At 42.8% G+C, this 1153433-nt stretch overlaps 1 protein-coding gene, 1 non-coding gene and 2 pseudogenes across 2 annotated transcripts; 3 read left to right on the top strand and 1 right to left on the bottom strand.

Moving 5' to 3' along the window:
- Positions 1–233121: 233121 nt before the first annotated feature.
- LOC124799734 lies at positions 233122–233226 on the top strand. Its single transcript, XR_007017077.1, has one exon. It is a non-coding gene; the product is annotated as a U6 spliceosomal RNA (small nuclear RNA).
- Positions 233227–343253: 110027 nt separating this feature from the next.
- Positions 343254–343371, top strand: LOC124799555 (annotated as a pseudogene).
- Positions 343372–540166: 196795 nt separating this feature from the next.
- Positions 540167–540679, top strand: LOC124798967 (craniofacial development protein 2-like). The gene has a single exon (XM_047262502.1). The coding sequence runs from the start codon at positions 540167–540169 to the stop codon at positions 540677–540679; it is 513 nt and encodes a 170-aa protein (XP_047118458.1).
- Positions 540680–976820: 436141 nt separating this feature from the next.
- Positions 976821–976938, bottom strand: LOC124799659 (annotated as a pseudogene).
- Positions 976939–1153433: the final 176495 nt, after the last annotated feature.

The following is a 1153433-nucleotide window of genomic DNA, read 5'->3' as shown; positions in this document are numbered from 1 at the left end:
CACGCAAATTCAGAAAACGAATGATTGCACGCTGTTCAAGTAAGGAAAACGTCGCCATTTTAAGTATTTAAAACAGTTCTCATTCTCGCCACTGGCGGTAAAATTCCATCTACCATATGGTGCTGCCATCTCTGGGACGTATTGACAATGAACGCGGCCTCATTTTAAAACAATGCACATGTTTCTATCTCTTTCCAGTCCGGAGAAAAAAAATCGGCCTTAGAACTTGAATGCACCTCGTATTACAGCGGGCAGAATTATATGAAGTTTTCTTCAGTTGACAATAAAAGTGCTGTAATCAAACAATAAACTGTATTTCAAATAGCCGTTACTGAGATTGTAGGTATACGCAATAGGGATGTCTCGAAGAAATATACATACAGTGCGAATCCGGCAGAGGGTGACTTGCAGAAGTATTTCAAACGTCATACTATGGAAGGATACTAAAAATGAGGCAGACAAAAAAGTTCCTAGTCTGATGTATGGATGAGAAAAGGGCGTGGGAGAAGTTGATGCCTTTGTTTGCAGATCTGTCCGTGGTACTGTTTATACGAAAATTTGATAAATATCATTGGAATGACTCAGACGTGTCTATGATATTTATGTTGCAGACACAAACGACGATTATTCAACGCGATTTTTATTATTGTTTTATCATATACGTTTCTCCTAATAATTTTGTATATATTGTCGATGATCTACAAACAATTACAGAAATTATTACTGCTTGCAAAGAAAATAACTGAAATAATTCCTTGCTCGAATACGGACAATTTGTTTTGTGGTACGTATTGTTACATACCAGCAGTTGTAGACTTATTTAGCATTCAAGTTATTTACACGTTAAGGATATAGATTAACCTCTTACTTTCAAATAAAGTGAATATTAAATTAATCTAAAAAATCTGCTACGAAACACTGCCTACCTCAGAATAAAATATTTATATATCAGTTAACAATCACTTTCTGTGTAGATCACTGAAGACGGCTAAAAATATTAAGTGAAAATCACATGCAACAGACAGGTAACAATAAGTGTCTACAAGATGGATCACACTAAAGTAGTGACTGGGGAGAACACCAGCAAATATTATAAAAGAGAAAATTGTACCTAGTTTAAGAGATATTACCCAATCTCTGAAACTTTTTCGATGTTTAGAATAAGATTGTGGTGTTTCTAGGAAATAGATTCAGTACCTATGTGCGATATCAATGTCAACAGTCAGACGAAACTCATAATTTGGTGACACGATAACACGACTGGTAATGTATTGCTTGATTCGGTGACTTCGATGGCAAAACTGATTACTTCGTGGAGCTAGAAACAGAAATTTTTCCGTTTAGGATAAGTGCCAGTTTCGAATTCCATCAATTCTACAAGTCACTATAAAAATGTCTATAGGCGTACATCGGCTACTTCGACTTTCCTGTTTCGTTCTTCATTTATTTTTTTAAAAAAAGTATACGTACCTGTTGGTCATTCATATGAAGAAACGTACCCGGAGTTGTTGCATCACCGGAAAAACGGAAAATAATTTGATATTTAGAGTCACAAAGAACTGGAAGCAGGGATCGTACCAATGAAAGGCATGTTACGTCCATATTGTCATTATCGTTGCCATCAATATACACTGCTCGCCATTAAAACTGCAACAACATCACGACGAAATGCTAAGAATGTCAAACAGGCATATATTTTCTAAGTTCTAGAATATGCAAGTGATTAGCATCGAAGCGCTGCAGCATAATGTAAGTAAGAGTAATGCCATCTACATTCTTTGTATCAGGAAGGATTACGCAGCGGATTTTCCATTCAGAAATCGATCTGATATTGTGGGAAAATAGTGTTACATCTTTTGTTAGAAACAGAGACATATACGTGTCGTAATTCGACAGCTACAAGATCGTGGTCTGTGTAGACTGTGACATACCGTTCCACATTATTACTACTAGCGTTGGCCGTGACCTCACGACCATCATTCGAGTACAGAATCGATAGTTACATCTTCATTTTATAGATCCTAATCCCATAGACAATTTTAACATAAAGCACATGATTACCGTAGAAAATCTTATGACTTGAAAAATGTATTTAATCCACATCCATGAGCTACATGATTATTAAGAACAGATTCCAACCAGAGCGCCTCCTTTCCCTCCCAAAAAACCGAGCTGTTACCGATATCACTGTAATTAATGTACTTATGGAAAGAGACTTACGCTGTTTAGTGAGGACATATTCAGAATTCATTTTGGTAAAAACAATGTTATGGTATCTTAAACGGTTCAGAAAATATCTGAGGTAAACAACTTAGCTGAATCACGCAGTATATGTAAACGGGAGTATACGTAAAGAACCATAAGAATATCTCGTCAGATTTTGAAGTTCTCTTTTACCAAGGCGAGTTAAGCGATGAATACATTTGATAAATGATATATTCGTGGAACTAACAGCTACTCTAAGAGAAAAATAATCCTTTATTTTTAAAGTAGTCTACAACCTATTTTTTCTTGGATCTTTGCGTTTATTACAGTCTATTAAAGCATGTTCAATTTCCTCATCAATGTGGTCCCTCTTCTTCGCTTGGAGAATTTATTAATTTAAGTAGTTGTCTCCTTTTATTAGAATTCATGTTTCCTGCTCTTCGTCTGTTAATAATAACAATTTCTTTTCTCACAAGCAACGAGCTGAGAATGCAAAGGTGATGTAGTATCTGTTTCTGAGTCTTCCATTAGCAAATGGCTTTGATGTTATGGTCCATTTCCATTAATATTAGTAATTCCTTTTTTGTTTGGTTTGTGCTATGAAAATCACTGTGTGGTTCTGGTATGTCGGTGAGAAGTACATGCTCACCATTTTCGCCAGTTGGTGTACGTGACCGTTGACCCTAATATCAAGAAGTATGAGTATGAGTGGTAAATGAATCGGTTGATCCAGCTACTTTGTTCTGTTACTGTCTCTTATCTCATCAAATGTCAAGTGATTTACAGTTTTTCCTTCGGCTGCCCTAGTAAGTGAGTGTAAGGTATTCGCCGAGTCAGTACATACACTGTCCAGTCACTTTAATGTCCACTGGTCACAAGCCTAATTAACGACCTTCTACAGCATGGACTCCTGTGAGACATGCAGGAAGAACGTCTATGAGAGTCTCAAAGGTACAGACAGTGATGTGGAGTCATGCCGATTCCAGTGTCGTGCCTATCTGCGGTAGCTTTAACAGTTGAGGATTCACAACACTAACAGCCCGATTGATGTGGCCCCACGGATTCTCAGTTCGGTATAAATATGGGGAGTCAGGTAAACAGGGGCCCCATTCTGCATCATTCATACCGATAGGTGCATTAGGTTAGCCTCTGTAGTGACGTCATTTCCGGTTCTTTATCCGAAGTTACTATTCTCTATTCTGGGACCTCTTACCGATCGGTCCTCCTGCCGATTTCTCGACAACTGTACCGAGAGGTCCTGAATTTCGGTATGGCCCTCTCATTCGGTTTGGTGTGATTTATTTACATCTATAATTTTAAATTTTAAACGTATTGAGCGGTTTTAGCTTCGGATTTACTGATTGTGTTACTGAAGAATCACCAAGACACGTCCAGATGGAAAGTGAGTTTATAATAGACTATTTTCCTTTGTTAGAAATATGGTTTGTATTGTTGTTACTCTGAATGATTATAACTTTAAAAAACAGTTTTGGTCGATATTCTCACGAAATACCTGTTAGTTTTACTTAATTAAGAGTTTAAAAAAGGATTGAATTTCAAAAAGTTGGCTCTGCTTTCTTATATCACATGAGTGTTAGCGAAAATTACTGACTTCAGGTACTTTTTTCCGCAAATTGTTTACTTATCAATTATCGAAACGCGTTTAAAACTTATAAGTAACAACGCAAAGGAATTTTGTGAAGCCTGATAGAGGAAACCTTCCAAAATTTCATGCATTGACGGCTTACGCCCACATCATTCGGCAACGAAGTCAGCCTGCGTCTCTCTCGACTGCAGCAATTGTCTTTATACACTTGCTTGTCAGTAGTTTTATCTGCGTTCGAACCCTTAAGAACAGTAGAGATGGAAGATTTCCGTCTCAATATTTTTAGACTATATCACTATGTATGGAACGTTTTGATTCATCAGATCAGTGTTATAAACTACAACAAACTTTTATGTCTGCACTCGCCACACGCTCTCGAAAAGGCGTTTTTTTAAATTTTGTTTTTATGAACCCAATCGTTGATGTATCATATAGGGAAGTAGGCTACTTCATCATTTGGATCTCTAGGAGCGAGTTATAACCACATTCTATCCATGTTGTTGTTCTTTAACACTCTCTTAAACAATTTTTCCGGTTCGTGGAGATGCAGTTAATTGTAGGCGGCTTGTTTATTGCCATACATGTTTCGCTTCTGTTATTTGTGAAGCATCTTCACGAATAAAAGAAGCGAAACTTGTAAGGCAATAAACAAACTGCCTTCAATTAGTTGCGTAGACGGAACGTACCTCCATGAATTTTGAACGGAATGACGGAAAACAGAAAAAAAATTTCGGGTGTTTCTATACGTGCATTTGTAGAATGTGGTACTACACTCCATTCGTAACTGATATTCCGAAACGTAAAATCCAAAACAAGACGTCGATGTGAATGAGAATAAAATGACATAATGTGACATTTACGACAGTTCCAGAACACAGTTAATGTTCTATCGTTATCATGCATTTACAGAAGTACATGATCAGCGAAATTTGAATAGTATTGTAACCACACTTTTCGGTGCTGTGAAGAATGATATGCCTGTGTCGGCTGGTAGGCGCTTTAGGTTCATGCCACTGTGGCGCTGCAGTGCGCATTTGCTGATCTGAGGCAGATTGCTTTTGATTGCTTGCCGCAAGGAGAACTAAGAACAACGTTCAGCATCGCCTCCGAACTGCTTACAGAATAAGGTTGGGGGCTTGGGGCTCTCCTTCGGCAAAAAAACCGTTCGGTGCGCTCGCGCACCGAACCGATCCACAAAATGGCGGAAAGGTACAGAATAGTGCCCTAGGGGAGTATAACAAATTTTTCCTGGTGGTGTTCGAACTACACACGTACACTTTTAACTGTATGACATGTTGGATTGTCCTGATGGTTGATGCCATCTTGCTGAGGAAAAACAAACTGCATGTAGCAGTGGACATGGTCCCCAAGGACAGATGCATTCTTGTGTTGATCCATTGTACCTTCCAGAATGACGAGATCGCCCCAGGGAATGCCACGAAAACATTCCCCACGCCCTACAGCTTCGTCCTCTTGCACAGACCCCGTCAAAAATTGTTGCAACGTGCTTCATTTCTCACGTTTCGCGACGTACATCTCAAATGCCATTTGTCTGATGGGCATAAAAAGTGATTCATCTGAAAAGGCCACCTGTCGCCATTCAATGGCTGTCTGCTTGCGATATTTGTGCGCGGGTGCCAGCTTTCGTCGCCGATGAACAGCTCTCAGCAGTCAGCAGTCAGCTGCTGCGGAAGCGCTCACGCAGCACCGTTCGCTGAATGGTCGCTCAGGGACACTGTTGGTAGCCCCTGGGATCGTCTGGTCAGTTTCTCAACAGTTGCCCATCTATTTGCCCGTACACATCTGCACAGCCGTCGCTCACTCCTGTCATCTGTGACCCATGCACTCCGTCTTCAGGCCCATAGGGACCGTCCGACCGCCGTGTCATCCTCAGATGAGGATGCGGATAGGAGGGACGTGTGGTCAGCACACCGCTCTCCCGGTCGTTATGATGGTTTTATATGACCGGATCCGCTACTATTCGGTCGAGTAGCTCCTCAACTGGCATCACGAGGCTGAGTGCAGCCCGAAAAATCGCAACACAGCATGGCAACCGTATGGTCACCCATCCAAATGCCAGACACGCCCAACGGCGCTTAACTTCGGTGATCTCACGGGAACCGGTATATCCACTGCGGCAAGGCCGTTGTCACCTGTGACCCATGGTGCACCAAAATTGCCTCAGCGCCAGTTTTGCGTAACTCCATTCTGCCATGTATGGCATACCTTAATCACTGTGACACACGAATGGGTTTACGGATTTAGCCGTTTCGGAAATGTTTCCATCTTTGGCCCGAAAGCCAGTGATCGTGTCCTTTGGATGTCAGATAAATCACTCTGTTTCCGCATTACGACAACGCTTGCACTGTTTTCCACGTCTCTCGGATATGCTTTATGTATCCTCCACTGCTAGTCCTGCCACCTGCTGTCTGGTTATTGCACGTTGATGTCCAACGTAGGTGGTGGTCACATCAATGTGACTAGACCGTGTACTAGGGCTTTGTCGACTTCTAAATCACTGAGCAAATAATGCCCTGGCGGATGGCAGGCAATTCAACAGTTAGTACAGGCGCTTCTGTAGGCAGTAAGATGGACTATCCCGTACCGGTACGGACTGGAGCTATAAAGACAGAAGAGCTCCTTGCAGGTGAAAGCGTTCCCAGACCGTCGATCGGAGGGATAATGCCGAGAGGTTGCGCGCCCCATCTGTCCGCATGTACGGAACACGGCTTCATTGAGAGTGCGGCCTGCAAATAAAAGACAGCCCGGCCATTAAGAGAGCGGCTCGTGGGCGCGCCGCAGACAATGCAGGCAGGCAGGCGCCTCGCGGCGGCCTTGGCGGGCGCAGCCGCGGCACACACCTCTTCAGCCGACCAGCCCAGCAGTCCGCTGAGCTGTGTGGCAGCGGCTCAACACCCGTCTCCACGCGCTTCCCATGGTGCTGTGCTGGAGCGCTACTCTAATGGCTCGATCAGTTTACGTCACAACTCGCGAAGTCTCGGGTTCTGCTGTCTTTCGATATCCGCATAAACCAACGGCTTCTGTTGGTACAATCTCCACGATGTGTCTTACCGTTGTTAATGTTCTGCTTAGTTTGATGATAAAAACTGCCGTGAAGTACGTTTACGGTGCCTTGTAGGGTACAAACCATTTACAATAACAGAAGTAGAAGATTGCAAACACTATTTAGTCAAATTTTCAAGCTTTCATTCTTCCCAAGATCCGGTAATGTTGTAATACGCCCGGGAGTACGAATGGGTGGGGGGTACCTTAAACTGACTTCTCATTTCGCTGTCCACACCACGTGCCTGATAATGCCGCGGCGGTCGTATTGTCCTGCTCCACACTGCTGTTGGCTTGCCTGAAATTATCCATCGAAATATGCAAGCAGGTTTAGGGGAGCCACTCAACGTTAAAACACAACACTGTCCTATGTCTGGTTTGAACATCTATATTCTGAGACGATATGGAAACCACAGGTTGCACTGTTTACACTATAAATCGTAAATGTTTATCCCGATTAACAATCTTGATTGTTAACAGTCCAAAATACCGGGTGATCAAAAAGTCAGTATAAATTTGAAAACTGAATAAACCACGGAATAATGTAGATAGAGAGGTACAAATTGACACACATGCTTGGAATGACATGGGGTTTTATTATCACAAAAAAAAAGAATACAAAATTTCAAAAAATGTCAGACAGATGGCGCTTTATCTGATCAGAATTACAATAATTAGCATAACAAAGTAAGACAAAGCAAAGATGATGTTCTTTACAGGAAATGCTCAATATGTCCACCATCATTCGTCAACAATAGCTGTAGTCAAGGAATAATGTTGAAATCTCATTCTGGAAGGAATAATGTTGTGAACAGCAGTGTAAAGCATGTCCGGAGTTGTGGTGAGGCATTGGCGTCGGATGTTGTCTTTCAGCATCCCTAGAGATGTCGGTCGATCACGATACACTTGCGACTTCAGGTAAACCCAAAGCCAATAATCGCACGGACTGAGGTCTGGGGACCTGGGAGGCTAAGCATGACGAAAGTGGCGGCTGAGCACACGATCATCACCAAACGACGCGCGCAAGACACCTTTCACGCGTCATTTTGTGAACTTTTTTTTTTTTTTTTGTTCTAATAAAATCCCATGTCATTCCAAGCATGTGTGTCAATTTTTACCTCACTATCTACATTATTCCGTGGTTTATTAAGTTTTCAAATTTATACTGACTTTCTGATCACCCGGTATAATTCAGACGAGTGTACGCGTAACCGACACGACGCGGGTAATTGTTGATGACGTGGAAGCCGAATGATCAGCGGAAGTTCTTACGCTCGTAACACATACAGATATCTGGTAATAGTCCTCCTTGTCACTAGTAATGATATAACACTGTTCATAAAGTTAATTTTTCAGTTTTCAGTTCTCACTTGTACGAGCGTGCGCGTAAGCGTCGCGGCGCGGCTGATTGTTGATAATGCGGAAACGCGATGATCGAACGCATGTCCTCAATCTCGCTATAAGACACTGGCACTTGACTACACTCTTTTATGGTAACTAATTTCTACTGATTCACATCAGTTCATTCTGGGAGACCGAACACGGCGCGGATGATTGATACTGTGCGACACGCAACGAGAGGATGCACAAATACGTTATCGGCGGCACTGCTCATTTTTAATTACACCTTGACGCACTTTTCTTCTGTATTACTTCCATATTTAATCACTTTACTGTAATAGCACTTGTAGCAACACTTCAACCTGCATACTAACAATGCTTCTACATGCAGAGCTACACACTACACAATATAACAGTTTCATGTCCCGCACTCGACTCACTACAGACGCGGCTGCCCGCAAAGATACTCCACAACTAAGCCAGCGATATGACAATACGCTTACAATGTCTCTTGGTACAAACTCCACAGCTGGTATTGCCACTGTGATTTATTCTCATAATTGCAGCCACTTTAATATGATGTACTTCATTCATTAGTTATTTAATTCCTGATTAACATTCTTCCGCCCGGCCGGTGTGGCCGTGCGGTTCTAGGCGCTTCAGTCTGGAACCGCGTGACCGCTACGGTCGCAGGTTCGAATCCTGCCTCGGGCATGGATGTGTGTGATGTCCTTAGGTTAGTTAGGTTTAAGTAGTTCTAAGTTCTAGGGGACTGATGACCATGGATGTTAAGTCCCATAGTGCTCAGAGCCATTTTTTTTTTTTTGAACATTCTTCCGTGTTTTATTTAAATGATACCACCTTCTCTTCAAGTTCATTAAAAGTCGATAACTTACTGTGGTGTCACCGCCAGACACCACACTTGCTAGGTGGTAGTTTAAATCGGCCGCGGTCCATGTAGTACATGTCGGACCCGCGTGTCGCCACTGTGATCGCAGACCTAGCGCCACCACCAAGGCAGGTCTCGTGATACGAGAGTGGACTCGACCCCAGTTGTACGAGAACCACGCTACCGCCCAGTTGTACGCGAACCTAGTTACCGCCCAGTTGTACGCGAACCTAGCTATCGCCCAGTTGTACGAAGCCTTTCTCTCATTAGCCGAGAGACAGAATAGCCATCAGCTAAGTTAATGGCAACGAACTAGCAAGGCGCCAGTTGTATCAGTGCCTATAGCGTACGAGTATTCAAGAGAGATGTATTCCAAGGAATCAATAAAAGTTAAGTAAAAAGCATCTACATACTTTTCTTCTATTTCATTTATAAGTTCTCATGTTCCAGACTTCACGCCCGTCTGCTTATTGCCGTTCGTGCACTATCGGCCACAGCGTTAGTTTAGCATTCTTTTTCAGCAATCCACATCACGGTGTCGGTCCAGCTACCGACACTACAATTATTGGCGACGAGGGAAAAGGACCTTTTTCTGATTGCTTACATTTATTTCTGATTGCTTACATTTATTTGTGTCATGGCTTCGCCACATTCTCCAGATGTACTGTCCGAATTTTATCGCTTGCAGAATCAGCAGACGCAGGCGTTACTGGATGCCCTTGGACAGCTCGTCCAGGGTCAACGTGCGCTGCACACCGATGCGGCCGCAGCCGCTTCACCGCTACCGCAGCCACAACCTGCCGTTGCACCGCCTTTTAGGCACTACGACCCGAACCACGAGACCTGGCAAGAGTGGTCTCGTCAGTTCGCCTTTCACATGGCTGCCTACAGAATTCAAGGTAATGAGCGGCAGCCGTTTTTGCTTTCTTGTGTCGGTGTGTCCACATACCGTGTGATAGTGAAATTGTTTCCCCGCCGCGACGTAGCAACTTTGTCATACGAGGAAATTTTGTCTGCCTTAGATGCCTATTTCAAAGAAACAGTTAATGTGGTTGCAAAACGGTATACGTTTTTTCGTACAAAACGTACGGCCGGTCAAACTAATAGGGAGTGGGTAGCAACATTGCAAGGACTTACTAGGGACTGTGCCTTTGAATGTGACTGTGGTCTTTCTTATTCAGATACAATGGTGCGTGATGCAATTGCACAGAACGTTTCTGATGTTCGCATACGGGAGCAAATTTTGAAACTAGTTAATCCCTCCCTTCAACAAGTGATAGACATATTGGATAGACAGGACACACTGGACTGTGCTCAGGAATCTTTTGAAACTTCGCCAGCCGTGTGTAACATTAACCGGCCCGCTGGACGCGCTGTGCGACCCGGTAACCGGGCCTCGCGCACGGCGACACAGCGACCGCCGCGTGCTAAGCCAGGTGTGCCGCGCCAGCCCGCAAATGCAGTGAAATCATGCCCGCGGTGTGCTACTCGACATTCGCGTGAACATTGCCCGTCACGCCAAGCTATTTGCTTTTTCTGCAATAAGAAAGGACATGTTCAAAGTGTTTGCCAGAAAAAGCTCAGATCAGACAATCACAATCATTCCAGGCCCTTTGCTTCGCGCCGGAATCGAACCAAGGACACTCAGGCTCGTGGACCTTCGCCTATGGACATTCATGTCGTTAATTCCACTTCGTCCAGTGACAATTTCTCTAACAGTGACTGTGATCGTCCCACAAAAACTGTGCGTCGACGTCGCCGGAAATCACGTCAATTAGCAAGTGATTCTGTACCAGCGTCTATTCAAATTGCACAAAACAGTCGCTCTTGTCGTCAGCAGGACAATAAACTTTTTGTGGACTTAGACTTTGAAGGCAAGGTGATACCATTCCAGCTCGATACCGGGGCTGCAGTTTCATTGCTCAATCACGACACATACAAACAACTGGGCGCACCTCCGTTGCGTGCCGCAAATGTTAAGCTAACTACATATTCCGGACAGAAACTTCCTGTGTTAGGACAGTGCAGCCTTCTTGCAACATTCAAGGGACAAACAAAACTTGTGTCATTTTACGTTCTTCGTTCTTCTTCTGCAGTGAACTTATTTGGTCTAGATTTATTTAAGTTGTTTAACATGTCTATTGTAAATCAGGTCCTATCAGTGAATCAGACTGTGCCTACAGACAGTGTTTCTCGGCTGTGTGACGAATTTGCAGACATTTTTGCACCGGGCTTAGGTTGCGCTAAAAACTATGAAGCACATTTAGAACTGAAGGTAAACGCGCAACCGAAATTTTTCAGGGCGCGCAATGTTCCCCACGCATTGCGTGATGAGGTCGCAAGAACGTTACACGATCTCGAATCACAGGGTGTAATTGAACGTGTGCAAGCTTCTCTCTGGGCCTCACCCTTAGTCATTTTGCCAAAACCTTCCGGAAAATTGAGACTTTGCGTGGACTTCAAGGCCACAGTGAATCCACAGCTAGTGACTGCTACTTTTCCTTTGCCCCGCCCGGAAGATCTTTTTGCTAAACTGTGCCCGGGAAAATATTTTTCAAAGTTGGACCTAGCCGATGCGTACTTGCAAATACCGGTGGACGACGAATCCCAGCGCGTATTGGTGGTTAACACGCATCTTGGATTGTACCGCTTCAAAAGACTGCCATTCGGGTGTGCATCCGCCCCTGCCTTGTTTCAGCAATATTTACAAACAGTTTGTGCGTCGGTCCCTACTGCAGCAAACTATCTGGACGATATAGTGATCTCCGGACAGACAGAAGAAGATCATCTTGCGAATTTACGAACATTATTTCAGGTCTTGCGGCAGAATGGTCTTCGCTTGAGGAAGGACAAATGTGTGTTTTTTGCTCGTGACTTACCATACCTGGGACATGTCATTAATGCCCAAGGCATACATCCGAGTCCAGAGCACCTCCGTGCCATACAAGACTTGCCGTCCCCTCAAAATCTGAAACAGCTACAGAGTGTGTTGGGTAAAATTAATTATTACCATAAATATGTGCGCAATGCCTCTTCCATTTCAGCTCCGCTTCATCGCTTACGCCGTAAAGGTGTTCCGTTCGTCTGGACGACGGAATGTGAACGCGCCTTTCGCCAGTTGAAATCGGCGTTGCTTTCTAATACTTGCCTTACGCCTTTCGATCCCCAGAAACCCCTTTTGTTGATGGTAGATGCATCGGATTTCGGGATCGGTGCTGTGCTTGCGCACAAAGTTGGCTCCCATGATCGCCCTATTGTCTTTGCGTCCAAATTGCTCTCGTCTGCGCAAAGAAATTATTCACAGATAGAGAAAGAAGCTTTGGCTCTCGTGTTTGGTGTTACTAAGTTCCATGATTTCTTGTATGGTCGTCACTTTACCATCATCACAGACCACAAACCTTTGACGTCGCTTTTTCATCCGACCAAGCCTGTACCTCCACGTACAGCGCAGAAATTCATTCGCTGGTCTATTTTCCTCTCGCAGTACCGCTACGATATCTTGTATCGGTCCACTGCTAAGCACGGAAACGCCGATGCGTTGTCCCGTTTGCCTGTTGCTGAGGATAAAGCATTCGATTCTTCCGAACTTGCTTGCATGTTCATTGATTCGGAAACCGATGAAGTGGTCGAATCGTTTCCGATTGATTTTCGTCGTGTCGCTACAGCCACAGCTGCTGACCCTGTCCTTGCTACTGTTTTACGTTTTCTTGCTACGCAATGGCCTTTGTCAAAGTCTCGGATCGAGGATCCGTTGGTTCGCCGATTTTTTGCTCACAAGGAGAGACTTTTTGTTCGACGTGGTGTTTTGTTGTTGCGTTCTGATAATGATCAGTCCAGAGTCGTGGTCCCACGTTCGTTACAGTCCTCTGTTTTACGGCTTCTTCACCAAGGTCATTGGGGTATAGTGCGAACGAAACAACTTGCTCGTCAGCACTGTACTTGGTTCGGAATCGATGCTGCGATTACGAATGTGTGTTCTTCGTGCCCGGCGTGTGCCGAACAACAGTCCGCACCGCCGCGGAAAGTCTTTGCGTGGCCAAAAGCCACTTCCCCTTGGCAACGCTTGCACATTGATTTTGCTGGTCCATTCTGGAATGCTCGATGGTTGGTTCTGGTCGACGCCTTCAGTAATTTTCCTTTTGTTGTCCGGATGTCTTCCACGACGTCCTCCGCCACCATCCAAGCGTTGTCTGCTATCTTTTGCATTGAAGGTCTTCCGCAGACTATTGTTTCCGACAATGGCCCACAATTCATGTCCGCAGAATTCCAGTCTTTCTGCCAGGCCAATGGTATTCAACATCTGACATCCGCGCCGTTTTCGCCTCAGTCCAACGGTGCCGCTGAACGATTGGTCCGGACTTTCAAGTCACAGATGTTGAAATTGAAAGAGTCGCATTCTCGGGAGGACGCATTGTTGCTCTTTTTGTCTTCGTATCGCTCTCAGCCCCGAGATGGTCGCTCGCCGGCTGAGTTGCTCCACGGTCGTCCTCATCGCACCTTGATGTCTTTGCTGCATCCGCCGCATCAGGTTCCTGCGCAGCGGCAGACTCCTGCTTTTGCTCCAGGCGACGTTGTATTTTATCGCACCTATCGAGGTTCACGGCGTTGGCTCGCAGGGCGCATTCTTCGCTGCCTCGGCCGCGCGATGTATTTGGTTTTGGGGGCCTCTGGTGAGGTGCGTCGGCATCTCAATCAGCTGCGCCTCTGTCGTCGCTCGGGTTCTGCCGCTCCCCGTCTGCTTTCAGCGACGGTGCCGTCCGGTCAGCGCCCTGGGGACCCATCTACTGGCTCGCCTCATCCCCAGGTGTTACCGACGATGCCTTCCATTTTGCCCCATGGCGACGCGCCGCCGCCGCCGCAGCAGCAGCAGCAGCAGCCGCCGCCGCCGCCGACCGCATTAGACGCTTCGTTGCAGCCGCCAAGCGCCTCCCAGGGTCACGCGCCGCCGATCGCTTCCCGTGACCAGCTGTCCTCCGCCATGGAACGCCCGCCCGCTCCGGACCACATGACGTCATCGCGCGTCGGCTACCCCGACGCCATGGACGTCGACCCTTCAGTACCTCCTGTCTCTTTACGGGCGCATACACCGCATGTTGACGTGCACCCTGGACTAGTTTTGCAGGCGTTTCCTAGCTCCCCTCGGACCGGATGGCCGGGTGCGGGTGGCACAGCCTCGCCTGTTGTTAGGCTCCCCACCTCATCGCATACGTCAACATGTGGTCCTCCCCACGGCGGGCGGAAGCCTTATTACACGACCGTTCGCCGATTTGCGGGGGAGGAATGTGGTGTCACCGCCAGACACCACACTTGCTAGGTGGTAGTTTAAATCGGCCGCGGTCCATGTAGTACATGTCGGACCCGCGTGTCGCCACTGTGATCGCAGACCTAGCGCCACCACCAAGGCAGGTCTCGTGATACGAGAGTGGACTCGACCCCAGTTGTACGAGAACCACGCTACCGCCCAGTTGTACGCGAACCTAGTTACCGCCCAGTTGTACGCGAACCTAGCTATCGCCCAGTTGTACGAAGCCTTTCTCTCATTAGCCGAGAGACAGAATAGCCATCAGCTAAGTTAATGGCAACGAACTAGCAAGGCGCCAGTTGTATCAGTGCCTATAGCGTACGAGTATTCAAGAGAGATGTATTCCAAGGAATCAATAAAAGTTAAGTAAAAAGCATCTACATACTTTTCTTCTATTTCATTTATAAGTTCTCATGTTCCAGACTTCACGCCCGTCTGCTTATTGCCGTTCGTGCACTATCGGCCACAGCGTTAGTTTAGCATTCTTTTTCAGCAATCCACATCACGGTGTCGGTCCAGCTACCGACACTACACTTACGACCCGTTATTATTCTGTTATGTGATCTGGTAAATCATTACAGTCTCTGTTAACCAAATAAAATATTGTACTGACTTTAGAGACAATTTAAAGTTTTTGAACTACATTTTCGCTTTCAACTGATCGATTTAGTTAAAAATCAGAGCAAATCTTTGTTTTGGTAGGTACTGTGTGAGAACTCTTATTGCGGGTATGTACTTATACACTGAAGCGCCAGTATAGCCATGCCTGTTCAAATCCAGAGATATGTAAACAGGCAGAATAGACGCTGCTGTCGACAACGCCTATATAAGACAAGTGTCTGGCGCAGTTTTTAGATCAGTTATTGCTGCTACAATGGCACGTTATCAAAGTTTAAGTGAGTTTGAACGTGGTGTTGTAGTCGGCGCACGACCGATGGGACACAGCATCTCCGTGGTAGTGATGAAATGGAAATTTTCCCGTACGACCATTTCACTAGTGTACCATGAATATCAGGAATCCTCTAAAACATCAAATCTTCGACATCGCTGCGGCCGGAAAAAGATCCTGCAAGAACGGGACCAACGACGACTGAAGAAAAACGTTCAACGTGATAGAAGTGCAACCATTTCGAAAATTGAAGCAGAGTTCAGTGCTGGACCATTGAGTATCAGCGTACGAAAAATTCAACGAAACATCATCGATATGAGCTTTCGTAGCTGAAAGCCCACTCGTGTATCCTTGATGACTGCACGACACAAAGCTATACGTCTCGCCTGGGCCCGTCAACACCGATATTGGACTGTTGATAACTGGAAATATGTTACGAAATGGTATCGAACAGATGGACCTGTGCTGGTATGGAGACAACAAAAAAATGGTTCAAATGGCTCTGAGCACTATGGGACTTAACAGCTATGGTCATCAGTCCCCTAGAACTTATAACTACTTAAACCTAACTAACCTAAGGACATCGCACAACAACCAGTCATCACGAGGCAGAGAAAATCCCTGACCCCGCCGTATGGAGACAACCTTACGAGTCAGTGGACTATGTACGTGATCAGGGGACTGTTCAAGCTGGTGGAGGCTCTGTAATGCTGTGGGATGTGTTCAGTTGGAGTGATATTGGACCCCTAATACCTCTAGTTATGACTCTGACAGGTGACACGTACGTAAACATCCTGTCAAATCACCTGCATCCATTTATATCCTTTGTACTTTCCGACGGACTTGGGCAATGCGACACCCCACACGGCCAGAATTCCTACAGAGCGGCTCCAGGAACATTCCTTTTCGTTTAAACACTTCCGCTGGCCACCAAACTCCGCAGACATGAACATTATTGAGCACATCTGGGATGCCTTGTAACATGATGTTCAGAAGATATCTCCAACCCTGTGTACTCTTATGGATTTATGAAGGGCCCTGCACGATTCATGGTGTCAAATCCCTCCAGAACTAGAGCCTACTTGAGACATTAGTCGATTTCATGCCACGTCGTGTTCTGGCACTTCTGTGCGCTTCCCGGGGCCCTACACGATATTAGGCAGATGTATCAGTTTTCTTTGGCTCTTCAGTGTATAACAGTAGCTTGTGCAGTGGTAATTTTTAGCTACAGACTCTCCCCAGTTTCACACGGGTAGCACAAAGTATCTATGGCCAGACAACTTTTCTAGCGTAGCTGTAACAAATTATATACAGAAACATTCCTCATGCATCGCTCAATCTATTAGTGAGAACCGTATCAAAATCGTTACTGCAGTTCCTGAGTTCAGCCTTCACATACAATCAGAAAAGCGTGGCAGGCGTATAGATATGTCTAAGGCCATGCCACAGCAGTAACACCAGTTGCCGTCTGATCACCGAAATTAAGCGTTTAGGGGTTTGGCTAGCCCTTGGATGGGTCGTCCGAGGTCTCTCAAGGACTGTTGGCAAGCCAGGTGCATTCTGCTCTTGTGAGGCCAACTGAGGACTACTTGTTTGAGAAGCAGCGGCTCCGGCCACGGAAACTGACAACGGCTGGGAAAGCAGTGTGCTGACCACATGTCTCTCCATATCCGTATCCACTGACGCCTATAGGCTGAGGATGACACAGCTGTTTGTTGGTACAGCTGGATCTTCCGAAGCCTGTTCGGACGGAGCTTCGTGTTATAGAACTGGAACAAGCCTCGCTGCCCTCTAGAACTGTAGCAGCTATTTACTTTCGTCAGTTTCACGCCAGATGCCGCCTCCTCTGTAACTAACTAGTTCGTAGTTCCTATCATTGTTAAGAGACGTCTTTCCAAGTGCCTATTAAATATGGAACTGCTGACAATGAGTATTAACGCCCAACTACTCTTTCGTGTATTGTCTGAGTGCATGAAAGTATATCTTCATAAAAGTGCCCTGAATAATCGCCACTTTCTACATGAAGTTTTGACAAAGAAATGATTTATAATGTTATCTAACTGTATTTCCAAAACATGTTGAAGGGTAGTCAGTCATTAGTTTGCGCAACAAAACTATGTCATAAATGAATGTATGAGGGAATTTTATAATCAAAATTGCTTCTGGTACTTTCATAATGGGTTCAATAAATTTAACTTAGAGGTAAAGCATGTGCAAAGAACGTATATATGATCCACCTTGTAGGTGAAGCATGTGCATTGAGCATGCTTTGCTCCGTTTGATAGTTTAACACTTTTATGTATTAGACCTGAAATTTAAAGATCCATAACAATTACGTCGAACATAATATGATCAGCCGTCAGCAGTCACATGATCTCTACACTGCCACTTAAGTTAAAAAGGAACTGAACAAAGAAGATATCTAGACACGTAGGAAAATCATGAAATCATTCAAATAACCGCAAGTGTGCTGTATTCAACATGCCTGCTACTCAGATGGATTAATGAAAACCCAATTCTATATCATGTGCATCGAAAACTGACTACTTTGTGGAACAAGGGAAGTTAAGTTTTAACTGACGTAAATATACATCAAAGATCTGATAGTGTTGCGTACAAATACTACACCAAACCGCCAAATTGCTAGCCGAAATTTCACTATATTTGTTTTCATCTCGTTGCATTGGAATGGCCACAGAAACAATCTTCGAAGGAAGCTACTACATCAGTCGAGCATAGCAAAAATGTGGAGGCAGCAGCCAGGGATGCCTGTGGAGGACACGAGCAAACGCAGACAGGAACAGACTAGAATACTGTGTGTGGTTCAAACGGGCCATAATGCTGAGGTCTTGTGGCCACACTCACTTACGACTGGCTCGCAGTTTTACATGCCAAAATAGCTATCGGCAGGCATACCTTTATTCAGCAAGTCAAAGGCTGTCGTAGCTTCAGTAATGCATCATTTGATACAGAACATCCTTCCAATATGATGGCGATACACAATATGTGGGATAAAGAAAAATTTTGAAAGTTGACATTGTGACAAACAGCTTCAAATATATTACACAGTCATCATTACTATAATCATAAATTATATACACAAACCTTCTCCATGAAGCAGTCATAATATTAGTCAAAACGTAATGAAAAACCTTAAACTAGTTCCTGAGATTAACCATCACATGCAGACATGAAACCGCAGTGGGGGGACTTATGATATGTATAAATGTTATTCCCTCATGAGTTCCAATAAATTTTTAAATTTTGAGAAGAGATGTAACTTCTTGTGGCAAGTTCGTAATCTTACTCATATCCCCTGTATTCGACCCGTATGAGGCAAAAGTTACGTGATAGATCGAGAAGGCTCGACACCACATCAATGGCTGTGGAGTATCGGGAAATTTCGAGAAGATTCAAACGTGAGTATCGTTTGTCCAGCCCTAGCTTCCAGAGTACCGGCTGTTAACACATGATGGTGCCTTGGAACTCTATCCAAAGGTAACCGGTTCGAATACTGATGTTGGATGAAATCTTCATCGTCAGAATTTGCCAGTAAGAAGACCAAAGGCAATGACGTACAACATGTGATCATCAAATTGCGCTTCCCGTTTTCAGTGAAGTCATCGTCATGTCCATAATACCTTTGTCTGACAGAAGGGGCTATTCGAGAGAGTAATGATGTAAAACCATATAAGAGAAAGGATTGCTTCTTTCATTTACTTATTGCATGAGGAAAGTTTTGATTATCATCTCAAAAGAATTCGAAGTATGCAAGTTTTTGCTTGTTTGCCGATACGTGTGAGCAGTCGTGTCGCACACTGGAATCCCCACAACACAGTACCGCAAGAGAAGACAAACCAAAACAGCGAGGCCCATTAGTGGACCGCACTTTTTTTTTTTCATTCGTCTGGCGGCGTGCTCCAGAACTGTGGCAGCGATATTACACTGAATATCATGATTAAGGACGTGTTTCTGCAAACAAACAAAATTTTTAATTATATAACCATATAAATATTTTTGAGATAATAATTTAAACGTTATGACACCCGCCAGGTTAGCTGTGAGCGCTAATGCGCTGCTCCCTGGACTCGGGTAAGTGCGCCTGCCCCAGATCGGATCCGCCCAGCAGGTTAACGATGAGAGCCGGTGTGCCAGCCAGCCTGGATGTGTTTTTAGGCGGTTTTCCACATCCCACTAGGTGAATACTGGGCTGGTCTCCACGTCCACCTCAGTTACACGACTCGCAGACATTTGAAACATGTTCGCACTCTGTCATGGTTTCACTAGACACAGACAGCTGGGGTACACTGATTCCATCGCGGTGGGTACAGAGAGATGGCAGGAAGCGCATCCGGCCATCCGTTCACATTAACCATGCCAAATTTGAATGTAACCTTGCTGACCCTGCGAAAACTGTGGGACAAAGGCAACAGCAAAAGAAGAAGAACAAGAAGAATGTAAACCTTATGACAGTACCTCACATCGTCCGTATTCTTCTAACTTTATATACACTTCAAGACAAAGAAAACAACATTCCCCGTAGGAATTACCGAATTTGACAAAAATCGGTGGACATAACGTACACAAATGTAAACAAATGATTACAATTTCAGAAAAATTAGGTGATTTATAAACTGAGCAAGTCAATGACGCGTTGGTTCACCACTGGCGCTTACGCAAGCAGTTATGTGACTTGGTATTGACTGATAGAGTTGTTGAAATTCCTGCTGAGGGTTACTGTGCTAAATTTTGTCCAACTGGTGCTTTAGATCGTCAAACTCCCGAGCTGGTTAGAAGGCCCTGGACATACTGCTCCAAACATTCTCAACTAGAAGAGATATGGCGATCTTGAAGGCTAAGTTGAGGTTTGACAAGCACAAAGACAAGCAGTAGAAATTCTCGCTGTGTGTAGGCGGGCATTAGCTTGCTGAAATATAAACCCTGGATGGCTTGCAGTGGAGGAAAACAAAACAGGGCACAAAACATCGCCGACGTGTGCTGTAAGGGTGCCATGGGTGACAACCAAAGGGGTCCTGCTATGAAATGAAATGAAATGGCACCCCACACCATCACTGCTGTTTGTTGGGCTATATGGCGGGCGACAGTCGGTTTCGTATTCCGTTGCTATCCAGGGCGTCTCCAGAAACGTCTTCAGCTTGGAATCTCGTTGACTGAAATAGAATTGTCCCGCTTCGAAGTGAGTCCAGATGACTGGCGAAGACACGTCTACAGACGTCCCGAACAATGGTGGGGTACCGACATGACTGTCGCCTATCATACGACCTGACAACCAGCGGCGATGGTCTGGGGTGCCATTTTATTTCATTGCAGGATCCATTTGGTTGTCATATGAGGCACCCTCGCAGCACAGCGGTTCGTCGACGATATTCTACCCCCCACCCTCCCTCTTTTTGTGGTCCTTCATGCCAGTCTTTCAGGGCTTACATTTCAACAAGGTAATGTTTCGCCCGCACACGGCGACAGTTTCTGCTGCTTGTCTTCGTGCCTGCCAAATCCTACCTTGGCCACCTAGGTCGACGGATCTCTCCCAGACTGAGAACGTTGGGAGTACTATAGGCAAACACCTCCAGCAAGTTCACGATTTTGACGATCTAATGCGCCAGTTGGACAGAACTTGTACGACATCCGTCAGGGTATATCCAACAACTCTTTCAATCAATCCTGAGCCGAATAACTGCCACTGGACTCACGTTCTAGAGGACGCGTGCGGCCATACTGATTTAGGTTTTCCGTGATTTCCCTAAATCGATCCAGCCAAATGCCAGGATGGTTCCTTTGGGATGGCACGGCCGACTTCCTTGGGTTGGGGTTGGGTTGTTTGGGGAAGGAGACCAGACAGCGAGGTCATCGGTCTCATCGGATTAGGGAAGGACGGGGAAGGAAGTCGGCCGTGCCCTTTGAAAGGAACCATCCCGGCATTTACCTGGAGCGATTTAGGTAAATCACGGGAAACCTGAATCAGGATGGCCGGACGCGGGAGATGAGCCGTCGTCCTCCCGAATGCGAGTCCACTGTCTAACCACTGCGCCACCTCGCTCGGTGCCGAGTTCCTTCCCCATCCTTCCATAATCCGATGAGACCGATGACATCGCCGTTTGGTCTCTTCCCCCAAACAATCCAAACCCAACCCGAATAACAGCTTGTATAAAGGCACAGGTGGAATAAATTAACTTATTTTTCTGAAGTTGTAATCATTCATTTGTCTGTATATGTGTATCACATTGCCGATTTTGTCCCATTAGTATTATTCCTCCGTGGTGCGTTTCTTTTTTTTCTGGGTGCACCATCTACACTTATTGTTCTATCTGAAGTTTTTTAGTGCTCATTTTGGAGTTTATCACTTCATTTGCTAACTCTTAACATTTATAGTTACGCACCTAGTAAATGTGTCTCATGTATAAGACTGAAGTAGACTCTTTGAAATTATGAAGTTATTACGAGGAAGCAAAAGCATACCTACAAGTTTTGTGAGTTCCTCTCGGGTGCGCACACTTCCGTGACGTCTTGCGTTGATATGGTGAAGGAGCAGTTCGTTTTCATTTTTGTGGGAGAACACGTCGTTTCTCTAATTGCCTGTGTGTAGCACAGTACAAAGTCCAAGGAAGGGCAGGTCGTTTTGCACTATCATGAAATAGGGGCGAGAGCTCCGAGGACGTGATACGTGACTCGAGGTAGCAATAATTAGAACAAAGACCTTTTCCGTTGCGGCAGGAATTTCCAATGAAATTTCAATCACCAAGTTTCTCCTAAGAGTGTGAAAATATTTTGTTGGTGCCCACCACTTGGGGAGGAATTATCATCACAATAAAGTAAGAGGAATAGTAGCTCACACAGAAAGATTTAAGTGTTCGTTTTTTCCCCCGCGCTGTTGGATCAAGTTCAAATTGCTCGAAGCGCTATGGGACTTAACATCTGAGGTCGTCAGTCGCCTAGACCTAGAACTACTTAAACCAAACTAACCTAAGGTTCAAAATGGTTCAAATGGCTCTGAGCACTATGGGACTCAACTGCTGTGGTCATTAGTCCCCTAGAACTTAGAACTAGTTAAACCTAACTAACCTAAGGACATCACAAACATCCATGCCCGAGGCAGGATTCGAACCTGCGACCGTAGCGGTCTTGCGGTTCCAGACTGTAGCGCCTTTAACCGCACGGCCACTTCGGCCGGCTTCTAACCTAAGGACATCACACAAATCCATACCCGAGCAGGATTCGAACCTGCGACCGTAGCAGCAGCACGGTTTCGGACTGAAGCGCCTAGAACCGCTCGGCCACAGCAGCCGGCTCCAGGCTGTTAGAAAGTGGAATGCAGCAAATAACATTAAGGTGGTTCCATGAGCTTAATTGCAAACTGCAGAGTAGTCATGTAAATGTAAATGTAGATGTAGATACTGTTCAGAGTTGCACCACGATGAAGGACATCAAACGGAATAACCCCTTCAGAGCCCAAAAGACTGTCGCCATGACTTTACCGGCTGAGGGTGCGGCTCTGAACGTTTTCTTCAGAGGACAGTTGGTGTGACGGCACTCCAAGGATTTCCGTTTTGTTTCCGGTTCGAAGTGATGAACCAGTGTTTCATCGCCAGTGACAATGTTCGACAAAAGACTGGCGCGGTTAGCCTCGCAACCAGCAGACAATTCCGCACAGATGGTCCTTCGTTGATCTTATAGTCTTCTGTTAGGCGGCGGAGAACGCAGTAGGCTTACACCTTTCACTACCAACAGATATCCAGCAGCATGTTGTTTGATTGTGATACGTCGATCATCTCTAATGAACTTGTCTGCACGTTCCAACATTGTAGGAGTCACAGCTGCGTGGCGCCGGCCAGCATGCGGAAGATTGGACAGGTTTGAGCGACCATGGTGACAGACGTCTCATTCAACGACTCGCCTTGCTTTTGTTCACTGCTCTATCTTCGAAGACATTCTAGAAGCGCCTATGAATATCTGAGATGCTCGGGTTTTCTACCAAATGAAACTCAATGACAGCACTCTGCTTGGAACGCTCCCCCTTTAGGGACGCATTTCGGCAGCTATGTATAGCGCCGCCACCTATCGGAACTTAATGAAACTATAGAGGCTGAAGGCGGAATATTCCACAATGTCCCACAACAAATTCCGCATTTTTTGAACCGAAAATGGCCGAGAAAAAGTGTTGCATTATTGAGGCTCCTTACCCTCCCCCTCCCCCCTCCCCCCGTCCCCGTAATTTACGTACCACGAGCTATTAACGAAATCAATCAGTATTTGTTTCCTTACTTGCTGGACGCCGCGCGTTCAACTTGTACACAAGCCAGACTGCAGGTACTGAATCCAAGCACATGAGGGTAAGTGTGAGAAACCGTACCGCATCCTAGATACCATGTTATCCAGTTTTTATGTAACACAAGTAGTACAGAAAATCAAGAGATTTTAATCCCAGGGGATGAAACAAACATCTTAAGGTTTGTCGATCACGCAGAAATTCTGTCAGAGACGAGAAAGGACATGGAAGATCTGCTGAATGGGATGGATAATCTCTTGAATAGAGTTTCTAAGTTGAGCAACAACTTAAGTAAAACAAGGTCAATGGAATGTCGTTGATTTAAATCAAGTGATGATTAAATAATGATACTATCAGAGAAGTAGACGATATTTTTCAGTTTGGGTAGCAAAATGACAAATGAAGGCAAACATAAAGAGGGTACGATAGAAAAGAGAAGCTTTTCTGAGGGAAAATTAATATTTTAATATTGAATGCAAATTAAATGAGAGTAAACCATCTTTCAAAATATTTATCGGAAGTGCAGTCTTACATGGAAGAGAAAAATAGACAGTAAACGGTACAGTCAAGACGAGTACAGACGTCTTTGAAACGTTACACAAGAATGCTAAAGGCCTGCTCGTACAGCGTAGCGCACAGTACTTTAGATGTCGGTTAGGGAGGTGAGCGAGACCTGCATCGAACCCACGCAGAGGATTCATCACCTCGGCTGGCGCGCCAGCCAGCCGGAGTATGGTTTTTGGGACGTTTTCCCCTCGCTCATTTGGGCAAATGCTGGTGGTTCGCAGTAACCGCTTCAGAAAATACGATGCACAAACAGTTACAATACGATCAGACTCAGAACAAAGTTTACACAATTCGCAGACAGGTGGTGCTCACGGATTCCCTCCTGTAGGTGACCACTGTGAATTCCGACGGACTTGGGCAATTACAGCAGGACAACACGACACTCCACACGTCCAAAACTTCTACATAGTGGCTTCAGGAACACTGTTCTGAGTTTAAACACTTCCGCTGGCCACCAAACTCCCCAGACATGAATATTATTGAGCATATCTGGGACGTCTTGCAACGTGCTGTTCAGAAGAGATATCCACCATTTCGTACTCTTACGGAATTATGGACAGCCCTGCAAGATTCATGGTGTCAGTTCTGTCCAGAATTACTTCAGACGGTAGTAGAGTCCGTGCCCCGTCTTGTTGCGGCACTTCTGCGTGGTCGCGGGGACCCTACACGATATTAGGCAGGTTTACCAGTTTCTTTGGGTCTTCAGTACATTTTGTTAAGTTCATGTTTTACTCTTTGGAGGTTATCTTAACAATCTCGCTCTTGGCGTCCGCAGTAAAAATTGAAATCATAAACGTTATTTGCTTAGCTAAGCAATAAGTATCTAAGGACGAAAGTAACTATCGCATGATGTGTCACTGACAAATAACGGCTCGATGAAATCTGGACCACACATAGAAAGAACTGCTGCAATATAGCATAGAAGATAACTGACAGAAACACACAAAGAGAACAAACATTTTTACTCAAATTGTTCAAATGGCTCTGAGCACTATGGGACTCAACTGCTGAGGTCATTAGTCCCCTAGAACTTAGAACTAGTTAAACCTAACTAACCTAAGGACATCACAAACATCCATGCCCGAGGCAGGATTCGAACCTGCGACCTTAGCGGTCTTGCGGTTCCAGACTGCAGCGCCTTTAACCGCACGGCCACTTCGGCCGCCACTTTTACTCAAAGACAACAATTAAACTGAAGTCACCACCGTTTATGTCGATCCACTGGACATTAAAAAGGGCGAGACATGGCTGAATATGGTTCTTAATAGGATGTGTGGCAACCACCGAAAGTAATGTGTGCTCTGCAACGTCCTATCATGCTGGCAACAAGGATAGTAAAGAGTTCTCGTGATACGGCGTTCCATTCCTCCACCAGTGCGACTGACAACAGCTCGGTCATCGATGGTGGATGTGCTGAAACACGCTCCCCCCCCCCCCCACCACCACCACCACGCACGGCACACGTGCTCGATGCGCTTTGGTCGGGGGTTCTGGCGGGCCAGTCCATTCGCCGAATATCCTCTCGCTCTAGGAGCTCCTCCAGCTGCGCAGTTCGATGCGATCGCGCAGTGTCATCCATTAAAATGAAGGCAGGACTGAATGCATCCTCGAAATGATGCACTTGGGGTAGAAGAGAGCGCCACAGTAACGTTCATCAGTCAGTGCAACGCGTTGAGAGGTTTAGAAGTCAGTACGCTCATAGACCATTAAACCTCCCCACACCATAACACCTGGACCTCCAGAACGACGACGTTCAGTAATGTTTCTGGGCGCACTTGGTGTTCCCAAGTGCCGCCATGTGAGAGAACGTCCAAAATCCCTACTTCATCAACATAGATACAAAATCACAATGTATCTGCTCCCGCCCGAGAAAGCATGCGACCCAGCTCCTAGTTGGTCGGTCAGCAGGATGTTGACAGCATCGCTGACGGTGCCCGCCGATGTTCGGGCGTCAACTTATAACATCGAAAATGCAAATAAAACGCCTTCTGCTTCATCCAAAATTTTTCATCGTTTAATAAACATTGATAACTTGGACCGTAATGCTTATTCTGCATCTTGCAACTTTATTAAAGGAACTATATTTTACATGCAATTGATGTAACAGTGTATTTGTGTGTAATTGGTTGTAATTACAATGTTAATATTGTAGACTGCTGGGTAATAGCCAAGGGAAATCTATATACACAACTGGCCATTAAAATTGCTACACCAAGAAGAAATGCAGATGATAAACGGGTATTCATTGGACACATATATTATACTACAACTGACATGTGATTACATTTGAACGCAATTTGGGTGCATAGATTCTGAGAAATCAGTACCCAGAACAACCACCTCTGGCCGTAATAACGGCCTTGATACGTCTGGGCATTGAGTCAAACAGAGCTTGGATGGCTTGTACAGGTACAGCTGCCCATGCAGCTTCAACACGATACCACAGTTCATCAAGAGTAGTGACTGGCGTATTGTGACGGCCAGTTGCTCGGCCACCATTGATGAGACGTTTTCAATTGGTGAGAGATCTGGAGAATGTGCTGGCCAGGGCAGCAGTCGAACATTTTCTGTATCCAGAAAGGCCCATACAGGACCTGCAACGTACGTCGTGCATTATCCTGCTGAAATGTAGGGTTTTGCAGGGATCGAATCAAGGGTAGAGCCACGGGCCGTAACACATCTGAATTGTAACGTCCACTGTTCAAAGTGCCGTCAATGCGAACAAGAGGTGACCGAGACGTGTAACCAATGGCACCCCATACCATCACGCTGTATGGCGATGACGAATACACGCTTCCAATATGCGTTCAGTGCGATGTCGCCATACACGGATGCGACCATCATGATGCTGTAATCAGAACGTGGATTCATCCGAAAAAATGACGTTTCGCCATCCGTGCACCCAGGTTCGTCGTTGAGTACACCATCGCAGGTGCTCCTGTCTGTGATGCAGCGTCAAGGGTAACCGCAGCCATGGTCTCCGAGCTGACAGTCCTGCAAACGTCGTCGAACTGTACGTGCAGGTGGTTGTTGTATTATTTATTAACCGCTCCTCGTAAGCTGATGGCGGAATCATTCAGTGGTCAATCGTAAAGGGTCTGTAGTTTTTTTGACTGTTTCAGTTCCCAGTTTAAGATACACTGCTAAGATCCGGCAATAAAACTGCGACAAGGACGTTGTCAAAGTATCCACCAGCATCTCCGCCAGCACCGCCTCCTTCCCGTTACCCAGTGTGGCTTTCGGCCGTCCTTCTCTTCCGATGACCATCTCCTTTACCTCACTCATCTCCTCTCCGAACAGCTTAATTCCCGTCGTTCCGCTGTCTTCCTCTCCCATGACCTTGAACGAGCCTATGACTGCGTGTGGCATTCCAGTCTCCTCTTCAAGCTTCGCCCTTCCTATTAACTACGTCCGTCTGATCGGCTCCTTTCTTTCCCACCGTCCTTCCTACGTCACCATCCACAACATGGATTCCTACACCTTTTCCCCCTCTGCCGGCGTGCCCCAAGGTTCCGTCCTCTCCCCTCTTCTGTACCTCTTGTATATGGCGGACATGCCGCCGCCTTCACCCGCCATTCACCTTCTCCAGTACGCCGATGACACTGCCTTCCTTGCCCTTGCCCCCATCATGCAGCGCTCCCAACACCTTCTCCAATCCCATCTTGACCAGTTCACTGCTTGGTGCAACCAGTGGTTGCTTAAGGTCAATCCTGCCAAATCCCAGGCGATCATAGTAGGCAAAACCACTCCTTCCTTCCGCCTCCTCGACTTCTACATCACCATCTATGACCGTCCTATCGCCCTCACCCCCACCCTTAAGTACCTTGCTGTCACCCTTGACCGTCGCCTCTCCTGGATCCCCACCTCCGGACGATCCAAGCTAAGGCATGCTCCCATCTCTGTCTCCTCAAACTCCTCTCCGGCCGAACTTGGGGTCTAGAACCCTCTACCATCCTCCATACCTATAAATCCCTCATTCACCCTATCCTTTGCTACGCCCACACTGCCTGGCTCTCCGCTACCCCTACCTTTTACAGATCCCTTCAGATCCTGGAATGCCGTGCTCTTCGCCTCGCCTATCGCATCCGTCTCCCCTCCCCCACATGGATCCTGTATGACCTTATTCCGTTCCCCCACCTCCTCCTTTTCCTCGAACGGATACGGATCCTCTACACCTCCCGCAAACTCGATCCTCCTCCCCCGCTGGTCTCTCCCATCCTCTCCCGCCCTTGTCCGCTGCCGCGCCTGTACTTCTATGTCCCACCTACTCTCCATCTCTCCATTCTCCACACCCTCTCCGAAATTACAATAAAGGAAAAAAAAAGTTGTCAAAGTACCAGCAGCGAAGAAAGGTAACAGGGATGAGCAGAGCAGCTACTAATGTCAGTGAGAAACTGATTGACTGTTCAATCCAAAGAGCGTGTAAGACTACCACTCCATTCACTGGTTATATGGTCATAAAACATGTTAATACAACGTGGGTGGCTGAGCTCCACTTGTTGCAAATCTCATCAGATTGGATATGGAGTGACCATGTTTTCCTACACTAAGTATTTACTTGATATTTATAATATTTTATGTTATTGCTTGACAAGGGTTTTTTGAAATAAAAACAGTGTGGGCGAGTACTGCATTTATTGCTTTCCTTGTCAGTTAATACATACTTACATTTGTGGCGCTAGTTCAGTTTCATACATTGAAATTATCACGTATGCTTTGTGAAGTTATTTGCTTTGTGGAGAATTTATTACGCTATCCGCATTCAGAAGGTCAATCAGTTAAACAGCATTGATAATTATAAATTACGAATGTCTCTTTGACACTTGCATTCACTAAAAACAAACAGGATTAAGGGTGAACGTAGTTAAAGAGCATCTCAATTGCTTTTATTTCCGCGAAATTTATCTGTGTGGGAAGGTATCACGTAGTTGTGGGAGAGTTGCCAGATTTATTCAAGATGGCGAATTCGAGATGGGAGCTGTAGATGCGACAATGTCGCACTGACATCTTGGTGGGGAATAAAAAATTTGGTGGGAAGTAGGGCAATTGAGTACCTCCACTAACTAACTCTCCCCACCCCTCCCCCACTCCTGTGACATGCCCATCAGCCACCACCAGGAAAGGCAGGAAGTGGCCAGTCACTGTTCAGCTGCTAGAGAGGATGGTTGAGTTAGTGTACTTTATTTATTTTTGGTATGAAACTGAAGGAAAGGTAACTCCTAATTACACACCTACATGTGTAGTGTTACGAAACTAGTGCCTAAAATTGCAACATGGATCAAAATTTTTGATGTCTCACAGCTGGTGTTACCCTGCTGGAAAAAATTCACAATACCACTCCAAACTAGTAGGATGCAGACCCAAAATAAATAGTGCATCTACATAGGACGCTCGCTTTACCTACATGTCGAAATAAATCTCTCTGCTCCATTGGGAGGAAAAAGACTCAGTGTAAAACAATAATTGAAAGAACCACCTAAACTGGTATATATGTATAGAAACTGCGTAGTGTTAAAAAACGAGAACTGCAGTGTTGTTAAGAAATTGGTGATGCATTGGGTTTTGGAGATGGTGTGGTTTGCATGGTGCTCTGCTGCCAACTGCAGCTTCTACCAGTGCTGCTGCACAACTGCTGATCGTTGCGATACCTGAGAGACGTTGGCGGAATTATAGTCAGACACTCAGTGCAGCCCCCCAATTGCCATGTGAGATGGCATTTGGAGTCTTTATATGATTTCACCAGAGTGGCGTGGTCCATTCTGCAGGATCCAAACACAAACATGCACTCAGACTCATGTGTATAGATGGACAAGAGCAGACAAAATCTGTCACCAATCTAGAACAACAGCATACTTTTGCAACTCCTGTGTGTGTGTGTGTGTGTGTGTGTGTGTGTGTGTGTGTGTGTGTGTATGTGTGGTATACTGTCAGCAGTACTCTCCATTCGTAAATAATATACTCTGATGACCACTTTCACAGACAAAGTCCTTCCTGAGATACAGCTCTCTAACCTCCATGTTGTCAAAACTTTCAGCATCAACCTCCAATAATACATGTATTTCCATGGTATTCTGCTGTTAATGCTAAAAGCACCTGCAGCAGAGAGAGACAGAGGTAACTCCTGTCAAAACCAGACAGTTCTTTGTACACAAAATTCCTGTCTAGAATATCTCATGAACTGTTAAGCGGCCTGGCTTCAAGGACATTCCTGAACGCTGAGGGAAATGCTTTCTGCAGACTGACACATGCTAGCCTTGTGATCAACAGCAAAATATGTCTCTTGAGCGTCCTTTCCTAAACGTATATCCCACAAAGATTTGTAGACTGAGGAAATTGGAGCAAATACATGGTTTTGCGTAGCTAAAGTATCGTTAAAATCCTGTACAATAGTATGTCTGAGGTTATATTTTCTGTAAGTTCTGTCTCATCCCGTAAAAAAGATCTGTTCTTATCTGTAGTGTAGGAGGGACACCTCGCAGGGGAAAAACTACTTATTCCATGATTACAAAGTTCACGATCACCAGACAGATCGACGAGCCCGCTACCACACCATGTCTGGTACTCCTGCTAAGGGCAATGTTAGGATAGGAACAACTGCGCCTCAAACACCACTCTGGTGAGGGTCTCTTCTGGTAAGTTCACAACTTGCAGCCTGGGAACATGGGACTGCCATGGACTTGTGCTGCTACAGCAGGCAGGGAAAGTTACACTACTCTCATAACATCTTCACCAGGGTAGTAGCACCTTCCTTGTCACTGACAGATGGAGCTGGCTATTGTATCAAACTTGAAGAAAACTAGGTGAGGAAGCGACGACAGTAACGTAACCAACACTACAGAACTGTATTGATCTCTGTGCCACCATACCCTAAGTTGAATTCGAAACATCGGGAGGGTAAGAATCTTTTGGACACACCCCAAAATATTACCTGGCCTGCATCAACTGGCCGGCGCTGCTTGAAGCGTCAGCTGCCAGCTGCAGGTCTGGTGCCATACACTGTGCTGTCTGGGTGCCGTGAATCTCAGCGCTGGGGCCATGTTGCGCCATTAGGGTCAAAGTCACTTCCACCAACAATGCTAATATATTCATTGACAGAAACTGTGCATGCTGTCAGCAACGGCCCAGTCGAGATGGCTGCCTCCTGCATGCTATGTCAGTATGAAGAAAGCCTTGCGCTGTTGAAAATACACAGTACTGTTACGTGCACTATGTAGCATGGCATGGCAGTAGTGGGACAACCTTCATATGGCCCCACTCTGCATTGTTACCAAATTTATTCAAGATGGTGGATCCAAGATAACGGCGATATATGTATCAACGTAGCAACATCATTGTGGGAAGTTCAAATTTTGACGAGAAACTAGGTCAATTGGTCTACCTCCACTAATATAACCTCCTCCCCTCCCTCTCCCCTCCCCCAGAATATGGTGGGAAGTTCAAATTTTGGTGGAAAAAAGGTCACTTTGGCTACCTCCACTAACCTGTCATCTGACTGCGAACTGTTCCTTGAAATTGGCAGGAAAAGGACTCAGCCTGTGCTGGGTTGCTGGATAGAATGGACATAAGTCTTTATTTAGCAGGCAGTCCTTATTTAACAATTTAAGTTGTCATAGGCAGTAGTTCCATTCAGTGTGTTCATCATGAGTTCTGGAGCCCAACTGACCTACTGCACAGTACTGCCACCAGAGGGCGCTGTTGTTCCATGGCGTTCTGGGGGAAAATGGTGGGAAAGGTTCTCAGTCTGTGTCCAGTTGCTGGAGAGACAGGAAGGAGTGTACTTTATTTCTTTTGGAACAATTTATTTAGAGATGGATTTCAAATGGTTTATTTATTACACTGATGCAAAACACTCGCCCTGGTGTGCTTGGCGTCACAGTACATAGCCTACAGACCACTGAAATAATGCAGTACACTGATGTAAACTATCAAAATAGTGCATGAATAAAGCTCTGCAAACTCGCTCACTAATTGTAAACTTTCGAAATAATGCATTGCACACCATATAGACCTGCAAACTATCAGTGGATCGCCGAAATAATGCATGTAAAACGCTCTGCAGACACACTCACTAATTATTAACTGTCGAAATAATGCATTGCACAGCCCACAGACAGGCAGACTACTCGCAAATCACCGAAATAATGCATTGCACAGTCTACAGACATTGAAAACAATTCATAAATTGTCAAAATAACTCTTGTAAAATGCTATGCAAACACACTCACTAATTATAAACTGTCATAATAATGCGTTGCACAGCCCACAGACGTGTTCACAAAATAATGCAACAGACACGTTCACTACGCAAAACATTGGCAAAGTAAAGCTGTGTAACGTTCTCCCAACACGCTCACAAAGCTTAAACGGCCGAAAATAATTCAGTGCACAAACAGTCATTGCACATAAAAACCACTTTCGAACTTTCATTAGGTAATTTGACCACGACGTATTAGAAATCCAACGCACGCACACGCCAACACTGCCAACCCCACACATGCACTTTGCAGTGTCAGCCGGACGCGAGCCACCACTGGAGAGATGAATGCTGGGGGTGCGAGCCACTGCTCTCATGCCGCTGCCATCCTCAACCAGCAGGTGATAGTCATATCTGTTTTTGGGTATACAGTTAGAAATCTTCAAGTCTTATACTGATGTCTCGCATCTATGTAAATAACAGCCAGGTCACCTTCTGGATGTACTATTGAAATATTTTGCATTGCTTCCCAGAACAGCACAGGATGCATTGATCCTACCGACCCTAACGAGACATGAGAAATGTGTATAGCTGTGCATGTGTTTACTGTGGCTAACGCATACTCCTCAGAGCCGCAGGTTCATTGCTGAGTGAGAGATGGTTGCACAGTGGCTCACCCACACAGGCACAGCTAAGAGGCTTTCAATGTTTTACTGATGTCATATGTCTATGTAAATCGGTTGCCTTTGATATTTTTCTAGGAGCTTTCGTGATGTTTCAGATTGTCTGCATGGAAATTCTCGGCCTACCAGAACCTGTTTACGAAAATTGATCAGAAAAACACCGAATGCATTCTTCCTGATGGTGCTAATGAAGCACCCCATCAAGCAGTGTTATCCTTCCTGGAAATCGTGAAGCGCTGCTTTTAACATATGTCTCAGATATGGTAAATGTTTTCACTGCTAACAGCCTTCATCATGTATGTGCACCATTGATCATAAAAGCATTCTTGTTGTTTAGAAAGAGAGCACTGTCTAAGCACAGACATTAAAATCACAACAATTAGGCCAACAATATTCGAAGCACTGTCCAGTAGAAGAGAAAAATGGCTGGAATTTTCGGTGCCCTACAATTGCTGGAGATGTCCCAATGCCACAATGACAGATGAGGGACAGCATCCTGTCGCAGATACCTCACTCCCCATCTTACTAGAAATAGTCTGTAGAGGCTCCTATATCACAGAACAAAGGATGTCTTGTGAATGAATGGAGCATTCTGATTGGCTCTTACTGAATTTATCTGCAAAACTACTGATGCTGTTGGAGTGGAAGTGCTGTCCGCCTTTTTTTTCTGCACGTCAGACTTTCAGTGACAAAACTATTTTGTACAGATCGCTGTATTGCACTGACAGTTAAACCCTGCAAAAGTGACCTACAAATCTTCAAATACGGAAAGACACTTCCTCAATTACACCGGTCTGCCACTGATGACAGAAAAGAGAATATTTTACATGAAACCGATCTCCATGTACCATATCGCATATCGATGTAGTAAACACACAATTCGTATTCTGCAACATACAAAATCACCGCTTCTGCATCCTGCATACAGCTATCAACCAACAGGCAGAAGACTGTTGTGCAAAGGCTGGGTAGACGCCCGGGTTGCCGGGTTCGATTCCCGGCGGCCTCAGGGATTTTCTCTGCCTCGTGATGACTGGTTGTTGTGTGATGTCCTTAGGTTGGTTAGGTTTAAGTAGTTCTAAGTTCTAGGGGACTGATGACCATAGATGTTAAGTCTGATAGTGCTCAGAGCCATTTTTTTGAAAGGCTGAGTCGGTTTATAACACTACCGTCTACTACTGCTATACCATAACCTTAAAGTAGGAGGCAGGTCGTGAAATAAAACTATCTTGTTAAAGCAATTATGGTATAAAGCAACAGAGCAGTGTTACCCTCTGAGAGGGATTTTGTTATGTTGACCGAGTTGTACCTAACGGGGATGGCTTATCGGAAATCAGAATTGCGTAAATATCTCAACAGTAACAAACAAAATTTTTGCCTATCTGCACTGTTTAACGGATAAAGAAAACGGTCGCCAGCTTAATTAGGCAAGAGAATGATTAACATTCTTGTCCAAGAAAATAGTTATTACTAACTTTAAAGAGTAAACACAACCTAGACTTGGCCACACGCGAGTTCAAAGAACTCTGACACATACATATGTTAACGGTAAGATTGAAGCTAACAGCTAGAGCAGCACAAACTATTCGCAAAAATATAACAGATACCGAAACACACTGATATTTTCAGGGTTTGTTCAAACTGAATGGCCTTTATAACATTGCTAGTAACATTCACTGCAGGATCATTAAATGGACATAGGTTCAGTATTACTGTTAAAACATTTTCCTAACTGGCATGAAATTATAAATGTAGTTCACTGCAAAATTATGAACTGGTCACAGGTTAAGTATCTCTCAACTAAATACTATTCTTTTTAGAATGAAAGTTATTTCTCACTGTCTTTTGAATAAAGAAATTATTGTTTTCATAAATAATGGTAAAGGATAACCTGTGGATTTTATTACACTATTAGCATGCACTTTCAATACTCAAAAGAAACAAGTGCTTAGCAAGCATGACTATATAACTTTCCATAAATGCAGTTCACGACTTTTACTACAGTGAGACACTATGTCGACAGATTTACAAGAAACTGACTCACCTTTTAAAATTTACTACAGGCAGCACTATGATCATTAACTAAGGAAAACTTTATAAGCCTCAATTTTAAGAACTTTATTACCACAGTCTTCTACTTTCAAGTAAATGATTAAATGGGTGACTTTGAAACTTCACAAAACTACATTCACTGCCTTCCACAATTTCACTAAACCCACTGTAAATCTGAACACTCCCTTCTTAGCAAGGATCAAACAACATTAATTAATGTTCTGAGGCTTTAATTTTTTCCACAAACTAGGACACTCGGTAATCATAGTTTAAATGGAGAGGAACCTGAAAGGTGTTGTGATAGGGGAAAAATCTAGGTAGGTACATAAATTCAGTTATAAGTTACCTTATATTTGAGCACACTAACACATCCAATAAGCTGATCCTTCACTGTACATTTTTATAGTACTCCTTTACAGTGATTGCGCGATGTGGTGGCAACTGCATGTTGGTGGGTGGATTTGCAGGCAGAATTGCTGGACTCTGTCCCTTCTTGGTGGCGATGATGGATACCAATTCCAGAATCGTTCCAGCTATTTATCCATCCATCCGAGGCATTGGAATGTAGCAGAAAAAGCCTCTCTCGGAACCAGCACAATATGCAACATTTACATAGTAGTGCACAGTTTGGTGGCTCGATCCCGACTGACTCTTGTTCCACCTTTTCTACCTAGGCCAGCCACAATTTGCGCGCGCTACACAGATCCGTTCCCGAGGGGAACTACTACACCTTTTACATACAAACTAACTAAGAACCCTAAGTGAGGATCAGCAATTTACATAACAGCAACCAAACACATTAAATAAAACAGAACATTTGCACGTATTGACATTACTACAAGAAATTATTCACACAGAAATTACAATTATATATAGTAAGTTTTGTTCCCTCCAAATCGGACAAAGAATTTAAATGACAGGTATACTACATTGCATAGAATCAAATCATGACATCAAAGTATTAACAAAGAAAGGAGTAAACAATTTTGTGTTGTCTATTCAATCAAATAAAATTTAGAGAAGATCAACGATGTAACATTAAATAAAACAAAAGCAAAATAAATTTGTACAGCATAAGAGCTATGGCGTTACAGGTTCCCCTCGGCAAACAGGCTTTACCGTTCCTGGTCCGTATCTGCTTACTTGCTACATCCATCTCCAAACCCTGGGACTACAAGAACACATGGATTTTCACATGGTTTGCCAGATTATTGTACTATTTACATAACACTTTTCGATATCAAGCTCATAGCAGTATGCTAACAATCACTTACACAGTATAATTCCGAAGATACTGACTAGAAATTATTTCTCTAGAAACCTGAAACTTTAGCGAGGTGGAGCATGCTGTAAACCACTGAGTAACTAGAAACTCCCCCCATCTGCAAAGATCTTTATGTGAAAACTCTAAAAAATAGAGGAAACTGCTATTTCCACTTGCGAATACTGATGTCACTGATATGATAGATTCCAAATCATCCTTATAATTTACGAAGTCAACTAAGGTGTTTCTCATGTCTATAGAACCAGCAAACATATCTTCCACCCTTCTTTCACCTGCTAGATGCGCACACCACAAGCGATATTCTCTCAACCAAATAAAGATGGGAAATGCGCAGAAGCAGGTAACAAGACAATTTACATGGGAGGAAATAATGGTCCAGTGCAAACACACGTCCATATTGAATCTTCTTAAATTTCCAAGCGATCACGAAGTCTTTCCAATACATACTAAGTATTAGTTCACTATCCGGTCGTCTAGAGGACGACATCGTTAAGTCAGCTACATTCCTGTATCCCAACAGGCCTCTCCATTCGGACGGCTGCTGTTGTTAGCAGGAAACGTGAATCATTCCCGCCACAGGCCACTGCCGCCGCGTAACATGCACCTCTAGACACAATAATTCGTAGGAAACCGGCCACATACATATTTAATTGCTATACTTACAATTAAATATTGTGATCGCAGTCTCAATTGGACGACGTTAGACGATGAGTGAAGTATTGGAAATACACCCTGCTGACAGCTGTGGCCTTGGAAATAGAAATATCTGTACCATTCTTATGACAGGATATACTTTTGTCTTTGCTATCACAGTATTCCACAACAAATCCATACCCTCCTTACGACTGGACATAGTAATTTCCTTTTCACATGTCGGAACACACACACGTACTTTAAGAGCCTGATGCTCAAGTTGAACCTATCATGAATCCCCTACTACTAAGTATAATACTTCGCCAATACCTAATTGCTGTAGATACGAAATAATACTGACCAAAAATCAGCGATGGGTGGACATGTCTCATACTTTTTCTTGCGAGTGGTGTACCACTGTCTTAGAAAGAGAAACGCAATCATCTTACAAACTGCCAGATGCTAAAAAACACTATCACAACAACTACTGTATGTTACTGTCATAAGCAGTCTTGTTTCTACAGTTGCTCACAAGTATCCATGTTAACAGCTGTACTAGCTTTATAAATCGAGGTATTGCATTACCTCTGTATGAAGTGGTTTTTCCAGACAAATATCGCGACACTGAATATAGACGGTGATTGCTGGAGTGTATATTATCAGACCAACAGTGTAGTTACAAGTCTCTGACGGTGCAACCTCGTAATAAAGTTACCGAATTTAGAAAGTTGAAGAACGTGGTATGAAACCAGTATTTGCAACTCCCTCATGACGCCGCTAGATATTTCTCCAGTATTTGTAACGCATTCGGTCTCGATGCCACGTCAGAGGTTTGGTGATAAATCCACTGGGTTATAGGCAATGGTTAACTGAGAACGATCACAAACTGTAGGTGGTGTGCTGATTGAGGTTGTAAGTAATGTACACTAGCTTTTCAGATCTCTAGCGCTACACGTTCTGATAGAAAAGATGTCTATGATTTGGAAAAGTCTTTCCATTCAACCACATACCTGCAGTGTATCCTACAGAGAAGTCCTTTAATGATTGCAGCCACTAGAGAATAATATTTCAGACACTTCCATATCTCGAAACAAGTCGGCTTTTTCGAAGCGATCTGCTATAGTAAAATTCTAGATAGTCCCTATGCCTCTTACAACCGCTGCCATTTCTGAAGCTTTGCACATGTGATCGGTCCAATTTAAGTCGGAACTGAGCAGGAGCTGAAGATCTGTATCTATTACTTTCTGCAACCTGTGTAGAAACAGAGTGACCTGAGTTAGAGCGAGAGGACCGTGTTTTGACCATTTGGTGATAATGGGAACATGTTGCATTTGCTCTGCCAACAGTGTACGATGTGTAAAGTCAGCGCCATACTAAGCCTGCTCCTGTAACACGAGGTAGTTATAAGACAGTACAGAAACTAGTAGGACAAGGATTTTGCTACTGCATTGTGGTGCATCTGCAAACTACATACAGGTTCCGCAGTTTGAAGCATATCCACGTCCCTCAGAGCCCATTCACATCTAACAACCTAACAGAAAAAAATTACGAATTATAAAAGCGCCACTAACTTCATCTGATAGAGAACTCGATAGGATGTATACTGCATCTCTCCCCTCCCATACATCGAAAACAAATACCATCTGCATACCAGCATTGGGCACATGTGACGATCCTATTAAATATACAGGTATTGATAGATTGCACAGACCACTGTAAAGTTGCATCGCCTATACTGTAGGAGGATGACTGTATTCCACAGAATACATTGTAAGTCGCAAGAGACGCTCTCTGTGACCCTGTGTCGTTGTTTGAAACACTGATTTTTTCTGCTGTAACTCGCTTTGCACACTGCATACATTTTGTTTATTCCGCCACGACTTCGAGGTCTTTATCAGGTTCTAAACTGACATTAACACGTTCTGATCCATTGCTTATCACCAAAAACTAGGCGCCACATGGTGTAAATCATGTTGTTACTGCTGCTGCCATAACACACCACACACAATGGATGATTTTAAATAAAAGACAGTTACAACGCAAGGAAATTGGAGGAGTTTGGCGGCGTTGTGGAGCGTTTCAAAACTGCTGTTCGAATGTGATTGACGACCTCTACATTTCAACTCGTCTGTCACATGATGGAATATCTTATGGTTCTGTGTCCCATTTAGACTATTCCTCGTATTGTAGTCATGTACACAATCGCTGTTTCGGTGGTAGTCATCCCCAGAAGGTGTTGCTCCTCAACCAAAACTCTTTCGCCATCTCAAACAACCGATGTTAGTCGATCATTATGTGGTAACCAACAGCATACCAGTGAACAATGGATGGAAAAGACACCACTGATGTCCTGTAATAATAAGCATTACAGTTGATAGTGCATACAGTTTTACCAATTTTACAGTAATTTCAACAGTGACAATTGATGCAACAGCATTTTTCCCTGAGTCAGTGTGATAACTAAACCGTCCCTTCTCTAATTTGTGAGTATCATCGCGAATGCAAATAGATAGATGACTGTGCAGTACGTCCTTTCATTGTTACTTCTCGAACATATTCATCATTAAAGTATATCAGTCAGCGATCTACATATTTCTAGCACCTCGAGCACAGTGCAAAATTCATGCTCTATCTCTATGTGGATGTGAGTCACAGGGCATTCTGACCGTCTTATGATAAAATTAGAGACTGACAGAAAGCGTCGGACTGTCTTTGACCAACCCGCCCTGCAGCACCGTTAGTGATTTAATCTGCAACTAACTAAAAGTAGACTGCTACATTCCACGTCTCGTGAAGGAATCGAGCTAGTCGAGTCCTTGCCCATCCAAGTGCACAAGATTTCTCCAGACGCGCCCATGTCCAGGAGGTGAGCACACTTTATTGGTGTTCAGTAGCAGATTTGAAAGTGTTGTGATTAATAGCGGGCTGTTAAGGAGAACAAGAAACGGATGGAGCACAGATGGATGGAGTTCGAAGCATTTTACGTAAATCAACTTTAAAGTATTGTTCTAGTGTCTGGTATCAGTACCAGAAGAGTGTTGGTAAGAGAGAACATAAATACACACACCCCTAAGGCTAACGAGTTCTGATCTTAAAACAGGCTATAATGTTAGATCGCTTCAGTTTCTGACCAATTGTTGTATGGAATGCAGTGCTGTTAATATTCCAATGTAAGAAATATATTTCCAGCGCATGATATGACCTCTTTGCACGTTTCACTACGATAAACTATGGTAACAAAGTGTAAAATGAAAAAACTACTTCCTTAAAATATCGATTCTGTGTGGATGGGAGTCACAGGGCATTCTCACAGTCTTAGGATAAAATTGGATACTGACAGACATCCTCGCACTGTCTTTGTAGCTTTCCAGAGATGTATAGCGTCCAATGTTCACATCTGATCACGGTTTGGAAATTGTACTACGCTCTCATTAGTCCTATATAAAATCATCGTTAGTAACGGAGAGTACTCTTAACGAGGATACAGATAAAGGTATAGCAGCGGCGTCCGACATGTGAAATAAAACGTCCTGCCACCACTAACTCTGTAAACAACACATCTGTCAAGTAGATGTATACACGAGGATTCCAGTGCCTCACAAACACCTATCGCTAACTTAGAATCATCTTAGTTATAAAACTAAAGTCCCAGTTTTCATACCCAAGATGCGACAGGGGAATGGAGTGCTTCGCATAATTCTTCGTTCATTTAGAGGAATATCTCGAAACAGGATGGTCACATTTCGTCACACGTGAGATAGAAGTACTCTGATGACGATAGTAAGTAGACAGTCTCTAAGTCACATACAGAACACGCTTTTCTATACGAGTCGAACGCAGGCTGTGTCACGTGACTGAAGCATCCTGACAGAACAGCGGAAGAAATGGTTAAATGACATGCAGAAACATCTTCCCCTTGCTCTAGAATGCACCATCAGTCTCCCATTAAATCGTACCTCGTTACAGCGACGTCACATGTGCCCAGTCTAGCACCATATATGTTAGTTTGTTGTTGGCGCGATCGCCCGTTTCACCTCCCCAATCACAGGATCCCACACCGTACTCAGGTGTAATCCACGGTCTTTATTGGGGGTGTTGTCCGATATTTTGATCTCTATTGCTTGTCTGTTTAATAATACGCTGAAGAGCCCAAGAAAATGGTATACGTACCTTATATCATGTAGGGTCCCCGCGACCACGCAGAAGTGCCACAACACGACGTGGCATGGACTCGATTAATGTCTGAAGTAGTGCTGCAGGGAACTGACACCATGAATCCTACAGAGCTGTCCATAAGTTGGTAAGAGTACGAGAGGGTGGAGATCTCTTCTGAAAAGCACGTTGCAAGACACCCCAGATATGCTCAGTAATGAGGAATTTGGTGGTCAGCGGAAGTGTTTAAACCGTAAAGTGTTCCCGGAGCCACTCTTTAGAAATTCTGACTGTGTGAGGCGTCGAATTGTCCTGCTGCAATTGCCCAAGTCCGTAGGAATTCACAATGGGCATGACTGGATGTCGGTGATCAGACAGGATGCTTACGTATCTGTCATCTGTCAGAGTGGTATTTAAACCTATCAGCGGTCCCATATCACTTCAACTGCACACGTCCTACAACATTACAGAGCCTCCACCAGCTTGAACGGTCCCCTGGTGCCATGCAGGATTCATGGATTCATGAGGTTGTCTACATACCCGTACACGTCCATCCGCTGGATACAATTTCAAACGAGACGCGTCCGAGCAGGCAACATGTTTCCAGTTATCATAAAAAAATGGTTCAAATGGCTCTGAGCACTATGGGACTTAACTTCTAAGGCCATCAGTCCCCTAGAACTTAGAACTACTTAAACCTAACTAACCTGAGGACATCACACACATCCATGCCCGAGGCAGGATTCGAACCTGCGACCGTAGCGGTCGCGCGGTTCCAGACTGTACGGTTATCATCAGTCCAGAGCCAAACGAGGCGTAAAGCTTTGTGTCGTGCAGTCATAAAGAGTACACTAGTGGGCCTTTGGCTCCGGAAACCCATATCAATGATGTTTCGTCGAATGGTTCGCACGCAGACGCTATTTGGTCGCCCAGCATTGAAATGTGCCGAAATTTGCCAAAGGATTATACTTCAGTCACGTTGAACGATTCTCTTCAGCTGTCGTTGGTCCTGTAGCTGCAGGATCTTTTATGGTCGCAGGAATGTCGAAGATTTGGTGTTTTACCGGAGTCCTGATATTTACGGTACACTCGTTTAATGGTCGTACGGGAAAATTCCCGCTTCATCGCTCCCCGGAGATGCTATGTCTCATCGCTCGTGGGCCGACTTTAACACCACGTTCAAAGTCACTTAAATCTTGATAGCCTGCCACTGTAGCAGCAGTAACCGATGTAATATTGCACCAGACACTTGTTGTGGTATATAGACGTTGCCGACTGCAGTGCCGTACTCTGCATGTATACTTATTTGAATACGCATGCCTACACCAGGTTCTTAGGCGCTTCAGTGTAGAAGTATCGTCGAATGCGATTTTGTATCTGTTTTCCAGAGCATGGTCTACTACAGCTGATTTTTTGGGATAGCGTAGGCGGAAACACCTGTAGTGTTGTATGCGGGCTGTTCATTAGTGTGAACAGTCTCACCGACGTAAGACTGCTCACACCCATACGGTGTTTTGTTCATTCTACGTATTCTGATACCTATATAATCTTTGACATTGTTCATTAGTTCACGGATCTTTGCCCGGGGCCTGAAGAAAGTATCAATGTTATATTTGAATACGAGCTGGTTAATCGACCCTTTATTGAGCCACAAAACGGTAAAATCGTAATCTTCTTTCTTTTCCTTGAAAACTTTACGTAAGTGGCTCAGTTTCCTCGGCAGGTTTTGGGCGTCTGAGACGCTTTCAGCTCGTTCTATCACGAGCCTCGGAACAGACCATATCTATTGTGGGTGGTTGTAACTGGTGGATGTGCAGGAACTGATCCGTGTGGGTGGGATTACGGTTAACGCTGTGGCCGAGACACCCATTAGGTTTACAGCGGACAAGACGTCAAGAACGACAAGGAATCCATCTCCGCTTCTGTCGTGAACTTTATGTGGTCGTGGATGTTGTTGATGTGTTCCAGGAACTCTCCCAGCATTTCATGTCCATGATGCCAGATGATGAGGATATATCGACGTAGCGATGAAAAAACTAGGCTCTGCAGGAGTCATGTCCAAGGCGATGTCTACAATATGCTCCATTAAGAGGTCGGCTACAACTGTAGATTTGGGCTCCCCATTGGGACGTCGTCCGCCTGGTTGAAATATTTTCCAGCATGAAAAAAATACGATTATGTCAGAGTATATTTAAATAAATCTACGATGATATTGTCAAAGAACCGATCTCTGATGGGCACACACGTGAATGGGGAAACCACATCAAAACTATCCACAATATTCCCTTGAACAAGGTGTAGACGTTTAATTCGATCGACGAGATCCGCCTTATTCCTTATATGGTGGAAGAGAGTGTTATTAAAAACCTCCTCCCTCAGATATCCATACCATCGACGTTCTACGGCAGGGGCGTCCAAGATTTTAGCCCGCAGGCCATGCTCCGGTCCGACTGCCAAAGCGCTCAGCCTCACTTCCATTTCCTCCACCGCCACTCCACGCTGTCTTAATGCGAGGAGAGGGAAGAGTGGAGAATTGCGAACCCTCCACATTTAAATGACGCCGCAGTCACACTGCATACTTCTTCATTGCATAGTTCACATATTTCAACTATGTAAACTAATTTTATGTATTATGTAGTTACACTACTGACCATTAAAATTGCTACACCAAGAAGAAATGCAGATGATAAACGGATATTCATTGGGCAAATATGTTATACTAGAATTGACATGTGATTACATTTTCACGCAATTTGGGTGCATAGATTCTGAGAAATCAGTACCCAGAACAACCACCTCTGGCCGTAATAACGACCTTGATACGCCTGCGCATTAAGTCAAACAGAGCTTGGATGGCGTGTACAGGTACAGCTGCCCATGCAGCTTCAACACGATACCACAGTTTATCAAGAGTAGTGACTGGCGTATTGTGACGAGCCAGTTGCTCGGCCAGCATTGACAAGACATTTTCAGTTGGTGAGAGACCTGGAGAATGTTATGGCCAGGGCAGCAGTCGAACATTTTCTGTATTCAGGAAGGCCCGTACAGAACCTGCAACTTGCGGTCGTGCATTATCCTGCTGAAATGTAGGGTTTCGCAAGGATCGAATGAAGGGTAGAGCCAAGGGTCGTAACACATCTGAAATGTAACGTCCACTGTTCAAAGTACCGTCAATGCGAACAAGAGGTGACCGAGACGGGTAAGGAATGGCACCCCATACCATCACGCCGGTTGATAAGCCAGTATGGCGATGACGAATACACGCTTCCATTGTGCGTTCACCACGATGTCGCCAAACACAGATGCGGCCATCATGATGCTGTAAACAGAACCTGGATTCATCTGAAAAAATTACGTTTTGCTATTCGTGCACCCAGATTCGTCGTTTAGTACACCATCGCAGGCGCTCCTGTCTGTGATGCAGCATCAAGGGTAGCCGCAGCCATGGTCTCCGAGCTGATAGTCCATGCTGCTGCAAATGTCGTCGAACTGTTCGTGCAGATGGTTGTTGTCTTGCGAACGTCCCCATCTGTTAACTCAGGGATCGAGACGTGGCTGCACGATCCGTTACAGCCATGCGCATAAGATGCCTGTCATCTCGACTGTTAGTGATACTAGGCCGTTGGGATCCAGCACGGCGTTCCGTATTACCCTCCTGAACCCACCGATTCCATATTCTGCTAACAGTCATTGGATCTCGAAGAACGAGAGCAGCAATGTCGCGATACAGTAAATCGCAATCGCGATAGGCTAGAATCCGACCTTTATCAAAGTCGGAAATGTGATGTTACGCATTTCTCCTCCTTACACGAGGCATCACAACAACGTTTCCCCAGGCAACGCCGGACAACTGCTGTTTGTGTATGAGAAATCGGTTGGAAACTTTCCTCGTGTCAGTACGTTGTAGGTGTCGCCACCGGCGCCAAACTTGCTTGAATGCTCTGAAAAGCTAATCATTTGCATATCACGGCACCTTCTTCCTGTCGGTTAAATTTCGCGTCTGTTGCACTTCATCTTCGTGGTGCAGCAATTTTGATGGCCAGTAGTATATTTCGGTGCGCTGAAGACATAATGTGATTTTTAACTGGTACGAACAGTCGGCACACGGGCAGGTACACTCAAGTTGCCACGGAATCGCAACTTATTTTGTTTAATAATCGAGAAAAGATCTTTCAGACAAATATATCGATAGGAATATTGTAGCACATTTGCAACCTCATTATGGGGACTTGGAAACTCTACCTAAGGAAAGCAATGTAGGCCTCCTGGACACATTTGCCTTTAAAACAGGAATAGCGCAAACGGTCTCACAAACAGCTCGGTAAAATATGTAAGATTGGTAGTTCCCTCTCAATCTTTATGAAAGTACCCTTTTAATTCTTTCAAGGCGACAATGAATTTTTCAGACCTCGCATTTTCTCTGACATCAGTGAGATTAGGGAACTGGACTGTCATTGTCAGAATGTGTCGCTTCCACAATGCAATTTTCTTTTTAAATGCATCCACATCAAATCAAAAAGATATTACCTTGCAGTGTCTTGCTGTGGGCAGTGTCCAGTCAAGTTCACTTAAAATACTAAGGCTGAAATAAATTCTGGATGTTCTAACTTTCGTTCCTGCACTTCGTCTTCCTTTATAAATTCAAAAATAGCGGGTCTGAGCTCGAAAATTTGTTCCAGACATGCCCATTTACTTAACCAACGTACTTTGGAGTAATATAAGAAGTCTTAATACTCTTCGCTCAGTTCCACTGAAAACTGTCGCGACTGTCAATGGGGTGATGCGTGCTACGTAAGAAACTTTACTATTCGTACCGCAAATGTCTTCACGTGCTACAGACCGGCATATGTAGCGCAAGTGCTTTCCGATGTACGGAGCAATGAATACCCCCTGTGGCTCGTTGTAATTTTTTGATCTTTCATTGTGAACTAAATCTTTGTATTCTTTCTGTATGGTATTGTAACGACGTTTCATGGGAAACATGCAATACCTGTCGCTTATGCGAATTGAGAAGTGTCATCCACCTCTTCTGTCATTCCGATTAATTTTAAAGGATTGTGACGATAGATCGCTAGACTACCCCTTTTTTTGCAAACAGCCGCTGACCCGTGAACGCCCTTCATATCAAGAACAATTAAAGTTTAACAGTGCTGACAGCACGATTCTACCGAACTCAGAGAGTTGTGCAAATCGAAAATGTCGCACTGCAATGCTATATGCAGTTCCGTGCACTTCCGCCAGCCACGGTGACCGAGCGGTTCTAGGCGCCTCAGTCCGTAACCGCGCGACCGCTACGGTCGCAGGTCCGAATCCTGTCTCGGGCATGGATGTGTGTGATGTCCTTCGGTTAGTTAGATTTAAGTAGTTCTAAGTTCTAGGGGACTGATGACTTCAGATGTTAAGTGTCATAGTGCTCGGAGCCATTTGAACCATTTGAACGGGCACTTCCGAGACAGACCGAGCAAAGTCGAGTAACAGGCAGTGCCTTGGCCCGCCTGCGGGCCGCACACACTGCACACGTGAAGTTCGGCACGCCATGGGCGGCCCTGTTCTAGGCTGCCAAGTGCATAGGAAGGATGCACGTCTAAGGTGTGTACTGCGCACTATCAGCCGCGCGCGATTAGCCGAGCGGTGTAAGGCGCTGCAGTCAAGGGCTGTGTGGCTGGTCCCGGCGGAGGTTCGAGTCCTCCCTCGGGCATGGGTGTGTGTGTTTGTCCTTAGGATAATTTAGGTTAAGTAGTGTGTAAGCTTACGGACTGATGACCTTAGCAGTTAAGTCCCGCAAGATTTCACACGCATTTGAACATTTTTTGAGCACCATCAGATCCCGACCTACACACCTGTAAAGGATTTGACCAATCCCCACTAGACGCATATCATACAAAGAATACAGCGGACATCATCGATCTAATTAAACGTCTACGCCTAGGTGAAGGGAACGTTGCGGTTAGTTCTGACGTGGTTTCCCTATTCACGTGTGTGCCCATCACAGACTGTGGTGTCACCGCCAGACACCACACTTGCTTTAAATCGGCCGCGGTCCGTTAGTATACGTCGGACCCGCGTGTCGCCACTGTCAGTGATTGCAGACCGAGCGTCACCACACGGCAGGTCTAGAGAGACTTACTAGCACTCGCCCCAGTTGTACAGCCGACGTTCATAGCAATGGTTCACTGACAATTACGCTCTCATTTGCCGAGACGATAGTTAGCATAGCCTTCAGCTACGTCATTTGCTACGACCTAGCAAGGCGCCATAGCATTTGATAATTAATATTGTGAAGCATGTACAGTAGCGAGAGATGTTCTACAATTTTGGATTAAAGTTAAGTATTACATCCACTAGGTACTTTATTTGCTACTATACATTCCCTTAACTGTTCCAGACCTCACACCAGTCTGCGTGTAATTAAACGCGTGCATTTCGGCCTCCTCTAGCAACACGGTGTTGGCTCTTCTGCCAACACTTCACAGACTCTGTAGACTTACGGTCCCGGTTCTTTGACGACACCATCGTGGATTTATCTAAACATACCCAGACGTAATCGTATTTTGTATGGTGGAGAATGTTGACCACATGGACGGAGTCGCGATGGGGAGCCCAGATTTACAGTTGTACCCATCTTCTTTATGGAGCATTTTGTGGACATCGCCTTGGACATGGCTCCTGCAAAGTCTAGTTTGTTTCATCGCTACGTCGATATATCTTCATCATACGGCCTCATGGACATGAAAAGCTGGAAGACTTCCTGGAACGCATCAACAACATCCACGACCCCATAACGTAGTTCACGATTGAAGCAGAGAAGAAACCGTCTCAGACACCGAAAACCTGCCTAGGGAACTGAGCTGGTTAAATAAAGTTTTCAGGGAAACCGATTACAACAACAGACAAATTTCGCAAGCAGTTTCTTCTAAGCCCGCCGGCCGCTGTGGCCGAACGGTTCTCGGCGCTTCAGTTTAGAACTGCGCTGCTGCTACGGTCGCAGGTTCGATTCCTGCCTCGGGCATGGATGTGGGTGATGTCCTTAGGTTAATTAGGTTTAAGTAGTTCTAAAACTAGGGGACTGATGACCTCAGATGTTAAGTCCCATAGTGCTTAGAGCCATTTAAACCATTTTCTTCTAAGCCCCGAAAGCAGAAGGCATCCGAAGAAGACACGAAGAAATTGCGTTTTTACCGTTTTGTGGCTCAGAAACAGGAAGGATTAGCCAGCTCCTGAAGAAACATAAAGTTGACACAGTCTTCAGGTCCCCAGCAAAGATCCGGCAAGTAATGAAGCCTGTGAAAGATGATGTACTCCTCAGAATATTTGGAATATACGACATACCGTTCGGGTGTGGACAGTTGTATATCAGTCAGACTGTCCATACAGTTGAACAGCGTCGCAGAGAACGTGAATGGTGTTTCCGCCTAGACAATCCCGAAAAATCAGCTACAGCGGAGCATGCACTGAAAAGCGGACTCGGAATCGCATTCGACGATACTTCTGTTATTGATAGGACCAAACGTTTCAGGATTAGCGTAATAAATGTAGTAATAGAGATCAAAGTATCGGATAACGCCCTAAATAAAGACGGTGGATTCCAACTGTGATTGGGGAACTGAAGTGGGAGCTGTGATCGCACCACCAAAACACTACCATATATGGTGCTGGACTAGACACAAGTGACGTCACTGGCGGCTGCGTGACTGTATGAGATTGGCTGTCGAATTCACACTACAGTCAACCGCTCGATAATGGCAAAGGGGAGCTCTGCCGAAAGTTCATGGGCAGTTAACCACTTGATGAGCTTAAACCCGAGAATATTTTAATAGTGAATGACGCTGCGAAAGCATGCATTGTGTAGTGAATGGCAGCTGGCTCTTAATGTAGAAAAACGTAAGTTAATGCCGATGAGTAGGTAAAATAAACCCGTAATGTTAGAATACAGCATTAGAAGTACCCTGCTTGAGACAGTCACGTCGTTTAAATATCTGGGCGTAACGTTGCGGAGCGATATAAAATAGAACGAGCATGTGAAGATTGTGGTAAGGAAGGCGAAAGGTCAACTTCGGTTCATTGGGAGATTTTAGGAAAGTGTGGTTCATCCGTAAAGGTTGGTTGGTTGGTTTGGGGAAGGAGACCAGACAGCGTGGTCATCGGTCTCATCGGATTAGGGAAGGATGGGGAAGGAAGTCGGCCGTGCCCTTTCAGAGGAACCATCCCGGCATTTTCCTAGAGTGATTTAGGGAAATCACGGAAAACCTAAATCAGGATGGCCGGACGCGGGATTGAACCATCCGTAAAGGAGACCGCATATAAAACGCCAGTGCGACCTGTTCTTGAGTACTGGTCGAATGTTTAGGATCGACACCAGATCGGATTGAAAGAAAACATCAAAGCAATTCAGAGACGAGCTGCTAGATTTGTTTCCGGTAGGTTCGAACATCATGCAAGTGTTAGGGATATGCATCGTGAGCTAAAGTGGGATTCTCTGAAGGGGAGAAGACATTCACTTCGAAGAACTCTACTGAGAATGTTCAGAGAACCGGCATTTGAAACTGACAGCAGAACGATCCCAATGCCGCCAATCTACATTTCGCATAGGGACCACGAAGATAAGATACGAGAGATTAGGGCTGATACGGAAGCATATACACAGTCGTTTTTCCCTCGTTCTGTCTGCGAGTGGAACAGGAACGTAAAAGACTAGTTGTGATGCAGGGTCTCTCCCCAACACATCGTACGGTGGCTTGCGGAGTGTGTATGTGGATGTAGATGTACCTATAAGGTAGTTGTCACTTGGGTGTATGTGAATGGCTCTTGATGGCAGATTCTTCAATTAAGTTGATAATAAACTCAATATTTTTTCTATTAATAATTTTCTCCCATTCGGTGAAGTCGTTCTATTATGAGGCAGATGTGGATATGAGTAATTTAAGACATGGCGAATGGGGATAGGTTGTGGGATACATACACTACTGGCTATTAAAATTGCCACACCAAGAAGAAATGCAGATGGTAAACGGGTCTTCATTATACAAATATATTATACTAGAAATGACATGTGATTACATTTTCACGCAATTTGGGTACATAGATCCTGAGAGATCAGTACTCGGAACAACCACCTCTGGCCGTAATAACGGCCTTGATACGCTTGGGCATTGAGTCAAACAGAGCTTGGATGGCGTGTACAGGTACAGCTGCCCATGCAGCTTCAACACGATACTACAGTTCATCAAGAGTAGTGACTGGCGTATTGTGACGAGCCAGTTGCTCGGCCACCATTGACAAGACATTTTCAATTGGTGAGAGATCTGGAGAATGTGCTGGCCAGGGCAGCAGTAGAACATTTTCTGTATTCAGAAAGGCCCGTACAGGACCTGCAACATGCGGTCGTGCATTATCCTGCTGAAATGTAGGGTTTCGCAGGGATCGAATGAGGGGTAGAGCCAAGGGTCGTAACACATCTGAAATGTAACGTCCACTGTTCAAAGTGCCGTCAATGCGAACAAGAGGTGACCGAGACGTGTAACCAATGGCACCCCATACCATCACGCCGGGTGATACGCCAGTATGGCTATGACGAATACACGCTTCCAATGTGCGTTCACCGCGATGTCGCCAAACACGGATTGATCCGAAAAAATGAAGTTTTGCCATTCGTGCACCCAGGTTTGTTGTTGAGTACACCATCGTCTGTGATGCAGCCTCAAGGGTAACCGCAGCCATTGTCTCCGAACTGATAGTTCATGCTGCTGCAAATGTCGTCGAACTGTTCGTGCGGATGGTTGTTGTCTTGCAAACGTCCCCATCTGTTCACTCAGGGATCGAGAAGTGGCTGCACGATCCGTTAAAGCCATGCGGATAAGACGCCTGGCATCTCGACTGCTAGTGATACGAGGCCGTTGGGATCCAGCACGGCGTTACGTATTACCCTCCTGAACCCACCGATTCCATATTCTGCCAACAGTCATTGGATCTCGACCAACGCGAACAGCAATGTCGCGATACGCTATACCACAGTTCCGATAGGCTAGAATCCGACCTTTATCAAAGTCGGAAATGTGATGGAAGGTATTTCTCCTCCTTACACGAGGCATCACAACAACGTTTCACCAGGCAACGCCAGTCAACTGCTGTTTGTGTATGAAAATCAGTTGGGAAGTTTCCTCATGTCAGCACGTTGTAGGTGTCGCCACCGGCGCCAACCTTGTGTGAATGCTCTGAAACGCTAACTATTTGCATATCACAGCATCTTCTTCCTGTCGGTTAAATTTCGCTTTTGTAGCACGTCATCTTCGTGGTGTAGCAGTTTTAATGGCCGGTAGTATATTTCTTGATTCATCTGCTCTGTTACAGCTATGTGGGTTTGGTTGGTTTCTAAGGTTTACTGGTAGGCTCTATCTGTCCACTGGCCGCTCTCCGTACTGCTGTGCTGTATCTTGTATTTACTTTTGTTGTTTTGGTACTTTTGTTTTTGCATTACGTCAGCCGGTTGATCTCGAGTTAAGGTGTGCATTTATTGGTTGCCACATCCGTGCTTGCAGGAATGGAATTTCCGTGTAATTGTTGTATGCGGGAGACTTATTTAAGGTTTCTTCACACGTGATGTGCTGTTGGAATGGATTTCTCATTATCTCTGTGATCGTACCACGGCCCGCGCCGCGTTTCATCCCTTGTTGGTGTTCATGAGTTTGCAAGACTTCTCTTTAGCGAGGTGTACGCCACAGCTTCTTCCGTGCAAAGGTCTACCGAACGGAGCTGAACGGGGTTACTGCATCTCGTTCGGCTTCTGCATTGTGGGGTGCGATGGTTATATCGTAATCAATTCCTATAGAGCATCGCGTATCCAAGACTGTCGCCTGACGCAGTAATATTTATGACCTAAATGCAGTCTCGCATACCATACTGTTAGTGACATATTCCTTTCTGCGTTTGTACCAACTTACTGTGTATATCGCGCGACATTAGCAGCTGGGTATTCATTTAGATTTATTTATCTGTTACAATTGTATCAAAATCACTTATGATCCCGTATTTACGTAGCTAGACGCTGAGGATGTGCACATAGGATTTTTTTGCTTTAAATATGTGTTACTCCAGTTGAGTGTTCGCTAGAATTGCTGACTTCAGTTCCATTTTCACTCTGCTCCTGCCTGATGCACATGCATTTATGATATCTCATTGAAGGTGGACACCGTACGGATACATCAATTTACCAATGGACATAGGACATAAATTTCTAACATTTTTGTCTAGGCTTTCAGCAATGCAATGAAAGGCTCCAGATCCGTCCTACTTCATTAATTATGATGTCAGTGAGTACTGAATCGCAATTGAATTGCTCTTATATCACCGGAAACGTGTGGTTTGGTTGAATGAATCGCGTTTATTTTTGCAGCAGGTCGATATTCGTATCCGAATACGCCTTCATCCAGGCAAATGGTTCTCTAAACATGCACCGCGCCGTGGAAGCAGGCCAATGGAAGACCACTAGGGTTAGTGTTACGCTGCAGTACACATTCACCTGGGCTTACATGGAACCTCTAACCGAAGACACCATTACAACTGTGCACAATGTAAATGTAATTACAGACAACCTTCATCCCTTCATATTTAATGTCTTCCTAAACAGCATTTGCATCTTACATCTGGAAAACTGTCCGTGTCACAAAGCCGGTATCATGCTACGGTCGTTTGCGAAGCGTGATAGTGAACTCAAGTTAAGACCGTGGCCACCAGCTTCGCCTGGTATGAACCCTATGGAACACCTCTGTTATACTACCTGCACCTGCTCTCAGCCAAAAAGCCACTGGTGCAGTTTACGGGAATTGCATGATATGTGCGTAGATATCTGGTACCACTTCCTCTCGGATAACACAGGCAAACGATGGAAAAACTTTTTTGCTGAAAATAACTCATTCTTATGTTTTTAGGGTGGGAAATCCAAATATGATACTTAAAAACTGTGTCACCCATCATTTCTTCACATATTACTGTTAAATTTATGTAACTAAGCGATTTTTCAAAGAATTTAACAGCTTTTTTATAGTTAAAATAATTTAAAAAGGAGGTGTAATGAATGTAGATGACGTTGGTAGCACTGCTGAAAAACATTTGCTGGCAAAAAAGGTCGATTCCATTTTTGTGTTAACAGACGGTGTTTTGATTACTGTCAACGTAACATCACTTTCCCGTTTCCTATACATGTGCTCAGTACAATGTCTAATTGTGATTGTAAAAACTCTGCTGAAAGTTTTTGTTATATTTATGGTGATTTTGTGATTTAAAAACGCCAAAGAAACATTAATGACTTCGTGTAAAAGGTTTCTCTATTATACTTTGGATCTAAACTTGGTGATCAAGATAAATCTTGGGTGCCACATAAGATATGTTATGTATGTCTTGAAGACCTGAGAAAATGGTCCAAAAAGGAGAAAAAAACCTTTAGATTTGCTGTTCCTATGATATGGAGGGAGCCAAGAAATTATTCCGGTGATTGCTAGACTATTCTGCTCATGGTTGGACAATATGTGGCGATTTAAAAGTAACATGCATGCTCCTTAGTCAGCAAAATGGCTTTACCAAATTATCATGTTTCTTGCGTGAATCGGACAGTAGGGCTAGTGATCAACACTAGTACAGAAAGAACTGGCCTGTGAGGGAGTCTTTAAAACCTGATGAGAACAACATTCTACACAAAAGTCATGTAGATCCAAGAAACGTACTACTACCTCCTCTACATATGAAGTTAGGCCCAATGAAACAGTTTGTAAAGGCTTTACCTGAAGATGGACCATGTCTTAAGTAACCCTGCCAAAAGTTTCCGCATCTTTCAGAAGCTACACTAAAAGAAGGCGTCTTTGTCGGACCTGACATTAGAAAATTGACACTTGATGTTAACTTTGAATCCACAATGACCTTAAATGAGAAAGAAGCATTGGTATCATTCAAGCAAGTCGTTACAAAGTTGTTAGGACGTGAAAAAGACCAAGAATATGTTTCTATTAAAGCTAAAATGTTAAAGAAGTTTCAAACTTTAGGATGTTTTAATATAGCCTTAATGTTCACTTTTTGAACAGTCACCTTCATTACTTCCCGGACAATATGGAAGATGTTAGTGAGGAGCAAGGAGAGCGTTCTCACCAGGGCATTAAAGTGATGGAAAAACGCTACGAAGGCAAGGTCGCTGGAACACCAATATGGTGGGGGGCTACTGTTGGTCACTTCACCGAGAAGTTCAGCAAGCGACTCATCGTAGAAAGAGCTACACAAGAGGCTTCAAAGAAAAAAGAGAAAGTAAAGACAAACCAATTCCAGCTAACAAGTGAAACCTCTATTAACACATATATATGTTTTAAGTAGCCTACTGTAAATACACAAACCATGCTTATGTTGTAACAAAATGTTTCATTAATTTCCCCATTTAGCGTATAGTATAGGACTTTTATACTATATAGTAAAAGGCATATTGTTCTAAAACTATGGGTGATACAAAAAGAAAAAAACTAAGGCTCGAATTGGATTCAGCTCATAAACATCTGTAAAGATCAGCTATCAAACTAAAAAAGGTTTTTCAAAAAATATTTTTCGTTAGCCTGTGTAATCTATCAAGGACGTATCCATACATATTACGCAGAATCGCTGCTACCGCGTTCCAAAGGTGCTCATGATGTTTGGACTCATCAGTGTAGATGAAGTTATAGTTAGCGACAGCAAAACAGTGTCGAAACAAAACCTTTATCGTGATACGTTCAGTAGAATGTGTAGAAACTTCTTGCATTCGAAGCACAATTCTCTCTGTAGAAACGAGTAACCACTACCTGCATTACTGTCGAAAACTTTCGACTCGTTAAAGACGCAGCCATCACACGTTTACTGCATGTCGTAATTACAGTACGATATTATCTCCCACATGCGCACGGCCTCGACGGTAGCCAGCAAACCGACAACTCGAAGATTGCGTCGTGGCTAACAGTAGCCGCCGTTTCGCTATTGTAGCTCGCAGAGTTATACGGTAGTGTGAAAGCTTTGAGTAATGCGGCTCGCTCGTTAGCCGGCAAGCCGCCTTTTACGAGATCGCGCGACGTTCCCAGGTCCCGAGTGCGCGGGCCGCTGCCGAGGTGGGCGTGCGATCGAACACGCGACGTGTTGCAGCGGTAACGGGCGGCGGCCGCTTCCCCGCCGTGCATTAGTTACACACCGGCCGCGCGCGCCAACGCCGGCGTAATTACGTTCACTTGTTGGAACAGCGCTGCGGCAAGGCGTAACGTCTTTATTGCCTGTGTACTGCGCCCGAGGGAGGCAGAGTCAGTGCGGACGGCACGTAAAGCTGGTCCTCCTGTCGGTCTTAGGCAGGTCCTGGTGCTACCGTTCTGTTACACACCCACCTGACGTCGTTCTTTTCAGTACCTAATAATTTTCAGGATTTGTTCAGTTACGCAGCATATGCGAGTACTGTATGAACCTTCGACAAGATACGCCTTTACTGCGTCCCACGTTTGGAAGCTAACATGGATTTTACAACGATACCTACAAGTGATGAAGTCGATACTAAGTCGCTTCGAGCCTGGCAAATACAAGATGATGTCAGGCAAGTGAATCAACAGTTGAACCACAGAAAAACACGTTGTAGCTTTAATTTTTAAATGTTTTCCCTCCCTACACAGCTACTTATATGATTATCCGAAAATGATCAAATATCCAGTTATACAGGGTGTTACAAAAAGGTACGGCCAATCTTTCAGGAAACATTCCTCACACACAAATAAAGAAAAGATGTTATGTGGACATGTGTCCGGAAACGCTTAATTTCCATGTTAGAGCTCATTTTAGTTTCGTCAGAATTTACTGTACTTCCTCGATTCACCGCCAGTTGGCCCAATTGAAGGAAGGTAATGTTGACTTCGGTGCTTGTGTTGACATGCGACCCATTGCTCTACAGTACTAGCATCAAGCACATCAGTACGTAGCATCACCAGGTTAGTGTTCATCACGAACGTGGTTTTGCAGTCAGTGCAATGTTTACAAATGCGGAGTTGACAGATGCCCATTTGATGTATGGATTAGCACGGGGCACTAGCCGTGGCGCGGTACGTTTGTATCGAGACAGATTTCCAGAACGAAGGGGTCCCGACAGGAAGACGTTCGAAGCAATCAATCGGCGTCTTAGGGAGCACGGAACATTCCAACCTATGACTCGCGACTGGGGAAGACCTAGAACGACGAGGACACCTGCAATGGACGAGGCAATTCTTCGTGCAGTTGACGATAACCCTAATGTCAGCGTCAGAGAAGTTGCTGCTGTACAAGGTAACGTTGACCACGTCACTGTATGGAGAGTGCTACGGAAGAACCAGTTGTTTCCGTACCATGTACAGCGTGTGCAGGCACTATCAGCAGCTGATTGGCCTCCACGGGTACACTTCTGCGAATGGTTCATCCAACAATGTGTCAATCCTCATTTCAGTGCAAATGTTCTCTTTACGGATGAAGCTTCATTCCAATGTGATCAAATTGTAAATTTTCACAATCAACATGTGTGGGCTGACTAGAATCCGTACGCAATTGTGCAATCACGTCATCAACACAGATTTTATGTGAACGTTTGGGCAGGCATTGTTGGTGATGTCTTGATTGGGCCCCATGTTCTTCCACCTACGCTCAACGGAGCACGTTATAATGATTTCATACGGGATACTCTACCTGTGCTGCTAGATCATGTGCCTTTACAAGTATGACACAACATATGGTTCATGCACGATGGAGCTCCTGCACATTTTGGTCGAAGTGTTCGTACGCTTCTCAACAACAGATTTGGTGACCGATTGATTGGTAGAGGCGGACCAATTCCGTGGCCTCCACGCTCTCCTGATCTCAACCCTCTTGACTTTCATTTATGGGGGCATTTGAAAGCTCTTGTCTACGCAACCCCGGTACCAAATGTAGAGACTTTCCGTACTCGTATTGTGGACAGCTGTGATACAATACGCCATTCTCCAGGGCCGCATCAGCGCATCAGGGATTGCATGCGACGGAGGGTGGATGCATGTATCCTCGCTAACGAAGGGCATTTTGAACATTTCCTGTTACAAAGTATTTGAAGTCACGCTGGTACGTTCTGTTGCTGTGTGTTTCCATTCCATAATTAATGTGATTTGAAGAGAAGTAATAAAATGAGATCTAACATGGAAAGTAAGCGTTTCCGGACACATGTCCACATAACTTATTTTCTATCTTTGTGTGTGAGGAATGTTTCCTGAAAGTTTGGCCGTACCTTTTTGTAACACCCTGTATACACTACAGGCCATTAAAATTGTTACAGCAAGAGGAAATGCAGATGATAAACGGGTATTAATTGGACAAATATATTATACTACAACTGACATGTGATTACATTTTCACGCAATTTGGGTGCATAGATTCTGAGAAATCAGTACCCAGAACAACCACCTCTGGCCGTAATAAAGGCCTTGATACGCCTGGGCATTGAGTCAAACAGAGCTTGGATGGCGTGTACAGGTACAGCTGCCCATACAGCTTCAACACGATACCACAGTTCATCAAGAGTAGGACTGGCGTATTGTGAGGAGCCGGTTGCTCGGCCACCATTGACCAGACGTTTTCAATTGGTGAGAGATCTGGAGAATGTGCTGGCCAGGGCAGCAGTCGAACATTTTCTATATCCAGAAAGGCCCGTACAAGACCTGCTAAATGCGGTCGTGCATTATCCTGCTGAAATGTAGGGTTTCGCAGGGATCGAATGAAGTGTAGATCCACGGGTCGTAACACATCTGAAATGTATCGTCCACTGTTTCAAGTGCCGTCAATGCGAACAAGAGGTGACCGAGACGTGTAACCAATGGCACCCCATTCCATCACGCTGCACCCGGCCGATGACAAATACACGCGTCCAATGTGCGTTCACCGCTACGTCGCCAAACTCGGATGCGACTATCATGATGCTGTAAACAGAACCTGGATTCATCCGAAAAAATTACGTTTTGCCATTCGTGTAACCAGGTTCGTCGTTGAGTACATCATCGCAGGCGCTCCTGTCTGTGATGCAGTGCCAAGGGTAACCACAGCCACGGTCTCCGAGTTGATAGTCCATGCTGCTGAAAACATCGTCGAACTGTTCGTGCAGATGGTTGTTGTCTTGCAAACGTCCCCATCTGTTGACTCAGGGATCGAAGCGTGGCTGCACGATCCGGTACAGGCATGCGGATAAGATGCCTGTCATCTCGACTGATAGTGATACGAGGCCGTTGTGATCCAGCTCGGCGTTCCATATTACCCTCCTGAATCCACAGATTCCATATTGGATCACGACCAAAGCGAGCAGCAATGTCGCGATACAATAAACCGCAATCGCGATAGGCTACAATCCGACCTTTATCAAAGTCGGAGACGTGATGGTACGCATTTCTCCTCCTTACACGAGGCATCACAACAACGTTTCACCAGGCAACGCCGGAAATTTGCTGTTTTTATATGAGAAGTCGGTTGGAAACTTTCCTCATGTCAACACGTTGTAGGTGTCGTCACCGGCGCCAACCTTGTGTGAATGCTATCAAAAGCTAATCATTTGCATATCACAGCATCTTCTTCCTGTCGGTTAAATTTCGCGTCTGTAGCACGTCATCTTCGTGGTGTAGCAATTTTAATGTCCAGTAGTGTATATTTTGTTCCTTTTTATTTGTCGCTCTGTTCGCTTTATTCCTATACAATGAGGTGGCAGAAGTTGTGGAACAACTCCTAATATCGCGCCCAACCTCCTCTTACCCGTCTTAGTGCAGCAACTCGACGTGGCACGGACTCTGCAAGTCGCTGAGACCCCTGCAGAAATAATGAGTCATGCTGCCTTGATATTGCGAAGGTGTTGCCGGTGCAGGATTTTGTGTACGAAGTGACCTCTCGATTATGTCCCATAAATGTTCGGTGGGACTCATGTCGGGCAATGCGGATGGCCAAATCATTCGTTTAAATTGTCCAGAATGTTCTTCAAAGCAATTTCGAGCAACTGTGGCCGAGTGACGTGGCGGATTGTCATCCACAAAAATTCCACCATTGGTTGCCACATGAAATCCATGAATGGCTGTAGATAGTCAATGATGGATTCATTTGGACCAGAGAACTCAGTCCATTCCATGTAAACACAGTCCATACCATTACGTAGCCACCACCAGCTTACTCTGTGCCTTATTGACAACTTGGGTCCATGGCTTCTTGGGCTTTGCGCCTCACACGAATCCTACCATCAGTTCTTACCAACTGAAATCAAGACTCATCTAACAAGGCCACGGTTTCCCAGGCTTCTATGGTCCAACCGAAATGGTCACGAGCCCAGGAGACGTCGTGCTTTTCGCCAAGGTACTCTCGTCTATCGTCTGCTGCCATAACCCTCTGACACCAAATTTCGGCGCACTGTCCAAGTGCATACTTTCGTCGAACGTCGCACATTGATTTCTTCGGTGATTTCACGCCGTTCGGTTGTCTGTTAGCACTGCCAACCCTACGCAAACGGCGCTGCTCTTGATCGTTAAGTGAAGGCCGCCGGTCACTGCGTTGTCCACAGCGAAAGGTAATGCTAGAAATTTAGTATTCTCGGCACACTCTTCACTCTGTGGATCTCCAAGTGTTGAATTCTTTAACGATTTCCGAGTAGGAATCTCCCTTACGCCAAAATCTAACTACCATTCCGCGTTCAAAGTTTGTTATTTCCCGGCGTGCAGCCACAGAATGTGAAGCAGCTACAGAGTGTGTTGGGTAAAATTAACTATTATCATCGCTTTCTGCGCAATGCCTCTTCCATTTCAGCTCCGCTTCATCGCTTACGCCGTACAGGTGTTCCGTTCGTCTGGACGACGGAATGCGAACGCGCCTTTCGCCAGTTGAAATCGGCGTTGCTCTCTAATACTTGCCGTACGCCATTCGATCCCCAGAAACCCCTTTTGTTGATGGTAGATGCGTCGGATTTCGGGATCGGTGCTGTGCTTGCGAACAAAGTTGGCTCGCATGATCGCCCTATTGCCTTTGCGTCAAAATTGCTCTCGTCTCCGCAAAGCAATTACTCGCAGATAGAGAAAGAAGCTTTGGCTCTCGTCTTTGGTGTTACTAAGTTCCATGATTTCTTGTATGGTCGTCACTTTACCATCATCACAGACCACAAACCTTTGACATCGCTTTTTCATCCGAACAAGCCTGTACCTCCGCGTACAGCGCAGAAATTCATTCGCTGGTCTATTTTCCTCTCGCAGTACCGCTACGATATCTTGTATCGGTCCACTGCTAAGCACGGAAACGCCGATACGTTGTCCCGTTTGCCTGTTGCTGAGGATAGAGCATTCGATTCTTCCGAACTTGCTTGCATGTTCATTGATTCGGAAACCGATGAAGCGGTCGATTCGTTTCCGATTGATTTTCGTCGTGTAGCTACAGCCACAGCTGCTGACCCGGTCCTTGCTACCGTTTTGCGTTTTGTTGCGACGCAATGGCCTTTGTCAAAGTCTCGGATCGAGGATCCGTTGGTTCACCGATTTTTTGCTCACAAGGAGAGACTTTTTGTTCGACGTGGTGTTTTGTTGTTGCGTTCTGATAATGATCAGTCCAGGGTCGTGGTTCCCCGTTCGTTACAGTCCTCTGTCTTACGGCTTCTTCACCAAGGACATTGGGGTATAGTGCGAACGAAACAACTTGCTCGTCAGCACTGTACTTGGTTCGGAATCGATGCTGCGATTACGAATATGTGTTCTTCTTGCATGGCGTGTGCCGAACAACAATCCGCACCGCCGCGGAAAGTCTTTGCATGGCCCAAAGCCACTTCCCCTTGGCAACGCTTACACATCGATTTTGCTGGTCCATTCTGGAATGCTCGATGGTTGGTTCTGGTAGATGCCTTCAGTAATTTTCCTTTTGTTGTCCGGATGTCTTCCACGACGTCCTCTGCCACCATCCAAGCGTTGTCTGCTATCTTTTGCATTGAAGGTCTTCCGCAGACTATTGTTTCCGACAATGGCCCACAATTCATGTCCGCAGAATTTCAGTCATTCTGCCAGGCCAATGGTATTCAACATCTGACATCCGCGCCGTTTGCACCTCAGTCAAACGGTGCCGCTGAACGATTGGTCCGGACTTTCAAGTCACAGATGTTGAAGTTAAAAGAGTCGCATTCTCGGGAGGACGCGTTGTGGCTCTTTTTGTCATCGTATCGCTCTCAGTCCCGAGATGGTCGCTCGCCGGCTGAGTTGCTCCACGGTCGTCCTCATCGAACTTTGATGTCTTTGCTGCATCCGCCGTATCAGGTTCCTGTGCAGCGGCAGTCTCCTGCTTTTGCTCCAGGCGACGTTGTATTCTATCGCAACTATCGCGGTTCACGGCGTTGGCTCGCAGGTCGCATTCTTCGCTGCCTCGGCCGCGCGATGTATTTGGTTTTGGGGGCCTCTGGTGAGGTGCGTCGGCATCTCAATCAGCTGCGCCTCTGTCGTCGCTCGGGTTCTGCCGCTCCCCGTCTGCTTTCAGCGACGGTGCCGTCCGGTCAGCGCCCTGGGGACCCATCTACTGGCTCGCCTCATCCCCAGGTGTTACCGACGATGCCTTCCATTTTGCCCCATGGCGACGCGCCGCCGCAGCCGCCGCCGCCGCCGCCGCCTGTTCTCCCGCCGGCGCCGCCCGCATTCGACGCTTCGCTGCAGCCGCCAAGCGCCTCCCTGGGTCACGCGCCGCCGATCGCTTCCCGTGACCAGCTGTCCTCCGCCATGGAACTCTTGCCCGCTCCGGACCACATGGCGTCATCGCGCGTCGGGTACCCCGACGCAATGGAGGTCGACCCTTCGGCCCCTCCTGCCTCTTTCCGGGCGCATACACCGCATGTTGACGTGCACCCTGGACTAGGTTTTCAGACGTTTCCTAGCTCCCCTCGGACCGAATGGCCGGGTGCGGGTGGCACAGCCTCGCCTGTTGTTAGGCTCACCACCTCATCGCATACGTCAACATGGGGTCCTCCCCACGGCGGGCGGAAGCCTTATAACACGACCGTTCGCCGATTTGCGGGGGAGGAATGTGGTGTCACCGCCAGACACCACACTTGCTAGGTGGTAGCTTAAATCGGCCACGGTCCATTTAGTACATGTCGGACCCGGGTGTCGCCACTGTGTGATCGCAGACCGAGCGCCACCACAAGGCAGGTCTCGAGACACGGAATAGCACTCGCCCCAGTTGTACGGACGACATTGCTAGCGACTACAGTGACGAAGCCTTTCTCTCATTTGCCGAGAGACAGTTAGAATAGCCTTCAGCTAAGTCCATGGCTACGACCTATCAAGGCGCCATTAACCATTTTAAGATAGAGTCTCACTTGTATCATCAAGGAATGCTGTATTCACATGAAGGATTAAAAGTTAAGTATTAAAGCAGCGACGTACTTTTCTTGCTACCATTCATTACGTATCCTGTTTCAGACCTCTATCTAGCCTACGTGAGATTACGCGTGCCTTTCGGCTACTTCAGTGTGGCGTAGCTGTCTTGTTACGCCACAACATGGTATATCGACGACAAATTTAGAGCCTTGATGGCCATGAGAGTACTTCAATATAAAGAAGCAGTTCACTGAGACACGTGTCCTGTGAGGATGTCCTGGTGAAAAAAGGCACCACGATACTATTGCATTGAGAGGCAACACTTGAGGACGCAAGATGTCTTTGACGTACCGTTGTGGCGTCAACGACCCCTCATCCCTACTGAAGTCATACCTAACAGCTCCCTACACCATGACGCCAGGAGTAACATTGCTGTAAATCTCCAAAATATTGGGATAACTTGACCTCTCCCGAGGTCACCACTATACTTACTGACAATGGTCACCCAAGGTCGTGCACGATCGAGGTTCATCACTGAACACAACCCGTCGCCATTCATCAGCAGTTAATATGTACCGGTCATGGTATTACTCCCAACACAGTCGTTTGTGTCGTGGTGTTAACGACAGCCTACGCATGGAGCGGCAATTCTCTAGTCCAGCTGCAGCTAGTCTTTGACCCATGATGCGGATTGATACAGAATGAAGCAGGAGTCCATTACTTTGGACAGTAAGGCGATTCTCCCTTGTGGTGGGCATGGGTTGTGGACCGGATCATCGATTATGTTTATGGTCCCATGCAGTCCTCATCGGGCCTCTGTTACAGACGGCCGTCCCATAAATATAGACACTGCACGATTCCACCATACAGCCAAGTCGAGACGTACAAATTCTGTCTGGACCTGATAACGCAGTCTCATATGAGTTCGCGGCATCTCCGTGCCATTCACAGTGATCACTCAGCATTTGACGCTATTCACATTCCTTGTACAGTGAGTTCGGAAATTCCAGTGACAAACTTCTAGGACTTGTAGAGGAGAGTGAGTACACAATATTTTGAATAGGAACCCATGTCCGGAAAGCCTATCGTTTCCGTTCTACGACTGTTTCGGTTCAGATATTTAACTCATCCACTTCTGCTTGAGGAACTGAATCAGGCGCGACACAGTACAATTATCAGGCAACAGTTCGAAAGGAAGCATAAGGAAATTTTGATTCATCACTTAAGCGCTTTTGTTTGTGTTAATACTTAAACTTGCGGGTTTGTATTTCTCCAAAACAAACAAGAACCCATCGTACTGTACATACAGAACAGTACTGATGCATTACAACAGCGGCTCGATGTGGCGACAGCCAACGTTGTCGCAGAATTGTACCTATGATGCATGTTCAGGTAGACAATCTTCATCCCGCCTGGTGTCTCTTCACTTCCTAGAGCAGCGTCCAGAACTCGTGCCAGCAGATCTTCCTCTGTCTCTACATGAGTCTCGTAAATTAAAATTTGCATACTGCCCCACGAGAAGTAGTCCGTAGAAATTAAATCCGGCAATCGCCTCTTACTGTCTACCCTGCTGCATACGGCGATAGGCATTCCTGAGACTTTTCTCTTTCCATCAGCAGACGTGCATGCGTAATGTTTCTGGGAATGGGTTCCTATTCGAAATATTATGTACTCACTTCCTTCTACAGGTCCTAGAAGTTTGTAACGGGAATTTCGGAACATCCTATATACCATACCTGACCTGATAACAACACTAAACGCTGCGAACATCGCCGTTGAGCGACCATAAGCTCCAACAACACCAAACACGAACAACAATAATGCACTCTGGAGGTGATTCTGTCACAGAAAATTGCTACTCTAATTATGTACATATCTATTTGTGGTGAGTATCTTTGCTAAATTACATTAACATCCGATCATGTCTTCTGGATGCTTCACTTTTTTTCAGGTGGTGTATGTACTTCCCGAAATTGATCTAATGTATCAAGTTAAAGTTAATAAAAGTACTCTTGCTGTTTAGTTGTTCATTAGCCTAAGATATACCCACACTACTTTCGTTGTGTATAGTATGTTTACGTAGCACCTGTACAAACAGAAATGTAAACATGTTGTAATTTCAGGGACAGGATTCAAAATTGGTTCAAATGGCTCTGAGCATAATGGGACTTAACATCTGAGGTCATCAGTCCCCTAGACTTAGAACTGCTTAAACCTAAGGACATCACACACATTCATGCCCGAGGCAGGATTCGAACCTGCGACCGTAGCAGCAGCGGGGTTCCGGACTGAAGCGCCTAGACCGTTCGGCCACAACGGCCGGCGGGAAAAGATTGAGAGACCGTGAAATATACGTGATAGTTTTCTGGTATCACTGTTACCACGACTGAAAATAACGGAGCCATTGCGGTATGTTAGTGTTTTCAGTATTTGTTTCCATTGGGATCTTATTGTTAGTTCAATATTTTTTCGTCGATCCATAGGGCAACAATGAGTAATTGCGGTGGGTGGTGGCACGAAAGATTAACTTAGAAAACCAGTGAAAATAATTTATCTGTCAATATAGGCATGATTAGGTCTAGGTAATGTTTGGAAATATGTTACTTACGAAATCAATAAGCGACGTTAAATTGTATGTACCGTTATCAATTCATCGAATCAAAGCAACATTTTGCCACCTAAATTGGAGTAACATTAATATTCGCAATTTAAAGAGATACCTTTCCACTCAAGAAATATGTTCAAATTTCGCAAGGAAACGTGCTCCTGTTGAGCACCATTCATCCATGTCCGATGAAGCGTTCAAACGAACAAAAATATAGGGCAATGGGCGCTACAAGATGTCTACGAAAAGGTCACGAAGTTCCCGTAAATTACGTAGCGATGGTTTGTGGGCGTGGAGCTGGCGCCCGACATTGCCTCAGATGTGTTGCATCGTATTCAGATCAGTCGAATTTGGCGGTCAGGACATCAACGTAAATTCACTATCTTGCATCTCAAACCACTGTAATACGAATTTACCCTTATGAAACTGACAGTTTTCCCGCTGGTAGATGCCATCGAAGTTAGGGAAGATATCAAGCACAAGTAGATGCAGTGCAATGATGTTCGCGTAGTCCACAGACATGCCCCATGGAATCCCAGGTGAATTTCCACTGTACCATAATACTAGCACCACTGGCTTGCGTCCGTGGCGTGGTGCACGTTTCGAACAGTCGTTCGCCTGGATGACGGCGTATCTGTACTCTACAATCGGCCTCGTGCCCAATGCAATCGTAATCGACAATGTCGATCTTCAACATGAAAGTACGTAGGGGTCGTCTGCTGAGGTCATCTACTCCGAAACACTTGTGCGTGCTTCCGTGTTGTACACTGCTGTCAGATTGGCACAGATTTCCGCTTATCCTGCTTTACAGAGCGGACGAGGCTCTGACGTCCACGTACTGTGATCAGGCGTGGACCTCCAGCACCTCGTCGCCTACTCTTGGTTTCACCGTCCTGTAACCACATTCCATAGACTTTCAGTGATATTAGCATGCGAAAAGCAGAACAGCTTCGTCGTTTCCGAAAACCTCATTCCCTGGCTGTAGCAATCTGCCTCTTCTCAATATCTGTTATGCCAATGAATTTCTCCATTTGCAGTCAGTGTCGTCCCTAGAATGATTCCTCATGTATCGCTGTCACTTCATTGGCGAGCGTTTCTTGCTCGGCGTGTTGAGCAGCATATGCATAAAAATGTGGCTCCTGCCGTTACTGTTGCGAAGGAAAATAAAACCTTACCTATAAGAACTGGCCCTGGGTGATGTGAAACTGATGTCCTGTGTCTTCTGCGAGCCGGCTGCGAGACTGACCCGCCTTCTCGTAGCAGGAGCTCGCGATGACCCTGACTCTGTCCTGCAGCAGCAGGATGCCTGTGTCTCCGTGTAGAAGACGAGTGGAGTTTCCCGCCGGAAGACGCAGAGCAGTCGTCAGAGCTCGGTTCATGATCCTTTCCAGAGTTGCTATGAGTATGTCTGGAGCCTTGCCCCACATCACAGCTGCGTACTCCAACACTGGTCGGACGAGTGTTAGGTACAGTGTGATGTCGTGATTTGGTGGCAGCGTCGACTGCGGGTTGGGCAGCGAGCAAAGAGCACAAAGGCTCCCTATGGCAATGTCTCTGAGGTTGCTGATGTGAGACGCCCATGAGAGTCTTTGGTGTAGGGTGACCCTAAGGTATTTCACTGTCTTGCTCCAAGGGACCGGTGCTTCCAAGATTCCGATTGGTGGAAGATCAGGCGGCAGCATCCTTCGGGTGGAGATTACTGCCTGGCTCTTCGCTGCGTGATCATAAATTTCGTTGACTGTGAACCTAGCGTTTCGCACCAGAGTTGGAGGCAACGTCGCATAGTCTGTTTGTTCAAGCTGGGGGTAAACAGCGCTGTATCATCGGCGTAGAGCGTCAGTTCAACGCATGTCACCCGCACATTATCAGCATTGCACAGTGAGAGTTGGCCTCGCGGGGTAGCCGCGTGGTTTGAGGCGTCTTGTCACGGTCCGCGCGGCTCCCCCCGTCGGAGGTTCGAGTCCTCCCTCGGCCATGGGTGTGTGTCGTCCTTAGTGTAAGTTAGTTTAAGTTATATTAAGTAGTGTGTAAGCTTAGGGACCTATGACCTCAGCAATTTGGTCCCATAAGACCTTACCACAACAGTGAGTACAGCAAGGGGCTGAGAACCGACCCCTGCGGCTCTCCATCAGGTATCTACCGGTTCGTGGACGATACATCGTCTGCCTTCATGCGGAAAATTCGCTGCGATAGGTACGATCTGTGGAGGACCGTGTGCGAGTCGGCAGCCCGAGTACAAAGAGCTTGAACACGAGGCCTTTGTGCCACTCGGAAGTAAAGGCGCTGGATACGTCGAAGACCACTGCGTCAAGGTACTGTCTTGTTTTCAGTGCTCTCATGGCTGGCTGTACCAGTCGCAGGAGCTGATACATCTGAGAGGATGAATGGCCGCTTCGAAAGACGAACTGTTCGTCGGGGCTGAGACTCTCCTGCGTGACGTGTTTCAACAGCCATTTCACTTACAGCCCGTCGAATACTTTCGAGAGCGACGGGAACAGGCTGATGGGCCGGTAGGTGGGTACCTAGCTTCTTTGCCAGTCTTCAGGATGACGACAACAGCGTGTTTCCATGTCACAGGGCAGCCGCCTAAGCGGAGTATCTAGTTGAACAGCCGGCTAAATGCTAATGTGCTCCGGCGGAATGTCCTTTACCAGGTTATTGTTGGCTCCATCTCTACTTTCTGATTTCTTATTGTTCAGGGAACAAAGCTGCGCAGCGACCTCTTCTTCTGAGATCAGCTCGATGTCGTCTTCTTCATTCCTGGCGTCTAGGAAGATCGGTAGATGCTCGTCGACTCGATGGATGTGGCCCTCATCCACGACTTTGGTTACTGGCGTAAAGTTACCTGAGAATGCGTCGGCCAGGACACTGGGTTTCTGGGTTTTGATCTAGCTCGCTAAAGTGTTCTTCGCCGAGTCGTGGGGGCTGTCTGCGCTGTCGGCGGTGCAGAAGGTTTTTCACGATTTTCCAGGCGCTGCTGTCGCCCGGCTTGAGCGTGGGCACTAGGTCTGCCCATTCCCTGTTCCTGTGATCTTCGACTGCAGCCCTTATCTCCCGTCTTGTGCGGTGCGGTTGACGCGGTGTGTAGTGTATTGTAGGCAAGTCAGATGCCATTCACAGGACAGTCGGTTCTTCGCAGTGACCGCTGCCATGATGTGGAACGGTAGGGCGAGAAATCTCATGGTCTCTGCGGGCGTCTCAGAATAGCTACATTTGCTGCTCGGCGTATTCTTCGGTTGAGGAAAGCTAGGGCTGCGCCGGCCCCGACTATTTCGGTGTTTGGCTTGTCTTCGAGTGATTCTAGTATATCCGTGTGGCGCCAATTACATCCTCGTCAAAGATGAGTGACACATGATCGGACGACAGAACGTTCCGTTTGTCAGCGAATGTGAACTGTCCGGATGCCCTTCAGAAGTGCGAAGTCGATTACGTCAGGTTGGCCCCGGGTGCGGAAGTGCACGGGGCCAGACGGCCCGAAGTTGACTGCGCCGTTACGGTGGGCGACGCGGAGTAATCGACGTCCGTTGGCACTGGCGACGTGGGAGTTCCATTCAGACTGGTTCGCACTTAAGTCCCCTGCAGTGAATGGTCGTCCCTCCAGTGACAGCAGGACGATGAAGTCTGTTTCGAGTGTCTGTCTACGGAGCTGCCTGTACACCGCTACCCCGCGGTAGCGCTGACGGCCTCATACGCCTCTCCTCCGCTTATATAGGGTGATGAGAAAATGTCTGAAACATTTGTAGGGATGTCGCAGGGTAGGTTGTACTGAGACATAAATGTTAAGAAACAAATTCATTACGTTGCGCCGTTTCCGACTTGTTTAGTATTGAAATTAAACAAACGGGGCGTCGCCCGCTCACATTCAAGCGGCTTGCCATGGGCTGTGTTGCCCAAGAAGTGCTTTGTCTTGTTAGCTGAAACTTGAATTTTCGCGCTTGACAACCTGATTGGCTAACTTCAATAGAGAATAACTCGGAAACGGGGCAACATATCGAATATTTTCTTAACATTTATATCTCAGTAAAACCTGCCCTGCAACATCCCTAACAGCGTTTCAGACATTTTCTGACCAACCTGTATACTTTGCTTGCAGTACCAGTTGCCCGAAAAGCCAACTGGCGGCAGTGAGTCTCTCGGTGGGCAGTGATCATAATATTTTAGGTCAGCAGTGCACACTATATGGCGATGAGTGGAAGTGCTGATCTCTTACACGTTGATAAATGTCGTATTGGCTTGAATTTAATACGAATCAGCATAACATTATTGAATACTTGTCATGTAATGTAAGAATATACTTAAATTTAGTTTTCTTAGCTACAAATGTTTCGAGTTTATATTTAAAATTTTGTCCATTGAATACAAAATGGCCAAAAAATCATTTTAGGATGTATATGTGATTCTTTGCTGCTTGGCTTGGTTCAAATGGCTCGGAGCACTATGGGAGAAAACATCTGAGGTCATCAGTCATCTAGAACTTAGAACTACTTAAACCTAACTAACCTAAGGACATCACACATCCATGCCCGAGGCAGGATTCGAACCTCCGACCGTAGCGGCCACGCGGTTCCAGACTGAAGCGTCTAGAACCGCACGGCCACACCGGCCGGCCTTTGCTGCTTCTCAGACGTTTATATTATTGTACAGAAAATCAAAAATTTTTGTGAATGCCTATTGAACTCGTTTCTGAACTACTGACAGCTTTCGTAATGAGTAACAAAAGTACTTTTTTCCTTGTGGCATTATATCTGTGGATAACGATTCTTCCAAATTATGTTGGATTATTAGTGGGTAACTTTTCTAACTGATGAATTACCCCCAAAAATCTAATTTTAGGTATTGCTGAGAGGACATGTGTAAAATACAGTAAAATGTTGATGTTTTCCAAAACAGCCAATTATACTAATAGCAACAGTTGTTGAAACTCATTATTTTAGGAGCTCAGAACCATGTTTTAGAGCTTACGTTTTCGTCACATATACACCTTAAAAAACTGTGTTTACGAGGACTATTCGTAAACTAACCTCCGTTTATTAAAAATATATATATATATATATATATATATATATATATATATATATATATATATATATATATGAATGAAATCACAGAATTGATTTTACTATATTGCGGAAGTACACACAGTAATTTATTTTTCTGCATTGTTTCCAGCCACATTGAGACATTTGTCGTAGTGTTTGACGATCTTTGAAATTCCACAATCACAGAATTTTACCTCCTGCACCCACCTGGCATTAAATTTTCAGTAGCCTAAATCTTCGGTAATGAGTGAAGGTGGTCTGAGGCAATGGTGCCGTACGTTAAAAAATGGATGAAGCAATGTCCACGATGAGGAGAAAAGTGGTCCACCAAGTTTGGTGAATGCAGATCTGATTCGTTTGGTTGGCAAAAAGCGTTATAGAAAACCGCAGAGTTATATGTCGGAGCTTTACGTTCATTTTTCACGGGATAGTCGTATCTTCTGTACAAAGTGATTACCGAAGATTTGGGCTACCGCAAAATTTAATGCAAGATGGATGCGGACGGCAAAATTGTACGATTGCCGAATTTCCAAGCTCATCAAACGCTACGATAAATAACTGAGTGTGGCTGTAAACTACGCTGCAAAATAAGCTATTGTGTGCCAGGCTCCAGCTCCCAGCTGATATACGACTACAGAGCGGCAAATTAGTGTTTATCCTTTTCTGTGGTTTTCATCGTACAATATTTATTAAATTTCGCGCGTGTTTTTCTGTTCAAGAGGTTTAATCTCACTTTTTTTGTAAGTGTAAAATCATTCAGACGGCAGCGCAGTAGTTTCTCACTGAACAGCCATATACGTAGCTAATTAACGCATCTGCGTCCATTGGTGACACATCAAGAGGGTAGAAAGTTGCATATCTAGAATTCTGTTTGCTTTTCTAGTTTACTTCTTCAGGTAGCCTTTCTAGGATGGCTAGGACGTGCGCGTGCTATGTGCGCACGCAGGAGGCGCTGGCCGCAGTTCGCGAAAACCTGAATGCGCTTTTGGCTATGGTTAGTGACCTTCAGATTGCTGCCTCGGGTGTAGCGGTGGCGGGAAACTCGCACGTCGCGTGGGACAGGTGACGCTTGTTTTGTCCACGGGCTCTGCCTCCGAGGCACCTTCTAATGCACCATACGCGGTGGATCCTCCCTCACAGCAAGATGGGTAGCAGATGGTAATGCGTTCACGTCGCTTGAGGCGTAGGGCGAATGTGGAGACGGGCTTGCCTGGCCTCGCCCCCATTCGATCTATGACTGGACAGGAGGCCGCTCCTTCAACAGGTTCCGAGTAGGCACACGGGGGCAGGGGTTTGCTAGTTATTGGCAGTTCCATTGTTAGGAGCTTTATGGAGCCCCTTAGGCAGATAGTGTTCAGGGCTGGAAAGAAAACCAATCTGTGCCCGGTATGTCTGCCGAAGGGCCTCATTCGAGATGTGGAGACGGTCTTGCCTGCCGCTATCGAGCGTGATGGGTGCAGTCGTTTGCAAGTTGTGGCTCATGTCGGCACCAGCGATGCCTCTCGCATGGGTTCTGATGTTATCCTCAATTCGTACAGACGGCTAGCGGAGGTGGTGAAGACTGTTAGTCTCGTGTGCGGGGTGCATGCAGAGCTCACAATTTGCAGCACTGTTCCCACAGTTGGTTGGGGTCTTTTGGTTTGGAGCCGAGTGGAGGATCTCAATCAAAGGCTTCGTCGATTCTGTGACGATCTTGGCTGCAGATTTCTCGACCTGCGTTATAGTGTAAGTATTCGTAGGACTCCCCTTGATAACTGAGTGGTGCACTACATAAAGGAAGTAGTCACTCGGATAGCAGAGTACTTGTTGAGTGCATATAGGTTTTTTTATGCTAGGCGGCAGTTTGAGGAGCTCTGGTAAACCCTCAGCAGCCGATAAGCAGCAAGGGAAGTCAAACGGCTTTCAGAATAAAGACACTTCGACTATCATAATTTTATCAGTAATCTCTCGAAGTATTCATAATAAAGATCCCGAATTTACTGCCCTCCAGGAAAGTTGTCACGCTCAAATTATTCTGGGGACCAAAACTGGCTGAAACCTGAAGTGGAAAGCTCTGAGTTATTTAGCGAGCTGTGGAACGTTTATTGGAAAGATAGATTAGAGGCCATAGGAGGGGGAGGCCATAGTGAGGCCGAGGTTCAGTGTGAAATGAAGTTATCTGAAATGAAGTCATTCAAAGAAAGTTTAGGGTCAATAGCGTTTAATTACCCATATCACGCAATACTAGTTGGATGCGGCTTTAACCTTCCCAATATAGACTGGGATGTCTATGGATTCATTGCAGATGCTGTATAGACAGACAGTCATGCGAAATACCTTTGAACACATCTTCTGAAAATTATCTTGAGCAGCCCACACGGAATGGAAATATCTTAGAGCTTGTAGCTACAAATAGGCCGGATCTTATCGACAATGTCAGTATAGAAACGGGGATTACTGCTTATCGTGGTATCATAGCAACTAGAGAGTGTTTCTGCTAGATAGAGCAGATAAGCAGTTATAAGCATCTCACTTAGAGAGTGAATTGGCATCACTTAGTTTCAGAAAGATGGATGTAGAGGAATTATGGGCGAAGTTTAAGCAGATTGGAAATCGTGATATGGGAGTTATGTACCTAGTAAGTGTATAAATGATGGAAAAGACCAACCATAGTTTAATAACTGAATTCGGAGGATACTGAGGAAGCAGAGGCTGTCGCACTCTCGGTTCAAAAGGGAACGAAGAAATGACGACAAGCGAAGGTTGTGAAAAAAGCAGTGCACGAAGCATACAACAACCACCACCGTCACACCTTAGCAAAAGACCTGGCAGAGAACCCAAGGAAATTCTGGTCTTACGTAAAGTAGCTAAGCGGGTCTAAGGCTTCCATTCAGTCACTTGTTGACCAGTCTAGTGTGGCAGTTGAAGATAGCCAAACGAAGTTGAAGTTTTAAATTTAACGTTGAAGAAATCCCTCGTATAGGATAATCGTACAAACATACCGTCATCTGACCATCGCACTGACTCACATATGGACGACGTAGTAATAAGAATCCCTGGCGTAGAGAAACAACTTAAAGATTTGAAAGTAAATAAATCACTGGGTCCGGATGGAATCCCAGTTCGATTTGACGAAGAGTACTCTAAGGCACTGGCCCCTTGCCTAGCTTGCATTTATCGTGTATCTTTGCACAGCTCAAAGTCCCAAGCGACTGGAAAAGGCGCAAGTAACTCCGGCATATAAGAAGGGTAAAAGAACGGACCCGCAAAATTACAGATGAATATCCCTAACTTCTGTTTGCTGCAGAATCCTTGAACATATTCTCAGTTCGAATATGATAAACTTTCTTGAGACTGAGAAGCTTATGTCCACGGATCAGCGTGGTTTTAGAAAGCATCGCCCGTGTGAAACTCAGACTGCCCTTTTTCCCACAGCATATTCTGCGAACTATGGATGAAGACCAACAGACAGATTCCATATTTCTAGATTTCTGGAAAGCGTTTGACACGGTGCTCCATTGCAGGCTGATAACGAAGGTACGGGCATATGGGATAGTTTCACAGACATGTGAGTGACTCGAAGCCTTCTTATATAATAGAACCGAATATGTTGTCCTCGACGGCGAGTGTTCATCAGGGGACAAGAGTATCGTCAGGAGTGCCCCAGGGAAGTGTGATAGGACCGCTGTTGTTCTCCATATACTCGTGCATAAATCATTTGGCGGACAGGGTAATGACTGTAGGGAGATACAAGACGACTCAGATAAAATTTCCAGTCGGTGTGATGAATGACAACTAGCCCTAAACGTGGAAAAATGTAAGTTAATGGTGATGAGTAAGGAGATCGAACCTGTAATATTCGGATACAGCATAATTAGTGTCCTGCTTCATGCTCTCAAGTCGTTTAAATATCTGAGCGTAGCGTTGTAAAGCTATATGATACGGAAAGAACATCTGAGAACTGTGTTGGGGAAGACGAGTGGTCGACTTCGGTTTACTGGGAGGATTTTAGGAAAGAGTTGATCACCTGTAAAGGAAAACGCATATAGGACGCTGGTGCGAATGTTTGGGATCCGTACCAGGTCGGATTGAAGGAAGACATCGAAGGAAATCAGAGGCGGGATCCTAGATTTGATAGCAGTAGTTACCGAACAACACGTAAGTGTTACGGACAATTCGCAGTGTTAGCATACATCAGGATGTATTCCGTTATCTGGAAGTGAGAACTCGTTGAATTATTATTGGGAGAGAAATGGGGTGTGCTGTTGGTAGTGATACGCAAGGGGAGCGCAAATGGAGATTAAAAGAGGCTGATGTTGAAAATCGCACGCGCGAGGCCAGAAGTCTTAACCACCTCCGCCAGTCGCCTGTACGAACTGAGAATCCTGCCGGCGTTTGAAGCTGACTGCAGAATGATTCTACTGCCGCCAACAAACATTGCGCGTAAGGAGCACTAAGATAAGGTACGAGAAATTAGGGTTCATACGGAGGCATATAAACAGTCGTTTTTCCCTCGCTCTGTTTGCGAGTGGAGCAAGAAAGCAAATGGCAAGTAGTAATACAGGGTCGCCTCCTCCACGCACCCTACAGTGGCTTGCGGAGTATCTATGAAGATGCAGATGTAGTTCAACAGTATTGTAAAACAAATTCTGCAACTTTAGTCTCATGAAAATAATAAATAAATAAACGGCGGTTACTTTCTGAATAGCTCTCGCAATTTGTAGAGTGAATCTGAACGTACAGTTCTTTTTTCTATCAAAATCAGTAGAGAATCTAATTTCAGAGACCTACTTAGTAACTAAAACTTCGAACTTCAGCTCCGATCTGTTTCTTACCACCTTTTTGAAAAATATAGTTAAGAATTTATTCTTTTACTTTGTCTCTAAGAGCTTTAATTATAATGCCTGTGTCGTTTACAGAAATGATTAACAGTTCTTGATGAAGGTTTAATAAAGGCTAATTCTCATGTATAAGGAATAAACTGGTCCCAAAATAGATACTTGTGGAACCCCATTCGTGATTTCTCCCTACTCACAAACGTTTGCTCTCCTTCTAGCATTATTTCAGTTATTCTGCAATACGTCCGCAGCTCGTGGTATTGCGGTAGCGTTCTCGCTTCCCGTGCATGGGGTCCTGGGTTTGATTCCCGCCGGGGTCAGGGATTTTTCCTGTCTAGAGATGACTGGCTGTTGTGCCGTCTTCATCATCATCATACATCCCCGTTACGGTCGGCGGAAGGCAATGGAAAATGGCAAACCACCTCCGCTAGAACCTTGCCTAGTCGGCGGTGCGGGACTCCCGCATCGCCCACTACGCTCCTCGGAGTATGGGACCTCATCATCATCATCATTCTGCAATACATCTTTTTAATATTTCTTGAGTATGAGTGTCTAAGACAGAATCATGAACCACATGATCAAACGTCTTTGAACGGAAAAAAGTTACAACTGGCGTTTGCATATTACTTGAGACTAGTAGCATTTCGTGAATAACTATATAAATGACATTTTCAGTCGAGAATTCTAGACTACAAACTAGGAGTTGCTAGGTAAATGTAGTAAGGACGCCTGTTATAATACCTGTTTCCTCCTAGAACTGCAGTTGCCGCGAAGAGATGCAGCTGGCGTTTAAAGTTCCCTAAGAAGTGAGGTGGGATGCTGGTAACATCCGACCCTTGAATTATTCATCACCTTAAAGTAATGGCGAGAAGTTACAACTTCATTTCCTGATTACAAAGCCGAGTGCTGGAGTAATGCCCATAGATATGACCGTATGTTACTGCCGAGTGTAGCGTGAAATATTAACGAGTGTGAAGTACACGCAACCGTACCGGATTCGCGATTTATTTGCGGGTACCGTAACATAATTTCTGGGACGTAAAGGTACGCGCAGCTGGGCTCTCCAAAGCCGCAACGGCGTTTAATCGCTGAAGGTCACAGCGGTGGTACGTGGGAAGAGCAGCTCCCGGCCGCACTCTTGACACAGCGGTTTAGATACTGCCGTGCAAACGCGCGTTGGAGCAGGTAGCGAAAGTCTGAGGAAGTAGTCGCGGAAACACGCTATCTGTTAGGTTGTTCCTAGGTCTATGCTCACGCCTCTTTAGTAACCCGTCATAGATTTGCTTTTGTTTGGCTCGTTACCTTAGTAGGAATAATGTGATCACGAATCTCTTCGTTGACTCGCAAGGGAAATTATATCTTCATGTGTAACAGGGACAGGAATCAGGTTCTCTACTATCGTTCTATGAACAGAAATATGCGAGAAAATTGCAGGGCCAGCATCAATGTTTCACTCTGAAAATACTTTGATAATTCTGAATTTCACTGAAATGTAGGTGAAAGAATAGTGGTGATATGTCGGATGTTGGCTTCTGGATTATTTCCTACTTTTGATATAGCTCAGTATCTGACGGTGCCTTTTAACTGGGCCAGCACTATGACTCTATGCTGACTATGGGAACCGATGAAATCTGTACCTGGACACACTTTATTCCTCTCGAATAGGTCCATGGAGCAAGCTGAGTTGGTATATCCATTCGTTTGACGAAGTGTCAGACTCAATCCACGAGACGGAGGTATTTCGTATTTAACCTAAGACTCCGGAGTACAATCTGGTAATCAGGTGTTTCATACTGCTACTTCTCCTTCTCCGGACAACCAAATATTACTGTAAAATATTTCTCCCATTACCTGCATCCGACATGGCCACCTACGGCTAGAGTACAACCATATAAACTCGAGTAATCGACATCAGCTACAGTGATAGGTGCTTCTGAATTTAAATATAAACGTATTAGGGGTTTTCCAACTGGTGTTTAATCTCACGTTCATTACGTTATCTCACCCCACCCCCTCTGCCTCCAGGAATTCCATCATGGATGGTGTTTGGGTCTTGGCAATGAGGAGGGGAGGAGGGAAATACGTTATTTCGACAATGGGATACGTTCTCCCGCCAAACACTATAAAACAATTAAATTTAGATTTACATTTTAACATGTTGTAAAATTATAAATATTTTTGAATTAAAATAATCAAAATTAAGCTCTTATGCATTCACTGTTACATCAAACAATTTATACGCGTAGGGCGCTCAACTGCGTGGTCATCAGTGTCCGCACAAATCCCAATTTTTTCACACTCCAATTTTTTATACATTCCAATCTAGCCACTGTAACGAATGATGATGAAATGATGAGGACAACCCAAACACCCACTTCCCAGGCAGAGAAAATCCCCAACCCTGCCGGGAATCGAACCTGGGACCCCGTGCTCTAGAGGCAGCGAAGCTAGCCGCTAGACCACGAGCTGCAGAAGACTTATAAGCGTGTTATAGTGCTGTAGTGGGATTACACGACCCAAGTGCAGAATGAATCTGGTGGCGACTGGCGAATACATGAAGAAATTAAAGGGTAATTCAGATGATACTTTGTGGAGCAGCTTTTGGTTTGTGGTTGGCAGGTACACGTTAATCCTATGAAGGTTTATATGGGAAAAAGGAAACGAAATGTGTGAATTGTTCCCGAGATAATGTCATTTCTTTCGTAGGGCAGAGTTTAGCTTCTCCTACGTAATAGTGAGGCAAACAGCTGTTTTCCACATGGGTTTTTATGCTGGTGGCTACAGTGCGTTACCAGTGTTTTGAGTTGGAGGTTTCAGCTGAACATGGGATGGGCGTTGCCATTGTAATATTCTCCTTTCCTCAGAACTGTGTTTCGTAGCGCGGGTCTGGGAAGTTACTTGCGTGCAATTACTAGTGTGATTGTTAATGATTTATATTCACGAACTGTCGGCTTGTTTATTCGATTTGCCTATCAATAAAATTCGTACATTTTCATGTAATTATGTCGTGTGACATCAATGTAACCAGAATTGTTTCCGGAATTCAGTGTAAGGTGTGTTATTTGTCTGACACCTCACAATATGTCATGCAACATTGCATTGTCATAATATATGTAAAATAAGTGGATCACAAATATATTTTCATAATAAGGGTACATCTACAATCAGTTTGCTAAATTTTATACATTTGCAACACACGAATTTTCAGCCACACAACCAGTATTTTACTGCTAAAACATTTTTAAATGCCTCCTGTTGTACACACACACAGCTGCATTCTTATGAAGAAACCATTTCTCCTCTCTGCCTGCCCTCCCACCTTATTCTATCAGAATTTACCTACAAAACTTTTGGCAGCTAATGCCCTTTAAATGTAGTTATTCCACCTGTTTTAAACTCTGAGAATGGCTTTTCTCTTGCTAGATGCACAATGCCAAGCCCACCACATTTAGATACAATGTAACCTTTTATAGAGGAAACAGTACGTATCTTTGATAGAATTATATAATGAACAGTCGATGAATCAATATCGTTTAATATCTAGACTAAGTGCAACAATTTTCTCGAACTTCTTTCCAAGCTCACTATTAACTCATATTAGTTTAGCTAAAACTGAAAACTCGCCTGCCAGAGTCCGATGACCAGGGCACAGCGTATGCTACGATCTTAGGCCTGCCTCTTTGCTAGATTTTCTGTTTTTTTGTGTAACAGCACGTGGGCAGTATGTACCTAAACATACGTGTGTAAATCTTGTACATGTCACTAGCAGATTGTAGTCTTACTTTGTATTTTAACTTTTTCTGATAAATAAGATTTGAAGTTACAATCATTACCACATCAAAATCAATAAACTGTTGTTGCCTTGTCATATTTGAAAGTATGAGTAATGAGAATGATGTAAGTAACCGAGAGGGATGGGGGAAGGTTTTGGGGGCAGTGGTACGATTTACGGCATGATAAGTACTTGAAAACATTCAACAGTAGAGTCTCAGCTATATACACTGAATAGGTGACTCACACTACAGAACAGCTTCTCGCATAACAGAACTGTAGTTTCTATTCATTTAAACACTGTGCTGAGTAGGAAAAACTAGTCCTGTAATGTTTGGATATTGTACTTCTTGAAACAATGACATCGATTAAATATCCAGCTGTGCGCTGTAAAGTGTAATGGAGAGGAGCTATTAAGTAAGATGCTACAGAGACAATCTCTGGTAACCTAAAGAGATGGAAAGCTGCCTATAAGATTATGTGAATTTAAAATAAACAAGGTCATGCAATGGATAACGGCTTATTAAGTGAAAATTACCACGGGTGGCCCATTTGAGCATGAGAATATGGCTACTCCACCTCACCGGCTCACCGGCGTATATTGATAATGGCATCCATCCAATTATGGAAGGACAGTATTGGTCACTATAAAAAAACTGTTTGACTGTAAAAAACAACTAAAAATGATTCACTCACTCATTGCCTGAAGAATACAGACATCCACAAGTGGCCAAGGGGTTGCAAATACGAACCACAGCCTTGGCATAGTTGGGTTAATATATAAAACAACGGTATAAAACTATGTTATGAATGTGGCAAGTGATTGCGGAGAAGGTTAATGATTTAAGGAAAAGTCCCCAGAAATGTCTGAACCAATACCATTACTCTCGCCTAAATGCGTGAGGGTGCCACTAGTTGCCTGTGGGAATTGGGCCTCAGAAACGATACCTTGATGCAAATTAACTGACTTTGCGCTTACCTCATCTTGATGGCAACAACGACAGCCCATGCTTGCCACTCTTAAGATGTGTAAGGGCAAAGACAGCTGCATTGGTGTCTGAAAATTCTAAGCCCAGTTTCGCCTCTGCATTCTGTTCTAAGTAGGAGATATCTTGCAATGCAGCTCTAAGATGAAGTGTACTACCTCAAGCGCAGGCAAAGTTTCGTCTGCATCGATCCCTAAACAAGTGTCTTCTGACTGGCCTTTGTTGTGGTCAACCAAAAAGGTATATTTCTCCGGATTGAGGAAGAAGGCAGAAAATCTCTTCCACCTCCACATATATATGCGCAGAAACTTGATCCCATTACCGTAAAAATCACTAAGAGCCAAGCCGAGAATCTCTTACGAAAATTTGAACATGCATTCTGCTGCCTCCACTGGGCTTAACGACTGCTATCACGCTACGTGTCGTCATGTTCTCTCCTGTATTTCAGATTCTTATCATAACTAAAAAGGATTCCTTTCATTTATCGCACAATTCAGTTTTATGGCATACTGCCTGGCCTCACTTCACGGCCCTACGAGGCTGGGATGGCAGACTGACCTCCTCTAATCTACGCCTGCGTGGAGAATGGCTTTCAGCAAAAAAAAACTTTGGGACTGTTTGGTCCTCTAAGTGAAACTGCCTGGCATTCCCTTTTCCTGAGCCAGCTAAGAGCCCCAACGTTACCTTAATCACAAGACTCCCTAGCCGTACCTAAAGGAAAGGAGATACCCCTAGAAATGCAGTCATTGACAAAAGTGAATACTGCTTGCAGTTCTGATGCAGCGTTAGTAATTTGATTTGAATATTACTGCATATTACGAGAGAATTTGAGACTAAACTGCCATGTGAATCAAAGTGAATGACAAACCTCGATTTACTGAGAGAATTGTAGAAAACTGTAGTTCATTTATTAAGGAGAATAAAAGTGTTTGGGATACTCGTCAGGTCAGCTTAAAGGAGACGTGTGTGTTACCGGTATGTCCGAATAACAGTTGAATATTGCAGAATGGGAAATTCTGGAGGGAAGAACAAGTTCATTTCGGCAAACACTGTTGAGAATGTTTAGATAACTGACATTTGCAATAGACTGCAGAACTAGTCTACTTCGTGCGATGTATAGCTTGCGTAAGGACCATGGAGAGAAGACTCAAGGATTGCAAGGAAAAATATACAGGATGTTAGCATTTAACCAGCATGATTATCTTTCTTGTATTTTTGACCGTTAAGAAGATATCAACGTAGTGCGTATTTTTTAAATTGCGTCCTACACTTTTCATTTAGAAACCCGTTTCCTTTCCTGAAGCCCTGTTCGAAAGTCATAAAACAGTGCACCATTCAGTAAACGTGACGTTACTGAATGTGTAATATAATACTCACGTTGACTCTCCTGCACTAGTACACAGTGTAGTTCTTCTCAGAACTCAACTCGACCACGGTAGTTCCCAATCGCTCGCGAACAGAGGCGACAGGCGGCTTGCCTTTGATACGTGGGTGGTGACTTGCATGTCACATTTGGAGCTACAAGGAACGCTTCAAGCAAAACCGATGTGAAGCACAGAGGTTTTGCCATTTTACAGGCATATTTCGTAGAGCTGCATGAAATATCTATAATTTGAATTATGGACCTAATTTTCAGTGCCTTTTGTGTTCAACAAATTGAGAAATTATGATAGTCAATTATGAACCTATTGAAATAAGTGGAAGAAACTAGCCACATCAAAACAACGCAAATAAATCCAGGCCTCGTTTCTGCGATGACAGCAAACATGGAAAAGAATAAATATTCACCAAATTTATAATGTGGGATATTACTGTGACATAAAATTGGACTTTATGCATTTCTTCAATTTTCCAGCATGCTCTCCGGAAAAATGCGTCTCATATTTAAACCTCCTCCCCCCATGAACCGTGGACCTTGCCGTTGGTGGGGAGGCTTGCGTGCCTTAACGATACAGATAGCCATACCGTAGGTGCAACCACAACGGAGGGGTATCTGCTGAGAGGACAGACAAACGTGTGGTTCCTGAAGAGGGGCAGCATCCTTTTCAGTAGTTGCAGGGGCAACAGTTGAAACGTCCCCTTTGAAAAATTATACATGACTGTGCTTATAAATCTCTTACATTATTTGATTTTCAAACAGCTGAGCAAAACTGAACGTACTCAGACATTACTCTCTTTACTTATTCTGATCAACACTAAACTGACACACAATTCTTTTAGTGCAACGCAATCTGACTTTCAAAAATCCCTACAAAAGAATGGCCCTGATTAACATTAACCTATACGTTTCACAAATCACTTACCTCACAATAATCTTCGTTACTCGAACTACTGCAATACAGCGAGCGCCACTACTGCCAGCTAAATAAAAGATTCAAACTACTGAAGCCACTAACTACTGACAGGCATAGTTAGCAAATGAAAGATTTTGTTAGAGAACAAACAATGTATTTACCTTAACAGTGTTCAAAAGTGATTATATATATATAATCAGTCCATGATATCCAATATTACAAATTTACTGTCTCTGATGGACACACGTCCAGATCGTCCTCTCTCAAAATTCCGCCATCTCTCTCCCCACATCCACCACTGCTGGCGGCTCACCTCCAACAGCGCAACGCTACGCGCTGTAACAACCCACTGCCCAAGACTACAATGGCAGACAACAATGCAAACTAGCCACAGACTGCACACAGCACAGCCAGTGACTTTCATACAGAGCGCTACGTGGCGGTGGCGTTACCAATATAAGAACCTAAACAGCCTACTTACATAGCCCCCATGCTCCCCACAAAAAATTTTACAAATTGTTTTGGACAGTGGCCAATACAGATTTGAAAAATTTTTTCATAATTACAATAACAAAGAAATCAAATGCACACACTTATTGATACAATGTTGGTCGAAAGCTAAAATTTTCTCACAGTCAATGAAGACAGTCCTGATCATTCATCACAGTAAAATTGCAGTGTTTTTCTCAAAGTCTGAGCAGTAAAGGGGAATGCACACGGAAGTAGTGGATTTCCATGCAGTCTTGAAGAAGTTCTACATCTACATCTACATTGATACTCCGCAAACCACCCAACGGTGTATGGCGGAGGGCACTTTACGTGCCACTGTCATTACCTCCCTTTCCTGTTCCAGTCGCGTATGGTTCGCGGGAAGAACGACTGTCTGAAAGCCTCCGTGCGCGCTCTAATCTCTCTAATTTTACATTCGTGATCTGCTCGGGAGGTATAAGTAGGGGGGAAGCAATATATTCGATACCTCATCCAGAAACGCACCCTCTCGAAACCTGGCGAGCAAGCTACACCGCGATGCAGAGCGCCTCTCTTGCAGAGTCTGCCACTTGAGTTTATTAAACATCTCCGTAACGCTATCACGGTTACCAAATAACCCTGTGACGAAACGTGCCGCTCTTCTTTGGATCTTCTCTATCTCCTCCGTCAGACTGATCTGGTACGGATCCCACACTGATGAGCAATACTCAAGTATAGGTCGAACAAGTGTTTTGTAAGCCACCTCCTTTGTTGATGGACTACATTTTCTAAGCACGCTCCCAATGAATCTCAACCTGGTACCCGCCTTACCAACAATTAATTTTATATGATCATTCCACTTCAAATCGTTCCGCACGCATACTCCCAGATATTTTACAGAAGTAACTGCTACCAGTGTTTGTTCCGCTATCATATAATCATAAAATAAAGGATCCTTCTTTCTATGTATTCGCAATACATTACATTTGTGTATGTTAAGGGTCAGTTGCCACTCCCTGTGCCAAGTGCCTATCCGCTGCAGATCTTCCTGCATTTCGCTACAATTTTCTAATGCTGCAACTTCTCTGTATACTACAGCATCATCCGCGAAAAGCCGCATGGAACTTCCGACACTATCTACTAGGTCATTTATATATATTGTGAAAAGCAATGGTCCCATAACACCCCCCTGTGGCACGCCAGAGGTTACTTTAACGTCTGTAGACGTCTCTCCATTGATAACAACATGCTGTGTTCTGTTTGCTAAAAACTCTTCAATCCAGCCACACAGCTGGTCTGATATTCCGTAGACTCTTACTTTGTTTATCAGGCGACAGTGCGGAACTGTATCGAACGCCTTCCGGAAGTCAAGAAAAATAGCATCTACCTGGGAGCCTGTATCTAATATTTTCTGGGTCTCATGAACAAATAAAGCGAGTTGGGTCTCACACGATCGCTGTTTCCGGAATCCATGTTGATTCCTACATAGTAGATTCTGGGTTTCCAGAAATGACATGATACGCGAGCAAAAAACATGTTCTAAAATTCTGCTCGACGACCCTTCTTGAAGACTGGGACTACCTGTGCTCTTTTCCAATCATTTGGAACCCTCCGTTCCTCTAGAGACTTGCGGTACACGGCTGTTAGAAGGGGGGCAAGTTCTTTCGCGTACTCTGTGTAGAATCGAATTGGTATCCCATCAGGCCCAGTGGACTTTCCTCTATTGAGTGATTCCAGTTGCTTTTCTATTCCTTGGACACTTATTTCGATGTCAGCCAGTTTTTAGTTTGAGCGAGGATTTAGAGAAGGAACTGCAGTGCGGTCTTCCTCTGTGAAACAGCTTTGGAAAAAGGTGTTCAGTATTTCAGCTTTACGCGTGTCATCCTCTGTTTCAATGCCATCATCATCCCGTAGTGTCTGGATATGCTGTTTCGAGCCACTTACTGATTTAACGTAAGACCAGAACTTCCGAGGATTTTCTGTCAAGTCGGTACATAGAATTTTACTTTCGAATTCAATGAACGCTTCACGCATAGCCCTCCTTACGCTAACTTTGACATCGTTCAGCTTCTGTTTGTCTGAGAGGTTTTGGCTGCGTTTAAACTTGGAGTGGAGCTCTCTTTGCTTTCGCAGTAGTTTCCTAACTTTGTTGTTGTACCACGGTGGGTTTTTCCCGTCCCTCACAGTTTTACTCGGCACGTACCTGTCTAAAACGCATTTTACGATTGCCTTGAACTTTTTCCATAAACACTCAACATTGTCAGTGTCGGAACAGAAATTTTCGTTTTGATCTGTTACGTAGTCTGAAATCTGCCTTCTATTACTCTTGCTAAACAGATAAACCTTCCTCCCTTTTTTATATTCCTATTAACTTCCATATTCAGGGATGCTGCAACGGCCTTATGATCACTGATTCCCTGCTCTGTACATACAGAGTCGAAAAGTTCGGGTCTGTTTGTTATCAGTAGGTCCAAGATGTTATCTCCACGAGTCGGTTCTCTGTTTAATTGCTCGAGGTAATTTTCGGATAGTGCACTCAGTATAAGGTCACTCGATGCTCTGTCCCTACCACCCGTCCTAAACATCTGAGTGTCCCAGTCTATATCTGCTAAATTGAAATCTCCACCTAAGACTATAACATGCTGAGAAAATTTATATGAAATGTATTCCAAATTTTCTCTCAGTTGTTCTGCCACTAATGCTGCTGAGTCGGGAGGTCGGTAAAAGGAGCCAATTATTAACCTAGATCGGTTGTTTAGTGTAACCTTCACCCATAATAATTCACAGGAACTATCCACTTCTACTTCACTACAGGATAAACTACTACTAACAGCGACGAACACTCCACCACCGGTTGCATGCACTCTATCCTTTCTAAACACCGTCTGTACCTTTGTAAAAATTTCGGCAGAATTTATCTCTGGCTTAAGCCAGCTTTCAAGTTGTGTTGTTCTTCCAACGGAAAGACATTGCTGACTCTTGACATGCAGACAGGTAATGGGCCACAACAGAGCAAACCCACAACAGAGTCATTCGAAGTTTTGAAGAATATTGGTAGGTAGGTCATCACAGAGCAGACCCACTGTAGTCCTGGTAGAGAGTATGGTATTGGTGGGCCACCAGAGGTGCAGACCCACTGCAGTCCTTGTAGAAATAATGGTATTGGTGGGCCATCAAAGATGCAGACCCACTGTAGTCCTTGTAGAGACGGCCAGCAGCCATCTGTTGCTACTGTGCAGGTGCACAATCACCATCGAAGAGTCTTGCGGAGAATTTAGCAAGTCCATAAACCACCACATGTCCATGCACAAAGTTTTTGTAATTGTCCTTAGAACCAACATGGCTGTTAATCAGTCCCTTGCTGGATTATTAACACACGTCCAAACACTAACAGTTCTCTTTTTTTTCACATGTTGTGCATGTACTATGACCAACAGAAATATGTGCAGTGAAATGAATGCTTACAAGTTACTTAATTTGATGAACTGGTGTCAATTACAATTTTATAACATGAGAATACAGTTACAAAGATACAGAAAACATCATTAAAAACATAACAGTATAGATAACATTTGTCGTAACACAGGCTTTACGAAAGAATAGAAATAAACATATACATCAGTGATACAGGAATTATGACATAAGTAAATATATAAAATAATAAGAATAGTTTTCGAAACATTAATTTCACACATGTGCATTAAAACAGAACAGAATAAATAATGTCTAAACATCTCTACAAAGAAAATAACATATTATAAATGCAAATTATATTTGAGGATAACAGTATTCCTCATCATAGTGAATGTAGCTGAGTATTAGAAAAATCCTACAACATAAGTCTTATCAGATAAACAATAAAAGACAGGAAGAACACAAATACAAAAGGGTACACACGCACATAACGGAATAACAGAAAAGGAAAGGATAGGGTTTGTTTTCAGTGAGAGGTCTGGTACTACAGTCCAACCCAAAACTTCATTTCTTAGATCTTTCCTCTCAATTCAACATTTGTTTCCACAAAAAAAAATCCTATCCAAGCATGCTTTGTGTATTTATATGTTCACATATTTCTTACCTCATTATTTATTTTCCATTATCTTACCTCTTCATTTATTTACAAGAAAATCGAACCTAAACCTGTTAAATCTATTGTCCCTAAACCCTACTTTTTTGTTCATATCCTCTTTCAAAATACGTTTTTGGCCAAACCATTTTCTTATAGCTTCTCAATGCATTTCTTCCAATTCATCACAACTCGTTCTCTGATATAGCCTATCCCATCTTAAGCTAACTTAAATCTACTGAGCTCAGATGCTAAACTAAGGGACGAGGCAATGCAGCAGCACAAAACATATAACACAAACAGCAATGACAAAAAAAATGGAAATTGGCAAAGCAAGCAGCAGTACATATAAATTAGCAAAGCAATTGCAATATTACAACTAATATAAGGCAATGTGCAGCAAACAAGAAAAATAAATCAGTAGTAAAACTAGCTTAACACAGGGTAAAATTCAGTAGAACTATGCCTGGCAAACAACAGCAGCAAATGCTATAACTAATATCTAAACATGACAAAGCTCAAGCAGAAAAAATATTACAGTAAAAATGGCCATGTTTAATACCTATGTTACATCTTAACACTAGAGTGATGCATCATGATGACTAACTCTACCAAAAAAATTACCAAGTAGTTGAAAAGAAAATTATGTATGCAGCTACTGTTATTAATCCCTTCTTATTGTTCTTTCCATTCCAAGTGCTCCTTTTTCGAAGAATGTGAATCATAAATTTTATTATTTAATAGATCTGTTGGCAGAAAGTTTTCACATTAGCAAATGCATTTCATTTTATTTTATAAAACCAATGATGTAACATAGCTGGAAACCAGATATTAAACAAAATGAGCAATCTCTCAACTACAAAGACAATAGATGTAAAATGTTTCTCATCATTTCATTAGGCATTTCAGTAAATATAATAAATTAAGAGCTCCACAGTGTAATTATATGTTTTCAAGTTTGAGCGTGTCGTATTGTCGATGCTTTCGACAAAGATATGTCAATAGCGAGGATAATGGCCTCTTTTTTTTTCTCCACCTGATGGCTTTCTTTTGTCAGACGACTATCTCTCAGCTGGGCGCCCCAAACGCGTTACGTCAAGGTGACCTACCTTCCTTACCGAAATATTTACATCAGTTTCCGCTACAGTGACATACAGTGACAGTCTCATATAAAAATTTCACAGGTCGAAAATTTGCGTTACAAATGTGTAGAAACAAAATCCTGTAAATATAGCAGTGTCCAAAAAATTTTCGTCGGCACTGTGGTACATTCACACAAATACACACATTTCATAACTCTTAAAGTACGATTCTTGGTTTCCAACAACCTTTTTCACAAACCAGAGTCCATAACCGCTACTCATTATTCCTTACCTTATTACATATATACATATTCGTCGACACTTCTTCAATATTTCATCATAACAGATACGTAGCATAATTAAATTCCTCATACAGCATCAGCTTATTGATCATAAACATACCTCAACAGCATAATACACATTGTCATCGTAATAATAACATCATAAAAACTCAACCAAATCTCAAAAACGTCGTAGCTTTCTGCAATAATTTCAAACCCTAAAAAATATTCTCTGCTCAATTCAATAGTGTCATCTACCTCAAACGTACTTTAAAAAATCATGATCTCATACCAAATACATAATTCAAAGCTCTCATAGTATCACAATGGCTCTGAAAAAATATGAAGAGTTCACAAAGTACATACAAAATACAGTTTCGTAAGTGTGAAGTTATCCAACTGTGTAATTGTGTAAACATGTCACTGATGTAGTAAAACAAAAAATCTTTGTCTCTCAGTTAAATGGTCAGACAGCTGTGTAATTTATGTGTTAGAGAAATATGATACCGATGTGTAAAGTTGTATAAGCAAATACCATACTAGCTAGGGCTCCTTGTGTTTGCCAGACACATAGTACACAATGTAGGCGTGTACCCCCTGAGGATTAATGTAATTATACCCTCAGGTGTTACAGATTACAGCAATGGAATGAAATGTATCATGAAAAACTTTCTTTATAATTCAAAAATCTTGAAAAATAAATGGTTTAAGTACAAAATTAATCACTCAAATGCGTGTCCAGTAGCGCTAAATGTGCGTCTTGCTGTTAGATAATTCTGTGGAAGTGTCGTAGTTATCGTCCTCTGTAAGCAAAGTTCTGCTGAAGTCAATGTATTTATCTCATCATAAACGAAAGTGAAATGCTTTTCTTACAGATATCGTAGTTATTACATACCTTACCGTGATCAAGAAAGTACTGTAATGTAACGTATTGTTGTGCTACGAGAAAGGTTCAAATGGCTCTGAGCACTATGGGACTTAACATCTGTGGTCATCAGTCCCCTAGAACTTAGAACTACTTAAACCTAACTAACCTAAGGACATCACACACATCCATGCCCGAGGCAGGATTCGAACCTGCGACCGTAGCAGTCGCGCGGTTCCGGACTGAGCGCCTAGAACCGCGAGACCACCGCGGCTGGCTACGAAAAAGGCTGTCTCATTGTAGCTATACCACAAAAGTTACTACTAAAACATGTTTTACTTTCCAGAATAATACAGAAACACTGTGCAGATATAAAACAGATACATCGCAAAAGCAACAATGTAAATTGTGTCATATATTAGTAGCGTCATGATATAATCGTGTAGCTATCAAAGAAACCAAATGCTAAGTCATCTTTAATCTCACCAAATGTACTTCAAATAAAGAGTATCTTTTCAAGTAAACCAAAATGTTGCATGAAAATCTCATTAGCAATGCTGGTATATATTCTAAGTATGTGAGCCTTATAGTCGTTACGTGATCGTGCAACTAACAAGCAAGAGTTTACAAATAACAACACTGTGTCATCTGTTCACTATAACAATGCATTCGTAATTTCTGTTTAAATAAGTTCTCTTGGTTCTCGACTCGATATTTAACTTCAAACATTGCAGATTATCTTCCAATAAACGGTTTTACATGTGAAATGTGGTGTAAACCTTTACTCTTCCTAGTATGCAGAGCTCCAGCTTCAACGTAATTATCATGTGGTATATAGTACATCGGTAAAGAATGCTCAAATTTTTCTCAAGGTTAGCGTCTATGTTATTTTTCTCTGAGCCAGCCGGCGCACGTGGCTGCCTGCGGTGCGAGTCACTGTCTGCAAGCTCTTTGTTGGCGTGCGTCGTTATTGGGATTAGGAGACCGAACTTCTACAAATTCACCTTGTCGAGAGGGCCCTGCCCTGTTTGAATCCCGCCAGTTCTGATGCAGTTCAGGTCTGCCGTTACGATCATATCGTCTGTTGTCATGTCGGTAGAGTCCATGGTTTCTTTCTTGTTGGTCACGTGGTGGAGAATTTCTCCCTGAATTGTAACTACACGCTGGACCGTTGCGCCTATGGTTATTCTGTCTCCATTGATAATAATTATTTTCGTTTCCATATTGTCTGTTTCTCTGATTGTCTCTGTGATAGTCATTACTATGGAAATGCGATCTTTATCTGTAATTATTTTTACTCTGCCAACGGTTGTCATACGGGTGGTGTCTGCTTTGCTCACGATTTGTGTTGTGAGAATAGCCTTGTCGTGTCCAGTTATTATTTCATCGCGGAATTGTGACGGATGTGACCTGTAATTGTTCTGCCAAAATAATATGTCGTTAATGTTCAGGTAATTTGATTAAGCAAATGCGGATGAGTTCTGAGGGGCTGTAAGGGTTTGACAGGTACTGATTCTTGTGCAACATGGCTTCAAAATATTTCACAAGACTGGAAAATTCAGATTGTTCGAAATGTTTCATCATTATGATGCTGTGTTTTACTCGGTCTTGTGCAGCTTGAGACCAATATGCTGAGAGGAAGGCATGATGAAATTCTCCTTCACTGTGGCAATCGTGAATGACCGATCGCATTCTTACAGCTGGTTCATTTTCTAAATAGCCACACATAAATTCTAATCGGTGCTCTAATGACCAGTTGGGAGGAAAACAATGAGAGAATTGATGAAGCCACGCTTGTGGATGAATGTCGTTGCCCTACAAGAGAATGGGCCTGACTAAATTAACCTATACGTTTCCAAAACACTTACCTCACAAAAATCTTCGTTACTCGAACTACTGCAATACAGCGAGCGCCACTACTGCCAGCTAAATAAAAGATTCAAACTACTGAAGGCACTAACTACTGATAGGCATAGTTAGCAAATGAAAGATTTTGATAGAGAACAAACAATGTATTTACCTTAATAGTGGTCAAAAGTTTATATACACTCCTGGAAATTGAAATAAGAACACCGTGAATTCATTGTCCCAGGAAGGGGAAACTTTATTGACACATTCCTGGGGTCACATACATCACATGATCACACTGACAGAACCACAGGCACATAGACACAGGCAACAGAGCATGCACAATGTCGGCACTAGTACAGTGTATATCCACCTTTCGCAGCAATGCAGGCTGCTATTCTCCCATGGAGACGATCGTAGAGATGCTGGATGTAGTCCTGTGGAACGGCTTGCCATGCCATTTCCACCTGGCGCCTCAGTTGGACCAGCGTTCGTGCTGGACGTGCAGACCGCGTGAGACGACGCTTCATCCAGTCCCAAACGTGCTCAATGGGGGACAGATCCGGAGATCTTGCTGGCCAGGGTAGTTGACTTACACCTTCTAGAGCACGTTGGGTGGCACGGGATACATGCGGACGTGCATTGTCCTGTTGGAACAGCAAGTTCCCTTGCCGGTCTAGGAATGGTAGAACGATGGGTTCGATGACGGTTTGGATGTACCGTGCACTATTCAGTGTCCCCTCGACGATCACCAGTGGTGTACGGCCAGTGTAGGAGATCGCTCCCCACACCATGATGCCGGGTGTTGGCCCTGTGTGCCTCGGTCGTATGCAGTCCTGATTGTGGCGCTCACCTGCACGGCGCCAGACACGCATACGACCATCATTGGCACCAAGGCAGAAGCGACTCTCATCGCTGAAGACGACACGTCTCCATTCGTCCCTCCATTCACGCCTGTCGCGACACCACTGGAGGCGGGCTGCACGATGTTGGGGCGTGAGCGGAAGACGGCCTAACGGTGTGCGGGACCGTAGCCCAGCTTCATGGAGACGGTTGCGAATGGTCCTCGCCGATACCCCAGGAGCAACAGTGTCCCTAATTTGCTGGGAAGTGGCGGTGCGGTCCCCTACGGCACTGCGTAGGATCCCACGGTCTTGGCGTGCATCCGTGCGTCGCTGCGGTCCGGTCCCAGGTCGATGGGCACGTGCACCTTCCGCCGACCACTGGCGACAACATCGATGTACTGTGGAGACCTCACGCTCCACGTATTGAGCAATCCGGCGGTACGTCCACCCGGCCTCCCGCATGCCCACTATACGCCCTCGCTCAAAGTCCGTCAACTGCACATACGGTTCACGTCCACGCTGTCGCGGCATGCTACCAGTGTTAAAGACTGCGATTGAGCTCCGTATGCCACGGCAAACTGGCTGACACTGACGGCGGCGGTGCACAAATGCTGCGCATCTAGCGCCATTCGACGGCCAACACCGCGGTTCCTGGTGTGTCCGCTGTGCCGTGCGTGTGATCATTGCTTGTACAGCCCTCTCGCAGTGTCCGGAGCAAGTGTGGTGGGTCTGACACACCGGTGTCAATGTGTTCTTTTTTCCATTTCCAGGAGTGTATATAAAATCAGTCCATGATATCCAATATTACAAATTTACTGTCTCTGATGGACACACGTCCAGATCGTCCTCTCTCAAAATTCCTCCATCTCTCTCCCCACATCCACCACTGCTGGAGTCTCACCTACAACTGCGCAACGCTACATGCTGTAACAACCCACTGCCCAAGCCTAAAATGGCAGACAACAATGCAAACTAGCCACAGACTGCACACAGCACAGCCAGTGATTTTCATACAGAGCGCTACGTGGCGGTGGCGTTACCAATATAAGAACCTAAACAGCCTACTTACACAGTCTGTATGATTGACTGATCTGGCCTTGTAGCACTAACCAAAATGGCCTTGCCGTTCTGGTACTGCGAACTGCTGAAAGCAAGGGGAAACTACAGAAGTAATTTTTTCCGAGAGCATGCAGCTTTACTGTACGATTAAAATGATGGTGTCCTCTTGGGTAAAATATTCCGGAGGTAAAATAGTCCCCCATTCGGATCTCCAGGCGGGGGCTACTCAAGAGGACGTCGTTATCAGTAGGAAGAAAACTGGCGTTCTACGGATCGGAGCGTGGAATGTCAGATCCCTTATCGGGCAGGTAGGTTAGAAAATTTAAAAAGAGAAATGCATAGGTTAAGGTTAGATATAGTGGGAATTAGTGAAGTTCGGTGGCAGGAGGAACAAGACTTCTGGTCAGGTGAATACAGGGTTATAAATACAAAATGAAATAGGTGTAATGCAGGAGTAGGTTTAATAATGAATATAAAAATAGGAGTACGGGTAAACTACTACAGAGAGCATAGTGAACGCCTTATTGTGGCCAAGATAGACACGAAGCCCACGCCTACTACAGTAGTACAAGTTTATATGCCAACTAGCTCTGCAGATGACGAAGAAATTGATGAAATGTATGACGAGATAAGAGAAATTATTCAGGTAGTGAAGGGAGACGAAAATGTAATAGTCATGGTTGACTGGAATTCGAGAGTAGGAAAAGAGAGAGAAGGAAACGTAGTAGGTGAATATGGAATGAGGGTAAGGAATGAAAGAGCAAGTCGCCTGGTAGAATTTTGCGCAGAGCATAACTTTATCATAGCTAACACTTGTCTCAAGAATCATGAAAGAAGGTTGTATACATGGAAGAACCCTGGCGATACTAAAAGGTATCAGATAGATTATATAATGGCAAGACAGAGAATTAGGAACAGGTTTTAAATTGTAAGACATTTCCAGTGACAGATGTGGACTCTGACCACAATCTATTGGTTATGAACTGTAGATTAAAACTGAAGAAACTGCAAACAACTGGGAATTTAAGGAGATGGAACCTGGATAAACTGACAGAACCAGAGGTTGTACAGGGTTTCAGGGAGAGGATAAGGCAACAATTGATGTGAATTGGGGAAGGAAATACAGTAGAAGAAGAATGGGTAGCGTTGAGGGATGAAATAGTGAAGGCAGCAGAGGATCAAATAGGTAAAAAGACGAGGGCTAGTAGAAACCCTTGGGTAACAGAAGAAATATTGAATTTAATTGATGAAAGGAGAAAATATAAAAATGAAGTAAATGAAGCAGGCAAAAAGGAATACAAACGTCTCAAATATGAGATCGACAGGAAGTGCAAAATGGCTAAGCAGGGATGGCTAGAGGACAAATGTAAGGATGTAGAGGCTTATCTCACTAGGGGTAAGATAGATACTGCCTACAGGAAAATTAAAGACCTTTGGAGAAAGGAGAACTACTTGCATGAATATCAAGAGCTTTGATGGAAACCCATTTCTAAGCAAAGAAGGGAAAGAAGAAAGGTGGAAGGAGTATATAGAGGGTCTATACAAGGGCGATGTATTTGAAGACAATATTATGGAAATGGAAAAGGATGTAGATGTAGATGAAGATGAAATGGGGGACATGATACTGTGTGAAGAGTTTGACAGAGGACTAAAAGACCTGAGTCGAAGCAAGGCCCCCAGAGTAGACAACATTCCATTAGAATTACTGACAGCCTTGGGAGAGCCAGTCGTGACAAAACTCTACCATCTGGTGAGCAAGATGTATGAGACAGGCGAAATACCCTCAGACTCCAAGAAGAATATAATAATTCCAATCCCAAAGAAAACAGGTGTTGACAGATGTGAAAATTACCGAACTATTACTTCAATAAGTCACAGCTGCAAAGTACTAACGCGAATTCTTTACAAACGAATGGAAAAACTGATTGAAGCCGACCTTGAGGTAGATCAGTTTGGATTCCGTAGAAATATTGGAACCCGTGAGGCAATACTGACCCTACGACTTATCTTAGAAGAAACATTAAGGAAAGGCAAACCTACGTTTCTAGCATTTGTAGACTTAGAGAAAGCTTTGACAATGTTGATTGGAATACTCTCTTTCAAATTCTGAAGGTGGCAGGAGTAAAATACAGGGAGCGAAAGTCTATTTACTGATGTGTCGACAGAAGTGCCGACACAGTGTGGTTTGAGGGGACCGCAATGCACGCTATAAGCTCACGAAGGATGGAGTGAGGTCTGAAACAGGATACGTAATGAATGCTATAAAGAAAAGTACGTAGCTGCTGGAATACTTAACTTTAATCCATCTTTGGTACATCGCTATTGACGATACAAGTGAGACTCTCTAGTTTCAGACAATATACGGCTAATGGCGCCTTGCTAGGTCGTAGCCATTGACTTAGCTGAAGGCTATTCTATCTGCTCTGCAAATGAGCGAGGCTTCGTCAGTGTGCATCGCTAGCTACGTCGTCCGTACAACTGGGGCGAGTGCTAGTAAGTCTCTCAAGACCTGCCGTGTGGTGGCGCTCGGTCTGCTATCACTGAAAGTGGCGACACGCGGGTCCGACGTGTACTAATGGACCGCGGCCGCTTTAAAGCTACCACCTAGCAAGTGTGGTGTCTGGCGATGACCCCACATTTACAATGTGTGCAGAAAGCAGATGGCAGTTATAAAAGTCGAGGGGTATGAAAGGGAAGCAGGTTGGGAAGGGAGTGAAGCAGGGTTGTAGCCTATCCCCGATGTTATTCAATCTGTATATTGAGCAAGCAGTAAAGGAAACAAAAGAAAAATTCGGAGTAGGTATTAAAATTCATGGTGAAGAAGTAAAAACTTTGAGGTTCGCCGATGACATTGTAATTCTGTCAGAGACAGCAAAGGACCTGGTAGAGCAGTTGAACGGAATGGACAGTGTCTTGAAAGGAGGGTATAAGATGAACATCAACAAAAGCAAAACGACGATAATGGAATGTAGTCGAATTAAGTCGGGTGATGCTGAGGGAATTAGATTAGGAAATGAGACACTTAAAGTACTAAAGGAGTTTTGCTATCTGGGGAGCAAAATAACTGATGATGGTCGAAGTAGAGAGGATATGAAATGTAGACAGGCAGTAGCAAGAAAAGTGTTTCTGAAGAGGAAAATTTTATTAACATCGAGTATAGATTTAAATATCAGGAAGTCGTTTCTGAAAGTATTTGTATGGAGTGTAGCCATGTATGGAAGTGAAACGTGGACGATAAATAGTGTGGACAAGAAGAGAATAGAAGCTTTCGAAGTGTGGTGCTACAGAAGAATGCTTAAGATTAGATGGGTAGATCACATAACTAATGGGGAGGTACTGAATAGAACTGGGGAGAAGTGGAGCTTGTGGCACAGCTTGACTAGAAAAAGGGATCTGTTGGTAGGACATGTTCTGAGGCATTAAGGGATCACCAATTTGGTATTGGAGGGAAGCGTAGAGGGAGACCAAGAGATGAATACACTAAGCAGATTGAGAAGGATGTAGGCTGCGGTAGGTACTGGGAGATGAAGAAGCTTGCACAAGATAGAGTAGCATGGAGAGCTGCATCAAACCACTCTCAGGACTGAAGACCACAACAACAACAACATTTAAACCTAATCTATTCAAAATAACAGGAAGTTATTTCCTCCACAGAAACTAGTTTAATTTGATCTCTAACCAGGGTATGTTTCCATCTGAGTGTATAACTAATGAAGACATTTTATCGGATGAACAGTTGCCGCCAACTTAAGCATTAAAGAGCTTGATGAGCAGTGAAACAACAATCAAAGAACTGGGATACCAAATTGGATGCAAAGTGTGGAATTTATCCGAATGCAAGAGATTAGGAGATTACTTCAACTTACATTTGAAAACTGATGTTGTGCTTTAGCCCGAGGTGTTTGAAAATTTCGATGTAATTTGTCTTAAAACATCCTAACTGGACCAGCTCATCACGTCACTTCACCTATCTTAATATTGGACGCTAATGTGAAATTGCAGCGTATTAGAGATATAGAACGATAAAAATTTTATGAACTTTGCATCCGAGATGGTACTGTTTACTGTTCACATAGGTATGAAACTGAAAATAATAGGTTCGTGGCTGACTATAATAAAAACATTGATGTATCTTGTATTGCATACCTCGATTTAAAAATCACTACTTGAGAGGCATAATGCAGTACCCATAACTCTCTGATCTGATATGGCTTTTTGTGTGCAGTTTTGATGTAATCAGCATACCAAATGATTCGGGCATAGGTTACATTTTGGAAGTAAAGCTTGAGTATTCGGAAATATACATGAATTTTTCTCTTACCTAACTTTACTCTAGAGAAAACTATACCACCATCTAGCATTGACAAGAAAGAAGATTCAAAAAAGTTGAGTTCAAAATTAAACGATGAAAAATTGTGTTATTTTTAAATTATACATTAAAATTGTGTGATTAACTGCAGAAAATATGAATAATATCCCATATCAAGCAAAATTTACTGAATATTGTCATTCTGTGAAGCTCCCCGGATGGAACCAGTTGTCGATATTTGTGTTGATAAACCAGTGAATGCAAAAAAAAAACTATTTGGAAAATAATTTTAGTTTTTCAAACTTATGAATAACGATCGTTGGCAAACTATGCAGAATGTGAGGAAAATTTGTAATATGAAACCAGTAATTATTTTGGGAATCAGATACGGCGCTACTGCTAATACTGCAAGACCAAATTTCACATACAGTATTGTATTTAAGGAAAATTTGGTTGTAATTGAATTAAGCAGACTTAACATTGATTTTTATAAAACCATAGCTATAGAAATGGGTATTTTAGATGTTATAAGATGCTTCTTGTAGATGGCCATCATGGGAATATATTAAAGAAATCTTATTCAAAAAATGTTAAAATATGTGCAAAATGGCTAAGCAGGGATGGCTAGAGGACAAATGTAACGATGTAGAGGCCTATCTCACTAGGGGTAAGATAGATACCGCCTACAGGAAAATTAAAGAGACCTTTGGAGATAAGAGAACGACTTGTATGAATATCAAGAGCTCAGATGGAAACCCAGTTCTAAGCAAAGAAGGGAAAGCAGAAAGGTGGAAGGAGTATATAGAGGGTCTATACAAGGGCGATGTACTTGAGGACAATATTATGGAAATGGAAGAGGATGTAGATGAAGATGAAATGGGAGATTTGATACTGCGTGAAGAGTTTGACAGAGCACTGAAAGACCTGAGTCGAAACAAGGCCCCCGGAGTAGACAATATTCCATTGGAACTACTGATGGCCGTGGGAGAGCCAGTCCTGACAAAACTCTACCATCTGGTGAGCAAGATGTATGAAACAGGCGAAATACCCTCAGACTTCAAGAAGAATATAATAATTCCAATCCCAAAGAAAGCAGGTGTTGACAGATGTGAAAATTACCGAACTATCAGCTTAATAAGTCACAGCTGCAAAATACTAACACGAATTCTTTACAGACGAATGGAAAAACTAGTAGAAGCCAACCTCGGGGAAGATCAGTTTGGATTCCGTAGAAACACTGGAACACGTGAGGCAATACTGACCTTACGACTTATCTTAAAAGAAAGATTAAGGAAAGGCAAATCTACGTTTCTAGCATTTGTAGACTTAGAGAAAGCTTTTGACAATGTTGACTGGAATACTCTCTTTCAAATTCTAAAGGTGGCAGGGGTAAAATGCAGGGAGCGAAAGGCTATTTACAATTTGTACAGAAAGCAGATGGCAGTTATAAGAGTCGAGGGACATGAAAGGGAAGCAGTGGTTGGGAAGGGAGTAAGACAGGGTTGTAGCCTCTCCCCGATGTTGTTCAATCTGTATATTGAGCAAGCAGTAAAGGAAACAAAAGAAAAATTCGGAGTAGGTATTAAAATTCATGGAGAAGAAATAAAAACTTTGAGGTTCGCCGATGACATTGTAATTCTGTCAGAGACAGCAAAGGACTTGGAAGAGCAGTTGAATGGAATGGACAGTGTCTTGAAAGGAGGATATAAGATGAACATCAACAAAAGCAAAACAAGGATAATGGAATGTAGTCTAATTAAGTCGGGTGATGCTGAGGGAATTAGATTAGGAAATGAGGCACTTAAAGTAGTAAAGGAGTTTTGCTATTCGGGGAGCAAAATAACTGATGATTGTCGAAGTAGAGAGGATATAAAATGTAGGCTGGCAATGGCAAGGAAAGCGTTTCTGAAGAAGAGAAATTTGTTAACATCCAATATAGATTTAAGTGTCAGGAAGTCATTTCTGAAAGTATTCGTATGGAGTGTAGCCATGTATGGAAGTGAAACATGGACGATAAATAGTTTGGACAAGAAGAGAATAGAAGCTTTCGAAATGTGGTGCTACAGAAGAATGCTGAAGATTAGATGGGTAGATCACATAACTAATGAGGAAGTATTGAATAGGATTGGGGAGAAGAGAAGTTTGTGGCACAACTTGACCAGAAGAAGAGATCGGTTGGTAGGACATGTTCTGAGGCATCAAGGGATCACCAATTTAGTACTGGAGGGCAGCGTGGAGGGTAAAAATCGTAGAGGGAGACCAAGAGATGAATACACTAAGCAGATTCAGAAGGATGTAGGTTGCAGTAGGTACTGGGAGATGAAAAAGCTTGCACAGGATAGAGTAGCATGGAGAGCTGCATCAAACCAGTCTCAGGACTGAAGACCACAACAACAACATGTTACACAGACACAGATAGCCTAGTATATAATAGAAATACCTCAGATATTTGTTACGTTATCAAAAGTGATGTGCATGGGTGGTCTGAGACTTAAACCTATTGTGGTAATAACATTTGTAACATCTCATATGCCAATAAGAAGAAAGCGGGTTTATGAAAGATGAATTATAGGGGGATATTATTACAGAATTCACAAGACTGAGAGCAAACATGTACACTCTCGAAACTGAGATACAACACGTAACAAGTTGAACGAAAGGTGTGAAACACTCTTCAGCAAGCCAACTAAGCACTGGTGATTACTGGGAATGCGTATTAAATTATTTTGATAAATCGACTTTACAGTTTATACGTAAACTGGGAATGTAAGATAAATATTGAGAATGTAACCAATATGTTGTAGATGTATTATGAACTGAAACTGTAATCTATGTGTTATAGATGTGCGATGATACTGGATTTGTAGTCTGTATGTTGTATGCGTACCTTGTAAGTGCAAAATTCCATTTCGTTTATTGAGCTACATATCTCAATGTTTATCTTGTTATCCACATATGTTTGAACTTCCATAACAGAGAGAATATTTGTTAGCTTACACCACATCCCCCTCCGTACCCGCGTCCTGTAACGTCTATCGATTGAGGATAAGATGGCAGTCGGTCGGTACCTTTCGACCTTCCAAGGTCTGTTTGGATGGAGTTTGATTTTTGAGAAGCACTTTGATTAATCTGTTTGCAAGAAAGAGGCATGGATGAAGAAGAGGTTGAAAAATGTTCCTAGCAAAGCAAAGAGAGAGAGAGAGAGAGAGAGAGAGAGAGAGAGAGAGAGAGTATATTTTCTGCAGATGAAGCTGTGTCGTGTCACTGTATAGAGTCTCCTTTTTACATCTTTACGTACTTCTTTCTATTTAGATAAGGCTACAAATCATAATGTGGCGCACTTTCCTGATGACTGACATGCACTGATGTGGATCGGGCGGACTATTGAGGCGGTTTTGACTGGCCGGCTACCGTAAAATCACGTCTCGTGCACTCGTTCCCTCATTGCTGAGTCCGCCTTCTGCAAGGCCGCCGCCTGGATCTGATAAAAACAGCTTAATCCGCTGTCGGAGTCGCATTCGTACCCACTATCCCAATCGATGACAGCTTACGTCTATTTCATACTTCGACTTGAAATTTAACACGAAATATTTTTGAAAACATCACAATAAAAAGTAAAACGGTCGACTAGGTTTTAAAGTCAAGTCGACGACGAGGTCCTTAGTGACAGAGTAAAAAATGGGATAGAGAAGAATGGGGAATTAAATCTGATATGTTCTTTACAGTGAAACCATCTACATTTACATGACTATTCTGCAATTTGCAATTAAGGAGCTGGCAGAGGTTTCATCGAACCACCTTAAAGCTATTTCTCTGCTGTTCCACTCTCGAACAGTTTGAGGGAAAAAAGATCACTTCAAGCTTTTGCATGTCCATCCTTTCGACTGGAGGCCTTGGGGACCACGACCGTTCACTATTGTAAGAAAACGAAGCGCCTATAGCAGTCCTTATTATCTTATTTATTGTGTAGCTGCCAGTTTCGTCGCTTCCATGCGCTATCTTCAGGCCGTAGGTACACAATAAATAAGATCATAAGGACGGCTGTAGGCGTTACATTTCCTGCGTGCTCTGATTTCTCTTATTTTGCTATGATGATCGTTTCTTCCAGGTAGGTGGGTGCCAAAAACACAATTTCGCATTCAGAGGAGAAACTTGGTGATTTGAGATTCGTGAAAACATGTCGCAGCAACAAAAAACACATTCGTTTTAATGAACTCGCGAATTATGTCCATGACACTCTCTCCTCAATTTCGTGATGACACAATACGAGCTACTCATCTTTGAAATTCGTCAATGTCCTCCATCTGTACTATCTGATACAGATCCCGTACTGAGCAGCACTACACTAGAAGAGGACGGACAAGCGTTATGTAGGCAGTGTCTTTAGTAGACATGCTACGCCTCCTAAGTTATCTGCGGATAAAACGCAGTCTTTAATCGCCTTTCCCACAACATTTTCTATGTGGTCTTAGTAATTTAAGTTATTCGTAATTGTAATACCTAAGAGTAAGGAAAAGCAAACCTACGTTTCTAGCATTTATAGACTTAAAGAAAGCTTTCGACAATGTTGACTGGAATACTCTCCTTCAAATTCTGAAGGTGGCAGGGGTGAAATGCAGGGAGCGATAGGCTATTTACAATGTGTACAGAAACCAGATTGCAGTTATACGAGTCGAGGAGCGTGAAAGAGAAGCAGTGGTTGGGAAGGGAGTGAGACAGGGTTGCAGCTTATCCCCGATTTTATTCAAATGATTCAAATGGCTCTAAGCACTATGGGACTTAACATCTGAGGTCATCAGACCCCTAGACATAGAACTACTTAAACCTAACTGACCTAAGGACACCACACACATCTATGCTCGGTTCAGGATTCGAACCTGCGACCGCACGTGCGGTTGTAATGCTTCGGTGACCCTGTCCAAGTCGGCTTGTGTGCTGACCTGTCTCCCTGCAGTTTGTCCACAACCTATGGGTGACACATGGCGAGGCATCGGCATGTGCAGCAGCACGACAGGAAGTCCATCCTTTTCGGATCAAACAGAATTCCATTACAACTTGCACTGCATTAACATGTCACACTGGATGTACTTGTTTGTATACAATACAACGTCCAAAAAAACTGTTATCTGCGTACCCCACTAGAAAACACTGAGACGCCGGTACGCATTTCCTTCTGAGGGATCAGCCGACCCTGTAATGCATAACACAGCCGATAGATAACGAATGATTTTAATTGTTACCTACACTGAAAGCAAAGATATCAAGCCGTGCAGTTATACGACAGGTACCGCCTGTATGAAAATGGGGGTAACAAAATGGCTCTGAGCACTATGGGACTTAACATATGAAGTCATCAGTCCCCTAGAATTTAGAACACATCCATGCCCGAGTCAGGACTCGAACCTGCGACCGTAGTGGTAGCGCGGTTCCAAACTGAGGCGCATAGAACCGCTCGGCCACACTGACCGGCATGGGGGTAACATACCGGGCATTAATACACGTGTTCCCCCAATTCTTCTGAACAGTAGACACATAAATATCATTTTAATATGCTTAAATATAACGAAATGTGAAATATGTAACATTCTTTACGAGCATAAGTGCAAATGAATTTTGAGTTGTCACGTTGATAAAATTAATGATCGTCTAACACATTTGTATTTGGAAGTCCTGCTATACTGAAGTTTTACTGCGTACTTTGAATCTCAGGGTCATGTCGTAGTATCGGCGAGACTTGCGTTTTTAGTACGAATGAAATATAGTATGTTCCAAAAAATCGCTACTTTCGAACATGACAATCGAATGAGAACACTAATGATCTGCCTCACAGGCTGTTTGGACAGTATATCTGACCACTCTGACAGAAATTAATACAAGGGAGGTTAATTTAACTTTTTATTACAAGACTGCTGGCGCTGGAAGAAAGTGCTGTTTTTATTTCTCCTTCTCCACGAGGTGTTATGGGGTACCGCAGTCATAAATTTTCGGCAGTTGCAAAGAACAGAATTCAGGCTGAGCAGTTGTGCGAACAAACTAGCCAATTATACCACGTTGCGAATAAATAAAAGCCTACGTTCACCGTAAAAGCAGAAAACCAAGATTAGTTACTCTGATAGCTTTATTTGTAGTCAGCTATGAATGAGTTTCAGGTCCACAGGTAAGAAGTCTTGATTTAATACCTAAACGACTACATTGTTTATCGCTCGTAACCTCTGAAAGTAAAATTCAGAAAGCTTCACTGCAGTCAGTCGTAACTTTACTACGATTTTACGATCGGGAAGAGGAACATTGTGTTTTATTTGATACTCGATTTGTGTTTTTGAGCTGATTTAGTGGAAGCTTTAGAGGAGAAATGCCAGAAGCTGCCGGCCTTACGACACTCTGTAGCAAAGCATTCAATTTGTTGAGCTTTAATAAAGTTATTTACGCAAATCATAAATTAGCGTCCCTATTTCTTGGACCTGCACGACCTTCAAGCTGTGATCACAACAAAATCATAACTAAGAGGTTATTTATTCTACACTGCCTGACAAAACTGCAAAGCACACACAAAACATGGATGGATGTCAATGTAACTTTGTATGCATAGGCCTACACATCATCTGCAGTTGGTAGAGTAAGTTAGTAGTTCTCTGTGACTGGTAGAACTATCACCAGAGTACTGTCGCCAGGCCTGGTAGTGTATATAAGGGCGGTGAGCAGCGTCGGTTGTTGAATGAACACAGTGAAGGAGAAGGAGGAGCAACGCATTCGTCTGAGACAGCTTCATCAGCACCTGACAGAGTTTGAAAGTGGTCTCATTGTGGATCTCCAATCGAGCAGCTGGTAGAATCAGGCAGTATCCTCGACTGTGGGACATTCAGATGTGACAATGGCTGACGCTGAATGGCATGGCAAAATTAGCACAGGTACACTCGTTAAGATTCCTGTCGACGACGTCTGATCACCACAAGCATTGTGCAGCAAGCCTATCGTAACCCCTTCACATTTGCGCCTGCAACCTGACGACGAGTAATTGACACCCTGCAACATCCTACGTCATGCCACACGATTGGTTATAAACTAGCAGCAGCTGCACTAAGGTATTATCGTCCCATACGTAAACCACAAACGCTGTATTCGGTGTGTTACTGTGACCGAAAGACACTGATAAATCGCATCGAATTGTGTGCAACAAAGAATCACGGTTGTAAATTACCCTAGACGATCATCGTCGGCCACTAAGGCGGAGACTCGGGGAGAGGTCCCGTTCTTCTAATATTTTGGACAGGCGCAGTGGTGTTATGTCTGATGTCATGGCTGGGGTTCCATCGCCTATGACTTCACGTCACGACTGGTAGCGACTAAGGGAAATCCGACGGCACAATGGTTGTTGTGGTCTTCAGTCCAGAGACTGGTTTGATGCAGCTCTCCATGCTACCTTATCCTGTGCAAGTTTCATCTCCCAGTACCTACTGCAAGCTACATCCTTCTGAATCTGTTTAGTGTATTCATCTCTTGGTCTCCCTCTACGATTTTTACCCTCCGCTCTGCCCTTCAATACAAAATTGGCGATCCCTTGATGCCTCAGAATATGTCCTACCAACCGATCCCTTCTTCTAGTCAAGTTGTGCCACAAATTTCTCTTCTCCTCAATTCTGTTCAATACCTCCTCATTAGTTATGTGATCTACCCATCTAGTCTTCAGTATCCTTCTGTAGAACCACATTTTGAAAGCTTCTTTTCTCTTTTTGTCTAAACTATCTATCGTCCACGTTTTACTTCCAAACAGGGCTACACTCCATACAAATAATTTCAGAAAAGACTTCATGACACTTAAATCTATACTCGATGTTAACAAATTTCTCTTCTTCAGAAACGCTTTCCTTACCATTGCCAGTCTACATTTTATATCCTCTTTACTTCGACCTTCATAAGTTACTTTTCTCCCCAAATCGCAAAACTCATTTACTACTTTAAGCGTCTCATTTCCTAATGTAATACCCTCAGCATCACCCGATTTAATTCGACTACATTCCATTATTCTCCTTCTGATTTTGTTGATGTTCATCTTATACCCTCGTTTCAAGACACAGTCCATTCCGTTCAGCTGCTCTGCCGGGTCCTTTGCTGTCTCTGACAGAATTACAATGTCATCGGCGAACCTCAAAGTTTTTATTTCTTCCCCATGGTGTTTAATTCCTACTCCGAACTTTTCTTTTGTTTCCTTTACTGCTTGCTCAATATACAGATTGAATAACATCGGGGATAGGTTACAACACTGTCTCACTCTCTTCCCAACCGCTGCTTCCCTTTCATGCCCCTCGACTCTTATAACTGCCATCTGATTTCTGTACGAATTGTAAATAGCCTTTCGTTCCTTGTATTTTACCCCTGCCACATTCAGAATTTAAGCTTTCCCTAAGTCTACAAATGCTAGAAACGTAGGTTTGCCTTTCCTCAACCTATTTTCTAAGATAAGTCGTTGGGTCAGTATTGCCTCACGTGCTCCTACATTTCTAAGGAATGCAAAACTGATCTTCCCCGAGATCGGCTTCTGCTAGTTTTTCCATTCGTCTGTAAAGAATTCGTGTTAATATTTTGCAGCCTTGGCTTATTAAATTGATAGTTCGGTAATATTCACATCTGTCAGCCCCTGTTTTCTTTGGAATTGATTTCATTAGTACAATTGATAGCCTTGGGAGAGCCAGCCCTGACAAAACTTCACCATCTGGTGAGCAAGATGTATGAGACAGGCACAATGGTATGTCACAGGAATCCTGGAACTTTCTGTGTTTCTTCCCATGCGACAGTATTTGGTGCCTTTTGTCAGCAGGACAATGCTCGGCCACACGGGTCGTGTCTCTATGAACGGTCTGTATTGTGTCGAGGTAATACTGCGATCAGCAAGATCCCCAGCTTTTACCCCAACAGAACCTCGGAGAGACCAGCTTAGAGATCAGCAATGATAATTAGGGACATACTGCCAAATTCTTTGTGAATTTCATTCCATTTTTAAGTTAGTGAAGAACTGTGAAATAACCTCACAGCCCGTGCAAATTCATTTCGTTCTTTTCTCCAAGTTCTGGGTGCTTCACTCTTTCTTCCTTCTATGTCTACTCCGCTAGCCACCAAGCGCTCTAAGCGGTGTGTGGTGGAGGGCACGATTCGCGCCAAAGTCATATTCCTCCCCCCTCCCCCCCCCCCCCAATATGTTCCGCTCGTGGATCGTGAGGGGGAAAAACGACTGTCTGAAAGCCTCAGTACAACCTCTAATTTCCCTTATCTTTGAATGGTGATCATTGCCCGCTTTGAAGGTTGGTGGTAATAATATATGCTCTACATCCTCGGCGAAGATCATATTTCGGAATTTAGTGAGCAGCCCCTTCCCGTTAGCGCGCCGTCTATCTGCAAGTGTGTCACACTTCAACCTTTCTATGAGATTTGTAACGCTCTCGCGAAGACTAAATGTACCAGTCACGAATCTTGCCGCTCTTCTTTGCCCTCACGAATCTTGCCGCTCTTCTTCGGACCTTCCCAATCTCTTGAATCAGACCCAGCTGTTAAGGGTCCCATACAGACGAACAATAAGACTGGACGAACTAACGTATTGTAAACTATTTCCATTGTTGCAGTGCTGCATCGCTTCAGGATTCTACCGATGAACCGCAATCTAGAGTTCACCCTGCCCGTTACGTGTGTAATCTGATCATTCCATTTGAGATCATTTCGAATAGTCACACACAGATACTTGACGGATGTTACCGCTTCCAAAGACTGGGCATTTATTTTATACTCGTACATTAATAGCGATTTTCGCCTTGTTATACGCACTAGGCTACAATTAATAATTTTGAGAGATAACTGCCAGTCATTACACCACGCATTTATTTTCTGCAAATCCTCATTGGTTTGTTCACAACTTTCGTGTGATACTACTTTCCTGTAGACTACAGTATCATCGGCAAACAGTCTACTGCCGCTTTCAATAGCATCAACCAGATCGGTTATGCAAACCGTGAAAAGCAAAAAATGGTTCAAATGGCTCTGAGCACTATGGGACTTAACATCTGTGGTCATCAGTCCCCTAGAACTTAGAACTACTTAAACCTAACTAACCTAAGGACATCACACACATCCATGCCCGAGGCAGGATTCGAACCTGCGACCGTAGCAGTCGCGCGGTTCCGGACTGAGCGCCTAGAACCGCTAGACCACCGCGGCCGGCCCGTAAAAAGCAGCGGACCTACTACGCTGCCCTAGGGCACACCTCAGGTTACGCTTGTTTCTGTCAAAGCCACCCCATTCAGGATGACATACTGCTCTGTGACCCCATATGTCATCGGACAGACCGTAAGCGCGCACTTTCTGGAGCCAGCGACAGTGCGGAACTGAGTCGAACGCCTTTCAAAAGCCGGGAAATATGGCATCAACCTGGGAGCCGGTATCTAGAGCCTGTTGTATATCATTCACAAAGATGGCCAGCTGTGTCTCGCATGACCGCTGTCTCCTAAAACGGTGCTGGTTTCTGCAGATTTGCTTCTCAGAGTCTAGAAAGGTCATTATGTCTGAACCCAAAATATGTTCCATGATTCTACAACAAATCGATGTCAGTGAAATTTGCCGGTAATTTTGTGCATCCCATTTTCTATCCTTTTTATAGATTCCTATGACCTGAGCCTTCTTCCCGTGGCGTGGAACTTTCTGCCATTCCAATGGTCTCTGACAGGTAATGTATAAGAATGGTGCTATATTTGTAACATAGTCAACATATAATCTTACGGGGATACCGTCTGGGCCAGATGACTTCCTTGCGTTTGTTCGATAATTGAAAGGGGCTCTGAGCATTATGGGACTAAGGCACATACATTCCTTTGCAATAATTTGCCTGGCGCTTTACAATACGTTTCACCATATTTTCGCCGACAGCTGTGGTTTCAGCAAGATGGTGCACCGCCACACTTCAAATGGTTCAAATGGCTCTGAGCACTATGGGACTTAACTTCTGAGGTCATCAGTCCCCTGGAACTTAGAACTACTTAAACCTGACTGCCCGAGGCAGGATTCTAACCTGCGACCGTAGCGGTCGCGCGGTTCCCGACTGTAGCGCCTAGAAACGCTCGGCCAATTGAAAGGGGGAATGGTGCTGCAGTCCTCTACCATGAAAGAGTTTTTGAAAGCTAGGTTTAGAATTTCGGCATTCTGTTTATCATCATCAGTTACATTCCTCTTGCTGTCAGCAAGAGAAGGTATTGAACTATTTGTTGCGTTCCTAGATTTTACGTACGACCAAAATTTTTTTTGGGTTATTTTTAGAATCTGCTGATAAAATATTGCTTTCAAATTCTTTAAAAGAATCTCTCATTGACCTTTTGACAGCTGCTTTCATTCCGCATAATTTCTGCTTGTCAGCGGGGCAGTGACTACGTTTAAAACGACTGCGCAAAATTCTCTGCTTTCTCGGCAACTTCCTAATATGTTTGTTGTACCAAGATGGATCCTTTCTCTCCCCTATATTTTTGCTAGGCACATACTTCTCTAGCACATGGGGGACAATACCTTTAAATTCCGACCAAAGATGCTCAATATCTTTGTGTCCCGCAGTGAATGCTTGGAGCTGACTATGAAGATATTCATTAATGACACTTATGTTTGCTTTCCCAAACAAGTAAACTCTACGCTGTTTCTTTGGATTTTTTTGTAACTTCCACTGACATAGAAGCCACAACGACATTATGGTCGCAAATACCTTCTTCTAGATTAACTTCCTCAAAAATATAATCCTTACCGCGTCTCATGGCCGCAACGCCACCAGGTGGCATTCGGACTCGTGATTGGCGGTAGTCATAATGTTTTGAGGCTGTATTACGCGAAGTACGTAGGGTTCCTCTGATTTGTCGATCATTCTCAGCGCATGATTACGCGCCTTCTTAGCCGGGATACCCAGCGTACACCTTTGCGGCTGCGCTAGATTTGGAAGTACGCCGGTTGGTGGATGAAATTCTCACTGCCAATATTTGGCCAACAACAAGAGGCGGAGAGGTGGCGGCGGTTTCTGAGCAGCAGTCTTTGCGCTAATGTCTTGGATGAAATCACAAACTGCCCCGCAGTGTTTCACGAAGTGAGGGTATATGATACTGTTGATCGTGGTCCGTCCGTCTGATGGGGACGTTTAGCTCAGCACCCCGCTTGGTGCTAGTCGAGAGCAGTAGGCTATGTGCTGGAATGGGGTTTCACCCTCTCCCTTCTCTCATCATCATACAACACAACGACCATAATATGCTTTACACATATCCATTAAACTCACCTACACTTCAGAATTACACGTATAACACAACTTCCACATATTCTCAAGGAAAAGGCTCAACGTACACGGGCAACGCCTTTTTCCTAGGCGCCCTCCCAAAGATGCCATACGGCATTTAATTTTTGTAAAACATGATTTACAGCGTATTCGCTGGGACTGCCTTTTTGAAACTGAGATTTGTGGAGACTGGCTAAGTTTCTAAGTTCTATAAACCTGATGCATGGGTGAACTTTCGATGCCAGGCCTGATGTAAGGGGAGAAGGGAGGCTCTAGCCCACGAGTAAAGCGATGACAACTAGCGAGAGTCAAAGACTGTATAAATAGAATTTTCTTCAACACAATCACAAGTTTCTCATACTTAATCGGTATCGACCATCACCTTGTCACCATCAGAACGACAGAAAGCAGCATCAGATAGGCACCAGTTAATGTTCTGTCAACAACAATTTGAGGCGAGGCCTACGAGAAAGACAGGCCGCGGCGCGTGCGTCACGAAGGTAGTCCTGCGCTCGCTCGCTCGCTCAAATCAGCAGACAAACTACGTTTCTACAACTGTTAACTGGCCGTACAAACGAAAACTGAATCTTCTACTGGAATCCGCTATTAAGGAATCTTACTGTTATTAGTCTTATAATGATGGGAAGTCATTGGGCCTACTTACAATATGTTACGGTTGTTCTGATGTACAATAAAATAAAATCATGCTAAAATGATTATCCGTTGCATAACGCACCACTTCCAGCAAGTAATGAATGCTGTTAGGCAGAAGAGACTAAATGCTATAAACACGCCGTTATACAATTTATATCGAGTATTTATCTTAAATTAAATTTTGCTGTAGTACTGTTAATCAGTAAAACTTTATAATAGCATATTCTAGTGGAGGATGTAATTCTCGTTAGTACTTACACGCCCAGCTGCGAGTTAACAGGTTTAGAAACGCGTTTTGTGTGCTGAGCTGAGCGAGCGAGCTAGTTCAGGACTACCTTCGTGACGCACGAGCCGCGGCCTGTATTTCTCGTGGGCCTCTAATTTGAGGCAACATTAGTTGATGTCCACTTGAAGCTGGTTTCTCTCGTTTTGATGGTTACTGATGATGGTCGATAACAGCTACCGACATCAAACTCTCATGTGACTGCGTCTAAGAACGCATTAAATGTACGGACAAAAAAATTCAGCTATTGTCCTCATGACAACACGTAGTTTTTCCTGGTGTCAATGCTGATACCTACCGGTACCTGCGAAATTCCAAAAAGAATGCCGCTTCTAGACTTGGTGGCCGCTACTCGCAGTCTATTCCCCCTCCAAGGCACAGAGTGGATGTTGTGCGATGGCTGCGGAGCGATCATCGCCAGGCAGCGGCACTCACTTAAGCCCTTCCATCATAGTCCGTCTGCCTAGCCCAGTTGTCTTACAGTAATAGTAACTAAGGCCAATGAGAGACAATCCTGAGAGATTTTCATAAATTAATAGTCATTTTACTTTATTCTTACGTAATTCAAGTCATGTATGCACAGTAACTGTTGTGTATATGTGTTTTGTGTAGGGTAATTTAAATAAACTATCTGTGATCAACATGAGTATTCTGTGGAAATAAAATACTGTAAAGTTCTCTGTTTAAATTTCTATAACTAATCCTTTCCTACGTTTTTAATTAGAAAATTCTGCAGTCAGTCGCAATTAGGCTGCGGAAACGGTAAGCTGTACACCAACAGCTCATTGATCGAATGCTACCACACAAGCACTACAGTGTTCCCATTGCTGTGAGATATGTTGATTGCAATTTCATGCTGATGCGAACTTATTTTGAGCATTCTCAGTACAAAGAAAAATGATTTCTGCAGATGTGGTTGGCGTGAGTCCATGTTGGCCAGTAGATATATTACTTGAACTTTTAAATAGAGATCGCAACACAGCGTGGTTGTACAGCTTACGATGACCTTCGAGAATTTTACCGAGCGAGGTGGCGCAGTGGTTAGACACTGGACTCGCATTCGGGAGGACGACGGTTCAATCCCGGCCATCCTGATTTAGGTTTTCCGTGATTTCCCTAAATCGCTCCAGGCAAATGCCGAGATGGTTCCTTTCAAAGGGCACGGCCGACTTCCTTCCCCGTCCTTCCCTAATCCGATGAGAACGATGACCTCGCTGTCTGGTCTCCTTCCCCAAAACAACCAACCAACCAACCGAGAATTTGAGCAAGATCAAACTGTTGGTGTGAGGAACAAGTAATCATCACAAAGACAGAATGCACAGACAGTTGTCGCAGTGCAGTGATTGCAGAACAAGACGTGACGCGCTCCTTCCTGAAGGACTACACCACGAGAAGGTCGTGGGGCTGTTAGACTGATCCTGACAGGTGGACGGGTGACAAGAGCTGAAATTCGGGGAAAGCTCGCTGGTAGAGTTTCACCATGAACAGGATGGAACAAAGTAATGGTAGCTGGGTTGATGTCTCGAGTTACCATGCGTCCTTTACCTCTGACACTACACAGAGGTGGTAGAAGTCATGGGATACTTCCTGTTATCGTCCCGGACCTCGTTTACCCCGGCTTAGTGCAGCAACGCAACGTGGGATGAAATGAAAAAGTTGTTGGAAGTGCCCTGCATAAATATTCAGCCATGCTATTTCCATAGCCGTCCGTAATTGCGCAAGTGTTGTCGATGCAGGATTTTGTGCTAGATCTGCACTCTCAATTGTGTCCCATGTCGGTTCGATCTGGTTGACGAAATCAGTCGCTCGAATTGTTCAGAATGTTCTGCAAATCAACTGCCAACAATTGTGGCACGGTGACATGACTCCATAAACATTCCATCGTTTTTTGGGAACATGAAGTCCATGAATGGCTGAAAATGGTCTCCAAGTCGCCGAAGATAACCATTACCAATCAATAATTGGTGCAGTTGGATCAGACGACCCAGTCCATTCCATGAAAACGAAGTCCACAGCATTATGCAGTCACTAGCAGCTTGCCCAGCTTGACAACTTGGGCCCTTTACTTCGTGGGGTCTGCGTCGCACTCGAACTCTAAAATCAGCTCTTACCAACAGAAATTGGGAAACATCTGACCAGGCTACGGTTGTCCAGTCATCTAGCATCCAAACGACAAGGTCTCGAACCCACGAGAGGCGCTGCAGAAGATGTCGTACTGTTAATAAGACGCACTTGCGTGGTCGTCTGCTGCCGTATACCATTAACGCCAAATCTCGCGTGCTGTCTGTTAGAACTACAATTCTACGCAGACGCCGCTGTTTCGGCCACTAAGCGAAGGCCGTAGGGCCACTGCGTTGTCTGTGGTGAGAGGTTATACCTGACATTTGGTATTTTCGGCACACTCTTGACGCTGTATATCTCATAATATTGAATTCCCTAAAGATATCCAACATGAAATGTCTCAAGCGTGTAGCTCCGACTGCCATTCCGTGTTCAAAGTCCGTTAAGTGCCGTCGTGGGGCCATAATCACATCGGAAACCTTTTCACATAAATCATCTGAGTAGAAGTGACAGCTCCGCCAAAACACTGCCCTTTTATACCTTGTTTACGCAATACAACCGCCATCTGTATATGTGGATAGCGCTGTCCAGTGACTTTCGTCAACTCCTTGTATACCACAAACAACAGACCTGTGTGGTGTAGATTCAACGAAGATAAAGGGTGGTACTGTGTGGTGCGCAGCGAGGAGCCTGGCTTGTGTTTGTGGCGGTCAGATTGACACAAACGTGTCCACAAGACGCAGCGGTTCTTGAGACTCCTGAAATTGTTGAGACCGCTCCAGCTGTTGAGTCGGTAGTTACTGGACTTGACAACAGAACTTGTTTGGTAATCGTTGTAGAAAGTCTGAATTCCCACCCAGCAAAGTAATGAAAGGCCCCACACAGCGTTTCATGCCACAAACGCCGTGAGGCGCCTATAGATCCCCGGCTGAGCGGCCTAGTCCCTTAACTTGTCACCCATAGCACATTTCTGGAAAGTGAGGGGAATGGGAAGAAATACGTAGTAAAGAAAAATCGCCATACTTGGCGGTCGCCATTTGATTCCTCATCCCAATTGAATACAAAAGTGTATGTAGCAAAACTTAGTTCCGTCAATATAATATTAGAAATTCGATTTAAAAAAAAGAAAAAAAAGAAAAACGAGGTTCTGACAAAGCTGTAATTGGCCGCTGCCGACTTTCGAGCCGCGTTGACGCCAAACATATTATTTCGGTTAAAGCATCGAACTGCATCCAATTAACAGTTCCACAATGTGGTATCTTGCGTATTTCTTCTGTTGCTGTTTCTTTTATTTAAACATTATGACATAACATGAACTTCTAAAAGACTACTTTGTTTCGCCCATGACACAAATAAAGCCAAGAGAAAATAATAATGGGTACAGGAATATCACCTGTATCCAGTGAGGTACAAAAAACAAAATAGATAGGCTACACTGTGTTGTACACAATGGTACGCGCAGTAATTCCATTCTGTACCTTTGATGCCCAGGCTTATCTTCACAGAGTCGTCATGTACACGTACGAGAAACGTGTACTGCAGAGAAGTTGTTCAAAGGGACCATCTTACATTTGTAAACACTTCGCCACTCACTGAATCACACTTTGCTCGGGCCTATGCAACACACTTGCATCCACCATTACCGAAGTGGCATGCACGCGAGCTATTAGGTCGTCTACATCTGCGGGTGGTGTACCAAAAACTCGTTCTTTTCAGTGTCTCCATATATAAAAATCTAGTGGATTAAGGTCCAGGGAACGTGGAGGCCAGAACATTGGACTTCCACGACCACCCATTCCCCTGTAAACGCTTCTTGTAAATAGTCACGCAAATCAACTCCGAAGTGTGGCGGTGCACCATCTTGCTTGTAAGTAGGCAGTTTAGGTTTTTATGTTGGTAACGCCACGTAGCGCCCTGTATTAAAACCACTGACTGTGCTGTGTGCAATCTGTGCCTGGTTGGCATTATGTGAGGTAAGTGATTCATGAAAGGTATAGATTATTGTTAGTCAGGGCCAGTCTTTTGTAGGGATTTTTGAAAGTCAGATTGCGTTGCGCTAAAAATATTGTGTGTCAGTTTAGTGTTGATCAGAATAAGTAAAGAGAGAAATGTCTGAGTACGTTCAGTTCTGCTCAGCTGTTTGAAAATCAAATAACGTAAGAGGTTTATCAGCACAGTAATTCATAAATTTTTCTAAGGGGAGGTTTCATGCTGAAACCGTAGCTCTCACCGAAAATATAATGAAACATTTTCTAATGCGTCAGGCAAATTATTGCAAAGAAATGTAGGGTTCAGGAGCACATTCAACTGTTCCGGCAATAGTTAAGGGCCGAAAAGCAGTCTTCCCCCGACTTCTGCCTAGAGATTTAGCCCAAAGCGTGCCGGAAAGCTACGTCCACGGTTGACATGTTGCCAGCCTTCCGATCAATAATGCCTGTTGTGGAGGTTGAAAATACCTTCACGAGTGAAACTAGATTCGTCAGTCGATATCACTTTATTTACAAAAAGTTCGTTATCTTCCACTAGGTGCAGAAGCCGTTCGTAAAAATGTACTCGTCGAATTCGGTATTCTGGCCGCTGGTGTTGAGTTGCGTTGGATAAAGTTCTTCATCGTGCAAGACTTCAACAACCAGTCTGTGAGATATCTTGAACTGCCTTGGAATATCATGGGAACTTACCGACTGGTGAATGGTTTCAAGAATAACGTCCTCTGTTTCCGGCTTACGTCTAGTTCTTGGACGATCTCTGTCCGTTACTTATGGACGAAGATTTCCGGTTTTCCAAAGGCGTTGCTCAGGCGGCGAGAAACGTTATTGGGATGGCGCCTTTGTGGATACCGTGCAGCGTACGCACGAGCAGCAGCAGCAGCAGTAGCTTGACTATCAGATATAAGAATATCGACGCATTCGTCGTTTGTTTACTCCATCTGGTACCCACCCCACATCAACATGCCAAGACCAGTTATGGTTGTGCACTGTGCTGTTAGTAGGCACATGGATGCAGTTTAATGGATCCCAGTGACGTATGGCAGGCTATTGTCATGTGATGAAACGATGTCCTGTTTGTAAACGACGAGAACTAGGGAAAAGACGTCTAGAGTATGAAAAAAGAGACCTGACAAGAGCTAGAACCATAATTCCAGAGTGGATGTGGGTTTGATGTCCCAGCGGTGTCAGTGAGCTACGACGGCTAGTACGGCAGGGTAGGGTGATACACGTTCCTCTGTACATTCCGATGGGCTGCACGATGTAAAGCGTTGCCAGCTCCTTGTTTTTATACACGTGTTTTCAAAATGCAGCCGATCTGATTGTGCTAGGTGAGCTTTTTCTTGAATCTGCATGAGGAATCGCGAGCCGACCTCCAAGTGCGACACTTTTTCTTCTCCCTGTATATTGTCATACCTCTCTCAAGCCAGCTATCTTACTGAAGTAACAGAGCATGTTAATTTTGTGTTAGGCCGCGCGGTTGTAAAACACCATATCAGCAATCACCGACGTCTCAACAGTTTTCGCAGCAGTGTCTTCCTGGTCATCCAGACGTTTCCATTGATCCGAAGTCCAATCTCGGTGATCCCTTGTCCTCTGCAGTCGTAACTGAGGATATCGTTGGTTCAACGTAGGAATGCGTCGGGATTGCCTGCTGTGAGCTACAACTTCAAGAACGTGCGCTGAACGGCGTTCTCCGAAACGCTTCTGCCCACACCAGCATTGTACTCGGTCACCAAATCTGCCAAGAATTGACGCCTATACTGCTTTCCAGAAAGGGCAAGCTCAAAATGGTTCAAATGGCTCTGAGCACTATGGGACTTAACAGCTATGGTCATCAGTCCCCTAGAACTTAGAACTACTTAAACCTAACTAACCTAAGGACAGCACACAACACCCAGCCATCACGAGGCAGAGAAAATCCCTGACCCCGCCGGGAATCGAACCCGGGAACCCGGGCGTGGGAAGCGAGAACGCTACCGCACGACCACGAGATGCGGGCAAAGGGGCAAGCATCTGGCCTTCACGTTCTGTGTTAAAGTGTGAAGACCCAGAAGCGTAGAGGTCCAAAAGCGTGGAGGTCCAACAAACTTCTTGCCTGTTCTCGGTTTCATATTCCTTCGACCACTTTCCACAGATCTCCACGACATAACACGTGATGAGCTGAGCACTTTCGTCATTTCCGAGAAGCTCTTTCCCAGGCGCCGGGCCATAACAGTCCTCCTTTGGCAAAGTCGCTTATGTAAGTGGATTTTACCATTTTCGGACCGTATCGTAAGGAACTTAATAATTTTTTCTTATTGATAAATAGAAAGATAGTTTTCCGGCTCTAACACCAAAGACCCATTTGAAAAGTGTTTAACACTGATGGACAAAATAAGATTTACGCTCTTCGTTTATTACTTTTCGTATTAATTACCTTTCGTTGTTCTCCTCTCCTGGTGATAAAACGTGTTGTGTAGTTCTGAAGTGAAATGGTGTTATACAATAAAGCAATTTATGGTCAATATGATTTTCTGAGTTACGATACCACGGATCCCAGCTCCTCTAACTCTGGGAGATTATTATTATTTCAATTTTTTACGGAGAATTTAGATGGAAGCGACGATATTCACGACGGTGCTGTTCAACAACAGAGGTACGTGAATGTGTTCATCTCTTTCCCTTCGTGGCCACCGACGTCAGTTTCTTTATACACTACTGGCCATTAAAATTACTACACCAAGAAGAAATGCAGATGATAAACGGGCATTCATTGGACAAATATATTATACTAGAACTGACGAGTGATTACATTTTTACGCAATGTGGGTTCATAGATCCTGAGAAATCAGTACCCAGAACAATCACCTCTGGCCGTAATAACGGCCTTGATACGCCTGGGCATTGAGTCAAACAGAGCTTGGATGGCGCGTACAGGTACAGCTGCCCATGCAACTTCAACACGATACCACAGTTCATCAAGAGTAGTGACTGGCGTATTGTGACGATCCAGTTGCTCGGCCACCATTGACCAGACGTTTTCAGTCGGTGAGAGATCTGGAGAATGTAATGGCCAGGGCAGCAATCGAACATTTTCTGTATCCAGAAAGGCCCTTACAGGACTTGCAGCATGCGGTCGTGCATTATCCTGCTTAAATGTAGGGTTTCGCAGGCATCGAATGAAGGGTAGAGCCACGGGTCGTAACACATCTGATATGTAACGCCCACTGTTCAAAGTGCCGTCAATACGAACAAGAGGTGACCGTGACGTGTAACCAATGGCACCCCATACCATCATGCCTGGTGACACGTCAGTATGGCGATGACGAATACACGCTTCCAATGTGCGTTCACCACGATGTCGCCAAACAAGGAGGCGACCATCATGATACTGTAAACAGAACCTGAATTCATTCGAGAAAATGACGTTTTGCCATTCATGCACACAGTTTCGTCATTGAGTACGCCATTGCAGGCGATCCTGTCTGTGATGCAGCGTTAAGGGTAACCGCAGCCATGGTCTCCGAGCTGATAGTCCATGCTGCTGCAAACGTCGTCGAACTGTTCATGCAGATGGTTGTCTTGCAAACGTCCCAATCCGTTGACTCAGGGATCGAGACGTGGCTGCACGATCCGTTACAGCCATGCGGATAAGACGCCTGTCATCTCGACTGCTAGTGATACAAGGCCATTGGGATCCAGCACGGTGTTCCGTATTACCCTCCTGAACCCACCGGTTCCATATTCTACTAACAGTCACTCCATCTCGACCAACGCAAACGGCAATGTCGGGATACGATAAACCGCAATTGCGATGGGCTACAATCTGACCTTTATCAAAGTCGGAAATGTGATGGTACGCATTTCTCCTCCTTACACGAGGCATCACTACAACGTTTCACCAGGCAACGCCGGCCAACTGCTGTTTTTATATGAGAAATCGGTTGAAAACTTTTCTCATGTCGACACGTTGTAGGTGTCGTCACCGGCGCCAACCTTGTGTGAATGCTATCAGAAGCTAATCATTTGCATATGACAGCATCTTCTTCCTGTCGGTTAAATTTCGCGTCTGTAGCACGTCATCTTCGTGGTGTAGCAATTTAATGGCCAGTAGTGTATTTGGCGCGACATTCAGAACCTGCAGTCTTTCTTTCCATTTAATTTGGAAGTCCGATAATTTTCCTTGTTAGATGAATAAATGCAATTTAATCGCAATTGTTTTTGTCTACTCCACGGGGAATGATTGTACTTAGAACGTACGTCCATCTATCCCGATCGTACGTTCGCACACAACTGAGTGTGTACCGATGGAACTATAATTATGAGCAATTTCCTTTACGGTATTAATTCTTATTTTGAACCACTCACTCGCGAATGTACGTGCATTCTTATTTTGTGGAGTCAGTCAGGCGTATTCTTTAATAACGTTACTTGTAATATCCAGTGGCTTACTTTCCACAATTGACGTTTGCCTGTGTCGCAGCGGTGCTTCACGCGTAGTACTTATTACGCGACCACCATAACAACTCTCATTTCAAAATTACGACACCGGCTGACTAAGCGTCCAACAATTTAACATGGCAGTTACGAGTTTCTTTATCACTTCATATGCATGCAACGTCAGCAGGCATCACACCACCTCGCGGTGGAGGATGTTCATAACGTTTTCGCCTCCAAGTGTAACAGTTCTGTCCTACAGCGGTTTTTAACCACACTTGACATTTACAGTTTACTTGACGTTGAGCAAGAAAGAAAGCTATGATTTTTGGCAACAGATGTACATTTCCTCACATCGTTTCGGCAGCACACAATCATCGAGGTTTAAGCGATCGGGATTCACATGGCAACCTCGGCTACATGCCTGTTAACAATAGCTTACTTCTATGGAAGTGGAGTTGACAATATAGTCATTATTGACATTGTAAGAATGCAGAGTACTATTGACATTAATTTCAGTTGGGAATTGCAACCTTTGCGACGCATATCCTTATGCTAACCGTAAAAAATTTCTGCGTCGGACTGATATTACTGCAAGGCAGTCTTTTATAGCGAGTAATCACCATCCAGACTCGTAGGTCTGAGTTAAAGCATCATTAGAGGCAATGTGCTAGTGAGAGAAAGCAAGCTGTGGTTTCGTGGCGACCCTCCAGAAATATACGCAGCCTCTGCAGAGCCTCGTTGGCCACAGCGACGCATCACATTGCCCCAGTGAGCGCGCGAAGTATGTCGCCAGTCCTGAGATTAACGACGGCGATATTCGTGTTTGCCTCGGCTTTCTCTGCTGTGTAAGACCCTCGAACAATGCGATCTTTTCCATATGTACTTGGCAGCATTATTGAAGCATGTTATTACCGACGCCTACTTCGTCAACCGCGAATACACGGAGGAAGTCTGATGTCATATCAGAGATTTGGCACGGAGTTTTCATTGTCTGTGACGTCTGGCACGAGTCTCGGGTAGTTGCTACCATTCGGATGAGGTCACGAGCTGAACACTAAAACGGAAACTCATAATGTTATTCTTCTGATTTATTCAAACTTGATTAGATCTTACTTTAAGACATATAATGGTAGAAAATGAAAATTGAGGTTTCTCATTTTGAGAAGACCGAACCCGCGATCTGTTTTACTTGCCAGAAGCAGTCAACAGATGAGCTCGAAAAAATATTTCTTTATTTAAAACCACCGATTTTGATAGACTTTACTGTCATCTTCAGATCTTAAAAAATCTTCTTCTTATGAAAGTCTTCATTTTATTTTGGACCTCAAGCCAGGTTGTCATGTTTAAAAAAGATTCTTTAAGACCTGAAGATCACAGAAAAGTCTGCTGAAATCGGTTGTTTTAAATAATGAAATATTTATGCGGTCTTGGCTGTTGAATGGTTTCAGGGAAAATAAAAAATTAACACAGTTACAGACGAACTAAGTGTTATTCGTTTATTATACACTTTGTATACCTTATCGCAATCACAACGTCATATATCTATAGACTGATTGCCTCCAGTAATAGTATCGCAGCATTTGATAGCCTTCTCCAGCTATAACGCAGTACAATAACAGTGCACAGAGACGTTCACGGAGGTTCCAGTTATTACCTTGAAGGATATCTACATCTACTATATATAGGGTGTCGGAGAATATTTTGTGTCAATGTAATCGCTTTCCTTTCCTATTCTATTCAGAAAATGAACGTGGAAAAAATTAATGCCTTTATGTCAGTGTAAGCCCTGTAATCTCTATTATTTTACACTCGTGGTGGAAAACCGAGCCATACGATGGTGGCCGAAGAACTGTTGAACAGTTTTCCCCCGGCCTCTGTGATTGAGTGGTTCTAGGCGCTTCAGTCCGGAACCGCGCTGCTGCTATGGTCGCAGGTTCGAATCCTGCCTCGGGCATGGATATGTATGATGTCCTCAGGTCAGTTAGGTTTAAGTAGTTCTAAGTCTAGGCGACTGATGACCTCAGGTGTTAAGTCCCATAGTGCATAGAGCCATTTGAACCATTTTGAACAATTTTCTTCGGATGCCGCAATATTTGTCCAAAAGAGTTCCACAAGAATAGTGCACCTCTATTGCAAAGTTTCGTATTTAAATTTATTGAGAATCTGTTTTACAGATACCTACACAGCTTAGCACACAGAGAAGCCCTAACACTCTTGCCCACAGATTTCATTCTTATGAAGAGGAGAAGTGGTCAACAAACATTAAACGGGAGAGCGTTGGAGTGGGTAGTAATAAATATTAATAAAGTACAATACAAGTGGTATAAAATAAGACGCCGTCACTGGAGTGTCTGTCAGACCATTAATAAACCCAGTTACTACAAAGGCAAAAATCTCCAGAAGGAAAAAGTTATTCAAGATTAAAAATTGGGAAGCGAGAAGATAATTAATCTTTTAAGTTGCTTATCAGGAACACAGTTCTCAGAACCGGGAATGAACGTTACATAATTAGAGACCCCATTTACGGTAACAGAACTATAAAAATACAAGAACAGATTAATGAACTGCCCATTTAATTTGAACGTCCAAATACACCAACACACGAAATTTACATACCCTGTAGTTGGTCATCGCGAGGGTGAACCACTGGAGGCGGACAGCTCTATAGTAAACTAGTGGGGATCGCCATACGACTAGAGGTGCCAGTGCACGATGGAAGACCACAACACGTGATGGGCGCGGCGGGATTTTGAGTTCCAGAAGTTGGAGAGCGCCTTAACAGTAGAACATTGTATCTCGTAACAAAGAACATAGCAAAAACGAAGACTTGACTATCATCAGGATAACTCATTCTGTTGCTGGGAATGGTAGAAACATAAATAGTGACGGAATAAGGCGCCAAAAGTGAATAACAAATTGTGGGATCCAAGGTATTACATTTTAATCATATGTATTAAATTAACTAAAGTTCATTTTGCCATAGTGCCCCTTTCCCTGCACTATTCGCCCAATGCTCCGTCGATTATTATTTGTTGGCTACTTCCCCTCTTCGTAGGGTTTTATTCTGTAACTAAGAATGTTTGCACCGTCTCCGTGTGCTAATCCATGTGGCACTACCGTAAGTACTTTTCATTTAGGTTTACTTATATTGACTATCCTTAGTTAATATTTTAAGGGCACCCGGAACGTCCTATCCCTCCAATGTTAAATGTAAGGAACATTTTCTTATGAACTATTAGCACCAGAATGATGAAACTTTTACAGTAGAATATTACATATATTTAATACCATGTACCATATGGATTTTAATTTATTGGTGTTTTTTGGGACGATATTAATTATTTTGTACTGAAAATAATTGACACATTTTTTGGCATGGTATCTTTGAAGTAAAATCTGTTATCAATTATGTATCACAAAAAGGCTATAATACAAGGAGTATATTGGCACTGTTTACATTCCTTGAAAATTTTAAGTCTTTATCTCTAATAGTTTAGCAGAAAATGTTCCTTATATGGCAAAAAAGTAAACTAGTGGAAAACGAGTTTCAAAGTTTCACTAACATATTAGTGAAGTCCAGCACTATAAGAGGGGTTTTCACTGTCACTAGACATCTCCCCGTCTAGCCTTCTTTTCACACCTTTCATTCTTTGTCTGCATTGCCTCTCACACTCCTTTTCTTTCCTTTCAGCATCCCGTTTCCTCTATTTGTCTATCGACATCATTGCTCTCACCATGCACTTTTCGGGCATCACATCCAACTTCTGCAGCACATCGCACTTTATAATGTTACCTTTGTTGTATGTAGCAATGGCATCATAAACTCCAAAATGAAGAGTATGAATTTCCACAAACACATTTTTTGGGATTCTGCTCCACATTACATTATTCACCCTCTCATTTTGATTTTGTGTACGCCCATGGAGACATTTCTTCAAAAATTCACTTGCAGAAAGATATCTGAAAATTGGTTTTATAGCCTTCATGGCAGTTTCTGGTAGACTGTGATGATGCTTGTATAAACGTTCAGATCCCTGATATTTGTTGTACTTGCACCAGGAATTGGGTCCCTGTGGGCATAGTTCATGTAGTGGTTCCTCGTCAGTCGATAAGGTGTGGTAGTAAAGTGCCGTTACAGCCTTTTCCATTGCATCAACACTGTGAGTATTTTATCTCATTGCCAGTCCATAGTCTCTCTGCAATCTGTTGATTACCTCGTCTGTCAACCTTTTAGCTGCACCCAAAGGCTTTCCATCTCTGAGTACTTGGCCTTTCATTGTGGTCTTCAGTCGACGCAGCCTTGTTTCCATACGTTTCTGAACGTGACCTATGCGCTTCTGTTTAGTAATGGTAACATTATTTCCATAAGGTTTCAACTCAGATACAGCAGCAAAAGATTTCGAATCACCATCACCCAGGAACTGTAGGTATCTGACCTTGTACCACAGAAGAGAGCGACTGAAAATGTCTTTCACACCGGAAACTTCCATGGCCCCACTAGACCCACTGTAATTCCTTCGACAGTTTTCTGCATGCCCATCCTTCACTCTTTTAGGACACCTAAAGTGCTTGGATTTAATTACAACATCTATAATTTTTGCAGTATCAGCATTTGTTGCCGTTATTACCCCATTATGTGAAGTGTGCCCGCGCTTCTGCCACGTACCATCTAGTGCGACAGTCAGGTCCCGAGGATTCTGAACGTCTGGAATTTCTTAATTCACCGCCACAGTCTTCTCCACTGCTTCTTTCATGGATTCTTTGGCAATATCTTCAACACAGGATCCAACAACCGAGTTATATTTTGAGAATTTCGTTGGTGGTGGTAGTAGATTCCTTACACCACAAAACATTTGACCAGCAGAGTATCCCTTAGCGACTGACCTTAGAGCATAAACACATCTAATATTTACACCATAGTACTTGCTTTTCTCACTATCAGTTTCACCTTGGCCTATTTCGAGACATTCTGAGTACCAAAATGAAACACTGTAATGACAACTAGTACAATGGAGACAGACTTCTGCTGCAAGTCCTATGTGTCGCTTGACATTTACTGACATACTCAATTTGCATCATTCCTTACACAGTACTGAACTCTCAGTCACCTTTGAGAGCAATGAAATGTTAATTATTTCGTTCACATTATCCTCACTACACTTCTCCAATAAACTGCAGTATTTTTCAGTTGATCCATGCAACTTCTTGCTCGTGTTAGAGACAGGAGTAGATTTCACTTCATGAATAACCTCACTATTTTCTGAATCATTTCCCAAGGTCAGAGAAATTGTCACAGTTCCACTAGTGTACCTCAGAGTAGGCTTCTTCCTCTTGTACACTCTGTTACTAAATCGAGGCATATTTGATAAGTTCCAGTTACGCAATAGAAATACAACACAAATCGTGCAATAACCACCAAATGCTCAATGTAAACAACAGTATCCAAAGACTACAATACGCAGACAAAACAATTGCCTATCAAATCGTGTTGCCAACATAATATAAAGTCTTTGGAAAGACAGGAAATTTTGAAAAACGATGTTTTCAATGAACATGTATCCATGAAAATTCAATATCGCGACATGCCCCTTACAGCACATTATTGAAAATAATATTTTCAATACTTGGAGGTGAGCTACAGGTAAGATTAATACGTCATTTTAAAGAGGAAGATCTGTAGTACTTTATTTCACAGTAAACTGAAAACCCAAAATTTCATTATTTTTAGGTTCCGGGTTCCCTTAAATATGTAGCTTACAAGGATGCTTATATTTCTGTGTAGAATCGCCTCTTTCAACGCAGCGAAACCAGTCGTGAACAAATCATCAATTAACAACTGCTTAAGGTTTTATTCAAAATTTTTTCATCATGATTTTCAACGGCTGTGGGTACCTGTATCATAAGGTTGTATTTTACAGTCTGTATGGACTATACCGACCTGCTGTAATACTAAACATCTCTTAAATCGGCCGACATCTGTTGTAACGGGTACTTGATAAGCACTCCAAAAGACGGAGAAAATGGAACTGGCTGCCTTTAGGTTCTGCGTTCTATCTCTCTTGCAGATGTGCTGAACTTCCCCAGAACCCAGTGCGTTTGTCTTCCTTTTTATATGTTTTATGTATTCACCAAATTTTATATAATGTTCTAGTGTTACCTTAAGTCCTTGTTTATGGACTGTATTGGGAAACGGAGACTGATTACGGCAATAAAATAATAATTACATCAATTATCTGTGTCAGCCACCTTTTAATTCCTGCCAAAACGCGGTTCGAGCGCTTACACCTCCATCTTCAGGTGGATCACAGTACTACATTATATTTTTTTTTCTGCATGTAGCTAGTTGTCAATTTTGATTTTCATTTCGCTACATAAAAGGCGTAACCAGCACTTGGTAGCGTAATATCCCACTAGCATTACATATTTTAAACAATAACTACTACAATAAACCTGCTTACAATATATTCCAGCAGAAATAACAGTATGGTTTATCGCAAAGATGTAGAAATACAGCCCCAAGTCTAAGAGTATTCATTGGTACTTTACTACCGGAATGAAAGATACAGACAACAAATATATCAGTGTTAAGCTCTTTACAAGTTTTGTTCCTAAGAATATCATTATCGAAAAAAAATAAATATGAAAGTTAAACATTTATAAACTATTCATTGAAATAATCAGCAACTAGATGCATAAAAGAAATTTAATATCTTATTGCTAGTCTGTTACATACAGCAGATTGCCATGGTCATGTGGTTCATAGTGCCTGTACAAAAATGATATAATGAAGCCAAACAACAAGTCTTCTTTATACCATTTGTGTACAGGCAACATGACACACGACCATGGCATTTTGCTGGATGCGTCTTACTGCAGACACTTGCAAGTAATGCGACTGGTTTAACCTCGCGAAGAAGGCCACTATGTGCCTAATTGTATATATATATATATATATATATATATATATATATATATATACAGAATTGATGACAATACATATTACAAATCTATATTTAAAAATATTTATTTGTTAATATTCTGGTTTGGCAACTTGGATGTTAGTTATTGAATTAGGTCACTCAGAAATATATAATATCAAGAGTTACCATGCATCGTCAGTATTCTTGAGAACCTTCTGTAAACGTTCATTGTCATTCTCTCAGCTTTGTCACTGCATGCATTCTGCCCATTTTTTCTGTCGTGTATAAAAATTTCAGGTTCCCCACAAGGGTTCAGTTTGTGGCCTTCATTTAATTTGTGAAGTTTTCATACATTATTATCTGTTGAGTCAAAACATGTCCTGTATCATTAATGTAAATATGGCAAATTTATTGGAATTATGATACATTTATTGGTGGTGTTGTACCTAAAAGCATTTACATGTTCTTTAATTCTAATTCGATAAATTTGGGCAGTCTGACCCATGTACTCTACTGGGCATTCTATGCACATTACCTTGTAAATGTCTGAATAGGAAAATTTGTGTTTGTAGGATTTCATCTTTTGCAGCAGTGTATTACATAACTTATTGCTAGTGGAAAAAGCAACTCTTACGTTTTACAATCTCAACATATTAGCACTTTTCTGTAAAATACAACCTAGGGGATGATTACTGCCCTGACATCTATCTGATTATTATTCATATTTTTGTATCTATCTATTTCTTTCCTAATTGACTTAGACATCTTGTCTGTGAGTGCGGGTTGAAAACAATCACCTGAAAGATAAGGAAGCATGCATTTCTGAAATCATGAAAAACCAATTAAGAAAAATTTACATTGGGTGTGGTGACTGTGTTGACAGCCTTAGTAGAAAAATAAATTCATGGACCATGAAATAACTGAATTAAGCAATAACTTAAAATTGTTGGACAGACACCTATCTATTTTTGATGAAGATAGTGCACATTATGTGTGTGGCAATGTCAACAGAGCACACATACCATATGCTGTGGGAGTGATACCACGTTTTCCTGCATATTTCATGGAGAAATATGCTCTGATAACAACAATGTACAACATTTCCACTGGGATGATGCAACAGCACCCTGTTCTGTTCCTAAATTATTTTCGAGGTGTGATTGATAAGAAATGGAATGACATACAAGAACTTAAGTTCATAGCAGGATACATGCATTAAGATTTTGCATAATGGAGTGCTGAAGCATCTGACAAGTATTCAGCTTATGATGAATTTGAGAATGGTCTGGAAAGTTTGTATAAAAAAGTGTTTAATCTTGCCACACACTGCAGTAAACAAGACAATATGTATGCTTATTTTGAAAAATGTTTAAATTGGGCAGTATACTCTGATCAAGAGACGACATCCTACGGAATAACTCCCAATCAATATTAGGGAAGAATTAGTTACTTTTCCTGCTTATGATGTGGACGAATTTTTATCCGCAATTGCTCCATCGGTTTACTGGAGAAAGATAGGTATAGTACTGATAACAACACTCGTGTGTCCAACGATAACAAACGTGGAAGCACAAAAAAACAGATTGGACGGTGCTTAGAAGAAACTTTGTGAGAGTGACTGGCACCATCAGTGGATAAAAATATGTATAGTGGCTGGAAAAATAAAATGACAGTGATGAACATCACCCATGTAGTTGAAATAGTGTTTGACTTAAAAACAGGCAGAACATTGGTGCTAACTTGTCTGGTCAGTGTCAGTTTTCCACTATGTTATCAGTGGTCTCATCCCAACTTTGGTTCTCATTATAACTGGGGTGGTAATGTAGTGGAAAAACTGAGTGTGACCAGAAAAGTTAGAACCAATGTGTTGATACAAGGGGATTTGAGGCGACGTGACCAAATATAGTGATATTTTTGAGTAAGGGCCTGCAGTTATGAGTTATGGTATGAGTGAAAAGTAGACGTAATACCTAATGAATCATACTCCACTCTACAGGCAAGAAGCCGCACCATTTCAAAAGAAATAAATGAGGTATTATATTGCAGGATGAATATATGACCTAAAAAATCTACTGTTCCAAACAAACCACTGAAAATTGTCTCCTTCAGTATTTATTAGCCTCTTCCATGAACAAAGACTGGAGTCTGCTATGTGACAGTATTGTGTGATATGTTTAGGAAACATTTATGGTTGTTTGCAGTCAGTACGACAAGTACATCTCTGACTAGATGCATAAAAGCTGACTTTTTGTGGGAACTGGTAAGACTAGGGCACTGCTCTAAGACAGTTGCACCCAACTGATCAGTGACAAGTGGAAAACCTTTCTCTGAACCAATGAGATAAAACAAGTTTTGATTTCAGGATAACATACAGAAAGGAATCCAGTCAGCTGATGATTACATCAACTGCTTCAATTTATGTGGAAGTGCATATCATGAAGCTGTACACAGTTGGAGAGAATAGTGGATGATGTGTAAAACGCAACAACAGGTTACACCCCATGTGACTTGTTGTTTGGAAGCTCAGAAGGTAGTAAATGGTGTAAACCCATTCCAAACCTAGAAGGATATTAACAGTCTTGCACAGATAGATACAGATATTCATTGATAAAATTATGCATGAGAGTGAACAAAAGAAAATCATATTATCTAGAAGGTTACTGCTATCCACAACTATCAAGCTGCTGACTTATTTTCGGTTTGCAATTATTGAAAATCTTCCCTAGTAGCTAAAAACATGAGGACATGGGAATTTCTGTGGACTGAACCATCGAAATCATACATATCTTACATCCAGGATCGTATTTACCCATATTTCCCGAGTCAGGAAGAATAAAAAGTTTGAATCTGTGTCAGGATACGAAACCATATTCTAAGCGTACAAATATGGGAGGCTTGAGTCATGTCTTGCATTGCAAACAGTTATTCCTTGGTGACATGTATCATAATCAGTTACTGTTTGGCATAGGTTTACTTTTTATGGTTGTATCAGCAAGTAAGTTGTTTTCCACGTGCTAGTAGCACAATGATTTGTAATAGTAGTTGTGGAATACACATGTTTTATAGTTGGATAATGCATTTCAATGGGCAACCAGTAAATATAGAATTAAGATACATGGCGGTAAGACCGTTACTTTCCTTGTAGTTGTTATGGGCGTACAATGCTGATCAGTTGCAGGTCTGGTCTATTTGCGAAAGACTCACTATTGCTGATCAGAGATGATTGTGTTCTGTTTTTCATCTTCCGATGTCAAGGATAACCTGAGTGTAGAGTGTGCTTGTGAAAGACTGATAGTCTTACCAGTAAAAAAAAGCATAGATTACCTAGGTCCAGCTTGCAACCACGTAACAAATATTTAATTTAGGTCTTCCTGGTGATAAACAAATACCCTTTGATAGTCTCATTTTGTTTGTTCACTCATTACTGTTAATTCTGGCTTACTAAGACGAGATTAGACAGACAAATGGTAATTTATTGTATTTTTCGTTATGGATAGAACGTTTCTACTGACAGACATATGCTTTGGGCTGTAATATTTACAAATGAACGTCACATGTGATACAGGCATGCATATGTTAACTGTGCTCCGAACCTGAAGTGCTTGAAGCTTATTTTATGTCAGCTGAAGTGGTTCGCCATGTGAGACTTATAGACTGAAGACCCTCTGCAACTACACAATTGGCGGTGAACTTGTGAATGCTTTCCAATGTAGTATAATGAATCACTACCCATATAACTTATAGATGTGTTTTCACTGTGTCACAAAGATTGTTGAATTCCAACGATGCGTCTAGAAATACAGCGTGTGCTGGCTCTTTCGACAGAGTGGCGGTGCTGTATTTCTTCAGTTGCTATCAAACGTTAAGCAGAAGAAAGACTGCAAGAGACATGAAGATTATTAAAATTTTAGTTACAACGTTCAAATATCTTGAACTGTTTGTGATTCTTGTAGCAGGCAGTCTTTAATACGGAGAATAATCTGTTTGATCAACTGAAAGCACATTGTCTAAACCTTTCCGTCCCTTCTTAACATTTAGCAGAGTTAAATGCAGTCTTAGGTGAGTAATACGGATTGCATTTGTTACTTTATCTTGTTTAAACGCTTCTTGTGTTTTCTTTTATCTAAACTACGGTAGACTACAAAGTATGCATCCCTTTAGAAGTCATTGAGACCTTCAGTCTGTTTGTAGTGAATTAAACTGATGTTTGTCGTAAGATCTGTTACATGTGCACGATAAGACCTACATTACGAAAACGAAAACTCACCTTCATGTTGACGACGCATCTTGGTATCCCACATCGCTGTTGTCAAGATATCCTACCTGCCTGATGTTAAAGCGGTACCACAAACCATGTATTCTAATTAAGCAATACTGCTTCCAAATGCCGCTGACCTGCTGATTGTCGGGATTGTTTCCCAACGGCTACCAGGCGAAAGTCAGCGTGAAGATTGAGACATCCACCCACGAACATCCTGTCATCCATAAAACAATTTTGTAAAAAAATGCACAAAGCAAGAATCCGCAGTAACTTGAACACTATTCAGTACACCTCAAATAGAACTTGTACAGAAAGTGAAAGAAACGTATCTGAATGTAAAATTAGAACCAAGTACACACTTTAGGGTCAAGCACAAGACGAAACTTTATATATATTTATGTACTCGCAACTTTATATGTATTTATGTACTCTGTTCATTGTTTTATGTATTAATATTGGGAAAACTGGGTTTGAACAGACAACGAGTGTATGCCTTACAGAAATATTGTTGCAACAGTGTGTATAGTGATGTGTACAGAGAAATATGTTCATCCATAGCTGATCAAGCTTTTAACAACACTATAAGAAAGTGACATTTACAAGTACTGTAAATATGTGATGAAGTGGTGATGCTTTGTCTCTTCATGTCTATCGTTCCCTCGTAGGCATCAGTACAATACTTCTTTGTTTGCCAAATAATATTTCAAATTCTCACAACGACATTCAAAAGACTGAATGATAACTCCAGCAGACAGAGAGCTTTAAAACCTTGACAGTAGACTTTAAAAACTCAAAAACATAGCTAAGATCGTTTTGTGCAAACCAATGTAAGACATTTTCAGGTAATCTTTATGAATTCAACAAGTTTAATGCCTCTGCTCTGGTAATGGCAAATATTAACAAATAAAACTAAGAAGTACACTCAGACATAAAACATTCCGAACTGCATAATTTCCGCCTACGTTGGGAGCAATATAATACCCCAGTTTCATTTTATGTCTTCAATGTGGCAAGATTCGTAAGGGTTCGTAGTATTAAAAGGATGTTACCACCTACGAGGAGACGGCAAAGTTTACAACTGAACCATTCGTCGCAACTTCAACTAAAACCCCACGCGAAATCGTAACTGTAGGGTTAGAAACTGAATTGCGACCCATTATTTCTTTTCATAGTACTGTAATTTGAGTTTAACTATTTTGAACAGTAGCTTGCGCACTTATTGCTTCATTCATCAATACCATGTGCTACGTTGTACTAAGTGAAGAATTTTTTTCCGCCATGAAGGAAGTTAACAGAATCTATGGCCGCATACTGCAAGCTTTACCAGTACGTCTGGCTGTTTTTGCTGCAGAGGTTGGCCACGCGACACTCAGTCAAAAATAGAGCCCTGTCTTATGTGTGCCACTACCGCGCGCACAGCCACCTGCATTCTTCCAGTTAGGCCTACACATATTTCTACACTTGACTAAACTGAATATTTTTTCTCATTTTACATTACAAAATATTTATTTAACTACTGATCGGTGTTTCTAGCATATTTTCTCAATTTGATATGGCCCTTTATAATAACGAACTTTATCGAAAAATTGCAAAATTGATTAGACTGTTTGATCTGCGATAATTACCGTAAGGATTCCCCTGAAAAATCAGACTAAAACTATCCTGATTAGTCGCCAGCTCCGAAAGAGGAAATTTTATTCAACGTTTCTGAAGGAAACGTGACTGCAATTAAATTCTGAAAATTGAATTTATCTGAAATCGTAGTGTAAAAAATTTGATTTTATTTTAAACTGAATTATTTACGTATTCTACATTAAACCTTTCTGCACACTCAAACACAAGACCGTGATGCTGACTTTAATTTAACTGTAGCACACTCGTTACCAGTGCATTGTGACTAAATGAGTTATAATGTTAATAATTACTTTAGAATATTCAATGAAGAATTTAGTTTAACTGAAACACATTCTCAGTAAATTTACTTAAGAGATGTAACTATAGCATTGATTAATAATTATTTAGTTCTAAGAGATTGTTCAACACCGTAGTATTATGATGTTTGTAAAGACAGGTTTATGTTGTAATCGTGAACTTCTCTAAAGAAAACATTTATACACTCAACTTATCATCTACATTTACTTGAATAGAAGAAACGTAAAACTCTTTAAGGCAAATAACGATTTAAAGGGAATTAACTTGAATTACTCTGTTTTTCATAAACGCATCACAAATCAGAAAATACTGACTCAGCTCTCTGACCACTTTGAAAACGGTTAGCAAATGCAAGAACTGCCTTGCCTTGAGTATGTAGATGCTGAGATAGTGCTGTTGAGATGAGGTGCCTGAAGATAAATGATGTCTTCACGTCTCAGTATGGGTGACAATTATTACAACAAGCCCTTGAGCTCGGTGACACAATTACGTTCTTGGTCGCCGCACAAAAGGTTGCCATCAATTTTTTTGGAAGAATCTTACATTCCGGAAATTAAATAATGGAGGCGACTTTTTCCCATCACCTTTTGCTGTCACTTTCGATAATAGAGCTGGTCATACTATCTCTGAATTCTCTACATAACTAACGTGAGAATGGAAAATGACTAGCGTCCGCACCCTATACCTACCCATACGCATTTGTCTTTTTCACCACTTGCACATGGCTCGCCATTCCAAGGTCGCTTTGTCTGCTGAAAGGAAACCCAAACTGGATCCACTTCATAAATTTGTTTACATAATTTTACTGATCTAAAACAATTAAACCTGAGATAGTGTCAGTCTACCTTCTGGTGAGCAAGATGTACGAGACAGGCGAAATACCCTCAGACTTCAAGAAGAATATAATAATTCCAATCCCAAAGAAAGCAGGTGTTGACAGATGTGAAAATTACCGAACTATCAGTTTAATAAGACACAGCTGCAAAATACTAACGCGAATTATTTGCAGACGAATGGAAAAACTGGTAGAAGCCGACCTCGGGGAAGATCAGTTTGGATTCCGTAGAAACACTGGAACACGTGAGGCAATACTGACCTTACGACTTATCGTAGAAGAAAGATTAAGGAAAGGCAAACCTACGTTTCTAGCATTTGTAGACTAAGAGAAAGCTTTTGACAATGTTGACTGGAATACTCTCTTTCAAATTCTAAAGGTGGCAGGGGCAAAATACAGGGAGCGAAAAGCTATTTACAATTTGTACAGAAACCAGATGGCAGTTATAAGAGTCGAGGGTCATGAAAGAGAAGCAGCAGTTGGGAAGGGAGTGAGACAGGGTTGTAGCCTCTCCCCGATGTTATTCAATCTGTATAATGAGCAAGCAGTAATCGAAACAAAAGAAAAATTTGGAGTAGGTATTAAAATCCAGGGAGAAGAAATAAAAACTTTGAGGTTCGCCGATGACATTGTAATTCAGTCAGAGACAGCAAAGGACTTGGATGAGCAGTTGAACGGAATGGACAGTGTCTTCAACGGAGGATATAAGATGAACATCAACAAAAGTAAAACGAAGATAATGGAATGTAGTCGAATTGCGTCGGGTGATGCTGGGGGAATTAAATTAGGAAAAGAGTCAATTAAAGTAGTAAAGAGGTTTTGCTATTTGGGGAGCAAAATAACTGATGATGGTCGGAGTAGAGAGGATATAAAATGTAGACTGGCAATGGCAAAGAAAGCGTTTCTGAAGAAGAGAAATTTGTTAACATCGAGTATAGAATTAAGTGTCAGGAAGTCGTTTCTGAAAGTATTTGTATGGTGCGTAGCCATGTATGGAAGTGAAGCATGGACAATAAATAGTTCGGACAAGAAAACAGAAGCTTTCGAAATGTGGTTCTACAGAAGAATGTTGAAGATTAGGTGGGTAGATCACGTAACTAATGAGGAGGTATTGAATAGGGTTGGGGAGAAGAGAAGTTTGTGGTACAACTTGACCAGAAGAAGGGATCGGTTGGTAGGACTTGTCCTGAGGCATCAAGGGATCACAAATTTAGCATTGGAGGGCAGCGTGGAGGGTAAAAATCGTAGAGGGAGACCAAGAGATGAATACACTAACCAGATTCAGAAGGATGTAGGTTGCAGTAGGTACTGGGAGATGAAGGAGCTTGCACAGGATAGATTAGCATGGAGAGCTGCATCAATCCAGTCTTAGGACTGAAGACCACATCAACAACAACAGTGTCAGTCAGTTTCTTTTACAAAATGACAATAATGATCACCTTGAAAGTGTTAACATTTATTGCATTACAGATATTCATTCCCATATTTTACATGATGTCGCCTTCTAGGTGTCATGGCTTCCGCCGATACAAGTGTACCGTCGATATGAGAAATTTCTCGCCCAAATATTTTATAACTCATGAAAAGTTTGAATACAGGTTTAGGGTACGTTACAATATTTATTTTACTCTGAGTGTGCTGTTTTGCTTCCCTGTCTTCGAAGATGTGGACAACAGTGAAGTTCGGTTACATTGTATGAGTACGAGCAAACAAACGCTCTTTTGTAGCTACATCAATCATCAACTGATATCTTCCACTATATACAATCTAATTAGCAAGAAAAGAACGTGGTATATTTATCCACAATGCGTACGAAGAACTTGTAAAAGGGTGCATTCTGAGAACCCTTATAAATGCTCAATTTGAAACAAATCACCAGAAAATAAGGTAACTTAAACAGATACGTTGTGTTATCTGTAACTCATTAGTCAAGAAGCTTGTTTATTTTTCCAGAAACTCAGATAAAGGATACCGACCGTAAATTAAATATTTGTAATATTTCTTGTCCCATAAAGTGGACGACACGGTTATAAACCATTAAGAAAAAATTTTATATTAGACTAAAATTCTGACAGAGGAAATAAGATACTGAATAAACTGTTAATCTATATAAAATGGAGGGGAAAGGGAGATCATATACGGAATTGGGGTCCGTGTTGGCTTCACACATGTTCTGTCGGGGATAAATCCGGGGACATTGCTCATCAAGGGAGTAGCTCGTTGTCATGGCAGACAGTTCATAGAGGCACCTGGTATGTATTCACGAGCAGTGTCATGTTCAAAAATAGCACCACGATACTGTTGCGTAAGAGGTAACTCATGAAGATGCAGAATAGCTGCGATGTAACGTTGTGCTGTCACAGTCACCATACTCACCAAAAGAATGGATGACTGCGAACTACCCAGGTCGCTGACATGCTCGTCGACGATGGTCATTTGAGGACCCGCAGACCAGCAATTAATTGCTGATCACAGTGCAACACCATTCATCAGTAGCTCATGTTGCCTTGGTTGCTGAACCACTACATGACACTTGTCATGTTAACGGCAACCTATTAATGTGACGATAATTTCATTGTCTAGTCCAGTTGCTGCTAATCTCCGAGCAATGGCGAGGAATGGTTCAGAATATTGCATGGGGTCCATTACTCATTATCCGATAACAGGCGCAGATGTGAATGGGCTTGGTGCACAGTAAGGCGATCCTCCTTTGCGGCGGGCAGGTGTGGCGACAGGAAGCTTGACTACGAGTACGTCTCGGCTCATGTTCCCGCGCAGTCCAACATCGGGCCAGTGCCACATCCGAATGACCCATAAATCTGCATACTGCACGATTCGACTATTTAACTCAACTGAGACTTACAATGAGGAAACTTCTCGAACTCTGTCAGCTGCTGATAACGCTGTCTCACACGAATACGTGGAGTCTCCATGCCGTGCACGGTGATCATCTGTTCATCTATCTTGGTTCGCTTCCAGATAGGACTGATAGAAGAGCTAGAGAAGATTCAACGAAGAGAGACACGTTTCATCACGAGATTGTTTAGTCGGCACGAGAGCTTTATGGAGATGCTCAACAAACTTCATTGGGAGACGTTGCAAGAGAGGCGTTGTGATTCACGGATAGATTTACTGTTCAAATTTCGAGAGAGCACTTTCCATGAAGAGTCGGACAACATATTACTTCCCTCCATATACGTCTTACTGAATGACCATGAGCAGTAAATTCGAGAAACTAGAGCTAGTACAGAGGCTTACCGACGGTCATTCTTCCCTCGCGCCATTCGCGAATCGAAAGGGGTTCGAGGGCTCAGTAAGTGGTACATAAAGTACCCTCCACCATACACTATTAGGTGGCTTGCGAAGTATGATGTAGATGTAGGTCATTAAACATTTGATGCCGTTCACGACCCTCATATATATTACCGCAGGCCTGACGACAACACTAAACAAGAACAACATTAATCAACTCTGGTCGCTGTTCTAATTGTCACACAGAATTACAACTCTGATCATTTACATACGCGCCGATGGTGTGTACGAGCACAGAGTTACATTGACATCATCACGTCTTCAGAGTGTTTCACTTTCTTTGTCAGGCAATGTAACTGGCCAACCAAAAATCGAGAGAAAATATTGTTATATAAAAGGAGCGCCATTATACTATGGTCATGTCGCGGTCATTGTAGACATCAAATTAATATTAAAATTCAAGTATTTAATAAAAATAACTTTTTGATATTTTTTTGCCGTTATCCACATCTTTTTGTCTTCTTCATGTGATTATTGATTATAGTCATTGTATGTGTCGCATCACATATTGCTCCCTCCGCATGTAGCTGGTCCTAATTGCTGCTGCTCGAGACCACCAGTAGATACCAATTTCCTGCACAGAGCATACGTTCTTCTAGTGAGAAGCATACGTGATTAAAATAAAATTGAAGATGGCATTCAGACCATACTTTTAAGTTTCTTCGCACCTTTCTCGTTTTCTCTCGTGGTTCTAGGGAAGTGTGCACGCAATGTTACAATGTCTCCCATCTCAAACACAAATATTCTACTTCTAATAATTTCCGGGTATGCAGCCGGTTCCCGTCGACATTCTGCCACGATATTTCGGCCCAGAGACGTCCGGCCATCATCAGGTGAGTACAAAACTACTGAAGAGCCCAGGTGCACCGAGCGAGGTGGCGCAGTGGTTCGCCACTGGACTCGCATTCGGGAGGACGACGGTTCAATCCCGCGTCCGGCCATCCTGATTTAGGTTTTCCCTGATTTCCCTAAATCACTCCAGGCAAATGCCGGGATGGTTCCTCTGAAAGGGCACAGCCGACTTTCTTCCCCATCCTTCCCTAATCCGATGAGACCGATGACCACGCTGTCTGGTCTCCTTCCCCAAAAAACCAACCAACCAGGTGCAGTCGCGGTATTTATGCCGAATCTAACGCATGCGAAATATACTGGCATCCTACAGCGCATGCGTCAGGTGTTGACATGCGCAGCACAGCCGAGTTGTACGTGCTGCCCTCGGTGGTGAAAATAAAGGTTCATCTAGTCATTGAGTATCGAATGACACTGTCGATTCCGCTGTGACTGCATAATTTTAATAACAGGATTCCAATTTTTATCCAGCTGAAAGCCGTTGTCACGATTTATAAGATTATTTGCAAGACGTATTTCCACTGATTCCTTGATTACGGAATCCCAAAAACCGGAAACCGGGGCTAAAATTTTTGTTCCATTGTATTCCATTGAATGTCCCAATGAAATACAGTGCTCTGCTACTGCCGATTTTGACGGTTGCCGCAGACGGGTGTATCTTTCATGTTCTATACATCGTTCATGGACAGTTCTCGTCTGGCCAATATATGCAGAGCCACATTCACAGGGAATTTTGTAGACGCCTGCTTTCTTCAGTTGTAAATCGTCTTTAACGGATCCAACCAGGGCCCGGTTCTTTGCTGGTGGACGGAAGATAACCTTGATTTTATTTTTCTTCAGTAATCGGCCTATTTTCGACGACACATTCCCGGCGTATGGAAGGAACGCAGCTGATTTAAAGTCGTCATCTGCGTCCTCAGTGCGTTGCTTCTTGTTATGATAGTTGCGCATGGCCTTCCTTATTTGGCGAAAAGTGTAACCATTCTCTTTGAAAACCTTCTCCAAGTGTTCTAATTCTGCGTGGAGGTTTTCATCATCCGATATTATATGCGCTCGATGTATTAAGGTACTGAGAACACCGGCTGTTTGTGCTGGGTGATGGCAGCTTGACGCCTGGAGATACAGATCTGTGTGAGTAGGTTTCCTGTACACAGAATGTCCTAATGACCCATCATTTTTACGGCGTACTAGCACGTCTAGAAATGGTAAAGTGCCCTCTTTTTCAATCTCCATCGTAAATTTGATATTTTCATGTAATGAGTTTAAGTGATGAAGGAATTTCTCCAGTTCCTGTCTGCCATGAGGCCATACAGCAAAAGTATCATCTACGTACCACCAGAAGACCGTAGGCTTTAAAACAGCAGACTCAAGTGCTTTCTCCTCAAAGTCCTCCATATAGAGATTAGCTACCACAGGCGACAAAGGGCTCCCCATGGCGACGCCGTCTGTTTGTTCAAAGAATTCGTCATTGAATAAAAAGTACGTTGAGGAGAGTATATGTTCAAACAAGGCCGTCATTTCTGCACCGAATAAGTTACCAATAAGATGTAATGATTCCATTAAAGGCACTTTGGTAAAAAGTGAGACCACATCAAAGCTGACTAATAAATCCGAGCTGCTAAGCTTAACTTCCTTCAAGCGACTGACAAAATCCTCGGAATTACGTATATGGTGGCAACACTTACCTACATACGGCTTTAGTAATGAGGCCAGATATTTTGCTGTAGAATAGGTCGCAGCACCAATATTACTCACTATTAATCGTAGTGGGGCACCATCCTTGTGTATCTTCGGAAGATCGTAGAGTCTTGGTGGTACTGCATTGTGTGGTCTCAATCTCTTGATAACTTGTTCAGGTAGAGAACAGTCGTTCAAAATGGTAGTAGTTTTCCTTGATATTATATTCGTCTTGTTGGGTCCTTTTCAGTTCTACGGTACGTAGAATCATTTAGCTGGCAATATATCTTCTCGTTGTAGGCTTCTCTTGTCAGAAGAACTGTGGCGTTACCCTTATCCGCAGGCAGTACCTTAATACATGGAGCGCATATAATATCGGATGATGAAAACCTTCACGCAGAATTAGAACACTTGGAGAAGGTTTTCAAAGAGAATGGCTACACTTCTCGCCAAATAAGGAAGGCCATGCGCAACTATCATAACAAGAAGCAACGCACTGAGGACGCAGATGACGACTTTAAATCAGCTGCGTTCCTTCCATACGCCGGGAATGTGTCGTCGAAAATAGGCCGATTACTGAAGAAAAATAAAATCAATGTTATCTTCCGTCCACCAGCAAAGGACCTGGCCCTGGTTGGATCCGTTAAAGACGATTTACAACTGAAGAAAGCAGGCGTCTACAAAATTCCTTGTGAATGTGGCTCTGCATATATTGGCCAGACGAGAAGAACTGTCCATGAACGATGTATAGAACATGAAAGATACACCCGTCTGCGGCAACCGTCAAAATCGGCAGTAGCAGAGCACTGTATTTCATTGGGACATTCAATGGAATACAATGGAACAAAAATTTTAGCCCCGGTTTCCGGTTTTTGGGATTCCGTAATCAAGGAATCAGTGGAAATACGTCTTGCCACTAATCTTATAAATCGTGACAACGGCTTTCAGCTGGATAAAAATTGGAATCCTGTTATTAAAATTATACAGTCACAGCGGAATCGACAGTGTCATTCGATACTCAATGACTAGATGAACCTTTATTTTCACCACCGAGGGCAGCACGTACAACTCGGCTATGCTGCGCATGTCAACACCTGACGCATGCGCTGTAGGATGCCAGTACATTTCGCATGCGCGAGATTCGGCATAAATACCGCGACTGCACCTGGGCTCTTCAGTAGTTTTGTACTCACCTGACGATGGCCGGACGTCTCTGGGCCGAAATATCGTGGCAGAATGTCGACGGGATCCGGCTGCATACCCGGAAGTTATTAGAAGAAGAAATACGCCGGGAAAATTTCAAAAGTCACAACAAATATTCTAGAATGAAACTTTCACTTTGTAGTGAACTGAGCGCACACTTGGATAACCTATATTTGCGACACGACTATCCATTTCAGTAGACGCTAAGTATAAGCAGAAGTAGTAACGCACTATGACTATATGGTGGCTGTACAATACCGAGACACTTGAGTCAATCATGCGCTCTCGAGTATTGTAGGACAGCTTTGGTTCAGCCTGTATCTAAACACAGTTCCGCGATAGAGATCTGCCGTCGGCAATTGTAAAAATGGTTCAAATGGCTCTGAGCACTATGGGACTTAACTTCTGAGGTCATCAGTCCCCTTGAACTTAGAATTACTTAAACCTAACTTACCTAAGGACATCACACAAATCCATGCCCGAGGCCGGATTCGAACCTGCGACCGTAGTGGTCCCGCGGTTCCAGACTGTAGCGCCTTGAACCGCTCGGCCACCACGGGCGGCGGCAATTGTAAATAAACAAGTTATAGTTAGCTTGAAAACTAATAAGTTTAAAGCAATCCCTATAGAAAGGTGAGATGAGGTAGTAAGTAAACAAGCAGACACAGAAAACAGCAGCCCGACTGGTGCTGCGCTAGACGTTGTAGGTACCCAAAGCGGTAGGGGGTCCGGACGCACGCTCTCCGGTCCTTCGCCACAGGAAAGGCCCCTTCTGTGGTCTGTGTTCTCCTGCTCAACTACAAGTAGGCAGTTTAGATCAAACTTGCCGCATCCAAGGACATAGACAACGGCTGAAAGACAGTAGATTACAATTATAACACGACAAATATAGCCCTAGTACTGCGAGCGGTTTCTCTACTTCAGTATCGGAGAGTGAGGGAGAAATGGGAAATCGCTGCACATTTGCATTTATGGGTACAGAAGATTCATCTGCATCTGACTTTCCTCATACAGTAATACCCCACAGATCCCTTTGGAATACATGGAGGATGTTAGGGTTTCTTCCAGTTTCAGTTGCGTACGGAACGCACAATTGCGTATGAAACGCGGGAAGGCTATTTAAATGCATTTTTGAGCGATTTTTAATCCAGTCTTGTCTTCGTGGGCTCTACGGGAATAACGTCGCTGAAGTACGTTTTTTCATTTAAACTGCTACGGAAATTTTGCAAGTGGGCTTTCGCTGGATAACTGTCATTTTTAAGCGTTTGTTTATTCAAATTCATCAGCATTTTGGTGACACATTTTCGTGGACCCAAGGAAACTTTTTTGTCTACCTTGGCTATAAGCTGTTCCACCTATTTGGTACAAATTCCACACCCCGAAGAAATATTCTAGGATGCACGACTGTTTTGCAAGCAATCTCCTTTGTATACTGTCTGCATTTTTCAAGAATGCACCTGAGTCTACCACCTGCTTGCAAAACGTCGCAAGTATGCGATCAGTGTGCTTCGGAGGCCCATAAATTGTCACATCCAGGTATTTGCGGGAATTAACTAATTCAAGTTGTGATTTATTTATAATGTCGTCAAAGGAAGTACACAATTTCTTAATTCATAACATTCGCAGCAAGTTACCACATTTTGCACCACTCTGAAATCTTGTCAAGGCCTAACACAATAATAGTCCAACTTTTTCCAGACAGCACTCCATTAAACATATCTGCTCTATTTGCTAAGACTCTTAGCTTACTATTGCTATTTTCTGCCATGCCATTAATGTACAGCAAAGTGAGGGTCATAACACATTTCCCTAGGGCACTCCTGAAATTACCGCTGTGTCTGTCCATCTCCTTCGGTACAAAGTAATATGTTGCACACTCCGTAGCACGAAATTACGAGTCCAGTCACAAATTTTTTATGCCTTATGTCGTCATAGTCGAAGTTGACGGGAAAACATTGTTGAATGATTCGACAGAGACGAATAATAAAGGGTGGCAACGAAATAGGTATTTTATCATTCTTTTGGCATGAGCCCTTTTTTATTTTTATCTGCTTCTGTTTCAACTGAGCAAGAGGACTGGAATTTTCGAGTCCCTCTTTCAGAATGCGACTTTATGCATCGCGGTGCTCCGACAGCATATAACAAAGAGGTTAGTTGCCGCCCATGCGCTTAAGAAATTATGCCTTCCTGTAGATAATCTCTCTGGTCGTTCCTCACTGGGTGGAGACAACTGTCAACAGGTAAAGCTATAAAAATTAGAGGCAAAAATACTCGGAAGGCTTGGCCGCATTGTTCGCGGGAAATGATTCTCGTCCAGTCTTGAGCGGGACATTTATTGTCAGTTGTATGTGGGAGTATTTCCTTACGCCCTGTCCAATGCACACAGCTCAATTAGGCACGATTCGTCACTCTGGAAGGAAAACATGTTCAGAGCTCTCAGCCTCTGAGAGTAGTGGTCGTCGTGGGAAGAGGCGGTAACACCTCGCTTCCTGTCTGATGCGCAGTTACATCACCAAAACGGTAGCGTTGAGAAATGTCACGGAACAAATAAAACTCAAAAGCAGTCACTTAGCTTTACTGTATCAATCGCCACAGATTTCGGACGATTCTCTTTCGTTTCTACCTCCGTACAGGCCAACATTCAGAACGGAAATGGAACGTTCCTCCAAATTTTTCCCACTCAAAACCACAGGGTGTTTCAGAAAGATTAATAATTTCGGAGACAATATCTTCTTTGTTAATGAAGATAGAAACTTGGGGTGAATTTTAACTGATGCATCGAAACTAGAAGGGTTCCTTGGTGCCAGTTGTAAGTTACTTGTTGATAAAGTTGACGGTGGAGCTCTCCCTGGAGCAGCTAGATTTCCCGCTCGTTCGCTGTCTGCTATGCGTTGGTTCGATATGGCAACAGCACAATAACAAAACGCTTTTTGAGTTCTCCGTTTTAACACGTGCAATTAGGGTACAGCTGTGCGGCATGTGATTCGTCGACAATACGGCATCACACCTTCCATAACTCCGAGCATTCCACTATGACACTGCCAGTTTCAAGACGCTAGTGAGGGGAAATCCATAAGTCACCACCGTGTCCTCGTTCAAGACATAGAATGCATTCGACAGAGTTAAGCACGGACGTCTACTGGTCGTACCAGCCGAGAGGCACACATTCCTCACGTGTTTTGTGGCAACGTTTGTGTCTGAAACAATACAGAACTGGAAGACTGCAGAGTCTAGTGACGGTAACACTGAACAAAACGTTCTCGGATTTTCGGCCGCATCATGTGATTAAAATTACACGAGCTTTCGACCAAGCACTCCGTGGCCATTGTCAAGTCGTATGATTACCACTGAGCTGCTGGTACGCCTCTTATATGCACTAGAACCCGACCATGAAGTTACTCGTGCCTGTTGCATCGCCATGTGTGGGTATCCGTTGACTCGGCGTTCGTTGTGACGCTTCAACCATGGGATCTCCGGATCCCATGCCGTGCTGCGTTTCAGGCCACTGTCGCTATTTAGCATGTTACCGGCGATTTTTATTTCAATGGCAATCCCAGAATCCGTCAGTACGAGCCATGACGGATGGTTCTTCAAGTTTTATCCGATGTCCCGTTTCTAAAGCACGCTTGGCTAAATCAGATTTCTCGGGGCAGCGAGGGCGATAAGACCTCTCAGTTCCTTTCTTCGTTGCTCCACAGTGTGTGCTGCTTGACCGACGTAAGACTGGCCACCATCGCAAAGTATCTTGTAGACCCCAGGTGTTCTGAGAACTGCTGCATTTTTAACTGGTAACTGACAGACTTATGTCGGATGCCTGAAGATCGATTTGTCTGTTTCAGCAGGCGACTTATCTTGCCTTCCACGGAACACAGAACGGCAAAAAAGCAAGTTTCTCTTCCTGCTCCACATCCGTGGTCTAATTAACAGTCCTGCTTCATATCATCTAATTTATTTGATGGAGATTATGTCAACATACGCCCATGCATGACGATTTCGCAGGCACCAGTAACGTCATAGCCGGTAGCTAGTGTAGATAAGGGGCGTACAAGGATCCCACTGGCTGTCATACCACTTGCCAATGGCCAAGAGTACTTGACCAAAAGCCCGTATAATTTTAATTATGCGGCTGGTAACTCGAGAACCTTCACTGCAGAACTGAATTGCCATAAACACTTCAAGATGATTGTATTCACAACGTTTAGAGCGTTTTAGTTTAGTCCATCCCTGGAAATCAAAAGCAACAATTACCTTTCAGTGCAGTGTTTAATGATGGAGCTATGTTGTATTTAAGTGGAAAAGTGAATCGCTACAAGAATATAGGTAACACAGCAGCCGGATATCACAGTCGAACATGAGCTATACTCTCTGAGGCTGCACGGGTTTTGCACCATTTCCTGGGACAATATTTACCGCCCACTGTTTTTCGTAGAAAAGATTGCTGGTGTAACATATATGTAAATGCTTGAAATTTGACTTTACGACAATTGTGAGAACAGGTGGAAATTTAATTTTTCAATAGTTCAGTGGTACCTGCTTGAGGGGCATTTCTAAACTGTGAGCAGCTTCGACGATGGGTCGTCCGTAAGCAGCATACGAATCTCGCATTGCGCCTCTGGCTCCAAATGGTTACAAAACGCACTGGCAATTCAACTGCCCATACTACCAGGAAATTTTCGCAAAGCGCAAACCTGCTCAGACCGCCAGTACAAGTGTTGTTGGACCAACCTATAGGCGGCCTTAGAGTTCCTTTTCAAGTTCACGCAGCCGAAACTGTAGTGATGTTCAGTCGGGAAAATTTCCAGCGTTTAGGGCCCCAGCACTGTGGAAGCGTACACATAAGCTAGTCGGATATGACAAACATCAAATCCCTCTCAACGGAATGCTTTCAGCGGATGTTGGTTTTAAGAACGTCACTCGACATCTGCACATCTTGGTACAAGGTCGCTCAGGATGTGGGATCCTGCCCACTCGTGTAATATAGGGTGCCTAGGAAGTTGCTTTCTCGGATAGCTAAACAACAGTTCAAGCAAATCTTATTAATGGTGTTTATTACAGTAAAGTGACAATATTTAACATAGAATTTTTTACAGTGAGATGTCGTAAGCAATTGGCGACATGCAAATAATCAATGTCCTTTGCTAGAAACAATTTCCATGGAAGCAATTAATAACAGGTCTCACAAGTTCATAAGTCACGGCTCGTCTTCTAGTGTGGCCGAAGCTATGCGGAGCGGCGTCTGTATTCTCTTCGTGTAGGGGCCGTTTCTGTCGTGGTGAGGTCCAAGTGGGCGCTCTATTGGCTGACGTCGTCTCACAGCCTACTCTGCTGCAACGTTTCGGGCCGACGTGCCGGCGTTTGATGTTACGCCGGAACACAGGAGTGGACAATATTTTTAGGTAGACGCTTTCTTAGCCTTTCGGTTTACTATCACTGATAAAGGAATCTTATTGCCGGAAAAGTATCCATTTCAGTCGCTGAGAGCACTGTGTGAAGAATTTTGAGCCCTATTGTCGTCCGAAATGGACTGTGCAATAACTAACCATGTAGCCATCTCATTTAAAAAGCTATCGGCTGTCACCCGTTACTTGCAGCCTCGAGCCATTCCGTTCACATTACGGAAGCAGTTCAGGGGAAACTGAATGGATCGGAGCAGCAGGGCATTCTTTAGCAAACCCGTTCCAATCTGGGGGCAATACCACTAGTGATCATCGTATCGGAGAATTTTCTTCGTTCGAGGACTGGATATTTGGCGGCTGGGATGGCCGAGCGGTTCTAGGCGCTACAGTCTGGAACCGCGCGACCGCTACGGTCTCAGGTTCGAATCCTGCCTAGGGCATGGATGTGTGTGATGTCCTTAGGTTAGTTAGGTTTAAGTAGGTCTAAGTTCTAGGGGACTGATGACCTCAGAAGTTAAGTCCCATAGTGCTCAGACTCATTTGAACCATTTGACTGGATATTTGCGTTGTCCGGATTAGTTCATCTCATCTTCATTGTTGTGCATGTTTCCGAACAGGTGTCATACACAAAGACATGTATCAGGCGGGTGAATAACCCCAGAAGAAGTCTCCTGGCCTATAATGCTTTGCGATCACTTCATTTTCATCAAAAAACCAAATCGGAAACCACGCCTTTGCTGCACAATTGGCTGCCAGAGCGGACAGCACAGCGGCTGCACAATGGACCTTGTTCCTCAGTAGCTACAACTAAAAATTTGATTGCAAGTCCAACTTTATACTTTGATACTGAGGCGTTTTGCTGCGAGCCCATTGGTTACGATTCAGCATTTGACGGTACGGCAGACCTCTGCTTAAAAGTCGACTCATCAGCGCACAATGTTGTGCCAGACTTTCTCATAACAGCCGCCAAGATAGCCTATGGAACAAGACATATCTCAACTCTTCGGCACGTCCCCCTCTTTGCGTTAAGACTAGCCTCTCAAATTAACAGACTTCTAGAACTTACCCGCTGCGGACGTTCTTTCGCTTGAAACACCTCTTTGTGGTTGTTGAGGGAGTTATACAGTTTACCACAGATCAAAACCATTTCTCCGTGGTCACGGCTGAGGTCCCAAATGTTGTTCACCCCTACATCAGGGCCACTGGGGAATGACCCACGTGAAGAACAAAATGCGACTAAGTGTGTACTGGCTGCAGATCGACAAAGATGTCGAATATCTGGCGCATGCGTGTTACGCGTACGCTGAACATCTTTAATTACACAATGAATTCATCAAATGATCACAGTAAATTCTAAGAAAACCACAAAATGTAAGTCTTAGTGTTGGCTGCGTGAACGACGGGACTTTGATTATGCTGAAAACAACTATAGTGACTAGGCGTAGGCACCGCCGCGTTGTCTTTGAAGGGATACACTCTTTTTTTATCGATATTGAAAACATATGAGCAGAATTCTGGCTCACTTATAAAAAAGAATAGGGACTTGTCCATGGGCTTGCTGAAGGAACTGTCTTATATTAACCTAAACAACCTGTGTTGACGCAATTGTGGGAATTGTTTGGCGCAAAAACTCGAGTCCAGTCAGAAACGAATCCATCATTGTACACGCCCACTATTCGAGGACATTCCTCTCATTACGAATCGGAATATATTCTGTAACATTTTTGTGAATGACATTTGTTTCTTCGCCGATTTGTAACTTGACTGTAATTCTTAAGGTTATATACACTACATAACCTTTTCGTTTGTGTCCCTATGAAATCAGAATCATTAAAATTGTAAATACAATTATCCAAATTCATCTTCATATACTTCTACAATATGCGAAATCCAAACCGACGACGTTTCTTGTGTGTTATAAATCGAGCGAAATTCTGTTCAAATTCGTTATCTTACTTTATCAGAGAGGCGAAGAACAGCTGCGGTACTTTCTGAGCAGCCCAGCAGCTGCGAATATATGACCCATCTGTAATGCAAGAAGCTTTCGTTGCGTGCTACTGTTTGTAAGCCTATGGTAGTTAACTAGACCACTGTGTAGTCACGGTGAGTTACACGCTTCCACAATAATGCTGCTCGTTAGCTGTTAATTACTTCATGCCGTTTCTCTTCATATGTATGGAGAAAACGAAGCAACTCTTTCTCATTAGCATAATGCTCTTATGATTTACGGGCACACACACCGCCTTTTAGAAATTACCTGTTCTGCGCACTGCGTTATGAGGGAAAGTAATCTCAGGTGTTTGTAGCAGAAACTAAAGGCTACGCTTCTAAAAATGGCATCATACCACTCATAATAAAATCAGTTATTTTTCAAACCATGGAAGTAAATGAGGCAATTTTATTATACCGAATGTTCACGACATTAGACAGTTCGAAAGCTGGCGCGAGAGGTATTTTAGCGAAAAATCTTGTACGTCATATTTCAAGCGGATATAGCTGTCTTCCTCTTCCTTTTCCGTATGATACTTTTCCGCTCTGTTTCCTTTTTTTTAGTCCTCACCTGTTTTTGATGTTTCGAGCAATACAATTATTTTAGTATAGTTCAAACCTTTCAACACGTGACGAACGTTTCGATAGTTTTTGTTGAACGTTTTGCACCAGCGATTAGAAAATTAACAGCCACAACGCCATAGCACTTGAGGCTGTTTAAAACAGTATAACAGTGTTTGCAGGCGCGTCTGCGTACACGTAGGACCTGTACGACTGTGTCCTATATGATGGAGAAGGTCATCGTTACGCCAAACTCAGAGAATGAAATTATATGAAACCGAATGGAGATTTGTGCCTCGTTGACGTCAAAAGTATAATTTCACCATGTCAGTTCTAATGTTACAAAGTGATTGGTCCATTTGTTTGCGTCAAGCCTACATACATTCCCGTAGTTACTCTATATTCTAACAGCTATTATCAAACTGTTAACATATGGAACTTCTACGTCATAAATTATTTAAAACATAAGACTTATTGTAAATGTTAATTGGTAATCTCGTGAAGAGAACAATTTTAGTGAGAAAAGTAAGACTGTTTTTGAGCGCGTTAACTGAGCAGCTTCCATTGTTCAATAAGACAGGTCAGTATGGCTACTTGATTGAGAGTTTTGTGGCATGCACCCTGCTTTGCAACCAACAGGATTACAAGCTGTAGCGAAATATTGAGTAATTTCTCTAACCTGACCCTCCATGTGAAGAACAAGGATACCCTGCGTCCAGAAATAATGCTTCATATTTCTTCTTTCTGATTATTGATTTCTTCTTATTGATGATCTCTGCAAGGACATGTTATTAAATGTAGTGAAAATGGAGCACATCGGAAAATATATGTACAACAGAAGTGTAGGAATCCATCAGATGTGGCGTCCTATATGACTGTAGGATAGTGGAGGTGTGAAGGTAGGGCACTAATGAAACATCATTCAATTAACAGTCATTTATTTGCGAGAGTTCTAAAGTCACTTTGACTTCTTACCAATGTGGCCTGGCGATAGCCACGCTGAGCCCTCGCTGCAGGGAAGCGCACGGTAGCACAACTGCGTCCAGCGAGGAATCTGGTGACGCAGGGCCCTAACGTTGTCTAGGGTCAGTGCTGCAGCCCCGCGTACAGCGGCTGAAGCGTTGCTGCACCCTGGCGTGACTGTTGACGTCCGTCGGAACGCAACGACGACATGGACAGCCCGAGAAGCGGTTCCAGCGTACAGCTGGTAACGCAGTACTTGCCCTGTCCAGGAGTGGCGCCACAGTCACCCTGCTCCCAATCTCAACAGCTCATAGACGGGCACATAGGTTCTTCAGTCACAGAAGTTTGGCCCGACCCTCATCTATGGATACAGCCGAGAGCGGTAGGATACAGCCTGCAGAGTCGAAGCTCCTTCCATACCTCGACAGTTGCGGAGTCACAGCAATGTACACTAAGCTGGTGGCAGCTGGTGACACTTTTGTCGCATTCACATAGCCATCCTGCAACTAGAAGAGCTAGCCGTCAATCGATATGAATGCTGCAAATAGAGTGACCAGCCTCTGAGACTGAGTGGAAGAAGAGTGGGGGTTTTAATAGCAGCTGATGAAGTGATTTCCCCTCCACTAGTGATGACCAAATGTGCTCCTGTTTTCTGAGCCTGTCAGCACTGTTGGCTAGCCTAATGTTTAATCTGAGGGCTTCACAGCGTTCCTTTGTGCAAAGTTCACAGCCTGAAAGGCGTTCTTTTATAAGCACTAGGTGAAATTACTACAGGCAGCCTCGTTACTGAAGAGGGTTGTGTATGCTGTACACTGTTGTCTAAGTGCTGGGTCAGTTGTCCCCGACGTTCTCGCTAGCACACTCTGAGGCATTGTGCTCATTTCCCGTTTGTACTTCAGTTCTTCTGAGTGTTGCCATCGGTTAGCCATTGTTGCGTACTAGACAGAAGTGCTTCTGTTAACATCATCCCAGTCAGTTCCAAGACAATATTCGTCTTGAATTTTTGCACTTCACTAACTAGTACACATGTTCTGTTAATTCACATTTCACGGGATATCCCCGTGCTTAAATCGAAGCTAATTTCACAGGTCTTAAACCCCTTAACTGTTACACTAATTCGTAGTCAGTTCTTTAGTCTCATTTTCTATAGCTTAGCTCTACTATTCTATTTTAATTACTCTCTTGTGCTTCCTGTTATACTGCTAGACCACACAATGGGTAACTGATGCACAGGTACTTCCGCGTGTTGTACTGTTCTTCTTTTTTAATAAACCAAAATTTTAACTGCTGCCAGAAAACATATTGAAATATGTAGGTTCGCTCCATCTGTTCTTACTTCAACTACTGACATGCGTTAAAAGAACTCCAAACTGCTCCTAGTTTGCTTCTGCTATATACTGTAACTCAGTTATACAACCCTTCTGTCTTTCTCGTAATCCAGTTAAGAACTACTGCAAAGGCAATAGTGTAGTACTTTGTTGCTCACGCATGGCAGGGAAAAAAGATTCGTGTAATCTTACTGTTTCCAGTCTTGCATCACTGACACTGTCTGTCAAGATCTGTAACAATTTGGCTGCAGCTGTTATCCATTTGTTGCATTTAGTTGGTTCTGTATGTTTTTAAGATCATTATTTATAGTCTACTTGGTGGTTTGTGTCTATTGCACCAATTCCGGTACTAATACCCGTACCATCTTTGGGTTATTGAGTAGGAACTTGCTCAATGTTCACTAATTGCTAAACAGTATCTGCTGTTCCGAACACTGTCTTCAACAGTTTTTCGCATGCACTTATCAACCCTCTCTTTTTTCTGAATCATTGTTCTCAGCACCAGGTCGATCACCTGCTTCAACTGCTCCCTCACTTTGTCATAAGAGAATTTCAATCCGTGGTACTCTTTCTGAACTTTCGCCAGAATTCTTTTCTTTCCCCAAATGTGTCTTCTGACCCATGCATCACATTTTTCGTCTTGTATACATTCATAGTCAATGCAAGTGTCACTGAAGTTCTGTTGTCTTGAGAACACAACCCGAGTTACAAGAGACTGGTTCTGTAATTCACCCCCTATTCCCCTCTTGTCAAGATGTAGGAACTGCAAGATTACCATAGTCTTCCTGGTTGCCCATGTTGGCACACCAACTGAGAGAAAGGAATTTCTCGTCACTTCCCCTTCCTCCCTCCAAAAGTGTTGATTCATAATAAAATACTACAGAACACTACAACAATGTAACCTCATTAACCTAACTAGTGTAAACAAGAAATTAATATCCAAAACAAAACAATGCGAACCCGAAGGGTCAGAAACAAGAAGTCAAAATGTACACAACAAACAAAAGGAAACTGAACATGTTGTCTTAATGTGTATGGTATATTGTGTCGACTCTGGTCTTTTTTAATTACTGGATTGTTACCTTCAACACCTGTGGTGTTGAAATCTGTGGCAAAGCATGAAAGAGATTGACTTGGCTTGTATGAATAATCAGTGTCTTCATTGGAAGCTGCTCCTTTACATTTGTCAGTGATATTATCTCTATCAGCTGTTATGGGCACCGGTATTAGCTAAAATCTTTCTTATTCTTCATTTTGTTACCCAACCCCACTAACTCGATATTGCACGAATTTCTCCTACGTTACCCTGTCTTTTTCTGATGTTTGAGTGCCTTTATATTTACTTCTTTGTCCTTCTGCCAAAATTCTCTTAATCATTTCATGAAGGTTTCCACTGACTCGTCGTTAGTACCTAACCTAGCTTTCAGAACTTCAATGGAGGTGCGATCTTTCTACCACATACGATCTTGTTTCATGAAAGATCTGTAACAGTGGTACTTTAGAGTTATACAATAAGACAATGTACTGAAGATAAATGTCCCAAGTATCTTGCTGACTATACATATAATGATTTAACATTTTAGAAATTGTGTGGTGAACTATATCCGCATGTCCATGTTGCAAATGTGTAGTGCAAAGTTTTTGGATATGAAGCAGGTGACGCAACGGCTTCAAGACGTCAGATATAAAATGTGTAACTTGATCTGAAATTATAGTATCAGTAATGCCAAATGTTAGTATGCAATATTAACCACCACGTTTTTGACTGGGCTTGAACACTGGTTCAGAATCGCTATCGCTACTACGAATCGTGAAATGTGATTCACAATTGTGAGAATATACTTATTTTCGGCTGATGTCCTGTAAAAAGGTCCAAGAAATCCAAACCAAGCATTTCAAAAGATTCGTCACTTCTGGCAATCTTTGTAATGGCATACGCTGGCGACTAAGATGTGCTTTTTTGCAAACATGGCAAGCAGTCTCTCACATACTGTTCCACCTGGCAACAACTAGTTATGTACCTGTTGCAGTACTTCACTTCTGAATGACGTACGAACCATCACACACAGCCCACACTTTGTACTTGTGCACAGCAAGTGACCATGTGTCACAAACTGTGGCCGAAATCTAAAAGCCCAACAGTCCATGTCAAGCTGCTTATGCCTTTTTTTAGTGCTTTCAGAGCTCCAATTTTCCTGTTTATAATCTCTGCATTAGTGCGCATCATCCTAGGTTTACGAACCACTTTATGATTAATCTAGCTTAGCTTCAATTCCAACTATGTTAATATACTAGTCAGGTCTTTCAATCCCAATATCCACTTAAAGGAAGCATTCTCAATAACTATCTTAAATATTTGTCAATATATAAATAACAACAGATGTAGGTAATACCATAAATAACAGCTATCACTTCTTTTTTAAGTCACTAAATAGTTGCGTTCTGCCTTGTTCAGTTGTCTCAATGCATACGCCACTACATTTTCTACATTATCCACGATTTTACTCAAAACAAAACCGACTGCCATATTGCTTGCCCTAACGGATAGGATAAACTCATGGTCAACGTTAGAAAATACCAACATTGGACTCAATATCAAAGCATGTTTTAATTTCTCAAATGTGGCTTGATATTCCGCTGACCACTCAAAATTCACTCCTTTCCTTAATAGATGATTCAAGGTCTCTTCAATTTGTGCAAAATCACTGATTAACTTCCTGTAATAACTGCAAGGGCTAGAAATGACTGCAATAGCTTTGCATCTGTGCTGATACAAAACTGCAAACTATTAATATCAGCCATGGTTCAGGGCCCTGTGTTGGCAGCAGAGCACGCCAAGCCTTGATTACACGGCCACCAGGCTGGCTTGCTGCTCTGCTCGATGCTACCTGCTTTCCATTATGAGCTCTCTCTTTCTCTGTCTCTCTCTCTCTCTTTCTATCTATCTGTCTATCTCCTTCTTCCCCCTCTCTCTACAAGTTGCTACTTGTGCTGCTTCCTAGCTGGCCATCAAAATACCCCATCGACTGAGGTACCAAGGAGCTAATTACGACAGTGGCTGCCCTGTTCTCCACCTACACGGAGCTGTGCCGTCAGCGGTAACGCCCTGCGCCATCCACGCACATAATAAATGAGCTCGGCCAGTGCTGAACTAAAGACTTGTTTGTTGCTGTCCACGCCCCAGGCTCCAGCACCAATTTGACGTTGCTGGTGCCACTCTGTCCATCAAACTCTCTCTGCTGCCCCCATGGCCCCACCTCACTTTGGTGTCGCACTACAAAGGCAATCTAAGAGATAGCTTTGTCCCCAACAGCGGCAGGGACACATCTACCACACTTGTGATACCTTGTGGAGAAGGAATTCAAATATGTGTGAATTTGTAATTAACAGTACAAACGAGCCCCCACAGAACTGTTTGCCACCCCCAGTGCACAAGAGAGTGTGATAATAACTGGACTACCACTAAAATTAAAATCCAATGCACACAAAATAAGAAAAGTCACCCATCATGCCCCCAAGGAACAAAATAAACAAGTGCCTGTGTGATAACGTTCGCTTAGTGGGAACCACATTTCCAGCACTATTTCGTTGTCGCTATGTTCCAGAGCATCATGGAGAAAACAACTGTATTCTCTCATCATCTAAGCTCATAACCGATTTTTTCTATCTCCTCTAAAATCATCTCTTCCCACTAACATTGATAAACTTATCTGCTGTTCTCGATTTTGTAAGCGAATTTTTCTAGATACTGGAACTTTTGAGACTGTTGTGGAAACATGAGCCGGCCGCTGTGGCCGAGCGGTTCTAGGAGCTTCAGTCCGAAACCGCGCTGCTGCTGCGGTCGCAGGTTCGAATCCCGCCTCGGGCATGGATGTGTGTGATGTCCCTAGGCTAGTTAGGTTTAAGTAGTTCTAAGTCTTAGGGGACTGATGACGTCAGTGACCTCAGATGTTAAGTGCCGTAGTGCATAGAGCCATTTGAAGTTTTTTTATTTTATTTTATTTTATTTTTTTTTTACAAATATAATACACGATAGGTGAACTGGACTAATTCCCTCAGCGATGTTTGATACAAACTCCAATTTAGCAACGCTCTAGCAGATGTTTTCACCTTATTCATGTATTTTCCAAACCATCTCATAGCCCCAAAACAAAAGGAATTTCCTCTTCACACAGCTGTTCATAGGAGCTCTTGATATTATTGTCCTGACCACGGTCTATACGAAACTTCCCCTAGTATGTGTATACAACATCTGCAGAATTACTACATCCCTAAATCCAAACACCTAATTCTCTTCATTCAGTGATACCAAATAACAGAAATTACACCGTTTCTGGAACAGAATCTTTGGACGACTCTCGTTCTTCCAACATCCCTAACCAAGGATGAGGTAGCTGACAGCGTATCACTTAGTGTCAGATTTATTTACAGAGACTTTGCCTGCAATCTCTTTAGCACTCTAGTGTTTACTCAATCCCAAGTAATGAGGTACTCCAATATTCTAATAAAAAATTCAGTTGCAGTAAAGGCTAACTGGATCATGGCCAATTTGCTGCTCACATCCTGCTGCCCACCTGAGGTTAAATGTAGCAGCCCCCCCCCTTTCCATCTACCCAGCCGGCGAAGCTGCTCGGCCAACTCAGACCAGACAGCATACCTGTGAGGGTCTGTCCAAGAATGGCAGCTTCATAGTGCATTTCATCCTTGCTCTACCATTCCTGCAACACGACAACAAAAGTATGAAACGACACAGAATATAAATATTACTACCTAATTAGAAACTCCACGCCAACACAACATACAACCATCCCCTTCTACGAGCTGTAGCACACGAAACGGTCAGAGATGGGAGCAATGGAGGTTGTGTGGGTGTACATCCTTAAAATATAAAAATATGTTTATTAATCCACATTCACAACACGAAAGATGAGACAAGCAAGTAATCAGTCCTCCACGTACCAAAAATGTAAAAGCTAATGTCTAATACATTCTAGCAGATAAGACACTCTGGGAAATAATATGCCCCTCTGAATTCCTCCTTCTTTACAGTTATGGAGGCACGAGATAACAGAGTAAATATAATAATACACGGAAGAGAAGAATGAGAAAACGTACAATAATGATCCTCAAATCACGAAACCTATCCTAAAAATTACAAGGCGTTCCAGTAGGCATAGTCAATATTCAGGAATATGACAGTAACTATTATTTGTAGCAGAACTCGTCATATGGACATGTGCGTTATTCTGAACAGTCTTCGAGATAGAACACATTTAATGTACATTATTAATTATATGTAGCTATTTATTCATGAAATGTAACAATAAATAGAAGATGTCTGAGAGAATTTACTACAGAATGGAATACCTGCCTGTACACAGGGCGCAACGAACTATAACCAACAAACTTCGATCGTTTCTAGAATGTATTTTGGGGAAAAAACTGACGACAGGAACGCGACACATCCGGAAACATCATCCAACGACGCTAGATAGAGGCTAATATCTGTCACTAAACCACTCCTCCGGTAGTAAACGCGTGTGTACATCCGCAGACCGCAATATGTACTTCTCGTAACGGACATGGCAATAGTATTTATGGCGTCAGATGGCGTAGAATACGCCTATTCATTCTCAACAACTCTGTAGGGAAGCTAGATGTTATGGTGCCAGATACGTCAGCGTACATATTCAGGTTTGCTATTAAATGGCGGCAGGCATTGGCGCCTATAACCATGAAGCATTACAATGCTGTTGGGTGACATTTCCGGAATTGTGTTACTATCCTCAGCTGTTCCTTAAGACTCCTCTGTAATTTCTCGAAGTTTATGGGTACAATTTTGTTTCAGCCTGCACAGAAGTTTAAGTGGGAGAACAGAAGTATTGAAAGAGAAAAAGTTTAACATGAAGAATCGTTTGATGTGAAATAATACTATGGCTCCGACAAAATACTATGTAATTTCATTTTTCTCTTTTAACACGCTAAACAACAATGTTTTTAATACAAAAATTCTTCATTTCTCAGAATAATAACGACAACCAGATTTACTGACTTTCCTTCGTTCGAGTGGTGAACGTAAACTGTGTTTCCTATTGGCGCTGTCTTAGCGCTTGTGTGTGAGTACAATTGTCACAACACTTCACTCAGAAACGGGTGACGGGTATGTCGAATTTTGTGAATTAAGCGTCTAAATCAGTGAGATTGGAGTAAAATAGATTCGAGCTTTGTTTAATAAAGGTACAGTAATTATTTTTTTATTCAGACTGAATGATAGAGAAATCGAACAGAAACTAAACGTTCGTTTGCCTAAAATGACGATAGCCTGCTTAAGGTAGTTGATGAGAAACAGAGGACACCATCACTGCTTGCTCTACTCCGCCGACGTGAATCGAAAATAAAAATCATTTTGTGAGTGTTTAGGGCGCAGTGTTTTCGAGCCAGAGAGAAGACGTCGGAGAACAGCTGATCACTCAAATACAGATACTGCGTTGCTCTTTCTTTCAAACAAGCTAAGCTCATAATGTTAAAATACCAGCAGTTTTATTGCTGGAATGAGAAGATGAACCTGCAAAACTAATGGAGATTCAGTCTGCCGCAAATACGGTTTGGCTGGAACGTTTCAAGAAAAGGAACATGTTTGCGGTGAAGGCAGCCAAGCCTTGTCTACTATGACTACGGGTTGCTTGTAGTCGATACCGATTTCAATACAGTGACAACATAAAGCGCCAACGGAAGTGGCTTAATTTATTGCTGCTTTCCAAGGAAAACTTGATCGTTTACTGGACTTTCATTTTTAGAGAGGAAAATTTCTATAGAATGAATTGAGGCATTGATAAGATTAAATTCAGATGAAGCTGAAAACTACTCTTACTTGTTATTAGGAAAAGTTTAAACCATGGTGTTCTTACAGTGTATGGACATTATCAAATGAATATACACTCAGGTAACAAAAATCATGGGATACCTCTTCACATTGTGTTGGACCTCCTTTTGCCTGGCGTAGTGCAGCAGTTCGACGTGGCATGGACTCGACAAGTCGTTGAGAGTCCCCTTCGGAAATGTTGAGCCATGATGCCTCTACAGCCGTCCACGTTATAGAAACTACTGGCAATGCACAATTTTATGTACGCACCTCTCGATTAAGTTGCATGAATAGTCAATAGGATTCATGTCGGCCAAGTTGTATGGCTAAATCATTCTCTTCAATTGTCTAGAATGTTCTTCAAACTAACCACGAACAATTGTGGCCGGTGACATGGCACATTGCCATCTACAAATGTTGCAGCGTTGTTTGGGAACACGAAATCCATGAATCCCTGCAGCCGAGAATAACCATTTCCATACAACGATCGGTTCAGTTGGACTAGAGGATCCACTCCATTCCAAATAAACTTAGCTCAAGCCATTAAGAAGCCACCACCAGCTTGCACAGTGCCTTCTGGACAACTTGTTCTCCATGGCTTCATGGGGTCTGCGTCACACTCGAACCTTACGATCAGCTCTGACTAATTGAAATCGGGACTTATCTGAGAAGGCCACGGTTTTTCAGTCTTCTAGAGTCCAACAGTCATGGTCACGAGACCAGGAGAGGCGCTGCAGGCGATGTCGTACTGTTAGCAAAGGCACTCGCGGCGTCGTTCGTCTAGTACCATAGCTTGTAAGAGGTATGCGCTGCCTGCGATATGTAAGCTATAAGAGAATCTGGGACCAAAGAGCAGTGTTGACTGCAGTACGAACTGTGTAGCAGTAGCAGTAAGTTGTTGCTAGCGAGCAGTCTGGTGCATCGTGTTGGCCGAGCCGGTCGCGGTGCAGCGACGCCGGAGCCTGAGTATTATTGTATAAGGTAAAAAGCAGCCTCGCGCATGTCTAGTAATGTTATGTGAACTCCCATGTAAATCTTTTAAAAATGTCCTAATAATAATCTTTGTAATATAAAGTAATTTCTAACAAGCATTCATTTCAATTTAAAGAATTTAATAATTTCTTCAATCCATGATCATTGAGATTGTTGCAAAAGAAAAATCAGTTGCTTCCTTTCATAAATAACAAATGTATAGGCCAGCATTGCACAGAGCTGTGCCGGAAAAAATCTATTGTAAGAGCAGATAGTTGGCGACTTTATCTAGGTGAGAATTTTTGCTTTTTATTCAGAATGATCTTACAGGGCCATGACGCAGCACTGCTGTCGTCCAAATTTTACCAGGTTACTGAATTTATTTTTTATTACGAGGTTTAGGAATTTTTCTGTTTCGAGCTTACATTAAATGAGAAAAGAATTTTGTGGGTGCATAAATGGGAACCAGTTTTGTTCTGAGGTTACATAAAAAATAGAATCATATTATTATTATTATTATTATTATTATTTATTAAATTTTTGTGGGGAGGTTACACTTGGCGACAACCGGCCAGGATCGTATTCTTTGTGAATCTCTGAGAAGTAGTCATATATCTGCTCTTATTTACTTAAATGTAGTTTGCATCTGGCGCAACGGATTTACTAATTTGTCACTCTTTCTTTCACAGATCATGGGCTATTTATTGCTCTTTGTTGTAATTGTGTTTGTTCTATTTTTTTTTTGCTTTGTCGTTACTTCATTTTTGAGCTTAATTTTGATTTGTGAAAAATGCCGCGAAAAACTGTTAACAGTACGTCGCGATGTGCAATGAGTGAGATAGCCGATTCGAATAATTTGATCGGTAATACTAGCGACACTCAGTGTCTTAATGATAATCCTCCATTTACAGACAATCAGTGCGTACCGACCACTAGTAATGATTTTAATCCTAATAATCAGCAAACAAATTCAATTATGTCCTCAGTAAATGTAACAATTGATGACGCGGCACGTTCCGATACAATGAACGCTGCTCAGTTTGACACACCCGGTTTGCAAAATTTGCATAGTGAACAGATAAATTTTTCTCACCAAGATGAACAATGTAGTCAAAATACGTCAGATTTATTTGATTCCGAGGTAGCGACCAACAGTGCACATCTGATTAGCAAACCTTTTCAAGAATCAGAGGATGACCAAATGGTTACACAAAATGTGACATATGTAGATACACCAACACACAGCACAGGGAATAGAGTGGGTAATGTTGGCATGGATCAAGTTATGGCATTATTGCTACAAGTTAATCAATCGAACAAACAACTTAATGAAAAACAAGACAACCTTAATGAAAATTTCAAACAGTTGAATGAAAAACAAGACAACCTTAATGAAAATTTCAAACAGTTGAATGAAAAACAAGACAACCTTAATGAAAATTTCAGACAGTTGAATGAAAAACACGACAAACTAAATGAACAGAACAAACAACTTAGTGAACAGATTGCAGCCATTGCCGTGCAATGCCATGGTACTAAAGAACAATTACGTGAGGAAATTAAGGCTTATGCTAGGAGCAGTAATGAAGAAATTAGGTCTGTGGCTCAAGAATTAAGTAATACACATGCAGCCACAACTAAAATACTTAGAGACGAAATTAGTGCAGTCGCTAAACAATGTTCTGAAAACGCAACACAGTTACGCGACGAGTTTAAATTAATCTCAGCAGAACTTTCACGTACACTGGATACGAAAGTAGACGCGAAGTTTGACCAACAGAACAGCCAGATTGATGAACGTTTTAATCACCACCTACAAAACAGTGAAACACGTTACCGTAAATTTATACAGAAACAGAATAAAGTAAAGCGACAAGTCATGGAAACAATTACTGCACAGAGACAGGAAGATAAGCGTAAATTGTTTACGAAAGCAAAAACATACGTAGACAACAATATTGCTACAGTATCAGACGAAATTAATACTATCAAACAGTTGAACACCGAATTACATGATGAAATCTCTGATCTTAAAACAAAAACAGACACACACACAGTAGACTTTCAGACAGTGACCGGCAGACTTAAACAATTAGAACTAATACAGGATCCCAATGCCATCAAAGCAGACATTAAGAAATTAAACAAAACCACACGTATAATACAAGAACAAATTAATGCTTGCGATACTAAAAACGATGATCAGGTAAAAGTACTGACTGAAAAATATGATGAATTGGCCAGTCGTATTGATGCTATCGAAAGTAATAATGACACCAAATCAGACGATACGTCACCAGTTTCGTTTAATCAAACACCTGAATTCCAAAATTTACAGCAGACAATCAGCGAGATAGGTTCGTCTAATAATACATTACGTAGAAAATTGTCATCTTTACAGCACGAAGTGACGGAAATGAAAAAATATTTTAGCCTTTAACTCATCACAGCATACGCCACTTTCCGAACATTTGTCAGACTCACACAGGCAGTATAATTTTAAGTAATTTACAGAGAGTACGTGAGTTACATTCCGAACAGTCACAGGCAAACAGATTATCATACAATTCTGAACCTGTTCACACATACAGAGACGATAATTTTTAATTTTGATTACAAGCACTTTCTATCCGTCAGGAAATTTAAAGTGTTTAAAAATGACAGAACACAGATTCACCCCTTGGATTGGATACAACAATTTAGCTTTGCTTTTCTACCAACTTGGCCCGTCACACACAAACTTGAATTTATTTGCAGTTTTTTGGAAGGCGAACCGGCAACTCGTATGAGACCGATCGCGAGACAATGCTATTCGGTAGAAGAATTTCAGAATGCCTTTCTGTCAGCGTATTGGTCGAAGACGACACAGCGCGGAATCAAGCATCAACTAATTAGTTTACCGAATTATGAGAACTCAAATTTTTCCACTGTCACGCAATGTTTTGAACACATGGTCCAACAAAACCAGTACTCAAGTGAACCATACAGTGAATCTGCACTTATTCAATTATGTATTTCTAAATTACCACGATCATTAAGAGTGTCACTTTTAACGGGTCAGCAGAAAGAAAACATTTCGGCATTCAGAGATCTGTTACAGCTTTTGGAAGTTCAGCAATCAGATTATTCCTTCATAAACAAAAATTTTTCACATCACAACCAAGGCCAACCAACGTACAGTAATTACGATCAGCCAAGCTATTTCAATAGTAAAGGTAATAGACGCTCCAGGAACGACAACCACCAGAACTTTAATAACAGACAAAATTTTAATTATCAGTATCGTCAAAATTATCAGCAACAGGAACCACAGTTTGGTAACAATAGACGCTTTTCACCGCAACGGCATCAAAGCCAGCCGGTTAGAATACCTAACCAACAATATAATGTACAAGGTCAACCGAGCTACCTACACGTATAGCGTCGGCCACGCCAAACAGTAACGCACAGCAACAAAGAAATAACTACGTACAGAAAACACACCATTTCAACTCATATCGCAATGCACCGTATAGAAATGACTATCATGACAGACGTAAAAGTAATGAGCACAGTTTTCAGCGTACGTTCAATAACAGTCGGTCTTACCAGTAGCAAAATCATCTGCAACAACAGATTATCATGAATGAACCAGACAGTCGGTATCATCCCGAACCTAATGCATCACGACGAAATAACAGAACAGTACAAGTAGTCGAAATGCCACAGTATCCTCCCGCAAATAATAGCACGTCCGGTAGAATCTGACTAGATACGGTACAGGTTGCATCTTCCAGCAACGCAAGCAATACTTTTGACACAGAGAATTTTGTTCACGAAAATGTTATTACTTTTGACGACATCCGAGACACTCTTTTGCAGGAAAGACCAGTTATTCAAAAAACCATTTCGCACCCTGTCATTGAAATAAAGATAGGATCATCCAAATTTTCAGCAGTAATCGATTCTGGATCTCCTATGTCAGTTATAAATGAGGAAAATTTCAATGAATGTAACAAAGGGAATACCTATCCTACGTTACCAGTAGGCAAAACTAAAGTAAAAGGTGCAGTATCTGGTAAAGGAGTAGATGTAAAATTACAGACACACTTATCATTTTGTATTGCAGGTCATACGTCTCACTCAAATTTTCGGATTGTTCCCTTATTGACAACAGACGTTATTTTAGGTACGAATTTTCTGGTACAACATGACGCAATTATTGACTTTCAGAACTCCTATTTAATGTTAAAGGATGAAAATGTACAACTGGCTTTAGAATTTCAGCACTCTTTATCTGCAGAAGAACAAATAATTAATCGTACTGAGGTCATTTCCGCATCACGTAACATAGACTGTCATTCCACATTGTTCACAGATACGTACGTACACAACTATAATACTCCAGTCGAAGCCGACTATGACGTTATACAAATGATTTATGATAAACAGAGCAGTGCAAATACAGACGACGAACGCACACAACTACGCAAAATTCTTTTACAGCCAGCTCCAGTTTTTGACAACGTCCCTGGTATTATGTCCGGTTTTATGTATGAATTTCAAGTTAAACAGCACGACACGTGCGAGTCGCATTCTGTCACGTGCTGAACGCAATTATTCTGTCACAGAACTTGAAACATTATGTGTTGTATGGGCATTTACGAGATTTCGGTATTTCTTTATGGAAGACATACGACCGTTTACACAGATCATAGAGCTATACAGTTTTTACTTTCCGCTAAATTTACACACGACAGATTAAGCAGATGGAAACTTTATTTACAGGAATTTAATTTTACAGTTGTTCACATTCCCGGTACACAAAATATTGTAGCAGACGCACTATCCCGTTCTCTCAGCAACAATCGGCAAGACATCGCAACCAACTTCTGCAAAGCAAATTTAAGCGTCATGTATATTCAACAAGTTGCATTTGAAAATTTCATTTCGTCGTCATTACGAGACATAGCACAAGAGCAGAGTAAATACAACGTATGGAAAGAATTGAAACACCTTTGGCAAGATAGGAATAATGTTACCATTAGAAACCGTTACACTGTACGCAATAATATTCTGTTCCGCCGCTCTCACCCTGACAGCAACAATTGGTTATTATGTATTCCTGACGAGCTTGTTAATTTGGTATACTCATTTAAGTTACGCACATTACGGAGCCAGAAAATGTTTTCTTATACTGAGACAGAACTGTTATTTTGCCAACTTGGAGAAACGTATTCGACGAGTTTTAGCGTCATGTAAAATTTGCCAGAAAGCTAAGTCAGACACGACTTCACATATTCCTCCGTTACATCCCATTGTACCTGTTAAATTGAGACACATGGCCGCTGTAGACATTTTTGGTGCGATTCCCAAAACCAATAGAGGTTTTTGCTATATCTTTGTCGCTGTTGAACTCACTTCAAAATTTGTTACCTTCACTCCGTTACGCAAAGCTACGCCTAAAACTGTTTCGAAAGCATTTGTAAAACATTTTCTATTTCATGTAGGGCATGTATTGAAAGTAATTTCCGACAATGGATCACAGTTTCGATCTGCTGTATGGACACGTATGTTACGAGCTGGAAACATTTCTCCGATCTGTATATCCATGTACCATGCTTCTTCGAACCCTTGTGAACGATTAATGAAAGAAATTGGTAAACTGTGTAGAATGTACTGCCATAAAAAACATATTGATTGGGACACATACATATTCTCATTCCAGGATGTAATTAATTACATACCAAATGAATCTATTATGCTATCTCCGTCTCTTCTACTGAAAAATGTTGAACCACCTAACAAAATTAAAGAATTAGTATCCTTTCCTACATCTCGTCGACTACGACACCATGAAATAATTGACATTGCGCTGAACAACATCAAACGTGCCGCAGAGCGTCGGAGAAGACAGCAAAAACAGGTTTGTACACGCCGTGACTTTCACATTGGACAGAAGATATTAGTACGCACACATTATTTATCCAGCAGAGGAAAGAGTAGATGTAGTAAATTTGAGCTTTTATACGCAGATCCATATCGAATTCGCAGCATTCCTCACCCCAATGTAGTACACGTCGAAACTCTGAGAACCAGAAAAAGTAAAGGCAATCACCATGTCTCCAATATTAAACCGTTTATTGAATGAACATACTTTATGATTTATCACACAGTAATGGCAATTCCTAATTTTTATATGACCAATGATGCAATTATATTTATGTGACTGCTTACTGATGATTATCATATTTTTTCTTGGCAAGTGCCCGGCAAGGTAAGGTTAGCATGTCGCTTTTCTTGTCGTTATATATCAGACCGTGCACATTTTCCATTTTTCATGTATGTATGATTGTTTTCGTGTTTGTTTGTATGCACTATGAAATGTTTAAGATGTAACAAACACCAGTTGACTTTGACATTTTGCCTTATGATATCTCAATATCGTGACTATTTTACATTTTTTTTGTTTTTTGTTTTTGCTACTGCATTATGAGACTGTGTGTACATTTTTTGCACCTGAACACTGTCTATGTTTTTGACCTAATACGTTTTCTGTCATGCTATGCTGTATGCTTAATTATATCACTAGAAACCTGTTTTTATTTAATGGGTATATGATTTAAATGCAAGACATTAATCATTGTTCATTATTTTCCGAAAGCAATAACGTGTAAAAGAAATAAATTAAACAAACCACAGTGGATTACTAGGAAATGGGAATTTCACCTTCGGAATGAACGAAAGAAGATGCAATATCTCGTCATGAAGAGTAAATGGATCAGAATTAACAAGCTTTAACAAGAATATACTATACACATCGTATGATAGCAGTCTTAACTAATTTTTTTCTTTCAGAATACGAGGCGATTGATGCAGGCTGTCAGACAGAACTACACATCTTAGTTTTAGTGATGAAATATGCTAGAAATAAGAAACTCTATACTATGAATAGTTATATGAACTAAATGGTAATATGAATAATGAATAATGAAGTGTCTTTTTGCAGATGATAATGAATGATGGTGAATCGTTATATGAAGAATATGCTAATATGAATAATGAAGTTTCTCTTTGCAGGTGATGATAGTAATGAAGTTATGGTGATATGAATAATGAAGTTTTTCTTTGCAGATGAGAATAATGATGAAGTTTATATATTTACTGATAGTTAAGAAATGCTATGTAGTTATTTAAGTATTTGTTGCAGTTCGTTTTGACAGTATGTCTTATGTTGCATGGTATAATGACTGAATGTTTTGGAAAGGACGGCTAGAGTACATACATATTGAGTACACGTTACATTACCTGTTAATTCGAAGTTTACTACTTTTCAGCATAATACGCGATTCTTCTTTCAGCTTAACAATCCATTTTGTATTTTTTCTAGGAGAAGCTATTCGTGAAATTAATGTGCTATAAGCAGTTAGTCATTAAACCTGTGCTAGTACTTGCATTTTTTTACCCATTTGTGTGTGTCATTCATGAATGTGATCACATATACTCTACTTGTTTCATAACCTTGCTATAGCTGACTCATGATGAATGACATTACCTATCCTCATTTGCAGCAATAAGTCAAAAGCAAATATTTTCATGCCCCAGCAATACATTGCTAGCACAAAAAAAAATGTATTACCAGTCTCAAATAATGCTACCAGTTTAAGAGAGTTCTGAGTAATACTGAATGATGTTTTCTAACCACAGACCTTGAGTGATAGTTACAGTGTGTTACATTTTAAATATGTCTTATGTCACTGGAATGATGAGTTCTGAGTAATACTGAATGATGTTTTCTAACCACAGACCTTGAGTAATAGTTACAGTGTGTTACATTTTAAATATGTCTTATGTCACTGGAATGATGAGTTCTGAGTAATACTGAATGATGTTTTCTAACCACAGACCTTGAGTAATAGTTATAGTGTGTTGCATTTTAAATATGTCCTATGTCACTTGAATGATGAGTTCTTTGTAACACTGAGTGATGTTTTGTAATAATGCATAAATACTATGCCAATAATTTCTGTAAATAATATTTTTGTTATACTCTATAAATGCTATGCCAATAATTAACTCTCATTTTGAATGATGACTTCTGAATAATACTGAATAATGTTTTATAAAAATATAAAAATTGTTTGTAACTGGCCAATGAGTGCCAATAATTATTTTAAATATGTCGTTTGTCACTTGAATGATGAAAAATGCTTTGTAATATTCAATACTTGCTATACGTTTAGTAACTGGCCAATGAATGCCACTGTTTCTTAAATTTTTAATTTGTATTTGTCACCTACATCTTATTATATACAAACGAATACCAGTAGCTTGATGCTACATTCATTAGCTCCTGTTTTGAATGATGACTTCTGATGGTTTGTAACTGGCCAGTGAGTGCCAATGATTACTATAACTAGATGAATTATGTAAATGGTATGCCATTAATTAACTCTTGCTTTGAATGATCACTTTTAAATAATGTATAAAAATGGTTTGTAACTGGCCAATGAGTGCCAATATTTACTGTCATCAGATGACTTATGAATAATATTCTGTAATACTCCATACATAGTACAGAAATATTTAGTAACTAGGCAATGAGTGCCAACAATTAGTCGAATCGGTTGATAGACTAGTGTCATTCTCAATGATGACTAGTGTGAGACTTAATGTCCTTCACCTTCTGACCTAATTACCAGAAATTACTGGAATATACGTTTGTCCTGTCTATCCTTATGATCATGGAGCACTATATTTGGTTTCTGCACTAATTCTACATTGGTGAAAGAGTGCGGTGTTGACACATCATGGTGTCCACCACCTTGAACAATGCAGATGTTATTATGGTTACACTGTTTGGTGTACCTAATGTACTACCAAAATGATAACATGGAATATTAATACGACATTTCAGTGTCTTGGCTACACTGATTAATACTTCAGGGAAGAGAACTTCAGATTGTCTCACTCGGTGTTGTGCTTCTGTAGAAAAATATGGACTTTCAGTGCAGCTAAGTGCAACTTACTGTGCTACAAGCATAATGCAATCCTTCCCTTTCCTATCCTAGTTCTTGTAATGGTAAAAAAAAATACTACAGTGCGTATGCACTTTATGTCATTTGTTAATATGTTTTGTACTCATTGCGTATACATTTTGTCATTGCTTGATATGTTATGTACTCAGTGCATGTGCACTCTATTTCATTTCATGTTTTGCACTTATATATATGTATATACTCTGTGACTGTCAACTTAGTTAATTAAGTAGATTTTAGAAAAATTTGTTGCTCATGGCAAGTCCAATTGACTCACCATCGCTGCCAAATTTTTGCCCCCCCCCCCTCCAGTGGAGGGTTATGTAAGAGATATGCGCTGCCTGGGATATGTAAGCTATAAGAGAATCTGAGACCAAAGAGCAGTGTTGACTGCAGTACGAACTGTGTAGCAGTAGCAGTAAGTTGTTGCTATCAAGCAGTCTGGTGTATTGTGTTGGCTGGGCCGGTCGCGGTGCAGCGATGCCGGAGCCTGAGTATTATTGTATAAGGTAAAAAGCAGCCTCGCGCATGTCTAGTAATGTTGTGTGAACTCCCATGTAAATCTTTTAAAAATGTCCTAATAATAATCTTTGTCATATAAAGTAATTTCTAACAAGCATTCATTTCAATTTAAAGAATTTAGTAATTTCTTCAATCCATGATCATTCCGATTGTTGCAAAAGAAAAATCAGTTGCTTCCTTTCATAAATAACAAATGTATAGGCCAGCATTGCACAGAGCTGAGCCGGAAAAAGCTATTGTAAGAGCAGATAGTTGGCGACTTTATCTAGGTGAGAATATTTGCTTTTTATTCAGAATGATCTTACAGAGCCATGACGCAGCACTGCTGTCATCCAAATTTTAACAGGTTACTGAATTTATTTTTTATTGCGGGGTTTAGGAATTTTTCTGTTTCGAGCTTACATTAAATGAGAAAAGAATTTTCTGGGTACATAAATGGGAACTAGTTTTGTTCTGAGGTTACACAAAAAATAGAATCATATTATTATTATTATTATTATTATTATTATTATTATTATTTATTAAATTTCTGTGGGGAGATTACAAGCTCTTTAACGCCAAATTTCGCCGCACTGTGCTGCTTGTGGAACGAAGTTTGGGTTTAAAGTACTGTCGACATCGAGGAAATTAGAGACGGAGGACATGTAGTCCCCTCCCCCCCCCCCCCCCGTCCGACCCCTTATGGCACCAAACTGCTGAGGTCATTGGTCCCTAAGCTTACGCACTACTTAATCTAACTTAAACTAACTTACGCTAAGGACAACACACACACCTATTCCCGAGGGAGGGCTTGAACTTCCGATGGGGGGGGGGGGGGGAGGGGAGCGACGCGGACCGTGACAAGGCGCCTCAGACCGCATGGCTACCCCGCGTGGCAAGAACAAGTTCGAATTGTGTCAAGGGTGTAAAAGGAAACCGGCCGTGCCCGTTCAAAGGAACCATGCCGGTATTTGCCTTGAGCGATTTAGGGATAGTTTTGCTTGTCTGTTGACACTGACAACTCTAAGCCAACATCGCTGCCCTCGGTCGTTAAGTGATTGAGTTGCACGTAGTGAAAGATAATGTATGCAGTTTGGACTCTCGGCACACTCTTGACATTGTGGATCTCGACATATGAATTACCTATCGATTTCCGAAATGGAATGTTCCGTGTGTCTACCTCCAACAACCACTCCGCGTTCAAAGTCTGCTAAATCCCATCATTGGGCCATAACCACGTCGGGAACAATTTCACATGAATCACTTGAGTACAAATGACAGCTGCAGCAATGCATCTACATCTACATATATACTCCGATATTCACCAAACGGTGTGTGGAGGAGGGCACAATTCGCGCCAAAAAAGTCATATTCCACCCCCCACCCCAGCGACCCCTCTGTTCTACTCGCGTATCGTGCGAGGGAAAAACGACTGTCTGAACGCCTCAGTACGAGCTCATTGCGCGATTTGGATGATTGTGGTTATAATATATGCTCTACATCCTCGACGAATATGGGATTTTGGAATTTAATGAGCAGTCCCTTCCGTTTAGCGCGTCATCTATCTGCAAGTGTGTCCCACTTCTAACTTTGTATGACATTTGTAACGCTCTCGCGATGGCTAAATGTAGCTGTCACAAATATTGCCGCTCTTCTTTGGACCTTCTCAATCTCTTGAATCAGACCCAACTGGTAAGGGTCCCATACAGACGAACAATACTCTAAGACTCGACGAACTAACGTATTGTAAGCTATTTCCATTTTTGAAGGACTGCATCGCTTCAGGATTCTATCAATAAACCGCAATCTAGAGTTCGCCTTGCCTGTTACTTGTGTAATCTGATCATTCCATTTGAGATCATTTCGAATAGTCACACCCAGATACTTGACGAATGTTACCGCTTCCAAAGACTGGGCATTTATTTTGTACTCGTACATTAATGGGGATTTTCGCCTTGTTATACGCAGTAGGTTACACTTACTAATATTGAGCGATAACTGCCAGTCATTACACCACGCATTTATTTTCTGCAAATCCTCGTTTGTTTGTTCACAACTTTCGCGTGATACTACTTTCCTGTAGACTACAGCATCATCGGCATACAGTCTAACGACTCTGTCAATACCAACAACCAGATCGTTTATGTAAATCGTAAAAAGCAGTGGACCTATCACGCTGCCCTGGGTCGCACCTGAAGTTACGCTTGTTTCTGTTGAAGTCACCCCACTCAGGAAGACATACTGTTCTCTTTCTGTTAGATAACTTTCTATCCAGCCGCATATGTCATCGGATAGACCGTAAGCGCGCACTTTCTGGAGCAAGTGACAGTGCGGAACTGAGTCGAACGCCTTTCAAAAGTCGAGAAATATGGCATCAGCCTGGGCGCCGGTATCTAGAGCCTGTTGTATATCATGCACAAAGAGGGACAGCTGTGTCTCGCATGACCGCTGTTTCCTAAAACCGTGCTGATTTCTGCAGATAAGCTTCTCAATGTCTAAAAGGTCATTATGTCTGAACACAAAATATGTTCCATGATTCTACAACAAATCGATGTCAATGAAATTGGCCGGTAATTATGTACATCCGATTTTCTACCCTTTTTATAGATTGCTATGACCTGGGCCTTCTTCCAGTCCCGTGGAACTTTCTGCTGTTCCAATGATCTCTGATAGATGATGGATAAGAATGGTGCTATATTTGTAGCACAGTCAACATATATAATCTTACGGGGTACTGTCTGGGCCAGATGCCTTCCTGACGTCTAAGGATCTTAACTGTTTTACAATCCCAGATACACTAAACACTATGTCAGACATCCTTGCGTTTGTTCGATAACTGAAAGGGGGAATGGTGCTGCAGTCCTCTGCCGTAAACAAGTTTTTGAAAGCTAGGTTTAGAATTTCGGCCTTCTGTTTATCATCATCAGTTACATTACCCGTACTCTCAGCAAGAGAAGGTGTTGAATTATTTGTAGCGTTCATAGATTTAACGTACGACTATAATTTTTTGGGTTATTTTTAGAATCTGCAGATAAAATATTGCTTTCAAATTCGTTAAAAGAATCTGTCATTGACCTTTTGACAGCCGCTTTCATTTCACATAATTTCTGTTTGTCAGCGGGGCAGTGACTACCTTTAAAACGACAGTGCAAAATACTCTGCTGTCTCAGCAACTTCCTAATATGTTTGTTGTACCAAGGCGGGTCCTTTCCCTCCACTTTATTTTTGCTAGGCACATACTTCTCTAGCACGTGGTGGACTATACCTTTAAATTCAGACCAAAGATGCTCAATATCTCTGTGTCCCGCATGATTGCTTGGAGCTGACCATGAAGATATTCATTAATTTGCTTTCCCAAACAAGAAAACTCCCTACGCTGTTTTTTTTCCAACTTCCACTGACTTAGAAGACACAACTACGTTATGGTCTCTAATACCTTGTTCTAGATTAAGTTCCTCAAAAAGATCAGGTCTGTTTGTCGCTCAGATATCCAATATGTTCCCATATCGAGTTGGTTTTCTATCCAATTGCTCAAGGTTGTAAGTTGAGAGCGCTTCTAGAATGACTTCACACGAGTCTTTGCTTCTGCCTCCTGTGGTAGTCTTCTAATTTTCCCAGTCAATGTATGCCAGATTAAGGTCTCCACCTATAACTAACGGATAATCTGGATATTTATATCCTATGTACTCAAGACTTTCCCTGAAACGTTCTGCGACGGTTGTTGCGGATGCTGGTGGTCTATAAAAACATCCTAATGCAATGGTCAATCCTTGTCTGATTGACAGCATTATCCAGACTATTCCACATTCGATCTCAATTGTGTTTAAAAAGCTTTTAACTGCAATGAACACACCACCTCCCATAGCATCAGTCCTATCCTTCCTAAACATTATGCAATCCGAGTTCAAAATTTCACTGCTATTTATATCTAGTTTCAACAAGCTTTCGGTTCCTAATACAATATTGGCATTGTTACTGTTTATTTCGGAGAGTAACTCGGGGATCTTGCCACAGACACTTCAGCAATTTACTAACATGAGATTTAGCATTTTTAAATTCTTTGGAATGACCTGTTTAGGCGAACTAACAATTTTCGCAGTTGGCAGACCCACATCAGTATCATGAACTGGTAATTTTTCAGGCGAGCCGTTTGTTTTCCGTGGGGAGGAACCTAATCTAAAAAACTCCCGTGTCCACGCCAGAAGTACTGTGCTACCCATGTAGCTGCTTACCGTGTGTAGCACACCCCTGAGCTATCGAGGGGCGTCCTGCAACCTTCCACCCCATTGTGTAGGTCGAGAAATCTACAACCATTTTCGTCACAGAGTCGACGTAGCCTCTGGTTTAGATTCTCCACTCGACTCCAAACCAGAGGACCCCGGTCCACCTTGGGTACCGCCCGTGTATACCTTATATATGCAACCCAACCGCACATGGATATGTGCACATCGCTATCCCACGCCTTTTGTCGCCTCAGAGTATGGCGACTAAAATAACTAGTGGGGCGACTGCCGTGTTCACCGATTAGATTTTGTTCGATCAGCGATTTCTGCGGGAGATGCGTAAGCTCGTAGTTATTGTTAACAATCACCCAGCATAAAGCGGATATTTTTTGTTTCCGATTACCACAAGTGTTTCACAGCGTTGTGATTAAGGCGTTGTACAAAACTTGAAATTTCACTATCGAGAGCAACTGTCGCAAAAATATTTAATCGAAATCGAAGCAAAAGAATTTTTCTCCATTAATTTATTAAGTGCTTTAATATATTGAATTTTGTACGGAATTTTGTGACACCAAAGATGGATGAAAATTGTTTGTATCATGCTGTATTCTTCAACGTACTTGATTGTTTGGCGCTCAATAATCGGCGGTATTGAAACTTAGATGGCATTGTTAGACTGTTTTACATTATTGCTGAATGGATTTGTTGTGCTCGATTATAATACGAGCTACGAGCATCGCCAATTATAACAGACGAAGACAGTTTAGAGATCGTCCAGAGCTGAAAAGAATGCATCCAAGAAGATGATGACGATGACGACGAATTTGTAAATGAAATGAACACTGTAGTTCTTGTCCCAAGTACATCGTGAATGAAAAATATCTTTAAACGTATGCATGGCTCTTTCGATGTGCATACGAACGGCAAAATGAATAAAGTACTGGTTGTTATAGAACAATTTGTCGAAAACCTGATACTGAAAGAGACACTGTTAAAAGCAATGCCAGGCATTTTCCCTGAAAAGCAATAATATATTTTCATACGTAAAAAGTAAACTTTATTAGGAAATTGAATTACTGTATTGTAGTGAAATTTGATGAAGGTGAAAATATGTTCTTTCTCTCATAGTTTAGTTAGTCCATTTGATGGTTAAAACTAGTTTTATATTAATCTCAAAAGATCGGAGTTCGAAAACCTTCTTCTTTCCTGATCGATAACACTCTTCAACTAAAACTTCTTTAAAATTGATTGATTTCGAAAATGGATCCCATGAACCGAACAATGTCCAAGTTTACCTAGTTTACCTTAGAACCTACGATTTTCAAAGTTCAGTTTCTATTTGTAGAGGTATTTGCCCGGATGCTAAAAATGAAAACAATAAGTTTTAACAAGTCATCTTCATAACACATTTACACTAATAAAAGTGAAAAAGGTGACGTATGAATTTTTATTGGCCTTAAACGCCCCATTCACTACAAATAATGTACATACTTACCAATGAGTGACGAACGTTCCAAAACAATGCCTGTATTGTATACGGGAACACAGTTACCCACTTCTGACCTTCACGAAACGGAGAATACGGTTGTTTGATGTGAATTTCGTAAAACAAACACACGCCGTATAGCTTGACGATCCTAAGTCTTTTGTGTATCCAGCCCACTACCCCTAATACTTTGCTCCAGGTGCCCAAAATTTATCGGTAACGGTAGCACCAAAGAGAGCTGGGACGTAGACTCCCAGCAGTATTATTTTAAAGGGATATAACGTGTTCCATCGACCACGAAACGGTCAACACAAAATTCTTCGAATGTGAAAAGATATAGAGCCTTGCTCAGTTCGGTTTTAAGTAGTTTTCGCTGTAAATAGTGTCGGCCTAGAGGATGCAGCTTCGGTGTACTGTGATTGTCGCTACACCCGTTACTTAAAAGTTTACTTAGTTGCTGTAGTTTTGCCATGTTTTGGCACCATGATACTATATTTCTTACTTTAATTGACATCAAATTGGAATCGAATTCGATGGTACCACACATCCATCCCATGCATTATGTAGGTACTGGAGGACAGTTATAGGGGTTTAGTGTCCCATCGATGGCACGTTCAATGGAAGCACAGCGCGACCTCACATTGTACATAGATGAAGACAGAAATAAATCGTGTTTTTTTTTCATCCCGTAACTTGCCTTAAACAATTGTGCAAAATAGTAGAAAACTCGAATTGCTCTTCATTTATGGCAGGTCAGCGTCTTTACCGACAACCACCTTATTCCGTGCGGGTGCAACTGAATATTTAGCGTAATACTGCTGAAAGCTACTAATCAATAAATCGAGTCGGTTATGGATCTAAAGATTTCCCCTGGAGACAGAGGCATCTGCAGTCCAGCAAAGAGTGTCATATCTTCACTAGGAAACCCACGCGTCTTACCTGCTGACAGGTACTTCAGATACACTCGTTGGCTTCGTTTCTAGCGCTTTGTTTGTTACTTTCCTGTTTCGGCAGTTTACATTCCACGTAAAATAACTGAGCTCAAAGATTCTGGTTAAAAGTTCCAGCTAAGTTAGCATATCTCTCTCTTCTTTTTTATGTTTTACAGAAGTATTCTTCACATTAAAGTTGGAGGTGTGGCAGTGACAGTTTTTATCGACTCGCTTTCGTATCTGTTCCCCCTCATAAGGAGATTACTTAGCCAAACGCTATTATGCTGGACGTCCAGTCACTTTGCGTAAAGGTGGCACTACTGTCTGTGTAATCTCGTTTCCCTCCCATTATTCCCGCCAGGTACACAGAAGACATAATACTGAGTTACTTATAAGGAAGCACCTAGTTAAGATCTCTCACAATCGACGTTTTACTGAACCCAAAGCAATTCAGTGGAGAACGGTATTTGACAGGATATCTGAATTAAATTACCTCCGATGTTCAGGCAAGTAATTTTTGCAGACAGTACGACCGTAAAATGAATGGGTAAACGGTTTCGCCTTCGCTTGCAGAGACATAAAATTTTACGTGCACTTAGAGATTAGCTGCCTCAGTGATGTTGTGAGACAGTGCTCCGACCAAGAGTAGAGACAACCAGCCAGTAAACGTCTGGAGAGAGATAAGTCTTTACTTATACCACTTATTTTGCACGGTAAGTGAATAACAGGTGGATGTAGAAAGAAACTAAATCCTGAGCGAGGCATGCCCAAATATATTCGATGAGTCCTGCTGTATGTTAACGTGGAACTGAAAGTATATTTCACACCAATTAAGAAATGAAAATGGGATGCACAGGGTGTGGTTCATCATCAGAGTTAAACAACAGGTTCCCTTACAGCTGACTAGATAAGTTATTCCTCAGGGCAGGGTTGGGTTGGGTTGTTTGGGGGAAGAGACCAAACAGCGAGGTCATCGGTCTCATCGGATTAGGAAAGGGCGGGGAAGGAAGTCGGCCGTGCCCTTTCAAAGGAACCATCCCGGCTTTTGCCTGGAGCGATTTTTGGGAAATCACGGAAAACGTAAATCAGGATGGCCGGACGCTCGATTGAACCGTCGTCCTCCCGAATGCGAGTCTAGTGTCCTCAGGGCATAGTTAGGTAAGACCATGTGTAGTAAAGGACTACGGTGTTCAAACCATCCATCCAGTTGAAAACAGTTTTAAATTTAACAATCATATACTAATGTTTTTTTATTGGTATGCCAAGGAATTCGTTATTTTGAACTAATTGCAATGCTGTACACAAGAATTAGAGAAAAATGTCTTAAAAATAAAATGAAGCAATGGAAAAATGTAGATGACAAAAAAATGATGACCTTGATTTATTGGTTTATTTATTAATCATGTACTGCGGAACCTTGAGAAACAAACTTATTAGGTCATGGAACGAGTCAGTACATGTATACACGTATGTATTGGGGACCTAGAAACGACGGAGGGGCTCTGTCCCGCCGTAGCCCTCAGTGGTTCACAACCCCAAGGGAGCCACAACAGTCCATCCACCCCACCGCCGTTCCACACCGAACGCAGGCTTCTTGTGCGGTTCGGCCCTCAGTGGACCCCCCCCCTCTCCCCTCTCCCACCCCCTAGGAAAATCCATACTAGATGAGTATAGCCCCAAATGTTTGCGTGGTACAATAACCATGGACCTTGCCGTTGGTGGGGAGGCTTGCGTGCCTCAGCGATACAGATAGCCGTACCGTAGGTACAACCACAACGGAGGGGTATCTGTTGAGAGGCCAGACAAACGTGTGGTTCCTGAAGAGGGGCAGCAGCCTTTTCAGTAGTTGCAAGGGCAACAGTCTGGATGATTGACTGATCTGGCCTTGTAACAATAACCAAAACGGCCTTGCTGTGCTGGTACTGCGAACGGCTGAAAGCAAGGGGAAACTACGGCCGTAATTTTTCCCGAGGGCATGCAACTTTACTGTATGATTAAATGATGATGGCGTCCTCTTGGGTAATATATTCCGGAGGTAAAATAGTCCCCCATTCGGATCTCCGGGCGGGGACTACTCAAGAGGATGTCGTTATCAGGAGAAAGAAAACTGGCGTTCTACGAATCGGAGCGTGGAATGTCAGGTCCCTTAATCGGGCAGGTAGGCTAGAAAATTTGAAAAGGGAAATGGATAGGTTAAAGTTAGATATAGTGGGAATTAGTGAAGTTCGGTGGCAGGAGGAGCAAGACTTCTGGTCAGGTGACTAAAGGGTTATAAACACAAAGTCAAATAGGGGTAATGCAGGAGTAGGTTTAATAATGAATAGGAAAATAGGAACGCGGGTAAGCTACTACAAACAGCTTAGTGAACGCATTATTGTGGCCAAGATAGATACGAAGCCCACACCTACTAGAGTAGTACAAGTTTATATGCCAACTAGCTCTGCAGATGACGAAGAAATTGAAGAAATGTATGATGAAATAAAAGAAATTATTCAGATAGTGAAGGGAGACGAAAATTTAATAGTCTTGGGTGACTGGAATTCGAGTGTAGGAAAAGGGAGAGAAGGAAACGTAGTAGGTGAATATGGATTGGGGCTAAGAAATGAAAGAGGAAGCCGCCTGGTAGAATTTTGCACAGAGCACAACTTAATCATAGCTAACACTTGGTTTAAGAATCATGATAGGAGGTTGTATACATGGAAGAACCCTGGAGATACTAAAAGGTATCAGATAGATTATATAATGGTAAGACAGAGATTTAGAAACCAGGTTTTAAATTGTAAGACATTTCCAGGGGCAGATGTGGACTCTGACCACAATCTATTGGTTATGACCTGTAGATTAAAACTGAAGAAACTGCAAAAAGGTGGAATTTAAGGAGATGGGACCTGGATAAACTGAAAGAACCAGAGGTTGTACAGAGTTTCAGGGAGAGCATAAGGGAACAATTGACAGGAATGGGGGAAAGAAATACAGTAGAAGAAGAATGGATAGCTTTGAGGGATGAAGTAGTGAAGGCAGCAGAGGATCAAGTAGGTAAAAAGACGAGGGCTAGTAGAAATCCTTGGGTAACAGAAAAAATATTGAATTTAATTGATGAAAGGAGAAAATATAAAAATGCAGTAAATGAAGCAGGCAAAAAGGAATACAAACGTCTCAAAAATGAAATCGACAGGAAGTGCAAAATGGCTAAGCAGGGATGGCTAGAGGACAAATGTAAGGATGTAGAGGCTTATCTCACCAGGGGTAAGATAGATACTGCCTACAGGAAAATTAAAGAGACCTTTGGAGATAAGAGAACCACTTGTATGAACATCAAGAGCTCAAATGGAAACCCAGTTCTAAGCAAAGAAGGGAAAGCAGAAAGGTGGAAGGAGTATATAGAGGGTCTATACAAGGGCGATGTACTTGAGGACAATATTATGGAAATGGAAGAGGATGTAGATGAAGATGAAATGGGAGATACGATACTGCGTGAAGAGTTTGACAGAGCACTGAAAGACCTGAGTCGAAACAAGGCCCCCGGAGTAGACAACATTCCATTGGAACTACTGACGGCCTTGGGAGAGCCAGTCCTGACAAAACTCTACCATCTGGTGAGCAAGATGTATGAAACAGGCGAAATTCCCTCAGACTTCTAGAAGAATATGATAATTCCAATCCCAAAGAAAGCAGGTGTTGACAGATGAGAGAATTACCGAACAATCAGTTTAATAAGCCACAGCTGCAAAATACTAACACGAATTCTTTACAGACGAATGGAAAAACTAGTAGAAGCCGACCTCGGGGAAGATCAGTTTGGATTCCGTAGAAATTCTGGAACACGTGAGGCAATACTGACCTTACGACTTATCTTAGGAGAAAGATTAAGGAAAGGCAAACCTACGTTTCTAGCATTTGTAGACTTAGAGAAAGCTTTTGACAATGTTGATTGGAATACTCTCTTTCAAATTCTGAAGGTGGCAGGGGTAAAGTACAGGGAGCGAAAGGCTATTTACAATTTGTACAGAAACCAGATGGCAGTTATAAGAGTCGAGAGACATGAAAGGGAAGCAGTGGTTGGGAGGGGATTAAGACAGGGTTGTAGCCTCTCCCCGATGTTATTCAATCTGTATATTGAGCAAGCAGTAAAGGAAACAAAAGAAAAATTAGGAGTAGGTATTAAAATTCATGGAGAAGAAATAAAAACTTTGAGGTTCGCCGATGACATTGTAATCCTGCCAGAGACAGCAAAGGACTTGGAAGAGTAGTTGAACGGAATGGATGGTGTCTTGAAGAGAGGATATAAGATGAACATCAACAAAAGCAAAACGAGGGTAATGGAATGTAGTCAAATTAAATCGGGTGATTCTGAGGGAATCAGATTAGGAAATGAGACACTTAAAGTAGTAAAGGAGTTTTGCTATTTGGGGAGCAAAATAACTGAGGATGGTCGAAGTAGAGAGGATATAAAATGTAGACTGGCAATGGCAAGGAAAGCGTTTCTGAAGAAGAGAAATTTGTTAACATCGAGAATAGATTTAAGTGTCAGGAAGTCATTTCTGAAAGTATTTGTATGGAGTGTAGCCATGTATGGAAGTGAAACATGGACGGTAAATAGTTTGGACAAGAAGAGAATAGAAGCTTTCGAAATGTGGTGCTACAGAAGAATGCTGAAGATTAGATGGGTAGATCACATAACTAATGAGAAGGTACTGAATAGGATTTGGGAGAAGAGGAGTTTGTGGCACAACTTAACCAGAAGAAGGGATCGGTTGGTAGGACATGTTCTGAGGCATCAAGGGATTACCAATTTAGTATTGGAGGGCAGCGTGGAGGGTAAAAATCGTAGGGGGAGACCAAGAGATGAATACACTAAGCAGATTCAGAAGGATGTAGGTTGCAGTAGGTACTGGGAGATGAAGAACCTTGCACAGGATAGAATAGCATGGAGAGCTGCATGAAACCAGTCTCAGGACTGAAGACCACAACAACAACAAACAACACGTACGTGGAAACAGTACCTGCGCAGCGATCGTCGACACACTGTAATTTAGGCGGAATAAGGGGAACCAGCCCGCATTCGCCGAGGTAGATGGAAAACCGTCTTAAAAACCATCCACAGGGCGGCTGGCACACCAGATCTCGACACTAATCAGCCGGGCGGATTCGTGCTGGGGACCGGCACGACTTCACGCTCGAGAAGGTGTACGTTAGACGGCACGGTTAGTCGGACGGGCTAGTCAGTACATAGTTTACGGCATACTGATGTCTGAAAATTCGAAAACAAAAGAAAAACTTGGCAAGAGAATGAACTAATAAATAACACATTAAAGAGAACAGTTCTCAGTTACTACGAGGATCAGAGATCAGGAAAAGTGTGCCACAAGGAAGCGTTTCAATATAGATTTGAAGACTTGGGGTTTATCGCTCAACTTATTCCAGTGCTACTGCAAGAATATAGCATATTTTAATGTAAACTGCGAAATAGTGCACACATTTCAGTATAACATTTAAGGAAGAATAATCCAGTAGCAGATCCCTCTTTCGCGTAGTATTCATTGAATTACTGGGGATGTTATTCTAAATGAATCAATATAGTCAACAACAGATCCAATGATAGCGAATTTGCTAGTGGTGCCAAAAGCTGGAATATCGAGACGCCTGGACAACTGCCTACACAAGGTTCGTGGCATCTGCCGGACCGCACTTTCCTGGGTCAAAATACTCTTGGTGAATGCACAGAGTAACTCCAAAGTATGATATCACATGAAATAATAAAGAGAAAAAATGGAAGTAAACAAGCCTTCAGGTTAGAATGTCAGAGATAATGGAAGTATTCGGTTTCTACACAGTATCTTAAATGAGATACTTGGAATAAAGTATTTCACCTACCATCAGCCCTAAGAATTTAAAATTGTGACTGTTTGACCACCTTGGGATAGAAAAATTTCGCCGTTACAAGAATTCTGTATCTGAAAAACATTGCACTATGTTTCGTTACAGTTAGGCTTTAATCTGTTCTCTGAGAGCCAGGTGGTAGATAATTTACATCTAAATTCTTCTGGGCCTGCAGTGTCATAGATGTCTCTAAAAGACATCATATGTTTAATGAGCCAAAACGCTGCTGTATTCAAAGACTTTTTATTACGAGGGTAACCCTGAAAGTAAGGTTACAAGAAGCAAACTAAATGAATTTATTTTAATAATATTTACATACATTCTAATATAGGTCTTGCATTAGTTTTCCACATAATCACAATTTATCTCAATACATTTTGTCTTCCGTGGGACGAGTTTTTCGATTCCTCTGTCATAGACGTCTCCCGCCGGCTTTTTCAACCAGATCTTAACTTCGATTTTCACCTCGTCGTCGTCGGAAAAGTGTTTTCCACGAAGGTATTCCTTCAATTTAGTCAACAGTTGATCGTTACTAGGAGCGAGACTGGGGCTGTGAGAGAGGTGGCTTAAGACATTATAATCAAACGAAAACAGCAACTCTTGTGGTTCAAGAGCGGTGTGCGAACGCGCGTTGTCATGAAGGAGGTAGACTCCCGTTGTCACATTCCGTGAGGTTTGTTTGGTATGGCTCTCTGAAGTTTCTTCATGGTCTCGCAGCATCTTGCAGTATTTATTGTTTCACCTCTTTCCCAAAAAATCAATGAGCAGAACCATTTCCTGTATCAAAACATTGACACCATGATTTTCGCACTGTGCTGAGTTTTGAATTTTTTGGCTGAAGGAGAACGAGTATGGTGACATTGTAGTGATTGTCAATTGCTCTCTGGAGTATGGTGATAAGCACAACTTTCATCTCCTGTTACTATAAAGTTGAGAAAAGCTTGGCCTTCAGTCTAAAACGGTCAGAAAATTCGCGAGATGCACTGGCTGTTCATTTTGTGTACTTGCGTAAGCATCTTGGGTACCCATCGCACAAACAACTTGCGATAGTTTAGTCGATCAATTACGATTTCGCGAACAACATTTCGTGAAATGTTTTGACAAACTGCATGCAGGTCGTCAATCGTCGAACGACGATCAGAGAGGAGATGTTCAATTTCCTGCACTGCATCATCAGTCACAACAGGCGACCTTCCGCTTCTGTCTTCTACATGAACTTCCGTCCTTCCAGAACTGAAATTTCGTACCCATTTCACCACATGCTGCTTGAAATTACGTCCTCTCCATAAACTGAAACAATTTCGCGATGAATCGATGTGGCGTTCATGCCCTTTGCATCTAGGTAGCGAATTACAGCGCACACTACGCACTTGGTGGGAGCCGGAATAAGAAATCTATTGCTAACAGTCACCATAACACTAATCGACGAGCTACTGATAGCCGGGAATGCTCTTACTTTCCGCTGGGCTTCCGCTACAAGACAGTGCTACCAACTTCCTCCACAGACATTCCATGCGAAAGCTGAATGTCGTGAAACCTTAGATTCCTTATAACCCTCGTAAGATGTTACTTTCTGGTGCTATAAACTTATTCCACCTCCATTGCCATTTTCAAGCTGTCCGCCAAGATATGGAGTTGTTAGTGGATCTAGATATGTCTGCTCATAACTAACAACAATTTTGTACATATCTATCGCAGTAATTAGTTCCATAACACATACTTCACGCTGTCAGTATCTAATACCTTTCATTGCTGCGTATCGTAAGAGCAGCGCAGACGAAATCGCTATTGTCTAGATTTTTAATGTCCCAGAAGTGAAATTGCTGAGCAATATTTTTTAAGACCTATTTATTACTTTCTGTAAGTTTGACAGCTTCAGTTGAAATTTAAGTCAACGATGTTACACAGTTGCATTTGTCTTCGCCAGTGTATTTGTTTTATACCTGATCGCGTACTACAATTTCAATAAAATTTTGTTTCATTAAAATAATATCGATAACTTTATTGAAATTGTCTTGTATTGTAATTTCCGCAATATTGTATTTCATAAGTGTTATAGGGACAACTTTATTGAAGTTATAGAACACGATAGCGGATAAAACAAATTTCCAGGCAAAGACAACTCCAGGGAGCGTTACCAAAAAAAATTTCTGCTACCAGAGACAACTCCATAAATGAGTACGCCAGCTATGTAACCATATAACATCGTTGACTTACCTGTCAATCGAAGCTGTCAGCTTCCGGAAAATATTAAATAAGTCATAGCGAATATTGCTCAGCAACAAATTCCACTGCTGGTACATCACAAGCCTAGAGAAAAATGATTCTGACTGCGCTACACCTGCGATACAAGCAATACAAGGTATTAGGCAGCGACAGCGTTAACTATGTGTTATGGAATTAAGTACTGCGGTAGATATATGCAATAATGTTATTAGCTACAAACACACATAGGCAGATGCACTAACAACTCCATATGTATGCGGATAGCTTGACGGTGGCCATGGAGCCGAAATAAGCTTATAGCACCAGGAAACAACGTCTTGATAAAAACTCTTTGAATATAGCAGCGCTTTGGCTTACTATATACATAATTTACAGTTCACTCCACGCCTTCCCAAATAACACTTTTGTCCTCGGCAAAGTGAAGATCTTTTGAACGATTTCTCCTGATTACCAGCAGATTAATGATATATCAAGAAAGTAAGGGACCCCAAACTGACCCAAGTATTTGCAAGCTCCCAGTTAGAAGTTGTTGATGAGTTTCAGCTGCTCCTTTGGTGCTACTGCCGTTGATGATGATGGGGCCTGAGGATCAACTTCAACTCTAATCGGTGCGAGAAGTAAGTTCGTGAGGAGTGAGACTAAGTATGATTTGGATAAAGAGCTCGTCTACTAATGTGTGAATCTGTTGGCGCCGAGGCGATCAGCAGATACTGAAGATTCATAAAAAAATTAGGAAAAGGGAAGTGAGGCGAAAGTTGTCCTGCATTCAAAGATCTTTTCATATCTCTAAATCAGGAGTTGTCTGGGATGTAGAATACTGAGGGTGAACGAGGTGTTCGGTTGGTAACCAAAGTTTAAACCATTGTCAGAGAATTTGGTTAAGGAATGATAGGTGTACAATCATTGGGTTCTGTTGTGAAATGTTTAGGCTGAAATTATTTTATGACACATGGATGAATGGTTGAATATGCCCCTTATTGGAACCAGGTTTCCAGCAGCCTTGCTATTGCTTTTCGGTGATTTTAAATTATTTACAGTAGTATGCACATTCATATTTTAAAACAATGATGGTGAAATCTCTGTCGTGAACTCTATGAAGTGTCTGGTTGTAATTAGGGCTCCTGGTCACTGCAGATTAAGTATTTACGTGGCGATAATATTTAAAAAAAAATACTATAAAGGAAGGATATGGGATGTTTATCTGGAAGTTTAATAGATGAAAGTGGGAATGCAAGATGATTAGGGTTGTAGCCAGATTGGAGACAGGTGGGAAGGGTACATACAGGCGGGGTAGGTAACGGTTAATAGAAAGGGTGGAAAGAAGGAGGTCAGTATTGATTCCAGATCAGATAAGTAGACCAAGCATTCATTAGACTGTAGCAGGTGGCGAGAGCAGGGGTGTGGTGATGGCAGCTTTGTAGTGGGATGCTGTTATCAGGCCATCCCCACTCTCCCCTCCCACCTCCTAAGTGAAGAACTTCCCTCACCACACCATCTTCTCCTCGGCCCTCTGCTCCACTTAGAGCTCACTCTTATACTGGCCCTTAATATGAAACAACCCTACCATACTCACACGCAGAAAGAGAGAGAGAGAGAGAGAGAGAGAGAGAGAGAGAAAGAGAGAGAGAGGGAGGGAAGGAGAGACAGAGATATAGATCTAAAGTACTTTAACCGTCATTAAAATGCAACAACCACTCATAGCTAAGTATTTTAACGCCTATTAAAAAGAAACAGTCTTCTCTGTACTTCACTTGGGAGTGACTAAAGTTCAATATTTGTGCCGCACTTGATGCGAGACACAATGGACCCTCAAATCAAATGATTCCATGTCTAAATTGTTCTATAAAAGTACAAAATCTCTGCGGAACTATCAGTGTGAATTACAGGTTAAGATGCACTTCAGAATATCTGCAGTTCAATCTCTGTTGTAAACTCAGTAAGTGCCAGGCTCAGTGGACACTCAGCTTAAGTTTTCTACATTATTTATCAAATCATATGTGGTTCAAATACTGTTACTACTTATCTTACGTTTTAGCTACCCTTATCTCAACAATAATTCGATGTTTGTGCCCCATGTGGTAATAGGTACAATGGACCCTCAAATTAAGTGTCACAATATTATTTACACGTCTAAAACTTTGTGTGTTCATAGAATCACACGTGGATTACTCATTCGCAGCACTGTTGTAATTTACAGGTGAAGGTTGTACGGAGTGCGTCAGAACTGTCCATTACATTGACTAAACATTATATTGAGTATCGATAACAATATGACCAAGTTGAGGCTATTCTTTGCATTGTGTAAGATTCTGCAGTTCTCTATGGAAATAAATAAGCACTCACATACCTATAGTAACAATCTGAGGGAGAAACATGGGAGCACGATTCTAAGCATTGCTGTGAGACGAGGACTGTCTGCGAGAGAAAAAATTCAATATTGTTAGTCGAGAGCTCGGAGACAGAAAATATGTCACGTTGCCCTCACGTCGGTGATATCTTACCACACTCAAGGTCTGATTTCGTTTATTTGGCCAGGGGAGATTTAGATTGCTTAACTACGCTTGAAGATGTAATCCAAGCTAAAATTCGCAAGCACAGCGTAAAGTGCAATTGCAGGGTTAGGCTCATGATTGTTAGTTTGTAATAATCCCATGTTTTACTTGTCAGTTAAAGAAGCCTCCTTATCCTCCAATAATTATTCTCCACATCTAATTCATAAATATGCTGTGGTTATTAAATGTTAATGTAACTTTGAAACTGAAATAATTTTTTAATCTGGCACTCAGCCATTATTGATACTTATAAGATCATTATCAGGCATTTCGCCATTATTAATACTTGTCAGTTATTATTGGTCATGATGATTTCTGTAATTTTTAAATAGACATACTTTATGAAATCCCTTCTTACAAGTTATTTAGTAGTTCAAAAGACCCAAGCAAACCTCTTTTTATTAAATTCATCCTTAGTAACAATAAGCTTTAGCCGCTGCTGCTGCATACTCCTGCGAATTGCTGTAAACTACTTGGAAAAAGGCAGTCATCTAAAGAGGTGAGTGCAGAACTTACGGCCGAAAGAGAGACACCGACACACCACAACATGTCATGTACTCTAATCCAATAAATTCCGTTGCACAAGACAGATTTTGTATCACTTGTAAATTCTTATTCAAATATGCAGTCAGATAGCTTAGGTATTCATTGTTAGAGTTTCATTTGTTCCTGTAGTTTTTCATATTCAAATACGCAGTCAGATAGCTAATCCAAATGTTAGTTTTAAGTTTTTATGTAACCATCTGTTGAGAGCTTAAATGACAGTGAAACTGACACTCATACAAGACGCACACAGTGTTATGCAGGTTAGATTCCGATTACTGATAGCTCACGTTGCTTATCGAGTCCATTTTCACAGACGAACATAGGTTTCATTTGCTGGAGGTTCGTTATAAGGTGCACCTGTCGACAATAACAATTCAACCTTTGCACCCCACTTGGTTCAAGGCACAGTGGTCCTTCAGTTTAAATATTTTCTCCTCTGCATAGCCTCTATTATTTACCAAAACACTTGGCTCACATTTCGCCATTTTCGCGTCAGTTTTCTGTTCTGACTGGTTTAATGCCGCATGGCATGAATTCATCTCTTTTCATATCTTTTCCATCACATTCCCATGTTTTTTTATTTATCTCAATCTCTGTATTCCTCTACAGTTTTTACCCTCTATAGCTCCCTCTAATACCAAGGAAATTATTCCGTGATGTCTTAACAGATGTCCTACCAACCTATCCCTTCTTCTTGCCAGTGTTCTCCATATAGTCATTTCCTCAGCAAGAACCTCCTAATTCCTTGCCTTATTAGTCCAATTAATTTTCAACATTCTTCTGCAGCACCACATCTCAAATGATTCGATTCTCTTCTCTTCCGGTTTTCCCACAGACCATGATTCACCACCATATAACGCTGTGCTTCAAACTTGCGTTCTCAGAAGTTTCTTCCTGAAATTAAGGCCTATGTTTGATAATGGTAGACTTCCCTTGGTCAGGAATATTGATTTGCAAGTCCTGGACTTGTCTTTATGTCCTCCTTGCTCCGTCCTTCATGGGTTAGTTTGCTGCCTAGGTAGCAGAATTCCTTCGCCTACTTCGTCGTCCCCAATTCTGATGTTAAATTCCTCTCTTTTCTCATTTCTTCTACTTCTCACTACTTTTATGTTCCTTCAATTTATTCTCAATCCATGTTCTGCACTCATTAGATTGTTCATTCCAGTCAGCACATACTGTAAGAGTTCTTCACTAGCACACAGGTCCCAACGTGACCACCCGAATCTTAACACTGGTACCCTTTCACCTCTAATTTTAAACTCACTCTTGAAACTTCCTTTTATTTCCGTCATTGCTTCGTGGATGAATAGACTAAATAGTGGGGGTGAAAGACTATATCTCTGCTTTACACCCCTTTTAATCTGAGCACTTCCTTCTTGATCGTCCATTTTTATTGTTCCCTCTTGCTTCTTGTACGTATTGTATATCACCCATCTTTCTCTACAGCTTACCTGTATTTTTCCCAGGATTTTGAACATCTTGCACCATTTGAAATTGTTGAATGCTTTCCCCAGGTTGATAGATTCTATGAACATGTCTTGCGATTTCTTTAGCCTTGCTTCCATTGTCAAGTGCAACCTCAGAAATGGCTCTCTGATGCCTTTACCTTTCCTAAAGCCAAATTTATCTTCATTTGTCACATCCTCAATTTTCTTTACCATTTTCCTGTATATTATTCTTGTCAGCTACGTGTATGGAAGAGCGGTATATTATGATTGTCAGAAACGTGTACGGAAGAGCTGTTAAACTCATTGTGAGGTAATTATCGCAGCTGTCGGCTCTTGATGTCTTCGAAATTGTGTGGATGACGTTTTTCCGAAAACCTGATGGCATATCACCGGTCTCACACATTCTACATTCCAACGTGAATAGTCGTTTCTATTGTTACTTTCCCCAATGGTTTTAAAAATTCTGACTGAATGTTATCTATCCTTTCTGCCTTACTTTATCATAGTTGTTCATATCTCTCTTAAACTAAGATTCTAACATTGTATCTACTATATCATCTCTGACGGTTTCTGTTTCTTCTTACATTACGTCATCAAACGAGACCTCCGCCTCACAGAGGCCTTCAATGTACTCTTTCCAGCTATCTGCTCTGCCCCCTGCATTTAACAGTGGAATTCCCATTTCACTGTTAATATCACCGCCCTTGCTTTTAATTTCACAGAAGGCTATTTTGTCTTTTCTATATGCTGAGTCCGTCCTTCCCATAATCATCGTTTTCGATTTCTTCACATTTTTCATGGAGCCGTTTCACCTTAGGTTTCCTCCACTTCCTATTTATTTCGTTCCTAATGACTTCATCTCCGTCTTTCTGAATTTCCCTGCATATTTTTGATCTTTCATCGATCAACTGATGTATTTCTTCTATTGTTTGTCTTTTCTTCGCAGTTACCTTTCTTGTACATACATTTTTCTTTCAAAATTCTGCGATTGCCCTTTTTTGAGATGTCCGTTCCTCTTGCACTGAAATTCCTACTGAGCTACTGCTTGTCACAGTATCTATAGCCTCAGAGAACTTCAGATGTACCTCTTTATTCCTTAGTACTTGCTTATCCCACTTCGTTGCACACTGATTCTTCCTGTCTAGTCTCCTAAACTTCAGCCTACTCTTCATCATTATTAAATTGTGATCTGAGTCCATATCTTTCGCCGGCCGCGGTGTTCTAGCGGTCCTAGGCGCTCAGTCCGGAACCGCGCGACTGCTACGGTCGCAGGTTCGAATCCTGCCTCGGGCATGGATGTATGTGATGTCCTTAGGTTAGTTAGGTTTAAGTAGTTCTAAGTTCTAGGGGACTGATGACCCCAGATGTTGAGTCCCATAGTGCCCAGAGCCACTTGAACCATTTTTGAACCATATCTTTCTGGGAAACCTTACAATCAGATATCTGATTTCGGAATCTCTGGCTGACCATGATTTAATCTAACTGGAATCTCCCGTACCTCCTAGTCTTTTCATGTACATCTCCTCATCTTGTGATTCTTGAACGGAGTATTCGCTGTTACTAATTTATATTTATGGTGCCACACAATTAGTCTTTCGAAGAAGCAATGACTGAAATAAAAGAAAGTTTCAAGAGTCTAAACTACCAAGCTTATCTCCTCATGTAACATTTCCTTCTACTCCCTTCCCTCCAACCACATTCGAATCTCCAAAGACTATTATATTTTCTTCTGTTTTTAAGTACTGAATTACTGGTTCAGTTTCCTCATATACTTTATCTCTTCATCAGCTGCTTACGGCGCTGGCATAACTACCTAAACTATTGTTTCGGTGTTGGTTTGCTGTCGATTTGATGATGACAACCTTATCACTGAACTGTTCACAGTAGCTCTTTCTCTGTCCTACCCTCCTTCTCGTAGTGAATTCTATCCAGTTACACCGTTTCCTGCTGCTGTTGATATTGCTCTGCACTCGTCTGACCAGAAATCATTTTATTGTCTCCATTTCACTTCACTGAACCCCACTACGTCTAGACTGCGCCTCTGCATTTCCCTTTTGAGATTTTCTAGTTTCCCTACCATGTTCAAACATGTGAAATTCCACGCCCTTACTCGTAGAACGTTACTTTTTTTGTTGGTTATTCAATATTTTTCTCCTCCCCCTTGGCAGTCCCCTTCTGAAGGACTGGATAGGGGACTAGTCCGGAGTCTTTTACCAATGGAGGGATCATCATGACACTTTTTCAGTAACAGGTTATATGTCCCGTGGATACACATTATGTGTCTTTAATGCAGTGATTTCCATTGCCTTTTGCATCCTCACGTCGTTGATCATTGCTGATTCTTCCACCTTTAGGGGCAGTTTCCACCTCAAGGGTTAGAGAGTTTCCTGAACCTCTCTTCGCTCCTCCGCCCTCTTTGACAAGGCCGTTGGCAGAATGAGGGTGACTTCTTAAGCCGGAAATCCTCAGTGGCCATTGTTGCTGATTTTTATTCAGAATTTAAGCAGTGGCGAGGTTCGAATCCGGGACTGAGAACGTTTTGATTACTAATCAAATACGCTATTCGTACACCACGGGTGCGGATCCATTATTGACATTACTGATATAATTTACTGGTTAAGGAGCACTGGTGATGACAACAGAGTAACCTACCACACTTCGTGCAAGGCACGATGGACTTTGCGATGCAAGGTTTGCTTGGAGACCGCGTCAGCTATTCCTTCAATATGCAAGTCTCCACTTGTCTGTGAATTCATTTGTGCTTTGATGCTGAGTCGGTGAAATATTACATGCTTGGGGATTTTGCAAGACTAGACTTTTCTGAGAAAGAGCACATGTATTTATGTCATCTTGGCAAAATATGACATGCTTGCAGACACTATCAGTGTTCTTTCACAGATATCAACACACTGTAATATACCCGTGGTCTAGGGGTAGCGTCTTTGATTCATAATCAAAACGCCTTCGGTCGCGGATTAGATCCCCGCCACTGCCTAAATTTTGATAAATAATCAGCACTGGCGGCCGAAGACTTCCGGCATAAGAAGTCAGCCTCATTCTGCCAACGGCCTTGTCAAAGAGGGCGGAGGAGCGGATAGAGGTTCAGGGCACTCTCTTGTTCTAGGGGTGGGAAATTGCCCCTAAAGGCGGAAGAATCGGCAATGATCAACGACATGAGGATGCAGAAGGCAATGGAAACCACTGCATTAAAGGCACGTAACGTGTATCCACAGGACATGTGGCCTGTATTTGAAGAAGTGTCATGATGATCTCTCCATTGGCAAAAGATTCCGGAATAGTCCCCCGTTCGGATCTCCGGGAGGGGACTGCCAAGGGGGAGGTTACCATGAGAAAAAGATTGAATAATCAACGAAAGGATAACGTTCTACGAAGCGGGGCGTGGAATGTCAGAAGCTTGAACGTGGTAGGGAAACTAGAAAATCTGAAAAGGGAAATGCAAAGGCTCAATCTAGATATAGTAGGGGTCAATGAAGTGAAGTGGAAGGAAGACAAGGATTTCTGGTCAGATGAGTATCGGGTAATATCAACAGCAGCAGAAAATGGTATAACAGGTGTAGGATTCGTTATGAATAGGAAGGTAGGGCAGAGGGTGTGTTACTGTGAACAGTTCAGTGACCGGGTTGTTCTAATCAGAATCGACAGCAGACCAACACCGACAACGATAGTTCAGGTATACACGCCGACGTCGCAAGCTGAAGATGAACAGATAGAGAAAGTGTATGAGGATATTGAAAGGGTAATGCAGTATGTAAAGGGGGTCGAAAATCTAATAGTCATGGGCGACTGGAGTGCAGTTGTAGGGGAAGGAGTAGAAGAAAAGGTTACAGGAGAATATGGGCTTGGGACAAGGAATGAAAGAGGAGAAAGACTAATTGAATTCTGTAACAAGTTTCAGCTAGTAATAGCGAATACCCTGTTCAAGAATCACAAGAGGAGGAGGTATACTTGGAAAAGGCCGGGAGATACGGGAAGATTTCAATTAGATTACATCATGGTCAGACAGAGATTCCGAAATCAGATACTGGATTGTAAGGCGTACCCAGGAGCAGATATAGACTCAGATCACAATATAGTAGTGATGAAGAGTAGGCAGAAGTTCCTGACATTAGTCAGGAAGAATCAATACGCAAAGAAGTGGGATACGGAAGAACTAAGGAATGACGAGATACGTTTGAAGTTCTCTAACGCTATAGATACAGCAATAAGGAATAGCGCAGTAGGCAGTACAGTTGAAGAGGAATGGACATCTCTAAAAAGGGCCATCACAGAAGTTGGGAAGGAAAACATAGGTACAAAGAAGGTAGCCGCGAAGAAACCATGGGTAACAGAAGAAATACTGCAGTTGATTGATGAAAGGAGGAAGTACAAACATGTTCCGGGAAAATCAGGAATACAGAAATACAAGTCACTGAGGAATGGAATAAATAGGAAGTGCAGGGAAGCTAAGACGAAATGGCTGCAGGAAAAATGTGAAGACATCGAAAAAGATATGATTGTTGGAAGGACAGACTCAGCATACAGGAAAGTCAAAACAAACTTTGGTGACATTAAAAGCAACGGTGGTAACATTAAGAGTGCAACGGGAATTCCACTGTTAAATGCAGAGGAGAAAGCAGATAGGTGGAAAGAATACATTGAAAGCCTCTATGAGGGTGAAGATTTGTCTGATGTGATAGAAGAAGAAACAGGAGTCGATTTAGAAGAGATAGGGGATCCAGTATTAGAATCGGAATTTAAAAGAGCTTTGGAGGACTTACGGTCAAATAAGGCAGAAGGGATAGATAACATTCCATTAGAATTTCTAAAATCACTGGGGGAAGTGGCAACGAAACGACTATTCACGTTGGTGTGTAGAATATATGAGTCTGGCGATATACCATCTAACTTTCGGAAAAGCATCATCCACACAATTCCGAAGCCGGCGAGAGCTGACAAGTGCGAGAATTATCGCACAATCAGCTTAACAGCTCATGCATCGAATCTGCTTACAAGAATAATATACAGAAGAATGGAAAAGAAAATTGAGAATGCACTAGGTGAGGATCAGTTTGGCTTTAGAAAAAGTAAAGGGACGAGAGAGGCAGTTCTGACGTTACGACTAATAATGGAAGCAAGGCTAAAGAAAAATCAAGACACTTTCATAGGATTTGTCGACCTGGGAAAAGCGTTCGACAATATAAAATGGTGCAAGCTGTTCGAGATTCTGAAAAATGTAGGGGTAAGCTATAGGGAGAGACGGGTCATATACAATATGTACAACAACCAAGAGGGAATAATAAGAGTGGACGATCAAGAACGAAGTGCTCGTATTAAGAACGGTGTAAGACAAGGCTGTAGCCTTTCGCCCCTACTCTTCAATCTGTTCATCGAGGAAGCAATAATGGAAATAAAAGAAAGGTTCAGGAGTGGAAATAAAATACAAGGTGAAAGGATATCAATGATACGATTCGCTGATGACATTGCTATCCTGAGTGAAAGTGAAAAAGAATTAAATGATCTGCTGAACGGAATGAACAGTTTAATGAGTACACAGTATGGTTTGAGAGTAAATCGGAGAAAGACGAAGGTAATGAGAAGTAGTAGAAAGGAGAACAACGAGAAACTTAACATCAGGATTGATGGTCACGAAGTCAATGAAGTTAAGGAATTCTGCTACCTAGGCGGTAATACAACCAATGACGGACAGAGCAAGGAGGACATCAAAAGCAGACTAGCTATGGCAAAAAAGGCATTTCTGGCCAAGAGAAGTCTACTAATATCAAATACCGGCCTTAACTTGAAGAAATTTCTGAAGATGTACGTCTGGAGTACAGCATTGTATGGCAGTGAAACATGGACTGTGGGAAAACCGGAACAGAAGAGAATCGAAGCATTTGAGATGTGGTGCTATAGACGAATGTTGAAAATTAGGTGGACTGATAAGGTAAGGAATGAGGAGGTTCTACGCAGAATCGGAGAGGAAAGGAATATGTGGAAAACACTGATAAGGAGAAGGGACAGGATGATAGGACATCTGCTAAGACATGAGGGAATGACTTCCATGGTACTAGAGGGAGCTGTAGAGGGCAAAAACTGTAGAGGAAGACAGAGATTGGAATACGTCAAGCAAATAATTGAGGACGTAGGTTGCAAGTGCTACTCTGAGATGAAGAGGTTAGCACAGGAAAGGAATTCGTGGCGGGCCGCATCAGACCAGTCAGTAGACTGATGAAAAAAAAAAAAGAAGTGAGTAAGACCAGAGACAGATATTAAAAGTGAGTCAGCCATAAGTAGCAACTGCCTGATGATGTTGCGTCATCTAAGTGTTTATCACCAACAGTTCTTGCGAACACACATACATAATTCTCATCAGAGTCAAACTGTAAATATTAAGGACGATACTACTAATAGTACCAATTCATATATTTTCTGTACCAGAATTTTCAGAGAATCTACCTTTTCTTTCCACCACAAAACATAACCGGAATAGCGTGACATATACCTTTAAAGCTGCTGGTGAAGTATAGGACCTAGCAGAGATGATTCAGTTATCTAAATAATGGTAAATCATTTTAAATGATGAGTGAACCATCTAAAAAGCACGTCAAAATCAGTGGTGACTCTCTAGAATGGATTTGTTAGCGTACTGCTTTCAAAAGTGGGATATGTAGATCCTTAATGAATTTAACGATCGCGAACACCTTCTTGGTGATTGTCTTCCGGATTTCACCATCAGAGTGCATGAACTGAATCGACCTCTAAAGATAAATGTCACACCTATTTGTATATTCATGCTTCCCAAGACACATAAGGTTAGGGAAATGTATATCTCTGTTGCTATCTGGTGACTTCAATGAATGGCCTTGACCAGAGTTTCAGACTGACGTTTACAAAAACTGAAAAGTTTACAAGGTCGTGCTTGCAGTTGGGTATTGAAAGGAATTATAAAACCTAGCGTTAGCGTGCATTTAAATAAATAATTTTATCTGTAGATGCACAGAAAATTGTCAGAAGTGCTTGCAACAAAAAAGCTTTGATTAACATTAATTCAAAGAATCGTAATTATTGCTTCAAATAATCACATATAGGAAGTTTGTACGCAGTAAATGACCTATGTATCAGTATACCACTCATTCGGATATATTAAACTACCACTTGCATAGATGCAGACATTGAAAGCTTGCTGCAACTGGGAGTTAGAGACGAAATTCATGTGCACAGACTGTATAGTATTGCTTTCCATGTGCGCGTTAGTTACAGTGAGGAATATTTAGAGTTTCAGCTGTACTGAGGTGCTGATTACATGAAATGTTGTAGCAAACAGTTGTATGTGATTACAAAGAACATAAACAATTACTTGTTGCGAAAGAAGCAGGTGTTTATCAGTCCCGATGAGGCGGAAGCATTTTGATAAGCGGAAATTTGCCATATCTCTGAGGAACATTTCAAGCGAGAAGTGAACCACAGAGATTTTACTGGTAGACATCGAGGAGCTGTACATAATAGTTGTAATTTAAATTGTAGAAATAATTTTAAGGTGGCTACTGCGATTCGTAATTTAATGAACTATGATACTTATTTTATAATGCGGACGGATGGAAGAAACTGACCATAATACACTCCTGGAAATGGAAAAAAGAACACATTGACACCGGTGTGTCAGACCCACCATACTTGCTCCGGGCACTGCGAGAGGGCTGTACAAGCAATGATCACACGCACGGCACAGCGGACACACCAGGAACCGCGGTGTTGGCCGTCGAATGGCGCTAGCTGCGCAGCATTTGTGCACCGCCGCCGTCAGTGTCAGCCAGTTTGCCGTGGCATACGGAGCTCCATCGCAGTCTTTAACACTGGTAGCATGCCGCGACAGCGTGGACGTGAACCGTATGTGCAGTTGACGGACTTTGAGCGAGGGCGTATAGTGGGCATGCGGGAGGCCGGGTGGACGTACCGCCGAATTGCTCAACACGTGGGGCGTGAGGTCTCCACAGTACATCGATGTTGTCGCCAGTGGTCGGCGGAAGGTGCACGTGCCCGTCGACCTGGGACCGGACCGCAGCGACGCACGGATGCACGCCAAGACCGTAGGATCCTACGCAGTGCCGTAGGGGACCGCACCGCCACTTCCCAGCAAGTTAGGGACACTGTTGGTCCTGGGGTATCGGCGAGGACCATTCGCAACCGTCTCCATGAAGCTGGGCTACGGTCCCGCACACCGTTAGGCCGTCTTCCGCTCACGCCCCAACATCGTGCAGCCCGCCTCCAGTGGTGTCGCGACAGGCGCGAATGGAGGGACGAATGGAGAAGTGTCGTCTTCAGCGATGAGAGTCGCTTCTGCCTTGGTGCCAATGATGGTCGTATGCGTGTTTGGCGCCGTGCAGGTGAGCGCCACAATCAGGACTGCATACGACCGAGGCACACAGGGCCAACACCCGGCATCATGGTGTGGGGAGCGATCTCCTACACTGGCCGTACACCACTGGTGATCGTCGAGGGGACACTGAATAGTGCACGGTACATCCAAACCGTCATCGAACCCATCGTTCTACCATTCCTAGACCGGCAAGGGAACTTGCTGTTCCAACAGGACAATGCACGTCCGCATGTATCCCGTGCCACCCAACGTGCTCTAGAAGGTGTAAGTCAACTACCCTGGCCAGCAAGATCTCCGGATCTGTCCCCCATTGAGCATGTTTGGGACTGGATGAAGCGTCGTCTCACGCGGTCTGCACGTCCAGCACGAACGCTGGTCCAACTGAGGCGCCAGGTGGAAATGGCATGGCAAGCCGTTCCACAGGACTACATCCAGCATCTCTACGATCGTCTCCATGGGAGAATAGCAGCCTGCATTGCTGCGAAAGGTGGATATACACTGTACTAGTGCCGACATTGTGCATGCTCTGTTGCCTGTGTCTATGTGCCTGTGGTTCTGTCAGTGTGATCATGTGATGTATCTGACCCCAGGAATGTGTCAATAAAGTTTCCCCTTCCTGGGACAATGAATTCACGGTGTTCTTATTTCGATTTCCAGGAGTGTAAAACAACGACAATAAAGCCATTCCATGTTTCTGTGATAACTACAAACATGGAGAAGTACCAAAGCTCACTAAACTATTACATTGGTATATTATTGAACACAAAATTTCAGTTCATAGATTCCTTCAACATTCTGGCGTACTCTCTAGAAAAATGTTTCTCATATTTAAAACCCGATCAACTGAACATAAGAAGGAAGTATTTTGCTGATAGAGAGTAGTTTAATTTGATCAATAAGAAAGGCATTTTTCCATACGATTATTTTAACTGATGAGTCCGTTTTGTTGGATAAACAGTTGCCGCCGATTGAAGCATTCAAGAGCTTGCTAAGCAGTGAAACAACAATCAACGGGGGTCCAAAGTATGGAGTTTAATTGTATTCTAAGCACTGGGTGAATACCCCAACATTTTCGAAAACCGATTTCTTCCTTTTGGCCAATACATCTGAAAATTTATGCAGACTTTGTCTTAAAACTTACGAACTGGATCCTGCCGATTATGTGACCTCACCTGGCTTAGCATAGAACTATTGCTGAAAACTATCTACCATTGCGAATTATTGTGGACGTAGAACAATTACAATTTACTGAGAATGTCGTCAGAGATGATATTATTGACTGTTCACGTAGACTAGCAGCTGCAAGCAGCAAATTCGTGGCTGATTACAGTGAAAGTAATGGTGAATATTATATATACCTTGATGACGACAGTCATTACAACTGGGCCACGATGCAATACCTACAATTCTGGTTCTGCAAGAATGTGTATGGGTAGTTTTGATGTAGTGAAGAGAGACAATATAATTCAAACACATGTTACATTTTAGAAGTAGATATATATGAACATTATTCTGACCTACCTTTAAGCCCAGGGATAATTTTCTCACTGACAAGCAGCAAAAAGCCAGTCCCAGAAAAGCTGGTTTCCACACTACATGACAAAAAATTTTTGTTATTCACCACAGGAATTTAAAGAAGTAACTCAACGATAACCTTATACTAAGCAACATTCACTGGATATTGTCATTCCGTCAAACGTCCTGATAAAACGAAACATCGATATTAACGCCGGGAAGTGTACGAAGGCAGAGAACGATTTCGAAGAGAATTTTTTCAAACTTATGAATAACAATGTTTTTGACAAAACTTTGCAGAATGTGCGAAAAAGATTTGAAGTTAGTAACAAGTTGGAAAGGTAGATAGAGGGCTACTACTCTGATTGCAAAACCGAACTTCAAGCGAAGTACTGTAGTTAATGAAAATGACGTTGCTACTGAATTAAGAAGGCTTACTATCGTTTTTAATAAACCTGTAGCTATAGAAATGGCTATTTTAGATATTTTTAAGATGTTGCTCGTATGTTTCCGTTATGGGATTAATAAGCTGAAGGCATTTGAGCCAAAAAACGTTGCACTGTGTTACAAAGGCATGGAGAGCCTAATTTATCGTGTAACTATTCAAATATTTATATGACAACATTAAAATTGATTTGCATGCACAGTGTTAACTTTAGTTTACCCTGATAATAACATTTACAATATCCAACGTATCAACAAAAAGAAAGTTGATTTAAAGAAAAATGACTTATCAGAGGAGATTATTTCAGAATTCTTAGAAATGAGAGCAAAAATGTAGACTCTCGAAATTGAGGAATAATGTGTAATGCGTACAGTGGAAGACGTGAAACGCTCATAAGCACTGATGGTTACAAGGAACGTGTGTTAAATAATGTCGATAAATCGACTGAGCGGTAAATAATTCGATCCAAGCCACATACAGTTTCGTCTTAAAAGCAATGTGAATTAGAAACGCTGGTAAAAGTTGATAAGCATTTGATACTAGAAGATAAAGTAAACGCCGTTGCATAGGGTCATTTTCGAGATGGCAGCTGTGTGAACAATAGTTGATTTAGCAGTAATCTGCTTGTTGTAAATATAAAGTACTGTAATTTTAAGGCCGGCCGGTGTGGCCGTGCGGTTAAAGGCGCTTCAGTCTGGAACCGCGTGACCGCTACGGTCGCAGGTTCGAATCCTGCCTCGGGCATGGATGTGTGTGATGTCCTTAGGTTAGTTAGGTTTAATTAGTTCTAAGTTCTAGGCGACTGATGACCTCAGAAGTTAAGTCGCATAGTGCTCAGAGCCATTTGAACCATTTTTTGTAATTTTAACCTACATGTTGTAAACATAGTAATGAAATTGCCGACTATGCATTATTGGTGTAGAAAAGATGTAAACTGAGAATGTAAGCTTACATTGTAGACGTTCCGGGTGGTTATAATTAAAAATTCACTACTTGAGCCTGAGTAGACGGATAACTTAGAAAATTTACTGTCGCCATGGCTGAGAATGCTGCCCGTTCCCCCGGCTTAAGTCCCATCCAGCACATGTTGGATACGTTGGACAGACGTACTGTAGCACGTCCACACCCCCACCGCCCAACTAGGGGTTATCAACCACTCTGGTGGAGGTATGGAATTCCTTACCAACCCAAGGTCAGCGCAGAAGCATATTTCAGACCAAACATTGTCGTCCTTGATGATTACACGCCTATTAAATACCGTATCCCGTTGTTTGTAATATCCGGGGAACCACCACGAATCGCGGTGATTTCAGTATAATTATTGTCTCTAAAAAATTGTCGTTTCTGTTCTCTTTATTTCTTTCATTTTCCTTCTGAATTATAGGAAGCTATCGAAGTTCCTTCTGTTCATGGGCCAAGTCTCATGGAGCTATGTTACTTTGCAATGAAACCTTATGCGGCGGTTGCATTCGTCCTTGAGTTTTTTTGCACACCAGTGTATTTACTCAGGACTGGATGTTTTAACGTCTAAAAAGAATGAAGTAATTTGAAGTCAAGATTTAATTTAAGTCTTTAGGGCATGTCTGTTATACAGAGTGTTCCAGGAGGAATGGCCAATATTAAGGATATGACACGAATGATCATTCGAAACGAAAAAGTAAAGTAAACATGGGCTGTAAAGCAAGTACCTTAAGAGCTATAAGCACTTCCTGATCTTCGCTACTGTAAAACAAAACTCGTCTATTGCAAGTTCTTTGCTTTCCATATTTTGAGATGTGGCAGTATATACCAAAACAAGAAAAAAGTGTCTAGTAAACATGGGCTCTAAAATGTATGCTTTAAGAACTATGAGCTCTTGTTCATCTTCGCTACATTGAAACACAACTCTTCTAATGAACAAGTGCTCGTAACTTTTAATGTATGCGTTTTAGAGCACATGTTTACTGGACATAGTTTTCTTGCTTTGATCCGTACAATCACTTTCGAAAATATGGGAAGCAAAGAGCTTGCAGTAGAAGAGATTTGTTTCACAGTATCAAAGATTAAGAATTGCTCATACTCTTAACGTATGCGTTTTAGAGCCCTTGTTTACTTGACTTTTTTGCTTCGAATAATCATCCTGTCATATCCCTGAATACTGACCATTACTCCTGGAACATCCTGTATAGTTATTCCTTAAGTCCGTCGGCGTTTTACGTAATCTCTCTCTTCCCTATAAAATATATAAGTGCAGCAAGTATTGGGACATATCGAGATTACAGAACATTGTGTAAATAGTTGTTAGCAACTCACAAAACAAATAAAAAAAAGAGAGGATCACGATATGTATTTGCAAAATAAAAACCTCGGAGATGTATAAACGAGGTGGGCATTGTAGTAAAATATGATACATTCTTCAGTACACGAGAAATTACTTTCTTTTAAAATTATTTCCCTTAAAATTATCGTGTGTAAGCATATTAAACACTCCTAAGACCCTGGCAACAAGCACAATGAGGATATCGTCCGGAATAACTATGACTGGACACCGATAACTGTGGAGTTAAATCACAATGAAAATTGAACTGTAAGATTGTAAGCAAAATCATCAGGGAATCGAAATGTGTGAACTACAGAGAAAGTAAGGAATATTAGTATTTAAGTTCCCTTCCACGACTAGATCATCAGAGACGGAGCACGAGTCTATTTTTGAGAAAGATAGCCAAAGAAATAGATTTAACCATCCCAGAAACCGTCTTGAATGATTCCGAGAAATTACGAAACAGCTACTTGTATGAAATAATGGATGGGGATTTGAGTCATTATCTTCCCGAATGCGAGTCCAGACTTTTACCACTACATGTAATTTCAAGAAAAAATAAATATCTCCAGCAACAAGATAACAACTTTTTGGAACAAAACAAGATGTGGGACAGGAAAGGAATCGAAAAAATGAGCAAAATTCTTTTCAGACAAACAATGAACTGATCGATGGTAGTTTTAAAATTGTAGACACTTTCAGTTAAGTTTATTTAAGTAAGTAACAAATAATTTTCGATTGAACACTTCCTTAGCGGATAGAGTGTAGTTCCTAAGAAAAGAGTTCCAAAACAAGTACAGTAATCTTTTAGCTGCTTTTGTTACGAGTATTAGTCAACAAAGCAGATCAACTGCAAGTGATGAAAAATACGTACAATCCGTTGGACACAACATATTTGCGGCGGACAATATTTACGACCATCTTTTACCTCCATCCGTGTTCTATTCGCGACTGGAACGTGGGCAAAATGATTGTCTGTAAATCTCTGTATGGGCTCCAATTTCTCAGGTTCTCTCTCTGTGATTATGGCGTAAGACGCATGTGAAAGGAAGTAATACGATATGCCTCTTTTTCCGTAAAGTACATTCTAAGAATTTCTGTAGTAAACCTCTCTGTGATGTACAACACCTCTCTTGTAGCCTTTACCTCTGGAGTTCGTTGAGTATCTCCGTAACGCTCTCGTACCGACTGAACGATCCCGTGACAAAAGAAGCCTCTCTTAGAATATTATCTACCTCTTCTATTAGTTCAACCCGGTAACGGCCCACTTATGAGCACTAGCCAAGAATCGGTCGAACAAGTTTTTTGTACGTCATTTCTATCGTACATCAGTAGCATGTCATTAAGAGTCTGACAATGAATCTCAGCCTGACACCTACTTTTCCTACAGTTTGTTTTACTTGATCATTTCGCATTTTGTTACTCTGAATGGTTACTCTTACGATTATTATAATTTCCATTGACTTGCATAGTTTAACAGATACTTGAATATTTACCTGATCTTAGTGAATGGAAGAGGAGGACGAGATTAATGTTTAACGTGCCGACGACAAAGAGGTCATTAGAGACACGGAACACAAGCTTTAGGGAAGTTTGGGGAAAGAAATCGGTCGTATCATTTCAAAGGAACCATCTCGACATTTGCTGAAGCGATGTAGGGAAATCACGGAAAACCTAAATCAGGGTGGACAGACGCGGGATTGAACTGTCGTTCTTCCGAATGCGAGTCCAGTGTGCTAACCACTGCGCTTAGCTAAGGGAAAGTAATAGTGTTTTTCATGTAGTAGTACTTTTAAATTCTTAAAGCGGTTTCGTTTATTTGGCAGATATATACAGAAAACAATGTAGCGTTTAAAATTGTGGTTTTCCTTGGAAACCATTCGGGAATCCCATCAGTTTGTTGGAATATACCGGTGGCGATGTAGTTCTATGAAAAATAGGTATAGTCACTGCTACTAACACTACGACTAGGCCCGTGCTGCCATCTAAGAAGAGGTATAGTTATTCTAGGACACTCACATAATAAACGGGTTGGCGACGGGAATCTGTAGATCAGCATTTTTCTTAATTACCAAGTTTGATTATTAGTTTTCGGTTTGTTAAGACTCAGTACCACAAGAGTTTTTTTAAGTATTGTCAGCTGTAAAAATGGTTAAAGAAGAAGCAACGTGGGATAAATTCTAGTATCCGATTCCACTCGTGGGCTATTAGCAATAATGTCTTACCTAAGCCAAAGACTTTACGTATGCTCAGAAGAAAGTCCACTATACAACTAATGAAAATCCACAAAAAGTAGCGAATACTGGGATCGATACCTAGAATTAATCTATATAGGTAAATTCCTGTTTCCGATTCCAGCTGTTCCATGATTCTTATGTACATTACATTTGCAGGACTTATATGCTCTTAAACGTAATAGCACTTCTATATTTTTATTGGTCTCTAAAACTACTGCGGTGAAATAACAAAAATTGGAATCGGTAACCAGAATTGTCCATCTAGGTCAATTCTAGTTACCGATTCCAATATTAATAATTTCTTCGTAGTAGTTCAGAGAAGAAGTGCACAAATCCGATTGGACTCCATTTTAGTGCACTCACCTGCTGAAAAAACGATGTAATTAAAGAACGATCGAATGGCTGGAATCCTTAACAAGAATTGACCTTTATAGGACAGTTGTAGAAACTAGAATTAACCTTTATAGGAACTCAATTCCAGTTACCTATTCCAACTATTCGAAAGTTCATAATTTTGGACATTTTTCCAGTAAATTTGTGGACTACGCTTTGGTAGGATTTCTATATTTTTCATTGATCTCAGAAGTATTACGGAAAAAATAACAAATATTGTAGGTACAGATTCCAATTGTTTTTCTTTTTCATAGTAGTGAAGAGAGTAATACCAAATGTAGAAATTCTGTAACCTACAGTGCACACTCTTGTTGTTAAAAGGGTCTAAATAACGAACCGTGGAATGGTTGGAATCGGTTAACCTACATAGGTCAATTCTAGTTACCGATTTCAATATTATTCATTTTTTCCGCTGAACTTCAAAGAGTAATTACAAGTGCAGAAATCTATTACATTTCAGTGCACACTCCTACTCGAAAAACTACAATGCACCATAGTATGGTTGGAATCGGTAACTAGAACTGACCTATATCGCTCAGTTCTAGTTACCGATTCCAATATTCTTTAGACCCCACGTTTTGTGAATTTTAGTTACATGTGTTCTAGTCCCATTAGATTCAATAATTGTTATTAAAAATTAACGCTATTTCACAATGTTGCGACTTCATCATGCACTATATTGCAATGGATTTAAAGGGCCTCTTTGCTTTTCTTACTCTCATAAATTATCGTTATAAATTATGCAGACACGCATTCTTCGTTTTTCATTTGTTGTTTATTTTCGTTACCTTCAGTTCTTTTCAATATAATTTGTGGCTATGTAATTGATCACGTGAATTGTTATTGTAACTTTATCGTATGCTACATTCGTTTCTTTACGAATATAAACAGTTGCTTTCGAAGATTGCCTCTATGCAGCGTCTCTGCCTTTGGTATGACGTCATTGCTCAAAGACGACTAGTGGTAGCGGACACTAGAATTGAATCACAACGTGAATCACATAATTTTCACAGATGTTGTGTAGAGTGCACGCAGATACAGCTAAGAAGGCAATTGCTTTAATAAGTACATGAACGGTGGTGTGGTGGTTTGCGTGTCTCAGCGAAACAGATAGCCGAAGCTTCCAGAGCACACAGTACCTAGTCCCAAGGCGGATAAAATCCCCAAACCGGCCAGGAATGGCTCTCAACAAGGGAAGTGTCCAGGCGTCTCGGAGTGAACCATAGCGATGTTCGGACATGGAGGAGATACAGAGAGACATTAACTGTCGCTGACATGCCTCGATCAGGCCGCCCTAGGGCTACTACTGCAGTGGGTGACCGCTACCTACGGATTATGGCTCGGAGGAACGCTGACAGCAACGCCACCATGTTGAATAAAGCTTTTCGTGCAGCCACCGGACGTCGTGTTACGACTCAAACTGTGCGCAGTAGGCTGCATGATGCGCAACTTCACTCCCGACGTCCATGGCGAGGCCCATCTTTGCAGACCACGACACCACGCAGCGCAGTACAGATGGGCCCAAGAACATGCCGAATGGCCCGCTCAGGATTGGCATCACGTTCTCTTCACCGAGTCCGCCCCTCGTGGTCACGCGGTAGCGTTCTCGCTTCCAGACCTCCACTAGGACCTTGCCTAGTAAGGCGGCACGGTTCTCCCGCGTCGCTCCCCTACGCTCTGTAAGAAGTATGGGACTCATCATCATCATCATCTCTTCACCGATGAGTGCCGCATATGCCTTGAACTAGAGAGTCATCGGAGACATGTTTGGAGGCAACCCTGTCAGGCTGAACGCCTTAGACACACTGTTCAGCGAGTGCAGCAAGGTGGAGGTTCACTGTTGTTTTGAAGTGGCATTATGTGGGGCCGACGTACGCCGCTGGTGGTCATGAAAGGTGCAGTAACGGCTGTACAATACGTGAATGCCATACGTGCAACTATATCGGCAGCATAACGGCGAGGCATTCGTCTTCATGGACGACAATTCGCGCCCCCATCGTGCACATATTGTGAATGACTTCCTTCAGGATAACGATATTGCTCGACTAGAGTGGCCAGCATGTTCTCCAGACACGAACCCTATCGAACATGCCTGGGATAGATGGAAAAGGGCTGTTTATGGACAACGTGACCCACCAACCACTCTGAGGGATCTACGCCGAATCGCTGTTGAGGAGTGGGACGATCTGGACCAATAGGGCCTTGATGAACTTGTGGATAGTACGCCACGACGAATACAGGCATGCATCAATGCAAGAGGATGTTCTGCTGGGTATTAGAGGCACCGGTGTGTATAGCAATCTGGAGCACCACCTCTGAAGGTCTCGCTGTATGCTGGTACAACATGCAATGTGTGGTTTTCATGAGCAATAAAAAGGGCGGAAAAGGAAAAGACATTTATGCTGATCTCTATTCCAATTTCCTGTACAAGTTCCGGAACTGTCGGAACTGAGTCGATGCAAAACCTTTTTTGATGTGCGTATTAAACGCGTACGCAGAAAGGTGCTGTCGATTGACACTCGTGTTACGCGTGCAAAGGATTAGCAGAATTCAAGTTTATAATAATGGCTTACCTTCTGCTGTCGTTGCTCCGCGTACTTGCTGCATTGCACGGTGCAGGAGGGACAGAGATATGTCGCTCGCCAACATCTCGTCTCGAACTGATGCCTAGCAACAGTGTGGGCCGCTACAAGCCTCTTTGTATTGTTTGGAACTGCGCCACGTTGCGGTATGTTGTTTACTCTTAGAGAAGAAAAATAACTACCGCCTAATTACAGAAACTATCCAGGGATAAAAGCAGCTCGTCACTAAGCTGTAGCACCTGTGGCAATGCTCAGGGGTCCCTAAGGACAACGAGGACGAAGGTAAGACAACAAAGTAAATAAATCAATATGGACAAAATTAAAACAGAAAAGAGAAATGGGGAAAAAATTGTTAAATCAGTCAGGCCGCTGAACTCTTTCGTTACGTTAAATCAGTCGTGGAAATCATTCACGCAGGTCAAAGGTCAACCAGCATCATTAACTCGAGCATGAGGTAACTGAATGCATAGAATGAAAGGGCGTAGAAGTGAACAAATGTTGCAGCCAAGGCTGTGGCAGAGTATCCGGTTCTTACGAGTAAGACGTGTAACGAACGATGCGTGGCAGTAGATCGTAAAAACATAATTGAAACCCAGAGCTACGTCCTTCATTGTAAAGTACTAGCCATAATAAATATAGTACGTAACGGATTGATTTCCTCCATGATTAAGAACATTTATTTGCAACAAAGTAATTGGTTTCAAGTCATAAAATTAGTTATAAATGCATACAGCCTTCTTTCATATCTACCTCATTTCATGAAGATCTCAGAAACGAAGCAATGAAGGTTTTATGTGTCATCTGCTCATGATATTTCTATTGTGTTTTCAGCAAAAATGATGTTGATAAAACACAATTTAAAGCAGAAATACCGAAACCAGATGTTGTGCAGGACTTATCAGAAATGATAGCGAGCTAATTTACTGCATGGACAACCGTGATAATGGGGTTGTTGCAAAAGTTAGACGCTTTATTCGAAACTAAAACTATATTCAGAAACATTTACTTTACACACTGCGTCAGAAACGGTTATCCTGTTTGGAAAAACTATCAATAGATGGTGGACGATTAATGGCCACACCATCATTTGATTGGCGTGTGAGCGCAAAAGAAGTGTTGAAAAATATTTAATGGCTCATCGCGAAGCAAGAAGCCGTACACATTGCACGCAGGTGCTTGGAAAATCGCAAAATCTTTGTTTCGGAACAGAAGCTTCAAATATTCTTCAACTATCTATGTATACATACTGTACAGTTCATGCAGATAGAATGCTTAAAATAACAGCTCATAAAGAAGCGTGCAAGCAGCCAATCTCCACAAGCTCCCACACATTTTAACGTACGGTACACTAAAGAGATTCCTCTGCCACACATTTTGCATTGATTCAGAGACTGTTGACGTGGATGTATATACATCCGTAAAAAACGAAGAAGCACGAAATATCGATTTTCTTGAAACAATAGACAATTCTGATCATAAGTAAGACAAGAATTGAAATCACTGGGCACATACACTTCATTACCAATATACGTGTTTCGTGGATCTACAAACTTCTCTGAAATTACGTTGTCGGTTTTTTGTATTATCTTCCAGTGCTGCGTTACATATCATTTCACTTGTTCTTAGATTTTTCTGTGAGATTTCCCTGTGTCGTAATTAATTAATTCTCATCTCAATTAAGATTTATTTATGTTTAACCATCACCCTTGAAAGGCAGTATTAACCTCACACACACTTCCTGTGTACCTGTGCTGTGACGTTACAGGCTCTAGTATACAGTCTTTCGTTACTTTCGATGCCCGTTTCTATTACATGCAGACAGTAGTTCAATTCCTAGGCAGAGAGCACAGTTCCGAAGTTTAAGATAATCTTGATGGTCGTTTACTGTGGTTGCTAGCTGTTTCCCATTTTAAATACCACTTTCCCGACTTTGCTAATTTTTGAACCATAGTTTCTTTTGGAGCCGTAGAACAATTGTAGCAGAAATCTACACTCATGCTCATAAATTGACGATAATGTTGATACAAGGGGAAACAACGCTCTGGTGGGCGGTTTGCGGGTTTAAATCACCTAGGGGTATGACCATGCGGTGCATCTGACCTGCGGTCGTCGCACGGTGACGCTGGCAGTAGTCCACATACGCAGAGGTGTGTTGGTGCATGGCAGAATAAGGTGCAGCGAGTAAGTGTGCAGACGTTTTCAGGCGTGCTAATGGTGACTGTGTGTTGAAAATGGCTCAAAGAACACATATTGATGGCGTTATGAGAGGTAGAATACTGGGGCGACTGGAGGCTGGTCAAACACAACAGGTCGCAGCACGGGCCCTCCGTGTGCCAGAAAGTGTGATCTCAAGGATTATGGCAATGATTCCAGCAGACAGGAAACGTGTCCAGGCGCTACAATACGGGACGTCTACAGTATACAACACCACAAGAAGACCGATATCTCACCATCAGTGCCCGCAGACGGCCACAGAGTACCGCAGGTAGCCTCGCTCGGGACCTAACCGCAGCCACTGGAACAATTGTCTCCAGACACACAGTCTACAGACGACTGAACAGACTAGGTTTATTCGCCCGGAGACTTGCAAGGTGCATTCCACTGACCCCTGGTCACAGGAGAGACCGTAAAGCCTGGTGTCAAGAACACAATACATGGTCATTGGAACAGTGGTCCCAGGTTATGTTCACGGACGAGTCCAGGTATAGTCTGAACAGTGATTCTCACCGGGGTTTCATCTGGCGTCAACCAGGAACCAGATACCAACCCCTTAATGTCCTTGAAAGGGACCTATATGGAGGTTGTGGTTTGATGGTGTGGTGTGGGATTATGATTGGTGCACGCCCTGCATGTCTTTAACAGAGGAACTGTAATAGGTCAGGAGTATCGGGAAGTCATTTTGCACCAGTATGTCCGCCTTTTCATGGGTGCAGTGGGTCCCACCTTCCTCCTGATGGATGATAGCGCACGGCCCCACCGAGCTGCCATCGTGGAGGATTATCTTGAAACAGGACATATCAGGTGAATGGAGTGGCCTGCTTGTTCTCCAGACCTAAACCCCATCAAGCACGTCTGGGATGCTCTCGGTCGACGTATCGCTGCACGTCTTCAAACCCCCAGGACACTTCAGGAGCTCCGACAGGCACTGGTTCAAAAATGGGAGGCTACACCCCTGCAGCCGCTCGATCACCTGATCCAGAGTATGCCAACCCGTTGTGCGGCCTGTGTACGTGGGCACGGTGATCATATCCCATATTGTTGTCGGGGTAGATGCACAGGAAACAGTGGCGTTTTGTAACACATGTATCTCGGCACGGTTTTCTCAACTTACCGCCAATACCGTGGACTTATAGATCTGTGTCGTGTGTGTTTCCTATGTGCCTATGCTATTAGCGCCAGTTTCGTGTAGTGTCACGTTGTGTGGCACCACATTCTGCAGTTATCCTTAATTTATGAGCATGAGTGTAGGTTCAGAATTAGTGCGCTCTCGGTATCGTCAACATCTGATGCTGCAGGAATGGTGTTAAGAGATTAAAATTAATTAATTTAAAGGAAATGTAACACCTAAGGTTAAAAATTCATATGGAAATTTCAATAATTAATGACTGGGTATATTTGCTTGTTACTTTTGAATATGAAACGAGGCTTGCCAACTAAATAGATCGTTTGACAAAAAATGAAACACTCTGAACGTAGTCGGATGTCAGCGAAACTTCACACAAATGCAGTACATAGGCTGCAAACATCGACTGCTGATGAATGGCACCATATCGTTTTCAGTAATGAATGACGGTTCTGCGCTGCTGCAGATGACCATCATCTGCGATTATGGAGGCGACCTGGGAAGAGGTCCTATTCTTCCAATGTTTTGGAGTTTCACAGTGGTGTTACTCCTGGCGCCACGCTATGAGGAGCCATCGGGTATGACTTCAGGTCATGACTGGTTGTGACTGTGGGAACTCTTACAGCACAAAGAAGGTCACGAATATCTTGTGTCCTCATGTGTTACCTCTGTTGTCACTGTGTCATGTTGGCATTTTTCACCAGGACAATGCTCGTCTACTTATGGTACAGGTCTCTGTGAACTGTCTACATGATGCTGAGGTACTTCTGGAACCAGCAAGATCCCCCGATCTGTCCGGTGACAGATCCATTGATTGACCTCCACTGAATCTCCTCCTTTTGTTCCATGAATAGCATCTCTCACATTGTAAATGGAAATGCCGTGTGGCTAGGGCTTCCCATCGGGTAGACAGGTTGTCTTTTGCAAGACTTTCAAGTTGACGCTACTTCGGCGAGTTGCGCTTCGATGGGGATGAAATGATGATGATAAGGACAACACAACACCCGGTCCCTGATCGGAGAAAATCTCCGACCCAATCCGAAATCAAACCCGGGCCGTTAGGTATGACGCACGACTGCTACGGTCGCAGGTTCGAATCCTGCCTCGGGCATGGGTGTGTGCGATGTCCTTAGTTTAGTTAGTTTTAAGTAGTTCTAAGTTCTAGGGGACTGATGACCACAGATGTTAAGCCCCATAGTGCTCAGAGCCATTTTTTTTCGTTAGGTATGACATGCCGTCGCGCTGACCACTCAGCTACCAGGGGCAGACATCTCTCACATTCATACGGCTCCATTGCATCCAGCATTCAGTGACATCACTGAGTGGTTTGTCTGCACATTTAAGATCCAAATGCGTGGTACCAACTCGGATATCAAGACTCGGTGCAACACTTGTGGACCAGCCTGCCTTAAAAGAGGGTACAGCGGCCTTATGACACTCTTCCGAACCTAATCAGTGCATAATTCCTGTCCAGAGATCGTGCATCGACACATTGATGTGTGGGCTCATACTGACAAGTTCTTTGCAAATATGAATCGATTTTGAAATCACCGAAATAATATAACAAACCATCTCAACGTGTGAAGTTTCACTTCGTTTCCTGATACGCGTCTTGATGCTTCACTTATTTTGTCAGGCAGTGTAGATCATAGTGGTTCTTATGTACAGCCGTATTTTTTTCTGATGTTCGCAGGTCAATGTGTGGTTGTATCAAAAAGTTACTAATCATCACCAAGACGATGATTTCCGTTAAAACCAAGTCTTTGTATTATCCTGCACGCTTTCACGCTCACGGATACACTTTTATGGTGAAGTTGCCCATCACTGGACACGGATGTCTGGTTCAGATACACTTGCATGGTGAAATTGACTATGAGTAGATACCGGTGTCTAGCGTGGATACACCTGCAAGATGAAGTTCATCATCAGTAGACATAACTGTCTGGCAAAGATACACCTCCAAGGTGAAGTTGACCATTAGTAGACACCAGAGTCGGGTACAGATACACCTACAAGGTCGGCCACTTTGATCAATCATCTGTTTCCTTTGGAAGCCGAGATTTTAAATAACCCCCGAAGTGAGCAATGGGTCTAACTTTTTGAACCACCGTGAGGGTACCACATAGTTCTATGATGGATAGTTTAGGCACCATGTACAGAATTAGCTTTGTGAGTGCTGAAGCCTTGGCAGTTTTGATGAAGCTGGCAGTCTTCAACGAACTAATCGTTTACACATATTAATCGTCGCTCGTTGCGACAAGCTGATTAATAAATATTAATATGATTGTTCGAAAGTACGACCGCCACAGAAGTTCCATGCTCCGAATTATATAATGCTAAATGTACTACTACCACCCTAGCATCATTTCATGAAATCTCTGTTTCTTCACCTGTATTCTCTCAAGTATTTGCACCTACATTGTGTGTAATTTTCTCCTCTTGAGAAAGTAGTGATTGCGGTCCAACAAATTGTATACACTGAGTAGTTCAAGAATTCTTCGCCTCCCATTCCAGTGCTGTCACATTAATTGATTTAGAAGCTTCTTGTACCTGTATTTAGTAGGTTATGCAATGTGTAGCGTGAAAGCACCACAGAAATGCTGCGCCAATTCCTGTGGCACGCGCTACAAGGTTGGTATTGTGCATCACGATGCGGTTTACCGTTAAAATGCCAAGAGAATGCGTTTGTAAAAGTGTCAGTCAAGCAATTACTTCCTCCAACGTATATTTCGCGAAACAGTTATGGATACAATAACAGTGAGGCTCAATCTCGCTCGGAGGAGTGCGAACAATCGTTCCTCCCAAGCAGTGTTCACAGCTTGAAGAGCTAAGGTGGCAGTGACAGTGACGCAAGAGGTTCCTGCCGCTACACACCATAAGGTGACTTGCGCTACATAGATGTAGATGTAGAATGTATGTTCCTCCGTTGTAATCTGTCTACAGTTCTTATTTACGTAGCTTTGTAATCTCCCCAACTATCCTCAATTTCTGGTAATAGCCTGATGATAATCACTTTACGATTTTGCAATGCCTGTGTTGTTCCGAATTATGATGTAATGTTCCTTCGGACATGCATGCATCTCCCTGCGGCGACTACAGCTGTTGTGAAATACAATAAATGTATTCGCAGTTGCGAATAAGGATAACGATCGCCTGTAGAATGGAATGGCGACGACGAAAATTTGTGCCGGACCGTGACACGAACCCGGATTTCCCTCTTATCGCGAGCGGTCGCCTTACCATCTGTCTACCCGGTCACGTAAAACGGCCAGAACCAAACTTCCGTATGTCGTGAACCGTGTGGCTACAACCTGTACTCGTACATCCATCATGTGCATTCCCGATAAGGGAAGACGCTTTACTTGAACGTCGCTCGTCCGGTTTCGACGGATAAATACGATACTGCATTGCTTGTGTTATTCCGAATTACTATGGAATGATCCTTCGGACATGCATGAATGTTAGACGCAACAGGCACTCCGGCTACTACGGCCATTATGTAATACATTATATGTATTCCTAGTTGCGAATATGGGATAACCATCAGCTGTATAATGGACGACGATAGTGAAAGTTCTTCGTTGACCCATTATGGATCGTGGGACGACGGGTGGCATGAACTTCTTGATGCAATAATTTACCAACAGCCGTATGTATTGTATTTTTTTCTTTTCTTTTTATAAACTTCCATGTGCTACCAGTTTCAGCATTACATTGATGCCATCTTCAGGCCCCACTCGTCATAGTCGTAAAACCGCTATACAAGGAAGGAGCCATATTACTGGATCCGTGGCCAGACCACCAAGAGCTGTTGCAGGACGATTTGATTCCCGGATCCAGTTATATGGCTCCTTCCGTGTATAGCGGGGCCTGAAGATGACATCAATGTAACGCCGAAACTGGTAGCACATAGAAGTTTATAAAAAAAAATTGCAATACATACGGCTGTTGGTAAATTATTGCATCAAGACAGTGAAAGATTGTGCGGAACTGGGACTCGAACCCAGATATCCCGCTTATCGCGAGCCATCGCCTTACAATTTGGCTATCCAAGCACGACTTATGCGGAAGTGCCTGTCCTTCGGACACGCATGCATGTCCCGAGGAACATAGTATCGTAATTCGGAATAACACAGCCACTGCAATATCGTATTTATCCGCCGACACTGGGCAAGCGACTTTCAAGTAAAATGTGTCCCCTGTATGTGAATATACATAACGAATGTTCGTGCACAGGTTGTAGACACATGGTTGACGACGAATGAAAGTTTGAGTGTCTCCCTGAATCGTGCTCGGATAGCCGAATGGTAAGAGGATCCCTTCGCTTTAACCGGGAAATCTGATTCGAGTTCCGGTCCGACAGAAATTTGAACCGTCGCCATTCCATTATGCAACTGATGGTCATCCATATTCGCAGATGCGAATAGATTTAATGCATAATGATTGTTGTTAGACATGAGGCCAACGTTAATTACCTCTACAAGTACAAGGGGCAGCTGGTGCCTGAATCACAGTCAGGACAGGAAGATACCAGGTAGGTGTCCATTTTAAGAAGAGCACATGACACTGGGGCAAGCTTTTACAGACGGCTTTCCAGTACTCCCAGTGACGAACTGATAAGGAGCTCGTGGACGCCCCGAGGCTGCGGGCTTTCTCCAACGCTTTGTCGCGCCAGCTGCCAGCAGCGCTGAAGGCCGCTCTGCTGGACTGGACTGGACAGGTAGGCGGCGGATGGCGTGGGCGCCGCAGCCCGCTGCTCCTCATTCCAGGAGCTGGACCGGCTCGGCCCGCCTCCCAAGTTCACTGCCGCCGCTTGACGGACGCCGCGGCCCTCTGTGCGCCGCCTCCTTGTCACTGGAGCACAGCCTTAACGTCCGCTGACAGTTTCATGTCGCAATCTGGACACAACTCATTAACACGATACCAGAAGCGGATACATGCATGCGTCCACTCTGTAACGGACAGTCATAACACTCGATGAAGCAATTAAAACTGAGCACCGAAACCGTTGACACCATGAATCCTGCAGGGCTGTCCACAAATCCGTAAGATTACCAGAGGGTCGAGATCTCTTCTGAACAGCACGATATGCTCAGTAATGTTCACGTCTGGGAATCTGGTGGCCAGCAGAAATGTTTAAACTCAGAAGAGCGTTCCTGGAGCCACTCTGTAGCAATTCTGGACGTGTGGAGTGTCGCATTGTCCTGCTGGAATTGCCCAAGTCCGTCGGAATGCACAACGGACTTGAATGGATGCAGGTAATCAGACAGGATGCTTACGTATGTGTCACCTGTCAGAGCCGTATCTAGACGTATCAGGAGTCCCATATCACTCCAGCTGCACACGCCCCATACCGTTACAGAGTCTCCATGAGCTTGAACAGTCCCCTGCTGACATGTAGCGTCCATGGATTCATGAGGTTGTCTCCATACCCGTACAAGTCCATCTACTCGATACAATTTGAAACGAGACACGTCCGACCAGGCAACAAGTTTCCACTCATCAACAGTCCATTCTCAGTGTTAACGGGCCCATAAAGCTTTGTGTCGTGCAGTGATCAAGGTTACACAAGTGGGCCTTGGCCTCCGAAAGCCCATATCGATGATGTTTTGTTGAATGGTGCGTACGGCGACACTTGTTGACGGCCCAGCACTGAAATCTGCAGCAGTCTGCGGAAGGGTTGCGCTTCTGTCACGTTAAAAGATTCTCTTCAGTCGTCATAGGTTCCATTATGGCAGGATCTTTTTCCGGCCGCAGCGATGTCAGAGATTTGATGTTATATCGGATTCCTGATATTCACGGTACACTCGTGAAATGGTAGTACTGGAAAATCCCCATTTCATCGCTACGTCGGAGATGCGAGTCCCATCGCTCGTGCGCCGACTATAACAACACGTTCAAGCTCATTTAAATCTTGATAACCTGCCATTGTAGCAACAGTAACCGATCTAACAACTGCGCCAGACACTTGTTGTCTTGTATAGGTGTTGTCTATCCCAGAGCCATATTCTGCGTTTTTGAATACGCTTGCCTATACCATTTTTTTTTCTTTTTTTTTCTTTTGGCGCTTCAGTGTAGAATGTTTCAGAAAGATTCATCTAATTTCAAAAGGGTGGCCGCGTGGGATTAGCCGAGTGGTCTGAAGCGCTGCAGTCATGGACTGTGCGGCTGGTCCCGGCGGAGGTTCGAGTCCTCCATCGGGCATGGGTGTGTGTTTGTCCTTAGGTTCAAATGGCTCTGAGCACTATGGGACTTAACATCTGAGGTCATCAATCCCCTAGAACTTAGAACTACTTAAACCTAACTAACCTAAGGACATCACACACATCCATGCCCGAGGCAGGATTCGAACCTACGACCGTAGCAGCAGTGCGGTTCCGGACTGAAGCGCCTAGAACCACTCGACCACAACGGCCGGCTTTGTCCTTAGGATAATTTAGGTTAAGTAGTGTGTAAGCTTAGGGACTGATGACCTTAGCAGTAAAGTCCCATAAGATTTCACACACTTTTGAACATTTGAATAAAAAGAGCGTAACTTCTGCAAAACGAAGATTTAAACTTGAGATAGAAGTTAACTTAGGCAGAGGGCTATAAAGGCTTTTGTAGTCGAGAGAGTTTTACTACTTTACTGGATTATAAATTTTCGATACTTGCGCATACAACTTTGTGACATTGCTTAAAATTACGTTTAGGATCAAAGTTTTCATTTACCTTTCAGAAATGTTTAATGTGCCCTCCACCAGAAGCACGACAAATATTCCTACGGTACTCCAACTTGTCCCAATCTTTTGCTCGTCATGAGTTAAGACAGTCACTGCTATTACTTGCAGTATCGCGGATCACCCAGAGTTGTGGAAGAGGAGGCAAATATACGGAGCCAATGAGATTCCTTTAAGGCCGCTCCTTCGTTGACGTAGCTCATTGTTAAGAAATGCTCTTACGCGCAAGAGTCAATACATCAGCGTTTCATTTTTAATGAGCAGGGTTACTGCGGTTGTTAAAAATCTTTATTCAAAGACATGACCGGTTTGCAACATTAGGCATTTGTAATAAGTCAATAAAAGCGGCTTGTATAACATTCAGAATAGTATATTCCCTAACATTCTCATCAATGTATTTAAAATTGCTGTCTCGCAAATATGCGGACAGACACAAATAAAAGAAATGGTACTGAGGTCATCTCGAAACCGCCAATGTACACGTTCTGGGGGAGGAAGCGTTGCTGTTGCCAGTTTTAAACTACGGCAGCAGCAACGCTTCCTCCCCTAGAACGTGTACATTGACGGCTTCGAGATGGTCTTAGCACTATTTTTGTGTTTGTAGCTTTTCGCTCATTTTAGAGACAGAAATTTTAAATACTTTGATGAGAATTTTGAGTAATATATTTTTTGTGGCTTTTAAACTGATCGCTTTTATGGACTGACTATAAACTCTTGATGTTGCAAATATACAGGATGGGCCAAATAAAAGTGGTCCGGACGAGTGGATACAATTGGACGTTAATGTATGCATATAACCACCCCCTGCGACGCACACACCACGCGCACACCAGCCTCGTGATCCACACCAGTTCAGAGAGTAGTGCGGGCTCTATCAGTGCGAGTGGAGCAGTGCAAACGGGCTGATGGTCCTCAAAGTGGAGCAGTGGGTGTTCATTGCGGAAAGTTACGTGGCAACAAACTCGAAGAGAAGGTGTGGTTAGCAGTTTGTTGAGAAGTTTAAAGGTGTTAAAGCGCCAGCAAAGAGTGCCATGCAACGATTAGTCCTAAAATGGCGTCAGCCACGACCTGTGTTTAACAAGTCAAAAAAAAAAAAAATCCGAAACGTGCCCACATGCCAAAAAATGTTGCTGCAGTTACCAGAAAATGCTTCAGAGTCCTAAAAAATCATCCAGACGCCTGTCGCAAGAAAACGGCATATCACGAAGATAATGCGGACGAATAATCCCCATGGACCTGCACGTGCTTCCCTACCGAGCTCGTGTTGTTCATGCGTTAAAACCAGCAGATGCTTCTCAGCGCCACTTTTTTTTTTTTTTTTTTTTTTTTTTTTTTTTTTTTTTTGAGTGGCCATTTACTGAGATTACATTGAATGGCTTGATGGCTTGGACATGGATCTGTTCTTTATGTCGGATGAAGTCTATTTTCACCTGTGTGGTCATGGCAATTCACAGAATCACAGATTCCGGGCAGCGGAGAATCCGCATAACTTCTACGAAACACCATTACATGATTAGAAGTTTGGGGTTTCGTGTGCAGTGTCTGCAAACCACATTATTGGTCCGATCTACTTCCATCAGACGCTAGCTTCGGCGCGTTACATTGCCAGCAGTTAGAAACCATTTGTGGCAACAATAACGAAGGATGGGAAGACCTAAAATCACTTCGAACAGGATGGAGCAACTGTCCATGCAGCCAGTCAAACCCTGGTGCACAGTTACACAATCTTCACACCTGACTGAGTAGTTAGCAGAGGTCAGTCTTGTCGCGGCCCTAGCTGACCACCCAGGTCACCTGATCAGTGTACTATTTCTTTGTGTGGGGAGCCCTCAAGGCTAAGGTGTATTGAAACAACCTTCATAGTCTTCAAGAATTGCAGCAGAACATTTCGGATGAGACTGGAGCAATTCCAGCAGTCCTGCTTTGATACGCATTCAGCAGCCTGCTGACCAAGGCCCAAAAGTGCCCAGAGATGAATGGTGGTCACTTTCAACATCTGCTATAGCCAGGTTAGTACTGTATTTAATTCCTCTGCTGTGTTTCTTTGTACCCTGGAACTTTGTTTTCTGGCCCCTTTCATTTGCCTCACCCTGTAGTTTCCGAAACCAATCGTGTCTTTGGCTGGCTGGCTCTGAGCACTATGGGACTTAACATCTGAGGTCATCAGTCCCCTAGAGCTTAGAACTATTTAAACCTAACTAACCTGAGGACATCACACACATCCATGCCCGAGGCAGGATTCGAACCTGCGACCGTAGCGGTTGCGCGATTCCAGACTGAAGCGCCTAGAACCGCTTGGCCACACCGGCCGGCAGTCGTGTCTTTGAATTAAGATTTTAAACAGTCGCAGCAGTCCTTCTCATTGAGAACGGAATATTGCGACTATGGATACCCCAGATACAAAATAGTATTCCTTCTTGCTGAAACGTTTTCGGCACGTTTGAGCCATTGTTGCAGCGGATCGGATTATCGATTTCAGAGAAGTCTCGCTGCAATGACTGTTGTCGCTGAGAAAACTCTGTGACGAAGGAGGAGGTGAACGAGAGTACATTGGTATGGCAGCCCAGCAGGCGGTCAGCTGGTGGATAACGAGGAGGCCACCAAACTTGGGAGCACCGTGAAAGCACAACAGTAATCAGTTAGCAAGTGACAGTTAAGGGGCTGGTCCTCTCTCTCTCTCTCCCGTGCTCACTCTGCTGTGTACGAACCACGGCGTGCTGGTTCAAACGATCCAGGCTTCCTTATAGTGAGATATATAGGAAGTGTTGCTTAAATGCTAACGTAATTCCTGTTTGCAGCTGCAAATGGTGGTAGCTTGTACGCAGCAGCGATGTGGATCCTGTTTCTAGCTACTATGCTCACATCTGGTAAAAGCTTTCAGGGTAGTTTTATGGATAATGTGTGGACACAGCAGTGTGCTGACTATTACATGAGTGAAGTCGTTCTGCAGACATTGCATCCTTTAAAAACGGTGTCGTTCGACGCCGTCGTTCGCTGGTGTGATCTTGTGAGCATTCATTCAGTTGTGTTGTCTCCTAGAATAAGTGTTGTCAATCTATATAGCCTCTTCTCTATAATATAGCTAAATGGTGTTCTTACCGTGCTGTTCCTAAATATTCATCTTGTTCCTATTACTTCAGATTTAGTATTAAACTGAATGTTCTGCACACTTGTCAGTTGTATTATTACCCTAGACCTCCAATATAATATTAAATCAATGTGCGCGTTGTTGTGGGCCGGTATATTCGTGTACTGAAGTTATCATGTATAATGATTTTTTTTTAATATTTGGTGCATCCTTGGGGCCAAAATTACACGAGGGCCACTGAACGCGTGTGTAGATGCATATAAAGGATAAATGTATATCTGTGACCAATGCAGAATTAATTAAAACTTCTAAGTAAAAAAAGGAACATAAATTGAAAATCTACTCCAGTTCTTGGTAAATGTTCTTAGTATCTTTAAAACGAAGCTTGAGTTATATTATCACCAATGTTAATTAAAGACTGTGGCACTTTTTGACAATTGTAAATCGGCTTTTTCCAACGAAGTCTAAATTTTGGATTGTTTCTTATGATATACGTATATGACAGATATTAGATCTTACAAAGGGGCTGATGCAGACACAGACCGTTACATAGTAATCAGCGAACTACAACTAGAGTTATATTACAAAGGAAGGGGGAACAGCATAGTCAAGAGACAGTTTGATGTTGAGAAGAATGTGGTTCTTGAGTTCTGTCAACAGAATTTGAAGTCCTGGAATCAAACCACAGTAACGAAAGAAGTGTTCCTGATCAATGGGAAGACATAAAGACCACTGTGACACAAGCAGCAAACTAAATTATAGAAGAAAACGCCAGCAACCTAGAATAAATGGTTCAATGATAAATGTGAACAAGCTGTGAATGCTAGGAAGAGAGCGAGGGAAACACTCATGCTGGACAGAAATTGTGCACAAACGCAGGAAGCACTGAATCACATAAAAAGATAAGCAAAAATGATTCTGAGGACAGAGAAAAAGAATCATGACCAATACAATTAATGAAATAGAGAGGACAAGTAAAATATTTGCGACCAGAAAAATGTTTCAGATGATGAAACATGCGGGGAACGATGAAAGAAATGAAGATTTAGTTTTTAATGATAATGATGGAAATACGATAACTAACAAGCAAAGGATTTTGGACAGAGAATATTTTGAAGAGTTGTTGAATGCTGAAGACCCTGAAAATGTATTCCCAGAAGGAAGAATTACACAGGGTGTAGAGGAAGAAGAAACTTTAGTAACCCAGCAGGACTCAAATAGAGTAATTAAGAAACTGAAGAACCATAAGGCACCAGGGACTATAGGGTAACGGCTGAGATGTTGCGCCGGCCGTTGTGGCCGAGCGGTTCTAGGCACTTCAGTCCTGACCCGCGCTGCTGCTACAGTCGCAGGTTCGAATACTACCTCGAGCATGGATATGTGTGCTATCCTTAGGTTAGTTACGTTTAAGTAGTTCTAAAGTCTAGAGGACTGATAACCTCAGATAGTGCTCAGGGTCACCTGAACCATTGTTTTGAGGTGTTGAACGCTGGAGGTGGGAAACTTCAGATGGGGATATACAATCTTGTAATTGAAGTGTGGAAAAAGGAGGTTATCACAAAAGAGTGGAAGTCAAGCTACACTTATCCCACTGCACAAAAAGAACATTAAAAGGAATTGTAAGAACTACAGAGGTATTTCTCTGTTAGGTGTACCATAAGAAGTGTTATCATTAATGTGTGGTGCACAGTACTGCTGTTCACACCAGGACAAAAATTTTTTTGTTCTTGAATACTTAACAGCCCTCAGTTGAGTGCTAGCTTTCTTTACTGCAACAGCACATCAGAGGACACCGTTTTCGTTTGTGAGTTTGTCACAGTTTTTCGAAAGGAGCGACTTATTTTAAATTTCCTATGTGCTCTTTAGTTTAAACTCATTAATTTCCGTGGCATGTTTGTATATTTATCAGGCACCATTCTGCGATTATCAACTGTTTAGAGAATATTTCCGCTGTCTTTAGTATGGATAGGGAGTGTGGTTGCTGTCTTCAGATGAGAGCAGCGTTGGTGAGGCTTCAATCACAGCTCCAGGTTGCGCTGACATCGTTTACACAGCTTGAGGCTGTAGCCCAAGGGCATCACTGTCGGGGGACAGACGTGGATATCGAAAGAACTTCGAGCACATCCCATGTGTCACACAATTTGTCCACTGATGTGGCCACACCAGTTAATTCCCTCTTGGGGGTTTGAGGGGGGCCCCTCACTTGTGATCGTTCCAAGTAGTGACAGGCAGTGTAAAACTTTGCAGGGGGCCAAGTGAAGGGGCTGATGAACAAGTGTCAGCAACTTTTGTGACTGACAAAGACCCTGAAAGAGACGCAATCATTCGCCTTGTTCCAAAGGAAGCTTCTTGGCCTGCAAGGTCTGCACAGTTACAGATAGTGAGATTAGTGATAGTTCGTAACTCCAACATTAGGCAAGTAATGAAGACCTTTAGGGATATTGTTGCCAAAGAGGGAAACGAATCCAGTGTGTACTTTTTGTGAATAGTGGGAAGGGTCATTACAGATCTTGAAAGAGTTCTTTTCGACTCGCTAAAGAGCAACTATGGGTGGTGGCTTTTGTCGGTACCACCGATGTGTCGCTTTATATCAGAAGAGATTCTCTCTGGTTTTGTGCAGCTAGCTGAGGCGGTAAAGACTGCCAGTCTTGCTCCTGAGACGAAGTTGAAGCATTGTCGACAGAACTGACTGTGTCCCTTTGGTACAGAGCTGACCAGAAAGTCTGAATCAGAAGCTCAGACGATCTCTGCGACCGTGTGGGTTGCAGATTCCTTGACTTGAACTATCTGGTGGTGGGTTTCCAGGTTCTACTTAATACACTCCTGGAAATTGAAATAAGAACACCGTGAATTCATTGTCCCAGGAAGGGGAAACTTTATTGACACATTCCTGGGGTCAGATACATCACATGATCACACTGACAGAACCACGGGCACATAGACACAGGCAACAGAGCATGCACAATGTCGGCACTAGTACAGTGTATATCCACCTTTCGCAGCAATGCAGGCTGCTATTCTCCCATGGAGACGATCGTAGAGATGCTGGATGTAGTCCTGTGGAACGGCTTGCCATGCCATTTCCACCTGGCTCCTCAGTTGGACCAGCGTTCGTGCTGGACGTGCAGACCGCGTGAGACGACGCTTCATCCAGTCCCAAACATGCTCAATGGGGGACAGATCCGGAGATCTTGCTGGCCAGGGTAGTTGACTTACACCTTCTAGAGCACGTTGGGTGGCACGGGATACATGCGGACGTGCATTGTCCTGTTGGAACAGCAAGTTCCCTTGCCGGTCTAGGAATGGTAGAACGATGGGTTGGATGAAGGTTTGGATGCACCGTGCACTATTCAGTGTCCCCTCGACGATCACCAGTGGTGTACGGCCAGTGTAGGAGATCGCTCCCCACACCATGATGCCGGGTGTTGGCCCTGTGTGCCTCGGTCGTATGCAGTCCTGATTGTGGCGCTCACCTGCACGGCGCCAAACACGCATACGACCATCATTGGCACCAAGGCAGAAGCGACTCTCATCGCTGAAGACGACACGTCTCCATTCGTCCCTCCATTCACGCCTGTCGCGACACCACTGGAGGCGGGCTGCACGATGTTGGGGCGTGAGCGGAAGACGGCCTAACGGTGTGCAGGACCGTAGCCCAGCTTCATGGAGACGGTTGCGAATGGTCCTCGCCGATACCCCAGGAGCAACAGTGTCCCTAATTTGCTGGGAAGTGGCGGTGCGGTCCCCTACGGCACTGCGTAGGATCCTACGGTCTTGGCGTGCATCCGTGCGTCGCTGCGGTCCGGTCCCAGGTCGACGGGCACGTGCATCTTCTGCCGACCACTGGCGACAACATCGATGTACTGTGGAGACCTCACGCCCCACGTGTTGAGCAATTCGGCGGTACGTCCACCCGGCCTCCCGCATGCCCACTATACGCCCTCGCTCAAAGTCCGTCAACAGCACATACGGTTCACGTGCACGCTGTCGTGGCATGCTACCAGTGTTAAAGACTGCGATGGAGCTCCGTATGCCACGGCAAACTGGCTGACACTGACGGCGGCGGTGCACAAATGCTGCGCAGCTAGCGCCATTCGACGGCCAACACCGCGGTTCCTGGTGTGTCCGCTGTGCCGTGCGTGTGATCATTGCTTGTACAGCCCTCTCGCAGTGTCTGGAGCAAGTATGGTAGGTCTGACACACCGGTGTCAATGTGTTCTTTTTTCCATTTCCGGGAGTGTAGATCAGGGGTCCACTACACACAGGAAGTGGCTGCGCAGGTAACTGTGTCTATGTAGAGGGGACTGGGCGGTTTTATAGGTTAGAGGGTCTCCTGAAACTACAGAAGGTGTCAGTCTAAAAGGATGCTAAGCAAACGCAGGAAGGTTGACCCTGCAACAATCGGTACTGTTGTAAATTGTCATAGATGTTGGGAAGGAACCAGCCATAACAGAAAGCACTGAAGCTCAAATCGTTATAGGTATGGCAAAATGGCTAAATCTGGAAATAAATTCAGCTGAATTTGTACAAAGAACCAAACTGTGTTCAGAAAGGATAGATCTATTCCTATCAGAAGTAGTTTACCTTTTAGTGAAATTTTAGTAGATAGTTCCTGTGAATTAGTATGGTATGGGTTACACCTGACAACTGGAATGAATTAATATCTGGTTCCTTTTACACACTCCCGATTCAGATGACACAGTTGCTACACAGTGAAAGAAAATTTGAGTCTCAAAAATGGCTCTGAGCACTATGGGACTTAACTTCTGAGGTCATCAGTCCCCTAGAACTTAGAACTACTTAAACCTAACTAACCTAAGGACTTCACACACATCCATGCCCGAGGCAGTATTCGAACCTGCGACCGTAGCGGTCGCGCGGTTCCAGACTGTGGCGCACGGAAACGCTCGGCCACTCCGGTCGGCAATTTGAGTCTCATTTCAAAAAGATACGACACTCATTACAATTATAGTTCGTGGTGACTTCAACCTATCTTCGCCATGTTGGCGAAAATACATGTTTTTAGTCGGTGGAAAGCATAACACGTCGTCCGAAATCGTACTGAATGCTTTCTCAGGAAACTGTTTGAACATTCAGGCAACAAATAATCCTGAGCAAATAGAGAGCATCATAACGGATGCATGTGTTAGTGAACACAAGTTGGCTGTTACAAACACGGGTCTATAGAGAGTTCTGTACCTGCAGTTTGGAAAACTGTACAAGGCACACCAATACGCAAGAGGGAAACAGAAGCAATCAACAGAATTAGAGACCCATATAACTAACGTCGATTTTCAATAGGATTTTGGAACGTGTAATCTGTTGCACATTATGAATCACCTTGATGAAAGCAGTTTATTAAGAAATAGTAAACACGGGTTCAGTACATATCGTTCTTGTGAAACACAACTAGCATTTTACTCTTATGAAATAAAATATACTGTCGACAGGCTATCTCAGACTGAGTCTATATTTTTTGATTTCCTAGAGGCTCTTGACACAGTTCCTCACAAACGACTTTTAATCAATTTGCATGCCTATGGAGTATCGCCCCAGTTGTGCCCCTGGATTCGTGATTGCCTTGCATAAAGGTGACAGTTCGTAGTAATTGACGGAAAGTCATCGAGTAAACCAGAAGAAGTAATATCTGGAATTTCTCAAGGAATTGTTATAGATCCTCTAACTTTCCTAATATAAATCAAGTGCATAGAATGCCATCTGAGCAGGCCGCTTGGATTGTTCCCAAATTATGCTGTCATTTTCCGTCTTGTAAAGTTATCAGATGATCAAAAGCAGTTGCAAAATGATGTAGACACGAGATATGTAGGTGTGAAAAGTGGCAATTGATTCTACACAAAGCCGGCCGGAGTGGCCGAGCGGTTAAAGGCGCTACAGTCTGGAACCGCACGACCGCTACGGTCGCAGGTTCGAATCCTGCCTCGGGCATGGATGTGTGTGATGTCCTTAGGTTAGTTAGGTTTAAGTAGTTCTAAGTTCTAGGGGACTTATGACCACAGCAGTTGAGTCCCATAGTGCTCAGAGCCATTTGAACCATTTGAACTCTACACAATAGTGTGAAGTCATCCGCTTGAGTACGAAAATGAATCTGCTAAGTTTCAGTGACACGATAAATCACAAAAATCTAAAGGCTGTAAATTCAATTACAGTCTTAGCGATTACAATTTCGAATAACTTAAATTTTAACGGTCACATAGACAATGTGGTGGGGAAAGCAAACCAGAGACCGTGATTTATTTGCAGACCTCTTGGGAAGTGTAACAGGTCAATTATAGACACTGTTACACTAAACTTGTCCGCACTCTTCTGGAATATTACTGTATGGTGTGGGACCCACATAAAATGGGATTGATGGAGGACATCGAGAGGGTCCAAAGAAGGGCACCACGATTAGTATTATCGCGAAATAGGGACAGAGGTACAGAAATATGATAAACATACTGGTGTGATAATCACTAGAAGGCATTTTTCATGCGGCAGGGCCATCTCACGAAAATTCTATAATCACCTCTCTCCGCAGATTGCGAAAATATCTTGTTGGTGCCACCTAGATAGGAAGAAATTATCATCATAATAAAATAAGAGAAATCAGAGTTCATACAGAAAGATTTAAATGTTTGTTTTTCCTGCACTCCGTTCAAGTTTGGAATGGTAGAGATATACACTCCTGGAAATTGAAATAAGAACACCGTGAATTCATTGTCCCAGGAAGGGGAAACTTTATTGACACATTCCTGGGGTCAGATACATCACATGATCACACTGACAGAACCACAGGCACATAGACACAGGCAACAGAGCATGCACAATGTCGGCTCTAGTACAGTGTATATCCACCTTTCGCAGCAATGCAGGCTGCTATTCTCCCATGGAGACGATCGTAGAGATGCTGGATGTAGTCCTGTGGAACGGCTTGCCATGCCATTTCCACCTGGCGCCTCAGTTGGACCAGCGTTCGTGCTGGACGTGCAGACCGCGTGAGACGACGCTTCATCCAGTCCCAAACATGCTCAATGGGGGACAGATCCGGAGATCTTGCTGGCCAGGGTAGTTGACTTACACCTTCTAGAGCACGTTGGGTGGCACGGGATACATGCGGACGTGCATTGTCCTGTTGGAACAGCAAGTTCCCTTGCCGGTCTAGGAATGGTAGAACGATGGGTTGGATGAAGGTTTGGATGCACCGTGCACTATTCAGTGTCCCCTCGACGATCACCAGTGGTGTACGGCCAGTGTAGGAGATCGCTCCCCACACCATGATGCCGGGTGTTGGCCCTGTGTGCCTCGGTCGTATGCAGTCCTGATTGTGGCGCTCACCTGCACGGCGCCAAACACGCATACGACCATCATTGGCACCAAGGCAGAAGCGACTCTCATCGCTGAAGACGACACGTCTCCATTCGTCCCTCCATTCACGCCTGTCGCGACACCACTGGAGGCGGGCTGCACGATGTTGGGGCGTGAGCGGAAGACGGCCTAACGGTGTGCGGGACCGTAGCCCAGCTTCATGGAGACGGTTGCGAATGGTCCTCGCCGATACCCCAGGAGCAACAGTGTCCCTAATTTGCTGGGAAGTAGCGGTGTGGTCCCCTACGGCATTGCGTAGGATCCTACGGTCTTGGCGTGCATCCGTGCGTCGCTGCGGTCCGGTCCCAGGTCGACGGGCACGTGCACCTTCCGCCGACCACTGGCGACAACATCGATGTACTGTGGAGACCTCACGCCCCACGTGTTGAGCAATTCGGCGGTACGTCCACCCGGCCTCCCGCATGCCCACTATACGCCCTCGCTCAAAGTCCGTCAACTGCACATACGGTTCACGTGCACGCTGTCGCGGCATGCTACCAGTGTTAAAGACTGCGATGGAGCTCCGTATGCCACGGCAAACTGGCTGACACTGACGGCGGCGGTGCACAAATGCTGCGCAGCTAGCGCCATTCGACGGCCAACACCGCGGTTCCTGGTGTGTCCGCTGTGCCGTGCGTGTGATCATTGCTTGTACAGCCCTCTCGCAGTGTCCGGAGCAAGTATGGTGGGTCTGACACACCGGTGTCAATGTGTTCTTTTTTCCATTTCCAGGAGTGTAGTTTGAAGATGTTTCAGTGAACCCTCTTCCAGGCACTAAAATATGAATTTCAAAACAATCATGTAGATGTAGATGAATTCTTGAAAAGCTGAAGCCTTTTGTCGATAATGTTTTTGAGAGTAACAGGCTGTTTCAGTCTCAGTGCCCATTGTGTAAGTCGACTTGAAAAATCTTTTAGTCCTCTTAACCACTTCAAGGGTGCATGACCTGTAACTACTTGAAATTTACGACCATATAGGTAGCAACAGAAATAGGAAATACCATATACCAAAACTAACATCTCCATCTCTGTGGAAGAATAACTGCACTCAGTCTTATTCAGCTGGCGAGACGCATCAGCTACCAGATGCTCTCGTCCACCTACAGACTGACTTAAAATTATGTCCAATCTGTACTGCTAGCATCGCATGATAATATAAATTTAATAAAGCCAGGGAAAATTAATACACGGTCTGAAGTCAGTATCTCTTTCAAATTTTGAAACGCTGCCTGTCATTCTGATGTTAGTGAAATGTAACCCCTTTTTTCAATAATTTAATCAATGGCTGCACAATTTCTGTGAAGTCTTTGATAAATTCTTGGTAATAATTTGCCAGTTCTAGAAATGATTGCAATTGTTAACCGTTTCTGAAACCGAAAAATTACACACAGCTGAAGTGTGATAAAAATCTGTCCTCACTCCATTTTGGCTAATAATATGTCCTAAGTGAATAATTTGTGACAGGGAAAAATGACATTTATGAATATTTAGTGCGAGACGAGCTGGTTCCAATCTACCAAATATTTCACTTAGTCTGCATGTTCAACCAGAAGTTTTGAAAAAACTAATTTATCATCCATACCACGCATTTTTTCGGTTTTAACCCTTGAAGGTCTCCATCTAACAAGCACCGAAAAGTTTCAGGTGCATTTTTTAACCCAAAAGGCATTCTGCGATACTGGTAGTGACTGGATCTTGTCGTAAAAGCTGTTTTCAATCTTTCCTCTGGACACACTTCAGTCTGGTGATGCCCACCCCTTAAATCTAACGTGTAATAGACTTTATATTGCCCCAGGTTATTCTAAATTTCATTTATATTTGGAACTGGATCCACTTATGTTGTTGTACATTTGTTTAAAAACCTATAATCACCATGTAATCTATACTTTCTTGTTTCATCAGGTGACCTTTTCAGCACAATTACTATAAATTCTGACCAAATTCTATCGCTGTGCTCTATTATGTCTTCTTGAAGCTGTTGATCTATGAACTGTTCTATTAATGGCTGTTGATGGTTTCGTATACTGCTTATGATGCACTGGTACAACAGTACCCGTTGGAATACGGTGATGTGATGTAGGTGTGGCTGGTAAAGGACCTTCTGAATTAAACAAAGCTCTGTACTGAACTAACAATAACTCCGTGACTGATTAGTCATTATCCTGAAGTAATGCATAATGCAGACATGCTGATGGTTTGTTTGATGTTGTACTCTATCTCTGACACACTGATTTCTTCTTGATAAAGTACTTGTAGTGTAACTACTACCAATCCCTTGAGAAGGCTTACTTTGTTCATTCACTACTGGCACCATAACCTGTCATTTATTTCCCTAGCTTATGCTGTACTTCTCCATATGAAACAATGCATCTCATCCACCTAATCACTGCTTGACAGAGGCTCTGTTAAACATAAAGCTTGTTGTTGAACATCGATATCTCTCTAACCCAAATTAGCTTTCCTATACCTGCTGGTACTCGTTCATGTAAAACAACTTGAATGTGCTTGTACGCAGTGTAGTTGGTAGCATCTAAGCAGTGTGTGTACCAAATAAAAACTTTTGCAACTGTTGCACCCATCGGTAACGAAACTCCATTGAGTTCAGCTTTTCTTTGCCAAAGGTCGATTTTAGCATGATGCCCAAACAGAAAGTCTAATCCGAGTACTGCATAAAATGTCTGTCCTACAGCTAGAACAGTTCCATTTGCTCCTGAAACCATACTTTTCCCATTATAAACGTGAGCTGTGTGCAGTTTGCAGTTTGGCCACAATTTTCGTTCTCGCATACAGATTGGAACCACTAGCGTCCATTCCGAACCATTTGAAGAAGTGTAAACGAGATCCGAAACAGGAAAGGGTTTTTATGATTTTTCAACCCTCTTGTGGCGTGATCACTCAAGAGTGCAACATTAACATGTGTTGAATAAAACGGCCAAGCGGCCCTTTGAGGGCCTCCAGTTCAGGAACACATTCATTGCCACCCACTAATGTTTGTTGAGAACGTTAGAAATGTACCTTCAGAAATTTAGACACCAAGTCAACGAGGTGGCCGCTCTATCGCCTGAACGTTAAGCAACCACTTCGACACGCCTTGGGTACTGTTTGACTACATTAAGGGGTAGAGAAACCGCTAGGCAACAGAATAGGGTGTGGTGAAGTGAAGGAAATGCACTTATTATTGAAGCACAATTGTTAAAAGGGACTAGGTACCATGAGTGTAACTACCACTGGTGCAAACATACTCTTCAGTGCGTGGGTGCGCTCTGGTGGAAGGTGGTGAGTTGGGTGAGTCAGATGCCACTCGATGACAGTAGAATTCCCTCTGATGTTGCCCAACAGTTGAATCCCACATCTGGCTGGCGATGGAAGGTGCTCATCGAGACACGGACCCTGCCAGCGAAGCATTGTCGTGAGGACACCTGCAGTTGCTATGCCCAGTGCAGCCGTGCTTGATGCTACCTTGTGTTCCTTTTTATGACACAGAGTTCTCTTGCCTCGGCTTTCAGGCTTCTGCCATTACAATGAAAAGCCACGTTGCTATATGTTCAAACAAAAGAGTCCTTCTTATTGAATGAAATGACGACCACACATTGTGGCAGGAACATATTCTAATGTTCAAAAAGGAAAATCCATGACGGTGGATGCAGTTCACTTCGAATACCACATGATAATCATTAGTGGTGTAGTTATTTAACAAGACCAAAATTAACACAACAGAATCGCTCTTTGTACCTTTAATTGACACAGAATGAGTAGGTTTGAGTGCTACTGGTGCTCCCGGGTGTGTTAATTGCAACTGGATACCAGCATCTACTTGGGAACATGGTTCTGAACTGATCGCAATGGTGTGCTGATTTTCTACATCTACATACATACTCCGCAATCCACCATATGGTGCGCGGCGGAGGGTACCTCGTACCACAATTAGCATCTTCTCTCCCTGTTCCACTCCGAAACAGGACGAGGGAAAAATGACTGTCTATATGCCGCTGTACGAGCCCTAAACTCTCTTATCTTATCTTTGTGGTCTTTCCACGAAATGTAACATGGCGGCAGTAAAATTGTACTGCAGTCAGCCTCAAATGCTGGTTCTCTAAATTTCCTCAGTAGCGATTCACGGAAAGAACGCCTCCTTTCCTCTAGAGACTCCCACCAAAGTTCCTGAAGCATTTCCGTAACATTCGCGTGATGATCAAACCTACCAGTAACAAATCTAGCAGTCCGCCTCTGAATTGCTTCTATGTCCTCCCTCAATTCCCTCAATCCGACCTGATAGGGATCCCAAACGCTCGAGCAGTACTCAAGAATAGGTCGTATTAGTGTTTTATAAGCGGTCTCCTTTACAGATCACATCTTCCCAAAATTCTACCAATGAACCGAAGATGACTATCCGTCTTCCCCACAACTGCCATTACGTGCTTGTCCCACTTCATATCGCTCTGCAAATTTACGCCCAAATATTTAATCGACGTAACTGTGTCAAGCGCTACACTACTAATGGAGTATTCAAACATTGCGGGATTCTTTTTCCTATTCATCTGCATTAATTAACATTCGTATATCTTTAGAGTTAGCTGCCATTCCTTACACCAATCACAAATCCTGTCCAAGTCATCTTGTATCCTCCTACAGCCACTCAACGACGACACCTTCCTGTACACCACAGCATCATCAGCAAACAGCCGCACATCGCTATCCACCCTATCCAAAAGATCATTTATGTAGATAGAAAACAACAGCGGACCTACTACACTTCCCTGGGGCACTCCAGATGATACCCTCACCTCCGATGAACACTCACTATCGGGGACCACGTACTGGGTTCTATTACTTAAGAAGTCTTCGAGCCACTCACATACTTGGGAACCAATCCCATATGCTCGTACCTTAGTTAGGAGTCTGCAGTGGGGCACCGAGTCAAACGCTTTCCGGAGATCAAGGAATATGGCATACGTCTGATACCCTTCATCCATGGTTCGCAAGACATCATGTGAAATAAGGGCGAGTTGCGTTTCGCAGGAGCGATGCTTTCTAAAGCCGTGCTGATGCATGGACAGCAACTTCTCTGTCTCAAGGAAATTCATTATATTCGAACGGAGAATATGTTCGAGAATCCTGCAACAAACCGATGTTAAAGATATTAGTCTGTAATTTTGAGGATTATAATGTGAACAAATTTGGGACATGACATCTTACTCAGCCGGCTGGTGTGGCCAAGCGGTTCTAGGCGCATCAGTCTGTAACCGCGCGACCACCACGGTCGCAGGTATGAATCCTGCCTCGGGCATGGATGTGTGTGATGTCCTTAGGTTAGTTAGGTTTAAGTAGTTCTAAGTTCTAGGGGACTGATGACCTCAGATGTTAAGTCCCATAGTGCTCAGAGCCATTTGAAACATTTTTTTAGATCTTACCCTGTATCAACATGATTAAAACTAATACGATCTGTAAAAAAAGAAACTGATACACATGAAACGCACAGATTAAACACAAAACATGCAGTGATCTCACACAGATGTATGCTACAGTATGCTGAAACTCGTAGAATCGCGGGATACGTCCGAAACTAGCACTAGAATATCTACACCTCACAAAAGCCGAGCTCAGAGGGAATTCCCGTTGTGACCGCGTTTATTCGAGGTGAAATTTTCGAGGCAAACTTCTGTTTGGCTGCTGGTGTCCAATGTCGTTAAGCCCTGCAGATATCCTATCCCTGGCTACGCACAGATAAACGCCACACCCAACCAGGATGTATAGCCTGTCAGAAATATTATACTTTGGAAGCTAATAGAAGACATTTGTGCGCTTTGTGCGCTTATTACGAGGCGCAGTGCTTGTAATTTTATGTCAAGAATATATTGTCGTTAATCCTGTAGTCAGTCGTTTCCTTTACAACAAGAGTTAAATTGAAAGGAAGATTATTTTATTTGCGCTCAATGTATTTTATTGCTGCAAGGAACTGAGACAGTTATTTATTCCTTGTTTTCTCTTTTAGTACTCTATAGTGGCTGGCGACGGCCAGACTGGCGGAATATTACTACATACCATTGCCCTAGTTAGAAATTAGTTCTTAGCTTCAAGTTGTTCATATTTTGTAATGTAAGTAATTATAAATGTTTATCATAAATTGCTCTGAGCACTATGGGACTTAACATCTGAGGTCATCAGTCCCCTAGAACTTAGAAGTACATAAACCTAACTACCCTAAGGACAACACACACATCCATGCCCGAGGCAGGATTCGAATCTGCGACCATAGTGGTCGCGCGGTTCCAGACTGAAGCGCCTAGAACCGCTCGCCTACTCCGGCCGGCTAAATGTTTATCGTTTCATTGCCATTCCTTAAGAGAGTCGCCGCATAATAATACGTAACATGAGTTTAGCGCTGACCGACTTGGGTCGGCGACTCATTTGCTGCCCTTCCAAAGATTGTGTCTCCTGTCAACGACGTCAGGTGCATTCAGAGTAAACCATGTTAACAACGAAAATATCGCAACACCAGGAATCACTTCTGTCTCTTCTGCAAATCTTCAGCAAGGAAAATGGACTACGTTGTACCTCATGACGACGCAACACGTGTGATGTCAGAAATTAAACAGCATCCCGAACAACTTGTCCCTGCCAGAAGATTTTGACACGAGCACAGCAAACTGAGTAGCTGGCAACCTCCCAAAGCTCTAATCTTGACAATAATCCTGATGAGAACATGCAAAATGGACCACTTGCGATAGAAGGAAATGATGTAGGCCAGTGAGACATTATTCAGCTGCGGTAGACTGCGCTTATATCTTGAAGGTTCCCAAAGATATTTGCATGTAGGCCTGTCTACTTCCTGACTTAAAAATGAAGTATGGTTCTTGTTACTCATGTGATCTTCAGTCCAAAGGTTGGTCTGATGTAGCCACCCATGCTAGTCTATGCTGCGCAAACCTCATCTCCGTATAACTACTGCAACCTAGATACGGTTGAACCTGTTTACTGCAGTTAAGTCTAGGTCTGCCTATTCAGTTTTTACCCCCGCCTAGACCCCATTTCTTTCCGTTACCAAGTAGAAGATTCCTTGATGCCTCAGGATGCGTCATATCAACAGATTCCTTCATTTAGTCAAATTTCTCATAGATTTCTTACCTCCTGAATAGTAGTGAATACCTATTCACTGGTTGTACGACCAACCCACCGTCCAACATCATAATTTTTGCCCTATGTTGACAAATTAATCGGACAGAACGGCTAGAGAATTTCAACAGCGAAATGGATGGGCTGGAGTAGGATTAGTCAGATTTAGTGACGCACGGTGGTAGGAAGAACAGGAATTCTACTCTGGTTGAGGTGGGGTGGATATTGAATGTTACGTGTTTGTGTAATGCTGCAACAGATTGTTCCACTTAAGAAAAGCCGTGGAAAAGGATCACTGAATAACACGTGTCCCTAGATTGCACCATATTTACTCCGAAATAACTTCTTTATACTTCTTTATACTTTCCGAGAGTATTTGAAATAACCTCTTTCAGGTATAAATTATTCAAATCACAAAACAGCTTCCAAGTCCGTACTGTAATAGTAGCTTAAAGTCACTAGTGCGCTGTTCAAGAATTTCTGTTTAAAGCTCAGCTGTTCACATGCAGCATTTACACTAACACTCAGTAGTTAAACCAAACTTACGACGTTCTGTCACTATATTCCGACATAGTCAGTTGATAAACGGTCTCATTTAACAGGTTTTCTAGGCGTTACGGTCACAGGACCGAATCCTGCCTCGGGAATGGATGTGTGTGATGTCCTTAGGTTAGTTAAGTTTAAGTAGGACATCTGCTAAGACATGAGGGAATGACTTCCATGGTACTAGAGGGAGCTGTAGAGGGCAAAAACTGTAGAGGAAGACAGAGATTGGAATACGTCAAGCAAATAATTGAGGACGTAGGTTGCAAGTGCTACTCTGAGATGAAGAGGTTAGCACAGGAAAGGAATTCGTGGCAGGCCGCATCAAACCAGTCAGTAGACTGAAGACAAAAAAAAAAAAAAAAAAAAAAAGTGCTAAGTCTAGGAAACTGATGACCTCAGATGATAAGTCCCATAGTACTTAGAGCCATTTCAACCATTTCATAACAGGTTTACCACAGAGCCTGTTACTTAGATTACAAGCGACTTTTGTGTAATATGCCACACAGAGTAAAGATACGCAGTAAGAAAGGTCTGTTTCGCTTCATCAAAATACCTTGTCATTGACGTTGGACATCATAAACATGTTCACTTTTGCATGTCCCCGACCTCTTTGCTCTTATCGAAACGCATTTTAGAACAGTTTTAATGAAATCATCGGAGACACTGCATTACCAAAATTTGAAGTTAACTACTAATAATCAGGAACCGTTAGCTTCCGTAGCTTTCGGCGGTATATATACTGAAATTGGACGGATACATAGAAAATCAGCAGGGCCCCTGCGCAAGAATGACACATAAAACCGTGAAGCGGTAGCTCAACATGTCCGGTCAGATAGCTTGCTATCCTCTGTAATATATATATATATATATATATATATATATATATATATATATATATATATATATATATATATATATTCCCGATCCGGTCACATGTTTTTACTCCGGTAGGGGACTGGGTGTTTTGTTGTTTTCACCATCATTTCATCCTCATCGACACGCAAATCGCCGAAGTGGTACCAACTAAAAAGACTTACACCAAGCGACCGGGCTCTCCGGCGGTAGGCCTTACCACACGAAAAAAAAATCATGAATTAACTCTTGTTACTGACTGGCATAAAGCTGTTGCTTCTTCGATATACACTGCCAGGCAAAAGAAAGTGAAACTCATGGAAGGGAGTGGAAACGAAACGAACCTTCACTGTCTCTCAGGCAAAGTTCCGTTTCGTTTCCATTCCAATTTTGATGTTAGTTCAGTGATTGCAATATCGAGTAGAATTCACCAGAAACTTGGCAATGTGAGCCCATTTTCCAGTATGATATTGCACACTGTCTTGGCCTGGATGCATGCACTGATTCAGTTGGCATGGGTGTCATAAAGCCAAAATTTTAATGAGGTGACACGATACAGCTGCCAGAACTTTGATGAATGGCATTTTTTCCATCAACTTTACAAATTTATTGCTAATTTTCTACTGGTTTCGTACTACATCTACGAAGGATGTTCAGTAAATAATGCAACGCATTTCTTTTCTCGTCCAATTTTGGTTGAAAACTGCGGCATGTGTTGTGGAACACCTTAAAATATTCTCCCTTCAGCGCCTATAGTTTCATGAAGTTTCAGTATGTGGCGGCACCACATGTAGGCTTCAAAATTGCGTCACAGATATTCATAGACGCTTGTAGAATATCTAAGGAGACCTGGCAGTGAACAATAGCACTGTGAGGTGTCTGTCATCATCGCAACAAGGTCGCTCAAACCCGTCCGATTTCCGCGTGCCAGCCGGTCGCACACAGGTGTGACTCCTGCAGTGTTGAAACGTGTGGTCGCTCTTATTCGAGCTGATCGATGGATCATAATCAAACACCTCGCTACTCAACTGGACGTCTCCGTTGGTAGTGCTGACACACTAGTTCACCAGGTGATGTACTCAAAGGGGTGTGCCGGCTGTGTTCCTCGCCACCAAACAGAAGACCACGAGAAACAACGAAAGACCATTTGCGCGAAATTGCTTGTACGTCACATGACCATTTATGTCGAACATCGCCACAGGTGATAAAACACGGGTTTATCGCTTCGAACCGGAAAGAAACGGCAATCCATAGAGTCGCGCCACACCACCTCTCCTCAGACGAAAAACTTCAAAGCCGCACTCTCAGCACGTAAAGCCATGGCGACCGTCTTGTAGGACTCTGAAGGATATTCTGTTTGATGTCCTCCCTCAAAGTGCAACGGTCAACTCTGAAATGTATTGTGCTACCCCAAAGAAACTGAAAAAAAAAACGATTTCTGTGTGTTTGTCACCATAAAAATGCAAACGAACTTCTTCTCCATGACAGAGCGAGGCCTCTCACAAATCTGAGCACCCGAGAGGAGCTCACGAATTATTTGGACTGTTCTTTCTCATCCACTCTACAGCCCTGGTCTCGCACCTTCCGATAGTCATCTGTTTGGTCCAATGAAGTATGCACTTCACGGGAAGCAGTAAGTGGATCATGGAGAAGTTACTGATGGAGCCGGATGTTGGCTCCGACGTTGACCAGTAGAGTGGTACCATGCTGGGGTAAAGGCACTCCAAATAAGGTGGCGTAAGGCCGTCGCAATGAAGAGAGATTATGTAGAAAAATAGAATGTTGTAGCCAAAAAACTGGGGAATAATATTGTGTATTGTAATTCTGAGTAAAAGCAGCTTGCTTTCAGAAAAAAATGCGTTTAATTATTTACTGAACGCACCTCGTACATGATACTCTGCAAGCCACCTATCGGTGGTAGTTATGGTACAACTAACTGATCCTCCCCCCCCCCCCCCTTTTTCCCTGTTATACTCGCGAACGTGGCGTGGGAAGAATAATTGTCGGTAAAACTCCGTATAAGCTCTAACTTCTCGAATTTTTTCGTCGTGCTCATTTCGCTAGAGGTATGAGGGCCGAAGTAACACGTTATCCGACTCTTTCAGGTTAGTGCTCTCTCTAAATTTCAACAGTAAACCTGTCTGTGATGCACAATGCCTCTCTTGTATCGTCTGCTACTGGAGTTTGTAGAGCATCTCTCTAACGCACTCGCTCCAGCTAAACGATCCCGTGGCGTAACGCGGCGCTCTTCGTTGGATGTTCTGTATCACTTCTACCAGTCTTACATGGTAAGGATCGCAGGTTGATGAACAATACTCAATAATCGGTCGAACAATTCCCTTATAAACCACATACCTTTGTCTATGAGTTACATTTCCTTAAGATTCTTGCTGTGAATCTCAGCGTGGCACCTGATTTTCCTACTATTTAGTTTATGTGGTCAGTCCACTTAAGGGGGAGGTGGAGATATACTCCTAGTTATTTAAGATGTAATAACAAGTAAACTATTTTTGTTCTACCTAGTTTTCAAGCTAGTTTTCGGCTTATTCTTGAAGATAGCCTAATAAGCCGAAAACTAGATTTAAATAAACAAAAATAAGAAGAACAAAAGCAAATCTACCTGTTATACAACCATAAATATGAAACTCTTCTACCAAGAAGTAACGGAAGACTTTACAAACAAGGCTCCTAGGCATATTACTTCAGATACTGTTTCCATAAATTTGTTGTCAATGGTGTAGCTTTTCCTATGTATGCTCAATGCATTACGTTTATTTATGTTCAGGGTCAACTACCAGATCCTATCTATTCATTAATCCTATGTAGGTCATTCTGGCAATAGATACTGTCATCTGGCGTTGCCACATACTTATAGACAACCGCATCGTCTGCTAACAGTCTTAGAGAGCTTCCGAAGCATTCTACTAGATTATTAGTTGGTTTGCATATTCGTCTAATATACAGACTTGTTTTCTTTCTGTGAAGATGGTCGGTACGATCGAAACTAGTAGTAAATAAATAATAAATTTGTACAACTAATGATAAACACGCCATTCTTCAAATGTCATGAAGGCGTTGTATCCACTCCTGAGGCAGGCTGGCCCACAACCGATATAACTTGTCCGTGATGTTCTATACACGGGCAGTGGGACAGAGTTGACATCTGTGCTGATCCTGCACATGTTCTATTATCGAATGGGGAGTATCTCACCCCGCAAACAGTTCATAGAGCTATGAGCCATGTGTGGACGAGCATTGTCCTGTTGAAGAATAGCACCACAATATTGTCGAATAGGAGGTAACACAGGAGGATGCAGGATATCTGCGACGCTTCGTTGAGCCGCCAGAGTTTCGTCAATCACTATTAGGCGTGAGCTGAAATACTCGTTTGCTCCCCAAACAGTGAGACTAGGTGTAACATCGCTGTGCCTCTCCAAAACATTGGAAGGCTGGACCTCTCACCAGGTCGTCTCCAATGATGATCATCCGGGTTTGTACAAAACTGCGATTTATCGCTGAAGACAGTGCGATGCCTTTTCTCAGCAGTCCATGCTGAAATGGGAAATTCACGGCACAACACCGAATGCAGAGGCTTGTGATGTGGTAGTAACGACAGCACAATCATGGGACAGTAATTCCCCAGTCTGACTGCAACAGTCTCCGACTGGAATGCAGTATGACACATGCGATGTGCTTGGCGCACAATACGGTGATCGTCCCTGCTGGTGGTCAGTCATGGTCGAACCAAAGGAAACCGAAAAGTACGCCTGCCTCCACGTTCCCATGAAGTCCAACATCGGGCCACTCAATATCCTAATGCCAAACATATGTGGATATTGCGAGATTCGATCAGCCGGCCGAATGAGGACAGACAGTGAACCACTTCAAAACTCTGTCAGGCGCTGTCAGCTCTGTCTCACACTGACTACATTGGATCTCCGTGCCCCTCACAGTGATGACTTGATATCTGAGACGGCTGACGCCCATTATACAGGGTGAATCACCTAAAACTTGCACCGCAGATATTGCGGAAATGGGAAGTACTATTGATATGCGGTTTCCACAGAATGGTTTGGTAGTCATGGACTCGTGTTTTTAGCTAATAAACAAATTGTAATAATAGTTAGAAGTTGCACTTTTTGTTCAAACATTGCGTTGTCTGTGGTGAAAGGTAATGTGTGATATTTGGTATTCTCGGCACACTCTTGACACTGTGAGTCTCGCAATATTGAACTCCATAAGGACTTGGGTTGGGTTATTATGGGGGTGGAGACCAGACAGCGAGGTCATCGGTCTCATCGGATTAGGGAAGGACGGGGAAGGAAGTCGGCCGTGCCCTTTCAAAGGAACCATTCCGGCGTTTTCCCGGGGTGATTTAGGGAAATCACGGAAAACCTAAATCAGAATGGTCCGACGCGGGATTGAGCCGTCGTCCTTCCGAATGCGAGTCCAGTGTGCTAACCACTGCGCCACTTCGCTCGGTCCACAAGGACTTCCGAAATGTAACGTTGCATGTGTCTGGCTCCAACTACCATCCCACGTTCAGAGTCTGTTAATTCCCGTCGGCAACCTTTTCACATGAAACACATGGGTACAAACGACGGCTCCGCCAACGCAGTGCCCTTTTATGCCTTGCGTACGCGATACTACCGCCAACTGACTATGTCATTACTGCTGTTACATGGATTTTGTCACCTCAGTGTGTTTATCAGATTACTGGCCATCCTGACACACCCTGATAATAAGATCGTTTGCAGACTAGCCTAGCTGTAGTTTACAGCTTATGCACTTGTGCAACGGCGTCAACTACTGGACTGCAACTCGTTTGCCGCGCAGTTGCCTTTCACAAAGGAGGCCCCACTACTACAGTTGTAACCCTCACCCACCGTACCGTCTGTGCAAATTAATTTGTGTTCACTATAACACTTACAGCCAACATCCTGTATTATTTATTAGATATACACTACTGGAAATTAAAATTGCTACACAAAGAAGAAATGTAGATGATAAACGGGTATTCATTGGACTAATATATTATACTAGAACTGACATGTGATTATATTTTCACGAAATTTCGATTCATAGATCCTGAGAAATCGGTACCCAGAACAACCACCTTTGGCCGTAATAAAAGCCTTGATACGCCTTGGCATTGAGTCAAATAGAGCTTGGATGGCGTGTACAGGTACAGCTGCCCATGCAGCTTCAACACGATACCACAGTTAATCAAGACTAGTGACTGGCCTATTGAGACGAGCCAGTTGCTCGGCCACCATTGACCAGACATTTACAGTTGCTGAGAGATCTGGAGAATGTGCTGGCCAGGGCAGCAGTCGAACATTTTCTGTATCCAGAAAGGTCCGTACAGGACCTGCAACATGCGGTCGTACATTATCCTGCTGAAGTGTAGGGTTTCGCAGGAATGGAATGAAGGGTAGAGACACGGGTCGTAACACATCTGAAATGTAACGTCCACTGTTCAAAGTGCCGCCAATGCGAACAAGAGGTGACCGAGACGTGTAACCAATGCCACCCCATACCATCACGCCGGGTGATGCGCCAGTATGGCGATGCCGAATACACGCGTCCAATGTGCGTTCACCGCGATGTCACCAAACACTGATGCGACCATAATAATGCTGTAAACAGAACCTGGATTAATACGAAAAAATGACGGTTTGCTATTCGTGCACCCAGGTTCGTCATTGAGTACACCATCGTAGGCGCTCCTGTCTGTGATGCAGCGTCAAGGGTAACCGCAGCCATGGTCTCCGAGCTGATAGTCCATGGTGCTGCAAACGTCGTCGAACTGTTCGTGCAGATGGTTGTTGTCTTGCAAACGTACTCATCTGTCGACTCAGGGATCGAGACGTGGCTGCACGATCCGTCACAGCCATGCGCATAAGATGCCTGTCAATTCGACTGCTAGTGATACTAGGCCGTTGGGATCCAGCACGGCGTTCTGTATTACCCTCCTGAACCCACCGATTCCACATTCTGCTAACAATCATTGGATCTCGACCAACTAGAGCAGCAATGTCGCGATACGATAAACCGCAATCGCGATAGGCTACAATCGGACCTTCGTCAAAGTCGGAAACGTGATGATGCTCATTTCTCCTCCTTACACGAGGCATCACAACAACGGTTCATCAGGCAACGCCGGTCAACTGCTCTCTGAGTATGAGAAAGCGGTTGGAAACCTTCCTCAGGTCGACACGTCGTAGGTGTCGCCACCGGCGCCAACCTTGTGTGAATGTCCTGAAAAGCTAATCATTTGCATATCACAGCATCTTCTTCCTATCGGTTAAATTTCGCTTCTGTAGCACGTCATCTTCGTGGTGTAACAATTTTAATGGAAAGTAGTGTATTCCAGTCTCTTTCTTCCCGTACTGTTTTTTTTTTTTTTCCTTCTGTAGCTCCTTCTAGTGCCATGGAAATTATTCCCTAATCCACTATCATCAATCTATTCTCCCTATCATAGTTGTCCAGATATTCCTGTCCTCTCCGATTCTGCAGAGGACCCCCACAGTTGTCACCTGTCTGCTGTAGTAGGTGGAGGATACACAGTAAGAGTGTTGCAGCCTTTACGGAGATCGGCTCGTTGCGGACAACAGCCGTAGGCGACGCAGCCAAGGCCGCTCTAGGTGGCGACGGCCTCTGACTGCTGGGCCAGTAATTAACGCGACGCGTGGGCAGAAATCGGCGGAGCCGGCCAGCCCGGCCGGCAGCACGCCGTGGCCGCCGGCGGCCCCTGGCCCGGGACGGCGCGGCGTGGAGGCTCCGTCTCCGCCGCAGCCACAGTGGTCCACAACCCCACGACGACTACCGCAGTCCATTTCACTTACCCGCCGCCCCACACCGAACCCAGGGTTGCTGTGCGGTTCGGCCCCCGGTGGACCCCCCCAGGGCACGTCTCACACCAGACAAGTGTAACCCGTATGTCTGCGTGGTAGAGTAATGGTTGTGTACGCATACGTGGAGAACTTGTTTGCGCAGCAATCGCCGACATAGTGTAGCTGAGGCAGAATAAGGGGAACCAGGCCGCATTCACCGAGGCAGATGGAAGACCGCCTAAAAACCATCCACAGACTGGCTGGCTCACCGGACCTCGACACAAATCCGCCGGGTGGATTCGTGCCTGGAACCGGCGCTCCTTCCCGCCCGGAAAGCCGTGCGCTAGACCGCACGGCCAACCGGCGGGTGACAGGCGCTCCATCACACCTAGTCAGCAGGCGTGTTGCCGTGTTTTTAGCTCTTGTTTGTCTGACAGCTATGATGTCCTGTCAATATTTCTTCACCTTTTCGCTCAGTATCTTCTCCAGGTCTTCTGACACAGACCCCTTCTTTTGGATTTTTTCCTCAGCTTCAAACGCACGTAGTTCTTCGCTCTTTGTCTAAACCCATACCTATCCTTGTTTTAGTCCACTAGTCCTTAAGAAATTCATCAAACTCCTGGAACCACACCAGTTTTCTTGTCTTTGGCCTAACCAAATTACAGATTTCCTTCAGTGACGATTATCGGTAATTCATAAGATGTGCCCTAAGATGTGCCAGTTGTGATGTCACTAGTTCTTTATGTGCCCGTTAATCCAGTTGGTGCCTAAAACCTTCGTTAATCTCTTGCGTTCTTTTTGCGTTATTACACTGAAGCGCCAAAGAAACTGGTATAGGCGTGTGTATTCAGATACAACATCTAAATAGGCTGAATACGCCTTTTCAAAATGGCTGTGAGCACTATGGAACTTAACATCTGAGGTCATCAGTCCCCTAGAACTTAGAACTACGTAAACCTAACTAACCTGTTCATGTATGGGGAGTCTGGTGGCCAGCACAAGAATTTAAACTCAGAACAGTCTCCCTGGAGCCACTCTGTAGCAATTCAGGAAGTGTGGGGTGTCGCGTTGTCCCGCTAGAATTGACCGGAATGCACAATTTGACATGAATGGATGCACGTGATCAGACAGGATGCTTACGTACGTGTCACCTGGCAGAGTCGTATCTAGACGTATCAGGAGTCACATATCAGTCCAACTGCACACGGATCACACGATTACAGACCCTCCACCAGCTTGAACAGTCCCCTGCTGAAATGCAGGTTCCATGGATTCGTGAGTTTATCCCCGTACCCGTACACATCCATCCTCTCGATACAATTTGAAATGAAACTCGTCCGATCAGGCAACATGTTTACGGTCATAAGCAGTCAAATGTCGGTGTTGATGGGCCCAGGCGAGAGGTGAAGCTTCGTGTCGTGCAGTCATCAAGGGTACACGAGTGGGCCTTCGGCTCCGAAAGGCCCTAGCGATGATGTTTCGTTGAATGGTTAGCACGCTGTCACTTGGTGATGGCCCAGGACTGAAATCTGCAGCAGTTTGCGGAAGGGTTGCACTTATGTCACGTTGAACGATTCTCTTCAGTCGTCGTTGGTCCCGTTCTGGCGGGATCGATTTCCGGCCGCAGTTAAGTTTTTACCGGTTTCCTGATATCCACGGTACACTCGTGAAATGGTCGTATTGGAAAATCCCCACTTCATCGCTACCTCGGAGATGCTGTGCACAATCGCTCGTGCGCCACCTATAACACCACGTTCAAACTCCCTTAAACGTTGATAACCTGCCATTGTAGCAGCACTAACCCATGTAACAACTGCTCCTATACAGCCGTTGTCAGCCGGTCGGTGTGGCCGAGCGGTTCTACGCGCTTCAGTCTGGAACCGCGCGACCGCTACGGTCGCAGGTTCGAATCCTACCTCGGGCATGGATGTGTGTGATGACCTTCGGTTAGTTAGGTTTAAGTAGTTCTAAGTTCTGGGGGACTGATGACCTCAGATGTTAAGTCCCATAGTGCTCAGAGCCATTTGAACCATTTCTTCTGGTTTGACAACCGTGACATAGAGACTTAACTGGGCTCCAACGCTCTGCGATTTACACTCATACAAGTTTTTCATCAGATCATGTGCTGGGCCCAGTTTGCAGATGCTAAAATTGATCGCTACCTGTTATAAGCCGTTCCGTTGGATTATCTCATCTTGGTAACTAAATTTCCTCGCGCGATTAATCTTCAGTTGGTATAAAATAATCCATTCTGCTATATCTCTGATGTTTGTTACGCATTTTTCTTCTCAGTGGAGACCTGTATCCTACTTTATTAGCTATCTCATTCAATTTCCATACACTCTGTGACAAAAAAAGTGAAGGACAGCTAATGAAAGATCAGAATACGACGGAAAGCAGTAGATGTGATGTAAATTTGCAAACAAACAAATAATTTTAATTTAATAAAATCTGTATAATTTGTTTAAGGGAAAGAGATTCACAAATGAGCAAATCTGTAACGCGTTGGTCCATCTGTGGCCCTTATGCAAGGAACTTGGCATTGATTGATAGCGTTGTTGGTTGTCCTCCTCAGGGATATGGTGCCACATTCTGTCCAATTGGTGTGTTAGATCGTCAAGAGCCTGAGCTGGTTAAGGGGCCCTGCGCATAATGCACCAAACGTTCTCAATTGGGAAAAGACTTGGCGACCTCGCAGGCTAAGGTACGGTTTAGAAAGTACGAAGACAAGCAATGGAAACCCTCGCCATGTGCGGGCAGGCATTATGTTGCTGAAATGTAATCCCAGTATGGCTTGTCATGAAGGGCAACAAAACGGGGTTTAGAATATCGTCGAAGTATCGCTGTTCTGTAAAGGTGTCGCGGATAACAGCCAAAGGAGTCCTGCTCTGAAAAGAACTGGCACGCATCCCAGACCATCACTCCTGGTTGTTGTGCCATGTGATGGGCGACAATCAGATTGGTACCTCACAGCTGTCCACGGCGTCTCCAGACACGTCTTCACTTGTCATTGGGTCTCAGTTCGAAGCAGGACTCACCAATGGAGACAATTCTACTCCAGTCAATGCGATACCAGGCCAAAAGTGTGTCTTGGAGATGCCCCAGGTAGTCCTTCAACAAATCATCCAATTTTTCTGAAACTGTAATCATTTGTTTGTCTGTACATGTACGAGTACATCACATCTACTGATTTCCATCCAATTCAGATAATTCATTCATGATCCGTCTTTTTTTCCTTAGAATGTGTATTTGTGATTTCTAAATTAATATTGTTGACAAAAATTGCTAGCTAATCCGCAAAGGCCATGCAATCAACATACACACTTTTCATTTTGGGTCTTAGTCTGAACAGTTATTCATTCTTCTCTCCCTGGCTCAGTGTCTTCTTCCATTTCCGAATGAAGTTATCCAATAATCAGTTAAAAAGGAATGGAGGAGTCCATCACATCCTCTGACGGCAGTTTGATTTTAAAAAGGGTCTGAGAGCTTGCCAACGAATTTCACTGTGGCTGTCACAGTCTGTTTTAATCAGATTTCTGGGTGTATCATCCACTCCACGTTCTTCCAAACCATCCAATAATGACTCACGGTCCGCTGAGCCGCACGCTTCTTTTAAATAAATGGATACAAACACATAGTTATATCTACAAATCACCTTGTACCTGGCGTTTTTGAGGTTGAATATCAGCTCTGGTACTCACCAGCCTGGTTATTAAGATGTTCCTCAGTTTTTCTGGAATGCTTTAGAGTCGATTTGTATAGTACAGGTACAAAAGGACTGGTGTACTTACACTGTCAAGTATTTTTAAGTATTTCACGCAATGCTATTAAGGAGGTTTTGTGAAAGCAGTGTTGAACAGCTTTCTGGAATTTTTCGAACTGGATGCCGTTTCTTTGTTACAATAGTTGAGTCCGCACTATACTGTGACCACCTTCGTGTTGCCTTTAACAGGTAGAAACCTCTTACATAAGGTGTTTACGACCGTTACTGTACACAGGGCCTCACAGAGACACGGATACTCTAGAACCAGTTATGGTGTATGGAATATAAGTGGAGAGAACTACGACTTTCACGCCTTGAAATATTTGTTTATCCCCATAATCTAGTTTTTGAGCCTTTCGTGCTCATCTTCTGATGGTGCACATGGAAGCTATATCTTCATTTATGCTGAATACTGTCTCTGTGATGAAAAGATTGAAACTTTAATTTATTACCTTGAGTAATAACTATGTGGCATTAGAGTTTTCCTACCTTCATGTCTCAGAGTCAACCCGGCGTAACGCTAGAGAAACAGCATATCGCTTCCGTGTGCCCTGCCTGAAGATGAGCTCGAAAAGACTCGAAAACAAGTTTATGGAAACGAAAGAAAATTTTTTTCAAGAAGCTTTTTTTACTTTTATAAACTAAAACTTTTTTAAAAACCAATAATCAATTGTGTTTATTATAAATCAAACCCTTTGTTATAAGTTCGAAATTTGCCATTTCAGCAAATTCCGGAGAAAATTTAATCATTCAGTCCAGTCCTCACTAATCTGTCTGCAACACATCTTGAGCTTGTTCCTATCTACTGCTTAAAATTGTCGTAAGACCACGTTTCATATGGTATACGCCTTCCATACGCTTTCAGTGCAGATTGACTTCGATCAGCACTAAGCCAAAGATTTCAAGCTCCTCTATACTATTAACATATCATTGAAGAATGTAACCACAACATTAATTTTCTTTTTCACATAGTTAATACAGGTCTGAATACATAATTACAATAACTGTTGATGAAAACAAGTAACATTTATAATTGTAATGCAGTCTAATTATAAAAAGAGACCATACCTAGCAGTGTCTAACTTCATCAAAAAAACTTAAATGTGAGAATACAACCAAGTGTCAAAGCATTTGCACCATATGTAAAACAATCCACAGTGAAAAATATAATTATAAAACATAAAAGAAGTTTAAATTACAAGTACAGCCTAAATACATAAAAAAGAGACCACTTTCACGAGGAAGATGAGCTATGAGTACAATCATCTATCGAGGTATTTACATAAAATGAAAAATAAGTCATACAGAAGATATGATATTTTAATAATTCCGAATGAACACTGTTACTGTAATACATGTGACCAGAATTTCTCAATAGCTGCGTTTTAAACCGACGTTGAAGCCACTTTCATCAAATTATTTTGTAGTAAATGAGTAAGGAAACATTTGTTTAGAAGAAAAGGTTCCCACGTTTCACTCTCCTATAGAGTGTTGTCTCAAGTATCTGCATAACTCGAAATGTTTGTGGTGTGTGTTTTACATATGGCTTAAATTTTACATATGAATATGCTCTATATTTATTTATTTTTTAAGATTCCGAGACGGGCTTTCGTTGTAGAAACTGTTACAATCATCTCGTATTGACGTCCACACTAAGATTCGACCGTCTGTAAACCATCACCATTTTTGGAATTTAGCGCGCATTTAAATTGGGCATTCATTTTACGATACTTCTGCATCAGTTTTCTGACGGTGTGCTGTGTACCATGGCGGATTCGATACATTTCTTATTAATGTATTCTGTATAGAACTTGCAGTTGCTATCAGAACTGTTTCCTGGAGTTTCATTCACGTTTGTTGAAACTTACATTCTGTGAAATATATGAAGATGTCTCTTAGGAAGACGACTACTTATCTGCTTTTCTGAATGAGTATTTTTTGTATTTATTTCTGTGGATTTGGATGCTTCTTTAGAAGTCTGGATTGGACTGACGAAGCTGCAACATTTCCACTGCTGCCGAAACGAAATAGCACAAAATACTCCAGTTCATCAACAGCCTGTGCCACTTTGTCTTGGCTCCTCTGGCAACACACTACAGTACTATGGTGTTGGGGCTCCGTTATGTAACTGAACTGCAGACATGTTTTATAAACGAACAAAATATTAATTATATAATTTAATTTTTTGGAGGTGATAACTAAAGCTTACGACTACCCCTAGCGCTAGGTTTATTACACCTAATCTTAAAGTGTACTTAGGCACTTTAGTAAAGGTCAGAAGAATCTCACTGAAAAAGAAGTAAAATAATTAACTATCAAGGTATGGAGGCAAGGCCAGCAAGTAGAACACCACGAGATGTGGCGCTGTACCTTCATAACATTGTGCACATTAAAGCTGATAATTAACGGTTTATCCAGTTAAGACTTGGTGAGAAACCTGTTAAACGTTGTAGGACGTGATAACAATAATAATGGTAAAAATAACATATCGATTGGAGTACAGAGAGCAGAGAAATTTATGTTTGTATTAAGACAAGCGTATCTGAATTGACGCAGAGTTCGGGGAAGCCGGGTTGTCTAGTAGTAAGGAGCTAAGGGCGGCTTCCATTATACCAGTCAGCTTGGCTTACGGAGCCAGTCGATGGTGGAAAGGATAGACGCAGGCGTAAGGATTCAGAGAAAGGATATGGTGAGCAAGTTAAGACACAGTTCTCGGGGACCGGACACCTCTTCATTTGGTTCAGAAACGCGAGTCCTTAAGCTTAGTCAGATGGAAGGTAAAATAGTCCATTGAACACCTTATGATAGCGTCCAGTAGCAAAGTCACACCATTAAAATGAAGCAATGTTTAGAGTTTGTACCCACGTTCGGAAATCGCGTAGAACTAGAGTATTACAAGCAGAGTGAATATTGGTTAAACCAAGGCGTCTGTCATGATTGCCACCGAGAAAGACAAGCAACTGGGGGATAGGCCATTGTTAGAGGAGATGCGGCTCGGATGTTGAACAAGGTGGATCTGTGGTATGCGTCGTTCTTTCTTAATGTCGCAATAAGCTTTGTTTAGACACATATGGTGTTAATAACGTCATAGAAGCTAAGTCGCGCAGGCAGTGCTCTTTGATAATGTGTTTGATGTGTTATTCTAATGGTGAAAACCCCGCCGAGGCTTAGAGGTGAATAGTTTATGAACAAAGATTATGGCATGAGTGACGCTTTGCTCACGTGTATCAAGGTTGGTAAGTGCGGCATACTGGCGAGCTGTTGACTACGTAAGTGTTGTGTTGTTGTTGCCGATGACCCTTTAGTCGCAACTCGTAATTTGTGAGATGTGTTGCAATGGACAATAATCGACTAGGTGTTTATGGTCTTCCTAATCATCCTCTCAAGGTGTGATAAGTCCCACCTGGGAGAAACGGTAAACAGTATCTTAGTAACACAATCAAGTCCCTCGATCAGACGCCACTTTAGTGACATGCGTGTCACTGATGTACGCCAGTTATCCAACTGGAGAAAGGGGTCCTACAATTTAACGGGAAATCCGAACCACCTGCAGGTCATGGTGACTCCTTCCACCGTTGAGAGATAGAGAGTGGATTAATGGCAGAAAATTTCCGTGGGTCGCACTACCTCTCGGTCTCGAAGTACACGATTTACCACTAGAGCACCAAGTCCGACGAAAATTTAATGGTCTGATAAGAGGTACTTCTCAGATCCTACGAAGAAGGGAACACACATAAAACATTGACAAGAAGGACAGGACATTGGTTGAGACGCCACGTAATAATTGTCTATAGGTAATTGCCATAGAGGGAAGAAGCCTGTACAGGAAGGAAGATTTTGAAATATATCCAACAAAGAATTGAGCACGTACGGTGCAATTGCTGCTCTGAGATGAAGAGGCTAGAAAAAGAGAAGAGATGGTGGTAAACTTCATCAAACCAATTAGAAGACTAATGGCTAAAGAAAGTATTTATATTCTGAAGATCATAGGCAGAAATGTGCCCAGAGGAACAGTAGGTTTAACGACCACATCTGTGTGAATGACAGTCAAAATATTGATGCTGTATTGCGATGTATAAGTGAACACAGAAAATAAAAATCTGTGAAACGGAGTTAAAAATACATATACTGGAATAAGCGCTTACCATCGAACCCCTGTGAAACTTAATAAATTATCCGTCATTTAGGTTTCTTTTTCCTTCTCTGATCAAATCTCTGCACTGCCAACCTGCTCCGCCAGATATTTTGGATCATCGAGCCATACCCACTTCATGCATTTATTACATTCCACGTACACGTGGACTAGTACAGAAATTTCAAGCAAGAGTTCAATTTCATCAAGAATCCAGAAACAATTCAGTTGACGGGATGAACAGGAAGAATACTGGCATCTTGTTGTAACTTTCACAATGGTGTATAACAAACTAAATTAACAACGAAGTTTTGTTATCACATAACAAAGGCTCAGTTGAATGTGCAGAGTATTAAAAAATGCAACATGTTAGAAATTTTTGTTTCGTAAGTCTCCGTGCGCTAAGATTCTTTGCAATGAACCGAAGGAAATTTCGGCACTTTCCCTCAAGATTGTCGTTTCAAGTGCCTTACATGTAACGATTTTTGTGAAATAACCATGAGTGTGGGCAGCAATAATAAATCGATCTTCCCATGTTTCCGATGGTGTAATTGTGTACGGCTTCTTTTCGCGAAGTTCACATTGAGGGGGTCGCTTTGATGATCTGCTAATTACTGATGTACGAGAAGAATCAAAAAGTAAGTTACACAATATTATGGCAGACCAAGTGATGTTTATTGAACACTTCATTACACTTTAAAGTGATGCAGATATATGACACTACTTTTCAACATAGTCACAAAGTCGCTGTAAATAACAGTCTGAACATAATGCCAGTTGCGCAGTTCCTCAGTGATCCTTGCTTACGAAACCATTCGCGAACCGTTGTGTAAACATCCTCATCGTTGGAAAATCTCTTTCTCCGCTGATGTTCATTCTGTTTGCCGAAAAAATGGAAATCACCTTGTGCAAGAGCTGGGATTTTAGGTTAGTATTATCCACGTCTGTGCTGCCATGGTCAAATTGTTGGAAACGTTTCACAACGACTGGACGGAACATTTCATTTGGTCCACACACCACCAGAATTTCACAGTGAATCTGTGTGTAATTTAGACATTCTGTTTACAAGAATCGTAGACCCTACTTTTCCGCCTACATTAAATTTAGAGTACGTTACAAGCTGCTTCATCTTTTCAATAACGCACTGTGATGCACCCTTAGCCTTACTGTAGCAGAACTGTGGCTGCAGGAAACCTGCAATATATACTCTCTTCTGATAATGTGCTATTTTTGTTGCACAATCGTCTTAGGGTGGGACAAATGTGTTGCTTACTTTCTAAAGTCCTTATGTTCTTAAAAGTAATGGGAATTAAAAATGAATAAATAATAGAAGAGAGTAGTGTAGGAAAAAGCTGATAAATATGTGACAACACTATCACAGAAACAGCAGGGTTAGTTTAGTCAAAACGATTAGTAAGAAAAGTAGGAATTTTTCATATTTGTCGTCTTGTTCATCAAAGCACGTGGAATTTCCAGCGGCGACCTCAAGCTGAGGAAATTCTGAAACACTAAGCCAAGGAATCAGGTGTCCAGCATCTGCTAGGGCTGCAGCGAGAGCGGAAACAGGTTTCTGTAAGAAAAATTCCCGGACACAGCGATCGTAACGCCCCCAGACCTGCGATACGCTATCGTAGCTGAGATCGAACTTCACCCAGTCACACTGCTATCCGCCGTACATCACTAGGATAGAGGGTACCTGCTGGGAATGAAAGGTACCGTATGTCACACCCACAGAGAAAATCTGCATGACTGCTGGTCTGTACTACCGTCGTTAGTATACTGCTGACTTTTTTCCGTAGACTTACTGCAGTGATGTATGTCTTCGCACGAGTAATGTCAGATGTTACAAATGAAGAAGGTTTCAGGGTCAACAGTATTACTAAAGGAACACCGTTACGATACGTAGGAGAACTGTGAATCAATCAAGTACAAGCACTTATCCCAGAAGTTTTTGATGTGAATATTAATTATACGGAAGCGCACTGGATGGAATATTCCAGACAATGTAGTAAGGCAAATTACTTGCACTGGTATACGCGTAATTTACAGCATTTTAAAAGTATGGGTAGGGAACAGTATTGTACCTTTTACACTTTTCAGACTTCCACCTTTAGCCAGCCCTGTAATAAAAGTTTAATATATTTTCATATTCCATTTTTAGACAGTGACATTCACTTTTAGAGTGGTTACTGCAATCTTATTCTGTAGTTACAAAAATTACTCCGGAAAATTTATGTTGATCCCTTTAGTTGGAAGTCGCTGCCTGGGATCGGCAGATAAATACGATATTGCAAAATGTGACGCTGGAACGACGACATATGAAAGTTTGGGTGTGGCCGTGGGTCGTGCACGGATAGCCGAAGCGGTTAAGACCACCGTTCGCGTGAAGCGGGAAATCTGGGGTCGAGTCACGGTCAGTCACAAATTTTCAGTGTCGTCGCCCCCTTATACAGCCGATGTTTGCTCATATTTGAAACTGCGAATGCGTTTCATCTATTTCGTAACGGCTGTAGTGGCCACAGTGCCCCTTTCTTTGGACATGCATGCATCCACATATGCATACATCTTTCTGCTAAACAAGACAGGCACTGCAATTTCGTACAAAATTCTGTACCTGAAGAATTAACTATATACTCTAAACAGCTTTAGTATATTATACATCACTTAAATATGTATAATTCGAAATATTTACAAATACTGCAGAGCCGTAAATCTAACAACAAAAACTGTGGAAAAAAGCGGGATCAGGTTATGGCTGTCTGAAGTGCAATTCTAAAATCAAGTGACTAGACTGAAGAAACGTCCAAAGAACAACATGTATTCATAGGTACACAGTCATCTAGCTACAACTTCCTCCCATACTGTAAATGGAAAATAAACAGGAACAGGCTTTTTTAAAAAACGGTTTTGAATACCGGTTGACGTTGACGTTTAGCTTGATCAAGAGACAGTGGAGACGGTGACAGGAATGAGCAACAAATCAACTGTGGCAAACAGCAATCAGATTCTGCCTGAGAGTCATATAAACAAAAGAAAACGGAATAGCTGCTTTGATTACCACACAATTTGCTCTAAATATGAACATAAGGGAAAAAGTTTTTAGAAACAGAAACCGACAGAGTGAACAAATATAACGATTATTTCCAATAAAACATTGCAAAATGCAACAGAGTAGCTTCGAAAACTTTTTAATGTAGTAAACGAAGTTAAGTTACATTGAAGATGCACAAAATACGTAAATCACTGATTCACATCGACTTACGAGCCAGACCACTATGGCTATCTGGTTCATAGTGCGTTAGTCCACCACTGGAACGCAATACTGCATCTGTTCTACGCGGCATGGATTCGACAAATTCTTGGTAGATTTCTGCGTGTGTGTGGTACCAGATGTCAATGCACACATCAGGCAATTCTCATAAACTGGAGGCCGACGTTTTGTGGACATGGATCAGACGCCAGATAGTGTCTCAGAGGTGTTCCATCGCGTTCAGATAAGACGACTTTGGTGGGGGAGATATCAATGTGAGATCACTGCCATGCTCATCAAAGCACTGCAGCACAGTACTGGCCTTGTGGGTGTATAGTTATCCTGCTGGAAGTTGCCGTCGCTTTGGGGGAAGACATCAAGTATGAAGGAATGCTGATGGTCCGCAATAATGTTCACGTGCTACACAGCTGTCCTGGTGCCTTCAATTACTACCAGCCGAAGTGAACGTCCCCTACAGCATAATAGTGCCCCACTGGGCTCATCCGTGGTGCAGTGCAAGTTTCTAGCAGCCGTTCGCCGGAATATCGTCGTATCCAGACACGGCTATCCCCCTAGTGCAACAACAAACGTGAATCACCCGACCAGGTGAACCTTTTCCGTTGATCCATACTCTAGTCTCGATGATCCAGAGTTCACACATTTGCGATGTGGTTGGTTCAATGTGGGAAGACGGTTGGTCCGCCTGCTGTGGAGTCCCATGCTCAGTAATGTGCGCTGAACGATGTACTCCGAAACACTTGTACCTGCACCAGAGTTGTACTCTGTCGACAGATCGCCACCTATCCTGCTCTAGAGAGCGGAAAAACTTCCGATCACATGTTGTGATGAGGCTTAGACGGTAAACAACTTTTTCGTCTAGACACGGTTTCGCCATCGTTTCCGTAGTCGATCACTGCAGATGACTCAAACTGTCATGGATGCAATGAAGACACGGTGAGGATGTGCAGGAGACTATCGAATCTCAGTTACTGAAGGTAAGTCCCGAAGGGCGTCGTAGATGCACGAGTAAGTTACAATATCTGTATCTAAATCTATGCTCTACAAGACACTCAACCGTTTGTGGCGTAGAGTACTTCTGAAAGCACTATAATTTTATCCCTTGCCTTATCTATTCAGGGAGGGAAAAACGGCTATTGATAAATTTACGTATGAAATGGTTCAAATGGCTCTGAGCGCTATGGGACTCAACTGCTGTGGTCATAAGTCCCCTAGAACTTAGAACTACTTAAACCTAACTAACCTAAGGACATCACACACATCCATGCCCGAGGCAGGATTCGAACCTGCGACCGTAGCGGTCGTGCGGTTCCAGACTGTAGCGCCTTTGACCGCTCGGCCACTCCGGCCGGCCATTTACGTATGAGTTTTAATTTCTCTTATATTCTCGTTCCGGTTATATCGCGGGACATATCTGGGCGGAATTGATATATTTCCCGACATTTCTTTGAATGGAAGCACTCTGAACTTCAGAACATAGCAACCCTCTCCGGGATACAAAACACCTCTCATGTAGCGCCTGCTACTGGAGTTTGTTGAGCAGCTCTGTAACCATCTCTCGCTTACTGAATGATACCATGAGGAAACTCGGGCTTGTCATTGGTTTTTCTTTATATCCTCTATTAATCGAACATGGTAATGATCTCAGAGCGATGAACAACACTGAAGAATCGGTGTTACAAATGTTCTGCAAGGCATCTCTTTCGTGGATAAATCAAATTTGCTTCAGATTCCAGAATTGAATCTGTCTTGCATTTGCTTTTCCTACAATTAGTGTTATGTAGAAACTCAATTGATTAAAAATGGTGCACTGTGCCCTATGAGTAGGTTTTCATACTTCTTAGATCATTGAGGTGTAATAGAAATAAAAACCTTTCAATATTTGCCGCCCACTATTAAAAACACACTGGGTTACAGGATCCTTTTTTATAACTTTCAGCGAAGCGTCATTAGTGGCTAATTTTGAGTACCAGCTTCCAATGTTAAAATTTTCTTATTTTGCTCAAAACGCAGCAGAGCTTACACAATGTCACCTCCCTAAGGTGCTAAAGCAGTTTCAATCCTGAACCAGTGGTTTATGGAACGATAAATCGAGGACAGGTCACGTCAGTAGCTCATGAAGAAGCACTTTCTCGATATATGTAGTGCATACAATTACGTTGTTGTAATGCCATACTACACTGAAGCGCCAAAGAAACTGGTATACGCACGCGTGATCAAATACTGAGGTATAAGACAACAAATGTCTGGAGCAGTTGTTAGATCAGTTATTGCTGCTAAAATGGTAAGTTATCATGATTTATGTGAGTCTGAACGTGGTTTTAGAGCCGGCACACGAGCGATGGGGCACAATATCTCCTAGGCTGCGATGAAGTGGGGATTTTCCCGTACGACCAATTCACGAGTGTACCGTGAATATCAGGAATCAGGTAAAGCATCAAATCTCCGACAACGCTGCTGCCGGAAAAAGATTCTGCAAGAATAGGACCAAAGAAGACTGAAGAGGATCTTACAGCGTGACAGAAGTGCAACCCTCCGCAAACTGCTGCAGATTTCTTTGCTGGCACATCAACAAGTCTCAGCGTGAAAACCATTCAACGAAACGTCATCGATATGGGCTTTCGAAGCCGGAGGCCCACTTACGTACCCTTGATGACTACACGACACAAAGCTTTACGCCTGGGCCCGTCAACACCGACATTGGACTGCTGATGACTGGAAACATGTTTCCTGGTCGGACGAGTCTCGTTTTGAATTGTATCGAGCGGATGGAGGTGTACGGGTATGGAGACAACCTCATGAATCCATGGACCCTGTATGTCAGCAGGGGACTGCTCAATCTGGTGGAGGCTCTGTAATGGTGTCGGGCGTGTGCAGCTGGAGTGATATGGGATCCCTGATAAGTCTACATACGACTCTGACAGGCGACACCGACATAGGCATCCTGTCTGATCACTTGCATCCATTCATGTCCATTGTGCATTCGGAGGGACCTGGGAAATTCCAGCAGGACACCCCACACGTCCAGAATTGCTGCAGAGTGGCCTCAGGAACATTCTTCTGAGTTAAAACACTTCTGCTGGCCCCCAAACTCCCCAGACATGAACATTGTTGAGCATATCTGGGGTGCCTTGCAACGTGCTGTTCAGAAGAGATCTTCAGCCTCTCCTACTCTTACGAATTTATGGACAGCCCTGCAGGATTCATGGTGTAATGCCTTCCAGGACTACTTCGGACATTAGTCGACTACATGCCACGTCGTATTGCTGCACTTCTGCGTCCTCGAGAGGGCCCTGCACGATATTAGACAGGTGTAGCAGTTTCTTTGCCTCTTCAGTGTATTTGTCATTTCAGCAGCTGTCGATGACTACCAAAAAATTACATTGTTGCATTAAAAAAGACTGTATTCGCTTTCATATCGTGATGGATGAGAAGGTTCCGATTTCTGAATGAGATTTTCACTCTGAGGTGGAGTGTGCACTGATATGAAACTTCCTGGCAGATTAAATCTGTGTGTCGCACCGAGACCCGAGCTCGGGACCTGTGCCTTTCCCGAGTTCGAGGCTCGGTTCGGCACACAGTTTGAATCTGCCAGGAAGTTTCAAGGTTCCTGTTGTTGACCGTACAGTAAACTCTCTCCTCTACGCGTGCTATCGTTTGCCAAAAACTCGTTTCATAATTTCGAATACTTTTGATGATAGAGTGAATGTCATAAATATTTCATTATTTTGTCTATGAAACCGTCTAGTTCACTATACAATGTTTTCCTTATTTATTGAATTGTTTCGGCTACTGCCATCATTTGATATCGAAAAGTTTAGAACTTGCAGAATAATATTGAATGTCAGTATTAAAGCATATGCCTTTGAGCCTATGAGGCTTAGAACTTCAAGAAATTTCTTCTGGAAGTGCTAAGGTTTTCGATATCTGACGATAGCAGTAGCCGAAACGGCGTAATAAATTTAATTATTTAATTCTTGCTGCACCGTTAGCACACACTAACGGAAGTGTTCTCACTACATGCAGTCCATTACCTTAAGGTTGGAGGCGGATATAGATCTCCTCCCACATTAAAAAAAAAAAAATCAATAAACTCTCTAAGACAAATCAAAAAAGAAAACGACGCATCACGAAGAAATTATACGAAGGGGACCGATATCGGTAGATATCACATACATCTACAGACAAACAAATGATTACAATTTCAGAAAAAAAAACTGGATGATTAAATCAAGAAAAAGAGCTTCACAAAAGGAACAAATCAATAACGTGTTGGTACTCCTCCGGCCCTTACGGAAGTGTTGCGATATGCACAGATCCGCCGGCCAGTGTGGCTGAGCGGTTCTAGGCGATTCAATCTGGAATCGCGTCACCGATACGGTCACAGGTTCGAATCCTGCCTCGGGCATGGATGTGCGTGATGTCCTTAGGTTAGTTAGGTTTAAGCGGTTCTAAGTTCTAGGGGACTGATGACCTCAGATGTTATATCCCATAGTGCTCAGAGCCAATTGAACCATTTTGTACATATCCGGATGGTGGTAGTATCAGGTACACAAAGTACAAAAAGCATTGCATTGGTGTTGCTGTCTTTTGTACTGCGATGATTAATGTAAAAAGGTTTCCGACGCGATTGTTGTCACACGATGGGAATTAACAGACTTTGAACGCGGAATGGTAGTTGAAGGTAGACGCATGCGACATTGCATTTCGGAAATTCCAAGATCCACAGTGTTCAGACTGTGCCGAGAATGCCAAATATCATTCATTACCTCTCACCACTGACAACGCAGTGGCCGACGGCCTTTACTTAATGATCGAGAGCAGTGTCGTTTTCGTAGAGTTGTCAGTGATAACAGACATGCAACACTGCATGAAATATCTGCAGAAATCAATGTGGAACTTACGACGAACGTGTCCGTTAGTGCGGCGGAATTTGGCGCTTATGTACTATGGCAGCAGACGATCAATGGGAGCGCCTTTGCTAACAGCACGGATCTTAAATGACTGGAAAACCGTCGCCTGGTCAGGTAAGTCCCGACTCCAGTTTGTAACTGCTGATGGTAGGGTTCGAGTATGGCGGAGACGCCACGAAGCCATGGACACAAGTTGTCAAGCAAGGAACTGTGCAAGCGGGTTGTGGCTCCATAATGGTGTGGGCTCTGTTCAAATGGAATGGACAGGATCCTCTGGTCCAACTGACCCGATCATTGACTGGAAATGTTTATGTTCGGTTACTAGGAGCCAATTTTCAGCCATTCGTGGACTTCATGTTCCTAAACGTGATTGAATTTTGTTCGATGGTAATGTGCCGTCTCATTGGACCACAGTTGTTCGCGATTAGTTTGAATATTCTATTGGACAATTCGAGCCACCCAGGCCACGAATACGTTGGAACATTTATGGAACATAATCTAGAGGTCAATTCGTACCCAAAATCCTGCACCAGCAACTATTTCGCAGTTATGAACGGCTGTAGAGGCAGCATTGCTCAGTATTTCTGCAGGGGACTTTCACAGTCCATGCCCCGTCGAGTTGCTGCGTTACGCCGGGCAAAAGGAGGTCCAACCGCATCGCTTGCTTGCAGCTCCACCACGTGGCGTTCTGTCTCGCTGGGGGCATCGGCGCTCATAAAGTTTTCACTCATCAGTGTAGACTCATCGCATCGTTCAAAGCAATGGTTCGGTGGCAGGTATCGCACAACGGTCATTTCGTTATGATTTGAATGTAGACTGCCTCGACCTGCAGCTACGCATTTCACCGCTAGGGTATCAGGTGGTGCCTGGGCGGATAACGATCTCCGTTGAAGGTTAGAGGCGTTGCCGAACGCGGAAGGGCGCTCCGGCGCGGGACGACCGTTCGTGAGGCGCGCGCAGGTTCTCGCGGGGTCGCTGGCGAGGTCAGGCCGGGCGCAGGCGGGGAAAGCCGGCGGCCGCTGGGCTGGGCTGCTCTGGGGATCCGCTCCGCCCCTATCAACAGCCAGCATCTCTCCCTCAGTCCCAGCACACAGTTTATCGTTCTCCACTGCTCGCTGTGCCGTGGCACATACTTTCGGGTTACTTGGCATGAACTGCTGATACTGGCAATTTCTTTCTTCCACGTTGGTCTCCTTTTCCGCCGGCTGGGGTGGCCGAGCGGTTCTAGGTGCTACAGTCTGGAACCGCGTGACCTCTACGGTCGCAGGTTCGAATCCTGCCTCGGGCATGGATGTGTGTCATGTCCATGATTAGTTAGGTTTAAATAGCTCTAAGTTCTAGGGGACTCATGACCTCAGACATTGAGTCCCATAGTGCTCAGAGCCATTTGAATTTTTCTTCTTTTCCTTCCTACTGACTCCCCAATGCCAATGACGGCGTAAAAGTTACCTCAGATAAGCAGAGTTCTCTAACTACAGCGTGTTTAAAAAAAGGTTCATCCGATTTCACAAGACTACATATTCAGTATGACTTTAACGATGTGAATGTTCGTTGAGCTGTGGATTGTATTACTGAAGAAATACAGAAACTAACCTGTATATCAACAAAACATTTTCCCAGATTTCACCGTCTTCATTTGTAGTATAACGCTTGCATCGAATGCATTTTGAACGCTGCAGTTGCCCTGTGAAAACAACAATTCTTGAAAATAATAATTCTGTAGCGGCCACGTTCCCTGAGTTGTGTAATTACTTTTAATTAACAGGCGCCGTTCTTTTTTTCTACAATTTCTATCTCCAATTTCTCCATTCATATACACATATACATATGACAAACGCTTTCGGTCTAGATTTTCGATTCCTTCTTAAAATCTGGAATATGCTCTTTAATCTGACATAGTTCCTACATTTTATGGAAAGATACACTTGCTCATTTAAATCTCAGGTATCGCGTAATTTGTAGGACTAAGGTTTAACAAGAAAATTGTGCGAGTTAATTGTCAACACAGTGGAAACACTGTTAGTAGATGAAGTAATGCCAACGCTTATCTCTTTTTTATATGGCAAGCTGTACTTACCACTTCGATGCATTGAAGAGACTATGTCAGTTATGTAGTGAGACATGTACTTGAAGAGCGAATTAAACAAATATTGTTACTTCTCGCTTTCCTGCATCTCACAGCTTACTATTCCTCCTACAGCCGTTGTTTCACAACATCTAGCAAGTTTTCTACATATTTATGTTTATGTGCTGTCGAATGCGAAGGAACTAGACTTTGCTTCTTCCAGAAGATCTTTGGTATGAATAGAGAGAGGTGTTGCTTGACAACTAACTCAGCGTATACAATGGCACAAACACTGCTGATATTCAACCATGGAAAGGAATCAGACTGCAAATAATTTTTCAGCAGTGATTTTTTTTAACACTAGTTCATCACATTAATCGCAGAGAGAGAGAGAGAGAGAGATAGGGAAGGAGTCAGAGAGTCTTTATAAATGTGAGTATTCTTTTTTTACTCGTGAACTGCGTCGTCGCAGCGATTGTTGGCGACAATAAGATGATGAAACCCTCGACAAAAACCCCTTATTGATGTTATAACAACGTGTTGCTTGAGGATACAGCTTCGTTATCCTAAACCGAATGTTCGCCAGATAATTAATTTCAAAAAAATGTTCAAAGGTGTGTGAAATCTTATGGGACTGCTAAGGTCATCAGTCCCTAAGCTTACACACTACTTAACCTAAAGTATCCTAAGGACAAACAAACACACACGCACCCATTCCAGAGGGAGCACTCGAACCTCCGCCGGGACCAAATTAATTTCATTCTCCACAGCAGTGCTATCCTTTCCCACACAATAGAATGTGTCATATTGTGACCATTACTTTCTCTCGTCATCTCAAGACCACAAACACACTTTGATACAAAATGTTCAAATGTGTGTGAATTTCTTTGGGACCAAACTGCTGAGGTCATCGGTCCCTAGACTTACACACTAGTTAGACTAACTTAAACTAACTTATGCTAAGAACAGCACACACACACACACACGCCCTAGGGAGGACTCAAACCTCCGACGGCAAGACACTTTGATACCAGAGGACTGTTACTAACTTCTAGGTTTGGCGTTGCATACGTAGCAGCGATACTGTTGCTGTCAACATAACGCTTTCAATTTCCCCAAATATTAAAGGGAGGGAGGAGGAGGAGATTAGTGTTTAACGCCCCGTCGACAACGAGGTCATTAGAGACGCAGCGCAAGCTCGGGTGAGGGAAGGATGGGGAAGGAAATCGGCCGTGCCCTTTCAAAGGAACCATCCCGGCATTTGCCTGAAGCGATTTAGGGAAATCACGGAAAACCTAAATCAGGATGGCCGGAGACGGGATTGAACCGTCGTCCTCCCGTCGCCAAATATTAAAATTTTGTCATTAGGCAAGTAGGCCTACTCTAAAGATACAACTGAAAGCTTTATATTCAAATAAAAATATCAATTAAAGACATACTGTTACTATAATTTATTTAGCTTCAATTCAGCAGTTCCTTGACACGAGCAAGGTCATCGTAGATGACACAGATTTGAGGTTAACAAGTAGACTTCGAATGCGCCGCTCAGAGTAGCCGCGCGGTTTGATGCTCCATGTCACGGGTTGCGCGGTCCCTCCCGCCAGAGCGTCGAGTCCTCCCTCTGGCATGGGTGTGTGTTGTACTTAGCATAAGTTAGTTTAAGTAGTGTGTAAGTCTAGGGACCACTGACCTCAGCAGTTTGGTCCCTTAGGAATTCACACACATTTGAACTTCGAATGCATTGAGTGGTCCCCGGTATCAGAGTGGGCTGGCAGTCGCAGTCGCAAACATGACAAGCCTTTCCTGAGGTTGACTGTGACGCAGGTTGAGCGCTTGATGCGCTTTTCCCGCAACACTTCTTGCTATTGTTGATGTTGTGCCTCTCTTTACGAATTCTACTTTGGTGTGGCTGGCGGTTGGATCATGCTCAATCTGCTGCAGCAGGTGTTTACTCCCACAACAGATCACGCCAATGTGTGATCGGTCAGTGGCGTATTTGGTGCCCCGAGTCCTGTAAGAGGCTGTTGCGGGAAGTTCCGCTGACACGCTGTCTACAACTCTCGTACAGCAGTGGGATGCCGGTGTCTTGGTGCAGCAGTTCAGTATTTTATCTTCTTGGCAGGCGCAGGACGACCGTCAGCTCTCCTTTCTGCACACTGTGTAGCGTTCCGATGTGGGTGTCGTCTGCGTTGCCCCACGCCACTCCTGCGTAATCTAATAAAGATGTGATGAGTGTCAAGTACAGTATGATGCCGTGGCGAGAAGGGAACGAGGATGACAGGTTGAGTACAGGGTACAGGACGCGAAGTCGCCCCATTGCTCTGCTCTTGACGTCTCTGCTGTGTTGCAGCCATGTCAACCGTTTCTCCAGGGTAACCCTCGAGGTAGTGGCCGGTCTTGTTCCATGGGTTGGTGCTCCCATGATAGTGACTGGTGGCGGATATGGATGCAGCAGTCTCTTCGTGAATACCACCGCCTGACTCCTGGTGGCGTTGAACTTAGCCGCAATTTGGTTGACCACGCACCCAGAGCGTCGCAGCCAAGTTTGTAACACCAGTATCGATTGTTAAGTAGTTTATACTGTGTAATTATGTGTATGTGACTATGAAATGTTTGTTCTTTACTAATGAAGGTCATTGAGAGAAATGTAATATATGTATTATATGTAATATGTGTATTATGTAAACTAAAATAATGTTTAAAAATAATGAAACTTTATAAAATATGTAGGTTCAGTAAGGGAAATTGTACTTCGAATGCTGGTTCATGCTTAGGGAACTTGTGTTGTATAGTATAAAAGGCGTAGGGAACACTCTCCGCTACGGAAGTGGCTTGGCGCGCGTTAAAAGGTGGATTTGGCGGCCGATCTGGGCAGCTACGGGGTGAGCATGCTACGCATTCAGTAACTAGCTGATGAACGGTTAACATCGAGGGGCCAAATGAGGCATTAGAAAGCCAATTTATATTGAAATTGACTCAGATGTGGTTTCGGCTGTCTTGTGGTGCTCTTGTTATTATGGAATGGCTCTAAAACGAGGATAATACGTCGCCAAGAAGACTTTATAATGAGCGTTCAACATCTAGAGTGTGATACCAGATAGCCGCCACGTACTGTCCATCACTATTGCGCCACTGCCACGCCAACTTCAGGAACTCAGATATGTATCATAGTATGGACCAGTATGTTTGTGTGAATGTTTTTCAATAATAATCCCAGTGGCATAAACATGTGTTTAAACCTTAAATTTGTCCTGGTCATGAAAGCACTGCAAGGTCCCATCCTAAATGTGCAGAAACTGAGTATCCTGTTTTTAACTCATTAATGGTTTGCTTCTGTACTAAATGTGCTAATGGACAGTGCCAAAGTGTGTAGTGTTATCGTAAAAATACCTGCTTCACAGGTAATGGATAAGGCACACAAATTGAACCTATATGAAAAGTAATTTTGCTTTGAATATTACGATGTACTATTTTCTGAAGTTAATTGAACTTAGCTTTGAATATTACGATGTACTATTTTCTGAAGTTAATTGAACTTAATATTTGAATTACTTGCTTTAAAGTACGAACACATAAACTATTTCAAGTGGGGTTGGAAAGCAGTATTGGCAAACTGCATTTTGTTTCTGAAATAGTCACTGAATTTGCCTGTAACGACAGTTTTAGTTTATGGGCCCCCACTATATTCTTTTCTGCTATAAGAAAGATAAACTAAATAATGCTTTTGCTAAAGAAATCTGAAGCATTTCCATAAAAGTGTGTGTACAAAAAGTGTCTGTGTAACGTTACTTAACTTCATTTGTGGTGTCTGTAAGTTAGTTAAACCAGGACTCTGGTCATGCCCGATTTTAGTCTTGTGAGGCCTTTAGTAACATCTTATTGCTGAGTTAGCTATTGATTGCAACAGTAACTATTATTAATATGAGTGAAATAATTTTTAAAACTCCTGTGGTTGCTGATTTATGTAAATAGTAACTACTGGTACCCACTACTCAGTTCGTCCGGTAGTCGTGTGTATTCACTGTACTGTTCAAAAGAAGTATTAATAAAGTCAATTTAGTAGCTCATATTAAATATTCTTTAAACATAATGTTTCAAATTATGATGTCCAATTAGGCTGGCGATCGTTTATTATTTCATTTGTATGAATGTCAATACTAGTATTACCTCCAAAATAAAGTATTTCAGTTTTCTATTAATTGCCACTTACACGAAATTTATGTTTCAATACCCTCTGTCCATTAGGTATATACACGGGCAAATATATACAAAAATCCTCACAGAGGGTAACACCAAACTGCGAGCATAACGTTATACTTGACGCAAACCTACACCCCAAGTGTTATACGTGGTTTCCTGGTGACATGACTAAATATTCAGTTACTAGGGAACTGTAGTGTTGGAAGTTGAAGGAGTCTCCTCATTTCTGTCGCTTTCTAGCATCGGCATAAGGAGCCACCTACACGCGCGCCACTTGAGGAGCATCAACAGTACAGAGGGCCGAGCACTGACCCCTGGCCACTCCCGCTCGTGTCGTTCACTGGGTCCATCTTCCACAATCAGTGCGAACGTGGAATGTCCGCCCGGCGAGGTAGGAGAGTATCATGCCTATGTGTCGTCGGAATGCGTGCACAAAGTGTTTGTACAAGAGAACGTAGTGCCACATGGAATCAAAGGCATTGGAGACATCGAAGAGCACCGCCCCAAAGTACTCTCGCGTCCCAAAGGCGAGCATGGCTTCATGTAGCAGCCTCAGCTGCTGGTGGAATTTCCACTCCTGAAACCGAACTGCTCGTCGGGGACAATGGGATTCTGTTTCCACGTGACGCAGCAGCCTCTTGATGCAGAGACGCTCGAACATCTTCGAGATGGATGGGAGCAGGTCAATGGGCCGCCAGGCAGCGCCTTTGTTTGCTCTTTGGCACTGCCACCACTTCCACGTGTTTCCATGTCGAAGGGTAGACTCCAGACCTTAGGATACTGTCGAATATGCTAGCCAGGAATCGGTGGAGTCCCGCTGGCAGGTTACATAGAACGAAGTTATGGATGTCACAGTAACCCCGCCCTCTTGATGTTCAGCAACAGCAGCTGTTCCGCCACCTCTCCTTCATCAATTGGGTGATTACATCATTTTCTTCTCTTTCTGCCAGGTACATGGGCAATTCTTCTTCCTCTCAGTGAATGTGCTCCAAGTCGATGTCATCCACAACTCTGAAGTTTATCACGATGGTGTCTGCTATTAAACTGACTTCCTCACCTGGGCTGCAGATGACATAGTCGTTATAGTCGACCTGAAACGGCGGGATGCTCTGCCACTGGCGAAAAAAAACTCTTCATGACTCGCCACGTGTTGTCATCTTGGAGTTTGAGAGTTGCCAGTAGGCCAGTCCAATCCCAATTTCCTTGGGCCTCGACCTCGGTCTTGAGGGCTCGCCTTATACAGCTTGCACGGTGTTTGGTGTCTGGCTGGCATTTGAAGGTCCTACTCTTCTCTCTCTCTAATGGCTTCCACAATAGTGGAGTTACTGTGAGTGATCCTGCTCCTGATGCGAACGTCCTGGGGTGGCTGCTTCAGCAGCTCATAGCAGTTGGCTAGTCAGGAATTCCAGTGCGGCATAAGCTGCCACAGCGTTAGGGTCTGGCGAGTCCTGCAGCAGGGTTGGTATCGGTGCGACGTCTTCTTATATCGGCTCGATGGTGGCGCTACTTGCGCGTGCAGTAGATGGTGCATTTTCGAGCTGGCAATGCACTCACATTAGTTACTGCCAAGTTGTTAACGTTCGCTGCCTGGTATAGTGTCTATAGTGTATGACACCACACATTCTGTTCTTTTTCACTAAAAAATTAGATTATAATATTATACAAAATACAAGCATGTCATCATATTTCCAGTAACTGCTACCATTGATAGTGGGATTTATTGTATAATGCTCACTCAAGGTGCATCCACCTTAAAAGAAATAAGAAATTTGTGACTTAAAGATCAAAACGAGAGTAAAAGGAAATATTAGTGCGACAGTGCACAAGGCATTGTGTTCTTACAGAGTGTTTCTAATTGAACAAGTGTAAAATTTCAGTGTTTTGTTGTTTCGCCACAACGTTGTATAAAAATGTTAAAATGTGTGGGAATTCCTAAGGAACCAAACTGTTGAGTTCATCGGTCCCTAAACTTACACACTATTTAAACTAAGTTGCGCTAAGGACAACACACACATCCATGCCCAAGGGAGGACTCAAACCTCTGGTGGGAGGGGAATAAACATTTTCACAATGAAAAAGTTGGCGTAATGCAGATGCTGATGAACAAATTTTGCGAATTCATTATCAATAACACAAAAGGAATCCCATAATTGATTAGATTTTTGAAGAATGTTCCACACACGTTCTGGGAAAGTGATAAACATGGAAAGGGATTAGTCAATTGGGCTTCAAATTTACCATTGTCAGAGAAGCATCTGCTGGCATATAATTGGTGAGGACCGTACACTAATGCTGAAGAAAGACTAACACATGGTGATCCAGGAATTAATCAACTAGACAAGGCTTGTAAAAGACATGATATTGCTTATCGTGGTCATAAAGATTTAGAATCTAGACACCAATCTGTCAAAGAACTTCAATTAGCTGTAAAAGAAAGAATACATGCTAGTGATGCTTCATTAGGAGAAAAAGTTGCAGCAACATTAGTTAGAGGAATAATGTATGGAAAACGAAAATTAGGAATGGGCTTAGGCGTGGCTGACAATGGATGGGGAGTATAAAAATTTCATCTGATGAAATTTTTAATCTGCATAAATGAACAACTTTTCGATCGATTATACTTTGCTTCCAAGTGGCAAGACTAAACCAAAATCAATTAAATTAAAGTTGAATAATGGACAATGAAATGCAATTGAACCATTTTTGACTGCTGTTCAAAAGAGAAAGAAAGAAAAGAAAACTGGTGGAAATTTACTTGTTACATTAGCTATTCCTGTTCTGAAAAAAATTATCGAATATCTAACAAAAAAGAAGGAAGGGAAAAGACTAACACAACACGAAGGTGGATTTCTACCATTAATTTTGGCTGCATTACCATATCTAGCAACTACTGGTTCACCCACTGGAGGATCTGCAGCAAATGCAAATGCAGTATTAAACAAGAAGAAAGCCAATAAAGAATTAGAAGAACAGAAAAGACATAACTAAGCAACGTAAAAGAAAGCTGGTGATGGACTGAAGAAAGCAAAAAAAATTTCGAAGAGCTGATCGAGAAATTTAACAGTCCTTTATTTAATTTTGAAATAGAAAAACTTGCTAAACAATTGAAAGTTAAACTCTTCCATTGTGTATTCATGATTGATGAACTACCAAATAAACCATTAAAAACTGAATGTGGAATAGTAAATTTAGATAATTCTGATCATGCTGGTAATCACTGGATTTGTTACTATAAAATAATGACAAAAATTTGTTTTTGATTTGTTTTGTGGTAATATACCAAAGCAACTAGTTAACTATTTAAGAAAAAATGAACTGTACTACAATACTGAGAGAATACAAAATTTCGATGAACTAATATGTGGTCATTTGTGTCTATTTGTTTTAAAATTGTTATGTGAGCATTATAAGTTGATATTTTGGATTTGATAAATGGACATTTTTGGAATTAAGATAGGTCCAACTAAATGGCTTACCACGCCTGCGTTCGATCTAGAAAAAATCAAAGGTGAAATTGACTCAAAAATAGAAAAAATGATTAAACAATTCCAATCATCAATAGACCCAACGATAGCCAATGTAATTAAACAATTTAAGAAAGAGTTTAATGCTATTTTTAAAGTAACTAAAGGCTATATTGGCATCAAAGGCAGAAGCCTTGCGAATGCAAATGAACCAATTGATGCAAAGGATGCAGTGAACAAACATTATTTCGATAATGAGTTATCAAATGTTGTTACGAAGTCTGAATACAAAGTATTCTGACAATTCAGTAACTATGTCATTACAAAAACTTATGAACGAATAAAGCAGAAAAATGAAGATGTTTCAACAAGTTTTAAACAAAATTTGACAAGCATTCTGACACTATTCAATGATTACGTCACCAAAAAAGAAATAGAAATACTTTTTACAGATTACATGAAATATCTAACCCCATACTTGAAAAAGTTAAGTAATCTTAAAGATAAAGTATATGATAGACAAATAATTGAATTTACATTTATGACTGGAGGTGGGCAAAAAATGCACAATTTAGAATACGATTTCAGGCTCTAAAAATTATTGTTATTGGTAAGAATATAAATAGAGACTTGAACTTTGATGACTTTGACATCACTGCAAGTGTAGGTGATAGCTATAAGACATAAACAAAGGAGATCTATCAGTCATGGTACACAAACCAAATTTTGTAACTGTAAGATTGAAAGATACAGTTAAAACCGTTCCTGTAGATTTAAAGTTAATTATATTTGGTGAAATAATTTAAAAATTTAATAAATTTTATCTATATAAATGGATAATCACGATCGTGCTTTGCACTCAGCTCTTCAGAGCGATCACATCTACTGTTTGAAGTGCAAAAAGTTTACTGAAACACATAATCCTCACAGAGTAACAACAAATAAGGGATGACAGAGAATGGAAGGTCTTCGCACACTGAGTAAAAGGAGGAAAGTAAATTCGTTAAAAAAATTTTGTAGGTGAACAAGGAGGTGGCAATTTACAACCCCATTTTACTCTTGAAGAAATCATTAATGAGCTGCATAAACCAATGAGAAAAAATTCTACATGAAGAAATGTAATTTCTCTCAGTATATATGATTTATGGCAAGCCAACTTAGACGAAATGGATTCAGACAAGTTGAAAGGAATTACGAAAATAAATCAGTGATACAAATATTTATTGAGCATCATCGACGTCTCTAAATCTGCCTTGGCTGTTCCAGTAAAAGGGGAGCCGGAGGTGGTCAAATCCAAAAAATTACGATTTTTTTTGCTACTGAAAATTAATTGGTACATTTCTCTTTAATGTAAACTTTGAATTATTGTTCTACTCGCCCTAGAAGTGGAGTTATTACCATTTTCCCCCACGCCTGCAGAGGAAATGGGCGGCTGCTGAATGCATCTAACACCCTCTCGTGACTTCCTGACGAACTACTTGGGATTTTCTCGGCCTGTTACGCATACAGCGCCTTATGTTACGCATACAGCGAGTGTGCAAGGGTTGGCTACATTGTTTTCTCTGACAAATGAAGCGCTAAGAGCGCGGAACGTCGTCTCTTTGCTGTTTACCGTTTCGAATTAGTTCAGTGTTGCGCCTGTTGTTGGTAGTATTATACTTCTTGTGTAAAGCGTTGTTCTGGTTACAATGCCACGTTTTAGTAACTGTGTATATAAGAAGAGGAAGAACGTAGGGAAAAGAAAATTAACACTAAGTTGTGATACTACAATTACTGAAACAGTGCATTCTTCTGCTAAGCAACACATGGCCGGCCATAGCCCTGTGACATCTTCTAGCAAGAAGCTGACTGGTGGAAATGACAGATTTCGTGAATATGTTAGTGACAGTGATGATATTAACGAAGTACTGAATATTGGATTATTATATTCTGTGCTGAAAGAAAGTGTTCTGTGCAAAATGTGTTCAAGTGTGGGAGTGGGACTAGAGATAACAAAGCACTTTGGTTTAGCTTGTGAGATGAAGATAATCTGTGTGTGTTGCAAGTATCAAGTGACTTTCTACAATTCACATGCCAGTCTCTTTGGTGAAAATGGACGATCAAGAGTGTTTGATGTGAATGTTCGACGTGTGTATGGTCTTCGATTCATTGGAAAAGGGTCTGCTGCTGGTAAACTGTTTTGTGGTATTATGAACTTGCCATCGCCTCCAAGCAAATTTGGGTACTTCTATGAACTGGTAGGATCCTCTGTTGAAGATGTGGCTTTGAAAACCATGAAGGAAGCAGTGGAGGAATCTGCAGAAATGAATGGTGGTTCTAGGGATTTCGTAGTGGCATTAGATGGTTCCTGGCAAAAGAGGGGTCATAAATCCCTGAATGGGGTTGTAACTGCTACTTGGGGTGATAGTGCAAAAGTGATAGATGTTCCAATATTATCAAAACATTGTAGGTGCAAAAATAAAATCAAAGGAGAGCACAGTGGAACCTTTGTGGCAAATTTTAGTGGATCAAGTGGAGCAATGAAAGTGGATGGAGTGAAACAAATTTTTGAACATTCAGTTTCCAGATACAACGTTAGGTACAAATACTACCTTGGGGATGGTGACTCCAAAGGTTTAAAGACTATAGAGGAACTGAAACCATATGGAAATGAATTTGTAGTTGAAAAGTTGGAATGCATTGGGCATGTGCAAAAGCATATGGGTGCACGGCTTCAAAGGCTCAAACAAACTTTGGGTTCAGGTAAGCTCAGTGATGGAAAGACAATAGGAGGGAGAGGCAGGCTTACTGATGAGGTGATTGAACGTCTACAGAGATACTATGGGTATGCTATAAGGCAAAATACTAGTAATGTTAGAGACATGCAAAACGCAGTGTGGGTATTGTTCCTTCATACTGCCTCTTTCAATGAATACCCTCAACACAGCCTGTGCCTAAAGATTCCTGGTGCAAATATAATGCAAAAAAGGACTATGATCACAAACATGGTTTGCCAGCAGCTGTGATATATGCAATAAAACCAATTTTTCATGACTTAGCACAGCCAGAATTGTTACACAAATGTCTATGCGGAAAGACACAGAATCCTAATGAGAGCGTAAACAATTTGATTTGGAAAGTGATTCCTAAAAGGGTGTTTGTAAGCATAAAAACACTGCACTTTGGTATTTAGGATGCAATAGCAACCTACAACCAAGGGAACAGTGTGAAGTGTGAATTTCTGATGGCATTAGGATTTACAGCTGGGGTGAACACTGTACGAGCACTAAGAAATATTGACAGAGAAAGGATAAGAGAAGCAGAAAGAAGAGAAAGGCATATGAAGTATGATGGAACAACAGGCCGGAAAAAGAGACAGAATAGGAAGTTTTTGGAGGATGAAGAAGAAGACCCTGATAATCCATCCTACAGTGCAGGAATGTATTGAGAAACTTTGATAGCCATTTCCCATAAATTAGAATTTTTCGAATATAAGGAACATTTTCTCAAAATCCACTCAGGCTAGAGAGATGAAATTTTTATACAGCACTCCTAGTGGTCAAACTTACATTGTAACACAGCCATTTGGCAATATGTTCAGTAGTTTCATTTCAGTTTAATTACAAAGCAATTATTTGTAAAAAAAATTGGGTCATTAATAAAAAAAATATTTGGAAGGAAACTAGAAAAGACTACTCCAAAATCCCTCTGTCATAACTGCAATACTAAACCACTCTATATGTAAAAAATAATTCAATTTTTTTTATTTGATAGTTTATTCATAAATGTTCCTCAAACTTAGTGATTTCAACATGGGCAGCATAGGCACCTCCGGCTCCCCTTAAAGACAAAACCGGCAAGAATGTGGCTGATACTCTCGAAAAAATATTAAGCTCCAGGAGACCAAAAAACCTGCAGACAGGCAATGTGAAAGAATTCTACAACAAAGAATTTCATGAGCTGATGAAGAAATACAGCATTAATCATTATTCGACTTCTACAGAATTAAAAGCATCTGTTGTTGAACGATTCAACTGAACACTTAAGGAAAAGATAGTGAAGAAATTTGCTCTACATCTAAACTAGTTGGCGAGTGCAATAACTCTGTTCATCGAACTATAAAAATGAAGCCAACAAAGGTTAATCAAAAGAACTATAAGATAGGCATCATCGTGCCTAACGATAATGCTAAATTTAAAAAAGGAGATGAAGTTAGGTTCAGTAAACTTAAAGGATTTTTTAAAAAAGAATATACTGCCATATGGTCAACACAAATTTTCGAAATTCAACCTGTTATTCATTCTAATCCAATCACGAATAAACTGAAAGGTATCGAAGGTAATTTTTATGAACAAGAGCTACAGAAGTCGAAATATCCAGATGTGTATCTCGTTGAAAAAGTTCTCATAAAGAAAGGAAATGAAGTTTATGTTAAATGGTTGGGCTTAGAAAATTCACACAACAGCTGGGTAATTAAAGATACAGTATTAGTCGGTCGGACGTTCCCACGTTCGTGCCCACACAGGCTCGACATAGGCCAGACGTGTTAGACATAGCCCTCATAAAGGGCATCACATGCACACTCAACCTAACGGTTGAAAACGATCTGGACTCGGACCACATGCCTGTAATACTGCACATGGAAGAGACAGTGCAGGACATCGAACCACGCAGAATGCTTAACTACAAGCGTACGAATTGGACAACGCTTGATAGTCGCATTCCTGACACTCACGAAATTAACAACACACAGCAAATCGATGAGGCTGTGGAGGCTCTCACAACTGCCGTTCAAGACGCAATGACTGACGCCATTCCATTTACAACACCAAGACAACACTCGACGGCCCTGCCCCAGGAAATCCTGGGCCTTATCTCAATGAGGAACCGCCTCAGGAGATACTGGCAGCGTACCAGGCGCCCGTTCTATAAACTGCACGTCAACAGACTCCAGGGCATAATACGGAATAAAATACAAACATTCAGAAACGAGCAATGGGGACAGAAACTCGCTGGGCTGGATACCACACGTCCTGGCGTGTGGCAGCTGGCCAGACACATCACCAGGGAGAAACATTACATTCCCACGTCACAAGGACCAGACGGCCCGGCCTACTCCGCGACGGAAAAGGCAGAGCTTATGGCCACAACACTTGCAGCGTCCTTCATGCCGAATCTGATTCCTTCAGACCCAGCATTCACACTTGAAACGGACCAGGAGGTTACACGACTTGTAGCCCAGCCCTCGCGCAACGAAATAAGACGTTCTAGCACAAATGAAATCACATGGGCTATCAAGCACACCAACGCTAGAAAAGCCCCTGGGCCTGATGGCATTCAAAACCGGGTCCTCCAGGAGTTCACGGATAAAGCCGTAGAATACCTCACACACTTAACGAATGCCATCCTGACACACCAACACTTCCTTGACTTTTGGAAGGCGGCCAAGGTCCTGATGTTCAGGAAGCCAGGGAAAGACCACCCCCTCCCACAAAATTACCGACCCATCAGTCCGCTGTGTTCGCTCAGCAAGATTGTTGAGAAGGTAATACTGAAACGTATCACTAGGCATTGCATCACCAACGACACCCTAAGACCGGAGCAATTCGGCTTTAGGAATCACCACTCGACAACACAACAACTCCTCCGCGTACTCGAACATATAACACACGACTACAACATGAACAAAGCCACAGGGGCCGTGTTCCTAGACATCGAAAAGGCTTTCGATCGTCTCTGGCACAACGAACTCATACGCAAACTAAGCGAAGCTGGTTTCCCAGACGGACTCGTACGTCTCATACACTCATATCTCACGAACAGATGTTTCAACACTAACGTGCAGGATAAACAATCAACACAACACGGTATCCAAGCTGGAGTACCCCAAGGGAGCATCCTAGGGCCCATCTTGTTTAACCTGTACATTAATGAGTTCCCAGCGACACAAAACACGACGTTAGCCGTCTACGCGGATGACACAGCCATCCTCGCGCAAGACTGGAAACCGTCGAACATCAACTCACGAATACAGACAGCACTCAGAACAGCTGAGCCTTGGTTGGAGCGATGGCGTATTAAAGTAAACGTCGACAAGTGCGAAGCAGTTCTGTTCACACGCAGACCGAAACTACTGCGCAAACAGCAACACTGTAGACCAATAACACTACACACACGCCCAATACGTTTCCGAGAGAAAGTCAGGTACCTTGGTGTCTGGCTGGACCGGAAACTTACATGGGGGGACCACATCGAATACGTTGCCAACCGAGCGCACGCGAGGCTCAAACAGCTCTACCCAATGCTCAACAGGGAAAGCACACTGAATAGGAGGGTGTCGAGGTCCTTATACATGACACTGATTAGACCTCTGATGACGTACGCAGCTCCCGTCTGGGGATATGCAGCTCCCACACGACTGCGCCGCCTGCAGGTCATACAGAACAAGGTGCTACGAATCATCAGCAATGCTCCACGCTACACACGCACCGTGGATCTTCACCATGAATACCGCCTTGATACCCTCAAGGAAGTATTCAAAAACACGCCACACGACTATACAGGAACTCGAGACACTCGAACAATCCTTTCATCCTCACTCTGGGAAACTACGATCACAACTACAGGTGGAAACACAAGCGGCCAAAGACACTGCTAGCTAGGGCATAGCCACCTATGGTTAACTAACATACGCAAACAGCGACAAACGACGGCAAGCCCCTGCATATCAGCAACACTGACTGGCAACTACCAGCTGCTATTAGTGCCGACCAACAGGCCACAGCAGGGACACCGACGAGCTCGCCCACAGACGCACAAACAATCTGCTAACATTCCCTCACACTGTGCCTCCGGTATATGACCTATCGAACACAAGATCGATAACAAACCTAACTGTTGCAGGTTGCTGACGCTGAACGAGGACTCTGCACCAGCACCCAGCGCCAGCCGCCGAGCAGCTACTGCTCTTGCCGCCCGACCTAACTTTCGCAGAGGTTTTTTTCCCTTGGCTCTTGCCTTTGCACTTTTTTTCCTCTGCCCTTCAAACCGCTACCCTTCGTCAGATTTCGACCAATCTATCTCCAGATGAGCGCGTATTAATGGTTAATCCAAACCAGACGTACGCAAACATCGCAGTACCCAATCCTGCGACACCTCACTTTAGTGAATACTAACCCTTATGCAGAGATGGCAGTAGACCTTTTGTGTTGGCCATCATGCCGGTGTGGGCGTGGAGGGGCTCCACCTCTTGTAAAAAAATATTAGTCGGTTGATCACAAGTTACACCGTACCTACTTGCAAATACACGAGGGCTATTCACAAAGTACAATACGTTTTGGAATTAAACATGAAGTATTGGAAATTTTTTTAATTATATACAGATGAAAGCCACACTTAAATACTACTTTTCTACACAGTTGCCATTTAAATTAAGGCACTTATCGTAGAGATGGACGAGCTTGGAAATTCCTTCGTCGTAAAATTCGGCCGCCTGCGCCTTCAACCACGTGGTTACCTCTTTTGGGACAGAAAAGGTGTGATTTTTGTGGATTTCCTGGAAAGAGGCACTACAATAAACTCTCAAAGGTATTGCCAAACTCTGCACAACCTCAGAAGAGCAATACAAAACAAGCGCAGGGGAAAATTGGGCTCAAAGATCTTGCTGATTCACGACAACGCCCGGGCCCACACGGCAAATGCCACTCGTGAATTTCTCAAATCTTTTAAGTGGGAGTTGTTTCTTCATCCGCCGTACAGTCCCGACCTGGCACCAAGCCACTTCCACTTATTCCCAGCAATGGAGAAGTGGTTGGCTATGCAGCGTTTTGATGACGACGCTCAGCTTCAAGAAGAGGTAACCACTTGAATGAAGGCGCAGGCGGCCGAATTTTACGACGAAGGAATTTCCAAGCTCGTCCATCGCCACGATAAGTGCCTTAATTTAAATGGCAACTATGTAGAAAAGTAGTATTTAAGATTGGCTTTCATCCAAATATAATAAAAAAAATTTCCAATACTTTATTTATATTTAATACCAAAACGTAATGTACTTTGTGGATAGCCCTCGTATTAAAAAAAAAATTTTATATGAATTTGCCAAATAGTAAGAATGAGAAAACTGACACTTTCATTCTTTCTATCTGTATGCTATCCACATGATGAAGAAGAAAATATAATGGCTACATTCGTAAACCAATTACTGTGGCATGTGTGAATTATTTATACAATCTCAATGGAGATGAAATTTGTATTGTTTATTAATACTTTACAATTCAGTGACCATAAAATTGGGACACTGACTTTTGTCAAGAAACTGGCAGGGATTAAATTTCTGTTCCCTGGAAAATTGACACTCAGAAAAGGGGCAGTGGTCTCACATTATTTTCGACAATTCTTAGATTAATTCAATTTGGTGAAGATTCATTATATCATTAATCAATTCTTCTTGTGTATAATTATCCAAAATATTGAAATAATTTTGATGGCAAACAATTCTCAAACTTTCTCTCATTCACTGATATAAATTTATTGAATTTGACACATAACCAATTCTTAAAATTTGCTCGTTGTTTTGGTGCATATATCTGATTATATCCATTTGCCTTTGTACAATTTGTAATTATGCTTGGATTGTGTGTACTCTGAGTAAACCAAAATAAATGTTAAGCATTTTCTCTATTAATTTATAATCAGTGCATTTATATTTTCTGACGTAAGATATTTTATCATCTTTAGGTTTTGCACTATAATATCTTGATAATCTTTTTGAAACATGATTTTCAGATAAAATGCCACCAACTTTAAAATAATTTTTCTTGGCATACTGCTTTGACATGGCAATGTATATAATTTGTTGTTTCTTCATCTCCACTATATCACATATGACATCTTTTAATTGTAGGTATTCTTTTTTTTCTCTTCCCATTGAAGCTGTAGTTGTTGGTTTTGTTCATTTAATTCTATAGCTTGTTGTTGAGCTTCAATACCTTTGTTTTCTTTTACATAGCATAGGAGAGAATGATTTTTTCTAGTTTAAGGTAATATTATTTAACTTCCTTGGCTTTAGAGTTGTTTAACAACATAAGTGCATATTTAAAATTATCTATAGCCATAAGTAGTCATCTTTTTTTAGAGATATTTGAAGGTGTATTCCTTATGTCTCCTTGTATATACGGATATAAATTTACTTTCTCATTTTGGTTATCTATGTGGTCATATTACATTTCATTCTCTTTCAAAAACTCAACCAAATGCTTTTTTTCTGTTTGAAAAATTGATGGTCGGATTTTCGACCATCGATTTTCATCAAGAAAACCCATAAATATAAGTAAATTTGGTGTGATCAAAATCTCCTTCTTATCCTTCTAAGACAGCCACAATTTTAAAATTGCTTGATCATAAGAAAGTGCTATATTCTTTTGATTCATGAATTCAGAAATATTTAAAATTGATGCTGAACTAGCGACAACTGCATTAGATGCCTCCAGTTATATAGAATGGAAGTACATTAGTAAGTTAAAATTTTTCTTTTCAGCAGCCAGCGTCATGGTCTGTTAATTATTTAATGCCTGGAATTCCCTCTGCAATTTTCTTAAGAGTGTGTCATTGTAGATAACAATTTGCTTATTGTGAAACGTGTATTGTACTATAAACTCATAAATGATATAAAAACATGTAGTAGAAATACTAGTGATAGAACAGCAACATGAAAGACGATTCATTTATTAAGGGATAGTTGTAATTACTAATGAAAATTCTGTCTCAATAAATGGAAGTGTACAAGAAGTGTAAAAAATGTGAAGTAGAGAAGTTAATTGATAAATTTTATTCACATAAATATATAAAGGATAAGCACTCTAATATTTGTAAGGAATATAATAAAACGCTTACAAGAAATGCATATAATAATAGAAAAGAACGTTTTAAACAATTTATATCTAATTATAAGAGTCCTTTGAAAATGTTTTTACAAACTATGACAACGAGCATTAAATAGAGAACAATGCTGTAAAAAATGTACTGGCTGTCATGAAATTAAAGATGTTGTTGTTTTTACTTAAGTCATACATCTAGGGACAAGCTTGCAAGTAGATGCAAGATTTGTCAACTAGAATATATGCAAAAAACAAAAACTAGTGTGTAAGTGTGGAAAAGAAATTGTTAAAAACTATCTCAAAAAACATTTACCGACAAACAGACACAGCAAAATAACTGAAAATGAAAATTCTCATTGTTTGCAAAGCTAATGTTTTCTATTCCTTAATAAATGGCTGAGGCTTTTAGAAAGTTCACAGTCGCTCAACTTCATGATTATTGCAGGAAGAATAATTTATGAGTATATACCAGATATAGAAAAGGTGATTTAAATAACTTGATCATTTCAAATAATTTGCCTCCTCCCACAAGAACTCTCAATAATCTGAGAGTGAAGGAGCTCAAAGCTAGATCTAAAAGTCTAGGCATTAGAGGATACAGTACATTAAAGAAATCAGAGTTAATTAACACTATTCGATTACAAGAGTTTACATTTCATCCAGAAGTATTCCAAAAGACTAGATCAAGACCAAAGTGTGTACTCAATACAAAATATTTTTACACATTTGCTGATGACATTATTGATAAACCTCACCTGGCAAGAGAGGAAACAATAGTGAGGCTAGATCAAAATTACACATTTAGCAGCAAAATATTTGAGCAATTAAAGGAGGCTGAGCAATATAAAAAGCATTTATTTGAGATTAAAGATATTAGATCGAGATTTAATGAAAAATTTAAAGCGTAGTCTGTTGCCTATAAAATTGTCTTTAACGATGATATCATTGCCAAACTCGATACTGTTAGTGAAAAAACAGATTACATAACGAAGGCACTTAACTCTGTGGAAGATGTAGCTAAAAAGACGACTAATTTCAGGAAAGGAGATAAGTTGAATGTAACAATGAACAACCCAAAAATGATTTATCCAATTTCTACGGGTTATAATGCATCGAATAACACGAAGAGTCTGTTCAAGTCTTGTTCAACAAAATAAGAGGTGTCTTAACATCTGATGAGACTGTTGATATAGCAGATACCACATTCAATATTCAGATGTTAGCAACTCCTAGAGGCAGTGGAGGTGGTGAAAAATAATAAATTTAGCTGAAAACAAAAACACTAAGAGATGTATCACAAGAATTAATAACAATGATAATTTATGTTGTCCTAGAGCTGTAATTGTGGCTTTGACATACCAAACAAATAATATTTTGGGAAGAGAACTAACTACAAACGAAATTAAGAAAATCAGAGAAGGAGATAAATACAAATTACAGAAACAGTTAACTGACAAATAATGTAAAAAGCTGGGTGAATACATTAAAGAAGGATTTACTTGAGATGACATTAAAAATGTTGTAGAATTATTGGATATCCAAATGAATGTTCTATGTGCAGAAAATTTCAATTCCATCATCTATAGTGGCCCTGAGAAAGAAATAAAGATCTATCTCTACAAAGTTCACAATCATTTCGATGTAATTAACAGTATCACTGCTTTCTTGGATCTTCATATTTCTGTGATAATTGCAAGAAACCTTATCACAACAAGGATGCTTACATATGTAAAATAGAGAGAGAAGTGTGTATATTATGCATAAGTCCAGAGCATGAGAGGGAAGAAAAGAAGATTTATTGTAAGAAATTCAATAGATATAGTGATAATGAAGAATGCTTGAACAATCACCAAGGAGTTTGTGATACAGCTTACAAGTGTGAAGGATGCAAAAAGATTTGTTTGAGGTCTAATGAACATAAATGTGGCTTTGAACTTTGCAGAAATTACAAACAAGTAGAGGAAACTGGAAATCATAAATGTTATATGCAACCTGTATTGCAGAAAGGTGGTATCTGTGAAAGAAGATTTGGTGAGGATTTTATAGTGCAAGGTTGCCCAAATTGTAAAAAAAAAAAAGGTTGCTATGTTAATGGAGAATTCAAAGATTTTTATTTTTACCAGTGCCTAAAATGCATTAAAGTAGTCGCTGGTAAAGTTTAAATGTTGTAAAAAAGGCTTCCCTAAGAAAGTGAACTGTTCCTATACTGACAGATACATGTAGTTTGGATACGGAGCAACTCAAGAAACTGGAACACATATTCCAAATCTCATAATTGTTCACAATTTTAAAGATGATACTGTTTATAAAATTCAGACAAATGATGAATTCTCTAGGTGGATAATATCTGAAAAGAACTGTTATCACACATTCATAGCTCACTATGCAAAAGGTTATGATTCACAATTCATTTGGAAGTACTGTGTTGAAAATACAATAAGGCCATATACCATCTACACAGGAACTAAACTGATGTTATTGGAGATCAAACAGTTAGACATAAAAATTATAGACAGCAGTAACTTTATCCAAGGACCACTCAGTAGCTTTCCAAAAACTTTTGATTTGAAAGAATTGAAGAAAGGCTACTTCCCCCCTTTATTCAATACGCCAGAAAATGAAAACTACATAGGACTGATTCGTGATACTGAATATTACTGTGTTGACAGTATGAAGCCAAAAGACTGAGAAGCATTTCTCAACTGGCATAGCTCCAGAATTAAAGAAAATTGTGTGTTCAACATGAAGAAAGAAATTAATGAGTATTATATTTCTGATGTAGATATATTGAGAAGTGGCTGCTTCAAACTGAGAAAACAATTTCTGAGATTGCTGACATTGATCCATTCTGTTATTTAACCATCGCTTGAGAGTGCATGGCTATTTAAAGATCTAAATATTTACCGAAAAATACAATCGCTGTATTTGACAAAGAACAGAAAGAGAATTATAGAAAAGAATTCATAGCTTGGTTAAACAGTAACAACATTGAATATATTCTTAATGTATGGGAAGATAGAATAGCTGCAGCAATAGTAGATGGGTTTCATAAAGAAACTAATACTGTTTATCTCTATCATGGTTTTTATTAGCATGGATGTAAAAAAAAATGGTTCAAAATGGAGACGATTAACAAAAAAAAAAAAAGAGATGATGGATGACTTTTATCAAAAGACTTTGAGAAGAAGCACAGAAATACTAAATGCTGGATACAATCTGGTAGAGATGTAGAAATGTGATTGGCTGAACTCAGCAGAGTATAAGAGGCTTAAGAAATTAAAGCAGCTGCCTGAGATTGTTGAACCGTTGAATCCAAGAAATGCTTTTTATGGTGGCCAAACAAATGCAATAAAATTAAGAGCTAAAGCAAATGTTGTTAGCTCAAAAATAAAATATACTGACATATTTAGTCTTTATCCTACTGTGCAGTTTCATGACTTTATCCTGAACAACATCTGAGAAAAATACATAGACCGAAATATTAGTCTAAAAATCGGTATTGTTTAATAAAATGTAAAGTATTGACTCCTAGAGGATTGTATCACCCGGTTTTGCCTGTATATATTCAAATCGATAAAAATGAAAAACTGTTGTTTCCTTTGTATGTCAAATGTGCTCAAGGAAAAATAGATAAGTGCAATCACAGTGATGATGAAAGAAGTTTTATTGGTACTTGGACGACTGATGAAGTGAAGGAAGCTGTGCAAAAAGGATATGGAATTTTTAATGTGTATGAAATTTCGGATTTTAAAAATAAAATCAGTACGCTATTTAAAAATTATTTGGAAGATTTTTTGAAGATAAAATTAGAGACCAGTGAACATAATTTTGAAAGGGATGAAGAGTATATCAAAACAGTTAAAGAGAAGTTGGATATTGACTTGGATCATAACAGAATAAAGGAAAATCTGGGAAAACGAGCTGTTGCTAAGATATGTCTTAATTCATTATGGGGAAAATTTGGGTAAAGGCAAAATATGAGTCAAATAGAATATGTAATCAATTTACAGCAGTTTTATGTGTTACTGCTGGATGACTGATTAGATAGATATCAATTTTATTACAGAGTAGATGGTTCAGATGAGATATAATTTCAAGGATTATTATGTGGAAGATAATACAGCCACAAATTTTTTCATAGCTGTATTCTCTACGTCAAATGCAGGACTCAGATTATATGATATGTTAGATAAACTGGAGAATCTGTTACATATTTTGATACCGATTCTGTAGTATATATTGATAATGGTGAAAATACTGTAGAAACAGGCTGTATGTTGATGAATTGGGAAATAAGTGGATTACAGACTGGGGTTCGACCAGCCTGAAAAGTTATGATTATGAGAAAAATGATAAAAATATAGAGATAAAGGCAAAGGACTTCACTCTAAATTACAAAAATATTCAAAAGTTGAATGGCAAAGCGATGATAAGGCTAATAGAGAGTGAAGTGAAGGGAAAGATACAGCTAGAATACAATCAGATAATGAGAGAAGTTGATACTAAAAATCTGGTCAACATACAGGTTAAGAAAGAATTTTCGTTTTGGTATGATAAAAAAGTGGATTTAGAAAATTTTGATACTGTGTGTTATGGTTATTGAATCTTTTCTAATGAAAAAATAAAATTCATACGATATTCTTTATACAAATAGTATAAAGTAGTTAGTTGCATTTTGTTGTATTCTGTGCTATCTAACTTTTTGGTTACAGACTAAGAAACTTTTAAAAATGATGAATAATCTTTCAAATATTTTTTGTTATTTTGTAGGGATACTATTAATTGGTAAATTAGAATCTACTATTTGCTTTATGGTCATAGAAAAGAGAGAACTGGAGTTTTCTATTTCGTTCCATATTTCTATATCAGTTCCCTCTTAGCTATCAAAGTACTTTTCGTGTTCTTCTCCATAAATTCTCTTTAATACACTAACACATTCAGTTATTTTGCCAGAAAGGTTCAATAAAATAATAACTAACTGGGACTTCGAATTTTTTTAAAGATGGTGACATTAAACTAAAATACAAAGGAACAAAAAAGACTAACAATAATGAGAACGACTTTCATGATTTGGAGTTCGTTGTGTGACTTTTGGGTGTGTTGGTTTGCACACTCAAGTGATCCGTTTATAAAAAAATGTTAGTAAGTAAGTGGCTAGTGTGCTCAACCTAGCTGTTTATAACTAAATTAAAAACGTCATTAAATTATCTGCAAGTGCGCTCAACAGGCCCACTTAGTACTAATGAAAGTTATGGAGGCATTAGGAGTTAGCAAGAGCAGCTGTACAAACCCATAATACTATCCTGTAGGTAGTTCTGGAAACGAGAAGCAGATTAATTGTGTACAGTGCGGAAGAAATTGAAAACTGCATTTCCGGTACATTTTATTTGTTTGTTTTTTAATGAACTATAACTTCGCTTTTTTTGACGATATGCTTACGAATAAGCTCATGACGATACCACGAGATTTTTTTCAGTCCAGCGACCCAAACCCAATCAGGAAGATATTAATGTTAGTCAGAATCGAATGTTAACAGAACACTTACGTCGCAGCTAATCCCTGGACTGGAAAGAAATTGGTCAATGCGTCTCGTATTACGCGGATACTTATCTTCCGGTCGGGGTAAAACTTGTTCGCATGATTTGGTGACCATGTATCTGTATATCCAGGCAAGGACGCCTTATTTTCTAGTTCTTCAGACTAACTATTAATAAAGATTATTGCTCAGGTTGACAACCATGACCGGACTCCACGCTATTACAGATCTATCGTAGGCAGTTTAGAGTACTTACTAACGTAATTCTGTTACGCCTTCGCATAATTTAAGGAAACGTTATTAATTCCGTGCTGCCAACTTTGACAGCTTACATTTTCTCGTGCAAAGAATTACAGGTGAAATAGAGGTTCCTGCTGGATTAACCCGGCTACCGTAATAAAGCAACAGGAGTTTTTCAGGTTGCCGCCGTTATTCAGATTGTCACAGATGAGTGAGTGCCCCGGTAAAACATCGATATTAATTAGATTATCCGTTTGTACGTGGGTGTGTCGATAATAGAAGGCTCTCGGTGGAACGAACGAGATTCGCGCGTAATTACCGAGAATTGATGCCAGGGGACCTTGCATTTGCATTCGCAGTTGCAGATGGCATTGGCACGTCACAGCAGGGACGCTGCATGCATTAGCCGCCCCGTGAAACACGCGCACGAGTGAAACCAACTAACGTTCAACTCTACCGCGTCAGTCATCAATACAACGATGACCATCAGTATCTCTGTCTCCAAAAACTTCTGCCTCCCTTGGGTACATGTAAACACCGATATACGTGGATTCCTTATCCACGCGTTGGCAAATATGCGATTTTAGTTTAAGTTAAATACTGCCATATATTAATATAACAGTACGTGGAAGTATTAATGCATCAGCGCATCTCAACGTGTATTTATCTGTCGTGATTGTCGAGACGTGAATCGTTGGTTCATATGAGTAGAGCTGTGAAGTTGCACTTGACACAGTCTGTATTTAAAATGTCGGGTGCAAGGAGGACGGATACAAGAAGGGAAAGAGGCAAGGTACGAACGTTGTACTCGTTAGGAACAAGGAGAGAAGTTTTGTATCGCCTTGAGAAAGTTGAACGTATTGTTGACATTCAGCGTGTTTTGGGATTTAGTGAATCCACTATGAGAACTGTTCCTGATAATGTGAAATCAGCTCAGAAAACTGCTCACTGTTTCATCTGACTTTAAGTGTGACTAAGAGTGACAAAATCTCGCTGGAAGACGATGATAAGAATAGAAGAAATGCTAACTCACTGGATTGAGCACCGCGACCAACAGCACATGCCTCTCTCTTGAGCTACTATTGAAGCTAAAGCCAAAAGCTTGTATGCAGATTTAACTAAAGAGGAGGACGATGCAGTAGCTTTTTCGGCCAGCTCAGGTTGGTTTGAGCGCTTCAGGCATAGATTTGACTTTCACGCCTTTAAAAATAAATTAGAGCCAATACAGAGGCTTACCGACAATCATTCTTCCCATGCACTATTCGCGAATGGAACATGGTTGGAGGGATCAGATAGTGGTACCAAAAGTACCCCCCACCACACACCTTTAGGTGGGTTGTGGAGTATGCTGTAGATGTAGACAAAGGCGAATAAACTACGTCCTAAAAATCTAGGTGGGGTTAATATGAGTGGATGCTCAAAGGAAGGAAGGAAGATGAAGTTTAACTTTCAGCCCACAGAGCACAAGCTCGGACTACGAAAGAAAGAGGAAGGAAACTGGCCATACCCTTTTTCAAGGAACTATTCTGGAGTTCGTCTGGAACCATTTAGGGAAATTACGGGAAACCCACATCAGGATGTCCGCACGGCGATCTCATCCATCGTCCTCCAAATGCGAGCTTGGTGTGCTAATCTATGGAGTTGTACGGGCAGGTGCGCAGCTTATCACATTGCTGTTCATTTTGTATGTAATAGATGCAATAAACAGTCGCTATTGTGATCTTCTCTCTAACACGAGTTTGCTGCAGCTGTGCCACTAGACTATCCTGTGTAATCCTCTTCATCTGTGCATAACTACTGCAACCTACTACCGTTTGAATGCGCTTACCACATCTCAAAAGCTTCTATTCCTAACACGAATACCTTAAGAAAATACCTTCAAACACTTAAATTTAGATATTAGCATATTCCTCTATTTTAGAAATATTTTCCTTGCTATTGTCACCATCAGTTATTTTGCTGCCCAAATAGCAAAACTCATCTACTGCTTTTGGTGTATCGCTTCATAATAGAATTCCACGAGCATCGTCTGATTTAATTCGCAGCTAGTGTCAGCCACTGCAGTTCAGCAGATTCTACTGAAAAAGCTCTACCTACGCCTGACTAGGCAAGCTGTACATCCTGACGAACAGTTCCGGTTCGGCATAGACGTTCCACGACTCTTCAACTGTTACGCGTGGTAGATGTGGCGTTTAACTGCAGAAGCACTGCGAAATTATTTAACTGGTGTCTCACATACATGTCACAGTATTTGGTTCCAGGAAATTATTTGTTGAACTTTTCACACACGGAATACGCAGTTGCCTAGTGCAACTTCTTGCCATCTACAAGGAAGATGTCTCCTTCGTTGTCAGGGCAGAAGACGCCACACTGACTTGCAGCGACGTACTATGAGGAGTACCTGAAGGTTTGGTGCTGGTCCTGCGCCATAGTGTACCTACGCCGTAGACCTCAAGTCACCTCCTCTGGTCAGCAAACACATATACATTGATGATACGGCATTCATCTACGGCCACAGATGACCAGGTGTGACATGAAATTTCCAGGATGTCTGCAGGGACATCCAAACATCCTCTCGAAAGGACGATCACCAGCTATACGCGACACAATTATACTTTCGACACCCCAGCTTCATGGACACCAAGTAAAAACATCTAGGAGTAGCATGTGATCGCCGGCTGACGATGTCTGGAAGAAGTCATCTGGTTTCTTGGGTTTCCTATATCCTGTGATTAATGAAACATCTTCATTCTCTGAAGCATACTGACTGCTAGTCTTTTGAGCTTCCATACCATCAGCCATAGACGAGGTCTGCCCCGTGTAGGGAACTGCAGCCAAGACATATACTGAAGAAGTTTAGCGGATGCAGACTGCAGCACTCTGGCGCATTCACCACGCTCCAAGAAATTTTTCAACCTGACACCTTTCCCAGGCTATAGGGGAAAGACGAGTGCTCCAGCGTTCAGGGATCACACCTCAAAATTCGAGACAGTATTTAAATTCTCTGATCAGACGTCTAGATCAGTGTAATGAACACACCGATCGCTTTAAGCGACCCGGGACCCCACTGGACAGTTAGTAGACCCACCACGGATTAGCTAGTAACGAAACATCGGCACATGAGGTGACAAGAAAAACCGTGGTAATTCAGAAAAATGAATACGGGTGGAGTTAGCAGGCAGTATCTTCCTGTAAAGTAGTACATCATACGGACAGAGGAGTTGAATCTGTTCAGAAGAAGCCGATAGGGGTAGCCCTGACAATCAGTAAATTTTACTCTTGATGACGGTGACGCAACAGCTTCTGAAAACTCTAGAATTTATATGAAATGGCACAGTTTGTGAGCCGAGGTTTTATTCTGATACTGGTCAATTACACATCTTTTGGTTGTGGTACAAAATACTTCTACGTTGAGGCTGTTACGTTTAGTGCCAATAAAAACACGAGGTTTCTTGCGTTCCGGTATTTGGGCTTCGGACATATATGCTATTCGGGGTAAATAAAATGTCTCTTCAGCACAGACAACGTCCTTGTCGGCAAATCCTCATCGCATATGATAACAGCCACAACAATCTCATAAAAAAAGATCACTCTTTTAGGAGATGACTAGGCGACAGTTTATGGTGATGTCTGGATCTGCTTCCGTACAATCTCGCTCACTATTTGCACTGATTTTACGAGTGTTACTTGCATGCATTTTCCAGCCCTTATCTCAACTTATATTTGAATTAGTATGGCAGGATTTTCGTCGTAGACATATGCAGAATAGATAGACTTGTAACTTAATATGAGGAAACTGCCTCACTGCGCGTCCCGAGCGATGTGGCGTAGACTGAATTGTCACTGCTATGGAGCGGGTTTATCGTCGCAGTCTGACCATGCAGGTCTAAGTTTCCGCGATTTGCCTAAGTCGATTACGCCAAATACTGAAACGGCTCCTTCGAAATGGATACAGCCCATGTCGCTCCCCATTCTCGACTTATCTTTATTTACATCTATATCCATACTCTGCAAACCACTGTGAAGCGGCTGAATGATTTCCTATTGCACTATTTATTATGACTTTCTTCCGTTCCATTCACACACGGGGCACCGGTAGAATGACTGTTTAAATCCTTCTATGCACAATGTAATAATCTAATGTTATCGTCGCATTCCCTACGGGAGCGACACATAGGGGGTAATACGAGGGTTGGAACTTAAGTACTGGCAACTATTTATTCACAACGGATACAAAAGAGTTACATGTTTGCACCTGTTTCTGTCCTTCAAAGAAGTCACCAACGTTGTGTAGAACCCGTTGCCACCTATACGGAAGGCGTAGTATACCGTTAGCAGAGTCTGTTCTGTTGTTGGTGCGAATGGAGCGGTCTTCTGCCTGTTGAATCTCTGGAACAGTTCTGAAGCGAATACCACGAAGTGGTTCCTTCATCTTCGGAATCAAATCGATGTCACAATGACTTAAGTCTGGAGAGTATGGTGGATGGTACATTGCTTCCCAGTCCCATCGACCAAACAGAGCAGCCACAGCTTGCGCTGTATGCGCCCGCGCATTGTCGAGCAAAATGATGGGTGGGTTGCGCAGAAAGTGTCGCCGCTTCTTTCGCAAAGCTGGTCGTAGGTGATGCTTCAAAAACGAACAGTAATACGACTTAAGTCCTTGTGACTTTGACTTGATTCCGAAGATGAGGGAACCACTTCGTACCATTCGCTTCAGAACTGATTCAGAGAGTCGACAGGCAGTAGACCGCTCCATACGCACCATCAATAGAACAGGCTCTGCTAACGGTGTACTACGCCTTCCATATCGCTGGCAACGGGTTATACACAACACTGCTGACTACTTTGAAGGACATTAACAGGTGAAAACACGTAACTCTTTTGTATCGGTTGTGAACAAATAGTTGCCACTATTTAAGTTCCAACTTTTATAGTATATTCCTGGATTCATGATTTCAGACTGGTTCTTGAAACTTTGTAAGAAGACTTTCTCGAGATAGCATCTCTGCCTTCAAGTGTCTTCCAATCCAGTTCTTTCATCATCTCTGTGACAGTGTCCCACGGGCCAAACAAACCTGTGACCATTCGTGGTGTCCTCCTTTGTATAGTTTCAAAATACCCTGTTAGTTCTTCTTGATACATGTGCCACATATTTCTGCAGTATTCTCAGATGAGTCGCACTTGTGGTTTGTAAGCAGTCTCATTTGTAGAGTTATGGCATTCCTTAGTATTCTACTAATGAACCAAAGTCTACCTCCTCCTTTACCTGAGACTTGCGACCGTGCTTATGTGATCGTTCCTTTTCACATCTCTACAAAGCTTTACACCCAGGTACTTGTATGAGTTGACTGATTCCAGCTGTGACTGGTTGATGCTGTAGTCATAGGATACTAAGTTTTTTCATGAAGTGCATAGTTTTACATTTATGAACATCTGAAGCAAGCTGTCAATCTTTGCACCACTCTGAAATCCTATACGACTTAATATTCGTAATACTTTCTTCAAACAGTACTTCATTACACATTATGTTTCATAACTCATGTTGCCGGACGCTGTGGCCGAGCGATTCTGGCCACTTCAGTCCGAAACCGCGCTGCTCCTACGATCGCAGGTTCGAATCCTGCCTCGGGCATGGCTGTGTGTTATGTCCTTAGGTTAGTTAGGTTTAAGTAGTTCTAAGTCTAGGGAACTGATGACCTCAGATGTTAAGTCCCATAGTGCTTAGAGCCAATGTTACACACTTCTAGAAGTTTATAGAGGGGATTTACTAGATCAAGTTTTACACAGGAACCCATGTCCAGAAACGTTGGATAAATTTGTCAATGTGAGGTAAGGGTCCCTGGTCCGGAATCGAACGAGTAGAAAATTATAAGCGAAAACCGTTGTGATACCTCTGACAGTGGAATACATTTACCGGCACTAATGTTGCATAGAATGTAGGATATGCAACTTTCAGAGGTGGTAGTTATATTAGAAAAAATGTCTTGGAAACATGAACTCTAAAATTCATGCATCGGGAGCCATGATCATCTGTTCATCTTCGCTTGTGTGAGGCACATCTCATCTACTGAACAAATGCTCACTCTTAAGGTATACATTTTAGAGCCCACGCTTGTTAGACTTTTTTTTCGCTAGTGTGAAACATCTCTTTTCAGCAAGCGCTCACAGCTCTAAAGGTATGCATTTTGGAGCATACGTTTCAAGACGTTTTTTCTTGTTTTGGTCCATACTACCACCTCTGTAAATTGCCTGTCATACTGTCTTAGTAATAACAGTACCGGTACATGTATTCAACGCTCAGAGGTACCAGAACGGTTTTCGCTTTTAACTTTCGACTCGTTTGTTTCCGGTACACGGACCCTTAGCTCAGATTTATGCATTTATCCTTCTCCATCACTCTTGAAAGTCTGTAGCATCATCACGGATACACTCTTTATATACATACATTTACAGGCGCCGGTGCTTGTAACTTTGAGGGTCTGTAGTGCTTGGGTGAAGTTTCTGGGCATGGGTTCCTACGTAAAACTTGATCTACTAAGTCCCCTCTGAAACTTCTAGAAGTGTGTAAAATGGACTGTGAAACACCCTGTAGGTGCATCATTTGCGAATAGTCTGATGTTGGTTTTCATATTGTCTGAAGATTCATTATACACAACATGAACTGGAAGGGTCTCAACATACATCCCTGGGAACACTCGAAGTTATTACATCTGCCAATAACTCTTCATCCAGGATAACATGCTATGTACTCCTTAACAAGAAATACTCAGTCCTGTCACAAATTTCGTTTGACACCCTACAGTCCTTTATAATGCTACTTTTGATTATAAATGTAAGTGTAGTACTGAGTCAAACGCTTTTCGGAAATCTAAAAATACTGCATCTACCTGACTGCCTTGATCCACGACTTTCAGGTTGTCATGTGAGAAAAGTGCTAGTTGGGTTTCAGATGATCAATGTTTTCGTAATCCATGGAGATGGTCAGTCTGTTTGAGATACCTAATTACTTTTGAGCACAGAATGTATTTTAAACTTTACAAAAAGAACCTGTGCTCCATTTTCTAATTATCTAGTCTTTCTTCACACAACTTCATATTAACTCCAGCTACAATCTGTCAGTAACGTCGTCATGTTAAACCAGAGCTTTTAAAACGTTCCCGCTGTACTTGTCTGCAGTCTAATATGAAAGTCTAAATTTGAATCTCATGTTTATTTGATTTATGGTAAATTAAACACTAATTTTTCGTGTTTATACATTTGTTTCATTAGGTTTTTATATTTAGTAGCGAAATCAGAACATAAATCACAGAGCGCTAACATCTCAAACTTAAACATACCTGCAAGTTAATTTTCATTATTTCAGCAAGGGAGAGCTGGGTAATTACGGACAGTCGGTAATCGTAAGCATTCAATATTTCCAGCTTGCGGTAAACATGACGATCTCCAGCTACTATAGCCTTTCTCTGATTCCTGTAAGTAAGGAGCGGGAACAGGAAGAAAGGTTCCTTTTGAGCTGCGGAATACGTGAGTGTCAGGAAAAAACAGAGCACAGTTTCATGTCAGTTTCAGCAGATAGAAAATAAGAAGATAAGCTCGCAATTATTACTGATTTGCTTTTATCTGAGTATGTTATTAAAACCTGTAATTCATTGTATCAGTACATGTATTTGCTTTTCTTTTCTAAAAAAAGGGGGGGGGGGCGGGCAGTTGTTAGATCGGTTACTGCTGCTGCACTGGCAGGTTATCAAAAGTTAAGTGAGTTTGAATGTGGTGTTATAGTCGGCGCACGAGCGATGGGACACAGCATCTCCGAGGCAGCGATGAAGTGGAGATTTTACCGTACGACCATTTCACGAGTGTACCGTGAATATCAGGGATCCAGTAAAACATCAAATATCCGACATCGTTGCAGCCTGGAAAAGATCCTGCAAGAATGGGACCAACGACGACCGAGAGAATCATTCAACGTGACAGAAGGGCAGCCCTTCCGTAAATTGCTGCAGATTTCAATCCCGGGCCATCAACAAGTGTCAGAGTGCGAACCATTCAACGAAATATCATCAATATGGACTTTCGGAGCCCAAGGCCCACTCGCGTATCCTCGATTACTGCACGACACAAAACTTTACGCCTCGCCTGGGCCCGTAGACACCGACATTGAACTGTTGATAACTGGAAACACGCTGCCTGGTCGGACGAGTCTCGTTTCAAATTGTGTCGAGCGGGAGGGCGTGTACGGGTATGGAGACAATCTCATGAATCAATGGACCCAGCATGTCAGCAGGGGACTGTTCAAGCTGGTGGAGGCTCTGTAATGGTGTAGGTCGTGTGCAGTTGGAGTGTTATGGGACCCCTGACACGTCTAGATACAACTCTGATAGGTGACACGTACGTAGGCCTCCTGTCTGATCACCTGAATCCAATCACATCCATTGTGCATTCCGACGGGCAATTCCAGCAGGACAATGCGACACCCTACACGTCCTGAATTGCTACAGAGTGGCTCCAGGAACACTCTTCTGAGTTTAAACATTTCCACCGGCCACCAAACTCCCCAGATATGAACATAATTCAGCGTGTCTGGGATGGCATGCAACGTGCTGTTCAGAAAAGATCTCAAACCCATCGTACTCTTACGGATTTATGGACAGCCCTGCAGGATTGGTGGTGTCAGTTCCATCCAGCACTACTTCAGACATTTGTCGAGTCCATGCCGCGTCGTGTTGCGGCACTTCCGCATGCTCGCGGGGGCCCTAAACGATATTAGGAAGATGTACCATTTACCAGAATGAGATTTTAACTCTGCAGCGGAGTGTGCGGTGATATGAAACTTCCTGGCAGATTAAAACTATGTGGCGGCCGGAGTGGCCGTGCGGTTCTAGGCGCTGTAGTCTGGAACCGAGCGACCGCTATGGTCGCAGGTTCGAATCCTGCCTCGGACATGGATGTGTGTGATGTCCTTAGGTTTAATTAGTTCTCAGTTCTAGGCGACTGATGACCTCAGAAGTTAAGTCGCATAGTGCTCAGAGCCATTTGAGCCATTTAAAACTGTGTGCCCGACCGAGACTCGAACTCAGGACCGTTGCCTTTCGCGGGCAAGTGCTCTACCATCTGAGCTACCGAAGCACGACTCACGCCCGGTCCTCACAGCTTTACTTCACCGAAGCGTGAGTCGTGCTTCGGTAGCTCAGATGGTAGAGCACTTGCCCGCGAAAGGCAAAGGTCCCGAGTTCGAGTCTCGGTCGGGCACACCGTTTTAATGTTCCAGGAAGTTTCATGTACCATTTTCTTTGGATCTTCAGTGTATGACATTGATCACGTTTGTACATAAACTCTAAAATGTGTTTGCCTATTTCAGTGTAATGGTATTCAGCGAAGGAAACGAAAAAAGGTAGGAAAGAAGAGGAACCGACAGCTGGAGAAAGAGAGGAAGCATAATTACTTCCTCAGAAATCTCTCTACTTACTGCGGTTTTGCTCTCTGGCATGGAGATAAATGTGCTTCCGGAATCAAGAGGGTACAACGACTGCTACTGTAACATTTAGGCCGTTGCACCATAGGTTTCGAAATTTACAACTCTACACTGTCATTCACGTCACCGCACTACATTCTTCTACTGTACTGAAAGTTAGGTGCAGAACTGTTGTTCTCCCATTTGTTCTAGCTGTTATCGCGTTGCCCACTGAGGCATAGCCAAGAAGTCACTGGGGCAGTGTTTCCATGGCATATTTATTCCTCTGTCTCCCTAGCGGTCTGTGGACATCGGGAGGGGGTAGACTGCAAGATCGTTCCCGAAGTTCTCTTCCCGCTGGTTCCTGGTTTACTTTGCAACTGGCTGTTTTGTCATGACGCGTATCTGTTCCAGTCAGTCTCTCTGGCAGAGGGGCTTTCAGTTCGTAGTCCGATATTCTAGTCGTTCAACAAGCTCAGCTTGTCTCTCTGAGTCCCATTATTTATTATGCTGTAGCCTAGTCTATTACTAAAGATGCACCTGTCCTGGCACGTAACATGTTACCTGTTGGTACACTCCCAGACTACATGATTTGGTGGTCATTTTTCTCCACATTCACAGGTGTCTAAAGTGGGTTAGTTTATTTATAATATATAAGTGGGATATGGCCAATATCCCGCCAATTAGTAGGAGAAAGTGTACCTTGGAAAATGTTTCAGACTTTCGCCTCTGGCCAGCTTTGTAATTGAGTTTTAATACAATTTATTATACAATTTTTAAGTGATAGCATTCGCTTTGTTTGCGCTACAGTCTTTTCCTGAAATTAAAAAAAAAAATGCTCCAGAAAAGCAAGATTTTTCCAAGAGTGGAAAAGTGCTCCATGGTATACCATGGTCTACTCTGTATCTATGAATAAATATACTAATCAAATTAATAAGTTTTGGAATCGAGAAACTCTTGACAATACTGAATCTAACACTTTATTTGTTACAGTATTACCATACGACATCTGAAAAATCGGTAAGTGAAATCAATCAAGCACAAGCAGTTAAATAAAGTTTGATACAGAAGCTGTTGAAAAATAAGGCAAATTGCTATATTCAGGATAGGTAATATTGTTGAGACGTTAAAGAAAGGCAGTTCATTAGCGAATACCATAGGTTACAGGGTAGAAGACCTTCTTCCGTTTGAAGGCGTAAAATGGAACACGACTCACAAAGTATGGCTAACTCACGGCTGGTCACAGCGAGGCAAACCGCACCTGAGTGCCATGCACAGGCCGTGTGCCGACAAAGGCAAGGCCTGTTTCGACGTTGCTCGGTCCTTTTCTGCAGTACCCGGCACAGAGCGACATTTCATTTGGTGCCGCCGAGTGGTATTTTTCTATCGTCACGTCTATCTTCAGTTTGGCTTAATCGTGGTGGCAGAGCAGTTTATCTTCCGCTATTTGTTCGTGGTATGAAGGACGTTCACAAGTCCACAGACGAGTATCAGTGTTCCGTATGTCGAGAAGCACTTTGTGCTGAATTTTCAGGCACAGAGCACTTGAAGGAATTGGTGGTATGAATGGTAAAATTTCTGAAGTCCTTTGCACACGGTCAGCTGCAATAGTTTTCGATGGAATTAACCGAAGAATATTGGAAACACTGCATTAGTGCAAAGCACGTTGCTTAAATGAAGCGGCACGCTTCGAACAATTTTTAGATTTAAAACCCACTATTGCCGAATTTATGAAGGAAAAAGCAGTGTGTCAACGAAAATTAGAACATCCAGAATGGATTGCAAAATTCGCATTTTAAGTGGACTTCACTGCACATTGCTAATAGTGAGACACTGCAACTTTTTTCTAATCTGACGAGGATGCGTTTAAAAAGAAAATCGCTTCGTAGAAGAGAGAAATTCTGACAAAAAACAGTGAAGTTCCCTTAGCTAATGGCATGAAAGAAAAATGAGGTTTGATGAATTCATCGTGGCCTTCAAAGAATTACAAGGATAGTTTTCTCAAGACTGCCAATTTGTCTGTTTTTGCGCTGTTTATGAGACCGTTTGCTGTTGCAGTTAAAAGTGCCACTGTGAAAGTGCAAATGGAACTCATTGATCTGCAGTATAATTCCCATTTCAAAGACAAATCCGTTTACTTTCAAACAGACCAGGGCATCTACATTGTTTTCGTCAGGTACAATTTCCATGTCCCCATAATGTGGTTGCAAAAGTCCTCGAATATTTCGATCAACATATGTGTGTGAAAGATTTTTTTTAGATTATGAGACTGAATAAGTCACGATTATGTTACAACTTGAGTGGAAAATCTGTGAAATTGTCTGTGTCTGCCTGTATGTCAACGGCGCGAACGAAGGAAAAATTATACCATGTCTTCAGCGGACGAAAAATAATGAAATAACAGTAGAAATTTGTTTCTTTTGTGACCTATGTTTTCGATAAATATGAAAATAGCTCTGAGCACTATGGGACTTAACAACTATGGTCATCAGTCCCCTAGAACATAGAACTACTTAAACCTAACTAACCTAAGGACATCACACAACACCCAACCATCAAGAGGCAGAGAAAATCCCTGACCCCACCGGGAATCGAACCCGGGAACCCGGGTGCGGGAAGCGAGAACGCTACCGCACGACCGCCAGCTGCGGGCAGATAAATATGAAAACAAATCTTATGCGGCATGACTGCATTGCCATCTAAATATGGCGTGTTCACCGTTTCCCCCTCTAGTGTATGCAGCCAGGGTGCCTGTTCTGTATCTTTCCGCTATTGTGCAGATCGTTTCGGTACTCAAGAACACCGAACGGTCTAGTATTCGAATTAGAGCCCCAGCATTATTCAGTGTGCATTTCGGTAGCGATACCGTTCGGATCTAGAGAACCGAAGCGCTGTTGTCGGTTCGCGTCGCGCAAGCCAATCAAAAGCAAGCGGCCGCATATCCGCGCATGCGCACTGCAGCACGCACAGCGTCACGAACACAAGTCGGCTAGCAGACGACACAGGCGCGCTATTCTTCGAAGTAACGAAAACTGCGTTTACGCTGCCATAACGCATGACGCCGCATTCCATCGAGCTGACGTACCCGCCTTCACATCTCTTGCCTCCTCCTTCACAGTATCAGGCGCAGTATATCCATTTCCATGATTCTCAGTTGGAATGCATAGAAATTTTTACATTTTTCCTGACCGCATATTGCCATGTGTGCATAATAACGACAGCGTATTTGACTGTATTCTGCAGATTGTCGTAAATGCCGCTTTATGTCATCTTATTGTCATTCACTTTGACATCGTGTATTGATTTTACGTTTCGGAAAATGAGTTAGGAATAGTGTGTAGTACCACATTGTACTAATACATCTATAAAAACACCCGAGAAATTAATTTTGAGAGTTTCAAAGAATTAGAAGATAAACAGAATGTGGTTAAGACTCGCTCCTGGAGATCCAGATGATTAAATAGCCCACTTCCCTATATGATATGTCAACGATTTGGGTCTTAAAAACAAAATTGAAAAAAACGCATTTTTGAGAGCTCCTGCAGTTCGTCGAAGTTTATAACATGCATCTCATGAATGAAAATGTTTCGTTTATGGTGCTACAGTCTAAAAGTATTACGGCGGAGATCTTTCATCTCTGTCTACTGCTGTTGAGGATTCGATCGCAGATAAATACTTGTGACCAGCAAGATTATGAAGATGACTGTTGCTAGTTACATTCCCAGTAATTTAAATTGTGCTCTTACATTCCTGTCTAACAGCATACTCGGAAATCGCTACATATTCGGAAGAAATGGTGAATTATTTCTGACAAGAAAAAATTTTTAAAGGCCACTGTCGGTTGTTTCATTCACAGCAATTTCTTCTCCAGCAATTTCATATTTAGTTTTTTAAACACACAGAAATCACGATATCATTACGGAGGAAGTACGTTCTTACATGTATGGAATAACGAATATTGCAGAAAAATCTTAACTTACACGAATAACAATGTCTCAGAACGTTTGCATATATGAAGAAGAAGAAAAAAAAAAAAAATGTCTCAATCCGCGCCCGAACACTTTCGGTTCGCATTCCCGCGCTCTAACCACTTGGCCACGCCAAACAACAAAGACATGGTGCTCAAATCTCTTACTATTGCGTTGAGGAACGTAGTTTGACTTCGTTGCCAAATGGTGCTGCGTAAGTCATAAATGCGTGATAGTTTGAAAGTTTTCCAATATCAGGCTTCACATAATTGCTTTCCATTGTTACTTGAAAGTTGTAAACACGTTTCGATAGTTACTAACTAAACCATTTGTGGGAAAAAGTACACAAAGTCACTAGTGACGTCAATTCACACTCATGTAATATACGTAAGCAGAGCTATGTCTTGATATTTAATGATCTTTAAACTCTTATTTACATAAAAATAACACATATTCTGAGACAATATTGAGCGAAAACTTTTTTGACGTAATCATTCACAGTAACAACCTAACCTAACCATATTTCTAACAAAGGAAAATAGTCTATTATGAACCACTTTCCAACCGCATGCGTCCTCTGGTGATTCTTTAGTAACACAATCACTAAATCCAAAGTTAAAACCGCTAAATATGTTTAAAATAACAAATTATAGGTGTATGTAAACCATAGCTCCCCGATGGACAGGAACACACCGAAATCCAAAACCTCTCATTACAACTGTCGTAAAATCGGTGGGAGGACTGTTCGGTAACAGGTCTCAGAAGCTTACTGAATAGGATATTTGATAAAGAACCGAAAATGACGTCACTACCGAAACGAACCTACTACACCAATCGATATGAACGATACAGAATAGGGCCCCAGGCTGAGCACAGGGCACACGACACACGACACATGAGCCATGGCATAGGTCGCAAGCCGAATTCTCGGCCACCCCTAGTTTTAAGCACGTTGCTTAAATGAAGCGGCATGCTTGGAACGATTTTTAGATTTAAAACCTGATATTGTTGAATTTATGAAGGAAAAAGCAGTGCCGCAACGAAAATTAGAACATCCAGAATGGATTGCAGGCCTCGCATTTTAAGTGGACTTCACTGCTCATTGCTAAAAGTGAGACACTGCAATTTATTTCTAATCTGGCGAGGATGCATTTTTATAAAGGAAATCGCTTTTTAGAAGAGACAAATTCTGACAAAAACCAGTGAAGTTCCCTTAGCTTAGTCAGTACAAAATAGCATTTTATTGCATTGAGCTACTTTGAAGTACGGGCTCGTAGCTTTGGAGTCGTTGGCGGTGGCAAATATACAGCCGCTGGTATCTTAGCGTGACTCATTCGCACCTGTCGCTAGCCTAGCTGTGGGAAGCGTAACCTGTGTTAGTTCGAGCGACAGAATATTCAAGCCCCTAAGAATCTAAATAAACACTATTAAATATTATTCAGTTTTGTTAAAAGTTAATTACAGCTCTCTGTTATTAAAAGGAATGTTGTATTAAAATCTCAGCTATCTAGCTGAGATGCTTTTACATTTAGAGACAATCACCTAAAACACCAAAAACCGACACTTGTAAGATTAAGGTCAGTTAGGATTCGTATCAGTTTGTCTTTTAGTATCATTTGGAACTATTAATGAAGCTCACTAAATGGCAGAACAATTTATTTAGATTTTTTATAATTAAAAATGTTCACTGTTTTTCATTTTCATAACATAGAATTCAGGAAGGATTAATATTTATTTAATAACTATATGAAATGTTGTGTGAATAAATGAGTGTGAGTGAGAGTGTATATGTGGGACATACGGAAAAATTCAATATTATCTGATGTTAAACATTGCGTAACTATGTCATGGGAAAGTGTGAAGAAAGCAGTTGCAATTTAAGCTGTACTTTCCCAACCCTGCTGATGACGTATGCCCAAGGGTACTTGCTTTTGTAAGAAGGCAGTCATAATAGCCATTTGCAGAGTAATGATTTTCTAAAGCCATTCCAAGATTAGTTTCTTTTCGTTCGGTTTTGTTTTATTAAGATTTGCATGATGAAGTGACATAAATGCATCTGTGTATATTGATTGGCGTAGGACAGTTTTGGCGCGAGAAAGAACTCGAAGGATTGTTTCGATTGACTGGTCATTTTGAGCAACCAATCAGAGTTAAGCATTTCCCACGCTCTATCAAGTAGTTATAGGCCCTGGAAGGAAGGCAGTGAGTGAGTTGTTGGCTAGCTATCGGACGTACAGGTCCTTCTACGTTACGAGTAAAATGAAGAAATTACTGGTATTTCGCATCCGGATGGTATTGCTGTGAAAGCAGTTGCATTTACGGACAGATTGTGGAAATTTGAGCTTTGTGAAGTGCTTAGCTGAAAAGATAAACGCGTGTGAACTTTCGGCCTTTGTACAGTTCCACGTGATATGTTTCATATTCACCTATGGAATAGTTAGTGACCGGTTTCTTTATTAGATATCCACTGAAAAAATTAACCGAATGTGAAACTCATATATTGCAGCAGAGCATCGACTGTAGATCACGTAATAATTCCGGTCGGACTTGAGTACGGCTTCGGCTGTCTCGCGTGTATACTGGGTTGTATGAACTGTGAGCTTAGGACACTGATATTAGTCGTTTAAATAAATACGGGCTGATGGCTAATTCTTTAATTTTGAGCCTAAAGAAATAAATAACTTGTTGCGGAATTTTGATTTTTTTTTCTAAAAGAATGAAGCAGTCGCCCTCCTCCCGAAAATCGTTACAAGATATTACAGGATAGCTTGCTACCAGAGTTTAGGCGGACTTCGCAAACGTAAGTATTGACGATGTTTTTCTTCAACGCTGCTTTTAACATCGTCTGAACAGTATCTACGTATGCAGAGAATCGGACTGGTGACCAGACGCCGTACTGAGGCAGGTGGAACATTTTGTAGTGCACTGTACGACAAAAGACAGTGGTCAAACAATTACGCGATTTTTATCCCGCCACGCTGCAAACTGTCCACGCGTTATAAAACTATATTGAAAAGTGTGTAGAATTTTACTCACGATGAAATTCTATAATTGAAGAATAAACAGAATATTCCACATAGCTTTAATATATTCTGCAGCACTTTAATTCATATCACTAAAAATGTTTACAATCGCTGCACGAGACACAACCTCATGTCTCACAACAAAAATGCTTAAGGCTTTCTTTAGTGAGCATACCTGCATGTATTTCCAAAATCGGTCACTAGGCTGCAACACCGACATGGAAGCATCAAGTGTTTCTAGGTATACTATCCTCCAAGTACAACACTCTCCCATTTATCGCGACCTTCGCTAGCGAAAAGCATAATATTTTATTTCATCTCTCTGTCATATTAAGAAAGCAGTGCTGACTTTTTCTCTTTTTCTACCCAGTCTCAGATTTCTTACCGTTTCCTACCGATGCGCTCCTATTTTTCTTTTGCGGTTGGATTCTTGTGCTCAGCATGTCCTCGAACTTTCCATACTGCCTCTTTTTGAGACAATAGTGTGCGCCCTCTCTCTCTCTCTCTCTCTCTCTCTCTCTCTCTCTCTCTCTCTCTCTCTCTCCTTGCTAAGGTTCGTGGTCCTGCCTGGTATCACTAGGAGTACTTCACTCGGTATAGTCCTACGCGTGCCTTTGAGGTGAGAGACTTCTTTTTTTCTCTCACTTCACATCTGTGCCCACCACCAGAGAACAGGTAATGGACTACACAGAGCACTTTGTGTCGCCCCGAATCATTGCTCATAGGCTAGCAGCAGCTGGACTCGTAAACTACTAGCCCATCCGTAGGCTGCCGTTAACTCCGCAACACGAACAAATGTGTATGGAGTGGTACTGTGGCCGGGAAAACATGGAGTACTGATGAAAGACGTTGCATTGTGTTCAGAAATTAATCGCAGTTCTGCACTACCTAGGATGACCATCGTTGGTGAGTTTGGGGGCCACCTGAAGTGATGTCTCATTCTTCTAATGTTTTGGAGAGGAACAGCGGAGTTACTCCTGACGTAATAGTGTGGACTCAGGGCAGATAGTGGCTGAGGGAACTCTGGCGACACAATGGTATGTCACGGACTTCCTGATTCCTGCTATATTCCCTCTCAAACAACAGTATCACGGTGCCATTTGTCAGCAGGACAATGCTCGTCCACACATGATACGTCTCTACAAACTGTCTGCGTGATGTGGTACTTCCGTGGCCAGCAAGATCCTCTGATCTGGTTCTGATGCAACATGCGTAGGACCAGTGCGTACGTGAACGCTGCTCAAGTGTCCGTACTCGGAATATCAAGACCAGCTTCATCAGATAAGGACTAACTTGTTTCATAAGAGGATACACCGGTTTCCCAAGCGAGTCAGTACAAGCATCGGGGCTAAAGGGGTTGCAAAAACGTACCAATAAGTTTCCCATACCACGAAGTTTTTTGTAAATTTGACTCTATTTTGCAATCACTGAAATAGCGTCATACAATATCTCAACCCTTGAAGTTCGGTTTGGTTTCTTCCTGTCCTTCTTGGCGATTCACTCTCTTTACGAGGCATTGTCCTTAGGGACAGCTAGAAGTTTATTTGGCTAGTAAATGCGATGCGTTCCAACAGATTTTCATTACATATTAGGGAATGTGTTTTCCCTTAAGGTACATGACGAAATTGCAAGAGTGAGATGCTACCAGTGAGGATTAAATTCATGTAGACGAAAGTGAGAATTTTATCACAGTTCACACCACAATCAACGGGTATCTGTTGTGAGATGGTAAGGAGTGTGACCATAAGGGATAAAATTATGAGTTTTTAGAGTTAGGTACATTAACCTCAAAAGAAAAAATAGTATGGTTTATAACGAGGACATTATCAGGGAAGCTGTAGAGAAAATATGTTAAAAGTTCACTAGGATGGAATAATAAAGAAGTCCAAGGCATTATGAGATATGTAAATTTATATATCATCACTTGCCCTTTGTGCGTACTCTGAACGAAGTTACTTGCACAACGGCAGTTACACATATCTGTTACAGAAAAAGTTTTAAAACAGCAACAGGAGATGATGGCTTTGTAAAAACCAGAAAGCATTTGGAGACAACAGTTAAATCACTGAAGTGTAAGTGTTCATATGAGCAACTAGATTTAGCAATCAAGGAGGCTTTCACGGAACACAACGTGACAGAACGTGCTGTAGCCTAAGGACGCCAATTAGCGCTCGATTCAGAGTGGCGACCTCTTTTGGGGCAGAGATTGGGTGGTGGCGAGGGACGATAAGGTGCGGACAATGAAGCCGGATACGCGATCGTGCCGTAACTCACACCAGTCGCTCCGAAGGGAAGAGGTCACCATGGTACTTCTCCAAATAAAGCGCTGTCCATTTACGGCTGGCTTTGCGCTCTAACGAGAAAGTTTTCGGTGAGTCGTGCTGGACGTGTACGAATCCCTGTACAATATATTTTGTCAGAGTACTTTCGACTAGAAACAGGCAATCTTTCGTGCTGGCCAACCGTTTGTTTCGCGTGATGATGAGAGTGCGTGTGATTAAAACTTTCAAAATGTTGTTTATTGCCTGGACTCCAGCCTAGGCTTTGAGGTTTAGGTTTCTATGTGTTGCAGAGTAAATTGCACACACTCTTTTAATTCAGTTATCAACCACCAGAGTAATGCAGCTACACTCCCTGTAATGTTTTTAATTCACTAGGAGTTATTATGCTATATCAGTAAACATCCATAATCACCTATGGCAGTGATTCGTGTTCAGTTGCTTTGATGGTTACAAATGGTTGCTGACTGTTATGGGCACCAGGCAACAACTCATTCTTCAATTACTGTAACTATGAAATGTTGTATAAAGTTAAACATATTAAATATATCAATTTTAGTTAAATTGACAGGATCCACTGGTGTCATATACTTCTTCGATTCGTTTCATTGCTTTATCTCTTTATACAGAATCATTAGCATCAATTCTTAAAAATACAACTTACATGCGTACATCAACTACTGTAACGTTATCAGTCTAATTTTGGTAACGTCTATAAAACAGAACAAAGTGCTGATTGTGTTCGCGTACCGAATGAGATATTCACGTACTACTACAATGTGTCGCTACATTCAGATCTTTACGGATTGAAATACGAATACATATCTGAATTTCCCGAAAATGTTGGTATGTTTCAGGTCATTGAAGCGATGCTGATGTCAACTGCTTATAACCGCGTCCTGACTCTCACTAATACTTCAGTCAACATGAATATTACGCAATGACCACGTTATTTATTCCGGACTAATCTCAGTGTTATTACAATGCAAACTTCTTCTTTTAACTCTCGTAAAACGATACTAAAAGTCATTTCTAAACTTGCGGATAATATGTGCATATTCCTCTTGGTGACATACACCCTGGAGTTCTTTCATCCAAAAGTGCTTAATTTCGCTTCTATCTTCACATTTAAAGCGTTTCTCCAGCTGATTAATTGCGCGTATATTACATTACAAGCGTGAGAATAGAGAATGTGTGTTCGCTAACCAGTTTACATAAGAGGTTCAGTTCTGTAATATTGCGGACATACCACATATACCACTGAAAATTCATAAACCGTGGGGAAACCGCACATAAATATTAAACCTTGACATGAGTAATACAATAAATAACAAACGCGAAAGTTAAATATAATATATTTGATATTGCTCTGGAGCACTAATGTCTCTCTGGTATCTTAAAGATGTTTCTCGACTGAACTTCACATTTTTAGAGTAAGTTTTAGAACTAAGAGAACACATGTTTTAAAGGTGTGTGTGTGTGTGTGTGTGTGTGTGTGTGTGTGTGTATTTCAGGGAAATATTATCCTTTTAGATGAGCGCAAATTTTACCGTTTTCCTTTCTAATAAACTAATGTCAACGTACTTTTGCATGGGTACTAAATGCCAATATGTCCAAATCACATCGACCTATGTGTGTGTAAAGAATTTATTTGGTAATATTTTGGAAAGAATTGCTAATTAATAGCTTGGAATGCCACAGGATTCTAACAGGATTAAATAATGGCCAATATCGATTTAGGAAGGCGAAATTTACGGAAGATGCAACTAATGAGAGAAGGTTCAAATGGTTCAAATGGCTCTGAGCACTATGGGACTTAACAGCTGTGGTCATCAGTCCCCTAGAACTTAGAACTACTTAAACCTAACCAACCTAAGGACATCACACACATCCATGCCCGAGGCAGGATTCGAACCTGCGACCGTAGCAGTCGCGCGGTTCCGGACTGCGCGCCTAGAACCGCGAGACCACCGCGGCCGGCAATGAGAGAAGGAAATTGGCGTGCGGTGCAGAGAAAAAACACGTTATAGGTATAATGATAGATATTTATGGGTCGTTCGACGACTTATGGTCTTATGGCATCCTTCATTCCTTAGAAGACTACGGGAAACGGGCTGCCCCTTAAAGTTATATTAATGTCTTTTGGATTACACTAGACACCTGTAATTGACGTTGCCAAATCCTACATCAACACGTACCAAACATATTACGAAAGGATACCCTCAGGACGCTGATTGTGGTCCCGATTTCTGGGTTGTTAACTTAGATATATCGGATGGATCGAAAATTGTCAGGAACTGTAGTGCACGCGGACGGTTTGTTACTTCGAGTGCATGCCAAGGGTTGAAATTCGCTATAAAACAGTTGTAATACTCTTCGAAATCTTGCATGACTCCTGCTCGCCGGTGCGACCCATGATAAACCACAAAGATCAACATATATATCACTTAGCGACCTGTTGATTAAAATAAATCGTGCGGTAATTCGAAGGTCTGTGGTGGATAGATATCTAGGAGTGTACTAGATTAGCGCGGGACATTACAAGACCCCATATAAAATTCAGCGAGATAATTTAAGTGGTTTTCTTTTTCTTTTTCTTTTTTCTTTTTTTTTTTTAGTCAGTCTTCTGACTGGTTTGACGCGGCCCGCCACAAACTCCTCTCCTGTACTAAACTCTTGATTTCAGAGAAGCGCCTGCGGTTTAACTGTATTATGAATAAAACTGTTAATGTGCACAAGGGTGGTTTCGTCTGACTCCGCATGTAATCAGGGTGTACGATGGGCCTTTTGCTGTGCTGTTGTGGAGCCTTCAGCTTTACATCTAAAGACGTCCTAGCTGTATTAAGAAGCTTATATCCCATACATCTAAATTGAAGAAAAAGTGCGTCGTCTATTGGATGAAGAAAAACAGCACATATAATACACAAAATTCTAGTGAAATGGCAATAAATACATTAGAATATTATATTTTCTGAATATCGATAATTATGGAATTCCTCAGACACAGGAAGGGCAACGACTCAGCTCCGTTTTCATGTAAATGAAAGCTTTCACCTTTGACCCAGATAGCGACCTGGTCCACTACCTTTCCGGACATGGGTCATCTCTCGGTGGAATTGGTAGCACGGCAACGAGCAGCTGTGACCCAAGGAATCAGCACACCAGACCGTGTCCTATGGGGAATGTTGCCTAGCTAAAGGTGCAGGAAGGATTGTTAGACAGGCTGTAGGAGGTAAAACTATCTGCAACAGAGAGTAAAGGAGGACGGGTACTTTAAATCTTCTAGCCGATGATGTCTCAGAAAAAACAAGGCGTAAGTATTGTCAACAGACGCCTCAGCAAAGCGAGTAAGGCAGGTAGACTATCCTAGCGAATGAGAGCGAAACCCGGTAGCTCTACGATCACTTGGGCCAGCAACAGAAGAGGAAAGAGTTGAAATGAAATGTTCGTATGGCATTATTGGCCGGGATGTCCCCGTCGGGTTCGGCCGCCAAAAGCGCAAGTATTATTCCAGTCGGCGCCACATTGGGCGACTTGCCGCCGATGATGAGGATGAAATGATGAGGACATCACAACACCCAGTCCCCGAGCGAAGAAAATCTCCGACCCGGCTGGGAATCGAACCCGGGCCCAGTGCATGGCAGGTACGCACGTCACCACCCAACTAATCAGGCGGACAGGAAATAAATTACAAGTATAACAAACGCTGCTAGTTAGTATTTGTAACGGAAGTTTTGGTAGAAGAAGTGTAGAAGTTACTATAGGTAGTGATAGGACTAATATGACCTTCTTATATTTGTAACAGCTGTATAGTAATAGTAATAGTAGCAGTAGTGCTTGCAGTTGAAAAGGACTAATAGCAGCAGATCATAAAAGAATTGTAAAATTAGTTATAACAGTCTGAATGAAATAAAATCCTATGTCTCTTATTCTATCACAGTAAACGAACAGTGGATTAAGTGTAGAGAACTACATATTATCCTTCTGAACCCACGGATTCCATATTCTGCTAATAGTCATTGGATCTTGACCAACGCGAGCAGCAATGTCGCGATACGATAAACCGCAATCGCGATAGGCTACAATCCGACGTTTATGAAAGTCGGAAACGTGATGGTACGCATATCTCCTCCTTACACGAGGCATCACAACAACGTTTCACCAGGCAACGTCGATCAACTACTGTTTGCGTATGAGAAATCGCTTGGAAACTTTCCTCGTGTCAGCATATTATAGTTGTCGCTACTAGCGCCAACGTTGTGTGAATGCTCTGAAAAGCTTATCATTTGCATATCACAGCATCTTCTTCCTGTCGGTTAAAGCCGGCCGCGGTGGTCTCGCGGTTGTAGACGCGCAGTTCGGAACCGTGCGACTGCTACGGTCGCAGGTTCGAATCCTGCCTCGGGCATGGATGTGTGTGATGTCCTTAGGTTAGTTAGGTTTAAGTAGTTCTAAGTTCTAGGGGACTGATAACCACAGCAGTTGAGTCCCATAGTGCTCAGAGCCATTTGAATCATTTTTGTCGGTTAAATTTCGCGTCTGTAGCACGTCATCTTCATGGTGTAGCAATTTTAATGGCCAGTAGTGTATATTGTCGTGACCACCGTTCCCAGCAATCATGTGAAGTGGTACATTCCTGCCTAGTCTTTCTATAGTACCGCAGAAGTAACAGCCAACTTCTCATAGTCCTAATACACGACTTCGTTCAGACTCAGTGAGGTGTTTATAAAGGCGTCTTCGTAGCCTTTGGGGGAGTTGGGGCGCCCTATCCCGATAATGCCAACTTTAGTGACTTGGCTTTCCTGTATTTCAGGAATAGCTGTAGCCATTGATATGAAACTTTTACAGGACATTAAACTGTATCTTCTGAGTCTACCGAACTACAATAATTGCATTTCAGCCTCTGCTTTCGGAAATACATTTTTTTTTAATCCAAGGCTAAAACTTTGTGTACTTTTTTGTACGTTATCCTAAATAATTTTAATTATATATAACATTATGTCCTTCTTTTAGTTCAGTAGACTGAGGATATGTATGTTATTACTCGCTGAAAATCTGAATACTCTACTCGAAGTGGTTTCTGAAACTTAGGGAAAAATACAACCGAAAATGTAAATTTTCAGGAACGGCTTCGAAAGTTTCAAACGACGGAAACTCACTTAATATATGCTTAATTTTTTTATTTTTAGTCACTCAGAAGCACCCTGCACCATACTGTACATCATCCTCTTGATCTTTCTTTTCTTCCTTCTGGACTCCTTGTTGTCTGTCAGCCTGCCTCTTATGGTTTTACCATCAGAAAGTTTCTTGTCTCTCAAACTTTGCTTCGACTTCCTCAACCTGGTGCTCATCCTCTTCTAGACATGACCAACTCATTCCAGTTTTGTGATAATCCTCTCACCATAAGGAGGAGCGGCTACTACACTGTTATACGCTTTTGAGTCTTCATCACCTAAGAACTCCCCTTTCGTTCACAGATGGACTGAAAATTTCAATAGCTGCAGAGGCCTCCATATCACCACTTGTTCCTTCATAATTTCTGTTATATGCCTTTCTTCGGTTCCTGATTTACACTTATAACAATGTTTGGATAAAATCTGGATATCTATTACCTTGCCATTATCCACACTGGTCACCGTAGCAACAGAATTCTTAGAACTGTAGCTACACTTCTGCCAAGTGCCATCAAAAGCTAGTGGTATGTCAATCATACCATCATTTATTTCAACAGCTTCGTTTGCAGCACCCTTCATTGACTCACGTGCAACAGATTCCACGGCAGCTTTTATAAATATTTCATACTTGTCGATTTTGCAAGGTGGGGGTGGCATATTCATCACACCACACATTGTTTCTGCTGCATTGTGCCCTTTGACAATAGCTCTCAATCTGTAACACTACCTAACAGTTACTTCGAAATAATTATCTTTACACTTATCAGAATCTGAAAAGGAATGAGTATCCTTACAACTGATAGAATTAATGATGTTTCCTGGCTAGTCCATTTGATACCTCACTGTCTTCATGTAAACTAACTGGCCCTCCATATATTTTACAAAACACATATTCACCTAACACCCCAATTAGGATGTGTAAATCTATCAGAATATAATCTAACCTACCATTTACATCACTTTCGTTTTGAGAAAACTGTGTATCACAACGTTTTATTTTAATCTTCGAAGCACTAATGGGTGTTTCTCTAGATACTGACGAGTTTGCCTGTATTTCACTGTCTGTAACTTCACGCGCCACATGTTGAACCGGGTGTTTCCCTTTATTCGAAAATATTATACCATGAAACCCACGTTTCTTAAAAACACTTCGTTTTGGCGTCATACTTTACTTTTTGAGAGATTTACCAATCTATTCGTCACTTTTCCTCGGAAAAACGTTAGCACTTCGACATACAACCCGTGTTTTTTGCTATGAAACAATATGATACTGTTTTTGACAGTGCTACTAACACAAACACGTAATTTAACCTTTACAACACAAAAATCCATAGCCTTCTGTGTAAAAAATTACCGGTTTTATTAGATCTTGAAGTAATGCACTAAGCCGGCCGCGGTGGTCTCGCGGTTCTAGGCGCGCAGTGCGGAACCGTGCGACTGCTACGGTCGCAGGTTCGAATCCTGCCTCGGGCATGGATGTGTGTGACGTCCGTAGGTTAGTTAGGTTTAAGTAGTTCTAAGTTGTAGGGGACTGATGACCAAAGCTGTTAAGTCCCATAGTGCTCAGAGCCATTTGAACCATTAATGCACGTAAAAATTTTAACATTTTCAACCGGTGTAGATTATATTTAAACAATAAAATGTAAGTTTATAAGTGATATACATATATTTTATTTGGAAAATTGCAAATTTTCTGCAGGCCGGCGTTTCCGAGCAGTTCTAGGCGCTACAGTCTGGAACCGTGCGACCGCTTCGGTCGCAGGTTCGAATCCTGCCTCGGGCATGGGTGTGTGTGATGTCCTTAGGTTAGTTAGGTTTAAGTAGTTCTAAGTTCTAGGGGACTGATGATCTCAGAAGTTAAGTCCGATAGTGCTCAGAGCCATTTGAACCATTTTTTGCAAATTTTATAAGGAGATAAAAATCTGAAAATGGGCAAAAAAATTTTTTTTTTGGTTGTAACTTCCCCTAAAGGCATTCCTGACTCACATCAAATCACCACATCCACTTAAAACAAACCTAATTTGCCTTCTCATTGTGTCGCTACTAGCACCACTTTGTACATCTATACAGAAATGTGAATAGACATTATCTTTCACATGTAGAAATATGCGTACTAGTTGAATTTCTCTATTTTGTGCGACGCTCTTTAGTGGAAACTGAAAAAAATTGATAAGAGGAAATTAACTGGAGTGCCGTTAATCAAAAGAAGCAGCCAAGTAAAAAAATTGGTAAGTTTAATTTATCACACCGCACAGATAAACTTACCACTAAGAGAGAGAAATTGATAATTCAGGATTTTGTGTAACCTGCTTTGATACCGTGGAGTGAACAGGCCGCGTACGTCGTTTGTTGGCCGTATGCCGATCATTAATATTATGCGTTATGCACGGAAGTGCTGCAGGGAAACTGCGTTTTCAGACCTCAGGGAAGCACAAGTGGCTGTCACAAATTCGGACATCAATCATGTTCGGCAGCGGACAGCAAACGATTTGTCGGCAGTCTTGCAGTTCTCCTAGCTGAAACATAGGAAAGTTGTTGAAATGAAACACTGGTGCCGGCCGGAGTGACCGTGCGGTTCTAGGCGCTACGGTCTGGAACCGAGCGACCGCTACGGTCGCAGGTTCGAATCCTGCCTCGGGCATGGATGTATGTGATGTCCTTAGGTTAGTTAGGTTTAATTAGTTCTAAGTTCTAGGCGACTGATGACCTCAGAAGTAAAGTCGCATAGTGCTCAGAGCCATTTGAACCATTTTTTTGAATCATTGGTAACCAATGACAATTACTCATATGCTGACGATACTTTTACGTGGATAAATGCTTTACACTTCTTGAAAATATCTTTCATGTACAACTGCCTGTTACAAGATCACTCGAGAGAGCGGTAATTAAGAGTGAGTGATCGACAAGAGCGGAGACATCAAGATAGAGACATATCGAGAGAGAGCGAGCCCGACGCCGCTTGTGTTTATACACAAGCCGACTACTGAAGGTAGCTTTACGTTCATTTTTCCTCAGTCTCTTCCTGTTCTGGAAGTCTCTTGCATGGAAAAAAGTTCGAGAGTCTTCGCTACGCTCCTTTCCGGTGCTCCCGATAGCATAAAATTTGGCTGTTGACGCCTCTTGCGCTGCGTGTGATGTATCATTTGTCACTTAAAAAATACAATTGCTAATTCTAACAGCTGCATGCTCTCTCACGTTTAAGAATTAATTACAATTTTAAATGCGACAGGCAGATCATTTGAGATTAGATTAAAGGAACACATGGCAGCACTAAAAAACAAAAAATATCACACATCAGCAATAGCCACCCACCTGCATGAAACAAAGCACCATGTTAACAACACACGTATCAGCATTCTACACATCCAACCAAATGGCACAAAACTAGACATCCTTGAAACACTCCAAATATACAAACATCAAATAAAACAATCTGAATCCATCTTAAATGACAATATTTACAATAGTATCATCTCTGTTTTCAGTAACTGCCTACATCATTAAAAATACACACACACAAACACACACACACTCACACACACATACTTTTTCTCCCTCTTCCTCTCCTTCTGCCTCCAGCCTGCCACATCTGTCTATTAACCCCAATCAAACATTGTCATTTATGTATAATTTTACTGCTGTAGCCAGTATGATTATTGTACTCAACGTCTGTAACATTTCAGCTGATTGTCAAAATGGTTCAAATGGCTCTGAGCACTATGGGACTTAACATCTTAGGCCATCAGTCCCCTAGAACTTAGAACTACTTAAACCTAACTAACCTAAGGACAGCACACAACACCCAGTCATCACGAGGCAGAGAAATTCCCTGACCCCGCCGGGAATCGAACCCGGGAACCCGGGCGTGGGAAGCGAGAACGCTACCGCACGACCACGAGCTGCGGACAGGTGATTGTCATTAACAAGTATGAAGTTTAAGCCATTTCAATATTTCACCTGATTGTGTAAACGAGTATAAAGTTTAAGCTGTTTCAACTTGTCAAATTCGGTTTATATGCCACCTGAAGCACACGCACATGTACTCGACACCTCAGAACAAACACCTCAAAACAAACGCCTCCACACAAACACATACAAACCCTTTAAATAATTATTCTGTAATAATGTCGTTACGATATGTATACTCTTTGTACTTTGCGACTATGTCTTCTCTTCTGCTATACGAACCTTGCACACAGCAGATTCCAAAAAAAATGTTCAAATGTGTGTGAAATCTTATGGGACTTAACTGCTAAGGTCATCACTCCCTAAGCTTACACACTACTTAACCTAAAAGATCCTGAGGACAAACACACACACCCATGCCCGAGGGAGGACTCGAACCTCCACCAGGACCAGCCGCACAGTCCATGACTGCAGCGCCCTAGACCGCTCGGCTAATCCAGCGCGGCAGCAGATTCCAGACGCCATATATGTTTACAAATATGACAGTATACAAGTGATGTGTTACGACAGCGAAAGGATCCTGTGACCACTGGAGGTACTCTATTTTACTTATTTTATGTTTTCTGTTAGACATCAGTTTAATTTTTGTAAGAAGAAACCCAAAACCATGTTTTGAAATAGTGTCTTGTTTCTCCACTAGACAGTGCCCCAAGTTCCTCCAAAAAATCGTAACACAACACACACACCAATGTCATACTAACTAATGTAAATCCACCCGATGATGGAGGTTTAAACCTTTGAAACGCGTCGTGGAAATAAATAAAACGGTGACTGGTAACATTGAACTTGTTGTTTCAAAATGGTTCAAATGGCTCTGAGCACTATGGGACTTAACTTCTGAGGTCATGAGTCACCTAGAACTTAGAACTACTTAAACCTAACTAACCTAAGGACATCATACACATCGATGCCCGAGGCAAGATTCGAACCTGCGACCGTAGTGGCCGCGCGAGTCCAGACTGTAACGCCTAGAACCGCTCGGCCACAACGGCCGGCAAACTTGTTGTTTCACTTAATTACAATTTTACAGTGTAAGACAATTTAAAGAAAATACACGGAAGTAATGCAAAAATGCAGAGTTTCTTACGTAGGTTTACATATATTGTTTTAGTTTTGGGGTATAAATTTACTTTGACATAAAAAGAAGCGTTTCAGACTCCCTCTCGGTGTTGCTATTTGTTTCATCAGTGTATTTGTGTGAAAACGGCCTTGACGCAGTGGTAACACCGGATCCCGTCAGATCAACGAAATCGGGTTGGGCTAGCACTTGGATGGGTGACCATCCGGTCTGCCGAGGGCTGTTGGCAAGTGGGATGCACTCAGCCCTTGTGAGGCAAACTGAGGAGCTACTTGATTGAGAATTAGCGGCTCCGGTCTCGTAAACTGACATACGACCGGGAGAGAGGTGTGCTGACCCCTTGCCCATCCACATCCGCATCCAGGGACGCCTGTGAGTTGAGGATGACACGGCGGCCGGTCGGTACCCTTGAGCCTTGGGCCTTCATGGCCTGTTGTGGTGGAGTTTAGTTTAGATTAGTCTATCTGTGTGATTCGAGACTGGAAAACGCAACCAAATGGTACACTTGGCCGACAGTCATTATGTTCCCCTCAGGCAGTATGCGTAGTCTGTGAAGATATCTGAATTCCTCAACTGCCAGTATTCAGTCGAATAGTGTTTAGTGTCAAGTCCTAATAAGTTATCTGTTTATAAACACTAACGTGACTGTCACCTTCATATCGTTAAGTTATAAATATTCAGCACTGAGAACATTTTTAGATACCCTCCAAGAAAATACAATTCAGCTTTTGCTTCGCGGCAACTTCAAATGTATATTCCCGATTCTTTATTTTCTTTCATTTAACAGTTGCAGATTATCGTGTAAATTATTGTTCCGCTTACCCCACTGCTGACAGATCTTTCTCTACTCTTACGTATTTGACATATTTTAACATATTTTTAATCTATCTTTACACGTCTATTACATTTGGACAATTACAAAGTTCCAGTAGATGTATACATTACCGCTCATCCACATTTATCTGACAAACCCACGAACACTTATGAATATGCACGGGCAGGAAGGTCAAACACTGTGACGTAATGAAAAACTGCGGGAGACAACGCTAAAGAGCAGAACGGAAAAAGGTAAGCAGCGAAAGAGTAAGCCTTACTGCTTTTGCCATCCACTGGACATTGAACAACTGATATGGATTAAATGTAGCGTAGGAGTGAGCTTAGGAGAAAATTTAGTAACCTCCGCTTTCTAGTGGTTAAAAACGATAATATCCTTGACTGTCAACATGTCGCAGAAACGTGTAAGGGAAATATATTTGAATCTGTTTAAAAATTAAGCCTTTTCATTGACCATGTCAAAAGGGCAGTGCTAATGACGATTTATGTTTGTAAGCCACTTCTACAAGCGTTTCTCAAGATCAGATTTTTTTGTGACCACGCCCTTCCGTTGCGTTACTCTCTAGCCGGATTTGGCGGCTCCGGACTGATTTCCCCTGCGTAAGTTTCGACAAAACACAGATAAATGATGAAGGGATTCTCGTAGGAGACTAAAATACACCTCCCATATACATACGACAAGATCCAGCAAAACATAAACTGGACATGGAAAGGATGTAATCAAATTAAAAATTCAAACAATAAAGAACGTTTTAACCCCGTGATAACCTGTGTTGACCACAGGGTGATAAGATATAGGATATGACAATGTACATTCCAATACGAATAATGTCGTGTGGCTAGGACCTCCCGTCGGATAGACCGTTCGCCTGGTGCAAGTCTTTAGATTTGACGCCACTTCGGCGACTTGCGCGTCGATGGGGATGAAATGATGATGATTACGACAACACAACACCGAGTCCCTGAGCGGAGAAAATCTCCGACCCAGCCGGGAATCGAACCCGGGCCCTTAGGATTGACATTCTGTCACCCTGACTACTCAGCTACTGGGGGCGGACAAGACTTCAATGACCTCAACAAACCAGGATCTAGCTAGTCAATGCATTTATTACTATATTAAAGAGGAAAAGTGTCAAATAAACTAACAACCAAGACTAAAATTCTAGAGAATGAAGAAACAGTAGATTTACAACAGAGTAGTGACAGAATAACTAGCAGTCTTTTGGGAACAAAAGTTGGTGGGTGTTAATTAGCAAAATCAAACAATGTTTAGAGGAAGCATTTTGCTTGAAGAGTGAAAGAACACTTATATGATTATACAAAGTATGAGTTTGTAGCATGAGCTACATGCCGGAGACTTCTAAGTAAGCTCGCACAAACTTTTTGCGATTCTACGCTGCAAAAGAATATCACCGTTGCCTATGTTCAAATGGTTCAAATGGCTCTGAACAAGGAAGAATTTGAACATAAGACCGTAGCGGTCGCGCGGTTCCGGACTGAAGCGCCTAGAACCGCTCGGTCACAACGGCCGGCCACCATGCGCGTGTCAGTTTTTTCTGCACTGGTAAAACCCATCGTCCACTCATGACCTACTGCTTGAACTGTCAGACACTAATTGATTAGCAAGTCGCAACGCACTCAAGGAACACACAAGCACACTGTAAGCAAACGTAACACCGTACCTAGCAATAATGCAGACTGAGTGGCGCAGATAAGTGTTGGTGTTGGAAGTTTTAAAATACGACATCTCGAAACGACTCTCACTAGAATTCTGCTACAAACACCGTTTACATTTCTCATTTACCCTCATTTTAGTTTGTTGTTGTCAATAGGTACTGTTCCATTTAATAAAGTGTATATTTACACAAAAATAAACTGATATTACTACAGGCTATTTACTGTCTAACAGTACGATCTCTTACTACTAATTCATTAGTGAAAACCGTACATCAATAGCACTTTCCATTTCCGCAATATATGCGGTTCATGTTTTAGGTGCTGCACCTTGTATATTGTAAATAGTGACGGTCTTGACCCAATGACTTTGGGTACTACTTCATGGAGGGCTATTGTGAAATCGTTTACTGGATTCCTTTTGATAAGCAGCGATCGTGTCGGCATCAAGGAATTTAGAAACGAGGCTACATAAATGTGGATGCGTAAAGGTGGAGACTGTAAGGCTGTGAAAGCGATCTTACCCATCAGCGGATGCAAAACAATTGATTAAGATCGTTAAGTATGTGAATTACATTAAGTCTCTCTTTCGGTACTTTTTATGCTGTGTCATCTGATTCGGATAAAACCGTCAACGGCCCCGACTTACGCTTACATTGCCTAACAAGCACCTTACACGAGTACTATGAGATACAAAATATTGTTTTAAGTAATTAGATTTAAAAACAGCCGACCCGTTGCAAAGGGTAAAGTAATCTTTACCTAGGTTTCGATAAGTTTAAACCTATCTTCTTCAGAAGTCGGCCTGAGGAAATGAACATCGTGATTTATATGAAAGGTATACACATTAGTCAACATTAGAGTTTAACATATATTAAGAGAAACTTGTGTTACAGAATATGAGAAGAATTTCTTGTACTTACACTATTATATTAACATGGAGTAATACGTCGTTGCCATTTTTACAAACGTCTCCGTAGCTCCATTAGTCAAAATCAGATATTGCCCTAAGAGTAGGGTTTGTCAGATAAATAAAATTAAGTACATGGAAACTGGAGAGCGCATAAGCAACTGAGTAAAATCGGCCTGCGTGGTAGCACTGCGACCAGGGCAGGTGGCGCTCAGGTCGCGTACTAAGTGCCGATTGGGGTACTGAAGCTACATGTAAAATATAAATGTTAATTACGTCCTTAGATAGAGTGACAGTAAATAAGAGGAAAGCATTTAACATTACCATTATGACAATGTGGGAGCCTTAGAAACAATAACGTAGGAACATATTTCAAAAAAGTAGGTGGCGCATACGCCATGAGTTACATGCAGTGGCATATACAGCCAAAATAAAATTATATTACCATATTAGTGAAGCACATAAAACGTATATAAGTCAAAACTTTAAAATAAACAGTAATGGCGTCTTAAGACATAAATTATGAAAGCTGGTCCACAATCTAGTTAATATATATTCACTGGGATCCGAGGTTTTAGGATAAGCGAGAATTACATGAGGGCCAGTGTAGTGGCAGCCATACATCATAAGTAAATCACATTGCATAAAAGGTAGTGAGCTTAGAGATACAAAAATGCATTATAGTTTCCTGAGGAAATAGACAACTGAGGTTATCAACATTAATGTTATGAAGTAAATAGTACGGGTTTAAAGCCTTCAAAAAATTGTCTACAGGCAAGGTTCAACTGATCATTGAGTATATTACCGTCTTTGAGCGCTAGATGTTTAAAAATAAATAACTCTTCCCACAGATCTAGTCTCCGTCCTTTAACTTGTCTGTGTAGGATAACCGTGTCTTCTAACTGTTTAGGCGTATGGCCGGCTATCAAGAGGTGTTCAGCAAAAGTAGAGTTGTGAACATTAGCTCCTTTTTTACCTAGTAGATGTTCTTTATATCGTGTTTTAACAGCCCTGCCTGTTTGACCAATATAATATGAGGGGCAGTTATTACAGGTTAGTTTGTATACACCTGAGTTAGAAAACCAATCGTTAGCAATTTCTACTGAATGTATAAGATTTCTTTTTAAGCTGTTGTCTGTAGAAAAGGAGACGTTACAGTTATATTTTTTATTTAGAAGACGTTTAATCCTATACGAAATGTTACCCAAGAAAGGGATGGAAATAAATTTTTTAGTTTCTGTGGTATCTGTGGGGAGGTTATTACTCAAAGTCGAACAATTTTGGGAAATTTTCTTATTAAGCAATTGATCGATCATATTCTGGTTATATCCATTATTAACAGCAATCGTTTTGATGACATTCAATTCCTTTTGCTGATCCGCAGGTGATAAAGGCGTGGTTACCATTCGGTGAATGGCGGAATGAAAAAACGCCAGTTTGTGCGCTTTAGGATGAGTTGAGTCAGCAGGAATGACATTATCTGAATATGTTTCCTTGCGGAAGATATTGAAATGAAAGGTATTATCTTGTATAGAAATTGTTAAATCTAGAAAATTAAGCTCACGTTTATCATTTTGAAGTTCTTTTGTGAAGGAAATTTTTTCATGTAAACCATTGAAAGTGTTGAAAAGCTGCTCTAACTCATGGTCAGTGCCATCAAAAGCAATGAAAATGTCGTCCACATAACGTGCATAATAACGGATTTTTTGGTGTAATTCTGAACTAGAATTGAAAAATGCTGTTTCCAGGGCGTTAATGAAAACCTCTGCTAGAATACCGGCGAGGGGGCTGCCCATTGCTAGACCATCTGGCTGTATATACATTTTCCCATTAAATGTGAAATAATTGTATTTTAATATGACCTTAAGCAAACCAATAAGTTCAGCAATCTGAGTTTCACTTAGTTTTTTATGCTTAAAAAGATTTTCTTTTACAAGGTCTATGGTTTCATCGACCGGGACATTTGTATAGAGGCTGACGATGTCGAAGGACACCAGTCTAGTGTCAGGTGTACATTTTACAGATTGAATATTGTTAATTAATTCCTTACTATTTTTTATAGAAAAGTTATTTTCAAATATGAAAGCATCTTTAATTTTAAAATGGAGGCGCCTAGCAAGAGTGTGATGTGGACTCCCTATACCATTCACTACAGGGCGGATCGGATGATTTTGTTTATGCAGTTTAAACTGGCTTCTGAGCACGGGTGGTTTCGGGTTCATATTTATAAGCCCTTTCTTTTGAAACTTATTAAACAGGCTGACGGAATTAGTTAGAGTACGTCGGATTTCATTTTGCAGTTCAGCAGTAGGATCTACGGTAACCTCAGTGATGTCGTTTTCCTCAAAAAACTTTACAGTTTTCTCTATATATTCATTTTTATAAGCCACGACAACGGTGTTACCTTTGTCACTCTTAGTGACTAAGGCGTCGTGTTCTCTAAGTTTATGATTAATGCTTTTTACTATACTATATTCACCCGAATGACTATTAGGAGATAATTTAATTTCTTTTTCTATTATGTTATTACATTCGTAGGCACATTTAACTTGCTCCGTTTTATCTAATTTCAGAGATTCTAAACCGGTTTTCAGATCTCCATTTTAAAATTAAAGATGCTTTCATATTTGAAAATAACTTTTCTATAGAAAATAGTAAGGAATTAATTAACAATATTCAATCTGTAAAATGTACACCTGACACTAGACTGGTGTCCTTCGACATCGTCAGCCTCTATACAAATGTCCCGGTCGATGAAACCATAGACCTTGTAAAAGAAAATCTTTTTAAGCATAAAAAACTAAGTGAAACTCAGATTGCTGAACTTATTGGTTTGCTTAAGGTCATATTAAAATACAATTATTTCACATTTAATGGGAAAATGTATATACAGCCAGATGGTCTAGCAATGGGCAGCCCCCTCGCCGGTATTCTAGCAGAGGTTTTCATTAACGCCCTGGAAACAGCATTTTTCAATTCTAGTTCAGAATTACACCAAAAAATCCGTTATTATGCACGTTATGTGGACGACATTTTCATTGCTTTTGATGGCACTGACCATGAGTTAGAGCAGCTTTTCAACACTTTCAATGGTTTACATGAAAAAATTTCCTTCACAAAAGAACTTCAAAATGATAAACGTGAGCTTAATTTTCTAGATTTAACAATTTCTATACAAGATAATACCTTTCATTTCAATATCTTCCGCAAGGAAACATATTCAGATAATGTCATTCCTGCTGACTCAACTCATCCTAAAGCGCACAAACTGGCGTTTTTTCATTCCGCCATTCACCGAATGGTAACCACGCCTTTATCACCTGCGGATCAGCAAAAGGAATTGAATGTCATCAAAACGATTGCTGTTAATAATGGATATAACCAGAATATGATCGATCAATTGCTTAATAAGAAAATTTCCCAAAATTGTTCGACTTTGAGTAATAACCTCCCCACAGATACCACAGAAACTAAAAAATTTATTTCCATCCCTTTCTTGGGTAACATTTCGTATAGAATTAAACGTCTTCTAAATAAAAAATATAACTGTAACGTCTCCTTTTCTACAGACAACAGCTTAAAAAGAAATCTTATACATTCAGTAGAAATTGCTAACGATTGGTTTTCTAACTCAGGTGTATACAAACTAACCTGTAATAACTGCCCCTCATATTATATTGGTCAAACAGGCAGGGCTGTTAAAACACGATATAAAGAACATCTACTAGGTAAAAAAGGAGCTAATGTTCACAACTCTACTTTTGCTGAACACCTCTTGATAGCCGGCCATACGCCTAAACAGTTAGAAGACACGGTTATCCTACACAGACAAGTTAAAGGACGGAGACTAGATCTGTGGGAAGAGTTATTTATTTTTAAACATCTAGCGCTCAAAGACGGTAATATACTCAATGATCAGTTGAACCTTGCCTGTAGACAATTTTTTGAAGGCTTTAAACCCGTACTATTTACTTCATAACATTAATGTTGATAACCTCAGTTGTCTATTTCCTCAGGAAACTATAATGCATTTTTGTATCTCTAAGCTCACTACCTTTTATGCAATGTGATTTACTTATGATGTATGGCTGCCACTACACTGGCCCTCATGTAATTCTCGCTTATCCTAAAACCTCGGATCCCAGTGAATATATATTAACTAGATTGTGGACCAGCTTTCATAATTTATGTCTTAAGACGCCATTACTGTTTATTTTAAAGTTTTCACTTATATACGTTTCATGTGCTTCACTAATATGGTAATATAATTTTATTTTGGCTGTATATGCCACTGCATGTAACTCATGGCGTATGCGCCACCTACTTTTTTGAAATATGTTCCTACGTTATTGTTTCTAAGGCTCCCACATTGTCATAATGGTAATGTTAAATGCTTTCCTCTTATTTACTGTCACTCTATCTAAGGACGTAATTAACATTTATATTTTACATGTGGCTTCAGTACCCCAATCGGCACTTAGTACGCGACCTGAGCGCCACCTGCCCTGGTCGCAGTGCTACCACGCAGGCCGATTTTACTCAGTTGCTTATGCGCTCTCCAGTTTCCATGTACTTAATTTTATTTATCTGACAAACCCTACTCTTAGGGCAATATCTGATTTTGACTAATGGAGCTACGGAGACGTTTGTAAAAATGGCAACGACGTATTACTCCATGTTAATATAATAGTGTAAGTACAAGAAATTCTTCTCATATTCTGTAACACAAGTTTCTCTTAATATATGTTAAACTCTAATCTTGACTTATTACCCTTCCTTCCAACTATAACCCGGCCTTGTTCCCCCCCCCCCTCCCCAGGGCCCCCTTCTCCTCTTTCCTCCTTCTCCCAGAGCGGATTTTCCTCCATCCCCCCCTCCCCTGAGACCCTGCACCCCATACTTGCCTCTCTCCTTCCCACATCCCTCGCTACCTGGCCCTCTTCCGAGCGCCCCCCATTCCCCTCCCCCATCTCTTCCCCTCCCTCCCTTCTTCAGGTCTCCCTCATCTCCTTGAACCTGGCAGATCCTCTGTATTGATCATCATCAGTGTGCCACGTCAGTGTTGTGTTTCGTGCTGTTTCTCGTGTGCGTCAAGAGGTGTGATTTTAATTGTGTACTGCCTTGAGGTTCTCCGTCAGTGTTACGTTGTGTTCTATGCCATCCATCAACACCTTTATGGTCCAGTCATACTGTGCCTTGTGTTCTTTTAATCGTCGCAGTGTGTGGCTTTTTGTGTGTGCTACTTTTAAACAGTTTTTTATCTCCATTTTACAGTCACCCCGTTTTTTTGTATATTGCCTTCTATGATGTTCTCCCTTTTTTTATATATATGTTCGCCTTCTTCTCTCCTTTGCTGTTTTTAAATGTCTTCTATTGTTTTGTTCTATGTCTTTAGGCTGAAGATCAGCGCATATGCAGCTGCCAGCCCGCCCCGATGGGGAATTGAAATACAATAAAGAAAAAAAAAAAAAAAAAACTTGACTTATGTGTATACCTTTCATATAAATCACGATGTTCATTTCCTCAGGCCGACTTCTGAAGAAGATAGGTTTAAACTTATCGAAACCTAGGTAAAGATTACTTTATCCTTTGCAACGGGTCGGCTGTTTTTAAATCTAATTACGTGGAACCGTTGCTGTTATGCAGCTATGTTTAAAATATTGTTTTAAGATTACACACCTCACTCTTATATGATAACCTTGTAGACTCATATGGGAGGATAACTGAAGTTGTGATATCAAATAGTGGGCCTTGGAGGATGAGGAAAGCAATGCTGCGCGTTAAGTTCGTTTGAGAGGGAACGGAATATTACAGAGGCATCTTTCCATGATTACTGTTGATTTTATATGTGAAAGAGGAGGCTGGGTGGATCGGGCAATGATAACACTCTCTGCTGTACTGAAAATTATAGTGCACATCTGAAACGAAAAAAAAAAATTAATTACATATCAATGCAATTTCTACTGTCATCGTAACATTCTGATATACATACTTCAGCTAAATTCGTTTGCACACTATGCTCTGCCTCCCTGTTAACATTCATAAATTTCAATATAAAAGGTGAAATAAGAAACTGGACGAGAATTACATATACTAAGTGATCATAAGGATTCGGACATACCCAAAACATGCGTTTTTCATACCAGGTGCATTGTGCTGCCACCTACTGCCAGGTACTCCGTACCAGTGACCTCAGTAGTCATCAGACATCGTGAGAGAGTAGAATGGGACGCTCCTTGGAACTCACGGACTCCGAACGTGGTCAGGTGATTGGGTGTAACTTGTGTCATGTGCCTGTACGCGAGATTTCCACACTCCTAAACATCCCTAGGTCCACTTTTTCCGATGTGATAGTGAAGTGGAAACGTGAAGGAACACGTAGAGCACAAAAGCTTACAAGCGGACCTCGTCGGTTGAGTGACAAAGACTGCCGATAGTTGAAGAGGGTCGTAATATGTAAGAGGCAGACATCTATCCAAACTATCACACAGGAATTCCAAAGTGCATCAGGATCCACTGCAAGTATTATGACAGTTATGCGGGATGTGAGCAAACTTGGATTTCATGGTCGAGCGGCAGCTCATAAGCCACACATCACGGCAGTAAATGCAAAACGACTTGGTGTAAGGAGGGTAAACATTGGATAATCGAACAGTGGAAAAACATTGTGTGGAGTGGCGAATCATGGTACACAATGTGGCTATCCGGTGGTAGGGCGTGGGTATGGCGAATGCCCGGTGGGCGTCATCTACCAGCGTGTGTAGTGCCAACAGTAAAATTCGGAGGCCGTGGTGTCACAGTGTGGTCGCGTTTTTCATGGAGGGGGCTTGTACTCCTTGTTGTTTTGCGTGGCACTGTCACAGCACAGGCCTACATTGATGTTTTAAGCACCTTCTAGCTTCCCACTGTCGAAGAGCAATTCGGGGATGGCGATTCCATCTTTCAACATGATCGAGCACCTGTTCATAATGCCTGTGGCGGAGTGGTTACACGATAATTACATCCCTGTAATGGACTGGTCTGCACGGAGTTCTGACCTGAATCCTATAGAACACCTTTGGGATGTTTTTTAACGCCGAATTCATGCCAGGCCTCACCGGTCGACATCGATACCTCTCCTTAGTGCAGCTCTCTGAAGAATGGGCTGCCATTCCCCAAGAAACCTTCCAGCACCTGACTGAACGTATGCCTGCAAGAGTGGAACCTGTCATCACGGCTAAAGGTAGACCAACACCATATTGAATTCCAGCATTACCGATTGAGGGCGCCACGAACTTGTAAGTTATTTTCAGCCAGGTGTCCGGACACTTTTGATAAGATAGTGTAAGTGCAAACGAGAAAATTTGTGTTAACATGCAGATACATTCGAGGTGCGTAGGGTAAGAACACAGACATCAGGTAATTCCGTTATTTTCTATTGTATGTATAATAGTTATTAATACGAAGCAAAACCGTTTTAGGTAATTTAAGGAATACCGTCAAATGCCAATAGGTCAGCCATAAAAAATGGTGAAGCGAGAGTAGGATTCGCGCATTGAGGCTTCAGTACAAGTTTAGTTGTATATATAGGTAGTTAATCCATCCCAGTAAACCAAAATCTCGACGATTTTAGACTATTATCGATATCGATTATCATATTGATCGGTCCTGGGAATTACAACACTGTATCAAAATCTCTGCACTATTTCCTGAGACTAGCACGGACATAGAAAAAGAAGCGAGAAAGGGACTTCAATTTATATGTTTATAACGAGAAGATTTAATAAAATATTTATTATCTTACCACATTATGACTACCAGTTATGTTTTATGTTTGTATGCAATAATATTTTATATTGCGCTTTCAACAGATAATGAATACAATGAAAGATCTAATGAGAAAAAGATATTTTTTATTTGATATACTTAAAAATTTACAATTTCCTGACTTTTTTTCCTTTATTGAACTGCGAGACTTTGCTCCTTGCCAAGTTTCATGATTCTAGGTTTTTATGAGTGAGTTTGCGAGTATGGAAATATATGACATGAATGGCTGTATTTTTTTTTATTACTTCGAAGCTGAAAAGTTGTACACCGCCAAGGGATAGTAGACCTTAGTACGTGACAAATTTAAAATTTATACGCCTGTCCGTTTCTGAGAAAAAGGGATCTTGAAAGTTGGCCATACCGACAGACAACCAGACAACAAATCGGTCGCATAAAGGTTCCATTTATACCAAATAAAACACAGAACCCCAAAAATGAACTCAGTTATCATTTATCGTGTTAGTAATAGAAACTTTGACAAGATTTGACTATACATAATGACGAAACCATAAACCCTGCTGAAACTGTATCGAACTAGTTTATTTCCTTAGAAGTAATTGTACTTTCATTACTCACTTTTATCGTTCGTAGCGTTTTCTTTTGCTAAATTGGAAACAATACCCTTTCAAAAAGGAAATCTTGCCTATCGAGTCTCTGCTCGTATTTGATAAACTTAGAATATTCCTCTCATAATAACGAAGCTTCTGTTCACTATCCCGTTTCGGTCCTTTTAATGAACTGTTTTGAATTTTTTTCAATGAGTACCCTAATCATATAAGATTCATTTGACGAAGGAACTCTTGCGAGTTTTGACATTTGACATTTTTTTATTTGGATTACGACCAGCGAAAACAGAGGCGTTAATTCGGAAAATCATTTCCCAGATATTGCGTCCACCTTAAAATAATGTTCATTGTCTCTTCACCGAAAAGGGAGTGCCACTGTTCCAGGGCAAAGCTCTTGCAACTTCTTTGACTCTTTTGTTTAGCGTAAATATAGAAAACTGTAACTAGTCACCTTTTTTGAAATAGTTTTTTTTATTCCATGAAGCGGTTTTCGACCGTGTTTAGGCTCATCTTCAGATGATGTACAGGAGGTTGGAGACATAGCTGATTCAAAGCGTAATGCTGGGTGTTGGCTCTGTGACAGGAAGATGGAACATGCTTTAATGCAACGCCGTGAGCGTTGTTTATATGCCTATTTGGATCCAGAATTTAATTTTCTACTTACTGCGACAGTATGGGCGGATTTTATTGTTAATATCCTTCTCTCTGCTTCCATTGTAATGGACTGTTTGTACCAAATCACTCACTTTTATAAAATATGCATGCATATATATTATATTAACGAAACTTTGCCAGCATCCAGCGTGTGCTGCAAAACTGTTACTTGGTACAAAGACCTCCACAAACTGATATGGCATAAGCCTACTTTGCTCAGAGATATAATTTAGTTTTGTAGGCCTGTGTCTTATCTTGGAGTAAAGATCTTTGTGGATGCTGACAAAGTTTTGTTAACACAGTGTATATGCAAATACATTCTGTAAAAGTGAGTGACGTAGTACCAACTGTCTATCACATTGGAAGCAGACAGAAGGATATTATCATAAAAAGCAGCCCATACTGTCGTACAAAACAAAATTGTAGATTCGAAGCAGCGTATAAAGGACACTCATGACGATGCATTAAAGCGTATTCCTTCTCCTTGTCACATTACGCTTTGAAATAGCTTTGTAATCTACTGTACACCTTTGAAGTTTTGCCTGAAAAGGTTCGAAAACCGGTTCATGGAATAAGTAACTTCTTCAGAAAAGATGGCCAGTTGCAGTTCTTTGTATTTACATTTAATAAATATCCGTAAATTTTTTGTTCAGTTCCTAACCTAAGGGCAGGTTAGGAACTAAACCAAAAATTTACGGATATTTAAGAAACCGTGACAGTTTATTAAATTTAAGTACAAAGAACTGCATTATCGGTTCCATGGTATAGAGACTAATATAGCTGGCTACGGATGCAGAGATAAGGTGTTCGATTTCCAGTGATAGTGTATTTTCTGAGTAGGTAAGCATGAGATACGACTCTCTCAGCATCGTGATTTCCATGAGAATCTAGTTGAGTGAATGGAAAGCGATAATGATACACAACACGTCGAATTTTAGATGATCAGCATGCGTCAAAGGCTCGCAGCACAAGAGGAGTACCAGGACATTTATTTATCATTGACACAAAAATAGCATATGTAGTTACTTGCTATTATTTGAACTATGCTAGGGGCAATCACACATCCAGCTGTGGAAGAAGTGCATTACAAGAGGTTTTAAGGTATGTGCAGTGACTAGAAACTGGCTTGCTGCCATGAGTAGTTACTTAAATCTCTAATCTATGAAGCTATGCTCAAAAATATTAATTTTAATGCCCTTGTATTCAGCTGGAAAAGCGACTTCGACACAATTAATTAAAGGAACTGTCAGACACGAAAGTATGTGCAATGGTAAATCAATTTGCATAGCTACATACTTGTGCATCAACAGTAGTTAACTACTCATCAAATACTAGCAAAACCTTGTAATGTGCTTCCTTTCAGGTTGCTGAGGAAAGTAATGTTATGAGGATGTTTCCTCTTGACTGCCATTACTGAACTTGTACCGGAAAGGATTTATCACTGAAACATTTCATCAGACCAATAGGGTTATGACACAATTCCAAAGCAAAACGCCACACATACTATTCAGAATAGGAGATTCCTTGCTACCTTGTACTCCGCAAAATATCTCACTATTGTACGATGAAACACACTGTGTAATCTGCCATAGCAATCTGCATTCCGAAACAATATTCAAAACATACCTTGATGCACCAGTAAATTATTCACGCCTAGAGCGGGATGTTCACTATTAATGAAGTGAAATAGCTGTGTACCATTGAAGTATTGAACTGAAATAGCTGTGTACCATTGAAGTATCTGATTGTTCACACACTGACCTACTGGTGGAAAAATGATTTTAGCAATGTGTTTTAACATGAAGACGGCACATCAGCATGTAGCTGTCTTATGTTTAAGAGTAGCTGATTTACTTGCGAACAGCAACAGACTATAATTAACAGCCACATTGTTCTCAAACTGTGCTGTTGTATAATAAAAACCAAACTGATTCTTAGTTCACATAACATGAATGGAAGTTCTAGTAGAAAGCATGAAAATATATATTCTCTAGATACGACTTCCAGGAAGATAATAAACTATGAGTTACGTCGAGACTACTTACAGCATCCAAAACGTTTTAGAAACCACAAAAACTTCTTTGGAAACATGATAGACATAGTTTTAGAGAAGAAAGGGATAAGCCAAAGAAGAATGGAGAAATAAATGCTAGAGATAACGTAAACAAATTGAAGCTTTGAAAATACGGGTGTTAAAATTAAGTTTAAGAAGAAATTGATGTTCCTTTAACAAGAGGACACGAACATTTCAAGAAGAATTTCTTTTATTTGTTATTCTTTTGTTCAACGAATCAAAATAGAGAACTACAAATTACTTATTTACGCAGAAGACTGTTTTATCTACAAGACAAATAATTATTTCACTTCGTCACGTCATTATTTATAGAACAGAAGAAAATTCAGTTTCAATTAGCGGCGTCGCATATTACCCCACCGCTTCTGACCCAAGGCCCAAACTTGCAACATGTGGAAAACTGAAAGTGCTGAAGAACTTAAAAAAATAAAAATAAGAAATGAAGACTAGGATGATCTCTTAAAAGCATATAAAACTATACTGGGAGAGGAAATAAGTGTAACTTGTTATTGTTGGAAAAAAAAATGAAAAAGTGGTAGCACACTGGTTTCGTAAATCGGTGATCGTGAGTTAGACCCTCACAAGAGGCATTCGTTTTCTTACCACTGATTTAAAGGGAAGTTCTACAGTCTATGACGAATATTCGACCTACTCTGAGAGGTTTTCTGAAGGCGTGGGTGGAGTAGAGTTTTGCGTACATTTTGTGGTATAATACCACTCTTAATGACGATATTTGTTTGTGTGCCTCGCTACAGCCTGGGCTCGTGTTTTTGATGTGAAGAGGTGAAAGCAGAGGCTCTCATTCAGAGAGATCTCTGCAACCGGTACAGAAGCTGCATTTGTAAAGAAACCAGGAAAAGGTAAAAGTCAAGGCCTCTGTGGTGCAATCGGCACGTGTGTTTGGCTGTTAACCGAAAATTTGGTGATTCGAGACTACGTGGTAGCGAATTTGTTCCAGTCACTACACAGATGACGGCAAATGTCTCCTGTACCAGAGACACATAGTTACTGTCAAGATTTGGCTCTGTTTAAATGATGGCACACCGCCTTATGCACATCATTGAGCTTGTCTCTGTAGATGTAAATTAAAAAGCCGAGTGCCGGGAGTGATTATTTCTTGTTAGTGAATGGGTCCTCCGGATGGCAGTGCAAAAGGAGTAAATACTGTCCAAATGATAGTATGGTTAAAATGTGCCCATACATATATGTTCTGCTGTTTTCCTGTTTATGCTTCGAGTGTGACATTGCAGCAGAGCGAATCCAACAAAATATGACGTATTATTTACATTTGATTTCAGCATAGAGAAAACGATACGATTTAATACATAATAATAGACTGAATAGATACTACTCCATCCCATAAATCAGCTAGCAGATTATAAAAACGAGCGACCAATACCCTTCCTGACACCACGCACATGAATACGACTTTATTTTACAACTCACTGCTATTTCTAGATGCAGAACGATTGCAAAATAACTGTGTGAATACTTATATCACACGACTGATATGACCTATAGTAATTGGAAGGATGTCATCCACAATCTCTAGCAATGCAGACCTCCGAGCCGCCTCGCGCCGGCTCCTGAAAACACTGTACAATGCAGTGGAACTGACATTCAAATCTACATGGCCTCGTGACCATGGCCACCGCCAGTGTTTCTAATTGGATGACGGTCCAAGCAGCACACCGAAGATGCAAGCATGCTCCATTGGTGCCACAAAGACGTAATTAAAAGAGTTTACACGACTAATCGAGGCTGACCGTTGGATTTCCTTGCTGAATCTAGCAAGGATTATTTTGCGAGTTTAAAAAATAAAACGAAAAAAATGGGAAAATGAATATGGAGTTTAAAAAGCAACTTTCAAGATACAAAACATTCCTTTTGGGCATTACAGTTTACAGATGATAAGTTTCGTTTCCTCCCTCTTTGTACACATCAGAAATGGTCTCCAGATATCGAAATTGTTCTTGAAGCTATATACAAAGTGCAGTCAGTATTTAAATAAGGTACCGCAATAGTTAATTTCGATCGCTGAAAATAACTCCGCAAGAGACAGTATACGAAATTTCGTTACAACTCTGATTTTTGTGGTTGTTTTTATGATTTTGTTTCATATCGTTTTCTTCTATGTCTGCTCACTTTCGTTACACGGGTATTTATTTGCCTTAATTATTTCCCCTATTTATCATAGCAGGACCTGTGTTACATTTTTGTTTATTTCAAAAATAAATCATCGATTAGTAGTCTTGCCGTTTCTTACGAAGTTTCAATTCATTCTGTCAAAACACAATGCCTCATGATGTCATGATTGCAAACCGTTTAGGAAACCTTAAAAAAATACAAAGTTATAATTAGGCTCCATACAACAACCTTGACAAGGAGTAGCCAACATAAATTTTCTGCAAACTTTCCTTAGTTGCGTACGTAATGTATTTCCCTTGTTATTTTATTATTGGTGATAGATTTGCTACGGTGGGCTTACACATAAAAGCCAATAATTTCAAGATTTGATATTTTCATGTTTAAATTTGCATATATGTAGTTAAGCTGGTGTGTTACAATTATAGATTGATGTATACTGTCAATATGAATGTGTGCTGATCAGTATTAAGTGGTAACTTTTGTTTTGTATTTCCTTTAGTTATTAAATCCCAGAAATATGGTTGTGTGATGAAGAAGCAGAAAATCTACGATGAAGCAATAATAGTAATAAAGAAGTATCGTCCGAGCATAGCAAAAGCGTCCTACCAAAGTTACTCAGAAAACGTAGAATGGTTACATTCAGACTCCATGTAGCGGCTCATTCGTTCTCTATAATCAGTAACGTCTACAACATGCCCGCAGTTTGCTTTGTGGATTTCTTAATTTCTTGCATGAACTGTGAACACGAGATCAACGATAGGATGTCACGTATAATGTTGTGTTTACATTGATTAGACCATATGACATTTATTACAGACAAGTGTCAGTTTTATGAGAAAGATATTATGAACATGAATACTCTCTGAAAGTGTTGCTTAGTACTCAAAAATTGAGCTAACGCACTGTTAAGCATTGGGACGACTTTCTATCGTTGGGGGTGTAATGAAATATAAGTACCAAGATCCGACTGAGTAGCCTCTGTACAAATAAAAAAATGTCGGTTTACAAAGTTTTGCATGTTATAACGATGTCTAGATTGATTAGATTATCAGTAGGGGATATCATACTAAGAGGGACTACTTAAGGCGGTGCCAATATACAAATGTTAACGTCTGGAGTGACTATGTGGGTGAATGACGCAAGGCTATGGTGATTATTTTCATTTTAAACATTCTTAATAAAATTTGCTTGGTGTAGGAAGTAACAAAATACCGGCTAACAGAGAAAAAGAATTGGTAGAGCAGGAGAGTACAGCTTGATGGAAGGCGAATTAGGCTTCGGATTAGTCGCTAAAGAGGAAATGCACATCAATCTCCTGTGTAACAAAACGTTCATTGTTTTCCACATTACTCTCGCTCATACGCACAACCGTCGTTCCATGGTTAACTGGGTTAGAGTCTGACTACAAAACCAAAGGTCTGTTATTCAGACCTCGGTCGGTCCATTGATTTTTCTGGCCGTTACTGCTTTTTTCTCCTATTGCTCTGATTTATATAATATGGAAAAAAATCCTTGCTCGATTCATCGTTCCTGTTGACAACGATAGTGCCCTCATTACTCTTCACCCTCAAGCTTCCATTCAGTAGTGCTGGTTTCCGTGTCGAGTTAGCTTTTCTGGCTGTGTTAATTGCACGTTAACAATGACAAACAGTGGTACAGATCAGTTTACTGGTGAAGAATTGGCCGATATTCACTTCGAGTATGAAATCACTGAACAGGATGGAAGAGATGTTTAACGACTCTACCCTGAGGTGTTCTGCAGCGATGGCAACCATATCACAATACAAGATCATATACGACAGTCGATGGTGCATCGCTATACACTATGTCGCGATCGTGGTGGACGACTTTATGGATGATACCTGTGAGGATACTGTACACTAACAGAAAGTAAGGAACACACGTTGATAAAAGTGTACTTATATATGACGGTAGTATCTGTTCCCGAAAGAACAGTTACCGTGGATGACCATGCAGCTTTGCTGGAAATTAAATGATAATTAAATGGACACCCTAGCTGCAAACAGGCGTTGATGTACTTCATTGCGGACATGTTGAAAATGTGTGCCCCGACCGGGACTCGAACCCGGGATCTCCTGCTTACATGCCAGACGCTCTATCCATATGAGCCACCGCGGAAACAAAGGATAGTGCGTCTGCAGGGACTCATCCCTTGCACGCTCCTCGTGAGATCCACATTCCCAACATGTCCACACCACTACATTCGTAGTGCGCCTAATAGATGTTTGCCCATCATACTCATTACTCGTGGCAGATTAATCTACCAAGTCCCGTACGAGTTCGGGCATAGCGTGTGCGTTCGCACAAGAAGGTCAATGGCCGGGAAGCCATATTTTAACTATATATGACGGTAGTATCTGTTCCCGAAAGAACAGTTACCGTGGATGACCATGCAGCTATTAGGCGCACTACGAATGTAGTGGTGTGGACATGTTGGGAATGTGGATCTCACGGGGAGCGTGCAAGGGATGAGTCCCTGCAGACGCACTGTCCTCTGTGCCCGCGGTGGCTCAGATGGATAGAGCGTCTGCCATGTAATCAGGAGATCCCGGGTTCGAGCACACATTTTCAACATGTCCCCAATGAAGTAAAAGTGTACTTGTTTTGTCAGGAGACTGTTACATTAGTATAAGTGTAGTATACATTCACTGATTACATGTTACAGACTTATTCACTGTTTTGAAGATATTTTCACAGAAATAGAAAGGTAGTAGCAGCAACAGAGTGAATGAATTATAATTACGTTTTTACTTTGTAACGGTGTACCAGAAACCAAGAGTCCCTGCTGCGAAAATACGCAGAAAGTTTTCTTGAACGATCTCCAAAATTTTGATTGTGGGGTTTAGGTTGGCTGGGTATTCAACGTCCATCCAACAACTTCCGGGAGTAATTTTATTCCTGGCGCATAAGCGACGTCAACGCGGTAATTACTGTGGCAAATTGAACAAACTACTGTAAACATCAGATGTGCGTTCGGTCAGCCACTTGTGAGCAGAAGTGTTAAATAGTGGACGTGCGGATGTTGTGTGAGAACATTGTAGTCTCACAAATTGCAATGGAACAACATCTCTTGTGTTCAAAACATTCTCCATAATGTTTTGAAGAAGAATATAAAACTGTGTGCAAAACTTATCCTGCTCACCTTCAATCCCGAGTAAAAACAACAACGCGTGGTCGTGCCATAAATTGATTGAAATGCAAAAGGTGAACAATTTTTTCTGGAAAAATCGTAACGTGTGACGCGAGTTGGTGACATCAATACAAACCTGCTGCGAAACAACAGAATGGAAAAATTAACATGGACGACAACGATTTAACGACATAACTGATACTCAAGCCAATGTGTTGCGTGAGTTGAACAACATCCGAAAGAAGGAGTTTCACATGATTTGTATGAAGGTGCTGGTTTACTCAAGGGAGGGATGGGAGAGGGGGCGAGACTTTGGAGAACACCTCGAGCGTTAAAACAACCATTTTTACATTTTTCTGTTTTTATTAAGCCAGCTTCTAAACCTTTAGGCCTGTTAGCGTAAATAACCTCTGAGATGAATTGTAATCTTGTCTCACACAGTGTACATATATCATATTTTTACTGACATATAACAAAAGTGTAATTTCCGTAGTGACGAGATAAGATGCGAAGTATATCTTTCACGCAGTTCCGTATGAGTGCTCTGTCAGTAAGTTTGCTCCATTACTCCGTCTTGAAGTCAACTTTGGTTAGACAGTGAGTATTTTGTGTTACGTGGAGGCTTTGATAAGCACATGAAGGATGTCCGCGACGGTCACTTGATCTCACGGCATCTCACATTTTTCACCTCCGCTTTCGGCGAGGAGACGCATCGTCTCCGGCAGGTCGCTGGACACTGGCCTCAGAAAACGACCGACAACCTGTTCCACATCAGGGGGCGCCCACGCTTCTCCATCCCGCGATGGCCTCAGGAGGAGCAACCTGCAGCACTGCCACTCCATCGTCTTGCATATGGATTTAAGGGGTGCGTCGCATCACACAGCCGGAAGTAATTTGAAGTGTCTTCTCAGTAACACCATCAAAAATACCAGAGTAATACCTGCTATTACACTCCTGGAAATGGAAAAAAGAACACATTGACACCGGTGTGTCAGACCCACCATACTTGCTCTGGACACTGCGAGAGGGCTGTACAAGCAATGATCACACGCACGGCACAGCGGACACACCAGGAACCGCGGTGTTGGCCGTCGAATGGCGCTAGCTGCACAGCATTTGTGCACCGCCGCCGTCAGTGTCAGCCAGTTTGCCGTGGCATACGGAGCTCCATCGCAGTCTTTATGATAGACATCTCAGGTGCCTTCGACAACCTCTGGTGGCCGGCCTTGTTCAAGAGGCTCAGACACCTGCAGGTACCGGAGTCTCTGTATAATAGTTTCATGGACTACTGCAGAGACAGAACGGTCGTTTGGCAAATGGACAACCAGAAAGTGATTAAACGAATTACAAAAGGCTGTCCACAAGGGTCGATCTGCGGCCCCATCTTCTGGGACATAGTTATAGAACCGCTCCTACAGTTACTAGAGGAGCACATCTTGACAGATGGAGCTGTCGCTTATGCTGATGATCTACTCGTCGTAGTTTCAGCAAATAACCGTGCCCAGCTAGAAGAAAGAGCCAATGGAACACTTAGGACAATAACCCAATGGTGCACAGATAATAAATTAAAGATAGCAGGAAACAAAACAACTTATACATTGCTAAAGGGTATCCTGCGCAGGAACCCAATAGTCAAAATTGGGGACACAAACATAAAAAGACTAGCAGTCACACGCTATCTAGGAGTATACATTGATGAACGATTGAACTTCCACGAACACATGCGAATATGCACAAACAAAGCAGAAAAGATACTACACAAACTGGCTAGGCTAAATTCGGAGCAATTCAGACTACCCCTGTCAGTGACACGAACATACCATTGCGCTCTCTTCGAGTCAGTACTATGCTTTGCTGCCAGTACGTGGGCCCACAGGTTAAATCTCTCAACCAACAGAACCATTGTACGTCGAGGCCAAAGAAGTGTTCTACTTCGACTAACAGGGGCATTCAATACAACATCAAATGACGCACTATGTGTCGTCATGGGAATTTTCCCCATAGATATCACCATCAGGTACCGCGCAGCAATGTACTGGCTTAGGATGGGGAGAATAGACCAGGTTCGGCAGATCACTGGTGTACCGATTGAGACAACACGCCAACTCAGAGCATGGCGAGTGGATACCTGGCAGAGCGAGTGGGCCAACAGCGATAAGGGCCGCCGTGTCTACAACTTCTTCCCTGACATCCGGGAAAGACTAAAACTAAAACATATTGATCCCAGCCGCGGTATGGTACATTTCATCACAGGACATGGCCCTTATCCCACGCACCTGTACCGCGTGAGTCTGCAGCAGACTAATAGATGCACATGCGGGGAAGAAGGTTCCCCTGAACATACTGTCTTCTTCTGCGGACAACGCACGAACACAAGACACACAGTACACATAAATCGCCTGAACACACAGAACGAACTACGTGCCATAATACGCGACCCGGAAAGGTGGACTGAACTCAACAAACTAACGGACGAAATCTCGAAGATCCAACAAATAGAATACTTGCGCAACAGACCCTACCGAAGGCAAGTCGGTCCAAACAGACGTCACGATGCCCAGGGGGATACAGATATGATTAGCACCACGAGTGATGAAGAAGAAACAGATACAGACCAGGGCACCAACACAGATATTGAAGCGTCCAGCGCGGATGATCCATAGTGTCAACCAAGTCAAATTCAAAGAACAGAGTGGAACAACCGACAAGAGGTGCACAAGTCACACACAATCCTAAAAACAGATTGCACCGTATATATAAATACTTTACAGCATCTCCATGTCCAATAAGAGCTTAAAGCTAGGTACCTCTTCAAGGGACCTACACCTACCGTTAAGAGGCAGCGTACAGTCTGTATGGAAGGATCTTAATTGTGGTCCCTCTCTTTTGAGCCCAACCCGACGGATACCTATGGTAGATCGGGGAAAACCACCGCTCAGGCTGTGTTGCTGGCGGGGCCGGAAGGTGCTAACTGCCACACCACGTATCATTGTAAGTCTCATTGGCTCAGTGTGAACTGTTTGTACAACCAACCTACACAGCCTATACCTCAACCTCCACTATACTAAGAACCTCTCATCTGAAGCTTAAAGTTGGGCACCTCTTCAAGGGACCTACGCCCCCCTGGTAAGAGGCGGCGCACGTCCTGGATGGAAGGATCTTAATTGTGGTTCCTCTCTTTTGAGCCCAACCCGACGGATACCTATGGTAGATCGGGGAAAACCACCGTTCAGGTCGTGTTGTCGACGGGGCCGGGAGGTGCTTGCGCCTGATGTACTCTACTAGGAGCCTTGCAGGCTCAACACAAACCGTTAGCGTCATTACCTTATTACTTTTACCACGAGTACCCTTTCATTAGCAACTTTGAGCCAAGCACAAAATCAGTTACCTCTCTATTGTATATCGTAAATAGTTTAGCAGGCTGGACATGGAGGTCTTAGTCTTAGTTTCTAGCTTTAACGTACCCTAATCTCTTCTAGTTAAGGTAGTTTTTAGGATGGTAGATGTTAAAGGCATGGTGAGCAACGGCCAGCGTCTTGATGGTCATTCCAAGACCCGGGCCGCAGCCCACAACCAGGTGACGGGCCATATTATACATATAACTTCTCTATTCAGTTCTCTTCCTTCCTTCTTTCTAAATATTTAATTTCGTTTTGTTTATTAATATCTTACTTGATTTTGTATTAGTTATAAGTTTTTCTAATGCTGCACAAAAAAAAAGATAACAAATGGATCTAAACAGAGCCCGCCTCCACGTGGCGGGACACGGGCAACGGTGTGAGTGGGGACGGGAGCCGGTGTGGTGTTACTTTAAGTCACTGCGGACCCCGGACCCAGTCACAGCGGCTAAGTGGCAATATACGACCCACCATAAGAAATTAGACGGTGGGTCATAAAATATAAGCAGCTAGTGAAAAAAAAAAAAAAAAAAAAAAAAAAAAAAAAAAAAAAAAAAAAAAAAAAAGTCTTTAACACTGGTAGCATGCCGCGACAGCGTGGACGTGAACCGTATGTGCAGTTGACTTACTTTGAGCGAGGGCGTATAGTGGGCATGCGGGAGGCCGGGTGGACGTACCGCCGAATTGCTCAACACGTGGGACGTGAGGTCTCCACAGTACATCGATGTTGTCGCCAGTGGTCGGCGGAAGGTGCACGTGCCCGTCGACCTGGGACCGGACCGCAGCGACGCACGGATGCACTCCAACACCGTAGGATCCTACGCAGTGCCGTAGGGGACCGCACCGCCACTTCCCAGCAAATTACGGACACTGTTGCTCCTGGGGTATCGGCGAGGACCATTCGCAACCGTCTCCATGAAGCTGGGCTACGGTCCCGCACACCGTTAGGCCGTCTTCCGCTCACGCCCCAACATCGTGCAGCCCGCCTCCAGTGGTGTCGCGACAGGCGTGAATGGAGGGACGAATGGAGACGTGTCGTCTTCAGCGATGAGAGTCGCTTCTGCCTTGGTGCCAATGATGGTCGTATGCGTGTTTGGCGCCGTGCAGGTGAGCGCCATAATCAGGACTGCATACGACCGAGGCACACAGGGCCAACACCCGGCATCATGGTGTGGGGAGCGATCTCCTACACTGGCCGTACACCACTGGTGATCATCGAGGGGACACTGAATAGTGCTCGGTACATCCAAACCGTCATCGAACCCATCGTTCTACCATTCCTAGACCGGCAAGGGAACTTGCTGTTCCAACAGGACAATGCACGTCCGCATGTATCCCGTGCCACCCAACGTGCTCTAGAAGGTGTAAGTCAACTACCCTGGCCAGCAAGATCTCCGGATCTGTCCCCCATTGAGCATGTTTGGGACTGGATGAAGCGTCGTCTCACGCGGTCTGCACGTCCAGCACGAACGCTGGTCCAACTGAGGAGCCAGGTGGAAATGGCATGGCAAGCCGTTCCACAGGACTACATCCAGCATCTCTACGATCGTCTCCATGGGAGAATAGCAGCCTGCATTGCTGCGAAAGGTGGATATACACTGTACTAGTGCCGACATTGTGCATGCTCTGTTGCCTGTGTCTATGTGCCCGTGGTTCTGTCAGTGTGATCATGTGATGTATCTGACCCCAGGAATGTGTCAATAAAGTTTCCCCTTCCTGGGACAATGAATTCACGGTGTTCTTATTTCAATTTCCAGGAGTGTATATCAAGAACATAAATCTTCAATAGAGCTGCTTCTGTAATTTTATGATTAAATTATGAAATGTAAAATGGCAAACAGGAATGAAATTGCAATGAAATGAATATCCCTAGCTGCATACCGGCGTTGATATAAGTCACCGGGGACAGTTGAAAATATGAAAATGTGTGCCCTGACCGAGAATCGAACCCGGGATCTCCTGCTTACATGGCAGACGCTCTATCGATCTCTTTTTTTTTTTTTTTTTTTTTGACACTTTGTTCGGTATTGTTCGTTGTAATTGGTAGTAGCCGACGTCACATGACATCCATTTAGGGTCTCCGTTGATCTGTTCACTCAGTTTCTTGTTACAAAGGGTAGCTAAACCTCTGAGCGAACACGCTGAGCTACCGTGCCGGCTGCCATCCATCTGAGCCATCGAGGACACAGAGGATAGTGCGACTGCAGGGACTTATCTCTGGCACGCCTCCCGTGAGGCCCACATTCCCAACTTATTGTCCCGCACTATATTCATAGTGCCCCTGCCCATTATACTCATTACTCGTGGCTTTTTTGCCGAGTCCTTTAAGAGTTCGGGCACTGTTTGTGCATCCGCACAGAAGATGATGGTCTAATGTCCGGTGAGCCATAACTATATATATATATATATATATATATATATATGTTCTTTCGGACTGTCCGAAAGAGTTCAGACGATAAAAGAGCACAGAGTTGAGAATGGAAAGCTGAGAGGTGGATGGAACATATAAAGGGTGTATGTAGGAGAAGAAAAATTTGAGAAGAGAGGAGAAAACACGTCAGGATGAGAGAGAATATACGGTATTGAGCCAAGAATTTGACAGAGCATTGAAGGGCCAAGTAGAAACAAGGCCCTTGGAATAGATGATATTCCTTCAGAATTATTGACATACTTGGCAGAGCCAGCCACGACAAAAGTAATCAACCTGGTGTGCAAGATACTTGTGACAGGCAAAATATCTTCGGACTTTAAGAAGAATATAGTAATTCCAAATCCAAAAAAGGCAGTAGCTGGTAGGTGGGAATCTTATCGAAACACCAGCTCGATAATACATAGCCGTAAAATAATGACACGGATTATTTACAGAAGGATGGAAAAACATACGATCTGAACAGGGAAGAGGTAGCGATTTGGTTCAAAAAGGTTCAAATGGCTCTGAGCACTATGGGACTCAACTGATGTGGTCATCAGTCCCCTAGAACTTAGAACTACTTAAACCTAACTAACCTAAGGACATCACACACATCCATGCCCGAGGCAGGATTCGAATCTGCGACCGTAGCAGTCGCGCGGTTCCAGACTGTAGCGCCTAGAACCGCTTGACCACTCCGGCCGGCAGGTACCGATTTGGGTGAATTATTAACACTCACCTTTTCAACAGTGAAACTGCATTCGGAGTTTGGCTTTTCAAAACATCTGACAATTGAAATTACATTATTCAGTAAAATTACATCCTTTTTACTAAATGAAAATCTTTCTTTGCTGACGTATCCACAAAAAATTAGATCTGTACAGCAAGTATTACCTGACATCACTAAAAGCATAAAGACAAATCATTAAATTACCTATACCTGTGTTAACAAATCTAAAAAACGTTAGAAAACTTTTGAAAATTTGTGGTTAGTTCCTATGGGACTAAAGTGAAGAGGTTATCGGTCCCTAAGCGTATGGTGTTTTTTAAAAGAAATAGAATTTTTCTTAAATATTTTCATTTATCAACCAAAAGAATTTCATGTGCATTTCAAAGTATTTCGGCCAACACTGCACACCGCTGAGTCGGTGACAAGTGTATTTCATTCTTCTTCATGAGAGAGCAGAATATAACGCGATCCACCGTTGATGCTTTAGAGGTAAGATTAACTTCATTTGTTTGTTATGTGCACAGGGACCAAAGTTATCAGTTTTGAACAGGGCCAGAAGATGTAGTACCAAATGGCCTGAATGTATTTTGCAGTGACTGTATTTCCTTATTGAAATTGAGAGTTTCATTACCCAACCAGTTCGTATGACGTTTTGGTAATACTAACACAGAGTATGCTCACCATTTTCATTTACAAGAAGCTGTACGATAACTCTAGTTTTATATGCATTCCCAGTTCAGGTATTCATTTCAGTATTTGAATGACATATAAAGGTCGTTATTTATTTAAGTAATTCAATAAATTTTGTAAAGAACGTGACAAAGTATTTCCAAATGACTCTTCCACTTTGCAAAGGAGTGTGCGATATTTTCAAACTTCCTAGCAGATTGAAAGTTTATACTATACTGGGCTGAACTCATAGCTGTGCCTTTCTCTAATAATGTACAATCTGCCTGAAATTTTCAAAATAGTACGCACCTCGTTGTAGAACCAAGGATTCCTTCTGGAAACGATCTCCTAGGCTTTGGCTAAGCCATTATTCACAATATGCTTTTAGTATCGGAGTAGTAGTGTCTACGTTTGTAAGAGGTCTGCGGAGCTTGGAAAATAAGGGAGAGGTAATGATGGAAGTAAAACTGTGAGGCCTAATTGTGAATTGCGCTTTAGTAGCTCAATCGGTAAAAAATTGTCCATGAAGAGGTAAATCCCTGTTTAGCACACTCTTTAAACTGAAAGGGATGTGACAGACCTCTTGGATATAATTGTTCTCGCTATCAAGTTATTTCACTGCTTAAGGCTTGAGACTGTGGTGATCTTGCTTTTATTTCCACCCTTTTATGAAGTGTACCAACACCATTACTTTATTCTAATACGGTGTGTGAAGCTGAACACATGATAAATTTGGTATGAATGTGTTTCTTGTGCGTGACGGGAATTAGCAGTGTGCTAATCCAGGCTTGTTCATCTTTGAGATACGGCGAATAAGCAAAGAAGTGTAACTGTACCATCAGAGCAGGCTGCTTAGGTCAAACATGAACATTCAGAATCATACGGTTCCTAATCAGTTAGATACTGGAGCGTCTGTTTCACTCATGAATCGTAAAACTTATGATGTTAGCTACCTACAGTGGTCAAAGTATCCCAGTTTTAGGACTGTGAAGTTTGCCAGCGAGTTCACCTTCATCTGTAAATATTTTTGGTCTCGATTTATTTCATGTATTCTCCTTAACTGTGCGCCATGACTTGCTGGCCCTCACTAAACGTGTTCCCATAAATAGTGTTTCCGACCTATGTCAAGAGATTGCTGACATTTTTTCGCCAGGCTTAGGTTGGGTGAAAAATTTTCAGGCGCATATTGAACTGAAGGACAACGTACAGCCCGCATCTCGTGGTCGTGCGGTAGCGTTCTCGCTTCCCACGCACGGGTTCCCGGGTTCGATTCCCGGCGGGGTCGGGGATTTTATCTGCCTCGTGATGGCTGGGTGTTGTGTGATGTCCATAGGTTAGTTAGGTTTAAGTAGTTCTAAGTAATAGGGGACTGATGACCATAGATGTTAAGTCTCATAGTGCTCAGAGCCATTTTTTTTTTGACAACGTACAGCCTAAATTTTTCCGCGCTCGCACAGTGCCTCACGCGCTTCGAGACGAAGTTGCTAAAACATTGCATGAACTTGAGGAACAAGGAATGATTGAACCAGTGACAGTATCGCTATGGGCTTCACCGTTGGTTATCTTAACGAAAGCATGAGGCAAATTGCGACTGTACGTGAATTTTAAAGCTTCCGTCAGCCCTCAACTTGTTGTTGCAACGTGTCCTTTGCCACGTCCAGAAGACTTGATTGACAAATTGTGTTCAGGCAAATATTTTTCTAATTGAGATTTGCAAGATGCATATCTTCAAATTCCTGTGGATGACAAATCCCAGAAGATTCTCGTCGTGAATGCGTATTTAGGTCTCTACAAATTTAAGAGGCTTCTGTTTGGATGTTCCTCTGCACCGGCACTATTTCACCAGTGCTTACAGACTATTTGTGCGTCGATTCCTTCAGTGTATAATTACCTAGATGACATAGTAGTTTCTGGTTCTACGCAGCATGAACATTTGCATAATTTGAGACAGTTATTCGAAGTGTTACGTGAGAATGGACTGAAACTCAATAAGGACAATTACCCTACTTGGGACACGCAATAAACTCTCAAGGTATCCATCCAAGTCCTGATCATTTAAGAGCAATATCAGAGCTACCAGCACCTAAGACAGTTATAGAATTACAATCCGTCCTTGGAAAGCTCAATTATTACATACGTTTCTGCCTCACGCATCATCTCTTGCAGCACCGTTACATCGACTATGTCGAAAGAACATTCCGTTCATTTGGTCGCCTGAATGCGAACGTGCCTTTCAGCAGCTTAAATCTGCGTTGTTATCTAGTACATGTCTTACGCCCTTCGGTCCTACAAAACCTCTTGTCCTTATGGTTGACGCTTCCGATTTCGGGATCCGAGCTGTTCTTGCTCACAAAATTGGTTTGCGCGATCGCCCGATAGCATTTTCATCGGAGCTACTCTCCTCTGCGCAGCGTAACTACTTGCAGATCGAGAAGGAAGTTTTCGCTTTGATTTCTGGAGTTACGAAATTCCACGACTTCTTATATGGTCGCAAGTTTACCGTTCTCACCGGACATAGGCCTTTGACGTCTTTGTTTCACCCGTTAAAGCCCGTGCCTCCGCGTAAGGCTCAAAAATTTATTCGTTGGTCACTATTTTTGTCGCAGTACCGATACGACTTCTTGTATCGGCCTACTGCCCAGCACGGTAACGCCGACACGTTATCCTCATTGCCAATAGCTGAAGAACCGCTGTTCGACTCTTCCGAACAGGCTTGTATATACAGTGGGGTGAAAAATGAAGATGTAGGAAGTTATCCTGTTGACTTTCGTCGTATAGCCACAGCAACAGCTAACGACCCAGTATTAAGTGTTGTTTTGCGTTATGTCACTACGCAATGGCCTTTGTCTAAAAATCGGATTGAAGATCCGTTGGTTCGTCTTTTTTTTTTTTTTTGTGCACGACTTTTTTGTCCAACGTGGTGTCATCTTGCTCCGCACGGAGAAACGATCAGTCTCGTGTTATTGTTCCACGTTCTTTGCAGTCAGCTGTGCTACGAATTCTTCCCTAAGGTCATTGGGGCATGGTACAGACAAAATAGTTAGCTCGCCGTCACTGTACCTGGTTTGGTATTAATGCTGACATGACCAAGATTTGTTCTTCTTGTTCTGTGTATCAAACAATCCACACCACCGCAGAAATTTTTCTCCTGGCCTAAGACAACTTTGCCATGGAATCGCTTACATTTAGATTTCGCTGGTCCTTTGTAGGACGCACGATGGTTAATTCTTGTTGATTCTTTTAGTGGTTTTCCATTTGTTGTTCGCATGTCCTCAACGACATCGTCTGCAACCATCAAAGCCTTGTCTTCTATATTTTGCATGGAAGGATTGCCACAAGTCATTGTCACCGACAGTGGACCTCTATTTGTATCTGCAGAGTTAGAAACCCTCTGTGAAGCTAATGGTATTCAGCATTTAACTTCATCACCGCTCTCCCCTCAATCGAACGGAGCCGCTGAAAGACTCGTTCGGATGTTTAAGTCGCAAATGTCTAAATTGCCCGACTCTCATTCTCACGAGGACGCTCTTTTATTGTTTTTATCTTCAGACAGAACGCAGGCACGCGACAGCGCTTCGCTGGCTGAATTGTTGCATGGTTGTCCTCACAGAACTCTGATGAATTTGTTGTATCCTCCACACCGCGTTTCTTTGCCACGGCAGACCCACAAATTCTTGCCAGATGATATTGTCTATTTTCGTCATTTCCGCGGCAATCGCCGATCGCTGAAAGGGCGCATTCTTCGCCATCTTGGCCGCGCTATGTTTGTCATATCCGGTCCATCTGGTGAGGTGCGCAGGCATCAGAATCAAATGAGCCTCTTCAGTCGTGGGGTCTCTGCCGCTTGCCGTATGTTCCCAGTGTCGGCGCCGACGGGGCTGCCACCGCGGGGACCTCTTCCATGCTCTCCTCGCCCCTGCGTGCCAGCGCCCCTAGCTTCGCCTTTACCATGTGAGGACGCGCCATCACGGACGCCATTACTCGCGCAGGGATCGCCCGCAGTGCCAGCATCGCTGCGGCGACCGGATGACCATATGGACCAGGTTGCCGTCAACTGTGATCGGGCACAGTGAAATTCCGGTTATAACGCCGTCCACCGCAGTCGAACAGTCTGCACTTCCTGGTTTCCAGTCTTTATTGCCGGTCGGGTGCCTCGACCCAGTGGAGGTCGACCTTTCGGTTCCTCCCATATTTGTAGAAGCGCAGACACCGCATGTTCACGTGCACCATGGAGTATGTTTCCAGGTGTTTCCTGTCTCTCCTCGGTCCGAATGGCAGGGTGCGGGTGGGCATGCCTCGCCTGCTGTCAGGCTCCCCACCTCCTCGACTACGTCAGCATGGGGTCCTCCACCCGGTGGAGCCATATTCAACGGCCGCTCGCAGATTTGCGGGGCAGGAATGTGGTATCAAAGTACGATACCACACTTGTTAGGGGTTGCAGTTATCGACCGCGGTCCGTATTAGTACCGCTGGACCCGCAATTCGCGACCAGCGCCGCTACAGCCGCTCCGCGTCTTATATCAAGTTTCTAGCGAGCTCTCGTCTACTCTTGCTCGGAACGTCCAGTAACAAATTAGCATAGCCTTCAGCTGATACGAAGCAACCTCTAACAAGGTGCTTAGTAACGCATGGCGTAAGTGAGGCCTCAATGGCTATCTACAGGGTGATTCAAAAAGAATACCACAACTTTAGGAATTTAAAACTCTACAACGACAAAAGGCAGAGCTAAGCACTATCTGTCGGCGAATTAAGGGAGCTATAAAGTTTCATTTAGTTGTAAATTTGTTCGCTTGAGGCGCTGTTGACTAGGCGTCAGCGTCAGTTGATGCTAAGATGGCGACCGCTCAACAGAAAGCTTTTTGTGTTATTGAGTACGGCAGAAGTGAATCGACGACAGTTGTTCAGCGTGCATTTCGAAGGAAGTATGGTGTTAAACCTCCTGATAGGTGGTGTATTAAACGTTGGTATAAACAGTTTACAGAGAATGGGTGTTTGTGCAAAGGGAAAAGTTCTGGACGGCCGAGAACGAGTGATGAAAATGTAGCACGCATCCAGCAAGCATTTGTTCGCAGCCCAGGAAAATCGACTCGCAGAGCTAGCAGAGAGCTGCAAATTCCACAATCAACTGGATGGAGCGCCACCACATTGGCACGTATCTGTCCGTAACTACCCGAGGCGATGGATCGGCCGCCAGGCAGCCTGTGACAGAGCACTTCATCACTGGCCTCCAAGAAGCCCTGATCTTACCCCCTGCGATTTTTTCTTATGGGGGTATGTTAAGGATATGGTCTTTCGCCCACCTCTCCCAGCCACCATTGATGATTTGAAACGAGAAATAACAGCAGCTATCCAAACTGTTACGCCTGATATGCTACAGAGAGTGTGGAACGAGTTGGAGTATCGGGTTGATATTGCTCGAGTGTCTGGAGGGGGCCATATTGAACATCTCTGAACTTGTTTTTGAGTGAAAAAAAAAAAACTTTTTAAATACTCTTTGTAATGATGTATAACAGAATGTTATATTATGTTTCTTTCATTAAATACACATTTTTAAAGTTGTGGTATTCTTTTTGAATCACCCTGTATTTATAATTATATGTACGCAGCCAAGAAGAATCCTGTACAACCAGTTAAGTACAATATATATTATTTTTTACCAACGACTTGTAATTGTTTTAGTCGTTGCAGATCCAGACTATGCAGCCAGCACCTTACCGACGTTACTGACAAACCTGCTGTGATTTATATCTCTATTTAGCACTGGACAACGGCCTTGCCGCAGTGGATACACCGGTTCCCGTCAGATCACCAAAGTTAAGCGCTGTCGGGCGTGGCTGGCACTTGGATGGGTGACCATCCAGGCCGCCATGCGCTGTTGCCATTTTTCGGGGTGCACTCAGCCTCGTCATGCCAATTGAGGAGCTATTCGACCGAATAGTAGCTGCTCCGGTCAAAGAAAACCATCGTAACGACCGGGAGAGCGGTGTGCTGACCACACGCCCCTCCTATCCGCGTCCTCACCTAAGGATGACACGGCGGTCGGATGGCCCCGATGGGCCACTTGTGGCCTGAAGATGGAGTGCTTTATTTAGCATTGGCCCCCAGTCAGCATTGGCAACGACTCGTTCGTCGTCATCATAACAGAAACACCACACATTACCATGTCTAATACGGTGTAGGAAGACTGGTGACATTGAACACAGTTACAGTCGTCTCGGAATGGATAAATGTAGGTCATGTATGGTTTAAAGGGAATAGTCCAAATAGTGCTAAGTTCAGGTAACGGTAAAAGAGTTGGATAGCGATCAAGCACTCTTTTCTTCTAAGCAGACCACAAGGGCTTATCAGTATTGAGATCTGGTCACTGTGGTCGCCAGGGGAGATGCGACAATTCATCCTCGTCTTCACAAAGCCAGTGCTGGACGATGCGAGCTGTGTCAACGGGGATCCTGGCGGTATGTAGCACATCACCACCATTCGGGAGCAAATACTGTATGTACGATGGGATGGTCACACAATCCTCGGCAGTACACTAGTATAGGGGTATCGTCTTTCATTAGTAATTAACAAGTCCTCGCTTCCGGCTTCGCTCTGCGTTCAAGCTTAACTTTTGAATAAAAAACATCAGCAAAGGCGGCCGAAGACTTCCGGTATGAGAAGTCACCCTCATTCTGCCAACGGCCTTGTCAAAGAGGGCGGAGGAGCGGACAGAGGTTCAGGGCACTCTCTTGCACTTGGGCTGAGAAACTGCCCATAACGGCGGAAAAATCACGAATGACCAATGCCAAGAGGATGCAGAAGGCAATGGAAACCATTGCACTAAAGACACATAACGTATGTCCACAGAGCACGTGTCTTGCGATTAAAAAAAGTGTCATGATGATCTTTCCATTGGCAGACGATTCCGGAATAGTCCCTCATTCATATCTCCTCGAGGGGACTGCAAAGATTTTTACGTCAGATTTACGTAAATGAGAATAAGATTGAATAACCAACAAAAGGGCAGGTTCTAAGAGTCGGGGATTGAAATGTCAGATGTTTGAACGTGATAGGGAAGCTAGAAAATCCGAAGAGGGAAATGCTAAGGCTGAATCAAAATACAGTGGGGGTCTGTGAAGTGAAATGGAAAGAACACAAGGATTTCTGGTCGGATGAGAAATATCAACAGCAGCAGAAAATGATATAAGGGGAGTAGGATTCGTTATGAACAGGAAGATAGGACAGAGAGTGAGTTACTGTGAACAGTTCAGTGATGGTGTTGTTCCCATCCAAATCGACAGCAAACCAACAACGACAACAATAGTTCAGGTTTACACGCTGACATCGCAAGCCGAAGATGAAGAGACAGAGAAGGCATGCAACGATATTGAATGGGTAATGCAGTACGCCAAGCCAGGTGGAAATCTAATGGCCATGGGGGATTGGAATGCGGTTGTAAGGGAGAAAGTAGAAGAAAGGGAACGGCAGAATGTGGACTTGCTCCTAGGAGTGAGAGAGGAGAAACACTAATTGAGTTCTGCAATAAATTACGGTTAGCAACAGCGAATACACTATTCAAGAATCACACGAGGAGAAGGAGGTACATTTGGAAAAGGCCGCGAGATACGGGAAGATTTCAGTTTGATTACATCATGGTCAGGCACAGATTTCGAAATCAGATACTGGATTATACGACGCACCCAGGAGCAGATATAAACTCACATCACAATGTAGTAGTCATGAAGAGTAGGCATAAGTCTAAGAGATTAGTCAGGAAGAATCAACGCGAAAAGAAGTAGGATGCGGAAGTATTAAGGAATGACGAGATATGCTTCAAGTTCTCTAAGACTATAGATACAGAAGTAAGGAATAGCTCAGTATGAAGTTCATTTGAAGAGGAGTGGAAATCTCTTAAGAGGGCAGTCACAGAAGATGGAAAGAAAAACATAGGTACACAGAGGGTAACTGCGAAGAAACCATGGGTAACAGAAGAAATACGTCGGTTGATCGATGAAAGAAGGAGGCACAAAAATGTTCATGGAAATTCAGAAACATAAGTGTCTTAGGAATGGAATAAATAGGAAGTGCAGGAAAGACAAAGCGAAACAGGTTCGTGAAAAATGAGAAGAAATCAAAAAAGAAACGATTGTCAGACGGTCTGACTCAGTATACAGAAAAGCCAAAACAAGCTTCGGTCAAATTAAACGTAAGGATGGCAACATTATGACTGCAATGAGTATTCCACTGTTAAATGCAGAGGATAAAGCAGATAGGTGAAAAGAGTACATCGAAGACTTCTTCAGCAAGAAGACTAGTTTGATGACCTGATAGAAGATGAAACAGGAGTCGATATAGAAAAGACCCACGGATTCAGTATTAGAACCAGAAGTTAGAAGAGCTTTGGAAGCTTTAAGATCGAATAAGGCGGAAGGGGTAGTTCAAAACGTTCAAATGTGTGTGAAATCTTATGGGACTTAACCGCTAAGGTCATCTGTCCCTAAGCTTACACACTACTTAACCTAAATTATCCTAAGGACAAACACACTCACCCATGCCCGAGGGAGGACTCGAACCTCCGCCGGGACCAGCCGTGGAAGGGGTAGAAAACATTCTATCAGAGTTCCTAAAATCATTGGGGAAAGTAGCAACAAAACGACTATTCACGATGGTGTGTAGAATGAGCGAGTCTGGCGATATACTGTCTGACTTTCGGTAAACATGATCCACACAATTCCGAAGACTGCAAGAGCCGACAAGTGTAAGAACTATCGAACAATAAACTTAACAGCTAATGCATCCACGTTGCTGACAAGGATAATATAAACAAGAATGGAAAAGAAAATTGAGGGTGTATTAGACGATGAACAGTTTGGCTTTAGGAAAAGGAAAGGCACCAGAGAGGCAATTAAGACGTTGCGGTTGAAATGGAAGGAAGACAAAAAAATCGAGACATGATCATAGGCTTTGTCGACCTTGGGAAAGCATTAGAAGATGTCAAATGATGCAATATGTTCGAAATTCTAATACAAATAGGGGTAAGCTATAGGGGAAGACGGGTAACGGATAAGAATTAGGAGCGAACAATAAGAGTGTAGGACCAAGAACGAAGTGCTCGGATTAAATAGGGTGTAAAACAAGGCTGTAGCCTTTTGTCCCTACTGCTGCTTCAGCACTAAAATAACCCACGAGCTCGGAGCAGGGAAGACACGAAAAGCAGACAAGCAGTGGCAAAAAGAGGATCCCTACCCAAGAGAAATATGCTAGTATCAGACGTAGAACTTAATTTGAGGAAAAAATATCTGAGAATGAAAGCTTGGAGCACAGCAATGTACTGAAGTGGAACATGGACTGTGGGAAAACCGGAACAGAAGAGAATTGAAGCATTTGAGGTGTGGTGTTACAGAAGAACGTCGATAATTTGATGGACTGATAAGGTAAGGAATGAGGAAGTTCTCCAGAGAATCGGAGAGGAAAGGAGTTTATGGAAAACACGGACAATAGGAAGGGCCAAGATGGTAGGACATCTGTTAAGACATCACGGAATAACTATAAATAAATGTCGTACGACTAGGGCCTCCCGTTGGGTAGACCGTTCGCCGGGTGCAAGTCTTTCGATTTGACGCCACTTCGGCGACTTGCGCGTCGATGGGGACGAAATAATGATGATCAGGACAACACAACACAACACCCAGTCCCTGAGCGGAGAAAATCTCCAACGCAGCTGGGAATCGAACCCGGGCCCTTAGAATTGACATTCTGTCGCGCTGACCACCCAACTACCGAGGGTGGACACGGAATTACTTACACAGTATTAGAGGAAGTTGTAGAGGACAAAAACTGTAGAGGAAGACACAGACAGGAATACATCCGGCAAATAATTGAAGACGTAAGTAGCAAGTGCTGCCCTGAAATGAAGATGTTCTCACAAGAGAGTAATTCGTGGCGGCAGCACCAAACCAGTCGCTCTCATTGGCAGTAACGCGACCTCGGAGATTAACTATGGGGCCCACGGAGTACCACTCCGCCATGTTCTACTGTTGGGACGTAAACTTGGACAGAAGCTGGAAACCGTGTGAAATAAGATTCATCCGACCAAATGACTTTCTTCCATTGCTCCCTACCCGAGGTTTTATGACTTCGGCACCACGTATTCACGTTACTGTCATTTGCAACAATGATGTTTGGTTTTGAAAATCCAGCTCGTCTTGCAGTCCGATGCTCATTGATTTCGCTTCGTGTTGTTTTGGTGCTGATAAAAAAATGGTTGAAACGGCTCTGAGCACTTTGAGACTTAACTGCTGAGGTCATCAGTCCCCAAGAACTTAGAACTACGTAAACCTAACTAACCTAAGGACAGCACACATATCCATGCCCGAGGCAGGATTCGAACTTGCGACCGTAGCGGTCGCTCGGTTCCAAACTGTAGCGCCTAGAACCGCTCGGCCACCCCGGCCGGCTTTAGTGCTGATAGGATTTGCAAGTGCAACATTCAGTTCTTCAGTGAAGCATTCAACTGTCTTCTTCTCGCTTCTTGTCAAAATCTTCTTGAGTAACCATGTGTCACGATCACTCAGCAATCTCTTTCGTCCGCGTTGTGACTTAGCAGATGATGTGTTACGCTTTCCCTGTTTAGGGTATCAATCTTCGATACGGCGCCTCTTGAACTCCGACGTGATGCACTCACAAGAATACAGAAGACTGCTCCGACCACGAGTGACACTAGCAACGTACTGAGGCCTTTACACAGGTGCCGTTCGTGGTCAAACATAATAGCGTAAACTACAGTATTGGCTAGCATTTGCATGTATGTTCAAGCATATACTTCTCGCGGTCCCATACTTTTGGCCTTGTAACGGATAATCTCATTTTTGACACTCCTCATTGTTTTAGTCTTTCTTCGGTCTACTGTCAGTCCATGATGTGGCTCATCATACTGTTCATATCATTGAACAGATGATGCCCTCATAGTTACTCACGTTTGCTGAGGTCAGTAACATCATCAGCGAATCCTATAATCGGTACGATACTTCTACTGTAGCAAATGTTAGATTTTTGTGGCGAACTGGAAGTTGTTTAGTAAGGTAAGGTGGACTGAAAGACAGGTTATAGCTATAATTACTCCATCGTAACAACGAATTTCAATTTAACAATTACATAATTAATACTTATAACTGACCACGACTGAAAAATATCGCTCAGTTTCACTGCAAAAGATGCGCCACTTTCTTTATTTCAGCAAGTTGTCCGTGTCGTAATATACGGTAACTGCATATGTGGTTAAGTCCATAACGTTGTAGCCTATAAATTTACCGGACCTCAAATTTTAGCAAAAAAGTTTTGAATGCATTTTACTCCCGGCATGAGTCACATAGACTATGCAACAACAAGAGTAAAAGGAAACAGAACGAGGCAATTACGTCATCTCCGAACACAAGCAACTTTTGTCATTCTTATAAATAATACTACCCTTATAAAAAATTCATATAGTACATAAATTTATATTAGAGGATACAATAAAAAAGGCAAACAAAAGAAATTATGCTGCAGGTAATAATACTTATGCATCCACACAAGTCATTGTTGCCCCCATTCTTCGACTGAAATTTTTGAGTGACCTACCAAACCTTTCAACCGAACTGCTAACATTTACAAAGAATTCGGAACGAATTGTAGCTAAGCTCCCACTACAACATAATTGTCATTTTGAGACACACAGACAAAGTTTGACAAAGGTATGTGTTCACCTGTGTTCGTCTTGTTTAATATAATTAAAGAGAAAAGTATTTACCTACGAGAATTAAGGGGAATGAGCTGTCACGAAATATGTGTGCGTATGTGTGTTCGTGTGAACTTTGTCGTTAATTTGAAACCGTTACTGATTTCATAAATGAAATCCACTATCTATATTCCTAAAATAATTTAAACATTTAATAGCATCTCATTACGTAAAGTTTATCAATCATCCCTCTACTTTCATATGAAAGCTATAACAAAAAATAATGTTAGAACAAGCAACAAACAACTGTTAATATTAGGACCGTATTTATTTACTTGCAAAACCGGTTTGGCACACGGTTCTCAATCCTCCTACTAGGTGAAATCTATTTACCGCTGTCAGCTAAAAAGCCGTTCAAAGCTTAAATAAATCTGAGAATAATATTCGCAGTTGGGCATTTCTTAACTGAATATAAAATTTTTCTGCCAAGAAGGGACGAAAACTCAATAAAGGAAAAATGTAATTCGCTTTGGCCCGTTTTCAGCATGTCATCCTTTTATTTCATTCGGACACACTGAGCGTTACGTCACTACTTCCCCGCACATTTCATGCACATTCTACCGGTTATATTGAAATATGTAATTGAAGCGCTACTGTATACGAATATACACTCCTGGAAATTGAAATAAGAACACCGTGAATTCATTGTCCCAGGAAGGGGAAACTTTATTGACACATTCCTGGGGTCAGATACATCACATGATCACACTGACAGAACCACAGGCACATAGACACAGGCAACAGAGCATGCACAATGTCGGCACTAGTACAGTGTATATCCACCTTTCGCAGCAATGCAGGCTGCTGTTCTCCCATGGAGACGATCGTAGAGATGCTGGATGTAGTCCTGTGGAACGGCTTGCCATGCCATTTACACCTGGCGCCTCAGTTGGACCAGCGTTCGTGCTGGACGTGCAGACCGCGTGAGACGACGCTTCATCCAGTCCCAAACATGCTCAATGGGGGACAGATCCGGAGATCTTGCTGACCAGGGTAGTTGACTTACACCTTCTAGAGCACGTTGGGTGGCACGGGATACATGCGGACGTGCATTGTCCTGTTGGAACAGCAAGTTCCCTTGCCGGTCTAGGAATGGTAGAACGATGGGTTCGATGACGGTTTGGATGTACCGTGCACTATTCAGTGTCCCCTCGACGATCACCAGTGGTGTACGGCCAGTGTAGGAGATCGCTCCCCACACCATGATGCCGGGTGTTGGCCCTGTGTGCCTCGGTCGTATGCAGTCCTGATTGTGGCGCTCACCTGCACGGCGCCAAACACGCATACGACCATCATTGGCACCAAGGCAGAAGCGACTCTCATCGCTGAAGACGACACGTCTCCATTCGTCCCTCCATTCACGCCTGTCGCGACACCACTGGAGGCGGGCTGCACGATGTTGGGGCGTGAGCGGAAGACGGCCTAACGGTGTGCGGGACCGTAGCCCAGCTTCATGGAGACGGTTGCGAATGGTCCTCGCCGATACCCCAGGAGCAACAGTGTCCCTAATTTGCTGGGAAGTGGCGGTGCGGTCCCCTACGGCACTGCGTAGGATCCTACGGTCTTGGCGTGCATCCGTGCGTCGCTGCGGTGCGGTCCCAGGTCGACGGGTACGTGCACCTTCCGCCGACCACTGGCGACAACATCGATGTACTGTGGAGACCTCACGCCCCACGTGTTGAGCAATTCGGCGGTACGTCCACCCGGCCTCCCGCATGCCCACTATACGCCCTCGCTCAAAGTCCGTCAACTGCACATACGGTTCACGTCCACGCTGTCGCGGCATGCTACCAGTGTTAAAGACTGCGATGGAGCTCCGTATGCCACGGCACACTGGCTGACACTGACGGCGGCGGTGCACAAATGCTGCGCAGCTAGCGCCATTCGACGGCCAACACCGCGGTTCCTGGTGTGTCCGCTGTGCCGTGCGTGTGATCATTGCTTGTACAGCCCTCTCGCAGTGTCCGGAGCAAGTATGGTGGGTCTGACACACCGGTGTCAATGTGTTCTTTTTTCCATTTCCAGGAGTGTAGTTATTAGTTATCTCATTGCTAATTTATTCATAATTTCCAGAGTCTTGCATTTTAGGTATCTATAACAATGTAATGGAGCCTTATGTCACATAGTATCATCACTCAAATAGACTTCTTAGGCTAAAGTACTTCTCCGAAATGGATTTCATAGTTACAGTTCATTGCTCCATCGCTGTCACATGAAACAAAAGCCAGTGGTTCGTAATTTATGTCTAGTGTTGTGCGTCTCCTCTATTTTTGAATTAGAGTAGGATTTTGAGGGATGCACGCTATACTTAATTCATCAAGAAGCAAAGCGTAACTGAAACATTTAGGTATATAAAATGACGAGACGTAGGGAAACCGTGTAACACCTGACACAACATTCTGCCGATTATGGTGCCTAAGGTCCTTGCAGGAAACACATGACAGTCAAGTTCTGAGAATGAAGATTGCGAGCAGCAACACTATGTTAAAGAGGTCAAACTGCTCATGTCTTTAGTTTCTGTGACATTGCAAATCGAGCTGATGGTTTTAATGGCGTCGATACTTCTTCAGTTTTCTTTAATTATGAGATGATTTGATCAGTCTATTATCAGATCCCACGTTATTCTGCTCTGTTTTGTCACATTAATTTGTCTGTCTTCCTGATGTAGGTTTTACTAATTTTTATCACTGAACTTCGCTATATCTACGTATATTACTATCTCATTCTTCTAGTGTTATCGTAATACCGCTTTTATTTAATATTTTGTCCTCCTTACAATACTATTGAACTGGTATCTCATAAAAATGTATCTTGTCCAGCCTTTGGACCTAAGAATCCAACTGCCAATGGAAGAGGCAAACGTCACATCTGTGTATTTCCGATAGGGTTAATGCTCCATTAAATTTCAGAAATACTTTTGAACATACACTGACGGAAAAAAATTGCAGCACCAAGAAAGAGTTGTACGAGATAACCGAAAGCTGACAGGCGTGTTTGTACATCCTTAAAGGTGATGCCTATTCAGATTTCACGCCAGTCGCATAAGAATGCCGCTAGTAGCACCACTATGTGGATGCAAATCAGATTTGCTTCAAGTACACGCTGTAACGGTTGCCAGAGCTACTTACCTCGGAAAGTAGAGCTGGTAAATGTAAATGGCGTGTGAGTAGGGCCTCCCGTCGGGCGGGTAGACCGTTCGCCGGGTGCAAGTCTTTCGATTTGACACCACTTCGGCGACTTGCGCGTCGTTGGGGATGAAATGATGATGATGAGGACAACACAACACCCACTACCTGAGCGGAGAAAATCTCAGGCCCTGCCGGGAGTCGAACCCGGGCCCTTAGGATTGACAGCCTGTCGCGCTGACCACTCAGCTACCGGGGGCGGACAGTGGACTTGGTGAGTTGATGTTAATCAAGATTGCTTTTAAGACCACAAAGACGCCATTATCAAAACCTCACTGAGCTTGAACGAGATCGTGTAATAGGGCTACGAGAAAGTGGATGTTCCTTCTGCGATATTGCAGACAGATGTGGCAGGAATGTAGCCACTGTATATTATTGCTGGCAACGGTGGTCACGGAAATGTACGGTCGCAAGAAGACCGGTCTCCGGACTGCCATGTGGTACTATCGAGAGGAAAGACCATCGTGTCACGAGTATGGCTCTGGCATCGTACTGTATTTGCAGCAGCAATATGAGTAGCAGTTGGTACCACAGTGGCACAAGGAGCTGTTACCTCAAGGGCAGCTCCGAGCCAGATGGCCTGTAGTGTGCACTCCACTGATCCTAAACCACCGCCATTTGCGGCTTATCATTGTGTCAAGCGAGAGCTCACTGAAAGGCATGGTGGAGGCCTGTTGGGTTTTCTGACGACAGCTGTCTCTGCCTCGGTGCCATTGATGGCCGTGTATTGGATAGAAAGAGGTCACTTGAGGGCTTGCAATCAACCTCTCTGTTTGCTAGGCACACTGGGCCTACGCCTAGAGTTATGGTCCGGGGTGCGACCTCGTATGACCGTAGGAGCACTCGCGTGTTTATCTCACGCACCCGCTGTTTTTACTTACAAGTTTCCATGGCTGATGGACAATTTGTGTCTTGTATATGAATTCTGAACGAAACAATACAGTAGTTACAATTGCTTTACTGTGACGTGCGGTATCACGCCATGGGTGTAGTAAAGTTGGCAACGGAATTGCATGTTTCTGTCAGATGCCGATAGCAGTCATGCAAGATCCGGCAGGCACCGTGGTGCACGCCTGCTGAGCTGCGCCCTCTGTGGCTCTGAACCTCGCCGGCACGGTAGCTCAGCGTGTTTGGTCAGAGGGTTAGCAGCCCTCTGTAATAAAAAAACTGAGCTAATCGATCAACAACGAACCTAAACGGCTGTCTTACGACGTCCGCCCCGACCAGATGCAACGAACAAAAGGGAACAAAACGAGATAAAAAAAAGAAAAGAACTAAGGGCGCCCTCTGCCACTACGATGTAGGACGGCCGGTAGCAGCGACGTGATCCACTGTGGCATGGAGCGTCTTCGCTACGTGAAGCTACGCAGTCGCCACCTAGTCGTAGTCCCATCATCGCCGTTCTTAAGCTCAGAGAGCGTCATCCTCGTTGACTTTGTGACAGCCGGACTTTCTTTCTTGCTGCATTATTTGTAATGAGCTCTCGTACAGTTGGAGAAATACAAGTTAAGTAAATCTGTGTTAACTTTTTCGCTAATCATTTCTGCTCCTGTCCAGCTTTCCTATGACAGCTGCTACACGACTCTGCAGCCAACCTCTCCATAGCGTTGTGCACGAAGTTGTACACAACATTATGTATGTGAGATTACATTAGTTCTATACCACATGTACATACATATGTATTTCACAAGTATGGTGTATGGCGGAAAGTACCTTGTACCGCTATTAGTCATCGCTTTTCCTGTTCCACTTGCAAATAGAGCGAAGGACGAAAATTTGTCTACAAGCCTCTGTGTGACTCCTGATTTCTCTTACTTTTCTTTTTGACCGTTAAGCAATTCGTATGTTGGCAGTAGTAGAACCGAGGATGCAGTGAACGAATTTAGTACTGTACGAGTGTACGGAGTGTGGAGCTGCCTACATAGGCGACAGAAGAAGGCCAGTCAGCACACGGGTAGTAGAAAACGAACGCTATGTGCGATTTGCTCTTCACAATAAGTCGGCGATCGCGAAAGCCAGCCGGCCAGAGTGGCCGAGCGCTTCTAGGCGCTTCAGTCCGGAACCGCGCGACCACTACGGTCGCAGGTTCGAATCCTGCCTCGGACATGGATGTGTGTGATGTCCTTAGGTTAGTTAGGTTTAAGTAGTTCTAAGTTCTAGGGGACTGATGACTTCAGAAGTTAAGTCCCATAGTACTCAGAACCTTTTCTGGCGAAAGCCACCATGACTGTGGACAACCTGTCATGTCCCAAGGAGCCTGTGTGGTGATGAAAGGATCGTCGACGAGCCAACACAATGCAAGATAGGCGACTGAAATTATTAAGCATCCTGACAGCACTAATAGAGAGGGTGGGCACAAAGTTCTGGCCTCCTGGCTGCCGTCTGACTAAGTTCAACGGGTTGCAAGCGGTCGCAGGGCAAAAGTCTTACCGGGCACGGATGCAACAGCCTAAACAAACAGCCACTGCACATACCAGAAAGAAAACTTGCCCCCCAGAAAACAAGCGCTGATCTGCAGAAAATCGCCAATCATTGACAAGCCGGATAACCCACGAATAGCTGCCTTCCTATCCTCTTCATTTCCTCATGACTAGCCTGTTATATTCTGTGGTCAATAAATTTTCATAAATATGACATATTGACACCAATTGTCTTCAGCAAATATGGGTATCGCCTCTACACTGCTGATATGCCCAAACTACCTCCCCCTCCCCCCCCCCTCCCCAGGTCCACATCCTTCAGTATTTCAGTATGCTGATGACACTGCTTTCCTGACTCTCTATCCTACACTCGATCCCTCCAAATTCATCTCAGTCAGTTTACCTCCTGGTGTAACTAATGGCTCCTCAGATCAACCCCTCCAAAATCCAGGCAATAATTACAGTACGAACCACCCACACCTTCCGCCCCCATGACTTCTATCTTGCCACTGATGATCGTTCTGTCACGTTAACTAACTCAGTAAAAGATCTTGGACTATGCCTCGACTGGCAACTAGCGTGGACACCTCGCCTACTAACCATCCAACAGAAAGCCAACAATAAACTAAAACTAGAAAACTACTAACAGACCGAACTTGGAGTTTACACCCCTCCACTATTCTCCACACCTTCAAAACCCTGATCCGACCCATCATCTGCTATGCAAATGTTGCATGGATCTCTACCCCACCAAAGTTCTATAATTCCCTCCAAAGACTCGAACGCCATGCAATCCATCCCTTTTTCGACATCGGTTTACCTTCATCCACGTGGATCCTCTACCATCTTATCAAATTCCACCCTTCCTCATTCACACAGAACACCTCCGCATTTCCTACAGCAGCATCATGTCGCCTCTGATCACCGACCCTGGTGTGCAAACACATCCTCCCATCTCTACGAGTACGCACACTTCTTATCCTCTCTCAACGCAACTTCAACCAATTCCCTCTCCCAGAAAATGAGATCCGCCCCGATATTTATCTCTCCTACCAACTTTAACCCTTCCCCACCCGTCACACTCCGCTCGAGGGCTCCTTTTTCCCTCTCCATCCACCCCTATCCCTTTCCTTTTGTACCACTAATCTCACCACACACCATTACTCCTCTCCACACTCTTGTCTTTCCCACCGTCTGTATTCCCACTGTTCATTTGATCTCCTACCTATCATCTCCGTAGTTTCTCCGCTTAACAGACCCCCCATCTATTTACCCACACTCTTCTACCTCTATTGAACTTATTCTCTCTTCCCACAGTACTTCTCATCCATTTGGCAAGACTGCCCATCCCTACGAACTCCTGAAGATTCGGAGCTCCGTAATGCGTTCCCCATCTCGGCCTTAGCGTTGCCTATGAGCAATGTTCCTCGGGATGGTCCACTAGTCATTCCTTATCGGAGCGCGTGTGACATAAAACACGTGCTTGCGTAAGGTAGGCCGGCGCAGTGTATTAACGCCGGCGAGTAGGCAGGCAGCCGATCTGGCAGCCGCACTCGCCACCGCCCAGACAGCTGAACAGCGTCCTGTGCGCGGTAGCTGGCTAGCTGCGCAGCCTTCCGGAGGCTAACGGGTCTCTCTCTCTCTGACGCCCGCTGCCTGCCGTAGGCGTTCAGTGTGATTTGCAGCCCGTCGAGAACTTCAGTTTCCGCAGCTCGTAAAAGTGAGCTAACGACACCAGGCAAGCTCTCGGTAGCAAAACCTATCCAAAGGGGTGCACACTCAGTCGGAGGCACAGAGCAGAAAACTGAACGAAATAACGATTCCGATGCCCGTGTTTGCTTTTATATCGGGACTGGTCATCTCCCCTCGAGAAGCAGGGCTACAAGTATTCCTCCCTCGATATCATGCTTTAGAGCTGAGAATCCTTTCAAACTGTTACTACACTTAAATGCGCGATTTACGACGCGAAGATCTGTCCTCTGTGTTAGCAGCTACCTGAATTTTACATCGTCGTAAAGTCCTATGTCTAACCTATTCGGTTTATCGACCGATCACTTGTTAACACCTGTAAGCATTCCCTTTCTCGTAATACATGACTTTCTTACTCCATTTTTTGTGGTAACGCTGCTTTTTGCATATAGGAGACTCATCACGTCGTAGTCTTTGATTCTGAGAGTATGGTCTAGTAGGACTTGGATTTTATACCCACCTGCATACTGAGTTTCACGAAGCGTGTATCATTTACTTTTTAATTATAATGTTACACTTTCAAGTAATAAAACAACCGAAGATTGATTTGGAACTTTATACTTTAATTATCCCGAATATTTCGGATCAAAGGACTACAGGAAGTAAGCGCTCCTTAGAATACGAGGGATTCTGGTGAAGCTACAAATAATGATAGAGCTTTGTTGTAAGACAGATACTGCAGAAATAATTATATGTTCCTTGATAGCCCACTTCTCTCAAGGACTTCCTAAAGGCAGCTTTCCACAATTAGATGCTCGAACAATTTAGTTTCAGTTCGTGGAGGGAAGGTCTCTGTATTTCAATGTCAATATGAGCTGTGTACGTGGTATGCAAACAAATTTTGTTCACTAACAATCATTGCTTCTGTGAGCTTTTATGAGAATGCATAAACCGAATGATGGACCCACAGTGTTGTAACTTCATCGGTCTCACTAAAGAAAGCCTTGAACGAAACAAAGATCATTTTCGAGACTCCGACTCCGTCATCAGAAACATTCTAAAAAAATCTAAAAAACATAAATAAGTAAAATATTAATTGCAAGAGGAGAGAACCTGTAACAAAATTAACTGAAATTTCTGACGGTGCTCGACAAAAAATTATAACAATTTAAACAGATACCAGTTCCTGGTATCATGCAAATTTATATATATATATGATCATGAACCGGCTTTCATATGTTTAGGACATCGTCACGTGACAAAGTCCAAACACAGTTAAAATGACGTGCGTCATTTACAGGCATCATTTATACAGAAGGTACAAAAGATGCTAAAATGACTAAATGAAGAGTGTTTACATTGGAAAGCATAACTTTTTTATGTCTCGCGAAAAAAGTTACATCAACTAAAAAAGGAAACAAAGACTTTATGTGAAAATAAATTTAACAACCGATGAAAAATAAAGTTGAATTTACAATTTTAATGTAGTACTTGTAAGCAAAACTTGATTTAACAGGGCGGATATGGAGATTGTTTTTGGACATTTAATACTAAGCTGGCGTTTTGTGTTGTAAGTTGCTTTATTTCCAGTATTATCAGTAGAGTCAGCTTCCGAATATTCTTAACACAATGTAAAATTTCTTAGGCCTATCGTTAGGAGTGTTCGGTTCACTGTGTGTTCGGACACACTTGTACTCGGCTCAACATTAAAATCTGATGGTAGTCCCGCCACAGTTCGCCGCATGTCCTGATTTACCAATCTGCCCTGCGACAGATGTCCGACATCTGTAATGAGGGGTCGCTCATCCCCACGCCCTCTGGACGTGGTTTCACCTCATCGTGGAGACACTCACCACAGCACTCCTCGAGCACCAGACAAGTCGTGCAGCTTCCTAAATGCCCGTGCCGAGCCTCCAGCCCGTCAAAATCTGTCGTCGGTCAAACTCAAATAGATCGTGGGGCTTCCTCATTCCACACGGACAGCACGCACACTCATACTATGTACTTGCACCATGCATGTGACTAGCAGTCATTCCTCGCCAGGTGACGCTGCTATCGATAGTAGGTCGGTGGTCATAATGTTCTGGCTGGTCAGTGAACAGAGAGTAAGTATGATGCTGTCACACTTCCATGACGCGCTCCTAAGATTCACTGGTTCTTGGTGAACACTCGCCGTCGGGAACAACGTACTGGTTTCTGTAACTTAAGAAGAGTTCTAATCACTTACGTATCTAGGAAACTGTTCCATATGCTGGGACATTCGTTAAGTCTGCAGTGGCGCACCATTTCAAATGCTTTCCAGAAATCTAGGAATATGGAATCTATCTGTTGCCCTTCATCGCTGTTTATCAGGATATTCTGTGAGGAAAGGACAAGCTGAGTTTCGCACGAACGTTGCTTTCTAAGTTCTTGATGATCTGTGGAAAGAAGCTTTCCTGTCTCAAGGAATTGTTTTCAAGGATTCTAGAGCGAAATGATGTTAACGATATCGGTTTAATTTTGCGCACCCGTTCTTTTACCTTTCTTATAAATGAGAGTCACATGCACTTTTTTGCAGTTCGTTGTCTAAGTCGGATACTAAGAAATGCTTACCTGCTCTTTGCATGGTAAATACTCTCGTAGCCTTTTTAACGGAATTATTAACATTAACAACCATATTCGCTATGGCGACGTCATGATCACTATTCTACGTTCTATCCTGACATTGTCGACAAGACCAGGACTATTTGTAAAATTTTTATGTCGCCAGCGAACCCAATAACTTGGTTCGGTTATCTGGTCTTTAATGCCGCAGTTGATCTTGATTTCCACTGTCTAAGAAAGTCGTCGATATAAATATTGAGAAGTGTGACCAATCACTGTTATGGTTCAAGTATTCTCTTCGATCGTGCGTTTATTATGATTTTTGTTTCTTGATATAAACCTCTGTTAAGTGCTTCGCGTACCTTCTACTTTCTAAAATGCTTCATAAAACATACTGGCTCACCAAATCGAAAGCCTTCCCGCAGTCTACAAAACCAATAAGAGTTTCGACATTCATTCTATTCCTGGTTCTTTGATGACTCCTTTGTTCGTCTGTATGGGGCTCGTCCTCCTTCTCTATTACCTCCTGGAGTCCGCTTTCGGCACTTCTTATGGCGGCTTCACTTCACACTACCTGCAACTTTTCCGGTGGGTGTGAACCCTGCACCACTTTGGCTTCGTGAAGCGGCCCATGTTAACCTTGCCCTTCATTCCCATCCTAAGGACACTACTCTACCCTTGGTCTATCGCCTTCAGTTTCACGACCTTCGCATGGAACTTCGAGATAGTACCTTTGTATACTCTGATGACTCTCGGACTGACCGTGAGGTTGGGTGTGCCTTCGTCATTGGTACCCGTGGCTTCCGATATCGGCTTCTGGGACACTCCTCAGAATTTACAGGCCAGTTCTTCGCCTTGTGTCAGGGCACGGAGTACATCCGGTGACACAGCCTTTTCAATTGTGTCCTCTGCTCAGACCCACTCAGTGCCCTTCAAAGTCTATACGCGCTGTACACCGCCCATCCTTTAGTGCAGCGGATCCAGGAAAACTATCAACTGCTCACTCTTGGTGGAGCCAGTGTGATGTTTCTGTGGGTCCCTGGTCATGTCGGTCTGCCAGCAAACGACGCTGCTGCCGCTGCTGCCAAGGCTCCAGTCCCCGTATCTCAGCCCGCGAGTACCTATATTCCCTCCGATGATCTCTGTGTTGCCGTCTGTCAGGAGGTGGTGTCCCTTTGGCATCGCCAATGGTCCTCCTTTCTCTCCCAGTGGCTTGGACGACCTCCTCTCGGCCCTCCCTCCGGAAGGAGGTTATTTTAACTCGGCTGCGTATTGGGCACTGCCTTTTTAGCCATCGTCATTTGCTAAGTGACGCTGCCCCATCACTCTGTACACATTGCACTCAAGTTTTAACTGTCCGCCACTTCCTGAAGGAATGTCCATTTTTTAACCTTTTACGTTCCCGTCTGGGTTTGCCGTCTAAGTTATCGGCCGTTTTAGCAAATGACACAGGGGCTGTCGAACGCGTCTTACATTTTATCCGCCAAATCAATACGGCGAAGGCCATTTCATTTTTAGTTTTGGACTTCCGTTTCTTTATGGTGCCTTTTTAGCATCTTTTTCATGTGCCTGCTTTTAGCTGTGTTCTAGTATGTCAGTTGGAACTAACGTATACGACTCCTGTTGTTTTTGCACCCTAAAGCAAAAACAAAACCGAACAAAAACTTATTAGGAAGAGTTATTGCACGGTAATTTCCGAAACTCTTACGATCTCACTTCTTAAAAAGGGTGTTACTTCATTTGCTGTCCAGTACTGTGCTACTACCTTCATTTTCCAGAATGTATTAACTACTTTTCGTAATGTATTTCCAGCAATAGCGCTTCATGTTTTATTAACGTTGTTAATTGCATGCAGTATTGTAACTTTTCTACTTTTTATTTGCCTTTGGACTTAATGTGGCTCGTCCGTAGTTACCCGTCTCCTTGCTAAATTCTGCTGTGTCCTTCTAAGTCGATATTCTTGGCTCATTTTCTTCCTTCCATAGCCTTTTATGGTGGTAAGTCCAAACAACTTTGTCAGTTATGTGTTATCTTTCTGTGTTTCGTTCAGGTTTGTTTCTTGTGTATGCGTGGTACTTCCTGCCTGTCTACCTTTGATATCAGTATCTATGTTATTTACGAGGGCCATTCTAAAGGAATATAGCGTTTTGATCTGATGAGCTGCGGAGTTCTCACCTCCCAGTCACTGGCTTCAGCCTCTGACCAGTAGCGAGCAGGATCGATCGTTTACTGTTTATTCGTACGATTTTAAAACGTGAGAAAAAAATTAACGTTTGCGCCAAGTATGATGTTCGTAACGTAATACTGTTTATACATTAAAAAAATTCACCCCACCGTAAATTACACATATCACAGTTTATGGAAATAAAATCTTCAGTTTCGAAAATGGTACATCATCTTTAATATTCATCTTCAATATTCGTCATGAGAAACGATCAGGGTGACCTTCAGTTGTGACACGAACGCAAAGCAAGAATTGAGGAAAAAATTCAACGGTATACTATGAGCCGTGCCACCTCTTATCGACACTGTTCGTGATTACAACCTTCGGCTGTTGCCCAGCAACGGCTTTGCTCGTGCCGCCTGACAGGGCGTACGCGGCGCCTTCAGAGCCTTTTACAGAAGGACCGGGCTCCGGAGTGTAGTCACGGTTTGACTGTCAAGAGGGCAGGTTCCAGCTGCTAAGAGGACCGCGGTGTTCATTCCGAGCGGACAAGTGGAGTGGGCGCTTCTAGAGCAGCTTGTTGGCGAGTGCACGACGCCGGAGCAGTGCCTGCAGACAGGGGACGAGGTGGGTAGCTGCACATCAGGCAAGCGAACTGTCGTTGGGCACGACGAAGGAAAGATTCGTGTACCATTTACCACATGAAGCAACCCCTGCACAACCAGGAAGAACTGAACTTGGTGGACAGGTTTCACGACATTTCCTGCTGTTGTGCGCTTGTGTCGTGAAGGCGACTTCAACATACAATCCAGACTGGTTTAGTGCTGTTTGCCGGAACTTCACTTCCTGAAGTCCACAGGCAGTTTCTTAGTTGGTGTTTGTTACTGGTGCTGACAGATTTGAAAAGAGAAAATAGTTGATTAGTTATTATTTGATGCTAAATTCCGTCGGCCCATTAACTAGTTTCTGTTATCGTGAGTCGGAATTAAATTTTATTTGCCCTAGGTTTAAACTGGCTATTTATTCGTTTGAATACTGGGGCGTATAGCGAGAATAGATTTGAGTGGTTCATGTGGTCTTAACTCGCTCAGTGAGTGTGTCTGGTTTTAAGATTTTTATTACTGAGAGTTATAACTTATCTTAGTCTACGCCGTACCTTTTGCTTAGTTCAATTCGATTAGGTTTCCGACATCAGCTCTGTCTTGCATCTTTCAGACTAGCTGTATTACGCTTGTACCAGTTTTTTAAGGACTTCTTGTTGTTCGTTTATTATTCAAGAGGTGACAGGTACTTGTATTAGAAACAAGCACTGTTGTTTTACGTTATTCTTGTTTGTGGTGTTCAAATTATTGAAAGGTCAATGGTTATTTTAAATATGTTTCGGTGCACGAAGACTGCAAAGTGTAACCCTGTGAAGCTTCGAAAAGTCTCCTGCTTTACTGAACTGGTTATTGTGTATTTGTTAAATGTATTTTGTTTATATGTTTTGGAAGTACCAGTAACTGCACTATTTGGCCAGTGTCATGTGTAACGGCGTTTCGATTATTGTGAACTGATGCCGGGTTTGAGTCCTGCTCACTCTGTTGATTGTAGAAGGATGCTGGCAATAAAAATTGCACTCTGAAGATTTGCGCAAGCCTTTGTATCTTGTTACTTGATCGCAATACTGGTTTATTTTGATAAAACTGTTATTGTGTGAATGATGTTTATTGGACGGCTTAGCTCTACCGTTCCCCAAACACCTAGCTCACTGGCCGTTTCACACACGTTTCACTGTTGATGGACTGAGTTTGTGCTTTCCTGAATCAAATCTATCAGTGGTGATTTGGACTACAGAAAATGTGTCCCGGATGGGTTGCTAATCAGACAGAAGAAGACGAAAATCTGCCCGGACAGCTGAGGGTGTTAAAGCTCCACCTTCGCGACTGGGAATGGCGCCGGCACTGGATCGAATCCATCCACCGGATTAACGTCAAAGATCGCTATGCCGGCCAGCCTGAATGTGGTTTTTAGGCGATTTTCCACAGTCCACAAAGTGACTACCGAGGTAATACCCAAGTCCCGCCAAACATTTTGAAAACTCTCACTCACTTTCACACACCGAGCAAGGTGGCGCCTTGGTTAGCACACTGGACTCGCTTTCTGGAGGACGATGTTCGAAGCGCGCGTCCTACCATCCTGATTTTGGGTTTCCGTGATTTCCCTAAATCGCTTCAGGGAAACGCTGGGATGGTTCCTTTGAGAGGGTATGGCCGATTTCCTTCCACTTACTTCCCTGATATGAACTTGTGCTCCGTCTCCAACGATCTTGTTGTCGCGGCACGTTAAACATTAATCGCCTCCTCCACCTCATTTTCACACGTGTGACACTTCACGCAACAGCTGGAATACACGTTTTCCGTCCCGGGGGGTAACGGGGTCGCGACAGGAAAGGCATCCGGCCACCTCTTAAATTAACCATGCCAAATCAGTTAATAGCCGTTCCGAGCTTTCACCGATGCGGGAAAAAGGCATAAAAGGGCGCAAGGAAAAGAAGAAGCCCGATGAACACAGAAAACAACGGATGTGAACTCTTCTCATCCGGTACGACAAGGATGGCGAGGAATTTTCGAACTTCGTAATTATTGGTCACGATACTTGAGTATCTCAAAAATGTCCTGAAATAGTCTTGAACTGGTAGGGAGCTAGTTGGATCTGGGAGCAGTAAGGTGTTGAGCGAAAATAATACAATGTCTAAAAGAAAATTATTTACTACAGAGACCGATCTTTAGATTGCAAAAGAAAATGACACTTGTCCGCCAAAGAGGCTAAATTTTAAAACAAAGCTTTATTCCTGATAAATACCGAAAAATGTCATTTTTTTTTCAAATACACTGATAGAAAAAAAATAGCAAAATCAAAAAATAATTGATGTATAGAATGAAATTTCGGAAATACATTTGTTTAGGTAACATAATTAAGTGATTAACATTGCAAGATCACAGATTAATGTAAGCGCGAGATAAACCACTGAAAATGCGAAGTGCTGGTACATTTATAACCAGTCTAATCCCAAGACTGTTGACTGGAAGGATACGAACGTGCACACATTGTTCTTTATAGATATCGGATGTCAGTTTGTGGGTTTAGTTCTATGCCTGATGCACTTGGTCAGGTTATGCTGTTTATGGATGACACTTGAGTTGTCGTCCGATTACGTCCCATATGTGCAGATCTGGTGATCGAGCAGGACAAAGCAACTTGTCAACTAAACAACAGAGTCCTCCTGCTGTCATTCGAAATCACACCTTAAACCATAATTCAAAATGTAGGTCTAGTGTGTCTAGGACGCATAGAGATTGGTTGTAGGCTCTCAGCTGGCCTCATCCTAACCAGCAAACAACTGTCACGCAGAAACAGCTGTCATCAGAACACACAACAGACCTCCACCGTTGCCAGCATTCGTGTATAGTGGCTACATTCCTGCCAAATCTTTCTGCAATATCGCAGGACTATCCAGCTTCTCGAAGCACTATTATACGACCTCGCTCAAACCCAGCCAGGTGTTGATAATAGCGTCTTTGTCGCCTTATAGGCATCCTTGACTATCGTCAACTCAACACGCCCAATCTCAGAGGTAACTAACACAAACGACCATTACAGCGTATATTTAAAGCAAACTGTCGATCGATAGAAACGTGTCGGATCTTCGACTGAATCACATTTTTGCTCCACTAGATCGATAGTCGTCTCCACAAACGCCGTCATCGAAGTGAACGGCGGCTCGACACTTTCGGCACACCACGGACGCAGGCTTGTGGGAGCAGTATTATGCTATGGGAGACATACTCCTGCTCTTTCATGAGGTCTGTGGCAGTAATGGAAGACACATTGACAAATGTAAATCCCTTAATGCTTGATGTCTTCCCAGACGCCGATGTTATCTTTGAGCAGTACAATTGTCCGTGTCTCGGAGCCAGAACCGTGCAACAATGGTTTAAGGAGCATTATAGTGAACTCACGTTGATGTCTGGGCGACCATATTCGCCTGATGATAATCTATCGAAACCGTCTGGGTCGCTGTCGAGAGCCATGACTGCGGACGCTAATCAGCGGCCCGTTTTTTGAGTGAATTACATGATCTATGAGTAGACATCTAACGCCACGTACCTCCACCAACGTACCAACCAACTTTTTGATCCCTGATACGCAGAATCAGTGATCTATTTCGTTCCCAGTGTGGATAAACAAGCTACTAGGAAGGTGGTCATAATATTTAGGATCATCGGTGGGTTTTTATCATTATGTTTAATAAAAATGTCTGGCGGAACAAATGCCCTCTGCTTCTAGAATGACCCTCGTAATAACTAGTGCCAGACATTTCTCGTGGCACATAAGTAACTATAGTACCGCTACAGTGACAGCTGGTTTGCAGCACCGCAGGGGCATTCGGCAGGTTGTGGGACGCGTTGCGCTTGGCGTACAAGGCGCGGGTCGCGACCTCTGCACGCGCGGCGCGGGTTCGCGCCCAGGCTGCACTGGCAGGCCGCAGGCCGCTGCGATGCAAATGCGCGCCGCGCAAGGCGCGCTGACGCCACCGGCGCTCCTAATGAGCCGCGATTGTCTCCGGCGCTCACACCTGCCAAAGTCGCGCCCCCTCGCGCTGTCGTTTGACGTCACGTCCGCGCCCACTTCTCCAAATTTGACTCCGGCCGTGTACAGCACGCACACACACACACGAACATACACACACACGCGCCATCACTTCGGCAACAAACGCTGTGGTTGCAAGGGCGCGCTCAGATGGATTGCCTTCTGTCATCATGCTATAAAGGTCACGTCCAATCGGCCGCATCGATGAGTCAACTACAGGGTGACCCAAACGTCCCTCAACATTTGAAGATGCACTAATTTACGAAATAATGTAGGCAGAGAGGTAAAATACTTTACACACATGCTTGAGAAGAAAAGGAGTTTTATTGAAACCGAAAACGAGTGCAAAAATGATCAACAGATGGTGCTCGACAGCAACATGTCAATGACACCGCTTGAGAATCGAGTATAAAATGAGCTGTAGGGAGGAAGGGAGTCTCATCTCATCCTCGACCATCAGCTCACCTGGACCCCTAACCTCCTGACGCTTCAGCAGAAAGCCCAATCCCGCCTCTGCCTCCTGAAACTCCTGTCTGGCCAGACACGGGGATTACGTCCTTCCACCATCCTCCACATCTACAAATCCCTCATCCATTCTATCCTCTGTTATGCCAGCATTGCCTGGATCTCCACACCCACCTGCTTTTGCAAGGCCCTCCAAATCCTTGAACACCGTGTGCTCTGCCTTGTCTTCCATATCCACCTTCCTTCCCCCACATGGCTCCTGTATGAACTCATCCCTTCCCCCACCTCCTCCTTTTCCTCCAACATCTCTACATCCTTTACACTGTCCATAGGCTTGATCCCCCCCATCCACTTGTTTCCTCCTTCCTCTCCACCCGCCGCCCATTGCAGCATCTCTATCACTGTATCCCTCCATCCCTCCATCTCCTTTATCAGGGCAATTTCCAGCACCTCCCCCTCCCGGATGTTGAAGTTTGCTGTGACATCTACCCTTCCTTCCAACTCTAGCCTGGCCTTGTTCCCTTCCCTCCCAAGGGCCCCCTTTTGTCCGCTCCCCTCCTTCTCCCAGAGCGGATTTTCCTCCTTCCCCCCCTCCCCGAGTCCCCGCATCCCCCCCTCATCTGTGTTCCTCCCACGTCCGTCCCTCTCCATAACTCTTCGACCTGCCCCCACCCATCTCCCCTCTCTCTGCCTTCTTCCCTCCTCCCTCATCTCCATGCCCCTAGCAGATCCTGTGTTTTGCTCATCGTCATCAGTGTGCTACGTCAGTGTTGTGTTTTGTGCTGTTCTCCTGTGTGTCACGAGCTGTGATTTTAATTGTCTGCTGGGCTTGTACATAGTGTTACTGTCAGTGATCGTTATATGCCATGCTGTCCATCGATACTTTTATGCTCCAACCATACTTCGCTTTGTGTTCTTTTAACTGTCCCAGTGTGAGGTTGTTTGTGCACAATACTTTATTATGGTTTTTATCTCCATTTTAAGGTCGCCCCCATTTTGTCTGTTCTCTTCCATTATGTAACCCTTTTTTACATTTTTCTCCGCCATATTTTCTCCTTTGTAATTTTAAATGTTTTCTGTTGTCTTTTGGCTGAAGATCAGCGCAAATGGTGCTGCCAGTGTGCCCCAGATGGGGAATTGAAGTATAGCCATGTATGGACGTGAAACATGGACGATAAATAGTTTGGACAAGAAGAGAAAAGTAGCTTTCGAAATGTGGTGCTACAGAAGAATGCTGTAGATTAGATGGGTAAATCACATAACTAATGAGGAGGTATTGAATAGAATTGGGGAGAAGAGGAGTTTGTGGCACAACTTGACTAGAAGAAGGGACCGGTTGGTAGGACATGTTCTGAGGCATCAAAGGATCACCAATTTAGTATTAGAGGGCAGTGTGGAGGGTAAAAATCGTAGAGGGAGGCCTAGAGATGAATACAATAAGCAGATTCAGAAGGAAGTAGGCTGCAGTACGTACTAGGAGATGAAGCAGCTTGCACAGGATAGAGTAGCTTGGAGAGCTGCATCAAACCAGTCTCAGGACTGAAGACCACAACAACAACAACAAAGAAAAAAAAGAAAAAAGACAGGGAGTCAGATTATTCCTAGCCTGGTTGATAAACATCTGCTAGAAGCTACGACTCTTATGCGGGATGGCCCTACACCACATATCGCTACAGATGTGAAAGATCTCTTGCGCACATCGTCATGCTTGACCTCCCAGGTACCCCATTTTATGTAGTATTATTGATTATTAAATTAAAAATATTCCTTATTTATTAATTATTATAAATAAATATTCTTTATGTGTGCTTTTATTTTAATTGTTGGCTTAGTTATGGGTTTTAGTTGGTTTAGCTTTGCTCCTCATTTCCTTTTATCTTTACTCCCCTGAAAGCCTGTGAAATATAAATATTTTGTTTTAAATACCACAGGAGAGCAAGAGATGTATTCCTCAGCGGCGATCTCGCGGAAATTCCTCGTCGTTATCTGCTCCACATGAAATCTCTAAAACCTTTCCTCGCTGCACAGATCGTTCGGTACACCTGTGTGCTATGTTGTTTTATGAGTCTGGATGATAGATTCAACAATTTAGCAAGTTAAAGTTTATTAATTCGGTGATAATCTCTCGACGAATTCTGACTGTGGAAAATGCAGGTTCGCTCTACCAGTCCAAACTTCACCTCCGAGCGATCTACGTCTCGTAATATCTGTACCGCGATAATTAACTAATTTCGATATGGATGTATACACACCTTGAACACATGAAGTTGGTTATTGGTTTTTACTTTGTGCAATAAACTATTTGAACATTTACTATACGCCGTAATGGCGTATCACAAAAATACAATCTCTCTCCTCCTCTCACATGTCCGATCTCTCCATTTTCTTCACAAAGAGTCCATAAAACAAAATCTTTCAATTGGTATATGCCGTTCAGCACAATATCAATTCGTCACACCCAAATTAGAGTATTGCATACATTGTTACACCATGCTCGACCTCAGTCTGTGTTATTATTGGTTGTGGGGTTACCTGAGTCGCGATCGTCCGACCTCATTAGGGACGCTAAGAAACAACATCCGACAGCAATTTTTCGCCGCACCTACTGATATGCTGTACAGTGCTGTTCATAACATTATGACTGCATCACAGGTATTGTTGATGAATGAGGGTCGACACGATGAGCTTTGGTTATAAAGAGCATCAACTTCGCTGAAAGTCAATTCTTATGTCAATTATTGCTTTTGTATTATATTAAGCGCAGTCGGTTGGTCATTTTGTGCACTTTGTTTTGATTTCAATAAAATCCCACGTCATTTCAGGCAAGTGTGTCAGTTTTTCCTCTCTACCAACTTTATTCCGTGAAGTATTGACTTTTCAAATGTTAATGACTTTTGGGTCACTCTTTGTTTTGAACTGTGTCGAATTGTTGTACTCTTTCTAGTTTACACAAACCTGGAAACTAACGCATTGATAGATGAGGACAGATTCTTTCGTTGCCTTTTTAAAGTCCAATATGCACATATCCTGAAATGAAATTTAACATACAGACATGGAATATTCCGGGCGTTTCAGTCCTGATAATAAAAACTCCTAAAATGCCTTCCTCCGCTTACAGTCACTTATTCTTAAGGGTTTTCTAGTTGAAAATCACTCTTGTCAAATTACTGGGGTAGTTAGTACACAATGGAACACACCCATTTAGTAGACCTCACTAATAGTTCAGGTGAAATTTCATCACCTGTGGGCTAGCATATTCAATAAAACAACACCTATTGTCTCCTGGAAGCATCAGCGAACATTTTGTCTCTAAAGTTGTTCCTCATGAGGTGCTCTATTACCCATAGTTGCTTGTTGCACAGGTTTTTAAACAGCTTACGTAAAAGTTCACATCTTGAGAAGCAAGTTTCGTGAGAGACAAAGTGTTCACCCACACTTCCAAGCGAAGTTACCTGTATTTAATAATTTATTATGCCTGTGAAAGGCATCAGGGCGTAGGCACCTTGTAGCTCTGTGTGTCTGTTCACATCTACTCCTAAACCTCTGGATTAGTTTCAGTCAAATTTAGGAAAAATTCTACTTTTTGTTTGAGAAGACCTACTATGGGAATAACAACCTTCTAGCTTCTATAGGGATGGTGGTGGGGATGGAAAGTTTTAGAAATGCTTGACATCTACTTCACACTGCACAACTGATGTGTTGTGCAGGAAGTATTGGAATGCATTTCTGGGCGTTTATAGCCATACCCATGGCTGATCAGATAAAGGGTGGAGGAGGAAATAGATAGTGAGAGGGGGAGGATGAGATGGGCAGAGAAATGACCACAATTAGAAAATTCGGGAAATTAGGGCTAATATAGGGTTTATTGACAATCATTTCTCCACATTCCATTCACAAATGAAACAGGGAAGGGGACATCAGTTAGTAGTACCAGAGATAGCTTCCACTGCACAGAATGAGGTGGCTTGGGGAGTATTGATGTAGATGTAGAGATAGACAGGTGGGAGTAGAACAGAGAGACATTGGAGGAGGAGACAGACAGATAGTCAGGAGAGTAGAAGACAGTCAAAGAGAAGGGGAGAAGAGGAAATGGACAAACAGAGAAGGAAGCATAAGAATTAGGCACAGAGAGGGGGAAGAGGAGGTGCAGACAGAGAGAGACAGAGACAGAGAGAGAGGGAGCAGAACAACAGAAGGGGAAGTTTTGCAGATAAAGGAACAGGAGGAGATAAACAGAGTGAGGGGGATAAGCAGATGGATAGCGAGGAAGAGGAGGGGATGGACAGAGAGAGTGAGGAGGAGGTGATGGACGTAAAGAGGAAAAGAGGAGATGGGCAGAAAGAGGGGGAGCAGAAGGTGGATGTGAAAGGGAGAACGAGGTGGAGAGAGGAGATAAGGAGATTGGAAATGAACAGAGAGAAGAGAAGTGATGGACAGTGAGAGGGGGAGAGAGGAAGAAGTAGACAGAAATTGGGTAGAGATGGACAGAGAGAGGAGGGGGATGGACAGAAATAGGAAGAAGGGGGAGATGTACTAACAGAAGAATGGAATAAATGAATTCCCAGGCAATGATAGGCTTCACAACTAGTATATATATAAAGTGGATGTATGTGTGTATGTTACAGACCTCCTCCTAATCCAATGGATCGATTTCATCCAAATTTCTGACACACAATATTTATTATCTAGAAACAAATATTATGGGGCATAACAACCACCTTGCTCCAATGTGAATAGGGGTGGAGATGGAAAGGCTGAGATAAATAACTGACTTGTTGTGCACATAGTAATGGAATAGGTTCCAATTGGGATACTTGCTGACAGGCATGGCTGAGCAGAGAGACAGGTTTCAGAAGATATGTGTAGTGAGAGGGGGAGGATGTGATGGACAGAGAAAAGGAGAGGAGGGATGGAGAGATAGGGGTGGGAGTCGGAGATTGACAGAGGAGGAGGGAAAGGAGGAAATGAACATAGAGAGGGTGGCAGGAGATGGTCAGAGAGAGGGGTAGGAGGAGATCGACAGTGAGAAGGGATAGAAAGAAACAGACAGCGAGAGGGGAAAGGAAGAGATGGACTGAGAGCAGGTGGAGGAGAAGATAGACAGAGAGGAGGAGGACGACAAGGAGGAGGAGGAAATTAAGATGGAGAAACATAGGGGAGAGGGAGATGGACAGAGAGAGGGGGATAAGGATATGGACAGGGATATGGGGAGAAGGAGGAGATGGACAGAGACGGAGGAGGAAGAGATGGATGGAGACAGGTTGAGATCGACAGAGAAAGAGTGAGGAAGGGATGTGTAGGGTAAATATGGAAGAAGGAGATTCAAAGAGATAGGGTGAGGGTGGGTAGTGAGTGAGGGAATGGATGTGTGAAACTATTGTGCTGTATGTGTATGTGGGTGAATACGCGAGTAAAAGGTTAGGCATATGTAGACTCTGATATTGCTGAGTCATTCTCATACCACTATGGACAAATGTAGAATACTGTGGCTACAATAGATCTAGGTGTAGGTAAAGTTGTGGTTTGTCGTCCTGTCCTATATAAATTATTAATATTTAGGAGAAAATGCCACATTTGTAGACTAAAATTCATCGTTAAAACGATATCTTTTCTTTGAATGACCTTCAATTAGAATTTTATACTAGAAATCACCAGTGTGTGTTACGTATTAATCTATTGTCTGAACCTTTTCCAATCGCATAGAGAGCTACGATGTAATCTGCAGTGGTAGTTTATAAAGATATTTAATATGCAAAATTCTATTATATTTTGTTTGTTAAGTGTATCGTGAAATTTATTATTTGTACAACCGGATGATGCAAAGTACCTACACATTATTTCGTGGTCTAAGAGTAAAAGCACCGTCAATAACTGGCCTTTATACAGTAACTCCATGGGATTGGCATGTATAATTTCGGATCTGGCAACAGTGTGTAGAGGGTGGCCAGATGCCCTTCTGTCGCCCGCCTAGACGAAATTTGTGTCCCCGCCATCTAACTGCGTCTTATGTTATCCAAGTTGTCAATTCGCCTTGCGGATTCGATGTGGGACTGGCGCCCTCCACGAATCTCGATAGCGGCGGGTCAAGGCGCGCGGCAGTTCGAGTGGCTTACTTGAGATAGTAGATATCCTAAATATTTCTCTCTCTCTCTTTCCCACATTGGTAACAAAGTACACAATCTGTCCTGATTTCCTAGGGCTGGAAATCAATGTGTCCTAATTGCTATTTCTGTATTAGTGTTACAGCGACATGTATAAAACGTATTTTTATTTTTCTTATGCCCTCCCAGGAATAGGCCTAGGGCCTTCTGTGGTCTCGTCATCTCTTCCTCGGTCTTCTGACACTTCCCTTTCTCCGTTGTTTATAATCCATTATAAGTGTAAGAACTCTTTGTGGTGGCATATGAAACACAAGTTCGCTCAATTTTTCTTTGTACTGGACTGTCTTTTGAGTTACAAGTTGCTTACTCAACTCTTCTCTTATCACTTCGTTTCTAATTTTGTCTTCCCCTTTGTCGATCTGTGAAAGGCCAGCACGTGGAGTACAGTACAAACAAAATTTCTCATCCACAGCTAGTAAAGCGGAATTGATTGCGTTGCATAAATTCGTGAAACATAATTGTATAAAATATGGAGTTAAATTTTTGTTGTTTTAATGACCTGTGGAAACTGTGAAGGTTGGTGTCTTTGTTCAGCCATGACTTCACGTAACCAGTAGTATAAATCAAGTTCATTCTTTCATTAATCTTCAGTAAATACCTGTGCCGCCAGCACTAATGTAATATAAGTGTAGATTTCCAGATTTATATTGATTTTTCTCGCAGAATAGACGGGTTTGCTTTGTGTGCACAGAAGTTATGTTCAGCCATGTGTTACTCAATATGCATCGAAATTCATCTCATCGGACAATTCTAAACTTGCGTAATAGAACGAGTATCTATTTGTGTGGATTATATTCCTTGGTTATCATGATGTAACATATTTTTAGTGATCAGCCTTGAAAGTCGTGAGCTCTATCTTCTTATCTCGTGTTTTCTACTGAAAATATCGTGTTTGTACTCTTGTTAACTTTACTATTACAGAGATCGCCTAAACTTCATTTTCTTTTATTGGTCCTGTGCGCAACAAAAAACTTACTTGGTCTTTCTGCTGCCACAGGCTTGATGTGCTGCATTCCATTATTTAACAAAAACATAAAAAACCTATTATTCATGCTGAGTGCAACGCATATTCTGTATGGCGGCTCCTGCTGTTGCTGTGGCTGCTTACTACAACTACATATAATTCAAGAGAAAGGTTTTGGTCAAATCTAAACTCGATGAATGATAACCCCTTATTTCAAAAACTATATTCTGAAAGCGATTCTTTCTCATTCAATTAACAAAACACTAGAAGCTCTTTGAACAATCACTTCGTATGTAGATCTGCCTCCAGTGGCATTAAAGCAATATTACAAATTAATAAAATTCTTGAGACAGACTGAAATACTTCTCAATTAAATACATAGTGAAACAATTTCCTGACAATTACAAAAGAAATCAATACTTAATCTATTCGCCTAACAATGGTTTCCCTTAAGAATTCAACTCCTATCATTATCAAAATTACTGTCTGCTGCTATGCACATACACAAACCCTTTTCTCTATTAATAAGCGCTCTGCAAATTAAAAGAAAATATCAACTCAATACCAAATCCTGTGTCGCTGCTGGCGGACAAGGCATTACGGCAGTTCGGCGACGACCTCTCGCCCAACACACGTGTGCACCACAGCAGGCGTTCTCCTACACTGGTTTCCAAACTGCCACTTATTAATCCGTGCGCTGCGAAGCGCGACAACAATATCTTAAGACTCCAGAGCTTGTGTTCGCACGCTGTAGCCAACCTTTAAATCCTAAGAGAGTATTGCCAACTTTCAGCCTCTTGCTTGGCGTTCAGCCATGACTTCTCTGCTAAGTATGCAGTACGCTTCTTAGCTGCTATCGACAGTGGAAGTTCGCTTTAATTTTTATTTTTTATGAATGAACTAGTGTGCGATTGCGTAATTTTTTATCTTAAAACCTATATTCTTTGTGTGTATACCCACGCCTTCCCCAACCACACTGTCTCTTTCAATAACAAAAGTCTTCCGTGAAAGTTAAATATTCAGTATTGATACATTGGTAAAATGGTTCAAATGGCTCTGAGCACTATGGGACTCAACTGCTGAGGTCATTAGTCCCCTAGAACTTAGAACTAGTTAAACCTAACTAACCTAAGGACATCACAAACATCCATGCCCGAGGCAGGATTCGAACCTGCGACCGTAGCGGTCTTGCGGTTCCAGACTGCAGCGCCTTTAACCGCACGGCTACTTCGGCCGGCGATACATTGGTAAAGTTATTTTCTTTATTTAAAGTGTGGCCATGCAAGTACCTTATGTTACTGAGTGCAATTTCCATGTATGTGTGATACTTTGCAAGAAAACCATTTGAATGGAATCCCAGGTTTTATATGGTATGATCAAGTCAAACAGTAAGATAGATTTTCATAGTTAAAGGTGGGTGTCATAGTCTAATTTTCCATTATATGATTTAAGTGAGATAAGATCTTCCATTGCGCATTATAAGAAATATTATCAGGTCCCATTCAGGATATCTAATCTATAAAATTAAATAAGAACTTATAGAAAAGTAAAGCGATGAAAGCAGCAATTTGTTTATATGATGACCCAACACTGTTCGGGTAGTATAGGCAGAAACTGTAAGAATTCATACATTCGTGTGTTCTACATGAGTGCCACTCCTCAGGTTAGTGAAAAATGCTATTGGGGAGATGCTTGGTCAAGATGAAACAGTAACAGCTTCTTTTATCCACAGAAGATTGCATACTGAGTATAAACTGAATCTTAGGCGTTTTGTGACTTCGTATTTATGAGAGTGTTTGTTGTCACTTTCAATCCTTCAGTGGCTTTTGTGTTTTAAAAAGGATAGGTAAATACAGTTAACATAGGTGAAAGCACGTAGCGCCGCAACAGTAGCGTTGCGGATATTGCGACATACTCGTGTGTCGCCAACATCTGTCGGCCCAATGAGCACAGTTATACGGAAACGGTACGGGTTTTTGTGGATTGGAGGCGTCTTCCGGCCCATGAACTACGCATCTTTTTTCTCAACAGGAGCACCGCGACACAGAATAAGCACAGGCCTGTTCCGGACAGTGGCCTCTGCCTAAAACTCATGTCGAACTACATCTTCCTGTGCGTATCCTAAAGGCCGCCGTAATTCGTTTCTTGTCCAACTGCAACACGGTGGTCATGGAGTGAAAGAAAATATTTTCCTACTATTCGCCCACATATGCCTACAACAACAGCTGTCCCAGGTTTCTAGAAAAGTGTAAAATGAACTGCTTCAAAACTAGCTAAAAACGTAGAGACAGTGCGGTGGTATCATTTTAAAGCTCAAATGTGATCCGTACAGTGAATGACTGATCAGAAAATTGATTGTGCTTTACTTATGTAGTATTTACCCAGATTGTTCCTTACTTCTTACGCTATTCGAACAAATTACATAAGGTTCACAACCAGATACAAGTAAATAACCCTTGAAATTTCGGGATTACAGCCATGTGACAGTGAATCCGTAGATGGTGGTGTATGGGGCATACAGGTAACTGATCACTTTTTCCACCAGAGTTATGCGATAACTAAGGTAGTCCGTCCTTGAACTGACTTAGCGTGCTGCCTTATAGGAATTATTCCTACCCATTATGTGGAGATGCTCTCATAGTTTCACGCCCCCTTGCACAGCCGCAGCAGCGGCTTCGGGTTCTGAAAATGCAATACTACTGTCTATGTTTTACATAAAGAAGCGAGCAGTAGTTTTTCCTTTGGGCAAATAATTTTTGCACAGGATGCCATTATAACCCGTTTCTTTATGAAACACCGGAAAATGAACTTGTTCACAATGATTATTAGCTATCTATTAACGGTATGCGACAATGGTCTACCGCATGACTGGATCGAAAGTCATCCTATCGACGGCTGCCGATTATGGCGCACAGTCCGTAACTTGAGCGTACAACCGGTACAGTTAGATGGTTCAGATGGTTCTGAGCACTATGGGACTTAACATCTGAGGTCATCAGTCCCCTAGAACTTAGAACTACTTAAACCTAACTAACCTAAGGACATCACACACATCCATGCCCAAGGCAGGATTCGAACCTGCGACCGTAGCGGTCGTGTGGTTCCAGACTGAAGCGCCTAGAACCGCTCGGCCAGACCGGCCGGTTCGGTACAATTAGTATGTGATCATGTGTCTTAAGTTATGGCAAAGTTATTTATTTATTTATTAATATCAGCATGTCCAAACATTACAAAATTACTCAAAGACAGCATTTATGGCGCGGAGACTCCGCGTAATATCTGAGTGGCAAAAAAAAAAAAAATTGTTAGCAAGTATTTATTACTAACAGTTTCTTGACTCCCACCAGAATAAATGTATATTTCCTACGTATCTCTTTGCTGGTGTGACGAGCGATTTCTGGATCGACACCTCATCTCACTGGCTTAGAAAGCGCCAGGTGGCCAGCAGCTTCTGTTAACCAACGTGAGTACCTACCGCTCGCTCCTTACTCCGTAAGTACTGCAGCACTAAACATTCACTTCATGTATGTGAATAAGCGAAACTGGAAATAAAGTCAAATGCGCTATTTTCTGCAAATAAGGGGTACGTTACAACATGGCTGAGTGGTTGTCAACCAGAATATCATCCCCCAGGGGGTCCACAACACTTTTGTGGATACGCCATTGCAGCCTTCTTTCTCTCCCGGGCTGCATTTCCTTTCCCTTCCCCTCCTTTCCCCTCCATGCTCCTTTCCCCTCGCCCTCTCCTCTCCCTCTATTGGTGTCCTTGCTTATGTTGGCCCCCGCTATCCTCCTGGTTCTGTTGGTTTTACACTCCGGCTTTGTTGCGTAATCATCTCCTCCTTTTGGCATTCCTTGGTCCCCCTCTGGGGTTTGACCTCCATTCCAAAATTTCTCTTCCGTAGTGTGAGCCATTTGGGGAAGAGCACCTTACCTAATGTCTCTGACATGCGCCCTCCTAGTACATTCCACCTTTTCTTTTACGTCGTTGTCTGATGCTAGGGTGCATAGCCAGCACAGTAGCCAGCCCGTGTGGTGGGGTCGCTATGTACCCTTTTGGTTGAGCCCCCTGAACACACAGGGATCACACTTCTGATACCTGAGCTGTGACCTCCTCATGCATGCCTTGGAGTGGTTGCTCGTCATCCTGGAGCATCGGAACTCCCGGCATTGGCCGCCGTGCCAGACGGCCCTTGCTGTGGCTCGGTGGCGCCCGTGAGGAGAGCCTCTGATCGGAGTGGGTGGTATCAGGGCGGACGCTATGCAGATGAAACGCATACGGGTCCAAAACTCTGGCCGTTCTTCTGCGGCCGTCTCTCTGCGTGGTACTGATTCCTCAAGTGCTGCTTCTCTTGCTCCTTCGGCCTTCCCTTCCATGGCTACCCCCTGGGAAGAGAGTCAGGCCCGACGTCTAGGGGCAAAACCTTTCCCCCGTTATCTAGTTTGCACCAGGACTGATGGAGATACTTTCACCAGTGTCAAACCTTTATTCTTTGTGGAACACATTGAAGACAAGTTCGGCGAAGTGGACTCCCTGAGCAAGATGCGGTCAGGTTCGTTGCTGATAAAAACTGCTTCAGCTGCCCAGTCTGCGGCCCTTCGTGCCTGTACCCATCTTGGCACAATTCCTGTGTCCATTACCCCTCACCAGTCTCTAAATATGGTACAAGGTGTGATTTTTCACAGGGACCTCATCCTTCAAACTGATGAGGAACTTCGGGACAATCTCGGACGGCGGGGTGTTCATTTTGTTTGGCGTGTTCAGAAGGGTCCTAAAGATAATCGTATTGATACTGGTGCCTTTATCCTGGCCATTGAAGGGGATACCCTTCCTGTGAAAGTTAAGGTTATGGTCTATCGCTGTGATGTGAAGCCTTACATCCCACCTCCTATGCGGTGTTTTAAGTGCTTGCGTTTTGGCCACATGTCTTCTCGCTGTTCCCAGGACCCTCTCTGTGGTGACTGTGGACGTCCACTCCATGAGGGGAGTCCCTGTGTTCTCCCTCCTGTATGTGTCAATTGTCATGGTAGTCATTCTCGACGTTCACCAGATTGCCCAGTATATAAGAAAGAAAAAAAGATACAGGAGTATAAGTCCCTTGATCATTTAAGCTACACAGAGGCCCGTAAGAAATATGCCCGATTGCACCCTGTATCCATGACATCTAGTTACGCCTTGGTTACATCTTCATCCCTTCCTCCCCCTTTCTTACCCCCATCCCGGGCCCCTCTCCTCCCCCCCTCCCCTGCGGCTCCCACACCTTCTCCTATGGGCGCTGCTCCCCCTCCCCAGCCGGAGAAGTGTCCCACTCCTTCGGCGTCTGCCGGTCAAGGGCGCCTCTCCTGGGATGCCCCTTCCCAGCACCTTCCAGGTCAACGGTCTGCTGCCGCGTGGCGACCGCGAGAGCCGCGGTCTATCGGCCCCCAGGTCGCCCGGTCTCTTTCTGTTCCTGATCTTGCTGCAGCTGGCTCCTTTATGCCACACAGCCCTCCTCGATCTCAGCCTGAAAAGAAGAAGAAACATAAGTCCCGGGACAAAGAGCCTCTGGTGTCACCGGAGGTCCCTTCCCCGACTTCACAACTTGATTCTGACCTGTCGTTCATCGATGTCGCCCCGTCCTTGTCGGTGACGGGTGGGGACCCGGCGGTATGACTGGATATAGCGTGTTCAGCCCTCATTTAAACCATCGCTCTGTGGTTCTCCAATGGAATTGTAATGGCTACTATCGTCACCTTCCGGAATTGAAATCCCTTCTTTCGTCCTACTCTGCAGCTTGTGTGGTTCTCCAGGAATCTCATTTTACTGATGCTCACTCACCGACCCTCCGTGGGTTCCGTGTTTTCTGTCTAAATCAGGTCGGACCCTTGCGGGCTTCTGGTGGCGTTTGTACGTTGGTCCGTACAGACATTGCTAGCACGTGGATTCCTCTCCAAACTACATTGGAAGCGGTTGCTGTTAGGGTCCACTTAGACTCTGCAGTCACAGTTTGCAATCTTTATCTCCCTCCTGACAGGACTCTTACACCTGCTGCCTTAACCACCCTTCTTCAGCAACTTCCTCCTCCCTTCCTCCTCCTTGGGGATTTTAATGCTCATCATCCTTTGTGGGGCAGTGCCTTTCCATCTAGACCAGGTCTTCTTATAGACCAATTTATTTCAGACCACGACCTGTGCCTTCTTAATGATGGCTCCCCTACTCATTTCAGTGCCGGTCATGGGACCTTTTCTGCCATTGATCTTTCTCTTTCTTCTCCCTCTCTCCTCCCTTCATTACACTGGTCGCCACACGACAACCTTTGTGATAGTGACCATTTCCCGTTGATTATAACGCTCCCTTCCCGCTTCCCGATGGACAGGTTACCTCGTTGGTCTTTCCACCGCGCCGATTGGCCTCTATACACTGCACAGGTCGAGTTTTCTCCCTCTTTGTCGGGTTGTATTGATGACGTCCCACGTGACGTGTCTGACGCGATTGTTCGCGCTGCTAACCTTGCTGTCCCGCGCTCATCTGGACCATTTCGTCGCCGGCAAGTCCCGTGGTGGAGTACGGCCATTGCCATTGCCATCTGTGATCGCCGTCGAGCTTTGCAGCACTTTAAGAGGCACCCATCCGTAGCCAGCCTTAGTACCTTTAAGCGCCTTCGTGCTGAAGCCCGTTATTTAATCAAACAGAGCAAGCGGATATGTTGGGAACGATTCGTTTCTTCCCTTGGTTCCACTGTCCCTCTGTCACGGGTATGGGCTACACTTCGCTCTCTCCAAGGTTGCCATCGGCAGTCCACCCTCCCAGGCCTTCACCTCCCAGATGGCATTTAGTTCTCGCAGAACATCTTGCGACCCATTTTGCAGTGGCATCAGCGTCAGCCTCCTATCCAGCTGCTTTCCTTCATCAAAAACAGCAGGCTGAAGCTCTCACCTTATGTTTCACCACTTGTGAGTCAGAATCTTACAACGAACCTTTTGCTGAATGGGAATTTATTTCTGCTCTATCTTCTTCTCATGATACGGCCCCTGGCCCAGATTCCATTCATAACCAACTGCTTCAACATCTCAGTGCTCCACAACGGCAACATCTTCTTCGGGTGTTTAACCGTATCTGGCTCCAGGGTGACTTCCCTTCTCAGTGGAGGGATAGCATTGTGGTTCCTGTCCTTAAGCCTGGTAAGAACCCCCTATCTGTTGACAGCTATCGGCCAATTAGTTTGACCAATGTTGTCTGTAAGTTACTTGAATGGCTGGTAGCCCGTCGGATCACTTGGGTCCTCGAATCTCGGGATCTATTGTCCCCTTACCACTGTGGCTTTCGAGAGGGACGATCTCCAATCAATCATTTACTTCGCTTGGAATCCGCAGTTCGGCAGGCTTTTTCCCAGCGCCACCATTTGGTTGCAGTGTTTTTTGACCTTCGCAAGGCCTATGACACGGCCTGGCGCCATCACATCTTACTAACCCTTCATCAGTGGGGTCTTCGGGGCCCACTCCCGATTTTTATCCGCCAGTTCCTGATCCATTGGTCATTCAGAGTTCGAGTTGGTACTGCTTTTAGTTCTCCACAGACCCAGGAGACAGGCATCCCACAGGGTTCTGTCTTGAGTGTCCTTCTTTTCCTCATTGCTATCGATGGACTTGTGGCCTCTGTCGGTCCCTTGGTCGCCCCTGCCCTATATGTGGATGATTTCTGCATTTGGGTTAGTTCCTCCTCGATGCCATCTGCAGAACGGCAGCTCCAGGTGGCTATACGGCGTGCCTCTGCATGGACCCTCTCACACGGGTTTCAATTCTCTCCTTTAAAATCGCGGGTGGTCCACTTCTGTCGCCGTACTACGGTCCACCCTGATCCAGAGCTCTATCTCGCTGCACAACGATTGCCTGTGGTTCCACAGTTTCGTTTCCTGGGTATTCTTTTCGACAACAAGCTCACTTGGCTGCCCCATTTCAGACTCCTGAAGGTTGGATGTTTCCGTAAACTCAATGTCCTTCGCTTCCTTGCCCACTCCTCTTGGGGTGCGGACCGTTCCCTCCTCCTCCGTCTTTATCGTGCTCTAGTTCTGTCTCGTTTGGACTATGGTTGTCAAGTTTATGGTTCAGCTGCTCCTTCTACACTGCACGTGCTGGATCCAGTCCACCATCGTGGTATCCGTTTGGCCACCGGTGCCTTCCCTACTAGCCCTGTTGATAGTCTTCTGGTTGAAGCTGGGATCCCCCCCCCCCTTTCTGTTCGGCGGTCCCAGCTTCTGGTGTCTTATGCCCTCACTATCCGTTCTTCTCCCACTCATCCTTCCTATTCTATCCTGTTCCCAGACCATGGACGTCGCCCACCCGACTCCCGCACTTGGGTGGGTTTACCGGTTGGGCTGCGCCTTGCGTCTCTTTAGCGTGATTTTCAGCTTCCTTCTTTGTCCTGTCTTCCTCGCTCCCTCCTCTCCACCCCTCCTTGGTTAGTTCCTCGGCCTCGAATTCGGATGGATCTCCACCGCGGTCCGAAAGATTCCCTCCCCCCGGTGGTGTTCCGTACCTTTTTCCGCCAAATTTTATGGGAGTTTCGGGATGCTGTTGTTTTTTACACTAATGGCTCTAAATCTGCTGATCATGTTGGGTATGCCTTCACGTCCTTTGTAGGAACGGAAAATCATCTGCTGCCACCTACATGTGAGGTGTTTACTGCGGAATTGATGGCAATTTCCCGGGCCCTTACCTTTATTAAACAATCCCAACACAACCGCGTTTTGTTATGTACGGACTCAATGAGTGGCCTTCTTGCTATTGACCGGTGTTTTTCGCGCCATCTCTTGGTTCTGCCATCCATGACCATCTCGCTGATCTTCGCCGTGCCGCTTGTTCCATTGACTTCCTATGGGTCCCGGGCCATGTGGGTATCCCGGATAGTGAGCTCGCTGATCGTTTGGCTGGGGGAGCAGTTTCTTACCCCCCATTTTCTGTAACCCCTCCTGCAGCGGATTTACGGCTTCACATCAAATCCCACTTCGCACAGTCATGGGCCAATTCTTGGGAGGCAACTCCACTGTCTAATAAACTTCGTGCAATTAAGGTGACACCAGGCCCATGGCGTTCTTCCTTTCGCCTCTCCCGCAAGGACTCGACCACACTGTGTCGTCTCCGCGTTGGCCATACCAGGCTGACCCATGGTTTTCTTTTGCGTGATGAGCCACCCCCGCTATGTGGTTGTGGAGCCTTCCAGTCAGTGGCCCACATTTTGGTTGAATGCCCCCTTCTTTTGGCTCTGCGTGCTAAGTACAGACTCCCCCACACTTTACCTTTGATGTTGGCTGACAATTCCCGGATGGTCTCTCTGGTTCTCGGTTTCCTCCGGGAGAGTGGTTTTTATTCTCAGTTTTAAAGTTTTTAATCTCTCTCTGGTGTTGGGGCAGGGCGGTCGGTGTTTGGGTGTCTCCCACTGTAGGCAGTGTTCAGAGATTCCCGATTCACCTCCCTGACCGAAATCCTCTTTTTTTCCCCTTTTACTCTGTTTTTACCCCTTCTTTTTAAGGCTTGGTTAGTCTTTCTATTCCCATACGTACTTTCTGCATTATAGCAGTTGTACCTTTTAAGTCACAGGTGGTCTTGCCTATGCTGCTTCAGCATGGTGTTGGGTTCGTTCTCTTGCCGACTTCCCTCATTTGTTTTTACTAATGACAACGTGACTGCCCTTTTACGTTTTTCCCTTTTTCCGTTTTATTGTTCTGACTTTTCTGAGATGTCCCGTTAGCAGAATGGAGTCTATTTGAAACAAGGGACTGATGACCTAGCTGTTTGGTCCCTTTACCCTCAAACAACCAACCAACCAGAATATCATGCCAAGATGTCGACATCATCTGGCTGCAATCCAGAAACTTCACGGAATACTCAATAGTCAGGGACAACATCAAGAATTACAGTGATTGACGATCAGGCACCGACCGATGCAAACTCATTACCTAACTATGAACATGGCGAACAATGCAACAATGCAGACGACAGGAATCAGCTCGCATGCAGAAACTGTCTGCTCCAAGATCACAGTTCTAAATGCGGGTGGAATATAGATCAATTGTTCCGGTTGATACCAACTAGTCTTTAAAGCCAGTAACAATAACGCAGAAAGTGCAGTTAGATCCAACGTTTTGTAACCGGCTTCTGCCATTGCATACTGATTTTCCACTAAAACATAACAGAGACATTTTAATATCGTAGGCAAATGGCATCATGGATGGCAACTTCATACCTGTATTTTACGAAGCTAACTTATTAATCACGAATAAGACTCCTTTTTCATATTATCTTATTAGAAATACCGTTTTATTTGCATTAAAGTACTTATTAACTGGATAATTTGTGCACAGCATCGATAATTTGTATACAGCATTTTCATAGATAACAACCGTGACCCTTGCTGCTAGTCCATTGTCCAGCCCCATTATAGAAGTTGACTTTTCTAAACGAATATACTCTCCGGAACCACAAACATTTTTGGCAGCGTCACCAGCTACCCTTATCCCAATGACTACACTTATTCAAAATATTTTGTCCGCCACTGGTAGCTGGGTGGTCAGCGCGATGGAATGTCATCATGCCCAACGGCCCGGGTTCGATTCCCGGCTGGGTCAGAGATTTTCTCCGATCAGGGACTGGGTGTTGTGTTGTTCTTATCATCATCATTTCATCGCCATCGACACGCAAGTCGCCAAAGTGGCGTCATCTCGAAAGACTTGCAGCAGGCGAATGATCTCCCCGAGGGGAGGCCCTAGTAACACGGTATTTCCATTCAAAATATTGTCATTAATTACAAGTGAAATAGGGCGACAGCTTCGTACTGGGCGCCTGTTTACAATTATTACTCAGCTGATCGTCGACACCTGAAAAACTGTCGTAATACCACTATTGGACTTAAGACCATCTGATCCAAGCATTCGTTTTCAGTTGCCAAGAACACAGTTGCCTATTAAAATTGCATTTGCGATCGCTATAATCAAGTCGCAGGGACAAACGCTTCAAAGAGCAGGACTATATTTACCAAACACCGTTTTTACTCACCGTCAATTGTATGTAGCTCTTTCAACAGTTACTAAATCAACTAACATCTTTGTATCCCTTAAAGAAAATGAAAAACAAAAAATACACAAAGATTAAATTCTTACGTCAAATAACACTTACACAGAGGTATTGTAATTCAATGTGAAGAATTTTCTTCTAAATTATGTGCCTCGAAATGTACGTACAAAAATGTTTCCTAAATTCATGATTATTATTTATCGTCGTTCGGTTGATTTTTAAAGATGTTTTCTCTTCATTTCCACAATTACCCTTTTTCTAACGACTACACTTATTCCAAATATTGTCGCTACTTAAAACTATGGAAGTTCGAAAGTTTTGCACGGATCCCTTTGTCTTATTATGAAGTGGTATGAAACGAGGGAACTAATCAATACATCACAAAACCACAGATACCGACAACCATGTAAAGATCTATATTAGCCTAGTATTACATACCTTAAATTTCTACGTCATTAGGCACCGTCGAGCGTAAAAAGACAGCAGCAAACATGGTTTGTCAAACGTAAAGCTGTTCCTTGAATACTTTCACAAGGCTCAGATTAAAGGTAGCTGTCTTCATCTACCAAAGATAGTAGCCTACTATCCCGTAACAGAAATAATACCACAGCCATCAACGATGCTACACTCTACTGTAAAACCTTTGAACAATATGTCAAGTCCCACTTTAGCGATGTCCGCCTTGAGAAACTGCCACCAACTTACTCCACTTCCTGGCGTTAGGTTTTAAAGGGTCCTATTGGTCATTCTGCAACATGAATGCAGTATTGGTTTTTAGGATTTAATAGGACTTTGCATCGTACTCTTAGCCTTACGTAGAATCGTTCTCGTAAGCTGAAGCTTATGATGGAAACGATTTAATAATTTGATACAGATCTGGCAGGTTTTAGACAGACGCGACTTGAGAACTCATCCTACAGAAATTCAATAACAAGTACAGTACTGCTGATGAAAGGGAGTTGGTGCTATCGATTTTACACGTTTAGCGAAAGTTTCTAGATGCGAGAATAGCTTCAGAAGGGATCAACAGATCTGGTATTCACAGATTTTAATGAGCCTTAGATATGTTGTAGAGGGACCTGTCCTGAGTATCTAGTTAGCGGGTTTTCACACTACGGACCCTCAGTTTCAAGAAAATCGATGTTGAAATTTTATCCATATCTCCTATACCTGTAATGTTAGTCATGTTTCGATCAAGCGAAAGTAGCGCAGCGGCTTTGGTTCGGACTATCACGCTGACGTTAAGGGTCCAAATACCACGGGTGTACCTTTTTTTTCTATTTCATCGTGCATAATACCATTAAACACTGTATATCACGCAAAATTATTCAAAAACTGTCGCTTTGGCCGTAGTAATTTCATTAATAAATCAATTATTTCAAATGTGTATTCTTTTTTCTGCAGGATACATTACAGACTACTACTTGCATCACTTACTCTACTAGGAACAGAATTCTGGACGGGATTTGTTGCAGATGCAAATTCGTAGGGCATCACGCGGAAGCTATTGCTTTCCAAGCATATGGCTTTCTTAACAGTGATACAGGAAAACATAGTTTATTTAAATTCAAAGAGACTGTGCTTTCTTCGATGCAAACCACGCGTATTTAATCGTTCCTGTGAAAGCATGTGCGCTAAATCGACCCAATATTAAAGAACGTATTTTTCTGGAATCTTTCCCCTACGCGAATTTCTCTATTAGTGTTTAGTAATCTGGGAGCATTTTAATTCTTTTTTCGTGAAAAATTTAACCTGACTGTAAAAGCAAAAACTCGAAAGTTTGACGAACTCGAGTTCATTTGGTTGGGATGATTTCTATGGTGTAGGTAAGTGCTTGTATTTCATCTACAAAGATTCGATCGTAAAGAGTCTTCCTTCCCCACAAAGCAATAACGTAAAGAAATTTTTCTTGTCCCACGTACGGAATAATGACTTTTCAAAATTTTCGTGCAGTACTTTCGTGACATTCCTTTATTTCGTGCAGGTTACAGTTATATTTTTTAATTTATGCGTTAACCCATCAACTCTTTTTTCAACATTCCAACAAAATTTATCTGATGGTTCTTGCATTCATAAGAAAACACAAGGGAATCCTTTTCCTGGCACAGCTAGCATATACTGTGCCGTGAAGGAATGACTAATCTTGTTCAAACCAGTTTTCGCTTCTTGTTCCGCAAGGGATCTGTTGTACTTCAGACTTTCATCAGAGAATGAAAGCAGTTTATGGTGATTGTGTTGATGTGAGTACTGTGCGTCGCTGGGCGAGTAAGTTTAAAGATGTTGACGCGGAAATATCTGACCTGCATGACAAACAAAGAGTTGGACGTCCTGTGACAGCAACCACCGAGTTTCTCAAGTAAAATGTTGACAGATTGATTCAGAATGCCCTGTGGCCGAGCGGTTCTACGCGCTTCAGTCCGTAACCGCGCATCTGCTGCGGTCGCAGGTTCGAATTCTGCCTTGGGCATGGATGTGTATGACGTCCTTAGGTTAGTTAGGTTTAAGTAGTTCTAAGTCTAGGGGACTGATGACCTCAGATGTTAAGTCCCATAGTGCTTAGAGCCATTTGAACCTTTTTTTTTTTTTTTATTCAGAACGATCGTCGTATCACTCAGAGGGAAATTGTAAGCACAATCGCAATTTCACAAGAACGTGTGGGCCACATTTTCTGCAGCATGGCAATGCTAAACCACAGACTTCACGTGCCACCACAGCAGAACTTCATAGAGTGAATCTCACCACCGTTTGGCGTCCTCCATAGAGTCCAGATTTAGCACCGTCTGACTTCCATCACTTCCCGATAATGAAAGACGATCTGCGCGGACGTCATTATGCTTCTGATGAAGACGTTGAGAAAACTGTGAGACTGAAATAGGGTGTAGACTTCTTTCGTGTCGGCTTCAGAAAACTTGTTCGTCGTTGGCAGAAATGTATCCAATTGGCTGGTGATTATGTGGAGAAGTGAATATTGGTAATATAAGATAACATTCTAAGGATTATTTCTGCGTTTGATTTATTAAAATATTCTCATCCAAACCCAATTAACGAAGGTTTAGGCATTACTTTTCATTATTTCGTAGAATTTAATAATTATATACAGAATTTACAATTATTTTGTGCATTGTTGAGAGTATTTTTGTCACTAATAATCTAATTAATTATCCCCTATTGAAGAGATATATTTTCATTTGAGATGCGACGGAGCTTTATACGGTCAGGGAATTAAGACATGGGTTAACAGCCATCTGGGAAGAGTGCCAACCCGGTACCAAATAGCTCACTTGTTCGGACTTGCATATACTAGAGCAGCAACAACGCAAAATGACCTAAACGTATTTTCCCGCTTAATGCAAATACATTTGGTGAAGAGGAATTTGCAACGTCAAACGCAACAGAAAGAGCAACGCCAGATTCCCAGAACACAAGGGGGTCAGTTACTGCTTCTCCACATCCTGGTCCATCGACCAATGTGTAATGTCTTCATTCACTGAAGCACCGGACGGTGTACAGTCAGTTTCTCGTTGCGAGAAACCATCATCAATCACGTGAAGAGGAAAATGCGCGGTGATCACGGAGTATCCCTATAAAAAAGAACTCAATGCAACAAAAGCATTCTTACCGACAGGTTAAAAAAATTGTTCAAGGACTCCGAATCTAGATTTTACAACAGAACAGGAAGAGTCTGAAGACGTGTAAGTCAAACAGCTCTTCTGGACATGAGAATTAAGCACCTTGTCTGCTTCTCAAAGAGGTCTACTCGTCAAACAGAAAATCAGATGACTGGGTAAACTATTTAAAGTGCGACAAATGGATCCATGAGCATTGTAATGTTTGTAGTGAAGATGACTTGAGTGAGTAGCGGTGAGTCCATGCCTCAGATGAAAAATATAACATTGCCCGTTTGTGCCCCACGGAGTACCTACTTTCATCCTAAGGTGTGGGGTATAAACGTATATTGCACAGTGCTGAGTTATAATAAATATAATGTAAACCACCAAAAAGAAGTCCTCAGAGTTCACATACATTTTTCATGCCTTGTTTGTCCCTCACTGAAATAGACTGGAAGTCTCAACAGTAAAAAGTGTCATCGTTATTTAGCTTTCTCCTTAGCTCCCCGATTATACCCCAGCCTCCCTTATTAGTGTTTATTCCTGTTTCATACAGCTGCGGTGCGAGGAAAATGTTGCTGTGCTAGCTGCAGTTACAGTGTCTTAAGTATCCCCACGGGAAAGATATGTTCGGAGCTGTTGCATATTCGTTATTATTATCTGAATTGTTGTTCTCCGAACTTAGTAAGCAGGCGTCCCCAGGATAGTTGGCATGTGTCATTAATGGCCTCTAAGCTGAGGTTTTTCAGTATTTTTATGTCGTCGTTTGCCTTCGTTTTAAATGTTAAAGAACCTCAACCAGTTCTGTAAGGTACGGTACCATACGTGATCAGTATTGTAGGTCACATGAGCGCTTTGTAAGATATCTCCTTCATAGACTGGCTGTCTTTTCCCTGTATCCTACGAATGAGCTGAAGTGTAGGCTGCTTTATCTACGACTCGACCAATGTGCTTCCCTCGCAATTTTGTTAAATCTAGGTAATCGTTTGAGCTGTTTAATTCAAAGTGTGACTCAGCGATAACGTGTTCATAGGGTACTACGATTCTGCGTTTTGTGATGTGCACAATTTTACGCAACTGGGTATTTGAAGCAAGTTTCCAATCATTTTGGAGTTCTTGTCCAGATCTGACAACATCTGCGCATCTTTTTTTCTGGAATTACTTCATTATGCATAACGGAATCATCTGCAAATTTTGAGCTTACTATTACTATTCTTCGCCATGTTATTAATTTACAACATGAACAACTGTCGCAACACACGTCCCTGTGGAACGTTTGAAGTTACTTCAAAATCTGTCGCTGACTCTTCACTCGAGACAACATGCAGCGCCCTCCCCACCGACATCTTCAAAGGAGATAACACTGAGACCATCGAGGCAGGCCAGCTCTGTCGTTTACAGGTACTTCTCGCACTCATTTTGACGACCTACTTTCCATTATCCCCACTTTTCTTACAACTAGTCTTATAGAATTATTATGCATCAGTATGACAATAACTGATGACCAATTGTACAGCGGGAAACCGCGGTAATGATTGCAGAAATAACAGAAATAATCCACGAGCAGATTTTGCAGGGAAGAAGGAGATGATTGTACTTGTCGCATCAGAAAAAAAAAGAATTGAAAATAAACTTGACAAGGAGAAAATGGGCCTACAAATTGAAATTAATTGTATTATATCATACAATAAAGGAATTTCAAAGGTTGTGACAGATCTAAACAACTCTAGTATTTCATATAGATGTAGATTAAAATAGATACAAAGCTAGAACGAAATAGTAACTCAGAAACGTAGATCATGAAAATATGTTCAAGAACAGTGTCATACACCAGATTGTGGACCGTCAGTCTGGGAGCGTTCGTTTAAGATCTAACTGTTTGCATTTTCGTTAGTGCACAGTATCAGCAGGAATCAAGAGGGAACAATAACAGCTGAAGTTCAAGAAAGAAATACTTCAAGCTGTAAGGTAGGGATGAAGCTTGCATTTACATACGTACTCTGGTAGCCGCTGTACGGAGCATAGACGAGGCCACCCTGAACCACTGCTGGTCGTTTTCTCTCCTCTCCCATTCGCAAATGGAGTGAGGGAAATACTAGTGTCTATATTCATCCGTACGAGCGCTGATTTCTCTTATCTTTCCTTTGCGATCCTCACATGAGATGTGTGTTGGCGGCTCTAGGATCGTTCTGTGGTCCGTCGCAAACGACGGACCTCCAGACTTTCTCAACGGTGTTTACCGAAAAGAACTTCTTCTCTCCATGGATTCACATTTGAGTCCATAGTTCATTTTCATATATTGACGTGTAGATCGAATCTACCGGCAACATATCTAAAAGGATGCCTCCGAAATCCTTTGACGCCTTTCTTGGATCCGACAACATGGGGATCGCCAACACTAGAGCAGTACTCAAGAACGACTCGCGTAAAGTTTCTGATTACGGTCTCCCTTATACACTCGTTACACTTACTTGGAATTCTACCGATAAACCGAATTCGATTATATGCCATCCCAAACACCGACGTTACCTGCTCGTTAATTTCATATCGCGTTGCAGTTTTAAGCTTGGATATATAGTCTATATATATGTGGCAAACAGCACACCACTGATACCGTACTGGAACATTACAGGATTCTTTTTCCTACTCATACACATTAACTTCATTTCCCATATTTAGAGCAACTTGCCCATCATCACATCGAACAGAAATTCTTTCAAAGTCATCCTACATCTTCCTGCAGTCACTTAACAAGGATACTACCCGTACATTACTGCGTCATCAGAAGATAACCGCAGATGGCTTCTCACCCCTTACTTAAGATCATTCATACTTCTAAAGAACAAGAGCGATCCTACCACACATTTTTGCGGCACTCGTGACTTCTGTCCGTGATGATCACTCGCTGTTCGGAATAATATAATCAGTTCTATTCCTTGAAAGATCTTCAAGTCAGTCACATAATTGCGAACGTGTTTTCTTAAGAGCCTTGAGTGATGCACTGAGTCAAACGCTTTCTTTAAACCAAGAAATATGAACACTGCCTGCTACACTTCATCCATGGTTCGCAAGATAGCGTGCGACAAAATGACAAACAAGCGCGATGCTTTCTAAATTTGTCGACACAAGATTTCTCTCTCTCTTGTTATATCAAACTTAGAATATGTTGAAGAATTCCGCAGCAATCGACATTATAACCTTAGTAGTAGCGATGTATTAGCTCCGCCACTACACATCTGGTGAAAAATCACGTGGGGAAAACCGTGCTCTGAATAACAATTTCATGTTACAGCAAACCAATGCTGCTACCCACTAACACTGTTTGGCAGCAGCAAACCTAAGTGGTTCAAATGGTTCAAATGGCTCTGAGCATTATGCGACTTAACTGCTGAGGTCATCAGTCGCCTAGAACTTAGAACTAATTAAACCTAACTAACCTAAGGACATCACACACATCCATGCCCGAGGCAGGATTCGAACCTGCGACCGTAGCGGTCACGCGGTTCCAGACTGAAGCGCCTTTAACCGCACGCCCACACCGGCCGGCCAAACCTAAGTGGTATTAGGTATAAAGTGAAAGAACATCTATCCCCCTGCTCCCAATTTTTTTTCAATCCAATGACTTCCATCTATTCCCACATCTGAAGAAATTTGCGTCTGGCAAATTGTATGTGTCCAATGAAGCGGTTAATGTTGATGTCAATGAGGAATTTACAGTACTTCTATTTCCACCGTTCCGAGATAGAATCCACTCGCTGGCAAGAAGATGGAAATAATCCACTGACGTAAAAACTTGACTGTTGCAAAAAATAATATCATATTTTGCCTAAAAACAGTGTTTGAAAGTAAGATCAAGAAATTTTCCTCTCTCTGTTGGAAAATACACGTTAATAGATGTAGAGCAGAGGACTGAGTAGGTACCATTTGACATTAAATATTAAAACAGGTTCTTCACATCGCAAAAGAAAAATAATGATGGCAAGAGGAGAAGCTGTCAAAGCACTGTTCTTTGGGCAGAGCACTGTAGAACAAGATCTATATCTTGTACGATAAATATGACGAAATAGTGGAGTCAAGGTCTTATAAAAACTTTAAAGGTTTGTCAGAGGAACAGTTATCTGATGCAACAGCTTGACGGACGAGGTGTATAACGAGACTCAGCTGGTTATGTGTCATCGACAACGTACAACATCAGCAGCCGTATCTCATGTGGTGGGCTGTCGCTGAAATCTTTTTTGGCGTAATGATAGGTTCAGAAAGTGAAATTTAGGCGCGCCTGTCGTCTTTTTCTTCGGTGTCGCCGGTGCGCTGTTGTGGCCGGCCCTTCCCACGAGCCACAGGTTCCGGTCCCGTTCGGCAGCGCCAAAAATTGCGAGGGCAGGCCGTCTCGGTCAGCGGTAAGCAATGCAGTAGGACGGTAGCCATGCGGAAAGGTAGACAATGAGTGTTAGTTGGCATGATGCCCAGACATAAAAATCTCGTCAAATACTGACAGCTGGACAGCCGCCCGTTGGAAAGAACACACTCTCGCAGCTGCCTCGCCTTTCAGAATCAGTTGACACGGTGAAATGAATGCACTGGTGGTATATTTACGAACGACATTCCAGAGGATGTATGATCTAGTTTTGAAAGCCTTTTGTGCCAAACTAGTATCGATCCCCATCACTCTCTTCAGTTAAGAGCTTTAAACTATCTATAGTTTCAAAGGGACCCAAGAGCACTTACTCAGCGTTTATTCATACAGATCACGAGTACTTGCAGGCATCGACTATTGACGTCGAAATATTGACACTGCTGAGTCAGCGACGTCAGTTTTGACATAAGTTGTTGTGGTTGGCCGGCCGGGGTGGCCGAGCGGTTCTAGGCGCTACAGTCTGGAACCGCGCGACAGCTACGGTCACAGGTTCGTATCCTGCATCGGACATGGGTGTGTGTGATGTCCTTAGGTTAGTTAGGTTTAATAGTTCTAAGTTCTAGGGGACTTATGACCTCAGATGTTAAGTACCATAGTGCTTGGAGCCATTTGAACCATTTGTTGTGATCGAAAGGTAACGGCAGAGCGCGTTGTTTTCGCTACTGGTACAATCTCAGTAACAGCCGTGAATATAATTATTAGGGGGAAAGTCTGTTTTTATTATGAGTAGTAATAAAACGAAAGCTGAGGCGAAATGGCTACATGAAAAATGCGAAGAAATCGAAAAAGAAATGATTGTCGAAAGGACTAATTTAGCATATAGAAAAGTAAAAAAAAAAAAAAAAAAATTGATAAAATTAAAAGAAAAGTGTGTAACATTAAGAGTGCAATGGCAATTCCATTGTTAGAGGCAGAGGAGAGAGTGAGTAGGTGGAAAGAGTAGACTGAGGCCTCTATGAAGCGGAAGACTTATCTGATGACGTGACAGAAGAAGAAACAGGAGTCGTTAGGTAAGATATAGGGGATCCAGTATTAGAATCAGAATTTAAAAGAGCTTTGGAAGACTTTAGATCGAACAAGGCAGAAGGGCTTGATGACATTCCACCAGAATTTCTAAAATCAATGGAGTAAAGGGAACAAAACGACTATTCACATTGGTGGGTAGAATGTATGAGACTGGCAACATACCATCAGATTTCATCCGCACAATTTCCAAAATTGCAAAAGCCGAGAAGTGGGAGAATTATTGTTCAATCAGCTTAACAGCTCATACATCCAAGTTGCTGACAAGAATAACATACAGAAAAATGGAAAAGAAAATTGAGGATCTGTTAGAGGACGATCGTTTGGCTGTGAGGAAAGTAAAGGCACCAGAGAGGCAGTTCTAACGCTGCTGTTGATAATGGAAGGAAAAATAAAGAAAAATCAAGACACTTCCATCGAATTTGTTGGCTAGAAAAAGAGTTAGGCAATGTAAAATGGTGCGTGTAGGAAACGAGTATGTACAAGAACAGAGAGCGAACAATCAGAGTGGAGGACCAGAAATGAAGCGCACAAATTAAAAATTGTATAATACAGGGATGCTGCCTGTCGTCCCTACTGTTCAATCTTTACATCGAAGAAGGAATGACGAAATTAAAGCAACTTTTAAGAGAGAAATTAAAATTCAAGGTGAAAGGATGTCAATCATTCGCTAATGACGTTGCTGTCCTCAGTAAATAAATCTCGTGTGACTAGGGCCTCCCGTCGGGTAGACCGTTCGCCGGGTGCAAGTCTTTCGATCTGACCCGACTTCGCCGACTGGGATGAAATGATGATGAGTAGGACAACACAACACCCAGTCCCTGAACGGAGAAAATCTCCGACCCAGGTGGGAATCGAACCCGGGCCCTTTGAATTGACATTCTGTCGCGCTGGCCACTCAGCTACCGTGGGCGGACTGAAAGTGAAGAAGAATTACACGATCTGCTGAATGGAGTCAACAGTCTAATCAGTACAGAATATGGACTGAGATTAAATTGAAGAAAGACGAAGGCAGTCAGAAGTAGCAGAAACGAGAACAGCGGGAAACTGAATATCACGATCTGTGATCATTGAGTAGACGAAGGTACGGAATTCTGCTACCTGGAAGCAAAATAGGCCTTGACGGACGGAGCAAGGAGGACAAGAAAAGGAGACTAGCACTGGCAAAAAGAGCATTCCTGGCGAAGAGAAGTAAGAACGTACGTGTGGAGCGCAGCACTTCAGTGAGAATTGGACTGTAGGAAAACCGGAACAGAAGGGAATAGAAGGATTTGAGATGTGGTGCTAGAGAATTATGTGGTCTGATAAGGTAAGGAATGAGGAGATTATCCGTAGAATGGGTGACGAAAGGAGCATATCGAAAAAACTGACAAGAAGAAAGGACAGAATGACAGGACATCTCTTAAGACATCAGGGAATAACTTCCATGGTACTACCGGAAGCAGTGGCGGATAAAAACTGTAGAGAAAGATAGAAAATAGGATACATCCAACAAATAATTGAAGACGTAGGTTGCAAGTACTACTCTGAGATGAAAAGGATGGCACAGGAGAGGAATTCGTGGCGGATCGCATCAAACAGTCAGAAGACTGATGACTCACAAAGGATTGTTTGGTGCTCATTCTATGAGTGATTATTAATGCAGTTTTCGTGCCTACCACGCTGGTCAATATGCATTACAGTGAGTTCCTAATTGTATTTTTGGATATACACCAAGTGATCAACAGTACCTTGACACCTCTGTATAATGCAGAATTGAACACTAGAAAACACTAGAGGCGGTCCCGCCAGAGTGAAAAGTGGCGGGGGAGGAGCGGGTTATAATAGCAGAAACAGCTCAGCGACTTTGAACAATGACTAGTCACTGAATGTCAACTGAGTAACATATACACTCCTGGAAATGGAAAAAAGAACACATTGACACCGGTGTGTCAGACCCACCATACTTGCTCCGGACACTGCTAGAGGGCTGTACAAGCAATGATCACACGCACGGCACAGCGGACACACCAGCATTTGTGCACCGCCGCCGTCAGTGTCAGCCAGTTTGCCGTGGCATACGGAGCTCCATCGCAGTCTTTAACACTGGTAGCATGCCGCGACAGCGTGGACGTGAACCGTATGTGCAGTTGACGGACTTTGAGCGAGGGCGTACAGTGGGCATGCGGGAGGCCGGGTGGACGTACCGCCGAATTGCTCAACACGTGGGGCGTGAGGTCTCCACAGTACATCGATGTTGTTGCCAGTGGTCGGCGGAGGGTGCACGTGCCCGTCGACCTGGGACCGGACCGCAGCGACGCACGGATGCACGCCAAGACCGTAGGATCCTACGCAGTGCCGTAGGGGACCGCACCGCCACTTCCCAGCAAATTAGGGACACTGTTGCTCCTGGGGTATCGGCGAGGACCATTCGCAACCGTCTCCATGAAGCTGGGCTACGGTCCCGCACACCGTTAGGCCGTCTTCCGCTCACGCCCCAACATCGTGCAGCCCGCCTCCAGTGGTGGTGTTTGGCGCCGTGCAGGTGAGCGCCACAATCAGGACTGCATACGACCGAGGCACACAGGGCCAACACCCGGCATCATGGTGTGGGGAGCGATCTCCTACACTGGCCGTACACCACTGCTGATCGTCGAGGGGACACTGAATAGTGCACGGTATATCCAAAAATCGTCATCGAACCCATCGTTCTACCATTCCTAGACCGGCAAGGAAACTTGCTGTTCCAACAGGACAATGCACGTCCGCATGTATCCCGTGCCACCCAACGTGCTCTAGAAGGTGTAAGTCAACTACCCTGGCCAGCAAGATCTCCGGATCTGTCCCCCATTGAGCATGTTTGGGACTGGATGAAGCGTCGTCTCACGCGGTCTGCACGTCCAGCACGAACGCTGGTCCAACTGAGGCGCCAGGTGGAAATGGCATGGCAAGCCGTTCCACAGGACTACATCCAGCATCTCTACGATCGTCTCCATGGGAGAATAGCAGCCTGCATTGCTGCGAAAGGTGGATATACACTGTACTAGTGCCGACATTGTGCATGCTCTGTTGCCTGTGTCTATGTGCCTGTGGTTCTGTCAGTGTGATCATGTGATGTATCTGACCCCAGGAATGTGTCAATAAAGTTTCCCCTTCCTGGGACAATGAATTCACGGTGTTCTTATTTCAGTTTCCAGGAGTGTATATCAGGGACATTTCAACCCTTATAAAGCTGCCAAAGCCGATTATTGGTGACCTGATTGTGAAGTACGAGTAGCAACGAGAAGGAACAATCACAGTCAAACCAAGATTAGGCAGAACTCATGTACTGACAGATAAAGGCCGTCGAATATTGCTACCAGCCGGCAGGGGTGGCCGAGCGGTTCTAAGCTCTACAGTCTGGAACCGCGCGACCGCTACGGTCCCAGGTTCGAAACCTGCCTCGTGCATGGATGTGTGTGATGTCCTTAGGTTAGTTAGGTTTAAGTAGTTCTAAGTTCTAGGGGACTGATGACCTCAGAAGTTAAGTCACATAGTGCTCAAAGCCACTTGAACCATTTTTTTGCTACCAGCAGTCCAGATAACAAAATGACTGTACTTAGAGTGCTAAAAAAATGGGGTACAAACCTCGGTCAGCTTATCATAATCCACATATTTCCGTAGACAGTGCTAAGTGTGACGCTTGAAGTTATGTAAAGAGAATGATGCCATTGGACGGTGGATGAATGGAAACAAGTGACTTGGAGGGATTAATCATGCTACACACGTGAAAACTCAATGGAAGGGCTTGGATATGCTAAATGACCCGAGAACCCCAACTACCACCATGTGTTGTGCGAACAGTGAAGTACCGAGGAGGTAGTGTTACGTTGTGGGGATATTTTTCGAGGTTAGTGTGTAGTCCCCTTAGTGACCTCAAGAAAACGCTAAGTGTAGAAGGGTATGAACACATTTTACAGCAATGTGTACTGCTTTCAGTAGATAAAAACTTCGGATACTACGATGATTGTTTGTTTCAGCTCGACAATGAACACTATCATAAATCAGTATATGTGAAGCAATGGTTTGTGGACGATAACAGTTCAGAGATGGACTCGCCTCCCCAGAGCCTCGACCATAACCCAATGGAACACCTTTGGGATGAATTGAAACGTCGACTTTCCTGCAGATCCCTAGCATCCAGCGGCACTACCTTCTCTGGTTTCGGCTCTTGAGGAAGAATGGGCTGCCATTCCTTCACAGACATTCAGACACCTCAGTGAAAGTGTCCCCAGCAGAGTTCGAGCTATCATATGGATGAAGAGTCGACACACTGCACATTAATGTCCACTAACAGGTGTCCAGATACTTTTGATCAGACAACGGATGTGTACAAACAAAGTGGTGTGAGACGATTAATATTTCATTTCTACCTTTATTGAGGTTAAGAGCCATTAGTTTACGAGACGAAAGGGTGACTATCTCGTATTTGTGTTTAAAAAGAACACATACGTTTGACTTTGATTTAGATTGCAATGAAATCTCAATTGTCTTCAATATTAGTATGTAGCCCTAGAACACCACTGCTCCATTCCCGACACGGTTACCCTTCTCTAACTTTACACTATTTTTTATTTCAATTGACATTCCGAAGCATCAGTAGCTGGTGTTAAGAGTTCCATACCCAAGGAACTTAACCACCATTACGTAATTTTGCTGCTAAGGTGCTTTTGTTCATTACTCTTTTCACGATTCTGTATATAACATGCCATGGCAGATTAAAACGATGTTTCGCGAAGGGACTCGAACGCAGAGCCGTCCCTCTCGCGGGCAATCAATGTTCCGATTTCGAGTCCCAATCCGTCATACAGTTTTAACGTGCCACGAAGCTCCAAATCAGCGAAAACTCCTTCGCAGAATGAAAGATTAATTCTGGATTACGTGTCTTGTGTTGGACATGAGACTTTAAACATTTTGACTATGTTGTACTTATAAGACTGAAGGGATGAATGAAAATTTGTACCTAGGCCGGGATTCGACGCTGTGTTTCCTGCTCGCTAGGCAGAAACGCTAACCGCTAGGCCATCCTCGCACAGTAGCTTTGCACATCTGCGCAGCCTACCCTATCGCGCCTCTCTCCTCAATCCAAATTCCCATTAGAGCCTCAGCTAAGTTCGTCCCCCTAAACTCAAACTGTTTGGTACAAATTTTCATGCACTGCTTCAGTTTGCATAAATGCATCATAGATATCTGAGACTTGAAAAAGGTCTCTGGAACAATGTAGTTTCATTTGATTTTGACTACAGTTTCAAAAAGTTTCGGTAGTGTTCATAAAAACGTGTCCTTCTTCGATCGCATGTCTCACTGCCTTGAGGATGATGTGGGTTCAATGTACAGACCTCGCAAGGATTTTTCTCGGTCTAGAATGGGATGCACTCACGTAGTAAGACATCTTGAGAAGATACATTAATGAAAAGTAGTTTCTCTAAGGTCTGGCAAATTGACAATCGCCAGGATAGTGATGTGGTAGCTCCATGCACCTCCACGTCACATCCAATTGACACAGAGGACGACAAGACGTTCAGTCAGCATCAGGTGGTCCTCTCAGTGTGATCATACCGTTGCTTTTATCTTTAACCATGCAAGCATCCACTATCAAGATATTGTACGAAATCGTTGCTCCATTCACAATACTTGTAAATGGAGCAACATACACTGAAGTGGCGAAAGTCACGGAATACGGATATGCACATGTACAGATTGAGGTAGTATGGTGTACACAATGTATAGAAGAGGAGTGCATTGGCGGAGTTGCCATTTGTACTCAGATGATTCAAGTGGATATATTTCAGACATGATTATGGCTGTGAGACGGGAATTAAGAGACTTAGAATGCGGAATGGTTTCTGGAGGTAAATGCAGAGGACATTCCATTTCTTAAATCGTTACCTAATACAATATTCCGAGATCTACAGTGTCAAGAGTGTACCGCAATACGAAATTTCAGGCATTATCTTTCACCGAGTACAACGCATTGTCTGACAGCCTTCACATAACGACCGAGAGCAGCGGCGTTCGCATAGTGTGGTCAGTGCTAAAAGACAAGCAACACTGCGTGAAACAACCGCAGAAATCAATGTGAGAAGTACGACAAACGTATGCATTAGGATAGTGCGGCGAAATTTGGCGTCAATGGGCTATGGCAGCAGACGACCAACGTGAGTGCCTTTGCTTACAGCACGATATCGCTTGCAGTGCCTCTTCTGGGCTGGTGACCATATCAATTGGATCCTAAAGAACGGGAAAACCGTGGCCTGGTCAGAAGAGTCCCGACTGCAGTTGGTAAAAGTAGACGCTAGGGTTCGAGTGCGGTACATACCCCACATAGTCAATAACTCAAGTTGACAACAAAGTTCTGTGCTAGCTGGTGGTGTCTCTATAATGCTGTGGACTGTGTTTACGTAGAGTGGGCTGGGTCCTCTGGTCCAAGTGAACCGATCATTTATTCGGCTACTTGGAGGCCTTTTGCAACCATTGATGGGCCTCATTTTTCCAAACAACAACAGAATTTTTATGGATGACTATGCACCATGTCACTGGGCGACAGTTGTTTATGACAGGTTTTAAGAACATTATGGACCATTCAAGTGAATGCCTGTGGACACCCATATCTCTCGACATGGATCCTATAGAAGAGTTATAGGATATAATGGAGCGGTCAGTTGGTGCACAAAATCCAGTATCAGGAACACTTACTCAATTATAGACACCTACGGAGCTAGCATGGCTCAATATTTCTGCAGTGGGCTTCTAACGACCTTTTGAGTCCATGCCATATCGAGTTTCTGTACTGTGTCAGGCAACAGGAAGTTTGCCACGACTAGGAAGTATATCATGACCTGTCACCTCAGCGTATATTTTAGGATTTAACTTTTATGTTGTGTGTCATTGAAGATAGGGATACGGTTTTAAAAATACATTTTATACACTCGCTGTCGACTTTGTCATAAAAATTAAATTCCTGAATTTCGCGCTAGAAACAGCATAAAATGAGAATCTAAGGTAACATGAAGTACACAGCCACAGAAATAGAGGAATGAGTTTGAACTATACTGTATTTAGGATCAAATACAGTTGTTGAGGACTTCCTTGAAAAATTAAGCTGATTCTTTTTTTATATTGTTGATAGCTTTTACTTAAACTTATGGCTTTACTTTTTTGGGTTCATAAACATTTTTTTTACCTGTTATTACTTTTACGTTGTAATTTCATGTACTGACACGTTCCATGGCCTTGGAGATTTGCTCCTCAATTTGGTCCTATGGAACTTGACGTGTAAATAAATAAATAACTAAAGTAAAACGGAAGTGATTTCTAGCATTCCCCATGTGGATTTAGGAGACAATCTGAGCAGCCGTCATCGGTTATTTGCAGATGATGCTGTCGTTGATCGACTAGTAAAATCATCAGAAGATCAAAACAAATTGCAAAACTATTTATAAAAGGTATCTGTAGGGTGCAAAAATTGGCAATTGACCATAAATAGCGAAAATTGTGAGATCGTCTACATGAGTGGTAAAAGGAATCCGTTAAACTTCGATTACACTATAAATCAGTCAAATCTAAAGGCCGTAAATTAAACTAAATATGTAGGAATTACACTTACGAACAACTTAAATTGTAAGGAACACACAGAAAATGTGAGGAAGGCTAGCCAAATACTGCGTTTTATTCGCAGGACACTTAGAAAATGTAACAGACCTACTAAGGAGACTGCCTACAATACGCTTGTCCGTCCTCTTTGAGAATACTGCTGCTCTGTTTGGGATCCTTACCAGATAGGACTGACGGAATACATCGAGAAAGTTCAAAGAAGGGCAGCACGCTTTGTGTTTTTGAGAAATAGGGGAGATAGTGTCACTGGGGAGGGACGTTATTAAAACAAAGATGTTTCTCGTTGCGGCGGAATCTTCTCGCAAAATTTCAATCACCAACCTACTCCTCCGAATGCGAAAATATTTTGCTGACGCCTACCTACATAGGGAGAAACGATCATCATAATAAAATAAATGTAATCAGAGCTCGCACGGAAAGATAAAGGTGTTCGTATTTTCCGCGCGCTGTACGAGATTGGAATAACAGAGAATTATTGTGAAGATGGTTAAATGAACCCTCTGCCAGGCGCCTAAATATGATTTTCAGTATATCCATGTAGATGCAGACGATGACGAGCCTGATTACTTGGAAGTCTGAATGACCACCTGTACTCGAGGTTCGTGCAAAGAGTTCTACCTGAGTTGTTGGAGAACGTAACCTTGTCTGTTCGGTAGAGAATGTGGATACAACATGACGATGCACCGCCGCACTTCAGTGTGGGTGTCCACAACCATCTCAGTGCTGTATTTCCTGGTCACTGAACGGTAAGGGGAGGTCCTATTCCATGACCTGCGAGGTCACCTGACCTGAATCCCCTTGATTATTTCCCATGGGGATATCTAAAGTCACTTGGGTATGAGACCCCAGTGGAAACGGAGATGGAATTAGTTTCCAGAATCGAAGCTGCCTGTGACATGATTCGAAACACACAAGGGATATTTGTCAGGGTGCGTCAGAATCTTGTTCGTCGATGTCACGCTTTCATTGTGGTTGATGGCCGTCAGTTTGAGTACATTTTGTAAGACACAGTGCAAATGGTACGTTCACTGTGCCAATGGTGGTATTTGCAGTTAACTGTAACTGATGTAAATAAAAAAATACGCGGCAATTATCTCCTTAGGCTGGCTTCTTCCCCCTACCTCAGAGTGATCAGTAAAGCAGGGTCTATGTTTTGTTTCTACTATGGCTCTGTAGAGATGTTATACGTTGTCAGTATCAGTAAACACCATTTGATTATAAAAACAAACCAGTCTTACTTCAGTACATCTCAGACTGATTATTGTGGGAACAAAAAGCTAGAAATGTGTACTGTATTTACAAGTAATAACTGACTTTGAGAAGAACGTGGAACAGCACACATTATGACTGACTGAAATGTTTCAGTGGTTGTGCGTCAGGCATCTAAGACTTAGTTCAGAAAAGTGTGAGCGCGTACTAGAAGAAGTATAGTATTTAGGGAACATAATTGGTTAGTAGTGATTCTGGACAGACCCCAGTGTAATAAAATCTGTACAGGGTCTGTTGTGTCTAGACAAGACAGCCTAGACACAATGAGAGGAAGCCGAAAGGCACGCGCAAAGCTAAAGCTGGATGGCGTGAGGTCTGAAACAGGATACGTAATGAATGCTATAAAGAAAAGTACGTAGCTTCTGGAATACTTAACTTTAATCCATCCTTTTGGTACATCTGGAGATTGTGGCGATACAAGTGAGACTCTTTAGATACATGCAATGTTACTAATGGCGCCTTGCTAGGTCGTAGCCATTGACTTAGCTGAAGGCTATTCTAACTATTTGCTCTGCAAATGAGCGAGGCTTCGTCAGTGTGCATCGCTAGCTACGTCGTCCGTACAACTGGGGCGAGTGCTATCCCGTATCTCGAGACCTGCCTTGTGGTGGCGCTCGGTCTGCGATCACACAGTGGCGACACGCGGGTCCGACATGTACTAATGGACCGCGGCCGATTTAAAGCTACCACCTAGCAAGTGTGGTGTCCGGCGGTGACACCACAGGGTCTACCAGAGAAAGATTTGCTGTCTTTGTTTTGCCTGTAGTATTATTATTTGAAGTCTGTGCCAAAAGTTGTGGAAATAATGTGACCACTCACTCAACAGCAGGAGAAAACAGCGAAGTTTCACTTGTCAAAGGAGTGCAGACATGCCTTCGGTCAGTTGAAATAATTGTTAACAACTGGACCAATGTTAGTTTTCCCAAATTATGACAAGGAATACGACCTACCATGTGATGTGAGAAATCATACACTCGCCTGTTATTAAATAAGGAAATGGATGGGGCAGAACATTCAGTCACCTATGCTTTCCTTTCACGATAGTCGACCACAGTAGGAACGAATTGTTCTGCAGTGGAGAAAGAGATGCTGAGAATCATAGATGGCATAAAATGTTTTCGATGTAATGTGTACAGAAGAAAATTCAAGGTCATAATGGATTGTGTAGTTTTGAGATCGTTGTTAGGACTAAAAGATCCATCAAGTCAGTTAGCACGCTGGGCACTAAATTTAGTGAATTTGATTTGAGGTTGTTTATCAACCCAGCATATCACACGGAAATGCCGATGCTTAAGTCAGAAAGTCGGTTTGAGGCAACAAATTGGTTCTACCTCTACGGAGTGGCAAAAGGAGCAAGCAGCTGATGCAGTTAGGAAGTTATTTGCTACGCAACCACATTTCATTGTGCACATCAAACTGTTATGTAAACAAACAAAACTCGGATCTTACATTGTGTGTCAGCTATATTGTGAAATGAAGTACTGAAACAGGCACATGATCATATATTGGCAAGACATGGAGTTTATAGAACAAAAGAACACTGTGTAACTGAACAATATTTTGGTGAACATGTAAGCAGGTCACTATACGTAAAGAACCTGGATCGCAATTTTAAATGGGGGTAATGTACTGCCTACCACTGTTTCCATGTCAGACGAGAAATTACACCCACCTGTTAATCTTCTGTTTCTGGAACGTGCAGGCATCAGGCTTCTCCTTGTTTCAGGTGTTTCGTTGCCTCATGGATAGTTCAATTCAAGAAAAGTGACAGTGGGAAAGCAGAATACATCCAGCCCCTAAAGAGAGTTATGAATGTTCAATTGACGTGGTTCACGAAGATAAGCAATGCTGCCAAAAATCTACGAATAGAGAGGAAAGTGCTGAACGACAAAGCTTACCACGATCAGAGGAGTTGCAATGTTGGATAATCACCGTGCGAACGGTGTGATCGCACTGCAGGAATTAATGTGATTCCTATAAGCTTCCAGTCATAAATAATGCTGACCAAACTGGGCGGTCTTAGTACTGCGTTGCTACCAGAGAGACAGAGAACAATGCCTTGTGTAATAAAATGGCAGTAACTTCTGCTCTGCTACTATCTGCAAAGCATACAGAAGCAGCACTTGAATGTGCCTGGAGAGTGACTTGATGCGTAAGTTGTAAACTCAGACACTGCACCGTAATGTGCATCTGCAGGTAGCAAATAGGTTCAAACATAACCAACCTGACAGGGGTTGTTGGTGTAAACATTGCCGCAGCCTCAACGTTGTGGGGTGGCACGATCTGTTGGCTCTCAAGTCGGAACACCTGTTTGGACACTAGTTCTCTGTTTGAGGGATCAATTAGCGTAACTCTTCTACTGCGAGGCTTCACCTCAAATTTTAAATTTAACGGCCCCCATACTTTACAGAATTTCGCTATTTTGTGTGCTTTTTAGACTAACTAAATAGTAACCGTAGAAATTTTTTCACCCCCTCCAATCGATGATCGTTCATTCTGACAAATGATCAGTGGCATTCGCTGGCCAGGAAAAAGTGATGTATTTATATAAATTGGCTGATTTTATTTTATGACTTTTTAATCGAAGATCCATACTGCAAAAGACCTCAGGCACCCCGAATCTGCGATTCAAATTACTAAGCTGATTTTATTTAGCTTTCTTTCTCTGCGATAGAACTGGTCTGACAGTCACTGTGGCCAAGTCATATGCGTTGTATGCCTTCAGTCTGTTTCAGCAAGCCCCTCCAAGGGTTCTGATTGGGAGTGGAGCTACCCATGAGGGAAACAGAATCGTTCCCTAATCACCATATACAAGCAAACACATAAATAAATGTGACAGACAAAAATTAATTTAGATAGTGCACAAAAAAGAGCACTGGTGCTACAGAAGTATACTAGAAAATCACGGAATGTGGATTCACCATTTAAAAGTTTACGGTAAAATACATTTTTGTTCAAATATCTGGTTTTATCGCCTATTGATCTTCTTGAATTAGAAAAATCACCGTTATAATTTTGATCAATGCCACGTTGTAAGAGAATGTCGACTGTTGATTCAGTGACACACCATTCTGCAGGATCATCACTAACGAGGCTATTTCTTTTTGAAATGTCTGACTCGATCCTTAGTTTTACGTGAAACTCGAAATCAGGAACAATTTGCTTTACTTTATTTTTAACTTTCGTTTCGGATGTATTTACTTCTTTTACAACAGCTTCAGTGCCAGAAATATCGTCTGTACTACTTGAACTTGAAGTAGAACCAGCAACATTTTTTGCGAAAAATTTATCTACTCTGTCATTTTTAGAACATTGGTTTCTTGTTCTCGCCTTTCCTTCGATAATTTCCGAAATGCCGCCCCACTTAATTTTGCTCGTTTGCTTTTTTCACTGTTATTCATGTTAATGAACTTACAAAATTGTCAACCAACAATCAAAACAAAAGAAATAATTTGTAAAAGGAAAGAAAGAAAGGCTGTATCTAGTTCCAATCGTACTACACCTCACATGAGCACAGAGCTATTTACTTTAAACACGGCACACGAGTACAAAGATTTTTCCTTTAAACACGGAGCGATTAACTGACCTGCTCGGATTACTCGAAGTAACTGTGCTATGAACGAACGACAAACCAGAATAATTTATTTTCATTGTCGCCTGTTTCTCTGTTGTCAGTGAACAGCAGAAGCACACCTGCCGGCTGGAATACTTCTCGCAAAGAACACGGGAGAGTCCCTTTTTTTGGCTTCTGTTTCCCGCGTCGACGGAATTTTAGCTGGGACGCAAATATGTTCTGAATATTCTTGACATTGTCTTTCTAATTTAAAAAGCAAATAATTTTTGCAATTTCATGCAGGGAGGTGTACTTGGTCGACCCTTATCCCACTCGTTCTTATAACATTTTAGCGGTTTCTGTGGGCAGAAAAGGAAGACTACAAAGTTTAAGTAGTTGATGGCACTTGATGTGGTGTGTTGTCATTTGTGTGAACACTGCTGTTATGTCGACACGCAAATGCACCTTTTGTTCCAACATAAAATAAAAATTACCTTTCCTCGAAGAAAAAAGCTTAGTTAAGAAGATTAATATAAGATTTGCAATGTCACATACTATTCGATTGTACAAAGTGAGAACTTTGATATTGTGCAGACTGCAGCGCAATATATGAGACGAACGAAAGTTGGTTTCTTTTTCTTTTTTCGTCAAAAAAAGTAACTAAGTAAATGAATAAATAAAATTTTGAAACTGTTGTGAAGTGTATATCACAAATTTTTAGATATTCTGCTTATGTACTTTTTGTATAAACATGTGTTTAAAAATCTAAAACATTCCCAATATCAACATGTTTTGTTAAACGGGTGTCATTAAATCAAAGTTCAGATATTGAAGACCACAGAGCTTTCACATTAATTACAGTAATGGGGGGTTGACTTGATGCTACCCTGTAATTTCTACAAGGAATTTAAGTAGAGTAGGATTTTACGTACTGAGGCCCACACATGTTAGAGTATTTAAGAAACTGCTGATTAGTTTATCACAGCTTTTCATGGGTCCCGGTATTTTCATGGGGAAGCCGACAACATTCTCGGAATAATAACATATCAAATATTGTATTGTAGATTGCCGTCCTGGCAGCTTACTTCAAAATATTTTGAACAATCATGAAGATGACACCAGATAGAAACCCAATGTTAAATTTCTATTCAGTCACCAAGTAAACTATGTACATTTCCAAACTTGTATTGTCGAATTTGGTTCTTAAGGCTTATTTAAACTGGCAAGTTGTTTAAGGATATTAAAAATTTTTGTCGTTTGTAAGCGCAGTTATTTTAAAACGTAAAAGGTTAAAATGAGTACAGAGCAAAACATGCCGTCCTATAGGTAAATCCACCACTGCTTGTGTTACAGATTTTTTCCGACAGTGCAGTACATCAGTCACCACCTACACCATCACCATATACAGCTTGTAGCCAGTGGGAAAGAGGTGGCAACCCGTCTCTACTACTTGCTCGTGCAAGTGCGGCCATCATCAAGAACTGAGATAATTGCAGTGAAAGACATGTGATCAGGACTACGTGGAGGATTTGGCGAGCATAAAACCTAGTTGAATCTTGTCACAGGGTCCTGCAGGGTCGCGAAGTGTGTAACTTGATCTGCAGTTGGAATGGAGAAATATACTGTCTACCATAGTGTCCATATCAAACAGCAAGTTATAATCATTTTTTACTCTTAGGTGGCTGGATATTGAAGGACATTGAGCTTCTTCTCTTTACCGACTTTTGATAATTTAGTTACAGAAAAGGGTTAATGGGAAGCTATACATCAATGACAGTCAAGCAATACAATTAGCTTTGGAAATATTGCAGAAAAAGAAATAAATGTGAGGTATTCTTGGCACAGCGTTTTATAGCGAGCACTCACAATTCTGTGTGATTTGGCTAGTCGCCAATTTGCTTTACAGCAAGTAATTAAATGTACGCACTTTGAAACATAGTGAAAAGTAAAACTAGAGTATGTCCATTCCATAGAGAAAATAAGAAATGTTCAGTTGAAATGAATGACGAAGAACAGAAATGTTCCAGGCATCGAACGGCAAATCTTAACAAGTAATGATCAGTGGAGTTGTGATGCCGAATAATCAGGGTGCAAATGGTGTGTATGCACATGGTTGCGGTATGCTTCCTATTGTGAGTAATGTAGACCAAACTGGACGGCACAAGGCTTCTCCCAAGGTGATGGAAGACAACGCTTGTATATCAAAATGACAGCGCGTTCTGGTCTGCTACTATCTATGAAGTGAAGGCGACCAGAGTTAGCACTGAATGTGACTGGAGAAAAAATTCGCCGTTCTGTTTGTAATCTCAGACAGTACACCTTAGAGTGCATCCACAGTTAGCAAATATGCTCGCATAACCAACCTAACAGGTGGTGGAAGCAAACCGTTGCCACAGCCTCGGCCCAACAGGACACTGTAGTCATGTGGCCATCAAGTTGGGGCACATGTTTGGGCCCCAGTTCCCCAAACGAGAGAGGAGTAGTGTGTCTCTGCCAAGAAGTAGCTTCATCTCAAATTTTAAATGGAACTCAACAGAAGTCAGTCATTCTTAATTAAATGATAAACATAAGATTTTATTCAACTCTCTCCAAACAATGATCTTCCACGCAGCCAACTCATCAATGGTATCCGTTGGCTGGGAAAACTGATATAATTACATAAATTGGTTGTTTTGGTTTTATGAAGTTTTAATTAATGATATGTTTGGTCTGAGATTACTAAGAATGATATCGGAAGCAGGCAACCTGAATATACAAGTGAAATTACTGAATTAATTTTCTTTGGCTCTCTTTCTTTGTGTTAGGGACTGTCAAGACAGCCATTGCGACTGCACCATGTGGATTGTATGCCTTCAGAAAGTCTTAGTGCGGCAAACTGTGTACCATACACATAGTGGACTGGAGTAAGTCGTGAACGTTTTCCACGGCAGAGATTACCAGAGGCCTTCAAACTGTTTCGTATGATTGGCTTAGACGTCTTTGGTGCTTCTGGACCAATGCTGCCAGAGACATAACATATTAATGAAATAGATCGGTTTGGGCAAATGCTGGAAGGGGCATAATATGTTAATGAAAATAGGTCAATCTTTGTGATTCTTAGAAACGATGGCTATTCCAATCAATGTCTGACACCATGTTACAAGATATTGTTGTAATTGGTTATTAAAATATGGTTTTCCAGAGATGGTGATTGGCCGGCCGCTGTGGCCATGCGGTTCTAGGCGCTGTAGTCCGAAATCGCACGACTGCTACGGTCGCAGGTTCGAATCCTGCCTCGGGCATGGATGTGTGTGATGTCCTTAGGTTAGTTAGGTTTAAGTAGTTCTAAGTTCTAGGGGACTGATGACCTCAGATGTTAAGTCCCATAATGCTCAGAGCCATTTAGATGGTGATTGTAGACCAAGGAGCTAAGTCCGTCTCCAAATTGATAAAGCAAATCAGTCGATTTTTAAAAATTCGTTACACCTGTAAGACAACAGCACAATGGGAAGGGTTCACTAAACATTAGGGAATATGTTGAGTCACTACATCAACAGTCATCATAATGATTTGAATACGCTGTTCTGTTATTCATCTGCAGTGTATATTTAAAATGTGACTTTCGCCTTACAAGATAGTGCGCCATCACCACTTAAGATAGTGAAACCCACAGTGGGGGAAATGACGCATCAGTGCGAAATTTTGTGAAAACTTTACATACAGTACGATGTCAAGCGCAAAAGACGAAAATGAAGCCCCTAAAGCGGCAGGAGTGAATGGGACAACAGATTGCCAAGTTGCCTATACATTCTGTAGGGTAATGGGTGATGTTAACGAGCCCTTGCACATCAAAGAGAAAACCTATATGGTTCAGGACGCACCAGATACTTTACGACAATTGCTGGTGTCAGCCCTATAAAAGGGGAGAGAGGGTAAGAAAGAAATTGTAGCATGACAAGTGAGCATGCTGCTCCCACATAGTCTGTGCATATCCCGTCGTAAGCACTAAGATCAAGAAATGGGCCGAAGAAGAAAAGAAAGGAGGATGTTTGGAGTAGGAGGTACTAACGGCAAAAGCGAAAGCTATGCAGTATACCAGAATTCGATGAAATGGGGGACTTAAGGGATAATCTATCTTTATTGCTGGGCAAGAAGACTCATTTGTTGATGACAACCGGCCGCTGTGGCCGAGCGCTTCTAGACGCTTCAGTCCGGAACCGCACTGCTGCTGCGGCCGCAGGCTCGAATCCTGCCTTTGGCATGGATGTGTGTGATGTCCTTACGTTTTTAAGTAGTTCTACGTCTAGGGGACTGATGACCTCAGATGTTAAGTACCATAGTGCTTAGCGGCATTTGAACCATTTTGTTGATGACAGCAGAAAAGCTGGGCCAGTAGCAAAAGGAACAGGTTACAGTCTGCCTCTCCAAGGATACCCAAAATACTGAGGGGACATTTGAAATGGACATATTTCTGTTGAGAACAGACGAAAATGAACGCCGACAGGTCATCCATACAAACTATGTATATTTTCAGAAAGTAGGGCTTCGCTGGGTATACTCATTGTGCGACCCAGTCGTAGCTATCACGACATACTTTGAGCAAGACGATCAAGATATGCACAGTGACAGAAATTATAAAACAGCAGGATACTGCTAAAAGGGAATCAGTGTGACATTTTGGCTTCCAGTGCCAATAACGAGGACTACTGCTGATAATCTAAAGTGCCCCATGCAATATCTACCCGATAATTCTTTTGAAATCCTGCCAGCAAAGAACCAAACCTACCTGAATGGCAGCCGTAATTAAAAATTACTTAGTTCCCTCGACAAGCTGTTACGAGCAGAAGATGGGCACATTAGTGCAGAAGAGCTGCTCCTGAATATTCAGAAACATTGCAATGTACCAGTACTGAGTCATGGTACGACATTTTATCCTCAGGAATTTTCCTATTTCGCCTATGTCCTAGTTGGAGAGCTACCCACCCACCTGATCTCCCAATACACACATAACTACCCAAACGACTGAGAAAGGTTTCGGAACATTCTGTGTTTACCGGTCGCCAAACACTGTGTCTAGGAATTAACAGAGAATGTGTAAAGTGGTGTAATCTCCACATCAGTTATCACTCGAATATGTCGCTGAGCTACTAACGCCTCATCGAGTGCCACCAGTAAGGCGAATCTGATGATCTACAAGTCGTCAGCTATCCCTGAAGATTACTGTCTTCGAACTTGATCCACCAATGGGAGGATATCCCGTGGGTACCGTCGAATGAAACTTCAGTCTCCGAGGGTTCCTGGTCACCTTGAGGAGACTAGACGTTAACGTCAGCTGCCTCAGGACTGTGGGTGGTATATGCTAGCCCAGCCACGGAGCTTCGCTGGGCTGTAGACCTGACAGCTGACATGTACCAGCAAGGGCATCGTCGCCAGTAGCTGCCGTTGTGCCACCGTAGCATTCCGCTGTATCATTATACGTCACACGCTGTTTAGTAACGTCGTCCGGCTCGTGAGCCGCTGACATCGGAGTGTTGTATGAAAGGCAACAAATAATAATGTTCTGTTAAGAAAGCATCCTGACTCAGCGCTCACTGTGGTACTGGAGATCCCAACCCACAGGTTCCCGCACACGCGAATCGGGAGTTGGAAGTGACCTTCCTGTAACACTGGTGTCAGCCAGCTGTAACGTGAATGTAGAGCGATATAAAATAGTGTAATGATTTTGAACTGTAATAACGGTCGAATCCAAACGGATGCGCAAATACAAAGAATTATGGTTGGTTGGTTAGTTTGTGGGGGTTGAAGGGACCAGACTAAAGAATTATGAACAGTCCACTGTGCACTGTACTGGGACAAGCACCAGTTAAATAGTACGTTACACAATAAAGATGATATTCCAGTGGCCAGCTATAAATGAAATGCAGAATTTATCGCATTTAGGATCAAAGTGACTCCTTAGACTGAGAATACGTAACAAATACATGCAAACAATAATTCAGATTGAGGGAAAATGTTTTAATAATTACTGAGGTCAATATGGAAAAGAAAAGAAAAAAAGGAGATACCGAAAATTTATCTCTTAGAAAGTAAATAAACAAACCAAAAGTAGAGGGTGCTAAAACTCTTAGGATTGAAATTATAGAGAATTTAGAAGATTCTAGGTTAGGTATCGTGAGATAAGGAACAAACGACTGAAAATGACTATGTCAGAAGAGACGAAGTCGCGGCATAAGAGACGCTTGTGCGGCCTGTGATTGTAAACTGCTTAGGCTTCACAAAAACAACGTTGTTCTACGTCGACGTTGGCGATACTACCTCGAAGAATACTTAAGCGCCTCTGGTATGTCCATGGAGGAATTTACGATTGTTTATAGTTCACGAGTGGTCGTGAATGATGGAACATTACTCCTTATAGAAACACGAAGGCGTACGCTGAATGGTGCAGCAGAACGCATTGTACAGAAAGCTGGTGTTATCCTAAATGAAAGAAATTTGTCATCGTGGATACAAGCACGAGAAATTCTCTACAGAGACTTGCTGGAGCAGCAAAATTTGGGGAGACGGCGTTGGATCGTGTAGGAGACGAATGATCGGTGATCACCCCTTAACTTCCCAGTGAAATACATACCCTGAAGAATATAGTACACAGAGTTTTGGAGAAGCAATACACTCCAATAATAAACAGCTTGTACAAGGAATGGGACCAAAGTATTTTGAACCAAAGATCCTGTTCTCCCATTCGGTTATCTATCGTAGTATTTCCGTGCTGCACATCCAGTAGTTTTTATTAATCGCGGATAAGGCCTCATTCAACCGTGATAGTGTTGTCAGCGACACAACAGACACCTGAGGAGTTATGAAGCTGATATGTCATGTTCGTTTCACATCAGTAGCAACAATTTTCTAACAGCTAGTGGACTGAAATCGTACAGGATCAGCTAACAGAGTCGTATTTGTTCAGACAATGAAGGATTTCAAAATCAGATGTCTTAGCAACTGGTGAATGTTCGTGATTGTATGATTTTAGTCCGGTTTTTTTTATGTGTGTGAAATCTTGTGGGACATAAATGCTAAGGTCATCAGTCCCTAAGCTTACACACTACTTAACCTAAATTATCCTAAGGGCAAATACACACATCCATGTCCGAGGGAGGACTCGAACCTCCGGCGGGACCTTTTTTCTTGTTCCTAACATTCATCTAGAGTTGTGCTGGACATCTTCAGTAATGCTCGACGTTCCACAAGAGTCTTATCGTTCTGTCCAAATGTTAACCGATGTTCATTTGAGATATGCTGCCGGACTGTGCTTTCTGTTGTCCGTCAGACGTGACTTGATCACTATGATTCGCCATCTTACATCGATATGTCAGTGGGCACCAATACAATTAATACCTTCAGCATGGGTTTAACAGGGGAGGTCCTGTGTCATGGCGATCGCGAAATTTCTGCTACATGGATTTTTTCCTGTGGGATTACATAAAGGCGTTGCTGCGTGAAACGCCTGAAGAAACTGATATTTGTTGCTAGGGTCCTAACTGCCTCTATTATTATATTATAGACAACAGGTATGTTTGAGAGAGACAAGAAAAAGTTTACGTGACATTGTAATTCCTGCATTGAGTTTGGCGGTCATCATTTTGAACAGTTCTTGGGATCTCTAGTTTTTACAGTAAGGTGTAAGATTTTTTTTCTTTTTTTTGTGTGAATAAAATGCTAAATATATGCTAAATATACATCTCTGGTCTTTCATACGTTTTCTTGAAATACCCATGTCAAGTTTCTCTAAAGTGTATATATATTTTACCCTATAGTTTTCAAGGCTATATTCGGGCAACTGAATTATATAACAACGCTAGCTACACGGAGAACGCAGACATTAGAGAAAAAGGAGCAAACAAGAAAAAACACATATATTTCATGCGGTAATAATGTTTGAGAGTTCTGTCGTGTTAGTGTTGTTAGTGCGATGGTTATGATGGAAACGTTTCCTTCATAGTCCGACATAAACTTATGCTGGCACTTAACGGAGCTATTATCAAGCTGACAGAAACTTTGTCACACGATGAAAAGCGGTTGCCGACACATTAGTAACAATCATAATGAGTAATGTAGTACAAGTATTAACTTCCCACCTCTAGGAAAGCTTGGCGCAAGTATTCTTACTCAACGCGGGAAATATCTCCGTGGGCAGAACAAAGATGTCCGACTGATGTGGGTCGCTAGGCGTGTAGGACAAAACCTGCCTGCTACTAAACTGGAAACCGGAAACGACCTGTTGAAGGAGTGTAATAGTTCAACAGGGCGTAACAAATTATGTCCTTTCTAGTGAAAAATTTGCTACAGCAAATTAAATCTGGCTGAAAGAGCAGAGACTGAATCAGAAAGTCGACAGTTCCCCATCCTGCAGCACACCACAGAAAGTAGAACAGTTTCCAACTACTGACATTCTTAACTACGTAGCACAAATCAAGACTTGGTATCTCTGTAAATATTTAGTTAATCTATTTCTTCACACACAATGTATGACTAAAATTTATTTACTTGCAATTTATTTGTCGTGGTATTGACATTAATTTTAAATATGGCCGGAACAGAAGATGTCGAACAGATCGTAAACGAAGATATACCAACAGTCACAACGTGAGGGGTATTTGTGAAGATAAAAAAACAGCAGTCGGTAGTTACTATTCTTATCTGTGTTCAGGCGCGGTGACACTCACGTTCAAGGCATAGAGCAATTGTTACCATGGATGTTTCAAGAGAATTATCTATTTGTGTAAATACCTGTTCAAATTCATTAAATTATTCTTATTATAATATGCAGCGCCAATCTAAAAGTTGCTGAAATTGTGTTTCAGAGCAGAGGTGTGATGTTGAAGAACAAAACCTGCACGTAATTCCCTGATGACCATCTCATAGTCTAATCGACTTAATAGACAGTGAATGTAAGTTGCAAAGGTGTTAAGCGAATGGCTGAAGTAATTAATAACGTAGTGTACAGTAAAACTATGAAATTTTCATCCATGAACTCACTGTTGTTAGTACGCTTGATGGTATCTGTATTTGTTATGAAATTTCCCTTAAATGAAGAATGTACGCTGCGCTTGAAGCAAAGAAGTGGGACTGGCTGACTATCAGTATTTCACACGATAGTAAGGTCTGCAATAGTTTCCGCGAATATTATACTTATTTGCAGTGTCTAATACAAATTTGTATACAGGTAATAACTAAACAGAAGAACAGAATAGAGGCATATCACTGACACGTACACGTTCACAGCCGGCCGCTGTGACCGAGCGGTTCTAGGCGCTTCCGTCTGGAACCGCGCGACCGCTATGGTTGCCGCTTCGAATCCTGCCTCGGGCATGGATGTATGTGATGTCCGTAGGTTGGTTAGGATTAAGTAGTTGTTAGTTCTAGGGGACTGATGACCTCATATGTTAAGCCCCATAGTGCTCAGAGCCATTTGAACCATACATTCATATTCAAAGAGTGGCATTCTTTATCATCTCTGTCTCCTACTCAGAGATGTAATTGGCAACACCGAGTGGAGCTTGTAACCTCAGGACCGCGTCTATGACGTAGATCTTGCAGCAAGAGTGATGCCCGTCAGTAACAAAAAGACAATTTCATCTGCAGTGCACAGCAAGTTGGCGCAGTTGTTAAGAAACTGGACCAGTATTCAGTTGAGGGAGTGGTTTAATCTCTGTCTAGCTATACTGATTAATTTTCTGTGATTTCCCTTAACTGATGGTTTCTTCAACAATCCAACTACTCCATCCTGACTGGTCGCAGTACCGAAGGAGCCTGGAATTCTGTACTTTCTCTTGTCAGTAATGGCCTCGTGAATGACGCGACGTTCAGCGCCGACCTTCCTCCCTTTTCCTCCCTAATTACAAAGGAAGTCACTATTGTCTCGTGTGTTCCTAATTTCTCCGGAACCCTAACTGATGTTCCTACGGTTTTCCAATTCACCTGTAAACAATTCCTTCCATGTACACTCTAAGACCAAAAGAACGACGCACCACTAAGGAATTAACCAAATGGGACAGATATCGATAAATGTAATCTGTAATCATAGACCGCCCCGCTAGCCACGCGGCTTAACGTGCTGCTTCCCGAGTGGAAAGGAGTGCCGGTCCCCGGCACGAATCCACCCGGCGAATTAGCGTCGAGGTCCGATGTGCCAGCCCGCCTGTGGATGGTTCTTAAGGCGGTTTGTCATCTGCCTCGGTGAATGCGGGCTGGTTCCCCTTATTCCGCCTCAGTTACACTGTGTCGGAAATCGCTGCGCAAACACTGTCTGGCCGGCCGCTGTGGGAGAGAGGTTCTAGGCGCTTCAGTCTGGAACCGCGTGACCACTACGGTCGCAGGTTCGAATCCTGCCTCGGGCATGGATGTGTGTGTTGTCCTTAGGTTAGTTAGCTTTAAGTAGTTCTAAATTCTAGGGGACTGATGACCATAGAAGTCAAGTCCCATAGTGCTCAGAGCCATTTGAATCATTTTTGAAACACTGTCTCCACGTACGCGTACACCACAATTACTGTACTACGCAAACATTTGGGGCTACACTCGTCTGGTATGAGACGCTGCCCGGGGAAGGGGGTGGGGGGGTGGGGGTGGGGAGTCCACTGGGAGCCGAACCGCTCAATAACTAATGGGTTCGATGTGGGGCGGCGGTGGGGTGGGTGGACTGCTGTGACCTGTTGTAGGCTTGTGAACCACTGAGGGCTTCGACGGAACGAAGCCTCTCTTTCGTTTCTAGGTCCCCAGTTTAATACATAACACACAATGTGCTGTCACACCCAAAAGTATGCGAACGACCTGAATAGCGTTTGGCATGATATGCATGCAGCTCACACAACATAGAAGTACAGTAGTCTGACTATACAAAATGAATAACACAAGATATCACTAGACAACACTGTTCTTTAAGGCAATTAGTCCGCATATAAATCAACACCACCACATTGCAAATACTAGAAAACGCGTCGTTGGAGATGAGACAGTCCTTAACGCCTGTAAACTCAATTAGGTTATAGTAAGTGACACTTCACAACCACTACCACACTCATTAGAATTTCAGTTAACTAACTCTGCCACATAAGTCATTCTAGCAATCTTTAAGCAAAATAAATTCTTTTTACGAACAAAATATTTGAGACAATATCTGGACTCTACAGTTCTTTGACAATTTGAAGTATTTTTGCTCTTTATAAGATTTTCCCACACCTTTGAAACGTCGTTCCTGATACGACTAGTTTGTTGTAAACTGGATGTTGAACTAACCACTTAAAAACAACGCGATTAACAGCGACAAGAACTTTCTGGAAACATCAAAATTAACATCGTATCACCAGTAATTTCTCTGTACTCATGATTGAGCAATTATTTGTGCAAATATTTGAACTTTCAAAGACATGACGAATTTTCTCGTTTTGCATCAGAATTGAAGCCAAGTACCCACAGCCATTGTGTGTTTTTAACTATTTTAGAGATGACAATAGTTTATAATGTGCTGACTTCTATCCACTTAACATTTTGTGAATGAGGTTCAGCGTGAAACGAACGTTTTTTACTAAAAAAAAAAAGGTTAAGATCTGAAGATAACAGATAAGACGAAACCGGATGTATTGAATAATTTTTTTTTTTTTTTTTTTGGGGGGGGGGGGGGGGGTACCAGTCAGGTTCCTCTCACAGTATGCTGATACAATAGCTCTATATTTAGCAGTTGCATACAACCGCTCGCTCACAGAAAAATCCGTACCTAAAGACTGGAAAATTGCTCCAAGACACATCAATACCAAAAAAGGGAAGTAGGAGTAATCCGCTGAATTGCAGACCCATATCACTAACGTCGATTTTGAACCATACTGTTTTCGAACATTATGAAGTACCTCGAAGAAAACGATTTATTGACACATAGTTAGCACGGATTCATAAAATATTGTTCTTGCGAAACACAACTAGCTCTTTATACTCATGAAGTAATGAATGCTATCGACAGGGGACATCAAACTGATTCCATATTTTTAGATTGCCAGAAGGCTTTCGAGACCGTTCCTCACAAGCGTCTTCTAACGAAACTCCGTTCCTATGGAATATAGCCTCAGCTGTGCCACTGACTTCGTGATTTACTGTCAGAAAGGTCACAGTTCGTAGTAATAGACGGAAAGTCATCGAGTAAAACAGAAGTAATATACGGCGTTCCACGAGGAAGCGTTATAAACCCTCTATTGTTCCTGATCTATATTAACGACACAGGAGACAATCTGAGTAGCAGTCTTAGATTATTTGCAGACGATGCTGCCATTTACTGTATTGTAAAATCATCAGACGACCAAAATGAATTGCAAAATGATTTAGATAAGATATCTGTATGGTGCGAAAAGTGCCAATTGACCCTGAATAATGAAAAGTGTGAAGTTATTCACATGCGTGCTGAAAGAAATATGCTAAGTTTCTGTTACGCAATAACTCACACAAATCTGAGGGCTGTATAATACTTAGGGATTACAGTTACAAATAACCTAAATTGGAACGATCACATAGATAATGTTGTGGGTAGAGCATACCAAAGACTGCGGTTGATTGACAGAACACTTAGAAGGTGCAACAGGTCTACTAAAGAGACGGCTTACACCACACTTATCCGCCCTATTCTGGAGTATAACTGTGCTTTGTAGCATCCGCACCAGGTGGGACTGGCGGATGGCATCGAAAAATTACAAAGAAGGGCAGCTCGTTTTGTATTATCGCGAAATAGGGGGGATAGTGCCACAGACATGATACGTGAATTGAAGTGGCAATCATTAAAACAAAGGCGTTTTTCGTTGCGACGGGATCTTCTCACGAAATTTCAATCACCAGTTTTGTCCTCCGATTGCGAAAAAGTTCTGTTAGCACCCACCTATATAGGGAGAAACAAACATCACGATAAAATAAGAGAAATCAGGGCTCGCACAGAAAAATTTAAGGGCACGTTTTTCCCGTTCGCTGTTCGAGAGTGGAGCGATAGAGAGACAGCTTGAAGGTGGTTCATTGAACCCTCTGCCAGCCACTTTATTGTGAATAGCAGAGTAATCACGTAGATGTAGTTGTAGATCTTGGTTTTTGAATGGTTTTTAACAACTGACACGGACAGCCCTTCATTCCGATCGAGACTCGATCAGTGCAACATTCGTCATTGGTGGCTAGGCGTAAATAATCGTGAAATGTCGAAATTTTCACCAGTATCAGTTAGTACATATAAACTCGAAAACTCTTGTGCTCCTCCTGTCACTCTGTCCAGACCCATATCTCACTGTCAACTAACCACGAAAACGCTTAACTTCAAGTAACAATTGTTGTTCAATTGTGTGTGAAATCTTGTGGGACTTAACTGTTAAGGTCATCAGTCCCTAAGCTTACACACTACTTAACCTAAAATATCCTAAGGACAAACACACACACCCATGCCCGAGGAAGGACTCGAACCTCCGCCGGCACCAGCCGCACAGGCCATCCATGACTGCAGCGCCATAGACCGCTCGGGTGCTTCCGCGCGGCTTTAAGTAACAAAGTTTTCAAGTGTTTAAATCAAAGTGCCATGATATGAGGTCTTGTGACGGAGCCCGAGCCCAGCGCGTAAACAGGTTATTAACTAAGTAAAATCAGATGTTAGACATTAATATGTTTTCACTAGCAGCGAGATGTTTGAATTTGAAATGAGGATACATTTTTTTGCCTGACTGGGAATTGAATCCGTCACTTACCGTAGTTATTTCCATCGACGAGTTGTTTGTTCACTGGTAGTGAGATGTGTGCATGTTTGACAAAAACAATGACACATATCGCTGTTGTTGACAGCACATTAAGAGACATTAAAAATGATAATTATTTATGGCACGATGTGCATATGCTAGGGCTTGAAATGTAACAATGAATACCTATGGGCTGAACCCGGATTCGAAACCACTTATGTGCCTTTCGTGGAGACCTAGATGACTTTGCGGTCTTGGGAAAAGCAACGAAATAATGGAAGTATATCGATCCATTTCCATATCCATTTTGAAATTTTCTCTGTTTCAAGAAATTTCTTAGATAGAGAAATATTATTGCAGAATACCAAGTTGCCAAATACTTCGATTATTACTGCCGTTATCACTACTAACTTCTTCGTTCTGCTGCTGCTACACACGTGCTTGAAGCAAGCATTTAATGCTTTTGGTCATTAGAAGCAGTTGCCCAAAAACAGGTAAATATTTAATTCGCAGCAAATGCTTGCTACGTTCTGTGCAAACTGGACCGTAAAATGTAGTTATTTAGTTCTTTCCATTTCGAGGTAGTAGAAACCTTTTCGAGTAAATATCGGACATCTCTAATTATTCGTAAATTATACTGAAACTAAATTAACTGATAATACCTTACCTCATAACAGAAATTGTCTTGCATTATTTGATTTACTTGCGCTTAGAAACGACGCTCGTAAATGCTAAAACTGGTGGTCAACGCCGTTTTCAAAGCCAGATGATGTTAATGACTTCCGTTAAATGTCACAATCATTCTCTCCAGACGATTTGGTCGACGTCATCTATTTCAAGTAGTACAAGTAAGAAAATTTTGGAGATCAACTGTTTTCCGTTGCAATAAACTCATTCTACGTGGTCAAAGTTCACGAATTCCCGTAATTACTCTAACGTCAACTATGTAGAAAAATATGCCAACGCTGTAAACTTAACATTTGACTCAGACGCCTTACACTGAATCGTCAAATTATAACTCCGCGTAGCGCCACTTTCAGTACACGGATGCAGTGAAGACGTTACCACTTTCTCATCGGAAAATACCCGGTCGACTTATTACACACTATGACTATATTGCAACAGTAATTTCGTGTGTAATCATTGCATACGAACTGGAGAATTTAATGGTGTCGAGGCCTCCAGCTCTGTATATTCCTGAACTAAATTGGATTTGCGTCATTTCAGACCCCAGATACTACAACGTCATACTTACACCAACAGTGTGCTCGTATTGCCAACTTCATCGTTCGTTTCACTTGCTTTTGTATTCACTGAAATACAAGTCTCATTACCTCCGAATCTGAGAGGTTTCATTTCGTTCCCTTAGGGAGGTTAGTTCTTGGTCAGTAAGCTTTATCCCTTCTCAACAGCGAAACGCGGCAAAATGCGGTCAGCAATCGCTTCACAAGCCGCTATTTGGTACTGTTAAGAAGCTTTTATTTTCGTTATCGTAGCTGAAGAAGTTAATTTAATCTTAAAACATCTTAAGCAGCAACGTTACAGATTTACCGAATAGGCTACTGACAAGGCAGGAGAAAACGAAGTGCGATACAAAGTGAAGGGCACTTCCTTCTTCTCAGAAGTCAAATTCATTCCCGATTACATGCTTTGAAAAAAGATATGAGTATGTTTAGAGGATTGTGTAGATGTATTTTGCTTGCAAAACATAGTACGTAGCAATAGTAAATGACACCGTTTTCAGAGATTAAAAGACAATTTTATATTCACTTTGTGATGTAGGTCATGTTGGTCCGGCTATCGTATTTTAGTCAACTGTTTTACCTCACATATTACACCATAGAAGTCGGTAACAGTGCTTGATACAAGTGGTAGGACAGTGTAGTAGCTAAAGCGACGGGTTTGCAATCAACCGTTACCGTGTTCAATGATGATGATGATGATGATGATGATGCCGTGTGGCTAGGGCCTCCCGTCGGGCAGACCGTTCGCCTGGTGCAAGTCTTTGACGCCACTTCAGCGGCTTGCGCGTCGATGGGGATGAAATGATTATGATTAGGACAACACAATACCCAGTCCCTGAGCGGAGATAATCTCCGACCCAGCCGGGAATCGAACCCGGGCCCTTAGGCTTGACATTCCCTCACGCTGAACACTAAGCTAAATCCTGCCACTTCTGCAGATTTTAATTGGTTGTGAACAAAGAATCATAATTATAGGAGGACAACATCAATAATAAAGTTCAAAGTACTCGTAGGATTGTAAAACTTTGGCTTTTAATTCTCGTTGGATGTAGGCAAGAACAAACATTCTCCCCTTCGGTTATTAATCTTTTTGTATTTTTAGCAGTACCATACCTTATATATTGAACTCGGTTTCAACTAATGATTTACTCAGCTACAAGGTCACAGCGTGTGATATATCTTAGGCCAACTGTAATGCAGTGCTGTCAGACGAAAAGATCGACCTGACCCAGACTGTGCAGACTTTGTTCTTAAACCTTTTTCTACCTGAACAATAAGCTGTCATTATTCGGTAAATTTGTGAACGTTTCTGCTTAAGACGTTTTAAGATTAAATAAAGTTCCTTCACCTACGACAACGAAAATAAAATCTTCTTAACAGAACTAATAACGATTTGTGGAGCGATTACTGACCGCATTTTGCCGTATTTCGCCGGTGAGAAACGATAAAGCTTACTGAACGGAAAAATAATCTCGCAGGAGGAACGAAATGAAACCTCTCATGTTCGGAAGTCATGAGACATATTTCACTGATTACAAAATCAAGTGAAAAAGAATGAAGTTGTAAGTACGAGTACATTGTTGGTGTCAGTATCTGCGAACTGGAATGATACAAAGCCAGTTTAGGTCAGGAATATGCAGAGCTGGAAGCCACGCCACTATTAAATTATACAGTTCGTATGCAATGCCTACATATGAAATTACTGTTGTAGTATAATTACAGAGCCTAATAAGTCAGTTGGGTGTTTTCCGGTGAGAAAGTGGTAAAGTCTTGGGTGCATCAGTTTACTGAACCTGGTGTTGCACTGAGCTATAATTTCTGGTTGGTGAGTAAGTGTAAGGCATTTGAGTCGAATTTAGTTTTGCAACGTACAAATATTTTAGCTGAAGTTAGAGTAATTCCGCGAAAATGTGAACTTGGACCACGTAGAATGAGTTTATTACAATGGAAAACTATTTATCTTCTGCAATATTTTCTTACTTGTACTACTTGAAATAGGTGTCGTAGACAAAGTCATAGGAGGAGAATGATTCTGACATTTAACGGAAAACATTAACATCGTCTGGCTTTAAAAACGGCGTTTACCACTAGTTGCAGAACCTTACAAGCGTCGTTTCTAAGCGCATATAAATGAAGTTCATATGGTTCAAAAATGGCTCTGAGCACTATGGGACTCAACTGCTGTGGTCATAAGTCCCCTAGAACTTAGAACTACTTAAACCTAACTAACCTAAGGACAGCACACAACACCCGGCCATCACGAGGCAGAGAAAATCCTTGACCCCGCCGGGAATCGAACCCGGGAACCCGGGCGTGAGAAGCGAGAACGCTACCGCACGACCACGAGATGCGGGCGAAGTTCATATGGTTCAAATGACTCTGAGCACTATGGGACTTAACATCTGAGGTCATCAGTTCCCTACAACTTAGAACTACTTAAACCTAACTAACCTAAGGACATCACACACGTCCATGCCCGAGGCAGGATTCGAACCTGCGACCGTAGAAGTCCCACTGTTATAAATGAAGTAATGCAAGACACTTTCGCGAGCTCGTCGAAGGGCTCTGCCCACAATGCTCCGAACGTTCTCTATTGGGGAGAGATCTGGCACCTTGCTGACAAAGGTATGCTTCGGCAGCACGAAGACAAGGAGTAGAAACTCTCGCTATCCGCTGGTGGACATTATCTTCCCGAAATGGGAGCGCGGATGGTTTTCCTTGAAGAGAAATAAAAGGAAGCATAGAATATCGTCCACGTGCCCCTGTGCTATAAGGGTACCGCAAATGACAACCAAATGAAATGAAATGGTATCCTAGAGCATCACTCCTGGTTGTCAGGCCGTATAGTGCATGACAGTGAGTTTGGCACCTCACCGCGGTCCGGATTGTCTCCAGACACATCTTCGCTGGTAATAGGCGTCTGAACGAAGCAGGACTCATCACTTAAAGCAATTCTACTCCAGTCGATGATATTCCAGGCCGAAGACGAACTTCTGACGGCGAATAATATATTTCATATCAAGTTATCGTATTCCAAATACTGTGTTCAAGTCGGCATGATTAGTTTAAATAGAAATATGAGTTAAACGAGAGTCTGATTTGAAAGACTTTTTGGAAAGAACTCCGCAAACAGCTCTATTTTAACCAATTTCATTAAGGCACTACCGGTTGCGTGACCTGCAGCCGCATCATTAGGTGCATATCCAAACAACATGAAACAGACACAGATAGTAACTGAAACTCTATACACCAAAGTAATACAGGAGCCATAAGCTTTTAATTATAAAAACAGATAAAAACACAAGTGTACTTATAAACATTCAAACATCTTAAAAATATGGCGCAGAATATAGTAGGTCCAGCCTCCACAGTTAAAAACAAATGTCCGTAGGCGGATAGTCAGTTAATAAATAGCTGGGCGACGGAAAACATCTACATATCTAAACATCAAGAAATTAACACTGATAGTGATTGAATCCTTATACGTCAAAGTAATACCGGAGCCGTAAGCACCTAATTATGGTAATGGATAAAAACACAAGTGTACTTATAGGTACTAAAACATGGTAAACAACATGGAGGAGAATGTAAAAGTGCGTCAGAGTTATGGCCAGTAGAGCGTGTAATCAGTAAATGAAAACGATATTGCAGTGCCTATATTGTCAAGATGCTTGGTTGGTTGATTTGGGGGAAGGGACCAAACAGCGAGGTCATCGGCCTCAACGGATTAGCGAGGGATGGAGAAGCAAGTAGGTCGTAACCTTTCAAAGGAACCATACTGGCATTGGCCTGAAGCGATTTAGGGAAATCACAGAAAATCAGGATGGCCGGACGCGGGTTTGAACCGTCGTCCACCGAATGCGAGTCCAATATGCTAACAACTGCGCCATCTCTCTCACTTTCTGTTAAGCAGAACGACGCAATGTTCTTTCGGATATACATGCCTGTCCAAACAAACAGGTACTGTGGTGACTACTGCCGTTATGAAGTACATGAAATCAATTTCAGTTGCGAATGCGAACAACCAACAGTCGTAAAATGGAATGACGACAGTGAACTTTTATTCCGGACCGGAACCCGAACCTTAAACGTTTTGGCTATCCGTGGACGACTCAAAGCCAGACCCAAACTCCCCTGTACGGGAATTACATAATGTGTGTACGAGTGCAGGCTGTGATGCAGGAACGACCACGTATGGAAGTTTGGGTCCGCTCGGATAGCCAAAGCGATTAAGGCGAACGCTCACGTAAGGCGGAAACTCTGGGTTGAGTCCGGTCCGGCAAAATTTTTCATTTCCGTCATTACCTTGTAAAACTGACTGTTGTTCGTATTCCCAAGTGCGAATACATTTCATGTACAATGAATAAAAAAGATGTTCAATGGAAAACGTCCAGTACCATATAACAAGGACTGGGCTGCAACCAAAGAACGAAAGTGAGACGCTGTTCATAAAGCAACATTTCGTCGATACGAAGAGCAGAAAGCTTACCGGCAAGTCAGTACAACACGGAGCCACTCTGGTGATGCGCAGCAACCACTGACGCGGAGAGAGGCGGTGAAGCATGGTGTAGGACACGTCAGTCGCCGGCGCGAAGAGCGACACAGCGACATGGGAGAGGAGAAGCCAGAACCATGTTCCCCTATACTCTAAGCGTTCTGTGACAGTTGGAGCTTCGTTACATCGGTTTCGATAAAATCAGCGTAGCAAAGCAAGCCGATACAATGTATGGGAATTCTATATAGACCCACTAGCAAGAGCAAATTACATTGCACTTGCCGCGGTGGCCCAAACGAGTACGCTGTAAGAAAAATAGATCACAAACCAAAAAATGCCTGAAGATAAACATGCAAGAGAGATGATACGTAGTAAACCTCGTCCCACGTCACGATGTCGCTCTTCGCGCCGGCGACGCATGCGCCATATACTATGCTATATCGCCTCGTTCCGCGTGTACGGTGCGTAGGTGGCTGCTGCGACTGACCTGGGTGGCTCCGCGATGGACTGAATTGCTGGCAAGCCTTCTTCTCCGCGTCTCGACGATATGTTGCTATTGGTACAGCGTCTCTAGCTGTGAACGCGTCCTTTTTCATGGCAGAGCATGTTTTCCGTTGCCCGACTTTTTGTTCATTCACTGTTCCCCCACTAAGGACATTATGATTTTGACTCCGAAGGCTGGGTCTCCTACACTCTGCGCCATGCTGTTTACCACGTTTTAATGTTTGCAAGGAGGCGGTCACTACGAGAAAAACATTGAATACCCACCAAAGAATAACGTTCTACAAGTCGAAGCCTGGAATGACAGAAGATTGAACGTAGGAAGGAAGCTAGAAAATCTGAAATGGGAAATTCTAAGGCTTAATCTAGATGTACAGGGGCACCAGTGAAGTGAAATGGAAAGAAGACAAGGATTTCTGGTCAGATGAGAGTACGATAATATCAACAGCAGCAGAAAATCGTATAACGACGATAGGATTCGTTATGAATAGGAAGGTAGGGCAAGAGTGAGCCGAAGATGAAGACATGGAGAAAATATATGAGGGTATTGAACGGGTAATTTGCCACTCAAAGGGAGATCCACACGGAGAAAATATATGAGGATATTGAACGGGTAATTTGCCACTCAAAGGGAGATCCACACTTACATCTACATCAAGGATTGGACCTTTTGGTCCGTTCCATCGCCTTCAAAATTGTCAAGCCATCCCTTCATTGGTCTTCCTAAAGATCTTCTGTCTCTTGGTTTATTTTGTTGTAGGGTTTAGCGATTCTTCCATCTGGTATACAGTCTATATTTTCTTTCCATCTTAAATGATATTTTTTTATTATGTCAGTTACATATATTTTATACACTCAGTTCTTCTCGGACGTCATAATTTCTCTTTTTATCCATCAAAGTATATTCAGCCCCGTATGTAAGCAAATTCGTTTCATATGCTTTTATTCTCATTTCATCTCTCTTCTTAAACGTACAGTTTTCGTATTCATTGGGCATTGCTGGCATAGCCATAACCTTACAGAATTTTCGCAGAGTATGTCTATGGACTTTCTTTCCCAATGTTCTGCGTAAAGTTATGTTTAAATAGTTAAATAGATCTAATTTATTTCGTATTTGTTCGCCCCCGGTAGCTGAGTGGTCAGCGCGACGGAATGTCAATCCTAAGGCCCCGGGTTCGAATCCCGGCTGGGTCGGAGATTTTCTCCGCTCAGGGTCCGGGTGTTGTGTTGTCCTTATCATCATCATTTCATCTCCATCGCCCTGCAAGTAGCCGAAGTGGCGTCAAATCGAAAGACTTGCACCAGGCGTACGGTCTACCCGACGGGAGGCCGTAGTCACGCGACATTTTTTTTTATTTCGTATTTCATTATTTGTCCTGTATGTAATATTGAACCCTATATATCGTGATGTATTGCCTTGCTCTACAATCTGCCTCTCAATATCAATCTTAATTTTCAAGGTCTGGTGTCCTAAAAATGCCATTGATTTTCTCCTTGTCATGGAGACGTTCAGATTGTATTCTCTGGCTACTGACAGCCAACAGATTCTATACCAAACCTCGTAACATAAGCTCCTCACAAAGACACTTCCAACCACTGAAAGTTGCAGCTGCTTCAAGTTGCCACTTCATGCACACAGCAAAGCTACATATCATTACCTCACCGTAGAGCAAAACAGCAACCATTGGCATCAGACCTTAAAACACGTCCCTCCCCCAGCACGCAGAACACAAGAGCGCCTTCTTCGAACTCATGACGCAAGTTTCTCAGTAAGTCTGGATGTTGAATGGACGGTATAGCCGGTGCTCATGGAATACTTCCAGAATTCTTCGCAGACTCACCCAAATACAAATGGCTCTAAGCACTATGGGACTTAACATCTGAGGTCATCAGTCCCCTAGACTCAGAACTACTTAAACCTAACTAACCTAAGGACATCACACACATCCATGCCCGAGGCAGGATTCGAACCTGCGACCGTAGCGGTGGCACGGATCCAGACTGAAGCGCCTACAACCGCTCGGCCACTCCGGCCGGCCCTTAGCAGCAGCGCGGTTCCGGACTGAAGAGCCTAGAACCGCTCGGCCACAGCGGCCGGCTCACCCACGTACATGGGTGTTTGGAAATTGCCGTTGTAAAGTTCCAGAACTTGTAGAGGGAAAAGAGTACGTAATATTTTGAGTAGCAACCCATGTCCGGAAACACACCGTTTCCATGCTACAGCCTTTTGAAAACATGTTTACGAGGTATGTATACAATAGGGAAGTCATGGCGCGGGTGGCTACGACGGATAGGCTCATGTCATTTGACGTTGTCCTACCTCTCTGATGTGGTTAGAGCCTCATTCACGTGTCTGTGAGTGTTAGAAGAACGAGATTGAGTACACGTCTGCAGAGTGCAACGACATGATCCTTCTGAACGGCAGAGCTCAAGGTAATGGAAGAGCAGCTAGTCGCCTTTGTCAAGATCGTTCTCCACAACATCCGATTCTTTCGCATCCCGGGTTTCGCCGCAATTACGCAACGGCTTCGAGAAGTGGTATCTTCGCCTCCAGCAGCTGTGTGTAGAGCTCCAACGAAGCCGCACACCATAATTGGAAGAGGCCGTACTGAACCACATTGGAGTGAACCTATCAACCAGTACACTAGCAATTTTTTTGGCTGTTGTAGAGTGAAACTGTAAAACAAGTGGTGAACTGAGTCACAGGTAATCAATTAATTGTTAAACTGGTCAAACTGCCAACATGTTTTTAAATCGTTGTAGCACGGAAAGGGCACGTTTCCGATATGGGTTCCAACTCAATATATTATTCACTTACTCTCATCTGCAAGTCTTAGAAGTTTGTAACGTGAATTTCCGAACATCCTGTATAACCAAGCTATTGGTGATCGATAACTTGGTACAGAGAAACATGTTCGCAGTGTAACCCTGCAGTAAATAATACAAGAAAATAATTGAATAGTGAAAGCAGCAAATTAAATATTCGAAATTGCAATCTAACAGACAACTTTCAACCTACACCTCCATCGATCACCCAAGATGCGATCCTAGCATGATGCTCCTTGTCGTGGTGAAACTCTACAACGCATTCGGGAAGCAACGATCATGTGCTCTGGTATCATGAAAACAGAGCTGTCTGAAAACAAATCATTGAGGACAGGTTGTCAAGTGCAGTGCAAAAGCCAAACGCTTAAACTACTGGCTTTTTGTTTCTCTTGCTGCGACATCCTGTGTTGTTTTCGCGATTTTAACACTCTTACCACCGCATCACAGGCACTGATCTACATCTACATCTATACTCCAAAATCTTCGTTGAGGTGTGTGGCTGAAGGTGTCTTGTGTACAACTATCACTTCTCCTTTTTTCTGTTCCAGTCGCAAATGGTTCGCGGGAAGAACGATTGCCGGTAAGCCTCCGTGTGCTGTCGAATTTCTTTAACTTTATGTTCAAATGAGGTTGTTCCTTATTGTTGTTTTAGATAACTTATCAGTAGTGTTGATGCTTACATCCGCTTTTATTAGACAACCTCAGAAAGTGGAAGCTGTTCCAGACCATTAGTCCGCAGCTCGTGGTCGTGCGGTAGCGTTCTCGCTTCACACGCCCGGGTTCCCGGGTTCGATTCCCGTCGGGGTCAGGGATTTTCTCTGCCTCGTGATGACTGGGCGTTGTGTGATGTCCTTAGTTTAGTTAGGTTTAAGTAGTTCTAGGGGACTGATGACCATAGATGTTAAGTCCCATAGTGCTCAGAGCCATTTGAACCAGACCATTATTTTGGTGTCCCTTTCCAGGGTGTCACTGATTACGTCGTACAGACTGCAATTAAATTCTTTCCTTACGTATTCTACTCTTTCCTTTCGTCACAAACGTGCTTAATCGTCCGGTAGGAATAAGGAGCGGTAATTAGGGCCCTCTTTATGAGCATCCTTACGTCACGCCCGTCCTTCGGTGTCACGCGCTGTCCCTGCCTTTGCATTTACATCAGCGCTTCTCTTCGCCGCCCATTGTCTGCTAATGAGGAGCAAGTAACGCTGCTAGATGCTTCATCCATGCACGGATACTAGATCATGATGTAGGCCTCCTCTGTTTGCCCTAGTTATGCATACGCTTAAGCCGGTAGAGTCTCTTCCGTATCGTTCTCTCCAAAGCTTTGATCAAAGCTTGTTTCGAGACACAATGAGACCAGATTCCATGATTATAAGGAAGTTATCATCAACTGTCTCACACGTAACAAAATTTATTTAAAGTGTGACACTTCTTCTGTCGCTTGTTGGTAGTATAATTTCAAATGCAAAATGCGTAAAATTTGCGTTTCGTTACCCTAATAGGTGATTATTACTGTTAGCAGTTATCATCTTGTTCGATCGTCAGGTAACAGTTGACAAGCGTTTACAAAATCTCTAGCATTCAAGAACCTACATCTTGAAAACTAAGGATATTAACAACCACGCTACATCATTTGTTATGACATTAGGCAAGAAATGCCAATTCGGGTACTTCTGAATACCCTCAAGTGACAAATATGTTACAACTAGTTACTGGTTTTTAGCTGTTAAGGTGCTATACCACAGTATGGAAAGAATTTGCGTGTGTTTCAGTTATGTTATAAGTTGTGGCTACTGAACGAAAGTTTCAGTGCAGCCATCACTTGATTTCTAGTTTCTAACAAAATAAATATTTTTTTCCACTATCAAAACACCGGTAGTTATATGGAGTGATTTAGCAGCCCCTACCTGTGAGTTTTATGTAACCTGCAGCGCTTTCAAAAACTGCACTCGAGATTTTCATATCGTCTCGTCCACTTTGGGAGAACTATTTGTCATACAGGAAAAATCAATGGGATTTTTTTGTAGGAAATTTAATGTAGTTAAGTGTAGAAAACTACGGCCTCTAGCGAAAACATACCCGAGTACAAAATTTAAATACATTAAATTTCCTACCAAGAGGTCCTGTTCATTTTACTGCATGGGTAAGAGTATGGATGTAGTAAGTGAGAGAATTTGAAAATCTTGCGTATGGTATTTGGAGGCGTTGGAGGTTGCTTAAAACCCATAGGTGGGGGAACTGAATCACCCTGTATATGATGTTAGAAAATGGTAACCAAAAGAGATGTAAGCGTACATCTGTGTAAAATCAATGTTTGTAGAGTGAATGGTACAAAAAACCCTAGAAAACAAATTACACTACATTAAAGGCATACCGTATGAATGAAAGAAGAAGAGAATAAAAGCGTTAGGGAGTTGGTACTATAGAAGGACGTTGATGGTTCAAATGGCTCTAAGCACTATGGGACTTAACGTCTGAGGTCATCGGTCCTCTCGACTTAGAACTACACTACTGGCCATTAAATTTGCTACACCACGAAGATAACGTGGCGACACTTCCAACGTGCTGACACGAGGAGAGTTTCCAACCGATTTCTCATACACAGACAGAAGTTGACCGGCGTTGCCTGGTGAAATGTTGTTGTGATGCCTCGTGTAAGGAGGAGAAATGCGTACCATCACGTTTTCGACTTTGATAATGATCGGATGTAGCCTATCGCGATTGCGGTGTATCGTATCGCGACATTGCTGCTCACGTTGGTCGAGATCCAATGACTGTTAGCAGAATATGGAATCGGTGGGTCAGGAGGGTAATACGGAATGCCGTGCTGGGTCCCAACGCCCTCGATCACTAGCAAAAAAATGGTTCAAATGGCTCTGAGCACTATGGGACTTAACATCTGTGGTCATCAGTCCCCTAGAACTTAGAACTACTTAAACCTAACTAACCTAAGGACATCACACACATCCATGCCCCAGGCAGGATTCGAACCTGCGACCGTAGCAGTCGCGCGGTTCCGGACTGAGCGCCTAGAACCGCTAGACCACCGCGGCCGGCCCGATCACTAGCAGTCGAGATGACAGGCATCTTATCCGCATAGCTGTAACGGATCGTGAAGCCATGACTCGATTCCTGAGTCAACAGGTGGGGACGTTTGTAAGACTACAACCATCTGCACGAACAGTTCGACGACGTTTGCAGCAGCATGGACTATCAGCTCGGAGACCACGGCTACGGTTACCCTTGACGCTGCATCACAGACAAGAACGCCTGAGGTGGTTTACTCAACGACGAACCTGGGTGCACGAATGGCAAAACGGTATTCTTTTCGGATGAATTCAGGTTCTGTTTACAGCATCATGATGGTCGCATCCGTGATTGGCGACATCGTGGTGAACGAACATTGGAAGCGTGTATTCATCATCGCCGTACTGGCGTATCACCCGGAGTGATGGTATGGGGTGGCATTGGTTACACGTCTCGGTCACCTCTTGTTCGCATTGACGGCACTTTGAACAGTGGAAGCTACATTTCAGATGTGTTACGACCCGTGGCTCTACCCTTCATTCGATACCTGCGAAACCCTACATTTGAGCAGGATAATGCACGACCGCATGATGCAGGTCCTGTACGGCCCTTTCTGGATACAGAAAATATTCGACTGCTGCCCTGGCCAGCACATTCTCCAGATCTCTCACCAATTGAAAACGTCTGGTCAATGGTGGCCGAGCAACTGGCTCGTCACAATACGCCAGTCACTACTCTTGATGAACTGTGGTATCGTGTTGAAGCTGCATGGGCAGATGTACCTGTACACGCCATCCAAGATCTGTTTGTCTCGATGCCCAGGCGTATCAAGGCCGTTATTATGGCGAAAGGTGGTTGTTCTAGGTACTGATTTCTCAGGATCTATGCACCCAAATTGCGTGAAAATGTAATCACATGTCAGTTCTAGTATAATATATTTGTCCAATGAATGCCCGTTTATCATCTGCATTTCTTCATGGTGTATCAATTTTAATGGCCAGTTTTGTACTTAAACCTAACTAACCTAAGGACAGCACGCACATCCATACCCTAGGCAGGATTCGAACCTGCGACAGTAGCAGCAGCGCGGTTCCGTACTGAAGCGCCTAGAAACGCTCGGCCACAGCTGCCGGCTAGGACGTTGAAAATTAGGTGGACTAAAAGGTAGGAAAATAGGCTGTCTTCAGAAATTTCGACCAGGGAAAGAGCATATGGAGATGACAAGAAGAAGGGACTGGATGATAGGATATGTGTTAAGACACCAGAGAATAACGTCTATAGCATTGGACGGAGCTCTACAGATTAAAAAGTCTAGCGGAAGATCGAGATTGGAATACACCCAACTCGTAATTGAGGACCATGGGTGCAAGTGCTTACATGAGATGAAGAGGTTGGCAGAAGAGAGGAACTCGTCGCGAGTCGCATCAAACCAGAAGACTGATGACCAAAAATAAATGATCTGTAATACCGTCACTAAATTTGTGAGGGAAGCAGGTAGTACATAGGCACTAATATGTAGTTTCACAAGCGGACCTGTGTGTTCACCGCAAAGTGACCGGGCCAACCACGCAATCGTCGTGACACTGTAGAAAGGCCATGCGACAGCGGGCCGGTCTGCGGAGTCCTTCCACGTCATGAAGACGTAGGGGTGTTGATTCGAACGAGCCTGAAAGCAATGTATCGGCACAATAAATATGCTATTAATCATTATAGATACCCTCTGATTCTAGCATAGTTATGCGCAGTCTGGCAACACACTTCACAACATTGGGTCCATTACGCTATGGACCACCCAGCACCCGACGCCGGTCTGGGCAGCTAGCTCCGCCAGACCAGTTCACGGTTCCATGTCCACACCAGTCAACGTAGAGCGACACAGCGGATGAGCCGTTCCCCAGACTCCATGGAAGCTCCGTACTTCTGACTTGGAGGGCAGTGACTCGCAGTCAGGAAGCTACTAAAAATGGTTCATATGGCTCTGAGCACTATGGGACTTAACATCTGGGAGGTCATCAGTCCCTTAGAACTTAGAACTACTTAAACCTAACTAACCTAAGGACATCACACACATCCATGCCCGAGGCAGGATTCGAACCTGCGACCGTATCAGTCGCGCGGTTCCAGACCGAAGCGCCTAGAACCGCTCTGCCACACGGGCCGGCCAGGGTGCCACTACCGCCAACCTTTCCTACCAGAATTCAGTGGACGTACGCGTCGCTAGCACTGTTCACTCAGGGCCACACAGTACTAGACCCAGGCATCTGCTGCTAAGTGAGGTAAACAGTGCTTTGCTGACACTGTTTCCCCACTCAGCAGCAGATCCGTTTACTTACGTTTACTGTTCTTCCTTGGCGAATTTCGGATGTTACGATGTTTTTGTGGCAGATAGGAACATTTCTCTGCACATTTACGTTTCAGATACGCTGTTGACAGTCTTTTGTTTCAATGTTTTGATTTTAATTGGCGGCCTCGAAGTTTGAATTTTCTGAGATACATCCTTTCGTCCAGCCCTAATTAACATTGTTCCACCCAGTTCCAACCTTCGTTTCCTTCCTTCTCCATCTTCGTACTCAATAAGCGTTAGTTCTTGTTTGACGACGTAGGTAGCAAGTGGTACTCTTAGCTGAAGAACTTAGTGCAGTAAAGGAATTCTTGGCGGGACGCATGAAAACTGACGTAGCCTTACGTAGTTTTAATAACAAAATTTGCCTCATCTGTTTTATATGAATAAAAATTGTCTTTTTGTGAAATATGCGAAACTTTTGACTACCATCGCGCCCCCTTGAGGTGAACTGAAAAAACAAAAATGGGAAAAGCGGTTAAGCTACAGTTCATCACTGAAAAAGACCGGACCATTGCCCGTCGGAAGGCAAGCAGATTCTGACGCGTTTATGTAACCGATTCTCGCTAGTTATTCAAACATAACACATACCATTAAAATCGTAATGTTCACATGGAAGATTATATTCGTATGACTCATTAATCAGTAACAGCTGTAATATGATAATATCATAAAATTGCGTTATGGCCTTGTGAAAGGATTTTTCACTTTGTGGCGAATCGAGGTAAAACATACAATAAACTGATGACATTTTATGTGAGGTGGTTTCACTTTTCGATGAAGATATGTTACACAATGTTAATGGTTAATTGATAGTCACGTAACTTTCCTGAATTGCTTCCACACTTTCCTATCCCACAACGCCATGTCAACAACACGTAACAGACGAGATCCGGCAGTTCAAGGACGTGCTGCTCTGATGCAGATCGTTGCTGTGTCTTCCATTCATTGAACTGGAGTAAGTGTTTGTTTTAAAGAAATGCATGTTGTCTTCTTATTTTTCTGGTGCCATTCTCCCGCAGCTGCGCAGGATCGCCAAGTTATTAACGAATGTAAAACATAGTTAATTTGAAGGTTGGACGGTTCCCCTTCCTGTCGCTATCCCGTCACACCCCGAGACGTATGTGTACATCCAAAATGTCTGCGTGTAATGTTACAGATGCGGAAGTGTGGGAAAGATTTCCTAGATGTTTACGAATCGTGTAACTGAGACGTAAATTCGATAACAGCATTCGCTAATCGGATGTGGGGAATCACCTATAACTCACATCCAGGCTGGCCAACCCACGGGCCCTTATCACTAATAAGCCGGGTGGATTCGATCCTGGCCGGCGTAACTGTCCGTCCCGAAAGCGGCGTTGATTTAACACTCGTGGCTTTCCGGACGAGTCGAAGAAGTATTTTGTAAATGAAATATCAGAGGTACTGGATGCCCCCTCTCCCTTCTCCACTAACTCCTGACACAAGAGGTGTGTGAAAAATGTAATGAAACTGATTCCTTAATCTACCTTTTCGTTTTCTAACAATAACATTGTCCCCTTCGAAGTAGTTCCCTCCGGCAGCTGTACAACGATGGAGCCCTTGTTCCCAGTCTTAATAGCAGCACTAAAAGGCAACAGGAATGCCTTTTGAGGACAAAAATTCCGTAATGGAAGTGGCCGTGTGACATAGGGCGTTGTCATGACATGATGCAGCGTCCAGTTGCCTGCAATGTCCGGGTTCACTCGGTTTACTCTTTTCCCTAACCTCTCAAGAACATCTTTGTAAGACACTTGGTTGACAATTTGTCCTGGAGTAACAATCTCACAGGAGTATGGACACAGTCGATGTTTTCGTCGGTTTCTGAAGTTGAAGGTTTCCCTAAACGAGGTTCATCATCATTGTGTTCTCAGCTTTCCAAAAATAATTTATGCCAGCGAAAAACTTGTGCCTTGATAAGGAATGTTGCCAATAGGCCTGTTTCAACTATCCATAGACCACACTCGCGTATTCCCCAAATTTAACACAAAAATTGATGGCATAACGTTAATCTAAATTCTGCTGTTCCATTTTCGTAATACACAACAAAAACACAATTTCACTGATGGCGCTCTGAAAAATCATGTGATTGCTGTACGGGGCTGAAACTCGGACTGAGCATCTGGGAGGGATGAACACACCAGTCTACCCAAGAAGAACAACAGAGTGTTGCCAGATCGCTTGCAATGTTGTCAGTCACATTACTTTCCTAACACAGCTCGTATTTTAAACAGTGATTAATCTCACCATGTAGTGTGCAGAGCAGAATAATAGTATGGGCATCCTTAATATTATCAGGTAAGAGGTCCCACAAAATATGTGATCTTAATAAATACGGATTCATAGTGGATAGTACAGAATAGTACGGAACAAAGCGGAACCATCATGTGAGTCGTATTCACTCCGGATGGAACACCGAATGCCCACAACTTATTCATTCAGAAATTGAGAATGAGGGCACTTAGTGACTTGCAACCAACATTAAACATAATTTCAAACGTTTGAAAAGCTTTTTCTAGCTGTCAATAACTACTACATGATGAAAGGAAAAAGTTTATCGCTTAATACATTTCGCTGTTCATGCAATAAAACTGCTGCATGAAGCATGACGATTTAATTTATTAATTCTCTACTACTAACTGTATTCGCGACACATTTGCAGACAGTGTAAACAAAAAGCATGGAATGTACCAGCAAAAATATGTCATTGCGCGATACATAGTTCAGGCTATATGATGAAATAAACGCTGAGATGCGTGAAAAAGTGTCGCATCGTGCATGACATTTAAATTTATTACTTCTTTGCTACTGACGCTCTATCCACAACACATTTTGTAGATAGTATCCACACATACTGCCAAAAGTACCAATTAAAATATGCACACATCAAAAAAAGTTTTGAATCATCTCGGTTCCGAGAATTCTAGAACCTGTACAGAAAATTGGAATAGAGATCAACACAAACATCATTTCCGCCCTTTCTATTACTCATGAAAACCACACATTGCAATTGTACCACCGTACAGCGAGATCTTCAGAGGTGGTGATCCAGATTGCTGTACACACCTGTACCTCTAATACCCAGTAGCACGTCCCCTTGCATTGATGCATGCCTGTATTCGTCGTGGCATACTATCCGCAAGTTCATCAAGGCATTGTTGGTAGAGATTGTCCCACTCCTCAACGGCGATTCGGCGTGGATCCCTCAGAGTGGTTGGTGGGTCACATCGTCCATAAACAGCCCTTTTCGATCTATCACAAGCATGTTCGATAGGGTTCATTCTGGCCACTCTAGTCGACCGATGTCGTTATCCCGAAGGAAGACATTCACAAGATGTGCGCGATGGGGGCGCAAATTGTCGTCCATGAAGACGTATGCCTCGCCAATATCCTGCCAATATGGTTGCATTATCCGTCGGAGGATGTCATTCACGTATCGTACAGCCGTTACGGAGCCTTCTGTGACCACCAGCGGCGTACGTCGGCCGCCCAAAATGCCACCCCAAAACAGCAGAGAACCCCCAACTTACTGCACTCGCTGTACAGTGTGTCTAAGGCGTTCAGCCTGATCTAGTTGCCTCCAAGCACGTCTCAGACGATTGTCTAGTTGAAGACATACGCGACACTCATGGCGAAGAGAACGTGATGCCAATCCTGAGCGGTCCGCTCGACACGTTGTTGGGCCTATCTGTACCGTGCTGCATAGTGATGTGGTTGCAAAGATGGACCTCGCCATGGACGCCGGGAGTGAAGTTGCGCATCATGCAGCCTATTGCGTACAGTTTGAGTCGCAACACGATGTCCTGTGGCTGCACGAAAAGCATTATTCAACATGGTGGCGTCGTTGTCAGGGTTCCTCCGAGCCATAATCCGTAGGTAACGGTCATCCACTGCAGTAGTGGCCCGTGGGCGGCCTGAGTGAGGCATGTCATCGATAGTTCCTGTCTCTCTATATCTCCTCCATCTCCGAACAACATTATTTCGGTTCACTCCGAGATGCCTGGACACTTCCCTTGTTGAGAACCCTTCCTGGCACAAAGTAACAATGCGGACGCGAACGAACCGCGGTATTGGCCGTCTAGGCTTGGTTGGACTACAGACAACACGAGCCGTGTACCTCCTTCCTGGTAGAATGACTGGATCTGATCGGCTGTCGGACCCGCTCCGTCTAATAGGCGCTGCTCATGCATTGTTGTGATGTCCTTATGTTAGTTAGGTTTAAGTAGTTCTGAACAGTCAAAGGGACTGTGTCTGTGATACAATATTCACAGGCAACGTCTATCTTCAGGAATTCCGAGAACCGTAGTGATGCAAAAAATTTTTTGATATGTGTGTCATTGGACAACACATAGCTCAGAAAATATGACATCAAATACTGAGATGCCCCGTCACTTATGTCGTTCTAATTTTTTACTTCTCTACTGTGAATTCTGTTTGCAGCATATTTAACATGTGCATATGGGACAAAAACGTATGGTTTAAAAGCTCATCCTAAACCCCTGGAAAGATTTCAGTCAAATTTCGCACACGCAAGAGCTACAATCTTGAAAGAAATACAGTGGGAGTAAGGACCACCAGCCTCCTGGTGAGGCACGGATGATAACGTGCAGAGAGAAGGGGGGGGGGGGGGGGGGAAGAAATAGACAGACAGAGAGGGGGAAGGAGGAGATGGACAAATAGAGGATTGGAATAAGTACATACCTGGGCGTTGGTAGTTTTTATTTTTGTTTTATACTGAACGTGCTCCATTCACTTACAGCCTATTCCAGTTTGCTCCTGGGCTACGTTACACATGCTTACAGCGGTTGCATTTATTTTCTGTAAGAAATTTTCAGCAATCCACCTGAGGCAATGCTAATGCATTTCTTCGAACTGTACGGTGGCGGATACGGCGTATTTGCTTCCACCACACGAGCTCCCTATTTGCAAGTTATGAGATAGTGTAGGCAACAGATAAATATATTTGTCCTGCACAAACTAGCCCATAGGACCCAATTTTAATACACTCTGAGGCAGAATGTCGTGAGGTTTGCAGTCAGAGATGTAATTAAAAACTCACTTATGCTACATTCGAGTGACCTTCCTCTGTATTTACGCTTTGCCTGTGCTTTTCCATCTCCATGGATTTCTCTTTGATCTCATGATGCATTATTAATGGGTCATATTCAGTACCTAGAGGCACATTTCAGATCAAAAGCTAGGTTCATAACGTTGTATCAGTTCATACCACCATTTTACTTTATCATACGTCCTTTGTTTTCTTCTAAAATCGAGCTAAGGTTTCAAGTACTAAAATAAGCTCTTTTACTGAAAATTACGTCCACGTTTCATGCTTTAGTTTATGCTCAGTGTAGGCTTCTGTTTGTGCAGTTATCATAAAACCTATATCATTTTTCAATTTCAGCTATTTGGCCGCCACTTCTGAAGAGAAACATTTCCAAGTTCTCTGGCAGCCCCTGCAACGTTTCACGAAACGAAACAAACATTACAATAGAGATTAAGAAGACACAAAAGTGCAACATCTATTTCTATAACGTGAGAGGACGAGCCTAAAATAGGTTAAATTCCGATGTTAGCAGAAGGACGCCCCTCCTCTCTCCCTCTCCTGCCACAATAATAAAAAACAAAATGGTTCAAATGGCTCTGAGCACTATGGGACTTAACATCTGAGGTCATCAGTCCCCTAGACTTAGAACTACTTAAACCTAACTAACCTAAGAACATCACACACATCCATGCCCGAATCAGGACTCGAACCTGTGACCGTAGCAGCCGCATGGTTCCGGACTGAAGCGCCTAGAACCTCTCTTCCACAGCGGCCGGCCCCTGCCACAATCGCCAACGTCAAAACTTTCCTCCCGAGAACCCTTGTCGTTGACGTCCGGTTCCGTCCCGTTGACGATCTGTGTGAAAACTGCCACTCTAAATGGTTTGTAGAATATTTTGACAGTCCATTGCGTATCGTCCAGCGTGGATCAAGTAGAATTGGGCAATACCGTGAAAGCGGAAATTGGACGTGGAGCTGGTCGTGTTTTTTGATGTCGTAAGATGAAATTCCATGCTGCGGAGCATTCCCATGTCTGCAAGGCAGAGTCAGACTTTCTTTGCATAGGTTTCGGTATGATCTTTTATGGCAAATGATGGGAAATAACACGTAGGTCTTTACATTTACACAGCGTATATCACCTAAACACTGCACTGCAAACATTGCTCAAATGAAAAGTGCTATTCATAAGCGGTTTTCACAGAATGGACTGGTAGACAGGGCTCATACTGTTAGCCAATCAACAGACTGTAGTAATACTTACTAAGTATTATTTATTGCATAAGAATTAAACACTGTACAGATGACATACATATAGCATTTTGAAGAGAAACTCTGAGACTTTTTTTTTCATAAACATTCGGTATGCGAACCATGAGTGATGAGTGATCCGGCAGACGTCAATACGGTAATCGAATTCTTGTTATACCCGTCCCAGCATGGCATCGTCGACTGTGGCAGTCGCTTCCCGTATTCTCTCCCGGAGCTTTGCTACATCACGTGGTAGAGGCGGTACATACACCAGATCTTTAATGTGTCCCCACAGAAAGAAGTCACACGGAGTGAGATCTGGTGATCGCGGAGGCCTTTTCATGAAACAGCTGTTCCCTTCTGCAGCACTGCCGATCCATCAATGCAGATGTTCCGTGTTCAGGTACCCAAGAACTTCACGGTGAAAATGGGGTGGAGCCCGATCCTGCTGAAAGATGAACAGAGAGTCCGATTGCATTTGAGGCATCAGCCATTGCTGCAACATGTCCAAATAGGAATACCCAGTGACAGTGCTCTCGGCGAAGAAGTATGGCCCATACAGTTTTCGACGTGGCAAGGCACAAGGAACATTTACCTCTGGGGAATCACGTTCAAATTCAATGCATTCGTGTGGATGCTTTGTACCACAGATTCGATAATTATGCCTGTTAACTTTCCCATTAATGTGAAAAGTGGCTTCGTCGCAAAAAATTAGCCGGCTGCTGTGGCAGAGCGGCTCTAGGCGCTTCAGTCCAGATCCGTGCTACTGCTACGTCGCAGGTTCGAATCCCGCCTCGGGCATGGATGTGTGTGATGTCCTTAGGTTAGTTAGGGGACTGATGACTGATGACCTCAGATGTTAAGTCCCATAGCGCTCAGAGCCATTTGAACCATTCCCCTAAAAATTAAGCGATCAACAATGCCATCCCCATCCTCATTCAATTGTTGCAACTCAAAACGCTTGTCTTTGTCGTCGTCATTGAGCTTCTGCACTAGCTCGAATTTGAATGGTTTCACAGACAGGTTCTGTCGCAGGTCTTTCCATGTTGTCGTTGGAGCATTTCAATTTCACGGGATGCACGACGCACCGATTTCTGTGAAATCCTTATAAATGTCTCTCGTACTCGCTCCATATTCACTTCACTCACACTGGGACATCTGCTCCTCTTTGCCGGGCACAAGTTACCCGTCGTAACGAATTTATGGTGCCAGTGATAAATGGCCTTCCTTGTTGGTGGCTTCTTACCGTACTTGGTACTAAACATCCATTGAACAGCTGCAGCACACTTGTTTTTGTCGAACTCCAACACACAGAAAGCTCACTCCGCACCTGAACTCGCCATGTTTGCGACTAGCGCTGACTATCGGCCAATTACCAAACTACGCTGTGGCGGTATACATGATAAAAAAACTTTCATGATTTCTCTTCAAAATGACATATGTATGATATTTTTACAATGTTTGGTTCTTGTGCAATAAATAATTGGAAGTGTTGCCGGACATTGTGTACACCTTGTCTATTTTTTGTGCAAACGTTCGCTTTTTTATCGGCACTATTCCTACTGACATTCACAAACTAAAAGTAGGGTAAACTAGAATGTCAGTGGTATTTGTTGCAGGACTGAAGTGCTGTTGCAGGACTGAAGTGCGGGTCATTTACGAGATATCGTATTTTGGGTAGTTTCCTCACTGACACTTGTACATTTCCTGTGGTGGCATACACTAAAGAACAACACAAGTGCATACACTAATTATGCGGTTTCTGATCAGTAACGAGACAACTGATCGTCACAAGTTGCGTTCAGAATGACAACAGGCAGCGGCAATACACGTTTCCCCTCTGATGCTGAATGACTGCCTCACACGTGCTAGTGTTTCAGCGGAGATGTCTGAGGAGGCTGCAATAAGACGTCGTTGCACACCATCGGGTGCAGTTGGTATGTCCTTGCAAACAGCTTGTTTCTGCCTTGCCCACAGAAAAACGTCTACAGACACCAAATCATAGGAACGGGCCGGCAATATTACAGGTCCTGGCCGGAGTGGCCGAGCGGTTCTATGCGCTACAGTCTGGAACCGCGCGACCGCTACGGTCGCAGGTTCGAATCCTGCCTCGGGCATGGATGTGCGTGATGTTCTTAGGTTAGTTAGGTTTAAGTAGTTCTAAGTTCTGGGGGACTGATGACCTCAGAAGTTAAGTCCCATAGTGCTCAGAGCCATTTGAACCATTTGAAGTACAGGTCCCCTGAGTCCAGTCAGACGACTTGGAAACAATTCGTGAAGACACGTTGTAGTACTTTGTGCACTATAGACGGAACAGCCATCATGTTGGTAACATAGGCTCCTCCCAGACTGCAGAGGAACGTCTTTTAGCATCCGTGGAAGATGTCTGCTGACAGGCTACGATGCATGTGCGCGTTCAGTCTTTCATCTATGAAAAACGGGCGATGGTACACTATCCCACACCACATTTTTACACTCCGTGGACGCTGTCGTTGCACCTAACGAAGCCAACGTGATGTGGTTTCATCACTAAGCAAGATATACGATACATCTAGAATATCCTGTCTTAATGCTCATGCACAGAAGTTAAGACGATTCTCATAATCATTTCCATGCAACTCTTGATGGAGAGAGATGTGATAGAGACGGTACCCAAGTGCATAGAGTATACTTAGGACAATAGCCTGACATAAGCAAATGCCTCGTGCGATAGCCAGAGAACTAACGTGTAGATCAACTGCAACAGCAGCAAGAACGTTAATCTGCCCCTCTTCTGCCGTTACTTTTTTCTTTCTGTTAGGTTGTCTAGGTGTTACTCCACCACTTTCGTGTAACTCGCTGAACAGGTTGATAAATAACTGCCAAGATGATTGACATTTATGGAGATATCTTGCTGCATAGACCATAGAAGGGTGAAAAGTACTCTTCCTACGCTGTCCGTCCACCATGAGCATGTCGGCTTTTTATGCATTGGTAAATCCCATTGTTCAATCGTGACCTACTGCTTGGACTGTCACGCTCTAACTGACTAACAAGTCACAATGCACTCAAAGAACACACAAGGAAAAATAACAACATAGTACTTACTAACTACGCAGGTTGAATAGCACAAACAAATGTCGGTGTGGGAACTTTTCAAATTAAGATATCTCATAAATTACTCGTACTAGAATCCTGGAACAAACAACACTGGCATTCTAATTTACCCTACTTTTAGTTTGTTAATGTAAATAGGCAGTGTACTATTTAAAAAAGTTCATGTTTGCACAAAAAATAGACTTTCTAAATATTATTACAATCAGTTCCGTGAAAACCGCATGTCAATATCACTTTCCATTTCCGCAATATTTGCAGTGCGAGTTTTAGGTGATACACCCTGAAATGTAGATAAGAACAAATGATATTCGTTCTTTTCCATAACTGTCAGGAGAAACACAGTGAAGGCACTTTCCCACGTTTTTGGAAAGGTAAATACCTTTAGCCGAAGTTCATGACTGGAAAAAAGCCAAAAAACCTTTCTGAACGTGAGCAACACTTCGTTATTTAGTTCACGAAGTGCTCACCATCTTCTTCTCAATTTTCTCCTCTTATCTTCGACGTTCGCTAACACAGCTAAAATAGCTATTTTACTTCCGTCCATTTTCGTAAACAAACTTTGTGGCTGGCACGCCAGATACAGCCGACAACTGCCACTGGAGAGTGCTGTGACTGTACCCTGCATCGAGGAGCACATTCTGTGTGGTGTACCAGCTCATTTATGAGCATGCACCAGTCACGATGAAAACCTCGTTTGGTGTTTGTTTTATTTTATTGGGTTGGTGCATAAGTTCGCAGCGTTTCTGTTGTGCGTGTTGGTATTCCGGTTGCTATGGCTTTATTTATCGATCGTTATTTTTTATATGTAGTTCACTGTTGCTATTTGAGTTTACATATTGTCATTTCTTTCATTTAGAGTTAGTGAGTGGAGTTGTGGACGCTAGGAAATGGAGCGCCAGGTGGATAAATCGGAACATTTTCGATATATTCTTCTGGTGAGTTCAGTAGATGGGTACCAGCAGAGGAGACAGCCAGAAACGTTTGCAGCGTATATGGTGATAATGCCATTGGACAGAGCACACCAAGAAAATGATTTTCTCGTTTAAGGAGTATCTTTTTGACATTAGTGACTATCCATGTGCAGGAAGACCTTTGGTGTCTGATGAAAATAGTTAAATGGAAATGCCGTGTGGCTAGGGCCTCCCGTCGGGTAGACCGTACGCCTGGTGCAAGTCTTTAGAGTTGACATGACTTCGGCGACTTGCGTGTCGATGGGGATAAAATGATGATGAGAAGGTCAACACAACACCCAGTCCCTGAGCGGAGAAAATCTCCGACCCTGCCGGAATCGAACCCGGGCCGTTAGGTATGATATTCCGTCGTGCTGACCACTCAGCTACCAGGGGCGAACATGAGAATAATTTAAATTCATTAATCCACAATGATCTACGTCATTGTGCTCGAGAACTGGCAAATGTGATGAATTGTGATCATTCCACCCTAGTGCAGCATTTTCATTCAATGGGAAAGGTTCAAACATCAGGTGTATGGGCTCCACATGCTCTCAGCCAAAATCACAAAAATCAGTGGGTAGCCATATGTGCATCTCTTCTTTGCACGTCATCAATTGGCTTGTGAACAGCACTGACCATTCCTATCCTGTATTGTTACTGGTGAAGAGAAATAGTGTATTTATGTTAACATAAGGAAAAGAGAGGAATGGCTGAGCAGAAACAAAGCAGCAACTCCCGGTACATAATGCTTCACGCATCCACAAAAGATAATCTTACGCGAACAGCGACGTTGTTGTGTATTCCAAATTGCTTCCTCGATGTGTAACCATCACTGCTGACATTTATTGTCAACAACTGAGACGTCTTGCAGACGAAATCCAGGAACAACTACAAGGATGACTGTGTGAAGTGAGACTACTCCACAATAACGTTCGACTGGATTCTGCTAGACTCACAAAAGACTATATAGGAGTTAGAGTGGGAAGCCATTCCGCTCCCGCCTTATCCGGCTGATCTTGCGCCTCATATTTACACGTTTTCCGATCTCTATCGAACAGCCATCAAGTAACTTCCTTTCCGGAAGAAAATGCTCGCCGAACATGGAAAACCACGTGATTTCCACAATCGCAGAATAGGAAAGTTGCCCCAGTGTTGGCAGACTGTTGTAAATAGTGAAGGAGAATATATTATTGATGATTTAAGTGTCTATTATGTGTTATGTTTATAAATCTTACGGAAAACGCTACCAACTTATTCACTAACCCAATATTTCTCTTCTTTTTTCTATTTTCGTATTGACCAACTATTATCACGTAACAACTTCAGTTCCTCCTCTTTCTTTATTTTTTTCTGTTTTTACAGTACTCTTTCATTTTACCCCATGTTGTCTTTTAATTTTTCTGTCCACGCTCTTCCAAATTTCTTATTCCTTCTGCACTGAAAGCCTTCTAAATTTAAAATTTTGTTCTTGAAAGATTTCTGTCTGTTACTTGCTATTCTTTGATGTTTCTTTCTATATATTTCGTTATTTCTGTAATCCACGCTATTGTCGATTTCCTCCTCCAGAAATACAGAAATATTTGTTTTCTGTGTTCAGAACACAGAAGAGCATTAAAAAGTAACAGCTGTCATTCCCCATTTGCTGAACAACTCATGGACAAGAAACATAACCCAACAAACATAATACGGATTTGAAAATTCTTAAATGGAGCAACAGCCTCCCACAAAAACTAATAACTGAAGAAAATTATCAGATGCAAAAAGCCATAGTGGAAGGCAAACAAGTGATAAATGAATACACAGCTGTCTGCAATGGCACTCTGTTCCCTGCCCTCAAAGAATTATTACACAAGACCAACCTACAGAGCTCTCATCCCCTCCCCCACCACCCCATCCCCCCCTCCCTACACACACATACACAAAATCCTAAAACCTACTGTCACTCTCTCTCTCTCTCTCTCTCTCTCTCTCTCTCTCTCGCTCCCTTGTCACACACACACACGAAATCACAGACACCTCTGAAAGATTCAGAACAACCGCCAAGAACACCTTCAACTGTTCCACTGTCAGCCATCTTGCTTTTACACCTTCAGCTTTTCCACTGTCCGCCATGTTTGTTTTTACAGCTGGTAAACAGTGAAACAGTAACAGTGACAGTGACAGTGGCAACTCAATATATAGTATTTGAAAGTGATGAAGTTGAATAAAAAGAAAATGTAAGTGAAACGTCATGTAAATAGACACACACACACACACACACACACACACACACACACACACACACAATGGTTCATCAGTACCCCAGAACTTAGAACTACTTAAACCGAACTAATCTAAGGACATCACACACACCAATGCTCGAGGCAGGATTCGAACCTGCAGCTGTAGCGGTCGCGCGGTTCCACACTGAAGCGCCTAGAACCGCTCGGCCAAGACGGCCGGCACACACACAAACACACACACACACACACACACACACACACACACACAAGTAAATAATTTCAGGCATAGAAATAACAAGTTTTCAAATCGTAATTTTGGCTTAACAGTTTATCTACTGTAAGGTATAAGTGGTTGCATATGACAAACTGTGGAACAAAACGGTCACTCTAGAAATACAACACATCAGAAAAACCACACCATGTGGTAAAAATGCAAGAATTCATAATTTATGTGTTTTTTTCAAATATCTGTAATTACAATTTAAAAACTAATAGCTACATGTATACAAACACCAAAGGACACTCTTCATCTTTAACAGACGAAAAATAAAAGCCCATTGAAGATGCTTCAACGCAGTGAAACATGTTTGGGTTAAAAAACAAGATTGTGTTTTGCTAGAGGCGGACCCTATCCAAAAACATACATAAAATCAAGTTATTTTTGAAATTAATAAATGGAACTATTATAGGTGTGCTACTTAACATTCTGTGCCGAATTATTGATTTTAGGTTAAAAATCTGTTTTGTGCAGGCTCTTCCCTTTCGAAAACCTCCTTGATATTCTCCCAGTCGCTATCTAAAGTTTCTGCCCCTCTTTCCAAGAGAATATTTGATGATATTTTGCATGCTACTGGAAGAAATGACACTCCTCTGTAATTGTTGACATTGTGTTTATCTCCCTTTTTGTGTAGCTGGAGGATTAACGCAGTTTTTCACTCTTCTGGAACCTTTCCAGCTTTCCAGATGTTCTCAAAAAAGCGGTTGTAGGTCATTTATAATCTTTGATTTTGACCATTTCAATAATTGCAATGGAATCTTCACCACTTCGTTGTTTTAGATTGATCTGACGGCTCCATGATTTTCTTACTTTTTTGATGAGAAATATCTGGAGGAAATATTCCTCCAGACTTTGTGATAATGCTGAGAATTCCACTTTAACTGTTGGAACTGGACAGTTTAAAAGCCGATCAAAATTTTGCTACTACTTCAAAATTTTCATTATTATTTAATCCTATTTTTCCAATTTCATCTTTGAAACAAATATTTCCTGCTTGATAAACTGTAAATACATGTTTAAAAGTATAGCAAAAACTTCTGTATTAATTTGGTAAAATTTTATTGTATTTCCATAAACTGATTTTTTCAAATGTTCTTTTGTTTTTCGGATTTTTTGATGTTTCTTTTCTTTGTTTTATGGATTCTTCTAAGTGTTGTTCTTTTTTGAACATCTTCTTTGTCTCCATTTAGGAGCCTTTTATTCTAATGCTTTTTCACAGTCATCATTCCCCACATGTGTTTTTTAATTCTTGGCCACTCCTAAAGTTTTCTCTGCTACTTTAGTAATTTGTGCCTAGAGTTCATGCCAATCGCCCTATTTTGTTGTCTCAATTTATTCTCTAAATTTTTCTTTTTTTCTGTTGTAATATTACCATTAGTGGCATCTGATTAATTTCTTCGATTTTTTTGTTTTTGTTTTAGATGGGAGATCGTATTTTAATCTTAGAAATATAATCATCTGAATCGAATTCCCCATTTCTGATTACTTTAACGTTTATAATTTATATGATATGATTTTCGGATATGGTTGTTTGATCCAGTTGCAACTCTCCTAGGTTTGGATTTGGAGATATCGAAGATTTGGATTTTCTTGACAGTTTGCGAAAATTTATGGACATCATTTTCTACATATCGATCTGCCTTTTACCACATTCTGGATATTCGCTTACAATATTCTAAACTTCTTTTCTTTCCCAACTTGCACATTGAAGTGGCCAAAAAGTATTTTAACGTTGTTTTTATGTATGTTGGAGATTTCAGATTCTAAAAGTTCCAAAAACTGATATACTGTCTGCAGATTGCTTCTGTTATCATCATTTTTAAGTGCTTGGCAATTTATAATGTTGTAACTTTTATTTTGGTACTTTCCTGTTGACATGCACATTCTTTTTGATTTCGACGTAAATTCTGCTATACTGTCTACAGTTTTTTTGCTTGCATAAAATTCTGTTCCAGACATTGGCATGTTTTCCATTATTCAAATGGTTCAAATGGCTCTGAGCACTATGGGACTTAACATCTGAGGTCATCAGTCCCCTAGAACTTAGAACTACTTAGACCTAACTAACCTAAGAACTTCACACACATCCATGCCCGAGGCAGGATTCGAACCTGCGACCGTAGCAGCAGCGCGGTTTCGGACTGAAGCGCCTAGAACCGCACGGCCACCGCGGCCGGCTTTTCCATTATTCTTACTGCTGGTTTTCCTTCATAAATTCTGTAATACTGTGTATCAACTACGTTCTCATCTAAGAACCTCGTTCTATGGACTGCTAAGACTTGTGTATGTTTCTTCTTGTATATGGATCTTCTGTAGAAATAGTTTCAATTCCTTCTGTTTCTCAATATTCAGAAGAGAATATACATTCAATGTTCCTAAGCAGTACTTCCTTTTGAACTTAAATTTAGAAGGCTTTTCACTATAGCCCATCTCTTCATCACCGCAAATGTTGTGACACCCCAACACTGTAGGTCCCAATGCATTACAAGACGTAATGATGGATTCTTCATCAGAGTTACCACCAGGGTTAGTGCATCCATTGTGCGAACTTTCCACTCAACATTTTATGTGTTAAGGAGATAAAAAAATGGGAAGATTGGACAGAGTTTAAATTTATGTCATACCACCACCGATGCTGTCCAGGAAGGTGTATCTGAGAAAAAAAAGGGCTGAATCTCTCGCTCTTGGGCAACCCTGTCGAATCTATTGTATTACTGCTTTCCATCCAAGTGCGAGGACCTCAGCAGTGCTTTGAGCCGTTCAGGTGGCCTGATCCTGCATGTAGGTTAGGTTACTCTACACATCAGCGTGGCTTTCCTCTATTGCTAGATTTGTCGCACAATATAATCTGCTCTCTGATGAACAGTTGTTATGGTGACGCTCCGGCAAACAATTCAATGTTTGCCCGTCTATACCTCTCTCACTGTCGTGTGGTTTGCTACCGCTGCTACTCTCGTCTGTCTTGCTACGATTGTGTGCGGAGTCATTCGTCTTCTCTGCAGCCTGTACTCCCGTCACTCTAGGTTCTCTTTAGGCAGTGCTCTAGATGGTCTGTCTGCACAGTCGTTAGAATAGTCCACATGGTCTGGACTCTAAGTGATGGTGTTATGTTGTCGTATGAGTGTGATAGTCGTCTTTCTTGTGACTAACGGGCACAGTAAAGAAGTATGAGTTCTCGGATCTCTCTCACTCTACAGGGACAATCAGCCACCTGGCCTACATTTAATTCGCGGTAAATGAGTGGGGCGCCGTCCAATTCCGGTATGAAATGAACCATGTCCCTGCTGGGATTGACGTGTTGTACCCTCAATCGCTCCTATGTATTGGGGAATAATGCGTATACCTTACGGGCCTTTCAGCAGTTGTCCTTTCACTGTGCTACGGGTAATCCGACAGGATTGGAGCCCTCTCGACGTTGTGTTACCTACCCTAAGAGGTGTCTGACTGTGCCTATCCTGCCAGTTTTCAGCTGATGTTTTACCTCGCGAAGCTTAATTGTTACAGGTGTCATGTATATTCGAGCAACAAGCAATATGGCTTCCACTGATGTGGCGTTGAAAGTCCCTGAGGAGCCGAAGGAGCACATTCCTCTATTCGCGCCTCACCACCACGGTTCTTCCTCTCGTTTGGTGGGCTTCATGTTCAGAAAAATGTCTCTCTGAGGACGGCACTAATGCCGTCCTCACACGGGACGTGTTTCACATCACGAAACAGCCAGACGTGGTGTCTGTCGTGGTTGCCGCACGCTGGAAACGACATGCTACAACTCACGAAACGTGCTCCTGGATGTGATTTGCGACCTAAGAGCTCCATTGGAAGTCTGCGTTATCTGGCGCATAAATTACACGGTTTCTTTACGAAAAAGAACGGGCGCGAAAGAGCTGCGTTAACTGTGTTAGGAAAGTGGAGGAAATCGCGAAGAAGATTCTGGACTCATTGATGGCATGAGCAGCGAATGCTGCTGTACAATGATATGAGATACATATTAGCAGAGGTTATTTGTTAAGAAAACTGAATCTTCATCTCATTTTAGGTTTTAAATTCAATATAGTTAAATTATAGGGTCTAATGCCAGTTTGCGCATGCATAATCTCCATATTCTCGATGTGACGTTGACTACCACCACTCTGAAATAACGTACTTTATCACATACATTTCAAGATCGACATTCGTTTCGTGATTTCATTTGACTGGAAGAGAAGAATTTTTCAAAGCAGCACGCCGTCATTGTAATAGACATTTACCGGAAAGGCAGAAACATAAGGCAGTCCATAAAACCAAGATATATATATATATATATATATATATATGTTACACAAAGTTTCATAATAGCAAAAACTTCCATGGTGTAGCTTATGCTTGCTTTCTGACATAAAGTGGTAGTTACATTAAGATCTCTGGCCACTGGGGAAACATTCCAGTCGTTGACCTATGCAACAAAAATGGCATCAAATATCGTATTTGGGTGATAAATAAGATCGACTGTTGCAGATGGTATTTCTATTAAATTAAGAAGAAAGACTCAGAAACTTTTAGAAAAGAAAAAGTGAGAAAAGAGACTGGAAGGATCTGAACGCGAGTCAACTACCTTTCTCTTCCCGGCTCAAATGGTTCAAATGGCTCTGAGCACTATTTTACTTCTGTGGTCATCAGTCCCCTAGAACATAGAACTACTTAAACCTAACTAACCTAAGGACATCACACACATCCATGCCCGAGTCAGGATTCGAACCTGCGACCGTAGCGGTCGTGCGGTTCTAGACTGTAGCGCCTAGAACCGCTCGTCCAATACGGCCGGCCTTCCCGGCTCACGGCGCCATAAACTGAGCTACTGGTTCAACATTGCAGCCACGTCTCCGTATATGATATACACTGTGCCAAGGCTGTAACTATCTACAAATGTCATTCGATATTGAACTATGAGAAACTGTTACGAAACGACGCGTTTTTCATAGAGCATCATTGTGGTATAGCACAGTAAAGTTATACTTTCGTAGCGTATAAGTTACAACACTAAAAACGTCAGATATAGGAAGTCCAGTGTGCAGTTTTCTGTCATTTTATTATATCAGCTCGTTGCTAAAACGAAGCGTTTAGGGAGATCCTCGATTTGCTGATGATTTGAAATAGCTTATATTTATACCATGTACTGTTCGATAAAAAAAACAGATACGTAGTTCAACGCAACATAATACGACGGCGCATGGGTCCTGCCTGTGACATAAGAGGCTGTCGCTTCTCATTAGCCCCGCTACTCCCCACGAGGAAAGAATCTGATATGCCAGATTCCCCATTTCACGTTCCACAGAGGAGTGGAAAGTGGAATTCCAAGCTATGACGTTACCAGCTCCCCGTCCACGTTCGTTTTCACATTCCGTGCGAGGTCGGCTTAACACGTTCGCTACCACCGGCGCACCAGCGCGACCGGCCGATACTGGTGCACATGCCGTGGACGCGTTTGCGCGGTGAGAGACTCAGCGGTTGCGAGGCACCACGGTTTAGTCGGGCACAGCCATTCGGTGTGGTTTATTGCGCAGGAACTCTAAGAACATATTGTTTTCAATTTTTACTGGTGCGGTTCGCGTTTTTTCCCTGCAGTTTTTCTCTGTTGTGGGACTGAAAATGGAAAACAATCGTGACACGGCGGGCCCTTCAGAATCTAAGAAACGTAAAGTACGGGACACAATAAACGTACAAAAACTAACGGATACGGAATTATTACGAACATTAGAAGAAAGTGATTCGGAAACGAAACTGGCCAGTGGGGAAGACGGGTCGGAATCCAATAAAGAGTCTGACGGACCCGAGTTTTCTTTAGATGAGACTGTAGAAACGGCTGTGAATCCAAGCGACAGGGAAGGGCAGGAGTGGTAACAAGTGGTAACGTAGCTGATACGAGTGTTGCACAGGAAAGCGAGCCAGTTGGAATAATAAGTTGCCCGTTTATAAAAAATGAGGGACTGCTAATTCGCCGGCCGGTGTGGCCGTGCGTTTCTAAGCGCTTCAGTTTGGAAACACGTGACCGCTACGGTCGCAGGTACGAATCCTGCCTCGGGCATGGATGTGTGTGATGTCCTTAGCTTAGTTAGGTTTAAGTAGTTCTAAGTTCTAGGGGACTGATGACCTCAGTAGTTAAGTCCCATAGTGCTCAGAGCCATTTGAACCATTTGAACTGCTAATTCAACCAACGGGAAACACTCCCTTAGATTATTTTCATCTTTTGCTGACGGACGAATTTCTATTGCATGTTGTAGAAGGAACAAATCAAAACGCAGCTGAATTATTCCTTTCTGTGGGAACCAAAGAACAATCACGAATAAGTTGTTGGAAAGCTGTTACGGTTGGCGAATTATTAGTGTGCTTGGGAGTTTTCCTGCACATGGGAAATGTAAAGCTGAGGAAGTTGGAGGGCTATTGGAAAAATGACCTTTTATTTCACGTGAAAGGAATTGTCGATAGTATTTCATGAAATCGTTTTCTTCTAATACGACGTGCATTCCATTTTTTCTGAAAATCCAAAACAGGGCGAACCAAAACCATCCGACAGGTTGTATAAAATACGTCCAGTTATCAATTTTTTAATGAAAGGATGCGCCAAGTGTACTACCCTGGACGGGAACTGTCACTGGACGAATCAATGAACCTTTGGCGTGAAAGATTACTTTTCCGCCAATACATCAAAAATGAAAAGCACAAATATGGCATAAAGCTTTATATTTTGGCAACTACCACTGGAAAGGTCGTAAAATTCACGGTATACACTGGCGTGCTGGACCATATAGGAGGAAGAGGCCATGCGCAAAAAATTGTTCTTCATTTACTGGATAAAAAGTGGAATGCTGGTCACCACGTGTAGACGGACAATTACTATAATAGCTTCGCATTGGCTAAGTTGCTCCTGAATAAGAAGACTCACTGCACTGGAACTCTGAGGACGAATAGGAAGGATACATCCAAGGAAATGCAAAAGGCAAAATTACGAAAAGCTGAAACCATTGCCAGATTTGTGGAAGGAGTTATGATAGGTAAGTGGCGTGATAAGAGGGAGATTTGCTACATTTATAATGCATTTACAAATGAAATGGTCGATGTTGAAAACAATAGAAAGGAGAAGAAATCTAAGCACTTGGCCATTGTAAACTACAATAAATGTATGTCGGGAGTTGATCGGCACGATCAGATGTTATCATATTACCTCTCGGAATGAAAAACCATACGCTGGTATAAGAAACTTTTTATCCACGTTATGGAAATGATGCTGACAAACGCACATGCCCTACACAATAAATATTCTGGCGCAAAACTGCCCCTCCAAGAATTGGGACTCAGTATTATAAGAGCACTATTGACACAAAAGCAGGTAGAACGGCCAGTCATAAATACGCAACATGTTGTGGTAAAACTAGAATCAACGGGAAAATCAAAAACACAGAGAAAAAAGTGCAGATCATGCGCCAGCCAAGGAAAACGAACAGACCCGATTTACGAGTTCCCAGATGGCCCAAATAAAGCAGGGTATTGTTTGAATTGTTGTGTTATACACCACCTCTAAAGGCAAATAGCACTTTCGTTGTTCTCTTATTTTTAGCCGGCCGAAGTGGCCGTGCGGTTAAAGGCGCTGCAGTCTGGAACCGCAAGACCGCTACGGTCGCAGGTTCGAATCCTGCCTCGGGCATGGATGTTTGTGATGTCCTTAGGTTAGTTAGGTTTAACTAGTTCTAAGTTCTAGGGGACTAATGACCTCAGCAGTTGAGTCCCATAGTGCTCAGAGCCATGCCATGTTCTCTTATTTTTCGACAGTTATGTGTAGGTACTATTCTTGAACTTTGTATTTATTTTATTTGTTTGAGTGTAATCGGTAAAGTTCTTGATTGAATCGTTTCTGAGATTTGACATACATTGTATTTCAGAAGTTTCTTCAAGATCTTGTGTTTGTTTTTGAATGCTGTTTCTATTATATTTTTTGTTCAATAAATATGTCGTTTGTCAGTAGGATGTTTCGTTTTATTTTTTTAGTATAAAATAAAAATGTAGTACAGTAAAAACTCGATTAACCGTCACTCTTTAAACCGTCAGTTTCTGTTAACCGTCACTGTTGTAACAGCATAATAATACTGTAATAACAGAATGCTCTAAGGTGCAGTGACGCGTTCGCTTTGTTTATTTACTCTATTTTAGTGGGAAGTGAATGTACCCGCCCACCGTAGAATGGTACATAAAATATTACCTTCAGTTGACGTGCTAACACATCTCCCCCTTTCCTTGTCTTTGTCTCACTTGTGAGTCAACAATCACCACTGGATCGGTTTCCAGTTGTGGCGAGAAGACTGTAATTGTCGCCGCGAAGGATTAGCCGAGCGGTCTAAGGCGCTGCAGTCATGGACTGTGTGGCTGGTCCCGGCGGAGGTTCGAGTCCTCCCTCGGGCATGGGTGTGTGTGTTTGTCCTTAGGGTAATTTAGGTTATGTAGTGTGTAAGCTTAGGGACTGATGACCTTAGCAGTTAAGTCCCATAAGACCTCACACACATTTGAACATTTTGAACTGTAATTGTCGCAGTGTATCTAGCAGGCTGTGCCGTGTTACGTGTTTTCCACTTGAATAAGCTTTATTGACTAATATTTTACACTACCGTATTTAGTGCAGGTGTGTGTGATACAGTGACTTGATAAAATGTCTGAAAAACGTAAACGTGTTGTTTTAGGACTTAAATTAAAAACTTGAAATTATAAAACGCTTAAGAAAGGGCGAAACTGCGACAAATGTAGCGCTGATGTATGGTACTGGAAGAATAACAGTTAACGATATAAAACGTGATGCTGATAAAATAGAACAACATGTATCAACAATGCGGAGCATGGATGGAGATATGCGAACAAGAAAGACAATGAAACCTGCAAAATATGTTGAATTGGACACTGCAATGTACCGATGGTTTGCACAAGCAAGAAGTCAGGGGATTTCACTTTCAGGGCCTATAATAATGGCCAAGGCTGTTGAAATGAACGACAAACTTGATGGTGACTCGTCTTTTAAAGCAAGTATCGGATGGCTCGACAAGTTTAAATTTCGTCATGGCATTCGCCTACTTGATATCAGTGGAGAAAAACTCAGCGCGGATAGCCCTGTAATTCCTGAGTTCCGGGAACAATTTAAAGAAAAAATGGCTGAATTGAATCTTGTTAGGGAGCAAGTTTACAATTGTGATGAAACTGGGCTTCATTGGAAGGCTTTACCACAAAAGACATTAGCATCACTCTCTGAAAAAGCTGCTCCAGGTTTCAAAGTACAAAAAGATCGCATCACTGCTATGGTTTGCGCAAATGCGACCAGCAATCATAGGCTACCCCTACTTGTGATTGGAAAATCAAGAAAACCTCTTGCATTCAAGAATTTGAATTTGAATGCTCTCCCTGCACAATACTACGCCCAGAAGAGTGCTTGGATGGATCAATCAATTTTTTTCTGACTGGTTTCACAAACAATTTCTACCTCAAGTTAGAGCACATTTGACTGAAAAAAAGTTGCCACAGAAAGCGCTATTGCTATTAGACAATGCCCCAACGCACCCTGCTTGTGAAATGAAAAGTGATGACGGCAACAAACATGTCTCTTCCTTCCAGCAAACACAACTTCACTTATACAGCCCATGGATCAGGGAATCATCGAAAACATGAAACGTCATTATAGAAAAATATTTAACGAAAGTCTGCTCTCATCTGATGAATCAACATCTGTAAAACAGTTTTGGAGGTCTTACAGTATTAAAGATGCCATTTTCGATGTTGTCAGTGGATGGAGTGATTTGTCAGTGTCAAATCTCAAGAACGGCTGGAATAAACTTTGGCCTCAACCTAGAGGTGAAGAATCGGAGGAACCTGAGTGTGTGACAGTTGACGAGATGGTCAATTTGTGCAATAATTTGCAAAGCAGCACAAATTTGATGTCAGAAGAAGTATCAGAGTGGTTAGAGTGTGACAAAGTGGACGGGGGTTTTCAAATTTTGAGTGATGACGAAATTGTTGCCAGCGTAAGTGCCACCAAAGAAGAAGAAGAAGAAGAGGAAGAAGGGGCTGATGAAGACGAGTGTTCAAACCATGAAGGAAACCAAAGTATTAGCCATTCAGAGGCCGAAACAATGCTGTCCAAGTGTGTTAGAATGGTTTGAAAGTCAAGAAGAGGCTAATGCAACGCAGGCACTACTGCTCCGAAAAATACGAAATATTTCCGCGGTGGAAGCTCGAACATCAAAAAGGCAGAAGAAATTGACTGACTATTTCCAAGTTAGATAAACTATTTCACCTGTAAGTTTATAGTACAGTACAGACAGTACTGTACTTACGTATTTTGCAACTTTTGTAGCTACTGTACGGGTTTTATCATGTAATAAATAGTTTTATTTGCTATTACAATCGTGTTTAATTTGTTTTCGCTCCAAAATATTATTATATTACTGTGAGAGTGATATGTGTCTATACATAAAATAATTGATTGAGGTTATGTTTTGGAGGAATACAGTGTTTCTGTTATCCGTCTACTCGCTCAACCGTCACGACCACGGTCTCGAAGATGACGGTTAATTGAGTTTCCACTGTACTCTAAACTATCGCAATTTTCAGGAAAAATAAACGAGACGCACTAGCGCGTCCATGGCCACCCGCTACAGAATGTGGCCTGGTATGCCACTGACGTCTTAGTGCGTCCCAAAAATAATTTGATTCACGAGAGTAAATTTTATCTTTTACCTATAAAATAAATACATCCTATATTACTTTTAGCAATACAGTTTGAGATTCCATTAAAAAAAATGGTTAGGTGGCAACGCAAGGCCAATTACAGTGGCAGCGAATGTGTCAAGAGAGAGACGAGCGCCTCGGGTGCGCGCAGCGGTAGCCTTCGCCACCCACCGAGCACGGTAGACTCGAAAGCGCTGGGACGGGTCACCGCGGACTACTTAGCGCCGCCAACTCGCTCCAGTCGGCCTTCTCGGCGTTTCCCACGTCTCCAGCGGGTCGGCCGCCGATACCATCTGGGCAGGCGGCGGCAGAAATGAACGCCTGCCGCTGGCCGGAACGGAACGGAGCGGCTGAAATGCGATCTGGCGAGGGCGCGGCAGCCGTCGCCCGAGGAAACACGAATCCCCGGCGTTGGACACCCCGGGGGCGGATCATTTGTTCGACGAGGCGTTCGTATTCACGCGCTGCCTCTCTTGCTCCACCGGCGACTTTCATGTCTCCCACTTGCCACATTGTTAGCAATTCTGCGTGAAGGCTCGAATGAGCGACCTCCCGCGGGCTGAGCGCGCTATTTGCTGCGGTCTGACAGCGACCGGGTACCGCAGCGCACACTTGATATTACTGCTGCGGCCTCGTGAACGTCAGCTGTAGAGCCGCCTCGCATTGATCGCTGTGAAATGCGGAGGCACTTGGCCAGTTCTCGCCTCCACTACTGGCGTACCTCGACATATGTATCCTTGTAAACAGCTGTCTTTGTTCTTCAAAGTACGGCCTCCAAATAAGTAACTGGCAATTACTGTCACGGCCGACGGGCATAGAAATCCTCTTCTACTGTGGTGACTAGTGACTGGCAACCAGTGTCAAGTGAACTTCAGTGCTGATCGGTAAGCTATTCAGGGCAATAGAACGCCATGCCGTTCAAACACGCAGCCGTTCCATGAAAAATAACATTAAGAAAACAACTACAGATCTACACTATAATATGGCCTATCTTAAGGACCGGAAGAAGCGGTTGTTGAAACAATCGTTATAAATATTTCAGGGTACAACCATCAATACTAGGAACACAACGCATCGCAACGCATTTCGTGAGTCAGGCTCCCATCATTTGACTGTCTGAGATAATCCTACATAAACATGCTCTTCAAAGGAGCGCAATGGCAAAATACAAAAACAAATAAAATTATTTGGACATGACGTCCTCTCTTACTTTAAAAACGGCAATACCAGATTCTCTGCTTCGCTGACCCATCTAACCACCCATCCACCAAAGCGTTCCTTCCGTAAAGCAGTAAACACCAGCGACATTACTTTCCTCTCGGTACACCGAAGGTTCCAAAGCATGTGTCCGGCTCTGACAGATTGCACTGAGCCATCAGCCGCTCCTTAACACTCCAAACATGTTACAAAGGAAACCTACAGACTTGACACAAATAGTTATCTGTGAAAAACTGTTCTTTTCACCGTACTAATGCCAGCCTTAAAACAGATCTGAAGAACACTGAAGGACGCTTTACCATTCTCGCCAGTTTGTATGTTAAATGCATTATCAGACTGAAGCCGATGGAAGGTATAGAACAGGCCTTGTAAGTGGCACATGTAGATAGGAAAGGAAAGAAATTGGACCCGCTTGAGGATTTGAAATAGAAATCCGTCGGGTTAAGCTTGATAATGTTTTTAATATACGAACTGGCGAGAATGGAAATGCCTTCTTCAACGTTTTTTGGATCTTTTTTAAAGCTGGTGCTAGTATGATAAATATGAACGATTTTGCAGAAATACCCACTGGTATGATGTCTCTATATGTACTTTGTAACGTCTTTGGAAAACTATGGAATGGCTCATGGCTTAGTGTAGTGTGACAGAGCCACACACATATTTACGAACTAGCGATGCAGGCAGAAGAAGCTGATGTCACCGGTGTTTAGCGCTTTACGGAAGGAACGCAAGGTGAGTGGGCGAACACATAGATAAGCGGAATAATTGGATATAGGTTCTGCCTTTTATGCGAAACACTGTTTTCTTCATGTTACCCAAACATGTTTCGGCACCTCTGCACCATCATCAGTGGGTTTTGTTTATTGTAAAACTGTAAAAAGTGAATATTTTTAGGTTGTAACTGAACTAACAGAATGAGGCCTAAGGACAGTTTTTGTTCTTACCTTGATTTTACGTTATATGATTTTGCAGCACCACCTGTACGGTCACCGGTGCTCATAGCTTGTCATCTGCAAACCAAACGATTTAAATGAGAATTTTATCAGCGAGTTATCGCATACCTTGATTTTTAAACACGCAATTTTAGTATGGGAAAAGTTTTGCATATACATTTATTATTACTCACCTTCCATTGCGACTGGTCCTTCTTCTTTCGCGTTCTGAGGGCACTGGACGCACATAGTAAATTTATTTTGTGTTATTTCGGTTTTACAAACGCCTTTTTACTTCGCAGAATGCGGTGTGCACGATGTCGTTATGAATCCTAACCCCGCCGGCGTTCATTTATTCCCGAATGAGTTTGGCACCGAATTTGAATGGCGCGCGCGCGCGTGTGTGTGTGTGTGTGTGTGTCTGTGTAAGTTCCTTAAGCTATTTGTGTTGCCATTTCTGTAACGTTCCCTTAATGCGTTAAATAATGTACCTGTACAGAGTGTAGTGTATTCATTTAAAACTTGTTTACCTTATGCTGTTACCCTCTGTATGTGGAAGTTCTTTTCTATTGTTAGTTTCTGATATAGACTGCGACAGGATTTCAGTATTTTTCTATGAAAAGAACTCACTGATGATGGCACAGAGGTGCCGAAGCATGTTTGGGTAACAAGAAGAAACTGCTTTGCAATAAAGGTGGAACCAATATCCAATAATTGTAACTTCAAACATGGTAAAACTACAATAGCTGCAAATCCAAAAGATGAATACATAAGCGTTGCAGAGAACCTGGTGTTGCCATTTATAAGGTGAGACGAGCACTTCATGTCCAAATAATTTTATTTGTTTTTATATTTTGGCTGTGTGTGCTTTTGAAGTGCATCTTTGTGTAAGATGAATTTTGCCAGATTATGGAAGCTTGTCTCCCAAAATGCACTGTTCCTAAAATTAGTGGTCGTATGCTAAAATATTTATAACGATCTACATTGTGCTTTCAATAATTTCTTTCATCAATATTTTCATAATGCTGCAGAACCTAGGACGAATGTCATAGCGAGCTGCTGTAGCGATTAAGAAGCTGGATTAAACGAATCATAATACCTGTTTGATGATCTAGATCTAGATTTTCCGTTTTTTCGCGAAATACTCCGTGTGAATGTTCAAATGGTCCCATAAATGCACACTGGCAGGTTCCTTCCTGTACGAAACTTCGAGTCAATGTTCTCTGTCTAAAGACCTCGACGGCAGCATGATTTTTAAAATATTTTCCTCTTTCTGTTCGTTAGGATTCATGCGTTTTACGGTTCATCTTCTGTTGCGGATTATACGTGAAGTCCGTCAGTGCAATATAGTTGAAGCCTACGGTGTCTCTAGCTAAACATTAACACCTGTATTTCTGTCTACAGACAAAATTGAGCGGCGTGATGAATTATGAACCAGAAAATACTAACAAAGATTTCTAATAGTATTTAATTGTTCAAAAAGGTGACCAGGTGCTCCGACTCAGTATTAAAAGTTAAGATTGTTCCAGTTACTGACGATTAGGAGGTCAACTTAACTGAAGTCAGAGGTCGTATAAACTCTGACATCTAGACAAGCAAAGATTCTTATTTCTTGAGCAACAATGCTGCTTTCTATAGCCGGGTATAAACGAATAAAGATGTTGTCGCATGCAACAACAACAACGTGATCACATTTACCGTGTGCCTTTTCTTTTTGCCACAATTTATCGTTTGCTAATACAGCCTGAATTGTAGAATACATTCTTATATGTATCGAATTTTTTAAGATTGTGAGACATATGTCACAATAATAATACCCCAAAATAAAAAAAATAATAATTCCAGTGTTAATAATAAAAATTAACTCCAAACTTATTACCATTTATGAAACTTAGTAAGGGGTAAGGACTGGGAATTTTTTTTTAATTTCCAAAGGTGTGAACCAGCCAGTTTCTCACCTGGAGTACCACGAAAAAGTTTACTACAATATTTACATGATGTGCTTGTTTCAACAATCAACCGATGTACATAAAATTATTATGAGCAGGAATTTTGTTTGTAAGTTCGTATTCTCGCTGAAATCAGCTACGAAATACTTATTATAGCTGGATAGGTCATAAAAAAGTTTATTTGTCTACTGAAAATCATGCACTCTGTATTTCATGAAATCAATTTTACTATGTTTCGTGAAACTTGATGTAAAAACAATGTTAATACGTATGATAATAGATTCTACGGGAGGAAACGATTAACGTATTAATTGCATTTTTAAAACTGAGGTTTATTAAGGAAGTTACTCAAAAATTTACTAATGGCTCCCTCCTCCCCCTCCCCCTTACGAAACCTTTTGGAAAATTTCCATTGTTTTCATGACCAGTTTCACAATACATGTTATCAAAGCCGGCGAAAATTTCCTTCATGAAATAAAATTATTCAGTATGTGACAGTAACATAAACACAGGAACTACATCATAATTTGTACAAGATGATTCTAAATTTTCCATTCGAAGTAATTGGAAGAGTAAGAATGCTGGAGGCAAAATAGTCTGAACGTCTGTACTCGTACTGCTTCCGTGTTGTTGATACAAACATGTGTTGAACAAGTGTATATTTGTGTCTACAGTCGCAGTTTATTTATTTTGCTTGTTGGCTAACAGTTTCGGTACAGAGTACCATTATGAGGTTACACTACGATAAAAAAAGCGATTAAATTGTTAGAACAGTAATGCAAGAGAAACTTACAAAGATATTATCCTTTATGAAAGCAAATGCGTGGTATATAGTATAAAATGTATAGTTAGCCTCTTATCCTTGTTACGCAGTCCTCACGCTGCTTCCGAAGTAGGTGTGTCAAATACTAAAACAAAAAAATCAGCTTTGAGCTTTATGTAGATGTAAATTGCGTCCAGCATTGATAAGAGTGCCCTCTATGTACAGAGCGTATTTTTTATTACTTTTTGTTTTTAACTCTTAAAAACGTGTAAAAGATACCCGTGAATAGCATAAAATCTGAAAATAGCCGGCCGCGGTGGTCTAGCGGTTCTAGGCGCTCAGTCCGGAACCGCGTGACTGCTACGGTCGCAGGTTCGAATCCTGCCTCGGGCATGGATGTGTGTGATGTCCTTAGGTTAGTTAGGTTTAAATAGTTCTAAGTTCTAGGGGACTGATGACCACAGATGTTAAGTCCCATAGTGCTCAGAGGCATTTGAACCATTTTTTTTTTTTTTTTGAAAATCTGAAAATAAAGAATTACTTTACAAAATAGTCACCATTGTAACGAAAGATTAAACGCAAAATTGTAAATGTGTTTAGCTGTTTACAACTGTAAAATGTAAACTTGACTAAACACGTTTGTGATTTTGCAGTTAATCGTTTATTACAGCCGGTGACTATTCTGTTAAGTAAAAAGAATTTTAATTTTCAGATTGTATGCTACTTGTAGATATCTTTTAATCCTTTTTTGAAAACTAAAAAGGAGAATAATAATAATAACAAATAAGATAAGCTCCATACATAGGAGGCACTCTTATCACTGCTGACCGAAATTTACATCTATTTAAAGTTCGACATTGACCTTTTGATTTAGTGTTTGACACACCTACTTGGGAAGCTAGAGCGACGACAGTGTGCCAGGGGTAAGAGGCCGCCTATACATTTCAATGTCCACAAATACAAGTACCACGCGTTTGCTGTCATAAAAGATGATGCAGGATATCCTACAAAGAATGACCCGATTTAACTTGTAATGATATTGAGACAAATGTCACTAGGTAGCTGAAACAACGCTAGATGTAATCGGCATGGTCTAGAGTTTCAGAAAAAATCCGCTAGATATCGCTACGAGCGCTGACCTTGAGCGTGCAGCCAGTCTCGCACAATATGGCGTCCATGCAACAGAAGGCGTGTTGTGTTATTGAATTTAGTCGTACTCAGTCAGTGATCGCAGTTCAGCAGGCGTTTCATATTCGATTTCATGCTAAAAATTCCTCCCTTACCTCATGGCATTGATGAACTAAAAACCAAAATATCAGCTGCAGTAGCTTCAGTGACAGAAGACACCTTATGCTTAGTTTGGGATGAATTCGACTATCGGCTAGATGTCGTCCGTGCAGCCAATGGAGGACATATTGAACATTTATGATGGATTTTTATAAACTTCTGTCTTTACTGAGGAATTTGGTATGCAATTTGTTGGTGTTAAACCCTTCTTCCTAATAAATAATGCTATTTAAAATCGGGTCATTTTTTTTGGAACACCTTGTATTTTGTAAACTGCTCTTACGCCACAGTTCTAACTATATAGTCGTATTTTTTTGATAATAGTGCGATCTGTGATGACATTGTCTACCGAAACTGATAGCCAACAGGCATAATAAATAAATTACGATTGTTGACACTGGCATATATTTTCTCAGTACTGTATTGGTCGCTGTTCTACAAGCAACGTGTCAAAAAATGTAACAAATTTGTGTGTCGATGTAATCCTATCTTCCACATCATATATGAGGAAGAACCAAAGAAAACTTACGTAAAACTTGTTAATATTACGTTTGTTACGAACTGTCTGATGGAAACAAAACCAAGAGCTGATCACTCTTGTATATGTCGCATTGGAGGCAGATAATAGAGTATGTGATATGAAATAAATGAGAAATTTGAATATTGTAAGTCTCCTGTTGCTTTAGCACTGCGTAATTTTATTATTTGAGGTAGAGGGTTGTAAACATTGTGCTAACTAGAGTCGCAGCCAGTTACCATTGATCTTTGACTAAGAAAACATAGGAGGCTGCAGCAACTTGGTGAACACGTTTTCTCAAATGCCACAGATCGGTTACTTTCCAGAAAACGGTTCCTATTCAGACCATTATCTACTTCTCGCCCTCGGCCTAGGAGACTGAAGGGAATTTTAGAAAGAGGCTGCATGAATTTTAAAATCCAACCTCCTCAAGAGCGCCGAAAAGAACTTATCGAAGACGGGCTGGTGGCATTGAGACTGTTGGGTCGGTCGAGAGCTACAGTATGACTTCAGTGCGTCTAGACGCTGCAAGGAAAGTAATTCCAAATACGTATGTCTATCTACATGTTAGTGTGGAAGCAACTAGCGTGTATTTATGGTGTATTATTCAACATACACTATGTGATCAAAAGTATCCGGAGACTCCAAAAAAACATACGTTTTTCATATTAGGTGATTGTGCTGCCACCTTCTACCAGGTACTCCGTATCAGTGACCTTAGTAGTGATTAGACATCGTGAGAGAGCAGATGGGGCACTCTGCGGAACTCATGGACTTCGAACGTGGTCAGGTGATTGGGTGTCACCTGTGTCATACGTCTGTACAAGAGATTTCCACACTCCTAAACATCTCTAGTCCCACTGTTTCCGATGTGATAGTGAGGAGGAAACGTGAAGGGACACGTACAGCTAAAAAGCGTACAGGCCGATCTCGTCTATTGAGTGACCGCCTAAAGTTGAAGAGAGTCGTAATGTGCAATAGGCACACATCTGTCCAGACCATCACACAGGAATTCCACACTGCATCAGGATCCATTGCAGGTACTATGACAGTTGGGAGGGAGGTGAGAAAACTTGGATTTCAAGATCGAGCGGCTGCTCATAAGCCACACATCACGCTCGTAAATGCCAAACGACACCTCGCTTGCTGTAGGGAGCGTAAACATTGGACGATAGAACAGTGGAAAAACGTTGTGTGGAGTGACGAATCACGGTATACAATGTGGCGATCCGATGGCAGGGTCAGGGTATGACGAAAGCCCGGTGAACGTCATCTGCCAGCGTGTGTAGTGCCAACAGTAAAATTCGGAGTCGGTGGTGTTCTGGTGTGGTCTTGTTTCTCATGGAGGACGCTTGCACACCTTGTTGTTTTGCGTGGCACTATCACAGCACAGGACTACATTGATGTTTTAAGTACCTTCTTGCTTCCCACTATTGGAGAGCAATTCAGGGATGGCGATTGCATCTTTCTACACGATCGAGCACCTGTTCATGATGCACAGCCTGTGGCGGAGTGGTTACATTACAACAACATCCCTGTAATGGACTGGTCTGAACAGAGCCCTGACCTGAATCCTATAGAACACCTTCGGTATGTTTTGGAACGCCGACTTTCTTGCCAGGCCTCACCGACCAGCATCGATACCTCTCCTCAGTGCGGCACTCCGTGAAGAATGGGCTGCCATTCCCCAAGAAACCTTCAGCACCTGATTGAACGTATACCTGCTTCCACAGCTGTCATCAAGGCTAAGGGTGGGCCAACACCATATTGAATTCCAGCATTACCGATGGAGTGCGCCACGAACTTGTAAGACATTTTCAGCCAGGTGTCCGGATACTTTTGATCAAATAGTGTATAATAAATAACGATGTTAAATGAAAATAAATGTTAGCATCATGTCAACAAGACTTGTTCTTGACTAGATACGACATCGTCGTGCATCTGGTCGCAGACAGATATTCACGACGCGACGCATAGGCACTTCATCAATTCCAAGCCACAAAATGGCTCTGAGCACTATGGGACTCAACTGCTGTGGTCATTAGTCCCCTAGAACTTAGAACTACTTAAACCTAACTAACCTAAGGACATCACACACGTCCATGCCCGAGGCAGGATTCGAACCTGCGACCGTAGAAGTCGCACGGTTCCGGACTGCGCGCCTAGAACCGCGAGACCACCGCGGCCGGCAAGCCACAGAGTAAACGGTCTTATTATATGTATCTAGATTCGAGCAAAGTCGTTTCAGCCTAAGTCAATAACGCCTGCGTAACAAAGACAGCTTTAACCGTGACAGAGGCGCTTCATCCATGCCGCAGAAGTTCTCACTTCGTTACGGTATTGCACGAAAACCTGGAAAAGCTAGGATCGTGGGTTCGAGTCCCGCTTCGGGCATGAGCACGGGCATGGTTGTGGTTGTGGATACTGAGTAGACCGTTACTGCACGCTATTGTGTGTTTACGTATATTTATCACTCGAAATGAAAGTAGTATGAGAGATTAGATGGAAGTGCGCAGGCTTGACTATGATCACTATTTCATTAACAAAACGCTAAGTTTTACTAAATGTAGCTGAAGCTTAACTTTTCAAATAAAAATGAAAATCAAAATACTATGTACAAAGATCCCTAGCTCTTACTGTTTTCAAAACCACACTGATCGTATATAGCTTTATTTATTTTTTATTTTGATTTTACCAATTAGAAAATGTTTATGGAAGTCCGTGATAGTAAAAACAATGGGTTTGTTTATAAAATAGCTTTGTCTGCTACGAGTCACGATTTTAGTTTTATTTATCTTCTGCACGGCGCATTTCTAGAAAGGATTTCCCATTTTCAACAGAGTTTTCCCCGTATTTGTCATATATTCGTGACTTTTCTATGTTTGAGGGGCTGCATTTTTCTTTTTCCTTTAATGTAAAATATAAACACCCGGAATTTTGCAATTAATGATTGAGCTATGTACAGAGTTAAAGGAGAATTTGAAAATAAAAATGCTTCTACTTAGGGTACCCTTTTAGTCCACCTTTATAAAAACGCACATATATTAAACGTCACACAGAATTTTCTTCGCAAAGTACACATCCAAAAAAGCAAACATATAAAAATGAAACATTCAGTCACGTATTCCTGCATGAGGTCATCAGAGATAACGCTATAAGTTATCCAAAGAGTGTTATATTATATTTGTTCGTGCAGAGGTTATTTTTGTTGATAGTGTGGATCATAATTTGCTTACGTATGTATTTACAAAGGGATTTCTTTCTGTGTATTATTATTTTTAATTCTCTCCCTTATTTAAGGATACTGTCACAGCGTCTGAAGAAATTCACTGATTCACTTTCCTGTTTTTCATTTAATTTTTTGTCTTCAGGTGTTTCGTGGCTTGCATATATGCCCAATTACTCCAACAAATCCATTTTATGGCCTTCATTTCCTCTACATTTCTGAATGGGTGTCCTGAATTGTGTATTTGTGTTGCAATTCGGAATTATGGAAATTGAGTGTGTGGGCTTTAATGTGGTCTGTCTACCTGGCGTGAAAAACTTGGAATATTTGTCCTAGGCAGAAGAAAAATGGTTCAAATGGCTCTGAGCACCATGCGACTTAACTTCTGAGGTTATCAGTCACCTAGGACTTAGAACTAATTAAACCTAACTAACCTAAGGACATCACACAGATCCATGCCCGAGGCAGGATTCGAACCTGCGACCGTAGCGGTCGCTCGGCTCCAGACTGTAGCGCCTAGAACCGCACGGCCACTCCAGCCGGCTCCTAGGCAGAAGATGCAGCGTTCCTAGCATGTTATTTTGTATATTCTAGAAACAGTGATGGTTACACTTTATACAATATATAAGTTTGTGCTGTAGTTTTTACGTTGTGGTCATTGCAGATATTTGTAATCTTTTGTGATATATTGCCAAAGTATCGTCCTTATAGAGATTTTCTGTGGTCCTGCTAAATCACTTTAGCTGATTGCCAGGATAATTCCCTCGTCACCCATTTCCCACCGAAATAGTTCACTGTATAATGTTTTGGATGATGGCGGGACAGTTTTAGTAACAGCACATTATCCACGATGAACTGAAGTCACTGGTCACTGTGTTGGAGATTTTCTTTAGCGAGTAAATAAAGGCATCTGTTATCCGGAAAGAAACTTCGCAGCTCCATTTCCGAATCAGCGTTCTGTCCACGTAAAGGCGGAAGGAAAAAGACAGTAGACATGTGGAAGTTGTTGCGTGTGAGTGGCTGCCTTCCGGCTGTCCCACATCCCTTTACGGAAGCCGTAAAGCAGTAATAATTTCTCTGGGAATCGGTGCAGACGGTGCGGCAGTGCGGCACGTCACAGGGAAAGTGGGCGTGGCTGGTGGCTGCACAGTGGGGGCTGCGTGCTGTGGCATGCGACCGCTTCCGGTCGGAAATGCCGGCCAGCAACAGGTGCAGCGGCTGCGGTGAGAGAGCAGGTCCGGCACTGCGCAGTGTGACCTTCATAAACTGTCAGTTTGAAAGTGGATGGTACCTCCACAGAACGGATAATAAATATAAAAATTTCGCGGCTGAATATTGACTGTTAATTGTAATTCACAACAATTCCAAAAAAGGCAGGTGCTGCCTGGTGTGAATATTACGAATCTATCAGTTTAATAACTCATGGTTGCAAAAACGGACACGAATTTTCTGGAGAAGAATGAAAAACTGATAGAGGTCGATCTCGAAGATGAGTTTGAGTTCCGTAGAAGTATAGAAACGCTTGCGGCAACACTGACTTACCTTAGAAAACAGACTGAAGATAAGCATACCTAAGTCAATAGCATCTGTAGATTTGAAGAATGTTTTTGACAATTCTTCTTGGACTACAATCTTCGAAATTCTGAAGGGAGTAGGGATAAAATAACAGGGAGGAGCAGGTCACGTGTAAGTTGTTCGAGAACAAGACTGCAGTTGTCGTTGTCTAAGGAGAATATTACAGGGAACAGTGGTTGAGAAGGGGGGAACAGGGTTTTAACCCCTCCGCGATGTTACACAATCTGCACAGTTCGCAAGATCTGACGGAAACCAGGGAGAAATTTTAATAGAGAATTAAAGTCCCCTGTGAAATAAAAATTGTGAAGTGTACCTATGACATTGTGTCAGAGAGGGAAAGGACCTTGGAAGAGCAACTGAACGAATTAAACATTACTTCGAAAGGAGGCTATAAGGTGAATGTCCACAAAAGTAAAACGAGGGTAACAGAATGCAGTCTAAGTCAGTCGATGCTGGTGGAATTAGGTAAGGGAAAGAGACGCTAAATATAATAGATGAGTTTTGCTGTTTTGGCAGCTAAAGACTGATGATGGCCCAAAGTACAGAGAATATAAAATTCAGTCCAGCAATAACAAGGACTGCATGTCCAATAAATTTAAATGTTACAGACTCCATTCTAAAGGTTATATGTAGTGTGTATGGAAGTGAAATGTGAACAGTGAATACGAGGGCATGCTGAAAAGTAATGCTTCCGAATTTTTTATGTGACAACTAGTAAAATTTTTAAAATAAAAAAATAATTTTCATTCTGCATCTGTATTCTTCATGTATGCATATTTATTTCTCAGCAAAGTCATCCCGACGGTGAAGAAATTCCTCCCAACGACAGAGCAGTTTGTTGATACCGTAATTTTAGAATGTTTGACTTTGTTGAACGAGCCACAACCTCACCTGTGCTTGTACCGCATTATCACTGCCAGTGTGAAGCACTCCAAGGGGTTCTTTAATGTTTTGGAAACAAATGAAAGTTGGATGGGTTCAAGTCGCGACTGTCCGGAGGGTGGTCGCTGACACTGAACCGAAGGCGTCTAATCACTGCAGATGTCGCAGCACTCGTGTCTCGTTTGGCATAGTCACGCCGAAATAAAGAGTACACCATATGTGGACGAAGTCTTCGAACTCGAAACTCGATTACAGCTCGCTGTTTCTCACACACAGACATACTTACGTTACCCAAGGCGTGTTACACGCTACAATTGGAAGCCCTCTAGCGGCAGATTCGGAGACATTACTTTTCAGTAGACTCTAGTAATTCAGACATGAGGAGAATAGAAGCTTTTTAAAGGGATGCTGCTGAAGAATGCTGAAGGTTGGATTGGTGTGTTCCCGGCACGAATCCACCTGGCGGATTCCGGTGAGCCGGCCAGTCTGTGGATGGTTTTTAGGCGGTTTTCCATCTGCCTCGGCGAATGCGGGCTGGTTCCCCTAATTCCGCCTCAGCTACACTATGTCGCCGATTGCTGCGCAAACTAATTCTCCACCTACGCGCACACCACCAAACACAACATAACATAGCGGTGGTAAGGCTTGCAGAGAGAGACCAAGGTTAGAGTACAACAACCAGGTTCTAATGAATGTAGGCTGTAGTACTTACGTCGAGATGAAGAGGCTTGCACAGGGTAGACTAGAATAAAGAGCTTTATCAAACCAGTCTTCGGACGGATGACCGCAACAACAACAACAGTTACAATGGCGTGGACAAAGACACAAGGAAACAATGTTACCAGCATACTGTGAAGTCTGTCATCTATCGTCAGTGTATAGTAGGGAGTGCCTTACATTCACGCATTATTTTTATGTAATCTCAGCTCCTAGGTTTGGAATCTTCTTTGCGGATCAAATGTCAAAGACATATTTTCAAAATATACATACCGTACGCGGGATCTTGCAATGAAACAAATTTTGCGTCCTCTCGCAGCAGATTTACTAAGACATGTATAGATCACAATAACATACACAACAAAATGGTTCAAATGGCTCTGAGCGCTATGGGACTCAACTGCTGAGGTCATTAGTCCCCTAGAACTTAGAACTAGTTAAACCGAACTAACCTAAGGACATCACAAACATCCATGCCCGAGGCAGGATTCGAACCTGCGACCGTAGCGGTCTTGCGGTTCCAGACTGCAGCGCCTTTAACCGCACGGCCACTTCGGCCGGCTACACAACATCTTTATAGACTTCATTTAAATGTGTATAGTTAATAAAGCAGGAAGAAATTTATATGTCGGCACTGAGTTGTTGCGTTACACATGCCCCACGTTTCACTGATCTATATTGGCAAATACAGACTCAAGGAAACGTTTAGGACCCAACAAGCAGTCCCTAAATAAACCAACATTTTGTACAATGGAATTAAAATTTAATAAATTATTTTTCACTGCCAGAAACATGCTATTCATTACTCATTTGAAAAGTGTTCGCTAATATTTTATAGATTAGCAGAAAATAAATTGTTACAAAAAACAATTATGTACACAAAAACATTGAACATATAGGAATTCTTTTTAGTCCAAGAACATGCTGTAAAGCACACAGTAAAATACGAAAGCATTTGTTCACTAACCTATTAGCAATTGTCAGTAATTAAACACTATGAGCACTCACTAATTGAAAATGATTAAGACATTTTCACACAGCATTTATAAAATCTGTGTCCACATAAAATTCATAACTCTCGTAAACTAAACATCATAAGTACTGATTTTTCACCCAGCATTTACATTAATTGTGTCCACATAAGAAACATTTGAATTGCTATTTACATTTTTTGCCCCACACTACTCACGTATCCACTGCCTACTCATAAGCATTTCTTGTATAAACCTCCTTCTCCTTGAAAGTAGCAACAGATAACTGGTGCACTGCCTCGTGCACGTCCTCATCAGAATTCATTTTTGTGCGGGTGCCTGCACGTACTCCAAGTCCATAGGCACCTACTTCATAATATTTTTTACTTTCTCAGGTAATAATTTAGTTTCCTGCACATTAATTAGCGTCCATTTTACAACATTTGTATCTGCAACTTAAATAAAAATCTGGGTTTATCTGAAGTCACCAGTTACATACACTATACATCTCCTAAAACTAATTACAAGTAATATTCTGAATAAAAGTTATATAACAAATTAAACATTCATTTAATTAAACAAAAATATTATCATCGTTATTTTATCATGAAATCCACATTGTGTTATCATTCATAAAAATATGTACTCTCTTAGTCCTCAACTACAATCATTTACAGGCAGAAGAACATTATTTGTCTCTGCTCTGATAGAGCTTTAAGTCTACTACACCCAATATCTTAACTGATTGAGAGTGTATCTGGTATCTACCCAATTCACGCATTCCTCGATGGATGGTAAGCCGAGATATGAATGACTTATAACTCTTTCTTTCATGCCTTCATTCCATATCTTGGATATAAATTGCAGTCCATTGTCAGATAATACCATCTTCGATTTTGCTGCTTTCACGAAGTAATTATCTGTAAATTTCCTAAACACCACTTTAGCTGTGGCCTTACACAAAGTATATAGATTTACAAATTTCCAGAACGTATACACTACGACCAGAATGTATGCAAAATTACCAGTTGTTTTAGGTAATAGACCATAAAGATCCATTGCCAGAATCGTTAAGTTGTATACTTTGCACAGGACTAAGACTAGTCAGGTTTTCAACCTAACTTTTAGACACATATCACATGTTCGAATTCTTTCAGACACCTTCCTATTGCTGCTGTCAAAACATACAGATTCAGCTTTCTTATCTACACATTTATTCGCTCCACAGTGGCCAGAAGCTAGATGAAAATAATCGATCAACACTTGGACATATTTTCCTGAGCACTCCACACGCCACTCTTCTGTATCTTTATTCTTTCGTGGGCACAGGATACCACTATAAATTTTGTAATATTCCGCAATTTGTCACCTCTCTCATCCTTTGCATCAAACTCAGTTTTAACCAACCTCAAGCATTCGCCCTCGTTCTGGTAACGCGACGTTCTTCTACACACGTTTTCTATCTTCCTTTCTCTGTCAGCATCCTTTTAAGTATGTACAATATTTTAAACATGTCTTCTGCACCCTCCTCGTTAATTATTTACCAGGTTCATAAGGCAGTCTAGGCAACGCATCGGCTACACAGTTGTCTACACCCCCCCCCTCCCCCACCACCACATGTCTTATCGAAATCAAATTGTATATATAATGTCCATCTTTTCAAGCTACCGTGCAATAACCGACAATTCTTCAAAAAAGTCAAGGCCTTGTGGTCGGTATCCACTATGACTTCGTGTCCCCATAAGACACCTTTAAATTTTTTAAATCCCCATACTATAGCTATAGAGTCTTTTCCCGAGACGGTACAATTTCTCTTATATTTTCTCAGTGTTCTACTAGGAAAAGCAATGGACCGACACTCTTTCTTTCCCTTCTTGTTCTGTTTCTTGAAATATTTGCACCGAAATACCATAATGGCATAAGTCGGTTCTCACGTGAAATGATACTGTCAAATCTGAGTGATGTAATACTATGTCTGTTATACGTTGATCCTTTAGTTTAACGAAAGCTATCTGTCATTTCTCTGTCCAACTAACGCACTGTTTTTCTTTAACAATCCACACAAATCTGGGTCATTAAAAACTTGCCCTACTGCAAATTTTCGACAAAAATGACAAAGACCAGGGAAAACCTGCAATTTTTCTTGGTTCTTGCCGGTGGACAGTTCCTTATCTCCTCTAATTGCCGCGGGTCTTTAGTTATTCCTAAAGTTGTTATGATACGGCCTAGAAATTATACATCCTTTTCCACACAATCACATTTCTTTAACTTCAGTGTCATTCCCTCGTGCCTCAGTGCTTGAAATACTTCTGTTAATAGTTCACAACGCTCTTCCCATGATGAAGTTGCTATTAACAAATCGTCAACATGGATCGTAATTCCGGCGCCAAGTTGTTAGCCGGCCGGAGTGGCCGAGCGGTTCTAGGCGCTACAGTCTGGAACCGCGCGACCGCTACGGTCGCAGGTTCGAATCCTGCCTCGGGCATGGATGTGTGTGATGTCCTTAGGTTAGTTAGGTTTAAGTAGTTCTAAGTTCTGGGGGATTGATGACCAAAGAAGTTAAGTCCCATAGTGCTCAGAACCATTTGAACCACCATTTGATAAATTTATAGTGATAACATTTCCCACTAATGAGGGATGCTGTCAGTTATCGCTATTCTTAGTCGAGGGCTATATGCCACTAGCGAAAAGTTAGAATGAGGCTTATCATACATCGCATGTTGCGGAACTTTTGCAAAACATCGTCTAAAAAGTCAGGACGATCCGTCTCACACTTCACAGCCTTGTTAAGATTGGGCACGTCTGTTACGACCCTACCACTTATCTTTTTTATTTACCAAATCAAGCGACTTGTTATATTGACTTTTAGAATGTTCTATGATACTCCAATCCTCCATACGGTTTATTTGTGTTTGTAACGCCTCCCTGCTAGCTATTGGTATTTGATAAACTGGTCCAAAAAGTGGTTCGTGGGGTATGGTCTCAATTTTATACTCAAAACCACGTACACGGTCAGGTTTGTCCGAAAATACCTCCTTATTATTAACTAAAATATTATACAACTCCTCCTTTTCGTCGGACATTATGCCCGACACATTCTCCACTATAGTTGCAAACTCATCGTAGGAAAAAACGACTTTTTCCAATGGAGTGAATGATTGATTATTTTGTAAAATTTTTTGTTTGTTTATAGACGCTATCACGTTCTTATGACATTGTCATAACCGGTTTCGGCCACGCAATGACTATCTTCAGATTCTAAAGGCGGCATATACTGAACACAGGTTCATGCATTGTCAGTTTGACAACACATTAACCTTTGTTCAGTGTATGATAGCTCTCCGTGACGTCACTATGTCATATCTATGCCCAGTTTCGACCGCTTTGGATATCTATCGACTTCCATGGTCGTATCGAGTCTGAGCGTGGTGAACCTTTCATGGAACGAAGCTCACATCCGGGTATCCTTGTCGCTGTCACTTAATGATTCTTAGAAATAATGTGACTTGTTGCTGTTTTGAATACATGATTATTTCCAGGTGAGTCAGTTTTCTATTGTCGTGAGTATGATTGATCGATTGTAATTACCACCATACGTTACCGCCGGCCATCATTCGTGGCGTTAGCAGCATATTATTGTCCCGAGTTACCGGAGTAGGGGTGTCTCTGGCAGTCTCGGCCATCAGGAGCGCACACCTACGCCCCAGTCACTTAAGACGGGTATTCTGTGGGTCAGCATATGTTCAACACTGCCGTGGTGACACCAACTGTCTACAAACTGCGTGGTGATGATTTTAGTTGGGGTTACCAGAAGTCTCTCAGATGTGATGATAAAGCTCTGCTGATTACTGACTTCAAAGGGTTAATCTTTTGTAACTACAGTATAGATTCATGTCTCCACCATTTTTAAATGTCTTTTGATGTACCACTATTCCGGTCGGCGAAGGGCGTACCCGGTTCTATGTACAGTGATTTGATGCCATTTACAATCTGCAACACGTTGGCCGTAGAAGATGGCAAGAGGTTTTGCGAGCTAATCTAAGCCTTTTAGAGAAGTCACTTTTCTGTACTGATAAAGCTGAGCAACGAATGTGTCCGATGCATTTGTGTGTAATAATATAATAAAAGGTTCATGCTTTAACTGATCCAGATTCTATTAGATACAATTATTTTCAATTTTGCCGTAAACGTAATATGTTCTTTTTGTTTTAAACTATCAGTCATATTATCAAGAGTTTTCTTGCAGTTGGTTAGGAGGAATTACAATTGTGCAGTCATCATATTAACCCTACTTGTTGTGATTTGTAAAACAGTTTTATGAGCTGACCTGTCAGTTTTTGCTAGTTTATTGTAAATGTTTTTAGCATTTCTGATACTGAACTCTTGATCAGAATAGTGGTTCATTTTTTTGTATTGTCTCCAGCAAACAAAAGTAATACATATAAGACTGTGTATAAACAGAAAAATCTGTACCGAAAATTTTAACTTGCAGCCAAAGCAGCTGCTAATGTATATCATCTTCTTTAAATCACTTCTCTTTTTTGAGCATACATAATTTATTTCTTTAATTGATCTGTCTCCTTCTTTCTCTTGGCGATCGTCTGTTCAGATGTGAGTGTCATTTAAGGTACTTTATGGTAATAGGAACAGCAATTAATTCAGATGTGTTCACAAAGATTTATTCAAAAATCATTTCCCTTATTACATTAAGGATATCTATTTAATTTATTTTAAATTACAGGAATATCAAAAGTTGGAACCGGGTTGTTTAGTGGTTAAAATGATCGTACACCAGTCCCGCACTATTGTGAAACATTTTCATGTTTTCCACAAAGAATTTACTTTCATACAAAACGAGGCCCGATTTCATTTCAATTATCATGATGGGAGCCAACACTGCACATAGTGTATTCGTATTCCTGTCCGTAGGTGAGGTGCAGAGAAGGCAAGTTGATGTGGTTCATAATGGGACTACTGATCTTCGTCGGGGTGGGAGCGTTACGGAACCAGCACCTGGAAGAAGCAGCAGTGCCGTTCGCCAAGCAGGAAGACGTAGTCATCACCAGTCATCGCTGGGTGATACAGGTGGTATTCAGCGCTTGGGAGATGCGTAACGAGGTGAGAAAATTGGAAGAAGCATTCGACAGATTCCGCCTGGGAACGGAAAGGCACGAGATACTCAAATGCAATGCCAAGGTATGTCAGTGAATACATGGAGCACACGAGAAATTAAGGAGTGAAATAACCCATGTACTGGAGCTCATTCCACGTACGCAAAGGAAGAAGGGTTTGATCGACGCTGAGGTCGACTTACGAGAATAGTATTTGGTGCTGCTGATTGCTCATGAGAAAGACATTCGAAGGGTGAACGACACCGTAGGAGAGGTTAAGCAGTGGGCAAAAGTCGTGAGTGACTGGCATACTACACAGATTGCAAGTTTAGAGGAAGACGTAGTGAATAACACACGACTACTACGACAACCGACTGGAGAAGGAATGCGTTTTGCCAGAACTACAGAGGAAACAGTTAATCAGAGTATTAGGAAACTACGAACCGAAGTAGAAGTCTTAAATAGGGAAGCAGTAATGACAAAATGGGTGCAGTCCGTAGAAGACAGTGTTTGGGATATGCGAAGGAAAGTAACAGAACTACAGGAGGCTATGCAGCAGGCTGTATGAGGTTAGCTAGAGGTACACTTGTCGCCATAGCAGCATTTGGAAAATGCAAGGAAAGTACTGAGGGAACTACCGCCGGTATTGGAGTTGGTTTTAGGACCCAAGTACAAAAACTTACCTTTTCATTTCAAGACAGCCACAGTATCGGTGAGAACTGATGGAGCGAAAATTTACATTTCCGTTTCTATACCACCAGCAAGGAAATAAACATGTTACGAGTGCTACGTAATTTATGTGACTTCCGTCAAATGGGGGACATTGAAGAATTTTGTAGGAGTAAAATGGAGCGACTATTATTGATTGCTAAAGACGAGGGATAATGTGTAGAAATGGAGGAAGCAAAAGTAGAAGGAAATTACAATGTGTCCGAAGTGCGCCCCTGGTCGCTGAGTGATCAGCGCGACGGAGTGTCATACGTACCGGCCCGGGTTCGATTCCCGGCTGGGTCGGAGGTTTTCTCCGCTCAGGGACTGGGTGTTGTGTTGTCCTTACCATCATAATTTCATTCCCACCGACACGCAAGTCGCCAAAGTGGCGTCATCTCGAAAGACTTGCACCAGGCGAACGGTATCCCCGACAGGAGGCCCTAGCAACACTGTATTTTTATTTCCATCTGTCCGAATGTGGTAATAAGAGAGGGGCACGATTTCTGCGCAGTGAAACTGCTAATGGGGCAAAAGGAAGTAAAAAAAGGCACTAAAGAAGTGATCAAGCCGGAATTATACTTTCAGCAGGAAGAGGTGCATGACCTTTGACAAGATGGTAGCAGTGGCTAGTTGTTTCAAGCTGGGTCAGCTTACTTCAACAAAGAGGCTAGAATTAAACAGGAGTGGTTTGTTAGTAAATGGGACAGCGAGCGAGATAATGGGATCTACTTTCCATCTGCCCACCACGATTTCAGGTATAATTCACCTGAATATTTCGCAGCCTCGTTTGTATTGGCCAGAGGAGCCCATTGAAGTGCTACCTGCCATAAATCTAACCAGCTTAAATGAAATTCTAGGGCTGAAGTTACTGAAGCCTGTAAATACGCATCCCGAACCAGCAGGAGAGATGTCTCTGCGGAAACCCTAGTGCAGGATGTAAATACATATTGGGATAATCAGTCCTGGAAAGAGACAACTCTGGCTATTGTTATACCAACCACTGCAGCGATACTTGTTCTGCTAATCGTAGCCCTGGTTTCGGTGCATAGAAGATAAAGCACAAGACTGAATTCAGACACAGCCATCGTTCGGATTCCAGTGGACCAGATACTGCAAGCAGCAGCAGAAGGAAGATCAAAGCAGAGCCATCTGGGTGCAGTACAGCAACGGTCGACGGTGCAGTACATTAGTGGAAGGCTGGAAGCCTTTCCTCACTTGCCACCACGGAAGTGTTTAGAATATGTGCCTCGAGCTCTAAACGAACATAGTTCGGAGCGTATAAGTACTCAGCCATTTGTGTACTAAAATATTCTGCCGGCCGGTGAGGCCGAGTGGTTCTAGGCGCTTCAGTCAGGAACCGCGCGACCGCTACGGTCGCAGGTTCGAATCCTGCCTCGGGCATGGGTGTGTGTGATGTCCTTAGCTTAGTTAGGTTCAAGTAGTTCTAAGTTCTAGGGGACTGATGACCTCAGATGTTAAGTGCCATAGGGCTCAGAGCCATTTGAACCATTTGAACTAAAATATTCTCGTCTCAGTATCACAGCCTACATCATGAGTCTGTGACACCCGGAGTGACATCCCAGAATGCAGTATGGGATCCGCTGTTTGACCAAGGGACGAGGTAGCCTGCCCTGACACACAAGAGCAGCTGCCACTGGAGCAGACAGCCACCTTCTCGCTGGAGGGAGTTCACAGCCGCCTTCGCGGATTTGTTAGCTGCACTGCCACGCTGTCACACCCGGAGATGTCGCTGAGAGCAGCATTCGAGTGATGCCATGCTTCGCGGCGCTCTTTGCGCTGTCAGCAATGCCAGATATTTATTGTTTCACACGAGAGGCGACCGGACGCCTTCGCCAAGCACTTCCTAATGTACTATGGTCGAGGGCTGGAATGAAGAAGCTAATTAAACAAATCTACTGCCGTTCTGATGTCTCATTTAACTCTCTATAGGTGAATGTCTATGGGTCATCTGACACATTTATAAAGTGCTTTAAACGTGTCCTTCCAGAACCTTGGACAGAGCAACAAAAAATTCCATTTACTGCAGCCTACATCGAAGGAGAAATGACGGACGTTTGCTCACCTTGTATTCAGGAATGACTTTGTAAAGAGGTTTCTAACCCTGAATAATATAAAAGTAAGCAAGACAACTTGTGTAAATACTTTCAGCAATACCACAATAAGATGTAGTAATGGGATGGGCTCAATTTACACAAGTGTGTACTGGGAATATTGACAGCTGAGCTATAGATAAATATTAGGGAGAAGCTGCTGCATATACCCTGGGCAAACTTAATACATGGAGATTCGAGAGACAGTAGTGGCAATGGAGTGAGACAATCCACTCTATCGGACGTCCAGTCAAACACTCAGGGTAGGAACGATAATTATTGCGGCCAAGGGAAAGCTCTGCACCAAGGACATGTAACAAAAGACTGGCCCCCAAATAGTAAAAATTCCCCACCCTTCAACAAGTGGCTAAGATGTGATAATCGTTTTAATGTGGGTTATAACACAAACCACAACGGTAAACATGGGAATTCAAGGCAAAATCATTATTCAAATTAATGAGATTCCAACAATGAGATCCATACGTCAGTAAATATAAGTAATGCAGTTACATGGAATGCACAAGTACTTAACTCCAATGTGACACAAAACTGACAGCCACAAAACGACGCAATAAGAGTAATTCAGGTCGCACAAGAGTGCTCCCAATTACTAATGGTTCGTTAAATTAAGTGAAACCACATTCAGTCTCGTAATCCAGGTTGTGCGATGGAATGGGGCCATCAACAGTAAAAAATCTTTACACGTGTTAGGTACAATAAGGATAGTGACATAAAAGATGAGATCTTCAATGATTTCTATATGTGCAAGATTTTTTATGTGAAAGGAACACCGAGATTGATTTTTCATGTGGGAAATATTATTTGACAGCTGGTGATGAAATTATGATTTTATATTTACTAAACACTAGGACAAAAAGTGGCAATATCTGCCAAGCAACAAGGGTTAAGCTTATAAGAAACAGGTTGCTGAATTCAGGTATTCACCCGACTTATTCTGTGCAAGCACAACAACCATTCAGTTTGGATGACGATGTGCAATACAATTCGGCTCTCATTAAATAAAATATATGTGAATAAGGTATTAAATAAGCGTCAGGAAGCCCACCTATCCAATCTTTTAACATAGTATGCAGATGTATTCTCAGGTAAGCCAAAAATCATTCGATGATTTGAAAATCACGCATCAGTTGTACCCCATAAGTCTTTTTTCCCAGTTCGTACTAGTCCAGATGCCCCATGAAGGGAGTTAGCTGATCGCTATCCCAGACTCAAATAAAATTAAGGGCTATACCCCCACCATGACTTCAAGGGGCCTCATTGCATAATACTATCTGTTTTCTCATTTAAGTGTGTAAATATTTTAGAATTGCTTAGTAGAGTCATTCAATATATTTAAGTAAGAATTCTTTTGTATACACTATTTATTATATGAAATGTCAGTGCACCCAGAACATAGACCAATGAGCTTATTTTAATTCATTGAATGCACTGTACACAATGTAGTCAATTTAGTTCTAGTCTGGTAACCTACATATGAAATTGTATTAAAGTGATGATTAGTGCCGGCCCCGCTGGCCGAGCGGCTCTAGGCGCTGCAGTCCGGAACCGCGCGACTGCTATGGTCGCAGGTCGCAGCTTCGAATCCCGCCTCGGGCATGGATGTGTGTGATGTCCTTAGGTTATTTAGGTTTAAGTAGTTCTAAGTTCTAGGGGACTGATGAACTCAGATGTTAAGTCCCATGATGATTAGTTTCTTACCTAAACAACAGACTGTTTCAAACAAATTAGTGGAAACCAGCAAAAAATGGAAGATGTGTTTCATTTCTGTGCCTATTGTTTTTATATTCACATACAACTAACTAAGAACAAAAAACGTTATTAGCTATAGTGTAGAAATTGCACCAATATCCTGGAAAGTACTCCTCACAGCATTCGAACTTTAAGTGTACATAATTTACCCCTGAAGCAGTGAGGTATGATAGTGTCATGATATAGGGACAGCAAATGAGTTTCTATGAAGCATAAAGAAAAATAAACTGTGTTTTCATGGTTTCCCCACAAAACATACAGAATTAAAAGTAAAAATTACACAACTCTGGAGCTGTGACACTTCACCAATTTACATTTGTGAGTTCGAAGATTACAATTCTTGTAACTGTAGTACTTAAGTAATTCTTGGTGTTACCAGTAGCTTATTCATTGTGTTAGAGTACTATACCTGTATGGGACAAGAATCATCTACTATGTAATTGACAAACAAGTGACAGGCATTCCTTGAGTCTGTGGGTGCACCATTTTGTGTATGTGTTTCGGATTTTCCACATCGCTTTCCGTTAGTACTAGGATGTGTCAGAATTTTTTTAGTGGTGAGATGAAAACAATAATGCCCTAAGTATCAATGCATGTGTTCCTACTGTTTCGAATAGCAATCGAATCAGTAAGTATGAGGCCAGCGGTCATATACGTTGATAAGACAATACAGCCATACATATCGGAAGATATAAAAAAGGAAATATTTTTTATTCACAAAGAGTCTTCCAAATAATGTAAATATGTTTTCACGAAAAGATCTGTGGAGAGAGAATAAACAACATTTGTTCCCATATGAAACGAAAATTCGAAAGGAGAAATAAAACGCGAAATAAGCGCAACGGCGACCCAGTACTAAAGTGACAGTGCCTGTGTTTACTGAGTGGACAGATGAGATGGCATCTCGAACAAAATTAAGAAGTCAATGTAGCAGCCAACTTTGAACATAAGGAAGTAAACAGTGAAGTATCTGCTTCCCTCACTCAGGCTCGGCATTCGATGCAGTCGGGTGATTAATCCAATGACAGCCTTTGCTTTGGATGAGCTCAGAGTGCAGTACGATGCACGAAAACCCGTTCACACAAGATCACAAGAACGCAGTAAACGAACTTAGCGGTCGCTCCCGCAGCGCAATACAATACCAGCTACGTCACACTTAACGTATGCGTTCCACAAAATTTAAAAAAGAATGATGAGATAATTAATGACTCCCACTTCAGAGACACGTGTAATGAACATTAAAATTCATGAAGATTCCCGAATGGACTGTGCTATAGCCCACAGACAGCGAAGACAGTGACGTTGACATATTACTTTCGAAAGTCGGTGTGCAATAAGTAGGCCTGCCAACTGCAGGGAGAGGAAAAACGAAGTTCCCCAATGTACATGATCAGTCAATCATACAATAATATTTGATGTATTTTGTAGAATTATGAATATAATAACAGATACTCCCTGATACTGCTGTACCAGTGTTTCATGTACACTGTCGGCGAGCTGCTTGATGTCCCTATGAAAATTCGACAAACCTGTCCTGGAGTATGCCGCAGTGTATTCAGCCATCTGCGTAGGTGTCGTCCGGATCCATGCCAGTCTGCCGAGGGTTCTGAGATCGACTGCAGCCATCACGTCTCGCCGAAGGACTACCTCGTCTCGCAACGGCAGATACCACACGTCAGTAGCCACCAATAAAGGATTTCAATAATATACTTTTAAACAACACTCATTTTGAAGAAATTACAAAACATTGTGTTTGGGAACATTATTACTTTCAGGAATTTCTTGATCTGCAAAATACTGTATGTGACCGTAAATATTTTTATGAATTTCCTGACATACAAATCTTTGTACCTGAACAGAAGAACTTTCATGAATTTTATGGACGAACTATAAACGCTTTCTTCAGACAGCTACAACCAGCACAAATATCTTTCTCAAAATTCATAACACAAATCTGTATTTCTTTCTTTTATTGTACTACCGGTTTCGGTTACAGACCATAATGTGATACGAAACTCTAAGGAGAGCTGCTTACAAATTACGAATATGCAAACACCGGAATGCAGCTATTGAGACATTCATTGACAGAAATTCGTCAATCAGGTTCAAGTTGAGACATGACATTACACGGTATTAGAAACAGACTGCCATTAGGCAGTTATACATCACCTACACGTATGCAGCCCTTCTTGTCGGTTTCTAATTCTGTGTAATGCTCTTTTTCAACTTCAACTTGATTAACTCATTTTCGTCAAGGAATGTCTCTGTAGCTGCATTCCTTTGCCTTCACATTCGTAATACACAAGGTGTTTTTGCTCGAGTTTGGTACCAGATGGTGCTTTGTAACCGAAACAGGCACTACAATAAAAGAATAAAATACAGCTTTGTGTTATGAATTTTGTGAAACGAATTATAAACAGTAGCAAAGAAAGATACGTGCCCTCGTCCTAAAGGAAGGTCCCAAATTCCTAAATATTATCCCGAGTATCATTAAATTACAATCGACACTTCCATAACACCCTAACGAATTCAAAATAGCTATCCAAACTGAAGCAAATTTAGCATACGAGCGATAAACAAGTAGTTCATAAGTAAACAATACAGATTACATAACCATGCTATTTTATCAAAGACTATATTGATACGAAGTAATCACCGACAGCTCTCTCATTCTCAAAAGTATCAGTCAGTATCAGAAACTATGTAACTGCGTCTTGAAAATAACTTATTGTTTATGGCCATCACTTTCGTCATTCAAGAGGACAAGATAGTCTTTCTTTTTTTTTTGTACTGTCTCCATAAAACAGAAGTACTACCCACAAGACAATGTATGAGGAGAATAACTTGTACCGACAGCTCACTATGTGGCAAAAACGAATACTGTAAACCTACAGCCAAAGAAGCTGCTAATGTGTATCACATTTTGTAAATCATTTATCTTTTCTTGAGTTCACATCGTTTGTTTCATTAGTTGATTTGTCTCCCTTTTTTCTCTTCAAGTGCAACTGTTCGGATGTAAGTGTCTTGTAAGCAACTTCATGTTAATAACAGCATTTAATTCAAATGCGATCTAAGAGATTTATCTAAAATTTCATTTCCTTTCTCACGTCAAAATAATGTCGTGTGACTAGGGCCTCCCGTCGGGTAGACCGTTCACCGGGTGCAAGTGTTGCGATTTGACACTTCAGCGACTTGCGCGTCGATGGGGATGAAATGATGATTATTAGGAAAACACAACACCCGGTCCTCGAGGGGAGAAAATCACCGACCCAGCCGAGAATCTAACCCGGTTCCTTAATATTGTCACTCTGTCGCGCTGACTACTTAGCAACCGGGGGCGGACCTTTTTCGCATTAAAGACATCTGTTCGATGTATTTGATATTACCGGCCGCATAAAAAGTTTGGACCGTGTTGTTAAGTGGTTAAAACGATCGTGTGCCAGTTGCGTACTACAGTTGAACGTTTTCATATTTTTCACAAAGAACCTGCTGTCATACAGAACGAAGTTCCGTTCCATCGCTTTAGAAGTATGCCTTCTCGGAGCGACGACTTATAAGAGCGATATATTTACGTAAATTTCTAGTCTTTGCAGTCCCTTACTCGAAACATCATTCATACGGTTGCTGTAAAATACAGGCGATAAAGTATGCTTCAACAGTCACCAGTTTTTAAGCTACCTATTGTGCTTTAGAAAAACAGTTTCGTATGCTCAGCTATCACTTTTGCTAATTTATTGTAAATGCTTTTAACACATCTGCTACTGAAATATTGTATAGTCACCAGCTTTTACGCCACCTGTTGTGTTTTGTGCAACAGTCCTGTGTGCTAAAATTTCAGTTACTTTTCTATAAGTTTCATTGTGAAAGATTTTAACTAGTGAACTTGAATGGTTTGACTACCCTAATGTTTTAAGCAATTCTTTTGATCATCAGTGACATCCGGATTAGAGTAGTTTCCTTATGTGAAACAATTTTTCTTCTTGAATAATTACTCTGGCTTAGCCAATCAGTTTAGCGTCAGGATGGTTTTAATGATATTCACTTGCGTTTACAAGTTGTGTCTTGCGACCCTTTAACAGTGTTATTTTTTTCTCTGTTTCAGTTCTGTTATCTAACAGTTGTTCCCATGAGGGGAGGCGAACGCTGAACTGTGTTCCGAACTGCTATAACGAAACTATTAAAACTAGTATTATACAAGAATTCAGACTAACGACTTTGCTGTTATTATTACTGATTTCAAGTTATCGAGGCAGCTTGGTCAAGTTGGTTAAGTTTTTGTAAATGATTAAAGGCTTAATTATTTTGGTATTACTTGTGGAGTTTTTAAGTTAAAATTTGAAATGAAGGTAAGTCAAATTTGTTTTAGTTGCAGTCTTCTTTTGGGTGGCCTGATACCTTCCGCGTAGCCAAATCCTCGCTAGTAGTTTCCCCAAGCTTGAAAGTATATGGGTTAACCAGGTTTCTTCTTTCATTTCAGAAATGCTATCTGTAAATGCAAAATTACTGCGTGCGTCTCATTAGCATTAATAAATAGAAGTGTATTAATCGGTTGCGCACTGGTGGGTAAGTCTCATTCCATTTGATCTTTTTATTGACTTTGTTTTATTTGATCTCTTTACTCATTTGGGGACCACGTTGTTGTTGTGGTCTTCCTTGTCCAGAGACTGGTTTGATGCAGCTCTCCATACTACTCTACTCTGTGCAAGTTTCTTCATCTCCAAGTAACTGCTGTAGCCTACATCCTTCTGAATCTGCTTAGTGTATTCATCTCTTGGTCTCCCTCTACGATTTTTACCCTCCACGTTGCCCTCCAATACTAAATTAGTGATCCCTTGGTGCATCAGAATATGTCCTATCAACCCATCTCTTCTTCTCGTCAAGTTGTGCCACAAATTCCTCTTCTCCCCAATTCTATTCAGTAACTCCTCATTAGTTACGTGATCTGCCAATCTGATCTTCAGCATTCTTCTGTAGCACCACATTTCGAAAGCTTCTATTCTCTTCTTGTCCAAACTATTTATCGCCCATGTTTCACTTCCATACCTGGCTACACTCCATACAAATACTTTCAGAAAAGACTTTCTGACGCTTAAATCGATACTCGATGTTAACAAATTTATCTTCTTCACAAACGCTTTCCGTATCATTACCAGTCTACATTTTATATCTTCTTTACTTCAACCATCATCAGTTATTTTGCTCCCCAAATAGTAAAACTCATCTAATACTTTAAGTGTCTCATTTCCTAATCTAATTCCCTGAGCATCATCCGACTTAATTCGACTACATTCCATTATCCTCGTTTTGCTTTTCTTGATGTTCATCTTACATTCTAGTTTCAATAGACTGCCCATTCCGTTCAACTGCTCTTTCAAGTCCTTTGCTTCCTTTGACAGAATTACAATGTCATCGGCAAACCTCAAAGATTTTATTTGTTCTCCATGGGTTTTAATTCCCATTCCAGATTTTTCTTTTGTTTCCTTTACTGTTTGCTCAATATACAGGTTGTATAACATCGGGGAGAGGCTACAACCCTGTCTCACTTCCTTCCCTACCACTGCTTCTATTTCATGCCCCTCGACTCTTACAACTGCCATCTGATGTCTGTACAAATTGTAAATAGCCTTCCGCTCCCTGTATTTTACTCCTGCCACCTTCAGAATTTGAAAGAGAGTATTCCAATCAACATTGTTAAGAGCTTTCTCTAAGTCTACAAATGCTAGGAACATAAGTTTACCTATCCTTAATCTAAGTCGTAGGGTCAGTGTTGCCTCACTTGTTCCTACATTTATACGAAATCCAAACTGACCTTCCCCGAGTTCGGCTTCTACCGGCTTTGCCATTCGTCTGTAGAGAATTCTTGTTACTATTTTGCAGCTGCGACTTATTAAACTGATAGTTCGGTAATTTTGACGCTTGACAACACATGCTCTCTTTGGGATTGGAATTATTATATTCTTCCTGAAGTCTGAAGGTATATCACCTGTCTCATACATCTTGCTCACCAGGTGGTAGAGATTTGTCAGGGCTGGCTCTCCCAAGGCTATTTGAGGACCATATATATAACATAATGATGTCTGGTTACATATACAAAATTGTACGTGCTTTGTGCACCAGAATAATAAATGTAGTGTTACCGTAACGCTTCTGAAATGGTAAATTGATTGTGAATGTGGAGTGTTGTTGTCACTGTGGTAGCCATTCTTAAACACAAGTTAAAGTAGCAACTCATATCTTCAATTGGCACATTCATTGCCATTTTGGAAACTATTGTTGTGTTTTCTTTGTTTGAAAGTGTGCTCGTACCAATTGCATACTCGTTATTTACCCATGTATCGAAACATTCCTAGCAATAAACTCCCCCAACGTTAAAGTGTGGTGATTGTGTAAAGTACTTTGTAATTTATGCGAAAAATTACACGTCACTACGCGAAAAATGAACTACTTCACTTCCGCTTGAAAGTAATTGAAACAAAGGGAAAAAACAGCAGTAGGGACATTCCTGTATCGGTACCAGAATGCATTTCGTCTACATGTGTTCTTTAACTGAAGATATTCTTATTTTTTTTAAGAAAAAGGTCTGCTAAAATAACTATATAGCTCGTAAATATTCTTTTGTTCTTTACAAACGGTTGAGACTAAATTAGCTTCTGAATGGTACCTAGTTTTTATTACCAGGTGATCAACTTGTTTTGAATGTTTGCCAGCATTTGCGTTTTCCATGCTTAGTTTTTAAATTATTTACAACTCATTCCGGTGAGCGCTCTTACTTGTACATAACATCGAGTATTACTTTACCGAACGAACGCCGGCACGGTAACTCAGCGTGTTCGGTCAGAGGGTTAGCTGCCCTCTGTAATAAAAAAAAATCTGAGTTAATGGATCAACAACGAACTGAAACGGGTGTACAACGAACGAAAATGAGATTTAAGAAAAAAAAAAAAACCGAGGTGCCGCAGTGGTTAGCATACTGCACTCGCATTTGGGAGGCCGACGGTTCAAACCCGCGTCCAGCCATCATGATTTAGATTTTCCGTGATTTCCCTAAATCGCTTCAGGCAAATGCCGAGATGGTTCCTTTTAAAGGACACGGCCAACTTCCTGTTGCATCCATCCGTAATCCGATGGGATCGATGACCTCCATATTTGGTCTCCTCCCCCAAATCTGCCATCCAACCCGAAAGGTACTTTTCTTGCATTAATAAGAAGGTCCTACAATATTTTAGAAAAGTAAGCGAAGGTTAAAAAAAATAATAACGATGTATTTTCGAGAGATCCTCAGAATCTGAAGCAGCTTACATTCTCAGAACACACGTTGTAATTTAACAAATCCTTCAGATACGAGCTTCAATTAAAACAATAAAATCCAATATAGCTTCTCCCACTTATCAGATATCGATACGACCACAAAAATCGATAGACATCCCAAACGGTCGAAACTGGGGATGTACCTGTCATATTGAGGCCACAGAGAAGTATAGCCGCGGCGAGCCTAACATTTCCCCTGCTATCCTAGTCTCCAATTGAAACAGCTAAGTTGGCAGCACTCACATGGGATGCTGTTGACTCTGATTCCCAGCGTAAGTTTCAAAACAACTCACTCACTCACTCATTCATCCATCCAAAATCGTGTTTTACGAAACGCGACTTATTGACTCATTTCAACCTAAATGGGTGGGCCGAAGAAATGTGACGAAAGACACTCTTAAAACACTCTACACCTTTTATCATTTGAAAAGCGGCCAAATCGCAACTCGTCGGACCACACTACACATCTTTAGCCAGTTACTGCCAATGTTCTGTGTTGTTCTGCCACTGAAGACGTGCAGCTTCATGTGCTGATATGAGCAATGACATAATGAGAGTTACTACGCCCCAATGTCTATTGCATGCAGTTCACTCCTCAGTATTCTTAGGAAACCATGGAGCGAGCTATGGTCGACTATGTCTGCTTAAGTGAACACGAAACCGACATGGAAGCAGACCATTTATATCAACAAACCAAGTGATACTCCATCAAATAACATCCGTATCTTACGACGGAGTTACAGCAGAAGTTTCGGAGAAGCGAAAATGCTAAAGTGTTATTATTCAGGTTAATTTGGGCAATGGAAATTTGTGTAATGATTTGTGACGCATAGACACTGTCTCGTGTTCTATTACCTCATTTTAATAATGAGAGTACGTGTTTTAGAAGAATCAGTGTTTTCCAAATTACTAGGCAAAGTCCAGTTTCAGAATTGAAGCCACTGAGTTTATCATCGGTAAGGAAATCTTTATCAATCACCCCAGTATTCCTGTCACAAATACATAGCCACGTGTATTTGTAAATTAGGTAAATTATTCTGGAAATAATAAATTGCAGAACGTTTGTCTACTGTGGACTAGCGATTGTATTAGACATTCCATTGCTTTCAGACCGTGTGAACCTTTTCACCGATTCACTTTCCGCTGTGGTTCTCAGTGTTTCTCAACAACTAAAGATTACAGTTTAAAACTGCGTTGAGAGTGAAGAAGCTGCCATTACTAATCCTAATACAATCCTGTTTTATTTCAGAAGAGTTTTCTTGTTTCAGAGTCGGATATTTTAAGTGCTTTGAGTGTGGGGTTGTGTTACAAAATATCCATTAGTTGTGGATGGTGATTTAGTGTTCATAGATAAAGATGACTCCTCAACATTTTCTGTATGCCGTTGACTCCATAAATCGAGGCGATGTGCTGCACGTTCAGAGGTAGACGTCTCTGAGTCACGTGTCATTGAGTTTATGTACCGCTGTTCATTTTATGTGAAGATCGACGGAAGCATTTACCAAAAGTGCCAGCCCAACAAGAGTATTGCGGTCGGAAGAAAGCAATGAGGCTTAAATGTCTTCATAAAGGAAAAGCATAAAAAGTCTGTCATCATAGATTACAGTCTTCATGCTGGTGTTCAGAAGTGCGAAAAATTGAAGTGTAGCCTGTGATCACCAGCGATGAACGTGGAGCCATCACAAGCCATTAACCTGTCTACTGGGCGATCACTTACACTGGCGAACGGTCAAGGCTAGCAAGACACGCTTTCTACCAAACGTTTGAAGTCTCTGAGATTTAGGACAGAAAATTATAGCCGGATGACTTGAGAATCGAAGCTGTTATCCGCGTACGAGCGGGTGAAGACGTACGAGGCAGTTGTGCCATTGAGGTTGGAGTTCGTTCAACGTTCATCGCTGTTTGCGTTGTTTGATCAGCTGCAGGGTCGTTGGGTATGAAGGTGGTGTCAGTTCGTACTGCTGCTATATATCTTTCTCTCTCTCACTCTCTCAAACACACACATACACACACATAAAGATAGAAAGAGTGATTATGCACATATTATGTAGCTCTTTAGGGGGGATTTTAGCTGGGAAAACCTACAATTAGAGAAGACTAACCCTAGTCCTTAATCAAATGAATGGAAAATTGCGAAGCCAAGTATGTTCTGGGATAGCTCTTTCAGTGGAATATGGCATCCAATGAATCATTTTCTTCATTTATTCATTCACACATCTTTTTCCACGAAACCTACCAAATAGGAGAACTTCCAGGGAGGCGAAAAGTGTCGAGTTCTAGATTAACAATTACAAGCAGCCACAGCAGGCAACTTTTGCAAGTCCACATAGAACTATTTACGAGTAGCGCTAATCTTCCCACACTAATAAAAGTGGGAACTATATTCTACATTACTCTTAGTAGACATATGAGCAGGAAAACTCTTCCACTTACCTTTACTCAGTAGCTGTTTTTAAGTAATGCTTCAAACAAAGCATTGAGTTTATCAATGGAATTTATGTTCATGAGTCCAAATATATTGAAATATTAGAGAAGGTACGACTAACAAGATACTCTTTCACTTTGTCTTTGCATGTCTGGGCATTTATAATTCCCTGCCTGATGTCAATCAGCAACCTGTCACATAATTTTGCACCAAGATATGACATTTAATTCTAATTGCCTGACAGGTACTCAGTACGCAAGTAAAATAATTTTGCTTTCTTTTTTTCTTTTTTTTTTCAAATTCCGCAATTCATCCTAAGGCCAGTTTTATTAGCCACTAATTAAGTTTGAGAGTAAATGTGTTGGCACGTGAGTATGAGAATCAGAGGATCCTAGGTGCTTCACTCTTAATAAACACTTTTGCGACTTTAGTTGCAGTAACGAAGAACATTATAAGTAAAGAAAGGAAGCAAAACAAGAACAGTTCTTTGCACCTTTTTGTGAGATTACCACATTTTGCACCCTTTCTCTTCTGTTCCGTGCTTAAGCATCTTTCACCCATTTTTATCTGCGTTTTTAAGGCATTAGACAGAATTTTTTATCTTCTTGAGCATTATTTGAAGATTTTCTTCAATCAGAAGTGAAAAATGTCCAATAATTTTTAAAATATAATTTATGGAAAGCCCGAGCTACTATTCTTGCGCCCCCAGCAATAATGGCCAATCTCAGCACCAATAGTCAACCTCAGCAACAACGATCAACTTGCAGTTGTGAAGTCAAATAAAATTTAAAGAGTTATGCTAGATCAGTTAAAACCTGTATTCAGTTAGTGCAGTTCCTACCTCTCGACTGTGCACTGTCTTGCTGGCCATGTTAGTTTTTCGCTAAAACAGATTTTTCACAACAAAATCATGTCGAAGGCTAAGAAGTATAAGTTGAGTGCACTTTCAGAAGAATTCAAGACTCACTTCATCGAAGCTGAAGGCTTCATTCTGCGATGTGCTGTATGCGAATTAAGTACTGCAATCAATGACAAGCATCGAAGAAGCAGAACAAACCAGCACATCCAGTACAACAAACCTCGAGAAGACAAGTGCCTACACGGTAATGCAATCGTTCAACGACTCATGTATGGACTTGTGGCCAGGGGTATACTATATGAAAAAGTCAGGCTTGTGATAGCTGATCAAGAACGCTACATGCTTTCGGCTTTCCAACAATTGAAGAGCATGTGCCCCAACCTCAGCCATGTGACAAGTATTGCACATGGTCTACACCGTTTTTTTGAAAGGATCAGGGAGAATTACTGCAAGATAAATGGCTTCATTGCCGTCGTGAAGAAGCTTTTCTAACGGCTCCATGTCTTTAAGTTTTGTATCAAGAGGTGGCAGGGCTCCAACTTCCACAGTTTCCTATCATCACAAGGTGGTGTATTTGAATAAGCTGCGCAATTCTATAGCACGAAAAGTTTGATTAAATCGAACACTGCATATGTGCTCTAGACTCGATGGACACACACCCATCAAGCAAGCACAAAATTTGTCAACAGGAAAGACGTAGAGTTGGAACCTCTTGCAGTGTATGACTACAAGTACTTCCTTGATGTGATTCAGAGTTTGGAAGAAGAAGGTATGGAGAAGGAGGCACAGTGGAAGAAGTTGGTGAATGTAAGGGACATCCTTGACGGAACTGCTAAAGACAAGTTCGAAAAAAAAAACTTAAGGATCCTTTACGGATGCAGACAAGACATGCTCCATTGGTTTCTGTAGCTGTTGAAACGAGTTTCTTCATGTTCAAGGCGATATTGAGCTCAAAGGGCCAGCGACTTAGTGACAAAAACATTAAAATGAAGTGTGTAATCCTGTAAAACGGAAAATTGTAAATGGTGCAAAGAAAGTTAATGTAGACTGTTAAACGCAAATAACGTATTTCATAAGCACAATTTGCACCTTTTTATGTATTTTCAGAATCGTTTTCCTCTCTTTTCTGACCATAGTATGCACCCTAAAATCCTTTCTCTAGTTATAAGACATTTTGGGGGATTGAAAGTACGGAAAGTATGCAACGATCCTGTCTGCAGATCAGATGAACGAGATAGATTTTTCAAAACAAGCAAACAGAACTCAGGTGTTTGGTTAACTTGCACATTCATTGGCTTGGGTTCAAATGGCTCTGAGCGCTATGGGACTTAACATCTGAGGTCATCAGTCCCCTAGAACTTAGAACTACTTAAACCTAACTAACCTAATGACATCACACACACCCATGCCCGAGGCAGGATTCGAACCTGTGACCATAGCGGTCGCGCGGTTCCAGACTGAAGCGCCCAGAACCGCTCGGCCACAACGGCCGGCTGTACATTTATTTCTGCCATCTCAGTTTATTAACCATCTGAATGCCTAAGAGATTCAGACCTAGAACCTAGTCCATCGCGTACCCATTCATGTCCGTTTTTAGTGCCTGTAAGCCATTTTTATTGGTTTGGAATTGCGAAAAGGAGTTTTTTGTTGTTGTAATATTAACAGTTACGCTTCTTGCTGTGAACTGATTGTAAGCCATTTTCGCTGCTCTCCTGGCGGTATCTGATCAGAATGTGTTTTAGCCCATGTAAATTCAAACAAACACACACTTTCTGAAGAGTCCTCACTGTCCTAGATAAATAGTGCATGTAGGCCAAGAACAAGAGAATACCAAGTACCGAACCTTGAAAGGCACAATATCTAATATTTCTCAACTCTGAATGTAGTTTTATCGTGTTGAACCATTTGGTAATGTTAGATCCTATTTTCTATGACTCGACTCGTGGTAGTAGATGCCTGACCGCCATAACATATTCCCCGCTATAATTTTATTATCGCCACAAGATGTTGGTAAGAACGCAAAAATTGCGAAGGGGGCAATTTTCTACTGTAACTGAGTTCATATATTGCTTTCTCGCAGAGAAGATTTTACACAAGCCAAACTGGGCTATTAAAATAGTTATTGTCGGAAGAAAAGTTTAACATTATGTTAAAAGCTATCCTCATAAAATTTCTTGAGAACCAGGAAAGGATGAGACCTTCCTATATCCACTTTTTTAATTGGATGTTACTTCAGTGTATTACAGTTTAGAGTCTGAGTGCGACTAATTAAAAAACTAATTCAAGGAGGCGCTATCAAGTCAGAAAAAGGTAGCAGTGCTTTTATTGGAATAACATCATAACTGGATGAATTATTGCATTTCAGCGACCTAAAGATGTTTGGAAATTTGTGATCAGTTTAACAGATGACTTTTCAAATTGACATCTGCCGGTGGAATACACAATGCCTGTTTAGTTACATCTAACGTACAAGGTGTTTCAAAAAGAGTAATCTCAATCCACAGCACTGTATGTTCTAAATGAATGAAGACGGAAACTTGCGATAAAATTTAACTTATTCATCAGGAGTCAGCAGCACTTCAGTACCACTTAAAGAAAAGGTGTCGCACCCCTCTCTGTTAGGGATCGGGAACAGAAAACCTGCTTCTTAGAGGAAGGATCCTTCAGTATTTACAACTGGTGGAAATCAAGGAGTTTGGCGTGTCAATTGTGTTGGTACCGCTAGTGAGATCGAGATGTCTTTTGGCAGCTGCACTACTGTGATGAGGCAGGCAATAAAAAACCACTTCCCTATCTTTCCCTGACCAACGAATTTCTCTGTAACAGAATTGAAAACTGCAGCAAATCTATCTTAGCGTTCAAACCCGAAACGACAACAGCATAAAGGGTGAGGCTAAAAGTACCAAACTTTTTAGGTTTTAATGCCGCATCTAGATGTGTGACACTTAGTTCCAGAAACAGCACCTTCAAGAAGATCTAAGCATCTTATCGAAAGATTCTCACAAGGATGACGCGGTGCCAAAACTTAAGACCGTTTATCTTCTTACACAACTTCCTCGACGGCTTAAATTCTTATACACTGAAGCGCCAAAGAAACGGGTATGGGCATGCATATTGAAATACAGAGATATGTAAACAGGCAGAATACGGCTTGTTAGATCGGTTGTTGTTACTGCTATGGCAGGTTATCAAGATTTAAGTGAGTTTGGTGTTACAAACGGCGCACGACCGATGTGACACAACATCTTCTAGGTAATGGTAAAGTGGGGATTATTCCATACGATCATTTCACGAGTATATCGTGAATATCAAGAAATCGGTAAAACATCAAAGCTCCGAAACCGCTGCTGCCGGAAAAAGATCCCGCAAGAATAGGACCAAAGACGACTGAAGAGAATCATTCAACGTGACGGAAGTGCAACCCTTCCGCAAATTGCTGCAGATTTCAAAGCTGGGCCATCAACAACTGTCAGCGTGCGCACCAGTCAACCAAAAATCACCAATATGGGCTTTCGATCCGAAGGCCCATTCGTGTATCCTTGATGACTGCACGACACAAAGCTTTACGCCTTGCCTGGCGTCGTCAACACCGACATTGGACTGTTGATGACTGGAAACATCTTGCCTGGTCGTACGAGTCTCGTTTCAAATTGTACCGAGCGGATGGACGTGTACGGGGTATGGAGACAACCTCATGAATCTATGGACCCTGCATGTAAGCAGGGGACTGTTCAAGCTGGTGGATGCTCTGTAATGGTGTAGAGGGTGTGCAACTGGAGTGATATGGAACCCCTGCGTATAGTTGCGACTATGACAGTTGATATGTACATAAGCGTCCTGTCTGATCACCTGCATCCATTCAAGTCCATTGTGCATTCCCACGGGTTTTGGCAATTCCGGCAGGACAATGCGACACTCCACATGTCTAGAATTGCCACATAGTGGCTCCAGGAACACTCTTCTCAGTTTAAACACTTCCGATAGCCGCCAAACTCCTCAGACATGAACATTATTGAGCCTATCTGGGACGTCTTGCAACGTGCTGTTCAGAAAAGACCTCCACCACATCGTACTCTTACGGATTTATGGACATCCCTGCATGATTCCTGGTGTCAATTCCCTCCAGCACTACTTCAGACATTAGCCTAGCCCATGCCTCGTCGTGCTGCGGCACTTCTGCGTGCTCACAGGGGTCCTACACGATATTAGGCAGGTCTACCAGTTTCTTTCGCTCTTTAGTGTAAAATAGCACATACACACTATTACATACAAAGACTTTCACACCTTCCAGTTACATTAATATGACCACCACCTGTTTCGACGTCAACGTGTAGTAACCACAATGACCACTCACTGAATGTAGGTGTCAGTACTAGCAGTGGAAGATATATACAAAGCGTGTGGGGGTGGAGAGGGGGGGGGGCGACGGAAAACAGTGGAGTCGTTGTCCTAATGCGAAAACGGCGATTTATCTAACTTCCAACAGAGTACGATTATTAGCTGTCGGGCCAGGGGCGGAAACGTGTCCAAAATGGCTAAGTCTGTAAAGTGTTTCCGTGCCGCCACAGTTGACGTATACCGTGCGTGGCAAAATGACGCTATCCAAAACTGGCACCATAGGCCTTAGATGATAGGGGTGAACGACAGCTGCTTAGATGTGTACGAGTGAATAGACGTGCCACTATATATATATGCAGACTGAAGCGACGAAAGCTAATTCGTTATAAATCTGGGATTCGAACCAAGGTCTCCTGCTCACTAGGCAGGTATGTTTACGAGAGTGGCAACGTGGTTTTGCACAACTGCACCCTAGCACGCCCCTCTCGTCATCCAAATTCCTATTCACGCCTCAGCTCACTCAGCATTCTGCATAAACTCGAACGGTATTGCAGAGGTTCTCCAACAGTGCTGGAATAGCACCTCAGGAAACGGAGGAGCCTTCCTGAAACCCAGGTATAGTTTCGTTTGATAAAGCACCGTTTACTGTCATTAACAAAACATGCATTTTTCAAACAAAACTTAATCTTATTATTGTTTGCTGCTTATAATTCGCTAAATTCGCAAAAACTTAGACTACACATTTATTGCATATAACAGTGAAAAAATAGTATTACTTGAGGTTTAAGGGACCGATGACCATCGCAGACTGGTCCCTTTAATCCCACAAACCAACCAACCAACTTAAGGTTTAAAATAAAATCGCTTCGATGATCCACAGGTGTTTCAATTTAATTGAGACGCTTTTTTTCATATACACGGCTTCCTTGATAATATCCACCCAACCAAAGCAATGTCAAATATCAAAACTGTGGGTGAACCAGACTACCATCGGTACAATAGTGAGCCATGAGGCCACAGTTAGGTACAATACTGAGCCATGAGGCCACAGTTACGATAGCACTTATAATTTTTCAGCAGTGAATGTTCTTTCCCTTCGTTACAAAATTCAGTCAAAACTAATTTTATCGTAAACTGATAATTTTAAAGAAAACTTCCTGCAACAAATATCGGTAATATATTTGTCTAAAATTATTAATATAATAATATTTTACACAATTTCCTTTTCATTAACATACATAGTTTTTTTCTGTTCCTTACCTTCCATTGTGTTCGACATTTAAGTTTTTATAACTCTAATAGGCTTAAACACTGGCCCCCATGTATACAGTAGATTTTCATGTAAAAGATCATAGTAAATTTCAGCTTTTATAAGTTAGTCAAACTTTTCGTAAAATTTGCGAATTTCCCTCTGACGTTGTACACTTGCATATACACCATGAAAAATAACTGAAAGCAAGGCAATATCCAAAAATGTCAACCGTTTAATGAAATGCATATAAAAGTGCCAAATTCCTGAGAAGGCCAACTTTAGAACAAGAAACTATGCATGTACAGATTGCTACATTAACTCAGGGTTTCTCTCTGAGGGAGCTACATTTCACTTGCCAACCTCAAAGGTGTCCTTCAAGTGCCGCCATTCGCTCTGCATGCAGCTCTCTATCTCTTTGTTGTCGACAATTCTATACCCTGCGATTGCCTCTGCCTTTGCCGGTCGCAGAGAACTGCTTGAATTCTTAAAGTAACTTGATTTCCTCGGAGCACACTATTTTGGGAGCAGCAGGTGCAAGAGGAGTTGTCTTCATTCGATGGTAAAAAATGATACGGAGTTGCCGCAGCGACCGCAGGCGGCCTTCATGGAACAAAGAAATGTCCCAAGCCCCGGCTGCTGATGGCCGAGACAGGCTGCCCGATATTATTCGGCGGCACTTGTGTGTGAGCTATGTTTCTTTATTACTAAAGATGTGCACATAACAAGGAGGGAAGTGGGGCAATGCGCATTGGCAAGCACCAGTGAACCACGTGACGCTCCAGCCAACGGCGTCATCCTGCAACGTTTGCCTGTAGCATGCGCTTCTGAATGCGCGTAGAACATTTAGCATTGATATTCGCGTTAGTTTAGGTTTGATGGCGTCTCTTAGCCACTGTCGTTTTCATTATAGGTGGCATAAAGCAAATACGACAAGTGCGACGGGTGTCCAATAAATAACGCAACTCTTCTTTTTCCGATCGGTGCCGGCCCTATACGTAGCCTTCAAAATGGCATCTGCATTGAAGATGCGTTCAAAGCAGAGAGCTGTAATTGAGTTTCTTTTGCCGGAGAACCAGTACAACGCATTCATAGGAGCTTGCAGAATGTTTTCGGAGAGCTGGCAGCGAACAAAACACGGTGAGTCATTGGGCGAGGCATCTGTCATCATCACAACTAGATAGCGCCAAACCATCCGATCGCTCGCGTGACTGCCGGCCGCACACATCTGTGACTCTTTTAATGTTGGAACGTGCGGACACTCTAATTCGACGTGATCACAAACAAATACCTCGCTATACATCTGGATGTCTCTGTTTGTAGCGTTGACACACTCGTCCACCAGTTGGGGTACTCAAAGGCGTGTGTCCGCTGTGTTCCTCCCCGCCAAATAGAAGCATAGGTCGTGTGGTAGCGTTCTCGCTTCCCACGCCCGGGTTCCCGGGTTCGATTCCCGGCGGGGTCAGGGATTTTCTCTGCCTCGTGATGACTGGGTGTTGTGTGATGTCCTTAGGTTAGTTAGGTTTAAGTAGTTCTAAGTTCTAGGGGGCTGATGACCATAGATGTTAAGTCCCATAGTGCTCAGAACCATTTGAACCATTTGAAATAGAAGCATAGAAGCACCATTTGTACGGAATTACTTGCTCGTTAAGAGGCTGAACGTGATAATATTTGGTCGAATAACGTCACAGGCGATGAACAGAGGGTTCACCAGTTCGAACAGGAAACAAACCGGCAATCCATGGAGTGGCGCCACACCACCTCTCCTATGAAGAAAAGGTTTAAAGCCGCACCCTCTGCCCGCGAAGCCATGGGGGCGGACCTCTGGGACTCTGAAGTAATTATTCAATGTGATGCTCTCCGTCGCCGGCCGGTGTGGCCGAGCGGTTCTAGGTGCTTCAGTCTGGAACCGCGCGACCGCTAAGGTCGCAGGTTCGAATCCTGTCTCGGGCATGGATGTGTGTGATGTCCTTAGGTTAGTTAGGTTTAAGTAGTTCTAAGTTCTAGGGCACTGATGACTTCAGATGTTTAGTCCCATAGTGCTCAGAGCCATTTGAACCATTTTGTTATTCATCATTCGCCCTACAGCCCAGTTCTCGCACCTTCCTTCATCTGTTTGGACCCGTGAAGGATGCTCTCCGCAGGAAGCAGTATGTGGATGCTAATGACGTTACTGATGCAACAAGACGCTGACTCTGACGTCGACCAGTGGAATCGCAGCGTGCGGGCATACAGACCCTCCTAGTAAGGTGGCGTAATGGCGTCGGACTGAACGAGATTACTTAGATTTGTAGCTAAAAGAATGCGGAATAATATGGTGTATTGGAAAACAGGATAAAACCATCCCGCTCTCAGAAAAAGATGTGTTGTATTACTTATTGAACGCTCATCGTATTAGGCTAAAAAGCGGTAGCGATGTTTTCCCGAAGATATAAGTTGTTGAGGATAGGGTCAGACGTAGAAGCAGCTCCCAGCTCAGCGTTTCCACTTACCAGGACAGGCAACAGCTGATGCGTGAGGCGTGGAACAGAGACACGCTGTATACTGGTGACGCTGCAAAGTATTCTCAGCCGCTCTCTGCAGAGAATGCCCCCTTCAAACGTACACACCTCTACAGCGACAGGCGAGCGAGCCGGAACCTTCTGTTCTGAATTTGCCACTCAAAGCTTCCAGAACATGTCTCCAATTTACAGGCTCCAGGAGATGTTAACATTAGATTCTGGTAAATAATGCCGCTACGATGATTTTGGTGTCCTAATCTAACTTAGTAAATTTATCTGGGATAGGTAACCTAATTTTAAAGTGGAATTTTAACCACACGTCGTTCATGACGAATCTTTACACATCAAAATACACTGTAAAGGTACCTTCACAATGAAAACCAACTCCAACAAACTCAGTTGACAAATGTTTTTTCTTCGAAGTTTGACTTTGTTTTCAACTGTTGTCGACAATTGTTTGAAGTCACGAGTCTGAACAACTAGTTGAGGGAAGTTTTGTCTCGAGTCTGTATTATTTTATGGTCAGCGAGCAAAAATACAGCAGAGTTGTTTGACTTGCGCATGCGCTTTTGCCTTGTCGTCTGCTGTGTTTCTTTCGGCAATGGCAACTCACGAGTCGTCAACAGGTCCAACAATTCAGCTTTTGACACAAATTTTGAAACATCTCCTTTGAAAAATTAATGAATTTTTTTCAAACAGCTGAGCAAAACTGAACGTACTCAGACATTACTCTCTTTACATATTCTGATCAACACTAAACTGACACACAATGTTTTTAGCGCAACGCAATCTGACTTTCAAAAATCCCTACAAAAGAATGGACCTGCCTAACAATAACCTATACCTTTCATGAATCACTTACCTCACAGGCCGGCCGAAGTGGCCGCGCGGTTCTGGCGCTGCAGTCTGGAACCGCGAGACCGCTACGGTCGCAGGTTCGAATCCTGCCTCGGGCATGGATGTGTGTGATGTCCTTAGGTTAGTTAGGTTTAACTAGTTCTAAGTTCTAGGGGACTAATGACCTCAGCAGTTGAGTCCCATAGTGCTCAGAGCCATTTGAACCATTTGAACTTACCTCACAAGAATCGTCGTTACTCGAACTACTGCAATACAGCGAGCGCCACTACTGCCAGCTAAATAAAAGATTCTAACTACTGAATCCACTAACTACTGATAGGCATAGTCAGCAAATGAAAGATTATATATATATATATATATATATATATATATATATATATATATATATATATATATATAGCGTTGCGCAGTTGGAGGTGATCTGCCAGCAGTGGTGGATGTGAGGAGAGAGATGGCAGAATTTTAAGAGTGGACGATTTGGACATGTGTTTCTGGCGGACACATGTCCAAATCGTCCACTCTTAAAATTCTGCCATCTCTCTCCTCACATCCACCACTGCTGGCAGCTCACCTCCAACTGCGCAACGCTATGCGCTGTTCACATCCAACTGCCCAACTCTACAATAGCGAATATTCCAACAATGCTGACCAGCCACAGACTGCACACAGCACAGTCAGTGATTTTCATACAGAGCGCTACGTGGCGTTACCAACATAAAAACCTAAACAGCCTACTTACATACCAACATTAAAACCTAAACAGCCTACTTAAAATTGAAATGAAGAAACCCTCTTTAGGATCCTTCTGATTCTGCATACAAAGACAGATATAAAAGGAAGGATTTGTTGAAAGAAGTTTCCGATAAAATTGGTGTACCGCTTGTGGAGTGTGAAAGGAAATGGACAAATATGAAAACACGATACAATCGCGAGCACTGTAAAATGATCAAAACAAAAAGTGGGTCCGGGACAATTGAGATCTACGTTCCGAAATGGATATTTTACGAGCATATGAAGTATTTGGAGGGCATGAACAAGCCATGGAGAAAAATATATCTACAGTCTTAAGTAAAATGTCCTAGCGTAACTGAAGCTGGAAGACTTTTGGTCGGAAATTTTGTAATTACAACTGTATTTTGACCGGAAATTTATTTATTTCTCTTGTCATATCATTTTGTCAACATCTGATACAAAGTAGTTTGAAAATTAATGGCTTACATTGTTAATAACTAAAGCTATAAGGGTTTTGTTTGGAAGTTTTTAATTACATTTGCCTTTTCACTCAACATTTAGTTATTCATACTGCTCTCACCATTTCACTTTACCAACTTCCGATACAAAGTGGACTGCAAATCCATCTCATATATTCTTTGCGGTTCTTCCTGCGTTGTTTCCCTCTCTCTGAAGACATTTATTTTGTCATCCGAAACCCTGCCTGTTTCTCGGTCTTCCACACCAAAACTGCCAGGTGGTGAATAAACTGTGGCACTTCCTTTATTTCTTCTTAGAAGACTGTGCAAAGAGACAGTTACAGAAGTCACAAATGTTGCTTTTGGAAGACTTAATGCATTGTTGTTCTAAGAACTGATTACTTTAGTCCAGAAAAATTCTTTACAATTCTCCTAGCGTGAGATATTCGGTAATCAAGCATTCTTTCCTGGCTACCTTTCTCTTGCCATCCTGTATATGGTTTTGGTTCAAATGGCTCTGAGCACTATGCGACATAACTTCTGAGGGCATCAGTCCCCTAGAACTTAGAACTAATTAAACCTAACTAACCTAAGGACATCACACACATCCATGCCCGAGGCAGGATTCGAACCTGCGACCGTAGCGGTCGCTCGGCTCCAGACTGTAGCGCCTAGAACCGCACGGCCACTCCGGCCGGCTGTATACGGTTTCATCATGTACTCTGAAAGAGCAAAAGCATCATCTCCCACCATAACAAATGGAAAATCTTCACAGTTAGAATCAATTTCCATTGCTTTTCCGTAACAAAATATAAAAACACCGACCGGGGGTTTTTCAAGAGTTTGAAGCTGCTGTCAACATTTTTCTGCAATTTTCAACAGTTGGAGTTGGTTTTCGGTGTGAAGGTACATTACCATTTGATGCTTTGGGAGGCGGCCGTGGTGGCCGAGAGGTTCTAGGCGCTTCAGGTCGCAGGTTGGAATCCTGCCTCAGGCATGGATGTGTGTGATGTCCTTGGGTTAGTTGGGTTTAAGTGGTCCTAAGTTCTAGGGGACTGATGACCTCAGATGTTAAGTCACATAGTGCTCAGAGCCATGACCTCAGATGTTAAGTCCCATAGTGCTAAGAGCCATTTGATGCTCTGGGATTCGATGTCACAGCCTTTCTAGTTACAGGCACACGCGTTATCACTAGGCCATCACATTCGACTGCGAGATTCAGCCTCAATACTGCGCAGCCTTAAGATAGTCGGAAAAACGACGAGAACGTCCGCTGTCAGTATATGATACCGGCCCAGAAAACGAAGACTGTATGAGAGACGTACATAGGAGCTGACGGGCTCCGAATTCTTTTATAACGATCTTCTATCTTAAAAATCCTGCATTCGTAGGTGAAACCGATGTCATTGATCCAGTTGACGTTCCATATCTCCTCCTGCTCACGTTTTTTACGTTCTCTGTTATCTTCGAAAAGGTGGTGCACAGTTCTGTGGCATACGTCTCATGGTACTTATCAGTAGTATCTGTAGACAGCGGTCACTGGATGGTGTTGTCGATTGCAGGTGACCGCCTTAAGGCAGATCTTCAATGTTCTCTGCCTCATGGTAATGCTTGAACGATCTCCCCATCATACCAAACCACTTAGCACAGCCAAGCTCAGCTAATCCGTTACCCAGACACGTCGGTCGATAAAAGGAGGACGGCCAAATGCACGACCCAGTTGTAAGTTTAGCTCGTTAAGTGTCGTATGGAAAACGTTCTGAGGAGCGATGAGTACTCCTCCAGCTATAAAAGAAGCGTCACGAAATCTGACAGCGGACGAAATGACACATCACGAGAAAAAATTTAGGGTAAAACCATTCTACCATAGATACCATGGACATAATCGGTTGTATAATGCCAAAATACGGCGTAAAAGCGATATAAAAACAGACCAGGAAGATCAGAGAGTGTCTCAGATCGGCAAAGGACAGACAGCCCAACTCACAATCTCGGGAGGATAGCGGATACCGTGTACATGTGGGAAAGTCTATGTTGGGAAGGCCGAGCAATCGATCAATACAAGGATTATCAAATATAAACGTACAGAACTGCATTTTTAATGATCAGCTGTACAAATAAACCTTTGTTCTCTACCGGTTTCGGCCATTCAGACCATCATCACAGCAAGAAAAGACAATAACAGATAGAAAAGCAATGCATCCATCTCTTAGATGTTTCGAACATCCTCATTAAGAGAAAGTTGAATTGCTATCTCATCTGAAGTTATTGCGCGATGGTTGTCTAAGTGACCGAAAGAGCTGATGGTTTAAAATGCAGTTCCGTAAGTATCTGACGGCAAGAGACATTCAGTTTGCTAAAATAATAAGAAACATAAAGTAGTTTTGCAGACCGGGGCAGATGGAGAGATCGCCCGTGGAAGACTATGCGCTTTGATAGGCCGAGCACGTAATAAAATTCGCCGACACGCATGTTCTCGCTGTAGAGAAGAGCTACCACACCTGTTTACTCAGGGAAGAGGTCGAACCCCACTAATGTAACTGTAGTTTTGACAAGAAATGGGAAAGCCTCAAGATAAACGGAACCTGGAATCCCGTGCTGCAACGAATGACCGTTGCAGATAACAAGGGAAAAGACCTCAAATGTTAGCACAAGAGGTGTACAGAGTGGTCCAGAAAAATGTGGACACTCTTTGACAGTCAATATTAATGGAACCAAACCACATACTGTTACATTTCTTGCACGGGGGACCGCTGAACTGTTGACCCAACTACGGCTGTCAGTGTTGCCGGTTCGTTGCTCGTTCTGGCTTCTGTTGATAAACTTCATTTTTCAAGGTCCCCCATGGGTAGAAGTCAAGAGGTCCTCTTTGACCTATCCATCGTCCAGGTAGATTTTCATGCAAGTATGCTCTGGCAATTCTGTGGTAAGGAGGCGGAGCGCCATCTTGTTGTAGGTATAATCTTTCATTTCCAAACGCCTCTCGGACGGCAGGTAAAAATCTATGTTTACAGCTTATGAAGATTTACCTCAACACTTAGGGAACCTTCAAAGAAGGATGGGTCATTCAAATCGCACGATGACTGACCAGACTACACATTAACACCCGGTAGACTAACACGTTTATCCACATGATCGTGAGGTTTTTCAGGACCCCAGTACAAGCAGTTGTGACGGTGTTCAGAATCGTTTCGTCAGACCAGATAACAATCCATGGAAACCGTTCATCCCTGCGAAGCATGCCTTCAAACCACTCCTTTGATCCGGGCCATCCTCGTTCATAGCATACACCGATCTTGGAATGTACACTTTCCACTTTGCAGCCTTCAGAATTCCTCGTACGGTTGATCATGTTGGCCCACTTTCAGGTGCACCCTGCTTTACACATTTCTGAGGTGACCTAGTGAAATACTGCAGCACAGAAGCGCTGGAAACTGGACTTGTTGATGTATGTCTGTCGGCCAGACCTTTCCTTATGCACATCATGAACAGCACCATCGGCTTCAAATTTATTCCGAATATGATAAATTATTGTACCTGTTGGGTGCTGATTTCGTACATATTACGCCACTGCCGTTGTTCTTCCATCATGTATTCGTACATCCAATACCACTTCAATGATGCCTTGCGTTGCTCAAACAACAATCTTACTTCATTCATTGCTGCACTGTCGTCTGCTGGAAAATGTGCGCCAAGATCTTTCGTGAAAACAATGAACCACATTACTAGTGAAAAATTGTAACCATATGTCATTTTGTTCCAAAGATATTAATTATCAAAGAGTGTCTACATTGTCCTGAACCTCTCTGTATATAATCTCCCTCCTCGCTTTCGAATCCAATCCGTCATCAGCATTGCCAGCCACTCACGCTGGTGAATCGTCAGAAAAATCATGCAACAAATATCGGGGAAAGATCTCGTGATGAAACCTAATAGGTAAATCAGCGTAAGATGACCGAAAATAAAGGCCGTAATTGACGAGGCATTCCAGGCATTATATGATTTACCTGAAGTAACTTAGGGCAGCAACTGAAACACTAAATTAACCACACAGCTAGGTACTGGATTTAGTAACACTCCTTAACGTAACTGTTGGAGTTCTCATTGCTACTCAGAACGCCGCGCTGAGTGGCCGCGCGGTTTGAGACCTCCCCCCGGAGGTTAGAGGCCTCCCTCGGGCTTGGTTGTATGTGTTGTTCTTAGCATAAGTTAGTTTAAGTGGTGTGTAAGTCCAGTGACCGATGACCTAAGCAGTTTGGTCCCTTAGGAATTCACACACATTTGAACATTTTTTCTCCTCAGAACGCATTCCGGGTATTGCACCTCACGTCCGATGTCCTGCAGCTGATATACGAGTATAATCAGACTTCAAGCTAACTGCCTCGAGCAGAACGACACATCGCTCAGTGAATATGATAGGAGTATCATCTAATATTCATCCTCCTACGATAAGTGTGGCATGTATGCTGCAAAATGGATGTGACACCCAGTATGGATACTGTAAGTAGCTGTAGAGTGATGAAACAGCTAGTCGTGTCCTTGTACGGAGAGATCTCGCGCCGCAACTCCTGCACGCCACAGCTGATGTTACCTCCCGGCTAAGGCTCATTAGCACCTAATATGGCTTCTGGCAGTGCCGCACAGTCGCTCTGCAAATCCATGCGAAACTTCACATCTTGCTTTTGCTGTTTCTCAGTACAGGTTTCGATTCTTAAAGTAGCCAGCCCTAAGTCTATAGAAATGTTCATTTATGCACTGCATAGCCGAAACAGTATGAACATTCCAAAATGATTTTTTTTCTCTGAAGCAAAGTCTGCGCTGACGTGAAACTTCCTGGCACATTAAAACTTTTTGTTGGACCGAGATTTGAACTCGAGAGAATTGACTTTCAAGGACAGCTGTTACCCGCGGTAGGCAGAGGTCCCGAATTCAGTCCAGTACAAAGTTTTAATCTGCCAGGATGTTTCTTTGTGATCATTGCCCATCGCGAGACTGAATGCTGCACTACAATGCTGCGGGCACGCGACGCATCAAGGAAAATGTGTGAGCCGAACAGAGACGCTCGGGGAAACATTCTAACAACAATATGGGCCGAAAATAGTGAAATACAGAGATATGAATGACTTTAGCAAATGGCTTGGAAAAGAGCATTTCGGAAATGTCTAAGTTCGTCGGCTGTTCGCGTGCTGCTGTATTGAGCACATTTGCAAAATGGTTGACGGACGTTGAAGCAACGAGTGGGAGACAAGTTGTCGGTTGTGCAAGCCTGTCACAGAGGGTGGAGTTTGGAGGCTTGTTCACTCTGTGAAGCAGAATAGACGGCGGTTATGGCAGATCTCACGGCAGAGTACAGTGTTGGTACAGGCTCAAGTGGTTCAGAGCATACCGTTCAGCTCACACTGTAAGACATGGAGCCCCGCAGCAGACAATCCCTAAATGTTCCCATGTTGACCCACTGGAATCTTCAGTAGCAACTGCACTGAATATGGGACCCTCGGAATTCGACTGTGGATCAACGGAAACGTATCGCCTGGTCGGATGATTCACGATTTTGTTATACCAAGTCGTTGGTAGTGTCCAGATAGGGTGTCATCCAGGCGAATGCCTGCCCGATTCATGCAACCGACATAGGTCAATGGGGCAGTAATATGTTATGAGGGACCTTCATCTAGTGGTCCGTGGCACCAGCGATAGTAATCGAAGGCACCACGACAGTTGTGGACTACTGATCACATACAACCCGTCATGCTTGATGCCTTCCCCGACGGCGATGACAACTTTGAGGAGGATCGTTGTCCGAGTCACAAGGTCAGAATGGTGCAACAGTGAACTCACGTTTATATATTGGTCACCAACTTGGCCTGACGAAACCCGATGGGACAGATGAGTGACGTTATCGGGAGCCAGCTCTGCGGCTACAAGCCACCGGCCCATAATTTACTGGAACTGCGTGACCTGTAAGTACACTTTTGGTGCCATGTGCCTTCGGGAACCTACCAAGGACTTGTCGAATCCGTGCCATACACAGTCTTACCGCACTGTGTTCCGTAAGTGGACCAGCTCACTATTAAGCAGGGGGCCATCGCATTTTGGCTCATCAGCGCATTTCTTTCCGGTTAAACTCTTATATTCTCTATTTTGGATTTCTTTCAAGAAAAATTAACAGCATCATAGTTTTATGATGATTATTCATAACTGCAAAATACGTCTTTATAAATCTTTTAACAGAAATGGCTAGTATTTTGGCTGAACTACAGCTTTTTATTAAACTTGCGTTTTTACGCTTGCAGCTGACGATGACATGGACACAATGCTCTGTCTCAGTTTCGTCGTAAAATAGTTTTACGGAATATTGTAAATAAATGTTATTGTGTGACTATTTGGTCTTATATGTAACGTTGCAGAAAGATAGGAGTTTGAAATACTGCTTACGTTGTAGACCGAAAGACATTTCTTTTTTGACTTACTGTTTTATTTCCGTAGTGTTACGTATTTCATTCTGCTTTTAGAAATAATATTATCTTTCACCTGCTAAAAAAATTATAACTATATACCAGTTCGCACATTTTTATTGGGATTACATATTTATATTTTCAGCTGGCTATGACATGAATAAACAAGTGACCTCTAGCGGCACGACACTGAGGTGACAAACGTCGTGGGATTCCTCCTAGCACTTTGTCAGACCTTCTTTTGCCCGCCGTAGTGCATCAACTCAACGAAGCGTGGATTGGAAAAGTCGCTGGAAGTCCCCTGCTGAAACATTGAGCCTTGTTGCCTCTATAACCGTCCATAACTGTGAAAGTGTTGCCGGTGCAGGAGTTTGTGCACGAAATGACCTCCCGATCATGTCTCATAAACGTTCGACGGGATCAATGTTGGGCGATCTGGATGGTCATATCTTCCACTCGGATTGCCCACAATGTTCTCAGATGACACACTGTCACCCATAAAAATTCCATGGTTGTTTGGGAGCATGAACTCCATGAATGGTTGCAAGTAGTCTCCAAGGAGCGGAACATAATTATTTCCATTCAGTGACGGTTCAACTGGACCACAGGACCCACTCCACGTAAACAGAGTCCACACTATTATGGAGCCACCATCAGCTTGCACAGTGCCTTGTTGGCAACTTGGGTTCGTGGCTTCGTGGGGTTTGCATCACACTTCAACCCTATCATCAGCCCTTACCAACTCGAATTAGGAGTCATCTGACCAGGCCACGGTTTTCCAATCATCCAGGGCCCAATAGATATGGTCACGATTCGAGGAGAGAAGCCGCAGGCGATATCGTGCTGTTAGCAACGACACTCGCATCGGTCGTCTGCTGCCATAGTTCATTAACGCCAAATTTAGCCGTACTGTCCTAACAGATACGTTAATCGTGGGTCCCACACTCACCTCTGCGGTTATTTCACACAATGTTGCCTCTCTGTTAGCACAGACAACACTATACAGACGACGCTGCACACAGTTGTTAAATGAAGGTCGTAAGCCACTGCGTTGTCCGTGGTAAGAGGTAATGCTTGAAATGTGATATTCTCTGCCCTCTGTTGACACTATGGATCTCGGAATCCTGACTTCCCTAACGATATCCGAAATGGAATGTTGCATGCGTCTAGCTCCAACTAGCGTCCTGCCTTCAAAGTCTGTTAATTCCCATCGTGCGGCCACAATCAGGTGGAACACCTTTTCACACGAATCACCTGAGTACAAATGAAAGCTCCGCCAACACTCTGCCCCGTTTTACCTTATGTATGCGATACTAGCGCCATCTGTGTGTCCGTATCTCTGTCACATGACTTTTGTCTCCTCAATGTAAATGTCAACATGTTCTATAGTAACTTCGCTGCGTGTCAGTTCAGCGGCGCTCTTGCATCAGTGATGTGTTCTGTGTTGTGTAATAATGGACAGAGGCCCTTGGTAAATATTTTGTAAGTACTAGTTTTAACTTCGAACATAATTTCTATACTGGTGTTAAGTTTGGCGTGCCAATGCATCTTACATATACTGTCCAGCTATTTAAGATGTGGAGTACATTTAGAGCTCAAATTGGCCAGATGCATTTAACTGCAGTGCGGCGTATGTAATAATAATACAACCTCAGTATTATGTTAACGACATGTACGCTAGTTTTCATAATGTAATATGTTTTATACTCTTTGTACACTATTCACAGATGAGGTGATGGTAACTCTATCCACCGAAGCCGGTCATCGTAAATAAATGTTTTGCAGATGCTACCTAGCTGAGAAGTTGTATTTGCTCAAGCTGAATACATATTGATTTACAGATTGACCCTTATTAGTCAGCGTAAGCAAGTTAACTACAGCATTTTTATTATTAATCCGTTCATTCATTCTTTCATACACAGTGTATAAAGATCGTGTTCCATAGAAGACATCAGCATGGATAACCAAAGAACGTTTAACTCGTCTAGATATACACTAACGAAAGAGTTGAATATCATGGAAACTTTTTCTGTAGCCGGCATTATCAATAAATTACCGCAATATTACATAATACTATTTGTGATTACGAAGTAACCTACTAAATTAACCTTGAACAGAGCTGCTGCTCTCTCAGTTTTATTAAACACCTGACGTTTATCTTCTATTGGTAGCTTTTTATTTGCTTGATTACACTGATGCTGTCCGAAGAAAATAGTTTCCTCGATCTGTTTCAAAAGGGATCTGTTTACAGCGCAGTACTACTTAACGTGTCCCTCTCAGGGGACACCGCCTTATAGTAGGCACCTTCAGTGCCGGGCGGGAGGGTTTGCGTGCTTCGGTGAAGTCGAGAGCTATGCCGGCGGTAGCATAGCTACTGGCAGTGTCTCCCAAGCCGGACTGGTCCCGACAGAGGAGCCAGACAAAGTGTGTCCCACAACATAGGGCAGGGAGGGCTCTAGAGGCGTAGTGAAGCCAGCTTCCCTAGAGGAGTAAACCTCATACAAATCCTGGTCCTCCAGGTTGGGGGTTGGGCATGGGGCTAATAACCCCATACTGTAAAAAAAAGAATATTACGGAAATTCAACAGAAGCCTCGGAAACTGGATGGAAAGCATGTATCACGACCCCGGCAAAGGAAACGGATAAAGGATCCAACAGTAGCATCATGGAATGTGAGGACAATGCTTCAGCCTGGAAAGATGAAAGAAATAGCCAATGAAATTTTAAAATTCAAATATGATATTGTAGGGCTACAGGAAATAAGATGGCAGGGGAGTGGGCAGATAGACAAACCTGAGTACTCATTGGTATATAGTGGACCAGAAGAAAGAACAGGCCAACTTGGAACAGGGTTTATAATAACTAGGGAAGTTAGGAAAAGCCTTCTAGAATTTGAACCCATAAATGAAAGGATGTGCAGACTCAGACTAAAAGGTAAATTTAGGAATATATCAATAGTTAATGCACATGCACCAACAGAGGAAAAAGAGGATATAATTAAAGAACAGTTCTACGAAGACTTGGAAAAAGTATACGGTGCAGTACCTAAATATGACCTGATGCTAGTAATAGGAGATTTTAATGCAAAAATAGGGAGGAATGAACATCTGTATGGAGTTTCTGGAAAATATTCACTACATGAAGAAAACAATGAGAATGGAGACTTATTATGCCAATTCGCAGCAAGGAATAATATGATTATTAAAAGCACCTGCTTTCCACATAAAAGAATCCTTCTGGGAACTTGGAAGTCTGCAGCCAATGGAGTAGTCAATCAGATTGATCATATTTTAGTGATTGCACGCCACTCCACGTCAGTTACGGATGTACGGAGCTGCAGAGGACCAAACTGTGATTCAGACCACTTTCTGATAAAATCAGTCTTGAGAGAGAAACTGTCACTAACAAATGGCAACAGAATGGGAAAGATGATGAAATGGAATACAGACAAACTGAACATCCCTGATGAAGTAAAAAAAATACCAAGCAACACTAAGCAGAAAGTTGAGCAATGAAGAGACCACAGAAGGAGTAGATGGAAGGTGGAACAGGTTTGAAAAAGCCATTAAGGATGCTGCAGAGGAAATAATAGGCATAAGAAGGAACAGAAGAATCCAGGAGTGGTTTGATGAAGATTGCAGGTCAGCAATAGAGGAAAAGAACAGGGCAAGAACAAAAATGCTACAGAGAGAAACCAGAAATAATGTGGAACAATATAGAGAATTAAGGAGAAGAGCTAACAGACTGTGCAAGAGAAAGAAAAGAGAGTGGAATAAGAAGAAATTTCAAGAACTAGAAGAACTAAAGGAACAGAGTGAAATAAGAAAGTTCTATCATGCCATAGGCCAAATGAAGAATAGATTCCAACCAAAAACAATGGCCTGTTCCACTAAAGATGGGGAAATGATAAGGGAGGAAGAACAGATAGTGGGAAGATGGGCAGAATATTTCAAAGATACACTAAGCACCAGCCTAGAAGATGAAGAGACAGCTGAACAGGAGGTAAGAGTGGAGCTGGAAGTAGACAATGAAATCAATGAGGCAAGAAAACCAACACTACAAGAGGTCTTCCAGGCTGTGCACAAGTCAAAAAACAATTGAGCCCCTGGGGAAGACAGCATAATTGCTGAATTAATAAAAACTGGTGGTGAGGCTGTAATAAAGGAACTGCACACATTAATATCAGATATATGGGAAACAGAAACTATGCCAGATAATTGGAAAATTGGAATAATAGTCCCCATTTATAAGAAAGGGGACAGAACAGCAAGTGAAAACTATAGAGGTGTAACACTCCTAAGTACAACTTATAAGATCTTCACAAATATATTAAACGAAAGGATACGGAAGTGTGCAGAAGGCATACTAGGGGAATATCAGTGTGGCTTTCGACCGGGCAGAGGAACAACTGATCAAATATTTGTGATAAGGAAAATGATGGAAAAGTTCTATGAATATGATATAGATCTGCATTTCTTATTCATCGATTTCAAACAAGCCTTTGACAGCATAAATCGGCAAGAACTATACAGAGTACTGAAAGAAGTTGGTATATGTGCTAAATTAATAAGACTAATCAGAATGACAATGACAGAGACAAGAGCAAAAGTAAAGGTCCTTAGCAGAACAAGTGAAAGCTTTGACTTTAATAAAGGTGTGAAGCAAGGGGATAGTCTCTCCACTGTCCTATTCAACATTGCCCTGCATAGTGCAGTAAATAAAATCAACAAAAGAGGCACCATATTTACGAAAACTAGCCAGATATGTGCATACGCTGATGACATTGCTATAGTAGGAAGAAATACCAATACACTCCTAGAAACATACCGGGCAATGGAAACAGAAGCCTTAAAAATTGGCCTCATAGTAAATGTAAACAAAACAAAATATATGGTAATGTCACAATCTGAGGCCAGAAGAACCCCTAAAAACCTAAACATCAATGGGAAATGCTTCAATGGAGTGTCCTCTTTTAGCTATTTGGGAGCCCTAATAACAAATGATAACAGTATTGGAAAGGCTATAAGGGAAAGAATACAAGCAGGAAACAGAGCTTACTTTGCAAATATGCAGCTTTTCAAAAGTAGCCTTGTTACAAGAAAAACTAAATTGCTAATATATAATTCCTTAGTCCGCCCAGTTATCACATACGGCTCAGAGGTATGGACGTTGACAGAACACGATAAAAATGCTCTAAGAAGCATTGAGCGGAAAATACTACGCAAAATCTATGCGCCAATAAGGGAGGAAGAAGGCTGGAGAATACGCTACAATGCTGAATTACAGGAGTTAATACAAGGCAGGGACATAGTAAAATTTGTTAAATCACAGCGAATACGATGGCTAGGACACTTGGAGAGAATGGCAGAGGATAGAATTCCAAAGAAAATGATGAAAGGTATGATCCATTCAGTTAGGCGAAAAGGGAGACCTAGAAGAAGATGGATCGATGAGGTAATAATGGATATCAGCAATATGGGAGTCTGGGGGTGGAAAAGAGCAGCAAATAACCGAGAAGTGTGGAGGAAGATTGTTGAAGAAGCCAAGGCTCACCAAGGGCTGTAGAGCTACTGAAGAAGTACTACTTAACGTGTAGATTTACCTCAACGCTGTTACTTCCCATTTAGCTAACAGACATCCTGAATATAGAATGTAAGAAAATTTGTAGAAAGAGTGGATAATGAAGTACTTTTTAGTTATCTATTGACTTGATTGCCGTTCTAAATGTCTTGTTACACGCTGGGCGGAAGCCTGTTGAGCACTTTTGAACCAGAGCACATAACTACACTCTAGAGTTTGCATGAATGTCATTTTTGGTCAGATTGGATTAGGTGCACTTTTCGTTCCAATAGATCCCTAATGAGGAGGTTGTTGAACGCGTCTGAAAATCAAGAATTCGAAATATTTATCAAGAAGGTAAATGAACACTTAAAAAGATATTTACAACGCGTCTTGTGTTCTGATTTTACAAATTACATTTCAGCTTTAAGTATTTGAATCATGGCTATTTTAGATTTGCTGTTCTGATGCCTGATTCCTCCTCCCAGTGCCATCTTCATATTGCCAAACAAAATAGGAATACATGTGTATTTAAAAACAAAACAGGAAAGAAAGTAGATTATTGTTTCAAGTTCCGTAGACAGCGATGTCGTTAGAGACGGAGCACAAGCTTGGACTGAAGAGGGATGGGGAAGGAAATTGGCCGTGTCCTTTCAAAGGAGCCGCCAACGGCCTTGCCGCAGTGGGAACTGCAGTTTCCGTCAGATCACCGAACTTAAGCGTTGTCGGGTTGAGCTAGCACTTGGATGGGTGACCATCCGGTCTGCCGAGCACTGTTGGTCAGCTGGGTGTACTCAGCGATTCTGAGGCAAACTGAGGAGCTACTTGATTGAGAAGTATCGGCTCCGGTCTCGGAAACTGACATACAGCCGGGAGAGCCGTGTGCTGACCACATGCCCCTCCATATCCGTATTCAGTGACGCCTATGGGCTGAGGATGACACGGTGGCCGCTCAGTACAGCTGGGCTTTTATGGCCTGTTAGGGAGCATTTTTGTTTCAAAGGAGCCTTAAGCGATCTAAAGAAATCACAGAAAACCTAGATCTGGATGGCTGAACGGAGATTTGAACAATCGATCCCCTTCTCAAATACGAATGCAGTATCTTAACACCGAGCGAGGTGGCGCAACGGCTACCACACTTGACTCGTATTCGGGAGGACGACGGTTCAACCCCGCGTCGGGACATCCTGATTTAGGTTTTCCGTGATTTCCCTAAATCGCTCCAGGCAAATGCCGGGATGGTTCCTTTGAAAGCTCACGGCCGACTTCCTTCCATCCGATGAGACCGTTGACCTTGCTGTCTGGTCTCCCCCCCAAACACCCCAACCCAGTATCTTAACACTTTACCACCTGGCTCTGTAGGCGAATAAACATACGTGTTATTAGCGAACGGCAGAAAAAAGAGCAGTTTTTTGGTCGGTGCTCATAATTTCATTTCCAAATTTTTCAGCTGTGTATTTAAACCAATGCTGATAGAGAGTGAACGAATTTACAGGTATACAATACCACACACTGATAAGTTTACGCATCTCTAAGTCTTTCCCATTCTCATTTCACGCTAAAATGGTCCTAACCAAAATTAATTGTATACTTTTTGTGTGACCTGGGTATTCAGGTATTCGTAGAATAAAAAATGGTTCTGAGCGCTATGGGACTTAACATCTGAGGTCATCAGTCCCCTAGAACTTAGAATTACTTAAACCTAACTAACCTAAGGACATCACACACGTCCATGCCCGAGGCAGGATTCGAACCTGTGACCGTAGCGGTCGCGCGGTCACACACTGAAGAGCCTAGAACCGCTCGGCCACACCAGCCGGCTTTCGTAGAATAAATTTGCCAATGACGGGAATCCCGGAAAAAGAAAATCTCAGAAACACGCTGCAATCTACTTCGTAACAGTTTAGGAGGAACGAGATAGAAATCTCTGACTGGCCTGTAGAAGATCCATTGTTTCCATAAATCACTTCAATCGAAAAGGCATATGGTTAATAAGAATCAAGTCTGGTTTCCTACGCAACACTTCTCAGATTTGGGCTTATCATCTGACTACGAAATCCTCTTTGCCATTTGGCCGTCTGTAACACACACACACACACACACACATTCTCATTCATAGTCGAAAGTAAGAGCAAGAGATAAGCTGACTGAAAAAGATACAGTTCCCTCCTCCGTCCTCTGAAAAGTGGTTTCTGGAATATCTGTCTATATGTAGATGTACGAAGCATTACTCGACAATGTATGCGCACTCAGCAGGAAGCAGGAATGAGAGCAGCAAAGAGAGCGGAAGGAGATACGAAGCGACCTCACTCGTCGGCAGCCGCCTCGAGTTGCACTCGGACGCTGCACGGGCCTGAGTCACATTCCGTGAAGTCGTCTTCTCTGGAAGGGTCGGTGCAGTCACGCGCACTCACCTCCTGCAACAGCCGCCGCTGTCCCCTTCGTCGGTGCGTCGCCACGCTGCACGTGTTCATTTGTCCTGGGGCGTCTGCCTTCTTGCGCCGATCGCTAATGACTGTGGCCGGCGCACGCTCCGCTGGTTGCAGTAACCGCAGGGGCGACGTACCCACGCCACGCACCACTGCGTGCCAAGTCAACAGTAGACAGTCCCACGCGCTGGCCGTGGAGTGTTGCAGGGTGCTAATAAACGACCCGATAACATTGAAACGGTAGGAGCGGGAGACGAGTGCTAATATGCCAAGACCCTTCACATACACATTTTAAAAACAGATTTATTGTTATACTTTAAGTGAATTCGCAAATGCGAATAAGGACAACCATCAGTTGTAGAATGGAATGACGACAATGAAAATTTGTGCCTAATATGGACTCGAACCCGGATTTTCCGCTAATCGCGAGCGGTCGTCTTACCATTTGGCTATCCGTGCATGATTCAGAGCCAGACCCAAACTCCCATATGTCGTTAACTATTTTCCTACAACCTGTACTCGTACATCCATTATTGTATATTCCCATGCAGGCTGGATGTTGCACTTGAAAGTCGCTGGCCCTGTATCGGCAGATAAATACGATATTGCAGTGCCTGTGTTATTCTGATTACGCTGCAAATTCCCTTTGGACATGCATGTATGTCCCAAAGAACAGGCACTGCGGCGACCACAGCCGTTACAAAACAAATCAAATGGATTCGAGTCCTGGTCCGTCACGACTTAACATCTGAGGTCATCAGTCTCCTAGAACTTAGAACTACTTAAACCTAACTAACCTAAGGACATCACACACATACATGCCCGAGGCAGGATTCGATCCAACGACCGTAGCGGTCGTGCGGTTCCAGACTGAAGCGCCTAGAACCGCTCGGCCCCACCGGTCGGCACTGCAATATCAAATTTATTGTTAGTCTCTTCAAATCTTTAAACTCTTGAACACAGATGGTCAGTTCAGAAAACTTTAAACAAACCCTAATAACCAGCGTTAAAGAACATTAATAACTTTACAACTCTGTTTGCTGGCAGTAAAATTATATTAACAATAAACAGTTTTAACATTCTGCGTGGTGTCTGTTGTTCTATATCGTGTCTCCCTATCACTTTCGCGCAACGACGCTCTGAGCGTGTTTTTTAGGGAATTGACTAGTTTGAACCTGGGACCTGTTGCTGGTAAGGAGACGTCAGACCACACATGACATGTAGAGTTCAGAAGAGTTCAGTGAGACTAGCGATGACATAACCAAATACTTAATGATTTCAGCGTCAGCTCCACTGCACTCCCTGTAAAAGAATCTTAATACTAACTAAATTTACTGGAAGGGGTTCAAGGCTTCCTATTTTTAGTTAGCTGGTAAAATAACGTCGAAAAAGCAGTTCAGTTTACCGTTGGAAATATTATTCTACTCACAAAACATTGTTTATAAATTACACTATTGATAAAAGGAAATGTTTTAATACCGGATGGTAAAAACCAACTGCGTTCAACAAAAATGTGAACGAATATTCCCCGAATGAGTTTCCAAGTTCTACAATGGATCGAAGGATGATATATGCAATATCACATCTATAATCTAGGTTTAAATTAAGTTTCACAAAAGAGAAAACTATCAAAATGGTCTACAGTGATCCTCAATTATCTTTAATTACTTATCAAACTTGTCGTAAATTACAGTGGCTCATTTGGCTTCTCAATAACTATATAACAGAAAAAACATCGCGTTTCAGGTTTTTACTTCAAGTGGCAAATGTGAACACCATGAGCTATAATTGACGATCGACACTAGTATTACGCAAAAAGGGGGTGTAGCAGATGAGACTTCTGCAGTTCTGAGTGAAGCTTTATGCGCTGTTATGCGGCATCGCGTGCGTTCATTACCTTGTCGGTGTTCGTCAGGGGGCGGTGGGCAGCACAGCTCCGCTCACCTCGCCGTCTCGGAAGCAACTCCCCCTAACTTCTCCTTACTACAGTTTACCGAAGTTGGTTTAAAAAAACTATCTGGCTGTGTTTTCATCTGACCAATCAGTGTCTCAATGTTAACCTTAAGCTACGCCTACAAAAATTCTGTCTATCCAATGAGAAACATTATACTTTTCGTGGTGGGGCAATGTTTTTTAAAGTTTGCAAAGTAACAGAGACGCGAAAAAGTCTCACGCTATAACTTGCAGCTGGTGTGGTCCTTTTAGTGTTATTGTAAGATCTATACTGTTCTTCTCGAGGGATCTATCTTTTAACATGGGCTGGCGGGTGGTCCTGACGTAACACAGACGCGAAAAAGCCTCACGCTAAAACTTGCAGTTGGTGTGGCACTTTTTGTTTTATCGTAAGATCTATACTGTTTTTCTGGATTCCTCTAGCTTTTAACATGGGCTGGGAGGTGGTCCTGGCGGTTAGCTGGCGACGTAGGTGTCCGTCCGTTATCGTAGGGCCTTCCAGCTTAACATGGTTCTGCTCTCGGCTTCTGTTCCCGTTTCTCCCCTCGGAAATGCGTCTGTCTCGCGGTGGGAAGGTACGACATGCATTAAGGCATTCTTGTGTTAGTCTGTGGTATTCCATTTGCTCAATCGTTACTCGTATTACTTTGGTTAATTTAATGTCACGATTTATTCGGAGCTATGTGACATACTACTGGATTTGCTTATCATGTCAGGGTTTTCGTGGAAGGTGTTGGATTTGCCTGACACCTTACACAGTATGTACAGAGAATTCCAAGAATCACCAAGTGTGATCTTTCTCCTTAAAACAGATAATTACAACACATAATTTCACAAGCGTCTGACTCGAGAAGTCATTTAAAATGCAATTAAACAACAGATACAACCCTTGCGAATCCATTGGCAACCAAGGGATAAACAACAGTAATTAAGTTGTGTGGGAGGGGCTATTACCCTCAATTTTGGTACTAGCTTAACAAATGGTAGGTCCTTCAGTACACTTGCTCACCTTTCTCTTTACGATAATTCACGTCTTGGCCCTTCTGGTTATACTAACTTATGGTACCTATGAGATTTGCTACCATGATCTTTTCCCGTCGCAAGTCTCGCACCTGCTGCATCTAGCAGTCAGGCCTACTATATGTGTAGCCTGCCAAGCGAGTGCTTTTAATATTTGTACAATGGAAATGTTGATATGACTTATAGTAGCCACTGCTACTGTACATTTATAGCAAAGCCCTATCAACCAAATGTTTTGCTATAATTTTTTTGTCTTTAATTATCTCAACGCAATGGAATTAAACGCATCTGAAAATAAACTTTAAATATGGCACTGTCTGTTAACATTCCCGATGGACTCACTGCATCTTGGCAAGACCACATTCGATATTCGATATCTATTACATTCGTTTTAGTCAGAGCTTGGCTATACTAGTAATAGGGAGCTTATGGCAAAAAATGTCTGAACAAAATGGCTACCCTCTACTACCTTCTACTGAATGACCATGACCACAATTTTGTTCCATATCTCCTCTTTTATTTTTCTGAGATTCTACCACGGCAATGATACAAAATTTCCTCCAATACAATTAAACATAACAAAAAACAAGGAATTCTACGCCCGGTGGGCTTGGCATTACGTACACATTTCAATATCCTACGGTCTCTTAACGTTGTTGTGGTCTTCAGTCCAAAGACTGGTTTCATGCAGCTCTTCATGCTACTCTAGCCTGTGCAAGCTTCTTCATCTCCCAGTACCTACTGTAGCCTACATCCTTCTGAATCTGCTTAGTGCATTCATCTCTTGGTCTGCCTCTACGATTTTTACCCTCCACGCTACCCTCCAATAGTAAATTGGTGATCATTTGATGCCTCAGAACGTGTCCCGTCAACCGATCCCGTATTCTGGTCAAGTTGTGCCAAAAATTCCTCTTCTTTCCAGTTCTACTCAGTACCTCCTCATCATTTATGTGATCTATCCATCTAATCTTTAGAATTCTCCTGTAGCACCACATTTCGAAAGCTTCTATTCTCTTCTTGTCTAAACTATTTATTGTCCACGTTTCACTTCCATACCTTGCTACACTTCATAGAAATATTTTCAGACACGACTTCCTGATACATCTATACTCGATGTTAACAAATTTCTCTTCTTCAGAAACGATTTCCTTGCCATTGCCAGTCTATATTTTATATCCTCTCTACTTCAACCATCATCAGTTATTTTGAACCCCAAATAGCAAAATTCATTTACTACTTTAATGTAATTCCCTCATCATCAGACTTAATTCGACTACATTCCATTATTCCCGTTTTGCTTTTGTTGATGTTCATCTTATATCCACCTTTCAAGACACTGTCCATTCCGTTTTATTGCACTTCCAGGCCCTTTGCTGTCTCTGACAGTATTACAATGCGACGACCCTCAAAGGTTTTATTTCTTCTCCGTGGGTTTTAATTCCTTTTCCGAATTTTTCTTTTGTTTTCCTTACTGCTTGCTCATTATACAGATTGAATAACATCGGGGAGAGGCTACAACCCTGTCTCACTCCCTTCCGAACCACTGCTTCCCTTTCATGCCCCTCGATTCTCATAACTGCCATCTGGTTTCTGTACAAATTACAAATTGCCTTCCGCTCCCTCTATTTTACCCCTGCCACTTTCAGAATTTGAAAGAGAGTGTTCCAGTCGACACTGTCAAAAGCTTTCTCTAAGTCTACAAATGCTAGAAACATATTTTTGACTTTCCTTAATCTATCTTCTAAGATAAGTCGTAGGGTCAATATTGCCTCACGTGTTCCATAATTTCTACAGAATCCAAACTGATCTTCCTCAAGATCGGCTTCTACCAGTTTTTCCATAAACTGATAGTTCAGTGATTTTCACGTCTGTCAACACCTGCTTTCCTTGGGGTTTGGAATTATTATATTCTTATTGAAGTCTGAGGGTATTTCACCTATCTCATACATCCTGCTCACCAGATGGTAGAGTTTTGTCAGGGCTGGCTCTCCCAAGGCTATCAGTAGTTCTAATAGAATGTTGCCAACACTTGGGGCCTTGTTTCGACTTAGGTCTTTCAGCGCTCTGTCAAACTCTTCACGCAGCATCATATTTCCCATTTCATATTCATCTGTATCCTCTTCCATTTCCATAATATTGTCCTCGAGTACATCACCCTTGTATAGACCCTCTATATACTCCTTCCACCTTTCTGCTTTCCCTTCTTTTCTTAGGACTGGGTTTCCATCTGAGCTCTTGATACTCATATAAGTGGTTTTATTTTCGCAAAAGCTCTCTTTAATTTTCCTGTAGCCATCCCTGCTTAGCCATTTTGTGCTTCCTGTCAGTCTCATTTTTGAGACGTTTGTATTCCTTTTTGCATGCTTCATTTACTGCATTTTTATATTTTCTCGTTTCATCAATTAAATTCAATATGTATTCTGTTACCCAAGGATTTCTACTAGCCCTCGTCTTTTTACCTACTTGACCCTCTGCTGCCTTCACTATTTCATCTCTCAAAACTACTTATTCTTCTTCTACTGTATCTCTTTCCACCATTCTTGTCAATCGTTTCATAATGCTCTCACTGAAACTCTATACAACCTCTGGTTCTTTAAGTTTATCCAGGTCCCATCTCTTTAAATTACCACCTTTTTGCAGTTTCTTCAGTTTTAATCTACAGTTCATAACCAATAGATTGTGGTCAGAGTCCACATCTGCCCCTGCAAATGTCTTACAACTTAAAAAGTGGTTTCTAAATCTCTGTCTTACCGTTATATAATCTATCTGAAACCTTCCAGTGTCTCCAGGCCTCTTCCATGCATACAACCTTCTTTCATGGTTCTTGAACCAAGTGTTAGCTATGATTATGCTCTGTGCAAAATTCTACCACTCAGCTTTCTCTTTCATTCCTTACCGCTATTCCATATTCACCTACTACTTTTCCTTCTCTTCCTTTTCCTGATGTGGAATTCAAGACACCCATGACTATTAAATATTCGTCTTCCTTCACTATCTGAATAATTTCTTTTATTTCATCATACAATTCACCAATTTCTTCGTCATCTACAAAGTTAGTTGGCATATAAACTTGTACTTCTGTGGTAGGCGTGGGCTTCGTATCTATCTTGGCCACAATAATGCTTCCACTATGCTGTTTGTAGTAGCTTAGGCGCATCCCTATTTTTTTATTCATTAGGAAACCTACTCCAGCATTACAACCCCGTATTCACCTGACCAGAAGTCTTGTTCCTCCTGCCACCGAACTTCACTAATTCTCACTATACGTAACTTTAACCTATCCATTTCCCTTTTTAAATTTTCTAACCTACCTGCCCGATTTATATTTTTCCTTATCATTGTAGTGCACTGTCTGGATTGGTACGGATATCCACTACTACTACTACTACTACTACTCTCTCTCTCTCTCTCACTCTCTCTCCCCCTACTCACTCTCATAAGCTCATACATTAATAACCTAAAGCATTTAAAGCCTCATAGATCTACCTCGGCAACCTGTACATACTCAACGAGCAATTCAAAATCCGTAGAATAATTTTTCTTTCGCACTTCTGCGAGTCTCATTTTGGCGCATATTTCGTATTTTGTGTCAAACTTTCTTCCGCTTATACAATTCATGTTCAGAAGTTACGGAACGAAACCGGTTTTGCACACTGGTTACGTTTAAGTGTTTTCTGCCCCCCCCCCCCCTCTTTCCTTTAAACAAAAATTTTTGAAACTTTTCTGTGTCACCGTGTAAGTAGGCTGTTTAGGTTCTTATATTGGTAACGCTGCCGCCACGTAGCGCTCTGTATTAAAATCACTGGCTGTGCTGTGTGCAGTCTGTGGCTGGTTTGAATTGTTGTTGGCTATTGTAGTGTAGGGCAGTTGGCTGTTAACAGCGCGTAGCGTTGCGCTGTTGGAGGTGAGCCGCCAGCACTGGTGGATGTGGGGTGAGAAATGGCGGAATTTTGAGAGCGGATGATCTGGACGTGTGCATCAGAAACAGTACATTTGTAAGAATGGATGTCATGAACTGCTATATATATCATGACTTTTGAACACTATTAAGGTAAATACATTGTTTGTTCTCTATCAAAATATTTCATTTGCTAACTATACCTATCAGTAGTTAGTGCCTTCAGTAGTATGAATCTTTTACTTAGCAGGCAGTAGTGGCGCTCGCTGTATTGCAGTAGTTCGAGTAACGAAGATTTTTGTGAGGTAAGTGATTTGTGAGAGGTATAGGTTAATGTTAGTCATGGCCATTCCTTTGTAGGGATTATTGAAAGTCAGATTGCGTTGCGCTAAAAATATTGTGTGTCAGTTTAAGCACAGTCATGTATAATTTTTCTAAGGGGACGTTTCATATGTTGACCCTTAGCCGAGGATACCTCACTGGAATCTTCTGATTTTTTCTTGTAGTTTGTGTAATTAGTGTAGCTATTGTTTATTGCTAGCGTGTAATTATAGAGAGAATTTCCTTTGTACTTGTAGTTTTCCATTGTTGTACAGTAAAACAGTTGTAGCATACATGTAGATTTGCACCAAGTATTTCGCAGCTGCGCTTGCAATTAACTAGATATTATTTTCAGTGCTATGTTAATGTGTTTTCTTATTTTGCTCTTTAAATTGTGCTTTTCTGTGTTGTCGTATCAAGTATTGTGACAATATGGCGTGTGAAAAACGTAATACTAGGCTCCAAAGTAAACTGAGAAATGACAGTGAAGACGAAAGCAGTGTGTTAGCGCCACTGTGTAGTGAATTAACTAATGTTCAAACTAGTAATTTGGTAATAGTGCATAGGGAAATGGAGCGGGCTGCAAATAATGGTGTAGACAGTGAAACAATTAGTGAACAGGGAAGCATTATCGATCGATCGGTCGGCAACAGTTCGCATCAGGAATCCGAAATGACAGGACACAATCTTGCAAATACTGTAGATTCAGGTTTTGCGTCTTCACCGTTTTCTCAAATAAGTCAAGACACATTTTCTGCTCTTCAAAATGTGAATGTTGCCGGTGCAAATGCACTGCCGAAAAGCATAGAAGAACAGATTCCAGACACTAATACTTTATTATTGCAATTAATGCAACAAATGAATCAAAATCAGAGACAAACACAGCAACAGTTAGACACAATGGAAGAAAATCTTCAAAAGTTAGACACAATGGAACAAAATCTTCAAAAGTTAGACACAACGGAACAGCACCACAGACAAACACAGCAACAGTTAGACGCAACGGAACAAAATCTTCAAAAGTTAGACACCACACTTGAACAAACACGTGAAGATTTAACTACTGAGTTACATAAAATCGAATCAAAATGTCAAAAAGTCTGTAATGTAAAAACACAAATTTGTGAGCATTTCCAACCTATATTTTCGCGTCATGAAAATGCATTACAGAATCACGAAGCAGCCATAAAGGAACTGCAAACTATTGTTCATCAAAATCATGACACCTCGCAAGCTAAAACTGACTCAGTTGCATCTACCGATTCGGTTACGCAACTTGCAAAAACTCAGAAAAACTTAAAGGACACAGTAGATACGACTTCAACACAAATGGACTCTCTGAAACTTGGTTCAGAAAAACACACTGAGGAAATAAGTTCACTATCAGAGAAAGTAAACCGAACTTTCGGATCAGTTCACTAACTTATCTACAAAGGTGGATGATGATCTGAGTGACACAAGACCTGTAGCCTTCACTGACACAGAAGAGTATGAACAATTTAAGAAATTCAAACAAAATCAGAATCAAATTAATACGCAACACAATAGAGAAATCCGGGAAGTACAAGATCAGTTGGCATAAGTAATACAAGAATTACATATTTCAGAGGACACTCGCGCTCCGATATGGGAAGAGGGACACAGAAATAAGGAACAGCCACAAAATAATAACACAGCGCATTTCGGAAATTATGAAAGAAATTGGAGAGGTGCACCGAATTTTGAAATGGAACCGCTGAAACGACGTAACAATGACCGACATGCGACTCGCCGACACGATGATTTTGACTATAAGCTGTTCATTACTACACGTAAATTCAAAACATTTAAGAATTCTAGCAACGACATTCATCCACAAGCGTGGCTTCATCAATTCTATCATTGTTTATCTCCCAACTGGTCATTAGAGCACTGATTAGAATTTATGTGTGGCTATTTAGAGAATGAACCAGCTGTAAGAATGCGATCGGTCATTCACGATTGCCACAGTGATGGAGAATTTTATCATGCCTTCCTCTCAGCATATTGGTCTCAAGCTACACAAGACCGAGTAAAACATAGCATCATAATGACGAAACATTTCGAACAATCTGAATTTTCCAGTCTCGTGAAATATTTTGAAGACATGTTGCACAAGAATCAGTTCCTGTCAAACCCATACAGCCCCTCAGAACTCATCCGCATTTGCTTAATCAAATTGCCTGAACATTTACGATACATTATTTTGGCAGGACGTTGCAAAGACCATCATTGAAGCTTTTCAGGGTCTGTTACAAGAATTGGAAATTGACACTGACAATCGCGGAACACGAATACAGGAGCACAACAACTACAGGTCACATCCGTCACAATTCCGCAATGACAGAAATAATAAATGGATACGACAAGGCTATTCTTACAACGTAAATCGTGGCCAAAACAGACACCACCCGTATGACAACCGTTGGCAGAGTAGTAATAATTGCAGGGAAAGATCACCTCTCCGCAGTAGTAATGACTATCACAGAGACAATCAGAGAAACAGACAATATGGGAACCAAACTAATTATTATCAAGGGAGACAGAATAACTTCAGACACAACGGTTCAGTGCGCAGTTACGATTCCGGGAGAAATTCTCCACCAGGTGACCGACAATAAAGAAACTATGGAATCTACCGACATGACGACAGACCTGAATTGCATCAGAACTGGCGGGATTCGAACAGGACAGGGCCCTCTCAACAAGGTGAATTTGTAGAAGTTAGGTCTCCCAATCCCAATAACGATGCGCGCCATCAAAGAGACAATAGGCAGTGACTCATAACGCTGGCAGCCACAAAATGTACTTATGAAACTGACGACGCAGCTGCCGTAGCTAGTAATTACGTAAAAATGGAAGACATTAGGGACATCTTACTCCAGGAACATGACGTAAAACATAACAACATTGCATATCCTGTGATTCACATTACAGTAAATGACGTAAAATTTACGGCAGTACTTGACTCTGGCCGTCCTATTTCAGTAAATAGTGAAACAGCCTTCAGCAAACGCAACAAATCGAACTATTGCCCCACACTTCCGTTACGTAAGATTAAATTACAAGGTGCAGTCGTTGGAAAAACTGTAGATGTACGCCAACAAACCAACTTCGAATTCTTTTGTCGAAGCCACAGCTTCTCTATGAACTTCCTTATTGTTCCATTATTGTCGACGAAAATTATATTGGGAGTAGACTTTTTGAGTGAATACAAAGCAATCTTAAACTTTCACGATTCTGAAAGAAGTTTAGAGAAAGAAGGTAAGTCAATAGCTTTGAAATTTGAAGATTGACTCTCAAACCATGACGAGGCTTTACCTTCTGTTAGACAACAGTTCGGAATTTTCTACGGAACTAGACACTAACAATAACTCTGCAAGTACTGACAGGGATGATATCGGCGACATATTTGAAACTAATGAGTTAATTCAGAATAAAATCCAAACAATTGAGAATTGTAATGACACTGATAGGCAGGACCTTTTTCAGATTTTACAAGCACATTCCACAGTTTTTACTCACAAAACAGGAACAATCAAGGGATTTCAATACCAATTTCGTGTTCGTGAGCATACTAAATTTTGTGTTAGACCATACGTAATTCCAGCACATTATAGGGACCGTGTTAGAACAGAAATACAATCTATGCTTGACAAGGGCATTATTGAGCCTGCAGTAAGCTCATACAACAATCCATTACATGTTGTTGAGAAGAAAAATTGATCGGACTTGTCTTAATTCGAGACAAATCAATACTATCATTATTCCTGAAACAGACAGGCCGCAAACGATGGAAGAACTTCTTCAGAATTTTAATGGTGTAAAAGTGTTGTCTTCTATTGATCTCAGATCCAGCTTTTATCAGATCGAACTTCATCCAGCATGTAGAAAATACACAGCTTTTCTTTCTTTCGGCGTTTGTTATCAATTTCGGAAACTTCCTTTTGGTTTGAAAATTTCTTCGGCAGCGTTCATTCGCGGACTAAATTCCATATTACGTGATTTCTTAAAACGTCACATCACCTTATATGTGGATGATATTCTAGCAGCAGAAGCCTCATGGGAACAACATAATCGCATCCTCAACAGTTTGTAGCGTATTTTTGCAGAATCTGGAATCGCAGTTAACTTGGAAAAGTCTGAATTCGGTAGGTCAAAGGTGAGGTTTTTGGGAAATATTATTTCTTCTGAAGGCATTCAGCCGGATCCTGAAAAGTTAGAAGCAATCGGAGCCATTCCAGTTCCATCCACAAAAAAACAAGTCCGCAGTTTTCTAGGTCTCGTAAATTTTTACCGTCGTTTTCTGAATATGCAAATTCTAGTTACACCAAAACATTGTTCTCTCACTGAAAAAAATACTATTTGGAACTGGGACGAACAAGCACAGTTGGAATTCAATTCTTTGAAAGAATCACTACTTAACGCGCCAATACTAGCTCATCCAGATCTGTCACAAGATTTCTGCCTTAGCGCGGATTCTTCTAAAGTCGGTCTTGGTGCCCATTTATTTCAAGAAGCCATAGAAAATGACACTACTGTTCAGAAAACCATTGCTTTTGCTAGCCGAGTGCTAACAAAATCTGAAAAAAATTATTCCGTTACTGAATTAGAAACTTTAGCTATCGTTTGGGCATTTAACAAATTCCGTTTCTTTCTTTCTGGTAAGCACGTAAAAGTATATAGTGATCATCGTGCGTTACAATTTCTTATGTCTTCAAAATTAAATCATGACAGGTTAAAACGTTGGGCATTGTTTCTGCAAGAATTCCACTTCACAGTAGTCTACATTCCCGGCAAGGAGAACATTGTTGCGTACGCACTGTCACGCGCACCGGCTGGGCTTGAGAAAAGTAACACAGAAGGCAACCTCGAGAAAAATTTCAGTATTCTTTACATTCAGAAAGTCGCCTTTGAAATCTTCATCACCACATCTTTAAAGGACATTGCTCATGAACAAGATAAAGGTCGAATTTGGAAAAACATCAAAAATAAACGGCATGAAAAGACGCACACACAAATTCGGCATTATTATCTGGTTAGAAACAACATACTCGTCAAACGCTGCACTGTTGATTACAAGCTATGGGTACTTTGCATTCCAGACGATTTTGTTAATAAGCTCATTTGGTAAATTCATTTCAGCTACGCACATTTTGGTCCACGAAAATGTTATAATATTCTTCGAACGACTTGTTATTTAAACAATATGGAAAAGAGAACTCGGAGAGTCTTGTCTATTTGTAAATTTTGTCAAAAGGTGAAACCATCTACTATCCCAGATCGTGCTCTGTTGTTTCCTATCATTCCTTCTAAATTAAAAGAATTCGCTGCTGTTGATCTCTTGGGACCCCTTGTCAGAACATCGAATGGATTTTCTTACGTTCTAGTCGCTGTTGAACTTACTTCAAAATTTGTTTCTTTCACTCCGTTACGTAAAGCCACTGGACGGTCTGTATCCAACGCCTTTGTTAAAAATTTCTTACGTGAAGTTGGACACGTTAGTAAAGTCATTTCAGATAACGGACCGCAATTCAGATCTGGTGTTTGGTCATGCATGCTTCGGAACCATAAAATCAAACCTGTTTTTATTTCATTGTACTCACCACATTGTAACCCGTCTGAACGGATTATGAAAGAAATCAATAAGTTTTGCAGACTTTATTGTCACAGAAAGCATCAGCATTGGGACAGATTTTTACACTTATTTCAAAACGTGCTGAATGAAATGCCTCATGACTCCACTGCTTTACCACCTATTTTTGTACTGCAGAATGAAGAACCACCGAACAGAATCAGAGAGCTTGTACCTTTCCCGAATACACGTAAACTTCGACACAAAGACATAATTGATTTGGCTATTAAAGATATAAAATCTGTAGCGGACAAAAGGAGAAAACTACACGGTAAAGCAAATGCAAGGAAATTATATATTGGTCAGAAGGTTCTCATTAAAGCTCATTCATTGTCACATAAGAAGAAACACTTGAGTCACAAATTATTTCTGATTTACAATGGACCTTACAGAATCCGACGTATACCACATGATAATTGCGTTGAAGTTGAAACTCTGAGTACTAGGAAGAGTAAAGGATTGCACCACATTTCACATGTAAAACCGTTTATTGAGAGATAATCTGCTTTTTAACTTCGTCTTTGCCATACAACTTATCACTTCACGTTACTAGTATGCTTTGTCAGACTGTTAACATGCAACAATGCTTGAAGTTAAATATCCAGTCAAAAACCATGAGAACTTATTTAAACAGAAATTACGAATGCATTGTTATAGTGAACAGACGACACAGTGTTATTGTGTGTGTACATTCTTGCTTGTTAGTGGCACGATTATGTAATGACCATAAGGCTCACATACTTAGAACATGTACCGGCACTGCTAATGAGATTTTAATGCAACATTTTGGTTTACTTGAAGATATATTCTGGATTTAAAGAACTTTCTGTGAGATATCGGATGACACAGTGGTTAGTTTTTGACAGCTACACGATTATATCACGACGATACTAATGAGTGACACAATTTATATTATTGCTTTTGCGCTGTATCTGTTTTATATCTGCACAGTTTTTCTGAATTCTTCTGGAAAGGAAAACATGTTTTAGTAGTAACTTTGTGGTACAGCTACAATGAGACAGCCTTTTCTGTAGCACAACAATACATTACAGTACACTACTTACTTCATCACGGCAATATGAGTAAAAACTACGACATCTATATGCATAGCAATTCACTTCGTTTATTACGAGGTAAGTACACTGACTTCTACAGAACTTTGCTTACGGACGACGATAATTACGACACTTGGCACATTTTTTACCCTCAAGTAATGACACAGATTATGTTACAACAAGACGCACAATTTAGCGCCGCAGTACACGTATTTGAGTGATTAATTTTGTACTCAAAACATTTGTTTTTAAACATTTTTGAATTACAAAGAAAGTTTTCCATGATACATTTCATTTCATTTCTGTAATCTGTAACACCTGAGGGTATAATTACATTAAACCTCAGGGAGGTATACGCCTACTTTGTGTACCATGTGTTTGGCAAGCACAAGGAGCCCTAGCTAATATGGTATTTGCTTATACAACTTTACACATCGGTACCATATTCCTCTAACACAGAATTACACAGCTATCTGATTATTTAACAGAGAAACAAACATTTTTTTTACTATGTCAGTGACAGATATTTACGCAATTACGCAGTTGGATAACTTCACACTTATGAAATTGTATTTCGTCTGTACTTTGTGAACTGTTCATATTTTTTCGGAACCATTGTGCTACTATGAGAGCTCTGAATGATGTATTTGGTATGGGATCATGATTTTAAAGTACATTTGAAGTAGATGACACTATTGAAATGAGCAGAGAATTTTTTTTAGGTTTTGAAATTATTGGAGGAAGCTACAACGATTTTGAGATATGATATTATTACGACGACGATGTGTATTGTGCTGTTGAGGTATGTTTATGATCAATAAGATGTTGCTACCGTATATGAGGAACTTGATTGTGCTACATATTTCTTATGATGAAATATTGAAGAAGTATCGACGAATATGTATGTGTATAATAAGGTAAGGAATAATGAGTAGTGGTTAGGGACTCTGGTTTGTGAAAAAGGATGTTGGAAACCAAGAATCGTACTTTAAGAGTTATGAAATGTGTCTATATGCGTGAATGTATCACAATGCCGGCGAACATTTTTTGGACCCTGTTATATTTATAGGATTTTGTTTCTACACATTTGTAACCCAAATTCTCGACCTGTGAAATTTTTTATATGAAACTGTCACTGTAGCGCAAACTACTGTCATAAATATTTCGGTAAGAAAGCCAAGTGACCTTGACGTAATGCGTCGAGAGCGGCCAGCTGTGCCAGCCGCCTGGAGAAGCAGCCATTAGGTGGAGAAAAAAAGAGGCCATTAACCTTTCTATTGACATTCCTTTGTAGAAAGCATTGCAAATACGACACGCTCATTGGAAACGTATGATTACTCGTACTTTGTGCTACCTACAGAAATGCTTATGAATTGATGGGAAATATTCGTACATCTGAACACCTGATTATGACAAGTGTCTTTCTACGAGAATTGAGAGAATTTCTACTAACTTATGAAATGCCTCATGACTACTGAATGATATTTTATGCTTTACTTTGTACATACTTGCTTATTTTAATTGATATCTGTTTTCCAGGTGTGTTGCATCATTGGTTTTATAAAATAAAACTTTCTGTCAACAGATCTGTTAGATAATAATTTTATGATCCACATTCTTCAAAAAAGGAGCATTTGGAAAGGAAAGAACAATAAGAAGGGACTGGGAACAGTAACTGCATACATAATTTTCTTTTCAAGTACTTGGTAATTTTTATGGTAGAATAAGTTATTGTCCACCACTTTAATGACATAGACATGATAATGTGAATAGACATTTTCCTTATCTGCATTGTTGTCTTTAATGTACTATCTTTTCTGCTTGAGCTTTGTCATGTTTAGATATTAGTTATTGCATTTGCTGCTGCTGTTTGCCAGGCATAGTGCTACTGAATTTCACTTTGTATTACTCTGTTAAGCCAGTTTTTCTACTGATTTATTGTTCTTGTTTGTTGCACATTGCTTTATATTAGTTGTAATGTTGCATTTGCTCTGCTAATTTAGATATACTGCTGCTTGCTTTGCCAATTTGCATTTTTTTGTCATTGCTGTTTGTATTAACTGCTTTGTGCTGCTGCATTGCCTCGTCCCTTAGTTTATGCATCTGAGCTCAGTAGATTTAAGTTAGCTTAAGAGGGGGTAGACTATATAAGAGAATGAGTTGCGATGAATTGGAAGGAACACATTGAGAAGTTATACAAAAAAAGTATAGAAAGTTGGTATATATAGGACTTTTTGGAAATAATGAAGAATGAAAGGAGATCTCTGAGAAGTAAAGAAAGTTTTGTTTGCAAAATACTGCTGTAAAACAAACCCTGTCCTTTCCTTGTATTATCCCACTATGTGTTTGTGTACCCGTGGGTATTTGTGTTCTTCCTGTCTTTATGTGTTTATCTGATGAGAGTTACGTTGTAAAATTTTTCTGATAATATGTTATTTACTTTGTAAAGATGTTTAGACATTATTTATTCTGTTTTGTTTCAATGCTCATGTGTGAAGTTGATGTTTCAAAAGTTATTCTGATCTTTTATGTATTTACTTATGTCATAATTCCTGTAACACTGATGTATATGTTTATTTCTATTCTTTTGTAAAGCCCCTATTACTACAAATGTTATCTGTATTATTATGTTCTTTAATGATGTATTTTGTACCTTTGTTATTATATTCTTTTGTTGTAAAATTGTAATTGACACCAGTTCATCAAATTAAGTAACTCTGTAAGTTACATTTCACTCCACACGTTTCTGTTGGTCATAGTATATGGACAATATGTGAGAAGTAGGGACTAATAGTGTTTGCACGTGTGTTAATAATTCAGCAAGGGACTGGATAACAGCATTGCTGGTTCCAAGGAAATTTAAAAAAAAAATTTTGTGTGTGCACAAGTGGTGGTTCATGGACTTGTTATATTGTCCACAAGACTCTTCTATGGTGATTGTGCACCTGCACAGTCGCAACGGATGGCTGCTAGCTACCTCTACAAGGACTACAGTGGGTCTACACCTTTGATGACTCACCAATACCATTATTTCTACAAGGACTGCAGTGGGTCTGCACCTCTGATGGCCCGCCAATACCATACTCTCTACCAGGACTACATTGGTTCTGCTCTGTGACGACCTACCTACCAATATTCTTCAAAACTTCGACTGACTCTGCAGTGGGTTTGCTCCGTTGTGGACCATTACCTGTCTGCATGTCAAGAGTCAGCACTGTCTTTCCGTTGGAAGGACAACACTACTTCTTCAAGACTGCATGGAAATCCACTACTTCCGTGTGCATTTTCTTTTACTGCTCAGACTTTGAGAAAAACACTGCAATTTTGCTGTGATGAACGATCAGGACTGTCTTTATGGACTGTGAGAGAATTTTAGCTCTTGACCAACATTGTATCAATAAGTGTGTGCATTTGATACCTTCGTTATTGTAATTATGAAAAACTTTATCAAATCATTATTGGCCACTGCCCAAAACAATTTGTGAAATTTTTTGTGGGGAGCATGGGGGCTATGTAAGTAGGCTGTTTAGGTTCTTATATTGGCAACGCCGCCGCCACGTAGCGCTCTGTATGAAAATCACTGGCTGTGCTGTGTGCAGTCTGTGGCTGGTTTGCATTGTTGTTGGCTATTGTAGTGTTGGGCAGTGGGCTGTTAACAGCGCGTAGCGTTGCGCAGTTGGAGGTGAGCCGCCAGCAGTGGTGAATGTGGGGAGAGAAATGGCGGAATTTTGAGAGCGGATGATCTGGACGTGTGTCCATCAGAAACAGTACATTTGTAAGAATGGATACCATGAACTGCTATATATATTATGACTTTTGAACACTATTAAGGTAAATACATTGTTTGTTCTGTATCAAAATCTTTCATTTGCTAATTATGCCTATCAGTAGTTAGTGCCTTCAGTAGTTTTAATCTTTTATTTAGCTGGCAGTAGTGGCGCTCGCTGTATTGCAGTAGTTCGAGTAACGAAGATTTTTGTGAGGTAAGTGATTTGTGAAAGGTATAGGTTAATGTTAGTCAGGGCCATTCCTTTGTAGGGATTATTGAAAGTCAGACTGTGTTGCGCCAAAAATATTGTGTGCCAGTTTAACACAGTCTTGTATAATTTTTCTAAGGGGACGTTTCAACCGGAAGGTATTACTGCACATGTTTTGTTTAGGCTCGGAAGGTAGTTTACGTTTGTTCTGGACAGTAATCAGTACAATCATCGCTCGACGTACAGTTCAAGGAATCGTCTGAGTTATTTTCTGTTCCTTCTAATACTCATATTTCCATAATTCCTAACGAAATGTTGACAACATTCGAATGAATGTCCAAGAAATTAACTACTAAATAACACATATATAGGTATTCAGGAGAGGTAGGTGATGTCTAATGCACACCATGTTCTTCACATTTCACCTTTGCAATGTTTAAAACTTTAACTGGCCACAACATTACTGGGAAACTCTGGAGCCTACACAGAGATAAGTGTTACTAGAAACAACTACTAATTATTGTGGATATTAAATGAATTGCAAACTCGAGCGAATAGTAACTGTGGACAATTGTTTACCTGTAAACTAAAATTCTCTTTAGAAAGTATGATCGCATGTTATTTGTTTACCCATCTGCCTGCAACCAACTGTGTGGCGCATGCACTGTATGCTACAGCTATGGATGGGGTATACATTTCTCCAGCCTCCTGGCGAGCTCAAATTTGGCAATTTAATACTTTTTTTAAATAATTGCTGTGTATTTTAGCAGCTAAAATTTTGATAAACAATCCTGTTGGAGGATCATCCTCAGCTGTGCATTATACCAGAGGCAGAAAATGCCGCTTCAGTTCTAAAGTTCTTTCATTATCACACGACCGGTTTCGGGCTCTTATAAGCCCATCTTCAGGTGTCGTAACTTTGTGCTGTGCCACCCGAGCGCCTCGGTGGACGTGTACTACGCGTGGTGTGCTACCTATGCGCTCATAGGTATTTTCAGCCTCTGGTAAAATTTTGACATTGTGTTTAGTTCAGTGTATTCTTCGTGTGTAAAAGCTGCAGATCGAGGTGCCGGACTGGACGTTCCCTTGTGCGTCCCACAAGTTGCTTTTCTCGGCGATTCTACAGAGAACTTTTTAATTTCTGGACAACATATTATTTAGTACCTCTCGTTAACACCATATATCAAATGCTTTCCGATTTTCCCAAATCCTGTAACCCAGCCATATCTTAGGAGAGATTTCTTCTTAATTTTAATACCTTTTATCTTTTAGTCACTGTTCTATAACGTAATCTATTTATTTATGAACTTATTTATCTTGTGCAGATTTGGGTCATCATGACCCCTTTTAGATCTAACGAGACATTCTACACATTTTACGTTTTATTAATTGTGGCAAGGATGTTAAAAGAATTCTGACATCGAATTAGATTCCAACGTACCTGTGACATAAATTGTGACAATAGTAGGAAGAAATCACGATTTCTATTCACTCAAGAAAAACAGAACAAGAAACGGAAATTACCAGCAGGTAGATTTAAACTATGAGTTCTAAAGAATGTACTTAACGGAAGGGATGGGAGAGGGTGCAGAGGGAAGGTGATAAAACACAAGTAAGGTAGACAGGGAAAAATAAACTGAAGCGACTGATTGATAAATGGAAACAGGAACAACCTCAACTGGGAGAAGATGGGAGCATTTCCTTCACCGTCTGACAAAGCGAAACTGGCCCTACACATACGTTTTGTGGGAAAAGTTATGACGTTTAGAAAAGGAAGTTCGTCAACTTCCTCTTAAACGTAACTGAGTACTGAATTTTTGGGCTGCAGTAACAGAGAAGGAGTTTTGACATTTTTTGTTCTGTTTTCTGTAGTGAATTGTGTAGTGGACTCAAATTAAACCGAAGAAACACTAACGTAATGAGAATTAGCAAAAATGAGAGTAGCCGTAAATTTAACATCAAACTTGGTGGCTACGAAGGACGAAGTTAAGGAGTTTTGTTACCTTGGAAGCAAAATAATCCATCAGGTACAATGCAAGAAAGAAGTAAAATGCAAACTAGCACAGGCAAAGAGGGCGTTTCTGGACAAACAAGGTCTATTAGCGTCAAACACTAGCTTTAATTTCAGGAAAAAATTTCTGAACACGTGTGTTTAGAGCAGAGTATTGTGTGGTAGCGAATCGTAGACTGTGGGAAAACCGGAACAGAAGAATGTTGAGAATTAGATGGACTAATAAGGTAGGGAATGAGGAGTTTCCTCGCAGAATCTGCGAAGAAAGAACCGTATGGGAAACACTGGCAAGAAGGAGGGGTAGGTCTATAGGACATCTGTTAAGACATCAGGGTATAACCTCCGTGGTACTAGAGAGAGCCGCAGACGGTAAAAACTGAAGAGAGAGAGACTGGAATACATCCAGCGAATAACTGACGGCGTTGGGTGCCTTAGCTACTCTTGGATGTAGAGGTTGGCACAAGAGAAGAATTCTTGGCGGACCGCAAAAAACCAGTCATTAGGTCGATGACTAAAATAAAATTATATATGGTCGATGGGCAGATCTAGGATTCTAGATAAGTGGGACCTTGTGTTCCGATTATGATCAGATGACAGGTACCTGTTCAGAGACACGAGGCACTGCAGTGTACGTGCATAGAGGAGCCGACGAAGAGCGTACTGATTTCATGTAACTTGTCTGGGCACAGTTCATCCTAACTGAGTACATGTAGTACTCAAATGCTCAAATAGACGTTTGTTGCAAATGTAACGCACGCAAACAATCGTAAGTATTTCTGTTCATCTAGAGTTTTCTCTGCTGGTACCATGATGGACTGCAGAACAGTTGCGGAGGCTCGATGTAATGAATGCTTGTACGTTTCAGTCACGTGGAAATACGTCACCGAAACTTCTGGAGGGGATAGAGGCAAACCTAAATCTTCATGCAGGGGGCGAGATTGTTTTCTGTCCATCTGAGGTCCTGATCCAAGATACATCTGAATTCTTCATTGCTATCTGGTGTAGTGTAAGGATACCGTCGGAGACAGTGTGAGACAATTACTTACGGAATTTAGAAGTAATTAACTTCTGATGGGATGCTACAATTATTTTGAACTTTTTCGCTTTAAGCCCTACGTTCAGCGCTCATCTGAAACTTGGAGAGAGAAGTCTTTCATGTGGAGAATGGCAGTATTCGTATCTCAGTAAATCTGGACAGAACCGACTAAATGTCATTGACACACAAAGAGGGAACAATAGTGTGTCCAGGACTGACCCCTGAGCCACTGCTAAGGGCAGATAATTCCAGGAAGACTTACAATTCCCACAGTGTGTATGTAAATACAAAAAGTAAGTGCAGCATAATGCAATGTCTCTCTCGCTCTCGCTCTCTCTCTCTCTCTCTCTCTCTCTCTGTCTCTCTCTCTCTCTCTCTCTCTCTCTCTCTCTCACACACACACACACACACACACACACAATCTGCCACAGAGAATTAGTTAATGTTAGGCCTAACCAAAACGTTACCAGTCCTAAAATTTCGAAGTAAATAACTTTTCTATATTAAGTTCTACATGGTTGCGAAAGACAAACTGTGAAAGAAAACAAGTGCAATAAGAAACATAAAAACCCAGCATGTGGGAAGAAGATATACAAACAAAACTTCATTTTTCAAATTTGTAAACTCTGTCTTAAAAACTCAAATTTACAAGAGTACACGTAGTAAAGACCATTTTTCCTATTTAATGGAATGAAAATAAAATCCCACTGACGACACTAAAATTTCAACTAAACACGTCTCGGGAATATAGAAAAGATAAAACTGTGTTTTTATCGAAGCGGACACCCTCGAAAAGCAAATGTAGTTTTCTTATTACTGCGGTGTACTACCTAAAACAATTTTCTCAGCAGTGTAATACAACTAATGGTATCAAAATCTTTGCACGCCAACACCCCGATTTTTAATCCTTAAACAATCGAACTCGAATGTACGCTCATCTGAAACCTGGAGAGAGAACTCTTTCATGTGGAGAATGGCAGTATTCGTATCTCAGTAAATCTGGACAGAACCGACAAAATGTCATTGGCACACAAAGAGGGAACAACAGTGTGTCCATGACTGACCCCTGATCACATTTCAATGATTATGTCATTACTTACAGAGATATAATTTCGCAGGTACATTCACTGGTACATGTGGATACCGTCTGCAAATACTTTGCGAATTGAGTTAGTGATAAAACAGTAATAAATTGAAACGTCGAACTTGATGCTAAAGTTTTGCTGCATAAACAATGAAAATGTAGTACTTGGAATTTGCAACTCTATTATGGATATTACCTAGAACGGTCTTATATAACCATGCTCTTTGATGTAACATCCACATAAATATCTTATTCATTATTTATGATAATTGATGTATTGGTAGTTAATCTATGATTGTAATTTCAAAATTAATGGTCTGTATAAGAATGTAATCGTTAAGACTTTAATTGTAATTCTGATTCATGCATAGGTAAAGTAGGTTTGTAATCACGTAAAACCTGGACGGAAGTCCCTCCGCAACGAAACTAGCTTGGCGCGAATAGAAAAGGTGGATGTAGAGGCCCAACTGCAAAGCTCCTTTGTGACATGAGCCAGTCGGTGGCTAGCAGGTAAACGATGATCATCTTGTGAATTGAAATAGGCGAGATGAACTGCAACATTACGTAATATAGCGTCGGATGCGGAAGTAGTTCGACTTATTATTCATGATATATTTTGGTTAGCTCTATACTATGGAAATCCGACGCTAAGAAGAGTATTTTCAGAGCTTTTTACACAGGAAGAGCCATGGATACTTTTGCCGCCTTTTTTTTAATAGCGTAGGAGATCGACGATGCCACCACCTTCGTCACAAATTTTCATTTGAGTGCTGTATAACTGCATGGACCTGCTGTGTGATTTTGTTTTCCACAATAATTCTGATTTCTGTGAACTTTGTGTTCATACACTGTGTTTTATCCTTACCCGTCTACCTAGACAGAGTCCTATCTCAAGCTCTACGATAAATCCGAGTATCGTGTTTCACTCAACTGATTGAGAGCTTGAGATACGACCCTGTCCTGTTTACTAAACTGAATCCCCCAGGGGACTGTTCTAGAAGCACGCGATTAACATCCATGGGACCCAGAGCTGAGTCTGACATTGCTTCCACTTACTAGTGTCAGGCTCCTTTCTGTCTTCTTTCCTGTCGGTCAGCTCTTGTTTTCCTCGACCCCGATGGTGTTAGGCAGCGAGGCCTGAGGGTGTCTTTCAATTTCCAACCTAAGCACTGAAGGCAACGGGAAACCACAGTACTCTTTCCTTCCCCAGGACACTCACAGGTAAACTTGTTCTCCCACCTCTTTAACACACGATGGAAAAACAAAAATGGGAAACTACCCCAGGAGGTAACCCGCAAGGGAAATCCTCCACCATCAGTGGTGCAACTAGGTTGGAGGATTCTGGAGAACCTGAAAGAGCGTGTGAAAGACAGATTACTACAAGAAAAACAAAGAATACCTTTTCATGTGCTACTTGGGACGTACGAAGTCTATTAGAAGGAGGAAAGATGCAGAATCTCTTCAAGGAAGTGGCACACTTGAAGATAGATATAGTCGGTGTAAGTGAACATAGATGGCCAGATAGTGCATGTGTCAGTCAAGAAGATAAAAGAATGTTCTATTCAGGACCTGTTACAAGGGGAAAAAATGGAGTGGCAAACATAGTTTGGAAAAAGTTCATGAACTGTGAAACTAGCACAGCTGCAGTATCTGACCGAGTAATTGCCATCCACATTAGAAACCTGAAGCAGAATGTGAATGTAGTTCAGGTATACGCCCCAACAGCAGACAAGAGCGATGAAGAAATAGAGAGCTTCTACAATGATCTCCATTCAATAACACGCACCTTGAAGAAGGAAGACATGAACTTGATAATAGGAGATTTCAATGCAGAAGTTGGAAATGCGAGAATTGATGGAGTTGCACGAGGATTTGGTCTTGGTGGAACAAATGAAAGAGGTATGGCCCTTATCAATTTCTGTAGGGCTGAAGAATTCACAATTAAAAACACTTTTTACTAGCTACGTCCCAAAAGACTGTACACCTGGAAGTCGCCCCAATATGCAGAAGAGAGAATCGTTAGAAATCATATCGATTATTTACTTATCAATAAGCGATTTCAAAACAGCATGACCCGTGCAGCAGCATATCCAGGTGCAGATATTGGATCAGACCACAATCCTGTTATTGGTACTATAAAGATTAAATTTCAACGTTCAAAGGCGAAAAACAGCATGGGTGTAAGATTTAATACTGAAAAAATGAAGAACCTAAAATTGAGGAAGGAGGTGGTGAAAGAAATGGGAAACAACATGCCACCCATAGACGAGATCCAAGAAACAAGTACTAACGAATCCTGGGAAAAGCTACCCACACAGTCATCCAAGTTGATACAGCCAAAATTGGTGAGAGAAAGAACAAAAGTCTAATCCCTGGATGACAGAAGATATTGTACTGAAAATGGAAGAACGTAGAACACAGAAGATGCATCATAAAAATGTGGAATACCAACAGACACATAAAGAAATAAAGATGTTTCGAGAAGCAAATGCAGAGTGGATTGAGGAACAGTGCACCGAAGCACAAGAAATACTGAAGTTACATGACTCGTATAGTTTCCACAAGAAGATCAAGGTTATGTTTGGAAACTTTAAGAAGCAGAATCTAACTGCTTTAAGAGATGAGGATAATAGGATTATTCTCGAATAGGAAAAAAATGACAAAAGACTGGGAAAATTACATATCATCTACGTTTCGCGACAAAAGAGACACGACAGTAAATCAAACTGAATAGGAATCTGGTCCAAGTAACTTACAATCAGAAGTAGAATATTAGCTGAAAGTAACAAAGAACAGAAAATCACGTGGTGGAGACAACTTAACCATTGTAATTTTAAAATGCATGACCCAAGAACGTTGACAGCTCTATTTAATGAAATTTACAGCCCAGGCCAGATCCAGGAGGAATGGCTGAAATCAATCTTTGTCCCATTACCGAAGAAAGCAAATGCAAAAAATTGCTCAGAATTTCGATTGATCTCGTTGATGAGTCATGTTACGAAAACTTTTCTAAGAACTATACATAACCGAATTCATCATAAATGTGACGAGCACTGTGGAGAAACCCAGTCTGGTTTTATGAAGGAAATGGGAACCCGAGAAGCGTTATTTGGCATGAAGATACTTATGTAAAGATTCTATGACTATCATCAGAATATCCATATACGCTTTATCGACTATGAGAAAGCATTTGACACCGCTAAGCACGACCCCCTTATCACAATCTTACGAGAAATAGGACTAGATGTTAAGGACATAAGAATCATTCAGCATTTATACTGGAATCAGAGAGCAGAGGTCAGAATTAACAAAAATTTAAAACCAGAATCTGTGCAAATACTGAAAGGAGTCCGCCAGGGCTGTATACTATCCCCATTACTGTTCAATTTGTATCTGGACAAGATTTTTCGATCCAGTCAAGGCACAGAATTATTTGGTATAAAAGTAAATGGTGTGACGATCTGGAACTTATGACGACGACACAGCTTTGTTCGCGTTATCCATAGCCGAGCTACAGAAAACACTTACAGAAATAGATAAAGAAGGTCAGCATTTTGATGGGAGAATAAATTCCAAGAAAACTAAATGGATGTCAATTGAAAGGACCCCTGGTCAAAACGAGTCACTAGTCATTAATGATAGTAAAATCGAGAAAGTAACCAAATTTAAATATCTAGGATCTGTGATAAACTCGAAACTTAATTGTGATGAGAAAATTAAGATAAGCTGTGGGACTGCCAAAGAAATGTTCCGAAAGCTACGAAATGTGCTGATACACAAACATGTCGCTCCATCTGAGAATAAGGGTGGTACAATGCTATGTTATCCCCGTCCTACTCTATGGAGCTGAAACTTGGTCAATTAAAGCAGCTTCTGTAAAGAGATTAGAGGCAACAGAAATGTGGTTCTTGCGCCGATTACTAAAACTACCATGGATTGAGAAAGTGAACAATGCTGAAATGCTGTGTAGAGCCGGGGTGCATAGAGAACTAATGGGGACTATTACAAGAAGAAAGACGTCGTACCTGGGGCACATTATGAGAGGAAATAAAAATGAACTTCTGAAATTAATTGTAGAAGGCGGAACAGAAGGAAAGCGCCCACCAGGTAGAAGGAAGCAATCATGGTCACAGAATATCAGGCCATGGACTGACATCAACAACTTTGAAGAGCTGGTTCAAGAAGCAAGGGAACGCCGCCTGTGAGCAGCAGACGCACTACAAGTGTATGGCACCAAGAAAAAGAAGAACAAGACTCAACTGAAAAGTAATTATCTTGATTAACAAAAGTTAATAAACTTTGTGGAATTGTAAAGTACATAATTGTTTAGTGAGCATAAATGTTGAAATACTTTACGTAATTTTCATAAATAGACAGTTAAAGTTTCATCAAAGTACAATTACTTCGAGGAGATTTAAAGTATTCAGTTCAAAGATTCTTCTTAATGAAATAATAGTGTTTGCAATTTCAAGTTTTGTGTAGTTAACAGTGTTTCCAAATATTGTGTTGTGACTGAAGTGTACAGCCTCGATCTGAGTCTACCGATAGATCAGTTTCTGGGTTCCCACGCTAACAGTTGAGCCAGATTTAACTGTTAGAGTACAATAACAGCAATCAATAATAAGAAATTCGCTACAAGTATTCATACTATACTAGATCCAGGCATCGCACTTTCGACTTGAGCTAAGTAATATAAGAGAGTGAATGTCCGTTGAGAATGGAAATAGTAACCAGTACAAAAGATATAATTACTTCGTAACTTCTTCAATAGCAGTAATTGCCTATAATTAAACTGATAAAAGAACGTCTTGTCCAAGTCAGTAGTGCACCATCAGTAGCAACCATTTACCTTCTTCTTCTTCTTCTTCTTCTTGCGTTACGGCCTCTGTAGGACCACGGGTAGCCCCTTCGTGGACTGCATTGTCCTCTTCTTCTCCCAGAACCTCTTCATTCTTCCTCTTCTTCTCTCCCGCTCTTCTTCCGAGATCTTCAGTTTCCGTTTATCCTGTCGGCTCCACTGGTGACACTCTAATCTTCTCCTGTATTCTACTCTGTCATTGATCTCCGGCATATTGGTCGGTGTATATTTGTTCCTCCAATTTTCCTTTCCTTCGACGTTGACCCCCAATTCCAACCAGTCCTTCCGAGGTTCAACAACTCACTTGGTTCCTGTATTTCCCCTTGTCCTCCCTGTTGTTTTCCACACTCTCTTCGTCATTCTGTCCATACTCATCCTAACTACATGTCCAGCAAACCTTGCCCTTTTGAGTCTGATTTCCCCGGATATTGTTCTCACGTTTCAATACAATTCTTCCCTAGGTCTTCGCATTCACCTCTTTCCACTCTTTTGGGACCTAGTATTTTTCTCAGTATTTTTCTCTCTTCTTTCTCTAGTTGTTCTGCCCATTTCTTCCTAGTGACATCGTCTCAGCAGCATATAATACTGCATTCCTCACCGTTGCCTTGTAGTGGCTTATCTTTGCCTCAGGAGATATATTATTTTTATTGCATATCTCCCTCGTAATGCAGAAGACTGACCTCATCTTCTTTATCTTCTCTGTTATTCCCTCCCTGCTCCTGTTCCTTCCTGTTATAAATTCTACCAGGTATTTAAATTTGTCCACCTTCCGGTGTTTCCCAGTCTGCAGTGGTATTTAATGTCTTTGTCTTGTTATAGGCGATCCTCAATCCCACCTTTCTGGCTACCTTACAATAAGTTGTCGAGTTGCGTCTTTGCGTCTTCTTCCGTCTCACTTACTATTGCTATGTCATCTGCAAAGGCTAGGCAGTCCACTTGAGCCCTGTTGTCTTTTTGTCTCCCACATGGGTCTTTGGTATTCTCTACTCCTCGTTTATTGCTCTTCATTGCCTGATCACTTCGTCCAGTGCTATACAGAACAACAATGGTGACAATCCATCTCCCTGTTTAACACCAGTCTTGATCTCAAATTCTTCTGACAGTGCTCCTCTGAATCTCACCCTTGCTTTTGTGTCTGTCAGAATTTCTTTTATGAGTTCTTGTCTAATTCCATAATGCAGAGATCGCAAGTGTTACTGAGAGCCAGTTGTTGCCTAAACGTATTAATACACCTTTTTTGCTAAATTATGTTTCTGTCCTGTATCTTATCAGCAAAACAGAAGGTATCAAGTTAAGACAATCCCAGAAGTCAACTTTCTTTATGCACCATGCCAGTACTTTGCCTAATTAGGCTGGCGACCGTTTCCGTTTACGTAATTACAGTTTACGTGATTACAAATAGAACCTTTGTTCGATTCCCGTTCATCTTTCTAATGCTTCCTTTTAATAGAAATCTTTAGAGAAACAAAATTAGTCCAATAAGTTACTATGACACACCGTCACGGTCACAAAAATAAAAATCCTTTCACTGAAGTAAAATTATCGGGATGTAATTAAATGAATAGTAGCCGGTAGTGTTGTCAGTTAGCAAAGTTTCGGAAAGGTTTGAAACTATGTGTAAATTTTGTTGGGAGTCGCTAAGCGCTGTCATTCTCAAATACTGGATGAATATAGTCTGGGTAATTTGTGTGCCATAAGTTACGGTGCCCCAAGACATCTCGTACACACAGCTTCCAACTCTAATACTAGACTCGCTGTATTAAACGTGTAACGTAAGGTTATACATCTTAATGAGAGGATTATGACAGCATTTTGAATTTTTAAATTCAATGATTAGTTACATCGATGATCAAATTATTGTTGACCCTGAAAGTCATTAGACAGACAACCTGCAACTGGGGCTTCATGGAAGTCTATAATACATATTGGTTTACCTTAGGCGGCCTGGCGCGCAGCAATCATTAAAATGGCTGGTAAGACAGGAGGATCATTGCATTATTTTGCGCTGTGAATCGTTCTAGCAAAGCAAAACAATGCAAGACTCAGGACACAGCTTGCGTTGTGCATTCAATCAGACGAGATCAGACAGTACTTTACAGTCTGAGGAAGACACCCAGAGCTGCTCACTGCACTCACCTGCCTCCCTCTCTCCCTCCTCCCCCCCCCCCCTTTCCCCTTCGCGGTCCTTTTTTAGCCGACAATTTCCGCATCAGACGTCAGTTTAATTTGGAGCTGCATAACGCAGGGGAAGCACCGGAGCGCGTCGGCCCGCCGTTGCAGACCATTTAACAGACTAACAACTTTTCCAAAAACAGCTCACAATCTACTCTGAACAGATAGGTACAGAACTACCCAAAGCTCTACTCGCCTCAGAAACCGAGGTAGCTAAAGTGCTACTTCGCTAGTGCGTGATCTAGAGGTAGCCATTTCAAATTCTGATAGTGTAAAAAAAATTTCATTACGTGTGTTTCGCCAACGGAGAGAGGAGAGGTGGTAGCGCACAGTAACTGCTCACCATTCGTGACCAAATGACGAGCGTTATGTTGTAAACACTTCCCCCAGGTCTAACACAATGCCGACATGCGTCGTTAATGATGATGCTATAGATCTCGGAAAAGGGCTTTTCCTTGTGTGCTAGGTAACTATCTTTCACTTACTTAAAGTTTCAAGTTAATTTCGAACAACAAAAATCCAGCGCTACGCGGCACACATCACACCGACCACTCGAAATTTACAAAACTTTTATCGTTGATAAAGCTGCTCGCTATCCAATGACTGGTTTGAACTATGCATTGCTTTATTACTTTTCTAGATATGTTCCTATGTATGTGGTAAGCCCTTGCCTTCCTTCATTTATGGACTGAATTTATCATCCACCTATAAGAGGACCTACATCTTGATAGGGACTCCGACCCACAGTGCAACATGTCGTTTTGCGCATCGTCAAATCATTGCTATGGAGGTAAGCGACAAAACTACGACTGGGTTCGATCTTCCTAGATTTAGATTCGTACTCCGTTGCTTTCCAAAACAGTCGCTGATCCACTAGCAACAGAATCCTCAACGTCATTCTTTTATTATCTCACATATACCTGTATATTATTTCTGAAGTCGTACCTTTTTCTCAGCACATACTAATCGTAGTGGTATCATTAGGAAGGTATCTTAACCGGCTTCTAAAAACCGCACACCGATTTTGCGCTAAAACTTACTGTTTGTGGAAAATTTTTGTATAAAACAGACTTTTAACTGTCATAGGCAAAATGGTTTCGTGTATGCCCAGCTTCGTACCTATACTTTACGGAGCTAACTTATTCATCACGAATAAGACACTAGGTTTCCATATTATCTTATTACAAATACAATTTTGTTTCATTTAAAGTACTTATTAACTGAATAAATTGTATACAGCATTGTCACAGATAACCGCGGCCAATGCAGTAGTCTATTATCTCTGCCCGTCGTGCAAGTTAACGAATATACTTTCCGAAATGAAAAATATATTTCTCATTGTCGCCTTGAATTGTAATTTACCTATTGCTGCTAGGACCTAACGTGGTTACATAAAGTAAGAAATGCAATTAAAATCTCAAAATACCGTTTATTGCGGCCTTACTGATATACCACGTAAGAAGCGAATACTGCGTTTTAAACTGCAGATTTCGCATTTATTTACGTCTTTATATTTTATGTTCGTATTTATTCATTAAACTACTCGTCAATAACTACTGTAAATCTTAGGTCGAAACTTAGTAGTTAGAAGCAATAATCACGGAAAAGTATGAAAATCTACAATTATGGATAAAGGGTTGTAAGGCGAGTGATGTACCATCATGTGTCATTTCCTGTTACAGATTTATTGACATAAATACCTCTGAAACAGATACACCTTTGGCAACCACATCTCCAGTTAATTAAAACTCAGATGGAGTAATATATCAGATCTCAATAATAGGGCAATAAAATGTGTGGGTCTTGATTAATAATAGTTTCAGCCAAACCAAATTACGAAACAGCTCTTAATTTAATTAAAAGAGAACAGGCAGGCCTTCTGTAATAATTGCTACAGCTAAGTAAAGTTACCAAATACCAAACGGCCTTCTGTAATAACAGCTTCAGTTAAGTAAAGTAACCAAATACCAAACACGCAGGCCTTCTTTAACCACAGCTTCAGTTAAGTGCAGTTCTAAATAGAAAACAGGCAGGTCTTTAATGATAACAGCCTCAGTTAAGCAAAACTAGCAGTTAGAAAACAGGCAGACCTTCAGTAGTAACACCTTCAGTTAAGAAAAATTACCAAATAGATAACAGACAGGCCTTCAATAATAACAGCTTCAGTTAAATAAAATTATAAAATAGAAAGCATCAGCCGTTTTTTAATAAAAGCTTGAGTTAAGTAAAATTACCAAATAGCAAACAGGCAGGCCTTGAATGGTAACAGATTCAGTTAAGTAAAATTATAAAATAGAAAATTAACAGGCCTTCATTAATATTGGTTTGAGTTGAGTAAAGTTACCGAACAGAAAACAGACAGCCCTTCTTTAATAACAGCTTCAGTTAATAAAAATTACCAAATAGAAAACAGGCAGGCGTTCAATTATAACAGCTTCAATTGAGTAAAATTATGAAACAGAAAACAGGCTGGCCTTCAATGATAACCACTTCAGTTCAGTAGAATTGCCAAATAGAAATAAGGCAGGCCTTCATGAATAATTGCTTCAGTTAAGTAACCAAGAGTTTCAATTGCCTGCTGACGAGGGATGCACCAGAAGGCTCGCACGCAAGAAGCACAAGACTACACCTAGTATGAAGGCCAAGAACGCTTACATCCAATATGATCGGCCTTCCAAGGCCCTTTTCGTTGGGTACAGAACGGCAAAAGTAATAGCAACACTACGTCAAATAGATGGAAACGGTCGAGAGGCAACAGGGCTATTCCAAAATAAGTACCCTCACACACACCAACCACATCACACAACATTTCAAGCCCTTTTTGTGCGTTTGTGTGATCCTGGATCAATTCAGGTAGGTGAACGTGCAGGGAGGCGGGAGTCTGTGCGTACACCAGATTTGGATGACAGGCTTTTATATCCTGTAGACTTTCGGAAAAACATCAACCATCCAATTGCGTTGACAGCATAGCCGACAACTGCAAAATCATCGCACAATCTGCTTAACACCCCATGCATTCAAGTTGCTGACAAGAATGATACACAGAAGAATGTAAAAGAAAATTGAGGTTCCATTCGATGACGATCAGTTTGGCGTTAGGAAAGGGGAAGACACCAGAAAAGCAGTTCTGACATTGCGGTTGATAATGGAAGCAAGACTGAAGAAATATCAAGACACTTTCATAGGATTTTACGACCTGCAAAAAGCGTTCGAGAATGTAAAATGGTGCTAGATGTTCGAAACTGTGAGAACAGTAGGGTAATATGCAGGGAAAGACGGGTAATATACAAGATGTAGAAGAACCAGTAGGTAATTATTAGATTGATAGACCAAGAACGAAGTGCTCGGATTAAAATGGATGTAAGACAGGGACGTAGTCTTCCATCCCTGCTGTTTAATTTTCACTGTTGGGAACGAATATTAGTACACCTGGAAAGGTAACGTGGATTTTGATCCGATGACGGCATATGCCACCTGGGGGATAGTTGCTGTACTGATAATGGTTTAAGCGTCGTCCGCTAACAGATAGCTTAGTACCACAGCTACCATAATGCCATCTATGTCTGCCTTTCAATAGCCAATGCTCCCAGGCAGAAGGATAAGTGTGATGCAAACGTGCGAAGCAAGCAGGGAACCATGCCCCAGAGATGCAACCGTGTTTCCTACAGCTAACTGAACGAGTCTGAAAGGGTTCGAACTGTGGCTTTCCAAGAGGCGGAGTGATCTTTTCGGAGAATTTCCACACAAGCTGGACGTGTTGCATCAGTTGTGCAACGGCTCTGGCATCATGTTGTCACGTGAACATTTTCATTTCCATAGACGAGTTTCGGGGCGTTTATGTAACACGGACGCACGCCAGGATCGTCGTATTGTAAGGGCAGCAGTGGCAGATCGTACAGCTACCACAGCACAAATATGAAGGTCTCTGAGCAGTGGTACTAAGGGCACGCACAGCTTTAGCCCGTCTTCCACTCGCGCCACAGCATCGACGTCCACGGCTCGACTGGTGCCGTCAGAGGATCACTTGGAAGATGGAATGGCGCGCCGTGGACTTTGGCGATGAAAGGAGATTCTGCCTGCACGCAAGGGACGGTCATTTGCGCGTACGATGTAGACCCTGGTGAGTGTTGTCTTGTAGACTACATTCATCCAAGACACAATGGCCCCACTCCAAGTCTTGTTGTCAGGGGTGCGATAAGCTACAACTCTCATTCACTTTCCGTGTTTCTGGAGGGGATGTTAACCAGCACTCGGTATGCGCAGAATGTTGTCGGACCCTCTATTTTGGCGTTCTTGCAACAGGGAGGCGAAGTGTTGTTCCAGCAGGGCAATGTTCGCCCACACGCTGCCCGTGACACTCAAAGCAATCTGCATGACGTGCAGCAACCTCTCTGGCTAGTAAAATCTTCCAATCCAACTCGTGTGGGATATGAGGGGACGAAAAGTGACTTGTGTGTCTTGTCAGCCAACAAGTGTTGCAAAACTATATGAACAGGTTGAGCAAGTGTGGCATTACATGCCCCATGACTGTATTCGCCATCTGTACGATCAACTGGATGCCAGAGTCAGCATCTGCATGCAGCCCGTGGAGGCTACGCCAAATGCCAACATGGGTGTTTCAGAATGGGTGGATGCTTGGTATCTTAGAACTGCTTGTGTTATTGGTCCGTAAATGCAATCATTTGGCGTACTCCATGTGTACTGTTACAAAAATAAAACTCGAGTGAATTGGAAATCTCTAAAAGGGTATACCAACCCCTTTTTTCGCCAGTGTATATGTCAAAGAAGCAATGATGGAAATAAAAGAAAGCTTCAAGAGTGGGATTAAAATTGAGGCCAAAAAAATATCAATGATAAGATTCGCTGATGATATTGCTACCTTCAGTGAAAGTGAAGAAGAAATACAGGATTTGTTGAATGGGATGAATAGTCTAATGGGTACAGAATATGGATTGAGAGTAAATTCAAGTAAGATGAAAGTAATGAGAAGCAGCAGAAATGAGAACAGCGAGAAACTTGATATCGTATTTCAGGATGACGAAGTAGATGAAGTGAAGGAATTCTGCTACCCTTGCAGCGAAATAGCCCATCATGGACCGAGTAAGGAAGCTATAAAAAAAAAAGGGCTAGCACTGGCAATAAGGACATTCCTGGCCAAGAGAAGTCTGCTACTATCAAACACAAAATTTCATTTGAGGAAGAAATTTATGAGAATGTACGTTTGGAGCACAGCATTGTATGGTATTGGAACATGGACTGCGGGAAAATCTGAACAGAAGAGAATCGAAGCATTTGAGATGTAGTGCTACAGAAGAATGTTGAAAATTAGGTAAGGAATTAAAAAGCTCACCATAGAATCGACAAGGAAAGGAATATATGGAGAACACTGACAAGAAGAAAGGACAGGATGATACGGCATCTGTTAAGATATCAGGGAATAACTTTCATGGTATTAGATGGAGCTGGCGACTCACAAAAAAAAAAAAAAAAAAAAAAAAAAAAGTTTGAGGTAAGAGTAGGAGAACGAATAGGAGATGGAAAGAGGAAGGTGAGGGAAATGAACATAGTGAGGGACGGAGGAGATGAGATAGTCGGTAGGACAAAATGGACACAGAGAGATGATGGAGTACGATGAGATGAGGGGAGGGAGAGATGAATAGGAAGAAGTGGAAGAAGCAGATTATGACGTATATCGAATTCCCAGACATTTAGCAATTGCGAATAATTCCCGGTCTTCGCTTGTGTTCGAAGAAAACATAATTAAATCATGACAACTTTCGGTTTCTAACCAACTACTAATCAAAAATTAATATCGGTTATCAGTGTTTGATATTTCGCGTGTTTTTTGCCACTGCCACCTATTGCTCTGAACCTTTCTTCAACCCCACAAATCTGTCTCTTAATCATTTAATGCAATAATTGATCCGCAAATTTTGTGACATATTTCACTTATATTTACCAGTATGGGACTTACTGCGGAAGTAAATTAATTTCGCTGTAGACGGAAGGGCAGCGTCGTCGTAAATTTTAAACCGTTTATTGTAGATCAGTTTCACCTAGATGAATTCAAGAACATAATGATAATTAGACATCAAAGTGTAAACGAAAATTGTATCACATATATATCAAACTGTAAAATGTAGATTTACGCACCAATATATCCATGGCATGATGATGCATCGTAAAAATAATATTACATGGTACCATTTGACATTACTGATAACAAATTTCAGTTAAAATTGAGCTTTATGCTTACACTTCCGTGTAGCTAACCTCGTTATTTGATGTTTATAGTAACTAGCACCTTCTTTATTTCTGTCGTTTGTGTTCTGCATTTAAAAAATATTTAAAAGATAAAATGTGGTAAATAAAAATACTAGTTGATCTAGTTGTCAGTAATCACTATGTGGACGATGTGGCCTATTCTACACCATATTTTAATTCTATGTGACGATGCTATGTTGACTATATTTATATGTTTTGACGATGCCATTATGGCCGTATCACTTTAGGACATGATGTAAAAAAGATCTGAAGATGGTCATTACAGACTGTAGCCGGTCATCGTCTAAAGAATTCATTTGTGATCAGAGACTGGAATAAAAACGCATTTCAAAAATACCTTAAATTACAATGGTTTCCTTAAATACCAAAATTCATTCACAATTACGTTAAAACAAGAAGGAAGAATCCACTTGCACATGACGCAAATTAAATTACTAATAACATTGTTAAAAACTTAAACCAACACTAATATTTAAAAAAAGTTTTATTTTCTACATACATATCGGACGCTGAGTGCATAATTATCTCTTTCCAGTTGGCTTACATTGGGAAAAGTAACTTGTATGGTTGTCAAGTGTAAACCACTGTTATGATGTCATGCAAAATACAATGTACAAAATGACTTATACAATCATATCACTCTTGGGTATCTTGTTTTGTTGTTAGTAATAATAATAATAATAATAATAGTTAATACAGGCACAAGTACCTTCACTGGCTACTGGGAAACCACATTGGTTCATGAGCTATGAATCTTGTTCTCACTTAATGAACTGTCACCATCACTATATAGAGCCGTACTTACGAGGAATTTTGCATCCCTCTCAGGTCATATGAAAGCTCCTTTTTTATTAATAAGATTTCTTTCAAAAATCTCTCAAAATTTGGTGCTTCTCATTGCCACCCGCTCATTGAGCGATGTGGCATGGGGAAATCTATCATAACAAAATATCTCCATTTCTCTAAGAGATCAATAAATCTGCCCTCGTCCCCTCTTTGCAGCAGCTTCAGTTGCGAGGTCAGATCAGGAGGATAATGCCTAGAGTCAAAACGTGGGCAGCAAAATTCGTTTTTCAACTATACCACTCATCTTTAATGCCATATGCTCACGAATTATAATCGCTTGCCTTGTCCCAGTTTGCCCCAAGCATAAAACAATGATAAGATATTACAAGTAATTTTCTACGTTGCATTTTCCTTGAGATTTTAGCACTGGTTTGTACTAGATGATCACATACACTGATGACCCAAAACATTATGACCACCTCCTTAATAGCTTGTTTGTCCGTCTTTGGAATGAAATATGTCACACATTCTGCATATCAGGGATCCGACAGTTTCTTGGTAGATTTGGGGAGGTATGTGGCATTATATGTCTACGCACAGGTCACGTAATTCGCGTGAATAATGGGCCGCTGATTTGCGTACGCGGTGATGGAGTCCGATGGGTTCCAAAGGATTCACATCAGGCAAATCTGGTCGTCCAGACATCAACGTGAATTCACTACAATGCTCCTGAAGCCACAGAAGCACGGTTTTAGCTCCAAGACACGGACAATTATACTGCTGAAAGATGACATCACCGTCGGGGGAGAAAAAGTGGCTCTAAGCACTATGGGACTTATCATCTGAGGTCATCAGTCCCCTAGAGCTGCTTAAACCTAACAAACCTAAGGACATCGCACACATACATGGCCGAGGCAGGATTCGAACCTGCGACTGTAGCAGCAGCGCGATTCCGGACTGGAGCGGCCTGCGTCGGTGGAGACATCAGGCATCAAGGGATGCAGGTGGTTCGCAGCTGTCAGCGTGTCTTCGATTACTACCACAGGTCCGATGCAAGTGTGTCTCCCATGGCATAATACTGATCCCAGCAGACTGTGTCCGTGGCATGTTGCACGTTTCGAGCCACTGCTCACCTCGATGACAGCGTCTGTGGAGACGACCATCCACCTAGTGTAGCAAAAATGTGATTCGCCCGGAGAGCCAACACTTTTCCACTGATCGATGGTCGAATCCCGATGGCACCATGCCCACTGCAATGGCAATTGATGATGCCATTGGTCAATACGTGAACACGTAGGGGTCATCTGCTGCGGAGCTCCGTGATGAGCAATGTAAGATGAACGGTGTGCTCCGAAACATTTGTGCGTTCACCAGCACTGTGCGCTTTTGACAGGGATGCCACAGATCACCATCTATCCTGCTTTACAGAGCAGTCAAGACTCTGAACCCGACGTTTTGTGAAGAGTCGTGGACGTCCAACCATTTAGCGCCTAGTTGTAGTTTAACTGTCCTTCTACCTCTTTGCATAGATGCTCACGTCAGTAGCACGTGCACATTCCATCTGCTTCGCCGCTTTCGAGTCACTCGTTCGCAGGCTCTGCCTAATAACAATCTGTCCTTTGTCAAAGTCGCTTATCTCAATGGATTTTCCCATTTGGAATCCATATCTTCGCTAGGGTGATCCCTTGTCCGTATCTACCCGCCGTGGGTACTGGTCATAATGTTTTCGCTGATCAGTGTTGTGTCCTTTTGTAACATAAGCCAGCTTGGGACAGAGAGTTATGCACTCAGAGCGTGATATGTGTCCAGAATGCCAAAACGTATAACCTGTTTTTTAGGATTCCGTAGCTCAGTCTGTAAAATTGGAACACTTACAGGATCGCTTTATTGTACGTCCGTCTGTATGTCTGTCCGTCTGACCGCCTGCCTGTCCGGCTGCTGAGAACCCTTTAACTCAGGAACAAGTAGTGTCACGTTCAAATTTATGTCACATATTGATGTCTCTTGTTGGTGTAAAAATTTTAACCCTCTATGGACCACCTAGAAAAATTTGTAACGCTTTAAATATATTGCTGTATCTGCACAGCGTGAAGCTTTTTCTCGCAGGTGACGAGGGTAGCAGATTCGTAGCGCTTCAGACTACAAGTATTGGAAGTGACGCCGCGCTCAGGAAATTTTTTCAACTACGTCAACAGTTTCATCCTGGGAGTTGAGTGAAGCGTGGTCGTGTGCATTTCAGCTGTCTATATTTATTAAAATTGGTGTTGAAAAACGCAAGTTATCAACTATATGTAAATATGGTGTGATAGAGATTACTTTGAGGTATATCTGGATAAAAAACAATTACCATAACAATTACTGACAGAATCTGAGAGCTTATGTTTTAAACATTACAAATTTGTCAACTCAGGCACTTGCATGGAAACTATTGTTCTTTGTAGAAAATGAATCCTGAAGCATTTTATGGGAAGAAGAGTGTTGTGGCGCGTGTAGCTGGTGGAGAGAGTGAGGACAGTTGCCTGAGTGCTTCCTGTAGCGATAATGACGAGGATTATGTGCCAGAAAGTAGGGAATCTCTGTCCAGCAGTTCTGCAAATGGTATGGTCACTTGGTTGCACTGTAGCAATATGTGCAGCTTTAGGACACTAAACAATGTGTTATATTTGTAACTTCCTGGCATCAGTGATGAGGATGATACCAATGTTCCTGACGCAGACAACATTTCGGCTCCTTTGTCATCATGTGCATCCAATAAGCGAAGACCAGATTGGAGAAACATTAGCAAAGACAATAGTGCTCGTGACATACCACAGTGGCTAGGCTCCATCCCTGAATCTACTACAATCAAGGAACCAGTGGATTACTTCTTTGACAGTCAACTATTGGAACATATAACGCAACAATCAAACTTGTATTCCGTTCAGAAGAAGCCAAATAAAGCTCTCCAACTGTCTGTCAGTGAACTGGAACAATTTATCGGAATAGTGTTTCATATGTCACTTGTCACTGTACCACGTACACAAATGTATTGGTCCAGCTTATTTGGCTTCTCTTGCGTATCGGACGCGATGAGTCGGAACCGGTGGGAAGACATAAAATCCAATCTCCATTTCAATGACAACACCAGAATTTGCTCGAAAAATTCAACAAACTACCTACTGATAGGATGCTATGTGTCGATGAGCAGATGGCTCATGTCTAGTTTGAAACAATATATGCCAAAAAACCTTCACAACAAAGGAATTGTGTACAATTTTGAAGTGTATTGTGGGAAACGTGATCCACTGGAAGGAATGGAAGATTTAGGGGCTAACGCCAATGTTGTTATGCGTCTTTGCAAGGTTATTCCACAACAAAGAAACCATTTGTTATATTTTGACAATTAGTTTACGACAATACCACTGCTTACAGAGCTTGCACGCATGAAGATTTTTTGTCTGGGCACAGTTAGAGCCAATAGATTACCTGAATGTGTGTTGAAAACTGATAAATGTTTGAAAAAAAGGGAGAGGTGCGTATGATGAACGAGAGGCAGATACTGATGGACAGTGTGTGAGAGTTGTCAAATGGTTTGACAGCAGATCTGTAGTACTTGCCTCTACTTTTTCTGCTGCAGAACCAATAAGGAAGGTGAAACGATGGGATAAAATGGCCAAAGCAAAGGTTGAAGTCGACTGCCCGTCAATACAATAATTCTTCTTTACAATCAATTTATGGGAGGAGTAGATCTTTTAGACTCACTGATTGCACTGTACTGGATAAACATCAGATCATAAAAGTACTACCATCGTTTATTTTTTCACTTCCTTGATACGGTGGTAGTGAATGCATGGTTGCTGTACAGAAGAGACTGTGATTCTTTTGGTGTAAACAAAAATAAACAAAGGCAACTTTATCAGTTCAAGGCTGAAACAGCTGAAGCGTTGTGCAAAATGAACAAGGACTTGGGTGGGAGAAAGAGGGGTAGACCTTCTTCAAGTATTGATGTCGAATATGTAAAGAAGAAGAACCTAGGACATGTGTCTAAGACAATCCCCCAAAGAGTTGTTCGTCAGGACAATGTTGGACATTGTCTGACAAGAGAGGTAGATGCAAAAAGCCAAACTGCAAAGGAAGTCCATCAATTCTGTGCGAGAAGTGTGGTGTTCATTTGTGTATCGAGAGAAAAAGGAACTGTTTTCTGGACTTTCATAGGGAATGAGAAGTATGCAAGTCAAACGTTTTAAATTCATATATATTTTCAATTTTAAGAAAAGTATATATGTTTGTATTCACTCTCCAACACTTAATTATCCGGTATCCTTAAATGTCTACCGTAACAAATTTGTAACGTTAAAAATATATATTGTTTAAACATGACTTTTTGCATTTTTAATCAAAATATGTTTAAAGTGATCCCTAAGTAATACCAATATAGTATTTAGAGTTTTTTGTTTGTATTATGTCATAATTCTGTCCATAGAGTGTTAAGCTTCTAAGCCAGTTCCATCAATAGATAAGGACATTTATGTCACATATTTTGACACTCGAAAACTCACTCATCAAAACGTATAGGTTATTTCCCTTTGACCTTTGGCAAGTAGTAAGGTTTCACAGCACTAGTAGATAAAAAAGTCCGAGAACTGTAAATTTATAATTATATCTCACGAAAAAAACTGTAATTTTTTCCGTCCTTCAGTTTGTCCGTCGGTTAAGCCAGTTTTTCTCTGGAAAAAGTTGGCGTATCAAATTCGTATTTATATTATATACTGACGTCAATGGTCCCTTGACGGTATAAAAATCTTAAACTTCTAAGTCAATTCATTCAAACGATACGGCTATCTATCTCACATATTTTGATAGTCAAAAACTCACTTATCAAAAGCTTTAGGGTGTTTCTCGTTGCCCCAAAGCCATGAAATTTGGCAATCAGGAAGATTTCACAGTTCAAGTAAATAAAAGAAATCCGAAAATGTTAATTTGTAATTACCTAACACGAAAAAATATTTCTTTTTTATTTGTTGTGCGACTTCAGACATGAAGTTTAAACATTCTTGAATATCTTGGAATCCCTGGGATCGACATTTCGCCAGTGTCAATATTGGTAATTTCCAATAGTCCTCAATATCCTCGATTCCAGGATGGATAAACTGTCCAGAACCATAATTAAATTTGTACGGAACTCTCAGTGCGCGAGGCCTACTGGCATGTGGTCAATTTTATTTAATATTACCTTAACGCCCGCTGGTTCGCTCGAATTTGCTCAGTAATTGCATCAAAAATAATTTAAATTAGGCCTACTAAAAAATTATCAGCCGTTTCTTTTTCCACGCTGTTATGACAAAGCCAATTTTCCGTAGTGACTGTTAAATAGCTTTCTTTGATTTAGTTCAAAAACTGCAAACCTTCTACACTTCTCACGCTCATTAAGGATACTAAAGCATTTATTTTTCGAATGCGCTTCTGATCACCAAGCGATTCTGGTCGCTGGACCCCAAGGTTTTTGCGAACCATCTCTTTTGCAGTCTTTTCGGGAGATTTCCATATAAACTTTCATCCTCTAATACATATTTCTTTACATCTGCGGCGAGATGTGAGATACCAATTTTCATAGAATTAGCTGTTTTTATATAACGAAATATTTTCTTAAAAATTCCTATCCCCTAATTCACCCCCTCGTGGTTCGATTTTCAAAAACAGTGAGAGACGTATTTTTTTTATTTCTAATAGAAATACCAAATAACAATTTTTATAGGTTTAGCTTCTAAACGGCTTTCACAATGAATAATTTCATAAAACTTTTCATCCCCAATTCACTGCCTTATGGGGTTGAATTTCCGAACACACTGGAAGACGTATTTTTTTTTCGAACTTAGGAGTCAAATACAAACTTTCAAAGATATAGTTTTAAAAAGACTTTAGTAGTTCTTTAATAATTATTTAATGTTTAGAAAAACTTCACCCAGTATTTAACCCCATTAAAGGTTGAATTTGCAAAAATGCTGAAACAGTTTTTTTACTTTTGACTGAGAAACCATATACCAATTTTCATAGTCCTAGCTTAAAACTGTCTCAATAGCGACATATTTTCATAAAGATTTCATCCCATATTTCACGTCTTAGGAGTGGAGTTTCAAACAGTTCCTTCTTAAACAGTGCTTGCAGTATAAATCATCTCCCTTTCCAAGTTTGAAGTTCTATTCTTAGAGGTTTGGGCAGGGCAATGATGAGTCAGTGAATCAGTCTGGGCCTATTTCATCCCCTTAGGGGCAGAATTTCCAGAAAAAAAAGACAGAGAAACACGTAATTTTTCATTTCCGACAGAGAGGCCAAATACCAATTTTCAAAGACTTAAGTCTAAAAATGCTCTCACAATGAAACATTTTCATAAAACATTTCACCCTTATTTCACCCCCTTAATTACTGAGTTTCCAAAAACACTCAAACACGTTTCTTTTTACCAAGAAGTAAAATAAAAATTTTCATAGATGTAATTTTAAATATACTTCAGTAGCTCTTCAATAATGGTTTACTTTCAAAAAAATTTCACCCTCTATTTCGAAGCCATAGGGGTTACATTTCCAAAAATGCTGATACATGGATTTCTTTACTTCTGACCGAGAAAACAAATACCAATTTCCGTAGTTCTAGCTTCGAAAATGTCTTAATTGCGACGTATTACTAAAAAGAATTTCGTCTTCTAATTCACTCCTTTGAGGATGGAATTCCAAAAAAATACTAAATTATCTCAGACGGATTGTCTGATAGGCCTGGTGATCGCAATACACCTTGATATGTTTACCATAAACGTAATAATTAATTTTCTTAAAAGCCCAAATGAAAGCAAGAGCTTCAAGCTCGTTAGCTGAATATCCACGTTCATATTCATACAAAGTCTAGCTTCCAAAACTGATCATTTCAATCTCAACTCGCTGACGTCTGAAACAGAAAAGCTCCGATTCCTGTAAAGGATGAGTCAGGGATAATACAGAAGTCTAACCTCATGTCAGGGTGACACAGGATATTAGAATTCACAAGTGCGTCTTTAACAGTAGGAAAATATGTTTGACAGCTGTCTGGCCAAAACTAGACTTCGCCGTTCTTTAGTAAATATAAGAGTGATACGCTATTCAGTAATTGATCAGTCACAAAACAACGAAAGAAAAAAATTTAAACCGATGAAGGCGTGTAACTGTAGTTTAGTGTGTGTTGCAGAAAAATTCTTGATTGCACTTACTTTGTTGTGTCAAGTATTATACCTATAGGAAAAATGATATGACCTAGAAACTTAATTTTCTCTCTGCCAAATTTAGAAATTTGTAGATTATCACTTCACTTTGCGAAAATTTGCGCAAAATTCTATGTAGTGAATCCCAGTGTTTTTTCAATGTGGCAGTAGCAGTTAAAGTGTCATCAATATATAACGTTAGCTTGCCTTCCAAATCAGGCCCGATCATAGTGTCTAGTGCTGTAATAAATACACTAGAGTTCGCATTTAGAGCGAAAGGCAAAACACAAAACTTACAGCTTCTTCCAGCGTAAACAAAACTGCGTATTTTCTTGATATTAGTGTTAACGGGATCTGCCAGTAAGAAGATCTCAGATCGAGGATAGATGAATAGTATACCATAAAACTTTTGTAACAACTCCTCCAAATTTCATAATGTGAACGTACTGATATTATACTTTTATTAATCGCACATGCATCTAGGACCACACGTTCTTCTCCATTATGTTCCATTACAGGTAGTAAAGGACTACAATACTAAGTGTGTGAAAGCTCGATAATATTCGATGGTAACATCCTCTTAATCTCGTGACCTACAGACTCATGTTCGACAGGGGACAGGGTATGACTTTCTATAGAAAATATTATGTGGTGCTACGTCCATGTGATATGTATAAGTGTATATCTCTCCAGGTTCTTCATCGAATACATGTAAATATATCATTATTAATTCTTTCTATTGTTGTCGTTGTTGCTCATCAATATGTAGTGATTTAAGTACATCATCAAGCATACTAGTGTTATCTGTATAATTCTTACTCCAGCAAGTCGACGTATCGTCAACACGTGAACTCTTGGTCTTTAAAAATCGTACTGTTATTCCTTCATGGTATTTATCAGGTTTAACTGGAACACTCACCTTGTTAGAAGTTTATCGTTGCATCATCGTCCCTTAAAAACTCAACACCTGTCAGACAGTCAACTACCAGATTCCTTACAGATAGGAATGGCATACAATCACTCCTATTCCTATCAAAACTTTTGCTTGAGTTTGTCATTTGATACACTGAAACCTTGTTATCCGACAAATCTGTACCGTCTATATTGGTACTTGTATATTTCGTTAATTTTATTATATAATATTTGTGGTATGACTTTCACAGAGGCACAAGTATCCAGGATATTCGTGGCAGGGATTATTCCTACAGTAGTATTTACAGACGCTTGTACCATTGCTTGCATTTCATTCGAATCTGTATGCTGATCGTTGCACAGTTCTTCTCTAATATTATTACCTTCACTATAGCGCAGCATGTTCACGTGACTGACAACATTGCCCGCACTCTGTCATACGACCAACATCGGAGGGCTTAGTGAGGTCGAATCTAGTTTGTTGAACCTTCAATACGAGCAGTGGGAGGTGGTTCAGTCTCGATTTCTATGATATTTATAAAATGACCTTGATTGGGCCAGCCGATTTCGTTCGGACCGGATGGTACCTGACTATGCTGTGGATAAGTACTGTTTTTCATTTCTATGGCTCTGGCTTGTATGGCGAGCATGCCAGGAACCAATATTTTTGTTCCTGTAATTTCGTCCACTGTCATTTCCTTGATTATCGGTATGATACGGAGTGTTATTGTTGTATCTCCTACTGTTCCTGTTCACGTCTGGTAGGCAATCGCTTCGCGTCATACCTGAATGACGTCGACTGTGACGTCACCGGCTGATCGCGGAAGCCATGCGGCCAGCCCTTGCCATGCTGCTACGCGCGCGGTTGGCTCGGCGATGGCGCACTGTTATAGTCGTTGTATAGTAGTTGGGCTTCACATCTTCGTGTATAAGATCAGCTGAATCTAAACCTTCAAAATTCTCAGCACATCTTTGTACAAGATTGGCTCATTCCAGTAACGTGTTTTATTTAAATGCTTTTTGAAGGGCCTGCGGAGACTGCCTTATTTACAAGTGAATTGTCTTGAGTTGAAAAAATGTTTTCTTTCTTCCTGATAACTACGAGACCAATATTTTGACAAAAAGGTTCGTTCGAATTGTTCATAAATTTGGCAGCACTTAGCCATTCGTGTCACCCAAAGGGCTCCGTCTCCTTGTATATATCCTGTCGTGAAGCGTATCTTTTGCTCTTCCTACAAGGAAGACGATACGTACCTTTGAAGGACTTAATGAGTACAACTGGGTGTGGAGAACTGTTTTCTGTTATATGAGGCTGGAACTGCCTGTCTTTAACTATACTGTCTTCAAGTAAGGCGTTGTGCAACGTAAATATTGCCGGTAATTCTACAGTACACTGCTTGGTAACAAACCACTAGAAGTCATAGCATTAGAGTACGGCGTAGGAGAAACAGTGGGATCAGTAGTTCCATTACATCTATGGCTTGCAGCCGATCTGCACCTCGAACTCAACTTTTGACTGAACATACTTTTTGTTATATGCTAGAAAGCTACGTATTCACCTGGCCACGGCATTTTGGTATATATTTAAAATTGGTTTAATCTGTTCGAGCTTTACTTTAACAGAGTCACCAGATTTGATGTAATTCGGCTCGGCGGCACTGGTCGTTTCACTCACAACTCTTTCGACTTCGAAGTTCAATTATCATTTCTCTACGTATCTTTTTGTGACAGCCATTGCGAAAAGTCGTCAACAATGTTTTCCACTTTCACCCCCTGCTCATCAACGAAAATATTTGTATTTTCCAATTGTTTTGCGTTACCATGTATTTGTTTTTGTCTTTCTTCAAACGTGACATTACTCCCGCAATATCACGATAAGCTGTTTTAACTGAATACTCCACTTTCTACGCTATTGTACTGTAGCAGCTAAAATCACTAATTCATTGGGTTGTTTTTCCTGTTCTGTAGGAATAGTCTTAAATCTTCACGCAATTCCCATTGTTTAGTCTTAAACTCTTCCCGTAGCTTATGTTGTTCAGGCAAAAAGTCTCCTTATTTAGTTAACAATTCATTAGGTATTCGCAACACCAGCTTGGCTGTTTGCATGAACATCGTCCTCACACAGAAAATTTTCAGGTAAAATATGTACCTCCGTTTCAGAGCTCGATCCTGATTCTGGCTGGGAAAAATGAGATCTTTTACGTCCATAGTGTGAAGTGAAGCCATTTTGTTCCCTATCCTATCTCCACATAACAAACATATTTAACGAAATAATTTTGAAAAAAATGTAAAAGACTAAAATTTGAAGATGTAGCTACACAGTTAAACTGAGAATAAATAGTGGCTAGCATGAGCAATTTACTGTACTTCAGGCCCCACAGTATAAAGTTGGATATTGGCCATTATACATAAGTCAAACAAAGAGTGGCCATATTATGACACATAGCTCATCAATATACACACAATTAAATTCATTAAATTCAATGAAGGCAAATTTGATTTATCACACACTGATGGACGAATGCCTTAATGATATTAATTGTACGGACCAGAGGAGAAAGGTTGCCACGCCTAATGTCCGTACCTGAAATAGGGATGTTATCGCGTCGTCTTCTATAACTGGTTCCTCATTTAAGGTTGCTTTATCCATCTGCGTCCAGTTCTTTTTTTTTTTTTTTTGTAAATTATCGTTTTCTTCAGTTTCGAAATAACAGTACTTTCGTTCCATACCTGTGAGGCGAAATTCTATGAAGCGTAAAAGAAAACAATTATTACTTTACACGTTCTGATGCGGTCTCCACGAACAATAAAATTTTCCGAGAGAGAAAAATTTTACTGTAACGACGAGACTATGTATTGAAGAAAATTCAACATCAGTGTAGCTGGTTTCTGTGATCAGTCCTTAATAGCGTGATGCCAGACAATGTGTCAGAAATAAAGGTTTTAATCGCCAGTGATGGCGCGCATAAATATGCTTTCAGTAAATCGTAATCGGACTTCGTAAATAATGAAAAGATAATGAAGGCAGGTTCTTTGATTGATCGTACAAATCTGCATATTGGCAACTATAATGGCAGCCGATCAATCTCATCACGGTATCGAGACTTCCGCACCATCTAGTCTTTCAAATTCTGAAACAAATAAAAAATTGGTTAAGACAAGGAAAATAAATATGTTAGTAAACTTTAGTATTCTGTTTTAACCTATGTATTGTCATGAAATGTACAAGCATGGGAAACTATCGTACCTCCTTATTACAGTGTGTGCCTATGAAGAGACAGAAAACAAGAGAGTGAGTGAGTGACTGCGAAAGAGACAAAATTCATCGCTAAAGAAATTGTCATTTGTTTCAACGGTTACAACATAACATTGTTCCATGTATGGAATGGTCGATAGTGCAATTAATTTTGAAAATGGTATATTACAAGTTATACCATAAAACCATTTTTGTCTGAAATTCTGCTCATTACTTATTCAGCGTTTATCTGATCTGCTCTTTTCTGCAGTGATCTAAAACAGATTTGTGTGCTGGTTGGAAATAAGGAAGTGTTTTGGAAGCACACTGGGTGACACGGGTGCAGAGCCAAGCGCCAGAACAGTGAGGGACGCTGCTTGGAAAGGCAGAAGGGCGGCAAGGGCACGCTGTCATTGCCACAGTTGGGCCCCCACATGCAAGTTTGTTACACCCCACGATGCCACCGGGAAGATAGACAACATTACGATATCCTGTACTGACCGCTCATACAGATGTTTTTACGAGGTGAAGTGAGGAGGAACCTTTAGTTAAAGTCGGCATTGTCAGCCAAACACAGGAAGCCGACATTTTGGACAATGGAGACCGTTGTCTTGCAGGCGAAATAAGCTCTTAGTTAACCTTTGAAAACCGTGAGGTGTAACTAAATGCTTAACTCTTACAAGAAGCTTTATTTAAGGATATAATATTTATGGTTCATCTAAACTTTTTCCAGAGTGACAAAGGAGTATTACAGTGCCAGAGGGAAGCTGCCTCATTGGCTGAGGAGAGAAAGAGGAACAGTGGAGCACAATTTCTTCAGAGGAGAATGGTAAAAAGGCAATCATTGTTTAAGCAAGTAAAACATAGCCGAGAGATGGGGACACAGACACTCTCTGAGCAACATTTTTATCGGTTGGATCTTGGAAGATTCAGAGCCCAGATGTTCAAATTGAGCATGTCGGGCATTCTACACACAGGAATCACTTCTTTGTCTTCTACTTCAATTCTTAGTCACCTCTAGATCTTGACATCTCGCCCCTCGTCTTGGAGCACTTCTGCCAATCCATCATCTTTGTCAGCTTGAGCCACCAGTTGATCTTGTACGTTTGAGGGCTTTGAAAATTTTTGGGCCACTCAACAGTTAGCCGCAGCAGAGCGCTGCTGGAGCTGCCACTGATTGAGGGTGAAGTATTTTAGTCACTGACAGTTCCACTATGGTGAGACTGAGACACTAACGCGCGAGATGTAGGGAATTTCGAATCACTTTATAAAATTACAGTCTCAGTGCCTGACTCTGAAGATTTGCTATGAAAAATCGTAAAAAATTTGCTTCCAAAATGTGTAACAAGTCTGATGCATTAACTGCAATAGTTCCGTGCATTTGGTCTCGGAAGCTGACATACGCCCTGGACAGCGGTGTGCTGACTACATGGCCCTCCATATCCGCATCCAGTGACGCTTAAGCGCTTGGCACTTGCGTGATTTATTCTCAGTCCCATGTTACATTCATCAGATATGTGTTTGCATTGGTTGACATTGTTGAAAGGTATTTAGAAGTTTCCACAGGTTGCCATTCTTGTCTATTAAGAACTATTCGTCAGTGAGAGTACTTGAATACCATTTTGCCTTAATTGTTAATTACCTAACATTTGATATGCAGTTAAACCCAATTAATTGGAAAATATGTATCACTTAACATTTTATCGACTCCTTACAAAAACAATATAAGTTCTATGGACAACCCTAGAGAAATAATTACGAGCATTATTTAATACCGTGTAATTCGGCCCCCGGATTTGATGATCGCCTGGATTCGGTTAGGAAGTAAGCCCATACTGTTGTGCATGTACGTCGCATCCACATTAAGCTGCTCGTCGAGGGTCTGATAGGGAAATTCCACCAAATTCCGTGGATGCTGATGCCGACGTTTTATCCGTTGTTCCAGCATGTCCCACAGATTTTCTATGTGGTCCAAGTCAGGTGATTTTGCAGGCCAATCGAGATGCAGTTGGATGAGAGAACATACACAAAACCAGTCACAGCCTATGAGCTTCGTTATTATCATTTTGAAAAATAGGGGTATCAGTAGCGTACTCATCGTGCTGACTGAAAGGCATCACCTGATTATTCAGAATGTTTAAGCAAACATGCTGGTCCTTGATAGTGGGGACCTCAGTGAGCTGACTAAATTTCATAATATGCGCACTTCATCATCAACAAACTCAAAATAATCCTACAAAAGTAAATGATAATGTTTTGTTGTGCAAACAGTCACAATTTTCACATGATAGGACTCTTTTTTGCAGTAACATGACGTTCTTATGCTTTCTTTAAGCAGTGAATGGAAAACGTATATAAAATGTAGCACTAGGCGTTTTTAACGGATATAAAGCAAAATGAATATAAGCCTAATGCTTCGTCTTAACCATTCCGAGCAAAACAATATCATAGTTAAACCGAGGATTAATTCATACATGTTTCAATAGAGTATGTACGTATGAACGACTGGAACGACTTCAACCAGATTTGGTACACACATCACTTACTGTCTAGATAGAATCGCTGTGGGGGTAATGGCCGTCTACCTGCGAGAAAGAATGAAGGTTAGGGTGAAAAAGAAGTGTAGCCCATGACGCGTGATTCCACAGACTTTATTCATTCAGTATTTGAGAATGGGAGCAGTCAGTTACTTGCAACAAACATTACGCATAGCTTTAAAATTTTATGAAACTTTTGTCGGTGACAGCTCGACGAAATGAAGGAAGGAAAAACGTTTATCACTTACTACATTTTCTCTGTTCATGGAGTATAACTGCCGCATCAGGCATGATGTTTCAAGTTATTACTTCTTTACTACTCACTGTATTCGTGACAAATTTTGTAGAGAGAATTCACATATATCACTAAATGTGCCTGCAAAATCGTATCATTGTGCGAAATACAGTTAAGCAAATCTGAAGACATAAACACTAAGGTGCGTGAAAAGCTGTGGCATCACGCATTGACACGTGGGACACACGCTCAAGGATACTTCAACTCAATAAGGACAAGGCAATAATTACCAATCAAACACAAACTCTGGCTTGTAATTTTCAAAAGATTTTATTTAACAATACCCCAGAATAATATACATAATTCCTGTAGAATCTGAAACATTACTAAACAGCCAAACCGTCTACGACCGTCAAAGCTCACCCCTTAACAATAAATAATTTTAAAACCCTCTTTACATAAATCTTAAGAACCATTTAAACAATAAATGGTTTACCGAGAAAACCTCCCACAGAAGAAGGACATGTTTTAAGATATAACAGAAGAAATAACTCACAATATCAGTCTCTGAATAAACATCAAAAACCAGTACAATGAACGGCATCTTTCAGGTATTATAAAATGTCAATGACAAGTAATGGCACGTCAGATGTGCGCGGAACTATAATTCAAATCGAGCCTGAATGAAAGTTAAAAGGAACGGTAAGAAGAAAAGACGGACGCCTCGGCGTCACCAGGAAAAAATAATGAAATACTAAACTTAAATTCGCCGAAGAACGAGAGTCTACTGATAAACACATCGACTGCGCTATCGATTACAATTCAAACGGACGACGCGTACTTCTGATTATACAATTGAAACAACATCACAAAACCACACAGAAACTTTGCAGTACCCGGAGTTACACAGTCCTTAAAACATTAGAAAAATTTCAAAACAGGAATACGGCTGCAAGGGACCACAAGCCATTCACATTCAGCTCTTCCTAGAAACATGAAATAGTGATGTACACAAATTACTCCCACAAAATTTTTCGATCACACCCACAAATATGAGACAGAACAAAGTTATGTGTAATACTACTCGATGCTACGGTTCTGCAGTATACTATACATAACAGCTCTTCAGACAATATTGGCTACATTACAAGGTTGTCGCTGTTCGCATTTATAAATTAATAATTTAAATTTTCACAATATAATCACGTTGCAAATAGTGAAATTATTAATTGTTCTGTCGTTCCTCTATTTACAACTTCCTCACCGAACTTAAGCAGGAAAAGAAGTCGCTCATTGAGACAATACAAATCCACGATTATCTTCTTCTGGTAACTGTGATAGATTAATAATAAGCTTCTCACATTCTCTCGCGTCGTTCAGCAGCACAGATGAGACCATCGCACTCTCGCCAGACGCAGTACACACTCGCCGACCTCAAGCACGTTTCCGTCAGCAGCCCACTCCCCACGTGACAGAAGGGAGCAGAGCATGCGCAAAGAGCGACCGCCGACAACCAGACTGTACACCCGAGCGTCAACCAACTGACCGAAAACCAGCGCTCTCCCCACAGCGTCGTGCGGTTAAGAGTTGATCGCAGAGATCTTAAATGAATACAGAGAAGCGACTGGCGCCAACAGCGCCACGTATCTTGTGTGACGTTAAAAACTTTTACTTCTTTGGTACTAGTTCTATTCGCAAGACATTTCGCAGACAGTATCCACAATGCCGCTAGAGGTATCTATTGCATTTTATCATTGTTTGACACAAAGCTGAGGAGACGTGACGTCATGAACAATGGCAAGCGTGAAAAACTGACACATCATACATAATTTTTAAATTTATTACTTCTTTGCTGCTAGCTCTTTTCGCACCACATTTCACAGACAGCATCCACATGTGACATACAGTTCAGGATATATGTCATAAATGCTGCCAAACGTGGTAAATTGCTGCATTATGCGTGATGTTTAAATTTATTGCTACTTAGCTACGAATTCTATTGACAACAAATTTCGCACACAGTATGAATATATGTCGCTGAACGTACCAACAAAATTATATCATTGTACATAGTTCAGGTCATATGAAAAAATGAACATTGATCTGTGTGAAAACAAAAATTGCAGGCGAAAATCGCAAGAGATACAGATGGAGTGTGTGTACAGAGGCGTGTGAAACATGTTAAATACATGTTATGTACACTGAGATGACCCACTTCACGAAACAGCGATATACAGGGTGGTCCATTGATCGTGACCAGGCCAAATATCTCATGAAATAAGCGTCAAACGATAAAATTACAAAGAACGAAACTTGTCTAGCTGGAAGGCGGAAACCAGATGGAGCTATGGTTGGCCCGCTAGATGGTGCTGCCATAGGTCAACCGAATATCAACTGCGTTTTTTAAAAATTGGAACCCCCATTTTTATTACATATACATGTAATACGTAAAGAAATATGAATGTTTTAGTTCGGCCACTTTTTTCGCTTTGTGATAGATGGCGCTGTAATAGTCACACACACATGGCTCACAATTTTAGACGAACAGTTGGTAACAGGTAGGTTTTTCAAATGAAAATGCAGAACGTAGGTACGTTTGAACATTTTATTTCGGTTGTTCCAATTTGGTACATGTACCTTTGTGAACTTATCATTTCTGAGAACGCTTGCTGTTACAGCGTGATTATCCGTAAATACCACATTAATGCAATAAATGCTCTAAATGATGTCCGTCAACCTCAATGCATTTGGCAATACGTGTAACGACATTCCTCTCAACAGCGAGTAGTTCGCCTACCGTAACGTTCGCACATGCATTGACAATGCGCTGACGCATGTTGTCAGGCGTCGTCGGTGGATCACGATGGCAAATATCCTTCAACTTTCCCCACAGAAAGAAACCCGGGGACGTCAGATCCGGTGAACATGCGGGCCATGGTATGGTGCTTCGACGACCAATCCACCTGTCATGAAATATGCTATTCAAGTACCGCTTCAACCACACACGAGCTATGTGGGGGACATCCATCACGTTGGAAGTGCATCGCTATTCTGTCAAGCATTGAAACATCTTGTAGTAACATCGGTAGAACATTACGTAGGAAATCAGCATACATTGCACCATTTAGATTGCCATCGATAAAATGGGGGCCAATTATCCTTCCTCCCATAATGCCGCACCATACATTAACCCGCCAAGGTCGCTGATGTTCCACTTGTCGCAGCCATCGTGGATTTTCCATTGCCCAATACTGCGTATTATGCTGGTTTACGTTACCACTGTTGGTGAATGACGCTTCGTCGCTAAATTCTCTTTTGCCCAGCGGCAGAACTGTGCACGACGTTCAAAGTCGTCGCGATGCAATTCCTGACGCATAGAAATATGGTACCGTTGCAATCGATGTTATGTAGCATTCTCAACACCGACGTTTTTGAGATTCCCGATTCTCGCGCAATTTGTGTGCTACTGATGTGCGGATTAGCCGCGACAGCAGCTAAAACACCTACTTGGACATCATAATTTGTTGCAGGTCGTGGTTGACGTTTCACATGAGGATGAACACTTAATGTTTCCTTAAATAACGTAACTATCCGACGAACGGTCTTACACTTGGATGATGTCGTCCAGGATACCGAGCAGCATATATAGCATACGTCCGTTGGGCATTTTGATCACAATAGCCATACATCAACACGATATCGACCTTCTCCGCCATTTGTAAACGGTCCATTTTAACACGGTTAATGTATCACGAAGCAAATACCGTCCGCACTGGCGGAATGTTACGTGATACCACGACTTGTACGTTTGTGACTATTACAGCGCCATCTGTCACAAAGCGAAAAGTGGTCCAACTAAAACATTCATATTTCTTTACGTACTACACGAATATGGAATAAAAAACGGGGGATCCTATTTTAAAAAAACACAGTTGATATCCGTTTGATCTACGGCAAGCTAGACGAGTTTCGTCCTTTGTAGTTTTTTCGTCTGATGCTTATTTCGTGAGATATTTGGCCCGGTCACTATCAATGGACTACCCTGAATACATGTAATGATGGGAGTAGCATAGCGTACACACTGTATAAAAAGGCAGTGCGTTGCGGAGTTGTCATTTATAGTCAGATGATTTATGTGAAAAGGTTTTCAACAGGAATTAATAGAACTTGAACGTGGACTGGTAGTTGGAGGTAGACTCTTGGGATATTATATCTTGGAAAACGTTACGGAATTCAATACTCAGATATCCACAGTGTCAAGAGTTCGCCCAGAATACAGAATTTCAGGTGAGTCCCGATTTCAGTTGTTAAGAGATGAAATTAGGGTTGAAGTGTAGCGCAGGCCGTAACCCAACGAAGCCATGGACCCAAGTTCTCAACAAGGCACTGTACACTCAGTTGGTGGCTCTATAATGGTGTGGCCTGTGTTTACATGGAATGGAATGGGTCCTCTGGGTGTTCAACTACTTGGAAATCACTTGCAGACATTCGTGGACATCGTGTTCCCAAACAATGATGGATTTTTATGATGGATTTTTATGAACGGCAATCCACCACGTCGCTGGGTCTCAGATGTTTGCGACTGGTTTGGAGAACGTTCTGGACACTTTCAGCGAATTGTTTGAGCACCAGGATCACCGGATATGAATCCCATCGAACATTTATGGTATGTAATGCAGAGGTCAGTTCGTGCACAAAGCCTTGCACCAGCAATACTTCCGCAGTTATTGAGACAGCATGGCTCAATATTTCTGCATGGTACTTCCAGCGATTTGTTGAGTCCATGCCACATCGAGTTGCTGCATTACGAGCGGCAAAAAGAGGTCCCACACGATATCAGGAGGTATCCACGACTGTTTTCACTTTAGTGTATGAGCAACTTGTGTGCGCTTCGACAAAGCCATGCGTTAAGGGCTCCTCCTAACCCCTGCGTCTATTTCAACCAAAGCTGGTACACATACTACACTGAAGCGCCAAAGAAACTGGTATAGACATGCGTATTCAAATACAGACATATGTAAAAAGGCAGAATACGGCGCTGCGGCCGGCAACGCCTATATAAGGCAACAAGTATTTTTCCCAGTTGTTAGATCGGTTACTGCTGCTACAATGGTAGGTTATAAGATTTAAGTGAGTTTGAACGTGGTTTTATCGTCGGCGCGCGAGAGATGGGACGCAGCGTCTGCGAGGTGGGGATTTTCCCGTACGACCATTTCAACAGTGTACTGTAAAACGTCAAATCTCCGACATCGTTGCGGCCGCGAAAATATCGTGCACAAGCGGGACCACCAACGTGACAGATGTGAAACCCTTCAGCAAATTGCTGCATATTTCAATGACAAGTGTCAGCGTGCGAACCATTCAACGAAACATCATCGATAAGGGCTTTCGGAGGCGAAGGCCCACTCGTGCACCCCGATGACTGCACGACAGAAAGATTTACGCCTCTCCTGGGCCCATCAACATGAACATTGGACTGTTGATGACTGGAAACATGTTGCCTGGTCGGACGAGTCTCGTTTCACATTGTATCGAGCGGATGAACGTATACGGGTACGGAGACAACCTCATGAATCCATGGGCCCTGCATGTCAGCAGGAGACTGTTCAAGCTGGTGGAGGCACTATAATGGTATGGGGCGTGTGCAGTTGGAGTGACGTGGGACCCCTAATACGTTTAGATATGACGCTGACAGGTGACACGTACGCAAGCGTTCTGTCTGATCACCTGTATCCACTCATGTCCATTGTGCATTCCAACCGCCTTGGGCAATTCCAGCAAGCAAATGTGACACCTCATACGTCCAGAATTGCTCCGGGAACACTCTTCTGAGTAGGACACTTCCGTTGGCCACCAAACTCTCCAGACATTAACATTATTGAGCATATCTGGGATGCCTCACAACCGCCTCGTACTCTCGACAGGCCTGCAGGATGCATTGTGTCAATTCCCTCGAGCTCTACTTCAGATATTAATAGAGTCCATACCACATCGTGTTGCGACACTTCTGCGGGCTCGAGGGGGCCCTACACGATACTAGGCAGGTGTACCAGTTGCTTTGGTTCTCCAGTGGATTTACTAACTTGAAAGAAATGCTGTGGGGGTAAGAACGAGCAGCCTCGAGGCTGGGATTGGGGTGATTACGTGAAGAGAAAAGAGGGAAACAGGAGATGAACAGATAGAGGGGAGGGGAAATGGACAGAAAGAGAAGAGGAGGAGGTGGATATAGAGAGGGGAGAGGAGGACATGGACAGGGAAATGAAAGAGGAGGAGACAGAGAGAGAGAGGGCGGAGGGAGGAAATGGGCATAGAGAAGGGAAGGAGGAGATAGCAGGGGTGAGGAAGAGATGGGCAGAGCGGTGAGGGAGCAGTTGGACAGAAGAGGGAGGGCAGATGGACGGAAGAGGGCGGAGCAAATGGGCAGAGAGAGGGGAAGAGAAGATGGATAGAGATGGGGGGAGAAAGAGGTGGATAGAGGTGGGGGGAGGAAGAGGTGGATAGAGAGAGAGAGAGAGAGAGAGAGAGGAGGACCAATTTGACTAAGAGAAGATTGGAATACCCGCGCAACATCAGGTACTCAGCTAGTCAGTCTTACATAATGCATTCACAGCTGCATCTATTATTTTGACGAATAGAGCTAATCGGCTTTTAAAACCAATGGAAAGTGCAGCGTAATATCTAGTGCTGGAACCTAAACAGATACGGTGGACGACATCTGTAAAAGACTGCCTACATTCAAATAATATTACCAGTACAAACTGTAAGTAGGCAGTAATTATTCATAACAGGTACAGGAGGCGTCCAGATTGCATTACAAAACTCTGTATTGTGCGTAGGTTGGGAGACTCTGAGAAATAATTACAGCTTTGCGCAGTAGTAGTGAAATAAACATTGTGTTGCACTGTATACTTCACAAGTGCTAACGAATAGCTCAGTGTTTTGGTCTGATACGCTAACAAAGTGAGAGCTCAGCGTTCATAACGTTGTGTTGCACAGGTGCAGCTCTTACCACAGCCGTCCACAAAACTCGTGGATATTGACCATTTGCATATGTTCTCTTTCAAGTAGCAATGTACGCGACCAGTAAAGAGACGGGAATTATTTCTGCGTCATCTTTACTTTGAGAAACTTACTGTCTCTCCTCTTCAATTTCCTCGCAGCTTACGTTCTGGGGAAAGACGCGAAGGTGCGTTTGGTACGCAACTTAGCTGTTTCATATGCATAAGCGTACACTTAATGGCACGAAAATGTGGCAGGTCTCGTTCTCCAGAGGACGTAGGTGTGATATTGTGCTGAACTTTAGCACAATATGTATGCACAGAAGCTGTTGTTCGGTAAAACCTGCTCAGTCGTCCGAGATGTCCGAATAAATTTTATTTTATGACCCGTAGCACGTACGAGCCGACTACGCCTCAGTAGCTCCCCTTAAATTCACTGATTTGCGCTTTTACCCAAGCGACTGTTGCAGTACCACTCGAGGTGGCCTACCGGAACATCGTGATGTTGACGGAAGTCACTGTCGTACCTCTCCCTTCCAGGGAAAACTTTTGGTACGATTTATTCGTAAAAAGAAATTTGATATGCTAATGAGTTATTGAACTGGAACCGCTTAATTAAAAGTGTGAAATATTCTCCTCCTCCGTGAAGTCACAAGGAAGATGTGGATCTGTAGCAATGCGGGAACAAAGGACCCATTGTTCTCCTTATGTAAACAAACTAGTCACTTGTCCTCTTAGCTTTGTTTATCGAGGATGCAATTAATGGCCCATAAATGTCATTTTAATTACAATTATTTATGATCAAAGATGGTTGCTGAGTAGTGCCTGTTACCATGTTTACCCAGGTGCCTCAATGTGTCTAAACGTAATGTTAATGAGCATAATCTATAACCTAAAAATATCGGCCTCGCATCCCCCACTCGTTTAGTGTGTTCCTATTGCCCCCCCCCCCCCCCCCACCAGACCCACCATCGCCAAACATCACGAGATGGGACTCAACACTCGTGCTTTGTACCTTGGCCGATAAACACCATGAAGTGTCAGCAGTAGAGATCAGCCATCACCTCCAGGGAGAATTAAAAGACGATGCCTGTTACATTAGAATCTAAGTAATAATTCTTCTGTATCTCTCTCTCTCTCATTATAATAATAATAATAATAATAATAATTATTATTATTATTATCGTTTTGTGTTTTCTTTCTCCCACGGTACAGTGAATCCCTGAAAATGATGGTAATGCAGTCAGCCTACAAGATTTATGACAGCCAATTGAGTTTCTGGAGCACCCACCTGATTTATCAGACTTCAGGTTTCCGTCACCTGATTCTTCTTCATCCAGCTTTGAGCTCCATTGTGGCAGCGGTGCACAAGTGATATATAGCAGCAGGACGTAAAAGAACTCTCCTTACCGAGGAATTTCCTGGCATCACCAACGTCGACGCCACTCATTGTGCATTTACAATCCATACCTCACCTATTAAGGTGCGGCTATTCTCATTTATGTACAATCTAAATGTGAGCGGGAGTAGGTGTGTGTCAGTGAGCAAGTCCTCTAGTCCCAAGTTCAACAATGTCCCACTGAAGCTGGCAGCAGCAATCCTCCTTCCATTTCGATTTAGCGTTCACAGCTACTGGATCTGCATGGTGTCTGTTCTTGCGAAGGAACAGATACCACACATTCACATACTTGATAAGCCTAGCAGGGCAATAGATCCAATTTCTTCAGTGCGAATGCATGCAAGAACTCCGACCTCCTGTGGGAATCACCGAGTAGCGAACAGGAGTATAATGGACAGAGGCTGTGGACAGGAGGCGCTCGGTAGCAGTATGGATCGGCCAGGAGGCATACCGACATAGTCAGCGTAGTTGCGATAACGCTGTGCCTCGGATGGCGCAGTGTCACCTAGTAAGCAGGTGATCCCACGTTCGAATCCCGTTCCTGTACACATTTTCTCTCGACGCCACTGATTCCGCTTGATATCCCACTGCAGCTGACAGCAGTGATCCCCCTTCCATTTACATGTAGTTTGTACTGTCTGAAAAGCTGCCACAATGCGTGCGTGGAGAATAGATTCATCCACAACAGCAGTAGAATATAGGAGAGACCTTACATGCCCCCGAAGGTGAAAATCCAGGGGTCTAAGCCAATCAAACGGGGTGGCCAAGCAGTCGGTTCACCTCTACCTATACAGCACTCTCCGAGCGAGGTGCGCAGTGGTTAGCGCACTGGACTCGCATTTGGGAGGAGGACGGTTCAAACCCGCGTCCAGCTATCCTGATTTAGGTTTTCCGTGATTTCCCTAAATGCTTCAGGCAAATGCCAGGATAGTTTCTTTGAAAGGGCATGGCTAATTTACTTCCCCATCCTTTCCTCATCTCAGCTTGTGCTTCGTCTCTAATGACCTCTTTATCGATGGGACGCTAAACCCTAATCTCCTCCTCCTCCTCCTGTACAGCACTCTGTAAACTGTGTATTCATATGCCTCTGGGCAAACAGACTCAAAAACAGTTGTTGACAGGATGCAAGTGGCGTGTCTTCTAAATAATCAGGCAGTACCGAATGCAAGAAATCTGTGTAGTTCTGTCCAATAAATTTACCTGGAAGAACATAGGATCTCAACAAGAAATCGCCAACGAAGGCTGCCCAGATCTTAATGGAGAACTTCTGTTGGTGAAACGATTGGATAGTCATCCATCCCTAGTCAATATCGTTTTATTTGTGAATAAAACAACAGCTGCCAAGTTGGGCGTCATAATACATGGCAGAACGTTACTCTTGGAAGAGAATCCGCAGGAGACAAGGCCTGCACACGATGCGTATGGTATGGATACAGCACGTTTTCACGTAAACGTCTCCAGATCATCACGTGTGGCACATTCCTTTGCAAGCCTAAACGTCTTGTGCTGATTCCAAAACTTTCCTCCAGAGCTTCCAGTAGAGCTTCCTCATCCTCTGGTGTTGTACATCTTGGCCGACCCATACTGCCTGATGGACGTGTGAAGGTGGCGAAGGACTCCTTCAAATGCCTTTCGGTCTGGTAATCTGCGCATTGGGTAGCGTTCCTGGTACAAGCAACACGCCAAACCATACATTTAATGAACGGTCACGAGCTCTCGGTTGGTGTACGTTTCCACCACTGATGCTGCAAACCACTGATACTGGCAATAACAAACGACTTCATACACATCCTTGACAGTGGTTACGGATACATTTAACATTCTTAGCATGGACGTGAAACTTCCGAGCAGACGGCGCACCATAATTAAAGACCAGCTACGCATTTAACTGGCGATCACTGTACTTCATCTGCACGTGCTGAAGGATATTCAGGCCCATATCACATCGATTGCCGGCCGGTGTGGCCGAGCGGTTCAAGGGGCTTCAGTTTGGAACTGCGCGACCGCTACGGTCGCAGGTTCGAATCCTGCCTCGGGCATGGATGTGTGTGATGTCCTTAGGTTAGTTAGGATTAATTAGTTCTAAGTTCTAGGGGACTGATGACCTCAGATGTTAAGTCCCATAGTGCTCAGACCCATTTGAACCATTTCACATCGATTCACAATTTGGTTACTTGTGTAACACATGTAACTGCCGTCGTACATTTTCCTCCGGCAAGCAACACATGTCAGCGTGCGATGTGTAACAGTAACATACTCGAATAACTCGGTAACTGTGCATTTCCGGACCCATGTTTACATAGCCTTTTTTTTGTTCTTGTTATGTAAGGAATCCATTCCTAAAGTTTCACTGCCAAGTTTTGAAACACTCTGCATACGCACACATGCTCATACAAGTCTTAAGACATGTACTCAGCACACATAACTTAATACACAATTTACATTCATATGTGGTGCGCATTCAACTCCATACACCCACACATATATAAGCACCTATTTACACTAAGACAAACAGTTCAGAAAACTATTCCACATACACTCACACACACGAACACTACGAACACATCCACTCTCTATCACTCAAATGAATAGTGTAAGTATGGGAGGCTCTTTCCGCATTATCACAAATGAATCCGATTTTTAGCTGCGATACCGTATGCACATCATGCTCTCAAGATCGATTGTTAACTTGGCTCACCATACCCAGAGAAGCCTCTGCACAACCAAGCAGGCACTGTTATAGTAAATTGTCAGAACCACTGAGGCCGCACAATGCACACCTTTAGCCCACCTTGTTGTGGTACTGATTTCTGTAAGGCACGCGTATATCTTGGATCATAGACCGACAAACTGCACTGCCTGTGACCAATTCACTTAGTCTTTCATCAGCCTAATAACCCAGTTTGAGCGTGTGATACCATAAGAATTATCGGCTACTTATCCAGACGTGTGGAATTCATCAGGCCAGCACCTTGTTACTTCATATGGATAGTAGGCTTCCACCCAGTGGATGGAACTGCCACATCCGTATGAAGTAATTTTTGGTCTGCAACATGAGTTTTCGTAAACCCAGTAATGGAAATTGTACATGTGGAGCGCCAAAAGGCCTTGAAGACACGGTCTACCGTATCAGAAATGCCTGTGCTGACATCCCCGCTGAAATGCTTATGTCCTGTGTACCGTCATTTGAAAAGCTAATCACTAAAGTATTGGAGTTGTTGGTGCTACGTTTAAACACTTACTCTAATTGGAAAAGTGCAGCAGCGTTCGCCTCGAGCAACAGCAACAGTGGATGGCCGGGAAGTCCGCTGTTCGATATGTCGTAGGAATACAACATTGCGAATGGGATTCCCAATTAGAAGTTATGAAATGCTGGTCCGTCCTATCCCCGCAGCATAGAGGTAAGGCCCCACGTGTCACTGGATATTCAAAGGCCATTGACTAGCATGCCATAAATTACGACTGTGTACACATTTCTATTCCTCCGATTACATCGTCATCTGTGGCGACACGAAGAAAATGCTTCAGACAAAACGTATGTAGATTTTTGCCATAGAAGTGTAATCTGGAATGAAAAACGGGGATTTCTGTTGAAGAGTGTAGTATCATTGGATGTCCCACTCAGAGAAGAAAAATGGAATTATAAACTTTTTTTAACCTATGTGTGGTTTTCGAGATATTTCAATGCCTTCAGTTAAAATGAATACCCTGCCGATTTCAACCAAACTTCGTACACTTGTACCTTTCTGTCAGGCAACAATAGCTGTGGGAGCAAGAATCGCCTATCTGTCAAAGGGATGGGGAAGGGGGTAAAAAAGAAGGGTAGCCCGTGGCGTGTGAATTCCCAGACGTAATGGTCCAGAATTTTATAGAACTAGAGCACTTAGCGAGTTTCAACAAACTTTACAGATAATTCCAAACCTTTACAACGCTTTTACTCGCTGGCAATCCCTACAAAATCAGGAAAGAAAGCATGTTTATCGCTTGCTCCTTTTCAGTTCTTCATTCTGTAAAAGTATCACATGACTCATGACATTATATTTTATAACTACGACTAACTGCATTCGCGATACATTTTGCATGTACACACATCAAAATAAGTTTTGCCTCACCTCGGTTCCGAGAGTTCCGGAACCTATACAGAAAATTGGAATAGAGATCAACATAAACATCATCTCCGCACTTTTTATTGCTCATGAAAACCACACATTGCATGCTGTACCACGATACAGCGAGACCTTCAGAGGAGGTGGTCCACATTGCTGTACACACCGGTATCTCTAATACCCAGAAGCAAGTCCTCTTGCATTGATGCATACCTGTATCGTCGTGGCATACTATCCACAAGTTCATCAAGGTGCTGTTGGTCCAGATTGTCTCACTCCTCAACGACGATTTGATGTAGATCCCTCAGAGTGGTTGGTTTGTCACGTCGTCCATAAACAGCCCTTTTATATCTATCCCAGGCATGTTATATTGGGTTTATGTCCGGAGAACATGCTGACCACTCTAGTCGAGCGATGTCGTTGTCCTGAAGGAAGCCATTCACAAGATGTGCACGATGGGGGCGCGAATTGTCGTGCGTGAAGACGAATGCCTCGCCAATATGCTGCCGATATGGTTGCACTATCGGGCGGAGGTTGGCATTCACTTATCGTACAGCTGTTACGGCGCCTTCCATGACCACCAGCTGTGTACGTCGGCCCCACATGATGCCACCCCAAAACAGCAGGGAATCTCCACCGTGCTGCACTAACTGGACAGTGTGTCTAATGCGTTCAGGCTGACCAGGTTACTTCCAGACACGTCTCCGACGATTGTTTGGTTGAAGCCATATGCGACTCTCATCGGTGAAGAGAAAGTGATGCCAATCCTGAGCGGTCCATTCGGCATGTTGTTGGGCCCATCTGTACCGCGCTGCATGATGTCGTGGTTGCAAAGATGGACCTCGCCATGGACGTCGGGAGTGAAGTTGCGCATCATGCAGCCTATTGCGCACAGTTTGAGTAGTAACACGACGTCCTGTGGCTAAACGAAAAGCATTATTCAACATGGTGGCGTTGCTTTCAAGGTTCCTTCGGGCCATAATCAGTAGGTAGCGGTCATCCACTGCAGTAGTTGCCCTTGTACGGCCTGAGGGAGGCATGTCATGGACAGTTTCTGTCTTTCTGTATCTCCTCCATGTGCGAACAACTTCGCTTTGGTTCACTCTGGGACACCTGGACACTTCCCTTGTTGAGAACCCTTCCTGGCACAAAGTAACAATGTGGACGAGATCGAACCATGGTACTGACCGTCTGGGCATGATTGAACTACAGACAACACGAGCCGTGTAGCTCCTACCTGGAGGAATATCTGGAACTGATCGGCTGTTGGACTCCCTCCGTCTAATATGCGCTGCTCATGTATCATTGATTACATCCTTGGACGGATTTTAGGACATCTGTGAACAGTCAAAGGGAGTTCTTGGAACCGGGGTGATGCAAAACTTTTTTTGATGTGTGTAGTATCCGCAAGTGAACCTGAATGCACCCACAACATTATATGATTCTACGAGAAATAGTTCAGATGTGACGTCATAAACATTAATCCCAAGGCCAGACGCTGCGTGGCGCGGGCGTTGACGCACATCGTAAAATAAATAACTGGACAACGTCGGGTTTGTTCGCTAATTTACAAACATAATCGTTGCACATTAATACACATTGTAGGAATTATTGTACTTATTTCACGGATCAAATCGCCGGCCGCTCTGACCGAGTGATTCTAGGCGCTTCAGTCCGGTACAGCGCTGCTGCTAAGCAAGTTCTAATCCTGCCTCGGGCATGGATGTGTGTGATGCCCTTATATTAGTTAGGTTTAAGTTGCTCTAAGTCTAGGGAACTGATGACTTCAGATGTTAAGTCCCATAGTGCTAATAGCCATTTCTGAACGGATCAAATTGCACAATTTAAGCTCACTTACTCTATGCTGTTTTCGCAGTGTCATAATTATCTATGCGGAACACCCTATCTTTTAAATATCCCCACGGAAAGAAATCGGGTGACGTCAAATCCGGCGACCTAGCGGGGCAATTAATACGGCCACGTCTGCCAATCCACCGACCAGTATAAACACGGTCTAGTGCCACCCGTGCTTCCGTTGCGTAAGGCATTGTGCAACCATCAGGCTGAAACTACATACGTTGCCGAACGTCCAGGGTAATATCCTACAGTACTGCCAGTAGTTCCTAGTCCAAAACCGTTCGATATGAAACTGAAACTTGTGGTAAGGTCTTATGGGACCAAACTGCTGAGGTCATCGGTCCCTAAGTCTACACACTACGTAATCTAACTTAAACTAACTTACGCTATGGACAACACACACACCTATGCCCGAGAGAGGACTCGGACCTACGACGGAGGGAGCTGCACGGACCGTGACAAGGTGCCCTGCACCGCGCGGCTACCCCGCACGGCACCATTGGATATTTGCGTCTATTCATCGTGCTGTCGATAAAATACGGATCAATGACTTTGTTCTCTATGATGCCACAGGTTGATGGTCAACTTAACGTAACCAGTGGGAATTGTCCATACACCAGTAACGCATATTATGCCGGTTAACGCTACCATGGTTTGTGAATACTGACTCGGCAAAAAGTGGGAGTCGTTTGCATTTGTGCCATGAAGTTCTTGATGCAGTGACACGTGGTCTGGATGATAGTTATGACGATGCAGTATTGTGACAATACTAGTTATGGAACAGCGGTGTAATTGACGGGCGATTATCCGTGGGTTCTGGTGCACTGCCGCTAGTCCGACTATTTCGTTAGCTTCATTTGCTTTGTTTCCTTTTGCCGGTCTGTCTGCTGCCATCAGACATAAAGGCGTTCACAACCTCGTTAAAGAACGAACGAGAGCGACCTTTCTCTGGAAAATTCTCGACATACAAGGTAAAAGCTACCTCAACACTTCTCCTACAATCTTCGTGAATCAGGATTTTTTTTTTTTTTTTTTTTTTTTTTTTTTTTTTTTTTTTTTTTTTTTTTTGCAAGATTCATCGTCCACTTGCACGTCTGTTCTCCAAATAATAGGTAAGTGTGCAGGCAGTAAGCACTGAGCAAGTGTTGTAATGTTTAGAACCGCTATCTGTTCTAAGCTTGTACGATACGTGATCTCCGGTCGCAGTGTACTGCCTGTTATGGTATGTCATAGTTCGCTACGTGGCTACATTGGCGCGTCGACTAGTTCCCTGATCGGTATGTCAGAAAAATAAAACATTGCGAATGGGGTTTCCAGTTAGAAGTTTGAATTACTGTCCTGTCCTACCCTCGCAGCATGGAGGCTGCTCCGACGTGCCATTGGATACTCAAAGGCCACTGAGCAGAATGACGTAAATTGGATCGTGTACCCTTTTCTGTTTCTTCGATTACATTGCCATTTGTGGAGAAACTAAGGAAATGCTTCAGTCAAATGGCTCTGAGCACTATGGGACTTAACAGCTATGGTCATCAGTCATGCTTCAGTCAAAACGTATGTAAATTTTGCCGTTATCTGCAATAAAAACGGGGGATCCTATGGAAGATTTCAAAGTTGCCCCCACCACCCAGGCATGGGGCAGGGTGGAGAGTCAAGTGTGCTATCAGTGGATGCCCCTTCCGAGACAAATAAATTGAAATTATAACGTTTTTTGACCGATGTGTATGGATTATATGGATTATATTAGTTATATTCCAATAAACCTCTGGATTTTATTTTTCATAGGCATTTACGACCGCTGATTGCAGATTTCCATTCATGTACTTCACACATTCATGATTTCGGCTTGCAGCCATTCTCAAATGCAATTTGAAATCTCAAAAATTATCCGACCTGTCTAAATGACATGTCATCGTCTAAATAATATTTAAAACAGATAAATGTTATTTCGGGGGTCAAATGTTATTTAGGCAGGTCGGAGATTTTTGAGATTTCATACTGCGCTTGAGAATGGCTGTGAAGTCGAAAACATGATAGTGCGGAATAAATGAAGAAATATACACACTCAAATGGCGAATATTGCTTTCAAAAAGTTCTACAAAACTGTGTCAACGCACGGAGGGAAAATTCTGGATTTACGTTTTAATAGCAATGGGCATTAGCCAATTGAAGAGTAGTTCAGATACAGCCTGGCAGAAGAGGATTCGCGGTCTTCATGCCACCTTTGTGCAAAGCAAGAGCATCACTTAATGAGTCAGCTGGGTGACATATTCGGGATTTCATTGTTTATCTTCGATGTGGAAAGACTCAAGTAGGCCCCTTACAAATCCCGTTACTCCAGTGTAAATGGAGACAGTGACGTCTAATTTGTGATAACGCAGAGAATGGTTCCTCAAGCGCATTCGCTGTGATGACTCTTAGTCAACCGCGATAGTGTATTTTATATTCATGCGTTGTAGCGTATGCTCGCCCTGTTGTCTTTAACGAGATGACGTCGATCCTCAAGTGTCTACCAGTTCACGATTTCTAATATTCTGTGCTGCTCCACCGTGAATCAAGCAAACGTGTGACCATTCATGCCGACCTTTTCGCGTATACGTCAAATGTGTCCCGTTAAATCTGCTTTCTACAGGTCTCACACACTTCAGCAGTACTCTGAGTCACACGACTTTTTTGTAAGCAGTCTCCTCTAATTGTATTTTCCGTTTCCTGTGCTGACTGTGCTGAACTCTGCCACCTGCGGTACATATTAATGAACCCATGTGGTCATTCCTTTTCCAAATTTTTACGCTTACTTATCTACAAAACTAAGTTACTATTGAAACCACCTTTCACTTCATTAATGTAAAAGATCAACAATAGCATTCATCGAAACGGCGATCAGCAGCAACTGCAGCTACAGAACTCTTAATGAAGGCAACTGTGACTGTCACATTCACTATTTAGGTGGAAAATTAAGGTAACACTTGCGCAAAATGCAGGCTATCTTGAAAGGAGTGAAAATTTCGTATAATTTTCTGGTTTTATGAAGTTCTATAGAGAGTCTTTTATCTGCCTGTGTTTTCTCGCATTTTTTTTTTCCATGCCAGGGAGGAGAACCAAGCTGGGATCCGAAATTAAGTGCGATTTCCTCGGAGTAGTAAAGCATCTTACATCAATAAAAGCAAGTCCTCCGGTTGAGACTGCATACCAGTTAGGTTCCTTTCAGGTTATGTTGATGCAATAGCTCCGTATTTAACAATCATATACAACCTCTCGCTCGACGAAAGATCCGTACCCAAAGTCTGGATAGGTGCACAGGTCATATCAATATTCAAGAAAGCAATGAGAGTAGTTCACTAAATTGCAGGTCCACATTTTTAAGGCGATATGCAGTAGGATTTTGGAACACATATTGTTTTCGAGCATTATGAATTACCTCAAAGAGAACGGTCTATTGAGACACAGTCAACACGGATTTAGAAAACAATGCTCTTGTGAATCACAACTAGCTCTTTACTCATACGATGTGTTGAATGCTATTTACAAGGGATTTCAAATTGATTCCGTCTTTCTAGATTTCCAGAAGGTTTCTGACACTGTACCACACAATCGGCTTGTAGTGAAATTGGTTGCTTATGGAATATCGTCTCAATTATGCGACTGGATTCATGATTTCCCGTTGGAGAGGTCACACTTCGTAGTAACTGACGGAAAGTCATTGAGTAAAACTGAAGTGACTTCTGGTGTTCTCCAAGGCAGTGTCATAGACCCTCTGATGTTTCTTAACTACATAAACGGTTTAGGAGACAATCTGAGCAGCTAGCTTAGATTGTCTGCAGATGATGCTGTCGTTTATCGTCTAGTAGTCATCAGCAGATCAAAACAAATTGCAAAACGCTTTAGAAACGATATCTCTATGGTGCGGAAATTGGCATTTGATCATAAATAATGAAAAGTGTGGCGTCATCCAAATGAGTGCATTTATGAATCCGTTGAACTTCAGTTACATGATAAATCAATGAAAAATAAAGGCCCTAAATTCCACTAAATTCCTAGGACTTAGAATTACGAACAACTTAAATTGGAAAGGACCCATAGAAAATGTTGTGGGGAAGGCTAACCAAAGACTGCGTTTTACTGGCAGATCTGTTAGAAAATCTAACAGATCCACTAAGAAAACTGCCTATACTACGCTTGTCCGCCCTCTTTTAGAATACTGCTGCACGGTGTGGGATCCTTACCGGATAGGCTTAACGGTGTACATCGAGAATGTTCAGGGAATAGCAGCACGTTTTGTATTATCGAGAAATAGGGGAGAGGGTGTTACAGACTTGATACAGGATTTGGGGTGGACTCATTAAAACAAACGCGTTTCTCGTTGCGGAAGAGCTTCTCCAAAATTTCAAACACCAACTTTTTACTCCAAATGGGAAAATATTTTGTTGACGGTGACATCATCATCACAACATAAGAGAAATCAGAGCTCTGACGGAAAGATGTGGGCGTTTGTCTTTTCCGCGCGCTGTTCGAGAGTGGAATAATTGTCAGTTATGGTGAAGATGGAGCGGTGAACCCTATGCCAGGTACTTAAATGTGATTTGCAGATTATCCATGTAGACGTAGAGGTGTGGATGTGGATTTATTTTAACTTTCATTACATTTGCTATTCTAAAACAACACATACCGGTAACCCATGTCATAACCATGGGTGACCACTGACGGGAATTAATGTGGGTGTAATTGCAACAGCATGTAACTTAGTGAGTTCAGATTGACTTTCTTGGCTCAGCTTTGCAACGGAGGACTGAGAAATGCAGTTGAGTTTAACTTTCAAAGCTGGCTTGAGGCACCACTTATTGGGGGCGTTTCTGCAGGGGGTTTCTCACTTTGCGTCCTCAAAAAAATGGTTCAAATGGCTCTGAGCACTATGGGACTCAACTGCTGAGGTCATTAGTCCCCTAGAACTTAGAACTAGTTAAACCTAACTAACCTAAGGACAGCACAAACATCCATGCTCGAGGCAGGATTCGAACCTGCGACCGTAGCGGTCTTGCGGTTCCAGACTGCAGCGCCTTTAACCGCACGGCCACTTCGGCCGGCTTTTCGTCCTCACGATTGGCTCCTTCAGACTCACGCGCAAGGGACACATTTGTTAAAATTTTAGACAAACCTATGAAAATTTCTGAGTACGAGGAAACAGGCGTTGTCTATTCTGCCTTCTGATTGGAGGAGGTGTCGTGTACGATTGAGAAATTCATGTTGTTGACAGGTCAGTTCGCCCTCCTAGTTTATTTGGCATGTGTGCACGGAGGCAAGGCAGTTTACATTTTGCACAGAGAAATCGCTGACCTGGTGTGTGCTGAGCGTGGTGAACCGCTCCTGTGCGCACTTGCACAGTGATTTTGGACGTGAGTCACTTCAGATTTTTCGACTTAGGATCTTCCTGTCTTTAAAGTCATTTACGAAGTGGTACCTATAAGAAACAGAACTCACTTTTTGGCGAGCAGAGATTATGTAGTTCCACGTTTTGCCACTAGGAGCAGATAGAGCAAACATTCCAGAGTCATCAAGCCGAGTGCCATCGCTGAAGGAGATCAGGACTCGTTTCGACAAAGTTTACAGTATCAACTATTTTGTGTGATTGTCATTTTTGCAATGGCTGATTTTCGTGAACTGCGTGGGGCTGTGACATTCTGATTTTTTTTCTCGAAAGAAGTGGAACAGAAACTCTTGGAATGATAAAAACGGCGTACAAGGACAATGCTATGAAGAAAACTCATGTGTTTGAGTGATTTTCCGCTTTCAAAAATGAAATGTCAATTGATGACAAACCTCAACCTGGTCGTCCTTCCAAGGGCCGAACAGATGAAAATGTTAAAAATATTCGTGCAGTGATTAACGAAGATTGACGATGGACCGCTAAAGAAATTGTGGTGCTTTCGGAAGTGACTTGGAGTTCAGTGCAGGGAATTGTGAGAGAAGCTTTGGGAATGAAAAGGGCGGCTGCTAAATTCGTGTGACTGCTGAACAAAAACAGGGTTGCGTGGAAGCATGTTGTTCTTTGGAAGACTTCCGAAATGATCCACAGTCTGTTTTTTAAAAGTTATGACAGGTAACGAAACTTTATGCTATGCTTACGATCGTGAAGCAAACCAACAATCAAGCCAGTGAATGACTTCAAGTTCGCTTCGCCACAAGAAAGCTCGTCAGGTGAAAGCAAACACTAAGGGAATGCTGATTTTTTTTTTTCGGGTCGACTATTCAGAGTTTGTTTCGCAAGCTTAGACAGGTAAACAGGCTTTCTGCTTGAAAGTTTTGCAGACTGCACAATTGCGTGCGGCGGAATCTGCCTGACCTGTGGCAGTCGGCTGATTGGTTTTTTCATCATGACAATGCCCTACTCACATAGTCCTCTCTGTACGACAGTGATATGACTCCCGTTCCTCTCCCCCCATACACATTCGAACTTCTCCCGTACGGCTTTTTTTTTTGTTTCCTAAAACAATGAATTAAGTTAGGTTTCTTTTGGATACCCCGTCGGATTAGAAGCGTTATGGGGGTTTCGCAAGCGATAATTATGCTTCCACTTAACTAAATACAGATGGGGCAGTATTTGTTGTTTACCTGGAATGATTCGCTTCACACGTTGTGATTCCGATTGTGTTACTTGTTCCTTTGCACTGCAAGGCAGAAAGCAGTTTTGAAGACTCAACTTTTGGTAGAAAATGCTGAATATTATATCCGTTCGTTCTGTGAGTGTTTGAGTCTCCGTGTCTGAGCACATGTACGTCCGTGTTGGGTTTTTGAGCCAACCTAATCCTCTCTGAACAACGATGACTAATACAGATTCTCCTTACGATTCCATACTTACTCCTTGTTTAACGAAGTTTAGGAGTACACTTCACTTTTTGCATCAGTTTAGTTTTAAACTTTTCCCCAATGTGCATGCCAGCACGCCATCCTTCCTTCTGTGATCACTACCTCCACGAGCCCTGTGAAAGAAAGGTACTAAGAAGCGTTTAGTACAGTTGAAGCCTTGATCGGTCGAACAGAAGTTCGGTAGCTAGATTTCCGCTGCGGGTTTCATTTATGGTCGAATCTAGGGTTAAATTCGCTTAATGTCCCTGGGACATCAGACGACTTGGCATTTAGTGGGGGGAGGGGGGGGGAGGGGGGGTAGAGAACATTAAGCACTGTTCTGTTCAACAGGAAGCTCGCGGCTACGAAAACTTCATGTTATAGGGCAAACGATCGTCCCACCATAGAATCGACAACCCACATTTAGACGTTTTGGATAGTCAAAAAACAGTGGATATCTTCTAATTTCTGCGCAGTTCTAGCTTATACTGTGTTTGTGCTTAGAACTTGTACCCTGATTCTGCCGTTGTCTTCGCATTTCAGCAGAATGATACTCCAATATCAACAACGGTAGTAAACCAAATAGTAGTAACACTCATCTTTGGTAAATGTTTTCAATATACTGCACTACTCGACGCTGCAAGGGAACTAGCCCGAAGTTGGGGGTATAGTGGTAGTGGAGAACGTTAGCGAATGACGATATACGGTGTCACTGAAGGCAATCAATCCTACGGTGTGTACCAGTTTGGCAATGGAGTGGAGGCTGGGTGTCAAAAGGTAGTCTAACGCTTTCAAGCGTTTATTAAAATTAAAAATTAATTGCATTTTTCTAATTTACACATAAAAGGCGCCAAATTAAAAAAATTAAAGACTTTTATAAAAACCTTTACTTCCATCAGCCGAATTTAAAAAAATAAAATTAAAAATAATTCACAAGAATAAATTTACACCACAAATTATAAATTCTTACAACACTTCTGTCTTTGAATAATAGGCTAATCATGTAAACAAATTCCATAAGCAATCCTTAAGAACTAAAGAATAAAATTTTAAGCGACTATTTACGCAGCCTGAAAGCAAGTAAATATTGAAAATATATGATACTCTCAAAATGCAATGACAGTGGTTTAAACTATTCTAAAATACAAGGCTCCGCCCGAGTAAGGTAATTTCCTATGACCGAACGTCATTCAACGCAATCAAGCGGTCCCAGTACGCTGTGGGCCCGGTTTTGCCATCAGCCGTAGCTGCCCGATTGGTGTCAAATGAATAGGATCATTTCAAAGCCAGACATTTACTCGGCCTCCAATGCCCATCCGAATTCTCACAAATGAGTCATTCCTTTGCACAATCTGAAAAGAACAGTAATTAACACATGAATAGGAAAAAGCTTACAACTGATAGCCGCTACGAGCCTCAAGTCAGAAGATAATTGCAATGACAGCATTATCAAGAATTTCCTCCTCCTCGGTTTCACTCACCGTAGTAATCACGCAATGGTGTTCATGATCAGTTAAACACATCCACAATATTAGTCATTTAGGTAGCTCGAACATACATAATATACGGTATTAAATCAAGCCCCTTGAGCCGTGCGGGACTCGTGCTCGTGCCATATCTCATTTGACCTCCTGTTTTTCTGTACTACCACCTCGTTATGTTAATTTCAATTACTGGTGTCACTGAGTTGCCGCTTTGGTGCCCGTGAGCGGCAGCAGCGGCGCTTATCGTTATAAGCCCTGGCGTATTATCTTTGCTGACTGCTATTACTTTCCTGTTGTAGTGTGTTTGGTGGTGAGTTCGGAACTACCATTGAGTTGGGAGGCGCTAGCAGTGCGGTTTGGACCTGGCAGTCGTAGAGTTGGGACGCGGCGGAAGTCGGTCTGGTTGAAGCAGTAGTAAGGCTTGGATAGCCGTCACTCGTGCGACCGTCGCCGACACACACGACTTGAACTGGGGACGGTCTTGGTTGATCGTCGGTTGGTCGACTTACTGGAGGACGTATATTTGCTCGCTGGTCGGTTATGGTTGGCGGCGTGTGTCTCAACTCGTAGTTCGGCCGTGTCATTGCTCGGTCACTGCTTTTAGCTTTGGTTGCGTTCTTCTTCCTAGTGTTTGTGAAACTGTGTGTAGCTTGAGATGCCGACTGCTGTTATCTTAGTGCTGTCTCCGTGCTGGTGTGCGAGAGGTCGTCGGTTGGCGCGGAGCAGCGAGGAAACCTCCGCATGGTGTAGTTTGGCCGGGTCTGTTGGTGGTCTCTACGCAGTGTAGGAGTGTGTGGGGCTGTTCCCATTGCTACGAGGTCCGTGGCTCAACGACCCTGGACACGAAAGTTGAGTTTGAATTCAATTTACCAGCAAGTAAAGACTGTTCACATTGTGCCGTTTGGTTCTCGGTGTTGGCTGTTGGGGCATTACCGCGAGCAACAACTTTGTGTTCTAGCTGGCGAAAGTTTAGCCGCTGCCCGGTGGAGTCTAACTCAATTTAGTTATTTGCAATTGAAGTGCACCAGTCGAATTTTCTGCCTTGTGGCCGTTAACGTTCCGGTTACCTGCCTGGCCGGTTACGTAAATTCAGGCAGTTTCCTTTCCTCACCGTGTTGTCGCTGTTCAGCACGGTGTGTAGTTTGACAGCTTAATGTATGCTTGGTTGTGGGCGTCCATGCCTGTTTCGTTTTGCATTGAACTCCCAGTTGTGTGCTGGTCGAGTGGAGAGCAAGTTACCTTGACGGTGGGTCTGTTGACTGTCTGTTGCTTGGGTTGTCGTCGGATCGAGAATGGTTGGGCCGACTGCCTGTCTCACCTAAGTGAATGTTAGTTTTTCGGCTTTTAGCTGTTTTTTTTTTAATTAAAGTGGTTGTGCCCTTAAAGCATAAGATAGTGTGGCTTATTCAGCCGATAACTAAGTTCAAGAATTTGTACTGTAATGTTTGGTCAAATAAATAAAGTTACACTACTATCCATTAAAATTGTTACACCAAGAAGAAATGCAGATTATAAACGGGTATTCATTGGACAAATATATTTTACTAGAACTGACATGTGATAACATTTTCACGCAATCTCGGTGCATAGATTCTGAGAAATCAGTACCCAGAACAGCCACCTCTGGCCGTAATAACGGCCTTGATATGCCTGGGCATTGAGTCAAACAGAGCTTGGATGACGAATACAGGTACAGCATGATACCACAGTTCATCAAGAGTTGTGACTGGCGTATTGTGACGAGCCAGTTGCTCGGCCACCATTGACCAGACGTTTTCAGTTTGTGAGAGATCTGGAGAATGTGCTGGCCAAGACAGCAGTCGAACATTTTCTGTATCCAGAAAGGCCCGTAGAGGACCGGCAACATGCGGTCGTGCATTATCCTGCTGAAATGTAGGGTTTCGCAGGGATCGAATGAAGGGTAGAGCCACGGGTCGTAACACATCTTAAATGTAACGTCCACTGTTCCAAGCGCTATCAATGCGAACAAGAGGTGACCGAGACGTGTAACCAATGGCACCCCATACCATCACGCCGGGTGATACGCCAGTACGGCGAAGACGAATACACGCTTCCAATGTGCGTTCACCGCGATGTTGCCAAACACGGATGCGACCATCATGATGCTGTAAACAGAACCCGGATTCATCCGATAAAATGACGTTTTGCCATTCGTGCACCCAGGTTCGTCGTCGAGTACACTATCGCAGGCGCTCCTGTCTATGTTGCAGCGTCAAGGGTAACCGCAGCCATTGTCTTTTAGCTGATAGTCCATGCTGCTGTAAACGTCGTCGAACTGTTCGTGCAGATGGTTGTTGTCTTGCAAACGTCCCCATCTGTTGCCTCCAGCACGGCGTTCCGTATTACCCTCCTGAACCCACCGATTCTATAGTCTGCTAACAGTCATTGGATCTCGACCAACGCAAGCAACAATGTCGCGATACGGTAAACCGCAATCGCGATAGGCTACAGTCCGACCTTTATCAAAGTCGGAAACGTGATGGTACGCATTTCTCCTCCTTACACGAGGCATCACAACAACGTTTCACCAGGCAACGCCGGTCAACTGCTGTTTGTGTATGAGAAATCGGTTGGAAACTTTCCTCATGTCAGCACGTTGTAGGTGTCGTCACCGGCGACAACCTTGCGTGAATGTTCTGAAAAGCTAATCATTTGCATTTCACAGCATCATCTTCCTGTCGGTCAAATGTCGCGTCTGTAGCACGTCATCTTCGTGGAGTAGCAATTTTAATGGCCAGTAGTGTATGTGTGTTGGAGTGTAACTGACAGCCACTCATTGGCCCCTTTCCACAGTTCCAACGACCTGTCCTGTCCTGAGGGCTTAGCAGGGCGTTTCACTCCTCGAGTGCTATCAGTACTCCTTTTCTGTGCCCTTACGCCAACAAGTTGGACAAGCTTCCGAATTCACAGTATCTTTTCCTACACACAATAGCGTATGACGTATCAGACCAACAAAAGTAGGTAATAATGTGAAATTCAGAAAGTCTATGGCGAAATGAGAACAACATTAGGGGACACAGAGTAATATCACATATTGTCAATTACACGATACCACCATGCTCATCGCCCTTAAGATTCCTAGAGCGAATAATTTGTGCACTTCCAATACTTAAGCCACTCCATGCCGGACGTTCACAAACACTGCAGAAGTACTGGATGTAGGAATTTTCAAATTAACGTAGGAAACTAATCCTTTGCGGGCTACCAATATAGCTTCATTACTCCTGTTCGGAAGCACAAAATTTTTCAATCTTCTCCGTCTCGATTCTCTATTATAAGACATCTGCACATGCAGATTTAATCAACTTCCAATCCACGTAGGCACTGACGTAGTCCAAAACCCAAACCAGCGCTATTCGTCAGACAATTACCTTAAGAACTCAGCATTGTCCCTATACCGGGACACCGCTGTGATGCCGTAACTACCTCCAACACTTCACTTCGCACAGTCTGCGCACGCCTTCCCTTTACGACACCCAATGGCGTCACCAGCGCGGATTCATGGAGGGAAGACTCGCAGATGTGCCACTCTTCGGCACGGGGGTGAAGTGTCAGTAGCAAGTAATGTTAATCAGACAGGAGTTTACCCGCTATGGCCGTCCAGCGGGTCTACAGGGGGAGTCCCCGCAGTGCGCTAATGACGGCGGCGGCAGCGCCGGTCTCCGCCTCATTACAGGGGACACTTAGCGGCTGGCTGCTTCATTAGGCACGCGCTGTCGTAGACGACGTCGCTCCGCTTCTTTATCCGGTGTCTGCACTCTGGAGCCCAGCATCCGCGGGAGATGTGAGGCACCGCCTTCTAGAGTGTGGATAGCTTCCTCGATTGCGGCCTAACGATCACAAGTACCGATGCTCTCGGGCGAGGACGCCGTCAGGGGCGACGTATCTAAATGAGAGCTCCTCTTCCAGCATTCGGCAGACGCTTAATTTCGTACGTGTTCTACCCTCGGCCCATGTGATCGACTAATGAGCAGGGAGCTCGGAGATACCATGACGCTCTAACCACTTTAAAGTTAATCGTAAATTAATCCTTATTTTAGAGGCAGCTGTGAAACAAGTTTATCCGTAATCAAAGTGGAACCACCAAAGCAAAACACTTTGACTTACAGATACGTATAACCTCAGTTGGGATGCGTATTGTCTCGCCTCAGTATTTAACCAATGTTAGTGAGGTGAGAAAAGTCATGGCACACCTCTCAATATCGTTGCGGGCCCTCTTTTGCCGGCATAGTGCAGCAGCTAGACGAGGCATGGACTGAGCAATTAATTGGAAGTCCCCTAAAGAAGTATTGAGCCGTGCTGCATCCACAACCGTCCATAACTGCGAAAGTGTTACCGGTGCAGGATTTTATGCACGAACTAAACTCTCGATTGTGTTCCACGTCGACAGGTCTGTGTGGCTAAATCATTCTCTCGAACTGGCCACAATGTTCTTCAAACCAACCGCGAACAAGTGTGAACCAGTCACACGGCGCATAGTCATCTGTAAATATTCCATCGTTGTTTGGAAACATGATACCAATGAACGTATGCAAATAGCCTTCAAGTATCCGAGCATAGCCATTTCAGTCAATTACGAGGGTCACTCCAAAAGAAATTAACACTATTTTTGTAAAAATATAGTTTTCATTCTGCATGTGTGAAAGTTTTACAGTGTGTAGATACATCCTTCCCGCTTGTTTTGAAACTTACTTCAACCTGTTCCCGTGAGTTGCGCCGTCACAGCATGTCTTCAAGATGGCTGCTATACTTGACGTTCGTCAGAAGCAACGTGCTGTCATAGAATTCCTGTGCTGTGAAAACGAGACAGTGGGAAACATCCACATGAGGATGAAAAAGGTGTATGGAGATGCTACTGTCGATCGTAGTACAGTTAGTAGGTGGGTAAGCAGGTTACATGATGAAAGCGGGCCCGGCAATATTGAGGATTGTCCTCGCAGTGGCAGGCCTCATACTGCACACACTCCAGACAGTGTGCAGAGAGTTAACGAATTGGTGACTGCTGACAGACACTTCACGTTACATTGGGATAGCGGAAGGAAGTGTTTGCAGAATACTGAAAGTGTTGGCGTTAAAAAAGGTTTGTGCCAGGTGAGTTCCCAGGATGTTGACAGTGGCTCATAAAGAAACAAGAAAAACGGTATGCAGCGAACTTTTGGAACAGTACGAGAATGGTGGAGATGAATTTCTTGGAGGAATTGTGACAGGTGATGAAACATGGCTCCATCAAATTTCACCAGAGACGAAGAGGCAATCAATGGAGTGGCATCATGCAAATTCACCCAAGAAAAAAAAAATTAAAAACCACAACTTCTGCTGGAAAAGTTATGGCTACTGTGTTTTTCGATTCCAAAGGACTCTTGCTTGTGGACATCATGCCAAGTGGAACCACCATAAATTCTGATGCATTATGTGACGACACTGAAGAAACTTCAAGCTCGACTGAGTCATGTTCGACCACATCGGCAAAAGCAGGATGTTTTGCTGTTGCACGACAATTCACGACCACATGTCAGTCAAAAAACCATGGAAGCGATCACAAAACTCGGACGGACAACACTGAAACACCGACCTTACAGTCCTGACCTGGCTCCATGTGACTATCATCTCTTTGGGAAACTGAAAGACTCTCTTCGTGGAACAAGGTTTGAAGATGATGACTCCCTTGTGCACGCTTCCAAACAGTGGCTCCAACAGGTTGGTCCAGAATTTTACCGTGCGGGTATACAGGCGCTGGTTTCGAGATGGCGTAAGGCAGTTGAGAGGGATGGAATTAATTGGAGAAATGAAAATATTGTTCCTAAAGGATGTATCTACACACTGTAAAACTTTCAGACATGTAGAGTAAAAGATGGATTTTAAAAAAATAGTGATAATTTCTTTTGGGGTGACCCTCGTATATGTTCAGTTGGACCAGAGAACTCAATCCATTCCTGTAAACACAGTCCACACTATTGTGAAGCCGTCACCAGCTCGCACAGTGCCTTGTTGACAACTTCTGTCCACAACTTCGTGGCTTCTGTGCCACATTTGATCCTACCATCAGCTCTCACCAACTGAAATCGGGACACATCTGACCAGACCTCGGTTTTGCAGTAGTATAGGGTCCAACCGAAATGGTCACGAGCCCAGGAGAGGCGCTGCAGGCGAAGTCGTGCTGTTAACAAAGCCACTCGTGTCGGTCGTCTCCTACCATAGCCCATGAACGCCATATTTCGCCGCACTGTCCAAACGGATACATTCGTCATACGTCCGATATTGATTTCTGCAGTTATTTCATGGAGTGATGCTTGTCTGTTAGTGCTGACAGATCTACACAAACGCCCCTGCTCTTCGTTCTTAAGTGAAGACCGTCGGCCACTGCGTTCTCCTTGGTGAGAGGTACTCATTTTGAGTACTTTATGATAGGTTAGGACGACTTAGTGCAGAAGCAATTGAGATGTATCATAAAATAGTTTTGTAGCTCTGTCTTCTATCTAGGCATGACATAAGTAAGTAATAGCGGTTCAGGAAGACATGCTTCCAGAATGAATACGCCTACTGTATCGTAAAAGCACTCAAGCCTGTCTCATGTATACCTTCAAATTTGTTAGTTTGCATTATACAGACATCAAAAAAAGTTTTCCATCACCTCAGTTCCCAGAGCTCCTGAAGATAGAAGATGACTGTCGATATTGTATCTGTGGATATTCTTCAACGCATTTAATTAGAAATCTCCATTCACATCGTGAGTCATATGTAAACAAGTATAAATATCCTATACTTTGTGGGAAACATGGTGGATAATTCAGCTTAGGTAATAGGAGTATTTCACTGACCCACCCAGACACAGAGTTTATCACAATTGGGGGAATTATCTCGGCACGCCTCCCAGCTGACCCACACTTCCACCTAGCGCCAACTATCTGCAGGCCCACCCATGTCCTTCACTCTCGCTGCTTTGAGATTCCCGCAGGAGGTCGAAAGTAGTTGTGCATCGGCACTGAAGGAGGTGGATTCATCACTCATCGACGCGGATCAATGCGACACGTCTGAAAGAATAGACAACACGCATTCATGTAATTGATTTACCTCGATGGGCAATGAATCTACAGTCCTTCAGCGTGGGTGCACGAATACGTTCGACGTCCTGCGGAAATCTCAAAGTAGCGAGCGTGAAGGACGTGGACGGGGACTGCAGATAGGTAGCGCAGGGTGAAAGCAGAGGTCGCCCGAGCTGCGTGCTGAGACAGTCCGTGCAATTGCGATAAATAGTGTTTCTTGGTGGGAGAGTGGTTAACCCAACTGCCTAGTAAGCAGGAGATCCCGAGTTCGAATCCCGGTCCGCCACTCATTTATACTCTTTGCTGCTGATTCCACATAAAGTGCCGATGCAGCTAACATCAGTAGTTGCTCCCTTTCTTTTCGTTTCTCTCCCGCCCCCCCCCCCCCCCTGCTCTTGAATTTACGTAATATATATCACAGCTACACATTCCGCATGGTGTCTGTTTCCTCGGGCATTTCCGAAAGAACAGGCACCACACATTCACATAACACACTTTACCTAACCAACTAAAAAAAAGTAGCACTCAAAATACATCTTGTTTGGCTTCATTTATGTCAGGCGACATTAGAAACGTAAGTCGTGCGCATTATGCAATAATTTCATTGAAGTAAACAGTCTGTAACCAAGCAAAGTGCTACAAATAACATCAAAGAAGAACAAGCATTTCTAAAAGTTATTTTTCCCTGTGCTTCCAAGTCTAAGTGTATGAATATTGAAATATGCTTGCTGTTTAGGTACCGAAGTAATCTAACTTAAAAACACTGAGTAGATAAGTATCAATATTCTGGATTTTCCATTGTCTGATATCAATTTTCTGTGACATACTAAGTTTTGTGTACTTCTTCGCAGATTTAACGCCTAGTGTACGACACGTTTTCAAATTCGCCGAATCAGTTACATCAAAAGAAGTTTTGAATCTTTCCCGCCTTGGAAAAATTTCTGCGGATGCCCATCCAATGTCCAATTTATTCTCTGTCCTCAAGCTTGCAGTCAGAATTTCGTGCTCCTGCCCCGGGTTTGTATCTCAGGCTCTGTGAAACACAGCAATATTTTGCTGAATGCAATCGAGGATCCGAGGTGGTGACAACCACATCATGGAACTAGATCACAGTACTAGGCAATTCGTCAGTAGAAAATTCTAGAGTTCGGGAAAAGTAGTAAAAACGCTGAGAGGAGGAATGATATTTCTTGTATTGACAAAGTTAAACGACATATCTATAAAACAGCAGACTGGATAAAAATGGTTCAAATGGCTCTGAGCACTATGAGACTCAACTGCTATGGTCATAAGTCCCATAGAACTTAGAACTACTTAAACCTAACTAACCTAAGGACATCACACACATCCATGCCCGAGACAGGATTCGAACCTGCGACCTTAGTGGTCGTGCGGTTCCAGACTCTAGCGCCTTTAACCGCTCGGCCACTACGGCCGGCAGCAGACTGGATACCCGTAGGTTTCATGAAATAAGTGCATTGCCAGATTCGTAAAAGTGTCGCTTACAATTCGTGTCTTTTATATTGTTATTGAGTATGTAGTATCTCTGTACTTTAATATTTTGTACAAAGAAGTGAGTTTTTAAATAAGCACCACGAAGGGTGCCAGGGTGTGCAAGGACTATGAAGTTGTCGGATACTGTATATTTTATAAATTTCAGTGAAATGTGCGGTTGGGTTCGACTCCTTGTACGCTTCTTTCTAAACTACTGACTTCTTTTGTAACAATAATGAAACTAGTTATGGTAAGCAGATTGTCATTAAATTGCCAATATACGCGCACTAACTGAAAAATATTGACACTGAGCTATGCAACCGGTTGGCTGATTTTTACATATTTTTCAAAAACTGTTGTCTTGGTTATTTTAAATTATTATAAGCAGCTGTCTGTTCAAAGGACAAAAAAACGTGAAAAAACGAGGAAAGAGCTAGTTAATACCATAAATCTGATAACTGGTGTCAATTTTAAGACTTGATGGTCAGTAAGCGTTGCTTAATGCAGTGTATTTCGATTTAAAGGTTTCATTTTTGGCGCAGATTATGGAGTACGTAAAGGTCCACTAGTACGGTAGTGGTGGTAAGTTCCTATGGGACCAAACTGCTGAGGTCATCGGTCTCCACTAGTGCTGTTGTGGCGGGGTAGTCGTAACAAATGTTTTCTACTGATAATTCTTCCAGATAAGGGAGCGCATTTCTCTGGATCGCTATCGGAGGTTCTGACATTTTCATCACGTAGAGCGGTGAATTCCTGCCGTGTGTGTGTGTGTGTGTGTGTGTGTGTGTGAGTGCGGGTAGGAGGGTGACGGAGTCAAGGGCCGAGGAGCAAACAGCGCCGGCCGCCGTGTGCAGGGTGGGATATTGGTCCCCACGGCACTATCTCCACCTTCTTCTACTCCACGGGGAGGTGTAGGAGCGGGGCGGAGCGGCGGGCGATATCACATTAGCGAATTGACGGTCACATCGATTATCGATGTCGACGGCCGGGGAAGCCCCGTGGAAGCCGGCGCTTCGCAGGGCAGCACCGTCGGTCTGAACTTTCTCACACAGCCGTTTCAGAGCAGCTGGAGTGTCTCCCTCGGCGATGGGACTTCTTCCACCGAGACATAGTTCCATAATCACCCGACGCTATTTTTCCCTATAGGACGGCCCTCTCTTCGGCCGACGTTATGAGACAGGGTAGTTTTTTCACATATCACTACGACATATAGCTTCATTCACCTTTTTATCTACCATATCGTGTAAGTCGATGAAGCTTCAGTATTTCCGCAAAGTCGAAATAATTGTTGAGTCGAATGCATGATGCAAAAACCACAATCGTAGTAGTAGTATTATACATAGATACAAACTAAGATTTGGTCTACCTTTGGCTCTTATGCTACCACTTATGTGGCTTGGGATTGGTTGATAGAGTTGCTGGATGTTCTCCTGCAGGATATCGCGCTAAAATCTGTGCAATTGAGCGCTGGATCGTCAAAATTCCGAACTGGTTGGAGAACCTGCTCATGACACTCGAAACGTTCTCGATTGGGAAGAGATCTGGTGACGTTGCTGGCTGATGTAGAGTTTAGCAAGAACTAAGGAAAACAGTAGAAACTCTCGCCGTGTGAAGGCGGACATTATATTGCTGAAATATAAGCCCAAGATGGTTTGCCGTGAAGGGCAACAAAACTGGGCGTAGAATATCGTCGACGTACCGCTATGCTGTAAGGGTGCCGCCGATGACAACCAAAGGGGTCCTGCTACGAAAAGAAATGACACCCCACACCATCACTCCTGGGTGATGGGATGTATGGCGGGCAGCATTCAGGTTGGTATCGCATCACTGTCCAGGACGTATGTCGACGATATTCTACACCTTGTTTCGCTGCGCTTTATGACGAGTAATCCTGTGCTTACATTTCAGCAAGTGAATGCCCTCCCACATGTGGTGAGTTTTACTGCTTATCTACAGGGCTATTACAAATGATTGAAGCGATTTCATAAATTCACTGTAGCTCCATTCATTGACATATGGTCACGACACACTACAGATACCTAGAAAAACTCATAAAGTTTTGTTCGGCTGAAGCCGCACTTCAGGTTTCTGCCGCCAGAGCGCTCGAGAGCGCAGTGAGACAAAATCGTATGTCTTGCTTGAAATGCACTCACATCAGTCAGTCATAACAGTGCAACCACACTTGAGGACGAGGTTCAACAAAGATCCACCAACTGCTAACTCCATTCGGCGATGGTATGCGCAGTTTAAAGCTTCTGGATGCCTCTGTAATGGGAAATCAACGGGTCGGCCTGCAGTGAGCGAAGAAACGGTTGAACGCGTGCGGGCAAGTTTCACGCGTAGCCCGCGGAAGTCGACGAATAAAGCAAGCAGGGAGCTAAACGTACCACAGCCGACGGTTTGGAAAATCTTACGGAAAAGGCTAAAGCAGAAGCCGTACCGTCTACAATTGCTACAAGCCCTGACACCCGATGACAAAGTCAAACGCTTTGAATTTTCGGCGCGGTTGCAACAGCTCATGGAAGAGGATGCGTTCAGTGCGAAACTTGTTTTCAGTGACGAAGCAACATTTTTTCTTAATGGTGAGCTGAACAGACACAATGTGCGAATCTGGGCCGTAGAGAATCCTCACGCATTCGTGCAGCAAATTCGCAATTCACCAAAAGTTAACGTGTTTTGTGCAATCTCACGGTTTAAGGTTTACGGCCCCTTTTTCTTCTGCGAAAAAAACGTTACAGGACACGTGTATCTGGACATGCTGGAAAATTGGCTCATGCCACAACTGGAGACCGACAGCGCCGACTTCATCTTTCAACAGGATGGTGCTCCACCGCACTTCCATCATGATGTTCGGCATTTCTTAAACAGGAGATTGGAAAACCGATGGATCGGTCGTGGTGGAGATCATGATCAGCAATTCGTGTCATGGCCTCCACGCTCTCCCGACTTAGCCCCATGCGATTTCTTTCTGTGGGGTTATGTGAAAGATTCAGTGTTTAAACCTCCTCTACCAAGAAACGTGCCAGAACTGCGAGCTCGCATCGACGATGCTGGGAGGAACTTGATTATCGGCTTGATGTCTGCCGATTCACTACAGGGGCAAATGTCGAACATTTGTGAATGCCTAAAAAAACTTTTTCAGTTTTTGTATGTGTTTGCAAAGCATTGTGAAAATATCTCAAATAATAAAGTTGTTGTAGAGCTGTGAAATCGCTTCAATCATTTGTAATAACCCTGTATATGCTTCCCAAACCCTACCTTGGCGAGTATCTCTCCCCAACTGAGAACGTTTGGAGGGTTATGGGCAGGACCCACCAACCAGCACTGGATTTTGACGATTAAGGAACCAGTTGGACAGAATTTGACATGAAGTCCCTCAGGGGCACATCCAACAACTCTAAAGTCAATGCCAAACCGAATAGTTACTTGCTTAACGGCCAGAGGTGGACTGACGAGTATTTGACTTGCTCAGTCTATGAAGCTCTTTCTTTTGTATACATCATCCAATAATTCCAAAATTGTGATCATTTGTTTGTCTGCGCATGTACATCATATCTATCGATTTCCGCTTCATTTGGACAATTCCTTCGTGGAGTGTCACTTTTTTTCTTAGAGTGAACTAGAGAAACACTGACTTTGCATCCATCCAAGAAATGATGTCATGAAATTACAGAATTGTTGTCAGCGTGAGAGTTCACACTGACGTTCCATAAGTTGTCTCTGTAGATGCGACGCGGGAACGTTTCACAACAGAACTACGAATGTAATCTAAGTTGTGTGATTTAAGTTGACCCTGAAATACGACACGATTGATATATATGTCCATAAATATACTCCACTCGCCACTTTATTGTGTGTGGCAGGAAGCTCTTCGTGTACCACCCACCCACCACTCCTCTCCCCTTTTCCAGTCACGAAAGATGCTCCGGAGGAACTATTGACCATAAGCCTCTGTATGAGCTCGGCACAACGTTTCGCTTGAAACGTCGGGATCGCTTTCGTGCTTATCAAAGGAACCAGCACGATACGAGCTGCTCTCTCTTTGGGTCTCATACTTCCTCTATCAAACATTTCTGGAGTGAGTCTCTGAATAATGCGCAATACTCAAATACAGATCGAAAGAGAGTCTCGTAATCTACTACACTTTCTGAGATTTCTCCGGTGAATATGTCGGTAATCCGGTTTTCATACAATCAGTTTTATGTATTCGTTCCATTTTAAATCTGTCTCCACGCATATTCCCAAATATCGTTCACGTGCGGTGTGCTTTAACGTCCAGAACAAATATAAATTAATTTGATATAAAGGTGATTCTGTGATGGCGTTCCAAACTTTCAAGGACGATGGTGAAGAGTAAATGTATAAATTCAAGATGACGTAAGAATGAGTAGAAAGATATGAACCAAAATCTACCCAAGCTCCGACTTAGACTCATGCAGTGCTCAAACTAAGGGCCCCAGATTTCAAACCCTGACAATGACGTACAGAATTCCAGGTGAATACTCCCAAATACCCTCACCTACATCTACTCCGAAAGCTAGCTAACGGTCTGTGGTGGAAGACATTTCTGGTACCAATAACTGACCCTTCTTCCCTAGCCGGCCGCGGTGGTCTAGCGGTTCTAGGCGCTCAGTCCGGAACCGCGGGACTGCTACGGTCGCAGGTTCGAATCCTGCCTCGGGCATGGATGTGTGTGATGTCCTTAGGTTAGTTAGGTTTAAGTAGTTCTAAGTTCTAGGGGACTGATGACCACACATGTTAAGTCCCATAGTGCTCAGAGCCATTTTGAACCTTCTTCCCTATTCCACTCGTGAATGGTGCGTGGGAAAAACATTGTTGTTAAGCCTCTGTATTAGCTCTAATTTCGCGAATTAGTTAATTTACCCTCGGTGTACGTAACTTGACGTCAGAGAGACAGAAAATCTAGAGTTTATCGTGCAGTTATAATGAATTCCATTTACATTCACAGCGTTCACAATCTGCTACTTTTGCAACAGTTCTTCATAACGGCGTCCCCCCAGCGTCAGTCCAGGCATGGCATCGTTTCACAAGGTAATGTACCCGTTCCAATATCACCGATATCGATCGGATACTGTCGCAGTCAGCGAGGACTCCGGCCAAGAGATCCTCTTCATTCCCGACCGGCGTTTGGTATAGGAAACTTTTCAGGTGCCGCACAAGAAGAAATCATGTGGAGTGAGACGAGGTGAACGTGCCAGTTATAAAACAGGATCTCCTCTGCCTATTAACTCTTCAGTGAGTTTTTGTCCTAGGTGTTCACGAATCTTCAGTCCAAAGTGAGCTCGCGCTTAATCGTATTGGAGGGACATCCGTTGACTAGTAACAAATGAGATATCTTCCAGCAACTTGATTGGAATGGTTTTGACATGTATATCGCCGTCAGAGGTATCAGAACGATTTTCGTTTATAACTTTCGAATCGGTCGTTTCAGACCAGGGTCCCTATCCTCAAATTGATACATTTACACTTCTTCACCATCACCAGAAGCTTGTAACATCATCACGGAACATTAATTCTAGTGAAAGAGCTTCACAAATTGAGCAACTCATTAACATGGTGGTCCACCTCTGGACCTTATGCAAGCAGTTATTTGGATTGGCACAGACTGACTGTGCTGTAAGGATGCTCGCATAACAACCAAAACAGTCCTGATATGAAAAGAAATGGCATACTAGACCATCACTGCTTGTTGTCAATTCATGTGGTAGGCGACACTTAGGTTGCTATCCCACCATTGTCTGGGGCGTCCCCAGACAAGTCCTCAGCCTGGAATATCTTTGACTGGGGTAGATTTTTCTTCAGTGATGAGTCCCGCTTAGAGCTCAGGGTCGACGACGAGCAAAGAGGTGTCTGGAGACGCCCCAGACAGCGGTGGAATACCAACCACACTTTCGCCTGGTATACGGCCCAACACCCACGAGTGGTCTGGGGTGCCATTTCGTTTCATAGTAGGTCATCTGGGGCACCTTTACAGCGCAGCAGTACGTCGACGACAGCCTATGCTCCGTTTCGTTACCTTCGTTGCAAACCATTGTAAGATGGCAGGAACTATGCCCCTTACATGAAGTCATTAAAGATCACTGAACTCACGTTGAGCGAACAGTTGGGATGAACAAAACTGACTGACAAGGCACAATGTATCTTGTAGAGGGTACAGTATGGACGTATTGGAATAATTAGTGTTGGGTGATGGTTTTGAAGTAATTCCCGTGACATGAAAGTTTTGTGGAAACGTGTCGATTTACAGGAGGCTAGTTTATCCCAGGGAAGTATTCAGAGTTGACTGCGGCCGGGTGGTGGCATGTGGCTGGGAGTGGCGAAGGGAAGCGACAATAGGCGGCTTAGGGCGGCTCAAACTCTGAGAAAGTGGTAAGGGGCCGTGGCCTCCAGCTGCCTTAAGATGAGTGACAGTGAGTGGGTGGTTGACCCCATGCTGGTGTACCGGGAAGCAGACGGAGAACTTGTATGCCTGTTGATAAATGTCCATCATCCCATTTTCAATGAAACATGGGAGAAAGCCAAGGAAAGCTATGCTGGAGCGGCCAACAGAGGCCGAAATATGCGTGTTTGTGAGTATACCAACTTCAGGATGAATTCATGGTCCACAGAGTCTGAAGTAAATCAGGTGAAGAGCGACAGAATGAAATATGCCAGCCTCCGATGGGAACGGAGGACCAAGGAATTTGAAGTACTCTCCTGGGAGCGAGAATTTCGGAAAAATTGGTGTTTTGTGCTGATGTTAAGCTTTATGAGCGGCATGGGAGGAGCTAAATAGCATAAGTTGAGAGGAAGGAAAATTTTTGGGAATTTGTTCAGTTGCCAGAGCAGGCATTGGTCGGCGCTGGGAAGCAACGCATAATTAACGTGACTTGCGGTGCAATTGGCGTAAGTGATTTTGCTGGAGGGGAAACTGAGGCAAAGAGCGGACTGACAGAAGTCTCCGTAGAGGTGTTCCGTTCCGAGTTTGCCTAGAGTGTGGACATGGTGTTCTTTACTCAGCTTGCCCGAGAGAGAGTGAGCATCTCTGCAGTTTAGGATTAGCAAACGGAACTATTGAGCTTGGAGATAGAAAGTTTTCGTTCAGCTATGTACTGAGCAAAATAGCTAGGAGTGAATAGACGAGCGCAGCCTTGCAGCACCACAACGACGACGCCCCACCACACTAAATTCGGTGATATTGCTCCCGCCCCGGATTGAGTTAGGCCACTGATTAATTTGTTGGATCATGTCGGCAAAGATTCCACGAGGGTTTCATGGGCTGTGTATTGTAGAATTCTTCTCGCACTTCGCATTACGCCTGGGTCTGTCGATAGGAATTTATTTTGATTTATCGCGCTTTACTCGATGTAAACGCTATTTATTCCCACTGCCTGTTAGGAGAGTCATGTAATGTGGTGATTGAAGGTCGAGGGTTAAAATAAATTTGTGCTAATCGGCTGCATCCGTTTTCAATCAAGTAGCTGAAATCCGAAGTCACTTTCTTAATTAATTTTATGTTCAACATTTGCATCTGGTGTTCAATAGTTGAATATAACATCAATGTGTACCCCTTTTAATTAAAAGGGATCAATTCTGAATCAATTAATGTCAACACTGCCACTGCAGTTCAATCAGGAGTCACAGGGCCTTATTACTTTCTTTGCATTATCTGTTATTGCGGTAGATTTGCACACTCTGTTGATCTGCTAGTCAATTAGCTGGGGTGAACACAAGCCAAAACCAGGTAAGTGACGGGTGGGGTGTTACACCATCATGGGCTTGCAATTGAGACAGATACTGCCCGCCTGCAGAAGCGAGAGTCTTTCAGCTGCTCTTCTTCATACTTGTCAAAGAGTCTCGTGAAGCAAGGTCGCCGGATCTCCCCACCATTGTGAACGTTTGGAGCAACATGAGCAGGGCCCTCTTACCAGCTCTGGATTTTCATGACCTAGTTCGCCATTTGAAGAAAATCTGCCGGGATTTCCCTCAGGAGGACATCTAACAACTCTATCAATCAATGCCAAGCCGAATATCAGCTTGCATAAGAGCCAGAGGTGGACCAACGCGTTATTGACTTGCTGAATCTGTGAAGCTCTTTCTCTTGAACAAATCATCCAATATTACCGAAATTGTTATCATTTGTGTGTATGTGCATTTACACAGCATCTACCGATGTCCTACCATTTGGATGATTTTTGTCATGGTAAATGAATCAATACAGTTTCAGTGAGATCTTGTCTGCAATAGTTATTAGCTTTCTGATGATTAATAACAGATCTTGGCATTTTTGCGCCTATATTATTTGCCCTTTCGTACCGTAGCATGTGTAAGTGGGCTGCTTCTGTGTTGGCAGCGCTGTGTAGTGGTTTGCATTGGGTCTCTGACTGCCCTTTTTTTTTGTAAGAGACTTTGTGTCTGGTCGGACTCGTTGTTGGAGGCTAATCGCCAGCACTGTTGGGCAGTTGGAAGTTAGTCGCCAGCAGCGATGGAAGTAGGGCAGTTGGAAGTTAGTCGCCAGCAGTGATGGATGTTAGACGTGAGAAGTTAGCATTGATGGAGGGTAGAGGTCTGAAGTGTTAGCGTTTTGTACATGTTGGACTTGCAGATTAAATATTATTCATGATTATATACCTTTGTACTAGATGTCAATAACGATTTATATTCGGGTTTGAACTGTATGTCACATTATAAAGACAAAAAAATACATTATTTAGTTTGCAAAAAAATCTTTCCTTTGCTAACCACATGACTATTAGTAGTTAGTGGCTTTAGTAGTTACAATCTTTTATTTAGCTGGCAGTATCGACGCTTGCTGTGCTGCAGTAGTTCGCGTAATGAAGATTTTTGTGAGGTAAATGTAGAGGTTATTGCTAGGATTTCTTTCTAGACAGGGCCATTCTTTTGAGTTAATTTGGTAGCAGTCAGATCGTGTTACAGTTGTATATTGAGAGTAATTAAGGAAGACGAAAAGTTTGAGTTCTGTTTGCCAGGGCAAATTCAGTAGGTCAGTGTTGTAAGCATAAAGGCTAGCAAAGTGACACTTGCATTCAATTTCACTCAGTAGTTTAAATAAATATTTCATTAAAGAAGTTTCACATAGTCACTGTTCTTTCTCAGTTTAGGTAAGCCCAAACCCAGCGTCAGACAACTTTAACTCAAATGAGCCACATGTGTTTCTGTTGAGTGTTAACTAACGGAGACGAGCTCGTACAAGTCGTCTTATTCGTCTTCTTTTATTTCTATTATACTGTATCTACTGCACTTAAAGCATCTCTTGATGTCAGGTGAAATACATGGAATGTAATGAAATAAAGAGAAAATATAATTTACGCAATGGAGTTGTCATAGTGTTTCCTAAGCAACGTTTTTTTATGCTAAATGCCTTTTCACAGAAGCCGTTTAATGAATCGAAGCCTGCGATTTGCTTTACCGAGAACGAAGCCTATATCTTTGTTCCACTTCTTGTCTCTACACATTGCTACCCCCAGATATTAGTTAAATGACCTAGTTTCCGCTAGTTAATAGTATACGTGAAGGCTAACATGTGTTTACTTTTAGTAAAGTACACAACTTGATTTTTCTTTTCATGAAGACCCAGTAGCCAATCTCTGAAACAAGTTCAGTTTTGTGAAAATCTAGCTGAATTAAGATCTCACTTTCCTTAGATAAGTCTTTTAGAAAGGAAAATCGTTGCTGTTAATAATTAAAACTATCCGCTAAGTCGTTAATATATAACATGAGCAGTAACGATCCTACTACGTTTTCTAGTGCCTTCCACATACGTCTCGTCCAACTCCTTTTGTGATAACGTGCTGCTTTCTGTCTGTCGAGAAATATTGAATCTGATCTCAAGTCTATTAAAAAATTCCATATGAACGTATTTTCAACTGAATAAACAGCTATTCGAAAGACCAGAAAAACATTGAGTATGGCTGCCTGTAGCCATACTGCTTAGGTTAGAGTTCTCGAAGAGTTAGGTTTCACCCGATATATATTTTTACAATCCATGCTCTCTTACGTAGAGGATGCCAGTCTCTTCTTCCGAATATATCCTTGTGTCCTGCTATGAAGTTGAGTGATATGCACCAGTTTTGTCGATCACTTCTGTTGCATTACTTTGCAGCTGGATGTGATGTGAGCTCTTTCAGCTGCTGTGAAGAGTTCTCTGCTCAATAAATCTTTGTGGTCAAGAGTGTAGCTAATTTACTTGCAGATTCTCTATATAACCCGAGGGGAACTGTTGAACTGTTGGGCCCTAGTGTCCTTCTGGGTTTTAGCGATTTCAGTTGCATCTCTCTTAATAAAAATTTATATGACGTCTATCAGTCTGTGACTTTTCTTCAAAATGGGTTCAAATGGCTCTGAGCACTATGGGACTTAACATCTGAGGTCACTAGTCCCCTAAAACTTAGAACTACTTAAACCTAACTAACCTAATGACATCACAGACATCCATGTCCGAGGCAGGATTCGAACCTGCGACCGTAGCGGTCGCGCTGTTCCAGACTGAAGCGCCTAGAACCGCTTTCTTTCGTTTCAACAGAATATCGGCCGTCAGAGCTCATAGGCCACTTTTGATCAGCACCTTAACGAAAAGGGAAACAATATTACTTGAAATTAGAAATTGCAGCAAATTAACCACATTCTACGTAGTTTATCGACAATACCATCGCATTTAATCACTGTAATCAACCATTAGTGTCAAATATTCGCGACAAATTTTGCAGACAGTATGCACGTATATCCCTGAATGCAGCTGCAAAATGATATCATTGTACGACACGTGATTCAGAAGATTGGATGTCATTCACAATGACCTGCAGGAAAACGAAACTGACAGGCGAAATTCGCTGAGTGAATTATGTTTACTATATGTGCCGAGTGCGTACGCGGACAAACCCACGGGTAGAAATATGCACGTAAAACCCTGGATCGTTTTGAACCTAACTATATACACTTACTACTTACTATCTGGAAGACATTACTGTGGGAGTAAGTACCAGTAACCTCCTATTGGGGTGTGGGGGTGATAATGTGGAGAGATAAGGGGAGGAGGAGATGGACAGACATGAGTAGATGGTCACATACGGGGAGGAGGAGGTGGATAGAGAATTAGGAGGGGGGACAGGGAGGAAGAGATGGAGAGAGAGACGGGGATGGACTAATAGAAGACTAGAATAAATACATAACCGAGCAACGCTAGGTACTCAGCTAGTTCCAAATAAGATATTCGTTCCACGAAAGAAGTGTTATACAAAACACTCTTTCGGCCGATTCTTGGATACTGATAATTAGTCTGGGATCGTTCACGCAGCGCTCGAGCGCTTGCTCATAAAACTCTAGTGGGGCACACTGTAAGTGAGCCGTTGTGCATCACTATCGATTTCCGAGAGCACGTAGTCCAAGAAGTTGCAATCAGCACATTACTTCCTCTCATGTACGTCTTGATAATTACCATCACTGGAAAATCAGGTTAGAGCCCATACTGCGGCTTACCAGCATTCTTTCTTCCCTTTCACTATTCGTGAATAGAACAGGGAGGCAGGAAATGGTAGAATTGGAAGCGCTGTTCACGACAGTTTATAAGGTGGATTGCTGACTATATACGTAAAAGCAGGAGTACAACATTGAAATTTTAATTACGGAACCCACAGTAAGAAGAAAATTTTCTGATCAGATTTCGTAAGTAATGGTAATGCTGTACCCACAGGACCGATGGCGCTAATCAGGGGAATACGAGCTGGTGTTCAAATTAAGTGCCGCTGCGATCCACCAATTAGCAAGCAATTAGTACCGCAGATATGCATTGATTGCGGAGCCTCTCCCTTAATGTGCGAACCACGTAATTGTCTATCGAGTATCAGCGCAAAGCTCTGGTGTAATTTCTATAATGAGCTAGCCACAAGATATTGATAAACCGAATGATTACAATATGTGGTGAGTAAAACAGCCCTTCACATAGCTCTTTCTCTGCTAGTGCGAGTTCTAGCGTACATTTGAAGCTCATACTGTTTGACTAAAAATTAGCTTATCGTTCCACTTTAAGAAATCACATCTGATTGAATTTTCCCACGTTGAGAAATGAGAAGGAGCGGTGGCCATGTTAAATAAATACCTGAAAATTTCTGTTAAAAAACTTGTTTATTGTGAGTTGGAGCATCGTGCCAAGTTATTGCATTACTGAATAAAATGTAGCACATTATACAAAGCTTTGTCAGAAATAAAACATTTACAGTCAAAATGCACCTTTTGCACATGGCCACATCATTATATGTAGAGCTCATAGATGACAAATCTTAAAAAGCACGATCACAGTAAACTGTACATTAGCACATCTGTTTACTTTAGCTTGACATGTTCCATTCATTGATGATCCACCTTAGATGGCGTGTACAGTATAGCTCCATGTACTCTCCTAGTTCATTAAATACACCTTTGGGTTTTTCGGATTTTAGCGAATCCAACCGGAACAGGACATCAGTAGAAAGTGGAAACTGTATGTAGGACAGCTAATCTGACAGCTATCTGAGACTACGGTCAGTATCGTAACCTGAACCCTGTTACGGTCTGTGGCACAAGCGCAGTATCTCCCTACCCTTTCCCACTACTTCGTCCGTCGTACACACCCAAGCTGCTTTCCCTACAGTCTCTCCATCGAAAGTGCGTAGTAAACTTTTCCACAATTCGAAATGCTGCTCTGAAAATTTGTAGCGTGGTTTTACTGTCTTACGTGCCACCTATTACGGTTTACAGCGTAAATAAAGTGTATAAACACAAATGAAATGATACAGAACGTCCTTTGCTGTCCACGAGATTTATTCAACGACAGTTCAGGAGTTGCTCTGTACTCGAAATATCAAGGCCGCCGTCGTGGAAGCTCTTGCAGCATAGAATAAGTGTTACAGATATCCCGCGAGATGTGGAACACTAGAATGATTTTCAGTATCGTTTAATTTCATCAAAATGTTAGGTTTGATGCCTCAGGATCAACTAAAGTTTGATGTGTAATGATTTTCTATGGGCGTAGCTTTGTGCCCGTGTTTCTAAGATAAATTATGATCTAACCAGGTGGGTGTTAATATTCATCGTCCGTAAAGTTTGCAATTAGGATCTTCTGGTGCTAGCTCCGAATGTCGTTCAACTGATGAGGCTCCCACAGGATGGGATCTGTTTGGCTGTATTACGTCACGATGACCTTTCGGAGATCATGAGTGCTGAAGCGTTGTCCTCTGTGTCCAGAGATAAAGTTTGCGCTCGCTGTCCAGCTTTGCTTGTGACACCATCATTAACATCAGCTGGCAGAGTGTGTGAGGTCTTCCTATGTGACCTTTCTTTGTCAATCACCCACTTGGATGCGTTGCTATGTGCACAACCGGTATCTTCATTGGTGTTACTATCACTCTGATTTCCAACACCTTCGTTAATCACATTTTCAGGGTCTCAGTGCGTAAGCCACAACCCTCGTCTTTTCAAACATAATCTTTTGTTTATTCATTAGATGCGCTCGGCATCCGATGACTTTTCAAAATATCTGGACTTACGGTGACGACGTTTAAGGCAGGTCCGCCTCGGTAGTTGCGCGATCAGGGCGACGGAGTGCTAAACCAAGACGTCCGTGTTCGATACCCGGTCGGGTAGGCGAATATTTCCGCTCAGAGACTAGGTGCTGTATCGTCCTTACGTTTGTATCGTCATAACTGTCATTCCGCTAGTGGCTGAATGAGCACGTTCCGAAAGCCAATAAACTGAAAAAAAAGCTCTGAATACAAAAATGGTTCAAATGGCTCTGAGCACTATCGAACTTAATATCTGAGGTCATTAGTCCCCTAGAACTTGGAACTACTTAAACCTAACTAACCTAAGGACATCACACACATCCATGCCCGAGGCACGATTCGAACCTGCGATCGTAGCGGTCGCGCGGTTCCAGACTGAAGCGCCTAGAACCGCTCGGCCACTGCGGACGGCCCGAAGCCGGCCGGAGTGGCCGAGCGGTTATAGGCGCTACAGAGTGGAGCCGCGCGACCACTACGGTCGCAGGTTCGAATCGTGCCTCGGGCAGGGATGTGTGTGATGTCCTTAGGGTAGTTAGGTTTAAGTAGTTCTAAGTTCTAGGGGACTGATGACCAAAGAAGTTAAGTCCCATATTGCTCAGAGCCATTTGAACCATTTTTGACGGCCCGAAATTATCCTAATTCATTGTGTCACTATGTTGAGCAAAGTTCACTTTACAGCTGGAGAATGAAAATCGCTATGGTTTCTCTGTAAAGAACACGGCCATCCACTCTCTGTGTCGTATTGCTTCTCTAATGAATTCATTGTCGACGGGACGTAAACCTCTATTGTCCCAGCCTTTTCATTTTTACTTCATATTCCAGGCTCAGCGATCCACATAACAAACGCCCTGCCGTCGAATACTATGAAGTAACGTCTAAAAACATGGAAAAGTTGGAAATATTCTTTGAGCTCTCATTGTTTTTAGAGGGTGCGCCATCTTGTATGCTGTACTCTAGCGATACTTTCCTAAGGAAAACGGCGCTAAACATGATGCGAAAAGCATTGCTGGGCAAACGTAGTTGCTCCACAGTCACTGCCATCCTCGATAATACGAACTTCAACGTTTTTCACTCGTATGTTCTGCTACGCTGTTTGTGGAATGTCATTGCAGAAAATTTGAAGCTATCGTGCAAAACAAAGGTAGCGGAATGTGGTCAGTGGCTAAGGTTTTCTGAGCAGACTGTCACACTCCCGGCGTTCCAGTGAGTACCAGTGGAGCTGCGGTACGGACACGTCAATCCTTGGGAGGTGCTCGATCCGGCGTGACATAAGGAGTTGCGCTGCCGCGGCCGAGGCGTTTTTATTGTTACCACCGCCGCGCAAGCGTCCAGAGGTGGGCGTCAGGCAGGGAGGAGGCAAGAAGAAGACTCCTGGGAGGTGACGGAGCTCGTGTCCCGAGGCGCTGGCGGCCGTCTGTGAAACCGCAGCGACCGCAGCGACGCGCCGCGCCGCTACTTAGCGGCGCCCACTTCTTCCCCAGAGCGCCCTGCACTCGTCCGTGACGCACGCCTAAAGGCTGCAGGAATGAGTAACATTGTCACATTCTTCATTTCGATACCCCGCTGCAGCTTCCAGCTAATAAGTGCAAGAATTGCCACAGAACTAGGTAAATATTCATGGGGTTGAAAGAAAAGTGGAGACATCATGAGAAATGCACGTTTGAACGCAAATGCAGATGCTAGCCAATCCTGCAAGCTGCGCTGTTATATTTGAACGCGAACGGCATCTCTGCAGTTTCCTCAATACGTTGCAAGTGTCTAACGTGATAAGAACAGTCGGAACTAAGTGTGTACGAAAAACGGCAGTGCATTGGTGGGTGCTTTCGTAACCAAGGTAGGCGAAGCATTTGATGTAGGGTAGAAGGACGGATCCTCAAAATTACAGACCAATATCCTTAACATCGTTTTGTTGCAGTATTCTCGAATACACTCCTGGAAATTGAAATAAGAACACCGTGAATTCATTGTCCCAGGAAGGGGAAACTTTATTGACACATTCCTGGGGTCAGACACATCACATGATCACACTGACAGAACCACAGGCACATAGACACAGGCAACAGAGCATGCACAATGTCGGCACTAGTACAGTGTATATCCACCTTTCGCAGCAATGCAGGCTGCTATTCTCCCATGGAGACGATCGTAGAGATGCTGGATGTAGTCCTGTGGAACGGCTTGCCATGCCATTTCCACCTGGCGCCTCAGTTGGACCAGCGTTCCTGCTGGACGTGCAGACCGCGTGAGACGACGCTTCATCCAGTCCCAAACATGCTCAATGGGGGACAGATCCGGAGATCTTGCTGGCCAGGATAGTTGACTTACACCTTCTAGAGCACGTTGGGTGGCACGGGATACATGCGGACGTGCATTGTCCTGTTGGAACAGCAAGTTCCCATGCCGGTCTAGGAATGGTAGAACGATGGGTTCGATGACGGTTTGGATGTACCGTGCACTATTCAGTGTCCCCTCGACGATCACCAGTGGTGTACGGCCAGTGTAGGAGATCGCTCCCCACACAATGATGCCGGGTGTTGGCCCTGTGTGCCTCGGTCGCATGCAGTCCTGATTGTGGCGCTCACCTGCACGGCGCCAAACACGCATACGACCATCATTGGCACCAAGGCAGAAGCGACTCTCATCGCTGAAGACGACACGTCTCCATTCGTCCCTCCATTCACGCCTGTCGCGACACCACTGGAGGCGGGCTGCACGATGTTGGGGCGTGAGCGGAAGACGGCCTAACGGTGTGCGGGACCGTAGCCCAGCTTCATGGAGACGGTTGCGAATGGTCCTCGCCGATACCCCAGGAGCAACAGTGTCCCTAATTTGCTGGGAAGTGGCGGTGCGGTCCCCTACGGCACTGCGTAGGATCCTACGGTCTTGGCGTGCATCCGTGCGTCGCTGCGGTCCGGTCCCAGGTCGACGGGCACGTGCACCTTCAGCCGACCACTGGTGACAACATCGATGTACTGTGGAGACCTCACGCCCCACGTGTTGAGCAATTCGGCGGTACGTCCACCCAGCCTCCCGCATGCCCACTATACGCCCTCGCTCAAAGTCCGTCAACTGCACATACGGTTCACGTCCACGCTGTCGCGGCATGCTACCAGTGTTAAAGACTGCGATGGAGCTCCGTATGCCACGGCAAACTGGCTGACACTGACGGCGGCGGTGCACAAATGCTGCGCAGCTAGCGCCATTCGACGGCCAACACCGCGGTTCCTGGTGTGTCCGCTGTGCCGTGCGTGTGATCATTGCTTGTACACCCCTCTCGCAGTGTCCGGAGCAAGTATGGTGGGTCTGACACACCGGTGTCAATGTGTTCTTTTTTCCATTTCCAGGAGTGTATATTCTCAGTTTGAACATAATGAATTTCCTTGAGACAGAGAAGTTGCTGTCCATGCATCAGCACGGCTTTAGAAAGCATCGCTGCTGCGAAACGCAACTCGCCCTTTTTTCACATGATATCTTGCGAACCATGGATGAAGGGTATCAGACGGATGCCGTGTTCCTTGACTTGCGGAAGGCGTTTGACTCGGTGGCCCACTGCAGACTCCTAACTAAGGTACGAGCATATGGGAGTATGTGAGTGGCTCGACGACTTCTTAAGTAATAGAACCCAGTACGTTGTCCGCGAAGGGGAGTGTTCATCGGAGGTGAGCGTATTATCTGGACTGCTCCAGGGAAGCTTGGTAGGCCCGCTGTTATTTTCTATGTACATAAATGACCTTTTGGATAGGGTGGATAGCAATGTGCGGCTGTTTGCTGATGATGCTGTGGTGTACGGGAAGGTGTCGTCGTTGAGTGGCTGTAGGAGGATACAAGATGACTTGGACAGGATTTGTGATTGGTGTAAAGAATGGCAGCTAACTCTAAATATAGATAAATGTAAATTAATGCAGATGAATAGGCAAAAGAATCCTGTAATGTTTGAATACTCCTTTAGTAGTGTAGCGCTTGACACAGTCACGTCGATTAAATATTTGGTCGTAACATTGCAGAGCGGTACGAAGTGGGACAAGCATGTAATGGCAGTTGTGGGGAAGGCTGAAAGTCGTCTTCGGTTCATTGGTAGAATTTTGGGACGATGTTGTTCATCTGTAAAGGAGACCGCTTATAAATCCCTAATACGACCTATTCTTGAGTACTGCTCGAGCGTTTGGGAACCCTATCAGGTCGGATTGAGGGAGGACATAGAAGCAATTCAGAGGCGCGCTGTTAGATTTGATACTGGTAGGTTTGATCATCACAATGAGTGTTACGGAAATGCTTCAGGAACTCGGGTGGGAGTCTCTAGAGGAAAGGAGGCGTTCTTTTCGTGAATCGCTACTGAGGAAACTTAGAGAACCAGCATTTGAGGCTGACTGCAGTACAATTTTACTGCCGCCAACTTACATTTCGCGCAAAAACCACAAAGATAAGATAAGAGAGATTAGGGCTCGTACAGAGGCATATAGGCAGTCATTTATCCCTCGTTCTATTTGGGAGTGGAACAGGGAGGTTAAAGGCGCTGCAGTCTGGAACCGCGAGACCGCTACGGTCGCATGTTCGAATCCTGCCTCGGGCATGGATATTTGTGATGTCCTTAGGTTAGTTAGGTTTAACTAGTTCTAAGTTCTAGGGGACTAATGACCTCAGCAGTTGAGTCCCGTAGTACTCAGAGCCAGGGAGAGAAGATACTAATTTTGGTACGAGGTACCCTCCGCCACGCACAATATGGTGGATTGCGGAGTATGTATGTAGATGTAAATCTAGGCACCGATCAAAGTTTTATACCGCGTAAAAAGAAAGCGAAAGGCCATCTACAGCTAAGACACAACACGGACTGAAGTAGCTCATCAGAAGATTATCTTGGGAATTTGTCACCGTATAGAGTAGGGTAAACATAGTCATGTGTAGGGACTGTGGTTGCTGTGAGCGGACGCAAGGAGAATTGGCCACTCTTCGGGGGCAGGTGGAGGCTTTGTCTGTTAGGCTCATCGAGCTCGAGGCGCAGGCGTCGGCTCGTAGTGGCGTTGGGGCAACTGTGGTGAGACCTATGCCTACTTCGGTGGCCTTGGAATCACATGGAACCCCTGATGTCGCTGCGTCTTCCGGCAGTGAGCATCTTACCGGTCAGCCATCACTCCAGGGTGAATGGCGGACAGTGGTGGGCTCGCGCGTGCCTGGCCGAAAGGCGAAGGTGGGATCTGGCCGCGTGGCAGCTGCCTTACCCCTTTCCAACAGGTACGGGGTGCTTCCTAGTGGTGATGACATCGTTTCCGAGCCACCACAGGATGCCTCGCCTGTTGGGCCAGTGGCCGATTCTCCGGCAAGGTCCCGACAGTCACAGAGGGCGGGCCTATTAGTTATAGGGAGCTCCAACGTTAGGCGGGTTATGGAGCCCCTCAGGAAAATAGCGGGTAGGTCGGGGAAGAATGCCAGTGTGCACTCGGTGTGCTTGCCGGGGGGTCTCGTCCGTAATGTGGAGGAGGCCCTTCCGGCAGCTATTGAACGCACTGGGTGTGACCGGCTGCAGATAGTAGCACATGTCGGAACGAATGACGCCTGCCGCTTGGGTTCTGAGGCCATCCTTGGTTCCTTCCGGCGGCTGGCTGATTTGGTGAAGACAACCAGCATCGCACGCGGAGTGCAAGCTGAGCTTAATATCTGCAGCATAGTGCCCAGAGTCGATCGCGGTCCTCTGGTTTGGAGCCGTGTGGAGGGTCTAAACCAGAGGCTCAGACGACTCTGCGACTATAATGGTTGCAAATTCATCGACCTCCGTTATTGGGTGGAGAACTGTAGGGCCCCCCTAGACAGGTCAGGCGTGCACTACACACCGGAAGCAGCTACTAGGGTAGCAGAGTACGTGTGGCGTGCACACGGGGGTTTTTTAGGTTAGAGGGACCCCCCCTTGGGCGAAACGATAAAATACCTGACGGTTTACCAGAGAGGACATTATCATCGTTGATAAAGAACGTCCGTCCTCAGAGACCAAAAACAGGAAAAGTTAACGTAATATTGGTAAACTGCAGGAGTATCCAGGGCAAGGTTCCTGAATTAGTATCTCTTATTGAAGGAAATAGTGCGCATATAGTATTAGGAACGGAAAGTTGGTTAAAACCGGAAGTGAACAGTAACGAAAGCCTAGACACAGAATGGAATATATACCGAAAGGATAGGATAAACGCCAATGGTGGAGGAGTATTTATAGCAGTAAAGAATTCAATAATATCCAGTGAAGTTATTAGCGAATGCGAATGTGAAATAATCTGGGTTAAGTTAAGTATCAAAGGTGGGTCAGATATGATAGTCGGATGCTTCTATAGACCACCTGCATCAGCAACCGTAGTAGTTGAGCGCCTCAGAGAGAACCTGCAGAACGTCGTGAAGAAGTTTCGTGATCATACTATTGTAATAGGGGGAGACTTCAATCTACCAGGTATAGAATGGGATAGTCACACAATCAGAACTGGAGCCAGGGACAGAGACTCTTGTGACATTATCCTGACTGCCTTGTCCGAGAATTACTTCGAGCAGATAGTTAGAGAACCAACTCGTGAAGCTAACGTTTTGGACCTCATAGCAACAAATAGACCGTAACTTTTCGACTCCGTGAATGTAGAAGAGGGTATCAGTGATCATAAGTCAGTGGTTGCATCAATGACTACAAGTGTAATAAGAAATGCCAAGAAAGGAAGGAAAATATATTTGCTTAACAAGAGTGATAGGGCACAAATCGCAGAATATCTGAGTGACCACCATCAAACGTTCATTTCTGAGGAAGAGGATGTGGAACAAAAATGGAAAAAATTCAGAAACATCGTCCAGTACGCCTTAGATAAGTTCGTACCGACTAAGGTCCAAAGCGAGGGGAAAGATCCACCGTGGTATAACAATCATGTACGAAAGGTACTACGGAAACAAAGAAAGCTTCATCATAGGTTTAAGAGTAGTCGAATCATAGCTGATAAGGAAAAGCTGAACGAAGCGAAAAAGAGCGTAAAGAGAGCAATGAGAGAAGCATTCAACGAATTCGAACATAAAACATTGGCAAACAATCTAAACAAGAACCCTAAAAAGTTTTGGTCATATGCAAAATCGGTAAGCGGATCTAAATCCCCTATTCAGTCACTCGTTGACCACGATGGCACCGAAACAGAGGACGACCGAAGAAAGGCAGAAATACTGAATTCAGTGTTCCGAAACTGTTTCACTGCGGAAAATCGTAACACGGTCCCTGACTTCAGCCGTCGCACGGACGCCAAAATGGAAAATATTGAAATAAACGATATCGGAATTGAAAAACAACTGCTATCACTTAGTAGCGGAAAAGCATCCGGACCAGACGAGATAACCTTAAGATTCTACAGTGATTATGCTAAAGAACTTGCCCCCTTTCTATCAGCAATTTATCGTAGATCGCTGGAAGAACGTAAAGTACCTAGCGACTGGAAGAAAGCGCAGGTCGTTCCCATTTTCAAGAAGGGTCATAAATCAGATGCGAATAATTATAGGCCTATTTCGCTTACGTCAATCTGTTGTAGAATAATGGAACATGTTTTGTGTTCTCGTATTATGACGTTCTTAGATAATACAAATCTCCTTCATCATAACCAACATGGATTCCGCAGACAGAGATCATGTGAAACTCAGCTCGCCCTATTTGCCCAAGAAATTCACAGTGCCGTAGACACTGGCGAGCAGATTGATGCCGTATTCCTGGACTTCAGGAAGGCATTTGGTACGGTTCCGCACTTACGTTTAGTGAAAAAAATACGAGCTTACGGAATATCGGACCAGGTTTGTGATTGGATTCAGGATTTCCTAGAAGAAAGAACACAACATGTCATTCTGAACGGTTCAAAATCTGCAGATGTAGAGGTAATTTCGGGAGTACCGCAGGGAAGCGTGATGGGACCTTTATTGTTTACAATATACATAAATGACTTAGTTGACAACATCGGTAGCTCCGTGAGGCTATTTGCAGATGACACGGTTGTCTACAAGAAAGTAGCAACATCAGAAGACTCGTACGTACTCCAGGAGGACCTGCAGAGGATTAATGCATGGTGCGACAGCTGGCAGCTTTCCCTAAACGTAGATAAATGTAATATAATGCGCATACATAGGGGCAGAAATCCATTCCAGTACGATTATGCCATAGGTGGTAAATCACTGGAAGCGGTAACGACCGTAAAATACTTAGGAGTTACTATCCGGAGCGATCTGAAGTGGAATGATCACATAAAACAAATAGTGGGAAAAGCAGGCGCCAGGTTGAGATTCATAGGAGGAATTCTAAGAAAATGTGACTCATCGACGAAAGAAGTAGCTTACAAAACGCTTGTTCGTCCGATTCTTGAGTATTGCTCATCAGTATGGGACCCTTACCAGGTTGGATTAATAGAAGAGATAGACATGATCCAGCGAAAAGCAGCGCGATTCGTCATGGGGACATTTAGTCAGCGCGAGAGCGTTACGGAGATGCTGAACAAGCTCCAGTGGCGGACACTTCAAGAAAGGCGTTACGCAATACGGAGAGGTTTATTATCGAAATTACGAGAGAGCACATTCCGGGAAGAGATGGGCAACATATTACTACCGCCCACATATATCTCGCGTAATGATCACAACGAAAAGATCCGAGAAATTAGAGCAAATACGGAGACTTACAAGCAGTCGTTCTTCCCACGCACAATTCGTGAATGGAACAGGGAAGGGGGGATCAGATAGTGGTACAATAAGTACCCTCCGCCACACACCGTAAGGTGGCTCGCGGAGTATAGATGTAGATGTAGATGTAGATGTAGATGTTTAGTGATCGTGACAGACGGTCATTGAAAGGGATTGTGACGAGAAACAAGACGATTACAGCTGATGATTGTCACTGCAGAACTGAATGACGCACTGTAGAACACTGCCAGCACCACAACAACTAAAATAGAGCTCCTTAAGCTAGTAATACAGGGCCATCTGCAATTTCAAAACCACCGATCAGTACTGCAAATGTCTGTAACAGGAAAATGTGGTGCCGCAGCCATAAAACCTAGACTGCGGAGTAATGGAAGAGGTTGGCAGCTCTGCAGCCAAGCGACTAGCGCGAGGTTTGGTGTTCTCGTAAAGATAAGTTATTTTAGATCATAAAACACATAGATTAGTACTGATTACGTGGTAAATAAGTGTATTAGTGTGCCGTTTAAGTGTACCATTAAAGGTTTCATTTCTCATTACGTAATATAGCAGAAAACGCGAAAAGACCGTACAGTCGTATTTTCTGTTTACGTTCTGCTGCAGCAAATCTATAGAATTTCGTTTAGTTGTTCCTTGCTCTCTCCAGCAATTTAACTTAGCGTACCTCTTCATTATTTAACTAGCATTTCCGGAAAGTAGCGTAAAGTTTAACTTGTTGTTTCAGAAACTTTGCACTTTTGTTTTTGTTTACACACAGTTGCGTATAGGCCAAATTTGTGTAACCATATTTTCGTGTTTATCTGTAATTTAACTGACTTATTCTTAATAAATTATTACGTTTATCATGAGTGAAAAGTGCTTGACTTGCCGTAGAATTGTTAGGTCGGGGCTTTGGTGTGATGGGTGCTGTAGTTTTTTCCATGTGGGTGACTGTAGTGGCGTGGGAATAGGGGAAGTAAATGAGACTCATCAGTGGTTTTGTAGGATTTGTAGTAGAGATAGGAAGATACTGGAACAGGAGGGGAAAATTGCTGCCCTTCAGGCTGAGTTAGACAAGGCCAGGGGAGATCTTGACAGGTTAAGGAGGGAGAAGGGTAAAGAGAGGTGGGAAGTGGCAACAGGCAACAGGAGGAACAGGCCTAGAACTTTGTCTGACAGCTTTATGGTGAATGTGGAAAATAGATTTGACCTGTTGCTTCAGTTAGAAGCTGGTGAGCCTCAAGCAGTTACAGGTGTAGACAGGGCACAACAAACTTTCAGCAGCAAATTGAAAAGTAAGAATGTAGGGAAATCAGTAAAGAGAAAGAAAGTGTTGTTGTTAGGTAGTTCCCATGGAAGAGGTGTTGGCCAACTCTTGCAGGATGAACTAGGATCAGAATACCAGGTCACCAATTTTTTTAAACCTAGTGCTGGTCTGGAGCAGGTGACAGAGGATTTAGGATCACTTTGCAAAGATTTCACTAAGGAAGACACCGTGGTTATAGTGGGTGGGGCAGGTAACAGTATTGACAGAGATCCTGGGTACAGCATAGAGTGTGACCTGGCGAAGATTGCATCAGCATCGAGGCATACCAGTGTTGAGTTTGTATCTGTTCTTGGGCGCCATGACCGACCTCATTTGAACTCTTCTGTCAAGAGAGTTAATTTGGAGCTGGAACGGCTGCTCATGTCGGGTGCGGGGTCACACATTGGTGTGGTTCATGTTGATTCTGTCAGTAGGTGGGATTATACTAGGCATGGCCTTCACCTCAACAGGAAGGGGAAGGGTAAATTGGCTGGGGAAATAGCAGGAAAGTTAAAGGGGGGAAGCACTGTCATGAGTGGTAAAATACCAGTGGTTATAGGATTCAGAAAAGACCCTTTTTTAGGGTAGGGAGGACAGAAAGAAAACAAATTTTAAGAGAGGTTAGAACTGAGACAAACCTTCAGTTTGAGAAAGAAATCAAAAAACATAATTCCAGCTTATTACATCAACATAAACAGCCATTGGTTAAGAATTTTCAACTGTCAGCAGATATTTTAACTCCATCCAATTTTAAGTCAGTCAATGTGAAATGTCAGCTATCTTTATTGCATCAAAATATTCGAGGACTGAGAAATAAAATTAATGAATTAACTATCTGCATAGATGAATTAGAGTCTTCAAACCCAGCTGACATAATCTGCCTCTCTGAACATCATGTGACCACTGGTATAGAACTTTTAAGTGTTACAGGGTTTAGGTTAGCATCTCACTATTGTAGATCAGAAATGGAGAAAGGAGGAGTTGCCACATTCATCAGGAACTGTCATAAATTTAAGAACATAGACATTCATAAATATTGCCTAGAACAGCATATGGAAGCATGTGCAACAGAATTAGATTTTCACAAAAAATCTTTCATAATATTAAGTGTATATCGAGCACCTGCAGGTAACTTTAATCTGTTTGTAAACCACCTTGAAGCTGTACTGGCCCATTTAACAACCAAAAACAAAGAAATAGTGGTTGCTGGTGATTTCAATGTAGATTTCCTTAAAGACTCTCCCAATAAGAACCTATTTGAGTTAGTAACACTATCATTCAACTTAATTCCCACAGTAAAGTTCCCCACTAGGATAACCACTTGCTCACAAACAGCCATTGATAATATCTTTATAGAAAAGTCAAATGAACAAAATTATATTACAAAACCAATAGTCAATGGCCTCTCAGACCATGACATGCAGTTCCTTCTGTTAAATGTTAATACTGAACAGGATATAAAATCTGTTAAATCTGAGCTCAAGAGGGTAATCAGTAAGCCAAAAATTGATTATTTTAGGACACTCCTCAGAGACATTCACTGGACTGATGTTTACAGTGCTCATGGCATGAATGAAAAATATAACATTTTTGCTAATAAAGTGCTTACCTTATTTGAACACTGCTTTCCCCCAAAACTTACCAAGGTTAGAGCAAAGTCTACAAAGAAGCCATGGATTACTCGAGGAATAGGGGTATCTTGTAAAACAAAAAGAAAACTGTATCTGTCAATCCGAAACATTTCCAATGTTGATGCTATAGCACATTATAAGAAATACTGCAAAATATTAAAGACTGTAATACGGATGTCAAAGCAAATATATTACAAGGAAAAGATAGTCATATCAGATAACAAAATAAAGACAATATGGGATATAGTGAAGGAGGAGACCGGTAGAACCAGACATGAAGAGGAACAAATAGCATTAAGAGTAAATGATGCATTGGTGACAGATGTGTATAGTGTTGCAGAACTTTTTAACAAACATTTTATAACTGTTACTGAAAAGATGGGGTTGTCAGGTTCGGTAGATGCTGCTATGGATTACCTTAGACCAGACATTTCAAGTAACTTCCATAATATGAATTTGACCCTCACTACCCCAACAGAAATAATGTCCATCATAAAATCTTTAAAATCAAAAACATCTAGTGGGTATGATGAAATATCAACAAAGTTAATTAAAGAATGTGATTCTGAGCTAAGTAACATATTAAGCTATCTGTGTAACCAGTCGTTTATCAGTGGAATATTTCCCGAATGGCTGAAATATGCTGAAGTTAAGCCACTGTTTAAGAAGGGAGATAAAGAAATAGCATCAAATTTCCGTCCAATTTCACTGTTGCCAGCATTCTCAAAAATTTTCGAAAAAGTAATGTACAGTCGTCTTTATAACCATCTTATCTCAAATAACATACTGTCAAAGTCACAGTTTGGATTTCTAAAAGGTTCTGATATTGAGAAGGCTATCTACACTTACAGTGAAAATGTACTTAATTCATTAGACAAAAAATTGCAGGCAACTGGTATATTTTGTGATCTGTCAAAGGCATTTGACTGTGTAAATCACAATATCCTTTTAAGTAAACTAGAATATTATAGTGTAACAGGAAATGCTGCAAAATGGTTCAAATCTTATATCTCTGGCAGGAAACAAAGGGTGTTATTAGGAAAGAGACATGTATCAAGCTATCAGGCATCATCCAACTGGGAACTAATTACATGTGGGGTCCCACAAGGTTCCATTTTGGGGCCCTTACTTTTTCTTGTGTATATCAATGACCTTTCATCAGTAACATTACCAGATGCCAAGTTTGTTTTGTTTGCTGATGATACAAACATTGCAATAAATAGCAAATCAAGTGTAGTCTTAGAAAGATCAGCCAATAAAATATTTGTAGACATTAATCACTGGTTCCTAGCCAATTCTTTGTCACTAAACTTTGAAAAAACACACTACATGCAGTTCAGAACTTGTAAGGGGTGTCCCAAGAGTATATGTCTAACATATGATGACAAGAAGATAGAAGAAGTGGACGGTGTTAAATTCTTGGGATTACAGCTTGATAATAAATTCAACTGGGAGGAGCACACCACAGAACTGCTGAAGCGTCTTAACAAATCTCTGTTTGCAATGCGAATTTTGTCAGACATAGGGGATATAAAAATGAAAAAGCTGGCATACTATGCTTACTTTCATTCCATAATGTCATATGGGATTATTTTCTGGGGTAATTCATCAAGCCAAGCTAAAGTTTTCCGGGCACAAAAACGTGCAGTAAAAATTATATGTGGTGTGAACTCAAGAACATCCTGCAGAAGCCTGTTTAGGGAACTAGGGATACTAACTACAGCTTCCCAATATATTTATTCCTTAATGAAATTTGTCATTAAAAATATATCACTTTTTCAAACCAACAGCTCAATTCATGGAATCAATACTAGAAATAAGAATAATCTTCACAAGTATTTAAAGTCACTTAGTCTTGTACAAAAAGGTGTGCATTATTCAGGAACACACATTTTCAATAACTTGCCAGCAGCCATAAAAAGCTTAACAACCAATGAAATTCAGTTTAAGAGAAGCCTAAAGGATTTATTGGTGGCCAACTCCTTCTACTCCATTGATGAATTTCTGAGGAAAACCAACTGATTTGTATATAAGTACAACATAACTTCTGCACAATTTCAGTGCAGTAATGTGTTCACTGAAAATTTGTGTGTGTGTGTGTGTGTGTGTGTGTGTGTGTGTGTGTGTAAGTATAATCTAACTTCTGCACCATTTCAGTGCAGTAATGTGTTCATTGTAAATAAGTATTACAGTAGTTGTATTACATGTTTCTTACCTTATAAATAAATATAAAACTTTTTTATTTTAAATTCAGTGCAATAGTATTTGTAAAATGACTCTTAGTGTTCATTAAAAAATGACGATCATTCCACTTGGGACCTGTGGAATGGTACATTAGCTTATTTGTTTTAGTTTAAATATTTGTCATGTATTGTTGTTTTTCTGACATGTTCCACATCCTGGAGGACCTCCTCACTACGGATCAATTGGAATGAAAGTAAATCTAATCTAAAAAAAAACTCATGTGGTGAGATGAGTCTTTTTTGACACTGTTTGCAATTCCTGGCAGTGTTTACGTTCCGAGAGTGAAACGTGGCAGAGGTTCGGTGATGGTTTGGGCAGCTATATCAAGCGCCCGCAAAACCAGTTCTGGACGATGCGAGGTGTGTTGACAGATGCCCTGTCGTCTTGGAACATATACTGTGTGATCAAAAGTATCCGGACACTTGACTGAAAATGACTTCCCCATTCGAGGCGCCCTCCGTCGGTAATGCTGGAATTCAGTATGGTGTTGGCTCACCCTTAGCCGTGAGGTTCCACTCCCGCAGGCATACGTTCAGTCAGGTGGTGGGAGGTTTCTTGGGGAATGGCAGCCAATTCTTCACGGAGTGCTCCTCTGAAGAGAGGTATCTATGTCGGTCGGTGAGACCTGGCACGAAGTCGGCGTTCCAAAACATCCCACATGTGTTCTATAGGATTCAGGTCAGGACTCTGTGCAGGCCAGTCCACTACAGGGATGTTATTGTCGTGTAACCACTCCGCCACAGGCCGTACATTATGAACAGGTGCTCGATCATGTTGAAAGATGCAATTGCCATCCCCAAATTGCTCTTCAGCAGTGGGAAGGAAGAAGGTGCTTAAAACATCAATGTAAGCCTGTGCTGTTTTAGTACCACGCAAAACAATAAGGGGTGCAAGCCCCCTCCACGAAAAACACGACCACACCCCAGCACAGCATCCGAATTTTACTGTTGGCACTACACACGCTGGCAAGTGACGTTCACTGGGTATTCGTCATACCCACAGTCATATCGCCAACAAATCTACACTTCATATCTACACAACGACCACAAAAAAATAGACAAATGTTATCATCATGACCAAGTTTACAAGATCTACGAGTCCTAACACACAGTGGTTTATCAATAAAAAAAGTTGTCGATGTTTCTCCAACACCACGAACTTGAGACATGGTAATCATGAACATCCTCGAAACACAGTCTGTCCTTTCAACACATCAACCAGAACGGACGAACTGACGTTCATATTATATTCAGCCTCGACGTCCAAAATAGACTTGTAAATAGTAGGCCTCCATCGGAAGACACGATGTATCCGGTGACGAGGCATGCTGCCGACTGCGCGCCAGCTACCGGAAACACAGTATTTATAGCCGACACGTCACCCAATGTCACGGACTTAGAAAAATTCGCTGCAGTAACGTGCGCTTATCCCATACTATTATATACAGTCATAACCCCAACAGATTTACACTTCATGTCTACACCACGACCACGAAAAAACAGACAAATGTTATCGTCATGACCAAGTTTACAAAACCTACGAGTTCCAACACACAATGGTTTATCAGTAAAAAAATTTGTCGATGTTTCTCCAACACCACGAACTTGAGACATGGTAATCATGAAAGTCCGATAACTCAAAACATCACGAGGAGGTACCTGCTCCAAATACGTTGCAGTAAACTTCGTAGTTGAATCAATACGAATTATTGCAACAGTCATCCAACACTGACCAACAGGATTGTCAGTAACAGAAAATGAAAAGTCAAAACGACCTCCTCGAAACACAGTGTACCGTGATTCGTCACTCCACACAACGTTTTCCCACTGTTCAATCATCCAATGTTTACGCTCCTTACACCAAATGAGGCGTCTTTTGCCATTTACCGGAGTGATGTGTGGCGTATGAGCAGCCGCTCGACCATGAAATCCAAGTTTTCTCATATCCCGCATAACTGTCGTAGTACTTGCAGTGGATCCTGATGCAGTTTGGAATACCTGTGTGATGATCTGGATAGATGTCTGCCTATTACACATTACGATCCTCTTCAACTGTCGGCGGTCTCTGACAGTTAACAATCGAGGTAGGCCTCTACGTTTTTGTGCTGTACGGGTCCCTTCACGATTCCACTTCAATATCACATCGGAAACAGTGGACCTAGGAATGCTTAGGAGTGTGGAAATCTCGCGTACAGACGTATGGCACAGGTGACACCCAATCACCTGACCACGTTCGAAGTCTCTGAGTTCCAAAGCGCGCCCCACTCTGCTCTCTCACGATGTCTAATGACTACTGATGTCGCTGATGCTGAGTACCTCGCAGTAGGTGGCATCACAATGCATCTAATATGCAAAACGTATGTTTTTGGTGGTGTCCAGATACTTTTGATCACATAGTGTAGCATCGCCTTTCGGGAACAAACATAACTCCGTTGGGTGGAGCTCATCAGCAAAATGTTCACCTAATGCTTGGCAGTAATGCTTCTTTCCAGAGTAATCAGCGGGCCGATGGAATACCACGAGACATTATTGAGCCTCTCTGGTGTACTTTCGAGAGAGGGGTGTGTGATCACTATCCACCTTCACCACAGTTACCTGAACGTGCCACTGTTTTGCAGGAAGAATGGTGTAAGATTCCCTTGTAAACCATGCAGGACCTCTGTTTATCCATTCCGAGATAACTGGAAGCTGTTTCGAATGCCAACGGCTTCCCTACACTGTATTAGGTGTGGTAATGTGTTTTTGGTGTTCCCATATTTCTGTCCAACCCTTGTATTTCAGGCAGTGTTCTTGAGCTGCAGCGCTTCAGAAAAGCAAGGCGCACGTATTAATATACTACCTAATCATGCTATTCACATAATGTACACACTGTAACAGATTTATCCTTCGACACAGGTTCATTTTCCGATTCTTAACCCCCACTGACACACACGGCTAATGTACGTAACCTATCAGCTGATGGATAAGTAACTGTATAATGCACCTGGTGATGGCAGCATGTTGCCGAAATGCAATGTGCTAATAAAATATTAGTAAAAGTGACTGCAGCGGCATAAGTTATTCCACATAATGTTCTAGCTGTTGTTGGGCCTTGCCTTGCTTTAATTTCTAGAGATACATGTTTTGTTACGTTCTTACCTAATGCTTATCCTTTTGCACTTTACTTATTACTTCTTCTATCGCCGTTCGTTTTAATCTGCCTGCTTGCACCAGTCTCTGAGGTATTTAACCTTTCTTATGTTTGCAGTTTACCTATATGTGTTGCCACCTAGTTTCATTCATTGTTGATAAGTGTATTTGATTTTTTTTCATCTAAAATTCGTAGGTCTCTTCGGTTCGCTACGGTCTTTATTTCTACAAGATGGCTCTGAGCACTATGGGACGTAACATCTATGGTCATCAGTCCCCTAGAACTTAGAACTACTTAAACCTAACTAACCTAAGGACAGCACACAACACCCAGTCATCACGAGGCAGAGAAAATCCCTGACCCCGCTGGGAATCGAACCCGGGAACCTAGGCGCGGGAAGCGAGAACGCTACCGCACGACCACGAGCTGCGGACTTTATTTCTACAGCTAATTCTGAAAATACGGCAGTCACCCGCAGAAGCTGCAAACTGTGGTAGACTCTGTGATTTAAAACAGTCAAGTGACAAGGGCAATCTCTCACCTGTAACCGTTTTGATTTCGAATAATCGAAATGTTTCTCTCCTAAATTTTAATTTAGATACAGTACTATAATTACTGCATTTTCTGAATTATGTTCACAAGTTTGTGAAGAAAAATCTTTTCCAGATGTGTTGACTGTTTAACAATCTAACGGATCTAGCTCTTATGGTGTTTGTATATCTGCTACATTTGATACCAGTTCTCTGATGGTTTCATATACGGTTTGTGTAGCTACTGAGTCAATGCTTTCTTGAAGTATTACCGGTTTGCTATTTAATATTCCGGGGGGGGGGCAATAATTGATTTTAAATTGTACAAGTGTGATTTATTTAACCTTACTTGCAGGACGCCGGACTGCTCTGGACCTAATGACATATTAATAACAGACAATATAATCAGAGCTTAACTCGTACACTGGGACCGACTGCAGTATAAGTAATTAAATGATTTCTGAGCATTTGTATTTGCGTCGACAAGCACGGATTAAGACATATAAATTTGTGTTACGAAATATCAGTGACAGTTTTCGCAGAACGTTTGCCAATAGACAAGACGCACAATTATTGATTAACAAACGTAATTCAGAGTTGCACTTACACGTGGTGTAGTTTTGACTATCCTATTCACTGTTAACAAGAGTCAGGTTGTACCATTCCTCATTTTATTTGTATTCTGACCATTCCTAATTAATTTAAATCATTTGTGATTTCCTTTGTTGTGTCACGTGGTACGTAACAAAGCTTACAAATTTTGGAATGCACTTCCGAGTGATCACGAAAGAGCCAGATGTAAATTGGCTGGTCTCTCTAATTATGTTTCTGGTTGGTGCGTAGTGACCAAAATATGGCGTTTTTACAGATTCTTCTTCAGAATCATTCAAAGTAATAGCATATTCCCCGTTGCAGAAACGAAAACTGTACACTATCAAAAGATCTAAAGGACTGTTCCCAATGCGGAACAAATAATTTGTTCTACAGGATTAAATAATCGATGTATTCGACATGCTATCATACCTGATTCCTGTGACTATAATGTTTGTTCAAGGAGGAAATTAAAAGTGATTCTTATAAACAATGGAGATACGATATCGAAAAATGACCCACCAGGAAACTCATACGTCTCCGTAAATTTCAGGTTTTCAAGCCACTAAAACGCAAACTTATCAAAAAATCTGATTTAACATTTTCTCGCTCAACTCTATATATACCGGAGTAGTAAAGGAATCTGTTTATTGCAAAAGTTTCACACTCTTGTAATAGTACGAGGCTCTCAGAAAATAATTTGCATAATATTGCATGCCCATTATAGTAAATTCTTGACGCCGTAAAGTATATATTCGCTCTGTAATTACTCGAACCCATTCACTTTTCACAACCAAGTCCCACGGGCTTCCTCGTAAAATTAAACATTGCAACCCGTGCCAAATGTAACGCAATAAAGCACCGAGCGTAAAAATCTTAGTAAAGTGGTCATAAAGTAAGAATTTCATTACTCAATACTGAACACCTACGCGGCTGCATACACCCACGTCACAGTTACTGCATTTTCGTTGACACAGCAGGACTTTAGTACCGTCTGGTGCGTGAATGTCAACATTTTCAGCCCGTTGGCTACTTCTCTTCTCAGGTGACATAAATATCTACCTGTAATGAACATCAGATCAAGCAATTACGACAAAAATGGTTGTAGGGACTTGTTGTATGATGTATAGGTATTGACAAAATGATATCTAAGACCAGTGTCCAGCAAATTTCAGTAGAACCAAAAACATGAATAAACGTGTATATACTATTGAATCAACACACCCATTCATAGGTCAAAGTTCGCACCATATAAAATTATTTGTAGTTAGTTAGCAAAGCGTAGTAAATCTCTCGCTGAAAACTCATTAGACTTACTTCAAACATATCATACGAAATATTTTTTTGGTAGAGTAACATAACTGGAGAGTCACCCTTACTCAAGATATTTAATCTCTGAATCCTACCATGTTGACAGCTTGCACAAGATCTCGCCTTTCTTAGTGATATTACACAACGCACGGCCGAAGGGAGAAAAGTTCTTATCGCTTTGCTGTGGAGATTTAGTGCCCTTCGTATGGGAAGTGGCAGTTGGATACTGGTAAAACTTCTTTTCTCAAAACGAATGCTAATTCTAAGGTGCTTAGAATAAAATAAATGTTCTCATTATAAAGCAAACAAAATTTACATTTTTCATTTTCTCTTTGCTTCGTTTCAATGCAACTCAGTGCCTGAAATTGTTCTGCTGTTCGTGAATGAGGCATTTATTTCTTTGCACCGACTGTCTTCCTAAGGCCACAGTGTCGTTTGAATCGGAATGCGAGAAGTATCATATCCTCTAGCTGTCTCAGAATTGCATAAATTCTGTTTCATATCTTTGCGTAATTTAACTTTGTGCTGTGTTACTGTCCCACATGTTGGCCACCAACGAGTGTGCGAAACTAAGAAGAAGTCCGCATACGATTGGCGTTAACCCGACGTGCTGGCCAATATGAGTCATGCAAATTACAGAACCTGTACTGCTAACGAACAGCTGCGTAAGATTGAAATTCAGTGCTTGTTAGAAGGTAGAGAGCAGAACTGAAAACTGTTGTTTCGACTACGTACTTTAAGAAGTAGCAAATGATGATGTTCGAAAAAATGCCACTATGGAACTTAACTTCTAAGGTCATCAGTCCCCTAGAACTTAGAACTACTTAAACCGCACTGACCTAAGGACATCACACACATCCATGCCCGAAGCAGGATTCGAACCTACGACCGAAGCGGTCGCGCGGTTCCAGACTGTAGCGCCTAGAACCGCTCGGCCACCGTTAATGTTCGAACAAGATGCTGAATGACGAATTAGACAGCTCTGGCTTGTGTCCGTTCTAAGCATAATGAACAGCTCATGAGTTGTCTTCTATAGCGTGCTAACAAGTAAGAATCTACATGGTTAGCACGTAATATTTTTCCAACGTTTTACCATAGTGCGCTACAAGAAAGACAGGTCGACACTACGCATTTAAACGTCCACTTGGTGTTTTGTGCTGCAAGGGGTAACAACACCAACGTGTAATATTGAGTACTTTTAGTACATTATTTTTGCGACAATGCCATCTCATTCTCCGTATAACTACTTTATTATTTATTGACAGTTATATGCCATCCGTATCTGTAACCAGAGACAAAACAGACTCATGAAACGTATCTCGTACGGAGACGTGTGAGCCCGTCTGAACAGTGTATTCTTGCGAATCATGAACAGAAATACCTATTCTCAGTTCGAATATAATGAATTTCCTTGAGACAGAGAAGTTGCTGTCCATGCATCAGCACGCCTTTAGAAAGCATCGCTCCTGCGAAACGCAACTCGCCCTTTCTTCACATGATATCTTGCGCACCATGGATGATGGGTATCAGACGGATGCCACATTCCTTGACTTCCGGAAAGCGTTTGACTCGGTGCTCCACTGCAGACTCCTAACTAAGGTACGAGCATATGGGATTGGTTCCCAAGTATGTGAGTGGCTCGAAGACTTCTTAAGTAATAGAACCCAGTACGTGGTCCTCGATGGTGAGTGTTCATCGGAGGTGAGGGTATCATCTGGAGTGCCCTAGGGAAGTGTGGTAGGTCCGCTGTTGTTTTCTATCTACATAAATGCTCTTTTGGACAGGGTGAATAGCAATGTGCGGCTGTTTGCTGATCATGCTGTGGTGTACGGGAAGGTGTCGTCGTTGAGTGGCTGTAGGAGAATACAAGATGACTTGGACAGGATTTGTGATTGGTATAAAGAATGGCAGCTAACTCTAAATATAGATAATTGTAAATTAATGCAGATGAATAGGAAAAAGAATCCCGTAATGTTTGAATACGCCATTAGTAGTGTAGCGCTTGACACGGTCACGTCGATTAAATATTTTGGCGTAATACTGTAGAGCGATATGAGGTGGGACAAGCATGTAATGGCAGTTGTGGGGAAGGCTGAAAGTCGTCTTCGGTTCATTGGTAGAATTTTGGGACGATGTGGTTCACCTGTAAAGGAGACCGCTTATAAAACACTAATTCGACCTATTCTTGAGTACTGCTCGAGCGTTTGGGATCCCTATCAGGTCGGATTGAGGGAGGACATAGAAGCAATTCAGAGGCGGGCTGCTAGATTTGATACTGGTAGGTTTGATCATCATGAGAGTGTTACAGAAATGCTTCAGGAACTCGGATGGGAGTCTCTGGAGGAAAGGAGGCGTTCTTTTCGTAAATCGCTACTGTGGAAATTCAGAGAACCAGCATTTGAGGCTCACTGCAGTACAATTTTACTGCCGCCAACTTATATTTCGCGGAAAGACCACAAAGATAAGATAAAAGAGATTAGGGCTCGTACAGAGGCATATAGGCAGTCATTTTTCCCTCGTTCTGTTTGGGAGTGTAACAGGGAGAGAAGATGCTAGTTGTGGTACAAGGTACCCTCCGCCACGCACCGTATGGTTGATTGCGGAGTATGTATGTAGATGTAGATGAAATGTGCAGACTGACGCAGGGTAAGGAAGAGTCAGACGAGGAAAGGTCAGCACTGCCCTTCTTCTAAACCAACATAGCTGCATTGACAGTACACCTGTCACACGAAATCAACCTCTTGAGCGATAATGACAGCTGTTGGTCGATATGCGTCAATAAATTTTATCTGTAGGCGCTTCCATCAAGGGGAAACTGCCATGTGCTCCAACTGTCTAGCTTAACAATAGACGGTGTTATCAGTGGGAGATATCACTTGTGAAATGAACCAACGTGCAGGGAAAGACAAGGCAGACCGAAGTCAGAAACTCAGAAAAGGTCAGAAATGTTTCACTTATCGCCCCTAATCGAATTCCACAACTTGACCTGCAGGCAAAGAACGCGTTTCCACTGAGGGGTCGGTCAGCGTCCTGCATGGGCGACGGACAGCGCGCGTCTAGATTTGCGGCTCGCCAGCTACGAGCGTCGATTGACATGCCCGGGTGCCCTGCGTGCGAGCGACAAACTCCCACTGCAGCCTGAGCAATCTAGCTGACTTAAAATGGTGACCCGGGCCCGAAGAATATAGTTTCTCGAAATTACAGCGCCTAAATTCGCCTTAACTGAGAAAATAAGACAAAAAACAACGAATGGCATGTTCATGGCGAATTTCGCCATTTTTATCTGCAGATATGAAAACCACCGTGCAAATTCTTCGATACGCACAAACTAAAAACAGTGTACTTCTTATAGCAGTCAGTATGTATCGAATAAAGATTAATCCTTGCTTTAAAGAAATTACTCATCCAAGTCGTAATCAGATTTTATACTGCGTGCATGCATTTCTAAAGTAGTAAATTATTACCAAATTATTACCAACTGTCACTTTGCCTGGAGGAGAGGTGTTGGTTGTCCCGCTGGCACAGCTGACGCAGCTACTGTGCAGGGCAAGCCGTGTACTTACTTGTCCTAAATAAAATCAAATAGCTCTAAGCGCTGTAGGACTCAACATCTGAGGTCATCAGTCCCCTAGATTTAGAACTACTTAAACCTAACTAAGGACATCACACACATCCATGCCCGAGGCAGGATTCGGACCTGCGACCGTGGCAGCAACGTGGTTCAGGACTGAAGCGCCTAGATCCGCTCGGTCACAGCGGCCGGCTACTTACTTGTCGCTGCGTGCAGTACGTTACACATACTCTCTATGAATCTGAGGAAGTATTATTAAATATTAATCTATTTCTTCATACCTAGTGTACCAAACTCTATGGATAATAAAATCATACTGCTAAAATTTCAGATCAATCATTTCACTACTTTCAGAAATAGAAATTTGTACCTAAACACTTAATAACCGTGCCGGCTGCTTGTGCAGCGAATAAGGTACTTTAATCTGTTTATCTATAGTATCACTTGAAACTACAACCAAGCGGATAGGTTCATATAATCTGATTTTCTGGAATTTTCTTTGGTTGCATTGCCACAGATTTCTGACCTAACTGGAAAATTATTATTTCATTGTGTTTTGGAGAGGTTGAGAGAGTGAATGGAGGACACATGTTAAGTGAGAATGTGAGATTCTACAAAAACTATGCAAATGTTATCGTGAGAAAGCTGTGTAATAGGGGAATTTGTGACGTATGTCCGAGTGAACTTGATTTTACAAAAGGCAGCCAGAAGGGGCGTTGAGTATCAAATTCATTAGAAATTTATTTTGTGGAAAGATATAGTGTTTTGATTAATTGTATTTTATCTAGTTTCAGAATTACGAAATTTCTAGTCTAAATTGCTTGTGGTAATCTGATTGGGACATATTAGAAACACAGCGACAATAGAAGTGCTCGAGATGATCTGATTGGCTGCTTAGCTTACTAGTCGATAGGAACTCAACATTTCCCGGGCGTTTGAGTAGCGCTTGGTGGCTCAGATGCAGGAGTAGATAGAGTCGCTCGGGAGCCGTCTTCTAGTAAAACATCTATGTTAAAAAGCACTGAACAAATCTGTACCAAAATGAAGAAATCTTCGCCTTTGATCGGTTCTTCTGTAGTTGATGAAAAGTGACTACAGTGTTGAGTATTTTGAGAAAGCTTGACGTTTGTGAGTGATTTATTTTAGAATATTTCATGTTTGAACGTTTCAAGCCGTACATAAACTCCGCGTTGCTAGTTTCCTGCAAATTACGAGACATTATGGCGAGTACTTCTGTACTGAACGACTGACTGTGTCGACTCGCAAATAGTCGTGGGTCAGTGACTGTTAGGACGTTTAAAATATTGGGTCGGACTAAATAGCTTCTAGCTGCTTTTGTCCGTAACATCGCATAATTAGTCTTGTGATTAATTACTATTAAAAACAGTCTTGATCACAATTTATTTTATAAGGTGACCGGTTTCGACCACTGCTGTGGTCATCTTCAGACCATTGAGTGGAAACCCCTTTCTGTTAGTTGTGATTCTCCAACAGAAAGGGGTTTCCACTCAATGGTCTGAAGATGACCACAGCAGTGGTCGAAACCGGTCACCTTATAAAATAAATTGTGATCAAGACTGTTTTTAATAGTAATTATTTACAATTTTATTGATCACTGCTGTTCCCATAATGCATTCAAAAGTAATAGTCTTGTGATATTAAATACGTACCTGATAGCCGTTTTCCTTGTTTTAGAGACAATAAACCAACAAAATTAAAATTTTTGACAATTGTTATCAAACAAGACATGAAAGAATCCCGAACAATCGATAGTTTAACTAACTTTCAGCTACGATCCATGGACTGGAGTTATGTGGCGTATTTAACTGCCTTTTCGTCTACGCTGATTTTATCAGCTAAACCAGTATCTACCAGCTCAGAGTAAAGGGGCAGACAACCTGAAACCTATCCAGGTAGGTGGATTGACTGTTTAAAGGATAATGGGAGAGCAACCCGCCCCGCCGCACATTAAAGATCTAACATGCAAAATGCGCCAACCAATTTCATGTGCCTTTTTCATTTAATATGAAGATGGTTCGGTAATTGGAGGATAATAATGGTCAGGGTATCAGTGAATACATTTTTATTAAAGTATATCGGATCGCAGTGACTCTACATACTGAGCTTTCTAGCTTTGTTTCTTTACATTTAACATGATGCCTGACAAACTTGTTTTTTGGATGATTTCTGAGAGCATAGAAAGGCATAGCATGCTGGATTTGAGACAGGCAGAGCAGAAAATGCAGCGAAAAAAGCCCAGATTGGAGTCTCAGGTAGTGTCTCTTGCCACCAAAAAAATGGCTCAGACTTAACTTCTGAGGTCATCAGTGCCCTAGAACTTAGAACTACTTAAACCCAACTAACCTAAGGACATCACACACATCCATGCCCGAGGCAGGATTCTAACCTGCGACCGTAGCGGTCGCGTGGTTCCAGACTGTAGCGCCTAGAACCGCTCGGCCACGCCGACCGGCCTCTTGCCACCCATGCGAGGTAGCAGGCTACTGTGCGTTTTACAACCGAGCCCTGTCCAGCGGTCTAACTGAGGCCCGGAGACGACACTAGCACCTGGAGAGTGGCGCTTTCTCATGTGTTGAAGACAGCTCTTTAAAGATAACCATGTCATGCTTTTCAGAAGAAACACTGCTTGCAGAAAACAATGGCCTCGCCTCATGAGCAGCGTTCTAATTTCAGAGGTCCTCTGATATGAGGCTAAGTGTTGGGCACGAAAGTGCACCACTGGTAAATTTGTCAGTGACATCACGGAGATCGAGTTGAAGTGAGTTTTTTAGAAGTAGTAGAGTCCAAAGCCGCGCGGTGTAGCCGCGCGATCTAGGGGTCTTCCCACGGTCCAGGCGGCTGCCCCCATCGGAGGTTCGAGTCCTCCCTCGGGCATGGGTGTGTGTGTTGTCCTTAGCGTAAGTTAATTTTAGCTATGTTAAGTAGTGTGTAGGCTTAGGAACCGATAACCTCAGCAGTTTGGTCCCTTAAGAATTCACACATATTTGCAAATTTGAGAAGAGTCCATTCTAATGTGGTTGGCAGTTTATCACATGCATTGTCTTGGCAGAATTTTGTGTGTCTGAAGGAATCTCGCTATTGGGCGGCGGTGTATGCGTTTTCCGCTATTGTTGGGCATGTCCTGTATGCCAGGAAGAAATAGCAGTGTGTAAGGTTGAGCTAAAAATTAACAGAACCGGCAGGAGACATGGGGGAGTGTACATTTTGTGCACATCTCGAAATTAGAGACCAAAGGGGCGATGAGGAGCTGTGCGAATTTTATGCATATCGGGTGTATACGTCAGAGATGGACAGCTACACGCATCTTGGCAGACGTGTCCAAAGTTGTTGGGACAGCGTGACACTTCTCCTCTAACGCAGAGCCATTCTCACAATGGCGGCGTTCTACACGGCTGTCGGTGAACAATTATCGTGATCATAATTAGTACCACCAGCGTGAAAGGGCTTTTCTCGGTCTGCACTCGCAGAAATCAGTATGAACACCTGTCTCAGGTCCAAAATTGTTGTAGTGAATGAACGAGTTTCTCAAAAATTACTAGGGCCACAGGCACTTCTTTTCGTTGGGGTCAAGGAGATTCGAGGGTAGTTTTCAGAGCGCCACTAGTGGCATAAGGTCACACTTATTGTTGGGTCAAGTAACGCTGCACCAAAAAAAATCCACTACTTACAGATTTCATGAAGACTTTGTGAATAAATTCATACGCATTCATGATCTGTTTCAAATTAATATGTTTTTAATGGTGTTTCTGTTAACACATTCCATTCATACTAGGCTCTGTTATCCGCTAAAGAAGAATTTCATAAATTCGTACAGCAAAAGACTAAACACTGCTTTGCTAGTATGTATAGCACGATTATGGGATCTAGAACTAAAGGCAATTATTATATATTTCGTATCTCAGTTTAAAATGTAAATACGTTTTCATAGATCAAATATTATCCATTCCATGACAATTATTCCAATCGCATTCAATTCTCTGCAGTCCCCACCCCGACTAACAACAATCCCACTCTCCCTATCTCTTAATACAATGTTGACATCTCTTTGTAACCTCCCCTCCACCCTTCCCCCCAAATACTCACCCATAGATAGACAGAGAGAGAGAGACGACGACGATGTCGACAACAAAGAGAGAATAGAAAGCGACAGTCGTCAGATTGTGCAACACTTAATATAAACATTTGGTCAAGAAGATACCAACTGAAAAAACAGTGTTAAGACGGAAATCGCCCACAGTTCCTGTAAGGGAACCCTGTAGTTCTTGTCCGATCAACAGTGGTATTTGGCAGCAGTGCGGTAACTAAAACTGAAACTACAAAGCAAAAAAGTCGAGAAGTGAAGATGAGTCGAAGTTTCGTAAGTGACAGTGCGATATCTGGTGAAAGTACGATCTCTGGTCTATGACCAGATGAGAGGAAACGCATATTTGGTCAAAGACACGAGCAACTGCGCTTAATTTATTAATTTATAAATCATGACGCGAACTATTTTCTGATCCATCGGTGTCATCTATAAAAACAAAACTGTATTATTCCAGTTTTTACCTACTAAATGTGCCGTAATATACAATTGGAAACGAGTGTGGTACATAGATAAATATTTATTGCAGCAGGAAAATGGCGTTTGAAATTATAAAATGCATATTTAAATATTGTCGTTTGCTCAAAAATATCCTCTAAATAAAAATACTTGCAATTAAAGTGCAGTATTATGTAATTCCCTTCATTTATGCACTTTTCATGACCCTACAGGTAGTTTTGGTGTAGAAGATAATAGTTTACCTTTTGTAAATTATGTAATAAAAATCTAATGATGAACGATAGTCTTCAGCTAACGTTATTACACTCCTACGGTAATGATTACCAACATGGTACAGAGAGTGAACACGAGAATATTGCAAATTTGCTGAAAGTTGCGGAGTTCGGGTACTGAGAGTGTATGGACAGTATGGCCAAATTACGAAGTTCATATGTATGGCACGTATAACTTGTGGAGTCCTTGTGAACCAGTTACATGGTGCGCTGAATACATGGGGCACTGAAATTTGATTCATTACTTCACTATCACTAGCATATGACGTTTGTAGATTTTATCTATTAGTCCTATAAAGAAAGGGAAATCTAGATTAGAATGACTTCCTCCGTGTCAACCAGTGTATATTCGGGAAACATCTTTCTTGCGAAGTCCCGACACGCTTTTCCCACATAACATGTTGAAACCATGGATCAAGGCAGTCCGGTAGATTAAGTATTTCTTGATTACAGAAAAATGATTTAGTACTACACTAATACTTATTGACGAAAGTACGATCATACTGGTATCAAACGACGTTTTACGTTTTAAAATTGTAGTGAAAGCCGTTGAAAACTGATTCATGACTAATTTTCACTTTTTCAACTACCACTCCAGATGCTGATACATCCGTCTTCGAGCACCTGCACCGCCTCCTGCGTTTCTCGATTCTTCACGGAGAGATGATCCATTTCCTCTTCATCATGCAGACGCGTTAAACCACACTGGAAACTTCAGCGTCACTGTCTTATGATTGGTCAATGTTGCCGTACTGATCCAAGAAGTCAGCATGCATTGTTGCTGTGTTTCTCCCCTTCAAATTCAGAAAGCAAATTACCGTACAATACTCGACTTCATCAAAAGGCTAGGCCATTTTATCTTGGGTCCTCTAGCGTCGGGTTGTGGCAATGTACACGGGAATTTCAGAGTGTACTAAGACTACAAACATTTGCCTGCACAAAGAAACATTCATTACGTAACTTTATTTTCTCGAGGTGGTACTTAAAACTATATGATTATCCTTCGTATATCACGCGAAAAGCGTACTGTGGTATATCAGTCGTCATCTTTGCAAACACATTCTAATTTAATAATTGTTTCATAATGTGGGCCACAGTCATAATATATTTCTTTATATACTCAGTGATATACTCACTGATAAAACAAAGCAGTAGGCTTTTACCAGAAATATTGACCCTTAGACAATGTGTCTAGTAGCGTATTTTAAATACGACAGTATGCCATCTTAGGCACTGTATAACATTAAAACACTTGATTATGGCACTTAAAAGCCAAAGTCATGATCGTGTAAATGTAACACTGCAAATAAAAAACAGTCTAATGGCGGTACTGACTTTAAAGAAACATTCTAATTTGTCTGCTTTATTCTCGGCTGGACTCGACAGACCAGCAGCCAACTGCCCGGACAAAGACCCGTGCACCGTACGACTATCGGAGTCCTATGAAGGTGTTGGTTTCCGCGCTGCGCCAGAGAAAGAAATTGAGGCGTGCGTGAAACATTCTGCACTAAGGGCGCTATCACTTAACATAATTCGCCTTGTATTGCCTACTGTCCTGCATGGGATCACGACACTCGCAAACATTGCAATGACGGATAGGACGCTCTCTCTTAGAAGAGGAACAGGTGTCCCGTACCGTCAGCACCGACTGGTCAGTGCAACACTGAAGATTAGGGATTCACATCTCGTCGACATTGACTTAGGATTTAAGTGATATATTCTCTGGCAAGTGTGGAGACATCGATGATGGTGATATCTGTCAGAGGAACAGCGCGAATCTGCCGGAAGAGGAAGGAGCGGTGGACGGGTCGTCGACCAGGCGAGGCGGGCTCGCGCCCACGCAGCCGCGTCTGCAGCCGACAACAATAACCGCTCTTCGCGCTCCGCCGCCTCCGCGGGCGGGCACGCCCCCCCTACTGGAAGCTCAGGTCTTCTCTGGTCGAGCTCATGTTGTCCTCGACCAACAGCTTCTGGTACACTGCTGGCGAGTGATACTGCAACACCACGAATCTTAGCAAATGCGGAAAATTGGCGTATCAGGCATCCTGAAAACTTCAGGATTATATGTGTGGGTGATTTAGGTATAGCCTGGGTACGGCTGCCACCTCTGAAGCAACAACGGCTCTAATACGGCTGGGCGTCGAGTCGAACAGCTTGGATGACAGAAACTGATACGTCATTCCGTGTTGCTTGAAATCTAAGACAGAGCTCGTCCGTCGTAGCGGCTCGTCAGTGGCTCGGCAAGCCATGACCAGGTGTTTTAAATGGGCGAAATATCTGCAGAATGTTCTGTTCAGGTCAAGAGTCGACCATCCTCTCAGTCGAGGCATCTCAGGACAGCGCGGTCGACAAGTGGTCTTGCACTATCTTGCAACAAAACTTACAAGGTAGGACGTTTCTACCAGCCTTAACACGTCTGAAATGCAACGCCTGCTTTCCAGATTAACGGCTATCAAACGAAATGAGATTGTGTTATGAGCGTCACTTCACACCATACTATCGTACTGGGTTTGGGGCTACATACCGTTGAAGAACGCAGTCTCGTAACTTTCGTGCTCCTATGACCACTTGTATGTCCGTCATGATGCTGTGCACAAAACATGTAATCGTCTGAAAAACACGTGCAATTTCTATGTCGTTTGGACCCACGTTCACGTGGAGCCTCATTATGCTGCTACCTCAGCGGAAGTCACATAAATGGTCGCTATGGTGACAGTCGAGGGCACTTCAGACGTCGTCGCAATGTCCGTGTGGATACTTGCTCTAAACATTTCCTGCAGGCCCACGCGAACATTGGTGACTTCGGTTCTTAGATCTTCATTTTGACCAAACTTTTCTCTTGACACACTGACACAATAAAAAAATCTCTTTAACAAGGAAATTACTTTCCGCTTAGCTTCTCCATTTGCTGCCACCGACATTGCCAGTCCCTTTTATTGTCCAGTATATTTCCTTTATTTGGAATCACGTCTCAACAGTACACCGTAATATTATTTTTTGTCAGTTTTTTCCTGCAAGATTTTAACATGTTAATGTACACGGTATTAACATCAAGAACATCACCACCGTTTTTTACATCCCCTTCCGTTACTTCTTACTGGATTTTGTGAAAAATATTTAATGAAAGATGTCAACTGGAACCTCATTAAAAACATGTTCTGTTCGGTTTTATGTTGTCCAGTATTAATCTTCCTCAAGAATAAACGGGGAGAAGCTACACTTCACCTATCATTTACACGAAGATTATTGAACTAAATTAAAATTACTTAACTTTTCTCTCGTTGTCCATTGTACACCCTGCGTTCGTTTGTGTTCGTTGTCAGGACATGATTCTGACTTCGCTTGGCTGCGAAGGTGCAATTGGGTTCTGCTTCTCTGATTTATATCAACATGATGAATGAAAGTTGCAGTTGCTTATTCCACGTTTTCCAGTCTTGCTGTAGACCGACATCACTACTTCACATATACACAGCATTTAACCAACCAATATGTATCTCTTCTATCTAGGAACAGACAGACTCACATGCAAAGTGAACGACATTAGCACGCCCCAAAAATGAACCACTTGGATACAGTAACATCAAAAGTCGTTAGATTTATGCATATTCCGTATAAGCTCTCTGCTGATATTGTACTCTAGTGTATCTACATAGTCTAGATCTTTGGTTGTGTAAATATAATAATTATGTTAATTATTTTGCCGTTTCAGGAAATTATGTTGTAACTGTACCACTGATTTTATGTGTAACACTCTGTGAATGTAATTATTTGCAGAAGTTCTATATATATTCTTTTTCTGGTCACCAGTCTTCTGACTGGTTTGATGCGGCCCGCCACGAATTCCTCTCCTGTGCTAATCTCTTCATCTCAGAGTATCACAGAGTCCTCAATTATTTACTTCTTACATTTCAATCTGTGTCTTCCTCTACAGTTTTTTAAAGAATCTCTGTCTTCCTCTACAGTTTCTGCCTTCTACAGCTCCCTCTAGTACCATGAAGTCATTCCCTCATATCTTAACAGATGCCCTATCATCCTGTCCCTTCTCATTATCAGTTTTTTCCACATATTCCTTTCCTCTCCGATTCTGCGCAGAACCTCCTCATTCCTTACCTTATGAGTCCACCTAATATTCAACAATCGTCTGTAATACCACATCTCAAATGCTCCGATTCTCTTCTGTTCCGATTTCCCCACAGTCCATGTTTCATTACCATACACTGCTGTACTCCAGACGTACATTCTCAGAAATTTCTTCCTCAAATTAAACACGATATTTGATATTAGTAGACTTCTCCTGGCCAGAAATGCCATTTTTGCCATTGCTAGTCTGCTTTTGATGTCCTTCTGGCTCCGTCCGCCGGTAGTTAGCTTACTGCCAAGGTAGCAGAATTCTTTAACTTTATCTACTTTGAGACTATCAATCCTGATGTTAAGTTTCTCGCTCTTCTCATTTTGCTACTTCTCATTGCCTTCGTCTTCCTTCAGTTTATTCTCAGTCCATACTCTGTACTCATTAGACTGTTCATTCCGTTCAGCAGATCATGTAATTCTTCTGCACTTTCACTCAGGATAGTAATGTCGTCAGCGAATCGTATCATTGATATCCTTTCATCTTGATTTTTAATTCGACTCCCGAAGCTTTCTTTTATTTCCATCACTGCTCCCTTGATGTACAGATGGAACAGTAGGGGCGAAAGGCTACATCCTTGTCTTACACCCTTTTTAATACGAGCACTTCGTTACCCCTACTTTTCTCAGAATTTCGAACATCTTGCACCATTTTACATTGACGCACGCTTTTTCCAGGTCGACACATCCTATGAATGTGTCTTTATTTTTCTTTAGCCTTGCTTCCATTAGTAACTGCAACGTCATAATTGCCTCTCTCGTGCCTTTACCTTTCCTAAAGCCAAACTGACCGTCACCTAGCGCATCCTCAATTTTTTTCCATTCTTCTGTATATTATTCTTGTAAGCAACTTGGATGCATGAGCTGTTAAACTGATTGTGCGGTAATTTTCGCACTTGTCATCTCTTGCCGTCTTCGGAATTGTGTGGATGATGCGTTTCCGAAAGTCAGATGGTATTTCACCAGATTCGTACATTCTACACACTGAAACGTCCCCTTAGAAAAATTATTGAATTACTGTGCTGATAAATCTCTTACATTATTTGTTTTTCAAACAGCTGAGAAGAACTGAACGTACTCAGACTTTTGCTCTTTACCTATTCTGATCAACACTAAACTGACACACAATATTTTTAGCGCGACGCAATTTGACTTTCAAAAATCCCTACAAAAGAATGGCCCTGAATAACATTAACCTATACCTTTCACAAATCACTTACTTCACAAAATCTTCGTTCCTCGAACTATTGCAATACAGCGAGCGCCACTACTGCCAGCTAAATAAAAGATTCAAACTACTGAAGGCACTAACTACTGATAGGCATAGTTAGCAAATGAAGGGTTTTGATGGAGAACAAACAATGCATTTACCTTAATAGTGTTCAAATGTGATAATATATATATATCAGTCCATGATATCCATTCTTACAAATGTACTGTTTCTGACGGACACACGTCCAGATCATCCGCTATCAAAAATCCGCCATCTCACTTCCCCACATCCACCACTGCTGGCGGCTCACCTCCAACTGTACAACGCTACGCACTGTTAACAGCCAACTGCCCAACACTACAAAAGCCAACAACAATGTAAACCAGCCACAGACTGCACACAGCACAGCCAGTGATTTTCATACAGAGCGCTACGTGGCGTTACCAATTAAAAAACCTATACAGCCTACTTACATAGCCCCCATGCTCCCCACAAAAAAATTTACAAATTGTTTTATACACTGGCCAATACATATTTGTTAAAATTTTTCATAATTACAATAATAAAGATATCAAATGCACACACTTAATGATACAATGTTGGCCAAAAGCTAAAATTTTCTTACAGTCCATCAAGACAGTCGTGATCATTCATCACAGTAGTAATTGCAGTTTTTTTTTTCTCTAAGTCTGAGCAGTAAAAGAAAATGCACACGGAAGTAGTGGATTTCCATGCAGTCTTGAAGAAGTATTGTTGTCCTTCCAACGGAAAGACAGTGCTGACTCTTGACATACAGACAGGTAATGGGCCACAACAGAGCAAACCCACCGCAGAGTCAGTCGAAGTTTTGAAGAATATTGGTAGGTAGGTCGTCACAGACCAAACCCACTGTAGTCCTGGTAGCGATTACGGTAGTGGTGGGCCACCAGAGGTGCAGACCCACTGCAGTCCTTGTAGAGACGGCCAGCAGCCATCTGTTGTAACTGTGCAGGTGCACAATCACCATTGAAGAGTCTTGCGGACAATATAGCAAGTCCATGAACCACCACTTGTGCACTCACAAAAATTTTTTTTTCGAAACGTCCTTACAACCAGCAATGCTGTTAACCAGTCCCTTGCTGAAATATTAACACACGTGCAAGCACTAACAGTCCCAACTTCTCACATACTGTGCATATACACTCCTGGAAATGGAAAAAAGAACACATTGACACCGGTGTGTCAGACCCACCATACTTGCTCCGGACACTGCGAGAGGGCTGTACAAGCAATGATCACACGCACGACACAGCGGACACACCAGGAACCGCGGTGTTGGCCGTCGAATGGCGCTAGCTGCGCAGCATTTGTGCACCGCCGCCGTCAGTGTCAGCCAGTTTGCCGTGGCATACGGAGCTCCATCGCAGTCTTTAACACTGGTAGCATGCCGCGACAGCGTGGACGTGAACCGTATGTGCAGTTGACGGACTTTGAGCGAGGGCGTATAGTGGGCATGCGGGAGGCCGGGTGGACGTACCGCCGAATTGCTCAACACGTGGGGCGTGAGGTCTCCACAGTACATCGATGTTGTCGCCAGTGGTCGGCGGAAGGTGCACGTGCCCGTCGACCTGGGACCGGACCGCAGCGACGCACGGATGCACGCCAAGACCGTAGGAACCTACGCAGTGCCGTAGGGGACCGCACCGCCACTTCCCAGCAAATTAGGGGCACTGTTGCTCCTGGAGTATCGGCGAGGACCATTCGCAACCGTCTCCATGAAGCTGGGCTATGGTCCCGCACACCGTTAGGCCGTCTTCCGCTCACGCCCCAACATCGTGCAGCCCGCCTCCAGTGGTGTCGCGACAGGCGTGAATGGAGGGACGAATGGAGACGTGTCGTCTTCAGCGATGAGAGTCGCTTCTGCCTTGGTGCCAATGATGGTCGTATGCGTGTTTGGCGCCGTGCAGGTGAGCGCCACAATCAGGACTGCATACGACCGAGGCACACAGGGCCAACACCCGGCATCATGGTGTGGGGAGCGATCTCCTACACTGGCCGTACACCACTGGTGATCGTCGAGGGGACACTGAATAGTGTACGGTACATCCAAACCGTCATCGAACCCATCGTTCTACCATTCCTAGACCGGCAAGGGAACTTGCTGTTCCAACAGGACAATGCAGGTCCGCATGTATCCCGTGCCACCCAACGTGCTCTAGAAGGTGTAAGTCAACTACCCTGGCTAGCAAGATCTCCGGATCTGTCCCCCATTTAGCATGTTTGGGACTGGATGAAGCGTCGTGTCACGCGGTCTGCACGTCCAGCACGAACGCTGGTCCAACTGAGGCGCCAGGTGGAAATGGCATGGCAAGCCATTCCACAGGACTACATCCAGCATCTCTACGATCGTCTCCATGGGAGAATAGCAGCCTGCATTGCTGCGAAAGGTGGATATACACTGTACTAGTGCCGACATTGTGCATGCTCTGTTGCCTGTGTCTATGTGCCTGTGGTTCTGTCAGTGTGATCATGTGATGTATCTGACCCCAGGAATGTGTCAATAAAGTTTCCCCTTCCTGGGACAATGAAATCACGGTGTTCTTATTTCAATTTCCAGGAGTGTATTATGACCAACAGAAACGTCTGCAGTGAAATGATACTTAATTTGAAGAACTGGTGTCTATTACAATTTTATAACATGAGAATACGATCACAAAGGTACAGAAAACATAATGAAAACACATAATAATACAGATAACATTTGTAGTAATATGGGCTTTACAAAAGAATCGAAATAACAAATACATCAGTGTTACAGGAATTATGACATAAGTAAATATAGAAAAGGTCAGAATAACTTTCGAAACATCAACTTCACGCGTGAGCATTAAACAAAACAGAATAAAGAATGTCTAAACATCTTTACAAACTAAATAACATATTATTAGAAAAATTCTACAACATTACCCTTTATCAGTTAAACACATAAAGACAGGAAGAACACAAATGCACAAGGGTACACAAATACATAGTGGAATAACACAAGGAAAGGACAGGGTTTATTTTACTGCAGTATTTTTCAAATAAAACTTTCTTTACTTCTTGGAGATCTCCCTTTGTTCTTCATTATTTCCAAAAAGTGCTATCTATACCTGCTTTCTCTACTTTTTTCGTTTAACTTCCCAATGCATTTCTCCCAATTCATCGCAACTCATTCTATTATATAGTCTACCCCCTCTTAAGCTAACTTCAATCTACTGAGCTCAGATGCATAAACTATGGGACGAGGCAATGCAGCACAAAACAATTAATACAAACAGCAATAAAAAATGCAGATTGGCGAAGCTAGCCGCAGTAAAACTAAATTAGCAAAGCAAACGCAACATCACAACTAATATGAGCCAATGTGCAGCAACAAGAAAAATAAATCAGTAGTAAAATTGGCGTAACAGAGTAATACAAAGTGAAATTTACTAGAACTATGCCTGGCAAGCAGCAGCAGCAAATGCAATGACTTATAGCTAAACATGACAAAGCTCAAGCAGAAAAAATATCACAGTAAAAATGGCCATGTTAAATACATATGTCACATCTTAACACTAGAGTGATGCATCACCTTGATTTATCTACGAAACAAGTTACCCAGTCATTGACAAAAATTATGTATGCAATTCCTGTGAAGGGAAATGTCTTTTTGTGCTCCCTCGTTTTTTAGGAAGTAGATCATAAAATTATTATTTACTGGATCTGTAGGCATAAAATATCTATATTAGTACATCTATTACATTTTATTTTAATCAATGCTTCAGTGCAGCTAGAAACTAGATATTAAACGAAATGAGCAACTATGTACAAAGCATAAAAATATCATTCAATAGTCATGTGGCATTTCATAAGTTAGTAGAAATTCTCTCAATTCTAGTATAAAGACACTTGTCATAATCAGGTGTGCAGATGTAAGAATATTTCCCATCAATTCATAAGCATTTCAGTAAGTAGCACAAAGTACGTGCTCCACAGTATAATCATATGTTTCCAAGTAATAGCGTGTAATATTTGCGATGCTTCCTACAAAGGAATATCAATAGCGAGGTTAATGGCCTCTTTCTTCTCCATCTAATGGCTTTTTCTCAAGGCGGCTAGCACACCTGGCCGCTTACAACGAATTACGTCACGGTCACTTACCTTTCTTACCAAAATATTTACGACAGCAGTTTGCACTACAGTGACAGTCTCATATAAAAAATTTCACAGGTCGAGAATTTGCGTTACAAATGTGTAGAAACAAAATCCTATAAATGAAAGAGTGTCCAAAAAATTTTCGTCGGCTTTGTAATACATTCACGCATTTACACACATTTCATAACTCTTAAAGTACGGTTCTTGATTTCTAACATCCTTTTTCACAAATCAGAGTCCCTAACCACTACTCATTACTCATATACATATAAACACGTAATCACATTCCTCATATATGGTAGCATCATCTTATTGATCATAAACATACCTCAACAGCATAATACACATCGTCGTCGTAATAATATCATAACACCTCAGTCAAATCTCAAAATCGTTGTAGCTTTCTGCAATAATTTCAAAACCTAAAAAGAATTCTCTGCTCATTTCAATAGTGTCATCTACCTCAAACGTACTTTAAAAATCATGATCCCATACCAAATACATCATTCAAAGCTGTCATAGTATGACAATAGTTCCGAAAAATATGAGGGGTTCACACAGTACAGACAAAATACAATTTCATAAGTGTGAAGTTATCCAGCTGTGTAATTGCGTAAACATCTGTCGCTGACACAGTAAAAAAAATGTTTGTCTCTCTCAGTTAAATGATCAGATAGCTGTGCATTTTATGTTTTAGAGAAATATGGTACTGATGTGTAAAGTTGTATAAGCAAATACCATAATAGCTACGGCTCCTTGTGCTTGCTACACACATGGTACACAAAGTAAGTGTGCCCCCCCCCCCCTGAGGATTAATGTAATTATACCGTCAGGTGTTACAGATTACAGCATTGGAATGCAATGTGTCACGGAAAACATTTGTATCTTTATGATTCAAAAATCTTTAGAAATAAAATTAATCACTCAAATAAGTGTCCTTTAGCGCTAAATGTGCGTCTTGCTCTAATACAATTTCTGTCATTACTTAAGGGTAAAAAATGTGCCAAGTGTCGTAATTATCGTCGTCCGTAAGCAAAGTTCTGTAGAAGTCAATGTACTTACCTCGTAATAAACAAAGTGAATTGCTATGCGTATAGATATAGTAGTTATTACGCTTATTACCGTGATGAAGTAAGTACTGTACTGTAACGTATTGTGGTGCTACAGAAAAGGCTGTCTCGTTGTAGCCATACCACAAAAGTTACTACTAAAACATGTATTCCTTTCCAGAAGAATTCAGAAAAACTGTGCAGATATAAAACAGATACACCGCAAAAGCAACCATGTAAATTGTGTCACACATTAGTAGCGTCGTGATATAGTCGTGTAGCTGTTAAATAAACTAACCACTGTGTCATCTGGTATCTCTCAGGAAGCACTTTAAATCCATAGTGTATTCTCAGGTAAACCAAAATGTTGCATTAAAATCTCGTTAGCGGTACTGGTATATGTTCTAAGTATGTGAGCCATATAGTTGTTACATAATCATACAACTAATAAGCAAGAATGTACACACACAATAACACTGTGTCGTCTGTTCACTATAACAATGCATTCGTAATTACTGTCTAAAAATGTTCCCTAGGTTCTAGACTGGATAGTTCTTTAAAACATAGTTGCATGTTAACAGTGTCAAAGTCTGACGAAGCATACTAGTAATGTGAAGTGAAAAATTTTATAGCAAAGACTAAGTTAAAAAGCAGATTATCTTTCAATAAATGGTTTTACTTGTGAAATGTGATGCAATCCTTTACCCTTTCTAGTACACAGAGTTTCAACTTCACAGTAATTATCATGTTGTATACGTCGGTAAGAAATGCTAAATTTTTCTCAAGGTTAGCGTCTATGTTGTTTTTCGCTGAGCCAGCCGGCCCACGTGGCTACCTGCGGTACGAATCATTGTCTGTCTCTTTGTTGGCGCGCGTCGTTATTGGGATTAAGTGACCTGAATACTACAAATTCACCTTGTCGAGAGAGCCCTGCCCTGTTCGAATCCCGCCAGTTCTGACGAAATTCAGGTCTGTCGTTTTGTCGGTAGTTTACATAGTTTCTTTTTTGTCGGTCATGAGGTGGAGAATTTCTCCCGGAATCGTAACTGCACGGTAGACCGTTGCGTCTGAAGTTATTCTGTCTCCCTTGATAATAATTATTTTGGTTCCCATATTGTCTGTTTCTCTGATCGTCTCTGTGATAGTCATTACCGCGGAGAGGTGGTCTTTCCCTGTAATTCTTACTACTGTGCCAACGGTTGTCATACGGGTGGTGTCTGTTTTGGTCATGGTTTACGTTGTAAGAATAGCCTTGTCGTGCCCAGTTATTATTTCTGTCGTCGCGGAATTGTGACGGATGTGACCTGTAATTGTTGTGCTCGTGCTTTCGCGTTCCGCGATTGTCAGTGTCAATTTCCAATTCTTGTAACAGTCCCTGAAAAGCTTCAATGTCGTCTTTGCAAACGTCCTGCCAAAATAATATGTCGTAAATGTTCAGGCAATTTGATTAAACAAATGCGGATGAGTTCTGATTTACTCGGTCTTGAGTAGCTTGAGACCAATATGCTGAGAGGAAGGCATGATAAAATTTTCCTTCACTGTGACAATCGTGAATGACCGATCGCATTCTTCCAGCTGGTTCATTCTCTAAGTAGCCACACATAAATTCTAACCTGTGCTCTAATGACCAGTTGGGAGGAAAACAATGAGAGAATTTATGGAGCCACGCTTGTGGATGAATGTCGTTGCCAGAATTCTTAAATGTTTTGAATTTACGTGTAGTAATGAACAGCTTATAGTCAAAATCATCGTGTCGACGAGTCGCATATCGGTCATTGTTACGTCGTGATGGCGGTTCCATCTCAAAATTCGGAGCACCTTGCCAATTTCTTTCATAATTTAGGAAATGCCCTGTGTTATTATATTGCGGCTTTTCCAATTTCTAAGTCCCTCTTCCCGTGTTGGATCGCGAGTGTCCTCTGAAATATGTAGTTTTTGTATTACTTGTACCAACTGATCTTGTACTTCCCGGATTTCTCTTCTGTGTTGCGTATTAATTTGATTCTGATCTTGAGTGAATTTCTTAATTTGTTCATACTCTTCTGTGTCAATGATGGCTACAGGTCTTGTGTCATTCAGATCATCATCTATCTTTGTAGGTAAGCTAGTGAACTGATCCAAAAGTTCGGCTGCTTTCTCCGATAGTGTACTTATTTCCTCAGTGTGTTTTTCTGAACCATGTTTCAGAGTGTCCATTTGTGTTGAAATCGTATTTACTGTGTCCTTTAAGTTTTGCTGAGTTTTTGCAAGTTGCGTAACAGAATCGGTAGATGCAATTGAGTCAGTTTTAGCTTGCAAGGTGTCGTGATTTTGATGAACAATAGTTTGCAGTTCCTTTATGGCTGCTTCGTGATTCTGTAATGCATTGTCATGACGCGAAAAAAAAAAAAATAGCTTGGAAATGCTCACAAATTTGTGTATTTACGTCATTACAGACTTTTTGACATTTCGATTCGATTTTATGTAACTCAGTAGTTATATCTACACGTGTTTGTTCAAGAGTGGTGTCTAACTTTTGTAGCCTTTATCCCATTTCTTGCATTAACTGTAATAACAATGCACTGGTGTCTGAAACATGTTCCTCAGTGCTATTCGGCAGTGCATTTGAACCGGCAATATTCGCACTTTGAAAAGCAGAAAATGTGTCTTGACGTATTTAAAAAAACGGTGAGGACGCAAAACGTGCATCTACAGTATTTGCAAAATTGTGTCCTGTCATTTCGGATTCCTGAGGCGAGATGTTGTCCGACCGATCGATCGATAATGCTTCCCTGTTCACTAATTGCTTCACTGTCTACACCATTATTTGCAGCCGACTCCATTTCCCTATGCACAATTACCAAATTACTATGTTGAACATTAGTTAATTCATTACACGGTGGCGCTAACACACTGCTTTCGTCTTCACTGTCATGTCTCAGTTTACTTTGGAGCCCAGTGTTACGTTTTTCACACGCCATAATTATCACGTATTTCACACGATAACAAGAAAGGCACAATTTGAAGAGCAAAAGTAAGAAAACACATTAACATAGCACTGAAAATAATATCTAGTTAATCGCAAGCGCAGCTGCGAAATACTTGGTGCAAATCTACATGCATGCCACAACTGTTTTACTGTACAACAATGAAAAACTACAACTGCAAAGGAAATTCTCTCTATGATTACGCGCTAGCAATAAACAATAGCTACACTAATTACACAAATTACAAGAAAAAATCAGAAAATTCCAGTGAGGTATCCTCGGCTATGAAACGTCCGCTTAGAAAAATTATAAATGACTGTGCTTAAACTGACACACGATATTTTTAGCGCAACGCAATCTGACTTTCAAAAATCCCTACAAAAGAATGGCCCTGACTAACATTAACCTATACCTTTCACAAATCACTTACTTCACAAAATCTTCGTTACTCGAACTACTGCAATACAGCGAGCGCCACTACTGCCAGCTAAATAAAAGATTCAAACTACTGAATTCACTAACTACTGATAGGCATAGTTAGCAAATGAAAGGTTTTGATAGAGAACAAACAATGTATTTACCTTAATAGTGTTCAAAAGTGATAGTATATACACTCCTGGAAATGGAAAAAAGAACACATTGACACCGGTGTGTCAGACCCACCATACTTGCTCCGGACACTGCGAGAGGGCTGTACAAGCAATGATCACACGCACGGCACAGCGGACACACCAGGAACCGCGGTGTTGGCCGTCGAATGGCGCTAGCTGCGCAGCATTTGTGCACCGCCGCCGTCAGTGTCAGCCAGTTTGCCGTGGCATACGGAGCTCCATCGCAGTCTTTAATACTGGTAGCATGCCGCGACAGCGTGGACGTGAACCGTATGTGCAGTTGACGGACTTTGAGCGAGGGCGTATAGTGGGCATGCGGGAGGCCGGGTGGACGTACCGCCGAATTGCTCAACACGTGGGGCGTGAGGTCTCCACAGTACATCGATGTTGTCGCCAGTGGTCGGCGGAAGGTGCACGTGCCCGTCGACCTGGGACCGGACCGCAGCGACGCACGGATGCACGCCAAGACCGTAGGGGACCGCACCGCCACTTCCCAGCAAATTAGGGACACTGTTGCTCCTGGGGTATCGGCGAGGACCATTCGCAACCGTCTCCATGAAGCTGGGCTACGGTCCCGCACACCGTTATGCCGTCTTCCGCTCACGCCCCAACATCGTGCAGCCCGCCTCCAGTGGTGTCGCGACAGGCGTGAATGGAGGGACGAATGGAGACGTGTCGTCTTCAGCGATGAGAGTCGCTTCTGCCTTGGTGCCAATGATGGTCGTATGCGTGTTTGGCACCGTGCAGGTGAGCGCCACAATCAGGACTGCATACGACCGAGGCACACAGGGCCAACACCCGGCATCATTGTGTGGGGAGCGATCTCCTACACTAGCCGTACACCACTGGTGATCGTCGAGGGGACACTGAATAGTGCACGGTACATCCAAACCGTCATCGAACCCATCGTTCTACCATTCCTAGACCGGCAAGGGAACTTGCTGTTCCAACAGGACAATGCACGTCCGCATGTATCCCGTGCCACCCAACGTGCTCTAGAAGGTGTAAGTCAACTACCCTGGCCAGCAAGATCTCCGGATCTGTCCCCCATTGAGCACGTTTGGGACTGGATGAAGCGTCGTGTCACGCTTTCTGCACGTCCAGCACGAACGCTGGTTCAACTGAGGCGCCAGGTGGAAATGGCATGGCAAGCCGTTCCACAGGACTACATCCAGCATCTCTACGATCGTCTCCATGGGAGAATAGCAGCCTGCATTGCTGCGAAAGGTGGATATACACTGTACTAGTGCCGACATTGTGCATGCTCTGTTGCCTGTGTCTATGTGCCTGTGGTTCTGTCAGTGTGATCATGTGATGTATCTGACCCCAGGAATGTGTCAATAAAGTTTCCCCTTCCTGGGACAATGAATTCACGGTGTTCTTATTTCAATTTCCAGGAGTGTATATATATCAGTCCATGATATCCATTCTTACAAATGTACTGTTTCTGATGGACACACGTCCAGATCATCCGCTCTCAAAAATTCGCCATCTCACTTCCCCACATCCACCACTGCTGGCGGCTCACCTCCAACTGCAGAACGCTACGCGCTGTTAACAGCCAAGTGCCCAACACTACAATAGCCAACAACAATGCAAACCAGCCACAGACTGCACACAGCACAGCCAGTGATTTTCATACTGAGCGCTACGTGGCGTTACCAATAAAAAAAAACTATACAGCCTACTTACAACACCTACATGAATAGTCGTTTTTCTGCCATTTCCCTCAATGATTTTAGAAATTCTGATGGAATATTATCTATCCCTTCTACCTTATTTGATCTTAAGTCCTCCAAAGCTCTTTTAAATTCTGGTTCTATTACTGTCTCCCCTACTCCTCTAAATCGACTCCTATTTCTTATTCTATCACATCAGACAAATTTTTCCTCTCATAGCGGCTTTCAACGTATTCTTTCCGCCTATCCGCTCTTTCATCTGCATTTAACAGTAGAGTTCCCGTTACATCTTAATGTTGTTACCTTTGCTTTTAATGTCACCGAAGGTTGTTTTGACTTTCCTGTATGCTGAGTCTGTCCTTCCGACAATCATTTCTTTTTCGATGTCTTCACATTTTGCCTGCAGCCATTTCGTCTTAGCATCCCTGCACATCCTGTTTATTTCATTCCTTAGCGACTTGAATTTCTCTATTCCTGAGTTTCCAGGAATATTTTTTTACTTCCTCCTTTCATCGATCAATTGAAGTATTTCTTCTGTTGCCCATGGTTTCCTCGCAGTTACCTTCTTTGTACCAATGTCTTCCTTCCCAACTTCTGTGATGGCCCTTTTTAAAGATGTCCATTCCTCTTCAACTGTACTGCCTACAGAGCTATTCCTTATTGCTGTATACTTTACTGACCCATAAGTCGGGAAGCGAAATGTAAAACCTGTAGTAAGACCCCTCCGCTACGGAAGTAGTTTGGCGGGACTGGGAAAGGTGGACTTGGTGCGCAAGATGTTTGACTCCTTGGTGTGGAGTGATATATTATTCCGACTGTGATATTGAGTGATCAGCGACAGCCTTTGTCATCTGCTATGATTAATTTGGATGTATAAACTGAGTCAAGAAGACCTTGCGAGCATGTAAATTAGCCTCGTGTGGAATGTAAAGTGGCCTATTGACCATGGTATCATTATTGGCCCTGTTTTTATAAATTTGCGACGCCAAGAAGAGTTACATCCGGGCAAGCCTAATGTCGAGAACCATAGTTGCTTTACCATCAATTATATAGCCTCTGTAATATGCGACAAGGGCTACCACGTTCAGCAGAATTGTCATGTAAATATGTACATCCGATGGACTAGGTATTATGTACTGAATAATAATTTTTTGTGGAATTTCTAAATTTCGTGTGCACACCCGTGATTATCCCCAGTCACATTCCTAGACAGGGTCCTTTCCAAGTTAATTGATCCCGAGTATCCTGTTTTTATTTAACTGATAATTTTGGCAGTGAAATATTTTGCAGTTTCATTAACTTTCTGTGGTTAGTTTTCTGTACAGTAGTAAATGTTTTGCTCCTCATAGTTTTTGATAATAAACTTTTCTTAAGTGTGTTCATAAAGTAAGCTTTTCATTAAATAGTAGCTACCATTAAAAAAATCAATGACAAAAATATAAAGCACTTATAGCTGTGTGTAATTAAAAGTTATAAAAAGACAGCAGTATTATTTCACTTTGAATGGGTTTGTAAACTGGTAATTGTTGGTTTCTTTGTATACGTTATTTTAAGGTAGTTGTTCTAGTTGTGCAGTAATTTACAAAGCCAGTTTGAGTCCAATGAGAGACTAGTTGCTTTGCCCCCTCGTTAGCTGTTGCACTATTCATTATACTTAAAGTTCTTACTAATGGTATCTGTCATTTTCTTAATTTTCTGTGTTACCATTTGCAATTGATGATGGTTCTTCAAACCATTGCCTGCCGATGTGGCTGAGCGGTTCTAGGCGCTTCAGCCTGGAACCGCGCGACCGCTACGGTCGCAGGTTCGAATCCTACCTCGGGCATGGGTGTGTGTGCTGTCCTTAGGTTAGTTAGATTTAAGTAGCTCTAAGTTCTAGGGGACTGATGACCTCAGAAGTTAAGTCCCATAGTGCTCAGAGCCATTTGAACCATTTCAAACCATACCTGTTTCAGGAACCCCATAAGCTCCTTAAATTATGTAATAAATGGAAGTAAATGGTATTTCTGAGCAAGTGCAGCAACCAATACAATCATTAATTATGCACCAAAACTTTTCTTGTCAATAATAAATGTAATTCCCATTTGTATAGAGTAACTTCATGTGCAAATTTCTGAAGCTCATACTAATTAGTACTGTTTCAATTCATGATCCTTTTTGTGATAGTTAATTATGGTTCATGCTGTTGCCAGTCAGACTGTGTTATTACGTTTATACGCCCTTCTGCATTTGTTCATTATTCAGCTCAGTAGTTTTTGTCATCAGCAGGCGTTAGTGTGAGACAGCGTGTATTGCTCCATTTATTGGCCATTGTACGTTCTTCATAAGGGTTAACTGTTGTGTTTGCTAGGACAAGTTATTGTATAATACTGAGAGTAATTGTTGTAAAAGGGATTAGTTAGGATATCAAATGAGGTTAATTTTCTTAGGTGATATCTATTTCCGCTTAGCTATAAGGCCTGATACTGCATTGTCTAAAAACGCTGGCGACCGCATGTATACACAATCACAGTTTATTTCGTCTTAGTAGAACGCAAGTTCAAAACCTGAATACTTTGCTGTTGTTACTGTTTCACTTACTTTAATTATAATCCCTTTAATTATAATGCAATTCATTGTCATTAGGTACAGTCACGGTCAGGCTAAACCCTTCACAGAATGTCAAGATTATCGGCGGTTGCCAACTTGATAAGGGCCGGTAGTGTTACAATATAAAGTGACTAGCAATGTTCATGTCGCGCCGTAATTCATAAATGTTACAGTTACACATCTATTATTTACGCCGGAAGATATAATTTGTAATTCAGTGACGTTCGATGGTTGTGAAGAGCTACTGTCTTTTATATAGGGAATGACAGCTAGATGCTGGTGAAACACAATAAAACTTTTTTTTCTGGGAAAGGATGCTCATTCTGTTGTATATGTCGCTTAGAGTAAAATAAATGTTATCAGAATTAAGAAAACGTAATTCAGAGTTTCATTTGCGATTTCCCTGCTTCCGTTGCAGGTCTATGCCTGAAACCGCTTTGCTGATCGTGAATGAAACACTGATTTCTGTGTTCCCACAGCCTTCCTGAAAGCAGAGTGTCGTTTTAATCTGAAGGCGAGGAACACTGCGTTGTCCGGCTGCCTGAAAATCGTGTAAATTCTGTTTCATAAGTGTTAGTAATTTAACTTCGTGCTGTGTTTGTGTCCTAGATACTGGCCACCAACAGTTACGCGAAACCAACAAAAAGCCCGTTTGGGGTAAGTGTTAACCCAACGTGCCGAGCAATACGAGTAGTGGTTACCTCCCAATCATGCATATTACTGCTCCTATTTGCTAACAAAGAGCTATGCACGATAGAAATTCACTACGTGTCAAGTTACTGAGCAGCCTTATCTCTCTGGCAGACTCCAGCTAAATTGCCTGCAGATGCAGATGCACGATTTTCCGAGCACCGCGATGGAGCATTACCCTCGCATTTATCGCCGTGCGTGGAAGGCACGACTACTTACAACCAACACTTTTCTGCAACCACCAACCCAACCAAAACAAACAGCGGAACTACCAACAGCAAGACGAGAGTCATTCCTGGCCTTCGAGACTTTATTTAGTCTCGGTTTCGCAGACAAGAGCAGAATCGTCTCTTGCGCTAGTCCAGAACATTAACAACCTCACCTATCATTGGGCGAGAGCCGCTTGGAGCAGTCAGTCAAACTTTGGAGGCGTTCTGGCCCTGCAACTCGAGCGTTACCGACCCTGCCACCTAATTTGGGTTTCAACAGCTGGACCCGATCAAAATCTATGTGTCCGGTGCCTTCAGTTTGTATTCTGGCTGCCATTTGCAATTTTTTTTATCTTTTTCGTAACTAATGGTCGATTCAGGAAGTCCTTTTTCTCCTCTACATAATTTAATTAGTAATGGTCACTTTACGTTGAACAGAACATCAGCAGTATTTGAGATAAGGTTTCATTGGTTACTAATCAATCAGACAGCATTAATTCCAATTACACTACCAGTCTGGCCATATTACTTGTATTCAAATTACTGATGACGCTTTTAGATGGTGACCTTATAAGGGTGTACTACTACAAACTCGTATGTCTTCTTATAAAACTCTAAATGCGCATTTGGAAAACATGTGGAAAAACAAAACTTCAACGGCACCACTATCGAGTATCACTGCTTGCCGTAGAATCAATAGGTATTGCACTATATTTGCTCTCTGGCAATGAAGTAGATAACATGTTCGTAAACCTTGACGTCATATTGCGACAGATCATTATGGTAGTTTCGATCGTAAAGACACTTTTTGTAAATATTCCGGTTGTCTTGAATCATAATCAAGTTGCAACATTCTATCCTATCCACTTATATTAATCCATGGGATTGAAGCAAACAAGGCGACTCAAACGCCCTGGAATTCGAGACATCAACACGGGAAAAGAAGCTCCGGTCATATATCGTGTAATCAAGACATTCGGTTATGATAGTTCAGCACATGTAAATATAATAATATATACAGTGATGAGTCAGAACATTATCACCATTGCCCAGAGCGAGACGAATGTCTGGTGACTTTATGGAGACGTGATACGGAAAGGAGAGCAGGGACAAATGGGAAACCTTTCTAGCGACGTTACGATCCGCAAACTGGGAAATACTTTGACGTAAGAAGCTTTCACAAAGGTCCGGCACCATCGAAGAAAGTGTAACTCAGAAATGGCGAATCTGGTCGACTGGTAGCGTGCTACTGTCGTACACATATCGGCTAAAGGAAGGTAAAACAACGTGTAGGTGAGCTAGCGTTGGATGTCCACGCCTCATCACAGAACGTGGAGAGTGGAGGCTTGTCAGCTCTGTAAAGCAGGGTGGTTGGCCATCTGTGGCCTTCTAAGGACACAGTACATTGTTGACGCAGGCAAGTTTGAGAGCAATTCGTGTAGCATACATTGTTGAACATGGGGCTCCGCAACAGACGACCCCTACGCGCTCCCATGTTGACCCAACAAAAGCATCAGTTAAGATTACATTGGACACGGGATCATCGAGATTCGGCCGTAGATTAATGGAAACGTGTCGCCTGGTCGGATGAATGACGTTTCGTTTCTTGCTATACCAGGTCGATGGTCGTGCCGAGATACACGGTTATCCAGGTGAATGGCTGCTCTTAATATGGACTGGCCCCGGTCGTAACCCAGTGTGAGCATCTTTATGTTACGTGGGACATTTAGCTTTAAATGGACGTCGATGAGAGCTGTTGTAGTAAACTGCAGTACGACACCAGCACAGCTATGGACTACGCCAACATTATTGTGGTCCACTTGCAGCCCTTCAAGCTATTTCCCATACGACGATGAAATCTTCCAGGAGGTGTCAGTGTCACAAAGCCAGAACCGCGCTACAGCATTTTGAGGAACGTGATAGTGAACTCACGTTGATGTCACAGCTAATATACTCCCCTGATGTGAACCCGATGGAACACCTCTCGGATTCTGTACGGCGCAAGCTCTGCACCCACAAATTACTGGGCCGTAATTTGCGGGAATAGTGTGACCTGTACACAGACATCTGGTGCCACATATCTACTGAAACTTGCAAAGCACTTTTAGACTCCATCGCACTCCCAGTCTCTGATGTATCGATTAGTGAAACTGAACCAAAACGGTATTAAGCAGATGGTCATAATCTTTTAGTTCATCAGTGTGTACGCTATGTATATTGACAAGAGAGTGTTGATTTCGTTAATCTCAAACTCAATTAACAAATACTCGCCAGTAATGTCGATAACCGATGACCAGTGTTATTAACTGAACTTTTTCAAGACTAATTGTAAGATGTCGACGCCTATTCGCCTGACTACACCTAATGTCCAATACTATTTACACACTCTTAGTCAAATGTGCGGTCAATAAATTGACCTAGCACCCATCTCGATGAGTTTAGGCTAGGTGCAAAACAAACCACGTAAAAACAGTGAGGTACATGAAGTTTCAACACTTTGATAAGTTGTATCAGGGGAATGAAATCATGAAGCATAGCAGAGCTACGAATGTCTCTAGAATCATGGACTTAACAAGGAAACAATATGCACAAGAGAGACGCCAATGATTTTGTCAACGGAATAACTGGAAGAAGTTAAGAAGCTTGCTACTACTTTCGTCAGACATTCACACCAAATGAACTGCTGCCAATACTGTTTTGTAATACAGAATAAAACTATGGCCGTATATTCTCGCTATAGTGTGTGAGCCGTTTACCGAAAGAGAAGGAAACAACAGGCTCAATGATTTTCGTTTAACACTTGAACACATCGCGAAATTCTGTATCACATAGTAAGAATTTCACATTCTCTAATTTAATATCTACTCTCTCTCTCTCTCTCTCTCTCTCTCTCTCTCATACGATTCTGAGAGACTAAATGATTTCATCGACGTGTAAAATACTGAACTAGGTGGCCAAAAGTCACGAGCAGTGTTGTCCCATTCGAAAATGACACCCGAATGTAGCGGCCAGAGCCATCGTAAGGTGCGACAGTTGACACGATATCTGATCCTTCTATCGAGACAGCTGTATAGTGCACACGGCTATACGTCGCAAGTTAACGGACTTCGAACGTGTGAAGACACACAGTACAAGACTAAATGGATATAGCATTTCGTAGATTACCCAAGAATACTTCAAAACTACCTAGGGTGGATCTTCAATATCGTAGTGTTACCACGTGTGCATTAAGCCACGCAGAACGATCTTAATTGTCGGGTGAATGGTCGTCACATCGCCTCCCCCCCCCCCCCCCCAAAAAAAAGCCACACAGTGCCTTCTAGTGAGTTTTGGCCACTCAGTGCATATTGCCAACAGGAAACATGGTAGCTTGGCGTTACTTTAGAACAGAAACAATACCACACTGTCACAGAATGGAAAGATCTCGTTTGAAAGGACTGCTGGCTGCATGAGGTGTGAGCAGGTTTTGCAGTGAGATCGCCCGTAGCGAGCGGTGCTCACAGGACGTTACGCAAGTCGAAGTGCCCGTTTCCAGGGTAACACCAATTAGCGACTCCTTGCGTGGATCCGCTCCCATAGCGCCGCCGTTACATCACCGTTGCGCAACAGATGACTGGAGCCGTCTATCCGAGGAAAGGGTTCTACGAGTGCCAGAGTGTCTCTGTTCACGCTTTCTAGTCGCGTTAAGTCACGGACACTGCACGGATATAACAGCTGATCATGAGCATCTGATTGTGTAATGTCGTTCCTACAACCAGTAGACTGCGTACCGCAACTTTGTAACAGATGGGCAGTAAAATCTTTCGACGTTAAGAACTAATCAGCAGTTTCACAGTAATACTTTTCAGTGGAATATGTGAAGCAGGAAACGGTAGGAATGGAAAGTGGCTAGGGGTAGTGTGAGCGAAACTACTTAACAACTTTTAAAAATATTTATTAATAACAGAATTCAATAAATCGGAGCGTACGAGTAAAATCAAAACACAAGGAAAATGACCATCGTTCAGTTTATAAACACGCATTAACTTAATACCTAGCATAAGGTGCCAAACCGTGAACTACCTGCCCTTGAATATAATTTTAGCTTAACAGCAACAAAGAGCACACAAGACATTATGACAACCATGCTCCTAATAAATATACATGCTGTAAGGACGACAAGAGAAATAAGGCAGCAAGGTTCTAGCTCAGGACGCAGTACCCAAAATGAAACTAAAGCCCAAAGCTAATACTCATACGATTTATGAACAATATAAATAGTAAATGCATAACTGGAGCACGTTACAGAACGCAGGCCACAGGACCAGACAAATCAGGTCAGTAATTCTACAAGGCCCAGCAATCTGGAAGTGAGTAAGGTAAAACAGTTAAACACAACTGACAATAATACAAGGGGCATCCACAGTACTTAATTCACATATAGTCTTCTCCCACTGAATTTATTTCAGATAACAGAATTGAGCCTTGCACTGACTCAGGCGTTATGACCATTGAACAACTCGCACAGTTTAAGATGAAACACAGCCAGACAAAGGTTTCTACAAGCAGAAGTTTCCACCGAGCACCACTAGTACTACAGCCCTCTTATACACCGTTGTCCACGAAAACACTCCACTGTTAACCTATGCTTGTGTCTCGTCCGGTGGACCTCCTCTCGAATTAATATGCCAAGCACTATCGACTCGCGCAGAACGGGAACCGACGCCTCATGTTATCAAATTCGTGCTGTTCGGACTCAGACTCCAGCGGGTTGCTTTCACTGGTACACCTCCTGTACAGCCAACGCACGTGTCTTTAGCCAGCTTGCTGTGCTTCCTTTTCGGTTATCTGCTCACTGCCTCGATTTTTCTAGTGAGTCTGTTAGCTGATAACAGGGGCCACCTCATCCTCCAGAGCATAACGGCTGCTATCAGCCAGCTGCCAGTAGCCAAACGCCTCACCTTCCCGGGCATCACTTCCTGCTATCCAGATCCCTGAATCAGCCACTCGAGTGTGTAAACAAAATTGGCCGGATCACCATCCATGGCCCAGCATTACATGAATAGTCTCGTCCTCACACTGCTGTCCACAGCCCCCAGTGCAGGCTCTACATAGTTTCCACTTCCTTGTCTCGCACCATCTTACTCACTGCTGCGACTTAAGCCCATCCATCACGACGCCGAGGTTCTGTGCTCAGCTATTTTGCAATTTCGCATTTGCTCTGCTGCGATGGGAATGCATCACCAGCACTGGCGCCAACTGTCAATCAGGGCGGGACTTCAGCTATGGCTTGAATCGTTAATTCAGAGCACTAATGCATTAAACATATTTCGTCTTAATTTTTTCAAATATATGCGGGGTGCAGAAAAAAACTTAATAATGAGGTCACAACAGGTTAGGCATTCGAATCGATCAAGATTTTCCAGATAACCATAGGTTGGTAATTTAGCGTTGTGAAGAGGCGCTCATGAAAGGACAGCCAATCAGCAATGAGCAAGCGAGAGTGTGTGTCTTTAAACTAAGATGCTCAGGATGATACCTGTTGTCTTATAAAGAGCTAATACTACTTACGTCAGTGGAAGGTAATGGTTTCAGGCGAAAAGTAGAGCTAGGCAAATCTTAAATTCCTGTCCTTTAAATTATTATCCATGACTGGTTATGCCAGATGCGAATTTTCTTTGATGTCTACTGGATAACGTTTGACCAGCTTCGTTAAAAGTACCATAATACCATTAATTTTTTTGGGATAGTAATCTGTACTGCAGAAACAGCACTGCAGTAAGATGTATATGCAACATGTGGTACTGTAAGGTTCAGTCTTATTAATAATGGAATTCAAGGGCCACATTTATTAATTTTTGCTAATGTACAGAAAGTATGCATGAATTTTTATTCTAGCAATTGCAGCTCCGCACAACGTCTACAGCTAACACAACAGTAGCTTTGTCGTACGAAACAGCACTGACAGACACGCCTGAAACTTTGGATTACCTGACAAACTTACTCGCCTTCGCTGCTGACTGTTGTTTCACGGACGTAGCTCCACAAAAGTACATTTCCTATCTATGGCTGTTTGGAAAATTGTGCTTCATTGTGATTCCTCTACCCTGCACCGACCTTTTTTTTCTCTGCACTGTACATAACGTCTCAAATGATCGAATGAACATGTATTCTTAATATAACTGAGGTATGCCTGCAACACAAAACGTGCCTTTAACTCAGACACAGCAAACACTTGGAGAAATCCCTACAGAGGTAAGATTGCATTTTGCTCCGTATTACCAGTAAGTACACTGGTATGCAAAACTTAAGGACGAAACTAACTTTCGCATGGTCGCTGCCAAACAACACATCTCGACGAAACTTGGACCACACGTAGAAAGAATGCTACGGTAAAGTACAGGAGGTAACTGAAAGAACTACTCAATGAGACGAACCGAAATGACAGTTTTTTCCCCAAAAACTGATGTTACACTGAAGCCATCCCGATTTCTGGTGGTCTCCTGGACATTATAAAAAGCGGATCATGGTTCATAACAGAATCTGCATGCTCTGCAACGTGCTCCCATTCCGGACGAAAGGTTGGAAAAGAGCTCTTGTAGTAGGCCTTTCGATTCCTCCTTCCTCCAACAGAACGGTTGACAGCTGCTGTATGGTCATTAGTGCATGAGAACGTGCTGTAGTACTTCCCTGTAACGCAACGAATGTCATCAATACTAGTTTCCACACCTGACAATAAAAAAAATTATTCAGAAAGTCATGTGGGTGGTTAGCCCCTTTGCTCCAATGCGTACATTGTACAACTGTGTTATCGATTTATGAACCAGTATAAAGCGAGGAATATAGGATTATTCTATAGTCCCCTACATATTACCACCGCAGGGACCGTAAAGACCAAATTAGACTTGTTACGGCACGTACATAAGGATCTAAACAATCATTCTCCCCCTGACCTACACACGAATGAAAACAGAAGAAGCTCTAGCACGTGGTGGAATGGGAAGTCCTCTTCAGTCCCACTTCACAGTGATATGTATGGACGTAGATGCATTTTTAAATTTAGATGCGGACGTGTGAGTGCCAAAGCAGACTCTTTGGGGTTGGACTAGTGTTTACCATCCCGTTGACGACTAGTCATGATTAAATTATACTCCGCTCTCTTTGTTGGCGTTCATTGTTCCGCGCTGTCGCCTCTGGGAACTATCCTGTTGTTCATGAGATGAAGACAGTCAGATTACTTCCTGTAATCATTAGTTGAGAGAGGACATAATATACTCGAACAAAGCTACTAAATGCCTCAGTGACACGTGTTCAATAAATAAGAAGGTAAAACCATTTAAGGTTTATGACTAGCTTACATCATTTAACTATTTGTCAATGATTACTTAAAATTGCAGATTCAATCTCAAGTTAAAGTGCTTTGTAGTCTCCTCTCTAAAAAAAGTAAACGACAATAAGCAAAAAGACTGAAGCAGTCTTCTCATAATTAAATCAAAACTGATATATTAGATTTCGGGCGTACAACCGTGGAAACACTATTCCTTTATCTAATAGTTCGGTCGATTATCTGTATCCTATCTTCCGAGTATTGCGACACAGAGGCCATCGGCTCCTTCGGAAGTTGGCAGAAAGTTGTATGGCCGAAGTGTCAGTGAAAGAAATAGGGTTTCTGCGGTTGCACACCCCAGATCTAATGGGTCACTCATTCCGCCACGAAAACTTGAATATTCACTAAATCAAAATAAGTAAAAAGTAAGAATACGTAGGTCATAGAGCCGGTACACGAGCTGGGATTAAATGGAATAGTGATGAGAATCGAGCATGTTTTTTGTAAAGGGATTTGCCTTCATGCATTTAAGGAAACAACATGAACCAAAAATTATGATAGTCGGACGGAGGAACAGAACAGCGGTACATCCGGATGCGATTGCGATATACCTTCTTCTGTGTGAATTACTTGAGTAGAGTTAAGAAAGCGAACGACGAGCAATATCGGGTATGATGTACGTGCCATAAAGCAGTGGTTGCCCGTCTCCAGAGGAAACAGCCCAGGAGATTTACGTGTGGTGACCTCACACGTTAGAGAAATGGGTCGTAAAACGGTAAACTGCTCATCGTCACAGCTAGCTAGGCCAGCCCGTTCTGACGTCACAGGAAGGGGTCCTAGCGAAGTCCAACTCACCACGCGTTCGGTGACCGTTTTACTCTTCTTTAATACTGTGAAACAGAATTCGGTGGTCATAGATGATTCTCTCGTACAGTACGTAAGAGTTTACCACTTACGAGGGGACCCTCCATACTGTAAATCACGGATTTTTATGCGCTCCAAATATATTGTAGAGGCACTTATCCTAAGTACCTGGCTATCCGGTTTTTTAGCGACGGGCCTTGAATTTTGAAAAAATCGATTTTGAAGTTCATTGCGAGCTTTGTATGCCCGTAACATTACATATATTCCGAGCCAGTCAGCGTAGCGCAGCGGTAAAGTTTCACGGCTAAGGTGCTGGAGGAATCATACTCCCATATGTTTTTATTGTGTATGCGAGAACCGTCAGGAAAATTTGGTCCTAACGTTCAAAAACGAGTAGACAAATTTACTGGGAAATACAGATATGTAGTCGTTTCCTGCACGAAATCCGGGAAGTTCGCGAAACTGGTGTACGAAGAATTTTTGCGTTCTGTAACTCTCTCGTAAGGGGAAAGAAAAAAATTTTAAACATCATCGATTCGTGGGGATGGCAAAACGATTAAACTTTATACGATTATTTATTCACTGATGAAATGAGCGAGCACCTGAACCCTAAAAGCGGTCCCACCAACGTGCACTCCTTATTGCCAGCCCTTCGATGTTTATTTTTACCGACAGGTAAAAATTTCGCAACAATTATTCAGAATGCTCCCGACTTCATGAAAGACAATAGAGAGATCGCTACTAGGGAAGATTCGATAAAATTACATTCACTAATCCTACATCAATTCAGCGCACCTAATTTTGAAAGCTTGATTAGATACGCATGTTCGCATCGAAATTAGCGGATGGAAAAGAAATCTTTTTGAATTGCAAAACAATTGTGTTTCCCGGTATCGCTCATGAAGAAACCGTGCGCCTGCAAGACGGTTGCTTCCATAAAATGCGCGTGGTGCTGTGAAAATTTGTGCTTCGGTTGTTTCTATGTAAGTTTGTTGTTGTGGTCTTCAGTCCTGAGACTGGTTTGATGCAGCTCTCCATGCTAATCTATCCTGTGCAAGCTCCTTCATCTCCCAGTACCTACTGCAACCTACATCCTTCTGAATCTGTTTAGTGTATTCATCTCTTGATCTCCCTCTACGATTTTTACCCTCCACACTGCCCTCCAATGCTATATTTGTGATCCCTTGATGCCTCAGGACATGTCCTACCAACCGATCCCTTCTTCTAGTCAAGTTGTGCCACAAACTTCACTTCTCCCCAATCCTATTCAATACCTTCTCATTAGTTACGTGATCTATCCACCTAATCTTCAACATTCTTCTGTAGCACCACATTTCGAAAGGTTCTATTCTCTTCTTGTCCGAACTATTTATTGTCCATGTTTCACTTCCATACATGGCTAGACTGCATACAAATACTCTCAGAAACGACTTCCTGACACTTAAATCTATACTCGACATTAACAAATTTCTCTTCTTCAGAAACACTTTCCTTGCCATTGCCAGTCTACATTTTATATCCTCTCTACTTCGATCATCATCAGTTATTTTGCTCCCCAAACAGCAAAACGCCTTTACTACTTTAAGTGACTCATTTCCTAATTCAATTCCCTCGGCATCACCAGACTTAATTCGACTACATTCCATTATCCTCGTTTTACTTTTGTTGATGTTCACCTTATATCCTCCTTTCAAGACACTGTCCATTCCGTTCAACTGCTCTTCCAAGTCCTTTGCTGTCTCTGAGAGAATTACAATGTCATCGGCGAACCTCAAAGTTTTTATTTCTTCTCCATGGATTTTAATACCTACTCCAAATTTTTCTTTTGTTTCTTTTACTGCTTGCTCAATATACAGATTGAATTACATCGGGGAGAGGTTACAACCCTGTCTCACTCCCTTCCGAAGCACTGCTTCCCTTTCATGCCCTTCGACTCTTATAACTGCCATCTGGTTTCTGTACAAATTGTAAATAGCGTTTCGCTCCCTGTATTTTACTCCTGCCACCTTTAGAATTTGAAAGAGAGGATTCGAGTCAACATTGTCAAGAGCTTTCTGTAAGTCTACAAATGCTAGAAGCGTAGGTTTGCCTTTCCTTAATCTCTCTTCTAAGATAAGTCGTAAGGTCAGTATTGCCTCACGTGTTCCAACATTTCTGCAGAATCCAAACTGATCTTCCCGGAGGTCGGCTTCTGCCAGTTTTTCCATTCGTCTGTAAATAATTCGCGTTAGCTGTGGCTTATTAAACTGATAGTTCGGTAATTTTCACATCTTTCAACACCTGCTTTCTTTGGGATTGGAATTATTATATTCTTCTCGAAGTCTGAGGGTATTTCGCCTGTCTCGTACATCTTGCTCACCAGATGGTAGAGTTTTGTCAGGACTGGCTCTCCCAAGGCTGTCAGTAGTTCTAATGGAATGTTGTCTACTCCCGGGGCCTTGTTTCGACTCAGGTCTTTCAGTGCTGTGTCAAACTCTTCACGCAGTATCGTATCTCCCATTTCATCTTCATCTACATCCTCTTCCATTTCCATAATATTGTCCTCCAGTACATCGCCCTTGTATAGACCGTCTATATACTCCTTCCACCTCTCTGCTTTCCCCTCTTTGATTAGAACTGGGTTTCCATCTGAGCTCTTGATATTCATACAAGTGGCTCTCTTTTCTCCAAAGGTCTCTTTAATTTTCCTGTAGGCTGTATCTATCTTAACCCTAGTGAGATAAGCCTCTACATCCTTACATTTGTCCTCTAGCCATGCCTGCTTAGCCATTTTGCACTTCCTGTCGATCTCATTTTTGAGACGTTTGTGTTCCTTTTTGCCTGCTTCATTTACTGCATTTTTATATTTTCTCCTTTCATCAATTAAATTCAATATTTCTTCTGTTACCCAAGGATTTCTACTAACCCTAGTCTTTTTACCTACTTGATCCTCTGCTGCCTTCACTGCTTTATCCCTCAGAGCTACCCATTCGTCTTCATCATCCACAATATTGTTTTGGCACATCAAGCAATGTGGACGATGAAAAATAAGATTTTGTAATATTGTAAGCCAGAAGAAATTAATAACTCAATATATCTTTATAATTTCATACACCTTGCTTTGTTTGTTGATATTATTTGAAATAAAATTGAAAAATTCCGTAGTAGTAGACGACCACGGTATCTCCAGCGCAATAGCCATGTACCCTTACTGCTGTGCTACGCTGACTTGTACGGAACGCATGTAATTTTACGGGTATACAAAGCACGCAATGAACTTCATAATTGATATTCTCAAAAACCAAGGCCCGTCGCTAAAAAACCGGATATCCAGCTACTCAGAGCAAGTGCCTCTACAACATATTTCAAGCACATCAAAATCCGTGATTTACAGTATGTTGGGTCCCCTTGTTAGTTGGGACTGAATTTCGGTCAGGGAAAGTTAATTGGTTTCCTCTGGCTATGACCAGCTGCTTTTTCATCTAGATATTTCGTGAAAATTCTGGCTACGTCACCGCTTCTTCAGTGATATCTGAGAACGATCGACAGGACTTACAAGTGATATTGAAACTTCACGACAGATTAAAACTATATGCTAGATTACATTTGCATATAAATACTCTTGAAAGCGTTGACCTTGCAAGCCATACGTCCTAGTTCGAGTAAAGTTCCGACTTAATGTTTTAGTTTGACCATAAGTTACATTGCACTCAACATTCCGATGTATAAATAAAGCTCCATTCTCGAAAGAGTCTCCATGTAACATCTTAAAAACTATACTCCATACAATTTCTTCCAAAACTGCTAGTCCAGTAAGTGAACAGCGCTTCGGTAGAACTTCCAAACTAGAAGAGAGGTGCCAGATGGAGTGTGTATTTGGTTCAGTGGTTAGCCGTGGAGTCAAAGGCCAAGTTTCAGACTCAGACCGTCACGTGGTTTTAATCCATCAAGAAGTTTGAAAATAGCATACAGGTCACTGCAAAGTGAAAGATTCCTTCTTCCTTCTGGAAATAACTAATTACAGTCACCAAAGCGTAAAGACACAGATACCTCCGTCAAAAGAAGTATGGGAAAATGATATGAGTAAAAGTAGTTGTTCAACAGTCAAGTGCCGATGATCACATCAAAAGAAAAATGTCATTGGTGCACAACATGAAGGAAACATTCATTCTGAATTATCGGACCCTGTCTTATTTTCTGTGACGCCATTTTCAGGAATTCTGCAGTTATATATTTCATTCTTTGAGTATTAAAAGTAATGAGTATACAAAGATCTCTAAATTTAATAATCACCCGGAAAGATTTTTATGTCATTACCTTGTTAATTTTGATAAAACCATTATGGAATCAGGATTCTTGGTCACAAAATGTTGTGTACATAGTTCTGCGTAGTCAGCGCGTACACAAGTTTCCCACTAGAGCGCACCCCGCTAAGCACAACAGCGCAGGTGCAGCGTTCGTCCACCTCCGCACTACGAGATGGCGCTGCCTTAGAGACGGACCAAATTCTGCTTCCGCTGATCCACGTATTAATATGTAACACAGCCAATGAGATTGCTGCTAACATAGAACCTTTTCTACTCGTGGATCACACTCGTGCAGTGGTACATGAACGCGCGAGGTATTATAACGAGTGTACAGACCTCCGATTAGTCAGTCTGCATCAGTCTGTACCAGTCTGCATTAGTCTGTACCAGTCTGTATGAGTTCTACATTTGTCTGTACCAGTCTATGGTCAAGTTTCAGTCTGCGCCTAATAAGATTACCATATTCTTGTACATAGCCATGGTCTATGTCAAGTATCAGAGATATACGTGAGAATAAGATTAACGTACCAATACCAAAGGAACAGATTGTCAGTTGTAAATAGCATCCAGAACCAAGCTAAGTAATTTTTATGCTTGTTATTATTTTAATAAATGTGTGAAAGCTAATCAAGTTCTGTTTAAAGTTGGTCACCGTCAATGTGCTACTCTAAGCGTGGAAGTGGCATTTCTATTGTCTGACCTAACGGCAAAAGATAAACACGCCACGATAAGACCACGAGGCATATTGCTGACACTCGCCTACTTCGTTAGAGCGACAAGTCAAGTAACCTGATGGTGTGTGTACCGAGGTCTTACAGTATGCACACCACACAAAATGATATATTTCTCTTTCTTGAGTATCACAAACAAAACTAAAATACAAAAACGAGTGTTATCGCAAGTCACCACGGAAATACCCTACCGTATGTGGCCTGTCGCATGCTCTGTTCGAACGTGGGGTAATGCGCTATGAGTAGAGACCGAAACGAAAGAAATCAATAGGAAACACAAAAAAGTTTGCTTCATAACTCGTTGCAAGACGTAGAGTGAGTTTAGGTGAGAATTGTCTTCCACTCTGTAATATTATTGGATTTCAGATACTTTGCATACGCGATATTTGTCATAAAAGAAAAGGACAGCCAACGAGCTGTAGTTCGAAAAGATGCTAAGCATCATAACGCGAGAGTAAATAGACGAAATATTTTTTTAATGTGCGCCTATACCAAGACTCGCGTCCAGCGTTTAAATACTCTACAGAAACACTATGCCCCGCTGGGCTCAGATATTTAAAATCAATTCCGCAGTGCTTGATAGAAAGAAGCTGCGAAACAGAAGAAAGAACAATATATCTTTTGTTAAGAAATATTCTAGAGACTTCATCATCCCTTGTACTTTTGGTCGCCGACATGTTAAGACGTACTACATAGCATTGCTACAAGTTGTATTTTTATTTGTGTCAAAACTATGTGAAACGACGAACAAACATTTCGGTAACTCGGGTGTGGATACAATGTACTTACGCACACGCAAGGACATTTAATTTTAAGAAGGAACGGACTGACAAAGCAGCGATTACTGGACTGCGCCATGTACAAAAGAAATATCAGATGTAAGTCATGCATTTATTGTGTATTTCTCAATATCTAGAAGTTTAAAGCCAAATTGTTAAAAATATATTAATATTTTACGATGCAGTAATTTTCTTCTTATTCTTTTCTTTCACTAACCAGAAATAATGTTCAAATAGTATATGAGCTTTGTTACAGGTTCGCTCTTTATCGCGGTGTCTCGATTGTATTTGGGAGACCATTAATGAGTTCAACTTCCGATCTGTTAATCTTTCTCTTACGAAATTCCACTAATTTGCTTTCATTTCCATTTTTATATTCAGATAGGTCCCTTAGGTATTTTGATCGAAGTTTCTGATTGAGTGAAGGCAATCCGGCTCAGAAGGTCAATTCAGAAAACCCCTTCACGTAATCAATCAGTACGTCTCCTGAACACAATCGATAACCGACTAATCGGTCATCAATTAATGATCTCTCTTTTTAAGTCGTACTCACACAGGATAGCCGTAAGTACGCAATCTAGCGTTAGGTTGCATTTTGTCAGTAAATATTACCAACCAACAGTTACAGCATCGCTATTGTTATTTACTACTATTTCTTATACAGAATAAGCAAGTTCTTAACGTCAGAACTCGGAAACAGAATTTGATCAGACGACGTTATCACTTTAAAATAATGGATCACGACTAGATAATAGATCACAAATATTACAGAAGAAGAAATTTTCGTCGTCCATTGGCGAAGAGAAGACAACGTAAAAGTGCTGAGCAACAGCATGTGCGTCAAACCTCTGTGGAAAAATCCAGATGTCTGTACAGTGTGTTACAGAATGAAGTCGTAAAAACACTGTGGATGCAGATACCTAAATCGAATGGAAATGTTAAGCCTTGCGACCCGCTTCGTGTCATCGAAGAAGAAGAAAGTTGAGTTTCCTTGTCACAGGCATCTACAATGTACAGATATAGTTAGGATTTATTTGTCGTACTGTCGTACCGCAGTAAGATTATCTCAGAAAATGCGTTAACTCCCAGCCTCGTGTACCCTTTTCATGCGCCTTCGCTTATACGTGTGTTCAGTATCGCTGTTTCGGTCAACCCGTGTTCAGAGTATAGCTCCCCATCATAAGAAAGTGTGACTAAGTGTGGTATCAAAGCAGGAACCCCTGCATCAGTAGCCAGTGACCGCGGGCTAGTGGTCATTATCGTACTTACATAAAACATATCCAGTCCGTCTGGTGAATAACCGCAACGGGTCTGCCAATCAATAGCGCCTCCCGATTGTTTCCTTTTTACCCTTTACGTGTAAGTTCGTGCAAACCACCGGCACTCGGTTGTGGCCGCACAACCAATCTCTTCTTTTTAGAAGGATAATGATGGACACAGTCACTAGGACAGGCTTAGTCACGAAAGCCAAAAAGAGCTGATTTGGGTGACGTGACAGCTAAACACAGGTTTCTTTAGAAAAAATGTGGCGTGTTTCTGACAATTTGTCGACGGCATTCCAGGGAGTTCGTCCGCCAGGTGCAAGTCTTTTTATTTGACATCACTTCAGCGACTTGCGCTTCGTTGTTGGTAAAATGATGATAAAAACAACACATTTTTTCCAGTTCCGAGCGGATAAAATATCTATGTCGGGAATCGAACACGTGGCCCCGTGATCGAGAATGAGCAAGCTAACCACAAGACCACGGGTCGCTAAGCTTGGCGGTGCCGTGGTATTAGTGGTACCTTGACCAATGTCACACGGGATCTTAATCCTGTGGCAAGCAGACGGCTCCCAGTGGTGCCTGATGACACAGCAGGTGCAACATTTACACAGATTTCTTCCCTGGATAATGATCGGTCGACCGTTGCTGCTCGCATAATGCTTTGATCTTGACGAAAGTCTGCACTACGCGGATGTCCGGAACCTGATCTACAGGTGTAGGCATGTTTCACAGACCACTGTTGAAATCAGAAACACACAAAAATGGTTCAAATGGCTCTGAGCACTATGGGACTTAACATCTGAGGTCATAAGTCCCCTAGAACTTAGAACTACTTAAACCTAACTAACCTAAGGACATCACACACATCAACGCCCGAGGCAGGATTAGAACCTGCGACAGTAGCGGTCGCGCGGTTCCAGACTGAAGCGCCTAGAACCGCTCGGCCACACCGGCCGGCAGAGCCACACAACTGATACATTGTGGTGTACAGCGATCCGTCGATACATCCATCCAGCTCCCGGCAACCTCACAATGCCACCCCATTCATATGGCTGAAGTGTTCAACAGGAGAACCTACTCCTCATTGAGGTATGGCAGTTTCCTAGTATGAATCTTGCAACCACTGTTCAGCTCTAAACTTAGCGCAGTTACCTCCTGTAGATTTGAAACAGAGGGTGCGCAGACAGATCTGCGCATCATCTGATCGCCGATGGCTGTAAATCACAAATACTAAGAACCTTCAGTACTCACGTGTTATACGCTCGCACCACTGAAAGTTCTTGACGGTGCTTCATTTTCTTTCTGGCAGTGTATTTTCTCGTTATGAGACAAAGAACTGAATTTCCCAAGTATCTACACCTAACACTTGTGTTGACTCACGAAGATCAACAAGAATGCAAGAGTACCCTGGTGGAATAAACCCACCCGGCTAGCCGCACGGTCTAACGCCCTGTTTCCCGAGCGGGAAGACTTGCCAGTTCTCGGCACGAACCCACCCGGCGGATTAGTGTCGAGGTCCGGAGTGCCAGCCAGTCTGTGGATAGTTTTTAAGGCGGTTTTCCATCTGCCTTGGCAAATGCAGGCTGATTCCCCTTATTCCGCCGCAGTTACAACTGTGTCGGCGATTGCTGTGCAAACACCATTTCCAAGTACACACACACACACACACACACACACACACACAAATCACCATTACTCCACCACTCAAACATTTTGGGTTACACTCTTCTGGTATGACACATTTCCCGGGGGGGGGGGGGGGGGGGGGGAGATCCACTGGGGGCCGAACCGCACAATAACCCTTGGTTCGGTGTAGGGCGGCGGTGGGGTGGGTGGTCTGCTGTAGCCTGTTGTGGGGTTGTGAACCACTGAGGGCTACGGCGGAACGAAACCTCTCCGTCGTTTCTAGGTCCCCGGTTTAATACAATACAATATAACACCCTGGTGGAAGCTTTGACCATGGAAAAATGAATCATAGTCTGGTACATGTTCATGGAAAGATACCACTGTGTGATAAAAAAAAAAAAGATCGTTTGGCATTATTAGCCAGGATTGTTCGATGGCCTGCGGCATGTCTTTCTATTTGACGCCACTTAGGCGATTGGTGCTTCGTTGAAATGAGAGGATAACACCCTGTCCCCAGGCGAAGACAATCTCCGACTGGGCCGAGAGTCGAACCCAGCAAACTGCGATGCAGAGATAGTGACGCAACCATAAGCATATGGTTGGCAATGTATTCTGTGAAGTCTAGCTGAAGCCGATGGAAACGCATTACCGCTTAAATGTCCTTGTACGTCTGCTACTGCTCTCCACAACTAAGCGTAATGGAGGTGTACGACACAACATGTTCAGTGTTTGAACATTCATTTGATTGAATATAACACCGATGAACTCCAGCATTCGCCTCAGGAGATCTGCTCCGGCCACGGCCAATCTCCGTGAGTTATAGACATTTTTCACATCACGATGTTGTTTCATTATGAGTGGGGTAAAATGTGAAGCGACGCAGCACTAAAGATGCTGTGCCGGTGCGTAGTGATGTAAGCGATGCTGATGAGATGGAGACAGCAACACTGACCGCGCCGCCGAGCAGGTCACGTAATCGGTGATTTATGTGACATGGGCCATACCTCTCGTTACGGAGTGGTCTTAAGCCCGACGCGCATAACAGACTTCTATTCCACGCTAACAGGTTTAACTCGTGCCTATCACAACTGTCATTACAATGAGTTACGAACACTGCTTGTGTTCCGAGCACCGTTTAGACTTTCTGAACTACTGCTGCAAGATTACATTGTGTTCTGTTGAAAGGGGGTCGTCTAGTTTCTGGTGAGTTTACTTGCTAGTGTAATCCCGCTTTGCGCAACGGAAAAGAAAGGCTACTAACTAGAGAAATTATCCTGCTGTTCTTTACTGTTCATACATTCAGAGCTACGCTGTTATTCTGTGAAATGCACTACCTGGTACTACCAACACTACGTGCAAGGCGTAGGAAACAAGAAAACTGAAAAACAAAGAGAATTTCCCGAAGCAACAGAAATGGACGTCTTAGCAGTCATTTACATTTATTGACAGTTCATAACAAAATTGGACGTTATAAGCCCTTCTAGCCAAAAGTTCGTAGACTGTTTCACAATCAGTGAGAGGCATCAAAGTGCCTGGTAAACACAAGGAGCTGAAGTCTCAGGCTAACGAAATGCATGCTCAATAAATAATGTATTAACAAATAGTCGTACGTTTAAATATTCTCTGTTCTGGAAAAGAGGATCCTGTCGCATATATGAAATATTTGTCGTGTGTATCACAGTCACACCTAATCCCATCTTCATAAACCATGCCAGAATGAAGAGAGAAAGCACAGTAGATTTAAAAGGAATAGCATTACCAAAGTTGTTAAACAATGAGACACAATGGTCCCACCTACAGCTCCAGATAAACCGTGAAAAGGAAGCTAATCATATAAGAACCAAAAATACGAGTGATCAGCAATGTAATTCAATGTGAAATTTACAGGGTGAGGAAAATAAAAGTGGCCCGCACGAGTGGATACGATTGAACGTGAATGTACGTATATAGCCACATCCCGTGACGGGTGCACGTCACGTGATCCACACCGGATCAGAGTGTCGTGCGGGCTGTGTCAGTGTGAGTGGAGCAATGCAAAGGTAAGGATGGTACTCACTCTGGAGCAGTGGGTGTTCGTTGTGGCAAGTTACGTGACAACATAGTCGTGGAAACGGTGCGATCAGGTGTTTGCTGAGAAATGTAATGGTGTCAGAGTGCCAGCAAAGAGTGCCTTGAAACGCTTAGTCCGAAAAAGGCGTCCGACGTGATCTCTTTTGAACAAGTCAAAAAACATTCCGAAATATGCCGGCACGCCAGAAAATGTGGCTGGAGTTCACCAGAAAATGCTTCAGAGTCCTACCAAACCAATTTTACGACTGTTGCAAGAGGCCGGAATATCACGTCGATCATGTGGAGCTGGCCGGGGTGGCCGAGCGGTTCTAGGCTCTACAGTCTGGAACCGCGCGATCGCTTCGGTCTCAGGTTCGAATCCTGCCTCAGGCATGGATGTGTGTGATGTCCTTAGGTTAGTTAGGTTTAAGTAGTTCTAAGTTCTATGGGACTGATGACCTCAGACGTGAAGTCCCATAGTTCTCAGAGCCATTTGAACCATTTTTTTTGCTTTTTATCATTCGGACGAATAGTCCACCTGTACCTGCATATGCATCCCTACCGAGTGTCTGTTGCTCATGCATTAAAACCAGCAGATACTCCTCAGTGCCTCCAGTTTTGTGAGTGGTTGTTCACTGACATAACAATGAATGGTTTGGACACTGTGTATGATGGAGCATGGTATCACCTGAGTGGTTACGTCAGCTCACAGAATCACAGGTTCTGGGCAGCGCAGAATCAGTGTAACTTCCACGAAACACCATTTCGTGATCAAAAGTTTTAGGTTTGGTGCGCAGTGTCTACACGCCGCTTTATTAGTCCCATCTTCTTTCATCACACGCTGATTTCGGCGCGTTACATTGCTGACATTTTGAAATCATTTGTAGCATCATTAACGGAGGATGAAAAGACTTACAGTTAGTTCAAGCATAATGGAGAAACTGCCCATACAACCGGCCGAACCTTGGAGCACATTTACACAGTCTTCAAGGCTGACGGAGTTGTTAGCAAAATTGTTCTAATGGCTCTGAGCACTACGGGACTTAACATCTGTGGTCATCAGTCCCCTAGAACTTAGAACTACTTAAACCTAACTAACCTAAGGACATCACACACACCCATTTCCGAGGCAGGATTCGAACCTGCGACTGTAGCGGTCACGCGGTTCCAGACTGAAGCGCCTAGAGCCGCACGGCCACAACGGCCGGCAAGTTGCTGCATCCCGTAGGAAAAAGAACTCTCACCTGAGAGAAAGCGAGGACTAAGTGTTCACTGGAAATCGTGATACCACATCACGCGATGACGTGTACAAAGCGAATCGTTGTCTAAAGCACACACCTCAGGTGTCAATCAAAGGCAACTGACAGAACAGGTCTGAAAAAAAATTAACTCTAACAACTTAGGCAAACTGAAGTTTAAAAAATTTACATAGAAATGTATGTTGGTGACAACGAACTGCGTTTTCCTTTTCTGAGGACACAACTGTCTACGAAATTTTAAAAAGATTTAAAAAAATTTATAGTCTCATGAATGAAAGTATCGCATTATTTTTTTACAACTGAAGGTTTGAGGTTAAAACATTGTCACTGCACATGGAACGTAAAAAATGCAAGTAAAGCTGGTGAGTCTCTAAGGAACAAGCCAGATAGTTCTGAAAGACGACACCACGAACAGGGGTTGGCGTTAAAGACATTTTATTGACATCTACATACATAATCCGCAATCCACCATACGTGCGTGGCGGAGGGTACCTCGTACCACAACTAGCATTTTCTCTCCCTGTTCCACTCCCAAACAGAACGAGGGAAAAATGACTGCCTATATGCCTCTGTACGAACCCTAATCTCTCTTATCTTTGTCGTCTTTCCGCGAAATATAAGTTGGCGGCAGTAAAATTGTACTGCAGTCAGCCTCAAATGCTGGTTCTCTAAATTTCCTCAGTAGTGATTCACGAAAAGAACGCCTCCTTTCCTCTAGAGACTCCCACCCGAGTTCCTGAAGCATTTCCGTAACACTCGCGTGATGATCAAACCTACCAGTAACAAATCTAGCAGCCCGCCTCTGAATTGCTTCCATGTCCTCTCTCAATCCGACCTGATAGGGATCCCAAACGCTCTAGCAGTACTTAAGAATAGGTCGTATTAGTGTTTCCATAAGCCGTCTCCTTTACAGATGAACTACATCTCCAAAAAATTCTACCAATGAACTGAAGATGACTATCCGCCTTCCCCACAACTGCCATTACATGCTTGTCCCACTTCATATCGCTCTGCAATGTTAACACCAAATATTTAATCGACGTGACTATGTCAAACGCTACACTACTAATGGAGTGTCAGACATCACAGGATTCTAGTTCCTATTTATCTGCATTAATTTACATTTATCTATTTTATGTATGGATACCTGCAATATAAGTGTAAGTTTTAACAAAAAAATTCAAACAAAGAAATATAAATATTGCCGTAATCATAGAAACAAAGCAGAAATTGAGAGGAACAAAAGATTTAAATAATTACAAATTAATTTGCAGTGGAGTCGGACCAACCCAAAGAGCAGTGAGTTCGTAGGTATTCTTATAGATGAAAAAAGGGAAAGAAAAATAGATTTTTATGATTATATATATAGAGTGTTGGATTTAGAGCGTATAGAGCACTTTTATGCATCATGACAGTAAATGCTCGTGAAGAAGAAAAACGTTGTTGTTGTTATGGTCTTCAGTCCTGAGACTGGTTTGATGCAGCTCTCCATGCTACTCTATCCTGTACAAGCTTCTTCACCTCCCAGTACCTACTGCAACCTACATCCTTCTGAATCTGTTTAGTGTATTGATCTCTTGGTCTCCCTCTACGATTTTTCCCCTCCACGCTGCCCTCCAATACTAAATTGGTGATCCCTTGATGCCTCAGAACATGTCCTACCAACCGATCCCTTCTTCTAGCCAAGTTGTGCCACAAACTCCTCTTCTCTCTAACCCTATTCAATACCTCCTCATTAGTTATATGATCTACCCATCTAATCTTGAGCATTCTTCTGTAGCACCACATTTGGAAAGCTTCTATTCTCTTCTTGTCCAAACTAGTTATCGTCCATGCTTCACTTCCATACATGGCTACGCTCCATACAAATACTTTCAGAAACGACTTCCTGACACTTAAATATATACTAGATGTTAACAAATTTCCCTTCTTCAGAAACGCTTTCCTTCCCATTGCCAGTCTACGTTTTATATCCTCTCTACTTCGACCATCATCAGTTATTTTGCTCCCCAAATAGCAAAACTCCTTTACTACTTTAAGTGTCTCATTTCCTAATCTAATTCCCTCAGCATCACCAGACTTAATTCGACTACATTCCATTATCCTCGTTTTGCTTTTGTTGATGTTCATCTTATATCCTCCTTTCATGACACTGTCCATTCCATTCAACTGCTCTTCCAAGTCCTTTGCTGTCTCTGAGAGAATTACAATGTCATCGGTGAACCTCGAAGTTTTTATATCTTCTCCCTGGATTTTAATACCTACTCCGAATTTTTCTTTTGTTTCCTTCACTGCTTGCTCACTATACAGATTGAATAACATCGGGGAAAGGCTACAACCTTATCTCACTCCCTTCCCAACCACTGCTTCCCTTTCATGTCCCTCGACTCTTATAACTGCCATCTGGTTTCTGTACAAATTGTAAATTGCCTTTCGCTCCCTGTATTTTACCCCTGCCGCCTTCAGAATTTGAAAGAGAGTATTCCAGTCAACATTGTGAAAAGCCTTCTCTAAATCTACAAATGCTAGAAACGTGTGTTTGCCTTTCTTTAATCTAGCTTCTAAGATAAATCGTGGGGTCAGTATTGCCTCACGTGTTCCAATATTTCTACGGAATCCAAAGTGATCTTCCCCGAGGTCAGCTTCTAGCAGTTTTTCCATTCGTCTGTAGAGAATACGCGTTAGTATTTTGCATCCGTGACTTATTAAACTGATAGTTCGGTAATTTTCACATTTGTCAACACCTGCTTTCATTGGGATTGGAATTATTATATTCTTCTTGAAGTCTGAGGGTATTTCGCATGTCTCATACATCTTGCTCACCAGATGGCAGAGTTTTGTCAGGACCGGCTCTCCCAAGGCCGTCAGTAGGTCTAATGGAATGTTGTCTACTCCTGGGGCCTTGTTTCGACTCAGGTCTTTCAGTGCTCTGTCAAACTCTTCACGCAGTATCGTATCTCCCATTTCATCTTCATCTACATCCTCTTCCATTTCCATAATATTGTCCTCAAGTACATTGCCCTTGTATGGACCCTCTATATACTCCCTCCACGTTTCTGCTTTCCCTTCTTTGCTTAGAACTGGGTTTCCATCTGAGCTCTTGATATTCATACAAGTTGTTCTCTTTTCTCCAAAGGTCTCTTTAATTTTCCTGTAGGCAGTATCTATCTTACCCCTAGTGAGATAAGCCTCTACATACTTACATTTGCCCTCTAGCCATCCCTGCTTAGCCATTTTGCACTTCCTGTCGATCTCATTTTTGAGATGTTTGTATTCCTTTTTGCCCGCTTCATTTACTGCATTTTTATATTTTCTCCTTTCATCAATTAAATTTAGTATTTCTTCTGTTACCCAAGGATTTCTACTAGCCCTCGTCTTTTTACCTACTTGATCCTCTGCTGCCTTCACTACTTCATCCCTCAAAGCTACTCATTCTTCTTCTACTGTATTTCTTTCCCCCATTCCTGCCAATTGTTCCCTTATGCTCTCCCTGAAACTCTGTACAACCTCTGGTTTAGTCAGTTTATCCAGATCCCATCTCCTTAAATTCCCACCTTTTTGCAGTTTCTTCAGTTTTAATCTACAGTTCATAACCAATATATTGTGATCAGAGTCCACATCTGCCCCTGGAAATGTCTTACAATTTAAAACCTGGTTCCTAAATCTCTGTCTTACCATTATATAATCTATCTGAAACCTGTCAGTATGTCCAGGCTTCTTCCATGTATACAACCTTCTTTTACGATTCTTGAACCAAGTGTTAGCTATGATTAAGTTGTGCTCTGTGCAAAATTCTACCAGGCGGTTTCCTTTTCATTTCTTAGCCCCAATCCATATTCACCTACTACGTTTCCTTCTCTCTCTTTTCCTACTACCGAATTCCAGTCACCCATTGTAGTGGGACGAAATTAAACGTCACCCATCCACCAAGTCAGCCCAGTTTGCAGGTGACTATAAGTTTAATTTAGTTTTTGTTTATGTGTTTTCTTATTATTTGTAATAAATGTGAATTATCTAAAAGTTTTGTATTTTTTTTATATGTTTCATGTACGGAGAGATCGGCGCAACGAACGGGGACAGCATCTTCGTTGCCGCGACCAGAGAGGAAATTGCTGGCCGCTATACGTCGCGGGTCGACAGCCAAGGAGCAACAGAAGATCCTGGAACCGAGTTGTTGCGTCGTGTTTCTAAAAAATTAAAAATGAATTTTTATACTCTTTTTGTACAACAATGACGTCATAATGAGCTTAATCTTATTGAGATGTTAGTCACTGTCTGTCAACGCTCAAGTTCACATCTGTATGTGTAGGAAGCTAATAAAATAGTGTATGTTACTAAAGTTGAAACACGTGTCTTGAAGATTTATTTATGAAGAGTTATGTGAACGGATTAATAATATATTTGACAAGATTATTGATTCAGACAGCGTTGGCCGAAACTTTGAATCTAAAAAGTTTATTTAATGTGTGATTCTGATATCGATTAGATCAAGATAACGTGTGTCGATATAATTTTCTGAGGAGAAACAAACGAAATTTAAATTCGAAAAAGTTACGAAAACCAATTGGCCCAAGTGATGTAATTCTCTGCACACGACTCAACTGATGTTTTACAGTTTCGTTCAAGAACCATTCTATGACAATTTAAAAAGAATATGAATCATTTTTGAAGTGGGTTGTAACCGACGTAGGTGACGAAGTCTGCACATGGTCATACATATAACAAACGAAAACCCAAATACGTCGTTACACCGCACCGTGGCGACCTTAGAAACAGGACTTGTGTGCAACTAAGGCACACAGGTACGAAACGAAACATCAAGAGTCCTTCGGAAGTCAACGCGAGTTTTCGTGGAGCCTTCACCAGCCAGCGGCGACTTCGCGGGTGTGGGCATCTGACGGAGTGCAGCCAAGCAGTACGGTCACGCAGTTGTTCCACGAGAAGGCGCGTCTGTTGGGCAGCAGCTGAACGCTGCAAAACCCCGACAACCTTTTTTCTCCCTAAACTAATAGGCCCAGTACGTCAGCTGCGGGGCGTTCCTCCGGCTGATATTAGAGGTGTTGCTGAGGGCTTCGCCTGTCTACGGCGGTGCTGGGCGTGGTTGCAGCCAGCGACGTTTCCGGTGTTCGACTCAGCGTCCTGCCGGTTGCGGAAACGGGGTCGCAGCATCTCAGCGGCTGCATCGACGGCTGTTACATCTGCAGCCCATAGCAGCACACTGATCATCGAGAACTACAAATTACAATATTAAGTGTCCGGTGAGTTTGTTTCAAGTTGGAAGTGGAGTGTTGTATATAGGGAGTGTGCTTTTATAGGATTGTTGATTACAAGTCTGCGTGCGTAAATAGTTAATATCTTACAATAATGTCGGGAAGTGAAATGTCAGACGAAGAGCAATCTATGTCCGATAGGAGCATGAGATCCCTTTTTAGGGCGATCGCTAAATTAAAACAATCTAACGAGGAATCTACTGCTAGATTAAAAGAGGAATTGAAACAATCTAACGAAGAATCTACTGCGAGATTAAAAGAGGAACTTAAAGGGGAGCTAACAAAATCGACAGACAGGTTACAGGAACATCTTAATGAAACCAGTCGAGAATTAAGTGATAAAATAGAGTCTTCTAAAGTTGAAATGCAAGAAAAACTAGTAGGACTTAGTAATAAGATTGCTGATAATTGTAAAAGGTTAGAAGAACATATCCAGGAATCGCGCGAGGAAAAAGCTCGCATGCGACACGATATTACTGACTTATCCGAGAGACTAGATAGTGTCAATATCTTAGTTGTAAATGAAATACAGAAAAATAACGATATGTTACGAGATGAATTTTCTATGCAAACAGAAACTGTTCGCAGAGAATTATTGAAATCTATTAAAGAGGTCTCTACCAAACCTGTAGAGATTTCTTCAATAGATAATGTAGAATTAGAAACATTAACTCATCAAGTAGAAAAGGACCATACCGAAATCGAAAACATGAAATTTTTAATTACTGAGATATGCAGTAATCTTGAGACTGCCAAAGATAATAACATTGATGAAGGCACAGAGCGTTCACATCGTGAACACAGTGAAGAATCGATATTAGCTAGTCGCGTATCCAATACAGAAATGCGGATACAGGAAATTACTAAACGGTTATCGGAATTAGATAATAACGAGAACATTTCAGGTAGCAGAGGTAATAACATAATCAGAGACAACAGTCGCATCGAATTTGCTAGCTCGGACGACAACAATATGAATAAAGCAATCACGGCAAGCCAATCCGATGCAACTCCGTCTCTGCAAGCTAAACAAAATCCGACTATTTCTCTCGCAGAATGTCTGGATGACATAACGACAAATTCAAATGTAGCAAGTCGATTTCCTGTATTCAAACCAGGAGGCGAACTGCACCCTATAATCTTTATAAAAGCTTTTGAAACATCATTATCTCCTAAATGGAGTAATGAAAAACGCATTCAATTTGTAATAGGACATTTAGAAGCAGAAGCTGCGGAGTGGGCAGTACTGCATAGAAATGAATTCAGGGATTGGGATGATTTTGTTAAGCAGTTTAAACAAAATTATTGGTCAAGACGAAAACAACAACACTTAACTTTAGAGTTGTTAGACCCTCCTCCATATTCTAAACGGTGGGGAGGTTATAGGAATTATTTTGAATGGAATTTAAACCGTGCTAAATTAATTGAAAGTCATCTAATGCGAGTCCTAATTAGTGGATTACCGTATTATGTAAAGGAAAGAAAAATGTTATTCTACGAATTATACAAAACCTTAATAATGGGGACGAAACAGTTAACACTCGGGGTGTGTGGTTATATTTTAACGACTTGTTGTATTGGAAAGCACAGAGGGAACACCAGAGATGGAAAATCTGCATTCCGAAAACTGTTGTGGACGAGTTAATTACTTATATTCATGAAGGTTACGGGCATTTTGGAATTCATAAATGTATTAAACATCTAATGAAGTATTATTATTTCAAAAATATGTCCCGTATTGTGAGAAGTATTATTAGGGCTTGTGAAACCTGTCAAAAGGTTAAAGTTAATAACAAATCCAAGCGTTATAAATTATATGCTGTAATTCCTCGAGGTTTGTGGGATCTACTATCATTAGATTTTTTCGGCCCTCTGCCTCGGAGTTCAGGAGGATTAACCTATGTGTTTGTTGTAATGGAATGTTGGTCCAAACATGTGAAACTGTATACTTTGAAACGAGCGAATACAGCAAGCGTTATACGCTGCCTCACCCGAAATTACTTTGTTAACTGGGGCATTCCTAAACGACTTATGTCTGACAACGGTAGTGCCTTTATTAGTCAAAGATTTCAAGATATGATAAGACAATATGGAATCAAACATATCTTAATTTCGAAATATCACCCTCAAAGTAATTTAGTAGAAAGAGTCATGAAAGAATTAGGACGATTATGTAGAACTTATTGTGCACATAAACATACTCGGTGGGCCAAACTAATGCCTGAATTCGAAAAGATATTAAATGAATTGTCTCACCTAACGACGGGATTATCACCTATAGAAATTTTAGGCAAACGAATTATAGGTGAGCCTTTACTAGCTGCTTTACCTTGGCCACCAGTAAATGAGATACAACAAGATATTCCAGACGAAAAAGTTTGCGAACAGATTGTAAAAAATGCCGAACGGAGAATTAAAAGTTATAATCAACAGGCTGTAGAACCCTCATTTCAGGTAGGAGATCTTGTGTTAGTACGATCTCATCCTAAAAGTTCTAAGATCGGTAAGGAGTGTAGAAAATTCTTCTTGATCTTTGAAGGTCCATATGTTGTACATAAGATTGTACATCCCAAAGCATTACTTCTTATGGAACCTTCATCAGGTGTAATTAAAGGATTATATAGTGTTGATCAAATGAAACTCTTCATTCCTAAATAAGTTAATATTTAGTATATGTTACACACGGAAGAGCGTTCATAGTTTATTCATGTGAAGTTTTCGTGATAGTTACGTATTATTTTAAAGAATAGAACAGAAAGCTTAAACAAGTGTTCTACAATAATCTACTGGTACTTCAAAAAGAGAAAGATAACCAAAAAGGGGGATTTATATGGAAGAAATTTTGCTCTTAGGTCAAAAGGAATTTTGCATATTTTAAATTTACTCGGATAGTAGGAACCAAAGGGGATGGTTAATAGTTTTAGGGACCATGGGCGTCCAGAGCTATATGGCTCACGAGAACATAGCAGAGTGCCTTTAATAGAGGTTTGCAATAGTGTTAATACAGAACACACCAAACGGGGCTCTCTCGCTTGTTTCTCCTAAATAAATGGCCATTACCCAACAAGGTGTCCGAAGGTAAAGAAAGCCGTGCCGAGATTCTAAAGAGAGTTTTGCTTGATTTCTTCTTGACCTCAGGCATAAATAAGGTATTAGGGAAGAGGATGACGTAAAGTAAATAGTACTATTAGTTATTGTGAGAAACTTATTAGCAATATACATTCTTGGAAAGAATAACTCTAGTAAATAAATGAAACTATAACTAATCTATCACAATTTGAATGCTCTGTCCTAATGTATAACGTTAAAGAACGTACTAGATTGGTATTTATTAGCAACTGTTAACTGAAGAGGAGCAATCTCCCTATATTCGGTTACGAATTACCATAATAGCACAATTAAGAGTAAATAACAAATAGTCAAAACGGTATCGTGTTAAAAGGATTAAATCTCTCTAATAGCAAGGACTCTAGGTTACGTAAAATGTGAGGAAAATGTATTAACAGTTAAATATTGTATATTGAACAGTTTTAATTTCGGTTAAAACCTGACAAACTGAGCTTGTGGGTGGGGTATGTAGTGGGACGAAATTAAACGTCACCCATCCACCAAGTCAGCCCAGTTTGCAGGTGACTATAAGTTTAATTTAGTTTTTGTTTATGTGTTTTCTTATTATTTGTAATAAATGTGAATTATCTAAAAGTTTTGTATTTTTTTTATATGTTTCATGTACGGAGAGATCGGCGCAACGAACGGGGACAGCATCTTCGTTGCCGCGACCAGAGCGGAAATTGCTGGCCGCTATACGTCGCGGGTCGACAGCCAAGGAGCAACAGAAGATCCTGGAACCGAGTTGTTGCGTCGTGTTTCTAAAAAATTAAAAATGAATTTTTATACTCTTTTTGTACAACAATGACGTCATAATGAGCTTAATCTTATTGAGATGTTAGTCACTGTCTGTCAACGCTCAAGTTCACATCTGTATGTGTAGGAAGCTAATAAAATAGTGTATGTTACTAAAGTTGAAACACGTGTCTTGAAGATTTATTTATGAAGAGTTATGTGAACGGATTAATAATATATTTGACAAGATTATTGATTCAGACAGCGTTGGCCGAAACTTTGAATCTAAAAAGTTTATTTAATGTGTGATTCTGATATCGATTAGATCAAGATAACGTGTGTCGATATAATTTTCTGAGGAGAAACAAACGAAATTTAAATTCGAAAAAGTTACGAAAACCAATTGGCCCAAGTGATGTAATTCTCTGCACACGACTCAACTGATGTTTTACAGTTTCGTTCAAGAACCATTCTATGACAATTTAAAAAGAATATGAATCATTTTTGAAGTGGGTTGTAACCGACGTAGGTGACGAAGTCTGCACATGGTCATACATATAACAAACGAAAACCCAAATACGTCGTTACACCGCACCATGACTATTAAATTTTCGTCTCCCTTCACTACCTGAGTAATTTCTTTTATTTCATCATACATTTCCTCAATTTCTTCGTCATCTGCAGAGCTAGTTGGCATATAAACTTGTACTACTGTAGTAGGCGTGGGCTTCGTGTCTATCTTGGCCACAATAATGCGTTCACTATGCTGTTTGTAGTAGCTTACCCGCACTCCTAATTTTTATTCATTATTAAACCGACTCCTGCATTACCCCTATTTGCTTTTGTATTTGTAACCCTGTATTCGCCTGACCAAAAGTCGTGTTCCTCCTGCTAGCGAACTTCACTAATTCCTACTGTTGTGACTTGGCAAGGCAGCCAAGCCACTAGGAGAGGAAGCCGAAAGGCACGCGTTTATGCTCACGCAGGCTGGCGTGAGGTCTGGAACTGGTAAAGTAATTGAGACTAGCAAATAAAGTACGAAGCTGCTGGAATACTTAACTTTAATCCATAATTGGTGAACATCGGTCTGACGACACATGCATCACAAGATAAATAGCAAATGATAAAGGCGCCTTGCTAGGTCGTAGCAAACGACGTAGCTGAAGGCTATGCCAACTATCGTCTCGGCAAATGAGAGCGTAATTTGTCAGTGAACCATCGCTAGGAAAGTCGGCTGTACAACTTGGGCGAGTGCAAGGAAGTCTCTCTAGACCTGCCGTGTGGCGGCGCTCGGTCTGCAATCACTGATAGTGGCGACACGCGGGTCCGACGTATACTACCGGACCGCGGCCGATTTAAAGGCTACCACCTAGCAAATGTGGTGTCTGGTGGTGACACCACACCTACTATATCTAACTTTAACCTATCCATTTCCCTTTTTAAATTTTCTAACCTACCTGCTCGATTAAGGGATCTGACATTCCACGCTCCGATCCGTAGAATGCCAGTTTTATTTCTGCTGATAACGACGTCCTCCTGAGTAGTCCCCGCCCGGAGATCCGAATGGGGGACTATTTTACCTTCGGAATATTTTACCCAAGAGGTCGCCATCATCATTTAACCATGCAGTAAAGCTGCATACCCTCGGGAAAAATTACGGCTGTAGTTTTCCCTTGCTTTCAGCCGTTCGCAGTACCAGCACAGCAAGGGCTTTTTGGTTAGTGTTACAAGGCCAGATCAGTCAATCATCCTGACTGTTGCCCCTGAAACTACTGAAAAGGCTGCTGCCCCACTTCAGGAACCACACGTTTGTCTGGCCTCTCAACAGATACCCCTCCGTTGTGGTTGCACCTACGGTACGGCTATTGAGGTATTGAGGAAAGGTGAAGCGCCAAACCGGAAAGTGGATTTGGAAATTCGAAGAACAAAAATAGCCCACAATATTAAAGAAAAACAAAATGCTCATAACGTCTACTTGAAAACAGCGGAGAAGGAAGCCTGGAAAATATATAAACAGTAAAGAAATAAAACAAAGTATTTAATAAAAAAGACACCATAGTGAATAGGGATAAGATTTATTATTAATGTTGAACATAACATTTATGGAAGACTGAATACGGCGTTTGAACTTATGAAACATGAGAAAAAATGGAGAGAGATACTGGAAATATAATATAATAACAGAAAATCGATTAATACAACATTACAGGAAAATATATTATGAAGACAGTGAAGAAAGTAACTATATAAAACTGAAAATAACTCTGTACATTCTGTAGACGTTACAGAAGTTAAAGCCGCTCTAAATGTACGAGTAACAAAACAGAAAAGCTACTTGCCTAATTGGAATTTATGTGTAGTTAATCACATACGGGGGAATCATCTTTGAATTCTGCTTCCTCAGGTTTTTGAATATGTGTTGGAGGAACTGTTCTATATCTACAGTATGGTACACGGCTGAAGTTATTATGTGGGTCCGCCACCATATTGCCATTGTTGTTTCAAGCTACGCAGAAGTTTCGCTGGGAAACATTTACACATCCTCCATATAGTTCCGATACCTCCCCATGTGATTTTCGTATTTTCGGTGCCCTGAAGAAAGACATTCGAGGTCGTCGATTTGCTTCGGAAGAAGAGATTGTCCCTGGGTACAATCACGGTTCGCAGACCAACCACAAACATTTTACCATGATGGCATTGATCGTCTTGTCTCATAATGGGATAAATTTATCAACAGTTACGGCAAATATATTTGGAATAATAAACAGTTTACTCACTTTTTTCAATCTGTCTCGTTTTCATCTGACTTGCTCTTACGATACTACAGTTTAACTATACTACAGTTTAACTATATTTGCTAATAAGATAGAGATAATGACATTCAAAGGGAAGAATACAATCAGATCGAAATGAACAGTAAATGAGAAAATTTTAGAACAATTATCCGACTTCAGTTACCTAGCATGTTACGATAGTTTTAATTGTGACAAAGACATTAAGAAGAAGGTTAGTAGATTTCAAGCTATATGAGGAACAACTAGGATAACGTTGGGAAGGAAAACAAGAAAGGAAACACAAATGATAATCTATGAATTTATGGCCGTACAAGAGTAACTTGCACTTGTATGTGTTTCGAATCATAAACAGTAAGAAAAAAAATCACATATACAGGCGCCACAGATGAAGTTCATGGGATATGTGGGGGGCTGTAATAAAATGGAAAAATAAGGAATGAAACAATAAGATCAAATACAAAAATCTTTTCAGTTACTGACAACACGGAAGTGAACAGAATGAAATGGCAGGAAGAAGTTGATAAAATAATAGAAAAAACATTACAAAAATATGAATTATTGGTCGATTGGAAAGATTTTGCTGCTAAGTATTGAAGGAGACCAAACAGCTATGGTCATTCTTCTTTTCGCCCCCTCCCCCCCCCCCCCCCCCAAGACGGAAGCAGTGTACCCAATGTGTCTTTGTAAAATGTAAATTCTGTGTGCAAGTGTACTAAAAGTTCGCATGGATTGTTTCTGAGGCGCAATGTGGGAACCAGCCAGATGGGACGTGGTAAACCGCCTAAAAACCACATCCAGACTGTCCGGCACACTGAACCCTCCTCGTTAACTCGATGGCGGTATTCGGTCCGGGGCAAGCATACCTCCCCGTGCCGGAATGACCGGACGAATGACTGGAAAGAGAGAACTAGGAAGACATCGTAAGAGGAGAAAGGAAGATAGAGACGGCAACAAGTGACTATTCTTGCAAGGAGATGATGGTGATGATGATGATGACGAACTTAGTGGTCGTTAAGAATGTGTCACGTGTACTACAGTTTCACAAAGCATCAAATTATTAGCTCAAACATAGATATGAATAACTGGTTTCCATGAACAAGGCTTCAGTGACAGCATTAATATCTATGGAATTAGGTTATGCGTGATGTGTCATCTTTCATAGAGATATTCAACACCGATTTTTCAGTGACAATTCAACTACGTTGCTGAAGGACCGATTCGGCCGATTAACTGGGTGGTAACGTGCTCACCTCCCATGCGAGCGGACCAGGGCTCGGTTCCCGGCCGGGTAGGAGATTATCTGCGCTCGGGGACTAGGTGTTGTGTTGTCCTAATCATCATTTCATCCTCATTACCGTCGCGCAGGTCGCCCAATGTGGCATCGACTGAAATAAGACTTACACTTGACGGCTGAACTTCCCCAGATGGGGCCTTCTGGCCAACGATGCCGTACGCTCATTTCATTTTTTTCCAACAAGATTTCGTTGATCATATGCACAAAAGCTGTCCGCCTCCCTAGCTGAGTGGCCATGTGGGGGACACGGGTTCGATTCCCGGCACTACCAAGAATTTTTCGTTGGTGGGAGGACTGGAATGGGGTGCACTCAGACCCGAGCTGGCAACTGAGGAGTTGCTTGGCCGAGTGGTAGTCCACATCGTGTCTACTAAGCCGACAAAGGTAGGGGCAGTTGTGTCCTGACCCCACGTCCTTCCATACTGCATCTCGATGACGCCGTTGGCTGAGGATGACATAGTACCTCGTCGGATCCGGTTGACACCTCTGTAACCAGAACGGCGGTGATTCGAATAAATTTATCTCACTTTGAAATAATATGGTCAGTTTTCGGTTGCCTACGGAAAGATGATGGAGAAAGTGATCAAATTGAGCGATATGTGACACATGTGCAGACAAAGGTTTGCATAAGACTTAATGAAAGGAATGGAAAAAGTGCTTAACAGGGAATACGGGTTAAGGGTTAACAGAACAGAGCTGAAAGTGACCAAAAAGTAGACTATAAAGTAAAGAGAATACCGATAGGTTCAGCATTCAAATTAAGAACGGCACAGTAGTATGATAAATAAAAGATTTCACCTGTATAGAAAGCAAGATTAATCAGACTAGTCGAAGTAAGGGAAATATCGTAAGTACACTACCTGATCAAAAGCATCCGGACACCGTTTATTGGTCCTTGGGGTGTGTTCATCCTTCCTTTACAACGGCTTGAATCGTGCTGAGGACACTTTCAGTATGGTGTCTGAATGTCTGTGGAGCAGTGGCAGCCCACAGCTCCACAAGAGCCGAAACAAGAGAAGATAGTGATGTTGGACACTGCGACCTTGAGCGAAGTCGACTTTCTGCCTCATCCCAAAGGCCTTCTACATCTACATCCATACTCCGCAAGCCGCCTGACGGTGTGTGGCGGAGGGTACCTTGAGTACCTCTATCGGTTCTCCCTTCTATTCCAGTCTCGTATTGTTCGTTGAAAGAAGGATTGTCGGTATGCTTCTGTGTCGGCTATAATCTCTCTGATTTTATCCTCATGGTCTCTTCGCGAGATATACGTAGGAGGGAGCAATATACTGCTTGACTCTTCGGTGAAGGTATGTTCTCGAAACTTTAACAAAAGCCCGTACCGAGATACTGAGCGACTCTCCTGCAGGGTCTTCCACTGAAGTTTATCTATCATCTCTGTAACGCTTTCGCGATTACTAAATGATCCTGTAACGAAGCGCGCTACTCTCCGTTGGATCTTCTCTATCTCCTCTATCAACCCTATCTGGTACGGATCCCACACTGGTGAGCAGTATTCAAGCAGTAGGCGAACAAGCGTACTGTAACCTACTTCCTTTGTTTTCGGATTGCATATCCTTAGGATTCTTCCAATGAATGTCAGTCTGGCATCTGCTTTACCTACGATCAACTTTATATGAATATTCCAGTTTAAATCACTCCTAATGCGTACTCCCAGATAATTTATGGAATTAACTGCTTCCAGTTGCTGACCTGCGCCGGCCGCGGTGGTCTAGCGGTTCTAGGCGCTCAGTCCAGAACCGCGGGCCGGCTGCGGTCGCAGGTTCGAATCCTGCCTCGGGCATGGATGTGTGTGACGTCCTTAGGTTAGTTAGGTTTAAGTACTCCTAAGTTCTAGGGAACTGATGACCACAGATGTTAAGTCCCATAGTGCTCAGAGCCATTTGAACCATTTTTTGCTGACCTGCTATTTTGTAGCTAATGATAAGGGATCTATCTTTCTAGTATTCGCAGCACATTGCACTTGTCTACCTTGAGATTCAATTGCCATTCCCTGCACCATGCGTCAATTCGCTGCAGATCTTCCTGCATTTCAGTACAATTGTCCATTGTTACAACCTCTCGATACACCCCAGCATCATCTGCAAAAAGCCTCAGTGAACTTCCGATGTCATCCACAAAGTCATTTATGTATATTGTGAATAGCAACGGTCGTATGACACTCCCCTGCGTCACACCTGAAATCACTCTTACTTCGGAAGACTTCTCTCCATTGAGAATGACATGCTGCGTTCTGTTATCTAGGAACTCTTCAATCCAATCACACAATTGGTCTGATAGTCCGTATGCTCTTACTTTGTTCATTAAACGACTGTGGGGAACTGTATCGAACGCCTTGCCACAAGATTCGGGTCGAGAGTCTGGGCAGGCCAGTCCATTTCAGGAACGCTATCGCCAACAAACCACTGCGCCACAGGTGCTGCTTTATAACAGGTTGCATTATCAAGCTGATACACAAAGTCATCCTCTGCGAACTATAAGCAGTACGCAGTGCTGTAAGATGTATTCACATCCTTTCGCATTTAGCGTTTTCTTATGCTCATTAAGGGGCCACACACTAACCATCAGATCACACCCATTCTGTAACAGCACCTTCTCCGTACTTCGATGTTGGCACTATGCTTCCTGGCAGATGAAATTCCCCGTCATTCCCAAAATCCAAACACTTGCATCGAATTTCCACAGTGCAATTTATCACTCCAAACCACTCGTTTCTAGTAAGCCATTATCCATTGTCAACACTCCTCATCCCACAACAAAAATTGCTTAGCGTTGATTTTTACCTCATTCTTTTCAACTCCCTACTCAGAATCATTGTGTTGCAACCATTTTGCAATGCACTACGGTTCCTGTCCATCAGTACATGAGGTGTGCTGGTCTTGGTTCAGATGTGGTTGTGTTCGCGTTCGCACTTAACAGTCACATCGCCAACAGTGGACTTGGACATATTTAGAAGAACTGAAATACCCTTGACGGATTTGTTACTCAGGTGAGATCCAATGACTCACCGACGTTCGAATTCAATGATACATCCTACGGACCCATTGTGCTGTTGCTGCTTCTTTACTAACAACACAGTAATCGCCGCCTTCTTTCATATCAGTTGTTCCTCGTCTCGTGTCACCTAGCGTTCAGTTTCGTATTGCATAGGGGATTCCAGATACTTTTGATTAGACAGTGTAGATTTACACAGATGACAAAATGGTAGATATCGAAATAGATGACAGAGGGGTACAGAAACAATTAAAATCGCTCAAGAGAGGAAAGGCCGCTGGACCTGATGGGATACCAGTTCGATTTTACACTGAGTACGCGAAGGAACTTGCCCCCCTTCTTCAAGAGTTGTACCGTTGGTCTCTAGAAGAGCGTAGCGTTCCAAAGGATTGAAAAAGGCCACAGGTCATCCCCGTTTTCAAGAAGGGACGTCGAACAGAACTATAGACCTGTACCTCTAACGTCGATCAGTTGTAGAATTTTGGAACACGTATTATGTTCGAGTATTCTGGAGACTAGAAATGTACTCTGTAGGAATCAGCACGGGTTTCGAAAACGACGATCGTGTGAAACCCAGCTCGCGCTATTCGTCCACGAGACTCAGAGGGCCATAGACACGGGTTCACAGGTAGATGCCGTCTTTCTTGACTTCCGCAAGGCGTTCGATACAGTTCCCCACAGTCGTTTAATGAACAAAGTAAGAGCATATGGACTATCAGATCAATTGTGTGATTGGATTGAAGAGTTCCTAGATAACAGAACGCAGCATGTCCTTCTCAATGGAGAGAAGTCTCCCGAAGTAAGAGTGATTTCAGGTGTGCCGCAGGGAAGGGTCATAGGACCGTTGCTGTTCACAATATACATAAATGACCTTGTGGATGACATCGGAAGTTCACTGAGGCTTTTTGCGTATGATGCTGTAGTATATCGAGAGGTTGTAATAATGGAAAATTGTACCGAAATGCAGGAGGATCTGCAACGAATTGACGCATGGTGCAGGGAAATGGCAGTTGAATCTCAATGTAGACAAGTGTAATGTGCTGCGAATATATAGAAAGAAAGATCCTTTATCATTTAGCTACAATATAGCAGGCCAGCGACTGGAAGCAATTAGTTCCATAAATTATCTGGAAGTACGCATTAGGAGTGATTTAAAATGGAATGTTCATATAAAGTTGATCGTCGGTAAAGCAGATGCCAGACTGAGATTCATTGGAAGAATCCTAAGGAAATGCAATCCGAAAACAAAGCAAGTAGGTGACAGTACACTTGTTCGCCCACTGCTTGAATATTGCTCACCAGTGTGAGATCCGTACCAGATAGGGTTTATAGAAGAGATAGAGAAGATCCAACGGAGAGCAGCGCGCTTCGTTACAAGATCATTTAGTAATCGCGAAAGCGTTACGGAGATGATAGATAAACTCCAATGGAGGACCCTGCAAGAGAGACGCTCAGTAGCTCGGTACGGGCTTTTGTTGAAGTTTCGAGAACATACCTTCACCGAGGAGTCAAGCGATAAATTTCTCCCTGCTGCGTATATCTCGCGAAGAGACCATGAGGATAAAATCAGAGAGATTAGAGTCCACACAGAGGCATATCGACAATCTTTCTTTTCACGAACAATACGAGACTGGAACAGAAGGGAGAACCGATAGAGGTACTCAAGGTACCCTCCACCACACACCGTCGTTTGCGGAGTATGGATGTAGATGTAGATGTAGACAAAGAAAGCTTTCCTGAGTCAAACATCAAAACTGATATCAAATATTCCAATGAAGCTGAGGGGAATATGTTGAAAGGCTAAGCCTGGAGCAAGCATTCTGCGGAAGTGAAACTTAGGACATCATAAATCCGAAGAAGTATTTGCAAGCATTTGAAATAATGTGCTATCAAGAAAAACGAAAAATTAAGTAGACAAATAAAAAAAGAAACGAAAAATAGCTAAAAATAGGAGGTAAGGAAACAAGTCTACAGAAAACTCCTACCAGAAGAAGTGACAGAGTTATAGGACACATAGTAAGTAAATAGTTAACCTGTTTATGGAAAGAGCAGCAGAAGGGAAAATAGTGGAACCAATCCAAACTAGATTGTACAAATAAGTTTACACTGAGGTGATAAAGTCATGGGACAGCGATGTGGACATTTACAAATGGCGTTAGTATCGCGTATTAAAGGGCGTTACATGGGCACCGCTGTCATTTGTACACTGGTCATGCATGTGAAAAGGTTTCCGACATGATTATGGCCGCAAGACAGGAATTAACATGCTTTGAACTCAGAATCGTTGCTGGAGCTGGACGCATGGGACATTCCATTTCGAAAATCATTACGTAGTTCAGTATTCCAAAATCCACAGTGTGAAGAGTGTGCCAAGAACACCAAGTCTGAGGCATTACTTCTCACTACGGCCAACGCCATGACCGACGGTCTTCACTTAACGACCGAGAACAGCAGCATTCAGGTAGAGTTGTCTGTGCTAACAGACAAGCAACACTGCATCAAATAGACGCAGAAACCAGTGCAGGACAGCGAAATTCGGCATTAATAGGTTGCGACAGCAGATAAAGGGCACTAATGCCTTCGATTACAACACGACATACCCCGCAGTGCCTCTCATGGGCTCGTGACCATAACGGTTGGACCATAGACGACTGGAAAACCGTGGCCTGGTCAGCTGAGTCCCGATTTCAGTTGTTAAGAGCTGGTAGTAGGGATCGAGTGTGGCGCAGACGCCACGAACCGTTGACCCACGTTGTCAACGAGGCCCTGTGCGAGCTGGTGGTGGTTCCACAAAGGTGTGGCTATGTTTACATGGAATGAAGTGGGTCGGTCCTCTGATCGAAATGAGCCGCTCATTGACTGGAAATGATTATATTTGCTTCTTGTAGATCAGCTGTTGAGAATTTTTCCGGGTTGTATGACCGTGGTCCATGGAACTTTTCAATCCTTCAGGTTTCGTCCAAGGCTACGTTGGACATCTTTGGAGGTTCTCCTGGTGCTTGGACGAAACATCAGGGATTAAAGAGTTTCATGGATCACGGCCATACAACCCGTAAAAATTCTCAGCAGCTGAAACATTCGGTCGTGAAAGCCTTCATTGTTCTTGTAGATCACATGCAGTCACTCATGGACTTCATGTTCCGAAAAAACGATGGAATGTCACCGTGACACAGTTGCCAGTGACTGGTTTGAAGAAGAACAACTCGAGCGAATGATTTTCCTCCCAATCGCCCGATACGAATCCCATCGACAATTTCTGGGACATAGTCGAGAGATCAGTTCGTGCACAAAATTCTGCACCGCCAACACTTTCGTTTTTATGGACTGATTTAGAGACAACATGTCTCGATATTTCAGCAGGGGATTGCCAGTGACTTGTTGAGTCCATGCGTCGTCGAGTTACTGCACTACGCCGGCAAAAGGAGGTCCGACACAACATTAGGAGATATCCCATGACTTATGTCACCCCAGTATGTAGAGGACGTTGAATGTTGTCGTTCAGAAGCAATGAAAAGATTAGCGGAAGATGAAAAAAGATGGAAGCCTCCGTTAAATCCGTCGCAAACCTAATGTCAAACAAAAACAACAGACATGTTGATAATTTTTACTTATGGACTGTTTGACAGCAACTGAATAAAACGCAATTTTAGTGCCATACGCGTTTCGCCTTTATTTTCTGCAAGGCATCATCAGTGGCCTGGAATATGTACATATGTTAGCTATTTAATTTGCATTTTTGTCACTAATAACAGAAACCAAAACATTACATTGAAACAAGCGTTCAGTTCATAGTGCTGTGGAATTTGGGCAAAAAAACTACAAATTGGCATTCATAAGAAGAAGAACAACGTCAAAAATACAACAGGAGTGTAATATGTAAGAAATTGTCCACGCAACCTGTAAGTACAGTTCAAAACATTACTATTTAGTAGGAAATACCAACCACCAGAACTGTTTATAACCTATAGGCACAGTGATAAAAATGTAAATTAAATAGCTAATATATGTACATATTTCAGGCCACTGATGATGCCTTGCAGAAAATAAAGGCGAAACGCGAATGGCACTAACATTGTGTTTTATTCGGTATTCCGTAATATTACACGCAACTGAGGAAGACAGGACTACAAAAGTTGAAGATGTAAAAACAACACGGTTTATAAATTCACTGCCATGTTTTACGAATCAGTTAACAAGTAACCAGGTGCTACTTAAAACAGACGGAGAGAAGCAGAAACAATGAGTCTCATCAAGCTGCTCTGAATGATACCAAGTCAAATATTCGTGAAGTTACTCTTATCCCCATCTGAATGCTTCATCCTACGATACGCGCCGAAATCTGCTCAATCGTAGCGTCGTTTTGAGCGGAGACATAAATTTTGCAACAGGCGACTTAAACCTCCCCTAAGCATACAATTATAATTATACATGGGTCACTTTGTACCGAATTCGAAGCAAGAAGAATAATTACAGGGCACTTAGTCAAGAGGGCGATACGCGTATCTAACACGTAAATTAATGGGCGTCAGCCACATGTGTAATAATTGCCGTCCCTCTGCTCAGGCCGGTAAGCCGTGGGCAGCGCCGCGATTCAGTGTCACGATACAGGCACGCTGCTTTTGCCTCTCAGCCACTCCGGCCTCGCATACTTCAATGTACGTCGTCCACACTTAAATGTAAACACGAACTGTTTCTTCCTTCTGCAACAATGCTTGAGAGAAGTTACTGCATTTAGCTTTATTAAGAGATTAGTAAAAAAACGCCTTAGACCAATTGCTGTCTCTATGAGAATTAACTGATTAGTTTTCCAACGTAGATACATTACGGTAACCAGCTCATCTTTCCCAGTCACCCGTTAACATCCATTATTCAAGGTGTTAGGTTGGATCTCCCTTCTTTTTTTGTCTGGTCTTCTGGCTGACTGGATGCGACCCGCCACGAATTCACCCTGCGTGACAACTTCTTCATCACAAAGGACCATCGGCACCCAGTGTCCTCAATTATTTGCTTAATGTTGTCCAGTTTCTCTTTTCCTCTACAGTTTTTTTCCCCCTACAGGTTCCTTTAGTACCGTGGAGGTCATTCAGTGATGTATTAATGCATGTCCTTCCTTCTTCTTTTTAATATTTTCCATATGTTCCTTTCTTCGCTGACTCTGCAGACAGCCTCTTCATTCCCTATCTTTTCAGTCCACCTAATTTCAGCATCCTTTCATAACACCACATCTCACACGCTTCCATTCTTGTCTTTTTCGATTTTCCCACAGTTCATGACTCACTATCGTACAATGTTGTGCTCCAAACGCACTTTCTCAGAAATTTCTTCCTGAAATTAAGGCTACTGTTTGATACATTACTGGCCATTAAAATTGCTACACCAAGAAGAAATGCGGATGATAAACGGGTACTCACTCGACAAATATATTATACTAGAACTGACATGTGATTACATTTTCACGCAATTTTGGTGCATAGATCCTGAGAAATCAGTACCCAGAACAACCACCTCTGGCCGTAATAATGGCCTTGATACGCCTGGGCATTGAGTCAAACAGAGCCTGGATGGCGTGTACAGGTACAGCTGCCCATGCAGCTTCAACACGATACCACAACTCATCAAGAGTAGTGACTGGCGTACTGTGACGAGCCAGTTGTTTGGCCACCATTGACCAGACGTTTTCAGTTGGTGAGAGATATGGAGAATGTGCTGGCCAGGGCAGCAGTCGAACATTTTCTGTATCCAGAAAGGCCCGTACAGGACCTGCATTATCCTGCTGAAATGTAGGGTTTCGCAGGAATCGAATGAAGAGTAGAGCCACGGGTCGTAACACATTTGAAATGTAACGTCCACTGTTCAAAATGCCGTCAATACGAACAAGAGGTGACCGACACGTGTAACCAATGGCACCCCATACCATCAAGCCGGGTGATACGCCAGTATGGCGATGACGAATACACGCTTCCAATGTGCTTTCACCGCGATGTTGCCAAACACGGATGCGGCCATCATAATGCTGTAAACAGAACCCGGATTCATCCGAAAAAATGACGTTTTGCCATTCATGCACCCAGGTTCGACGTTGAGTACACCATCGCAGGCGCTCCTGTCTGTTATGCAGCGTCAAGGGTAACCGCAGCCATGGTCTCCGAGCTCATAGTCCGTGCTGCTGCAAACGTCGTCGAACTGTTCGTGCAGATGGTTGTTGTCTTGCAAACGTCCCCATCTGTTGATTCAGGGATCTAGATCTACATGACTACTCTGCAATTCACATTTAAGTGGCAGAGGGTTCATCGAACCACAATCATACTATCTCTCTACCATTCCACTCCCGAAAAGCGCGCGGGAAAAACGAACACCTAAACCTTCCTGTTCGACCTCTGATTTCTCTTATTTTGTTTTGATGATCATTCCTACCTATGTAGGTGGGGATCAACAAAATATTTTCGCATTCGGAAGAGAAAGTTGGTGACTGAAATTTCGTAAATAGGTCTCGCCGCGACGAAAAACGTCTTGCTTTAATGGCTTCCATCCCAATTCGCGTATCATATCTGCCACACTCTCTCCCCTATAACGTGATAATACAAAACGAGCTGCCCTTTTTAGCACCCTTTCGATGTCCTCCGTCAATCCCACCTGGTAAGGATCCCACAACGCGCAGCAATATTCTAACAGAGGACGAACGAGTGTAGTATAAGCTGTCTCTTTAGTGGACTTGTTGCATCTTCTAAGTGTCCTGCCAATGAAACGCAACCTTTGGGTCGCCTTCCCCACAATATTATCTATGTGGTCTTTCCAACAGAAGTTGTTCAAATGGTTCAAATGGCTCTGAGCACCATGGGACTTAACTTTTGAGGTCATCAGTCCCCTAGAACTTAGAACTACTTAAACCTAACTAACCTAAGGACATCACACACATCCATGCCCGAGGCAGGATTCGAACCTGCGACCGTAGCGGTCGCGCGGCTCCAGACTGTAGCGCATAGAACCGCTCAGCCACTCCGGCCGGCAACTGATGTTGTTCGTAATTTTATCACCCAGGTACTTAGTTGAATTGACAGCCTTGAGAATTCTACTATTTATCGAGTAATCGAATTCCAACGGATTTCGTTTGGAACTCATGTGGATCACCTCACACTTTTCGTTATTTAGCGTCAACTGCCACCTGCCACACCATACAGCAATTTTTTCTAAATCGCTTTGCAACTGATACTGGTCTTCGGATGACCTTACTAGACGGTAAATTACAGCATCATCTGCGAACAACCTAAGAGAACTGCTCAGATTGTCACCCAGGTCATTTATATAGATCAGGAACAGCAGAGACGTGGGATCGAGACGTGGCTGCACGATCCGTTACAGCCATGCGTATAAGATGCCTGTCATTTCGACTGCTAGTGATACGAGGCCGTTGGGATCCAGCATGGCGTTCCGTATTACCCTCCTGAACCCACCGAATCCATATTCTACTAACAGTCATTGGATTTCGACTAACGCGAGCAGCAATGTCGCAATACGATAAACTGCAATCGCGATAGGCTACAATCCGACCTTTATCAAAGTCGGAAACGTGATGGTACGCATTTCTCCTCCTTACACGAGGCATCACAGCAACGTTTCACCAGGCAACGCCGGTCAACTACTGTTTGTGCATGAGAAATCGGTTGGAAACTTTCCTCAGCTCAGCACGTCGTAGGTGTCGCCACCGGCGCCAACGTTGTGTGAATGCTCAGAAAAGCTAATAATTTGCGTATCACAGCATCCTCTTCCTGTCGGTTAAATTTCGCGTCTGTAGCACGTCATCTTCGTGGTATAGCTATTTTAATGGCCAGTAGTGTATTAATAGACTTCTTTACGCCAGGAATGTCCTCTTTTCCTGTGCTAGTTTATTATTTATGTCCTCCTTGCTTCGTCCGTGGTGTGTTATTTTGCTTCCAGGATAGCTGAGTTCCTTAACCTCGTCTACTTCGTAGCCATCAGTTATGATGTTAATTTGTCGTTAATCTCATTTCTGATACTCCTCATTACTTACGTCAGTCTTCAATTTACTCTCAGTTGATAGTTTCTGCTCACTAGACTGTTCATTCCACTCAATTTTTCGAGGATAGCGTGTCATCAGAGAATCTTACCACAGATGTCCTTTCCCCGTGAATTTTAATTCCACTCCTGAACATGTCGTTATTTCCATCATTGCTTCTTCGACATATAGACCGACGAGTAGGCTTTGACATCTAACAGATGCTCATTTTCCCTCTTCATTTTTCTGTATATTATCCTTGTCAGCAACTTTAATCTCCTAATACTTGCATTCATAATTTTCATATTTAGCTCGTGACGTCTGTTACACGATAATTTGTACTAGCGCACTATAAATTGTGTCATTTTCCGTCTACTGGATTTCGCTTTGTTTTCTAATGTGGAATAGTAACAATGAAACTTATGTTATAAAAAACTTTTTACCCTGTTTAACTTCGTATTTTTAGTTTTCTGTAGGTGTTGTTGCAGATTATTTGGGTATTTAATAGGTTACGTCAAGATACTTTCGACTCCTTCTAACGTCATGGACTAGGCTTCAAGAGCACTATCATGGTCCTCAACTTTCCCAAGGACGTTTGAATACGCTCCCCAATTTCGTCTACGTATCTCGCAAAGTATCTACGGTTTTAGATGGTACCTTTGAAAGGACACTACCGTTTTCCTTTCCCATCCATCACGAAATCGACCTTGTGCCCCATCTCTAACGACCTGTTGACGACGGGACGTTAAGCCTTAATCTCCCTTCTTCTTTTCTTTATTTTCGTATTGCATTGTTGTGTAGTGTTAAAGACTTACCCCGTGAGCCTTACTTATTATGATATACAGAGTGGTCAAAAACAGTCTGAAAATGTTGTAAGGGAGTTGCATGATGGGTTGTGCTGAAATAAAAATATGATGCGCCGTTTCCGCGTTAATTCCCATTGAAGTTAGCCAATCTGGCGTTGCGCGCTTAAATTCGAACAGTCGTGCAAAGATGGTATCACCAAAAGCGTTTTTGTTTGATTCCCTAACACAGAACAAGAGAGTGATATAAAAACTGGACATGGGACGGTAGGAAGGATCGAACCAGACCCAGAGGCACAGCAGTCTCATGCGCTATCATCTACGCAATGAGAATAAGTGACAGTAATTATTGTATCTGCGGGCCACTTGAATGGCGCATGCAATGGCCTAATTGGCTAAATTAGACACTAATTAACTCGCAAACGGTGCAATGTATCGAATTTCTTCTCTTAAAGATTATTTCTTAACACCTCCATTTCCTATGTCTGGTAAAGCCCCAAAGCAACGATCTCAATTTGGTACTTTATTTGAATGTTAAAAATTTTCTCAATTGACGTTTATTTATATTCCACATTGTATCGTATTTTTTGTGATTAGTAATTGCATTTAAGCAGCGAGGAGCCATCAATTTCAAGTTTAATTTTCAGGTCATATACCTACATCTTCGTAAAATTTGTAGAATTTTTATTACAGCTTATTAATAATGTAATGAGATCATGAATTACTTCTGAAATATTTGAAAACACATTTTAACTATTGTAAGTTGCGTATTATACTGTATCTAAATTTTTATATTTACCATATTAGGCACAATTAGGATAATTTAAAACCAAATTTTAGTTAATGCTCCATTATTGTTATTGATTTGTTTGTAAAAAAGAAATGTTCATTATTTATTAATCTAATTCTTTAAGAAAATATAAATTTACCTTCTTTTTATTTTATTTGTAAGTTCGTTTTGTACTCGCGAAGTCTGCAGCCAAACACCTGTTAAAACCTTCAACTGAACATTGGGGGTTTATTTGAAGTGATATGGTAAACGAAAACTGAAAATATTTCATCTGTTTTCCTTCGATATGTGAAACATGAATAGCAAAAACGTCATATAATACGAACTGAAACAGAAATGATAGGTTATCTGTCAGCAAACAAGGGAATTGTGGGTCTTTAACGCATAAGCAGCACCTGCATCTCCAACACTATTACAGGGTTCGTAAGAGACAATATCAAATGGAGCCGCCGTTTTGCGTTAATCCTAATGGTTAAAAACCTGGACACATATTCTATATACGTATTAGAATCAAATGAGATTGGAAGCGACGTTCAGCCACTTTGGTTGTGTTTTACGAACTTTTCTTTAAACTACAGGGTGCGTCAAAAAAATGCATACAAACTTTCACAATTTATTTCCCGTTCTACAATGTTAAATTTCTGGAAATGGAAAGCTTAAAGTCCAATTAGAAAAATAAATGTACTTTGCAAATGTGATAAATGTTCAAACTGGTGGCCTTCAGCATCAATACATTTCTGAGTACAAGTCACCACTGATTCCATACGTCGTACCAAAGTGTCCAATGAGATTTCTGCGCACACCGCCCGAATCTCATTCCAAAGTGTGTCCAGGTTACGTGGTTTACGTTTGTACACCTCATCTTTTACTGTGCCCCATAAGAATAAATCCAGCGGCGTGAGGTCTGGAGAGCGTGCAGAAAACTCGATTGGTCCCCTGCGTCCTATCCACTGGCCTGGCACATTGTGAACCAGGTATGCTCGTACGTCCCTATGACAGTGCGGTGGAGCGCCATCTTGTTGGAAATGAAACTCATCATTACCGTATAATGCACGAATGGCAGGGAATATGGAGTCAGCAAGCATTGTTAGGTACGTTTCTCCAGTAACAATACCTTCAAAGCGGAAAGGCCCAATGAGTCCCCTTGCAGACAAACCACACCACACATTTGCACCAGGCAAATTCACAGCCTTTTCAACTGTAATGTAAGGATTATCTTTAGCCAAGTACACACAATTGTGCCTATTGACAGTTCCATTGAGTTTGAATTGGGCTTCATCCGACCAAATTATGCTACCCATAAATCCCGGTTCACGTCTCTAACCTTCGATCTGGGTCGTCGTCACTTAGCTGTTGCACCAGCCTTGGAATGTACACACGGAACTTGCCTTTCTTCAGAATGCGTAGCACACTACTAGCACTTACATTACTCTCAAGTGCCGCTTGCCTTGAAGATTTTTGAGGCGAACGCTGAAACAGTCCCAAGACCGCAGTTGTGGAATCGTCACTTGTAGCTGTACGAGGACGCCCTGATTGACCTTTATGCACATCACACCGTTCCATGAATTTCGAATTTGTCTCGTAGACGTGTAATTGTTAACCTTGGAGGTGGTTCTGTACCATACTCACTTCTCTACTGTCTTCGAACCACAGCTACATTTTCAAACTTCCAGTACCACTTAATTATCTGCTTCCGCGCTTCAAAGCTCAAACGCACGTCCGCCATGTTGCAGTTACTTCCTTGCCACTGCTGCCGCCTGCTGAAGAAACACAACATTACTTTCTCACAGATATTTAACCTTGTAGAACGGGAAATAAATTGTCTATGACAGTTCAAAGTGTGTATACATTTTTTTGACGCACTCTGTATTTCAGGCAAATAGTTTTTTTCTTTCTTTTAAACGCAACAATCTGTCCTTCCTCTATTCTTATCGAACTAGGTCAGTATATTTTTTTCCAATGACTTCCTTGTCGGCGAGACTTAAAACTACAATCTGGTTTTTTTAATTTGATGACACACACCAATACATAATAATTTATCTTCAAGAGAATACGATTTTCATCTCGAAAACGTCATTTGTTATAGTCATGCCAGCATGTCGAATGTGTGTGTGTCAGAACTAGACCTCGTTTGTGAGGTTGTGCAGCTACCCCTAGAGTCCGCTGTGGAAAGTTAGCTACCAATAATTAAGCTCCAACCGATTAATCGTGACCCAACAGGCATATCGACAGTGCTTCGTTAATTTGCAGCGATGATGGATGGTTAGCCGATGTGAGAATAGTTTGTGGCTGACCGTAATGAGTTAGCTACGATATCTCCCCGCCAGTGCACTGCACGATCTCTGCAGTCGACAGATGTAAATCTCTACAAGGAAGCAATTAAGAATCACTCAGGCAAGGAACGGTATCTTTTCTGCTATTGTCATGGGAGTGCTCCCATTACTGCGGGCTGATTCTTGACAGAGATATGTAGGTTGTCTGTTAACAGTAGCAGTAACCTAGCTACATGAGAAAGCTACTGATCTACTCGCTTAGGTCTTGGTAGGACTGTGACATGTGCTTGGCTACTTAGGGAGAGAAATTCAAAGTATTAGTCTGGTATTCGAAGAAGAAAAATATCTCTATATAGCGTACTGACGCACTGGTAGTGACTAGATACATCTGATACTGTGAACCGTAGTAATGTTTGTTATATGAACAGCTTGTAAAAGAATTTCTAAGTGTAAGAATAAAGTGAAATCTAATATAGTGGGCCCTTATTCAATTTCTCTTAGCCTTTTGTAAGAAGTGTCAATCGATTGCGAGATGATTTCATTAAGAAGGCCATCACTGATACCACTTCAGAAATCCGTCCAGCAATTGAGTTGGAATTTAACTTCCGATCGATTCGCTAAGGAAGAAAACGAAATACTGACAAGCAAAAATCGTTCACTATCAGTTCACGAGCTCCTTTAGGTAAGGTGAAACAACTGCGTGTACCGCATGAGAACGGTAAAAGCCGACGTATGTTGTCTCCAGATGGACAAAATGAAGAGTTCCGAAAAAAGAAATTTGTCCTCGTCTCAAAAATTTTTATCAGAGTATCAGGCCGGCCGCGGTGGCCGTGCGGTTCTGGCGCTGCAGTCCGGAACCGCGGGACTGCTGCGGTCGCAGGTTCGAATCCTGCCTCGGGTATGGGTGTGTGTGATGTCCTTAGGTTAGTTAGGTTTAAGTAGTTCTAAGTTCTAGGGGACTTATGACCTAAGATGTTGAGTCCCATAGTGCTCAGAGCCATTTGAACCATTTTTGAGCCTGTATCAGAGGAAAGGTGATCAGAGCAATGAGAATGTTGTAGAAAACCATGACTACTACAGAAGATAGAAAAACAGAAACCGAAATGGATAACGATTTAGCTAGCTTTGCATGAGCCTACGAAAGAGTTTGAATACAGTCCAGATTGATCTCAGCAGAACGATAAGGATGTAATTAGTAACTTCACAATTTCTATACGGCTGAGTAATCGAATGCACACCGCAAGAACCTGTATAAGAGATGTTGAGTGCTGTTGACACCACTAGTAACTTTAGATTTCGTCTATAGTCGTGTCCTCACACATAAGTATTGAAAAAATTTAAAAGTATGAAATTTTGGTGTTGTTGCCGTTGCAGTTGCAATTCTACAGTTGCAGATGAATTTACGATGTGCGGCAGACTTTTTTGAGAATAATATTGACTTAATCGCTTGATGTTTTCTCTATTACGACATGTTCTGGCTACTGCCATCCTACAATGAAGATAAAACCCAATTTAAGTGTGAAGAGCTTATAATTCTTAAGTTACTTCTAATACCAACTGCAGGCTATGATGATAGTAGTAGCCAAAACGTAAAATAATGTAATAAGTAAATAAAAAGCCATGCCACCTAAACAGTATCTGCATTATTCGCTAAAATACTTTCCGCCATTAGCTACAGCAACAGAACTGCAAAGTTCGCAATCATCGCTTACTCATTCCGAGACTTCCTTTATTAATTCACTTGAGATATTTGCAGTTGACTTAATGAGAAATCTTGGTGAAACGGCTAAACTGCAGTCGTCGCTGGAAAGGTACTCTGTGTTCGGTAACCCTTAAGAGTATTAAATTACTTTTTTCCAGTCTGTTTTAGCAGAGAACAAGCTCTCATATCTCTCCCTCTAGAGGACCTATTTAACCTAACGCACGTTTATAAAAAAGATACACAAGCCACAGTAATGACGAGTATATTGCGGTGTGGTTTTGTTTGCTAAGGACGCTTGTCACAGTTTGGTCATTCCTCTTCATGTTAGTGTAGGGGCAAGCGAAGTTTATGCATTAACAGTACTATTTGAGTCATAATTACTACGGAAAACCAGTGAATAATTATCAAAATTGATCTTAACACAATCTAAATCGCTATTTTCACATTCGCTGTCCTTCAGATCAATTTAACAGCCGCGGTGGGGCCGCGGAGTTGGTATCATCGATGATATAACGCCATCTATAAGATATCAGTTGGTTGTGAAGAGTACACAATAACCTAAACCAGTCAGCAAATACAAGAAGAAATAACCATTTGGCCAGTTTTAGGACCAGATCACCATTTGTTATATTAGCCAACCACCACGTAACACTCTCGAATTGTTGCATTTTGCTGAGGTCATCAAAAAAATTTTTCTACCATAAAGAGATTTTGACGCACGTATACACACGCCACAGAAGTAAGTTACAGAAGAGTTCACTCTAACCAATGGCACCTGTGTATTAAGAAAAATAAAAACAAATCAATGGCAAAGGTGCGTCTTCAGCCATTGAAATATTGCTTTATTAACCCTCCCTTGCAGTTGAACGGGAAACCAGCTACTGCTTTCTTAGCGACCATTTTCCTGTCCTACTTCATACGAAACTGTCGAGATTAAAAATAAGAAGAATATATTTGAATGGAAAGTGAGCGTTCAAGAGCAGACTGGTCCCATTACAACTTCGATTCATAACTCCGTTGATGTTATCAACATTGATCCCTGAGCCTCGTGGTCGCGTAAGGAGACGGCCAGCCGCCTGGCAGGACGACGCGCCTCGCTGTTTCATGTCGGACAGACGGACAGCGAAGCTTCTTCAGCTGTAGACCATCTGTACAGAACTTGGTGGCATTCAGGTCATGTTGGCGAAGTCATCAAAAAAAGATGAAAAAGGTTATGACCGTGACCTGTTCCAGATTGCCACGACGGTGAGGCAAAGCAGTAAACGTACTTGTCATTAGACAACAGTTAACTTTATGGTATATTTATAATTTTTCCTTTTGGGGCGTGTAATTACCACTGAATGAAACACAATTTTCGTGCCAAATGCATTTCGCCTTTACTCTTGGAAAGGCATCTTCAGTGGCAAGTTTCGTGGATGTTGTTCTGCATGTTTTGTTTTTGTTCCATTTTGGCTCTTATCTTCTTCTTGTAACTGCGATTTGAAATTCTGTTTCTCATATTCGACAGCAATGGGAAAAGAAAACTTCTTCTGATATTATGTTTTGGTTGGTGTTGCTCTCCAGTTGCAGTTAGATGGTCCAGAAGTAAAGAATTAACAACACACTATAATTTTATACTCAACTGAGGACGACAGGACTACATAAGTTGAAGCTGTTAACTTCTTCACGACATTTACTACGTGTTATGTTGTGTAACGTAGAGAGAAGGTAAAATACAGACTGACAGTAGCAAGAGAATCCTTTGTTAACACCGTGTATAAATTTAAATGTTAGGATTCAAAATGGAATGTAATAACTACAGAGGCATCAGCTTGTTGAACGTAACCCATAAGGTAACGTCTATCATTAGCCTCATAAAATTGCAACCATTCATGAAGAAAAACATACAGGAATACCAAACTCGTTTTCGACTAAGCCGATCGTCAATAGACCATATTTTCAAATGGTTCAAATGGCTCTGAGCACTATGGGACTTAACTACTGAGGTCATCAGTCCCCTAGAACTTAGAACTACTTAAACCTAACTAACCTAAGGACATCACACACATCCATGCCCGAGGCAGGATTCGAACCTGCGACCGTAGCGGTCACGAGATTCCAGACTGTAGCGCCTAGAACCGCTCGGCCACTCCGGCCAGCCCATATTTTCATCCCATGAGAATTGTCTGAAAAACCTGGGAATATGATAAAAATATCTATAGTCTGTTCATCAATTTTTGACGTGTATACGACAGCATCCATAGGAATATCCCATACGATGTACTGCGTGACTTCGGAAACCCTGATAAGCTAGTGAGAACGGTGCAAACTTGTATGGATGTGTCAAAGGCAGCAGTGCGTATCCGAGGGGTCACGTCAGAAACGTTCGAGTCAGGGACGCGTTTCAGACAAGGGAAAACTTTCACGTGTTAGAGAAAGTAATAAGGGAATTTAGGCAACAAGAATGGGCTGGAGTACAGATGGATGGTAATTTCAGTTGCCTCGCCTATACAGGTGATACAGTACTGCTAAATGAATAGAACAATGAGTTGAAAGAAATGTATAATAAAATGGACAACCACGCACTGAAAGTTGAGCTAAAAGCGAATGAAGACAAAACGGAGTTTTGGACGTAAGAAGAAGACAAGAGGAACAAGAATTTCTTGAGATAAATGGCGTGAGGTTCAAGTGAGTTCCGACGTCAAATACTTGAGATACTAGTTTACCGGGAACAACAGCATACAAATGTACAAAAGGGAGAGAACAGCAGTGGGAATAAAATGAATTTACTCCCTCAGGAAGACAATCAGCCCAAAATCATTATACTAAATGAGAAAATATAACACAGTGATATGCCCAGCAGGCATGCGCAGTTCAGAAACAGAGAGAAGGAAAAACTGTTAACATCTGGAAGAAGAGCAATGAGGAAGATATGAGAACCAATCTTGGATAAAGGAGAAGGGAGACGGAGGGAGAATGAGGAAACCTACTTCTTGATGCAAATGCCAACAATCCTACAGAAACTGACGAGCAAAAGAATCCAGTGCGCGGGCCACGTAGCCTATTTGCCAGAAGAAAAACAGGTGAAGAAAGCACCTTGAGGGGAAGCCAAAAGCCAGACGCCTCACACGACGACCAAGGCAGTGCTGGATGGACGACCTGCCGAAGGGACCTGAGAACTGAAGACAATTGGAGGAACCGAGCATAGACAAGAACGGAGGCAGTTGGCGGCAGTGCGTTGTCTGCAGACCCTGTGGCCGCTCAATATGTATGTACGTGAGCAGGAAGTGTATTTTGAATGTAGTTTTCTCGAATGTAGCTTTATACGAAAGGGAAATGTGGATGATAATCAGTTCAGATAAGAGAATAGAAGCTCCTGAAGTGTGGTGCTACAAAAGAATACCGAAGATTAGATAATAGATAAGTGCAGTAAGTCGATCGGATAACTAATAGTACGGTGGGAGGGGGGGGGGGGGGGAGACTGGAGGGAAAGAAATGTATAGCACAACTTGAGGTAAAGAATGGATCATTTCGTGAACAGATCCTGAGACATCAAAGAAACGTCAATTTGGTAATGAAGGTAACTGCGTGTGGGTGTAGGAGGGTGAGGTGTAGGAGGTACAGAAAAATTTTGGCTCAACTGCAGTAAGCAGTTTCTATAGGATGTAGAGCCTTGCATCACACCATTATTCGGGCTGCAGATCGCAAAACGACATTGGATGTGACTGTTGAAACGGGTTTCTTATACAGAGCGACATATTTTATTGAAATACTGTAAGACTTCTTATAGCCATGCTTCATAGTTCATACGTGGCCGTCCCCTTACACCAGTCCTTACAGAGCGGTCGTCATGTACATTTCGCTCATCATTTATTTGTATTTAAATCATAAAAAACCCAGTTTTCCTTTGAAAAACTTACGTAAAATGTGGCAGGCAGTTTGCTGTCAGCTAATTTTCAAAGAGAGAAAAGTATCTATATAAACCAAACAAATGGAAATACATGTATGAAAATACGGGATATTGCCTGATATACGCGTGACCCGCAGTTGGCGACATTAAAGTACTGAAGCAATTGTCGGAGCTACGGATCAACATAGAAAGCTTGAGCGTGGCTCCAGGAAACGAAAGTACGCCGGATGAGTGTGAAAACATATTCTTAGCCACAAGCTATCATCTTGCGCAACGAGCTGCTTCCGTCGCGAAGACGACGACTGACCTCATTGTCGGTGCCTCTCTCTTATTTCGCAGTGATTCCTGACGTGACAACACGCTTAGTTGCAAGCGATTAATCTGATTCACAAATTTCCATTGAGCCCTCCAAATTGCGCTAAGTTCCAGTGAAATTAGCATTCCCGCAAAATTACGATTGCATAACGATTCTCGTAACTACACTCAGCCACACAGTTTTCCAGCGATGCCGTGACTTGACTCGAAACCTGTTGGAGCAGTACTCAAATACGTGTCAGGTCATCCTGAATCACGTTTTCCCTAATTTCCCCAAAATCATCTCAAGCAATTAGCAATGTGTTTTGTTTGTAAAAGTCAAGGCTGAATACCTCCATCCCACCCCTCACCTGAACAACCACGCGTATTAACACGCCGCTCTCGGGATTCGGGCAGACGCGTCGGCCTCTTATTGGCCTACGTTTGGTGACTAGCTGTCGTGTGGTAGTTCCATCATCTTGGTAGCAAGCACGTGTACATTCAGTCAACCTGAGACGAAACGTTTCGCAGTTGAACGCTCGGGGCAACTTCGTTCGTGATCAAGGGAGAACGACAGAGTGACGGTCGAAAACGGTCGAATTTTTTTTTTACTACGGAATTCGAATAAATATACATTGAAGAATTATGTACCACTATATCATGTGCGAATTCCAAAAAGTAACGATGCTGTGAACATTTGAAGCCGAGCGTGCGCGGCACGTCTTGGAGTTTAGAGAAACGGATCCGTGCTCACGCTCCCTTCATTGCGTCCATGAAATGTTTAGGGCTCTTCTAATGTTGCAAATGTTTAACTATGTCTCGAACACATAGTAGACTTTCACTTTTCTCATATTCCCCCTGGTAGACACTCCGTCAATGTATTATGGCAAAGCTATTCGTGATAACATCGACTATGATGAGAAAATGTATAATGCTGTTTGGGCCACGGTACTTCACAAAAGTTCATCGGATCGTAATTCTCAACATCAGTTCTGTCCTGGCGGCGAGCAATCCTTGTACATTTGGCAGCGCCCTACTGGAAAGTTATGAACACAAGACGCAATACCCAAAAATCGTTATCGGTACCATCAACCCTATTTATACCGATTTCAGTAAACCTGATAGGCTGGAGCGGTATTTGAACGGTTTTTCTCAAAATGCGAACGAAAGTTTCAGTACTGTCATTTCGAGATTCGCTCCAAAAATAACATCCAGAGGAAGCGAAATTGTCAACATTGCTTCAAAATTTTTCGCTTGTCTATTCACTGTAAGCCATACTGCACTAATGCACTTTGCGAATGCTCTTCAAATCAAAATCGGCTATGAAATATGCCGATTCTGTGAAGACGGAGACGCCAGTGGCGTATCATTCCGCGACGAGAAGGGCTTTGATGACGAAAATGAGGGCTTATCAGTTCAAAGTAGTAGAAAGCGGCCATCCACAAGCCAGGGCTGTAGCTGTTATGGACCAGGCATCGATGTTGTCCTGTAAGTTTCAAGCTTTGTTCCTTTTTGTTACGTGTTAAATACTTGTCAAACTTTAAACGCGTTTTTCTCAAAACCAAGATTTTCGGTATGGTTGCCGTCGCCCACGCTACAGTTTTCATCCGATTTTAATGATTCTTGGGCACTCTTGAAGCAAAGTGAATTCACTTCGGTTCATGGTGGCCGACTTTTTTTTATATTTAGCATTTAGCATTTTTCAGCCAAAATAGAGGGATCCAAAAATAGCCATTCTTCTTCAAATATCAACAATTTCCTTTTATTTATTTATTTATTTATTTTTTTTTTTTTTTTTTTTTTTTTTGCAAATCCTTAGGAGGAACTAAAATTACATCTTGTTTCACATAGCAACAGCCGCAGTTACAGCGACAACCGTGAGAAAATCCCAAGTACACTGCAAAGATACCAATATTTTTCAAATAGAAAATACCAATAAAAACATCAATGTATGGTTTATTCATTGCAGCAAACCCCATTTGTCTACTGCATTCCAGTACGGAGAAAAAGTCCTGAATTTGATCAATATTTTCGTCCGTCGCCCTGTTATTACCCAGAAAGATGCAGGTACTCGATTTGCACGGCGACCAACTAATATTAGTTCCACGAATGATATACCGATAGGCTTTGTCGCCCTGACCCTGTGTACTCCTGTTACGTGACTGCTCATGGCTAACTGCATTCGTTCGTGATTCTCAGTTTCCAAGAGTTATCTCTGGTTTTCCGATTATTACTCTCTCTCTCTCTCTCTCTCTCTCTCTCTCTCTCTCTCTCTCTATGCACTGGCCGAGTTATATATATATCAACAAGGTGCGACGACGAACGATCCGGTCTTTCACTGAGGTTGCACGCCGAGCCCGATTTTTTGCGGGAATCCAAAATGGCAAGTGAGGGGTTTATGGGTAGGTGTCACTCTCCTAGTACTAACAGGCTGGCAATTCGGGTGGGATTGGAAGCAACGGCTCGCGCTAAGAGGGAGAGCCGGTTTCGAGTCCGGTACACGTTTTCCCCTGTGATCATCGATACATTTCGATACCTAAATGCTGCTGTTGTCGTTGAAGACCTTTGAACTGGACGAGTAGTTGTTTCTCGTTTGATTCTGTACCTGTTTTATGAACATTCAGCTTGACCTACTGCAAGCCGGTAGCTCGCCATATAGCCCGGAATTGTGAGGTGACTAAATCCAATTCTTTGCAACGAGATTAACTTGTTTTTTTTTTCAAAAACATACCTAATTTAATTACAGCTCTTTGTCTGCTGTTTCCTGTTTCCTGTTTCTTCCTGTTCATAAACTGTCATCTACCTCGGCAAAAGTATTCCGTTCTACTGGTAATGTAGTATGATGTCTCCACGGTCCAGGGAACAGAAGATTAACAGGTGAGATACTTATTGTCTGGTGCTAGGTGTGAGTTTGCTTCCGCCTCCGCTCACTAAATGGATACCGAAGCAGTAAAAGAATGCACTTTGTAGTTGCCTCAGACTGATGTTCGGAGCAGAGTAGCTAAAGACGTGAACTGACGAAATTTTTGAAAACGCAAATACGGGTGCCATGTCGAAGTGTTGTGTCTCTCCCACATAAAAAGCTGCAAAGCAGTACAATCATTATCAAATTAGTATCTAGACTAGTATTGTAATAAGCTATTCAAACACATTTTGAATGAAAGTTAGAAAGTTATATTAGGAATTATTCAGAGCTACGGACAACGAATCTCACATGACGATATCAGGATGGTGAAAGACAAAGCGTACAGTCAGGATTCTCCTACCTGCCCTCGAAGAAAAAATTGAAGGCGCGCCCTCGTTTTTTGTACAGGTAGTATAAGCATTCCCTTATTGACTCTCTGGACTCCCTCGTCCTTAATCGATGTATCAGTTATATCTTCCTTTACATGGAAGGAGGTCTTACATTGTCCCCTTGAGTGACTACGAAAAAGCTTTTGCTCTATTGTGAGTGGCCATTCAGCTCGTAGAAATGATAGATTCCCTGTACAATTAGAAAGGAAAAATCAATATACACATTTTTCGGTTAGTCAAAAACAGTCCCATAAGTGAACGAATCATTGGTTGTCAAATTCTTAGCACAGGCCTTCCTATAGATAAGCATCCTTTATATGAGGTATTACATAGTGTAAACGGTGACAGGCAGAACTCCACATTTCCATACCACCAAGCATCTAAAATAAATTTTAATTGGCGGCCGGAGTGGCCGAGCGGTCCTAGGCGCTACAGTCTGGAACCGCGAGACCGCTACGGTCGCAGGCTCGAATCCTGCCTCGGGCAAGGATGTGTGTGATGTCCTTAGGTTAGTTAGGTTTAAGTAGTTCTAAGTTCTAGGGGACTAATGACCTCAGAAGTTAAGTCCCATAGTGCTCAGAGCCATTTGAACCATATATTTTAATTGATATTTCTATTTTCCAGTAACTGGGATGCGGCATAATGTCATGAAATGACAAATTCACAGCACAACAACATTAGAGTGTGACTTCATTCTTATTATGAAGTTTCTTCGGACTGTTCGTAGGGAGCATTTGCACCCTAATTATCTAGGTATCACGAATGGTTGCTGTCAGAAGTTATCGTTTTATAAACAACAAGATAACTAAAATTGTTTGCTTTCTGGTACACAGTTTAAGACCACCGCTTCGTCAAGAGAGGGATCAGAGAAGTGCATAATCTTGTCAGAGAGCAGCACCGAGTAACTTTAAAAATGCACATTTTTATGATGGAACCTTTTATCGAAACAACTTAAATCGCTGTTATTTAATGTTTCCCGTTTCAGTTTATTCAACGAGCTGATCAAATTTCAATATATCAGAGAGTTAAAAAATGTATCACGTGAGATGAAGGATAGGAATTTTTTATTGGGAATGTATCTATTTTTTATGATTTACATAATGAAACGCTACACAGTTACCTATTTTTTCATACCTAGTATGATACGTGTAGAAAATTTATTCTATCAAGATCAAATGTTTACATAGGTATGTTATGTAACGGTTGCGTGTGTTGTTCTGTCTCTCTTTCCTTGCAGTCATCTTTTTGTGGTTTTAAGATAATGTACCTATTTCATGATGTGTTGTTTGTTTTTTAATTGAATATGAAATGCATTTGTGTCAAATCTGATAGCGCAAGTTACTTGTAGTGCTCCGTGACGGCTCTTGCAAATGACAGCTCCTATTGACAGGATAGCAACATCAACTTCGGTCGCAATTTAATACGGTAAGACTTATTGATTTACAGTCGCAAAGGAATTACCTCAGTTTGTTAGCTATAATAAGATTTTGTAAAAATATTGACGAAATATAAATAACTACATCAACAAGACACAAGTGTGAATGTTACACTTCAGGAATTAAGAAGATCTATTGTTTTATCACATATGTCCTCCGCACGATTTTAGCACACGGGCAAAAAATTAAAATGGTTAAATAAACAAATAACTTACAATAAATAACAGCGATCTGGACTGTTTTCATAAAACTTTTTACTACAAACATAAGTAACATGTATAAAATTACAATCCCTAAGATGGTCCGCAATGAGCTGCTTTAAAGAAAACGCATAATTTGTTACATTTTATTGGTGGCAAGATTGAATTAAATTTCACAGCAACAAAAAACTTCTCACTGTCAGACTGAACTTTTCAGGGCAGAGAAATACAGAGAGAGAGTGAGAGAGAGAGGTAGGGGGGGGGGGCGGCAGGGAGTTGGGGAGGGGGGGGGGGCGGGTAGTGACAGAGTTAGGAATCGTTGATAGACTATTTTACCTCAAACACGAATATATAGAACTAAGAGACGAACAGAGTGTAAAACTGTAAATTCCGAAATCAATTGTATGACAACGGACAAATTTTAACTAAGAAGGAAGAGACAGGATCAATAGTAAATTAACATACACGCGATGAAGAAGTTCTCGGAGCTCCGCAAAATAAAGAAGCTTCCAAACAGCAGTCGGTAAATGGTGTGAATAATAAAGTTTTCGACCACTCTTATAGTGCCACCGTCAATTTTTCTGCGATTCCGCGGTGTATTCTTCGAAATGGCCGTTCTTTTCTTCATGAATTCAGCTCCATTTTTAACTGTCATGTGTAACAATATCAGATAATGCACGATATTGTGGTAATAATAATGAATCTCATAAATCAGGCTTCCATAACAAACTGCAGCAAATATGAGCAGCGAATACGTTCGAATATTCACACTTAAAATTTATGAAGCTATTAATCGTGGTTCACGATGTACATTATTTAGCAAAATCTATAGCGAAATTATTCTCGCGTGTTTTCTCATGTGGAGTTGGATTAAGACTTCATTTAGCCCACTCGATTCCCTTCCAGTCACCAGGCTTGAGGGCTACACCAGACCAAAAACAAAAATTTTCAACGAAACACTGAAGTGCGTAATAAAATATGGCGTATCATTCTCAGTTACACAAGTCCATCACACAGTGTAAGAGGTACCTACAGGGTGCAATATACTTAACTGAGATGCTATACGTTGTATGCGGTTTGTACATGTTACTTTCTGTCTGGCTTGTAACGTTCAGATACGTGGGAATACTTCATATTTCGGGATAATGCTCAGAGTGTCATATGGAACTGATCATCAGTACCTCTTATCCCTGTACGCATTTAATATCGCTGATATTCGAATGGCTGACGTTGATGCAACAGGCGTGACCAGCATTTCAGGATAAATAGTAGAACCACTTTGAAAGTAGGCTCATTAGCAGGCAAACTGGTGTTCTCAAAAGGTTATCATGAAATCAAACTTGATTTTTGTTTTATATACGAGGGGCGTTCAGTAAGTAATGCAACCCTTTTTTTCTGAAAGCAGGGTGGTTCTGTTCAGGATTCAAATGCATCATACTATTTCTTACTCTTTTGGCTACAAAACTCTATTTCTCAATACAGTCTCCATACAATGCGACGTTACGCCACCTTACCAGGAAGGACTGTGTGCCTGCATGGTACCACTGTATTGGTTCAAATGGTTCAAATGGCTCTGAGCACTATGGGACTTAACATCTGTGGTCATCAGTCCCATAGAACTTAGAACTACTTAAACCTGACTAACCTAAGAACATCACACACATCCATGCCCGAGGCAGGATTCGAACCTGCGACCGTAGCAGTTGCGCGGCTCCGGACTAAGCGCCTAGAACCGCTAGACCACCGCGGCCGGTCCACTGTGTTGGTCGAAGTCAGTGCCAACGTCTTGTTGCATCAATAACCTCTCCATCATCCACATACTGGTTCTCCCGGAATGCATCCCTCACTGGGCCAAATAGAAGGAAATCGGAATCACATTTAAGTGCTTGGCAGGGGTTTCATCAAACCACTCTAACACTAATTTTCGAACAGCGAGCGGGAAAAACGAACACCTATATTTTTCCGTGCGAGCTCTGATTTCCCTTATTTTATTACTATGATCTTCTTATGTAGGTCGACGTCAAGACAATATTTTCGCGTTCCGAGGAGAAAGCTGGTGATTCAAGTTTCGTGAGAAGATCCCGCGGCAACGAAAATGCCTTTGTTTTAATGATGTCCATCCCAAGTCCTGTATCATGCCTGCGACACTCTCTCCCCTATTTCTCGATACTACAAAACGTGCTGCCTGTCTTTGAACTTTCTCGACATACACCCTTAATCCTGTCTGGTAAAGATCCCACACCCGGCAGCAATACTCCAAATGAGGACGGTCAAGCGTAGTGTAGGCAGCCTCTTTAGTAGATCTGCTGCATCTTCAAAGTGTTCTTCCAATAAAACGCAGTCTTTGGTTCGCCTTCCCTGCAACATTTTCTATGTTTTCTTTCCAATTTAAGTTGTTTGTAATTGTAATTCCTGGGTGTTTAGTTGAATTGACGGCGCTTTAATTTGATTGATTCGTCGCGTAACCGAAGGTTAACGGATTTCTTTCAACACTCATGTGGATGACTTCACACTTTTCGTTATACAATGTCAACTGCCAAATTTAGCACCATACAGATATCCTTTCTAAATCGTTTTGCAGTTGTTTTTGACCTTCTGATGATTTTACTAGACGATAAACAAGAACTCCATCTGCAAGCAACCTAAGGCGGCTGCCTGCTCATATTGTCTCTCAAATCGGTTATTTAGATTAGTAACAGCGGAATGCCTATAATACTGTATTGGGGAACGCTAGATATTACTTTTGTTTTACTCAGTGACTTTCCATTTACTACTAACTATGAGCTCTCCGATAGAAGACCACGGATCTAGTCGCATAACTGAGACGATATTCCACAAGCATGCAATTTGATTACATGCCACTTGTGAGGCATGGTGTCAAAAGCCTTCTGGAAATCTATAAATACGGAATCAATTTGACATTCTTTGTCAGTAACACCCAACACTTGGTAAGAGTAATGAGCTCCTTGTGTTTCACAAGAACAATGTTTCCTAAATCCGTGTTTACTATGTGTTAATGGACCGTTCTCTTCGAGGTAATTCATAATGTTCGAACACAATCCTGTTGCATATCGGGGTTAATGATATGGGCCTGTATATTATTTGATTACCCCTGTTAGCTTTCTTTAATATTGCATAAAAAGTTCTCGGTTTACTTGCCGCGTCAAATTTGGATAACATCCCAAGCTTTCGATGACTACCTCCGTCATCTTCGTCAGAAGTAAAACTGACTGTCGTGCATCCTTGTCGTGTTGCATCCTTGAGCCCCCGATTACCAGATTCACATCTAGCGGTTCTCGGCTGACGCCCCCGGTTACAGAAGTCAGGGATAACACTTTATTAACAATTATAATACAAAGTAATATTACCAGTTACAGTTACATTCTCGGCAATTACACCAAGTCCTTTAACCCATACATGTATTTTATCATCATTAATAACTTTTCTACAAGAGTGGGTATACAGAGTACAAGGCATATTACTATACACAAAATTAGGTCTACTTTGGGTCTTCGGGTCGATTCCACAATGCCGTGTCTTGTAAGCGATAACATCTCGGTCGGCGAAAGATTCTAGTCCAGGTAGCGATGCGTTTTCACAGCGGTCCACGACCGTCAGTTTTACCCCTGACGAAGATGACGGAGGTAGTCATCGAATGCTTGGGATGTTATCCAAATTTGACGCGGCAAGTAAACCGAGAACTTTTTCTGCAAGGACTCCGTCACGAAAGACTTCGTAATCATATTCTTTAATATTGGTCTGACCTGTGTTACTATCCAGTCTTTGGGTCGGATCTTTCGTCGAGCGAGCGATTGTATATGATTGTTAAGTATGGAACTATTGCATCATAATCCTCTGAAAGAAACAAAACTGGTATAAAACATGGACGGGAAAACCTGCTGTTATTAAATGATTTACGTTGCCTCACTACCTGTACTCTGAGGATATCTACTTCGAAGTTTTTCATGTTGGTAGTTGTTCTTGATTCGAACGCTGGAATATTTACTTCGTCTTTTTTTTATGAAGGAAGGTTGTGCATAGTAACTGCTTTCTTGCAGCACTGTCGTCAATAGTATTTCCATTGCTATCGCGGAGAGGAGGCATTGATTGGTTTTGCTGCTAGCATACTTTACATACAACTAGAATCTCTTTGGATTTTATGCCAGATTTCAAAATGAAGTTTCGCAGTAGAAATTATTATAAGCATCTGGCACTGTAGTCCGTGCTAAATTTCGAGCTTCTGTAAAATATCGCCAATCTTGGGTATTTTGCGTTCGTTTAAATTTGGCATGCTTTTTTCGTTGTTTCTGCAACATTGTTCCGACCTGTTTTGTGTACCATTGGTAGTCAGCTCTGTCGTTTGTTAATTTATTTTGGATAAATCTCTCAATTGGTGTCGATACTGTTACTTCGAATTAAAGTCACATCTGGTTTACAGTTACATAGTTAATTTGGAAGGAGTGGAGATTGTCTTTCAGGAAGGAGTCGAGCGAATTTTTGTTTGCTTTGTTGAATCGATCTATTTTTCGTTTATTTTGAGTCGTTCTTGTAATATTAGTAATTTTCGCCTCACATACATTAATATACGCTCAATAGTAAACGCCTGATGGCCTAAAGTTATCGAACAATTGTAAACTAAAAGAAATGAACCATCGCATAGCAGTGACAGAATCTGTTATTCTTTATCTTTGCCGTTTTTACGCGGTGCCTGTGAATCTCTATGTACATGTATCGATCAATGATATAAAAAAGAAATTTTGTTGTTTCAAGACAAATGAGGCATTTGGCGCCTCACCTTTTACTGTTTGTATTCCATGAAAGGCGGACGCGGACTTGCTGCGTTCCGCAACTGCATTTTATATTTTATGTGAAAATATTGAGTGAATATGCTAATTGTTATTTTTTCCAATCAGAAAATATGTAGTTTCTTGTAAGTGATTACGAACAGACAGCATCAAGAGGACATTTTGACTGTTATGTATAAAGTATTTAACCACAATGGTCATCTATTGTAATTTAATACGAAAAGGTACGTAGCATAAAAAAAGTGTGTTAAAGATAAGTGTGCTTATTTTAGTAAATTAACCGTGATGATTTCCATATCCTCATTTACTTAATTGATAATTATTTGGTGTTAGTTCATCACCAGAAATTGCTATGACGCTGATGGGCCGAACGCAGCATGAGGCAGAAGGAACATTACCGTTTTCCTATTATTTCTGAACCAACTTTTTTAAAATTGCGTAGTGTTGCATTTCTTTTAAAGTCTATAAATCTTCTGGTCCCTTAGTGTTGTTCCGGGTATGACTACATCGCGAATATAAAAATGCACACAAATGATAATGTTTCTCTTACTCAGGTATTTAATGCTCAACGTATGTTATTATAATAGTGTAGTCAATCCCTGACTCTGTTGCCAAGTGACCCACCAAAATATTCACTTTTTTGACATTTTTTTTTTCAAAAAAAATTAAATAACAATTCTTTTTCTTTTTGCCCCCCAATGGCAACGCTACAGTCTGTGAGTTATGGTATTCAGACTCGTTACGACAACCTTTGTTCACTAATCGCTGTAACCGGTTTGTTGCTCGTTATTAGCTCAGGATTATTTGTTGCTACTGGGGCAAGTGTGCTTTCACAACCGTTTACAATTCAGGTGGGCTCATGAACTAATTGCTCGAAATAATTTTCAGAGAATGCGTTTAGCACAGTTACAGATGATGTTTTATATGTATCTCCGGATTTAAACTTGTATTTTCGTCTGCGTATCGAGGATAAATTGAAGTCATCACCAACTGCAGCTGTATGAGTCTGGTACGTGTTTTTAATTAAACTCAATATTTCTGTGAACCTTTCAGAAACTGTGCAACTGTATCATCTTAGTTGGGAGATCGATAAAAAGATCCAATGATTATTTTATTCCGGGTGTCGGGCACACATTTAAGTTTCGCTTCAAGATAAACAGCAACAAACGCGCCACTACCACCTGTATTTAGCCTATAGTTTCTGAACGCAGTTAGGTTCTTCGCAAAAATTTCGTCTGAACCTATCCCTAGCCCTAATCAGATTTCGGCGCCTATAACTATCTGACCATTATTGTTTTCTGTTAGGGCTTGGAGCTCTGGTGCTTTCCCAATATAGGTACGACAGTTTACAACTGTTATACCTATGGTTCCTAGGTCTTTGTTCTTCCTTTCTTCGACCTGCACTCTTTGAGACTGAAGCCTAGTTTTCTCAAGGAGAACTAGAAGTTCGCCTGCAATTTTTTGGCAACGAACACACAAACACACAAAAGTTGCTCCTTAGATTTCTTGAGGGTCGCACAGAGCACGTAAGGGAAGATCGTTGCTCCATAAGGAAGGGCCTCAAACAGAATAATCCCTTCAGAGCCCCTGAAGACCGTCGCCATGTCTTTACCGGCTGAAGATCCGGCTTTAAACTTTTTCATCGGAGGAGTGAGGGTGTAGCGTGTAGCGCCAGTCCATGGATTGCCGCATTGTTTCAGGTTCGAAGTGATGAAATATATTTCATCGACTGTGACAGTGTTCGACAAAAAATGTCATGCTCAACATAATAAAGCGCAAGCAGTTCCGCTCAGGTTGTCCTTCGTCGCTCTGTATTGTCTTCTGTCAGGTGGCGAAAAAACTAGCAGCCACACACTACTGAGTGCCCCAGTTGGTGGACGAGTGTGTCAGCACTACCAATACAGAAGTCCTGTCGGGCAGCGGGGTGTCTGATTATGACCCGTCGATCGTCTCTAATGAGAGTGTCCGCACGTTCTAACACTGCAGGAGTCATAAGTATTTGTGACTGGCCGACACGCAGGGGATCTGACATGTTTGAGCGGCCTTGTTGCAATGGTGATCGACGTCTCACCCAACGACTCACCGTGCTACTGTTCACTTCCAGATCTCTTTATACATTCTTCGAATATCTGCGATGCTCTGGTTTTCCGCCAAAAGAAACTCAATGACACCTTGGAACGCAGCTATGTTACAGACGCCAGTTTGAAGGCTACGAATAGCGCCGCCATCTATTGAAACTTCATGAAACTACAGGGGCTGCTCGAAGGTTTTCTTCAAGTTTTGGAAAGAAATGAAAATCGGATGGGGCCAAGTAGGGAGGATGATCGATGAAGCGAACACAAGCCGTCGGTTTGTTGTAGGTGCCGCAGCGCTCGTGTGTGATCTGCCACTGTCATGCTGAAGGAGTGGACGAACTCTTCGAATTCGTGATTCCAGTTCAGAGTTTGTGGTGGGGCCTTCAGTCATGAATTCCAGCTGCAACACTCCTTGAACATCCCACAACACTGTGAGAACGACTTTGCCTGCTGATGGCAGAATCTTGAACTTTTTTGGCATTAGTGATCCTTTGTGGCGAAAATCGGTTGATGCTCTCTTGTTTTCGGGGTTAAAATGGTAACTCAGCTTCCGTCATCTGTCACAATGTTGTTAAGGAACCTATAACTCTCATGCTCAAATGCGAACGAAATTGTTGGGATATGTCCAGTCTCCTCTGTGAGTGAGCACGCGAGGCACCCACCGCACACACAGTTTTCTGTACCGCTGTGTTGTAATCAAGCTCTTGTTACGTGCCACATTTAGCTGACGGCTGTATCTCTGTTATCCGACGATTTCCTCTGATTAGTTCATCAACCTGACTCCGATGAGTCTAGTCGGTTGCCGTAAGCAATCGTCCACTGTGCGCGCTGTAACATGCGTTGCCATTAGTACTATCGATACCGTTTAGGAACATCAAAAACCCAACGTCGCACATTACTGATGTCAATGCCATCACCGTACACAGATTTCATTCTTCTGTGGAATTCAATTAGAGGCTCGTTTTCTGCTGCTAGAAACTCAATTACATCATTCTGTATCTCACACAACGACATATTTATGTTACACATCCTCGTGATACTTGCTATAATTCGGAACCCTCTAGCGGAAGAAAGTTGCAACTTCCGTCAGCTAATTAGACAGAGTAATACGCATGGCTTGTGATACCTCAACCGATATCGCGAACAAAATAAAAAAATCGGAGGCATTACTTTGCGAATATAGTATGTTGTTGTTGTGGTCTTCAGTCCTGAGGCTGGTTTGATGCAGCTCTCCATGCTACTCTATCATGTGCAAGCTTCTTCATCTCCCAGTACCTACTGCAACCTACATCCTTCTGAATCTGCTTAGTGTATTCATCTCTTGGTCTCCCTCTACGATTTTTCCCCTCCACGCTGCCCTCCAATACTAAATTGGTGATCCCGTGATGCCTCAACACATGTCCTACCAACCGATCCCTTCTTCTAGTCAAGTTGTGACACAAACTTCTCTTCTCCCCAATCCTATTCAATACTTCCTCATTAGTTATGTGATCTACCCATCTAATCTTCAGCATTCTTCTGTAGCACCATATTTCTAAAGCTTCTATTCTCTTCTTGTCCAAACTATTTGTCGTCCATGTTTCACTTCCATACATGGCCACACTCCATGCAAATACTTTCAGAAATGACTTCTCTTCTTAAGAAACGCTTTCGTCCCATTCCCAGACTACATTTTATATCCTCTCTACTTCGACCATCATCAGTTATTTTGCTCCCCAAATAGCAAAAATCCTTTACTACTATAAGTGTCTCATTTCCTAATCTAATTCCCTCAGCATCACCCGACTTAATTCGACTACATTCCATTCTCATCATTTTGCTTTTGTTGATGTTCATCTTATACCCTCCTTTTAAGACACCATCCATTCCATTCAACTGCTCTTCCAAGTCCTTTGCCGTCTCTGACAGAACTACAATGTCATCGGCGAACCTCAAAGTTTTTATTACTTCTCCATGGATTTTAATACCAACTCCGAATTTTTCTTTTGTTTCCTTCACTGCTTGCTCAATATACACATTGAATACCATCGGGGAGAGACTACTACCCTGTCTCACTCCCTTCCCAACCACTGCTTCCCTTTCATGACCCTCCACTCTTATGACTGCCATCTGGTTTCTGTGCAAATTGTAAATAGTCTTTCGCTCCCTGTATTTTACTCCTGCCACCTTCAGAATTTGAAAGAGAGCATTCCAATCTACATTGTCAAAAGCTTTCTCTAAGTCTACAAATGCTAGAAATGTAGGTTTGCCTTTCCTTAATCTAGCTTCTAAGATAAGTCGTAGGGTCAGTATTGCCTCACGTGTCCCAACATTTCTACGGAATCCGAACTGATCTTCCTCGAGGTCGGCTTCTACCAGTTTTTCCATTCGTCTGTAAATAATTCGTGTTAGTATTTTGCGGCTGTGACTTATTAAACTGATAGTTCGGTAATTTTCACATCTGTCAACAGCTGCTTTCTTTGGGATTGGAATTATTATATTCTTCTTGAAGTCTGAGGGTATTTCGCCTGTCTCGTACATCTTGCTCACCAGATGGTAGAGATTTGTCAGCACTGGCTCTCCCAAGGCCGTCAGTAGTTCTAATGGAATGTTGTCTACTCCCGGGGCCTTGTTTCGACTCAGGTCTTTCAGTGCTCTGTCAAACTCTTCACGCAGTATCGTATCTCCCATTTCATCTCCATCTACATCCTCTTCCACCTCCATAATATTGTCCTCAACTACATCACCCTTGTATAGACCCTCTATATACTCCTTCCACCTTTCTGCTTTCCCCTCTTTGCTTAGAACTGGGTTTCCATCTGAGCTCTTTTCTCCAAAGGTCTCTTTAATTTTCCTGTCGGCAGTATCTATCTTACCCCTAGTGAGATAAGCCTCTACATCCTTCCTTTTCCCTCTAGCCATTCCTGCTTAGCCATTTTGCACTTCCTGTCGATCTCATTTTTGAGACGTTTGTATTCCTTTTTGCCTGCTTCATTTACTGCATTTTTATATTTTCTCCTTTCATCAATAAATTTCAATATTTCTTCTGTCACCCAAGGATTTCTACTAGCCCTCGTCTTTTTACCTACTTGATCCTCTGCTGCCTTCACTACTTCATCCCTCAAAGCTACTCATTCTTCTTCTACTGTATTTCTTTCCCCCATTCCTGTCAATTGTTCCCTTATGCTCTCCCTGAAACTCTGTACAACCTCTGGTTTAGTCAGTTTATCCAGATACCATCTCCTTAAATTCCCACCTTTTTGCAGTTTCTTCAGTTTTAATCTACAGGTCATAACCAATAGATTGTGGTCAGAATCCACATCTGCCCCTGGAAATGTCCTACAATTTAAAACCTGGTTCCTAAATCTCTGTCTTACCATTATATGATCTATCTGAAACCTGTCAGTATCTCTAGGCTTCTTCCATGTATACAACCTTCTTTCATGATTCTATCTATTGCAAAAGACACATATCGTCACATAAATACCTTTCGGCGATATTTTGCTGGTGACTTACTGCATGTATGTCTCCTAGCTATCACAATGGTCGATTATCTGTTCTCGTTTTGTATCACTTTCCTTCATAGTTGCTAATATTTCAGCTTTCACGTAAAAGATTATTAATGCATGAACATTATGATTTGTTGCAATATATACACACAACCTCCATCAAGTATCTCCTCCCCAGAGACCGGAGCAACTGTTGTACAGACTCGAGAGAGAAATCTGTGTGTCCACTTAAACATATATACCAAACGAACGTATCGCTTTCACGATTATTGTGATTACAGATTTCGACTCTCCTTTAGATCGAAGCACTTCTGCTGTCCGTTTGCAAAATACACTGGATCTCATCCGTGAAGATGTCGGTTCAAAAATGGTTCAAATGTCTCTGATCACTATGGGACTCACCATCTGAGGTCATCAGTCCCCTAGACTTACAACTACTTAAACCTGACTAACCTAAGGACAGCACACACATCCATGCCCGAGGCAGGATTCGAACCTGTGACCGTAGCAGCAGCCCGGTTCCGGACTAAAGTGCCTTGAACCGCTCGGTCACAACGGCCGGCAGAAACTGTTAAACTGAGTGTTCTTCACTTATGTTGTGCAACAAATATGTTTTTAACATTGTGAACTAAACTTTAATCAATGGGTTTTTGTATTTTAATTATTGTGTTAATATTGTCCATTGCCTAAAGTTAAGTTTACTATGTTAAAAAACATGTTTGTTGCACAACATAAATGAAGAGTGCTGAGTTTAGCAGTTCCTTAGCCAATGTCAAGTCCTCACAAACTTCAGGAGTATAAGTATTTAACCCGTAATATTGTATAGTTTAATTATTTATCGTACTGAACATTGTCTATTCTGTAAGGTGAAAATAACGACATTAAGAAACAAGCGGATTTTGTCTTTGCTTTTAACGTTTGGTTACCTAAGAATTGGTGTCCCTTTCACACACTAGACTGAAGATGGCTCAGTAAGCTGTAAACTTGTTTGAAATAAACAAAACTCAGTAGAAGAAAACTGTGTACTTGCTATTCGACCATAAATATGGACTGGTTCTACCAAGAAGTAACGGAATAGTCCATAAATAATATTACAAGCTGTATTTAATACAGCAGACTTGTCAGTTTTTTGTCTGTGAGCCTGGCTACGTGGATAGGCTTGCAGCCTGATTGGCCAAGAAAAAAGCGTACATTCTCAGAGTGGCCGTAGCTACCTTCAACAAAATATCCGACAGAGCTTTCAAGTCCACAGAAAGTTGAATGAGGCCAGACAGAAAGTGTATGACATTACACCAATAAAAAAATTAAAGAAACAAATGTTTTCCTATACGTTGGTGAAAGCGTCTGAAGAAACAGCATTCACGCCATTTTCATGCCTACCTATGTAAGGGGTGTCTGATAAGTCACTCTCTATTTTTAAACAGTTATAAATTCTTTATTTATGAACCAATTTTCTTAGAATTACTTTTGCTAGAAACAGCACTCCTTGAGGTTGTGTTTAACATCATTTTAAACCTCCACACGGGCTCCAACATTCTCTACGGATTTTTAAACTAACTGGTACCTGCGATAGTGCTGCCTGCAACATATTAGGTGGAAAATTGGCTGACATATCCGATAATACTGCTTCCAATTCATCCAGGTTCCGAGATTTTCTCCTGTACACCTCCTCCTTAGCCCATATGCAAATAAAAAAATCTCAAGGCGTTAAATCAGAGCTGCGGGCAGGCCATTCATGTATACCACGTCTGCCAGTCCAACGACCTGGGAAATGATCATGCAGCCATTCGCGGACGTCATTTGCAAGCCGTGTAGGTGATCCGTCCTGGATGAAGTGAAGCTATGGGTTGTACCATTGTGAAATTACTGGCCATATACGATCTTGCAGCAGTTTCAGGTATCTTTCGCCATTCATTGTGTTCTTCAGAAAGAAAGGACCAAAAACTTCGGATGACGTGACACCACACAATACTTTCGAACGCCCCTGTGCTGTTTCAGCACATTCGTGTGTGTTTCTGGTTGCCTAATAATGACACTTATGCCTGCTTACAAATTCTCCAATGTGGAAAATTGCCTCATCAGTCCACAGAATATTCTCAAAAGTTCAGACCAATCATCACTATAGGCCATTATTCTTTTACAGTCATCTCCGGCCGTAGTGGCCGAGCGGTTCTAGGCGCTACAGTCTGGAGCTGCGGGACCACGACAGTCGCAGGTTCGAATCCTGCCTAGAGCATGGATGTGTGTGATGTCCTTAAGTTAGTCAGGCTTAAGTAGTTCTAAGTTCTATGGGACTTATGACCTCAGATGTTAAGTCCCATAGTGCTCAGAGCCATTTGAACCATTTTGTTACAGTCATCAGGAAACAATTGCTGCACGTAATGTGGCTTTCACGGCGAAAAAGTGATATCTTTGTCAAGAACTATTACAAATGCATAGCGTGAAAGACCATTTACACGGGATCCTTGACGCAATGATTTTTAGCGCTCCTAGTGAACATTTCACGAACTCTGTCAACACTCTCTCGTGTCCTCAAAGTTGATGGTCTTCCTAATCTTCTTGCATCGGTTACACTTCCTATCGTTAGTAATTTGGAATGGCAATTTTCGACTTCTTTTGGATCCAGCGTTGCATGAAACTCCCGTTTAGCCCTCCACCACGTTTGTGCTCGTACCACATATGCGCAGACTCATAAGGAGCTCCTATTTTGGCCCGTTCTTCCACAGTGAGTACATGCAGCATTTTTCAACAAAAGAAACAAAAGAAAAAAACACGACATCAAGGAGTGATGTTCCTAACAAAGGTAGTTTATAAAAGTTGGTTCATAAATAACGAAATTATAGCAGTTTAAAAAGAGGTAGCGACTTATCAGCCTCTCTGTATAGTCTGCGTACCTATGTGCACAATTGCAGTGCTGAGGGAAATTCTGATAATGGTAGTGGTGGATACACACGTAGATTTTATACTGCGGACATTTTGGTGTCGTAAGAGTTTGTCGTTGTCCTTAATTATTGTAGTAAAACATTACACATCCCATCAGTCGAAAAAGTTTCGACACTGGTTTAGTAAACAGTAGAGAAACGTCGAGATAACAGTTTTAATGCTTCAGGTGTTATACATAATCCTCCCTAACTTGAGAGGAGTCACAATGCCTCATAAAGATAACAAGTCCCATTTTCAGTTTTTAGGCCTGTAAAATAATTTGGAATTTTCTGCTTAAAATTGTGTAAAATTTGTTAAGAAATTAGAATTAGAATTTTTTTTCATTTCTCAAAACTATGTGCGCTCACGAAAGTTGTAAGTAGACTGTATAGGTTTTGTTATTGGTAACGCCACATAGCGCTCTGTATGAAAATCACTGGCTGTGCTGTGTGCAGTCTGTGGCTGGTTTACATCGTTGCTTTTGCAGTGTTTCTGTTTTATATCTGCACAGTTTTTCTGTATTATTCCGGAAAGTAAAACATGTTTTAGTAGTAACTTTTGTGGTATAGCTACAATGAGACTGCCTTTTCCGTAGCACAACAATACGTTACAGCACAGTACTTTCTTCATCACGGCAATAAGCGTAATAACTAAGATATCTATACGCAAAGCATTTCACTTTGGTTTATCGTGAGGTAAGTAGATTGGCTTCTGCAGAACTTAGCTTTCGGAGGACGATAACTACGACACTTCCACAGAGATTATCTTACAACAAGACGCACAGTTTAGCACTACAGTACACGTATTTGAGTGATTAATTTTGTACTTAAATAATTTATTTTTAAAGATATTTGAAGTAGAATGATACAAAGGTTTTCTGTGATACATTTCATTTCATTGCTGTAATCTGTAACACCTGAGGGTATAATTACATGAATCCTCAGGGGGGTACACGCTTACTTTGTGTACCATGTGTTTGGCAATCACAAGGAGCCATAGCTAATATGGTATTTGCTTATACAACTTTACACACCTGTACCATATTCCTCTAACACAGAATTACACAGCTATCTGCTTATTTAACAGAGAAAGAAAAATTTTTTTTTACTACGTCAGTGACAGATGTTTACGTAATTACACAATTGGATAACTTCACACTTATGAAATTGTATTTTGTCTGTACTTTGTGAACTGTTCATATATTTTTCGGAACCATTGTGATCCTATGAGAGCTCTGAATGATATATTTGGTATGGGATCATGATTTTTAAAGTACGTTTGAGGTAGATGACACTATTGAAATGAGAAGAGAATTTGGGTTTTGAAATTATTGCAGAAAGCTACGACGTTTTTGAGATTTGACTGAGGTGTTATGATATTATTACAACGACGATGTGTATTATGCTGCTGAGGTATGTTTATGATTAATAAGCTGATACTATATGAGTTATTTGATTATGCTATGTATCTGTTATGATGAAATATTGAAGAAGTGTCGACGAATATGTATATGTGTAATAAGCTAAGGAATAATGAGTAGTGGTTAGGGACTCTGGTTTGTGAAAAAGTTTGTTGGAAACCAAGAATCGTACTTTAAGATTTATGAAATGTATGTTAATGTGTGAATGTATTACAATGCCGACGAAAATTTTTTGGATACTGTTATATCAATAGGATTTTGTTTCTACACATTTGTAACGCAAATTCTCAACCTCTGGAATTTTTTTATATGAGACTGCCACTGTAGCAGAAACTGCTGTCGTAAATATTTCAGTAAGAAAGGTAAGTGACCTTGACGTAATGCGTTTTGGGGGCCCAGCTAAGAGGCAGTCATCTGACAAAAGAAACCCATTACGTGGAGAAAAAAAGAGGCCATTATCCTCGCCATTGACATTCCTTTAGAGAAAGCATCGCAAATACGACACGCTCATTACTTGGAAAGATACTTACATCTGCACACCTGATTATGACAAGCGTCTTTCTATGAGAGTTAAGAGAGAATTTCTACTAACTTATGAAATGTCACATTACTATTGAATGATATTTTTAAGCTTTGCTTTTCATAGTTGCTTATTTCATCTGATATCTAATTTCCAGCTGTGCTGCAGCATTGATTTTATAAAATAAAATAAAATGCATTTGCTAATGTGAACACTTTCTGTCAACAGAGCTATTAAATAATAATTTTGTGATCCACATTCTTCAAAAAAGGAGCACTTGGAAAGGAAAGAACAATAAGAAGGGACTAGTAACAGTAACTGCATACATAATTTTCAAGTACATGGTAATTTGTTTTGCAATTAGTTGTTGTGGTGCACCACTTTAATTACATAGACACTAAGACCTGACATAGGTATTAGACATGACCATCTTTACTGTAATATTTTTTCTGCTTGAGCTTTGTCATGTTTAGATATAAGTTATTGCATTTGCTGCTGCTCTTTGCCAGGCATAATGTTACTGAATTTGACTTTGTATTACTCTGTTAAGCCAGTTTTACTACTGATTTATTTTTATTGTTTGCTGCACATTGCCTTATATTAGTTGTAATATTGCAATTGCTTTGCTAATTTCTATAATGCTGCTTGCTTCGCCAATTTCCATTTTTTTGTCATTGCTGTTTGTATTAATTGTTTTGTGCCGCTGCATTGCCTCGTCCCTTAGTTTATGCATCTGAGCTCAGTAGATTTAAGTTAGCTTAAGAGAGGGTAGACTATATAAGAAACTGACTATGGACAATAGGGAAAGAATGCATTGAGAAGTTATATGAAAAAGATTTGGGGCAAAATGAGTATTGTACACTGAGAAATAATTATTTTGAAAGAAATATGAATAGAATACAGAAAGCAGGTATAGGTAGGACTTTTTGGAAATAATGATGAATGAAGGGAGATCTCCAAGAAGTAAAGAAAATTTTGTTTGAAAAATACTGCAGTAAAACAAACCCTGTCCTTTCCTTTTGTATTATTCCGCTATATGTTTGTGTACCTTTGTGTATTTGTGTTCATCCTGTCTTGATGTGTTTATCTGATATGATTTATGTTGTAGAATTTTTCTAATACTCAGCTATATTCACTATGATGAGGAATACTGTTATCCTCAAATATAATTTGCATTAATAATATGTTATTTACTTTGTAAAGATGTTTAGACATTATTTATCTGTTCTGTTTTGTTGCTCATGTGTGAAGTTGATGTTTCAAAAGTTATTCTGATCTTTTATATAGGTACTTATAATTCCTGTAACACTGATGTGTATGTTATTTCGATTCTTTTGCAAAGCCTGTATTACTACAAATGTTATCTGTATTATTATGTTTTTAATGATGTTTTCTGTATCTTTGTAATTGTATTCTCATGTTATAAAATTGTAATTGTCACCAGTTCATCACATTATTAACTTGTAAGTTACATTTCACTGCACACGTTTCTGTTGGTCATAGTATATGGACAATATGTGAGAAGTAGGGACTGTTAGTGTTTGCATGTGTGTTAATAATTCAGCAAGGGACTGGATAACAGCAGTGCTGGTTCTATGGACAATTCCAAAAACTTTGTGAGTGCACAAGTGGTGGTTATGGACTTGCTATATTATCTGCAAGACTCTTAAATGGTGATTGTGCACCTGCACAGTCACAACAGATGGCTGCTGGCCATCTCTACAAGGACTACAGTGGGTCTGCATCTTTGATGACCCACCAATACCATCATTTCTACAAGGACTACAGTGGGTCTACACCTTTGCTGACTCACCAGTACCATTATTTCTACAAGGACTGCAGTGGGTCTGCACCTCTGGTGGCCCACCAACACCACAATCTCTACCAGGACTACAGTGGGTCTACACCTCTGGTGGCCCACCAATACCGTAATCTCTACCAGGACTACAGTGGGTCTACTCTGTGATGACCTACCTACCAATATTCTTCAAAACTTCGACTGACTCTGCTGTGGGTTTGCTCTGTTGTGGCCCATTACCTGTTTGCATGTCAAGAGTCAGCACTGTCTTTCCATTGGAAGGACAACACTACGTCTTCAAGACTGCATGGAAATCCACTACTTCCGTGTGCATTTTCTTTTACTGTTCAGACTTTGAGAAAAACACTGCAATTTTAGTGTGATGAACGATCAGGACTGTCTTTATGGACCATGAGAAAATTTTAGCTTTTGACCAACATTGTATCAATAAGTGTGTGCATTTGACTTCTTTGTTATTGTAATTATGAAAAATTTTTTCAAATCTGTATTGGCCACTGCCCAAAACAATTTGTAAAATTTTTTGTGGGGAGCATGGGGGCTATGTAAGTAGACTGTATAGGTTTTTTTATTGGTAACGTCACATAGCGCTCTGTATGAAAATCACTGGCTGTGCTGTGTGCAGTTTGTGGCTGGTTTGCATTGTTGTTGGCTATTGTAGTGTTGGGCAGTTGGCAGTTAACAGCGCGTAGCGTTGCGCAGTTGGAGGTGAGCCGCCAGCAGTGGTGGATGTGGGGAGAGAGATGGCGGAGTTTTGAAATTTGTAAGACTGGATGTCATGAACTGCTATGTATATTATGACTTTTCAACACTATTAAGGTAAATACATTGTTTGTTCTCTATAAAAATATTTCATTTGCTAACTATGCCTATCAGTAGTTAGTGCCTTCAGTAGCAGTTCGAGTAACGAAGATTTTTGTGAGGTAAGTGATTTGTGAAAGGTATAGGTTAATGTTAGTCAGGGCCATTCTTTGTGGCGATTACTGAAAGTCAGCTTGCGTTGCGCTGAAAGTATTGTGTGTCACTTTAGTGAATGTTTGAGTACGTTCAGTTTTGCTTAGCTGTTTGAAAAGCAAATAATGTTAGAGGTTTATCAGCACAGTAATTCATAAATTTTTCTAAGGGGACGTTTCAAAGTTACCTAACTTATGATGGGTCCGTATGCAAGCCTTCGCGTTTCCGAAAACATTATATATAGAGGGCTGTGGATTTCACTTTCCTGTTGTAGAAATTTTGATCTTTCAGTTGATACCAGTGTCACAGCAACTAGCCATGATTACGGTTCGGTTTTTGATCTGTAAGTTAGCATTTTCTAGCCTTGAGTTCCATTTGCGCATCATTCAGAGCTCGTTATCTGTCTTCTTGTTGCTTTTAGTGCTCAGTATCACAGTTTCTACGAAGCCTAGGAGTGGGAGCATCCGATCATCAATTGATGGTAATCCTCTTCATTTTGATTGCCCAGACGATCTTCATTCAAGATGCAAGTTACTGGTGTTCCTTATCGTCATAAAAATTCCATCCCAGCGGCTGTTATGGAAGCAATTAAGCCAATTTGTAGAGACTTGGGGGTATCTTGGTCTTCACAGAAAATGTCTTCATGGTTGCACCCACAATCAAAACAAGTCGTTCAGTAACCTTACATGGTCTCGTGTACATAATAATGTGTTTGTCTGGATGAAAACACTGAAACGGGTAGTCATTGGTGTTGTTATTCTATCGCAGACGTTGATTTACGTAGATTGAATGTTATAGAAACGCTCGGCACTGTTCCTGGTGTTAATACCGGGTTTCTGGAAAAAATGCGAGTAAGCAAGCCTCAGTATGTGGCTTAGTTTAACAAGCAGAAAGCAAGGGCAGCAAGGAGGAGGAAGGTTGTAGGTGAAAAAAAAGAACCACAAGGTGACCCTGACTACCGTGCTGAATGTTTTTCATAATAAAATAAGAGATACTTGTGAATTTTCGTAATAAATTACTTTAATTGGATTTTCTGACATTTTTCACTGTTATATGTGCATTCACATCACAAATTATTAAACCAATGCTGTTCGAATTTTCAGAAATGCGACGAACCAGTTAAAAGGTGCCAAGAATCACATTCATGACAAGAACAGGCTTATTCAAAAATGGTTCAAATGGCTCTGAGCACTATGGGACTCAACTGCTGTGGTCATAAGTCCCCTAGAACTTAGAACTACTTAAACCTAACTAACCTAAGGACATCACACACATCCATGCCCGAGGCAGGATTCGAAACTGCGACCGTAGCGGTCGTGCGGTTCCAGACTGTAGCGCCTTTAACCGCTCGGCCACTCTGGCCGGCCAGGATTATTCCCTGAATCAGTGGGATTTATACGAATCTTTAACGCAGTGCAGCGCTTTAGCAACCGTGAATTGTTCAGAAATTAAGAAATTCAGTCTTCAGTTGCAAGGTAAAATTGTATTAGCTTACCTAGGTTTCAATGCCAATAATTGCAACTGAAGGCTGAATTTCTTAATTTTTGGATTTATACGAACTTTCCCCAAGTAAAAACGGTTTAAGGCTACAAAACTCATAGCAATTATACCAAAAACACATTGATTCTAATTCAGTGAGCTAATAATACATGACCAAAACAGCTTCCAAAGTTTCAAAGTTGTAGATATAACACTTCCAGAGAAAAAGGTACATGCAATTAGCATATTTGACATTGGAGAGAAAGGGCTCTCCGACTCCTCATCGCCGGCCTCTGTGGCCGAGCGGTTCTAGGCTCTTCAGTCCAGAACCGCGTGACTGCTACTGTCGCAGGTTCGAATCCTGCCTCGGGCATGGATGTGTGTGATGTCCTTAGGTTAGTTAGGTTTAAGTGGTTCTAAGTTCTAGGGGACTGATGACCTCAGATATTACGTCCCATAGTCCTCAGAGCCATTTGGACCATTTTTGACTCCTCTTCAGGAAAATGCATAGAGCGTTCATAGTACCATGTGAAACTGTCTGAAAAGTCTTTCTTTGGGACGGTACCCATCCCGCCGGCCACATTGGTTTGACTGTTGGTTGTGTCATCAGAGTGTTGGCTCTTCATGAGAATTTCTGTACCTCGTTGTTTGTAGTAGGTTCGTATTGACAACAGAGAATCTGGTCACTGCTGATGATTTTTTTTTTTTTTTTTTTTTTTTGCAGAAAACTGTTGTCCACGTTTTTCATTTCATTCAAATCGCGCCTGGTGTCCACGCGTCCTTGTTTTCGTTCGGGAGGTGTGCCGAACGAACTTTACACACGCTTCCCTCTTTTTCAAAACATTTCTGAGAATATCTTGAACATTTGATTGTTACTGCGTGACTGCAATGGCGCTGTGGGTTCTTTTATGCCCCACAAAAAGCGTAACAACAAGTGGTGTCAATGTACACGGTCCATAGCTCTTATCTAAGAACAACGCAAACACGAACATTCAACTACAAATGTAGCGGTGCTCTCTACCACAATTTGTCCTGGGAATTGTTGTCTAGACGCCATCCGACAAAGTGCGATATGTCACACAACAACGTTGACACACTTAAATCGCGCGTCCACTACTTAACACTGCCTGCTCACAACTGACTGATCATATGCACTTCTGTTGTTTACGGTTGTTAGTTTCAGGCTGCCACCGTAGTAACTGAGCTGACGTCGCTTGTATGCCACGAATACAATCAGTCACAGATCTTTCTGGACAGACGGTGTACTTTATTGCTATCAAAGTCGTATGCACTTGTGGCACATTATGGGCCGGAGGTTGGCAAAAAACTGTGAACCCCAGGTTGGAACCTGTAGATTCGAGCCTAAATTCAATAAATTTTTTCCTGGGTTCGTGATCGTCGTAATTCTTCTGGATTTGTGATCGTCGTGAGTCAAAATTCTCGAACATTTCAGTAACTATTCCAGAAGTGGAAATGGAGTAACTCCAACATGACGTAGTCACTCCCTCAGGAAATGGATCTCTAGAAACCTTAATAAGCTTCAAGAGAGATGTGTCGTCACAGGATGTCAGACGCAGCGTTCCACATACGGGATATGTGAATGAAAATTTGTGCCGAACCGAACCTCGAACCCGGATTTCCGGGTTTGCGCGAGCGGTCGCCTTAACCGATTCCGTTAGCCCTGCATGAATCACGGCCAGACCCAAACTTCCATATGTCGTCGTCCATGTGTCACAATCTACACTCGTACGTTACGTACATTCTCGTCGGGGAAGGATATATTTATTTTGTTGTATGAAAACTGCATCTGTTCTTTCGGACATGTCCTAAAGAATAGATGCCATTGGTGACCGTGTAGCTCCCTAGAATGAAACTGCAATTAAATCAATACCGTTAGCTGCTGACGGGCGTTCATATGCATGAACGGGGACAGTTGAAAATGTGTGCCCCGACCGGGACTCGAACCCGAGATTTCATGCAGGGGCACTAAGAATGTACCACCGGGGGCACAGAGGATAGTGAGACTGCAGGGGTTTATCGCCGGCACGCTCCCCGTGAGACCCAAATTCTCAACTTATAGACCACACACTACATTCGTAGTGCCCCTGCTGGAGATCCCGGGTTCGAGTCCCTGTCGGGGCACACATTTTCAACTGTCCCCGTTGATGTATATCAACGCCCGTCAGCAGCTAATAGTATTGATTTAATTGTAATTTCATTCTAGAGAGCTGCTTGGTCACCAATGGCATCTGTTCTTTCGGACATGTCCGAAAGAACAGACGCCGTCTTCATATTGTTTAAGGCTTAACGGCTGATGACCTTCTTCAGTGCCGATGCACACGATTTGCCTGGGAGTAGGCATTAAGAGTGATTTAAAATGGAATGACCATACAAAACTAATCGTCGGTAAAGCAGATGCCAGAGTGAGATTCATTGAAAGAATCCTAAGGAAATGCAGTCCGAAAACAAAGAAAGTAGGTTACAGTACAATTGTTCACCCACTGCTTGAATATTGCTCACTGGTGCGGGATCCGTACCAGATAGGGTTGATAAAAGTGATAGAGAAGATTCAACGGAGAGCAGCGCGCTTCGTCACAGGATCAATTAGTAATCGCGAAAGCGTTACGGAGATGATAGATAAACTCCGGTGGAAGCCTCTGCAGGAGAGACGCTCAGTAACTCGGTACGGGCTTTTGTTGAAGTTTCGAGAACATACTTTCACCGAGGAGTCAAGCGGTATATTGCTCCTCCTGCGTATATCTCGCGAAGAGACCATGAGGATAAAATCAAAGAGATTAGAGTCCACACAGAGACATACCGACAATCTTTCTTTTCATGAACAATACGAGACTGGAATAGAAGGGAGAACCGATAGAGGTACTGAAGGTAACCTCCGCCCCACATCGTCAGGTAGCTTTCGGAGTATGGATGTAGATTTAGATGTAGATGCCTGAACTCTTACGGGACTCGGTGGAATGTCTGCCTCGAGTAATGGGTGTAATGACAGGGGCGCTACGAACGTAGTGTGTGGACTGTAAGCTGAGAATGTGGGTCTCACGGTGAGCGTGCCGGCCGTAAATCCCTGCAGTCGCACTTTCCTCTGTGCCCTCGGTGGCTCAGATGGATCATCTGCGTTTCGGTAGTGGGGTTTTGTGCCGCCTATCTGCAATTTAAAAGCTCAAAGTTGTTTCTCGATTCTGTTATTTACACGTTCGCCATGAGCGCCATCGGTGGTAGTGATGAAATGGCAACGAATAGACTGAAAGACTTAACAGAAAAGCTTGAAGAAATGGATGCAAATTTATTGAGAGTTAAGAGGGAATATAAAGAATTTCTGGAACTTAACAGGACTGTTTGCAGTTATACTCGAGCCTCGGTCAGAAGTGTCAGCTACGATGAAGAAAATCATGACACACGAAACGCTGGGAGTCAGCTACGATGAAGAAAATCCTGACACACGAAACGCTGGGAGTTAATACAACAGAGTTTTGGTGCATTTCGTTGGTACTATCAGTTCTGAATTTGTGCACACTCAGCGGCAAGCAATGTATCGAGATGTTCAAAAGTTAAAATTTGCTTCCGATACCTCAGTAATTGCTTCTACATTAGGTGCTTCATTTGGGATGTCGTTTTATTTATGAAATGACATTAATTACAGTTAACATTGTGGTGGTTGGTTGGTTGGTTTGGGGAAGGAGACCAGATAGCGTGGTCATCGGTCTCATCGGATTAGGGAAGCATGGGGATGGAAGTCGGCCGTGCTCTTTCAGAGGAACCATCCCGGCATTTGCCTGGAGTGATTTAGGGAAATCACGGAAAACCTAAATCAGGATGGCCGGACGCGGGATTGAACCGTCGTCCTCCCGAATGCGAGTCCAGTGTCTAACCACTGCGCCACCTCGCTCGGTCATTGAGGTGATAATGCACTTTCTGTAGAGGTATATAAGTAATTCTAGGCCTTGTTGTCTTTCATGTGTAATCGAAAAGTTGATTGTGACTGCGACATAAAGTAGCAAGCAACAGCTGTTTTGTATAAGTTGGTTTGTTATTAAGCAGCGTGCACGAAAATGTTTCCATGTTTGTTCCACTGCAGCCTGATGAAGACAGTTCCATAAGTAGAGAAGCATAATTGCAATACTATATATTAACGGATGGATGAGGCGAAATATCGACAACATGTGTGATGGTCTCTGTACTTTAAGTTGCCTTTGATATGAGGCTGTTAAAGTAGGCCTAGCTTACAAGCTGATAGATCTTGCACGTATACTTATTCGAATTTCATTGGACATACATGTTAATATGCAGCTTACAGCTTTTAGTGAGTTTGAGTATATGTGATTTTTAGTTTGAAGGTGTCTGCTTTGCTTTATATTAGTGTCAAGAAGTTGCATGTAATGAGATTGAAATAAAAATATATGGACACAAAAAGAAGATGGATAGAGAGTCTGCCATGTAAGCAGGATATCCCAGGATCAAGTCGCGGTCGGGGCACACATTTTCGACTGTCCCCGTTTATGTATATCAACGCCGTCAGCAGCTAATGGTATTGATTCAATTGATCATATAATGTAAGCTTTCACGGCCGGTATTGTCTTCATTTAAAACTTCCGGGCTGATAGGCCGTGGTCGAAGTATACAACTCTCTCCTGACGTTTCGTTTCCGACTGCGGGAGACATCCTCGGAGGTAAAGCGGCGAACTGCGAAGAGAACTCGAGGAAGCGCTGATTATGTAGGCAGTACAGAGGGCGACACTGTCGATCACGTGGCGTCGGCTATGAGATTGTCTCTGGTAATGCCAACATTCTCGATTGAAAGTAATCAATCGTCACGCTTGCGGTGCAACGCTGACATTCAAATTTTATACAGTTTAACACCTTCGTCTTTCCTGTTAAAATTATTACGATGTTTATCAATCTCGATAGCCTCTCTGTACAAGCCTGCATAATAATGCGAGGTTTTTGATATGACGCTCGTCTCGTTGAATTTTGTTTCATGATCACCTTCCTGGTAAACATATTCCGCTACGGCCGATTTATCCGTGTGACCCAGGCGGCCTATCAGCCCGGAAGTTTTAAATGAAGATTGATTTAACTGTAATATCACACTTGTTTTGAGTCGAGGACCTGGTACTGGCGAATAAATGCGAACTATCAGTGCCTGTGTCGCATGTCCGAAAGAACATTGCACTGTATTTCTTATAAAACAGGCGCAGCTATTTCGTATTCCACGAATACGTTGGAACGACTTGCCACCCGTTCCGTTCATTGAGTCCGGGGCTTCCTGTGATCAGAACGGCGTTCCGAAGCGGCCTGATAGCCAGGTGAGCGGACATCGGCTCCGAGAAAACACGAGTCGGAGGCGGCCGCTGACAGGTTTTTGTAACTCGGCCGCTGGCGGAGTCCGCGATAACCAGCCGGCCGGCCGGAAGCTGCGGTCCGCGACTTCTGCGGACTGGCAGAGGCGGCGGCGGCTGCGGCGGTGGTGTCACGGCAGGCTCTTTGCGGTTCCGTGCACGCGGCGTGTGGTCCGCACGGGAGCTTATAAATATGCACCGCCTCATAGTGCGAAATAAGCGCCCGCGAGGTTGCGGCGAGACAAAGAAGCGAGCGGGCTCAAAGGCGCCGAAACGGCCACGCTGGGGTCGCCCGTCTGCGGTGAATCACCGTGGTCAGCTTTTAAGCGTGGCCGTTCACCGTGAATCACTGCCCGAGAACTTTTATCGCCACATCCCACACGGAAACCGTGTCGACTACTGTCGACGTAAATGGTGGACCCCACGCCTTGAAATATAATATTACTTACTACCTGCGAGAACATAAGCGCGGACAGCAGGATAGGTCGCACAGTGGGCATGGTTCACATGTAGGAGGAGGTGCAGCGTCTGGCTGACGTTCGTCCCTTTCAGTCGCAAACTACAACGAGTTTTAGCATGCACTGCGAGTCACGTCACTCACAGGAGCTGTATTCGTTCGACTAATACGAGGGTCACTCCAAAACAAATGCACATTACTTTTTTAAAAATCCACCTTTTATTCTACATGTTTGAAAGTTTTACAGTGTGTAGATACAGCCTTTAGGAACAATATTTTCATTTCTCCACATAATTTCCATCCCTCTCAACTGCCTTACGCTATCTTGGAACCAGCGCCTGTACACCCGCACGGTAAAATTCTGGACCAACCTGTTGGAGCCACTGTTTGGCAGCGTGCACAAGGGAGTCATCATCTTCAAACCTTGTTCCACGAAGAGAGTTTTTCATTTTCCCAAAGAGATGACAGTCACATGGAGCCCGGTCAGGACTGTAAGGCGGGTGTTTCAGTATTGTCCATCCGAGTTTTGTGATCGCTTCAATGGTTTTTGACTGACACGTGGCCGTGCATTGTCGTGCAACAGCAAAACATCCTGCTTTTGCCGATGTGGTCGAACATGACTCAGTCGAGCTTGAAGTTTCTTCAGTGTCGTCAGATATGCATCAGAATTTATGGTGGTTCCACTCGGCATGATGTCCACAAGCAAGAGTCCTCCGGAATCGAAAAACACCGTATCCGTAACTTTTCCAGCAAAAGGTGTGGTTTTGAATTTTTTTTTCTGGGGTGAATTTGCATGATGCCACTCCATTGATTGCCTCTTCGGCCCTGGTGAAAAATGACGGAGCCACGTTTCATCACCTGTCACAATTCTTCCAAGCAATTCATCTCCACCATTCTCATACTGTTCCAAAATTTCACTGCATACCGTTTTCTTGTTTGTGAGCCATTGCCGTCATCCTGGGAACCCAATTGGCACAAACCGTTTTTAACGCCAACACTTTCAGTATTCTGCAAACACTTCCTTCCCCTATCCCAACTTAGCGTGACAATTCGTTCACTGTGATGCGTCTGTCAGCAGTCACCAATTCGTTAACTCTCTGCACATTGTCTGGAGTGTGTGCAGTACGAGGCCTGCCGCTGTGAGGACAATCCTGAATATTGCCGTGCCCGCTTTCATCACGTAACCTGCTTGCCCACCGACTAACTGTACTGCGATCGACAGCAGCATCTCCGTACACCTTTTTCAACCTCTTGTGGATGCTTCCCACTGCCTCGTCTTCACAGCACAGGAATTCTATGACAGCACGTTGCTTCTAACGAACGTCAAGTATAGCAGCCATCTTGAAGACATGCTGTGACGACGCCATTCACGGGAACAGGTTGAACTAAGTTTGAAAACAAACGGGAAGGATGTATCTACACACTGTAAGACTTTCACACATGTAGAATGAAAACTGTATTTTTACAAAAATGGTGTGCATTTCTTTAAGAGTGACCCTTGTACAACGCATTGACGAAAGTCGTGGAATAGCGATACGCACATATCCAGATGGCGGCAGTATCACGTGCAAAATGCATTGGCGGAGCTGTCATTTTTACTGCGGTGTTTCATGTGAAAAAGGTTTTCGGCGTGGTTGTGGTAGCGGACCAAAATTAACAAAATGGTTTAAATGGCTCTGAGCACTATGGGACTCAACTGCTGAGGTCATTAGTCCCCTAGAACTTAGAACTAGTTAAACCTAACTAACCTTAGGACATCACAAACATCCATGCCCGTGGCAGGATTCGAACCTGCGACCGTAGCGGTCTTGCGGTTCCAGACTGCAGCGCCTTTAACCGCACGGCCACTTCGGCCGGCTACCAAAATTAACAGACTTTGACCTAGCTGGAGCTAGGCGCATGGGACATTTCCGAACTCGTTAGGAATTTAATATTCCGAGATCCATAGTGATGAGAATGTGCCGAGGATACCAAATTTCAGGTATTACCTCTGACCACAGAAATACTGTGGCTGACTGCCTTCACTTAACGAGCGAGGCAGTGACGTTTGCGTAGAGTTGTCAGCGCTAACAAACAAGCAACAGTGAATGCAATAATCGCAGAAATTAGTATGGGACGTATGACGAACGTATCGGTTAGGAGAGTGTGGCGAAATTTCGCGTACACTACTGGCCATTAAAATTGCTACACCAAGAACAAATGCAGATGATAAACGGGTATTCATTGGACAAATGTATTATACTAGAATTGACATGTGATTACATTTTCACGCAATTTGGGTGCATAGATCCTGAGAAATCATTACCCAGGACAACCACCTCTGGCCGTAATAACGGCCTTGATACGCCTGGCTATTGAGTCAAACAGAGCTTGGATGGCGTGTACAGGTACAGAGTTTTGGTGCATTTCGTTGGTATTATCAGTTCTGAATTTGTGCACACTCAGCGGCAAGCAATGTATCGAGATGTTCAAAAGTTAAAATTTGTTTACGATACCTCAGTAATTGCTTCTACATTAGGTGCTTCATTTGGGATGTCGTTTTATTTATGAAATGACATTAATTACGGTTAACATTGTGGTGATGATGCACTTTCTGTAGAGGTATATAAGTAATTCCAGGCCTTGTTGTCTTTCATGTGTAATCGAAAAGTTGATTGTGACTGCGACATAAAGTAGCAAGCAACAGCTGTTCTGTATAAGTTGGTTTGTTATTAAGCAGCGTGCACGAAAATGTTTCTATGTTTGTTCCAGTGCAGCCTGATGAAGACAGTTCCATAAGTAGAGAAGCATAATTGCAATACTATATATTAACGATTCAACACGATACCACAGTTCATCAAGAGTAGTGACTGGCGTATTATGACGAGCCAGTTGCTCGGCCACCATTGACCAGACGTTTTCAATTGGTCAGAGATCTGGAGAATGTGCTGGCCGGGGCAGCAATCGAACATTTTCTGTATCCAGAAAGGCCCGTACAGGACCTGCATCATGCGGTCGTGCATTATCCTGCAGGTTTCGCAGGAATCGAATGAAGGGTAGAGCTACGGGTCGTAACACATCTGAAATGTAACGTCCACTGTTCAAAATACCGTCAATACGAACAAGAGGTGACCGAGACGTGTAACCAATGGCACCCCATACCATCAAGCCGGGTGATACGCCAGTGTGGCGATGACGAATACACGCTTCCAAAGTGCTTTCACCGCGGTGTCGCCAAATACGGATGCGACCATCATGATGCTGTAAACAGAACCTGGATTCATCCGAAAAAATGATGGTTTGCCGTTCGTGCACCCAAGTTCGTCGTTGAGTACACCATCGCAGGCGCTCCTGTCTGTGATGCAAGGTCAAGGGTAACCGCAGCCATGGTCTCCAAGCTGATAGTCCATGCTGCTGCAAACGTCGTCGAACTGTTCGTGCAGATGGTTGTTGTCTTGCAAACGTCCCCATCTGTTGAATCAGAGAGCGAGACGTGGCTGCACGATCCGTCACAGCCATGCGGATAAGTTGTCTGCCATCTCGACTGCTAGTGATACGAGGCCGTTGGGATCCAGCACGGCGTTCCGTATTACCCTCCTGAAGCCACCGATTCCATATTCTGCTAACAGTCATTGGATCTCGACGAACGCGAGCAGCAATGTCGCGATACGATAAACCGCAATCGCGATAGGCTACAATCCGACCTTTATCAAAGTCGGAAACATGATGGTACGTATTTCTCCTCCTTACACGAGGAATCACAACAACGTTTCACTAGGCAACGCCGCTCAACTGCTGTTTGTGTATGAGAAATCGGTTGGAAATTTTCCTCATGTCAGCACGTTGTAGGTGTCGCCACCGGCGCCAACCTTGTGTGAATGCTTTGAAAATCTAATCATTTGCATATCACAGCATCTTCTTCCTGTCGGTTAAATTTCGCGTCTGTAGCACGTCATCTTCGTGGTGTAGCAAATTTAATGGCCAGTAGTGTAATTGGTCTACGGCAGCAGACGACCGGCGCGAATGCCTTTGCTAACAGCATGACATCGCGTGCAGTCTCCCCGGACTGATGACCATATTAGTTGAACCCTAGATGACTGGAAAAAAGTGACCTGGTCACATGAGTCCCGATTTCAGTTTGTAATAGCCGATGGTAGGTTTCGAGCTGTGGTGCAGGTGCCACAAAGCCATGGACCCAAGTTGACAACCAGGCGCAGTGTAAGCTGGTGGCGGCTCCATAGTGGTGCGGGCTGTGCTTACATGGAATGGACTGGATCCTTTGGTCCAAATGAACCGTTCACTGACTGGAAATGGGGATGTTCGGCTGCCTGAAAACCATTTTCAGCCATTACGGACTTCGAGTTCCTAAACAACGATGGAATTTTTATGGATGACAATGCGCTATTCCATCGGGCCACAATCGTTCGCGATTGGTTTGAATAACATTCTACACAGTTCGAGCGAATGGTTTGGCCGTCCAGTTCACCCGACATGAATCACATCGAACATTTATAGGACCTAATCGAGAGGTCAGTTCGTGCACTAAATCGTGCACTGGCAACAGTTTCGCAATTATGGATGGCTATGCAGACAGTATGGCTCAGTATATCTGCAGGGGACGATTTGTTGAGTCCATGCCACGTCGAGTTGCTACACAATGCCGGGCAAAAGCAGCACCGACACGATATTACTAGGTATGTCATGACTTTTTTCAGAGTATGTTGGGTGACTTTTTCTGAATGGATACCACAACCTCGAAAAATATGAGGCATGAAATCTTTTCCACCCGGTTGTTGACTCGAAATATTAATGTATCAGCATTACTAGATAGTTTCGAGGGTTGCTCGTTGTCAAGTGCGTGGATACATTGTAAGTAGGCTGTTTAGATTTTTATGTTGGTAACGCCACGTAGTGTTCTGTATGAAAATCGTTGACTGAGCTGTGTGCAGTCTGTGGCTGGTTGGACTCATTGTTGGAATATTGGTTAGTGTAGTGTTAGGCTGTTGGATGTGAACAGCGCGTAGCGTTGGGCACTTGGAGATGAGCCGCCAGCAGTGGTGGATGTGGGGAGACAGCAGACGATCTGGTCGTGTGTCCGTCAGAAAAAGGAAATTTGTAAGACTGGATGTCATGAACTGATATATATATTATAATTTTTCAACACTGTTAAAGTAAATACATTGTTTGTTCTCTATCAAAATCTTTAATTTGCTAACTATGCCTACTGTAGTTAGTGCCTTCAGTAGTTAGAAACTTTTGTTTAGCTGGCAGTACTGGCGCTCGCTGTATCGTAGTAGTTCGAATCACGAAGATTTTTTGAGATAAGTGAGTCATGAAAGGTATAAGTTATTATCAGTCAGGGCTATTCTTTTGTAGGGATTATTGAAAGTCAGATTGCGTTGCGCTAAAATATTGTGTGTCAGCTTAGTGATGATCAGAATAAGTAAAGAGAAAACTGTCTGAGTACGTTGAGTTTTTCTCAGCCCTTTGAAAATCAAATAACGTAAGAGTTTTTCCAGCACTGTCATTTTTTTACATACAAAGGGGAAGTTTCAACATCAACGTCATAAGTGGATCAAAACAAAAGTCAAATTCCATTTACGGTTTAGGAATGGTGTTTTCATCAGTGTACAGGGCTTCGGAATAGTTCGGATAGAAACAGCAGTTTGCAGTTCCATCATATGAAGGGCATATTTCAGTAGTGGTAGAAGTCCATTTTTGTTCATTCTGAGATACGGAGACCTAAAGCTAAATGAGCACTGAAAAATTTGCAGCTGTACTAGAAATATTCAAATATATGAACAAAAATGGACTTGTACTACTATCGAAATAAGCCCTTCATATGTGTACAAACGCAGTGATCGAATTGTTGTTGTTGTAGTCTTCAGTCCTGAGACTGGTTTGATGCAGCTCTCCATGCTACTCTATCCTGTGCAAGCTTCTTCATCTCCCAGTACCTACTGCAACCTACATCCTTCTGTATCTGTTTAGTATATTCATCTCTTGGTCTCCCTCTACGATTTTTACCCTCCACGCTGCCCTCGCCGGCCGAAGTGGCCGTGCGGTTAAAGGCGCTGCAGCCTGGAACCGCAAGACCGCTACGGTCGCAGGTTCGAATCCTGCCTCGGGCATGGATGTTTGTGATGTCCTTAGGTTAGTTAGGTTTAACTAGTTCTAAGTTCTAGGGGACTAATGACCTCAGCAGTTGAGTCCCATAGTGCTCAGAGCCATTTTTGCACGCTGCCCTCCAACACTAAATTGGTGATCCCTTGATGCCTCAAAAGATGTCCTTATCGTTCTGAAAATTTAAATTAAACGAAGACCAGTCTTCATTATGCTGATCCTTATGTCTCTATCACAAGAAGATGACCACGAAATAGAGAGAATAAATGAGGAATTATAGGAATTAATGAAAACAGGAGAGGTGATGAAAACTTGATAGTCCTAGGTCGCTGGAAAACATGGGCAAGGGGAAAGGAATAAGTGTGCAGAAAAGCCGGTTGTAGCGAACACAATCTTCCAAAATCACGGGAATATATCGTCTACTTGGAATAATTGACCATTCAAAGCATACGCAAGTGTGGGCATAGCCTATAACGTAGTAGTATTGCACAGGAGACTGAAATTCAGTACCACAAAGAAAAAGTGTAGAGTATGACAAAGTGACAGAATGAGGTGAAGTGAAAATATTGTGTAGGAGTGGCAAGTAGCCTAAATAAAATAGTCGAGAGTAGATCAGTAGAAGAGAAGTGAATTATAGGAAAGAGGGAAATAATTAAGGCAAGACAGGACACAATAGGCAGCAAAAGTAGTGGTGAAGAAGTTACGGATGTCTGAAGAAAGTCTCGATATTACTGAATTCAAAAAGTGAGCATGCGAATTTTATAAATTATGTGGTATAGGCTGTTTCTGATTAAATTAATACGCGGTACAAACAAGGCAGAGTGAATCAGAACGAATGTCACCCCCGTGTTGTTATTTTCAGTCGTGGAGATCTCGGGATGTGGGGTCGTGATGTTGTCCGTGCCTCTGAGCGGGATTACCCACCAATACAGGCTCATCTAGGAGACAGAAATGATCGAAAAGCAAATAAAGGGTAGCGAATTTAAGGGAAGAAGGGAATAAGCGAGGCGCGGCGCGAGTCCCAATGCTGGCGAACTGCTCTCAAGAAGGTAGTGTGTCAAGCTGCGTGCTTGACCAACAGATGCCACATAAGCTTCTATCATTGGCAAGGTGTACGGACGATCATGCAAGCCGATTGTCAGATGGCCAACAGATGGTCTGAAGCGTTACTGTGAAGTGGTTTTTCCCGAGGTGAGTCACCGTTCCAGGGCCGCGCGAGGTGTGAGGGTCGTGGCCGCTGTATAAGAAAAATCTACGCTAACAATAACACAGAATTAAGAAGATATAAAAGAACTTCAAATTACAGTAGATGACCTAAAAAAACAAGACAGAAAAAACCAGAATACTTCAAGACCCGCAAACCAGACTACAAATGAAAATCAATAAAAGGAGTACAGGAAGAGTGGTCTCAGATGAAGAAAGAAAGAAAATATCTGAAAGAATTAAGAAATATTGGACAGACAGAAGAGTAAAACACTTTTCATATAAGAATAGACTCTAATAATTATATTACCTAAATATCATATTTAGTTATTGTTGAACCAATTTGTATCCCTGTGTAACAACTTGTTTAGAACTTTGTATTTTTGACTAGAGTGGTCCAACGAAGGCCATAAAATAAATAATAATAAACAGAATGTGCAATAACACCACTGAGCCGTGCGTGGCTCGTGTTCCCGCCATCATATATTTTACTCCCTGTTTTTAACGTACCTCCACCTCACTAAGTTAATTTAAATTACTACTGTCACTCAGTTGCTGCTTTTCCCTACCGTGAGCGGCGCTAGCAGCGCGCATCGATATATCCCCTCTCATAGTATCTTCGCTCGACTAATACTACTTCCCGGTCGTTGTCTGTCGTAAGTGGAGTTCGGGTCGCGAGTTCGGTCTGCCAGTTGGAACGCGACTGGAGCGCAGTCAGGCCCTGCCAGTCGGGGAGTTGCAATGCGGCACTAGTGCAGTCGGGTGGAGCAGCAGTGGGGTCTGCGTCGACATGGCTCGCCGACCATTGCCGCCACGCTTCACTTGAGCCGGGCTACGGTCTTGGTCCCCCCCACGAACCATGGACCTTGCCGTTGGTGGGGAGGCTTGCGTGCCTCAGCGATACAGATAGCCGTACCGTAGGTGCACCCACAACGGAGGGATATCTGTTGAGAGGCCAGACAAACGTGTGGTTCCTGAAGAGGGGCAGCAGCCTTTTCAGTAGTTGCAAGGGCAACAGTCTGGATGATTGACTGATCTGGCCTTGTAACAATAACCAAAACGGCCTTGCTGTGCTGGTACTGCGAACGGCTGAAAGCAAGGGGAAACTACAGCCGTAATTTTTCCCGAGGGCATGCAGCTTTACTGTATGATTCAATGATGATGGCGTCCTCTTGGGTAAAATATTCCGGAGGTAGAACAGTCCCCCATTCGGATCTCCGGGCGGGGACTACTCAAGGGGATGTCGTTAGCAGGAGAAAGAAAACTGGCGTTCTATGGATCGGAGCGTGGAATGTCAGATCCCTTAATCGGGCAGGTAGGTTAGAAAATTTAAAAAGGGAAATGGATAGGTTGAAGTTAGATACAGTGGGAATTAGTGAAGTTCGGTGGCAGGAGGAACAAGACTTCTGGTCAGATGACTACAGGGTTATAAACACAAAATAAAATAGGGGTAATGCAGGAGTAGGTTCAATAATGAATAGGAAAATAGGAATGCGGGTAAGCTACTACAAACAACATAGTGAACGCATTATTGTGGCCAAGATAGATACGAAGCCCACACCTACTACAGTAGTACAAGTTTATATGCCAACTAGCTCTGCAGATGATGAAGAAATTGAGGAAATGTATGAAGAGACAAAAGAAATTATTCAGGTAGTGAAGGGAGACGAAAATTTAATAGTCATGGGTGACTGGAATTCGAGAGTAGGAAAAGGGAGAGAAGGAAACATAGTGGGTGAATATGGATTGGGGCTAAGAAATGAAAGAGGAAGCCATCTGTTAGAATTTTGCACAGAGCATAACTTAATCATAGCTAACACTTGGTTCAAGAATCATAAAAGAAGGTTGTATACATGGAAGAACCCTGGAGATACTAAAAGGTATCAGATAGATTATACAATGGTAAGACAGAGATTTAGGAACCAGATTTTAAATTGTAAGACATTTCCAGGGGCAGATGTGGACTCTGACCACAATCCATTGGTTATGACCTGTAGATTAAAACTGAAGAAACTGCAAAAAGGTGGGAATTTAAGGAGATGGGACCTGGATAAACTGAAAGAACCAGAGGTTGTACAGAGTGTCAGAGAGAGCATAAGGGAACACCTGACAGGAATGGGGGAAAGAAATACAGTAGAAGAAGAATGGGTAGCTTTGAGGGATGAAGTAGCGAAGGCAGCAGAGGATCAAGTAAGTAAAAAGACGAGGGCTAGTAGAAATCCTTGGGTAACAGAGGAAATATTGAATTTAATTTATGAAAGGAGAAAATATAAAAATGCAGTAAATGAAGCAGGCAAAAAGGAATATAAACGTATCAAAAATGAGATCGACAGGAAGTGCAAAATGGCTAAGCAGGGATGGCTAGAGGACAAATGTAAGGATGTAGAGGCCTATCTCACTAGGGGTAAGATAGATACTGCCCACAGGAAAATTAGAGATACCTTTGGAGATAAGAGAACGACTTGTATGAATATCAAGAGCTCAGATGGAAACCCAGTTCTAAGCAAAGAAGGGAAAGCAGATAGGTGGAAGGAGTATATAGAGGGTCTATACAAGGACGATGTACTTGAGGACAATATTATGTAAATGGAAGAGGATGTAGATGAAGATGAAATGGGAGATACGATACTGCGTGAAGAGTTTGACAGAGCACTGAAAGACCTGAGTCGAAACAAGGCCCCCGGAGTAGACAACATTCCACTGGAACTACTGACGGTCTTGGGAGAGCCAGTCCTGACAAAACTCTACCATCTGGTGAGCAAGATCTATGAAACAGGCGAAATACCCTCAGACTTCAAGAAGAATATAATAATTCCAATCCCAAAGAAAGCAGGTGTTGACAGATGTGAAAATTACCGAACTATCAGTTTAATAAGTCACAGCTGCAAAATACTAACACGAATTCTTTACAGACGAATGGAAAAACTAGTAGAAGCCGACCTCGGGGAAGATCAGTTTGGATTCCGTAGAAACACTGGAACACGTGAAGCAATACTGACCTTACGACTAATCTTAGAAGAAATATTAAGGAAAGGCAAACCTACGTTTCTAGCATTTGTAGACTTAGAGAAAGCTTTTGACAATGTTGACTGGAATACTCTCTTTCAAATTCTAAAGGTGGCAGGGGTAAAATACAGGGAGCGAAAGGCTATTTACAATTTGTACAGAAACCAGATGGCAGTTATAAGAGTCGAGGGACATGAAAGGGAAGCAGTGGTTGGGAAGGGAGTAAGACAAGGTTGAAGCCTCTCCCCGATGTTGTTCAATCTGTATATTGAGCAAGCAGTAAAGGAAACAAATGAAAAATTTGGAGTAGGTATTAAAATTCATGGAGAAGAAATAAAAACTTTGAGGTTCGCCGATGACATTGTAATTCTGTCAGAGACAGCAAAGGACTTGGAAGAGCAGTTGAATGGAATGGACAGTGTCTTGAAAGGAGGATATAAGATGAACATCAACAAAAGCAAAACGAGGATAATGGAATGTAGTCAAATTAAATCGGGTGATGCTGAGGGGATTAGATTAGGAAATGAGACACTTAAAGTAGTAAAGGAGTTTTGCTATTTGGGGAGCAAAATAATTGATGATGGTCGAAGTAGAGAGGACATAAAATGTAGACTGGCAATGGCAAGGAAAGCGTTTCTGAAGAAGAGAAATTTGTTAACATCGAGTATAGATTTATGTGTCAGGAAGTCAATTCTGAAAGTATTTGTATGGAGTGTAGCCAAGTATGGAAGTGAAACATGGACGATAAATAGTTTGGACAAGAAGAGAATAGAAGCTTTCGAAATGTGGTGCTACAGAAGAATGCTGAAGATAAGGTGGGTAGATCACGTAACTAATGAGGAGGTATTGAATAGGATTGGGGAGAAGAGAAGTTTGTGGCACAACTTGACCAGAAGAAGGGATCGGTTGGTAGGACATGTTCGGAGGCATCAAGGGATCACCAATTTAGTATTGGAGGGCAGCGTGGAGGGTAAAAATCGTAGAGGGAGACCAAGAGATGAATACACTAAGCAGATTCAGAAGGATGTAGGTTGCACTAGGTACTGGGAGATGAAAAAGCTTGCACAGGATAGAGTAGCATGGAGAGCTGCATCAAACCAGTCTCAGGACTGAAGACCACAACAACAACAACGGTCTTGGTGGATCGTTGGTCGGCCGTCCTACCGGCTGACGTGTTTTGGCTCGCCGATCGTTCATGAGTCGGCTATGTGTGTGTGTGTGTGTGTGTGTGTGTGTGTGTGTGTGTGTGTGTGTGTGCGCGCGTGCGTTCGCGTCGACTCCCGGTTGTCTTCGTGTGTGCTTAGTTACTGTTGGGTATCGTTCAGTTCTTCGTGCAAGTGTTTGTCATGTCGTGTGTGTAGATGCCGTTGTTTCCACTGACGACGATTTTAGATGTTGTCGGCATTCTGAGTGAGTCGGTCGGTTGCTGCGGACCATGGAAGTTAACTCCGCGCGGTGCAGGCGGCTGGGTTCGCTGCCGGTCCCTGCGTACTGTCGTGGACTGTGTGGTGCTGTTTGATCGCTACGAGCTTCGTGGTTCACCGACCCAGGACGTCAAAGTTGAGTAGTGGTTTCAACTACCCAAGCCACGTCCATTCATGCTGTGGTGGTTCGTTTCGGTGGCTCGCTGTTGAGGTTTTCCTGTGAGCAACACCGAGTGTTTCTATTGCTGAAATTTAGACGCCATGCGGTGCAATTAACTATATTGCCTGACTACAATTCGAGTGCACCAGCGGAATTTTCTGCCTCGTGGCCCTTAGTGTTCCGGTTACTTGTCCTGGCCACTAACGTAATTTCAGGCAGCCTCCTTTCCTCGCCTGTTGTCGCTGTCCAACATGGTGTGTAATTTTGACAGCTAGTACATACATCATTGTGGATTATCACGTTCGTAACCCTTTGTGTTTGCGTTCTCATGTACTGATTGACGGTAAGCAAGTCGTCGTGTCGTTCGGTCCATGGCTGCCCCTGGTTGGGTTCCGACGGATCAAGCGTAGTTGGACACACCACCTGTCTCGCCTAAGTGAACGAGGGCAGACCGATCCACTGCAGACTCCTGAGTGCCGTTCTCCTAACTATCCCTTTGGCAGAGTTAATGTTGTTGTAATTTAACTGTATTTTATATTTTTAATTTGGCAAGGTTAGTTGTGGGCCTTCAGCCCTGGAAACATGTTCTCAGAGTTCCTTTGAAGTCCAAACATTATCGCCTTCTGCTCTTGAAAGGTTATTGTAATTTCCTCTGGAAGATTTTACAAATTCAAAATGGTTCAAATGACCCTGAGAACTATGGGACTTAACTTCTGGGGTCATCAGTCCCCTAGAACTTAGAACTACTTAACCCTAACTAACCTAAGGTCATCACAAACATCCATGCCCGAAGCAGGATTCGAACCTGCGACCGTAGCGGTCGCGCGGCTCCACGCTGTAGTGCCCAGAACCATTTTACAAGTTATTGTGGGATTTCCGCCGTTGCTGTCGCAAAAAGGAAAGTTTTAAACTTAATGTCTTGTTTTACCGATTGTTGGAATATATATATTTCCTTAATTTGCACAATTTAACCTTGCGGCCTCAGCCATGTTATTGCGTTTGTTTATCTCTTTCTGTGCACTTTATGGGCCATCAGCCCTGTTAACATCTTAAAATATTGCAACCTTCTGCCTTCAGTAATCATCATAGCAGATTTTTCAGTCGCTCCGCATGCTGATCCCACATATGTATACGATTTATCTTACTCGTAAATTTAACTGTTTGGCATGTCTTTCAAAAATTGAACTTTTTCTAAAGCATCTGTTTGGAGGCCTTCAGCCGCGAAGTAAATTTAATTCTTTCAATTAAGTGTATTTGTGAACTAAATGACCATAAATTACAATTGTGAAATGAACCCGACCGCAACTCCCTTGACCTTTCCACAATGCTAATTATCTTTTAGCCCTAAGTGACTTAGCGGGCGTTTCAACCACATAAAACACTTAAACGAGGCGAGGAAGCACATCTAAACACCCATTCAATTGATACAAAAGTAAAAAAAAAAAAAGGCAACTCCACAGTCAGGCTCATGTGCAATGCCAACACGCAGCTTTGTCATGTCATATGACGTCATGCAGTTACGGGATGGATGGAGACGGGGTCAGCGCTCCACTATCCCGACCGTTGTCGGGTGTCCAGACCTTCTAGCCCTTTCTCCTCATTCCAGTAGCTCCTCAGTTGGCATCACGAGGATGAGTGGACCCCGTCCAGTCCTCCCACCAGGAAAAAATCATTGGCAGTACCGGGAAATGAACCCGGGTCCTCCGCATTACAGTCAGATACGGTGACAACTGAGTTACGTCGGTGGAAGTTGTGATGTTACAAAATAGAAGTGATGTTGCTATTCAATGGAAAGTTGGAAATTGAGATTTAGCTTACTGTTTTATCAATCACAATTGGCGTAAGAATCATGGATTGACCATTGTCATAAAATATTGCATTATGAGATGTGAATAGTTTTTACTTGCGGTTTCGCGTGGCTTGAGGCAGTCACAACTAGCGTGCTGTTGAATAAGAAATTGCGTTATCGTCTTTCTAATTACTTCATGATCGTAGATACGATCATACCCGGTTGTGAAGTTATTGTTATGACAAAACAATTTCCTAAGGGACCAGAAAGTTCTTAAGGGCGCAAAAACAACTGTAACATCACACAAAAGGGAAATTCGATATTAAAGCTGATGCAAGAAGACGATAAAACAGTTTTCTTTTTATCAATGTAACACGCACATTAGACTGCTGATCTTGGTGTCTGTAATATTAGCAAAATGCATAATTAAAATGAAAATAATACTAAGGAGATAATAGGAATGAGCACTGCTAAATGATTCAGTATTCCCAGAACAAATATTTATTATAACTAAAACATATATCGTACCTTAAGCTTAATACTACAATGACGGTAGATTTTTTATGTCCGTATCATGTCCATTGAGCGCTCTTTTATATAGCCATTGTCCTCTTGAGTCGCTCGTGCTTCGTCACGGTAAGTTACAACAGTTCTTCTTCCTACACTTCACTCAAAACTTAGACGGAACACGTTTTTATTTATTTAGTAAAAATAATTAGATCAGACCGCCACAAATCTGCGTCCGTCTTACTCGAGAAAAACAGTAAAAGTCTTCTTAGCGCTCAAGGCTTCATTTGTTCTCCAGCGAACAAAATAGTGAAGGATCGCATATCCATCCGTACTTTTCTGTTTTTATTGCCGCCCAAAGACGACGAATTACATTATCTAGAAAATTCCACCGTCGCCATGCGACGCCTTATTATATACTAATCATTCTTTATAAACAAGTATTTGCCTTCTGGCTGAATTTGCTGTTTTAATTAAGCCAAAAATAGCGAATATCACATTGCCTCCCATGAGGAGAGAGGGAATGCCGAAGGATTACCTCGATCCTCATGTCCTCATGAGATATTCGTGATTTTTGGTGTGACATTTACATAACGTTACTGGCGTACAAAGTACATAAATTGAAATCACATTTATAAACATATATCAGATATTTATCATTTTTCAAAATAAAGTTTTTCATTCTTTGTTCATCAGTCACTTCATTCCATAATACCAAGACTAACATTTATGTGCATATTTAAGTTTGGTCCATATTTGCTTATAACAATAAGTGAACGTTCATTTCGCACTTCAGGGGATAGAATTCAGGAATTACTTTCTCTTGAGCTTAACAACTAATACATGAGTACAGTGAGTGCTTATTTTCACTAAACTAGAGTGGACAATGTTCGAGCATCTGTTGACTCCTTGTGGTTCAATTACAGTTTAATAACGTAGCACTACACTTCGTGATGCTTTCACTTTCTGTGTTAGCTGTCTACGGCGTTCATCATGCAGTACATCTGTCCTTTCCACTGTGGTGCCAGGAATTCAAGTGGCTTCCCGGGTTTTTATTTACAATATGAAACAGAAGAAGTGGAAAATTATTAGTATGACTTACAAGCTACTGGATACATTTGTTAAGGATCGGGACTGGTCTGGAGTTTAGGGTCTTCCTATAGTGCACATTCATTTTCTTTGTCCATCAAGAGACAGGATTATAATTCATTTTAGCAGTGTTCAGGAGTGCCGGTATTAATGGCTTTAAGGTCTGAGTAATCTAACAATCTACTTCTCACTCATCTTAACTTCAACTCAAGAAAATTGCTTAATTTACATATGAAAATGTAGTCACACAAGTGTACAAATGTCTTTCCTCCAGTATGTACGATTGAAGTCATGGCGGTTAGCAGTTTAAAGTTTGGATTGTTTCGTCACCCACACGTCAGCCACTCACAGCGGCTGCACAGTGTTGCGTGAGCTCCAACACTTAGTATCCGTTCGCGCTAAGGCTGTAACAGAGCTGCTGGTCGTAGATTGCTCCTTTTTTTTGTGAACTTCGTATCACACGAGTGCATCGATACAAACACCTCGCGCGCGTTTTCCATCGGAGGAGCTGGACACTGACGCTGCCTCCATACTTCTCCGTCAACTGCCTCCCATGAGGCTCACAGGTAAGTGACGACGAATGTTTTAGCTGTCGCTGCACTTAGAACAACACTGAACTTTGCGTTGCACCTGTTGTCGCAGCCTTGACTTCTTTTTACACTTGCAGTACAACACTACCACTAATATACAGTGAACAGTTACTTTTATTATGCACGTCGCACTTTAGTGTGCATCTTCACACAGCATTCGTGCTTAGTTCCTTCGCCGATAGAGTTCATTTACAAAACAATTAATTTTGCAGGTTTCCTCCATTGGTACAGAAAGACTTAATTCTACTATTTACAAAAGATCACTTACGAGCTAATATTTACAATTAAAGGTCACTCCTTTTGTTAAGTCCAGTGAACAACTGCTTTATATCTCAAGGTTTACTTTCACTAGTGAACCTAAAAATATTCTTTCAAACTTTCTTTTAAGGGCTCATCTCCTCATTATGAAAACTACAGGTTTCGCAACACTCGTTGCATTTATTCTTTAGTGCACCCAAGATCATTTTCTACTGCCACGCAGCATATCTACTACTTAACGAGTATGCATTTAACGCTGAATTTTTTTTTTTTTTTTTTTTGCTTGCCAAATTTGTTTTTATATTTGAGGGCAGACTGGATAACAATAGGTCTCCCTCTTCGCTTCATGTATTCAGCAATCGTTCTCTGTTAAAAAAAAAAATAGGGTAACACGTGTCTACTATTTTTTTTTTTTTTTTTGCATGAATAGAATTACCGACAGTTCACTGGGTTTACGCAACCGGTCCATAACAAACATTACCAAAGCTAGCGAAGTTCATCGCGCTACGTGTCTCATTTCTCATAAGCACTGCTTTGCTTCGAAGCACACGTGCCTTTTACAAGTCGACCCTTGGTCTGGGTTAAAGAACCAGGATCAAAAGGAACGGGCACAAGGAAAATGGATTTCATAAGAGGAGTGTCTTAGGAGACATTTTTGCAATAAAATCTGCATGTAAATTAAATTATCATAATAAACATAGGCACATATATAAATTTCAACCTCTTTCATTACAGCATACTTTGCTACTTCTACGTCTTACTCAGGTTATAGTCAATATTAAGTTTAAATATCACTGCATTGCATGTTCTTTAGATTAGCCTTCAATTAGGGTATTGAATGGTCGCTAGATTACACTACAAATCTTCTGAAGATCTTTACTTGGACTTATTTATGATACAGGGGGCTTGCTGTGTGGTTATTTAGTACCTCGATTCTACTGAAATCAATTCGTCAGCTAACATTCCTCATATACTCTTTACATTGGGCTCAGATCACAGGGAAATAGTTTACTTTCATAGCAATTAGTGGCCTCGTGGAGTACTTACGCTACATTATTGATGCTTCATGGTTTGCCTCCATTTGTACTGTATTTCACCTTACTTAGTTTACTACAGCTTATTGTCTCCTTGCGTGAACACATGTGGGTTACCACTTGTTTTTCCATTTAACAGCACGCTTTAACTGAACTTTAAGCTATTTCTTCTACTCCTGTCCACTGTCTGGAGTGTTTGAACATGTACCCTTTTTTTTTTTTTTTAAGCAGGTAATTTGGGCTTTTACTACAGAACTTCAAGTACTTACATTACTAAAAATAAATCTATAAATATTCTTGTACCTTGAGAGAAGTGCTTATTTACGCATCCTCCTCCATTTCTCACCTTTACATATTTTATATAGCTCCGGGCAATCGCCTCGCAAGCACATTTTTTTTAATACTAACTTAAAATTAAATTGAAATTCTTGGTGCAACCCTTATTTCCTGCTTCAGCTTGTTGAAGAAATATCAGTTCAATGTCCATTACTATAAACAATTTTTCCATACATAGCATTTAATACTTAAAGTTTACATGTAATAGCCGTTACCATGTAGTCAGTGCGCTGTTCAACACAATACTTATCATTAACAGTTCACACAAGGAAATTTCCAGTACGCAAGAGGCAGGAAACCGAAACAGATTCTATCTGCAGTTGAAGCTGCGTCTGTAAACTAACTCTCTGTTTCAATGGACCAATCGCTCCTGATATGGAGCAGCCCTGAATCGGCAATGATAAAACTTTTGAAACAGAAGACACCTGTCTGAAGAGACATGATGACATCACATTGATGTTTGCTCCTGTATCAACAACGGCTGTGAAAGGAATGTTGGCAATAAAAATCTTAATCGAAGCCTGGACCTGTTCATCATAAATGTCATTAATGTCTTGAGCTTCTAGGTCACGTGCAAGGTCATCTCGTAAGTCGGTCTCATGGTCGTACCGTATCGCATTAACATACTCAGAATCACAGTATTCGTTAGTACCCCCACTGGAACCGGCAGCGACCTCTAGGAGGCTGAAAGGTGCTGCCTCTAATTTTCCGCAGGATGTTTAACCTGTTTGTCATTCATGGCCTTAAGTGTTTGTTCCGTTTCATATTGGTGCTGGTTATGTGGTACAAATGCCGGTGTAAAGGGGTAAAATCCACTGGGTGCATTCACTTGTGAATAGAATACTTGAGAAGGCTGATGTCGCCCGATCTTTTGGTTGCCGGCAAAACCATTTCCTTGTGAAGGAAAGTTCGCATTTGGTGCCATTTGAAAATTGTTCCGCGGTCCTCTATCCTGTGAATAGTTGTTCTTATGTTGTGCTGGGTGGCCTCCGCCTTGCCCATGCCACTTGCTATATTTCGACCTATAACTTTGATTGTACACTGGTCCATTTGAAAAATTACCACTAGTTTGTGGAGAATTTCCATGCTGCTCAGGCGCAGAATTAAAGGGTGGGTTTCCGTACTGATGTTGTACCTGGTGGTTGTAAATTGGGTGGTATCTCTGCTGATTACTGTAATTGGTTTTCTGCTTCCGTTTAAAGTTATTGCCGTTTGCGTTTTGATAACCGCTGGCAGGTTGGCAACAGCGGTCGCAGTAGCTCGCTCTCTCCTTGGGCGCATTGTTGTCCGCGTGCGATGCATTCTGCTGGCTGCCATGGAAGAATTTGCCGCTGCCAACCTTGGAGCGCACATCCTCGCTAATTAAATCTAAGGAATCCAGCACAGAAAGGAATACATCCGTGTCTTCTTCGGACACATTTACTAATTTCTCTCTAATAGACACAGGGAGTTTGCTTTTGAGAATCATAATTACGTCCTTGGAAGAAATCGGAGAATCCCAGAATTTAATTTTTGCTAGATACTTCTCAAAGTATCGCCGGAGACTTCCATGCTTCTCATTGAAAATTTCCGCACCATACACCTCCTTCCTTAATCTTTGCTGTACCCCATTACTCCAAAATTTTGCCAAGAACATTTTCTCAAACTCTTCATAATTCCTACACGTGTCTACCATTTCCGTTCCCCATAATGCTGCATCACCAGAAATAAAGCCAGTGACGAACTGAATACGCTGTCTGTCTGTCCAGCTCCTGGGAAATATGCCGGAAAAATTCTTTAGGAACACGATGGGGTGTATTTCTCGCTTCTGCGGATGAAAAACAGGAAAAGTGCGATGCTTAATCACACTTTCCTCTTGCATTAAACTCACGATTGTGGGCGGATCATTTATTTTCCCTACTCGGGACTCAACAGGACTGTTGTTTTGCTTGTAATCAGGCGGTGAACGATAAGGAGTTGACTGACATTCGTCACCGTCTAAAGAGTTGTTCCCTATAGTTTGCGTATGCGTGTGCGGATTTTCTACCCAGTTTCTCAGCATTCTGACTTCGTCCACTACTTGCTGCTTCCACTCGGGAAGATCCCGTGTAAGTGTCCTCCGAATCTGTCCCAATTCAGAAACTACTGTGTCTCCCGACTTACCAGGAGCAGCTAAGATTTCGTAAGTTACATCCTTGACAGTCTCCCTGAGCTCCTCCCTGACCTTCTTTTCGATAAAAATATCTTTACCCTTTATCCATTCACCGTAGTGTTCCGACAATGCCTCCGCGTGTGCTTTCACGGTGCTCTTAACCTGTTCTTCAATATTGATTGAGTCTATCTGCCTCGACAGATCCTCCACTACACCTTCAATGTCAGATACGGCATTTCTAACTGAGTTTATTTCTTTGGTAGCTGCCTGAATTTTTGTGTTTAATGTTCCAGATACTTCAGCTATTTCACTTTTCACCTGTTTCTGCATTTTCTGAATTTGATCACTGATCTTAGTTTGCACCTCACCCAAATGGGTATTTAATTCAGCCGTAATTTCTTTATGCAGATCTGTTTTGATTGTGCCTAGCTGTGTTTTTAATGATTCGCTTACAGCATCTAATCGGGCGTTAACAGTCTCATTTTGTGTTTTTATAGTCTCATTTTGTGTTTTTACTGATTCGCTTAAAGCATCTAATCGGGCGTTAACAGTCTCATTTTGTGTTTTTACTGATTCGCTTACAGCATCTAATCGGGCGTTAACAGTCTCATTTTGTGTTTTTATAGTCTCATTTACTGCGTCAAACTGTTGTTTCAGCATTTCCATTAACGCACCGAGGTCATTTGTAGCTGCAGCGGGAAGAATTTGGACTTTAGGGTCACTTTCCCCTGTTACAGACATGGTTAGTTCAGTTTGCACACGGGAACCTACCGTTCGCGATCGTAAAGGGTATGGAATACTATTTACGTCTTCACTCCCGTCTCCTGTTGTCACCTGTCTCTGTTTACTATATGCCATTTTCGTCAGTAAATCACGTCCTACGCAAGGCTTTCGTCGTTTGTCAGTGACGTGGTGAGTCCGCTAAGAGCACCGCTCTCGCGTGAGCAACAAATGAAATTCTATCTGGCGAGAACACAAGATGGAACCTAACCGTTTCAGACAAATGAATGAAGATGCTCTTCACTGCAAATTGCGCACACTATCCACCATGTTGAAAATGCAATACAGGTATACTAACAATGGGGAGAAATAATTTCTATTATCAGACTACGAAGAATTTTACTTTGAAAGATAAAATAAAGCAGATTTTCTATAGCGGGAAGGAGATAGAAAGGATGTGGATCGACTTGGAAAAGCGACGTTGCTACTGAAGCACTACACTGCGTATGCAAAATTCTGACTTACTTTTTGATGGCTTGAATACCGCTATGTTGTCTCAGCAAATTCACGTCTCTTTTCTTTTCTTTTCACTCGGTAATTAAACTGCATTATTGACCGTTATTCTCACAGAGATACGATGTGTACATGAAACGACAGAACATTTATTAACACAAGCACATAGAAAATTTTCCAAGAATTTGAACTAATTTTTGGTCAAGTCCCTGTTCGGGCGCCAAGTGTGATGTTACAAAATAGAAGTGATGTTGCTATTCAATGGAAAGTTGGAAATTGAGATTTAGCTTACTGTTTTATCAATCACAATTGGCGTAAGAATCATGGATTGACCATTGTCATAAAATATTGCATTATGAGATGTGAATAGTTTTTACTTGCGGTTTCGCGTGGCTTGAGGCAGTCACAACTAGCGTGCTGTTGAATAAGAAATTGCGTTATCGTCTTTCTAATTACTTCATGATCGTAGATACGATCATACCCGGTTGTGAAGTTATTGTTATGACAAAACAATTTCCTAAGGGACCAGAAAGTTCTTAAGGGCGCAAAAACAACTGTAACATCACACAAAAGGGAAATTCGATATTAAAGCTGATGCAAGAAGACGATAAAACAGTTTTCTTTTTATCAATGTAACACGCACATTAGACTGCTGATCTTGGTGTCTGTAATATTAGCAAAATGCATAATTAAAATGAAAATAATACTAAGGAGATAATAGGAATGAGCACTGCTAAATGATTCAGTATTCCCAGAACAAATATTTATTATAACTAAAACATATATCGTACCTTAAGCTTAATACTACAATGACGGTAGATTTTTTATGTCCGTATCATGTCCATTGAGCGCTCTTTTATATAGCCATTGTCCTCTTGAGTCGCTCGTGCTTCGTCACGGTAAGTTACAACAGTTCTTCTTCCTACACTTCACTCAAAACTTAGACGGAACACGTTTTTATTTATTTAGTAAAAATAATTAGATCAGACCGCCACAAATCTGCGTCCGTCTTACTCGAGAAAAACAGTAAAAGTCTTCTTAGCGCTCAAGGCTTCATTTGTTCTCCAGCGAACAAAATAGTGAAGGATCGCATATCCATCCGTACTTTTCTGTTTTTATTGCCGCCCAAAGACGACGAATTACATTATCTAGAAAATTCCACCGTCGCCATGCGACGCCTTATTATATACTAATCATTCTTTATAAACAAGTATTTGCCTTCTGGCTGAATTTGCTGTTTTAATTAAGCCAAAAATAGCGAATATCACAAAGTATACATAACACACTCACGAAAAAAAGACAACTTTAAAAAATTATTAATGTAGAGTAATGAAATTTGTCTAGGTAACATATTTACGTCATTAACATTGCAAGATCACAGGTTAATCTAAGAGTGACATAAACCATTGTAAATGTGAAATGCTGGTACATTAATAACCGGTGTAGCCGCTAGAGTGTTAAATGCAAGCATGCAAACGTGCATGCAATTTGCGTTGTAGAGGTGCCGGATGCCAGTTTGTGAGATGGAGCTTCATGCCTATTGCACTTGGTCCATCAATATAGGGACAGTTATATGCTGTCCGTGTGTGCCAACGGCCTTGAAGCAGTGGTAACTCCGGTTCCCGTCAGATCACCGAAGTTAGGCGCTGTCGGGCTGGGCTAGCACTTGGATGGGTGACCACCCGGTCTGCCGAGTGCTGTTGGCCAGTGGGGTGCACTCAGCCCTTGCGAGGCAAATTGCGGAGTTACTTGATTGAGAAGTAGCGGTTCCAGTCTCGGAAACGGACATACGGTCGGGAGAACGATGTGCTGACCACATGCCCCTCAATATTCGCATCCTATGGGCTGAGGATGATACGGAGGCGAGTCGGTACCTTTGGGCCTTCATGGCTTGTGCGGTAGGAGTTTTTTATATGCTGTTTGTGGATGACGCTGGAGATGTCGTCCGATGATGTCCCATATGTGCTCGATTGGAGATGGATCTGATGATCGAGCATGCAAAGGCAACATGTCTGTAAAGGAAATTGGGTTACTACAGTGGAATGCTATTCATGAATGGCAGTACAACTCGTCGAATAGCCAGATTGAAGTACAAATTTGCATTCAGGGTGTTTGGGGCAAGCACGCAAGTGTTTCTGCTCTCATACGAAGTCGCACCGCCAGAACATAACTCCATGTTTAGGTCCAGAGTGTCTATGCCGCAGACAGGTTGATTCAAGACCCTCACCTAGCCTTCTTCTAACCAACACATGGCCATCACTGGCGCCGAGGCAGGACCAGCTTTCATCAGCAAACGCAACAGACCTCTATCCTGCCATCGAATGAGCTCTCGCTTGACACGACTGAAGGCGCAAATAGCAGTGATTTGGGGTTATTGGAATGCACGATAAGGGGCATCTCGCTCAGAGCTGTCCTTGAAGTAACCGATTTGTTACTTGGCCAACTGCTGCTCAAATTTCTGCTACAGTCATAATACGATGCACCAGAGCCATACGCCGAACAGGTCTTTCCTCTCGGTAGTGCCATGTAGCTGTCCGGAGACCGGTCTTTCTGCGACCGTACATTCCCTTGACCACCACTGCCCTTAGTGATGTACAGTGGTTACGTTCCTGCCAAGTCTTTCTGCAGAATCGCAGTAGGAACATCCAGCTTCTCAAAGCCTTATTACACGACCTCTCTCAAACTTATTGAGGTGTTGGTAATGGCGTCTTTGTCGCCCTAAAGACATTCTTCACTAACATCAGCTCACCACGTCTAATCCCGAAGGAGCGAAACGCTCACGAGCGTTGCAGTGTGTATTTAAAACAAACCTGATTTGCATCTGTGTAGTGGTGTTAGTAGCACCACTATTACATGACTGGCTAGAAATCTGAATAGACATCAGCTTTCAGATGTAGAAATACACCTGCCAAGTTTCGTTTATGTCACACAACTCGTTCTCGGTGTTGCGATTTTTTTTTTTTTCAGCAGTTTAGTACTTCATGTACCGATGATGGAAGATACAGAAGTACTTTTTGCCTATAGCACTTGATAAGCTCCAAACACCTTAAACGACCATAACGGACTAAGTGTCAACTGATAGCGCTTGAACAACACTACTGGAAAACAGATTCAGAATTTTCATTAAAGTAGTACCATTTGGCATTATTTCGAAGAGATGACGATTCACAGATTCTATAAATTTTTGGGAAATAATGGTTTCCACACAGCTGTAGTGCCACATTATTAAACTACCAGTTTCGGACAGAAAAGACTTTCCTCAGTTGTAATGTGACCTCATCAAAAAGATGCGTCAGAAATCATAGCTGCTAAAAAGCACCATGTCGTAAACCAATTTGTTAAGTCGAACTATAATACTGGAGTATATACGGCACACAGTAGGTAAAGCAGCGAAGCACGTGGCAAAACTGCTGTGATACATTTTGGTTCATGGCGTGGTACTTGTTAGTAGTTATGATTTATCATGCATTTCATTAATGGTGCCACATTACAATAGAGAATGACCGGCCGACGCGGCCGAGCGGTTCTAGGCGCTTCAGTATGGACCCGCGACCGCTACGGTCGCAGATTCGAATCCTGCCTCGGGCATGGATGTGTGTGATGTTCTTAGGTTAGTTAGTTTATGTAGTCCTAAGTTGTAGGGGACTGATGATCTCAGATGTTAAGTCCCATAGCGCTCGGAGCCATTTCTTATAATAGAGGATGGTCTGTTTCTTACCGAAACTGCTTGTTTAATGAAGTGCCTGTGTGCACACCATGAACTTTGCAAAGATGTAAATTTGGTTTATGAGCTGGAATGTTGATTACGAGGTTTAAAACGGATTTTATAGCAAAATAAATGGTAAAGCAGTAAGTATAACGGTTGTTGTTGTTGTTGTTGTGGTCTTCAGTCCTGAGACTGGTTTGATGCACCTCTCCATGCTAATCTATCCTGCGCAAGCTCCTTCATCTCCCAGTACCTACTGCAACCTACATCCTTCTGAATGTGCTTAGCGTATTCAGCTCTTGGTCTCCCTCTACGATTTTTACCCTCCACGCTGCCCACCAATGCTAAATTTGTGATCCCTTGATGCCTCAGGACATGTCCTACCAACCGATCCCTTCTTCTAGTCAAGTTGTGCCGCTAACTTCTCTTCTCCCCAATTCTATTCAATACCTCCTCATTAGTTACGTGATCTACCCACCTAATCTTCAACATTCTTCTGTAGCACCACATTTCGAAAGCTTCTATTCTCTTCTTGTCCAAACTATTTATTGTCCAATTTCACTTCCATACATGGCTACACTCCATACAAATACTTTCAGAAACGACTTCCTGACACTTAAATCTATACTCGATGTTAACAAATTTCTCTTCTTCAGAAACGCTTTCCTTGCCATTGACAGTCTACATTTTATATCCTCCCAACTTCGACCATCATCAGTTATTTTGCTCCCCAAATAGCAAAACTCCTTTACTACTTTAAGTGTCTCATTTCCTAATCTAATTCCCTCAGCATCACCCGACTTGATTCGACTACATTCCATTATCCTTGCTTTGCTTTTGTTGATGTTCATCTTATGTCCTCCTTTCAAAATACTGTCCATTCCATTCAACTGCTCTTCCAAGTCCTTTGCTGTCTCTGACAGAATTACAATATCATCGGCGAACCTCAAAGTTTTTATTTCTTCTCCCTGGATTTTAATACCTACTCCGAATTTTTCTTTTGTTTCCTTTACTGCTTGCTCAATATACAGATTGAATAACATCTGGGAGAGGCTACAACCCTATCTCACACCCTTCCCAACCACTGCTTCCCTTTCATGCCCCTCGACTCTTATAACTGCCATCTGGTTTCTGTACAAATTGTAAATAGCCTTTCGCTCTCTGTATTTTACCCCTACCACCTTTAGAATTTGAAAGAGAGTATTCCAGTCAACATTGTCAAAGGCTTTCTCTAAATCTACAATGCGAGAAACGTAGGTTTGCCCTTCCTTAATTTATTTTCTAAGACAAGTCGTAAGGTCAGTATTGCCTCACGTGTTCCAACATTTCTACGGAATCCAAACTGATCTTCCCCGAGGTCGGCTTCTACCAGTTTTTCCATTCGTCTGTAAATAATTCGTGTTAGTATTTTGCAGCTGTGACTTATTAAAGTGATAGTTCGGTAATTTTCACATCTGTCAACATCTGCTTTCTTTGGGATTGGAATTATTATATTCTTCTTGAAGTCTGAGGGTATTTCGCCTGTCTCGTACATCTTGCTCACCAGATGGTAGAGATTTGTCAGCACTGGCTCTCCCAAGGCCGTCAGTAGTTCTAATGGAATGTTGTCTATTCCCGGGGCCTCGTTTCGACTCAGGTCTTTCAGTGCTCTGTCAAACTCTTCACGCAGTATCGTATCTCCCATTTCATCTCCATCTACATCCTCTTCCATTTCCATAATATTGTCCTCAACTACATCACCCTTGTATACACCCTCTATATACTCCTTCCACCTTTCTGCTTTCCCCTCTTTGCTTTGATCTGGGTTTCCATCTGAGCTCTTTTCTTCAAAGGTCTCTTTAATTTTCCTGTAGGCAGTATCTATCTTACCCGTAGTGAGATTAGGCCTCTATATCCTTACATTTGCCCTCTAGCCATCCCTGCTTAGCCATTTTGCACTTCCTGTCGATCTCATTTTTGATACGTTTATATTCCTTTTTGCCTGCTTCATTTACTGCATTTTTATATTTTCTCCTTTCATCAATTAAATTCAATATTTCTTCTGTCACCCAAGGATTTCTACTAGCCCTCGTCTTTTTACCTACATGATCCTCTGCTGCCTTCACTACTTCATCCCTCAGAGCTACCCATTCTTCTTCTACTGTATTTCTTTCCCCCATTCCTGTCAATTGTTGCCTTATGGTCTCCCTGAAACTCTGTACAACCTCTGGTTCTTTCAGTTTATCCAAATCCCATCTCCTTAAATTCCCACATTTTTGCAATTTCTTCAGTTTTAATCTACAGTTCATAACCAATAGATTGTGGTCAGAGTCCACATCTGCCCCTGGAAATGTCCAACAATTTAAAACCTGGTTCCTAAATCTCTGTCTTACCATTATATAATCTATTTGATACCTTTTAGCATCTCCAGGATTCTTCCATGTATCCAACCTTCTTTTATGATTCTTGAACCAAGTGTTAGCTATGATTAAGTTATGCTCTGTGCAAAATTCTAACAGATGGCTTCCTCTTTCATTTCTTAGCCCCAAGCCATATTCACCCACTATGTTTCCTTCCCTCCCTTTTCCTACTCTCGAATTCCAGTCACCCATGACTATTAAATTTTCGTCTCCCTTCACTACCTGAATAATTTCTTTTGTCTCTTCATACATTTCCTCAATTTCTTCGTCATCTGCAGAGCTAGTTGGCATATAAACTTGTACTGCTGTAGTAGGCATGGGCTTCGTATCTATCTTGGTCACTATAATACGTTCACTATGCTGTTTGTAGTAGCTTACCCGCACTCCTATTTTTTTTATTCATTATTAAACCTACTCCTGCATTACCCCTATTTGATTTTGTATTTATAACCCTGTATTCACCTGACCAGAAGTCTTGTCCCTCCTGCCACCGAACTTCACTAATTTCCACTATATCTAACTTTAACCTATCCATTTCCCTTTTTAAATTTTCTAACCTACCTGCCCGATTAAGGGATCTGACATTCCACGCTCCGATCCGTAGAATGCCAGATTTCTTTCTCCTGATAACGACGTGTTCTTGAGTAGTCCCCGCCTGGAGATCCGAATGGGGGACTATTTTACCTCTGGAATATTTTACCCAAGAGGACGCCATCATCATTTAACCATATAGTAAAGCTGCATGCCCTCGGGAAAAATTACGGCTGTAGTTTCCCCTTGCTTTCAGCCGTTCGCAGTACCACAACAGCAAGGCCAGATCAGTCAATCATCCAGACTGTTGCCCCTGCAACTACTGAAAAGGCTGCTGCCCCTCTTCAGGAGCCACGCGTTTGTCTGGCCTTTCAACAGATACCCCTCCGTTGTGGTTGCACCTACGATACGGCTATCTGTATCGTTGAGGCACGCAAGCCTCCCCACCAACGGTAAGGTCCATGGTTCATGGGGGGGGGGGGGGTGTATAACGGTAGGATTAGATAATAAAGTACAGCGGAATGCCTGTAGACGCTTTATTCTCCTTAGGTTTATAATAGGTAGTAGCAAATAATTATAATTTTGAACATTTGACTGAATAATATGAAGATAACCCAAAAAACAAGGAGCTCAGCAAAGAGCTTTTTCCACCACGGAAAACCTGGGAAAATTCTAGCACTAATTCTTACGTAATGTATACGAGCGCTAATGTAATATAATTATATTAATTGTATAAAGTTCATGCACAAAAATGGAAAGACTATATGTTACATTTACTGATAAAAATAACGGAACACGCATTTTAACAGCTCAGAGGAATCAATCTGCAAGCGCAACTTAACTAAAGTGTTTAGATGCGTATATTTTTATACTAATCTTCACTTTATGTGTAATTTTGTGGGGACTATAAGGAAGTATGCTGTCTCCAATTCTGATGAATATATACACAAATGACCAAAGCATAGCACCCGATGTCAGAGGCTTCTTGTATGTTGATCACCTTGCTCTAGTTAGCTAGAGAGCAAATTTTGAATCAATGGAGAAGACCCTCACTAATGCCTCTGATCAACTTTCCAATACTATAACACAAACCAACTTAAACTAGATCCCACAAAGACACAAGTACGTGCTTTTCGTTTGAGAAGCAATGTAACTAGTCCCAAACTGAAGATAGTATGGTCAGGTGTTGTACTGGAACGCTGTGAGACCCCAAAATATCTAGGAGTGACACTTGAGATTTTCTTGCTTTTAAGAAGCACTGCAAGTCAAAAACTTCCACCAGGAACAATCTTCTACGGAAACTGGACAGATCACGGTGGGGTAGTCAACCCGAAACTCTACGAACCTCTGGAATATCGCTAAGCTAACCTGTGGCAGAGTATGCATGTCCTGTTTGGTATAATTCAGCACTTGTCAAACAGATGGGCATAGCTCTCAATGACGCCTGCAGAATCTTAACAGGTTGCTTGAAATTCATTCTGTTCGAATAGTTTGATCTCCTCGCAAGGTTAGCGTCACCGTATATTCCAAGAGAAACAGCCGCGAATGAGGAAAGAAAGAAAGTGGAGCAAGAGAGAACGAATCCTCTATACGGATGCGAACCGCAACGACTGAAGAGAAGCAGGAGTTTGCTAAGAACATCGACAGCCCTTGGAACCACTGCTAATAAAGCTACATCGCAACTATGGAGGACTACGACCTACCTTCCGCCTGACTGAAATGGAGTTTCAGAAACGCTACGTCTTGCCTATGACGAGAAATGGACGACCTAGAAGTGCCTGGACAGACAGAGATCTGGAGTTGGTAGATCAGCGGTTAATTTATCATGTTGGGCTTACAGGATCAATATGATATTCAGTACGACTGTCAAGAACAGACTGTTCGCCATATGCTTCAGTGCCAGTTACGTCCAGCCTTTTGCACAGAAGGTGAACTTCTTCAAGGATCAGAAAACGCAACGCAAGTGGCAAAAAATTGTGCAAAAGTAATAGAGTCATAAGTGCGTATATAATATTATGTTTCGAAAGGAAAATACATAAAAAACGCCAAATAGAGTCTCTAAGAAGGTTGTGGCAATGACGACCTTGGCAGTAGGCTGCTCACGATCGGTGAATCAAGAAGGCGCTGATAAGCGGCATGTCAGTTGTGATTTAGGTGTTTCATATTTTTCGAATGACTCTTATATGGGCTTGTAGATTTATACAAGCGCACGGTGACTCAGAAGTTTTGACAATCGCATTCGTGAGCTTTAACTTTAAACAGCAGCATTTTATTTAAAGATTTGTGAAATTGGCTTATAAGTTTATGAATACGGAAATGCTATCCCCAACCGATTTTTAGAATCTTCGTGTTTCAACAATAATGTGGTGAGCCGGACTTAGTGCATTCTTGATGAGCCCGCATCATTGTACTCACAGTATTAAGTAAAGGCTCAATAAACATTTTAAGTGGCGAACAATACTCAGTTCGTGTTAAGGAGACTTATTCATCCTGCCAAAGATACTCATGCCTGCAAGTGATATAAATCATAGGAAGTAACGTACAGTACCAGAACTATGCCACAGGTGCGCGGCCGGCTCCTGCACATATTCAATGCCAACAATCTTTAAGAAACAGTCACGCACTCAGTTAATCACAATTACGCAAAGATAGTATGTAAAGAAAGAGTAAGTACGGCGAACAGTGCGTTGAATGACCTGGCCTCAAGCAAGATAGGTCTTGAAACCCGCGGGAGATGTGGGAACGGCATTGTTTGAATTAGTGATAGAAATCTTTAAAGCAGTCGTCATATGAGGTTTTTAGGACGGCGTTTGGTTTCAGGAAAGGAAACGGATTCAGATGACTTAGATACGACATCTGTACGACGCGAGAATCGGCAGTTGACTCTAAATAAGTGCCACGTCGTCTATATGAGTAGTAAAAGAAAACATTTAAATTTCTATTACACGATAAATCACACAAATCTAAAGGCTATCAATTGAACTAAAAACCTAGGAATTACGATTACGAAGGTACTAAATTGGAACGATCAAATAGTTAACACTGTTGGGAGGGCAAACCAAGGACTACATTTTATTGGCGGATCGTTTAGAAGATGCAATATGTCTACTAAAGCGACAGCCTACGCTATGCTTGTCCATCCTCTGCTGGAGTACTGTCGTACGGTATGGGATCCTACCAGATACAATTGACGGAGGACATCCAAAAAGTCCACACTAGGGCATCTCATTTTGTATCATCGCGAAAAAGGGGAAAGGTGTCACGAATATGATAGCGAGATGGAGTGGCAATCATTAAAAGATATCGTTCCAGTGAGATATTCTCTCGAAATTTCAATCGCCATGTTCTCCACTGAATGTGAAAATATTTTATTGATGGCAACCAACATAGGGAGAAATGACCATCGTAACAAAATAAGAACTAGTGCGAAAAGATTTTAAGGGTTATTTTTGCCACAATAGAAAATACAGTAGCCTTGGAGGTGGTTCGACGAACCCCCTGCCGGGCGCTTAAAAGCTAATTGCAGAGTAGTCAGGTAGATGCAGGTTAGAGAATCGCTTCTCACATTGCGGCTAATAAAGCAAGGGAGACTGAAGAAAAATCAGCAGCAGTACATCTACAGAAAACTTTCGAACATGCAAGGCGGATTAAAATATCCAAAATTCTTAGAAGATTAGGGCTAAGATACAAAGAGACGAATTATCTACATCTACGTAACCCTGCTGAGAGTAATAAATAACGAGCTTTCCTATTAAGAAGTGCATAAGGCAGGACTGCAAATTAAGACGTCATATTCAGTTTCTCCGAAACAGTGAATGAACTGAACGAAAGTTTCAGAATAGGAATAATAGCTTAAGGGGAACAGATAACGATGTTAAGGCTTGCAGACAACCTAGCCATGCTGTCCAGATATAGCAAAGACTTAGACCTCTTGAAAGGAAAGGACGACACTGAGGCATTTCTGACCAAGCGAGCCGCAAAATGCATTCCCAAACTTGTCGTCACCGTTGAAAAATAAGCGTTTTCTGACGCATGATGTCCGAAGGTGGGCCGCGCGGGGTAGCCGCGCCGTCTGAGTCGTCTTCTCACGGTCTTCGCGTCTTCCCCCGTCGGAGACTCGAATCGCCATCGTTGACTGTGGAGATTGTATCACAGACACAGTCCCTTTGACTGTTCAGAGATGTCACTAAACCAGCCCAAAGATGTAAACAACCATGCATGAGCAGCGCCTATTAGACGGAGGGGGTCCGACAGCCGATCAGAAGGTCGTCTTGTCTTTAGTTCAACCATGCCTAGACTGTCAATACCGCGGTTCGATCGCGTCCGCATTGTTACTTCGTGCAAGGAAGGGCTCTCAACAAGGGAAGTGTCCATCGTCTCGGAGTGAAGCAAAGCCATGTTTTTCGGATATGGAGGAGATACATAGAGACAGGAACTGTATATGACATGCCTCGCTCAGAACGCCCAAGGGCTACTACTGCAGTGAATGACCGCTACCTACGGATTATGGTTCGGAGGAACCATGAAAGCAACGTCACGATGTTGAATAATGCTTTTCGTGCAGCCACAGAACGTCATGTTATGTCTCAAACTGTGTGCAATAGGCTGCATGATGAGCAGCTTCAGTCCCAAGGTCCATCTTTGCAACCACGACATCATGCAGAGCGGTACAGATGGGCCCAACAACACGCCGAATGGACCGCTCAGGATTGGCATCACGTTCTCTTCACTGACGAACGACGCATATGCTTTCAACCAGACCATTGTCGGAGACGTGTTTGGAGGCAACCAGGTCAGGCTGAACGCCTTAGACACACTGTCCAGCGAGTGCAGCAAGGTGGCGGTTTCCTACTGTTTTGGGATGGTATTATGTGGGGCTGACGTACCTCGCTGGTGGTATGGAAGGCGCCGTAACGGCTGTATGATACATGAATGCCATCCTCCGACTGATCGTGCAACCATATCGGCAGCATATTGGCGAGGCATTCGTCTTCATGGACGACAATTCGCGACCCCATCATGCACATCTTGTGAATGACTTTCTTCAGGATAACGACAACGCTCGACTAGAGTAGCCAGCATATTCTCCACACATGAACCCACCTTTGGGTGGCTTGCGGAGTATAAATGTAGATGTAGAACATGCCTGGGATAGATTCAAAAGGGCTTGTTATGGACGACGTGACCCACCAACCACTCTGAGGGATCTACACCCAATCGCCGTTGACGATTGGGACAATCTGGACTAACAGTGCCTTGATTAACTTGTGGATAGTATGCCACGACGAATACAGCATGCATCAATGCAAGAGGCCGTGCTACTTGGTATTAGAGGTACCGGTGTGTACAGAAATCTGGACCACCACCTCTGAAGGTCTCGGTGTATGGTGGTACAACAAGCAATGTGTGGTTTCCATGAACAAAAAAAAAAGGGCGGAAATGATCTTTAAGTTTATCTCAATTGCAATTTTCCGTACAGATGCCGGAACTCTCGGATCCGAGGTGATGCAAAACTTTTTTTGATGTGTGTAAATAAAATATTTACTTAATTTTGAGAGAATCTTTGCCACATGAGCACGTAGAATATTTGTAGTTGTCAGTGACTATGAAAGAATCACTCGATGATAACGATCACAAATTGTTTTCTTGAAATACTGTGTTTGACATTTACAACAGTATATGAAACTTCCTGGAAGATTAAAACTGTGTGCCGGACCAAGACTCGAACTCGGGACGTTTGCCTTTCACGTGCAAGTGCTCTACCATCTGAGCTATCCCGGCACGACTCATGCCTCGTCCTCACAGCTTTACTTCCGCCAGTTCGCAGGAGAGCTTCTGTGGAGTTTGGAAAATTAGGAGACGAGGTACTGGCGGAAGTAAAGCTGTGAGGACGGGGCGTGAGTCGTGCTTGGGTAGCTCAGATGGTAGAGCACTTGACCGCGAAAGGCAAAGGTCCCGAGTTCGAGTCTCGGTCCGCCACACAGTTTTAATCTGCCAGGAAGTTTCATATCAGCGCACATTTGGCTGCAGAGTGAAAATCTCAACTACAACAGTATATGTTCATCTGAAACTTAAGTACTCGTTGGTCCTACACTGTGGTTCTGACTGTTGTAGCTGAGTTCTAGAACTGGGGATGAGCTCTCGCGTGCTCGACACTGTATTAACCTCAGTGCGAGGCCGCTGCAGTGATAGGAGAGTGGTCACCAGTAGCACCTCCCATACGGCTTTGAAGACTGCAGCGAGTCCTCGTTAACGTCTGTGGCGTCGACTCGCGATGCCGATTTTGGTGTGCCACCGCCATCTCTGGTCGATATCGCAAAGTCGAATTTCCGGATGTGTCATCGGCTTCACGCCGAATGATCGCCCAGTGAAGTGATCCGCGCCGCCACTTTGTTGGGGATGGGGAGCCGAACAAAACATTTTTAGTAGAGATGCTGCATAGTACCGTACTAAGAAATCGTGACTGTGCAAACAAAGCAGAGAGTAATTACACAGTAGAGAGTGTAATTTGATTCGTGAGTACTATTTCTACGATGTTTATTAATGTACAAGAATTATATTTCTGAAATATATGGATGTTTAGTTACGTCACATTTGACTTTTGTAGACATACGTATTTTAATAGTTTAATGAGCCTTAGCCATTTCATTAGTAATTTATTTACAGCGTCACAGCAAGAACAACAGACTCACGATTTAAATGCTACTTCCGTGCAGGGACTGGAATATCATTTGCAGACGGCAGGCAGGTGGGTATATTAGAATTTCTGTATTTTGCTTTGATGCGGCAAGACAGAAACGGGCCCTACACACTTGCTGCTACCCCAGTAAAAATGGGGACAGTTACACTCAACCTGTGATAACATAGACGTGGAAACCGCAATGCGCACAGGCTCTAATTGTTCGGTTATGTCATACTCAGTTGCGACAGTGTATTTTAACATATACACGCGTTATACGGAGAATTATCGTAACAAACTTAGCACGGAATACAGCTTAAGGAGAAATGAAGCAAAGACGAAGGAGATGAAGAGTAACAGAAAAGAGAATAACGACTCCCTTAACGTTACCATTGGCAACCGATACGATAGCGGAAGAATTTCTCTATGTAGGAAGCAAGATTACACGGAAATGCTGAAGCAAGGAAGCACAATATTGTACAGAAGTGAAACGTGGTCTCATGGTAATCTGGAGAGGACGAAACTGGAAATAGTTGAAACGTGGTGGTACTGAAGAATAGCAAAAGGGAATAGGTAAATAACAAAATATTAAGACGAATAGCGGTGGAAAGAAGTCTGTGGGTGGCCCTTAGGTTAAGGGACTGGTTAATGAGTTATCAGCTACAGAATCCAGTAATCGTAAATTGGCATTGACGGAACACTCAAGGGGGAAGTAATAGGGCAGAGAAAAACTGGAATATGCAAAACAGATCATAGAGGGCGTTGGATATCTTAGTTACGTTATCACTGGGTAGAAATTAATGGAGGATAGCATCGAAATAGTCAAAAGGCGGTCTGAGGATGTACGAGGGGCGTCACAACAAGTAATGCAACACTTTTTTTTCTGAAAGCAGGTTGGTTTTATTCATCATTCCAATACAGCATACTATTCCCCACTCTTGTGGGTATAAAATCAGATTTCAATATAGTCTGCGTTCAATGTAACGGCCTTACGCCCCCTTACTGGGGGTGCGTGTATGCCCGCTTGGTACCACTCCACTGATCGGAGTCGGAGACAACGTCTTGCTACATCAATAGCCTCCCCCAACAACCATTTACTGCTTCCCGTGGGGTGCATCCTTCACTGGGTCAAACAGATGGATGTCGGAAGTTGTGAGGTCTGGGTTGTAGGGTGGATGAGGAAGAAGAGTGCAATGAATTTTTGTGAGCAGACTTCAGGCCCTGGGTTGTCACGGAGACGGAGAAGTTCGTTTGCAGTTTTGTGCAGGCTGATGGGAATAGTATTATGCTACGGAAGACATTTTCCTGCGGTTGCATGGGACATCTCGTTGTAATCGAAGACACGCTGACAGCTGCGAACCACCTGCAACCCTTCATGCTCGATATCTTCCCCGGTCCATTAGAACGTGGTACGGTTTTCTTCAGCTTGTTCTTTTATCTGTTTCCTTCCGATCCCCCCATTCCAAATTATTTTAATGGTTTGTTTGTATTGATTTTTAGGTTCATTCTTTTTTTAGGAAATGGAAGAGGATGTAGATGAAGATGAAATGGGAGATATGATACTGCGTGAAGAGTTTGACAGAGCACTGAAAGATCTGAGTCAAAACAAGGCCCCCGGAGTAGACAACATTCCATTGGAACTACTGACGGCCTTGGGAGAGCCAGTCCTGACAAAACTCTACCATCTGGTGAGCAAGATGTATGAAACAGGCGAAATACCCTCAGACTTCAAGAAGAATATAATAATTCCAATCCCAAAGAAAGCAGGTGTTGACCGACGTGAAAATTACCGAACTATCAGTTTAATAAGTCACAGCTGCAAAATACTAACACGAATTCTTTACAGACGAATGGAAAAACTAGTAGAAGCCGACCTCGGGGAAGATCAGTTTGGATTCCGTAGAAACACTGGAACACGTGAGGCATTACTCACCTTACGACTTATCTTAGAAGAAAGATTAAGGAAAGGCAAACCTACGCTTCTAGCATTTGTAGACTTAGAGAAAGCTTTTGACAATGTTGACTGGAATACTCTCTTTCAAATTCTAAAGGTGGCAGGGGTCAAATACAGGGAGCGAAAGGCTATTTACAATTTGTACAGAAACCAGATGGCAGTTATAAGAGTCGAGGGACATGAAAGGGAAGCAGTGGTTGGGAAGGGAGTGAGACACGGTAGTAGCCTATCCCGGGTGTTATTCAATCTATGCACTGAGCAAGTAGTAAAGGAAACAAAAGAAAAATTCGGAGTAGGTATTAAAATCCATGGAGCAGAAATAAAAACTTTGAGGTTCGCCGATGACATTGTAATTCTGTCAGAGACAGCAAAGGACTTGGAAGAGCAGTTGAATGGAATGGACAGTGTCTTGAAAGGAGGATATAAGATGAACATCAACAAAGGCAAAACAAGGATAATGGAATGTAGTCTAATTAAGTCGGGTGATTCTGAGGGAATTAGATTAGGAAATGAGACACTTAAAGTAGTAAAGGAGTTTTGCTATTTGGGGAGCAAAATAACTGATGATAGTCGAAGTAGAAAGGATATAAAATGTAGACTGGCAATGGCAAGGAAAGCGTTTCTGAAGAAGAGAAATTTGTTAACATCGATTATAGATTTAAGTGTCAGGAAGTCATTTCTGAAAGTATTTGTATGGAGTGTAGCCATGTATGGAAGTGAAACATGGACGATAAATAGTTTGGACAAGAAGACAACAGAAGCTTTCGAAATGTGGTGCCACAGAAGAATGCTGAAGATTAGATGGGTAGATCACATAACTAATGAGGAAGTATTGAATAGGATTGGGGAGAAGAGAAGTTTGTGGCACAACGTGACCAGAGGAAGGGATCGGTTGGTAGGACATGTTCTGAGGCATCAAGGGATCACCAGTTTAGTATTGGAGGGCAGCGTGGAGGGTAAAAATCGTAGAGGGAGACCAAGAGCTGAATACAGTAAGCAGATTCAGAAGGATGTAGGTTGCAGTAGGTACTGGGGGATGAAGAAGCTTGCACGGGATAGAATAGCATGGAGAGCTGCATCAAACCAGTCTCAGGACTGAAGACCACAACAACAACAACTTTTTTTAGGTTGCGGCTATTGGCCCCCCTTCTACATTTGTTTATCTTGGTGATGACATGTCTTTTAGAAGGGAGTCAATTCCTAGAAATCGGAGGTAAATTTAATATTAGATGTATTTCAATACCATGTAATTGTCGATAGGTGTTTTGTATCATATTGGTTCATGAATTTTTGGTAACCGAAACGAGTGTGAGCGAGCAGCGTTGTTGTAAACTGTATCGCAGAAGTTAAGTGAGTATCTTTGAGCTGCGTGAGGACGCAGTCGAGCAGACAATGTTTAGCTTCGGTAGAGAGTGCAGCCGAAGTTGAACTGTGTTACAGTTAATGAATGTAACTCTATCTTCTGGTGGAGTATGAGACTACGGCCATTCAGTGTTCAATAATAACAACCAGTCGCCATTATATAGGTTTATTTCTAGGCAACCAGTTTCGACGTTAATGTCATCTTCAGGCCAAAACTGTGGGCGATATAACACAGCAGTAATTACATACTGAAATACAGACCATATTGACTAAAGAAATCAAGTGTTGCATATTGCTTTACGTAATGAGAATTATACAATGAATGTTATATCAGGACAGTAAATCACATTAAAATACAGAGCGTATTGCTTAAAAACTGCAAGTGTTTCATGTAAATTTACTTAACTAAAAGAACTTGGTCTTCATAAAACTCCATAATACACCGTAATATACACTGTCAGATTTAATTAGTTATTCATACATAATTGTAAAATCTTCAAAAAAAATGGTTCAAATGGCTCTGAGCACTATGGGACTTAACAGCTGTGGTCATCAGTCCCCTAGAACTTAGAACTATTTAAACCTAACTAACCTAAGGACATCACACACATCCATGCCCGAGGCAGGATTCGAACCTGCGACCGTAGCAGTCGCACGGTTCCGGACTGCGCGCCTAGTAAAATCTTCACTATGGTCATAGACGTATTAATAAAACAGAAGTGTTATGGTAACGTAACCATCAGTCCAGCATACATGATGTAAAACAGTACCATGATCATATGACAGGTGAAGTAAAAAGGGGGGGGGGGGGTCGCTACAAAGACTGGGACTATGTAAAGTAAGTGTATACAAAGGACGAACCAATAAAAGGCATTGCAACTATTGAACCGCCACAGTTGTACTCAGTTAGGTTGATAATGTTAATTAACAAGATTATGAAACTGATTTGTAATGGAAGAAATCTAATGACGGGGTAGTCGTGCGGTCTCAGACGCCTTGTCACGGTCCGCGCGGTCCCTCCGTCGGAGGTACGAGTCCTCCCTCGGGGCATATGTGTGTGTGTGTGTGTGTGTGTGTGTGTGTGTGTGTGTGTGTTGTCCTTAGCGTAAGTTAGCTTAAGTTAGAGTAAGTAGTGCGTAAGCTTATGGGCCGATGACCTAAGCAGTTTGGTCCCATAAGATCTTATCAAAAATTTACTTTTTTTCACTATTCCTCCGCCATCGAACTAACTTGGTTACTGTACTGAAAGTTGTTAGATTTGAGAGACAGTCAAGTGTATTGTTTGGATGTTGATTTAAAATCTGCCTTGACCACTTTTTCTCAAAATACGAAAAAACATAGTGTTGTCATTTTTGCGCGTATTTCATTTTCGTACCAATCTTTCTCTTGAAATTCTTTTTAATGGATGATCCAACCAAGTATGTTCGATAAACTGTTCGTTTTGCAATTAACAGAGAACTCATTGCACCTCTCGAGTGTCTCTGTGTAGATAATGTAATTTGCAGCTTTAGCATAGCGGCGCGCAAGACACAGCAGTACTGCAAAGCGTTATCCAGATTTGCGCAGAATAGAGGTAAGGAGAAAAAATTATGATTCTTTTGTTTATTCAATCAGGGCCAACTTCGGTTTTGTGATCAAATTTTGCAAAGTCAATTATTCTGAGTTTTATGTCCAAGTTATTCAGGCAGTATATACTATTCAAAATTCTTGCAGTCAGACTGCTAACTTCTACAGTATGAAATACTTCCCGTTTCATTATGACAAATAATTACTTTTACAGTGTAGCATAGGTTTCACATTACGACAGTACAACTTTCATTACGACAGTTCGTCTATTATCACAGCTCAGACTTACAATCAGAAACAGATTACTTCAGTCTATGTTTTTATTTATTTAGATAACTTTCACTATATTTTTATTTATTTAGATATCTTTCATTGCTAGTATTGGCCATTGCCATGTTTCATATTACTTCCATTCAGCCAATTTTGACAATATATCTGATCTTCTTTGGTTCCAAGGCTGTGACTTTCTCGTTTTCTTTCCGTTCAGGACTTCAGCTGATGGTATAATTAACTTTCATGCTCTTGTAATAAAATAACCAAAACCCGCAACGGAGACCTTATTCAACACACTGGAAGCGCCTGCACCACTTAAGTACTGTGTCATAAGACGGAGTTTCACTGCAGTTCTCTTCCACGAACTCAGCATTGATTGTCGCAGCGTTGTTCCCCATCTGACTCCGATTTGGGCCTCACGAGGCTCAGAGCCCTCATGGGTTCCTTAATCAATTCAGACGAAAGGCAGCCGGCCGTCGTGGCCAAGCGGTTCTAGGCGCTACAGTCTGGAACCGCGCGACCGCTACGGAGCAGTTCGTATCCTGCCCCGGGCATGGATGTGTGTGATGTCCTTAGGTTAGTTAGGTTTAAGTAGTTCTAAGTTCTAGGGGACTGATGACCTGAGAAGTTAAGTCCCATAGTGCTCAGAGCCATTTGAACCAGACGAATGGCAGCATGACTCCAGCAATAAACCAAAGACCGATTTCTTCTCGAACTCGTGTTGAACTAATGACCTCGAAAATGACGAAACCTTAATTTCAGATCTTCGTTTTTTCGAATACAATCATACAGTAGTAGATTAACAAAGAAAATTCTTGACACAGTTCCCAAAATGCCTTGACGCAAACGGTCCACGCGGAAAAATGCATCGAGAAAGTTATCCACAGAAGCGGAAATCATGAGAGTTTCTTTTGTGCATATTACAGTGCTGAGCACATAGAAAGGTAAAGTTCCACTTACGTGTCAGGTATTGACAGTAGGAGCACGGAGAGCAGTTATTGAAACCAAAAGAAGCTAGTCGTCACACAGGAAGCAACTTCTGTATCATACACAAAAAGCGGCCATTCAAGGAGCAGACGGGGCGCCGGCGTCCTAAGAGTCGCGTTGCGTGCACGGGCTGCAAGTGCCGTCGTGTGCTGCGTACGTGCGTGTACGCGTGAGTGCGTGCGACGAGTATAAGACCGCTGCAGGAGCAGGCGGCAGCCTGGCGCCGTCACGCGACGCTAGCTCACCAGTGATCTGCGAGTTCCACGGCGCACGACCGATCTCAGGGGCAAAAAACAACGACGTGTCATCGTCCTCACTCCGATGCAAGATTGTAAGCGCACCCTGCCTCTTTAACAACGCGACGACTGGTTGTGCGAGGGGCAGTCGGAATATTTTATGTATGTCTGTAGTCATGGTTCACTTTGAAATCCCCGAGCCACAGTACAGCAGCATGCCACTACAAGAGCAAAAAGAGACTGGAACAGCACACGGCAAAAGTGAAGCACAGTGCGGTGTTTAATTTCTGCATCTGAAGGTGAGAAACGCTGCAACAGTCGTGGCAGACTGGGTAGACATGTGTGGTACAATGACACAGCAGCGCAGACGTTTCCAGTGTAGTCAGACAAGGCTGAATGAAGAAGAACAAAGTGGAAGACCGTCTCTCTGTGAAGAACCAGGAGTCACAAGCGCAGTTGAGGATCTGCTGATTGATGATCAGCGAGTGACAGTCGAGGCGACAGTCGAGAAAGTGAAAATCAATCATGGGTCAGTTTCCCGTGTGTAACACGATATTTTGAATAAAAGGTCGCCGTCCGCTGGATTCCGTGACATCTAATGTATCTAGCGGGGCCTGTGGCTTGGTCTGCAAGATCACCTCACCTCACTCTTGTACATTTTTCTCGTTCAGACTCATTGAAGACCTGGAGTAGCGAATTCTGCAGTCTCTTTAAGCTTTATGAGAGATTTGAAAGAATTCAATATTCACTGCAAAGATTGGTGCAGTATCGCATCCAAATGCGAAGAAGGCTATCGTACACTTGCTTTGACAGATACTACTGTTCAGTAACTTGCGGCAAGTCGAAAGCCTTCTACGTACGTTTCAAATCTAGACTTCAATAATAAAATGGGAAGGTACTGTTAATCAGAACTCAGGGAGAAGTTGTGATCTAAATGACAATAGATTAATTCATCCTTAACATCACAAGACAACAAAAATGACTAATAAACATCACACGAACATTTTTATTTGACAAACGCTCTCACTAACATGGGGTCTATGGTGGACAAAGTGATCAGCTCGGGATCAACACACGACACTAATCGGAACACTAATCGCTTTAACTGACTTCATACACGTGAATCCGGGTTATGGCACAAAAACTACACCTCCAACAACCATCTACAATCTACCATTCCAAAAAGAAAAATATGATTCTAAAGAACAGGGTGCTGAGAAACATATATTGGAGCCCTACGCCATAGCAGCGAATACCTTACCCTCCTGCCAGTCATGGAGGCACACCACGATGCGTTTGTCGACTGAAGTCAAGGACGGCTGCAATTTGTTATTAATGGCACGCGCCCGAAAAATGCAAGTACACAGTCTCGCCTTCAGTTAATTCGGAACGCAGGTACTTCCCTATGAGCCTCTGAAACCCCGATGGATTCCAGTGTGCAGGTGGGTCCATTCGCTGGTCTGCCAAAACAATTTGACTCCGTGCCACGACTATGTGTGACAGAATATGCCAAATGTTAAGATGGCCGACTCAAGACAAATAAGTACACCAACGCATCACTCGTTAAGTGCGTGATGCTAGAAGTAGTACTTCTGACAGTTCAGAAACTGACTGGCACAGCCTCTAAGTGGCACACTACCAAAGACACAAGTCTCACCGTTTAGGTAGAGACCTGCAGTTCTTTACTAGCGAAGCGCCAGTACAAGAGTGAGGTTCTCTTTCTGTCCACTTTCCTCCTCAGCTCGGTAGCAAAGCACATTTACATCTTAGACTTCCCCCACTTTAGCACAAGCCAATCACGAGCTGGAGCGCAGCATTCGAAGCTGGGAGAGCGCCCTTTGCTCTGCATACACTGATTTGACCAGTCAGAGTCTTTAAGGTTAATTGGGAGAAGACTCAGCTTCGCGGCCTCTTTCCCACTCGTTAACGCCGTGTCTTTAGCTAACAACATGACCAGGATGGAACCACACCCCTCCATAAAAAGCTTGTTATCTCCCCCGTTGTGTCCACTTCAAAAGTTCCAAAGAATGGCCATTAACTTGCTAAAAGACTTGTGCTTTCACCATAAGTCCTCTAACAGAATCTGTACATCTGGGCGCCAGTGACCTATCCCACGAAATTTCGCAGAATGCTCAAGTATTTTTGTCAGCTTCCTGCCTAACAAGGGCCCATTACAGCAGCGACTTCTCGGCGCTAGTCTACCAGAATGCGGCTGCCTCCCGACTGGCGCCAACCAATGAGCCTGCACAATGAGACCGGCGCCAACCAACGAGCCTGCACAATGAGACCAGCGCCAACCAACGAGCCTGCACAATGAGACCGGCGCCAACCAACGAGCCCGCACAATGAGACTGGCGCCAACCAACGAGCCCGCACAATGAGACTGGCGCCAACCAACGAGCCCGCACAATGAGACTGGCGCCAACCAACGAGCCTGCACAATGAGACTGGCGCCAGCCAACGAGCCTGCACAATGAGACCGGCGCCAACCAACGAGCCTGCACAATGAGACTGGCGCCAACCAACGAGCCCGCACAATGAGACTGGCGCCAACCAACGAACCTGCACAATGAGACCGGCGCCAACCAACAAGCCTGCACAATGAGACCAGCGCCTACCAACGAGCCTGCACAATGAGACCAGCGCCAACCAACGAGCCTGCACAATGAGACTGGCGCCAACCAACGAGCCTGCACAATGAGACTGGCGCCAACCAACGAACCTGCACAATGAGACCGGCGCCAACCAACAAGCCTGCACAATGAGACCGGCGCCAACCAACGAGCCTGCACAATGAGACCGGCACCAACCAACGAGCCTGCACAATGAGACCGGCACCGACAAACAAGCCTGCACAATGACACGTGCCAACCAACGAGCCTGCACAATGAGACTGGCGCCAACCAACGAGCCCGCACAATGAGACTGGCGCCAACCAATGAGACTGCACAATGAGACTGGCGCCAACCAACGAGCCTGCACAATGAGACTGGCGCCAGCCAACGAGCCTGCACAATGAGACCGGCGCCAACCAACGAGCCTGCACAATGAGACTGGCGCCAACCAACGAGCCTGCACAATGAGACTGGCGCCAACCAACGAACCTGCACAATGAGACCGGCGCCAACCAACAAGCCTGCACAATGAGACCGGCGCCAACCAACGAGCCTGCACAATGAGACCAGCGCCAACCAACGAGCCTGCACAATGAGACCAGCGCCAACCAACGAGCCTGCACAATGAGACTGGCGCCAACCAACGAGCCTGCACAATGAGACCGGCGCCAACCAACGAGCCTGCACAATGAGACCGGCGCCAACCAACGAACCTGCACAATGAGACCGGCGCCAACCAACAAGCCTGCACAATGAGACCGGCGTCAACCAACGAGCCTGCACAATGAGACCGGCGCCAACCAACGAGCCTGCACAATGAGACCGGCACCGACAAACAAGCCTGCACAATGACACGTGCCAACCAACGAGCCTGCACAATGAGACCGGCGCCAACCAACGAGCCTGCACAATGAGACCGGCGCCAACCAACGAACCTGCACAATGAGACCGGCGCCAACCAACAAGCCTGCACAATGAGACCGGCGTCAACCAACGAGCCTGCACAATGAGACCGGCGCCAACCAACGAGCCTGCACAATTAGACCGGCGCCAACCAACGAACCTGCACAATGAGACCGGCGTCAACCAACGAGCCTGCACAATGAGACCGGCGCCAACCAACGAGCCTGCACAATGAGACCGGCGCCAACCAACGAACCTGCACAATGAGACCGGCGTCAACCAACGAGCCTGCACAATGAGACTGGCGCCAACCAACGAGCCTGCACAATGAGACCAGCGTCAACCAACGAACCTGCACAATGAGACTGGCGCCAACCAACGAACCTGCACAATGAGACCGGCGCCAACCAACAAGCCTGCACAATGAGACCGGCGTCAACCAACGAGCCTGCACAATGAGACCGGCGCCAACCAACGAGCCTGCACAATGAGACCGGCACCGACAAACAAGCCTGCACAATGACACGTGCCAACCAACGAGCCTGCACAATGAGACCGGCGCCAACCAACAAGCCTGCACAATGAGACCGGCGCCAACCAACGAACCTGCACAATGAGACCGGCGTCAACCAACGAGCCTGCACAATGAGACTGGCGCCAACCAACGAGCCTGCACAATGAGACCGGCGCCAACCAACGAGCCTGCACAATGAGACCGGCGCCAACCAACGAACCTGCACAATGAGACCGGCGCCAACCAACAAGCCTGCACAATGAGACCGGCGTCAACCAACGAGCCTGCACAATGAGACCGGCGCCAACCAACGAGCCTGCACAATGAGACCGGCACCGACAAACAAGCCTGCACAATGACACGTGCCAACCAACGAGCCTGCACAATGAGACCGGCGCCAACCAACGAGCCTGCACAATGAGACCGGCGCCAACCAACGAACCTGCACAATGAGACCGGCGCCAACCAACAAGCCTGCACAAAGAGACCGGCGTCAACCAACGAGCCTGCACAATGAGACCGGCGCCAACCAACGAGCCTGCACAATGAGACCGGCACCGACAAACAAGCCTGCACAATGACACGTGCCAACCAACGAGCCTGCACAATGAGACTGGCGCCAACCAATGAGGCTGCACAATGAGACTGGCGCCAACCAATGAGGCTGCACAATGAGACTGGCGCCAACCAATGAGCCTGCACAATGAGACTGGCGCCAACCAACGAGCCTGCACAATGAGACTGGCGCCAGCCAACGAGCCTGCACAATGAGACCGGCGCCAACCAACGAGCCTGCACAATGAGACCGGCACCGACAAACAAGCCTGCACAATGACACGTGCCAACCAACGAGCCTGCACAATGAGACTGGCGCCAACCAATGAGGCTGCACAATGAGACTGGCGCCAACCAATGAGGCTGCACAATGAGACTGGCGCCAACCAATGAGGCTGCACAATGAGACTGGCGCCAACCAACGAGCCTGCACAATGAGACTGGCGCCAGCCAACGAGCCTGCACAATGAGACCGGCGCCAACCAACGAGCCTGCACAATGAGACCGGCACCGACAAACAAGCCTGCACAATGACACGTGCCAACCAACGAGCCTGCACAATGAGACTGGCGCCAACCAATGAGGCTGCACAATGAGACTGGCGCCAACCAATGAGGCTGCACAATGAGACTGGCGCCAACCAATGAGGCTGCACAATGAGACTGGCGCCAACCAATGAGGCTGCACAATGAGACTGGCGCCAACCAATGAGGCTGCACAATGAGACTGGCGCCAACCAACGAGCCTGCACAATGAGACTGGCGCCAGCCAACGAGCCTGCACAATGAGACCGGCGCCAACCAACGAGCCTGCACAATGAGACCGGCACCGACAAACAAGCCTGCACAATGACACGTGCCAACCAACGAGCCTGCACAATGAGACTGGCGCCAACCAATGAGGCTGCACAATGAGACTGGCGCCAACCAACGAGCCTGCACAATGAGACTGGCGCCAACCAATGAGGCTGCACAATGAGACTGGCGCCAACCAATGAGGCTGCACAATGAGACTGGCGCCAACCAATGAGGCTGCACAATGAGACTGGCGCCAACCAACGAGCCTGCACAATGAGACTGGCGCCAGCCAACGAGCCTGCACAATGAGACCGGCGCCAACCAACGAGCCTGCACAATGAGACCGGCACCGACAAACAAGCCTGCACAATGACACGTGCCAACCAACGAGCCTGCACAATGAGACTGGCGCCAACCAATGAGGCTGCACAATGAGACTGGCGCCAACCAATGAGGCTGCACAATGAGACTGGCGCCAACCAATGAGGCTGCACAATGAGACTGGCGCCAACCAACGAGCCTGCACAATGAGACTGGCGCCAGCCAACGAGCCTGCACAATGAGACCGGCGCCAACCAACGAGCCTGCACAATGAGACCGGCACCGACAAACAAGCCTGCACAATGACACGTGCCAACCAACGAGCCTGCACAATGAGACTGGCGCCAACCAATGAGGCTGCACAATGAGACTGGCGCCAACCAATGAGGCTGCACAATGAGACTGGCGCCAACCAATGAGGCTGCACAATGAGACTGGCGCCAACCAACGAGCCTGCACAATGAGACTGGCGCCAGCCAACGAGCCTGCACAATGAGACCGGCGCCAACCAACGAGCCTGCACAATGAGACCGGCACCGACAAACAAGCCTGCACAATGACACGTGCCAACCAACGAGCCTGCACAATGAGACTGGCGCCAACCAATGAGGCTGCACAATGAGACTGGCGCCAACCAACGAGCCTGCACAATGAGACTGGCGCCAACCAATGAGGCTGCACAATGAGACTGGCGCCAACCAATGAGGCTGCACAATGAGACTGGCGCCAACCAATGAGGCTGCACAATGAGACTGGCGCCAACCAACAAGCCTGCACAATGACACGTGCCAACCAACGAGCCTGCACAATGAGACCGGCGCCAACCAACGAGCCTGCACAATGAGACTGGCGCCAACCAACGAACCTGCACAATGAGACCGGCGCCAACCAACAAGCCTGCACAATGAGACCGGCGTCAACCAACGAGCCTGCACAATGAGACCGGCGCCAACCAACGAGCCTGCACAATGAGACCGGCACCGACAAACAAGCCTGCACAATGACACGTGCCAACCAACGAGAATGCACAATGAGACTGGCGCCAACCAATGAGGCTGCACAATGAGACTGGCGCCAACCAATGAGGCTGCACAATGAGACTGGCGCCAACCAATGAGCCTGCACAATGAGACTGGCGCCAACCAACGAGCCTGCACAATGAGACTGGCGCCAGCCAACGAGCCTGCACAATGAGACCGGCGCCAACCAACGAGCCTGCACAATGTCTGGAAATGTTTCCACCCAGGTTCTGCAGAAAAACCGCGCTTCCATTGGCCCACCATCGTCGTTCTCTGTTACTGCAGTCGTTTAAATCCGCACCCTATTCATTTGAACGCAGGTGAAGCTTTAGTTATTCCTTCCCTAGAGCACACAAGCAATAGGATTAACTACAGCCCACCATTTCATCAAGATGTATGAAGTTAAATCGCAATAAAGCTCATATTCCCTGCCGGCCTGAGTGGCCGAGCAGTTGTAGGTGCTACAGTCTGGAACCACGCGACCGCTACGGTCGCAGTTTCGAATCGTGCCTCGGGCATAGATGTGTGTGATGTCCTTAGGTTAGTTAGGTTTAAGTAGTTCTAAGTTGTGGCGGACTGATGACCTCAGAAGTTAAGTCCGATAGTGCTCAGAGCCATTTGAACCATCATAGTCCCTAAGAACATGAAGTGGCGTAACACCGAATCAGAAGTGAGAGTGCCCTGCAATCTCTGAAAGTAGTACACTTAGTTGACAAAATTCGTGGGACCTCTCCCATTTTTCCTGGCGTGGTGGAGGATTCTACTTGGCGTGCATTCAACAAGTCGTTGGAAGTCCCCTTCACAAATACTGAGCCATGATGTCTCTATAGTCGTCCATAACTGCGTAAGTGTTGCCAGTACGGTATTTTATGCACAAATTGACTTCTCGATTATGTCCCATAAATACTAGATAGGATTCATGTCTGGCTATCTGGGTAGCCATATTATTCGTTCGAGTTGTCCAGAATGTTCTTCAGACCAATAGTGAACAACTGTGGCCTTGTGACCTGGTCCATTGTCATGCTTAAAGATGATGTCCATGAATATCTGCAAGTGATCTGCTTGTAGCTGAGCATAACCATTTCCAGTCAGTGATTGGTTCAGTTGGACAAGACAATCTAGTCCATTTCAGGTGAAAACAGCCCACACTATTATGGAGCCACCACCATCTTACGTTGGGCATTGTTGACAGCTTGAGTCCATGGTTCCATGGTTTAGTGGGGTCTGCGCCACACTCGAATCCTACCATAAGCAGTAACCAACTGAAATCGGAACTCGTGGAACAGGGCACGGTTCTCCAGTCACCTAGGTTCCAACCGATATGATTACAAGCCCAGGAGAAGCACTGCAGGCGATGTGGTGCTGTTAGCAAAGGCACTCGGGTCTGTCGTCTGCTGCCTCAGCCCATTAACGCCAAATTTCGCCGCACTGTCGTAACCGATACTTTCGTCGTAGGTCTCACACTGACTTCTGCCGTTATTTCATGCAGTGTTTCTTGTCTGTTTGCAATGACAACAGTTCACAAACGCGCTCATCTCGGTTGTTAAGTGAAGACCATCAGCCACCCCGTTGATCGCGGTTGTCCTGATATTTGGTATCCTGGGCACACTCTTGGCAGTGTGGATCTCGGAATACGGAATTACTTGACGATTCCCGAAACTGAATGTCCCATGCGTCTACCTCGAACCACCGTTCCGCGTTTAAAGTCTGTAAACTGCCGTCGTGCGGCCACAATCATGTCGAAAGGCTTTTCACATCAATCGTCTGAATACACATCACAGCCGCATCAATGCACTGCCCATTTATACCTTGTGTACTAGATACTACCACCATCTGTATATGTGGATATTGCAATCACATGATTTTTGACACGTCCTTGTGTACTGATATGGTATTGTACTTCTTGTTATAGAGGCCACGGTGAAAGATTGACAAAATTAAATTCAAACTTGATAGTACATCTTGCATTTCAAATACGCTTGTAGTAGATAAGAGAAAATTTCATACTCAAGTCCGACGCAACTCTTAACCCTACGTTAGAAGTTATCTCGCAAAAGGCTCGTTTGTGCAGCCATTTTTACTGGAACATTTTTGTTTGTATTTTATTACAGGTCTACTTTCACTCAAGTCCACTTCCCCCATCAATTACTATACATCCTGTATAAAAAGAGTGTCATATCTAATCAGGAAATCATGTAGACATGCCATCCTCAAAAAAATAAAAACTATTCAGCTAAAACGAATCATTAAGACGTTAATCAGGGATGTGTGGATAATACCTGTCAAATTTTATCATCAATACCCACAGTTGTCTTCTTTTTCATCGCTCATGTGTGTTTTCCGATATACTAGCGCCGTTTCTTCGGCTCATGTAGCCCTGATCTACACAGAAGCGACGAGTTGAACCTTTCGGCAACTAATTATGATCTTTACGCATATATAAAAACCATAGGGACAATGGTATATAAAATGCTGTTAGTGTGGCATTGATACCGGTATATGGAAAATTACATGTTAGCCATGTTAGAAGATTACAATTTAGATCCATAAACTGATTCCGATGACTGGTCGAAAAGTCGCAAAGACAAATAGAAAAGTTGTTATTTTTTATACTAAGCATAAAATTTTGGATTTTTATGTTTTTATATAACCTATACCAGTTTAAGTTCTTGCTTTAAATGACAGTATTGCATTGTGCACACTCTATATAAATCTAAATCTCCATCTACATACAGGTTTCTGTTGGTATAAGTGCAGATATTTGTATTAGTGATTGAGAACTGTGTATTGAGCAACAGTACATCATCAGTGTTTAGTTCATTTGCAGACTAATAATTATATCTTTTAGGAGTAGTATATCTATAAGTTGGTTAGTACTGTAAGTGTGGAAACAGCAAGCAGTTTTTCCATTCCCTTCTGGGTAGCAGGCCGGATGTTGAGTGTGAACACGCGAACACAAAACGGTTGGTCTATACTGACAGGTGTGGTCCACTTAGAGGTGCAGTTACAACCGCCCAGAAGATATCAGGTAGTAAATTATGATACATGTTTGGGAGAAGAGTGTCAGACGCAGAGGAAAAGCAGTTAACACAACGAAGTGTGATTACTGTATCTGTGATTACGACATCTGCACTCTAACACCACATATATATGCTCTGCAAACCACTGTAAAGCGCATAATCGATGGTACATCATTCTTGTACCATCATCATCGATTTTCTTTCCTTTTGCATTTGCACATTGAGCGCAAGAGAATGACTATATGTGTGTGTAAATATCTTCAACATTTCGCGGCCTTGTCAGCAACTGTATAAATATTAATTTTAATAATCAACAGCCTCAGTTGCACCGTTTACCTAGAATTTACCTAGGTTTCAATCGGGATAACCCAACCTTCTTCAGAATAACAGTTGTTGTGTTGGCAGAAGAGCCAACACCGTGTTACTAGAGGAGGCCGAAATGCACGCGTTTTAGCTCACGCAGGCTGGCGTGAGGGGAGAACTATACTGACGTGAGGTCTGGAACACGACAAGGAATTATAATTCAGAAAGCGGACATAATTAGTTTGATACTTAACTTTAATCCATTAATGATGAACGTCGCTCTTGACGTTACATGATTCACAATATTGTCTGTTCAGAATACATTCTTGGAGAATAGGGCGCCTTGCTAGGTCGTAGCAAATGACGTATCTGAAGGCTAAACTGTCGTCTCTGCAAATGAGAGGGTAAGTAGACAGTGAACCATCGCTAGCAAAGTCGGCTGTACAACTTGGGCGAGTGCTACGGAGTCTCTCTAGACTAGACCTGCCGTGTGGCGGCGCTCGGTCTGCAATCACTGATAGTGGCGACACTCGGGTCCGACGTATACTAACGGACCGCGGCCGATTTAAAGGCTACCACCTAGCAAGTGTGGTGTCTGGCGGTGACACCACAACAGTAACTACCGTTTGTCCATAGTGGACATCGACAAGCTAAAACTACAAATCCATAAACTATCGTCAGACTGTAAAACTTCTCTAGAACTGCCTCGGCCCCACTTCGCGACCGCGATGCGGCAGCCACGAGTGCTGTACTGGAGTTCCAGTGTATAAAAGTGTCTATAAGTGTCCTAATATCTCGCATCTTATTCTCATAATCTCAACGCGAGAGGTGACAAAAGTCGTGGGATAGCGACACACACATATAAAGATTGCGGCAGTGCCGCATGCATTGGCCGAACTGCCATTTGTTCTCAGGTGATTCATTTGAAAACAATTCCGACCTGATTATATTAACAGACTTTTCACCTGAAGCGGTAGTTGTCAGTGCTAAGAGACACACAACACTGGGTGAAGTAATCGCACAAATCAGTGTGGGACGTACAGCGCGGCGAAATTTGGAGTTAATGGGCTTTGGCAGCAGACGACGGACTCGAGAGCCTTTGTTAAAAGCACGACGTCGGCTGGAGGGCCCCTCCTGGGCTCGTGACCATATCGGTTGGTCCATAGGCTACTGGGAAACTGTGGTCTGTTGAGATGAGTTTCGATTTCAGTTGGTCAGAGTTGATGGTAGTGTGTGAATGTGGCGCAGACCCCACAGTCTCTCTCGATGGACATATGTTGTCAACAAGGGATTGTGTGAGCTGGTGGTGGCACCATAACGGTGTGGGCTGTGTTTACAAGTAATGTACTGGATCCTCTGGTCCAGCTGAACTGACCATTGACTGAAACTGGTTATTTTCTGCTACTTGGAGACCATTTTCAGCCATCCATGGACTTCATGTTCCCAAACAACGATGCAGCATGTCACTGAGCCACAATTGTTCGCGATTGGTTTGAAGAGCTTTGTGGACGATTTGAGTGAATGATTTGGCCGCCCAGGTCGACCGACAAACTTTGTGGACAATTGGAGAGAATCGTTAGGCTGCCTACATGGTCAGACACGTATCTCATTGAACATGTATGGAACATAGTCGAGAAATCTATTCGTGTACAGCATCCTTCGCCGGCAGTTATGGAAGGCTACAGAGGCAGTATGGCTCAATATTTCTGCTGGGGACTTCCAATGACTTGTGGAGTCCATGCCACTTCGAGTTTCTGCGCTACACCGAACAGAAGGAGGTCCCACACGATAGTGGGAGGTGACTTTTGTCACCCCAGTGTACGATAGTGGCAGTATAATGGTTGCATAGTCTACTTGGAGTACATGTTTCCCAGTTTCACTCAACAGGAGTTCGCCAGAACCGTAGTGAACACTTTCCTCATGTCTATGTGAAGGGACCCCAACATCGGAACCATACAGAACTAATTGCTTCAGCGTGTTGGCTGCGATTTCCTTCACAGATGTATTACGTTGCCCCAGAAGCGCTCCAACAAATCTGAGTCTCAGAGGCGCTTCCCTAGTTCTGATATACTCTGATTGTCCCATTTCATTTCGTTTGTTAGCTTACCCCCTCTCCCCCATATACTTATACGATGCGAAAATATTCACGACTCTACATATAATCAGATTCTACCGGATCTTTCTTCTTTTTATATGCATTATCACACATTAATTAGCCTTTAAACAGATCTGCCTTTCAAAACACCAAGCGGCAATTTTGTCCAAGTCCTTTTGTAATTCCATACGACCATGTCACCCCGTTGATTCCCGCCTGTAGACTAGTCTCTTCCACAGAAACCTGCAGCCACGTGGGCGCCAGCCACTGAGCCGGAAGACAGCCCGGAGCGTATCTCGCAGACAGGCCATCAGCAGCAGCAGGGGGCGCTCCCCCCATCGCATCCGCCCATAATAATTACCCCGGCCGCCCCACCCAATTTCCTATCGCGAGAGGAGGGGGAGGGGGGGCAGGTGCAGTTAATCTGCCCGTCACCCTTCTCCCCCCCTCCCCACTCTCCGCATTTCGCTGCATCCTGATAGGGAACCGCCTTCGCGATCTAATAGGACTCGCGCTCTCCGTTAATTACTGCCGCAGGACGCAATCGATGTCGGACCGATATTCATCGCGAAACCCAGCAGTCTTCCACAAATAACTTGTGTTTGATGTCGGGACAGGTAGGAAATTAACAGGGGGCGTAAACATTAGTATTGCTTATAGCTGCAGAGGCTCAGTCCAACGCGCCCTGGGAATCCAAGTTTATTCCTGCGCCAGACAAACATATTGATCAGTTGAGCGTTACGTTTTGGAAGAAAAACGGTCCATTTTGTAAGGATTGGCGGCAAGACCAGTGAGATTTTATGTTTTCTTTCTTTATTGTAATGGACTGGCAGTAGGACAATACTCCATTCAGCCAAAAGAGCGCGCCGGCCGGGATGGCGCTTCAGTCTGGAACCTTGCGACCGCTACGGCCGCAGGTTCGAATCCTGCCTCGGGCATGAATGTGTGTGATGTCCTTAGGTTAGTTAGGTTTAAGTAGTTCTACGTTCTAGGCGACTGATGACCTCAGATGTTAAGTCCCATAGTGATCAGAGCCATTTGGTCCATTTTTGAGCCAAAAGAATTTAAAAACACTATAATAAAAATTTTAAAAAGATGAGGTAAAAAATCGCAACACCAAGTTCGAGTTGTGCGACCTAAATGAAATCTAGGATTGGTGTTTCTACATCTGAATGATGATGTCTATTCAAATTTTCCGCCAGTCACGTAACAGTGGTGCTAGTAGCTCCATTACGAGGATGCTTTAAGTACACGTTGTAACGGTCATGAGCGTTAGTTACCTGTGAGATTGATCGCGGTGAGTTGAAGTTAGTCGAGAATGCCTTTAGGGCGACAAAAATGCCGTTATCAACGTCTCACTGAATTTCAGCGATGTCTTGTAATGGGGCTACGAGAAACTGGATGTTTCTTTTGCTATATTGCAGAAATAATTGGCAGGAATACAGCCACGTTCATGGTTGCTGGCAGCGGTGGTCACGATAACGTACTGTCCCAAGTAGAACGGGCCCCGAACAGCCACGTAACACTACCGAGAGGTAAGACATTCTTGTTCGGCGTATGGCTCCGACGCATCGTAGTTCAGCTGCAGCAGCAGTTTGAGCAATAGTTGGCACAACAGTGACACAACGGACTCCCACAAATCGGGAACTGCAAGGATAGCCTACCAGATAGACGCCCTGTAGCGTTTATTCCACTGACCCCAGACAACCGCCATTTGCGGCTTTAGTGGTGTCAAGCGAGAGCTCATTGGAGGGCAGGATGGAGGTCTGTTGTGTTTTCTGATGAAAGCTGGTTATGACTCGGTGCCATAATGGCCGTGTTTTGGTTAGGAGGAGGCCAGTTGGAACCTCCAAAAATCCTGTCTGCTGTCTAGACACACTGCACCTACAGCTGGAGCTACGGTCTGGGGTGAGATTTCGTGTGACAGCAGGAGTTCTCTCGTGGTTATCCAACGCACGCTGACTGCATATCGGTACGTCAAGCTGGTGATTCGAACTGTTGAGCTGCCTTTCATAAACAGACTGAAAAGCGGGTACCAGCTGCTTCGTTGTACCTTCCTCAGCAACTTTAAACATTTTCGCAAACATATAGGCATGCGAACATATTTGCACTTTCTTATGGAGGAAGAGAAGGAGACGGTGGCAGCGGGAAAGAGACGGAGAAGTAATAAATACAAGAAGATAATAGACAGTGGTGGTATAGAAAGGGCGAATGAAATATGGCAGTGCGAGAGAAAGAGGGCACAGTGGCAGTAGAAAATAGCAGACAGTGAGAGAACAGTGCTAGGAAAAGAGTGAAGGAGACAGCGCCATTTGGAGAGGAATAAAGAGACAGCGGAAGTGGATTAGACCTAGTGATAATGAGGGTCTATGACAGTGACAATGAGGGAGAGAGAGAGAGAGAGAGAGAGAGATAGTGGCTGTGAAGAGAGGCAGCGGCAGTCGGAAGGAATGAATGAGACAGTAGCAGTAAGACAAAAGTAGATGGAGACTCTGACAGTGAGAGAAGACATTAGTAGTAGGACAGAGCAAAGCGGACTGTGACTGTAAGATAGAAGACAATGACTATTGGAGAGCCACAAGGAGATAATGACGGTCAGTTGGACCTAATGGACGAGTGAGAAAGGGCAATTGGGAATGGATGGGCATGACAGGCTTACAGCGATGGTTTAGTGGGTATGAGCGAGTAACGGTTAGGGAAGATTGTGGGAGCGAGAGGTGAGACACATGTTAAAAAGAACAGGAATATGTTCGCATGCCAACATTTCCGCAAAATTTTTAAGGTGCTAAGGTTCAAATGGCTCTGAGCACTATGGGACTTAACACCTGAGGTCATCAGTCCCCTAGAACTGAGAACTACTCAAACGTAACTAACCTAAGGACATCCATACATCCATGCCCGATGCAGGATTCGAACCTGCGACCGTAGCAGTCACGCGGTTCCGGACTGAAGCGCCTAGAACCGCTCGGCCACACGCGGCCGGCTTAAGGTGCTAAGGAAGATGGGATGTGATAGCTGGTACCCCACTTTTTGGTCGGAGTCTTTTAATAAAAAGGAGCATATTCGTCTTTGTTGAGTATGCTTTTCCTTTGAATTAGTGAAAAGATAGACATCTGTAAAAATTGTTGCAGGTCGTACATTCTCCGAGTAGAAAACTCGTAAATAATTTTATTACGGCCTATAATGAATAGATACTGAAGGGCTAACTACTCAATTTTAGAAAGCTGTTAAGACGTACAGAACATAATACGAAACTTCCTGGCAGATTAAAAATGTGTGCCGCACCGGGACACAGACCCTGAACTTTGCCTTTGTTCCAGGAGTGCTTGCCACACTAAGTATGCAGGAGAACAAATATGAAATTTGGAAGTTAGGTGAGAGGTACCTGCGGAAATAGGGCTGTAAGGATCGGTCGTGAGTCGCGACTGGACTGCTCAGGCGATAGAGCACTAACCGGGAAATTCGAGCTTCCGGGCTCGAATTCAACCTCGATGCAAAGTTAGTCTTCCAGGAAGCTTCAAAACAGCAGCCAGCGCCATTCTAGAGTACATATTACGTTAAGTGGTTGCAAAAAGGTCTAATTAGAAAGCTCCTGGGTATATGCATTTTTGTACATGAAACTGACCTAAATGACGTAGTCCGCAGAAACAGTGATCGCAGACAAGCTTCCCACGTATTTTGGTTGATAAAAACAATGTCTAATAAGACAAAATCAAGAGAGACCTGCTACTATGTCCCTACCGCTGTGACAAATCCAATCGAACCGATTAGAACATAAATAAACAAATGAAAATAAGTGCAAAACATCACCAATCTTTCGTCGAAATTATTTAAAGAACTGAGTAAGTCAGTTGGCATTTACAGGTTTTTAATCGACCAATTGTTTCTGTTCCGGTATTACTCTATGGTACAGAAGGGAGTCTGTCATCTGTAGGTGGACTATCAAAGCTTTTTATAGCAAAGTACTGCATCCCTTTTCGACCCACCGTTAGGTTTACTGGACGAAAGTGCAGATCGTTTTTCCACTAGTACTGTATTTGTGAATATCTTAATTCCTGTGAAACTGCAGTAGATTGTTGGCAACATATTTCAGGAGTGAATAAATGTATTGTGAAGCTGTGTGAACGAGGATAACGTTAATATGTACAATTGTTTAAAAATGCCTGTATGATTTACATGTGTGAACTTGACTTGCTATACTAATTACTTGCTTTTGCACAATAAACACTTCTCGCGAAAGTGAGTACTTATCCCCGAATACTACCTCATAGAACCAGTGAATCAAAACATGCAAATTAAGTTTACTTTCTGATTGATTTGTATGTCACAAAAGTTAGCAATTCTTCTTATTGCAAAAGAAGCTGAATCTAACGTTTTAGCGCATCTGTCATATGGTTTCCCTAATTTAAGTCTTCATTAATATGTACACCAAAGAACTTAGAACTTTCTTCCTTTATACTACGTTATACTTCTACATTTATAGTGGTTGGGATATTTTTGACAGTAGAAAAGTAGATGAACTGTGTCTTTTCAAAACAAGTCCATTTGTACGAAACAAATTAAGTACTTTGCAAAAACATCGTTTACCATGTGAATCCTTCTTTGATCAGCTTGAGGATAATACTTGTATAATCAGCACATAGGACCAATATTACCTCCTCATTAATTTAAGGTAGTACATCTTTAACATAAAACACAGTATTAGACACATGATCGAGCACAGCGGAACGCCCTTTTTGCTTCTCCCCATTAGTATAATACGACGCCCCTATTTATATTCCTAAAACATCCTAGTGTAACTTCCTGCATCATATTTCTTAAATCGGAACTAATCCGGGTATATGCTGAACCATATATTCCACAAAAACTTATCTTCCTTATAGGATATAATGACTGACATAGTCAGATGGCTTTGATAAATTGCAGATGATCCAGCTGATGATGTTTTAACATTTAAAATTTGTATTACTTGTTAAGGGTAGATACAGCCTCCTCTGTAGAGTAGGCGGTTGGAAATGAAAACTGTGGTTAGCGAATTATCTTAATTTCCTGTCCAGCATATTGAGCATCTTGGTATAGGTTCCGCCAGTGTTAGTATTGGTTCTGAATACAGTGTCAGCAGCAGTTGGTCATTTCTTTTTATATTAACAACCGCGATCGGTTTCAGACCCCGATATCATTATTCATGCTACTTCATCGCGTACAACTCTCTTCATGTACAAATAACTACTACAGCGTACACTCTTTTGAATCTGCTTACCGTATTTATCTCTTGCTCTCCCTCTAAAACTTTTAATCCCTCCCCTCCCCCCCTACCACACTTACCTCCAGTACTAAATTAATGATCCTTTGATGTCTTAGAACGTGTCGTATGAACTGGTCCCTTCTTTTAGTGAAGTTGTGCCACAAACTTTTTTCTTTCCGATTCTATGCACTACCTCCTCTTTAGTTACAAGATTTACCCATCTAATCATCAGCATTCTTCTGCAACACCTCATTTCAGAAGCTTCTTTTCTATTTCTGTCTGAATTGCTTTTTGTCCATGTTTTACTCCCATACAAGGCTACATTCCAGACAAATACTTTCAGAAAATTCTTCCTAACACTTAAATCTATACTCAATGTTAACAAATTTCTCTTCTTCAGAAATGTCTTTCCTTCCATTGCCAGTCTATATGTTATATCCTCTCTCGTTCTACTATAATTAGTTATTTTACTGCCCCAGTATTATATCTCATCTAATACTTCTAGTATCTTGTTTCCTGATCTAATTTCCTCAGCATCACCTGATTTAATTCGGCTACATTCCATCCCTCAATTCGTTTTTTCCCTTCCGAGTTCTTTGCTATTTCTGGCAGAATCTCAGTATCGTCGGTAAACGTCAACGTTTTTATTTCTTCTCCCTGAACTTTAACCAGCTTTCCAAATTTCTCCTTGGTTTCCTTTATTGCTAGCTCAATGTACAGATATAATAACATCAGGGGTAAGCTACAACCCTGTCTCACTTCTTACTCAACCACTGCTTCCCTTTCAAGCACCTATGCTTATAACTGTCGTCTGGTTTTTGTAAAAGCTGTAAACAGCCTTTCGCTCACTGCATTTTGCCTTGCTACCCACAGAATTTCAAAGAGCGTATTCCATTCGGCACTATCGAAAGCTTTCCATCAGTCTATGTATACAATAAATGCAGGTTTTCCATTACTTAACCATCTTCTAAGAAGTCGTAGGGTCAGTATTGACTCACGTGTTCCTAAATTTCTCCGGAATCCAAACTTATCTTCTCCGAGGTCGGCTTCCATCAGTTTTTCCATTCTTCTGTAAAGAATTCGTGACAGTATCTTGCAGCCAAGACTCCCTAAAATGGCAGTTCAGTGGTATTCACACATGTCAGCACCTGCCTTCTTTGGGAACGGAGTTATTACATTCTTGCTGAAGACTAAGGTTATTTCGAATGTCTCATACATCTTGCACACCAGGTGGAATAATTTTAACACGGCTGACTCTCCCAAAGCTATCCGTACTTCTGACGAAATGCCGTCTACTCCAGGGCCTCGTTTCTGATTACGTATTTCGGTGCTCCGTCAAATTCTTCTCGCAGTTTCATACCTCCAATCCCATTTTCATCTATGACCTCTTCCCTTTTTATAAAACTGCCTTTGACTTCACTTAGCCTGTATAGCCCTCTATATTCTCAATCTATTTTTCATTTTTCCCTTCTGTACCACTGGATGGGTCCTGCCTCGGGCATGGATGTGTGTGATGTCCTTAGGTTAGTTAGGTTTAAGTAGTTCTAAGTCTAGGGAACTTATTACCTCAGATGTTAAGTCCCATAGTGCTTACCTCCCCATTGCACCCGCCTCAGATTTAACTACAAGTTGTCACAGTGGATAGGGCTTAAAAAACTGAACACAAATCGAGAAAACAGGGAGAAGTTGTGTGGAACTATGAAAAAAATAAGCAAAATATACAAACTGAGTAGTCCATGAGCAAGATAGGCAATATCACGGATACCGTGAGGTTAGGAGCGCCGTGGTTCCGTGGTTAGCGTGAGCAGCTGCGGAATAAGAGGTCCTTGAGTCAAGTCTTCCCTCGAGTGAAAAGTTTAATTTTTTATTTCCAGACAGTTAGTACCTATCCGTCCGTCCGATTCGATCACTTTTGTGGGAGTGATCATCACATCCACAAGAAAACCTAAATCGGGCAAGTTAGAACAATCTTTTTACCCATTTGCCAAGTGTACAAGTTAGGTGGGCTGACAACATATTCCTGTCATGTGACGCACATGCCGTCACCAGTGTCATATACAATATAGCAGACGTGTTTTCCTGTGGAGTAATCGGTTGACCTATGGCCTTGCGATCAAATGTTTTCGGTTCCCATTGGAGAGACACGTCCTTCCGTCTACAAATCGCACGGTTTTGCGGTGCGGTCGCAAAACACAGACACTAAACTTATTACACTGAACAGAGACGTCAATGAACGAACGGACAGATCATAAATTTGCGAAAATAAAGAAAGTAAACTTTTCACACGACGGAAGATTTGAACCAAGGACCTCTCGTTCCTCAGCTGCTCACGCTAAGCACGGGACCACGGCACTCCTGAGCTCGCATTCTCCTTGATGTTGCCTATCTTTCGCATGGACTACTCAGTTTGTATATTTTGCTTATTTTTTTCATCGTTCCACACAACTTCTTCCTGTTTTCTCGATTGATTCAAATGGTTCAAATGGCTCGGAGCACTATGGGACTTAACTGCGGAGGTCATCAGTCCCCTAGAACTTAGAACTACTTAAACCTAACTAACCTAAGGACATCACACACATCCATGCCCGAGGCAGGATCCGGACCTGCGACCGTAGCAGTCACGCGGTTCCGGACTGAGCGCCTAGAACCGCTCGGCTACCGCGGCCGGCTCTCTCGATTGATCTGTGTTCATTTTTTCAAGGCCTTTCCAATTTGCCAACTTATATCTAAATCTGAGGGGGTGCGACGGGGAGGTTCCCTTGTTAGAGCCATTTGAACCACTGGATGGCGTGGAGCAGGCGATGGGTACAATAAGCGCAAAGTGATAGGTTAACAATTTATGATCTAAGAACCTGTATCAGATTAAATTTTACTAATGAAGTCTAATTTAATATTCCTTGAGTATAAGCCATCAATTTTAAAATATTATTTATTACCTGTACACATTAAAAACAGGTTTGTCAAACAAAATGTTTTGTATTCTGTCCAGCAGTCAGTGGCCGAATGATTTACGTAAAAGAACTGTAGTGACGTAACAAGACTGTTACGCCACACGGTAGTAGCCAAAAGAAAGGCACGCTAGACTAATGCAGACGGGCGTGAAGTACTGGAACAGGATACGTAATTAATGTTAGGAAGAAAAGTACGGAACAGGATTAATACTTATCTTTAATATCATTGTGGTACATCGATCTTGACGATACACAGGAGACTTTAAGTTCAATCACTGTATGGCTAATGCGCCTTGCTAGTTCGTAGCCATTAACTTAGCTGATGGCTATTCTGTCTCTCGGCTAATGAGAGAGAAAGGCTTCGTACAACTGGGCTGTAGCTAGGTTCTCATACAACTGGGCGGTAGCTAGGTTCTCGTACAACTGGGCGGTAGCTTGGTTCTCGTACAACTGGGGTCGAGTCCACTCTCGTATCACGAGACCTGCCTTGGTGGTGGCGCTAGGTCTGCGATCACAGTGGCGACACGCGGGTCCGACATGTACTACATGGACCGCGGCCGATTTAAACTACCACCTAGCAAGTGTGGTGTCTGGCGGTGACACCACATTCCTCCCCCGCAAATCGGCGAACGGTCGTGTAATAAGGCTTCCGCCCGCCGTGGGGAGGACCACATGTTGACGTATGCGATGAGGTGGGGAGCCTAACAACAGGCGAGGCTGTGCCACCCGCACCCGGCCATCCGGTCCGAGGGGAGCTAGGAAACGCCTGCAAAACTAGTCCAGGGTGCACGTCAACATGCGGTGTATGCGCCCGTAAAGAGACAGGAGGTACTAAAGGGTCGACGTCCATGGCGTCGGGGTAGCCGACGCGCGATGACGTCATGTGGTCCGGAGCGGGCGGGCGTTCCATGGCGGAGGACAGCTGGTCACGGGAAGCGATCGGCGGCGCGTGACCCTGGGAGGCGCCCGGCGGCTGCAACGAAGCGTCGAATGCGGCCGGCGGCGGCGGCGGCTGCTGCTGCTGCTGCTGCTGCTGCTGCGGCGGCGGCGGCGCTTCGCCATGGGGCAAAATGGAAGGCATCGTCGGTAACACCTGGGGATGAGGCGAGCCAGTAGATGGGTCCCCAGGGCGCTGACCGGACGGCACCGTCGCTGAAAGCAGACGGGGAGCGGCAGAACCCGAGCGACGACAGAGGCGCAGCTGATTGAGATGCCGACGCACCTCACCAGAGGCCCCCAAAACCAAATACATCGCGCGGCCGAGGCAGCGAAGAATGCGCCCTGCGAGCCAACGCCGTGAACCTCGATAGTTGCGATAAAATACAACGTCGCCTGGAGCAAAAGCAGGAGTCTGCCGCTGCGCAGGAACCTGGTGCGGCGGATGCAGCAAAGACATCAAGGTGCGATGAGGACGACCGTGGAGCAACTCAGCCGGCGAGCGACCATCTCGGGGCTGAGAGCGATACGAAGACAAAAAGAGCAACAATGCGTCCTCCCGAGAATGCGACTCTTTCAATTTCAACATCTGTGACTTGAAAGTCCGGACCAATCGTTCAGCGGCACCGTTGGACTGAGGCGAAAACGGCGCGGATGTCAGATGTTGAATACCATTGGCCTGGCAGAAAGACTGGAATTCTGCGGACATGAATTGTGGGCCATTGTCGGAAACAATAGTCTGCGGAAGACCTTCAATGCAAAAGATAGCAGACAACGCTTGGATGGTGGCGGAGGACGTCGTGGAAGACATCCGGACAACAAAAGGAAAATTACTGAAGGCGTCGACCAGAACCAACCATCGAGCATTCCAGAATGGACCAGCAAAATCAATGTGCAAGCGTTGCCAAGGGGAAGTGGCTTTTGGCCACGCAAAGACTTTCCGCGGCGGTGCGGACTGTTGTTCGGCACACGCCGGGCACGAAGAACACATATTCGTAATCGCAGCATCGACTCCGAACCAAGTACAGTGCTGACGAGCAAGTTGTTTCGTTCGCACTATACCCCAATGTCCTTGGTGAAGAAGCCGTAAAACAGAGGATTGTAACGAACGTGGGACCACGACTCTGGACTGATCATTATCAGAACGCAACAACAAAACACCACGTCGAACAAAAAGTCTCTCCTTGTGAGCAAAAAATCGGCGAACCAACGGATCCTCGATCCGAGACTTTGACAAAGGCCATTGCGTAGCAACAAAACGTAAAACAGTAGCAAGGACAGGGTCAGCAGCTGTGGCTGTAGCGACACGACGAAAATCAATCGGAAACGATTCGACCACTTCATCGGTTTCCGAATCAATGAACATGCAAGCAAGTTCGGAAGAATCGAATGCTTTATCCTCAGCAACAGGCAAACGGGACAACGCATCGGCGTTTCCGTGCTTAGCAGTGGACCGATACAAGATATCGTAGCGGTACTGCGAGAGGAAAATAGACCAGCGAATGAATTTCTGCGCTGTACGTGGAGGTACAGGCTTGGTCGGATGAAAAAGCGATGTCAAAGGTTTGTGGTCTGTGATGATGGTAAAGTGACGACCATACAAGAAATCATGGAACTTAGTAACACCAAACACGAGAGCCAAAGCTTCTTTCTCTATCTGTGAATAATTTCTTTGCGCAGACGAGAGCAATTTGGACGCAAAGGCAATAGGGCGATCATGGGAGCCAACTTTGTGCGCAAGCACAGCACCGATCCCGAAATCCGAGGCATCTACCATCAACAAAAGGGGTTTCTGGGGATCGAATGGCGTAAGGCAAGTATTAGAAAGCAACGCCGATTTCAACTGGCGAAAGGCGCGTTCACATTCCGGCGTCCAGACGAACGGAACACCTTTACGGCGTAAGCGATGAAGCGGAGCTGAAATGAAAGAGGCATTGCGCACATTCGCTCACACCTTGTGATTCTACATTGTTCGATGTTCTTGCGACCTCCTGACGCAATGCGTGGGGAACATTGCGCGCTCGGAAAAATTTCGGTTGCGCGTGTCCTTCCAGTTCCAAATGTGCTTCATAGTTTTTAGCGCAACCTAAGCCCGGTGCAAAAATGTCTGCAAATTCGTCACACAGCCGAGAAACACTGTCTGTAGGCACAGTCTGATTCACTGATAGGACCTGATTTACAATAGACATGTTAAACAACTTAAATAAATCTAGACCAAACAAGTTCACTGCAGAAGAAGAACGAAGAACGTAAAATGACACAAGTTTTGTTTGTCCCTTGAATGTTGCAAGAAGGCTGCACTGTCCTAACACAGGAATTTTCTGTCCGGAATATGTAGTTAGCTTAACATTTGCGGAACGCAACGGAGGTTTGCCCAGTTGTTTGTACGTGTCGTGATTGAGCAATGAAACTGCAGCTCCGGTATCGAGCTGGAATGGTATCACTTTGCCTTCAAAGTCTAAGTCCACAAAAAGTTTATTGTTCTGCTGACGACAAGAGCGACTGTTTTGTGCAATTGGAACAGACACTGGTACAGAATCACTTGCTAATTGACGTGATTTCCGGCGACGTCGACGCACAGTTTTTGTGGGACGAACACAGTTACTGTTAGAGAAAGTGTCACTGGACGAAGTGGAATTAACGACATGAATGTCCATAGGCGAAGGTCCACGAGCCTGAGTGTCCTTGGTTCGATTCCGGCGCGAAGCAAAGGGCCTGGAATGATTGTGATTGTCTGATCTGAGCTTTTTCTGGCAAACACTTTGAACATGTCCTTTCTTATTGCAGAAAAAGCAAATAGCTTGGCGTGACGGGCAATGTTCACGCGAATGTCTAGTAGCACACCGCGGGCATGATTTCACTGCATTTGTGGGCTGGCGCGGCACACCTGGCTTAGCACGCGGCGGTCGCTGTGCGGACGGCCGCGAGGGCAGTTGACCGGGCCGCGTTGCGCGAGCGCGCCCGGCGGGCCGGTTAATGTTACACACAGCTGGCGAAGTTTCAAAAGATTCCTGAGCACAGTCCAGTGTGTCCTGTCTATCCAATATGTCTATCACTTGTTGAAGGGAGGGATTAACTAGTTTCAACATTTGCTCCCGTATGCGAACATCAGAAACGTTCTGTGCAATTGCATCACGCACCATTGTATCTGAATAAGAAAGACCACAGTCACATTCAAAGGCACAGTCCCTAGTCAGTCCTTGCAATGTTGCTACCCACTCCCTATTAGTTTGACCGGCCGTACGTTTTGTACGAAAAAACGTATACCGTTTTGCAACCACATTAACTGTTTCTTTGAAATAGGCATCTAATGCAGACAAAATTTCCTCGTATGACAAAGTTGCTACGTCGCGGCGGGGAAACAATTTCACTATCACACGGTATGTGGACACACCGACACAAGAAAGCAAAAACGGCTGCCGCTCATTACCTTGAATTCTGTAGGCAGCCATGTGAAAGGCGAACTGACGAGACCACTCTTGCCAGGTCTCATCGGCTGCCACGTATGGTCGAAAGGGAGGTGCAACAGCGTTCAGTGGCAGCGGTAGCGAAGAAGCGGCGGCGGCCGCATCGGTGTGCAGCGCACGTTGACCCTGGACGAGCTGTCCAAGGGCATCCAGTAACGCCTGCGTCTGCTGAGTCTGCAAGCGATAAAATTCGGACAGTACATCTGGAGAATGTGGCGAAGCCATGACACAAATAAATGTAAGCAATCAGAAATAAATGTAAGCAATCAGAAAAAGGTCCTTATCCCATCCTCGTCGCCAATCTGTAGTGACGTAACAAGACTGTTACGCCACACGGTAGTAGCCAAAAGAAAGGCACGCTAGACTAATGCAGACGGGCGTGAAGTACTGGAACAGGATACGTAATTAATGTTAGGAAGAAAAGTACGGAACAGGATTAATACTTATCTTTAATATCATTGTGGTACATCGATCTTGACGATACACAGGAGACTTTAAGTTCAATCACTGTATGGCTAATGCGCCTTGCTAGTTCGTAGCCATTAACTTAGCTGATGGCTATTCTGTCTCTCGGCTAATGAGAGAGAAAGGCTTCGTACAACTGGGCTGTAGCTAGGTTCTCATACAACTGGGCGGTAGCTAGGTTCTCGTACAACTGGGCGGTAGCTTGGTTCTCGTACAACTGGGGTCGAGTCCACTCTCGTATCACGAGACCTGCCTTGGTGGTGGCGCTAGGTCTGCGATCACAGTGGCGACACGCGGGTCCGACATGTACTACATGGACCGCGGCCGATTTAAACTACCACCTAGCAAGTGTGGTGTCTGGCGGTGACACCACAAGAACAATGCGTTCTGCTTAGTCCCTTAGTCGATATACAGTATGCTCCAGACAACAGCGTTGCCGCAGCTGTGTAGTACACAACTTAATTGCAATTTAGATGCCCGAATACGCTAATCTGCAAAGAAAACCGTAGTCGTGTCTTGCCATACAATCAGCCATTGGCTATAGTCCTGGCACTTGCCTAATATACACTTACAACAAAGTGGCCACAGTTTCAAAGTATTTTAAATAATTCCACAAAATCTTAATAACTACTGCCATCATAACCGTAAGTATCAACTCCGGCCACATTGCGACGTAAAGAAGTAGATAGTGTGATGTCACCGCCAGACACCACACTTGCTAGGTCGTAGCCTTTAAATCGGCCGCGGTCCGTTAGTATACGTCGGACCCGCGTGTCGCCACTATCAGTGATTGCAGACCGAGCGCCGCCACACGGCAAGTCTAGTCTAGAGAGACTCACTAGCACTCGCCCCCGTTGTACAGCCGACTTTGTTAGCGATGATTCACCGCCTGCATCCGCTCTCATTTGCAGAGACGACAGTTTAGCATAGCCTTCAGCTACGTCATTTGCTACGACCTAGCAAGGCGCCATATTCAGTTACTATGTATCCTGAACAGATAATATTGTGAATCATGTACCATCGAGAGCGACGTTCATCATCAATGGATTAAAGTTAAGTATGAAACTGATTACGTCCGCTTTCTGAATTATAATTCCTTGTCATGTTCCAGACCTCACGTCAGTATAGTTCTTCCCTCCTCACGCCAGCCTGCGTGAGCTAAAACGCGTGCATTTCGGCCTCCTCTAGTAACACGGTGTTGGCTCTTCAGCCAACACTACAGATAGCATACAATCTTAATCTTACACTATTCTAAAAGGACTTGCTAACATTTATAATTAAAGTAGCACATCGTCTTAGACATAGTAATGCTTGTAACAATCTCTTGAAATGCACAAAATATAGACTGAAGAGGCAAGGAAACTGATACACTTGCCTAATATCGTGTAGGGCCCCCGCGAGCACGCAAAAGTGCCCCAACACGACGTAACGTGGACTCGATTACTGTCTGAAGTAGTGCTAGAGGGAACTGACACCATTAATCCTGCAGGGCTGTCCATGAATCCGTAAGAGTACCAGATGGTAAAGAACTCTTATGAACAGCACGTTGCCAGGTATTCAAGATAAGCTCAATAATGTTCATGACTGGCGAGTCTGATGACCAGCGGTAGTGTTTAAACACAGATGAGTGTGCCTGGAGCCTCTCTGTAGCATTTTTCAACGTGTGGGGTGTCGTATTGTCCTGCTGGAAATTTCCAAGTCCGTCGGAATGCGGAATGGACATGAATGGATGCAGGTGATCAGGCACATACGTGTCATCTGCCACAGTCGTATCTAGACGTGCCAGGGGTCCTATATCGTTCCAGCTGCACACGCCCCATACCATTACAGAGGCTCCACCAGTTTCAACAGTCCCCTGCTGACACACTGGGTCATTCATGAGGTTGTCTCCATACCTGTACACGTCCATCCGCTTGATACAGTTTGAAACGAGACTCGTCCGACCAGGCAACATGTTTCCAGTCATCAGAAGGCGTAAAGCTTCGTGCAGTCATCAAGGGTAGACGAGTGAGCCTTCGGCTCTGGAAGCCCATATCGATGATGTTTCGTTGAATAGTTCTCACGCTAACATTTGTTGATGGCTCAGCGCTGAAATGCGCAGCAATATGCGGAAGAGTTGCGCTTCTGTCACGTTGAACAATTCTCTTCGGGCGTCATTCTTATAGGATCCTTTTCTGGCTACAGCGATGTCGGAGATTTGATGTTTTACCGGATTCCTGATATTCACGGTACGCTCTTGAAATGGTCGTACGGGAAAATCCCCACCTCATCGCTGCCTGGGAGATGCTGTGTCCCAGCGTTCGTGCACCGACTATAACACCACGTTCGAACTCACTTACATCTTGACAAGCTACCATTGTAGCAGCAGTAACCGATCTGAGAACTGCGCCAAACACTTGTTGTTTTGTATAGCCGTTGGCGACAGCAGTGCCGTATTCTGCCTTTTTGTATTATCTCTGTATCTGAATACGCGAGCCTATACCAGTTTCTGTGGCGCTTCAGTGTGTTAGGTGTACACTCAGCTCTCGCGCATGTACATGTATATATGCAGCAGCGGCAGACAATCTCACAAACGTGCCCAGAGTAAGTTGACACAACTGCAAGAACCATGCAAGGTACATTTAACGTGCACGGTTTTTTTTTCGCAGTTACAGAACACAACAGTTTCTGATAACCCACTCTTATAGCACCAAAATAGCACAGTTTATATTAATTCGAGCTGCATTAGTCAAGCATCGCTTCGCATACTGTACGCAAACATAGGATGGATTTTACTCTGCGTGAAACAGAAAACTAATGGAAGGTACGCTATCCTGCAGTGAAGTCTTTTAACAGAGTTTACGTACTTTTTCGACACAGTGCATCATTCATCTGAGTAGGCTCAGACCTTCACGCAGTCCCACAAGGATATCATTGATAATGTCCGTCTGCTTAGCTGGGTGATAACAGCTTGCCTCCCGTGCAAGCAGGCCTGGGTTCAATTCCCGGCAGGGTTGGAGATTTTCTCCACTCGTGGACTGGGTGTTGTGTTGTCATTATCATTTCGTCCTAATCTCCGGCGCGCAAGTCGTCCAACGTGGCGTTGACTGAAATAAGACTTGCACTTGGCGGCCGAACTTTCCTGGATGGGGCCTCCTGGCCAACGACGCCATACGCTCATTTCACTTTCTATCATTGATAGAGTCGCCATCGAACACAAATTAGTTTTATCGGTCAGTTCTATTACGTATTGAAGTGCTTTCCAACTTAGCGGTCAACACACCTGTAAATTGCTGGCATTTAGTTTTAATTTGTTGCTTGTCTTCCTTGCCCAGAAGGCTTAACGTCACGCGGTCTGATGCATCTTGCCACGGTTCGTTCGTAGGACTCCCCCCCCCCCCCCCCCCCCGTTGGAGGTTCGAGTCCTCCCTCCTCAAAGTTAAATTAAGTAGTGTGTAAACCTAGGGACTGATGACCTCAGCAGTTTGATCCCATAGGCACTTACCACCACAACCAAGGCTTAACGGATCACTACTACAATTAACTGAGCTATGAATTTGAGCTACTTGTTTACTATTATACCCACGTACTGTGTTCCGTCCATCCTCATGAGGAGAGAAAGACATTGCATTGTCTGATCCTAATGTACATAAGTTCAACAGACCTGATGTTATCCCTGCTTCAAGCTCCCATGTACAGGGTTATTACAAATGATTGAAGCGATTTCACAGCTCTACAATAACTTTATCATTTGAGATATTTTCACAATGCTTTGCACACACATACAAAAACTCAAAAAGTTTTTTTAGGCATTCACAAATTTTCGATATGTGCCCCTTTAGTGATTCGGCAGACATCAAGCCGATAATCAAGTTCCTCCCACACTCGGCGCAGCATGTCCCCATCAATGAGTTCAGAAGCATCGTTGATGCGAGCTCGCAGTTCTGGCACGTTTCTTGGTAGAGGAGGTTTAAACAGTGAATCTTTCACATAACCCTACAGAAAGAAATCGCATGGGGTTAAGTCGGGAGAGCGTGGAGGCCATGACATGAATTGCTGATCATGATCTCTACCACGACCGATCCATCGGTTTTCCAATCTCCTGTTTAAGAAATGCCGAACATCATGATGGAAGTGTGGTGGAACACCATCCTGTTGAAAGATGAAGTCGGCGCTGTCGGTCTCCAGTTGTGGCATGAGCCAATTTTCCAGCATGTCCAGATACACGTGTCCTGTAACGTTTTTTTCGCAGAAGAAAAAGGGGCTGTAAGCTTTAAACCATGAGATTGTACAAAACACGTTAACTTTTGCTGAATTGCGAATTTGCTGCACGAATGCGTGGGGATTCTCTACCACCCAGATTCGCACATTGTGTCTGTTCACTTCACCATTAAGGAAAAATGTTGCTTCATCACTGAAAACAAGTTTCGCTCTGAACGCATCCTCTTCCATGAGCTGTTGCAACCGTGCCGAAAATTCAAAGCGTTTGACTTTGTCATCGGGTGTCAGGGCTTGTAGCAATTGTAAACGGTAAGGCTTCTGCTTTAGCCTTTTCCGTAAGATTTTCCAAACCGTCGGCTGTGGTACGTTTAGCTCCCTGCTTGCTTTATTCGTCGACTTGCGCGGGCTACGCGTGAAACTTGCCCGCACGCTTTCAACCGTTTCTTCGCTCACTGCAGGCCGACCCGTTGATTTCCCTTTACAGAGGCATCCAGAAGCTTTAAACTGCGTATACCATCGCCGAATGGAGTTAGCAGTTGGTGGATCTTTGTTGAACTTCGTCCTGAAGTGTCGTTGCACTGTTATGACTGACTGATGTGAGTGCATTTCAAGCACGACATACGCTTTCTCGGCTGCTGTCGCCATTTTGTCTCACTGCGCTCTCGAGCGCTCTGGCGGCAGAAACCTGAAGTGCGGCTTCAGCCGAACAAAACTTTATGAGTATTTCTACGTATCTGTAGTGTGTCGTGACCATATGTCAATGAATGGAGCTACAGTGAATTTATGAAATCGCTTCAATCATTTGTAATAGCCCGGTATATGGACTCACTATGAGTTTAGCAAAACCCTGTTGTATCACGATATTGTAAGAAACCGTATATTTGTCATTTTCCTCTCTAATGTTAGACCATATACTTGGAGCCCGATTTTTACAGAACCATTGCTCATCAGTCACCATTACCGCAGTTCTGGAATCTAATAATGCCCAAATGGGCTCCTCATTGGATATATCTTTATACTGCTCTGCAGCTACAAATTGTATAAAATGCAATGTAATGATATTCCACGAGAACACCTATATATTGCAACCATTTCGAGTATTGCTCTTTTTCAAGTGACACCCACCCACCCACCAGCCAAACAAGAAGCAAAACAAGCCAAAGCTAAAGGGAAAGAAATAATGATAAATCAACAATAAAGCTGATAATTTATAAAATCAACCATGTTGAAACCCACACACACACACACACACACACACACACACACACACACACACATAACCCTGTGGACTTCAAAAGGAACTAACTCTCACGACCGTTACAGCGTGTATTTAAAGCAAACCTGATTTGCATCCCCATAGCGGTGCTGCTAGCGCCACTCTTATGCGGCTGGCGCAAAATTTAAGTAGATATCGTCTTTCATATGTAGAAACACGCCTAATAACTTTCGTTTATGTTGTACAACTTCTTCTTGGTGTTGCGATTTTTTTCTGAAGTATAATTTACAGAAGATAAGGAAATATGGATCAGCGTATCAAGCCGTCAAAAGCACACCTTACGTAAGGAGACTTGACGGATTTCATCAGGCTTCCCCCTTCATTCTGTAGTAACGACTGTAGTACGAACTTCGCACGCGCTTGGAACTGGAAAAATCACAGTCATTGTAAACTACTTTATCGAGAGCAACAATTCTGCTTCATTCACAGATAACAGGGAAAGTGTCTGTACCGCCAGCCATTAAAAAATAATGTTTCTTCCATTTTCATTTGCATTTTATCTTTGAATGTCAAAACTGTCACTGTCCTGACAACCACAACACTCGTAAGAGGCTCTCCGCCAACGCCCAGAGCGCAGAGTTAAGGACGGCATTTCAATCTGCAGTGCGAGGACTAACAGAGAAAGCAAAAAATGAGCTTTTACAACGACTATAAATTTTCTCAATATTCGCAACGATAAAAATTATCTCTTCGCGTCTCGAGACACATGGTCTGAGGCCGTTTTACAACGAAGTCGTTTTAATGCGTTCATCATCGGAAGCCTTGGCGAGCGGCTCTCCCTGGAAAGGTTGCGGCCTGTCACTGCGGGCGGCGGCAGCGCGCCACTTTGTCGGGAGGCGCCCATTTAATCTCTGCAGCCTAATTGAGTCTCGCCCACGCGTTGGCGTCGTCTCCAGGCGCTCGTTTTACTGAAGTGTCCAGGAAGCGTTTATGGAGATTTCAGACTGTTCCAGGAACGCTGTTCTGGTGCTGATACTTCGACAGGCGAAGAGCAGAACACGTAAAACAGATTGAGTGGAGCAGATATGCAAAGACGAAAAGATTAACGTAAGATGGGAAGCGGTGGTGCGGCATAAAGTCAATAAAAGATTCATTACTTCGAAAGCTACGTTAAGGCATCTGCGCCTACGCAGACGTCACCAAGTACTTTGTCCTCGACCCTGCTTCAACTGAATAACATCACACCTTGTTGTAACAATTAGTATCTGTCACCCATTCGGCAGACATTCAAGGCAACAATACGTAGTTTCTTTACCGACTCTTGCTTCAGCTTCCACAACCAGGTCGTACACAGCATTGTTCGAGGATACGGGGACGATAAATAGTATATGAGCGACAACAGAGGCTCTAGGAAATGGCTTTGAGATATTCCATAACTAACTTTATGACTTCAAAAACTGAAGGCAAATCCACGGACTTGATATGATCAAAGGCTTTAGACAATGCCTACGGCTTAATTAATTTTCGTATTTAACATTCAGAACTTGCTTCAATATATGGGCAATATTTAAAAAAAAATAAGTGACAAATTTTTTAATATGAATATGAGAATTAGCTACCGCACAGAGAATAATCTAGGAACGAAAATAATACATAAAACAGTCAAAGCTCAGAAATATGACCAATCAGGAATATACACTCCAGGAAATTGAAATAAGAACACCGTGAATTCATTGTCCCAGGAAGGGGAAACTTTATTGACACATTCCTGGGGTCAGATACATCACATGATCACACTGACAGAACCACAGGCACATAGACACAGGCAACAGAGCATGCACAATGTCGGCACTAGTACAGTGTATATCCACCTTTCGCAGCAATGCAGGCTGCTATTCTCCCATGGAGACGATCGTAGAGATGCTGGATGTAGTCCTGTGGAACGGCTTGCCATGCCATTTCCACCTGGCGCCTCAGTTGGACCAGCGTTCGTGCTGGACGTGCAGACCGCGTGAGACGACGCTTCATCCAGTCCCAAACATGCTCAATGGGGGACAGATCCGGAGATCTTGCTGGCCAGGGTAGTTGACTTACACCTTCTAGAGCACGTTGGGTGGCACGGGATACATGCGGACGTGCATTGTCCTGTTGGAACAGAAAGTTCCCTTGGCGGTCTAGGAATGGTAGAACGATGGGTGCGATGACGGTTTGGATGTACCGTGCACTATTCAGTGTCCCCTCGACGATCACCAGTGGTGTACGGCCAGTGTAGGAGATCGCTCCCCACACCATGATGCCGGGTGTTGGCCCTGTGTGCCTCGGTCGTATGCAGTCCTGATTGTGGCGCTCACCTGCACGGCGCCAAACACGCATACGACCATCATTGGCACCAAGGCAGAAGCGACTCTCATCGCTGAAGACGACACGTCTCCATTCGTCCCTCCATTCACGCCTGTCGCGACACCACTGGAGGCGGGCTGCACGATGCTGGGGCGTGAGCGGAAGACGGCCTAACGGTGTGCGGAACCGTAGCCCAGCTTCATGGAGACGGTTGCGAATGGTCCTCGCCGATACCCCAGGAGCAACAGTGTCCCTAATTTGCTGGGAAGTGGCGGTGCGGTCCCCTACGGCACTGCGTAGGATCCTACGGTCTTGGCGTGCATCCGTGCGTCGCTGCGGTCCGGTCCCAGGTCGACGGGCACGTGCACCTTCCGCCGACCACTGGCGACAACATCGATGTACTGTGGAGACCTCACGCCCCACGTGTTGAGCAATTCGGCGGTACGTCCACCCGGCCTCCCGCATGCCCACTATACGCCCTCGCTCAAAGTCCGTCAACTGCACATACGGTTCACGTCCACGCTGTCGCGGCATGCTACCAGTGTTAAAGACTGCGATGGAGCTCCGTATGCCACGGCAAACTGGCTGACACTGATGGCGGCGGTGCACAAATGCTGCGCAGCTAGCGCCATTCGACGGCCAACACCGCGGTTCCTGGTGTGTCCGCTGTGCCGTGCGTGTGATCATTGCTTGTACAGCCCTCTCGCAGTGTCCGGAGCAAGTATGGTGGGTCTGACACACCGGTGTCAATGTGTTCTTTTTTCCATTTCCAGGAGTGTATAAAATTACATACAGTAACTGTAAGTAGATCTACGTCGGACAAACACGACGAAAATTTACAATGATAGAAAGAACGTATAAACAAAAGTGAAAACAACGTCTCCACATGTAGTATGCATCTTCGAGAAAATCAACACTCTTCAGTAAATATAAACACTAACCTTTCTATTCCCAGTAAAGCCAAACAGGGAATCTACATGAGAATTTTGGAGGCAAAAATTCGAAATAATATCCTACATGAATAAACAGAGCGGAAAAAAATATATTGAGAACTTCGACAAAATCCAGAACAATACAGAACAAAAGACAGACCCAAATTTTGCGTATGATAAATTAGATTTTGATGAAAGGCAATACTTTTAAAAACAAACCGTATTTCCGGCAGATAGGTCGATAATACATAAAGACCATGCATGTGCAAATGTAAGAAAGCAAAAGTACATTCTATTTGAAAAAAAAAATAGTTTTGTTGCCTAAGTAAAATCTTAAAGGTAAATAGTACACACACACACACACACACACACACACACACACACACACACACTTATATATATGCTCATGCACAGAACAAATCCTCAATCTGAAAATAATTCTACAATACAAAGCCATCAAGTATGCGCCAAACATTTGCACCTCCATAGATTTCAAGAACGCGTATTATTCTGTTGACAGACAGTCCTTGTTCAACGTCTTAGAAGATCAGGGACTCGACCCAAAAACACTACGATTAATCAGACATTAGCTGACACAACTGGAGTGCGCCAAGACAACGGATTATCCCCACTACTTTTCAGCCTAGTCCTGGAGAAAGTAACGAGGGTATGAGAAAAAGAACTGAAAACTTGAAGACACTGGAAACCAACACGACTAGGAAGATGCAGGGACAAAATAGAAATTTTAAATCTAGTTTAGCAGACGACCTGGCCATACTATCAGACAACGTAGCAACACCAAACAAACAAATAGAGGTACTAAAAGAATGCGCGGAAAAAGTTAGGCTGCAAATCTCTTTCGAGAAGTCTAAATTGTTCTGCTCAAAATTAAACATAACAAAATTAGACACAATATACGGCAAAATAAACAGAGTTGCACACTTCAAGTATTTAAGTGAAATCCTTGAAGCTACAGGCGGAGAAAACGTCGCACAGAAGATTCGACTACAAAAGATGAAGTGAGCGTTCGGCAAGACACAGCACGTATATAATAAAAATGCATGTCCAGTCAAACACAAGTCAGACACTACAACACAGTAATCAGTCCTGAAATACTGAATGCAAGTGAGACGCAAACACTCCATCCGAAAAAATAACATGGAAAGCATGCTGAAGGAAAAAAGGAAAATCATGAGGAAAATTCTCATCCCAAAGAAGACAGAAGAGTGATACAGATTACACTTAAGAAAACTATAGAGAAGATGTGAAACATATCAGCAGAGGTCAGAAAAAGAAGGTTGAAGTTCTATGGACACATCAGGCTATCACCAAAACGACTCATCATGAGAATTCTTACATACAAGGCGTCAAATCAACATACGATAGATCACACACGCCAAACTGAACCCAGAAGCAGCAAAAATCGATCCGATAGAAATTGAAGACAGAAATGTATACAGGGACAAGGTACACAAGTGGAATGTGACGACTTGATACGCTCATCCATATTTCCTTGTCTTCTGCAAATTATACTGTCGGAGAAAAATCGCAACACCAAGAAGAAGTTGTACGACACAAACGAAAGTTATTAGGCGTGTTTCTACATATGAAAGATGATATCTATTTAAATTTTGCGCCAGCCGCATAAGAGTGGCGCTAGCAGCACCGCTATGGGGATGCAAATCAAGTTTGCTTTAAATACACGTTGTAACGGTCGTGAGAGTTAGTTCCCTTTCGCTGGTTCAAATGGCTCTGAGCACTATGGGACTTAACTTCTATGGTCATCAGTCCCCTAGAACTTAGAACTACTTAAACCTAACTAACCTAAGTACATCACACACATCCATGCCCGAGGCAGGATTCGAACCTGCGACCGTATCGGTCGCGCGGTTCCAGACTGTAGCGCCTAGAGCCGCTCGGCCAGTCTGGCCGTCTTAGTTCCCTTTGAGACAGTATCCTATGAGTAGATGTTGGTCAAGAATGCCTTTACGTGACAAAGGCGCCATTATCGACACCTCAATGATTTCAACGAGGACGTGTAATAGTTCTAAGAGAAGCTGGACGTTCCTTCTACGATACTGCCAAGAATGTGGCCACTGTACGTGATTGCTGGCAGCGGTGGTCACGAGAATGTACCTTTGCAAGAAGATCGGGCTCCGGAGAGGGAAGAACATCGGGTTCGGCGTACGGCTGCAGCAACAATATGAGCAGCAGTTAGCACCACAGTTACACAACGAAACGTTACAAGTCGGATATTTCAAGGACAGCTCAGAGACAGACGTCCTGTAGCGTGTATTCCACCGACCCCAAACCACAGTCATTTGCAACTTCGGAGATGTCAAGCGAGACCTCATTGTAGGGAACGAGAGCTATTCTGTGATGAAATCTGGTTCTGACTCGGTGCCATGATGGCCGTGTTTCGTTTAGAAGGAGGGCAGTTGAGGACCTGCAACCAACCTGTCTGCGTGTTACATACACTGGAGCCGCACCTGGAGCTATGGTCTGGAGTGCGATTTCGTGTGAGAGCTGGTTGTTATCCTACGCACCCTGACTGCAGATTTGTACGTCAATCTCGTGAGTCAAAATGGCTCAAATGGCTCAGAGTACTATGGGACTTACCATCTGAGGTCATCAGTCCCCTAGTCTTACAACCACGTAATCCTAACTAACCTAAGGACATCACACACATCCATGCCAGACGCAGGATTCGAACCCGCGACCGTAGCAGCACCGCGGTTCCGGACTGAATCGCCCAGAACCCCTCCGCCACAACGGTTGGCGTAATCTCGTGAGTCGACTTGTTGTGGTGCCACTCATGAACGGCATTCCAGGCAGTGTTTTCCACAGGATAACGCTCGCCCACATTCCGCAGTTGTAACCCAACGTGCTCTACAGAGTGTCAACATGTTGACTTATCCTGCTCGATCACCAAGTACGTCTCCTGTCGCGCATACTTTAACCTGTGATCTTGTAAATGTTAATCACTTGAATATGATATCTAGACAAACGCGTTCCCGAAATTTCATTACTCTACATTAGTTATTTTTTGGTGCTGCGATTTTTTTCCGTCAGTTTATGTCGTCTTTACAGACCCACTAACCCAAGATCTTCCGTAATCTACTTAGCGCATAGAAAGCTCCTTCAACTGTCTTATCTACAATTTATCCTAGCTCTGCTGTAATTACTACAGGACGCCGTAGTGTTCATAGAATGTAAAATTTTACCTGCTTTTAATGTCAGTATAAATAAGGCCTATGACTCGGTGCCACTAAAGAAACTGAAGTCCTGCGTGCCAGTGAGCTTCAAGAGAGATATTTTAAAGGCATATGCAACATACAAAAGTTTGCAGAGGATGTAGCCAAAGTGGGAAATAAAATTTCGTCACAACCTTTCAGAATTACTAAAGGATTAAGACACGGATACTGCTTATCTCCTATAGTGTTTGAAATATACATCCAGAAAGCCTTAGGCTTGTGCAGTAGGAAATATACAGGAGTGGTCATTCATATAACAAAAGATCAATGTTTTTACATCATGTTGTTGGCAAATGATCAGGCAGTGGTGGCCACTGAAGAATCTGGTATCTGATTTATGCTAAGAAAATTATTGTAGCATAATACGTGAGGAGTGAACGCAAATTTTCAAATAACTGAATACCTATGTACTGGAGAAAATGTAGAATGTTTAATATTGGAAGGCCAGCACATCGAAGCATGTAAAAAGTTTACGTATCAGGGTATTATCCTGTTACAAGACGGAACAGTTAACTGGGAAATAAACAGCAATGAGCAGACTATCGAAAACCATCCGTCCATAAATTAAACCTTTTGTTATGGTCTTCTAAGGTACGTCGGGAAGTAAAGACGATGTTCTATAGAAGCACTCTAGAGACTATAACGACCTAAGGATGGGCGTGCTGAGAGCTTACTGGAAAAAATAAAAACAAATTCCGAGTTGTAGAAATGGACTATCTCAGAAAACGTGTAGAATATCTCGGCGAGATCACATAAGGTATACGACGATTAGGGAAATTATCCAGACCCAAGAAAGCATCGCAGATAAAACAGAAGAACGACAGCTCTCCTGGTATGGACATGCAGTGCGAATGGCAGATGGCAGATGTCCAAAGATGTTGATGTACTATCCCCAGGGAAGAAGTAGAAGAGGAAGACACATGGGGCATGAGTAGATGGGATAACGAATGACTTTAGAAAAAGAGAAATAGAAGAAGACAAAGAATCAAGGTAAGACGGAAACCGATGGCGACAAATACTTGGGATGTGGTGACAACTGTAGGAACCCCATAGAAGAGAGCGAGAGGAATGCTGTAGTAGATATTGCTATAACCTGGCCCATTGTATTCAGCAATTTATTCGTTCCTTGTTCTTCCTTGTACCACCTCCTATTGTTCTTTATCTTCTCCCTGTTCTTCTAATGGACCACAATTCGAATGTTTCCAAGTGCCTTTATTCTGTTTTTCTCGTAGTCCAATTATATTTTCATAGAAAGCAGTGCTCTAGATGGGCACATTAGGAGAATATTTATTACTCCCATATCAGTATTTTATATCAGCAGAGATTATTAAAGAAAGAGTTCTTCACTAGTGCCAATGAGTTTCTAATATTTTCAGTCGTACTACATAATCTGGACTCCTGGGTAAATTATTCCATTTCTTCCACCGATTTTTTTCGAGTTCTGATGTAAACGAAGACGCTGTTCCTCTTTCTACTGCTATTCTTCTTTCTACTTATAATAAAAGCTGATAAAATTAAGGGTTTCGTGAATTTTATAAAGGAGGAAGTTGCGTACACGATGAGAGAACGTCAATTAACTGCCAGTTTCACCTATATATGGTCAAAGAGATATGAAATAATAATACAGGCTGAAACCCTTCAAAGTGCTGCATGGAGATATATCTTCACTTTACCAGCGAAAGTCTGTAGTCTGCTTATCAATCGACAATCCGGGTTCAGAATGTGTTTGCAACAGTATAACGACTCAGAGCTCGCGTGAAATGGATAGCTTAAAACGCGACGTTTTGAAGAATGGCTTTCAAAGCATGAAAATGATAAAAGCGTGAAATTTATATGTTTTATAAATAAAAATAACAATAATTTTCTCTGAACTTTTAAAACTTAAAAAGTCTTGTTGATCTTCTATGAAAATATATATAGGTTAAGAAGCTCATGCCTGTGATGCCTCTGTTGATGGAGATAGAGTTGCTTGGTTTAATGAGTATACAGAAGTTGTAAGGAAGAAAAATGATAATTTGTTGACTGAAATATGTGTAAAGAAGAACAAGTAATGGGTTATCACAATGCTCGGCGTTGGCGGTGTTGTCATCAATGCTGTTGCGTGTACTCACATCAGAGCTACATTCAGTGTTTCATCCAAGTATTCGAGTATTGCACTATGCAGGTGATTTTTTAATTTTTTTATAGTCATCAATCCTCTCACTGGTTTGATGTGGCCCGCCATGAATTTCTGTGTTTTACGTATGTTCCTTTCTTCCCCGATTGTGCGTAGATTGTCCCCTTTATTACCACATTAGTCCACGTAATTTACATTATTCCATAGCATCACATCTCAAACGCTTCTGTTCTGATTTCCCCACTGTCCATGATTCACTACCATACAATACTCTTCTGCAAACGAACATTCTTAGAAATTCTTCCTCTAATTATGGCCTATAGTTGATACCAGTAGACTTCTCTTGGCCAGAAATGCCTTCTTTGCCTATGCTACTCCCCTTTATACTGTATGTCCTCCTTGCTTCGGTCGTCATGGGTTATTTTGCTTTCAAGGTAGGCTATTCAATCCATTCAACAGATTCAGTAATCCGTCTTCGCTTTCACTGAGAATAGCAATGTCATCAGCAGATCTTATCGCTGATATCGTTTCACCTTGAATTTTGGTCATAGTCTTGAAACTCTCTTTTATATCCATCATTGCTTCTTCGATGTATAGATTGAACAGTGGATACATCTTGATCATCCAGTATTATTGTTCCTTTCTGTTCTTGTACATACTCTTTATTATCCGCTTTAGCTTACTCTTAACTTTCTCAGAATTTCGAATGTTATCATAATTTACAATGTTGGACGCCTTTTCTTGGTCGACAAATCCTATGAGCGTCTCTTGGTTTTTCCTCAGTTTTGCTTTCATTATCAAACGTAACCTCAGAACAGCCCCTTCGGTATCTTTCCCATTTCCAAAGCCAACCTGACCATCATCTAAAGGATCCTCAGTTTTCTTTTCCATTCTTCTCTTGCTAAAATGCATGAGCTTTTGATCTGATTGTGCGATGGTTCTCGCACTTATATGCTCTTGGTATCTTCGGGATTGCGCAAGGTAGTCGTATTTTTCCGAAAGTCTCATATATTCTGCACACCAGCTTAAGGGTCGTTTGGTTGGTGCTTCCCCCAGTGATTTTAGGAACTCCAGTGGAATGTTATCTATCGCTTCTGCTTTTTTTTATCCCAAGGCCTACAGAGATTTTTTTTTTAAATTCTGAATCTAATACTTGGTCCCCTGTGTCTTCCATATCGACTCCAATTTCTTCTTCTATCATGTCGTCAGAAAAGTTCTCCCCCTCATAGAGGCGTCCAATGAACCCTTTTCATCAAACCCCTCCCTCCTCTGCATTCAACAATGGAATTCTCATTGCACCTTTAATGCTGGGGCCCTTGCTTTTAATTTCACCGAAGCTTGTTTTGACTTTTCTAGATGCTGAATTAATCCTTTCAACGATCATTTCTTTTTAGATTTATTCACATTTTTTCTGCAGCCATTTACCCTTGGCTTTCCTGCACTTCCTATTTACTTTATTCCTAAGTGATTTATATTGTTGTATTCTTGTCTCTCCCTGAGCATTTTTGTGCTTCCTTCTTTCATCGATCAATTGAAGTATTTTTTCTGTTATCCGTGATTTCTTCTCAGTTACATTCTTTGTACGTATGGTTTTCTTTCCAACTTCCATGATTGCCCTTTTTAGAGATGTCCATTCCTCTTCAACTGAACTGCCTAATGAACTATTGTATATTGCAGTATCTATAGCCTCACAGAGATTTTAAGCGTATCTCTTTATTCCCTAGTACTTCTGTATCGCACTTCTCTGCGCATTGATTTTTCCTGACTAGTCTGTTCAGCCTGTTCTTCATCAGTACTAAATTGTGATCTGAGTCTATACCTCCCCGTATGTCCCTGCCTTTTCCTCTTGTAATTCTTGAACAGAGTATTCGCTGTTACCATCTGAAATACATTGCAAAACTCAATTATAGTTTCCAATCTCTCATTCCTACTGCCAGCCCATATTCTCCTGTAGTTTTTCTACTATATCTTCCCCAACAAACTCGTTCCTGTCCCTCATGGTTATTAGACTTTCATCCTTTTTACATACTGAATTACTCGTTCAATATTTTCATACACTTTCACTACCTCTACATCTTCTGCTTGTGACGTCGTCCTTTATACCTGAACTATCGATGCCGGCACTGATTTGCTGTCGAATCTGACGGGAACAACCCTATCACTGAACTGTTCACATTAGCACACTCTCTCCCCTAATTCCCTGTTATTAAAGAAACCTATACCTGTTGTATCATTTTCTGCTGCTGTTGATATTACTCTATATTTTATACCCAGAAATCCTTATTTTCTTTCCATTTCACTTCATTGACCACTCTATATATACATTGAGCCTTTGCATTACCCTTTCCAAATTTTATAGCTTTCCTACTCCATTAAAACTTTTGATGTTCCACGCCCAGCCTCGTAGCATATTATTTCTTCGCTGGCTACTTCATCTTTTTCTCAAGGTCACCTCCCTGTTGGCACTACCCTCCTATAAATCCGAATGGAGGATTAATCCGGAACCTTTTGCCAATGAAGATATTGGGACAATTTTTCAATTATAGGTAACGTGTCCTGGGGATACACATTATGTATCTGATGTAGTGATTCCCATTGCCTTCTGCACCCTCATGCCTTAGAGCGTTGCTAATTCTTCCACCTCTTAGGGGCAGTTTTGCACCCCAATGGCAAGACAGTGCCCCCATAGCTCTGTCCGCTCTTCCGTCCTATTTGACGAAGCCGTTGTGAGAACTAGCGTGACTACTTTTGCCAGAAGTCTTCGGCCGCCATTGCTGATGATTTTCATTAAAATGTAAGCAGTGGCCGGGTTCGAACCCTGGACCCGGGACGTTTTGATTATGGGTCATAACCTGACCACTAGGTCACGGTTTTTTAATTTGCACTCGTAACGTTAGTTTTACTGCCAGAATTACATGATTAACGCTATTATAGCGTTCAGTGAATGGCTAAATGAGAACTGCCTCGACGTAAAGCCTCATCTGTAAATAATTAACCTATATGATTTCTCTGCAGTTTACTGTTAACTGCCAGGCAGAGTGTTCACTGAACCACCTTCAAGCTATTTCTCTACCGTTCCACTCTCTAAAACCGCACAGGATAAACGAATACTTAAATCTTTCCGTGCGAGCTCTGATTTCTCTTGTTTTATAATGATAACCATTTCTCCCTACGTAGGCGGGTACCAACGAAATTTATTGACACACTGACGAGAGAGTTGGTGGCTGATATTTCGTGAGAATATCCCACTGCATCGAAAAACGCCTTTGTTATAATGACTGCCACCCCAATCCGCGTATCGTATAAATGGCATTCTGTCGCCAATTTCCCTATAACGCAAAAGGAGCTGACCTTCTTTGAACTTTTCCAATGTCTTCCGTCAATCCCGTCTATTGTGCAACCCACATGCCACAGCAATACTCTAGAAGATGGCGAACAATCGTAGTGTGAGCTGCCCCTTTAATAGCTCTGTGGCATTTTCCAAGTGTTCTGGCAGATGATGAATAGATTGAAGAACTGTATGAACGAAATAAAAGAAATTATTCGGACAGTGAAGGGAGACGAAAATTTAATAGTCATGGGGGACTGGAATTCGATAGTAGGAAAAGGAAGAGAAGAAAATGTTGTAGGTGAAAATGGAATGAGGGTAAGGAATGAAAGAGGAAGCTGCCTGATAGAATTTAGCACAGAGCATAACGTAATCATAGCTACCACTTGGTTTAAGAGTTATGAAGGAAGGTTGTATACATGGAAGAGGCCTGGAGACACTGGAAGGTTTCAGATAGATTATATCATAGTAAGACAGAGATGTAGGAACCAGATTTTAATTTGTAAGACATTTCCAGGGGCAGATGTGGACTCTGACCACAATCTAATGGTTATGAATTGTAGATTAAATCTGAAGAAACTGCAGAAAGGTGTGAATTTAAGGAGATGGAACCTGGATAAACTGAAAGAACCAGAGGTTGTAGAGAGCTTCAGAGAGAGCATTAGGGAACGATTATAAGAACAGGGGAAAGAAATACAATAGAAGAAGAATGGGTAGCTTTGAGAGGTGAAATATCGAATGTAGTTAAAAAGACTAGGGCTAGTAGAAATCCTTGGGTAACGGAAGAGATATGGAATTTAATTGATGAAAGAAGAAAGTATTAAAATGCAGTAAAGGAAGCAGGCAAAAAGGAATACAAACTTCTCAAAAATGATATCGACTGGAAGTGCAAAATGGCTAAGCCGTGATAGCTAGAGGACAAATGTAAGGATGTAGAGGCATGTATCACTAGGGGTAAGATAGATAGTGCCTACATGAAAATTAAAGAGATCTTTGGCGAAAAGAAAACCAGCTGTTTGAATATCAAGAGCTCAGATGGAACACCAGTTGTAAGCAAATACAGGAAAGCAGAAAGGTGGAAGGAGTATATAGAGGGTCTCCACAACGCGGATGTACTTGAGGGCAATCTTATAGAAATGGAAGAGGGCGTAGATGAAGATGAAATGGGAGATATGATACTGCGTGAAGAATGTTACAGGTCACTGAATGACCTAATTCGAAACAAGGCCCCGGAAGTATACAACATTCCATTAGAGATACTGATTGCCTTGGGAGAGCCAGCCCTGACAAAACTCTACCATCTGGTGAGCAAGGTGTATGAGACTGGCGAAGTACCCTCAGACTTCAAGAAGAATATAATAATTCCAATCCCAAAGAAAACAGGTGTTGACAGGTGTGAAAATAACTGGCTGTAAAATACTGACACGAATTCTTGCAGACGAATGAAAAAACTAGTAGAAGCCGACCTCAGGGAGAATCTGTTTAGATTCTGTAGAAATGTTGGAACACGAGAGGCAATACTGACCCTACAACGTATCTTAGAAGATAGACTAAGGCAAGGCAAACCTACGTTTCTAGCATTTGTAGACTTAGAGAAAGCTTGTGACAATGTTGACTGGAACACTGTCTTTCAAATTCTGAAGGTGGCAGGGGTCAAATACAGGGAGCGAAAGGTTATTTAGAATTTGTACAGAAACCAGAAGGCAGTTATAAGAGTCGAGGGGCATGAAAGGGAAGTAGTGGTTGGGAAGGGATTGAGACACGGTAGTAGCCTATCCCGGGTGTTATTCAATCTATGCACTGAGCAAGTAGTAAAGGAAACAAAAGAAAAATTTGGAGTAGGAATTAAAATCCATGGATAAGAAATAAAAACTTTGAGGTTCGCCGATGACATTGTAATTCTGTCAGAGACAGCAAAGAACTTGGAATAGCAGTTAAACAGAATGGACAGTATCTTCAAAGGAGGATATAAAATGAACCCCGACAAAAGCAAAACGAGGATAATGGAATGTAGTAGAATTCAGTCAGGTGATGCTGTGGGTATTAGATTCGGAAATGAGACACTTAAAGTAGTAGCTGAGTTTTGCTATTTGGGGAGAAAAATACCTGATAATGATCGAAGCAGAGAGAATATAAAATGTAGACTGGCAATGGCAAGGAAAGCGTTTGTGAAGAAGAGAAATTTGTTACCATCTGCGTGAAATTAATGAAATGAAAATGACTCTCACTTCTAGCGAACATATTCGCACACTCAGTGTACTTTCACATAACAACCGTAACACCTCACACAGCATCTATGGATCTTCCGCGCGTCATATTGCTTCTTAACCAATACACTCAAAGCACTCCTTCTACTCTGCACTGTACGCTATACGGGTTCTCTCAGTCACCAAGATGCAGCCGTCAGCTACTAAAGCACGTAGTTAGTGTTTATCTTGAAATTCAAAAACGCCTTTCTCCCTCTCCACTGGAATCGTCTGCCTCTGGCCCTATGAAAGACACTAACTTCTCCGCCGGGTTGTTTGTGTGCACACAGTGGCCAAGACCCACGCTGACCGTTACCGATGATCTGTTGATGCCTCTTTGTTGTACCAGCTTGGTGAATGCCTCTCGCTCTTGTTCGTATAGCAACTGTCACTCCAACAAACTTAGGTCCAGTCCACCACTACGGACACCTCGGACATCGCGTCAATACAGATCCAGCGAAGCGCCGTAGGCTCATCCGCCGCTTCCACCGGGCGACGTCGCTGGATCAAGAAGATGTTGTTGGCTCCACTTGCTACAGCTAACTAACTTCCATTCCATGCGTCACTGCTCCACCCCGGTCTCAGCGATTCTCGCAGCAGTCTCGTAAGCGCATAACCAGTGCGACACACGGCCAGTCATGACTGACTGCGGTCAAGGTGAATGTACTGCTTTACATTCTTCAGACTTCTCAAATCACTGTGCTCTCAGTTAGAAGGAATTCTATCTGTTATATTTCCAGTTCCGCACATTAGTCCTTGACAACCAGAAGAACAAATACGCATCGGTCCGCCTCTGGCCCTTTATGCAAAAAGTTATTCGACTTAATATTGATTGACTGAGTTGTTTGGTGTCCTAACGGTTATCGCAGCAAAGTCTATTTAATTGGCGTGTTAAATCGTCATAATTCCGAGATGGTTACAGGGTCTTAGCCTCAAGGCTCCAAACGTTTTCGCTTGGGGAGAGATCCGGCGACCTTCATGACCAATGTAGTTCTTGGCAAGCACAAAGACAAGCAGTAGAAGCTCTCGCCATGTGCGAGGAGGCATTATATTGCTGAAATGTAAGCCCAGGATAGCTTGCAGTGAAGGACAGTATAACGGGCCGTTGAACATCGTCGACTTACCACTGTACCGTAAGGATGTCAAGGATGACAAAAAGGTGTCCTGCTACGAAGTGAAATGGCACCATGGACCATCACTACTTGTTGTCGGGCGAAGGTGTGGTTGGTATCCCACCGCTGCCCAGGGCGTCTCCAGAAACTTCTTCGGCCTGGAATCTCATGGACTGGAGTAGAATTACCTTCAGCTTGGAATCGAGCCCTGACGACCATCAAAGACGCTCCACACAGAAGTGGGATAGCAACCTGACTGTCGCCTGCCATACAGCCTGACAACCACGAGTGATGGTCTGGGGTGCATACCATTTCACTTCATACAAGGACCGGTTTGGTTATCATCAAACGCACCCTAATAAGGACCAGATGTGGACCAGTGCATTACTGATTTGCTCAATTTCTGAAACTCTTTCTCTTGAATTAATCATTCAACTTTTCTGAAATTGCAATCATCTATTTTTCTGTTCGTGTATGTCACATCTGCCGATTTCTGTCCCTTTCGTATAATTCCTCGCGTTGCATCGTCTTTTTTCTCTTTTTTCTTCTCTCAGTGTGTATTTGGAATTCTTGACTATGTTGTCTATAGACCGAAAGACTGAGTAGAAAATTTTAAATACCGTTTTCTTCTGATAAGAAGATATGACATCAGAATTTCATTGGACGATACCACGTTCTGTTTGGATGTGTGGCTGTTTGCTCTTTAGTGTATGTTGGCTGAAATAGAACGCAGTATTTTTTGCCCTATAAAATCTTCTTACTAGTTTTCTTGGACAATATGTAACAGATTTACGTTAAATATTCAGAGACAGTTTTTCTTCTCCTATTGTTACTGCTCTGCTGCAATGTCTGTGGTATGTCAGTCGTGTCATCAGCTACATAACGTACTAAGTTCCTGTAGCGTTCTGTTTCCGTAAGGCTGCAGTCGAAAGGCGTACTTAAAAACAGTAGTTATTTTCTGAGTGCAGAATTGTGTTTCTAATTAAGAAAGTGACGTTGCCGAAGAGATAACGCAATCTTTGAGTGGCACGCGGCAGAGACACTGGACACATCCAGAGAGAGTCGCGGTGACCAAATACAGAATCTTGTCTCTGCTTGGGAGCCTGAGCGAGCAAGGAAGTCAGACAAGAACACTCAGTGGTAATTACACCTACTGATGAAACTTGTTTCTGTGTGTCCGTAATTGTAATTCGCTACACTCTTGCATTAGAAGAAGACACCGTTCTTTATTTCAATCTCCTTCTTGCCAGAGATTCTCTCGTTAGAAAACTCTGCCGCTTTACCCATTATTGTGGTCAAAATATATTTGACGTTGGTAATATAATGACAGACTGAAAAAGCTTTTTCTGATTTCGTAGCAACCTGCGTAAGTGATTCTAAGTAATTAACTGGAATCCTAAGGTAGGCGTAAACTATCCTTGAAAGCTTTTCATCTTGTGCGTCTCTTGTATTAACTAGATTACTAACAAACATTTCTTTCCCAAATCTAAAATCAAGAGAATCTTTATTCCCAAATCTGTGATTTCTGTTTTTAAACGCCCGTGTGAATCATTCCTTTCGCATTCAATACTCCTCCGACTCTGTTCCTGCGATTTTGTTGCTATATTCTTCTGTGCTCTTCACTACTTACACATGGTTATGAAAACTTTATGAAAACTGCAATATTTTGGGCTAATTGATCCTTTACTGAGGGCCAGTTCTGAAACACGATATTAGTTTATTGGGACACAGTCTTTCCAGTCCAACGATGCGGTACGTGAAAAATGTGATGTTGTGCGTTGTGGTATAAACTCAACTAGGTGACCCCTATTTCGTCACGTCAAGTACTTGATTCCTCAAAGAAATGAAACGACTGAAATATACGTTACTCGTCTCCCAACGGCTGTCCAGAGCACGCCCTTATAAAAAAGCATTGCCTTTTCTGCCCTCTAATTGTCTTGTATTCTTAAACTGAAATTCCAGAACGTCCTGACGCGAGAGAGGTGAATAGGAAGTCTGAGGATGAGCGCGCATGGATAAACACGTACGAAGTGCTAGCATGTGCTGCATTACTAGTATTATTGGAAGTGACTGCGAGTATTACTGATACACTTTCCACAAGAATAGCTCTCATCATAAATAAAAAATCTCTTGACGTCCCTATACATGTTTGATTATTCATTGCCAATAGCCAGGAAACCTATTAATCACTATTAGTGATCCTCGTTGCAGTCAGGTTGCGAGATGTCATCAGACTTACAACCACGTGGTATTTTCTACGTAATGGTCACACTTAAAAAAGTCACAAAGTGAGTGGAATGAGCATTCGCAACGTGTAACTGAAGTGCACATGCCCACCTGCAACGCCCAAGTGAAATCTTGCAACCAGCTCACATCATCACGTTTTCAGCAGTAATGACGAACGGAGCAAAATTTTGAAAGAAGATAAATAATACACTGTTGGTCTTTGTTTACTCTGACGTATAACTGCTATTAGTCACATAACGAACATAAAACTTTCATTTTCTTCCAAATGGATTTTGTATTAGCGCAGCAGTCTATATTTGACACTATTCATTTAGCTGACTAGAAGAACAAAGGAAGGAAGAATGGAGTTTAATGTCCTGTCGACAAAGACCTCGTTAGAGATGGAGGACAAACGGAGACTGGAGAAGAGTGGAGGAAGGAAATCGGTCGTGTCCTTTTCAAAGGAACTGTCCGGGAATTTGCCTTTAGCAACTCATTGAAACCATGGAAAGCGTCTATCCGGTTTTTTGGAAGAGGACTTTCGACCACTTTTCCCCTTAAGTGCGAGTCCAGTGTCTTACCAGTACACAAGCTCCATCGATGAGACTAGACAGGAGAGGTACTGATTAGCACCATAATTTCCTTAAGCCGCGCGGTATGGGACAGCATTGCCTTGGCAGACAGCATCTTATTATGTAATAAATTTTATACGAGAGGATACGTTTGATGACATTGCCCGTAACTCATTTTTCTGGTCAAGTGAAAGACATTGTCGGTCAGATTGTAAGGTGGCTCTAATGTCGCACTTTACAAGCACTCTTCCGCATACTTTGGCGTGAACTACAACCACAATTAGGTGTCATTTGATACGTTGTACATCGTATGTATGAATATTTAAAGGAGATGACATTGTCACGTATGCCTTTTAAATAATTGTTAACGCTTAGTGCATGAAAGGTGACGGATTGTCTTTATTATCAGAACAGCGTAATGAATGATTGCCTATACTAGTAGAGGTTGGAACGCCAGTGGAGATGAAACTGCAGGCAGAACTCAAGCTCTGGGTGGAAGTCCCGCACAGGTGTTGGTCCTGCTTAAACACAGGAAGTAGCTAGACAGACGTCGTGGCACCTGAGCTCTGGAGCACAATAGGGTGACGGCCGGCCGCTATTGTAGCAGGACTGGAAGAATAACCAGGAACTCTGCAAAACTTGGACGCATGTGAGAGGAACGAAGAAGTGGCACCTCATAAACCACGCAGACCGGGTTATTTCCAATGATTTTTACTCAGAAGCGTACCATTGTACGAGTATAGGATTTTCCTCGCAAACTTTCCGCGCTGGACAACAAAAGACCAAAATATGGTTGGTCGGCGTTCAGAAGAATCTGTAGAGAGGGAGAAAATTCCGTGGTGTCGGGAATATTATTTGTTTTCTAAATTACGAGGGTGGGGAGCCGAGCCTTGCTGGAAAGCCAGCAGTGGAGAGAGGAGGTCTTCCATTGTGAGCGCCCGTATGTGACGGTCGCTTGGTATCAGCTTTGTTGGTACAGACGGACTTGCTGTCTTTGCTCTCAGGAGAGTTTACAGTTAGTACAGTTAGGCAATGTACTGTTGCTAACCTATACGATTCTGGACTTCACCTCCGGGTTGGAAGTCGTCGTTGAGTATGCAGCGTTCAGTAACTGAGAGCACTTCTTTTGCCTATACTTACGTTGAGACGTTTTGTGAACTCTCCTTGTGGCTAGGAGTTCGCGTTTCTTGTGTGTAGAACACAGAGAGGAGCAGATAGTATTAGAGTATATTAGTCAGAGGACCGCTGTCTGCCGTCCAGGTGTTTGAAAGAGTTTATTTGTGGCTGGAGTTGTTCCATCGTCGCAGAGGAGTACGAGAACCATCACTTCAACGCACCGGACACAGTACATACGGTGATATCGCAAATTGCTTCGGCTTATTATGACTATAAAGCTAAACAGCAGTGATCACGTTAGTTTATTTCCACTGAGGTTCCACACCACCGTAGATCATCTTGGAAAGTAGATGTCTTCTAGTATTTGGTGCGTAGATGATGTCAATCATTTCGCGTTCGTGATACTAGACCGCGCAGTCATAGTAAGAGGCAGAGTTGGGCAATTGATTAATAATTTCATTTAGGAAATATAGACAATTGTACTTAAATGGTTGATTTTAATCCATAGTAATTATATAACGAACAACAACGTTTATCATTTAGTATAATTAGTTGCCTTCATCATTTATTTATGTTTAGATTGTAGTTTATATGTAAAAAAGAGCATTAAGAGATCCTAAGACCTGCTTCAGGGGGTAGTCAGACAGGGCCAAATCATCATTTAGCGTTTATTATTTTCCGTTGCGCACATTCATTTTTACACCCGCCTGGAGTAGCATCTTGGAAGATAAGTAGAGCAACTTTCCGCGTTTGACACACCTGAATCCAAACTGTACTTACTTTTCAAGCACCATATTAGGCAACATTTTCCCTTTTACGTCTCTAGGTATTTCTTTATCTACACGGCTCCAACTTTCTCTTTTCTCTACAATTTGGTTAGACGACTGGTTGGCTCAGAGCACTATGGGACTTAATAGCTAAGGTTATCAGTGCCCTAGAACTACTTAAACCTAACTAACCTAAGGACATCACACACATCCATGCCCGAGGCAGGATTCGAACCTGCGACCGTAGCAGTCGCGCAGTTCCGGACTGAAGCGCCTAGAACCGTTCGGCCACCGCGGCCGGCAGTTGACTGGTAACGTCTTAGGATCAATTTTCGGCATGTACTCGTATCATCTTCTGCAGTTTTCTTTAAGTTTTCTTCGTGTAACAGAGTGACAGGGGCGTGGAAGGGCTGGTTAATAAAGTGGGTTGTTTTTAATAGCTCTTACTAAAACAAACAAGTTAGAAGAACAAAACTTAACCTCCGCCAGTGGGCACAATATAAAAAAAATAAAGACAGTTAGGCGCAGCTGCCACGTCACGAAATTATTTCAATAATTAAATCTAACTAATCAGACATAGCAGGTACTGTAACAGGGAGCGGTTTTGTTCCGATGATTGCACCCAACGGCCACTTTACCAAAATTGTAAGAAAACATTTACAAATTAGATGCAACAGCCAGAAATTTAAAACCTATAATAAAACTAATACAAAACAGAGAAACATTTTAACATTCAAATTTGATCAGTCATTTTAAACATATCCAGATTCATAGACCGCCTTCAGTGCTTTGTACTACGGAAACTCTTCACGTATCCCTTTGAATAACTTGCAGTACATCAGGACTGCTGTTGACATGGCCATGCGGGTCGGTCCCATCACACTCGGCAAGACGTCCGTAACGAACCGTGGCAAAGCCGTTACGCAGCAGTCACTGGCCCGGCTGCCCGGCTGCTTGTCCACCCTCGACCTCACCAGCTCGACCACTCCAGTCGTTCTGGTCGCCTGTGTTTGCTGGTCCCCTACGGCTCGCCGCCCTTTAGAGGCTAGACAGCTCCCATCGTGTTCGCGCGGAATTCAAGTTGCTCAGCTGGCAGCCGCGGTACACGGCACACTTTACGCCCAAGCTGTGTAAAGTATTGTCCTTGCTCTTAGGTCATTTAGCAGTTTTAAAAACATAGCATTTCTGCACTTCCCATTCACCATTGTTTTCTACTTAAAACTAACGAGCCACTTCCACACAGCAACAACTGAATAACGACCAATAAATGAAACTTTAAACCTATTTATTTCTAGTTCTGTTTCTTCAGATGCCTGCTGAGTGATACGCGTATGCTGCCAACACTGCTCATTTCGTTTGGTGACTTCCTATTCTAATCATAAGTTATGTCACTGGTAATGGAGTCAAAATGTATCATTAGTTCCAGTCTTTATCATAAAACACTAATTACAGCTTGTACCACCATTACCGGTATTACCTTCGTTTATCTTATGTACATTCTTTGTCTGCTTTTACTCAGTGCGACTTCCGCATAACACGCTCCTTTATGTAACATGCACGTAAATGTTTTATTCATTGTTTATGACCATTTATGTAATTGTAACTAATCTATGGGTGTAACTTCAAAAGTAATGTGCTGTAAAAGAATGGAAATTTTAAAACTTTACATGTAATAGTGGTTCATACACAGGGAAAAGTAGGCTTGCAGTCATGTAAAACTTGGAGGGAAAGCCCTTAGCAATTAAACTAGTTTTGAGGGAACAGGAACGGTGGATATAGCGGTAGAACTGCAAGGTTACTTTGTGGCAAGAGTTAGTCGATGGCTAGCAGGCAGAGTGTTCACATCTTGTGAACTGAACAAGGCGAGAAGAACTGCAAGACTATACGAGGGTGAGTCAAATGAAAACCTTAAATATTTTTTTAAATATTATTTATTGTGCAGAAGTCGTACAAAGCTCTATCACTTTTCAACATAATCTTCCCCACGCTCAATGCAAGTCCTCCAACGTTTACAAAGTGCATAAATTCCTTCAGAAAAAAAATTCTTTTGGTAGTCCCCGCAACCACTCATGCACCGCGTGGCGTACCTCTTCATCAGAACGGAACGTCTTTCCTCCCATTGCGTCTTTGAGTCGTCCAAACACATGGAAATCACTTGGGGCAAGGTCTCGTGAGTATGTTGGATGAGGAATACACTCAAAATGCAGGTCTGTGATTGTTGCAACTGTTATACGGGCAGTGTGGGACCTTGCATTGTCATGTTGCAGAAGGACACCTGCTGGCAGCAATCCAGGTCGCTTTGATTTGATTGCAGGCCGCAGATGATTTTTTAGGAGATCTGTGTATGATGCACTGGTGACAGTGGTCCCTCTAGGCACGTAATGCTCCATAATGACGCCTTTTTCGTCCCAAAAGAGTCAGCATAACCTTCCCTGCTGATGGTTCTGTTCGAAACTTCTTTGGTTTTGGTGATGAGGAATGGCGCCATTTCTTGCTCGTTTTCTTCGTTTCCGGTTGGTGGAAGTGAACCAAGGTTTCGTCCCCAGTAACGATTCTTGCAAGGAAGCCATCGCCTTCTCGTTCTCTCATTTCATGAGTCAGCTGCTGTGGCACCCATCTTGCAGACACTTCGTGAAATTGGAGCACATCATGCAGAATGTGGTGTGCTGACCCGTGACTAATCTGTAAACAAGCTGCAATGCCATTCAGTGTCACTCGGCGGTTTTCAAATGTTCAAATTTGTGTGAAATCTTACGGGACTTAACTGCTAAGGTCATCAGTCCCTAAGCTTACACATTACTTAATAGAGCTCTGCATTTCGATGAGAACAACCGCTCGAGCATTTCCTGTTTCGTGCCGCTGCTCGACGGCTGGGAAAGGCCCACGGTGCGATACGGCTGTGGCCGTCTAATGCACCACGTGGTCGGTTGCGCTCCACCTCTCGGTTATCGGTTGGACTGTCGAGCACTGCCGGGCGCTCGAGCGAACTCACAATCTCGGCCGGTGACAGTACAGCCGCCGCGCGCTCTACAGTGCCGAATCGCGTTAGAAACCGTGTGTGAACGCAGTTGACGACCTGGCTTTGAGCAGCGCAGACAGCGTTATGGGTAAGCCAAGTATAGGTCGTAAACGTTCCATTCATGAAACGAAGAGAAGTATTATGGAAGAAAGACATGTCGGAAGAGGAGGCGAAAAGTGAAGCTTGGAAATCGTTTGCACTTCTAGTGGATCGTGTCAGGCAGGCTTCTGCTGGTTTCGTGCAATGTACCACATGTGATACCATACTTTCGTACCAGGATTAATTATTGTGCTGGTGTGGAAAGAACAGTGTGTATACTTTCAGTTGTACATAGTTAATAGTGTTTCTCATATGGCGTTATAACTAAAATGTTCATCCTTGGTATGAGCCTATTGATAATTTGTTTCGGAGTTCCTATGCTTATTGGTGAGCCAGATTTAAGTTTCATATTACAACTACATCACTGATGAAGTACGCTAGGCAGTTTTCTACCAACTGTGTGGCATTAATAAGCAACTAGCTACAACTGTTCAAACTGTACAGGATCCATTTAACCTAAATAGAATGATGAAATGAATACTTCTCGATAATATTTATAATAATCAGTGCAGATGATACATTTATCTGAAAAACGTTTCAAAGACAGTATTTTCCATTAATGAAACTGATAAAAGAAACTGATGTGCAAGTTAGTAATGCCCCACCATCAGTAAATCGTTTACTTGCAATTGTCATCAGTTTGCTGCTTTGATATACAGATAGTAACTGTCACTGAGCGTCAGTTGTTGCAAAAAACGGTTACTATTCCTTCTGTTTTGTTCATGGCAAACTACTGTTACATTGCTTGAAAAATTGCGTTACTGCTTGGTATCTTCTTTGCATAACATAATTTCAGTATCAAGTAAAGTCAGTCCCGACAGTTAAATTTCTTTATGAACCTTTAGAATTTTGTCTAATTACGCTGGCGACCGTTTTCTTCAACGTAACTGACAGTTTACTTGATAACTTTACTTTCATTCGATTCCCGTTTGTTCTGCTGCTGCTTCCCATGTATAGAAATATTTATAAGAACAAAAATAGTCCGATCCCTTATTCGTAACACAAAGTCACTGTCAGAATTAAGATCCTTTTACAGCAATAACATTATCGATGTATCGCTAATTTAGTAATAGTCGGAAGTGTTATAAACTAGACTGAAATTTTACGACTGAAAGCGATTAGTCTTGTTCTTCCATTTCTTGACCTCTATTTTCTTATTATAATGGATACCTACGTTGTACATATGTTCCCATCTGCGTACAGGCGTCTTTCCTAAAAATCAGTGTGAGATCGTCAGTATAAAGAAATGATTTCTGCGGGAAGAACAATATTATAAACAAGGTGAAAGGCGACTGATTAGATGGTATTAGTTGTTAAATAGTGAACGGTGATCCGTGGTGCCGTACAAAAGCCTTCGGGTTTGTTATCAAACGTTTGCTTATTTTCACGAATCCGGATATCAGATTTCTGCATTTCCGCCCAAGGTACACTCAGTACTCATGATGGTGCTTTAGTTCTGACACTCGTTCCGGTGTTGTAGGTCGACAGTTCTTTGTGCCAGTAATGTGTACAGTTCGTTAAGCATATGATTAAGTGGGTTTCCGTCGATTACGAGTCTTGATCTATTAGGTTTTACGACATCATGAACAACGTTATGGCATTCAAAACAAATCTTCTCAACACGTCTTACACGAGCTGATCCTTTCGACATCGATATTCAAGTAATTTCTTCTGATGTATTCATTTTTCTAATAGATTTTAATCTCAGATACAAATTTTTGACCACACCTTGATATGCTTCTTTCCATTTTGAACAAACTTCCAGGTGGCAACCGTACACTGAAAGTTCACACTCTATTCGACGCACGATACTTCACTATTTAATTGATGATGATGACGGGTCCCATACTTCTTTACAGAGCGTAGGGGAATGCCTTGCCAAATAAAGAATGCGTTTCATTGACGGTTTCATGTCAGTCTCCTACACTTCGACACTAGAAATCCGATCTGACAGGTGACGCCGGGCTCGCTGTGCCTGTGAGACGAGGTTGCACAGCTACAATTCGTACACTGCTGCATTGAGTAACGTTTTGTCTGACTGCTTTTACATTGCTCACTGGACCAGATGTTATACGCGGCAGCTGTTTTTAGTTACGTAGCTGGTTCTTTCGAATATCCTTAGAACAAAATCCCTGGAGTCGCTCAAATGGAAATCGCGTTTGCGTCTATAGAAACAACGCACTTCACTCACTTCTAAAAATACATTTATATATACGCATATACTCCCTAAGCCTCTATACGGCGGGTGACTCAGGTTAGACAACTTCCCGACCATGTTGTCGAAATCCTGTCCTATTCTATTTGCTTATTAAAGGAAAATTGGATGTCTATGTGCCTTTTATATGCACCCTTACTTCACCTATCTTATTCCACGTGAGACTTACTTTGGTAGCTAGAGGGCTGTTGTACCATCTTCAACGATGGTCAGTTCTTTAAATTAAGTCAAAAGATTTTTGCAAGAGCGTGTTCCTATTCTTCCAAAGATTTCCGTTTGAATTCCCAACAATTTCTCTTGTACTCTCGTAAGGGCTATACCGTCTTATTACAGTCCTAGCAGCACGTCTCCGAATTCGTTCGATATCTGATGCCTAGCGTATTTGACATGGCCTCCAAACGCTATGCCTAGATTTGTTCGTCCTAACGTCTTGTATGCAGTTTCCTTCCCAAAAGGCACCACACTTTCCCACGCTCCCAACAAATCCAACACTTCAATTCGCCTTACCTACTACAGATTTTCGTCGTTTCTCGCAGCGATTCTTAATGTTGTGCGTTGGCAGGAGAGCCAACACCGTGTTACTAGAGGAAGCCCAGAGGCACGCGTTTTAGCTCACGCAGGCTGGCGTGAGGGCTGGAACAGGACAAGGAAATTAGAATTTAGAAAAACCGACGTAGCTGGTGGAATACTTAACTTTAATCCATTAATGATGAACGTCGCTCTTGACGGTACATGATTCACAATATCAATAGTAATTGAATATGGCGCCTTGCTAGGTCGTAGCAAATGACGTAGCTGAAGGCTATGCTAAACTATCGTCTCGGCAAATGAGAGCGTATTTTGTCAGTGAACCATCGCTAGCAAAGTCCGCTGTACAACTGGGGCGAGTGCTAGGAAGTCTCTCTAGACCTGCCGTGTGGCGGCGCTCGGTCTGCAATCACTGATAGTGGCGACACGCGGGTCCGACGTATACTACCGGACCGCGGCCGATTTAAAGGCTACCATCTAGCAAGTGTGGTGTCTGGCGGTGACACCACATTTAGTATTACCCGTAAATATAAGGGGTGATCAAAAAATTTCCGTTCGAAGGTTACACAGTGCAGAATCGGTGCGCCAATTAAACAAAGTCGTTGTGAGTACTGAGGCAATCATCTCGCCGATGCACCAGGCTGAAGATACCCGTTTGGTAACACACCGCGTCATGCGGTATTCAACAGTCCTTAACTGCCTGCTGCACATTCTCGTCCGACAGGAATCGTCGAACCTTGAGGGCCTCGTTTTCGGGACCGAAGTCTTGATAATCCCATGGGGAGAGATCGGGACTACAGAGCGTGTGTTCGAGTACCTCCCACTTGAGTTGGTGTAACTTCTGCGTTACGACGTTTGCAGTATGAAGACCGACGTTGTCACGAAGCAGTAGCAGCCCACGAAACTTCACGAACCGTTCCTCAACGGTGGTTTTCGATAGAAATAAGCATTGTTCATTCTACGATAGATATGTACGGGTTTTTGTACTCGACAGCCGAGAGAAGAGTAACAGCACGGTTGTCTTGTTAGGCTGCATTTGTTAATATCGTCGCCATAGTTCACGTTTTCCGCATTACCGCACGCACATTGGAAAGACACAAATATCACGATAATCTCTTGCCTATTCGTCGGTGGTTATATACCCGCATCGGAGTAGCACCATAGCACTACGTGGCATATACGGCACAGCGACTTCCTGCTTCCCTTATACTTGAATGATGTGGTGTCCTCTAAATCGCTAATAATCTGGTAATCGCATACTACAGAGTCACATTTAAATACACTAGTGGCCGAGCGGTTCTAGGCGCTACAGTCTGGACCCGCGCGGCCGCTACGGTCGCAGGTTCGAATCCTGCCCTGGGCATGGATGTGTGTGATGTCCTTAGGTTAGTTAGGTTTACGTAGTTCTAAGTTCTAGGGGACTGATTACCTTAGAAGTTAAGTCCCATAGTGCTCAGAGCCATTTGAAGCAGACGAATGGCAGCATGACTCCCGTCCTGCGGCTTCACATCTAAATACACCGATGAGCAAAATCATTATGACCACATGCCTCGATAACGTGTTGGTCCGCTTTTGGAACACAATACAGAAGAGTTTCTGTGTGGCACTGACTCGAAAAGTCATTCGTAGTTCCGAAGACGTGTTGCACTAGACGTACACGTAGGTCAAGCACTTCCCGAAAATTACAAGTCAGTGGGTTGGGGGCTCGGTGCTGGCAGGTCGTGTGCCAAGACATCACAGTGAGTTCACTGTATTGCTTCTCAAAACAGAGTATGACAATTTTGGACTGGAGACAGGCACAATTATCCCGCTGGAAGATGCCATCGCCGATGGGGAAGACATTGCTAGGTATCTACTGTTGACTCTTTCATTTTCTCAACACCTGTTTTATCTTTTTAAAATTGTCTAATACCTATTTTGCAACAACCTATGAGATTTTAAACTGGTCAGCACAATTACGTATCGATTCTCGTTCGTTCGTAAACTGGAGGTGGTGTACGCCATGTGCTTTTGGTTCGAAAAGGAAGCCATTCTTCTCTTAGTATTCTCCTGGTAAAGTCAGTTGCTGTTACCTGGAATAACGAGACGTGCGTTGCACTGAAGTCATATTTGGAAGAATATACTGCATGATGAATTTATTTGCCTGAGGGTAGGCAACGATGTTCAATAATTTTACAGGGTGTTTCAAAAATGACCGGTATATTTGACACGGCAATAAAAACTAAACGAGCAGCGATAGAAATACACCGTTTGTTGCAATATGCTTGGGACAACAGCACATTTTCAGGCAGACAAACTTTCGAAATTACAGTAGTTACAATTTTCAACAACAGATGGCGCTGCGGTCTGGGAAACTCTATAGTACGATATTTTCCACATATCCACCATGCGTAGCAATAATATGGCGTAGTCTCTGAATGAAATTACCCGAAACCTTTGACAACGTGTCTGGCGGAATGGCTTCACATGCAGATGAGATGTACTGCTTCAGCTGTTCAATTGTTTCTGGATTCTGGCGGTACACCTGGTCTTTCAAGTGTCCCCACAGAAAGAAGTCACAGGGGTTCATGTCTGGCGAATAGGGAGGCCAATCCACGCCGCCTCCTGTATGTTTCGGATAGCCCCAAGCAATCACACGATCATCGAAATATTCATTCAGGAAATTGAAGACGTCGGCCTTGCGATGTGGCCGGGCACCATCTTGCATAAACCACGAGGTGTTCGCAGTGTCGTCTAAGGCAGTTTGTACCGCCACAAATTCACGAAGAATGTCCAGATAGCGTGATGCAGTAATCGTTTCGGATCTGAAAAATGGGCCAATGATTCCTTTGGAAGAAATGGCGGCCCAGACCAGTATTATTTGAGGATGCAGGGACGATGGGACTGCAACATGGGGCTTTTCAGTTCCCCATATGCGCCAGTTCTGTTTATTGACGAAGCCGTCCAGGTAAAAATAAGCTTCGTCAGTAAACCAAATGCTGCCCACATGCATATCGCCGTCATCAATCCAGTGCACTATATCGTTAGCGAATGTCTCTCATGCAGCAATGGTAGCGGCGCTGAGGGGTTGCCGTGTTTGAATTTTGTATGGATAGAGGTGTAAACTCTGGCACATGAGACGATACGTGGACGTTGGCGTCATTTGGACCGCAGCTGCAACACGGCGAACGGAAACGCGAGGCCGCTGTTGGATCACCTGCTGCACTAGCTGCGCGTTGCCCTCTGTGGTTACTGTACGCGGTCGCACTACCTTTCCAGCACGTTCATCCGTCACGTTCCCAGTCCGTTGAAATTTTTCAAACAGATCCTTTATTGTATCGCTTTTCGGTCCTTTGGTTACATTAAACCTCCGTTGAAAACTTCGTCTTGTTGCAACAACACTGTGTTCTAGGCGGTGGAATTCCAACACCAGAAAAATCCTCTGTTCTAAGGAATAAACCATGTTGTCTACAGCACACTTGCACGTTGTGAATAGAACACGCTTACAGCAGAAAGACGACGTACAGAATGGCGCACCCACAGACTGCGTTGTCTTCTATATCTTTCACATCACTTGCAGCGCCATCTGTTGTTGAAAATTGTAACTACTGTAATTTCGAAAGTTTGTCCGCCTGAAAATGTACTGTTGTCCCAAGCATATTGCAACAAACGGTGTATTTCTATCGCTGCTCATTTAGTTTTTATTGCCGTTTCAAATATACCGGTCATTTTTGAAACACCCTGTACGTATCATCATATTACCGGTATGACAATTCCAAGGTAATTTCTCGTGCGGAATTCTGTATTGTTGTGTGAGGCAAATGACAGGCCGCGATTTTGTACCACTTCAAGTGCCATTCCTCGTGAACGTGGACTTCCATGCTGTGGTGTAGGTTACGAGAGATTACGAAATATCAGGCACTGAACAACCGATTACTGAACCATTTTTCAAGTTTATTTCAAGTTATTTTGTGCTGAATTTATCCATACTAAGTGGTACATGAAAAACAAGATATACTTTGGTCATTAGTTCAGGATGTGCATCCAATTCGTAAGGTTGTTTTCTAAACTCAAACTTAGTCACAATTCTCTCAGTGAAACTGTAATCTTGTGTTTTCAATTGATGAAGAACGATATATAGATTTTAGTCAAAGTTTTCGTGTTGAACAGCAGTTTCTAGCCTTCATTCATACTTCTACTTAAATACGTGGAACGTAGGCTTGAACTGAGGTTAAACAGATGCTGAGGAAACTGATTTGAGGATGATGATCCGAAGAATGTGTCATGAGACAAGGATAGAACCAAATAATATAATGTACAATTAATTAATACACAAGTGTCGTGGCCAGGAATACTTTTCAGGCTTTCGCTTCTATCCAGCTCTATAATAGACGTTTAATAGATTTTCTTATAACATTTTGAAATGACAGCATCCACTTTATGAACGCTGCAGTATTTGTCTAAAATTACAAAAAATACTCGAGAAAAGTAAGGTTGCCGGAAATGTGAAAAAATTTTCCGAGGTACAACATGATCATGTACCTAGAACAAATATTCCATTTAAACTTAAAGTGTTGCAGTCGAGAAAATCTTGTCAGAATTGCATTTAACAGAATTTGTGTCACATTAGTAGTCTACTACACACGTGACGAAATCAGATTAAGAAGAAATATCATCAAAAATCAATTATAAGTTAAAACACTTTGAAATAGTAGCTACTGACGAGTAACAAAATTTTCACTCTCAAGACAGGTAAAAACTGTTCAGACATCAAAGGAACTTAGTTTATTTGCAGATATTACTTGTTCCACGGTAAAAGACTTCCCCTATTTTCAACACATAAGATGGTGAACGATAGAAGAAGTAGGCTTAACCGTGTATGTGTTATATAAGTACACTGACGGAAAAAATATAATTAATGTAGAGTAACGAAAATGGTTCAAATGGCTCTAAGCACTATGGGACTTAAAATCTGAGGTCATCTGTCCCCTATAGCTTAGAACTACTTAAACCTAACTAACCTAAGGACATCACACACATCCATGCCCGAGGCAGGATTCGAGCTTGCGACCGTAGCAGCCTCTTGGTTCCGGACTGAAGCGCCTAGAACCGCACGGCCACCATGGGCGGCTGTAGAGTAACGAAATTTCGGGAATCCGTCAGTCTAGGTAACATATTTAAGTGAATAACATCGCAAGATCATAGGTTAATGTAAGTGGGAGATAATCCATTTTAAACGTGAAGTACTGGTACATTAATAACCGGTGTAACCGCAAGAATGTTGAATGCAGCCATGCAAACGTGCATGCATTGTGTTGTACAGGTGCCAGATGTTAGTTTGTGGGACGAGTTCCATGCGTGTTGTACTTAGTCGGTCAATACAGGGACGATTAATGCTGCTCGTGGATGACGCTGAAGTTGTCATCCGATGCTGTCCCATACGTGCCCGACAGGAGACAGATCTGGTGTTCGAGCAAAAATGGCTCTGAGCACTATGGGACTTAACATCTGTGGTCATCAGTCCCCTAGAACGTAGAACTACTGAAACCTAACTAACCTAAGGACATCACACACGTCCATGCCCGAGGCAGGATTCGAACCTGCGACCGTAGCAGTCGCGCGGTTCCGGACTGAGCGCCTAGAACCGCTAGACCACCGCGGCCGGCGGTGATCGAGCAGACCAATGCATCATTTTGACCCTCTGTAGAGTATGCTAGGTTGCCACAGTGGTATGTTGGCGAGCGCCATCCTGCTGGAAAACACACTGTGAAATGTTGTTCATGAATGGCAGCTCAACAGGTTGAATCACAGATTGACGAAGAAATTTGTAGTCATGGTGCGAGATTGCTCCTGCTGTCATACGAAATCGCAGGTGTAGGTCCAGTGTGTGTCGCACGCAGACAGGTTCGTTGCAGGCCCTCATCTGGCCTCCTAAGCAAAACGCGGTCATCACTGGCACCGAGGCAGAACCAGCTTTCATCAAAAAACACAACATACCTCTCCCCCACCCTCCAATTATGTCTCACCTGATTGCACTGAGGTCACAAATGGCGGTGGTTTTGGGTCAGTGGAACACAAGCTATAGGGCGTCTGTCTGCAAAATCGCAGAAGAAACACCAACTTTCTCGAAGCCCTACTATAAGACCTAGCTCAGACGCAGTGAGGTGTCGATAACGGCGTTCAAATATGGTTCAAATGGCTCTAAGCACTATGGGACTTAACATCTGAGGTCATCAGTCCCCTAGACTTAGAACTACTTAAACCTAACTTACCTAAGGACATCACACACAGCCATGCCCGAAGCAGAATTCCAACTTGCGACCTTAGCAGCAGCGTGGTTCCGGATTGAAGAGCCTAGTACCGCTCGGTCACACCGGCCGGCTGATAACGGCGTCTTTGTCGTCTTAAATGCATTCTCCACTAACGTCAGCTCACGACGTTCAGCGTCAAAGGTACCTAACGCTCACAACCGTTACAGCGTGTATTTAAAGCAGACCTGATTTGCATCCTCATAGTACCGCCACTAGCGACAGTAGGGCCTCAATTTTGCGACTGCCTTGAAATTTGAATAACTTGTAAGTAGGCTGTTTATGTTTTCTCTATGTAAGCAGGCTGTTTATGTTTTCTCTATGTAAGTAGGCTGTTTATGTTTTCTCTATGTAAGTAGGCTGTTTAGGTTTTTTATTGGTAACGCCACCTCTGTATGACAATCACTGGCTGTGCTGTGGGCAGTCTGTGTCTGCTTTGCATTGTTGTAATACTCGCCATTGTAGTGTTAGGCAGCTGGCTGTGAACAGCGCGTAGCGTTGCGCAGTTGGAGGTGAGCCGCCAGCAGTGGTGGATGTGGGGAGAGAGATGGCGGAGGTTTGCAATTTGTCATGAACTGATATATATATTATGACTTGTGATGATATTAAGGTAAATACATTGTTTGTTCTCTATTAATATCTTCCATTTGCTAACTATCCCTATCAGTAGTTAGTGCCTTTAGTAGTTTGAATCTTTTATTTAGCTGGCAGTAGTGGCGCTTGCTGTATTGCAGTAGCTTGAGCAGCGAAGATTTTTGTGAGGTAAGTGATTTGTGAGAGGTATAGTTTAATGTTAGTCAGGGCCATTCTTTTGCAGGGATCTTTGATAGTCAGATTGCGTTGCGCTAAAAATATTGTGTGTCAGTTTAAGCACAGTCATGCATAAATAGTAAAAAAAGGGGACGTTTCATATGTCGACCCTTAGCCTAGGATACCTCACTGGAATCTTCTGATTTTTTTCTTGTAGTTTGTGTAATTAGTGTAGATTTTGTTTATTGCTAGCGCGTAATTGTAGAGAAAATCTCCTTTGTAGTTGCAGACTTTCATTGTTGTACAGTAAAACAGTTGTGGCATGCATGTAGATTTGCACCAAGTATTTCGCAGCTGCAATTAACTAGATATTATTTTCAGTGCTATGTTAATGTGTTCTCTTATTTTTGATCTTCAAATTGTGTTTTTCTGTGTTGTCGTGTGAAATATTGTGACAATAATGGCGTGTGAAAAACGTAATACTAGGCTCCAAAGTAAACTGAGAAATGACAGTGAAGATGAAAGCAGTGTGTTAGCGCCGCAGAGTAATGAATTAACAGACATTCAAAGTAGTAATTTGGTAACTGTGCATAGGGTAATGGAGCGGGCGGCAAACAATGGCGTGGACAGTGAAACAATTAGTGAAGAGGGACGCATTATCGAACGATCGGTCGGCAACAGCTCGCCTCAGGAATCCGAAATGACAGGAAACAATCTCGCAAATACTGTAGATTCAGGTTTTGGTTCCTCACCGTTTTCTCAAATAAGTCAAGACACATTTTCTGCTTGTCAAAATGTGAATGTTGCCGGTGCAAATTCACTGCCGAAAAGCACTGAGGAACATGTTCCAGACACCAGTGCATTGTTATTACAATTAATACAGCAAATGGGACAAACACAGCAAAAGCTTCAAAAGTTAGACACAATGGAACAAAATCTTCGAAAGTTAGACACAGTGGAACAAAATCTCAAAAAGTTAGACACAGTGGAACAAAATCTCAAAAAGTTAGACACAGTGGAACAAAATCTTAAAAAGTTAGACTCATTGGAACAAACTCTTGAACAAACACGTGAAGACTTAACTACTGAGTTACATAACATTGAATCGAAATGTCAAAAAGTCTGTAATGACGTAAAAACACAAATTTGTGAGCATTTTCAACCTATTTTTTCGCGGCATGAAAATGCATTACAGAATCACGAAGCAGCCATAAAAGAACTGCAAATTATTGTTCATGAAAATCATGAGACCTTGCAAGCTAAATCTGACTCAGTTGCATCTACCGATTCGGTTACGCAACTTGCAAAAACTCAGGATAACTTAAAGGACACAGTAGATTCGATTTCAACACAAATGGACACTCTGAAACTTGGTTCAGAAAAACACACTGAGGAAATGTGTTCATTATCAGAGAAAGTAGTTCAACTTTCGGATCAGCTAAATAATTTATCTACGAAGGTAGATGATAATCTGAATGACGCAAAACCGGTAGTCTTTAATGACACAGAACAGAGCGAACAAATTAGGAAACTGAAACAAAATCTGAATCAAATTGATACGCAACACCAAAGAGAAATCCGGGAAGTACAAGATCAGCTGACACAGGTAATACAAGAATTACGTATTTCAGAAGACACTCGCGCTCCAACACGGGAAGAGGAACTTAGAAATACGCAAAAGCCACAAAATAGTAACACAGGGCATTTCGGTAATTATGAAAGAAATTGGCAAGGTACACCGAATTTTGAGATGGAACCGCCGACACGACGTAACTATGACCGAAATGCTACTCGCAGACACGATGATTTTGACTATAAGCTGTTCATTACTACACGTAAATTCAAAACGTTTAAGAATTCTGCCAACGACATTCATCCACAAGCGTGGCTCCATCAATTCTCTCATTGTTTCCCTCCCAACTGGTCATTGGAGCACAGGTTAGAATTTATGTGTGGCTACTTAGAGAATGAACCAGGTGTAAGAATGCGATCGGTCATTCACGATTGTCACAGTGAAGGAGATTTTTATCATGCCTTCCTCTCAGCGTATTGGTCTCAAGCTACACAAGACCGTGTAAAACATAGCATCATGATGATGAAACACTTTGAACAATCTGAATTTTCCAGTCTTGTCAAATATTTTGAAGACATGTTGCATAAGAATCAATATCTATCAAACCCATACAGTCCCTCAGAACTCATCCGTATTTGCTTACTCAAATTGCCTGAACATTTACGACATATTATTTTAGCAGGACGCTGCAAAGATGACATTGAAGCATTTCAGGGTCTGTTACAAGAACTGGAAATTGACACTGACAATCGGGGAACGCGGAAACAGGAGCACAACAATTACAGGTCACATCTGTCACAATTCTACGATGAAAGAAATAATAACTGGACACGACAAGGCTATTCTCACAACACATATCGTGACCAAAATAGACACCACCCGTATGACAACCGTTGGCAGAGTAGTAATAATTACAGGGAAAGATCACCTCTCCGCAATAATGACTATCACAGAGACAATCAGAGAAACAGACAATATGGGAACCAAAACAATTATTATCAAGGGAGACAGAATAACTTTAGACGCAACGGTCCAGCACGCAGTTACGACTCAGGGAGAAATTCTCCACCACGTGACAGACAAGAAAGAAACTATGTAAACTACCGACAAAACGACAGACGTGAATTTCATCAGAACTGGCGGGTTTCTAACAGAGCAGGGCCCTCTCGGCAAGGCGAATTTGTAGAAGTTAGGTCTCCTAATCCCGATAACGACGCGCGCCAACAAAGAGACAGACAATGACTCGCACAGCAGGCAGCCGCGTGCGCCCGCTGGCTCCGAGAAAAATAACATAAGATGCTAGCCTTGAGAAAAATTTTAGCATTCTTTACCGATGTATACAACATGATAATTGCTTTGAAGTTGAAACTCTGTGTACTAGGAAGAGTAAAGGTTTACACCACATTTCACATGTAAAACCATTTATTGAAAGATAATCTGCTTTTTAACTTAGTCTTTGTCATAAAATTTTTCGCTTCACATTACTAATATGCTTTGTCAGACTTAGAATCTGTTAACACACAACAATGTTTGAAGTTAAATATCCAATCAAGAACCAAGAGAACTTATTTAAACAGAAATGACGAATGCATTGTTATAGTAAACAGACGTCACAGTGTTATTGTGTGTGTACATTCTTGCTTGTTTGTTGCACGATTACATAACGACTATAAAGCTCACATACTTAGAACATTTACCAGTACTGCTAATGAGATTTTAATGCAACATTTTGGTTTACTTGAAAATACATTCCGGATTTAAAGTACTTTCTGTGAGATACCAGATGAGACAATAGTTAGTTTATGTGACAGCTACACGATTTTATCACGACGCTACTAATGAGTGACAATTTACACTGTTGATTTTGCGGTGTTTCTGTTTTATATCTGCACAGTTTTTCTGTATTATTCTGGAAAGTAAAACATGTTTTAGTAGTAACTTTTATGGTATAGCTACAAGGAGACAGCCTTTTCTGTAGCACAACAATACGTTACAGCACAGTACTTTCTTCATCACGGCAATAAGCGTAATAAGTATGATATCTATACGCAAAGCATTTCACTTTGTTTATCATGAGGTCAGTACATTGACTTCTGCAGAACTTAGCTTTCGGAGGACGATAACTACGACACTTCCACAGAGATTATGTTGCAACAAGACGCACATTTAGCGCTACAGGACACGTATTTGAGTGATCAATTTTGTACTAAAAACATTTATTTTCAAAGATATTTGAAACACAATGATACAAAGTTTTTCCGTGATACATTTCATTCCATTGCAATAATCTGTAGCACCTGAGGGTATAATTACATTAATCCTCAGGGGGGTACATGCTTACTTTGTGTACCATGTGTGTGGCAACCACAAGGAACCCTAGCTAATATGGTATGTGCTTATACAACTTTACACATCGGTACCATATTTCTCTAACACACAATTTACACAGCTATCTGATCATTTAACTGAGAGAGACAAACATTTATTTTTACTACATCAGTGACACATGTTTACGTAATTACACCGTTGGATAACTTCACACTTACGAAATTGTATTTTGTCTGTACTTTGTAAACTGTTCATATTTTTTTGGAACCATTGTGATACTATGAGAGCTTTGAATGATGTATTTGGTATGGATTCATGATTTTTAAAGTACGTTTGAGGCAGATGACACTTTTGACATGAGCAGAGAATTTTTTTAGTTATTGGAGGAAGCTACGACGATTTTGAGATTTGACTGAGGTGTTATGATGTTATTTTTACGACGACGATGTGTATTATGCTGTTGAGGTATGTTTATGATCAATAAGCTGATGCTATATGAGGAATTTGGTTATGCTATGTATTTATTATGATGAAATATTGAAGTGCCGTCGCAAGATTGACGTGTCGACGAATATATATATGTGTAATAAGGTAAGGAGTAATGAATAGTGATTAGGGACTCTGACTTATGGAAAAGGATGTTGGAAACCAAGAATCATACTTTAGAATTATGAAATGTGTGTACATGTGTGAATCATGTGTGAATGTATCACAATGCCACTGAAAATTTTTTTGGACACTGTTATATTCATAGGATTTTGTTTCTACAGATTTGCAACGCTAATTCTTGACCTGTGAAATATTTTTATGTGAGGCTGTCACTGTAGCGGTAAATATTTCCGTAAGAAAGTTAAGTGACCACCTGCACGTAATGCGTCGCGGGCACCCAGCTGTGTCAGACGCCTGGAGAAAAAGCCATTATTGCGAGCCCTTTTCAGCGGCAGAGGTAGAAAAAAAAAAGGGGACGTGGGACGTGTCAAACACCTGGAGAACAAGCCATTAGGGTGTGCCTTTCATCGCTAATGCGACACCCTCGTTACTTGAAAACATATGATTACTCGCACTTTGTGCTAATTACTGAAATGCTTATGAATTGATGGGAAATATTCGTACATCTGCACACCTGATTACGACAAGCGTCTTTCTACGAGAGTTGAGAGAATTTCTACTAACTTATGAAATGTCACATGACTATTGAATGATATTTTTATGCTTTGGTTTGCGTAACTGCTTATTTCATTTGATACCTGTTTTTCAGCTGTGTTGCAGCATTGCTTTTATAAAATGAAATGCATTTGCTAATGTGAACACTTTCTGTCAACAGATCTATTAAATAATTATTTTATGATCCACATTCTTTAAAAGAGAAAAAGGAGCACTTGGAAAGGAAAGAACAATAAGAAGGAACTAATAACAGTAACACATAATTTTCTTTTCAAGTACTTGGTAATTTCTTTTGTAGCATAAATTGTGATGCATCACTCTAATGTTAAGATGTGACATAGGTATTAGACATGGCCATTTTAGTGTAATATTTTTTCTGCTTGCGCTATGTCATGTTTAGGTATAAGTTGCTGCTGTTTGCCAGGCATAGTGTTATTGAATTTGACTTTTGCTCATTTATGCTGCTAGCTTTGCCAATTTGCATTTTTTGCATTGCTGTTTATAATAATTGTTTTACGTGCTGCTGCATTGCCTCGTCCCTTAGTTTAGCATCTGAGCTCAGTAGATTTAAGTTAGCTTAAGAGGGGGTAGACTATATGAGAAACTGACTATGGAGAATAGGTAAAGAATGCATTGCGAAGTTATATAAAAAGGATTTGGGCCCAAATGAGTATTGTACAATCAGAAATAATTATTTTGAAAGAAATATGAACAGAATACAGAAAGCATGCTTGGATAAGATTTTTTTGGGGGAAGCAAAGGTTGAAATAAGACGAAAGATCTATAGAATGAAGTTTTGGGTTGGACTGCAGTACCAAATGTTACACTGAAAACGAACCCTGTCCTTTCCTATTGGTGTTATCCCACTATGTGTTTGTGTACCCTTGTGTAGTTGTTTTCTTCCTGTCTCTGTGTAGTTTCATAGAATTTTTCCCTCTTTTAATATTAAGCTACATTCACTATGATGAGGAATACTGTTATCATCAAATATAATTGGCATTAATAATATGTTATTTACTTTGTAAAGATATTAGACATTATTCATTCTGTTTAAATGCTTATGTGTGAAGTTGATGTTTCGAAAGTTATTCTGATCTTTTATGTACGTACTCATGTCATAATTCCTGTAACACTGACGTATATGTCTATTTCTATTCTTTTGTAACGCCTGTTTTACTACAAATGATATCTGTATTGTTATGTTCTTTAATGATGTATTTTGTACCTTTGTTATTGTATTCTTCTGTTATAAAATTGTAATTGTCACCAGTTCATGATATTATTAACTTGTAAGTTCCATTTCACTGCACACGTTTCTGTTGGTCATAGTATATGGACAATATGTGAGAAGTAGGGACTGATAGTGTTTGCACGTGTGTTGGTAATTCAGCAAGGGACTGGATAACAGCGTTGCTGGTTCTAAGGACAATTAAAAGAAAAACTTTCTGAGTGCACAAGTGGTGGTTTATGGACTTGCTATATTCTCTGCAAGAATCTTCGATGGTGATTGTGCACCTGCACAGTCGCAACGGATGGCTGCTGGCCGTCTCTACCAGGACTACAGTGGGTCTGCACCTCTGGTGGCCCACCAATACCATTATCTCTACAAGGACTACAGTGGGTCTGCATCTATGATGACCTACCAACGCCATTATTTCTACCAGGACTACAGTGGGTCTGCACCTCTGGTGGCCCACCAATACCACAATCTCTACCAGGACTCCAGTGGGTCTGCTCTGTGATGACCTACCTACCAATATTCTTCCAAACTTCGAATGACTCTGCTGTGGGTTTGCTCTGTTGTGGCCCATTACCTGTCTGCATGTCGAGAGTCAGCACTGTCTTTCCGTTGGAAGGTCAACACTACTTCTTCAAGACTGCATGGAAATCCACTACTTCTATGTGCATTTTCTTTTACTGCTTGGACTTTGAGAAAAACTCTGCATTTTTACTGTGATGAACAATGTGGACTGTCTTTATGGACTGTGAGAAATTTTGATCTTTTGACCAACATAATATTAATAAGTGTGTGCATTTTATATCTTTGTTACTGTAATTGTGAAAAATTTTTGTCAAATCTGTATTGGCCAGTGCCCAACACCATTTGTAAAAATTTTTGTGGGGAGCATGGGGGCTATGTAAGTAGGCTGTTTATGTTTTCTCTATGTAAGCAGGCTGTTTATGTTTTCTCTATGTAAGTAGGCTGTTTATGTTTTCTCTATGTAAGTAGGCTGTTTAGGTTTTTTATTGGTAACGCCACCTCTGTATGACAATCACTGGCTGTGCTGTGGGCAGTCTGTGTCTGCTTTGCATTGTTGTAATACTCGCCATTGTAGTGTTAGGCAGCTGGCTGTGAACAGCGCGTAGCGTTGCGCAGTTGGAGGTGAGCCGCCAGCAGTGGTGGATGTGGGGAGAGAGATGGCGGAGGTTTGCAATTTGTCATGAACTGATATATATATTATAACTTGTGATGATATTAAGGTAAATACATTGTTTGTTCTCTATTAATATCTTTCATTTGCTAACTATCCCTATCAGTAGTTAGTGCCTTTAGTAGTTTGAATCTTTTATTTAGCTGGCAGTAGTGGCGCTTGCTGTATTGCAGTAGCTTGAGCAGCGAAGATTTTTGTGAGGTAAGTGATTTGTGAGAGGTATAGTTTAATGTTAGTCAGGGCCATTCTTTTGCAGGGATCTTTGATAGTCAGATTGCGTTGCGCTAAAAATATTGTGTGTCAGTTTAAGCACAGTCATGCATAAATAGTAAAAAAGGGGACGTTTCAAACTATAATCCTTCAGATGTAGGAACGCGCCTACTAGCTTTCATTTATGAAACACAATTTTTTCCCATCAGTGTAGTTTTAAAAATATACAGAATTTTACTCACCATAAAACTCTATAGCTAAAGAATTAACTATAACTTCCAGAAATTTTTAATGTATTGTACACCACTGGCCATTAAAATTGCTACACCACGAAGATGACGTGCTACAGACGCGAAATTTAACCGACAGGAAGAAGATGCTGTAATATGCATATGATTAGCTTTTCAGAGCATTCACACAAGGTTGGCGCCGGTGGAGACACCTACAACGTGCTGACATGAGGAAAGTTTCCAACCGATTTCTCATACACAAACAGCAGTTGACCGGCGTTGCCTGGTGAAACGTTGTTGTGATTCCTCGTGTAAGGAGGAGAAATACGTACCATCATGTTTCCGACTTTGATAAAGGTCGGATTGTAGCCTATCGCGATTGCGGTTTATCGTATCGCGACATTGCTACTCGCGTTCGTCGAGATCCAATGACTGTTAGCAGAATATGGAATCGATGGGCTCAGGAGGGTAATACGGAATGCCGTGCTGGATCCCAACGGCCTCGTATCACTAACAGTCGAGATGACAGGCATCTTAACCGCATGGCTGTAATGGATCGAGCGGCCACGTCTCGATCCCTGAGTCAACAGATGGGGACGTTTGCAAGACAACAACCATCTGCACGAACAGTTCGACGACGTTTGCAGCAGTATGGACTATCAGCTCGGAGAACATGGCTATGGTTACCCTTGACGCTGCATCACAGACAGGAGCGCCTGCGATGGTGTACTCAACGACGAACCTGGGTGCACGAATGGCAAAACGTAATTTTTTCGGATGAATCGAGGTTCTGTTTACAGCATCATGATGGTCGCATCCGTATTTGGCGACATCGCGGTGAACGCACATTGGAAGCGTGTATTCGTCATTGCCATACTGGCCTATCACCTGGCGTGATGGTATGGGGTGCCATTGGTTACACGTCTCGTTCACCTCTTGTTCGCATTGACGGCGCTTGGAACAGTGGACGTTACATTTCAGATGTGTTACGACCCGTGGCTCTACCCTTCATTCGATGCCTGCGAAACCCTACATTTGAGCAGGATAATGCCTTGCCGTTGGTGGGGTATCTGTTGAGAGGCCAGACAAACGTTTGTTTCCTGAAGAGGGGCAGCAGCCTTTTCAGTAGCTGCAGGGGCAACAGTCTAGATGATTGACTGATCTGGCCTTGTAACACTAACCAAAACGGCCTTGCTGTGCTGGTACTGCGAACTGCTGACAGCAAGGGGAAACTACAGCCGTAATTTTTCCCGTGGGTATACAGCTTTGCTGCATGGTTAAATGATGATGGCGTCCTCTTGGGTAAAATATTCCAGAGATAAAATAGTCCCCCATTCGGATCTCCGGGCGGGGACTACTCAGGAGGACGTCGTTATCAGGAGGAAGAAAACTGGCGTTCTACGGATCGGAACGTGGAATGTCAGATCCCTTAATCCGCCAGGTAGGTTAGAAAATTTAAAAAGGGAAATGGATAGGTTAAAGTTAGATATAGTGAGAATTAGTAAAGTTCGGTGGCAGGAGGAACAAGACTTCTGGCCAGGTGAATACAGGGTTATACATACAAAATCAAATAGGGGCAATGCAGGAGTAGGTTTAACAATGAATAAAAAAACAGGAGTGCGGGTAAGCTACTACAAACAGCATAGTGAACGTATTATTGTGGCCAAGATAGACACGAAGCCCATGCCTACTACAGTAGTACAAGTTTATATGCCAACTCGCTCTGCAGATGATGAAGAAATCGATGAAATGTATGGTGAGATAAAAGAAATTATTCAGCTAGTGAAGGGAGATGAAAATTTAATAGTCATGGGTGACTGGAATTCGAGAGTAGGAAAAGGGAGAGAAGGAAACGTAGTAGGTGAATATGGATTGGGGGTAAGAAATGAAAGAGGAAGCCGTCTGGTAGAATTTTGCACAGAGCATAACTGAATCATAGCTAACACTTGGTTCAAGAATCATAAAAGAAGTTGTACACATGGAAGAATCCTGGAAATACTAGAAAGTATCAGATAGATTATATAATGGTAAGACAGAGATTTAGGAACCAGGTTTTAAATTGTAAGACATTTTCAGGTGCAGATGTGGACTCTGACCACAATCTATTGGTTATGAACTGTAGATTAAAACTGAAAGAAACTGCAAAAAGGCGGGAATTTAAGGAGATGGGACCTGGATAAACTGACTAAACCAGAGGTTGTACAGAGTTTCAGGGATAGCATAGGGGAACAACTGCACAAATGGGGGAAAGAAGTACAGTAGAAGGAGAATGGGTAGCTCTGAGTGATGAAGTAGTGAGGGCAGCAGAGGATCAAGTAGGTAAAAAGACGAGGGCTATTAGAAATCCTTGGGGTAACAGAAGAAATATTGAATTTAATTGATGAAAGGAGAAAATATAAAAATGCAGTAAATGAAGCAGGCAAAAAGGAATACAAACGTCTCAAAAATGAGATCGACAGGAAGTGCAAAATGGCTAAGCAGGCACGGCTGGAGGACAAATGTAAGGATGTAGAGGCTTATCTCACTAGGGGTAAGATCGATACTGCCTACAGGAAAATTAAAGCGACCTTAGGAGCAAAAAGAACCACTTGTATGAATATCAAGAGCTCAGATGGAAACCCAGTTCTAAGCAAAGAAGGGAAAGCAGAAAGGTGGAAGGAGTGTATAGAGGGTCTATACAAGGGCGATGTACTTAAGAACAATATTACGGAAATGGAAGAGGATGTAGATGGAGATGAAATGGGAGATACGATACTGCGTGAAGGCTTTGAAAGAGCACTGAAAGACCTGAGTCGAAACAAGGCCCCGGGAGTAGACAACATCCCATTAGAACTACTGACGGCCTCGGGAGAGCCAGTCCTGACAAAACTCTGAACAAGATGTATGAGACAGGCGAAATACCCTCAGACTTCAAGAAGAATATAATAATTCCAATCCCAAAGAAATCTGGTGTTGATAGATGTGAAAATTACCGTACTATTAGTTTAATAAGTCACAGCTGCAAAATACTAACGCGAATTCTTTACAGACGAATGGAAAAACTGGTAGAAGCTGACCTAGGGGAAGATCAGTTTGGATTCCGTAGAAATATTGGAACACGTGAGGCAATACTGACCTTACGACTTATCTTAGAAGAGAGATTAAGGAAAGGCAAACCTACGTTTCTAGCGTTTGTAGACTCAGCGGCAAATTGCGGCGCCCCGATAGAGTACTTGAGCGCCTGCCTGTCGCTCTGCCAGCCAGTCTAACCTTGCGTACGTCTCTGGAGACGTCGCCTCACCTTAAACAGCTTCTACATCTAGCTTCTACATCTACATCTACATCCATACTCCGCAAGCCACCTGACGGTGTGTGGCGGAGGGTACCCTGAGTACCTCTATCGGTTCTCCCTTCTATTCCTTCTATTCCAGTCTCGTATTGTTCGTGGAACGAAGGATTGTCGGTATGCTTCTGTGTGGGCTCTAATCTCTCTGATTTTATCCTCATGGTCTCTTCGCGAGATATACGTAGGAGGGAGCAATATACGGCTTGACTCTTCGGTGAAAGTATGTTCTCGAAACTTTAACAAAAGCCCATACCGAGCTACTGAGCGTCTCTCCTACAGAGTCTTCCACTGGAGTTTATCTATCATCTCCGTAACTCTTTCACGATTACTAAATTATCCTGTAACGAAGCGCGCTGCTCTCCGTTGGATCTTCTCTATCTCTTCTATCAACCCTATCTGGTAGGATCCCACACTGGTGAGCAGTATTCAAGCAGTGAGCGAACAAGAGTACTGTAACCTACTTCCTTTGTTTTCGGATTGCATTTCCATAGGATTCTTCCAATGAATCTCAGTCTGGCATCTGCTTTACCGACGATCAACTTTATATGAACATTCCATTTTAAATCACTCCTAATGCGTACTCCCAGATAATTTATGGAATTAACTGCTTCCAGTTGCTGACCTGCTATTTTGTAGCTAAATGATAAGGGATCTATCTTTCTATGTATTCGCAGCACACTACATTTGTCTACATTGAGATTCAATTGTCATTACCATGCGGTAATTCGCTGCAGATCCTCCTGAATTTCAGTACAATTTTCCATTGTTACAACCTCTCGACACACCACAGCATCATCTGCAAAAAGCCTCAGTGAACTTACGATGTCATCCACCAGGTCATTTATGTATATTGTGAATAGCAACGGTCCTATGACACTCCCCTGCGGCACACCTGAAATCACTCTTACTTCGGAAGACTTCTCTCCATTGAGAATGACATGCTGCGTTCTGTTATCTAGGAACTCCTCAATCCAATCACACAATTGGTCTGATAGTCCATATGCTCTTACGTTGTTCATTAAACGACTCTGGGGAACTGTATCGAACGCCTTGCGGAAGTCAAGAAACAAGGCATCTACCTGTGAATCCGTGTCTATGGCCCTCTGAGTCTCGTGGACGAATAGCGCGAGCTGGGTTTCACACGACCTACAGAGTAGATTTCTAGTCTCCAGAAAAGTCATTATACTCGAACATAATACGTGTTCCAAAATTCTACAACTGATCGACGTTAGAGATATAGGTCTGTAGTTCTGTACATCTGTTCGACGTCCGTTCTTGAAAACGGGGATGACCTGTGCCCTTTTCCAATCCTTTGGAACGCTACGCTTTTCTAGAGACCTACGGTACACCACTGCAAGAATGGGGGCAAGTTCCTTCGCGTACTCTGTGTAAAATCGAACTGGTATCCCGTCAGGTACAGCGGCCTTTCCTCTTTTGAGCGATTTTAATTGTTTCTCTATCCCTCTGTCGTCTATTTCGATATCTACCATTTTGTCATCTGTGCGAAAATCTAGAGAAGGAACTACAGTGCAGTCTTCCTCTGTGAAACAGCTGTGGAGAAAGACATGTAGTATTTCGGCCTTTAGTTTGTCATCCTCTGTTTCAGTACCATTTTGGTCACATAATGTTTGGACATTTTGTTTTGATCCACCCACCGCTTTGACATAAGACCAAAATTTCTTAGGATTTTCTGCCAAGTCAGTACATAGAACTTTACTTTCGAATTCATTGAACGCCTCTCGCATAGCCCTCCTCACACTACATTTCGCTTCGCGTAATTTTTGTTTGTCTGCAAGGCTTTGGCTATGTTTATGTTTGCTGTGAAGTTCCCTTTGCTTCCGCAGCAGTTTTCTAACTCAGTTGTTGTACCACGGTGGCTCTTTTCCATCTCTTACGATCTTGCTTGGCACACACTCATCCAACGCATATTGTACGATGGTTTTGAACTTTGTCCACTGATCCTCAACAGTATCTGTACTCGAGACAAAACTTTTGTGTTGAGCCGTCAGGTACTGTGTAATCTGATTTTTGTCACTTTTGCTAAACAGAAAAATCTTCCTACCTTTTTTAATATTTCTGTTTACGACTGAAATCATCGATGCCGTAACCACTTTTTGATCGCTGACTCCCTGTTCTGCGTTAACTGTTTCAAATAGTTCGGGTCTGTTTGTCACCAGAAGGTCTAATATGTTATCGCCACGAGTCGGTTCTCTGTTTAACTGCTCAAGGTAGTTTTCAGATAAAGCACTTAAAAAAATTTCACTGCATTCTTTGTCCCTGCCACCCGTTATGAACGTTTGAGTCTCCCAGTCTATATCCGGCAAATTAAAATCTCCACCCAGAACTATAACATGGTGGGGAAACCTACTCGAAATATTTTCCAAATTATCCTTCAGGTGCTCAGCCACAACAGCTGCTGAGCCCGGGGGCCTATAAAGACATCCAATTACCATGTCTGAGCCTGCTTTAACTGTCATTTTCACCCAAATCATTTCACATTTCGGATCTCCGTCAGTTTCCTTCGATACTATTGCACTTCTTTTCGCTATAAACACGCCTTCCCCTTCACTGTCCAGCCTGTCTCTGCGGTATACATTCCAATCTGAGTTTAGGATTTCATTACTGTTTACGTCTGGTTTCAGCCAACTTTCTGTCCCTAGTACTATATGGGCGTTGTGACCGTTTATTAATGAGAGCAGTTCTGGGACCTTTCTATAGACGATGCTGCAGTTTACTATTAGCACATTAATATTGTTATTCCCTGTTGCATTTTGCCTACTCCTACCTTATTTACTTTCTTGTTCTGTGTACGAGTGGACGTGGCTGTTAGATTTTCTTGTGACTACGTTGTTTCGATCTTGTTATTGTTCGTTCTGTCCTTCGTTGGTCGTGTCTGTCCCCTGCCGTTGTGTTGTTGTTCGCGGGCCGCACCGCGGGTCCTGCCGCGTTTTCCGTCACTTCAACCCCGCGACCGTTCCGGTCGCCGTTACAACACTGCCTTTGCATTTTAGTTAAGCAAATCGCTGTAACAATATGGTTAGCTCCTCATTACCACAGGGAGCGACTGACGCTTTCTAAAAAGCCACTTTCAACTTCAAGCATGAAGGGACGCAGATGGTCCGCAGTAATATCTATGTAGCCCACAGCTGTCATAGTGGCATTTATTAGCACCACAGGTTTCAGGGAAGCTCAGGTGAATACCTCCTACAGCATAATACATCCCATCTGCCTGCGTCCGTGATGGGGTACATGTTTCGGGCAGCCTGGATGACGGGGTATTCAGACACGACCATCGACCTGGTGTAACAAAAAACGTGATTCATCCAACCATTACACAAGCTGCCATTGAAACGTGGTCCATTCTCAACGAATACCACTGCAATCGTAACTGACCATTTCGTTGCGTCAGTGTGGGGTCGTCTGCTGTGGAGTCCAATGTGTGCTGAACGGTGTGCTATGGAGCGCTTGTGCCTGCATCAGCACAGGCTTCGACCTCCATATTCTGTAACGAGGGGTGGATGAACAACACTTTGTAGCCTACTCTGGTTGCACAGTCCGTCACCCACTTTCGATATTGGAGTATCGGCCACTTTCCTCTCGGCCGTACTTTCAAATACGCGTGCCACCAGTTACTCCGCTGCGTTTCCTGCAGCCGTCACCGCGGGACGAGGGCGCTTCCACGAACGATTACGCCGCTACTAATGAGATAAAAGCATTCCCTCTCCGGAACTCCAGCTGTGGGTCTACTTAAGTTCGAACATTTTTGCGCTGAGCCCATCTTGTGAGTTTGCCTGTTGAATAGTATTCACAGCATTTCGTAGTAGCCAGGACCCGACCTCTTCTGAATAGACATTGTATTGACGAGTTACAGATTTCCATATTTTTTTGTATATATATATATATATATATATATATATATATATATATATATATATATATATATATATACAGGGTGAGTCACCTAACGTTACCGCTGGATATATTTCGTAAACCACATCAAATACTGACGAACCGATTCCACAGACCGAACGTGAGGAGAGGGGCTTGTGTAATTGTTTAATAGAAACCATACAAAAATGCACGGAAGTATGTTTCTTAACACAAACCTACGTTTTTTTAAATGGAATCCCGTTAGTTTTGTTAGCACATCTGAACATATAAACAAATAGGTAATCAGTGCCGTTTGTTGCACTGTAAAATCTTAATTACATCCGGAGATATTGTAACCTAAAGTTGACGCTTCAAACCTCCGACGTTCAGTTGCGTGCTGTAACAAACACGGGCCACGGTCGGCGAGCAGCATCTGCAGGGACATGTTTACGATGACGACCGTGTTTACGAGTGTGGCTGTAGTGCACTGTTGTGGTTTGGTCTAGCTGTCGCACTGTCCGCATGTAGCGCTTGCTGCTATTGTTATTCTGCATTCGTCTCCGCACGCAGACCAACTGTAGCACACCGTGTTACCAGACGTCTGTGATAGTGTATTGTTGTAGGAACTGTGACCATGGTGTATTCGAACTCTGAAAAGGCGGAGATGATACTCATCTATGGCGAGTGTCGACGAAATGCAGCTGAAGCCTGCAGGGTGTATGCAGAACGGTACCCGGACAGAGGGTATCCAACGTACCGCACATTGCAAAACAGCTACCGCCAAGTGTATGCAACAGGTATGGTCGTAGCACGCAAACGGGTCCGTAACAGGCCCGTCAAAGGAGAAGCGGGTGCAGTTGGTGTGTTAGCTGCTGTTGCCATAAACCCACACATGAGTACACGGGACATTGCGAGAGCCAGCGGACTGAGTCAAAGTAGTGTCATGCGCATACTGCATCGTCACCGCTTTCACGCGTTTCATGTGTCGCTACATCATCAATTACTTGGTGATGGCTTTAATCATCGAGTGCAATTCTGTCAATGGGCATTAACAGAGAATGCGTTGCAGTTCTACATGTTTACCGATGAAGCGGGTTTCACACACCACGGGGCAGTGAATCTACGGAACATGCATTACTGGTCCGTGGACAATCCTCGCTGGCTCAGAACAGCTAGAGCGACAGCGACCGTGGACTGTAAATGTATGGTGCGCAATCATTGGCGACCACCTCATTGGTCCTCACTTCATTGCAGGGGCCCAAACAGCTGCAACATACATCGCGTTTCTACAGAATGATCTGCCAACGTTGCTCGAAAATGTCCCACTGGAAACGCGTCGACGTATGTGGTATCAGCATGATGGTGCACCTGCACATTTCGCAATTAACACTAAGCTGACCCTTGACAGGATGTTCGACGGGCATTTCATAGGACGTGGAGGACGCATAAATTGGCCAACCCGTTCTCCTGATCTTACACCTCTGGACTTCTTTCTGTTGGGTACGTTAAAGGAGAATGTGTACCGTGATGTGCCTACAACCCAAGAGGATATGAAACAACGTACTGTGGCAGCCTGCAGCGACATTACACCAGAGGTACTGCGGCGTGTACGACATTCATTACGCCAGAGATTGCAATTGTGTGCAGCAGATGATGGCCACTACATTGAACATCTATTGGCCTGACATGTCGGAACACACTCTATTCCACTCCGTAATTGAAAACGGAATCCACGTGTGTACGTGTACCTCACCCGTCATGGTAATGTACATGTGCGTCAGTGAAAAAGACCAATAAAAAGGTGTTAGCATGTGGACGTAATGTGCTGTTCCAGTCTCTTCTGTATCTAAGGTCCATCACCGTTCCCTTTGGATGCCTACGTAATTCGGAGCTCTCCGATACACACGATCGAACAGCGGAGGAGTGGTACTCAAGCGTCAACTTTAGGTTACAACATCTCCGGATGTAATTAACATTTTACAATGCAACAAACGGCACTGACGTATTTGTTTATAGGTTCAGATGTGCTAACAAAACTAACGGGATTCCATTTAGAAAAACGTAGGTTTGTGTTAAGAAACATACTTCCGTGCATTTTTGTATGGTTTCTGTTAAACAATTACACTAGCCCCTCACCTCACGTTCGGTCTGTGGAATCGATTCGTCAGTATTTTATGTGGTTTACGAAATATATCCAGCGGTAATGTTAGGTGACTCTTTCTCTCTCTCTCTCTCTCTCTCTCTCTCTCTATATATATATATATATATATATATATATATATATATATATATATATATATATATATCTGTATATATTTCTAGTCGAAACATGGCCCCGGGAGTAGACAACATTCCATTGGAACTACTGACAACCTTGGGACAACCAGCCCTGACAAAACTCTACCATCTGGTGAGCAAGATGTATGAGACAGCCGAAGTACCCTCAGACTTCAAGAAGAATATAATAATTCCAATCCCAAAGAAAGCAGTTGTTAACAGATGTGAAAATTACCGAACTATCAGTTTAATAAGTCACGGCTGCAAAATACTAATACGAATTGTTTACAGACGAACGGAAAAACTGGTAGAAGCCAACCCCGGGGAAGATCAGTTTGGATTCCGTAGAAATGATGGAACACGTGAGGCATTGCTGACCTTACGACATATATTAGAAGATAGATTAAGGAAAGGCAAACCTACGTTTCTATCATTTGTAAACTTAGATCAAGCTTTTGACAATGTTGACTGGAACACTCTCTTTCAAATTCTGAAGGTGGCAGGGGTAAAATATAGGGGACGAAAGGCTATTTATAATTTGTACAGAAACCAGATGGCAATTATAACAGTCGAGAGGCTTGAAAGGGAAGCAGTGGCTGGGAAGGGAGTGAGACAGGGCTGTAGCCTATCCCCGATGTTATTCAATCTGTATATTGAGCAAGCAGTAAAGGAAACAAATTAAAATCCATGGAGAAGAAATAAAAACTTTGAGGTTCGCCGATGACATTGTAATTCTATCAGAGATAGCAAAGGACCTGGAAGAGCAGTTGAACGGAATGGACAGTGTCTTGAAAGGAGGGTATAAGATGAACATCAACAAAAGCAAAATGAGGATAATGGAATGTAGTCGAATTAAATAGGGTGATGCTGAGGGAATTAGATTAAGAAATGAGACACTTAAAGTAGTAAAGGAGTTTTGCTATTTGGGGAGCAAAATAACTGATGATGCTCGAAGTAGAGAGGATATAAAATGTAGACTGGCAATGGCAAGGAAGGCGTTTCTGAAGAAGAGAAATTTGTTAACATCGAGTATAGATTTAAGTGTCAGGAAGTCGTTTCTGAAAGTATTTATATGGAGTGTAGCCTTGTAGGAAAGTGAAACGTGGACGATAAATAGTTTGGACAAGAAGAGAATAGAAGCTTTCGAAATGTGGTGCTGCAGAAGAATGCTGAGGGTTAGATGGGTAGATCACATAACTAATGAGGAGATATTGAATAGAATTAGGAACAAGAGAAATTTGTGGCACAACTTGACCAGAAGAAGGGATCAGTTGGTAGGACATGTTCTGAGCCGTCAAGGGATCACCGATTTAGTACTGGAGGGCAGCGTGGAGGGTAAGAATCGTAGAGGGAGACCTAGAGATTCAGAAGGATATAGGTTGCAGTAGGTACTGGGAGATGAAGAAGCCTGCGCAGGATAGAGTAGCATGGAGAGCTGCATCAAACCAGTCTCTGGACTGAAGACCACAACAACAACAACAACATATATTTCTACATTCAGCTCTACTGTTAGGAACTGCTGCTGCTACTTCAGCAGCAAAGTTAGGTATTATTTTTATTATTTTATGTTAGATGTAGAATAAATAAATTCAGAATTCTCCGTTCATGAACAGTAACTGTTCCTCTCTCCTGTACTCACACAACAACCACACAGCACGCAAAAACATACACAATAGCCCACGAAGAGCCGACCAGCTCCGCCTTTTCTGAGTTGCTGATTTCGAGACGCAGGGATGTAACTGGCTTCTCTTTGTCAGAGTCGCTTACGTAAGTGGATTTCCTCATTCGCAACCGGCATCATCGCTAGAACGATTCCCCGTTTGTCTCTGCTTCTCCCATCCACTTTCCTGCTGTGCCTCATGCTCGCAACGCCACTTGCCGGCATTCGGTCTCGCGGTGGGCAGTGGCCATAGTGTTATGGTTCATTAGTATAGGACTGGCAATCATTATACGAAATGAAACTTGTATTCAAGTCTTTCATCACTTCTAAACGACTGTTCAATCAAAATACTTTTCTGTAAACAACAGCAACGTCAGCGAATACTCGATCTGATTAGTTGTTCATACACAGGATGATTCACCTGTCCTTACCACTGTCGTTTTATGCAACCCGCAATGCCATAACTGGCCTACATAAACCGTGCGCTGTCTACACGCAAACTATTACTCCTACAAAAAACAAAAAATGAACAGAACCTATTGTAGGAAATTTAGTATAGTCTTGTGCTGGAACATGTTTTCGCTAGAAGCCGTAGTTCGCGAGTTATTCAAGAAAAACATACAAAACTGAACTTCAAACGCACCCGCAGTCCCACACTCGGCCCCCATCGGACAAGAATTCTAGTATGCTGATCATGTAACTCCCTCCTACCACTGTACAAATATTTGTGACTGCGCGAATTGTTTCCCGCTTTCAACCGTTTTTGTCTTCATCGACCGTCCTTATTACGCCTCCGGATTAGTCGAGCTCTTATAAATTGTTAAAACTACTTTCGTATAAATTTTATCTAACAATTTTGTGAATTTTAACAACATATAAAATTAGGAATTACATCGTTGTATTCGCCAGTACTTCTGACTACGAAACGTCTGTGATTGTAATTATTAGGTTTGGATCGAATTGTCTACGTAATTAGTTTAGGGTAACGTTTACGGAAGTCTTTTTACGTTAATTATCCTCACGGCCACGATTAAATCAATAATGTTAATAAGGTAGCCCTCTGTGTAAGTGGCGTAATAGCCGGTCAGAGTGGCCGAGCGGTTCTAGGCGTGACAGTCTGGAATCGTGCGACGCTACGGTCACAGGTTCGAATCCTGCCTCAGGCATGGATGTGAGTGATGTCGTTAGGTTAGCTAGGTTTAAGTAGTTCTAAGTTCTAGGGGACTTATGACCTCAGAAGTTGAGTCCCATAGTTAAAAAAAAATGGCTCTGAGCACTATGCGACTAAACTTCTGAGGTCATCAGTCACCTAGAACTTAGAACTAATTAGACCTAACTAACCTAAGGACATCACACACATCCATGCCCAGGGCAGGATTCGAAACTGCTACCATAGCGGTCGCTCGGTTCCAGACTGTAGCGCCTAGAACCGCACGGCCACTCCGGCCGGCTGAATCTCATAGTGCTCAGAGCCATTTGAACCATTTAAGTGGCGTAATAGTCCAGTCAATAGAGACCAAGAAAAAGGTCGAATATCTGTAGCATTTCGTGTAGTCGGGAACTATTGTACAATTTTGGAAGGAATGCCACGAACAACATAGTAGAAATGCTGACTGGTGAGGGATAAGTGGGGGCTGGATGTGCGCTTGAAGGTCACTTTTAATTTTTCTTGAATAACTCGAAAACCTTAGCATCTAACGAACACGTACCCCAGCAAAAAATTTAACTACATTAAATTTCCTTCAGAAAGGTCCTCTTCATTTTTTCTGCAGGACGTGGTTTATGGAGGCCAGCTATAACACTGCGGATTGCATAAAACGACAGCGGTAAGCTGAATCGTCCAGTATTCTGAGAGTATCGCAGGTCCTATAATGCTTCTTGCAACACACCCTGTGTTACTTTCCTTTCTGTTGAATGGTTGCCGTCCAGTACAGCGTACTGGGTTCTGTTAATCAAAATTTACGAACCGGTCACGTATTAGCGAAGATTCTCCATGTGGTTACACCTTAGGTACTAACCGACAATGTGGCACAGTGTAACGTAACCTACCTGTTTATTGCCGATGCGGCACGGGGTGTGAATAAAGCGAGCTGCGTTTCTTACGAATTGTTTTTTCTTAAAACCTTATTAATCTTCTGGATCCTGTAACAGACGTATGTTAGCGATATTGGTCTGTAATTATGTACATTTGTACTTTTACACATTTTTGTAAATATTTTTGACCAACGTTCTTTTCTGATCTGCACAAGAGATTCTCAACTTATAGCGTGTTCAACATAAATTCTAATAGGAATTCCGTCATCGCCTGGTGTCTTGTTCACTTTTGTACATTTAACCGTTTTTCAGTGAGGTAGAGGCTTATACCACTATCTCTCATTTGCAGATTGTGTTATGGTCAAGCGTTGGTACTGTAGTGTCCTTATGTGTAAATAATTTTTAAACGAGAAATTCAGAATTTCTGCTTTCTGTTTGCTATGAGCAGTTTCGCACCAGACTGATTCACGAGAGATTGAATGGAAGATTAGGGCCCGTTCATTGACTTTGCATGAGAACAGAATTTCATAGAGTTTCCTGAAATAAATTAGGAAATTTGTCGTAAGGACTATGGGACCAAACTGCTGAGGTAATCGGTCCCTAGGCCTACGAACTAAATCTAACTGAAACTAACTTACGCTAAGGACAACACACACAGCAATGCCCGAGGGAGGACTCGAACCTCCGACGGGGGCAGCAGTGCGAACCGTACAAGACGCCCAGAGACTGCACGGCTACCCCGCGTGGCTAAAAATACATTTTATCAGTAACTTTCTGTGAAAACTATTGTAAGCCTCACGCACAGCCCTTTTTTACTGACGCACGAGTTGATAGTTACGTTTTCTCAGTTTCCCTGTAGTCTTTTGTAGCAAGAGTGGTTTTTTGCTAAATTCCTTGGAGAAACTATTGACCCAAGGTGGGTCTTGGTAGAGTTTGTGCAGTTATAAGTATCTCCCGGGATTTAGATGACGGTTGCAAGAAAACTACAAGACATACAGGAAAATGAGACCTATCGATAGATAGAGCGGCTCTCCAAGTTTAGAATTTTAGTAAATGAAATTAATTCGTGCCTATATTTAAGCAAGTCAATGAACGGATTTCTAAGCTGTCGCACCTTCCCTATCAATTCGTCTGAGCTACTTCAGTGAAGTACATGCACATATCGATGTTTTCCCTATCACAAAGAGGCTATAATCTGCTTACCTCTTTAATATCATGCAGATAATCTGGTAACCGCCATAATCCACTTCGACAGAGGCGCCAACTAAATCGATGTGTGCGATGATGAATTACTTAACATGGTATGGGCTTGCACTGGTGTTGCGACGTTCTCTCTCCCTCAGTGGGAAAGACGTCCTTCATTCACGGATTGTATGATCGTTAATACTAGTTCGTAGGTCGTACAAAAAGATTACTTAGGCGAACTGAGATCAGACGCCATCAATAGACCTATTACGACCTACGTAAGGACTCTGCCCTATGTTGGTTGTTTTTCCATACGATTAAGTAACTTAAATATGTCTGATAGCTGTTAAATTTTCTATTCTTGTTGTGCTATCGGACACCAACTCATGTGAGGACACGTTATGCGTTATACCACTTAAATTCTCTTTTTGCCACGGACAAAAAAATACTCTAGTCTTTCCTCTTAAGTTTCGATGTAGTCCAACCAGTTCAACACATAATTGACTGGTTATTTAGTACTTCTAATCACTTGTGCATTTGCGTTGCTCTGACATAATAACGTAATAAGGTCGACAGATTTTACTGCAGTACCTACAAGGGTGTTGTACTGCAATAAAAAAAATAATACGAAAACAACAGAAATAATTTTCATGTGGAAACAATCGATAGCGTTCAACGAAATGCGTGCATGTATCGGTACGAAGCTCGTCATTTTTATCTTCAATCAAAAGTAGATTTAGTCTGAAAGCCTGTCAGTGTACATGTAATTCCGGTTCCATGTTTTCCGCTTGCTAACGTTAAACGAGCTGCAATTCTTTGCTTATATAGAGCGACCGTAGCCATACCTTCTAGATTAAGATATTCAGTCACTTTATTAGTCTACCTCTGAAAACAGGCCGTGGTTATAAGAGCTTCAATTTTACAGTATTCGGAAGCCGATAAGCCATCATCAACTTATGTCTGAAGGTTTCTGCCGACAGAGCTAATTTACATAAAACTCTTCTTGGTATCAAGCGCTTCATAGTAGGAAACCAGTTTCAGATCAAGTTAATAAACATCTGTGTTCATGGATTTGTAAACTTTTTTAGTCATGTAATGTTTAAGAAATGGGTCCCTGTCCTGGAAGCACTAATACTCGATGAGTTATCACTAGGTACAAAGAATAATTGTTTCGTTTTACATTACTGGAGTTACATTACGAAACGCTTCAAAACTTGTGAATATTTTATGCATTTCGAGCACTAGAGCGGTAGAAATGCCACTGTTTTCATTATGTACAGGTGATATTGAGAATTGTTTACTCGGCTATTAGTTACGATCTTCAGATCTAGCAGTAGTAATGTTGTGAAACTGTAGCATATCATACTCATAAACCTGTCGGTATGCATGATTAGCGCATTAACATTGCCCAAGACATCATATCGCTACTGCCACAGACGTCGTCACTACGCAATGCGACATCTCACGAATGCCATATTTACTTTACGTCAGCTGCTTCTTCCCACTTACGTTCATTACAAGAAGCTCGGTTTATTTTCTTCCATAGTCTTTTGACTCCATTGTAAGTTAACACGGAATAAACATAATTAAACGGCCGTTTTTTTTTAGTTTGCTTCCACAGTCTTTAAATTCCTCGAGAGGTGTCATACCGTCTAAGAGTGTTTATTTGTAAGAGGGGCGTTCAATAAATAATGCAACGCTTTTTTTCTCGGTGAATTTCGGTTGTGGGACGACGTGGGATTCCCACTTCAACCCATATATTTCCATGAAGTTGAGATAGGTGGCAGCGCTATATGTAGCCTTCAGCATGGCATCTGTAAGAGACGGGAGAGAGCTGTCATTGAATTTCTTTTTGTGGAAAAGTACGTTTTTAAGTGTACGTTTAGGTTAGGTTAGGTTAGTGGTTTTTAACGTCCCGTCGACAACGAGGTCATTAGGGACGGAGCGCAAGCTCGGGGTAGGGAAGGATGGGGAAGGAAATCGGTCGTGCCCTTTCAAAGGAACCATCCCGGCATTTGCCTGAAACGATTTAGGGAAATCACGGAAAACCTAAATCAGGATGGCTGGAGACGAGATTGAACCGTCGTCCTCCCGAATGCGAGTCCAGTGTGCTAACCACTGCGCCACCTCGCTCGGTTTTGTGGAAAACCAGAGCATCATAGGATAAATAGAAGTTTGAAGAATGTTTATGGATACCTGGCAGTGAACAAAAGCACGTTGAGTTGTTGGGCAAGGCGTCTGTCATCATAGCATAAGGTTGAGCACCGTGTTCAATCTCCAGCGTGCTGGCCGGCCGCACACAAATGTGATGCCTGCAATGTTAGAACGCGTGGACACACTCATTCGAGGTGATTGACGAATCACAATCAAACACCTCGCTGCTAAACAGGATGTCTGTCTTGGTAGCGCTGACACATTCGTCCACCAGTTGGGGTATTGTATTGTATTGAATTGTATTGTATGTTAACCGGGGACCTAGAAACGACGGAGAGGCTCCGTCCTCGCCGCAGCCGCTGTGGTCCATAACCCCACGACGACTACCGCAGTCCACTTCACCCCTCCGTCTCCCCACATCGGACCGAGGGTTATTGTGCGGTTCGGCCCCCGGTGGACCCCCCAGGGAACGTCTCACATCAGACGAGTGTAACACCTATGTTTGCGTGTTAGAGTAATGGTGGTGTACGCGTACTTGTTGCGCAGCAATCGCCGACACAGTGTAACTGAGGAGGAATAAGGGGAACCAGCCCGCATTCGCCGAGGCGGATGGAAAACCGCCTAAAAACCATCCACAGACTGGCCGGCTCACCGGACCTCGACACAAATCCGCCGGGCGGATTTGTACCGGGGACCGGCGCTCCTTCCCGCCCGGAAAGCCTTGCGTTAGACCGCACGGCCAACTGGGCGGGCCATCAGTTGGGGTACTCAAAGGTGTGTGTGCCCGCTGGATTCCTCGCCGCCTAACGGGAGACCATAAAGGGCAACGAAGGACCAGCTGTGCGGAATTGCTTGTGCGTTGAGAGGCTCACTGAGACAATTTTTTGTCGAGCAGCGTCACAGGTAATGAAACATGAGTTCATCGCTTCGAATCAGAAACAAAATACCAATCTATGGAGTGGAACCAACTACATCTCCTCTGAGTAATATGTCCAAAGCCCCAACCTCAGCCGGTAAAGTCATGGCGACGGTCTTTGAGACACTGTTTGATTTCCGCCCTCATTGTGGAACGATCAACTCTGAAGTGCATTGCGCTACCTTCGGGAAACTAAAGAAGCGGTATCAGTGTGTTCGTAGCCACAAAAATGCAAACGAACTGCTGTTGATCCATGGCAACGCAAGGCCTAACAACTCTGCGCCGACGAGAGGAGCTCACAAAATTTCATTGGACTGTGCTTCCTTATCCACCCTACAGCACGGATCTAACACCTTTAGACTTCCATCTACGAGGGTTGGAACTTAAACTGTGGCAACTATTTATTCACAACCGATACAAAAGAGATACATGTTTTCACCTGTTACTGTCCTTCAAAGTAGCCACCAGTGTTGTGTAAAACCCGTTGCCAGCGAAGTGGAAGGCGTAGTATACCATTAGCAGAGCCTGTTCTGTTGACGGTGCGAATGGAGCGGTCTGCTGCCTGTCGAATCTCTGGAACAGTTGGTTGGTTGGTTTGTTTGGGGAAGACCAGACAGCGTGGTCATCGGTCTCATCGGATTAAGGAAGGATGGGGAAGGAATTCGGCCGTGCCCTTTCAGAGGAACCATCCCGGCATTTGCCTGGAGTGATTTAGGGAAATCACGGAAAACCTAAATCAGAATGGCCGGACGCGGGATTGAACCGTCGTCCTTCCGAATGCGAGTCCAGTGTCTAACCACTGCGCCACCTCGCTCGGTCTGGAACAGTTCTGAAGCGAATGCCACGAAGTGGTTCCTTGATCTTTTGAATGAAATCAGTCACGAAGAATTAGGTCCGGGGATTGTGGTGGATGGTACAGTACTTCCCGGTCTCATCGACCGAACAGAGCAGCCACAGCTTCCGCTGTTTGCGCCCGCACATTGTCGTGAAAATGATGGGTAGGTTGCGCAGAAAGTGTCGCCGCTTCTTTCACAAAGCAGGACGCAGGTGATGCTCCAAAAACGAACAGTAATATTGTGCACTGACGGTCTGCTGTGGAGGAACATAATCCGATAGGATAACACCATCACAATCGTACACGAGAATCACCATAACTTTAGACTGCTCCATTCGCATCATCAACAGAACAGGTTCTGCTAACGGTATACTATGCCTTCCACATCGCTGGTAACGGGTTCTACACAACGCTGGTGACTACTAAAACAGTAACAGGTGCAAACATCTAACTCTTTTGTATCAGTTGTGAATAAATAGTTGCCACTATTTAAGTTCCAACCCTCGTATTTGCTCTAACGAAGGATGCACCATTCCACGAGAAGCAGTACGTGGATTATAGGGAGGTTATTGATACAGGAATACGTTGGCTCCAACGTCGACCAGTAGAGTGGTACCACTAAGGTGAACTGAGATTATGTTAGAAAATAGAGAATAATATGGTGTACTGGAATCCTGAACAAAACCATACTGCTTTCAGAAAAAAATGTGCTGCATTACTTCTTGAAATGAGACACTCTTGGTTGTCAATTTTTTGATATGTTTATTGACAAAGATGCCTTTAATCTTTGTGTCATTGCCAATAAATAGACAAAACAATTTGCAACTGAGACTACTTTATTTCAAGAAATTTATTAGCGATTGCTGCAACAGTCGTCCAGCATGGAGTAGGTCCATTTCTTTATTCCTTATTGAACGACCCTCGTATTTATTGAAGTAATTATTGGCCATTCTCGGCTATATATCCGTTTTCAAACACTCTTCTTGCCCCAAACGTAACGACTTGCTGCTGCCAATGGACCAATTGGTTATCGAAACTATGAAACGATATTACAGATGATAACTGCTGAGAAAGCCTTTTGATATAAGAGGAAGTGAAGAAAGCATTGTGTCACATCATCAAAAGTTGAACACAAAAGACTGCTCTTACACGGTTAAAAAGTGATTGCAGTAAAGAGATTGGCATTCCAGCCAAACATAAGGTACAGAAAGATGAAGGTGAAAATAAGAAGCGTGGAAAAGAATAGGAAGAAAGAGGAGCTGCAAAATATCACTTGAGGACATAAGAAGGATCCTTTTGAAAACTCTTGGACGTTCCGATTGCAGTGAAATATATATAGGCGAATGACTCGCTTGTGATTCTTCGGACCCCGGATTGTAAATTCTCAGTGGCGATGAAATCATTCAAAGTTGAGACAAGAAACTGATGGCCCTAAGAATGACATTGTCACTGAACCAGGCGCGGGAGGCGTTTCCGTGTCTTGACACTGAGCTAACATGGCTGGAGTGGCGGCCTGAGTGTGACCATACACAGCTGTTCACCGTCAAGCGGATGCAAGACTTGGCTGCACGAAAACGATTGAAGACAGGAAAAAAATTTACTCTGACCGGTACGTTGAAGAACTGAGACTGTACGTAGGTGCAGTACTGTACAAAATCTAAACAACACCGTTTTGTAGTCATTAATCTTACATTAGTATGTATATACAAAATTATCTATTTTTAAACAAATGACGTGTTTTCATGGTTTATCCAGTTATCCGTAAATTTGACTATCCGCATCGGATCGTGGCCGAGCGGTTCTAGGCGCTTCAGTCCAGAACCACGCTGCTGCTACGGTCGCAGGTTCGAATCCTGCCTCGGGCATGGATGTGTGTGATGTCCTTAGGTTAGTTAGGTTTAAGTAGTCCTACGTCTAGGGGACTGATGACCTCAGATGTTAAGTCCTATAGTGTTTAGAGGCATTTTGAACCGCTTCGGGTACAGTCCCGAGTCATTCAGATATATGGAGTTCTATTTTATTTTATTTGCAATTTTTGAAATGCGTCATTTTACGTTTCTGTACATATAAAGCAAGTTACTAATCTTTAGAATACTGTGAAATCTGATCTATATCTGACTGGATATTTGTGCAGCTCTTAAATAGTCTCTCATTAAAGATAACTGCATCATCTGCAAACGGTATGAGGCTGCCATCAGTATTGTCTGACAGGTCGGTAATATACAACACGAACAATAGCGGCCTCAATACTCGTCTCCGGGGCACCTCTGAAGTTACTTCTGCTTCTGTCAATGACTCTCCGCCCAAGGTAACGTGCTCTATAAGAAGATATTCCACATTATCACAATAGTGTAGTGAAGTGCATAACGTCTTTCGAAATTCTAGTGTTACCCTGCATTTAATATCGGCAATAAAAAAATTTAACTGTATTTAAAACTATATGTCGTCTGATGTTTTCCTCATCTATGCAAGGCGTACAGTCCGACCGATCGCTCAGTATCGCCACCACTGTCCCTTCGTCTGCAGCGTGATGTGTAACAGACTGCACAAAATGTGGTGGGGTCTGAAATTTGAATTTCTCACCATGTTACACAACTCACGTTACACTGTGTACAGTTCTGATCATGAAAGTAAAGAGCACTTGTAATTTTGAGTTTAATTGAGCTTGTTACGCCTAATTAACACAGAAAAAAGTACATACCCTTTAACACCACACAATAAAATCTGCACCGTGTCATTCCTAGGATTTCAGATGTGGAAAACACATTTTAACAACAGGGAACAATACATGAAAACCACAGCATTTAGCGTACGGTCATCGCAGTTCGTTGTCGTATTCATCAGACTGCTAAGCAACAGCACGGTCTGCATATTCTGGACATATCTCACTTTCGGCGACAATTTTTCACTTTAGTCAATCTATTTGATTTATAGAATAGTCGAAGTAGACAGAACGTATAGTCCAGGATTCTTATTAAGAGTTTTCTTTCTCCAAACATACACTGAATGTAATTCTTTTTACGAATTAATAACTTGTTCAAAACGCTTAGACTTCAATGACCATCTGAATTCTACGTGGAAGAGAATCTATGAGGTGACTAACAAGTTTCTTTCTGCCACCTCCTCCCAGGCAGCTAGAGTGACATTCGAAAGGTCATCGGTAGTTCTTAGCACAGTGGGAATCCAGTTTTATTGCACGGTCCGTTTCGTCTCTGCCTGTACGGTTCCAATGAGGCTGACGTCTGGTGCAGGAGGAAGCCAGTCGAGAAGATAAAATTTTATTCTGTTCGCCAAACCGCTGCTGCAGCGTATGTGACATGTGTACTGGATACTGATCTTCCAGAGAACAATGAATACAGTACGCTCATTGCTGTGTTTATGGCGTCCATCATTCAGCGCGGCCTACACCAGTCTATATCGTGACCTTGCGTATACTCTGATTTGCCGCTATACGTTCCGTCTTTCGTTTTGTTTCGTGCTTGCGTTTTAATTTACAGTGCCGCATATGTATTACAAGAGAAAACGGGTTGTTCTATTGTTGGCAGAGAAAATAAAAGTTCTTGAACAATTAGAGAAAGACGAAGCGCTTAGCTGAGATTTTAGCGTAGGAACAACAACAATTTCAGACGTAGAAATGGAAGTCCTCAATTTTAAATTTTGTGTCTGTTCTTGGGTAAGAAGATGGGAGATCGGCGAGAAAATCGATGAAAACAGCAGAAAACAAAGAGCATGAAGAGGTCGTATTCAAGTGATGTCTGTAGCGGTTAGCATTGGGAAACCCTCTGATCTGGAAACAGATTGATCCTTCAGGACACAGTTGTCGGACTGATGGTATCATTACATTATCCATAATGTTTTACAGGGAAGTATCGAGTCGTGAATCTGTCCTATGAAGCATGAAGTCAATTGGAACACATCCCATCACAACTTACCATAGACACACGGCCACTGCGAGATGATTCGCAAATAGACATGCGATCTATACACTTGTAGTGGACCATCACTCTATGGGGATAATACTGATTCGTCTGATAATATTACATTCAACAAGTCACGACAGGTTTTTACCTCAGCATATGCCAATAAACACAGGTTGTGATCACCATGGAGCAGCTTCTTGGTGACCGCATGTGTGTTTTGCAGTCTAGTCGCAAGCCGGTATAAAACCTTGTCAACCGACACTGGAAACGTCAGCTGGATTCTCCAGTATCTCGACATCATTTTACCCATCACAGCACAGTGCGCTTAGGAACATCAGACCGTGCACCAGCCTCCGACACTGTCAAATTCCCTTTCTCCACAGGAACAATCATCCAGTCTCGAATAGCCTCTTGATGATGAGGAATGGCTCACGAAACAAGTGGCTGGACTCAAATCGAGGTGTTTCGTGTATTAACCTAGAATCTTGTACTAGCATTGTCTACTGCAGAACAAATCGTGCGATGACAGACTAAACTAGCCACCCACCTTGGACATATCAGTCAGTACAGCAGAACACTGTCACAAAAGGCGGACGTATCACCTAACGTGATAAACAGCTCCAGAACGATGTTTCCCTTAGTGTAATGTGATATTCGGAGGAGATTAATCTGTTCAGTATCTCTAAATGTGTCCAAAAAATGATTTAGGCCAGAGACCTCAGTTTTCGAAACAAATCAAGGTTAAAAATCATCAAGAGTGAATCCTTTACTACTTTCATCTGGAGAGTTCGTGCGGCAGTTATAGGCAGTGTTTACCTACCAGAACTTCGTGTATTCAAATCCCAGCATTTTCTTTTAACACGTGGGTAATTTAAAAAACTTAACAGAACTGGACATTAACTCCGCCATTGGCGGTCGCCAGTCCGTGGCCTCATCACGAAAGTGATGACGAAGGAGGAGGATGAGGAGTAACAACCACCCTAAAAAAAAAAAAAAAAAAAAAAAAAAAACGGAATCCATCTAGTTCAGGATGGTGGCCCCTTGTGAGGGCCCCTGCCTAAGGTCACAAGTGGACCTCCAAAATTTAGGAACGTCTGTGTGGAAACCACCGGTACTCTGGTCAGCCTCTGTTGGCTCTTTGAGCTCGGCCGCGATTCTAGAACTCGAAAGTCCAGTCGAAATTTCTGTGGATCGCGCATGTCATGCAGAGAAGAATCGGAACTTCTCCAAAAATCCTCAAGGCTTTGAGAATATTTTGTATCGAAACACTCAACACGAACACACTACTGAAACAAGGTAAACTGAAACAAGAGACCAACACGATGGGCAAATTCAATATCAAAATTCTGGCAACACAGGAAACACGATTCTCGGATGAGAACCACTTTGACTCGTAAGACTTCAGAACACACAAGAGGAAATCAATCATAACCATTCCAGTAAGATATCTTACACTCTTCGGAAAGGGATTTATAGTATACGCATCGACACTGCACTCTGTGATAGATTTCACACAAATATCAGAAAAAGTATCAACATCCATGAAATGAAACGGTCTGGAAACAAAACCTACACGCTAATCAATGTACGCGCCCCCACAAATAACTAGAACAAGAAAAAAGCACAGGTAGTGATTTGGAAGAAACCATCAACAAAACCGCCATGAAGCACGAAACGTGTTACTAGGAGATTTTTGATGCCCAATTAGGGAGAGAAAGAAACAGCAGAGACACAACAGGAAAATACACGGCCCACAAGAGGACAAACAAGAATGGAGAGCATAGAATCAACTTCTGCAGAAATTTCGACCTCAGAATCATGTCAACGCAATTCCAGAAACCATACAAGAAACTACGAAATTGTAAATCCCCCAACAACGCCCTAAAAGAATTTCAGACCGACCACATAGCGATATCTAGGAAAAATGCCACAGAAATTATGAATGTAAGAATAAGGAAAGGATGTTTTGAATCCGATCATCACCTGCACCAAATCAAAGCGGAATTTATACCCAACAGGAAAAAACAATAGAATCAATAGAACTTTCAGAAGAGAGTCAAAGTACTTACAGTCAAACGAGAAAGAAATAACATAAAATATCAGGAAAATCAACAGTAATCTCTGGTCAGAACTGACAAAATAAATAAATAAACGCGCTTGTAAAATTTGTGCAATCACTGAGAAGAAAGAAACAAAGATGGTCAGATGTTGGAACATGATATGCGACAGAACCATAGAACACAGAATCCCAGCCTGGAAAAAAATTAACAGTCATAGAACATCCGAAAAAAATGGAAAAAATTCAACAGAATACGGAAGATTACTTCTACAATCATTAGTAGAGGAAAAAGAAGTTACGAAAACAATAAGTTGAAAGACACAGAAGAAAACTTTAAAAAACACAAAATTTGTGCATGACATTTAGAGGAAATACGGCAGAACAACAGCCACTCAGCTCATGCTTCAAAAGACAGGACGGAACAATGGAGACAAATAGTGAAATTTTAGTGTAATACTTCGACACGCTATTAGACTGTGATAAACGGAGAAACAGTCTACACCTCGGGAAGCCAAAGCCTAATCTGGATTCCAAACTTCCAACACACGAGAAGATCGTGAATATAATAAAATCGTTGAAAAATAAGAGAGTACCTATAGAAGATGGAATGATTTCGAAAATCTGGAAATTTGACCACGTAAACGCTACACCCAAAACACGCAGAATCATATAAGATAAACAGAAAATGTACCAGAACAGAAGAACTAAAATCAGCGTTGTTACAACCCCCGCCCGCATCTCGTGGTCGTGCGGTAGCGTTCTCGCTTCCCACGCCCGGGTTCCCGGGTTCGATTCCCGGCGGGGTCAGGGATTTTCTCTGTCTCGTGATGGCTGGGTGTTGTGTGCTGTCCTTAGGTTAGTTAGGTTTAAGTAGTTCTAAGTTCTAGGGGACTGATGACCATAGATATTAAGTCCCATAGTGCTCAGAGCCATTTGAACCATTTTACAACCGCCCCCCCCCCCTTACATATACAATAAAGGAGAAAAAACAGACCCAAATAACTACAAGGAAATTTCAGTACGTCCAGTGACATACAGAATTTATCCAAATCCGTGTTAAATCGGCTAAGGCTCCAGATAGATCCAGGCATGGGAGTATACCAAGGAGGGTTAAGAAATCGTACACTGAAAGGATATGATGTCAGAGATCAATATTAACAACGAGAAATTCCAGAAATACCACAATAACATTCGTCAACTTCAAGAAGTCCTTCTAGTTCATAGATAAAGGCACACTCTTCAGCACATTGGAAGAAATGAAGTTGGACTATAAGACCACAAAGCTAACCCAGGAAACATTAGCGAATACAACATCAGAAGCGAAGATAATGGGACAGATCTCTGAACCACTCAAAATCAAGACAGGAGTGAGACAGGGAGAAGGTCAGTCATCCATTCTATTTAACACTTTTTTTCAAATAATCAGTACATGGTGCAAAAGAGTCGATGGGGTAAAGATACGGAAACTCAAGGATAGAACCCTCAAAATAAAATGTCTGGCCTTTGCTGATATAGCCATGATAATAAATGACAGAAAAGAAGCCAAAGATGCTCGAGAGGCACTACACGACGTATCAGCAAATTTATAAACGGGTTATAAAACTCACACGAAAGAAACGTAGTACATGGACACAAAATCCTCTGGCAGACAACTACTCTTAACAAAATATGGAAAGATGACACAAGTAGAAAGTTTCAGGCACCTGGGAGAGATGTTAGAGAAGCAGTTCTGAACTTGACATGCAATGAAAAATGGTTCACAAAAAGCATACAGACTTATATGGAACCTTTACAACAACAGAAGTATTTCCACATGTGTCAAATAAGGACACAATAGTACAATAGTCTTACCAGAGGCCGTGTATGTCTCAGATAGCCGTGTATGTCTCAAAAACAACGGCAGTTAAGGGAAGACCGAAATTCAAGAGGATGGAAAAAAGAAGACAGTAAAATAGTGAGAAAGATCAACGGGCCAGTTCAAAAGGAGGTGCTATGGATAAGGAGACTGACAAAAGAGCTGTACAAATAGAGACCATTAGAAACAACATCAGGAAAAGAACGGCAAAGTTACACGGACACATACATAGAATGAATGAAAACGGATTGATCAAGAAGATTTTTAACATAGTGACAACTAATAATGTGAGAACCAACCAGGTAAAGGAAGCCATGGAAAATCTCAAGACACTAAACATCTCCATAGAAGACATGACAGACAGGAAAAATACAGAGAAAAAATCAGAATACAGAAATTTCAGCTATCATCCAAAGAGAAGAAAACAGGAAAGAAGTGGCCAAAAGAGAGGAAGAAGAACCACAATGAATATATGAAAGATTTTAGAGAAAAAAAAGAGAGAGACAAAAAATATTTCATGAAAACTGATTGTGTTCTGGCGCTTCCCATCAGAGGAAATTAACGATAATAATAATACAACTGGGTATTAATTTTACTTTGTGCGTTTACAAGATAATATGATGAAAAAGGTAAGAATAATTAATTATGCAGTTATTTACAATCATAACGCATATCGTTTCTTATTAGCATTGAGGCAGCAACGGACGTTGTGTAATTACGCACAGACACGTTTTCATGAATATAATTCAAGTTTATTGTCCAACATCTAATAATTTAAGGAATTTGCATGCCCCAAGATGACTTTTCTTCATCACGCCAATGTATATTGCGGAAGATTTGTCTATTTTGAATGCTTTTGTGACTTCTATCGCGTGATACGTCGGCAAGACTCCGAGGTTGTCAGTTGAGCTGTTTAGCATACCCGTAAGGTGCTATGGATCTGATCCCCAGGGACCTACAGGGAAGGGAAGGATCTCAGAACATCATGCAGGTTTAAGAGAAACAACGCCATACCTTGGATAACGTCTTATTAACAGAAAATTAAGGGGTGGTGCAATTAAGCGTGAATGTATAGGTACCTGCATTAAAGAACTACAAAAGGAAACCATCTTTCACTAGACAATTTCGTTTATTGTCATAAGTCATCAAACAAAATAATTTACCCACTAGACCAAGCACATAAACATTTAACATGTAGACAAGACGTAGCAAATACGAATTGTAGCCTTGGCGCACAGTAATACGAAACACTGCTGTGGATAAGGCCAATGACTGCGAAGATTCTTCGTGATTTCAAGAAGGATATGCAGAAAAGTAAAAGTGAACACCAATAAATTCGCTAAAGTAAATGCTGGGTGCAACTATCTGGCTGTGAATGTTAAAGTTGCGTGATGAAACCTTCATGAAAGATTAACTGACTGTGTTTCTCCGCCTCAATGGCTGCATCAATGGCACATGCTTACCACTCTTGAACGGTTCGAGTCTAGAAGACGGCTGCAGCAGCGGCTGGAAATTCAGAGTCCAGTGGGGCTTTTGTATTTTGCTGTGAGCTGCAGTTCTCTGCCAAGACCTGGATCAAGCCGACTGTTCATTGTATTACGCCGTTGTAGCAAGTATACTCTTCGATGTCTTTCCCTCAAGAGCTTTTTAACTTCTCTCTCCAAAACTTTGATGCTTCTGCAACGTCGGAATCTTTCCAGCTGGCTGCACAGACACTGCATGTTCTGACCAATAATAATATTATAAACAAGATTAACAATTTTCCTATTCTTGCGGATTTTTACATGATTAACCAATAATGGTATGGCATGGGAAAGAAAACAGAAAGTCTCCCCCGCTAGAAGACAGTTTTCCATCCACAACCAACCAAAAGCCTTGCACACAGGCACACAGAGGAATTCACGCCTCCTATCGAAATAATTACTGTGAGCCTATCACAAAATTTCTTGCTTGGATTTTAATGATTATTCCTGTGTGGCATGGAAGCATCCAATGGCTGGTCCCACAATCTAAAATTCTGTGTTTTCAGCTGGCCTTCAGATCTTGTCTAGACAAAGACGATGCCATTTAGCGTCTCGTCAATGCAGATTTTATGGAATGCAGTGCACCGTCTACTACACTCCTGGTGTGTGAACACGGAAGACTACTACTTCATTGTTCTGTACCTGTGTGGAGACGGCTTTCAGCACCAAACAATTTTACGACACTCCAGTCCTTCTACATTAAATTCTCTGTTGTGAACCAGCAAAAGAAAGCCCCCAAGGTTATAGAAATAACAGAGCTCTCTCAGTATTAAAGGGAAGGACAAGTAGTAATTAGGAGTACAATCGTTGGTAGCTGCGAATATTTTCAGCAATTTTCTTGCAGCATTAAAGAATTGACTGTGTCGACTATTGGATCTACTTATTACATTATAAAAACAGGTTACGTGACAGTTTGGGCATAAATTGCCTCATAACAAAAGGAAGTTCAGGAAGAGATTGCCTGGATGGTTATATGAAACGATAGCCTTTACGATTATCTATAATGTTTCCGAGAACTAAGGGTTAGTGTCCTGAATCCTTTCACATAATATGCTGAAGTGTGTCAAACTTGGTGGGTCGTCGGGTGTGGCTACTACTACCAGGGTTTGTTTGACGTCTGAGTTTCCTGCCGTCTTAGCGAACGCGTGGGCTGTCGATCGTGTTTTACTTTTATCCGTCTTTGCAATATGGCGAAGGACATTTAATCTTTGATTAGGGACCTCCGCTGTCTCTAGGGCATGTTTTATGGACCTTACTCCAAAGGGAAGTCCTTGTTTTTAGCTCTCTTTCCTTCCGTAATTTGACTTAACGCGTAGTCGCTTTTAAATTATTTTACTTATTGGTGTTCCAGGATCATGACATGGGCACTTATGACCTCAGTTGTTTTTGCGCCCTAAAACAAAACAGAAAAAAGCTAATTGACAGACTTTAGTTACAGAATCGTAAACAAGCCTCAGTGTTTGTTCTGCTAGTGTTGCATAGACTGAATAACGAGTTTTTGATAATCTTTGAACTTCTGCTAGAATGTGATGGAATTAATCCATATTTCTATATGATCAATGTCATTACTATTATTATTATTATTATTATTATTATTATTATTTATAGTATTGCATTGTATTGAACTGGGGACCTAGAAACGACGGAGACGCTGTTATGTGCAAAGTAAAGTATTGTAAAGAAAATTGGATACTATTGTATCACTATGCGAAATACGTCACTTTTTCCTAATACGCGTCAACAATATTGCAACAAGGCATCTGAAACGGTACTCCAGTTCTAAATACTTGTCAGTACTTGACAAATATTTTTTCATGTTTGTCTTATTTTGAATGGAATACTGACAGATCAACACTTGCTGTAATAGTACGAGAGCCCACGACCAAAATTTTTGACTAGCAGCAATACGATGAAAAACAAGATGGCTCTGAGCACTATGGGACTTAACAGCTGTGGTCATCACTCCCCTAGAACTTAGAACTACTTAAACCTAACTAACCTAAGGACATCACACACATCCATGCAGGAGGCAAGATTCGAACCTGCGACCGTAGCAGTCGCGCGGCTCCGGACTGCGCGCCTAGAACCGCGAGACCACCGCGGCCGGCGATGAAAAACATATAAAATAGATAGAATCGGTTAACCTAAACGAAAAAATACTAATTTCAAAAATTTTTCGCGTCATATCTGATCCGACAGCATTTTCAAAAATGCCAACAGATTTTACCGAACTGTGTCGGAACATTACGTCTGTCTCATGGAATGTAGCTGAATGATGGATTTACGATACCAAAACAAGTTTTCCAGACGCCTGCAGCAGAGCGCAAACCTGGGAAATCACTTGAAAAAATGAAAACTGAAACCATCCAAACAAAATAATAGCGAACAATCCTAAAATTTGTTTTACTAATAAATTTGGCTCAATTAATACGCAAAAATCATACCTTCCGTTTTGAGACCGTTATTAACACGTTAAAAAATTTACAGTTCGACACAAAGGAAACTGTTTGGTATGATAAAATAAGTTCCCACGATGGAGAAAAATTCATATGTGACAAGTTTAGTGCAGCACCTTAATGATCAGATAACTTTTCGGTACTTAAACATCAGTTCAGAGAAAATTTGAGTCTCGTAACAAAAAAATACCCCACTCATACGGTTATAGTTGGTGGAGACTTCAACCTTCCGTCGATATGTTGGCAAAAATACTTGTTCAAAACCGGTGGTAGGCAGAAAACATCTTCCGAGATTGTCCTAAATGCTTTCTCCGAAAATTATTTCGAGCAGTTAGTCCACGAACCCACGCGAATTGTAAATGGTTGCGAAAACACACTTGACCTCTCAGCCACAAACAATCCAGAGCTAATAGAGAGCATTATGACTGATACAGGGATTAGTGATCACAAGGTCATTGTAGCTAGGCTAAATAACGTTTCTTCCAAATCCACCAGAAACAAACGCAAAATAATTTTATTTAAAAAAGCGGATAAAGTGTCACCAGAAGCCTTCCTAAGAGACAATCTCCATTCCTTCCGAACTAACTATGCAAATGTCGACGAGATGTGGCTCAAATTCAAAGATATAGTAGCAACAGCAATTGAGAGATTCATACCTCATAAATTGGTAAGAGATGGAACTGATCCCCCATGGTACACAAAACAGGTCCGAACGCTGTTGCAGAGACAACGGAAAAACCATCCGAAGTTCAGAAGAACGAGAAATCCCGAAGATTGGCTAAAATTTACAGACGCGCGAAATTTGGCACGGACTTCAATGCGAGATGCCTTTTATATGTTCCACAACGAAACATTGTCTCGAAATTTGGTAGAAAATCCGAAGAAATTCTGGTCGTATGTGAAGTACACAAGCGGCAAGCGCAGTCAATAATACCTTCGCTGCGCAGTACCGATGGTACTGTTACCGACGACTGTGCCGCTAAAGCGGAGTTATTGAACGCAGTTTTCCGAAATTCCTTCACCAGGGAAGACGAATGGAATATTCCAGAATTTGAAACACGAACAGCTGCTAGCATGAGTTTCTTAGAAGTAGATACGTTAGGGGTTGCGAAGCAACTCAAATCGCTTGATACGGGCAAGTCTTCAGGTCAAGATTGTATACCGATTAGGTTTCTTTCAGATTACGCTGATACAATAGCTCCCTACTTAGCAATCATATACAACCGCTCGCTCACCGATAGATCTCTACCTACAGATTGGAAAATTGCGCAGGTCGCACCAGTGTTTAAGAAGGGTAGTAGGAGTAATCCATCGAACTACAAACCTATATCATTGACGTCGGTTTGCAGTAGGGGTTTGGAGCATATACTGTATTCAGACATTATGAATCACCTCGAAGGGAACGATCTATTGATACGTAATCAGCATGGTTTCAGAAAACATCGTTCTTGTGCAACGCAGCAGCTCTTTATTCGCACGAAGTAATGGCCGCCATCGACAGGGGATCTCAGGTTGATTCCGTATGTCTGGATTTCCGGAAAGCTTTTGACACCGTTCCTCACAAGCGACTTCTAATCAAGCTGCGGGCCTATGGGGTGTCGTCTCAGTTGTGCGACTGGATTCGTGATTTCCTGTCAGGAAGGTCGCAGTTCGTAGTAATAGACGGCAAATCATCGAGTAAAACTGAAGTGATATCAGGTGTTCCCCAGGGAAGCGTCATGGGACCTCTGCTGTTCCTGATCTATATAAATGACCTGGGTGACAATCTGAGCAATTCTCTTAGGTTGTTCGCAGATGATGCTGTAATTTACCGTCTAGTAAGGTCATCCGAAAGCCAGTATCAGTTGCAAAGCGATTTAGAAAAGATTGCTGTATGGTGTGGCAGGTGGCCGTTGACGCTAAATAACGTAAAGTGTGAGGTGATCCACATGAGTTCCAAAAGAAATCCGTTGGAATTCGATTACTCGATAAATAGTACAATTCTCAAGGCTGTCAATTCAACTAAGTACCTGGGTGTTAAAATCACGAACAACTTCAGTGGGAAAGACCACATAGATAATATTGTGCGGAAGGCGAGCCAAAGGTTGCGTTTCATTGGCAGGACACTTAGAAGATGCAACAAGTCCACTAAAGAGACAGCTTACACTACACTCGTTCGTCCTCTGTTAGAATATTGCTGCGCGGTGTGGGATCCTTACCAGGTGGGATTGACGGAGGACATCGAAAGGGTGCAAAAAAGGGCAGCTCGTTTTGTATTATCACGTAATAGAGGAGAGAGTGTGACAGATATTATACGCGAGTTGGGATGGAAGTCATTAAATCAAAGACGTTTTTGGTCGCGGCGAACCCTCTGCCAAGCACTTAAATGTGAATTGCGGAGTAGTCATGTAGATGTAGATCTAGATGTAGATGTAGATTACAATATCGTATTGAGGCTTATGAAAGTCTGTGTTGCAAGCCAATGAATAAGCTGCAACCTTCAAACTCTGATAGGATTAAAAAAGAGCTTACTCGAAGGTATCATACAGTGGTATTTTTTAAATAAATTGCACAAAAAGAAAGTGGAATAAAATTCGGGAATCATAGTTTATTTAAAGACTCATCAACATTATCGTCATCATCAAAATCACTCTAGAAGTCATTGCCAACTTCTTCAACGTCTTCTTGTGGAAAATAAATACAATTGAGCGACATCATTCGTTTGTTTATTAAAATCTTACTGTGAAATCCATGTCAGCAATACCTTCCGTGAATGTTGATTCTTCATCTAAAGTAAAACTGATCATTTCCGGTATTTGGCTACCGAGAATCACAAAAACTGTTAGCTTCCCTCGTTGTCATATCGTCAGATATCTGTGGGATTTAGATGTGTTAGATTTTTCCTATGAGGGCTGCTACATACTTACTGCAGGCATCAAAATTAAACAAATTCAGATTTACAATTGTAGAAGAATTTTAGCTTTTCATTTGATATGTTTGTGTGAAAATTTTTGACCTAACTGAATCGACACGATTAATGACTTTCGTTGTATGATCTGCACGTAAATTCTTCTAACGCATTCAGTATATTCCCAGGGTCAGAAGTACACCTGCCAAAACCCGTGAAAGCCTTTTGGTAGCGTGTAGAATTTTTCGGCATTCTCAATGGGCTTTCTTTTCCTTTGCGATAGAAATATGTAATCGCAGTCGGTCACAGCATGAAAACCAAGTACGGATTTTGCTAGAGCAGTCCGGTTGTTTCATACAGACGCGAAACGTCAGTGTAACGCCAACGTCCATCCAAATCTTTACGAAAGTTTTTCAAATTCCATATTCCCAAGCATTACAACTAAAATATCAGTGTTGAATATTGAATATATTCTCGACCTCGTTATCTGCCTCTTCGTGTTCAGGTGAGATCTTTGATTAGCAGTACCATATTTAACCCAATATTCGTAGCATATGTGGTTAACATGGATGGTTTCGTTCGCTCTAATCTGCAAAATCCGAAGGTCTAATTTACAGCGTTAACTTACAGCGAGGGACAAGTGCTTATCAAGTAAATAGCAGTTCTCAAAATAGGAGAGTAACAAGCGCGGGAACATTCTGTTCGTTTTTGAAAGTTCAAGTAACATCGAAAATGTCTTAAAACAGTATTTCGGTAACCGTTAAAGCCATTCTTTTTGCTTTTTACTAAATTCAACCGGATTGTCAGGGCACAGTTCATTAAACTTCGTCGATATTTTTTGAAAATGCTTTCAAGCCAAATGTTACGCGCAATATATTTGAAAACAAACATTTTCGCAGTAAAATGACAGAATCTATATACATTTATAATATCAGACGTGTTGTAATAATACCATCTGCTTATTTTTTTTTTGTCGTAACTGAAAAGGCCTTCGGCGGAGCTGTGACTTTTGACCGTTATTACCCACCTATTCGAGTTCAGGATCATCTACACTAATGATTTTATGTGGTTTTGGCCACAAAACGATAGGACATGGTTCTGTTCGTAGGCTCTCGTATTGTAATGACAGCTGTAACCAGTCCTACATCACCGTATTACTAAGCCAGCATACCCCACATAATTATATATATACCATCTTCTTCTTACAAACGTTTACTGTTTACCGTTTACTCATACCCGTCAGAGCATAAATAGCTATAATAGAAAATGAATTACCTTAATATCACGACTATGTCGTGCCTCTGTTTCACGAATTGGGATCTAACATTTACAGACTTGACTCTATAAATATAAATCGAGAAGACAGAGACTTAGAGTTAAGAAGCTTGGAAAATATATTCCTTAACGTCAGGTAGTACATAAAATGATAAATTTTAATGTTACCGATTTACTTGCTTATTCCCGTTGCCGCAAGACTGGATATATTTACTTTGTCTTTTGTTCCTTAACGATTTCTACAAGCAAGCAAAGATATATTTTTCCTTTTTTCAGAGTCTGCAATAAACCATTTACATTTCTTTTGGTATTTCATTAAATTTCGTTGTGTATATAATATATCTTCCAATAGTGTTGAGTTAATAGGTGCCTATTGTCTTGTGTATAATTATTCATCGTAATTATATTTTTCCCAATTTCGTTAACGGAATTAGAATTGTTCTAACGCAAAACCAATTACTCAGCAGTAGAATTCAGAACTTTTTGTGCAATACTGTCTTTCGTATTGTTTTCAAATTATTCTACCATAAATTTTAGTACTATTTCTTTCTTATTAAATGCATCTGAGGCTATTTCTCACATACTTTTACCTCTCTTTTATTTTACTTCTATGATCTCTTTCCACTGCTTGCATGGATATTCAAAATAGATAGTGAAATTATTTTTTCAGTATTTTACGTTGTAAAGTGACGAATTTGGAAATCTAGGATTTTATTTTTATAAATAACACGTTCTTTAGTTTTTAAAGTGCTAGTACAGTCAATTGCTAAATTCTAAATAACCGTAAAAAAGTCATCACCGCCACTTTGACCCTACGCTCAACAGTATTAAGCAAAAATCTCAGCCTCTTCAGGCATTGACTCCTGACTAAATCTTTGCCTCGTGAACTGTTCAGCATTCTGACACTTACCACAGATTTTTTCTTTAATGGATACTAGCACTGTTCGTGGCTCATCCAATGAGGACGAATAAATGAAAAACACGATTAGCACATTTAACAGTTTCAGATTGTCGTAGTATGCCGTCGTGACTTCAGATAGCAGCCAGCTGCAGCTTTCAGTAATATCTTTGCTGCTCAGGATGCTGCTAGGCTGGAAAACTCGCCACCACCGCATTCCCGAGGCCTTTTCAACTCTCGCACTAATTTCCGTAATGAGTTCAGGCGAAAAGTTTGCCCGTAAAGTCTAACACAGAATTGTGGTACGTTACAAATGCCTTTGCTCATTTCTATTATTTGTGTAGTTAGCCAAAGTAAAGTGAATTTCTGGGCGTAATATGGACCCAGAACTTCGATTCGCTGGTTACTGCGAATATTGTACTGCATAGTTCGACACTTTTCCTGCCCTCACGATCTTTATTGCTACCCATATTCTTTCTTTGTGTTCTCTTATGCCCACCCTCAATGCGTTTTTCAAAGTGTTTTGGTTATTATAATTATTGTTAGTGTTCGTGAGGCTTGAATTTTTGGTAACGCGTGGTCATCCACTGTGTGCCGTTAGTATTTGGCCATCTGGATGCTTACATCGTGGTTGGAACGGCTGTTGTTTTTCTTATTTTCGACTCAGTATAAATTTAATCGAAGTTAATGTTACTTATTTCACACACGCTCTGTATAACCAACCCTAATATTCGTCGTCAATCTTTCTCCTTTTATCTAACAGATTAAGCTATGAACATTGCACACAGGTTTATCGATGTTCTCTTTCAGCGTGTGAGGTAAGAATTGTCACTGTATGAGTCTACGGGATGTGAGACAGGTGCACAGCGAGATTCTGTTGCGCAAATTGTGGACTTGTCGTGTTGATTCATTTCGGGGCTATGATTAGTATTGTGGACTATTAATGCAGATTAATTGTGGGTGTCATCCACTCGTAGAGGTAATGCCCATCAACACTAAGGTGGGCAGCTAAATATCTATAAGAAACTAAGCGTAAACATACGGAAGCTTCACAGTGACGACCAGAAAAACTTTATGTACTAAGGGCCTGTATACTGTACTTATGGCTAAAAACAGCGCATTTTATTTGCAGATGAGCTTTCTTGCTTTCTTTTAACAGGTCTCAGACACAGACAGTCCTGTGTTTGCGTAATACTTGATGTAATAATTCCTCTTCAGAGTTTTCTCAACGCTTTGAGGAAAAATGTAATGTTGCATTTCATTTGAGTAAGTGCTGTGCTGCGATTTTCCGCCTACACTTCTTGTGTTGAAAGGAGGGGTTTCCCCCAATAGGTGAGACGGATGTACCGCCAGCGAGCCTGCTTCTCCACCATCACGCGCCTGTACGTGACACAGGTTTGTATGAGCGCTCACCAGGAGACAAGCGGGCAACTGCCACTGGATTCGTGCCCAGGGCAGGGTCGTGCTTCCTTTCTTCTTCGTCCCACAGCAGCCGTTTTCTCCACCGACACAGATATTCGCGACTCTTTGGAGGTAAGTAGACTATAGTTTCATCCGCCGTGATCCACGAAAGGCATTCACCACTGAATCAACAAACAAGCATAAAAAACCAAAAATCTGTGTGAAATCTTATGGGACATAACTGCTAAGGTCATCAGTCCCTAAGCTTACACACTACTTAACCTAAATTATCCTAAAGACAAACACACACACCCATGCCCGAGGGAGGACTCGAACCTCCGCCGGTACCAGCCACACAGTCCCTGACTGCAGCGCCCTGACCGCTCGGCTAATCCCGCGCGGCAGCATAAAGAATCTTTTAATTTTTTGCACAGCTGCCTATGATTTCTGTTAGCTTCATTCCAAGCTGTAACTCAAGTAGAACCGTGATCACCTACACATATCATCCTCACATCTTGTTCATGACTGGATACATGTGATTCTTCTGAATCTGATTTCAAACTAATTGATAAATCACGTTTTGCAGAAATATAGCCCTCATTAAAATATATACTTACAAATAATTTACTTCTCGTTTTATGTCCAGGTAACGATAGCCACTCAGTCACTAAGGGTATGATTTGTTCCAGGAGTTTGATTTTGTAACCAAGTTTATCGGGGCCTAGACGCGAATAGGTAGCAATTTCACCCCATGTTCTGAGAGTGCTTTACGCCTAGGACATTATGGATTTATGTTAACACTTCATAACATTAAGCAATCCTGTATCAGATATTATATTTACTTATCTAACTAATTATTACAACGATTTGTCTACGAGAAGAATTCTGATTACACGATTAGTTTTAGGAAAGTTATCAGGGGCATAATTCGTGTAATATCACTCAGATTGTGGCAGACGTCTTGTAACACATAAAAATATGCTACACCTCGTATCTTGTAGTTTCTAGTAAAACCTGATAAATAATAACATTTTCTTTCATCTAATTATTTTATCCCACAATCTGAATAACGGTGCCAAAATCTGTACTTTCATTCAAAATTCGTTTCGTAGGCGAATTTTTGTAGTAATTAAACTATCATATATAAATAAATATAATTTCTAATACTACTTTACCTAGTGCTATGCAGTGTTGACATATACCCACAATGCAATCGGTCCACATTCAGCTCTCCTTCATGCTTTGTGTAGAGTCTAAAAAAAAAAAAAAAAAAAAAAAGTAACACACACACATTTTAGTTCGGTTGTTTTCAGAATAGTACTCGTTCCCAAACATGTTACAATATTGCCAGCACAAAGTCGCATATGCAGTATCAACACTTTGTACAAATTCATACTCACACCTGATCGCTTTAAAGACTGACTCACCTTTTTTTAAGTCATTCTGTACTGATGTATTTTCAAAATGTTTTGGCATTACATATATTTTTAAACAGTGGACAGATTCTCATTTTTCAGGCATTCAGAGGTCTGCGGAAAATTAGCAGCTCAGACTCAGCAAACGAAACATTATTTCACAGTGGAATTGTGATGACATTAGCTGAAAGTAACAAATGGTTTGGAATACATCGTCGTAGAAAACATACTGGTCTCATTTCCACAACAACATGCGTCATATTTGTCTATGGTAAAATGATACTGAGCTGCATGAGAACTACACTAGATTACCCCGTTTAAGTAAAGTTAACCAAATAAATATGAGTTTTCATCTAAACAAACTCTAGAATAATAACATTGCGCTACGGTCGCAGGTTCGAATCCTGCCTCGGGCATGAATGCGTGTGATGTCCTTAGGTTAGTTAGGTTTAAGTAGTTCTAAGTTTTAGGGGACTGATGACCTCAGATGTTAAGTTCCATAGTGCCCAGAGCCCTTTGAACCCAATAACATTGCTATCTAATGCCCTTCAGCTCTGCTCTGTATAATTACGAATAATTTGAAATACCGTGCGGCTTCCTTAGAATCTATCTAATCGTTGTACGTTTCGCACAGTGAATTTCACCAATGCCAGTTAGTTAATTCAGATTCTGTTTATTTCAGAAGTAACTGAAAACATATTTTCTTCTGTACAAAAGAGTTAAGTGCAATACATCATTCGACAGCAGAGTTTATCTAGTTTACCTAGAACTTAAAATTAACAATTGTCTGTAACGATTTTCCATCTATTTCGTATAAAATTCTCTAATGTTCTTAGGCTACGCATCCATGTACGGAATTACTTGAACGAAATGCAGAAAACAAAAGAAAAAGAGATGCCAGACTGTTTTAAGTCTCCGTAGTGGTTGAGGGCAGTTATATCACACAGAAGTCAACAATGTATAGAAAATTCCGTAAAGGTGACGATGTCCCCTTTAAGAAAAGGCGATACTTTACCTCTTTTTAGTTATAATTTTTTCTTGTCTTATGGTAAAGTTTATAATCTTGGGTATCAATATTTAAACCACAGTCACTATGTCAGTATTTCATGTAAGAAGTGACTTATCACACAATCAGAAGCTCCTTCAGAGTCGACTGGTGGCATACAAGAAAGTGATCAGCAAAAATTTTATATGGAAGTCTGACTGTGTATGGCCAGAAGACGATTTCATTACGGCTCCTCCTAAATATGGCCTGCCTCCGATGGTGTGTGGTCATTGCGGCTGACTGCCATGCGGTGGGACCCAGGTTCGATTTCCAATACTGCTTGGATTTTCCCTTAATGGGGTGAAGGGGGGGGGGGGGGGGAGGGGAAGGGAACTGGTACTGGGTCTACTCAGCCTCGTGAGGCCAACATAGAAGCTACTAGTTCCAATGTCAAGAAACCCGATAACGACAGGGGCAGATCTGTGCTGACCACAAGCCCCTCCGTACCAAATCCAACGACGTCGTTGGCATAGGGTGACACGGCAGTCGGTCGGATCCGACTGGCCCGTTTAGAGCCAGAACGCTGAACTTTATCTTTTTTATGTCCTAAATATGGGCCCAGTGTATTAACTTTTAGCCAGTCTATCGTCATGCTTGGAAAATGTAGCTGTTGCTATCTGTTCAAGGAATGTTTGCCTCCAGTTGTAGGGCTGGACAATGGATATATAATTTCTGCGATACTACTTCGAGGAGCATAACAGTTTGATTTATTGTCTGACATAGTACTCCCACAATAAGTGTGAATCAATTGCAAAACTGTAACACTGTGGTTTGAATTTTGAAACAGTGTTATACTGGAAGCGAAAAATTTGCAAATGCAACGTACCTTCCAGTCTGGTACAAGCCTTTCGATACGATCCCACTTTGATAACTTGCGTGTCAATAGTCCCTTTCAATTTGTCGCCAACCTTCTCAACTGGAATCACTAAACTGAGTGGACCACACGCTAGATATCTTTACTTACGAAAAACCCCGAAAAATTCAGTACAGTTTTTGTATCAAGTGGTAACCTAACAATTAATCCACTTAGGCAGTCCACTTCGCAAATGAAATTAAAACAAACAGCTAGAATAATAGTACTGAAACAGTTCAACATCTACATCTACATGGATACTCTGCAAATCACATTTAACTGCCTGGCAGAAGGTTCACTGAACCACCTTCACAATTCTTTATTATTCCAATCTCGTATACCGCGCGAAAAGAATCAACACCTATATCTTTCCGTACGAGCTTTGATTTCCCTTATTTTATCGTGGTCATCGTTCCTCCCTATGTAGGTCGGTGTCAACAAAATATTTTCGCATTCGGATGAGAAAGTTGGTGATTGGAATTTCGTGAGAAGTTTCCGTCGCAACGAAAAACGCCTTTCTTTTAATGATTTCCAGCTCAAATCCTGTATCATTTCTGTGACACTCTCTCCCATATTTCACAATAACACAGAACGTGCTGCCTTTCTTTGAACTTTTTAGATGTACTCCGTCAGTCCTACCTGGTAAGGATCCCACACTGCGCAGCAGTGTTCTAAAAGAGGACGGACAAGCGTAGTGTAGGCAGTTTCCTTAGTAGGTCTGTCACATTTTCTAAGTGTCCTGCCAATAAAACGCAGCCTCTGGTTAGCCTTCCCCACAACATTTTCTGTATGTTCTTTCCAATTTAAGTTGTTCGTAATTGTAACACCTAGGTACTTAGTTGAATTTACGGCTTTTAGATTAGACTGATTTATCGTGTAAGCGAAGTTTAACGAGTTCCTTTTAGCACTCATGTGGATGACCTCATACTTTTCGTTATTTAGGGTCAACTGACACTTTTCGCATCATTCAGATATTTTTTCTAAATCGTTTTGCAGTTTGTTTTGATCTTCTGATGACTTTATTAGTAGATAAACGATAGCGTCGTCTGCGAACAGCCGAAGACGGCTGCTCAGATTGTCTTCCAAATCGTTTATATAGATACGGAACAGCAAAGGGCCTATAGCACTACCTTGGGGAACGCCTGAAATCACTTCTGTTTTACTCGATGACTTTTCGTCAGTTACTACGAACTGTGACCTCTCTGACAGGAAATCGCAAATCCAGTCACATAACTGAGACGATATTCCATAAGGACGCAATTTCACTACGAGCCGCTTGTGTGGTACAGTGCAAAAGCCTTCCGGAAATCCAGGAATACGGAATCGATCTGAAATCCCTGGTCAATAGCACTTAGCACTTCATGTGAATAAAGAGCTAGTTGTGTTTCACAGGAACGATGTTTTCTAAACCCATATTGACTATGTGTCATTAGACCGTTTCCTTCTAGGTAATTCATAATGTTCGAACACAATACATATTCTAAAATCCTTCTGCATATCGACGTTAACGATATGGGTCTGTAATTTAGTGGATTACTCCTACTACCTCTCTTGAATTTTGGTGTGATCTGTGCAACTTTCCAGTCTTTGGGTACGGATCTTTCGTCGAGCGAACGGTTGTATGTGATTGCTAAGTTAAATATGGAGCTAATGCATCAGCATACTCCGTAAGGAACCTAATTGGTATACAGTTGGACCAGAAGAGTTGCTTTTATGAAGTGATTTGAGTTGCTTCACTACTCCGAGGATATTTACTTCTACGTTACTCATGTTGGCAGCTGTTCTCGATTCGAATTCAGGAATATTTATTGCGTTTTCTTTTGTGAAGGCATTTCGGAAGGCTGTGTTTAGTAACTCTGCTTTGGCAGCACTGTCTTCGATAGTATCTCCATTGTTATCGCGCAGAGAAGGCATTCTAAATCTTGCACGTTACGTCTTCATCAATGTGTGGTTCTTTAAACAGCTAAAATGTTGCTGTGGTCTTCTGTCCGAAGACTGGATTGATGGAGCTCTCCTCGGTAGTCTATCCTGTACAATTCTTTATCTCTGCATATTCCAATACAGTGCCATTTAACCCCTGTTACTGTGTACGAGCTATGGTTTTATAACCCGGTCGTCGGGATTAACTATTTAATTATCCTGATTTATTAGAAAATATGACGGTGAGCAGCAGATTACCCAACGCCGTGTTATAACAATTTATCAAGTACACGCTATGATAATATTTCAGTTTTACGAGCACGAACTAACAGCTTGAAATCAGAATGAAGTAAAGCTTTGACGATAATTGGAAGACTGGCGCAAGTACTGCTAATGATGTAATGTACTTTAGCACTAAATCATATAATAATCTGGTGCCATAACACATATAGAAGTTATTCACGCAATCATTCACGCGAACTACAATGCTAATTATGAAGCAAGCAAAGTTGATATTAGTACAAAAAACAATGTGCAGCTAATAAACCTATTCGTTTACTGCAATGACTGAAAAATGCGTTTGCAGGGTGTCAAGCTTCGATTAACAGTCAGTATAAGTTTATGATGACGGTTTGCAAAATAGTCGATAAAAGATACAAGTTCTCTGCGCCATACTTAATTTTAAATTCCACCAGAGAGGAAAGCGTCATCGAGAGACTGAAATTTGCAAAAGAATATCAAACTTAGCTGGATTGATGTCGTGGACATCGTGAGTCACAATCAGTGGCAGATAAACAATCTCTCATATGGCCCCTCAGTCCTTCTGTTAGTGTGTTACATTATATGACTCACAATGGCAAATCGCTTCATCTGATCACCTCAGCATATTGCCACCATGTATGTATTTTGTCACATGTAGTTCTTCGAACATAACAAACGTACACGGCTATACTCTAAGCACACACGACGTCTGACTGCCATCCACTACTCCCGATGCTGTTACGACGAATAAAGTCTCTGACCAAGTAGTGCTGGTCTATTACAGCCATAATAAAATGTTTTACCTAATTTGTTTCTTTTTATTGCACATTCTACTGTTTCTGTGTTGCTTAACTTCAAAGAGCTGTTAACAAAAGTAATAATGTCTACAGTTACTAATTTGCTCAACATTTATGCAAACAGTTCCCTACGCTACTCATTACATTTACCAAGTATCAAAATACCTCAGACTGAATTATCAATTGAAATTAACAAATAACAAACGAAAATTGTGCTGTACTTTTACGTTTTGAAGGAGTATGTCTTAAATGTATATTAATGCCAATACTTAATTGTGTGACTGTAGTTCCTTCTACTAGTTTACGTCTCATGTTTCCCTGCATTACCGTCTTTACTACTCCCTGTCGACATAGAATATGCCGTATCAACCAGCTCCTTTTAGTCAGGTTGTCCCATATAAATCTTGCTTCCCAGATTCGATTCAGTGTCTCTTCATTAGTTATCTAATCTAAGACAGTTAAAATAGAACAGTTAATTTTGGATGTCATACTTGATTAAGTTGCCGATATAATTTTATTATTCTGGCGAAAGAAAACGGCTTGGGTTTGGTTAACGATCTAACAGAGCTGTTGTTGATAGCTTTATGTTGAACATTTGGCATCTGAAGTTATATAATTTTGCTTATTATAGCTTTAGAATTTTTAGCAATGGTTTATTCCAATATTTGTCGTATGGAATAAATATGAAGAAGCAAAAAAGAGCAATTTCGATAGATGTTTCTAACTGTAAGATTACATAATAAGATCTTAGTTTCTAACTGTAAGATTACATAATAACATCTTAAATTAAGTTCTCTTTTAATATGTTAATGCATTCATAGCCTTTAGTTTCTTGATTTGTAAGCTATTTTTATCCATTACATCTGCGCATAAAATCTGTGTTTTTGTTTATATGCCACATATTTCTATTATTTGTTGGTCGCAAGTGAATCTTTATTTACCTATGTGTGGCAAGGGAGTCATTGCTGTGCATAATAGTTTTCCCTTTCTACAGATTTGTCTGCACTGTGTCAGCGACAGTGAAACTTGGTTACATGAGTACTAAGCCAACTGCACTAATAATGAAAATGCAAATTCAATCTGATGATGAAAAATCTCAAAACAGTTTCCATATACAAAGTTAGGAAAAATATTTTTATGTTTTAGTAAAGGATAGCCGCCTCGTTGCGGTTGTGGCATGTGTGGGGGGACATATCCAACAAAAACGGAAAGCAGCTCTTGCAGTTGCTTTAATTCGTGTCACATTGACTGTGTTGATTTTCCATGTTCACGAAGAGCTTCAGACTTTGACGAAGACTACTGCAACTCAAAATTTTACGGTAATCGTAGTTTAGACAAATTTGCTATACGTAACCAGCGCGTAATTTTCTTCCGTGTGGAGATTTGAGAAACGGTAAACGGTTACTGTATCCCTTCCACTGAAGCCACATACTTGAGAGTAGCCATCTGTGTCTCATTGCTTCCTCGCTATTTCATAAGGTACATCGGTCATTCTGGCACAGAATTGCTACCGTTGACGAGATATTATGTCTTCGTCAACTATTTTTGAATGAATGACCGACCATTAACAAAAGTGCAGTTCCCCGACAATAGTAAGTGTCCATACAGAACAGACAATGTCAAATGTATTTTAGGATAGAAATAGCATCATGTTATGAGTACCATGTCTTAGTATGCAACTATGATTGACAATATTTATGGGTGACAAATCAAATGCAGTCTCGTTTCAATAAAATTGGCCGGGAGGATTACCTCTACTACTCCTCCTAGCACAACAAATCATATACTGTTATGTTAAAGAATGTTAACCATGAGGTTGGTTGGTTTATTTTCGCCTCTATGATAGCGCTCTTAGGGTCCATCGTTCCTTTATGAGCTCTACAGTACTCAAGACGAACTTTTGAATAAAAGGCGCCTCCCACCACGCACTACTAGCCGACTTGTGACAGAGCTGAACTAATAAATCATCGTTGTGGTGCTTGTCATTCACAGGTAAGTTAGGATGTTGCGTCACTTCTAAGACGGTATCTGCTGTGTATGTATAACGTGTACCCCAGTAAATTTTCGGAGCGGTGTGCCCTCAGTGGGACAGCCACAGTGATTATGCAGGCGGTTTAGTTTCGTAGCCTACCTGGAACGACATCAAAACCGAAGTACGGCTGAGAGTGATTCCTTGGAACTGGACATACAGGCGCTCGGAAAACCCAGCTTTCTCTCCGCGAGCGGCTGAAGGCGGAGAGTCTCACGGTGAGCGGGATCAAGGAAGATCTTCTCACTTCATCTACAATTCTCTGCAATAAATAACAAGCGCTAAGCATGAATTAAAGTTGGTATTACAAGTTCATCGTAGTAAATCTGTGATTTGAGAGCTTTCACAATACACATACGTACGTTATGCCCGTCTTTTTTTGTTATTAATTTTCTATAACTACTACAGGTTTTGTAGATTAAGAGCATGCTTTCGTGTACGCCTTATTTCATTGTAATAAACTGGAAATATTCAAATTCAAACAACGTGCAGAATAAGCAAATCCTAGTACACAAAATTGTTGAAATGAGAGTTACGCCTACATTTGCTTTACATTTTTGGAGTTTGGCACGTTGTACTGAATGCTGAAGCGGTAGGGTGGACTAAAAGGTCAGTTTGCTGGAGTCAGCATAGTTTTACTTAGGGGCTGTACGGTTTTCAAAGAAATTAAATGCAAGGAAACTTTTCGAAAATAACAGAATTATTGTCATTTCAATGCTTGTTCCATTCAAGAATCATCAGTAAACTGGAAGACTGAATTACTCAACCAGCATTTATAATCGGGAAAAATCATAATGCTAGATTTGTCTGCACAGGTTTTGCAATATACGTGCGTCATAGGTTTTGGGGAAAAAAATAATCGAGTATGTGTGACATACACGAAGCATTCAGCAAAGTAACTGTTCAACAACGTTCAATATCATGAGTATAATGTCAATAACGTAAATACAATGCGAGGAATGTAACCCGATTTAACTAATAAAAGTGAATAATTAATAAAGATACCTCGTGTTTGGAAAGGTGTGAGACTGAGTTCTGGCTTATAACTACTTTTGTTTTCTTGGGTAATGAAAGAGGCAACAAAAGAAAGCAAGTTTCAGAACAGAGTTGAAATGGGAAGAAGAACAACAACCAAGGCAATGGTTTACAACTAACAGAGCCCTCCAGGTGACTTCTGTCTTAGAGCAGCTCAAATGATTTTACAGTCTACCTCGCGACTCAGAATCGCAGAAACGAACTGTGTCCTATATAACACACAAGACTGACCAGAGCAAGAATTATATAAGGAGCAAATTGGTGCAGGCAAAGTAAAAGACCTCTAAAAGTATTGGTAACTGACCGGGAGCTGAGAAAAAGCATAGTATAGCATAGTATTGAAAGGAAGTGAAATGTAAAGCGTGGGAAAATGGAGAACAGAAAGTTATAAGTGTTTTTGAAGCGATATTAGAATGCTGTTAAAAATTAGACATGTGAATAAAGAACTAAGGTGAGAGAAAAATAAAACAAAAGACGAAGAACTAATTCTACAAGGAACAACTAAAACGAGTCGGATGTCCTGCTGCAGTAATCGCACAAGGATTCTCATCTGCTTGCATGTGCTTATTGTGGTAATTTCCTATCACACTCTGTTTGAACCTCACCTCATATATAAATAGAATGCAAGTACGGAACTACAGATCATCATCAAGAAAGTGGTTCATGCCTTCAGCCGATGCAATTCTCTCAGAGTTGTTTCAAGATCATCTACTCGTCGCAAAATTTACTCCTCCATATCGATGTGTCAACTGTGTGAAATCCCTAACTACCAAGTCCCTTTTCCGAATCATCCCGTGTTTTTAAGTACTTAGAATAACTAGGTGTACATTTTTTTCTATCAGACATAACGCGGCGTTGCGTATGAAGCGTGGCTGCTGTTTTGTCTCGTTTAACCACCCGTGCTTACAAGGAGACGGTGCCTACTCGTCATCACCGATTTCGTCCAAATTTAAGGTAACTGTATGCAGGGCTCGGTCAGAAGTGAAAATGGCTGAAGTGGGAGCTCCAGAATGCCAAGCATTCAGAAAAAATTGTGTTTCTGGCGCACCTCAGACGAGGCATGAACCTTTTATGTCAGGGGAGTTTCCAGGCGACGGTTGGTGCAGCGCAAAGGGTAGGGAACGTTAATGTGAAGGTGGTGGCTATGAGTCCCTACGCAGAATTTCTAATTTGCATGTCTTACGTTACTTATAGCCAAACAAATCTAATTAATGCTCAGTTTTATTTTACTCTTTTTGAGTCATCAGTCTTCTGAATGAATTGATGCGACCCGTCACGAATTCCTCTCCGGTGCCAACCTCTTTATCTCAAAATAGCATGTGCAGCCTACGTCCTCAATTGTTTTCTAGATGTGTTCCAATCTCTGTCTTCCTCTATAGTTTTTGCCCTCTACACCTCCCTCTGGTACCATGGAAGTCATTCCCTGATTTCCTAACAGATGTCCTATCGTCCTGCCTCTTCTCATGGTTAGTGTTTTGCATAAATTCCTTTCCTCTCCGATTCTGCGCAGAACCTCCTCATTCCTTACCTTACTAGTCCACCTAATTTTCAACACTCGTCTGTAGCACCACATCTCAAAAGCTTCGATTCTCTTCTGTTTCGCTTTTCCCACAGTCCATGTTTCACTACTACACAACGCTGTTCTCAGAACGTACATTCTCAGAAATTGTTTCCTCAAATTAAGGCCTGTGTTAGATACTAGTAGACTTCTATTGGCCAGAAATGACCTTTTTGTCAGTCCTAGTCTGCTTTTGATGTTCTCTTTGCTCCGTCCATCAATGGTTATTTTGTTGCCTAGGTAATAGGATTCCTTGCTTCATCTACTTCGTGACCATTAACCCTGATGCTAAGTTTCTCGCTCTTCTCATTCCTGCTACTTCTCTTTACTTTCATCTTTCTTAGATCTACTCTCAACCCATCTTGAGAACTCATTAGATTGTTCATTCTATTCAGCATATCATTTAATTCTTCTTCACTTTCACTCAGGATAGCACTGTCCTCAACGAACCGTATCACTGATATCCTTTCACTTTGAATTTTACTCTCACTACTGAACCTTTATTTTATTTCCATCACTGCTTCTTCGATGTATAGATTAAACAGTAGGGGTGAAGACAAAATGCCTGTCTTACACCCTTTTTACTCCGACCTCTTCGTTTTTGGTCGTCCAATCGTATATTCCTTCTTGGCTCTTGTACATATTCTATATGACTCGTCTCTTCCTATAGTTTACCCCTATTTTTCTCAGGAGTTTGAACATCTTTCACCATTTTACATGGCTTTTTCCAGGTCGACAAAGCCTATGAACGTTTCTGGATATTTCTTTAGTCTTGTTTCCGTTATCAACCGCAACGCCAGAATTGGCTCTATGGTACCTTTACCTTTTCTGAGGGCAAAATGATCGTCATCTAACACATCCTCAATTTTCTTTCCCAGTCTTCTGTACTTTGTTCCTGTCAGCAACTTGGATGCATGAACTGTTAACTGATTGTGCGATAGTTGTCGCACTTGTCAGTTCTTGCGTTCCTCATAATTGTGTGGATGATATTTTTCCGAAAGTCGGATGGTGTGTCGCCGGACTCATACATTCTACATTCCGACGTGAATCGCCGTTTTGTTGCCACTTCCCTCAATGATTTTAGAAATTCTGATGGAATGTTGTCCATCCCTTCTGCCTTATTTCAAGTCCTCCAAAGCTCTCTTAAATTCTCATTCTAATATTGAATCACCTATTTCTTGTGAGTAGACTCTTGTTTCTTCTTGTATCATATCAGACAAATCTTCCCCCTCCTATAGGCCTTCAAAGTACTCTTTCCACCTATCCGCTCTCTCCTCTGCACTTAACAGTGGAATTCCCGTTGCACTCTTAATGTTACCGCACTTGCTTTTAATTTCACATAAGGTCATTTTGACTTTCTTATATTCTGAGCCAATCTTTCAGACAATCACTTCTTTTTCGACTTCTTCACATTATTGATGCACCATTTCGACGTGCACCTCCTATTTATTTAATTTTTCAACAACTTGTATCTCTGTATTCTGGAATTTCCCTGAACATTTTTGTACTTCCTTCTTTCATCGATCAACTGAAGTATTTCTTCTGTTACCCGTCGTTTCTTCGAAATTTTCTTGTTTGTATCTATGCTTTTCTTTCCAACTTCTGTAATGGCTCTTTTTACAAATGTCCATTCCTCTTCGACTGTTCTGCCTACTGAGCTGTTCCTTACTGTTGTATCTACGGCCTTCGAGAACTTCAAGCGTGTCTCGTGATTCCTTTATACTTCCGTGTCCCACTTCTTTGCATATTGATTCTTCCTGACTAATGTCTTAAACTTCAGCCTACTCTCCATCAGTACTAAATTGTGATCTGAATCTATTCTGCTCCTGGATAAGCATTACAATCTGGTATCTGATTTCGGAATCTCTGCCTGACCATGATGTAATCTAACTGAAATCTTCCCGTATCATCCGGCCTTCTCCAAGTATACAGTCTCCTCTTGTCATCTTGAACAGAGTATTCGCTATTACTAGCTGAAATTTATTACAGGACTAAATCTTCCTCTTCTTTAATTCCTTGTCCTAAGTCCATATTCTCCTGTAACCTTTTCTCTACTCCTTCACGTACAACTGCATACCATTTCCCCATGACTATTATAATTTCATCTTCTTTTACGTATATGTACACCTGTACTATCGTTGTCGGTATTGGTTTGCCGTCGGACCAGAACAACCCTACCACTGGACTGTTCACAGTAACTCACTCTCTGCTGTACCTTGCTATTCATAACGAATCCTACTCGAGTTATACCATTTTCTTCTGCTGTTGATATTACGCTGTACTCATCTGACCAGAAATCCTTGCCTATTTTTCCATTTCACTTCACCCCTACTATATCTAGATTGAGCCTTTGCATTTCCCTTTTCAGATGTTCTAGCTTCCCTATCACGTACAAACTTATGACATACCACTCCCCGACTGGCAGAGCGTTATTCTTTCTTTGATTATTCAATCTTTTTCTCATGGTCACCTCCCTCTTGCCAGTCCACTCCCGGAGATCCGAACCGTGGACTACTCCGGAATCTTTTGCCAATTGAGATAGCATCATGACAATTTTTCAATTACAGTCCACATGTCCTCTCGATACACGTTATGTGTCTTTAGTGTAGTGGTTTCCATTGCCTTCTGCATCCTCATGCCGTCGATCATTGCCGATTCGTCCGCCTTTAGGGGCAGTTTCCCAAAGACAAGCAAGTGCCCTGAACCTCTGTCTGCTCTTCCACCCTCTTTGACAAGGCCGTTGGCAGAATGAGGGTGATTTCTTATGCTGGAAGTCTTCAGTCGCTAATGCTGATTATTAATCAGAATTTAAGCGGTGGCGGGTTTCGAACCCGGGACGGATGACGTTTTGATTACCCGTGAAAGACGCTTCTCACCCCCTTTTTTTTAAAAAAAATATCTTTTTTTGTGCGGTATTTCTCGTTGCCGTTGTCCGGGTTGGATGTCCCATGACACCCGTTGAAGTTCATCGTTGACCCATTTACTCAGCTTTTTTTTTTATTAGAGAGGGCAGCTAACCCTCTGACCGAACATGCTTTTTTTTCATTTTGTTCGATATAGTTCGTTGCATTTGGTCTGGGCGGACGTCACAAGACATGCGTTCAAGTTGATCGTTGATTCCTTGACACAGTTTTTTATTACAAAGGGCTGCTCACCCTCCGACCGAACACGCTGAGCTACCGTGCCGGCGACCTCTAGACCACAGGTGCATCTCACTAAGTTGTTTTTATTAATACTTTTATAAACGGTATGAAAAGACAAAGCAAAGAAAAATTTCGGATTCCTAATCAGTTTAGAGGAATTAATTGTCAGGTGTACACGAGGCCTTCTAATTAAAATTAGATACTTTTATTACTTTACTTTTGACAATTTCTACTTTCTGCTGTGACATTCACAGTAAAAACAGAGGAAGCAATACTTCTCCCGATATCTAAGGCACGCTGTGTCACCTCATTACAGTTGCCAGGTTTCTGCAGAAAATCAAACATGTTTTACATTCATAAAAGTGTCTCTCACATCGTACAGTTTGGCAGTAACGCCTAACGCTTCATTTCACCAAATATTGGAGAGGATAGCTGACGATGCACACTGGAATGTGCTTTGATGCAGTCTGCTTGAAGGCCAAAATAAAAACAAACGGGTTACTAATTCCTCAACGCTTTGCTTACAATTTCCTCTTGGAAGGCTACTTACAGAGTCCTAGTAGACGCTGTAGGCACAACCCTTTCTTGGAAATTTATTTCCAATCTCAAATTTTCCTTTGCCCTTCTCTTTCATTCCATAAAGAGAATCGACCTCACGATCCTGTGGTTACCGTTCTCTACTCTTTTCTCTGCGCCAACTGCTGCCTCCAAACAACGCTGATATAAACGGCTCTTACTTCGCCCGACTCGTGCCAAAAACGCTACATTTTGTAAACGTTCAGCCATCTGGAGCTCCCAGTTCTGTCACATTCATTTCTCGATAATCTCCGCATGTACATAAATCTGGACGAAATCGGTGATGACAAACATGCGTGGTCCCCTTTTTAGAGTAAGTTGGTAACTGCTATAAAATTTCAAAGTCGATTCTGTGCGTGGTGCTGCGCCTTGTGCGACTATCTTTGCGTGACACGTGGCCGGGTGACGGTAGTGCCTTGCAGTGCTCTGTGGAGCGGCAACCAATCCCGATTTAGACAGCATACGCTAGACTGAAAGGACCGGTTTTTGCTTTAGCAAAAGTGATGTAGTAGTTTCTGAACTTGGCGGACGCAGATATAGACAGAACTGCATGCTGCTTTAATGGGTTAGATCGCACCATACCTTTGCACTTAGGGAATGCGTAGCTATTATAATATTCTATATCAATTTACAATAAGTCGTTCTCTTTCTGATGTTTCTAGCAAATTCAACCATTTTATTGGCGCTGGAGTGGACCAGAACTCAGTGATTTGCTACAGGATGTGAGCTTTGTATCCATATGGGCGAGGAGATTCATTTAGTCTTTCATCACCAGTTTTTATAAGATTGCTACGTGGCCTCGATCAGCTGGAAGTAAATCAATTAATGGTGTTAGTAGCTTTATGTTCAGTATTATTTACGGGTGTTGTGAAAAATATCACTATATTGTTCTCTCTTTTTGTGGAACTGCAGTCCACGTGTATGAATAATGGGTACATTTATTTCTGTGCCCATTGCACCAATATTTCAAGAATAACATACGCTGTTACTTCCTGACATCTCCACTGTTGGTGGATTTGCACGTTCTCTGGGTGTGTTCTGTATACTGTTACTTAGTAAGCCCACCTGATATGACAGTTCTGTTTAGAGAATGTTGCCGAGTAAACAGGGAAACTGAAATAGACCTCGTCCAGGTGTGAATGATTTGCTGAATTAAAATAACTGGCAGTCAGTGACGTATCCTCTTTTGTTTATTTTTCAATGTATCCAATATACAGTAGATCTGCACATTATGCAGACTGCACTCACATGCGCATTGCATACATGATTCCTATTAAGGAATAATTCAGCTATGTTAAAGTTATCTGTTGCATGTTAAACATTTTCAGGACCTAACGACTCATGTACTGTTAGTATCTTCATTTATCACAACACAAGGTAAGTAGCCAGATAAAAAAGATCTTTAGTAGTTCCTTTGTGCAAGGTATATAAGAGTATTTAGAATGAAGTCAGATGCGTAATAAATGGGCATAAACCCCCCAGAACGCTCTATAAACATAATGCACAACTACCTTACAAGGATGTCACTTGGAGTAGGTGAGACCGGGTGTTTCCGACATACCAGTCAAGACCATACCATAGTTATCTCAGCTGAGTAGCAATGTAATCAGTGGGACAGAGTTCTGCAGCACAGCGAATGTTGCAAGTAGTAAAGTGCAGAAATTATGAGTGTTATTATCGCGCAAAAATTAATTTTTATTGTATTTGATGTTTTTTTGGTTTATTCTTAGACTGCGGTAAACATTTCAATACCTTTTTAACGGTAATAACTATAACGTAGATAGGGAAAATGTTTTCTGGTACACATTTTGTCAGCATTAGCAAAGCCATTATAGTCTGGGGCCTGTCGTGATGCCTGAGTGGGGTAATATTGACAGATGAATATGGTGCAATGCGGCCAGAGTGTCGATATTTTACCAATTTTTAAACTTCAGTAAAAAGATGTTTACGCTTGTCTTACATTTAATTATCAGATAGTGAGAAAAGGAGAAAGAAAGAAAGAGAGAGGTAAATAATACTGGGTAACTCCTAAAAAAGCCATTAACTTTAGTGAAGTCAGACAGATTACTGAACTGTGTATCACTGGGACTGAATGAACCAAAAATTATACTTAATGTTCGATTAAAATCACATTCAAACAAGAACTAGTGAACCGTGTTATTACATTGGCACAGTTATTCTGTGGCATTTCCCTGGTTGCAGCTAATTATCTATGCTCTTGACAAAAAACAAGACCTTAAACACACTTTCAATAAAATTACCAAAATCGTCGGGGAATACTGGGTTTTAAAAAGATAAACCGAAAAATAAGCTTAAGAAAACCATCAGCAACAAGTATCAACGGAGTTATAGGTCTCAATAAAGCTGAAGTTCATTTGATTTTTGTCCAACTTGAACGCCATTTTCGAAAAACACACTGTATGTATTTCGATACATGTTAAGATAATTAAATGTGTTACTTTCTTAGAACAGGGGTTTTGTGCTACTTGTAGTTCATACTGTTATTATTACCCCGTAAGGGTGTCGATATTACCCAGGTGCTTGGGTCAATACAGACGTGTTGGAGACTTCAGAAAATATTTATATAGCTCTGAAGGTATTCATCATTTTTCGAGTTTGCTAGTAAAGCTATATGTCTAATATTTGTGGGTCACACAGAGTGCCATGAAGTTTTCTGTGTAAGTAACACATTCAAACAAAACTAAATATGTCTTAAGGTATCTGCATTTCCCCACCCTCCCCTACATGAGTTCTGCCCCTTGACTAACACCATTAACTAAACCATAGTAGAATATCTCATCTGCTATTTTTCACATGAGAGAATGGAATTTCGTTCTGCTCTTTACGTTTTTCAAAAACATGGCTCTCAGCACTATTGGACTAAACATCTGAGGTCATCAGTCCCCTAGAACTTAGAATTACTTAGAGCTAATTAACCTAAGAACATCACACACATCCATTCCCGAGACAAGATTCGAACCTGCGACCGTAGAGGTCGCGCGGTTCCAGACATAAGTGCCGGGAACCGCTCGGCCAGTTCTTGGAAAGGAAGAACAACACCTGACACATACACAGAATAAGGGAAGGTTAGCAGAGTGGAAAAATTCAAATATCTGGAGGAATGTATATAAATATGAGGCTCAAACAATGCAACCAACAAAGAGCGAACAGAAAAACTTCAGAAAATGTACAAACTGGCATGAACACACCACATTAAGAAAAACATTTCAAGATAGGTCAAATTCAGACTCTACAGTACAGTTGCACTACATGAAGCTCTCAACGCATCAGAAACGACCCCACTCGGACCATCAGGCATCAGAGAGAAGAAAAATATAACGTAAAATGCTAAGAAAAAGTGTTTGGAGCAGAGACGGCACATGGACACATACACTGAATGAACAACAAATGTAGTACACAGTTCATTCAAAAGAAATCCAGTTGGTTTTAAGATTATTATTTTCAGTTTTTCTATATTTTTCCTTACTTTTTAGAGACAAGTAAATTATCTGTAATATTTTTTCGCCAACTCATAAGAAAAATAAAACCTTACACTATACTCAAAAAATAACTAAATACAAAATGAATGTTCAAAGCTTGAAGTAATAAAATAATTGACAGCCCTCAATATTTCTTTACGTTTTCTATTGGATTGTTTCATATTGTCGAATCTGTTCTAATTAATTACGTTACAATGACATTGTATATGAAACTCTCTTATACAGAAATACTTAAGTAACGCAAGGGTTTGAGAAACTGCACAAACCGGTGGAAATTAATCAGATTTTCATCCATAAATCTTATGTGCATGTGGACATAGTACCATCATGTATACACTGACTGGCAGTTTACTTAAACACAGTTGCATGATTATCTGGCACTTGTATCGCAAACACGGGGCCATAAAATCCAGAGATTATCTCTACAATGCGAGACATTATAATACCGTGTCTCCGTATTTTTCAACGCATGCAGTGCCTCGTACCAATATGACATTTAAAATTATGTATTTGTTGTACACGCCTGTGAAAAGTAACTGGTCCTACTTCCAAATACTTTGCTAAACATCAATAACAACGATAATACTGTACCATAGCTGTTACTAAAACGCAAAACTGCAGAAACGTATATAAAACAATGCGAAAACGTGAAACATTCAAGTTTTGCTATTACCGCAAATTGCAGACAAGCAGTGTCATCCCGAAATCACAAGACTAGCCCCGTTTGACGTCAAGACCATGCGTAGTAGGCTAGGCTTACTCCACAGATACATGTGCTCTATGGCTGCAACGCATATTGGCTGGCTATAATCTACACTGTTATAATCGATCTGTCGCATTCGAAACAGTGTCAAGCTTGTTCAAGTGCAAAATATTGTCCTAGCTGCTACAAGCGTAATGAAAATGTAAACTTTTAAATTTACCCGTTATCTAACTGGCCTCAAATTTCATCCTGACACTTCCTTAACTATAAATGCAGTACTACAGGGCTATTACAAATGATTGAAGCGATTTCATAAATTCACTGTAGCTCCATTCATTGACACACTACAGATACGTAGAAAAACTCATAAATTTTTGTTCGGCTGAAGCTGCACTTCAGGTTTCTGCCGCCAGAGCGCTCGAGAGCGCAGTGAGACAAAATGGCGACAGGAGCCGAGAAAGCGTATGTCGTGCTTGAAATGCACTCACATCAGTCAATCATAACAGTGCAACGACACTTCAGGACGAAGTTCAACAACGATCCACCAACTGCTGACTCCATTCGGCGATGGTATGCGCAGTTTAAAGCTTCTGGATGCCTCTGTAAGGGGAAATCAACGGGTCGGCCTGCAGTGAGCGAAGAAACGGTTGAACGCGCGCGGGCAAGTTTCACGCGTAGCCCGCGGAAGTCGACGAATAAAGCAAGCAGGGCGCTAAACGTACCACAGCTGACGGTTTGGAAAATCTTACGGAAAAGGCTAAAGTAGAAGCATTTCTTAAACAGTAGATTGGAAAACCGATGGATTGGTCGTGGTGGAGATCATAATCAACAATTCATGTCATGGCCTCCACGCTCTCCCGACTTAACCCCATGCGATTTCTTTCTGTGGGGGTATGTGAAAGATTCAGTGTTTAAACCTCCTCTACCAAGAAACGTGCCAGAACTGCGAGCTCGAATCAACGATGCTTTCGAACTCATTGATGGGGACATGCTGCGCCGAGTGTGGGAGGAACTTGATTATCTTCTTGATGTCTGCCGAATCACTAAAGGGGCACATATCGAACATTTGTGAATGCCTAAAAAAGCTTTTTGAGTTTTTGTATGTGTGTGCAAAGCATTGTGAAAATATCTCAAATAATAAAGTTATTGTAGAGCAGTGAAATCGCTTTAATCACTTGTAATAACCCTGTACTTCGGCATGTTCCAGCTTACTATCTATTCGTAGGCGTTAAATGAGATGCTCCTCACATAGTCCTCGGATTTGGATTCAATATCACACTCGTGTCTGCTGTGAGTTATGAATACTTTCAAATTCGTCCAAATCATCTCGAAAATCTTGAAAACACTATACAAGTTTCTGCTCCAGTTCTTCATCCTTATCAACAGTAATGTTATACACTTCATTTCTGAGACGACTCCAAACAGAAAAACCCAAACTACTTGGATGATCTTGGAAATCAAGAAACTCGTCTTGGCCGACCACACTGGAGCGTTAAATCTCGTCTTACACCAGCAGAAAAATGTCCTGCTGTCCCATCAAACTTGTCGACATTCTCCAACCGTGCGCCAAAGGTGAATCTGCAATCTTAATCAAAAATTTTATTTTTCAAATACATGTGTACAATCTAGGACAATATTTTATACTGATTTCAGTGGCAGCTCATAATCGCACATTCACAGTTATATCACAAATAGCTCGTTTAGGCATACATACTCCGCAGCTCATGGTCTTGCGGTAGCGTTCTCGCTTCCCGCGCACGGGGTCCCGGGTTCGATTCCCGGCAGGGTTACGGATTTTCCCTGCCTCGATATGACTCGGTGTTGTTGTGTGTTCTGCATCCCCATCACGGTTGGAGGAAGGCAATGGCAAACCACTTCCGCTACTACCTTGCCTAGTAGGCGGTGCGGGTCTCCCGCATCGTTCCCTACGCTCCACAGAGGATGGGACCTTATCATCATCAACACTTACTGGTACGCTTCTCCTATTATCGAATGCTGCAACATGTGTCCATTAGTTATGATACACGCTGTATAAGCTATTATAGTGTTTTAAATCTATTAACAGCTTGAATTTAGCCCTTAAACAAGCAAATCATTTACAAATAGTTTGGCAATTGTCTCGTTCGACACCATTACGATGGATGGAAATTTGATCTTTAAATACCACAATGGAATTTTAAGTCCTCCCAGCTAGCCTCGCGGTCTAACGCGCTGCTTCCCGAACAGGAAGGCGTTCCGGGCTCCCGGTACGAATCCGCCCGGCGGATTAGTGTCGAGGTCCGGTGCGCCGGCCAGCTTGTGGATGGTTTTTAAGGCGGTTTTCCATCTGCTTCGGCCAATCGGGCTGGTTCCCCTTATTCCGCCTCAGTCACATTGTGTCGGCGATTGCTGCGCAAACACCGTTTCCACGTACGCTTACACCATAATTATTCTACCACGCAAACATCTGGGGTTACACTCGTCTGGTATGAGACGTTTCCGGTGGGGTCCACTAGGGGCCGAACTGCACGATAACTCTGGGTTCGGGGTGGGGCGGCGGTGGTGTGGATGGACTGCTGTAGCCTGTTGTGGGCTGTAAACCACTTAGGGCTATGGCGGGCGAAGACTCTCCGTCGTTTCTAGGTCCTTGGTTTAATACATACATGGAATTTTAAGCTATGGTCACGTGCTTGCAGAAAATAGTAACGAGTTAAGCAGGGCCTGCCTTCGTGCAAGAAGACAAGTTTTATTAGTGTAGTCTCAAAATATATTTTATCATAGTATAAATAAAAACGATTATATATATATATATATATATATATATATATATATATATAATCGTTTTTATTTATACTGTTTGTGCTTTGTGGCACGCAAAATAGTTTTCCAAACCAAAGCCTCAACAAAAATTTACCAACGTCCACACAACATTTAAAAATATAAAAGCACCAACAAGACATTTAGATCAGGCAAATAAAAACTAAGTGGAACTGAGAGCAGATCAACTTCAGTAATGGTGGGCCCCGAAGAAAGGGAAATGTGACACTATTTTACTGGAACAAATAGTTTAAAGTTTATTTTTTAAAAAACAAGTTCAATTCAGGCGTTGCCATGACATCCATATGTTGCAGGCATCATGCTGCAATTAATTTAGACTTGTGACTGATTCCTACAGCAGCCACAAGCCACACATATATAATTAATTATTTAACAAAAATGGTGAAGTACATTTGTAGTCAAACAAAGTCTGATCTCAATATATTCCTAACGTACACAAAATTTGTATGTATATATTGCAGAAACAATAAAAGAGAAAACACATAAATGCTGCCTTAACCATGGTAAAACGTGTTGGGAGAAATTAAAAAAAAAAAAAAGGAAGAAGAAGAGAGAGAGAAGCTGTGTTAATGCAAGAAGGCAGACCAGTATTTATTCATTATTACTATCATTAGATATGAATGACCTAACTGATATCCACTTGAAACCTCATCAGTCTAGAAGCATACCCTCCAAGACGTTTTCTTCAATCCGAGCTTTGTGACCTCCTTCTAGACAGGTCGTTGAACCCCGGACATAAAAGAGAGGGCAGCCTGCCTGATGAGCGAGATTTGTTTTCTCCCGGGGACGGAATTTTCGTTGAGTCGCGGCGCCGCCGCCTCCCACACGTCACTGACGACGGCGCCGTCGGCCGCGCGCGCCCCGCCCCGTCACCGGAGCGTAAACAGCGGCCGGAGAATTTTAACAACCTGAGCCTTTCGGTAAACGAAACAGTGGTGCATTAAACGCCGCCGGAAGTCTAGCCGAAGAGATATACTGTGCTGGGAAAATAAGCTGTCGCGGCTGTGCGCCGGCGGCACAATCAGAGCTCTCTGCGCTCCTGACAGGCCGTATACCAGCCGCGGGACGAGACAAGGCGCTCTGCTGTTTATGGCGGTCCGCCTTACGGAGGAGCTGCCCCGGAGAAAGTGGCTGCGACCGGCGGCCGGCTGAATCACGCATAGCGTCATTGAGGGCGCGCCGTAATAAGATTGGCGAACACCGCGCGCCGCGCTTCCTGGCGTAAATCCGACGCCCCTTAACCTCTGTTTATGAACTGGCGGTGCAGTGAACGTGGCACTTAGTTTCTACCGCTAGGTAACATTTTCATAGACAAAGCTGCTTTACACTGCGGCTATTACATGCAAGCGTATACATTATCCGGTCAAAAGTATCCAGGTGCCACCATGTACCATGTATTTGAACACTAGACGTCACATGAGGCGGATCCGCTGGAATAAAAGGAGGCAGGGAGTGTTTTGTTGTCAGTAGGGAAGCAGTAACAACAGAATGCATCAGTCGGGAAAGCTCCGTGTGTGGTATCACGTATCGAAACCCGTCACAGGCGTCAAAGTTGACAACGGAATTGTAAGTTTCCATCAGGCGCCGATAGCGGTCGTGCAGGATCCGTCGGACCCAATGGAGCATACCTGCTGGCCAGACTGAAGCAGCTCGGTTCCACGAACGTCCTCTGCAGCCGCAGTATAGGACGGACCGGTGGCAGCCAGACAGCCCACGCGCACTCGGACCCTCTTCACTACATTACGATATGCAGACGCCATCTAATCACGGCTCTCAGACCATCGTTCGTCATTAAGAGAGCCTCATCCTTGTTGTCACTGAGAGCTGGGCTGTTTTTCTACATTTACATCTACGTTTATACTCCGCAAGCCACCCAACGGTGTGTGGCGGAGGGTACTTTACGTGCCACTGTCATTACCTCCATTTGCTGAGGTCATCAGTCCGCTAGAACTTAGAACTACTTAAACCTAACTAACCTAAGGACATCACACACATCCATGTCCGAGGCAGGATTCGAACCTGCGACCGTAGCGGTCACGCGGTTCCAGACTGAAGCGCCTAGAACCGCACGCAACCCGACCTGGTACGGATCCCAAACTGATGAACAATACGCAAGTATAGGTCGAACGAGTATTTTGTAAGACACCTCATTTGTTGATGGACTACATTTTCTAAGGACTCTCCCAATGAATCTCAACCTGGCACCCACCTTACCAACAATTAATTTTATATGATCATTCCACTTCAATTCGTTCCGTACACATACTCCCAGATATTTTACAGAAGTAACTGCTACCAGTGTTTGTTCCGCTATCATATAATCATACAATAAAGGATCCTTCTTTCTATGTATTCGCAATAAATTACATTTGTCTATGTTAAGAGTCAGTTGCTACTCCCTGCATCAAGTGTCTATCCGCTGCAGATCTTCCTGCATTTCGCTGCAATTTTCTAATGCTGCAACTTCTCTGTATACTACAGCATCATCCGCGAAAAGCCGCATGGAACTTCCGACACTATCTACCAGGTCATTTATATATATTGTGAAAATCAATGGTCCCATAACGCTCCCTTGTGGCACGCCAGAGGTTACTTTAATGTATGTAGACGTCTCTCCATTAAGAACAACATGCTGTGTTCTGTTTGCTAAAAACTCTTCAATCCAGCCACACAGCTGGTCTGATATTCCGTAGGCTCTTACTTTGTCTATCAGGCGACAGTGCTGCATTATTTCTAATAAGTCTTCGTACGCCCTGAGAAGTACAAGTAAATCTTCTGTTTACCGTGCTAACCTGTTCACTAATCATTTCTCTTCGTCTCCAGCTTTCCTATGACATCAGTTGCCGCGCCACTCTGTAGCGCACGAAATCGTACACAACACAGTGACTTCTAATGTTGACTAGTCGTTGGGTGTCACCTGAATAACCAATTTATCACGAATATTTCGACCCTTCTAAGGCTGCCCAAGATCGTGAAATGGAAACGCAAAGGAACAACCACTGACAAACTAAGACCAGGCAGAACTCATGTAGTAATGGACAGGGACTGTCGAGAACTGCTGAGGGTTGTTGTATAAAGCGCACCAAATCAGAGGGACAAATCACTTTTGAGTTCCGAAATGCTACCTGAAGTCCAGGTTCTGTAAGTAGGGCGTTAAAAAGAAGGGGGTAAAACGGTCAAGCACCACCTCATATCCCTCACACTCCTGTAGTAAATGCTGAACAGAGACTAGAAGGGGTGTAAAACATAGCGCTACCGGATACTGAATGGCTGGAAACGAGTGATTTGGACTGACGAATCACGATTTACGCTGTGGTGAATCGATGGAATGTTTTGGGCTTGGAGAGTGCCTGGAGAATGCTACCAGTCATCATGTCTAGTGCCAATAATGAATTACAGAGGAGATGATGCTACAGCATGGGGATGTTTCTTGTGGTTAGGATGTGGTCCTTTTATAGAGATTAAGAAACGCAAAATACGGAAGGATATAAACACATTTCAAATATTGTGCACTGCATGCAATAGGGGAACAGTTCGGAGACGACTTTTGTCCGTATCATCATGGCAAGGCAACCTTTAATAAAGCTGTGAGGCTACGGCTTGTGGACAGTAATACTGCTTAGATAGACTGATCTGCACAGAGTCCCGAGTTGAACCCAATGGAACACCTTTGGGATGAGTTAGAACATGGACTTTGCTCCAGACGCCAGCATGCAGCTTCGCTACTTTCTCTGGTTTCAGCTATTGAGGGAGAATGGGCTGTCACTCGTCCATAAACATTGAAGTACCTCATCTAAAGTGTCCCACGCAGATATAAAGCTGTCATAAAAGCGAAGGGTGGGAAACTTCTCCGTAATTTCCATAAACAGGTGTACACATATTTTTGATCAGGTAGTGTAGTCATATCGCTGCCTCCAGCCCACATCAATATCGTGTTGCCACTGGGAGACTGAATCTAATCGTTGAAGGGAGCATTTGCTGTCAGATGCTAATAGATGTTGATATGTGCTCACGACCGAACGTACTGACAGCAAGCGCGTTATGCGAGGCTGCATCGAGGGGAGGACGAGATAGGTCCCCGCGAAGATCAATGGCACAGGGGCGGGGGGAAGGGGGGGGGGCTCAAAAACCAAGGAAGAAAGACGCTTTAAGAGTTAACCGGGAAAGTTTAATAACGTAAAATGTTGTTTTCCTCTGCCTACAAGAAGAAGCCTTTCCCTCGGCTCACAACGGCAAACGCAGGCTGTTGTGAGAGCGTTATTCCTACAGTATCATTTCGTCCACCTAGCATCATAAATAAATGAGTACTGCCAGCAGACGTCCATCGCTACAATAGATTATGCGGCAACAGCAGCCACGATTTATATAGTCGTAGTTCCCACTCGCATAGCTCTCTCGTGTTCAATAATGGAGATCTTTGTGCTACTTCGCCCCGATATTACAAGGTCAGAAAGATGGACGCGTAGGTGCTAATGCAAGTATCCTGTTTTACCGATGGGTTTTTATATCTGCCGATTGAGGTCTGGAGGCAGAAGAGACGGTGGGGAACCACGCTGAAAAGAAGGGGATGTGTATTTGAGTTTTAACTGCAACCATTACTTGTAAGTTTCGGTTGGAACCGTCTGATGGAAAATGAAAAAGTATTTGAGACATTCCCCCTCTAGCTGATAAATAATTTTACAGTTGTTAGTCGATGTACCTATCGACAAAGTTCACCCAGCTAGCCGCGCGATCTAATGCGCAGCTTCCCGAGCGGGAAGGCGTTCCGGTCCCCGGCACGAATCCGCCCGGCGGATTAGTGTCGAGGTCCGGTGTGCCGTCCAGCCCGTGGATGGCTTTTAAGGCGGTTTTCCGTCTACCTCGGCGAATGCGGGCTGGTTCTCCTCATTCCGCCTCAGTTACACTATGACGGCGATTGCTGCGCAAACACTGTCTCCACGCACGTGTACACGATAATTACTCCACCAAGCCAACATTTTGGGTTACACTCGTCTAGTATAAGACGTTTCCGGTGGGGTCCACTGGGGGCCGAACCGCACAGCAATCCTGAGTTCGGTGTGGGGCGGCGGTGGAGCGGGTGGACTGCTGTGGCCTGTTGTGGAGTTGTGGACCACTGAGGGCTACGGCGGGACGAAGCCTCCTAGGTCCCCGGTTCAATACACACAATACATAATACACCTATAGACAACTATACACTATAAGTCTAAGTTGAACCATCGTGTAAACAAACGTAGGAGGCAGGCCACACTCTTCTGCTATTTGTTTCGTTGCTATTGTAGTGTGAATGGAACTCTTAACGCATACTAAGCATCGGTAGTCTTACTTTTCTTCGCTACTGTGCTACATCGTACTTGTGTCAAATCTGACTGAACTATCGGTTTCATTGTGCTTCGTACTTACTTAACAAAATCATAAAATTTGCTAAATCTGTGTCGAAAAATTTTTCATAAAAGTAGTTTTACGCGAATCGCGAGAGGGGCGCGGGAACAGGGGATAGGGAACAAAGACAACAGACTTGGCAGTTCTGCACGGATGCAGGATCAGCTCGTGAACAATACCCCTTGCCGGGTGTCTGGGACCTGTTTAGACGACAAGGTTCTTGAACTACAAGAAAACCATTTTGGTGGACATAGTAGGGTTGTCATCTTCCAGACATTTTTTTTCTTTTTTTAATATAACTGGGCAAAGTAATTTTTATTGGTCCTACGTGAATTTGAAATTTTTCCAGTGGGTTCAGAAAATACCCCACGTATATAGTACGTGACTTTCAATGTTATACTTCAACTTCGTTACGAAAACAAAAAATCACAAACAATACTCCTTCTCAACCAAGACTCATATGTCCGCTGTTGTAACCAATTCATAGAAAATACATTCAGGTAAATGGCTGGAATAAATTCACAGTTAGGAAGTGCGTTTTGTATAAGTAAGGCGTGGTATTATTTTATTCGTAATGGATCGTGATATACGCTTTGAAAGGGGCTACATCCTCGAGCAGATTTTAGCAGATATATGTAAGAGTGATAGTGATAATGAATCAGTTTTTGGAAATGGGGATGAGAGTGATGCTGATAATGATGTGACCGGAAGATGTACAGGTCGGCGATGCGGTGGGGTGTTAACGAATGCGAAGAAGATAATAATGATATTCAACAAATCAGTGCGCCTACTCTTGTATCTAGAAGTGTACAGACAACATATGACATAGTACCGTCTGATGTGCGCAGGCAGGGTTCCAGGAGTATAATACGTCCAACTGTACATATTCCGCGTTACCATAGGCCAAAAATACGGACAAGAGCAGACTGTCTCAAACTTTTTATCACCTATCACATGCGAGAGTAATAGTAATCCAGAGGACAGTAAAATTCTACACCCATGTTTTGAAAGCTAGATTGAACTTGACTCTACATAACTAAAGGCATTCTTTGCTCTACTAATAATTGGTGGTTTACACAAGATACATGGGAAACCTGCGTGCGAATTTCAATTAGGTGAGTATGACTTACCCTTGTTTTGAGTCACAATGAGCTTTTCAAGACTTGCGACTTTGTCATTCCCCTCCAATTCGATGACAAACTCAAAAGAGAAAAAGAAAAGCAGTTTCTGGATCAAAAGTTGAACCTATATGGGCTGTGTCTGAAATGTTGAGTGATGAATGGATTTCGTCTTTATCCCTTGGCGTTATATTACAGATGACGAGCACCAGTGTGCTTTCAGGGGACGGTGTCCATTCAAGGTGTACATTCCTCCAAAATCTGGACAGTATACGATAAAAGTTTGAGCTGCTGTTGGCTGTGAGACCATTACCTCATAAATACACAACTTTATACAGGTACAAGGAATCTGCTGATTGAAAGGAAATGTACCATGGGAAACGGGTGGTACATGAGTTGGTTGATCACATGCTGGTAAGTAGTAGGAACATTTCCACTGATCATTTTTTTTACATTTTTGCAACTTAATTATGGCAGGCAACAATGGAGTTTTAATTTCAGAACTGTGCATTGGCCTCACAATAAAGCATTATTATTTTTGTGAAAATATTTTACATTTTATTGCCATGCAGTTGTTAGAATCACTTTGTGGTCAAAAAAGAATCCACAACACATAGCATGTTTTTCAAGACCTGACACCATGCGAGGAATATAATCGTTTTCAAATGCTTCCATTCGTTGTGTAGAGAGTCATCTTGAGATATCGATTATATCTAATCCTTCTGGAATAACTGCATGAACTGTTTAACAAATACTGTTGACTTTCGAGTAAGTGTGTTGCATCGTGTCATAGAGATTAGCAATCACCAGGGCTGGGACGGTTTCGGGAAACGTGGAGGACGGAGAGACTTAGTGTCTTCGTTTGAACTTTCTTTTGAACTTTCACGAGTCGATGAACATTCGGTTCGTTATCCTGTCGTGGATGTACCCGCATCCTGACCACTAGACATGCCCTCGTGAACACGAACTGTCTTTTGTGTGTACTGGTCCAGAGCTGCCATGAAATTCTTGAGGAAACTGATTTTCCTTTTAATTTCATTTTAAGAGGATGATCAAGCCATGTGTGTTTTCACAGTGATAGTTACACTAACGTATTTTAGTGTGTTTTAAGCTGGCACAATGGCAAAACAAATACAGTGTGAGCCTTTTTCTCCGTTTTATGTATGGGCTTCACCTGCTATGATAGGTGCATTTTATCTGTTTAGCATAGGGATTGATTTCTGGCGCTATGTTCTGTACTTCATGTTCAACGTGCGAGACGGCAGCCGAGAGACTTGCTTCCAGAGCGACCTTCAGCCGACCCACAGAACTGGCAGTTAAGCGACCGTGTGCCGGAAGTCTGTGAAAGCAAGATGGACCGACTGCGTCATCAGAAGTGAAAAATTAGAAAGCCTATTCTAATTCAAATGAAATATGTTGGTTGCTTTTAAGACGCTCTTGTGCTTTCATCAAGTAACATTTAACAACCCAACTTTGTACAAGCTTATGCAAAGTGCTTTTATAAGAATATAGTTATTGCACGAACAGTGTAGTGCTACGGTGATTTATTATAAAGTAATCTTTTTATTTACCAAAGTGTGAGTCTTAAGTAGACAGTATTTTCTTGAATTTTATTTAATTATCATCTGTCAACGTAAGTGAATCAGAGAAAAGAGCATTTTTTTATACTCGAAAGGAAAATAATTTGTTACGCGAAATTTTACAACAGAGATAGTGATGGGTTGGTTCGACTTTACGACGACGACCACATACCAGAGCAGAAGTGTTGGATTATGAAAGATCTCGACGTATCCTCCGAATAACTGTTCTAAAGGAACCTGGCATGAACACCAACTAATTTAAAAATTCAATGAAAGCGAAATCGTACAGAAATATACAAGCAAATTTCGAAGCGTCTGTATAACCAATATCGTGTCTGATCTTCAGAAACCGCTCGAAAATATATCATACCTCGCAGGATGAACTTTGGTTCTTACAAGACTCATAACTGAACGAATAACTGAATGAACATTTTCACATTTCTTGTGCTGATAGTACGTCTCTCATAACAAAGACAGTTTTTAAAACCTATCAACAAAAATGTGTGGTATATGCTTGCACAAAGCGGTGTCGTAGTATCGTGGAGTGGACGAAATGCTGAATTCACATAGCAAAAATCATTAAACGTAGACTGTGACATCAAGATAATGCCCGTATCTCGATGGACGGTGGGAATTAAAAATACTACGACGCCACAGCGCGCGTAACATCAGAACTCTCTCCTTCTACAGCGTGTTCCGAAAATATTAGTTCAAATTAGCACAACAGTCAGAGAATATCAAAGCAGGTATAATTAGTTAAATTTCTGATACTAGGGATGATTAACGCTAAAGGCTGTTCAGCATGCTAATTACAACAGTGGCATTCACAGAAGCTATTCGAATGCGCGACCACGCAGTACATCGTCGAATCATTGATTGTTGTGTCCGTTCGAAGATTCCTGGCATGTCCGCAATGGTACCTGGAGCGGCGGAAGTTCTAGCGACGAGCTCTTCTTCTGTTTCCACAACGGTTTCATACACCAGCTATTTCATATGTCCAGAGGAACAACTCTAGACGCATGACGTCACGCCACAGGACAACTTCGGCCGATCCATTGATTCCCGAAGGTGGCTTTGACGTGATACCTCACTCCTATGCTGAAATGAGCTACACCCCGTCACGCTGGAAGTACATTCCGTGTCTAATATTCAGAGGCACATCCAACCAGTACGGACATCCGTCAGTACGCAGACCAGTTTTAAATGTCAGTACGAATTCCCGGTCAGAGACACTGACACAACAGCTAAAAGTCAGCACCACGAAAAGAAATGTTTCCTAAAATTACAAGTTAATTTCAGAGACCACACGTGCTTATCGAAGTATATTTGTTTTAATGTTCTCTACTTCCGATATTAATTTGAAGAATAGTTTCGGAAAACACTGTATACCTACACAGAGATTTTACATTTCCTTTTTTAGATTTTCTAGATTCTGTGCACATTCAAACTTCTAGCTTGGCACTGTCCGACTCGTGGAATGTTTCCCTTTCTTTGGTTTTCAGCCTTTTCTTCATGGCATCTTTCGGAGGCCTGAATTGGGAACTAATACGGCACTTTATGCGAAACGAGTGACAATGACACTTCTTTTCGATTAAAGATCACACTTCTTGTGTATCCACGATTCGTATCCCTAATGGAGCGTATGTGAACCAATATTTTTTGTTGTTGATCAGTCCAGATTGTTTCACCTTTAGGGGTAGTTTCTCGACCCAGTAACATAGTAAGGCGACCTGAAAATATTTCTGCCATTCCAGAATCTTTGAAAAGGCATTTCGGTAGAATGAGGGTGACTCATTATACCGGAAGTCATCGGCCACCGTTTATGATTATTTTTATTACAAATCGAATCACTAGTTAGGTCGGAACCCAGGACACAGAGCGTTTTGAGTAATAGTCAAAGGCGCTACGCATACATCAGATAGTAACGTCTCACTGAACTAAAACAAAGGCGTATAATGCAGTAGTAACATGAGTGGTAATATCTAGCACTGCGACCAACTGTGACCGTCAGAATCACAAATGTAGATACTACTATTACAATTTGAACAAGAAATCTGACAACTACTTTTGCCCCAGTGGACACGATACATCTTCACTTAGATCTACTTTTAAATTTCACAGGGCACATTTCGGTTTGTAGTGGAAGGTATTTCATGTCTCACCTCAAATTCGCCTTTTCCAGTTCTAAGAATGGTACGCGGAAAGAAAGATTGTCATCAAGTTTACCTAGAAACAGACTCAAATATTTTTGGTTTTACGGTCAGTTTCTTCTCGCTATGGTCCGTACTTGGGCTGTACAGCATACAAAATAATTTCGAGGTGCTCTGCGGTGCGTTATAATATGAATTGAACGTTAGTGATTTTGCCTACAAATTAACTGGACCGTCCTGAGTGACGAATGAAACTTGGATATACCTGTATATTTGACAGTACTACAGAGAAGAATATCCTGGACTCAAGACTATAGTTTTAGTGGAACATTTGTTAATGGCGGGAGGTAGTACGACACAGCAAATAGTTTACTAAAAAACGGACTGTCAGGTGTATCGTAGACGATCTCTTAGTGGAAATATATATTACGCTCCTGCTATGCATACTGAAGTAATTCTCTGCTTGCCTTTAGTTTTAATTTAATACATATAAGCCAGGAGGAGTTTGTTAACACAGATGGCATGGGTATAATCTGTAAGAGTTATATTTTAGCTGGGGAAACATTTTTTCCCTCAATCCACGATCTTGTTAAAGTGATACAACAGATGTCAAAATTCTATATCGATACGAATAAAACCTAAATTGCATTTTCGGGGCGACAGATTAAAAAGCCGCAGCACTCTTCTGTGGCCCATTGGAAAACATGATTGGAGGTTTGAGCGAGAAAGACATGGCTGAAAGACTTGTTACGCGTATGTTTCGACAGTAGCTGCATCAAAGCTTTACAGAGTCTCTGCAACGGAAATTTATGAGTAATATTGCCATGTCATCCATATCTACTTCTCCAACCACACGCCGTAATCATTAAAAAGTAAATGGTTTAATCTGTCTAAAAATAATTGGTAAAGGATGCTGGAATTTAAATTTGTAGCATGCTCCAATTGCCATGGGTGATGTTCAGTGCTTGTTACCAGTCGTAAGACAACCGGAAACCTTTCTCTCTTGATGCACTTGATTTCTGGGAAAACCGAGGGAAACCTGGTATCCAGAAACTATATAAAAAAGTAATCTTCAGGCTAGATGGCGATCGGAGCAAGACCATCGAATGTTACTACCTTATAAGTCTTGAACTGCTTGCTAAAGTAGATAACGGGGAAGTTCAAGCAAGCGATTAAAAATAAAAAATAAAAAGCTGTAGGAAAGCAAACTATAAAATTAAATTGTCACTTATAAGGATTATGGGCATCTACCTGATGAGAAGTAGAGCGTTTTAACACCTTACATGGGAACGAAAATTATGTAAGCAGAATGAAATGGTGAATTGCTTTAATTCTTTACTGGTTAAATAGATGTCTCTGTATGTTTACATGCCAACAGTCTCTGATCATCTGTGTAGTGTGCACGTGTTGAAAACCAGCTCCGTTTTAAAAATCGCAAGTACTTTGTACAAAACTGTTTTCGATGCTACATAATTTTTGTATGCTGCATGTATTTGTAGATGTTACTTCAAGTAGCGGAGTCCGCGGGGTATTTTATGATATATTCTGCCTTCTTATACTGCTTATGTATACATGGAAGAACCCTGGAGATACTATAAGGTTTCAGATAGATTATATAAAGGTAAGATAGAGATTTAGGAACCAGGTTTTAAATTGTAAGACATTTCCAGGGAAAGATGTGAACTCTGATCACAATCTATTGATTGTGAACTATAGATTAAAACTGAAGAAACTGCAAAAATGTGGGAATTTAAGGAGATGGGACCTGGATAAACTGAAAGAACCAGAGGCTGTACAGTGTTTCAGGAAGAGCATAAGGGAACAATTGACAGGAATGGGAGAAAGAAATACAGTAGAAGAAGAATGGGTAGCTTTGAGGAATGAAATGGTGAAGGCAGCAGAGGACCAAGTAGGTAAAAAGACGGGTGCTAGTGGAAATCCTTGGGTAACAGAAGAGATATTGAATTTAATTGATGACAGGAGAAAATCCAAAAAAAATGTAAGTGAAGCAGGCAAAAAGAAATACATACGTCTCAAAAATGAGATCGACAGTAAGTGCAAAATGGCTAAGCAGGGATGGCTAGAGGACAAATGTAAGGATGTAGAGGCTTATATCACTAGGGGTAAGATAGATACTGCCTACAGGAAAATTAAAGAGATCTTTGGAGAAAAGAGCTCAGATGGAAACCCAGTTCTAAGCACAGAAGGGTAAGCAGAAAGGTGGAAGGAGTATATAGAGGGTCTATACAAGGGCGATGTTCTTGAGGATAATATTCTGGGAATGGAAGAGAAGGTAGATCAAGATGAAATGGGAGATATGATACTGTGTGAAGAGTTTGACAGAGCACTGAAAGACCTGAGTCGAAACAAGGCCCCGGGAGTAGACAACATTCCATCAGAACTACTGACGGCCTTGGGAGAGCCAGCCATGGCAAAACTCTACCATCTGGTGAGCAAGATGTATGAAACAGGCGAAATACCCTCAGACTTCAAGAAGAATATAATAATTCCAATCCCAAAGAAAGCAGGTGTTAACAGATGTGAAAATTACCGAACTATTAGTTTAATATGTCACAGATGCAAAATACTAACACAAATTCTTTACATACGAATGGAAAAACTGGTGGAAGCCGACCTTGGGGAAGATCAGTTTGGATTCCGTAGAAATATTGGAACACGTGAGGCAATACTGACCTTACGACTTATCTTAGAAGAAAGATTAAGGAAAGGCAAACCTACGTTTCTAGCATTTGTAGACTCTCTTTCAAATTCTGAAGGTGGCAGGAGTAAAACACAGGGAGCTAAAGGCTATTCACAATTTGTACAGAAACCAGATGGCAGTTATAAGAGTCGAGGGGCATGAAAGGGAAGCAGTAGTTGGGAAGGGAGTGAGACAGGGTTGTAGCCACTCCCGATGCTATTCAATCTGTATATTGAGCAAGCAGTAAAGGAAACAAAAGAAAAGTTCGGAGTAGGTATTAAAATCCATGGAGAAGAAATAAAAACTTTAAGGTTCGCCGATGACATTGTAATTCTGTCAGAGACAGCAAAGGACTTGGAAGAACAGTTGGACAGAGTGGACAGTGTCTTGAAAGGAGGGTATAAGATGTACACTTGACAGAAAAAAAAGTTGTCACTGCCGAATACAACCAACATAACGTAGCTGAGCTGCAGGTCCTGTAAACACCAAAACCCCGTGGGGAACAGTCGTTTGACTACACACAATGGGTACCGCAAGAGACTACTAGAGACCAAAGGTCTTTATGGCAGTCAGTCTAAGCGTCAACTAATATCGTCATACAAAACATATTAGAAAACACGTTCTTAGCGATGAGACACCCCGTAACACTCATAAACTGATCTAAATTACAACAAGTGACATTCCAAAAGTTCTGATAATACGGGTTATTTTACATATATCGTACAGTAATCCTTAGTCAAAATTAAATACTTGAGACAATATACGGAGGTACAAAGCTGTACGGCAATTGGAAAAAAGTTTTTCGCTCTCGCAAAGGTTTTCCATCCACGTGCTGAACGTCGCTCAACGGCGAGTGGCTCTGGAAACTGGATATTGGACGAACCAGTAAAAAAACGCTATTAACGGCAACAAGCACTCTACGGAAATCCCAACATTAACAGCGAATCACCAGTAATATCATTGTTCTCGTATCACATCAACAGCTACGTGTACACAAATTTGAACTTTAAATGACATGACCAGCGTCGTCGTTCTGGTCCTGGATTCAAACCCAGCACCTATAGCCATTGCTAACTAAGCTAAGCTCTGTTTGTGCCTTATTGATCACCAGGCATAAAGAGACGTGAAGTATAGACGTTTGCGCCAGTATCAGTTATCAATTCTGATCCTGAAAATAAATAACGAAAATGTTTGTACTGAACTGGGAATCCTGTCATAAAAGTCCTGGGAACTACCCCCAAAGACGTTTAATATATCATTCACAAGGAACAAGGTATGCTCATGTTTAAATTTGAAATGTCATCATGTAAAGCTTGTGACAGGGATGCGAACCCAGCAACTAACCGGATTGTTAACGAAGTACGTAAAATTAGAAGTTAAATATCAAATGTTTTCACCAATAGCGAGATGTTTGAACCTTAAATGACGGTAGAATTATTTTTGCCTGACTGGGATTCGAACCCAGCATCGAGCGCCGTCGTTTTCTAGGCAGGAACAGACGATAAATCGCTATTGTTGGTTCACCAGTAGCGAGATGTGCGCATGTTTAGGTAGACATCAGGCCACGAAAAATTCTGTGCTGAATGGAATTCAAATCCGCACACGTGGTCATGAAGACACTTTGTCAAATTCTTTTCCAATAATAGCTAGGAGTGGCATGTTTGTACTTTCAATGATGTGATGGAAAATACTCTGCTGGTTAGAAGTTGAATCCACAACATATCGTCGTTGGTGATCACAACGAACACAACGTCAAACCCAAATCCTTTTTCGCCAGTAGAATGGAGAGGAATGTTTGAACTTGAAAATATGTAAGGAAACGTTTGATCTTGTAATGTTGTGATAAAAAGCTCATCATTTGGCTGTGAGTTGAAACGAACACGTTACAGCTGACAATGCACGAAGAGACGTTGAAAATGCAACTATTTTTCACTCGTACTTCGGAGTGCACATGGTAGATCTTGAGATGAAATAATGAATATTTTGTGCTGATCAGGTTTCGAAGCCAGATAGGTGCCTTTCGAGAAGGCCTAGAAGAGTTTGCAATCTTGGGGAACACAGTGAAACCGAATTCGAATCCCAGTCCAGCACCTTAATTTTCAACGTCTCAGTTTCAAATAAAGTAAGAGCCTTGAGAACTTACATGGCCATTGGTTCGTTAAATGAAATACTTTTTCTAGTTTACGACGGCTTGCTGGTGACAGAGTCTCTGCCTTCCAGGTTTTCCCCATCTGTCACAGCTCAAACGAATGCCGCTCTGCCCCAGTCGGCAGCGAAGGGATGTTATCTTTACTGCGGATATTGAACTACGGAGCTTACTGGCGTTACTAGGGGTGAAGGAGAATTACTTGTGTGTGTTAAAAATCTACGCCTGACGTGAGATGTGAACCTACACGCTTTACACATCAATACAAGATTAATCCACCAGACCACAGAACCCTCTGCCAAGAACATAATTATGAATTGCAGAGTATTCATTTAGATGTAGATGCAGATGTCAAGGGACGGGTAACAGTAAGGAAGGCGGGATCTGGGAATGGATAGAAGTGCAGAAGTGCAAAATATAAGCGTGAAATTCTTGCAAAGTATTGCTTACTTAGATGTGTGCCACAGTTCGTTTTATCTTAGGTCCGAGAGATAAGGAAGGACTGTTTTCAGAGCGAAGAATGGGTTATAGGGAAGGGGAGATCAAAGAATACGGTTTCATAGGTGTTGAGAGGAATGATAGAGAGTAAAGACAGCAGCAATTAAAAGAGAAAATATAGCGTTAATGGAAACCGCTAGATTTGTTTATAAAGTTTTGGGGGAATGGAATAGAAGGGCACTTGCGGCGATAGTGTCAGAGAGAGAGAGTGTGAGAAAGAATAGAGGAGATATTAACAACGAGTAAACGTAATATGAAATCGTTTGCGTATTGTGTGGAGGACGGAGGGTGTATTCATGGGTGGAGGGGAAGAGAGAGATGTATTTGAAATAACAAAAACTACTGTGACAGAGTCCATCTACGCTGATTAGTTTGTAAGTATCTAGAGAGGGTATAAATGAAATCAAAATGCAATATTTAACAAACTGTATATTCAAAAGAAACCCACTTGAATTAAAAAGGCAACTCAAACGAAAACTAACCCATATTGTATCTTTTATGTTACCACGCGATCTTCCATTAGCTCCCAATGAGGAAAATAAAAAAACATCTTAAGGACTCTAATATTTTATCCAGAATCCTGCATTACTTTGTACATCTATCAAGCGTCTTTGCATACGTAACAGCCTGAAGAAGCAACTTCCTGCCAGGCTCCCAGGACGCAGTCCCAAAGAGCGTCCGCAGTAGTTAGTTGGTTTCGTGGCCAGATCTCTGTTAATGTTCTGGTGACCTCAGACAACATGTTTTCCATGGGGATCATATCAGCCGCCTGTGGCGGCCAGTCCATGATGTTGACGCCAATCGTGGAGAGCCGCTGCTGAACAAATGCAGACTTGTGAATGGGAGAACGGTCCCCTTGCAGTGTGACGTCCCCTTCTGCGTATAGCATTCGCACTGACGGAAGCATCACATTTTCCAATATGTGGGAATACTGCACGCTGTCCAGAGTTCCTTCTATCCTGTGAAGAATTCTCACCCCTCTCGCAGAAATCCAACCCCAGCAGGTAACAAATAGACGGCCACTTCTTCTCGTCGTGGTTACATATTCGCGTCGATGGTGAGTCCCTTGCGGCCTGTAAACGATTCGTGGATCGTCGTTACTGGTGGAAAACACGTTGTCATCAGTGAAAATGACGCTGTCTCACGACGCCCTCAGATGGAGCTCCGCAAATGCTAGCCGGTATAAAACGTTGTCTTCGCTGAGCTCTTGTTTCACGGCGGATCGTCGTGCATGCAGTCCAACGTCCCTAAGCCTTCCGCGAGTCGTGTCACTGGAGCCGGGGAAGTTGCTCTCCCGCCGCAACTGCTTTGCGTTCATAAAGGGATTTTCTTTGCTCCTAGACACTAGGGCCCTGTCTTCCTGCTGTGAGCTCTCTATCTTCCTGCCTGAGCCAGGAACCCTGTTGGTGGTGCCTCTTTCAAGGCAAATCCTCCACCATCTCGTTGCAGTGGTATGTGGTACGCCATACCGTTTGCCAGCTTCTCTGATGGAACATCCTCCTTCTTCAATGAGGGCGACGACTGTATCTCGAATAGGCATCTCCCAGTGAGCCATTACGGCAGACAGCCTGATGTGTATTTCTGCATGCCGCTCTTATACTGATGCCAGGAGAGGAGGTAAACATATTTACGTCAAATGAAGCGGCAGAGGCAGAGGCATGCGGCGCAGCCGTGCTGGCTCGTACCGCGCTGCTGGCCCACCAACGCCACCGCCAGCTCGCTCACTTCCGTCTCGCCTCGGCCAGCCTGGCTGCCCCGTAGCTCTTGAGCCGCGGCTAGTACAGAGCCGGGCCGCAAGGCCACGATCGCTCCTTGAAGGATCAAAAGTTACACCTAACCTACCCAAGCCTGTAGTATAAACTAGCGCAGCTACAGCTATTCTGCTATAACATGTGCAGGCACACCTACAGTTGACGATTCATTCCAATATTTGACGAACAATACGTTCAAAAATACATTCATTTTAAGCATAGCTACCAGAAAATAGCCGGCCGCTGGTGGCCGAGCGGTTCTAGGCGCTTCAGTCTGGAACCGCTGACTGCTACGGTCGCAGATTCAAATCCTGCCTCGGGCATGGATGTGTGTGATGTCCTTAGGTTAGTTAGGTTTAAGTAGTTCTATGTTCTAGGGGAGTGATGACCTGAGATGTTAAGTCCCATAGTGCTCAGAGCCATTTGAACCACAAAATATTTCACCTAACTAGCAATAGCATGATTCAGGAAACCATTCTTTCTTGTAAGCGCTCTGCGTTAGATATAGCCTTAAGAAAACGTGTATTCAACCACAACAACTAAGCGGAATGTAAAAGTGAATAGGTTTGGCGGTAGCTTCTCCAAATAATAGTATATACGTAGTACATAAGACACGTTTTGTGCACTTATAACATGTACTCAGTGTCTCTGAAACAATACGTGCTGCACGACGGAAAATTCTTTCTGCTGAGGCACATCATTTACATCTCAATGATACACGACTGCTAGAGAACATTGCTCTTTACGGCATCAATCCACTTGTAAATTAACACCATGATATCGCAGATATTAGGCAACACGTTACTAGGGATGAGAAAGGCCTTAAGGTTTGCAACTAAACATGCTACTCCTAGCTACTATTGAATAAGAATTTGATTATTAACGTGTCCTCATAACCATGTGTGGGACGTTCGACTCTCAGTCAGCATAGACGTTTTCGTCGCCTTATTTCTAGTTGAACATGCGCACATCTCGCTAATGGTGGACCAACATTGGACATTTCTCGTCTGTTCCTGGTTAGACAACGACGGCGGTACGCGCCGGGTTCGAATCACGGTCAGGCAATACAACTTCAGTCGTCATTTAAGGATCCAACCTCACTACTGGTGACAAACTGTGATATCTACATTCTCATTTTACGTACTTATTCAACAATCTGATTAGGTGCTGGGTTGGCACCCTTGTCACCAGCATTACATGATGGCATTTCAATTTTAAACATGTGAATCCTTTGTTACTTGACAATGCAATAATATACAACCTCTTTCGAGGTTAATTACCAAGAAGGTAATTGTCATGATAGGGTTCCTGGTTTCGTACAAACATTATCGTCATTTACGTTCAAGTTGAGAATTGATAATTGATACTGGTGCAAACGTCAGTATTTGACGTCTCTTTCTGCCTAGTGATCGAGTCTCGATAAGGCACAAAGCTTTGCTTGGTTAACAATGGCTTTACGTTCTGGGTTTGCATCCGGAACCAGTACGAAGACGTTGGTCATGTCATTTATAGTACAACTTTGTGCATAGCTAACTGTTGGTGAGTAATGTGAACAATGATATTACTTGTGATTCGCTGTTAATGTTGGGATTTCCGTAGAGTGCTTGCTGCTGTTAATCACGTTTTCTTTTAACTGTTTAGCATTACGTAAAGTTAATGCGAACCGACTCCCTGTTGAACATTGAATGACGTTCAGCATGTCTTGGGTAAACCTTTTAGACAGCAAAGAACTTGTTTCCAATTGCCATACAATTTTATAGTTCCATATACTGACTCAAATATTTAATTGTGCCTAAGGATTACTGAAAGATTTATGTGACAAAATTAGTTGTTCCATAACATTTGAAATGTCAGTTATTGTAATTAAGTTTACTTTACAAACGTTAAGGACTGTCTGATCTAAATGGGTCTGAGCACTATGGGACTTAACATCTATGGTCATCAGTCCCCTAGAACTTAGAACTACTTAAACCTAACTAACCTAAGGACATCACACACATCCTTGCCCGAGGCAGGATTCGAACCTGCGACCGTAGCAGTCGCGCGGCTCCGGACTGAGCGCCTAGAACCGCTAGACCACCGCGGCCGGCATGTCTGATCTCTTCTGTACTATCGTGGTGTTACTTTACATCTGGACGGACTGTCATAAAGACTGGTGTTCTCTAGTAGTCTCTAGCGGAACCCATTGTGTATCTTACAACGACTTTACTGTGGAGGGTTGCGACGATGTGCAACACAGATATGCTATGTTGGTTGCTATTCAGGTGCAGCCTACACGTTGGAATGCAGGCGTGACCCACTTTTTTTGCTGTCGAGTGTACATCAACAAAAGTAAAACGAGCATAATGCAATGTAGTCGAATTAAGGCGGGTGATGCTGAGGAAATTAGATTAGGAAATGAGACACTTAAAGTAGTAAAGGAGTTTTGCTATTTGCGGAGCAAAATAACTGATGATGATCGAAGTAGAGAGGATATAAAATGTAGACTGGCAATGGCAAGGAAAGCGTTTCTGAAGAAGAAAAATTTGTTAACATCGAGTAAGATTTAAATGTCAGGAACTCGTTTCTGAGAAAGTATTTGTATGGAGTGTAGCCATGTATGGAAGTGAAACATGGATTTTTTTTAGTTTGGACGAGAAGAGAATAGAAGCTTTCGAAATGTGGTGCTACAGAAGAATGCTCAAGATTAGATGGGTAGATCACATAACTAATGATGAGGTATTGAATAGAATTGGGGAGAAGAGGAGCTTGTGGCACAACTTGACTAAAAGAAGGGATCGGTTGGTAGAACATGTTCTGAGGCATCAAGGGATCACCAATTTAGTATTGGAGGGCAACGTGGAGGGTAAAAATCGTAGAGGGAGACCAAGAGATGAATACACTAAGCAGATTCAGAAGGATGTAGGTTGCAGTAGGTACTGGAAGATGAAGAAGCTTGCACAGGATAGAGTAGCATGGAGATCTGCATCAAACCAGTCTCAGGACTGAAGACCACAACAACAACAACATGTAGTAGATAACTTAGAAAGCGTTGCGTCTAGTGTTTTGAACTTCTTGCCGTGCTATTCACCGTTTCATCCGTAGCAAATCGGAGAAATGGTGAACTCGGGCAGGGGTGATACTGTGAAAGACTTTTCTTATGTGTAAAGTGTAAAGCTTTTATTTGGGTACATCCCAACCAGTGTTTTTGACAAGTCATGAAATGTTAGCGTTTCCTATCCCATGCGAGAGTTATATTCTGTTTCATCCGACGTCTCAATACAATCGTTAATTTAAAAATTAGTTTACATATATTTTTTTGCGAGTACAGTTTGGTTTGTCAGTGATTAAAAAAGCAAATTTTCTAACTACCGCCATTGCTCCAGGCAAAGATGCCTACATTTTACAAAAGACAAAAAGGATCCAGCCGTGCTGATTATACAGAGCAGCAACTTACCGATGCCGTAAGAGCGGTGCAAAATGGAATGAGCCTGAATAAAGCCTCAAAGGAGTTTCATGTTCCATGGTCAATGCTGAAGAGACGATTAGTAAACGGGTGCTTTACGAAAAAAACTTTGGGTGGGCCGCCTTTACTAGCACAAGAATGTCAGAAAAAGTTGGTAAAACATATCATAAAATTACAAAACTTCGGATTTGCACCGACAGCACCATGGCATATAAACTAGCTGAGCAATATAACCAACATTACAACTTTAACCGAGAAAAAGAAACTGCTGGTATGGACTGGCTACATTTACTCTTAAAAAGAAATCCGGAACTCTCAATCCGCAAATCGGAAGGAGTTTCACAAGCATGGTCAGGGGGTTTAAGTACGAGAAACGTTTCAGACTATTTTTCATTGCTGCAGAACATCTCGGTAGAGCATATCCTCCTTGATAAGCCGGGAAATATATTCAACGTAGATGAGTCCGGACTTCAGCTGAATAATAGACCAGGCTACGTATTGGCAGCAAAGGGATCGAAGTGCGTTCCGGCGATAACATCCGGTGAAAAGGGTGAAACCATATCTGTAATCGCTTGCTGCAATGGAGAGGACATGTTTTCACCCCCAGCTTGTGTTTCGAAGGGAAAAAAATTAAAAGGCCGAGTACAGGGACGGTATGCCGCCGGGTTCCACGATTTTCATGTCACAAAAGTCGGCGTACGTAACAACTAATATCTTTCTTCTGTGGCTAAGGAACCATTTTGCACCGAAAAAGCCTGAGGGAAGAGTCGTGCTTTTTTGGATGTACCAAAGGAAAAATCGTAACCAAAGAGACTACCAAAGGAATTATCAAGAAGAAGATGCCTAAGAAACGAAAAGCGTCTACCACTGACACCGAATCCGACTCGTCGCCGGATATCCAATTTTTAGACGATGATGACGACGCAGATAATGAAGAATGTTGTTGTGTAGGGTGTGGTGAACAGTACAGTTGCACTAAAAAGGATGTGGATTGGATCAAATGTATTAGCTGCCAACGTTGGCTGCATGAAGACTGTTCAAAATATGAATCTATGAGTGAGGTATGTGCAAAAAGTAGGGGAAATAAGTTCACCATTTCACCCAAAGGGCATTCGCCATTCCACCCATATCCATGGGTGAAATGGTGAAATTGATAAAAATAAGTATTCTTTTTCTTTTAAATTTTGTAGTGCGTTAAAGAGGATGTAGTACTGTAAATGTATTACTTATGTATTTTGTGAAAGGAGAGTGTTTTTGTTTTGTTTAAATAAACAATTTCTTGTCTTCTAAGAGACCCAAATTTTTTGTTCACCATATCACCCTGATTTACCCTATAGGTAAATACCCAATCTGTAGAAGGGAACGAAGGATATTAACCAGAAATCATCTGATGATACAATTTCTCAGTCCAGAACATAATACTGTCAAATACACTGGCGGAAAAAAAATCACAACACCAAGAAATTTGTGCGACATAAACGAAAATTGGTACGCGTATTTCGACATCTTAAAAATGAAGTCTTTGAAATTTCGTGCCAATCGAATAAAACTGGCACTAGCAGCGCCACTACAAGGACTCAAATCAGGTGTTCTTCAAATACACGCTATAACGGACGTGAGCGTTAGTTACCTCTGAGATCGGATTTGGTGAGTTGATGTTAGTCAAGAATGCCTTTAAGGTCACAAATACCTCACTGAGCCTGAGTGGGGTCGTGTAATAGGGCTAGAAGAAGCTGGATGTTCCTTGCGCGATATCGCAGAGAAACTTGGCAAGAAACTAGCCACTGTACATGACTGCTGGCAGCGTTAGTCACGAGAATGTACGATCGCAAGAAGACCGGGCTCCGGATGGCCACATGGCACTACCAAGAGCGAAGACTGTTGTGTTTCGCGTAAGGCTTTGGTGCATCGTATTAGATCTACAGTAGCAATTTCAGAACCATTTGGCACCACTGTGACACAACGAACTGTTACAAATCGGTTACTTCAAGGACAGCTCCGAGCCAGACGCCCTGTAGCGCGCATTCCACTGACCCCAAACCACGCCATTTGCGACATCAGCGGCGTCAAGCAAGAGATCATTGGAGGGCAGGGTGAAGGTCTGTTGTGTTTTCTGATGAAAGCTGGTTCTGTGAGAACGAAGTCTTTCGTGACGGCGTTGTTGTATGAAACATTCTTTTACCTCTTGCCGCCTCAAGTCAGGGTAAAACATCATGCTTTCGTCGATTACCTCCGTCGTCTTCGTCAGTTGCTCCTGACCAAGACTTTGGAAGTAATCGCCGAAAGCATGATGTTTTACCCTGAATTGAGGCGGCAAGAGGTAAGAGAATGTTTTATACAAAGCTGGTTCTGTCTCAGTGCAAGTGATGGCCGTGTGTCTGTTAGCAGGAGACCATTTGAGGGCCTGCAACCAACCCGTCTGTGTGCTAGACCCACTGGACCTACACCCGGAGTTATGGTCTGGGGTGCGATTTCGTATGACAGCAGGAGCACCCCCGTCGTTATTCCACGCACCCTGACTGAAAACCTGTATCCCAGTCTGGTGATGCCACCTGTTGCGCTGCCTTTCATGAACAGCATTCTAGGGTATATTTTCGAATAGGATAACACCGCATCTGTCTCCAATAGAGCATATACGAGGGTTGGAACTTTAATACTGGCAACTATTTATTTACAGCTCGTACGAAATACATACGTGTTTCAAAGTTTTACTGACCTTCAAAGTAGTCACCAGCATTGTGTATAACCCGTTGCCAGGGATGTGGAAGTCGTAGGATACCCTTATCAATGGCAGCTGTGTTGACAGTTCAAGCGGCGCTGTCTATTGCCCGAAGAATTTGTAGCAGACGCTGTGGCCGAGCGGTTCTAGGTGCTTCAGTCTGGAACCGCGCTGCTGCTCCGGTTGCAGGTTCGAATCCTGTCTCAGGCATGGATGTGTGTGATGTCCTTAGGATAGTTGGGTTTAAGTAGTTCTAAGTGTAGGGGACTGATGACCTCAGATGTTAAGTCCCACAGTGCTTAGAGCCATTTTGTAACAGTTCTGAAGCGAATGCCGTGAAGTGTTTTCTTCAGTTTAGAAATCAACTCACAAGGGCTGAAGTCAGGGCAGTGCAGTAGGTAGTATGGCACTTAGCAGCACCATCAGTCAAACAAATCAGTAACAGGTTACACTGTACGTGCTTGAGCAAATCAAATGTTCAAATGTGTGTGACATCCTATGGGACTTAACTGCTAAGGTCATTAGTCCCTAAGCTTACACACTACTTAACGTAAATTATCCTAAGGACAAACACACGCACCCATGCCCGAGGGAGGACTCGAACCTCCGCCGGGATCAGCCGCACAGTCCATGACTGCAGCGCCTTAGAGCGCTCGGCGAATCCCGCGCGGCGTGCTTGGGCATTGTCCTGCAAAATGATGATCAGGTCCTCCAGAAAGTGTCAATACTTCTGTCTCTATGCTGTTCATTTTTGGAAAACAACCTACGACCATCTTAGAGACAGAAGTGATGACACTTTCTACAGGACCTGACCATCATTTTGCAGGACAATGCTCAAGCACGTACAGTGCAAGCTGTTACTGATTTGTTTGATGACGGGGCTGCTAAGTGCTAGAGCACATACTGCACTCCCCTGATTTAAGACCTCGTAAGTTCAACTTGATTTCCAAACTGAAGTAAACACTTCACGGCATTCCTTCAGAACTGATACAAATTCGCCGGGTAACAGGCCGCGCCGCTCGAACTGTCAACACAACTGACACTGCTAAGAGTATCCTACAGCTTCCACATCGTGAGCAACGGGTTATACAAAATGATGGTAACTACTTTGAAGGTCAGTAAAACTTTGAAACAAGTACCTGTTTTGCACTAGCTGTAAATAAATAGTTGCCACTATTAAAATTCCAACTCTCGTATATGGCATCATGAGATGACAACCTTAGTGTCATCCACAAACCACCATTAACCATCCCTATACTGACGAACCAAATACAATAAGCATGGAATTCTTTACCACAAACTGACATCCGGCACATGTTCAACAGAATGCAATGCATGCAGATTTGCATGCCCCCATTCAACATTCTGGCGCTTACACAAGTAATTAAAGTACCAGCATTTCAAATGGCTCATATGGTTCTGAGCACTATGGGACTTAACATCTGGGGTCATTAGTCCCCAAGAACTTAGAACTACTTAAACCTAACTAACCTAAGAACATCACACACATCCATGCCCGAGGCAGGTTTCGAACCTACGACCGTAGAGGTCGCGCGGTTCGAGACTGAAGCGCCTAGAACCGCTCTGCCACAGTGGCCGGCACCAGCGTTTCAAAAAAAAAAAATGGTTCAAATGGCTCTGAGCACTATGGGACTTAACATCTATGGTCATCAGTCCCCTAGAACTTAGAACCACTTACACCTAACTAACCTAAGGACATCACACAACATCCAGTCATCACGAGGCAGAGAAAATCCCTGACCCCGCCGGGAATCGAACCCGGGAACCCGGGCGTGGGAAGCGAGAACGCTACCGCACGACCACGAGCTGCGGACACCAGCGTTTCACATTTGCAATTGCTTATCTTGTGTTTTCATTAATATGTGATCTTGCAATATTAATAACTTAAATGTGTTAGTTAGACAAAAGAATTCACGAAATTTCATTGCACTACATTAATTACTTTTTGATCTAACTGATTCTGCGTCAGTGTATATATCCAAGGTTCGTTCACCATGGAGGAAGATGCAGTTAAAATGTAGGCAAAATGAAAATACCGCAAGGCACTTGAAAATTATTTTATGTGTGGTAGACAACCCAGATGTGGACCACAGCCATAAGCACATTGTTTATACAACTGCAGCATATTACTGCCTTCTACACGCATGTGGCCGCGCGGGGTAGCCACGCGGTCTCAGACGCCTTGTCGGGCTTCGCGCGGCTCCCCCCGTTGGAGGTTCAAGTCTTCCCTCAGGCATGGGTGTGTGTTTTGTCCTTAGCGTAAGTTAGTTTAAGTTAGATTAAGTAGTGTGTAAGTCTAGGAACCGATGACCTCAGCAGTTTGGTCGCACAGAAGCGTACCACAAATTTCCAATTTTCTACACGTGTCTCGAAAAGAGAAAATCCAGGAAATTAGAGACTGCAATGTAGGTTAGCCAACAATCACTCTTTAGGTTGGTTAATGGCTTTTTTTAAACCTGAGGAATAATTATAACGAACGAGCATTTGTTTAGGTAGTAGAGAGGTAGACTACGTGTAAATGGATCAGACAATATTTACGATTCTCCATCCAAATTACTCAAATCGGATCCTTGTTAAATTCGCAATCGAAGCAAGACTTGGTTAGATGATTATTTGTGGTGATGCACTGGTAACTATGTCTGTTAACAACTCCACCTGTTTGTTGATGGTAGGCATTCTGATCGTGTTGCTATGCTAAACGCCTTCCCTGCACTAGAAGATGTATGTACGAGTGGTGAACTAGCTGAAACCGCTTTTGTGAAGCTAGGTTTACTTGGGATAGGCCAATCTTCACGAAGCAGCCATCGGAACATTTCGCCGTATAGTCAATAATTCCTGTGCGCGATCACAATCGTCGATAATGTTGCAGATCCATGTGGGTTTTGCAGCATGTATTACTTTACCTTTCAAGCTACGATTCAGGCATCACTTTAGCACATCTTTCCTCCCTAGGTGGCGGCGGCTGTATCAGAGGCATTGTGTATAATGGAGAGGATTACTGCTGAGAAAAAATCCAGGAGAGTATCGTGCGATGATATATTACGAGGGTGAGTCAAATTAAAACCTTAAATTTGTAATAACAAATCGATATTTCGTGCCGTTATCCTGTAATTTGCTAAGCGGGCTACAAACAGCGTGCACAATGGCCTGTAGGTGGCAGCATAGTGCAGATGCACACATACCGTCCCAGTATTAGTATAAAGATGGAGGCCCCACCAGGGAAGAACAGCGTTCGGTTTTTGCGTAGTGAAGGGGTGAAACCTATTGAAATTCATCATCGAATGAAGGTTCAGTACGGTGATGCATGTTTGTCACAGCAGCAAGTCTACGAATGGAGTAGGAAGTTCGCAAATGGTGTGACTTCAGTGGAAGATGCTCAACGTCCAGGTCAGGCACAACGAGTTGTGACTCCACAGAGCACTCCATCAGTTGAAGCCATAGTGGAGGAAAACCGTCGAGTGACACTGAATGACATTGCAGCATGTTTACAGATTAGTCATGGGTCAGCGCACCACGGTTTCACAAAGTGTCTGCAACATGGGTGCCACGGCAGCCGACTCCTGAAATGAGAGAACGACTTGTTGACGCTTGTGAAGAACTTCTTCGGCGCTTTGAACGAGAAGGTGATGGCTTCCTCGCAAGAATCGTTACTGGGGACGAAACCGTGGTTCACTTCCACCAATCGGAAACGAAGAGAGCGAGCAAGGAATGGCGCCATTCCTCATCACCAAGTGATTTCCATATGTTTGGACCACTCAAAGGCGCAATGGGAGGAAAGAAGTTCCGTTCTGACGAAGACTTACGCCACGTGGTGCATGAGTGGTTGCGCGGACTACCAAAAGAATTTTTTTCTGTGGGAATCTATGCAGTTCGTAAGCGCTGCAGGACTTGCATTGAGCATGGGGGAGATTATGTTGAAAAGTGATACAGCTTTGTACCACTTCTGCACAATAAATAATATTTTAAAAAAATGTTTAAGGTTTTCATTTAACTCACCCTCGTACTTCGTCGCACAAATGTCTTGTGAAACATCGCAACGAGAAATCACGTATGTTTACCAACAGCAATTCTTTCTACGAGAATAAAACAGGATGGGTGTCAATGTTCTACCTGCCACATACCGTAAGATGGTATGCGGATGTTATTAATCTTTATCGAAATAATCAGCAACCAGGTACACATTAGAAATTTCGTTTCCTTAACCGGTTTCATGCACATAGGTCCTTCTACAGAAGGTTATAACTACAGTATTATTTGCCAGTGTCAACAATAAGATGCAAGCAGCATATTGCTATGGTCAGGTGGTTCATAGTTCTTGTACAAAAATGGCATAAAGGTTCTCATTTCTCTACACAATCCTCGGACATTGACACTAGGATTATCTCAGAAAGCTATTGTATTTCTAATGTTCAAGTTCTTAAAAAAACGTATGTTCTTAAAAAATTCCTCTTTCTCATTTTGAAATTCTATTACTTTATTTTCTTATCCATCTTAACAGAATGTGGATATGTTTCGAATAGACTTAGGAAGATTCTCGCTAAAGAAATTACTTCGCGTTGCTGCAGGGGCAAAAGAGGTGAATGCTACTCTCCCCTAAATGCAGTATTGAAGTAATTGACTCTCGACCAGCATGACGGAAAAATGAAAAATGCCCTAACTCTTTACATATCTTGCTATTCTCTGAATGGTATTGCTAAGCAATACAGACATCTACTTCTTATCTCATTTATCTCATCTTATCCTATGGTCTCTATGCCAGATATACAATTACTGGGATATACACCAATGTTCAGGAAAAAACAGAACACCTTTAACGAATAGAGATAGGAATTTCATATTCACAGAACATGTACATGAGTATGTTCTGCAGAAATGATTAGCGTTTCAACCTTGTCGATCCGCGGGTTTAAGGTCAATATCAATATTGCGGTGCAACTCAACCTAGCGGTAAAATGTTCCTGCGTCTCTCGTTGTCGCTATAAACCGAAGGTAATGGATCAGTGTGACTTGAGCAGACGTGCAATGTGGCTCTCAGACGTATGCATGAACCGTACAGTCAAATCAATGAGTTTGAATGGTTCAAATGGTTCTAAGCACTATGGGACTTAACTTCTGAGGTCATCAGTCCCTATACTTAGAACTACGTAAACCTAACTAACCTAAAGACATCACACACATCCATGCCCGAGGCAGGATTCGAACCTGCGACCGTAGCACCCACGTGGTTCCGGACTGAAGCGCCTAGAACCGCTCTTCCAGAGCGGCCGGCAATGAGTTTGCATTATTGACATGAAATAATGTGATGTATCAGTCCGAGGAACTCCTGCTCGACTGGGACGAGGTGTTTCGGCAGTGCAACGGGTGTGTGCAGAATGGTTCACGGAAGGCCGTATAACACAAGATGGGTTATGTCGCACCACCGAGGTCACCCTGTGAGAAGATCGACACCACATCCGAATGGCGTTACAGAAGAAATCTGCGTCCTCCTCGACTCTGACGCATGAGTGGAGCAGTATAACACATCGTACACTATAAGGGATGATTGTCCATCGCCTTTAGTACGGTATAGCTTATGTGCGCGTCGTCCACTTCTCCGCCTACCTTTGACGAACACGCAGAAACATGCTAGACGTGCCATGCATGGAACGATGTCACTGAGGGCAGGAATGACATCAGATAGTGTTTTCGGACGAATAGCGGCTCTGTTGGTGGCTGCATTTTGGTTCGCCGCAGACAGGGGGAGCGGCATCACAGTGACTGCATTCGCAAATGACATATAGCGCCACCTCAAGGCCTTATGGTACGGGGTGCTATTGGGTATAACCACAAACCACAGTTGGTACGTGTCTAGGACGTTGTGACCAGTGTGACCTACGCGAATGACATCCTGCACAACACCTTATACGCCAATTATCAGCAAGACAATGCAGGACCACAAGTTTCTGCACCAACACGTACCTTCTTGGTGTCACAGGATGTCAGCTATTGCCCTGGCCGCCAGATCACCAGACTTGTCGCCAACCGAACATGTGTGGAATTGGTGAAACGACGGATGCAGCGCTGTGACACAATGCCAACAGATGAACTTTGGAACCAAGTGAATTCAGCATGGATGGCTATACCAGAGGACGCCGTACGCGCCTTATACGCGCCGATGCCATCAGGAATAGAACAAGTTATCAGGGCCCATAGCGGACCCTGTGTCTACTAGGCAATAGGACACATGCTGAACTGAGATGCCTGAAATGCTAATCATTTCTGCAGAACTTACTAATCAACATGTCCTGTGAATATGAACGTCCTATCTCTAGTCATTCAAGGTGTTCTGTTTTTTTTTTTTTTTTTTTTTTTCTGAGCATGAGTGTAATTATCGCTCCGTCTACCACAAACACGCATTCCCTAAAATTACCCAGCAGTGTTTCGTGGAAAATATGTCGTCGCTCTTCCGTGGAACCATATTCTACTGCAGAGATGAGAAACCAGTTCACGAACTGCATATGTGTAATTATGCCCGATAATCTATCAGACTGAGATGTGTAACAGCTCTCGCAAAATACGCACACAGGTCGGTCATCTACTTTTTTTTATGTTCGACCTGTGTTTCGACGGGAAGAGACGCCCAACATTGATGTCCATTAGTATGGGTCTAGATACTAACCTGGAGCATTGTAAGATGTTATAATAAGGAAACGCTAAAGTTGCAAATGAGAAATACGTGTATGTATCGAACTGGGAAGCTGACATTCATATTTTAGCGCTTTCCTGTGTTCCGAGTATTGACTATTCTCCATTTTTTAATGTGTGTGTGTGTGTGTGTGTGTGTGTGTGTGTGTGTGTGTGTGTGTGTGTGCAGTCAACATTGTCAAAATCTTACTATAAGCCTACAAATCTCTTTGAAATTCTGAAACCTGCAGAGTAAAACACAGAGAGTGAAGAAGGCCTATTTACAACTTGTACAGAAACCAGAAAGGTAATTATAAGAGTCGAGGGGTAGTGGTTGAGAAGGAAGTGAACAGGATTGCAGTCTGTCTCCGACGTTTTTCAATCTCCGTATTGAGAAAGTAGTAAAGCAAACCATAGTAAAAATTTTGGAGTAGGAATTAACTGCCAGGGAGAAGAAATAAAAATTTGACGCTTGCCAGTGACACTGTAACTCTGCCAAAGGCAGCAAAGGACTTGAAACGGAATGAACAGTGTCTTGGAGGGAGGTAATAACATGAGCATCAACAAAAGCAAAACAAGGCTAATGGAATGTAGTGTAATTAAATCAAGTGATGCCGAGGGAATTAAGTTAGGAAATGTGTGACTTAAAATAGTAGATGAGTTTTGTTATTCAAGCAGCAAAATAGCTGATGATGGCCGAAGTAGAGAGGATATAAAATGAAGCCTGGCAATGGCAAGAAAAGCGTTTCTGAAGAAGAGCAATTTGTTAACAATGAATACAGACGTAATTGGTAGGAAATTTTTCTGAATGTATTTGCCTGGAGTGTAGACATTTATGGAAGTGAAACATGGACGATAAACGGTATAGACAAGAACAGAATAGAAGCTTGTGAAATGTGGTGCTACGGAACAATACTGAATATTAGATTGGTAGATCATGTAATTAATGAGGAGATACTGAATAGAATATGGGAGGAAAGAAATTTTGTTTCACAACCTGACGACAAGAGCGAATTTGTTGATAGGGCCACATTCTGAGATATCTAGGGATCACCAGTTTAGTATTGGAGGCAAGTGTGGGAAGCAAAAATCGTAGAGGTAAACAAAGAGATGAATACAGTAAAGAGATTAAGAAGTATGTAGGTTGCAGTATTTATTCGAATATGGAGAGGCTTGCACAGGATATAGCAACATGGAGACCTGCATCAAACCAGTCTTTGGACTTAAGACCGCAACAGCAACAATACATTGATTAAACGAATACCGATCTAGATTAGCGCTGAATCGAATTACTACATAAAATTCATTTTTAAAATAATAATTTTCGTAATGGGTGGACCATAAAATTTTATTATTTATTTCGGCTTTCCTAGGTACTAAGACTGACAATACTTTGTAGAAACTGACATGGGGATGCATCTTGCACGATGATATGTGATACAATAATCATAGTTTACCACTGAATGCCTAAACAATATGGAAATTTAATGATTCCATCATGATCGTGCCGTCGTTGTGAAACAGCTCATTGTCTAATTGTCATCATAATAATAAAAAAGTTTGCTGTACATGAGAATTTTGCTAGCAGCAGTAGTAAGTTGGTAACGATCAATTTCTGGGAAAACACATTTGATTTTTTTAAGACATGCTGCTTGGCGTGTGTCCTCAAATCGTGTCTAGCTCCTACTCTCGGGCAGTACTGGCTGTGACCTGCTGACGGGTATCTTTCTTGTGTAATATGGTGCTTAGCAGCATCTGCATCTGCAGTACGTAGATACTCCGCAAGCCATCATACGATGGGTGTCGGAGGGTACCCCGCACCACTACTTGTAATTTCCTTTCCTGTCCCACTCGCAAATACAGTGAGGGAAAAACGACTGTCTGTTTATCTCCCTATGAGCCCTAACTTCTCGTATCTTATCTTCGTGGTCCATGTATGGCGGTGGCAGTAGAATCGTTCGGCAGTCAGCTTCAAATGCCGGTTCTCTAAATTTTCTCAATAGTGTTTCGCGAAAAGAACGTCGCCTTTCCTCCAGGTATTCCCATTTGAGTTCCGGAAGCATCTCCATTAACACTTACATGTTGTTCGAGCCTACAGGTAGCAAATCTAGCATCCCGCCTCTGAATTGCTTCTACAAGGTGTGATTCAGAAGTTTCAAGACTGATTCATTTCTAACAAGGGAACCTCCCCATCGCAACCCCCTCAAATTTAGTTATAATTTGGCACAGTGGATAGGCCTTGAAAAACTGAACACAGATCAATCGAGAAAACAGGAAGAAGTTGTGTGGAACTATGAAAAAATAAGCAAAATATACAAACTGAGTAGTCCATGGGTAACATAAGCAACATCAATGATAATGTGAGCACAGGTGCGCCGTGGTTCCGTGGTTAGCGTGCGCAGCTGCGGAGCAAGAGGTCCTTGGTTCAAGTCTTCCCTCGAGCGAAAAGTTTACTTACTTTATTTTTGCAAAGCTATGATCTCTCCGTTCGTTCATTGACGTCTCTGTTCACTGTAATAAGTTTAGTGTCTGTATGTTGCGACCGCACCACAAAACCGTGCGATTAGTAGACGAAAGGACGTGCCTCTCCAATGGGAACTGAAAACATTTGATCGCAAGGTCATAGGTCAACCGATTCCTCCACAGGAAAACACGTCTGATATATTCCATACGACACTGGTGACGGCACGTAGTCACATGACAGGAATATGTTGTCGATCCACCTAACTTGCACACTTGGCGAATGGGTAAAAAGATTCTTCTACCTTGCCCGATTTAGGTTTTCTTGTGGATGTGATAATCACTTCCAAAAAAGTGATGAAAACATAAGAGTGTGTCACATAAACTGCAACAAATGAATGCAACAGTTTCACAGTCGCAAAGTTTTCTCTGTGCTCTGTCAAAATATATGTTTTTTACGTTTTCAAATGTTTCCGTGTGTAGACCGTTAAATCCTGCATATGTCCAAGCAAATGTGAACATGTCCTGGAATTTTGGAGAGCGAAGTTGATCATGTGTGAGTGCCTGAACTCTGATAATTGTCTGAAAATAAAAAATTAAATTTTTCACTCGAGGGAAGACTTTAACCAAGGACCTCTCGTTCCGCAGCTGCTCACGCTAACCACGGGACCACGGCGCTACTGTGCTCACATCCTCCTTGATGTTGCCTATGTTGCCTATGTTGCCCATGGACTCCTCAGTTTGTATATTTTGCTTATTTTTTCATAGTTCCACACAACTTCTTCCTGTTTTCTCGATTGATCTGTGTTCAGTTTTTCAAGGCCTATCCACTGTGCCAACTTTTAACTAAATCTGAGGGGGGTGCGATGGGGAGGTTCCCTTGTAAGTAGGGGAGCGCGAGCGGACCCGTTCCGACGGTTTGGGGAAGTAGTGGGGGGTCTCAGGGAACGAACTGACGCTGCGGCAGTTGCCTCTGGAACCATGGAGAGTGCGCATCGCTTGCAGCGCGAATGCGTGTCATCGACCTCGCTCGAAAAGTGGGAGAGGCGAAAGGGGAGCAGTACTTGGAGCAGCGTTATGCGATTACGTTTTGCGTGGTTTTGCGTGCGACTGAACAAAACCGCCACGGAGACTCTCGGTATGATTCGAGATGCCTTTAAGGAAGAAGTTACGTCCCATGCAATGGTTTTCATGTGACACAAACGTTTCAAAGTTGGCCGTGGGAATGTTGAAGACCACTACCGCTCTGGGAGGCCATCATCAAGCTGAATGGATCAAAATGTGGAGAGTGCTCCGCCACTTGAGAGATAGAGTTCGCCGCGTCCTCCCGGCGATCAAGGGCTATTGGATTCTCCACCACGACAACGCGCCCTCTCACACGTCGCACGCCGCTGCCGAACTTTTGGTCAAGTTCAACGAGACAACACTGCCGCAGCCACCCTGTAGCCCCAACTTGGCTCCAAGTGACTTTTTCCTCTTACCCCGAATAAAGACAGTCCTAAAATGGAAGCGATTCGACTCCATAGACGCCATCCAGCAGGCTTCGACGAGAGCCCTTGGCAGCATGACGCCCGAGGCCTTCCAGAAGGGCTACAAACTGTGGAAGACGCGCTGACAGCGGTGTGTTGATGCTGAAGGATCATATTTTGAAAAATTATAGTCCGCTGTGCTTAAATGTCCAATAAATTTCTAGTTCTGAGTTAAGTCTTGAAACTTTTGAATCACACCCTGTATGTCTTCCTTCAGTACGACCTGGTATGGATTCCAAACACTCGAGCAGTACTCAAGAATAGGACCACAAGCGTCTTATATGCGGTCGAACTCCGTCGACTGGCAGTGGTGGCTTTGGACAGTAGACCATCAGTAGGTCGGGGATCCTCCATTTATCAGGTGTGCATAGGAAGCTTCCGACAGTTGCCGGGACCAGTGCAAGTTGAGTCCTGTTGCTTGCAGATACACTGGTGATGGGCAGCAGGAGTGCTTTCCCGGGCTTCGTGATGTGACCAATCTGTGACCGTCGTGGCGGCCGCCGTGCTCACTGAGCCAGCTGGAGACTCATGCAGCCAACGTGGCGGTGGCCACCTCTGGCAGCACTACACGCCGGGCTGGTTATCTGCAGAGTGGTGCATGAGCACCAGAACAACTACGTTTGGGTCTTCTTCTCGCATTTTCAGATTAAGTACATTTCCTCTAACATTTCTATCCTATGGTGTTGACATTGTTTAAAATGTAGATTTATCGATGTGTCGTAAATAGGCCGTGACAGCATTAACTTGTAATAATTTTGTCAAATACATTAACGTCAACGACTCTTACTTCATACATTATGGTATTATTTCCGTTTTTTTTTGTGATCATTTCTCTCACAACCGTGCACAAAGCACAAATGATCAGGTTCATGCTATTGAACTAGAACGAAAAGGGGAAGGGGGGACGCAGTTTCCTCCCCATAGGGGTGAGTGTGATCTCGACAAGTGACAGCTTCATTTTCCCACCAAGTTTTAGTCGCAGAGACGTGAGCGCATCCTCTAAATCTGGGGCCTCCCCTGAGGGGAGAGGGGTGGTAACTGGGTTTCCCAGAAGTTTTATCTTACCACTTTGTGATAAGATCGTTATCAGCGCCATTACCGGCCTAGTATCCTTCTTATGAACATTAAGAGAGTTAGTACTGCGCAAAGCCTCTCTTATCACGTCTATCGCGGAGGGCTGATGAATATGTCCATCAAGTTCTTGCAATTATTAGCCAACCCGTTACGAAACCATCACTTGTTTAAAAAAATTAAACAATCCCCATTTTCACTATTAGGCCTAACAGGCTCATGAGCGGTGTTCAAGAACCGTTTGAACAAAGATTTTATTAGCATCGTATTTCGTATTTAAAATATATGGCATTAACGATTCTTCCAGCGAATTTTGCCTATCATCAGCCTTTTCTGCAATTAATACAGGGTGTTTGAAAAAGAAATCCCTAGTTTTAAGTATAAATTTAACGGGGAAATTACTGAAAAATTACATCAATGACTACATATCACGAAAGAGAATTCTTTCACGTTTTGTTTAATGTTAGTACACGTCAACGTGGGATCCATTTGTTGCCCTGCACACGTCGAGACGGTATTCCACTTCTCTTAAAACACTACCGGTTTCCTTGAAAGACTTTAGCCAATGACGGACAGTTTTTGGTATAGGTAATTTACCACCATACTGACGTCGAAAATAACGTTACACTGTTATAAGTGACTCAGTTTTCACAAGCCAAATAACACACTGCGCATTCTGTTGAGGAGTACACGTTGTTGCTGAGTTGCTCTGCGCTGCACTGCACGCACGCCTGGGCTGAACTGAGGGAACAGAGGGGAAAAAAGCAAGGTCAAGTAGACCTGCCAACTGCAGGGGGGCCAAACTTGGAGAGTTGATGCATCTAACACCACAAACTAGATAGTGTATGTCACTTTGTACAAATTCTACGATACATTAAAATTAGGAAGTTCTTTTTCAAACACACTGTATTATGAAGCCGTTCTAGGTTAAGACGCTCGAGGTGCATAGTTACAGACATTTTACCATTGTGATCAATCGCCTACAATGTATTATAAGAATAATGAGTCTTTGCTCCAATTTAAGCGCAATACGATACATTTGTTTGCATAGAAGGACAAGCACTAGTCCCTGCAACATTATTGTGCTCCACAACAGTACGGTAAAAACTGAAGTTCTTCCATCTTTGCTCCACATACCTTACATTGTCCTCCATGGCAGTGTAGCTGCTATGTAAAATTTGAGTTTCATGGAATTATATTTAGAGGTCGCTCATGTTCCTTTTTTATATCAGGCGAAATGAATATGTCTACTACAGCTACTAGTCTGAGATCTCCTCTTGCAAACTGGTTCCTTGGAAAGCCAGTGCCTCAACTGTCAACAGCAAGAGTGCCTTGTGCATTAGACATGCCCCTTAGTGTCCAGTTCCATTACTTAGAGGAACACAAGACACTCCCGGATAGTTATAAACTGACCTGTGAAACTGCAGTTTCAGTATGGAAGCGTGCAAGGATTCCAACACAGTGAATAGATTCGCCTGTTAGGAAGCTATCTAAGCTATATGAGCAATGTCTAAAATTTAAGAAAAACAGAAATAGACGTACAAATGTTGAAATAATAGAACAAAAAAATCTAAACAAGTTATTTGATACTGCTACAAAAAATGCAATAAAAGACATTATTAATGAAGAGGACAAACAATGTCTTCAAAACCGAGGAGGAGATGTCTTTTTTTGTAGTACAGCAGGAGCTGATCTGAAGACAACAAGAAGAAAAACCAAGAAGAGCGAGCGAAGGTAAAAAGAATAAAGCGAGCTCGGTATGAAGAGGAAATGAATTTATCCATGACACAACCTTCAGTACTCCTTTCTTCTACTTCTTTATTATCATGTTCATCATCTATTGAAACTGATGAAAAAGAAGAATATCGACCATCCAAATCATTAAGTAGACCTTCAACATCATCTGCTGCAGGTGTTCCCTCCGTTATCACCGAATGTGCATGTAAACATATTCGAGTCACCTAAAGTTGTTAAGTGCTTTGGACACAGTCAGTCTTCCAGATCGTATATATATATATATATATATATATATATATATATATATATATATATATATATATATAGCTGGAGCCACTGCACAGGCGCTAGGACATATTCTGATTTAGCTATCTCTTGAAGTTCGATCAGGAGGTCTACAAGGAAAACAAGGCAAGCAGCTGTAGAAGAAGAAGAGAAAAGCACAGATAGTGGAGTGAACTGCATAATAATATCAGAAGTGCTTACGATGATATCAGACTTGTTACTGTAATCAATAATTATCCCAACAAAACTGTTGCTAATAATACACATAAGACTCTTTGCAGACATCTTTGGTTTCTCTCTGAGCACATGCTTTCCCTAGCCTTCTTTGATGATAAAGCAGAAACAGAGGCAAAGGAAAACTTGGTAAAAACTTGCAACGCTCACGGATATCAGGTACTCCTCGTCGGCTCAATATAATGAATCAGTTGGAAGAGTTAGAAGACTTGAAATTAAAGCATCTTGTGACTGAAGAGACCACTTGCTTTTTCTATGTATTGACTGAAGGAGGAAGAATGAAATCAGCGTCTTTCCCACTTATCTCCTAGAGATCAGCATCTTTCCTACAGTTATCTCCTACAGAATGGTCGGATCATCAGATGCAAGTAGTAAATGACACACCAGAATGCGCAATCAGCCAGATCCAAAAGTACAATGAAACACTGACGAAGGATGAGGAGCAGAAAGTTTTTTCATCAGATTATATCCAGACATCGAATAGTTCTCCCTACTTCTTCAAAAGCCGTTCTAATGGCATAGTTTACACATTTGTCAAGAGAATGATTTTATTCTTATACTTTAATACCTTTTTAGGTATTAAAAAGGCCCAGGAGTAGACAACATTCCGTTACTACTGAGAGCCTTGGGAGAGCCAGCCATCACAAAACTCTTCCATCTGGTGAGCAAGATCTATGAGACAGGCGTAATACCCGCAGACTTCAAGAAGAATATAGCAATTCCTATTCCAAATAAAGCAGGTGCTGACACTTGTGAAAATTACCGAACTATCAGTTTAATAAATCACGGTTGCTAAATACTAGCAGGGGTACTTTACACAAGAATGGAAAAGCTGATAGAAGCCGGCCTCGGAGAAGATCAGTTTCGATTCCGGAGAAAGTAGGAACATGCGAGGCAATACTGACCCTATAACTTCTCAGAGAGGATAGGTTAAGGAAAGATAAACCTACGTTTATAGCATTTGTAGAGTTCTAGAGAAAGCTTTTAACAATGATGACTGCAATACTCTCTTTCAAACTCTAAAGATGGTAGGGCTAAAAATACAGGGAGCTATACCAGTCGAGGGGTACGAAAAGGGAAGCAGTGGCTGAAAAGGGAGTGAGACAGGGTTGTAGCCTATCCCTGATGTTATTCAAACTATGTATCGAACAAGCAGTAGAGGAACAAAAGAAAAATTTGGAGTAGAAATTTAAGTCCTGGGAGAAGAAATAAAAACTTTGAGGTTTGCTGATGACATTTTCATTCTGTCAGAGACAGTAAAATGCATGGAAGAGCAGTTGAACGGAATGAACAGTGTCTTGAAAGGAGGGTATAAGGTGAACATCAACATAGGCAAACAAAGGATAATGGAATTTAGTCGAATTAAATCAGGTGAAGCTGAGGGAATTAGATTAGGAAATGAGATACTGAAATCAGCAGACGAGTTTTACTATTTGGAAAGCACAAAATTGATGATGGTCCAAGTATGGAGGATATGAAACGTAAACTGGCAATGGCAAGAAAAGAATTTTTCAAGAAGATAAATTTGTTAATATCGAGTACAGATTTAAGTGTCAGGAAGACCTTTCTGAAAGTATTTGTATGGAGTGTAGCCATGTATGGAAATGAAACATGGACGGTACACAATTTAGACAAAAAGAAAATAGAAGCATTTAAGATGTGATGCTACAAAAGAATGATGAAGATTAGATGGATAGATCATGTAACTAATGAGGAGGTACTGAAAAGAATTGGGGAGAAGACAAATTTCTGGTACAACCTGACTAAAAGAAGCAATCGGTTGGCGGCACACATTCTGAGGCATCGAGGGATCACAAATTTAGTACTGGAGGGAAACATGGGGGGGGGGGGGGGGGGTAAAAATCGTAGAGGGGGACCAAGAAGTGAACGCAGTAAGCTAATTCAGAAGGATGTAGGTTGCAGTAGTTACTCGGAGTTAATTACGCTTGCACACGGTAGAGTAGCATGGAGACATTCATCAAACCAGTCTTTGGACTGAAGACCACAACAACAACATTAAAAAACCCGTGTGCCCTTGAGCGACCTTTAAAAGTAAATATATTGATAAAATTTTGTGCGTGTGTTACTTTTAGACGTAAAAACACAATATAAGCCTTGTGGAGGTATTAAATTTAAAACTTCAGTTTTGTTTACCACCCTACTGCACCATGTCTCGGCCCTCTGTAGTCCTTCCTGGATTTATACACTTTTCTAACGTTGCAAGTACTTTTTTTTCTATGTGACAGCGTCGCCCACGAACAGCCTGACGGAGCTTCCGGCATTATGCAACAGTTCATCTACACACATGTTGAACAAGAACGGTGCTAAAACTTCTGTATTCTCAAATGGTTCAAATGGCTCTGAGCACTATGGGACTTAACATCTGTGGTCATCAGTCCCCTAGAACTTAAAACTACTTAAACCTAACTAATCTAAGGACATCACATACATCCATGCCCGAGGCAGGATTCAAACATGCGACCGTATCGGTCACGCGGTTCCAGACTGAAGCGCCTAGAACCGCACAGCCACACGGGCCGGCTCCGTATTCTCACCTTCTGCTCTTTCCCTCTCACTACCACCTCGCCTCCAACGAAGTTATTCACGTATCTCACGATTTCCCTTCGTTAAAAATAACGTGTTGAATTCTGTCTGCTAGGAAGTTCTGTATCTAAACACAAATCTGGTCCGATGTTCAGTAAGCTATTAATTTCGGCACCCGGCGACATTGCTGAACAGCATCGAATGCCTTTTCGAAGTCAATGGGCAAGGCATCAGCCTTGGCGCCGATAGTTCCTGTCCTTTGGGGAGCATCGACAAAAAATTTTCGCGGTGTCGTTTGGATCTTGTGGACGAACGAAACTACGATCTGCTAGGATAGACTCTAGAACAAATAACTGCAGAAAATTAAATGTATATTGAGGTTCGCCTCGACAGTTATAAGAAACGATGTTTTTATATGTACCATGAAAAGCTGCAGGTAGTTCTGACAATTTTCCTAACCTTATGGAAGACTTTTAAAGCTGAAAACTGTGGGTACCGCAAGTGAATTATAGCAAAATATATTCTATGTATAGTTAAAGATGTGAAAGCAAGTGGGTTAGATGTATGGCACATCCAACCCCCAACAAGAGTTGCTTCCACAGCGTTAATTAGACACGTAACATATTTTTTAATAATGATATACACTATATTAAGCTTTAAAAATATTGCAGATGACAACTTTAACTATTGAAACTAGTTTCAGAGAAAAAAAACAGCATAATAAAGCTTTCATCAGCTTCTGGTGATCTACGCAAAACTGTATCAATTTATACGCTGAAACGCCAAAGAAACTAGTACTGCCATGCGTATTGAAATACAGAGATACGTATACACGCAGAAGACGGCACTGCGATCGGCAACGCCTGTATATGACAAAAAGTCTCTGGTGCAGTTGTTAGATCGATTACTGCTGCTACAATGACGGGTTATCAAGATTTAAGTGAGTTTGAACGTGGTGTTATAGGTAGCGATGAAGTGGAGATTTTCCCGTACGACCAGTGTACCGTGAATATCAGGAATCCGGTAAAACATCAAATCTCCGACATCGCTGCGGCCAGAAAAAGATCCTGGAAGAATGAGACCAACAACGACCGAAAAGAATCTCTTAGTGTGACAGGTGTACAACCCTTCTGCAAATTGGTGCAGATTTCAATGCTAGGCCATCAACTAGTGTCAGCGTGCGAATCATTCAACAAAACATCATCAATATGGGCTTTCGAAGCCGAAACCCCACTCGTGTACCATTGATGACTGCACGACACAAAGCTTTACGCATCGCCTGGGCCCTTCTGCACCGGCATTAGACTATTGATGACTGGAAACATGTTGCCTGGCTGGACGAGTCTCGTTTCAAACTGTATCGAGCGGATGGACGTGTACGGGTATGGAGACTACCTCATGAATCCATGGACCCTGCATGTCAGCAGGGAACTGCTCAAACTGGTGGAGGCTCTGTAATGATATGGGCGTGTGTAATTGGAGTGGTATGAGACCCCTGATACGTCTAGAAACGACTGTGAGAGGTAACACGTACGTAAGCGTCCTCTTAACACCTGCAGCCATTCATGTCCATTGTGCATTCCTACGGACTTGGTAACTTCCAGCAGGACAATGCGACACACCACAAGTCAGAACTGCTACAGAGTGGCTCCAGGAAAACGCTTCTGAGTTTCAATATTTCCGCTGGCCACCAAATTCTCTGGTCACGAACATTATTGAGCATATCTGGGAAGCCTTGCAAAGTGCTGTTCAGAAGAGATCTCCAGCCCGTCATACTCTTACGGATTTATGGAGAGCCCTGCAGGACTCATGGTGTCAGTTACCTCCAGCACTAGTTCAAACATTAGTCGAGTCCGTGCCACGTCGTGTTGAGGCACTTCTGCGTGCTCGCGGGGTCCCGACACGATATTAGGCAGGTCTACCAATTTCTTTGGTCCTTTAGTATATAAATGACGAGGAAATTAAAGAGAGAAAATATCGATGCAACACATTGTCTCGAGTACTGATCACCTTCGAGCGAACGTTATGATGGTGGTATGAGCCAAGGGAAAATACCTCCGCTTGGCAGATTCCGGAAGCTACGGGTGAACGAATGCTGAAAGGTATAAAAGTGATAGAAGTCGTAATTAGCTGGATGGAATTAACTCTGGTACACAGTTATTAGAGCCAAGCTGTGTTATGTTTACACGATTACAAGGGCGATAAATGCTTTCTGTTCTTAGTTGCTGTTGTTATCTTTCGGCCAAAGATTGGTTCGGTGCAGTTCTGTACACTGCTATATCCTGTGGAAGCCTCTTCATCTGCATGATTACTGCAAACCTATGTCCACTGGAACCTGACTGCTATATTCAAATCTCGTTCTTCCCCACACTTCCCCCTGTTCTAAATTGACTATTTCTTGATGTCTCAAGATACGTTCTGCCAACAGATCTCTTCTTTTAGTGAAATCGTGCCACAAATTTCGTTTCGTCTTAAAATATATCTCACTCCCAAAACGACTGATTGATACTACTCTTATTTCAAGTCAAGACAAAAGGGTGTTTGCTTTAATCCCTGACTGTGCAAGTCTTTATAATTGATTTATTCGAGGTGATTAAAAGGTCCCTGAACATTACTAGTCACACAAAAATGCAAATGCTGCTTACTGTTCAATCCTAGAAACATTCTTCTCATAACACATGAAACTAATCCTTGAGAAGATACTTTCAAGAATGTAATGCCCGCCCGCACACGGCGAGTGTTTCTGCTACTTGCCTTCGTGCTTGCCAAACCCTATCTCGGACAGCAAGGTCACCGGATGTCTCCCCAGTTGAGAATGTGTGGAGCATTATTGGCATCGGCGTCCAACCAGCAGCGCTTTTTGAGTATCTGATGCGCCAGTTGGTGAAAATTTTGCACGGTATCCCTCAGGACGGCACGTAATAACTCTGTCAACGAATGCCAAGCCGAGTAACTGCTCGTGTAAAGGCCAAAGGAAGACCAACGCGTCATTGACTTGCTCAATTTATGAAGCTCTTTGCCTTGAATAAATCATTTAATTTTTATGGAACTGTAATCATTTCTTCGTCTGTATATGTACGTCACATCTACCGATTTCTGGTCTAGGCGGATAATTCCTTCGTGGTATATCGTTTCTCTGCAGCTGAACAGGGACAGAGGAGAAAAATTTAAACTCTGTGCGAGCCACGGATAGCACTTCTGCGCAAATACCATCTGCAGTTGATGAAGTCACTTTCGCGTCTTAATGTTGGTAAGTTCTGGCAGCAAAGCAAGGTGAGAAGTTAGTCATGTGACAGGAGCAGGCGCGTTTCCAGTTAAAGCACGGGGAGGCATTCAGTGACCTAACCATGACTCACCTCCTCTGGAATATTTTGCAATAAACGATGTCCGATAGCAACACACAACATAAATTCCATAATACAACCAAGGAAACTCAAAATTTGGGCAGACAAGTGGATAGCAAAGAGATTCTAATAACTGGACTTCATAAAACGAGAAACATTGACCAAAAACCAGTAAAATCACAAGAATATAGAATTTATAAGTTAATACCAGGAAAAAGATTAATACAGCACTGTCCACAATTTGGAATGAGATTTGTAGTCAGGTTTAAGATCATTGAATTCGTAATAGAATTTAAACCAAGATCTCCCAGGATATCAAAATTAACTAGAAAAGCTGCGAATGAAACATACACAATAATCAGTGCCAAAGCCCAGTTAACGATAAAAGTAACGAGAAAGAACACAGAGAAGACGTGGATGAATTTTGGGAGCTCAAAAATGAGCTCAAATGGCTCTGAGCACTATGGGACTTAACATCTATGGTCATCAGTCCCCTAGAACTTAGAACTACTTAAACCTAACTAACCTAGGAACATCACACAACACCCAGCCATCACGAGGCAGAGAAAATCCCTGACCCCGCCGGGAATCGAACCCGGGAACCCGGGCGTGGGAAGCTAGAACGCTACCGCACAACCACGAGATGCGGGCTTTTGGGAGCTATTAGATGAGACGGCCAACGGCCTTGCCTCCGTGGTGACAAAATATCCCGTCGGATCACCGAAATTAAGCGCTGTCGGGCTGGGCTAGCACTTGGATGGGTAACCATCCGGTCTGCCGAGCGCTGTTCGCAAGCGGGGCGTATTCAGCGCTTGTGAGACCAACTGAGGAGCTACTTGATTGAAAAGTAGCGGCTCCAGTCTCGTACACTGACATACGGCCGGGAGGGCGGTGTTCTGACCACTTGGCCCTCCATATCCGCATCAAGTGACGCCTGTGGGCTGAGGATGACACGGCGGACGGTCACTACCGTTGAGCCTTTCGAGGCCTGTTCAGACGGAGTTTAGGTTTAGGTTTTATTATATGAGACGACAATAAACATAAATAAAAATCACACCAAAATTTTAATTACGGATTTAATGCTCATTTAGGAAAAGAAAATAAATGTGCAGGTTGTTTAAAAATTAACAGTTCACACTTTGTGGGTGTAATGTACGCATCAAAATAAGTTAAAAATATTAAATAAGGCTTTGTATGAAATTGTTCTATTTTCGAGATATGAGTGTAGTACGGATCACAATGCATCACAAACAACATAAAATTAATTCTAAGTGATTCAAAAGTAACTATTCTCATCTCTTAAGTCAGACGTCTGCATCAAAACAAGCGTAAAATCTTAAATAAAGTCTTGTCTGAAATTGCTTTATTTAAGAGCTATGCAGAAGAGTAGGGATCACAAATGCGCCGGCTGAAAGGGCCGCGCGGTTCTAGGCGCTGCAGTCTGGAACCTCGAGACCGCTACGGTCGCAGGTTCGAATCCTGCTTCGGGCATGGACGTGTGTGATGTCTTTAGGTTAGTTAGGTATAACTAGTTCTAAGTTGTAGGGGACTAATGACCTCAGAAGTTGAGTCCCATAGTGCTCAGAGCCATTTGAAGCCATCACAAATGCAACACAAACAACACAAAATAATTCTTCTTACAAACAACATGAAGGGATCCGAAATTCAAGACAGTCTCAAAATGATGCAGGCGAAGGCGACACGCCAGAAGTTTGTATCGGCACCATGATATTTAATGCCTACCACCAGTGTGCATCGAACTCGGAAATAAAGCATTTTCAGACAAAACTTTATTTAATATTTTACTTTTACTCTTATTTTGGAGCGTACATTACACGAACTAAGCGTCTACAGTTACTTCTGAATCACACTGAAGAGAAGTAATAGGAAATGGTCAGCACAGAGAAGAACAAATACGAATGGCTTGAGACTCGTGGAATTCTGCAGAAACCGTGAAATGATCTCGAAGTCAACATGCTTCAAGAGAAACCGAATAAACTCAAAACTTGTTAAGATACAGATTGGCAAACAGGAGAATGGCAACTGGATTATGGCGATACAGACAAAAATTTCCACAGGGAAGTCTACAGCTTGAAACTTCTTAGAGGGACACATGATGTATCAGATCATTAGATGATGATAAAAATACAAATTTAATTCACGTCGTTGACAAATAAAAAATCCCACCACAAAAAGAAGAAAACTGACGACACTCATAAATTGATAAGTCAGAAGAAATACGATTTCAGACAATGAATATAAAAATAACAGAAGGTCTAGAGGAAACAGTTACCCAGTCGCAACAAATAGGTGAACAGATAGCTTCAATAAACCCAAGGAAGAGACACAATGGTGGAACGATGAGTGTGATAGACAGTGGTAGACACACACCGAGGTATCAGAGACGTAAAAAAGAAGAATCATACTTGGAACTCACAGAACAAAGAAAGATACAACAAAAAGGTATAAGAAGGGTAAACCGCCAATATGAAAACTTCTTGTGGTAGAAACAAATAGCGAGAAACAAACTCAAGAGATTATTACATAATATTTAGCGGACAACTACAAAGATGTGACTCTCCAACATTAATGTTAAAGGATAAAAATAATAAGATGGCCCACAAAACCGTAGAAAAATACAGAAATTTTAGCAGAAACAATAGTAAATTACGAAACTGCGGAGGTCCTCGTAACTACTTCAGATACACACAGTACCCCTATTGAAACACCTGCAGGAAATATGAACCCACCTGCAACCCATGACGCCTACAAAGCTTTGAAAGAGCTAAAAAAATTACAAAGCAAGTGGAGAAGATTAAAAATTTGCGTAACTTTGGAAATTTCCTGTAGAACCAGTGAAGATGTCATTACATCAGTTCACAGTGAAAATCTGGAACAAAGAATAACTACCAGAACGTTAGAATACAGCTACAATTGATCCATTACACAAAAATGACAACCGTAGAGGAATTTTCCTTTTGAATGTCACATGTAAAGTCGTGTAAAGAAATCTATACAATCGTTGTCAAGATCAGCTTGACTTGAAACTAGGAAAATATCAAGGAGGATTAAGCTCCTGGAGAAACTGTCCAGAACAGACAATCACTATGAAACTCCTAATGGATTACTACTAAAGAAGTCAAAAACAACTAATTATAACCTTTGTGGACTTCAAAAAGCTAATAATTGTAGCGACAGGTCTTCAACAATGAAGATATCAAGGGATTTCGGTCTTCGTCCCAAGTTAATAAAAAGGATAAATTAAACTCTAGCAAACAGTAAATCTAAAATAAAGCTCAGAGGAGAAACATCTGAGGCATTTACGATTAAAACATGGTTAAGGCAAGGAGATGTTTCATCGCCATTACTTTTCAACTATGCTCTGGAGTACGTGATTAGGGGATGGTGCAAGGAGAAGGGTTGGCACCAAGAAAGATTAAATAAAGTTAAATTGCTTGTGATTCGGGGGTAACTTAACGTTACTAGCTAATAACATTCAAGAAGCCAGAAATGAAATAACAAGCCTAAGACACATATCACAAAAATGGGGCGTCATATATCATTCGAAAAGACTGAAGTGATGGTTGTAGATCCACTAGTAATCAACCACGGAACGGTAAATAATAAGAAAGACAAAACAGTGAAGTTCTTGATATACCTAGGAGAAATAATAACAAACAACTTGGATGGGAAAGATCTAAAAAAATGATAGAAGCTCAAAAATTAACATGGTCTACTTACAATAAAAATGTATATCAATAAAACTAAATTAAAACGCTGTAAGACGGTGGTTCAAACAAAGGTGACACACGGAAGTGACACTCTTTTCAGTCACCGAGGAGAACAGAATCGTCGAAGTCGTTAACGCGAAGCAACAAACAGGAAGAATAAAGAAAATCAGGGATGATATGAGAGAGTTAGAATTAACCCTGGACAATTTGCAAAACAAAACGGAAAATGTAAAGAAAGTGAGAAACATTAAACAGGTTTAAACCAAAAATAGACAAACGACAAACGATAAAAAGGGTATTTACAGATGAAGAAAGACAAAAAAGATCAGAAAGAATGAAAAGATACTGGGCAATTCTGAAGGAAAACCTTCTGAAGAAGATGACCAGAGAATTATTAACTGAAGTAGTCCAGTGAGGGCGTAAAAGCAGGAGAAGAAACGACGGTCAAAGTTACCCTTCTTTCACTTCAGTATTTAGAGACGATCGCCTTTATACCTATTAGCACTATTAGCTTCAGCAATAACCACAACTACGTCTAACTTATTGGGGCCACCCCTTCTCTTTTCGGTTCTTTGCGCGCAGTTTACTAATATCTAGATCGTAGCGAGGCAGCCTGCAGATCGAAAGGGTTCATTAGATTCAAATTTAAGGTACTGTTTATGTTTAGGTATAGTCCAGTGGCGCCTTGCACCAGATGAACTGATACAGCTGTGCTTGATGTTTCTTTGTATCTATCTTAGCTATTATAATGCTATTCAGAGTAGTCACACGCACTCCCATCTTCTTATTCGATATTGGTCCTTCTCCCACATTACAATTAACTGATTTTGTGTTTATAACCCTCCATGGAGAAGAAATAACAACTTTGAGGTTCGCCGATGATATTGTAATTCCGTCAGAGACAACAAAGGACTTGGAAGAGCAGTTGAACGGAATGGACAGGGTCTTGAAAGGAGGATATAAGATGAACATCAACAAAAGCAAAACGAGGATAATGGAATGTAGTCGAATTAAGTCGGGTGATGCTGAGGGAATTAGATTAGGAAATGAGACACTTAAAGTAGTAAAGGAGTTTTGCTATTTGGGGAGCAAAATAACTGATGATGGTCGAAGTAGAAAGGATATAAAATGTAGACTGGCAATGGCAAGGAAACCGTTTCTGAAGAAGAGAAATTTGTTAACATCGAGTATAGATTTAAGTGTCAGGAAGTCATTTCTGAAAGTATTTGTATGGAGTGTAGCCATGTATGGAAGTGAAACATGGACGATAAATAGTTTGGACAAGAAGAGAATAGAAGCTTTCGAAATGTGGTGCTACAGATGAATGCTGAAGATTAGATGGGTAGAGCACATAACTAATGAGGGGGTATTGAATAGAATTGGGGAGAAGAGGAGCTTGTGGCACAACTTGACTAGAAGAAGGGATCGGTTGGTAGAACATGTTCTGGGGCATCGAGGGACCACCAATTTAGCATTGGAGGGCAGCGTGGAGGGTAAAAATCGTAGAGGGAGACCAAGAGATGAATACACTAAGCAGATGTAGAAAGATGTAGGCTGCAGTAGGTACTGGGAGATGAAGAAGCTTGCACAGGATAGAATAGCATGGAGAGCTGCATCAAACCAATCTCAGGACTGAAGACCACAACAACAACCCTCCACTCACCTGATAATAGATCCTATTCTTTCTGTCATTGGTCTTCAATAATTCCCACTACATGTGCCTTCAGCTTACCGATTTCCCTTCTCAGGTTCCCTAATTTGGCTACCCGATTAAGTGACGGAAAATTCCGCACTTCGACTTTGAAGTAACAGATTTGTTGTTCCTGATCACAAATCCTCCTGAGCTGCCCCACATTGATATCAAAATGGAGTATTATTTTTTCTCTGGAATACTTCACCCAATGGAGTACTATCATCCAGTAGACCTGCGTGTCATCAGTAAGTATAACTACTGCATTCTCCTTTGCTTTCAGCTGTTCGCAAAACCACATAGCAAGGCCTTATCGTCGAATGTTACAAGACCTGACCAGCCAGTCATCCAGACTATTACCCCTGTAACTTTTGATAAGGCTGCCGGCCGAAGTGGCCGCGCGGTTCTAGGCGCTGCAGTCTGGAACCGCAAGACCCCTACGGTCGCATGGTTCGAATCCTGCCTCGGGCTTGGATGTGTGTGATGTCCTTAGGTTGGTTAGGTTTAACTAGTTCTAAGTTCTAGGGGACTAATGACCTCAGGCGTTAATGCCATAGTGCTCATAGCCATTTGAACCATTTTTTGATAAGGCTGCCACTCTTCAAGAGTCACGTGTTTAAATTGGTATAGTTACTTGTATTGCTGAAGCATGTAAGGCGCCCCATTGCAGCGAAGTCCATGGTTCTTGGGGAGGGAGGAGATACAAATCTGTGATGGTGTAATGACCCGAGGTGTGATAGTCCACTTGACAGACGCGTGACGGTGGAGGGAGTGTTGAAAGATTTAGTACTGATGGCAGTCGTTATTACTTGGATGGAAAGAACTCTGGGACGTAGTTATTAGCTGTTTGACAAGCACAAGATATTCAAGGTGGATAAATGCTTCTGTTCTTTACTGACCAAACTAATTCCACTTCCTGATTCGCGATCACGTTCTCCGTGGATCAGGAATGAATCCACATCTCGTGCGAGAGCGATCTCGGCCATCCGTGCCCTGATCGCGGCCTTCCCGTCGGATGAACCCCACCTCCCGCTCCGACCAATCCCGGCCTCCGACTTCCCCCCTCCCCTCGCGGCTGCCACCTGCAGGCTTCCAGCGGCGCCGCAGCCACCAGTCGGCAAGCGGCGCTCGCACAGTGCGCAATACCCGTGTGCCTCCCGTCAGCAGCTCTTGTGTTTGTGTTGCGCGTTCTTCCTCGAGTCGGCTACAACTGTGCGGATCTGCAGGAATGACGCGGGCTGCACTCGCCTGAGAAGATCTACCTCTCCGTTACTTTTCCTTCCACTGCTGTCAACACAAGAGCCGACAAACTGCCTACCTACAGGTGAGTAACTTAAAGAGCTATGAAAAAAATGCGCGTTCGCCCTCTCTAGCACACACAACCTGATCTATCGTTTCCTGTTTATGTCTACAAGTAGCCGAATTCGCTTAACGCCAAATAGTTATGCACTCTACGGTGCTGATCTCCCCATTACAATAAAATTGTGAGACTGTTCTCACAGAACATGCTACTGTCAATGTCAACCTACCCCTGTGGAATTTGACTTTTCGATGAGATACCGCTGTAGATGTTAGATAACGTTTCATGGAGAAAGAAAATACTTTGCACCCCCTTTCGAAAGTTCTAACACACCTTGGGGAACCAGTGGCCAAAGTAGTAAGCTTCCTCCGTTGTATTCAGTGAATCCATGAACTCTGTGCTGAAGACATTGGCCTATAATTCGCGAGATGTAAGTTTCATTTTTTGTATGTAATAGACCATCTCTATACACATATTCGTCGTAATTCAGACACAGAATGTTCAGTCAAAGAGTGTGTCAGAATTGGTCCTCCAAGTTTCGATTATACTGGTGGGTGGAGTGGAGGGGGAAGGTTACTGAAAGGAAGTAGCAATAGTACTTGCAATTACACAAAACGTTTATTACAAATAGTAGGACGTGAAACTAATTTAACGGTATAGCAGTCATTGGGTGGTTATTTAGGTTCATTGAACTGTCCTCGATAACCCTTGCACCACTTAATGAATGAAGTACGGGAGTTTCCTGATTTCCTTTCTTTAATAGGCCTACTTCTGTCTTCCATATGTTAGTTGACTGCTGCTATATTTAAAAGGTAAAACAGGATTTTTTAGTTAAAAAGTTAAGATGCAAAAAGATCGTTTTCAATGGTGTTATTTGTTTGATGACAGGGGAGATAAGGATGCTCAGTTGCGTTTGTGGGTGTAGTTGCAGTGCGAGAAATTATGTATTAATTCTGGACTTGTGTGAGACGCAAGACTTTGTTTTTTGAAGGAGAAATGAGAAATATGCGGGTGAGACTTCGTTTTTGGAAGGAGCAATGAGAAATACGCGGGTGACGTCATTGTACGTGAGGCTGCTGACAGCAACTTTCGCAGAAGCTTTAAAATGCTATCGTACTATCCACGAATTACGTGCCATTCACACAATGTTACTAAGTTTCATCTCGTCTGTCCTTCAGGCGTTGAGAGTAAAATTCTGGGAAATCACCTGCGTCATATCCCAAGAGCCTGTGGAAATTATTTACTTGAACGCGTGGTCCAGCACAAGTCAGGTATTATTCTGGGCCGCAATACATTCAGAAAAGAATACCGAAAAGTTTTAAGGGTTTAGAGTAGCTCATGACGACGAGAGTTTGAATGCATTAATCTTTGTCTCAGAGCCTTGAGTGACGTGTGGAGGAGGCAAATTTAAAGGACACATTTAGTTTCATATTCCATGGATCACATGTTCGATAAATCGTAATTATGTGGATCGAGTCATTTTACATACAAGTCGCAACGTAATTTTTAAATTGGCTACATGCTAAACATTTAAGAAGTTTTTCAGTTTTTGTGTTTCAGTTGCACAAGAGTTTTTTAAAAGACTGTTTTACCGCAAGGAAATTCGATGTAAAATCCGCCTTTTCTTGGTCTAGTGTGCGTAAATGAATTCGATAAATTTCATTTAACCTTTTTCCCACTGGCTGCATGATGGGCGGCACCTAGTGCTTTCATTGCTTTTCGTATGCTGTAGACTTTTCTTCCATTTGTCAGCTCATCCTAGTTTAACAATAAATAGTTTTTGATTATACCGCGAGGCTCTACTTTGTAGAACACTTTAGACATTGACAGCCTGCATTTTTTTTTTCTCGACTATGGAGGGCAAGGTGCCTCCGTCTCACCGCTGATTACGTAACTGAAACAAGCCTCTGTTTACCCACACTTTGCATCTGTTGGCGGTAGATAAGACACGGGCAGAGTAGGTGCTTAGCAAGTGGCGACGCTGTGTATTTAGGCTAGGCATCGTCGATCTAAGTAGACCGCGAGTTTCCTGACTTCTGCCGTTTCATTCGCTGAATAGCGGAGAGCATGATGTTGCTTACAGGAAGTCAAGTGGTGTGATCTTCATGCAAGGCACCTCTTAGTGAAAAAGCCAACACTGTGGAGGATTCAATTAAAATGCATCCCAGCACGAGGCCCATTATCATAAGACTCCAGCGCGGTCCATGTGTATTACTATCTTCATCTCTTTTCGTGGAGGTAAAGTTAATAACGCAGCCAAATATTTCAACAAAAACGCATTTTACTGTTGATCCAAATATGTTGTCGGTCATACGATAGGGCGAAAATAGAGGCAGGTTTATCACATCAAAAGTTTTCCAAAAACGCTTAGTGACTGAAGGAACCATTTGTATGAGTATCTTTATAGAAGACAGTTTGCCGATATTTTCTTCCATGTTTCGTGCAGTGAAGTTCGTGATCACACTTTGAAAGCAATAGTAACATTCATAAACGTTGTCCTAGGAGAAACAATTTGTGCTATCTGTCACTGTTTGTACGTGGCATAGAAAGGAGTTAGGTGTTCAACAACAACAAGTTTTTACTACGTCTATGGTTTGCTTCCGGCCGTTCTGATGAGTTGTTTTCATTTTATGCAGCAGCTGAAGAAGGCGGCTGGGTTGTTCGCCGCAATAGTGTCCAAAAAATGGAAACAACAACTCTGCAGAACACACGGATGTACACTATTTATCACCCAAGCCAAGAAATCTTGAGAGAACGTATTTTTACCATTCACCGAGTGTTACAGAATTTCAATTATCAACGCGTCATGAAAACCTAAGAAAGCTTTAGACAACATCTGGGAGTCTTTGAACGGTTGCGAAGATCGTTATCCTAGGAGTTCGTGCATATACAGAAAAGAAGACATTAAGAATATTCGAGATGAGTCGGTGGCATTGTAAAAATTTGAGTTAGCAGTTAATGTGCCATTTTCAGCCGTTACCTCAATGCAAGAGGTTGAAACATTTCCTGACATATGCGTACAGGACCTTTTCCGGCCTAAACATTCTCTGCATTTCGTATGCATCCTGTAATACGCTTACTGTGAAGGTTTTAAAATGAACGAGGAGTTAATAAAACTGTCTCCCATTCCGACTCCTCATAGAGAAGCAGCAAATTATCTGGGTGCTCAAGCTATTACTGTCATAGGCACGTAAATTTGTTTATTTACGGTAATCCTGGAAGCTCATGTATTTTGAACCGACGACTCACAGAGTTCACGGTCTATCTCTTGAGCTCTTAGAATAGTTGTATATTTTGCAAGCTTTAGATTTAAGAAAAGAAAGGTGTTGGCTATTTAGAGTAACGTGTTATGTAAAGAGATTATTGTTGGGGTGTGTGTCATAAATCTAATATACTCGCTTTCCGAGTTTCACTGTTCTAAAGCAATCTCTCTCTAGTTTACAAACGCCTCGTATCGAAAAAAGTGACCTATGACATTTCTTGTCAGCTAGTATGAGTTCTCAATGTTTTGCTGCACATAGCCACATACTCCTAATGTGTAAAGCTGAGAGAGGAACAGGAAAGTGATCACGAAACGTAGACAGGTGGGATAACACGACTACAAGCTGAACCTTAACAATGTTTCAGTACTGGTGCCTTAGGAAGACGTCGATGACATCGAAACACAGTTTAGAGCTGAAATAGAAAATCCTTTGCGTCAAGTCACGCTTCTCTCAACTGTGCGTGTATATTGTACAGCTGACAGAAGTCGCTGCCTCCGTGTTCACTGAGAGAGGTTCATACGACTTTCCTTATTTAAAACAGACTAAAATAGTGTTGAGGAATCGATAAACATTAAAGAGTCGTAATGAAGAATTTGAGGAGTTTGCCTAAAGCTTTGAACAACTCGATTTCGTTACGAAAAATATTCTTCGAAGCGTTACGTGAAGATGTCTTGTCAGTGAAGCCGCTCAGGGCAAGAAAAATGTTCTCTATAGTATAATGGTTCCGGCATTATCCGGAAGAGTAACAGAAAAAACTGTATAGCATTCAGCAACTGTGTGATTATAAATAAATGTTGAAATGGGCAGTGTGTGATGCGATGGCTGCATAAATTGTTGCGTAAGCAAGTTGCCCTTGAAAAGGACTGGCTTCCTCGTTCGTCGCTGTTGTATGAAAGGCAAGGTAATTCATTTTCTGTGATACCTATATTCCTCCTTGTGGAGCGCTAGGCGAATACTGGCGCGCTTATCTATGCGGAAACATGGGTCGACTTGCAAGTGTGACGAATTACGTCGGTAACATGCATTGTCACCGTGGAGCGCTGTGGCTAGTCAACGTCGGAGAATAATGGCAGCTGACTGAATTGAGTTGTCCTGAAATTTTAGAATGTATGGAAACTTCCATTTAAAAACAAACAAAAAAATGGTAATAGCTTAATGCAGACTAAGTAATTGCAGCAGTCGGGCTCAGACAGATCTGTCTTAGCTTCCTTACGTAGTTATGCATACGGAACAATGTAAGACGATCACAGTGGGAACTAATTTTCTTTTTTATCTGTTACTAGTCATGTTTCCAACCTACAAGTAGTACAAAGACTCTTAATGAGATTCGAGTAGGACAGTATTGTTTTCGTTCTCCCCCACACCGTACCCAGAGATTTAGATTGCTGTGGCGCACTGATGTATAGTATAGCCCGATGTCTAGTTAAATTGAAAGGCGAGAACATATTTCGCGCTATCGAACACAATTGTGAATGCGAATTAAGTTGCGGCGATACTGACCAGTAACGTATATCGCCGTCTATATTCATCTTTGGCAACATTAGCTCGATATTTAATGCATGTCATTACGACGACGTGTTAACCCGTCTTTGGTTCAGCCATTTATAATTTTGGAAAGAATCCTTAGCAAACTATCGTTCCGTACTTAACCCGCTTTATAAATAACTAAATTGCGAGTTAAATTCAGAAAGTTGTATTTTGGTGTTTATTCTATCACTTGTTAAACATCACTATAAAAATAATTGGTGCGTGACATTTCTTAATTCCTTCTATCAATGTTATTAAGGTCCAGAACTTTTGTACCATTGCTCACTGAAAAAGACCAGTGTGTCGCAACAGAATTTCACCTATGAAGTGACATAGAAATTAAGACATTAAATTAGCATCTGAAAACGGTAGTCATCCAGGTTTCGGTCCGCCTGGTTTGTCATGCCACTTGCGGTGAATACTGAAATGATTCCTCTGCGATTACGATCGACAATTCCACCCTACCTTACCGTATATTACCTAGTGGTCCACCAGCACTAACCTTCTTTACTTCCTTTCGTAGCCCTCCAGAGTGCGTAATTTCAACAAGCTAGTTGTTAAGTCTACGTCCATTGTACAGTTACTAAGGCACTGTCCTGTCCCATTCAGGTATGGAGCGCTGGAAGAGTAACTGTTTAAAGGTCCCTCAGAGCATTGTAATCAATCTTATCCTATCTGCGCGTTCCCTCTAGCAGCGATGTGTAGGGGATCGTGCTATATTCTCCCAATAGTAGCAAGGAAAAAGCTCAACAACAGTCAGTTCCATTTCCTGAAGTCGGAAGCAGTTTGTTCTCCAGTGTCAGCAAGTTGGAGGAGATCTGAATCCGAGTGGGGACATGTAAAGTGGAAGGTGCCACAGGGCCTTGTTCTTCCCCTGTTATTTATTTTATTGTATCGGTGATCTGCCACTAAACGTGACAGGTGACTCAAATTTTCTCTTGGTTATCGCGTAAGACGTGGAGTACAGTGTAAATGATCTAGATAAGAGTAGCCAGTAACATCTGTACGTGGCTTTCAGAGAACGTACTAACAATTAGCTGCTACAAAGAGCTATGCATATAGTGTCTAACACGGACACTTGTAAAAGCGAAAGTGGTTAGTTAGTGAAGTCTGTCATTTTAAATTCTTAGGACTGAAGTTGAATGATAAACTTCCTTGTAAGCATGACGATCAAAACTGTGTCCTGCTGTTTCTGCTCTTAGAATAATCACAACTGTCTCTGACACTGAAACGCGAAAGTCTGTTTACATTGCTTGCGTTCATTGCTTTCTCCTATGGTTCCATATTTTGGGGCTGTTCTGTGCACGCACCAATAATATTCTCAGACCCCCAAAGCAGCTATCTGGCGGATGTTCAGCGTCAGTTCGGGAACTTCATGTTTGCCGTTGTTCAGGTTTCTGAGCTCTAGCTCTTCCATCTCTGTACGTACTCTATCATGGAATTTGTTGTTGACAAGAATGACTAATTCAGAAGAAACTGAAACAGTCATTCAGCGAACCCTAGACAGAAAGAGAATTTGCACTTAGATAACATTTTCTTAAGCATGTACATAATGCTGCACGTTTTTCATCAGATTTTATTTTCAATAAACTTCCAGCAGTACTGAAGAAATTGATTGATAATTTCCAGTTCTCCAAATGCAGTAAGTTGAAAGGTTTTCTTGCGTATAAAAGAGTTCTTCACAGTAGTTGACAACTTTCCTCTGTAATGTATTATTCATATCATGTCATCTCTGACAATTGTTTCCGCGTTTTATTGACTTATTTGTTTATTAAGTTTGTAGTCAGCATCCTGTAAATTATGTTGCTGTCTCCCTTCGTGACCGAGACTCTTTGGTTCCAAAGTATCTGACGGATACGTAAAGTGATGGTCCTAAATTCAAAACCTGAAATTCAATCGCGGAACTGCAGTTGAAATTAATAGTAACTAACGATAAATCCACAATCTGCGAATAAAATGGGGATAGTGAGAAAGAGAAATACCGGTACATTTAGTATATGCTAGAGTTTTTCACACGCGCTGTGCTAATGCAGTACTTGTTTTAGCCATATTTTGCAACTTGTCTCATTGTAGTAGTGTGGCTTCTAGTCCGTGCATGTCAAAGGCGAGAGAAGATAAAAAACCGGCGATAGCACACATGGCTGACGATGACTGAGATGTGACTGCGCAATCGCTTCGTTTCGTTTCGTCGCCTCTGTGTTGATGATCGCGTCATCGAAGACGAGCCAGTGCGGCCGTCCGTGCGGTATCTGCAGCAGTCGCTTCCGCGCTGACGGCCGGCGCGGGCGGTCGCTTATCTGAGCTGTCAGCGGCGCGTGACGGCTCGTTTTCCGCACGGCCTTATGTCGTCGTCGAGTTCTTAGTACTTCCAAGATTCCAGACCTGTCACGAGGGGACATTTTGTTCCCCGTGTAATTTGTTGTTACACTTTAGTACACATTTATCTTGACACAAAGCTAGTAATTTATTCCCCGGTGTTGGACAGTAAAAGAAACACAGGCGTCGTACCTCGTTAAATGTTCGTAACGTTACCAGTGTTAAAGTCTTTAATACTATTTAAAATTCCGCACTGATAATTTATTCGTCCATGAACTCTTATCAGGAAATATGTAGCTGTAAATCGGTCGCTCTCACGCTGTTCAGCTGACTCGCGTCTTACATTCCTGTACTGTTCAAAATTTTAATGGTCATTTCGGGGCTACAAAATGTTTCATTCTAATTTACAGTCGGCAAAAAAGTATGGAAAAGTGCTGCTGGTATAACAGGTTGCTCTTTTTCTGCAACAAATTTAGTCCATAACCATGGAACACAATGACCCTTCTTAGGTATAAATTCATGTGTGGAAAATTAGTTTCTCAACAACAGTTTACAACTTCGCTTCATTTACAAGCAAAGTCCTCTTGAGGTTTCATCTTTTGCATACGTGGTGTTCAGAACAGGATGTCACATATTCTTACAGTAGTAGTATTGGACAAAACGGAATAAGGTTCCTATAATTACACGTTCAGAAACCAGTACCTTTTGAGATATGGCCTGTACTTCTTGTGACTAGTAATGTATTTAAAGACGTAGTATTCACAAGACATATTACCACAATAAGCACGTGTGGGCAGATGCAAATCCTCGGCCAGTCGTGGAATCAAGCATCAGGACCGCTGCAGTATCACTTTGTGAGCAGGAATTGTCGTAACATTAATAGAGCTATACACTTCACCAAACAGCGCGACGAAGTACCATCCCTACTAAAGAACGCTACACTTCCAGGAACACGATACTAGTTGATGCACGGTGAGACACAAACTCATTTTGTACGGATCCTCCAACAGCATCTCGCCGCATTTGTCTCGTGGACAATGGATTGGTCGAGGACGTTCAGCTGCTTGGCCTCACTGTACACCGGACCTGAATCCGTTGTTTATGGTTATCGGGACATGTCTGCTGTATGCCCAGCTAATCAATGTGCAGACCTTACAGAAGCGTGTATCCAATGCAGCCAAGCGATTGGAAACACTGCGAAAAAGGGGGTGCAGGATGCGTCAGAAGCATCGTAACCACATGCAGTACTGCCAGTGGTATTTGCTTCTACACAGTAGACAGATGGGAATCAAAGGACACACAACTCAAAAGGGGATTGGTTTCTGGACATGATTATAGGAACTTTTCTTCCAGTTTTGACTAATACTACCTCTTCTTTTTTAACATCATTTGTATCCACATTGAAGAGCCAAAGAAACTGGTACAACTGCCTGGTATTGTGTAGGTGCCCCACGAGCCCGGAGAAGTCCCGCAGCACTAAGTGGCATGTACTGGACTAATGTCTGAAGTAGTGCTGGAGGGAACTGACGCCTTGAATCCTGCAGATCTGTCCATAAATCCGTAAGAGTACAAGGGAGGGAAGATCTCTTCTGAACATGCCAGTTAAGCTCAGTAGCATTGTCTAGGGAGTTTGGTTGCCAGCGGAAGTGTTTAAACTCAGAAGAACGTTCCTGGAGCCACTGTTTACCAATTCTGTGCATGTGGAGTGCTGCATTGTCCTGCTGGAATTGCCCGAGTCCGTCGGAATTCACAGTGGACATGAATGGATTCATGTGATCAGACAGGAGGCTTATGTACGTGTCACCTGTCAGAGTCGTATCCAGACATATAACTAACTGCACACGCCCCACACCACTACAGAGGTTCCACCAGCTTGAAAAGTTCCCTGCTGACATGCAGAATCCATGGACTTATGAGGTTGTCTATGCGTGTATACTTCCATCCGCTCGATACAATTTGAAACGAGATTCGTCCGATCAGGCAACATGTCACCAGTCATAAACAGTCCAGTGTCGGTGTTGGCGGGCCCAGGCGAGGCGTAAAGCTTTGTGTCGTGTAGTCGTCAAGGGTACATGAGTGGGCATTCGGCTCCGAAAGCCCATATCGATGATGTTTCGTTGAATGGTTCGCACGCTGACACTTGTTGATGGCCTAGCATTGAAATCTGCAGCAATTTGCGGGAGGGTTACACTTCTGTCACGTTGAACGATTCTCTTCAGTCGACACTGGTCCCGTTCTTGCAGGATCTTTTTCCGGCCGCAGTGATCTCGGAGATTTGATGTTTTACCATATTCCTGATATTCAATCTACACTCGTGAAATGGTCATATGGGAAAAATCCCACTTCATTGCTGCCTCGTGCGCCGAGTACAACACGACTTTCAAACTCACTCAAATCTTGATAACCTGCCTTAGTAGCAGCAGTAACCGAGCTAACAACTGCGCCAAGACACTTCTTGGCTTATATGGGAGTTGCCGAGCGCAGCGCCGTATTTTGGCTGTTTATATATCTCTGTATTTGAATACGCATCCATGCCTATAACAGTTTCTTTGGCGCTTTGATGTATATTGCCGTCATCAGATCAAAGGGAATAAAACCCAAACTCTAGACTATGTTTTTAGATTATGAATAGATCACAGATAGTGACATGAAATTATTTCACCTATGACTTAGTACTCGCTAAGTTTATCATTCAGCAGAAGTTGGCAATTCAATCCTGGGCATCTGCCTTTTACTGAAAGTATTGGGTAAGTGTCTAAGACTCTGGGCTTCCAGTTGGAAGGAGAGGAGTTTAAAGTCTCAGACAGTTCAAATGGTTTAAACGGCTCTGAGCACTATGGGACTTAACCGCTGAGGTCATCAGTCCCCTAGAACTACTTAAACCTTACTAACCTAAGGACATCACACACATCCACGCCCGAGGCAGGATTCGAACCTGCGACCGTAGCGGTTCCGAACTGCTTCTACGGTCGCAGGTTCGAATCCTGCCTCGGGCATGGATGTGTGTGATGTCCTTAGGTTAGTTAGGTTGAAGTAGTTCTAAGTTTTGGGGACTAACGACATCAGAAGTTAAGTCCCTTAGTGCTCAGAGCCATTTGAACCAAGAGTCTTAACGTGAATAGGGTCGGTTGCGGATGAATCGCTATACGATGGCTCTGGTTCTCGTTGCAGATGACACCAACCGTATTGCTAAATGTGCATGACTGCACAAGCTCGACAGTCAGCAGCTGGAGCACTGTCAGTTAGGTATGAGCATCCACTATGGCAAGTTCGTACCGTACTGGAAAAATAGGTTTCAATTGTACTGGGGCCTAAAATCGCATAAGAAGCAAAATGACATCGGAAGACGGAGTAAAAAGTGAAGTGACATCGGTTTCTAATTGTCGTGAAACTGGCACAGGACGTGTTGAACATTCTGTCTACTGTCTTCGGCCACAAGTTGAAGTCCAGAAAAAATGTCCCACAGCAGGTCGGAGTGTTTTAGGGATCACGTTCAGAATGCATTGCACAGTGCGTGAAATGTGCGCACCGCTGTCATAAGAAAGCTTTGTCAGCAGCGCGCATCCCTTCGTAGAAGCAGTCATGTTGGGAGTCTGGGACGTAATTTGAGGTACAAACGCGTGCCGCACTTCTGTTGGTGAGCATATTCTGACGCTTACAGCGCCATCTATTTTGTCAGATTTTCACTAATTCTTTGTTTCATGTTTCTCCTGCGCCATAATATGCTATTCAAATTTGACGTTTTTCCGAGCAGTGGTTCTCTTCCCACGGCGTTTCGAAACTGAAACTTAAATAACGGACATGCGTAGGTAGTACACCAGCTTTTCGCTAACAAGCAACATTCACAATATTCAAATGACGAATGAGATACGCCTTAGAAACACGTTGCGTAATCATAACATGTAAGCTTTCATTAATTAAAACTTCCAGGCTGAATTGCCGTGGGCCATATATAAAACTTCTTCTCTTTCCTGACGTTTCGTTGCCTACTGCGGGCAACATCGAGGTGAGGTTGCGACTGGCTACTAGGCGCTGGAGGTCCCGCTTATATAGAGCGCTTAGATGGCGCCACCACTCATCACGTGATTTCGACTTTAAAGCAATCTCTGACTAGTGCCATCTCTCTCGATTACATGTAATCGATTGTCACTTCGTTGGCGCAAAGTCGACCGCCATATCTTGTCTAGTTACAATCCTTCGTCTTTTTTATTAAAAAAATTTTTGTGCTTGTAGATCTCTATAGCTTCTCTATATATGCGGGTATAATAATGTTTATCTCACTAAATTTTATTTCGTGATCACCGTCTCTGAAAACGTGTTCCACTACAGCTTATTTGTCAATTTGTCCCAATCTACAGTTCCTTTTGTGTTCCGTTAGACGGGTATTAACACTCCTTTTAGTTGTTCCAATATAACCCATTCCAAAGCTACACGGAATTTTATAGACACCTGGGGTGGCTAACGGGTGTCGTGCGTCTTTCACCAATCTTAAACTTTCACTAATTTTCTTGGTAGGTTGAAAGATTGTCTCCACTTGAAACTTGGCCAAGAAAATTAGTGAAAGTTTAAGATCGGTGAAAGACGCACGACACCCGTTAGCCACCACAGGTGTGTATAAAATTCCGTGTAGCTGTTACATGGTTTATATTGGAACAACTAAAAGTAGTGTTAATACCTGCCTAACGGAACACAAAAGGAACTGTAGATTGGGACAAATTGACAAATCAGCTGTAGCGGAACACGTTTTCAGAGACGGTGATCACGAAATAAAATTTAGTGAGACAAACGCGATAGCTAGGACCTCACGTTATTATACGAGTACCCGCATGTATAGAGAAGCTATAGAGATGTACAAGCACAAAAATAATTTTAATAAAAAATGATTATAACTAGACAAGATATGGCGGTCGACTTTGCACCAACGAAATGACAATCGATTAGCTGTAATCGAGAGAGATGGCATTAGTCAGAGATTGTTTTAAAGTCGAAATCACGTGATGAGTGGTGGCGCCATCTAAGCGCTCTATATAAGCGGGACCTCCAGCGCATAGCAGCCAGTCGCCAACTCACATCGGAAGATGTTGCCCGCAGTAGGCAACGAAACGTCAGGAAGGAGAAGTAGTTTTATATATGGTCCATGGAAATTCAGCCAGGAAGTTTTAATTAATGACGTTGCGTAATCATTCGTGTGTTAGGCATGTAGTGTTACCAGCTTTGTATGGTTGCACTGAAATGCTAATCATTTGGTTATTCAAACGTGTCAGTGCGACGTTTGTCAGCAGGCGACTTCTATTGTGCTGCAGTTTTAATTATCAGCGGCGCAGCTGCCTTCATCGAGGAAGTAAATGTGTCGACGTCAGCACTGCAGCTACGGCTGTGTTGACAAGCTGGCCAGGACAGTCCTCTGGCAACAGTGAGCGGAGCACGCCCAGAAATCGCAGCACAGCGCGGGACAGGATCCTGGCCGGCGGGCAGGCCGCGCTACGTGGAGTCCGCAGCCTCTCGAGCATGACGCATAAACAAGCGACGACGAGAGCAGAGCTGCAATTCGCCTTCCATTCCGTCCAGTCCCGCGACCCCGGCGGCCGAGTTACCGTCCGCGCAGACCGCAGCGCTCGGGGCCGGGCCGCGGCGCCATTAATCGTGATTACTGCCTCTGCGAGAGCGCCGTAACAGCGTGCTTCATGAGTGGCGTACACAAGGTCTCAGAGATTGGTATTCTCGATCTCGTGCGGCTACTGGAGATTGCGAGTCGGTTAGAACCTGCAACGTTCATCATGCGCTATCTGACGATCATCTGAAGTCTGTATCTGCGTTTTGTGATTGCTAAGGCTTTTCTCTGTCACTTTTCATTTCCTGTTCAAGCCTAAAAACCGTGTAAATACTGGTTTCAACCATTTCCCAGTAACCAGGATATGTTAACAGGTAATGTTATCAGAACAGCTTCAGCTTCCTTACACTGAAATTAAAACGGTCCTACAGCACAAGCCTGGATTCTGCAACATAACTCCTCCCACACAGGCCATGAAGGCCTAAACGTACCTACTGGCTGCCGTGTCATCCTAAGCCCACAGGCGTCACTGGATGCGGATATGGAGGGGCATGTGGTCAGCACACCGCTCTCCCGGCTGTATGCCAGTTTCCGAGACCGAAGCCGTTACTTCTCAATCAAGTAGCTCCTCAGTTTGCCTCACAAGGGCTGAGTGCACCCTGCTGGCCAACAGCGCTCGGCAGACCGGATGGTCACCCATCCAAGTGCTAGCCCAGCCCGACAGCGCTTAACTTCCGTCATCTGACGGGAACCGGTGTTACCACTGCGGCAAGGCCGTTGGCATTTTACACCATAATCCTTTAATAATTCCGGTCCTACTGCGGTAGCGTGCATTTAGTTTCCTGTGAATGAGAACGTATTTCCTCAGTCTGTTACAAAGGAAACAACGTTTTTTATATTGATGCTGTCTTTCAACACTGGATGAAGCACTGAGCCAGAGGTGTTCGTAATGATTAGTGGCAACGAAAACAGTTCCTTGGAGCAGCTGGATTTTGACCCCGCCGGAGCAAGATTTCTATTACGATATATTTCAGTAATGTCAAAAGTTCTGTACAGCTGTATGACTACTTCATGAAATTCATGTAAAATCGATTCCAAGAGTATATACTTCCTATATGGTACTAGAGGTGTCACAAAAATGTTTGAAATACCATGTTCCTGAAACTTTAGGCGCTTAATCTACACTCCTGGAAATGGAAAAAAGAACACATTGACACCGGTGTGTCAGACCCACCATACTTGCTCCGGACACTGCGAGAGAGCTGTACAAGCAATGATCACACGCACGGCACAGCGGACACACCAGGAACCGCGGTGTTGGCCGTCGAAAGGCGCTAGCTGCGCAGCATTTGTGCACCGCCGCCGTCAGTGTCAGCCAGTTTGCCGTGGCATACGGAGCTCCATCGCAGTCTTTAACACTGGTAGCATGCCGCGACAGCGTGGACGTGAACCGTATGTGCAGTTGACGGACTTTGAGCGAGGGCGTATAGTGGGCATGCGGGAGGCCGGGTGGACGTACCGCCGAATTGCTCAACACGTGGGGCGTGAGGTCTCCACAGTACATCGATGTTGTCGCCAGTGGTCGGCGGAAGGTGCACGTGCCCGTCGACCTGGGACCGGACCGCAGCGACGCACGGATGCACGCCAAGACCGTAGGATCCTACGCAGTGCCGTAGGGGACCGCACCGCCACTTCCCAGCAAATTAGGGACACTGTTGCTCCTGGGGTATCGGCGAGGACCATTCGCAACCGTCTCCATGAAGCTGGGCTACGGTCCCGCACACCGTTCGGTCGTCTTCCGCTCACGCCCCAACATCGTGTAGCCCGCCTCCAGTGGTGTCGCGACAGGCGTGAATGGAGGGACGAATGGAGACGTGTTGTCTTCAGCGATGAGAGTCGCTTCTGCCTTGGTGCCAATGATGGTCGTATGCGTGTTTGGCGCCGTGCAGGTGAGCGCCACAATCAGGACTGCATACGACCGAGGCACACAGGGCCAACACCTGGCATCATGGTGTGGGGAGCGATCTCCTACACTGGCCGTACACCACTGGTGATCGTCGAGTGGACACTGAATAGTGCACGGTACATCCAAACCGTCATCGAACCCATCGTTCTACCATTCCTAGACCGGCAAGGGAACTTGCTGTTCCAACAGGACAATGCACGTCCGCATGTATCCCGTGCCACCCAACGTGCTCTAGAAGGTGTAAGTCAACTACCCTGGCCAGCAAGATCTCCGGATCTGTCCCCCATTGAGCATGTTTGGGACTGGATGAAGCGTCGTCTCACGCGGTCTGCACGTCCAGCACGAACGCTGGTCCAACTGAGGCGCCAGGTGGAAATGGCATGGCAAGCCGTTCCACAGGACTACATCCAGCATCTCTACGATCGTCTCCATGGGAGAATAGCAGCCTGCATTGCTGCGATAGGTGGATATACACTGTACTAGTGCCGACATTGTGCATGCTCTGTTCCCTGTGTCTATGTGCCTATGGTTCTGTCAGTGTGATCATGTGATGTACCTGACCCCAGGAATGTGTCAATAAAGTTTCCCCTTCCTGGGACAATGAATTCACGGTGTTCTTATTTCAATTTCCAGGAGTGTATGTGACTTGTGTGGTACCCTAAGATAAAGTATACAGTTTTGTAGACCCTCGTCGCCAGTTTTGTAAAGTCCTCGTCGCTACTGCTGTGGAGGCCGAGTTGCCACTGTTCTTACGGTAGGCCTAGTTTGTGCATTCGTTAAACGCCTTCTGATGCAGTACGCTCCCTGCCACTTTGCTATGCCCCATGGTCAGGTAGCAGTATAGCAGAACGAAGGTTCTATAACACTCCAACAAATTAGTAACAAAGTCTCACAAATGGCTTCAAAAGGTTTACTTATCTCTGTGACTTGTTGAATAATGAGGTCTGAAATACTACTTGCAATGTAACAAAAGAAAGGCCCTCAGTGACCAAGGGCAAATAATAGTAGGTAAACTTTACAGTACATAACAAATGCAATTTAGAGCTATCTGTTCACTTCCAAGATTTCACTAAACGACGTTCCCTGTCCATGTCAGCCGTGGACTATGATCTATAGCCAAGTGGGCGAGAGCTGATCTATCATCCGCGTAGGTTTCTATCCGTTGTCGTCCGGTCATTGACGGATTGTACTAGGCCGGCAATCGGTCGAGGCGAAGTCGATGTCTTCATCCTCAATGCCGCCTGTGGCGCTGGTGGAACCCGCGCAAGTGGCGAGTCTCTATGGGACTGGCACCAGCTCTCATCTTTGCGCCTTTGGTGCTTTTACTCTTGCTGTGTCTTGTTTCGACTACACAGGATACAGTCTTCAAATCAATTTTGCATGAATTAAACGGAGAATACATGATGGAATTATGTATAAGTATCGATTATGTTGCTGCAAATCTTTTTACCGCTTTCGTTTCCGACTCATGAGAAAAGAGCAGGTTGTTGTAGGATTTACACCTGCATATACAATTTGTAGTCACTATGCGGTGTTCATGTATTAACATAAATTAATCAATTACTGGGATGGAGATGGACATCGCACCATAGCGGCTGCTACGGTCGCAGGTTCGAATCCTGCCTCGGGCATGGATGTGTGTGATGTCCTTAGGTTCGATAGGTTTACGTAGTTCCAAGTCTAGGGGACTGATGACCTCAGATGTTAAGTCCCATAGTGGTTAGATCCATTTGAACCATTTTGAACCACACCATAGCAGTCAGAGAGAATGTGCACTTTCAACTTACCGCCAACTTTCTAACTTCCGGAAAGGACGAATCATTGGCATAAGGGACATAGGAGCATCATACCGACATCTCGCACGGACTGTTAGTTGTAGTGGAATGACTGCAGAACTAGGGTTGACGAGAAGGACGTAGGACAATAACGTGACAAGAAGAGCGTGCATTAGTTGTTCCAGGACTACACGACGAGAAGACCGTAGGACTGTTAGACTGGGTTTGGCAGATGGATGAATGACAGAAGTTTGAGTCCGGAAGGACGATACAGTTAACGTGTCACCTCGAACTGTTGCGAACAGATTACTGAAAGCTGGGATGAGATCTCGATTTTCAATGCACCGTTTATCGCTGACGCCATACTTACCCAAAAAATTAAGATACATATAAAAATAAAATTATCACCCTGAAAATGGATCATTAAAAACAGTAAACTACAAAAAGTAAAGTTGCATGATAAACCGTTAGGAAACCATAGTTACATCGTGTCTAAATGTGAAAGACAGAATAAAGCAGTATGTAATAGACAAAACTCCGTGGTAGGTGTAGTGTGTGATGTCAGAGCAAGGATAATATTGATCGGATTCAAGCTCTGTACGAATAAAAGAATTTACTAGTCTATTAACGGCCTGTGAAGAAACCAAAGGCACAGAAACAAATGATGTGGCTTCTCAGATCCGTCAACATTTCGCTGTGTGTGCGACGCGTCATCAGAACAGAAGTCTGCAACACTACTCAGCATCACGATGTAACAGACAGACGGGCTACAAGGATTTAAAAAAGTCAGGAGCCCCAGAAACAGTAGAAGCGCAAGAAATATTTTCTAAGTTACGAGACCTAAGATCAACTTCTCGTTGACACCTGTATGTAACCGCAAAACCACGACGTACATGTCGCTGAACTAAAGTATATAAAGCATATCCATTATATCTGAGAACAAGCAAACGTCCTATTATGATATAACATCATAATAAAAGAACACATGTAGCCACCTGCTTTCCACAGTAAGAAAACTAAAGTCGCAATCCATTTCACTGCGCAGCCGCGGCTACATAACAGCGGATATGGAAACCATATGTAGACGAATACATCACGGTATATAAACATCTAGTCGATATCGCCGAATGATGCAAAACCTTTGATAATACGACTTCAATCCATAAACTATATACAATGTGAAACTTCCTGGCAGATTAAAACTGTGTGCCGGACCGAGACTCGAACTCGGGACCTTTGCCTTTCGCGGGCAAGTGCTCTACCAACTGAGCTACCCAAGCACGACTCACGCCCCGTCCTCACAGCTTTACTTCTGCCAGTACCTCGTCTCCTACCTTCCAAACTTTACAGAAGCTCTCCTGCGAAGAGCACTTGCCCGCGAAAGGCAAAGGTCCTGAGTTCGTGTCTCGGTCCTGCACGGGCTTTTACTCTGCCAGGAAGTTTCATATCAGCTCACACTCCGCTGCAGAGTGAAAATCTCATTCTATATACACTGTGGTGACAAGTCATAGGATAGTGATATGCACATATACAGGTCGCGATAGTATCGCCTACACACGGTGTGAAAGGGCAGTGCATTGACGGAGCTATCATTTGTACTCGGGCGATTCACGTGAATATTTTTCTTACATGATTACGGCCGCACACCGGGAAGAACCAGACTTTGAATGCGGAGTGATACTTGGAGCTAGATGCATGGGACATTCCATTTTGGACATCGTTAGGGAGTTCAATATTTCAGAGATCCAGTGTCAAGTGTTTGCCGAAAATACGACGCTGCAGGCATTACCTCTCAACACGGACAATGCAGTGGCCGATGGCCTTAAATTAACGATCGAGAGTAGCTGCGTTTGTATAGAGTTATCAGTGTTAACAGACAAGCAGTGCCGCGTGAAATAACCGCAGAAATCAATGTGGGACGTACGACGAACGTATCCGATAGGACGGTGCGTCGAAATTTGGCGTTAATGGGCTGTAGAAGCAGGTGGTGAAAGAATGTGCCTTTGCTTACAGCACAATATCCCGACAGCGACGTTAATGGGATTGTGACCATATCTGTTGGACCCTAGACGGCTGATAACCGTAACCTGGTTAGACGAGCCGCGGCTGCGTTGGTAAGAACTGTTGGTACGGTTAGTGTGGCGCAGGTCCCAAGAAGCAATAGACCCTAGCTGTCAACAAGGCACCATGTAAGGTGATAAAATGTAAATCTCGTGTGACTAGGGTCTCACGTCGGGTTGACTGTTCGCCGGCTGCAAGTCTTTCCATTTGACGCCACTTCAGCGACTTGCGCGTCGATGGGGATGAAATGATGATGATTAGGACAACACAACATCTAGTCCCTGAGCGGAGAAAATCTCCGATCCAACCGGGAATCGAACCCGGGCCCTTAGGATTGACATTCTGTCGCGCTGACCACTCATCTACCGGGGGCGGACATGTAAGGTGGTGGCTGCCCCGTAATGGCGTGTCCTGTTTTTAAATGGAATGGACTGAGCCCTCTGGTCCAAATGAAGAGGTGACTGACAAGAAGTCGTTGCGTTCGGCTACTTGGAGACCTTTCGCAGCTATTCATGGACTTCATGTTCCTGACAGACGATGTCATTTCACCGGGCTACAATTGTTCACGATTAACTGTGTGCAGTTGGAGCGAATGATTTGATCACCCGACTTGAAACTCATCGGGAAGTCAGTTCGTGCACATAATCGTGCTCCGGCAACACTTCCGCAAATGTAGTCGGCTATAGGTACTTCGAAGGGCTTGAGTCCACGCCACGCCCGGCAAATGGGGGTACGATACGATATCAGGAGGTATATCAAGCCTTTCGTCACCTCAGCGTATATCCCATACTAAAATGGAAAAATAAACTTTGCTTTGCGTAACTGTTCGTATCTATCAGATCGAAGCCAACACATCTGTGGACGACCCAGTGAAAGGTCACGGGGATCAGCGACTTTAAACCTCTCCAACTCCCGGAATCATTATGTGGGGAGTATAATTTAATACGCATTGTGTGATGAACATGTGCACAAAGTTAGATAAATATTTGATTAGTGCCTCGTTGGGTAACACTTTCCACCTCCGTCCGTGTATTGAGGACACTGTCGCCTTTGAAACATCGTTCGTGGTCTACTGTCGTGGACAACCACTACCCCGCAAGTGAATTTATGACCTATGTATGTTGGAAGAATAATTTTCCAATTTTCTCCGGTAGAAGTTTATCTGCATCTGACCCACGCCACTAGAAGACAACGAGCTTCTGTTCAAAGTGGAGCGCTACCGTAATGATGTATGGCCAAGAAAAGACAGTGTGGGCGGTGAGTGAAAGCTGCGCCGGTGCCGCTGCTCGTGCGACTGTGTTTGGGGGCGGCGGGGGCGACGGCGGGAGCAGGCTGACCGCCGCCTCGTTGCCTAAGCAGCCGCCCGCCAGCTCACCGACGCCTCCGCAGGGACGGGCTGGAGCGCTCCCATTGTCGATACGGGCTCCTGTTGCTGGGCGACGACCAGCGTCTCGCTTCAACCGTAGGTTTACAGCGGCATTTCCTGAACTTCGCGAGAGAACAGTTGTCATCGGAAAAGATGATGATCTGGAGATGTTTGGGTGTTTAAAAGAGGACGTAACTAACTACAGTGACAGGAGCAGTATTGCTCCCATTGCGAGAGTGGCACGTGGGAGACACCTCCTGCAACATGTACACGTGTACGGCAAAGTTTTAACACGTAAGTAGCTGAAGTATTAGTGTTTCTAATGTTAAGGTAGTTGATCGCTGAAATATGAACACAGTTCGATGGAGAAATGATGGATATGTTTACATTTCGAATCAATTTGTACTAAGTACACTGTCTAGTCACAATGTGAACACCTGTCAGAATCCTTAATAACCAACTTTCGTAGCGTAGACCTCTGCGAGATGTGCAGGAAGAGCCAGGGTTTCTGGAAGGTAACGACAGGGATGTGGAGCCAAGCTCCGCTTGGTTTTTCGGTTGAGAATCCACGGCGTGAACAGCCCAGTCCAGGACGTCCCACAGATTCTCCAGATACAGGGAGTCTGGAAACAAGGGCAGTACGGTTAACTCATCCTTGTGTTCTTTGAACCACGCATTGTCCTGCTGGTTGATGCCACTCTGATGGTGGTGGTGGTGACTGTGGTGGTGGTGACTGTGGTGGTGGTGACTGTGGTGGTGGTGACTGTGGTGGTGGTGACTGTGGTGGTGGTGACTGTGGTGGTGGTGAAAACACAAACACCCAGTCCCCGGGCAGGGAAAATCCCCAACCCGGCCGGGAATCGAACCCTGGACTCCGTGATCCAGAAGCAGCAAAGCTAGCCACTAGACCACGAGCTGCGGACCCACTCTGCCGAAGAAAAACAAAATTGCATGTAGGGGTGGGCATAGTCCACAGCGATAAATGCATGCCAGAATGACGAGATCACCCAGGGGATGCCACGAAAAGATTCCCCAGACCATAACGCTCCAACGATTTTTGATGGGTGTTTGTTCTTAAATGGTTCATGCCATACACGTCACCGATCATGTGTCCGATAGAGCATAAAACCCGATTCATCTGAAAAGGAGAAAAACTGAATTAATGAAGTTTTCCAAATATTGTGAGTTGTTACAAATTTTCTCCGATCTACAAAGAATGCAGTCACTAAGGATTAGTGTCGTTCATTAGCATTCTTTGCTGACTGAGTTTCTCATCCGGTTCATGTGAGCTGTCACAAAGCGTTTTCGCATCTCTCTCAACATAGCTAATAAAATGATCTACCGTAGCCTTCGGTCCAGTCCAATGTGCGTCACCGGTGTGTCCCAGATCAAACAAAAGATAAGAATATTAGAGTTCTAACCTAGGGGACCCGATTGCAGTAAGGGACGCAGACTTCAACTAAGGGGCTGAACTTTTTCAAGTATGAATGTAAGACAGTAACACAGGCGAGATAAATTTACCCAAGTTTCAATATAAGGGAAGCAGAATTCCACCACTTTTGCTTCTTAAGCAACAAATAGAGGATGGGACAATTAAGAGTAATATTAATCGTCCCGTGAGAGAGCCAAATGATGGGTGTTTCAGATTTTTGTATGTCGTAGATGAGGGAACGTCTCGCTATAAGACAGAAACGCGTAGCAGTGACAGTAAGATAATAGAAAAATTAATCATCTGAAATTACTTAAAGGTTCCAAATTGAGTGACTGATTTTCACTTCGTCTCCTAAATACAGCTCTTAAACAGTAAGTAGGTAACATTTTCTCAGACATCTATGTTGATCTAAGAATCTGACTCTCTTCGTCTGAACACACGGGAAGGAGTTGAGAACGTTCTACGAGCAACAATGTCGCGAAACAGCTTGTAAGACTCAAGAGTACTAATAACAAAGTAGTTTAGGGTAGCGTCTTTGACTAGTAATAAACACCTCCTGGGTTGTAGGTTCCCTCCCAAACGCTGCATGAATTATGAATAAAAAGTCGTCACTATTGGCGGCCTAGGCTTCCAGTATAAGGCGGCGTTCTGCCAATGGTCTTCTCAAAAAGAGGGAGAGGGAGATAGAGACAGGAGCGGATAGTGTTTGATAGCTACGTCTTCCCATTGCAGTTGGGAAACTGCCCTTAAAAGGCGGAAGCATCGGCACTGATCGACGGCACGAGGATGCAGAAGGCAATGGAAACCACTGTATTAAGGATAAAAAGACGCACAATGTGAGTCCATAGGACATGTGGCCTGTAATATATAAATATTTATTTATTTATTTATTGTGTGTCCTTAGCCAGACGTATAGTGTTTCAATGTGGGCCCCCAAAGTTATGAACAATAACGTAGTTTTGTTTTTGTATTATATTGTAAACGCAGGGATGTGTGTACCACCGTTATTACAGTCCTGTTGCACATGAACAATATACATGTTGTAGGCGGTAGCTTCTTGCCAGTATCCGAGGGAAAGCTAGCACCGCGAAGCGGAACGAGGCCGTTTGCACAAACTGTTGAAGAGCCGAGCAGAGCACTAACCATTCTCCGGCACGCTCCAATTATTCTTCGCTAATAAATCAACAGCGACAGCTGCAGCAACAGGTCAACAGATCCAACATTTACATAATTCCAGTGGCGTGGCCTCTTACTCAAGACCCGTGCCACATTACCCAGTTTTCAGATCTGTCACAGCCCAAGCGTGATTCACTTTCTGACGGGGAATGTCCTATGTAGACTGCGCACTGAATCCAGTGACGGCATCCACCGTGCAAGCACTACAGTACGAAAGGTATCCCACAAACTTTTCCAGTTGGCATGACCAATGGTCAAGGTTTGGTGGCATATCCGCAGCACTGTGAGTACTCTATTTCCAGGTATGTTAATTGAATTTTCCTTTGTATGAGATGGTGGACATTATTATTTTACGGTTTTGACAGATTTTGCACTAAGCTACACCTGAAGAGGAATGTTTAATTTAAATGTGAATCACACATGTACACCAATGTGATAACTATGATAAAGACAAGAAACAATTTCGGTAACGGTTCACAGCACCTGAAGAGATTTTTAAGATGATACCTCCTTAAACTGACTCTCATGAGCCTCCACTTTCCCTCAGTCAAGTATTTCATTGTACCTAAAAATATCAATTCTTAGAATGCTTTGACGATATGGAGCGTATTTCCCATCGACAGGTAATGTACGTGTTATACAATTTCTATTTGATGCAAGCCTGCTTCAGTACGCCCCAAGCAAGATGTTACTGATTTGTTTGACTGATGCGGCTGCTAAGTGCTATACCACCTACTGCACTCCCCTGACTTAAGCCCTAGTAAGTTCAACTCGATTTCTAAACTAAAGAAAACACTTAACGGCATTCGCGTCAGAACTGCTACAAATTCGTCGGGCAATAGACCGCGCCGCTTGGACTGTCAACACATCTGGCACGACACCCACATCGCTGGCAATAGGTTATACACAATGCTGGTGACTACTTTGAAGGTCATTAAAACTTTGAAATACGTATCTATTTTGTACGAGCTGTAAATAAATAGTTTCCACTATTAAAGTTCCAACTCTCGTGGTATTTGGAACAGAAAGCTGGTTGAAACCGGAAGTATATAGCAACGAAATCCCAGGTTTAGATTGGAATATTTACCTTGAGGATAACTTGGTCGCCCCTGGTGGCGGCGTGCTTATTGCAGTAAAGAACTTAATGCAATCGAGAGAGTTTATCATGGAAACCGAATGTGAATTAGACTGGGTGACATTAAGCGTCAAAGTTCGGTCAAAAGTGGTAATCGCATGCTTTCATAGACCGCCTGGGTCATGGTCTGTAGTGGTAGAGCGCCTCAGAGAGAACGTGAAGAATATCGTTAGTAATGTTACTGATCATGCTGTTGTGATGGGGAGGGGGGGGGGGGGGGAGAGAGGAGGAGGGTGGTGACTTCAACTTGACAGATATAAATTAGGAGAGACATGCTATCTAAGCTGGTGCCAGAGACGGGGATTCGTGTGACATTCTGAATGTCGTCTGAAAATTACTTTGAGCAGAAAGAGCACCAGCTCGTGAAGCTAACGTCTTATACGACCTAGAAACAAGGAGACCTGAACTTATCGAATCATTTAACGTAGTGGAAGGTATTAGGGATCATGAGGTTGTGACAGCAACTTTGACGACGTGTTTTACAAGGAATATTAAGAAAGATGGGAAGATTTTTTTTACTTAGCAGCAGTGACAGGACACAAACTGCCGAATATCTAAATATTTAGCATCAAATATTCAGTGATGAGGACGAAGATGTGGAGCACGAATGGAAAACATTCAAAGACATCTTTAAATATGCCTTAGAAAAGTGGGTTCAGAGTAAGACCTTACCGGATGGGAAATACGAACCGTGGTTTAATAGCAGCTTTGTTCCGTAAATAAAGAGAGCTTCATCTCAGATTGAAGAGACGTCAAAACCGAACTGACAAGAAGAGTTGAACGAAGTGAAGATCAGCGTAAGGAGAACAAAGAGAGAAATGTTCAGTGGCTTTGAAGAAGAGATTTTGATCTCAGACAAAATCAGTAACTCAGCACGTCGCTTGTAACAAAACAAAATCGACAGATACAAAGTAAACTTCCAGAGTATCCCAAGGCAGCATGACAGGACCGTTATTGTTTAGTGTGTGCAAATCCTCAAGTAGAAAGCGTCGGATGCCCTTTAAGACTGTTCGCAGATGATGCGGTTATCTATAACAAAGCAGCACTGCCAGAAGACAGTATCGATCTGCAGAGGATTGATGAATGGTGCGGGCTTTGGCAGTTGACCCTGAAGGTAAATAAATGTAACCTATTGTGCATACATAGGAAAAGAAAGCCAATACTGTAGAACCACACTATTGATGAGAAACTTCTGGAAACAATATCTACCATAAAGTAATTATCAGTAACTATCCAGAGTGACCATAAGTGGTATGGGAGATAGTAGGAAATAAAGATGCCAGGAATTTTAAGGAAATGTAACTCGTATAAGGCGCTTGTTTGACCGATTATTGATTATTCAGCAATATGAGGGCCTTACCAGGTAGGACTCATAGAAGAGAGAGGGAAGATTCAACGAGGAGCGGTGCGTTTCGTCACTGGACCGTTTACTCGATGCGAGAGTGTTACCGAGATGTTAAACAAATTCCATTGGAAGTCGTTACAAAAGAGACGTTGCGCTCCACGGAAGGGTTTACTGTTGAAATTTCGAGATCATTTCCCAGGATGAGTCGGACAACATATTACTTCTTACCACATAAATATCGCGTAATGACCACGACGAGAAAATTGGAGTATTACAGAGGCTTTCGGACAGTCATTCTTCTTATGCGCCCTTCGCGAATGGAACAGAACAACACTCCGTCAAACACCAGCAGGTCGCTCGCGGAGTACGACGTGGATGAATTTCGTCCGAGTATGGACTGTCTGCGTCCTGCCCTACAGCGACATGGCGTAGTGTTCAAAGCAGGATTCAAATCTCCGCTCGACAGCTATAAATTTCGTACAATTACACACCTTAAAGAAGGGCCGATGTGATATCTTTGAAGACCACGATACAATCCTTCGCCCATTCTTGTACACCTTAATGACTCCGATATGGAGTAGGCACTATACACGCACGCATTCGTCTCGGTTTATTAAGCATGCAAATGTGAAGATCTGCATCGCAGTCATGGTGCGCTATTAATCGTGTTGCCCAAAAACGATTTACAACGAAGGATGAGGTGAAAATTTCTGGTTACGGCATATGTTGTGAGGTAGACGTGATACATAGTGGATCGAAGACATACGGCGCTGACGTCTACTTCGAGACAAACGAATGTGTCCCTGAATGCTGCCAACGATCCAAGACTTCGCGCCAACAAGAGACAGGCTGACAAGCTGTATTTGCATACATCTGCTGACGAGTTGTCCGTGAGAACGCCACTCACTGCGTGGGTTCACGACTCAGGTGCGTGTGTACGCAGAGAACACGAGGTAACGCAGGTGCGTAAAGGGAAGCAGCGTCCTTCCGCTGTTTTTCAGCCTTGACCCACCCGAGCAGGCACGCGCGTAGTTGATATCATTACTATTTTGCGACCTCGCTATCGTGAAGTAACAGTGGAGTTAAGACGATTGCGTTCAGACAACTGACTAACTCAGAAGCTGGCCATAGACAGGACACTGGCACCGTAAACAGCTTCCGTAAAAAGATGCTGCACTTTTTAAACAAAAGAGTACACTTTCGTAATATAAAATTCCTAAAGCGGTATCCAAGCACACTCGATGTAGTAGTAATAGTTTGCTGTTCTGTATACACCTTCCGTGCAATGTAGAAATTAAAAATCATTATTCTGTAGAGAGTTCTTGTTGGGATGTTGTAACTGAATGTTACTACAAATTCAACCCAAACATCTTCGAAAGCAGAAATCGTATTTCTATTATAGGTCAAAAATAGGTGGCACTATCCACGCAAGTAATATCTAGATTGAATTTTCTCTTGTTGGGAAATAAGAATGCGTGATTTGTTTTACTTGGTAAAAAACTTCCTAAAGCCAATATAGGATAAATATTTCTTTATTTTCAACTACCATTTTCGAAAGTCAGGTCCGTACAATAGTGCACATACATGAATTATATCTTCTATCATGATTTATGACTCAAAAAAAGCTCTTTGTTTGACTATACAAAAACCGAAAACTAAATTGTGCATTGAAATTTTTGAAACTATGTAAATGCACAGTTTTCATTTCCGTTTCTTGTAATGTCAAACAAAAACTCTTCATTACGTCGTAATTCATGATATGAGATAGATTCCTTGTATGTATACTGTGTTACAGACCTCAAGACGACAGCAAAGTCTGTCGAAACGGGTTGTCAAAAATAAATATTTATGCGATCTTGGTTTTAGAAAGATTTTTACCTAGTAATATCTAATTATACACCTTTTTGACACGGCAGCACTAGAACAGGAATGTGGCAATATAATAAGAAATAATAAATGATGTTCGTTAAGAATAAGGATACACAGTTGTGTTTAACGTTGGTAACAATTTGATATGCGGCACCTGGTGTTCCATACCTAATACGATGAAATCTAAATAACCTGGTTTAGTCTTGTAGGCTATGATATAGTCACTGTGACTCAAAGTATTATGCAGACGCTTCTGTTAACTTCCTATTGCTCCATAAATAATGACTGCTAAGTCCGAAGTGCTATCTGCAGAAAGCGACTACTGGGGCTGAACTTCGAGTACCTTGTATCAGCACAGAGTGCAGACACACTGGGTAACGCTACTCGTCTACTTGCTACAATTCAGAGTAAACAAGTGGAAACACAAGGAAAATGTCCGCCGGTGATTTGGTCAACTGTCTTCCGTTGAACGTTTGTGAGAGTACGAGGTACACAAAGACGAGTTAAAAACGCTACTCATCGATGAAGAATGGAAGTTGACGAAACATTAATTGCAATATTTTTCTTGTTTTTATACGGGTAGATACAGCACAGTAATTAGCACTTTCAAACGTATGTTGTGTACAATAAAGGCGTCCTTGATTAAAAACTGCATAATCAATTCTTCAGTTTCACTCTCTTCGTTGATGGACAGTGTACTCATACAAACGTCCAACTCAAGACGGTTGACTGAATGACCACTGAGCATTTTGCTTGTGTTTACATTTGTTTACTGTCAGCTCCAGCAGGTGGACGATTTGCGTCACTCTGCCTACCTGCAATTTTTTGTGGTACAGGAGGGCCATTCATTTTCGTATTAAAGTTTTAATAATGGCATGTTTAAGTGAATGGGGTGAAAGTTTGTGAACAGATGTTGAGGAGAGGAAGTGGACTACCGAAAAAAAGTAAAAAAGTTTTGCTTTTGGCATCTTCATAATGAACAAAGTTCAAAGAAAGGCGGTCGTTCTGCTTAACGACCGTCTGGTAACTAACAATGAGAGGCCACGACGTCGGATCACAGCTTTACTTCTAACTTCGTTCACCTTTAGTAGGCCATTAAAACAACATAATGAGTAAGTGGCTAGGTGCACTGCTCTGGCAATTCCGAGAAAATCGCAAGAGAAGTTCTACGCTTATATTATGTGCCTTGTATATCTGTGCTTAGGTGCCGGGCGTTAGGGTTAATAGTGTTTAAGTGGTTAGTGCTCAAGCTTCGTAAGACGAACGTGTAGGACGGTTAGACTTCCACTCAAACTTATTAATCTATTTTTTATCACTGGTCATATTATTTAATTTACATTTGAGAGGCAATAAAATAAAAAAGTAACCACGTATATTTGCATGAAGTTTCAACAAGTACCATCTTGCAACGCGTTTGATGTCGAGAGAACATCCGGCGAGTAATTTTACATTACTCTTGTGGTCTGCCACATTGCGACTTACTGTATTACTGATTGTAAATAACGTCATTCGCATCATTATTTATCGAGGTTAGACGTGGGCTTTCCAAGCCTCTCCATCGTCCTTGAAAATTTAATTACAAACAGTAAATAGTCAAATAACACAAGAAATTCACAAAAACTTCAAGAAAATCCACACAGCGTTTTTTTTCACTTTATTACCTCTCGAATGTCGTACAAATTAAATAATTCGACCAGTGATGAAAAAAATATAGGTCGCTTCGTGAACAACTCTCTTGCTAAGTTCAAACGCTAACCATTAGACCACAATGACTTCTTACTTCTGGCAGCTTTGCACAGATACATCAGTTACGTAATAGACACGTAAAACTTCTCTTGCGATTTTCTCGGAGTTGTCGAAGTAGTGCACCTTATACTTGAACGTTTCATTTTTTTCATGGCCTTCAAAAAGTGTACAAAGTTGGAAGTAAATCCGTGATCCCAAAGTCGTGGCCTTCCCTTGTAAGCAACGTTTGCTTGAACATTGCGGTGTTTTAAAATACCGCTCAAAGAACGGGCACGGACTCCCGTAGGAGGATGAACTGACGGTAGTACGTAGAAGTTAGGTGGCATTTATGAATGGTTCAAATGGCTCTGAGCACTATGGGACTTAACATCTACGGTCATCAGTCCCCTAGAACTTAGAACTACTTAAACCTAACTAACCTAAGGACAGTACACAACACCCAGTCATCACGAGGCAGAGAAAATCTCTGACCCTGCCGGGAATCGAACCCGGGAACCCGGGAGTGGGAAGCGAGAACGCTATCGCACGACCACGAGCTGCGGACGGCATTTATGAATACTGTATAGTGTAAGGACTGCACTTGTTTGTTGTTAAGTAGGCAGACGGTGACTATCATTGACAAAGATCGACCGAAATGTTTTTGGTGGAAAGAAGGATTCGAAATAACAAGATTCTCTTGAATATTTAACACTGATGTGTGGTCAAGAAGCTCCTGCGCAAAAGACGGTTTACAGCTATATCGATGGGTTCGCTAGTGAAAGTGGAAGGGAACCTGCTTGCAAGAATGTAGGTACTCGTCATAGTTAAATGTCACAGTCTCCAGGAAACACTGAGGTTGAGTCCTCGTGTCAACAACAGCGTGTACTGTTACAGCCTTACACGACTTAGACGTGAGATTCAACAGAGGCGACAGAGAAAGTGACCGAAAGTTCTACTCCAGCACAGCAATGCGCGACCCTATACCAGCAATGCCACGACTGCCAAGTCCACCTCACTAACGCTCATTCTTGCGCCACACCCACTGCATCTCGCTGCATCTTATTATGCTTTATTCAATAACAAGAAGGATGCGCTACGATTTAAGAGGTTCGGCAATAACGAAGAATTGTTGACATCAGTCCATGGGTAAGTGGGTAGTATCCGCGAACAGTGGTTCTTACACGCAATAATGAAGTTTCCAGGAAGATTGCACTGCTGTATTGAGGATAGTGGAGAGCATATTGAAAGATCTCATGTACATTGACTGGTGGTCGTTAATAAGGCACAAAAAAACTACTATCTTCGGTCATTTCCGAACGCCCCTTGTATTTTGCAACTGGAGAAAGTCTCTCGGTGCAGTCAACGTAAATGAGACGTCGTGTGTGTGTATACAAAATGTTTCAAAGTTTTCGCATCAAACGACTAGGGATGACAATCACATCATGAGAAACAGCATTTTTAGACAAAAAATGTTCACTGACGCTTCGCGGCGGTGCTCTCACTATTCGCTCGCCACGGCAGATTATTTCACCCAGCTAGTAGGGTCTACTAACAGGGTGTGCTGCATACTACCTACCATAGTAAATTGATAGAAACACTTACTCTTGACGCTTTCTTGTTTAAGTGGCGAAATATGTATCAGGAACTTTAATTTTGCTAGGCCTCTCCATATCATACAGAGCAGACGACTGGACTGCTGGCGCGGGCCTCAACTGGCCGAGCGGTTCTAGGCACTTCAGTCTGGTACCGCGCGACCGATGCGATCGCAGGTTCGAATCCTGCCTCGGGCATGGACGTATGTGATGTTCTTAGGTTAGTTAGGTTTAAGTAGTTCTAAGTTCTAGGGACTGATGACAGCTGTTCTGTCCCATTGTGCTCAGCAACTCATATGGCATATGTACACCACGAAGTGCCTATGCCCTGCTACCTCTCAGGGACATAATCAACACAAAAGGATGCCAAATGTCTCTGTAAAGCCTCAATGAACAGTTTATCTGTAACAGAAGTTGTTCCATATTGTTGTATACTACTTTGTAGATTTCGCAGCTCGTGGTCTTGCGGTAGCGTTCTCGCTTCCCGCGCACGGGGTCCCGGATTTGATTCCCGGCGGGGTCAGGGATTTTTACCTGCCTCGAGATGACTGGGTGTTGTCATCATCATCATTGATCACCATTACGCTCGGAGGAAGGCAATGGCAAACCAACTCCGCTAGGATCTTGCCTAGTCGGCAGTGCGGGTCTTCCGCATCGTTCGCTATGCTCCTCGGAGTATGGGTTCAAATGGCTCTGACCACTATGGGACTTAACATCTGAGGTCATCAGTCCCCTAGAACTTAGAACTAATTAAACCTAACTAACCTAAGGACATCACACACATCCATGCCCGAGGCAGGATTCGAACCTGCGACCGTAGCGGTCGCGCAATTCCAGACTGGAGCGCCTAGAACCGCATGGCCACTGCGGTCGGCTCGGAGTATGGGACTTACATAAAATATACTATGTAGATAACGGTAAGAAGGGGTGGGGCTACAAAGTGGTGCAGTAACTGTCGTCGTACAGAAGCTGGACAGGACCAGAAATGATAAGCGAACAAGTAGATACAGTAAAATGAAATTTTACTTAAGATATAAGTTTTTCCAAGCATTGTGAAGAAACTTTACAAAAGAGCACATAGCAATAAAGTACAGCTATTACAAGAAGCAAACGAAACAGCATTGTCCAGTGGAAGGCTCCTGCTACTAAGGCACAAGCAAACTGTCGAAAGCTCACTACGACTGTAGAAGACTGCGACTGAGCCCGGGGCGTGCAGCTGCTGACGCCCATCCTATATCGTGACGTCAGAGGGTGCTCATAGTCGCAGCCACCGAAGGTGTGGCTCAGCGGGCATGCATCATTGGATCCGCCGAGTCTCCGCGTGGCTGCTAATGACGTCTGTCTGAAACGTGAGTTTCCATTGCGAACTGTGAGAGGCTGTTGAGGGTGGCATCGATCTATGATTGCTCACTGATGATATGATCCACCACCCCTTAGACATTTGACGCAAGACTCAGAAATTGTGTGTGTGTGTGTGTGTGTGTTTTTCTACATGAAGCCCAGTGATTTCTACTTACTGGGTATAAATCGCGTCACAGCATCCCAGTTGGGTTGCCAATCGTCCATTTTCGTGATACACGCAGTTAACAATAATTACCAAATCCACACACCTCAGTGCGCAGCTGCCACGCCTAACAGCTGAAACCCCTCCAGCCGCCAGGCGTACTTGTCCTGACGGTCAGGGACGAAGGCCGCGTTGCTAAGATCTGCAGCAGACTCTCACATTGATGCGAGATTTCATTAACACGTGTGCCCGTTCTTTGTTTTTGCGCTGTCTGCCATGCATATGAATGAATATGTAAAATTGATCCTCATCGCTAATTAAAACACACTGCAAAGGGACGTCTCATTTGTAATGTAAAACTGGTGCCGCAGCCTAGCCCACTGCGGCGGCCGTGGTGCCTGTTACCCCGTACAGCAGCGTCTTTGCAAAGCAAAAAAAAACTGGCGTTAAGTCAGAAATTAATGATCGCTGTCGTTCATATCTCTGGCCCAGCCTGTCGAAGCTCGTGAAGCATTCCAGAGCTAACGAGGCTCGTTAATCCTGGAAGAGCGGGCGGCAGCCTGCTGGAACGCTCGGCCGCGGACCAGTATTTCGCGCAGCAATTGAAACAAAACCGCGCTCTTACAGCTGGCTGCACCAGGCGTGGCTCGGCTGGTTCGTCCGGTCGCCGCCCAGATTCGTGTAGCGCTGCCGGCAGCCGAGCTTTCCGCGAGCCGACCCCCATAAATAAGCCGCGGATCCGCAGATTATTTCGCCAGATTTGTTGTGCGCGCTCAGACTTTGTCGGCGAAAAGTCGCTGCTCCATTGTTCGGTAAAAATGTGCCTGCGATATGCGAATAAATCGCGCTGTTTCACAACGCAGTATAATGGGCCGATATTATTTACGGTGTACGTAAGCGGCAAAGGGGAAAACCAGTGGGAAGGCCTCCGTTTATTTAGCAACACACTGGAACTGCATTTTGTACTACGGACCGTCTCCTCCTAGCGCACGCACACGCAAACAAGCGGGCGTTATAGCGGTAGAAATGGAAATAAGAGGGTAGTGGGGCTTGGGAGTGAGTATAGACGCAAGGTTTTATGGAGTTTCCAGTAAGTAAGATCTTAAAATGAGCTATGTACAGAACATGCCAGTTTAGTCTGTGTCCAAATCATTACTTCTACGCCTCATTAATTCTTCCTTCGATTACCCTGCTCCCTGTTACCACGAATAACATGTGTCTTCATTTGCACTGGAAATCTAGGATATGCGAGAGGCCTAACCGTGTTCTGCCACTTCAAGTTAGAACACAGACTTCCTGATATATTTCAGTAACGTGATTTCTGGTACTAACGTCGTTGTCCCAGCTCAGTTGTCCTGCACAGGTTGTGAGTTTGTTGTCCTTGAAGTGAGGCTGTAAAATAACTGGTGAGGTGGCTGAAGCTCTCGATTCTACTAAAATATCTGAGAAGTACCAAATTTTGGATGCAAATAGCAGGTAAAGCTATAAATTGGTAATAAGACGCTTTGCTTCCGTTAGATGACAGTCACATATTTGACAATTAATATTACACTAAAGAGCCAAAGAAACTGGTAAACCTGTGTGGGGCTCCCGTGCGCACGGAGAAGTGCCGCAACACGTCGAGACATGGGGTAGACTAACGTCTGAAGGGAACTGACACCATTAATCCCGCAAGCTGTCTATAAATCCGTAAGAGTACGAGGGGCTGGAGACCTCTTCCGAACAGCACCTTCCAATGCATTGCAGATATGCTCAATGATGTTCATGTCTGGGGAGTCTGGTGGCCATTGGAAGTGTTTAAACACAGAAGAGTGTTCCTGGAGCCACTCTATAGAAATTCTGGGCGTGTGGTGAGTCGCATTGTCCTCCTGGAATTGCCTAAGTACATCGGAATGCACAATGGACGCGAATGGATGCAGATGTTGAGACAGGATTTTTACGTACATGGCACCTGTTAGTCGTATCTAGACGTATCAGGGGTCCCATGTCACTCCAATTGCACACGCCTCATACCGTTACAGAGCCTCCACTAGCTTGAACAGTTCCCTGCTGACATGCAGGGTCCATGGATCCATGAGGTTGTCTCCATTCCCGTACACGTACATCCCATCGATTCAACAACAGTCCAGTGTAGGTGTTGAGGGACCCAGGCGAGGTGTAAAGCTTTGTGTCGTGCAGTCGTCAAGGGTACACGAGTGGGTCTTCGACTCCGAAAGCCCATATCGATGATGTTTCGTTGAATGGTTCGTACGCTCTCTTGCTGATGGCTCAGCTTCGAAGTATGTAGCAATTTGTGGAAGGTTTGCACTTCTGTCACGCTGAACGATTCTCTTCAGTCGTCCTTGGTCCCGTTCTTGAAGGATCTTCTTCCGGTGGCAGCGATGTCGGAGATGTGATGTTGTACCGGATTCCTGGTACGGTAAACACGTGAAATGGTCGTACGGAAAAATCCCCACTTCATCGTTACCTCGGAGATGCTGTGTCCCATCGCTCGTGCGCCATCTATAATACCACGTTCACACTCACTTAAATCTTGATAGCCTGCCATTGTAGCAGCAGTAACCGATCTGACAACTGCGCCAGACACTTGTCTTACATAGACTTTGTCGACCTCAGCGCCATATGGTGCCTCTTTACATCTCTCTGTATTTGAATACGCAAGCCTATACGAGTTTTTTGGAGCTTCAGTGTAGAATCAATCCCAGTCCTATTACATTAAGTGTTGCAGAAAACATGGTAATAAAAATTATATACACTGTTACTCTATTGTTCTATGCTCAGAATATTCCCAGACCCGAGATCTTATTTATGCTGCTAGTAACGGGAACTGTGGTGGTGGTGGTGTGTTGGGGCTTACGGGCGCTCAACATCGAGGTCATCAGCGCCCTGACACATTAAAAGGAACGAATGTGGACAGACCTAAGAAAACTGTACCGTTTAATCCCTCGCTGCAGGGTGACCATCCAGCCTCAATCACTCTGCTTCCGAGCGCAATTTTGGTGGGAGCCGAAGGTGCACGAAATGTTTCGTCTGTATACCGTGAAACGTCCCCTTTGAACAATTATACATGACTGTGCTTAAACTGACACACAATATTTTGTTAGCGCAACGCAATCTGACTTTCAAAATTCCCTACAAAAGAATGGCCCTGACTAACATTAAACTATACCTTCACAAATCACTTACCTCACAAAAATCTTCGCTGCTCAAGCTACTGCAATACAGCGAGCGCCACTACTGCCAGCTAAATAAAAGGCACTAACTACTGATCCCCCCAGGGGATCCACAACTCTTTTGTGGATACGTGCGTAGCGAGCACGGGGCCCCGAGCTAATGTGGCCTTCCTTCCTTTCCGGGCTGCATACCTTCCCTTTCCGCATCCTTCCCCATCCCCTGTCTCCCCCCCCCCCCCTCACCTCTGGTTCTTTCCTTCACTTTCTCCCCCTCTGGGAGTATGGTTTGCGCCTACGTCCGGAGACGGACGCTTGTAAATGTACCACATTCTTCTTCTTCCTTGCTTGTATGTCTTCTTCCTTCCTTTGTCCTTCTCTTTTCCTTACCTCTTCTCTTTACCCTTTTCTCCGCTGCGGCGTTTGAGACCCCCTCTTCTTTTCTTTCCCTTTCTTTTCTTCCTCCCTGTGCGTGTCTGAAGGCCGACCCACGCACTTCCATGCGTAGCCGGTGACGGGGTAACGCGTAATTCCCCGCCCCGGGTAGACAGGTAGGACACGTACGTACCCCCTGGTAAAGGCCAGGCCCAGGGAGGGGTGATTACCCGAGCTGATACCTTCCCAAAGTGCCGATTGGTCCCTCCGTCCGTTTGTCGGGAGGTGTGACCTGAGGTGTGGACAATCACCTAAGGCGGGTGTGCCCTCGGTGAGGGCCCCCACAAGGGAGGAGCGCGCCATCGGAGACGCCGGTAATCATGGGGGATTCTTCCGCAATGGTTTCCTCACCTTCCACTATGTCTGCTCACAAACGTAAGTTCACTGAGTCTCAGCCACAGACGGTTCTTCCATCGTTGCCACAGTTCCTTGTTGTTTCTCGGTCTGACGAAGGTCACGACTTTTCCACGGTCAACCCTTTCATTATTCAGAAAGGTGTCGACGCAATTGCGGGTCCTGTAAAGTCTTGTTCCAGATTACGGAATGGTACCCTGTTGTTAGAAACACACAGTGCCCTCCAGGCTCAAAAATTTCTGCGTACTTCTCTGCTCCACACCTTCCCTGTCCGGGTGGAACCGCACCGTACCTTAAATTCCTCGCGTGGAGTCGTTTATACACGCTCCCTCGATGGATTGTCTGACGAAGAAATTCGGCACTACCTGTCTGACCAGGGCGTCACCGCTGTTCATCGGGTTATGAAAAGGGTTGACTCGAACGTCATTCCAACCCGCACTGTCTTCTTGACATTTGACAAAGTTCAACTCCCATCAAAAATCAAAGCAGGCTATGAGATAATTTCCGTTCGCCCTTATGTCCCAAACCCTACGCGTTGCTATCGATGTCAGCGGTTCAATCACACCAGCCAGTCCTGTTCCAATCCGGCCAAATGTGTTACGTGTGGCAAGGATGCCCATGACGGTGCTTGTCCACCTCCATCCCCTCACTGCATCAACTGTATGGGTGACCACGCTGCTTCCTCTCGAGATTGCCCCGTTTTTAAGGATGAAAAGCTCATCCAGGAAATAAGAGTGAAGGAAAAGGTGTCGACCTTTGCTGCTCGAAAGTTACTCGCCAGTCGACAGCCCACCGTGCCTCAGAAAGGAAAATACAGCACTGTCCTTGCTCCTCCTCGGCCAACAAAGGAGGCGGCCACGCAGACTTGCGACCTCACATTTAGTACCACGGTCGTCAGATCGGCCAGCGCAAAGATCGCCCGTTCAACCTCACCACTTTCGCCTGCCCACTCTATGGCTCACCCTTCGTCGGGTTCTGCTAAATCTCGAGCCCAAAAGTCAGACGCCAAGTCTTCGAAAAAAGAGCATTCTCGTGAAGAGTTTTTACGTACTGCAACTTCACAACCATCGGTTCCTCCTTCATCTAAACATCATACCTCCAAGAAGGCTACGAAGAAACACAGTTCCTCTCCTTCTCCGCCAAGGCGTGTCCCAACTACAGCACCACCTGGCGGAAATCGCCCTCGGCCATCTTCCGTGTCACCGAGGCGCACTGCTGGTGGCCGGTCAACTGGCCGATCGTTGGTGGCAGGAGCTGCTCTTGACCAACCTATGGATCAGGATCTTCTGCCTTCGACTGAATGCCATTCCGTGCTGTCGGTCGCAAGCTCTGAGCAGTCGTTGAGTTGACAGCGCCCTTGGTCACGTTTCTCCATTTTCTGTTGACCCTATGTCCATTATCCACTGGAATATCCGCGGCATTCGCGCCAACCGGGATGAATTGTCGATCCTCTTACGATCCTACTCGCCGGTCATCTTCTGTCTTCAGGAAACAAAGCTGCGTCCCCATGACCGCTTTGTTCTCCCTCATTTTCAGTCCGTCCGATATGACCTCCCCTCTGTTGAAGGCACTCCAGCCCATGGAGGACTCATGATTCTGCTCCATGATACTCTCCATTATCACCCAATCCCCTTAAACAGTTCCTTCCAAGCTGTCGCCGTCCGTCTTTCCCTTTCTGGATACACGTTCTCTCTATGTACGGTATACATTCCATCGTCTACACCACTGGCACGAGCTGATCTCCTTCATCTTCTTGATCAGCTTCCACCCCCCTATTTGCTGGTTGGGGACTTCAATGCCCACCACCCGCTTTGGGGATCTCCACATCCTTGTCCACGTGGCTCACTATTGCTAGACGTCTTCCACCAAGCGGATCTAGTCTGCCTCAACACTGGGGTCCCCACATTTTTGTCTGCCTCCACGACAAATTTATCTCATTTGGACCTTGCGGTCGGTACTGTTCCGCTAGCCCGGCGCTTCGAATGGTTCGCCCTTGATGATACACACTCGAGTGACCACTTTCCATGTGTCCTTCGACTGCAGCCTCAACTGCCATATATGCGCTCGCGACGCTGGAAGTTTGCCCAAGCCGATTGGACACTTTTTTCGTCTCTAGCGACATTCGATGACCGTCGCTTTCCCAGCGTCGACGATGAGGTCACACATTTTACCGACGTTATTCTCACAGCTGCGGAACGCTCAATACCACGCACCTCCGAATTTCCCCGGCGCCCCCCAGTTCCTTGGTGGAACGAGGCATGCCGTGACGCAATACGTGAGCGGCGACGTGCTCTTCGCATTTTCCGTCACCATCCAACTTTGGCCAACTGTATCCGATATAAGCAGCTCCGTGCGCGATGCCGTCGCGTCATCCGCGATAGCAAGAAGGCAAGCTGGCAATTCTTTATTAGCTCATTTAACACCTTCACTCCCTCCTCGGAAGTTTGGAGTCGGCTTCGACGGTTCTCAGGCGCGCCTAGTTTCTCCCCGGTCTCTGGGCTCACTGTCGCGCATGATACCTTAGTGGACCCCGTCGCAATTTCTAACTCATTGGGTCAGCACTTTGCTGAGATTTCGAGCTCTTCAAATTACCCGCCAGCGTTTCTCCCGAAGAAACGTGCAGCGTAAGTGCGACATCTCGCTTTCTCCTCTCAAAATCGCGAAAGCTACAATACTGTTTTCTCCATGCGGGAACTCCAACATGCACTCTCTTCTTCTCGCTCCTCCGCCCCAGGACCGGATGGTATCCATGTCCAAATGTTGCTGCATTTATCAACCCATAGCCTGCGCTACCTCCTTCGCCTTTATAATCGAATTTGGACTGACAGTACCTTTCCCAGGCGATGGCGGGAAGCTATTGTCGTTCCCGTTCCGAAACCTGGAAAGGACAAACATCTCCCCTCTAGCTATCGCCCCATTTCTCTCACGAGTAGTGTCTGTAAGGTTTTGGAGCGTATGGTGAATTACCGTTTAGCTTGGTGGCTGGAATCCCGCAGTCTTTTAACACCAGCCCAATGCGGATTCCGACAACATCGTTCTGCCGTTGACCATCTTGTTGCTCTCTCCACTTATATCATGAACAATTTCCTCCGGAAACGCCAAACGGTAGCAATATTTTTTGATCTGGAGAGAGCATACGATACCTGTTGGAGGACAGGCATCCTCCGCACACTGTTCTCTTGGGGCTTTCGAGGCCGGCTGCCCCTTTTTCTTCGCGAATTTATGGCAGAGCGCACATTTAGGGTGCGGGTGAACACTACTCTATCCCGTACTTTCTCCCAAGAAAACGGGGTACCCCAGGGCTCCGTGCTGAGTGTTGTACTGTTTGCCATTGCCATTAATCCAATTATGGATTGTCTCCTTCCTGATGTCTCGGGCTCCCTCTTTGTGGACGATTTTGCGATCTACTACAGCTCTCAACGGACCAGCCTTCTTGAAAGACGTCTTCAAGGATCTCTCGATCGCCTCCACTCGTGGAGCATCGATACCGGCTTCCGTTTCTCACCCAGTAAGACCGTTTGTGTTAATTTTTGGCGACGTAAGGAGTTTCTTCCGCCCTCCTTACATCTAGGTCCTGTCAACCTTCCGTTTTCCGACGTCGCTAAATTCTTGGGTCTTATGTTTGACAGAAAACTGTGCTGGTCCTCCCACGTTTCCTATCTTTCGGCTCGCTGTCTGCGTTCCCTTAACACCCTCCGTGTCCTGAATGGCACCTCTTGGGGAGCGGACCGAGTGGTCCTTCTCCGCCTCTATCGCGCCTTAGTGCGCTCGAAATTGGATTATGGAAGCATAGTCTACTCCTCTGCTCGGCCGTCTATTCTTCAGCGTCTCGACTCTATCCACCACCGTGGATTACGTTTAGTGTCTGGAGCTTTTTACACCAGCCCTGTGGAAAGCCTTTATGCTGAGACTGCTGAACCTCCGCTATCCAATCGGCGGGCAGTCCTTCTGAGTCGTTATGCTAGCCATCTGTCTTCCATGCCTGCTAATCCAGCCCATGACCTTTTTTTCGACGCCTCCCTTGATGTCGGGTATGCAGGCCGCTCCTCCTCCCTACTACCCCCGGGAGTCCGCTTCCGTCAACTGCTCCATTCCCTTTCCTTCCGCTTTCCTAAAACCTTCTTGACAACTTGGGGTACAGCACCGCCTTGGCTCCGTCCACGGATCGACTTGCTCAGAGGCCTATGTCAATTTCCCAAGGATGGTACCCCTACACTTGTTTACCGTCGGGCATTTGCTGCTCTATGTGCACAAATGACGGAAGCCGCATTTATTTACACCGATGGCTCGAAAACATCGTTAGGTGTAGGGGGTGCCTATATTGTTGGCGACACCCCAAATCACTTTCGGCTTCCCGACCAGTGTTCGGTTTATACTGCGGAGCTTTACGCTATTCTCCAGGCTGTCCACTACATCCGCCGCCATCAGCGGATACAGTACGTAATCTGCTCAGATTCTCTCAGCTCTCTCTTAAGTCTCCAAGCTCTTTACCCTGTGCACCCTCTGGTCCACCGGATTCAGGACTGTCTGCGCTTGCTCCACCTGGGGGGCGTCTCAGTGGCGTTCCTCTGGCTCCCAGGACACGCTGGTATCTGTGGAAATGAGGCGGCCGATATAGCGGCCAAGGCTGCAGTCTCTCTTCCTCGGCCAGCTATTCAGTCTCTTCCGTTTACCGACCTACGGAGCGGTTTATGTCGCCAAGTTGCTCATTTATGGCATGCGCATTGGTCAACACTTCCCCATAATAAATTGCGGGAAGTGAAAGCCCTTCCTTGTGCATGGACCTCTTCCTCCCGATCGCGTCGTCGGGAGGAGGTAATTTTAGCTAGACTCCGGATAGGGCACTGTCTTTTTAGTCATCGACATCTTTTAAGCGGTGATCCTCCCCCACTCTGTCCCCACTGCTCTCAGCCGTGGACGGTCAGACACCTTTTAATTGAATGCCCCTATTTTAATCCGTTACGCTCCCATCTACAGCTATCGCCTGATCTCTCGTCGATTTTAGCAGATGACACGCGCTCAGCTGACCGCGTTCTACAGTTTATTAGTGACAGTGAAATGACGTCAGTCATTTGAAGCCTTTTTTTTGGGGGACAACCAACCCCTTTCTATAGTGGATTTTTAAGCATTCCTTCTGCCTTTAGTTTCTCAAATTTTATGACTTTGTTCACATTGCTGCTGATTTTAAATTTCTTTTTTTTCCTGTTTTCTACGTCACGGGCTGGGCGCTAATGACCATAGAAGTTTTGCGCCCTAAAACCACAAACAAACAAAAAAAAAACTAACTACTGATAGGGATAGTTAGCAAATGAAAGATATTAATAGAGAACAAACAATGTATTTACCTTGATATCATCATATATAAATATAGCAGTTCATGACAAATTTCAAAACTCCGCCATCTCTCTCTCCACATCCACCACTGCTGGCGGCTCACCTCCAACTGCGCTACGCTACGTGCTGTTCACAGCCAGCTGCCTAACACTACAATGGCGAGTATTACAACAATGTAAAGCAGCCACAGATTGCACACAGCACAGCCAGTGATTTTCATATTGAGCGCAACGTAACGTTGCCAATAAGAAAACACAAACAGCCTACTTACATAGAGAAAACATAAACAGCCTACTTACAACCGTTATTCTAACATTGATGAAAACTTTCATAAAAATGGGATATGAATTTAGAGGATCCGCTGCAGAGTGACAGTTTCGTTCTGGAAACATCACCCAGGATGTGGCTAAGCAATGTCTTCGCAGTATCCTTTTTTTGCAGTAGTGGTGGTTCCGCAAGTTTCGCAGGAGAAATTCTGTGAAGTTTGTAGTGCAGGAGACGAGGTGCTGGCGGAAGTAATACGGGTAGTGAGTCGTGCTTGAGTAGCTCAGTCGGTAGACAATGACAGGTATTTTAAGTGGCACATTAACAAACAGCGTCAAACCTGCAACAGACTTAACTGATCGGCAGGATAACATCCGACCGACGGCAGTAAATATCTTCTGAAGATGTATTCCATAGCACACTGTAACACATTATATTGCAGCAGAGAACTGATAACATGTGGCGTGCCTAATTTAATTCCGTGACTTGGACTCCGTATGCTGCGCTGATGAGATTTTCTAGAAGCGCAGTTGGGAAATGTTGCAAACTGTTTGACAGTCGGTTGAACGTAGAGAGCTGTAATAAACGTCAACGGAGAGCCATGGTACTGCGCGGACGTTTAATTTGAATGTCGACGTAAAGGTAATTAAATCAAGGAAATAGGGGGTTACACCTACCAGTCTTCATCACTAATCGGCAAGTCACTAGGCAGCGCATGGCGGAGGTTACTCTGTGTCACCGTAATCATAATGTCCCATAATGTCCCCTATTCCACTCGCTAATGGAAAAATGATTGCCATTACACTTTTGTAGGAAATTAAAGTTGAAGCCAAATCTAGTTGCTTACGACAGGCTGTTCGTCATATAATACTCATTTTTCTGAGAAACTATTTGCTTTCACTATTTAGTGTTTCCTATATACGAGCATTTCCCTTTATTGGTTACGGATGGTTTCAGATCTATCTACAGAAAGCAGTCAGAAGTGCTGTTACTCACTGGCATCATCTTTATTCTCTTTATAAATGCGGTTGCGGAACCATAAACAAAATGCATTGAAAACAGTCGCACACAAGCGATTTTAGTTATATTTCTGTCTTGTTATGCCTTTTTTTCAGTCTTGTTCTCGAAGTCAGTTCTTCTATGTTTACGTTCTCAAACATCATACCTTTCTTTACGACTGGATTTTCCGCTTGTAACCCAATTCCACAACGTTGAGCAGCGAAGGCCACGGTCGGCGAATCGAGGTGCGCCAACACGTCCTCCGGCTGGTAAATTAAACGCACACGAAGTCGGCTTGCGGACAGCGATTTATGCGGTGAGGAAATTTGATTCCACAGCTTATTTGCAAGGATGAGACGCCACTTCGGCTAATCCCAGTTATCTGTGTATTCGCTCTCCGTTGCATATGTCATCGTCCTTACCTGTACTGCTTGACGTTTAATTGCGGTTACACGACAGCTTCAATAGCGGCTATGTTTTGATAGCACGTGACAAAGCGAGTGATACGCTGAAAACCTTAGTCGTGTTAGTCAAGAAGGAATCACTTTGTGAACAATGATATCTGCTTAGTCGCAAGTACCACCCCATCTGGCCGTTAGTGCTAACATTTTCTTTGCTTAAAATTGGTTAAACATTACTATAAATGATGAAAAAGAAGCTACAGACATGGCGCACAAGTGTGCTACAGATTAACATGAACGTGACACGTCAGTGTGCAAGATATGAATTCTCATCTGGGTAACACTGCGAAAAAAGTATTATTGCTAAAGCAAAATCGAACTACGATGACGAAGGCTATATTACGTAATACGTACGTCTGCTCGAACAAAGTAAAATAAGAAATACAAATTTTCTTTTGAGAAACTGGGAGATACCAAGCTAAGAGTTTATCAAAGTGTTTATGAATAACTTTTGACGTATCACGACGAAAATGTTAAAGTATGTATCGCTGAAGACGAATTGCAAGTAGTGAAAAAATTAAACGACATCGGAAAACACGGAAAATGTTCAGTTTTTTGCATTAGTTAATAACTTGTTCGGTGAATGAAGTGTCACACTCTCATATCTCGTTAAGTGACCCGGTACTTCGACCATACATTTATATTCGAATCTGTGTACCATACTACTAAACGTGCCAATGAATTTGCCAATCTAGACTCTGTCATTGTGTGAAAGTGTAACATTGGCAGTGTGAATATTGGAGAAAGAGTCATTTGAAGAGCTGTGCTACAAAAGGATATTAAAAATTGAGTGACTAATTGATATAGAAAAATGAAAGCTGCTAATACCGGTAGGCGGGGAAACCTGTGGGAAAGGTTACCAGAGGTTAGCATAACACCTGTGGATGTATCCATGTATAGACAGAAACAGTAGAGGAAATATTTTAGAGCTAGACAAGTATCAGAATACAGGAAGCTGTTTACTGAGAACGTTGGCTATAGTACATACGCACATATGGAAAGATTTGTTAGTGAATAGTAGTACAACAAAAAGTGATTAAATGAATCGTTGACAATGAATTGATTTTGTTCCGTGCCACTGAAGTGTACTCAACCTCTTTGACGTAACCTACTTTGCAGCTGAAACATTTTTTATTGACGATGGAAGTATGCCAAGAAATGTCATGCGTAAGCATAAAATTCATTGTAAGCTAGTGTTGAGTTATAACATTTGCCTTCTGTGCATTGGGTTTCAGCATCTTCCCTTTCTCACAATACTGCGACCGCTGTACCTCTCATGCATGACATGATACACCACCAGCTTTGGCATACCACGTACTTTTCCCTTACCTAAGTGATCTATCACTGATACAAAGCGGGAAAGTTATTGCGCACTGTCTCACGTAAAAATGTCCTAGCCCTCTACCAAGGGAGTACATTTCTAAATCGTAGACTGTGAGGTACTCGCAAGGTCAAAATGTTTTCAGAACTAACGCGATTTAAACAATGACAGCAATTTACTGCCGTTGTTTGAGTATGAAGGATACTTTATCTTGGGCATAGAGCTCTCACGTAAAGGTCTTCATACAATTATGGTTCTTTATCATCAGACTATGACTTGAAAGTATGGATTCTCCACGGCAATGCAAGACCCTGCATTCAGCCAAGTTGCACCTGCGTGATTCACGAGCACCGAGTGATCAGCTTTGCACATCTCACGCGGAACGTGGAACCGGTAGTTTCGCTGCGTCGCATTCAGGGAAGTGATGATTCATGCGGCGGGCAAGTGTTTCTCGAAACAGATTTTCAACATCCTCCTGTGGTGCAATCTTTGCAGTAAATGCAGAACGCACCTATATTAGTATAAAGATGTTTCGAATTTTCAGTTGTTTTAAACTGAAGCCGTAGACTTTCCATGGCCCTACCACATCACCTTCCAACGCACAAAATTCTTCTTACGATAGCCATAAGAAAATTCATAGTAAAGACAAAAGAATAAATTTTGAAAAATTCGCAAAAACTTCCGCAGCTATGGCATCCGCAACTGTATTGTATTTTGTGGGAGCATGACATACACAACACTTGCAGCGTACTCAGCAAGTGACCGCAGTGGTCGTGATACTGGACTCGTACACAGAAGGCCAGATGGAACGTGGTTCAGGTCCCCGCCCGGCCATTGACATTTACAGTTTTCGTGACTTCGCTAAATCACTTAACGTGAATGTCGAGAAGGTTCGTTTAGGAAGGTTACGCCTGATGTCAATATCCAACCTTGTTCTATCCGAGCACGGGTTCGATAAGTAAGTTATCCGAACGAAACAAATTGGAAGAGAAGCATTAATCTAGCTGTATGACAAGGCAATCATCAAGAAAACTTGAGTAATGCTGATCATTCGGGAAGCCTTACTGAAGTGATAAGTCAGTCAGCGAGAAAAAGGGGGTGGGGGGGGGTGGAGATAGAGAGATGGAGCTATTAGAAATACCGGGGGGGGGGGGGGGCGTTAAAACGATAGTTAAAAATCTCAAACGTGATAGTTTCCCGTTGTTTCCCTAAACCATTTCAAGTAAATGGCAGTATATTTCGCATTAAAAGCGTACGACTGGAAGTACATCATTGTCCACTTTGAGCACGTTGTTTCTCACTGATTACCTTGGCATCGATGGGAAGTTAAATAGGAGTCTACCTTGAGAATAGACAGATAATATTCCGAGAAGATCTCCATGGTTAGCAAACAATTCGCTTAGCGCTAGCGTTTACAACAGAAAAAATGAGTGCATTCATCACGCACAGCTATAGTATTAAAGCTAAAAGTGAACATTCGAAAATGATACCTGACATATTAGACATAATCTCCATTATCTAGAGGCAGTGAGACTCTAGCTTTCGGGTGATACACATCTACAGAGCAGCAAAAAAATGGTTCAAATGGCTCTGAGCACTACGGGACTGAACTTCTGAGGTCATCAGTCCCCTAGAACTTAGAACTGCTTAAACCTAACTGTCCTAAGGACATCACACACACCCATGCCCGAGGCAGGATTCGAACCTGCGACCGTAGTGGTCGCGCGGTTCCAGACTGTAGCGCCTAGAACCGCTCGGCCACCCCGGCCGGCACAGAGCAACAAGTAAAGTGAATGTCTTCTCCTCGTAATATATTTTTGAAATTTCGTGCTTGTTTCTGTTTAAGATGTGAAAGCTCGCATTTGGTAAGTGTAAATTCCGGCAGTCTGCAGTGCAGTTTTCATTTCTTCTGAACAGCCAGCTACATATTATCTGAGGCACCAGTGTCCGTTGGCGATAAGTAAGGACGGTAGCAAGTTCCATCTCTAGGATTCTGTCTACTTTTATAGTTTACTTCTCAGGTAGTCTTGCTAGGTTGGGTAGGATAAGTGCATGCTATGTGTGGATGTACGAGGAGCTGTCCGCAGTTCGCGAACACCTGAACGCGCTTTCGGCTACGGTCAGTCACCTTCAGGCTGCCGTCTCGGGGTGTAGCGATGGTGGATGATTACCGAAGCACACAAAATGAACAACAGTGCATCTCGCGAATTTCTTGACCGTTTTGAGACTGAAGGCGAGGCTTGTCTCCACTCTATAAATACAGGAGATGAAACTTGAGCTTATCACCATACTTCAGGGAGCAAACAGCAATCAGTGCTGTCATGCCATACTCATTCTCCTTCAGCCAAAAAATTCAAAAATCAGCAAACAGCGAGGAAAATCATAGTGTTAGTGTTTGGGACAGAAAAGGGGCTCTGCTCATTGATTTTTGGGAAGAGGTGAAACAATAAATGCTGCAAGATATTGAGAGACCATGAAGAAACTTCGCGGAGCCATACAAAGGAAGCTGACAATGAGAGTCTGTCTCCTTCGTGACAACCAGCGTCCACACAGCTAATGCAACACAAGAGCTGTTGACTTCGTTTGGTTGGGGTGCTTTAAGCCACCCCTCTCACAGCCCCGATCTGGCACCTAGTGACTATCACCTTCATGAAAAACACTTTTCCGACAACGACGAGGTGAAAATCGAAGTGAAGAACTGGCTGAAAAAGGCACCGGGAGACATCTACGACATGGGAATCAAAAAACTCATCCCATGAATGACAAAATGTGTTCAGGTAAATGGTGATTATATGGGAAAATAGTGCAAAACCTATACTACAATGCATGTAAATTTTATTAAAATAAATTCATTTTTTGTACTTCAAAAAATTCTTGTAACCTTACTCTCCGAACAAGTCTCATAGATTGATATTGGGCTACGACGTAGCGTACTCGTTACTGTGGAAACAGAAGCTGTGGTGGTCACTGCACAGTCCCACCAAGTCATGTGTGTCTTTCGAAGACCTGTTATGGATTTTTTTTTACCTAGTCCAGGTACAGTAAATCTAGGGGTTCTTGTCATTGTATTATACTGGGTTGTATGTCCTCTCCAGAAATGAGGATAACAGGGATCTTAACATGTTACACACAGCTTGAATGTGAATGTGTTAGGTTTTTCATTATCACTGCGTATAAACACCTCCATTTGTATCTGCTTTCATCACGAGACACATGCGCAAACACAGCTTCATCGGATTGTATGTTGCAACTTGACAAAACTCTTGTACGTAACTGTTTACTAACAGGAAGCTCCTCAAAACACGGCCACCTGCTTGTAAAGTAGAACACATCTTGCTTATAAAGTGGAACACAGCTGGGGCTGTGCTGCGGATATCTGCCGTAGCAAAATGGCACTCAGAACAGATGGAGCCGATGCAAAGAGACGATGATGACAGCCATGTCTGGCGTGATCTGGTTAAGAATACAGATAGAACATCAAACCTTTTCATTTGGGTCATCAGTGCACGCTATTAGTAACTGTACATGAGCCAAGACTACTGCAAAGTCTCAGCCAGTATTTTCTGACTCGTTTGCTCTGTGGTGTCGCGACAAACACTTGACAATGTCGCCTGTGTGTGGTACAGCATCCGATTTGAGCTACGCAAACTAACTGCTAACAATAAAATTTATTGCAGTCAAATGCTCACGTAAATTCTTTAATGGTTGAACAGGTTTCCACTGACAAATCATTTTCAGTAGCCCAGAGATAATTCTTAGCCGATGAGTGCTTCAGATCACGTGAGAAGTCAACATTAAAGTAAACATTGACTCTCCCGCGTGATACAATGTAGCCATTGTCAGGGAAGTATCTGTGGTTTGTTAAAAACGAAGTGTCAGTTGAAACCTGTTTAGCCATTAAAGGACTTACGTTAACAATTGACTGCAATACAGTACACTTAATTGTTAAAGATAGTGTACTCGCTGATGCTCTCTGCCAACATATCAGCAAATATGATCAAATTGCTTAAATTTGACAGCTTCAGTCCTTCATATTTTTCGATATTTCGAAGAAAGTTGGTATTAGCCTATTTTCGGAATCGAACGGCAGAAACTTCGCCCTCAGTTTGACGACATAATTTTAAGAAAGAGTTCTTCGTCGCACAGCTCTGTCATCAGACACTTTGTGGTGAAACTTCTTCCATCATTACGAACACAGCTGAATACCTGCCAATAGAGCTCACTGCCTATCAATAGAACGTCACTGTTTCGTCACGACGTAGCAACTAATATCCGACTGTTGTCTAGTTAGTAGATAGAGGGATAAATAGACAGAGATATAAGATAGATAGTACAGGGTGAGCAACGGGAAATAGTAAATTTTCAGTTGGTCATTCTGCTAAAACGTAGATGTGCTCCCGACGTCTACCGCATCTAACAGAATACACATACCATGTCATTCAGTTCGATGTGCAACGTTAGCCAGTGCAAGTGTATACTGAGGAAGTCTGCCATGTGCAGAGCCCAAACCGTCGTGGAAGAAGCCGAAATTTCCGTTTTGCAGACAGAACAACAAAATCCAGATGAATAAAACAACGGCGTTAGATGTATTCTGTAACCAATGTGAAGCATAAGAGACCTGTAACGACTGCTCGAACGTAGTGTTCGTGTAGATGTGCAATGAAGCACAGAGCGATCAGTTCGTCCTCATTCCATAACATTACAAATCTCTCGCCCGTCCTTACAGAGGATTGGGAGACAAGATTTTAGCCTCGCGGAGTGGGACCGCACGGTTTGAGGCGCCGTGTCACGAATTGCGCGGCCCCTCCCGCCGGAGGTTCGAGACCTTCCTCGGGCATGGGTGTGCTAGTTTAAGTTAGTTAAACTAGTGTGTAAGTCTAGGGACCGATGTCCTCATCAGTCTGGTCCCTTAGGAATTCACCCACATTTGAACATTTTACAAGATTTTAAGTTCCACCCTTATAAGCTGCAAGTGGCTCAGCTGTTACACCCGAGAGATAAGGCGAGTAGGTGCATTTCTGAACAACGTTAACGGACAGAATTGACCAGGATGAGTCATTTACGACAAATATTTTCCGATGAGGCAATCTTTATTTATCAGTTAAAAAAAGCTTTCGATATCATCCTGGCACAAACCCTTCCATGAGAAGGTCCAGCGTAGCCCAAAGGTTGTCGTCGGTTGTACTGCTGGATAGGACGTTGGAATCGTTGGCCCATATTTTTTTGAAAACTGCAACGGTCCGCCAGTGAGTGCCAGTTACGACCGTCATACGATCCTGATTAACAATTTTTTCCTCCCACAGCTGCAGGGACATTGTCAACAGATGATACGATGTGAGTAAGAAGGGGCTACAGCCCACGCGGCCCCTAATTCAATGGCTACACTGAGGCGCCACCTCCCACGTAGATTATTCTTACCATTCCGAGATAATCCGTGGCCGGCAAGATCACCTGATATTTCAAGCATGATTTCTTCTTTTGTGGCGTCATCTCAAGAATAAATTTTCCTCACGGCGCTCCACACTGATGATTTGAAGGCCACAGTCCAGGAAGACATAGGGGCCATTCCTCCATAAATGATTGATACGGTAGTGGAATCTTCCGTACTGTCTTCGGTAATGTACCACCAACGACGAAAGTAATTTGTGCGATGTACTTTTGAAGAAGTGAAACTAATGGAAATGTGTGTAGAAGAGTTACCTATACTCTAAGTAGATGGAAATACAGCGTGTTCGGCAATTCCCGTTACAAACTTCTGCCATTACTAGAGGGGAGTGAGTACGTAACATTTTGAGTAGGAATTCATCTCCGAAAACGTCATCCAATGACGCTGCATATCGTCAATGTTACAGGCGTCGCGTCTTTAAATGTATGTGTATACATGTTGTTTCTGTGATGTTGCGAAATTCCTAGGATGATGCAGAAGGATATATTTATTAATTTGAGCTAAAGCTCCCTGTACCGGAAACGAACGAGTTGGAAGCTATAAGCGAAAACCGTGTGGATGCCTTTGACGGTGAAATACATATACTGGTACTGTTGTTACTGCCATTGTAGGATAGGCAGCTTTCGGAGGTCGTAGTATGTACCGAAACAAGAAAGAAGTCCACTAAACGTGGGCTTTAATGCATTACTCAGGAGCTGTGAGCAGTTGTTCATTTTCACTACTGAGAAACACATCTCCTCAATACAATAAGTGCTCAAAGCTCCTCGGATGTGCATTTTATAGCTCACGCATGGTAGATATTCTCTCTTCTTTTTGTCCATACTATCACCTCTGACAGTTGCCTACCCTGCAATCTCAGCACGACGACACCAGTACAAGTGTTCCACTGTCAGAGACATCCGCTTGTAATTTTCGACTCGTTCGTTCCGAGACAGGGACCATTACCTCAAATTGATGCGCTGTTACTCTTGTCCGTCGCCCTAGAAAGTTTTTAACCTTATCACGGGATCACCATGTACATAAATTTACAGGTGCCGGTGCCTATAGTTTCGACGGTTTGTAGCGTAGTTAGATGACGTTTCCGGACATGGGTTCCTGTTCAAACTATCATGTACTCCTTCCCTATAAAAGTCCTAGAAGTTTGCAGCGGCAGTTTCAGAATACCTTGCATTGCTGTAACCCATAATATCCAAATGAAAACGTAACTCTTTCCGTGGGACCGGTAGGTAGGTAGGTAGGTAGGTAGGTAGGTAGGTAAAGTACTGCTTCAAGTGGTCAGCGGGAATTCAGAAGAAAACTTTGCAGTGGCTTTGTACAAATTCTTCACCAATATCGTGAACATACAGTTATTCAAAACACTGTATCTTCGTACATTTGGTCCCTCGTACTCTCATGAGAACTGCTGTTATTTGCCTGTATTAGCTGCATTAACTGTGACACTTCGCAGAAAGGAGTCAAAGCAAAATGATTCCGAACTGAAATGTGTAGTTAGCGCTCCTTAGAAGAAGGGAAGCAGCCCGTCTGGCGAAGACTTCCGCGTATCCCACGCTCGCCTCACCTCGCCGCTGGCTTGTGAATCACGCCACCTCTGCATCAGGAAGGTCTGCAGAGAGGACACCGGCGAAACGTGGCCGCGGCCTGACTCACGCGGAACAGCTCGGCAGAGGCCCAGGATTTTAGGCAACTCGCTGCAACAAGTGGAGCTCTGTTTCTAGATTGTCGATGTTAAAGGAATATCATCTTTGCCCATCTACATCTACATACATACTTCCCAAGGCACTTTACGGTGCGTGGGGGAAGGTACCCTATACCATCACCAGTCATTTCCTTTCCTTTTCCACTCGCAGACAGACTGAGGAGAAAATTACTCCTTTGTGCCTCCATATAAGCCCTAACTTCTCGTATTTTATCTCCGTAATCCTTATTCAAAATGTGTGTTGCTGGCAATGGAATCGTTCTGCAATCAGCTTCAAATTCCGTTATCGAAATTTTCTCAATAGCACTCCTCGAAAATAACGTCGCTTTATCTTCAGGGATTCCCATTGGAGTTCCCGAAACATATTCGTAATACTTGCGTGTTGTTCGAACCTACCCGTAACTAATCTAGCATCCCGGCCCTCAATTGCTTCGAAGTCTTCCTTCAGTCCGACCTGGTGCGGATCCTAGATACTCTGCAAGTACTAAAGAATAGCGTCCTATACGCGGTCTCCTTTACAGATGAAACTCTCTTTCCTAAAATTCTCCCAATAAACCGAAGTCGACTATGCGCCTTCCCGTACCACAATCCTCACATGCTCGTCCCATTTCATATCGCTTCGTAGTGTTACACCCAGATATTTAAACGACATTACTGTGTCAAGCAGGGCTCTACTTATCCTGTCTTCGAACATTACATGTTTGTTTTTCATACTCATCCGCATTAAGTTACATTTTTCTACATTTAGAGGTAGCTGCCATTTATCACACGAATTAGACTTTTGGTTCAAATCATGTTGTATCCTCCTACAGGCACTCAACTTACGCCCTTTCCCCGGACATCACAGCAACATCAGCAAACAACCGCAGATTGTTGCCAACCCTGTCATCATTTATGTACACACATCAAAAAAGTTTTGCATCACCCCGGTTTCCAGAACTCCTGAAGAGAGACGTTAGCTGTGGATATTGTATCACTGACACAGTCTCTTTGACTGTCCAGAGATGTCACTATAACCGCTCAAAGATGTAAACACCCATGCATGAGCACCGCCTATTAGACCGAGGGGGTCCGACAGCCGATCGGTTCCAGTCATTCCACCAGGAAGGAGGTACACGGCTCGTGTTGTCTGTAGTTCAACCATGCCTAGACGGTCAATACCGCGGTTCGATTGCGTCCGCATTGTTACTTTGTGCCAGGAAGGGCTCTCAACAAGGGAAGTGTCTAGGCGTCTCGTAGTGAACCAAAGCTATGTTGTTCGGACATGGAGGAGATACAGAGAGACAGGAACTGTCGATGACATGTCTAGCTGAGGTCGCCCAAGGCCTATTACTGCAGTGGATGACGGCTATCTACGGATTATGGCTCGGAGGAACTCTTACAGCAACGCCACCATGTTGAATAATGCTTTTTGTGCAGCCACAGGACGTCTTGTTAAGACTCAAACTGTGCGCAATAGGCTGCATGATGCTCAGCTTCAGCCCCGACGTCCATGGCGAGGTTCATCTTTGCAACCACGTCACCATGCAGCGCGGTACAGATGCGCCCAACAACATGCCGAATGGACCGCTTAGGATTGGCATCACGTTCTCTTCACCGATGAGTGTCGCATATGGCTTCAACCAGACAATCGTCGGAGACATATTTGGAGGCAACCCGGTCAGACTGAACACCTTAGACACACTGTCCAGCGAGTGCAGTAAGCTAGAGGTTCCCTGCTGTTTTGGGGTTCCATTACGTGAGGCCGACGTACGCCGCTGGTGGTCATGGAAGAAGCCGTAACGGCTGTAAGATACGTGAATGCCATCCTCCGACCGATAGTGCAACCATATCGGCAGCATACTGGCAAGGCATTCGTCTTCATGGACGACAATTCGCGCCCCCATCTTGCACATCTTGTGAATGACTTTCTTCAGGATAACGCCATCGCTCGACTAGAGTGGCCAGCATGTTCTCCAGACATGAACCCTATCAAACATGCCTTGGATAGATTGAAAGGGCTGTTTATGGACGACGTGATCCACCAACCACTCTGGGCAATCTACGCCGAATCGCCGTTGACGAGTGGGACAATCTGGACCAACAGTGTCTTAATGTACTTGTGGACAGTATGCCACGACGAATACAGGCATGCGTCAATGCACGAGGACGTGCTACTGGGTATTAGAGGTACTGTTGTGTACAGAAATCTGGACCACCACCTCTGAAGGTCTCGCTGTATGGTGGTATAACATGCAGTGCGTGGCTTTCACGAGCAATAGAAAGGGCGGAAATGATGTTTATGTTGATCTCTCTTCCAATTTTCTGTGCAGGTTCCGGAACTCTAGGAACCTAACCGAGGAGATGCAAAACTTTCTTTGATGTGTGTGTGCGCCATAAAAAATAGTAACGGCTCTATCACACCCCTGCGGCTCTGCTGGCAGTATCCTTGCCTCTGATGAACACACGCCGTCGAGAACAACATACTGGGTTCTGTCACTTACGAAGTCTTCAAGACACTCATAAATCTGGAAGTCCATTCCATATGCTCTTCATTTACAATAAAAGGAATAAGATTTTTATTCTACTGTAACAAACGTGTAGCGGAATCGTCCACCAAAGCTGTCTCTAGCTTGTTACCCGTCGCACGAGTCGAGCAAGTTGGTGTAGAGGATTAGCGCAGTGGACTAACATTCAGCAGGACAGGGGGTGAAATCACCCACCAGGCGACCCTGATTTTGTTTTTTATGTTCCTCTAAGTATACTAAGACGAATGACTAAGTAGTTCCCTTCAAATAAACACCCTCTTTCCTTCTTCATCCTCGCCCTATCTTCCTCAACCTTGCTCCACCTTCCGCCTCCGTAGCGTTGCGGTCGGCGCGTCAAGTTGCTATGCAAAGCACCGTCGTTTAAATCCCTGTACTGCCAAGGATTGCCCCCCTCCCCCGCCCCCCCCCCCCTTGGTGGGAGGACTGGAACAGTGTACACTCAGCTTCAAGGTGCTTCTGAGGAGCTACTTGAAAGATAAGTAGCAGCACCAAGGTTCGAACAGCTGTGAAAGACTGGTGGGTGAGCGATGTGGTGGACCCATCCTCTCCACACATCCACCAAATGACGCCACTGGCAGAGGATGACACGGCGACCGGTCAGCATTGTGGAGCCCTCCTGGTCTGATACGGACTTAGTTACCTTTGTCTGACAATGAGCTTGCACTGTGGGAACCTAACCTACGTTCCTTTTTTTATGCGTCTGTTCCACAGTCTGTACAAACGAAACCCATTTAAAATCATTTTATTGACTAGCTGTCTGTCCATCTATCAGTCTGTTAAGACTCATTTATCTCAGGAACGGGTAGAGGCATCAAATTGAAAACTGTCACATACTTAGGTCTACGTTTCATTGCCGATGTAAAAAAAAAAAGCTGAGCTATCTCACCGCAGTCATAAGATACGTCAATTTGTGGTATTTATTTTGATACTCGCAAACTCACTCATCAAAACCTGTCGATGAACTGTTCTATACAAAATTAACTTTCTACGGAATCCTCAGGGCACGAACTCTACTCACGCTTGTCCGGTTTATTTAACTAGGCAACCTTTCTCAAGGCTGCCGTCGTATTGCAATACTCGCGCAGGATGTCATAGCACTGGCTTTGGAAATTCATAACTAACGAAAACTATTACTTCTGGCGAATGTCACAGTAACCCACACACCTACTACTCTCTTCAAAGCTTAGTAACCTACTAGCTGGTCACGCACATCTAAACTAGCTCCCGCACTTAGTTTAACATTCATCCTTTCAGCCGCTTAGCAGTGACAGATACGCTTTTGTCGTATTAACGAGTCTTTCCCTTCAGCTGCTAATTACACCCCTTTGTTAAATTCTTTCTTGTGATGGAACCTTCCCTTCCTTTAATTTTCATTCTAATACTCAAAGGTTTCCACTGACGCAGTGGGAAACACACTTTTGTTTAGGACATCACTGAAACTAGCTGAGATAATTAGCGAGGGATTGCCCATATTGTTGGCTTCTCAAGGATGCATGATCAAACAGTTCTGCAAGCATGCTTGGCCGTATACAACGAAATTTTGCGCGAGCCTTCAGACTGTTAAGGCTGCTTGAGGCTCGATCGCTATTCAATCGTCTAAGTTTCTGTAATCACTTAATGCACATAATGTAATAAAATCTTCGTGTTTATAGTCGTATAAAATCGCAGTATGAGTGTTCCGTCTGGGAAAGGCTGTTCACTTTCTTTCCATCTTCTTTGCTAGGAGATGGAAAGGGAATAACATTTCCCAAAACGTCGCTCTTACACTGCGATTTTAAATGGCAAAAAAAGGAGAGAAAATTCTTTCATTGATACGCTGCGGAAACCTATAAAGATTCATCATACCAAGGTACTGACAATAGGCAAAGTCGTACAAGAAAATTTCATTTCTGTGCCAATCTTTATAGCGGCACCGTATAGAACAAACTGCTGAAAAAGATTATTAGAATACAACCAAAAACACAGCTTGCTTTAGTGCATGCAGTCGAAATCCTATCACGATAAGGCAACGAGTGGTGTTCTTTGCCTTACACGTTTAATAGACTATAAAACGGTTAAACCTGCCGTACACATATAGGTCGTTATTAAATAGATATTTACTTATTTATTTTATTTATTTAACGGATGGCTAATACAGACATATCATTAAATTGCATATATATATATATATATATATATATATATATATATATATATATATATATATATATATATACAAGAAACTTAAGTTTGGCTTTACAACTAAATACCCAGTCCTTCAATCCAGCGCACTGCATCTGGAGTTGCTATCAGGAACTCCTCTTCGGCACCGTGATAGGCTCGAATCCTGCATTCACTGACAATGTGGTAAACGGTCGGGTATGGAGCCCTTTAGTCACAGGCTAGATTAGGCAGCTTCTTCCACTTAGAGAGAGCATCCCTGCATCGGACATGGCCGGTACGGATTCTCTTGAGGGTAGTGCGGGTCTTGCGTGGTACCTCGAATCCACTTGGAAGTTTAGCACCTGAGATGATGTTATGCAGGCGCACATCTGTCACTGCGTCCCACAGACGCTTCCATTCTTCAAGGGGTTTGAAACCCTTAGCAACCATGTCAGCAGCATCGCACAGAGTTGGATGGCGTGATTTCAGAATCTTGCGATTTAAAAGTGTCAGATCGCCATGCACGGGTATGTTAAAATTCCTGGAGATCTTGTAGAACTCCCTCATAAGGGCAATACATCTGAGTAGATTAGGAGGCACCTATACCGGTTAACAGTGGAAGCCAATAAACTGGAGTAGCTCTCATTGCGCCAGATATTATGCGCATTGTCGTATTCAGCTGGGTGCCAACAAGCTTTGTATGATGACTGTTCATCCAAACAGATACACAGTACTCAGCACTTCAGTACACCAAACTCAGAGCTGAAGATCTCAGGGTGGTTGCTGAAGATCCATAGGATATCCTGGCAATGATATATCAACTAAATAGCAGAAACAGTTGTTTTCAGAGCTCATTAACAAGAAACATTGGACCAACTATCAGACTCCTTCAACTGAATTGAAAAGCTAAATTTTATAAGAACCAACTACAGGAGGCAAAAGTCGAAGGTATTTGTTAATTTGGGGAAGATTTGGGGCAGATAAATAAACAATAGCGTAATTGAGTAATCATTGTCTCTTGATTTCGCAAAACATCATAATACTGCTCTCAGTCTTTGATATCGTGTTACAGCTTCTCCCATGATTGTATTTTGCTTTTTAATCAGTGGTATTGTGATATGAGGTCGAAATGTTTTTCTCTACTGATACTGAAATAATTGCGCCAGTTATGTGGATAGAAATTCAACTCTTGGAGTAACTTAATACGAGAATACGTATTTATTTTCTACGTTTTTGCGCCACATACAACGTTTGCTCTTTCTTTCGGAAACCCGGCCGAAATCACCAAGTCGATGCTGTCTTCGTCTTCGGTAGGGCGCCATGTATTAGGAGCAGAACCTAATGTTCGTAAAGGCAAATGGGGTTTCCCCACCCTTCCGCCTATGGTTGTTGACAGACGATTCCTCCCTACAAGGAAGTGGTAAAGCCACTGAACGGACGCTACGATATGTTAAGAGGGATTATTCTTATACTGCGACAGTATACACCGCCACAACTAAAGTTTGTAAAATTATTTCCCACGTCTTTCTTACAAGGTAGGAAACAATATGATAAAGCTGCCATACTAACTGCACCGCAACAAGCTCGCGAACTCCTGGTAGTGGACCCAGCCAAAACGTAGACGCCACAAGAAGGCGACAACGTAAGCAGCTGCATAGGAGCCGTGCCTTTGTTTTAGGCCCGTGGCTGCAGGCGACACGCCGCCAGGCGCAGCCCACACTGCCGCGACCTTGGGCCTGCTGAATGAGAATTATTACCGGCGGAGGGGTAGGCAGGAAGGCTGCCACCAGTTCCGGGTAACGTGAGCCAGACCAGCACCGTAATTTTGGAGGCGAACCCACCGACAGACGGACTCGAACAACCTGCCCTGGGCCGAGCCACTGATTTAAACACCTAACACCGCCTCTGACCGCTGATACATCAGCTGTCGGCAGCGCGTTCAGCGATCCGCTCAAACACAGCCGCACTTTGTGTACTCCTCCCTCTCCCCCTCCCTCCCTCCCTCCCCCCCCCCCCCTTCGAGTATTGGGTGCAGCGGTGTTACGATGTTTGGAGATAACATTCTCTCGAAGGTGATCCGTGACTGACGTATCTACATCTACGTACATATGTACAACTCTTGCAGTCATTCCCTTATGAGTTCCATCCACAAATGGAGCGAAGGGAAAAGACTAACTACATATTTCCATATTAGCCTTGATCTTCCTTTATTTTCAGGATCCTCACTCGAGACGCATATTAGTGGCAAGAAGATCGTTTTGCAGTTTGTTGCAAATGATGATCCTCTTAAAATTCCTCGGTAGCGAATAAAATCTTATTAGTTTCCAGACCGCATCACTTCGAATAATACTTCTAAGCTTTCTCAATAGCATTTCGCGAAGAGAACGTGTCCTGCTCCCCAGGGATTCCTAATGGAGTTCACATAGCATTCCGCAATGTTTGTTGATAAAAAGCACCAGTATAAAATTAGCACTGTCTGTGATTTGCTTCGATATCTTCCTTCAATATGATGTGGTAGGGATCCCTCCAGTAGGATTCAAGAGTCTACAGTCTATTATATACAAAAATGAGTGTCTTGAGTATTGGCGCTGTACGTTTGTAACCATCAAGCTACAATAGGAGCAGAGATACAATCCCGGTGTTGTAATATATATATAGGCTGCCCAGTACGACTTGCATGTTGTGCAGGGACAGTGTCGGTCTGCCAAACAGACCTATTTTGCAGTGCAGCCTATATACAGGAGCAAGGAACACATTTCTGGCCCTGATATAAAGGCTGTCTTGCATGACAGGCACCGAGCGAGGTGGCGCAGTGGTTAGCACACTGAACTCGCATTCGGGAGGACGACGGTTCAATCCCATCTCCGGCCATCCTGATTTAGGTTTTCCGTGATTTCCCTAAATCGTTTCAGGCGAATGCCGAGATGGTTCCTTTGAAAGGGCACGGCCGATTTCCTTCCCATCCTTCCCTAACCCAAGCTTGTGCTCCGTCTCTAATGACCTCGTTGTCGATGGGACGTTAAACACTAACCACCACCACCACCACCACCACCACCACCACCATGACAGGCAAATTACGTTGGAGCAATATCGACCTGCTTTGCATGGCAGTCTGTACGTCGTGGAAAAATAAATTTTCAAATCCCTGGTGTTTACCCTGCCCTGCATGACAGGTGTATTGGCTGCATTATTGAACTGCATAGCAGGGGCTACAGGCCCTGATAAGCACAGCTGGGGACAGGTTGAGAGGGACAGAGGAAGGGGGATGGATAGAGCGAGTGGAAGAGGGGAGATGCGTGAGGCATGTGGAAGTTGTAAAGGGGTAATGGGCAAGTGGGAGATTAAGAAGAGAAGGCAGAGACTGAAAGAGAGAAGGGAATGAGGATAAGCTCCGAGGAAGAGGAAGGAGGAGCTGAAGAGAGTGGGGAGAGGGAGAAAGAGGTGGGAAGGAGAGGTGGACGCACAGGGAGACGAGGAGGTGTGTTCAGTATATGTCAAACACATACTTCGGTAAAACTGTGGGGAAGCTGGCCAGTTGCCTCCTTTCTTGAGTAATCAGTTCTCTGACTCGTTTGATATGGCCCGCCACAAATTCCTCTCCTTCCTCATCATCTCAGAGTAGCGCTTGCAACTCACGTCCTCAATTATTTGCTGGATGTATTCCAATTTCTGTCTTCCTCTACAGTTCTTACGCTTACAACTCCCTATAGTACCATGGAAGTCATTCCCTGATTTCTTAATAAATGTCCTATTAGCCTGTCCCTTCTCTTTGTCAGTGTTTTCCACAGATGGCTTTCCTCTCCGATTCTGTGCAGAACCTCTTCATTCCTTACCTTATCAGTCCGCCTACTGCTTCGATTCTCTTTCGTTCCGTTTTCCCACAGTCCATGTTTCTCTACCATACAGCGCTGAGCTCCAAACGACCTTAGATGCTCGTTTAATTTCATGTCACTTTGCGACACTGTGTGGCCGTGCTTGTTTAGTGGATAGAACACTGGAGTCTGGCCCTGCCGATTCTGGTTTCATTCAAGCTTGGGGCGAGGATTGTTCCTCGTTCCAGTCCTTCCAGGATGGCCCTAGGTTAATTCACATTTCTATCAAACGAGTACCGGCGATCTTTCACGAGGATAAAAGACAGCCAGGGCGCTGGGCTCGTTATCCGCCGCCTCCTGGTATCTACTCTACCTACATTCAGGCCGATATCCCATTCATGGGCTAGCCTCATAGACTTTACTTACTTCCAACTTTACGTGTACATATTTAATAGACGTGACTGTCCGACAGCGCACTACTGATACTGTATTCGAACATTAGGAACTGTTTCTCCTACTCAGGTGTGTTAACGTACATTTTTCTACATGTAGAGCAAGCTGGCACATGCATCAAATATTAATTCTGCCCATCTCATCCCGTATCCTCCATCAATCACTGAACGACGATATAACCCGTACACTTAAGTGCCATCACCATACAGTCGCAAACTACTGTTCACGGTATCGGGCAGAGCGTTTAGGCTTTTGTGTTCATGTATACAGAGAACAAGGACGGTCCTGTCGCACTTCCTGGGGCACTCCTGATTGCACTATTGTCTTTGAACACTCACCGTCCAGGCACTGTAAGAGTACTAGGTCCTTTTACTTAGGAAGTTTTCGAACCAGTAGCAGATTCATTCCGTATGCTCGGATCTTCGTTAACAGTCTGCAGCATAGCACTGTCAAACGCTTTCCGGAAATCTTCCTTTTTTTCTGTACACGGTCGTATCTTTTGACAGAACTATAAGAAGTTTCGCTCTACATTGGCCGTCTTCTGATGCAGTGCGTTCCACAAAGAATGCAGTTTTTGAAATGGCTGCCGTTTGTGTTTCAGTAAGCTGGCAGCACTAAACGTTGCACGACTTCCATCTGTTTCCACTTCGGTTAGTAACTGACCGCTTCACGACGGAACAGAATGTTGTCTTAGGGAAAGCTTATTTAAAATGTGCTGAATGTTGTGCCTAGACCGTAGAATGTTTGGTCAACGTGATGCATGAACAATTCGATTGTGAAGAGACTGACAAATCTGTGAAAACCTGTTCGGTTACCGTGCATTAAACCCTCCGGACATCCTATCGTTAGACGTTCTGCGGAAAACACCGCCATCATGAGTGCTAATGTTGCTGCAAATCCAGTGAAATCCATTCACTGGCGTTTATGACTGGGTTATCCCAGAACCAGCAGGAAACGAAATCTGGAAGATCTGTACCTTCAGATCTATAAAATCCAGCTGGCGCAAGAACCGCAGCTAAACGTTCACTAAAATCTCCAAACATTTGTCATCATGCGCTTGCGAAACAGTGGGAAACCTTTTCATCGCGGAAATAATGTTCACTGATGGGGAGTACTTTCTGTTGAATGGCTTTATGAAAAAGCCAAATTGCAGGATTTCTTGTACAGAAGACCCTCGTGTAATTGTGGATCGAAGTCGTTACATCCGCAACGGGTGTGTGATTGCTTATGAAACTGTAATTGACCCGTACTATTTCGAAGATAGCGTCAGAAACGCAATACTTGAATGATGATTGTTACCACAATATCAGGCTAGAGTTTTTGTGATTTGAACTTGATCATGTGAATGCTGAAGAGGTCACCCAGATCTTACGATTTGACACCATGTGATTTGCATCGTGTTATACCAACAAACCACAATCACTTCCAGATCTCAAGGCCGAGATTCAGCATGTAATTTCATCATAAGATGTGCAAAATGCCCAAAAGTTACGGAAAATTTTATCGAAAGGACGAATGTGTAGCTGCAAAGTTGTGGAATGCTTTACTATTACACCCTTTACTGTTAGTTATGGACGGCATTTGGTGAACAAAACGTTCATTACAGGCGTTCTCAGACATAGTTTTTTGTAGTTTAACAACGCATATGATGAACGTTTTGTTCACCAAACTCCACCCATGACATACAGTATCTGAAGATGATCAATACACGCCGTAATCGGTTATGCTTGTGTCATAAGACGTAATTGTGTCAGAAATAAGTGGTTCATATATTGTGGTGTGTCATGAATTCTGATTCAGACATAAGTAACAAAGATCACTTTCACGGCCCTTGTCGATGTTGAGAGTTCTTAAATTTTGGTACACTTCATTCTTCCATAGTATTCTGATCAGATGTATCTGCCTTCTTGCTGAGGACTTCCTTCTGAATCGGCTGCACTCTGTGCCCACAGGGAAACGGCGTCGGGACGAGGCAAAAACGGTGGGTCATTACTGACATGCGGTACTGAAATGATTTACTTTGATTTTCTTCTTCTGAATACATCTTCAACGAAGTATAAACTATCTATCTTCCTGTTACCCACGCGTGTGTCACCATATCTGTGCTATCTTTTGTGGGTCGGAGTTTTGTTTCTTAAAACGGATTTAAATGGTTTCGGAGAGTTTTTTGTTGTAAACTGTTGTGTGCGCTTCGGGGGGGGGGGGGGGGGAGGAGGGGGGAGGGTGAGGGGGAGAGGGGAATTCAGGGTGAAGTGGCTATAGAAATTCATGAAAGTATGTAAGTGGAGAAGCAAGGGTAGAAATTTATAAACAAACGCAAATAAATCAGTGGAGTCATCTCCATCTGATGTATGTTCTACAGAGGATACGTACTTAAACATACCAGTTTCCCAGTGGATATATTGCTGACGCTGCCTACAACGACTACACTCCATTTACTTTAACAGCAGAACTTTCGTGTAAATAGTTTTTCATCGTGAAGATACTAGAGTCCTAGCTGACAATAACTGTGTTACTGAAATTCTCTCCCACATAAAATAGTTGCAAAAGAAAGCAGGGAATACCGGTTTCACTTCCCATCTGTCGCAGCATACCTCATTTGATGCGGACTAAGGTTTCCAGATACGTGAAAACCTGCCCTCTGAGTCGTGCGTATTGGGATGTTGCCAGTGTTCTGACGTCCCTGCACGAAGTGAAGGGGTACTATTACTCCTAACGGGAAGATGGGACAGAGTGATGAGGAAGACGAGACTAGAAAGGCATCATCTGTTAGTGTCAGACTTTCCCTTTGACGTCATGGTATTATGCTCATCCATTGCGTCTGATTTTTCACTTTCTGCTGCGGTTTTGCATCGTCCGGAAGTGAGTACTACTTGTATCTCATATTAACTGTACACATTCTGATTGAACGAGGTATTCGACAGAGGAATTAAATCATTCAAAATATCTCTTATCCTGACGTTTTATTCAAGTTTTTACTACTACTTTTTACCACTCTTCAGGGATTCATTGTAAAGCGAAACCATTGTTACCGTAACTACATAAGACTCATCCCTCTTCCCTCCACCCTGTAATCAACGCTGTTTCTTTAAATTTATACGCCAATTAGGCATACTAAAAGAAAAACACGAAGTAAAATAACTGCCTTTTGTTAGAGAATAAGGTCTTTCATTTGATTACTCTGCGCCTTGTAGTCTGGGGGATAAACGAGCTCGTCTGGCAGCCAGCGTGCCTGCCGCGTTCGGTTTGGCGTCGGGTTGGTCTTTCCCTACCCAGCTTCTTACTAGCCGTTCCAAAGACATTAGCTCACCTGCGTAACGAGTTTCTTTCTGCTGACTCCGTAAAAAGCTGTCGGTGGCAAACGGAAGCCAGCTGTCCTGGAGGCATTTAATCAGTGGCGACTGCTGTGTAATAGCACTAGGGCATGTTAACACCCCAACTTTTGACACCTTGCGGATGTGTTACTTTTCTTTGAATGCTGTTAGACGTAATGTAGGTGCGGTAATCTGAAATACACGGCACTAAATCTGCCGCGCCTCCTGAGACGCGGCAAGGTAGGAGTAGGCAAAATGCAACAGGGAATAACAATATTAATGTGCTAATAGTAAACTGCAGGAGCGTCTATAGAAAGGTCCCAGAACTGCTCTCATTAATAAACGGTCACAATGCCCATATAGTACTAGGGACAGAAAGTTGGCTGAAACCAGACGTAAACAGTAATGAAATCCTAAACTCAGATTGGAATGTATACCGTAGAGACAGGCTGAACAGTGAAGGGGGAGGCGTGTTTATAGCGATAAGAAGTGCAATAGTATCGAAGGAAATTGACGGAGATCCGAAATGTGAAATGATTTGGGTGAAGGTCACGGTTAAAGAAGGCTCAGACATGGTAATTGGATGTCTCTATAGGCCCCCTGGCTCAACAGCTGTTGTGGCTGAGCACCTGAAGGATAATTTGGAAAATATTTCGAGTAGATTTCCCCACCATGTTATAGTTTTGGGTGGAGATTTTAATTTGCCAGATATAGACTGGGAGACTCAAACGTTCATAACGGGTGGCAGGGACAAAGAATCCTGTGAAATTTTTTTAAGTGCTTTATCTGAAAACTACCTTGAGCAGTTAAACAGAGAACCGACTCGTGGGGATAACATATTAGACCTTCTGGTGACAAACAGACCCGAACTATTTGAAAAAGTTAACGCAGAACAGGGAATCAGCGATCATAAAGCGGTTACGGCATCGATGATTTCAGCCGTAAATAGGAATATTAAAAAGGGTAGGAAGATTTTTCTGTTTAGAAAAAGTGACAAAAAGCAGATTTCAGAGTACCTGTTGGCTCAACACAAAAGTTTTGTCTCAAGTACAGATAGTGTTGAGGATCAGTGGACGAAGTTCAAAACCGTCGTACATTATGCGTTAGATGAGTATGTGCCAAGCAAGATCGTAAGAGATGGGAAAGAGCCACCGTGGTACAACAACCGAGTTAGAAAACTGCTGCGGAAGCAAAGGGAACTTCACAGCAAACATAAACATAGCCAAAGCCTTGCAGACAAACAAAAATTACACGAAGCGAAATGTAGTGTGAGGAGGGCTATGCGAGAGGCGTTCAATGAATTCGAAAGTAAAGTTCTATGTACTGACTTGGCAGAAAATCCTAAGAAATTTTGGTCTTATGTCAAAGCGGTAGGTGGATCAAAACAAAATGTCCAGACACTCTGTGACCAAAATGGTACTGAAACAGAGGATGACAGACTAAAGGCCGAAATACTAAATGTCTTTTTCCAAAGTTGTTTCACAGAGGAAGATTGCACTGTAGTTCCTTCTCTAGATTGTCGCACAGATGACAAAATGGTAGATATCGAAATAGACGACAGAGGGATAGAGAAACAATTAAAATCGCTCAAAAGAGGAAAGGCCTCTGGACCTGATGGGATACCAGTTCAATTTTACACAGAGTACGCGAAGGAACTTGCCCCCCTTCTTGCAGCGGTGTACCGTCGGTCTCTAGAAGAGCGTTGCGTTCCAAAGGATTGGAAAAGGGCACAGGTCATCCCCGTTTTCAAGAAGGGACGTCGAACAGATGTGCAGAACTATAGACCTATATCTCTAACGTCGATCAGTTGCAGAATTTTGGAACACGTATTGTGTTCGAGTATAATGACTTTTCTGGAGACTAGAAATCTACTCTGTAGGAATCAGCATGGGTTTCGAAAAAGACGGTCATGTGAAACCCAGCTCGCGCTATTCGTCCACGAGACTCAGAGGGCCATAGACACGGGTTCACAGGTAGATGCCGTGTTTCTTGACTTCCGCAAGGCGTTCGATACAGTTCCTCACAGTCGTTTAATGAACAAAGTAAGAGCATATGGACTATCAGACCAATTGTGTGATTGGATTGAGGAGTTCCTAGATAACAGAACGCAGCATGTTATTCTCAATGGAGAGAAGTCTTCCGAAGTAAGAGTGATTTCAGGTGTGCCGCAGGGGAGTGTCATAGGACCGTTGCTATTCACAATATACATAAATGACCTGGTGGATGACATCGGAAGTTCACTGAGGCTTTTTGCAGATGATGCTGTGGTGTACCGAGAGGTTGTAACAATGGAAAATTGTATTGAAATGCAGGAGGATCTGCAGCGAATTGACGCATGGTGCAGGGAATGGCAATTGAATCTCAATGTAGACAAGTGTAATGTGCTTCGAATATACAGAAAGATAGATCCTTTATCATTTAGCTACAAAATAGCAGGTCAGCAACTGGAAGCAGTTAATACCATAAATTATCTGGGAGTACGCATTAGGAGTGATTTAAAATGGAATGATCATATAATGTTGATCGTCGGTAAAGCAGATGCCAGACTGAGATTCATTGGAAGAATCCTAAGGAAATGCAATCCGAAAACAAAGGAAGTAGGTTACAGTACGCTTGTTCGCCCACTGCTTGAATACTGCTCAGCAGTGTGGGATCCGTACCAGATAGGGTTGATAGAAGAGATAGAGAAGATCCAACGGAGAGCAGCACGCTTCGTTACAGGATCATTTAGTAATCGCGAAAGCGTTACGGAGATGATAGATAAACTCCAGTGGAAGACTCTGCAGGAGAGACGCTCAGTAGCTCGGTACGGGCTTTTATTGAAGTTTCGAGAACATACCTTCACCGAAGAGTCAAGCAGTATATTGCTCCCTCCTACGTATGTCTCGCGAAGAGACCATGAGGATAAAACCAGAGAGATTAGAGCCCACACAGAGGCATACCGACAGTCCTTCTTTCCACGAACAATACGAGACTGGAATAGAAGGGAGAACCGATAGAGGTACTGAAGGTACCCTCCGCCACACACCGTCAGGTGGCTTGCGGAGTATGGACGTAGATGTAGATGTAGATGTTACTCCTCTCGACTCTGTAAAACTTGGTATCAGGGTCGCAAACACACCTTCACTTGTGCACTTTTTAAGAAGCTTCTGCGCATGTGCAACTGGTATGCCGTAATCGTCTTATGGGTCAAATACATATGGATATGATAAACAATGTGCACTGTTCTCAGTGTGCACTGCTAGCCCTTACCACTCAAATACAAGTGTGTGTCAATGCCACTACTTGATAGTCACACTGCAGCAGACATATCTATGTTCGCTTCTCATAAATCTCGCTAGGTGGTAGCACACGCCACGGACATGCGATTTCGCTCACTGTATAGCAAAATTAGGTCGGAATCAGTATACGTTATACTGATACAAAAACACATTTTGTGGGATTCTAATAAGATGTAGTACATTGATTTTTAGATTTTGACGTACGGCAATCCATTTGAGGCGCTGAGAGCCATGAAACACATTGTCGATTGTGAGACAGTAGCATTCGTTCATGCTTCTGACATTTGTTGATGTTATCGTGTGTCAGCTTTATCTGTACTGTAGGCCCACATTGTACATATATACATGAACATCAACGAAAAGTTATCTCATTGGGTTCTCTGATACTCATTATATATGGAGGGGCGAAGACGGAATGCTTTTGGCACTCAGCACCTCATTTGTATTCTAGTCAAGTGACCTTGTTGGTAGATAGTACTACTTGAATTTATCATTTCCGCCCATGAAAGTTTGTGTTTGGAGTTGGTTGTCTACAGCGCAAGAATTGGCTTTCCTCTGGAGTGTCAACACGAACTCTGTTAAACCTGTATTAAGCGCTAACAGAAAGGAAAATTACCAGGAAAAGTTAGCCACAAAGAAACTAGGGCATTCCAGACCAGATCCGTTGTCTGAGAAAGTGACGAATTCAAATTAGCGTGACTACAAGCGAACATGCAACAAAGAACTGTATAATAAGAGCAAGCTGCTGTTGTGGGTGCACCATAAGAATCCCTGATTTTCAGTCCAGAATTTAATTCGTTAATTAATACATGAATTTGGGATCTTCTACATTTGTCCGAAAAAAATGAAAAAGCACGAGAACTCCCTCTTACACGAAAATGTGAAACGGAGAGTAGCGAAAGCGTAAACATTATTTCGTTCTTTTCATAAATTGTACTTAATTGTAAACAAAACAACAAAATTCCACAAAAACAATTCTCATTTCTTCAGACAGTTTATGCATATTATTATTAATATTATTATTATTGACAGCGACTGAAGTTGTATACATATGTTGATAAACATAACTGTTGCATAACAGTTGCTATTAATTTCACACTCTCATACTTACGTGAATTTAAAAATTCAGAACACCCAGAACGTATACATACGAGCCACCGTTGCATTTAACAATTTATAAAAGGAGTGAAGCGTGCTGATGAAGACCGAAATTGAGAATTATAAGAAACGATTATTAAAGTAATTCGTTGGAGCGTAGAAGAAATTGTGACATTGAGCATCTTGTATAGAAAAGGAAGAGAAAGAAAGCGCAAAAGCTTTGGGACTAATAAAAAGTGAAAAAGGAAGAGTCAGACGAAAACTTCATAACAAAAGTACACGTTCGATATAGTTGTTGTGTAGCGAGATTAGTCTTAGTCTTCTAGAATGAAATTTTCACTCTACAGCGGAGTGTGCGCTGATATGAAACTTCCTGGAAGATTAAAACTGTGTGCCGGACCAAGACTCGAACTCGGGACCTATGCCTTTCGCGTACAAATGCTCTACCAACTGAGCTACCCAAGCATGACTCACGACCCGTCCTCACAGCTTTACTTCTGCCAGTGAGTTCGAGTCTCGGTCCGGCACACAGTTTTAATCTGCCAGGAAGTTTCATATAGTCTTAGTCTTTTCAAAAAAATGGTTCTGAGCACTATGGGACTTAACATCTATGGTCATCAGTCTTAGTCTTTTCAGATAAGCCATTCTGGTACTGGCCTTAATGTTTTTAAGGGAACTGCGAAAGTCCCAAATGTAAATCAATGAACGGCGATCTGAAGCTCATTTCTCCTGAATGTACCACCTGCAGCACTTCACCTGATGGCGAAAGTTCGAAGTGCAGCAAAAAATGAGAAAAAACAGTTAGACAGAAACAGACAAAGTTTGAATGGCTCGCAACGGAAGGTCAACAAATAACTGAAGCAAAACTACGTCGCCTTCTGCATTAGGCTCCGACTGGACGAATGAACAAACGTTTAGCTAGCAAGTGCGGAATGCAGACGTAGGTAGTCAGTGAGCGCATCGAAACCTTCTAATCTGTCTCTGACCATACTGGCACCAGAAGGCCGAAATACTAAATTCTATCTTCTGAAACTGTTTCATCGCGAAAGATTGTACCAACGCCGAAATATCAGATATTGAGATAAATGATAGCGGAATAGAAAATCAACTAAAAGCGCTCAATAGTGGAAAGGCGTAGGACGATAATAGAAACCTGCGAGACTGTAGAGAGAAATGTGACGAAAATACTTTCTACCCCCACCCCTCCCTCCCCACCCTCCCCCCTCCCCCACCCAGCAGCAGTTCATCGTAGTTTTCCCCACGCACCTTACGGTAATGGAACACGGAAGAGGAAACACGGCGTAGTACCAGAAGTAAGGTGGTTTGCGCAGTAGGTGTAGATGAAAAATCCAGAAATTATTTTTTAACGAAGAGAATATTTCCTGTGATAAACACTGGGATACTGAAATAGGGCCGCTAAAATCAGAAAGAAAGTCAGTTCCCAGGTTTTGCCGAATAATCTTCGTTAAGAGCGCTCTTAAGCCACCTTATATCAGTAACTTAAAAATAAATAGAAAAAACGCTGCCTTCTCTATCCTTCTGCCACGACAGTTCATGTTACTAACAACGTAGGGTACTTGAGAAGTTGAATTCATTTTTAGGGCTCCAGTCAGTAAAAGCTGAACTGTTATAGGATCACTCTCTCTCTCCGTCTATTAATAAACTCTTTTTCTCAAGAACGGGCAGAGGTGTCAACTTGAAATTAATTTCAGATACTTGAGTCCACGATAATTTGGGGGTGTAAAAAAAAATAAATAAATAAAAAATAAAAAAATAAAAATAATAATAGTTATTATTATTATTATTAATATTATTAATATTATTATTATTATTATTATTATTATTATTATCTCCGAAGCAATGCAGTCAAAACATAATGTCATTTCTTTTGATTGTCTTCATCCAGCATCGGCGCAGGGTCGTTGCAGTTACTAACAGGCTTGGCAAGGGTAATTTAAGCGATAGCCGGGGATGCCACCCCTGTTGTCACCTCGTTACACACCCCGCTCTCACACCCCGGGACGATATATGTGTACCTCAATTTTCTCCGTTTAACGTTATTTTAAGTATTTGTGAATCTTGAAGTGAGAGGTGGCTCGGGTACCAGATTCGTATTCACATAGTAGGATGTGGGTAAACCGCCTATAAAACCACATCCACGCTGGCCGGCACACAGACCCGCGTCAGACTGATCGATCAGAGGGTTGGAGTACCTCCCCGTCCCTGAAATGACCTTTTAACACGCACAGCTATCCGGGAGGGTAAAAGGTACGGTCATGTACGTTACATACGTTGATATTCACAAACTCGCTCTTCAAAACCTGCTGATGAACTATCTGTATACATACCGAAGTTCGTACGGTACCCTCAGAATGCGAGCTCTACTTGCACTTGTCCGGCTTTTTAAAGTCACTCTACGTGTTTATTTTTTACGGTCTGCTACTGTTTTCTGTGAATATTTTTTATGGAGACCAAAGTTGGTCATCTTCGTTCATCTGGATATTTACCGGCAGGGAACAATACTGTATACAACATAAACCCAATAACTTTGGCAACGTCTTAGCAATCATGCCTTACTGGACCTGCTCATACAGCACTTGAAGAGAACAAAAGGCGCAAGTTGAAAAGGCAGCTTAACTCTCTACAGCGTTTAATTAAAGCGCAGTCTGCTTTCGAGGAGCTTAGAGAGGCCTTGTCCTAAAGCTCATCTTATCTCGTGAATAAGCTTACTCTCTGTCCTTTGTTCCTCTGTTACCATGGAGAGTTGCACTTGTTATAAATTCTGTCGACACACACACACACACACACATGACCGGGGGGGGGGGGGGGAGAGAGAGAGAGAGAGAGAGAGAGAGAGAGAGAGAGAGAGAGAGAGAGAGAGAGAGAGAGAGGGGGGGGGGGGGCGAGGGAGGGAAGGAGATGGAGAGAAAGCGGGGAAGAGGAGGATAGTTGTGGGAACAGAAGATTGGAAGTTTGTAAGTGGCTCACCAGGCTCGTCTGTCATTAATATCTGCCAACTGAGATGAGATCAATAGCCACAGAGGAGGTGCAGCACCACTGCCACTGCCCGCCCCACTTTTCCCACGCCGGTGCGTGCATCAAGAAGCCAGAGGACCAACTTCAGCTCGGCGTAATTACTGCGCAGCGTCGGTGGCGGTAGTCTCACTGTTCTTGTCGCGACTAGTGTTCGTCCATGTGGGGCAATTAGCTACGCCCCATCTCCGGAGCCGGCTACCCGTCAGGAAGCTTTCGCGGGTCGCGTCCAGCGTTCCGCAGCTCAAATAAGATACCCTCATTTTTTCCGTTTGCGCTTTCTTCAGTTGCTCGCTTCTAGACGGATAACCGTGCCCATCCCATTTTCTCCCTTGTCTCTCTCTTCCCTAGCAACTGGACCCGCTTTTTCAGGGTTGGGCAATATTTTTATTTTTTTATTCTTATATAACTAGGATCGTCCTGACGCCAAAGCCTAAGGGAGGAAAGTCGTGTGTTTTATTTGGTGTGTCGGTTGTTGTAGAAGCATACCCCCAGAATGCACTATAACAGATTCTGGTGACCAACGAAGTGAGGAATTATCCCAAAAGATCATCCAAATTAATTTAGAACAACTTTACTGTCACACAACGGGAAATGTCTTATTTAAATGAATAGCGCAGTTAAGCATGAAATAAATTGGTACCATACCACTCACATAGATACATCAGTGGCAGGAGGTAGCTCCTAGATGTGAATTGAAATAAATGGTCGCTATAACAATCAGATTTATTGCCTCGATATGAGATTGGACCACTAATATTTATTAACAACCAGTAACAAGCAGAAAAGGGATTCTAGAATCAAATTTTCACTCTGCAGCGGAGTGTGCGCTAATATGAAAGTTCCTGGCAGATTAGAACTGTGTGCCGGGCCGAGACTAGATCTCGGGACCTTTGCTGTTCTCTTGTGGTTTCGCAGGAGAGCTTCTGTGAAGTTTGGAAGGTTGGAGACGAGGTACTAGCGGAAGTAATGCTTAGAGAGCGGGGCGCTAGTCGTGCTTGGGTAGCTCAGATGGTAGGACACTTGCCCGCGATAGCCAAAGTTCCCGATTTCGAGTCTCGGTCCGTCACACAGTTCTAATCTGCCATGAAGTTTAAGAAAAGAATAACCTCGGCGCAGCTGAGTAGGGAGGATAAAACACAGACACGTTAATGATTCGTGAAAACGGTGTAAGGTACCCCTTATTTGCAGAACAGAGCGCGTTTTACTTTATTTCCAATTTTGCTATTATACGTGAAGTGGATGTATCAGCGCTACAGTACGTACGGCGTAAGGAGTGGGCGGTAGGTTCCCACGCTGGGTAGCAGAGGCGGTTGGCCCGTCAGGCGCTCTCAGAGCCAGTGTGATGAGGTGCTGATGCAGAAACCGCTTGTGACTTCAGCAAAGACATGTGTAGGGAAAGTACATTTATTCAGGTGCCAGTCAAGTAATTGTTATTAATAAATACTTGATTTAAAGAGTTGACTTTTGCTACTCAGACGTTAGTAGTTGTCGATGGTTCATAAATACTAACTTTCAGTAATGTTACACTGCCAGGAGCCATTGGTATTAATAAATAAATGAAGAACATTGGCATAACCGAAGACGTACGATCTCATATGAACTATACCGATCGTACGCTCAAGTTAGACTGTGCGCCATAGCCGACAGTGGTCGATAGGTTGCCTTCGATCTAGTCATGCGGTAGACCAAGCTCTCATACCCTTAATAGTTAACTTATAATCAGTATGAACAAGTTCATTTTGCGGTGTTTCTTATTAAACAAACACACCATGATTGCATCCCGTGTAAGAATTATCTGCACAGAAATCTTCTTACCATTTCATTATGTAAGTCATAGATAGTAGCATTGCACTTTCAGAATCCGACGATTCTGCTAAGACTCCGCAAGGGGACATAAGACTACTAGAGCATCTCCACATAACAGGTAGGAAGAATTCCTATGCTGCAGCTCACTGTCAGTTCAAGGACGTACTGGCTTAATGATTGCAAAATTCGGGTGGGAAAGCGTATCCAGTTATGCTGTAGGCCTCTTATACCCTATACCATCATATATGGACTCACTGGCTAAACTGAGACATTACTGGAAGTTTAGTACGAGTGTGTGTGTGCGCGTGGTGGGGGGGGGGGGGTTCTTGCAACGGCCAATGACTGTTTAAGTTGTTCTTTAGATATAGAAAGTGCACGAAGGTAGGACCGAACACCATAGAATTGCGAAAACGCACATTGAGAGCAACAAGCTGTATATGAACTTTGACAATGCTTACTCGGCTCCGGAAGGGAGTGAATTAACTTCGCGTCTGAGTGACGTTGGCGGATGCGATGACGGCTCATCTTAGCAAAGCACGCAGAGCCTGTACAAGGTAGGCGGGCGGCAGTAGCGGCTGGAGAATGACTTCCGCCCTCTTTTTGTACTTGGTGCTTCAGCAGACATCCTTCCACAGGCGGCGAGGCTCATCACTTCTCTCCTGTCATAACCTGAAGTCTTAACAAAAGGCTACATCGGAGTGTGTTCTCAAAGATATCAATCACAGTTGTCTTGCTGCCAGAACTAGAAATCGCTCCGCAATGATCGAGAAAATAGTTGACGAAATAAATCTCGGGTGAACAGCCTGGTATGAGTGCGCATGGGACACAATATTTCGGCAATCGACCACGTTGCCATAATCAGGTGCGCTGATGTCAGTACATCAGCGTACCTGATGACCGCAACGGGGTCGATTGCCGAAATATTGTGTCCCATGCACACTCATACCAGGCTGTTCACCCGACATTTATTTCGTCATAAAATACGCCTGGAGAAATTGAAGAATCACGAGAAAATAGTTCCTTCGAATGAAAAATACGTAACAATATTAAACAGTCTCCTACTCCTTTCTGTCTCATTATTAGGGCCTAGATTTTCATGCAAATGCACATCTTTTTCTATCATTCGAGAAGTATGCTATTTGGATAATACGTACGAATTATTTCTTTCCTTACGTTTTTGGCATGGATTTATGGTGCATATAAATGTGTATTTTGACTGTTTCGCGAATAAGCATAATATTTTCTAAAATCTCTAGTTGTGCTGAATATTTTTTTTGGTTTTTGCGTGTTATTTTAATTAAAATACTTGTCCTTCAAAAAATATGGACATTTTAAATAGTGTGTTAACTTTTGAATGGTGTGAAAGCTTATTTTTGTGTGTTTACAATTTTCCTTTCTTCCCGATTCGCCGCTAGGAGTTACCCTCCGCGCTTGCTCGCGTAGTAAGTGGCCTCGTTTGCGGGACTTCCCCGGTCTCCCTGCAGAGTTGCACCAACAAGGTTGTTAAGGGATTAGTCAGAATTGACTTTTGGAGCTGCTTACATTGGAACATCAAGCAAAAGTCTTAAAATTATTGTATATTTTTAATATGTTTTTTAAATGCTTCATTTCATAACATACATAACATTTAAATTAATACAACGCTAAAGTGGCGAATGACTCATTTTTGTCGTTTCCTTCAGTTCGCCATCTTCAGTTGACTCCATGTCCTGTCTACGGAAATTCACTTCATATTTTTTGTGAGCTGTGAGTACTGGTTATTGGCTTGGTAGCTTGTTTTCAAATGTTCAGATGTGTGTGAAGTCCTAAGGGACTAAACTGATGAGGTTATCGGTCCCTAGACACTCGCAGTACTCAAACTAACTTATGCGAACACACACACACACACAAACACACACACACACACACACACACACACACACACACACACACACACACACACGAGGGAGGACTCGAACCTCCGGCGGGAGGGGCCGCGCAATCCGTGACATGGCGCCTCAAACCCCGGGGTGTGTTTTCAGTTCTTCACAATTCAGTGCGATGCCAAAAGTGAAAACAAGTAGTAAGTCTAGAGTTTAACATTTTGAGCGGGGGTTAGAAGGGGAGATGACAACGGATGGCAAAATACTTCATTACCTTGCTTGTGAGAAAGCAACTGGTAGTGAAAAAAGGTTCAGAGTCGTTCAGCTCGTATACACTAGTAATCAAAGAGAAAGTGAGACGCATATCCACGAAAAGTGCTCCCGTCCAGATGTTGTTAGATGCATGTCCTAAAAGTACTTCTTTGCAGTTTTCTTTTGATTTGTGCTAAATCTTTTTGTCGGTACACATTCCACTGTGGAAATCAACTAAACCTGTTCTGGGTAATTTAATGGAGAAATAAGAGTGTAAAGTGCCAGACGAATCCAAATATACGTAAAAATTACGTACAGCAGTGCTACGATCAAACTATTACTAACATAGGCTATCAGGTTCAAAATAAATGGATTTTGAGTGTCAATCGACGAAGCACAGGACTGTGAGGGACGGTTTATTTAAAATATTGTAGTGGAGCACTTTAAAAAAATGTACGGTCTACGCCATTTCTACTTGTAATAAAGCAGTTTCAAATGGGAAAAAGCTCCGCAGTTCTGCCATTTTCTATCGATTCCATGAATTTACTACAACCAAACGGCATTCAGTACGAGCGTTTAGTTCATTTTTTTAGCTGATGCAGCAAGTTACATGCTCAAAGTTAGTACCGCTCTGAAAGTTATGTTTCCCAATATGATACATTTGACATCGCTTGCCCAAGGATTTCATCAAGTTGCTAAACTATTCGTGCAAAGTTTCACCTTGATGACAAGTTGGCGTCTGCTGTGAAGGAGGTGTTTAGTCACCTATAGAAAACAAGCCTTCAGAGCAGTCTCACCTGACATTCCCTCGCCACCAGAACCAATCATGCATGAGGTTGTATCCAGTGATTTACTACATCGAACGTTTAGAAATTAAGAGCGTCGTTTCTACATTTGATTCTAAAAGTGCAGTCTCAATTCAAATTGCCCAAGATGTTCTGAACACCCCAAAAACAGGAGCTAATCTTGCGTACATATCTGCTCATTTTTCTCATATTCCTGCTGCAGTTGTTTCTACGGAGACAGGCAGTTCTCCACTTTGTGATTTATTGTGTTCGGAACCACTGTTCTGAACTTGGTTCTGTCCCTGTAAGAATTGGTGAAATAGTGAAAGAAAAACTTCAGAGCATACTTCAAAAAATCCAGAATACGAACAGATTTGTCAAATTGAAGAAATTTTAACCGGTAAGCTTACTGGACTTAAAAGCAATACGGCGCCAACAGCGGAACAAGCAGTAGGTTTTGCACATGCACCCCCGAATTCCTGTGTATAGAGAGAAGTTGCTCCCGCCACAAGTTCGTTTTACGAGACAACAGCAGACGCCTTATTTTCAAACACCTGAAACGCACAGTGACTGTGAAATGTAACAGAAGTGGAATACTAATTGTGGCTACGATTTCCGTAAATTAATCTAAAGTACTAGGTTTTTTCCATGTTTGTTAAGGTTTCTTTGTGAATCATTTATAGACATTTACGTATGCCTTTTTTGTACTAAAAAGAAGCTAATTCAGTTTTCATATCATTTCATATTTTAGATTTTTTGCTGTATAAATGCATACATATTTAATGAATTATTACTGCATGAAAATCCGGTCCCTGTTCACATTTCAGCCAATCGTTCAGACGGAGGCAGCCAGAGCCAGGAGGCGTCTCTCACACCATGACATGATCCTCAAATTGACGAATGGAAAATTGTGCATGTAGGCACAGCGTGAAAGAAGGGCTCTCTAGAAAAACGCAGTATAGCCCAATGAGAAGGCTGTGTTCTGAGAGGTTAACATAGAATTACTCCGAGGCATTGTAACGAAAATTCACATTCCCTGAGGAAGCGACACATGACTAGAGATATCTTCTCTGGTTAAAAGGCTCCTGCGAGGAATTCCATGTTTCTTTCAACAGAACAACACGTATTCCACAACCCTCCTGACGACTGAACTGGCGGAACTAGATACCCATTCCCCGCTTTTTTTTCTTTTTTGAATATTCATTTTGTTCACATTAGTTCGTTGTATCTGCTCGGGGCGGACGTCGTAAGACATCCATTTAAGTTCGTTGTTGATCTGTTAACTCAGTTTTTTTTATTACAGAGGGCACATGATCCTCTGACCGAACACGCTGAGCTACCGTGCCGGCGGCACTGTCCGGCGCACAACAGTTTTACAGCGGCAAATTCCTTTTAAAAGGACACTTAACTCACACAACCTTCGAAACTCCCAACTACACAGGAGAAGCAAAACAACAAAAAGTGAAATCAAAAACAGTCCCTGGCCATGCTAATCCAGACCTACAATTACACAGCAGTGTAACTGAACGTACACTTGATCAAGGGAATTTGCATATCGTCCTCCAAAATACACTCCTGGAAATGGAAAAAAGAACACATTGACACCGGTGTGTCAGACCCACCATACTTGCTCCGGACACTGCGAGAGGGCTGTACAAGCAATGATCACACGCATAGCACAGCGGACACACCAGGAACCGCGGTGTTGGCCGTCGAATGGCGCTAGCTGCGCAGCATTTGTGCACCGCCGCCGTCAGTGTCAGCCAGTTTGCCGTGGCATACGGAGCTCCATCGCGGTCTTTAACACTGGTAGCATGCCGCGACAGCGTGGACGTAAACTGTATGTGCAGTTGACGGACTTTGAGCGAGGGCGTATAGTGGGCATGCGGGAGGCCGGGTGGACGTACCGCCGAATTGCTCAACACGTGGGGCGTGAGGTCTCCACAGTACATCGATGTTGTCGCCAGTGGTCGGCGGAAGGTGCACGTGCCTGTCGACCTGGGACCGGACCGCAGCGACGCACGGATGCACGCCAAGACCGTAGGATCCTACGCAGTGCCGTAGGGGACCACACCGCCACTTCCCAGCAAATTAGGGACACTGTTGCTCCTGGGGTATCGGCGAGGACCATTCGCAACCGTCTCCATGAAGCTGGGCTACGGTCCCGCACACCGTTAGGCCGTCTTCCGCTCACGCCCCAACATCGTGCAGCCCGCCTCCAGTGGTGTCGCGACAGGCGTGAATGGAGGGACGAATGGAGACGTGTCGTCTTCAGCGATGAGAGTCGCTTCTGCCTTGGTGCCAATGATGGTCGTATGCGTGTTTGGCGCCGTGCAGGTGAGCGCCACAATCAGGACTGCATACGACCGAGGCACACAGGGCCAACACCCGGCATCGTGATGTGGGGAGCGATCTCCTACACTGGCCGTACACCACTGGTGATCGTCGAGGGGACATTGAATAGTGCACGGTACATCCAAACCGTCATCGAACCCATCGTTCTACCATTCCTAGACCGGCAAGGGAACTTGCTGTTCCAACAGGACAATGCACGTCCGCATGTATCCCGTGCCACCCAACGTGCTCTAGAAGATGTAGGTCAACTACCCTGGCCAGCAAGATCTCCGGATCTGTCCCCCATTGAGCATGTTTGGGACTGGATGAAGCGTCGTCTCACGCGGTCTGCACGTCCAGCACGAACGCTGGTCCAACTGAGGCGCCAGGTGGAAATGGCGTGGCAAGCCGTTCCACAGGACTACATCCAGCATCTCTACGATCGTCTCCATGGGAGAATAGCAGCCTGCATTGCTGCGAATGGTGGATATACACTGTACTAGTGCCGACATTGTGCATGCTCTGTTGCCTGTGTCTATGTGCCTGTGGTTCTGTCAGTGTGATCATGTGATGTATCTGACCCCAGGAATGTGTCAATAAAGTTTCCCCTTCCTGGGACAATGAATTCACGGTGTTCTTATTTCAATTTCCAGGAGTGTATGTTACTGTCCAGTTTTAGGGAGAAATCGTCACGTTAAAGTGCCACCAGTTTGTGAGTCTTGTAAACTTCGTTCTGTCTTAGTATCTTTCAAAAGACCCTGCGCGCGCGCGCGCACTCACACACACACACACACACACACACACACACACACACCATCTGTCGCCAATACTAGTTAGTCAGACCTTCAATATATTGGACCAACCATCACATCAGCAATAATATTGTCAATAATGTCAGTTGGCAACGCGATATAACAAAGTTAAGATGTGGAATATCCAGAAGAAAGCATTTGCTGTAATCATATTAGCTACAGCTACCAAGAAACAGAAAACAAAACTAAGGAAATAGCTCCAAGAATGAGTGAACATATGGGTGATACTTATAACATGTTAGTTTACTGACCGAAATTAGGACCAGTGACACCAAAATTTCATAAAATATTTTCGGTTGAGTCCTGCATCGTACGACAAATTATTTATGTTGATATAACATAAAATAGAGAAGTAAAATAAAGTACACGCTGGTCATTCGAATGTCTGAATCTGACTAGTGTAAACCCACAAAATTGTTATGGTAACATGTGAAACAATTATGTCTGCCCTAAAGTGATATTTAGTAATGAACATAAAGTCAAAAGTTTTGTGTGGTATTTCAGTAAGAGTAGAATACATTTCGCAGACCTATAGTCGTTATATACGCGAACGGTTTATTGACGTATTTTTCGAAGACCTGGAATCATGAAGTATGCACATTATGCTGTGTGGCTAGTTCATGAAACTCTCAACATCTGGATGATAATATTGTCAAACCGTCAATACTTGATATTAAGCTTTCGGTACGTATCGGGAGTGCTGAGAATGTTTTTGAGACCACCAGTAGTGCTGGTCAATGTTTCTACAGTTGACACTATGTCGTCACGCGCCTTTTGACTGCCAATATATTGACGTTTTGGCAATATTATTTAACTTGTGAACACCGCTTGACTGTTTCCCTATCTTATTGTCTAAGGCTGACTTTGGGGAGCAGCCTAGCATTTTTCTAAAAGAGCGTGGGAAGCCGCCTAAAAACCACACTACGCTGGCTGATGTACCAGCAGCTCATGGTTGCTATTCCGCTGTGAGGAATCGATCTGGGTCTGATACTCTTTTATCTCGCAGGCGCTATATGGGCAGATATTTTCTCTTGTATATTTACAATACTTACTTTGTTTGATACTACATTCATCCATTAATTAGAATTGTTATGTCATCCTCCTTGATAACTCTTCTGCTTGAAGTAGCAAGAAACTGGTTTTAGTATTCTGTAGGAAACACTCATTTGTAACCAGGCTAAATGTTCTACCAACTACTTAAGATGATTCCGAATTAAAGTAAAAACTATTTAGTCCCCACCCATAACTTAATTTCCGAATCCAGATCTCGAGTTCAGGCTTGAGTCAAGAAAATTTTTGCTAAGCGAGTTTCTTGTATGCGACTGAATAAGACTTACGTGTTAGTTCGTAAACGTTCCATTTCTTTTCAGTTTCGATGTGTTCTCGGTGTACATGAACGTACTTACCGGTGCCACAAAAAATATAAAAATAGTGAAATATCCAGTACGAACTCTGAAAACAGCCCAGTATCCCGTAACACAAAGTAGGAACCATGGGCAGCACAGAACGATGATCTCGGTGAAACGCCCGTGAGTATCTGGCTCACATTTAAAAGCCTTTACATCCCAGGTTAATTTCGGCACTCAAGAGAACGTCTCATCTGACTTGGGAACGGAATGATAACAGTGCAATAACGCATTCTCAAACAACTGAGCTGTTAATCTAGAAGGTAAATAAGCTGAAAAGTTACTTATTGTGCTGCGAGAAGTTGGAGCTGCTCTGCCCTCTACGATTCATTCTCTTGTGCGTGGTCTTGCAAGGGCAGTAGGAAATATTTACGTCACAGCAAGAAAGAGTGGGAGAAAGGGCGTAAAAGAGACAGAACTATGGTATGAGCACTGCTTTTGGCCAATAGGTGGTGAAAACAACTTTCTTTTGCTTGATGCTAGGGTTGCGTATAAAAATCACACTCCTTTAGAACAAAGACTCCGTCCTGAAAATTGGGTGACCATGCCGTTCGTACCATCTGGAATGACTGGACAAATTCAGTCTTTGGATATTTGTTTTTTCCGTGCCTATAAAACTCACTATCGCACTGTCTACAGCTGAGTCCCAGAATGAGTCAGTGAAGAGCACAGTTGCGATCTTGTGACAATGTGGCAGCAGCGGCTGGACTACCACGCTAATTGAAGTGATACGAATCATCACTGCAGATCTAACGTAGATTCATCAGTTTCTCCCCCACACAAAATAAGAGCATGTAACGAGTCCCCGGACACTTTTGGTGTCTCTAACTTCCAGGATTTCTTCCCTATGCATTTCCTTTTCAAATCCCGATTGATCGGAGTTGAAAACAAATTACTTACTGAACGATTGTATAAATTTATCTCATCTACAAATTTTCGGGCCAATTTCGCAGTTTACTGTGCGTCGTCAAGTTGACGCTTTGTTTAAAATTTCGTTATCTTTACGTCTTCCGATTCAGTAACGCTGAAGTTGCGCAACAATCCACTGCTTTCCTTGAAGTCACCGTGATCTGATGTGCATGACGTAGTAGGTACCATGCACATCCTGTAAATCGTATCGAGCATTCTTGCAACGCGCAAACACCTGTCTCTGTAAAAAGTGCACCTTGTCCTCCCTTGAATATCCGTAGCTTTTCTTATACACTACACGGTAATATTGCGCCTGACTCACTCGAAATCTGTTCATAGTTGGTTGTTTTATTATTGTGCGGATGATGTTCCATGTAGATAGTTACGTTTAATGCCCGTTTCTTGGACGACGCTGTCCTTCACTACGTTTCACTGGAGACAGGATCTATGGCTCCACGTCCAACAAGGATGACTAATACATGGCTTAACACCGGTTTCAACATCACTTTCACTTGCTAAGCACGTGTCATCATCATCATGTATATTGCCCGCACAGTTGAGCCTATATACCACACATTCCACAGACTCATGCTGCAGAAACGCTTTCTCACTCCGTGGAGCTCCTCGGGTTCATTTCTGGGGAAATGTCAACTTCGACAGCTGTTGTTGTGGGTATTATGCAATGTTTGCTTTATCATTGCCATTGGTCTGTCTTGTACAAACACCACTAACTCTGTAGCACTGTTGTGAATTACTCGTCGACCAAGCAGTTCAAGCACGCTCCGTGACCTCATCATGCAGTGCTTACCAACGGATACATCCAGTACCGCCCCCTTGTTGCCACTAGCAGCCAATATTGTGGTTTCATGGTAGGCAATATGTGAAGGCGTCGAATGCCATCAACATGATTGGCTTTTGAGACCTCGCACTGAAGGGGTTCCTTGGGAGGCAATGCACGCGGTTCTGATAGTAGACAGACTTGCGCTGACAATGTGGCTGTGTTCATCTAGTCCAGCGGGCCTCGTGCAGATGCACCTTGTTACTCCAACGCGCGGCTCTCCTGCCGGCACCTGCGCCGCCCTCCAGAACCCCCCCTGTAGCTGGAGCTGGAGCACCTGTCTGAGCCCTCAGCACGCCACGCCACCTGCCGCGCCCTCACAGCCCTTGCCCCTACGCCACGCATCCTGCCTGCCCCGCGGCTCTCGCTTGTTTCAAGGACTGCGCGTCCTCAAAGGCTCACCCCGCAACCAGCCGCCTCCACCACAGGACTGCGCGGGCGAGCCTGCACGCTCAGAGCCTCTGCCTCCTCCTGTCTCGAAACAAAATTCATTTTATAGAGTATGGTTGTTGGGCGCATTAAAACGCTCTCATGGATTAATTCTCTAGTGTGCCTTGATCAATAATGATATCCTCCAGTTTCATCAGTTGTTAAGCGAGTAAGTCAACAAGTATCTGCACTTTCCTTCTACTCGTCTTTAAGTTGGCAGTTCTGCTTTGTGAGTTAGCCAGCCAACAAAAAGCGCACTTCACTTCCAGCAGGTTTTAGCGTTCTCACATCAGATAGATTTGCGGCTCTTCCGACGTAAACATGGCTTCACCACCATGTTCGCATCAATGAAAACAGCGTTCTTTAATTTATTATTTTTTGTGATCTGTCGGTTTATGAGGAGCTGAAGTCCAAACAAGACTTAAAGCGAAGTCTTAACCAATGGACTGAACAAATAAAAAGTGGCCGGATGACGAAAGAGCAGGGCGTCCAGTTACGTTCACTACTCATGCAAACACTGAAAAAGTCCATGACTTGACTTTGAATGCCAGACAGGTGACTGCTGATTGTCATGTGAAATGCACACTAGTCACGTTCCGCATATATCTGTAACAGGCTCAGCTTTCGTAAAGTATCTGGAAGGTGGGTCTCAGAACAAGTCAGTGAAGAGCACAGTTGCAGCCTCGTGACGATTTGCCAGCAGCTGCTCGACTGCGTTGCCACAGAACAAACAGCGTACACGGAACATACGCCTCAGGTACTGCGGAGGGGTGGGGTCCATTCTCAGTACGTCTAACAGTTCATTCCACCGACCTCAGTAGGCTTCTTGTTCTCTCTCCCCTTGACTCTGCATTGGTAGATACTGGTTCAGCCGACAGAAGCAGCGTTGAAGAAAATTCGACTAAATACCTACCAAGCAAAGGCAGCCTAGTTTGATAAGCCTGGAAGCAGCGTTTGTAAGTCTGTAAAAGTATCGGGCGTTCGGGATTTTAAATAACTTACGTGAAAAGGTATAGAGGTCAAAGAATTGGGCTTTATCCAAAACACGTTGTAAATAGCTATCGAATCAGTATTGACTGTTATAACTATTACTGGTGCAAGTAAGTTAATGTTTTCACACGTAGGCAGCCAGAAGTTCACCAGTTGGCGCTGTATGTCTTGTGCAATTTTCAGTCACTGTGATGACGCTCCCCCTGTATGCGGCGAACCAAAATGCGACCATCATTTTAAAACAAACAGAACATGAATTCGTACCAAAACGCTGTCTGACGCCATTCCTGCCTCCAGTGACGTCCTTCCATACTCCACTGTCGTGTAGCATGTTTCTGCACATTCGTCAAAGGTATGCGGAGAAGTGGACGACACGCACGTAACCCACGCCGTAATAAACGGCGATGGACAGTCACCCCTGAAATAAAATATCGTGTGTCGAGGGCCTCCCGGCGGGTAGACCCGATCGCCTGGTGCAAGTCTTTTGAGGTGACACCACTTCGACGACTTCCGCGTCGATGAGGATGAAATGATAACCATGAAGACGATACAAACACCCAGTCCCTGAGCGGAGAAAATCTCCAACCTAGCGGGGAATCGAACCGGGGCCCCACGGCATAAGTCAGCGCGCTGTGCACTCAGCTACGGTGACGCACACAGTCACCCCTGATAGTGTACGATGTGTTACACTGTTCCATTGTTGCGCCCGAGCCAATGAGGACACAGATCTCTCCTGTAACGCCATTCGGATGAGGTGTCGATCTTCTCGGGGGGGGGGGGGGGGGGGGGGGGGGGCTCTGTCTGCGTGGTGCGACCTGATCCATCTCGTCGTGTTCTACGACCTTCCGTGAACCATTCTGCAACACCCGTTGCACTGCCGAAACACTTCGTTCTACACGAGCAGCAATCTTCCGGATGGGTGCACATCACATTATCTCATGCCAATAATCCGCTCTCTTTCAAACTCATTCATTTCATGGTATATTTCACACATATGTCGGCGTGTCATCCCGCACATCTGCTGAAGTCACACTGATCCATTACCTTCGGTTTATGGTGACAACGAGAACCGCAGGCACATTTTACCGGTAGGTGGTGTTCCGCCGCGATATCAATACTGACCTTGAACCCGCGGACCCACATGGTTCAAATGCCAATCGTTTCTGCAGAACATTCCAGTGTACATGTCCTGTGAAAACGGACATCCAATCTTTAGTCGTTCAAGGTGTTTTTCTGAACGTAAGTGTGTGTGTGTGTGTGTGTGTGTGTGTGTGTGACACACAGAACTGTAGCCCTATACAAACTGCGGTAACTGCTTAAGCCCCATTGGCTGATGATTTAGGGAGCCAGTCGAAACGGCTCCAGCTTCAAATATTCGGGACAGTTCCAAAGTCATCCTACAGCATCACAAAGAGCAGTTTATAAAAAAAAGCTCTGAATTTACGAAAACAAATTTAATTTGAATAAAACAAAGAACGATCTATCCCCACAAAGGAGCTACTAATTGATTTAACGCGGTTATTCTCCAGCGGCTCTTACATAAAGCGTGCGTACTGGAAATACGTCACATTTGTCACATGATTTGTGGTCGCACAATAACTTTACCGTGCATATCTTTTACATTGTTTTTAGCAAAAGAAAATGTTCTCTCTCTCTCTCTCTCTCTCTCTCTCTCTCTCTCTCTCTCTCTCTCACACACACACACACACTCACTCTCCACGGCATGACATACTCTTTATGATTGCGTACTTCACTGTAAAGTGTAAAGACTCTGAATAAGTTTTTTTCTACGACCCAGTACCCTAAGGCACTCGTTGCTGATTACTTCAGTGATCGAAAGACGTAATGAATGAACAGTGTTATTGTAAAAGAACTGAAGTTTAATGCTCTGTACCAAAATATTTTACGGTTGTGCAGAGGTCGTACGTCAAACGCAGAAATAGCGAAAAACAACTATAAGCTCTAAGATAATTTGTGTTTCTAACCTCCTGTGTCAATCTTAAGAAAACACAGCAGCAGAATAATCTCTACCATTAGAGAACTTCATTCTGTTTGCAGAGCATTAAAGAATATTAGCTAGAAATTCCGACTGTAGATTGTATAGGCCAGAAGGACATTGCAACAATAAAACAGTTCATTAACACACAACTACCAATATTTCAAAGTTATTACTGCCAGGGATAACAACTTTATTAGTATCTCTAATAATAGCACCGCTAATTGGAGGTCGTTGACCTTTTCAGTATTCTAAAAATACGCTTCGGTGAGGTCCCAGTTGTCCTTCCCGGTGTTACATCAAGATTTGTAAATCAGTCCTGCATTCAGTGAGGAACTAGCTGGAAACACGCACTATGGTCCCCCAAACTACAAATTCAGAAAAACGGTCTTAAATTTCCTTTTAGTTGTCAGATTACGTGCGGAGCTGGAATCACATAACACTTCCACTCCCTATCAGCTTGTTGTCTGACCCACGCGGGTTACTGATCCACTTTCTCCGTTTCTTGTTCCTGTGCTGTCTCGAGGTGCGTCGTCAGTATAAAATTATAGCGGTTTTAAATTCGTATTTCTCCGCAAGGGGCCAGGCAGTAAAGTATCTTAATATCAATATCGCCCAGATACATTAATTGGGTTGTTGAATAGACAACGTATACCATACCCAAAAACAATAGCAGCCGTTGGTCCTCCCATGTGTTTGTATGCTAAGCAGGCCAGGCGAGTTTCAAAACAGAAACTCGTTCGCGCCAGATTGTTTACAAACAACTGCTGTGCGTTGGCTCATCGAATGCCGTATATAATCTCGGCCCATTTGTCTAGCGCCGATGATAAACGTCAGTAAATATTTGCCGTTCTATGACATTTCGTAACCATTTGACGTAGAGCGAGTTTATAGCCCAGCAGCAGATACATTCTACATTGTCTGGAGAGTCGTCATAACGAGTCACAATCGCACTGCTGTTATTTGTGATAAAGGAATCCCTGTGAACTTTTTCAGAACATAAAAGGAGCTGTGAAACTCTACGACCAACAAGATGGTTCCTAGCTTGTTAACAAAGTCGTAATCACGTCATTGGTAGTGAAGAAGGCGTTAAAGAATACGATCTACTGAAAAAAATGCAAAGTTTTGTGATCTTGAAAATCATGAAAGAACTGAAAAAAAGTAGGATAATTTATAGAATATTGACCTCTTGAGTTGTGTGATGATGAATTAAAATAGCTTTCAGCTTTTCAAGGAGTAGTTGCATATTAGCATGTTATTAATTTATCCATGATAATAGTAATGGAGCTCGGTGGCAGAGCAATAAATTTTTGGATTCAGCTGGCTGTGCTCGGCGTGATTCTAATGAGGAGATTAAATGTATTTGTTGTATTCAGCCGCATGGGATGATCTTTGTTCCCGAAACAGGCTGGAAAAATTATTGGCTCCTTGCAGTGCCCATTGAGCGCAAATGAGACAGATTGGGATTCGTACTTCAAATTAAAAGTCAGCAAATTGCAGAAAATAAATACCAACATGTCATCTTCGAACGTGTTTACACGTCACCCTTTCTTAATGTCACCCCCACCCTCCGCGGTAGTAACAGTATTTTTGTACGAATATTGATGTATAAATCAAATTTGGTGGAAATTGCTCTAGGCGCTCCTGAGTAACTATGGTATGTCATGCCTTTTCACCCCAAACGCTAAACTATAGGGATACTACGTGTGTGTTAATGTCACAGAAAATTCTTCCAGGCAGCAGGTGTTACGTGTGCCAATTTTGGTAGAAATTTCTTCAAGCGTTACAGAGATAAGCTGATATCACTTTCTTTGCAGCCCCCTTCTCCATCTCTAGGGTGAAACGTCATCGTGATTTTCACTAATAAGTCAAGTTACCTACGAAAGTGATAGAATTGATACTAGTGCTGGTCGTTATCGGCTATTTTTACATGTCACTTCTTCTCACCCCCACGTCAACCTCTAAGTGTGGCTCTGGTATATGACTACACAATATTTTTGTACAAATAATTGTATAAATCATGTATATACAAAATGTGATTGAAATTGCTCCAGACGTTAAGCTACTGTTTTTCCCCCTTTTCACCCCCAACCACGATGGGTAGTAGGTGGTCCTTACCCCTACAGAAATCATTGCCGGGGGTGAGCACGAAACTCATCAGTTTCAGCGTAAACGGAGAAATGAAATAGGAGCCCACAGAAGACGAACAGACAAATACCATTCTTTTTTGTGTAATAGGTTTATGCCAAGCCGCGTTCTGTGTTTTCTCCCATCCTCAGTTACAATAATATGTTTTTGTCGACCACATGTAGAAAGCTTAAATATAAAAATTCCTTTATCTATCACTACACATAATATTTAATATACAGCAAACCTACTGTAAACGCCGGCCGGGGTGGCCGAGCGGCTCTAGGCGCTACAGTCTGGCACCGCGCGACCGCTACGGTCGCAGGTTCGAATCCTGCCTCGGGCATGGATGTGTGTGATGTCCTTACGTTAGTTAGGTTTAATTAGTTCTAAGTTCTAGGTGGCTGATGACCTTAGAAGTCAAGTCCCATAGTGCTCAGAGCCGTTTTGAACCTACTGTAAACTAAACGTAAATACACAAATCGCGAAGCGACTTAGCAAAAGAAATTGTTAGGTTTCACCAAACAGTTTCAACGTTCAGAATGCGTACGACAAAACTTATTGTTATTGACATTATTATTGATATGATGATGATGATTAGTAAATGTAGAGGATCAGACCAACATTTCCCGGTAATTGGGTATTGTCATAGGTTGACGCAAACATTCAATCTCATTGAACCTGCGGAATGCGATGGAGTGCGCTTGGATTTACACATTTCTCTGTAATTGCTAAGAGTGCATTCACTTGCAGTCTGAGCCGCAACCCGTTGTTGAGTACACGAAGGTAATGGAGGAGGAGGAGGAGGAGGAGGAGGAGGAGGAAGAAGGGCGCGAGGGTTGTATGCGCGATATGGCTGGAGGGGTCTGCCGTCCGCTTACGCAAGGGGCTTCCCTTCCCTCGGCTCTCGTAATGCCATTAGCCGGATTAATAAAATCGACTGCCTCCCTTCTATTTACGCAAGACTTCCCCAGCACGGCCAGAGTAATCTGCGAGCGACTCGATTCTGCCGAGTCCCCCCACTATCGCTGACGATCGAAGCGTAACGCTGAGTATATCTCTGAGTGGCTAAAATACACATTCCGCTACGTCATGCTAATGCGTGATCTGTTTGCCGATGGGAAAAAGTGAGTGGTTCGCTGCTGTAGGTTCTACAAAATCAAAACAGTCCTCTCGGATCTTGAGTATCGCTTACGATTTGCTTCTATTTCGAAGGACTAAGTGCTGAGTCACTGCTTCAATCAAAAGTTTGTCGCCGGCGATCTCATTAATGAGGACGTTCCCCTTTCACTTTTTATGACCTGCAAATAATTTGTACCGGATGAATCGTTCAGAAGTAATTCTCACTTCTTTCTTTACTGGTGTCCCCGATAAGCTCAATACGGTTTAGGTGACGTGCATCGGGAGGTAAAGTAGCACTCTTATGGCATTGTATTGTTCCTGTTTAACTATACCGATGGCGTTCTGGAGGTATGACACATTTAGTTCAAGGTACAGATCCCTCCACCACTCACCACACGGTGGCTTGCTGAGTGTAGCCGCAAATACCTGTAGATGATCGACTGTAAACTGCTGTAGACGAATAAACGGATTCACGTGATAGGCCAGTATGTTTCCCATTTTGTTCACCAGTGAGAGACTGTGTCAGATGTGTCAGTGTCCCAATTCCGTCCCATTCAAACATCTCCATACGAGAACACCTGGAACACCTGCCATGACGATGGCCAACTGGCAAACTGGATACATCACCTCATATGAGGGTTGATATACTCGGTCGCTCAACTGTCATGTTTTCAACTGGATGAAGAAATACCGTCTGCACAACTATTTTTATTACTAATGGCAATTGGTTTCGCTCTGCCCAGCAGGTGATCTTCAGATCTGACGCCGGAAGGTGCAGTTCAACAGTGGTGTGAATTACATAAAAATTACCACTGTTGACTAACTGTACCCTAATCAAAGAAATAGTGAACTTCATGGTGTTCGTTCATTATTCATAATAACTGAGACCACGGTTCGTGACATGTGGTGTCAATTACGAAACGTTCGAAAGAATCACGCGTTGATGCCAATCTCCATGACCTGAGCGGACGTAATATACCGCTGGCAAGGCAAAAAAAAGGAGCAGGTCCTTTTATTTTACGAGGATGATAAAGGAAATAAGCAGTGTGCTCTACAAATGAATCAACCGACACTCCCCTAAGTGATTTTTGGCGAGGCACGAGAGGTATACGTATGGAGGTATCGGCTTTCGAACGCTGTAACGATGAGGTGGACCTAGATCGAGCGACGTAAATAGTGTATGCGTGACTTGGCGCTTCTGCCCCCTTCCCCATCCCCCTTCAACACCCCCCCCCCACCTCCACCCCCCCCCCCACACACACACACACACGGCCTCATTTTTTATTTAACCTTCATCGCTTCTTAGCCTGTTTATTCTCATATGAGACTCTACATTAAAAATACATGAAAGGCACACATTGCAATAATTCTATACGATAGGATTCAAAACGTGGACTAACACACAGTTCACAGTCGCATTGCTCGCAACACTAACGCGATGATGTTTTCATTTTTGATTGCCAAGTATCGTAAAGCCTCACCAACAAGCAAAACAACAAACGCAAAGTACGCTTTTCACACTTTCGTTGCGCTGGTTCACGTAGCGAAACATGTGGCGCCATCTATCAGTGAGAAATAACCAAATCAATTTTAGGCAGATGTAAATCTTATGGATTATATATATATATATATATATATATATATATATATATATATATATAATGTGTGTGTGTGTGTGTGTGTGTGTGTGTGTGTGTGTGTGTCCACGCTTCACCTCTGTGCCGGCGTGAACTCCGCTGCGGAGACATTTTCAATAAGGTGCCTGAATCTCTGCGGGTACATGACAGCCAACTCTTCCTCAAGAGCCGAAACCAGAGAACATAATGATTTTGGACGCAGGGGTGTGGAGCGAAGTGGACCTTGTCACTCATACCAGAAGAGTTCCATTGGGCTCAGGTCGGGGCCCTGGGCAAGTCATTCCATTACAGGAATGTCATAGACCACAAACCATTGCCTCACTGGTGTTGCTTAATGACTGGAGGCACTGTCATGCTGACAAACGCTCAGAACTGTTCCGCTACTGTTGACATCACACAATACTGCAAAAAGGGACCGTATCAATCTGCATTCAGCATTTTTAAGCTCTATAAGGAGAAAATACTCTAACCACAAAAACTCCCCTATACCGTAATAACACTACATCCGTACTTCACTGTCGGCAATACTCACAACAAGTGTCCGCAGCTCGTGGTCTCGCGGTCGCGTTCTCGCTTCCCGACTACGGGGTTCCGGGTTCGATTCCCGGCGGGGTCAGGAATTTCACCTGCCTCTAGGTGAATGTGTGTTTGTGTTGTCCTCGTCATTTCATCATAATTCATGAAAGTGGCGAGATTGGACTGAGCAAAGGTTGGGAATTTGTACGGACGCTGATATCCGCGCAGTTGAGCGCCCCACAAACCAAACATAACAAGCGACGTTCTCCAAGCATTCACCAAACCCAAACAATCCCATCGTACTGCCACAGGTTATAGACTGAATCGTCACTTCATATCACTAGTTTCCGGTCACTCACTGTCCGATGGCGTCGCTCTTTACACTACTTCAAGCGCCGCTTAGCCGGCCGTTGTGGCCGAGCGGTTCTAGGCGCTTAAGTCTGGACCCGCTTGACTGCTACGGTCTCAGGATCGAATCCTGCCTCGGGCATGGATGTGTGTGATGTCCTTCGGGTAGTTGGATTTAAATAGTTCTAAGTCTAGGGGACTGATGACCTCAGATGTTAAGTCCCATGGTGCTCAGAGCCATTTGAACCAAGCACCGCTTAACGTTGACAACCGAAGCGTGTGGCGTATGAGGAGCTGCTCGACCACCTTACCCCATTCTTTAAATTCCCTGTACTCAAACATTGTGCTAACTGGGTAGGCCGTAGTATTAGGGAACTCAGGAAGAATTCCTTCTACTGATTTAATGCAAGTTTTTGCAGCCACCGTACGCAATGCTCGGCGGTCCGTGCCAGTTAGTACATGAGATCTTCCTGGTCTTGTTTTAGCTGTGGTTCTTCCTTCACGTTTCCACTCCACAATCACATCACCAACAGTAGACTGGGTAGCTTAAGAGAGTTGAAATATCAGTGAAGGATTTGCTGCTCGCTTAATAACAGTTTCGTGTGTCTCAGTGACCAGGTGAAGTCTTCCAATTGGACGCAATTTCGGTGACTTGCCTGTCCCTAACCTGTCCCCGTTATCTAGCCGGAGAAAGGGGAGCTACATTTTAACGTAGAATCCAAACCACGTGTCGTTTCTGGTGACTCTTCACGTCGTTGAGAAATGAAGGATAGGTAAAACGCAGACTGAGAAAATCCGACTGTGATTCGATCCCGTGACCTTTCAGTTTCCAGACACGAGAGACCACCGGGCCTGATTGTTACTCAGGTGACAACCAATAACTAGTCCACGTTCGAAGTCACTGGGCACTCTTGACTGACTCATAGTGCCTCTTCACTGACAACACAATACCACCCCCCCCCACCCCCACCCGCCTCCGCCTCCTATACTGGCGAGTCCCCCTCGCTTGGCAAGTAAGTCATCCCGCATTAGTAGAAGTGTCCAAATACTTTTGATCCGATAGCGTCGATGCTACACTTGCATAAGTAATTCTCAGATTTTGTAGTTCCTCCAATAATCTCAAGGCCTGGCATAATGAACGGCAGTTGGAGAAAAACATGGAAACACGGCAAGCTTCAAAATACCTGCAAATAGTAGCGCTTTTGTATTTGATCACGAACGGCACTCGTGGAATTTCCTCAATACTTCGTATCAGTCGTGGTAAAAGCAGTGTTCTGTGTAATTGTCAGTGCCTTATGCCGGAAGTGAGTGAATGCGAATGTGGGCAAATTGTTGGAGCACGTACGGTGAGTGCTCCCCTAAACAAAGTAGGCGAAGTGTTTCGTGTTTCGTAGGGACAGCAAATCGAAGATTCATTCCGCATACAGGGAACGCGGCAACACATCATCCGCTAAGTCATAAAGCGGACGAAAATGTGTTCTGAGTGATTGTGATGGACGGTCATTGAAGAGGATTGCTACGAAAAATAAGAAAATGAAAAGTCATTGCAGTACTGAATGTCACACTCGTGAAACCCTATATGCACCAAAACAACTTGAAGTCAGCTTCATGAGCGGGGAATAGGGCAGAGATTTGCAATTCCAAAACTACTCATCAGCGGTGCAGATGTCAGTAAACGGAAAACGCGGTGCCGAAGGAGAAAATCCACGAAGACCATGTGAAAGGTAAGGTCCGATCAGGGGCGAAATTGAAACCACAGTGAAAATCCGACTAAGTTTTGCACAGATACGTCGTGCAGTGTCTCTACTATGCCGCGCCACGTCGCTATTTTCTGTTCTGAGCGCACAGTGAGCATGTAAAAATGCCTGGGAAATAGTTCCTCCCACCAAGTATGTGGGCCTGCCGGGAGATATCGCGTAATTCCGTGCAGCCCACGTAATGTAACTGTCACGAAGTTCCTTCTTCACGACAATTCAAATGGTTCAAATGGCTCTAAGCACTATGGGACTTAACATCTGAGGTCATCAGTCCCCTAGACGTAGAACTACTTAAACCTAACTAACCTAAGGACATCACAAACATCAATGCCCAAGGCTGGATTCGAACCTGCGACCATAGCAGCAGCTCGGTTCCGGACTGAAGCGCCTAGAACGGCTCGGCCACAGCAGCCGGCTTCACGACAATTCGCAGCCGCTCTCTGCAGGGGCAATGAAAATGCTCCCGCAGTGTTTTCAGTGGTAAATGTTTTATCACCCACAATACAGCACGTAACTTGCTCCACTGAGTTTCATCTCCGCTCAAAAGAATCTCTGGCTATGAAGACAGCATTTTGGCACAGGTAACGAACTGTAGACCGGCGTAGAGAATTAGCGGAAAGCCCTGTCGGCTACAGTCTATGAGGAGGGTACTGGGAAGTTGGGACAACGCTACGACAGAGGTCGAAGTTGGAGTGGCGACCGTGTAGAGAAGTAGCTTCAATATGTAGGTTACTCTTCCAAATAAAACATCTTTGATTTTGACAGTGGTTTCCATTTTGTGACCGATCGGACCATACTTTCCGAACAGTCCTCGTAGATTGACTGTGGAGCAATGGGAGAAAATAATTTGGTGGGAAGAGTCTTGTTTCACACTGTTTCCAACTTCTGGCCGAGCTTACGTCCCAAGAGTGCAACTTGGCGGGGGTTCGGTGACCATTGGGGCAGGTATAAAGTAGTATTCCGTGGGCCCTTTATTTGCTCTGCGTGGTCTCATTGGGATAATCTGCCATTTTAGTAGATGAGATCTGTCATATGATGCAAAGATTGTTTGCTAATAGTGACGCCGTGTTCCAAGGCGATAGGGCCCCTGTTCATATAGCTCGCATTGTCAAGGACTGGTTCTCTCTGATACATATTCGAGCGACTACTTCCCGTGTGATATCCATCTCCTGCATCATACCCCCTCTCCGTGCTCAACTAGTTGGAACATCTCCAAAGCAGACTGGGGGCTCTTCTCTTCCAGGGCGACCTTTCAGGATCAAACCTTCACAAGCTGCGATAGTCAGGTCGCACACCTCACGGAAGTCATTCTCACTGCTGCTGAATATTCCGTCCCTCACACTACTACTTCTCCACGTCGCGTACCGGTCCCATGGTGGACCGCAGCATGTAGAAACGCTTTACGTGCTCGTCGACGTGCTTTACGCACCTTTAAACGCCACCCTACAGTGGCGAATTGTATCAATTATAAACGATTGCGTGCGCAGTGTCGTCTTACTATTAAAGAAAGCAAGAAAGCCAGCTGGGCTGCTTTCACAAGCACCTTCAACAGTTTTACTCCTTCTTCTGTTGTCTGGGGTAGCCTGCGCCGGCTATCTGGCACTAAGGTCCACTCACCAGATTCTGGCTTGACGGTCGCGAATGACGTCCTTGTGGCCCCTGAGGATGTCTCCAATGCCTTCGGCCGCTTTTTCGCAGAGGTTTCGAGCTCCGCTCATTACCACACTGCCTTTCTCCCCCGAAAATAGGCAGAGGAGGCTAGGCCACCTAACTTCCGCTCCTCGAATCGTGAAAGTTATAATGCCCCATTCAACATGCGGGAACTCGAAAATGCACTTGCCCGGTCACGGTCCTCCTCTCCAGGGCCTGATTCTATTCATATTCAGATGCTGAAGAACCTTTCTCCTGCGGGTAAAGGTTTCCTTCATCGTACTTATAATCGCATCTGGATTGAGGGACATGTTCCCGCATGCTGGCGCGAGTCTATTGTTGTACCGATTCCTAAGCCGGGGAAGGACGAGCACTTGCCTTCCAGTTACCGACCCATCTCGCTTACCAGCTGTGTCTGTAAGGTGATGGAGCGAATGGTTAACTCTCGTCTGGTTTGGCTGCTCGAATCTCGACGCCTACTTACCAATGTACAATGTGGATTTCGTAGGCGCCGCTCTGCTGTTGACCATCTGGTTACCTTGTCGACCTTCATTATGAACAACTTCTTGCGGAAGCGCCCGACCGCGGCTGTGTTCTTTGATTTGGAGAAGGCTTACGACACCTGTTGGAGGGCGGGCATTCTCCGCACCATGCATACATGGGGTCTTCTCGGTCGCCTCTCTCTTTTTATTCTTTCCTTTTTAATGGATCGACAGTTCAGGGTACGTGTGGGTTCTGTCCTGTCACACGTTTCGCCAGGAGAATAGGGTGTCACAGGGCTCAGTTTTGAGCGTCGCTCTCTTCGCCATAGCGATCAATCCAATAATGGATTGCCTCCCAGCTGATGTATCAGGCTCCCTTTTTGTGGACGATTTTACCATCTATTGCAGCGCGCAGCGTACATGTTTCCTGGAGCGCTGTCTTCAGCGTTCTCTTGACCGTCTTTACTCCTGGAGTGTCGCCAGTGGCTTCCGTTTTTCTGCCGAGAAGACGGTCTGTATTAACTTCTGGCGCTACAAAGAGTTTCTCCCACCGCCCTTACGACTCGGTCCCGTTGCTCTCCCATTCGTGGAGACAAAAAAATTTTTTGGTCTTACATTTGACAGGAAACTTAGCTGGTCTCCACATGTGTCATATTTGGCTGCCCGTTGTACCCGTTCTCTAAATGTCCTCCGTGTTCTCAGTGGTATGTCGTGGGGAGCGGATCGAACCGTCCTACTTCGCCTATATCGGTCGATCGTCCGCTCCAAGCTGGATTATGGGAGCTTCGTATACCCCTCTGCACGGCCGTCCATCTTACGCCGCCTCAACTCCATACAACATCGGGGTTTACGTCTTGCGATCGGAGCGTTTTATACTAGTCCCGTCGAGAGTCTTCATGCTGAAGCCGGTGAATTGCCACTCACCAACCGGCGCGATATACTGCTTTGTCGGTATGCCTGTCGGCTACTGTCAATGCCCGACCACCCGTTTTATCGTTCCTTTTTTGACGACTCTCTCGACCGTCAATACGGGTTGTATCTCTCTGCCCTGCTACCCCCTGGAGTTCGCTTTCGTCGCCTCCTTAAATACCTTGATTTTTCACTCCCTGCAACCTTTAGAGTGGGCGAGAGCCACACACCACCTTGGCTCCAGGCTCAGGTTCGCGTTCACCTTGACCTGAGCTCGCTCCCAAAGGAGGTTACCCCGGTTCGGTATACCACTCCCGTTTTGTCGAACTTCGTTCTAAGTTCATTAATATGACCTTCATTTATACAGATGGCTCTAAGACCATTGACGGGGTCGGGTGTTCTTTTATTGTCGGGGCACAAAGTTTCAAATACCGTCTCCATGGCCATTGTTCGGTCTTCACAGCTGAGCTCTTTGCCCTCTACCAGGCTGTTCTTTACATCTGCCGCCACCGACATTCTGCTTATGTCATCTGCTCCGATTCCCTGAGCGCCATCCAGAGTCTCAGCGATCCGTATCCGGTTCACCCTTTCGTGCACCAGATCCAACACTCTCTTCAGCAGCTGGTGGACGACGGTTCTCCGGTTAGCTTTATGTGGGTTCCTGGCCATGTCGGTATCCCTGGGAACGAAGCTGCAGATGCCGCGGCCAAGGCTGCGGTCCTCCAGCCTCCGACTGCTTCTTGTTGTGTCCTTTCATCAGATTGTAGCAGGGTCATTCGTCGGCGCATTTTATCTCTGTGGCATGCTGATTGGGCTGCACTTACGGACAACAAGCTTCGGGCCTTGAAACCTCTTCCCGCGGCTTGGACGTCCTCCTCACGCCCTTCTCGGCGGGAGGAGGTCGTTTTGGCCCGGTTACGAATTGGACACTGCCGGTTCAGCCATCGCCATCTGCTGACGGCTGCGCCGGCGCCGTTCTGCCCATGTGGGCAATTGCTGACGGTCCGCCACATTTTAACGTCCTGTCCGGATTTTAATACACTGCGTCTTGATCTTGGCCTGCGATGTATTTTGGATGCTATTTTAGCGGATGACCCAGGAGCAGCTGCTCGCGTTCTTCGTTTTATAAACTTGACAAAACCTGTCGAAGGACATTTGATTATGCTGTTTTTTTTAATCCTATGCCTGTCAATCTGTCTTTCATCGTGTTTTCCCTTTTAATTGCTGTTTTAAACTTGTGCCTCGTGGTGCATTCCTAACGTAATCTGGGCGCTAATGACCATTGTAGTTGTGCGCCCTAAAACCACAAAAAAAAGACTGGTTCTGCCAGCACGAGGATGAATGTTACCTACCTGGCCACCAGTCACTATATATTACTCAGCCTTCGTCTACTTGTGAGAGAAGGACGTGTGATCGCTATCAACCTCCATGACAATTACCTGAAGGTGTCACTGTTTCTCTGGAAGAATGGTATAAGATGCCCTTGAAAACTATACAAGATTGGAGTTATCCATTCCGTGAAGATTTGAAATTTTTTAATGCAAACGGTTTAGCTACACCATATTAGGCATATGATACATTTGGAAAGGTCGTTTCTGTAAATAAAACATTGAATCCACTTTCCAGAGCGCATTGTATTATCCGGTATATTATTAATTATTCCTACGTCTCTCCGTGCACAGAGTGCATTGCGCTTTTAATGTGATTTTGCCAGCAACACTGTAACTTACGTAATGTTCTGCGCGTAAAAGTGACGTTATTAGACTAGTAGACATAATGTCAATGGACCTCGTAATGCACTGATAACGTCAGGTGGTCTATAACTGTAAACAAGCAAGTGTGCATTGATTAACGTGTTCCACGTTAGCAGGTAGCATGAAGTAGCCACGCTTCATTAGTGTTCTTGTGCTAACGAAACGACACGACTGCAACTATGTATCCTCTCAATGTACCACCTAGGTAGCCCATAATTGCCCACTCAAACTGTCGGCACTTCAGCCAACGGGTGGAGAGGCGCAACACAGCTCATCGATTCCGTGTTAAGCACAGTCAGGTACGAAATTTACACTCAGCTTCTTGTCGTATCCTGAGCGCTGCTAGAGGTACCAATTAAGACTCAGCGATAAATACCCTATCACCCGTATGGCTGAACGGCACTGCGAATTAACATCGTAAGGTGCAACTTGTCTGAAACACAATTATTTTTAACACGAGCGATATTTCGCTGTGTTGACACCAGATTTGTTGGCTGGTAATCATTATTATTTACGAAACGTGTGATAAGAAGCTACATCTGCTTAACCCAATATGAGTTTCTTAAAATACGATACGCAGTAATTCCTTCGCGTTCACGAGGAACATCTGCATAGTGCAATGAAATGTAAAAATTCTTAATTTTCAGCTTTAATTCGAACGGCTTAGCAAACATTACTTAGCAATTGATACGTATTTTGTCAGTCTCATCTTTCAGGTGCCTGTATTCCCTTTCCCCTGCTTCATTTACTGACCTTTTATATTTTCTTCTTTAGTCAGTTTAATTCAGTATCTCCAGAATTAACCAGGCCTTTTGTAGATATGTGATATTCTACCTTCCCTATTTCCTTTCTCAAAGCTATCCGTTCGTCTTCTATTCTGTTCCTTCTCATTTGTTACAGTAGGAAGAATGTAATAATTCCAAGCCAAAAAAAGCATCTGCTTTTAAGTATTAAAATCAAGGATGCAAAATACCAGCCGGCTGGAGTGGCCGAGCGGTTCTAGGCGCTACAGTCTGGAACCGCGCGACCGCTACGGTCGCAGGCTCGAATCCTGCCGCGGGCATGGATGTGTGTGCTGTCCTTAGGTTAGTTAGGTTTAAGTAGTTCTAAGGTCTAGGGGACTGATGACCTTAGAAGTTAAGTCCCATAGTGCTCAGAGCCATTTTACTGATACCAATTAGTGGCAAAACAATGGAGAAAGTGGTCGATTATCTTGAAGATCAGTTTGGGTTCCGTAGAAATGTAGGAACGCGCACGTCAGAAATGACCCTAAGGCTTACCTTAGAAGATAGGTTGAACAAATACAAACCTACGTATGCACTATACTCTTCGAAATTTTTGAAGTCACCGAAGACAGAATAAGGGAGCAAAAGGTTCTACACGACTTCCACAAAAACTAGACTGCCGTAACAAGTCCAAGTCCATGAAAGGGAAGATATAGTTGCTGTGAAAGAAATCAAGGAGAAATTTGGAAGGATAATTAAAATTCATGGAGATGAAATAAAAACTTTGCGGTGGCTAATAACGTTATTGCGTCAGAGACGACTAAGGAGTTTCAAGAGCAGTTGAACGTAATGGATAATATGTTGGAGAGAGATTGTAAGATCAACATAAATATAAGTAAAACAAGGGTAATGGAGTGTGGTAGAATAAAATCATGTGATATATTCTTCTATAGCGCCATGTTCCAAGCTTCTTTTCTTGACTGTTCGGTTTATTTTGCGTTTTCACTTCTATATAAGGCTACATTGCAGACAAATATTTGCAGAAAAGAAATTCTAACATTTAAATTTATACTCTGTGTCAACAAAATCGTCCTCTTGCTGCTGACAGTCTGCATTTTACATATGCTCTGCACTGTCAACGATAGTACGTTTTACTGCCCAAATAACAAATCTTACGTACTTCTACTTTGTGTGGCAGTTGCCACTCTTTGCTGGGCATCGCTTGATTTGATTAGACTGCATTCCATTATCGTTTTTTTTTACATTTGTGCATAATGTTCTAATAATATGAGTTAAAGACATCCATTCCGTTAAACTGGTCTTCAAAGCACATCTCCGTTTGTTACATAATTTCCGTGTCATCGGCAAAGCTCAGTCTTTCTTTCTTCTCCCTGAACTTTACTTTTCTTCCCTAATTCCTCCTCGGTTTCCATCACAGCTTGATTAATGTACAAATCGAATAATAGCTGGAATAGCCTACAATCCTGTCTCACTTCCTTCTGAACCACTGCTTACCTTGCATGTCCTTCTACAGTAACTGTTTTCCGTACAACTAAGAAACTTTATCTTCTCAAGTGCTGTCAATGAACTTAGAGAATCCTCTGTTAAACACAGCTGCCAAACTTGGAACTTGGCACTTCATGGGGCTCTTCAGGCACCACGTTACGTGCTTCAGTTTTGGGTCTAGTATATCAGGTAGTAGAAAATTGTGCACTGGTTTGGCTCAGCAGTACTCATACTAGACGAAACCGCTGTCTAGCTTAAATTACGCGCCTTATATTAGGCACAATAAATGCCAACCAATCCGCTGGCTATTCACACCAAGCAATACAGCCCCTCCCCATCTGCGACGAAAGAAATCACTCATCAGAATACTCAAAAAGATCGAGAGCAACCCTCTTCTACAAATCTATCAAAATGTCCCCGACAGCGAGAAAACCAGACTGCACTCTAGACACCCATCCCTAATGAGTGCAACAATTCTGGATGAAAATGGATTCTTCCTAAGTGATCGCTGGAAAGAGGATTGGACCAAACAGGCACCCCTGCCTCTCATAAGATGCCTTGCCTCACCACCACACCACCAGGATTCGACAAGCCTCGAAAAACCCTGAGCTACATGAAATATAATACGAATGAATTGCGGCAGGTGTACTGACTCCCTGTATAGAAGGGAAAAATTAGTTTCTCGAAAGCGCGACTGTGGCGCTGCTAGACATACCGTGCAACATACGGTGCAGCTTATACTGACACCCTTCACTGGCGACCATACAGAATTCTTGCACGCTGCCTTGAAGACAGTAGAATACATCAGCAAAATTAACTTTCTGTTGTAGTTGTATTCCAGTATATTCTGTGGTTGTAGACGTTCTGTGTATTTGTGCATCATTTCTTTCATTTTTTTTTTTTTTTGTATTACCTGCGCGTTATACAGTGAGGAGCCAAAGAAACTGGTACACCTGCCTAATATTGCGTAGGGCCCACGCGAGCACGCAGAAGTGCCGCAACACGATGTGGCGTGGATTTGACTACTGTCTGAAGTAGTGCTGGAGGGAACTGACACCATTAATCCTGCAGGGCTGTCCATAAATCCGTAAGAGTACGAGAGGGTGGAGATTTCTTGTGAACAGCACGTTGCAAGGCATTCCAGATATGCTCAATAATGTTTGTCTGGGGAGTTTGGTGGCTAATGGAAGTGTTTAAACTCAGAAGTGTGTTCCTGGAGCCACTCTATAGAAATTCTGGACATGTGGTGTGTCGCATTGTCCTGCTGGAATTGCCCTACACCGTCGGAATGCGCTATGGACATGAATGGATGCAGGTGGTCGGATAGGATGCTTACGTACGAGTCACCTGTCAGAGTGGTCTAGACATATCAGGGGGTCCCATATCCTTCCAAGTGTACACGCCCCACACCATTACAGATCCTCCACCAGCTTGAACAGTCCCTTGCTGACATGCAGGGTCCATGGGTTCATGAGTTCATGAGGTTGTCTCCATACCCGTACACGTCCATCCGCTCGATACAATTTGAAAGGAGACTCGTCCGACCAGGCAACATGTTTCCAGTCATCAACAGTCCAATGTCGGTGTTGACGGGCCCAGGCGAGGCGTAAAGCTTTGTGTCGGGCAGTCATCAACGGTACACGAGTGGGCCTTCGGCTCCGAAAGCCCATATCGATGATGTTTCGTTCAATGGCTCTCACGCTGACACTTGTTGGCCCAGCACTGAAATCTGCAGCAATTTGTGAAATGGTTGCACTTCTGTCACGTTAAACGATTCTCTTCAGTCGTCGCTGGTCCCGTACCTGCTTGATCATTTTTCGGCCGCAGCGATGTCGGAGATTTGATGTTTTACCGGATTCCTGATATTCACGGTACACACGCGAATTAGTCGTATGGGGGAATCCCCACTTCATCACTACCTGGGAGAAGCTGTGTCCCATCGCTAGAGTGCCGACTATAGCACCACGTTCAAACTCATTTAAATCTAGATATCCTGCCATTGTAGCAGCAGTAACCGATCTAACGTCTTACCCTTTTTTCTTATATAGACGTTGCCGACAGCAGCGCCGTATTATGTCTGTTTACATGTCTCTGTATTTGAATTCCCATGCCTACAGCAGTTTCTTTGGCGCTTCAGTGTTCTTAATGACTGTATTGTCGATTACTTATATGTAATTGTGATGCACAATGCCATACGCTAAATAAATAAATCCCCGTTCATTTCAAAAGTTCAGAAAGAGCGTTGCCGCCAAAGGTGTTAAAACAGGTTTCTAACTCTAAGTGTTCTATAAATGTTGGTTTTTGTTGTTGTTGATAAATAAATATAATACTGTAGAGTGATCGTCCGTCACAAAATAAACCCTTGCAGAATGATGGCGTAATTAACCGCATAGCTTAGTAACCAGTAACTAACATTGACGGTTGCCCTTCAGCTCGCCAGCCAGGCAACAGTGAGCACTTTGCTAGCACCGATGAGGCGCGCGGCTGTGTGTTTGCACAGCGTCTGCAGGTGGCGCGCGTGACTCAGGCGGCGCTATGGCGTGGGTGTCAGGTGCCCGAGGCTGAGTCACTGGGAAACAGCCCCTCCCCAACAGCACACACAACGGTTTTCCACCCTTGTCACGAGCGGACTGCGCGTGGGGAGGAAGAGGAAATGTTGAAACATTAATACGCAAATATGGCCAGAATATGACCTCTTCGTAGTCGGGGCTGCTAAGGCACGGTACAGCTGTGGTACTCCACACAGAATAAGAAGCGGTAAGACACAGCATCAGTTTTCGAAGGGATGGATCGTCACCAGATTCGGGTCAACAAAGTGGAGATGATGGGGACAGTATGAACGAATTAACCTGGGCTAAATGTTCAGTCTTTCCGCAGTGTCTCATGCATTTGGAAGACATACGATGCTGCAGATGATGCTACATCCATCGTCGTAGCGACTACGACGCTGCTGCATTCTGTGGGAGCGGCGATCAACGCTCTTACGAAAGGGATACGGTAATTTTCTTCACTCCCCTGATCCATTCCGAAACTGTGCTGTGACTAATGGGTTCGTTGTCGATGTAACGTCAAACCCTAATATCCCTTTCTTCTCGTCTTTGTTTTCTTTCTTCAACTGCCTCAAGATGACTGGATGTTTGTGTCGTCTTCATCATTTCATCATCATTCCTGAAAGGGGTGTGTTTGGACTGAGCAAAGGTTGGGAATTTGTACGGGCGCTGATAACAGCGCAGTTGAGCGCCCCAAAAACCCATCATCATCATCATCTACCTTTCTTTCCTTTCTCTTTCCTACCTTCCTTCCGTCCTTCGAATGGGGATATTAAATTTGGCGGGCTTCTTTGTGTTACTATGGACATTGTGATAGGACATAATATGGGGAAACTTACGTGTAGTACTTACACCACACGGTTACGTGTTATACGATACACATTTCACAGTATGGAAAATGTTATAATACTCATTTTGGTGCTCTGTATTATGTCAAATAGCATTGTACACGAGAAATATGAAATGTAACACACCCATAGGATCAACTACAGTTCATTTAAATACAGTTGATTGGAATCTTTAATTGGTGGAAAAGTATCTTACCGTAATCATCGATTTTACGAAATATCCAGAAAAACTAATTATTTTGTTTGTGTAAGTATTAGATTTAATCACGTAAAAATGTTAGTGTTAAAATCAGTTCCGTCGTTAAATGGGAAATTGTCAAAAGTCGATTATTTCATAAAAAGTGAAAATTAGTGTTTCGGGAACATTTCTGCCTAACTGATGCACTGACAGTTACGTTCATTGTCAAGACATTATTTTTCTATGAAAACTCAAATCAGATTCATCGTAATTAATTCTGTAATTACGAATTCTAGAACTTGTCATAAGGAAACTATTATTTCGATCATTTGGTCAAAACGAGATTATTATGTAAAATTTTAACATCAAATCTATTTTCACATTATGTTACATATACTCCAAAATATGTTAGCATCAAAATTCGTGTTGTAATTAACGAGAAATTATTTTGTATCAAGTACTGTTAGTCACATTACTCAAGCAGAATTTTTGATACTAAACTTGAAAAGCAAATTTACAAATCACGTTTGTTATCAGTCATTTATTATCTTCAAAATTGCACCTTATTTTCTTATTAAGCAATTGATTTTAATTGTAACTCAATGTGACTTTGTTGAACAATAATTCAAAGACAATATAAGCAATGAGCCTAAGGGCTCAGTTACGCTGGAGGTCGCAGTTCTTACCTCCGTCGTATTTACGTCAAGAGAAAGAACGGGGTGAGATTTTGGTAAGGGGAAGTGTGACGACCTTCCCATTACGCAACACCTCCACGGGGCGTTGGGTAAATCTGTGAAATTTCATTGCAATGTGACGCAATTAACCCATGTCACATGCACTTCTGAGCTTTGGCCAGTTATCTGCTTGTGTCGGCGCCTTGCTGTTTGAAGCTTCGCGGGTCCGACGGTGACGTCGCAGGTCGCCGTCCTTGTACACATTAGGGAAGAATGTTGTAAGCATCTTAGAGCCAAATTTCGAACTTCTGCGTCGCAATGGGAGACAGTTACGAGGTTCCTTTTGCGCAGTGAATTATCTAACTATTCCTGAGTAAATAAAGTCATATTAAAGCTTCTTGGCGACCGTAGTCTCTTTTTTGAAATAGAAAAGGGTAAATGCGCAACACAATATTGTGTTCAGACCACTCTTTACGTCAATGATTGCTTTCTTACGATGGACTTCTTGAATGTAAGAATTTTTGTTGATGTGGTCTTCAGCTGGAGGGATGGTTTGATTCAACTCTCGGCGCCTGTTTGCCCACTGCAAGCATTTCTTCCATGCAGCCTGCATCCATTTGAACGAGTTACTGTAGTCAGGCTTTAGTTTCCCCTACAGCTTTTACCATCTCACGCTTTCGCACCATTACCAAACTGGGAATCTTTGATGCCTCTGGATGTGTCTTACCACCAAATTTCTTCTTTTTGTCAAGTCGTGCTACGAATTTCCTTTTATCGTGACTCGATTCAGTATCTCGTTAGATATGGATGTACCGATCTAATCTTCAGCATTGCACTTAACACCGCATTTCACAAGCTTCCACTTTCTTCTTGTCTGAACTGTTTATGCACTATCTGATGTTGACACCTACTATTAGATATTAATGCAAGTCGTGTCCATCCTTCGCCTTTGAACTCTGCTTGGGACACTTTCAGTGAGGCTTCTTAATGGCTGGAGATGGCAGTGTGGACATTCGGGTTTGAAACGAAGTCCGCGTTCTGACTAATTCTGAAGGTAATATATTAACAGACCGATACAGTCGTCGTCTCCTTTCTCTCTACGGCTCGCTCTGTACGATTTTGTGAAATAGGTTCATATCATCCTGCCTTTAGGGGTTTCCTTAGCGCAATAAAGGGACCATACCGTAAGCTCGAGAAACACACCCATATCGTGTAAGTAGGCTTTTTAGGTTTTTATGTTGGTAACGCCACGTATCGCTCTGTATGAAAATCACTGACTGTGCAGTGTGCAGTCTGTGGCTGGTTTACATTATTGAATATTTGCTATTCTAGTGTTCGGCAGTTGGATGTGAACAGCTGGTAGCGTTGCGCAGTTGGAGTTGAGCCGCCAGCAGTGGTGGATGTGTGGAGAGAGATACCAGATTTTTGAGAGCGGACGATCTGGACGTGTATCCGTCAGAAAAAAGGAAATTTAATTGGATGTCACATACATATATTATGACTTTTGAACGCTAGTAAGGTAAATACATTGTTTGTTCTGTATCAAAATCTTTCATTTGCTGACTATGCCTATCAGTAGTTAGTGCCTTCAGTTAGAATCTTTTATTTAGCTGGCAGTATTGGCGCTCGCTGTTTTGCAGCAGTTCGAGTAACGAAGATTTTTGTGAGGTAAGTGATTGACGAAAGGTATAGGTTATTGCTAGTCAGGGTCATTCTTTTCTATGAATTATTGAAAGTCAGATTGCGTTGCGCTAAAAATATTGTGTGTCGCTTTAGTGTTGATCAGAATAAATAAAGAGAGTAATGTCTAAGTACGTTCAATTTTGCTCAGCTGTCTTTGTATCAAATAACGTAGTTTACCAGCACAGTAATTCATAATTTTATAAGGGGACGTTGCAATCATACAACCACCTCCTCCGAACTTAGCTTTGGGCGCTACAAACGATATAGCAGTTAACTATCTCCAGCGGCGGGGTCAGGGATTTTCTCTGCCTCGTGATGACTGGGTGTTGTGTGCTGTCCTTAGGTTAGTTAGGTTTAAGTTGTTCTAAGTTCTAGGGGACTGAAGACCTCAGATGTTAAGTCCTATAGTGCTCCGGGCCATTTGAACCATTTTTCCACAGCGTGAATAGTGATTTATCAATCTTTCCACTCATCCATTGGGCAGGGGCGTCACCCATTTACACCACCTCATGTGTCGCTTAGCCATGACTACAAAAATGCGCGGGTTTTCAATTCCCTACGCATAGTGATCGTGGTAGCTGGGCTGCAGGTAGCTCTCTGGAACTTCAGGTGATTTCATGCGATATTTTGCAGTCACCCTGTAACCTCCCCCTCACTTATCGACCTTAATGACAGTGAAAAATTAAACCGCGTGCACCTAATGGAAATTTGGGAAAAGCAATCGTCACCGAAGTTAATCTGTCGGTAAAGAGGGAGGAAAGGGTTACATCTAAATGAAAGGAAAAATGCAAAAGAAACTGGTGGAAATTAATTTTGAAAAGGGGTAAAGTTAATAAAGAAAGTAAATGTGCGGCCGTTACGTTAACAATTAACTAGCGGTAATTAGATATTTGAGATTTGGGGGAAATCACGGTCGCCAGTCCTAAGGACAATTACTATAGTAACTGAAAAGAAAGGTTATTACACATATAATTAACACTAGAAGCGTGGCAACTGAAGGTTGACACGTGTAGTGTGAAAACTGAAAGTTTGTCAGAAGTAATAAATTTCGCTACACTCTGACTTAATTTAGCAAAAGAATTAATAAAACCGGAAAATCGAAAGTTAATTTAGTGACTGAAGTTAATAGTGAGCTTTCTTTCTGAAGCACATCGAAATCCAGTAAAATACGGTTAGTCTTGGACTACCTCAACAATCATTTCAAAAGCAACTTGACTCTACGCAATTTAGAAACAAGAGATTTAACTTTGAACTTGAATTAAATGATTCTGAACTATTAACAATAGTAAAATTTAGTACGTACCAAGCTGAGCTGCAGTCACAGGTAAGCTAAAATATGCTAACAAAACTAGCACTCTTAATTTGTGCTTGTGTAATCTAACTATTGTAGCCAGCTAATGCTTGAATTGAACTTTGAAATTAAAGCAGTGAAATGGAATTATGCTGGCGTTTGAATTTCAACGACACTCGGGTTCATTTCGGAAAAGGAAGGGACCCTGCTTGGCAATGCAATTGGGACAATGAGCAACAGAGGTTCATGCTAAGTTGCTGTAATTTTGCGAGGCAAATGGAACAATTTGAAAAGCTGAGGTCTGCCATACAGTTCTGAAACTTTACGTGCTTTTAGTCTTCCTTGTTGGTTGATTGAAGGTTTGAAGCCGTCGATCGAGGAGGTGGCGACAGTCACTCATTGTCGGCCGTCGCTGTTGCAGAAGCTGGATGTTGGCGCGCCTTCTTCTCGACACGGTCACCAGGCGAAACGGGCTCTTGCTGTGCGCCAGCTAATGCTTCCCGTCCGCGACACCATGTCAGAAACTATCATCGCGAGTCGAGCGCAATTACATGCTGCCAAACCCCGAAAGCGCGGCAACTCGCGGGAGCGTCACACAACCCCTCTCCACTCGCTACTCCCGCCAGTCTCCTACTGCTCTGCCCGCGCTCCACGCGGCAGAGTTAACACTACCAAAGATCCTACACACTTTGATTCTTCACACGACCTATCGATGTAATCGTTCGATAGCAGTTTTCCCTAGGCAAGACCCAGCGTAAAAATACAAATAATATTTACGAAACAAACCAATTATACATCGACACAAGTGCATAAATATATATATATATCCAAACAGTAAAGCAATTACAATATATAAAGAGACAGAAATGTCATATCTTGAGGTAACAAAACAAGGAAAAAATAATAGTACAATAGATGGAAATAGGAGGATATGCATTTCCGGCGTTACACGTGCCCCACATTGTCTGAGGATGTTCGTGTAACGTAAACAGACTCAGAAAATGTCCCAAAAAAGAAACAGCGGAAATGCATATGCTCAAAACATCAACAAAATTTAGCATTCGTCTAATTAAGCATAAATCAATTTTTAGACCATAATAATTGAGTGGAGACACTCCTAATCTTATTCCACTCTGTCATCTTGCACAAAATAAAACAGGTTGACAACATATTAAAATTCATAGAAAACATAGAAAATGGTTTAGCTATTCCAAAATCGTCAAAATCCGTAACACTATCATGAAATGGAATACTATTTACAAAATTAATCAGAGTACATGGTCATAAAAACAGGTAGATCAAAATACGCAAATTAATAATTAATTACATAGAATACACATTTTTACATAACCCTTTCATAATTAATATTCTCGTCATGGGAGTCCATTAAACGCTAAACAAGAAAATAACACACATCAGATCGAAAAAAAACATAAATATTGACAGTAGAATTCTTTCAGCTGTCCAGGAAGAAAAACAATTCCGCCTTCCGTACTCGCAAGTACAAAGAATGCCGACAGCGGCACAAGAGCCGACAGCGGCTCGCCTCGCCAGTATTGTTGCGCCCGCGTGTGCGGCACGCTTGATCTCACTCGCCCTTGTGACGGCGTTTCCAGAACGTCCGTTTCACTGAATTCTTTGGGAAAAACTCACTCCCGAGTAATCTCAAGGAGTCCCTTAATACTATCACAGTGGATAACTCAACACTGTCCATCATCACACGCATGTACTAGCCTGAAACTTAAAACAGCGTCTAAGTACATCGGCAATGACTAGTAAAACACATATTCATGAAATCTTACAGCTAGTTACAAAATCATATTTACGTTGCTTAATCTACTGTGACTCAGCTGAAAACTTAAATTAGCAGCTTGGATTTTTCAATTGATATATAATCACTCTCTCTTAAATCATTTAGTCAAAATTAATTACTTATTAATTACAACTTCTTTAATGTCCTCTTGGTCAGTCAAAATCATGGCAATCTAGCAAACCTTAAATCTTACACTCTATATTTACATATTGTACAAATTACCCATTGTGTGGTATTAATCTATCCTAGGTTGGTACAATTTCAAATCTATTATATTTCGTATACCTAACAGCTTTCCAGAGCTTGGATACTCTAAGCAATAAGCATTTGTATGAGGTATACCAATGACTTTATATGGTCCATTATAAACAAACTTAAATTTAGAGATTTCATTGTCTATCTCGCTCGATTTCTCATGAGCTTTTACAAGTACTAAGTCTCCGATCGCAAACTTAGCAAAACGCGCTTTAGCGTCATGACGACGTATGCGAGCATCGGCTTTAAGCTTCATTACTTCTCGCAAACGATCTTTTTTCACACCAATACTAATGTCAATCCGTGGAGGGAATTTGATTATCTCTTCCACTAAACTTTTACTTCTGTCATCCAACAGGATTTCCTCTGGAGAAAATCCCGTCGATTCATGTCTCAAGGTGTTCATAATTCTCTCAAATACTGCTACATATTTGCCCCATGCCCTATGGTTGTGATGGCAATAGGTACGGCACAGTCGGCCTAGCTCGCGCATATACCTCTCAGCGGGATTCCCAGCCGGGCAATAAGCTGAAATATGGATCACCTCGACCCCATTACTTTCCAAGCCTTCATTCCACAGCTTAGAAGTAAATTGTGCCCCATTGTCTGATAGAATCGCCTTGGGCTTACCAATATGAACAAAATAATCGTTCACAAGCTTGCTATAGACTGCTTTGGCTGTAGCTTTCCTAATCGGGTATAGTTTGATGAACTTGGAAAAAGCTTCTAGCACTACTAAAATGTAAGCAAAGTTTCCTGATGACTTGGGCAAAGGTCCGTACAAGTCCACGCACAGTAACTCAAAGGTGTCGTTAGGCCTTATACTTTGCATAGGACCACGACTCGTACAGTTGGTAACCTTCACCTTCTGACATAAATCGCAAGTTTTCACTCTGTCAGTAACTCGTTTTAACATGTTGTTGAAATGCACTACTTCACTCAGCTTTTCCGTACATTTCTTTGGTCCACAGTGACCATACGCCAAATGGTAGTAGTCTATTATTTCCGTGACGTATTTGCTGGGCCAGCATACCCGCCAAATATTACTATCTTCACCCTTACGTATGTACAAGATATGATCGTATATCTTGTAATACTTCCTTAATTTCTCTCCTTCTGGACTCTTTTCATCATATCGGGTTTTCACCATATTTAAACAACCATCCTCGTTCTGATGACGACGTAGATTCTTACAAATGTTCATTATTAATTTACGTCCCTCAACTTCTTTAAAATAGTACAATTTGACCACTCCATCTGCCTCATCTTTCAATAGACCTTGATTAGACTCGGGCAACCGCGACAGCGCATCCGCTACGCAATTGTCGGTCCCTTTTACGTAACAGATGTCATAGTTAAATTGCTGTAAATACAGCGACCACCTAGTCAGTCTTTCGTGAAGTAGTTTACAATCCTTCAGATAAGTGAGCGCCTTATGGTCCGTATGAATAATCACCTTACGGTCCCATAGGTAACCCTTGAACTTCTTGAATCCCCACACGATAGCGAGACACTCTTTCTCAGAAATCGTGTAGTTTCGCTCACTTTTTGATAAAGTTCGACTCGCGAACGCTATCGTCCGGTGTTCCTTATCCTCTCCTTTACCAACTTCTTGGAACAGTTCTACCCCCACCCCGTAATTCGACGAATCCGTTCCCAGATGGAAGGGTAGCGATAAATCAGGATGAAATAGTATGTTAGATCTTAACAACTCGTCTTTTAATCTCTCGAAAGCGGTCTGACACCCGTCAGTCCACACAAACGGAACATTTTTGCGTAAGAGGTTATTCAAATTTTCATCATTAAACACTTGTCCTTTTACAAATTTACGGTAAAATCCTGTGAGCCCTAGAAAACTTTTTAACTGTTTCCTAGACTTGGGTGGAGGACAATTCCTTATTGCCTCTAGTTTCTCTGGGTCTTTCGTAATACCAGCAGTGGTAATTACATGCCCTAAAAATTTCAGTTCCTGCTTCACAAATTCGCATTTCTTTAGCTTTAGAGTCATTCCGCCACGGCGCAATGCTCTAAAACTTCATCTAACAGGTCACAATGGTCATGCCAAGTGGCATTGGCCAACAATAGGTCGTCAACATATACAGTTAATCTTGAACTCAAAGCCGGTCCTAGCACTTTATCTAGGGCCCTGATGAATACGGACACAGATATATTAAGTCCAAACGGCAGTACTCTATACTGATAACACCTGCCCGCAAACAAAAAGGCGGTGTATGGCCTAGATTCTTCTTCGAGTTCTATTTGCCAGTAACTAGCTGTCAGATCGAGGCTAGTCATGAACTTAACGTCATGAAAACGTTGCAAAATCTCCTCCATACTCTCTGGTCTGTCTGTTTCACGTTGAACGACCCTATTCAACGTGCGTGCGTCAATCACAATACGCACACTACCATCCCGTTTTGCTACAATGACCAAACCGTTATTGTATGGGCTTGTACTTCTTTCAATCACTCCCCATTCGATCATCTTATCTATCTCCCGTTGCACTGCTTCCTTTTTGGACAGCGGTATAGCATACGGTCTCACGAAGAATGGTTCGTGCGGAATTACATGCAACTTGCATTTATATCCTTCCACAAGACCCGGTTTGTCTGAAAACACACTCTTATTCCTCATTATTACTTCATACAGGCCTCGTCTTTGTTCGTGTGTTACGTTTGACACACCGTCTACAATACTTTCCAATTCACTTTCTACACTATTGTCAATGCCGAGATTCCTCACATTACAGTAGTTCAAATTCATACCTACGTCAATACCATTCGGCCAGTTAACAATGTGTATAGGCTGGTATTGCCTATGCACACCGTCTCCTGCCTCGTCAAAACTAACTACTATTGTTTTATCTTGGGACGTACATGTCAACGTTTTGCTTTCGCAGTTAATCACTGCACGGTACTTTAACAGCCAATCTAACCCGATAATTACTTCCGTAGTTAAGTCTGGCACGACGACAAACTCTTGTTCAAATCGTGCCCCACATATCTCGAAGTTGACAAAAATCTGTTTTGTGACCGGTTTACTGGCCTTCCCAGTAGCACCGATAATTTTCACTCCTGTTACTGGCATAACTACGATGCCAGGTCTGTCTTTCAGTAACTCAAATATTTTCCCAGATACAGCACTCAATTCTGCACCGGTGTCAATCAAAACGTTTAGTTGTAGGTCGTGCATATTAACAGACACTACTATCTGTCTACACTTGTCCTCGATTGTTTCTTTATTTTCCCACAGTAAATCCTCGTCTATATCCAGGTCATTCCAGAAAAAACCATCCGGCTTTGATCCTAAATCCGGCTTATCTGGCGGCTTTTTCAGCCTCTGTTCACATACAGTTTTAATTTCAACACGTTTGTCCTGAGGCTTAGTCTCTAGCTTCGCCTCCAATACCGAAACCTTTTCCTGTAACTCGTCAACTAGTGAGTGTTGCTTTGCTATCAATTCACTAATTGTCACCTTCGTTGATTCCTCTTTAATCAGATTGATCTCATCTGCCAAGCTACCTGGAGGAATGTGCCCAGTCGCATCTGAAATTACTTCCTCTGGATCTGCGCAACCCACACTGCTACCGTCTGACCGTATAACGTCAGCTCTAACCTCATACACGCTGTAATCTACGTGCTTTTCTACCAATCGTTTCCGGCTATCACTAAAATTTTCGTAATCTTTCTCCTTAATACTCTCGCAATGTTTAAACTGGATGTTCGCGTCGGATGGGTCGGCTACTTCTACCACTACAACTTTCGGTAAAGTCTGCCGGTTAGGGCCAGAACTTTCCGTTACTACTTCAACATTCAACTCCTGCGGGACGAAACACGACGCATCTTGCTCGTGCTCCCCATTAATATCAACTATTTCTGGTAAAGTCTGCCGGTTAGGGCCAGAACTTTCAATCACTTCACAAATACTATCTTCCTGTGGGACGAGACGCGGCAAATACTGCACGCGCTCCCCATAAACACTTCTCCCATACAGACCCCTATAATCTCTTAGTTCGTCGTATAAGCGACCGAACTGCCTTAACCAGACCTCATCCCTCTCTGCATCCCCTCGCTCGATGACGGACGTTTTATCCGACATCTGATCTTCTCTCAACAATTGCGAATCATTCTTAAACTCAATCTCCAGTTCCGCTGTGGGTATTACAGCTGGCACCTTATAATCGATTTCCGGAACACTACTTAAATTGTTCTCACTGACAGTGAATGTACCTTCTACTGCCGTGTATACAGCTGATCTACTACTTGTGGGCGCACTCCTTTCTCTTAACACTGGCACACTCTCCCGCCGTTGATTATTCCACACGGAATTTTCATACCGACGACACCTGGGTTTTCTCCTGCTATTGGGCCGCCAAAATTTCTCCACGCCCGGTCGGCCCCTCACCGGCGCGGCTAATGGTTTCCCTGTCTCGTCCCAGCAGATACGCTCCCCGGATGCTGCTGAGGCGGCTGATCACACCCTCTGGCGTTATTACTATTCTGTGAAGCCCGTATCACGTTAGTATGATACTGGTTTCCGTCATTCCTGTTATTGTTTGCATTGTACCGATTGTTATTACGGTCCGAACCATTATTGTTATTGCTGCCATGGTTGCGGTATGCATTATTCCCGTGGTTATCGTTGTTGTGGTTGCTGTGGTACCCGTTGTTGTTACCACGGCCCCTGCCACTGTCGCGATTATTGCGCCAATTGTCCTCGTCCTCCACTCTTTCCAGGAAATCATTGATTGTCCTGTAATTGCTTCCTACGTATCGTTTTGTATCATCTGGAAGCTTCTTGTAGAGTTCCCAGACTATTTCGGATTCCGAGCGGCGGTCACGCAAATATTCCAACTTGCGGATCCAGCCCTCACAAAACTCCTTCATCGAACCGCGCGAATTCGCATCGAAAGGCCTCGATACGACAAATTCGCGCCAGACACTTTGCTGTTTTTGCTCTGACCAGTATTCAGCCAGAAACAAGTTTTTAAATTCGTCAAAAGTCAGGTTCGTAATGTTGAGGTTTAAGCCCCAACGCTTGGCATCACCAGCCAACACATCAATAATCGCATTAATTTTTCTCTCATCAGTCCATGATCTGGGTAAAACTCTTTCACAATTTTTAATGAAATCCGTCGGGTGTATACCGCCTTTTTTCAAGGGGTCGAACCGCTCCTCTTTCGTCAACAACTCCGAACTATGTGCACAGATTGGCACATAGCTCTGTTTTTCGTCAAGTTTCTTTTCTAATTCCGACACTCTCGTAATTACTTGGCAAGTGGTTGTCGCAAGCGTTTCCACTTCCCTCTTTTTCTCTTCGCAGGTATTAGCCTGCTCCCTCACTTTAGTGTCTACTTCGGACACTAAAGCCTTTAAAGTTTCCACCTTCTGTTGATCCTCTTTCCTCACTAATTGAATTTGTTCCGTCACCTTATTCTCGATGATCGGAGCAACTGATTCTCCTACACTTTTCTGGATTCTGCTAATTTCAGAATTAAAACGAGTATTTATGCTCGCAATTTCCGCCTGAACGCCTATCATTTCCTGTTTAAGATTACCGATTTCGGTATTAATTACAATAATATCTTCTTTGATTTTATCAACTTTTGTGTTAACAACTCCAACATTGTTGATAACAACGTTAATAGCTTTGTTCTGTTTGTCTAGCATTCGTTCAATTTTTTCAGACTGAGCTACTTGCTTGGCAGCCTGAACTTCTTGCTTGGCAGCCTGAGCTTCTAGCTTGACCGATTGACTCTTGATTTCGTTAATCAAAACATTCAATAAATCAGTTAAATTCCCGGAAACTACCGGTTTTACTTCCGTAGCGGCTTCCTCTTTAATTGTCCCCCCGTATTCGTCATCAAGGGATTCAGATTTGATTTTCACTTCTGATTCCGAAACATTTTCTAAAGTTTGGAATTCCATTTCTGCTCTTTGTTGCGTTTCGGCGGTCGCGTCTTTCACGCTAGCCGCCTGCCCCTGAACAATGGGTACCGCGGTGCGCGTTTCCCACTGTTCGACCGATTGTTCCGTATCCAAGTCTACCAAATTTTGGTAATTGTTGCCTTCACTCATTTTAATAATTTTCAATATAAATAACAAATCTCAAATCTAATTAGGATTCCTCCCACTACTTAATCTCGCTGACGTAACTATCTGTTCGTAACCAATACTTTGTTACGACATTTGCACCAAACAAAATTCGTGTCCAGAACAACCTCAAATCCGAAGATTGCAGGTTCGAGTCCTGTCACGGTCGCCACGTGTAACCTCCCCCTCACTTATCGACCTTAATGACAGTGAAAAATTAAACCGCATGCACCTAATGGAAATTTGGGAAAAGCAATCGTCACCGAAGTTAATCTGTCGGTAAAGAGGGAGGAAAGGGTTACATCTAAATGAAAGGAAAAATGCAAAAGAAACTGGTGGAAATTAATTTTGAAAAGGGGTAAAGTTAATAAAGAAAGTAAATGTGCGGCCGTTACGTTAACAATTAACTAGCGGTAATTAGATATTTGAGATTTGGGGGAAATCACGGTCGCCAGTCCTAAGGACAATTACTATAGTAACTGAAAAGAAAGGTTATTACACATATAATTAACACTAGAAGCGTGGCAACTGAAGGTTGACACGTGTAGTGTGAAAACTGAAAGTTTGTCAGAAGTAATAAATTTCGCTACACTCTGACTTAATTTAGCAAAAGAATTAATAAAACCGGAAAATCGAAAGTTAATTTAGTGACTGAAGTTAATAGTGAGCTTTCTTTCTGAAGCACATCGAAATCCAGTAAAATACGGTTAGTCTTGGACTACCTCAACAATCATTTCAAAAGCAACTTGACTCTACGCAATTTAGAAACAAGAGATTTAACTTTGAACTTGAATTAAATGATTCTGAACTATTAACAATAGTAAAATTTAGTACGTACCAAGCTGAGCTGCAGTCACAGGTAAGCTAAAATATGCTAACAAAACTAGCACTCTTAATTTGTGCTTGTGTAATCTAACTATTGTAGCCAGCTAATGCTTGAATTGAACTTTGAAATTAAAGCAGTGAAATGGAATTATGCTGGCGTTTGAATTTCAACGACACTCGGGTTCATTTCGGAAAAGGAAGGGACCCTGCTTGGCAATGCAATTGGGACAATGAGCAACAGAGGTTCATGCTAAGTTGCTGTAATTTTGCGAGGCAAATGGAACAATTTGAAAAGCTGAGGTCTGCCATACAGTTCTGAAACTTTACGTGCTTTTAGTCTTCCTTGTTGGTTGATTGAAGGTTTGAAGCCGTCGATCGAGGAGGTGGCGACAGTCACTCATTGTCGGCCGTCGCTGTTGCAGAAGCTGGATGTTGGCGCGCCTTCTTCTCGACACGGTCACCAGGCGAAACGGGCTCTTGCTGTGCGCCAGCTAATGCTTCCCGTCCGCGACACCATGTCAGAAACTATCATCGCGAGTCGAGCGCAATTACATGCTGCCAAACCCCGAAAGCGCGGCAACTCGCGGGAGCGTCACACAACCCCTCTCCACTCGCTACTCCCGCCAGTCTCCTACTGCTCTGCCCGCGCTCCACGCGGCAGAGTTAACACTACCAAAGATCCTACACACTTTGATTCTTCACACGACCTATCGATGTAATCGTTCGATAGCAGTTTTCCCTAGGCAAGACCCAGCGTAAAAATACAAATAATATTTACGAAACAAACCAATTATACATCGACACAAGTGCATAAATATATATATATATCCAAACAGTAAAGCAATTACAATATATAAAGAGACAGAAATGTCATATCTTGAGGTAACAAAACAAGGAAAAAATAATAGTACAATAGATGGAAATAGGAGGATATGCATTTCCGGCGTTACAACCCCTTCCGCAATGCTCGACAGTCCAGTCTGGCGCTACACGGGGCCTGCCTTATCTTCATTTAACTGTGGTTGTTTCTTCGTGTTTCCGGTTCACAACCGCATCACCAGCAGCCGACTTGGCAGCCTTAGGAGGGTTGAAGCGTCCCTACCGCATTTGTTACCCAGGTGACATCCAGTGACAAGTCCACGTTCGTGGGCACTGAGCTCTCTTAACCGAACCACTGTTTTGTTGGTTCTCTACTAATACCACAGTACTCGTCGCCTCCATTTACACTGGCGAGTCTACCTCTCGTGACATCTAATGGTCAATTCTGCATTACATTAGGGTGACGGGATAACTTTGGTCAGATGGTCTGAACGACTTTAATTTTTGGTTATTTTATTTTCAAGCTAAACCGTTCCGCGACGATTTCTTGAAGAAAGTGTACGGGGCGAGCAACAAGTGGCGGGGAAGCCCCTGAGGGCGGAAGCGGCGGCGTGTCTCGAGTTGCTGGCGGAGCGGCGGGCCGGCTTCCGCCACCCACGCGGGGCCGTGGCCGAGGTGGAGTCCCAGCCGCCATATGGCCCTGCCTGCTCTGTGGTCGCACGCCTCTGCCTCCAGTCTGGGCCACGCAGGGACGCGCCGACGTTGCGAGACGCGCTCCTCACTGGCGCCACGCGGCGTTTCGAAATGAAATGGGAGAGACGAGACTATTAGTCCAGTTTCGCGGTTGCGTGAAGCTGTCTACCCACTGGATGAGACGCCCCCGTGGGTCGAATACGCTGGGTACAATGGGACTGGCTCACGATATTTCGCTTTTCGGCGAAACTTAAGTGAATGTATTCTGCCTATTTACATCTCTCTGTATTTGAATAGGCATGCCTCTACCAGTTTCTTGGGGCTGCAGTGTACATGTATAGTCCCAACTGGATTATTCATATCAAAGGCTGAGCTCAGTATATAGGGTGTTACAAAAAGGTACGGCCAAACTTTCAGGAAACATTCCTCATACACAAAGAAAGAAAATATGTTATGTGGACATGTGTCCGGAAACGTTTACTTTCCATGTTAGAGCTCATTTTATTACTTCTCTTCAAATCACATTAATCATGGAATGGAAACAAACAGCAACAGAACGTACCAGCGTGACTTGAAACACTTTGTTACAGGAAATGTTCAAAATGTCCTCCGTTAGCGAGGATACATGCATCCACCCTCCGTCGCATGGAATCCCTGATGCGCTGATGCAGCTCTGGAGAATGGCGTATTGTATCACAGCTGTCCACAATACGAGTACGAAAAGTCTCTACATTTGGTACCGGGGTTGCGTAGACAAGAGCTTTCAAATGCCCCCATAAATGAAAGTCAAGAGGGTTGAGGTCAGGAAAGCGTGGAGGCCATGGAATTGGTCCGCCTCTACCAATACATCGGTCACCCAATCTGTTGTTGAGAAGCGTACGAACACTTCGACTGAAATGAGCAGAAGCTCCATCGTACATGAACCACATGTTGTGTCGTACTTGTAAAGGCACATGTTCTAGCAGCACAGGTAGAGTATCCCATATGAAATCATGATAACGTGCTCCATTGAGCGTAGGTGGAAGAACATGGGGCCCAATCAAGACATCACCAACAATGCCTGCCCAAACGTTCAAGAAAATCTGTGTTGATGACGTGATTGCACAATTACGTGCGGATTCTCGTCAGCCCACACATGTTGATTGTGAAAATTTACAATTTGATCACGTTGGAATGAAGCCTCATCCGTAAAGAGAACATTTGCACTGAAATGGGGATTGACACATTGTTGGATGAACCATTCGCAGAAGTGTACCCGTGGAGGCCAATCAGCTGCTGATAGTGCCTGCACACGTTGTACATGGTACGGAAACAACTGGTTCCCCCGTAGCAGTCTCCATACAGTGACGTGGTCAACGTTACCTTGTACAGCAGCAACTTCTCTGACGCTGACATTAGCGTTATCGTCAACTGCACGAAGAATTGCCTCGTCCATTGCAGGTGTCCTGTCGTCCTAGGTCTTCCCCAGTCGCGAGTCATAGGCTGGAATGTTCCGTGCTCCCTAAGACGCCGATCAATTGCTTCGAACGTCTTCCTGTCGGGACACCTTCGTTCTGGAAATCTGTCTCGATACTAACGTACCGCGCCACGGCTATTGCCCCATGGTAATCCATACATCAAATGGGCATCTGCCAACTCCGCATTTGTAAACATTGCACTGACTGCAAAACCACGTTCGTGATGAACGCTAACCTGTTGATGCTACGTACTGATGTGCTTGATGCTAGTACTGTAGAGCAATGAGTCGCATGTCAACACAAGCACCGAAGTCAACATTACCTTCCTTCAATTGGGCCAACTGGTGGTGAATCGAGGAAGTACAGCACATACTGACGAAACTAAAATGAGCTCTAACATGGAAATTAAGCGTTTCCGGACACATGTCCACACAACATCTTTTCTTTATTTGTGTGTGAGGAATGTTTCCTGAAAGATTGGCCGTACCTTTTTGTAACACCCTGTATACAAGTGGTAGAAATTTTTTAACTTACACTGCACTGAAGATGGCCACACAAAGACACAAATCTGATTTGCAATAAATATCATTTGCGACTGTTTGCTTTTCTCTTTACCACTTGATCCATAAGGCCTATTAGACTGTATTTCTAGATGCAGCGATTCATTTTCTCTTTAGGCTATGCAAATTCTCATGTTATTTTCATATACGGAGAGAGAACCAATGAACTCTGTTTACAAGGGTGGTGAAAAACGACAAAAAATTTAATTGTAAGTACGAGTATTTACATTTGCGGAATCGTGCCCTGCATAAAGCTAGCGTTGTGGGTTTCAGGCGAGGTTCTACGCGCTGTTGCACATTGAGAACACAATTACTTTCACATGGCGTTCTGCCCGGGTCTGAGCGGTAGATGCGGCGATAGGTCAGCAGACAGCACGGTCTCGTTCTCTTACGCAAGCCGATAAGCTTCCGCGAGCGTTGTCAATCAGAATTGAACCTTTTGAACTGTGTAGCATCACCATTTCATGCCAACACGCCTCATCGCTTCAGTCCTATTGCTGCGATCTTCAAGAGTAACTGTTCTTCAGGTTACATAACATAGAGCAAGTGACACGTTTAACCTGTAGTGAACAAGAGTGTGTTGCCTTGCAGAAAAGAAACAAAGTTCATTATTGTCCTAAGAGTAATTCAAATGTAGGTTAAAGGGGACTCCTAGGAAAAGTGTGGCGAATAGTGGATGAGATTCCCTGGGCCGTGCGAACACGAGTGGCAACGAAAACTGCTGTTCTCGGTGGAGGTCTCAGCATAAGATGTGGTCATAAAATTAACGGTGTGCGCTGACCGCAATCTGGCTTGTACAAGATTGTAGCAACCAGCCTGTGAACACTTAAGTGTAAGGAAGAATCCGCCAGAGAGGGGTCTTCAACTTCCCCCAGTCGATCAAACTGAGAATTTTTATTGCGATGTTAAAGGGAAATGAAAGTGTGTTACTGCAGCACGTTACCTCGACTGATAAAGTGTGGGTTTATTCAAACAGAAGTATTTTAACAAGCTAATTTACGTGTACAACTGTGCTCAAAAGGAATTTGAAAACCTGCTAACGTTTCAGAGATCCATGAAACTGCTAGAAAAGCGTTTAGAGGACACTAAGAATGACATAAATAAATGCCGGCCGGAGTGGCCAAGCGGTTAAGGCGCTACAGTCTGGAACCGCGCGACTGCTACGGTCGCAGGTTCGAATCCTGCCTCGGGCATGGATGTGTGTGATGTCCTTAGGTTAGTTAGGTTTAAGTAGTTCTAAAGTTCTAGGGGACTGATGACCTTACAAGTTAAGTCCCATAGCGCTCAGAGCCATTTGAACCATTTGAACATAAATAAATTTTTACAAAACGAGAACATAGGCTATACTTTACATAGGAAAATAAAGACAAAAGCAATTCTTTTTAGATTTCCGTTCACTGCGAAAGGGAGTAAAGCGGGGCCGTTGTAGGATCCTTTGTTTTTTCCGTGAAACCCTAGCCAGTGACTTACCAATTCCCACTTAGGTATATACGGAAGTAGATTTCCACTTTTAGAATGCGCTTTCTGACGTAGAAAAGGTTTGTTTAGTCAGTTCGCCATGTGCCTACCGTCATATCTCGCAAGGACGATGATGTCTACGGTGTCGAGCTCTTATTACCGATACCGCCATGGTTCCATATTGTGGCGCTACATAAATCAACTTCGCCTCGTGCCGAGAAGCGGAGAAAGAGACACAAATTAATCAAGTTCAGATTTATGTACCTACAGAGTATTGATTCCTCCATTACAATAACACCCTGAGGTATTGATTTTTAACACTTTATTTCGATGTACGTACAACTTCACACACTGAATTTCCTCTCAGAGAAAAATCGGAGAGTAAACCAACATAATATACAGCAGACCAATATGTAAATTGATCAGTGACTCGTCAGTTGTATGATGCTCATGAGATAACTTGGTAGTTTCTCCACAAAACTCGTAGAAACCGTTGAAAATTTGAATGGCTACTAGTTCTTCAGAGACAAACTGGTAAACGAAACGTCCTCCTTCCCCTCGCCTGGTGCCTAAGCAGGGTGGGAAGCCTCTGAAAAGCGAAGGCATTATGTGCTTTTCGTGTCTCAATAGGCAGAAAATGGCCGTAACCTTTCTCAGAAATTGTCAGAAGCAGGCTTCCTTTTCAAGTCAGAAGCTTAGTGAGTGCCGATCCTTCTGAGGCCAAACTTCGGGAAGAAGCCGTCTCAACCCCCCATTCTCCTTGTTCTGACATCTTTGGTTATACGTTCGGAGGAAACCAACAGTTATCGCATTCGGCTCCAGAGAGCCACAAAGGGTCTAGTCAGAGTTTTGCTGTTCATCGCAATGGACGTGTAATGACACCAGCAATAAAGCGAGATTGTTTTAACTTGGTGAAAGGAACAGTTAGTAGCAAAAAAGATTTAGCAGCCTGGTGGATGCTGCAAGCCACCTTAAACATCGCCTCGTTGTTGGGAGACATCGCAACCACTCCCATTTGTCGTTTCGTCAGAACTTCCATGATTCCAATCATTCTCTGATTTATATCGAAAGCTTTCCCCCAACTATATCTGCAGTTTAGAAGTCAAAAATATTTTCTAGATTAAACGATTGTTGTCCACTTCTATGTAACCAAAACCTGTTTATTAATACATTAACAATGACGGTTTCCCTTTGAAGTATCAATGTTTTGCTTACGGTTGTCTGAAGTGAATTTTTGGCTGCAACCTTACTTTTGTGAAGGCTGTTCGCGGCGCCGTGAAAGCTCTTCGTTTTCTACACAAATGTTTTAATAACCTTTCTCACTGCGTTGTAACCCCGTTGACCTACTCAATTTCTGAACTCATCAGCTGATAACACCTGCAAGTGGGGACAAATTTGATTGCCTTACGCGGTCAGTACTTAGTCCGGAAATATTTGATTCTCCTATGTACTGGGTACAAGGTGGAGATACTTCCCACCCCACTTCCCTCCCCTCACGTCGACGGCATGAGTCTCCCCGTCCAACTCAGTTTCAAAATCGGCATTAATCAGTAAACAGCAAGGTAGCTGCGGCATATTAAGACGCAGACAGTATGGGTAGATTTAAAGAATAAAGAAGACGACTACGGCGACGACGAGGAAACATTAGAGAAGAGTTCGGTGCCTCCTACGTATAGAAACAAAAGAAAATTTTTTTACGTTAATCATCGTTAAATGATTCACACACGGTAATGAGACTTTCCAGGATGGGGATGTGCACTGATGCACAATGCAGTGGAACAACTGAAGACAGTACATGCGTTGCTGTCCTCTGAAAGACATCCGCCTCCTTCGCTCTTTTAGAATAACAGTAGCAAGTAATATTGCGTTCTTACATTGGAAAATAAAGTACAGAGAATATTTCCAATTTTTAGAATTGAAAACGAGTAGTAATATCCGTTAGTAATCATTAAGCGATACTAGATAAAAACTGAATTCTGCTCCCGGTAACATAAATCGTGTTGTTATACTCAGGAATGTCTTTATTGCCTGTTTTCGTTTGCATTCTGAACTACACCTGTTTCTGCCGAACATAGGTCGGTAACAGTTTGTGAACCTCGTCAAAATCAGAATTGTTTTAATTCCGGCACGTAAGCTGTCATAGTCAATTACTCTTATGAAGAAATAGGCTGCAGCGTATAAAAACTTTACACAAGACATGAAACGAATACTCCTCCAGAGATTGTTTGAACTCTTTATGAAATCTACAGCGTTAAATTTAGCAGGCTTCAAACAGAATCATAAACATAAGCAATAGACATAAGATTTTTTCACAATTCATGTTGCGTATATGCTGTTTCTGTGCTGTCAAGCTGTAACAGTGTTTAGTTATGCCAGTATAATTTTATTATGTTTTCTTACTCTGTCTGGTTTGTATAACTTTCTTAACTTTCTTCAATATGCAATCTTGTATTCATTCACATATTTCAAAGCACTGCAGTTGGCGTGCACGAACTTATTAGAACATTAAACTCTCGACTACATACATTACATCCTTTCACTGAAATTAGATGTTCTTTTTGTATTTTGTTGCAGGTACGATCAGCACAAATACTCACCTTAACACACCAATCGAACACTCCTTCTCGGCACTGTGCTTTAAAGGTAATTTCTTTACTATCAACATACTGCGGTTTGCATTCTAAACAAGCAAAATGTGTGTGTGTGTGTGTGTGTGTGTGTGTGTGTGTGTGTGTGTGTGTGTGTGTGTGTGTCGCACGCGCGTTATTTACAAAAGCTGAGCTTGTTAAGAGTGGAGAGTAAATTAATTTAGTGCGGAGCTTCAGCGGTTTGGATGGGACCATTTAAAGTGTGAATCGTTACTATGGTATTTAATAAAAATTAGTTCAGTGATAGCCTCGTTGGCATGTCTTGAGTTCACTTCCGCTCACTGTTAAGGTTTTTAATCAATATCATAAGCTGCTACGGTGGTGGAAAACTTCCGCTGCTAAGAGTCTATCTTTCCATAACAGGGTGAAACGCAGAAAGGTTGTCAAGAATACTCTTGTCCTTAAGATGGGAAACTGCCCTTTGAGATGAAAGAATGACCAATGATCAAAGCCTTCAGAATCCATAGTAATGGAAACCGCTGCATGGAAGCCACTGTAACTGACGTCGCAGGAAATTTAATTTTCGCATGCGCGCCAAATTTAAAAGCATGTATGGGTTAGTGGCACCTAAGATAAACATTCAAAAGAATGTAACTTAGCACTGGAGGAAGTTTTAGAATTGAAGAACTGCCGATTAGAAGATGTAACATTAATGGTCGATGTTGTGTGTATTAGATACCCATAAATGGGGGATATGGGGGATAGCGCGAAACCAAATGAAAATGGTAGAAGGGTGCTAAGTAAACGTGATTCCTCCACGAAATAGGTAGTTCATAAAATACTCAAACGACCTTTTGCTGTTCGTCGGCCTGCTATTCTAACTAGACAGGCTTAACACAGTCCTAACTGCTGAGATGTATGTATTCCACGATAGGTTATCAGAGAAATAGTTGGAATTGGCTGCATGTTATTGTTAGGTATCAATGTTCTACTGGTAAGGGGAAGCCTCTTAATGGTTTGCAGGATCCTTATTATTATATATGCACCTGCAGATTGTGCTATATTCAGGTTCAGTTGTTAACCATCTGCTACATATTGTCACATCGAATTACGATTGCGTGCTGGAAATTGATGTTCCCGAATTTTTTAATTGTGTTCTCAATATCGGTCGAGTTATTAAATGTCATGTAAATTACTCGGTCGACTTTCTCGCTTCACTGACGCAATTTGCAGTCCTCTAGCGAGAGGGCTACGAATTGTGGCGTGTAACTTGCTGTTTGTAAAGTAACTACAATGGTGCGTGAGAAACAGCGTTCTGTAATCGTGATTCTAACCGTAGGAAACATGCCTTTAATTGAAATTCTGAAGGTAGCAGGGGTCAAATGCAGGGAGCGAAAGGCTATTTACAATTTGTACAGAAAACAGATGGCAGATATGAGTCGAGGGGTATGAGAGGGAAGCAGTTGTTGGGAAGGGAATGAGACAGGGTTGTAGCCTATCCCCGATGATATTCAATCTGTTTATCGAGCAAACAGTAAAGGAAACAAGAAAAATTTGGAGTAGGAATTAAAAACCACAGAGAATAAATAAAACTTCAAGGTTTTCCGATGACATTGTAATTCTGTCAGAGACAGCGAAGGACCTGGAAGAGCAGTTGAACGGAATGGATTGTATCTTCAAAGGAGGATATAAGATGAATATCAACAAAAGCAAAACGAGGATAATGGAATACAGTCGAATTAAATTAGGTGATGCTGAGGGAATTAGTTTAGAAAATGAGACTTCAAGTAGTAAATGACTCTTGCTACTTGGGGAGCAAAATAACTGATGATGGTCGAAGTAGAGAGGATATAAAATGTTGACTGGCTATTCCAAGGAAAGCGTTTGTGAAGAAATTGGTTATCATCAAGTATAGGTTTAACTGTCAGGAAGTCTTTTCTGAAAGTATTTGTATGGAGTGTAGCCATGTATGGAAGTGGAACATGGGCCATAAATAGTTTAGACAAGAAGAGAATAGAAGCTATCGAAATGTGGTGCTACAGAAGAATGCTGAAGATTAGTTGGGTAGATCACGTAACTAATGAGGGGGGGGGGGTAATGAATAGAATTGGGGAGAACAGGAATTTGTGGCACAACTTGACAAGAAGGGATCGGTTGGTAGGACGTGTTCTGAGGCACCAAGGGATCACCAATTTAGTACTGGAGGGCAGCGTGGAGGGTAAAAATCGTAGAGGGAGACCAAGAGATGAATACACTAAGCGCATTCAGAAGGATGTAGGTTACTATAGTTACTTGGAGATGAAGAGGCTTGCACAGCATAGTGTAGCATGGAGAGCTGCGGCAAACCAGTCTCTGGACAGAAGAAGAAGAAGAAGAAGAATTGAAATGCATAGAAGAACGAAAACAGTGTGCATTGATGATTGTATCTACATCAGCAGTGTGCGACGTTGGGTTGTTTCTGCTCGAAATGAAGAAAACGTTGGTGCTAACGTCAGCGTGTGTGACTGCTTATGGAAATCGACGAGACTCGACGGATTCGGGATAATGAACTCACAAAATAAAATGGAGGCACTCAACATGCGCACAGTTTTCTGTAACGCAGCTCTCGCAGTCAAGTCCTATACACGCTATCCAGATATGCACCACTTAAATGAGAGCTGTGTCTGTGTTATTTGGAGGTTTTCTCTCATGAGTTCATCAACCCTATTCTGATGAGTCTCATCGGTTGCCGTACATGGTTGTCCACTACGAGCTTGTCCGCAGCTCGTGGTCTAGTGGCTAGCGTTGCTGTCTCTGGATCACGGGGTCCCAAGTTCGATTCCCGGCCAAGTTGGGGATTTTCTCTGCCTGGGGACTGGGTGTTTGTGTTGTTCTTAATTCATCATCATCAGGTTCATCATCGTCATCATTCGTAACAGTGGCTACACTGGACTGTGTAAAGATTGGACTGTGTAAAGATTGGACTGTGTAAAGATTGGACTGTGTAAAGATTGGACTGTGTAAAGATTGGACTGTGTAAAGATTGGACTGTGTAAAGATTGGACTGTGTAAAGATTGGACTGTGTAAAGACTGGACTGTGTAAAGACTGGACTGTGTAAAGACTGGACTGTGTAAAGACTGGACTGAATGGACTGTGTAAAGATTGTGACTTTGTACGAGCGCTTATGACTGCACAGCTGAGCGCCCCACACACCAAACATCATCACTATCAGCTCAGTCACACTCATTGAGGTTAGCACCTCCGTTTCCTTCATTACTAGTAGAAACAACCCAACATCAACCATAAGTGATTTCGATACAATCGCCATAGAAAACCGCTTCCATTCTCCTAAAGGTTTTTAAATTGGAGGCATGTTGTCTGTGGTCAGAAACTCAGAGCCACTGCCATCTTCCACGCTACAATTTGGAGCCATCTAGCGGCAGAGGGTTGCAGCTTGCACCATCGAAACGAGAAAGTCGATAGTTACATGTGAGACCTGTAATAAATCGACCCATACTGAGAACAGAATAAAAAGATTCGGAGGCATTAATTTACAACACGCCCTCGTAGCTCACACCTGCAGACAGGCAGCCCTCTGAATAATTTGCAAAGCGGACTGCTCTCATGTCTTCTGGGACACCTCGTGTCAATGAATTTCATGGATGTATTGACATCTGCGGCTTAACAAGCGGTGCTCTTAATGAGCATCCAGAATCTGAGTTAAGAACTTGGAGAGATGCCCTGTCCGCTGATTTGTGTTTTCTCTCTCTTTGTAGTCATCTGAAACGCTGGCTGTACTTTACGAATAACCCTGTAGGTTCCACAGCTCCACGCTTTGGAAAACAAGACGGCGGAAAGTATTTTGTTTCATATTCTTACTTCTAAGTACGACGTCAATTGAAATAACCGAACATTCCATAATGAGATTTTCACTCTACAGTGGAGTGTGCACCGATATGAAACTTCCTGGCAGATTAAAACTGTGTGCAGGACCGAGACTCGGACTCTGGACCATTGCCTTTCGCGGGAAAGTGCTCTACCAACTGAGCTACCCAAGCACAACTCACGCCCCGTCCTCACAGCTTTACTTCTGCCAGTACCTCGTCTCCTACCTTCCAAACTTCACAGAAGCTCTTCTGTGAAGCACATTAGCGCACACTCCGCTGCAGAGTGAAAATCTCATTCTGGAAACATCCCCCAGGCTGTGGCAAAGCCATGTCTCCGCAATATCCTTTCTTCCAGGAGTGCTAGTTCTGCAAGATTCGCAGGAGAGCTTCTGTAAAGTTTGGAAGGTGGGAGACGAGGTATTGGCACAAGTAAAGCTGTGAGGACGGGGCGTGAGTCGTGCTTGGGTAGCTCAGTTGGTACAGCACTTGCCCACGAAAGGCATAGGTCCCGAGTTCGAGTCTCGGTCCGGCACACATTTTTAATCTGCCAGAAAGTTTCTTAACCGAACATTGTCCTTCGCTTCGAAAATAACGGGCAGGGAAAGGGTTAATGTAGGAGATGGAGGCCGGCCGCAGTGGCCGTGCGGTTCTAGGCGCTGCAGTCTGGAGCCGGGCGATCGCTACGGCCGCAGGTTCGAATCCTGCCTCGGTCATGGATGTGTGTGATGTCCTTAGGTTAGTTAGGTTTAATTAGTTCTAAGTTCTAGGCGACTGATGACCTCAGAAGTCGAATAGTGCTCAGAGCCATTTGAACCATTTAGGAGATGGAAAGGCTCCAAGGAAGAGCGACATGGTTCGTCGCGCGTTAGTTTAGCAAGCTCCAGAGTGTCACAAACATGTTTGTCCGACTCTAGTGGCAGACACTACGAGAAAGGCGGTGAGCGCCGTGGAGTGGTTTACTGTTTAGCTTTCCGAGAGCGCACGTTCCAAGAAGAGTCAACATCTTACTTCCTCCTACACACCTCTCGAGAAATGACCCTGACGGTAAAATAAAAATTAAAGCTCATCCTCTCGTTGACTATTCGCGAAGGAGTGGAAATTACAATGATACGAAACTGCCCTCCGCCACGCACACCATCACGTGGCTCACGGAGTGTAAATGTAAAAGGAACAGCGGGAAGATAAGCCCCCAAGAAGTACTGATCACCGATTTGGAACACGTTAGTGACCAATAACGGCAGTGCGTGTGAAGCAGCCGCTGGTCAGCGACCGCCAAATACAGCGGTGCTCCGCGTCCCGCCTTGCAGAGCCAGCGCCGGCCGCGTGCTACTCTGGCGGCTGCGGTGCCGCTGAGTCACGCAGAGATGCCGGTTCTTCGCCGCCGGTGAGCGAGATGAGCTATCGCCTGGTCCACTCACCGGCCAGCTGGGGACCGGTCGTGGCACGATCTTGCGGACCTGGTCTCCAGTACAGGCAGCGCTTCAGTCTCCAATTAAAACTGACGACAATTTACAACTCTGAGCCGGACCATTGGTACTGAACTTCAGTTGTGTTGGAATCGACGTCTTCACACACAATCGGTCTGAATCACGTTTAAAAACATAATGCAAAAAGTTGCGCTAAATGATTCAAACTGTGTTTGATGCAGCAAAAAATTTTAGTGACTGAGAAGAAAAAAATTGTTCAAATGGCTCTGAGCACTATGGGACTTAACTTCTGAGGTCATCAGTCCCCTAGAACTTAGAACTACTTAAACCTAACTAACCTAAGGATATCACACAACACCCAGTCATCACGAGGCAGAGAAAATCCCTGACCCCGCCGGGAATCGAACCCGGGAACCCGGGCGCGGGAAGCGAGAACGCTACCGCACGACCACGAGCTGAACAGTCAGTAAACAGGGTAGAATGCTTCAAATTTTTGGGCATTTATATTAATAAAAACTTGAATTCGGAGAAGACTGTTAATGAGCTTTTCAAACAGTTGAGACTAGCTACTTTTAATCTTCCTATAATTGCTAGTCAATCAATCAAACAAACGGATCAACCTCCTGACATATTTTACATATTTCCGATGAACATTGTTTTACGGAATAGTTCACTGGGGTAAGGCATCGCTTAAAAAGAAAGTATTGAAGGGGAGAGAGAGAGAGAGAGAGAGAGAGAGAGAGAGAGAGAGAGAGAGAGAGAGAGAGAATGTGAATATAACGAGAATATAATATGTTGTCACCAGTAGTGATCATGCAGGTAAGTTATCAATGAATTATTATTTATTTAGCTTATGGCATGAGACACAACATTGGAAACAGCATAAAAGAGAATGTACACTGTTAAAATATAAGACACAAACATAATAAAATAATGTGAATTAAACACATTGGCACATAACAATAAATGTATAACTACATTACAAAACAATAAGATTGCTGAAAATACTGGAATCTGAACTTTATGCAATCATAATTCCACACTTAAATTCTGCAGCCACTACACAGCTTGCGGTGTTGCCCTCAGGAAGTCATCAGTGCCGGTGAACGCCCTTAGCGGACACTGGGTGACGATGTGGTGGATGGTTTCTTCTTTGGCACCACAGTTATTATCAATGAATTAGAATTCCTAACTGTAGCATCACAGTACATACACTCACTAATGAAATTTGTCATAATAACCCATCACAGTTGAGATGATGTCCATAACCACAACACTAAAGGAAAAATAACCTTTATTACCCATTATTAAAGCTATCAGTGTCTCAGAAATGCGTTAAATATACAGCAACATAAATTGTAAATAATTTGCCCCGTAAAATTAATGTCTGTTAAACAGCAAAGCAAGTTTTAAATCTGATCTAAAATCGTTTCTGCCGGACAACTCATTTATGTGATATACGAATTTAAAAAGTGATAACCTGTAAAAAAAAAGCCTAGTTTGTAAGTGCAGTAGCATGCAAACAACTACAAAATATGTTTGTCAGCGTTAAATGTCTAACGTTTCGATAAAAAAAAAAGCTCTTCAAATGATCTATGGAACTCGTAATTGTCTTGTGAAGTACCCCTTGATAGCTCATTTTAAAACTTGTAACATAACTAATTATGGTGAAAAATGCAATTCCAGCATAGAACGTGAGTGAAATAAAGTTGGTACCAAGGATCAATGTATGTCAAACAATTACAATAATACTCTATGTGCTCCATTAAGCATAATTTGGTAAACACTGTTGTGATGATGGATTTATTATACCATTCAGCTTTCAGAACTACTACACATTAATTACATATTTTATAAATGCTACACTTCCGGTTAACATTGCATTCAGACTAATTTAAACAGTTAACTAGTGTGCGGCATTTAGAGTAAAAAAAAATTTTAAAAATCCTAAATGTGCTAACTGCAGGAATGTGAAGTCCGCCGGAATTATTATTTACATGCGATTTTTACATTTTGAACCAGAGCTGAATTGATGGCACCCGAGGATTTCAGAAAGTACCAGTAAATTACCTAAGTCATCGCACGCGAAAACCACTGCGCAACAAGAATGGCTATTGTCACTAGAGTGTACGTCATGTTCTGGGTTTCCTGCATTCACAGTTGCGCTGGCATATGAGCAACAGGTGCATTGCATTGTGGGAGTGAAGCGGCGCGCCAGCTGGAAACGCACTGCAAAATTGAAGTAAGTGGAACAGTACGGTTCTTGTGGGTGAAACGTCAACATTACATACAGATTCGCTGTGAAATTTTGGAGGTTTATGGACTAAATGGAATGTCGAGTCCCACCTTAGTGAAAGGATGTCAACAATTTGACAAAGGCGGTGCAGATGCGGGTGATGCTGGCCGGGAAGGAAGGCCGTAGACATCGACCACAGACGCCAATGTCCAGGCAGTGGAGCAAATGATCCGTAGCTGGTGCAGATTTTCCGACAATGACGACATCCACACAGCGGTGCTCGAATAGCTCCGTGAGCAAGGATCTGGTTCCTATCGTCAAGGAACTGACGGAACCGTTGCTTATGGGAACTCATTGACTATGTGGCAATATAGTATCATGCACCTGTGTCACTTTGAAGTGTAGTGCAGCATTCAGTAAAAATTATGTGGCCTGACATATGTAACACGCTTCTCGACTTCCTCTAGCAGTTGTCCGTTGTAAAGAAGGGAGGAAGATTGGGTTTAACGTCCCGTGGACGTCAACGTCGTTACAGACACAGCACAAACCAGGATTGCGTCAATGATGAGAAGGTAATCGGCCATGGCCTTTCATCCCTGCAATGATTTAGGGAAATCACGGTTAACACAAATGTGGATGGCCGGTATCGGATTTGAACCGCCGTTCTCCCAAATGCATGTCTAGTGTGCTAATCACTGGCCGCCTCGCTCGGTTTGCCGTTACAAAATTTTTCTAACGTGCTTAACCCCCTAAGCACTTCCACCACAAACAATGTGCCTATTTATTAATGACAAACGTAGGGTTACTTTCCTGGGTGTTAGCTGTTAACGAATTTGAAGAAAAGTGAACATTTGCATACGGAGGTGTACTGATTTCCAGATGTGCACATATTTATCAGGCGAAGACTAGTGCGTTGGCCTCAAGTGTGTGGCGGTGTTGACATGACTGACAGTAGCATGGACTAGAATGGACCAGCCGTCTTCCAATGACTCAAGATGACTTTCATCGCTTAAACTCGAGGCCTAAATATGGAAAGACATCGACAGAAGTTGTATATCCTAAAATCAAACGTAGAAGCAAAGTGTCTCTCCCCACAAGAGTGTAGTTTTTTCTGCGGTCACACAGCCAAAGTTTGCGCTGGGCGTATCCTTGCTTTTCATTGGTCAGTTACTTTCTCTCTCGCCAGCAGTGTGCGATTTGCAGGGGGGGATGGGGGGGATTTCCCCCCCCCCCCCCCCCCCCTCTGCATCAGACCATCCCCTCCTCTGGTTTTAGTTTATGCATCCCAACCTGGGATGTTTATTTCCCACGCACTGGAGTAAAACTTTACATATAATGTAAATTTGCGGAGCTGAACAATGAAAGTTTTTAATAAGTCTTACTATTAACGCTATTAATATGTTTCAGTTTTCTACCATCAGAATAAGTAAAACTTTTCGCAAATGTGCCTCTACGTTTTGAATTCCCCTCGTACATCTGTACCCGTATGTAGATGATTTTGTAAATAAGCTTTACCTATAATTTACTTTTAAAGATATAACAAGAGATGGCTTTTCTGATAGTACATACGCGTCAATAGTGAGTTTCGGCATTAACATCTACTTATAAATAGCTGTTTAACCATGCGTAACGCCACGGTCCAAGCTAGTAACATATATAATTCTACTAAGCCCCTAAGACATCCCCCCCCCCCCCCCCCCCCCCCCCCCACTGGTAGAAGCACAAATCGCACCCTGCTCGCCAGTCAAGTCGATTTTACCCCTACACTAAAAACCTATTCCTCTAAAGTATTCCCGCTTGAAAGGAGCCCAGAATGACACCTTGCTGATACCTCTTCCAGAATCCGTAGTGTCTGTAACGTCATAACGTTACCTGCCGTCCGGTCACAGCTCTGGCGCGTCCGTTATGAACTACTGGTGGCATGCAGGTAAACACGAAGCCGGTCCCACCCGAAACTAAAATAACAATTGGAGAACTCGCCTGTGATACTATCTGCCGAGCTGCAATCTCTTTCTGTTGGCAGGTCCTCCCTTCTGAATACACGCACTGCAGTCTCCTTGACATAACTACGTAGGCTTCAGCAGCTGACATCAAGATTTTGTACACAGGAGAGACAGAGAGACAAGTCAACACCTGTGTGGCAGAACATGAACGTTGCGAGCGATATTAACAGCACAATAAATCGGCTATAGCAGAACATCACTGGATAGTGGACGACCTGTCGTGTTCCTAGAGACCTGTGTACTGGCAAATGTTGTGGATGTGCCAACGCAAAATACGAGAAACATCAATGAAATTATTCAGCAGCCTGACTACACTAATAGAGAAGATGGCTGCAAACTACTGGCGGCCTGGATGCCCGCTGTCCCATTCCGACGGGCCGCCAGCAGTTTCTGGGCAGAGAGCTCACCGGGCACAGACGAGACAGCCTAAACAAATTATATCAAAACTAGGCATGATTGTCTTAATGGGATTTCCTCGAGCGTTCATTAAATAAAAATATGGCATTTCAGTCTTTTGATCGCTATTTTTTATCGTCAGTTACAGAGTAACCGCAATATATGATCTTAAGATTGGGAGCTAGCCTGAAACCGGTCACTGAAAATAAAAAATAGCGATCAAAAGACTGAAATACCATATTTTTATTAAACAAATTATATATATGAACCGTCAGCGCATTTCCGCGCACACAAGAAATAACATTCCCATCAGAAGCCAAGCATAGGTCTGCGGACAGCCACCAATCATCGATAAGCCGTTAGTCGTCCAATAGTCTATTTCCTACCTTTTCTCTCTCGCCATGATTAGCCTACTATATTGTATGGCCAATAGAGATCCAGAAATATGACGTACTTACAGTGATAATTTGCTATAAATAGGGACATCTTTTCTTCAACAGAACACCGAGGAAGGCCGCTGTAATACGGCTGAAATGTCGGTTTTACGGTTCATATATCTTAAAGTACTTTATATTTTATATAGCGGCGCAGTACAATACCCAGAAGAATTTTAATTATGCAATCTCCTTGTTAGGCGAAGTGTAATGTTTCACTTCAGAAATGCTCAGCAACGAGGCTACAGAAATCATCCAAAAAGCTAGCCAGTGGTGCAGAAATTAGCACACTGGACTCGCATTCGGGAGGACGACGGTTCAGTCCCGCGTCCGGACATCCTGATTTAAGTTTTTCGTGATCTCCGTAATCACTTCAGGCAAATGCTGGGATGGTTCCTTTGAAAGGGCACGGCCGATTTCCTTCCCCATCCTTCCCTAATCCGATAGGACCGATGACGTCGCTGTTTGGTTCCCTCCGCCAAACCAACCAACCAACCATCCAACCAATCTAGCCCGGACGCAAGTTAATTCCGACCGCTCTTCGGCGGACTTTCAACCTTCCCAGCGCTCTACCTACAGTGTTGGGCGACAGTGCCTCAAGAGCAGATTTAGTTTTACGTTTTTTTTGTGAGAGGGATTTTCATCGTACCATCTAAGGGTGGGCGTCCGGCCTTCTCTCCGAGGCCTCCACCCTCCCTCCATTTCAACTATGTCACCCTTTCCTTGCATTTGTTTGTTTTAGTGTTAGTCTTTTTACAACGTGTGTTCATCTCACCCTGTCCTTTTGGGGTGGACATTTTAGTGTGTTGCAGAGTGGCTGGCTCATCCTCTTCTATTCTTGTGATCAGCCAGCCCAGACCATCCGCTCTATGGTTTTAAAACATTCCTCTACTTTTCCTTGTGGTGTATGTTTCCCCCATAATTTGTTAGTTTCTCTCGTTTTGTCTTTCGGTGTTGTTTCCCATTTCTTCTCCCCCCCCCCCCCTCTTACTTTCCAAAACTTATTTTGGGTGTTGTCCGTGTCAGGATGACCATGTAGTTTGGTCCCTTTATACCCCAAACTAACAAACCTTCAGTGGAGGCAGTAATGAGACAGCCCAATATAAAACAACCACAAAACTCACTTAAGATTTAGGCGTATACATATGAGTTCTAGGAAACAGTTTTCCACTGCAGTACACCAGACACTCCAAAGGTCTTGAGAGCTTTGTCTGTAGGTTAACTGATGCCATGCTCACAAAGTACCATGCAAACTTTACCAGCATGAGACACACCGGTTGTTGTCGCACGTGCTATTCCGTGAAACGTGAGAAGAAGTCTCCTAATGGAGGCATTCAGGCTATTTTTATCATAGCTTCCAGAAGCTCGAAACGTAAAGTAACCAACGAAATCTGAAACTTCTCCTACATTTTATTAAGCCAACTCGCCTAAATTTGGCTATCTGAATTTTAGCAGGCAAACTGAATTGATGGTTACGACAACTTGGAGGGCAAAATTACAACTGAGGTACACGTGCTAGTTCGAAAAAATTCTTAATCACACCTGCTGACACATGCCGTATCTGAAACTCCAGTAAATCTCATCTTAAGTCCCACCAAAATAGAGTATCATTATGATGATGGTTTAAGATAATAATACTAATTTGACAGTACTAGATTTTTTTGTACTTAAAACACAAGCTAGATTATTTCTATTGGCCTAATCATGCTCGCCCGGCGTCCATATTCATTCACTTAACATAGTTTGAATCTAATTAGTCATTGTTGCAAAATTCTCTAAATTTAAGAGTCGTTCCCTGAATTTGTAAATAACCTCAGTTCTACAAATTAATAATTTTTAATACCTGATCGCTCACAACGCTCACACTTCCCACCGTCTCGTTAAGGAGGCTCAGGCCAGAGTTCCTCATTTACGCGCCAAACCGCACGTCAGGCGCTAAGCCTCCCCCTTCTAGTACAATGGGGCTTCCAGACAGCGACGCTAACTCGCTGGAGCAAAAACGCGTAATGGTAGATTCGATCTGTCCGGGACATAAATAAACACTATGTAAACTGAATGTCGAACATTCCATAACAAAAAATTGCGTCGAGACGACGACAAACTGTATTGTTTGAACGACAAAGGAACAGAATTTCAAAGCGGAGAAGAGCACTCGAAATTCGCTCGGAGCGGCAAAATCCCTGAACGTTGTGCTCCAAAATACTTCTTCCTGCGCCAGCACTGTACTCTGGCGACAGACCTCACACAGATCGCCACCTATCCTGCTTTACAGAACAGCGAACCTCTGTCCAAAACGCTCTGTGATCATGCATGACCGTCCAACGCATTTTTATCCACTCGTGATTTCAACGCTCTTCGACCGCTTTCCACAGATGCTTATGACAGGAACTCACCAAGAGCCGACCGGCTTCCCTGTTTCCGAGACAGCTTTTCCGAGACGTTGTCCCGTAACAAGCTGCCCTTTGTCAGTCGCTCACGTCAGTGGATTTCCACGCTGTGGCGCGTAGCGTCACTGGAAAGCTTTCCCTTTCGTCTCTACCCCGCTTATATACTTTACCGCGTCACGTGTCCGCTTCGCCACAAGGCGGCAATTTACCTCACAGTGGGCAGCGCTCTTACTGTTTTTGCTTATCAGTGTATAAAAAAATACGGGAATAATTTGGCGCGCAAAGGAGCAGTAGAAGGAAAAGCCCCAGGAGCAAGCAAGCGAAGATTAAAATTCGCAAGACAAATTTAGAAAAAGTCAAGTAATACATAAACTGCATGTTTGACCATCAGCTGTTTTTATTTTAAACCCAAATATCAACCTGTTTCAGTCATAGACCATCTTCACGGATAAGAGGTAAAATGGTTCAAGCCATCATGTTACATTTGTCATTACTGAAGTAATGTGCAGAGCATGTCATGAGTATCAATAAAAGACACAGGACTTATAGGAGCGACCATACTAAGTGCACACAGAGTCCTGTATACACTTAGTATGTTTGCTTCTACAAGTCCAGTGTAGTAAATTCATATTCAAAAATGGTTCAAATGCCTCTAAGCACTATCGGACTTAACATCTGAGATCATCAGTCCCCTAGACTTAGAACTACTTAAACCTAACTAACCTAAGGACATCACACACATCCATGCCCGAGGCAGGATTCGAACCTGCGACGGTAGCAGCAGCGCGGTTCCGGACTGAAGCGCATAGAACCGCTCGGTCACAGCGGCCGGCAAATTGATATTCATGATATGCTGTACAGATTATTTAAGTAATGACAATTCTTAAATCATCTTAACCTTACCTGTGAACATAGTCCATGACTGAAACCGGTTTATATTTGGAGTTAAAATAAAAGCAACTGATGATCAACATGCATTTTATACATAAATTTAGAAGGCTGCTGGGTGTCATAATGACGAGGACGGAAGAAGTAAGAGAAATTGGGGGCTACAGACACGGTTCTGTGGTGCTTGCCATACGAGAATGGAACAGAAAGAAAGAGAAGAGGGGGAGGGGGGTGGCAGGATATGAACCCTTCATCATGCAGTATACAATAACCCGCATTGACGTTGAAATTCAGGAGAATGTGTAGCAGCCGAAAATGAATGAATGAATGACTGACTGATGGCCGGAAGTTCCCATCTGGGGAAGTTCGGCCGCCAAGTTAAGTCTTCTCAGTTGACGCCAAGTTGGGAGTCTTTGGTGTCGATGATGGTGGTGGTGATGATGAAGAAGGAGAAGAAATGATACCACGACACCGAGTCCCCGAGTGCACAAAATCTCCAACTCATCCAGGAATCGAACCCGAGCCCGCTGCATGGCAGTCACAAACGCTGACCACTCAGCATACGGGGGCGGACGTCGAAACAAAACGCGAGTACCAGACAAGCCATCTGTAACTTGTCTGGTTTATACATGTCAGAAGAATTTCTTCTCGAATGAACTCAGCCGGATGCTAGATGCGGCCATTTAAACCTGTTAGCAGCTGACATAATTGTGGTGGACGGCGGAACGTGACGCTCTGCAGCGGACAACGCATTCCTCGGGGCGGCATCCAGGCCCAGCGCGGCGCGGCGAAACCTGGCGGGTGACCTTTAGCGGGCCAGCGACCGCTCGCCGCAGCCGCTGCTGCTGGCGACTCTCGGTTCGGCTCGGATGTTTCTTGGGTAAAAGTTTGAAGTTAACAGGGCACCCACCGCACACACACTTGCTACCGTGCGGGCGGCCCGATTGTCTGTCGCCCGTGTCCAGACTGGTCTGTGCAGGAATGTGGTCATTCTGTGTTACGCCGTCTCCCGCTTTCCCCAGGGGGCGGACAACGCGGCGACACTTGGCTAACAAATACTCCGCTTAAACACAAATCGAATGATGGCTCATTCTTTAGGGGTGGCAAACTCTTACGACACATCATAATTAGGTTAATTAGAGATTAAGGATCTCTTTGAGTCTATAAATGATAGAAATTAATTTGGAGTAAAATTTTATTTGTGAGTTTATGCTTGTTGCAAGAGCGAAGGAAAGATACCAAATAGTAATGATGGCCCAGTATAGAGATGGTGCTTTCGTTCCAAGGAAGCATTTTGTGTTAAGTTTGGATGTACCTTCACACATGCATCAGAGAAGCGGTTATAGCCGTTATGAGAAGCTAGTGTCTGGCAACGTAACAGAACTAAGCATCTTGACCAAGACTGTGCAAATAAGCACAGTTCGGTTGGCTATGAGACGTAGAGCCCCCTATGAACAAGCGCCAAGCACGGACTCCACCGTGCTGTGACGGAGTGTTACTGTAGACGTAGGTTTGCAAAATGTCACCAGGCAGATACTTCGGGGCTTGCCACTGTACTACACACAAGCCTGAGTGTTGTATCTGTTAACTCCAAGCAATGAATGTGATAGTTCTTGCTACCCGGCGCAAGTCGGCGCTGCAGAAACTCGACTGAATCCTACTTATGGTTCATTTTGATATGACGCTCCAAAGTGAGCTCTGCGAGTCTAATACAGCTACCAGCAGACATCCGCAAAAAGGTCTTACACTGAAACTTCTTGGCAGATTAAAACTGTGTGCCGGACCGAGACTCGAACTCGGGACCTTTGCCATTCGCGGGCAAGTGCTGGCGGAAGTAAAGCAGTGAGGACGGGGCTTGAGTCGTGCTTGGGTAGCTCAGTTGGTAGAGCACTTGCCCGCGAAAGGCAAAGGTCCCGAGTTCGAGTCTCGGTCCGGCACACAGTTTTAATCTGCAAGGTAGTTTCATATCAGCGTACACTCCGCTGCAGAGTGAAAATCTCATTCAGGTCTTACACTATTGTAAACTAAACAGCACCGGACAGTGAGCCCCTAGAGAGCAAACATTCACATACATTTCTCCACCAATCATAAACAACGTTCTGAGGTAAGTCGCTAGAGCTACTGTTCTCCGAATGCATTATTTCGTCATCTGGTATTGGGTGCAGCATGTGAAATTCCGTACAGTTCTCTCTAGGAAAGAAAGCTATTCGTGACTCACTTGCTTGGATCGCACATTTATCGCAATTACCGCTCTGTTCCTTGATATTCATCGGACGTAATGCAGCGAGACGTAATTGAACCGGTTGTTACCTCGCCCATTTCGAATGGAATGCTTGTTATGCGTGAGTAGCTAGCTTCTGTCAGGCTCATCCATCCAACTTAATTTACCTGCGGAGACGCTGTCTTGTCACGTGAAAGGTCTTGTAACTAACACGACGGGCTTCCGCTGTTGCCAATGCCATGACTCGCCATTAAAGTATTGAATAACGAAGCTGAACGCTGCGTAAGGGAAACGTCAGTCACAGTAGCTAGTCATTATATTAGATCACAGAAATAATTGATACAAATGTAATGATGGCATTCGATATAGAAAAAAGATTGAAATTTCTGATCTATGTACAGCAGCATATGACATATATATTGTGTGTCTGTCAGCCATTTCCTTTATAATTTAATTTCCTTCTTCATTACTTTATTACTAATATTTATTAGCACGGCGCGTTTAGGCAGCATGTTCCATCATCAGATGCTTATAGTCACATATACATTAAATTCTGTTTTTAGGGTCTTTTGGACTGTCGTGAGGTCTATTTGCTGGGTGTGCCAGTGAGGTTATGTACCTAAATTTATTCCTGTACAGAAAGATCTACTTCAGTGTGTATGTTACGTGAGCTCGATGTAATATAAGTAAACACAATGAGATGTTTTAAACAAGCAACTGATGTGAGGTACACAGCGAAATAAATTAATCTCTCTCTCTGTACAAGGCTAAATTTCCTTACATAACCTGACTGGAACACCCAGTAAATAAACCTCGTCACACTCCAAAAGAATCTGTAGTTGACAGTTATTGGAAACCCCTAAAAACTTGACAACGGCAGTATGTTTCAGAAAAATGTCGTAATATTAAATATTATTATACTAAAACGTGACTGAAGCGGAACGGTTGTTGAACAAAATTGCATTTTGTTCCAGCTACTGACCGACGAACCACCTGTCCTATAAGTGGTGGTGGTGTCCCATACTCAAAGGAGCGTAGGGGACGATGCGGGAGACCGACCCGCATCGGTGTACTAAGCAAGGTCTTTAGTGGAGGTGGTTTGCCATTGCCTTCCTCCGAGTCTTATAGGCAGCCAAAATTTACCAGAGGTCGGTAAGCGGGCTAGTGTGAAGCAACGCACGGCTTGGTCCACTTGATTCACACCCCCCCCCCCACCCCCACCCCCCCACCACCCGTCTTCCATAAAAAATTAAATATTGCGTTTACTTCCATTAACATTTTCCGAAGTTATCAGAGGCACCCACATTACATATTCAACGATTCTGTTAATCCGTTTGCCTCACGACTAATGTGATTCCGTTTCTCTAACAATGCTTGAAAAAAACAATAGAAATGTGCTACTAGTGTTTTTTCTTACTCTCCCGAAATTACGCATACTGATAACGAGGAAATAAGCTTGTGACTTGAAGGTATTTTTGCAATGTGAAGTTGTCTGGAACATACCTAGCCGCTTTGACTCCTTACTCGTGGCTCTCTTTTGGAACAGATGAACCTAAACCAACCAAGCCCTGTTTGTGCTAGGCACCGTCACGCGTCTACAAAACAAATATAAGGCATCTATGATCTGTTCGCTGTACAGGCTGTACGAGAGCTATCAAATAATATTGCGTATCTCGGTGATGTGATTAATGAAGTAGTTGTAAATATAACGTACGTGGTGGAATTATTTTCTCAGTGTGACTAACAAATACTTTCATATTAATGGATTAAATCCAAATGCCCAAAAAGAGTTATCGCCACTTCATAAGAATGTCTGCATTGCGCTGGTAATATTGACAGTAAATGGCAATTAATCAGAATGCAGTGGCATGTATTTTGCGAGTGATGCTTATTTTCTTCGGTGAATAATTTAGAAGCGGGGAAGTGCAGTCCACGAACACCATGAAGCTACACTTCGGTCACATTACTGGTCAGGCAGCAATAAGCATGTAGGTATTTATCCTAACGTACTTCCAATCACCAGACTTAATCAAGTGCACTGTCGTATAACGACTCTTTCGACATCGTAGCCTTTACGACATATTTTGATTTTACGAAAGTAATTCACATTACATAGGCGGAATTATAAAAAGTCACACTTTCGTCAGATGACGTTCCTCATTTGAAGCTATCCGCTATATGTGATATGATACATAAGCACACGAGCCAAATCAATTAGTCACGTTTAAGGGACAAGTTACTAATACTTCGTAACACTCTTTCCAACCTTTTTAATGGATCAAAATCGGCGAGAAAGTGCGTCCGCAAGTATATTTAGGTACTGTCCGTTATGATCACACTTCATCACATTATTCACAGTTGTGCAAAGGCGTTCTGAAAAGTAATGCCTCCGAATTTTTTGCGTGGAAGGTCTTTTTTAAAACAAAATGAACATTATTAATACACTACTGGTCATTAACATTGCTACACCAAGAGGAAATGCAGTTGATTAACGGGTATTAATTGGGTAAATATATTGTACTAGAACTGGCATGTGATTACATTTTCACGCAATTTGGGTGCATAGATCCTGAGAAATCAGTACCCAGAACAACCACCTCTGGCCGTAATAACGGCCTTGATACGCCTGGGCATTGAGTCAAACAGAGCTTGGATGGCGAGTAGAGGCACAGCTGCCCATGCAGCTTGAACACGATACCACAGTTTATCAAGAGTAGTGACGCGTATTGTGACGAGCCAGTTGCTCGGCCACCATTGACCAGACGTTTTCAATTGGTGAGAGATCTGGAGAATGTGTTGGCCAGGGCAACAGTCGAACATTTTCTGTATCCAGAAAGGCCCGTACAGGACAGGCAACATGCGGTCGCGCATTATCCTGCTGAAATGTATGGTTTCGCAGGGATCGAATGAAGGGTAGAGACACGGGTCGTAACACATCTGAAATGTAACGTCCGCTGTTCAAAGTGCCGTCAATACGAACAAGAGGTGACAGAGACGTGTAACCAGTGACACCACATACCATCACTCTGAGTGATACGCCAGTATGGCGATGACGAATACACACTTCCGATGTGCGTTTACCACGATGTCGCCAAACACGGATGTGACCATCATGTTGCTGTAAACAGAACCTGGATTCATCCGAAAAAATGACGTTTTGCCACTCGTGCGCCCAGGTTCGTCGTTGAGTACACCATCGCATGCGCTCCTGTCTGATGCAGCGTCAACGTCGTCGAACTGTTCGTGCAGATGGTTGTTGCCTTGAAAACGTCCCCATCTGTTGACTCAGAGATCGAGACGTGGCTGCACGATCCGTTACAGCCATGCGGATAAGATGCCTGTCATCTCGACTGCTAGTCATACGAGGCCGTTGGGATCCAGCACGGCGTTCCGTATTACCCTCCTGAACCAACTGATTCCAACTGACAGTCATTGGATCTCGATCAACGCGAGCAGAAATGTCGCCATACGATAAACCACAATCGCGATAGGCTACAATCCGACCTTTATCGAAGTCTGAAACGTGATGGTTCGCATTTCTCCTCCTTACGCGAGGCATCACAACAACGTTTCACCAGCCAACGCCGGTCAACTGCTGTTCGTGTGTGAAAAATCGGTTGGAAACTTTCCTCATGTCAGCACGTTGTAGATTTCGCCACCGGCGCCGACCTTGTGTGAATTCTCTGAAAAGCTAATCATTTGCATATCGCAGCATCGTCTTCCTGTCGGTTAAATTTCGCGTCTGTAGCACGTCATCTTCGTTGTGCAGCAATTTTAATGGCCAGTAGTGTATTCTAAATCTTTATTCTTTGTGTCTGCATATTTACAAGCCTCTGTCCCAAGGGGACTCCGAATTATAACGTGTAACGTTGCTGTGTGTAACGTAACAATATTGGTGCATGAGGAACAGTGTACTGTAATCGAGTTTCGAATCCGAAGAATTCGTCCATACATGGAACGCCCTCACACGAGCCCTGGAACATTTGCAACAACCTGACGCTTGGGTTCAGTGTCATAGATCATTCTCCATCCAATTTCCCTCTGTTCCTAGAACTTACGAAAAATCTTCGAGGACTTCACTTCGATAGTGATGGAACCTTGAAAGTAGAGGAGAGGTTGTGACTCCACCAGTAAGTTCAGTCTTTCTACCGTGACGGTATCAAAAAACCGGTCTCTTTTCGTAAGAACTGTGTTCGTCACCGGGTGATGATTAGAAATAAATATTCAGACACGAAGAATAAAGATGCACAATGCTAATAATGTTTATTTTATCTGAGGAGCTATGAGTTAACACACAAAGCCGGAGGCATTACTTTACGGCACGCCCTCGTAACTCGCATTGTTCTTCAGGAATTCCATATCCGGCTTTAACCACTCACTGATGATGATTGGATCCCGTGGAACTGTCTGCGGTGATGTCGATTGCTACTTTTCATCCAATATTCCAAATACTCCCACATATTTCCTATGGGGTTAAGATCGAGTGATTTAGCGGACCAGTCTTGGTGAGATATGGTGCCTTAATAAGTGTTCTTCAAAGCAGAAATGTATGCAATAAGCGCTGTGTACGCGGCTGTTGTCGTACTGGAAGGTTGGCAGTGTTCATCATGATGATGTAGAAGAAAGAGCAGCGTTTGGTAGCCGAGAATGTTTAAATAAACATACTGGTTCACACTGATAGCGTCCCGAACGCCTGGACCAAAGTCGTGCTACTAATAACACCCAAACTTCAAAGAACCACTTACAACCTGAACTATACCCACCGTACAGTGCAGAATAAGTGCCTCATTGGGCTGTCGATGACTCGCATGATTTTAAAGGAGGAAGCAAAATTATGACTCATCGGTCGGTACTATAGCCTCCTTATCAGTTACTGTGAAGTCCGTGTTATTCAGTGCGTTTAAGATCTGCAGCTTATGCGCCCTCTCAGAAATCACTTTGTGCGAGGTGCCAGACTGTAAATGTTCAATCGCAATATTCCGTCGGACACGGTTGAATCAGATGTTATGACTTGACAAAAATACAAATGGCCGGTCATAATTTGGGTTCCGGATTGCTCTGGGAGACGGTTGGTTCGATCTGCAACATACGAAATTTTAGTTCACATTATTAGAACAATTATAAAAACGTTCACTTAACTTTCTACTATCCTTAGCCACAGTAATGTGCCGAATATTTACAGCTGTCTTTCAATATTAAAACCCCACTTGATGTACACATTTACTAAACAATTCTCTCGGAGCACAAAGTTCTCAGTGTTCAAAAGTCCATTTCCATCTAAGACGTGAGCCACTCAACAGTCCTAAGTAGTCGATGTTGTCTCCTTGATCGGAGGTCACGAGCTAGACCGAGCAAGTCCATGCTGAGCCGTATATCGGCCTCCGTGCTGTGGCGTTGCGGCACTGGGAGCGAGTGTGTGGCTCCGCTACTGCCTCCCATTCATCGTTGCGGATTGCAGCTAGACATCTATGACTTCTGTGATACAGATGCGAGTTTCCGACTTCGTTAGGTACCGCGATCCTTGAACGACGCCGTAGATAGACATTCATTGTCAACAGCAGTTACTGTCGGGTCTGAAACAGTTTGAGAAGGCGTGACAGTCGTATCGGGTCATTGTTGGTTAGGAGGTTCTACGATCACTACACTTATACTGCGTTACGTGAGTGCGAGTTGGTACACCATTTCTTGTAGACATTTCGACGATCCGCATTGATAATCAACTAGTGTGGCAATTACGGTGTGATCATGGGATCATCCAAACATGGTACGTCCTTTCTTGTACAACCCCCCCTCCTCTCTCTCTCTCTCTCTCTCTCTCTCTCTCTCTCTCTCTCTCTCTCTCTCTCTCCCCTCTCTCCCCCAACTGTCATGATGTCAGACGTTTAGTAGTGAATGATACTTTGGTGAATAGGGCACGCTGCGTCCAGTTGCCAACTAACCCCCCTCCTACCTCCAACTGTTAAACCTTTTCCCCCTCCACATTCTGCAGTTCCCAGTTATCTATGTACCCTTGCGGGGTACATGTCTGACGGTACAGATAAAATGTTTACCGTCATCATCATCATTACAGATGGGATTATGTGTATTTGCATGTTGCATATGCATTTGCATATTTGGCTCCTTTTCACCTGTTATTGCATATTGTAACCAAAAACTAGTGACGATGCATATTTTCGCTCTATATTTACTATATTTTAAAAATTTTGACGGGCGGTCTGTAGTTCGATCTAGTTTCGATGCCTCACGGATTGACCGCGACCTAGAACTGCGTGCAATCGTTAACCGAGAGGCCATTACCAAGCGAAATCATTGCACAAGAGGAACGGGAGCAGGCAGAAAGAGTCAACGCTCCTGCGCCTGCGCCCACGGTTAATACCCTCCGCTGTCATACCGTATGCGTCGGCAACAATTAGATTAAACTACGCAAGCTTTTAGTCGCACGTCCATTGTTTCAGTTTAGCTTTCTGTTTACCTGTACATAGCTGAACGTGTTTACGACGTGTAGTGGGTAGTGGCCCGAAAAAACTGTCGTTTCGTCGATAGCTGACCATCCTGGAACATTTACATATGACGGACTTGTTTTATATTGTCGAATTTGCGAGAAAAACGTTTCGTGCGAAAAGAAGTTTCAAATAGACCAGTATGTCAAGACAAGTCTTCATATCGCAGGAATGCAGAAGACATGACCACGACAACAACTTCTGCCAACAAGAAGTTGCAGTTGCAGGGATTTGTCCTAAGATAACCACATAAAGTCGGTTTAACATGGATCTATGTGAAGCATTTTCTGCAATCAATATTCCTCTTCACAAACGTACAAACTCTATCCTCAAAGGCTTCCTGCGCAAATATTGCTTAAATAAAAAAAAAAACCAGATGTAACAACATCGCGTAAAAATTACATATCGACAATTTACGTAAGTGTTCTGGAAGAAATACGCAATGAACTCAAGTACACATTATCTGGATTTCAGTTGACGAAACTAAGGAGATGTGTGGATGTTACATTGCAAATTTGTTGGTGCTTTAAAATAAGAACCTTCTTCTTCTTATTTAGCGACGTGCAAAGAACTTCAACAAGGAAATCATTCTACGACCGCCAGATTTGTGGATGAGGGTATTAAAAAAATATTTCCAGAATCTTCTGCAGATGAAAGGTTGTTCGTGTTTATTTCAGATGCTGCTCCCTATATGACCAAAGCAGAAAAAACCCTCCAAGTATTTTATCCCAATTTGATTTATGTGACGTGCTTTGCTCATGGAGTACATCTCCTTGCTGAAGTACGTTCCACGTTTGTGAATGTAAATAAACTGATTTCATCCACAAAGAAACTGTTTCTAAAGGCTCCTGATCGCTTCAAAACCTACAAAGAAAAACTACCAAACTTCCCGAACCAGTGGTAGCTCGGTGGGGTACGTGGTTCGAAGTGGTGTTGTTTTGCAATGAACATTTCGAGGCAATTAAAGGAGTAGTAAACGACTTCGATAGTGCAGAGGCTTTGGCTTCAGAGAGATTTTTATTTTTTAGCGGGGAGGGGATAGGAGGGAGACATTTGAATCGTTGCGTATAGTGCAGTGCCCGAGCAGCGTGAAATTGCACTTGGCTGACGTTACTGGGTAGGCTGCAACACCCAAGTCAAGTACGTAAGCCGGCCGAAGTGGCCGTGCGGTTCTAGGCGCTGCAGTCTGGAACCGCGAGACCGCTACGGTCGCAGGTTCGAATCCTGCCTCGGGCATGGATGTGTGTGATGTCCTTAGGTTAGTTAGGTTTAATTAGTTCTAAGTTCTAGGGGACTAATGACCTCAGAAGTTGAGTCCCGTAGTGCTCAGCGCCATTTGAACCATTCAAGTACGTATTTATCGTGATATAGCTACAATTTACAAGACCTGGAGAAAAAGTTCTCTGACACTGTTATAAAATCATTAAATTTGGCTGAGGTGACACTAAAAAAATCATAGTGATAACATGCGAAAGAAAAGTTCGTCGTTGAAAGCTTAGGGAAAAATTAGCATTATGAACCAGTTTATAGCCAGAAACTTACTTAGAAACGGCGCGGGAAACTGAGACACATCAGACGAACAGGCGCGAGATGGTTACATTGCCTATTGACCCTTTTCGAATGTTTACCGTGGTTTTTCGCAGTGTTCTACACAGACAACGCCACTGCTAGATTACAGGTTTCGAATAGTGCTTCATTACCATTGTTCTTCTGACACGTTCACGTCTGTCGTAAATGTAAGTACTGTTTATGAACTCAGTGACGTAAATTGTAAATGCAGCACTTTGTAAGTGTATGTGTATGTACTTGTGTTCTTTCTCCAATAAAAGTTTCGCTTAAAGGCGTTAGTAGTCATGCTATTCACTTTTTTCCTGTTTGAAAAAAAAGCGAAGTTAAACAGCCCCTAGCTGATAAGCGGCGATGACCTTAGTCTCATCTGTAACATCCTATCGTCTGTTACGTGGTTACCAAAAAGGGTTTCCATTTTTCATGGCTACCAGTACCGAAATGTAGTAACCTAAAGCGCACAGTTATAGAAAGTTTTTCCTGAAAAAAAATAGGAGGAAATCGATTTAGCTTAATCAATATGCAGTGAGTAATAGGTGTTCAGTCATTAAGTGGCCTGTAATGTAGTCAGACGTGCTGAAAAAGCGGATCCCTTCCACTACACGTATAGCCTTCTTGTCACGTTCTTAATGATCAATTACTTAACGGCTGCGCTCTGGCTACATCGCATGTCATCCTGGGCTGAGACACATGAATAGACGGTCACTGTCCATAGTATATGTAAATGAACGTGTGGGTGAAGTCGGAAGCTAAAAGAAGCTGTTGGTAGCTGATTTAGTTGTGACGTCGCAACTCCAAATATCTGTAACAAAAGGCAAGAACACGTACAGCACGTCAATCCGAAACTGATGCCTCCTATTTTTTTTGTGTGTTAACTTCACGTGTCCGAACCAGACTGTATTAATTTACTACTAATTTTTGAAAATGTCGATAATACCCTGTTGGTTTTGTTGGTCTACGACAGATAGCAGCAGTAACAGTGCGGAAATTTCAAAAATAGCATCTGACATAGCATTGCGTATGAAACAGGGATGTCATTGAATTCCACACTGCTGAAAAAATTTCGCCAATTGAAATCCATCGAAGCGTATTGTGTACGTGAGTAATACGATGCAGTGGGTCCTGTCTTTCGGTAGTGTTGAAAAGGTTGTACGCAAGCTGCAAACAATGGTTAAAACAGTGGGTTCACACTCGGATGGGCGGAGGTTCAGATCCCCGCCGGTAATACAGAGACATGTTTTCAGTGATATCCGTAAATCGTTTAAGGCGATATGGATTGGGTTCTTTCGATAAAGTCACGGCTGATTTATTTTCCCGTCCGTCGACCCTCTCAACTTGTGATGTGTTTCTAACGACCTCCCAGTTGTAGGGGCGGTATACCCTAGTTTTCCGTCGTGTTTTTCTTTGTTGGATTCCCCTATACGTGATGTAAACCGTGATTGTTTCCATTGTACCGCATTGTTGCAGAAGAAGTAGAGACAATCAATTTGATAAAAGATGCGTGTTGTCCATGAGACCGGAAAACTACCACAAATCGCGTAAAAAAACTACCTCAGCTACAGCGCTCTATGCGTTCAAACTATTGAACTTAGAAAAAAATGAGTGCTACCTTTTTTGTAAGAAATTTAATATAGTTTGTTTTGCACTGCGACACAGTTCTGCTAGAGACCGCGGTTTTAGATACACCCAGACATACAAAAGTAGTCTTTAAACGCATACCCATCGCCACTCTCACCCACCCTCTACCCATCCGGTCAAGGTTTTTAGTATGTTTTTCATAGCACTCCGTCCTACCATTGTACAAAAATTTGCGACTACACGAATTATTTCCCATAGTCGACATTTTTTGGTCTTCATTAATTGAACTATTAAAGTCACCGGCTTAGTCGGCTGTTTTGTTAAATTATCAATTTACTTTCCACGAAATAAAAGACGTTTGTGAAGATTATACAAAATCTGGGTTTACAATTCTATATAAGCTTAACTCTTAAAGGCACAGTAGTTTCGTAGTAAGAAGACCAGACGAGCAAAAGGATACACTTACTTTGGGTATTAATAAATGGTTACATTTGTATTTAGTTCTTAGCGGTTTCATGGCATTAAGAGCAACAGTGTATGGTAAACATCTGCATAACAATCAATCAAGAAGGAATAACAACCCTGCGACATCTACAGATAGAATATTCTAAAACTACATTAAGATTTTATCTTACTTACATAACCAAAACATTAGAGCAAAAAGGATTGGAACTTCGTACCCAACATTCGTAGTCTGACGGAATAAAACACACCTAAAAGGCGGTATATCAATGAATAAAACAGCCCGATGCATGAATTCCAATCCTGTATGGTGGATGGGGCCTTAACAAATTATACTATAGTGATCCATTGGTAAGGTGAAAATATACAAAAGCGACTAAGACCTAATTTGCAACTATTGTGAAAAAAGTGGTTTGTAGCTATTGTGAAAAAAGTGGTTGCAGAAAAGTGGAGAGAGATTCTGAGTAACTTGGCCATAATGCGTCAAGCAAATAGCTGTTGACGGAAAAGTAGAACCTGAAAAACACACAGTTTCTCCGGTCTAGACGCAGTCGCTGACTAGGGGACACGACCACGTGTTCTCTCTTACTGGGGGCTTGCCTATAGACGGCTGCGCATGCGTTCATGAAACTCGGGCTCAACCGAATGATCTGTGGTGACAAAGAACAAGGAGTATTGGGATAACAAGTACAGAAACTTAAAAAAGCCGTAGAATATCGACTAAATACAGCTGAAGCGGTTTGTTAATACCCAAGATGATTATTCATGGCTGTGGTTGCCCTATCTCCAAGATTATCCGCAGATTTGTTAATTTTATGCTTTTAAAATTCTCGTAGTTGTGTGCTAGACAAACGCCAGTTTTACAATTCGTAAGCGAACAACTAAGTCGGTAGCGTAATATCCCACTCAGTGAAGACCAAAAACGATCGAATGTATGAAATAATTCGTGTAGTAATAACTATCACATCCAAACAAAGTAAAGTCTTGTGAGTTTTTGATGTTGTGGGTCTTTTCAAATAAGATGGCCCCTTGGGATGCACAGTTCATTGAAATCTAATTCATATAGGCTTAAATGTACGTGCAAATTATCCCACCACCCTTCCCAGACGATGTGTGTCCTCATAACTTTGGCTTATGCAGAAAGATGCATTGGCAACGAGAGCACTCTGCAGGATGAGTTTCTACACTGAAGGGGAGTTTTCGAAACAAACGGATATTCTCCGGTACAGATTCATCAAGCAGTATGAATAAAACCTAAGTTGAACTTACGAAACGAGGAAGACGTAGTAGGAATATTTAAATCCATGGCGTATACTTGTATATGGGGGAAGCTTGTCGTCAAAAATTGGTCTGCTTCCCACCAAGCACAAAGTGATTTCTCGCCCTCCACATAAGACTGTAGTACTTTCGGATTCCATCAGATATACTCTGCAAAGGTTAACAGGATCCCCAGCGAGTGTGGCCTTTCATACATCCGGCAACCGACTCGCACAGTCCATGAAAGATGCACGTAACGCAGCCGGTTCTTACAGCCCAATAAATCGGTTGTGGCGGAGCACTGCATCGACACCTGTCAATCGACTGGGTATGAAAATACCAAAATTCTAGCGCCAACATCATCTTTTTGCGATTTAGTGGCGAAAAAAGCAACTGAAATTAGTTTGGCGAAGAATTCAGTTGATTCAGTCCGGACAAATTATGGAATCGGGCGGTTCCGTTAATTCTCGATCACGTCCTTACAGTATAGCTCATAATGATATATCGATGTCTCAGCTCTGATAGACTGCGTAGACGCATATTCAATTTATGCTTGGTTTTTTGCAGCCACCGAACAAGGTGGCGCAGTAGTTAGCACACTGAACCCGCATCCAGGAAGACGACGGTTCAAATCCGCGTCCGGCCAGCCTCGCTTAGGTTTTTCGTGATTTTCCTGAATCGCTCCAGGCAAATGCCATGATGGTTCCTATAAAAGGATAAGACCGGTTTCCTTCTCCATGCTTGAAAAATTCCGAACTTATGGTCCGTCTCTAATGACCCCGATGTAGACGAGTCTTCAAACCCTAATCTTCCTTCCCTTCTTCCTTCTTTGGCGCCATTGAACATCCCTGGCCCTCGTGTATTTGTGGCGGCTTGGGCAAAAAGGACGGAACGAGTGCTGTTGAGTCATTCTGAGGATGGCAGTAAAGTATGTAGCTGAATTATTAGAAGAAGAAATATTGTTTATGCGGCTGCACGTCCGAAACTTAATTCATTATTTATTGGGACGAGAAAACAAGAGGCTGCACAATTACTTTTTTGTTTTCAGCTACTTGTCTGTAGTCCCGAGACACACTGCAGTCTCCTCCCCACAGCACCGTAGCACTCTGCTAGGGACCAAAACAAAATGCTGTAGCCTATCTCAACCCCTCCCGCCGGAGGTTCGAGTCCTCCCTCGGGCATGGGCGTCTGTGTTGTTCTTAGCATAAGTTAGTTTAAGTAATGTATAAGTCTAGGGACCGGTGCCCTCAGCAGTTCGGCCCCTTAGGAATTCACACTTATCTGAACATTTACAGCCCATCTACACTTGATCAATAGCTCCTCTAGCTGAGTGCTACGGTGCTGTCAGGGTATTCCGAAGTGTACCGGATCTCCACATATCTCCCTGGAAACAAATTAATTTCATAACATTAATTTTGGATGTGCTAATTAAAACTTTCACTACGCCTGGAACATAATGGCCATAACAGAAGGAGACTATCAGAAATCACGTGACAATGTAGGCGGTTTGTGACTGGGTCAACCCAACCCCGGTGCTTGTGCCCACAAAACCATCCACGGCGCGGCTGCCGCACTTGGTTACAGCGGTTGCCTAGCGACTGCTAGAGGGGCCTTTGTCTGCTGATACAGCTCGCAGAGGGTCGCGCGTCACGGCCCGCTCTTTAGCCAAGCTCCTCGTCCCTTCTCCCACCGTCCCATCTTGAAGCCAGCCTGCCTTCAGATGCTGCTCCGTCGAGATCTGCGAAAATTGTGCGTCGCCTCTGCCGTCGTAACTGCTCAACAAGAAGCTGCTCTGTACACCTCTGTGAGAGGAAGCGGCATTCTGCTTAACTACCGGGTGGTTATAGTGTAAGTGCAGCTACTCACAGTGAGCCTGTGTGGGCTGTGATTATCGTACGGCAGCGGCACTTCGTTGGTATTGTAAATCGTTAATACGAAACTGATTTACTCTGGAAAAAATTAGTTCCAATTCTGGCCACCAGGTGCATATCTAGCGCTGTCAATCAAAGAAAAACGTACAGAAATTATTCTATATGTCGTGGATTAGGGAGGGGACGTGGGTAGAAAAGATCAAACAAGTAAGAAAGGCATAATGTTGATTTCATTATTAACCATCTTGCATGAAAGCAGAGGTTTACACACGGTTGCTCTCTTCCGTTGCAGGATTCACAAGCTGTACTCGGAGGTGTGGAAACCTGCAGACGTCATGGTACACATGACAAGCCCCTTGGCTTCTTTGTCTTCAGAGAAATACGGAACGAGAATAAAGGTGCTTGTGAATCACATCACACTGTGACATGTCGTGATGCAGTGGCTCTCTGTACAGAAAACGCCGTTCAACAGTACCACAAATTCGGTAGTAGGTGTATTCACTGTTGCCTGGAGCGTAAAATGTGCCTCGTCACTCCACAGAATATTGCATGGCCGCTTGTCATCAGCTTCGATCCGTGCCAGAAATCGAAAAGCAAATTCAGAATGTTGCTGTTGAACACGAGGATCCAGTTGCTGCACCGTCTGTATCTTGCACGGGCACCGGTGTAAAATAGACCGCAGAACTTTCCGTACTGTTGCCCATTGGATTGACAATTCTGGTGACACTGCACGGGAACTAGAACCACCGTGGGCACGCACTGTTGAATCAGTCACATCGACTGCATGCTCGTCAGCACCTTCTACCGGGATAGGATGCCTTTCTCCTCCAGCTGCCACACCAAACTCACTCGTTTTTTTCGAATTTCATAATGTTCTGAAAACCATGTAATGACACTGAAGCTCTCGTCATACTTTTCGGATGGAGATACTCTCTCGGGCAGCACTGTAATTGCTGCCATTTACGTAAAACAGTTTCGCTAAGGTATCTCTTCGCGACAGCCACACTGTTCATTCACATAGTTGTTGTTGTTGTTGTTGATGTTGTTGTGGTCTTCAGTCCAGAGACTGGTTTGATGCAGCTCTCCATGCTACTCTATCCTGTGCAAGCTTCTTCATCTCCCAGTACCTACTGCAACCTGTATCCTTCTGAATCTGCTTAGTGTATTCATCTCTTGGTCTCCCTCTACGATTTTTACCCTCCACGCTGCCCTCCAATACTAAATTGGTGACCCCTTGATGCCTCAGAACATGTCCTACCAACCAGTACCTTCTTCTTGTCAATTTATGCCACAAACTCCTCCCCAATTCTATTCAATACCTCCTCATTAGTTATGTGATCTATCCATCTAATCTTCAGCATTCTTCTGTAGCACCACATTACGAAAGCTTCTATTTTCTTCTTGTCTAAACTATTTATCGTCCACGTTTCACTTCACTCCACAGAAATACTTTCAGAAACGACTACCTGACACTTATATCTATACTCGATGTTAACAAATTTCTCTTCTTCAGAAATGCTTTCCTTTCCATTGTCAGTTTACATTTTATATCCTCTCTACTTCGACCATCATCAGTTATTTGGCTTCCCAAATAGCAAAACTCCTTTCCTACTTTAATTGTCTCATTTCCTAATCTAATTCCTGCTGCATCACCCGATTTAATTTGGCTACATTCATCTTATATCCTCCTTTCAAGACATTTTCCATTCCGTTCAACTGCTCTTCCAAGTCCTTCGCTGTCTCTGACAGAATTAAAATGCCATCGGCGAACATCAAAGTTTTTATTTCTTCTCCATGGATTTTAGTTCCTACTCCGAATTTTTCTTTTGTTTCCTTTAGTGCTTGCTCAATATACAGATTGAATAACATCGGGGACAGGGTACAACCCTGTCTCACTCGCTTCCCAACCACTGCTTCCATTTCATGCCCTTGACTCTTATAACTGCGATCTGGTTTCTGTACAAATTGTAAATACCCTTTCGCTCCCTGTATTTTACCGCTGCCACCTTCACAATTTGAATGAGAGTATTCCAGTCAAGATTGTCAAAAGCTTTCTCTAAGTCTACAAATGCTAGAAACGTAGGTTTGCCTTTCCTTAATCTATTTTCTAAGATAAGTCGTAGGGTCAGTATTGCCTCACGTGTTCCAACATTTCTACTGTATGAGAACCATCCCATAATCATATGTTTTAATGAGCCGTCTTTCCCGCGTCCGCGTTCGCTGCGGTACAGGAGACACTATCCCCACACCCTGCAACATACATCATTCTGGGAGCAAAATTGGCCATCCTGCAAATATTTTGCCAGTGTAGCAGTCACATAACCATGACTTCATTACACGACGGTGCATAGCGCCTCTGCCACTGCAGTTGGATGCGCCCTCCTCCATTCGGATCCTCGTCGGAGAGTGGCGTGCAGTGATCTGGCGCGTGCTGCGGCCTCTCGTCCTCTCCATTTGGGCTACGCTCTCCGCGCGCCGTGGTGCGGGCGGTCTGTCCGGTTGTCGTGGAAGGGGACCGCCGGCCCGGTCCCACGCAGCGCACTGCTTCTGCTTATGGCGGCGGCGGGCAGGTGGGGGGCCAGGCCATTGACTCGGCGTGAATCTCGCTCCTGGCCACTTGCTGCGCCACGCCCTCGCGAGAATAATAATCGTCCGCTGAAATAATGAAACCTTGTCCAGCATTTCCGCTTCTTCGTACTGCAGACATTTATGCAGCGAGACACGAGTTGATGATATGTTACTTGACTTCCGCAAAGTCGTACACGCACTTCCTCGTTGCCTCCAAGTTTGACATGTCAAACCGGGTATGCGACTGGACAGAGACATTCTCAGCAGTGCAGGTAGTGTACAGGTTGTCATGTGAGCGGGAGTTCATGAAACGACGCGGCGCCTTTGCCATCAGGTTGAAAAGTAATGCTACACAACACTACATAGATGTTTCCATTTCAATTACCGTAATAATACGTGAGAGAAAACCAAGACAAAGACCTAATGAAAATTAGGTAAATAGTATTAGAAACTATGCAGGAACAAAAAGGAAGCGCCTTGCAGAAAATCATAATTCAAGATCTAGAGGAAACGTTTCTCCAACCGTGGAATGATGATGCTACATAATCCTGTCAGCCATTCTTTCCTGTAAACATGATTTAAAGGTGAACTGAGCAGTGGCAGTAGAAGATCTATTCATAGCTTTAATAAGTCACCTTTGCGTACCTAAGAGGAGGGGGAGGGAGAGAGAGAGAGAGAGAGAGAGAGAGAGAGAGAGAGAGAGAGAGAGAGAGAGAGAGAGAAATATTTCTTGTTGCAACATACCTTCTTGGAACGAAGTAAATGGCTGTCCTCCAAATACGAAGGCGTTGTGACCCTAGAAAATTTTAATTTTTATTCTTGCTTTTGTGATCATAATTAGATTCCAGGCTCCATAGGCAAAAAGCGAGCCGACATTAAGAAATAGTCCACCAGGCTGTAGGGACAAGATAAGCGGCGGAGGCTGCCAAGTATGGCTTGTTGATCAAATTATTAATTCTGTTTGACTTCCTACCAGAGGAAGCAGCATGAATCAAACTTGCACAATGGAAGACGCAAACACCAGGGCGATAATACAGCAAGATAGTGTGTCAGTCACGTGCGGAAAAGACTCGTGTGGAACCAAATTAAATTGTGTGCAGCTAGAAACGAAACTGTCGTGTGGGATCGAAGGCATTCTTGTGCAAGCCGACCAATTAGAAACGACAGTGTCGTGTGGAACCATAGGCATTCTCGTGCAATCCGATCACTTAGAAATGAAAGGGTTGTGTGAAACAAATTAACTCGTGCACCCAAGTACATGAGAAACGAAATAAAAGGCCAGGCAGCGGAATAGCTAGAAGCAGAGATTCAGGTGCAGATTCTGAGCCAGTGCCGGCAGTTTGGAGATTCCGGACTTCAACTACGAGAAGACGGTGATAGTCTCTGGTGGACACACAGGAACTGCAGGTCAAGTAGGATTTTTAGCATTTCATTGGAAAAGTGTTGAACAGAGGCTGTCAGTCTTTGTCTCAATTACTTAGAGATTTCAGTGCTAACCAAGAACAAGTGATTGCTTTGTACTTGCTTCTTATATGTACCAGCAATTAGCTTTGAAGTAGCAAGTCTGAATAAATAGACTGAATCTTACTAAGGGGTTTATGGTCCAACACCTCACATAAGAATATGTGAGAATAAACTTGATAGAAACTAAGCAATCTTTTCTGCCTATTGCAATTCTGTAACCTATTTTCAGGAAACACATTTGCTTCAAACCAAGGAGATTCTCTTCCTCTCATCTCTGATATAAAGGTTGACAACAATTTATAACTAACCCATTGTCGCTAACGTCCCGATTGCTCTACGCAGTTCGCACTTACTTCATTCTGGTATAGTGAGGCTGTGCCGGGATGCGACGAGGGTTGGAACTTAAATAATGGCAACTATTTATTCACAACCGATACAAAAGAGTTACATGTTTGCACCTGTTACTGTCCTTCAAAGTAGTCACCAGCGTTGTGCAGAACGCGTTGCCAGCGATGTGGAAGGCGTAGTATACTGTTAGCAGAGCTTGTTCTGTTGATGGTGCGAATGGAGCGGTCTACTGCCTGTCGAATCTCTGGAAGAGTTCTGAAGCGAATGCCACGGAGTGGTTGCTACATCTTCTGAATCAAATCAGCCACAAGGACTTAAGTCCGAGGAGTATGGTGGATGGTACAGTACTTCCCAGTCCCATCGACCGAACAGAGCAGCCACAGCTCGCGCTGTATGCGACCGCGCATCGTCGTGCAAAATGATGGGTGGGTTGCGCAGAAAGCGTCGCCGCTTCTTTCGCAAAGCTGGTCACAGGTGATACTCCAAAAACGAACAGTAATACTGTGCATTGGCGGTGTGCCGTGGAGGAAAGTAATGAGTTAGGATAACACCATCACAGTCGTACACGAGAATCATCATAACTTTAGATCGCTCCATTCGCACCATCAACAGAACAGGCTCTGCTAACGGTATACTACGCCTTCTACATCACTGGCAACGAGTTCTACACAACGCTGGTGACTACTTTGAAGGCGCTACAGTATGGAACCGCGCGACCGCTACGGTCGCAGGTTCGAATCCTGCCTCGGGCATGGATGTGTGTGATGTCGTTAGGTTAGTTAGGTTTAAGTAGTTCTAAGTTCTAGGGGACTGATGACCTCAGCAGTTAAGTCCTATAGTTCTCAGAGCCATTTGAACCATCAACTACTTTGAAGGACAGTAACAGGTGCAAACATGTAACTGTTTTGTATCAGTTGTGAATAAATAGGTGCCACTACTTATGTTCCAACCCTCGTATATAAATCAAAGACGTGAAGAGGGAGGTTTAGGGATGGATGGTAAGAAAAATTTCCTCCTTACGTTACCAGTGAAGCCGTTCGAACCTCACAACTAGTTCCCAGCAACATGCAAATGCTGAAGGAATTAGGTCGATCCACACAGCGTGAACGGTGTAGAAACGTTGAATATCTTCTCAAAAACAGTGTCATTGAAGTCTGGACGCAAACCGAGTTAGATAAAGATGGGGAAAATACCTTTCCTGAAAGATGCAGCCTTAAATATCTCACGTGACATAGAAAAACGTAGAATGGCCGGGTAGGTATTTGATCTCGGCCCTTTTCGGATAAATGTTCTGAATCTTGACCACTGCGCCACATCTGTTGTTTCTCCAGTTAATCTGTCACTCCTGACAAATACTCGTGCACTTCTTTTATCTTTAGCAATTTATGCAGTCACCAACGGCCTAAAAATTTGTTGGCGCCTGCTATATTCCTGAACATTTCGATTCTTCCGCATCAGACTTCAGAGTTTAAACAAACTTTTCTCAGTAAAGAGTGTAAGGAACGTAGGCTTTTTTTTTACTAAAGATGTAAAACAAACCATAGTAACATCTTTTAGTTTTGATGATTCTGTGTACACAATATTGAGGAGTTCGCTCTTGAGGAAGATACATTCGTAGTTATTATTTAAGAGATGAATTTAATTCAGTGAGGACATCCTGGAAGTTGGGCGGTATTTGACAGTAACATTTCACTTAAATACATTTAATGTTTTTCTCTGCTCGCATTCGGAAGGACGACGGTCGAAATCTGTGCCCGGCCATCCAGGTTTAGGTTTTCCGAGATTTCCCAAATCACTTTAGACAAATTCCGGAATGGTTCTTTTGAAGGGACACGGCAGATTTCCTTTCTCATCCCTAAACCAAAAAATCCGTCTGTAATGACGTCGTTGTCGAGGGGGCGCTAAACCGTAAGTTTCATTCTTTTATTCTTGTTTTCCACTATGATGACTTTCAGATAGTTTGATTCAGGACTGTAAGTTAATCAGTGATTTTGCCATAAAAACCGCTGAAGTCTCAGATATTTTTTCTTCCATTAAATCTTTCTGTTTTACATTTTACTGAATACGATGATACATGAGGAGACCTGTCTGTACTCCATACTAATACTGACATGATGCGGTACTAAGGGACTACGTCTAGTAATATTTTTAGCTTTACTGTCATCATATTCAGTTACAAGAGGCTCTTCTTAGACCGGCTGAGAAGGCAGCAGTAGGAAGATGGCATAATGTGGTGTGACGTACCTGTAACAGATGATTTATTCGATACGTGTATCTTGGGAAAGACCGCCTAAATTGTGGTCGTTCTCCGCGACTGGTCACCGTGTGTTTGGAAGTAGCGCGCCAGAATGATAAACATGTATTACTAACACCAGAAAAATTAAACAGTGAATTTACATGCGTTTCATATGAAAGCATCTCTCAATAGCAGGCTAACATTCCGTTACTTCAAAAGTGTTAGTAACCAGCCAGATAATAAACAATTACTAAACGAAAAGGTAGACGAAGCACTTCTGAGACCTTTGGGTCTTGGATGGCGGGCGAGGTGATTCGGCATCTAGTCAGAGCTCGATCCGTAGTCTCTGAGAACATACATGTTGCCTGCAGCGGTCGCTATGGGTTAACAACTTAATCAGCAATCTCTGTTTTTTTTTGGACGTGTAATTGAGAACTAGTTTGATAGTAATAAGGCAAACATGTAGTTCATTATTTTGTTTGTTCTCTGTGAAAAGTGTGAAGAATGGAAATTTTGTGGTTCATAAAATGGATTAAAATTGTGCAGTTTCTCTTATCATGCTAGTACAAAGCGAGAGGCTTCTCGTTTAAACGAGCAAATTCGAAATTTAATTATTTATACAATACTAGTTCTTCGCTAATAGTTCATTGCAACCTCAAGGTAACGGATTTGCTACATACGTGCTGCTCCCTGCGTAGGGGACAACTACTGTAGGAGACTGCAGGTTGGTAAGCATTATTCAGAACTAAGGCATTCCACTCAGGACGGTGCAAAAAACTAGCCTTGGTGTAGTCGTAGTGCAAATGAGATCAGTGATATGTCATATATGGTAACATGGAGGCGGTACGAAGGAAAGATATTTTCGAACGAAGGCTTTATCACACACAAATCTCTCTCTCTCTCTCTCTCTCTCTCTCTCCACTTGACGCAGTCTATCGCCCGTCAGATTCGAATACCGACCGAACTTTACTGCTTTAATTATAGTCTCAATTACAATGCTTTTTTGTATTTAAGTACTTATTACAATAAAGTGCAATGTTTTTGTTGTTGTTGTTGTTGTGGTCTTCAGTCCCGAGACTGGTTTGATGCAGCTCTCCATGCTACTCTATCCTGTGCAAGCTTCTTCATCTCCCAGTACCTACTGCAACCTACATCCTTCTGAATCTGCTTAGTGTATTCATCTCTTGGTCTCCCTCTACGATTTTTACCCTCCACGCTGCCCTGCAATGCTAAATAAATTGGTGATCCCTCGATGTCTCAGAACATGTCCTACCAACCGATCCCTTCTTCTAGTCAAGTTGTGCCACAAGCTCCTCTTCTCCCTAATTCTATTCAATACCTCCTCATTAGTTATGTGATCTACCCATCTAATCTTCAGCATTCTTCTGTAGCACTACATTTCGAAAGCTTCTATTCTCTTCTTGTCAAAACTATTTATCGTCCACGTTTCACTTTCATACAAGGCTACACCTCATACAACAATAGAGATCTTAGTAATGCGCATTCTACATCCCACCTTCTCGTGGTCGCTGGGCGTCGGCTAAACATAGTGATCGGCACAGCAAAACTTGGCGTCAGTAGTAGTAGTATTCCATGTTGTTACCACTCGTTAACTCCACGAGAAGCAGAAAACAGACAAGATCGTGTGTATGTTACGAAATAAAACTAATGTAAATACTCTGAAAAGCAAATGCATAAATGTTTACCTGACGTCACGTGGGAGCGGAAGACATCGGTTTTCCCGCCGATGCTCGTTGCATCGATGCAACTGAAAGCAAACGTAAAGTACTTCCATACAGACCAAAGAATTCTACTACCTTTAGAACTTAATGATTCGTAAGAAAGGCTTGGCTATTCACTGGGTAAGGTTTCACCTGGCTTTCGGAAGCAACCCGTCGAGAAACTACATGCCGTATCGCAGCTTACGCTTGAGGAGTTGTTTTTGGGGACAGTGAGTTCCTGTGTACTGGATGCCAAGAGGTGATGGGAAAGTGGAAAGTTCGTTGGAGGGACAGAGAGAATCGAGAGATGATGCTGTGGAGACTTGGACGACTGAATGTGTAATAGAGAACCGTCTGGTTTACATTGTGGAAGTGGGTGATCGTGTCGCAGCTTCGGGACTGGAGCCGTTGGAACTGCTACGCTGTTGATCCTGTAACGTGAGAGGACGGCTGCGACGCGGCATAACGCCACGTTGTCTGCCTGGCCGGCTACTATGCAGCAGTAACGCCCTGACAACGGGCGGGCGCACTCGTAAAGACGCGTTTTAAGGCGCAATAAAAGCACGCCAGGCGGCGGATAGCACCGCAACGGCTCGCACAGTGCCTAAGCTGCGGGCATTGGCTTCTGTTGCGCCCTCTTCTCCACAGATTGGCGAGCGTGGGTTTTTTTTTTTTTATTGAGTGCGGGATCGGGCCCATCGTTGGCAGTCGTAACTCTGATCCACTGCGAAGGCCGGCTCCTGTGTCAAGCGACATTTATCGCGCGTGCGCGGAATTAAATTTACTCCTCTGGCTCGCTTTATACGGCCGGGGCAATGGACTATTAACGCCGAGCGCGGGCTTACGCGCGCGATAATTCACAGTGCTCACGGCAGTAAGTCATCGGTACGGCAACTGCAATTCCTGCCCCCACCGAGCACTGTACTCCTGTTCGACGGGACGTGCAACTCAGCGTTACTGGCTGCCTGTAAAGCACACGAATAAGTATGGAAAACAATGACAAGAAGCGCGGAATTAATGTAGAAAGCGCTTCTCCGCGGAGTTAAATCGTTCCCTAGCTCAGCTTGCCGAGATCCACTTGGACAGCGAAGACTCCGGTGTGACTGAAAAAAGTGTCCCTATCACTGCTGCTTACGAAAAAGATAAAAGATCGAATACAAAGAAATGCTGATCAATATCACTGTCGTCCTTCCGTTAGATACGCTAAAGAACACACAGAATCGTAAAGGTTCAGGAAGAAACGCGTAGGTGAACAAAGCTTTCTTCATTCATATATGTCTTGCAAACATGTGCAAGCGTTAGATTCTGTACTACATAGTCGAATACGTAGCAGGATACGATCATGTGAAGTCTATACCAAAATATGTGATTCGCTCCTTTTACGCTCTGAAACAAAAAGAAAACGACGCACTACGAAGAAATTATCCGAATCGGTGGGAAATCGGTAGATGAGAGGTACATGTACGAAAAAAAAAATGATTACAATCTCAGAAAAATTGGATGTTTTACTCAAGAAGGATCAGTTTGACAAATTGAGCTAGTCAGTAACTCGTTGGTCCACATCTGGCCCTTTTTCGCAGTTATTCGGCTTGGCATCGATTGATAGACTTGTTTAATGTCCTCCTGAGGGATACCGTGCCATATTCGGTCCAAATGGCGCGTTAGTTTGTCAAAATCCCGAGCTGATTGGAGGGCCCTGCCAATAATACTCCAAACGTCATCTATTGGGGAAAGATCCGGCGACTTTGCTGATCAAGACAGGGTTTGCCAAGCACAAAGACTCTTGTCGTGTGTGGGCGGGTATTATCTTGTAAGCGCAGGATGGCTTGTAATGAAGGGCAACAAAACGGGACGAAGAATATCGTTGATGCACCACTGTACTGTAAGGGTGCCGCGGATGACAACCAAATGGCTCGTGCGATAAAAAGAAATGGTGTTCGAGACCATCACTCGAGTTTTTATGGCCGTATGGCACGCGAAAGTGAGTTTAGTGTCTGGGGCGTCTCCAGGCAGGTCTTCGCTGGTCATCGGGGCTCAGTTCTAAGCAGGACTCACCAGTGAAGACAATTGTACTCCAGTCAATGACAGTCCAGGCCGAATGTCACCCACACCACTGCACACAGGCTTGTTGGTGTACTGAGGTCAATGGTACTCGGTCGAAGAGGGGCCGTGAGGTCTGTCCTCTATCTGTGTGACGCCTATTAATTGTCCTGGGGGTTGCTGAAGTACCAGTTGCACGTCATATCGGTGGTGATGGTGACTCCGGGGCTCTAAGTCCCTCTCTTGCTCGGTGCTCATGTTCCGTTGTTTCTCTATCTAGACCGCTTCTGTCTTTACGCCGTATCCGGCCTTCGTTCACCTATTCCTGCCGTCATCGTCGAATAGTGGCATCGCTCCTGTTCGTATGTCGAGCGATTCACCAATTCATCCAACGGGGCTCTTCGAACTCAGCTACAAGTCCTCTCTCAAGCATCGGCTTATATTTTTCACGTGCCTGTCAGCGAGACATCGTCAATGTCCAACTAAGTACACGGAATGAAATTCACGAAGGCTTCCTGCACTGGTATCGACGTGTCCCCCCTGTTTACTATCCATGCCAGCTGCGCGGTGAACAGAGGTAGCGACCGGACCACATGGCGCGATTCTGAATGACGAGGTTGGGGAGAAGCACTCGAGGCTTGAGTACAGCTCTTACTCGGCAGCCGGCCGCGGTGGCCGAGCGGTTCTAGAAGCTTCAGTCCGGAAACGCACTGCTGCTACGGTCGCAGGTTCTAATCCTAGTTCTAAGTCTAGGGGACTGATGACCTCAGATGTTAAGTGCCATAGTGCGTAGAGCCATTTGAAGCATTTTTCATACTCGGCGTAAATACGTAGGGGACCCATTCGTTTTCTGGTGCAGAAGACTGATTTTACTTTGTTAAATACTAATGATAAAAATCCTGCTTTGCCATAACTAGGAGAAGCCTAAGGGTCCTCAGAGCTTCAGTACAATAACAACACAGTGCAGTAAACCAGTCAATTCAGTAAACAAAACAAATATTGTTCAGTTGCTGGAAAGCGCTACGAATTTTACGATATCAGCAAGAGATTTTGGCTCCATGCCAATCTTGCCAGTCACGATAGCATGTCGCAGCCTTTCCATACGTGATAGTCAACTTTACCATTCTCTCGGATGTTATTAACTTCTTGAGCAAAATCTTTTCCTGATACTAAACTCTACTATTTTACGATGTTTATAAATATTCGCATCGTAATCCTGAGACATATTTCATATAAATTAGCCTACCCGCACCACAACTTAGAATCACAGGTTGCCTGCCTGCATCCTCTGAATATCCAGCTCATTAAAGGAGCTGCTTTGAGGGACAGCATCAGAGACGGATCCACAATGAAAGGCTCATTTTAAACAGTGCAGTATGCAGTGGGAAAGTTTGACATGTGCGCTGTACGTCACTGAACACTAATACTTACGGAATCGCGGCTGAACTGAGAAACTTGAATTGCGGTTTGGGACCATGAGGGGAGTTTGCAAGGCTCCAATCAGTTACGTTAACTCTCGCAGGCCGCGTATAGGTTTTCGTCGAACTGACTGTTAAAGAGCGGCCACTGAAGCAGGATGAAAAAGACAATCTTGGTAACATTTCTCACTTCTGACTGGTTTACCAGTAACACGTCGACGCAGAAAGATGCATAAACTCAGTCTACAAAGAAATGGTCGTGCATCGTTTGACCAATTTAGATACCATGAACTCGCAGGACAATCTACATAGTAGTTGAGAAAATCCTGATCTGTTACGGGAAGATAATCTCCTCGGCATAATAGGAATGTGGTACGCAGGTAGTTCAACAGGAAGATTCACCGAAACTTTTTTGTACCTTCTGATAGGTACGTCAACAACATACAACTTCTTTTCAGAGTACTAATAACAAATAAAAAGACCTATACCTATCTCACGCCGTTAAGTGCAAGACCACTAACCACCAGTGTGTATGACAATATAATTAGCCTTTTTTGATGATAGTTCATTTGTTTGTAAGCAACACTGTTGTCATATGGTTCTGACACCGGTCTCAAGTGCTAAATAGTGCAACAATTTTCTCGCTCGTATCGTTCGGCTAAAACAGATACGCCACCTGTCAGGGAAATAGATATCGCTGGTAAACGGGCTCTGCTTCGCTGGAAAAAGCGCTTGCGTCATACCTGAAACATGCAGTATATTTCAGGATTGTGAACCCCCTAGCAGCTGTGCACTATTTATCAACAAACTTTTTCACGTGAACGCTACAAACAAATTCTGTAATCGTTTTGGTCAACTTTCTAATTTAATGAAGGGCGAGCACGCGCTCGTGTGTGTGTGTGTGTCATTCTCCCTGCTTATTTAATCAGCCAACTTCTTATTCGGCCTCACGAAGCTAAGCGGATCAGATTACGGACTGTGTTATTCCAGAAACATCAGAGGTATCGCCAAAAACCGAACGGCGGGCACCGCGTCCGTATCAAGTGGCCAAAAGACGGCAGCGGCAGTCTTCCGCCGCACTAGTAACTGGTGCCACGTGAGAGCGAACATACCAGGAGCTGGCTGCAGCGGGACCAGGGCTACAGCTCACAGCGTTAGCGGCTGTTAAGCGCGGCGTCAGCCTCCAGGCGTCGTGACGCGTCACATCGCCCGTAATGGAATGCAAATTGGTGCCACGGGCCTCCGCTAATGGTACTGTCGGCACGCCGTGCTTCGCAGGCGATCAGTCGTGGCGGTGGAGACAGTGGGGACGCTGGCTGTGGACTGAGGCTACGTAAACTGAAGTATTTGCGCTAGCAGAGTAGAAATGCTGAAAACACAAGTTCGGAAACAATTTATTGGACTCACCAAAACGAAACAATAATCCAGTCTCCAAAGGAACAATAGACTTGATCCCAACTGCGGATCGTCACAAGTATAAAATAAAATAATAGGAAATAAACGTCTCTTCATGGGGAAAGATCACAATAAAACAATTCTACAATGTCAAGAAGTTTGTCTACTATACCAAGTCCATCTGCAAGAGATCGGCCAGCTAGAAGAGGCATCTGGCCATGGCTGCTGGGGTGGCAGCTCTGTATACTTCCAGGTGGTCCGTAGAATTGCCCTTTGCCTTTCTTTTCCTTTATTGATTTTCGATTTCCCCCGACCTGGGGAGGGACGGGCTGATAGCAGCTTAATACGCTGCTATACAGCCGAGAGAATAGTTAAACAAACAATGGTGAGAGAACAAACAATATATAAAAACGCGATAAAACGGTGATTTCGTTAAACCAGTAAAATGGCGGAAAGTGGCGGAACGTAAAATACGAAAACACGGCGTTGACGATGCTGATGAAGACACAAAGGAAGGAGACATGCACAATTAAAAAACACGGCGACAGTCTGGCTTCCGTTCGCATGAAATAAAAACTCAATTAGCGACAGTATGGTGGCTCTTCGCAACACTGACAGAGGACGCACAACATTGAACGCTCACTTTAACCAGCACTGTAGAGGCGACACGGTGGCAGATGGCGGTCGGGGGAGAGGAGGTGGGGGGAATCCGATCCGATCCAAGGGAAAAAGGGGGGCGGAGAGGTAAAGAAAGAAAGGGGGGAGCCGATGGAGGGAGGGCACCTAGAAAAGAAGGTGGGCTGGGCGGACGATGGAAGCCATCTTGGGAAAGGCGATGAAGGGTGTAGAGGTGGAGGGTAGGGGGCACAAGACGGTGAAGGCGCGGCAGAGGGTGGGGGTTGGAGAGGAGAGGAGCAACCAGGGGATGAGGGGGCTCAAGGTGGCGGGAGGTGTAAAGGACGCGGATTTGTTCGAGGAATAGGAGCTGGTGAGGGAAAGGAATGAGGTCGTAGAGAATCTGCGTGGGGGACAGGTGGTTTATATTGCCCTTTGCCGGTGGTGCGCTGCCCTATAAAGCCCGTTTGGCGGATGTATCTGCCGGAACTATTTGCGATCACATGCCTGGTGTACCAAATTACTTCCTGGGCTAGTTATGACCTTTGGTGAAGCTGTTCTGCAGTCTCCGCGAATGGGTAGCGGTCCCTGGCGGCCATTGGTGGAGACCTGGTGTTATGTTGTGTTGTGGCCCTCTGTAAATATTTATGTTAACAACGCAGAGGAAGTAGGATTTCCTGGTGAATATACGCCCGGTGATGCAGGCATCTCGTGTTGGTTGGATCTGAAGTTGGATGTCGATGCAGTTGGCGCTACGATGTATGAAGTGAAGTGGGCGGCCACAGCATAAACAGCGCGTGCATCGCCGCTACAAGTAATCTCTAGCCAACAGAGAGGAGAACTACTGGAACCGAGATGGAACCCAGATCGGCGGGGTCCCGCCTTGCAAGTGTTCAAAGTGTTTTGCACCATGCATGTTGGGTTCAAAACAGCATATATCTGTAGAGTTCCGCAGTCCTATAGTAAAGCGTGAGGTTGGTGACGAAGGTCACGGGATCGAATCCCGGTCAGACAACGGAATTTTTCAGTCTGTCTTTACGCAAGCCATCGCCTCTCAGTGGTATAAGATGTGACAAGAGCAACACTTTAAACTGGAGGCCTTATTTCCGCAGTAGGATTTCTGGTGTAGGTTAAGGGCTTGCAGGTCATCGAAGTGGCGTCAGACTGAAAGAGCTTGCAAACAGGTGGACGAACATCCGTAGCCAATCATGCCACACGAATTTAGTTTACTGGGTGTGCTGCCAGCGTACCGTTGGTTCCCAGGCATTCTAGTGTTATTTTTGGAATTCCGACACGGGGAAGGTACTACACGTACTCAAATTCGTTAATCGCACTTTAGGAAGCTATTTATGTCGTCGTGAACTTACTGCATAATCCAGTATGAATACTCAATTTATGTTAATTATGGAGGTAATTCAATAAGTAATGCAACACTTCTTTTCTGAAAGCAGGTTGGTTTTATTCACGATTCCAATAAACCATATTACTCCCAGCTCGTTTGGCTAAAAAATAGTATTTTTTTCAACATAATCTCCGTTCAATGCGAAGGCCTTAAGCCACGTTGCTGAGCGGGCCTGTATACCCGCAAAGTACCAACCTACTGGTCGGCTGTCTCTGATGACTTCGATGTCGACGGGATGTCAAACCTTAAAGTCCCTATACTGGTCGACGTTAGTCATACCCTTGCAGCATCGATAACCTCCCCATCAACCACTTACTGCGGAGTGCATCATTCATTGCGGAAAACAGATGGAAATCGGAAGGTGCGAGATCCTGGCTGTAGGGAGGATGAAGAACAAGTCTAGTGAAGTTTTGTGATCTCTTCGCGAGTACGGAGATCTAAGTGAGGCCTTTAGTTGTCATGGAGAAGGAGAAGTTCGTTTGCATTTTTGTGGCGACAAACACGCTGAAGTAATTTCTTCAATTTCCTGAGGGTGGCGCAGTACGCTTCAGAGTTCATCGTTGCCCTATGAGGGAGGACATCAAGCAGAATAACGCCTTCAGAGTCTCAGAAGACAGTCACTACGGCTGTAGCGGCTGAGGGTGTGGTTTCGAAATTTTCCTCCGGAGGCCAGGTGGTGTGCCGCCACTCCACTAATTACCGTTTTGTTTCCTGTTCTGAGTGATGAAACCATGTTGCGTCACCTGTAACGATGTTCAACAGAAAATTGTGTCAATCAGCACAGCACGCAAGCAGTCCACACAGACGGGTCTTCGTTGCTCTTTATGGTCTTCGTTAGGTAGCGAGGAAACCAAGGGGCATTCACCTTTCAGTACCCCAACTGGTGGGCGAATGTGTCAGCACCACCAAGAGGGACGCCGAGTTAAGCAGCGTGGTGTTAGTGATCCGTCTATCACCTCCAATGAGCATGTCCGCACTTTCCAACGCTGTAATAGCCACAGCGGGAGATCGGACAGGTTTGTGCGACGTTGTTGCGATCATGATAGACGCTTCACTCAACGACTCGCCGTGCTTTCGTTCGCTGCCTATAATATCAGCGATGCTCTCGTTCTCCGCCAAAAGAAAGGCGATGAACACCTCTCTGCTTGGAACGCTTCTCCGTTACAGATGCCATTAAGCAATGTATAGCGCTTCCACCTATCGGACTTTGATGAAACTAGAGGGGCTAAAGCGGGAATATTTCACGATGCCCCACAATAAATTTTGCGTTTTTCCAACCGAAATAGGCCGTGAAGACGAGTGTTATTGAACAGCCCTCCTAAATTTAGTAATTATGGATCGCCCACTTAATTGTTTCATTTGTAACAAAATATAAACGAATGAAGTGCGACAGCTGCAAGAACGTATTTAAAGTACAACAACATGACTTTTATTTGCAATTTATTCACCTAATTTGGGGCAAAGTTAGAATGCTGCAAAACTGTTTGATAACGATCTCTAAAGTGATTGAATCAAAATAATCAGCAACTTTCCATTAAAATCTTCTATTAAATGTGTAGTAATAGTAGTTAGCACAATAACAAGTATTATTATTATATACCGTCTCTTACTAGTGATTCCAGGATCACTTTCCTAGCTGTTATTCAAAACTTCGACACCTTTATTAGTGCGCTTTACGGGATGTTATTACTGGGCTACACAGCACCAGTGTTCAGGCATTGAGTGGCTCGTGATATTCACGTTGTGGACATGAGGCTGCAACATATCCTCGCGCCAGTTTTTGTTTACCTGAAGGCAGTTCAACTGTGGAAATGTTAAGGAGTCTTTCCACAATAAATCTACTTGATCGCCATCACTTACACGTATGTCCAAAGTCTTGGGCGAGTTCGCAGCAGACCTTGAAGTCCTTCATATTTGTCGTAACAGCAAAAGGCCCACTGCAGTAGTTTTTCCTCTCCTGACATTATGTAAAATTCTTCCCAGTGCATATCGCTATGTTTGAATGGCCAGCTCACATTCCTCACCACTCCAGCCACGTTGTCATTTTTTGTTTTTACTAATACCCTATTTACCACAGCTTATGTGATAGACACTTAACAGTATCTCTCCCAGAATAAGCAACCTCTATCTCCTGTTATGTCGGTAAATTCTCTGATATTTACAATGGCTGCTCCACCGCGCGTTATCATCATGACCTGGAGGAGATAAAAGCAAGGATCCCTCTTGCAAGTACAGTGGCTTCGGGGTAGGCGTCTGGTGCAGTATTATCCAGAAACATATTTAATTTCCCGTCTCTTCGTCTCTCTCTCTCTCTCTCTCTCTCTCTCTCTCTCTCTCACACACACACACACACACACACACACACACACACACACACGCCACTTATATCATATATGACCTCCTATCATCAGGGTAAATTAGATTTTAAACAAGTGATACGTGAGACCAATGTTGTAAGCAAAGCAATAGAAATCAGTGTAGGAGTACAAGGACCAGTTTTGCCACGATCGGTCAGGTTCTAATTTTAAATGTTTCAAGATGACTATAATACGATCAGGAATGCTATAGCAAAGCCATAAGCTACTGCGTTTCTTCTAGCCCAAGCAAGTTCTTCGATACAACTTTCATTAACCCTGATGCAAATTGCTTCAAGATAGTGTGGTCCATTAGATCAACCCGCCTGTATAGCTTCATGCAGATTGCACTAGGTAGCTCTAGAGGGAGGTGACCCAGTCTCGAATCGGATGAATGTGGGAGACTAACGACCATTGTCTGGTACACTGGGCAGCCTGAGTGTTTCTTCGTTGGTTTTCCACTCTCCTGTAGGCAGATTCTGGACTAGTCCTCAATGTCTACCTTAGGAGACAACACACAGTTAAATACGACAAATAGGCTATTCCAGCTCGTTTGACCACCAGCGGGCAGATGGGTGCCCGAACACAAGTGGGCCGAGTTGGTAAAATGGATGTACGGGCAGTAAGACAGCCGGGTCGTTGCGTACACGACATTTATGCGCTAGGCAGACCCACGCAAACAGGGAAGTGCAGGACGCGTGTTGTAGAAACGTCTGGTGGGTTGCCTGTACCTGGCTGCGTCTATCCGCTGGCAACCTGAAGAGAGCCTGGCAGTGCCCATGCCCTGTGGGGGCACTATTCGAACATAATACACTCTGATGAGCTAAAAAATTATGACGATCTGCTTGATAGCTTGTTTGTCCGTCTTTGGAACGAACTAAATCACTGATTCTGAATAGCATGGATCAGACAGTTTGTTGGTAGGTTTGTGATGGTGTGTGGCATTAGATGTCGACGCGCAGGTCATGTAGTAATTCGCATAAATAACGGGCCGATGATTTGCGCACGCAGTGATGGCGCCCGACAGCGACCCAGATGGATTCCATAGGATTTACGTCAGGCAAATTGGGTCCGTGAGACATCGTCAGTTCACTGTAATGCTCCTCAAACCAATGAAGCAGGGCTCTGACTCAGAGACACGGACAATTACACTGCTGGAACATGATATCGACATGGGGGAAGATATCGAGCGTGAAAGGATGCACGTGGTTCGCAGCTTCAGCGTGTCTTCGATTATTACCACAGGTCCCATGCAAGCGCAGGAGAATGTCTCCCATAGCATAATACTGCTCCCACCAGCCTACGTCAGTGGCATATTGCACGTTTCGAGCCGCCTTTCACATCGATGACGTCGTTTATGGAGACAGCAATAGATCTAGTGTAGCAAAAATGTTATTCACCCGAAGAGCCGACCGTTTCTATTGATCGAGTGTCGAATCCCGATGGTCCCATGTATACCGCAGTCGTAATTCACGAAATCATTAGGTCAACGTGTGAACACGTAGGGGTGATCTGCTGCGGAATTCCATGTTCAGCAATGTACTATGAACGGTGTGCTACGAAACACTTGCGCGCATGAACGAGCATTGTGCTGTTTCAGCAGAAATGCCACAGGTCGCCACCTGTCCTACTTTGCAGAGCTGACAAGCCTCCGAACCCTACGTTCTGTGAAGAGCTGTGGACGTCCAACCGTTTAGCGCCTAGTGGTAATTTCACTGTCCTACCCCTTACCGTAGATGTTCAAGGCATTAGCACGTGAACATTCTACCATCTTCACCGTTTTAGAGACAATCGTTCGCAGGCTCTAGTAATAATAATGTACCCTTTCTCAAAGTCGCTTATTTCAATGGATTTCCCCAATTGCAGCCCATATCTCCACTAGGGTCATCCCCCGTCTGTGCCTGCTCCACGTGCATACTTCAGTTACCACGTAACGTTCCCGCAACACAGCCAGGAGGCATCCAACGTCGCCGTGGGTAGTTTCCATTATGTTTTTGGATTATCAATGTACGTATAATGACAAGATTCAAAGACAGGTATCATGCATACGACTTCCCTCCCTCAGTATACGACTTGCCTGATAGCTGTGACTACTGTAAGGGCGTCCGAACAACAAGTTAAAATGGAAATAATGTTTAATATATTATCCATCTTCAGCAGTTGTTCTTCTGTTTGTTGAAATAACCAGCAACCAGTAATATTACTTCGATTACTGGTTTCAGGCGTCTACTGCCTTTGTTCAGAAGATTATAACCATCGCATTACTTGCCCGTGTGAAAAATAAGACGCGTGCAGCATATTGCGATAATGCGGTTCACAATAGCTGTACAAAAGTGGTAGAATTCCTTACATCATATTTGTACAGCTCCTCTGAACCACATGACCAACACAGTGTGTTGCATGCTTCTTATTTTCCACACTGGTAAATAATGCAATAATTACAACCTTCTGGAGAATGGGACTAGGTGCCTGAAAACGGTATAAGAAATAAAATTTCTTTTGTGGAATTGGTTGCTGATTATTTCAACAAAAGAAATATGTATCAGGGCATGAAAACTTCTATGAAAATATCACCACATGAAATCAAGACAGGATTCACTAATACTTCAGACTTTATCTACCAGGATCGTTTTTGGCTCCAAACTACGTTGGGAAAAGACCATGCTTATACGGCACTGATTAGCTTGAAAAATTTTGGTGATGATACAGTTTGTTAACTAAAAAGTTGTTTGTCACCACGACAAATCGGATTTTTCATAATTGCATAGAAAAAGAAACGGATCTGTAATACATCAATTTTTAGTAGGCCTAATATATGTTAATAAAACTATTTTTGTCCTAATTACTACGCAAACTAATCGTTACTGGTGACAAAATAGATGTCACATTTAAATGCGATTCCGTGTGCCGGAATTAGAGATGAGAGAATTCAGTACCAGCCGGCCTTTGTGGCCGAGCGGTTCTACGCGCTTCAGTCCTGAACCGCGCCGCTGTTACGGTCGCAAGTTCGAATCCTGCCTCTGGCATGGATGTGTGTCATGTCCTTACGTTGGTTAGTTTGAGTAGTTCTAAGTCTAGGGGACTGATGACCTCAGATGTTAAGTCCCATAGTGCTCATACACCCCAGAACTCAGTACCGGATGCAAGACTGTCGCTAAGAACTATAGAACCACTTGCCAGTTTTTCTTCTTTTCACGCGCTGCAGAGAATTAAATCCGTTGGAACACTTTAATTACGAAAATACTGGCAGCCATGTAAAGGGGCACTAAGTCTTGTGGACAGCAAGTTATTTGGTTTGCACAAGATACACCGTTTGAACACTGTGTAGATTTATACGTGGACCGTGGGAATGACAACATTAAAATTCGATTAAAGAAAAACGAAACAAAAATTTTGCGAGCAGTACAGCTTATGTGAACGAAGCAGCGGGCGATCCGATTTAAGGAACTCAAACATGCTGTTCATACAGAACTTCAGCAGCGATCTCTTTTCGTAACTTTTTTCTTACGCAGTTAACAGAAATATCCACAGTCGAACATTGAATTGTGACATGGGGTTATCGAAACCCATAGCCTCAGCTACGTCACGGCTTCCTACTACAGCTACAGACAGTGGAGGAGCGGCCGTTGCCGTTGGCTGAGAGAGGCTTAAAACAGAGTCCACTTCTGGGACAGGCCACCCACAAGTCGCGGCTTGCGTTTGTGGAGCACCGGCCGATGTGGAGCGTGAATGCGTGTGCGCCATAGTGGCCGCCGTAACGAACCGCTCTCCTTAACTCGGCAAGCCTGACGCTCGCATCTGATACAGTCTCAGCAGTCCATGTACTAGTTTTGAATTACATCCGCTTTGCCGTGTGAGAAAGAGCTATCGTCCTTTACTTAAGGGTGAGTCAACAGTTCCGGTAATATGGGTAATATTAGCGGCAATAATATAGCAGATGATACACAGTCTCACTTGTACGTTAAAATACAGGGTGTTCGGAAATCCCAGTTACAAACTTTTATGACTTGTAGAGGAGTGTGTGTACATAATGATGAGGTCCCATACTCCGAGGAGCGTAGGGGACGATGCGGGAGACCCGCACCGCTGTGCTAGGCAAGGTCCTAGTGGAGGTTGTTTGCTATTGCCTTCCTAATATTCTGAATATGAACTCATTTCCAGTAACGTCATCTAACGACGCTACGGAGCGTCAACATTATAGGCGCCGTCGCCTGTAAACGTATGCATAGGATCGGTGATTCCTTAATGATATAAACTTTCAAGGATGATCTAGACTGATAAATGTATCAGTTTCAGGTAAGGGTCCGTGGTTTGGAAAGGGACGAGTCGGACAGTTACAAGCAACAGTTCCTCTGATATGTCTGATAGTGGAATACATGTGCCGGTACTGTTGTTAAGAACGTAGGCGACTTTCAGAGGTTGTAGTAGGGACCAAAGCAAGAGAAAATTCTAGTAAACAAGGGCTCTAAAATGAAGACCTGAGGAATTATGAGCACTAGCTCATTTTCGCTGCTGTGAAACACATCTCCGCTATTGAACAAGTACTCACAGCTCTTAAGCTATGCATTTTAGAGCCCATGTTTACTAGACTTTTTTTCTGTTTTGGTCCATGCTACCACCTCTGAAAGCTGCCTATCGTACAATCTTAACAGCCGGCCGGGGTGGCCGAGCGGTTCTAGGCGCTACTGTCTGGAACCGCGCGACCGCTAAGGTCGCAGGTTCGAATCCTGCCTCGGGCATGGATGTGTGTGATGTCCTTAGGTTAGTTAGGCTTAAGTAGTTCTAAGTTCTAGGTGACTTATGACCTCAGAAGTGCCATAGTGCTCAGAGCCAACAATCTTAGCAATAAAACCACCGCTACATGTATTCTCCTGGAGAGATATGAGATCGATTTTGCTTATAGCTTTCAACTCCGATTCCGGTACAGGGAATCTTGCCTGAAATTTATAAAGTTATCCTTCTCCATCATCCTTAAAAGTTTATAATATCATCACGGAATCAGCCTTCATAGTTGCTGCGGTCTTCAGTCCGAAGATTGGTTCGATGTAACTCTCCACGCTACTCTATCCTATGTGAGCCTCTTCATCTTCGAATAATTACTGCAGTCTGCATCCTTTTGACTTTGCTTACTGTGTTCGTCTCTTGGTCTCCCTCTACGATCTATATCTCTGACACTTCCCTCCAGTCGTAAATTCATAATCTCTTGGCGTCTCAGAATGTGTCGTATCAACTAATCCTTCTTTTAGTCAAGTTATGGCACAAATTTATTCCCTCCCCAATTTTGTCCAGTACCACGTCAGTAGTTGTGTGTTCCACGCATCTAATCTTCAGCACTCTTCTGTAGCATCACATTTCAAAACCTTCTATTCTCTTCCTGTCTAAATCGTTTATTATTCATGTTGCGTTTCCATACATGCTTACACTCCGCACAAATACCTTCAGAAGAGACCTCCTATCACCTAAGTCTATATTCGATTTTAACAAATTTCTCTTCTACAAAAAGCATTCCTTGTCACTGACAGTCTACATTTTATATTCTCTCCACTTCGGCAATCATGAGTTATTTTGCTGCCCAAATGGCAGAATCTATCTAGTATTTTAAGTGTCTCATTTCCTAATCCAAACCGAGCGAGGTGGCGCAGTGACTAGCACGCTGGACTCGCATTCGGGATGACGACGGTTCAATCCCGCGTCCGCCCATCCTGATTTAGGTTTTCCGTGATTTCCCTAAATAGCTCCAGGCAAATTCAGAGGTGGTTCCGTTGAAAGGACACGGCCGACTTCCTTCCCCTTCCTTCCCTAATCCTATGAGACTGATGACCTCGCTGTCTGGTCTCCTCCCCCAAACAACCCAACCCCTAATCCAATTTCGTTAATACCACCTGATTTAATTTAACTGTATTTCATTCCCCTTCTTTTGCGTTTGTTGATGTTCATTTTGTACCACCCCTTATATATACAGGCTCTGGCACCTACAACTTCGGCCTTCGGTAGCGCTGTTGGATGATGGTTCAGGAAACGTGTTACTATTTTAAATATTATGTATTCGCTCCCGACTATAAATCCTTAGAGGCCTATTTACGACCGGTTTTGCATGACAAACATCCATTATCAAGTTTCAGATATTTATGAGACTGTCACTTTGTCACATACATCTGAAATTTGATCATAGACAGCACAATTCACCCAACTGAAGAGTGGAAGTGAAAAGCGTTATAAGTGTCCAATGTGACATTTGAGAATGAAAAAACAATGTAATTTTGTACAACTGATTTGCATCTTTTTGTATAACTGATTTACATCCACAAAATTGAGAAGGTATTCTGATGGCATAGACTTATGCTACTTGCCGCATCACAGCAAAAAATGACACAAATTAGAGAATAAATATTTAATTAAGAAGGTTATAGAAAGTTGAAAGTGCCATACCAGATAACTGATTCTTGTAAAGAAGAAAACAGCAAAAAGCTACTGTCAATAATGATATTTTTCACAAGTATCGCCGTTCCAAGTTTCCAATAGACAGGTTTTTCTTCAAATGGCTGTTCACGTTTATATTACATTTGTTATTATTTGCATTAGTTGTGTGTTTTTTTCCCCTACAAAAACAAATATAAGCATGAACAGCAGTCCGAAGATGAACGTGTAGATTGCAAACCGGTAACGACGCTATTTGTGTAAAATAAATAGCATTATTAACAATGGCTGGTTGTTTTTCTTTTTTTGCAAGAATCAATTTGTCTTCTGCACAGTCATAGTCTCAACAATGACCATTTTCGACAAAATAGCAGGGGGAAAAACTTTTTTCATCTGCCATTAATACTGAGGCAGTAAGTGTTGTGGTTATATAGATAAAGAAAAGCAGTATTATGTTTTTAACTTGCAGAACTATTGCCAACGAAAACCATTACCCGTATACTTTAAATTTGAGAAATCCAGAGGGAGACCATGCCTCATCGCTTCATCCACTAACGCCTATTTGAAAGACTTTCTCCGTAGGGTGTCACCTGGAACAAATCTAGGGACATACAACAGACTAGCGAGAACAATAGCACTGAAAATTCGTTTTCTGAAGAAATGATATTTAGAAGGTTTCTGCTGGCCGGCGTGGCCGAGCGGTTCTAGGCGCTACAGTCTGGAACCACGTGACCGCTACTGTCGCAGGTTCGAATCCTGCCTCGGGCATGGATGTGTGTGATGTCCTTAGGTTAGGTAGGTTTAAGTAGTTCTAAGTTCTAAGGGACTGATGACCTCAGAAGTTAAGTCCCATAGTGCTCAGAGCCATTTGAACCATTTTTTCGAAGGTTTCTCGTTTTCGTAAAGTTATCCGCGTATTACGTGAAAATGTTGAAAGTTTCATGGTCTAAGGAAATCATATTTTATTCGGTTTGTATTCCTCTATTTTTGTGTTTTAAATGAAGATGTGAAAAGGTGGAGAGGAAGAAACTGGGAACTACAGTGAATTCACTCACAGCTAATCATTTCCTACGTAATGCATTGTAGTTGTTTTCTTGACCATCCATGTTTGGTTTCGAGAAGCGTGCCTTACCACGAGGTAACGTTTCACCGCATGTATTATTCCTTGTGTGACATCGTTCTGCGAACACTATAGCGTTTCCAGTCTCCCATACTCGTAGGTAACGGGCGTGAAATTCCTTGAATATTCTGCGAGGATGAGTTCGTGAAGAGGCATCTCGTACGAAGTCGCCCCTGGCTTTGGTGAATACCGCAGATCGACTAATATACCAAACGCGTCAGTCAACTCGTTTCTCAGTGCTCCTTTCAAATCGTGTTCTCTTTTTGCATGGTTAGTGGGTTTTGAGATCGTTTTAGACGAAGATCATATCTACGGATCACGCCAAGTGGGGCATCAGTCTACCTGAGGGGTACAGGAGCCACAGTGTGTTCACGCAGTGATATTTTTGAACAATCGCACTGCCATGTGTAAAGCAGACTGAAACGTCTGATTAATCACAAGTAAGTGTTAAATATTTGTCTTAAAACATGTAAATATTTTGCGTAGATGAGTATAATCGGGGTAATTTGCCCTCCATTTTAAGAAACAGTTTTTCACGCTTCTCAATGTTCGTGGTGTAATATTTCCTGAACTGTGTGTTGTACAATGATACAATTTTGCAGGTGTCAGCGATGTAAAGTTCCGAGGATTTGAAATTATGTGTAAAGTTTGTTGGAAGTTGCTAAGTGCTCTCATTCTCAAATAATGGATGATAGTAGTCGGTAATTTTGGCGCAGTCAGTTAAGCAGACTCAAGGCGTATACTTAATACACGTTCCTGAATGTAATACTGGACTTATAGTGTTACAGCTTTAACATGATCGAAGGCCTTAATGAATAGATTGTAAAAACCATGTTAAATTTTGATTTCGGTCGTTAACTGTATGAAATAGTAGAAATAAAATTTTTCTTACCTCTAGATTACCATTACATAGGCAATCTGCAACTGATCCGAGCCCCGGGCTACCTGTTTAGTAATGAGGATAAATACGTTCTTGTGCGTGTGCGTCCCATTAATTATGCTTATTCGTGTATCCTGTGCATTATTGTCTGGCAATCGATCAAGAGCGTGTATAAGGCTACTCTTATCCTGATGTCCAGGTACTGACTTGTTAAATGCATTGCTAGGTGAAATTAAGAGAGCAAATACATATCAAACCCTTACGAATTCTGAAGCTGGCTTCGCAAGCAGCAATAGATACTGGTGGGCCCTTAACATTACAGCCACCTGCTTAATAGTGTGTTGCATCACTTCTGGAACGCAGTGCAGCTGCTATTTTGCGTGGTACTTGTCCGACGAGTCGTAGGTTTCCGGTGCTGTGTGTCACCAGAAGTCTACTCACATGTCATGCAGTTCCCGTAAGTTACGGGCCGGTAGTGTGTGTGTATCTGGCGCCCGGCAGCGTCCCATGTGTATTACACTGGGTTCTGATCAGGTGACTACAGTCTCTGTGTCGCGAGTATGGCCTTGTGATACAGTTAAGCTATTTGAAGAATTTACTGCCGTCGAGGAAGAAGTCAAGCGTGAATGGATGCAGGTGGTCCGAAATAATGTTGACGTTGTCAAAATTTGTCACTGTGCCTTCAATTACTACGATAGGTCACCAAGGAAGCCCAGATGAATGTACCTGTTCGTGTCGATCTCCTTGGCAAGCTGAATTCTTCGCCTGACTTCATTTACACTCGGCTGCTTGATGCTGTGACGGAGGGGGAAATCCAAGGTCATCTTCTCTGGTCAGGGCGTCACTGTTGTCCACCGGATAATGAAAAAGATTAATACGCACTTAGTCCCTACTCACCCTTTTTCTTACATTTGATCGAGTAATGCTTCCATCGGAGATTAAGGCAGGCTATAAAGTCATCAGAGTTCGACCAAACATTCTGAACACAATGTGTTGTTATCAAGTTAACGTTATGACAACTATCGTGAGTCCTGTCAAAGCACGACCAAGTATGGTACTTGGGGTAAAGATGCTCATGAGGCTGATTGCCAGGCTCCTCCTCCTTTTATGTAGTTGTCGTGATAGTAATTGTTTCTTATGCAGAGGTAATAAGCGTGTAGCATAACGCAAGCGTAATTAGATCACGCAAGCGGGAAGGCACGACAATACACGCAAGTTAAATTCTCGTTCGAAATAACAAAACGCAGTGTTGAGTTCGGCCTCCTGGTGATACAGGTGGAGCTAACGTAGATCTCCAAATATTCCAAAATCAAAACTTCTGAGGGTCGTCTTACATGCCGATCTTTCTTAACATTTACCTAGGCGCATTACCAGTTCTTACACAGCACAGAAAGAGGTTCTCTCTGTCCTGCGCAGGACAGCTTCCTCGGGCCTCCAAATTAAAGGTGATCACGGGAGATTACAGAAAGAGCGAATGGCACGACGGTCAGAAGTGCTTACATAATTGGATATTCATCTCGTGATCTGCGAGTGCTGTGTGTGTGTGTGTGTGTGTGTGTGTGTGTGTGTGTGTGTGTGTGTTTTTTTTTTTTTTTAAAGGTGGTGATGAGTGATTGAGAAGCGGATGGCGACGGGGCCAGTACCAAGACGTTACTGTCACAGCGAGACAATCGCAGCTTCTGGCGCGTCCACGAACAAGTCGTCGACCTTACCTCCGTATACACTTAAACAAATACAGTTTCACGTTCGCTAGCTTTCCATAATTTTTGTGTCGGACATATCGACTTAGAATTAAATTAAAAATAGCTCCCATACTGCGATTCTGGCAAGGTTTTCGGGAAGATTTCCCTCGGAGCGAAGGCAAATATCGAAGCTGTAAATCCCCTATCCCCTCAAAAATACCCCAGATCTTTCCCGTGAAACCACACACACACACACACACACACACACACACACACACACACACTCTAGTCGAATATTATCCCAGCAAGGAAATACCAGAACTGGTATATCTTTCAGATATGGTTCCATTTCGGATTCAAATTTCCCACTCTCAGCTGTCACGGAGTAGTCAGATTCAACCGAGAATTCTACGATGCGTCACCCTGCGCAATTGCGTAGATACAGACGAAAGGAGGAAAAATACAGAGATTTGCGATCGATATGCTCGGAAAAGACAGAACGTGATTTTTCTGTCTGCATGTGCAGCCTAATTTGAAGCACTCCTGTAGGACTTTTCATGTAGTTTTCATTGATAGATAGACTGGCTCACGAGGAAGGTTTGTGTATAATTATTACTACTCCTAAATACAAGTTGTCTGATCATAAATATTTTGTGCCACCTCTGCGAAGGCTGGCTGTTCTAATATACAAAAATGAATTATGTATGTATGTACGTACGTATGTTTGTTTGTCCGCCAGTTCGTTCGTTCGTCTACTGTGCATTCCTTTACTGCTCATCATATTACAATAAAACTTACCTGAGCTGTGAGCCGGCCCAAGAAGCTTTCTGTGGGGATAAGAACCACCTACTACCCATAGGTATGGGAATAAAAAGGCGGGCGGGCATGCAGAAGTTTAACTCAAGAATATCTGGAGCAGTTTAAATCAAATTTTCTATATACATGAATCATTATTTTTATAATAATACTGTGGATGTAAGGAACCTCTACTACTGCTAGTGAGTGCTGGGCGGGTTACGAGAAGAATGGCTGACATGTAGAGTCGTCCAGTGACGAACTATTGCTAATTATCTCCTGTAAATATTTGCATAGTTCAATGCATCAACCACATCGTGAAAACGAGCACTGCGACAGCCAATAATTTTGCGAACGTGATTCTGCGCCATAGATCATGCCACTCTGCTCGATACTACAGATGCATATAGCGTCGTCTGTGAAGACGCATAGTGAACAAGTTAGAGAATCATCCAATTTTCCGCCGCAGTTCTTTTTCTCGAGACAAGCAAAATTAAAAAGTTTCCTCACAGTTCGGATGAAATTCCATGGCGAAATTTGCTAGAGGTGCGGATGCAATGTGTGTACAAATATGTTTGAAGTACGTTAGGTGACAAAGGCAAAAACTTATTACACTACTGGCCATTAAAATTGCTACACCAAGAAGAAATGCAGTTGATTAACGGGTATTTATTGAACAAATATATTATACTAGAACTGACACGTGATTACATTTTCACGCAATTTGGGTGCATAGGTCCTGAGAAATCAGTACCCAGAACAACCAGCTCAGGCCGTAATAACGGCCTTGATGCGCCTGGGCATTGAGTCAAACAGAGCTTGGATGGCTTGTACAGGTACAGCTGCCCATGCAGCTTCTACACGATACCACAGTTCATCAAGAGTAGTCACTGGCGTATTGTGACAAGCCAGTTGCTCGGCCACCATCGACCAGACGTTTTCATTTGGTGAGAGATCTGGAGAATGTGCTGGCCAGGGCAGCAGTCGAAAGGCCCGTACAGGACCTGCAACATGCGGTCGTGCATTATCCTGCTGAAATGTAGGTTTTCGCAGGAATCGAATGAAGGGTAGAGCCACGGGTCGTAACATATCTGAAATGTAACGTCCACTGTTCAAAGTGCCGTCAATGCGAACAGGAGGTGACCGAGACGTGTAACCACTGCCACCTCATACCATCACGCTGGGTGATACGCCAATATGGCGATGACGAATACACGCTTCCAATGTGCGTTCACCGCGATGTCGCCAAACACGGATGCGACCATCATGATACTGTAAACAGAACCTGGATTCATCCGAAAAAATGACGTTTTGCCATTCGTGCACCTACGTTCGTCGTTGAGTACACCATCGCAGGCGCTCCTGTCTGTGATGCAAGGTCAAGGGTAACCGCAGCCATGGTTTCCGAGCTGATAGTCCATGCTGCTGCAAACGTCGTCGAACTGTTCGTGCAGATGGTTGTTCTCTTGCAAACGTCACCATCTGTTGACTCAGGGATCGAGATTTGGCTGCACGATCCCTTACAGCCATGCGGACAAGATGCCTGTCATCTCAACTGCTAGTGATACGAGGCCGTTGGTATCCAGCACGGCGTTCCGTATTACCCTCCTGAAGCCACAGATTCCATATTCTGCTAACAGTCATCGGATCTCGAACAACGCGAGCAGCAATGTCGCGATACGATAAACCGCAATCGCGATAGGCTACAATCCAACCTTTATCAAAGTCGGGAGCGTGATGGTAAGCATTTCTCCTCCTAACACGAGGCATCACGACAACGTTTCACCAGGCAACGCTGGTCAACTGCTGTTGGCGTATGAGAAATCAGTTGGAAACTTTTTACTTATGTCAGCACGTTGTAGGTGTCGCCACCGGCGCCAACCTTGTGTGAGTGCTCTGAAAAGCTATTCATTTGCATATCACAGCATCTTCTTCCTGTCGGTTAAATTTCGCGTCTGTAGCACGTCCTCTTCGTGGTGTAGCAATTTTAATGGCCAGTAGTGTATGTATAAAATGGCAGCATTAGCTTGGCTCCAAACTTGTAAATCCAGATATTGGCCTCGCTACCTCCCTTAACTCGATAAAGCACACGGACACTTACGTGTAAACTTACGTGAAGTCCTGAAATGAAGCGACTGGAAATTTAGCACTCCTGCCCTCGGAATAGGTTCCCGAACGAGAGCCGCCTCAGAATGCAGCAGCTGTCGGTGCCCCGGCCACGCCTTTCCATTGAGCGCGCAGAAGAAATGCTGAGCTGGATAATCCATTACGGCGGCCCACGCCGGCGGTGGATAGACGCGGCTGTCGGCGAGTTTAACGACGACGATGGGCGGCCGGCCTACAGCCCTTCCCTTCCCTTCCGTCTGGAGACGCGCGATCCCGACCGCCCAGGTGCGAAGCGCCGTGGCGTGTTTCTTGAGGGGCAGCCAGCGACGGGGTGCGCAGTAAATCCCCGCCTCCGTGGTGCATAATTAGCGCTCTCCCGATAAATCAGGGCGCCGCTTCCGGAGTAGATACGGCCGCGCCTCCGACACAGGGAGGCGTTACGCCAGAAAGCTCTCTTCGCGCCCAGTTTCGCTCGCAGCGGGGCGCTTCCACTGTCGAGTGACGCCCACGTAGAGTCGGCGCTGAGAGATGGAGTAATGCGAAGACCAGATGGAATACACAGGTTCTCTGCGGCATCACTGTAGGAGAAAGGTTCACAGGAGATGTGCCCATTGGAAAAGAAAGTGATGAAGCTGTGGCATGCGATGCTTCGTGTAGCTGTTTTTAGGCTATTTATGCAATAAAGTACTGGGAGATGAAGAAGCTTGCACAGGATAGAGTAGCATGGAGAGCTGCATCAAACCAGTCTCAGGACTGAAGACGACAACAACAACAACAACATGCAATTAATTACGGGACGAATCGGAACCATCGGTCTATGATTTTTCCATTGGGTGCGTAATTTTTGTATATTTGGATTCATTATTGTAAGTTCTTTTTACATGTTCAGTGGGAATACTATTGCAGTGTTTAATAGTTTTGTTTACGTTAGCTGCAAATCTATTGGTTGGTTTGTGAGGCAGTGCTGTTATATTATTAGACTCAAAGGAGGACATGACCTCGTCTATACAGGGTGGTCGACTGATCGTGACCGGGCCAAATATCTCACGAAATAAGCGTCAAACGAAAAAACTACAAAGAACGAAACTTGTCTAGCTTGAAGGGTGGGAGGAACCCAGATGGCCCTATGGTTGGCCCGCTAGATAGCGCTGCCATAGGTCAAACGGATATGGTGAATGACGCTCCGTCGCTAAATAGAACGCGTACAAAAAATCTGTCGTCCTCCCGTAATTTCTCTTGTGCCCAGTGGTAGAACTGTACACGACGTTCACAGTCGTCGCCATGCAATTCCTTGTGCATAAAAGTATGGTACGGGTGCAATCGATGTTGTTGTAGCATTCTCAACACCGACGTTTTTGAGATTCCCGTTTCTCGCGCAATTTTTCTGCTACTGATATGCGGATTAGCCACGACAGCAGCTAAAACACCTACTTGGGCATCATTATTTGTTGCAGGTCGTTGTTGACGTTTCACATGTGGCTGAACACGTCCTGTTTCCTTAAATAACGTTACTATCCGGCGAACGGTCCGGACACTTGGATGATGTCGTCCAGGATACCGAGCAGCATACATAGCACACACCCGTTGGGCATTTTTATCACAAGAGCCACACATCAACACGATATCGACCTTTTCCGCTATTGGTAAACGGTCCATTTTAACACAGGTAATGTATCACGAAACAAATACCGGCCGCACTGGCGGAATGTTACGTGATACCACGTGTTTATGCGTTTGACTATTACAGCGCCATCTATCACAAAGCGAAAAAAGTTGTCCAACTAAAACATTCATATCTCTTTACGTACTACACGAATATATAATAAAAATGGGGGTTCCTGTTTAAAAAAAAACGAAGTTGATACCCGTTTGACCTATGGCAGCGCCATCTAGCGAGTCAACCATAGCGCTATCTGCTTTCCCCCTTCAAGCTAGAAGAGTTTCGTTCTTTGTAGTTTTTTCGTTTGATGCTAATTTCGTGAGATATTTGGCCCGGTCACTATCAGTTGACCACCCTGTATAGTCGTTTTTGTTTAGTGTGACGATGCTACATTCCCTTTATCAGCTATTAATGCTCTAGCATCATTAGATAGTAGTTCATATTTTATATTATTCGGAATATTTTGTTCTGTTTTGGGCCGGAATTTGTATGCATTTTGTTCGCTGAGTCCCTTGTCTATAATGTTTCTTACGTTAACTGTAATGGCAGTCTGTTTCTGTATGACCAATTCATTATGTCTATTGCAACTTTAGTAGTTGCTGTCCAGTATTTTATGGTTTTTTATGTAATTTTCGTGAGGTGATTTGTTTTGTTATCTGTGAATTCTATATTTTTGAAATTTACTGCCGGCAGAGGTGACCGAGCGGTTCTAGGTGCTACAGTCTGGAACCGCGCGACCACTACGGTCGCATATACGAATCCTTCCTCGGGCATGGATGTGTGCGATGTCCTTAGGTTAGGTAGGTTTAAGTAGTTCTAACTTCTAGGGGACTCATGACCTCAGAAGTTAAGTCCTATAGGGCTCAGAGCCATTTTTTGAAATTTACTAGACGTTAACAAAATTCGAAATAAGATTCATACTCATGTGTAGGTTGTCATATGTGATGTTGAATGTGCAAAAGTATGGTGAATTTCTTATTATGGATATGTTAAATTCATCTGCTTTTGTTCTATAACAAGAAATATAAATCGTAAAAAGAATTTTATAAATTTAATTTTGCTTGCATCTTTATTTTTTAGGAAAACAACAATTATGCAAAATACATATATTATGATTATGTAGGTATTGCAGTCTGTTTCAGATACTAAAATAAACCTGAAATTTAATGTCTTTCTTATAATCCCGTCAATACATTTAAAATATAATGATAAACTTCACATACATAGGACTCAAAAGCAGACAAATATAATTAACGTAAAAATAAATCTTCAATGCATCACTGTTTCGAATCGGAATAGAAAGTCTAAAATAATTTCTCCTAGCCATCTACAGATTTCTAATTCTATGCAGGCTGTCCTGAAAATTTGTGATTGTGAATTTTTAATAGCTATGAAAATAATTGTAAGATTTAAAACAAAAATGGGTGCATCTAACACATAATTGATGCATTAATAGTGCATCTCCTTACTATTACCTATTACATGTCTCCATGTTTTTCGTTTTAAATCTTACTAGTATTTTAATAGCTATTAAAAATTAACAAATTTTGGTGACTCTGCGGGTTACAAACCTGTAAGAGGTTAGGAATCTGTGGGTTAGGGAATCTATGGAGGGCTAAGAGAAATTATCTTACACTTTTTACTACAGTTTAAAAATGCCTATTAAAATTTATTCAAATAATTACATCTGAAGCCTCCCGCTCAAATATTTCATTTTTGTAGGAAGTTGGCGAAAATGATAGCTTCAGAACAGGCTCAATATACTTTTCAAAATTTGGAAGAGGCAGTATTAACGAAAGTTAAACGATGTATCTACCAAATGTATTCTGAGGTTATTTTAGACTATACCTAGTATTTACTACAAACTCAACAGAGGGGTAAACAGAAGAGCTGACAGACTGTGTGTGTGAAGCACAGAACTATTGAAACAGACTCAATGCCCGCAGAAGCATAGGTTTAATTGCAACTGACACAGAACACTTTTCTATGAGTTCTAAATTTTTATGTGCTGGAAGCAGCCGAAACGTAGTAATAAGTAAAAATACAATAAGTGATCCAGAAATATTCACAAATATCTACAATGATTGCAGACTAATGTACAAAAATTGGGTTATTCATTGATAATTGAATATGACGATCCTATTTTCGCTCGCTTATCCACCTGCGCCTGCCACTTTTCTCTTTCAAGGACATTAATAGTGTTCGAGTCTTTCCCTGGTTTAATGTTCTCAGTTCCTCGTGTGTAGTTGAACATTAGATACGCATGTAGACATGCGTCGTTTACTTGTTGACTTTTTTTACTGTCTTGCTAATGTCGGCACTCCTTTCACAAGTGTACTAAAGTAGTTCATTACAAACAAGTGAAGAGCATACAGGCCAAGCATGTGTCTAAACTAACGCCGTATTGACTACAGATTGTGGTTTGCCGTTCCGGGTACTGACATATTTACATCTTTCTTCTACCCACGATTTACTAAATTTAGTTTGTTCGCTGGTCGGTTTATTTATCCCACCTAATTGTTCTTCGTTACGATCAACTTTGTTTCATCTCACGCGACGTGGCGTGTTGCCGGCATGGCAATCTTTTTAAATGATTCGCTGGTTTATCGTGCTACGTTAACACTGGTTCGCTGCTGTGCTCTTTATTCACCTACCTTACGGGGTAGATTTGCAGAGCATACGAAATGTTTTCAGCTCTCCCCGTCTGCAGGCAAGTCTGGCTCACACGGCCCCTCTCCTGCAGTGCATCTTCAAATACCTTCTCCTCTGCCTTTCTAGGCCACTTTTATCATGTCTTACGATTTACCCTTACATTCATAACCAACGCTGGAAAAATCGAAACCAGTGAAGCTGCTGCTCTAGGATAGTCTTCTGCAGAAACCTTACATCAAAATTTTCTACATTTATATCTACATGACTCCTGTAATGTTCACACATAAGTACCTGGTAGACGATTCTTCGAACCATCTTCAGACTATTTCTCTACCATTCCACTCTCTAACAGTGCGTGGAAACATTTGAATCCTGTACGAGCTCTGATTTCTCTTGTTTTATGATGATGATGATTATTATTATTATTTCTCCCTATGTAGGTTGGCAAGAATAAAATATTTCTAGGATAAAATTGATGATGGAAATTTAGTGAAAAAATGTCGCCTCCAAGAAAAACGCCTTTGTCTTAAAGATTGCCACTCCTTCAGTAAAACCCTGACGAGTAAGCACTGCGGAGAATGTGAAGAGATTTGCTTTATCCAGTAACACCAAACTTTGTATACAACAGGTTAATACAGCCATTAGCAGAAAGCTCCTGAAAATCTCTCTTGGGTTATTCATATACATACTAGATGCTGCAAGCTGAAGACATTAGATTTACGTCTTGTTGATTCTTTCCAGCCGCATCTCTCGCCACTTCACGCAGGCGTGTGTGTCGTTTACTGAGACAGCGAGAAGTAGTGTTTAGATGTTGTTAGTTTGAAATGTTTTAACTTCTAGGTCTAGCCCAAGTTACTAGTTTGCATTCGAACATTTTGAGCCATTTTAACGGGTGTTGGAGAAACATTTTGAAATCTAAAGCGGTCCCTCCCTGCCCCCACCCCCCCCCCCTTTTTCTTTTCTGAGTTGTGTGTGTCAAGAGCTTGCCTACGTCGAGTGCATCTTTTGATCGAGGCTCTTATTCTGTGTTGTGTTAGGGCAGACAATATGCAGATTAATAGGACAGAAAGCGACGCGATACAGCGCTAAAAAGACCACTTCCTCGGATACCTCAAACGTTTCACCGAGCTTAACTTACCCTATCCGACGTACTACTCTGTTCAGTGCCACGTGAGCTCGTTCTGTGAGGCAGTGAGGACAGTTTTGAGCTTTTGCGTGCGACACTAAAACACAGTTCGGTGACCAGGAATGGCACACCACCACGTGTCCTCCCCTTGACAAAAAAATTTCGGGAAGAAAGTTTTTGTAAGTGAAGAATTCCAATCGGTGACTTCTGTATTCTGACGAAGAGATCAAGGTTCTTGGCATTTAATATAAGCAATGTAAAATGTGTCTACTAAACTGATCAGCAGTAATCGACCTAGCTCTTGTTTATCTCTCCCTAATCAATTTGGGAAGTGGGCTTAAATCCTCTTATGGACGTACTCTAATTTTATACACACATCAAAAAAGGTTTTGCATCACCCCAGTTCCCAGAACTCCTGAAGACAGACGTTGACTGTGGATATTGTATCACAGACGCTGTCCCTTTGACTGTTCAGAGATGTCACTAAACCCATCCAAAGATGTAAACAACCATGCGTGAGCAGCGCCTGTTAGACGGAGGGGGTCCGACAGCCAATGAGTTCCTGTCATTCCACCAGGAACGAGGTACACGGCTCCTTGTCTGTAGTTAAACCATGCCTAGACGGTCAATACCGCGGTTTGATCGCGTCCGTATTGTTACCTTGTGCCAGGAAGGGCTCTCAACAAGGGAAGTGTCCAGGCGTCTCGGAGTGAACCAGAGCGATGTTGTTCGGACATGGAGGAGATACAGAGAGACAGGAACTGTCGATGACATGCCTCCCTCAGGCCGCCCAAGGACTACTATTGCAGTGGATGACCGCTCCCTACGAATTGTGGCTGTAGGAACCCTAACAGCAACCTCGCCATGTTGAATAATGCTACTCGTGCAGCCACAATACGTTGTGTTACGACTAAAACTGTGCGTAGTAGGCTGCATGAATCGCTGCTTCACTCCCGATATGCATGGTGAGGTCCATCTTTGCAACCACGACACCATGCAGCGCGGTATAGATGGGCCCAGCAACATACCGAATGGACCGCTCAGGATTGGCATCCCGTTCTCTTCACCGATGAGTATCGCATATGCCTTCAACCAGACAATCATCGGAGACATGTTTGAAGGCAATCTGGTCAGGCTGAACACCCTAGACACATTGTCCAGCGAATGTGTCCAGCGAGTGCAACAAGGTGAAGGTTCCCTCCTGTTTTGGGAGGGTACTATGTGGGGCCGACATACGCCACTGGTGGTCATGGAAGGCACCGTAGCGGCTGTACGATATGTGAATGTCGTCCTCCGACCAATAGGGCTACCATATCGGTAGCATATTGGCGGGGCATTCGTCTATATGGATGACAATTC

This window comes from Schistocerca piceifrons, chromosome 5 (assembly GCF_021461385.2).
Source record: "Schistocerca piceifrons isolate TAMUIC-IGC-003096 chromosome 5, iqSchPice1.1, whole genome shotgun sequence".
NCBI classification, from domain to species: Eukaryota; Metazoa; Arthropoda; class Insecta; order Orthoptera; family Acrididae; genus Schistocerca; species Schistocerca piceifrons.
Note: the sequence above shows the minus strand (reverse complement) of the source record. Positions and strands in the feature narration are given on the sequence as shown.

What these genes read in the sequence shown, in the direction of transcription:
- LOC124798967 (XM_047262502.1), top strand. Translation starts at nt 540,167, where the DNA reads ATGCAGAATCTCTTCAAGGAAGTGGCACACTTGAAGATAGATATAGTC.